Source organism: Rhinatrema bivittatum, chromosome 9, assembly GCF_901001135.1.
Source record: "Rhinatrema bivittatum chromosome 9, aRhiBiv1.1, whole genome shotgun sequence".
Lineage (NCBI taxonomy): Eukaryota > Metazoa > Chordata > Amphibia > Gymnophiona > Rhinatrematidae > Rhinatrema > Rhinatrema bivittatum.
In genome coordinates this window covers 40,822,686-41,870,138 of record NC_042623.1, presented here as the reverse complement: position 1 = coordinate 41,870,138, position 1,047,453 = coordinate 40,822,686, and the positions used below count along the sequence as shown (strand labels likewise).

The 1,047,453-nt window shown below is 44.0% G+C and overlaps 7 protein-coding genes across 14 annotated transcripts; 2 read left to right on the top strand and 5 right to left on the bottom strand.

Annotated features, from left to right (window-relative positions):
• Positions 1-9,135: 9,135 nt before the first annotated feature.
• On the bottom strand, positions 9,136-49,609 carry ARMC10 (armadillo repeat containing 10). 2 transcript variants are annotated; one of them, XM_029617150.1, is made up of 6 exons: positions 49,283-49,605; positions 44,086-44,231; positions 43,070-43,204; positions 32,942-33,118; positions 19,992-20,063; positions 9,136-18,454 (listed from the first exon to the last, which is right to left on the bottom strand). In XM_029617150.1, the coding sequence occupies exons 1-6, from the start codon at positions 49,542-49,544 to the stop codon at positions 18,194-18,196; spliced, it is 1,053 nt and encodes a 350-aa protein (XP_029473010.1). In that variant the 5' UTR covers positions 49,545-49,605; the 3' UTR covers positions 9,136-18,193. The 2 variants fall into 2 exon arrangements, with proteins under 2 accessions (XP_029473010.1, XP_029473011.1); XM_029617151.1 differs by lacking the exon at positions 19,992-20,063 and having other exon boundaries at positions 49,283-49,609.
• Positions 49,610-49,903: 294 nt separating this feature from the next.
• On the top strand, positions 49,904-359,952 carry FBXL13 (F-box and leucine rich repeat protein 13). Of its 2 annotated transcripts, XM_029617147.1 has the most exons (21): positions 49,904-50,087; positions 69,361-69,464; positions 70,665-70,758; positions 71,761-71,828; positions 85,413-85,567; positions 95,712-95,821; positions 98,585-98,689; positions 132,300-132,395; positions 136,458-136,593; positions 189,373-189,425; positions 199,076-199,176; positions 203,299-203,428; positions 246,410-246,508; positions 249,707-249,827; positions 249,934-250,096; positions 252,858-252,977; positions 258,175-258,301; positions 286,028-286,111; positions 334,273-334,407; positions 354,154-354,317; positions 359,287-359,952. In XM_029617147.1, exons 1-21 carry the CDS (start codon positions 50,013-50,015, stop codon positions 359,468-359,470), a joined length of 2,424 nt encoding a protein of 807 aa, XP_029473007.1. In that variant the 5' UTR covers positions 49,904-50,012; the 3' UTR covers positions 359,471-359,952. The 2 variants fall into 2 exon arrangements, with proteins under 2 accessions (XP_029473007.1, XP_029473008.1); XM_029617148.1 differs by lacking the exons at positions 354,154-354,317; positions 359,287-359,952 and adding an exon at positions 344,729-344,865.
• LRRC17 (leucine rich repeat containing 17) lies at positions 148,030-203,756 on the bottom strand. The gene is made up of 4 exons (XM_029617149.1): positions 203,369-203,756; positions 175,315-176,221; positions 165,594-165,749; positions 148,030-149,363 (listed from the first exon to the last, which is right to left on the bottom strand). Exons 2-4 carry the CDS (start codon positions 176,081-176,083, stop codon positions 148,960-148,962), a joined length of 1,329 nt encoding a protein of 442 aa, XP_029473009.1. The 5' UTR covers positions 176,084-176,221; positions 203,369-203,756; the 3' UTR covers positions 148,030-148,959.
• A 19,769-nt stretch (positions 359,953-379,721) lies between the features above and the next one.
• On the bottom strand, positions 379,722-516,220 carry FAM185A (family with sequence similarity 185 member A). Of its 3 annotated transcripts, XM_029617032.1 has the most exons (8): positions 515,713-516,220; positions 499,459-499,568; positions 497,513-497,605; positions 468,915-469,053; positions 430,783-430,824; positions 399,632-399,727; positions 394,723-394,857; positions 379,722-381,437 (listed from the first exon to the last, which is right to left on the bottom strand). In XM_029617032.1, the coding sequence occupies exons 1-8, from the start codon at positions 516,089-516,091 to the stop codon at positions 381,322-381,324; spliced, it is 1,110 nt and encodes a 369-aa protein (XP_029472892.1). In that variant the 5' UTR covers positions 516,092-516,220; the 3' UTR covers positions 379,722-381,321. The 3 variants fall into 3 exon arrangements, with proteins under 3 accessions (XP_029472892.1, XP_029472893.1, XP_029472894.1); XM_029617033.1 differs by lacking the exon at positions 430,783-430,824; XM_029617034.1 differs by lacking the exon at positions 379,722-381,437 and having other exon boundaries at positions 399,624-399,727.
• Positions 516,221-516,467: 247 nt separating this feature from the next.
• On the top strand, positions 516,468-909,918 carry CCDC146 (coiled-coil domain containing 146). The gene is made up of 19 exons (XM_029617030.1): positions 516,468-516,767; positions 542,846-543,010; positions 644,296-644,378; positions 666,611-666,820; positions 774,188-774,245; positions 802,318-802,494; positions 806,308-806,381; positions 809,480-809,707; positions 821,143-821,329; positions 823,767-823,859; positions 826,065-826,235; positions 843,900-843,988; positions 844,099-844,263; positions 849,800-850,024; positions 865,167-865,395; positions 886,668-886,796; positions 887,678-887,815; positions 898,622-898,870; positions 909,415-909,918. Exons 2-19 carry the CDS (start codon positions 542,858-542,860, stop codon positions 909,616-909,618), a joined length of 2,862 nt encoding a protein of 953 aa, XP_029472890.1. The 5' UTR covers positions 516,468-516,767; positions 542,846-542,857; the 3' UTR covers positions 909,619-909,918.
• FGL2 (fibrinogen like 2) lies at positions 568,024-591,410 on the bottom strand. The gene is made up of 2 exons (XM_029617031.1): positions 590,697-591,410; positions 568,024-568,947 (listed from the first exon to the last, which is right to left on the bottom strand). Exons 1-2 carry the CDS (start codon positions 591,304-591,306, stop codon positions 568,241-568,243), a joined length of 1,317 nt encoding a protein of 438 aa, XP_029472891.1. The 5' UTR covers positions 591,307-591,410; the 3' UTR covers positions 568,024-568,240.
• A 21,264-nt stretch (positions 909,919-931,182) lies between the features above and the next one.
• On the bottom strand, positions 931,183-1,044,792 carry GSAP (gamma-secretase activating protein). 4 transcript variants are annotated; one of them, XM_029615704.1, is made up of 31 exons: positions 1,044,481-1,044,781; positions 1,027,921-1,027,997; positions 1,024,887-1,024,943; positions 1,021,964-1,022,033; positions 1,020,587-1,020,643; positions 1,019,005-1,019,093; positions 1,016,910-1,016,976; positions 1,011,915-1,011,964; positions 1,011,481-1,011,585; positions 1,002,000-1,002,059; positions 995,999-996,042; positions 995,069-995,139; positions 994,620-994,694; positions 992,470-992,547; positions 986,720-986,812; positions 984,799-985,019; positions 982,472-982,541; positions 979,091-979,173; positions 976,763-976,816; positions 973,049-973,171; positions 971,979-972,037; positions 971,641-971,672; positions 968,999-969,060; positions 966,912-967,007; positions 965,824-965,894; positions 962,340-962,434; positions 953,541-953,660; positions 949,873-949,934; positions 942,144-942,248; positions 941,886-941,985; positions 931,183-931,405 (listed from the first exon to the last, which is right to left on the bottom strand). In XM_029615704.1, exons 1-31 carry the CDS (start codon positions 1,044,554-1,044,556, stop codon positions 931,317-931,319), a joined length of 2,511 nt encoding a protein of 836 aa, XP_029471564.1. In that variant the 5' UTR covers positions 1,044,557-1,044,781; the 3' UTR covers positions 931,183-931,316. The 4 variants fall into 4 exon arrangements, 3 of the variants coding, with proteins under 3 accessions (XP_029471564.1, XP_029471566.1, XP_029471565.1); XM_029615706.1 differs by lacking the exon at positions 986,720-986,812 and having other exon boundaries at positions 1,044,481-1,044,783; XM_029615705.1 differs by lacking the exon at positions 1,024,887-1,024,943 and having other exon boundaries at positions 1,044,481-1,044,783.
• Between the last annotated feature and the right edge of the window lie 2,661 nt (positions 1,044,793-1,047,453).

Below are 1,047,453 nucleotides of genomic sequence, written 5' to 3'. Positions count from 1 at the left end.
TAAGATCCAACTAATAGCTAGAGTCATCAAAATGTGATCATTTTTTTGCATGAATAACACCTGTGATATAGAAAAGGGGCGTGGCTATGATAATTTGAGTTACTGCACTGCACGTTATCTTAGCACTTCGCATAGATATTTTATCACAAGCTGTGTTAGTTGTCGTGCCCCATGATACTTGTATTTCGCAAGTTTTGAAGTGCCCAGGCAGGCATTTCTTCATGTCGGGGGGAGGGAGAACAAGCCTCTTTATAAGGCTTTCATAGTAGTCAACTATTTATACCACTATAGGAGGGCCAGCTAGTAACTCAAGGTGAGGTTTTGATGGTGGTCTAGGGTTTTGGGGCCAGTTTTACATGCACAGTCAGACGTACGAACAGCACAATACACATCAGTGAAGATTTGACGTGATTTAGAGTGAGGAAAGTTGTACAAAGATGAGATTTCTATAATGTTCTCTCGTCCTAGCTTAATGCACTCTCTGCCAGGGTACTATCAAGCTAGGGTGAGAAAACATTGTAGAAATCTCACCTTTATGCGACTTTCCTAACTGTAAATCACGTCAGATCTTCACTGATTTGTACTATGCTGTTCATACGTCTCACTGTGCATGTAAAACTGACCCCCAAAACCCTAGACCACCACCAAAATCTCAAGTTACTAGCTGGCTCTCCTATAGTGGTATATAGAGTTGACTACTATGGTGTACCACTCCAGAGGCAGGTGCTCTCTCTTTCTCTCGCCCTCTACTCTACTCCTCTCCCTGCCTGAAAATGCCCAAAACGGAATTTGTGATAAATATTGCGAATCCCACTTCAGGTATATCGCACAGCTTAATGCCAGGAAAAAAGGTATAGTTTCTGGCGTTAAAAGCATGCGATAATGCCCTTTATTTTCATTGATCCCACCCAAACCCCTCCTCGATCCCGCTCCTTTGAATAATTTAAAAAAATGTACATTCACGCCATGTGTTGCAATAAATATCACATGCTTTACTGCCTTTTCGCAGGCGTTAGAGCCCTAACACCCACAATAATGCCATAACGCATTTGATGAATGACCCTGTAAGTTAGGTATTCTGCTTATTGCCATTATGACCAAACTCAATGTCTCCATACAGAAATGAGACACTGATAAACTTGACTTGTTTCAAATCTAGAATGGGCTGAGCTGACCCCTCCTGCTTGGGAACCACGAAGTAAACTGAATACTGTCCATGAGGCCCCTGAGGTTTTGGGATTGGTATTACCACTTTTAGAAGGAGGAGTCTCTGGAACATTGCTCTTACTGCCTTTTCCTTCTTGATGGGATGACAAGGGGAAGCTATAAAAATGTCTGAAATAGGACAGGAAAATTCCAGGATGTATCTTTCCAGTATTACTTCCAAGACCACCGATCTGTGGTAATGTGGACCCACCGCTAATAAAACAGACATGTGGCCACCTCTTTCCTGTATAGGAGACTGGGTCCCAAAAACCTCAATGGAAAGTGCAGGAGGATCCAGACAATCCTGTGGATCCCTTCTTACCAGGGCCGGTGCAAGGGGATTAGGTGCCCTAGGCGAGCCTTCTCACTTGCAGCCCCGCCCCCCAGGTCTTGGCCCCGATTCCTACTCATTCTCGATCACGCCCGTTGACTGTGTGGTTTTCTGGGTCACGAGCAGGTTGGGCACTGCTTGCGGCCCCATATGGCTCGCACCCAGTGGTGCACAAGGGTCTCCGGCGTCCGGAGGCCAATGCATGTGTGTGCCTCTCCAGCATCCCCCTGTAATCCTTCTTGTACTAATGCTTACAGTCACAGAAAATCTGTGATGTCTCTAGGCAGAAGAATTTTTGGGGGGGGGAGCCAAAATGACATTTCTTCATCACACCCACCTCTATAGCATGGATCCTGCTTTAAAACTGGTTATAAAAAAAGTGTTAAAGTCCAAAGGTTCTTCTGCCTAATTTTAAAAAGGTGCCCAGTTTCACACTATAAAATTATTTGATAGCCTCATTCAACTAATTCTATATGGCTATGAAAGTGAAGTCTGGAATTTATAGGAAGGGACAGAATGTCAATATAAATCCTGCACCTCCAGTTCTGTAACTCTGTGCATCCACTGAAATTACCCCCAAACAATGGAGCTTGGATGTTTCCCTTACAGCTCATCATACTAAAAGATATTTTCAAATTCTGGTGTCACCTCACAGTAACAGTAGCACAAACACCTTCCACTGCCAGCCACATTGTGAACTAACACAAAACCCTGCAAAAAAGACACTCAAAATCTATACTGCAATCCCATTGTAACATAACAGTAATAACACCAAGGACTCAAACAACAATAACCCTACCTGTGAAAAAGCAAGGATAAATATTACACTGGGTCCTAGAATACCAATACACCACCTACTGAGGAAACAAAACAAACCCGATTGCTATAGATCCCTATGCTAGTAGAATCTCTCATCATGGTCACACACACAGAGCAGAGACAGACCCTCACCAAATACAGAATACAAAATAAAGGAGCACAAATTAGAAAAAACTGAAATGGAAACCCCAAGAAGCCAGACTCTGTGTATTAATAATGGAAAAACAGAACCACCATTCCTCATCAAACAATAAAATCAAGAAACAAAGCATCAGTTATAATAGTAAAACCATACTAATAAAAGAATATTTTAAAACTACTGATAAATAGAATTTCTATTCATTAAAATCATATACAAGTTTTACAATTTCCCAAACACCAATAAAATATTTCAAAACAGCACATATATCAAATAACATCCAATAATTAAAACTAATAAGGATTTTAAAAAGCCCCTGCTGTCCATGCATGGGAGCTCTTGATTTCCAGTCACCCTGATATTGTCAAGGATTAGGAGGTTATCCCCTCTCTCTCACACATACTCACATGTCCATTCTCTCTCACACATACACTGTCACATACATACACATTCATGCTCTTATACCCACCATAACATCTCGCTCTCACAGACGCTGACACTGACACACTCTCAGGGTGTAAGACACTCTCTCCCCAACACCCCCCCCCCCACACTCACACACACACTCTTACTCCCCTGGATTTTCTCATACACACTCATGCTCTCACTGGCTCCCTCACATACACACAAACACACACACCCAGGCAAGCTCCCAGTCATTCTCACACTGACCCCCAGGCAGGCTCCCATTCATTTTCACACCACACCCTCCCCATCCCCCAGGCATGCACACATTCATTCTCACACACACAGACCCCCAGGCAGGCACCAATTCATTCACACACACACACGCACCACACACAGGCAGGCACCTATTTTCACACATACAAACCCCAGGAAAACATCCATTCATTCTCATACACACATACACCCCCAGGCTGACTCCCATTCATACACATGCACACACTAAAGGCAGACCCCCTCTCTTTCTTTTGCCAGCAACCTCAGAGCCTCTCTCATTCCTCTGCTGCCACTGTCACTGCTGCCGCATGGCTATTGGGGAGGTGCTGATTGCTGCTACTGGCACTGAAGCCCATTCTGCTGCCTCCTCTCTGCAGGCCCCGTGGGCTTCCACTTCCTCCATATTGATCTTGTACATTGTGAGATCCGCATAGAGAAAGTGCTACTCTTGCATATTCCCAAACGATTACATGTGCCAATCACTAAAAAGTAATTTATTTTTTTTTTTTTACTTTGCTGTCTGATCTTAGTTTTCTAATGGGTTGGTCACAGGATTTTTTTTTTCCACCTTTCCTTTCTTATTTTTTTTTTGCCAATTCCTTTTATATTGTCTTTTTTTCTATTTCTTTTCTCTCCATATTTCTTCTTCCCTCAAACACAGTCAGGTTCTCATTCTCACATGGTTTCTCTCTCTCTCTCTCACACACACACAGAGGCTGTCTCTCATACAATCATTCATACATACAGTCTCTCACTGGCACATGCTGTCTGACTCACACACCCAGGCTCTCTCTCACTCCCACATGCTGTCTTGCTCAAGCACAGGCTCTCACTGTAACATGCTCTCTCATACAATCATTCATACACACAGTCTCTCACTCCCACATGCTGTCTTGCTCAAGCACAGGCTCACTGTCCCATGCTCTCTCTCTCACACACACACAGGCTCTCACATGTTGTCTCTGCAAACATTCAGGTCCTCACTCCCACACACAATCTCTCAACTCATCTCATGCACGCACACACTCTACAGATCCTCAGCCTCTTTCTCACCTCTGGGCCTCCTCTTCATGGGTCTCCACAGGATGGGCTCTGCAGCGGCCCTGGTCTTCTCGGGCCGCCCGCGATGTGGGATTCGCGGTGGCCCGTAAGCGCTGCTCCTCTTCTGTACGTGGCTGATGCTCCTCCTCCTTCCGGTACGCTAATGCTCCTCTTCCGGCATGCGGCTGATGCTCCTCCTTTCTGCCCCTGCGGACCCGGAAGAAAAATGTTGCCGGAGCCGCGCGGGCAGGAAGGAGGAGGAGTATTTGCAGGCTTAGATGCAACCTTTTTCTTCGGGCTGTGATGATGTGAGGTCCACCTCGGCCCTGCCGATCTTCGGCGGCCATATGAGCCTTCTTGTCGGCCACTAGCGGCTCGGTGCCCCCTAATGCTAGGCGCCCTAGGCGATTGCCTAGTTCGCCTAGTGCTTCCACCGGCCCTGCTTCTTATTGCCCCTTTTGGTTGCTCAAAAGGATTGAAACCTTCCAAATGTCCGAAACCTTTTGCCTGGCAAAAGATTGTCCCTGTTTAAACTTCCTGGTGTCCCAAAATGTATTCTGTGATTGAGCAGAACATGACAGACCTTTAGGCCTGTTCTCCGGAAGCTCTCCAAACTGACTTTTTTTTTCTTTTTTATTTCTTCCTCAAATAACAAGATTCAGTTAGAGAGTAGTTTGGCCAATTTGTCTTGGAAATGGAGTCCACTGACCAGTTCTGCAACTACAGCAATCTTCTCGCTGCTATTATGGAAGCCATGCTCCTTGCTAAAGGAAGCTCCAGCTAAAATATTACACTCCCAGTTCAAAGAGGGAAGTCCTCTCCATCACGACCCCACCAGCTCCTGCTACCTCTTCCAGTATGTGGTGAGAGAGATGCAAAGCAGACCTTGCAATAATTAGTACAAGCAGCAATCTGCGGCACCATGCTGGAGGCCTCATAGGCTTACCACTGCCTCAGTTTTCCCATCTTGCATGTCCTTTAAGGCAGCCTTGCCTTCTATGGGAATGGTTGTTCTCTTGGTTATCAAACAAATCAGCGCATCCACCTAAGCCTCTCCCTTTCCTGAACCACCAAGGGATACAACTTGGATAATGAGCACCCTCCTTTAAAATATGCTTCAAGGAAAATCCATTCCCAGTCATTCAAATCCTTCACCACCTTATGCAGGGGAAAAGATGTAGAGGGTTCTTCAGATACTGACCATAATAGAGTCCTCTCTGGAGCTGGGACCTTTGTCTTTCTTTTTCTCTGAAATATTTAGAAAACTCAAGCCTTGAGAATTCTAAATATATCAGGAAAGGAATCTCTTTATGAAAGAGGTGGACCATAGAAGAACCATTCTTCTTGTCAGCATCTCTGAGGGTTCTAAAATCCTCTAGAGAATCCTTGGACCCAGAGTTAACATCCTCCTCTATCTCTAAATCCTTCCCTTTTTTTGGATCCTCTTGTATCACTAGGAGCCATTGCTGGTGCAGAAAACCCCAAAGTGCAGCACAAGACTGAACTCTGTCCCATAGTATAAGTGCACTGCATACACTTAAAAAAAAAATGTCCTGGACATCAAAACACGGGTCAAAGCTGAAGAATCGCTGCATCTTTCATATTTGCTGCTAGTGAAGCCTCACTACCAGACTCCTGCTCCAGAGGAGAAAGAAAAGGAGGTTCTAGTTCCTTTACCACTTCCACGCTTTAAAGTGTCTGCTCTGGTGCTCATGTTCCCAGTGCGAATAGACTGCCTGGGTGGATCTGCTGAAGCAGCCTCCCTTGTCCCTTCACCCTCCATACAAGATCAGCAAAGTTTCACCGATCCCTTGCTTATAGCCTGCAGGGCCTACTTCATGTACTCTGCAGCCACAGCCTTATCTCCCTGCTCCTCCTGTGCACTGTGGCTCAGGAAGGAAATGGACTCTCTCATCTGTCTTCTGTAGACTATTGCTACTACCAACAGGTCCCAACTTCCCTTTCTGTTTTCATCAATGCTGATGTCCTTCCTTTTATTTATTTTTTTTGTTTTGAACTTTATGCAAACAGCACAAATATTAAGAAACAAACTCCCTCCAGGATTAACAGAGAAGGCAGAAGGCATGGGGGAAGGTCATAGGCTAAAACAGTATCCTAAATTTGTAGCCCCCAGGCCTACTCCACGGAGGGAGGGAGAACCAATCTTTCACCTCAGAAGCTAAGATTAAAAATGTTACCTACTTCTCCAGGGCTATGCTCCACTGAGGGAGGGAAAACTTGTCTTTCACCTCAAGAGCTGTCCTCTACAATTTGATTCTCTTATTTAAGCTGACCAGGTCTTGGTCCACAGCATGGGATGCTCACTTACCATCTGCTGGAGACTGAAGATACAGGCAACAGATGCCTAAAAGGGATGATGTCAGAAAACCTGACAGTCTCCTTCTGCTGGTCGGTGGGCATAACCCATTTGTCTGACTGGATGATGAGCAAAAGGCAACTAGCATAGAGTCAGATGTTGAGAAGTAAGATTGGCTAGGACGACTTCAATCAGTGTCTTAAAAGTTTGATATTTTATAAACTGTGGACACAAATTCACACTTTAACACCGTAGCTTTATTCATATTGATGATGACATACATCAATATTTATCTAAGTAACTGTGGATAGAAAGATTCCCTGAGGTAACTTTGTCCTCTAATTATTACTAACTGGGCACAATGACTACTAAATAACTTAAATTTTTTTTCTAAAAGTTTATAATTTAATGGGTTGTATCATTATGTAACTAAATTAGTAAAATGCATATAAGACCGGAAAGGAGGAGTGACCATCCAAGTATACTGTTTGAACGGTGTAGTTTTAATTAACTTCACTTTCAATTTAAGTAGGAAATTAATGTATATCAAAACCAGTATATGAAATTAAATAGGAATTTTATTTTTCATTTAAATAGGAAGTTTCTGCATATGGTGTGGAGGACCTTGGTCTGTTCCTAATCCTTGAATAAGATCATTGGGTTATCGCCAAAGTGAAATGCATGATTGCATATCAAATTAACCAAATAAATGTATGGTCTGGTTTATTTATTTCATAGAATCTTTGAGTAATCAACAAGACACAAATTTAAAGTGGTCACCAAAATCTTATTATAACCATTCTAAGCAGGTAAATTATCCAGTTCTATTTAGACATTAATAGCATTTTTAGATTACAGCATGACAATAGTGAATTTAGTAACTTTGTCCAATTATTTAGGATTAAATATCTAACTTGTATGTCCTTTTCATTCATTTCTTAGCTAGTTTTGGATACATCTGTCTGTACACTAAGTAAGTCTCTTCTCCAACACCACGCTGGAGCAGGAATGAGGCATTGACAGCAACTGGGGTAGTAGCCCAGGATTCTAGAGCTTTTTCTGGCCATGGAGAACCATGTCTTAATTTTTGGACTGTTAGTTGTGGAAATGTGTATCTCTATAATGTAATGAGATTCTGAAACGCACATACACTCTTTCTTGCAGGTTTTTGTTAATTCCTTTAATGTGATATAAAGAAGGCCATAGCTTGTTCTCTACATCAGTACCTTTCATGTCACATACAGCACACTGCCTGAAAAAGGCACCTTCATTGTATCATTAAATACACAGTTTTAGAATGGTCTTGTCTCAGTTTTCTTTGAAATAAATGTATTGTATTTAATTGTACTAATTTTCACTCTCTCTTTCTTGTGCTGTAAAAAGGTCTGGTCCCCTTCTAGAACCATTCTAAAATCTGGGGAACTGTCTCAAAACAAATTCTGAAGAAAAAAAAAATAATGAAGCCTGAAATCATCACAAGGATCAAATGGAAAGGGAAACATGCTATTAAAAAAGCTTTTAGGACAAAGTTTATTAAATCATAGAAATACACACTGCCAGGATCAACAATGACATATTGAGAACAGACTAATAACTACAATCGATTAGCGTGTGACAGGAACTAGATGGAGCAGGGGAATGCTCACTGGTTCAAATTCCAATTCCAGCTCCCGTAGTTATGTGAAATGAGATGGTGGCCTCAGCCCATTTCCAGGGCCCAGAGCAGAAGCAGTCACACACTGCAATTATTGTCAGATTCCTATGAATCTATAAATTCTGCTGCACACCTCAGTCACTGTCTTGTGACAAGGACAGAAGAAACACGACCAGCTCTCACCACTCCTACAGGAACTACACTGGCTTCCAATTAGTAGCTGTATCATATTCAAGATTTGCTGTCTTAATTTAAAGCCCTTCGATGGAGCACCTCACCTTTTCTAGCAAAGTTCTTGGTCCCTTTACAGCAAGAACTGCCATCTCCCAAAGAAATGGGTATGGAACACACATGGGAAATGTGCAATTCCCACTTTGTTCCAAGTACATGGTACAATCTCCCAATAGATTGCATATGGAGAAGGATCTGCTCAAATTTAGAAAGGGGTTAGAAACCTGGCTCTTTCCTAGCAGTTGACATTTGAAGTTTCCCAATTAATTTTAAGCCTACTTACAGATTTTTATTTTTTTAGCCTTTTAAGAGATGACAATTAGCTTTTTTTTTCTCCTCATATGCTGTTTTAGGATTGTTTTATAGGTTTATTTGTATCATTTTATTATATAATTATTTTTAAAGTTGATATGTAATTGTATTCATTCTGCTAAATTGATTGTATACTGTAAAATGTTTTACTGGATAGTGCTTTGATTTTATATCCAGAAAAGCGATTTATCACATGTAATAAATGTATTTTTTTTCTGATTAGTTTATGTATCAAGATAAATACCAAAACAATTATTGTTACATAGCAGGACACGATATGAGACAGAAAGTCACCAAGATCGCTGAAGATGGAACCAAATATAAGCTGAGCACATAGAACAGCATCAAAAGGAACTGATATCACATGGCAATACCATACTGTAAACAAGTATCATAATATGCCACTGCAGTTTGTCAAAAGTTAAAAAGGCATTTTTTTTTTTTTTTTTTTTAGCTGAAATGCATTTATGCATTGCGATGAGCGTGCTGGTGCCATTAATAACTTACTGTGTCCAAAGCATATGAGTAGATAAATGTAAACACAAAAATGCGAACGGTCAGCAGAGATGTTCAGAGAGAGGAACTGCTTAGTCTCAAAAAGCAAGGCACAAAAATAGGCCCAATAAGGCTGCAGGTATAACTCAAAGGGAAAATCATGAAAACCACAGTCAAGGTTTGTTTTCCTGCTAGGTAAAACACTTATAGAAATGAATACAAACAAGTTATGTATATTCACTTTTCTATTTATTTGTTAACATTTATCAATTGCCCTATTGTTAAAAAAAAAAAAAAGCCACTCACAGCACTGTACAATTATTCTAGTTGACACACAGTTATGCATATGTTTGCTGGTCTATCCTCACGGTATAAGAGCTTATCTTGGCCTACAGTGTGCATAAATATTTTTATAATGTGTTTAATAAACTTTGTCCTGAAGATTACTTACCTTGTCAGTTTCACAATAAACATTTTTACAGATTTGCTGTTTCCTTTTCAAAACAATTCTCCCAGAATAGTGTTTCCCAACTGGTATGCCTTCAGCCTTGATCAGGTGTGCCACAGGAAAGTTACAGGAAAATTGGTTCTTACCTGCTAATTTTCATTCCTGTAATACCACAGATCAGTCCAGAGAAGTGGTTTATGCATCCCTACCAGCAGCTGGAGGCAGAGAACAAAACTTTTGAGGCACTGCTACTTAACTGAGAGTGCCTCCTGCAGACCCTTAGCATTTTTCTGTCTCCAGCAGATGGTAGAGGTGTAAACCAGCAGACTGTAAAGAAAAATTTTAGAAGTGGAAATTTAGAGTAGTTAGCTCCCTGAAGTATTAGCTCCTTTGTGGACCATCCCTCAGGTGGAGCGGGGTGACTGGGGACTTGGAAACCTTTGGCTGGAGCTTGTCCTTGGTTGGCCGGAGGTGCTGATAGCCAGGGGACTGGCTCCCTCAGGACTTCCAAGGACCCCGCCTGAAGATTCACCTATTTGTCAAGAAAGTTCCCTGGTTTTGTGCCTTTACTCTGTTTGGAGTAAGCCAGGGACAGCGGGAGCTGTCGGAGTTTCAGGAGGGTTGGATTCAGGGGATTGCCTTCCTCACTTCTTGCCGGGGACCCAGAGATTTGAGAGAATTTTCAGGCAAGCCGATTTCTAGCGGTGGGACTGTTTTCTAACCGTGGGTGTGATTTGAATGTTTTCTTCTGCGCCGCTCTTGCCACCAACACCCCGGACCTCTGTTTGCAAAGAGGCGTTTTCTTTCGCGCCTTCTCCCGTGTGCCACCAGGCCCAAATTTTCTTCAGTATGCCATGTGTGTGGCCTGCCGGGGTTTTCAGCATGCTGCATCTAGTCTGTAAGGCCTGCGGTGTTTGGTCAATGCTACTCAATAGCCGATCTCTCTGCACTGCTTGTGGGGCAGGGGGAGAAGAGACTTCATTGGGTGTGACCTTAGGGGAAAAAGGCCTTCCAATCATCAGGTGCTGCGGTTGTGAGCCCTGGGAGCATCTTGTCCCGCTGGAGATTGCAGACAGGGGCTAGTGGCAGCCAGACACACCATGGATGCTGCTCCTCCTCTGTTGCCTGTTGTGCAGGAGGAACAGGAGGGGGTGGGGGAGTCAGGGGGTAAGGGACTGCAGATCCTGATGATTTCTTGACAGTTTGTTTTACTTCTCCATAAGGTCTTCCTGGCAAGGAAGGAATTAGGGTCTAAGCGTCCTAAGGAGAGACAGAGTTGTCGGGCTTCTAAACATCCTAAGGTGATGCCCTCTGGCAGGTACGGAGGCTGATCCCAGGGATCTGGGTGATTCCGATGATTTGCAGGAGGACCCAGAGTTGTAGGAGGCAGCTCCAGATATGGACAGGACGTGACCCCTTATTCCTTAGGTGTTGCAGGAACTGGGGGTTAAAGTGTCTCAGAAGGAGTTGGATAATAAGGGCATGAATCCAGTTCTGGATGGACTGCGGGCCCCTCCTAGTGCCTTTCCTTTGCCTAAGAAGATTTGCAAATTGGTGAACCGGGAATGGGATTTTCCGGAAGTGGGTCTTAAGGTTGGCCGGGCCATGGCTAAACTATATCCTCTGATGGAGAAGCCCTTGAAGCTCCTATGGGTGCCAAAGTTAGATGCGACGGTTTCAGTGGTGACCAAGAAGACGACCATACTGGTACAGGGGTGGCCGCTCTGAAGGACTTGCAGGACCACAAGTTGGAGGTTCAGTTGAAGCGGATGTTCGAAGTCTCTGCTTTGAGTCTCCGAGCTGCAATTTGTGGCAGCATGATGCAAAGGGCTTGTTCATGGTGGGTGCAAAAATTCGGAGTAAGCCTCCGCTGGAGACGTTCGTGCTTTCCAGTCGGCATGCTTGATGCGCACTTCGGCCAGAAGCATGGTCTCAGAAGTAGTGGCTCGCAAGCTTTTGTGGCTGCGGAATTAGTCGGCTGATATGTGGGCCAAGGAACAGTTGTGTAATCTTCCTTTCAAGGGAAAACTTTTTGGGGAGGATTTGGATCAGCTGATGAAGACTTTGGGGGAGTCCAAAAGGAAATAGGATAGAGGATAAAGAGACCACCAGGAAAGAGGCGGCCAGGAAGTCCTCCTCTGGTGTGGGTGCAAAGCAGTCTGCTGGATGGCAGCAGTCCTTTCGAGGCTCCCACAGATATTCCAGGGATAGTGCTGGCCAAGGGGCCGGTGGGGGGGGGGGGGGGGGGGGGAAGTCCTCATAATGAAGCCAACATCACCCATTCCTCCATAGAAGTGGTAGGGAGCAGATTGTCCAGCTTTTACAAAGAGTGGGTCAAGATTACCTTGGACCACTGGGTGCTGGAGGTAGTGCATGAGTTACGCTTTAGAATTTTCACGCCCCCAACAGGGAAGCCTTTCTAGAATCCCACGTGGCCTCTCAGAGCAAGCTACAGGCGGTGTGGGGAACTCTGCAGAGGCTTTTGCAGCTAATTGCCATAGCTCCTGTCCTGTGGGAAGAGCAGGGATGGGGCAGGAATTCCATTTATTTTGTGGTGCCCAAAAAGGAAGGAATCTTTCGGCAATCCTCGATTTACAGAAGGTCAACAGGACCCTGAAAGTTCCTTGTTTTTGAATGGAGGCATTGTGAACAGTGACTGCTGCAGTCTGCAAAGGTGAGTTTTTAGTGTCCCTGGATCTGACGGAAGCCTATCTACATATTCCCATTCGAAAGGACCATCAAAGGTTTCTTTGGTTCATGGTGTTGGGATGGCACTTCCAGTTTCAAGCTCTTCCCTTTCGCTTGGCCACAGTGCCATACACCTTCACGAAGATGTTGGTGGTAGTGACAGCCACCCTTCAGCAGAAAGGGATTTTGGTTCATCCATATCTGGATGATTGGCTTGTTCATTGAAAGACGGAGGAGGAGTGTGTGCGGTCACTTCAGCGAGTGTTGGACACCCTGTGGTTGTTTGGGTTGGATGACCAATATGGCAAAGAGTCACCTAGTGCCGACCCAGACGGAGTATCTGGGGGGGGTGTTCGATACCCAGAAGGGTAGAGTGTTTCTCACTCTGGACAGGTTGACAAAGTTGCAAGTACAGGTGAGACATGTTGAGATAGTCAGGGCCGACAGCCTGGGATTATTTACAGATCCTGGGGTCCATGACTTCCATATTGGGCTTGGTTCCGTGGGACTTCGCACACATGAGACCGTTACAGAATGTGCTTTTGTCCAGCTGGAATCCCGTGTCGGAGGAATATCTTCCTTTGCTGCTTCCACAAAATTCCAGGTCCAGTCTGTCGTAGTGGCTTTCGCGGCCCGATCTGGAAATCCCGGACTGGGTGGTGCTAACCATGGATGCCAGTCTCAGGGGCTGGGGAGCTGTGTACCTGGGGAGGATGGCCCAAGGGCTTTGGTTGGAGTTGGAAAGTTCCTGGTCTATCAATTGTCTGGAAACAAGGGTGGTTCATCAAACTCTGAAAGTCTCTCTTCCCTAGGATGGTTCGGGTGTTATCGGACAATACGACGACAGTGGCATACATCAACAGGCAAGGAGGGACAAAGTCATGCAGTGGCTCTGGAAGCCTGGCAACTGTTTGTCTGGGCGGAGATTCATCTCGAGGGAATAGCAGCCTCCCCTGTCGCAGGTGTGGACAACTTGCAGGGGGATTTCCCCAGGAGACAAGTTGGATCCGGGGGAATGGGAATTGTCCCTGGAAGCTTGAGATCGCATCTGTGCCAGGTGGGTGTTCCACAGTTGATCTCATGGCGACTCGAGCCAATGAAAAGACGAGATTTGTCAGTCGCAGAAGAGAGGTCGGCGCAGTGGGCCTGGATGCTCTGGTGTGTCCTTGGCCATCTGGGATACGTCTGTACGTGTTTCCCCTATGGCCACTGGTCAGGTGCGTTCTGAGACGCATAGAGTCTCACCCAGGGCCTGTGGTTCTGGGGGCACCAGAGTGACTGTGATGCCCGTGGTTTGCAGATCTGGTTCATCTCGTGGTAGAGGAACCTCGCAGGCTGGACCATCTACCATGCCTGCTTCGTCAAGGACCCGTATTTTCGAATCGGGAGGATCAATTCTGTCTCGCAGCTTGGCTTTTGAGAGGCAGCGTCTGCGATTGAAGTGTTATTTGGATGCAGTTATTTCTATCCTTTTCCAGGCCCAGAGGTCTCCTACATCGCAAGTGTTATATCCGGGTCTGAGGGTTTTTGAGTCGTGGTACCTTCCACGGTGGTTGGATCCCCTAAAGATGAACGTTCTCAGATTTTAGCCTTCTTACAGGAGGGTTTGTCAAAGGGCTTGGCCTATAACTCTGCGTTCAGGTTTCAGCCTTGGGTTCCTGTAAGGGCAAGTTGCGGGGTAGGTCTGTGGCCTCGCACCCAGATGTAGTTCAGTTTCTGAAAGGGGTAAAGCATTTGCGACCGCCGGTTCAGAAGTTGTGTCCGGAATGGAGCCTAAACTTGGTTCTGCGAGTGCTCTGTGGTGTGCCCTTTGAGCCTTTGAGATGCGAGACGCTGAAGAATCTCACGTTGAAGTCGGTGTTTCTGGTGCCGATTTGTTCTGCCCATAGGGTTTCGGAGTTGCAGGCTCTCTCCTGCTGGGACACTTTTTTACACATTTCTAATGATGGGGTCACATTGTGAACGATCCCCTCCTTTTTGCTGAAGGTGGTTCCTCTTTTCCTGTTAATCAGACGGTGGATCTTCCAGCCTTCCCGGAGTGGTCTGAAGATTCCCCGCGGGAGAGGGAATTACATCTTTTGACGTGTGTTGGATTCTCTTGCGATATATGGAGGTCATTAATCCTTTTCGGGTTCCTGCCCAGTTTAGGGGTGCTTGGGTACATCCTACTTGTCTGGACTGATCTGGGTATGTACATGAAAGGAAAATTGGTTTTTACCTGCTAATTTTCGTTCCTGTAATACCACAGATCAGTCCAGAGACCTTCCTCGTCGATGCCGAAAGACTGTGTTTTTCTGCTTGTCGTCGTAAAATTTTTCTAACAGTTATATTCAGTTGTACATAAGCTTTTGGTGGTCTGGAGGTGACAGAGGCTTCAGCGCAGGGCTTTCAGCCCTGCTTTTCCTGTTTGCCCTGGTGGGGGACTCGACTCACTGAGTGTTCAGAGCAGAAGCAGTGAGGTGCTCTGCTAGCCACATGCAGCAGCCAAGGTAAGTAACTGAACCGGCTGCCTTTATCACGCTGACTTCTCCCTTCTCCTGCACTTGTATATAGAGGGAACTGGTCCATAATTAAAAGTTGTCTGTCTCAACACCCTCTCCGTTAATTTTAAAATCTGGAAAAGGGACTGGTGAGGCTTTCAGTGCTTCTCTAGCTCTTCTTTTAACAATACAAGTCCTTTCCATGTCTGCATTGCCTGCCCTTGGAATTCGGTGTGCCACACTATATTTTTGTGAATGTAGATGTGCATTGAACAGGTTGGAAAATACTGTCCCAAAATATTTAACATTTTTCTCCTAGTTTTATTCTTGGAACACTTAACAGGGAAGTTTGCCAATCAAATCACAAATAAAATTGACAGTTTATATTTTACTATAGCAAATAGCAGCAGCCTTGTTGTCCTGTGCATTACTCTTTATTTACCAAATGAGGCTTCACTTGTTGATCCACATGGGTCATAAGTCACACATGGAAACCACAGTCTAATCAAGGTCTGTTTAACTTCTTTCTGCAAAAACATGTATGTGGCCACCTGTGGGGATGAATGGCTTGTCAGCATGTACTGAGCATCTAATCTTTATAAAAACTTCCAGAGGCATGAAAGAATAATGTTATTGTCTAATTATAGTTAGGTACAGGGAAATAAAGTGCCTTATACAGGTCTCTACACTTTCTAAGTCAATTTTCTTCACCTTCGAATAATTTGTCGATTAAAATCTTATTTGCACATATCTGATCTTACCTTGCTCTCTTGTGCATTAGTAAAATTGATTCAGTAATTCCTAAATACAAAGAATTACAGTAATTAAATTAAAAAGATTACAGTTATAGACCACTTCAGCTAGGATCATTAAAACTTTATCTAAATTTGACCATATCTCTCCTGTTCTCAAAACCTACATTGGCTTCCTCTATGTTGACAAATTCTGTTCAAAATACTTTGTTTGGCCCATAAAGCAATCTCTAAGGGTCTCTCTGAATATTTGTTTAACTTGTTGATTCCTTATCAATCATCACGATGTCTGAGATCATTCCAGAAAGGTGGTCTTAGGTTGCCCTCTCCAAAGGAAATTTATCTAGAGGACACCCGGCAATCTGTATTCCAATCTCAGGCACCTGTGCTCTGGAATCTTTGCCTCCTCTTGATATTTCCTTGGAAGGTAATTATTTGAAATTCAGGAAACTGGTGAAAACTTTTTTTTTTTCTCCAAAAATTTCTGAATAAATTTTGGCAAGTTCTGATGAAATATATCTATGGCTTGTGCAATTTATTATTGTTTTTAAAAGTAGATGTTTTGGTTTTTTCCTTTGTTTTTGTTGTTCGTTTTTTTGGTATAATGGTTTATTACATTGATTTATTCTTTTTAATTTTCGTTGTGCGCGTTTTGGTGTCATTTTGGGGATTGGTTTGTCAAAAATAAATTACCATTATGTATGGAGTCCATGGTAGAGGGTTCTTAGGTAGCATCACAGGAATGTTTCTGCTTAATTAAATGTTCTAACCCAGTGATGGCGAACGCCAGTCCTCGAGTGCCACAAACAGGTCAGATTTTCAGGATATCAACAATGAATATGCATGAGAAAAATTTGCATGCACTGCCTCCACTGTATGCAAAACTCATGCATATTTATTTGGCAACTTTTATATACCGACATTCGTGGGTACATCATATCGGTTTACAAAGAACTAAGGGAAATACAGAGAACAGGGAGGGGGGGGGAGCAACAGTAACAGGAGCTTAACAAGGCAAAGTGCAAAAGGTGCAAAGAAAATTAAATAGATACAAGAAATAACATTATATAAAGTGGTATAGAATACAATAAATAAATAACATAATAATAATAAGATGTAGATTGTTTGGGCGGAAGACCTGGGAGACCTATGCTGGGAAAGATTGCTTAAAGAGCCAGGTCTTTAGGAAAAAGCTAAAGACCTGGCTCTTTAAGCAGGCTTTCCTAGCATAGGTCTCCCTCATTGTGGATAGCCTGAAAACCTGGCCTGTTTGTGGCACTCGAGGACTGGTGTTCGCCATCACTGCCCTAGACAACCACTCCTAAATGTAAACAAGGCCCATGAAAATTTCAAGATGCCTAGTTTCCTTCTTTGGCACAAAGTATGGTGGCCATGTTAGTCGACTTCAAAACAAACAAACTTAACAGAAACATGGGCTTTCTCACTCCCTATCAGACAAAGTCTGCTGCCTCTGTTTCCTTATTATCCCTCATCACTCTCACACTGTAATGTAATCTATGATTCACTTATATATTTAAACATTTATTTATAGACCGCTCAAAGAGAATCTCCTGCTGAACAGGATACAAAATAACAAATTAATTTTGTTTTGGGTTGATGAAGGGAGTATAACTCCCAAAAGCCAGTCAAGAAATATATTAAGTTAGTTCAATAAGAAGCTATTACTTTATATTGTTTATTAACCTTCATATTTAGTTCTTTGGTATAAAACTTTGCAGATGGCTATAACTACTAACCAATGACGGGACAGCTTTCAAAATGCTTAATGACATCACAATGTACTCTGACCTCCCTGAGATTTGACCCATTTACTCACAGGCATATGAAAAGTGTGATCCAGGGATCACAGGATGCTCTACCTGTGGCAGAAATATGAATGAAAGAGGAGTGGTTGAAAAGTTATTGGTGGGAAATGGACATGATAATGTTTTAAGGCCAGGTTCCTTGTTTAAATGTTTAAAAAAAACAAAACAAAACTAGGCTAATAAAGAATGTTTGGAATAAACCAATCAATCCACGCATAGTTCCAGTAAAACAGAAGTTTCAGAAAATGCAACTTATACATTACATTATACAGGTAAGGCTTGTAGTTTCATTATTTTAAGAATTTACAGGGAAGTAGTCTGAATACCACCACTCCTGTTCCATCATTTCTGCAATAGCTGGCCCATACTTTCTTCTTTCAGCTACTACTTATATTAAGTGAGCTCTATAGAAATGGCTGTAATAGACATTTTCTCCGTTTACCACCGATTTCTATTTGTATTGCAATAATTTTTGGAACATGATAGAAAATGTGTTTGGTATTCCAGGTGGCCAAAATGTATAATCACTTTCCAAAAATGATTCCTGGCAGGAGGAATCTAGGACAGTAGGACACCAGACTACTGTAATGGGGACCCCTTCCTCCTGGCACAGCAACACACCTAATCACACTTGCCACTTTGTTTTGGTTCTTGGCCAAAAACGTGATTGATTCCTCCTCCCTGGACTACATCCATAATGGAGTGCAAATATATTCAGGTCCTTCATCAAATTGGCGTCGCCATCATTTATGCAAGCTCTTCCGAACCTTGCCTCAACTTTGTTTGGTCATGATTCTTGCTACGCATCTCTTCACATCTGCATCAGGGTGCTGCAGCAACAATGCAAGTCTCTGCGAGTACTCGGACTCGCCGAAGAATAAAGAAAAAAGGGACTCTTCACTGTACTGACAGTGACCGGCAGAGCTCAGTTGGCTTCTCAAGTTATCATTCAGGTTTGCTACAAACGTCAGGGCACGGAGGAGAACATCCACGTGCGTATGGCTGTCAAAGAGGAAGATCAGCAATGGAGGTGCCTGAAAGATAACATTTCAAAAAGAAAAAAAAAAAAAAGTGTTAGCTGTTGAATTTTTTTTTTTTTTTAACTGCCCCAAACCCACAGAATGATGCCTGCGCTGGTAGAGTTGTTAAAGTGTGATTACTAACAGGGAAGTAGGCTGCAGCCTAACTTACCATGCTAGGGAAGTGGGCACATGCCAAAACCTTTATCCCAGCTATTATCTGTCATTTAAGCTTGCAGAGGCTGCACCTTTTTTCTTTTATTGGAATGGTATTACTTAGATCAGGCTCATGAATTGCAGCTTTACGAAAAGTCAGGAAAATGCTTTATACTGTGAATCATCAAGTGATTATTTTCAGTTTGTAATCACAGTATTTGTGCTGACTTGTCTACATAATTCTGATGGGACTGCAAAATTATGATGGCATTTAAAATCTATTGTCAGATGGAGAACAGGCAAATCTTTGCTTCTTGCTGTCATGCTGAATGAATGAGATCCCTCCAGTGCTTATACTAAGCAACATACCAATTCGCAGGATTTTCTTTTGTTAATTCAACTGAAGTTCGTAAGGAGGGAAAGCAGGGGACCAGGGTTATGTCAGATTGGCTGGGGTAGGCTTGCTGCAAGGAGAAGTGGCAGGGCTGGGCTGAAGGCACATACAGGAGGAACCGGGTGACATCAAGTGGCTGTGGGTGGGGTGAGGGAGGATTTATGGCAGGGAACGGAGGTAGGCAGAGGGCCAGATAGGTTGCACACAGGCATATGGTATGGTGCTGCAGCTCACTTCTACCTCATAAGAATGGCCACCTCAGTCTCTGCCCAGTGAACAATCAAAGCTATGGAATTTATTGCCAAAGAATGTGGTCAAGACTAGTACCAGAGTTTAAAAAAGATTTTGATAATTATTAGCCAGATTGGTGTCCTTCTACTTCTTACTGCTAGGAGAGAGCAACATGGAACAAACTTTCCTATAGGAATCTGCCAGTTACTTCCAAATGACCTAGACTAGCCCTCAATGGAGATGGGATGCTGAGCTTGATGGACTACTGATCTGACAACATGGCACTTCATATAGTGCTATTAAACACAGTACTAAATGCTTCTGCACTGTTAAGATTGCAGAGCAATGGTTAATCAAAATATCACTGCCAATGACAGAATTTTTATTTATTTATTTAAAAGTATTTATATACCGTTTTTAAAAATAGAGTTTTTGTCAAAACGGTTTACAAAAGAGGTAAAACCAACAAAATTAAAATAAATTGGAGAGAAAATACATAAAAATGGTATAAAGCTACGTAGGTAGCTCAATTAAAACAAAAGTGCTTTAACTTATAACAAGAAAGGAAATTTATGCCTTGAGGGAAGAGCAGGGGGGAAGGAAAAAATGGGCCAGGGGTATGAAGTGTGGGTGAAAAATATCACTTAGTAGAGTAAGTAGGAATAAATTGAACTTAATTATCATGAAGATATTTCACCCTGTTAATAAAAATGTACTTTTGTACTCTGGCAAGTACTCTAAAAAGAGCTAAGAAATACCAGAAGACTTTACCTGGACACTAAGAAGATCTTTTGTCATAGCTGGGTTTGCTGACAAATTCACAAGTACTTTCAGCACATGAATCTGAAATGAAGGGAACAGTACTCGTCAAAGGTTTCACATGCTGCAAAATGCTGATCCTCTCTTCTAGTAGGGGATACATTGCCACAGGAGCTTGTAGCAGCTGTCAAATGTCAGGTCCCTGCAGCACTCAGATGTAATCACTGTTAAGTTCATACAGCTAACAATCCAGGCTCATCCGGCCATACTTCAAGAGATGTTAGCAAGATGCTGCTGCAAACAATCTAGCCATGGGGGTCTTCATCTCAATCAGTTTACACAGAAATCTAAGAGATCCGCATAACTATAACTCCCCCTTATCAGCTGTCCTCATTCTTTCACTGACGATTATACAAAAACAGAAAGGTAAAAAGTGATCAGATTTCCCTTATTTTGATCTGACATCTTGTTTTTTTCAGTTCCACTCAATCGATTCAATACAAACTTTTGGATTTGAGTCCCAAATATTTGTTGGCAGGTTTAACTTTTTGTGCCAAAATAATTTTCTACATCTTCAACTATTCTCTTCCTAGAGTCCACTCCCTAGTTATCCAGGTTGTATTCATGGTTCTCCATGTAGCAGGGCGATACCTGAATGAGGCTTTGAAAAGGATCAGCACAACAATGTCCCTCCTTTTGCTAAAATTCAGAAGGTGGAGGTGACTAAGTAGTCTTACAAGTTACATAATTTCACTGCTAACTGAACTGGCTAAACATTTGTCTATCCTAGTTTATACACTGATTTTCTCTTGCATTGAAACAGCAAAATTAGGTTTTTTGTCTGCCAATTTTCTTTCCTTGAGTTCTACCAGACCAGTCCAGACAGATGGGGTTTTTCTCCCCTACCAGCAGATGGAAACAGAGAATGAAAGCTTTGGCAGAAGCAGCCTGCTTAAGGGACTGTGCCACCTGCAGCTTTTCAGTATTCCCTTCCCAAAACAATCTGCCCCTGCGAGCAAGGGTAAATCCGAACAACTTAAAAATCTTTGGTAAACTCATTACTAAAAGGGTCTCAACACTTCAGAACCACATCTAGTTATGTTCTGTAAAAATATATATAAATCAGTAGATTATAGGACCAAGAACGGGTTCTATACTGGTCTGACAGGACTCAAGGAAAGAAAAATAGAAAGTAAGAAACAATTTTACCTTCTTATCGTCCTTACCAGACCAGTCCAGATACACAGGATGTACCCAAGCCACCCCTAAACTGGGAGGAACCCTGATAGTCCTGCCCTCAAGATGCTTGCCCCAAGGATGTGGCATTCCGAGCCCACACATCCAGATATTGTATTCCTTATGCGGGCATTGAAGACCCAGTAGTGGCCCTGTGAAATGTGCCAGAGACCTTCTGGAACCATTAACCCAATGCAACTGTATGCCAAAGCAATAGCCTCCTAAATCCCGCTAGCAACCATAGCCTTAGAGGCCTTTTTTGTTTGCGTCCACTAAATAGCACAAAACATTATTTGACTTGCAAAAATCATTTGTCATATTCACCAGTGTTCTGCACCTATCCAAAGATTGCAGGTCTTAAAGACAGGTAATTCCACAGATTGTTCCAAATGAAAAAGTGGATGCCCTTTCAGTAAGAATTGACATCCCTTCCTCCAAGATCCTCCAAAAGAAGTCCCTGCAAGACAAGACTGTAATTTTGAGACACGTCTTGCTGAACAAAATGCTACCAGAAACATCGACTTCAATGTAAGATCCTTCAGTGACGCTGTCCTAATGGGTTCAAAGATTGCCATCCTCAAGACTTTCAATACCCGATGGAGACTCCAACCTGGGACAAACTCCCTAACCAGAGGTCAGAACCGTATAACCCTTTCAGAAACCTAGCCACATCAGGATGGGCCACAAAGGAATTATTCCGAATCTTTTCTCTAAAACAGGAAAATGCTGTCACATGCAATCAGGCAAAAAGGAAAGAACATCTAGGATTGATACCTGCAAGAGACAAATACTAGCTTCCTTAAACCAAAGCTCAGGCACCTTCCAAAACTAGTCATAAAGCAATGACGTGGACAAGGTCATGGGGCCAGATAAAGTACATCCCCGGATACTGAAGGAGCTCAGAGATGTGCTGGCAGATCCGCTGAAAGACCTGTTCAATAGATCCCTGGAAATGGGAGTGGTGCTGTGAGATCGAAGGAGAGAGGTGGTGGTCCCGCTTCACAAGAATGGGAGCAGAGAGGAGGCTGGAAACTACAGACCACTTAGGCTCACCTTGGTGGTGGGAAAATTAATGGAGACTCTGCTGAAGGAAAGGATAGTGAACTATCTACATTCTGGTGGGTTGCTCGACCTGAGGCAGCATAGATTCACTAAGGGAAGGTCCTGTCAGACAAATCTGATAGATTCTTTTTGATTGGGTGACTACAGAATTGGATCAGGGAAGAGTGCTCGATGTGATTTACTTGTATTTTAGTAAAGCTTTTGATACGGTCCCACATAGGAGACTCATGAACAAAATGAGAAGCTTGAGACTGGGTAATAAAGTGGATTGCAAACTGGTTGACTGACAAGAGACAGCACGTAATGGTAAATGGAACCTACTCTGAAGAAAGAACGATGTTAAGTGGAGTGCCACAGGGATCAGTTTTGGGGCCGGTTCTGTTCAATATCTTTTGAGCAACATTGCAGAAGGGATAGTAGGTAACGTTTGTCTATTTGTGGATGATATTAAGATTTGCAACAGAGTGGACACGCCTGAAGGAGTAGAGAAAATGAAAAGGGATTTAAGAAAGCTTGAATACTGGTCGAGGATTTGGCAGCTGGGATTCAATGCCAAGAAGTGTAGAATCATGCATCTTAGGTGTGGCAATCCACAGGTCCTTGGTGAGGCCTCTCCTGGAGTACTGCATTCAGTACTAGTGCCCATATCTCAAAAAGGATAAAGACAGGATAGAGGCAGTCCAAAAAATGAGCGACCAAACTGGTGTGGGGTCAGCATCAGAAGGCTTATGAAGAGAGACTGAAGGATCTGAATATGTATATCCTGGAAGTGAGAAGGTGCAGGAGAGTTATAATACAGAACTTTTGACACCTGAAAGTTTTTAATGATGCACAATCGTCAAACCTTTTCCACTGGAAAGAAATCAATAGAACTAGAGGTCATAAAATTAAATTCCAGGGAGGATGACTCAGAACCAACGTTAGGAAATATTTCTTCACAGAGAGGGTAGTGGATGCCCAGAATGCCCTTCCAGAGGAGGTGCTGAAGAAAAAACAGTGAAGGAATTCAAAGGGGCATGGAATAAACACGGTGGATCCCTAAAGGCTACAGAATGGAAATGAAGAAGAAAAAAAGGTGCATGGGGGTAACTTGCTGGTGTGGTGGTTGCTAATCTTAACAAATAAGCCTTGATATTGTTAATGCAACTCCATCATTTCTCTGTGCTTCAACAGCAGTGAGAAAAGGGGATTCAGCCAGCAACCAAGGAGGGCCTCAACATTTACGATTTGGGGAACAAATAAACATGGGGGCAACTTGCTGATGTGGTTTTTACTACCCTTAATCAACAAGCCTGATACTTTTGATTCAACTCCAACATTGCTCTCTACTTCCATGCAAGGGTTAAGGGAAATTGGATTCAAATAGCATCCACTGAGGGCCCTGACTTTTACGGTCTGGGAAACTGATAAGCAGGGGGTTATAGCCTGCACAGTAAAACAGATACTAGCATAAGGATAAACTTGCTGGGCAGACTGAGTGGATCATTTGGTCCTTTTCTGCCGTCATTTCTATGATGTTGATCACTTTCCAGCCTGAAGCAACATGAAAATCACTTCTTCAGAGTAACTCATACACCTTGACCTCCTCCTTTCAAAAGCCAGACTGTGAGACAGACATGAAACTGCCACTTGCAGACCACTGGATTCATAAGCAATAACCTTTGAACATGATTAAACCCCAAGAGTCCCTGATCCTGCTGCTGAACTAGATCCACAAACCATGGCCTCCTAGGCCTTCTGGAGCTTTGAGAACCACCAACCTTTAATGACCCTGAATCTTTTGAACCACCCAATTTATCAAAAGTCAAGAGGGGGAAAACACAAGAGAAGGACCTCCTAAGGCCACACCGGAGACAGGATGTCCGGACTTGTGGACCCTGGTTCCTGCCATCGACTGAAAACCACATACACTTGGCACTGTTTTTCGAGGTTATCAAATCCAACTGGGGTTCCCCCCACCTGGACTGAATCAAAGAGAATGCTTCCTCTGACAGATCCCATTCTCCGTTAGCCAAGGTGTGTCTGCTCAGAAAATCTGCCTGGATATTCTCCACCCCAGCAATGTGCAACACTGACATCGACCACTGGAATAAAGACTTCAACTCTGCCAACACAATGGCACTCCTGGATCCTCCTGGCTGCCTTACCGCTTTATCCCTGGGCCAGCAGTAGAAACTCCAGCAAGGTTCTTCTGACAGCCCTGGTCTCTAGAAGATAGTATAACTATGACTCCCCTTTCGTTCTTTGGATCACTTCCTGCCTAATTACCATACAAATGAAAGCCCCATAAGAAGTAAACTGTGCAGTGCTGTGTTGCTTTATTTTAAAGTACTTTAATGGCAGCTGTACAAAGTCCATTATTTCATTTCCAAGTAGCAGTAACTCTCCTTAAATCCTTCATGCTGCTGGATTCCCTTCTCCACTTGCAATTGCTTTCCCAGACATGTGAATATATTTTCTAACACCCATACCCAATGTGGCTTGCAGAAGTAAATATTTCAAGCATGCATTAAGCCAAGGACATGACCCTCATCAGCATTTCCAAAAAAAAAAACAGGCCTGAGTGGCATTCAATTCTGCCCCAGACATTTTCAAAAGCACATTTGGTGCGTCTTTAAGAAGATCAAGCAAAGCATTACAGTTCCTCTCTTCAGGAGAGGACTAATAAAGAGTAAAGAAAAAGCAATACAGACTGCAGCCAAGACTACACTTTGCAAGACTTTATCCATTCAACCAATGTTAAAAGCTTTTTCTTATACCATTAGTGTTACAACTTAGATTATTAGACAGACTAGTGTCACTGACTTTTTGTTTTAAATGGACCATAAAAACAAGATTAAGGTAAAAACAATGGAGGAAGTGAAAGCCATGGGTTTCCTAGCGCTTTTGAACTTTAACCATAATGAAGTTATCATGCCCTTCACTCCCCCCAGAGAGAGGAACGGATTGAACCACTGCTATCATGCTTTCTGCCTTGGTTAAAAAGCACTAAATATTAAGAAAAGAAATTTTAAAAGTGGGAGATATGGGAGGGGAAAGAAGAAAATCACTATGCATGAGAATTAATTATTATACATCAAAGCTCAGGTTCCATCATAAATGGGTAGAGGTCTTTAAGATCATGAGAGGTCTTGAACGAGTAGATGTGAATCGGTTATTTACACTTTCGGATAACAGAAGGACTAGGGGACATATTCCATGAAGTTAGCAAGTAGCACATTTAAGACAAATCGGAGAAAATTATTTTTCACTCAACGCACAATTAAGCTCTGGAATTTGTTGCCAGAGGATGTGGTTAGTGCAGTTAGATTAGCTGGGTTCAAAAAAAGTTTGGATAAGTTCTTGGAGGAGAAATCCATTAATTGCTATTAATCAAGTTTCTATTCATATTGCGCTTAATATGGACTGTAAAAATTCACAATACCAAGGACTGAGCAGGAGGATGTTGGGTGTTTATTTCACCCAAGGCTTCCTGGTTTACAATGCCTATTTTTGTACAGTGGCAACATCATCTGTAAGAGATCTGAAAAGCAAGGCATGGAACAGCAGAGGTTTGTTTGTAAATAGACACAAAAAGGAGATTAATTAGTTGCTCTTTCTGACCCAAGCTTGAAGCAAGGGACTATATGATACACTCATTTAGAGAGATTTTTTTGAAGATATACTCCTAATTAAATTATATTAAAAGATGTGCAAATGGACAGTAGCTACAGTTGAAGCCTTGATTGAAACTTGTGAGCAGCAGTGTCAAACTTCAGCCACTGTGACTGTGCTTGATATATGTGCACATATTTTTCTTTATAAGGAATGAAACGGTGCCAGTGCCCCAGCATAGCTGAGTTTTACTCCAGAAGAAAATATGCATACCAATTCTATTCATATTGTGCTTAATATGTTTTTTTTTTTTAAATATTTTATCGTGAGTTTATGTATGTTTTGTTTTGTTATACCCTGCCCAGCCCATGGAAGGGCAGGTAACAATTTTAAATCAATCAATAAATAAAATTTTGCTGTGCAGTGCTTTTACTAATGATATTTTATAACAAGCAGACTGCAAAGCATGCTAAATAAAAATTATGGTTCATACATAACACCTTTGCCAACATGCTTTATACACAGAACACAGATTATCACACTGCATTCATTTTATCTCTCTTGGAGAACCTTTTTATTGAATTTAATACATCTGTGACTAGCTTTTGAGACCTGTGCTCTCTTCATCAGGTCAGTTTTGGCCTTGACCTGATCAAGGAAGCAGAGCTCTCAAATGATGGTCAAATCTGTATTGTTAGTCCATTACAACAGAATCACCCAAGGCTTGTTTACTGATCTTTATCAAAACTGCACAATTATCTACCCTGCAGAAATGACTGGAAGAGCTCATGCCTATTAAGAGATAGGTCTGAGGCACCACCTTGTGGCACTAGGATATCATGTATTAATAATTTTAAAGTTTAAGAAGGGCCCTGAATTGTGGAACTTAATTCATTTGGACATTACGATTGAGTCAAATTTCTTGACCCTTTAGGAAAAGGGTGAAAGCCTGGTTATTCCTGGGGGAGGAGGGTTGAATTTGGGTGATAGTAATTGGGTAGATTTTCTAATGTTTAATTGGGTAAGAGTGTTGCTGCTGGTTTTAATGATTTTTTTTTTATTACTGCATATTTATGTTTTGCACCGTTCTAGTCAGTATTTGCTGAGTGTAGATTATATAAAAGTTGGAAATAAATAAATGGTTTTATTCACACCCTGACTTTTGTCTATTGCAGGATGTTATATGTTGCCAGGGATTTCCTACTGAATTGGATTTAATTAATACCTGAGGAAGAAGAATCAGTGGGAGAAGCAGTATTTAAACCAAGGCTTTTCTGGTTCTCAGCTTGCTGCTCTAACCATTGGGCTACTACACTTTATGCATACAATGGAGACTAAACCAGGACTGGGCCACTTACTCAACCAGCTGACTGGGGTTTCTTGCCACACCCAATAACCTGTCTAGCCAAATAAGGTTTCAGCACTGCCCAAGGTTTCCAAGAGTTCTAGTAGCAACATAAGGAATATTAACTTTAAACAGATACATAAGGCAAAAAAGGGATTAAATCAGCACAGGTTTGCCTTTTTCCCTATAGACACAAAAGGGGAGAAAAGCTTTAGGTTCCCATGTTAGTATCTATTCACTCCCACATCAGAAAAGAGCTACCTAAAGAAGAGGAGAGACAAAAGAGAGACATTTTAATACCTGAAAGGAATTTGTGTACAAGAGATAAGCCTTTTTTTCCCCCTCAGAAAATGAGGTGGATGCATGGAACACCCTCCTGAAAGTGGTGGTAGAAGCTAAAATAATAACAGGCTTAAGAGACATAGAATAAGTACAGAGGATCCTTATTTGCAAAAAGTGAAGCGATAGCAGAAGCATTTCTCAGGAGCACGTTAGTGTCAGGGCTACCAAAATGGTTAATAGCGGAAATGCAGGTGCTCATCTAGCCAGGTCTGCCTGGCAGGTTATGCAGGGGATATAAGAGGCTTGATGTTCAGGCAACAGCCACACTGGCTCTGGTTGCTATTTAGACAGTCATGAGAAAGAAGGGGGGCTGGGTGTGAGCTAAGTAAAGGATCTTATATGCTTATCTAAGATGGTAAAGTACAAATGAGGAAAACGACCAAAACCTGTTCTGGACAAGAAGATACCACTTACAGTGGGCTAGATCCTTGCACTGTCGACTGGAATAAATGAGCAAATTGGATGGGCTAGTCAGTCTCTTTCTGCCCCCATCTATTATGTTACACAGGGACAGTAACTTTAAAACGAGTGCAGGAGCACTCATATGCTGCAATTTTAAATCTTGCGCACGTATGATTTAAAACACGCCTACTGCACGTATGCATGCTCCTAATTTTAAGCAGTTACTCAAGCAAATGTAGTTTGCATATCATCCTTTACACTTTGTTGGCTGTAATGTGCACAGGCAAGCGGATTTTAAAACATACTCGTGTGAAGGACATTCCCAGTTTTACCAATTAGTCCACCAGTTTGCTCAGTCTGTTTTAAGGTCATCCAGACCCCTCTGGTTCTTCAGTTTGCACACCCCCCAGTTGTCCCAGACCCCTCACCCAGTCAATTAAGGCCTAGACAGAGATTTATGCAAACTTACATTTCATCAAGAGCAGAAGTAAACATGCACAGCTAACAGCTACTGCAGGCAGCAGCCACCAGATTTAAAATATGGATTTACACATGTAAATTTTGGGCCTGCCCTGGAACACCCCAACTTCACCCCTTCCCCCTCCCCTTTTTAATTTTTTTTTTTTTTTTTAATTCACGCACACACATATATGGCATGTAATTTGCAGCTTTTAAAATATGCATTACTCACATATATGGGCCTTTTAAAGCGAGCAACACTTTTCAAATTCACCCCTAAGTGTTCCAGCTTCACAACTCCAAGTACACATCCATTTCAAGAAGCAGTAACTCTGCTGTCCTGACTAATTCTAAGATCATACTATTCTGTGAGCTAAGACTAAATGTTTGTGAAATTAATGACCAGGCAGTTACAAGGGTTGGATCCTGATATTTGAAATCACAAATTATAAACTTGCACTAATTTAGCCACCCTTCTGTTTGGGACCATATGCTCAGTACATTATTCTTGCCATCCAGTATATTGGGCTAGTAATGCATAAAGCTCTCATTTTAAGAACTTCTCAGACTGCTTGTTTATGGGTAATTAACCTTTCACTCTGAACAAGGTACACTTGAAAGGCAAACCATCAAAGGAGGAAAATTGGACCTGCTAATTTTCATTCCTGGAATACCACAGATCAGTCCAGACAAGTGGGTTTTGCAGCCCTACCAGCAGATGGAGTCAGAGAACAAAAACCTTTCTGAAACTGTTACATAAGCTGGAATGCCACATGTAATCCCTCAGTATTGACCTGTTCCCAAGCCAAGATGCAGACAAATTGAAAAGCTAACCTAATTCCCTCCTCTACATGAGCAGGGAAATAAATGCCCTTCAACAAAAGCCCTTATTCAACAGTAGGGATCAAAACCCCTAAAAGTTAAATAATGACAAGGCTTTTCAGTCTTCTCTATCATACACATAGCCGAGATATCGGTCTTTCAATAGGATGGGGCTCTGGACTGATCTGTGGTATTCCAGGAATGAAAATTAGCAGGTAAAAACCAATTTTCCTTTCCTGTTCATAGTCCAGATCAGTTCAGGGAAGTAGGATGTACTCAAGCTCCCCTAAATCAGGTGGAAACATGAAAAACCAATTCACAACATGTGCTCCCCAAACAGCACCTCATCGGGCACCCAAACATCTATTTTGTATTGTCTCATGAAAGTGTGAAGCGATGACCAAGTTGCTACACAGCAGATCTCCTGCAGAGAAACCAACTGACACTCCGCCCAGAAAGCTGCCTTTGCACTGGCCCCTTCAGGAAGCGCCCTTCCCTTTCAAATATAATCTGAAATTAAGGCCTCTTTCAGCCACTGTGCAATCGTAACTTTCAAAGGCTTGCACCCCTTCTTTGCTCCACTGAACAGCACAAAAAGGTAATCAGACCTTCGAAATCCATTGGTAACCTTCAGACACCAAAGTAAACACAGACAGACATTCAACAAATGTAACTCTCTGGATCCGCTGCATCCAGATGCTGGAATGCAATAAGTTCGACTGGCTGACTCAGACAAAACAACAAAAAACGCCCTTCAGCAAAAACTACAGAACAGTCTGCCACTAAATCCCATTCACTGAAATTTGAAAAAAGGGATCCCTACATGACAAGGCCTGAAGTTCCGACATTCACCTAGCTGAACAGATAGCCACTAGAAACACCACATTCAGAGAAAGATCCTTCAGGGACGTCAAGCCCTTCTTCAACACACCATACCTCAAATGCTTTCCATACCCTGACATAAACCCAGGAAGTGAACAGTTGTCTAGCCTGAAGTAAGGCAGTAATAATTGCTTCATAGTATCCCTTCAAATCACAACCACCTCCTATCAAAGGTCAGGCCATGAGACAAAAAGCAATCCATCCGATCTGAAAAGTTTGGACCCTGTTGGAGCCCTTGAAGATCACCTAACTTCAGAGGACCACCCACTGCGAGATTTACCAAGTCTGCAAACCTGTGTCAACGCAGCCTCTCCGGCACCACTAGTATAACATAGAACTCTCATCAGCTCTTTGATGCCTTCTGAGATGCACTTTCGACTACTCGCCTTTGTATTCTTCCTTGTCACCATGAGATCCCACTGAGGAACTCCCCACTTGGCCTGAATTAGCTCCATTGCTTCTGACAATAATTCCCATTTTCCCAGGTCGAACTGCTGCCAGCTGAGATAGTCCACTTGTAGACTATCCACCCTGGTTACATGGGACGTTATCAGTGATGCAATGTACGTTTCTGCTCAAGCACCCACTGTTGCCACATTATTTGACAAAACTCGAGCCACATGAATAATAGATCATAACGTTTGGATGACCTCTGACACTAAGCCATCTGTCCTTATTAGGCTGGGGTCAGTGGTCACCACTCCCTATCTGGGATCCCCAAGTCCACTCTCCTTGCTCTAAACTGGCCAAGAAAGCCAGCCGAAGGACTGGACCTGGCTATCCCTTGAAGTGATGTTGGGAGCTGAAATTCCTGAGGGTGAATTCGGGAAAGAGTGTATATGTGCAAATGCCCACTGAACTAATTCAAGCACAGAAGCCATAGAGCCCAGGATTTGCAAATAACCCCATACTTTGGGTATCAAAGCCACAACAGACGAAAGACCTGAGCCTGCAACTGTGTCACCCTCTCTGCCGGGAGGAACACTCTTCCCAACTCTGAATCAAACCTTGCCCCCATATACTCCAGGGGCTGGAACAGAATAAGGCTGCTCTGTGCTAGGTTCACCACCCAGCTCAGAGACTGCAAATTCTGCATCACCCATGGCAGGGAATGATGTCTTTTGTCTTTGCCTCAAGGAGCCGTACCAAGAACCTCTCTCTTTGCAGGGCCGCAGCTACCACCACTATCACCCTGGTGAAGGTCCGAGGAGGTGTCGCCAATCCTAACTATAGAGCTCCTGGAACTAAAACTGCTCACGTAGGGCTAACCACAGAAGCCCCGAGTCTGATGCTAGAAACTCCCCTTTGCGAACCACCGCTCTTACCGATTTCAATATTTCCATGCAACAACGAGGTACCCAGAACGCTGCAATTATCTTCTTCAGATCCAGAATGGGCCATAAACTGTCTTCTTTCTCAGACACTCTGAAATTGATTGAATATCTGCCTTTCCCCCATTCATCTGGAGGCACGGTCACCATCGGCTCCAGATGTTATAGAAGATTCTAGCATGGTGTGCAGTGCCTTCTTTACTCGCAATGTGCAAGGGGAACTTGGACCGGACGAGCAAAATCTTAGGTGAAGCCGCCTCTTATGTCCAGTACCCACTGGTCCAAAGACCTCATAACAAAGGGTCAATCTCCCTCCGACCGCCTTTTTCTTTTTTTTTTGAGAAGAGTGGACCAGCCTCCCTTCATTGTATGGACTTGCTGCCTCCGGCCCCTTGACTGGAGTTATCCCAAGTGGAAGTACACAGACCCAGAAAAGGACTGCTGCTGCCCTGATCCTTGCTTCTGAGGTGAAAAAGCTCCACTGTTGGAGCAATACCCTCTCTTCGGCTTGTCTTCAGGCAACTTTAGCTCTTTAGACGCCCCCTGAAAGGTTAACTAGTTGCTCCAGATCCTAGCGGCACACTAACCTTCCCTTAAAGAGGAGATCACCAAGCTGGGATTTGGACCAGACATCCGTTGATGATTTGTGTGACCAAAGAAAAACATTTAGCCAATACCGCTGACACCATAATCCTGGCTGACATCCGAAACAGATCATAAGGCGCATACACCACATAAGCCACTGCTGCCTCCAGATGTTCTGCTTGTCTACCAGAGGCTGAGGAAACCTGTACTTTTGCCTGCAAGCTTTGCACCCACCACAGCCAGTCCCGCATGCCCAAGGGTGAAACCTCGAACATCCTTTTTAGCTTCATTGGCAATTTCTGATCCCTGAGCACTTGCCATGTCCCACAGCTGCACTGCCTCGTCTTTTTTTTTTTTAAAAGAAGACAGGCCTGCGAAAATACCCCCAAGAAAAAGAGAAAGGGAATACTTTCCTGATGGTTATTCACATGCCAGAGGGCCAGTGAGAGCAGTCCAAGGGAAAGCAGGCAGCCAGAACCATCGGCTTTCAGTCCCCTCGATGACTTCAGGCTGAGCTATACCAGGGATACCAAACCCCTGCTCGCCCTGCTGTACCTGAAGGATGGCCCTCGAAGCTGCCTAACACCTCAGGGAGCCCACACAAAAATCCTGTCATCTCTTCTCTTCTTCCTTTAATCTAATTCTCCAGACTGAAAGATTTTCATCTCTCTCATTTACTGGAGTCAGAGAAATACTGACGGACTGCAGGTGGCACACTAGCTTATACAGTCTTTCAGAAATGTTTGTGTTCTCTGATTCCATCTGCTGGTAGGGATGCAAAACCCACTTGTCTGGACTGATCTGGGGTAGAAACAGAAATATAAGGATTTATTTCAATTTATGAATAACGCTTATGATAGTTAACTGGTGTGGGTCACATTAAGTCAGCACAACATACATACCTGGGTAGTTTCATTTCCTGCAGACAGCAAGTGAAGGAAGTAAGGAACTTTATTGACCATCATCTGTTGGTAATCATTGGTGACAGACATATTTGTTAATAACCTAAGCCCAGCCAACTGCAAATCAGAGTTGAGTGGAGACAAGGCCACATCTGAACAAATTTCTGAGATATACACCTAAAAAAAAGAAGAACAAGCAAACTGACTGTATGCCACCTTTTTCATTACTGAAATCCAAGAGCTTCCCTTCAGTATCAGCACTGGATAGTGTGTGTACTATCAAGATGGTGCAGAATCATTTAATTTTCAAAAAAAAATTTAAAAAATTAAACAGAATGAATGTTGGAAAACAAAATCTCTGATTTCCAAACAACTTTCTAAAAGGGAGCGGGTTCAATTAGATTCTTACCTGCTAATTGCCTTTCCTTGAGTCCTGACAGACCAGTCAGACAAGTAGGATTTGTCCCCCTCCTATCAGCAGATGGAGTCAGAAAGCAAGATGATCTGACCTGATCTCTCTCTACATATATTTTTTTTTAATATATATATTTTTTAATAAATAAATTGTAAATATGGAATCATGGTGAAGACTAATGTTGTATTTGTATTAAACAAAATAAATGACCTATTATTGAACAATCTTTTATTCTTCTTTTAAATATCACACACTATAAAGTATTTTTAAATAACAATTAACAGCATATATATATTCAACTTTAGTAAGGTAAGAATCCAAGTCTTTATAAAAAAAAATGTCCATATAGCAGATTGGATTTTAAATGTTTCTCCAAAGCAACCTTGAATGTTATGTCCCAGATCCAAAATGCTCCCAAAAATGATTGCACAGAAACTAGATTGTACTCGCACCAAGATCGTGCTGGGTTCCCTTTAATCCATTGTAACTGCCACGTTTAAAAAAATCAGATGTCAACTTAAACTCTCCGAGACAAAGGACCTCTGTTTCACCAATCAATGGCTTCAACAGGAGGAAGAGATGCATAAGTATATATAAATCCTTCCAACTGTGAAACAACAAAAATGGATGTGTACCGACATATACATAATACAGATATTAAAAAACTTAGCATAATGCTATGGTTGTCTTGCACCTACCACAATTTATCAGTATTCAAACTTATGTGGACTTCATCAAAAAAATGGCTGGGAGACCTCAAATTTTTAAACTGCATGATTCCTATTTCAGGATTGTACAAACCTGAAATAGGGGTGTAACATTTCAGCAAAGCTGTATGAATCTTGCTCCTCCTGAGCCCGTGGTCCCAACCTTCCTGCAGGTCGCAATGCAACAGCTCAGAGACTGTGGAGGCTGTTCCTGTGGCCGCCCCCCTTGGGATGGCCATGTTGTTCTGGAGCTCTGCTCTTCCTGTACTCCCCCTCCCCTGCTTGTGCTGCATTTGGCTGAGGCCCACTGCTGCTCCTGCTCACTCCAAGCTCCACATATAACAAACTTTCGAATCCGCTCCATACCTGCTCTGGAGGAGACGGGGCTCCTGGGAATGCATGACAGGTCAAAGTAACTGCTGCTGGTGTCTTGACTGTGCCTTCTCTCCTACAGCATGTTATTTTAATCAAGCTTCTTAAAAGGTGCAGAGCACAACAGTGCCTTTGGCAAGGAGAGAGAAATACAGAGAACTTGCCCAGATTACCCTGGGGAAGGAAGAGCAGCTATTCTTCTGACTGTTGACCTGGAGGAGCACCAGACTCAGTCAAAGCTCTCACTGGGGACATCAGCCTGACGTTAAGCCACTTTCTTCCACCTTCCTGCTACCATCTGCTGGAGGAAGGGAACTACTGATGCCTTCCCTGTTCTATCAGAATATATAGGGAAGGACATCAGGTTAAATCATCTTGCTCTCTGCCTCTATCTGCTGGTACCAGGGACAAATTCCACTTGTCTGGGATGGTCCAGCAGGATGATGAGGAAGCAGAACTTAGACATTAGAAGAAAAAGATACAAGACTAAAACCATGATTTTATTTTATGCCTAATCGGAGAAGTCCAATAAATAATGCTACACAATCTTATTCTGGATGCATATGGTGACTGTAGTCTCAACAAACCATCATTTAAATCAAACATTTTTGCCCCAGAAATACTGTTTATCATCTCCACAAGAAAATGCAGTGGCTGTAGCTTCTGCTGCACCATAACATATTTATTTGGGTTTCTATGGTTTCTCCCATGTGCATGAGATCAAACTATGGTTTCTCCCATGTGGTGAGATCAAACTTTAGACACTGAAGTGTCCTTGCCCTGTCACTGGGCCCTCCAACCAGCCGCATACTTTCAAACTGCTTTGTCTTCACAATTAACAGAAGTTAAGAGGTTTTATTCATCATTAAAAAATTCTATATTTTTTATTAAAATTTATTTGCCAAAATACAAAATGCACTCTAAGCAAAATAGAGCAGAAATAAAACAGCAATATGATAGCCTAGTGGTTAGAGCAGTGGGCTATGAACCAAGAAACCAGGGTTCAAGTCTGGCAAGTCACTTTACCCTCCATTGCCTCAGGTACAAACTTAGATTGTAAGCTCTCTGGGGATAGGGAAATACCTACAGTACCTGAATGTAATCCGCTTTGAAGTGCAGAATAAAGTGTGAAAAGCAAAATATTAAAAAAAATATATATATAAGAAAATTATTCCTTACCTGCTAATTTTCGTTCCTGTACTACCACGGATCAGTCCAGACCCTGGGTTATCTCCCCCTTCAGTCAGAGCAAACATCTGAGAGGACACCAATATATAAGTAGGCTCCCTCTCTGCGGTCCCTCAGTATGAAGTATAGCAAAGCAAGAAGGAAAGATAGTATTGGATGGAGCAAGGTATCAAAGATAATAATTGGTAACCTGGGATGAGAAAAAGACATCCCGAAACAGCAACTTGCAAAAAGAACAATCAACAACATCCAAACAGTTCTGAATCATGTAGTAACTGCGTATTATTTTTTTTTTTTTTTGTTTTTATATACCGGAAGTTCCTATATACAATACATATCACTCCGGTTCACATTTAACAAAGATAACTATCGCCGGGTAGGCGGTTTACATGGAACATATCAAATATAATATAATGAACAGATGAACTATAATACAGTATAATATATTAAGAGACAACTAAGATCAACTTAGAAAACAACTTGGAACTGACTCAATGTGAGCATTACATTATGTTGTTTGAGCTGGTAGCATTAGGGTGGGGTCTGGACTGATCCATGGTACTACAGGAACGAAAATTAGCAGGTAAGGAATAAATTTTCTTTTCCCTGTACGTACCCAGATCAGTCCAGACCCTGGGATGTACCAAAGCTTCCCTACTTAGGGCAGGCCCCAGCTAGCCCAGCTCGCAGTACCTGAGCCCCAGAAGACCCAAGGACCAGTGCTTGGAGGTTTAGCCAGTAATGATGAGCAAAAGTGTGCAAAGACTTCCAAGTAGCTGCACGACAAATCTCTTGCGGAGACACAGAACGACTTTCTGCCCAAGACACCGCTTGAGCACGGAGCGAATGAGCCCTAATACCCTCCGGAGGGGAAGAATCCGCTCCTATGTAAGCTGAAGAAATAGCTTCTTTTAACCACCGTGCAATGGAGGTTTTCGACGCCTGGTGGCCCTTCTTGGGTCCATGCCATAAGACATACAGATGGTCCGAAAGGCGGAAATCATTCGTCGTTTCCAGATATCGAACAAGGACATGCTTGACATTGAGTCGCCTGAGCTCTCTGGAATCCTCGCCCGAGAAGGAGGGCAGCTCCACTGACTGATTCAAATGAAAAGTCGAGACGACCTTAGGTAGAAATGACGGCACTGTGGTCAGAGAAACTCCCGAGTTCGTGAAATGAAGATAAGGTTCTCGGCATGACAAGGCTTGAATTTCCGAAATCCGCCGAGCCGAGGAAATGGACACCAAAAACACAGTCTTAAGCGTGAGATCCTTCAGAGATGCCCTTTTTAAAGGCTCGAAAGGCGGTCCAGCCAGGATCCGCAGAACCAAATTTAAATCTAATGAAGGCATAAGCGCCTGTGTAGGTGGTTTAACGTTCTTCACACCCCGGAGAAAATCGGACTATGTCTGGATGGGCCAAAAGTAAAGACCCTGGGAGACGAGGAAGAAGAGCTCTCAGAGCAGCCACTTGTACCCTCAGAGAATTGTAAGCCAGACCTTTATCCAGACCTTGTTGCAAAAAGGAAAGAATCTGAGGAACAGTTACCTGATGGGAAAGAACCGGTACTGCCTCACACCAAGCATCAAAAACCTTCCAGACCCGGATAAAGGAGATGGAAGTGGAAGTCTTTCTAGCCTTGAGAAGCATTGCAATCACATCTTTTTGATATCCTTGATGCCTCAGCCGGCGCCATTCAAAAGGAAAGGCGCAAGACAAAAGCAATCTGCCTGGTTGAAAAATACGGGACCTTGATGAAGCAGGTGAGGCAGATATCCGATCCGAAGAGGACCGTCCATGGCTAGGGTTGACCAAGTCCGCATACCACTGTCTCAGAGACCACTCTGGCGCTACTAGAGTAACGGGTCCCGGATGGTACTCTATTCTGCGCAGTACTTTCCCGATCAGAGGCCACTGTGGGAACACAGAGTAACAGCTCTGGAGGCCATGGAAGAACCAGGGCACCAACGCCCTCCGCGCCGTGCTCCCTTCTGCAGCTGAAGAAGCGTGAAGCCTTCGTGTTCCTTTGAATGGCCATGAGGTCGAAGTGGGGGACTCTCCACCTGCCGAACACGAGATCCATCACCTCCTGGGAGAGTTCCCACTCCCCTGGATTTGTGCGCTGTCGGCTCAGAAAATCCGCTTGGACATAGTCTACCCCGGCTATGTGGGAAGCCGCCAAGCGAGACAGATGGTGCTCCGCCCAGTCCATGAGGAGGTCCATCTCCAGAGAGACTTGCCGACTTCTTGTGCCTCCCTGGCGATTTATGTAAGCCACTGTGGTTGCGTTGTCCGAGAGCACCCTGACGGCTCTGCCCTGAATCAGAGGAAGGAACTGGCTCAGGGCTAGGCGAACTGCCCTGGTCTCCAATCGATTGATGGACCACGCCGCCTGCACCGCCGTCCATTGCCCCTGAATCGAGGGTCTCCCACACACTGCCCCCCAACTGGAGAGGCTGGCATCAGAGGTGATCACGATCCATTGGGGAACTTCCAGCTCCACCCCCTGCAGCAAGTGATCCAGGTGGAACCACCAGGAGAGGCTGTGTCTGGCTATCTCTGGCAGGGGTGCCTGATAATCCTGGGAGACCGGCTTCCAGTGGGAGAGCAATGCCCTCTGCAAAGGATGCATATGCGCAAAAGCCCACAGGACCACATCTATAGTGGAAGCCATAGTACCCAGATCCTGCAGGTAATCCCACGCGGTCAGGAGTGAGAGGCAAAGAAATCGCTGTAGCTGTGCCAGAAGACTCTGCGCCCACTCCTGTCGGAGGAAGACCTTGCCCAGCTTGGTGTTGAAATGGGCCCCCAGGAAGTCGAGCTCCTGCGACGGCACAAGACTACTCTTGGCCAAGTTGACGACCCAGCCGAGAGAGCGAAGAAGATGTAAAACCTTGTTGACCGACCGCCGACACTGGGCTTCGGACTTCGCTCGGATGAGCCAATCGTCCAAGTACAGGTGGACCAGAATCCTGTCTCTCCGGAGTGCCGCCGCCACTACCACCATCACCTTGGTGAAGGTGTGAGGTGCTGTTGCTAGTCCGAACGGCAGAGCTTGAAACTGGTAATGACAGTCAAAGATTTTGAAGCGCAGAAAACTGATGCTCCGGTGGAATCAGAATGTGAAGATAGGCTTCCGTCAGATCCAAGGATGCTAGGAATTCCCTGCAATACACTGCAGCCATGACAGAACGTAATGTTTCCATGCGAAAACGTGGGATCTTGAGTGCCCTGTTTACCAGCTTGAGATCCAGAATCGGGCGGAAGGAGCCTTCCTTCTTGGGGACCACGAAGTAAACGGAATAATGGCCTGACCCGAGTTCTAACCTCGGAACCGGCCTGATAGCCCCCAAGCCGAGGAGCCAATCCAGTGTCTGGCGCACGATCACCTGCTTCTTTCGAGGTCCGCAAGGAGAGAATACTAACCTGTCTCTGAGGGGTTGAGCAAACTCTAAGGCGTAGCCGTCTCTTAGAATATCCAGGACCCAACGTTCGGTAGTTATCCTGGTCCACTCCTCGTAGAAGAGAGATAGGCGACCTCCTATCCGAGGAACTGAAGAGTGGATCAGCAAAACTTCATTGGGCAGGCTTGGACACTGACCCTAGGGACAAATCGTCTCGGGATGGATGTCTACCTCGAAAGGAATGAGACCAGGCCTGGGATCGAGAGGAGGGAGGCCTCTAATTAACCAGTCTGGATTGCTGAAAAAGTCGCTGACCCCGGAAACGGCTGCGGGTGGCACCGAACATTCTGGCTGGACGAGGCTGATCCTCCGGCAATTTATGAACTTTGTTCTCCCCGAGCGACTTAATCAATTGGTCCAGCTCCTCGGCAAACAGTAACTTGCCCTTAAAAGGCAAGGATCCAAGCTGAGTCTTCGAAGAAGCATCCGCAGACCAGTTACGGAGCCAGAGGAGACGTCTGGCCAAGACCATGGACCTGGCCAATACTCATAGGAGGTCATACAGAGCAACCGCCCCATACGCTATGACCGCCTCCAGGCGCTCAGCCTGTTATGCCTCCTCTGGAGGTAGCTCTTGAGTCCCCAGGAGCTGCTGTAGCCATCTGAGGCCTGCTCTCTGCATGAACGAGCTACAGACCACCGCTCGGACACCCAAAGCGGAGACTTTGAAAATCCTCTTGAGATAGACTTCCAGCTTTCTATCCTGAACATCCCTCAGGGTGGCACCCCCAGTGATCGGGATGGTGGTCCTCTTCGTGACTGCTGTCACGAAAGAATCAACTTTGGAAGCTTGAGGAGCTCCAGTAAGTCCTCCGGGAGCGGATAAAAGTTTATTCATTGCCCTGGCGACCCGGAGGAAAGCCTCCGGAGTATCCCACTCTCGAGAGAGTAATTCCAAAATCGTGGGATGAGATGGGAATGACCTGGCCAGGGGCCGAAGGCCTGCTAGAACGGGGTCTCCACGCTTATTCCCCGTCTGTGGACCCGGAGTCTCCGGAACTGGGTCCATGTCCAATTCCTGAACCACAAGCGGGATAATGGGCTGCAGCTCGTCACGCTGAAAAAGGCACAACATGCGTGGATCATCTCCCTCCAACTGCGCCTGGGACCCCAGATCATCCAGATCTGGGTCCCCGAGAGGGTCCGGAGCCGGATCTACATTCGGGACGACCGAGGAAGACACCACCCAAACACGGGAGGGACCCTGAGGGTCCGCTGGTCCCGGACAGCCGCCTGCACCCTGATTGTTGACTGAGCCAGTGGTGTCCTGCAGAACTGGCAAGGGTGGCACAGGCAGCGAAACCCCCAACCTGGGTATCTTAGGCGGCGTAGGGATGGCAGATAGGTCTGGTGGCTGGCTCTGCCTAGCCAAATAAGCATTATGCATCAGCAGGATGAACTCTGCTGAAAATGGTTCCAGTGGACCCATGGGGGGGGGGGGGGGGGCACAGGTGCGGGAGGTATCCGAGGAGGGTCCCCCGAAGGTGCCCCCGTGTCTGGGAGGTGGGCTGGGAGCAAAACCAGTGGGGAAGGCGACCGGCCAAAATCTCCAATCTCCTCGTGCTGAGGAGAGACTGAATCCCCTGCCGGCAAAAATGGCCGCCATTCCCACGCGATTCGGGGACGGTCTACCAGACTCCGACCGTGCATGGCTGCGGGATGAAGAACGTGCTACTGGGCTAGAGGGTCCTTCCCCACCGGGGAGACACCTTGAGCAAAGTCCTGCCCGGGAGAGCCGCGAAGCGAGCTCTCCACAAGCGCTACATTGCGGTGACCGCGGCATGGGGGAAGGCGCCGGCACACAGAGAAAAAAAAGTTATCCCCCGAAAACTGCCAGAGATGGCAGCAGGAGCACTCAAGCACGACTGAAAAGAGCTCTGACCTCAAGCGCTTTACGAGGCACTAAAAAGTTATTTATTGCTGCTTTTCGTGGTTTTTTTTTTACAAGACAGAGGAATGACGCCTCTCTGTCTGTGCTGCCCAGAGGCAAAAATGACCTCCCAGGGCAGCCGGTCGGGCCAACGGGGGAGAGGTTGGACCACCAACTTTCACCCCTCCAGAAAAAAAAAAAGAGTACAGAAAGTAAAAAATTCCCCCCAACAGACAAAAGATCACAAGAAAAAACCTGAGAAATGAACCAGCATCAGATTAGTCTGCAAGCTGAAGCAGTGTGAAGGAGGAAGGCAGGCGCCCCTCACGCTCTTTTTTTTTTTTTTAATCAAACTTGATCCATCCACAGTAGAGAGGAACAGCAAGAAAAGAAAATTCTTCTCTCACACTAAAGGGGGAACCGCAGGTGCAACCCTCATCTGTTGAGTCAGAGGAAATACTGAGGGACCGCAGAGAGGGAGCCTACTTATATATGGGTGCCCTCTCAGATTCTTGCTCCGACTCCATCTGCTGGAAGGGGGAGGTAACCCAGGATCTGGACTGATCCGGGTACGTACAGGGAAATATATATTTATTTTATTTAAATTCTTTTAATATACCGATGCTCAAGACGAAGGTCTTATCGTACCGGTTTACAGCGTAACCAGGGGTAACCAATTAAATAGAAGATAAAGTTACAATGAACAGGGATGTACAGTACGGGAGAGTTAAGAGCAAAAGATATTAGATTAACATAACATAATTCTAACAAGAGAAACGTATTTGACAATCAATGATACTAGCTTAGACAAAGGTTTGCTAAGTATATTGAACTGTGGCAGGAACGATCCAGGAGAAGGGGGGGGAACTGTGAAAATAAGTGGAGAGTGTCTACGCTAGTGGTGGACAGACCCATCAAGGGAAGGCTTGAATGAACAGCCAAGTTTTCAGTTTCTTTCTGAAGGAGAAAGGGCATTGTTCCTGGCGAAGTTCTGGGGGAAGTAGATTCCATTGATAAGGTCCAGCAGTGGACAAGGCTCGTTTCTGAATGGAGGTGTGACTAGTGGATTTATTAGGGGGAGCCTGAAGAGATCCTTTGTAAGCCGATCTGATTGGTCTTGTGGAAGCGTGGAGTTCGAGTGGTACTTTGAGTTGGAGTGTGGATTGATGATAGATGGTTTTGTGGATGATGGACAGGTTCTTGAACAATATCCTATATTTGATGGGTAACCAGTGTAAGTTTTTAAGGATTGGTGTGATGTGGTCTTTACGGCGAGAGTTTGTAAGGATCCTGGCTGCGGCATTTTAAAGCATCTGTAGTGGTTTGGTTGATGAAGACGGAAGGCCAAGAAGAAGCGCATTGCAATAGTCGATCTTTGAAAACAGCATGGCTTGTAGTACTGAACCGTAATCCTGAAAGCGTAGGAGGGGTCTTAAGTTGTTTTAGGACATGTAATTTATGGAAGCATTCCTTGGTGGTGGTGTTAATGAACTTTTTGAAGTTCATTCTGGTGTCAAGAGTCGTTCCTAGGTCTCTCACTTGGTTTACTAATGGTGAGAGTGGGTTGTTGTCATTGGGGGAGATGACTAGCAGTTCTGTTTTGGAAGTGTTAAGAACCAGATTGAGACTTGAGAGTAGACTATTGATGGAGCGAAGGCAGTTGTTCCAGAAGTGCAGGGTGCTGGAGGTGGGATCGGTGATAGGGATTAAAGATCTGCACATCGTCAGCGTATATGAAGTGAATTAGGTTTAGGCTTTCTAGGAGCTGGCAAAGGGGTAACAAATAGATATTAAACAGTGTGGGGGATAGCGAGGATCCCTGGGGTACGCCATGGTTGGAAGGTATGGGCTGGGATTCTTTATCGTTTATTCTCACCTTGTATTTCCTATTATTGAGGAAAGATTTGAACCATTTGAGTGCCGAGCCTGTGATGCCGATTTCTGTCAGATGGTTGATGAGGATGTATGTGTATGTATATATATACACATATATATATACATACACACACAAAATAAAATAAAAAATAATAATAAAAAAACCAAACACAAATCAACATAAGTCAGCAGTTGGTTGGGAGTAATAGCTCCTTTTCCCCAACATTTTCACTTACCTGTATATGTTCCTGATTTTCTCTGTTCATACTCAGATTGTTAAGTGCATTTAATGCCTTCACTTTCACTTCAGTGCTGGGATCAGAGAGCGTTTCTCCGATAACAGAAAGACCACCCAATTCACGAATAAGATCCTAAAATGTGTTGACATTTTTAAATTATTAAAGAAAAAAAAAAAGAGATCTTTAATCATTCATTTCCCTTGATACCGTAGATCAGAACTAATTTTTCGTTGCGAAGTCACTGCTGTGCGCTATATGCTCAGAAAGGTGCCACAAGTAGTTCTCGGCAGATAAAGACCACTTATCCCACCTGCATAAACCTTATTCAATCTCCAGTCATTTCCTCTCTTGCTTTTACCCTCTATCCCATGTATACTTGACTTCTGTTACTGGTTTGGTAACTGTCACCTCTGCTGCTAGGCAAATTTAGGGATCCGCCACCCTCAAAACAAATAATGTACTTCCTCTCAGCCTCCCAATTTCGTTTCAAAATCCCTTATCCATGAGTTTCTAATTATAATCTAAGGCAAAGAATTGTGGTAGCCATGTTAGTTCACTTGAATATGTTAAAATAAGGTCAAAAGTTGTAAGCAAGACCATTTTTTGTTGAAAACAGATGTATTGAGTTATTCTAGGGAAAATAATCATTTTTCTTTCAGTTGGAAGTGCCAATATTGTACTTTTTACATTACATAGGCCCCGCAGAGGGAAATGCTGAGTGGCACCCTCTGATGATCTCAGGCCGATTATCCTAATTAAGGAAGGGCTTCACCAGCATTACCTCACCTCAGCAATGGGTCTCCTGCCTTAGTAGTGCATGTTGCCTTCAAGTTCCTGGTTCCTGTATCCTGCATTTCTATCAATTAAGGCACAAAACCACCTACTTAACCTGTTCTGTACACAAATTTGTCAGTTTATCTATTTTCAACACACATTATTTGAAGCTACCAATAAAACAAAGACCATGTAGTAACTAAATCTACAATACAGTTGCTTATTTTTGCAGTACTTACTTGATTTACCGAGAAAGCAGCACTGTTACTCAACGTAATCAAGACTTGCTCTCGAACCGAACAGTATTCTGTGGTTTGAAGGAGCCGAATGAGCTTCTGGAGATGATGAGCTTGTAAATTACCAGATGCTGATTTTGAGTGATCATCTGTCAGCACAACAGCAGACAAGGTCAGATCTGATAACCAGTTTCTCTCTTCTTCTTTTGACATAAGTATTTTATGTAAATTTATGTTAAAACAAAATGGACAACCTCTTTGTATTTATATTTAAACCAAGATTTATAACCAATGAAAGCAAGCTATTCCTCCTAACAACCATTATTCTGGTGAAACATTTAAAACATATTTTGATTAGGCAGTCCCAAGTCCAACTACTTTTCCTGACTATGGCTCCAAATCTCCTAGGGGCCCCTCAACCTCCGAAAGGAATTTCTTGTCGTCTCCATATAGAAGAAAGTTGTACAACTGCTGTTATTCCACTTAGATACACAGAAATAAAGGACTACAAATAAATTCTAAATGCCGTTTGTTAGACCGCGGGATGGGTCCGGCCATATTGGGTGTGAGCAAGGTGGCTCGAAGAGCCTTCCCAGTAGCTGCTGAATGTAACAGTATCCCCCCTCCAAAATCCCCTCCTCAGCCTTCTGGGCTTGGCTTTCCTGGGAAATCTCCAGTGGAACTCGCAAACTAGCTGGGGCGCTTGGAGGTTGGCTCCCAAGAGTTCTCCTCTAGTCCACAGTTCTTTCATGAGATCTGATATTGCAAATGATATTAGACTCGTTGGGAATCCAAGATCTCCTGGACTTTGAATTGGGTATCCTTTTCTGTAGAGACTTCAATGACATGGAGAGGCGGTTGGCCCAGCCAAAGAACTGTAGATTTTAACTGAGATGTGTGGAAGACATCATGGATGAGCAGAAATGGATGTAATTTGAGTTTGTAGGCTACTAGACCAATTTGTCATTCAATGGGGAATGGACTCACGAATCATGGAGCAAATTTCAACAAAGGCATTTTCAACTGCAGGCTTTTAGCACTGAGCCAAACCAGGCTTCCCTGGCAAAGCTGAGGCGCTGGGCGAAGTTTCTTGTCTGTTTTTTTAAACCACTCTGGCGCTTGCTCTAGGAGGCAAGTGACTGAAATTGGAACAGGTCTTGGTATACGGTGATGACACCAGAACACTATATAGAAGGGCAATTAGCCAGTGCAACTGTTTACGTGATTATTATAGCAGAATTCGGCCCATGGGAGGAGGGATGCCCAGCTATCCTGCTGTTGGATCACAAAGGCTCGTAGAAAGGCCTTGAGACTATTTACTCACTCGATTTGCCCATTGCTGAGAGTGGTAAGCTGAAGTAAAATCTAAAGTAATTCCAAACTTCCTACACAAGCCTTTCCAGTGGCAGGCTGTGACCTGTCAGAGGATGTGAAGAGGGAGTCCGTGCATAAGGAAGATATATGTTGGTCAAAGAGTTTGGCCAGTTCAGGCACTGAAGGGAGGCCTGGAGGAGCATGAAATGCACCATCTTAGAAAATCTATCCACTACCACCCATATGGTGGTGTTGCCACTAGAGATGGGAAGGTCAGCGACAAAATCAGTGGCCAAGTGGGTCCAGAGTTCTTTGGGGGCTGGCAGCGGCTGCATCATCTATGGCTACCAGTATAGACAAAAAAAGATTAATTCTAATGTTTGGGTGATACCTGCATGACCTGCCAAGTGGTAGTCATAAGCCCACTGAGGAACCTTTTGTCATAGCCGTTGGGGGGAACCACGGTCTTCCCCGGAGAGACTGTGAATGCAGCAGCAATTACAATCTTTACAGGATCAATGATATGCTGTGGATGCTCTAGAGAACCCTCAATATCAAAACAGCATGAGAGGACATCGGCTTTTGACTTCTCGGCGAGACAGTACCGCAACTGGAAGTCAAACCAATTAAAAAACAACCATTCAGTCTTTGTGCTTGTGCTAGGTGTTGTAGGTCAGGGGTGTGCAAACAGGGGCCACAAAGAAGCCGCCAGGGGGCCGCCAGCAACATGAAGCTGGGATGAAAATGCAAGAGTGCCCGCCTCCGCTGTCTGGGGCCTAGTGGAATGGTGTACTGAAGGGGGAAGGTGCATGCAGCCACCGGTGGACCCAATCCCACAGGTGGCTGAGCAAAGGACACCCTTCCTGTTGTCTGTGGAGGCTTGTGGTATTAGAACTCATGAAAGTAGCACTATCTCTATGTTGATCTTGCGATGCATGAGATCAGCATGAAGAAAGTGCTAGCCCTGCCAATTTTTTTATATCATGGGGCCTGCACAGAAGAAGAAGCAGAACAGGCTTCAGTAGGCCCAGCGCAAACAGGTGTGCATAATGTGCATTTTGCACAGGGTGGCAGCAGCAGGAAAGGCCGTGGGGCTGCCAGCAGAGCTCAACTCGCTGGCGACCGAAAATGAGAAAAGTTTGGAGAAGCAGGCCACCAGCGGACTTCAACCCGCCAGCAGCCAAAAACAAGGAAAGACCATAGCGGTTTCCTCTTTTAACTGCACATATGTGCTCACAAGCTTTCCGGCTCCTGTCCCCCCCCCCCCTCCTTCACAAAAAGGCTGGTGGGGCCAAAGGAAAGAGTAGCCGATGGGGCCGTGGGACTTTGTATGCATCCGCTTTGAAGTGCCAAAAAGCAGAATATTAAAAAAAAAAAAAAAATCTAAATGTATGTTTGTGTCACAGCTTGAGTTCACTGTCAGAGCTTCAGTGCATCTTATGTATGAACTTGAGAAAGTTTGAGCTTGTGTTCCATGTGTATGTGTCTATGTGAGAGCTTTGTATCTTTCAGAGCCCGTGTTCAATGTGTGTGAGTGTGTGTGTGTGTATGTGTCTGTGTGACAGCTTGTGTGTGAGTGTGTGTGTGTGTGCGTGGTGCATGTGTGAGAGCCTATGTATCATATATAGGTTCTCATAGGCATGTTGAAGAGTGTCGCTGATAGTGCGGAGCCTTGGGGAACTCCAGTGTCAAGGTTTATTTTCTTTGAGAGGGTGTCATTAATTGACACCTGGTAGGTCCTTTGTGATAGATAGGATGAGAACCATTGTAGGGTTTTTTCTTTTACACAGATTTCGGATAGACGTTCAATCAGAATTGAATGGTTTACCGTGTCGAAGGCTGCTGATAGGTCTAGTAGGACTAGAAGGTAGCTGTGGCCGTTAAATTCTTTGAGCACGGTGTCGTTTAATGATAGGAGTAGTGATTCGGTGTTTAGTTGTTTCCTGAAGCCAAATTGCGTGGGAAGTAGGATGTTGTTCCTTTACAGGTGGTCAATGAGTTGGGAGTGGACGATTTTTTCAATAATTTTGGCAATGAATGGTAAGTTTGATATGGGTCGGTAGTTTAGTGGGTTTTCTGGATCAAGGTTGGTTTTTTTCAGTATGGGTTTGATAATTGCTGATTTTAAGCAGTCGGGGTAGTTTGCTTCTGTGAGGGATAGGTTCACGATGTCGGTTAATATTTTAGTTATTGATGCTCGATGGCTTTGATCGTCTGTATTGTAAAATATAAACAAACCCCACTCTGTACATGTCTATCAAATCTGCCATACCTCAGCAGCACTAACTCCAAGAAATGAAACAGCAATAGCCTTACCCATGAAAAAGCTAGTTCACCACCAGTGCAATATAATATTGAGAAAATACAACAAAGCTGATACAAACCTCTAGAAAAGTACCTCATCTCAGTCACATGCACATCACCTAGCCCTTTATGTATTAGGTGATTCATAAATCAATAAATTGTAAATGTACACACAGAACACAGACAGATCTGCCTTCACCAAATATAGAATAAAAGACCACAAATTACAAATGTGGAAACAAAACCTGGAATGGAAATCCCAAGACCACTTTCGGCATGCAGTGCAAAACTGGAGATTAAAAACAAAAATATTTCCTCCTACACTAAGCAAAGTTCAAAAAGAGAAGAAATGCATATTCTCAAAACTGACATAGTATGGCACCCACACCCGGTACCCATACCACTCCCCTCCATGCCCCCATCACAGCTCACTTCTCCCAACTACTCTATCATCCCTTCACATGCTCATATCCCTGGCCAACATTTGACCCCCCCCCCCCCCAGTCCTCTTTCCCATGCTCCCTCTCTCTCCCCTGTTCAACTCTATCTGCCCTTCCCTCTCAAGAATGCCTCTGACCATCTCTTTCCTACCCTTTCCTGCTCAGCATCCCCCCACTACCTGATCCCCCAACCAAGCAGCTCCACTTCCATCTCTCTTCCCTCCCTAGCAGCCCCCCAACCCCTGTCTCCACCTCTCCCTAGCCAGCAACCCTAACTGCCTTTCCCCCATCCCTGATTCCCTATCTTCCCACACCTTCCTGCCCAGTACATTTCCCCTTCCTCATGTCTCCCAGCAAGCTGAAAAGCCTTCAGTTCAATCCAGAATCTCCCTCCATCTTTATCAGCAGCAGATGAGGGCAAGAGGCATTGCGGAGAGGAAGATGAAGAGGCAGCAGATCTACAGAGTATTCACCTTTCTCCCTTATGCTCCTGCTTTCACATCCAGACCCCCATGGGGTGAAGAGAGCATCAGCAGTATCACTGCCAGTCTAGACAGAGAAAGATAAATTTGGTGTCCTGCTGGGACCATATGAACAGGAATTGGTGATATCCCTCTGATCTGGTGAAGGAGGAGGGAACAACCTCCCTCTGGCCAAGAAGAGAAGGGAGCAAGAGCAGCTTCCTATCAAACCCATTAAAAGAGAAGTCGGCCAACTTCTGCCCAAACTGATGAGGAAAGATCAATCTTCTTCTAGCTCTGCGACACACCTGTTGAGAACCACGGTTTTAAAGCACTACTTCGCTCTGATTACTTTATTTCTGTCTTACCGCGTTTGATATTTTATTAACAGTTTATGATATGTAATTGTTTCACATTGCTGTTATAGCCCGCTTTGAGCACTTCTGGAAAGCCAGATGAAAAGTGTTTTCGGCAGATTAAAAAAAAATTAAGAAATAAATACACCTAAAAGTGTCCGTGCACAGTGCTGAATTTTCTTGCAGTTGGATGGGTCAAGAAAGAGCGACCAAAATGTGGAGTTGGTGCGTGGCAGAACCCTCCAATCCCTCCATGCAACCCGCTTAGTCCTTTCAGTATCTGGGTGCCCTCCCCGTGATGCCAATGCTAACTCTGACGCTGTACCTGTGGGGGCCTTCTCGCCGCCGGAGGTCACACGGATCCCCGACACTTTCTCCAGTAAGCCGCTGGCGTTTCCCGATTGACAGCTGCGCTCCCCTGCCTGGGCTGCCTTTCCGGCGTTGGCGGCGGTTCCTTTCTCTTCTCCCGCGCGCCCATTGCCTTTTCCTTTATGGAAAAGCCACCGATAGGCCCAGTAACACGCTCCGGTGCCAAACAGCAGCCCCAGCGAACAGCTTAAGACTAGCCCGGGCCTAGAGTTTACCATCCCCGCTCCTCAAGTCCGAGCCGCTACAAAACCGGCCACGCTGGCCGATCGAAATTAAGCCCGAGTGTGTCCCCGCGCTGGCCTGTTCTGTTTCCCAGAGAGACCGTCTGAAAATAAAAACGACGGAACTCACATATTCGGTGAAATGGGAGAAATTAGGTTTTTCTTCATCGTTCGAAACATTTAGCGTTAATAAACAAAAAAAAAACCATGACCCACAACTGTGGGATTTGGGAAGCTGTTTTATATCATACGGACCCACCTTACTCCAGTAACTCTCTACCTCCGGGTGCGCTCATGGTCGGCCCCAGCGCTGTGTTTACTGCGGCCCGGGCCGGCGTTGCTAGGTGACCGAGCGTACCGATCCACGGCTGCAAGCAGGGACCCCCGGGGAGCGCGCGCCGGTTAACACGAATTCCGTCTTCTCGCCCTGCTAAATAATTCGCCTCTGTCGATTCGCCACGCGCCATGGCCTCTCTGCGCAATGCGGACGCGCAGCTGAGAAATTATTTCAAGAGGCACGCGCTACCGGAGATCTATGAGGTAAAAGAGAGCCTTCGTGTTACGAAAGGGGCAATGACGTCGATGCTATGACGTTCCACAGACGAATTCCCCTCCGACCCCCAAACTTTACTTAAACATTTCCGCCCTCTAAGGTTCACTCTTGGGCAGGATCACACTCACCAGACGCAGAAATATTTTTTTAAACTTTTTATTTAACCAAAAGCATACATAGATGTTCACCAACAGTAAAAAAAATTATTTGTGTTTAATAAACATGCACAGCTCCCCCCTCTTAAAATCACATAGTTTTTTACTTTATGTTAAACTTCAGTGGTAGAATTAAAAACATTTAAACTCTATAGTAATATGAAATGCAAAGCTGCCTTGGTTTATTCACCTAATATCAGTTATTTTAGGAATCACGATTTAATTAAATCCGTCATAGGAACCTGCCTAATAGCTTGGGTGGTAAATGCTGTGTACTGCCATGCAGGTCCCTGGTGCAATTCCTAGAATTGGTCTTTCATTTCCTAAGATCATAAGAAGTTGCCAAGTATCCTGTTTCCAACAATGGCCAATCCAGGTTACAAGTACCTGGCAAGTACTCAAACATTAAATAGATCCCATGTTACAACACACAGTGGCTATTCCCTAACCTGATTAAAAGCAGGACTTCTCCTCCAGAAACTTACCCAAAGCCTTTTTAAACCCAGCTACACTAACTGCCCTAACCATATCCTTCGGCAACAAATTCCAGAGTTTAATTGTGCTTTGAGTGAAAAAGAATTTTCTTCGATTTGTTTTAAAAGTGCTTCTTCTTAACTTCATGGAGTGCCCTCTAGTCCTTCCCTGCATTAGCTGATCCTGGGAATGCTCACAGCCCCTGGGGGGAGCCCTTGTTTAAGAGTGACACCTAGTAGCTGGATTCAGGGTTTATGGTAGCAGAGTACCAGAAGCAGCTCTGTTACATGGTCCCTGGTCTTGGATCCTCACTGCGGTGCCTGAACTGAACATAAATTGGGAGGGGAAAAAAACCCCAGGTAGTTGTGAATGAAGACTCATATTGACAAAACCCAGGCCTAGTTGCTGGAGGAAATTACTCCATCCTCTACATGGTAATATTTTTCACTAGGTGCAGCATCTAGGAAATGCTCAGATTTGTTCAAAAAATCCCCACAGTCCACACCAAAAATTGTGTTCCAAAACAAAGTTTACTAAAAAAAAATTGAAAGTAGTCTGTCCAATTATAAAAAAAAAAAAATCACTGCATATAGTTCTTCACACGGAGAGCACTGTTAACCCGCGATTGGACGCGTGTTTTCAACGCGCTAGGGGTAATAGCGTGTCGAAAACGCGCATCCAATCGCGGGTTAACAGTGCGCTCTGTGTGAAGAACTATATGCACTGATTTTTTTTTTTTTTATAATTGGACAGACTACTTTCAATTTCAGGGGGGTTGGACGCGCGTTTTCAACGCGCTATTACCCCTTACCCCTGAACCTAATAGTGCCCGCAACATGCAAATGCATGTTGATGGCCCTATTAGGTATTCCTGTGCGATTCAGTAAGTAAAATGTGCAGCCAAGCTGCACATTTTACTTTAAGAAATTAGTGCCTACCCAAAGGTAGGCGTTAATTTCTGCCTGCGCCGGGGAAGTGCACAGAAAAGCAGTAAAAACTGCTTTTCTGTGCACCCTCCGACTTAATATCATGGCGATATTAAGTTGGAGGTCCCGAAGAGTAAAAAAAGAAAAAAAAAATTTGAAATCAGTTCGCGGATTGAAAACCGGACGCTCAATTTTGCTGGCGTCGGTTCTCAAGCCCACTGACAGCCACGGGTTCAGAAACCGGATGCCGGCAAAATTGAGCGTCGGCTGTCAAACCCGCTGACAGCAGGCGCTCCTGTCCGAAAAGAGGCGCTAGGGACGCGCTAGTGTCCCTAGCGCCTCTTTTTACTGCCGGCCCTAATTTAAATAAATTAAATTACTGTATTGCGCGCACAGGACACTCTCCTGTGCGTGCGCCGAGAGAGCGGGCATTCGCCCGCTCTCCCGCAATTTTTACTGTATCGGCCCGACAGTCCTTTAACCAGATCACATTCTCAAAATACAATTCCTCATGCACCTTGAGTTTTCACATAAAAACAGATCTTCCTTTGATGCCAGAAAATGGCAGAAATCAGGAAATCCTCTTTCAGTGTACAGTAGACAAATACCTGGTGGTGGTGCTCTCAGTCCTCCCAGTAAATCTCCTTTTCCTTTTTTATGTTGGGAAAAGAAACTTCTAAGAGTCCTTTGCCTGGAAACCACCCAGGTGAAAGTTAAGACAGACTTTCCAACTGGTCAGGAGACCAGGCCACACACCTATCCAGAAGCTCAAAGAGCAAGCAGCCCCCTTGCTTCCTTTCTCCAGCTCCCTCATCAATGACCCCCCCCCTCCTCCTCCCTCCACCCCATTCCCTCAGTGACTCAATTACCATTTATACCACCAGACCCTTTTTGGATGTACCCAGTTGTCACTCCTAAGCAGTGCTTTTTTTTTTTACTAAAAAGAAAGGTGTCGATACTGAGATGCAGGGCTATCCTTGAGGATGGAGAGGAAATCGGGGCAACCACCTAGTGCCTCCTCTCCTCGCCAGATGTAGCCCTGCTTCCTCAATTGGCTGCAGGGTCCAGTCAAGCAGGATCCCTTTCCCTTTTTCTCTCCTGTTGGCAGGAGGCATAAGCAAGCATTGGTCTCATCTGTTAGTGCCTCCTCTGCATTGCATGGGGAAAAACATCCGTGGGGGAAGGAGATTAAAAAAGAGAGAGAGGTACTACAGATTTAGATTTGGGAAATTTTATTGTCATGACAAAATTTGTATTTGTCTTGTCAAAGTAGTAAAGAACATAGTTAACAGGAGAAGAAAAAATACAGAGCACTGCTAATAACAGCAATTAAAATTACAGGGTACAGAATGACTAATGGGATGGACAATTACCAGATTCTGATGCTATTCTGTGTTATTTCCAGCCACAGCATATCGGTTTCAGATTGAGGGGAAATCCTAACCCCTCATCTGTATTTACAATACATTTTTAATTGCATACCCAAATAAATATCCATTATCTGGTAAAAAAAAAAAAAAAAAAGACTATTTCCTGCACTCAACAATGGAATGAATTAGCAGAAAGATTTCAGCAGAGTGGTAGCTCATCAAAAAGGAATCCTCTCTCCCCTCCCCATCATCTAGTAGAGGGCAACAAGAAATTTAAGTGGGGGAGAGTGAAACTCTCTCCCAGGACTGGGCAAGGGGAGCTGAAGAGATAGCATGCTACCACTGAAATGAATTGCAATAGGAAGAGGCAGTGCGTCAAATGAGCTGTTGGCCTGGGACGATCACAAAAGGCTGAAAAGGTGATAGGGCCCCTACCATGAAGGTGGTCAAACCTCTATTGTAGAGGTATGAGTCGGTTTGGAGATTTTCATGTGACAATCCCTGCTTAATTAAAATCAGATAATACTTCACAAATAAATAATGGCAAAGTCCCACATAGCAGACCTTTGACTAAAAGAGGAATTTGTGTTGGGAATGTATCAAAGGACGGGCTTATTAAACAGGTGGATTCTCACCCTGAATGTCAATGGATGGTCAGAAACCCTGGGCAAGACCAGGTAGAATGAGAAAGCTTGTCCTAGTATTCCATTGCTTGCCTGGGTCTTGGTCTTGTGGCCGAGGGGAGGATTTCTTTTTGACTTGGTGAAAAGCCGATTTGTAGGCTGTAGATTGAGCCAAGCTAGAATCACTGGACCATGGGGTACATCAAGAATGTAGTGAAGCTTTAAACCCTGGCAAGTGAATCCCTTCCCCCTGCCTGTAAGAGTTTGGCAGTACAGGGGTAGAGGCTTGGTCTAGGAAGAAGACCCATTAGCAGATTGACTGCAGTGACTGATCCCCCAACAGGCCAATACAGTAAAAGTCGCGGGAGAGCGGGCGAGCACACAGGCCACTCTCCTGTGCGCACGATTCAGTAAAAAAAAATATTCAAATTAGGGCCCGCGGTAAAAAGAGGTGCTAGGGACACTAGCGCGTCCCTAACGCCTCTTTTTTGACAGGAGCGGTGGCTGTCAGCGAGTTTGACAGCCGACACTCAATTTTGCCGGCGTTGGTTCTCAAACCCGCTGACAGCCATGAGTTCGGAAACTGGATGTCCGGTTTTCAAGCTGCGGGCCGATTTTAAATTTTTTATTTTTAATTATTTTTAACTTTTGGGACCTCCGACTTAATATCGCCATGATATTAAGTCAGAGGGTGTACACTTTCCCGGTGCCGAGAGAAATTAACGCCTACCTTTGGGTAGGCGCTGATTTCTGAAAGTAAAATGTGTGGCTTGGCTGCACATTTTACTTACTGAATCTGGCGGGAATCTAGCGGGAATAACTAATAGGGCCATCAACATGCATTTACATGTTGCGGGTGCTAATAGTTTCGGGGGGGTTGGACGGCGTTTTCGACGCGCTATTACCCCTTACTGAATAAGGGGTAAAGCTAGCGCATCAAAAATGCGCGTCCAAACACAGGTTAACAGTGTGCTCCGCCGGAGCGCACTGTACTGTATCGGCCTGCAAGTGCGGACTTCATGGGGCTGATTTGGAGGTGGAGTTTGATTCCCCAGGAGGTTGTGGACCCATATGCAGAGCAGAGGTGGAGCAGAGGAGATGTCTGATTGCAATGGATCCTCCCTCTGTGAGTGGCAAGACCCACCGGCCCAGTTGTATTTTTTCACATGGGTGAGACTTGAGGTACAGAAGAAAGGGAAAACAAGGGGAGGGGGCAGGGGAAGGAAACTGTATTGGATCAAAGGGAACTCAAGAGGTTCCTTTTTTTCTATAACGTGATACCTTTGTGGGGACTATTCGATATGTGGTAGAAATCTATATAGTCGTGTAGTCTAAAATAAACTTGCACAAACATGTAAATACTACCATTTCTGTTTGCATTCCCTTCTTTTTTTTTGGAGGGCTTCCTGGGGTGAAGGGAGAGAAATCACGTCTTCTTTCCCAGGTGCAGGCACTAGATGCCCAAGCACCCAAGGGTTGAGGGGCTCCTGCCAGGTTGGTCCTGGACCCAGGAACGCCCCTGCAAGGTAATTGGGCACGGGGGTGATACCCTTTCTGCAGCCTCTCCCATAGGCTGCCGTTGTGCAAACCTAAAAGCAGTGACTGAACTGTGTCATTACTGGCACTGAGGAAGAATCCTATCCGTGACAGTAAAATATCAGCTAGATGGCAGTCTTAGCCAAACGTAAGGATATCTGACCCTGGTCAAAGACATTGCTGGCCATGATACTGCCCCTGGCCAGAATACTGTGCCCTGAATCTATAGTGGGATCAGATAATGGTGGGCCTGAAAGGCTAGGATACCACTGTTAATAGGTCACACAGGATTTTAAAGACAACAAAGCTTGATTCAAAATAATGGCTCTTTTCTTCCATCGTTTGTGCTCTCAAATAGTGCGCGTTCAGTAGAATCACATGGGAGTTTCAGTCTGATCCCCAGTAAAGCTGTGGTTGCGGGCATTTCTTTGCAGATAATTTGTTCTGTGCTGCTGTTTCCTGATGGATTGGTGGGACAAGCGGCGCTCTGTTTAGTCTGTAGCTATGAGGCTGTCACTGTGAGAAAACAGAATAATAGTAGTTTCCATAGTAGTGGTCATTTCATTTACGAAGATCTCCTAGGTTTTTCTTATCAGATAAGGTACACTGTATCTTGCAGACGATGAGATTGTGGCAACATTGGTTTTTTTTATTTACAGTAACTGTAATGCCCGAAAACTGCAATGACACAGGCCCTAGTCAGACCATGCCCATGTGCTTATTCCTCTGCCCTGCAACTTGTGGCTGTAGTCAGATATTAACATTATTATAAACAGGGTCATTGGAAACATTTGTGCAAAGGGGGAGGGCAATTTACAAAAGCCATTTAGCCCTATAAATGGCTACTGACACAGGTAAAAAGCCTATTTAAAGATTACCCACCCTGTGTGTAAGTAAAATGTCCTCGCCTAGTTCCACAACCCATGTACTGTTATCTGCATGGTGGGGAGGCGTTCCCAGGCACATGTATGCTGCTCCTGCACTTTTTTGCTGCAAATATGCTCAGGGCCCACTTCCTGTGCATACCCCACTGTTGTTCTTCTAGGGGAGGAGATTCTGGAAAGCTTCACAGGCCTTGTTAGGTATTGTGGACCCTTGACCCGAGGTGGGATTGGTGCTACCTGCGGGGTTGAGCCCCGCAAGTCCTCACTGTCGGGAGGTGAGGCTGGCTGGGAGCAGAGGCTAACAGGAACTTCGCCAGTACCAGCCCGTGTTCCCCGCAGGTTGAGCCCTTTGGGTGCTAGGGCCGGCTGGTCTTAGGTGGGCCTCTGTGTGGCTGGTCCCGGAGAGACAGATGGAAGAAAGTAGGGAGAGTCAGAGAGGTCAGGTTCAGTCCGAGGTTGAGGTGCCCTCGAGGAGAGAGAGAGAAGTCCCCAAGGGACGAGGTGCTACAACAGTTCCTGAGGCAGTAGAGCTGGATCACATGGGGCAGACCCCGTGAAGAGGAAGTGCAGGAGCAGGAGCCTGTGGAATAGAATGTTGAAGCAGGCCCTGAGGAGCGGAGGCACAGAGACAGGGTCCCGTGATGTCGAAAGTGCTGAGCCAGGCCCCGAGGGGCGGGAGCGCAGAAACAGGATCCCGAGATGTAGAAGCGCTTTGCCAGGCCCTGAGGAGCGGGAGTGAGGAGCCTGGCTCAGTGCTTCTAGCACTGAGCCAGGCCCCGAGGAGTGGAAGCGCAGTGATAGGGTCCCGTGATGTAGAAGCGCTGAGCCAGGCCCCGAGGAGCAGGAGCGCAGAGACAGGGTCCTGAGATGTAGAAGCGCTGAGCCAGACCCCGAGGAGCGGGAATGCAGAGACAGGGTCCCAAGATGTAGAAGCGCTGAGCCAGCCCCTAGGGCGGGAAGCGCAGAGACAGGGTCCCGAGATGTAGAAGCGCTTTGCCAGGCCCTGAGGAGCGGGAGCGTAGAGACAGGGTCTCATTATGTAGAAGCGCTGAGCCAGGCCCCGAAAAGTGGAAGCGCAGTGACAGGGTCCCGAGATGTAGAAGCGCTGAGCCAGGCCCCTAGGGGTGGGAGCGCAGAGACAGGGTCCCGAGATGTAGAAGTGCTTTGAAGGCGCTGAGGAGCGGGAGCGTAGAGACAGGTCTCATTATGTAGAAGCGTTGGGCCAGGCCCCGAGGAGCGGAAGTGCAGTGATAGGGTCCCGTGATGTAGAAGCGCTGAGCCAGGCCCGAGGAGCGGGAGCGCAGAGACAGAGACCCGTGAAGTAGAAGTACTGAGCCAGGCCCCGAGGAGCGGGAGTGCAGAGACAGAGTCCCGTGAAGGAGGAAGCGCCGAGCCAGGCCCCGAGGAGCGGGAGTGCAGAGACAGAGTCCCGTGAAGGAGGAAGCGCTGAGCCAGGCCCCGAGGAGCGGGAGTGCAGAGACAGAGTTCCGTGATGTAGAAGCACTGAGCCAAGCCCCAGGAGCGGAAGCACAGAGACAGAGACCCGTGAAGTAGAAGCGCTGAGCCAGGCCCCGAGGAACGGGAGTGCAGAGACAGAGTCCCGTGAAGGAGAAGCGCTGAGCCAGGCCCCGAGGAGCGGAAGCGCACTGATAGGGTCCCATGATGTAGAAGCCCTGAGCCAGGCCCTGAGGAACAGGAGTGCAGAGACAGAGTCCCGTAAAGTAGAAGCGCTGAGCCAGGCCCAGAGGAGCGGGAGTGTAGAGACAGAGTCCTGTGAAGTAGAAGCGCTGAGCCAGGCCCCGAGGAGCGGGAGCACAGAGACAGAGACCCGTGAAGTAGAAGCGCTGAACCAGGCCCCCAGGAGCGGGAGTGCAGAGACAGAGTCCCGTGAAGGAGAAGCGCTGAGCCAGGCTCCGAGGAGCGGGAGTGTAGAGACAGAGTCCTGTGAAGTAGAAGCGCTGAGCCAGGCCCCGAGGAGCGGGAGCGCAGAGACACAGTCCCGTGAAGTAGAAGCGCTGAGCCAGGCCCCGAGGAGCGGGAGCACAGAGACAGAGTCCCGTGAAGTAGAAGCTCTGAGCCAGGCCCCGAAGAGCGGGAGCTCAGAGACAGAGACCTGTGAAGTAGAAGCCCTGAGCCAGGTCCCGAGGAGCGGAAGCGCAGTGATAGGGTCCCGTGATATAGAAGCGCTGAGCCAGGCCCCGAGGAGCAGAAGCGCAGAGACAGAGACCCGTGAAGTAGAAGCGCTGAGCCAGGCCCCGAGGAGCGGGAATGCAGAGACAGAGTCCCGTGAAGGAGAAGCGTTGAGCCAGGCCCCGAGGAGCGGGAGTGCAGAGACAGAGACCTGTGAAGTAGAAGCACTGAGCCAGGCCCCGAGGAGCGGGAGCGCAGAGACAGAGTCCTGTGAAGTAGATGCTCTGAGCCAGGCCCCGAGGAGCGGGAGTGCAGAGACAGAGACCTGTGAAGTAGAAGCACTGAGCCAGGCCCCGAGGAGCGGGAGCGCAGAGACAGAGTCCTGTGAAGTAGAAGCGCTGAGCCAGGCCCCGAGGAGCGGGAGCACAGAGACAGAGTCCCGTGAAGGAGAAGCGCTGAGCCAGGCTCCGAGGAGCGGGAGTGTAGAGACAGAGTCCTGTGAAGTAGAAGCGCTGAGCCAGGCCCCGAGGAGCGGGAGCGCAGAGACAGAGTCCCGTGAAGTAGAAGCGCTGAGCCAGGCCCCGAGGAGCGGGAGCACAGAGACAGAGTCCCGTGAAGTAGAAGCGCTGAGCCAGGCCCCGAGGAGCGGGAGCACAGAGACAGAGTCCCGTGAAGTAGAAGCTCTGAGCCAGGCCCCGAAGAGCGGGAGCTCAGAGACAGAGACCTGTGAAGTAGAAGCCCTGAGCCAGGTCCCGAGGAGCGGAAGCGCAGTGATAGGGTCCCGTGATATAGAAGCGCTGAGCCAGGCCCGAGGAGCAGAAGCGCAGAGACAGAGACCAGTGAAGTAGAAGCGCTGAGCCAGGCCCCGAGGAGCGGGAATGCAGAGACAGAGTCCCGTGAAGGAGAAGCGTTGAGCCAGGCCCCGAGGAGCGGGAGTGCAGAGACAGAGACCTGTGAAGTAGAAGCACTGAGCCAGGCCCCGAGGAGCGGGAGCGCAGAGACAGAGTCCTGTGAAGTAGATGCTCTGAGCCAGGCCCCGAGGAGCGGGAGCGCAGAGACAGAGTCCTGTGAAGCAGAAGCGCTGAGCCAGGCCCTGAGGAGCGGGAGCGCAGAGACTGAGTCCCGTGATGTAGAAGCGTTGAGCCAGGCCCCGAGGAGCGGGAGCGCAGTAGCAGGATTCTGAAGAGCAGAAGCAAAGCAGGAATCCGTAGAGCAGGAACAACAGGTCCGGAGTACTGGAGCAAAGCACCAGAGCAGGAACCAATGGAACTCGTTGCCAAGTCAGCTAGTGGTGGAGAGAGGCTGTCCTTAAATATCCTGGACCTCTGATGTTATCAGTCTGGGATGAGCCTGAAGTTCCCGCCGTTGACCCTTTAAAAGGAGGACTGACGGCACGCGCGCGCCCCTAGGGAGGGCCAGGGTCGGAATGTAGGTCAGCGGTGTCCCAGCCGCCACGTGGAGCACTGGAGGCTAGGCGGAACGTGGCGGCAGTGGCTGGCTGTGGCCGCGAGAACACCCGGAGCAAAGACCCAAGCATGAGATGAGGTGATTTGAGCCAGCCGCGGGTTGCCACGGCTGGTGGATGTAACAGGCCTGCAGCTGTTTTTGAAAAAATATGGTAATTTGACAGAGAAAATTGGTTTAACTGATAATGTAGGGCCCTGCTGTATAATGTTGGTCTAATCATTATAGTCCTTTTGTGCTGGTTTTTTTTAATTAATGTATAGTAATCTAATGCTGATAGTATATGCACAGCTGTAAAAGTAACCAGGGATATCAATGAAGATGGGATGATTACGTCAAGTCCTACAGGTGCAGTGGGTAAGGGTATTTTCTGCATAAAAAAGTAGATCAGGTTTTATCTATAGGCTCTATTTACTTAAAATCTTTTTGGCCTCTAAAAGGCAATTATTGATAAACAAAATCCAGATTGCAAAACGGTCTTCAGAGTGCATAGAAAGAGGAATCGCTATAAATTTTGTAGGAGAAGCACCAGTGACCCTAAACAAGGATGTACACAAGTGAACTGGGGCCTATTGCTATGCACATAGACTGAACCAAAAGTGCAGGCCTAAGCAATACAAATATGGAGTCTGCAACCACATGATGATCTTGGCAACTTCATATGAGACTATGATTCATGCAGAAGTGAAAAAACTATGATTGTTCTTCCATATCAGACATTTGTTAGCACCTCTTACTGTGAGAAGAAACCTTGGACAAGAACTGTGAAACATGTCCTTGGTTAAAACTTTGTATCCAGCCATGTGACCAGCTATGAAATGAGTATTGTTCCAGCACCTGTTCTGCTGAAAAACTTTACAAACTTTATTAACCTGAAAGGGAATATTTATATGCATCGGGACTCAGACAACATCATTTGTCTGAGTCTGTATTACCTTGTTACTCTACTATCTCACTGTTAATGTTTTTCTATCGCTTTCTTTCCATTCCAAGTTGCATTATGTCCCTGTTTTATTGTAACTGCTACTTCTTCTTACATCACATGATATTGTTCTAAGTTCTTATCCTTTTGTTCACATCCTGTTAATTGTAAACCGACATGATGCGACTCCCATCGCGAATGCCGGTATATAAAAAAATCAAATAAATAAATAAATAAAATTTGCATCCCGCCAATCTTGAGTCTGCAGGAGGTTGCAACATCCAATTAAGATCAACGTTGTAGCCTATGGAATTAAATATGCAATGAGGTATGAATCAAAGAAAAGGACTCTGAATTATCCAGACTGTGGACATTATCCAAGAGAACCCTTGCTAAGGGTTATTCTCTGTAGCTTTGCCCCATGGATTCCCCAAAGCTCTGCCAAGAGAGCTTTGCTGACAGAACTTTGACTGTTGCAGTGAGCCTGCAAGCTAAGGCTGAGTTTTATACTCACTGCCTTCAGACTCTGAGAAGCAGGAGTCTGGCCAACTATCCCTTGAAAGAATTAAAAGCTAAAAATGTCTTTACCATGTTCCTGCCATTATACCTCATGGAGACATCTGTGAGACCTTTGGGTACTAAGTGGCCTACAGCATACGAGACTTTACTGGATTTGATCCCATGGTGTTGAGACAGATCTCTGGACCTTTACAAGACTGACTAAGGGTGAGAACACTGGCTTAATTTCCTTCCAGCTGGGTTAACTAGTTTTTGGCATTGCATAATTACTAAGTGCAAAGTTAGGCTTACAGATAACAGGCCCAATATTCAAAGTGCGTTCAGTGCTATTTAGCCGGATAAATGGGGCTTATGTGGATTAGTAGCAGAAGCTGAATATGCGCCCACATTCAATGGCTGCTACTTAGCTGGATAAGTCCCTTATATGGCTAAGCAGCAGTACCTTATATGGCTAAAAGGTTAGCCACATAAATTGTGGGTGGGCAGTAGGTGAATCGGGGGGGGGGGGGGGGGGGAGTGAGTGGGTCATACAACTTATGTAACTAACTGCCGATATTCAGAATTAGCCACATAAGTAGTATGGCTAAGTTAGATGTGTCATAGAATAGGTCTAAATTTAGCCAGTTAGACATATATGGCTAAGCGCTCAGTTATACATGTGTATTTAACAGCATGGCCATGCTGCCAAATATACATCGTAACTTAGCTGGTTAAGTTCTAACCAGTTCAGTTATTTAACCGGGCAGTTTTGAAAATTGATCTCAGTGTGTATAAGTTCTGTTTATGTTTTACTTCAGTGCCTTGCGCTGTAAAACTAAAACAAACAAACTGAAAACTAAAGAGAACAAAGAAAAAAGATAATTGTACCGTATTAAACCTTGTTTTCCTTATGCTGCTATAATAAAATTAACTTGCTGCCTCACAAAAGTGTATTTAACTGCTCCCTAAAACTAATTATAATGCCCCCTTGACCCTTACCTCGCGGGGCATTCCTGGGCCCAGGACCAACCTGGCGGGAGCCCCCTGTAGGGCAGACTCCGTCGGTCCTCATGTTCTTGATACCTGGTGCCTCCACCTGGGGAAGAAGGTGTTAGATGGTGGGATTTCCCTCCCTTCACCCCAGGAAAACAAAAGGGACTGTAAACATGGCTGGCAATATGTACAAATATATACAGGTTTGTTAGACTCCATAAGTATATACATTTCTACATGACTATGTACATTGCTAATAGGATATCAAAACAGCACACTTATTTACTCATGGTTAGTAGTCTCAGCCCACGCAACTATATACATTTCTACAAGATAGCAAGAACATTTAATATTTGACAATTTGGGGGTCGTTGGACCCCACAGTATACCACCATATAGAATAGAAGGAACCTCTTGAGCTCCCGTTTAATCAAGTCTTATTATTATCCTCCCTCTTTTCACCCATGTGAAAAGATGCAACTGGGCTGGTGGGCAGTGTTGTCCTGGGGGGGGGGGGTGCGTTGTATCTAAACCGCTGCCATCTCCTTAGTGTTGCTTCTGCTTTGCTGAAAAGTCCATGCCAACACTGGGGTCTAAGCCCTCCTGGGGACCTGACTCTACCTCCTGGAATGCTGCTGGGGTCCATGCCCTCCTGGGGGACTGCTTGATCTGCTGCTGGGGTCCACGCCTTCTTGGGAGATCGCTTGATCTGCTGCTGGGGTCCACGCCTTCTTGGGGGACCGCTCGATCTGCTGCTGGGGTCTACGCCTTCTTGGGGACCGCTCAATCTGCTGCTGGATTCTCCTTGCTCAAGGGGGACCCAGAATCATCTCCCAATCTGCCGCTAGTGTCCCCACCCTCTTGGGGGACCGCTCCACCACCGGATCTGCTGCTGTCCTTCGATTTCTCTCTTTTGGTAGGAGGGCTTTTCCTGGCTTGGGTTTACAGCTCCAGTAGACACATTGCTTAAACATAGAAACATATATAGAAACATAGAAATGATGGCAGAAAAAGACCAATCGGCCCATCCAGTTCACACAGGCCTTTCCTAACTCCAACATTATTTAACTCCCATCAATCAACACACTTCGCTAGTAATAGCATTAATAGCATTAATAGCCACATCTTACAATGTTATTATATATATATAATTATCTGATCTTCATTTTCTTTCTTACTCCAAGTTATTTATTTCCTTGTTACATGTAACTGCTTTTCTGCACTATTGTTCAAATTGCAAAGTTTATTATAATTGCACCCCTGTTTCTTGTGAACCAGCATGATGGGACTATCGTCCTGAATGTTGGTATATAAAAAAACTTAAATAAATAAATCCAGTCTGCCCAGCAAGCTCCCACACTTATTTTCCCATATCTATCTGTTTCATCAACCACCAAGTTCAGGACCCTTGTTGGTTACTGTTTGATTCAAAGTTCCTGCCCTCCCCTGTCATTGATGCAGAGAGAAATGTTGGAGTTGCATCAACCATTAAGCATAAGGCTTAATGGTTATGGGTAGTAAGCGCCACATCAAGCAAGATATCCCGATGCTTATTTTCCCCAACTGCACAGATCAATGCCTTGTTGGATGTAGTCTGAATGTAAATTCTGTTTTCCACATTTCCCCCTGCTGTTGAAGTAGAGAGCAACGCCGTATATGCATTCAAAGTGATGTATCAGGCTTAATTGGTTTAGGGTAGTAACCGCCGTAATAAGCAAGCTACCCCCACGCTTATTTGTTTAACCAGATTGCGAAGTTCAGTCGTTGTTGGTAGTTATCTGAATGCAAATCCTCTTTTCCACATTTCCCCTTGCCGTTGAAGCAGAGAGCAATGTTCGAGTTGCATTAACCGTGCAAAGGCTTATTGTGTAAGGTTAGTAATCACCAGGTACTAGCCTCCACTCCAGAATCCACCCCCATGACTCTTCTCTTCATTCCCATCCTCTAGCCTTTATGGATTCACAGTGTTTATCTCATGCTCCCTTGAAATCCTTCACAGTTTTAGTCTTCAACACTTCCTCTGAAAGGGCATTCCAGGCATCCACCACCCTCTCCGTGAAGAAATACTTCCTGACATTGGTTCTGAGTCTTCCTTCCTGGAGCTTCAAATTGTGGCCCCTAGTTCTGATTTTTTTCCAACGTAAAAAGTTTGTTGTTGACCATAGATCATTAAAACCTTTCAAGTATCTGAAAATCTGTATCATATCACCCCTGCTCCTCCTCTTCTCCAGGGTGTACATATTTAGGTTCTTCAATCTCTCTTCATAAGTCATTTTATGTAGACCAACCACCTTTTTGGTCACCCTTCTCTGGACCGCCTCCATCCTGTCTCTGTCCTTTGGAGATGCGGTCTCCAGAACTGAACACAGTACTCCAGGTGAGACCTCACCAAGGCCCTGTACAAGGGGATCATCACTTCCTTTCTCTTACTAGATATTCTTTTCTCTACGCAGCCCATCATTCTTCTGGCTTTAGCTATCGCCTTGTCACATTGTTTCGCCGACTTTAGATCGTTAGACACTATCACCCCAAAGTCTCTCTCCTGCTCTGTGCACATCAGCCCTTCACCCCCCATCGGATACAGTTCTTTCGGATTTCCACACCCCATATGCATGACTCTGCACTTCTTGGCATTGAATCTCAGCTGCCATGTCTTTGACCACTCTTCTAGCTTCCTTAAATCCTGTCTATTTCGCTCCACTCCTTCCGGCATGTCCACTCTGTTGCAGATCTTAGTGTCATCTGCAAAAAGACAAACCTTACCTTCTATCCCGTCCGCAATGTCGCTCACAAAGATATTGAACAGGACCGGTCCCAACACCGATCCTTGCGGAACTCCGCTCAACACTGCTCTCTCTTCAGAGTAAGTTCCATTTACCATCACATATTGTCTTCTGTCAGTCAACCAGTTTGCAATCCAGGCCACTACCTCGGCACTCACTCCTAAGCTTCTCATTTTATTCACAAGCCTCCTGTGTGGTACCATATCAAAAGCTTTGCTGAAATCCAAGTAGATGACATCTAGTGTTCTTCCTCGATCTAATTCCCTAGTCACCCAGTCAAAAAAGTCAATCAGATTTGTCTGACAGGACCTTCCCCTGGTGAATCCATGCTTGTTTAGTGTTCAGTGATTCACAACCTCCGCAGTCTCAGCTTTCAGTGATTTTAGCTCTGATAAGCTCATGGCTAGTCATTCACTGTTACCCAGCCTGGATGAGTCACCTCCTCATAGCCAAAAGGCCAAGGCAGGACCATGAAAAGAAAATATATGCAAACCCTTTCTTCCTGTTCGGCTTTTTTTCTGTTGTCTGAGAACTGGGTACCCAAGGGTCTGACTCCCCTTCTTAGTAAGGGTGAGAATCTGTTTGTTTCCTAGAACTGGTTTTTCAGTACATTTCTCTCATAAATCCCTCTCTCATTCAGAATTCTCCAATGTAGGACTTTTCTAGTCATAGTTCTGTATGATTTTAAAGTGATATTTCACTGCAAGGTACCAACAGTATTCCAGGGGGCTGTGACATGCAAATTCCCCTACCTGAGTCTCTGACTTATCTGTTCAATGGTTTTTTAAGCACCGTCACAGTAAGGGGTCTGGCAACCTTTTCAATCTCATTCTGTGTTTCCTGGGCGGATAGCTCATGTTACATAGCTGCATTGTCCCCTTGGTTTTCTCTGCTGCAGTTCACTTAAATGGTAGCGTGCTCTTTACCTCTCTCTCCCTTGGGGGGGGGGGGGATTCATAATGAATTTGTATCATAAGTTTATTACTTAAATCAAGTAATCTACAGTAAGATATCCATACATGATATCCTTACAATGCACCATTAATCCCCTCCACTCTGATCAGCTCACAGACCTGCCCACCTAGGCAGCGCTCTCAAGACTGAATAGATTTACTCCTGCTCAAGATTGATGAAAGTGCAGCAGAAGATGGATAGGAAGTCAGAAGAAGAGATGGAGTGGAAAGGGAGTCAACGAAGGGGGAGATGGATAGGGAGTTGGAGTTGGAAAGGGAGCTAGAGCAGGACATGCTGGAGGAAGAGGAGCTGAAATAATCTGAGAGAAGACAGGGTCATCCACCTGGTGGCATCAGTATTAGTATCACCAATGCGATTTTCCACCTTAGACTTTTGCCTTTTCTAGATCAGCTAAAGTGCCATTGCTCTCTCTTTCCGTGCCTAGCATTCAAAGTTTAAGACAGAAAGAGAGCGAATGGCGTAAAGCCCCATGTGCTAGTACTCTGTCTGCCTACAAATTTACGCTACATCAGTACAAGTCCTCTACCTCAAAATCAAAAAGGGATTTTTACGCGTCTAAGATCCATAACCTGGTCTTTGACGCCAAAGCTCTCTTTGCCTATGTTTCTAGTCTCACTCAGATCAACTCTCCGGAAATTCCCAGTAACCTAGCACAATCCAAAGCCGAAGAACTCGCTCTGTTTTTCCAAAACAAAATCTTCAGCCTCCTAACTCAACTGCCCGCCAATACCGCCGCCCTCTCGTCCTCTCTGCAGCCTTCCATAAAAAACATTTGCCTTGAAGCTTTCGAACCCATCTCCTCTACTGAGATACAAGTTGTTTTAAGAAGAATGAAACCTTCCTCTCATCCTGCGGATCATATTCCCACCAAACTTCTCTTGACAATTCCAGACTCTATCTCCAAAACACTGGTGGACATCATTAACTGTTCTCTTTCCCAAGGTTTCTACCCAGACGACCTCAAATTGGCCTCACTCAAACCACTCCTAAAAAAACCTAATCTGGACCATAAAGACCCTAACAACTTCTGCCCAATAGCCAACCTTCCCTTCATTGCTAAGATTATGGAAAAACTAGTAAACTCTCAACTATCGGACTACATTGAAGATAACAAACTCCTATTTGCCTCCCAATACGGTTTCCGCAAAAATTTAAGCACAGAATCCCTCCTCACTTCCCTGACAGACTACCTCATTCTGGGTCTCGACAAAGGTCAATCTTTCTTACTAGTCCTACTAGACCTTTCGGCAGCTTTTGACACTGTCAACCACTCCATCCTCATTAACCAGTTAGCTTCCATAGGAATTACCGGCATGGCTCTAACTTGGTTTAAAACGTTTCTCAGCAATAGAGGTTACAAGGTTAAAATCCAGAACAAAGAATCATCATGCTATAACTCAACCGTAGGAGTCCCACAGGGTTCCTCACTGTCTCCGACGCTCTTTAACATCTACCTTCTACCTCTTTGCCAGCTCCTCACCAACCTCAACCTAAAACATTTTCTCTACGCAGATGATATTCAGATCCTGATCCCCATTAAAGACACATTTTCGAAAACACTTAATCATTGGGAAACCTGCCACCAAGAAATCAAATGCCTCCTCAACAGCCTAAACCTAGTATTAAATTCCTCAAGACCAAACTACTTCTCATCTCTCCTGAGAACAGCAATTCCACCTCTACTCAGCCAGCCAACCCACCAGCCACTCAAGTGAGAGACTTAGGAGTGATAATTGATGATCGGTTGAACTTCAAAGCTTCCATCAATAGAACTACCAAAGACTGTTTCCACAAACTCCAAGTGCTAAAAAGGATAAGGCCTCTCTTCCACGCTCAAGATTTCAGAACGATCCTCCAAGCAATTATTTTCTCAAAGTTAGATTATTGTAACTCTATCTTACTAGGTCTCCCTTCCTCCTATACCAAACCGCTTCAGATGGTATAAAATGCGGCAACACGTTTACTGACAAACACTAGGAAAAGGATATCTCTCCAAGTCTAAAAGATCTACATTGGTTACCAATCCACTTCAGAATCATCTACAAATCCATCTCCATTATATACAAAACCGTCCATCAACACACCACAATCGACCTACAAATCCCTCTCCACTTACACAACTCCTCAAGACCCACCAGAGACGCATACAGAGGATCAATCCAGGTACCTCCCACCAAAACCACTAGACATATTACCTTAAGAGATCAAGCCCTCTCTACAGCTGGTCCTCCGTTATGGAAATCCATCCCCCCCGATCTCAGACAGGAGCCCTGCCTCCCAACCTTTAGGAAAAGACTTAAGACTTGGCTGTTTAAGCAAGCTTTCCCGGACTCCAATTAATGCCCTTCTCCATCTACTTACATTACAAAGTCAGCTCAATTTCATCTCTTTGTAAATAATTTGCCGTTATTAACCTTTTCCTTTATTTCTCTCTTCTTCCAGTTCAACAGTCCTTGTTATTTGTAACTGCTTTCTTCTGCACTATAGTTCAAGTTTGATGTCTATATTGCACCCCGGTTTAAATGTAAACCAGCATGATGTAATTGTATCATGAATGCCAGTATATAAAAACCTTAAATAAATAAATAAAATTCTGCTATGCCTCCTCCAGCAATCCCAGGTACATCATCACATTCAAGTAGGTATCATGGGAATGTAAAGCTGGTGGAATCTCAGATATCCTTCTGCTATCTTCATGTTACTACTCTAAAATTGTTTACATTGTTGTTCAAATGAGGGATCCTCAAAGATTTTTATTTTTATGCCTTGCAATTTCTGCAACATCCTGCTTACAATAAATTGCAACATAATGAGGTGAATTTTCAAAGCAGTTACATATGTAAATGTAACATACTATTGAGGCAATTGTCAAAGGACATTTACCTGTGTTGAGAGCACTTAACGCAGGTAAAAGCCTATTAACAATTCAATGGCATATATTGTTGCAATATTCAAAAGCCCATTTACACGAATAAAGTGCATTTACACATGTAAAACCCAGTTTTAAGTGTATAAATGCTTTTGAAAATAAGACCCAATGAGGTCCATATTCAAAAGCCATTTAGTAGGATAACAAAATAGTTATCCGTCTAAATGGCTTACCCGGTTATATTCAGCCCTTATCTGGCTAAATTGTAGCCAGCTAATAAGTTTTGTGGCTAGAATTTAGCTGGATAAGTTAGGGGCGGTCCAGGAGCATAACTGGAAGGAGCTGAGTTAGCTGGCTAAGTTAACTGGCTAACTCTGATATTCAGAGTTAGCCGAATGACTTAGCCAGCTAAGTCTGGTCAAGTCAAAGAGCTGTGCTAAAGTTAACTGGCTATAGTTATCCGGCTAACTAATTAAGATAGCAGGCTGTATTCAATAGTGTACCTGCACTATTGAATATGCCTCTAAAGTTAGTCGGATAAGTTTATCCGGCTAACTTTGCTATCCGGACTGTGTCTGAATATATGTTTTAAGCTGCTGTCTCAATTGTGTCTCTCAGTCAAGGAACACATATCAATGTACTGCTCTTGTTTTGACAGGCTCTGCTTTGTGGTTTGTGTATCATGTGTCCAGCAGATCCACTATTATTTTTGGAAAAGACCATTAAGCGAATGATGGAGAAGGGACAATCTGATCTTTTATGGTACAGACTGCTTAAAAAATATTTGAAGTCTTCACAATTACAATTGCTGACATACACACAGAGGGATAATATATACAAAGATTTGCTGTGATATGTCTCCATTGAAAGATTATGGAAACTTTTCACAATGAGAAACCTTGCCATCCCCACAGTACTGTAAATAGGGTTAACCAGCTGCACCATTTTTGCAGGCCAGGCTGATCCAGCCCTGGATTTTTCCTGTGCATGCAGGGGCCTCTTAGTCCTGCTTCTGTTAGGGAAATCAGAATTACAAGTCACTGGGTGCAGAGGGATAAAATCAAGACTGGATCTGCCTTTCCTGCAAAAATGGAGCCTATTGCTCTCCTTGAGGCTAATATGCAGCCAGCCTTATCAAAGTTCATCGGGCAACTATGCCCCGTTGAGTTTATCTAACTTTTCAGCCCGATTCCGCAACAGCTGAATATCCAATCAGAAGCTAACCCAGAGTCGACCAGGTAAGTTTAGGCTTGCTGTTTGACTGGTCAGATTCACCTGGGGAACTTGGTCCATGCAGGCCAAACATAATGAAACCAAACCCTGAAATGCTTCCAGCATCGCTTCTGTTTGCCTAGGTACATTTTTTCCGGGCAACAATTTGCCTGGTGTGCAGGGGAGAATTGAAACCTTTGGGATTTATCTGGCTAACTGCAAAGGTTAGCAGGCCAAACCTTTTGCATATGGCCTTCCTTACCTGTAAGTTTATTTGCGTCTTGACAAGACCGAGCCAAAAGAATAGCTCATTTCTTCAACTATTTTTTATTGCATTTCTAGACTGCTTTTCTGTAAAATGCTAAATTTAATTTAATTTAAGAAAGATTTATTAGTCACAGTATCTTAAATTCTATGTGAGTTCCAAAAAACATACATAAAATAGACATGAAATCATGCAGGGAACAATTACTATAATAAACACTAGAATCACTTCATAAAACAAGTTAAAAGCAACAAAAAAGGGCAAAACAATAATTATAAAATAACAGGACAGCATTTTACCCGCCCCCCCCCCCCCCACTCCCACAGTGAGTCTTTGCAAATTTTGGGGGATGACTGCATGTTTTCAGAGCATAACCGTTGTGTGCATCTTTGAAGATTTAGTCGTGAAAAGCTTTGCTTTATTCAGGTCCTTTTGATTCTCTAAAACCTCTTGCTCGTGTAACACACTCCTTCATTTTATTATAGGGATATATTTATAGATGAATCAATGAGACCAAAGATAAAGCCGGTGACAGAGAGTTACTTGGAGTACCTTTTTGGAACAGATGAAGCACAGCTGGTAAAAAGTGTACTGATATGAGTTTTCTTTTCACATTCCTTGCAAAAATGTCTTCCTGCTTGTCTTTTGGGAAAAAAAAAACAGAAATGTGATATAAAATGATCTGTGAGAAACTTGCTGACAGTGCGATCCTGATGGTAGATCTGAGCACTGTAGGCTGTGATGCTAGGGCTCTGGTTTTAGAGCCAGTCAGGCCAGGACATGCTGTGGAAGTGGTACCCTCAGGCCCAGGGAGGAAGAGAGACGGAAGAGATGACTATGACTATGGTGGCAGCCCCTTTGCCAGCCAGTGAGCAGTGCTAGGTTGAGTCTCGGAGGAGGTGCCCATCCTGCCTTTGGGCTGGCAAGGGTTCCCCAGAGCTGGCCCGCCATATTGTCTGGGAAGGGCAAGGAAGGGGGTTTCAAAAATGGAGGGTGAAAAGGGCAAAAATAAAGGAATTTCATTATGATGCCACATAAATATGAATAATTTGGAGCTAGTTAATATAGGAGTGGCCAACCCCAGTCCTCAGGAGCCACAAACAAGTCTAGTTTTCAGTATATCAATGAATATGCATGAGATAGATTTGCAGGCATTGCTGTTCATTGTATGCAAATCTCTGCCAGTGGTGTATTCGGATTGGGGGAGTAAAGAGCACACGTACACTGATATTTTCGACTGTATGGACATTGTTATACTCCAGTCAACATCCTGTTCAAGTAACAAGTGCAAAGCATGTAGGCGCTTTATATGCATATCTCGAAAGGTAGGACATTTGAAAGAGAAATTACCAAGTAGTTTCCTTCTGAAAATTAGGCGTAAGGTGTGTGCATGCAGTTTCAACTAGGGGGAGCTGTTCAAAATTGCCCCCTAAATGTGCATGTTGTGTATGTTCTCTCTCCTTCTCTCCTCTCAGTATTGTGCACTGTGAAGCTACTATTATGTTTGACATGAATAACAGTGCAGTGCCATGCTGTTGTTTTAGTGTCCCCTTATTAATATCCTCTAATGCCTTTTCCCAGCTTTCTCCGGAGTTATTCACAAAAGCATGTGCGTTTTATGGCACCAACCTGCTGAGAATGTCCTTCGAGTAAGTATGGGTTTGGTAGGTTAGGCTTTGCTTTAATACTAGCAATCATTGGGATCCCAAATTCTTTTTGTCAGAGATTTGCAATCAGCCACTTTGCAAGTGGGGGGAAATGAGCCTGGCATCTAAATAGCATCAAAAGGGAAAAGGAGAGAAAGATCAATGTCATGCTTATTGTTAATCTATGATGGTAAGTGGATAAGCTGAGATGTGACTTGATTAGAGATCCATAGAGACTGATACTCCATACCTCTGCCCCGGAAGACTTATTTGACTGAAAAGGCGCTCAAATTAATCCTCGGGCCTCCCCTAGCCTGCTGGGTTTCCAGGCTATCCCTAATGAATATACATGAGATATATCTGAATGCCTTAGTATTTGGTGCATAAGCTGCACCAACTTTTGTAGGTTCAGTTTGAAATTTATCTTCCATTCATCCCCTTGTCTGATTCTCTTGAGATTGTAGGCTCCTCGAAGCAGTGGCGTACCTAAAGTATTTGGCACCTGGGATAGATACTTCCTTTGTCACCCCTCCCCCAAAGTTCACTTCTCTGTAACCCCGCCCAGTGATCTCCGGTTCCCCTCTCCCTCACGCAGGCTCCTTTTCTCTCTTACATACACTCTCACACACACCTACACACAGGCTCCCTCCATTTGTTTCTCCCTCACACATACACACCCCTTCACACAGGTTCCCTCTCTCACACACAGACATGCACCCTCACCCTCACCCCCATACCCATCACGCACTCCCAGCCTCTTACTTACACACCCACACATGCACTCCCATACACACATACAGGCTCCCAATCTCTTACTCCCATACACACACACACACACACACACACACATCCTCACTTCCGTATGCACACTCACATGCTCTCAGTTTCTTACTAATATACATACACATACTGACACACCCCTTTCTCGCTCAATCACATATGCTCACGTGTGTCATTCTGGCCCTCTCCCTTTTCAGCTTCTTGCAGCTATCCGGCCGCTCTTGTCACCTTTTTTCATCACTCATGGCCTGGCAGCCCCCTCTTCTGCTGCGAGCAAGACAAGCTCCACTCGCAGCCCAGCGGCCTTCCTCTTCTTTTTCAGTGAGTGGGATGGGCTCAACTTGCGGCCTGGCGGCCTTCCTCTTCTTCTACCATGAGCAGGATGGGCTCTGCTTGCAGCTGCCAACCTTCCTCTCAATGGTAACCCCCTCCCGGCTAGCACTCCCGTGCTGGCTGTTACCCAGGGTGGACCACAACCCCCTTAGTATGCTACTGCCTTGAAGATCCAGTTTAATGTAAATCTTAGCAATTTGGAAGTGATCAAAGAGTTCAGAAATAAGGGGTAATGGATATTTGTTCTTAACATTGATAGAATTTAGACCACGATAATCAATGCAGGCCTCAGAGATCTGTTCTTCTTGACGAAGTAGAACCCTGTTCCTGCAGGTGATGAAGAGGGATGGATAAACCCTCGCTTCAGGTTTTCCTTAATGAACTCAATGTTTGCTTGGGAATCCGGCACCGACAGAGGGTACACTCTCCCACAAGGTAGAACCTTCCCTGGCTGGAGGTCAATAGGGCAGTTATAGGGTCGATGAGGGGAAGGATCTTGGTTTGATTTTTGCTGAATATGTCTTGGAAGGCCGCATAGACCTGAGGGAGACTGGGTGGTATTGCGAGATCTGAGACTGCGATGATGGTAGAAGGGACGATTGGATTGAGGCAATGCTGTAGGCAATATGGGTTTCATGACTGGGTATCCCCTATAGACCAGTCCATGGTAGGCCCATGTCACTGGAGCCAGGATAAACCCAGGACTAGGAGGTTGACAGAGCACCTGAGGAAGTAAAATGATTGTGGTCAAGGAGGCCTACTCTGAGTGTCCTGGGTTGGATCACAGTCGTGATTCTCCCAGGCAGCCGCTTTCCATATATCGAGAAGATTAGGAGAGGATGGGGCACTGGGTCCACTGGATTGTCATGACTGCAGACCAGAGTCTACTCAATGAAATTGCCACCGCGCCGGAGTCAAGGAAGGCTTTGGCCAGAATCTTCTGGGTATCAGGCTGTAGGTAGGCCAGCAGAGCTATCCATGAGAGGGGAGTGTTAGTTGAGGGACCTAGAGATGCCTCCCCAGCCAGTCCTAGGCACTGAAGTTTCCTGGTCTCAAGGAGAAAGTACTGTTCCCTGTATGTACCCGGATCTGTCCAGACTCCTGGGTTTTGTCCCCGCACCAGCAGGTGGAGACAGAGAAAGTTTGACAGCCTCTGCCCTATATATACCTAGGCACCACCCACAGCCTGCCAGTATTACTCTGTCTCCAGCAGGTGCTAGGTTTGCTTACCCACAGTCTGTATTAGTCTGAGGCAGTTAGTTAGAGGTTCCATTTTAATTTAATATCTTCTTTTTGCTAGGACTTGTTTGTAAAAAAAAAAAAAAGAAAAGAAAAGAAGAAAAGACAGTGAGGTTTAAGAGGCTTTTTCCTCAGCGAGGATCTCCTCGGCTTCCCAGGGGAAGTGCAATCCCTCCTGGTTTAAGAGGCGGCTGTGGTCAAGGACCCGATAGCCCTTTCTTCAGTAGCTGAGGGGTTGATACCGGGAAGCCCGGCTCACTCACCCCTGGAGACACGGTGGCAAGACCCCTTCTTGTGCTGGGCAAGTACTCCTAATTAAATTAAAAAAAAAAAAAAAAAAAGAGAATTTTTTGTTTCCTTCGACTCTCCCTTCCCTCGACGGGCTTTTTATTTCGGTGCTTGCGGTTTTTTGCTCCTGTTTGCCGTTTAAAAAAAAAAAAAGTTACTTTTTCTCTCGGCCCGATATGTCCCAGAGGGCAGCGTGCAGGGCATGCGGCTCGGCGCGTGGTCGTTTATCCGGTGAGGATCTGTGTCCTTCTTGCATGCCAGGGGGTGAGGGCACCTCACAGACTGCCAGGGGGGGTCATGCTGCGCGTCTCTTCAGTTACCTGCACATTCGGGGAGATGCCGTTCCTTCCCTCGGCTCTGTTCCCACCGAGTGTGGGAATGGGCGCCATTTTGGACGGTTTCGGCATGGCAGGGCCGGCCGGTTGGGTGTAAATTTTTTATCTTGGCATCACTCGCAGCAGCGTTTGCCCGTAGGGGGGGTCTAGCACGGTGAAATCGCCGCGGTCTGCAAGGGGGGATGCCCCTGCAGATAGGGAGGATTCCTCTTCGTCATCCTCATCAAATTCAGATTATATTCAATTTTTACATAAGGCCTTTAGAGCTAAGAAAGCCGCGAAGAGACACGGCAGGGATAGGAGTTTCTCACCTTTACCCTCAAAATCCCGGAAACGGGTCCAGAGCCGCTCAGAGCAGGAAGCCCACAAGGATAAATGCCCTTTAAGGTCCCAGGCGCCACAGGATGATTCTAGTTCCTTCTCTGATGTTTCTCTGGAATCAGAGGATCAGGGCCTGGCCACCCCTCCCCCGAGGGGGATAGAGGGTGAGGGGGACCTGCAGCAGAGTGCTGCATGTGATACACATGGCATGGAGGGAGATGACCCTAAGGTAGTCCGGTTATTCCGAAGGGATGAGCTTACCCTCTTATCCCGGCTATTTTGAAGGAGTTGGGCAATGAACCGACACAGGATCTAGCGGTCTTAGGGTCTATGGATCCGGTTTTATTGGGTCTGAGGGGCCTGCCTACTATCTTCCCTTTCCATTTTTCAGCGACGGATTTACTGTACTGGGAATGGGATATACCGGATATGGGCCTCAAAGTTACGAAGGCCATGGATAAGCTCTATCCTCTAACTGAGGAGGCTCTAGAGCTTCTGCGAGTCCTGAAGACTGATGCCACTGTCGCTGCAGTTAAGAAGAAGACGATTATTCCGATCACAGGCGGTACAGCTCTCAAGGATTGGCAAGACCGAAAACTTGAGCTGCAGCTGAAGAAAAGTTTTGAAATCTCGGCGCTGGGGGTCCGAGCAGCCATGTGTAGTAATTTTGGATTGAGAGCGGGCCTTTGCTGGGTTCAACAACTTCTGGCCAATGAGTCTCTCTCCGAGGAGGAAGCTCGGCAAGCTGGGCGCTGTGCAGATGCTCTGTATGATCTTCTGCGGACTTCTGCTAGTTCCATGGTCTCAGCAGTTTTGGCTAGATGCTTATTGTGGCTACGACACTGGGCGGTGGATGTGTCTTCAAAATCTAGGTTGGGCTCTCTTCCTTTTAAGGGAAAGTTGCTATTTGGCAAGGAGCTTGAAGACTTGGTTCAGTCTTTGAGAGAGAATACGGTCCATCGCCTTCCCGAAGATAGGCCTAAGCCGAGGTCTTCGTTTTCCTCAAGATCTCGTTTTTGGGGTGATCGGAGGACTCGTACGCCCCGAGCGTCCACTTCAACTTTCCTTCAGTCTATAGACAGACAACAGTCGTGGTCTCAGTCCTTTCGAGGGCAGCCGATCCATTCCTCGGTGCCAGTGGTAGGGGGCAGACTTCTCTGTTTACAAGGAATGGGCCAAGATCACGTCGGACCAGTGGGTCCTCTCTGTGATAAGAGATGGCTTCGCTTTAGATTTTGCACGCCAACTGCATTAATAGTTTCTGGTCTCTCCTTGTGGCTACGCCATGAAGTGCCAGGCGGGACAAGCTGACGGTGCAACGTCTTCTCGACCTGGGGGCCATTGTGCCAGTTCCTCCCTCGGAACAGCGCACAGGCCGATATTCCATCTACTTCGTGGTGCCAAAGAAGGAGGGGTCCTTCCTTCCCATTCTAGATTTAAAAAGGGTAAACAGATGTCTGAGCATTCCAAGGTTCCGTTTGAAAACGCTCCGGTCTGTGATCGCGGAGGTACATCCTGGGGAGTTCCTGGCGTCTCTGAACCTCACGGAGGCGTATCTCCGTGTAGGCATCAGGAAGGATCATCAGCAGTTCCTGAGATTTGCAATTTTGGTGAGACATTATCAGTTTCAGGCTCTGCCCTTTGGTCTCGCTACAGCGCCCAGGACCATCAAGATCATGGTAGTCGTGGCAGCCCGGCTGCGCAGAGAGGGGTTTTTGGTACACCCCTATCTGGACGATTGGCTGATTCGGGCAAAGTCAGAAGCTTTTTGCCAGGAGGCGATCCGGCGGGTGTTGCAGCTGCTGAAGGCGCTTGGCTGGGTGATCAATATGGCCAAGAGTCACCTCATCCCCTCCCAGTCTTTGGAGTATTTGGGAGCTTTGTTCGACACTTGGCAGGGTCAGGTCTTTCTCACGACCAACAGGATTGTCAAGTTGCAGAGGCATGTGCAGTCCTTGTTCAACAAGTCCCAGCCCATTGTTTGGGATTATTTACAAGTACTAGGATCTATGACTTTTACTTTGGAGCTAGTTCCCTGGGCCTTCGCTCATATGCGGCCTTTACAGTCAGCCTTGCTTTCCCACTGTAATCCAACCTCTGAGCAGTTCCATCTGGTTCTGCCATTGACAAACTCCCCTCGCTCCAGTCTACATTGGTGGTTGATCAGGGACAATTTGACCAGAGGAGTCCTGTTGGTGGTTCCGGATTGGACAGTGGTGACCACAGATGCCAGTCTCTCAGGCCGGGGTGCAGTTTGTCTGAGGACCTCTGTGCAGGGGCGGTGGTCTCAGGAAGAATCGCGATGGTCCATCAATTGGCTAGAGACCAAAGCAGTCCGCCTCGTGCTACAAGTGTTCCTCCCGTTGATCGAGGGGATGTCGGTCAGGATGTTATCCGACAATGCGACCACAGTGGCTTACATCAATCGTCAGGGAGGCACCAGAAGTCGTGCCGTAGCAGAAGAAGCGCCCCTGTTAGTAGACTGGGCGGAGCAGCATCTCCTCAGCATAGCTGCAGCCCACATTCCAGGGGTGGACAACGTTCAAGCGGATTTTCTGAGTCAGCATCGTCTCGACCCCGGCGAGTGGGAGCTGGCGGACAAAGCCTTTCAACTACTCTGCGACAGGTGGGGCATTCCCCATATGGATCTAATGGCGACATACAAAAATTCCAAGGCCCTGCGATTCTTCGCTCGCTGCAGAGAACCAGGAGCGGAAGGCGTGGATGCTCTGGTTCTTCTTTGGCTGATGACGGTTCTCCTGTACGTGTTCCCTCCTTGGCCTCTTAATAGGCAAGGTGATCAGATGCATAGAAGGACACCCGGCGAACGTGATCATGGTAGCTCCCGAGTGGTCACACAGGCAGTGGTTCGTGGATTTGCTTCATCTGGCAGTGGATGGTCCTCTGCGTTTCCATCCGGCCCCGAACCTTCTAGCGGCATGGCTTTTGAGAGACAGCGCCTGAGGGGCAAAGGCTATTCCGCGGCGGTAGTCACTACACTATTGCAATCGCATAAGACATCTACTTCTTTGTCTTACGTTCGAGTCTTGAAGGTTTTCGACTCCTGGTGCGTGGCAAGAGAGATTGTTCCCACTCGTGCCGCGGTGTCCGATATTCTAGGTTTCCTTCAGGCGGATTTAGCCAAGGGACTGTCTTGTAGTTCGTTGCGGGTCCAGGCAGCAGCTCTTGGGTCTTTTTTTTTCAATTTATACTTTATTAAATTTCTTAATACATTTATAATAAGAAAGAAAAACAGGTAAATTTTGGAATAACATTACCAAAGTTTTAAACATACATAAAAAAGAAATTACCTTTATGTATTACCATTTTTAAGTTCTCAATCTGAGAAGCCAATCAAAAAAATACATTTAGGAAATATTCAATCAATTTTGAACACTTAGAGCCATATTTCTATTTAAACCAGTTACATTATCCAATGAAAGCTGTTATACGACCCTCATCCACCCTTATCAAATAGAAAAACTTCTAGGTGTGCAGGATCAAGAAAGACAAACTTATTCTTTTGATATACAACAATGCATTTACAGGGAAATTTGAGAAAGAACGTGGCTCCTAAGGAAACCACCCTCTGTCTCTTTGTAAGGAATTGTTTTCTTCTTGATAGCGTATCTCTAGAGATGTCTGGAAATGCTTGAACTAATTGGCCACAGAAGCTGAAACCTTTATTTTTTAAGTATCTCTGCATTACCAAATTGTTTTCTTGCTCCAAACCAAAAGCCACAATCAACGTGGCTCTTGTTTGGATGTCGTCTACTGACGCCTCCAAGAAAGATGTTAAGTTTGGATTTTCAACAGATAATACATCCATACCCCCTTCAGGTGCTACCCCCACTCTTTTCATATTTGATATGTAATATATCTTAGAAATTAACAGATCGTTAGATACACCCAAAATTTCTTTTGCGTATTTCTTAAACAGTTTCTGTGCTGATAATTACCTTGTAATAGGGAAGTTCAAAAACCTTAGATTTTTACTTCTTAAACTGTTTTTCAGTCCCTCTGTTTGCTTGTATATTATCAGAGTATCTTTAATAAGAATGGCTCCACTTGACTGCAGTGATGTAATTTGTGCTGCTGAGGCTGCACCTGCATGCGCCACACATTCAATACGCCTTCCATGATCCTTCAGCATTTCCTTGGTCTCATCAAAGAAATTTGTGGATTGGGTCATAGATAGGGATAAATTCCTCTCCATCTTTGTAACGGCTTTACATACATCAAGGAGTATAATATTATCAGGTTCAATCATTTCAGATTCTGATAATATTGGCAGATCAATTACACTCCCTGCTATTTTACTTCCACTCTCCTCAATAGCAGTAAGAGCCTGGGCTAATGGTTTATTCTCTCTCTCCTTGATAGTTTTTAAGTCCATCAAGCTTGGGGTAGTCATTGTGTCACTAATCCCATCACTGACTGGAAGTATGTTAGATAGCTGGTCATGGGCGGGACTAGTTGTCGCCCCCGACGAAAAGGAGATATCAGAAATGACTTCCCTCGAAGTCTGACTCACCCTTCCCACAAGATGAGTGTCCATCGGACCCTTTACTTCCTTTGATACAGGTGTGGAAGCCGCGATCTTCATCTTTCGTTTTTTCCCCATCCGTTTCCACAACCAATTCTCCCTCAGGGGCGCGCCCCTTTGGCGCACGGCTTCGGCTGTGCGCCGACAGCTGCGAGCCGACCGCTGCGCGCCGCTGCGATGCCATTTAAATAGTCGCAGTGGTGTCTCCTGGATGATGTCAGGGGGGTGGAAGTCAGGTCTCTATCTCCCAGGCTCAGTCCCTTGCGCCCCTCTCCTCTTGGGCGGCTCTTTCTCAGCAAGGCTTCCACTGACCTGGTGCTGCAACGCGATTTAAATAGTCGCAGAGGTCTCTTCCGGCTGACGTCAGGGGGGTGGAAGTCAGGTCTCTATCTCCCAGGCTCAGTCCCTTGCGCCCCTCTCCTCTCGGGCTGCTCTTTCTCAGCAAGGCTTCCACTGACCTGGCGCTGCGACGCGATTTAAATAGTCGCAGCAGTCTCTCCCAGATGATGTCAGGGGGGCGGAAGTCAGGTCTCTATCTCCCAGGCTCTAGTCCCTTGCGCCCCTCTCCTCTCGGCAGCTCTTTCTCAGTAAGGATTCCCTGGCTCTTGGGTCTTTATGCGGTCCTGTGCAGGGCGTACCGTTGGCCAAGCATCCAGATGTTGCTCGTTTCCTGAAGGGAGCGAGGCATTTACGTCCACTGGTAAGCTCTCCCTGACCATATTGGAATCTGAATTTAGTTCTCAAAGCTCTGTGTGCCCCGCCCTTTGAACCTTTACATAGAGCGACTTTGAAGAATTTAACGTTGAAGGTTGTCTTTCTAGTAGCAATCACTTCGGCGCGAAGGGTTTCCGAGCTTCAAGCACTGTCCTGTAGGGACCCTTTCCTACGAATCTCATTCTGGTGTCTCCTTGCGCATGGTCCCTTCTTTTCTACCTAAGGTTGTTTCTTCTTTCCATTTGAATCAATCTGTGGAACTTCCGTCGTTCTCCGATTTGGATAGGTCGGACCCTCTTTTGCGAGATCTGCGGAAATTGGACGTTCGCAGAGCTCTCCTATGCTATTTGGAGATTACTAATGAGTTTCGAGCCTCGGACCACCTCTTTGTGGTCTGGAGCGGCCCTAAGAAAGGTAACATGGCCTCTAAGACTACCATAGCTCGCTTGTTGAAAGAAGCTATTAATTCGGCTTATTTACTCTGTGGTCGACCTTTACCTGAGGGTCTTCAGGCACACTCGACTTGCTCTCAGGCCACCTCTTGGGCGGAATGCCAGCAGATTTCACCACAAGAGATCTGCCGGGCGGCTACATGGACATCCTTACATACCTTTGCGAGGCATTACAGACTTCATGTTCGGGCACCAGGGGTGGCTAACTTTGGGGAAGGTGTGCTTCGCGCAGGCCTCTCTGGTTCCCATCCCAATTAAGTGTTCGCTCTGGTACATCCCAGGAGTCTGGACTGATCTGGGTATGTACAGGGAAAAGAAAATTGGTTCTTACCTGATAATTTTCATTCCTGTAGAATCACGGATCAGTCTAGAGTCCCACCCGTTTTTTACTGTGTAGAGGTAATGGAGAGTCCGCTTCATCAGCATTGCTTTACATCTCATAATGTTATCCCAATTCTGTTCCCCTGTTTTGGGGTCTGGTTACAGTTGGGGTCCATGCTCTTTTTTTCCTTTTATGGTTTTTTGTATATAGTTAGTTAGCTTTTCTGCTGCTTTGACATTACGTAATACTGGCAGGCTGTGGGTGGCACCTAGGTATATATAGGGCAGAGGCTGTCAAACTTTATCTGTCTCCACCTGCTGGTGCGGGGACAAAACCCAGAAGTCTGGACTGATCCGTGGTACTACAGTAACGAAAATTATCAGGTAAGAACCAATTTTCTTATATGATGTCCAGAAACAGTATAAAGAGGCACAGGTTGTGAAGCCGTCATCAACATCTCTCATCCTCTGTCAGGCGGGAACCCATTTACATGGGCTCTTCCTGGGAAGCCAAAGGATTAGTGTCTTTGGTTGGGACCACTAGTGTGCACTGGAAGCTAGATGTCAAGTGAGGTGCCACACCGGTTTGGCCTCGCTTCTGAAACCTCTTCTGGAAGCAAATGTTGATTTGGTTGAAAAGGGTAATCAATACATCCAAAGATGTGGGAATCTCCACCAGCAAGTTCATCCTTGATTAGTGCCACTAAGTCTTGCCAAAAATAGGTCCCAGAATAAGACTAAGAGTGGGGGGAAAAATAATTCCCAGTTCCACTAATGGTAATAAAAATTGCAATAAATAAATTAAAGCAAAATGTGCACACTTGTATTTTAAGATTCTCTGATGTAAGTCAATGAAAAGGGAACCTGTCTAATAATAGCAATAATGAGAATTATAGTAAGGTAATATTATTTTGATTTATCTCCTGTTTTTGGTCCAGACAGGAGTCAATGTTGGATTCCTGCCTGGACCGAAAGCACAAAATAAATCAAAATAAAATTACCTTACTATAATTCTCATTATTGCTATTATTAGACAGGTTCCCTTTTCATTGGATTACACCCAGGGCTTAATTTGTGGGGGAATGTCGTGGAATGTGTTTCCACCACTTTTTTCAGATTTAAGGGCCAGAGCAATAGATGTATTCTCTGCTCCAGGCTCACCTTCCCTCCCTTCACTGTAGGATGCTGGGGTCCAGGTGGGGATCCAGCCCTTCCATTCTGCAGGGAAGAGGAGAGGAAGGGGTGATCCTGAAGCACACAGAGCAGAGAATAGCCATTCTGCCCCCAAATTCAGCCCTGTCCTCCTATTCTGCAGGAGAGGGGTTGGGGGGTTATCCTGAAGCAGACACTGCAGAGCAAAGAACAGACACAAAAAACGAGTTGAATTAGCACAAGTCTGAAACTGGTGAGCAGCAGTGCCAATAATTAAGGCTTCAGCCCTGGCCTTGAAGATTGGAACTACTGCTCATCAGTTTTGAATTTCTCTTAATTCAACACATTTAATGTGTCTGTTACCTGGGGATTCATTTCTGGCAGAATGACTGAGAATGGGTGTTCTGCTACCTTTTTCCTGGACCCGATGAAGCGGAGCAGAGCTGGCGATATAGAAACATAGAAATGACGGCAGAAGAAGACCAAACGGTTCATCCAGTCTGCCCAGCAAGCTTTCAAACTTATTTTTTTTTTCATACCTTTCTGTTACTCTTGTCCCTTTAAATAACATTTTTGGTTCTATTTCCCTTCCACCCCCGCCATTGTAGATAGCAGTGCTGGAGCTGCATCTAAGTGAAGTATCTAGCTAATTGGTTTGGGGTAGTAACCGCCGTAATAAGCAAGCTACTCCCACGCTTGTTTACCCAGCCTGTGCAACTCAGTCCTTGTTGGTTGTTTGAATATAAATCCTCTTTTCTTCATTCCCCCTGCCGTTGAAGCAGTGAGCTGCACTGGATATGTATTCTAAGTGAAGTATCAGGCTTGATTCGGGGTAGTAACAGCCGTAACGAGCAAGCTACACCCATGCTTATTTGTTTTACCCAGACTATGTAATTCATACGTTGTTGGTAGTTGTCTGAATATAAATCATCTTTTCTTCATTCCCCTTGCTGTTGAAGCAGAGAGCTATGCTGGATATGCATTGAAAGTGAAGTATCAGGCATTTTTGGTTTGAGGTAGTAACCGCTGTAACAAGCAAGCTACTCCCCTGCTTTTATGTGGATGCAAATCCTTTTTTCCATATTTCCTCTTGCCGTTGAAGCATAGAGCAATATTGGAGTTGCATTAACCGTGTGTATGTTTATTGAATAAGGATATTAATCTCCAGGTAGTAGCCGTCATTTTCGCAAGCCACCCCCATGCCTCTTCTCCTCATTCATATCCTCTAGCCTTTATGGATCCACAGTATTTATCCCACGCCCCTTTGAAATCCTTCACAGTTTTGGTCTTCACCACTTCCTCCGGAAGGGTGTTCCAGGCATCTACCACCCTCTCCGTGAAGAAATACTTCCTCACATTGGTTCTGAGTCTTCCTCCCTGGGGTTTCAAATCGTGACCCCTGGTCCTGCTGATTTTTTTGCAACGGAAAAGATTTGTCGTTGTCTTTGGATCATTAAAACCTTTCAAGTATCTGAAAGTCTGTATCATATCACCCCTGCTCCTCCTTTCCTCCAGGGTGTACATATTTAGATTCTTCAATCTCTCCTCATAAGTCATTTGATGAAGGCCATCCACCTTTTGGTTGCCCTTCTTTGAACCGCCTCCATCCTGTCTCTGTCCCTTCCAGAAATCGGTTGTGGCTCCCTCACGGAAATGGAAAGTGAAAAGTGTGTTTGCATATATTGTGTGCAAGAGAGAATGTGTGAGTTTTGGCGACAGAGAGAGTACCCGGCCGTTCACAATGTCCCTGGCCTAGCTCCCTCCCTCCCCTTCCAATCCATCCCCATTCCACAGTTCCACTTCCTTTTTGTCTACAAATTAAGCCCTGATTATACCACAGACTCTTAAAATGCAAGTGTGCATATTTTGCTTTATTTATTGCAATTTTAATTGCTGTTATTGGAAATGGGAATTATTTTTTCCTCTCTTATTTTTATCCTGGAACCTTAGTTGTAACACTTCACAGGCCGGTAGGCATTTGCCTTTGGGGTAATGTGTGTGGTTGTTCTGGCAGTCATACTGGTCCTGGAGAAAAGTGGAGTTGTAGTGGCTCATGAGCCCCCTGTGAAGGCCCAACCAGAAAGACAAGGTATAGCGTGAGCTTGTGAGACCACACAGGCCCCTTCCTCAGCGTAGTGCTTGTTAAAGTGAGTATGTCAAACTAACATGCAACCTCTGCTGGAATCACATGAAAATGTCTATGGCAAGAAAAGAAAGAACTGTGGTAATAGGAGGAAGCAAGATTGAAGTTGAACAAAAGGAATCAGCTTTCCTGAGACCCCGCTGGAGGATGACGCTGTGCGGGGCAGTGCATTCTACCATATGCTTAGGGCCCTTCATTTTCAGTTTAAACTGATTTTCACCCTAATTTTAGGCTGATTAAAGAGCAGCTCCAGAGCTGAGGATGCAGTGTTTCAAGGCTTCCTGCCACGTGCTGCATTTCAAGTTCCGCCCTCCACTTGTGAAAGCGCTCACTGAGAAGACTTTTTAAGTCCCGCCTCTCCTCCCCAGCTAGCCAAAGTAGCTGCTGTCTGGTGCCGCTGATGCGGCATATGAAGCGTGCCGCCCCCACCACCGGAATCCCTTCCCAGCTGGCTCCCTGGCCTGCACAAAAGAGGAAGTGCAGGAGCCACGATAAGCATGCTACCAAGGAAGGAGGGAGGCGGAGCCTGGAGCCATCACCAGTAAGGATGAATACTGTTGCAGTGGAGGGGGAGAGAGGGAGATTCTTGATGGGGGCAGGGAGAAAGAAGGACATGCTAAGTAGGGTAGGGTAAAGAGGGATATGCTGCTGAGTGGGTGGGAGAATCTGCTTAATATTGTTTCACTGTTCTGGCCTTTATCCACCAAAATGAACTTGAATATTTACCCCGAAAAATGAGTCTTTTTTTTTTTTCCATTGATTTTCTCCTGTTTTTGTTCTTGTCGTAATAAACCCTAATAAATTCCCACGAAATATTAAAAAAAAGCATTTCAAAAAACCAAAAATGAAGGTCCCTTGTATGCTCCGTATCAAGCTGCAGATCTCTGGATATCCTGTTCCCTGCTCAGGTGAAAGTGTGCCTTAAATATTTAATCTGTTCTTTGCTCTGTGTTTTGCTTGCAGCGCCTGGGTGAAGTATTGTGCATGCAGGAAAGACCTGAGGGCAGAGATGGAACAGAAGACAGCACAGGCAGAGAAACATTATAATTCAGTCCAGTTCCGACTGATAGTGCTGAACTGGAATGCCTGGGCGAAGTTTCGCAAGCAGCAACATATACGTAAGTTTTTTCCAGAGAACTTTACGGAATCAGAATTGCAAATCTTCCATGAAAGTAAATAGATTTGCCGGTGTGGAAACTGTTGGTCATTTCCATAGCGGCTGGGAAATTGATTTGCAGCTTGTTCTGATGAATCATCTAACGAGTCAGCATTTTGCCAAATCAACAGTTGTGTAGAATTTTTTTTTTTACACTTAGCATGCAGTTTCGTGGATGAAAAAAATGGATAAATGGGTCTTGAAGGACTAACGTGAGATGAGCTAATTTATGATTCTGGGGATGGCCTGGAAAAAGTGAGGCGATGCCTGGCGAATGAAGCATCTGAGGATATGACCCGTGCTCAGCTTTCCTAAGAAGCAGTTTGGCACCTTCCCTGAAGCAGAGGCCGGCTTAGTGGACCTTCACGTCAAATCTGGCTATATCACTCGAGATATTTCCCTGTAGATTTATAGACAGACAGAAACTGTGGCTGATTTCCTGACAGATGCTTCATATTTTTTTGAGAATCTTTAAATCCAGATGTGATGATAATCCCTGGCTAAAAGCTTTAAGGTGGCAGTTTTCAAAGAGCCCAGGTAGTTGTGAAGTAGTCGGACACTTTCAGTGCATAAAGTAAAGTGCGCCTACATGCTCTGTACCTGCTGTTCCTATTCATACCCCAGATCAGTCCAGACAAGTGGGTTTTGCATCCCTACCAGCAGATGGAGGCAGAGAGTAAAACCTTTCAGGCACTGCTACATAACCGAGAGTGCCATCTGCAGTCCCTCAGTATTTCTCTTTCTCAAGCAGATGGCTGAGATGCAAACCTGCAGACTGTTAGAAGTTTAAAACAAAAAAAATTTAAGTTTGAGTTAGGGAAGAAGACGGAATTTAGAAGAAGAGACACTCCCTGAGGTGTTAGGCACATTCGTGGGCCATCCCTCAGGTAGAGCCGGGTGAATTGGGGACTTGGTGATCTCTGTCTGATCTCTGCCAATGACATCTGGAGGGATTGATAGCCAGGGGCCTGGCTCCTTCATGTCTTCCGAGATCTCCTTTCCCATGTTGTCCAGATTCAGGGAAGTTTTTTTTTTCTGAGGGGTTCTTTGGCTCAGGAGCACTGTACTTTTAAGTTAAAAAAAATTTTTTTGGAAGCAGCAGCCTGAAGGAACGGACTGCTGGTGTGTGTTCAGCGGGAGTTGATAGCGCCGTGGGGAGCGTGAGTAATAAGTCTTCCTCAGAACCGGGGCTCCAGGGCTTTGCGGGGAGGGTGATTTGTGCTGGCGGCAGAGCTTTTTTGGCACGCACCACTACAGGCCTGCTTATCTGAGCGGCACTCCAGCCACGTGCACGTTGTTAATGGTGCTGACTTCTTAGCTCAGGGATCTTGCAAGGCTTGTGGTGCGCATTCTGGGCAGCTTAATTCAACCGAGCTCTGCAAGGATTGTGCATCCGGGGAAGAGGGCTCTTCCATGGAGGCAGTTAGCAGGAAATGAGTCACCAGATTGGCAGAGCCTGCAGCAGAGGCCTCTGAGGAGAGTCAGACTTTGATGCAGGACTCTGAGGCATGCGATAGGAAACAGACTATTTCCAGGATGTCCAGGGACTCCCCTCCTCCACTTTCTTCCATGGTGACATCAGTGTACCAGGGTGGGGAGAGGGAGTCTAATGGGAGAGTGTAGGACGAGGAATTTTTCACCAAATTTTATCCTGCTCTTTCACAAGGCCTATATGGCTAGGAAGGGAGCAAGGAGGAAGCAGCCCCTGAACCAGCAACCTTTTTGTCTTTCCAAGAGGGCAATGGTGACCCCCAGCTGGGGGTTTGCTCAGGCTCTTGGGCCCTGGACGATCTTCAATACAGGGCGAAGGAGGATTCTAGTGATGTCGCTGACTGGGATGACCTACAGGAGGATTCGGTGAATAAGAGTCCCATGGATGCAATCCAGTTGGTGATTCGGATCCAGATCCGGAGGCTGATAAAGATGTCCCTGACTCGGATATTCCAGTGGCAGAAGGAGATGACCTGAGAGTTGTCTGTTTGTTCAGGAATGAGGAAGTGCAACATCTTATTCCGCAAATCCTGGGTGAATTAGGGATTAAGGTCACTCAAGAAGACTCAGATAATGAAGGGGTGCACCCGGTTCTGGATGGACTGTGGGATTTACCTAAGGTTTTCCCATTACCCAAGAAGATGAAGAAGTTAGTGAATCAGGAGTGGGATTCTCCTGAGGCAGGCCTAAAAGTTGGCAGGGCAGTGGTGAAGTTATACCCTTTGACAGAAGAGAGCTTGGACCTGTTGGGGATTCCAAAAATAGAAGCTGCGGTGTTGGCGGTGATCAAAAAGATGACCCTCTCAGTGGCGGGGTTGTCCATGCTGAGGGATGCGCAGGATCGTAAACTGAAGATTCAGTTAAAGAGAATGTTTGAGGTTTCAGCTTTGAGTCTTCACACTGTGATATGTGGTAGTCTGAGGCAGAGGGCCTGCATATGCTGGGTGCAGCAAGCTCAAGAAAAGGATTCTTCCTGAACAGCCAATTCCATGCACCCTGCCCAGTTGGAGGCCAGAGTAGCTTACGAGGTGGATGCGCTGTATGATTTGGTTCACACGTCTGCCAGAAATATGTTTTCAGCAGTTGCGGCTCGCAGGCTCTTGTGGTTGCAAAATTGGTCAGCGGATATGTGGTCCAAGTCTCAGCTCTGTAATCTTCCCTTTAAGGGAAAGCTTTTGTTTGGGGAGGATTTGGACCAGCTGATGAAACATCTATGGGAGATAAAATGGAATAGATTGCCAAAGGATAAAAAGAGTGACAAGAAGAATTTTCAGCCCTGTCCCCATTTTAGGCATATGAGGAGTTTTTGCTTCGGCAAGAATTCTTCAGTTTTGGGGCAGAAACAGATCTAGGGAAGCCAGCAGTCCTTTTGAGGTGCCCGCAGACCCTCTAGGGAGTCTTCTGGTCAGGGGGCTGGAGGAGTAAAGTCTACACTGTTCAGCTTGGAGAAGAGTCGGCTGAGGGGGGATATGATAGAGGTCTTTAAGATCATGAGAGGTCTTGAACGAGTAGATGTGACTCAGTTATTTACACTTTCGAATAATAGAAGGACTAGGGGGCATTTCATCAAGTTAACAAGTAGCACATTTAAGACTAATCGGAGAAAATTCTTTTTCACTCAACGCACAATAAAGCTCTGGAATTTGTTGCCAGAGGATGTGGTTAGTGCAGTTAGTGTAGCTGGGTTCAAAAAAGGTTTGGATAAGTTCTTGGAGGAGAAGTCCATTAACGGCTATTAATCAAGTTTACTTAGGGAATAGCCACTGCTATTAATTGCATCAGTAACATGGGATCTTCTTAGTGTTTGGATAATTGCCAGGTTCTTGTGGCCTGGTTTGGCCTCTGTTGGATACAGGATGCTGGGCTTGATGGACCCTTGGTCTGACCCAGCATGGCAATTTCTTATGTTCTTATGTTCTTACACAATGAAGTTAGGATGGTCCAATCCTCCGTAGAACCTGTGGGGGGAAGATTAGTCTGCTTTTATGGGGAGTGGCTCAAGGTCACGTTGGACAAATGGGTCCTGGATGTGATAAGAGTTGGTTACACTTTAGGATTTTCGCACCCAATCAGAGATGCCTTCTTGGAGTCTCACTGCTCATCCCAAAGTAAGCAAGAGGCAGTGCAAAGACTAGAAGCAATTGCTCCAGTACCACCGGTCAAGCAAGGACGGGGAAGTACTCAATTTATTTCGTGGTCCCCAAAAAGGACGGCACTTTTTGGCCCATTCTGGATCTCCAGAAATTCAATTTGGCATTGTGGGTTCCGCACTTTCGCATGAAAACATTGCAAATGGTGATATCAGCGGTTTGCAAAGGGGAGAGTTTCTGGTGTTGTTGGACCTGACAGAGGCCTATCTACATATTCCCATATGTGCGGAGCATCAGAAGTTTCTGAGGTTCATGGTTTTAGGGCAGCACTTCCAGTTTTAGGTGCTTCCTTTTGGGCTAGTGACAGCGCTGCAAACTTTTACGAAGGTGATGGTAGTGGCGGCCCTGAGAAGAGAGGGAATTTTCGTTCACCCTTACCTGGATGACTGGCTCATCTGAGTGAAGTCGGAAGAGGAATGCTCTCAGTCAATTTGATGGGTTATGGAGAGGTTACCATTGCTGGGCTGAGTGATAAACCTGGCAAAGAATCATCTAGTGCCGACCCAGATGTTGGAGTACCTGGGAACACGTTTTGATATCCGGCTTGGTAGGGTGTTCTTGAGTGGTTAAGTTGCAGTCGCAAATTACTCCCCTGTAACGCCTCTCAGTGCCCAAGGTCTGGGATCATTTGTGAGTGCTGGGCTTAAAGGCTTCCATGCTGGACTTAGTGCCATGGGCATTTGCCCATATGCATTCCCTACAGAGAGCGCTTTTGTCCCATTGGGATCCATTGTAAGAGGAGTATCATTGGCCTTTGCCACTGCAGGCGGACAGCAGATCCAGTCTGTCCTGGTGGCTATCTCGTCACAATTTGAAGAAGGGAGTGGATCTGGAAGCTCCAGACTGGGTGGTGGTGACCACAATGCCAGCCTCAAGGATTGGGGGGGCGGTCTGTCAGGGGTGGATGGCTCAAGGTATTTGGCCACTACCCGAAGCATCATGGTCCATCAATCGACTGGAAACGAGGGCAGTTCACAAGGCACCTTTGTCATTTCTTCTGCTGGTCCAAGGAAGAATGGTGAGAATTCTCTTGGACAATATGACAATGGTAGCGAACATCAATTGTCAGGGAGGAACGAAGAGTCGCAGAGTGGCTCTGGAGCCCCAGGAGCTGTTTGCATGAGCAGAACAGCATCTCGAGGGAATAACAGAATCGCACGTTGCAGGAGTGGACAATGTACAGGCAGATTTCCTCAGCAGAGTGCAGCTAGACCTGGGGGAAAGGGAGTTATCCTCGGAAGCCTGGGAGCTCATTTGCATCTGGTGGGGCAGCCCCAAGTTGTACCTGAAGGCATGGCGCAACAATGCCAAGGCGACCTGTTTCTTCAGTTGCAAACTGGAGGTCAGTTCTGAGGGGATAGATGCTCTAGTTCTTCCATGGCCGAGAGGGATCCTGTTGTACATGTTTCCTCCTTGGTCTCTTGTAGGCGGTGTATTGTGGTGCATAGAGGGCCACCCAGGGAAGGTGGTTCTGGTGGCTCCGGAGTGGCCATATCATCCGTGATTTGCAGATCTGGTGTATCTCGTGTAGACAGGCCTCTTAGGTTAGCTCATCTACAGGGATTGCTTCGGCAAGGACCCATCTTTTCGGATTGGGTGGATCTTTTTTGTCTCGCAGCTTGGCTTTTGAGAGGCGGCGCTTGCGTCTGAAAGTGTATTCTGAGCCAGTTGTTGCCACCTTACTCCAGGCTAGGAGGCCTTCCACGTTGACTAATCGGAGAAAATTCTTTTTCACTCAATGCACAATAAAGCTCTGGAATTTGTTGCCAGAGGATGTGGTTAGTGCAGTTAGTGTAGCTGGGTTCAAAAAAGGTTTGGATAAGTTCTTGGAGGAGAAGTCCATTAACTGCTATTAATCAAGTTTACTTGGGGAATAGCCACTGCTATTAATTGCATCAGTAGCATGGGATCTTCTTAGTGTTTGGATAATTGCCAGGTTCTTGTGGCCTGGTTTGGCCTCTGTTGGAAACAGGATGCTGGGCTTGATGGACCCTTGGTCTGACCCAGCATGGCAATTTCTTATGTTCTTATGTCAGAGTATGGAGGGTGTTTGAGTCCTGGTGTTTGGAGGAGGGTTTGGATCCGTTGTGTGTGAACATCCCTCACATTTTGGCCATTTTGCAGAAGGGCCTGTCAAAGGGATTGACCTTGAACTTGCTTCACGTGCAGGAGGCAGCTTTGGGATGCCTTAGAGACAAGGTTCGGGGGAGGTCGATGGCCTCCCATCCAGAAGTAGTTCATTTTCTGAAGGGGATCAAGCACTTACGTCCTCCAGTGCAAAAGTTGTGCCCGGAGTGTAACCTTAACTTGGTTTTGCAGGCTCTGTGTGGTCCTCCATTTGAGCCCTTGGTGAGTGTCCCTAAAGGATCTTACCTTGAAGACAGTTTTTCTGGTGGCCATTTGTCTGGCCAGGCGGATTTCAGAGCTTCAGGCTTTGTCCTGTAGAGATCCTTTCCTGAAGATTGTGGACGATGGTGTGACACTACTACGATTCCCTCCTTTTTACTGAAGGTCATCTCCTCTTTTCACGTAACCCAGATAGTGGAGCTTCCGCTTTTCTGAATTTGCCACGGGAGGCACCACATGCAAGGGCTACTTCAGTTTTTGGATGTTCGTCGGATTCTGTTGCGGTATCTTAAGATCACTAACAGTTTTCGTTGATCGGATCATCCTTTTGTTTTGTTCAGTGCAGCAAAGAAAGGATGTAAGGCGTTTAAAGCCATAATTTCTCGGTGGCTAAAGGAGACTATTTTTTTTGTTTATCTCTGTAAGTATAAATTGGCCCCAGAAAGGTTGCGAGCGCATTCTACTAGGGCATAAGCAGCTTCCTGGGCGGAGTGTCAGTTGGTATTGCCTTAGAAGCTTTGTAGAAATCCTACATGGTCTTCACTTCACACCTTCATCAGATACTACCGATTGGATGTTCAGGTGCAGTTGGAAGGAACATTTGGTGAAAGTGTATTGCGAGTGTGTCTTTTAGGTTCCTGCCCAGTTTAGGGGAGCTTGGGTACATCCCACTTGTCTGGACTGATCTGGGGTATGAACAGGAAAGGAAAATTGGTTCTTACCTGCTAATTTTCATTCCTGGAATACCACAAATCAGTCCTGAGCCCGTCTCCTTGTTTTCGAAAGACTATGGTAGCTGCAATTAGGATCTAATTCAGGGCCTTCTATGTGTAAATATGTTGACCCGATGGAGCTAAGCGGTTTTCAGTTCCTTTGTTGATAAAAGGGCTCCAGTTCAGGGGAATCCAACCCTGGGTTCTCTGTTCGCCCTAGAGGAGAAAGTTTGAGTTGGAGAGTTGTTTTTTTTTCCTCTACGTTGGCTTGAGTACAGGTCAATACTGAGGGACTGCAAGTGGCACTCTCGGGTAGATAGCAGTGCCTGAAAGATTTTATTCTCTGCCTCCATCTGCTGGTAGGGATGCAAAACCCACTTGTCAGGACTGATCTGTGGTATTCCAGGAAGAAAATTAGCAGGTAAGAACCAATTTTCCTTTTTGTGCTAGCAGCTGAGAGAAGAGAGTAAAACAGTGAGCGTGTCTTTGGGAAATGCCGTGTATGCATACTATTTCCTGTGTTCAACCTAAACATGCAACTGGGAATGCCTCTTCATAGGCACTATGGAAGTTCTTGTGTACTTTTAGCCTGGCTCAGGAGTGTGGTTTTCAGATGGTGCAATCTAGGCATGTTCACCTATTTTGATGTTGTTGCGTCATCTTTGAAAATTGCCGTCTAAAACAGGAATGCTCGGAAGGCCTTGTTTGAGTTGCTGGACTTCAGATAAAACATTATGAGGTCAATATTCAAAGCTGACCATTTAAGTAACTTAACTGGCTTTAACTTATCAGACTAAGTTACAATGTTTATTCAGCGGCATGACAAAGCCATTGAATATATGTGTATATGTGCGCACTTTGCCAGCGAAGTCTACCCAACTAAGCTTAGACCTGCTCTATGAAGCATCTAAACTTAGACGTACACTTATATGCCTAACCTTGAATATCTGTAGTTAGGTGTATAAGTTATATGCCTAACTTGCTTCGCCCCTGATCCGCCCAATGTATGCCCACTTTTTTTGTGTATACATTTTAGCCATATAAGGGACTTGTACAGCTAAGCGGCAGCTGCTGAACAGGGACCCATATTAACTGGCCGCTATTTACCCACAGAAAGTCTCACTCTATGGGCGGGATCCTACGGGGCAGGTGGGACTCAGAGAGCATAACCAGAGACTGGGGGAAAAGAACTGAGATCCAGGTGGGGGTAACCAGACCTGGCCCAGGTTTCCAGGAGGATATGCAGCTCCAGTAACGTAACACTGTCCAAACACTGAGCTGAGATGAAGCATAACTGTGAGTACTGAGGGAAGCAGTACTGACCTGTAAGGAAAGAGAGTACTCTGTTCTGAAGGGAAGATAGTCTACTGGTGTGCATGTGTGAAGCTGTAATAAAGATATACCATTTTAAGCAAGGCTGGAATCAGACTAGTTTGTCTCCAGGCCTGTGGGAATCACCGCTTGTTCCCTCACCACACAAATCTTAACTGGTTAAAAATATGTCCCTTTCTCTCCCCCCTACTTACTGGCTAAATTGGTGCACACAATGTTGTGGATATAGCAGTGGACCCTTGGGCCGGCCTGGCAGAGTGAGTTGGTTGGAGTGGTCAACACTCTGCAGCGAGGAAGTAGGCCAGTGGGCGGAGTCAGGACACACAGTGGTCCTGGAGTCTTCACCCTGGAAGCCAGGGGGAGCCCCTGAGAGGAGCCCGTGAGGTCCCTGGCCCCTGGGACTTAGGAGAACACCGGAACCAAGACGAGGACTTCACCCTGGAAGCCTGAGGACCCCCCCCCCCCGAGAGGAGCTCGTGAGGTCCCAGACCGCTGGGACTTAGGAGAACACTGGAACCAAGACGAGGACTTCACCCTGGAAGCCTGAGGACCCCCCCCCCCCGAGAGGAGCTCGTGAGGTCCCAGACCGCTGGGACTTAGGAGAACACCGGAACCAAGACGAGGACTTCACCCTGGAAGCCTGAGGACCCCCCGAGAGGAGCTCGTGAGGTCCCAGACCGCTGGGACTTAGGAGACCAAGAGCTTAGAAGACGATGAGACGATCCGAGGTCGAGGCAGGCGGCAGGAATGGAACCAGGAACAAGCCGGAGTCAAAGCCAGAGAATCCAACCAGAGGAAACAGGGACGGAGGATGCCGGAGACGGAGAAGCTGGAACAGGAGCAGGAACCGGAGGCTGGAGCGGGAATACCAGGAGCAGGAGCGGTACTGGACCACCAGGAACTGAAGAAGGAACAGGAATCCGAAGATCAGGAACTGGAGCAGGAACAACAGGAACACGAACACAACTAGCACTCACCAGGAGAACCTCGTTGCAAGGCACTGAATGGGGGCAGACGCTGGCTTTAAATACTAGCCGGCGTCTGACGTCATTTCAGTGGGCGGGCCGCGGTCTGGTGGGAAAAGCCCTTTAAATTGGGCTTTCCCACGCGCACGCATGCCTAGAGAGGGAGGAGCCGGAATCAGAGGCTCGGCGGCGACTCCCTCGTGGAGACGCCGCCGCGAGAAGGCCCAAACAGACTCGGCAAGCTGCGCGTCTTGCCGCCGACCGCCCGCGGGGCCCAAACCTCCCGCCGCTGCCACCGGGGAGAGCCAGGTAAGGACCCGGTCGCAAGCCTTGCGACCGGAACCGCAACACACAAAACCATTGGAGAGGTAATATTGTAACAACCAGCGTATGAAAATTGGTAAATAGCGCATAAGTTGTTCCAGTTTTCAAAGCAAACCTACATGCGTATCCCACCAAAACTACCCACACACTTGCTAAAATGTATGCAGAATTTTGGGGGACAATTTTTGTGCTTAGTTTTGAAAATCCAAAAATATGCGTGGAAATGCCAACCCCTCCCCAGTGCCACCCCCGGAGGCATACACGCTTAAGTTTATTCGTCTGTCTGGGGTCGGGGAGGAGGGGGCAACTGTATAATAAGCCGTTTCTTAGGGTCAAAGCACTGTTTTACCCATGGAAATGCCTTTGAAAATGTCCCTTTATGCACCCAAATTCACGGTAGCTGATTCAAAAAGGGACTGAGCTAGAGTTTGCCTGGGGCGGGCTTTTCAGATTTTTGCCGGTTGGAGAGCTATTCATTGCTAATGGACTAAATTTATGCAGACAATTCCTTTCACACAAATGACTGGCCTAAATCTAACAAGTAATTATTTAGATAGAATAATATAAATGAATAACATACAGAGCAATGATCCATCTAGCCCAGCATTCTTTCTGTCACAGTGGCCAGTCTGGATCACTAGGAAGTACCCAGCAGATCCTAATGGGAGATTCCTTCCTTCTTATGCATTCCCAGCTTGTCAGTGAGAGGGAGTATCATTTCTTTAGAAGTGTTAAAAAGCATTACAAATGGTACCAAAATAATAAACGCTTTGTGTATCCCCCAGAGGCAGCAGTGAAGATACAGAATGCCTTTAGCATGGCCGTTCTGAGAACGGTGCTGAAAGCCTGGCACCAAGAGGCGCAGGATTCTCAAAAGACCAGGGTGTATTTTGAGGTAAGCTGGTGTGAACACGTGACGCGTCGGCAGCGCCACATGTCTGGCGGACTGAATTTACTGACCGGATGGAAAATCACCTCTGCCTGCAGCAATGCCAGGCCAAGCAAGGGCAGACACTTGTACAGTTTTTACTGCCAGGGACGGACATCTTATAAATTCTGATCTCAGGCTTAAACTGCTCTATAAATAAATCCCAAGTACTTTTATTGTTCTGCTGGTATTGTAAACTCTCAAGCAGAAATTTCCATCAACAAATCTTTTTTTTTTGTTCAGTCTTCAGTAAAAGGACTGTATTTTATATGTATGCCAACGCTTTTAGTTACTTACATTTTTTTTTTTTGTCTTCGCGGTGCTACAAGTCAGTGTATAAAAGCGAAGCCACTGGGTTGCCTGCATGTGATTGCCTCATCACTTTTGGGTAACAGTTTAACATCATTGAGATTTATATTTAAATGTTTTATCCTGTTAAGTTCTGGACTTTGGTGGACAAACCACAGGTTTTGAAAATTCCATCAGATTCACTGACTCTTACTTATCTAGTTAAGTAATTAACCAGCTAAAAACTGGATAAGGCAGGGGCAGTCTGGAGGTGTTAGGTCAGAGCAAAGTTAGTTGGCTGACTTTATGGCTGGCTTGCAACAGACCTAAAGGTAACCAGGTAAACTTATCCTGCTAACCTTTTTCAGTGGCAGGACTCAATGCATGCTAAAAAGGAGGCGCCAGGGAAAATTTAGCGCGACCCTCCTCATTTAAATATTGGATCACGCACCCAGGAGAGGTAGCTGGGTATGCATTAGTAAAGCAGGTGCTCAGCATTGGTGCCCGTTTTCTACGCGCCCATATTGCATCGTCCTGTTAGTGAATATTGGCCTCATACATGCGTATAATTAACGCAGGACGATAAAGTAGGACGTATGTAAAACCTGATTTACGTGCATAAGTTGGTATATTTTAAAACTTGACTGCATAAATGAAATTACCAGTTTACCTATTATTCTGCCAGTTGGCCCAGTCCTTCTCCAGGTCATCGAGACTCACCTGGATCTTCAGCCTGAACTCTCCCCAGTTCACCCAGACCTCCCGCCTAGCCACTACTACATAATAAACTCGTTTATTATCACATATGCAAGATAATTAGCAGATGTAAAATTGGGCAAGTTGCCAAATTTATGTGACTAAATCTCTTTTGATATAGCAACTTATGCATGTAATTATCAGCCCCCTCTCAGAACACCCTAGACTGCCCCTTCTTTTGCGCATATATGTGCGTGCGACACATAATGTACGTGCATACTTTCAATGTTTATAAAATACGGAGTGGGGCAAGTACATGCTAGTTATGCGCGTATGTGCTCATTTTTATGTGCATAACATTTTGAAAATTCACCCCACAGTGTACACATTTCTCTGCTGTAGCACTGGGAAGGGGCATTATCAACTGTTTTTGCTGTGTAGGTGTCATATTGAACAGTTTATCAAATCCTGCAATGACAACTGCAAAATGACATCAGGCATATTTGTATCTGATTGGCCCATGAAGAGTGTGGGATTAATTTGTGATGTGGCTGTCTAGTGTGGGCCAATTAAATCAAATGTGTGTGATTTAATCAGTAACATTGCCAATGCTGATTCACTCAGGGGAGCTGTGGTTGCTTCTGGAGAAAACTTGCACATATTTTCTTCCGTTTTGCTCAGGGGGAGCACCTCACCTTGTTGTGCATGCTTTTAAAATACTGCAGAGTACGTGAAGCCAGAGGCTCATGGGGAGTAAGGCTTCTTTTCTTGTTCTGACTCCTTTTGATTTTGTGTTTTAATTTTTTTTTTCCATACATTTTTTATTAAGTTTTCACTGAACAAATATGCTAATTGACAAACATCCAAATTTGAATTGAATACAAAGATGAAACAGATGGTCTAGTAAGGAAACCCCTTCCCCTCCCTCCCTCCAGGCTCCTAATACTAGGCTTTAAGTCATCTTTATAACCAATGAGGAGTAATATAGTTCCAGCTGCACCAACAATTTCAATTTACTGAGTAGAATATTTCAACTGCAGGTCAGTTGGCAGAGTACCCAAAAATGGTTTCCAAGCAGAAAGAAATCTTTTCACTCGAGCTGGGGGTTTTGCTCTGACTGACTGGGATTCCAGGCAAAGCAAGGCCACCGATTGTTTATGCCATTCAGCTAATGTTGGCCTTCCTTCGTCTAACCAATGCGACAGCATGCATTGTTTCCCAACCAGGCAACTCCGATATATTAGAGTGGCTCCTTCCTTCCCCAGGGATGGTATATTCACGGAATCACTTAAAATACATTCTTCTGCAGACCCACCGATAGATATGGACCACCGTTGACTCAGCGATCAAAATATTTTTTGCCAAAACTTTTGAATCTCCGGGCAATCCCAAAGAGGATGACTTAGAGAGGCCTCTCTGTACCCACATTTAAAACAGTTACCATTGTTGGAAATCCCAGTTCGAAAAGCTTGTTGGGGGGGGGGAAATATACATTCTATTCAGAATTTTAAATTGCATCTCTTGTGTTTTAATTTTGATCTCCTGAGCAGCCTGGACTGCAGGGTTTGTGCACCGCTTGCTGTGGGACCATTTTCTGGAAAAGCGGTATAGAAAAGATTTGAAAATAAAGAAATAAATAAATGCGCTTGTCATTTTTTTAAAATTTACGTTTCAGGCAAGGTCAGACCACATCCTCTTCACTTTTTGTTCTTTTGCTTGCTGATCTTCACTGTCCTTTTTCTGTAGTGCTTGGAAAGAGGAGAGTTTGAAGAGTATCAGGACGCAAATTCTTCCCCGTCGCAAGAAGCCAGTGATGAAGTCTCACAGTTGCCTCTCAGGGCAGTGCTGAAGGTTAGTCTGACTTTTCTCTGCTGTGTTCTGTGAAGGAAAGCAATGGGACAGAAATGGACGGTGGAGGTTGTAAATAATTTTTCCAAGAGGCGCTGTCCTATTCATCACTGTTATGTTTCCTTGACCTGGCACTTCCATTGGTCTTCTGGATAACAAATGCATGCATCTCTGTAAGGTTTTCTGGTGTGTAAAGCCCTCATTTTTTTTTTTCCGTACGTGATTAGCTATGAAGAACCTAAGGCAGACACATATAGAAGCTTGAAAGGGAGTGGAATCCAGCAAGCAAAGAGGGGTGGAGGACTTCCCATTTATTCATAGGGAACACATTTGCCTCATCACTGGCTGGATTACTGTGGATTATGTAGCTTTGCTTTCAGTAAAGGAGTGTTGTAGTTTGTTATGGAGCAGGTAGGCAGCCAGTTGAAAGCGCTAGCTGTGCTAACAGGGATTCCTGTAGGGCAATAAAGGAGTTAGGCACCTAGATCCTATGAGGGGAGGGGGCATGGAAAATTTCAACCCTCATGGCACAGCAGCTAAATATAACCACCGAAAAAATAGGCAGCCACAGAGGCATTCCCAGGGTCGGGGGAAGGGGAACTGGGCCATCTTACCTTACTTTTCAGTGCTAAGTGGTTAAAAGACAGACTTAAATCTAGGCAACCTAAATCTGTCATTCCTACACTTAGGCACATTTTAAACCTCAACTGGATCAGGCGCTCAGTGCCTTTTAAACCTTATCCCATGACTGTAAAGCACTTTAATTTTATTAATGGAAAGGAAAGCTAAAAACCTGTATCTCCTGGGTACTGTGTAATACTACTGAAGTACACAAGACATTAGCGACATTGGCATTATTGGTTAAACGTTTAATTTTTTAATTGTTATTTTTGAAATTCTTTAAGCAACTTTCCTGCAAGTGGCCATATTTGGAACAATGCCGCTGTGATACTGATATGGATCTCATTGGTCCATGGCCTATCTTACTAGATAAACGAAGCTTGACCGACGTGCCGCAAATGCGCAGTAGAGACCAGCTCTACCGCGCATGTGCGGGTGAGCACGTCGGTCTGAGCCAGCATCAGAAAGAAAAAAAATGGTGGCGTCCAGTGGCAGCAGCGGGCGGTGGCGGCGGTACCGGCAGTGGGCGGCGACGGCGGTAGCGAGCGGCGGCGGTACCGGCAGCGGGCGGCGATGGCGGTAGCGGGCGTCGGCGGCGGTAGCGAGCGGCGGCGACGGCGGTAGCGGGTGGCGGCAGCGGGCGGCGGTAGCGGCCAGTAGCGAGGGAGGGAGAAGAGAGAGAGAGGGAGGGACGGACTGAGTGGGAGGGAGGGACGGAGAGAGAGAGTGGGAGGGAGTGACTGAGGTGAGAGGGAGGGACTGAGTGGGAGGGAGGGATTGACTGGGGGGGAGGGACTGAGTGAGAGGGAGGGAGTGGGACTGAGTGAGAGGGAGTGGGACTGAGGGAGGGAGTGGGACTGGGAGAGAGAGGGAGGGAGTGGGACAGGGAGAGTGAGTGGGACTGAGTGAGTGAGAGGGAGGGAGAGAGGGGGGAGGGAGTGACTGAGTGAGAGGGAGGGACTGAGTGGGAGGGAGGGACTGAGTGGGAGGGAGGGATTGAGTGAGGGGGAGGGACTGGGGGGGGACTGAGTGAGAGGGAGGGGGGACTGAGTGAGAGGGAGTGAGTGGGACTGAGGGAGGGAGTGGGACTGAGGGAGAGAGAGGGAGGGAGAGAGAGGGAGGGAGGGAGTGGGACTGAGGGAGAGGACGGAGGGAGTGGGACTGAGTGAGAGTGAGTGGGACTGAGTGAGTGAGAGGGAGGGAGAGAGGGGGGAGGGAGTGAGTGAGACTGAGTGGGAGGGAGGGACTGAGTGAGAGGAGAGGGAGGGTGGGGAGGAGTGGGTGAGGGAGGGAGGGAGGGAGGTAGGGGGTGGTGAAGAGTGAGGGGAGAGAGAATGAGGGGGAGGTGAGAGACAGAGGGATGTAGCCCGTTTTAACGGGCTTAACGGCTTGTAATATCATAAATGACATCACCAACACATCATGAGCTGTCAGGTTTTCTATCCATTGTAATCCTTGATACTATTTAGAATATAGCTGCTCTCCCGGATGTCAAGGGAACTGCTTAAAGAATTTAAATTATAATTAAGGGAAATCGTTAAGAAAGAGGCAGTGAGACATTGAGAAAGGGGAGGGAGTGGAGATGAAACACAGAGATTGGGGTTTGAAAGAGAAGCTGGCAGTGTAGAGGATAACAGAAGGAATGGGCAAGTGAAATGTTTTCACAACTGCAGTAAGTGTTTGTAAAATATTCTGTTTACCGATGTTAAAATCCAGGATCTTTCCATCGAGAACCGCCATACAGGCCATACAGGCCGCGCGTTTTCAATGCGTGTCTATTACCCCTTATACTGTAAGGGGTAATAGCGCCTTGAAAACGCGTGGCCAGACTCGCAAAAACTAATAGCGTTCATCACATGCAAATGCATGTTGATGAGCCTATTAGTCACTCAGGATACTGAAAGTAAAATGTGCGGCTTGGCTGCACATTTTACTCTCAGAAATTAACGCCTGCTATTCTGTACACCCTGGGTACACCCTCTGACTTAATATCATAGCGATATTAAGTCAGAGGTCCCAAAAATAAAAAAAAGCAAAAACTTAAAAAAAAAAAATCTGCCCGCTGGCCCGCAGGTTGGAAAACGGACACTTAATTTTGCCAGCGTCCATTTTCTGAATCCGTGGCTGTCAGTGGGTTCGAAAACCACGCCAGTAAAATTAAGCATCGGCTGTCAGACCCGCTGACAGCCGTATCTTTTGCTAATAAGGAGGCGCTAGGGATGCGCTATTATCCCTAGCATCTCCTTATTAGCACGGGCCTTAATTTAAATAGAGAATCACGCACCCAGGAGAAGGGCCTGGGCGCGCGTCAGGAGAGCGGGCGTTCGCCTTGGAGCGTCGGCTCTCCCGCACTTTATATTGAATCGGCCTGATAATCAGGTAACAGGATGTTGTTGTCTAATTGTATCAGCTTCTGAAAGAATCTTTCTGCCTTGCCTGTTACATTTTAGGGGACAGTTTTCACACTTTTTTTTGTCTCCACATTGTGACAAAGACTGTATGAACTTTTGACCCAGAGGCTTCACACCAGTTCTCAAAGCAAAAGCATGCACATACTTTTTCTTGGAAACTTGCGGTGGGCACAGAGTACGTGCGGTCACATGCAACATTTCTATGGTTAGAGTTTTTGCTGGAAAAAAATACATGTGAAGATTTGAAAATGCCATCTATGTATGCGCATTTGCTCCCTCGACCCAAATGCACCCCTGACCACGTGCCCTCTCAGCACAGCTAGAAGCAGGCCACGTTGCAGAACAACACCTAGACTTGTGGCCGCAATGAAATAGGGTGATATTCAGATGGCTGTATAATGTGGTGAAACGCTTTTTTATCTACAGAAATTGCTTTGAAAAATGGTCCTTCCCTTGTTCAGTTACTAAATTTACATGAAAAGAAATTTTTAACTAAAATCTTGGTAGATTATGAGGTGAAAGTCACAGAATCACCCAAAGGGCTCATTTTTCCACACCATACATAATTGCCAGAGGATCCCTTTAAATAAATAAAATAACTCACCAATTTAATAAAAAAGTGGATCTTCTTAAAATTAAAACAAGCACATTGCTATCAAGTCAAGGGTGTGGGATTGAAATGGAGGAATTCTAGGGCTGGGTGAACATTATTCATATTAAACCTCATCTTCATCCGCACCTTGACTATTTTGTGCAATTCTGGTTGCCCCCACCATCTTAAAAAAGATATAGTGGAACTAGAAAAGATGCAGATAAGGGTGATAAATATGATTAAAGAGACGAAACGGCTCCAGTAGGAAGAGAGACTTGACATGTCAGGGCTCTTTATCTTGGAGAAGAGATGACTGAGAGAAGACATGATAGAGGTGTATAATATCATGATTAGGGTAACACAAGTTGACAGGAAATGGTTATTTACTCTTTCCACTAGTACAAGGATTAGGGGACATGCCGTGAAGCTAACTAGTAGCAGATTTAAAATGAATTCTAGCAAGTATCTTTTCAGTCAAATCATAATTAAATGATGGAATTTGCTGCCAGAGAATGTGGTCAAGGCTAGCAATTTAGCGGAGTTTAAAAAAGGTTGGTTAAGTTTAAGGAGGAAAGGTCCTTTAACCATTATCTAGTTGGATAGCGTTAGGTGTCTCCACCTCCTGCTTCTGGGAGCATCATAGACTGGGTTTTCTATTTGGGATCTCATCTGCCAGATATTTCCAGATGATCCAGACTGGCCACCATCAGAGAAGGGATGCTGGGTTCGATGGATCATTGGTTGGACCCAGCTTGGTAATTCTTACAATAAAATTGTAACAGATCATGACTCAGTTCGGATAATCTGAGCCTTTTGTGGCTCAACCCAAGGCCTGACTGGGTTAACTCTGACTGTCTGTGGCTTGACGCGGTTAAATCCCAAACTATCAATGAACTGACTTGAATGAAGCTAAGTGATCCAAATCTGGTAAACCTGAACCATCCAAACTTCATCACAAGCAAATCTGAGCAAATCATGGCTTATCATGATTAAATCCATGTCATTTATGGCTTAATTCTGGTAAATTCAGGTGGTTGATCTTCTATCAGTCTGAGCCATTTATGGCTTGACACAGGTACATTCATACCATTGGCTTGAATTGATTGTATTTGCCCTGTTTGTATCTTTTTTACCCAATTCAAATTCAAATATTTATAGATTTGCCCTTATATTCAAAATATTTGAAGATTTGCTCTATTCTCAGATAGTTTGAATAATTATAAGAACATAAGAACATTCTATACTGGGTCAGACCAAGGGTCCATCAAGCCCAGCATCCTGTTTCCAACAGTGGCCAATCCAGGCCACAAGAACCTGGCAAGTTCCCAAAAACTAAGTCTATCCCGTGTTACTGTTGCTAGTAGCAGTGGCTATTCTCAAAGTCAACTTAATAGCAGGTAATGGACTTCTCCTCCAAGAACTTATCCAATCCTATTTTAAACCCAGCTACACTAACTGCACTAACCACAACCCCTAGCAACAAATTCCAAGTTTAATTGTGTGTTGAGTGAAAAAGAACTTTCTCCAATTAGTTTTAAATGTGCCACATGCTAACTTCATGGAGTGCCCCCTAGTCCATCTATTATATGAAAGAATAAATAACCGATTCACATTTACCCATTCTAGACCTCTCATGATTTTAAACATCTCTATCATATCCCCCCTCAGCCGTCTCTTCTCCAAGCTGAAAAGTCCTAACCTCTTTAGTCTTTCCTCATAGGGGAGCTGTTCCATTCCCCTTTATCATTTTGGTAGCCCTTCTCTGTACCTTCTCCATCGCAATTATATCTTTTTTGAGATGCGGCGACCAGAATTGTACACAGTATTCAAGGTGCGGCCTCACCATGGAGCAATACAGAGGCATTATGACACTTTCCTTTTTATTCACCATTCCCTTTCTAATAATTCCCAACATTCTGTTTGCTTTTTTGACTGCCGCAGCACACTGAACCGACAATTTCAATGTGTTATCCACTGTGACGTCTAGATCTCTTTCTTGGGTAGCAGCTCCTAATATGGAACCTAACATTGTGTAACTATAGCATGGGTTATTTTTCCCTATATGCATCACCTTGCACTTATCCACATTAAATTTCATCTGCCATTTGGATGCCCAGTTTTCCATTCTCACAAGGTCTTCCTGCAATTTATCACAATCTGCTTGTGATTTAATTACGCTGAATAATTTTATATAATCTGCAAATTTGATTACCTCACTCGTATTCCTTTCCAGATCATTTATAAATATATTGAAATTGGAGTTGGCTGTTATTTGCATAAATCCAAATTTAGGTAAATCTGGATTTTTTAAAAAAAAATTCAGAGTCAGATTACAACTGAGGCAAAACTGACTGATTTATTCAAGTACATCTGAATCAAATATTTGCTGATGGAAATCTGGATTTGGAGTGATTCATTGTTAAATTGTTTACTTTGTTAATATTTGCTGTGTGCTACTTTGTACTAGTTTTCACCATGAAAAGGTGGGCTATACATTTGTGAATTTGATTAAAATTAAATTGAATTAAATTGCATGTATGAATCTTGCCCATTAATAGTGGAGAACAGTTAAAGTTGACAGGCAGTTGAGTAGGTAGCAGCTTTCTGTTGTATTATCAGTCCAGCTGTACCGCTGAAGGCCCCGGGAACCTATGATTACTACTAAAGAAAGTAAATACAAGGGCATCTTTAGGAATGTGAGACCAGCTTTCATCTGTTGAACTTTGCTTTCCAGCAGAGAGGTTTATGTATTTCTGTAGCCTCATATAATTGGAAACAGCATTTGGGAAGGAGACAACGTTTGGTACTTGGCTTACATGGAAGGTGCTCAGTTGAAGCTCTAGGTTTCGCTTGATTCATTTCAGATTCCCCCTATTTATCTCAGTGAGAGCGTATCCTGGCATCATTAAGTCGCGTGTTTCTCGAAGGCCTGTGTGGCTGCAGTGCCACAGGGCGCCTCGTCGGATTTAAACTAGCGTCGGTTACCAGGTGAGAATGTTAATGAGTGCAAAGTTCCTAGCCAAAGTTCTTCCCATTAATTGGAAAGCTGTGGGCTCGCAAAGAACCTGAGGATCATAACTGAAAAAATGTACAGTAATGATGGTTAATGCAGCATCGCATACTTTACAATTTGAAACAATTGGACAGTAGCCCGGTGGTACTGTATGTTGCCAAACAACAGGCAGCTGGGGGGGGGGGACGGAACTATTTTCTTTGCCAGGAACCTCATACTGGGCTTGGGAAAGGCAAAGAGCTCAGCAGATAGTGTTCATCGCCCTTGGGAGTGTCCTCGGGGTCACTCTGCAGCACTGCCTGTTTGAGTGCACTTGAATCAGTGTTATGAAGGGGATCCCATGTGTTCCTCATCAGAAAAATGTTATTATAACATGGTAAAACAGGAGTATAAGTATGTGCCTGATTTGATACAAAAATATCTACCTTGACGTACCGGATTGCTTAAATCTGATCTTGAATTATGATCCACTAAAGCCCTCCCGATGGGAAATACTTGGATTTTAGAAGGGGCCTAGAAGAGAACAATTTGGGAGAAAATGCTGTATAAAATCCGGCTGTAGCCTCAAGCATTTAAATTACAGGGCTAGCTGGTGCAGGAAACTGCTGTTACATATATTTCGGCACTGAGACAACAATGAATCCCATGAGAAGTACAAAAAAGAGATCATAGTTCAAAGCCACACAGTAAGCTGGTATAGCACTGCGTTCTACCGCATGCTGAGAAGTGTGGCATATAAATCCCACAGTTGTCCCACCTCTCTCATTGTTTCTCATATTGTTATCTGTTTGTTACTTTTCTCGCTTAAATTTCCTTAACCTTGTTTTTGTTATCAAAGTTTCAGTTTCATGTACCTCTCTTTTCCTGTTAATATAGTTCTATGTAACCCGACATGATAAGAAATTCCCATGCTGGGTCAGACCAAGGGTCCATCAAGCCCAGCATCCTGTTTCCAACAGAGGCCAAAACCAGGCCACAAGAACCTGGCAATCACCCAACACTAAGAAGATCCCATGCTACTGATGCAATTAATAGCAGTGGCTATTCCCTAAGTAAAATTGATTAATAGCCATTAATGGACCTCTCCTCCAAGAACTTATCCAAACCTTTTTTGAACCCAGCTACAGTAACTGCACTAACCACATCTTCTGGCAACACATTCCAGAGCTTTATTGTGCGTTGAGTGAAAAAGAATTTTCTCCAATTAGTCTTAAATGTGCTACTTGCTAACTTCATGGAATGCCCCCTAGTCCTTCTATTATTCGAAAGTGAAAATAACTGAGTCACATCTACTCGTTCAAGACCTCTCATGATCTTAAAGACCTCTATCATATCCCCCCTCAGCCGTCTCTTCTCCAAGCTGAACAGCCCTAACCTCTTCAGCCTTTCCTCATAGGGAAGCTGTTCCATCTCTTTTATCATTTTGGTTGCCTTTTTTAAGATGGTGGGGCAACCAGAATTGCACAAAATAGTCAAGGTGCGGATGAAGATGAGGTTTAATATGAATAATGTTTACCCAGCCCTAGAATTCCTCCATTTCAATCCCACACCCTTGACTTGATAGCAATGTGCTTGTTTTAATTTTAAGAAGATCCACTTTTTTATTAAATTGGTGAGTTATTTCATTTATTTAAAGGGATCCTCTGGCAATTATGTATGGTGTGCAAAAATGAGCCTGTTTAATAAAAGAACTATGTGTGTCTGTCTCCATACTCAAGCCTAGCCGGTGGTCCCTTTCGGGGTATCCTCCCTGGAGCGTGGTCATCTGCCATCAGCCCAGGGATCCACCCACAACTATATCAGATTCATTACAGATTGCTACTCCTTAGCAAGACGATATTGAGACACTACAAGATTGCTTACTCCTCCCTCTCCAGGAGCCCGCTACACAGAGCTTTCTCTACAGATTGCTCCTCCTATCTGATTGCTCCTCCCATCAAGCATCTTCTCCATAACAGATTGCTAACTCGAGCAACAGATATACAACAGACTCTGACATGGAGGGGGTAAACCCAGTGTTGGAATGTCTGCATGGACCACCGAGGACTTTCCTCTTGCCAAAACAGGTGAAGAAATTGATTGACTGGGAGTGGGAATCCCCGGAAGCCGGATTGAAGGTGGCCAGGGCTATGGCCAGTAGGTACCCCCTGCCTGAAAGCATCTTGGAGATGTGGAAGCTGCCGAAGGTTGATGTGGCAGTATCGACCATTCCAGTGACAAGGTCGGTGGCTTTGAAGGCTGCCCAGGATTGGAAGCTGGAGATCCTCTTGAAGAGGCTATTTGAAGTCTCTGCTCTGAGCCTCAGGGCTACAGTCTGTGCCAGCCTTATGCAGAGGGCTTGTTTGTGCTGGATGCAGAAGGGACAGGAGTCCGCCTGAGGTACCCCTGAGGCTGCTGGCCAGGATGCTCATCTTGAAGCGGGTGTGGCTTATGTGACAGATGCTGTCTGTGATTTGCTTTGCACTTCGGCTAGGGAAATAGTGTCCATGGTGGCCGCGCAAAGGCTTCTGTCACTCTGCAGTTGGTCAGCGGATGTTTGGTCGAAGGCACAACTTGCTAATCTCCCCTTTAAGGTCCAGTTGTTGTTTGGTGAGGACCTGTAGAAGTTGATGAAGCATCTGGCAGATTCGAAGGTGAATAGGTTGCCCAAGGATAAGAAGGGCACTAAAAAGACCCTTCCATCTCCTTCTCATTTCCATGAGATGAGGAGATTTCATGCCAGCAGAAGTTCATCCAGTTCTTCACAGAAGAAAGATTCAGGAAGGCAGCAGTCCTTTTGGGTGACCCGAAGACTGGCCAGAGAGGATTTTGAACAAGGGTCCAGAGGTGCCAAATCTGCCCAATGAAGGCAGGCTGGTCCACTCCTCCCTCATGGCTGTCGGAGGCAGGTTGTCCCGTTTTTGAGGAGTGGACCAGAATTACCTCGGACCAGTGGATGCTGGAAGTTATTTGAGATGGCTACGCATTAGAATTTTCTCGGCCCCTCAAAGAGGCCTTCGTAGTGTCCCATTGTGCTTCGCCTGCCAAGTGAGCAGAAGTGCGGGACACTCTGCAACGCCTGCAGTGATTGGAAGCCATCCTTTCGGTTCCAATCAGGAAGCACAGTCAGGGCAGGTATTCCGTTTACTTCATGGGTCCCAAGAAGGAGGGGTTGTTTCGGCCCATTCTGGATCTCCAAAGGGTCAATATGATGCTGCATGGAAACGTTGCGAACTGTGATTGCGGTGGAGTGCAAAAGGGAGTTCCTGGCCTCCCTCGATCTGACGGAGGCATATCTCCATATTCTCATCAGGGCAGATCATCAGAGATTCCTGCGATTCATGGTGATGGGAGAATATTTTCAGTTTTGAGTCTTGCCCTTCGGGTTGGCTACGGCGCCGAGAATGTTCACAAAGTTGATGGTGGTAGTGGCGACAGCCCTCAAAAGAAAGGGGATACTAATGTCTAAGCCATTTGAAGGGTCTGCTGTGTCAGGGACCAATCTTGTCGGAACAGGCGGATTGCTTTTGTCTCACGGCTTGGCTTTTGAAAGGCGGCGTTTCTGTCTAAAGGGGTATTACAAGCCGATGATTACTACTCTGCTTCAGGCTAGGAGATCCTCCACTTCTTTGGTGTATATCAGAGTTTGGAGAGTTTTTGAGGCCTGGTGGCAAAGGTCGCCCAGGTTTTGGCCTTTTTACAGGAGGGGCTGTTGAAAGGTTTGGCCTATAATTCTCTCAGAGTCCAGGTGGCAGGCTTAGGCTGTTTCAGAGAAAAGCTACATTGTAGACCTTTAGCTTCGCATCCAGATGTGGTGCATTTTTTGAAAGGGACAAAGCATTTGCGTCCTCCAGTTTGTAAACTCTGCCCATCCTGGAATCTCAATTTGATTCTGCAAGTCTTGTGTGGCCCTCCTTTTAAGCCCTTACACAGAGCTTCACTGAAGGATCTTACGCTGAAAGCGGTGTTTCTAGTGGCGATTTGCTCGGCAAGGCAGATTTCTGAGCTCCAAGCCTTATCATTCAGGGAGTCCTTTTTTGCAGAGTTTCGATGATGGGATCTCATTGCGGGCGGTTCCCTCCTTTTTGCCCAAGATAGTGTCAGCTTTTCATCTTCGCCAGACCGTGGAGCTGCCGGGGTTTTCATACTTGGCGCCCGATTCTCACCATGTGAGGGAGCTTCATCTTTTGGATGTGCATCGGGTTCTCCTAAGATATCTCAAGGTGACTAATGAATTTAGGACCTCGGACCACATTTTTGTGTTATTCAGTGGAACCAAGGAAGGGTGATAAGGTGACTAAGAATCCGATCACCCGTTGGTTGAAGGAGGCAAATGTTTCGGCCTATATTTGTATTTATTTATTTATTTATTTATTTGCTTGCTTTAATATACCGACGTTCGTCAGGAATATCACATCGGTTTACAATGTAATACATAAGAGAGACAGTTAAAAGACAAACAGTTACATCAAGAATTAAGAAAACATTCAATTAAAATATACAATGAACATTTTTAAAAAGTAAATGCTAAAGTTAAAAAGTGTGAGCTAAAGGATAGCCGATCCCTGAGGGGTTGTGGGTGCATTCCACTAGGGCTCAGTCGGCCTCCTGGGCTGAGTGTCAGTTGGTGTCGCCACAGGAGATTTGTCGGGCAGCCACCTGGTCCTCTTTTGTACACTTTCACTAAACATTACCGTTTGGATGTTAGAGGAAAGTGTCCTATGTGCAGGTCTTTCGGGATCCCACCCAGTGTAAAGGGGCTTGGGTATATCCCACTTGTCTGGACTGATCTGGGTATGAACAGGAAAGAAAAATTGGTGTTCTTACCTGCTAATTTTCATTCCTGGAATATTACAGATCAGTCCAGATTCCTGGCCCGTTCTGACTATGATTATTTTTTGAAAGACCTCTCCTGATTCTGGATGCTGCTGGTGATACAGAGTTTAAATTTGTTCTGAAGAATACAATTGTATATAGTTCTCACAGTTTGGAGATTTAAATTTTTTCTGGACCATGGTTCAGGGGTCAGTTTGCTTGGGAGTTCCAACTTGTTCCCCAGCTCTTTAGATAACCTGAGGCAGATTACCAATCACAAAAGGTTTAAAAAGAATTTGAAAAGTTTTCTATTTAGGAGTGCCTTTGATGCTATTATTTGTTCTTAAACTATCTATTCCCTTGGCATTAAGAAAATTACCACCATAACATCACCGTTTTTTTAGCTTAGCATTTTTTTGTCATGTTTTTAGCTTGTCTATAATCAAAATTTGATTTTACTTTATTTAATTTTATTTATTTAATTTAATTTTTTTACTATTACTTAGTCTTAGTTTTAGTCTTTAATGTTATTTGATTTTGTTTTTTAATATTATGTATGTAATCAACCTATGTAAACCGCTTTGACCACCTCCTGGTGTAACAGTGGTATAAAAATAATTTTAAATAAATAAATAAATACTGGTGGTTTGGAGTTACACATCTTGGCTTGTGTACAGGTCAATACTTAGGGACTGCAGGTGGCACTCTCAGTTATGTAGCAGTGCCTCAAGGTTTTTGTTCTCTGCCTCAATCTGCTGGTAGGGATGCATAAACCCCACTTGTCTGGACTGATCTGTGGTATTCCAGGAACGAAAATTAGCAGGTAAGACCCAATTTTCCTTTATTCGGGTGATTTCAGAACAGGTACTTTTTCTGACCGTACTTACATCGCTAACTTTAGCCAGGTAGCACTGAATCTGAGCTCTCCCAGGTTAAAATTTTAACTATACCTCTGGAACCCCTCCATCCACTTATTTTTCATCCTGGTAAATTTTGCAAGGGAAATAAGTTACCTGGACAACATTTAACTGGGGAATAGAAGGAGGGCGGAGGAGTAATTTTTAAATCTCAGCTTTTGTGTAGATAATTCCAAAAATTACCTGGACAATGTCTCTGAATATCAACCTCTCTATTTCATTTTCACTCTGTGCATATTTTTAAATTGGGGTAGTTTGGAAGAGTCACATGGAAGTTCCTGAACGGGCACATATGGCTTCCAATTTTTGGACTTGTGTAAGTGTACAATTTGACCTGAGCAGTATCATAAGAATAAGAGGACTGACCAGTTCCAGTGGTAGCAGCACTCTGCTTTGTTCAGATGTAAACATGTTTTTAACAGCAGTTAGAAGGATATTGTATGGGCCAGCCCAGTGCTGTGTACTGGTATTGCAGGGGGACCCTGAGTCAATTCCTTGTGCATGTCTTCTGCACCCTGGGTTGCCTAAGGCTGGGGATACTGTGCAGGCAGCATTCAGAGCCCTGGGGGGTGGGGATGGGGGAAAGGAATCATAATCATTGCACAATGGCTGGATTTAGAGCTCAAGAGTGCAGGGTCCTGGAGAGATCGCCAGTTCATGGCACCTGGCCAAGGCTTTGCACCACAGTGGCTACACTACAACAAACTGGAGGCAGTGGAATGTAAAACTGGGGGGAAACTTCTTGAGTAGTTGCAAATGAAGGCTCATGGGGCCCAATCCCAGCCCTGGTTCCAGTTGAGCGCGAAGCTTGAAAGAGCAGGAAGAATGAGAAAGATATTCTAAGTTAAAATGCAGTCTTGTTGTTTTCTTTAAACTATCCTATATAAAGTTGTGTGGTACAGTTCCATATATCATTACTGACAAAGTTCCAGAGATCATTCTGCTTTACCTTAAGACTCTTGTACCATATAGGCCCAGGGCAGCACATTTATCTTCCTTTAGAATCTGAGTTATTGCATCCATCAATTTAAATATGTTATGTTAAAAGTAAATATTTAAATGATGAGGTATCCTGGTGACCCATACTTAAAAATAGTCTGTTTAAATCTATCCCACACATCAGATAAGTATAATTTTGTGGTACAAGAACTTCTTTCCCTGATTGCCAAATAGTTCAACTTTCGCTCCAGCACTTGAATCATTTGTTGATTTATTTATTTTTAGAAACCTGGTTGCAAAGAAATCATCCATAGCCAAGTGTTTAATTGTGTTTGTTTAAAAAAAAACCAACAACACAGAAAAGCCATATGAAATGTATCATATTGCGCAGGTATACTATTGGTTCATAGCAGCACTGCATAAAAAGAGAGAGTATATCAGCAAAATCTGCCCTTTTCTCACTGAAAATACAGGGGCAGATTTTCAAAGGCTACGTGCGTAACCTGAGAAAATCTGCCCCTGCGTGTGGCGAGCCTATTTTGCATAGGCTCGGTGGCGCGCGCAAGCCCCAGGACGCGCGTGTGTCCCGGGGCTCCGAAAAAGGGGCGGTCCGGAGGTGGGGCGGGGCCGCGGTCCGGGGGTGTGGCAGTAGTGTGGGGGTGGGGCCGAATGCTCCTGCATAGCGGCCTGTGCCGGGACATGGCACGCCGGCAAGCAGCCGGCGCGCGCAAGTTACGCCTGCCTGAGGCAGGCATAACTAATGCAACAAAGGTAGGGGGGGTTTAGGTAGGGCTGGGGTGTGGGTTAGATAGGGGAAGGGAGGGGAGATGGGGGGAAGCGGAAGGAAAGTTCCCTCGGAGGCTGCTCTCCCGGCGCGCGCACAGGCCACTCGCCTGTGCGTGCGATTCTCTATTTAAATTAGGTGGTGCAGTAGAAACGGGCAAAAGGAGCGGCGTCTGTCAGCAGGTTTGACAGCCAATGCTGAATTTTGCCGGTGTCGGTTCTCGAGCCCGCTGACAGCCACGGGCTCGGAAACCGGATGCTGGCAAAATTGAGCATCTGGTTTTTGGCCCGACAGCCGCAGGCCCATTTAAAATTTTTTTTCTTTTTTTTTTTTACTTTTTTTTACCTTTCGGGACCTCCGACTTAATATCGCCATGATATTAAGTTGGAGGGTGCACAGAAAGCAGTTTTTACTGCTTTTCTGTGCACTTTCCTGGTGCCGGCAGAAACTAGCGCCTACCTTTGGGTAGGCGCTAATTTCTTAAAGTAAAATGTGCGGCTTGGCTGCACATTTTACTTTCTGTATCGCGCGGGCATACCTAATAGGGCCATCAACATGCATTTGCTTGTTGATGGGCGCTATTAGATGCCGCGGGTTGGATGCGCGTTTTCCGCTTCTTACTGAATAAGGGGTAAGGGAAAATGCGTGTCCAAGGGCAGGTTAACAGTGCGCTCCGTTGGAGTGCACTGTACTGTATCGGCCTGCATGTGATTTGTTTCTCAATGCTCTTTCCTGCAAAATTGAGAATTCAGTATGAGGGTAAGATCCTCTTCCTGACTGATAAGGAATAGATGCAAAAGTTTGTTCAGAAGCTGCAGCAGTAATCGGGGCTATAAATTAATTGCTTACAAATCTTGCTGGATGGAAAGCAGTTAACATTTAAGAAAGGCTTGTTAATACCTCTTTCAGGCATTGTTATCGTTTAACCTTGTACAGACACTAAAACTCATTGTCTGTTCTTATGGCACGAACAGATCTTTTTCCCGGGCATAGGCACTGACTGTAGATGGCAGTTGGGATTGCGATATTGACTGTGTCATGAAGGCTCCTAAATAACTTTTAGGATTTGGGGAAGAACCTCAGACTATTGTGTCCTTGCAGGAATTTGGAAGAACATTTTGGGAAAGATCATGTCTTTCAGTGCATAAAGTTTATCTTTGGCTGTGATGAAGGGGTTTTCGTATGTGAGTAATTTCAGCTGCGTCACAGCCAGAGTAGATGGATATTCTCAAGTGTAGTGCTCTGCTGTAAATGGCATGAAATAATGCAGGAACCATGTGCCTAAAAAGGAAAGGCAAAGGCTAGCAAGCATTATTGGCAAGCCAGAAAAAATATTACACAATCTCATGAAATGAGGGTTTGTTTCCATGAGCGGGGTCCTTGGCTGCATTTGGCAGAGGGGGATTGTTGAAAGTGCAGATGGACACTTGAGAGCGTGATCCCCTGTGCTGTGGCATGACCTGCACAACCCGGGGGCTGGCTGCGGTCCACGCTGCTGGCGGACAAACGCATCTGGGCATGGGCTGACTGGAACTAGAACACTTTTGTCTTGGAATATGGCTTGAACTTAGAACATAGCTTGAACACTTGAAGACTTTGTGGAACCTGCATACACAGGAAGTGAGACCCAGCAACGCAATGCTGGTCTTTTGGGTAGCCCTCCGGCCACTCCGAAAGCCCTTTAGGACTTGCTGCTTGGGAACGGCTTGAGTGTGAGGATAGACGAAGGCGAGGGCTGAAGAGGACTGTGGAGATGACATGACGAAGGCACTGAAGACTTGGAACTAAACGAAGGCACTGAAGACTTGGAACATGGTGAAGCTCTGGGAGAGCCAGGCGCTTCAGCGTACCCTCACAGCCCATGAGCTGGCCGCAGACCATGCTGATGGCGGTGCAGACTCCGGACTTGGAACTTCACGAGGACTTGGCATCAGGACTTGGAACATGACGGAGACTCTGGGAGTGCCCTAAACCACTGCGCGCCCTACACAAACCATGGACTGGTTGCAGACCACAACAATAGTGGAACAGTCACTAGACACAGGAACAAGGCGGAAGATGGAACAAGAACTCCGAAGATCGAGAGTGGACTCAAGAACTCATACTCAGGAACTCAGACTCAGGAACTGGGAACCAGGGACAGGACCCCGGAATTCAGGAACTCGGAACAAAGCTTTAAAACCAAGGGACTTCCAGAGATTTGGACCAGCAAACAAAGACTCTGGAGACTTTGGAACCAGGAACAAGATGTGGAACGCAGGAATGAAGACTTGGCTTCAGGAATGAAGGCGAGAGACCAGGAACATCCAACAAGGAATGGAGAATGACAAAGACCTTGATGGTGCTATCAAATCATTGCAAAGCAATGAGGAACTGACTGAAGAGCCCTTTTATAGGGCTGGCTGGAGATGACATGATCTGGAGGCACCATGCATTTCCCACCGTGGGCCCTTTAAATACTAAACCGAGGCGTGCATGCGCCTAGGGAGACAGTGCCATGCAGGAGCAGAAATGGAAGTCAGCGGCCTTTAGGTCACAAAGACCAGACCAGTGTGTTGGCGAGGCTGTAATCGACAGCGTTGCTCCAGGCTGCAAAGATCAGGCAGCGCCTCTCCAGCTGCAGAGGGGAAGAATGTAGCAGTGATAGCGGCGGCATCAGGAGGTTGACTCAGCACCACATGAGAGCGACAGCATGGCTTGGCCTGTGGTATGGATGATGTGTGCCTGGGGATGGTTGTTGGGGGGGAGGGGGAGAAAGAGTTCGGGGAAGATAGAGGGGGGGAAGGGAGTGCTGTTAGTGAAGGAAGAGATATGAATCTGCTAAAGAGCAGCAGGGGTGAAGGGTACAAGTTGAAGAGGAGGAAGGAACCAGGGCGGAGGTTTGGAAAAGAGATCTGTTGTGCTCCAGCCCTGCATCTAGGCTGGGGTAAGACTGGGTGGGTAGTTTGCATCTTACTCTCGGAGACAACGAGGAGTGGTCACATTTATTCACAAAGATTTACCTTTCCAAATAGAAAAAACAATTAAAGACCCTGAAGGCCGATATTTGTTTTTAATTGGAATGCTTTTTGGGATGAAAATTATTGTAGAGAATTTGTATGTGCCCAATATATACCCCAGATTTGTTTCTCAAACATTATCTCATTGCTTCTGGGATACTCTGAATACTCTGTAGTGCTGGGTGGAGATCTAAATATTATGGCAGACAGTAATGAAGACTGCAGACCGTTCAGGACCCCTAACTGAAGGGAAAGTCATGGGGGTCAATCTGCTGAAAAGAGAATTGGCAGTATTAGATACTTAACAGTTATTACATCCTGGAGAGAAGAATTATACTTTTTTCTCTAATCTCCATCAGAGCTATTCTAGGCTAGATTACATTCTTATCTCAGAGCGTTTGTTCCCTACCGTTCTCAATGCTTCTGTTGGTAACATTATTATTCTGGACCATGCTCCTGTTTTTCTGGCTGTAAAGTTAAATAAAGAAACTAGGGATCATTTCTCCTGGATGATGAGTCTGGATCTTTATAAGGATTCAGATTTCTGTGAGCAGAAATGGATGGCAATTAAGCAATTTAATGAACCTCCTTAACATATCTCCAATGCTTGTATGGGAATCAGGGAAAGCGGTTATGCGGGGGGGGGGGGGGGGGGGGGGGGAGATAATGGCTTATGTGATAAAGAAAAGGAAGCAGAGAGATATGGAGATTCTGACTCTTTCCAAAAGAGTTCAAGAATTAAAGAAAGAACATATCTCTTCTTTTTCTGGAAAGGCAAAGAAAGAAATGGGTGAGACAAAGGCTTTGTTAAACCACTTACTATACCTAAAAGCCATCTGCTCTATTAACTATTTTTTCAATTTTACAAATTTGGGAATAAGACTGGGAAGTTGATGATCCACTTAGAATAAGATTTTGGAGATATTCGGGACTTACTACCAGGAATTGTATTTGAAGGGAGTGTTGGATAAATCGGCGAGATTTATAGCTTTTTTAAGTGTCTTTCTCTTCCTGAATTGCAAGGGAATCCACTGGATAAACTCAATATGCCTATTTCAGAGAAAGAGATTTTTAGATTTATTAGTAAATTAAAACTGGGGGAGGCCCCTGGAGCAGATGGTCCAAGTACCGAGTTTTACAAAATTCTTAAATTTCAACTGCTGAAGCCATTGAAGGAGATACTTAACCATGCATTAAAATATAGCTTTTTTACTTCTCATATAACCCAAGTGGTTGTAATAGTGCTTCCGAAAAAAAGCAGGGATCTGGGGTTCCCGTCTTCTTATCAGCCGATCTCGCTCCTTAATGTAAATATGAAATTATTGGCTTCCATATTAGCAAACAGGCTGAGTAATGTGCTACCATTGTTATTGGAACTTGGTCAGACTGGATTTGTATCTGGGAGATATGGAGTTAATAATGTTTGGGAAAAATAGGAGTATGGTTTTGAGTTTAGATGCAGAAAAGGCATTTGATAAGGTAAATTGGGAGTATATGTTTTAGGTAGTAGATAAATTCAGTATTAAAGGCCGCTTTGTAGATTGGATTCGGTTATTATATAAAGACTCCAAGGCGTGTATCATGGTAAACGGTTGCTTTCAGGGAATTTTCTGTACAAGGGGTACATGTCAAGGATGCCTATTATCTCCATTTCTTTTTGTGTTGACTTTAGAATCTTTAGAGGCAAAGGAGAGACAAAATCTGGAGATTAGGAACATAAAGGTTGGTAATAGGAAGACTAAAATGTTCCTCTTTGCAAATGATATATTATTGTTCCTGGAAGATGCTCAGGATGCTATAAAGCCCATAATGTCCCTTTTTACTGCTTTCCAATCTTTTGCAATTCTTACTATAAATTATGATAAATCTGAAGCATTACCCTTCAATTAATGACATGCCAGATTTGTGGAATGGCCCTTTTCCTTTTTAGATGGGCTCCTCAAAAGATTAAGAGGTTGATTTTAAAAGCGTTTCTCAGAGGCAGGTCAAGGGTGTTTTCAAGACTGACATCCATAAGCACAACTTTTGCACACACATATGTTACCTGCATAACTTTGCTGAGAGAGAGAGAGAGAGAGAGACCCTGAGCCTCTGTATAGAGTCACTCATACTCTCTTTGTGTATATATTTTGGAGGGGCACTTTGAATTGGGGTAGGTTTTTGGGAAGTGGGTTGGAGTTAGGGGAGGTGTTTTTACAGACACATTCAGAGGTATTTATAGTAAAATTGACATTGGTAAAGAAATGTAGTCCTAATAAGTGATGAAAAGGAGTATGGGGTAGATTTTAAAAAATAGCGCGATCGCGTACTTTTGTTCGCGCACCAGATGCAAACAAAAGTACGCTGGATTTTATAAGATACGCACGTAGCCGCGCGTATCTTATAAAATCCGGGATTGGCGTGCGCAAGGCTGCCGATTTTGGGCAGCCTGCGCGCCGAGCCGCGCAGCCTGCCTCCGTTCCCTCCGAGGCCGCTCTGAAATCGGAGCGGCCTCGGAGGGAACTTTCTTTCGCCCTCCCCTCACCTTCCCCTCCCTTCCCCTACCTAACCCACCCCCCAGCCCTATCTAAACCCCCCCTACCTTTATCCATGGATTTATGCCTGCCGGAGGCAGATGTAAATCCACGCGCGCCAGCGGGCTGCTGGCGCGCCAAGACCCGACCCGGGGGCTGTTCCAGAGGGCACGGTCACGCCCCCAGAACGCCCCGGGCCGAAACCACACCCCCGGGCCCGCCCCCCAAACGCCACGTCACGCCCCTGAAATGCCGCGTCATTTGGCGACGCCCCCGACACGCCCCCTTAAAAAAGCCCCGGGACTTACGCGCGTCCCGGGGCTCTGCGCGCGCCGGCGGCCTATGCAAAATAGGCGCGCGAGGGCCCTGCTTGCATAAATCCGGCCGGATTTACGCGAGCAGGGCATTTAAAATCCGCCCGTTAGTTTTTGGGTACTTGCCAGGTTCATATGGCCTGGATTGGCCACTGTTGGAAACAGGATACTGGGCTTGATGGACCTATGGTCTGACCCAGTATGGCATTTTCTTAATACCATCTGTGCATAAGTCAAGTTCTTAGCCGATATGTTCAAGACAGCTGATCCTGGTTTAGGCAGTATTGCAATCTGGTGTTGGGATGACAAAATTGAAGATCTAGCTGCCACTGTATATAATGACCTCTGTGCCCTTGACGGGGGATCAAGTGGTCTCGATTTGACTCGGTATTAATATTTCCTCATCTGAACCCGAAGAGTCTGAAGAGGTCATAAGCATCTATCAATATACAGGATTGTAAACTCACTTTGTATTCTTCCACTGTTGCTCTGGAAGCATAAACTCATAATAAAAACTTTTTCAGGTACATTTGAAGGCAAAAAGCCAGAGAAGGAAGTCAGTTGGAGCATTAGACGATTGAGGGCTAAAAGGACAAAGCCATAGTAAACAGATTAAATTAATTCTTTGCTTCAGTCTTTACTGAAGAAGATGTGTGGCAGGAACCCATGCCAGAAGTGATATTTAAAGGTAATGATTCAGAAGAACTGAAACAAATCTCAGTTGGCCTGCAATACGTAATAGGGCAAATTGAAAAACTAATGAATAACAAATTAACTGGACCAGAGTGTTGAAAGAAGTGAAAAATTAGATTGCAGACCTGCTATTAGTAATCTGTAAACTATTATTAAAATTAGCTATGGTACCTGAAGATTGGAGGGTGGCCAACGGAACGCCCGTTTTTAAAAAAAGATTCCAGGGTGAACCAAGAAACTACAGACCGATGAGCCTGACATCAGTGCTGGGAAAAATGGTTGAAACTATATTTTATAAAGACAAAATTACTGAACATATAGATAGTCATAGTTTAATGGGACATAGCCAACATGGATTTAGCCAAGGGAAGTCTTGCCTCACCAATCTGCTACATTTTTTTGAAAGCATGATTAAACGTTGATAAAGGCGAGCCAATTGATACAGTATATCTGAATTTTCAGAAAGTGTTTGACAAAGTACCTCATGAGAGACTTGAGGAAATTAAAAAGTCATGGGATAGGAGGCAGTGTTCTATTGTGTATTGAGAACTGGTTAAAAGATAGGAAACAGAGTATAGGACTAAATGGTCAATTTTCTCAGTAGAGAAAGATGAATAGTGGAGTGCTCCAAGGATCTGAACTGGTTCCAACTATCATGTCCTTGCAACAGATTGCCCAAGTGTCCAGCCAGATGAGCAACTTCTTGGCTGGATTCTACTTTATTTTCTCTTTAAACAACTTTTGGGGAAACTAACATGGAAATCCTGCTGCTCAGCTTTTGAGTTCATTGAAATATAGAATATGATGACAGATAATGAAGACTAAGCTCATCCTAAAGAAAAATAAATAAATAACACCAATGATTCTGCACACTGGTACAACTGTCCTATATTTTAATGACTGAGGAAACTGTCAATGGCTCCTTTGTACCATGAGTGATCCTTTTGACCAGTGCTGCAGCCTGGGAAGGATTCGGCCTGGTCTTTGACAGAGAGAGTCAAATACAGGCAGCAGTAATAGGCTCTGTTTAATTCAGGCTCAGGAGAGTGTCTACATATTTCTATTAAAAAAACACTTTGTACTCTGGGAGAAGACTTAAAGATTTAAATGGCTTTCAGTTGCTCATCGGCATAGGAAGCAAAGCAGTGTATATGCATATGACTTGTTGGTGCCCAAAATCTGATAATGGTGTAGAGAGAAAAAAAATCACCATGCCAGGGTCACCTCTCCACCCTTCCCTGGCATCGACTGGTTCTGCCAAAAACTGGGTCCCATTCCTGGGGCCATCAGCAGCTTACTACCCATACACATCCTACAAAAATCAACACCAGAAATTGCAAACCAAGAAGTAATTTTATTTGAAAGCCTAAATAAGACTGCGGGAGGGGGACTTTCAAAGTCCTGTGGGGGGGGGTTGTGATCACAAATTTTAAAATGAAACTGGGGAAAGTGGGGGCGGGGGGAGATGACCCAGAAATGTTTGGGGTTTCAGGAGTGCTGGGCGAGACAGGAACATTTAATGAAACGGTTGGGAGCCTCAGGCCCTTGGATATCTTTTTTTTAATGCTGACACTGACAGTGCTACTTACCTGGATATCTTTTAAAGATATATGGATAGCTAGCAGGTTATCCAGTTATATGTATTCAGCTAACTTTCGGGCCGATACAGTAAAGTCCGCGGGAGAGTGGGCGAACGCCCGCTCTCCCGGCGCGCACACAGGCCACTCTCCTGTGCACGCGATTCAGAATGCAAATTAGGCCCGGTGGTAAAAACAGGCAAAAGGAGGCGCTAGGGACACTAGCACGTCCCTAGCGCCGCCTTTTGGACTGGAACGGCGGCTGTCAGCGGGTTTGACAGCTGATGCTCAATTTTGCCGGCGTTGGTTCTCGAGCCTGCTGACAGCCACGGGTTCGGAAACCGGATGCCGGCAAAATTGAGCGTCCGGCTTTCAAGCCGCAGGCCGACTTCAAATTCTTTTTTTTTTTTTTTACTTTTGGCAGCTTTCGGGACCTTCGACTTAATATCGCCATGATATTAAGTCGGAGGGGGCACAGAAAAGCAGTTTTTACTGCTTTTCTGTGCACATTCCTGGTGCCCGAAGAAATTAGCGCCTACCTTTGGGTAGGCGCTAAGTTCTGAAAACAAAATGTGCGGCTTGGCTGCACATTTTGTTTTCTGAATTGCGCCGGAATACCTAATAGGGCCATCAGCATGCATTTGCATGTTGTGGGTGCTATTAGGTTTGGGGGCTTGGATGCGCATTTTCGGCCCCTTACTGAATAAGGGGTAATGCTAGCGCATCGAAAACACGCATCCAATAGAGGGTTAACAGTGCGCTCCGTCAGAGCGCATTGTACTGTATCGGCCCGATTAAAACCTAACTAGCTGTATTCAAACATAGCCAGTTATGTTTTAAAATTAGCTGGATACATGTGGCTGGATAACTTTAAACAAGTATATTCAGCAGGACTTTTATCTGGATAACTTCAGCTGGATAACTTGACCATTAAACGGCCTACTGGATATTGGCCTCAGAGTGGCTGGAAATTGCAGGAAGACCTTGTGAGACTGGAAAATTGGGCATCCAAATAGCAGATGAAATTTAATGTGGATAAGTGCAGAAAAATAACCCATGCTATAGTTACACAATGTTAGGTTCCATATTAGGAGCTACCACCCAGGAAAGAGATCTAGGCATCATAGTGGATAATACTTTAAAATTGTCGGCTCAGTGTGCTGCAGCAGTCAAAAAAAGCAAATAGAATGTTAGGAATTATTAGGAAGGGAATGGTTAATAGAGCGGAAAATGTCATAATGCCTCTGTATCGCTCCATGGTGAGACCGCACCTTGAATACTGTGTACAATTCTGGTCGCCGCATCTCAAAAAAGATATAGTTGCAATGGAGACGGTACAGAGAAGGGCAACCAAAATGATAAAGGGGATGGAACAGCTCCCCCTATGAGGAAAGCCTAAAGAGGTGAGGACTGTTCAGCTTGGAGAAGAGATGGCTGAAGGGGGATATGATAGAGGTGTTTAAAATCATGAGAGGTCTAGAACGGGTAAAAGTGAATTGGTTATTTACTCTTTCAGAGAATAGAAGGATTAGGGGCACTCCATGAAGTTAGCATGTAGCACATTTAAAACTAATCGGAGAAAGTTCTTTTATACTCAGTGCACAGTTAAACTCTGGAATTTGTTGCCAGGGGATGTGGTTAGTGCAGTTAGTGTAGCTGGGTTTTAAAAAGGATTGGATAAGTTCTTGGAGGAGAAGTCCATTACCTGCTATTAATTAAGTTGACTTAGAAAATAGCCACTGCTATTACTAGCATCAGTAGCATTGGATAGACTTAATGTTTGGGTACTTGCCAGGTACTTATGGCCTGGATTTGTCACTTTTGGAAACGAGATGCTGGGCTTGATGGACTCTTGGTGTTACGCGCGCTGGCCGCAGCAGACTCGCGGCTTGGCCCCCTCACCTCTTTCAAAGTGATCCAGCATCTGGTCCCTCGTCTCTGGCAGCTGTGGGCTGCCAGCTCCGTCCTCGGGCCGCCCCTAGGGCCTCCAGCTCTGCTGCAGTTCCTGATGCTCTGCGTTGGGCCTCTCCGCATGGCCCGCGGAGAGACGCCGCCCCGACCAGCGCCGCACCTCACCCTAGGCGCGCGCGCAGGTAGTCCTTAAATAGGTCCTGAAGCAGGAACCTGGCCGCGGCCCTGGATGATGACATTGGCTGAGCTCCAGTATATATGCCCGGGCTCCGCTCTCTCAAATTGCCTTTGTAACAGGTCCCCTCGCTAGTCAAGTACTCGTTGCCTCTTCAGTTCCTGGTTCCTGATCCTGATTACCTTCGTTCCTGTTTCCTCATTCCTGTGATCCTGGTGCTTTGTCTCTCCTTCGGATTGCTAACCTGGTTTGACCTCTGCATTGCCTGACTACTCCGTTGCCTCTCTCCAGCCCCAGACCTCTGCATTGCCTGACTACTCCATTGCCTCTCTCCAGCCCCGGGCCTCTGCATTGCTTGACTATGCCATTGCTTCTCTCCAGCCCTGGACTTCTGCTTCGTCTGACCATCCTTTTGACTCTCTCCTCGTCTAGACCTCAGCCTTGCCTGCCACTGCTTCCAGACTCCCGCCAGCCCTGATCCCAGCTTGCTTAAAGACACCTCTTCAGCTTTTGTCCTGGACGTGGTTCATTCAGGCTTCGGCCTGCTCTTGCTCAGGCGCCCTCTGTCAGATTGTGTTCCTGTTGGCGCCCGGGTCTCTGGGACTCCGCCTCGTCCAGTACAGACTGATACCTACACTAGTTGCTGCCTCTGGGCTGATCTTGATCCACCCATTGACGACCACTGACGGAGGCCACCTAAGTCCAGCCGTCCCCGGCACCCAAAGGCTCAACCCGCGGGGAATGAGGGCTGGTATTGGTGAAGCACCAGCCGGCCTCCGTCAATCAGCCCTCTCTGCCTGCCAATGGTGGGGACCCGTAGGATCCCTCCTACGGGTAGCGTCAACTCCACCTCGGCCCAAGGGTCCACCTATGGCGCAACACTTGGTCTGACCGAGTATAGCATGTTCTTATGTTCTTATCTTTTCCCAGATATGGAGAGAAGTTTTTTTTTATCCTTATAAGTTTTAATTATTGGGTGTTTATTTGATGTGTCAGTTATTTTGAAATATTTTATTGGTGTTTGGAAATTTTTTAAAAATGTGTGTGAGTTTTTAATTATTAGATGTTTTCTATTCATCAGCTGTTTTTGAAATATTCATTTTATTGGTATGGTTTTACTATTATGATTATGTTTTATATTTCTTAATTTTGTTGTTTGATGTTTGTTTAATGTTCTGTGAGGAATAGTAATGTTTCAGTTTTTTGATTGTTGAATTGCATACAGAGTCTGGCTTGTTGAGGTTTCCATTAAGCCACTTTATTCTGTATTTGGTGAGGGACTGCATGTATGATTGAAATGAGGTATTCTGCTAGATAGAGTTTAGTTTTTATGTAGGGATTTATAGCAGCCTGGCCTGTTCTGTTTTCCTAATAGGGGTGTATTGGCAAGAAGGGGGGAGGGAGTAAGAGACAATTTTCTCTGTTCCTTTTTATAATTTTGTTTTTATGTAAGGAAAAACATATCAGTTTCAATTATTTATTTATTTATTTAACATTTTTCTATACCGAACTTCATGACAGGCGTCATATCAGGCCGGTTTACATCAAACTTAGGGGTTAACTTAGCAAAAAACCATATAACAAGAAGGCCGAAGCGCAGATACAAATAACAGGGAAAAGAACTTGGAGGCTAGAGTAGCCAGGAAATAAAGGACAGAAACAACTGGAGAATTTTTTACATATATTTTTACATAACTCAAATATTTTAACTGAAAATTAATTAAAATAAATGTTCAAGATTTACCTACAGTACCTGAATGTAATCCACTATGAAGTGCCACAAAAGGTGGAATATAAATATATAAAGTTGTATGAAAGGAATCTAGTGGATCAAGGTGCCAACCAGCTTGTGGCACTTGAAGACCAGAATTACCTACCCCCGATTTAAATCTTGGCACACCACTTCAAAGATGTCCTTTTGTGGATTGCAAACTGGTTAAAAGACAGAAAACAGAGAGTAGGATTAACTACATAGAAACATAGAAACATAGAAATGACGGCAGAAGAAGACCAAACGGCCCATCCAGTCTGCCCAGCAAGCTTCACACATTTTTTCTCTCATACTTATCTGTTTCTTTTAGCTCTTGGTTCTATTTCCCTTCCTCCCCCACCATTAATGTAGAGAGCAGTGATGGAGCTGCATCCAAGTGAAATATCAAGCTTGATTAGTTAGGGGGTAGTAGGGGTAGTAACCGCCGCAATAAGCAAGCTACACCCATGCTTATTTGTTTTAACCCAGACTATGTTATACAGCCCTTATTGGTTGTTTTTCTTCTCCCCTGCCGTTGAAGCAGAGAGCTATGCTGGATATGCATCTAAAGTGAAGTATCAGGCACATTTGGTTTGGGGTAGTAACCGCCGTAACAAGCCAGCTACTCCCCGCTTTGTGAGTGTGAATCCTTTTTTCTTCTCCCCTGCCGTTGAAGCTATGCTGGGTATGCGTGAAGTATCAGTTTTTCTTCTCCCCTGCCGTTGGAGCAGAGAGCTATGCTGGATGTGCATCGAAAGTGAAGTATCAGGCACATTTGGTTTGGGGTAGTAACCGCCGTAACAAGCCAGCTACTCCCAGCTTTGTGAGTGCAAATCCTTTTTTCCACATTTCCTCTTGCTGTTGAAGCTTAGAGTGATGTTGGAGTCACAGTAACCATGTGTATGTTTATTGAATAAGGGTATTGTGTCCAGGCAGTAGCCATCATTCTGGCGAGTCACCCACTCTTCATTGGCGGCCTCTTGACTTTATGGATCCACAGTGTTTATCCCACGCACCTTTGAAGTCCTTCACAGTTCTGGTCTTCACCACTTCTGATCTGTTTTCACAGTGAAAAAAGGTAAATAGTGGATTTACCTGGACTGGTGCTTTTTAATATATTTATAAATGATCTGGAAAGAGGTACGACAAGTGAGGTGATCAAATTTTCAGATGACACAAAATTATTCAGATATCACAAGCGGACTGTGAAAAATTGCAGGAGGATCTTCTGAGGCTGGAAGATTGGGCATCCATGTGGCAGATGAAATATAATGTGGACAAGTGCAGAGTGATGCATATAGGGAAAAAATAACCCTTGCTGTAGTTCCACGATGTTAGGTTCCATTTTAGGAGTTACCACCCAGGAAAAAGATCTGGGTGTCATAGTTCATATTATATTGAAATCATCAACTCAGGGTGCTGTGGCAGTCAAAAAAGCAAATAGAATGTTAGTAATTATTAGGAAGGGAATGGAAAATAAAATAGAGGATGTCATAATGCCCCTGTATCGCTCAATGGTGAGACCGCACCTTGGATACTGTGTGCAATTCTGGTCGCCAAATCTCAAAAAAGATATAGGTATACTAGAGAAAGTACAGAGAAGGGTGACCAAAGTGATAAATGGCATGGAACGGCTCCCCTATGAGGAAAGGCTAAAGAGGTTAGGGCTGTTCAATTTGGAGAAAAGACGGCTGAGGAGGGATATGATAGAGATCTAAAAAATCATGAAAGGACTTAAATGGGTAAATGTGAATCGTTTATTTACTCTTTCAGATAATACAGGGACTAGAGGGCACTCCATGAAGTTAGCAATTAGCACAATTAAGTTCTGGAATTTGTTGTCAAAGAATGTTGTTAAGGAAGTTAGTGTAGCTGGGTTTAAAAAAGGTTTGGGTAAGTTCCTGGAGGAGAAGTCCATAAACTGCTGTTAATCAATAGGGAATAGCCACTGCTTGTTGCCGGCATTCGTAGCATAGGATCTATTTAATGTTTGGGTACTTGCCAAGTATTTGTGACTTGGATTGGCCTCTGATGGAGACAGGGTACTGGACTTGATGGACCCTTGGTCTGACCCAGTATGGCATATCTTATGTTTTTAAGATTTTGCCTACCTCTGTACTACTCCTGGCTCTGATATTTACAGCCATGTTCCCCACTCTGCCACAGATATGTATTTTTGCATCTAGACATTTTACTAATGTGTAAATGCTTGCCATTAACTGCTTTGCTGAGCAGGTTTTTATATTTAGGACAGCAATAGTTCATGGGCTGTCAAAGATGCTTCAAGTTGCCAATTTGGTTCCATAAAGCTATACTAGCTTTATACAGAGTTTGGCCAATGGCTGAGGCCTATAACTCTCCATGTGCAGCCAAGCAGGTAAAAGTGGCCTTGCCCATCTAGTGTGAGATCCCAAGGTGGAGGACATTTTTCTAAGCAGAAATGCCCAAGTAAGTTGATGCTTGTGGTTGTACACTTTAGTGGTTTGCACACTGTTTTGCGTGATAACGCAAAATCACTCATTTGCATAATTAATTGCTCATTAACATACAGGGTGTGGAATATTGTGATGCTGGAGCATTAAATTCCATTTATGCACCCGTAAAATGGATTAACCCCAAAAATCAATCAATATTGAAATGTCAAAAATAAAAAGAAACATATTCATTAGTGCCTCAGATGTGAGTGAATTTGTGAATTATATGACATTTCAGTTTTGACGTACTTCAGAATTTTGCTTTACAGTTATTTTTGCTGTGGTTTAAGGTTCCCAAAATAGCTGAAATGATATTATAATTTTATGTTGTAAGCTGTTCAAACACCACATGAAATTTCCCAAACTTTTTCATGGGTCCTGGATGAAACCAGACATGAAATTATGGGATTTGGACTCTGTGCTGTAAAGCGTAGGATTTTGGCTTTGGATAGTGAGTGACCCAGGTTAAAAAATAGAACATTAAAGTAAGAAAATATCTGGGCTTAATTTCTAAGCATAATTATTTTTGTCTAAAAATAAAGAAGCATGCGTGGGCAGTCATTTGAAAGACAGCACAATCTGGGCAGAAAATCACAAATATGTCTAGAAATGTTTAATGGGATTGACCACGCATTGCCAAGGTTTTTATTTATTTTTTATTATGCAAGCATGTAGGGTTTCTTGAGCTCTCAAAAGACAAACAAGGCATTCCTCCTAGAACAAAAAAAGAAAGATTCAGTGAGTGGGTGGTATTGGTTGTTGCTTTATTTCTGTAGATGAATTGTGACATTTCCTCCCTAATGAGAATCGGGTGATTGGGTCATGATGTTAGATTGTTAGTGTATTTTTTTTATCATCATTATATATTATTTTGCTATATATTGTATTTTATATGTTATTTGTTATGTACTGTATTGTCTTGATGTATTATATTGATATGTGTTAAATTTGGTTGAGGAATTGTACCGCCCATTTGTTGTGGCTCCAGTTTGGGTGGAGTGTGGGGAACACCACCTCTGGAGTGGCGCAGGATGTCAGGGCAAAGCTGGAGCAGTCTGATATAGCTGAAGAAAGGCTTGGAGTGGAATAGAGTGCAGGTAAGACTGAAACTCAGGAACTATGTGCTGGCAGGACTGGAACTCAGGAACAGAGTGCAGATAAGACTAGAACTCAGGCTGGGACAGAAACAGACTAAGACAGGACAGGACAAGATAAGGATAAGGACAGAACAGAACATGAAACATAAAGGCCCGAAGGCAACATTACAGGAAAGTCCTGAGGGGCAAGACAAGGCAAAGCCTACACAGGCCACGGGGCAGAGACTAGAGCAGGAAGGACCTTAGGCCACAAGCAAGACAAGAGCAAGAAGCCTAGAGATTACAAGGCAAAACAAGGAAAAGCTTGAGGAGGCCTCAAGGTAAGAATGGCTAGAGCAAGGAGCCAATAGAGACTTGATGCAGAAGTATTGAAGCAAGGGACAGACAGAGTTAAGTAGTGCTGGAGTCTTGATGTGGTGCAGACAGGAAGGCGGAGTTTGGCCAGCCTGTAGAGTATACTCACTGGGGTCCCGTGGTGGAGGGGAGGCTGCATAGCAGCTGGAACTGCAACAGTAGCCCCCCATTGACCCTCTTCTTCTGGGTCCCATTTTCCACGGGGGTCATAGCAAGGCGAGGTTTGGCTGAGAAGTTATTTGCCAGAGTAGGCACTTCTTGCAAGGCTGACTGGCTGTGGACTGACTGTGGACGGATGCCCTCTCCTGGGCAGACTGGCTGCGGACATGCGCCCCCTTCTGAGCAGACTGGCTGTGGACAGGCGCCCCCTACTGGGCTGTTGGGCTGGCTGGAACCTTTTGCACTGTAGAAAGGTAGATTAGATTAGATCTTGGAAGAAGACTTCAAGGAATAAATCTTCCCATGGTCTTTGTTAGTTTTTCTTTCTCCATCTTAGCTTGTTTTATTTGTATGCTTGCAGGATTATGTAAAACAGCTCTCTTGATTGTAACACTTTTCCAAAATTTACAGATATGGAGTTTACATTTACTAAAATGTACAGCTGTAAAGATAAATTGCATTTTCTGCATATTACTTTTTTTTTAGTAGAAACCCACTGCTTAGTGCTTACTTTCTTGTTGTTAGGGTAACTGGGATTTTGTATCTGTAAAATAAGGGCCTTTTATACAGGAAAGCTATACATTGTTAAAGAAGCTAACATGGTATATTTATTATATCTAATTTGTATCAAGTTAACTGCAAACAGTTATTTGTAGACTGATGCTACCTAAAATATTACTTTCACTATAAAGATTACAACTAACAAAGGTTTGGTGGGAAGAAGGGGGCAGTAGAAAGTTTCAGCTGGTATCATTAAGATTCTTTGCTATTCTGATTTTATTTTTCAGGCGATATTATTAAAGTGTTTGAAGCATCCTCTGCTTAACCCTTCCTATCATTATGAATGGTGCTGCTGGAATGACCCTTATCTGCTGTTGCATTTGGGGCTCTATACTTACAAATTTCTGAACAACATAAAAACATAAAATTGCCATACTGGGTCAGACTAAAGATCCATCATGCCCAGTTAAAGTAGCCTCCATAGCTACTTTATTATGTTCTGTCACACAAAACACGTAAAGGTAGATATTCAGAAAAGTTAGCTGGATAAACATGTTTGGTTAAATTAGCTGGAATATTCAGTGACACAGTAGTGCTGCTGAATATTCTCAGATAACTTTGAGTTATCCAGATAAGTTTAAGTTACCTGACTAAGGGGGTAATTTATCAAAGTGCTGTATGGTGTTTTTGCATGTGTTAAGCAGAGAGACAGAGAGAGACTAGCCATAATGCCCTCATACTAGGTAGGTATTTATACCTCTATATGAGGCCCACATAGTTACTCGAGGTGGGGTTTAGGTAGGAGTGTAGGGGTTAGGGGCCACTTTGACATTCAGAGTGAGACATACGAACATCCTCTGCTTAACCCTTCCTATCATTATGAATGGTGCTGCTGGAATGACCCTCTCCTTCTGGGTCCCATTTTCCTCGGGGGTCATAGCAAGGCGAGGTTTGGCTGAGAAGTTATTTGCCAGAGTAAGCACTTCTTGCAAGGCTGACTGGCTATGGACTGACTGTGGACGGATGCCCTCTCCTGGGCAGACTGGCTGCGGACATGCGCCCACTTCTGAGCAGACTGGCTGTGGACAGGCGCCCCCTACTGGGCTGTTGGGCTGGCTGCATCTGCTGGACTGGCTGGAACAAAGCTGGAACCTTTTGCACTGTAGAAAGGTAGATTAGATTAGATCTTGGAAGAAGACTTCAAGGAATAAATCTTCCCATGGTCTTTGTTAGTTTTTCTTTCTCCATCTTAGCTTGTTTTAGTTGTATGCTTGCAGGATTATGTAAAACAGTTCTCTTGATTGTAACACTTTTCCCAAATTTACAGATATGGAGTTTACATTTACTAAAATGTACAGCTGTAAAGATAAATTGCATTTTCTGCACATTTCTTTTTTTGTAGTAGAAACCCACTGCTTAGTGCTTACCTTCTTGTTGTTAGGGCTAACTGGGATTTTGTATCTGTAAAATAAGGGCCTCCCAGTTCGCTCCAATTAAGGAGCGGACTGAGAGGAAACTTCCCTACCCCCTACCTAACCTCCCTTCCCCTTCCTGCCCCCTATCCTATCTACCCCAGATTTTTTTTTTTTACCTTTTGCTCCTCAACAGGAGCAGTAGCAAGTTGTGCATGCCGGCACAGTGCCAGCGCACGCTTCCCCGGCACAGCAGCAAATAGCCGCTGTACCGGCTGCCTCCAGCCCCGCCCCTCCCTGCCCCTTGGACCGCCCCTTTTGCTGGGCCTGGCACGTATTCACATACCGGGGTTTATGCGCGTGGCTGGGCCCGTTTGAAAATTGGCCTGGTGTGTGTAAGGCCCGGCCAAGCGCGTAAATCCCAGGATTTACGTGCGCCCATGATTTAAAACCTGCCCGAATGTTCCTGCCTAAGGTGGTGACGGACTTACATCTTAACCAGTCAATAATCATACCAACATTTTTTCCCAGTCCTCATGCTCACTAAGGTGAACAAGCCCTGCACAGTTTAGACTGCAAAAGAGCTTAACCTTCTACCTTAACCTTCTGTGTGGAGCGGACATAATCCCATAGACAGTCCACCTGCTTTTTGTTTCTTTTGACCAGAACAGGCTGAGAATCGACGTTGCCAAATGGGCAGTATCCATTTGGCTAGCAGACTGCATCTTCTTCTGTTATGCCCAGGCAGGATTGCATCTAGTGGGTCGTGTTAAGTCTCACTCTGTTTGAGCCATACCAGTGTTGGTGACCCAGTTGCGAGCAGTCCCTATGTAGGAGATCTGCAAAGCTGCAATGAGGAGTTCCATCCAGTCATTCTCATCACGTTACTGTATGGACAGGGGTGGCCAACGTGACATCAGGTTTGGCCAGTCTGTCACGTTTGAAGTTTAGAACCAAACTCTGTTCCCACCTAGGGCCCATTGTTTTTGTTCAGGCAGACCCCCACATAGGCTATATGCATATTCAAAAAAGACTTGTTGCCAACAAAAACATTATTTTTGGTGCCCATTGGCACCTATTGTTCCCACTTTTTTGATGGAGGGCTGCCTGTAGCTAGGGATACACTCATGGTGAGGACTGCCCTCCTCCCCAGGAAATTGGGTCTCTAGTTTGTAGGTTTTTCTTATAATTCTGTTATTAAACTGAAGGAACCCCATGTGGACGCTTGGTATAATGCATGTTCAGAGAAGCTCAGTCAATATTCTAGAAACTCTGACATAAGTTTTCCATGCTGGGCTCCTTTGTATGATGTCACCCATTTGTGAGGACTGGCATCCTGCTGTCCTCAGAAAACATCTGTTACAGGTAAGCAACTCTGCTTTATTCTTTCCCCTTACAATTTTAGGTTCTTTTTGAATTACTAGTCTCTAGTTTGCATAAAATTGTCATGTAAAGAAAAGCCCTGTCCAGGTATTGCATATTCTGGAGGCCCCAGATCGGGGAGAGGGGCACTGAAATACTTTGACTTGGTCTGCTTCTTTGCTTATTAGACTTTTTGTTTTCCTTTGCACCTTTTTTTTGACTACAAATATTTCTGTTTATTTTTAACCTAGATCTTCAGCTATATCAATATTGTTGACCTGGCCAGGTGTGCTCAAGTTTGCCGATCCTGGAAGATTCTAACTCAGACAAGCTCTCTGTGGAGTAGTGTATGTAAGATGACCTAAAATTATAAAATAGTGGCGTCATTTTAAACTGTGTTAAGCTGCGTCCCGTGGGCTGTCATGGTTCCCGGGTAGGTGTGTCAAATAAACAGGCCAGAATCAGGAGCAGTATTCATATAGATCTCTGCTTGGGAGCTCCTTGCTACTGAACTTTCCATTGCAGAATTGTTCTTGCAGTTTCAAGTACCTTTCTCTGTTCAAGTTGCTCTGCCCTTGGAATGAGTGCATTGAAACAAAAGCAACACGGCCCTCGAGGTAAGGGGATTGGCCGAAGCCAAGCTAAAAGGGGTTGCCAAGAACAGGAAGCTGTTCACAGCACTAGAAGGCTACCCCAGCTCTCTTATGCAAGTGAGCGTACCCCTGCTGTGGTGAAACTCTTGCCTTCTTTCCTAGTTTACCTGGCTTTGTTCCAGTTGCCTTGCCTGGTTTCCAATCTACCTTACTGTGCTCCTGTTGTTTTGCATGGTTACTAGTCTGTCTTGTCTTCTTCCAATTGCCTTGTCTTAGCCTTGCCCCCTCCCTCACTTCGGTTGCAATCCTGCCTAGTTTCCATTTTGCCTTACCTAGTTTCCAGTATGTCAAGCTACAGGTGCAGCTCCTTGTTTCAGCTGCTGGAGAGTTTCTGGCCTGCCAAGCTGCAGCTCCCTGTTACTGTTTATCAGGCCGATACAGTAAGGAGCGGTAGGAAGAGCTGCGTTAGTGCCGGGCGCACCCGCGTTTGCCGCATGCACAGTCCGGCTCACCTACGGCTCGATACTGTATTAAAATCGCATGCAAATTCAAGCTGCGTCCAACATGCGTCCATGAAGCGCAATCCATTTTACTGTATAGGCGCTTTATACAGCGCCTATACAGTATCCTGGGTGCACTGGTACCTGTCATTTCAAATGACATTTGAAATGACAGGCACCAGGAAGTGGATCCCAACTTTAACCAAAGAAAACCTAAAAACCTAAAATCCCCTCCTCCCGAAGCGACTGGACATGTAAAATATGTGAATAAGTGTAACCAACTTACTTTTTGTTTCTTTTTCAGCCCTTTCAGCCTTCTCTGCCGTCCTCCGGAGGGAGCAGCCGGTGGGGGCAGCCGGCAGCGAAAGCGGCTTCCAGCAGCCCCCGCCGGCGAAGACGGACGAACGCAAGCCCGTAGTGCACAGGTGCTCAAGCCATGTGCTTTCGCTGGCTTGAGCGCCCGTGCACTACGGGCGTGCGTTCGTCCGTCTTCGCCGGCGGGGGCTGCTGGAAGCCGCTTTCGCTGCCGGCTGCCCCCACCGGCTGCTCCCTCCGGAGGACGGCAGAGAAGGCTGAAAAAGAAACAAAAAGTAAGTTGGTTACACTTATTCACATATTTTACATGTCCAGTCGCTTCGGGAGGAGGGGATTTTAGGTTTTTAGGTTTTCTTTTGGGGGAAAGTTTGCATTCTACCATTACCCCTGCCTCTAACGCAGGGGTAGGGGTAGGCAGTAAATTAGCAGGTTAAACGCGTGGCTAAACTGCAGGTTAAAAAGGCGATAGTCGGGGCGTGCGTTACTGAATGGGGGGGAATAGCTAATCCGATCGTTTACATCTCATATACATGCCGCGGGCGGAAAGGGGTACCCGTTGATTTAAAGAAGCGGTAAGGATGGGTTAAAAGGGATAGTGAATCGCGGGTTGGGCTAACACGGCCAAATTGTGAGTAGAAAGCGGGTTAGAAGCAGGGTAACCGCGGCCGCACTTTACTGTATCGGACTGTATATTTGTTACACATGCTTCCATTGACACTCTGTCAAAGATGCATTTGCTGCACATGCTCACCAGTTAAAAACTAGGAATGTGCTCTCATTATTAAACAACAGGAAAATCATATTTGTTATTTCATTATTTTTATTTTCCATTTGAAATGACACAGAATACATCAGTTTCCTCTAGTGGCTTGGAGAGCAAAGCACAGGTCTTCCTTCCAACCAGATCCCCATATCGAGATCCAGAAAGGGCTGACCCTGACAGAGAGTCATTCTGGACTTTCTGCTTAAAACCCTGATATAGCTCTTAAAGTGTCCAATCACAGTAAGGGAAAGAGGAATCCCAGGAGCCTTAGCCTATCTCTGCTCTATGAGCAACCTTATCACAGTACACAGGGGTCAAAGGTTTCTCTAGCCAAAAATTTCCAATATATTTTTTCATTAAAATGCTCATTTTTCATCTGGTTCACATTTGTGTATTTTTCCTACAGTTTTTATTTAGGAAGGGCGATTTTCATAATCCCCACAGTGCTTGCACATGGGCGTGTAGCCCAGTTTTCAAAAGGAAACTCCCCAGGGAGTTTCCCTTTGAAAATCCCACAGCAGGATGGTGCCACAGGGAGTCTACATCTGCATACCTTGCAGGTGCAAAGTACATGGGGTAAAATCATGAGGGGATTTAAAAATGAAATTTCTGTTCATACTTTACTTGGCCTGCCCTAACCTTTTCCTCAGGGCTACAGCTTGCTCCTCCGAGGAAAGTACACACACTATGGACAGCTGGGGCAGAAGATTTCCCTGTGTATTGAAAACTAGACATGAAGGTGGAAACAGCAAAGGGAGAAGGGGGATGTTAAGATTAATAAAGAATTGAGAAGCAGTGCAGGGAGAGAGGAACCCCTGGTGTGCCCAGACACGTTGAGTTCTTGCTGAGTCTTGAGCTTTCTCCTGAAAATGTTTCTTTCATGCGGTGCCTGGCTTTAATCATAAATTACACTACACAGACACACATATACATTTTTTGCTAGATGTAACAAAGGGCCTATCAAGTTTTACCTATCCAGATGTTTACCTGTGTCAGTCAGCCTGATCCCATGAATCTCCCATCATAAGTCGTGACTGATTAATTGCCTAGCCCTTAAATACAGCTGCTCTGCAAGCAGAAACTCTTAATTATATCACTGACACAAAACTTGGCACCCTCTGGAATTTTATGAGACTTGCAAACTTCCCTTTCTTGTAGTTTGTTAAGGAATCTAGCACCTGGACATGCTAACAACCTTGACATTCACATGTTGACTACTGGTTATCAGGTAACAAAAGCCTGCCTTTGAAAGTACTATTCAAGAAGATAAGACAATCTTCAAGCGAGGAAAGAAAGATTTTGTAGCAAAGTAAAATAAAGTAAAATAAAGTAAATCCTCTATGTTTCCTCTTTGGACCTCAATGGAGACAACATAGGAGGTGGTTTACAATTGCACCAATCAGTGCTACACATAATATAAAATCAACATCAAGAATTACAGACAAACTCAATACAATAAAAACACACTAAAGAAACTGAGTCTCTGGAGTTTTACCCGGAGACTCAGGGAAATTGTATTAATTGTTGGGTCTCCAGAGGAACACTAGAAAGCCCCAGACCTGTCTGTTTATTGCTTCAGCCATGCTCCCTTCTCAATAAGCCTGCAGGGAAGAGGAAGTGAGGGGTGAACCTGGAACAGACTGTGCAGGCAGTATTTGAGGAGAAACAGGAGAGATTCTGCAAAAGACGCAACTCAGTTTGCAGCTGTGATTCCAGGACTTGGGGCTCAACTGAGGATAGAGGGAGAGTACAGAAGTCAGGGGGCTGTGACCTGAAGGGGATGGGAGAGAGTGCTGGGATCAGGGAGGAAAGAAGAGGAAGAATGCTGGGATCAACCCTGAAGAGGGGAAAAGTGATGGTGGGGAGACAGCGAGAGAGTGTGAATTTGTGTGGGGGATGTGTGTGGAAGAGAGAATGCCGATATGCATTATTCCTTTCCTCCCTCTCCCCACAAAAGTTCCAAGATTGCCACTTCCTCCAGATGACAAATCAGGGTGGCCATTGGCACTAAAAACCTAGAGCCTAGAGTTTTCAGCCAATAAGGCCTTCTTGGCCCAGCCACACTGCCTATTGGCCCTTGTCTACTGCATCATTGCAGACACTACTTAATGTCTGGTCACATTCTGGGAAAAAGAAATATAGTACAAGGAAACGCTTACATCTGTACTCTACTTGCATATAAGAACAGCGTACTTATTACCCTGTGGATAACCTGCATGCATTTGTTCATGTCTTTAGATCGATTTCTCTGCCGTGAGGCAGAAGATCCAGGACAAAACAGTGGTGAATATTTTGCAGAAATGCCGTCCCTACGTGATCCGTGTAAACTTTCGATGCTGTTCGTCTCTTTGTTGGCCTAGCTTTAAACGTATCAGTAAGTTTTATTGTTCTTCTTTCGCTTTATTTTCTTCTTTTACTTTTATACTCTTTCATGGATTCCAACAGTAGTTTGATTTACCTAGCCGCCACTTTGTGCAGTTCTCAAATTTATTCCAGTATACGTGAATGTCATTTTTAACATGCAGTGCTATGTCTGGAGGCATGCTTTACTGTGTACCTGTGCTCCATAGATTTGTGAATATGTTATTTAATCATCAGGATTTTGTGGAAGCCACCAAGTATCTGTAGGATAACATAGCATGGAATATGTGTAAATACTTACTAATTAAACCCATAACATGGAAAAAATGGCAAGCAGTACAGTATTCGAGAAAATTGTGAGATGATTGTATTCAAAGTGGCTTCTTTCAGACTGCTCGGTGTGCCAGTACTTCCCAAAGGAACACTTTCCTGAAGTAGACTAGAGAAAGACTTGGTGTCCATTTAAGTTCAGTGGATTTGATATCTTTTTTTTTCTGCCATATGACCTGCTTGGAAATTAGCATCAGTAGTGTAGCCAATTTAAAACAAAAATAGTCATATATAGTTATCATAGTCTGCAGTCATTTTATTGTTCTGTCTCTGAAAAGCAGATTCTTACATTAATAGCTCTTTATTTATTTAAAAAAGAAGTCAGGGAAAAAATTCATGGGATCTCCAATAGAGCACACATTTTTATTTTGGGACAGGGGTCAGGGGAATACAAACAGTAATATTCTATTTCTCTTTCTCTCTGTCAGGTAGCCGGCCTCGAAAGGCCTTGCATTCTGTTACGTAACGGGTGTTTAGTGTGCCCTTAGGCCTCAGCCCGACTCCAGACGGATCCAGGACTGAACCGAGGGTTGATGGCGTGTTCCAGCATGGTTGAAGGGCTTACCCTCTGCCAAGCCTGCAGGCTCCCAAAGCCAACAACATGATGATGTTGGAATGTGAATGGTCCTCCGACCATTCCGAGCCCTTTCGGACCTGCCGCTTAGATCGGCATGGAGCAGCAGGCCTGGCCTGAGTTCGAGGGCAGACGGGCCTTGACACGAAGACATGACACCAGGGTCGATGCAACGGCATCGCAGACGAAGGCATGACACCAAGGCTGATGCGGACAGCATCAGAAACGAGGGCTGGCACAAGACATGACACCAAGGTAGCTGAAGACAAGACACTAAGGCTGATGCGAAGACATCACGGACCAATGGTCGATGCAATGGCATCCCGGACATGGGTCGATGCGACGACATCAGTAACAAGACGTTGACATGATACCAAGATTGATGCAATGGCATCCAGGACGAGACGAAGAACTTGACAAAGTCCAGACGAGACAAGAAGCTGGGCGGAAGGACATTGGCACTGTCTCTCAGGGCGCCTTTCACAGTCCACCCGCGGGACTGGTCGCGGACCACCCTGTCCCACTGCGTGCCCTACACAGCCCGAGGAGGCTGGTCACGGACCACGCTGAGAACGGGACGAGCGCAGGGAAGAATCCAGCCGAGGTAGAACTTCGACAACGGAGCCATAAGTCATCCGGAGCTCCGCAAAGTCTGGCAGGACATGACGGCTCAGGAGCACAGGACACCAGTCCACCTGTAGGCTTCTCCACGCTCGGGAAAGATGTCATCCGAGAGAGCACGACCTGACAGGACCAAAAGGCTCAGGAGCGCTGAAGCAAACACCAAGAAGGGCAGAACATCAAAGAACCTGGGACATCAGGAAGTAGAAGATCAAGACGAGTCACCAGGACACCTGGACAAGGACCTCAGGCACGAACATGACGTGACATGAAGAGACAAAACGAAGAGGAGCTCCATGAAGAAGACCTGATGGAGCTCTGGCAGGCAGGAGCCTCCAGAGTGAAGTAACTCCGAAGCAAGGCGAAGACTGAAGTAACGGAGCAGCCCTTTATAGGGCTGGAGCAGGAAATCCAATCTTAGGTGGGGTCAGCCACACTTCTTGTGGCTGGACCTTTAAATTCTGTGAAGAGGCGAGGCCGTGCGCCTAGAGGGAAGCAGGAAACTTGTGCAGGACCACGGACAGTGGCCTGCACCGACGTCCTCGACGCAGGAGGCAGGGCTGGCCTGAGAAGCAGGCCTCGATGACGGCAGCGGCTCCAGCCGCTGCAGAAGGCCCCGAGGGCAGCTCCAGCCGCTACTTGAGCCCGGGGATGCGGCCTCCGCGCGCGAAGATCACGTGCCACCGGCGGCGGCTCCCAGCCGCAAAGATGGTAGGATGTCTGTGGCTCCGGCAGCGGTGAAGACAGAGCGGGCAGGGTGGCCTCTGGGCCGCAGGAGGAAACTTAAGTCCGCGGTTCCAGCCGCACGGCAAGGCCCGACATCGGCGGCGTCTGTGCCGTGTCGGGTGAAGACAGCAAACGGTGAGCAGTGCCTGCTCGTGGGGAACCCGTGGGCAGGGGCCATGACAGTACCCCCTCCTCAAAGACCCCCTCCTCAAACCTCCTCTCAACAATCCAAGGAAAAGGGTATCAGTCCATACCGGATGGAGGTATTCGAGGGTCCAAAAAATGGAAGCTGGTATATCCAGGGACAGCATGAAACAGAGCAAGGACAGTAGAAACACAGAACACAAGAAGACAACGACGAGAGACCAAAGAGCACGAGACCGACAGAAGACGAGACCGAGGGAACACGAGACCGAACGAGCGGTGACCGAGCGAACACGAGACCGAGCGAACGGTGACCAAGCGAACGGAGACTGCGCGAACGGTGACCGCGCGAACAGTGACCGTGCGACCGACAATACAAAAAACACAAAAGAGGGAGCAAGGGAACGGAGAGCAAGGGAGCAGAGAGCAAAGAGCAAGGGAGCGGAGAGCGAGCAAGCAAGGAGCAAGAGAGAGGAAAGTGAAAGAGCGAGTCGCGAGAGAGCTAAAAGCGAGGGAAGGAGAACGAGGGAACGAAACACAGGAGCGAGGAGTCGGGAAACACTCAACCGGGAAGCAACAAGCGGAAAACAAAACAAACAATGAACAAACAGAAAACAGGACAAACAAGCAACAACAAAGACCAAACAAGAAGCACCAAGAAACACCAAGAAGACCTGGGGGAGGGAACCCAGGGTGGGCAAGCAAAGCCAGCAACACCAGTAGGGGTGCAGGCGCCTCCTGCAGGTTGTAAAGACCCCAAACTGGCCAACATGACAAAAAAGTCTGGATGCAGGCGCCTCCTGCAGGTTGTTACAAAAAGAAATCCAGACAGCTGGCGCCTCCAGCAGGTCGTGGCAATGGCAAAGCTGGCGCCTCCAGCAGGTTGGTTAAAAATATCCTGAAAAAACATTTTCTGTCCCATAACCAGTCCAGGAACAAACAAGCTCTGGAACAAGGTGGATCCATCGGCAGAGCACCACTGTCGGGCACATGGCCTTGCATTCTGTCAGATAGCCGGCCTCGAAAGGCCTTGCATTCTGTTACATAATGGGGTGTTTAGTGTGCCCTTGGGCCTCAGCCCGACCCCAGACGGATCCAGGACCGAACCGAGGGTTGACGGCGTGTTCCAGCATGGCTGACGGGCTTACCCTCTGCCAGGCCTGCAAGCTCCCAAAGCCAACAACATGATGATATTGGAATGAGAAGCAGGCCTCGATGACGGCAGCAGCTCCAGCCGCTGCAGGAGGCCCCAGGGGTGGCTCCAGCCGCTACTCGAGCCCGGGGATGCGGCCTCTGTGCTGCGAAGATCACGTGCCGCCGGCGGCGGCTCCCAGCCACCAAGATGGTAGGAAGTCCGTGGCTCTGGCCGCGGTGAAGACAGAGCAGGCAGGGCGGCCTCCGGGCCGCAGGAGGAAACTTAAGTCCGCGGCTCCAGCCGCACGGCAAGGCCCGACGTCAGTGGCGTCCGTGCCGCGTCGGGTGAAGACAGCAAACGGTGAGCAGTGCCTGCTCGCGGGGAACCCGCGAGCAGGGGCCATGACACTCTTGTCTATATGGAGACTTCAGTCCCAGCTCTTGCAATGTCATATACAACAGGGAAATCATTATTTTCTTATTTACTCTTGCTCATTACTCAAAATTTTAGTGATGGCTTATAGCCAGTTTAAACAGCTTATAATACAGTATGCAAACATCATTGTCAAAACAATAACCATGATCATTGATCTCAATAATAGTCAACTGAGCTTGCTCAGGATCTTCCCAGATGTTATAGAAGCAAACAGGGCAGGCCCTATGGAGGTTAGGGAGCTAGGTACAAATGCATCATCATGGAGCCTCTTCTCAGGGAGAGGGGAACATGTCTGAGAAGGAGGCCATGCGTCCTGTCAGCGCCTTCTACACACATACATGAATCAGTGACCCAATCCAATATTTTTGCATCCAAAATGGCAAGCATGGGGTCCCATTAAACAAAGGGGTAGGGGCAATCACCTTACTCCCATCTCTTTAAGACTGTCCCTGAAACCAAGGTTAACTTTTTTGACTGACTGAGCTTTTAGTCGGAGCGGCCTCGGAGAGAACTTTCCTTCCACCCCCCTGCACCTTCCCCTCCCTTCCCCTACCTAACCCCCCCCCCCCCCCCCCCGGCCCTATCTAAACCCCCCCTAGTCTTGCTGGGCAGACTGGATGGACCTATTGGTCTTCTTCTGCCGTCATTTCTATATTTCTGTGTTTCTATATAACTGGGTTTAAAAAAAATGTGGATAAGTTCCTAGAGGAGAGGTACTATTAATCAATAAGGAATAGTAGCTTGGGATCTATTTGATGTTTGGGTACTTGCTAAGAACTTGTAAATTGGATTGGCCACTGTTGGAAACAGGATGCTGGGCTTGATGGACCCTTGGTCTGACCCAGTATGGTATATTTTATATTCTTATGTTCTACCTAAGTGATCAATAGTGAGATTTCATGCCACCTTGGAAATTAAATTAAAAAAATAAATAAATGGAAACTTTGGAGTAGATTTATAAATCTACGCGCATGCGTACTTTTGTTCACACACCAGGCACAAAGAAAAGTACGCTGGATTTTATAAAATCCGGGGTCGGTGCGCGCAAGGGGGTACACATTTGTGCACCTTGCGCGCGCCGAGCCCTGCGCGCGCTGCCTGTTACCTCCGAGGCTGTTCCGAAATTGGAGCGGCCTCAGAGGGAACTTTCCTTCCACCCCCCTGCACCTTCCCCTCCCTTCCCCTACCTAACCCACCCCCCCGGCCCTATCTAAACCCCCCCTACCTTTATTCGAAAAGTTGCGCCTGCCTCTGGACAGTAGTAACTTACGTGCGCCGGCTGTCTGCTGGCGCGGCAGGCCCCGACACAGGCCGCTGTGTCGGGGCACTCGGCCACGCCCCCGGACTGCCCACACGCCCCTGAGATGACACCACGCCCCCTGGCCACGCCCCAGACCGCCCCTTTTTGCAAGCCCCGGGACTTACGCATGTCCCGGGGCTTGTGCGCGCCGCCGAGCTTATCAAAATAGGCTCGGCGTGCACAGGGGCGTTTTTAAAAGGGTTACTCGCGTACCTTATGCACGTAACCCTTTTAAAATCCGGCTCTTTGTTTTTGGCAGTTCCAGTTTTCAAGTTATTTTGTAATTAGACTTTTTTTTTTTTTTTTAGCAATAACTGATTTTGGCATGTTAAAGCCAAGCAGAGCCAATATATATCATAACCTGTCATATATATCATAACCTGTCATACTATGTAAATTTCATCCAGTTTCCTTGGCAGATTTCTTTTAGAACTTCATGTCTGTGTTACACTGACTATAATCATTAATTTGCACTTCTGTTTACTCGGTGTTACAAAGCATAGCCTTACCATAGCCAATTCGTATCCTCTTTTTCCCAGGCTTTCTTTGCCTTAGGTTACAGTTTTAAAGATATTTTTACTATGTGTTATAATTGGATCAGTACATGTCATCACTTTTATGCATATTAAGGTAAAGTTTAAAAGCCTGATGCATGCTGAAATTAGTGGATGTACAAATACGTTGAGCCAGCATGCGCTGAGCAGATTTTAAAAGCCGGCCGGATACACACATACTTGCTGCTGCTGCGCGCACAAATCAAAATAAAAAAAAAAGGCCGGGGCGTGGGCAGGGCACGGGCATTCCAGGATTTAACTATGAAATTTGTGCGTAAAGACTTATGCGCACGGCGGGTTCCCCTGCTGCATAATTTTATTTCTGCTACGGATGACGTGTAAGTAGCAAAATGAAATACTATAAGGCAAATCAGCAGGGCTTTAAAGCTCAGGGCTAACAGGGGCAAGGGAGGCTATTAAACTAGGGAGGTTTGGAAGTTCTATCCCTTAACTGAGTGAACTGGGAAAATGACCAATGGCATCGGCACGCATGGCTATTAAAATTCCCCCACTTGCGTGGTAGCAGCAGCATTTGTGCGCACAGGTTCGTGTCCACTTAAAATTGCATGTATATGTGCTGTTTTATAATATGTGCCTATATATGCTCATTTGTAATAAAATGGCCACGTCCCTGGGTGCGGGCCAATGAACATGTGCACATGTGCGCCCACACTCTAGTTTAAAAGTTACTGTTTAGATTTATGGTCATCCCATTGGTCCCATGTTTCACTTGTATGCATGTTCGGTCACCAAAAGATACAGTAATCTTTTGATTTTCAACTTTTTGTCAAACAGCTGGAAATATTCAAAGGTGATTGATCAAAAACTTTGAAATGGCCTCTTGAATTTTTCCTTTTTAAAGTATGTTGGCTTCCACATATACGTTTTTTGTGTTAAACACACTGCCACTGTCACTGCAGCAAAGAAGTATCTGCTGCAAGCAAAAATCAATTTCTTCACAACTGATTAAAATTTAGGGATGTGCTCTCATTATTAAATGATGGGAAATCACAATATTTCTTGTTTAATTATTTTAATTTCCCACCCTAAATGACAAACAAAATTGCAAATGTTTCGTTTTGTTATAGCACAATAGATATCACCCTCACTAGGATTGTCAAAATTACCCAACTCTCATTTTAGTTCACGTATTGGAGCCTACTGCAAGAGGATATTTATTTAGATTTCATTTTATGTTTTAAGCTGAACCTCCTAGCAAAGCAAGTTCAAGGGTTGCAAAACAAGGACTCAGCTGCAAAGTCTACATCATAAATCATGAGCAAAGATTCAAAATTAAATCCTCCGTGCATTATCTGCCAGCTCCACCTTCTTCCTGCTCTGCCTCTTTGCAACATGGGTAGATTTAGCACAAGTCCTCTTACTTGCAAAGGAGAGGCCAATTTTCAACCAGCAGTTCACTTACCCGGGTAAAATTGTCCTTCTTTGGATCAACCAGTTCTAAGGAGCATTCAACCAGTTCTACGGAGCATTCAACAACAAACTATTTCAAGAAATAATTTACATATTATGACAAAGGTTATAGTGCTGAGTTGCATGAAACTCTTGGGCCAAGCAGGTAGTTTTTCCACTCTGCAGTAGATATAATTATTGGAGCTTGCTCTTTTATTTATTTTATTTATTTAGTGCTTTTTTATACCGACATTCATGATACAGATCATATCGTATCGGTTTACAAAGAACAAGGGGGAAATAACGTTAACATAAACACTAGAATAGCGGAAAGTTACAACAAAACAGGGGTACTCAAACTGGGAGGAGGAGGAGCCAGTGGCAGAGGTAACTCGGAACTAAACAAAAAATCAGTTATAATAACGGTAGTGGGGTGCATTGACTAGGGGGCTCTGGAGTGTGACTGTGGCTGAGGAGGTCCCAGATTAAGGGAAGGCTTGTTGAAATGTCAGTAGACAGGGTTCTTGTCTGAGGTCAGGGGGCATAGCATTCCAGATGGTTGGCGCCGCTGTCGAGAAGGCTCGTTCTTTGGTGGCTGATTGGATTGTGGATTTGGCTGGGGGGGGGGGGGGATTTAGCAATCCCCTGTAGGCTTCTCTGATGGGTCTTGAAGAGGTGTGAAGTGTGAGTGGGTATTGGATATCGATAGGGGTCCAGTTGTAAATGGTTTTGTGAATGATAGTGAGACACTTGTGTAAGATTGTAAAGCTTACAGGGAGCCAGTGCAAATTTTTGAGGATGGATGTGATGTGGTCTTTTCTATTGGAATTTGTTAAGATTCTAGCGGCCGAGTTTTGAAGCATCTGAAGAGGTCTGGTGGAAGAGGCGGGAAGACCTAGTAGAATAGAATTGCAATAGTCTAATTTGGAAAATATAATGGCCTGGAGTACTGATCTGAAGTCCTGAAAGTGTAGAAGCGGTTTGAGTCTTTTTAGCACCTGAAGTTTGAAGAAGCTATTTCTATTTATTTTAAATAAATAAATAGAAAAAAAATTAGACTGGAGAGGTATGCACTAAGCAAGAACCAGTGCATTAAGTCTGAGAGAAACCATGTTGAAGATATAAAAAAAGCCCTTGAGAAAGGACATTATTCAGTCCGAAACACAGCACTGTGTCGGGCAAGGAGATCGTAATACATGGGCAAGGAATTCAACAGCATTTAACAGAGAGTTTGGAATGAACATGAAGATCGCAACACCATGAGAATTGGAATATAAGATAAGTTAAAGTTCTCATAGAGCATGGACGTATAACATAAGTTCAGGAGTTAATACATATTTTAATATCATGGGTGATGAAGCACAGAAAAATATAAAAAAATTATTCAAGGTGATAACACTGACCTATGATTATAAATAAGGCAGAGTGAAAAAATTGCTGAGAAGCATAACACAATGATGCCTATTATGATGGTCAAGATCTCTAGCGTTCCAAGTTTCGTTAAGACGGGAAAGTAGTCATTACTATATAGTATTCATTAGACCGACTATTCCCACACAAAAAAAAAGGGGCTGTGCAGCACCAGAAGTTATAGAGTTCATAGTATTCTGACATTGTTTACCAGTCTTCTGTTATAACAAGTTATATTCATCTTATTATAGGGCCTATTTACTAAAGAGCATTAATACTAATGCAGGAATATTTACATTAAAGAGGCATCAATGCACACTGAGTTTCTATTTACTTTTACATGTTTTTTCCCATGAATGCTGATTTTTTTGTGCTAAAATTTAAATGAGCTGATTAATATGCTCAGTTATGCTATTTAAATTCCGTGCAGATCATGTTACACAAAAATTTACATTAATGCCATCCTTGATTCAAAACTTTACACCTCTAAACAAGCTGTGCACTTAACTTTGTTTAGTGAATAGGCTTCTATATCTCCAGGCTGCTCTTCTTAAAAAGGATTTGATGTGTAGAAGATTTCTTTAAAGGTAGATTTTAAGAGTCGCGCATGTGTGCGCATTTACTGGTGCGCAGACATGGACGCGCAGATTTTATAACATGCGCTCGTTTATGTGCGCATGTTATAAAATTGGCTACACGTGCACGCACAAATTTACATTGACATGCACATGTGTGCGCAAATCCCATCTCAATAGCATAAAGTGGGGGGGGGGGGAATTTTAGTAGGTACATGCAGCGACGCGATAGCCCCATTTCCCAGTTCCCTAACAGTTCACCCCTGACTACCCTAGATGTTTTTGTTTTTATACTTACCTGCAGTCCGTAGCAGCAGCAGCAGCAGGTTACGATGTCCTCGGATGTCCTCGGATCCTGGCGCGCGCTTGGGCATTGATGGCGCTGTCCTACCCCGCCCATGCCCCGCCCCACCCCTTTTTAAGAAATCCTTCACAGTGCACTTACCAGGAGATACGTGCATGTCTGTGGGTGTCTTAAAATCCTCATGGCCCGTGCACAGCCGCGTCACGCGGCTGTGCACGGGCCATGAGGCGAATGAGGCGAATGAGGCGAATGGCCATGAGGCGAATGAGGCGAATGGCCATGAGGCGAATGAGGCGAATGGCCATGAGGCCATGAGGCGAATTTTACAAGCCCTATGCGTGGCCAATCCTGAATTGGCCACGCATAGGGCTTGTAAAATTCGCCCTTTAGTCTTTAGGTGCTGCTGGTACAATGCAAGCTGACAGCTTCCCTGCTATGGGGTCATAGGATCATCATCTCACCAATTCCTTTGAGCTTTGCCATCTCAGAGTAGAATTCTAAAGGCCTCTCTGGGTCCAAATTTTCCATGCAGTACTGGAGTAAGGAGCAGTTTTGCATAAATACCATGCTATACTTCTCACCCACTGTTATAAAATATTACATTACAAATGATTTCATTTTCTCTTTTCTGAAGTGCAGGTATGATTTATTAAAAACAAATATAGGTACAAAATGTAAACTGTACAAAGGCCTACAAACTTTACAGTATTTATAGTAGCAGATTAAATATACATACGAACAGCAACTAGCTACTGATGTTTATAAAGTGACTTAGATAGTGTAATCTCATTGGTTAAAGAAACACGTAAACTCATGGATCTATAAATAAATGGTGGATCGATGCGCAGAATACACACAAATGAAGTAAACAAAAAATATAGGTGTGCGTTGTATTAATGTTCAATCTGGTTGCATATAGACAAGAAAATTTCAATAATTTCAAGGTTAGATGCCTCTCACCATAGACAGGAGAAACAATATTCTTTTAATCAGAGATCCTGATTGAAACCCAGATTTTAATTTACTCAAAACAAATCCCCAGCAATATACTGGTTGAACAATTGCTCAATAGTCCATTTGAAAATTCAGTACCCCAATTGCTCAATAGTATATTTGAAAATTCAGTACTCCAATTGCTCAATAGTATACTTGAAAATTCAGTCCCCCGACACGGGCCCATGTTTCGCAAGGCTGCATTAGGAGGGAGAAGTCCAGACTGAGCAAATATCAGGTTTCTCTTCGAAAGGCACCAAAACTGTTTGTTGGTCAGAATGATGTCATCAAGCAAGATGTTAAATCCAATTCACAGAAAGGGCAATAGCTTACAGTGTGTAAATGGGGAGGTTTAGAGGGCATACTGAACGCGAGCTCAGAAACAAATGTCCGTTATTGAAAGCTGAAAAGGGCTTGAAGCAATTGTGAGCCGGGGCTGCACTGAGCGTCCGAGAGCGGGTTATCAAGTGGCTTAGTTATTACATTACTGATCTATAATCTGAATTCCTCTTTTTAAAGGAGGTGAGTTATTTCCTATATGCAGTAACTCTCTTTGTACATGCTCCCAGTCCCATACTGGGTTGAGTGGATTTCCTGAGCTTGGCTTTGCTTGGCGTATGAATGCATACTAAGGAAAAGTCCAAAATGCACAGACTTTAAGGAGTCTAATGGACATAGACTAAATCAGACCCTGTGATTTGGAATTCAGACTAACCATCATTAAATCTTTGATGCTTATTACAGATGTACAATAGGTGTTCAGTCTCTCATGTGTAAAAAAAAATCAGTTGTGATTGGACCTTCCAGGCAGCAGATAATGGACCCAGACATAAGGAAAACACTAGCCTAAGATTAATGCATATCGGTTTTTTTTTCTTAACTGTAAAGAAAGCCACTTTTATCTAGGATAGGTTTGTTGCATCTTAAATGGATGCAGCTTATAACTGTCGGTCATTGTACTAGGAATAAGAAGTATTCTTCTCTTAAGAAGGATTTTTTTTTTTTTTTGTATCTTTGGCTGAGGTTTCCAGAACATTTAGCCTCATAAGTATATATAATGCTGATCTTTGCTGGGATGACAAGGACAGCATAAGATTAGTTTGCAAAAAAAAAAAATGGGATCACATCAAAGGTGCAAAACAGGCCTAAGAACAAACGCCTGCAAGATGTTTTAAGGCCACTTTCATAAATTATTGTTTTTTAATGTGCATTTTTTATATACATTTTGTTTTGCTATGAACATGTCTAAAAATTTTGTTCATGCTTTGCAAATCAGATTGTGTGCAGAGATCTTGGTTTGAAAAGCAATCAATAAGATTGTGGATATGATGAGCTCCAGTGCTAACTCATTGATGTTATTTATTTGCAGTGTAGCTGGTTCTGTCTTAGCTTGGGGAAAGGAGGAAGGATAGGTTGGATTCTTTTTTTTTTTTTTCAAGGATTCCTGAGTAGTATTTGCACCTTTCATTGAGGGGTGTTCATTCAGTAAAGAGCGATTCTTCTAATTCATGAAAAGATATGCATATGTGATATACATAAATACCTATCAGTTCCTCATTCTAAGTGTGTACTTCTGTGCTGTATACAAATATACATACTCACCGACATTTTAAGAATGATCCAGGGGTAGAAGATTAGCAGTAAAACAATTTATAAAGAAAATTGTGTAACAATTTGTATTGCATTTTCAGCTGACGTAGAAAAAGTTTGCTTATGCGGTTGTCCCTTTCTGGATAAACAATGCAAATACGTCCAAACATTAATGAGCCTGATGTAGAAAATGCTTTCTTCCATTTTTTGTGTCTATGGAAAAAAAATACTTAGTACGCAAGGCTCAGATACTTAACAGTAAGAGTAAAAAAAAAGGCTTAACTTAACAAAGTGAGCATGACGCTATGGTGTTGTTTAACAGTCTGAATTTGCCTTGCATGTTCTTGCTGCCGTTCTTTTTCATCTTCTTCCACGTCCTGGTCCGCATGTGCTGGCAGCTTGTCCTTTGGACACTCTTCATAATAACTTCGAACATATCTTCCGACATACCATCCTTTGTACTCCTCTGGTGTTCTGCATTCCAGCCCGTTGTAGGTGACGCTGTAGTGGTGCTTTAGCCAGTAGAACAAGTAGTGAATGTGATAGTCGCATCTCCAAGGGTTGTCCCTAAGCCACAGTTTTTTTAAAAAGTACAGATCTTCCAATACTCCATATTCAAAGTTTTGCAGGTTGTTGTTAGATAGATCCAGCTCCTGTAAATTCATGAGTCCTGAAAAGGCAGCTGATCAAAGAAAAACATTATTAATTTTTTTTTTTTTTAGGGAAAACTGTGTTGTTGGAAGATTTTACGGGTTAAGAAATAGAAAACTGATATGAGTGAAATGTGCTGGATTAATGGTATAGGTAACTGCTGTTCTCCATTTATGCAAGCTGGGTGTAGAACAGGTAGTTATAACACAAATTTCGCCACACCCTCTGCGTGGGTACGTTTTCCTGGGAAAATTAACTCTGGGAACAGAAGACAGTTGACTTTTTCATGTTTACTTATTGACCCATCTGCTAAAAGAAGCAGCTGGAGTACTATGAATGATGTTGGTTTAATTGATGTGAGAACCTTTTCGCTATGAAGCCACCTACTCATTTTGCTGACTTTTGGTCACTGCTGTCCTGTGTCAGATTTGAAATGTTACCCTGTAGATGAAAGGTTCAGGGTTTGGTTTTTTTTTTTCACTTTTCTGAGCTGTGCAAAAACGATGTCACTTTAAACAGTAAAATATAATCTTTGTTTTGTTAGGACTAGCCCCAAGCCTTGTAAGACAATGCCTATTGAAGACATGGGCCTGCTTAAAAAAAACCAAGGACTATTGAATTACTACAATCCAGATATAATCCACATCCCAAAAATTGCAAGAAATGCAAACCTCGAATTACTGGTGTGGTTTGATTCACATTTTATTTGATATGGTGGACTTCCTCTTCCCACCCTGCCGTGGAAGAGGAGAGGATACAGTCCTGGTTGGAATTCTTCCATCCTTCTCTCAGGAGAGATCACTATTCTCTTCGCAAAGAAGAGAATAGTGATCTTTCCACTGTAGGAATCACCCAAAAGAATCGCAATCACTGCTCAGGAGTGGAGACAAGTGACCTGCAGTTCACTGAATTTTCAGATTGGCCCATTGCAGGTCCCGACCTGTGAATAGACAGTTCAGGTGGCCCAAAGCATTGGAACGTGGCAAGTGGCAACAGTATTGGGAACAATCAGAAATCAAAAGCCGTGGTAATAAGTAAGCTAAAGGGGGCACACTAATCGTTTCCTGTGCTGATATGACTCTGTTTGAGGAACTGGAATAAAGAGACAGAAAATCCCAGAACACAGGAAATTCCAGATTGCCAAAGTTAAAGCTCTGAAACCATTAACACTTAAGCAAGGGCTGGAGAATTTGTGGCACAAAGACCTGACATGTGTTTCAACTCACTTGGCGTCTGCACTGGGGAAATGTGGCCGAGGGTTGTGGGCTGCATTCCCAGTGCGCACATGGACAGCTCACGCTGGTAATAAATTTGCAGTGCTGAGCAGGGCAGGCGGAGGGGGAGAGCAGTAAGGGATGGAGGGGGGGAGGGCCAGAGATGTAGAGCAGAGAAGGAGAAAGAAAGGAGAAAGACCAAAAGCAGGGAAGGGGAAGAGGAAGAGAAAAAGCAGAAAGGGCAGAGAGGGTGTGGAGAGAGAGATAAGCGTACAGAAGGAAAGTCAGAGCAGGGATCGAGGGAGAGCAAAGGGAGAATGTAAGGAGAGGTACAGAGCCAAGAGGAGGGAGAAAGAGGGAAAGAGAGCGGTGGATGGGAAAGGCATAGATCAAAAGCTGGGAAACAATCTTTTAAAGGAAACAATTAAAATTGAAAAAATAAGTTAATGCAGGCAGCATAAAAAAGCTAATTAATGCTGTTGTATCAAAATGTATTTTTGAAATTGCGAATGAGGCATGCATTTTACTGAGAGCAATACTGTACACAGGGAGGGCCATTTTCAAAGGCATTTCTGCAGGGAAAACAGTGCTTTCCCTGCAGAAATGGCCTAATTGCTTGCCCGATATTTGGGTAAGCCTAGGCGTGTAGTGTCTCTTCACATGTAAATTTACCTAGACTGAGCAAAGCTGGTCCCAGGGGTGGAGGTGGGGAAGGGGTTTGCACTTAGGCTCACACTTTTGGATTTTCCAAAGTATGTGCATAAGTTTGCCAGAAAATTTCTTGTGCACAGATTAGCAGCTGTAATTATGTTGCATGTAGTTTGGTGGGATCATTTTCACAGAGAGCACACGCGGGTACGTTTACCTTGAAAATCGGTATAACATATGCTTATGCTTTACGGCTTTCTTAGGCTACCCCCATAGTTCTGAAAGATGTGTACCCAAACTAAACTCATTCCACACACTGGGGAAAACAATTAAAGGGAACACAAGCCACATCCACGTTCCACTGAACACCACCATAGCTTAGTGGTACTCATCAGTGAGGGGACTCCAGGAGAATAAATCATGTATACTCGGGTTTAGGACTAATCAAATCCCGCTGCCGCTCCGTGCGACCTTGCGCGATTCACTTCACCCTCTGTTGTTGTCTCAGGTACAAAACTAGAGAAAAACCTACCCCCACGGGGGGGAGGTACGCTGTGAAGTGGCAAAAAGCATAATATAAAAATTTAAATAAATAACTAGATGTCAAATCACCTGTGCCAGACATCAAGCAGACAGCAGGCAGGCTGCAACACAGACCTCAGAGTCAGTTCATTGCCCAGTGGCATCTTATTTTCTTTGTCCTCACGTGAGTTCTCAGAACACGGAGTGTAATTAGGAACGCCACTGAACCCCTGTGGTGAACTACTTTACAGTAGATAGCAATAGGGACGTAAACATTAGACAAAGAAGTTCTCTATGGTGTGTTCCAGAACATCTGGATGTCGAGCTGTTCCAAACATGTACATTGACAAGCATGTGGAGAGTTCCCAGAACCCACAGCTGCATTTCCTCTGATGCAGACACCAAGTAGAATGGAACACACACCAGGTCCTGATGCCCCTATTTAAAAGCTTAAAGTTTTCAAATATTAGGCTTGGCAACTTGAATTTTCCTGTATGCAGAGTTGTCTGCCTTTGACCCATGAATACAGCAATACCAGCATTGAAATACTCTAAATTAGAGGGGTTTTTTAAATGTACTGAACTCTTGCTTTGCACTCAGATTGTCACTCAGCCTATCCTATGACTTATTTTCATACAACCAAATCATAAATATTGCTTGCTCAACTATGAATTAAAGGCTTATTTTGCAATTATACATTTTAAATTACTATTTTAGGCAGCAACTGTACAGTCTGATTGTTCTACTCCACAATTCCAAAGTATGGATACTTTTAGTGGAATACAGTGCTGAGAAAAGGTTTGTGAATCCCAAATATAATAGAGTATTACAAGTTCTTACCATGATACGCTTGTTTAATTGAAACCAGTCTTTCCTTATGCAATAAAAAGGGTATAAATTAATTCCATGTTTCTTGTGTCACAGTAATGTACAAAATTGGAACAATAAGATTCATTTAGAATCAGTATGTGTGAAATAGTAATTGCCTTAGCTCAATTAATTGGCTAATTAGACCCTTAGTACAATGATCCCAAAACCTGGTTGGGATTCTATGTCTTCTGGCTCATACAGGCCACTTTCTCTTTTAAACCTAGATGTAAAATTGTTGGCGAAAATTATGGCCAATAGGCTGGCATGGGTGATACCACTGCTAATAAGACAGGGCCAAGTTGGCTTCATTAAGGGGCAGATTTTAAAAGCCCTACGCGCGCTGAGCCTGTTTTGCATAGGCCTGGCGACGCGCGCAAGCCCTAGGGCTTGAAAAATGGGGCAGGGCGGGGGCGTAGCCAGAGGCCTATGTAGGCAGGCGCAACTTGCAAAACAAAGGTATGGGGGGGTTTTAGGTAGGGCTGGGGGGGCGGGTTAGGTAGGGGAAGGGAGGGGAAGGTGGGGGGGGGCAGAAGGAAAGTTCCCTCCGAGGCCTCTTCGATTTCAGAGCGGTCTCGGAGGGAACAGGGAAAGCCATCGGGGCTCCCCTAGGGCTCGGCATGCGCAAGGTGCACAAGTGTGCAACCCTTTGCGCACGCCGACCCCGGATTTTATAACATGCGCGTGACTGCGTGCGCATGTTATAAAATCGGGCGTACCTCTTAAAATCTGGCCCTAAGGGAGAAGCTCTGTCTTCAGTGTACGCAGAATCATTGCCTCTAGGGAGGTTAGCAAGTGGAGACAACTTCCATCCCTTTTATTGAACATAGTAACATAGAAATGACGGCAAAAATGAACCAAATGGTCCATCCAGTCTACCCAGCAAGCCTATGGCAGCACCTGCTGCACTGTGTAGGTTACCCCTATGCTTATCACTTTCACAGACAGAAAAAGTCAGGACCCTCGTTGGTTGCTGTTTGCATCCGGTTCCCCGCTACCCCCATGTTTACCAGTTTCCCACATTGTAAAATTCGGAGCCCTCATTGGTTGCTGTATGAATCCAATTCCCCCTTTCCCCCTGCCATTGAAGCAGAAAAGAATGCATTGAAGATAGAAAGAATTATTTTTCAAAAGAAGCCAGGTATTGCTCTCTCCACTTTAATGAAGAAGTGGGACAAAGGTGGACTGGTCTCTCCAATTTGAAGTTCTAAAATATAGCATATAACATTCGTCATTTAGGAGACTGGCTGATGAGTAAGGATGTACAATCAGAAAATTCTGTTTTCTTTTGCAGTTAGTTTAAGTTTTTATTCATTTTTGTTTAATGTTCATTTTTTATTAGAGTGAACTATTTTGATTTAGTGTGCATTGCTTTGATTTCATGCACACTAAAGCAAAATACTGTGCACTAAAAAATGAAAACAAATAAAAACGAATGTGTAAGGGAAAATAGAGATTTTGCTCCAGGTTTCCATTCCAAGATTTTTACTGAATGGGGATCTAAGGGTTAAAGAGCTTCAATAAGAATATGACCTGGAGCAGAAACAATTTTATGCATATTTGCAGCTTAAGCACTAGAAAGTGAATTTTAAAATCCTGACATGCATATCAATTAGGGGATGAGCGAATATGTTGGATTGGTGCGCGCCAAGCATATTTTAAAAGCCACCCGGATATGTGCATACTTGCCGACAAATGCGTGCACATTGTGTCCATGCACCAGTTTTCAGGTTACCATCCCTGCATATTCCTTGGATCTACAAGAACTGTTCCACAAAAATAAGGAATTACTATTGAACCTCTTTGATCCTGAAGATAGGAAAATTGGTTCTTGCCTGCTAATTTTCGTTCCTGTAGTACCACAGATCAGTCCAGACTCCTGTATTTTGCCTCCCTTCCAGCAGATGGAGACAGTGAAAGTTTCACAGGCACTGCCTCTTAACCCAGTGTGCCACCTGCAGCTCCTCAGTATTACTCAGTACACAAGCATAAAATATTTAACAAAACGTCTTATTAAATCAACTTTATAATATTCCCAGAACGAGCAGAGGAAAGAGAAAACCTCATAATTGAGAATTATAACCAAATTTGGAACCTTTCTTGCAAAGACTAATGAGAAACCAGTGCCATACTTCAGAATGTTTTCAGAAAATCTTCCAAAAACTCCTCTTCCCCACTGGGCGGGACTCTGGACTGGTCTGTGGTTCTACAGGAATGAAAATGAGCAGGTAAGAACCAATTTTCCTTTCCTTGTACGTGCCCAGATCAGTCCAGACTCCTGGGATGTACCAAAGCTTCCCTAACTGGGGTGAGAGTCCCACTCGAAGCACACTTTCATCAAAACTACCGACATCCAGAACCTGGACGTCCAATCAGTAGTGTCTGGCAAAGGTATGTAAGGGCTTCCATGTAGCCGTCCTACAAATCTTTTGTGGCAAAACCAATTGGCACTCTGCCCAGGAGGCCACCTGGGACCAAGTAGAATGAGCCCTTAACCCCTTTGGGACATGACAGATTTAAGCGGGACCGATAGTCTCCTTCAACCAATGCGCTGTTGTGGCCTTTGAAGATTTTTGACCCTTTTATTGCACCACTCTATAGCACAAAAAGCTGATCCAACAACCAAAAACTGTTAGTGACTTCTAAATACCCTTCTGACTTCCAAACTTCTCAATTCCTTAGCTTGAGGCATATCAATCTCCAGATTTGTAAAGGCCGGAAGTTCACTGGTTAAGTGAAACACCAAAAACACCTTCGGCAGAAAAGATGGAACTGTCCTTAAAGAGAGCCCGGAATCCGAAATCTACAAAAAGAGTTCTCTACACGACAGGGCTTGAAGCTCAGACACCCTTCTGGCTGAACAAATCGCTACTAAGAAAACCACCTTCAAAGTCAGATCTTTTATGGTGGCCCTCTTAAGAGGTTCAAATGGTGGTTCTGAAATAGGCCTAAGAACCAGGTTAAGACTCCAAGAAGGACACAATTTACGAACGGGGGGAGGGGGGGTGTGTGTGAAAATGCTTCTCCCCACAAAGGAAACGCACCACATCTGGATACGCAGCCAGAGTTGTTCCATGAACTTTGCCCCACAGGCAGCCCAAGGCCGATACCTGCACTCTCAGGGAACTAAAGGATAAACCTTTCTTTAGGACTCTCTGTAGAAATGCTAAAATTTGTGCCACCGATGCTTGCCAAGGATGAATCCCCTGCTCCATATACCAAGACTCTAAGACCCTCCAAACTAGTCAGAAAAGTTAACTTTTCAATCACAACAACAAATATTTTGTTTGGTGAAAACTAAATACTTCCTTTCAAAGTAAGAATCTCATCCCGACTGTCAAGCATGTTTTTGGAGGTATCATTCTGTGGGGCTAGGGCCTGGATCCCTTGTCATCCTTAATGGAACCATGAATTCTGCTTTATGTAAAAACATTCTAGAGAAAAATGCCAGACCATCCATCCGTGAGCTGAAGCTGAGCCTGAAGGTGGGCGCCGCAGCAGGACAACAACTCTAAACATTCAATTAAACCTACTACAGAATGGCTGAAGACGAAGAGGTTTTGTATTTTGGATCATCCAAGTCAAAAGTGTCAACCTGAACCACATTGAAATGTTATGGCAAGACCTGAAGGAAGCCCTCAAATGTCTCAAAGTTCAAACAGCTTTATACGGAAGAATGGGCCAAAATTCCTCAAGGGTGATGTAAGAGACTGATCAACAGTTATCGGAAATGTTTAGCTGAAGTTATTGCTGCTCATGGAGGTGCCATCAATTACTGAATGAAGGGTTCACATACTTTTTCATAAAAAGGATACTTATTGTTGAATCTTTTTGTTGAATAAATAATCAGAATATACATAATCTTTTTTGTCTAGAGCTATTTTTTTCTCTTATTAGGGTCTAGATTAAGATATAATCACATTTTCAGTAGGAATTGTGCTACAATACAGACCATCCTAGCAGGTTCATACACTTTTTTTTCTCAGCACCATATGCCCGCTACATTGCATGTATGTCTGGGGAAATTTTGTGCAAAAGAAATTTGAAATTCTGAAAAATTTTTCTGACATTATTTGTAAAATAATAATAATAATAATAATATAATCACTGAGTAATAAATTTAAAATGCACTATAGAAAATAAAGTTATTACTCAGATACAGAATTTTAAAAATTGTATGCAGAAATCCCCCATGAGTACTGTAAAAGACCATCATAAGGCTGAGCACTTCACCTCCAGCACTTCACCCCCGTCTCTCTCTCACCTCTTTATCCCCTATCCAAGTTCAACAACCCCCTGTCCCAGTTTTAATCCCCTCCCCTCAGCTTTCTCTTTTTCTCACTCCAGGGTTCAACCCCGCCCCCTCCGGGGACAATTTTTAGAAAACAAGTAGGTCAATTTCCCAACCAGCTGCACCCCCATGAGAGCAGGTAACAGCTGGCAGCTTCAGAGTCCACAGGGTGCGTATGAGTCAAGCCACAGGGGAGAAGCGGGAAAGGGCAGAGGAGTGCTGGAAAGGTAGAGGCAATGAATTGGAAGCTGGCACTAGCCAGACCTATGCAGTCACCTCCCTTCTCTTCTAGCTGCCTGGGCAGATGTTCCAACTGCTGCTCCTTATCCCTCAGCAAAATTCTGTGCGCTAATTAGAAAAGTCTGCATGATTGGGGAATTCTGCATTGAAACATAGAAATGAAATGATGGCAGAAAAGGACCAAATGGCCCATCCAGTCTGCCCAACAAGCTCCCACACATATTTTCCTATACTTATCTGTTTCCCCAACCACCAAATTCAGGGCCCTTGTTGGTAACTGTTTGATTCGAATTTCCTGCCACCCCCTGCTATTGATGCAGAGAGTAATGTTGGAGTTGCATCCAAGATGAAGCATAAGGCTTAATGGTTAAGGGTAGTAACCGCCGCATCAAGCAAGTTACCCCAATGTTTGTTTACCCAGACTGCACAGATCAATGCCTTGTTGGATGTTGTCTGAATGTAAATCCTCTTTTCCACATTTCCCCCTGCCAGTTATGCAGCATTCCCCAGGAGTGCATGTTGAACTAAATGCTGAATTCCCAGTTAATAAAACTGAATTAAGAGTCATTATTGGGCTTAGTAATTCTTAAAGGTGAATATGTATGAGTTAAATAGTTCTTACATAAAGAAAAGCACAGCACAACTGAACTTTGTAGAAATTCATTTCTGATTGCCGTTGAATTCACACACTATATATATATATTTTATGATATCTCTTTAGTAGTTTTAAACTGTCCATTTAATTTATAGCTTCCTCTCTGTAGTATGTCTGCTTTCCTGCACTTTATGTTCTGCACAATGCATATCCTTGTTACAAGGGTCAGCCTCTCTGTTTAAGTGAAAATATTACCATGTGTGTCCTGGAGGTCTCAGCTGCATTCCATCTCCAGCTTCTGCCCCTGGGGACATCTTGAAATAAGAACAGTATAGAGCCAAGAGAAGGGAGACAGTGCATGCACATCTATCTCATGCATATTCAGTGAAGATAATATCCTGGAAACCTGACTGGCTCGGTGTGTCCTGAGTACTGGGTTGAGAACCCTGTTGCAGATATCACTTTTGCAGTGACACCTACTGATGGATTCGAGAGTGACAGTGGCTGGACTCCAGAAAGTGAGCCACGTGGTCTTCCCCTCAGCTGCAGGGGTCAATGTCTGTTTTACAGTGTGGTGGAAGGGGGAGATGGATAGAAATTGCAGTAATATGGTAATGTGGAATGTAGCAATATATTCCTCTTTATGAGGGTCTGACTGCTGTTTTTTAAAGGAAGAATTTATTATGGAGGTTAGGCCAAGATTTCAACGACAACTATGCAGCTTTACTTTGGAGCGCTGATTTTCTACATCTACATTGTTCATCTGCTTTTGTGTATATTTCTTTTTTCCCCCTTCATCTGAAACGATCAGATGTTGGGATAATTGTTCATTATAATTGAATTCTCTTCTCTCTCCATCTCTTTACAACCCTATAGCTAAATTTAACAGTGTTTATAGTTTTCTAAAGTAGAGATCCCAGGTGATTTATATCTGTTTACATTTTCTTGAATATGACTTGACTTTATTAAACCTAAGCAGTAGCTTCCAGTTTCAGTATAAAACTATTTTTAAAAAATGTACTACAGTTAAATTTAGCTCTAGCAGGGAATAGAGAAAGGAAAAAGAATAAACACAACTTAATACTAATCTGTTGCTTTGTGTCAGATATTGGCCGGGGAGTTGGGGGGGGGGGGGGGGGAGGGGGAATGTACCCAGCAAATAGAATACGTGCAACAGAAGAAAATAAGCAGAGGTGAAGATGTACAGAAAAATGTAGTTAGTATTTTGTTGGCAGAGTAGAAGGGAAGAGGTGTGGGGCAGGCAGGGGTAGGCAACCTCCAGTCCCCGTGGACACCAGTCAGCTCGGGTTTACATGCTATCTCTCTAATGACCTTTAGCTAGCAATGAAAAGGCATGAGCTAAATAAATATATAAAGTGAAGAATATGCATGAGATAAGTTTGCATATAGTTGAAGCACTGTGCATGCAAAGCTATCTTTTGCATATTCACTACTGGCATCCTGAAAACCTGAGTGGATTGGTGTTCATGGGTCTGGATGTTGCCTATCCCTGGGGGTAAGGCAGGTAAAAGGGAAAGGCTATTAATTCAATTAATTTGGATCTTGCAACAGTAAGTAGTGGTGGAGGTAGGTGGAAATATATATAAAGCAATAAAACTGAGAGTATGATGAGAGTTACTCTCCATTATCGCTGAGATGGTTTCCTTCCTTCTATTGCTGTAGTTTATTTTTATCGTATATCACAGACCTGCTGAGGTAGACTCAAGAATCAAGCTGGGAAGAACCGAGGTCAATAAATATATACCTAAGTATGTATAAATTATTATGAGGTCCATATTCAAAGAGCTGGTGAGTAGGTAGGTTATCCAGATAACTTTATGTGGAAATTCAGTGGGACATATCCAAATAAGTTTGCCGCTGAATATATCCAGAGAACCTTTTCCGGATAACCTTAGGACAGCCTTTCTCTCCAGTCAGACTTACCCACATAATTGTAGCCAGACAGTGTTGGCTAAAGTTTTACCACACTCAGGAATGCTTCCAGCCTCGCCTCTTTTTATGCAGATAGATTTTGTGCAGGCAACAATTTGCCCAGACAAAAATGACCTGCTTCGGGGGTTACTTTAGCCCTGAAGATCTGTCTGGCTCTCCCAAAGTTAGCCAGATAAATATTCTGAATATGGACCTCTCTATATGTGTTTACCTTTTATTTACCATGCAAATTCAATGAAAAGGTGAGCAATAAAACTAAATGAATGCTAAGCAGGTGTAATAATTCAGCAGTTTGGCAAGGGCTAGACAGACTAGGGAGATTTGAGAAGAGGCATAAAGATATTTAAAGCCAGATGTGCTAAAGGGCTTTTCCCATTTTATGTTTATGGGGGAAAAAAAGCTTAGTACATCTGGCTCTAGTGGAAGTAATAAAGACAGCTGGAATACAGAGCTGACTTCATCAAAATGAAACAAGAAAAAATGAGCTGAAACTGTACAGAGCACGGGAAGGTTGGGGGCTAGACTAACAGAGACTAGGATACTGAACAGAAACATAAAGGTGTATGGTAAAGAGAGAAAAGGTTTTGAAAGCATGCAGTGAACATCTGTTGAGAGGGAATATAAAAGGAGAGTTTCTTTAGCGCAGAGTCTGAGCAGTATGCGACTGGCAAGGAGTGGAAAAACTGTGAGGGATAAGTCTGGCAGCAGCATTTCAGAGGGCTTGGAAGAGCAAAGGAGAGAGCCAGCAAGGCATAAGTTTCTCCTCCTGATGCAAAGAGACATAACTAGAGTGCAGATGGGCAGTGTGGGGCTGCAGAAAATAAGGAGTGCAGATGATTTTGAGCAGATAATCTTTGCATGATTCTTATGTTGATCTAAAAAAAAGTGCTACAACTTCAAAGCATCGTGATGCCATTTTTAGAGTATAAGGAAAGAATAGACTATATTATATCTTGGAATTAAAACCACGGAATATTGGGGGAAATATTCTGAGGAGAATACTTTTCTGTTTCTAATACATTCTGTGTACTTTTTTGTTTTATCTTTATTTTTAATGGTGTTTTTAGCTCTGTTCTTTCTTCCTGTTCACTTCTAGCTCAGTTGGAAGTGGTTTTTATTAATCTATGGCAGGGGTGGGCAAGGCCGGTCCTCGAGGGCTGCAAACCAGTCGGGTTTCAGGATACCCCTAATGAATATGCATGAAATAGATTTGCATACAACTGAGGCAGTGTGTATGCAGGTCTCTCTCATGCATATTCATTAAGGATATCCTGAAAACCTGACTGGTTTGCAGCCCTCGAGGATCGGAATTGCCCACCCCTGGTCTATGGTGACATGAGACTTGGACGTTGTTGCTGTCACGGAGACATGGTTCATGGAATCTCATGACTGGGATATGGCAATACCAGGCTATAACTTGTTAAGGAAGGACAGAGAGGATAGGAAAGGAGGAGGAGTGGCTCTTTATGTCAGAAACAATATCCAAGCTTCTGAGCTGCAAGGAAGATGGGGCAATGAAGAAGCACTATGGGCCGACCTAAAAAAAGATGGGGCATCCATTTTTATTGGAGTGGTTTACAGGCCTCCAAACCAAAAGGAAGAGCTGGACAGAGATCTGGTTGACGACATCCAAAAGATAGGAAAGAAGGGAGAAGTGGTGATCATTGGAGACTTTAATATGCCAGATGTAGACTGGAGAATCCCATCTGCAGAATCTAACAAAAGATAGGAAAGAAGGGAGAAGTGGTGATTGTTGGAGACTTTAATATGCCAGATGTAGACTGGAGAATCCCATCTGCAGAATCTAACAATAGTAGAGAAATAGTGGATGCCCTGCAAGTAGCTTTGTTCAAACAAATGGAAATGGAACCCCCGAGAGAAGGAGCTATACTCGATTTAGTGCTCACTAATGTCCAGGTGGGCGCCCACCTCAGCACCAGTGATCATCAAACGGTATGGTTTAATATCACAAAAAGGATACAGAAAAGAAGCACAAAGACCCAAGTTTTGCAGTTCAAAAACACGGACTTTGATGAAATGGGGAAATACCTGGGGGAAGAACTAGTAGGCTGGGAGAACAAGAGAGATGTGGAACAACAGTGGACCAATCTAAAAGGAGCAATTACAAGGCAACTAATCTATATGTTAGAAAAGTAAAGAAAAGCAAAGGAAAAATGAAACCTATCTGGTTCTCCAAGGAGGTGGCTGACAAAATAAAGGCTAAAAAAAAAGCGTTCAAGAAATATAAAAGATCCCAAAGGGAGGAGCACAAAGAAGAATATCTGGTAGAACTGAGGGAGACGAAGAAAGTAATCAAGACGGCAAAAAGTCAAGTGGAAGAGAGGATTGGTAAAGAGAGGTGACAAAACATTTTTCAGATACATCAGTGAAAAGAGAAAAGTTCAAAGTGGTATAGTGAAATTGAAGAAATGGCAGAAATATTAAACGAATACTTCAGTTCTGTGTTCACTAAAGAGGACCCTGGAGAAGGACCGTTGCTAGTTAACAAATTAGAGGGGAATGGAGTAGATGTAACTCCATTTACAGTAGAAAATGTATGGGAAGAGCTGAGGAAACTGAAAGTGGACAAAGCCATGCGGCCTGATGAGGTTCATCCCAGGATACTGAGGGAGCTCAGAGATGTGCTGGCGGGTCCGCTGTGTGACCTGTTCAATAGATCCCTAGAAACGGGAGTGGTACCGAGTGACTGGAGAAAGCGGTGGTGGTCCCGCCTCACAAGAATGGGAACAGAGAGGAGGCTGGTAATTACAGACCGGTTAGCCTCACTTCGGTGGTGGGAAAGGTAATGGAGTCACTGTTGAAAGAGAGAATAGTGAACTATCTACAGTCGGGAGAATTGCTGGACCAGAGGCAGCATGGATTCACCAGGGGAAGATCCTGTCAGACAAATCTGATTGACTTTTTGGACTGGGTAACCAAGGAATTGGATCAAGGAAGAGCACTCGATGTCATCTACTTGGATTTCAGCAAAGCTTTTGATACAGTCCCGCACAGGAGACTGGCGAATAAAATGAAAAGCTTAGGAGTGAGTGCTGAGGTGGTGGCTTGGATTGCAAACTGGTTGACAGACAGAAGACAATGTGTGATGGTAAATGAAACTCTCTCTGAAGAGAGGGCGGTTTTAAGCAGTGTACCGCAAGGATCGGTGTTGGGACCGGTCCTGTTTAATATCTTTGTGAGCGACAGAACGGGATAGAAAGTAAGGTTTGTCTTTTTGCGGATGACACTAAGATCTGCAACAGAGTGGACACCCCGGAAGGAGTGGAGAGAATGAGACGGGATTTAAGGAAGCTGGAAGAGTGGTCGAAGATATGGCAGCTGAGATTCAATGCCAAGAAGTGCAGAGTCATGCATATGGGGAGTGGAAATCCGAATGAACTGTATTTGATGGGGGAGAAAGGCTGATGTGCACGGAGCAGGAGAGAAACCTTGGGGTGATAGTGTCTAATGATCTGAAGTCGGTGAAACAATGTGACAAGGCGATAGCTAAAGCCAGAAGAATGCTGGGCGGCATAGAGAGAGGAATATCAAGTAAGAAAAGGGAAGCGATTATCCCCTTGTACAGGTCCTTGGTGAGGCCTCACCTGGAGTACTGTGTTCGGTTCTGGAGACCGTATCTCCAAAGAGACAGAGACAAGATGGAGGCGGTCCAGAGAAGGGCGACCAAAAAGGTGGATGGTCTTCATCAAATGACTTATGAGGAGAGATTGAAGAATCTAAATATGTACACCCTGGAGGAAAGGAGGAGCAGAGGTGATATGATACAGACTTTCAGATACTTGGAAGGTTTTAATGATCCAAAGACAATGACAAACTTTTTCCATCAGAAAAAAATCAGCAGAACCAGGGGTCACGATTTGAAGCTCCAGGGAGGAAGACTCAGAACCAATGTCAGGAAGTATTTCTTCACGGAGAGGGTGGTGGATGCCTGGAACGCCCTTCCGGGGGAAGTGGTGAAGACTAAAACTGTGAAGGATTTCAAAGGGGTGTGGGATAAACACTGTGCATCCATAAAGTCTAGAGGATGTGAATGAAGAGAAGAGGCATGGGGGTGGCTTGCAGGAATGATGGCTACTACCTGGAGATTAATATCCTTATTCAATAAACATACATACGGTTAATGCAACACCAACATTGCTCTATGCTTCAATGGCAAGAGGAAATGTGGAAAAAAGGATTTGCATCCACAAAAACGCAAGGGAGTAGCTTGCTTGTTACGGCGGTTACTACCCAGAATCAATTAAGCCTGATACTTCACTTGGAATACATATCCAGCACAGCTCACTGCTTCAACGGCAGGGGGGAATGAAGAAAAGAGGATTTATATTCAGACAACAACCAATAAGGACTGAATTGCACAGGCTGGGTAAACAAGCGTGGGAGTAGCTTGCTTATTACGGTGGTTACTACCCCTAAACAATTAGCAAGATACTTCACTTAGATGCAACACCAGCATTGCTATCTATATTGATGGCGGGGGTGTAAGGGAAATATAAGTAACTTTTTGGTTCTAAGGGTCAAGAATAACAGCTAAGTATGAAAAAAATAAGTGTGAAAGCTTACTGGCAGACTGGATGGGCCGTTTGATCTTCTTCTGCCATCATTTCTATGTTTCTATGTCATTTCTATGTTTCTATGAGTCTTATTTCTGTTGTATTTGCCGGCCTTAAAAATAGACTCCATGGCCGGCTTCACTTATCGCCACACTGCCGCAGCAGAGGCAGGCCTGGGTTCTCTGGCAGAAGAGAGGAGCTGCTGCCGATGCAATACCCCTGCTTCGCAGCACTGAACACCGCTGTCATTCTTTTTGGCTCGGGCCACCAGCTCTGCTCCATTGTCCGTTGTGGCTGGAATGCCACCGTCTTCCTCTGCAGCCCGAGTCCCGAGGCGCGTGTGCACGTCTCTCTGCCCAATTTAAAGGGCCTATGGTGGGAAAACTCCCACGGCTCTCATTGATAAGATCACTGCTCAGGGGTTATATAAGGCAAGCCCCTGTCTACAGGCCTTGCCTTGGCAATAGGTCTCCACGCTCCTAGTGTTGTGCTTTGCCGTTCCTGAGTTCTTCCTCATCCACAGCCTTCTTTCTCGCTCCTTGGTTTGACTTGGCTTTGACTTTGGACCAGACATTGACTACGAGCTACGCTGCCTGCCACAAACCCTGCCTAGACATTGACTACAAGCTATGCCACCTGCCATGACCCTTGCCTGGACATTGACTACAAGCCACTCCATCCATCTCGATCCTTGCATGGATCTCCCCTTGGGACTTTATCTCCTGTTCCAACCTTGGCCTGTGCTACATTCTCCTCTCTCATCGGGATTTCCTCCTCTGCGGAGACCCCACAATAAGTCCATCCGGCCCCAGCACCCGAGGGCTCGACCTGAAGGGAATGCGGGCTGGTAGTGGTGAAGCTCCAGCGGGATCTCTGCGCCTCTTCCGCCTCGTCTACTGACGGGGGCCTGTAGGGCACCTCCCCATAGGCAGTGCCAACTTCCCCTCGGTCCAAGGGTCCACCAGCATAACATTTGCAGGGCTGTTCCCTATTTTATTACTCCCCTACCCCCACCAATCCAGTCATTGCACTCAGGCCACAGACCATAGCTTCCTACAGAGCTTGGCTAACGTGAAGCCCAAGTCCAGCCAGTAGGTGTCACATTCAGCAATGTCCATGCTCACTGCCTCCTCAGCGTCCCCAGAAACAGAAGTGAACCAGTATTTGAACCCAGGCCTTCTGCATGGCAGAGCACAGCACTTGCTACCCAGCTCTGTTTTTTTCTTTTTTTTTCCTGTTACTGTTGATATTGCAGTTTATTCTTTTATGATGTTATGAAGCTAGTATCAAACAACAACTCTCCTCTCCAGCTAATTACATTTCCTTTGCTTTATTGGTGTCAATACATTTTCCTTACCAGGGTCTATCTGTTCCATTCCATTGTTGCTGAGGTTTAATATCTCCAGATTCTGAGCTTCATCAAACTCCTTTGATCGTAAGATCTTAATATTATTGTTGGATAGATCAAGCTTAACGATGTCCCGAGGGATGTCAGCTGGAATGTGCTGTAAATCTTAAAGAATAATAATAAAAAAAAGATATGTTTTAAATAATATCTGGGTCATTAAGGCCATTTGTTGTTAGTAATAAAATGAGGGTTTGATTCTTAAACAGTAAACATGTAAAAGCAACAAATGGAAGTTTTGAGAAAAAAAAGCAACACGTGGAAGGCAATTTTCAAAGGGATCTAGCAGTTTGGAAAACGTGCCTTGCTGAGTTTTAAATTTAGTTGCTTAGTGAAAAAAAATGTATTTTTTCCTGGAAGTGTGAGGCGGTCAGAGGAATAAACTGTGTACATTTATTATATTTTTAAATATGCACACATGGTTCTCCCTGTGCAACCCTAGCTGCAGATAAAGCAGGGGCAAGACACACGTGTTACCCATGTTATCTCACTGCTAAGCAGCTTACTGAAAATTGCCCCTTATATATATTTTTTTTTTAATTGCCAAAAAATGTGAGTTGGCTTGTGGTTTTAATCAGGATCATAAAAGCCATATTATAGAGTCATTTTTGTACATTGTCTGCTTTTAATAAGCAATTTAAATCAAAGAGAGTTACATAGTGAGGGGAATTACTGTGTGGTTCAATGAAGCTGGAAGACAAAGTAGCAACCATATAGCAAAAAACAGTATAGTAAAAGTCTGGTCTGCTATGGAGAGCAAGGACTTTTAAACCATTTTCAGATCTTTTCATTTCAACAAGGTAAAATGCTATCAAGTAATACGGCAGGATCAGAATTTGATTAGTTCAGTAGCACCATTCATGAAAGATTTCACAGTTTTAATTGCTTAATGTATCCATATTTGTCTAGACTACTGGTTAACATATCCCCACCAGCAGATGGAGACACCTAACTAAAGAACACCATAGACCACAAACTCTTATCTTACCAAAATGCTTTCAGTGGTTTTCTCTGTCCAGCAAGTAATGTGAATAGCTAGTTTTATAAGGCAGCGCTCTAGTAGCCGTACTGGCCCTGGAGAGAAACAGGTTCTTTTTAAGCTGGGTTATCTTTTCTCTGGACTAACATAAGGGTATCTAAAAGATGTTACAGTACAAGAAATATTGAGATCACCCTGGGCTCTTCTTCAGATGCTACAAGCCTCATCTGCAGAGGGAACCCACCTGGTCTCAAGAACTCATGTACTGCGACATTGGGTTACCCTTATGATAGTCCAAGAAAAGTAATCACAGCATACAAATAATCAGATTAACATTATCAAAGGACATTTTTCTTTGTTACTTTTTATTTTTTGCTTACATTTTGCTTACTTTTATTTATTAACTTGAGATGGACAAGATGAAGGGCCTGACTTACTAAGGCTTTTTTCCCATTCTGTGTCTATGGGGGAAAATGCTTATAGGTGAATTTTAAAAGACCAAAGCGCACATCGATTAGGGAATGTGCGTGTGCTGAGCGGATTTTAAAAGCCACTGGGATATGGATGTATATGCCCTTTAAAATCCCCCCGTTTACGCGATAGAAGTGGCATTAGAATGCACAGGCATGTGCCCTCTTAGAATTGAGTGCACATGAGCGTGCAGTCAAGCTATTTTATAACATGCACGCATATACGCATGTGTGTAATAAAATAGCCTCATCCCTGGGCATGGGCTGACTAATATGCACACATGCCTGTATGCTACTTTGAGAGTTACCATCTTAGTATATGAGGCCCTTTGTTAAGTATCTTTTAGCAGATATTTTACCTTTGTCACAAAGAAAGTAAAGTAAGCCCATGGTCATTTGGGTAATATAAAAAATAGCTATAAGATTTTTCTTTTTTTACTATTCCATAATTTATATGTTATGGATAAAGTAAGGCATTAGATAATGTTGGATAATGTGAACAGTAACTGAAAACTCCAGTGTGTAATTGTGATGATTTAGGTGTGTTGGTAGTGGTCGTTGCATGAAAAGACAACCTTTAAGCAACAGGCAGCAACCGCTTGAATCTGGGTTAAATGAGTACACCAGTAGGACTACAAATCCCAGGATTCCAGTTACCTAGTTTGAGAAAGGTAGTGTACAAAAGGAGCTGAGTTAGAGGGAGGGGAAAAGCAAAGGGAGAGGAGATAGAAATAAAGGGTACTTGGCAAACAATGGAGTACAGTGCTGATGAGGATGAGACAGAACCAGGTGGACACTCCCAGTCTAAGCTAAGTCTCTTGCCTAGAAACAGCAGGAGAATTTGGCTAGTCCCTTGGGGATTTGGGGACTGTTTAGAAAGCAGCAGATGGTTAGACTTTGAAGCAAAGTATTAGAAACTGTTGCCGAAGGTTAACCTGGATAGAATACAACTCATGAGAAACCCAGAGATGGACAGCTCTAAAAGAAATAAAAGGATAAAAACAGGGAACTCAAGGAGAGGAGCTTTTGCTCTACTTTAAGTTTAAAGTTATTGGCTAGAACTTAGTCTGAGAGAGAGAAGCTCAGCATTAGAGACAGCAGAAAGACTGAGCTGTATACACCCAGACGTGTTAGGCTGAAGTTACCTTAATCAGTGCTGGAGCAGCTTGCGTGTGTTTTGTTGATTGGTTAATTTGTGCTTTGAAACCCCTAATGTAGGGAATGCTGAAGCCAGGTAGTGATAGTTCAGTACCCTGGAGCCATGCTTGATCAGCTTTTGGGGAAATTGTGTTGTTTAGAAAACCCTGAACATTTAAGTTTGCAATGTATTCTGTCACTAATTGTCTGTAACCTGTGCCTCAGGCTGTATAAATTAATACTCCAGACTGTAAAGGTTACCCTAGTCAATCTCATGGAAACTCTGGCATGGAATCCTTTCAGTCTGTTCAAGCCAGCCCAGGAGCAGTAGGACTATGATGCTTTTCTCCTCTTGCTTGAATCTGCTTGGAAGCTTAAAGGTTGAGCTGCCTTAAGTCTTGCTACATTCCTCTGTTAAACTGCTACCGCTATGCTCGAGTGTTAGCTGTTACTCAATAAACAGAATCTGGGGAACTGAATTGTGGCTTGGCTTGGCGTCATTGCTAAGGACTGAAATGGTGCAAGCATTGTTGCCAGTGTTAAACTCATGACACACAGGATTAGCCACAGGCTAGGGATAAGAACCTCTTTTGCCTTACTGTGAGAGGTTTAAGACTTATATGCAGGGGAGATTTTGGCAATAGAAACCCCACTTATGTACAGAGGGCACGCCACCTCCTTAAAATCCTAAGACCCAGAACTTGAAATTGCTCACTCTAACCGTAGAAACCAGCCCCACAGACACCCTGAGACTACGCCCCTCATGAAGTAAAGTCTGTTGTCCTTATGTTTGGTTTTGGGGGGGGGGGGGGGGGTTTGCCCGGTAGTTCCTCCTTTTATTTTTTTTCTTTTAATTCCAGCTCACTTGGAACTAGGGCTGGGGTTCTGGCACCAGGATCCTTCATTTATATCTGGGATTTCCCCCTTGTTTCTAATCAACCTTCCCTCCCACTGCCGCAACGATTCTGAGGCTGGGATCCATGCACACCAGAGCTCCTTCTGGAACCCTGTATCCCGGGCTCTAAATCTGACCACCAGGTGTTGCCTTTAATGATGGCCATGACTCCCTCCCCCACAGGGGCTGTGAATGCTACCCCTGCTCTATCCCGCCTCGAGCTTTGATTATGATTGGGCTGTAAATCTTAAATAAATGAGGGATACTCTGTATGGCAGCTGGCATCGCTGCCACTGAACCAGCAGGCCAACCCTTTGCAGAGTAATTGAAATGTTTCTCTTTTTTTTTTTTAAGACTGATCTGGGTTTCTTCTTTTTCTGCAGGAATTTGTTCTACCCCCTTCATCTCCTTTCCTTCTCTTTACTTACATAAGATTTGACTCGTTCAGACGGTCTCTGTTTTATTAGAGGATTTGCCTTTCTCATTTTCACAAACTCAGTTTATATTTCTGCCTTCTTTACAACTCAGATTTGCCATTTTCTGTCCGGCATATGGTTCCAGCAAGACATTTGATAAGTGCACTCAAGCAAAATCTACAAGCCATTCACCTTGTTAAATGTCCTTGCACATTTCAAACATTGAGGCTCTATATGACCAAACAGAAAACATCTTTTTCTCTGCTCCTTCATTTTCTTTGTTATATCACAACGGATGGCAATGCCTTTTCCCCATTCCGTTTGCTACTTCAGAGTTACATTTCGGTCTTTTTTTCTTTCGGTCTAATTTTATGTGGCTTGCTCTATCCTACTCAGTCATCTCATCCCCCTTTCCCAGTTTCAGTCCCTGAAGAACAATGGTGGGCAATTCCAGTTCTGTAAATTGGTGTTGTCTTCAGGATATCCACAGCACATGATTTGGCTTGTACGGCCTCATTTGTATGCCAATACATCTCATGCATATTCACTGTGGATATCCTAAAAAGCAGACCGCTTTGAAGTCCATATGGACTGGAGTTGCCCATCACTAGTCTAGAATTTATCACCAGGATCATATTCTTCTTGTGCACCCTGCTTTTCCTCTTCCTCTTCTCCTCTTCCTAATCTTCCTTTTTTCACCAGGATCGTATTCTTCTTGTGCACCCTGTCTCAATTTTCCCCTTCTCCATTGGTTTCTCATTATTTTCTTTCTCACTGCTGCACGATAATAATTTTTGAATGAGCCGAAGTTCCCTATTTAGACAAAGGCTAATAGGGAAGCAGGAGGCTGGCAAACTATAGCCATGGCTGGCCCTGACTTCCTGCTCTGGGTGGGTACTTCATGTTTCTCTGAAGCTGATAGGACAGTGCCAATGGAGGCCAGGGACAGCCACGGCTGTGATTGATAACCGATTAAGTCTGATGAGCCTCCTGACAACTGTTTTGAAATATTATTACTGTGGATCTCTTACTGCTCTTTGCTTCTGGCACACTACCCTGTCTCTATACACCATATTCTCTCTTTACCTCCCTGTTCATGACATCTTTTGTGCCATTCCTATGAGGTGATCTATATGCAACCTGACTCCTGCCTCCCCACGTATTTAAATAACAACATAATAAATGTCACATTGGGTCAGAACAAAGATCTGCCTAGCATCCTGTCTCTGTAGGTTGCCAGTCCAGGTCAAAAGTATCTGGCAGGATCCCAAAGAATAGATCCAAATCCTCTTTGCTCATAACTAGGGATAAGCAGTGGCTTTCTCAAGTTTTTAGGGCTAATAATGGTGTATAGACTTTTCCTCTAGGAACTTGTCAAACTGTTTTTGAACCCAGTTACACTATAACTGTTTTCATCACATCCTCTGGTAGCAAATTCCATAGTTTAAATGTGCGCTGAATGAAAAAAATACTTTCTCAGATTTGTTTTAAGTGTGCTAATTATTAGCTTCTATGAGTGACCCCCTAGTCCCTGTACTATCTGAAAGAATCAATAATTATTTTATTTATTTAAAACTTTTATATACCGACATTCATATGCATATCACATCGGTTTACAAGTAACTAGGGGTGTAATACCTTAAAATGAGAGAGGGAAAAATAAAGTTACATGTAACAGGGATATCAAAGGAACATGGGGAGAGTAAGAAAATAAAAGGGTCAGAATGACCTAGGAAAGGCATTAATAAGAGAGTGAACAATAACTATATTACAAATGCTTATAGGTTTTGGTTTTGGGGGGGGGAGTGGGAAAAAAAGGGGGGCTATTAACTCAGGGGGGGAAAAGAGGTTTTAAGTATAGGTTTGTTTGAACAGCCAGGTTTTTAGCTTTTTTTGGAAGGTCGTTGTGCAGTGTTCTTGGCATAGTTCGGGTGGCATAGAGTTCCATATTGTTGGTCCCGCTATGGAAAGCGCACATTCTTTGGTAGAGATGTGTTGGTGAGTTTGTGAGAGGGTGTAGACAGGGACCCTTGGTAAGTGGATCTAGTGGGTCTGCTGGAGGTGTGGTAATGGAAGGAGTCATTAAGCCAATGAATATTCTTATATAGAAATGAAACAGAAATGACGGCAGAAGAAGACCAAACGGCCCATCCAGTCTGCCCAGCAAGCCACGCAGTTCATCCATTTATTTATTTATTTATTTATATATTTTTTTTTCCCCCACCCTTTTTCTCCCTCCCACCCATCACCCATTCTTGTTGTGCAAGGTTTGGTGGATAATTGTAAGACTCTTGTGGAGGATTCTGGATGGGATCGGGAGCCAATGGAGATCTCTAAGGATTGGAGTGATATGGCCTGATCTGCGTGAGTTGGTGAGGATTCTAGCCGCTGCATTTTGCAGCATTCGGAGAGGTTTGATTGAGATTGAGGGAAGGCCCAAAAGTAGGGAGTTGCAGTAGTTGATTTTAGTAAATAGGGTGGCTTGGAGGACAGTCCAGAAGTCGTTGTGATGTAGTAGAGGTCTTAATTTCTTAAGTACCTGCAGTTTGTAAAAAACAATCTTTGGCCGTGTTATTGATATATTTTTGTAAGCTGAGATGATTATCAAGAATGACACCTAAACCTCTGACATGTTGGGAAAAGGAGAAGGGATGAAATGAGGGAGGGGGGAATGTGGCGAGCTGGGAAGATGAAAAGGAGCTCAGTTTTTGATCTGTTTAAGGCGAGATTGAGGTTGGTGAGGAGGCAGTTGATTGAAGTGAGGCAGTTGTCCCAGGTTTTGAGGGCATTGGCCACAGAATCGGTGACAGGGATGAGTACCTGTACATCGTCTGCGTAGATATAATGAGTAAGACCAAGGTCAGCAAGGAGTTGGCATAGGGGCAGAAGGTAAATATTGAAAAGGGTCGGGCAGAGGGAAGAGCCTTGGGGGACCCCATGTGTTAAATTAATGGGGTTGGATTCATGGTTGCCAATTTTGACTTATTCCGTGTTTACCTATGGTACCCCACTTATGATTTTATAAACCTATATTGTATCTCCTCTCAGGCTGAAGAATCTTCACAGGCTAATTTTAAAATGAGATGCACATGTGCCCATGCACGCACATATTGGCATGTGAGCGAAGATTTGCTAGAATTCTAAATTGTGTGCACAAATGTGCAATACATTTTAAAATACACCGTGCATAAGTATGCTCCTAATTTTTTAAGTGGTTACTCGAGCAAAGCTAGTGTGCAGGTGTCTTCTATAGGACTTTGTCAGCTTTTACACGTGTATGTAAGCGGATTTTAAAACATACTCGCGCAAAGGACATTCACAGTTTTCCAGTTAGTCCACCAGTTTGTTTAGTTAATATTGATGTCTTCCAAACCCCTCTGGCTCTTCATCCTGCATACCCCCCACCCCCCACCCCCAGTTGACCTGGACCCCTCACCCTATCCCATAAATCCTAAAATGCAAGTTCTGCAGATTTGCTCCTCATCAGGAGCAGCAGTAAAGTTACGCGGATAAAAAGCCTACACACATTGCGGTTTCCAGTTTTAAAATACAGAATTATGCATGTAAGTGTTGGCCCCGCCCCAAAACTAAAGATAGACCTTACCTGCTGTGTTTTAGCATTGGTATTTTGCTTAGGCCAAAGAGCTACAGTTTTATTTTGATTTTGCATTCTTCGGGGGTACACAATTACAAATTAATCTTGAAAACCTGAAATTTCCTTCAAGAAAGAAAGCCCTTTAGAATTCCTTCTCCCAATTAAGTTATACAGCTATGATAAATGCCAGTCACATTCAGTTACCGTGTTGTTCCAAAAAAATCTTTTAGAAAGGAACTCAATTTTCCCCCACCCTATCAGGCATTCACATTTTGTATTTGGCACCATGCTGCTCTGATATCTCTTTTGGGTTGAATTCCTGCATCTATCTCCTCCAAGCAAGAAAAAGTAATAAACAAGTTTAATGTTTTCATCCTGTCTTCTCCCTTTTACTCTTTGCATGTCTTTTTCTTCTTGTCTCTACTTGTTTTTTCTTTCTTTCTCTTTCTGTTTGCCTCTGTGTTATCACTGTTGCTCTTATCTTTCTTCACCCATATGTCTTTCCTCTAACTCCTTCCTCGCTCCCTTGGGCTGTTTCTTATCTGTCCTGCCCTTTTTTTTTGCTCCCTCCCTGCCTGCCTCTGGGTTCTGGTATCGCTCCTCCCCCCCAGCTTCTCAAATGCTCTCCCCCCCCCCCCCAAACCTTTAACTTCTTCTCCCGTTTAACCCTAGAGTCAGTGTTCATTACATGGGGCTCAATTTACAATCTTTCTAAATTGGGTGGGAAAATGTTCAGAAGTTACACCAATTTTCAAAGCAGAGTTACGTGTCTAAGTCGACTTTGAAAACTGAGCCACCAAATTTGACTGCAGACACCTGGCTATTATGTGCACGGATAATTTTCAGGAAAATTTAAGCACATGCTTTCAAAAATCCAAAAGTATGCATATAAGTCCAAACCCATCCCCAGTTTTATCTCTGGGAGTGCCTTTTCTCAGTCTGGGTAAACTTACGTGTGAACAGGACATAAGCACATAGATTTACCCAGATATCAGTCAGGCTGTTTTGCAAAAGGCCATTTTCATTGATAAAACTGAATTTTACCCACAGAAATGCCTTTGAAAATGACACTCTAGGTGACATTTGACTGCGATTGATATAGTCTTCAACAACTGCTCCTCCCACACCTTCACATATTAGCTAGTAGCTGGGAGAAGGAGCTTGCCTGGATAACCCGCCCCCATCCTAAATTGCATCATTCCACCATTGTCATCTATCAAACATCTTATACCCATGCAGCGGCAGTCAGTTTCTTAAGAGGCGTTCGAGATCAAGAAGTAAAATTGAGTGGAGTTCAGACATGCATTTTGCAAAACCCGACCTCAAGCAATTTGGGGTTTGGGGTTTTCAAACCCAACCAGCTCCTGTTTTGTCTCAGACTCTGGAGCCTTCAAACCTCCCAAATTTGACTGTGTTTGGATTTCAAGGGCTGGTTTTTCCCATAAAGTGAGCTTTAAAATGTGATCCTTACAATGGAGAAGGATGGAAACAGTTGTATTTCTGAAGGAAGATAGTTCAACCAAAGAGATATTGATAAATTAAATGCATGAAACCTAGTCAGGAACCTGCTGGATGTAACATAGGAGCCTTTCCTCCTAAGCCACATTATATCACTGGTAAATCCACATTATGCAAGGAAGGAGACCTTTTACTAAGCTTGATGCAGCTGGATTGGGTCCTGAGGCTTGAAAAGAGCTCTCTGGGAGCAACACCGTGTTCCCAGGAAATTGGTGGCTGCATGGCCATGTGTGGAGCCCAGATAAGGAGATCCATGACCCTTGAAGTGAACCTGAATATTCTGACCTGTTAAACTTCTATAAGTATGTGTGGAAGTAAACCTGAATATCCTGACCTTGGACAAGAATTGTTGTGGATATAGTTAACTGAGCCTGCTTTGAACATTACAAGAGGCTGTAAATCCTGTACTGATCCCAGAAAAGAGAACTGTGGTTTAAGTAATTCAAGCTAAGAAGCTGTCTCAGGCACAGGGTGAGTGCAGCAAGGAAAAATCCATTTGGAGGACAGAGAGACCACAATAAAATATAAAATTCATATATGTATTGGGATAAAGCCAGGACTAACTGGGCGTCTTCTGGTAATGTGCACGCAGTCGATAACTCTAATTCCCAACTCATCTGTAGTGAACCACTGAGTTTCTGTATTGATAATACTACTACAAACCTTTTTTTCTGCAATCCAGTGTTGGTGTAGGGAACATATAAATGTGGCATACAGAGGAATCCACAATTGGTTTAACAACCCCACTGCTCAATGCCATTTGGCTGTAGGGTTGTATGTCTTCTTCTAATGGACATAGCAGTTCAGATCGTATGACCTTCAGTTTTTGGTCTTTAAATTGCAACGGACTCGCACATTTGGCATAATTTCCCAGGTTCCTGTTCCTCGGAACTTGCAGCATTGTCACCAGAGTGTCCATCTCACAGCTACAGTGCCAAGGGTTGTCATAGAGGCGCAGGTAATTTAGACGCGGCAGATAAATAAAAACCTCCTCAGTCAAAACTTTAATTCGGTTGTGCTGCAGTAGTAGTGTTGTAAGTTTGCTTAAACCAAAAAAGGCCTGGTCCTCTATTTTTGATATGTCGTTCTGCTGCAGATCCAGGCTTTTGAGTTTTCGGAATTTGGAAAACATGTTATTCTCCAGCTTGTGGATCCTGTTTCTGGCTAGTAGCATGTGCATTAAATCCTCAGGCCAGTCGGGCAGAGCAGAGGTCAGTTTTCTCTCCTGGCAGTCTAAGTATTTTTCATGAAGATAGATGTACACATCACATGGGAGACCCGGGGCGTAGCGCTTGACAGTGCTGGAGCCTTTCCGAGAGCGGCCAGCTTTACCACCGTTGCCTGCTCTGTTTCTGGAGCTTCCATTTTTTGCCCTCCTAAATTCGGCGACCTTACAAAAGAAGAGTAGCACTATAAGGGCAACCACTCGCATCCTGACATCCAGCTGGCCCCAATTACTTTGTGCGACAGCTGGAGCAGCAGAAATGTTTCTTTGAAACCTGAATCCAGATGGTCTTGATTGGTGCGGTTTTGAGATGATGATGAGGCACAGCTGAGGTATGAGGAATCCCTAGATTGGAAGAGAAGATGAAAATTAAGAAGACAACTCCAAGGCAAACCTTTTAAGACAGTGTTGTCTGCGCTACTATGAAAATGATGTGCTCAGCAAATCTGTGCCTCACAGAGCTAGTTAAAGAAGGAAATTGCCGAGACACTGAGAACCGGGGCATCTCTTGTTCTTAATTTGTTTTATTTTCAAAGTGCTCCCTGTTACACACTTTTGACTAAATACAGCAGATCCTTTCACAAGTATAATGTTAAACACAACACAAGCCCGAAATTTAAATCGCCAGTGCGCATAAAATCTGGGGGTTACACGCATGGCTGGGCCCTGCACACGCCGTGCGCATTTTATAAAGGGGCCCGGTCATGCGCGTAACTCCCCGTACGCGCAGAAGTGCCGGGCCTCAAGAAAGGGGCGGGGTGGGAAGGTGGGCCAGGACAGTGCCATTAGACGCTGTGCCGGGGAAGTGTGCGCCAGCAGCCGGCCAGCACGCGGAGTTTACTTCTGCTCCGGAGGAGCAGTAAGTATAAAAACAAAAAAATTGGGGATAGCTAGGGTAGGTTTAGAGGTCATGGAGGAGAGGGGAAGAGGAGGAAGGATAGGGTAGGGAACTGGGCAAAGGCTCGCTTGCGTCGCCACTCGATTTAAAAAAAATCCCGCCCCCCTGCGCGTGGAGGAGGCCACCTGCCCACACATGCGTGCGCGGACATTAAATTCCGGCACGCATGTGCACGCAGGCATCACATTTTATAACATGCGTTCGCTGACACGCGCTTGTTATAAAATAGCTGCGTCCGTGTGTGTGGACGCACGTACGGGCCTTTTAAAATCTACCCTATGGCTTTTTCTTTATAGTTGCCTTATAATCTCCTCTTTTTCTTTGCTTCCTTCTTATTTTTTTTTCTTATTTCACAATGGTTAACAATAGTTGTTGATTATATAATTGTTTTCTTATGATATTTCTTTGTTATTTCCATTTAAGACTCTGTACAAAGTATTGTATACGTGCTTTGATTTATAAAATGCCAATAAATAAATAGAAAAAATATATATATTGCACAATGTATTGTGGTCATCCCATGACACATTACTGTTACAGCTATTTTCCCTGTTTAGTTTGTTTTTTTGTTTTCTGCAATGTGAAGCACAGATATCTACTACTTAACATTTCTTAACCTTTCTATAGTGCTACATGACATACGCAGCAGCGTTGTATATCTAAGCACATGCTCACAATGTGACCCATTTTCCGGAGGGAGGTCACTCTTGTTTTATTATTACATCCCCTCTTGATGATGTAAGGTGCTGATTACAGATGGAAGAAACAGGACTACAAATATCTCATTGTTTTGGTATAGAAGTTTAAAAATCAGGACTGGCCCAAAAATCTCCCTGGGTCACATCAGATCCCTTTAAGCAGGACATAAGAACATAAGAAATTGCCATGCTGGGTCAGACCAAGGGTCCATGAAGCCCAGCATCCTGTTTCCAACAGAGGCCAAAACCAGGCCACAAGAACCTGGCAATTACCTAAACACTAAGAAGATCCCATGCTACTGATGCAATTAATAGCAGTGGCTATTCCCTAAGTAAAATTGATTAATAGCCATTAATGGACTTCTCCTCCAAGAACTCTTCCATTCTCACCGTCATAACCACAGATAGGAAGTCAGCAATAAGGCCTGTTTTGGATGAAGAGATAACTTATTTTCCCAATTTCTCCCCCTACCCTTTGTAGAGTGTCTTTACCTATTGACTTGTAATCTTATCAAGCTCCCAGTGCTGAATAACAGATGGTAAATAACACAGAAATCTCTGGTCTTTCTTTGCATTGGCTAGTTCATTATGTTTTTGCAGTGTCTACTTTTAATAGGGGAGCTGGGTAAAGTGAAATGAGGAGGGTAATGGAAAATCTAAAGTTGTGAACCTTACCCATGGTAATAAATATAGAAACCCTACTTCCATCTATTCTCATAAAACAAGGATTTATGCAGATAGATCATCTCTGTCCACATAAAGTAGATTTTCAAAGGCTAAAAGGACCCATTAAAAGGTCCCTCAGACCCTATGGGACCCCAGACCGAAAGAAAAGCAGTATCTCTTCTAACTCCTTCCTGCTCAGCATCAGTGATGATCTGCTACACTTAACAGAATCTCCTTGACACGTAGCTTTCACCTCTTGTGAAACTGAGGAACTTGCTTGTTATTCCTGGCTTTCTGATTTCGACCATTGGTTATGCTTTCTGGGGCAGGAATTCTTAGCAAGGGCTGCAAACAGGTCTGAATACTTAACAGATACATCTGCGTACATATGATCTGAGAACCATAATTTGTTTAGCTTGATTACTCTGAAAACCAGACCTGTTTGATAAATCCTTTTCTAGGGTGTTGTGTCCGTCGCTTCTCGACGCCCTCTCTCCGCCCTCCTTACCTCTTTGGCGACTCCCTCTTCGCCCGCGGGAAGTTTGGCTGCTGCGGCGTCCTCCTGCCGAAGTCCTCCGGCGTCCCCGGACCGGCTAGACGCTGCAACCCGCCATGTTTCCTGGAGGCCTAGGGGCGCGCGTGCGGCACAGCCCCGACTGAAGTACTGGCACTGGCGCGAACCTCAGGGGCGTCCCCCTGAGATGACGTCATCCGCTACGGATATATAAGGTCTTAGAATTTGCTAACGGATCGAGTTAGCAAGGGGAATCGTACTCCAAGCTATTCTGCCTCTTTGGACTTACCAGGGGTACCTGCTCCTCGGGGGCCTCGCTCTCTCTCTTTATTTTCAGGTTGCAGTCTGGAACTGGTACTCGCTCCTCGAGGGCCCACGTTCGCGGACTTGTTCCTGTATTTACTTCTGTCTGGAAGTCATCGCTGCCTACTACATCTGTGAGTTACCATCGCTCTCTCAGAGCTTTCCCTGGAACCAGGTACTCGCTCCTCGAGGGCCTATACATTCCAACTCCTGGGCTTCTATGAGACCTATCAAGGTTCCTTATCTGAACTCTGCATACCCTGCCTACTCACTATATTCAGTTTCTCAACAGCTCAGCCATCCAGGGATCGCTGTTCCAGTGCCTGAGGGACTACAGCCCTGCCGGGCACTCCAGCTCACTACTGCCACCTCTGATGGTTCAACATACTAGTTAATAAAAGAACTAGTGTGTGTCTGTCTTCATACTCAAGCCTGACTGGTGGTCCCTCTCGGGATCTTCCCCTGGGGACGTGGTCATCTGCCACCGGTCCAAGGATCCACCCACTCTCCAGCATATCTGATGGCTAACTCCCTAACAGATTGCTTCTCCAGTAGCTCCGTTAATAACAGATTGCTACTCCCAGCTTTATCATCAGAGCTCTAATAACATAGGGTCAGTGATCTTTTGCATGGGGCTCAATTCACTCAAATTCTCTTTGGCTTCTGGAGGACAAATAAATACTAAAACCTGAACGTCAATTGTCATAAAAGCTAATATTTAGCCAAAAAAAAAAATTTGACACAGTCCCTAAAAGATTTTTGGAGCATGCAGAAGGAGTAGCGCCATAGATACTCTGTTCATGCTCTCTGCTGTACACACAAGCATGCCCGCCAACATCCATTCACCCAAATTCATTTGAGCCTTCTCTTCACCTTTGCAACCATTCAGATCTGAGCATATTCACTCCTGCATAAGGCTGGGATAAGTATAGGCTAGAGCACGGCTGTTGTTGTTCAGATCCCATTACTTCCTATGGAAGAAATTTGAATACTTTTGTGCTTGAGGGAAAACAGAAAAGTTGATGAAAGAAACCTTCTTACCCTTCACAGCATTTGCATTATCTTTCTTCTCTTAGTTTAAGTCTTTTTCTCTCTTTCTTAATTTTCTGTACTCTTACAAACTTATTGACAGCAATTTTCAATGGCCCAAGTATATTGCACCAGTTTCTTGGAGAGAAACGATCATGTTCTCCTTTGAAACCTGAGTAAATGCAAAGTATGGGGCCGATGCAATACGGTGCACTGAGCCGAGCGACCTGTTAACCTGCAGTCGGACGCGGGTAGAATAGGCGCTAATCAATCCCCTAATGCAACAAGGGGATTAGCGCATATTCAACGCGCGTCCAACGCAGAGTGAATCTAATAGCGCTCATCACATGCAAATGCATGTGAATGAGGTTATTAGGCATTCACTCCCGATGCCAAAAAAAAAAAAAATGTGCGTCTTGCACCAAATTGATAGTCGGACCCATCACGAAAACCGAATTTATCGGCGTCGGTTTACCTTACCGGCGGACAGCCATGAAAACTGACGCCGATAAACCCGGTGTTGGTTTTTGTGCCAACCGTTCGCCCTCTAATTTTAATATTGCATGGCGCTCCTTGGGGGCGCCATGCGTGCGTTAAGAGAGTGGGTGCTGGCTGTTCAGTCATCGACTTTATTGCATCGGCCCCTATGTGTGTTAAAATGTTCACACACTTTGCTCCTGCTGTTTGTGTGGATGGCTGACCAGCAACAAAACAGTGCACATACCTTTGCAGACCTGAGAAAGGAGAAGAAACTAGCCACTTCCTATCCCCACAACCCTCCCTTTGGCTGGCAAAAATTAGCTGGGCTTGACTTTTACCTTCTTTTTTTTCTGTAAATAAACCTGGTCTGTTGTTTATATAGAACTTTTGTGTTGCCAGTTCCTGTGGGTTGTGCTGTGTATGGCAGAAGGAATATCAATAATGACAAGTAATTGGATGTGTAATGAGTGTGGTGTGAAAGAATGGTATGAGTGATGTATGTAAACAATGAAACCCTAATGTCGTCCTCTAACTTTTAATTTGAGAAGGGAACCAGTGTAACTTATGTAAATAACTCTCAATCCCCACACCTCTTGATGTAAACAATTAACTGCGCATTCCTAATAGACCTTCATAATAGGCGTCATTGTGTGGCAATCCATGCCTGTCAATCACTCTGCCTTATGTTTAATCATAGGTCAGTCCATAGTACATTTTTTTAAGGATTTTTATAGTGCTGTAGTGCTCCGTGTGTTTAAAATACTAAAATTATCCACTGTGCTGTTAACACCTCTAACCAAGCTTTTTATCTTCTTAGTACTTAATACTCAGTTCTTTGATACTTAGCTTTTAGTTGCGAAATCACAACTCCTGCCCAATTTTTCCAATCGGATAATCCAGCAATGCGACCGATACCACATTGCTAAGTCTGTGCCCAACGCTGTACAGGTTTCGGACGATGTCGTCCTTCCTCAAGGGCAAAAATTCGTTACTGCATCATAATGGCTCTCGGTGCACAAAAAAAACGCCGAGAGCCATTATGATGCAGTAACGAATTTTTGCCCTTGAGGAAGGACGACATCGTCCGAAACCTGTACAGCGTTGGGCACAGACTTAGCAATGTGGTATCGGTCGCATTGCTGGATTATCCGATTGGAAAAATTGGGCAGGAGTTGTGATTTCGCAACTAAAAGCTAAGTATCAAAGAACTGAGTATTAAGTACTAAGAAGATAAAAAGCTTGGTTAGAGGTGTTAACAGCACAGTGGATAATTTTAGTATTTTAAACACACGGAGCACTACAGCACTATAAAAATCCTTAAAAAAATGTACTATGGACTGACCTATGATTAAACATAAGGCAGAGTGATTGACAGGCATGGATTGCCACACAATGATGCCTATTATGAAGGTCTATTAGGAATGCGCAGTTAATTGTTTACATCAAGAGGTGTGGGGATTGAGAGTTATTTACATGAGTGATGTATGTGTCATTGAGATTTTATTGGATCAAAGTAGTGCTGTTTAGTGCTATAAATAGTATGAATGAGTCCTGCTTGTTAATGTCTTTATAGTATTTGCCAGTGCAATATGTGTCTTTTGATAAAAGTACAGACCTGAAGATCCATATTATCATGGATGCATGCTGCATGACAAAATGAGAGGTAGATATATAGAAGAGGTTTTGCAAGAAGTTACAAAGTATGCCAAGTACAAGTGTAAATGACAGAGATCTGCATGAGAAAGAGAGAGGAAATAACAATGTGAATTCTAATAAAAGCAGACTTGTAAAAAAATTGGGAAGCAGATGTGTATATTTTATATTGTAATATAGGTGTTAGTACTGAACATGCCAAAGTGTTTTTTTTTCTAGATAAACACCATGGTCCCCGGTGGGAAAAGCAGAACTCACCCTATACCAGCAGTTTTTGCATGAGAAGGATACAAAAATCATTTTTGTGTATTGACTGTTAGAGTAAAAGAAGTAGGTTTATTCCTGCTTCATTTTCCTATTTTTCAAAATAATGTATAACCTTTTAAAAGAGTCAGAATCATTGCCATAAGACGTAATGAAAGTGCAATATTCTGCCCTGAATTCATTTGTGTCTGAGGTTTCTCAGAGGTGAATTAAAAAGTGCATTTATTTATGAGGGAATAGGTGTTGGCAAATCTGTGGTCAGAATGGAGGACATTAGTGGAGCATTTATGGTGGTTCTTTACACTCCAGCTATCTAAAATCAGGCAATTATGAATGATCTTTTAAATCTTGAGCCTACTTAATTTAAATCTTAAACCCTGGCTTTCCCAGATGATAGCCTTGCTGTTTTTGACAAACAAATACATTAGTAAATTTTCTGAAACCACCTCTGACTTTGATAATTCTTACCCCACTGACTTGAAAAATGTGTCTGCCCAGAATTCACAGGATACTCCAATGTAGCCTTGCAGAAAAGGGCTGGCTCTGCAGGTGTTTCTGAAGCAGATTTTCAAGTTAGTTGATCGATGTGAATTTTCCGGTGCTTACCAGCTAAATTTTGCTGAACAGCTACAGTCGCACAAATATCTGCCCTGAGTCTACATAGAAAAATTTTGTCTGTCTAGATTTAGGGGGAATTTTTAGCAACAAGCCTAGCCGGTTAAGTTCGCCGGAAAATTTGAAAAAAATTAACTAGCAATTTTTTCTGCTCAGCAGTTTATTGAAAATTGACCTCTCTGTATCTCAACTAGATTGCAAGCTCCATGAAGCCTTGCCTGTGTAGCTGGACAGCGTTTCATATGTCCAGTAGTGCTTTAGAAATGAAAACTATTTGTGATAGTGACAGCAGGTTTGTGCCAAATATCTTTTTTTTTTTTTTTTTTAAATAAGTTACTATTCTGCAAGCCCCAAATACTTCCCTCTATTGTCCTCAAAGGGCCAAAAGGTGAATCAGATCCTCCGTGAATAGCTACATAATGAAGTAAGTGCTTGAATGCGTTTGACTTCATAGTTCTCAGACTACTTGGATGAGATTGTATTCTGTGCTTTAGATTTTTACATGTCCTAGACAGAAAGTTTCAGGGTGATTTACATGGCCAAAACCCCAGCTCAGCCAGTAAGATGAACTAATTTGGGATTTTGGCTTAAAGCATCCTTTATGGTTGATTTGTATCTGGCTTGGGCTCAGCCTGTTGAAAATCATGGAACTCATTCATGGAAAATCTCAAGGCTTACAAAAATTGAGACCTGGGTATGGTCACTTAAAAGTGTCCCCATTTTTCCCCTTTTGTATTTTAAATGGGGAAAAGTGATTGCCTTGCATATCTCCAAAGTAGAATGGATCTGGATTCAGACAAACTGAATTAATCTAAAGGAAAACCCTTGGAAAGTCTGAAAAGGCTATGTGCAGGCAACAGCATCCCTTAATCATGTGCACCAGCATTTGAAGGCTTCTGAGACAGAAGTCTGGTGAGAGAAAGATGAGGTGAGGGGGAGTAGCTTAATCTCCCATGACGTGTGCTAGATGCAGGATGAGACAGTGGAAAAATGATGACTCTTTTTTTTCTTTTTTTTTTAATACAAAATAAGAGTCAGTCAGTCACCATGCTAAAGTTGGAGAGAGGAAATCTGCTCAAGTAATTGATTGTGTGCATAAGTACTAATAATTATGCAGTTACTATAGCACCTGTATAGTTGTTTTGTGTCTGTGTGATGTTAGAACTGCAGAGTGGAATTAAATTCTCACGTAATTGGAGTCTTCTTTCAAAAGAACTTTCCCATAGACTAATACTTACCTTGTAAAAAGCCATGGAGCCAGAGCATGTGCGATAGATGCTGAATCATGGGATACCTCACTGATTTAGCTTGAACAATGATTTACTTAGTAACTCAGCACCATCCCCAGGGACTGATCAGCATTGCATAATTGGTTATTGTGGCTGAAAGTTACAGGATACTGTATTTTAATGTAGCTCATGCTTATAAATCTTAGATGAACCTTCCAATCATAGCTTCAAACCAATCAACTAATCCACCTCCCTCTGAAAATACTATCTGATAACACACCTGAGCCTCTCTCCACTCCTTTCATGAAAATCCCCCTATTCAGTCATACAGGCAAATGCATTCTTACATACGTTTGGAGCTTTAAAGTCATTGCTATTTATTTTTTTCACTTGGTTTCCATTCTAGCAATGCAGCCAGCCAAGCTGCAATATGGCGATATCGCATAGTAAACAGCACATAACATGCGTTAAATGCCTTTTATCTTGCAATATCGCCATATTGCAGCAATATCTCACAATGTAACTAAATATTTCCTCCCCTTATGGAAATAAGCTGCTTTGCATAAAATAATGCAACTGAATTAGAAAAAAGTTAGCCCCATTATTTTATTGCATTTGAGGGAGCATTGAGACACTAACGCAGGTCCCCGATGCTCTTGCGGAAAACTGGAAGGGCTAAGGTGCCCAATGCACACACCCCTAAAGGCATAAAAAATTCACCTCGGGGGCTGATGGTCTTGCCCCCCGCCACTGCCTACCAAGGCCGGCTGTGGCACCCTGAATGTAAAAAAAATACTAATGCATGGTGATGGCCCTTTCCCTCCTTCCCCCCATGGCAAAAAAGCCCATAGACTAAGGATTGGCCCCAACTCTACTGGCCCATCCTTATGCCCCCATTTCAAATGATAAAAAAGTCCCTGGTGACTAGTGGCCCTCCAACCCCTACCCTCACCCCCTACCATAAAAAATAGATCCCTGGTGGTCTGAGGGGTGGGCAACTAGACCCCCATGCAATTCCCTAACCTCCCCCCGTACCTGAAAAAGATGTCTTTGATAGCTTGCTGGGGGCCCGTGGCGCTGATCGGGCCCAGGGCTAGGCAGTGCCCTGGTCCACCAGTGGGCTATGAAAGACATCTTTTTGAAGTACTAGGGTTAGTAGGTTGGGGTTGGAGTCTACCTGCCCCCCAGACCACCAGGGATCTATTTTTTGGGATGGGATGGAGGATGGGTTGGGAGGTGGGGGAGGGCTCATCCTTAGTCAATAGGCCTTTTTGTCTTTCATTGGGGGGGGGAGGCAAAGGGCCATTGCAGTATATGTGCCATAAGTATTTTTTTCCATTTGGGGGGGGAGGTCAGTAGGCGGCAGAAGGGGGCGGGCTGAGGTTGCCATCAACCCCTGGGATGACTTATTTTGCATTTGGGGGGCAACTTTTTTCGGGCCACTGGCCCTTTAAGCAATGGCAGCCCCAGCTGAGGTGGGCCACCGTCATGTGGGAATGCGTACTGTACCATGTCGTGGTAATACCGTGATAATTTGTTAGGGAGGGGCCAAGTATCACAGGGATGTCCCTCCTACAATATTTGGCCCCACCTACAATAAACTATCGTGGCTTACTAAATCTCCCCCTTAGACTGTAAGCTGTCTGGGGATAGGGAAATGCCTACAGTACCTGAATGTAATCCACTTGAAATGCCTGAAAAAGTGGAATATATATCAAATAAATCTTTCCTCTTTGTTGCTCAAGAAATATTCATTGGGACTAGTTCTTCAGCTACAGCAAGCTCCTTAGTAAATGATGAATGGAAACAAAATGCCACATTTACTGTGGTTCTTTTTAGTTTTTTTTTTTGCATCAGCCTTGTAAAACAGGGCAATTCCACACCTCTAGCTGTTTTTCTAGGGTACTCAACCCCTTGGAAATGTTCCTGTCTAAATTCCAAGAGGCCAATATCCAGCCCCATTTGTCTAAGTTCAGCTTTTATCTGGCTAAAACGTTATCCAGCTAACTTAGGGGTGGGCAGGCATTCCGGGGCAGAACCAGTTATCCTGTTAAGGCCTAGATTTACTAAGACACGTTATGACTATAATGCAAATTAAACAGCATTTATCTCGCTTTAAGTGCTGTTTATATCACGATATGGCCATTTCGCGGCAATATCATATGATTTTTGGGCCCCTAACACGCCCCTATTACAATAAGCTACTTTACATGCGATTTGCATGTATGAATTTTGCAAATACATGAAAAATAGCTAAGGTATAACTAATTCTATGCAAATAAAATAGCGTGGCTGACTTAGGAAAAAAGTCATCCCCATTATTTTATTGTGTTTGAAGGAGGTGTAGATATTTTACTACTGGTGCATCAGGATGCTAGCATGGGTCCCGATGGTCCCGCTGCAAAATTTAAAGGTCACAGAGGCCCAAATTACACCCCTACCAAACCAGTAAAAATGCCCACCAGTGGGTCTGTTGAGAACCCTGCCCACTCCCCGCTGCCTCTCAAGGAGGCAAGGACCCTCAAAATTAAAAAGAAAAATGCAAAGTTATGCGATGACTCCCCACCCCCCTTCACAAATCCCTCCCTTTTGTCAGAAAACCCTTCTCTCTCAGCCTCTTCAACTCCCTCCGGTCCCCCTTTCCCAAAATACACATAATCCATGGGGCCTAGTGGGCCCTCCTCCCCCCCCTCTCTCTCATGTGATAGAGGCAAAGGCCAGTCAACACCATTTTGGAAGATGGCGTCGACTGGCCTGGAGCTAGGGGTTGCTTTGGGCTGACCTTATACAACCAGTGAACTTTCTTATAGGTAGGGTTTATTTCTGGGGGTGGGGCAGGGGTTCTGGGGTCTCCTTAGACTGACTTTGCACCTGCTACAAAGTAAGTGCAAAATCCATGGGTACTAAAGTACCTGCGATGCCGGCTGGTCCTGCATTTTCTTTTTTTTTTTTTGTGTTTAATTCTTTATACATTTCAAAACTTTACAAGTATCTTTAACTTGTAAACAGAAACATTATGGGAGCATCATATAAAAGGAAGGAAGAGAAAAAACTGAAGGAAATAAAAGAAAAAGTAACATACATGGCTCTCATAAAACATTATCAATAGCAATCCGAGGAGGTTGAAAATATAGGAGAATAAAGGAATTCGGAAAGAAAAAAAAAAATGAAATAAATCAAGTCCCTGGCAAAGTCCAGCTACATCAAGCAGGCTGTAGTTGAGCTCTAGCATCTATAAATGCTCTCAGTTGTTCAGGTGAGAAAAAAATATAAACATCATTTTGCTTTTTTTATGATACATTTACAGGGATGTTTTAATAAAAAGGAAACCCAAAGACAAAGCTTCTTGGCGCATAGAAAGAAACCCCCCTCTTCCCTCCTGGGTGACCTTAGAAACATCTGGAAACATTCTATTGCTTTGACCATGGAAGGAAGAATTAATATGTCTAAAATATACAGACATAATTTTACTAATATCGTGCTCCAGAACAAGAGAGACAATCAAAGGAGAACGCTCAATAACTTCATAACCAGACTGCTCTAAGAAATCAGTTAAATTCTCCATGTCCAGGGAAGCTCTGGATGAAATGGGACAACGGCGTCCTTCACCAGCCGATATCGAAAGGAAATACACTTTATTAATAGGAGGAATCTGATCTTCAGCAATAAGAAGAACTTCATATAGGTATCTCTTAAAGGTAAAAAGAGGAGGTTCCCCCATAATTTTAGGAACATTTGTCAGTCTCAGGTTTAGGCGTTGGTTCCAGTTTTTCAAGACTTCAATTCTCCTGGACAGATATTTTTTCTCTTTTTTAGAAACAGCAGTAAAGTTATGGATCTCACGTATCTCAGATTCTATCTTATCAACAGAAGAACGTAAACCTGAGAGAGCTTCATCATGAGATTTTACCAATGGGTCCAACTGATTAGTTAATGAATCAGTTTTAGCATTAGAGGCCTTTACAACCTGTGAAAGCCCAGCTATCGTTTCCCACAGGGTATCAAGCATCATAACCGCTGGCTTAATGGGAGAGATGAATAACTCACCCTGAACTGGGAGAGTCTCCACAGAGGGGAGAGACATCGGGAATTCCACCTTCATCTGGCACACCAGAGGCGCCAGGGCAAACTGGGGGAGTTGACTGACTTGGAGCGGCAACACCATCACCGGCCCGAGCCCAGATACTCAATAGGATCGCTTCCTCACTCTCTGCTCGGCGAGCCCCCTCCTCCTCCGACTGGAACCTGACATCATCAGTCAGGGACGCAAGAAGCGAGACCAGAGCAGCATCTCTCCTCGCAGGCGGTGGCTGGGGATCGGGGGGGCTGAGGGAGACCTCGTCCCCAGGTGACCGTGGCGCTCCTCTGTCGACAGTCGCAGCAGGGCCTACCCCCTCGAAAGTTGCAGAAGCAGTAGTCATATAAGATTAAATAAGCGCCTGTTCAGCAAGGTGAGTTGGAATGGAGGGAAAATCCCACACCTTGCCCTTTCTCTTTGGTGGCACCACAATGAAGGAAACAGAAAAAGAAATGGAGCAGGCAGAGCAGGGCTGTGTATAACTCCAGTCAGGAAGCCATCCTGCCTCCTTTCATACGACCTGGTCCTGCATTTTCAAAGGAAAGCTCCACAGGGGCTGTTCCTTTGAAAATGTGCTTGTAGGCCCATAGGTAAAAGCCATGTTTAAAGGTTGTCCCGTTTATGTATACAGTACCAAATAGAACTTAGAATTAGTGCATTCTAATACTGAAAAGAAATAAAAGATCTACCATCTTGGAAGTTGCAAGTGCAATTTATTGGTACCATCAGTCGTACAGGGCGGAGGGAAAGTTGCTTGTTTAGTTTGATTTATTTGGGGGACGTTTGTAATAGTTGTGAAAGTACAAATTCACAGCTTTTTTCACTGTTAGAAGCTACTTGTGGAGTATTTTTATGCTTCTGCATCACAGCATTTATTCTTCACTGTATTGAAACGGATGCTTTCTTCGGGCCTCTCTGTCCATCCCTGTGTTAAATGTCCGTAGCGCTTTGAAGTTAAACCCCCCCCCCCCATTACTCTGAGACATCCCCAGTGTTAGGATAACCTGCTTGTCTGGTTTGAGGAGCTCTAGCTAATTGTTAACTAACATAAAACTGTTTTTTGTTTCAGATGAGTGCAAAAACCTACAAGACTTAAACTTGTCTGAGTGCCAAGGCATAAACGTAAGTGGTTGTTTTTTTTTATGGCTTCCAACACTGTAGTGCCAGTTTTGCTTTAGAAACTGAATTACTAACTACATTTGGAGTAAACGTCAGTAAACAAGTTGCAGGTGGTGCCCGCACAGTTGAAATATTTTGGTGGTTTGCGGTGTGTGCGCAGGCACTTTTAACCTGTGTACATTGTACGGGAATTAGCAAGCACAAAGCAAGCAGGTACAGAGGGCGTGCACACTTTGCATCTCCTGTGTGCGGGGGCGGCTGAGCTGGGGTAAAGTAACACATCTGCACTGGAAAATCAAACATGTGTGTGGGCTGTTTTAGGTCCTTGCTCTAAACATGCTCTGGGGAGCTTCTTTTATTCCACAGCAACAGGTTTGTGTACCGTGGAAGCCAACATGTACCTTTTAGCTGAGCAGAAAAGGGCAATTTTTTGCCAAACCAATTTACTAGGGTAAATTGCTATTTATCTGAGGTCAGTGGCTTTTTAAAAAATTGTTTCTTCCTGTGGTTCTTATATATGATTTGCATGGGGATTTATTTTCGCTGATGACTGCCAACCCGAGTTATCAGGAAAAAATATTCATGTTAAGAATTGGCAGTAAAGTGCCAGCCATTTTGTTACCCTGTAATTTGCATGCTACGAAGAACTATGGATAATATTTTATTTAATGCAGCTACTTTGGTTAACTGTCCAGACAGGGTAATTATAAGGGAGCTTAATCGGTCCATATTTAGCAGCTTTGTCTGCGTACTCTTAAAGGCACATTTTCATTAAGGCTCCTAGCAGACTAAGTTACACGTGTACTCTCGGAGCCCGCACACACCAGCCTGGTCTCCAAATACAAAGTAACTGTGTAGCTTGTGTTTGAAAATCAGATTGTTAGAAGATAAAAGTCCGCATGTACCTTAAGTCATCTCAAATAAGGGCGTAGTGTACATGCGTTAAGAACGAATACATAGTTTTGAAAATGGAAGATCCCTGCATACGTTTCTCTCCTGTCCGGTTAGGCCTCCCCCTAAAACGACTCTTTTTTTTTTTTACGGTGGCTGAAAATCCGCACATTGTGAAAGTCCTTACGTGTTTTCCCTTTGAAAATTGGTGCAAAGACCCCAGGGGGGAAAAAGTACCTGTGGCCTTTTCACCAGTGCAGGCAGAAAAGTTTAACCATATAACGATTCTATAAAGATGGCCTTTCAACAGATTTAATTACAATTAGATAAGAACATACCTCTTTGTCTTCTGCTTCTACTAATGCATTACCTGTTGCGATCCCGGTCGTTACACTCGCGACCGGGCTCTTACCTCCACGGCTGTCCCCAGGCACAGGCAGGTCTCCTCGATCCAGTGCGAGGCCTGTACAGGCCTTTCCCTGCCGCGGCGTCTCCACGAGGGAGACGCCGTCGAGCACTCCAGCTTGACCCCGCCCACAGTGTACGCGCGTGCGCCAGGAGGCAGCTCTTGAAGCTGCAGGGGTGGGAGACCTCGGCGAGCCCCCGGAATGATGTCAGACGCCGGCAGGGGATTTAAACCCGGTTCCTGCTCCAGATGATCGGCTTGCAACGAGGTCACTCTCTGTGAGTATCTAGTTGCTGTTCCGTTCTTGTTCCAGCTTGTTCCTGCCTTAGTTTATGTTCCAGCTCGTTCCTGCTTCAGTTCTTGTTCCAGCTCGTTCCTGCTTCAGTTCCTGTGCCAGCTTGTTCCTGCTTCAGGTCCTGCTCCAGCTTGATCCAGCCTCCGTTCCTGATCCAGCTCCGCTCCTGGTCCCAGCCAGCCTGCCTTCGGATTGTCTGCCTGGCTTTTGACCCTGGTCCGTACCTGCTACTTTCCTGTCTGCCGCCAGTCCTGAACTGTGTCTGTCTTCCTGGCTGTTGAGATTGCCCTCCGGGGGATCCTCCTAAGTCCCAGCGGTCCGGGTCCTCACGGGATCCTCCCGGGGGGACCTCGGGCTTCCAGGGTGAAGCTACCGTCTGGTCTCTCGGCTTGGTGCCGCCTCCCGGCCTTTCCATCTCTGCGGAGTATCTCTCACGTGCTGACGTCACTCCGCACGGCCAGCCCAAGGGGCCACTATTCCAGTCATAACATTACCAGTACATTAAGGAGGGCATTTTGTAACAGCCCACATAATTTTAAATCAAATATGTGCACAAGTCACACCAATTTTTACAGGGAAAGTATGTAAATTATCCCACCAAAACTACAGGCACATAATTACACCTGCTAATTTGTGCACAGAATGTTTTTGTTTTTTTTCAGGAAAAAGTATACAAATGCTTTCAACCCCTCCCCCCCAGGGACTACTTCAGCTCACTGCAGATAAACTTAGGTGCAGGCAAGCTATACCCGTATATCAGGCAGGCAATTTTGTAACAGGACAAAAAGATCTGCTTTAACCCAGATGGAAATGGGTTTGAAAATTACCCTTTAATTGCAAAGTCTGTGGATGCTTTTTACCTGCCTTCTGTGCGCCAGTTTTCAAAGGGAAAGTACACGGGACATTCACGTTGTAAATTGTCTAAGGAAAAAGTGTCCACCCACATTTGCATCCCCTTTTTTCTGTGGATACTTTTTTGTGACTAAAACAACGCAGGTACGTTTGAAAAGCCAAAAGTGTGCCTGTAGTTTTTGTCCTCGACCTAACTCCGCCCCCTCTGGGAATGTCTCCATTGCAGTGCGGTAAAAGTACTCGCCTTGTGGAACTTCACGCACAACCATGGATGGTGAGCCATTTTCAAAGAGCTCGTTTTTACCCATGGAAATGGTTTTGAAAATTGCTCCCGAACTATAAAGGGAAACCCGAACCATACCTTTCCCATAAAAAAGGTGTCAGTTTCTACTTTTACATTTAGTAGTAATATCCACTGAAAATGTGGCTTACGGGCCAGATTATTAAGGGGTCGATATCCAGCTGTAGCAGAATGGACATATTTAACCAGTTAACTTTGTCTGCATATTCAGCTACACTTAATGGGTCAAGTGTGCTGCTTAACATCAGGTTAAATCTAACCACACAAAACTTCTGTAGTTTATTTAGGACTGTCATTTTTGTAGGCCTGCACAAATTTAACCAAAAATAGCACTTTGTTATCGTGCTGATCAGGTAAATTTGAAATCCCTGTCCCAAGTGAACCCTAACCTGGCCCCGTTTTTTTGTCCGGCTAACTCTGTGCACACAGCAATTTTGTGCACAGAAAATTTAGCTGAACAACAAGGTGAATATTTAGATTTTGTATGGTGCTGAAAGGGGAACTTTCTTGCAAGCATTCTGTAACTTGAGTTACAACTTACCATGAAAAACACTCTTTTAAATAAAGGTGTAAGGGCTTATAGACCAGCGGCATTTGGAGCACTGTAAAACAGATTTGGTGCTGGTCCTTCCCAGCACTTTCAAGATGCTGCTTGTGAGAACATTTCACTTGGACGGAGTAGGCAGTACCCATTTCATCAGGGCAGCATGTTTGCAGGGAGAAAGTCCCTCTGTTCCTGCATCCTTTGGGGCCGATGCAATACAGTGAGCTCAGCCAAGTGCACTGTATAACCCGCAGCCGGACGCGGATTAAATAGGCGCTAATCCACCCCCTAATGCAATAGGGGGATTAGCGCCTATTTAACACGTGTCCAACGCGGAGTGAATGAGAGAGCCTCATTCACATGCATTTGCATGTGATGAGTGCTATTACTCATTCACTCCAATGCAAAAAAATAAATGTGCGTCTCAGACGCACATTTATCGCTCAGCTATTAACGCCTGCCTGGAGCAGGCGTTAATAGCTGAGCGCAATGAAAAGTTAAAAAAAAAAACAACCTCAGCCGGCCGAATTGAAGACCGATGCCGATATGCTCGGCATCCGTTTTCATAACCAGCCTGCTGCGTTATGAAAACCGACGCCGATAAACTCAGCATCGGTTTTCATAACTGACGGACTGCATTTATGAAAACTGACGCCGAGTTTATCGGCATTGGTGTTCATAACCGGCAGACCGCCAGTAACCGCGGGGGTCGGGTTACCAAGGAGGCGCTAAGGTCGCACAAGTGACCCTAGCGCCTCCTTGCTAGCGCGACTCCCTAACTTGTTTATAGCCTGGCGCCCCCCCCCCCCTTGCGGGCGCCATGTGCGCGTTAAGAAAGCGGACGCTGAAAAGTCAGCGCCCGCTTTCCACGATTATTATAGCATCGTCCCCTTTGAGGAGAACCTCCTTCCAACCTCCCCTCCCCATGCACACGTACATACTTCTGCACCCAGGGGCACTTAACAACAGTTAAATCCAGCCCTGTGAGGGATGTAACTATTTCCCTTCAGAAACTGGATCACTTAGAAGCTCTGCCCAGTTTAGGTGTCTCACAGCACTCCTCACTCCTGCAGCTCCGGAAGCAGGAGCCGTGGCTCCTTCAGGAACCATAACACAGGTCCAGCCTAGGCCCAGGATTCCAAAGGATCTTAGGGGTCATTATAGGGGTCCCCCCCAACCTCTCCCCCCCCCAATCCTCTCCAAAAGCCACTTTGTACCCCAGCTGAAAAAAGAGAACCTCTTGCCTCTCCTAACAGGATGAACGTCTAAGTGCTGGTAGCTGTTAGCTGTACCGGCACTTAGATATGCGTTTATTCACTTCACTCAGGCCAGGATTGGTTCGTTCACTTGCAGCTGACCAATCCCCCTTCAGAACTCAGAGCTGCTCCACAGTTTTAAGAAGGGGAAGGGGGAATCGTGTCACTCAGTCCAAGTAACTTTAATAGAATACATTCAGCGGAAGATATGTTCTGCTGAATATTCGTCTAAAGTTATTGGGTTAGCGTTACTCGGATAACTTTACCGCTTGTAGGCTTACTGAACATTGACCCCTTAGAATTTAAGGGCCAAATGTGCTAATGGTTTTCCCTCATTTTTTGTCTATGGGAAAAGTGCTTAATCCATATAGCCCTCAGTGCATTTCTCCTGTGTACTGTGCACTGTAAGTAGTACCAGTCTAACATTCTTTCATAGACTGAGGATTGGAATCCACTTTGTTTGTGCAATAATGCATTGTATTCAGCTGATACAGTTGAGTCAATGAAGATTTTCTTTTGCAACATTAAGAAAACCTGCGCTAGAAATGTATACTTGTGTTTCAAAAGCAGGTGGGAGCGCTCTGAAGATACTGTGGATTCACTGCTAAAGAGTATCATCCTAGGTCTGCTTAGTTTTATGCACTGGTATATTTAACTGAAGTTGGACCACATCCAAAGAATGGCAAAAGAAGGTGCAGAAGGAGCCAGCTTTTCTGCAGTATGCACTTATAGTGAAGAGTTGAAATGTGGAAGATGATTTTATGTTTCTCTTTAATATACAGTCTAACATCTTCCAATGGTTGTTTTTTTTTTCTGGGACTAGCTTTAACATTTAATAAGAGACAGATTTTATCAAATCATGGAGGTTGATGCCAAAGTGTGTTTTTTATATTGTATGAGTTATTTGTATGGCATTTAAAACTTTCCAGTATGGATACCGTCATGTTTAACAACCGCAAGATTAGAATTAGTTTGTTTAAGATCATTTTTAAAAAAGTATTCAGATCTTTAGGCATCTCGAGACAATTTTTAAAGGGGGTCAACTTTCAAACTGTGCGCAGAAATGTAAAGTCTGCAAGAAAGCTTTCCCTTTGAAAATTGAGTTGGAAAAAGTACCCACACAGGCCTGCACCTGCATACACGTTTTCCAGGAAAATATGAATGCGTACTGTAGAAACTTCACAAGGACATGCATAAGTGTTTAATTCCTCTTGACACCAGGAACGCCTCACCTATCTGTAAAATTAAACCTGCCTAACTTTACATGCAGATAGGGTAGGCAGTTTTCAAAGACTCCCATTTCCATGTGTATAAGATTCACCATCAGGGAAGGCTTTGAAAATTGCTCCCCCCCCCCCCCCCCACCACCTGAGTATCTTTCACAGACCTGCAAGTTAATGTTCAAAGGGAAACTCCCTGCAGAGTTTCCCTCGGAAAATTCGGGCCAGCAAATGTCACGGGTACCGACTTTGCACTTGCTTTATCACAGGTGTAACGTACAGACGAGAGAGTTCGCATGGGGATTGCAAAATAAAATCTCCATGCATGCTGTCCCTTCCCTGCTCCCCCCGCCCCCAGCTCCATTGCTCAGAGTCCGTGTTCTGTGAAATTTGCTTTTATTTGCTGAAGGGAGGGGAACCTTCAACTGCGGGGAATTACTGGAGTAAGTCTTTTTGGGTCTGTTTTTTAAAAGGTTTACCTGGTTACCTTCGTAAGTTAGCCGATTAAACCTATGACTTTGCAAACATTTCTTCTCTGACTGGCTAAATTTGACCACCTAAAATATATAGAACACATTTAGCCAATCAGAAAAAGGGATGGTTCTGAAGCCATTCCCAGGGTGGGCTTGCAATGTCGTCGATCAGCGTGAATTTTCAGCACTAACCAGCCAAACTTAGCTGACAACTTCAGCCGCACAAATAGCTGCCCCAAAACTAACCGGCTTTAGCAGCTGGCCAGTTAAGTTTAAAGGGACAGTCTTAGCCACACAAATAGCCAGCCCTAAATCCAACCCATCAACTTTAGAGTCATTTTCAGTTGAAAACCTCCTAAACACAATAGGGCAAAATTAGCCATTGACCTTATCTGCTCAGAGTGCCCTTCAAAACTGATCCCAGTTTCCTAGGCAAATATGTTTGAAATTACCCTCCCTGTATGTTTCACTCTTAAAACTGCAGTGTTAGGTAGATCATTCCAGAGCATCAACTTGCCTGTTTCTTCTTGTTTCCTCTGAAGGTTTCCTTTCTAAATCATCTTTATTTTTGTATTAATATAGTTTATTTCCTTCTTTTTTTTTTTTTACACTTTTAGTAGTAACTTCACAAATTTACCCACCAGTGAATTTAGGCTAACTGGCTTATTTTTATTAGTCTCCTTTTTTATTTTTTCCACTTTTATGAAGAGGGATGACGTCTGCTCGTTTCCAGTCCTCTGGCACCACTCTTATCGACAAAGAATGATTGAACAAAGCTGTCGGTGAAGCGGCCAGAAGCCCTCTCTAAGCTCCCTTAATATCCTTAGGCTGTGTCCTGTCTAGCTCCATTTCCTTGTCCGCATTCAATTTTGATAATTTCCAAATGAAACCTCTCGTCTGTAAATGGAGTGGTAGCTACCCCTCTATCATACCTACACCTTCCATCTGTCTGAGGTCCTTCTTGGCTCAGTATTTCTGCATTCTCCTTGCCTCCTTCCACAACATTTCACCTATTAGACCGACAGTCCCATGTCTACACTTTGAGGGCAATTTTTAAAGGCATTTCTGTGGGCAAAACAGTGCTTTACACGTGGAATTGGGCTCTTTGAAAACTGTCCACCCTCTCTGTGCCTGAAAATACATTTAGCGTGCCAGTACACATGTACTTTTACACGCAGAAAGAGGAGGCGATCCTGGAGGGTGGAGTCAGGCAGGGGTTAGCGTTTACATCCTTATGCGCACAGTTACGCACATAATTTCGCTGGAAAAATTACCCATACAAATAGCAGGTGTGTGCGTGCGCTCTTTCCATGTCAGATTACAATGTAAAGTCTTCAGGTAAAAAGTACCTGCTGCTGACTTTACACTTCTGCACATAATTTTAAAATTGTCTTTTTTTTTTTAATCCTTTCTCTATGATATCTAAAAAAAAAAAAAAGTGAGGTCCATATTCAGCACCACTTAGCCGGATAAGTTTTGACTTCTCCGGCTAATTGGCAGCGGCTGAATATTTGCCCGTGATCAGTGGCTGCCACTTAACCTGATGACTACTTATCTGACTAAATAGCCGACTTAAGTGGTGGGCGAGGCGTGGGCGTAACTGGAAGGAGCTGAGTTAGCTGGATAAATTATCTGGCTAACTCTAGTCATGCCGGAGACCTGTCTTAAGGTTAGCCGGATAAACTTATCTGGCTAATTTACGGCCTGATTTTAAAAGGGCCACGCACGTAAAAAAACAGGGGTTACTCCGCGTGGCCAGGGGCTCGCGCGGCGCACACATTTTAGAACGGGCCTGGCCATGCGCGTAACCCCCGTTATGCGCCAAAGTGCCAGGCCCTGCAAAAGGGGTGGGCTGGGGATGCGTGGCCTGGGCAGGGAGGGGTGGGGTGGGGTGTGGGTGGGCCGGGACAGCGCCATTAGCCGCTGTACGGGGGATGCGCGAGCCAGCAGTCGGCCAGCGCACAGAGATTACCTCTGCTCCCAGGGAGCAGTAAGTATTAAAATAAAAAAAATTAGGGATAGGTAGGGTTAGGATAAGGGTCGGGGAGGAGAGGGGAAGAGGTAGGAAGGATAGAGTTAGGGATAGGAAAGTTCCCTCTCAGTCTGCTCCTTAATTGGAGCGCACCGGGAGGGAACTGGGGAGGCACCATTGTGTTGCCGCACGTATTTTGCTAAAATGCCCCCCCCCCCCCCCCCCCCCCCCGTCGCAGGCCGCCCGAACATGCTTGTGGCCATTGGATTTTATAACATGCACGCGCTTGCATGCGCATGTTATAACATCGGTGCGTCCATGTGTGAGCGCCGGGAACTGCACGCGCCTAGGTCTTAAAATTGACCCCTTAGACAGGTATGTTCAGCAGTGTGGCTGTACCACTGAATATCCCAGCTAAGTTAGCCGGATAGGTTTATTCAGCTAACTAGCTCAGCCGGACAACGGCTGACATAGATCTCAGTATTGTCAGCTTGCTTTACTGCATTAGCTGCATTTTCCTCTGTTTGTGCTTGTGCAGTCCTTAAGACACACCTCCATCTTAACAAAGTTGGTACTCTCGAAGCCTGGGACCCTGACCTTTGTGCGACTCATCTCTGCCTTTGCTCTTATATTAAACCACATTGACTGGTGACCCTTGGACCTCAGAAACATTTTCTCCAGTTGTCAGGTTCCAGGTCCTGTATCACCCTCTTCCTTGTGGGAAAGGTTTACCAGTTGTCTGAGCTGCATTCCTTGAAGTGGGTCCAGGATCTTCATGCCTCTGTTTCTGCATCAAAAAATGCTCCAGTCAACACGGGGCAGATTAAAATCACCCCTCCAGCAGCCAGATGTCTTGGATTGAATATCTGTTCAGCTATTCTGCTTGTGCTGGAGGTCTGTAGGTCACACTGGTGTAAATCACACTTTTCCCCTCCTGGAGATAACCCGCAGTGCTTTCTTCCTTCCCCACACCCACTGCGTTTCAGTTGTTTTCAAGTAATTTTATGTGCATGAAGTGCAACTCCTCCCTGCTTTCTGCTTCCCTGTCTTTCCTGATCAGATTATAGCGTGGTTAGGTTATATCTCAGTCATGGGGCTCATTACATGGTTTCTCAGTGATAGTAACGATATCCAAATCTGTCTGGGTCACTGGGGCTTCTTCTGAGTCTGAGGTTTCATTACCCTTCCTATGGAAAATTCCCTTCACGCTTCACTTACTCATGCTGTACTCCTGCTTTCCATGCCTGCATGGGACGGCACAACAGTGCCCCAATATTCTTAGATTCATAATGGTTTCAACATTTTTATGTGCTCAAAAATGAAATTAAATGAGAACAGAATTGCTAGTTCTTTTAAAAAATGCTTCTGATGTTACTACTTTAAAATAAAATATTTCATAGAGCCCAAATTAAAGAGGGACACTTTTTTTTTTTAATTGCTTAGGATGAATCAATGAGAGTTATTTTAGAAGGCTGCCCGGCGCTGCTCTATCTAAATTTGTCTTACACAGATATAAGCAGTGGGACTCTACAAATGTTGTCAAGGTAAGGACATCTCCTCCTCACCCTCTGTTACTTGCACTTACGTTTTGCATCTTTACAGTCTGCTGATGATCCCTAACCCCTTCTTTCTCCTCCCCTCTCACAGGAATGAAATGTGACCCATTTCTTTGTTTCTTTGGGGTGTTTTCTTAATGACCCTGTTCTTTGATGCAATGAGTTATGTTTGTTGGTCTGTATTTATGGAGCATCTGGGAGCGATTTCACTGCACCCCGAAACAAGCTGATGCAACACCGTGCACTCGCTGCAGCGCAAGGCTCAACCCGCAATTTGGACACGCGTCCATAACCCCTGATGCAAATGGGTTAGCACATCCAAAATGTGCATCCAATCATGCGAGTAGGTAATAGCGCTCATCACTTGCAAATGCATGTTGATGAGGCTATTATCTATTCCCCCCAATGCCAAAAAAAAAAAATGTGCGCCCGACACACACATTTTTAATCGCCAAAATGAATGCCTGCCCCGAGCAAGCGTTAATTTTGGAGGAGCCCAAAGTATATAGAAAACCAGAAAATACTGCTTTTCTGTACTTCCTCCGACTTAATATCGTGGCGATATTAAGTTGGAGGAACTAAAAAATTAGAAATGTCCCAAAAATAAAAATATAAAAAAATAAGTGTGCCGACGGTCAGGTTAGGAAAAGGGACACTCAATTAACTAGCATCCATTTTCCTAACCGGTGGCTATGGACAGATTAGGAAAAATGGAGGCGCTAGGGCCGTGCATTTTACCCTAGGGCCTCCTTTTTACCATGGCAGTCCAGTTGCATTTTGCATTGGGCGCCCCGGAGAGGTGGATCGGTGCACGTTAAGGGAGCGGGCGCTCAATCATGAGCGTCCATTTAACGCGTGCCGATATTGCATCGGCCTGTATGCCTCCTTTCCTTACTACTTCAGAGCTTGGCCAGAGTAAGAGGAAGAACAGCAAGCATCTGTTCCAAGCTGCAATTTACCTAAGCAAACTTACTACTGTTACACTCTTCCTAATGCCAAAAATAATTGTAAATTGGATTCTTCCTACCATGCACTTAAGGCAAAACCATTCAGGCCCAATTCTGAATGTGTATTCCAGCATTTATTAGCACAATAGAAGGACTATTTGCACAGGAAGAGCCCTCATCAGCCAATCAAGCACAGATCTAGGCAATACATAAAATCCCTCTCTCTGATGTTACAGATATGCAGACATTGCAAGCTTTAAATGGGACTCTTATTGATAGGGCACATAGAAATAGTGTGCCACACATGTGCATTGCATATATGCAAACCTTGGACTAAGCAATTAAGGTTGTCACTTTGGGTGTTATAAACATACAGAGTAAACTAAGCATCCTGCAAGCTCCTGTGTTCCTCCTTGAACTGAATTGCTAACACTGTGATGGCCAACTTTGGTCATCAAGGGTTACAGACAGATCCAGTTAAAGGGTTACAGACAGATCCAGTTAAAAAGTATGAGATCTATCTGTGCACATTTGATCTCACAGCCAGGTATATTTGCATATTTTAGTAATCCTAAAAACCAAATCTGTTATTGACCTTGGAGAGCTGGAGTTCGCCATCACTTTCCCTGGTTTGTAAGCTTCTGAATAGTTAGAACAGGAGTTTATTGCTTTGACTTCCATTGAATTCCTGAGATGTTAGTGGTTTAAGTGTCTGAAAGTTCCTCCTACTTAGCCATGCCCCTTGTGCCAAATGAAAGTAAGTCAGAAGCTGCTACGCAGGCTCTCATTAGAACCCCACATGATCCACACACCAGAATGTACAAAGGTAGTGATGTACTGAATTGGGCCTCTGGGGGCACATGCAAACACCTTCTTAAATAGGGTGCCAGTTGCAGATCTTGGGCCGGCACTGGCCTAATGGTAAAAATAGTACGCAGAAAGAGAGTGTAAACAATATGGAGGAAGTTCTCTCTTGTGCCTCCCATGCGGGGATGAGAATTTGCTCCTTGCAATATACAGCATTGCCATTGAGCATGTTGCTTATATCATTAGGCCGACGCTAGCCTGGCCTGGGCTCCCTAGCCACAGCTGGAGTCCACCCATGGCCTTATCAGCAAACATAATTCTAATTTAGTTTTTTCTTTTTGAGGAGGGGAGGGAAACAAAATGGCACAAACCAAAGGGGAGGAAGAGAATAATCTTATTTTCAAACCCAAGCTTGTGATACAACAATGGCAGCAGATCACTGCACAGAGAGCTGAAGGATAGATTTAGGAAATAATAGGGGCACAGCCCAGACCATGAAAGTTTTCTTTGTATCCATGAGCCACTGCAAATATTTAGGAGCCAGCCACCTCCCTCTTTCCCTCATCCATCCCTAACCGGCAATCACTGCCTTCCTCCTTCCTCCCCTGCCAGCCAAGCCCCCAGCCAACCATCTTCTTCTCCACCACTTAGGCAGCCATCTCTCTCCTCCCCCCCAGCCAGCCAATTAGTCAGTCACTCCCCACCCTCTGCAGCTAGCCAGCAATCACTCAGGCAGCCAGCCATAACCCCCTACCCAATCAGCCCCCCCCCCATTCATCCCACAGCCCGCCCCCCCCCTACCAGCTAGCCAGCCCCAATCACCCCCAGCTAGCCAGCTCCAGTTACCCCACAACCAGCCAAATTCACCTGCCCGTACCCAGCTGGCTTCAGCTAGCCACCACCCCAGACTTCAGCAAGTCACCTCTCCCCCTCACCATGCTGGCTGCTGCCACTGCCACCGTCCCCAGAACAGCTATTTCCATCAGTCCAGCACTCTGCAGCTCACAGTAAATTTAAGCCAGGTGATGTTCGAATACCTGCACTGGTCTTGGGATCTCATCAAGTCTTGCGAGACTGTGAGATCAGTGCAGGAGTTTGGGCGCCGCACAGCTCAAACGTACTGAGAGCCACGTGGTGCCAGACCAAACAGGAACAACTATTTTTGGGGGTGGTGGCAGCTGCTGTGATGAAGAACATTCGGGACACGAAAATACTAGGCACCATAGTGATGTGATGCCCAGGATTTGTCAAGCCTTGGAAAGGTGCCGACCTTTTATTTCAAAAGAATGTGCAGATATAAGGAAAAAAATGTACCAAGACTAAAAGAAAGGGTACCTGACAATAAGACCAGGAAAGGAGACAATAGATCCAAGAAATAGACAAATCAAGAATCTAGTTAATGCATCTAAAACTGTACTTTAAGGCTGTACATTTAAGTATAGGCTGAGGGCATAATGTCAAGTAAGTAGAAGTGACAAACTCCAGACCTTCTGTAATCTGCCATGGAGGTTCCTGGACTTCTTCACAACGCTGAGTGCTTGCTGGTTAAAGTTTGCAAATGTGTTGCACAGCAAAGTAACAAGCTACAAATAGACATATATGATAAACTACTTGTAATTAGTTTCTGAGTATGGTACTGCTGTGATTAAGGAGAATTCTAGCTGCATTAATAATCTTCTTTGGGGTTTGATCCGCATAACAAAAGTTACTCAGTTTACCTTGTAACAAAATTCAACAGAGTAGAGGATGCATTTTCTGCAAAGCTTGAAAAACTATTCATAAACAGTGCATTATGTTTTCTACATTCTCTTGATATGCAGTGAGGCATTTTTCTACTATCAGGATATTAAAAAAAAAAACCAAAAAAAAAACCCTCCTGTGATAAAAGTGGATTCTAATCTCCCTGCTTTTTGCCTTTGGGTTTCTTTTAATAACTCATTTGAGAAAGAAATAAAGAGGACCCAGACCATGCGCCAGAAAGGCTTAGCACTACGCTTAAGGGCTCTGCGTGCTTTCCATCTTTTGATAGGGTTCTGTTTTTTATTTCCAAAAGACATAGCTTGTAACAACAATGGCAGGAATGGACAGCCACAGCAGCCTGTGCAGGCAGCCCCGAGCAGCTTTTCTCCCCAAAAATCCCCTGCTCCTTCCAGCAGGCGGTCTCCCAGATGCATTTTATCTTAAATACTACCAATACACTCCAAATAGCTTCTGTAACCAAAGAAAAGTTGGTTTTGAGCTCCTGCAGCCAAGGTACCCCTCTTACTTTCTGTTAATTCTAGTTATTTGATTTTGTTGTTGCATAAATACCCTTTACTTGGCTTTATATACAGATGCCCTTTTTTTTTCTCTGTAGATGCTTCCAAAACTTACAGTACCTCAGCCTAGCCTATTGCAGAAAATTTACAGACAAAGGGTTACAGTACCTGGCCACGGGGAAGGGATGCCACAAGCTCATCTACTTGGACCTTTCTGGCTGCACGCAGGTTGGTCTTTCATTCCTCCTGTCCACGAAGTGGGAGCAGGGATCCTTGGTAAGAGTTGCTATGGGTAGGACTCATTGTGCACTGAAACAGGGCAAGCACTGCAGCAAACTTTTCCAAGGTTTTAAATTACAGGACCGCAGCTGCTTAAAGCTTCCTCAGGCACAACACTATAGGCTCTTGGCTCCGTTCCAACACGGTGTCATTTCTACAACAGTCAGTACTGACCGGAATATGAAAGCAAACATTAGTCTTCTGGACTTCCAAGTGGACTAATTTTGAATTGTATTCTATAATATATCTCAAAGAATGTGTGTGTGTGTATATAGTCTACTTTGAGATTCATAATAGAGAGAGCTTGTAAACTACAGGGCTTCTACCAAGATAGCAACAGAGAAAAAACCTATGTGGGAGAAGTTGCAAAGGATTTCCTGAAAAGGAAATTAAACATGCATGTGCTGCCTAATGCTGAATTCAAAGTGATGTAAAATTAAAATCAGCATAGCGTACATATAAACCAGCTCTGTGAGTCCAAAATGTTTTAACTGGACCCGAATGACTTCATATTACACTAATATTTTAAACTTTTTTTTTTTTTACAGTTCTATTACTATAGAAAAATACCAACAAGCTGTTATTACTATTTATCATTTCTATAGTACATTAGATGTATGCAGTGCTGTACAGAAACACCTAGAACCTCTTTGTGTTGGACTATGTCTAAGGAAGTACACAAGCATAACATAAGTATACAAATACAACATAACTTAAGATAGTCCCTGCTTCATGAAGCTTGCAATCCAGTCAAGACCCCCAGACAAGACAGGAAATGTATTTATGTAAGACTCATCCGGCCTTTTCTGGAAGTGGGTGTAACAGTAGGCGTGTCCATGGCACATCTCCAGACTGAGAAAGGGAGAGGCAGCATGCTTGCTGGCTCTCTCCCTGAGCTGCAGGCAGTTAGAGAAGTCTCTTTTCTCTCCAGTGGGGAGAAATAATAGTGATTCTCTTGTTTGATGTGTTTTAAGTGTTGATGTTGAAGTTCAAAGAGCAGCACCTGAATGAGTCATCCTAGGAAGGAAATCTATCCCATTCCAGAGGATCAGAGGCCTCACCAAGGAGCTATTGCACCAGCAAGGTCCTATTGTGACCTAGTCTAAAAGGGCAACAAAATGCCAACAAATGATAAGCATTCAGGAAATTATATCAAATGTTCAAATATTAAGAACATAAGAAGTTGCCATACTGAGTCAGACCAAGGGTCCATCAAGCCCAACATCCTGTTTCCAACAGTGGCCAATTCAGGTTACAAGTATCTGGCAAGTACCCAAAACATTGAATACATCCCATGCTACTAATTTATTTATTTATTTATTTATTTTTCTATACCGACATTCGATCTGGCATATCATATCGGTTTACATATAACAATATGTCTAAGGCGGACCTTATAATGTACCATATCATTACAACAGCTTAACTGAGTAACTGGCTACATATAAATAACGGTTTTACAAGATATTATTATTATAACATGCTTGATAGCATAACTTAATACAGAATATATAAAAAGTTTAGTTAATTAACTATGTACAGCGGAAGGGTTGGGGAGCAGGGGCGGCTAGGGGTTGGGGGAGGGTAGGGCATGATATTAGGTGGGAGGGGGGACTGTGGCAGGATTATTTGTCTTGAGTGAAAGCTTTCCAGAAGAGCCAGGTTTTGAGGTTTTTTCGGAAGGTAGGTGTAGAAGGATCAATTCAATAATAGCAGTGACTATTCCCTAAGGGGTAGATTTTATAAAAAAAAGCACGCGCGTGTACTTTTGTTCGCACACCAGGCGCAAACAAAAATCCGGGGTCGTCGCACGCAAGGCTGCGCAAAATCGGCAGCCAGCGTGCGCCGAGCCGTGCAGCCGGCCTCTGTTCCCTCTGAGGCCGCTCCGAAATCAGAGTGGCCTAGAAAGGGAACTTTCCTTCCACCCCCCCCCCCCCGCACCTTCCCCTCCCTTCCCCTACCTTCCCCACCCCCCCCCGGCCCTATCAAACCCCCCCACCTTTTTTGCACAAGTTACGCCTGCCTGAGGCAGGTGTAACTTGCGAGCGCCAGGCCGGCCGCCGGCGCGCCATAGTCCAGTCCGGAGGCCGCGGCCACGCCAGCCACGACATGCCCCCCCGACACACCCCCGATGACGCGCCCGCCACGACATGCCCCCTGACACGCCCCCCCAGGAAAGCCCCGGGACTTACATGCGTCCCAGGGCTTTGTGCGCGCCGGCAGCCTATGCAAGATAGGCTCGGCGCGCGCAGGGGGGTTTGGGGTAGGTTTTCGAGGGTTATGCGCGTAACCCTTTGAAAATCTACCCCTAAGTCAACTTGATTAATAACAGTTTATAGATTTCTCCTCCAGGAACTTATCAAAACCTTTTTAAACTCAGTTATACTAACTGCCCTAAACACATCCTCTAGCAATGAATTCCAGAATGTGTTGAGTGAAAAAGAATTGTCTATGATTTGTTTTAAATGTGCTATTTGCTAACTTCATGGAGTGACCCCTAGTCCTTTTATTATCTGAAAGAGTAAATAACTGATTCACATGTACCCATTCTAGTCCTTTCATGATTTTATAGACTTCTATCATAACCCCTCTCAGCCATGTCTTCTCCAAGCTGAACAGCTCTAACCTCTTAAGCCTTTCCTCAAAGGGGAGTCGTTCTATCCCCTTTATCATTTTGATCTTCCTTCTCTGTACTTTCTCCAGTACAATTATATATTTTTTGAGATGCGAAGATCAGAATTGCACATAGTATTCAAGGTGTGGTCTCACCATGGAGCAATACAGATGCATTATGACATTCTCTGTTTTATTCACCATTCTCTTCCTAATAATTCCTAATATTCTGTTTGCTTTTTTGACTGCTGCAGAATACTGAGCCAATGATTTCAATGTATTATCCACTATGACACCTAGATCTTTTTCATTGGTGATAACTCCTAATATGGAACTTAACAACAGCATGGGTTATTTTCCTCTACATGCATCACCTTGCACGTATTCACATTAAATTTCATCTGCCATTTGGATGTACAATCTTCCAGTCTCGCAAGGTCCTCTTACAATTTATCACAATCTGCATGTGATTTAACTACTTTGAATAATTTTGTGTCATCTGCAAATAAGATGCTAAAGGACCTTCATAACACTTGTATGTACTGTTATGTTATGCACGAAATGCCCAGGTCATGCTTAATCATTGGCTCTGGCTGAATTTCATTTTTTAAAATGTTTTAAATTTTTGCAAATAAAATTACTGAAAATGAATTACTTCCCTTAAATCTTCAGAGAGAAGGTACTTTATTCCAAAGCAGCAAAATGCCTCTATCGCTCCATTGGTGCAACCCATCTTGAGTATTGTGTACAATTCTTGTTACCACATCTCAAAAAAGATATAGCAGAATTAGTAAAGGTATAGAGAAGGGCGACCAACATGATAAAAGAGATGGAACGATTCCCCTATGAGAAAAGGCTAAAGAGGTTAGGATTCTTCAGCTTAAAGAAGAGAAAGCTGGGAGAAGATATGATAGAGGTCTATAAAATAATGATTGGAATGGAACAAGTAAACGTGAATCGGTTGTTTACTCTTTCAAAAAGTACAAAGGCCAGGGGACACACAATGAAGCAACTAAGTTATACATGTAAAACTAATAAGAGAAAATATGTTTTTTACTCAATACATAGTTAAGCTCTGGAATCCATTGCCAGAGGATATGGTAAAAGCCTTTAAGTATAGCTGCATTTAAAAGGTTTTTGGACAAATTCCTGAGAAAAGTCTATAAATCATTATTAAAGTAGAGTTGCAGCAGAGAATCTGTCTATCCTATGGGATCCTGCCAGGTACTTGTAACCTGGATTGGCCATTGTTGGAAACAGGATACTGGGCTTGATGGACCTTTGGTTTGACCCAATATGGCAATCTTATGTTCTCATGTTCCTAGCCAGTTAGCAACTGAAAATAGACCTCTCAGTTTATAGAAACATGGATATACTCGCTTCAGGAGAAAGTGTTTCTCCTTATAGAAATGGCTGGAGTGTTGATGTGCCTGGTAAGATCCCTATTGCAGCAGGATCAGGTGTCAGCAAGGGTGATCTTGGTTATTCTTGGCCACATGGCCAAAGCAGTGCATGTAGTTCCTCTGACTCGTTTGCGCATGCAGGGCTTTCAGGGGATCAGCTCTATCATCCATTATTCCATCAAATTTCTTAAACCCCGAGGTCAGAGCATTCCTTCAGTATTGGTTGGACCCAGAGATTCTAACAGTGGGTCTCTCATATGTCCCAGTGCGTCAAGTGACCCTCCAACAAGGGGTGGGAAGAAAACCCTATGCTGCATGGACTCAAGGGTCATGTTTCCTAGCAGAGTATCATCTGCAGATCAACCTTCTGTAGTTGCAAGCCATCTGGTGTGCTCTAAGGGCTTGCCTACTGTTGGGCAAGAAAATCTTGATCCACACAACCAGGTGGCCATGTTCTACTTAAATAGAAAGACATGTGTTCATATGCCTTCTGCAACGAGGTCCTCTGATTCACAACACTGATTTCCAGTATTATTAGCAGAAATGGATATTTAAGTTGCAGCGTTGTGAGCAGAGATGGATATTTAAGTTGAGTACTGAATCAGGATATAAATTGGTCTGTGTTTGATTGAGTTGAGGAGTTTCATTGGTTTGATTCCAGAGAAGGATGTGCTTTTGATTGGTTGACATGGTTTGTCAATCTTGTTGAGTGTTATATCAGGGGATTGTGTGGCCATGTTCATTTAAATGGTTCAGAGATGCTATGTCTGATATGAATAATGTGTGTTGATGTAGTATTAGAGATTTTCATTGTTTGTTATCTGTAACATATATTTGCTGTTTTGTTTTGCTTCTGTGTTTTGTAGTTATGAGTCCCTTTGATCCTGAGGCAGGCGATGGATCTTGCAAGTTTGTAAGGAATGTTTGAAGTCTTCAGTGCATTTTTGAGAACTTTACATTTTCCATTTGAAACGTTCATGAAATATGTACTATATGTGGGTTGAATGTGTGCACGTTGACATTTTGGTAAAGGTCTTTTGGTAGTAAATGATTTGAGAATCAGTGTCTTGTATGATACTGTTTATAGGCCCATTGCAAGCAAAAGCCAACGGATTCCAAATTGTTGCACCTTAAATTCATAAACCTCTTTGATTTACCTTTACCTCTATATTTGAAATAGTGAAATGTTTTTGCAATGCTTTGGATATATGCAGAGAAGAAGAGAGAGGAGTTGAAGATGATCCCAGGGGTGCAAACTGAAGGGATTGGGAAAAAGGAGGAAAGTGAGTCTGAGAGAAAAGATCAGAAGTTTTATCTTGACCATTAATGTAGTGATGAGTCATCCAGGCAGCAATGTTAGACAAATGGATTGAGATTTGGGACTGGATTTTGGGTGAAAGCTCTGGTGCAGACTACTAGATCTAGGAGTCATCGGCATAAAGATGGCATGGGAAGCCATGAGAGGAGGTCAGAGTACCAAGAGAATGAGTATAGAGAGAGAAGAGAATAGGGTTTAGGACAGAACCATGGAACACACTGCCTGATAATTGGATATAGCATGGAGGAAAGATCCACTAAAAGTGTGATGAAAGAGGGAAGAAGAGAACCAGGAAAGAGGAGAGTCCCAAAATCCAAATGAAGACGCAACAGTATCGAAAGCAGCAGGTAGATCAAGTAGGAGAATGATCGAGTAAAGTTCCCTGGTTCGGCCATGAGATCTGTCTGTCTGTCTATCCATTTTACGTCTTATTTTTGTATGGGTGTTTTACTGCTTGGAAGTCTCCAGATGCCACAAATGGATCACTGTGTTCGGCCCTCTAGTACAGGGCTGCTGAACATAAGGCCTGTAAGCACGTTTAGGGGTGCAGGACCTGTCTGCTACAGGAAACTTCCCAATTGCCCTCCCGCCTTACTTCATGATCATAAGTCAGGAAAAAGACAACATGTTCTCCTCAGAAATAGACTTTTATTTATCAGATTTGGCAGGATATAGCATTTAGAAAATAACAGCAATTCCTGTCTCTAACATCCTGGCCACTAAGCAACAGTTTTCCCTAAATAAAGTTGTGTTACCTTGGGTGGTAACAAATATGCCATAAACCTTAGCCTGCTTAATATATTAATACTTAAGGCTAACTTACTTACCCCCTGGTCTCAACTTCAGGCAATACCCCTCTGTTGACCTTTGAAGCAGATGCTGGCTGGAGGTCTGGAGAATGTGTGCAGGGAAGGACTTGCTTCCTCAAGGCCTACTGCCCAGGAGAATGTGTGCAGGGAAGGACTTGCTTCCTCAAGGCCTACTGCCCAGGAGAATGTGTGCAGGGAAGGACTTGCTTCCCCGAGGCCCTACTGCCCAGGAGGGAAGGGTTAGGTCGGCCGTCATAGTTGGTGATTCGATTATTAGGAATGTAGATAGCTGGATGGTTGGTGGGCGTTGAGGATCGCCTGGTAACATGCCTACCTGGTGCGAAGGTGGCGGACCTCACGCGTCACATAGATAGGATTTTAGACAGTGCTGGGGAGGGAGCCGGCTGTCGTGGTACATGTGGGCACCAGCAACATAGGAAAATGTAGGAGGGAGGTTCTGGAAGCCAAATTTAGGCTCTTAGGTAGAAAGATTAAATCCAGAACCTCCAGGGTAGCATTCTCTGAAATGCTCCCTGTTCCACGTGCAGGTCCCAGAGGCAGGCAGAGCTCCGGAGTCCTCAATGCGTGGATGAGACGATGGTGCAAGGAAGAGGGATTTCAGTTTTGTTAGGAACTGGGGGAACCTTTTGGGGAAGGGGGAGTCTCTTCCGAAGGGATGGGCTCCACCTTAACCAGGGTGGAACCAGACTGCTGGCGCTAACCTTTAAAAAGGAGATAGAGCAGCTTTTAAACTAGAACAAAGGGGAAAGCCGACAGTCGCTCAGCAGCGCATGGTTCGGAGAGAGGTCTCTTTAAAGGATACTAATGATGCATTAGAATTAGGGCATCCCAACAGTGAGGTTCCAATAATTAGAAAAGTAGTCCAAGTGCCTGTAACTAAAAACTTACCTGAGCTAAAAAAGTCTAACTTATCCCTATCAATTAAAAAGCAGAATGAAAATACAAACAAAAAACAAACTTTGAAATGTTTGTATGCTAATGCCAGAAGTCTAAGAAGTAAGATGGGAGAATTGGAATGTATAGCAGTAAATGATGACATAGACTTAATTTGGCATCTCCGAGACATGGTGGAAAGAGGATAACCAATGGGACAGTGCTATACCAGGGTACAAATTATATCGCAATGACAGAGAGGAGCAGTCGGGAGGAGGTGTGGCACTTTATGTCCGGGATGGCATAGAGTCCAACAGGATAAACATCCTGCATGAGACTATATACAAAATTGAATCTTTATGGGTAGAAATCCCTTGTGTGTCAAGGAAGACTATAGTGATAGGGGTATACTACCGTCCATTTGGTCAAGATGGTGAGATGGACAGTGAAATGCTAAGAGAAATTAGGGAAGCTAACCAAATTGGTAGTGCAGTAATAATGGGAGGACTTCAATTACCAAACACAAAGATTCTCTTAATGGGAAATCCCACAATTGGAATGAACTTGTATAAAGACGTGGTATTTGATAATTTTGAACAATCACAACGCTATATAAATTTTTTTATCAATTTTTATAATGTATATTTAAGGACCATCATACCACCCCCAGTGCTCACAAAGCACTGGGGGTGGTATGATGGTCCTTAAATATACATTATAAAAATTGATAAAAAAATTTATATAGCGTTGTGATTGTTCAAAATTATCAAATACCACGTCTTTATACAAGACTTCAATTACCCCAATATAGACTGGGTAAATGTATCATCGGGTCACGCTAGAGAGATAACGTTCCTGGATGGAATAAATGATAGCTTTATGGAGCAATTGGTTCAGGAACCGACGAGAGAGGGAGCAATTTTAGATCTAATTCTCAGTGGAGCACAGGACTTGGTGAGAGAGGTAACGGTGGTGGGGCCGCTTGGCAATAGTGATCATAATATGTTCAAATTTGATTTAATGACTGGAAAAGGAACAGTGTGCAAATCCAAGGCTCTCGTGGCTAAACTTCAAAAGGGAAACTTTGATAAAATGAGAAAATTGTTAGAAAAAAACTGAAAGGAAGCAGCTACAAAAGTAAAAAATGTCCAAGAGGCGTGGTCATGTTAAAAAATACCATTCTAGAAGCCACAGTCCAGATGTATTCCACACATTAAGAAAGGTGGAAAGAAGGCAAAACAATTACCGCATGGTTAAAAGGGGAGGTGTGAAAGAAGCTATTTTAGCCAAAAGATCTTCATTCAAAAATTGGAAGAAGCGATCCAACAGAAGAAAATAGGATAAGCATAAACATTGGCAAGTTACATGTAAGGACATTGATAAGACAGGCTAAGAGAGAATTTGAAAAGAAGTTGGCTGTAGAGGCAAAAACTCACAGTAAAAACTTTTTAAAATATATCCAAAGCAGAAAAAGCCTGTGAGGGAGTCAGTTGGACCGTTAGATGATCGAGGGCGTTCAAGGCGGCACTTAGAGAAGATAAGGCCATCGCGGAAAGATTAAATGATTTCTTTGCTTCGGTGTTTACTGAAGAGGATGTTGGGGAGGTACCCATAATGGAGAAGGTTTTCATGGGTAATGATTCAGATGGACTGAATCAACTCACGGTGAACCTAGAAGAGTGGTAGGCCTGATTGACAAACTGAAGAGTAGTAAATCACCTGGACCGGATGGTATACACCCCAGAGTTCTGAAGGAACTAAAAATGAAATTTTCAGACCTATTAGTAAAATTTGTAACTTATCATTAAAATCATCCATTGTACCTGAAGACTGGAGGATAGCAAATGTAACCCCAATATTTTAAAAAGGGCTCCAGGGGCGATCCGGGAAACTACAGACCGGTTAGCCTGACTTCAGTGCCAGGGAAAAATAGTGGAAAGTGTTCCAAACATCAAAATCACAGAAACATATACAAAGACATGGTTTAATGGAACAAAGTCAGCATGGCTTTACCCAGGGCAAGTCTTGCCTCACAAATCTGCTTCACTTTTTTGAAGGAGGTTAATAAACATGTGGATAAAGGTGAACCCGTAGATATAGTATACTTGGATTTTCAGAAGGCGTTTGACAAAGTTCCTCATGAGAGGCTTCTAGGCAAAAGTAAAAAGTCATGGGATAGGTGGCGATGTCCTTTCGTGGATTGCAAACTGGCTAAAAGACAGGAAACAGAGAGTAGGATTAATAATGGGCAATTTTATCAGTGGAAGGGAGTGGACAGTGGAGTGCCTCAGGGATCTGTATTGGGACCCTTACTTTTTCAATATATTTATAAATGATCTGGAAAGAAATATGACGAGTGAGATAATCAAATTTGCAGATGACACAAAATTGTTCAGAGTAGTTAAATCACAAGCAGATTGTGATAAATTGCAGGAAGACCTTGTGAGGACTGGAAAAATTGGGCATCCAAATGGCAGATGAAATTTAATGTGGATAAGTGCAAGGTGATGCATATAGGGAAAAATAACCCATGCTATAATTACACAATGTTGGGTTCCATATTAGGTGCTACAACCCAAGAAAGAGATCTAGGTGTCATAGTCGATAACACATTGAATCGTCAGTACAGTGTGCTGCGGCAGTCAAAAAAGCAAAACAGAATGTTGGGAATTATTAGAAAGGGAATGGTGGAATAAAGCGGAAAATGTCATAATGCCTCTGTATCGCTCCATGGTTGAGACCGCACCTTGAATACTGTGTACAATTTCTGGTCGCCGCATCTCAAAAAAGATATAATTGCGATGGAGAAGGTACAGAGAAGGGCTACCAAAATGATAAGGGGACTGGAACAACTCCCCTATGAGGAAAGACTAAAGAGGTTAGGACTTTTCAGCTTGGAGAAGAGACGACTGAGGGGGGATATGATAGAGGTGTTTAAAATCATGAGAGGTCTAGAACGGGTTAGATGTGAATCGGTTATTTACTCTTTCGGATAGTAGAAAGACTAGGGGGCACTCCATGAAGTTAGCATGGGGCACATTTAAAACTAATTGGAGAAAGTTCTTTTTTACTCAACGCACAATTAAACTCTGGAATTTGTTGCCAGATGATGTGGTTAGTGCAGTTAATATAGCTGTGTTTAAAAAAGGATTGGATAAGTTCTTGGAGGAGAAGTCCATTACCTGCTATTAAGTTCACTTAGAGAATAGCCACTGCCATTAGCAATGGTTACATGGAATAGACTTAGTTTTTGGGTACTTGCCAGGTTCTTATGGCCTGGATTGGCCACTGTTGGAAACAGGATGCTGGGCTTGATGGACCCTTGGTCTGACCCAGTATGGCATTTTCTTATGTTCTTATGTCTTATGTTTCCTGGGTTTGGTACTGGCAGAGCTGGTGGCTATCCAGGAAGGAGGACTGGCTTCTGGCTCTGGTACTTGCCAGGCAGTCTGGGGCTTGCTCTTGGCTCTCACTGTCTCAGACTCCATGTCACTTTCCACACCTGAGCAGGATGTCTCCTCTCTCCAGTCTCCTCTCCACGGTCTGCTGGCCACACCTAGTCTTCTCCCTCTTACATAGGCAGGAGGGTGCTGGTCTGCTTATGGCCTCCCCTTTCAATCTTCTGGTTCCTTTTCTTTCAGGGGTCCCTTCTCTGGTTTCAGGGATTGCACTTAGGGTTCACTATTTCAAGGTCTCACTCCCAAGGTCGCTTTTTTTCTCCTTATTTGCCCCCCTGTCTTATACTTTCCAGCTGATAAATATGCATAAGCTCATACATAAGCATATGGTGGGTGATGGGTCTTTGCCTCATTGCAGGTCTTTTCCCCGTCTCCATTTCTTCAGGGGGGTCCTGCTACATTGCAGGTCTTTCCCCTTCCCCATTTCGGGGGCAAACAGCCACGTCTATATGCCAAGCTGTTATGCCAGAGTGTTTTTCTCTGTCTCAGACTGCCCCCCCCCCCCCTTCCAAAGGTGGAGATCTTTTTGACCTCTGGACTTGCTTGGCCGGTCCCTGACTCCTGCTTATGAGTTCTACGTATTGCTTAGTCTCTCTGTCTGCTTTTTTATTTAAACAGGCACTTACAAATAGGAAGATCTAGATAATGTATCCTTCATTGTAAAGTTCTCATCAGAGCAAGGTCTCCTATTTTGCCACTGAGACAGTGTTTTTGAGGCCTGCCAGTATTTGACTACATACTACTTTGGCTATTATGATTAATATTTGGTGCTTTCAGTGGTAAAACATGGGATATCTCCCTACAGGCCTGGGCATCGCCAGGGGCCCCTTAGTGAACTCATTGTGTTTTTTTTGACAGTACAGAATTCTTACAAAGGCATAGAACAGACTGTAGTTAGAAGTTAGATTTTATAACTGAAAGAAGATAATATAATGGTGACTTTTTAAAACTCTGTGTGTTGTAAAATTGCTCATGGCATGTCAGAAGTTAAATACTGCTTCTCTGTACTAATAGAGACAGTGAAAAATTGAATTACAAAACTGATTCAGGTAGGGTACTCTAATGACACAAACCATGAGACTTAAAATTTGGTATGAAATCCCTGAGTGCTTTATAGTTTACTCACATCTGTCTTGTTTGTATTTTATGTGATACAGTGAATCTAACTTTTCTTTTTCTAATATAAAATCATCTACCTTCTTTGATCGCTATCCACCAGTTAGCCTTCAGGGTGACTTGGCCTATCTTCTAGCTATAAATCATGTAATTTTCTTTGAGGGCTATAGAGAAATTATAAATTCCATCTGTGTATTATAATGTTATAATCTATAGATACAGTATGGTACATCAGAAAAAGGAGAACATGACATCCAGAAACATTTGGAGAACATTTTGCATTGGTTTTTTTTTTTCATAGACATAACAGAAGTTTGGCACAAGTACCGTACTACATTTTCCAACAGTTGTGATTATATCAATCAATCTACATATATTGCTAATAAAAATGGTGACTTTTTTGGATAGTCTTGGAAGCTAGCATTCAGCCCTGAAATATGATCTGATTATGGTAATGTTTGGGTTATGCCTAGGAGGGAGCTGATGCCTCAAGAAGAGAGAAATCCTACAATCATTATTTAGCAGTGCTTAGTTCAAAGGCAGAACAAGTTTGCAGAAAGGCGCTCACCACAAAATGCTATAAATCTTTGCCTTGCCCGAACATGAAGTTCAGTGGAATTTGATTCGTAGTCAAGGCAGTGGTGTATCCAGAACATGATGTTTTGGCAGGGCCTGAGCTTAACATGGGTGAGCATGGGCTGCCTAAGCTTAGACAGAGGATTCTGACCTGTTGAGTTCTTCTTCTGGTTTCCTCTACTGTGGCTCCCAAGCGTAAAGGAAAGGTGAGGTTTTTCCAGCTGAACCCTCTTGACTTCCCGGTCAGCAGACTATCTCCTCCTTTGTCTTTGGTATGCCCGGTTGCCCCGAGGAATTCCCCATTGCAGTTTCCACTGAGGGAGCAGTGTTACCGCCAGGGGAAGAGGTCTCCCTTACTCCTCGGGAAGCAGGATCTACTGCCAGTGCAGCACTTCAGTCACTCCGAGGAAGCAGCGCCGGCACCGAATGATGACGCGCTCCGAGCATCCGCACGGGAGGAGGCCGAGGAGTCCACTTGAACCATCGGCAAATTCCAGTAGAGAGGCCGTACTGATTTCTTTAGTTTCTCAGTCTGGCTCCTCTTTTAACTCTGCTGTCTTTGGCTCCTCAGTGGATTTGGCTCCAGGTGAATTGCTCTCTAAACTAAAAAAAAACAACCTCATGTAGTTACTAAAATTCTTAGTGTTTCTACCTCCAAGATTGATTTATATTGTCTAAAACTGGAACCTCAAGTATCTAACCACGAGTCTCGAATTCAGGATATTGACGTTCAAATTGACTCCATAACATGAGACTTGGGGAAAATTCAAGCTGTTCAAGCCACTACTATCCAGGGAGCGTGGCTCTATGTCATGTCGTATTGAGTTTTTTTGAAAACTCTTTACATAGATTAAATTTGTGGGGAGAACTACCTCTGATTACACTAAAAAGATATTTTCTTGAGGTGTTAAAAAATTCCTCAGGATAAATTTTCTTCTATAAATAAAATTTCTTTTTCTCCAGCTTCATCTTGCTTCCCTAATTCAGCTAAGAATGCTCAAGCAATTTATCCAATTTGACTAAGTTCTTGGAGACATCTACTTTAGAGATTATTGATTATGCTACTCTTCTAGTTTCCTTTATAGCTGATTTTGATACTTGGTCTCGTGATGTTCTTCTTATTTTCGGAATTTGGATGTAGAATTTCAGAAGATCAGAATTTTCCCCCCACATCAGCAGAGTTACCCAAGAAAGAAGAAGGGGGTTCCTGACTTTGAGAAAAGAGACGCTGGATATGTGGAACTACTTTTACAATGCATTATCCTTGTAAATGTTTGTTAAGTATCGTTCTGATTTTTTTGTTTTCTTTTCCCCAGAACAGCTTAGAGTCATTTTAAATGCCAGGAAAGTTTTGGTTTCACCCCCTCCCCTTTTCCCAGTGTCTTAATATCCTGCATTTATGTTCAGACATGATCTCTAGTTAATAGCCTTGTGCTTCAGTATTTTTTTTCTTTTTTTTTTCCCTGTGCACTCTCTGCCCCGTCTCTTTGTTTCTTAATATGATCAGGATGTAAAATAATTATATTATCAATATCTTGTTTCTTTTTTGTTTCTTTGTATGTATATCTTCATCAAGTTTTGTTTCTTGACTCCGTGTAATTTCCATACAAAGTTGTGAGCTTTATTTATAAAAATGTAATAAATAAATAATAATAATAATAATAATAATAAAAAAACGTAGGGTGAGCATTAGGAATAAGGTGTGAGCTGTGCTAGCTATACTTTATCGGCAAATCCCGTGCTGCCACCACCCCCACCAGCAGTCTCTCTCTCTCTCTCTCTATTTTTCAGTATCCTTCCTTCCATGATGAGAGCAAGAGTGACACATACAGTGGTGGGGAGAAGAGCGTTGAGAGAGACTGCTGGGGACAAGGTGAAGCATGGGGAGGAGACTCATGTTGCTTTTCTCTCTCTCTCTCTCTCTCAACCCCCTTGTCCCCATATTCTGTCTCTCCTCTCTCTCTCTCTAGTTTCAGCCCTGTCCCCTGCAGTCTCTCTCTGATCTCCCACCTTGTCCCCAGTAGTCTTTTAGTTTCCCTCTCAATTCATCACAATCTTACCTTGTCCGCAGCAATCACTCTTATCAAACAACCTCCCTTCCTGCCTCTCTCTTAACCGAGCGTGCTGCCAAGTTCTCCCAGAGGCATTGCTAGCTATTAAAAGACAGGGTTCAGACCCATAGGCATCTGTGAAAATTGTGATAACAATGGAACCAATCATGATTCCCCCTCTCCCAATAATGATCCTGTAGGTACATATAATTGGACATTATGCTTTTAAATATAAAACTTTAAATGAATATTCAAATTCTGGAGATGCTCCAGTAACAGGAACACAAACTGCCTCCACTGCCAGGTTCTCAACACAAATCCCTGCAAAAAAAGTCTCTCAGGACCTATAGATCGAATCTTCTATACCATAACAGTTATATCTCCCAGAACTCACACACAAGGCCACCTTGTTTGAATCTTATCAGTTATAAAGGGAAATATGAACCTCTGAAATTAAATTAAAATTTCCTATGAAAGACAGCACTGCAAATATTGCAAAAGGTCCAGAACACAATATACCTCCTGTTGGGAAAACAGAATTTCCCTGTACATACCAGGATCAGTCCAGACTGCTGGGTTATGCCTCCCTTCCAGCAGATGGAGTCAGAGAAAAGCTGAAAAGCACCCCCTAGATATACCGGTGTGCCACCTGCGATCCTTCAGCATCTCTCTGACTCCAGCAGACGCAAGGGAGCATAACTTCCAGCATAAACTTGTCAAATTTTACAGATTTATATATTCTTTCTAACAGGTTTGGTTTCTGACTCTTGAGTAGATCAACTTTAAAAAAAAAAATTAAAAAAACCTGGTTCCGTCCCAGGTACTGGAATTTCTAGAAGTGCACTTCGACAACCGCGGTGGCAAGGTTTCCCTACCTCTGGCGAGGATGGAGAAGTTGATGGACTCAGGTTCGACACCTGTTGGCCCTTCCTTTGCCCACAGTGTGGGATTATTTACAGGTTCTTGGTTCTATGGCATACTACCCTGGAGTTGGTCCCGTGGGCCTTTGCTCATATGCGACTGTTGCAGAGGCACTCCTTTCCCATTGGGACCCCAAGTCGGAGGAGTTCCATCTGCCCTTGCCATTGCTGGAACCAGCAAGAACCAGCCTGGATTGGTGGGTTGGTTCCGAATCACCTGTAAACTCCCAAATGATCATAGACACAACAGATGCCAGCCTGACAGGGTGAGGAACAGTCTGTCAATCTCGGTCAACACAGGGCTAATGGTCCCCTATACAAGCCAAGTGGTCCATAAATCACTTATAAACCAGGGCAGTTCGCTTAGCGCTGTGCCAATTCTTCTGCCACTTGTCCAACACCGGGCGGTCCGATCCTCTCCGACAAGTGTAGCCACCGTGGCTTACACAAACCATCAGGGCGGTACCAGGAGTCGGCTGGTAGCCTCCGAAGCGGACCAGTTGATGGCCTGGGCGGAACGCAATCTGTCCTGCATAGCGGCGTCTCATATAGCCGGAGTGGACAACATTCAGGCGGATTTTCTCAGCTGGCAGTGGCTAGACCCCGGAGAATGGGAACTGTCTGATGAATGCTATGCGGCTTGTTACACGCTGGTGGGGGTTCCCTCGGCTGGACTTGATGGCGACTCGCCTAAACACCAAAGCGTCTTGTTTCTTCAGTCAAAGAAGGGAACACGGGTCGGAACGAGTGGATGCTCTGGTTCTACCGTGGCCTCTAGACATTCTCCTATACGTGTTTCCTCCTTGGCCTTTGGTGGTAAAGATTCTACGATGCATAGAATCTCATCGAGGGCCGGTTATTCTGGTAGCTCCGGAGTGGCTGAGAAGGCCATGGTTTGCAGATCTGATCAACCTAAAGATAGAAGGACCTTTGCATCTGAGTCATCTACCGAATCTTCTGCGCCAGGTCCAGTATATTTCGATCAGGTGGATCGGTTTTTTTTAGCGGCTTGGCTTATGAGAGGAGGCAATTGAGAAAGAAAGGCTATCCAGAGGCGGTGATTACAACCCTTCTGCGGGCACGAAAGACATCTACTTCTCTTACCTATGTTAGAGTGTGGAAAGTGTTTGATTCCTGGTGTAGTGGGTTGAAGGTGTCCCCACGACAGGCCACGATAGTTCACATTCTTGCCTTCTTGCAGGACGGCTTGAAGAAAGGTTTGGCATATAGTTCACTCCGAGTCAAAGTAGCAGCGTTAGGCTGCTTAAGAGGTAAGATTGCGGGTTCCTCCATCGCGGGTCATAAGAACATAAGAACATAAGAAATTGCCATGCTGGGTCAGACCAAGGGTCCATCAAGCCCAGCATCCTGTTTCCAACAGAGGCCAAACCAGGCCACAAGAACCTGGAAATTACCCAAACACCTAGAATATCCCATGCTACTGATGCAATTAATAGCAGTGACTATTCCCTAAGTAAACTTGATTAATAGCAGTTAATGGACTTCTCTTCCAAGAACTTATCCAAACCTTTTTTTAACCAGCTACACTAACTGCACTAACCACATCCTCTGGCAACAAATTCCAGAGATTTATTGTGCGTTGAGTGAAAAAGAATTTTCTCTGATTAGTCTTAAATGTGCTACTTGCTAACTTCATGGAATGGCCCCCTAGTCCCTTCTATTATTCGAAAGTGTAAATAACCGAGTCACATCTACTCGTTCAAGACCTCTCATGATCTTAAAGACCTCTATGATATCCCCCCTCAGCCGTCTCTTCTCCAAGCTGAACAGCCCTAACCTCTTCAGCCTTTCCTCATAGGGGAGCTGTTCCATCCCCTTTATCATTTTGGTTGCCCTTCTCTGTACCTTCTCCATTGCAACTATATCTTTTTTGAGATACGGCGACCAGAATTGTACACAGTATTCAAGGTGTGGTCTCACCATGGAGCGATATAGAGGCATTATGACATTTTCCGTTTATTAACCATTCCCTTCCTAATAATTCCTAACATTTTATTTGCTTTTTGACTGCTGCAGCACACTGAGCTGATGATTTCAATGTATTATCTACTATGACGCCTAGATCTCTTCTTGGGTGGTAGCTCCTAATATGGAACCTAACATCGTGTAACTACAGCTACAGCTATCATCCGGATATTTTTTGAGGGGAGCTAAACATTTGCACCCGCCGGTGCGGGCAGTTTGTCCTTCATGGAGTCTGAATTTGGCACTCCGTGGACTTTGTGGTTTCTCCTTTTGAGCCTATCAAGCGGGCCTCATTGAAGGATTTAACTCTTAAAACAGTATTTCTCGTGGCTATCTGTTCGGCTAGACGCGTCTCCGAATTTCAGGTGTTGTCATGTAGGGAACCATTCTTACAAATATCAGACTCTGGAGTCTCACTTCAGACTGTGCCTTCTTTTCTGCCAAAGGTGGTCTCGGCGTTTGACATCAACCAGCCTGAGTTACCAGCTTTTCCAGAGGTGGATAAGACTTCACTTTAGGGACAGGATATGAGGAGGCTGGACGTACGACGGATTCTTCTGCGGTATTTGGAGGTGACTAATTCTTTTCGGCTGTCTGGATCATCTTTTTGTCTTATGGAGCGGTCCAAAGAAAGGGTGTAAGGCTTCTAGGACTACCATTGCCCGATGGCTAAAGGACGCTATTGCTTCAACATATATATGTCATGGGCGACAGGTGCCAGATGGTCTTAAGGCTCATTCTATCAGATCGCAAGCGGCATTGTGGGCTGAGAGCCAATGTGTTTCACCTCAAGAAATCTGCAGGGGCAGCTACTTGGAAATTGTTGCACACATTTGCTAGGCATTACCGTTTGGATGTCCGAGCTCCGGATGTGGATTCCTTTGGCAGCAGTGTGCTTCGAGCAGGACTCTCCGGGTCCCACTCCATTAGGGCAGCTTGGGTAGATCCCAGCAGTCTGGACTGATCCTGGAACGTACAGGGAAAGGAAAATTGGTTTTCACCTGCTAATTTTCGTTCTGTAGTACAAAGGATCAGTCCAGGCGCCCGCCCAGACATGATTTGTCCAGGAGAGTCCGCTCAGCTGTTTGTTGTTTTCTGTTTACAGATCTTGGCGCTTTTGAAGTATTGTACGTGCACTTATACATAGTTTTCGCTGTTTCTTGTTTAAAAAAAAAAAATGAAAGAAATAGGGCAGGTTGTTTTGCTTGATCTAGCCATTGGTTATTAAATTTTCTTCATTCTGCTTTGATATTGATTATACTGAAGGATCGCAGGTGGCACACCGGTATATCTAGTGGGTGCTTTTCAGCTTTTCTCTGACTCCATCTGCTGGAAGGGAGGCATAACCCAGCAGTCTGGACTGATCCTTGGTACTACAGGAACAAAAATTAGCAGGTAAGAACCAATTTTCCTATGCTAGACTGCTACAGATCCCTACACAGGAACTACATGCTGGCAGAATCCCTCACCTTGGTCACACGCAGAATAAGGAACCATTAATTAGAAACAGAAATATGTAGACAAAATTTCAACTGGAAACCACCAGACTCATAGGCAGTGCAACACTGGGGAAACAAACAGAAATGCTGAAGAAAATATAAAGATATCAGAGATGCACATTCCCAAAATTGACTTGATCCTATTGCTAAATTAAAAATAAGATGCTTTTTCTACCTCTCTTGTCTGGATATTTTCTGTTCTAATCTCACTTTCCTCTGGTCATTCTTCATACTCTTTTTCCAGAGTCTCTCTCCTATTTTTCTCTCCTTCATTTCCTCCCCTACATCTCCTTCACACATTGATCTTTCCCTTTCATGACTTTTCTCTTCTCTGCCTTTCTGTCCATTCAGAGTTAGATTTCCCACCAATCTCCTTTTCACCTCTCACCTATCCAGCTTTCCATCACTCTCCCTCACTTCTTCCTAGTTTTCTCGCCACTCTCACCACCTACTCAGCCTTTTCATTCCCTCTCCCCACCCCTGTCTCTCACTCCTCTTAGTCTCTTATCTCCCCTGTGTTTCACCCATTCCCAGTTCCACCTTTTGGTAGTCACTCCTTCCCAGTCCTCATATACATTATTTTGCTTCTTGTCCCCTCACTAACTCCCAACTCTTTCCCTGTTAGTAATTCTCTCCTCTGCCTGCAGCCATTTTCTTCTGTCTCTTATCTCCTATCCAGATTCCCATTACCCTGTTTACCTAATGAAGGATATGATTGATCAGATACGCAATATTAGGAAGGAAAAATACCCAGATGCCTCTGCTGTACTGTGGCCTGTCAGAGGTGAATGAACTCTGAGTGCCTTTCTGAGCATGACTTGCAGAATGTCCCTGAGATAGACCTACTGGCACCAACAGGAAGAGGCCTATTCAAAGGCAACATTTACTTCATAATACAATGAAGCTGGGTTCGCATGAAACCAGGATGCAAGCTTTTGTCTTACAAATGCATATCTCAACGGACAGGAGCCAGGTGAAAAGATTCTTCTTTTAAAGTTACAGTTTTAATTAAGTCCTGGCTCCAGAAAACGGAATTCATGCCGAGCTTCCTATTCAGGCCAGAGACTTGCGATTTGTTTACACAACAAAGAATATCAAGAGAAGAACAGAAGAACAAAGTGCATCAAAGCCAGGGTGATAAAGGAACTTTTATGGTGGAAGGGTGGTTTCAGGGAAGACAAGTAAATAGTATGATTTTTACAAATGAATGGAGGATGTCCTCACAAGCATTTTCTATGCATAATAGGTTATCATGACAACAGCATCATGTGTTTTTTATAAAAGAGTTTTTGGGCAGTGACTTGATTCCAGAAACTTCGGCAATGACATGTCTTTGATTATAAATGAGAGCCATTTCTGTTATTCTGGGAGATGCTGATGATTTTGAAAAGATAGAGGGCATTTATATCGCATCTCCCAGGAACACTTGGTAAAGCCAAAATAAATTTCACTTTGTACCTTTGTACTGAGTCTGAGTGTTCTTGTTGCCCTGGACAAGTACAGAAATTATAGACACTCCTCCCCAGCCCCATTTCTGTCTCTCACCCTCTTCACAGACCTATATCTTTTTACTGCCTCTCACCTCTCTCCATCATTCACAGCATTTCTCACCCCTTGTTACCCTTCCGCCCTTCTCTTACACCTATCTCAAATACATCTCAAAGCTCCAGCTCATACCCTCCCAGCCCATCTAATACCCCTCTACACATACCCCCACACAATTGCCAAATCACCAGTTTCCCCACACCCTATTCATTCTCCAAGTCCCTGCTCTCTCTCCAAACCTAGCATCCCCCACCACGCTTCCCATCAATCATCCAGCCTTAGAATTCCCACTCTCCCTCCAGTCCACACTTAATCCAGGTCACCTTTCTCCCACCACACCCACCCAATTCCCAGGTAATAACTGCCCCATAATCAGTCAATACCCGAGTACCCCACTTCCCTTCCCCCTATGCCCAGTAAACCCCTGGAGGCTCCACTTCTCCCTCTCCACAAATTCCTGAGACCCCAATATCCTCTGAATATTCTATTCTTCCCCCCCCCAAATCATTAATCGCCCTCGTCCATCCCTCTCTCCCCAACCCCGGAGTCCCCATTTTTCTGTGGTCCCTATTTATCTCCCTACCTCCTGGAGCTTACGCCTGGTATCACTTCTCATATCTTCCTTCTATAATCCTGTGTCAGGACTCCATACGTGAAATGCTACAGCTCCTCTAGCAGCTGGCACCACTCCTCACCATTCCCATGTGGTTCAATGATGTTTTGTTTAACCATGCAGTGCTCCTTATCTACAGAACCCCCAACGATTCAAACTAAAATAATAGAACTGCGGGGGAGAAGAGACGTGATGCTGGTTACTAAAGGAGCTGCATTGAGTCCCCGGCATAGAATTACAGAATGAGAAGGGGGCTGCTCTCAGGGCCTAACGTTGTTCCATATCTCGGCTCCTCTTCAGCAAGACCCTGCATCCTGATTGCTGCAGACTAGTGTGGTGCAGGCCAGAGTGCTGTGTCACTTCTGAGTCTTAGGGAGGGTCCTGCCCACATGCTCTGCTGCTCGGAATGCTCCTCCTTCTGACTCCTCTCAGGCAGCGAGCCAGCATGCCTCAAGAGCCTTCTCCCCTACCACTGATCCTGCTGCTAATCTAGTTGACTGCGGCTGAACTGAGCCAGTTAATTCCTGATGCACAGCCTGGTAAACTTTCTATATTTCTTTTTACTTCCCTGGGTGTCAAATTGCTGCTGGCTGATTATTTCCTATTGGCTCCTAGCACCCGTGAAATAATTGGGTGGGTCTGAATGAAAAGTGGGTGGGCCAAGGCCCACCCATAGCTACCTCACTAAGTCAAGGTTGCTTACTGTATATCCTCAGCTAATTATAAGAACATGCAGTAGGGACATCAGGGGCATCCAAAGGGTCAAAATTATAAGGAGGAAGGCCCTGGTAGGAGAACTGAAATGTTGTGTATATATTGGATATAGATTATGAAATGTTGTCACTTCTATTCTTTATTAAGGTGTGCTTGAGATGTTGTTTCTATTATAGCTTCCAAACGAGGCCAGGAGAAGGGCAAGAGAATTACAAGGGATCAGCTTAAATAATTAAAAAGAAATAATAATTCAAAGTTAAATTGTTAAATGATACAGTGTGAGTATGATTTCTTACTTCTGAAATAGTGCAGTCACAATCTTGCTGTAAGTCTAGAGGGGGCACCTGTAGGGGTTGCACGCTAGTCTGACAGCGAGCTCAGATCTACGTATAGCCCCTTTCTACCAGCCGAGTCTAGGAAGGGGGACTGTGTGTTTTTTCAGTATTTACAAGGGAATCAAATCTGTGGAGAATGAATGAAGAGGGAAAGCTCTTCTGAGGAAGGTGTGCCCCTTGTGAATTGAGAGGCGCACAGATCTCGCGGCTCATTCCTTATCCGTGATGGGATTACCCTTTGGAAGCTGAACGTCCTCTGGTTGGAAGCCACCATCTGCAAAGTTTTGCTGGGTACAAATGAAATAGTGTGGTTGCTGTACTAGTCCACTTGGATACCTAGAAATAAGGGTCAACAGACAAGCTGTGGGTGATACTCTTTTTCTTGGACTAACTTAATATATTTGTGACTAGTTTTTGCATGGACCTGATTCTGGCTACTAATGGTAAATGTTAGAGCTGAGAGATAAAGCATAAAGAGAAACTTCCAGTCAGTCAGTTATCAAAATATGACATAGCACTCATACAGTGTATGAATCCAAAGCAGGGTCAGTCAATAACTATCATAACATCCAGTCACTAAATCCATCAATGCTGCATGATAATACAGAAGTTTATTTACTAATGATTCACTTCTAAACTGTGTAAAATTACAAATGTAAGCTGCCAGGAACAAGTTAAAAATATTTTCTTGGAGTCATACCTAATTTCTTCTGTACAATGGCCTCTCTGGCTAATGCCGTAATGATTTTTGGCCGCATATTTAGTATAGGCACTCAGCTGCTGCTGTTTGTAATACTGGTTTGACCTTGCTCGGTTTCACAGTTTTGCAGGAAAGAGAGAAAAGAAAGTCAAACAATTTGCAATCTGTTTCATTCTCCGAATTGTTTATTCAACTAAAAAAATAACCATTTCAGTTGTGGCCTTGAGCTCCTGGGGCAGGATATTAGAAATTAAAAATGCTAAACTATAATTGAGGAGAGCAGACAGCATCTGTGATCTGGAAAAAAATAATCCTCAGTTTAGATTCCATAACTTTTCCTGTCTAGGGGTTGTCAGTGAGATTCACAAATTGGTCTGGTTTTTCAGGATATCTACAATGAATGTTTATCAAACATATCTGCATATGAACTAGTCTTGCTGTGGCCTTCGAGGATCAAAGTTGAGAATCCTTGCCCTAGATTAAGAACATAAGAACATAAGAAAATGCCATACTGGGTCAGACCAAGGGTCCATCAAGCCCAGCATCCTGTTTCCAACAGTGGCCAATCCAGGCCATAAGAACCTGGCAAGTACCCAAAAACTAAGTCTATTCCATGTAACCATTGCTAATGGCAGTGGCTATTCTCTAAGTGAACCTAATAGCAGGTAATGGACTTCTCCTCCAAGAACTTATCCAATCCTTTTTTAAACACAGCTATACTACCTGCACGAACCACATTCTCTGGCAACAAATTCCAGAGTTTAATTGTGCGTTGAGTAAAAAAGAACTTTCTCCGATTAGTTTTAAATGTGCCCCATGCTAACTTCATGGAGTGTCCCCTAGTCCTTCTACTATCTGAAAGAGTAAATAACCGATTCACATCTACCCGTTCTAGACCTCTCATGATTTTAAACACCTCTATCATATCCCCCCTCAGTCGTCTCTTCTCCAAGCTGAAAAGTCCTAATCTCTTTAGTCTTTCCTCATAGGGGAGTTGTTCCATTCCCCTTATCATTTTGGTAGCCCTTCTCTGTACCTTCTCCATCGCAATTATATCTTTTTTGAGATGCGGCGACCAGAATTGTACACAGTATTCAAGGTGCGGTCTCACCATGGAGCGATACAGAGGCATTATGACATTTTCCGTTTTATTCATCATTCCTTTTCTAATAATTCCCAACATTCTGTTTGCTTTTTTGACTGCCGCAGCACACTGAACCGACGATTTCAATGTGTTATCCACTATGACACCTAGATCTCTTTCTTGGGTTGTAGCACCTAATATGGAACCCAACATCGTGTAATTATAGCATGGGTTATTTTTCCCTATATGCATCACCTTGCACTTTTCCACATTAAATTTCATCTGCCATTTGGATGCCCAATTTTCCAGTCTCACAAGGTCTTCCTGCAATTTATCACAATCTGCTTGTGATTTAACTACTCTGCACAATTTTGTGTCATCTGCAAATTTGATTATCTCACTCGTCGTATTTCTTTCCAGATCATTTATAAATATATTGAACAGTAAGGGTCCCAATACAGATCCCTGAGGCACTCCACTGTCCACTCCCTTCCACTGAGAAAATTGCCCATTTAATCCTACTCTCTGTTTCCTGTCTTTTAGCCAGTTTGCAATCCACGAAAGGACATCGCCACCTATCCCATGACTTTTTACTTTTCCTAGAAGCCTCTCATGAGGAACTTGTCAAACGCCTTCTGAAAATCCAAGTATACTATATCTACAGGTTCACCTTTATCCACATGTTTATTAACTCCTTCAAAAAAGTGAAGCAGATTTGTGAGGCAAGACTTGCCCTGGGTAAAGCCATGCTGACTTTGTTCCATTAAACCATGTCTTTCTATATGTTCTGTGATTTTGATGTTTAGAACACTTTCCACTATTTTTCCTGGCACTGAAGTCAGGCTAACCGGTCTGTAGTTTCCCGGATCGCCCCTGGAGCCCTTTTTAAATATTGGGGTTACATTTGCTATCCTCCAGTCTTCAGGTACAATGGATGATTTTAATGATAAGTTACAAATTTTTACTAATAGGTCTGAAATTTCATTTTTTAGTTCCTTCAGAACTCTGGGGTGTATACCATCCAGTCTCATTTGATATTAATATTACCTGCTAACGTCCTCTCTGTCATCTATCTAAGTTGCTTTCTGATAAAGATTTAAATTTACAACTCCCCTGCTCCTATCCGATTCCAAACTCCCATCCCCCTTCAGTTTTCCCCACCTCTCAGCTATTCCCAACTCCCATCCCCTTCAGCTCTCTTTATTTCCTATCTCCTGCTTCCATTCTCCTAAATCAACTATTCCAAACTCCCATCCCCTTCCTCAAGCATCCTCTGCTCCCATTCCTTGGCCTACTGAGTTATCCCCAACTCCCATGTCCCTCCTCAGTTACTCCTAGTTCCTTTCTCTTTCCTTCTATTTCTTAACTATTTTTTTCAAGCAGGTCTGGAACAGAATGTGGGCTTTGAGCGTCCAGCTCTTTTTTTTTTTTTATTTAATTTAATTTTTTTTAAAGGGTTTGAAACAGGGCTTATTAAGTAGTGATGACAACAATTTGCTGTTACAATTTATAAAACTAGAGCTCCTCATCTAGCTGCAGTTGTAACAGCAGAGCAGCTTTTTTAAAGCCTTGGCCAGAATTTGGCATCATGAGAGAGGTAGTTCAGGAATCTGCATTTCTCCAAGGACAAGCAGGATGGTAGTCCTCACACATGGATGACATCATCAGATGGAGCCCTGATGTGGAAAACTTATGTCAAAGTTTCTAGAACTTTGACTAGGCACACTGAACATGCCCTATACCACGCATTCATGTGGGGTCCCTCTCCAGTCTCTCTTTTTCTGCAGAGCTATAAGCATCATGGTGTGAGTGAGCTCACTTTGGCTGTTTTTTGGCCTTGTGGAAACTATTTTTCTTGCGATTTTCACAGGTTTTTTCTCATTGTTCCATCGCTGGGTCCCTCTTGGTGCCTTCCTGTAATGTCTCGTATTCGGGGTTTTCAGAGATTCGAGTAAATTTCCTTTCGCGGTCCATTCCCCCGGCCATCAATGCCCCACCGCCATCATCTTGCATTAATGCCCTTTTGTTTCATCCATCATGGCCATGTCTGATTTTCAGTGATGCCCTCGGACCATTTGCATCACGGATCCGCATGAGACATGTGCCCTCTATCTAGGGGCATCGCATGATATCCAGGGTTGTCGCTTATAGCCCAGATGTCCCCGAAGGAAAGTTGACTTCAACTCGACAAGATGGAGCAGCTTTTCAAGTCTAAGATGTCCAAGTTGGCAGCATTGACATCAAAGGACCAAGGAGCTGCACTGATGACCACCAAACTATCAACATTGGTAGGACCATCGGTTTGATGTCACTGGTGGATAGGGGCACTGGAGACTGACCATCATCGATCTCCTCCAGGCCAAAGACATTGAGTTCCTCATCATTGGCCTCTGCCCCGGGGAAGGTCCAGGCCGAGCATCGAGGGAAGCCACAGAAGCATCAACACTGGTCCCTGTTAATGTATAGTGCCGAGCATGGGATGCACTGGCTTTTGCCATGATGACCCCGAAGCGACTCTGCGGTGAGGAGTACCAATCTTCCATTGGTGCCGGTGGACGGTCTCCACCGGTCCTGACGCCAGTCACCGATCCACCTCGAGGATCCGGAGAAGATCTGGCTGCCCCTCCTTCCTCCCAGTCTTGGCATTGGCCATGTTCAAGGAGGTGTTAGAGTGTTGCGTCCAGCTAGTGATGAACTAGGTGCTGCAGGACTTTGGTCCTGTGGCACCGATGTCACTGGACCCAGTGCCGCCTGTCCTCATACCGCTTCTGGAAAAGCTCAACGTGCTCATCAGTGTATTACTGTAACAGTTGGCATTGGTTCCCATGACAGCATCGGTGCCTGGTGGGGCACAGAGGCCTTCCCCTACCGTGGTGATCAACAGTTCCTCCTCTGAGGAAGCTCCACAGAGGCTGGCAGAGACACTAAGGCCTTCCGCACTCCGTCCAGTTCTATCAATGCCCGCACCTCTGGAGGTAGGCTGAGCACCTAGGGACCCATCTCCTGTTAACTTCAATGAAGATGAGGAACCCTATGACCCCTGGGAGCATGACATTTTGGAGTCATTCTCCAAGGGCCTCCTTCACACCCGTCTCCTCCAGAGGAGCGAAGGAAGTCTCTGCCTAAGGACTTGACCTTCTCAGGGTTTGTGAGAGTGATGGCGGAGGAGGTTGCCAGGCACAAATTGCTTGAGATCCTCCAGTTTGTGGAGCCTCCTGAGGAGATCTTGGTGGTCCCAGTAAACGAGATCTTTAAGGAGTTGCTGCTGAGGATATAGGAACACCCCCTCACAGTGCCTCCCGTCAATAAGAAGGCAGATGGAATTTACCTCGACCAGAAAGCTGCCAGATTTGATAAGCGTCAGCTGCCCCACCAGTCGATGGTGGCCGAATCCGCCCTCAAAAGGGCCAAGCACTGTCGGATTTATTCCTCGGCATCCCCGGGGAAGGAACATAGAGCCTGCATTGCGGCCTACCAGATCTACATGAGCCAGTACTTGTGGGAATCTAGAAGCAAGTGCAGGAGGTGACTGAGCAGCTGCCTCAACAGCAGCAGGACACCTTCATGTCACTGGTACATAAGGGCCTGGAGTGCGGAAAACACGAAGTCCATGCGACCTAAGATGTTTTTGAGACAGCATCGAGAGTCTCTGGAATCGCATGGCTGTGGGCCTCGGATCTCTGACCAGAGGTACAGGAACAACTCACTGACGTGCCGTGTACTGGAGAGAATCTCTTTGGAGATAAGGTGAGGGATACTGTGGCCCAACTTCGGGACCACCACGAGACCCTCCAACAACTCTTTGCTAGTACTCCGGACCCGTCCTTTTCATCCTGAAGGCCGGTGAGACTGGGGCCAAGAAAGTCTTTCACCAAAGGAAGTACTATCCTTCCCCCCTCCTTGCTCCCGTCAACACCATCTGGGCTTCCGCGGCCGGCCCAGGAAGCAGAGAGTCCCCAAGCCCCAGCCAGCTCCTCAGTCAACTCCAAGGACGGGGTTTTAACTGAGCCATAGGGAGCATAAGCCAGTTGCCCATACCCTCTGGTCAGAGGAAGGCTGCAGTTCTTTGCAAACCGGTGGCCCAGTATAACCTTGGACCAGTGGGTTCTGTCCATCACCTGTTAGAGGTACCAATTGAACTTATTAGGTGTCCCACCAAATTGCCTCTGTGCCCATTTTGGGGGCTTGTAGCGCATCAGGAGGTGCTACTAGCGGAGCTCTCCTCCCTCTTAATGGCCAGAGCGTTCAAGCCCATACCACCAGGGCAAAGAGAGCAGGGATTCTACTCTGGGTACTTCCTGATTTCAAAGAGAACAGGAGGACTTTGTCCCATCCTAGACCTAAGGGTCTTGAACAAGTTTCTAAAAAATGAAAAGTTCAAGATGGTTTCCCTGGGCATCTTGATCCCCTTCTTGCAAAAGAGAACTGGCTATGCTCCCTCGACCTAAAGGATGCATACGCTCATATCGAGATCTTTCCCAGTCACAGGAAGTATCTCTGATTTATTGTCGGAAAACAGCTCTTCCAATATCAGGTGTTGCTGTTCCGGCTCATGTCAGCCCCACAAGTCTTTACAAAATGCCTAGCTGTGGTAGCAATGCACCTCTGCAGGCTGGGAGTGCATGTTTTCATGTACCTAGATGATTGGCTGGTCAAGAGCACATCTCAGGCAGGGACAACCAGGTCCATGCGCTTCACCATCTATTTATTTATTTATTTATTTATCTAATTAATGTTTTTCTTAACCGACATTCATCAGAGATATCATGCCGGTTTACATGTAACAGGGGAAAACAAAGTAGGAGAAGAACAGTTACAAAAAACAGGGTAAAGAGGAACTGGAAGATGCATAAGAAGAAAGCACGGCAGAAGGAGAGCATTTCTGGGTGTTGGAGTCACTAGGGTTCTTTATCAGCTACCTAAAGTCCCATCTCAGTCTGTCACTTCAATTGGACTTCACAGGAGCCTGCTAGACACGACTCAGGCCAAGGACTTCCTGCCTCGCCAGAGGGCTGTCTCCTTGACAGCCATCACAGCAGAGATCCAACAGAGCCAGTAGGTGTCAACTTGGCACATGTTGAGTTTGTTGTGCCATATAGTTGCAACCATCCATGTCACTCCCTTGGCACATTTACACATGTGCAGAGCCCAATGGACCTTGAGGTCGATTTGGTGTCAGGCCACTCAGAACCTCCAGGATTGCATCTGAGTCACCCTGTCTCTCCAGGACTCTTTGTCTTAGTGGCGGGTACTTTCAAATCTGGAATGGGGGATCTCATTTCGAAGTCCACCTACCCAAACTGCCCTAACCACGGAAGCATCCAGTCGTGGGTGGGGGGCTCATGTAGATGGGCTCAGCATTCAGGGTCTCTGGTCCACCCAGGAACACTCTTGTCAAATCAGCTTCCTGCAGCTTCGGGCGATCAGGTACACACTGTTTTCAGAGATTGGCTGACAACAGAGTTATCCTGATCCAGATCGACAACCAAGTAGGCATGTGGTATGTCAACATGCAGGTAGGCACAGGAATATATCTCCTGTGTCAGGAAGTGGTCCAGATATGGTCGTGGGCCCTTTCCCATGGGATGGTGCTCAGGACCATGTACCTAGCTGGGAAGGAGAACGTGGTAGCGGATAGGCTGAGTTGAGCCTTCAGAACCCACGAGTGGTGCCTGGACTAGAGGGTATCAAATCGGATATTCCACTTTTGGGGGAGCTCAGACGTAGATCTGTTCACATCTCCCCCTGCAACAGGAAGGTGCCTCAGTTCTACTCCCTCTACAGGTCAGATAGCAAACCAGCCTCAAATGCTGTCATTCGTCATTGGTGCAAATGTCTTCTGTATGCGTTTTCTGCAATTACCTTAGTGGCAAACACTCTCTAGAAACTTTGCAATGACAGGAGGACTATAATCCTCATAGCCCCAAATTGGCCAAGACAGGTCTGGTTTCCACTCCTATGGGAGTTGTATATCTGGAGACCGATCAGTCTGGGGACTTCCCTAGATCTCATCATGGAAGATCAAGGCAGGCTGCGACATCCTAACCTGCAGGCCATGTCGCTCACAGCCTGGATATTGAGAGGTTAATCTTGCAGTTGCTTGGTCTTTCAGAGGATGTGTGTCAGGTCCTGTTGGCTTCTAGAAAGCCTTCCATTAGAAAGTCATAAGGACTGAAGTGGAGGAGGTTTTCCACGTGGTGTGAGCAGAAGACCCTAGATCCGTTCTCCTGCCCCACAGAAAAACTGTTTGACTACCTTCTACACCTATCAGAGGCTGGCTTAAAGGTCACAAGGAGCAACAGTGGGATTTGAACCCTGGTTTCCCTGGGTCATACCTTGCTGTTTTAACCACTAGGCTACTCCTGAACTCTGTTAGAGTTCATCTCAGTGCAGTGGGCACATACCACCAAGGTGTAGATGGTACGCCCATCTCTGTACAGCATACAGTTGTATGTTTCATGCATATTCACCTTATATTAAGTTTTACCGTGACAGTCTGGTCTTATGTACACACCCTAAATTCCTGCCTAAGATGGTGATGGATTTCCATCTTAACCAGTCAGTCGTCATGGCAATATTCTTTCCCAGGCCCCATTTGCACCAAGGCAGACAAGCACTGCACAGTTATATGTTTTGGCCTTAGAACCTTTGGCTATTAAATTGAGAAATGAGAATTTTCCAGGTACTTGCCATTAAAAGCAAACAGGTAAAACTTTGCAGATGATATGCTGTTGTTTATAGGCAAGCCCAGAACATGTCTAGTTGAAATTATTCATACCATTCAGTTGTTTGGGTCTTTTTTTAAGATTAAAGATTAATTATAACAAATCTGAGGTGTTTCCTTTAGACCGTACTTTACCAGTTAGATGGACGGAATCATTTTCCCTTAAATGGTTTTTGGATAAATTTCGATATTTGGGTATTTTGGTTCGCACATACTGTTCAAGATCTTTATAAATATAATATCCTAGATAACCTGCATAAAATTAAAGGGCCTCTGAATAAATGGATAACATACCCTTTGAACTTGATGGGAAGGTGTGCAGTCATTAAAATGGGTATTCTTCATAAAATCCTATATTGCATGCTAATGTTGCCCATTTGGATAAAGAACAAGGAAAGCAATAGTTTTCGATCCTTGCTTATTTCCTTTATCTGCAGTGGTATATGTGCACACTTGAAATTGGATACTTTAAGCTGTGATGAGTGTCTTTACAAAGTAAATTTGATAGCGAAGGGTTATTACAGGAATGGACTTTGCAGTACAGAGTTATCAATCTTTTGCATAAACCTAGGGCGAGGCTGCACTCTTTGCGGATTTCTGGATTCTGGGTCTTTGCTTTTTGGAGAGCATGGAAATGGTGGAGAAAGAATATTCATAGATCATGTACTGTCTCCCCATACTTATTTTTAATGGGTGATGAAGATTTTTCGGTTGGCATAAATAGCACACTTTTTAATACTTGGCTAAGGAAGAAGTTATATTATCTGGACCGTTTAAAACACCCAGAGCAGAGAACATTGTATTCTTTTCAGGAATTGCAGGAAAAATGGGACCTTTCTGGAAAATATTTTTTTTGCTTATTTGCAGCTAAGACATTATTGTCTTAGTATTTGCAAAGGGAACGTAGATCTAATTATGTTTTCAGATGATGAAGAAACCTTTCTGGAGTCATTTTCCAAATTTAATAAAGTTGGAATGTGGATGATGTCTCATAGAAAGCAGTGAAATGGAGTGCGGATTTTGGCTACTTAATAGAGGAGGGTAAAATTATTGCTGCATTTGCTGCAACTTGTGGACTTATATTACCAGCTAATTTACGAGAGATTCAGTATAAAAAAAAACATTGCATTTTTATTATAAGAATAAAAGGTGTTACAATGTGACTTTGGAGTTCAGATCTCTGTCTGAAGTGCATGCACCGCTCTGGTTCTCTCTGTCTTATTTTTACGCAATGTGGTAAGTTACACTCTTTTTGGTATTCATTTGTGACCATTGTTGAGAGTTTGCTTGACGTCTCTATAGATTGGAATGATAAATTGTTGTATTTTCATTTGTTCGATTAAAAACATCGTACCTGCTGGGGAATAGGGATTTATTGCTATATCTATAACGACACAGTAAAGGCATTGCATACAAGAATGATTCCGAAAGAAAATATAAGTGTGTTCTAGAGTCCTTGAAACCACGATTTGGCTACAGGAAAAATCTCTCCGAGGTCCTGAAGCAGACAAATAGTTGTCGAAACACAGCTGATGTCGGGCAGGCGGCTTCGACTCAACAGAAGTGGCAGGAATTTACCCACATTTATAGAGACCGATAAGTATTGACAATAAGAAGTGAAACCGCTCTAAGAGGGTCGAGCTGACCTCCAGGGAGAGTGAAAATCAAGGACCAGATATGTAATAAACAGAAAAAAGAAAAATATTAAAAAATCATTTTGAGAATAAAGACGGGGGCTATACAATGGGATAATCACAGAGTAGTTATCTCAGATATAGCTACCGCACATCACCACACATTAGGGTGTTCCCTTGATGGTTAGTAGTTTATGATCTTTTGAAAGAGGGAACTGAGGTTTGGTTGTTGGTAGTGATATCTATAATTCTGGCAAAAAGATTAATCCTTCATTATTGGAAGGATGAAATTGTGCCTTCTAATCAAGAATGAAAGCAGGCAATGTTAAGTTATGCAGTTATTGAAAAGCTGTGGAGCAGGGACATTTCTCATTTTAAGACCTTATCAAAATTGAGAAATTATTTTAATTTGTAGGACAGAGTCTCTGTAATATTGTAAAGATGATTGATACAGAAGCAAGTGGGCTAGATTGTATTGCGTTATAATTGTCACCGATTAACATTAATTTGACGCTGGTGCGAATGATAAGGGATGTATGGTGTAAGTACGATTGGTGTGTGTATTACTGGGTATATTTAAGGGGGAATTAATAAATGGAAGGAAAATGGAAATTGGTGAACAGAATTCAATGTGAATTAACATGTTCTGTTATATAAGATGTTCATTGCATCCTTTGTACAACATGTTTGATAATGGTTTAAGAGTATATCTTTGTATCTGTTTCACCTTTAATAAAAAGGATTACAGAACAAAAAAACTTCACTTATTGCTAAATATGGACAGGGTAAGAGTTGTAAATAAACTGGGGGAAGTTCAGGCTGAAGAACTAGGAGGGTCTCCATGAACTGCAGATGGACTGGGCCAGTTGGTTGACTAAATGGTAAAACTGGTAATTTCATTGCTATGCGCATGTTTCAAAATCTCCTGACTTCAGGGGGTAAATGCATGTAAATTACGCAGGGAGAATTGGATGCAAAAATATGGGCGTATATAAATTGCATTCAACTTATTCAGATAAAATTCCAGTTTATCCGGCTAGATCTTGAAAGCGCTACTTATCCGGACAAGTTCTGATTTATCTGGATAAGTGGTGGCAAAGCACGGCTTAGCCAGATACATCCTCTAATGCTACTTACTGTATCTGGCTATCTGACTTACAGGCCGATACAGTACAGTGTGCTCCAACGGAGCGCACTGTTAACCTGCCCTTGGACGCGCGTTTTCCCTTACCCCTTATTCAGTAAGGGGCAGAAAACGCGCGTCCAACCCGCGGCACCTAATAGTGCCCTCAACATGCAAATGCATGTTGAGGGCCCTATTAAGTATGCCCGCGCAATACAGAAAGTAAAATGTGCAGCCAAGCCACATTTTTTACTTTAAGAAATTAGTGCCTACCCAAAGGTAGGCGCTAGTTTCTGCCGGCACCGGGAAAGTGCACAGAAAAGCAGTAAAACTGCTTTTCTGTGCACCCTCCTACTTAATATCATGGCGATATTAAGTCGGAGGTCCTGAAGGGTAAAAAAGTAAAGAAAAAAATTTTTTAAATGGGCCGGCGGCTGTCGGGCTGAAAACCGGATGCTCAATTTTGCCGGCATCCGGTTTCTGAGCCGTGGCTGTCAGCGGGCTTGAGAACCGACGCTGGCAAAATTGAGCGTCGGCTGTCAAACCCGCTGACAGCCGTCGCTCCGGGACAAAAGGAGGCGCTAGGGATGCGCTAGTCAGTCTTCAAAGGGGCTGACTTAGATGCTTAATTCACCAAACAGTTAATTCTTGAGCCCCTTTGAAATTTGACCTTTGCATGCCCATGGTCTGCACAGTTTTCAGTAAAGAGGTCAAGGAAACAAAGCCTGGATTGCTTTAAACATCATTAGCGCAATTAGCATGGCTGTTTATTTTGCAGTTCTAATTGAGACTTTCATTGAATTAAACTTTTCAAAATAATTTTGTTGTTGGTCGTTAGCCAATTTCATTCTGGCTGAGTGGGTTCCACCATTCCTACAGATATAACTCAGAAAATAAAAAGACAACTTTCAAAACTGCTTACGTGCGCCTATATGCACGTGTATATGGGCACACGATAGTTCACTACTGTATTTTATCACTACGCAAATGATATGCGCAGGTTATAAAATACGAGTATATCTGTGCACATGCAAGCTTGCGTATGTAAAAACCGTGAGCCGCAGAAGTTCGGACTTACCCAGAAACGTAGTGGAACGTATCCGGATAAAGTTCCGATATATGCAGCTAAGTAGCAGCAGCACTTAGCTGGAGAAGTGTGAAAAGCGCTACTTATCTGTCTAATTAGCACTTTTCTGACTTATCCGGGTATGTAAGACAGCCAGATAAGTCTAAAAAAAAGTACTATTTATCTAGATAAGTTCAAATTTGTCAGTCTAAGTAGCGACAAAAGCACTACTTAGCCGGATAAGTTAGAATTTAGCCGGATAAATGTGTGAAAATGTTATACCCGCATATTTGTACTTCGAATTTTAAATCAATATGCAAATAGATTTTCCTTGTGTTATTTACATGCATTTAGCCCTCCCCCCAGGTAAGTTGGCTTTTACATGTGTAATTCAGGGGATTTTCCAACATGTGCGTGGCAGTGAAATAACCAGTTTTGCCAATTAATCTATCAGTTCGCCCAGTCCATTGGCAGCTTTTGAAGACCTCCATTTCACCCAGACTCCCCCACCCAGTCATTGTTTTCACTGTTGAGATGTTTACAATCACTTACACCAGATACTGAGCAGGTGTAAATATACACAAGTAAAAGACTTGCGCGCGTCACAAATAGCAACTTACGCACGTAAATGTCGGGCCCCCCCTCCCCCCTCCCCGGAACGTCTCCGTCCCGCCCCTTTTCTTTTACACGTGCAAATGTACTCGCTGCCCCTGATATACGTGCATAGGTTGTGGATTCTAAAGTAGTAATGCACTCTCATCTGTGCCATTTCACGCGCATACGTGAAATGTGAAATAAAATTCACTTTATTTCATATATTTATTTGGCATTGCTTATTTTTATATTTATTGCTACGTTAAATAGTTATACTTCTTATATTTAAAATATTATATTTCTTTATTTATTTCCAGTTAAACTATTATCACTTTATTTAGTATTATGTTAAATTGTCAACCAGTTATATTGTTCCATATGTTCTACGGTTCCATGTAAAGCTCCGCTCTCTGTTGAGCAGTTCTTCGTTTTATGTAAATCGGAGTGATTTGTAGTCCCTACAAGAACTTCGGTATATAAAAATTAAAAATAAATAAATAATAAATAATACGTGCTATTTTTTTACATGCTCATCTTTTGAAAATTCACCTCTAAGCTTTCTTTCTAACCAGACGGCTGCCTTTTTGAGCCGATGGCTGAGCTAAAACATCTAATAAGCTGCGCCTTCCCAGGGCCTAAAAAGAGCTCCTCTTTTTTGAAGATCCATGTCTATTTGCAAGAAAGCTAGATGTCTCTGAGGGCTGCCGTCTGGAAGATCTACCCTCTTTGTTGATTGTCTTAACTTAACTTTTGTCTTTTTTTAAAAAGTAAGAGCAGAACATTAAAACATGTCTTGAAATGTTCCCTTGTGAAACATGCAAAACTCTTTTTTTGTCAAACTTGTGTCGTGCCCTGTTAGCACTGTCTGTAAGGAGACGAATTACAAATATATAACCCGCCAGGACTAATACTGTATTTTTTCTGGCACAGGAATGCCTGCTATTGCATTTATTGCATAAATCCTCTGACCAGGACACACTGTTGCAATCCCCAAGTACTGTGCTTTCTTACATCAGGAAATGAGTTACTTCTAGTCCGATTCCCTGGTGCATAATTTGCTGCTCTGTTGGAAGTCTAAGAGTTATAACATTGAAACAAATAAACTGTATCGGAATTCTTTTCTGAATAATGTCCATTTTCTTCCGGCAATTATCTTTGCTGTGCAAGAAGACCAAAATGTAATGTTTTCTTCTCAGATATATGTTATTTACTGCACTGATTGCACAGTTTTAAAGAACAATGTTCTTTTCACGTGGATATCATGGTGTCATGACCAAACCACAACTCTTCTTTTATGTTAGCTTCTTCTGATTAAAAGGGAAGAACCATAAGCAGCAAATCATGACAACAAAATCCTTAACTCAGGAATGCCTATTTGTAATCTCACTAAACGTTTGTGAAAAGCTCACTAAGCTTCACCTTAGAATTAGACTGCAAAAACGTCCAGCAAGGGGAGATTCCAGTCCGTCCTCGGAAGGGTGGGAATTTACTCTAAGGGGCGGATTTTCAGAGCCCTGCTCGCGTAAATCCCTCCGGGAGGCGTAAATCCCCCAACAAAGGTAAGGGGGGGGTATAGACAGGGCCGGGCGGGTGGGTTAGGTAGAGGAAGGGAGGGGAAGGTGAGGGGAGGGTGTTAGAGGATTCCCTCCGAGGCCGCTCCGATTTCGGAGCGGCCTCGGAGGGAACGGGGGTAGGCTGCGCAGCTCGGCGCGCGCCGGCTATACAAAATCCATAGTCTTGCGCGCGCCGATCCAGGTTTTTTAGTAGATACGCGCGGCTCCGCACGTATCTACTAAAATCCAGCGTACTTTTGTTTGCGCCTGAGCGCAAACAAAAGTAGGCCTATTCGCGCTCCTTTTAAAATCCGCCCCTAAGGTTATAAAGGTGACTCCATGGGTCACTGGGGACTTATTGACTGGGGAGCTGAAGGAAAGTGGCTGTGCTCTCTGGGGCTCCAAATTGCCTTTTCTTCCCACATGAGAGAGTGTATTTGCTTTCCTATATGGGTTAGAGGGAATTCCAGGAGGAAGAACTCAGAAAACAATACTCTGGAGAGTTACCTTCCCAAGTTCTGAGGGAGGAGGAGATTCAACTGAGAGGCTGAGTGGAACCAGCCAGGTATGGTGATACCAGTTGTCAGTGGGAGAAGAATGTAGTCTGGGCCATCACTGCTTTCCCAAGACCCTCTGTTGCCTTCCAGGTTTCTTCTAATGTAAAAACCGGCAGCCTTTCTAATTTGAATTAAATTGGTCTTCCCTGTAAAACATTCTGAGGAAGTACCTGGGTTGCAACAAAGCTTTCATCAGTTCCAACTTCATTATTTTGCAGAGTCTTTACCCCTGCCGTGTTCTCCACCCTCCTCAGTCGTGCTTACTCCGCTGACATTATCCTCCAGCAACGAGGCATCCACCGCTTCAGCGGCTCGAGCAGCAGCAAGGTCCCCAGGAGGTATCCTTGAACTGGGGCTAAGTGAAATGCTAGGGCCAAGAGGAGAAGGGGGCCCATCAAACCCCCCCCCCCCAAACCTTTAAGCCAGCCTCCGATAGGCTCCTGCCCTGAGTCAAATATCGCTTTTTTCACAAATGAATCCATTGGTCCCAAAGTTGGAGGGTTCGTCGGCGGTATAGGCTGCATTTGCAGGTAAATTTAAAGGAAAAGTTAATGGACTCGAGGTCTGATAAGCAAGGCCACTATTGAGATGCCATCTTGAAACAGTTAAAGCTTTATCAATCTGTTATGTTTACACTTATAACCTGCCATACCATAGCTGTCCTCTGATGGTAGCAACAGGAATGATTAGCATGATGCCATCTTACGATAACATACAAGATAACATTTTGCCTGGTGCTGACTTTTAATGTATTGATGTTTGAGGCCCAATAACCAATTAAATATAATACACAAGCCGTAAAGCCCATTAAAACGGGCTACATCCCTCTGTCTCTCACCTCCCCCTCATTCTCTCTCCCCTCACTCTTCACCACCCCCCTCCCCCACCCACTCCTCTCCACCCTCCCTCTCCTCTCACTCAGTCCCCCCTCTCCCTCACTCCCTCCCACTCAGTCCCCCCTCTCCCTCCCTCCCACTCACTCAGTCCCCCTCTCCCTCCCTCCCTCCCACTCACTCAGTCCCCCTCTCTTCACCCACCTCCATTTCCTCCCGGCGCCGTAAGCGCGACTTCCCGCAACCCTCACCCGGCTCCATTAACTCCTCCCGCTCCTGCCGGCAGATCTCGGGGGGGGGTCACTCCCGCGCGCGCGGCAGTGACCCCCCCGAGATCTGCCGGCAGATCTGGGGAGGAGAAGTAGCGGCACCGCGCGCGCGCGGTGCCGCTACTTCGCCTCCCGCTCCTGCCGGCAGATCTCGGGGGGGGGGGGCGCGAGAGTGACACCCCCCCCCCGAGATCTGCCGGCAGATCTCGGTGGGGGGGGCGCGGGAGTGACACCCCCCCCCCCCGAGATCTGCCGGCAGATCTGGGGAGGAGAAGCAGCGGCACCGCGCGCGCGCGGTGCCGCTGCTTCTCCTCCCCACCGCCATTTTTTTTTTCTGATCGACATCCTTGCCCGCACATGCGCAGTAGAGCTGCGCTCTACTGCGCATTTGCGGGCCGTCGGTCACAGGCCATTTATAAGGTAGATTTTTCACTGGATACCAGCCCCATCTATCCAAAATGTGCACAAATGGAGGAGGCAAAATTATATAGCTATGTGATCCCAGGGGAATATCAACTAAGTTGGCCACTTTGTGGAAATGAATATCTAGGAAAGCCAAATTTTAGCTCATCCAGCCCTTGTTTAGATAAGCCATGTTGTACATTGCCACATGGTGCCTGCGAGGGAAGTGCACAAATGAAAAATTGTCAAATTTCCCATTCAGAACAGTGGAGCTAACAGGGCAGAAATCAGTCTTAAGGTTCTGGGAGGGCACAGTTTAGACTCTCTGCTGGTCAAATCTACTGCTTAAAGAAATTGAACTGAGAAGATAACAAGAAAGCTTTATGTATTAATAGTGAACCTGAACTAAAAGTAAAACTGATCATGCAGAATACAGCGAAAAAAAAAAAGTTTTAAATATTGCAATTATGTTAATTTGAAAATAAGGTTTCCATTATGTTCCAAAATTGTTACAGTAAATCATCTTATTAAGTGATAAAACTGTACAGTGCTTTGGCTGAAGTTCATAAGTAAGCTACATTACATCCAAACGACAAAATGTAATTGCTTAATTGATTCATCATTTAATTGTTACAGTCTGGTGGGACTACCTTGCATGGGCCTACATGTTTTTCCTCTTCTGTCATAGTGATCAAAAGTGGAATTGGGTCACTGTAAATCCTTGTATGATTGAGTAACTTAAAAATTTAAGAGAACAAGTTCCCAATAGCAGCACTGGAATGGAAAAGGAACACGAGCATGCAAAGATACCATGCTTATATATTGAAACAGTGGATACCATGCTTATATATTGAAACAGCTCATTATGTGTGGTTAGCATCTCTTTCTGTTGCTTGTGCTTAAATTTAGTATTACTTCTCTTTAACGCTGCTTTTCAGATGGAGAGTTGAGCCACTGTGGCGGTGCTTGTTTTCCTTTTTTTTTTTTAAATTTCTTTATGATTTTTCAAGGATAACCAGTAAAGCGACAACCCTGGAGTGCTACAACATGCCATTCCACTTACCTGTACTAGAGAAGTAGAGCCAGTAAATGGAACATTTTAAGTTGCCACACTCCTAGTAGAAAATCACCTTCAAATTTCACACACTAGAGCAGTGTTTCTCAAGATGATCCTAGAATACCTGCTCTCCAATCTGATTTGTAGGATATCCACATTGAATATGGGATGAGATAGATTTGCAAACAGTGGAGTGCATATAAATCTCTCTCATCCATATTCAATGTGGATATCCTACAAATCAGACTAGTGAGGGGGTACTCCAGGACTGATGTGAGGAACACTGGACTAGAGGAATTGGTGTCTGATGTAGCTTGAGGCATCTTAACTGTGGCCAGTCAGAATGAAGAGATATTGTGCTGAAGTCTGAATAAGGTTTCTTGATGACCATGCTTATAGGGTGATCTTATAGCTTAAGAAGGCTTTCTTCTTGACTGGGTTGACTGAAGTCAAGCTTTGATGGATTGATCCACTCCAGAGTTCTGTTCTTAGGTGGAAAGCACTTGTTAACATCACCATGTCTGTCCATACACAGATACACATGTATTGGGAGCCTTTCCGTGGAATTTGCCTGAATTTGATAGGATAGTTTATACTGAGGTTTGTTCCAGCTCTCCTACCAAATTTCATTCTAATATGTCCATGGGGAGTGCCCTCCATAGATGTGCTGGTGGAGTAGGGCTAGGCCTGAATTTGCTGGAGCTATCTTTGTGCTCTGCTCCAACTTTTCTCAATGTGTTTAAATCAGGAGTTCAGGCCCCAAAATACAGTGGAAGAGGCTGAACTCTCTATGCGATGCCCAATGTATCTGAAGTACACACAGTAAGCACTATACTTACCCTTTTTCAGGGAAACATTTTACTGATAAAATAATGTTTGTTTAAGAGGACAGTTTTCATAACTGTGCATGTAAACAGCGATTTACTCATGTAAAACACTGTTTTTCCTGCAAAAATAGCTTTGAAAAATTACCTGTGGGCCTGATTTTCAAAGTTTTATTTGTGTAATTCGCTGTTATAAAGCAGCCTGGGACTCAGTGTGCATAAATGTATGCACACAACCCAATCTCACTTGTACCTTTACACACACCAGAGAGAGGCATTCTGGGGAGCTGAGTTGGGTCTTGTATTTTGAAGGTCATGCGTGTAAGATCAGCTGCACAAGTTTTGCTGCGGAAGAGCAGGAGTAACTTTCTGTGGTAAGTTTGTGCATGTTGCAAGCACAAATTTTGAAAGAAAACGTACATGCATAAGTTTGCTTTGAGAATTTGGGGTGAAGTCTGTGCGTGAAAGTGGACTTCATCACAACACGTACAGTTATTAGATTACTCTACCTAGGTATACTGCTAGAATGCTTCATTTGATAAATAGGCTTGTTGAAATTGGCTTATCAAATACTACTCTTCAATGGTTTGAATCTTATTTAAAAAACAGATTGTATAAAGTTAAAATTGGGGCCTTTAAATCTGAGCTAATTGATCTTATCAATGGAGTACCTCAAGGATCTTCTTTATCCACTACACTTTTAACATTTACATGTTACCACTGTGCAAGTTATTAGCCGGTCTAGGAATAACGCATTACATTTATGCGGATGATGTCCAAATTTTACTTCCTATTATGGACTCCATTGAAAATACACTTAAATTTTGGGAAATCTATCTCACATCAATACAACAACTTCTAACACACATGAGTCTATCCCTAAATCAAACAAAAACAGAGATACTACTAATTTGCAATAAATTGAACGAGAGAACTAACTTGGAAATTAAAACTTTACAGCCCAAATATACCATAGTAAATGAGGTAAGAGATTTAGGAGTAACTCTAGATAGTGAAGAAAACTGGAAGAAATTTATCAATACTTTAATAAAAGATGATTTTTTAAGATTCACATATTAAAGAAATTGAAACCTCTTCTACATGCTAATGATTTTAGAATTGTTTTACAAGCATTCATTTTCTCAAAAATAGATTACTGTAATGCTTTGCTACTGGGCCTTCCAGCATCTGCCACCCGCACTTCAACTACTTCAGAACGCTGCGGCCCGGTTATTAACAAATACCAGAAAATATGAGCATATAATTCCAATTTTGAAAGACCTACACTGGCTGCCAATTACTTTTAGAACTCAGTTTAAAACCTTAGTTTTAATCCACAAGATGATATTCAATGAAAAAATCGAATGGTTCAATGCAGCATTACACTTTCATGCTCCATAACGAAATCTGCGTTCTGCAGGAAAGGGATTATTAACAATACCGTCTCCAAAATTGGCCCATTTAAACTCAGTAAGAGAGAGAGAGCACTATCCCTAGCAGGACCAGGGTTATGGAATGCACTACCACCCGAATTGAGGCTAGAAGCAAACTTACAGACATTTAAAAAGAAATTGAAAACATGGCTATTCCAGCAAGCATTTACGTGATGACAATATATATTTTGTTCTTATGATGAAAGTATTTTAGTTTAGTGTTAATTGTTTTAAAAATGTTTTTTATTATGATCTTATGATTTTCTGTTTATCTTTTAGAATAATTACATATTTTATTTACAATGTTTATTTAATTTTATCACTTTCATTTTATGTATATTTAATGTTATTATTTGTATAAGTGATGTAAACCGGTATGAAGCTACCATGAATATCGGTATATAAAAATAAATAAATAAACAAATTGTTGCATCTACTATATCACTGTGTAAGTCAGTGCCTTGCAACATAACTCAATTTTAAGGCAGGATGTGATCACTCTCTCGGAAAGGATCACATCATCGGAGGACTTGACTTGGGCCATCATGGCTTCACATAGCAGATGCCAAGGGCTGTTTTTCCTCTTGGGTTAGGGCACTAATATCGGTATTTATTTATTTATTTATTTATTTACTTTTCTTTGCCGACATTTGTGAGGCACATCATACCGGCTTACCTTGAACTGAAAGGAGGAAAATACAATGAACAGAATAACATGTCATAGTTAAACGCAAATGGTGTAAGATATAAGCATCGTAAAAACATTCTGAGATTATATATAATAACATAAAAGAACTAAATAGCTATGGAGGAAAAAGGTAGAAAGAAAGAAAGAGAAACTTTGTACAAACTAAGAAAACTTTATCTTTAACAATGAGAAAGTGGTATAGGGGTTATGAAGTGCAGTAGTGGTACAGGGGTTATGAAGTGCAGTAATGGTACAGGGGTTATGAAGGGCAGTAGTGGTACAGGGGTTATGAAGTGCAGTAGTGGTACAGGGGTTATGAAGGGCAGTAGTGGTACAGGGGTTATGAAGTGCAGTAGTACTCTTCAGGTTCTTTAGCAGAGCGTGGGTGCCTTTAGGCCACCTCTTATTTAGATTTATTGCCGAATCTTGTGTTCAGATGATTTCAGAAGTACCAGTAGTGTGTTTTGTTGTATTTCATTGAGTTTGTTTCCATTTTTTTATGAAGCCTATATTGGTTTGTATTTTCTCCCTTTAATCAGATCTCAGTTGATGGCTTCAAATTCATAGCAGTTGGTTGCAATAAACTTCAGTACTTGAAAATCAATGACATGATAACGCTTACAGACAGCTGTATCCTAGTAAGTAATTGAAAAATAATAAAATATCACCATGTATCTCTTTCTTTGTCGTTTGACAGCTTGTTCATTACTTACCATATGTCTTCCTGTTTTATATCTGCTACCTCTATGGGGAGGGGGGGGTGATTTCTAGGGGGTAAATTTGAGCAACATGGCTTTCAGTTATGCAGTGCATTAGCACTCTCCGTTTTATTATGGTTGCATTTTATTATGTATTTGGTGCATATCTGTTATGTTCTTTGCCAATAAAAGTTATAAATGAAAAAAAAAAATAAATAATAAAATATAATATGATGTATATAGTCATCATCTGTGGTATTGTGGAGTGATTTTTTTTGTGTGTTTACACAGTACTAAATCCTTTCAGCTTTCGATTCCTCTATGAAATTTTCTTTTCATTTCCATTTTTTTCTCATTTGTGTATCTTCCATCTTAGTCCAAGCTCACATTTTTTGTTTCCTGCTGACACAGAATGTGGTTGATGGTTTTGCTTTAGTTTTAAATATGGTAGTCTCTCTTACTAGGTAAAATAAAATAGAGAAGATCACACTGATAGGAATTTCAAAAAAAGACACATTTTTTTTACTCCTTGCTTAATTAAACAACCAGGGCCAGATTTTATAAGCCCTGTGCGCGCCGAGCCTATTTTGCATAGGCCTGGTGATGCGCGCAAGCCCCGGGACGCGTGTATGTCCCGGGGCTTTGAAAAAGGGGCGGGAAGGGGCGGGGCACCAGTCTGGGGCGGTCCGGGGGTGGGACCGAGGCCTCCGGCACAGCAGCTGTGCTGGAGGATTGCGCGCCGGCAGCTGGTCGGTGTGCGCAAGTTACGCCTGACAGAGGCAGGTGTAAATAAGAAAATAAAGGTGGGGAGGGATTTAGGTAGGGCTGGGGGGCGGGTTAGATAGGGGAAGGTGGGGGGGAAGGGGAGGGAACGGGGAAAGCCATCGGGGCTCCCCTAGGGCTCAGCGCGCGCAAGGTGCACAAGTGTGCATCCCCTTGCGCACGCCGACCCTGGATTTTATAACATGCGCATGGCTGCGTGCGCATGTTATAAAATCGGGCATAGATTTGTGCGCGCTGGGTTGTGTGCACAAATCTACGCCCGCCCGTAAGTTATAAAGTCTGGCCCCCGGTGTTTTGGTCCCAAAAGGCTTCTGGCAAAGTTAGAAAATATGGTGAAAATTATTATCCATCCTTCATGAATCCAAAAGACCTCTCCAGAACTGTGCCACCATTCTGATGATGTGATGAGGTCAAGTAACCCAGAAACAGAGTATTATGCATACCTTCTCTGAAAGAAACAAAGCAATTGGTTAAATGTGTCTCCTAAGGATTCTTTGAAAATATCACTGTAATTTCATTGTATAATTTAGTACATTTCCCTTCTATTTGTTTTTTTTGCCTGAACATTCATAATGCTTTCTTGTAAAAGGAGTCATGTCATTCACCAAAGTAATAGTCTAATGATATTGTACATGTACAAAACACTAAAGCATCTTGGGAATTGTAGTCTGTTTATACTATCTACCATTTATGAAGTTCAGTCAGGGGGTAGACAACCTCCAGATCTTGTAGATACCAATCTGCTTGAGTTTTCAGGATACCCCTAATGAATATGCATGAGATCGATTTGTGTGCCCACTGCTTTAGTTGTATACAAATCGATCTCATGCATATTCATTAGGGATATCTGAAAACCCAGGTGAATTGGTGCCCACAAGGACTGGAGGGTGCCTACCCTTGAGTTTATTCCTATCATGTGGGATAAATCCAGTCACAAGCCCCCTCACTATCACATGTAGTCTCAGTGGATGCTCTTTTTCAGGCGAATTTTAAAAGCCCTGCATGCGCCAAAAGTGGAAGATACATGCACAAGTCAAGCCAGAACACACCAAGCAGATTTTAAAAGCTGTCCAAGTACACTATGGGGTAGATTTTCAAAGGGTTACGCGCATAACCCCCGAAAACCTACCCCAAACCCCCCCTGCACGCGCCCAGCCTATCTTGTATAGGCTGCCGGCGCGCAGAAAGCCCCGGGATGCGCGTAAGTCCCGGGGCTTTCCTGGGGGGCGTTTTGGGGGTGTGTCCAGGGCGTGTCGCAGCTGGCGCATCATCGGTGGTGTTCCGGGGGCGTGGCCACGGCCTCCGGACCAGCCCCCGGACTGGGCCATGGCGCGCCGGCGGCCGGCCCGGAATGCGCAAGTTTTGTCTGCCTCGGGCAGGCGTAACTTGTGCACAAAGGTAGGGGGGGTTTAGATAGGGCTGGGGGGGTGGGTTAGGTAGGGGAAGGGAGGGGAAGGTGCGGAGGGGGTGGAAGGAAAGTTCCCTCCAAGGCCGCTCCGATTTCGGAGCGGTCTCAGAGGGAACAGAGGCAGGCTGCGCGGCTCGGCGCGCGCAGGCTGGCGATTTTGGGCAGCCTTGCGCGCGCCGACCCCGGATTTTATTAACAGATACGCGCGACTACGCGCGTATCTATTGAAATCCGGCGTACTTTTGTTTGCGCCCGGTGCGTGAACAAAAGTACGCGCGCGCGTAGTTTTATAAAATCTGCCCCTATATGCACAAATAAAAAGTTTCCAAAAAGGGGCATGGGCAGGGCACGGGCATTCCTGGATTTCTCAATGAAACCAGCGTGTAAATAATTACGTGCACAGGCGCGCCGGGGTCCCCTGCCACGTAAATTTACTTCTGATATGGATGCAGTGTAAGTAATAAAATAAAAAAAAATCTAGGCATGTCAGCGGGGTTTTAAGGGTTGGGGCTAAGAGGGTAAAAGGAAGGCCATTAAACTAGGGGGTTTAGAACTGGTGAAACTAGCAATGGCATGGACACCTACCCCTTTTAAAATACCCCCCCACTTACGCGGTGGAAGTGGGATCTGCGCACACTTGCGCGCGCCCGCTTAAGATTGCGCGCACACGTGCACGCGCTGACCCTATTTTATAACATCCACGCACGTTATGAAATTGCCGCATCCATGGATGCAAGTCGGCAAATTCGCACCCGTGTGCCCGCGCACCTGCTTAAAAGTTACCGTCTTTCTGTATGGCGCTTTCTTGCATTCACATTTTAAAGTTTATTATGTAAAAAAGCGGAATAACGATTAAGGAGGCACAGAGCCAAATCAGATAACTTAATACTGCACTGTATGCTGTGCTCATCAGTTTTCATCCACCTATGTTATATTTTCTTTTGAAGCCTTTGATGGAGCAGTGCCAGCAGCTGACATCCGTTTCACTCCTTGGCTCGCCACATCTTTCTGATGCTGCTTTTAAAGCCTTGGCCCAAGGAAAGAAGCTTACCAAGATCAGAATCGAAGGTGAGAGATGTCACTGGTGTGCAGGGCAGTTCATTGCAACTAACACAATCTGCATTTTTTAAATTGTGCCTTTTGATGCCGACTGTCCATCGATCTTTACCAACAGGAAATAATTGGATAACTGATTCAAGTTTCAAGTTCTTCAGCAAACATTGCTTGGGCCTCACTCACATTTATGTGGCTGATTGCCAGAAGCTTACAGATCTTGGTCTTAAGGCACTGGCCTCAGTGAAGGGTGTTCTGGTTCTGAACGTAGCGGATTGCATAAGGTAATGTTATGCACGCCGAATGTTGCAACCAGTTCAAGGTTCTGCTGGTGATGCTTTTAATTTAGTTCATGTCAGTTCTATCCTTCATTTCCAGGTATTTGTCCACGTCTGACCCTATTTCTAATAAAAAGTTTTATCATGGATGAGCATGCTTAAGCCTGAAATTTCGATGGCCCGTGCACGTAAAATCTGGGGGTTACGTGCTTGGCTGGGCCCTGCGTGTGCCAAGTGCATTTTCAAAAAGGTCCGGCCACACGCAGAAGTGCCGGGCCAGGGAAAAGGGGCGAGGTCTGGACGGGGAGGGGGCCGGCCGGTACAGCGGCCATTAGGCCCTGTCTTGGGAAAGCTTGTGCCGGCAGCTGGCCGGTGCACATAACTTACACCAGCTCGAAGGAGCGGGTAAGTTAAACAAAAAATTCTAGCATAGGTAATTAGGGGTTAGGAATCGGGGAGGAGAGAGAAAAGGTAAGAAGGTTAGGTAGGGGTATAAGAAATTCCCTCCCAGGCCACTCCTTAGTTGGAACGAACTGGGAAGGAACTGGGAATTTGCCGATCACGTGGCAGCGCAAAATGGCCCTGTCCTGGCTGGCACCCGCCCTTCCCAGAACCCGCTCCTGTTCCACCTCTTTTTAAATTCCTGGCACTTCCGTGTGTACCAGGAGATATGCGCGTGGCCGGGCCGTTTTGAAAATGCACTCCGCGGGCGCACGGCCCAGCCACATGCATATCTCCCGGGATTTCCGAGCACCGGGGATTTAAAATCCCCCATATATCTTTTAAAATACACGTCCCGTGTCTAAGTGTGCACGTAATCTTAAGAGATTGGCAAAGAAGATTCTGAAATGTGCAAATATATATTGAACAAAATTGACGGAGGGTAACTTCTTAAATAAGGGTGATATGTAGCCCAAATAATGATAAATCATGATGTATTTTGTTTGTGCATTTCTTTTCGATATGGTTTCATATGGCACATATTGGGGTAGGTTTTCATAGGTTCGGCGGCGTGCGCAAGCCCCAGGATGCGCGTAAGTCCTGGGGCTTGAAAAAATGGGCGTTCTGGGGGCGGGACCGAGGCCTCCGGAACAGCCACCAGGCCGGGGGATGGAGAGCCGGCACGCGCAAGGCGTAACTTCTTCAATAAAGGTCAGGGGGGTTTTTAGTTAGGACTGGGGGGCGGGTTAGATAGGGGAAGGGAGGGGAAGGTGCGGGGGGTGGGTGGAAGGAAAGTTCCCTCCGAGGCCGCGTACTTGGCTCGGTGCGCGCAGGTTGCACAATTGTGCACCCCCTACGCGCTGACCCTGGATTTTATAACATGCGCGTGGTAGCGCGCGCATGTTATAAAATTGGGCGTAGATTTGTTTGTGCCGGGTTGCGCGAACAAATCTACACCCCGCGCATGTTACAAAATCTGGCCCATAGATTTTATATGGTTTCTTGAGCAAGATAAAGTCTGTCTCAGACTGGACATATACATGTTCTGAGAATGCAAAGATGAAGCACAGATGCATTGCTTAATCCACATATTTCAAGTTTATCAGTAGCTGTAAAAATTGACTTTTTTTTTTTGTTTAGACCTGTTAGAATATGTTTATTTTTCTTGCTTAAATTGCCACAAAGATGTCAAAAAAGACAGGAGTTGAGTGGCACTTTATAGACTAACTAATTAATTAAAGCATGCTCATTCTTTAATAAATTAGTTAGTCTATAAGGTGCCACTTGACTCCTGTCTTTTGTGCTACATCAGACTAACATGGTTGTCATTCTGAAGATTTTTCACAAAGATGTCAGTTCACCATAGACATTAACTTCATTTAAACTCTTTTATACTGCCATTCAGACAGTGTACAATTTGTATATATAGCATACATATTAACAATATCACTATAATATAAAAAATACATATAAATGAACAGTAAATCCTAAAAAAACAATTCATTATACAAGAGCATAATATATCCCTAGCCTATATATTCTATGATTCCCCAGCCACATTCTGCTCTATCAAGAACAAACCCGCATACTTGGTTTCCAGTCTCATTTCTTTGAGCCACTGAAAACACTCTGTTCCTAGTATGAGCTTTGCACACCTCCCATTTCATGCCTATATTCAAGAGCGCTTCTTGGTTAGAACTTAATATCCTAATTGGTTGATATCAGCTCACTTTGCCTACGAGATACTTTGGCATCTCACATGTCACAGCAGGAAACGTTAGTATTAATATTTTAAAATTGATCAGACTTGATAGACTGGAGTTCTGGACCTCTTGAAGGAACACTTTTTAATCTTGCTTTCAAAATCCATTGCGATTTAACTGTAAAATTAAATTCAGAAAATTCATCTACCTGGGAGACTGATTGGTTCTAAAGCTGGACATTTTGGGTTATTTAAACATATAGGGTAACTCCTTTTTCATTCTCCCCACCTTACATGCGCTTTTTCAAATGGCTCTCTCTGCTGTGCTTTACTTACCCAAATTTGATTAGACTAGTTCTGATCATAGTTTATCTGTGGTGTTACTCAAAAGTCAACTATGAAGGTCAACTATGAAGTGTGTAAAGAAATACACACAAGACAAAGCAAAATATCCTCCAAGCTAGCCCAAATGTTTTTTTTTAACAGTTGAGGAACACTGCAGCAGGTCAAATATATCTAAATATTTGGCCATTTTGCACGTTTTAAGAATTTTGCAGAGCAGGTGCCTAATTGAGTTAAATGATTTCCACACTGCATGCATATAAGAATGTCTTTGTGATCTAGAATCAGCGATCCTGGGGTCAGACATTTTCTTGAAGGAGCTTCTGGTCCAAAGATAAGAGAATTGAATTTGACAAACTGTGTCCGTGTCAGTGATACTTCTCTTCTACGAATAGCACAGAGGTAGGTAGCAAAGTCACTGTTTACTTGGCATGTGCTATTATCCATTCTTGCTTTTTTGAAGGTTTTCTGCACCAATTATTGTACAAATGTAACCATGATTTCTCAAAGGGCGAATGTATTCTACAATCTTCGTGAAACTTTTTTGACCATGCGATTATTTCCATGCTTTAGAATTTTAGAGTCTCAGACGTTAAGGAACCTCTTTTGGAATTTCTCCTGATTTGTTATTAATATGCTTAAACATATTAATTGAATGGGGCCCTTAACCTTGAAATAATCTCTAAGGGGTGGATTAAAACTATAACGGCCAGATTTTAAATCCGCCCTGCGTGTAAAATCCGGCCTTTATGCGCGTGGCCGGGCATTGCACACACCAAGCCTATTTTCAAAATGAACCGGCCACGCAGATAAGGCCGGTACGCGTATACGTGCCGGCCTTCCTGCAAGGGGCGGGCCCAGGAGCGGGCCGGGCTGGGACAGCAGCATTGATTGCTGTCCCGGAGCCTCGCGTGCCGGCAGGTCAGGCCCTGAAGTAAGTTGGGGGGGGAAAAAAAAGAAAAAAACCAAAAAAGGTAGGACTTAGGGGTTGGGGAAGAGAGGGGAAAGGGAAGGGAGGTTAAGGTAGGGGGTAGGGAACTGGGGAAGGCCGCTATGCGTCGCCGCACGAAACTAATAAAAATCTACCCCCCCCCCCCTTGCGCGTGCGGATTACAAAATCCGGCGCGCATGTGCGTGCGGCCCACTGATTTTATAACGCGTAAAATCGGCGCGTCCATGTGTGCGTGCCGGGTAGCATGCGCACACCTGTTAAAATCTTCCCCTAAGTGTGTCTGATATGCAGCAGCACATTTCAGCAGTAGTCACTGAAAAAAGTCACACTGGCTGATTTGTTTTTTTCTGGCAAGTAAAATTCCACGAATAATTTGAAATGGCTCTATAATCTCTTAACATCTTTAAATAAGTTTGAAACTATGAACCAGCATCTTCACACAGGAGGTGTAACCCGGTAGTGAGAGCTCAGAAAGTGATTTCAGGTCCTTAATGGGCATTGACTGGATGTGGACATGGAGTTATTTACTTAATCACTCTGGTCCTCAATTTTCTCCAGTCCTGTGATTGTCAAGGTTTTAAATTCCATATAGACAAGGCTATTAGCTATTACCCGGCGATTCAAAAAAAGTCTCACACGGCCAGTGCGCCCGTTGTAACGCAGCAAATTTAATGACAGCCTGGGAGCTGGTGTTAAGGCTCCAAGGCTCAACCAAAAATACAAAAAAAATCCTACTTCCTCTGGTTCCTCCTAAAAGTATCATCACAATACAAAGTAGGAGGAACCTCAAAAAACAGAATCGTGCAAAAAAAAAATAAATTCTGGGAGCCCAATATACCCGCACAATTTACACGGTCCAGGCCCTGTGTTTTGTGCCGGTAGTAGGAGAAAACGGATGCTCATATTGGGGTAGATTTTCAAACCGCGCAAATTGGCGTACTTTTGCTGGCGCATCAGGCGCAAGCAAAAGTACGCTGGATTTTAGTAGATTCGCGCGTAGCCGCTAAAATCCTGGATCGGCGCGCGCAAGGCTATCGATTCTGTATAGCTGGCGCGCGCCGAGCCGCGCAGCTTACCCCCATTCCCTCCGAGGCCGCTCCGAAATTGGAGCGGCCTCGGAGGGAACTTTCTTTTGCCCTCCCCTCACCTTCCCCTCCCTTCCCCTACCTAACCCACCCGCCCGGCCCTGTCTAAACCCCCCCCCTTACCTTTGTCGGGGGATTTACGCCTCCCGGAGGGAGACGTAAATCCCCGCGCGCCAGCGGGCCGCTAGTGCGCCGGGACGCGACCTGGGGGCGGGTACGGAGGGCGCGGCCACGCCCCCGGACTGCCCCGGGCCGTAACCACGCCCCCGGGCCCGCCCCCAAAACGCTGCCGACATGCCCCCAAAACGCCGCGCCGACCGGGCCCGCCCCCAACACGCCCCCGACACGCCCCCCTCGCCAAACCCCGGGACTTACGCGAGTCCCGGGGTCTGCGTGCGCCGGTAGGCCTATTGAACATAGGCACGGGCGCGCAGGGCCCTGCTCGCCTAAATCCGCCCGGATTTAGGCGGATTTAGGCGAGCAGGGCTCTGAAAATCCGCCCCATTGAGTGTGCGTTTTCCTAACCCGCACTGACAGCCACGTCTCCTGGGTGCCCGATGCCGAGGAGGCACTAGAGATGCACAATTTCCCCAGCGTCTTCTTTTTAGTGCTGCGGTTCATTAGCCTACTGCATCGTGTGCCCAGGAGAGGTGGATGGGTGCGTGTTAGAAAAGCAGGCACTCAATCAGGAGCCCCCATTTTTCGCGCACCAATATTGCATCGGCTTGATAGAAGGCATGAGGTCAATTTTCAGCGAGCCGGTGAATGGCAAATTTATCTGGGTAAACTTACATGTGTAACTTTGCACGATATTTAGCAGGACTTACCTGCTGAGAAAGTTACACATTTAGGGGCAGATTTAAAAATCTGCGCGTGCGGGGTACATTTGTGCGCGTTCAAGGGGGTGCACACTTGTGCACCTTGCGCGTGCCGAGCCCTAGGGGAGCCCCGATGGCTTTCCCCGTTCCCTCCGAGGCTGCTCCCTGCACCTGGAGGGCTTCTCCGCCCCTTTTTCAAAGCCCCGGGACATTCGTGCGTCCCGGAGCTTGCGCACGCCGCCGAGCCTATGCAAAATAGGCTCGGTGCACGCAGGAGCAGGTTTTTGGGGTTTACGTGCATAAGTTAAGCGCATAACCCTTTAGAAATCTGCCCCTAAATTTTAGCCAGATAAAGTTGAGACAGCTACATTTACAACCAGACTTGTACACAAAACTTTAGCCGGAGAGCATTCAGTATGTGTACTCACTGGCTAAAGTTTAGCCCTGCACCTGGTACATTTTAAGAGGTCAATTTTCAAAGGGCTTAAGCGTCTAAATTTAGGAGTTTGGCTCTTAAATTGGCCCTTTGAAAATTTACTAGGGCTTAGTGCCTAAATTTATAATCTTATTTTCACTAGGAGCCTAAGTAGTGGGTGGCTGGGGGGGGGGGGGCAGGGGCGGAGTTAGGGCGAGGAAACTAAGTTAGGTGCTTTGCACTGATTTTCAGCACTGGGCACATGTTTGTATGGCACATTGGGTGAAACCTGTGGATGGGCATTCTCTGTAGTTGCACAAGTCTTCTGGAATACTCTGCCAGAGAATCTCCACCTCACATAGTAACATAGTAATGACGGCAGAAAAAGACCAAAATGGCCCATCTAGTCTGCCCAGCAAGCGTCCCAAGGTAATAACTGCCGCTCCATGCAGGTTACCCCCCATGTTTCTCTTAAGGGTAGTAACTGCCGCTCCGTGCAGGTTACCCCCATGTTTCTCTTAAGGGTAGTAACTGCCGCTCCGTGCAGGTTACCCCCATGTTTCTCTTAAGGGTTGTAACTGCCGCTCCGTGCGGGTTACCCCCATGTTTCTCTTAAGGGTAGTAACTGCTGCTCCGTGCGGGTTACCCCCATGTTTCTCTTAAGGGCAGTAACTTCCGCTCCGTGCCGTTTAAGCTTTTTTATTTATTTCCATCCTCTAGCCTTTTAGGCATCCGCATCATGCACTAAGAAGTTCAAGTCGATGCTTAAGACATATCTCTATCGGCAGGCTTTTTTTTATAATGATACTCAAACCAAAAAGTGCTCCTTTGCTCAAATATGAACGCCAAACATAAAAAGAGACAAGGAACGAGCCATGTAGTCTGTGGGGTTTCACAAGCTGGTCATCAGCATTTGGCTTATAAAAACAGCCAACGCCTATCCTCTCAATCATTAACAACCGATTTTGTTACTATTTTCAAAAGCTAAGAGGTAGATTTTCAAAGGCCCATGCGTGTGTCCATGTGTGCGCGGTTCCTGGCATGCGCGCATGGACGTGGCGATTTTATAACATGCACGTGTCACTGCGCGCATGTAATTAAATATGATTCTCGCGCGCGCAAGGGGGGGATTTTAAAAAATAATACACGGTAACGCAATCAGGCCTACACCAGTTCCCTCCCATTCTGCTCCAATTAAGGAGTAGACTGGGAGGGAACTTTCCTATCCCCCTGCTTAGCCTTCCTTCCTTTCCCCTCTCCTCCCCGACCCCTAAACCTACCCTAACTATCATAATTCTTTTTGCTTTAGAACTTACCTGCTCCTCTGAGCAGGAGTAAGTTCTGTGCGCCAGCCAGCTCCCGTGGCACGCTTCCCCAGGACAGGGCCTAATGGCTGCTGTCACGGTTAAGCCCCTGCCCATACACCGCCCCCTGGCCCGCCCCATTGAAGGAGCCCGGCTCTTCCGCGCGTATCAGGAGATGCACGCGTGGCTGGGCTGTTTTTAAAATGCACTCGGCACGCGCACGGCCCAGCCACGTGCATATTCCCCCGGTTTTTGCACGCACCGGGCTTTGAAAATTTGGGATAAAGGGTACATATCATTTCCTCTGTGCGTTTATACAAATGTCAGTGATTCAAACCAAATTTTCAAATTTAAAAAAACTCCCAAAACAACTTGCAATGTAGCTGCAAACTCTGTGAAAACAATGAACATCTGGTGCAGTCACAGAACCTAAGATTCCTGACACCAACCGGTGTTCATTGGAAAAACTGCATCAGGGCAGTATATATTCCGTAAACTTATCTGAACATGGTGTTTGACGTTAGGCCCAAAGCCTCACATCTTTCTGCTATGTTTGAAGATTATCTGCCAAAAGTGGGTCAAATCATTCTGTATTAATCTAAATCCATTTTAAAACACAATTGCTAAATACCGTAGATGGATGGGATCACAAAAAGAGTGGATCACTAATGGAAGTGATTTGGTTATAAATTGCAGTGAGTGTTGCCTGAATGGCAAAATATTGCAGAAAGAGGTTCAGCAAGAGTGGTAGTTTTATCTTCTGACTTGTGCTCTTGATATATCACTTTAAATAATCTGCAGAGCCTTCTACCTAGTATGCTAGTCCCACAACCCTTCCCCTCTCCTCCCCTTCCCACCATGCGTCAAGAATTGTGATTTGTAAACCACAAGATGGAATATAAACTCCCTCCATCCTCACCCCAATAAATCATATATCACTTACTAGGAGGTTTAGGAATCACAACATTTTGTATTAACTCATCCCTAAATTTAACCTTTATTTGAATTGCTTTTTCTTCTTTCAGGTGTCATAACTTGACCTACTTGAGTCTCCGTTACTGTGAAAATGTGACTGATTCTGGGATTGAACTTCTAGGGAACATGCGGTCTTTAATCTCCATTGATCTTTCTGGGACCAGCATTTCTGACCAGGTAGAAACAGGCACTTCCAAAATGGGAGTCATTCTTCAATGTCGTCATTGGGTGGAATAGGAGAACATGGTCAAGCAGATACACTAAAGCAGTCCTCTTTCACTTCTGGGACCTCCAGTCACACTAGGATTAGTTCTGAAGTTCAGTGAATTAAGGTGTTTGCAAGACAGGCCCAAGTGAATTTGTAACCCCACTAAAAATATCAAACAAGAGCTTATCACAATTCAACAAAATTCCAGTTTTTACATAGGAACGGTACAGCGATGGAATAACAGAAGGAATGTTGTAAAACTTAACTATGGTTCATTGAGAGTCATGTATGAAAGCTTGCAAACCATCTGCTCACATAGGTAGTCTGTGGCATGGGTTAGCACTGTCAAGCCCTCCCTCAGCATTCTTTCATAATGCAATGTATTATGCATCAATAACTTTTCCTAACAATGCTTTAAAAAGAGGCATCAATCAAAGTACCAGATGTCTTTTTTTATTGTAGTATTTATGTATTTTCTACATATGCATCTATATTATAATACATAGTTCATTTTTTATTTTAAAGATCTTTACTGAATTTCAAATAGAATAAATCTTAAGAGTCAACAAATCTCCATATAGTTTCAGACAAGCACAACAACCCGCCTCCCAACATTCCCTTCCTTAGTACCAGGAGGTAAGTTAGAAAAATAGTAAAAAATCAACCTAATAAATGAAGGTTGACCGACGTGCCGCAAATGCGCAGTAGAGAGCAGCTCTACTGCGCATGTGCGGGCGAGCACGTCGGTCTTAGGCAGTGTAATGAAAAAAAAAACATGGCGGCGGCGGGTGGCAGCAGCGGTGGCGGCAGCGGGCGGCGGCGGTAGTGGCGGCAGCGGGCGGCGGCGGCGGTAGCGGCAGCGGGTAGCGGGCGGCAGCGGGTAGCGGCGGGCGGCGGCGGTGGCAGCGGCCAGTAGCGAGGGAGGGAGGAGAGAGAGAGAGGGAGGGACGGACTGAGAGGGAGGGAGGGAGTGGGAGGGACGGAGAGAGGGAGTGAGAGGGAGGGACTGAGTGAGAGGGAGGGAGGGAGGGATTGGAGTGAGGGGGAGGGACTGGGAGGGAGGGACTGAGTGAGGGGGAGGGACTGGGAGGGAGGGACTGAGTGAGAGAGAGGGGGGGAGGGACTGAGAGGGAGGGACTGAGTGAGAGGGAGGGAGGAGTGGGTGAGTGTGTGGGAGGGAGCTAGGGGGTGGGGAAAGAGTGAGGGGAGAGGGAGAATGAGGGAGAGGTGAGAGACAGGGATGTGAGTAAGTGGAAGGGGGAGAGGGAGAGGGAGAATGAGGGAGAGGTGAGAGACAGGGATGTGAGTAAGTGGAAGGGTAAGAAGTTGTGAAGCAGAGAAAAAAGGGAGTGGAGGAGGGCTGAGGGGGAGGGGATGGGATTGAGAGAGGGTGGGGAGTGACTGAAGGAAGGGGAGAGAGGTGGGAGTGACTGAGGGAAGGGGAGGGAGGTGAGAGTGAGGGGAAGAAGGCAGTGGGAGACAGAGGGTGAGTAAGACTGAGTGGAGGAAAGGGAGGAGTGAACGAGGGGAAGGGGGAGAGAGGGAGAAAAAGTGTAGAAGGGTGCTGTGTTAGAAAATGGACTGAAAACAAAATGTAATGTAGCCCGTTTTAACGGGCTTAACGGCTTGTAGTAAAATAAAACAAAAAAAAATAAAAACCATCTAGGTGTCAGTATAGTATAATGTTCATTTGAACCAACACCTCATGCCCATAGGAGTCATACCGGTCAGCAATTTCATAAGGGCTCATTTCAAGGACTCTCCAGTATCCCAACATTTAAATAATTACGGTTAAAAGGATTAATGTCTATATCTTTTTTCAAAGAGAATTGCAATAGAGCCCTTGCCCCTATGGAACTTGTGATGGTCTTTAATTGGCATAGTAAAGGTCCAATAAAATTATATGAATTCTTGTAAACTAGCTCTACTTCTAAGTCAAGGCCCTTTAAGAAAGCTTAGGAGAAAGACCATGGATTTTAAAATATCACAACAAGAGTGGAAAGAATTCTTTTAAAGACTATGGAAGGAAAATTCTGTTAGTGCTATTGTGCAAGAAAATAGTTATAAATTGATACATAGATGGTATTATACATTGGTTAAACTTAAAAAAAATGGTTGCCAAAGATTCTGATGCCTATTGGAAGAAGAATGGAGGAAAAGGGATTTTATTTTGGATATGGTGATAATTCTATTTATTTATTTACGAACTTTTAATATACCGACATTCATGAAACACATCACGCTGGTTTACAATTAACTCAAGGAAAGGAAAATTACATTGAATGAGGAGCGGGGTGAGGGGAGCAGGCAAGAAAGGGGAAATAGAGGGGGGCGGGAGCGAGAAAGACTGAGGGAGAGATAACGGAAAGAAGTTAAGAGGACAGAGCAAAGAGCAATCAACATAACCATAATAACTTACTAAAATCATAGAATAAACTTATTGAAATCACAAAGTGTGCGGCGTACACAGAGTAACTGATTAGCCGTACAATGGCATAGTATGAAGGCGAAATCTGAAAGGGGAGACTGTCTAGGATTGAAAAGCGTCCGGGTAGACTTAGCACTGTCTGTGTTTGGTTAGCATGTTTGGTTAGCATAATGCCCTGTAATTCAAATCTTTTGCTCCGAGGTCCTCTCTTGGGTTTGTGAAGCAACAGGGTTATTACCAGATGATCCAGTGATAATCTTGCTGGATTTCCTGGAGAGGCAGATGCCACCTAGGTCTAAGAAGGGAATCCCGTTGATTAACCATGAGTTAGGAACAGCAAAATGGATTACTGCAAAATATTGGAATAAGCCTACTAAACCCTCCCATAAGGCCTGGATCCTGTTAAATCTTCCTATGAGGCTTGGATCCAGTTATTGTGAAACACATATACTTTAGAAAAAAAACCACAAGAAATAAGAGAAAATTACCATAATGCTGCTGAAATCTGGAAACCTTTCCTTAGTTGGGGAACAAAAGTTGGTGACTTGGTTATAATACATCATTCTAATGGAATATTCTCAGAAATTGTAAGTGCTAACATTGACAGTAGATCATCAACTTTTAAAGGTCATAATCTATAGATTCACAGAGCAACACTGGACCCACTGGGAGCCAGATACAAGATCCGAGCTTCTGGTTGCCATTAGAGGAGGGTAAGAGTGGACATAGTCGGAGTGGAAGGTTAAGGGTGGACTTGGTGGGGGAGAGAGAGGAAGGGGGAGGGTGGCCTAATGCTGTGGACTTTACATTCAGTCTTATTTGGACTATTTGGGGAGAGGGGTAGGAAGGCTTTTCAGGCCTAAAGGCCAACAACATATAATACTTATTTTGGGGGGCTCAAGGATCTTTCACTGTGGTTGGGGGTGGGGGATCCGGTCATGATGCCCAGTCAGGAACTTTTCCTTTTTCTTGTATTCACTGCTTTACTGGCCATAATCAGCAGATCCTGGATAATTTTACACAGGGGCTGTTCTATAATGAGGCAGGGTGAGGCGGCCACTTCAGGTGGCAGGACTTTGAGGCTGCAAAAAATGCCAACATCCGAAAACTTCAGGTGCCCTGCTGCAGAAGGCCAGAAGGAAAAGGGCCTGGAGCAAGCAGCACGCTCTCGAAGAAGGAAGAGCATCAGCAACCCATGCCCCTGGATGAAAACGTGAAGCCCGGTGCTGTGCGGTAAGAAAGACGAGCAGGAGTGTCACCCTCCTCAACGGGAAACAGGAAACTGAAGACGCAGGAGGAGGAGCAACAGTGTCGGACTGTGCGCTGAAAATTAAATAAGGGCAGAGTGGGCTGACGCTACTGGAGGAGGAGGAGGAGAAAGAAGTGGAGTGCATATCCAGTAGGCCTGGGGAAAGAGGAGGCTCCTGTGGCTAATCCGAATCGAGGTGAGAAGAGACAATGAGAGTGCATGTGTGCATGGAAGAGGGAGAGAAGTGAATGAGTGTATATGTGTGTATGCACGTATGGGTGTGTGTGGAAAAGGGAGGGGGGGGGCAGCATATCATCCCTCGCCTCAGGCAGCAGATTTCCTTGAGCTGCCCCTGATTTCATACCTTCTCAGGCCCTCATTTTGACACAGCCAAATACCTTGTTATCTGTATTTAGTACAACTTTGGTGCCTTTATTAGAGATTAACACAGTACAATAGGGACAGCAAAAATTAATAGAGTTATCAATAATAAGCAGGCCAATATTCAGAAATGCAGCGAACAGATAACTTATTTGGCAAAATTTGGTCAGATAGGTCGTCCATGCTATTCAGTGGGCTAAACATCCTGCTGAATATACTTAAATTAAAGTTATCCAGATATACATACCACAATCTTTTAATTTAATTTTTTTTACTTTTAGGCCACCTCAAGAGGTGGCAGGGGAAAAAAAGAAAAGCTCCTCAGTGGCTGTAACGGCCTAAGCCCCATAAAATAAGTATATGTTGTTGACCTTTACCCCCAAAAGGCTTTCCTACTCCTCTCTCTGAATAGTCCAAATAACTTTTGTTCTCCCAACATTAACATTTAGGGGTCAATTTCAAAAAAGAGCCAGGGTACCTAAATTAACTAGATTTTGACCAGTTAAATTAAGCTAATATCTATCTACAACTGAGCACCTTGGTTTGCAATTGAAAATGAGCTTAAATCAAGGAAACGAGAATATGGTCTTCTAGATTTAGGTCACTGAGACTTGGGTGCCTAAATTTAGCTAGATAGCCCTGGAAATCTGTGCTCGCCAGCTGTGTCCTTTCAGAAAACTCTTACCCACCACTTACCCCAAACTCAGCAATTTCTCATTTCTTCCACCTAATATCAAAACGCACAGGCTCTTCCCCCCATGCCCTTTCTACCCGCCTGATATGTAGTGTGTCAGTTTCCACCAGCAGTCCTTACCCCCAGCCACTAGGTCTTCTAACAAAAATGCCCTCTTCCTGGACAGCTCCCTGACCCTCTCACCTGCCTGATCTTATATAAAAAAAAGCACCTTCTGACATTGCCCTGATCCCCCTTCCCACCTGCCTGATCTAAAAAAACCCAGCAAAACCCTGAGAACTTCCTAAAACTCCACTCCCACAACTCCTTCAAAATCTCCCAGTGCCAAGCAGGCAATGAAACACAGGCTTTAAATTTGGTGGGGGTGTGTCACTTTATATCCAGGAGGGTACAGAGTCCAACAGGGTAAAGATCATACGCATAAATGTTCAGTAGAATCTATATGGGTAGAAATCCCATGTGTTGGGTAAGAGTATAGTGATAGGAGTATACTACCGTCCACCTGGCCAAAATAATCAGACAGATGATGAAATGCTAAGAGGAATCAGGAAAGCTAACAAATTTGGCAGTGCAGTAATAATGGGAGATTTCAATTACCCAAACACGAGAGTGCAGAATAAAGTAAGTCCAAACCACAAGGTAAATCAAAACAGCTCTAAGGAGCCTGAAATTTTTAATTCCTTTTTTGAATGGCAACTCCACTGACTTGCAATCACACCACAGTATAGACCGCGTCCCCCGACAGGTCACATGGCCCCTAGTGACCATGTGACCTGTCAACCTGAGTTTCGCGCTCACTCCGGTAGGTTTAAATACCTGTCTGCAGTCAAGATGGACGCGCTCCCTGCCATTTTTGAAACTGCTCTGCATTCAGGTATGCGATTTATTTGAATCTGAAATAGTATTAATATGTCGGTTTTGTCCAGCTTATGTCCTAACCCTTGTATGTTTATTTACAGTGCCTTGATAACCTTGTTGCTCCCCCCCGATGCAGCCCTTGGCGAAACACGGGACCGTGTCGGGGGACGCGGTCTATACTGTGGTGTGATTGCAAGTCAGTGGAGTTGCCATTCAAAAAAGGAATTAAAAATTTCAGGCTCCTTAGAGCTGTTTTGATTTACCTTGTGGTTTGGACTTACTTTATTCTGCACTCTCGTGTTTGGATATTATTGAAGTGCAGTTCTCCTGCTCTGTGGTGTTTTTAGATTTCAATTACCCCAATATTGACTGGGTAAATGTAACAGGACATGCTCGAGACATAAAATTCTTGGATGGAATAAGCGACTGCTTCATGGAACAATTGGTTCAGGAACCAACGAGACAGGGAGCTATTTTAGATTTAATTCTTAGTGGAACACAGGATTTGGTAAGAGAGGTAACGATGGTAGGGCCACTTGGCAATAGTGATCTTAACATGATCAAATTTGAACTAATGACTGGAATGGAGACAGTAAGTAAATCTGCAGCTCTAACACTAAATTTTCAAAAGGGTAACTTTGATAAAATGAGGAAAATCGTTAGAAAAAAACTGAAAGGTGCAGCTGCAAAGGTTAAAAGTGTACAACAGGCATGGACATTGTTTAAAAATACCATCCTGGAAGCACAGTCCACATGTATTCCATGCATTAAGTTGGGAGAAGGCAAAACGATTACCGGCATGGTTAAAAGGTGAGGTGAAAGAGGCTGTTTTAGCCAAAAACAATCTTTAAAAAATTGGAAGACGGATCCATCTGAAGAAAATAGGAACAAGCATAAGCATTGTCAAGTTAAATGTAAAACATTGATAAGGCAGGCTTAGAGAGAGTTTGAATTGAAGTTGGCCGTAGAGGCAAAAACCCATAATAAAAACATTTTAAAATATATCCGAAGTAAGAAACCTGTGAGGGAGTCGGATGCACTGTTAGATGACTGAGGGGTTGAAGGGGCTCTTAGGGAAGATAAGGCCATTACAGAAAGATTAAATTACTTCTTTGCTTCTGTGTTTACTAATGAGGATGTTGGCAAGATACCAGTTCCAGAGATGGTTTTCAAGGTGATGAGTCAGATGAACTGAACTAAATTATGATGAACCTGGAGGATGTAGTAGGCCAGATTGACAAACTAAAGAGTAGCAAGTCACCTGGACCGGATGATATGCACACCAGGGTTCTGAAGGAACTAAAAAATGAAATTTCAGATCTATTAGTTCAAATTTGTAACTATCATTAAAATCATCCATTGTACCTGAAGACTGGAGGGTGGCCAATATAACCCCAGTATTTAAAAAGGGCTCCAGAGGTAATCCAGGAAACTATAGACTAATGAGCCTGACTCCAGTGCCCTGAAAATTAGTGGAGACTATTCTAAAGATCAAAATCACAGAGCACATAGAAAGACATGGTTTAATGGAACACAGTCAGCATGGATTTACCCAGCCTCACAAATCTGCTTGTTTTTTTTGAAGGGCTTAATAAACATGTGGATAAAGATGAACCGGTAGATGCAATGTATTTGGATTTTCAGAAGGTGTTTGACAAAGTCCCTCATGAGAGGCTTCTAAGAAAACTAAAAAGTCATGGGATAAAAGGCGATGTCCTTTTGTGTATTACAAACTGGTTAAAATACAGGAAACAGAGAGTAGGATTAAATGGTCAATTTTCTCAGTGGAAAAAGGTAAACACTGGAGTGCCTCAGGGATCAGTACTTGGACCGGTGCTTTTCAATATATTTATAAATGATCTGGAAAGGAATACAACGAGCGAGGTAATCAGATTTGCAGATGATACAAAATTATTCAGAGTGGTTAAATCACAAGCGGATTGTGATAAATTGCAGGAGGTCCTTGTGACACTGGAAGATTGGGCATCCAAATGGCAGATGAAATTTAATGTGGATAAGTGCAAGGTGATGCATATAGGGGAAAATAACCCTTGTTGTAGTTACACAATGTGCTGTGGTGGTCAAAAAAGCAAACAGAATATTATGAATTATTAGGAAGGGAATGGTGAATAAGATGAAAAATGTCATAATGCCTCTGTATCGCTCCATGGTGACCCTGCACCTTGAATACTGTGTACAATTCTGGTCGCCGCATCTCAAAAAAAGATATAGTTGCCATGGAGAAGGTACAAAGAAGGGTGACCAAAATGATAAAGGGGATGGAACAGCTCCCTTATGAGGAAAGGCTAAAGAGGTTAGGGCTGTTCAGCTTGGAGAAGAGACGGCTGAGGAGGGATATGATAGAAGTCTTTAAAATCATGAGAGGTCTAGAACGGGTACACGTGAATCGGTTACTTACTCTTTTGGATAACAGAAGGACTAGGGGGCTCTCCATGAAGTTAGCAAGTAGCACATTTAAAACTAATTGGAGAAAATTATTTTTCACTCAATGCACAATTAAGCTCTGGAATTTGTTGCCAGAGGATATGGTTAGTGCAGTTAGTTTAGTTGGGTTTAAAAAAGCTTTGGATAAGTTCTAAGAGGAAAAATCCATTAACTGATATTAATCAATTTGACTTAGAGAATAGCCACTGCTATTACTGGCATCAGTAACATGGTATCTACTTAGTGTTTGAGTACTTGCCAGGTTCTTGTGGCCTGGATTGGCCACTGTTGGAAACAGGATGCTGGGCTTGATGGACCCTTGGTCTGACCCAGTATGGCATTTTCTTATGTTCTTTTAATCTTATCCTACTGGTCCGGCATCTACCATATTAATACTAAAAGATGATTCACTGAGGTTGGAGATCACTACCTACAGTTAAGCAGCTGTAATAATACGATTTTCAAATTATGATGTGTATATGAAACATTTTGTCTGCATGCACGTTTTCTCAATGTTTAAATGACAATATAGAAGTATATTTTATACTGTAGAGACACATTGCAGAATTTCTGCACACAAAAAATAATTTGGATGCAGAATGTTGTATGCCTTAGTATAGACTCTACCTTCACCCTACCACAGAAAACCCACAGCTTTGCTAGAAATGAGTTGCTTCTCTGTAATTCTGAGACATTCAGAAATGATGTCTAAAAAAACTCAGTGTCTTTATACAGATTTAATTGTTGATGTTTACTTGAACAGGGAAGAATCTCTTGTAATGGAAATCACTGTGGTGTTTGGCACTCTGTATCTGATCCCACACAGGAAAAGGACTGGGGATTATAGTGGATAACAAGCTAGGAATGCACATTCAATGCCAGGCAGCAGCACTGAAGTTGGCTGAATATTAGACATGTTAGAGGGGCGATATAGCTGAAGCCTAAGAAGTTATAGGCCTTTGTTTTTTGAGTCACATGTATAGCATGGGGGCTGGGGTATAGTTCTAAGCCTTACACGTTAAGAGAGACAACAAGTCAGAGCAGTCAAAAGAATGGCAATTAAATGAATCAAGGGTATTGAGGGAACACCCTGTAGTGAAGAAAGAATAGAAAAGTAAAACTGTGGAATATTGTTACAGAAGTCTTCATGGCTACATAGAAATGACGGCAGAAGAAGACCAAACGGCCCATCCAGTCTGCCCAGCAAGTTTCACACTTTTTTTTTCTCATACTTATCTGTTACTCTTGGCTCTTAGTAACCTTTTGGTTCTATTTCCCTTCCACCCCCACCGTTAAGGGAGAGAGCAGTGTTGGAGCTGCATCTAAGTGAAATATCTAGCTTAATTAGTTAGGGGTAGTAACCGCCGCAATAAGCAAACTATACCCATGCTTATTAGTTTACCCAGACTATATAATTCAGTCCTTGTTGGTTGTCTGTATATAGATCCACTTTTCTTCATTCTTCTTGCCGTTGAAGCAGAGAGTTATGCTGGATATGCATTGAAAGTGAAATATCAGTCTTTCTCCCCTGCCGTTGAAGCAGAGAGCTATCCTGGATATGCGTGAAGTATCAATCTTTCTCCCCTGCCGTTGAAGCAGACAGCTATGCTGGATATGCGTGAAGTATCAGACTTCTCCCCTGCCGTTGAAGCAGATAGCTATGCTGGATATGCATTGAAAGTGAAGTATAAGGCTTATTTGGTTTGGGGAAGTAACTGCCGTAAAAAGCAAGCTATTCCCAGCTTTTTTGTGAATGCAACATCCATGGACCTTTCTCATTGGAGATCAAATGGGTGTCTGCAAACCAAAAGGTCAGTGGGTGAGATAGTTTGCTTAGATTTTAAATGTTGAGCCAAGGAGATGTCATTCTGGGGCGTTAGAAGCAGTTCTGCTAAGAGGCAAAACCTGATAATGTTATGGGATTTCTTTTTGGATCACCAATGGAGAAGTGCTAGAGAGAGCTGAAGAAGATAGAACATGGTGGAATTTTAGTCCACCCTCACATTTACATCTCAATACTATAGTGATCACTGATTGACACTTAGCTTGTAGGAAATAAAAACATCTTCTGGAACTGACTGTCTTAATCTCTGGCAAACAAGAGGGAGTGATTCAGGAAGTGTATTCATGGAAAAACACTGTGATTATATTCTCTAGAGGCCTCTTGCTGACACTCCAACTCAATAATCTTTATTTAGCTTTGTTAGGGAAATAAATTACAATTACCTGTTGTTGACTGATAAAATGTCATGTGCAATATCTGTTTCAAAGCTCATGTTCAAGAATTAACTGAAGTAATAATTAAGATTGCAAACATAAATGTTATGCTCAGGCTTGTGAACCCTTGTGCCGACGGGGATGGAATACCTTAGGAGGAAGATCCGTAGGTTCTCCCGTCAGGTGGCGAGGCAGGAACAGAAGATGTGACCAGCTGACCCTCGGCACTGGAGACAGAGGCGACTGTAGAGGCAGATGAAGAGTCGTGACATCGAGGAAAGGAACTGTGTCTTCGCCACTGGAAGTCCGCGGTCCCCCCAGGAAGAGCCCGTAGGGACCCGGACTGCTGGGGCTTAGGTGGACCTTTGAGAGGTCGAGCGTTCGATGCAAGGGCTGACTGAAGCTTCACCCCTGGAAGCCCGTGGTCCCCCCGGGAGGAGCCCGTAGGCAGCCGGGCCGCTGGGACTTAAGTGGGTCCTTGGAGATGATGGTCAAGAGGAAGTCCAATGTCAAGTGCCAGAGGGTTGTCGTTTACCAGTCTGAGGTCACACACTGAGGGATCACCACTTGCCAGTCCGAAGTCACACACCAGAGAATCACCGCTTGCCAGTCCGAAGTCACACACCAGGAATCACCGCTAGCCGATCCGAAGTCAGGAACCAGGAACACCAAGAAAAGACAGGAACAAGGATCCGAAGTAGAAGAACTCACCGAAGCAAGCAGACCTGACTAACCCAAAAGTTGCCAAGTCGAGGAATGAGCAGAGGAAGCCTCCTTTTATACTTCCTCTGCTCTGGCTCATAGGGAAGAGCTGAACCTGGTTAAAGGGATCAGGTCCCTTTAAATCTAATGAGGAGGCGTGGCTTCGCACCTAAAGATGGCGGCGGCCATCTTGGATTTCCTCTGCGGAGGAAATGCTGCAGGACGCCGCGAGGGAGGAGCAGGGACGGCTCCCCACCCAGCCAGAGCGGGGACCCGCGGCCAGAGCGGGGACCCGTGCCAAAGCAACGGGCATCGGGTCAGGGGTCTCCCCCGGAGTTCCCACGGCGGATCGCCATCGCGGGCAAGGTAGGGGCCGCGCTCGTGACCTTCCACGAGCGCGGAACCCAACAGTATATACATAGATTTAAAAATGATTTCTCATTTTTATCGTGACAATTATTCTTATAAACTAAGCCTACAGTATTTATTTATTTAATTATTTGATTTAGTATTCTACTTTTTTCAGGCACTTCAAAGTGGATTAGCTTAGAATTACAATATTAGATAACAAAAAATATCCAGTCCTTCTACATTTCTGTACATAGATATTGTAAATCACCTAGATCTTAGTTTGGATAGGTGATCCATAAATTAGCTGGCTGGAAAAATCTAGGGGAAGTAGAAGGGCAATGGGCAAAACTAAAAGGAGATATCATAAGGGCAACTAAACATTTTGTTAGGATTGTAAATAAAAGGAAGAGGAAAAAGTGACGGTTAATGATTTTCTAAAGAACTAGCTGAAAAGGTAAGGGAGGAAAGTTTAGAATTCATAAACTACAAGAGATTGCAGAAAAAGGAAGTCAGGCAGCAATATCTGGAAAAATTAAGAGAATCTGGGAAAGAAATCAGGAATGCAAAAATTCAAACATGAAAAATAGCAAATATGGTAAAACAGGGGGCCTAGACTTTTTTTTAGATATGGTATTGATAGAAGGAAGTGCAAAAGTGGCACTGTGAGACTCAGAGGTGAAGGGGAGGAATATGTAGAGGTTTATGAGGAAAAAGCAAAATTGCTTAACAAATATTTCTGTTCGGTGTTCACTGTAGAAGGGTCTGGAGCAGGACCACATAAAATAAACATAAATAAGATTGGAAATGAGATAAACCTCAATCGATTTTCAGAACAGTGTGTTCGTGAGGAGCTAACTAAAATTAAAGTCCTGTGTTTCTCCGAAAATAAGAAAGGCCTTATATTTAATTTCTGCTCCGAAAAAAAGGTTAGGGCTTATTTTCAGGGATGTCTTATTTTTTTTCCATGATTGGTGAATGAGGACAAGGCTAAGCCCGCCTCCTCTTTCATTCACCAATCAGATTCAATTTTCAGCCGAACCTTTTGGTTTGGCCTTCGATATTGGCCTGCCACGTGAAATTTTGTTTTTCCGCGGTTCGGTCCAATTTTATTTCATCTGCCCCCCCCCCCCCGAAACAAAGCCCGAATCCCAGGGTGTGGGGGGCAGATGGGGAGTTGTAAAAAACAAAACAAAACAAAAAAAACCCCAACCCCCCCCAAAACTTGCCAAAATTCTCTGGTGGTCCAGCGGGGTCCTGGGAATGATTTCCAGTCCAAGCCTTGGTTCCAGCATTGTCTGCAATCTGTGCCAGACTGTCCAAGCCTTGCCGTCCATTGCTCCTACCATGTAATAGAGGCCGGCCAATGGCACCAATAGCCTGTCACATGGAAAAGGCAAAGGGCCATCAGCGCCATTTTGATTACTGGCAGCTGACGGCCCGAGAGTGGGAGATCACTCCCGGGACACCTGCTGGACCCTCAGTGAATTTTGGCAAGTTTGGGGGGGGGGGGAGTGCAATGAATTAAATTTGGAGGGTTGGGGTAGGTTTGGGGTTTGTTTGTTTTTTTCAACAACCCCCCATCTGCCCCCCCCCCAGGTTTCCACCCCCTCCCTAGGGACTTTCGGTAAGTCTTGGGGAGGGGGTCGGGCAAGCCTTGGGGTGCAACCGCGCCGTGCTGGTACACCTATAACTAGGCCTTATTTTTGGAGTAGGATTTATATTTCAAGCCCTACTCCAAAAAACCTGAAAATCAAACTAGGGCTTATTTTCAGGGTAGGGTTTATTATCGGGGAAACATGGTAGATAAGGCAATGGGACTGAATGTGATACATCTGAGGGTAATAAGGGAACTTAGATGTTGAGACTCCGGTTCAGGTGGAACATAGAGAATACCACCTTCAGAATGGCGCGGGATGACAGAATGAGACTGGAGCAAGGCTTGGACAGTCCGGGAAGGCTGAAGAAGGCTTGGACTGGAACAGAGTGCAGGCAAGACATGGCAAGACTAGGACAACACAGAACATGGAACATAAATCCCAAAGGCAGCAGTGCAAGAAGGCCCTGAGGGGCCCAACAGAAAGAGGCCTAGAGAGGCCAAACAGCTAAGCAAGGCCTGGCTAGGCCAGAGGTTAGGAATAGGCCTAGAAGGCTTCAAAACAAGGAAGGCCTAGATAGGCCAGAGTGCAGGAAGGCCGAATGGCCACAAGGCAAAGCAAGGCTAAGAGCGGAAGGCCCAAAGGCTACAAGACACGGCTCAGTTCAGAAGGCCCAGAGGCCATGAGACAAGGCAAGACTGAGGACAGAAGGCAAGAGGCCAAAAGACACGGCAGGGAAAGGCTGAGGTCAGAAATCCCAGAGTCCATTAGGCAAGATGAGGAAAGGCCTGGGTAAGCCACAAGGCAAAGGTGGCTAAGGCAGGGAGCCAAGAGAGACTCAATGCAGAAGCATGGAAGCAAGGGACAGATAGAGTTAAGTAGGCCTGGAGTCCGAGTGTGGTGGAGGCAGGAAGGAGAAGCCTGGTCAGCCTAAAGGGTATGCTCGCTTGCAAGGTGGACTGACTGTGGACACACGCCCTCTCCTGGGAAGACTGGAGTTGGGCAGGCATCCCCTGCTAGGTGAACTGGCTGTGGACAGTCACCCCCAGCTGGGCAGACTGGCTGTGGATGGATGCCCTCTCCTGGGAGGACTGGCTGTGGACAGATTCCCTCTCCTGGGCAGACTGACTGTGAGCAGGCACCTCCTGCTGGGCAGACCAGCTGTAGGCAGGTGCCCCTGCTGGGCTTACAAACTGTGGATGGGCACCCTCTGCTGGGCAAACTGTCTGTGGACAGGCATCTTCTGCTGGAGAACTGGCTGTCGGCAGGCACCCCCCTGCTGGGCAGACAAACTATGGAAGAGTGCTCTCTTCTGTGTGGTCAGGCTATAAAAGAGTGCCCTCTGCTGGGCAGTCAGACTCTAGAAGAGCATGCTGTGCTGGGTGATCAGGCTGTAGAAGAGCATGCTCTGCTGGGTGATCAGGCTGTGAAAGAGTGCTTTCTGCTGGGCAATGAGGCAATGGAAGAGTGCTGTTTTCTGGGCAGTCAAACTGCTAAAGTGCCCTCTTCTAGGTGATTAGACTGTAGAAGAGCACCCTCTGCTGGGTGACTAATCTGTGGAAGAGTTCTCTTTGCTGAGCAGTCAGACTGTGGTAGAGCGCCCTTTCCTGTGCCGTTAGGGATCTCAGTGAGTGTATGTTACTTGAAACCAATGTTGAGAAAGGCTTTCTTTGTAAAGATTTTGGGAGAGCAGGTATTCTGTCAGAAATTGATTTAGGAATATCACAATAAAAACAAATTCTTATAAACATGGGATTTATATATTTGTACCCCTTGCACTCCCATATGGCTGGATTGGAAAATTCTAGACTCTCTTTTGCAGTGTTGAGATGGGACTTGGCTATAGCTAGGGAGCAGTTAAAAATAAAGAAAACTTCATAAGACTTACTAGTCTGGTTTGGGTCCTGCCCCCACTCAGGAAGGTGTTTGTTGGCTTCTGCATCCTGTTGAGGCTCCGGTTCAGATGGAACATAGGGAACACTACCTCTAGAGTGGCACAGGAAGGCAGGGCAAGACTGCAGCAAGGCTTGGACAGTCTGGCACAGATTGCAGACAATGCTGGAACCAAGGCTTGGACTGGAACAGTGTGCAGGCAAGGCTGGAACTCTGGAACAGAGTGCTGGCAAGACAGGGCAAGACTAGGACAACACAGAACATGGAACATAAAGCCCAAAGGCAGCAGCACAACAGAGAAATGCCTAGAGAGGCCACAGAGGTATGCAAGACCTAGATAGGCTGGAGCACAGGAAGACTGGATGGCCACAAGGTAAGACAAGGCTAATAGTGGAAGGCCCAAGGGCCAGAAGACAAAACAAGGTAAGGCTGAGATCAGAAGCCGCAGAGGCCATGAGGCATGATGAGAAAAGGCCTGGGGAGGCCACAAGGCACAGTTGACTAAAGCAAGGAGCCAAGAGAGACTTGATGCAGAGCATGAAAGCAAAGGAAAGACAGGGTTAAGTGGGTTTGGAGTCTGGGTGTCATGTAGGCAGGAAGGAGGAGCCTGGCCAGCCTGAAGGGTATGCTCATTGGGATCCCTTAGTGGAGGGGAGGCTGTGCAGCAGCCAAAACTGTAACATTAGAGATGTCCTGGCAGCTCAATTGGCTGACCTTTTCAATCCTTTTTTTTTTAAGAGTCTGGAGTAGTTCCAGAGGCCTGGAAATGGGCAGATGTGATTCCTGTTCATAAAAGTGAAAGGAAGGAGAAGTCTGGGAACTACAGGCCAATTAGTATGATTTCTGTGATGAGCAAACTAATGAAATCGCTGCTAAAACAGAGGATAGTGCAATTTGGGATTCCAAGTTCCAAGGCAGCATGGTTTTATCTGAGGTAAATCTTCTCAGTCGAATCTGATCAATTTCTTTGATTGGGTGACTAGAGAGTTGGATCAAGGGAGAGCGCTAGACGTAGTGTACTTGGATTTCAGCAAGGCTTACAGAAGGCTTATAAATAAATTGTGCCCCCTTGGTATGGATGCTACAGTGACTGACTGGCTGAGTGAAAGGCAACAAAGGGTGGTGGTAAATGGAGTTTTCTCTGAGGAAGGGGTTATTATTAGCAGTTTGCCCCAGGAATCTGCCCTTAGACTGATTCTTTTCATCATTTTTGTGAGCAACATAACAATAGGCTTGTCGGGAAAGGTTGTCTTTTTCCTGATGATAGCAAAATCTGTAACAGGGTGGACAGCCAGGAAGGAGTGGAAATCATGAGATGGTATCTAGCGAAGCTCAAGGAATACTCTAAAGTCTGGCAGCTAAGATTTAATGCTAAAAAATGCAGAGTAATGCAAAAACCCAAGGGAAAGGTACAGTATTGGAGGTGAAATTCTTCTAAGCACAAAGGAAGCGTGGAATCTGGGGGTAATTGTATCTGATGATCTTAAGGTGGATATAGTGATGGTAAAAGCCAGAAAGATGCTTGGCTGCATAGGGAAAGGAATGGTCAGCAGAAAAAGGGAGGTGATATTGCCCCTCTGTATGTCCCTGGTGAAACCTTACTTGGAATATTATGTACAATTCCGGAGACTGCACCTTCAAACGGATACAAAAAGGATGGAGTCGGTCCAGAGTATGGGTACTAAAATGGTCTCTGGTCTTCATTCAAAAGCATATGGGGATAGACTTAAATATCTAAACATGTACACCCTAAAGGAAAGGCAAGATAGGGGAGATATAATAGAGACATTCAAATATTTCAAAGGTTTCCGTGCACATGAGATGAGCCTTTTTTTAATGGAAAGGAGACTCTAGAGGTCATGCAACGAGGCTGAAAGGAGGTAGATGCAGGAGTAATCTTAGGATGTGTATTTTTACAGAGAGGGTGGTAGATGTGTGGAACAGCCTCCCGGTGGAGGTGGTGGAGGTGGATGAGCCATACAGTCTTTTTCTGACGTCATGTTTCTAAATAAGTTAAATAAAAATGATAAATGTCTTTTTATAATGTGCCTTTGAATAGTTTATCCTACTCTGGGTCTGATGAACTGCAGAGTCTCAGCCAGAGGAAACCATGCTGTCATAAATGGGCAAGCCTTATTTCTTGCTTAAAGGAGCTTTTCATGAACCAGAGCCCTGGAGGACAAAAATCTCCAGTGCTCCCCCTGGAAAAATTTCTAATAGCAATTTTCTTATTCTTCTGACTTCCAGATTGAGAGCTGTGAGAACTCCCTCTGTCCATGCAGCTCTGTTCGTGCAGAATATATAGTTTGCAAGGTTTAGTTTGTAAATGTTCATGTACATTTGTATGAATATGTACACAGAAGAGCCCTTTTCCTGTTTTATTTTTTGTTATTGTTTTGTTCCTGTTTTCCCTTGGAAGGCCTCTCGCCTTTCTTCTTTCCCATCTGGCATACATCAGAGAGTCATCATGCTCATCCACTAGTAGTTTTTGAGTCTTCTCATATGCCTACAGCACAGGGAGCTTGAAATGCATGCCTGCTGTCAATGCCCTTATTTCTCAGTAATTAATCATTATGTGGCCCGGATGGTGAACCTTGAAATACATAAATACATGCACTGCATATCACGTTTTCTGCTAATACATGCATTGTGTTTTCATTGGCCATCTCGCCACACAGCTTTTCTTCCCTGCTCTTCTGTTTGTCTGCTTATTTCTCTTTAACACCAGACTCTTTCCATGGATTTCTGCAAACAAATGCAAGTCACACACACGAAACACACACATAGTATCACAACTTCCAGTACTTAACCAGAAAATGGGAAGGAAAATAATACTTGGGCAGGAGGAAGTTGATGATGCTGATGTAGCTTCTGCTGATTAGAAATGTAGGTATTTTTATCCTCTAAAGTTAGCATATCCATTTTTTTTACCTCCACCCAAATATATAGAGATGGGGGAGTTTCAAGGGTAAGAAAACCATGTCCCAAGTGCATGCTAAAAAGAATCAGGTACTGACTGTGCATTCTGTACAGAAACTACAAAATAGATCAGTGTCCTTCACCTGATCCATGGGGATCCTCCAGCCAGTCTGTTTTCAAGATATCAGATTGAATATGCATGAGATATATTTGCCTACAACCGAGGCAATGCAGGCAAATATCTCCCGCATATCCATTGTGGATATCCTGAAAACCAGATTTACCCAGAGGATCCCCGCGGACTGGGTTGAGGGCCACTGAAATAGATGCCCTTTACAGAGGGTCCTGCTAGTTTGACACTGTACCAGTATGCACACTTTCTAGAGAACAGTGGTTAAGTCTACAAGATTTCTCCTTGAGGCTCTCCTGTTTCTGTGTTGCTCTTCTGGTGGTTTACTGTGTTCTATCCGCAGACATTGCTAGCACGTTGCTTGAGGCTAAATTTGTTCTTACTCTGACAAAAAAATACAGCAAATAATTTTATTTATTTATTTTATAAAAGCCTGATTCAGTTTTAAGCAAGAACATCTTAGCCACCATTTATTTATTATTTAATTTTCTTAATTTTCTATACCGATGTTGGTATATACCGTCACACCGGTTTTCAGTGTATCGTTAAATAGAATAAAAAAACATAAAATACAATTTTTCATAATAAAACAAAATACAATAAAATTAAACCAATCATAAAGGAAACTTCAATCTTATAAATACTTAAAATAAAATAAAATTACATAACAACTTGTCTCAGTAACAAGTGAATGATATCACTAAAAAGCTGAACGTCAACGTCTTTGATGCTATGAGTCATTTTTACTCTCAATAAATATTTGGTTTATTGAAAAAGCCTTTTTCGTGGCTCAGCATGTTTTAGCCTGGTGTCCTGCAGGGATCATTATGTCTGTATTTCTGTCTGTCCCCCTCTGTAAATGTACTCCCTCTCAATAATTTTTGAATTGTTCTTTCAGTTTCATTCAGATTTCTACCACATATGATTGAATATCCAGTGACTCCTGGTTCATACTTTTGATGTGCTTCTGAGAATCCTGACATCTCAAATCCCTTCCTCTTCCTATCTTCCTATAGGGAAACAGAACAGTTCACTTTATTTTATTTGAAAACTGAAATAGGTCAAAGCATATTGTGATGCTGAGTATTTTTAAAGCTGCTCAGCCTTTGGTTGCTAATGTATATTTTGAAAGCTGACTTGCCGGTAGTTATTATTAATAGCTATATGAAAATTTCTGTACCAAAGAAAGAATCTAGACATCATGGGAAATATTCACAGAAGGAGCAGCAGTATAGTAGCTGAGAACCAGGGAAGCCAGGGATCAAATCCCACTTCTCTCAGTGATGGTTCCTTGTGATGTTGGGCAAGTCACTTCACCCTCCATCAGCTCAGGTACCAACTTAGGCCTGAATTCATCAAGCCGTGATTTTTTTTTAGTGGGAGGGGTTCCACTATTGCGGGAGGGTGTTGCCATGATAGTGAGGCCCCTCCCCCAAAAAAGACATCACGGCTCTATGGTGCGTTCTTTTTCGTGGCCAAACACCACGGGACAAAAGAATGTGGCTAGCGGCTCTTTAACGCGATGGTGGCCTCAACCGCAAGGGACCGCCATCATTTTAAAGGGCCAACCGCTTAAAAAGTGCCAGCTGAAAAAAAAATGATTGAGCCAGAGGTCAGCCCTGACCCCTGGCTCAACCCAGGGATGTCACTCGAGGCGGCCCCAACTCCCCAAAAGTATAAAAATGGAGTAATATGCCCTTGCAGTGATGGCCACCCCACCCCCACCTCCCCTTCCTCCCAAAGGTTTCTATAAAATTCATAGGGAGTCAGGGGTCCTCTCTACCTTCTCCCCTTACCCCCCCCCCACACATCCCCAGGCACCCTCTCCACCTCCTGACACCTTCCCGCACTCTCTGAACCTTAAAAGTCCGTCTCCCATCCCTCGTTGGGGCCGGGGCACGCCCTTGCACCCACCCATTTGCCACTATTATTCAAAATGGAGCCGATCTGACCTTACCCCAGTCAACCAGGCGGGGTGTTAGGAAGCACCCCAACCCCAATGAGGGACCGGAGTCAGAGTTTTAAGATTCAGGGGATGTGGGAGGCGGCTCAGGATGTGTATGGGGGGGGGAGCGGCCCATGACCCTATATTTTTTTAATCACAACTTTTAGGGGGCAGAGGGTGAGGGGGACCCCTGAACCCCCAATGAATTTTATAGAAACCTTTTGGGGGGGAAGGGGGCGCCATCGCCACACAGGCACATTACTCAAATATTTTACTTTTGGGGAGTTGGAATCACCTTGAGTGGCAGACCTGGGTTGAGCTGGGGGTCAGCTCAACCTTTTCTTTAGCCACAGCACTTTTTTTATGTAGGTTCCTGGTACTTTAAATGTGCCATGGGAACCTCAGGACCCACATTAGAGTGCCTCACATTTACCGCATTTCAAAAAGTTGTTATTATTTTGAGGCTGACCACTTTCTGAGTCGGCCACGATAAAATATTTACATCATATTACCTATTAATGACTTTCTTTGCATGCATTTGCATTATTCATTCATGCAAATAACTTACAAAGAAGTTCATTGTAATAGGTGAGGGTACCAGGACGGGACTTGCATAATATTTCACAATATCGCCACAATGTTGCAGTTTCTTTCTTTTTAACATTGCCAAAATCCATACCTTTCCTTTTTTAACACACTACCAGAACCCTTATCCACTCTCTCATCTCCTCCTGCTTAGACTATTGCAACCTGCTCCTCACAGGTCTCCCAGCAAGAAATCTCTCTCCACTGCAATCTGTCCTAAATTCAGCTGCATGACTTAGCTTTTGCCAATGTCGCTGTGCTCTCATAACCCCTCTTCTGAAATTACTGCATTGGCTCCCTATCTGCTCCCGCATATAGTTCAAGTTCCTCTTTCTCACCTACAAATGCCTTCACTATGCAGCATCTCATTACCTCTCCTTTCTTATCTCTCTCTACATCCCTCCTTGTGCACTCCGGTCGTCGGATAAGTCACTTCTATCTATACCCTTCTCCTCTACTGTCAATTCCAGACTCCGTGCTTTCCACCTAGCTGCACCGTGTGCTTGGAATGGTCTTCCTGAACTGGTGTGTCATGCTCCTTCTCTTGCCATGTTTAAATCCCTTCTAAAGACTCACCATTTTGAAACTGATTTTAAATGTTATGCCTGATTGTCTGCTCTTAGTCTTGTTAACTAACTTTCTTTTCTTTTTAAACACTGTCTTGCTTTATACCCCAAGTCTCTTGTCCTGTATGTTTGACTTATTAGATTGTAAGCTCTATTGAGCAGGGACTGTCTTTCTATATGTTTGTACAGCGCTGCGTATGTAGTGTAGCACTATAGAAATGTTTAATAGTAGTAGTAGTAGTGGGAACACGAGAGGAGAGGATCGCCTTGCTGGTAGCTGAAAAGAATCGGTAAGTACTGCTTGAGGAAATTTTTAAAACTTAAAAGTATGGGTGAGAAGTAAACTATTCGGGTATATTATTTAGTTTGTTTGTGTGTCTGTATTGAAAAGCTAGTCAGAAAGGCAGGCAAAAAACAGACAGTTGTGTGTTTGATAAAAATAGGTAGTCAGAAAGGCAGGCAAAAAACAGAAGTTTGTGTGTTTGTATTAAATAGGTAGTCAGAAAGGTAGGCAAAAAACAGAAGTTTTGAGTTTGTATTAAATAAGTAGTCATTAAGGCAGGCAAAAAACAGAAGTTTGTATGTTTGAATTCCCCAACACATCCTTTAATTTATAGGCAGTTGACACTTTCACACACACAAAAAAAATCAGCCTTTTAACTTAAATTTAGAAATACCTCACACCTTATCAAGAATTTAATCATTCCCTTGTTGGTCACTACCAAATATATAATGAATGCATTGATACATTTAAAGGACCTAATTGCATTCCTACTCCCATAGCAACCTAAAACTTAACTAGGAACTGAACAAATTTAAGATGAAGGCAGCAGTCCAGCAGCAAGAAGGGAGCCTCCCAGTCTTTTGCATCAAGTGTCACAGGTATGATTTTTTACCCGCCAGTGAGAAATTGTACATGTGCATCCAATGCAAAGAGCTCCTGTCTCTCAGAGAACGCGTCCGATCTCTGGAGGACCAGAATGGCAGACCTGGAGGACCTGAGGCAAACAGAAACGTTTATAGATGAGACTTTCAGGGACATAGTAGCCAAATCCCAACTCCAATCTGGCAGCCCTGGTGCTGTCTTGAAGGAGGAAGGTCTCATGATCAGAGAACATCAACCTGGTATAGCAGGAAATGATCCTGTAGCAAGGACCTGCTCTCCAGGTGGTGCATTGTCCTCTCACACCTAACCCTTCCCTCCTGGGCTACTGCCCAGGAGGGAAGGGTTAGGTTTGCCAACATAGTTGGTTATTTGATTATTAGGAATGTAGACAACTGGGTGGCTGGTGGCCGTGAGGATTGCCTGGTAACAAGCCTACCTGATGTGAAGCTGACGGACCTCGCGCGTCACCTAGATAGGATTTTAGACAGTTCTGGGGAGGAGCTGGCTGTTGTGGTACATATGGACACCAACGACATAGGAGAATGTGGGAGGGAGGTTCTTGAAGCCAAATTTAGGCTCTCAGGTAGAAAGCTGAAATCCAGAGCCTCCAGGGTAGCATTCTCTGAAATGCTCCCTGTTCCACGTGCAGGTCACCAGAGGCAGGCAGAGCTCCGGAGTCTCAATGCGTGGATGAGACGATGGTGCAAGGAAGAAGGATTCAGTTTTGTAAGGAACTGGGGTCCCTATGGAGAAGGGGGGGGGGGCTTTTCCGAAGGGATAGACTCCACCTTAACCAGAGTGGAACCAGATTGCTGGCGCTAACCTTTTAAATAGGAGATAGAGCAGCTTTTAAACTAAATCAAAGGGGAAAGCCGACAATCACTCAGCACGCATGGTTTGGAGGGAGGTATCTTGGAAGGATACTAATGAAGCATTAGAGTTAGAGCATCCCAACAGAGAGGTTCCAATAATAAGAAAAGTAGTCCAAGTGCCTATAATTAAAAACTCACCTGAACTTAAAGATTCCAATTTATCCCTGTCAACTGAAAAGCAGAATGTTAATACAAACAAAAAAACACCCTTTGAAATGTTTGTCTGCTAATGCCAGAAGTCTAAGAAGTAAGATGGGAGAATTAGAGTGTATAGCAGTGAATGATGACAGACTTAAATTATTATTGTTTGAATGTAAACCGAGGTGATGTTACTTACGTACCCCGGTAAATAAAAATCTGCAAATAAATAAATAAATAAATAAATAAATAAGACAGGCTAAGAGAGAATTTGAAAATAAGTTGGCCATAGAATCAGAAACTCACAATAAAAACTTTAAAAAATATATCTGAAGCAGAAAGCCTGAGAGGGAGTCGGTTGGATCGTTAGATGATTGAGGCATTAAAGGGGCACTTAGGGAAGTTAAGACCATCACAGAAAGATTAAACAATTTCTTTGCTTTGATGTTTACTGAACAGGATGTTGGGGAGATACCTGTTCCAGAGATGGTTTTCAAGGGTGATGATTCAGATGAACTGAACCAAATCACAGTGAGCCTGGAAGATGTGGTAGGCCAGATTGACAAACTAACACCTGGACCAGATGGTGTACACCCCAGGGTTCTGAAAGAACTGAAAAATGAAATTTCAGACCTATTTCAATTAATTTGTAATCTATCCTTAAAATCATCTGCTGTACCTGAAGTTTGGAAGATGGCCAATGTAATCCCGATATTTAAAAAGGGCTCCAGTTGTGATCCAGGAAATTATAGACCAGTGAGCCAGACTTCAGTGCTGAGAAAAATAGTGGAAACTGTTATAAAGAATAAAATCACAAAACATTTAGATAGACATGGTTTAATGGGACACAGCCAATATGGATTTACCCAAGGGAAGTCTTCCCTCACATTTCTTCATTTTTTTTGAAGGGGTGAATAAACATGTGGACAAAGGTGAACCAGCAGATGTGGTGTATTTGGATTTTCAGAAGGTGTTCAACAAAGTCCCTCATAAGAGGCTTCTAAGAAAACTAAAAAGTCATGGGATAGAAGACGATATCCTTTTGTACATTGCAAGCTGGTTAAAAGACAAGAAACAGAGAGTAGGACTAAATGGTCTGTTTTCATAGTGGGAAAAGGTAACCAGTGGAGTGCCTCAGGGATCTGTATTTGGATCGGTGTTTTCTAATATATTTATAAATGATCTGGAAAGGGGTATGATGAGTGAGGTGATCAAATTTGCGGATGACACAAAATTATGCAGCGTAGTTAAATCTCAAGCATATTGTGTTGCGGCCCCGACCATCTCTCCCAAGATCGTGGCCACTTACCTCCGCTCCGGACTGCGGAAGAAAACGCCGGGTTCCTGGCCTGTTAGGCCGCATGGCTGCGGCGTCTCCACGTGGGAGACACCGCCGAGCCCGTCTCTGACTCCGCCCCCCGCGTTGCTGCACGCGCGAGAATGGGGCATTTAAAGGTCCAGCACCCGGAAGTGCTAGACAGCCCCCTCGATGATGTCAGACGCCGGCAGAGTATATAAGGCCAGTGTCTGACTCAGGAACTTCGCCTTGCAACGAGGTCCCTCCTTGGAGAGTCTAGTTGCCGTCCTGTTCCTGGTTCCTGCTGGTCTTGTTGTCCTGGCTCCTGGTTCCTGGTGTTCCTGTGCCTGTTTCAGCTCCAGCTCCAGCTGTTCCTTCGTCTTCTGATCTCCTGGTTCCTGACTCCGGTTTGCTCCTGACGTTCCCTGTTCGCCGCCTGCCTTGACCTTCGGATCTGCTTCTCATCTCGTCTGCTCCCGCCTCGTAAGTCCCAGCCGTCCAGATCCCTACGGGCTCCTCCTGGGGGGATCTAGGATTCTCTGGGTGAAGCCCTCTCCGATTCCTCTGCCTGAGATCGCCTAAGTCCCAGCGGTTCAGATCCCTACGGGCTCCTCCTGGGGGGATCTAGGATCTCCAGGGTGAAGCCGCCGCCTGCTCTTCAGCTTGATTCCGCCTCCCGGCCTGTCCTAAAGAACTTCCTTTCACTAGGCCGGTCCAAAGGTCCACCTCATCCCGCAACCGCAACAGATTGTGATAAATTGTGATAAATTGCAGGAGCACCTTGCAAGACTGGAAGATTGCGCTTCCAAATGGCAGATGAAATTTAACGTGAGAAAAACAATTCCAATTGAAGAGGATCAATAAAATTATTAATTTGGTGCTGTTACTGGGGTTTAACTGAAGGCAATTCTGTGGTTATAACCTAATATTTATAGCACCAGTCAAAATTTTTTGTTGGGTTTTTTTTTTATTTTGTACGGTTGAAGAAGAAAATGCTGCCCGGGTCACGAGAGCCCGATGACAATCTCTCTAGTTCTTATCTTCTACCGGCACCAATGTGCTTCTGTAAACCCGATCAAAATAGCGATGTTGTACGGGATATCATATCCGAAACAGCCCCGGCATAATCCTGTTGTGTGGGTGATTGTGTCCAAAATAGCAATATTTATATTTATTTTTTTTATTTTTATTTTAAAACTTTTCTATACCGTCGCTAAGTTATATACCATCGCAACGGTTTACAAATAGGCACATAGACTAAGGTAAGTAAATGTAGGATATCGTACATTCTAACAGGTGCCAATAAAGTTCGGTTACAATTTCATAAATAAAATCATTATTTGAGTAATGTTGGTCAAGTCCAGGTATATTATTGAGTTTCTTGCCACTGAATATATATTTTCTCCCTACTGTGTATGTTTTATGTATTATATATAGGGGTTGATGTACAGGCTTTTCGTATATTGCTAATTATTGGGTATGCGAAGAAATTCAAATACAATCCCAAATGTCACCATTAATACATCCCGCGATGGATATGTACTTTTTAAACTTGAATTTTTATTGAGCCAGCTTACAGTATCAAGTACAGCACAGATATGAATTTGCAACTGCGTCACAAATGATATCGAAAGGTGATGATACAGATGATACAGTAAATATTTCAAGCTGCTGTCTGTGTGGGGGAAATAGTGTGCATGCTTCTGAAAACCAAAATGTGCTCGTCATTCCCCTCCCCTGACCTAAACGCCTCACCAAGAACACCTCACAATCAACTAAAAGTATGCACACCATGGAGACCTGGGCATGATTTTAACCTTCCCGAAGAGGACAAGTTACCCCGGAAATTCACTGTTTACCCGGGTAAATGGCTTTGAAGCTTGCCCTCCACAAGCACAGCACGACATCTGGAGCATTCAAGTTATGAAAACGGTTGCATTTGGAGATGGTTTTTTGCAGTTCTTCACTCTGTGATGTGCACTGTCATTATCATTGTAGCTCAGAAGTGGGTTCTGAATGGAAATGTTTGGCAACAACTGAACTCTAGGCACTCTATGAGTGAATGATGACTTCCAGGAACAATATAATTCATATCGAACAGGGAATAGTTCTGCGCTACAAAATTCATTGGCAATCTAAATTTGTATATTGCAGGATCTTATTTAGAAAATGAGGAAAGCAAAAAGTAATTAAGTTAGATCAGTGGGATTTTCCATCCACTGATCCAGCAATGAGTATTTCTTCCAGCACCATCAAAATAACTTTCACATCTGGACTCAGAGCATCTCAGGATGCACATTTACAGATGCCGTATAGTCTGTGTGAACTTAAAGCACAGGACCCAGAATAATTCATCCACCAGTCCTAAGGACAGCCCTGGTCATAGTATATGCACACATAGAGGGTGCATAAGTCAGCACATACACACATAATTTCGTGCATCTAAAGTTTTATTTTTTATTTTATTTAAAATATTTCTGGTCCTGTTATAGTAAATATAACTTGCTAAGTGGATTACTAAAGCTGTTTTTTTTTCTAAATGAGTGGCAGCAATCACACAGTTTATAAAATACCACATATTTCTGCCTGGAAAGTACACATGCATGTGTTAGAACGCTCCCATGTTTTTTAATGCAGAGATCCACGTAGTTTGTGCACCTGTTTTATAAAAGTGTGCATCTATAATTTTTGGGGGAACTACTTATAACCTCGATATGTAATAACCCTCTGGTTTTATGTGGAGGCAGGTATTTTATAATGTCTGCATATTGTCTGCTTTTGAAAATACTTATGCATGTACTTTTAATCACCAGTTCACCTAGACCCTCCATCACTCTCTCTGACCCCCCCTCCCATCCCCAAACCTGTAGGCAAAAGCAAGTGCGATTTAATTGGTATAACTTGAATAGCATGTCTAAAAATATGCCTGTAAGTCGCACACACACCACCTACAAAATGCTGTGCACGCACTCCCAAACTCTGCCTCGGAAAGCCTTTGAAATGCTGGGTTTTTTTACTCACCTAGAGGTACATGCAAAGTTCTGAAAATTTGCTTACCACCCACAAGGACTACATATGCACGCATTCCTGATTTTATGTGCACAACCCCTGCGTAACTTTTCGAAAATTGACCCTATAATGAAGCACTCGGCTTGGCATAGTGAAGCCCATGCAGAAAGCTCCGACACATCAAATGCTAGATTTTTGGATAATTAATGTTTATAATCTAAAACGGTAATTCTCAACCCAGTCCTCAGGACACACCCAGCCAGTTGGGTTTTCACAGTATACACAGTGAAGATGCATGAGATAGATTTGCATACAATGGAGATAATGCATGCAAATCTGTCTCGTGCATGTTCCCTGTGAGTATCCTGAAAACCTAACTGGCTGAATGTGTCCTGAGGACTGGGTTGAGAAGTATTGCTCTAAAAGATTTATTCGGAAGACACAATTAGATTGCGTTCTCTGTGTATTCATTTTGTAAGGATGATGATATAAGAATTAGTCATTTTTCATGTGCAATTTTTATTTTTGCATGCAGGGTTTGGCAGCCCTCGGCACCATCAGGAACATAAAGGAGCTTACTGTGTCAGAATGTCTTGGGATCACTGGTGTGGGGATACAGGTAAAGTTAGAAAGAAACGTTTGGTCCAGGAGCAGATAAGGTGAATGAAAAAAATTGTGAGGAATCCTGGTCCTGCTTCATCTGACTGAACAAAAATATTGGTTAATGATTTAAAAGCATAAAATAAAGGTCGCAAACCACTTGTAGGAAAATCCTTTCGATTGGTTGCCCACATATATTCCACAAAATATTAGAGAGGGTAATTTTCAAAAAAACATTTCTGCAGGTAAAACAGTGTTTCACTCTAAAAAAAAAAAAAAAAAATCGTGGGGAGTTTTGCTTCAATTGCTCGCCCAGTATGTGGCTAAACCTGCGTATGAATGTCCTGTTAGCACGTAAGTTTACCCAGACTGAGTGGAGGCGTTCCTGGGGGCAGGGTTTGCACTTGGGCGCATATGTTTGGATTTCTGCCTGCATTTTAGCAGGTGGAATTGTGTGTGGATAGATTTGGTGGGATAATTTTTCAAAGTAAACATATGCGCCTACGTCCGCTTTGAAAGTCAGTGAATTTATCTGTGATGTTACAAAATTAGCCCAGAAATGTCTGAAACAAAACTGCGCATGTATAAAATGACAATGGGTCAAGTTAAAACACAAGTAGACAGCTGGGTTCCGCTCAATGTGCAGTTGTACTCATAAGTTTACATTCGCCTGGCAGAATTTGTAAGATGTGTAGCATGTTAAGAAAACATGAGTGATCAGACAGAACACGTCTGTTATTTTTAATGTGTTTCAAATTAAACTATTACGCATCACAGACTAGCACAATCATTAAACCACAGTAATAAGGGAAATAATAAAATGGTCCTGTTCAAAAGTTTGCATACCTTTATTTGTTAATATCGTGAATTGCCCCCTTTTGTGTCAATAACAGCTTCCAGTGTTTTGTAATAGTTGTGAATGAGGCCCTTTATTTTCTCATGTGGTAAAGCTGCCTCTTCCTCTTGGCAAAAAGTCTCCAGATCCTGTAAATTCTTTGGTTATCTAACATGAACTGCACGTTTGAGTTCTCCCCAAAGTGGCTCAATGATGTTGAGATCAGAAGACTGTGATGGCCACTCCAGAACCTTCCTCTTCTGCTGCAGCCATTGAAGGGTCAACTTGGCCTTATGTTTCGGATCATTGTCATGTTGGAAAGTCCAAGTGCGCTTCATGCACAGGTTCCAGGCTGATAAATGCAAATTCTCCTCCAGTATTTTCTGATAAGGTGCTGCATTCATCCTGCCATCAATTTTGACTAAATTCCCTGTGCCGTTATAGTGCATATACCCCCAAAACAGCAGAGGTCCACCTCCATGCTTCACGGTAGGGATGGTGTGCTTCTCTTCACGGCATTTATGGTTGTGACCATAAAGTTCAATTTTGGTCTCATCACTCTAAATTATTTTGTTCCAGTAGTTTAGAGGCTTCTCTAGGTGCTGTTTCGCATAATGTAAGTGGGCTATTTTGTGGTTTTGGTGCAGCAATGTCTTTTTTCTGGCAACTCTGCCATGCAGCCCATTTTTGTTCAAGTGTCTCCTTATTGTGCATGCTGAAACACCCACCCCACTTTGTTTCAGAGAAGCCTGAATTTCAGTAGAAGTTGCTTGTAGGTTTCTTTGCATCCTGACAAATTTTCCTGGCAGTTGTGCTTGAAATCTTTTTGGTCTACCTTGGTATTATAGCAGAACCCATAATTTTCCACTTCTTGATCAGAGTTTGAACAGTACTGATTGGCATTTTCAAATCTTTGGATATCTTTTATATCCTTTTCACGATTTATAAAGTTGAACTACTTTTTCTCACAGATCCTTTGACAGTTCTTTTGCTTTTCCCATGCTTTAGTAACCACTAAAGTCAGTGCAGCCCTGGATGAAATGCACAAGGGTGCTCAAGAGCTAAGAAACTCATTGACTATTTATACATAGACATTAATAATCAGACAAGGCACAAGTGTGGATACCTACCCTTCATTGCAATCTCAACCAGTGTATGTCAGCTTGAGTGTGTATTACCAGCCCAAACATTCAAGAGTATGCAAACTTTTGAGCAGGACCATTTTATTATTTCCCTTATTGCTATGGTTTGTTTAATTATTGTGTTATTTTGTGATGCATAATAGTTTAATTTGAAACACACAAAAAGTAACTGATGTGTTTTGTTTGATCACTCACGTTTTCTTAATGCTAACATCTTTCAAATTCTGCCAGAGGTATATAAACATTTGAGCACAATTGTATTTATCAACCTCCATGTAGTGTAGTAACTTGTGTTTTTACTGATTGAGAGGCCAAATTAAGACGTGGGAAGGTTTTAACAAAGAAAACATGCATTATGTACCGCACATCCCATTGTCTTTAGTGGGGGCTATTCATTTTCCACATTAAAATTGTATCTCAGCTTAGGGAATCAGCCTCTTAATCATTCGTTGTCACTGACCACCATTTTTGCTTAATTAAGACTTCTTACACTTTTCTTTGGTTTGCTCTCTTCTTTCCCCTTTAGACTCCAGATTTTAATATAGTTGCCTCAGGAAATGCTTCTCCAGCCATTTTTTACCTCTCCAGCTGTAACTGGAACCCACTTAACTGTGTAACTGGCACAGGGGCAACCCAGATGGCAGTCCCTGTTTCTGCCATCTCTAATCCTCTGGGTTATATGATTTCCATGGCTTACAAGCACTACAGTATACTTTGTGCATGGAGGGGGGCTTCCACTAGTTAAAAATGTCAACACCATTGCTGCGTGGACATTTTAATCTCTTTTTGGATGTTATCCCTGACGGTACTTGCTGTAGCTATGAACATACATTGATGTGCATTCCCCATTCATTATAATAAAAAGCATAAAAATATCTTGCACAATACAACCCAATGATCTAAATGCTATCAAATTTGGCCCACAGCATTCTTGAAACACTTGTTACACTCGTGCCAAATTTTGGGAAGTTAGCTGAACCTTGAAATTTTGTTTTGTCAATAAGTTTAGCTTGCCTTTCCAGATAATGTGCAGGCAGCTTACAGTATTAGTAATTCAGTATAAGAAGCCCCTGCCCCTAAGAATTTACAGTCCCTGAGGGCAAGGAGCTAAGATGACTTGCCCAAGGTGACAGGGAGCATCAATAGGAGAAGTGGGTTTTGAATCCTGGTTTCTCCGAGTCTCAGCCTCTTGCTCTGTCCTTTAGGCCACTCCTCTTTTCTATACATATAAAACAGATTATTAAAAAAAACTAGAGTATGCAGTAAAGTAAAAAAGCTTCCCCTATTCAGTGGAAAACAATTGTTTCCATACCATTGCACACGGTGGCCTGTTGGTTACAAAAGAGAAATGTCAGAACATTGAACCACTGGAGATCCTGGACCTTTCCCAGTTTGCATGTGTCAGTAATGTATTGCAGTTCAGATGATTGTAAATCCCTGACACAACTGACCCAGAAAGTCACTTCCAATATCCAGATCCTGCAAGCCAAGATGAAAAATAAAGAGCAGGAAACTGGAACAAGAAATACATTACAACTGAACAGGCACAGGGCCGGGAAAAGTATTTCCTGGAAGGATAGCAGCCCGGTGCATCTTTTCACTAATCGTTCTAGCAGAAACAGATGGGACATGTGTACTTTACAACTGTGCGCAACATGCAGGGAGAAACAGACGGTGCGCACCAACACAGCAGGGAAAAGCAGGATTTATCATTATAACAGTACAATTCTCTAGGGAGGGAATGATTATAAAACAGCAGAGCGTGGTTAGGAAAAAAAACTCTGAGCTAATTGGCTTTCTTAAGGAGGTGTTCACGTTCCTTTCAGTCAGTGCTGTTTATTTCAGATCCTGGTGCCTAAATTTGGTTCCAACATCCCGATATAGGTTTGGTTTTCTGGATATCTGCAGTGAATGTTCATGAGGTATATGTGCATATGTTTGATCTAAGAACCTGATTAATTGGAATGTTTTTGTTACCCTGAAAAATCAGACCCAATTGGGGAGCTCAAGGATTGGATTTACAGAACATAAATTTAGGATTTTTGCAGTGGATATAAAGTGAGAGAAACTCTGCTGTAACCCGTACCCTCAGTCCTCACTGGTAAAGTGCAAGGATTTATATAGAAGTAGTGAGGAATTTCATAGTATTTTAACCCCTCAAAACATTGTTTTAAAAAAGAAAGCAATACAATAATTTGTTCAGATGTTTTATCTGTAAGATATATTACCTGAGACACAGGTGCTGTCTACATTATATCCTTTATTTTAAGGGTGCCAGAAGTTTGCTTTCATTTCTGGCTGCACCGTCTAAGTTCACTAGATAGAGTCAAATCTTTTTTTTTTTTTTATTTTGTTCCAGCAGTTTCCTCCTGCTCCTTCTGTGCTTTCAGCTCAATTGGAACCAGAGCCGGAATCTGGCATTCTGAGTCTTCATTCACAACCACTCCAGTGATTTTTTTTTCTTGCTTTATATTCCCTCTTAATTTACTTTAGTCCGGTCATTACAGTGGCAGTCCTCAGCCGAGAGTCATGCACCAGGGCACCTTTGGAACTCTGCAGTCATGAGCCCTAAATCTGTGCAATGATTGACTCCCTCTTCCGCAAGGGCCATGAACACCGTCTTCACAGCATCCCCCACACCAACTGACCCAGGGACCAGAAGATCTGAGCCAGGAGTGAACCCAGATCCCTCCGCATGGCAGCGTACAGTAGCACTTCCATTGAACTACTAAGCGAGCCTTCTAGAGCAGGGCTTCCCAAACTGGATGTCGGGACCACAAATGGGGTCTCAAAACCTTCAGCTGGAGTCCCAAGTGCCTCCAAGGGCAGCACTAATGAGGCATCATCCTCATCAGTGTGGGGCCTGTGAGCCAGCACATGCTCCCAGGCTCTGCAATGGCTCTGCCTTTGCATGAGTTTCTATGGTAACAAGAAGCCCCACGCAAGGGATTGGGGCCACTGCAAGGCCCTGTGAACTTGCACTGGCTCAGAAGATCTGCGCTGACTTTCATCATTATCGCCATCGCCGCTTGTATTTCACAGTTGGGCTTTGGACCAGCGGTGAAGAGAAGAGTGAACTGAGAGTGCTCAGGCCAACTCCTCCCCCAACACTGAATTACCCAAGAGAAAAATGTTGCCTCTGTCATCAGCCTGCCCTCACGTCTCACCAGTTGTCATCCAACTTTGGGCCAGTAACTAAAGGAAAGTGTTACTGCTGATCCTGGCTAGAGGGATGTTTGGAGATGGGGCTGTTTGAAGGGAGGGCTCAGATGTAGGAGGGGTTTGAGGTTTGGAGCAGCTGGAGAGGAATTGGCTGTGGAGGATGGGAGGAGAGAAGGACATGTAGGAGTAATGAAGAGGCATCAGACAGCTTTCATGGCAGGCAGGTCAAAAGGACTTGAGCACAGTGTAGCACTCTCTTTTATTGTACATTCATACAAAGGCAGATGATGTGTCATTACATGATTGGCTACTTTCCCATAGCAACAGAAGAGTCATTACACCATTGGCTTTGGCTCAGGGGGTGTGCACGGATCATATCATTGGCTGCTGAAATCTATACCTCCTGACTTTGTCCTGCCTCTGACTAGGGAACACCCAGCCCCTCCCCCAGGAATTCAGGGCCAACAGGTATCCTTTCCCAGGCAGAGACTTAAGCACAAGTGATGCTTTTATTCAGGCAAATGTCAGGGAGAAGGGAAGTTAGTGTTTAAACCCTGATGAAATGGCTTGCTGGCAAGCGCATATTTCCCACATCTCACCCTTTCTGTTTTTGTTTAGGCAGCTCAGTAAAGCTTTAGACCCTTACTGAAATCTGTTATGTCTTGGTATGGGCTGGAAATAGGGGAAGGGGGATTATGGAGAGAAGAAAGCTAATTCGGCGTGGTGTGCCAGCCACCGATGAGCTCCTGAATCTCCATATCACCCAGAGCTGGTGCAGGTGGTGTGCCAACGCTGCAGGGCTCATGATTCCCTATTAGGCATCTTACAAGACATCTTTGTATTCGGGCTGAGAGCAAGGTTTCAATATGGATATGAGGTTTGGTATGCACTGAATACAGCATCACAGGCAAATAATTAAGATAATTACAGTAATTATAATAGAAATCACCCCTTTGAGACCAGAAATATCAGGGAGCCAGGACCATAGCCAGTCCCATGGAGAAGTTGGTATTCTGCCTGAAAATGGTGCATCAACAACCATGGTTTCTATCTGCTCTATGGTATGTGTGAGGTTTGCTTTATAAACTGATATGTACACACAGCAATGAGATCCAATTAATGCACAAACACCACCCTTTAAGGCTAAAATGGTTTCTAAGGTATAGCTGTTCTGTAATGCTACTTCTCTAATCTGAGAAACTTCTGTTGTGAGTAGTTTTAATGCATGGACTGTCTGATTAAATATGGCAGTCGTCCAGTTAGCTAGGATGTGTAAGTCTCTGTAATTCATAGCTGTCCCCATTGGGGGAAACTGGCTTCTAGCTATCTGAGTTTCTGTATACTTTTCTATGGGATTATTTATCGCCTCCCTTTTGTTACAGAGCCTTGCTTTGGGTAAATTTTTGACTGCATAGTATGAGGGGAGGATGTAGCCTAAAGTGCATCTGTCTTTCCATCTTGGGGAAATGTACATATATGCTCTACGCCCACATAACATCCATATGTTTCCTAACAGATTAGTGGACATGTCATTGGTTATCATTTGGGCTATATAACTACAAAGGGTAAATCCTTCATCCCCTCTATACTTTCTGCACCTGCTTGGGTCTCCCACTGCACATCCTGAAATCTGCCAATTGCATACATATATGTGGTATAACTATGTAAGTGTTCAGTGATTAATACAAAAGTTCGGTTACAATATGGATATTTCCCACCTGAATTCCCTTTCCCATCCCCTGTATCATAGTCCCAACAAAGAGCGGCAGTCTCTTGAATACAGCTACCAATGTGTAGTATGGTATTATTAACTGGAGAGTTAATGAAAACACCTCTCTGTAAAGGATAATTAGTCCATACTGTAAGGTTAAATGGTACAGCATGCATCAGTCATTCTCCGCAGGCTTGGGTTGGCATGTGTGTGCAGATCCAACAGTCTGTTCGATTCGAGGATGTACATGTTGTTCTGTCAGAGTCCTTGTTCTGAAATCGCCATAGCTGGAGAAATAAGGCAAAGGATGAGGATGCAGAACACAATTGTTAATGAGTTGGCATTCAGGCAAGAAAAAGCGGCTAATAAGTTCTCTGGAGTTTTCTCAAGGCCTTGCTGTTCCAAGAGTTGTGCAGATTGGTTGGATAGGGCCTTGATCTGTCCCCAGGTCATGTGGTGCTGCTTTTTGCAAGGAGTCCGGTCTCTGTCCTTCTGAGGGCTGTGGAGGCTCAGGGAGAAGTTGGGGATCGGGTCCTGTAGACCTGGGCACCTTTCCATCTCTCCACGGCTTGATATACCAGTGGAAGCAAGCAGAGAAACATATCCTCGTTCCCCATTTTAAGGGAACGGGACCGTACCAGACATTAAATATTCTATACAAAACTGATGGCTGTGGGTGACTAACCCTAGTCCCATAATGATTATTCATGGCTGTGGTCTTAAATTTGATATGTTTGGATGATTTAAAGTGATTTAAAACAATACTTTGTTCTTGTTCAGCCAGTCCTTCTTAGGGAAAAATCCAGGGGCAATTATCCCTCCTTTTTGTTTTTGTTTTCAAGAGCTCTTAAGGGTATGATTGGCTCTCTCCACAATGGCTTGCCCTGTGGTGTTGTAGGGGATGCCAAATAAGTATTTAATGTTCAATTATTGACGAAATTCATGTAAAGGAATGGCTGCAGTAAGCAGAGCCATTATCAGTTTTCAGGACAGAGGGTAACCCCATTATCAAGAAAGTTTTTATGCAGTGATCAATTTTCATTCAGTAAAATAGCAATAAGTGTAAATTAATCATTTAAAGGAAAAGTCATTTGCAGTAATCACAAATGACAAGTATATTAGACATTACATTAAACATATGTTACACAAGACTGACATATATTCATTCATCTTGCAAATATTCATTTACACAAAACTGACACATATTCATATTCATTCATCAAATATTCATTCATAGTCTTCTTGGCATCAAGACAGACAACAGATAACACATAATATGAGCTAAAAATCTTATCAAAAAGTTATCAAAAACAAAATTAGATCAAGGATCAAAAGTCAAAAGTCAAAAGGCGTTAGAGAAATGTTAAAATAAACTGCAAAGTGTTCATCTTCACATCTCCTCATGGCAGGAAGGCTGTAAATCTGGAAAATATTAAAAACTGGCATACAGCAAAAAATTACTAAGGTAAGGATTAAAGTGAAATTCTTACTTTTTTAACCTTGGAGAATCAATTCTATCATTCAATTTAATAAAATCAATTTGGATTTGCAAGAAAAGGCTTGGGAGGGATTGCTTTAGATGTAGCAACCTCTGTCAGTAAAAATTTTAAGGTTCAGAATTCTGTAAAAATTTTGTGAAAAAGAAAATAAAACTGAAGTTTCTTTAATACAGAAGGTCTGTAGGCCTGAAAAATAAAAACTATTATACAACAGAATTATTAAAACAATAATATAATATAACTTGTAGAATAACATAGCGCCTCCTAGTGGAGACCCCATCATTACTTTATAGATTGCAACTATTGTTCCAGGTTGCAATCAATAATACTCTGAGCTTACTTTCAATGTGGAATATCAGAATAGAATTTCTTCTTATAATTATTAGAATAGGAAATTAAACACGCTGTTTGCTCAGCTCTGTCTGCTGCACGCTAAAGTTTGAAAGTATTAAAAGATTAAAGACAGATTGAGAGGAAGGGCTAGTGCAGTAATGCATTAAAAGTTGAGGGAAAAGATTTGGATCAGCAGGATATCTGAACTGTCTGAGTTATAACATATATAAACTAGAGAGAGAAACTGCAGTACTAAGTCCAGTTGTTTTTTTTTTTTTTTCTTTCAAAAGTTCTCCCTCCCTCCCCCATGAGTGGCTAGCAAGAGTTACAGAAAAGGGGGGGAGGAGCAGTGTTTCTCAAAAGAAAAGAACTGCACCCAAGGAATTAATCCTTCAGTCAATAGGAACTGAAAGATAGCTTTGTTTAACAATTTAGATAACATCGACCACAGACAATGGCTTGGCAAGGACTGATTCCTTGCAGACAGATACTATTTTAATTTACTTTTGTCCTGAAAGGGAGAATCACAGTAAAAATATAAGTTCTGTACGCTAGCAATTCAAACTATAAACTTAAATCTCAGAGAAATGGAGTCATTTTAAATGTGAGCCAAATAAACTTTGCAAAAGGGAAACTTTCACATGTAATTTACACAGTAATTGTTCAAATCTCAGTACAGTTTTAACATAAGGCTATGCATACACTTTGTGGGGGAAAATACTCTCAAAGTATGCAGATTTTTTGTAACTGAGTTCAAATAGAAACTACTCCTTAAGCATGCAGTCCCTCTGCAACTGAACATTGAAGACCAGGAGAAACCATTTTTTCCAAATTTGTACTGTTTGTTGAGAGAAACCATTTTTTCCAAATTTGTACTGTTTGTAAAGAGAAACCATTTTTTTTTTTCATAGTGATATTTTCTTTGCTTGTAACGCAGGAGTCTAATTAAATCCTTTTTTTCATAATGATATTTTCTTTGCTTGTAACACAGGAGTGCAGCTGCCTGGCCCAAGGTCTTACACGCTGATTTCTTTGAAGACCTGGGGGCATAGCCACTGCTCATGGCACTCAACTCTATTGCTGCCACACCTAGTTCTTTGTTTCTTTCTGTAATGGGAAAGGCTTGAATCCCTTTCAATAATTCCTCCCTTGTGAGATTTCCATGTTCTAGGTGAAATCCCATGGTGGTTGGTGGGGGAAGGGCTTGCAGGCAAGATGGAGGAAGGCTAGTTTTTCTGACCTCAGTGTTTTCAGTTTCCTGGGGCCTTTTCTCTGAGGTGGATGCAGAGGAAGCCACAGGAGCCATGTGAGTGTGTGTCCCCAGATGTTCTATTTCATTTTCTGTCCCCCTTTGTTCATGGTTCTTTTCTGTGATGGGGAAGGCTTGAAGTCCTTCCAACAATTCTGTTTCTGTAAGGTTTTCTTTCTGCTGAAATTCAATGCTAATCACCCCACCCAGGCCAGGTCGTGGCTCTATTGTTCTCAAGGGTTGCTTTTCTGAAGAAATGGGGAAGGTGTGAATGGGCTTGGATGTGGGTAAAGAATTTGCTGTCTCCGAGGAAGACTGAGCATAAGATGGGGGAAGGGTATTCTGATTGAGTCTGCCTGCTTCTAAAAGCACATGGTTTGAAACTGCTGTCTTTAAACTTTTTTTTTCCATGTGTTCGATGGCCTCTGTACATTTTTGCCAGATTAATCTTTGCTTTATGGGAGCTCTGGGAGCCGTATGAAGATAATTGCCGATTGAAATCCATTCCTGGGTATTTAGAGTATTTAGAGTTCCAGACTCCATTGAATACCAAGGGCAACGGCAAGCTATTTCACTTATTAATTTTTCTAAGTCCCCCAGGCTGACTTGCGCTATTTTTCTTCTGGTGATGAAATAATGATTATTGATGATTTGCTGCAGCTCCCTGGCATGTAGCCTCTGCTGTACAGTCAAATCACTGCCCATGCTTACGATTGTGGGGAACAAACTTGCTGAGAAATACTTTTAAAAATTACTAAGAAGTACTTTTTTTTAAAAATATTACGATTGCAAATCTGTTGAACGGTATGTACCTTGGCTATGACCAGCCGAAATAAGCATGGAGTTTATCATCACGTCGCGAGGGTCACCAGATGTAGGAGTAATGAAGAGGCATCAGACAGCTTTCATGGCAGGCAGGTCAAAAGGACTTGAGCACAGTGTAGCACTCTCTTTTATTGTACATTCATACAAAGGCAGATGATGTGTCATTACATGATTGGCTACTTTCCCATAGCAACAGAAGAGTCATTACACCATTGGCTTTGGCTCAGGGGGTGTGCACGGATCATATCATTGGCTGCTGAAATCTATACCTCCTGACTTTGTCCTGCCTCTGACTAGGGAACACCCAGCCCCTCCCCCAGGAATTCAGGGCCAACAGGTATCCTTTCCCAGGCAGAGACTTAAGCACAAGTGATGCTTTTATTCAGGCAAATGTCAGGGAGAAGGGAAGTTAGTGTTTAAACCCTGATGAAATGGCTTGCTGGCAAGCGCATATTTCCCACAGGACAGAATATCAAATGGTTGATGTAAGAGAGGAGCTGGGTGAGAGGGGGATCAATTGGGGGAGTCTATTAAATCATGATTACAGTTTGTAATGCCCAGAAATTGGAGGAAAATGGCAATGTCCTCAATTGTTTTGGAGGCTTTGTCATTTTTACTTCAGTTTCCTGCATTTATGTCAACACAATTGATGAGCATGATTCGATAAATCCTGCATACAAGCATATACTTTGATTAGAGACAGGATTTAGGGTGCCATATGGAGATTGTGGTTTATGACCAATGTTTATAGGTAGGAGACACTTTCACATAAATAAATAATCAGCCTTTTAACTTAAACACAGGATTTCACCAGGCCTTATCAATAGTTTAATCATTCCCTTGTAGGTTACTACCAGATAAAAAGTGAATAAACTAATACATTTAAAGGCCTCAGATTGTATGCAGTCCTACTCTCATAGCAACCTAAACTTAACGAGGAACTGAACAAAATTAAGATGAAGGAAGCAGTCCAGCAGCAAGGGGGGGGGGACGACGACACCTTCCAGTCTTTTGCATTGAGTATCACATGTATGATTTTTTACCCGACGGCGAGAAGTTGTATGTTTTCACCCAGTGCAAAGAGCTCCTGTCTCTCAGAGAACGAGTCTGATCGCTGGAGGCTAGAGTGGCAGACCTGGAGGAGTTGAGGCAGACAGAGAGGTATATAGATGAGACCTTCAGGGACATAGTAGCCAAGTCCCAACTCCAGTCTGGCAGCCCTGGTGCTGCCTTGGAAGAGGAAGGTCTCCTGGTCATAGAGCATCAACCTGGTGCAGCAGGAAATGATCCCATAGCAAGGACCTGCTCTCCACATGGTGCATTGTTCTCTCGCACTGAGGATGTGTCTCCCAGGGCTACGGCCCAGGATGGAAGGGTTAGGTCGACCATCATAGTTGGCGATTCGATTATTAGGAATGTAGATAGCTGGGTGGCTGGTGGGCGTGAGGATTGCCTGGTAACATGCCTACCTGGTGCAAAGATGGCAGACCTCATCTGGCAACTAGATATGATTTTAGACAGTGCTGGGGAGGAGTGGGCTTTCATGGTACATGTGGGCACCAACATAGGAAAACTTGGGAGGGAGATTCTAGAAGCCAAATTTAGGCTTTAAATAGAAAGCTGAAAACCAGAACCTCCAGGGTACCATTCTCTAAAATGCTCCCTGTTCCACACGCAGGTCCCCAGGGGCAGGCAGAGCTCCAGAGTCTCAATGCATGGATAAGACGATGGTGCAAGGAAGAGGGATTCAGTTTTCTAAGGAACTGGGGAACATTTTGGGGAAGGGGGAAGTCTTTTCCTAAGGGATGAACTCCATCTTAACCAGGGTGGAACCAGACTGCTGGCGCTAACCTGTAAAAAGGAGATAGAGCAGCTTTTAAACTAGAACAAAGGGGAAAGTCGGCAGTTGCTCAGCAGCACATGATTCGGAGAGAGTTATCGTCGAAGGATACTAATGAAACTTTAGATTTAGGGCATCCCACCATCGAGGTTCCAATAATAAGAAAAGTAGTCCATGCACCTATAAGTAAAGAATCATCTAAGCTAAAAGATTCCAATTTATCCCTAACAACTGAAAAGCAGAATGTTAATACAAACAAAAAAACACATTTTGAAATGTTTGTATGCTAATGGTAGAAGTCTAAGAAGTAAGATGGGAGAGTTAGAGTGTATAGCAGTGAATAATGACATAGACTTAATTGGCATCTCAGAGACATAGTGGAAGAAGGATAACCAATGGGATAGTGCTAAACTGGGGTATAAATTATATCACATTGATAGAGAGGAGCAACTTGGTGGCGGGGTGGTGCTTTATGTCCAGGATGGCATAGAGTCTAACAGGATAAAGATACTGCAAGATACTAAATACAGAATCAAATCTTTATGGGTAAAAATCCCTTGTGTGTTGAGGACGAGTATAGGGATAGGAGTATACTACCGTCCACCTGGCCAAAATGACGAGATGGACAGTGAAATGCTAAAAAATTAGGGAAGCTAACCAAATTGGCAGTGCAGTAATAATGGGAGATTTCAATTACCCCAATATTGGCTGGGTAAATATAACATCAGGACATGCTCGAGTGAGAAAGTTCCTAAATGGAATAAATGACAGTTTTATGGAGCAATTGGTTCAGGAACTGACAAAAGCGGGAGCAATTTTAGATCTAATTCTCAGTGGAGACCAGGATCTGGTGAGAGAGGTAACGGTGGTGGGACTGCTCGGCAATGGTCATCATAACATCAAATTGGAATTAATGACAGAATGGGGGACAATAGGTAAAACTATAGTTCTAGCACTAAAATTTCAAAAGGGAAACTTAGATCAAAAGAGGAAAATAGTTAAAAAAAAAAAAAACCCCAAACTAAAAGTTGCCGTTACAAAGGTAAAGAATGTACAACAGGCGGGGACATTGTTTAAAAATACCATCTTAGAAGCACAGTCCAGATGTATTCCACATAATAAGAAAGGTAGAAGGTAGGCCAAATGATTGCCAGCATGGTTAAAAAGTGAGGTGAAAGAGGCTATTTTAGTCAAAAAATGTTCATCAAAAATTGGAAGAAGGATCCATCAGAGGAAAATAGGATAAAGCAGAAGCATTGGCAAGTTAAATGTAAGACATTGATAAGACAGGCTAAGAGAGAATTTGAAAAGAAATTGGCCATAGAGGCAAAAACTCATAATAAAAACATTTTAAAAATATATCTGAAGCAGAAAGCCTGTGAAGGAGTTGGTTGGACAGTTAGATGAGCGAGGGATTAAAATGGCACTTAAGCCATTGCGGAAAGACTAAATGAATTATTTGCTTCGCTGTTTACTGAAGAGAATGTTGGGGAGATACCCATTCCGAAGACAGTTTTCAAGGGTGTTGATTCAGATGAACTCAACCAAATTATGATGAACCTGGAAGATGTAGTAGATTGCATTGATGAACTGAAGAGTAGTAAATCACCTAGACCAGATGGTATACACCCCAGGGTTCTGAAAGAACTAAAAAATGAAATTTCAGACCTATTAGTAAAAATTTGAAACCTATCATTAAAATCGTCCATTGTACCTGAAGACTGGAGGGTGGCCAATGTAATCCCAATATTTAAAAAGGTCTCAGGGGAGATTCAGGAAACTATAGACCAATGAGCCTGACTTCAGTTCTGGGAAAAGTCGTGGAAATTGTTATAAAGAATAAAATCACAGAACATTTAAATAGACATGGTTTAATGGAACACAGCCAAAATGGATTTACCCAAGGGACATCTTGCCTCACAAGTCTACATTTTTATAAAGAGGTGAATAAGCATGTGGAAAAGGTGAACCGGTAGATGTGGTGTATTTGGATTTTCAGAAGGAGTTTGACAAAGTCCCTCATGAGAGGCTTCTAAGAAAACTAAAAAGTCAAGAGATAGGAGATGATATCCTTTTTCTGAATTGCAATCTGGTTAAAAGACAGGCAACAGAGAGTAGAATTAACGGGTCTGTTTTCACAGTGGAAAAAGGTAAAAACAGTTGAGTGCCTCAAAGATCTGTCCTAGGACTGGTGCTTTTCAATATATTTATAAATGATCTGGAAAGGGGCACGACGAGTGAGGTGCTTAAATTTGCTGATGTCTCAAAATTATGCAGAATAGTTAAATCTTAAGTGGATTGTGATAAATTGCAGGAGGACCTTGTGAGATTGAAAGACTGGGCATCGAAATGGCAGATGAAATTTAATGTGGACAAGTGCAAGGTGATGACAATAGGGAAAAATAACCTTTACTGTGGTTACACGATTTTAGGTTCCACATTAGGAGTTGCCACTCAAGAAAGAGATCTAGGCATCATAGTGGATAATACATTGAAATCGTCGGCTCAGTGTACAGTGGCGATCAAAAAAGCAAACAGAATGTTAGTTATTTTTAGGAAGGGAATGGCAAATAAAATGGTGGATGTCACCCATATGATAGAGGTCTACAAAATCATGAATTGAATGGGTATGTATTATTTATTTATTTCAAATTATTTGTATGCTGCTGTTTACATGTTAAAACACATACATAATTAGTTACAGTGTAAAAGGAGATACAGTATCAGAGAAACAGAAGAGTTCTACTTGACAAAATTTAGAGAAATTAAACATAAAATGATTTAAAATGCAGGTATAAAAACAACTTAAAAGGTAGGTATAAAGGTAAAAAATTAGGATGGTTTAAATGCAGCAGTACATAGGTAAGTTTTAAGAGCTTTTTTAAAGTCTTTAAAGGAAGAGATAAGACGAACATGATGAAGAAGTGAGTTTCATAAGAGTGGGCCTGTTACTGAAAAAGCTCGGTTGCAAGTGATGTCCGAACTGGCTACTCTAATTGTGGGAACTTCGAGGAGGCATCTATTAGCAGAACGCAAGTGTCTGGCTGGTTGGTAAATTCTTAAGAATGAACATAGCCAAATGGAGGAGGATTATAAATAAGGTTATGTAGTATGGAAAGCACTTTATATTGAATGTGATATTGGATTGGTAGCCAGTGAAGAGATTGTAGAATGGGTGTAATATGAGTTGTGCGAGGAGTCTTAGTAAGTAGGCAAGCTGCAGAGTTTTGTATTAGTTGGAGCGGGTGAATGGAGGAATATAGAAGGCCGAAATATGAGTTACAGGAGGGTTTTTCTCAAATCTAGAAAATGCCTCAGATGCAGCCCATGAGCCTTCTGGTTGTTCTCCTGCTTGACCGGGTATACTATAACCGTAATGGGATACCTTGTATCTTTGCTGTCTATGAGATTATTGTTGTGGTAGAGACTATGGTTGAACTCTGGAAGATGTTGTTCACATGTTATTGCAATAAAAATTATGTTTCAAAAACAAAATGCGTGATTGTAATACTAAACTGAAATCTGAGGGATATAATAATGGTTTCAGTTTTCTGAGTAAATAAATTTTATAGAGTGATTTCTTTACTACAGAGGAAACGTTTGCATTGAGAGATAATTTGGAGTCAATCAGTATTCCGAGGTTTCGTGCACAGTTAGTTGTAGGTATGGTACAATTTTCAAAGATAAGTTCAAGAGGAGGACTAAATGAAGTATGAGAAATTGTGGAAAGGAGCACTAATTCTATTTTTGAGGCATTTAGTTTGAGGCAGCTGTGGGATAGCCAGGTTTTTATGATTTTTTAGGTAAAGATGAATTAAAGATAGGGTATTTTGCCAGGAGTTGGAAAAAGGAACAATAAACTGAATGTCATCTGCATAAATTTTGAAATGTATAGGAAGATGACAAAGAGGAAGCAAGTATATGTTGTATAGAATAGCTGATAGAGCAGAGCCTTGGGGGACGCTTGAATTAGTGTGATACCATGAAAAATAAACTTCACCTAGATTAACTTTCTGGGGACGATCAGAGAGAAAAGATTTAAACCATTGAAGAACAGTTCTGGAAATACCAATGTGTTGAAGCGCGGATAGAAGGATATCGTGATTCAGAGTGTCAAAAGCTGCAGAAATGTCAAGAAATACAATAATATAGTCAGTGTTGGCGTCAAAGACATGGAGAATAGTATCAAAGGAAGAAAGAAGAAGAGACGGTGTCCTTTTCTGAAACTGTGTTGATTTAGGTGGAACAGGTTATTATCATTGATTTAGTCTGTCAGATGGTGAAGGAAAACTGATTCAGTAATTTTTGCTATGGAAGGTAGTGAAGATATTGGTTGGTAATTGGACCAGTCAAAGGGATTGAGATTTTTCTTTTTTGGAATTGGGAGGATAGATGTTTGTTTTAGTAAGGATGGAAAAGTATCGGATGTAAGTGAAGAGATAACTAGTTTGGTTAAAAATGGTGAAACGTGTTCTTTTATTGCTTTTAATAGATATCCAGAGCAGGGGTTGAATGGACTGTTAGAGGGTTTAAATTTTGTAATAATGTGGACTATTGTGTCTGGGTTGGTAGGTTTATAATCAGTGAAAGTATAGATCGTAGAAGGGTGAATAATGCTTTTTTTGAAATGGGTATTTATATTATTACAAAAATCATTATTTATATGATTGGAGGCATTATGGTGAGTTGAAGTGAGAGATTTAACATTGGCTAAATCTCCCACTTGGTTATTTACGCTTTTGAATAATACAAGGACTAGGAGCACTCCATGAAGTTAGCAAGTAGCTCATTTAAAACAAATCGGAGAAAATTCTTTTTCACTCAATGCATAATTAAGCTCTGGAATTCATTGCCAGAGGTTGAAGTTACGGAAGTTAGTGAACTGGGTTTAAAAAAGTTCCTAGAGTCGAAGTCCATAAACTGCTATTAATCAATAAAGATTAGTAGCTTGGGATCTATTTTTTTAATGTTTGGGTACTTGCCAGGTACTTGTGTCTTGGTTGGCCACTGTTAGATACAGAATACTGGGCTTGATGGACCCTTGGTCTGACCCAGAATGGGATATCTTATGTTCTTATGTTCCCTCCAAGGAGTAACTGGATGTGTGCACATTTTTTTTCATGTAAGAAACAATTTTTTAAAACAATGTTTTAGTGCGAGTATTAGCATTGCATTTCTGTATAAAGCACAAAGAAAAGCATGTGGGTGGACCACGCTGTGGAATGTATGAGTGACGGCTCATGTGCTCGGCTTAGAGAGCACTATGTTTATGACCCATCTCTATTATTATTATTACAAATTTCTTACTGCAAATTAGTCAAAGTCATTTCAAAATGTGTTTCTTTACCATTAAGAAAGTGTCCTGTTTAATTCATTAGTGTCAGTGCAATAATAGAGCTTAATGTTAAATGCCGGCTAATAAGTGTACACGATTAGTTTATTAGGCTTATTATGCCACCTTTCTTGTAGTAATCAAAGTGATTCACAATGATATATAGGCACAATGCAAATCATAAAATTAAATTACAACTAAACATATCATAACAAATTAATCTGAAACAATCATAAATTAACTGCATCATAAAACAAGATGTTTTTTTAATTGTAAAGGTTCTGATTCTCCTAGGGTTTTGTCCAGCATGCGCAGAATAAAAAGTTAAAAGAAATTAGGGCCCAATTCATGCTACAAGAGGAATAAACCAGAATATGAATCCCTTTCAGCTACAGCACATGGAGAGAAAAATGCACTTGCATTTGGGAGTGTTGAGGGTTTTTGCTAAGTGGCTAACACGTTGTAAAGTTGGCAGAGACAGGGTAGAGCAGCAGCCAAAGACATTCAGATCCCCAATGGGAGAAACAGCCAAAACCTGGCAACTGATGGAAACCAGAACTTTCCTGCAGTACTGAAGACAAGTGGAAAAAGACAATGAGAATGACTTCACAGTCAGTTTGGTGGATAAATATATATCTAAAAAAACCCAACATTTATTGAATCTTGTATGCTCAGAATAACTTGGGAAACTGATTAAGATAAAACTGAAATTATTTCCTTCTGTTTATCAGGGCTATTGTTTGAAAAGTCATCTTTCTAATTGCAAAATATATATTTTTTTTTTCTTAATCTTGTAAAGTAAGTTTTGCCTGTTGTGTTAGTTCTAACCAGGCTGCACAGATAATATATATATTTGAGCTCTGACCGACGTCCCGCAAATGCGCAGAAGAGAGCAGCTCTGACCGACGTGCCGCTCATGTGCGGATGAGAGAGCTCTGACCGACATGCCGCGAATGTGCAGACGACGTAGTATAAAAAAATGTGTACTGTAGACATCAACTCTAATTGTCTTCTTTGGCTTTTCCATTACACTTTTCCGAACAAGCATCTCGCCCATTTTAACGGGCTCAAGGGCTTGTTGAGATAATATTTCAAGACTCGGGCTGGCACAGACTCCAGGACACTGATACCTTTGTACAGTTTCCCTACATCCTGGAACACTGAGAGAGAGAGAGAGAGGATGCTTGAGGCAGCTGCTGCTACGGGAAGGAAAGAGATTAGATATGAGTCCTTCTGAGAGATGACGGGAGGGGAGAAAGAGAGGATGTATTCTGTTTGCACTTTTAGAATTTTGCTTTTATTCTCCTCTTTTTTTGCCTTTTCCCCTTTATTTTCTTCTCCTTGTGCTTGTTGTTGTTGTTGTGTGTGTGTGTGGGGCTGGCACTTCAGTGTAACAAAGTAGTTGGATAAATGTGAACAAGGTTTGAAAATGCAAGCTTTTGTGACTATTAAAGTCTCTTCTGTGAGCAGTCTGCGAGAGATGAAGCTGTTCAGAGCACAGGTAAACAGAGACACAGTCAATTTGTGGGATCATTAAAGTTTCCAGTTATCATGATTTGACCCAGCATGGCTGCTCTCCCCATCTGGGTTAAATACAGAAGTAGGCAACCTCCAGTCCTCATGGACATCAATCTGCTGAGGTTTTCAGGATAACCCTAATGAATATCCATGAGATAGATTTGCCTGCACACTACTTCAATTGTATACAAATCTATGTCATGCGTATTTGTTACTGATGTTCTGAAAACTCAAGCAAATTGGTGTTCACAGGGCTGGAGGTTGCCTACCCTTGGATAAATAATTGCGGTTCATTTTTCTCTATAATAGAAATAGAGTTTACATGTAAGAAAGTAGAAAGAAAATGCCTTGGTAGCCCACTCAGATTAGTTAACTGAAAACCAACAAGTAGTGAGGTATAAATACCTTCATAAGTAAAATATTTAACATCTCTGGAGAAATGGGAAGCAAAGTCCCAGATGTGGAGACAGTCACGGAAGAGGCTGGCTTGATATAGTGGCGGTCATGGAGATGTAGTACACAGAGAGCCATCAAGGGATGTGGCTATACCAGGCTATACTCTATTCAGGAAGAATATGGGAGAAAAAAGAAGGGCAACACATTTTTTTATTAGGAAAGTAAACAAAGGTAAGAGGAAAAAGAGACCACTGTGGCTTTCTAAGGAAGTGACTGAAAAAGTAAGGGAAAAGAGGTTAGCATTTGTAAATCACAGAAAGGGGAAGACAGAGACAACAATATCTGGAAAAGCTAAGATAAACTAGGAAAGCATTCAGGAGAGCGAGGTGCAAATGGAAGAAAAAACAGTAAATACGGTAAAACAGGGGACAAGACTTTTTTGGATATGTAAATGAGAGGCAGAAGTGTGAAAGCAGGGTTGTAACACTCAGGGTTGAAGAAGAGGAATAATTTGTAGAGTCCGACAAGGAGAAAGCAGAATTTAACAAATATTTCTGTTTGGTATTCACTGAGGAAGCAAGCGCCTGGAGCACCACAGAAAACTGCCACACATAGTAATGGAAGTGAAGTAGACCTCAAAACAATTTTCACAAGGAGCTCCAAAATTAAAAATAGATAAAGCAATGGGGCCGAACAGGCCTACATCTAAGGGTATTAAAGGAATTTGGGTAAATTCTGGCAACTTTGCTGTCTGACATTTTCAGTGCTTCTTTAGAGTCTCAGATATGGTCTCTCTGCAAGGAGAAGGCAAAACATAAGTAATACAAATATAAATACATAACTTAACACCCAAGATTCATTACACCTAACCACAATAAAAGTCTAAGCAAATACATAAAATAAAACTTAATAATCAATGAGATCAAACTTAGAAGTTAAAACAGGCAAGCAATCATAACGTAATGAATGCTGATTTTGTAAACTGTTGTGATCTTCAGTTTGAACGACGGTATACAAAACGCCAAAATAAATAAATATAAATAAAATCTGAACATAACTCAGATCATAACTTAACAGTGATAAAGTAAACAGAAGATGCCATAAATATGCTACTTGAAATGCAACCAGAAATAAGGTACAAAATACATGGAAATTAAGAACTAGCAGTTAAAGGCTTGATAAGCTTTGAGTACTTTCCTAAATTTAAAGATAATTGTTTTTCTCTTCACAAGTTAAGAGGCAGAGCTTTCCAAAAGAATGGTGTGGTATAACAAAAAGTATAAACCCTAAAAAAAGGGACCTATCACATCTACATAAACAATATTCTTAGGGGTAGATTTTCAAAGGGGTACGTGCATAAGATACGCGCGTACCCCCCGAAAACCTACCCCAAACCTCCCCTGCGCGCACCAAGCCTATTTTGCATAGGCTCGGCGGCGCGCGCAAGCCCCGGGACGCACATAAGTCCCGGGGCTTGCATGGAGGGGCGTGTCGGGGGGGTGTGCCGGGAGTGACGCGGCGTTTCGGGGGCCACGCCGCGGGCGTGGTTTCGGCCCGGGGGCGTTCCAGGGGCGTGGCCGCAGCCTCCGGACCGGAACATGGAGCGCGGCAGCCGGCCCGGCGCGCGCAAAGGTAGGGGGGGGGGTTTAGATAGGGCCGGGGGGGTGGGTTAGGTAGGGGAAGGGAAGGGAAGGTGCGGGGGGGGGGGGGGGGGTGGTGGAAGGAAAGTTCCCTTCGAGGCCGCTCCGATTTCGGGGAGGGAACGGAGGCAGGCTGTGCTGCTCGGCGCGCGTAGGCTGCCGATTTTGGGCAGCCTTGCGCGCGCCGACCCCGGATTTTAATGGATACGCATGGCTACGCACGTATCTATTAACATCCCGCGGACAAAAGTACGCGTGTGAGCAGATTTATAAAATCTGCCCCTTAATACATAAAAAATATAAATTAAAAAAGGGTTTTATATTGCATCTAAGCATTGTATTCAAATACATTCAGAAAGACAAGGGACCCTTGTTTCGCTGACACAGACAGCTTCTTCAGGGGATTACATAAATAAACTTATACAATGCTGATGAATATTATTTAGCAGATGTTCTCTTCTTTCATATCTATTATCAGTTTGGATGAGAGGCGTTATCTGTATGAAGTAGTTCAAGATCTCTCAAATGAACAGATTATTCAAGTGAACACCTTATGTTCCACTATAAAGGCATCCTCCCCAAGGTACCAATGTTGTTACAGAAATCTGTAAACAAAATGTTTTATTTAAAAAACACCTTATAATGAAATTCACTGGTATAACTGTAAAGAATTAGTTTCTTACCCTTAGCTCATATCTTATATGCAATATATATGACTATTCTGTGGTGTATGGGTAATAAAACCTTTTTATATTTTTTATGTATTAAGAATATAGTTTATGTAGATGTGATAGGTCCCTTTTTTTAGGATTTATTATATCGAATATTGGACCAGGTAGATTTACCTTTCATCTTGCTCACATAACTAAAGGTATAACTTATATGACTTACATACTATGGCAGGTTTGAAAAGAGATGGCTGGAGAATGTCTCTAGTGCTGGTGCTGAAGATCTGTGAAATATGTGACAGCTGCTGAATGCTTAAATACAATCAGTCCAACCTACAGTGCTAGAAGGGCTTCTCCTGAAGGCCACATCTTTAGCACCAGTGATTGGCCCATGTGGGCTGTATTGTAGTGGTAAATGCATTCCTTTTCTCCACAGGCCTGTGCATGCCTTCTGCAGAGTGCACCCAGGCCCGACCGGTCCATTCAGACAGGACATTCAAATTCAAATCTCCTGCACTACAGCACACCCAGCCCCGACCAGCCTCATTAGGCAAGGGAGTCAAACTCAAATCCCTTATACCACAGCACAAATACAGTGACCTGAGCCATAGGGCCAATCCCAACCCCCCACCACAATTTTATTTTATTTTTTAACAGCTAAAGGGACCTTGCTAGAAACGGTGTCCATAAAGTACAAAAAGATTTCCAAAATCTAGGGCAAAAGATTAGACACATGGCAAAGACTATTGCCTTTTCAGAAGTATTGCCTGTTTATGGAAAGGGAAAGGAAAGGTTATGCCATATAGAGAATTTCAATGTCTGGCTCAAAATCTGGTCAATTTGGATACATTGGAGGCTGGGGTTGTGTATGGAGCAAAAAAAGAATATATGGTAAAGGATGGCCTACATTTGTCAATCACCAAGGTAATACTCACTGAGGGTTAACAATTATATAAGTCCTCTACAGCATTTACAATGACAACCACACTAGAGAACATAATATGTTACATCACATCAAACAACAATATGTGCAAACATTTTTATTAAAGAAAACATTAAAATACCTATCAAAACAATAAATACTACCTATCTCACCCACACACTCATACCATTCATTCATAAAAATACATAGTGTGTTAACATCAAACATAAATGGTCAATATCACATCGCTGAGATAATTTAACATGTATTCGTCAAATAATGAAAAATACAGTAATGTTAATCATAAAAATAGTTTAACATGTAATCATTAAATGATGAAAGATATACATACAATGATATTACCTCAACATTGCTTAATCAAATCTACAAATCATGTAACTTCAGCTCATCTTTTACACATGAAATTGCACAATCTGTATCAACGCTCATAAAGTTCAACAGTTCAAAGACTCTTATACTAAAACACCCACTGTGTTGCAACCCGTAGAATCGACACTGTCCAATGGACTAATCCAACAAGAGATCCTTGTTTCACCTGGGAGACCAGGCTTCATCAGGGAAAGACTTCCGTCGAATACTACTCATCACCGAATTCACTTTAAACAAACAAACAATTCAATTTTAACACCCACTCAGAGCATCATAAAGAATATAAATATAATAACTCAGAACCTTACCTTCCAAACGTCACATATAAATTAACAGCGCACTCCAAATGTGTAATCTTTAATAAATTTCTTCCATGAAACAATACTTTCAAATTCATTCAAAATAAATTTTCATAAGAGGTACTTCAAACCATTTCATCCAGTCGCAGAAACTGCAACCCAAAAAATATTTAAAAAAGTTAAGATAGCGAGAGGAGACACACCAAAGACGCCAACTACTTAGTTCAAAACTGGAAATGACTAAAATCTTATCCGTTGTGATACAAAGTAACACCAGACCATACCCTTTTATACACAGGAGAGTGATCTAATCAATCCATGGGAGTGGCAAATATTTAGCCACCCTTTTCAGATAGAAAGTCTTAATGAATGAAAACATATATTTAACAATCAGCAATAAAAACTGTCTTAAGTCCAACAAGTGCCACTCCAACATTAACTTAACACACTGTTAAGTCAAATAAAAGCCGAACATTCTATGGGGCCATTGAGTCCATGCGGGGAAATAGTATTCCAATTATATACAAATCTCTGTTCAACACGTCTCAACGTAGAAGATAAATCGCCCCCCAAATCCAATCTGACTTTTTTGATCACAAAAAACTTTAAATCTTCCAAATCATGTTGTTTATCCAGCCAATGATTAACTAAAGGAGCATTTATCTTACATGATCTGATCCTACTTTTATGTTCAATAATGCAGCCACTCCCATGGATTGATTAGATCACTCTCCTGTGTATAAAAGGGTATGGTCTGGTGTTACTTTGTATCACAACGGATAAGATTTTAGTCATTTCCAGTTTTGAACTAAGTAGTTGGCGTCTTTGGTGTGTCTCCTCTCGCTATCTTAACTTTTTAAAATATTTTTTGGGTTGCAGTTTCTGCGACTGGATGAAATGGTTTGAAGTACCTCTTATGAAAATTTATTTTGAATGAATTTGAACGTATTGTTTCATGGAAGAAATTTATTAAAGATTACACATTTGGAGTGCGCTGTTAATTTATATGTGACATTTGGAAGGTAAGGTTCTGAGTTATTATATTTATATTCTTTATGATGCTATGAGCGGGTGTTAAAATTGAATTGTTTGTTTGTTTAAAGTGAATTCAGTGATGAGTAGTATTCGACGGAAGTCTTTCCCTGATGAAGCCTGGTCTCTCAGGTGAAACAAGGATCTCTTGTTGGATTAGTCCATTGGACAGTGTCGATTCTACGGGTTGCAACACAGTGGGTGTTTTAGTATAAGAGTCTTTGAACTGTTGAACTTTATGAGCGTTGATACAGATTGTGCAATTTCATGTGTAAAAGATGAGCTGGAGTTACATGATTTGTAGATTTGATTAAGCAATGTTGAGGTAATATCATTGTATGTATATCTTTCATCATTTAATGATTTCATGTTAAACTATTTTTATAATTAACATTACTGTATTTTTCATTATTTGACGAATACATGTTAAATTATCTCAGCGATGTGATATTGACCATTTATGTTTGATGTTAACACACTGTGTATTTTTATGAATGAATGGTATATGAGTGTGTGGGTGAGATAGGTAGTATTTATTGTTTAGATAGGTATTTTAATGTTTTCTTTAATAAAAATGTTTGCACATATTGTTGTTTGATGTGATGTAACATTATGTTCTCTAGTGTGGTTGTCATTCTACATTTGTCAATTGCAGGAAAGAGGTTGCTAAGTGAAAAATTCAGACCATACATTATCAGGCATTTAAATTAGGGAGCAGTGATGACAGGAGGGGGCCAATGAATTTGGCATGACACCTCCAAGCAAAACAGGAAGATAGAAGAGGAAGTAACACAATCAATCAGTTCAAAAAAGCAGAAAAGGTAAATGTGAAGAGCAGCTAGAAAGCTATGATACAAATGCTGGTAGTCTGTGCAACAAAATCCCAGACCTGCAGGCCTTATAGTGGAGATGGACTTGGACATTGTTGCTGTTATGGAGACCTGGTTCACTGATTCTCATGATTAGGATATGGCCATTCCGGGTATAACTTGCTAAGAAAGGACAGAGAGGACAGAAAAGGGGGAGGAGTAGCTCTTCATATAAAAATCAATATACAAGCAACTGAATTGTAGGGACATGGGGTAGAGAAGAAGCATTTATTTATTTATTTATTTATTTATTTATTTAACATGTTTTGTATACGGTCATTCGGTTTCACCATCATAACGGATCACAATAGTTACATTAAACAAACGTTGAGTCATATTAGAGAACATTGTTACATCATATTTTTTATAGATAGCATTTACATCATGGTTATTATATAGATTAAGTAGTTATGCCAGCCCATTTGCTTGTGGCTATGTGCATTGTCTTGTAAGTTCTTGGGTTGTCTTAGATGCTTTTATGATTCTCTGAGGCTGTAGACTTTTCTTGGTGTTTTCATGAGTTGTCTTAGATGTTTTTATGTTTTTTTGAGGATGTGGACTTTTCTTGGTGGAAGTTTGTATGGGATTCTTGTTGTGTTGATGGATGAGATCATTTGCATAGGCTCTGGTGAACAACCAGGTTTCAAAGTCTTTTTTAAAGGTTTTGGTATCAGGTTGCATTCTTATTTCGCTTGGTAATTCATTCCAAAGGGCGGGGCTGGCGAGGGATATAGCTCTCTCATGAGTTGTGTTCTGATGAGTGGATCTTACATGAGGTATTTTGAGGAGGCCTTTGTTAGTTGATCGAAGGTTCCTTTTTGGAGCGTGGGGTATGATATGTTTGTTCAGCCATAGATTTTGTTGTCCTGTGATTATTTTGTGAAGGATTATTAGAACTTTGTATTCTATTCTGTATTTTATTGGGAGCCAGTGTAGAGAGATAAGGGTTGGTGTGATATGCTCGTGTTTCTTTGTTCCTGTAAGAATTCTGGCTGCTGTGTTTTCTAGTATTTGGAGCGGACGGATGGTAGTCAGAGGTAGGCCAAGAAGTAAAGCATTGCAGTAGTCGATGTTAGAGAATATGAGTAGTTGTAGTACTGTTCTGAAATCTTCTTGTGTGAGAAAAGGTTTAAGACATCTGAGTGTGAGTAATTTATGGTATCCTTTGATTTTATTTGTTATGTGGGTTTTGTAAGATAGCTCTTTGTCTACGGTTATTCTTAGGTTTCGAGCGTGGCTAACAGGAGAGATCAGTGTTTTAGGGTCTTCCATTTTGAGCGGCTGCATTGGAGCTTCACTGACTTTTTTGTCTAGGATTATTAATTCGGTTTTCTCAATGTTTATTATGAGTTTTATGGAGGATAGGCACTGTTTGATTTCTGCGAGATAGCTGGTTATTCTCTTATAAGTTTCTTCAATTGTATTCTGTATTGGGATCAAAATTTGGATGTCATCAGCGTAAAGGAAATGGGTTAGGCCTAGGCGATCCAGTGTGTGGCAGATTGGTAGAAGATAGATGTTGAACAGTGTTGCAGACAGGGCAGATCCTTGTGGGACTCCTGTACTTAGCTTTATCTTGTTCGATAGGTTATTGTTGAAGATTACTTGGAAACTTCTGTTTGACAAATAAGAACCATTGTAGTGTGGTTCCCGTTGCTCCTATGTCAGATAGTCTGTCAAGTAAGATAGAGTGGTTAACTGTGTCGAAGGCAGCAGATAGATCCAGGAGGAATAATATGTAACTTTTCCTTTATCGATTCCTCTAAGTACTGTGTCGTTTAATGACAATAGTAATGATTCGGTGCTTAAATTTTTTCTAAATCCAAATTGCGAGGGGTGAAATATGTTATTAATTTCTATGTGGTCAGATAGCTGAGAGTGAACGATTTTTTCAATGATTTTTGCTAAGAAGGATAGGTTTGATATGGGTTTATAGTTTTGAATATTCTCTGGGTCAAGGTTGTTCTTTTTTAGTAATCAGGGTATATCCCTTCGGTGAGTGGTAGGTTAACTATTTCGGTTATTGTTTTATTTATTGAGTTTTCAGTCAGTTTGATAGCTTGCGTGGGGATGTTATCAATGGGATGGCTTGCTGGATTCTTTTTTTTTTTTAATATAATTTTTTGGATTTCCAGTGTGGATACGTAGTCGAAGTTATGCCAAGTTGCAGTTCTTTTCAGAAAAGAAGATGGGGTTTGTGTGTTAGTGATGGAGTTGTTGCTAGAGTTGTTTACTTCACTGTCAAAATCAAAAAACTAATATTCTGCAAAGTCGTTGCTTTTGTTTGCGTTTGAAGGTGAAGGTGTTCTCATTTCATTTGGGGATTTGGTGAGGTTTTGTATGATGGTAAACAGCATTCTGGGATTCTGTTGGTATTTATTTATTTTCATAGTGTAGAAGTTTTTCTTTGCATTGTGGATGAGTTTTTTGTAATTTGCTAATTGGGCTCAGAAAGAATTGAGTAGAGTGTCTGGTTTTTCCTTGCGCCAGAGTATCTGTTTTTCTGAGTTCCCTTTTGGCTGATCTTATATTATCATTATACCATTGATTGCGGTGTTTAGGATTTTTAATGGATTTTAACATAGTTGGGTTTATTTTGTCAGCTACGGCTTTGGTGATGTTAAGCCAGGAGGTTGTGGTTGTTTCTGTGTTCGTTAAGTCAATGTTCTTGAGTTCTTCTTGGAGACTTTGTTGTAGTGTTTTGCTGTCAAAGGGAGGGCAGAATGAGATGGTTCTTATTTTGTCATCACTTCTGGTTGGTGTATTATTGTAGGACAGGGTGGTATGTATGAGAGAGTGGTCTGACCAGGGAATTTCTGTTATTTTTGTTTGGTGTGAATTCCAGGTGTCTGTGTTGATAAAACCTAGGTTGAGTGTGTGTCCTGCTTTGTGAGTTGGTCCGTTGACTATTTGTTTTAGTCCCATTGTTGCTAGTGCATCTGAGATTGTTTTGCAGGTGGAAGACTGGGGTCGAGTGTCCATGTGTAAATTGAAATCGCCCAGGATGATGATTGGTTTATTGTGTGATAGATTGGTGATTATGAATTCTATGACTGGGGAGTAGTTTCGTTCTAGGGTTCCTGGTGGACAGTATACTAGAAATATTTGTAACTTTGAGGAGTCAAAAAGTGCAATTTCAAAAGGAGCGGATATCTTAGTTGTGATGAGTTTCATCTGCATGATTTTTTTTATAATTAGCATGAGACCTCCTCCTTTCTTCTTTAGTCTGGGGATTGAGAAGGTTTGGTAAGTTGGGTCTTTGGTTAATTAATACGTTATCGGAGGTTTTTATCCATGTTTCGGTGACTGCTATGAAGTCTGGTTTATTGTCCGTTAGTAAGTCTGTGAGAATGGTCATTTTCTTTACTATGGATTGTGCATTAAGAAGGATGAAAGAAAGGATCATACATTTGGTGTACATCTTTAGGTTCCTGTATGTTAAGTTTGATCGATTGTACTCACTTTTTTCCTTTTGTTTTCTGTTTTTTTCCATTGTTGAATTTCTCTCTTGATGCTGGGTGATTTCGGTTTTGGTTTCTCTGTTGGTTGAGGTGATGTGTGTTGTCAAGTTTTCAGGTGTGTCTCTTGCTATCTTTAGATGCATGTTGGGTAGCTTGTTGCTGTTGCCCGGGGTTACCTGAGGAGACCGCTGTGGGCGGTATGAACGAGAAACATTGTAGTCCAACCTAAAAAAAGAAGCTGGTGCTTCCATTTTTACTGGTGTGATCTACAGGCTACCAACTCAAACAGAAGAACTGGACAGAAAACTCATTGAAGTCATCCAAAAGGTGTGAAAGAAGGGAGAAGAGTTGCTCATTGGAGATTTTAATTTGCCGATGTGGATTGGCGTATCCCTTGTTCGATATCTGCAAGAAGTGGAAAGATAGTGGATGTCCATCAAGGGACTTTACTCAAACAAATGGTAATGGAATCCACAAGAGATGGTGTAATACCCGATCTGGTGCTCACTAATGATAGTAATGTCTCCATTGTTCGGGTAGGGGCTCACCTGAGCACCAGTGATCAGACAGTGTGGTTCAATTTTGTGAATAGCACACAGAAAAGTTACACAAAGACCCGAGTTTTAGATTTAAAAAATACAGACTTATTCATTGAGGTAATATAGTGAATAAGTTATATTACCTCCCTGTATCTGCAAGGAACAGAGATATGTTACAAATAAGTGTGAATAAAGGGAACTTGACCAAGTTTCTGGAGGATTCTGCTGCTGAATTCTACGAATGTGCCACACTAATGTTTTCCTTTATTTCTGAAAGAGACCTTACTGAAATGATGAAAAGATATTTTAGAAATATAGATCTTTTCTTTCAGGGAGTACAGATACGTGCTTTTCCAGATTTCACTCCTGTCACTCAAGACAGGAGACGAGAATTTCTTGCATTGAGATCTCAAGTAATTGCACTAGGGTTTTCATATGTTTTAAAATACTCTTGCAAATGTGTCGTAAAATCTCCAAAGGAATGTTTTATTTTTTACTACCCCGAGCAGTTAAAATCTTTCATTAAAGCTAGGAGGGTAATTGTTACCTCCATTGTAAAACCTTAGAGACAGGATCATGGTATAAAATGAATGCCCTTTTCTGCGTTAAGCTTAATACTTGCATGTTTGGTTTTTTTCAGAGAGTTACTCCCTTTATTTTCTGCCTCCTTTGATAAGTTTCTTTAAAGGGGAATGCAATATGGTTTAGTTAAAGGTGTTAATTTCTTGTAATAGTATTGCATGAATATTGTATTTTCAATTTCTGTAAATGAGTTTTGACTTGCTGTAAAGTTTAAAATGAAAAAAAAAAAATACGGACTTTGTCAAAATGAGGATGTACCTGAAGGAAGAATTGGAAGACTGGGAGAAAATGGGTAAGGTGGAACAACAGTGGACCAAGTTAAAAGGAGCTATTACAAAGGCAACAAATCTAAATGTTAGAAAAGTAAACAAGTTCTCTAAGGACTTGTTTACTAACCAATCCCTTTAAGTTGCGTTAGAAGAGTTTCATTCTTTTTATATTCCCATTTTTTCCTTATCTTGTTGCTAAACTTCAAGTTTCATTTCGTTGCATTGTTAAAGATATGTTTCACTGAAAGAAATAAGTACCCCTCCTGCTTATTTCCTTTTTGTTATCTGTAAACTGATGTGATATCATTGATCTAATGTCGGTATATAAAAATGTATAAATAAATAAGGAGGTGGCTGAAAAAATAAAAGCAAAAAGAATAGTGTTCAAGAAGTATAAAGAATCCCAAAAAAAAGGAACACAGGAAAGCATATCTGTCAAAACTGAGGGAGACGAAGAAAGAAATAAGGAAAGCAAAAAGTCAAGCAGAAGAAAGGATGGCCAAAGAGGTAAAGCAAGTACATAAACATTTTACAGATATATCGGTGAAAGAAGGGAGGTCAGAAGTAGTATAGTGAAATTGAAATGTGACAAGGAGCAATGTGTAGAGAGTAACAAAGGAATGGCAGAAATATTAAACAAATACTTTAGTTCGGTATTCACTAAAGAAGACCCTGGAGAAGCACCGTTGCTGGTTAATAAGACCATAGATGGGCATAGAGTCAACAAAACTCCATTTACAGAAGAGAATGTATGAGAGGAGCTAGGCAAACTGAAAATGAATAAGAGCAAGGGGCCGGATGAGATGCATCCCAGGATACGAGAAGCCTGGGAGTGAGTGCCAAGGTGGTGGCATGGATTAGAAACTGGTTGACTGATAGGAGACAGAGTGTAATGGTAAATGGAAGCTACTCTGAAGAGAAAACTGTGTTAAGTGGAGTGCCACAGGGTTCTGTTTTGAGACAGATTCAGTTCAGTATCTTTCTGAGTGATATTGCAGAAGGGATAGAAGGTAAACTTTGTCCTTTTTCAGATGATACTAAGATCTGCAATAGAGAGGACATGCCCGAAGGAGTAGAGAGAATGAAAAGGAATTTAAGAAAGCTGGAAGAGTTTTCAAAAATTTGGCTACTGGGATTCAGTGCCAAGAAGTGCAGAATCATACCTCTGGGGTGTGGTAATCCAAAAGAGCTGTATGTGATGGGAAATGAAAAATTGATGTGCATGGACCAAGAGAGGGATCTATAATGTCTGGAGATCTGAAGATGGTGAAGCAATGTGATAAGGCATTTAACTGAAGCCAGAAGAATGCTAGTCTGCTAGACAGAGGAATAACCAGTAAGAAAAAGGAGGTGATAATGCCCTTGCACAGGTCCTTGGTGAGGCCTCACTTTGAGTACTGTGTTCAATTCTGGAATCCATATCTCAAGAAGGACAATGTAAGGATGGAGATGGTCAGAGAAGAATGACCAAAATGGTGTGGGGTCTGCATGAGAAGACCTATGAGGAGAGGCTGAATGATCTGAATATGTATACCTGAAAGTGAGGAGGTGCAGATGAGATTGTTGCGACTGTCGCTGCTTGACGTCTCCACTCCGCCCACCTTATCTCTTTGGCGACTCCCTCTTTGCTTGTTGGATGGTTGGCTGCCGCGGCGTCATCTTGCCAACCTCCTCCGGCTAGACGCTGCACTCCGCCATGTTTCCCAGAAGCCTAAAGACACGGGCGCACGCGTGGCCCCGACTCAAGTACCAGCAGTGGTGCGAACCTCAGGGGCGTCCCCCTGAGATGACATCATCATCACCGGATATTTAAAGGTCTCTGAAATCGCTAACTAATTGAGTTAGCAAAGGTTTTCCTAGCTTCCTCCAGGTATCATTGCGGATGGGATTCACTCTCCGCATACCTTGCTACTCTGCCTCCTCGGACTTACCAGGGGTATCCGTTCCTCGGGGGCCTCGCTCTCTCTTTGCCTTTCAGGTCGCTGTCTGGAAGTGGTACTCGCTCCTTGAAGGCCCAAGTTCTCGGACCTGCTTCTGAATACCACTTATGCCAGGAAGTCATCACTGCCTACAACACCAGTGAGTTACCATCTCTCTCTCAGAGCTTGCCCTGGAACCAGGTACTCGCTCCTCGAGGGCCTAATCCATTCCAGCTCCTGGGCTGCTTCAAGAGACTATTGTGTGAGTGTTACCATCAAGGTTCTAGTCCTGAATTGTGCATACCCTGCCTACTCATTATATTCAGTTTCTCTACAGCTCAGTTATCCAGGATCGCTGTTCCAGTATCTGAGGGACTACAGCCCAGCCGGGATCTTCCAGCTCATTACTGCCACCTCTGGTGGTTTCATATACTGTTTAATAAAAAGAACTAGTGTGTGTCTGTCTCCAAACTCTGAGCCTGACCAGTGGTCCCTCTCGGGATCTTCCCCTGGGGGCGTGGTCATCTGCCACCGGCCCAAGGATCCACCCACAACTATCCCAAACAATAACAGAGATATGATACAGACCTTCAGATACCTGAAAGGTTTTATTGATGAATATTTGACAAATCTTTTCCATTGGAATGAAATCAGTAGAATTAGGGGTTACAAAATTAAACTCCAGGGAGGACGACTCAGAACCAACGTCAGGAAATATTAATTCACAGAGAGGGTGGTGGATGCCTGGAATGCCCTTCCGTTGGAGGTGGTGAAGATGAAAACTGTGAAAGAATTCAAAGGGGTGTGGGATAAACACTGTGGATCCCCAAAGGCTAGAGGATGGAAATTAAGAAAATAATGTATAGGGGTAACTGGGGGTAACTTGCTGGTGCAGCGGTTACTACCCTTAACCAATAAGCCTTCATACTCTGATGCAACTCCATCATGGCTCTCTGTTTCAGTGGTAGGGAGAAAAGGGGAATTGGATTCGAACAGCAACCAATGAGGGCCCTGGTTTGGGAAACCTAAGTATGAGGCAACTTGCTGGTGTGGCAGTTCTTACTCTTAACAAATAAGCCTGGTACTTTGATGCAACTCCAACATTGCTATCTGCTCCAAATGCAAGGTGTAATGGGGAATTGGAATCAAACAGCAACCAGAGAGGGCCCTGAGTTTTACGGTCTGGGAAACTTGGACCATTTGGTCCTTTTCTGCTATCATTTCTATGTTTCTTTGTTTAAGTGAATTGTTTGAGTCCTGAACCTGTAAAGTATTATAGCAGACTATTCAGGGTTTCAGAGCTTCTGTGCTAATGCTGTCAGAACTTATTTGGCATTATTTATGATGTCTTAATGTTTTGTTTAGTGATTTGCAACTGCTAGATCATGAGAGGAGCTGGATAATATTGACATCCTGGTTTTCATTTGTTTAATTTTCCTCTCTCTGGTTCCCTGAATCCTTGCTGTGGATTAACTACAATGCACATTTAAGTGTTATAACTGCTTCTTGGCCTTTTGTGAACATGGCTGGTTTTACTTTCTCCAGCTGACTTCATAGAGCCGTGCATTTCACTGGATTTTTCATTAAATTGTCTTCCTCTTGGGACAGCAATGAGGCTTAGGCTTAAGCCAGGGTATCATCTCTGATTCTCAAGCAATTCTCTTCCTAGTTCAAGCTCTGGATAGAAAATTGGTAGACGCTATTAAGACATGGAACATGTGTATACAAAGGTGCTATACAACAATACACATCTTTATTACTTTATTAACCATTTCTGGCTGTGATCTTTACATCTACCCTAAACCACACTGTATTGTTTTTTGGTTTTTTTTTTACCTTGAGACAGAGAAAGAAAGGGGAAGACCAAGTGAGGAGACACACAGTCACAGGGGCAGAATGTAGGAAAATATCAGCCTGGGGGAGTTTTTCAAAATCAGCCCACAGGTAGTGTGTGCCTGACATCCTTGTGTGCTGTCCGTGCAGCATGGAATGCCTTCCTGGAAGAAGTGATGAAGACAAGAAATGTAACTAAGTTCAAAAGGGTGTGAGATAAACACAGAGGATCCATAGTAGCTAAAGGATGGAAATGAAGAAAAGAGGTAACTAACCTGCCTGAGCAGCAGTTATTGCCCTAAAAGAAATAAAACAAACATCAGCTGGGGGATTTTTTCAAAATAAGCCCACAGGTAAAGCAAAATTGCTTACCTTGTAATAGGTGTTATCCCAGGACAGCAGGATGTAGTCCTCACATATGGGTGACATCGGTAATGGAGCCCTATGTACGGAAAAACTTCTTTAAAAGTTTCCATGAAACTTTTGAATGGCACCGGAGTGCCTACTGAGCATGCCCAGCATGCTATGATATTCCCTGCCACAGGGGTCTCCCTTCAGTCTTGTTTTGTAGCAATAAGCCTTAGCAAAAAATAAAATAATAAAACGTAACAGACCCAACTCCGCGGGGTGGCGGGTGGGTTTCGTGAGGACTACATCCTGCTGTCCTGGGATAACACCTATTACAAGATAAGCAATTTTGCTTTATCCCAGGACAAGCAGGATGCTAGTCCTCACATATGGGTGATTAGCAAGCTAGAGGCTGAGTCATTTTGTAGTGAAGCAACAGTGAAGTATTGTTGATGAAATGAATCAGCCGAAGATCACAGCAGGTTGGATGTAGAAGGAGTTGGGATTACACTGGAAACAAGTTCTTTAAGACAGATTGTCCATATGCTGAATCTTGTCTTCCTTCCTTGTCTAAACAGTAGTGAGCTGTAAAAGTGTGAAGAGAACTCCATGTTGCTGCTCTGCAAATGTCCAGAATAGGTACAGAGCGAAGGTGTGCTACTGAGGTTGACATTGCTCTGACTGAGTGTGCTTTTACTCGCCCTTGAAGAGTAAGGCCTGCTTTGTCATAACAAAATTGTATGCAATCTGCTAGCCAGTTAGAGTATGCTTACCCACTGCCTTGCCTGGTTTGTTTGGATCATAGGATACAAACAGCTGACTGGATTTCCTTTGGGCTGTTGTGCGGTTTAAATAAAAGGATAACGCACGCTTACAGTCCAAAGTGTGTAAGGCTCTTTCTCCCTGGTGAGAGTGAGGCCTAGGAAAGAATGTTGGTAAAACTATTGATTGGTTCAAGTGAAATTCCGTGACAACTTTAGGAAGGAATTTTGGATGTGTCCGGAGGACTACCCTGTCATGGAGGAACTTTGTAAAAGGTTCATATGTGACTAGCGCTTGTAATTCACTGACCCTTCTAGCTGATGTAATAGCTATGAGAAAGACCGTTTTCCAAGTTAGGTATTTAAGGTCACAAGTATTTATGGGTTCAAAAGGAGAACGCATAAGCCTAGTTAAGACTACGTTCAGGTCCCATTGTATGCTTGGGGAATGAACTGGAGGTTTAATGTGAGTTAGGCCTCTCATGAATTTACTGACGAGAGGCTGTGTGGAGATAGGAGCATCTTCCAGCTTATTATGGTAAGCTGAGATTGCACTTAAGTGTACCCTTACAGATGATGTCTTAAGACCAGAGTCTGAGAGATGGTAAAGGTAATCTAGTAGTGAGGTAGTGGGGCAAGTGAAAGGATCTAAATCTTTCTGAGTGCACCACAGTGTAAACCGTTTCCATTTGTAGGAATAATTCTTTCTAGTGGAAGGTTTACGTGCAGCTATAAGCACTTGAGATATAGCGGATGGAAGGTTGAGAGGCTGTAAGATCAAGCTTTCAACATCCATGCTGTCAGGGACAGGGATTGAAGGTTGGGATGGCGCAACTGACCCTGTTCCTGAGTTATGAGATTGGGAGCTACTCCCAGGCGAATTGGATCCCTGACTGAGAGATCTAGCAGTGTGGGAAACCTTACTTGTCGAGGCCAATATGGGGCTATGAGTATCATTGTCCCCTTGTCCTGTTGTAGCTTCACTAGAGTCTTGGTTATGAGTGGTATCGGAGGATACGCGTATAACAGGCCTGAATTCCAATGGCGAGCAAAGGCGTCCCTTGGTAGGCTGTTGGACTGCCAGAGGAGAGAGCAGTAATTGTTCACTTTGTTGTTCAAGTGGGATGCAAAGAGATCTATCGTCGGTTGACCCCAGCGTTGGAAGATCTTGCATGCTATTGCTGGATCCAAGGACCATTCGTGCGGTTGGAACTGACGACTGAGGCGATCTGCTACTATGTTGTGGATGCCTGCTAGGTAAGTGGCCCATAGAAGAATTGAGTGTGTCAGGGCCCAGTCCCAAATCTGTGCTGCTTCTTGACAAAGGAGATAGGAACCTGTCCCCCCTTGTTTGTTGATGTACCACATGGCTACTGTGTTGTCCGTTTGGATCAGAACAGTCTTGTGTGATAGGCAGTCCTTGAACGCATGCAGCGCATAGCGTATAGCTCGAAGCTCCAGGAAGTTTATTTGAAAAGAGGCTTCGAGCTTTGTCCACTTGCCCTGTGTCTTTAGATGACCAATGTGTGCTCCCCACCCTAAGGTGGATGCATCTGTAGTCAAAGTTACTTGTGGAACTGGTTGCTGGAAAGGTAGGCCTTTGAGCAGGTTGTTCATTGATGTCCACCAGAGGAGCGCAGATTTGAGCTCTGGTGTGATGTGAATAGGAGTGGACATTGGTTGAGTGGCTTGTATCCACTGTGCTTTGAGTGTCCATTGTAGAAGTCGCATGGTCAATCTGGCCATGGGAGTTACATGAACTGTGGAAGCCATGTGCCCTAGAAGAATGAGGCACTGGTGAGCTGTTACCTGGAATTGGTTGCGAAGATTGTGAGTCAACAGCACAAGTGTTTGAGCACGGTCTCTTGGAAGAAAAGCTGTTGCTATTGTAGTGTTTAGTTCTGCACCTATGAACTGTATCAGATGAGTTGGTGACAGATGGGATTTCTGGTAGTTGATGAGAAATCCCAAGGAGTGAAGCACTTGGATGGTGAGCTTGAGAGAAGTGAGAGCTCCTTCTTTTGACTGACTTTTGATGAGCCAATCGTCCAAATAAGGGAACACGTGCACTCTTTGCTTATGGAGGTGTGCCACTGCTGCAGCCATGCACTTTGTGAATACTCGTGGTGCTGATGCAAGGCCGAATGGCAGCACTCTGTATTGAAAATGCTGATCCAGTACCCGAAAACGCAGGTACTGGCGATGAGGAGGAAAAATGGGAATGTGAGCGTATGCATCTTGAAGATCCAGAGAGCAGAGCCAATCTCCTCTTTGAAGAAGAGGCAGAATGGTACCTAGGGATACCATTCTGAATTTTTCTTTTTTGAGAAATTTGTTGAGATTTCTGAGGTCTAGAATGGGTCGAAGGCCTCCTGTTTTCTTTGGAATGAGGAAATATCTGGAGTAGAATCCTCTGCCCTTTTGAGGTCCAGGAACTGGTTCTATGGCCCTGGCTCTCAGAAGGGTGGATAATTCTGTTTGAAGAATTATGGAGTGTTGATTTATTGTGTAAGAGTGAAGTGGTGGATTTTGTATTGGGATAGTTAAGAAATCCAGCCTGTAACCGTGAGTCGTGATGGATAACACCCACTGGTCGGTGGTGATGGAGGTCCAATTGTTGTGGAAGTACTGTATGCGACCTCCTACTGGTGTTTCTGGGAACGGGTTGATCTGGCTGCTGCTCTCTGGGGCTTTTCAGAAACCAGAAGTGGTTGCTGTTTGTGGAGGTGGTTGAGCCCTTGCAGGCCTTTGTCTAGGCTGCTGGCGTTGTGTTGGGCGGCTAGCTCTTGGCCTACCTGCTGGGGGGTAATATCGACGTGGGCGATAATAAGGCCGTCGAGTGTCACGCCTTGGAAATTTCCTGGCAGAAGGCTGGGTGTCTTGTGATTGGGACGACAACTGTTTCAAAGTTTCAGTGTGGTCCTTTAGAGTTGCCACAGCTTCTTTTATTTTCTCACCAAAGAGATTGTCCCCTGAGCAAGGTAGATCTGCCAAATGTTCTTGAACCTCTGGGCGCAGATCTGAGGCTTTGAGCCATGCCCATCTTCTTGCTGCAATACCTGATGCTGAGAGCCTTGCAGCAGTTTCAAAACAATCGTAGGTTGCTCGAACCTCGTGTTTCCCAGAGTCCAGGCCCTTATGAACTATGTCCTGTAAGGATTCCTGATATTGTTCAGGGAGAGAGAGAGAGAGTTCCTGAACCTGCTTCCAAAGGTTTCTTTGGTACTGGTTCATGTACAGTTGGTAAGATGAAATTTTTGAGACCAGCATTGAACCTTGAAAGATTTTTCTTCCTAGGTTATCCAAGAGCCTACTCTCTTTCCCAGGTGGTACAGAGGAGTGAGATTTTTGCCGCTTTGCTTTCTTTTGAGCGAATTCCACGACCACTGATTGGTGGGGCAACTGTGTTTTCTGGAACCCTGGAATAGGTTGCACCAGATATGTTGATTCTGCTCTTTTATTAACTGCAGATACTGAACCTGGATGCTCCCAAATTCTATATTATTTATTTATTTATTTATTTAGCAGTTTTTTATATCGACCTTCATAGTAGATAACCATATCGGATCGGTTTACATTTTAACAAAGGGTAAAACTGAGGTAACAATTCTGGTAAATAATAGATAACAAAGGAAAAGGAATAAGTCAAAGTTACAATCAACAAGGTATGGAAAACTTGGAGGCTTAAAGACAAGCTGGAAGGAAGATAGAGGCAGGTAGAATAAATATAACATGATACGAATAATTTAACGGGTTAGAGCATATGCTTTAACCAGGAAATGCCAGTGTCCATTGTTCAGGAGTTTTTTTTGTAGTTTTATTGTAGTTTTATTGTAGTTTTATTTTAGTTTTATTTTATTTTATTTTATTTTATTTTATTTTAGTTTTATTTTAGTTTTGTAGTTTTATTGTAGTTTTATTGTAGTTCTTGGAACACCTAATGAACCGGGACTGCTAACATCTCCTTGGGAGGGTCCACAAACTGGAGGACTTCCAAGGTCTTCTGACGTGCATCCACTTCCGTTTGAATGGGAAAGGGAATGGTGTCAGCCATCTCTTTAACAAAGTTGGTAAAAGAGAGATCCTCAGGAGGAGATTTCCTGTGGTCATCTGGCGGAGAAGGCTCTGAAAATATTTCCTCATCAGATGAAAATTCAGAGCTGGTGTCTATAGGAATCTCATGTGTGTGATGAGGATGAGATGGTAAGACTGGAGAACGAGGCCTTGGGGGTCTTGGAACTCCAGATGGGCCTGGAATCGGGTCCATTGGAATCTTCTTATTGAGGATGTCCAGTAATGTGTCCAGTTTGGTAAAAACTGGATGTAACCCTGATATATCCTCCTTGGTCACCGGTGCTGGCATCGGAGATATCGATGCGGGCACCGGTGTAGGTACCGGTGGTACCGGTGGATGGATCGGTGGAGGTACCTGTGGCATCGGTGGAGGTACCGGAGTAGGCATCGATGTCGGTTCCCGTGCCCTTGTCTGTGTCTGTGTCTGCGGCATCGATGGTGATGGCTCTGTCGGTGATGGAACGGGTATCGGTGGAGTTGTCGCATCACTTAGAGCCTGATGCACCACTTGACGGATAAAGGCGTCAAGTTCCACTCTCACAGCTGGTGATAACAGAGCAGCTGTGGAGGGAGGCGGTGTTGGCGATGCCAATACAACCTCAGAGCCCTGAGGAGGTATGGAGCCCGTCACCGATATCGGTGGGGATCGCCCTTCACTAGGCCTCGGAGCCTCAGTCCCCGTCCGGGGTTTCTTTGCCGGCGAGGCCGTGTCCTCCGATGGATTCTCGGTCATCGTTACCTGGCGTCTCCGATGCCGGTGGTGGTGCTTTTCCTTCTGTTTTTCGCTCCCCGAGGTTGATGCTTTTGAAGACACCGAAGGGGATGGCGTTGAGGCATCTCCTGCCTCCGGATGTTTCTTCTTTAGGGTTAGTTGACGTACGGAAGCGGATGGAGAAGAATGCGCTGAGGTCGAGGGCCGTGGGAGCAATTGGATGTTAAATAATTGCTCCATCTTTTCGGCCCGAAGACGACGACGACCTTTTGCTGTCATTTCCGCACATGATTTACATGTTTGGATATTGTGGTCTTTGCCAAGGCAAAGAACACATTCGAAATGAGGGTCGGTAATCGACATAGTCCTCACGCAGTTTGGGCACTTTTTGAAGCCCGAGGCCATGGCGCCGGACAGCCGTCGACGGCGATATGCCGAAAAATATCGTTCCCGGCCGGGAATCGACAACGGAAAAAAGTTATAGGAAGGGAAACCCTTGCGGATGGAGTAATTTTTTTCCGAAAAAACAAATTTTTTTCGCTAGGTGAAATTCACCTCAGGACTCCAATTTAGCCCGCGATGCTAACGGCTTCGCGGAAAAAAGAAGACTGAAGGGAGACCCCTTTGGCAGGGAATATCATAGCATGCTGGGCATGCTCAGTAGGCACTCCGGTGCCATTCAAAAGTTTCATGGAAACTTTTAAAGAAGTTTTTCCGTACATAGGGCTCCATTACCGATGTCACCCATATGTGAGGACTAGCATCCTGCTTGTCCTGGGATAATAGGCTTGATATCCTGCCTGTGCAGCATGTATTTCAACAGTTCCCAAAAGCATGCCAAGTTGACCCTTCAGAGGTCCATCATATCTCTAATGTAAATTCCATATTTTTCCTAAATAACTAAGAAGTAGAGCACACCCTAGATAGACTAGGGATGAGCAAACTGAACTGCAGAGCCCCTTCCATCCATTAAACTGGTTGGCCCCGGGCCCCTCACAAGTCTGGTTAACACATGAAATGACAGCAGAAAAAGAACCAAGTGGTCCTTCCAGTTTGCCCAGCAAGTTTTTTTTTGTTTTTTTTTTTAGGGCAATAACTGCTGCTCCATGCGGGTTACCTCTTTTCTTCATTTTCGTCCTTTAGCTACTATGGATCTTCTGTGTTTATCCCACACCCTTTTGAACTTCATTACATTTCTTGTCTTTTTCACTTCTTCCAGTAAGGCATTCCATGCATCCACCCCCTTTGGAGAAATATTTCCCAACATTGTTCCTATCCATTCAGAATTTCATATCATGACCCTAGCTCTACAGATTTCTTTCCATTGGAAAAGGTTTTATTCTTGTGTATCATTAATGTGTTGCAGGAATTTAAAGGGCTGCATTGTATCTTCCCTATCTCTCCTCTCCAGGGTTTACATATTCAGGTCCTTCAGTTTCATCTCATATGGCTTTTGATGCAGACCCTTCACTATTTTGGTTGCCTTTCTCTGGGCAGCTTCCATCCTGTCTCTCTCTTTTGAGATAAGGTTTCTGTCATGTATATACTGTATATCCTGGATTCCTGAACTGTTGTTAAACTTTCTTGCCAACCAATGAGCTCTTGAACAAGTTGCCAAGTGATAAAGTAAAGTAATCACACTGCCAACCAATAGCTCAGACACATTCTGCTTTTATGCTGCTGCTCATATGCTCACGTGCTCACTTAGGAGATAATTTCTGTTGCATGTGCCGGCTGCGGCAGGCCTGCAGCCAGGCCATCTTACCCTCTACTGCCGAATCCAGCGTCTGGCTCCATATCCCTCATGGCGGTAGGCTGCCGGCTCCGTCCTCAGGCCACCTCGGGCACTCCTGACATTGCGACAAGCTCCTGTGCTCCACGACGGGCTTCTCCGCGTGGCCTGCAGAGAGATGCCACTGTTCAGCACTGCGCCCCTCCCTAGGCGTGTGCGCGCGCACATCTTTGCTGCTTATGAAGGGCCCATGGCAGGAACCTGGCCATGGCCCTGGATGATGACATTGCTGAAGCTCCGGTATATAAGGCTGGGCTCAGCTCCTGTTAGTCACCTTTGCAACAGGTCTCCATGCTGGTCGTGTACTTCATTGCCTCCTGGTGATTCCTCCCTGTTCCTGGTTCCTGTTCCCTTCGAGTTCCTATTCCTGATTGTCTCCTTCGTCTTGTGTTCCTGCTACCCAGCTTCCTTTATGGACTGATCTTCTGTTCACGACATCTGCTTTGCCCGACTACACCATTGATCTTCTCCTGGACCCGACCTCTGCTTTGCCTGACCACACCATTGATCTTCTCCTGGACCCGACCTCTGCTTTGCCCGACCACGCCATTGATCTTCTCCTGGACCCGACCTCTGCTTTGCCTGACCACACTACTGATCATCTCCGAGACCAGACCTCATCCTTGCCTTGCCACTGCTCCTTGATTGCCGCCAGCCCTGACTTCAGCTTGTTCAATGACGCCTCTTCAGTCTACGTCCTGGACTTGGCCTTTCAGGCTTCGGGCTGCTCTTGCTCGGGCACCCCCTGTCAGACTTTGGTTCCTATTGGTGCCCGGGTCTCTGGGACTCCACCTCGTCCAGTACAGACTTTCTAGTTTAGCTGTTGCTGTCTCTGGGCTGACCACATCATCCTTCCTTCGACGACTACATACAGAGGCCCACCTAACTCCATCCGGCCCCGGTACCCAAAGGCTCAACCCGCGGGGAACAAGGGCTGGTACTGGCGAAGCTCCACCCGGCCTCCATCAGTCAGCCCGCTCCGCCTGCCGATGGTGGGGACCCGTAGGATCCCTCTTATGGGTAGCGTCAACCCCACCTCGGCCCAAGGGTCCACTTCCTACGCAACAATTTTCAAAGGAGTTTCATGTGTAAATGTAACATACTATTGTAGCAATTTTCAAAAGTCCATTTATGCACGTACAGTGCACTTATGCAACTAAGACCTGTTGACAGTTTAATGACATATGTTGTAGCAATTTTCAAAAGCCCATTTACAGGCATAAAGTTCATTGCCATGTGTAAAACCCAGTTTTAACTATGTAAAACCTTTTAAAAATTACTGCTCTAGTGAGTGCCCCCTGCATCATTATATAAAGTTATTGCTTGCTGCCAGCTCTTCACTAGCCTGCAGCACCTCTCCCTTTCCCACCTCCCTTCTCAGTATCCCCACTTTCCAAGAGCCTCACTGAAACAAAGCTCGAGCTGGATTCCTGCTTTCCCACATGGAACTAGTGCAACTAGGACTGGTGCATGGGTATTAGGCCTTGCACCCCTGCCACCCACAATTAAAAATTATCCATTTATAATTGATTTACATGAAAAGGGACATTCAAAGTAAAGTCTTCTGAGCTAAAACAATATGTATACTATATTTACATGCATTACTGTGGTGCCAACCACAAACCCTGCAAAAGACATTTGAAACTCATATGGTAGTAGGCCTATTATTAGGTGTAGACTTGGCCCTTGGAAAATTTTGCACAAACTGAATTACAATATAATAAACCTCCCATACCAAAATAGCACTAACTGCCATCACTCAAACAGTAACAATCCTACTTATGAAAAGGCAACATTACACATATTACACAAGATCCTAAAACACCAATATACTTCCTATTAGGAAAACAGAATAAGTTAGGTTGCTACTGATCCCTACCCAGAAACTGCACATTAGCAGAATCCCTCACCTCGGTTATACATGCAGAACTCAGACAGACTTTCACCAAATATAGAATAAAGAGACCATACAGTATAAATAGAAACATGCAGACAAAACTACATAGAAATATAAAAATAAAAGCAGAAAAGGACCAGTGGTCCATCCAGTCTGCCCAGCAAGCTTGCCATGGTAGTATCTGCTGCGCTGTGCAGGTTACCCCCATGTATTAGTCAGTTTTGCTTGACATGCTTTGCGAATGGTCTTGGCCATAGAAGCAGTCCTGTGTTTTTTCCTTAATATACGAACATCAGTGCCCCAGATTGTAAAAAAGTCATGGCTTGTGTTGGTGGTCTCTGAATCCAAATTTCTCTTTCCTTTGAAGAAGAGAGCAATGTTGCAGTTGCATCAAAAGCGTCAAGGCTTATTGGTTAATGGTAGTAATTGCATGCCTTCTGATAAGGGTAGGAACTGCTGTTCTGTGCTACATGTCCCCTGCTTACCATAAAAGTCATGGCGCCCATTGGTTTTTGTCTAAATCCAATTCCCCTTTTTCCTTGTGTTGAAACAGAGGGTAATGTTGGAGTTGCATCAAAAGCATATTGGTTAAGGATAGTAATTTTCATGCCTTCTGCCAAGGGTAGTAACCACCGCACCAACAAGTTACCCCCATGCACACTTTGGGGTAGATTTTATAAATTTACGCACGCGCGAACAAAAGTATGCTGGATTTTATAAGATACGCGCGTATCTTATAAAATCTGGGGTCGGCGCGTGCAAGGGGAAATCGGAGCAGCCTCAGAGGGAACTTTCCTTCCGCCTCCCCTCACCTTCCCCTCCCTAAACCCCCCCTACCTTTGTTGGCAGATTTACGCCTGCCAAAAGCAGGTGTAAATCTGCGCGCGCCAGTGGGCTGCTGGCGCGCCATCAACCGACCTGGGGGCTGGTCCGGAGGCCTCGACCAAGCCCCTGGGCCGGTGCCACGCCCCCAGTCCCATCCCAAACCACCCCCTGACACGCCCCCTCCCGCCCCTTTTACGAAGCCCCGGGATTTACGCGTGCAGGGCTTTTAAAATCCGGCCCTTTCTTTGTTTCCTTTAGGACTTAGCCATAGAAGCAGTCTTGTGTTTTTTCCCTTATGTCCACGTAACAGCATCCCAGACCATGGAAGTTAGGGCCCTCAGTTGTCAACTGAATCCAGTTCCTCTTATCCCCCTGCCGTCTAAGCGGGGAGCAATGTTGAAGTAGCACTGAACTATTTTTTTTGAATAAGCAATTGCCTTTGTGAAATAGTTTCTCATGTAGATTAATGTTCTTCTAAAACTAATTAGTATCCAAAAAAAAAAAAAAGTCTCACGAGTGAAACTCTTTCTCTAATGAATCTTTCATCACAATAAAAAACATTTTATAGAAAAGGTTGTGGTTTCATATTTAATTTGTATCTGTTACCACCCAGTAATCAATATCTGGCGTTGTTATCAGAGAGATTGTTTCTCCACTAGTACAGAGTATCGGTACGACTTCAAAGGAGCAACATCCCCTGAGGAAAGACTTATGTCTGAAAGGCGGCCTCGTTGGGAGGGCAGTAAGAATCTTTACAATTAGTGCTTGATGCTACGTTGTTCATTGTTGATAAGCATGGACAGTTCCTTTAGAAAACAAGTACTGTTCCGTTGAGTTTGGAAAACAATCTGGTGACCATAAGAAAAATTTAAGACGAGGACATTTTTAAATGGTGAAAAGCACAGGCACATTTTTTTTTAATGCCGTATAATATTTGTTCTTACAAAAAGCACAATCTTTCTTTTCATAATGAATTCACATCAGTCTATTAGGAAGGTAGTTGGCGGTTAATGATTATAACATGTTATTCCTCCTGTTCCCTTTCAGCTATTTAACTAGTCTAGAATTGAAAGTTGCCAAATTCACCCTGAATGCTGTCTGAGTTGTGGGAGGCGACCTCCCCCACCAGTGTTTGGTTTAGAAGTACAACAAACTCTGGCTAACAGTGCATTTAGACAGAGCCTGTCGGTCATTGGTGTATTTCCCTGTAATCAGCCTTTCTTTTCCGCAGTCTGCTGAACCTCAGTAGGTCTTAGCTGTAATTATGTGGTATAATACAGTTTTTACTTAATATGTGATCAACAGTTTTTAAGGAACGCCTTTGTATAGAGATCCTGCACAAGGCAAAGCAGAAAACACATATTCTACGGCCTCCTGTGCAAGCAAGTTGGAATGAAATAGAAAAAAATATGTCCCATTATATAAACTGCTGGTTTAATATTTTCTATTCATTATGGACAATGAAATAGGAATTGTTTGGTTTACCATAGGCTCCTGCTACTTGGGTTTCTTCCTAATCCATAATTCTATGGTTTCACAATGCACAATTTAAAATGTACCAATTTAGCCTTTTTAAATACCTTGGCATGCAAAAGTATACAGATAATAAAAGAGGAGCATTGCAGAACACACACTGTTCCATATGGCGCTAAATGTTCTCAGCAGATTCCTGGTTTTAGATAATATGAGATCAGAATCTCTACGGGATTACACAAGTCTAGTACGGCTATAACCATTGTTTGAAAGGAAGATAGGTTCCTATTCTGCAGGCTTAACCCTTTTCTGCCATTGTTACTGTAAACTACTCTCCCACTACAAGAACCCTCAATGATTAACCTTGAATTAGAAACGTGACCTTAATGGTTGAGCTTGACTAACAAACCACATCACAGCCATAGGACTATAGGAAGCTAGGCTGTAGGGAAACAAAAGCTTATCAAGTTAAACCTTCTTTGGCAGATTTGCTAGTAATTCCCCAGTGGTCATTCAGAGAAGAGCTAAAAGTTCTTGCAATCAGTTTTGGGTTTTGCGGGTCTTTGAATCAAGGATAGTAATCAACCACTGAACATTTCACTCATCCAATTTTTTCTTAAACAAAGCCAGGACAACTTTCTCTAGAAGCCTATTCCATAAGTTTAGCATTCTTATAGCTTTTTTAGTTCCTTTATATCCTTCCTGAAAACTGTAACCCAGTGTTTCCCAACTTTTTCAAGCCCAAGGCACACCTACTTTAACAATGTTGTGTGGGATATCAGCCTCCACGGAGCAGGCAGTGCAGACATGGAGAGGATTCATATGGCCAAAGATGAACTAGGGAAGCACCAGTCTCTCTTCTAAATTTTAAAATAAAGGGAGCGAGAGTGCGCACACACATGAACCCATCATGATGGACCAGTTCCCTCCACATACAAGTACAGGAGAAGGGAAAGGTTGTTGTAGTACAGGCAGCCAGCTCAATTAGTTAACTTGGCTTCCTGAACAGCTTCACTGGTGCTGCTCCTCCCAGCACTCAGAGATGTCACACATCTGGTGCTCAGCACTCATTCTTTCCATCTCACTCAGGCTGAGGATAGGACAGAGACTGGAAGAACGCAAAGGAGGAGGCTTGGGATGGCGAAGGAGGATGCTGTGTGCAGTGTGCATGTTGCACAAGCGAGATTCAGCTATTATTACCCTGCATGCTACCTATTAGTTACCACACTTCAGGGCTCATACTATAGCTAGGAAGAAGAGGCATGCATGACTACACATTCTCATAAAGGAGTTTCTACGTGGTCAACAGCCATCACTGTTGGCGTGGATCTGGTCATCAGGCAGTGTGTAGACTTCCGAGGCACACTGTTTGGGAAACACTGCTAAAACTTATACTCTGTGCAGGGCCTCCCACTGGCCCTTTAATTATTCCTTAATTCCACCCCATATGTTTCATAGTGTGTTAAAAAGGTCTGGCCTGATACTGTAACTGTATAGCAGAAATATGAGTTACTATGCAGGAGAATCAGGTTTGCTTCCCAGATACAGCTTTTGTTCCTTGACTTGGCAGAGGAAGTGTTTGCCCTCCACCCCTACTCCGAAAAGGGTGTCTCAAGCAATACCTACTGGAAGATACAAAGGAAAGCATGGTTAGTTTCTCTTAACCAGAGATGATTGTGGTTGCAATCCTAAATACGGTGAGAGGAAGAGAAAGAAGCTTAGAAAAACACAAACCAAGGCTCATTAATGTCAAACTCAGGTCCTCTGCCATGAGTTGGTGATTACATACAGGTTGAATGAATAGCAGTGAATGGTGATAGGGTAGATTCTGAATAAGCTGGAAGCCAAAGGAGCAGAAGGCATCTGCCTGCCCAAAAAGTAAAAAACAATATGGTAGGTGTGAATTTTTAAAAGGCTTGTTACAGTTACCTGCTGTGCTAGTATTTATTTAAATTATAAAGTATTACTCTTTTCTTATGTCTTCACAATTGTTGGTAAAATGCACTACTAATTTTTTTTTTATTGTGTTACAGAAATTTTGTCAGCAGGTGAAGGAACTGGAACAACTTGATATCTCACATTGCCTAAGCATGACCAATCAGACGCTGAAAACTCTGGCCTTCTGCTGTCAAAAACTTACATCACTTGTTATTGCCGGATGCCCAAAGGTAGAGTAAGGGCAAGAGATGGCAAAGGGAGAAGAAACGTTTGTTAGTTGAAATTCAATAGTGCACATTTCAGAAATCTCATTTGGTAATAAGGACGTATATTGTCAAATGCCCAACAACACACAATGCAAGTGGGCAACCCCTGTCTCCCTTGGCCCTAGTAGCTTTCAAATTTAGAACAGAACAGTTTAAATCAGAGAGAGGTTTTAGCAACCATTCAAGCTGTCAGTTGAGTATACAATGTTCATGAACACGAATTGTGTTTTGCTTGGTTGCAGCTTATAACCAATGAGTAGTTAAAATTAACATAGGGAAGGCACCATGAATTCCTATATTCTCATAATAGACTATTGCAAGGTTAAATGGACAGGAAATGGCAAATTTCATATTTTAATACCTACCTTCTTGAAAGAGGATTCACCCAAAGCAGTGTACAGCAAATTAAACTAGCACAAAGCAGTATAATGGTCCATGAAGCCATAGACAGAAGGTGCATAACCTTTGCACCAAATGATAAATATGCACAGACAGAAACAAAGATGCATATCCCGTACATCCAATGATAAGACACAGACATGTACAAAGGTGCGTAACCCCTAAGCACAACTTCCGTAGCTGTAGAGATTAGAACCAGACTAGATTCTAAATTACCAATGTGCCTTCCTCATTCTATTTAAAATATATGGCTCCTATGCTACATGTCCCCAAAACCATGTGTCAGAGGACAGGAGACAGCATGGATCTTAGCTAATACCAAGCTGAGTGTGTAAAGCATCATTCATTAAAGGCTTGGCACAATAACCAGGCTTCCAACTCCTTCTGTTGCAAAAGAGGCAGATATTTATAAAATGTAAAAACGTTATTACCTAACTACAACTACATTTATTTATTTATTTATTTATTTATTTATTTATTTATTTATTTATTTAACACTTTTCTATACCGACCTTCATGAAAAAAATTTCATATCAGATCGGTTTACATGTAACAAAGGGTATAACTTAAACAAGAACAATTCACTAGAAGCGGAAGTTACATATAACAAGGGTAGTTAACTTGGAGGCTAGGCTAGTCAGAGGTATAGGACAGTGTAACTGAAGAGAACTAGAAAAGGCAATGAAACAAAAGAAACGGCGGCTTAATTATAATGTCTAAACATAGCGGGGCGTTAGCCGGTAAAGCAGAGTCCTGTCCGGTACATGGCAACAGATTAAAATTTAAAGGAATAAGCTTTGTTTACTTTACATTTTATTTATAAAAGATTATGGGTTAAATGTCCCCCAGCAATTTACTTTAACAATCAGTCTTAAAAATTGTATCACAGCTTCTTTTATAAGAGGAATACTTAATACTACTTTTCTTTCAGATTTGTTAGGGAAAATATGCTTTAGAGAGAAATGTTTTCTTTCTATAATTTATTTTTGAGTTTCTATATAATGATAGCAGAAATTCTTCTGTTTTGTGGCCTCTCTGTGATGATATCCATGTATGTGAATCTGCAGGTGCCTGGATCTTCTGTGCTGGTCTTTGTTTATGTGAATCTGTAGGTTTCTGGTACTGTGGAGCTCTGTGTATGTAAATGTGTAGGTCTCAGGCTTCTGCTATTGGCTTCTTCTTCAGGTCTGTATGTGTGGAGCTCAATCTGTACCATCATCTGGTCTCTATGTTCTTATAGTATCTTTTGGATTGCAGTAACATTAGAACATAAGAAATTGCCATGCTGGGTCAGACCAAGGGACCATCAAGTCCAGCATCCTGTTTCCTACAGAGGCCAAAACCAGGCCACAAGAACCTGGCAATTACCCAAACACTAAGAAGAACCCATGCTACTGATGCAATTAATAGCAGTGGCTATTCCCTAAGTATAATTGATTAATAGCCATTAATGGACTTCTCCTCCAAGAACTTATCCAAACCTTTTTTGAACCCAGCTACACTAACTACACTAACCAAATCCTCTGGCAACAAATTCCACAGCTTAATTGTGCATTGAGTGAAAAAGAATTTTCTCCGATTAGTCTTAAATGTGCCCTATGCTAACTTCATGGAATGCCCCCTGGTTCTTCTATTATCTGAAAGTGTAAATGTTGCGTTCGTGCCTGTTTCTCGCCCTCGCTCCACCCTCTTTACCGCTGTGGTGACTCCCTCTGGCCGCAGCGTCCTCCTGCTGCTTCTCCTCAGGATTCCCAGGCTGGCCTGATGCTACGGATCCGCCATGTTCCTGATGACGTAGGACGCGCGCTCCAGACTTTGCACCAGCAAGGGCGCGAACTTCGGGGGCATCCCCCCATAATGATGTCATCCATTTTCAATTTAAAAGGTCTTTGTTTGCTAACTACAAATGAGTTAGCAAGGTCTCGAATCTTCCCTTTGGGTACGATTCCCCAAGCTCCTCTGCCTCCCTTTTCTTACATGGAGTACCCGCTCCTCGGGGGCTCTGTTCTTGCTCTTCTTGATTTCAGCTTGCAGTATGGGATCTGGTACTCGCTCCTCGAGGGCCTACGTTCCCGAAGACTCAGAAGACTCCTATTGCTTGGAGGCGATCGCAGACGTGAACACAGTGAGTCCTATTACAGACAGGAACCGGTACTCGCTCCACGAGGGCCCTTGTTCCTAATCTCTAAGACTCCTTACAGTCTAAGGCGTTATCGCAGGTACGGAGGTTGTGAGCTACTATTGCAGATTAACAGATAGGCCCTCATGGAGCGAGTACCGGTTCCTATGTTCCTAAATCTCTTCTAGCCTCTCTTCTATTCCAGAAGCCATCCCATACACAGTTATTGTGAGTTCTATTTCAGACTGCCTATAGGAACCAGTACTCGCCTGCGGCTCCTGTTCCTGAATACTGAAGACTCTCTGTTGCATAAGAAGACATTACAGATATCTACAATTGTGAGTGTATCATCTACCACTGGTTATGTCCAGCATTCCCTGTCTACTCACTACCTATGGTCTCTCCTTACAGCTCAACAACTCAGAGATCATAGTTCCAGTATCAGAGGGACTTCAGCCCTGCTGGGCACATCAATTCACTACTGCCACCTCTGGTGGTTCTACTTCCAGTCTAATAAAGAACTATGTGTGTTTGTCTCAATACTCCAGCCTAGCCAGTGGTCCCTCTCAGGATCTCCTCTTGAGGGCGCTGTCATTTGCCATTGACCCAAGGATTCACCTTAAATTGCTAGCTCCTCCCCTTGGGGGAGCAGCATTGAACAGTAAATAACCAATTCACATCTATTCGTTCAAGATCTCTCATGATCTTAAAGACTTCTATCATATCCCCCCCTCAGCTATCTCTTCTCCAAGCTGAACAGCCCCAACCTCTTCAGCCTTTCCTCATAGGGGAGCTGTTCCATTCCCTTTTATCATTTTGGTTGCCCTTCTCTGTACTTTCTCCATCACAACTATATCTTTTTTTAGATGCAGCAACCAGAATTGTACACAGTATTCAAGGTGCGGTCTCACCATGGAGCGATACAGAGGCATTATGACATTTTCCGTTCTATTAACCATTCCCTTCCTAATAATTCCTAACATTCTATTTGCTTTTTTGACTGCTGCAGCACACTGCACCGACGATTTCAATGTGTTATCCACTATGACGCCTAGATCTTTTTCCTGGGTGGTAGCTCCTAATATGGAACCTAACATCGTGTAACTACAGCAAGGGTTATTTTTCCCTATATGCAACACCTTGCACTTGTCCACATTAAATTTCGTCTGCCATTTGGATGCCCAATCTTCCAGTCTTGCAAGGTCCTCCTGTAATGTATCACAATCCTCTTGTGATTTAACTACTCTGAATAATTTTGTATCATCCGCAAATTTGATAACCTCACTCGTCGTATTCCCCTTTTCCACTGAGAAAATTGACCATTTAATTCTACTCTGTTTCCTGTCTTTTAACCAGTTTGGTCACATGTTGCATAGAGATCTAATCACACAGCAAGCTATTGTATTGGTTGAGATGACCAAATCAGTCTAGATGTATATTTAGTTGATTCCTCCTTTAGATATATATTGAGGTACCAAGGCTCGTCCCCCTTTAAAATTAGTTTCTGGAGAATCCCATTCAAGGCCACTCAAGGCACTAAAATGGGATTCTTCTTTGGCTCAGACGTGGAACCAACACGCAGCCTCCCAGCATTGTCAGGGTCTGGGAGATCAGAGTCGGCAACCCCTATATATGACTCCAAACCTGGAGGAAGTTCTCTATCCTCCATGGAGTAAGGATTACCCTAGTCATCCAAGCCAGCAGAGTCCACATCAGTGGAACCTGCAGCAGGCCAGGGCGTACTCCGACACTTATCCCCGGCATCAGACTTGTGATCCTGAACTTCCAGGTTTGACCAGTTCCTCCGATCATTAGAAGGGACTACAGCCCTTGAAAAAATTTGACTTAAGAGTAAAGGTGAAATGATCCATACAAAAACCAGGGGACGTTGGAGAGGCGCCCACTGAGAAGTCCTCCTCCGCTGAAATTCCAGTTAGGGGAGCCTCAAAACCAGGCAAAACTTCTGACAGATCCCCCCTCCAGTCCCATTCCCGTATACTGCTGGGAAGGGCCAGGCTCAGCCAAATCTGTGGGAGAAAACTCTCCCTGAGCTTCAAGGCAGTGCTGACATGATTAAAGGGGACATCCTGCTGTGATGCCAGATTATGGCAAGCAGTGCAAATCGCAAGGCGCTTAGGATTCTTGCTACCTGCGCCATGGATAAGATCTCCACTAACTTCAAGCTTACAAACAAGCATTTGACAATGGTGCATCCAGCTGTGCAAGGCAAGCCCGGAAAGGATACCCAAAAAGCAGGACACCTAAAATTAGGGCACCCAAGTATGGGGTGCCTGTATTTAAGATAGGATGTCCTATAACCACGTACTCTCTTATGATAAAGAACTTAGGCACTAGGATCTGAGGAACATATGAACTACAGAAGCCCAAAATTTGGACACCCAACTTGTTCGGTCAAGACGGACACCCAATCTGGACGTGCAGGTGTGAACAGTGTCAGTCACTATTTCACGGCAGACTTGTGCAGGAGGCGCGCAAACACTGCCTCGGCCTCCAACGTGGCATCTCAGCAAAGCCTGATAGCGGGACCTAACCAAAAGGCTGCTCAACCTGCCAAATCTGTTGCAACTCTCCAAACTAGAGAAGTAAACAAACGTCAGATCAACATGCTGAGAGTCGGAGACCAGAAGAGGGGGGGAGGAATCTCTAAAATTATCCCTCTTATGTATGTATTTTCTTTTTTTTTTTTTTTAAATCTCCTTACCTGAGCTCATCTCGTCCCAGCCAAGTACAGAGTCAGTCTCCGGCTGTAGGGGGAGAAGGGTAATGCCTTCACTGCCACTCTCGGTTTCCCGCACCTGCTAGCCTCTCAGCTAATTGTCTCATTAAAATCAGTTACCAGACCGAGGCACTCGACTGAGGGAGGAATCGTGAGATATCACCTCAGGAGAACTCAAGTGAGGGAGGGACCATAACGTTTCACCTCAGGAGAAGCAGCGCATGATTAATCTTTTTTTTTTCTCCTTCTCCTTCTCTTTTTTTTTTTTTTTTTTAAACAGACGATCCCCAGTAGGGAGATGCATATCCACCATGTGCTGGAGATGGAGAAAACTGGCAAACATCTAATGTCAGTGCTGGGGTATATAATACCGTGACATCAGCTCTGTCTCCATCTGCTTGTAGAGGTGCATAACCCACTGGTCATGGTTTAACTTGTCTGAATGCTGAGAAAAAAGCATGTCAAAACCCTGAATACTACGAGATCTAGATTGCTTGAGCCAGGGGCTCTCTCTTGAGATCAAATAGTAGCAGGGATAGAAGATACCCATCTCGTTCCCTGCCCTATAGTGAAAATATCAGACATTGCCCCACTCATAATTACTCTAGCCTTGGGTTCTGTTTATAACAACTTTATCCAAGAAGTAAAGGACTCAGGGAAATTAATGTTTCAGCACAGCAAACATGAAGAGCCATGAAACCCAATCAAACGTTTTATCCATGTCCATTGATATTACAATGCCCCAGATTTTCTTTTTAGCAGCCAAGCGCAAGACATCATGTTGTTAGTTGTTAGCTGATAGTCACCCTTTAATAAATAATGTTTAATCAGCAAGGATGAGAGTTGGCATAAGATTTTCCAGCCGAAGCTGCAGTAGCCAAAATTTTCATATCTGCATCTATTGTCTTATGAATTAAGACAATCAGAGCATGAGATAAAGTGTCCACATTGGATCCAGAGGTTTTGATGTAATTGAACATCTCACTCAAATGTGGGACCACCAACTCTGCAAATGCTTTGTAGAATTCCACTGGCAGTCCATTTGGACTAGGACGTTTTCCTCCAGCTAGGGCCTTCATGAGCCTAGTTACTTCCTGTGCCGTTATAGAAACTGATAATGCTGCAGCCTCTTCCCAGTGGGAAACATGGCAGTCCTAGCAATTCCAAAAAGAATGTCTCCCTCTGCAGGTATGGGCCACACCCTATAGAAATAGAAAAATGAGAGGCAAATAACTTATTAATATCTGATGGTAAATGTTTGATGTTACCTTGCTCATCCCTAATACCTTAACTGATTGTATTGTCCATCCTATTTTAAATCAACTTTGCTAGCAAGGGACCCACCTTTCCCCCTATTTGTAATAATTTTGTTTTGTGAATCACAAGGATTTTTCTATATTAGCAACTTACATCTGTTTAATTCATCCCTTGCCAAAATCAGTTAAGTGTTCTTATAGAACCATTTGCTTTACGTAAATGAATTCTATTTTTGTTTCCAGCTTCTTCTGTCTCACATTTCTCTGGCAGTTAAGATAACTAGCGTGAGATATTATGCCCCCCCCCAACCACTGCTTTTAAGGCTTCCCTTCTTAATGTGGGATCATATTCCATTATGGGAATCTGGATGTCATAATTTTGAATCACTTCTCTCCATTTGTCTTTGAAAAATCCCTCTTTCCCAGTAGAGAAGTATTCATTCTCCATGGTCTAAAGGAGCCCAAAGATTTATATAGAATAAGCTGAATAGCCACTGCATAATGTTCAAAAATCATGTATGATAATATTTCAGTTTCTAAATCTGTAGGCTTGAAGGGTCCATTAAACAGGAAATAGTCTATTCTGCTCATGTCTGATGTCTAGCAGAGAAAAAAAGTGTGATGTCTGCCTTGCAGATTTCTTTTCCTCCAGACATCCATTAAGCTGAACATCTGTTTCAAATTAAAGAAACCTCCCCTGGATTCAAAATTAGAACACGCTCCCTGGGATATATCTACTGTTGGGTCAGCACAAATATTTCAGTCTCCCCTAATACATAACTGCATGGTATCAAAATCAAGCAATATATCTCACATCTTGTTGTAAAACTCCATGTTCCCTGTATTAGGACCATACATAGATATATCACAATCTGGCTGTATAGGCTGCCCTCTAGCATTGTGTATCTACCCTTCAGGGTCACACCAAGAGCGATGTATTTGCAGAGGGAAAGTTTTGTATATCAAAATGTATTCACCCCGGCTATGTGAAGAGTATGATGCTGCATATATCTGTCCCACCCAAGCCATCTTCAGTTTTTCATGCTCTTTAACTATCGGATGCGTATTTCCTATAGGAATGCAATTGAGGCTTTTTTTATTAAAATATTGTAGAATTCTTGACCATTTCACTGGAGAAGAAATTTCCTGTTCTTTGAGGAATACCAACTGGAGGTTTTCAGTGAGATTGTGGTTATACTTTGGATAAATCAGATTACAGTAATTTCTTCTGGTTTTTTTTGCTTTTATCATCAGATATTTGCAGTTTCTTTTGTTTTGTTTGTTATTTTTTCAGTGGATCAAGATGTCTCCATTTTCAAAGCTTTATATTTTATTGAGTTTGAAGTAGTTGAATTTGTATAAATTATTTTGAGGATTTATTCAGGTTTCAGGTATAATATACCATATAATGTAACAGGCTTACACATTTTTTGAAACATTTAAAGTTACAGAATCCTACACTACACATTTACAAAATACCTCCCTTAAAACTATATAAAACCCCCAATCCCAGCCCCAGAATACATATAGAGGTAGATCTTAAAAACATACGTGCGCGCGAACAAAAGTACAAAATCCGGGGTCGGCGCGCGCAAGGCTGCCTCCGTTCCCTCAGAGGCCGCTCCGAAATCGGAGCGGCCTAGGAGGGAACTTTCTGTCCGCGTCCCCCCACCTTCCCCTATCTACCCCACCCCCCAGGCGTAACTTGCGCCGCCTCGGCATCCCCCGGCACAGGCCGCAGTGCCGGGGGACTCGGGACCGCCCTCCCAGCCACGCCCCCAGACCCACCCCAAACCGCTCCCTGACCACGGACACACCCCCTCCCGCCCCTTTTATGAAGCGCCGGGACTTATGCGCGTCCCGGGGCTTTGCGCACGCCGGCGGCCTATGCAAAATAGGCACGCCGGCGCGCGAGTGCCCTGCGCGCGTAAATCCGGGAGGATTTACGCGCGCAGGGCTTTTAAAATCTAGCCCATATTGCACATTCAGACGTATTCTACTATCCCTTAATTAGCCATGTTTAACCAATTTAACATTTCTTATTTCCACCCAGTGGTTGGAACACCATTAAGCACAGCCTTTTCCCTTTTAACTAATCATTATTATTCAATTTTAAAAAAATGTGATAATTTTGAAATATTTGGTAGGTTATCATTCACTCTAGCAGTTATGGTCTCATATATGGTCTCTAGCACGTCTTCCCTCCAACTCTTCTACACAACAGATTACCACTGCCATTCCTACCAACACCGGAGCCAAATTTGATACCTTCCAACCCACCTCAGCCAAGGAGATCAAATCCCTCCTAAAGAGACTGAAACCATCCAGCCACCCAGCAGATAACATACCTACAAAACTGCTCCTTCGTATCCCAGACACCTGATGTACAACTTTACATGTTTTGTGACTGGTTGAATTCATTAAATAGCCATTTGCAATTTAATTTTTGTATCAATTCATTGCAAATCTCCTTTCTGGATATTTTGATCTCAGTTGAGGATAATAGTTTTGTGACCACACTATTCCGTAAAGAAACGGATCGTAACACTTTATTATCATATCACAGTTGCCATCCGAAAGCTTTGCGTGATAACATCCCAACTGGCCAGTTTTTGAGAGTCCGCCGTTTATGCTCTTCACAATCTGATTTTTTGATTCAGTCTCGGGAGATGACTGCGCGCTTTATAGAAAGGGGATATCCGATGCGGGTGATTAAACGGGCTTTTAAACGAGCTTTATACACTAATCGGGATTGGCTTTTTCTGCTCCCTTCTATATCAGATGAGGTATGCAACAACTGTATTCTCCCGTTTTCAGTTTTAAGTAAGTCGGTTGCAGACATTGTACGTAAACATTGGCGGGCATTATCTCTGTCTAACTTGTTTCAGGGTTCCTTGCGTTTCACGTTTCGGAAGGGCAGGAACTTTCGGGATAGACTTGTCCACACTGTATTTTCAAGGCAATCGGCATTACCACCCCTTGGGGGGACTCACAGACCCTGTGGTCATTGCACGATGTGCAATGTGCAGCCATACGGATACGATTTCTTCGTTTGAACATCCTGTTAGTAAACGTGTCTTTCAACTACGCTCTGACTCTGACTGCACTACCCAAGGTGTTGTGTATATAGTGAGGTGTCCCTGTCCCCTTTTCTATGTGGGTAAAACAAGTAGGATGGTAAAGACGCGGATGATCGAGCATTGCTCGAATATCCGGCACCAGAGAGGGGATGAACCCCTGGTTGATCATTGGTCTCACTCAGGGCACTCCATTTCTGACCTCTTCTTCTTCGTGGTGGAGGTAGTCACACGCCCCCTCCAGGGGGGGGGGGTGACTTCTCCGAGCACCAGAGGTGCAGAGATGGATACACAAGGGTGTGTATCCATCTCTGCACCTCCGGTGCTCGGAGAAGTCACCCCCCCCACCACTCCTCTGCAGAGATGGATACACAAGGGTGTGTATCCATCTCTGCACCTCCGAGCAGAGATGGATACACACCCTTGACACTGTACGTCTTGAACAAAGAGATTGAGTGGTATCTGTTTGTATGATTGGTTTCTTGTTCTCTGGCTCTGTAATGATTGGTCCGCATGAATCTCGCGATGGATTCCTGTTTCGCGCCTGTCTCTTTAAATGTTTGCTGCCTATGAGAGCGTTCGCGCTCCTTGGTGAACTTGTTAACGTCAACATAAGAGGTATGTGCCTATACTATTGTTTGAAATGATGTAGCCTTTTGTTTTCCGTTCCACTATGTTTATATATTGTTTTTTACAGATTATACTGAAGTTGTTGGTCCCTCCCGACGCAGCCACGGCGAAACACGGGACCGTGTCTGGGGACTTCTATGAGATGTTTGCTGCTTGAAAGTGTAGTTGCCAATTTCATGTTTTGAAATAAATATACATTCTTTGAAATTCATGGTGGAATTAAGATATTTCCTTGCGCTATTGTTGATCTCTGGTAATTGAAGTCTCCCATTATTACCGCACTACCAATTTGGTTAGCTTCCCTAATTTCTCTTAGCATTTCACTGTCCGTCTCATCATCTTGACCAGGTGGATGGTAGTATACTCCTATCATTATAGTCTTCCCCGACACACAAGGGATGAGATGCCAATTAAGTCTATGTCATCATTCACTGCTATACATTCTAATTCTCCCATCTTACTTCTTAGACTTCTGGCATTAGCATACAAACATTTCAAAGTTTGTTTTTTGTTTGTATTTTCATTCTGCTTTTTAATTGATAGGAATAAGTTAGAACTTTTTAGCTCAGGTGAGTTTTTAGTTACAGGCACTTGGACTACTTTTCTTATTATTGGAACCTCACTGTCGGGATGCCCTAATTCTAATGCATCATTAGTATCCTTTGAAGATACCTCTCTCCGAACCATGCACTGCCGAGCGACTGTCGGCATTCCACTTTGCTCTAGTTTAAAAGCTGCTCTATCTCCTTTTTAAAGGTTAGCGCCAGCAGTAAGTTGTGTCGGCCGGCCGGCCACCCATGCCCCGCCTCTTTTTTAGGCCGCCAGTTTTTGGTACATACCAGGAGACACACGTGGCCATGGGCCTTTAAAAATCCCCACGCGCGTATCTCCCAATTTCTATATGCGCCGGTGATTTAAAATTAGGCCTTAAGTTAATACTGAGTCCAGAGTTAAATTCTTACTGGAAGTTTTAGATCATGTAGATCTAAATTTTAATTTCTCCATTCATCAAAGGTCTCTTTATGACAAAACTATTAGATCAAAATATTATATCAATATCGTGGACGTGGCTATGTTGCTGGGCTGAGCGGACACTCCTCTACCCTGCACCCTTGGGATAGCGCATTTTTATATACCTTCCTGCAGCTTTACACCCCAGCTCCCACCTCAGTTTTAAGCATTAGTTATTGCTCATCAGCCTGCACCTGGTGATGGCAATTTCCAGTGGCAGATTTCATTGCTCATAGCAAATAGATTGTGCAAAGGCACAGACCACGTGGTAGGCCCAGAAGACAAAATGGTTCTCCTGGCTCAAGATAACAAACGAGGTCGCGGATCTATCATGTCCCTCCATCACCAAAACCTTGAAACCACCCCAAGCTAATAGACATCCATGGTACACCCCGGAACTTAAAATCCTTAAACAAGAACTTCGGAAAAAAGAAAGCAGCTGGTGCAAGTCTCCCTCCACCGTCTCAACACTAAACTACAAAACATACCTCAACACTTACAGAGCAGCCATCCTCAAGGCCAAAAAAGATTTCTTTGCAAAAAAAATACATAACTTCTCATTCGACTCCAAAGCCCTATTTTCATTTGTATCATCGCTAACAAAAACAGCCCCACCAACCATCCCTGACGAACAAGCATCCAACAAAGCCACGGAACTAGCAATATACTTTGATAAGAAGATCACCAACCTCCTCAAGCCTATCTCTTCTCTACAGCCGACACCTATGCCCCCCAGCTCCTCAACAACCACCAAGAATTTCAGCATGTCATCCTTCGAAACCCCATCATCAATGGAAATCGAAATCATCCTCAACAAGCTCAAACCCTCCTCACATACTTTGGATGCCATTCCCTCCAATCTGCTACTAGCCATTCCCAACACCATTTCCAAAGCATTAGCAGACATCATAAACTGCTCCTTAACTCAAGGAAAAGTCCCAGAACAACTAAAAATAGCCATACTGAAACCCCTAATAAAAAAACCTAACCTCTCAACGGATGACCCTGCAAACTACCGTCCAATCGCTAACCTCCCCCTGATCTCAAGAGTGATGGAAAGATTAGTTAACAAACAACTGGCCGATTACCTAGAGGAGAACAACATACTCTCCCCTTTCCAATTCGGATTTAGGAAATCACAAAACACCGAAGCACTACTCACATCATTATCCAATACTATTCTCCTAAATCTGGAAAAAAAACAACCATACCTCCTCACCCTTCTTGACCTATCCGCCGCCTTCGACACAGTTAATCACTCCATCCTTCTCGAGCGGCTATCCGATATAGGAATCCAAGGACAAGCTCTCAACTGGTTCCAATCATTCTTGGAGAATAGATTCTATAAAGTCAAGATCAATAATGAAGAATCAATACCCATCAAATCAAACCAAGGAGTCCCACAAGGATCATCTCTTTCCCCAACTCTCTTTAACATTTATCTGCTACTTCTCTGCCACCTACTCTCCAGCCTTAATCTAAAACACTATATCTTCGCTGACGACATACAGATACTTCTTCCCATCACAGAATCCCTGCAAAAAACCTGGGAACATTGGAACAACTGCTTACAATCTATCAAAAGTCTGCTATCCAGCTTGAACCTCATACTCAATCACAACAAAACCGAAATCCTCATCATCTCACCAGATGACAACAATATTCTCACCAACTCTCAAACGCAACACAATTTGCAAAAACATATATTAACCACTCCCCATCCGTCAGGGACTTAGGGGTATGACTCGACAATCAATTTAACCTCAAATCCTTCATCCACAATACCACTAGAGAATGTTTTTTCAAACTTCAAGTATTAAAAAATATGAAACCGCTCCTCCATTTCAGCGACTTCCGATTAGTAATAACTAGACTATTGCAACTCCCTTCTACTAGGTCTCCCAGCCATATCCACAAAACCTTTACAAATGGTGCAGAATGCTGCGGCAAGGTTACTCACCAACACAAACAAAAGAACACACATCACACCAATTCTACTCAGCCTACACTGGCTTCCGATAAAATCCAGGATCACCTTCAAGACACTAATGATGATCCACAAGGACATTATGGGCACCGCCCACCTTCATCTAAACACGCAACTCCACCCCCACACATCACAAAGACCCATCAGATACAAATACAAAGGATCTCTATATGCCCCCCCCAATCAAATCCCTATTAAGAAAACAAGCACGCTCCACAGCAGGGCCCACCCTCTGGAACTCACTACCTCCAGAACTCCGACTAGAAACATGCCATCAAACCTTTAAGAAAAACTTAAAAACATGGCTCTTCTGGCAAGCCTTCCCGGAACTGAAGCAACACTCAAACACTGGTCAACAGGCAATTTAGAACAACACAAACCTCGTGAACTAATCACTCCTTATACGGACTGTCACCAAAGGCACCACTGTTGATGCTCTAGTACGTCAGCTAGTGTCATGCTCTGATCATATCACCCAATTTTGTACTATTAACTGATACACTCAATTAGTTCATTATCTTGTAGACAATTATTTTTGCGACATTTAAAATCTGTTTTGTCATGTTATTAATATCTACCTAATAGTCACATTCTTATGTTCAGAAACTTTGTTTGACATGCTCAGAAACTTTGTTTGAGTTGCTTTAACCTGTTATTGATATTTATCTAATAGCCACGTTCTTATGTTCAGAAACTGTGTTTTATATCTACGTTCTCATGTTCTATGTAACGCCTTATCAGCGACTGTTTTGTTCTATGGAAACCGACCTGATTCGATATGTCTATCGAGAATGTCGGTATATAAAAATTCTAAATAAATAAATAAATAAATAAATAAAATGGTGCCTGATCCTGAGCTCCCCATAGAAGGCATCTCTGAAACGGCATTGAAAGACTTGACCCACATGGTGTCGGTGGCAATTACAGACCAACGTCTAAAGCTACAAGCATCAATAGAGAATTTGCGAAACAAGGTGGAAAGTTATCATACTTCTCTAACTGAGATCAGCCATAGAGTGAGTGATCAGGAAGATCGCTTCACTTCTCTCAGCGCCACAGTCAGTGAACTTACAAAAACAAACTCCTTGAAGATAAATTAAACGATTTGAAGAACTGCAGTCATCGAAATAATATCTGTATTGCTGGAGTCCCGGAAACTATTCAAGGCGAGGAGCTACTTAATTTCTGTGAGCGCTGGTTGCCCGAAGCATTACAAATTTCGATGGAGGACAAGAAAATCCTTGTGGAACGTGCACATCATCTCGGCGCAGGAAGGCCTAATGACAACAGACCACAGCAGGTGATAATGAAATACTTACACTATACTGATAAAGCTAAAATATTGGCTGCTTTTTGGAAAACTTCAGATTTGAAACATGGCACCTCTAAGCTGCTACTTTTTCTGGACTTTTCTGCGAGAGTCCAGGCAGCCCAGGGTACTTTTCATCCAATTGCTCCCAGTTATTTCAGCATGGTGTGCGCTTTTCTCTACAATTAAAAGTGTTTCATCAGGGGAACACATTAATGCTTACAATGGTGCAAAAAGCTAAATCATTCTTGGACTCTCTCAAGGATTGAAATGTGGATCCCTTTGGTCCTATGTGTGGGTCTAGGGGGCTACTGATCTGAGAATGGCCACTAATGACTGGGTCGGTGCTATGAACTTTTTCAGTGCATGAGTAATGGTTCGACTTTGTTTGAACTGGTAACCTGCAACATTTTTCAGATTTGTTTCTTTATATTTCGTGATTGTGATATCTCAGAGGTATGCCTCTAACCCATGGCAGACACGATTTCGGTCAAGTTTGTGGGCCGCCTTGTTCAAGATGGCTGTGGATTTTCGTCATTGTGGGAGCGGACAAATATCCAAATGTATTTGCAGTTGCTGCGAAAGAAATTTTTTCCCTTCTACTTTTTATCATGGAGATCCCAGGAGACTTGTGGGGACGATGCTGCTGTTTTACGCAGAGATCAGGAACAACTTTGCGTTTGGACTTTTGTGGGGTGGTTTCTACAAGAATTCAGGGTTTATGGGGTTACTGGGTTCGGTGCGTTTGGGTGTTTGCAAGAGTGTATATTTGTGTGAATTGATGTTTGTGCCAGGGCTGCTTGTGTATTTGGCTATAACGTGCTTCAGATGTGTATTGTGTTACCTATACATTGCTAAAATGTATCTCTCATTTGATACATTTGATCATGTCAATATTTGTTCTAAAGGAGGGAGCTTGGGCTGGGGGGTTGCCTCTGCTTATATATCCTTTTTCCTTCGCATGCTTGGTTTTAAAAATGTCCTTATTTGATTACTAAGCTTTCCTTATGTTCTCTTAACTTGGATGGACTCCACTCACCAATCAAGCGAAAGAAAATATTAACAGATCTCAAGAAGCGGGGCATATCTATAGCTTTCTTACAAGAAACACATTTGGATGCTACTGAGCATGCCAAATTATGGAGGGACTGGGTGGGACAGTGTTTCTATTCTTCCTATTCAATGAGACAGCGAGGTTTTGTTATATTAATTCACAAGGCCATCCCATTCATACTTGAGAAACAATTTTCTGATCCTGAGGGCAGATTTCTGTTCATAGTAGGTTCTTTGTATGGCACGAAAATTATCATGGCTAACGGGAATGCCCCTAACCATTACTCCCACCAATTTTTCACCTCACTGGTGGCCAAACTACTGCACTGGGAGGGGTATGTTTTTATTTTGGGTAGTGATTTTAACATCACGGATAACCTTCAGGAAGATTGTCGACTTCCCAAGACTTCCAAGAGGTCGCAGGGCAATATAGGCATTGGTTTTTAACCCAAGAGTTGAAAGTTATTGATAGTTGGCATATCTTTCATCCTCATGATACAGAGTACTCCTTCTATTCTCATGCCCACAATGTATACTCAAGAATAGATTACATTTTGATCTCATTATCCTGTTTCTCTCAACTGCATAAATGTGAAATGTACGGTTTCCTTTTCTGATCACTCTTTACTTGTATGCACCCTTGCGTTTGCTGATGAGGGGCGGATCAGACCCCCTTGGAAAATGTCCCCCTTGTTTTATCATGATAAAGAATTTGTCGGGTTCTTGTGTGCCAAATGGGAGGAATACAAAGAATTGAATCTCACGCAGGATCTGTCGGACACTATTTTTTGGACCGCGGCGAAGGCTGTGCTTAGGGGTCATATTTTGGCCTATCAGGTACGGAAGAGGCGCTTGGCTGCCCAAAAAGAATTGGAATTGTCCAAACAAGAAACCCTTCTCAAACGTACTCACGTTAGTTGTATGACCTTAGGAATTCAACAACAATTGGCCTCCGCCAGAAGGGAACTGGATGCATTACTGGATTTCAAGGCAAGACAATTTGCAATACTATAAATACAAATTGTTTCAATGGGGTAACAAGTCTGGTAAGCTGTTGGCGCGTTTGAGGAATGTAGGGCCAAAGACCTTCATTCCACATTTGTGCTTTGGTGGTTCAAACCATGTAGATACGGAAGCGGTCCTTAAAGTTTTTCAGGGGTTTATCCAGAATCTTTATACTACTGCACCATCCGACTTAGCGAACCATCAGAAGCATTTCCAGGGGATTGCTTTCCCAGTTTATCCTCTGAGGATAAATCTAAGTTGGAGGATCCCATTATGCTGGGGAGATCCAGTCGGTGGTAAAGCAGCCTAAGTTAGGTAAGGCCCCAGTGAATTTTTTAAAATTCTTGAGCCATGGAATTTTGAGCCCCTCTGGGAATTGTATGGGGAGGCCTTGTCTGAGGGCAAAATGAGTTTTGAGAATAACTTAGCAACAGTTGTGCTTCTCCTAAAACCGGGTAGAGACAGAGACCCCTTGGTGCCGGGGTCCTACCAACCCATTTCACTCCTGAATCAGGATATTCAAATTTTTTCAGCGGTGCTAGCTGCTCGGGTCAACAAAGTTATCCATACCATTATGGCACAGGACCAGATGGGATTCATTTCTCACAGGCACTCTTCAGCTAACATGCTGAAAATGCAACTTACGGTATTGTTAAATGGTCGCACAGATAGTGATGGCATGTTGGTGGGTTTGGAGGCTGAGAAAGCGTTCGGCCGGGTAGAATGATCTCATATCTGGTGGGTACTAGAGCACTTTAATTTCGGGGACTTGTTCATTCATTGGGTGAAAGTTCTGTGTGCCTGTCCTAGAGTTCAAATCTTGGTTAATGTGCACTGTCTGAACCTTTTTGTCTAGAGAGAGGCATGCGTCAGGGTTGCCCCTTATCTCTACTGCTATATGTACTGGCGAGTCTATCAATGGGTAGGAAAGAAGTTAAGGTGAGCATGTTTGATGATGATATGCTTCTATTTTTAGCTTACCCACAGGGCTGTTTGATGGACATCATGGGATTTATCGATCTCGGATTCTTTTCATGGTAAAAATTAATTATGAGAAATCCACTGCATTTCCCCTTCGTGCCAATCTACCAACTTGATGGGTGGGGGTTTTCCCTCTTAAGTGGCGTGAAGAAGATATGAGATACCTGGGTATCCATATAACTCACACGATTCGTGGTTTGTATCTAATCAATGTGGGAGCTGTTATGGGGAAAGTTCAAACCCTTCTTGAATGGTGGCGCTCATTACTACTCTCCTTGATTATACTCCCCAAGATACTTTATCCTCTTCAAATGCTCCCAATTTGGTTGAAGCAATTGGATGTAATTCAATTCAAATCCATGATCTCCGCTTTTCTATGGCAGGGAAGATGGCCGAGATTTAGATTGGAAGTCCTTATGCGGGAAAAAATAAAACGGTGGCTTGGCTGTCCCAGATTTGCACCTGTATAATGTTGCCTAATTTTTGTATTAATTAGAGGTCCAATCCTATATGTATCATAAATTTGACCCAGAGGGGCTACTGGATGAGTGGGCTGCCCTCTACCATGGGATGTTTTTACTTCACATACATAAATCTGCCCTTCGCAATTTAAATCTTCATACATTTTGGCTGGGGGCGTTCCAGAACACTTGGGAATATTGGAGGGCAACCACACAGAGCTCTATTGCTCTTTCTCCTTTTTTTTTTTACCTTTAATTGGCAATAAAGATTTCCCAGAGGGTCTCACGGTTTCGGTATTTCATACTTGGAGAGAACTAGGGTTGTCTTGCCTTGGGCAACTAGTGGAATCAGATGTACAAACCCTATGGTCTTTTCAACAACTTCAAGAACAATGGGATATCCCAGGGAACATTTTTTTTTGCTTATTTACAAGCTAGGTACTATGCCTTGGAGTTCAGTCAGAGAAATACTAAACTAATCACCTTTTCAGAAGAGGAGACTTTTTTGGAAACCACTCCTCGCGTCAATAGATTTGGAACCTGGGTACGCTTTTTGTTCCAATACCAGTCCTCGCTACATCTGGATTTTTTGGCCAAGCAATGGAGCGAGGACTTGACAGTTTCTGGTGGCCTGGTTTGGCCTCTGTTGGAAACAGGATGCTGGGCTTGATGGACCCTTGGTCTGACCCAGCATGGCAATTTCTTAAGTTCTTATGACTTGCAAATAGAGATTGATGCGCCAGATATTGGCAGAGCATTTATCATGCTTTATTGCTGTATGGTCCCTGCCAACCTGCGTGAAATTCAGTTCAAATGTATTCACCATTGGTACTTAACCAGAGAAAAAGGAGTGAAACTACGGTTATGGTCTTCTAATGAATGTTTGAAGTGTTCTCACAGGTGGGGCAATTTTTCTCATATGTTCACGGAATGCCCAGTACTTCAACCTTGCTGGAGTAAAGTATTCTTAGCAATAGAGCAAGTCTTGGACACCCCAATTACATCATCAGGTGGCCTCATTTATTTACACCTGTTCGAGGAAGACCTTGCCCTTCCGGGTGGGGGCAGATGTTTGTGGTAATCTCTCTAACGTTGGAAAAGAAGGTGCTACTATCTACTTGGCACACGGCCCTGGCTCTGGACTTTCAAGACTGGCACCAAATAATGCTTCATTTTGCAGTGTTAGAAACTTTAAGGAAGAAAGAGCTTAGCCATAAGCATAGTGCTCTGTTCTTGAAAAATACTTTGCATTATGGGAGAGAGTCTCTAAATGGAAGTCAACATAAATACCCACAAGCCAGGGAATCCATTATGTGTGTGTGACAAATGAGTGAGTTTGGCTCGTAACTCAATTAGCTTTGGGGGGGGGGGGCTGTAAAAAAAAAAATGCTGAAGCGAGATGGAGCACCCATCATGTTTTTTCATCTAAGTTCACTGCTTTGATATCTTTCTCATTGCTATGATATATATCTGCACTGTTGTACATTATATTGGGTTGATCATGTTGCTTCAATAAATATTATGTTAAAAAAATATATCAATATCACATTTCTAGAATAAACAATATGGCCATTGAAGTGCATTTTAAAAAAAGAAATGTAGACATTCTATTAATAAAACTATTTGAAGGACAACCTGGTTAAAACATTTCAGGCCTTAATATTTTCTGTATGCTCCATTTCTAGATAACTGATTTGAGCATTCAGTACATATCTGGGGTGTGTCATTATCTTCACATATTGGACATTTCTGGATGCATACATCTCAGTGACAGATCACTCAAAAACCTTTGGAAAGGCTGTAAACAACTTCGGATCCTTAAGATGCTGTACTGCAGGAGCATTACCAAGTAAGAATTTACATTTTCAATCTATAAGAAATGCCTGTATTTACAGTTACACAGATTTTATCTACTATATCATAAAATTGTTCATTAAAAAAAAAGTCCTTCAGTAGTAATCTTCAGAAGTTTAAGCACCAAATCATTGTTTAGTAACACTGACTTTTCTACAGTAGTTTGATTTTTCTGGTTGAGAGCTCTGTGCACTTTTTCCTCTGCAAACATAAAAAAAAGCCATTATGGGTATCATTATCCTAAAGCTCAGTAAGCCACAGAGACTAACATATTTTTCTCCAGCACGTTTGAAAAAATGCCAGCAAATTTGGGACAGCTTCAGGGAGTCATTGTAAGGGCAAGGAAGGCAGAAGACCAGAGATTGAATAGATTGTGGTAACAATGGGTATGGATAACTCAGTAGACTTAGGGGTACATCTTTAAAAAGTACGCTGGATTTTATAAGATACGCGCGTTGCCGCGCGTATCTTATAAAATCCGGGGTTGGCTCGCGCAAGGGGGTGCACATTTGTGCAACCTGCGCGCGCCGAGCCCAGCGCGGCCTGCCTGTTCCCTCCGAGGCCGCTCCGATTTCGGAGCGGCCTCGGAGGGAACTTTTCTTCGCCCTCCCCCCACCTTCCCCTCCCTTCCCCTACCTAACTCACCTCCCGGCCCTATCTAAACCCCCCCCTACCTTTGTTGGCAAAGTTACGCCTGCTGAAAGCAGGCGTAACTTTCGCGCATCGGCCGGCAGCCCCACTCCGTCCTCCGGTCCCGGGGGCTGGTCCAGAGGCCTCGACCACGCCCCCGGGCCCGCCCCCGAAACGCTGCAGCCCGCCCCCGAAACGCTGCGTCGTTTCGGGAACGCCCCCGGACATGCCCCCTCCCTCCCCTTTCCGAAAGCCCTGGGACTTGCGCGCGGGCCTTTTAAAATCCGCCCCTTAGTGAACAAATAGGTCATTATCTGTTATTACGCTACTCCATTACTCTCCATGCAAGAGGACATTGCAAGCAAAGCATTTAAATGAGGCCCTCAGTCTTCAGTTTAAACAGTTACAAGTACCCAAGTTGCTTGAGCATTAACATTTCCAGGTACATTTTTTTTTTTTTTTTACACTAAAGAGTGTTGCGGTCCCGGTCGCGGCACTCGCTACCGGGGCCTTACCTCTTGGCTTCTGGCATCGGGCCCAGTCTCGCTGGAGAGCTTCACCAGGTTCCGGACCTGTTCAGCGGTGTCCCCGCAGGGGCGATGCCATCAGGACGCCCAAGCCAGCCGCCCTCCTCTTAGGTGCGCGCGCGCAAAGAGGCGAAAGATATAGGCCCTTTCCCGCCACTCACTGCTCCACCTGCTCCCGTGACATCAGACGCCGGTGGGTATGTAAGGTCGGCGCCTGCCTCTAGCAGACGCCTTGCAACGAGGTTACCTTGCGGTTCCTAGTTGCTGTGTGCCTCGGAGTTCACTAACTTCTCGCTTGTAGCCTGCTTCAGTTCCAGCCTGGTTCCTGCTTCTGTGCCTTGCTTCAGTTCCAGCCAGGTTCCTGCCTTAGTATCCTGCTTCAGTTCCAGCCAGGTTCCTGCTTCTGTGCCTTGCTTCAGTTCCAGCCAGGTTCCTGCCTCAGTACCCTGCTTCAGTCCCAGCCTGGTTCCAGCTTCCGTGCCTTGCCTCAGTTCCAGCCAAGATACCTGCTTGATCCTGGTTCACCTTCTCAGCATCCTTCCTCGCCTATGTCCTAGCGGCCGGATTCCTACGGGCTCCTCCCGGGGGAGTCTCGGCTTCCAGGGTGAAGACACCTCTTCAGTTCTCCTAGCCCTATCCCTCGACTCCCACAGGCTCCTCCTGGGGAGTACGGGCGCCCGGTGTGAAGGCCACCTCCTTCACCCGGCCTGCTCCCCCTCCTTCAGAGACAATAGTCCATCTTACCATAGTCTCCGGTAGGCCAGCTCAAGGGTCCACTAAACAGTATAATCACAACAAAGAGAGCATTTGAACAAAGAGAAAGGGTGCTTAAGAGATTTATCAGAAGGCCTTTTTATAATTAGTGTTTACCCATGTACATTTAGATCAGAACATAACATAAGACCAAAATGCTCATCTATTCTCATTTTTTTTTTTTATTCTTTATTTATCATCTTTTTAAAGAATATACAAACAAAACATTTGTATCCGAAATTCAGAGACATTTAGGAAATAACAATAAGATAATTTTTCAAAATACAATGAAAATGAAAATAACATAATATCCAGTCTCTTAATACTTAGGGAATATTGGAGAGAAAGGAAATATTCAAGGAGTACACACGATATCAATCAAATTTTTTATGTCCTTCTTCGCACCTAATTTTCCATTGTCCCAACATTCTCATCGGATGGTCTCCTTCCAGACAAAAAAGCCCTCAATTGATCTGGTAGAAAGAAAATATATATGTTCCTGGACAGCTTGATAATGCACTTGCAGGGGTACCTCAATTTGAAGCTAGCCCCCAGTGCTATAGTCTCAGGTCTCATCTGTAGGAAGTCCTTTCTACGCTGCTGAGTAGATCTTGACAAATCCGGATAAACACGAATGAGTCCACCACAGAATAATGTAGAAATATTTTTAAAATAATTCCTCATTATCTTAGAGACATCACTTTCTTCATAAAATGAAACAAAAAGAACAGCACGATCTATTATTTCTATATTGGAATTTTCAAGGTAATCGGTCAGATTTTGAAATCCAGACCCTTGTTGGGGAACTGTTAGAGGAGTGCTTGTTCTATTTGGAAGAAAAAATATTTTTTTTACAGGTGGTATCTCTTGCTGGGGAATTTTCAGGGCTTCCAAAATATATTTCTTGAATGATAGCAGAGGGATTTCCCCCATTATAATCGGGGAAATTCAAGAATCTCAAATTTAAATGTCTTACATGATTCTCAATAGACTCCAGCCTTCTCAGTGTGGAAATCCTTTCTGATATTATTGAAGCATTTGTATTTTGGAGGCTTTTAATATCATCCGTTATTTGTTTAATGGAGTTACCTTGTTCAGTAAATTTCTGTTGTGTTTCTCTTTCGAGCAACCCAAATTTAGTGGAAATATTTTCAAGTTGTAGGGCTTGATTATCTAGTTTAACCGACATTCCGTTCATGAGATCCCAGATATTCTCCAGGGTTATTTTCGCCGGCTTAGTAAATTGCTGGGTGAGAGATTTTCTTACCCCACTTCCTGCTTCTTCGTCTGGCTCCCCCGTTGTCCTGGAGGTGGACGCCGCCATTTCCCCCTCACTACCTGGCGTCTCAGCCACGCGAAACTGCAGGATTCCTCTGGGGTCACCGGCCTCGAGGACGTCTTCTGGGCCACCCCGCTGAGTTGTCCTCACCTCTTGGGTATGTTTCTCAGCGCCTCCGGCGCCCTCGAGGGGCAAAGCTCGCGCCGGCGTTTTGGGATCCGGGGGGGGGTTAGTGAGAGTTCCCCGGGAGAATATGGCTCTCCTCTCGCCACAACTCCAATGGGGCTGACCTCCCCCGCTCCTGGTGCGACCGTGGCGAAGTCTGTCATTAGCCGTTGTCCGGTTGCAAGGTCTGGGTCGGGTGGGAATACCCGGACCTTGCCCTTTCTTTTGTGAGGCATTTGGGATGAAAATATCGCTGGAAAGCTTAATACAGGCAATGAGAAATGCGGAGCTCACGGCTATGCTCCCGCTCCGGATGCCATCTTGTTTTCTCTCCCATCTATTCTCATTTTTTTTCCAGTTGCAATAGGGCAGACCCCACTCAATCTTTAGGCCAAAGGATTCTCTGTGCTTGCCCCAAGCTTTCTTGCTTTTAGATAGTTTTTGCTTTCAGCACCTAACTTGGAAGGAAGGCTACACCATGCACCCACCACCATTCAGTGAAGGAATATTTCCATGTTACTATTTTTTTCACCCAGTTTCATACCATAATCCTTTGTTTTAGAATGTCCTGTCCACTAAAAAAAAAAATACATGCCTCTTGTGAATTATTTATATCTTTGAACTACTTGAATACTTTCTATCATATCCCATCTCTGCCTCATCGCTTCCAAAATATGTATATTTAGATTCTGGTCTCACTTCATACACCATTTTGGCAGCCCTCTGGAACTGGGGATAATAGTACAGATTATGTCACATTTATTTATATAGCAGTATTACCTTTTTTTTCTGATTATACCTCTTCCTTTGACCCTAGTATTCTTCTAACTCTCAATGCTGCCTTGTTAGCAAAAAAGGACATCCTCAAGATCATCATACGTACATGTTATCCCAAGATCCCTCTCCTGTTTGGTACACATCAGTACCTCAAATCATGTCCTGCTCTTTGCACCTGTTGCATGACCAGACTTTTATGTTATAGCTGCCAAAAACTCTTGACTAAGTCTCATTTTTGCACCTATACATCATTAATTGTAAAAATATCAAAGAGAACCGAACCCAAAACAGATTCCTGTGGCACTCCACCAATAACCCTCCTTTACTTGGAGTAAACGTATTCCACCCTCTTGTTGTCACTCAACCAATTTCTAACCCAGTTAGTTACTGTAGCATCCAGCTCTAAGGTGCTCAGCTTATTTAGGAGCTTTCTGTGGAAATGGGCTTACTAAAATCAAAGTATATCACATCTCCGTTTTCTGCCTGTCTTCAAAGAATGACTTGGCACTCCATTGTTTTTGTGAATACTTTAAGGTCCCTTAATATCCTGGTTTCAGTGCCAGGCTTACTTTCCGTTTTGTTCAATCCATACCAACTCTCTTATGTAAATGTACTAGGGTCTATCTCAATTCTGTTTGTATTCCTGCCATTCATCTGTTGTCCCTTAGTCATTCAATACTGCAAAAAATAAAAAAAAGTATTGTTCACCCTTTCTACTTTTTCCTTATGGTTTAATGCATGCTATAAGTGTCTTCCTCTAACTGAAGATATATACTTGATCTACAATTTACTATAATGCATATATATATTTTTGTTTTTTTGTTTTATTATAGATCTGCTGCTTGGAAAGCTGAAACCAGAGTGGAAAAACTAGAATATAGTAATGATGATCCACCTCCCTGGTTTGGATACGATCATAAAGGAAACCTATTCAACCCTGTATTACAAAAAGAACATGAAGCAGGATCAGAGCGTCAAGAAGTGTTATTTCTCAATGAAACTACTGATGGCATCTAATTTTTATCTCCATTCAACGACTGCACATATTAACAATATTACAGGACCTCCGCTACTTCCTGTCCTAGAAAAATGTTCTCAATGAATACAGAGAATGAGTTCTATTTTATCAATAACTGAAATCATGGAACCTAATGCAAATCTGTTAAACATGCAGTAGCCATGGCTTATGATTAGTGTATATACAGCTGTCTGAGCAGTGGTTTAAACTTACAAAAATACTAAAAACAAACTAGATAAGCATGTCTTTCCTCTTGCAAGAAGGAATGGATTCATTTTTTCCATGCCAATTTTTGCTTATTTGAGGGTAGATTTTTAAAAGAACCGTGTGTGTGCCCATAAAAGCGCATAAATCGCCATGCACAAAAATATGTGCATTTTATACCCTCATTAGGCGCAGGAGTCTGGTGAACATGAGAGAGCACCTCTTTATAGGGCTCAGTCTGATATTCTATAAAAGGACCATTGTAAGGGGGCACTTTCATTCGGGGTGAGTTTTCAGGAGGTGGGTTGGGGTAAGGGGGGTGTGTTATAGACACATTCAGAGGGCTCCATTGTAAAATTGACATCATTAAAGAATTTTTTTTACTTAAGTGCATAATTTTGTGTCATCTGCAGATTTGATCACCTTACTTGCCGTACCCCTTTCCAGATCATTTATAAATATATTAAAAAGCACCAGTACAAATACAGAGCCCTGAGCCAATGCACTGTGAAAACAGATCACTTAATCCTACTGTTCATTTTCTCCTTTAACTAGTTTGTAATCCAGAAAAGGACATCGCCTCCTGTCCCATGATGTTTTAGTTTTCTTAGAAGCCTCTTATGAGGGACTTTGTCGAATGCCTTCTGAAAGTTCAAATATACAACATCTACCGGTTCACCTTTGTCCATGTGTTTGTTCACCTCTTCAAAAAAAATGTAGATTTGTGAGGCAGGCCTTCCCTTGGAGTAAATCCATGCTGGCTGTGTCCCATTAAGCTAAGCCTATCTAAATGTTTTGTGATTTTATTCTTTATAACAGTTTCCACGATTTTTCCCAGCACTGAAGTCAGGCTCACTGGTCTATAGATTCCCGGCTCACCCCTAGAGCCTTTTTTAAATATTAGGATTACATTGGCCACCTTCCAGTCTGCAGGTACAATGGGTAATTTTAATGATAGTTTACAAATTAATTGAAATAGGACTGAAATTTCAATTTTTAGTTCTTTCAGAACCCTGGGGTCTATACCATCCAGTCCAGATTTACTACTCTTCAGTTTGTCAATCTGGCCTACCACATCTTCCAGGGTCACCGTGATTTGGTTCAGTTCATCTGAATCGTCACCTTTGAAAACCATCTCTTGAACAGGTATCTCCCCAACATCCTTTTCAGTAAACATCGAAGGAGGAATTCGTTTAGCCTTTCTGTGATGGCCTTATCTTCCCTAAGTGCCCCTTTAAATCCTCAATCATCTAACAGTCCAACCGACTCCTCACAGACTTTATGCATCAGATATTTTTTTTTTAAGTTTTTATTGAGTTTTTTTTTTTGCCTCTAAGGCCAACTTCTTTTCAAATTCTATTTTATCCTGTTTTACCAATGTCTTACATTTAACTTGCCAATGCTTAATCCTATTTTCTTCTGATGGATCCTTCTTCCAATTTTTGAATGAAAATCTTTTGGCTAGAATAGTCTCTTTCACCTCACTTTTTAACCATATTGGTAATCGTTTCACCTTCCTCCCGACTTTCTTAATATGTGGGATACTGCATTTCGAAGACGGTATTTTTTTTTTTTTTTTTTTTTTTAAACAATGTGCAAGCCTGTTTCATATGCTTAAGATTTGTAGCTGCACCTTTCATTTTTTTGGTTTGTTTTTTTAAACTATTTTTCTCATTTTATCAAAGTTTCTCTTTTGAAAATGTAGTGCTAGAGGCGTGGATTTAGTTAACGTCCCCCTTCCCGTCATTAATTCAAATTCGATAACAATTGCTAAGCAGCCCCAGCACAATTACCTTTCTCACCAAATGTATTTATTTTTTTTTAACATTTATTTATATTTTTATATTCCGCTTTTCACACTTTTTTCAGCATTTCAAAGTGGATTACATTCAGGTCCTGTAGGTATTTCCCTATCCCCAGAGGGCTTACAATCTAAGGGGGTCATTTTCCAACTCGCATTATGGTGTTTTCGCATGCGTTAAGGCATGCGAGAAACGCCTTAACGCATGCAAAAACCACCATAACGCATGGTGCGATGCTAATTTTTAAAAGGGGAGGGATTGGGGGCGGAGTCGGAGGCAGGAATTTTGTAAACGTGGGCTGGCTTCACAAAGTGCGAAGCCATAACTCGTATCACACAGTTTTAACACTGAAAATAAGTACACCTGTTTCATTGAAATTAAGAGGTACGATGTAATGCGATATGCCCATAATGCAAATTGTGATTTTTTTTGCAAATTGTGTTTTGGCCATTTTTAGGCTGGGGACGGCAGATACTCTGGGGGTGGCACCATAGTAAGCAGCTATTTATGCAACTATAGGAGGCCCACTTAGTAACTTGAGGTGAGGTTTAGGTAGTAGTGTAGGGATTAAGGGCCACTTTGACATGCAGCGTGAGACGTACGAACAAAACGGTGCACTCTTGTGAAGATTTGATGTCTTTTAGAGTGTGGAAACTCACACAATGATGAGATTTGTACAATGTTCTCTCAACCTAGCTTGATGGGCATGAGATAAATACTGTGGATCCCTTAAGGCTAGAGGATGTGAATGAAGAAAAGCATGCAGGGGGTAACTTAATGGTGTGACAGTTACTACCCTTAACCAATAAGTCTTTATGCTGTTGATGCAACTCCAATGTTTCTCTCTGCTTCAATGGCAAGAGGTAACAGGGAAATGGACTCAAACAGCAACCAACAAGGGCCTTGACTTTGACAGTATAGGAAACTGATAATTATAAAGGTGGCTTCTATGGCCAGTAGATACTACCATAAGATTGCTGGACAGACTGGATGGACCATTTGGTCCTTTTCTGCCATCATTTCTATATATGTTTGTTTCTATGTGACTGTGCATTTAGTCTCTTGCAGGATCTTAATCCTGTTGGACTCTATGCCAGCCCAGATATAAAGCGCCACCCTACCACCAAGTTGCTCCTTTCTGTCATTGCAATATAATTTGTACTCTGTTATAGCACTATTCCTTTGGTTATCCTCTTTCCACCATGTCTTTGAGATGCCAATTAAAGTGTATGTCATCATTCACTGCTATACACTCTAACTTTCCCAACTTACTTCTTAGGCTTCTGGCATTAGCATACAAACATTTCAAAGTGTGTTTTTTGTTTGTATTAAGATTGTGCTTTTCAGTTGACGGATAAATTGGAATCTTTTAGCTCAGGTGAATCTTTAATTATAGACACTTGGACTACATTTCTTATTATTGGAACCTCTCTGTTGGAATGCCCTAACTCTAATGCTTAATTAGTATCCTTTGAAGATACCTCCCTCCGAACCATGCGCTGCCAAGTGACTGTCTGCTTTCCCCTATGATTTAGTGTAAAATCTGCTCTCTCTCCTTTTTAAAGGTTAGCGCCAGCAGCCTAGTTCCACCCTGGTTAAGATGGAGCCCATCCCTTCGGAAGACTCCCCCCTTCCCAAAAGGTTCCCCAGCTCCTTAAAAAGCTGAATCCCTCTTCCTTGCACCATTGTCTCAACCACGCATTGAGACTCGGGAGCTCTGCCTGCCTCCGGGGACCTGCACGTGGAACAGGGAGCATTTCAGAGAATGCTACCCTGGAGGTTTTGGATTTCACCTTTCTACCTAAGAGCCTAAATTTGGCTTCTAGAACCTCTCTCCCACATTTTCCTGTGTCGTTGGTGCCCACATGTACCACGACAGCTGGCTCCTCACCAGCACTGTGTAAAATCCTATCTAGGTGACACATGAGGTCTGCCACCTTTGCATCAGGTAGGCATGTTACCCGGCAATACCACCAGCTGCCCAGCTGTCTCCATTCCTAAAAATCAAATCACCAACTATAATGGCCGACCTAAACCTTCAGACCTGGGCCATAGCCCTGGAGGAGACATCCTCAGTGCAAAAGGACAATGCACCATCTGGATTGCAGGTCCTTGCTACAAGTTCATTTCCTGCTGCAACTGGTTGATGTTCTCCGATCAGGAGACCTTCCTTCTCCAAGGCAGCACCAGGACTGCCAGACGAATTGGGACTTGGCTACTATGTCCCTGAAGGCCTCATCTATATACCTCTCTGCCTCAGCTCCTCCAGGTCTGCCACTCTAGCCTCCAGAGATCAGACTCATTCTGAGAGACAGGAGCTCTTTGCACCAGGTGCGCACAAACAATTTCTCACACGACACTCAATGCAAAAGACTGAGAAAGCCCCCTCTTGCCGCTGGACTGCTCTTTCATCTTAAATTTGTTCAGTTCCTAGTTAAGTTTAGGTTGCTATGGGAGTAGGACTGCATACGATTAAGGTCCCTTAAATGTATTAATGTATACACTATTGACTTGCAAGGGAATGATTAAACTCTTGAAAAGGCATGGGGAATATCTGAATTTAAGTTAAAAGAGTAAAAGGCTGATTTTCTTTTTTTTTTTTTTTAGTGTGAAAATGTCACCTGTCTATAAGTTAAAATATGAGCTAAGGGTGGATGGGAGAGAGGGAAAGACAAACACAAACTCCTGGGCTTTTGCCTACTCTCTGACTAGCTACTTAATATAAATATACTAGCCGTTAAGCCCGTTAAAACGGGCGAGATTCCATCGGTCAGACCGGCTTGGTTAGAGCCGCTCGGTTCTCCACAACTTCCCTTTTCCTTCCATCCTCTCTCACCTCATCTACAACCCCTTCCCTCTCCCAGCCCTCCTCCACTCTTTTTTCTCTTCTCCATAACTTCTTACCCTTCCCACTTGTTCAGTCATATCCTCTTCCTTTTTCCCTTCCCCTCTCACCTTCCCTTCCCCCCTTCTCCCCTCTCCCTCAGCCCTCCTCCAATCCCTCTTTTTCTCTACTCCACTTTACCCTTCCCACTTACATCCTCTTCCTTCCATCCCTTCTCATCTTCCCTTTCCTTCCCCTCCCACCTCCTCAACCCCTTCCCTCTCCCTCAGCCCTCCTCCACTCTTTCTTCTTCTCTCTGGCCGCCTGACACTTAGATACCGCCGCCACTGCTCCATGGGATGTCTCCGGGGGGGGGGGTCTCTCTCTCGTGCGCACCTCTCCACCGGGCTCGTTGCTGGCCCGCCTGATGCTCGGTGATGAGGCGCGCGCACGAGAGAGACTCCCGGCGACCTTCCATGTCTGTGCCGCCGCCGCTGCTGCTGCTTCTCCCCGCGCGAGAGAGAGAGACCCCCCCCCCGGGAGACCTCCTGTGCTGCCGCTGCTGCTCCTCCTCGCCGTTTCCAAGTCCGCTGGGCTCCCCTCTGACCGACGTGCTCTCGCGCATGCGCAGTAGAGCTGCTCCCTACTGCACATTTGCGGCACGTCGGTCCAAGCCCATTTATATGGTAGATAAAACTCCTGCTTATTTTGCCTGCCTTCTGACTAGTTATTTAATACAGACACACAAACACACTGAAGAATTATACCCAAATAGTTTACTTCTCCCCAAAACATAAGTTCTAAAATTTCCCCAAGCAGTACCTACTGCACCAGCAATGTGATTCCTCTCCTCTCAGTGCTCCCACTGGATTGTGATAGAGTGAGACATTCAAATATATCACAGGTATAAATAAGTATCGCATGAAAGGCAAATATTTTTCAGTAGAAATAAAATTCTGAAACAAAGGGGTCATGGTATAAGACAGAAAGGGGCACACTCGGACAAGGAGATGTTTATTTAAAGAAAGGGTAGTGAATGCATAGGACAGCCTACCACCCTCATCTAAAAATTTTTATTTCATCTTTCATAAATAGTCTCTTCAAAGCAGATTACATTCAGGAACTGGAGGTAATAGCAGGTGAAGTGACTTGCCCAAGGGCACAAGGAGTTTTCAGCAGGATTTGAGCCCTAGTTCATAGACGGTTGCTCTAAAACACTAAGCTAATCCTTCACTAATAAATGGAAGGATACATTTGTTATAGGGTACCTATTATGTCTCAAAGGCCAAGAGCTGGAGACAAACTCATTTTGGGGATAATTTTCTAAGGGATTTACGTGCATAAAAGTAGTATATATTGTACCAATTTTCAAAATCCCACTTACATGCAGGGAGAATAACTTTCAAACAAATGCGCACAGTGGCACATACATGCGTATATAGTCAGCAGATCTATGCAAGTATTTTATTACCTGCACATATGATATATACACTTTTATGAAACACACATCTCTCTACTCTGCATCATAAATACATATATGAATTATACATGACTACATGCAATAATGAAACATGTATTTTTCCTGCCTATTTAAAAAAATACACCCACATATATTTTACACACAAAAGTAAAACAGGACTTGCTCACACAAGTCGGCCAATTTAAAAAAGCGAAGTTGCTTACCTGTAACAGGTGTTCTCCCAGGCCAGCAGGATGTTAGTCCCCACATGTGGGTGACAGCATCAGATGGAGCCCAGCACAGAAAACGTTTGTCAAAGTTTCTAGAACTTTGACTGGCATCTACTGGGCATGCCCAGCATGGCACCAACCCTGCAGCCAGCAGGGGTCCCTCTTCAGTCTTATTTAAAAGCTACAGGTAGTGCCGAATAATAAAATAATAAAATGAACCCAACACTGCGGGTGGCGGGCGGGTTACGTGAGGATTAACATCCTGCTGACCTGTGAGAACACCTGCTACAGGTAAGCAACATTTACTTTCTCACAGGACAAGCAGGATGGTAGTCCTCACCTATGTGTGAGTACCGAGCTGAGGATGTCCGAACAGGCACCAAATGTACCCAAAGGTGTGCAACAGGCACAACACCTGGGGTGGAATTTGGTAGGAGGCATCCTGAACCCCACCAGGCAGGCAGAAGGGTGTTGGTACGTCACGTCGTAAATAGGTTACACAAGACAGACTGACCGAAGATGGAATCTTGTCTTCGGCTCTGTCTAAGCAATAGTGGGCTGTAAAAGTATGGAGAGAACTCCAAGTGGCAGTCCTGCAAATGTCAGGAAGCGGCACTGATCATAGGTGTGCTACTGAAGTCGCCATGGCCCTCACAGAGTGAGCTTTAACACAGTATTGGAGTGGAATGCCCGCTTGCTGATAGCAAAAGGATATGCAGTCCGCTAGTCAGGAGGAGAGAGTCTGCTTACCCACAGGCTGCACCAATTTGTTAGGATGGAAAGACACAAATAATTGAGTGCTCTTCCTGTGGGCAGCTGTATGGTCTAGGTAGAATGCTAGTGCCCATTTGCAGTCAAGGGTATGCAGAGCCTGCTCTCCTGGATTGGAATGGGGCCTGGGAAAGAAGATAGGTAGTATAATGGACTGATTGAGATGAAACTCTGATACTACCTTAGGTAAGAATTTAGGGTGAGTGCAAAGTACCGCCCACTCCTGCAGAAGTTTAGTGTAAGGCGGATAGGTAACTAGGGCCTGTAACTCACTAACTCTGCGAGCCGAAGTGATTGCCAAAAGGAAAATCACTTTCCATGTAAGAAAGCGAAGTTCACAGGATTGGAGGCTCAAATGGTGGTTTCATGAGCAGACCCAAAACCAGGTTGAGGTCCCAAGAAGGGGCCGGAGGACGCAGTGGAGGCTTGAAGTGAAGCAAGCCTTTCAGAAATCGTGTGACAAGGGGTTGTACTGAGATAGGGACATCCCCGACACCTTTATGGGAGACGGCTACCGCACTGACATGCATTCTAATGGAGGAAGTTTTAAGAGCTGACTCTGACAAGTACCAGAGGTAGTCTAGAAACTTCAGGATTGGACAGGTAAAAGGATCAAGGGCCTGAGAAGAGCACCATGATGTGAACCTGTTCCATTTGTAGAAATACGATTTTCTCGTGGAAAGCTTCCGTGAAGCAATCAAGACACAGGAGACTGGATCAGAAAGGTTAAGCGGCTGAAGGATTAACCTTTCAATATCCATGCTGTCAGGGACAGGGCCTGAAGATTGGTGTGGCGAAGGCACCCGTTGTTTTGAGTGATTAGAAGCGGGTCTGTTCCCAGAGGAATGTGCCTGCAAATGGAAAGATCCTGAAGAATTAGAAACCACACTTGGCGGGGCCAGTGGGGTGATATCAGGATCATGGTTCCCTTGTCCTGACGTAACTTCAAGAAAGTCGTCGAGAGAAGTGGAAGTGGAGGGAATGCGTATAGGAGAGCGGTTGACCATGATAGGGAGAATGCGTCTCTTGGTGAATAATGTTGGCTGCGAGTGAGAGAGCAGAAATTGCCTACTTTGCGATTCTGGGGTGACGCAAAGAGGTCTATTTGAGGATAACCCCATTCTTGGAAGATGGAGTTCGCTACTGAGGGGTTTAGAGACCACTCATGCAGTTGGAAGGTGCGACAACTTGTCTGCCAATACATTGTCCACTCCCGGCAAGTAGGTGGCCCTGAGGTAAGAACATAAGAACATGCCATACTGGGTCAGACCAAGGGCCCATCAAGCCCAGCATTCTGTTTCCAACAGTGGCCAATCCAGGCCATAAGAACCTGGCAAGTACCCAAAAACTAAGTCTATTCCATGTTACCGTTGCTAGTAACAGCAGTGGCTATTTTCCAAGTCAACCCAATTAATAGCAGGTAATGGACTTCTCCTCCAAGAACTTATCCAATCCCTTTTTAAACACAGCTATATTAACTGCACTAACCACATCCTCTGGCAACAAATTCCAGAGTTTAATTGTGCGTTGAGTAAAAAAGAACTTTCTCTGATTAGTTTTAAATGTGCCACATGCTAACTTCATGGAGTGCCCCTAGTCTTTCTATTATCCGAAAGAGTAAATAACCGATTCACATCTACCCGTTCTAGACCTCTCATGATTTTAAACACCTCTATCATATCCCCCCCTCAGCCGTCTCTTCTCCAAGCTGAAAAGTCCTAACCTCTTTAGTCTTTCCTCATAGGGGAGCTGTTCCATTCTCCTTATAATTTTGGTAGCCCTTCTCTGTACCTTCTCCATCACAATAATATCTTTTTTGAGATGCGGCGACCAGAATTGTACACAGTATTCAAGGTGCAGCCTCACCATGGAGCGATACAGAGGCATTATGATATTTTCCGTTTTATTCACCATTCAGTTTCTAATAATTCCCAACATTCTGTTTGCTTTTTTAACTGCCGCAGCACACTGAACCGATGATTTCAATGTGTTATCCACTATGACACCTAGATCTCTTTCTTGGGTTGTAGCACCTAATATGGAACATAACTATAGCATGGGTTATTTTTCCCTATATGCATCACTTTGCACTTATCCACATTAAATTTCATCTGCCATTTTGATGCCCAATTTTCCCATTGAGTGGGAGAGGGCCTCCGCCCATATCTGCGCAGCTTCCTGACACAGAAGGTAGGATCCTGTCCCTCCATGCTTGTTGATGTACCACATGGCCACCTGGTTGTCCGTCTGGATCAGAATGACATGATTGGACAGGCGATGCTGAAATACTCTGAGTGCGTATCGAATTGCTCGTAACTCCAGGAAATTTATTTGGTGTTTGGCTTCCTCTGGAGACCAGGAACCTTGTGTCTGGAGATCGGCCACATGGGCTCCCCACCCGAAGTTGGAAGCATCGGTTATTTGAGGGTTTGGCGCCTGAAAGGGCAAGCCCTGTAGAAGATTGATGTGATTCGTCCACCAGGCGAGACATAGACGGAGTGAGTCGGTGACATGGATAATGGTCGACAGGGGCTGAAGGGACTGTGTCCATTGTGACCTTAGAGTCCACTGCATGACTCTCATGGCCAGGTGGGCCATTGGTGTGACCTGAACTAAGGACGCCATGTGTCCTAGAAGGATTAGAAAACGATGAGCATTTGTCAAGTGTTGAGACTGCAGCTGATGCGTCAGAGACACGAGCATGAGTGCTCATTGTCGAGGCAGGAAAGCCTTTGCCTGTAAGGTGTCCAAGTCTGCCCCAATGAACAATAAGGTTTGAGATGGGACTAAGGAGGATTTGTCGTAGTTGACTAGAAATCCGAGTGAAAGTAGAGTGTTTAAGGTGAGATGTAGAGATGACAAAGCGGATTGCTGAGTCGAAGCCCTGATTAACCAGTCGTCCAGATAGGGGTAGACGTGAACACCTTGAGTCCTGAGGAAGGCGGCAACCACAACGAGGCATTTTGTAAAGACTCGTGATGCAGATGCTAGGCCGAATGGAAGCACTCTGTATTGATAGTGCTTGGGGCCTACGAGAAACTTCAGGAATTTGCGATGAGATGGAGTTATCGCAATATGAGTGTATGCGTCCTGGAGGTCAAAAGAGCAGAGCCAGTCTTCTCTTTGAGGAAGAGGAAGCAGGGAGCCTAAGGTTACCATCTTGAACTTTTCTCTCTGGAGGTACTTGTTGAGGGCTCGTAGATCCAAAATTGGACAAACGCCTCACGATCTTTTGGGGATTAGAAAGTACCGGGAATAGAACCAGAGGCCTTGCTGAGGCAATGGTACTGGTTCTATTGCTCTGGACTGGAGTAGGAGGGAGGCCTCCTGCTCCAGGAGCAACGAATAGTCGGATGTTTTCCACGTCATTAGAGGTGAGGAATCCTGAGGGATGGAGAGAAAGTTGAGATGATAGCCTTGAATAATTATTGCTAGGACCCAGTGGTCCGAGGTGATTGATTGCCATATGTTGTTGAAATGGCACAAGCGGCCTTCCACTGGGACATTTGGTAATGGAATCTGGCTGCTGCTCTCTATGCGAGAGTCAAAAACCAGAAGCAAGGCCCAGTTGGGAGGCTGTCTGTGGCTTTTGCTTTTGGGTTTGACGAGACTGTGATTTGAGGAATGGTCTCGCAGAACAGCATCTCGCTGCTGGCGGGTAGGACGTCTTTGGTCTATAAAAAGACTTTTTAGAGTCCTTCCGGAAAGGCTGTTTAGAAGGATAATCTGAAGGTATCAGAGAGAGCTGTCAGAGTCTCATGATGGTGCTTTAGTTCAGCCACTGTCTTTTGAATCTGCTCGCCAAAGAGATTGTCTCCTATGCAGGGGAGGTCGGATAACCGCTCTTGCACTTCCGGACGAAGGTCTGAAGACTTGAGCCAAGCCCATCGTCTTGCTGAAATAGCGGCTGCAGATACTCTGGTTGTAGTGTCAAAGATATTGTAACATGATCTAATTTATTTATTTATTTAACATTTTTATATACCGACCTTCATGAAAGAAATTCATATCAGATCGGTTTACAAATAACATGAGGGGAATAACAAAGTCAACCATATAACAAGAAATGAAATGAAAGTTACATATAACAAGGGGTATTAACCTGGAGGGCTAGAATAGCCGGAGCGATAGAAAGCATAACTGAACAAATTAGATATATAATACAATAATATGATGAGAAGAGGCGTAAGTGTATAGGCTACACTTGTCATAGAGTTTAGGTAGGAGTCAGTGTCTGAATTAGTGAGGAATTGCTGGAACTGTTGGTTAAGTGAAGGCCTGGATGAAGAGCCATGTCTTAAGTTTTTTGCGGAAGGTAGACGGGCATGGTTCTAATCTGAGTTCTGTGGGCATCTTGTTCCAGATGGCTGGGCCAGCTGTAGAGAAGGTTCGTTCTTTGGTAGATGATAGGCGGGTAGATTTCGTTGTAGGGGGTTGCAGGGTGCCTTTATATGCTTCTCGAATCGGTCTATCTGATGTGTATAATTTGAGGGGAATCTGGAGGTCTAGTTGTTGTTGGTTGTGAATGACTTTGTGAATTATAGTGAGAGCCTTGTGTAATATTCTATATTTGATTGGCAGCCAGTGCAGGTTCTGTAGTATGGGGGTGATGTGTGTTCCTCTGTTGGTATTAGTCAGGATTCTTGCCGCAGCATTTTGGAGCATCTGTAATGGTTTGATAGATGAAGTAGGGAGCCCGAGGAGAAGAGAGTTACAGTAATCTGTTTTGGAAAAGAGTGTGACTTGGAGCACTGTCCTGAAATCTTGGAAGTGGAGGAGGGGTTTGAGCCTTTTCATGACTTGTAATTTATAAAAGCTAATCTCATGTTTGCCTGCCTCCAACCCCTTATTAAGTAGGGTGTGGAACTTTTCTGGAAGTGACTGAAGCACGGAGGTTGTCAAGTCTTGTAGTTGCTTAAAAATGACCCTATTATATTGGGTCATATATAGTTGGTAAGCAGCAATTCGGAGGATCAGCATTGAACCTTGAAAGACTCGGTGACCAATGGTATCCAAAAACTTCTGCTCCTTTCCAGGGGGAAAGGAATTATGAGTTTTCAACCTTTTTGCTTTCTTTTGCGCAGATTATACCACCACAGGCTGGTGATCCAACTGAGGCTTTTGAAAGCCTGGAGCTGACTGCACCAAATAGGTAGAGTCAGTTTTTCCTGCGGACTGGTGCAATGGAGCCAGGATGTTCCCAGTTCTTTTTGAGAAGGTCAAGGAGAACTTGATGGATGGGGATGGTGGTGATTTCCTTGGGCGCGTCCAGGAATTGAAGCAACTCCATCATTTGATGCCTGTCGTCCTGTTCTGTCAGTAACTGGAAGGGGACCAATTCAGACATGTCCTTCACAAAATTTATGAAAGAAAGGTCCTCTGGAGGAGAACGCTTTCTACTTTCAGTGGGTGAAGGTGGTTAAGGCAAATCATCAGTGTCTGGTGAAGAATCAGCAGTCCAGGAGTCATAAGGATCAGCACCTGTCGCTCTAGGAACTGTAGAGGGACGGGGTAGTTGGATATCTGAAGGTCCCGGTTTAGGCTCCGGAGGCACCGTTGAAAGCAATGAAGGCCCTGGCGCAGGCATCGATGGCATCTGTGGATGGCTCGATGGCGCCGATGGAGGTATTGATATCGATGTCGATGGCTGAGGCAGAATTCCCGATGGAGGGATGCGGAACGGTGTTTCTCCTCCTGATGATAAAGTCAGCGGAGAGGGCACCGGAGTCATCGGTGACCCGGGGTTCACTGGTGGAAAAGCGGCAATAAGCGCTTCCATCCTCGATAGCAGCGGTGCTAATGCTGCTGGATTCGGGTCGGTGCTCGGTTCCACTATCGGTACCGATATCGGTGCTGGGGGAACCTGGAGCCGGTGCATCTCCTTGTCGATGGCCTCCTGAACCATCTGGTCCAGTTCTTCTCGGAAACCTGGAGCAAGCAGCCCCGGCTCCGGAACAGAAGAAGGAGGCAGAGGCATAGCCGGAGGGACCACTGTTAGAGGCGGAGTCGCGGCTCCCGACACCCTGTTAGGTGAGGATTGCCTCAGTGACCCGGTCGCCGAAAAGGTCGGTGCCTTTTCTGGATGGGGTTTCTTTGGCGGTGGCTCGGACGATGGCGAGGTCGATGGTTTCGATGCCTCGATGGTCCGAGACTTTCTGTGCAGATGGCGGTTTCTCCTTACGATCCCCTCCCTCGGTCCTGAGGGGGAGAAGAGGGTGTCGCAGGCCGAGAAGTGATCGATGCTGGGCAGTCACCGGACGGTGGTTGATGCTGATACGACGTTGATGGTGCCGGTTCAGATGACGTCTATGCAATGGACGGAGTCGGGGTTTGAGCACAGAAGAGAAGTCCCATCTTCTCCTTTCTGGCCTTGCGACCTTTTGGTGTCATTAGGGCACATTTGGTGCAGGTCAAGACATCGTGCTCTCGTCCAAGACACATTACACTGACTTTATGTGGATCTGTAATGGACATGGTACGAGTACAGTCCGGACATGGACGGAACCCGACGCCATGGCCATAGAAATATCGAGCTGCGGTACGGTTGACAGCCAGTAGGCCGCGAGGGTCAAACTCGACGGTAATCGATGGAAAACGGGTAAAAACTTACCGGAGTACCACGGACTAACAAAAGTTAATGGAGGGACCCTGTGGGGCAATTTAACTTTAAATAATTCCGTGAGGAAAATTCCTGTCAGGAATCCTTGCAGTGCTCTTTAACCGCGTGGCTACTGCTGCGCGGAGAAAAGAAGACAGAAGAGGGACCCCCTGCTGGCTGCAGGGTTGATGCCATGCTGGGCATGCCCAATAGGGGCCAGTCAAAGTTCTAGAAATTCTGACAAAAGTGTTCCGTGATTGGGCTCCATCCTGTGATGTCACCCATATGTGAGGACTACCATCCTGCTTGTCCTGTGAGAACACCTGTTACAGGTAAGCAACTTCGCTTTCTCCTAGGACAATTCCTAGCTACTGGCTGGCCCCGAAAAATAATGGGACCAATGGTTACCAAACAGGTGCCAACAGACCCACAGCACCTCTGTTGTGCAACACCTGGGACAGTCTGAACTCAAACCAGGGGCCTTAGGAGAAAGAGTTCGGATCACAGCTGAAAAAAGTTCCTGAGGACAAACTGGCCGAATCTGCTATCTTGGCGGCCGTCCCTGTCCAGGCAATAGGGAGCTGTGAAAGCATGGAGAGAACTCTGTCGCAGCCTTGCAGATCTCTCCCACTGGAACTGCACGCAGGTGAGCCACCGAAGTCACCATGGCTCTAACAGAATGAGCCGTGACGTAGCCCCCCAGTTGGAGTCCTGCCTGAACAAAGCAGAAGGAAATGCAGTTTGCTAGCCAGGTAGAGAGAATCTGTTTAGCAACAGCCACCCCCAGCCTATTACAGTCAAAAGAGACGAAGAGCTGGGTGGACAGTCTGTGGCCTGCCATTTGGTCCAGGTAGAAGGCTAAGACCCTCTTATATTTGAGTGTGTGCAGCATCCTCTCAGAGTGAGGCCTAGGGAAAGAAGTAAGCAGGACGATGGACTGGTTAAGATGGAAATCTGTTACTACCTTCGGTGGCAATTTAGAGTGCATATCCAGAACCACCTGGTCATAGAAGAATCTTGTATAGGGTGGATAAATCGCCAAGGCATGTAATTCACGGACCTTGCGTGCATACGCGAACGCTACCAAGAATATGACCTTCCAGGTCAATTACTTGAGGGTAGAGGAGCGCAGCGGTTCAAATGGTGGTTTCATCAGCTGGGCCAAGACCACATTGAGGTCCCAAGAAACTGTAGAGGGCCTCAGGTGAGGCCACAGTTGAAGCAACTCATGTATGAAGCACCCTAACATGGGCTGCACTGAAATGGGTGAACTTCCTGCTGGCAAGCTCCTATGGCATTCAGGTGTTCCCAAAGAGAGTTGGTTTTAAGCCCAGCCTCCGAGAGGTGCAGTAGGTAATCCAGGAGTTGCCAGACAGGGCATGAGAAAGGATCAGGACTCTTTGCTCACACCAGACGCTAAACCTCCTCCATTTTGAAGCATAAGACTTCCTGGTGGAAGGCTTTCTCGAAGCCACCAAGGACCCAGGACACCTCCTCTGAAAGATCAAGGGGCTGCAAGATCATCTGCTCAACATCCAGGCCATGAGTGATAGGGCCTGATCCTGCATGAAAAGGTCTGGGGAAGTTTCCAGACAGACTGGGTCCAGCCAAAATAGAGCCTGCAAGAGCGGGAACCAAACCTGTCTCGGCCATTGGGGGGCTATGAGAATCATAGTCCCCCTGTCCTGGCAAAGCTTCAAGAGAGTCTTCGATACCAACGGAAGTGGAAGATACGCATAAAGAAGGCCTGTCCCTCAGTGAAGGGCAAAGGCATCCATGGCTGGTTCGTCGACTGACCTGGTCAGGGAGCAGTACCAGGGAACGTTCCAGTTGCATGGGGAGGCAAATAGAGCCACATCCGGGATTCCCCAGAGAGAGAAGATCTAATCCACTACTTCCTGCTTCAGGAACCATTTGTTCCTGAAGCAGGAACCACTCGTTCCTGAAGCAGGAGATTAGATCTGCTACCTCCTGAAAGTTTGGCTCAGCCTGTCCACCAGGGCATTCTCTACATTGGCCAAGTACACGGCCCAGAACAGCATTCCCTGAGCCAGTGCCCAGGCCCAGATTTGCACTGCCTCCTGGCAGAGGAGGAAGGATCTGGTACTCCTCTGCTTGTTGATATACCACATAGCTACTTGATGTCAGTCCAGATGAGAACCACTCTGTTGGCTAGCCGATCCAGGAAAGCCGATAGAGCATACCAGATCATCTGTAGCTCCAAGAAATTGATCTGACATAGAGCTTCTTGAGTGTTCCAGAGGCCCTGTGTGTGTGGAAGCCTTCCACATGGGCCCCCCAACTCAGGTGGAACGCATCCGTGGTAAGCACTATCTGGGTGGGAGAAGCCTGAAAGGAGACACCCTGCTCCAGATTGGAAGGAGTTGTCCAAGACAGGAGGCCTTGGATGCGAACTTGAAAGCCCTGGGTAGCCTTATGCCACTGGGATCACAGGGACCATTGGGCTTGGTGCATATGGAGATGGGTAAAGGGTATGACATGGACAGTCATGGCCATGTGCCCCAGAGCTGCAGCATACGCTGCGCCGATATCATCCGGCGTTGCTGGACTTCCTCCGCCAGGGACATCAACATGTCTGCCCTGTCACAAGGTAAAAAAGCCTTCACCTGCGTCGCATCTAACAGTTCCTATGAAACCTAGCCATGACGATGGATGGAGATGGACTTTGGGTAATTGATCAGGAACCCAAGTGACTCCAGAACCCAAATGGTCCGGTGAAGCAATTGCAAAGCTCCTGCCTGAGTGCTGCACTTGACCAGCCAATTGTCCAAGTATGGAAAGACCTGATCCCTGCTGGCGTAAATAGGCCCGACCATGGCCAGACACTTTGTGAAGACCCGAGGTGCAGAGGCCAGGCCAAACGGTAGGACATGGTACTGAAAATGCCGACGACCCACCACAAAACTCCTGTGATCTGGAAAGATTCTGATGTGGGCATAGGCATCTTGTAGGTCGAGGGAGCAAAGCCAGTCCCCTCTTTGTAGGAGGGGAATCAGGGTGCCCAGGGATACCATCTTGAACTTTTCTCTTTTGAGAAATCTGTTCAAGGCTCACAGATCGAGAATGGGACAAAGGCCTCCTGTTTTCTTTGGAATCAAAAAGTAACGGGACTAAAAGCCCTGCCCCTGCTGGGCCTGAGGAACGGGCTCCACAACATTGGCCATAAAAATGGCTTAGAGCTCCACTAGGAGCAGCTCTGGATGTGAGATGGGATCCCAAAGTAGACATGGGGGCGTATCCGGCGGAACCTCCATGAGGTACAGCCATCGATCCACAAAAAAACGGAGACAGCCCCTGACCGGTGGGCCCTCTAGTCATGGTTGAAGCCCCTGGCTTGGGCTCCCCCTCATGGCCAGTCAAAACCCTGTGGTGGGGTAGCCTAGGGCGGTGGCTGAGGCTTGGGGCTCTGCTGCTGCTGGGACCTGCCCCTAGAACTGACCTGCTCAGGTGGGAGCGAAGGGCAGGAGGATAGTACTTCATCGGTCTGTAGAAAGGCCTCCTTGGCCCTGGTCTCGAGGATCTCTTGGAAGAGGGCAGGGAAGCAGAGACGCCAGCCGACAAATGTTGGAGGGTCTCATGGTGATCCTTCAGCTGTGCAACCGCATCTTTTACCTTGTCACCAAAAAGGTTATCTTGGTGCAAGGTAAAATCAACCAGTCTTTCCTGAACTTCAGGACAAAGGTCCAAGGCACGGAGCCAAGCGAGATGTCTGGCAGAAATACCGGCAGCCACAACCTGACTTGCCATTTCAAAGACCTCATAGGTCACCCGCACTTCATGCTTTCTGCACTCCAGGCCCTTCTGAACAATGGGCATAAGGGCCTCTTGGGGCTGTTGTGCTAAGTCATCCGCAACTTTCTGGATTTGCTTCCAGAGATTACGGGTATATTGGGTCTTATAGAAAAAGCTAGGAGGTGATATGGGCTACCAACATGGAGCCCTGAATCACCTTCCTACCCATGGCAGCCCATGCTCTATGCTCTTTACCAGGGGGAGCAGAGGCATGAGTCTTCAACCTCTTCGCCTTCTTTAGCGCAGACTCCACCACCACTGATTACGCTTCTCAAAACCTACAGTCTGCTGCACCAGATGCACCCTATCGGCCTTCCGGTTCACTAGGGCAATAGAGAGGGGGTGTTCCCATAACCTAAGAAGCAGCTCACAAAAGACCTCATGAACAGGGGACCACCACTACCTCCTTTGGGGCATCCACAAACTGGAGGATCTCCAGCATCTTATAGTGGGCATCCTCTTCTGCTACAAGTTGGAAGGGTATGGCCTCCGCCATAGGATGGATGAATCCCGCAAAGGTTAGGTCCTCCGGTGGAGATTGATGCTGCTTCTCCAAGGGGGATGGATCTGAAGAAAGACCATCAGAATCCACCGATGAACCATTAGAGGTATCATCTTCTCAAGGGTCATAAATGCCCTCAGACCCACCCAGACCGCCCGGGGAGAAGGCCTGGGAGTGCCAGGTGCATCTCGAGCCTGAGGCACCAAGGGCCCTGTGGGCAACGGAGGGCCTGAGGGTCCAGGTACCAGCCCAGGCAACGCAGGCCATGGCACTCCAGGTCCCAAATGGTGTAGAGGGCACTGATTGTCCCTCATCCCCAACGGGGATTGTCTCGGACGCCTTATGCTTCGGTGGACGACTGGATCAGGACGACACTGAGGAGGGCATAGAGTTGATCCAATAACGGTTCCAACACGGGCACCACCGGCATCAGTGCAGGCACCTGCATTGGTGAACACACCGGAACTTAGGGAGGCACTGGTGGTGGGAGCCCTAGCTCCCTGTCACTCAAAGCACGTTCCATCACCAGGCGCACCCGACATTCAAGCTCTGCCTTGAAAGCTTCCGATGAAAGGGCAGGCTGAGAGGGTAGAGGAGAGGCCAACTCCTCCTTGGGACATCGAGGAGGGTGTATGCCCAACACTGGAATCGGCATGGACAGCCTTGGGCCACAGGTAATGAGGGAGGGTGAAGCCTCCTCTCACTGTGGCTGCTTCAGGGGCAAGGTGGCAAGCGCCATGGCCAACCCGAGCGCCACACCACGCGAGGACAGAAACCGCTGGCGGTGCTTCCGAGATTTCCCACGGTGCTCGGTTCGTTCTTTACACTGCACAGAGGATGATGACCCAGAGGTCCGGTACTTAAAAGAGACTGACATGGGCTGATTTCCAGCACCCTCCTCACCCGAAAGCCTCGGAGGAGGGGACACCGAAGGGACGAGGATGAGCAGTTTCCCCCGGTCCTTAGGAGTCAATTGCATAGATCGGATGTCTCCGCTCCAAAAACCTTCTCCATTTTATCCAGCTGGGCACAGCGTCCCTTAGGAGTCATCTGAGCACACAACTAGCAGCCCCGAACATCGTGCAATGCCCCTAGGTACCGGATGCACACTTCATGTGGATCCATTAAGGACTTTGTCCGGGGACACTGGAAGCACCAGCAGAAGACCACAAGGACATGGGGACTGGCAGACACTGAAGGAGAGGAAAAAAAGAGAAACGTTCACCAACCGATGAAAAAAAAAAACCAATGGGGAACCAGGAAGAGACCCAGCGCAGGAAAAAAAAAGTGAAAAGAACATACTTTGTATAATGTTTAAGATGGTAGTTCCTCGGAAAAGAAGAGACGTGGACGCGTGGATATTGGCATTGTGGGCATGCTCAGTGTGCCAGTCTAGAAACTTTGACAGATGTTTTCTGTGACCGGCTCCATCTGATGATGTCACCCATATGTGAGGACTACCATCCTGCTTGTCCTAGGAGAACATGTGCATATAAATGAAATTTGCCAGTTTACCAATTAGTCCACCAGTTCACCCAGTCCTTCTCCAAATGAGACCCTTCTGGTTTTTCAGCCTGAAACCCCCCCCCCCAAGGTGCATCCAGACCTCCTCCCCCAGGCAGTACTACTCAATAAACAAACACATTTAATATCACTTACACCAGATATTTAGCAGGTGGAAAAATACGCAAGTTAGCAAATCTACACACGTGTCTTTTAAAATAGCAACTTACACACGTGCTGGCCATGCCCCTAGATTGTGCTTTTTTTTTTGCATGTGCAAGTGAAAATATGCATGTATTTTCAGCTTTTACAAAATACAGAATATGTGAGTAGATGCTACTTGCGTGCATGTTTGCTCATTTTTATGCGCGTTAAATTCACTCCTTAAAGTGCATTTACGCATGTAAAACCCAGGTTTAAGCATGTAAATCCCTTTGAAAATTACCCTCATAGTATTTTCTGAGGAGGAGGGAAAAGGAACAGGGTCCAATAGAGAAGGCTGACCAAAAAAAAAAAAAGAGAAATGGGAGTTCCATGGCAATAGTCAGCACTTAACACTATTTACTTAACTTAAACAAAAGAACATCAGACTGCACAACCTGTATGCAACTTGATACAAAGAGAGGCTTTAGAAAACAATATATAGATGCCACTGTTGATATATCCACATATCAGAAGGGGTAAGAGAGAACACACAGTATTCAAGAAAGTTGCTGTCTGAAGACCCATTAATCAGTAAGAACAGTATCTTAATCAGAAATGTATCCTATGGACACAAAATGAGAAAGTGAAACCAAACTATTTGGCTACACAGAGTGTAGTGATTGTCTATTAGTCCGACTCAAGGTTTTCAGTAGCATTTAAAATATTATAAGGCTGATTCCTGACTGCTTTTATCCTATTCAGTGCCTACAAATCAAGCTCTAAGTGATCATGAAATTTGGTCTGAACTGGGGTCAAACTCAAAAGAGTCATTGCATATTGTTAATACAGAAACTGAATTTAAATTTTCTTTAAAAAAAAAAAATGGTACATTTTTAGTAAAACAATGCAATAAGCTGAAGTTCTTTAGAATTGTTTTAATGGAATCTTAAATATTAATTTATGGTGAAATTTGTATTGTTAAGTGATTTATCCAAGTCACTGTAAAATCTTTGTGCTTAATGGATTAAGTTTTTTCCCACTGGCACAATAGGAGAAAATTATTGGAAAAAAAAAAAAAAAAGCATGTTCCAGGCAGGAAGGGAAAAAAAAAAAAAAAGCATGTTCCAGGCAGGAAGGGTTTAGGTTGGAGGTGCTAACAGCTGAGATATTGTATATTTGATTTTCAAATACGTGTGTGCTACTTTATCCCCAATCATCTGCCTGCACAAACAAGAGGTGCACATGCATTCAGGAGCTTTCAGCACCCGTACACTGTAAGAAAATTTCAAAGGGAAACTACCTACATTGTGCATTTGCTAAAAGCATCCATGTACATTGACACCACCACGAGCTATTCAAAATTGCTCCAAATCACTCTTAGTGGATTTGGCCTGCTGCTTATCATTCATTTTGAGCTGTTAATATAACATGAGGGTTGCAGAAATCTAACACACAGTTGTGAAGAACTAGAAGGCACTACACCCTTGGTTTTGTTGAACGATGGCAGTATTAGGCTATTGGTCTTCCGCACTGCGCCTTAAGAACTCGCGTTCTCTGTTCATTAAGGTGCGCCATTTTTTTACTCTCACCTCTTTCTTTACAATTCCCAGATCTCTGGGATAACATGATTTACACTGCTATGCTACTATCCTTTCTTCAGGCAGGAAGCTGAACAAGAGATTTCCCATTAGATTGGTCTCACTGAAGATCCTGCAAATATAGGCCATCTTTCCCACCCAAAACCTAGTTCAGAAAAGCAGAGACTGCTTGCAGCCTCTGCACTGCAGCACACAGAGAACTGCAATAAAGCCACAGAAGACATAGCTTAATGGAAAATCATGTTTCACACTTCAAGTAACACTAGCAAATTAATGCACAAAATCTGGAAAACCACAAATCCCTTGTTTTTTGCTGATTTAAGATAGTGTAGTCCTAGAATATTATATAGTAATATCTATAGTTTTGGCTACTGATTTTAGTTCATCTAATGCACTATTAATTCACAGGGTCCGTAGCTTTAGAGACTGAAACCAGCTCTGAGCTTGAAGAGATACAGTGCCAGCTTTGGTGTCGGCTTCAATCCATTTTCCATTTTCATTCATCTGATTCATGTGAGCTGGAGGAACAAAAAAATAAAGAACACCCAATGTTACTGGCATAAAAGGAATGGAATAAGAGTGCTAGTTAAAAAAAAAAAAATTCTAATAAATATCAACGTATCTAATGACAGCGTAACATTGGTAGAAGCTGCGGTTCTTGGCATGTGCAACAAGAGCTTTTATAGTCCGAATTCTACTGCACAAAAAACTAAGAGGATAATGCTAGAAACACTGACCAACAGGGGTAAAGGGCTCTAGGCATACGATAAAAGGCAGGAATGTTGGTCCTTGTGGCATTTTTAAACCTCTGCACTCAGAAAGCACCCTTTCCTGCTACTTCCTGCATTATTTAGTAAGGGATCTTTTATTTTTTTTTATTGAAGGTTAAACTGCATGCTGTGGCCATTTTCTAAGTATCTACTCGGCTCTTAACATGAGATTCTTCTGAATTCAGGCCATTTTTTAAAGTGTATGGCTGTTCGGTATTCTTCCTCAACCAATTCTGTTTTTTCCCTTGAACTAGTTTTTGACTAAGGGGAAACGAAGGTCTGGGGGTCCTTTAAATTCTGGAAGTTTAACAGGTTGAAACAATTGCCAGTGTCAAAGAGTTAACGTTTTCTCACAACTAAGCGCCACTCGTGCAGACTTCATACATAGCATACAGAGTAGATATTACATGTTTTTTTTCTTAGTGCATTTCTGGACCACAAAATGAAAAATGTTTCTAATGCCTCGTAATGACATTCAGAATACCTGTATGCAATTGAATCAACATAAATAGAGTATATACATGTATTCAGCTTTGTGTAATGACCTAACCTACTTTTATCCATAAGCATCAAGTACTATGGCTGGGCAGAAAGCATCACCTGGTCAACAAGTCACGAGGCACTAAAGAGAAAGTAGCTTTAACAATGCTCGATGACCATGTACTCTTCTACAGCCATAGCAATTCAAATGAGTTGTTTCTGCATGGGAGAATAAAAGTAAGTGCTAATAATGTCCAAAGTAAATGTTTTCTATGCAGGCACCTTGATTTTCTGTTTTTATTTTATCAGCATTTATTATAACCAACAAAAACAGGAGAACATCATTAGGGGGGGAATAGGTGTCTTTTCCCACTGATTTTGTACCATTTCGTTGGTTATAATAAACGTTGATAAATTCCCAAGGAAAATGAAATAAGAAATGAAAATCAAGGCCCTTAGTTCTATGCAACACTCACAGATGACGTAGTTCCTGGGTAGTAAAGACACTTTGTCCTTGTACATCATGCATTAAAATCTTTTAATGTTCCCCTAGTTTCCACCAGGTAACTACCCGACATTCTCACCCTGAATATCTTTGAGACCTTTGAGAGGGGGAGTCTCTTCCAAAGGGATGGGCTCCACCTTAACCAGGGTGGAACCAGACTGCTGGCGCTAACCTTTAAAAAGGAGATAGAGCAGCTTTTAAAGTAGAACAAAGGGGAAAGCCGACAGTCGCTCAGCAGCGCATGGTTCCGAGAGAGGTATCTTCAAAGGATACTAATCATGCATTAGAATTAGGGCATCCCAACAGTGAGGTTCCAATAATAAGAAAAGTAGTCCAAGTGCCTGTAACTAAAAACTCACCTGAGCTAAAAAATTCTAAATTATCCCTATCAATTAAAAAGCAGAATTAAAATACAAACAAAAAAACAAACATTTTGTTTGTATGCTAATGCTAGAAGTCTAAGAAGTAAGATGGGAGAATTAGAATGTATAGCAGTGAATGATGACATAGACTTAATTGGCATCTCTGAGACATGGTGGAAGAAGGACAACCAATGGGATAGTGTTATACTGGGGTACAAATTTTATCGCAATGACAGAGAGGAGCACCCGGGAGGCGGTGTGGCGCTTTATGTCTGGGATGGCATAGAGTCCAACAGGATAAACATCCTGCATGAGACTAAATGCACAATTGAATCTTTATGGGTAGAAATCCCATGTGAGTCGGGGAAGACTATAGTGATAGGAGTATACTACTGTCCAGCTGGTCAAGATGGTGAGACTGACAGTGAAATGCTAAGAGAAATTAGGGAAGCTAACCAAATTGGTAGTGCGGTAATAATGGGAGACTTCCCCAATATTGACTGCGTAAATGTATCATCGGGACATGCTAGAGAGATAAAGTTCCTGGATGGAATAAATGATAGCTTTATGGAGCAATTGGTTCAAGAACCGACGAAAGAGGGAACAATTTTAGATCTAATTCTCAGTGGAGCACAGGATTTGGTGAGAGAGGTAACAGTGGTGGGGCCGCTTGGCAATAGTGATCATAATATGATCAAATTTGAATTAATGACTGAAAGGGGGACAGTAAGCAAATCCATGGCTCTCGTGCTAAACTCTCAAAAGGGAAACTTTGATAAAATGAGAAAAATTGTTAGAAAAAAACTGAAAGGAGCAGCTACAAAAGTAAAAAATGTGCAAGAGGCGTGGCCATTGTTAAAACATACCATCCTAGAAGCACAGTCTAGATGTATTCCACACATTAAGAAAGGTGGAAAGGCGGCAAAACTATTACCGGCATGGTTAAAAGGGGAGGTGAAAGAAGCTATTTTAGCCAAAAGATCTTCATTCAAAAATTAGAAGGATCCAATGTAAGACATTGATAAGACAGGCTAAGAGAAAATTTGAAAAGAAGTTGGCTATAGAAGCAAAAACTCACAGTAAAAGCTTTTTAAAATATATCCGAAGCAGAAAGCCTGTGAGGGAGTCAGTTGGACCATTAGATGATCGAGGAGTTAAAGGGGCACTTAGAGAAGATAAGGCCATCACGGAAAGATTAAATGATTTCTTTGCTTCGGTGTTTACTGAAGAGGATGTTGGGGAGGTACCCGTACTGGAGAAGATTTTCATGGGTAATGATTCAGATGGACTGAACCAAATCACGGTGAACCTAGAAGATGTGGTAGACCTGATTGACAAACTGAAGAGTAGTAAATCACCTGGACCAGATGGTATACACCCCAGAGTTCTGAAGGAACTAAAAAAATGAAATTTCAGACCTATTAGTAAAAATTTGTAACCTATCATTAAAATCATCCATTGTACCTGAAGACTGGAAGATAGCTAATGTAACCCCAATATTTAAAAAGGGCTCCAGGGACGATCCGGGAAACTACAGACCGGTTAGCCTGTCTTCAGTGCCAGGAAAAATAGTGGAAAGTGTTCTAAACATCAAAATCACAGAACATATAGAAAGACATGGTTTAATGGAACAAAGACAGCATTGGCTTTACCCAAGACAAGTCTTGCCTCACAAATTTGCTTCACTTTTTTGAAGGAGTTAATACACATGTGGATAAAGGTGAACCGGTAGATGTAGTGTACTTGGATTTTCAGAAGGCATTTGACAAAAGTTCCTCATGAGAGGCTTCTAGGAAAAGTAAAAAGTCATGGGATAGGTGGCGATGTCCTTTCGTGGATTACAAACTGGCTAAAAGACAGGAAACAGAGAGTAGGATTAAATGGACAATTTTCTCAGTGGAAGGGAGTGGGCAGTGGAGTGCCTCAGGGATCTGTATTGGGACCCTTACTTTTCAATATATTTATAAATGATCTGGAAAGAAATACAACGAGTGAGATAATCAAATTTGCAGATGATACAAAATTGTTCAGAGTAGTTCAATCACAAGCAGACTGTGATAAATTGCAGGAAGACCTTGTGAGACTGGAAAATTGGGCATCAAAATAGCAGATGAAATTTAATGTGGATAAGTGCAAGGTGATGCATATAGGGAAAAATAACCCATGCTATAATTACACAATGTTAGGTTCCATATCAGGTGCTACAACCCAAGAAAGATCTAGGCATCATAAGAACATAAGAACATAAGAAAATGCCATACTGGGTCAGACCAAGGGTCCATCAAGCCCAGCATCCTGTTTCCAACAGTGGCCAATCCAGGCCATAAGAACCTGGCAAGTACCCAAAAACTAAGTCTATTCCATGTAACCATTGCTAAAGGCAGTGGCTATTCTCTAAGTGGAAAACACATTGAAATTGTCGGATCAGTGTGCTGTGGCAGTCAAAAAAGCAAACAGCATGTTGGGAATTATTAGAAAGGGAATGGTGAATAAAACGGAAAATGTCATTATGCCTCTATCGCTCCATGTTGAGACCGCACCTTGAATACGGTGTACAATTCTGGTCGCTGAATCTCAAAAAAGATATAATTGCGATGGAGAAGGTACAGAGAAGGGCGACCAAAATGATAAGGGGAATGGAACAACTCCCCTATGAGGAAAGACTAAAGAGGTTAGGACTTTTCAGCTTGGAGAAGAGACGGCTGAGGGGGAATATGATAGAGGTGTTTAAAATCATGAGAGGTCTAGAACGGGTAGATGTGCATCGGTTATTTACTCTTTCAGATAATAGAAAGACTAGGGGGCACTCCACGAAGTTAGCGTGTGGCACATTTAAAACTAATCGGAGAAAGTTCTTTTTTACTCAACGCACAATTAAACTCTGGAATTTGTTGCCAGAGGATGTGGTTAGTGCAGTTAGTATAGCTGTGTTTAAAAAAGGATTGGATAAGTTCTTGGAGGAGAAGTCCATTACCTTCTATTAAGTTCACTTAGAGAATTGCCACTGCCATTAGCAACAGTAACATGGAATAGACTTAGTTTTGGGTGCTTGCCAGGTTCTTATGGCCTGGATTGGCCACTGTTGGAAACAGGATGCTGGGCTTGATGGACCCTTGGTCTGACCCAGTATGGCATATTCTTATGTTTTCAATTTTTTATGTGCTTCTCTCATCCGTGAAGTTAAAATCTCTTCTACAATCATGTAAATTCTTAATTAAATTCTTGATTAAATTCACTTATCTTATCAACTGATTCCACATGCTGTTTTCTGTCCGCTTTTTACTTCCACTGCTGTAAACCAACCATGATCATTCTGCCCGAGCTTTCAGCAATGTGAACAATTAGCATACTGCTTTCTTCGTGCCCGAAATGAGGGAAATGAAAACATGAGCTGGGCTCACTGGCTCTATAAATCTGTGACAGAAATTTGAGTGAAACTAGATGAATGGTTTAAAACTCATTAGGGCGGAGGGGAGGAGAGAGAGATTAGGAAAAAAAGTGACAGTGAGAAAGGTTACTGTAAATTTGGATAAATATGCATGCTTATTTTCTGCTCGTTTTGCATTACAGTGCATCTCCTTGGTGAACAGAAGTAGGAAGGGTGAGGCGGCTCCAGCATTCAGAAACGAACAGAGATGGGACATCTAAAGCAGGTTTGTGGACTCCATTTTGGATAATATATTGCCTGCAGGTGTCTGTACTAAACTGAGAAAAATAAAATGGCCACTAAAATATGCCAATAACTGGAAAGATCATTTTCAGCTGTGTAGTCCCTGGACAGCTGAAAGTCCACAGTGTGCAGAAAATGTTCCAACGTCAGAGTAGGCAAGAGCACACTGTGTGAGGTACACTAAATCAGGTTAATCATGAGGGAATCCACTACTGTGTGTCAAAGGCAAGCTTTCACTCAAATTACTATCTGAAATATAAGTAAATGAGATATGCACCACATACTGAGTAAAAGAGATGTATAAAATGGACAAGCCTGAAGGAACTTCCTGATTTGGCTGACAGCAAGCTCTTCTGCAGGTGTAAGGCTTTACCTGTGCTCACGTCTGGGCGAAGGGATAGAAAAGCACCATCTCCACACAGAACTTTTTCACATTTTCACTCTTCAACTCTGAGAATTCTGGGGGCAGGGTGCATTGAGGAAACCTCTGACTCCCATTATTTAAACTTCTATTCAATTTTTGAAACATTGTAACAATGGTAGATAAAGACCAAATGGTCCATCCAGTCTTCCCAGCAAGTTGTTTATGGTTGTAACTGCCGCTCTGTGCAGATTACCCCCATGATTTTTGTTAAGGGTAGTAACTACTAGGGATGTGAATCGTTTTTTGACGATTTAAAATATCATCCGATATATTTTAAATCGTCAAAAAATCGTTAGGGCCACGATACAATACCAATTCCCCCGATTTATCGTTAAAAAATCGTAAATCGGGGGAAGGGGGAGGGCAGGAAAACCGGCACACTAAAACCCCCTAAAACCCACCCCCGACCCTTTAAATTAAATCCCCCACCCTCCCGAACCCCCCCCCAATGCTTTAAATTACCTGGGGATCCGGCGGTGGTCCAGAACGGCGGCAGTCCGGAACGGCCCCCTCAATAGAATAGTGTTGTCTTCAGCCGGCGCCATTTTTCAAAATGGCCGCCGCAAAATGGCGGCGGCCATAGACAAAAACGATTCGACGGAGGAGGTCGTTCCGGACCCCCGCTGGACTTTTGGCAAGTCTTGTGGGGGTCAGGAGGCCCCCCCAAGCTGGCCAAAAGTTTCCTGGGAGTCCAGCGGGGTTCCGGGAGCGATTTCTCGCCGTGAATCGTTTTCGTACGGAAAATGGCGCCGGCAGGAGATCGAGTGCAGGAGGTCGTTCAGCGGCGGTCCGGAACCCCCGCTGAACGACCTCCTGCAGTCGATCTCCTGCCGGTGCCATTTTCCGTACGAAAACGATTCGCGGCGAGAAATCGCTCCCGGAACCCCGCTGGACTCCCAGGAAACTTTTGGCCAGCTTGGGGGGGCCTCCTGACCCCCACAAGACTTGCCAAAAGTCCAGCGGGGGTCCAGAACGACCTCCTCCGTCGAATCGTTTTTGTCTATGGCCGCCGCCATTTTGCGGCGGCCATTTTGAAAAATGGCGCCGGCTGAAGACAACACGATTCTATTGAGGGGGCCGTTCCGGACCGCCGCCGTTCTGGACCACCGCCGGATCCCCAGGTAATTTAAAGCATTTGGGGGGGGGGGGGGGTTCGGGAGGGTGGGGGATTTAATTTAAAGGGTTGGGGTGGGTTTTAGGGGGGTTTAGTGTGCCGGCTCATGATTTTAACGATTTTTCACGATAGTTTACACACCCAAACGGCAACAATACGATTCCCTCCCCCTCCCAGCCGAAATCGATCGTTAAGACGATCGAGGACACGATTCACATCTCTAGTAACTACCACTCCTTGCAAGAAAAGGGTGCACTCCTGTGCACTCTTTTCTTCATTTCCAATCTCTAGCCTCTAGGGATTCGCAAATGTTTATCCCATGCCCTTTTGAATTAATTTGCTGCTTTTGTCCTCTCATCTCTTCCAGGAGGGCATTCCAGGCATCCACCACTCTTCGAGAAGAGATATTTCCTGATGTTGGTTCTGAGTTGTCTCTCCTGGAGTTGCATTTTGTGACCCCTAGTTCTACAGTTTCCTTTCCACCGAAAAAGGTTTGAAGTTTGTACATCATTAAAACCTTTCAAGTATCAGAAGGTCTGTATCATATCTTCCCTGCACCTCCTCTCCTCCAGGGTATACATATTTAGATCCTTCAGACTCCTCATGAGTTTTTCAATACAGACCCCACATCATTTTGGTCGCCCTTCTCTGGACTTCCTCTCACTATCCTTTTTGAGATACAGTCTCCAGAACAGAACACAGTACTCCAAGGGAGGCCTCCCCAAGGACCTGTTCAAGACATTATCACCTCCTTTTTCTTACTGGTTATTCCTCTCTATGCAGCCCAGCATCCTTATGGTTTTAGCTATCACCTTGTCACATTGTTTCACTGCTTTCAGATCAGACACCATTATCCCAATGTCCCTCTCCTGGTCCATGCACATTAGTCTTTGGATCCTCTCACATACAGCTCTTTTGGATTACTGCACCTCAGAATCACGACTGCACTTCTTGCACTGAATCTCAGTTGCCACATCTTCAATCACTCTTCAAGCTTTTTAAAATTTCTTTTCATTCTCTCTACTCATCTGTTGCAAATCTTAGTATCATCCATAAATAGACAAGTTTCACCTTCTATCTCTTCCTCAATGTCGCTCACGAAGATATTGAACAGAACCAATCCCAAAACCGATCCTTGTGGCACTCCACTTAACACTGTTCTCTCTTCAGAATAGGTTCCATTTACCATTAAATGCTGTTTCCTGTCAGTCAAATAGTTTGTAATCCACTCTACCACCTTGGGCCCATTCCCAAGTTTCTCATTTTATTCATGAATCTCCTATGTGGGACCATATCAAACGTTTTGTTGAAATCCAAGCAAATCACATCAAACGCTTTTCCTTGTTCTAGTTCTTTGGTCACACAATCAGAAAAAAAAATCAGATTTGTCTGACAGGACCTTCCTCTGGTGAATACATGCTGCCTCAGAGGTTCATCAACTCTCCAGAATGCACATAGTTCACTATTTTTTCCTTTAGCAGAGTCTCCATTAATTTTACCACCATCAAGGTGAGGCTAACCGGCCAGTAAATTCCAGCCTCCTCTCTGCTACCACTCTTGTGATGCGGGACCACAACCGCTCTTCTCCAGTCTTACGGCACCTGTTTTAAGGGATCTATTGAACAGGACTTTCAGCAGACCAGCCAGCTCCCTTAGTATCCTGGGATATACATCATGTAGCCCCATGGCCTTGACAACTTTCAGTATTCCTAGCTCTTCCCATACATTCTCTTGTGTAAATGTGATTGCATCTAACCCCATTCTCATCCATGATCTTGTCAACTAGCAATGGTTCTTTTCCAAGGTCTTCTTTAGTGAAAACTGAATTGAAATATTTGTTTAATATTTCTGCCATTTTTTTTTTCTTTCTCCACACATTGCTCCTAGTCATCTTTCAATTCTACTATAATATTCTCAGGCCTTCCTCCTTTTTCTGATATATCTGAAAAATGTTTTGTCGCTTTGCTTTACCTCTTTGGCAATCCTTCCGCTTGACCTTTTGCTTTCCTGATTTCTTTCTTTATCTCCCTCAGCTTTACCAGGTTTTCGTCCCTGTGTTCCTCTTTTTGGGATCCTTTGAACACTGTTACTTTTGTCTTTATTTTTTTCAGCCACCTCCCTTGAGAACCAGATTGCTTTCTTTTTCCTCTTACTTTTGTTTACTTTTCTAACACATTGATTTGTTGCCTTTGAAATAGCTTCTTGTAATTTGTCCCACTATTTTTCCACTTCACCCATTTTCTCTCCATCTTCTAGTTCTTTCTCCAGGTACGTCCACCAAAGTCTGCATTTTTGAAATACAAAATATGGGTCTTTGTGTGACTTCTCTCTATCCTGGCTGGTATCGAACCATAATGTCTGATGTTCACTGGTGCTAAGGTGAACACCTACATGGACATTAGAGACAGCCCCATTTGTAAGCACTAGGTCAAGTATCACACCCTTCCACTAGTGTGTCGCCAAACACCGGCAGGTGTGTCACGTCTCCCGGTGTCCCAGTGCCCCGTTGTACTTTCCTTCTCCCTTTTTCCAGCCCCTGCAGGCCAATTGGAAGCCTCCTTTCTTCCTTCCCCCGCTGCCCAATGGTAAGCCTCCTTCATTCTGCCTGGGAGTAGGAAGAAGGGAGGAAGCCTTTGATTGGCCAGTGAGGCAGGCACCGCATAGCCCGGGGGTGGGGTGGGAGGAATGGCAGTGACAAACACAGATGAAGCAAGGCTGTCACGGGAGCTCAACCCCATGGTGGTGAAGAGGAAAACCCAACCCAGCAAGGCCGCTACAGGAGCCCATCCCCGTGGCAGCGAAGAGGAAAACCTGACCCCGACCGAGGCCACCATGGGAGCCCATCCCTGTGGCGGCGAAAAAAGAAGGCCCCCAGAGTAAAGCTGCGGCAGAACTGGAGCCCATCCTTGCAGTGAAGGAAGAAGAAGTTTTTGGTGAGAGCTTGTGTGTCTGTGGGTGTGGAATGGATGCCTGGGTGAGAGCTCGTGTGGGTGTGGGTGTGGAATGGATGCCTGGGTGAGAGCTCATGTGTGTGTGTGTGTATGGTGCCTGGGTGAGAGCTTGTGTGTGTGTGTGTGTGTGTGTGTGTGAGAATGGGTGCCTTGGTGAGAGCTCATGTGTGTGTGTGTGTGTGAGAGAATGGGTGCCTGGGTGAGAGCTCATGTGTGTGTGTGTGTGTGAGAGAATGGGTGCCTGGGTGAGAGCTCATGTGTGTGTGTGTGTGACTGGGTGCCTGGGTGAGAGCTCATGTGTGTGTGTGTGTGACTGGGTGCCTGGGTGAGAGCTCGTGTGTGTGTGTGTGACTGGGTGCCTGGGTGAGAGCTCGTGTGTGTGTGTGTGTGACTGGGTGCCTGGGTGAGAGCTCGTGTGTGTGTGTGTGTGTGACTGGGTGCCTGGGTGAGAGCTCGTGTGTGTGTGTGTGTGTGTGTGTGTGAATGGATGCCTGGTTGAGAGCTCATGTGTGTGTGTGTGTGTGTGCGTGTGTGTGTGTGCCTGGGTAAGAGCTCGTGTGTGTGTGTGTGAATGGGTGCCTGGGTGAGAGCTCATGTGTGTGTGTGTGTGTGAATGGGTGTCTGGGTGAGAGCTCATGTGTGTGTGTGTGTGTGAATGGGTGTCTGGGTGAGAGCTCATGTGTGTGTGTGAATGGGTGCCTGGGTGAGAGCTCATGTCTGAGGGTGTAAATGGGTGCCTAGGTGAGAGCTCGTGTCTATGGGTGTGAATGGATGCATGGGTGAGAGCTTGTGTGTGTGTGTGTGTGTGAATGGGTAAGAGCTTGTGCGTGTGGGTGTGAATGGGTGCCAGGGTGAGAGCTGGTGTGAATGGGTGCTTGGGTGAGAGCTTGTGTCTGAGGGTGTGAATGGGTGAGAATAGGTGCTTGGGTGAGAGCTTGTGTGTGTGGGTGAGAATGGAAGCCTGGGTGAGAGCTTGTGGGTGTGAATCAGTGTCTGGAAGCCTGGGTGAGAGCTTGTGGGCGTGAATCAGTGCCTGGGTGAGAGAGCATTTGTGTGATTGAGAGCTTGTATATAAGAGAGCATGAAGTGTGATTGAGAGAGAGACTGGACAGGAAGGTGATGTGTTTCTGTGTGAGAGAGACTGGTCAGGAAGATGACTGGTGTGAAAGAAACGGAGACTGGTCTTGGGGTCTAATTGGAGGTGTGTGTGAGAGTGACTGGTTGTGGGCGCTAAGAAAGAGGACTGTAGGGACAGAGCTTCAGCAGCCCTTGCTGCTTCTGGTGAGTGCTATTGGCCTGCAAGGGAAAGGAGTAGGAGAGTTGCTGGAGCAGGTAAGTAAAGGTGGCTTTTTAAATTTATTTTTCTTGATTGACTGCCATTTTAATTATTGGATATTATGCAATGTCTGCCGTTTTGAAATATTTTATTGATATTTGGACATGTTTTAATAATTTTTATGAGTTTTTAATTGTTGGATGTTATTCTGTTCAGCAGCTGTTTTGTAACATGTTTAGCTTTACAATTATTTCTGTGTGGGGCTCTATAGCAGCTTGGCTTATTCTGTTTTCCCAATAGGAAATGTATTAGTGTTTAGGGCCTGGTTTAATAGTTGTATTTCTTAGGGTTTTTACTGTTTGAGTGAGTTCCATAATGCAGGTGTAACTTTGTGCGGGTTAGTTCGTGTGCATTATTGCAGATCCTGGGACTATGGTAGGTGCTATATTTCTCTTTCCATTTCTCCAGATTTGCACTATATGCAGAGTGGCTTTTATTGGTTTCCATTCCAGTTTGTCTCCATATTTATAAATTTGTGGTCTTTCTGTACTTGGTGAAGGTCGGTTCTGGATGTGTGATCGAGGTGAGGTATTTTGCTAGCATGTAGGCAATGATATCAATCTTATTTGTTGTGTTTTCTCAATAGGACATGCATTAGTGGTAAATTACTGTCTTTTATTAAGGAGGGGTATTGTGCCTGCCAGTAAAAGGGAGTTTGTTTTACTTTTACTGAGATGTCATCAGAACCAGAATATCTTTTTTTTTGTATGGTGAGCTGTATGGGTAATGCCCTAGTTCTGCTCTGCACCCATTGTTGGAGGTCGAGGGGGTTCCTGAGTATGCAAAATGTATGTTTACATTTAGCCCCGTGACAGTCACATGTTCATTGTGTCTGTCACGCATGTGAGAACCATCTATCAGGTGTGCCCCGGCCAAAAAGTTGAGAACCACTGACCTAGGGAATGGTTAGTATATATAGTAGAGGTACCGGACATTAGAGTTTGGCAATTAAGTTGTAATACCTGATATCGATCTTTATATTTTAGGTATTGGGGGGTATTCTTGGTCACTATAGTACATACCACAGATTAACAAGTTGTTTGCTATTATAGTACGAGATGTACTTGTTTTTTGAAATTCTTGCCAGTACAGCTTTTCTTGGATTTTATTGCCCAGCCTATGAGCATTTGTGGTCAGAGCTTTCCAACTTTTCTCCCTTGGTTTGCTGCTCTTCCTAGTCACCTTTTCTGCTTTTTTTGACCTGATTGATTTTATTTTCTTGTCCCATTTCCTGTGTTGCTTGGGGGTGACATGCCAATTTCATTGGCCACTTCCTGACATCCCCACCCTCTAGTTTAAAATGCTTGATAAAGTCTGATCTGAATTTCACACTTAGAATCCTTTTTCCTGCTACAGACAAACATATTGCACCAATTTAGTTTTAAAAGAAAACTGTACCCTCTATGGGATGTGCAATCTCTCAAGCGTACCCATAGCCTGAACTTATTTTATTTGTATTCTGCTTTCACAAGTTTTGGCATCTGCAGTACCATCACCTATCACTGAAATCTGAATTCCAGGTAGATAACAGATTGGGAATGTAGTTATTTTTATTCCAACATTTTGGTTGGTGTTTATGAGTGTCTCTTTTATGATGCCATATTTGTCAATCACTTTGCATGCGTCATAGACATGATTAATACATGTAAACAAGACCATTAGAATTCAATCCTGAACTGCAACCAAAAATAAGCAGATGGGATCTTGTCCTTGTCCTTTTTTGACTACAATTCAAAAGTCTGACTCATTTTTACCAGATTGTGTTAGACCCTATGAGAGCTAGTAATTATTTATCAAAGAACATAGTGAAAGGGTCAAAACCACTCTTCCAATTATACAAAAATGTGAAATGCAAACCCCAGACTTCATTAGCAATCTTGGCAGCCCCATACTCCTAATGTTAAAAAAAGGATCCTATACAGAATCTGTAGGAAATCAGTCACACTGTATGAGCAAAAGACAGTTCTGTTTACAAGCCTAATTTCTTTGGGAAAAAATGTTAACCTCTACAAAAAAAATCAAAAAGCAATAAGATATCCACACACAATTTACTAAAGTAGTGGCAGATGAGTGGTTTCTCGTCACAGGGGAAACGGAGTTAGAACAGATAGAAAACAAAGACACTAAATGCAGCCACACAGACCTATGTTTTATTGGTTCCAGACCAAGATATAAAGAGAAATAAAATTACCAGAAACTGTTGTATGCCCGTCTTTGAAGGCATTCTTTATTGCCTGCAATTGGATCTCTGGGCTCACGTCAACCTTAGTTCCCGATAACTGTAAAAAAGTCTTTAGTGACGCAGGTACCTTCACGGTTATACAACCTGTTGCAAATGAAACATTAATGTGACATCCAAATTAAAGCAATATTCAATAAACAGTAAGAAATAAACAGTTTTATTTATTGGTTTACCAGGGTCATACGAGCATTTTCTTCTCCTCAACCACTACAATCTTCAGTCCCTCTACTCTAACTATTGTACTCTCTGCTGCTAAATTTAACTACTACAGAATGGACCGCCAAGAAAAGACCGAATCTCTTCTGTGGCTAGGCTGAAAGCAGTGCTCCCTGGGAGTGCTGGCACCATGCACTGGCGATCGAAGGTGTCCGTGCACTGGAATTCAGCCTGGAGTCACTGTGATGGTCCTGACCAGTGCAAACAGACCACCACACAGATGGGCACGGGAAGGTGGCTCTTCAGACAGGGAACCACGACTGGAACTTAACCCAGTCTAGCCTACTTTTAATTCCTGTTTTAGAAAAATGATTTTCAAAGCCATTTTCCCGATAAATATTTCATGACTTGGGTAACTTGGCCTGCCTGAAACGGCTCTTCCCGCAGCGACCTTCCAGAGGGCAGAATTCTGTTTTCAGTTATGTGCACAGACTTTTGCCTCCATTCTTCTGCCCGCAGCGAACACGAGTGCAAAGTCCACATGTTCTTTTTGTAACTACATGGGTCCTTTTTTTCCCTCTGAAAATCTGCTGCAAGCTCTGTACTTTCTGCATTTGGTCGGAGGAACTGAAAGTTGCCCCCTTTGAGGATCAAAGCAAATTTAATGTTCAATCAGTATTCACCCTGGGGATAATTTTGGAACTGGGGGAAAAATGTCCCGCTGAATATCCTTGAATAAAGTTATGAAGGTGAACCTACCCAGATAACTCTGAAATCTATCCAGCTGTGTTTAAATGTCATTAATTAGGTTTCAAAGCTCTCTGGGAATGTGACTCTGATAACTTTAACCTTAACTGCTATATTCAAAGAATGCATCCTGTTAGGTGGCAATTCAGAGATATGAGATAGAAAAGCTAACAGAGCAAGGTTGGATGCACCAGAAGCCCGATGATTGCTCAGAGTTCCTGGTTGTAGTGTGGGGTGGGGGCAGGAGGGAACAAACTATCACAGGGGATCTTCAGTTTCAGGGTATTTGGAGAATGTGAATGTGAAGGAGGGGGTAGGAGGGGGAGAAAGGCTTTTCGGGCCTACTGACCCGCAACATTTTCTACCTATTGGGGGGGGGGGGGCTACCAGACCTGCTCTTTTTTTTTTTTAAATTTTTAATAGCTACTTAACTGGCTATATGCTTTTCTTTTGAATATAGCCAGTTAAAGTAAAAGTTATCCAGGAAAATATTCCTGGATGAATTTAACCCTCCATTTCCCATATCTAGAGACAGCCGAATAACTTATTCAGCTAATTTCAAATATCAGAAATAACAAAATAACTTATTCAAGTAACTCAACTCTGCCCCAGAACATCTTTCACTTATCCAGATAAAAGCACCAACAATATCCAGATAAATGCCAACTTCTGAATAAAGAGTTATCCAGCTAGCTGCTTTTGAATATGGACCCCGTAGTGGTGATGATCTGTACAGTTCTATTCCCAGCACTCTTCCGTTTGGGAAGCTCCTGCACCAGGTCACACCAACCATTACTGTTCAGCTATGGAAAATACTTACCTACTATTTATTTATTTGTCGGGTTTTTATATACCGTTGTTTGGTGCAAGCCTTCACAACGGTTTACAGTGATAACAATTTACATCAGAGTAAAAAAACTGGTTACATTATAACAGGGAAACCTTAAACATATGATTAGGGGTAAGAATAATTATGTACATGAAATTAGCATCTTTACATGGATTTGCATTGAAATGTGGGTAATACGGGAATTAGGAGATAGGGCGTTATAGGAGGGTAGAATATGGGTGGACGCATATTTATATTGCAATACTAATAGCTAAAAGATAGCAAGTTTATTTATCGTAAATGGTGTTTTCTGTAGATAGCCATTACATGTGAATGACGTCATCCGCCGGCACCAACCGGATCTCTCTCTCTCTTAGGTAGCACAGCTTTTGCTCTACTGAGCATGTGTAGGAATTCCCACTTGGGTATTGTCTTGTCAGCCCCCTCAGTCGATTTCAGAGCTAATTCTAGCTAATTAGTTGAATCTCCAGGGAGAGGCGCAGGTATTTAGCATGACTAATTCAGTCTGCTATCTGCTGAAAACTCTGGTTATGGTAAGCAAATTTGCTTTTTCCATTGATAAGCAGGAGTCCCAAGCTGAGGGCTGCAGCAGAGCATTTAGGGGTGGATTTTCGAACGTTCGTGTGCCCATGTGCGCACGGTTCCTGGTGCTTGCACATGGATGCGATGATTTTATAAAACGCGCATGTTGGCGCGCGCACGTTATAAAATATGATATCCGCGCGTGCAGGCAGCCTGCAACTCGCATGGGAGGGGGTGTGACACAATCGGGCCTTTGCCCAGTTCCCTCCCAGTCCGCTTCAATTAAGGAGCGGACTGGGAGGGAACTTTCCTACCCCCCTACCTACCCTGCCTCCCTTTTTCCCTCTCCTCCCCAACCCCTAAACTAACCCTACCTATCCCTTATTTTTTTTGTTTTTATACTTACTGCTCCTCCAGAGCAGAAGTAACTTCTCCTGTCCAGCTGGCCCCCGCCCAGACCATACCCCCCTCGGCCCGCCTCTTTTAGCAGGCCCGGCACTTCTGCATGTATTGGAGGTTATGTGTGAGGCCGGGCCTGTTCTAAAATGCGCGCAGCATACACAAGGCCCGGCTACGCATGTAACCCCTCATTTTACCACACGCAGGGTTTTTAAAATTCAGGCTTTACTGAATAAGCAACCTGGACTACACCGGGGACAGTGTACTACTGGTTGAACAGGCTATGCAGAACTGCTTGTCTGAATTTACTGTCCCTCAGAGATTGTCCAAACAATAATGGGGCACAAAGGTATGCACGGACAGCCTTGCTGCAGCTTTGCAGATTTCTTCAAGTGGTACAACTTGCAGATAAGCCAGATGCGGTCATGGCTCTAACTTGATAAGCTTTAATCTTGCCTGTAATTTGAAGGCCTGCTAGCCTAGAATAGCAATACAGTCCACTAACCAGCTGGACAATGTACATTTGGCCATTGCCATGCCTAGCCTGTTAGGATTATAAGAGACATAGCTGCAAAGTCATTCGATGTGGCCAAGTTCTTCTCTTATAGTAAGCCAAGGCTTGTTTATAATCTAAGGTATGAAGGGCTCTCTCATCTTCATTCATGTGTGGCCTTGGGTAGAACATAGATAGCATAATGGCTTGATTAATATGGAAAGATGACAATTTTAGATAGAAACCTTGGGTACAGAGCACCACTCTATTGTGGAAGAATTGCATATGAGGAAGATAATGAACTAAAGCCTGAAGTTCGTTGACTTTTCTGGCTGAGGTTACTGCTACAAGAAATATTACTTTCCAGGTAAAACTTGAGACAAGTTTGTTCCGAAGGTTCAAATGGCAGCTTCATCAGTTGGGCTGAAGCATGTTCAGATCTCATGGAAGATAATTTTTATAATTGGTGGCTTAATATGCCACAAGCCTTTCATAAATTTGGATACTAATGGATGAATGAACATAGGCTTACCTTCAGACTGAACCTAAGCAGCTATGGCACTGAGATATATTCTTACTGATGAAGTGGCAAGACCTGAATCAGAAAGAGAACAAATAATTCACTAATTATTTGGGCTCGCATGCGAACAGATCTGAGCTGTTGTATTGACACCATGTGGCGAACCTTTTCTGATTTAAAATCATAAGCTCTTCTAGTTGACTATTTTCTGGCAGTAAATTTTCCCACTAGGGAAAGGTGAATAATGGAGTGCCCCAGGGATCTGTTCTGGGACCACTGCTTTTAATACATTTATAAACTATCTGGAAATGGGAATAACGAGTGAGGTGATCAAATCTGCTGATGACAAAATTATTCAAAGTTCTTAAATCATGAGAGAATTGTGAGAATTGCAAGAGGATCTTGCAAAATTGTGAGACTGGGCATGCAAATGGCAAATGAAAGTGATGCACTTAGCAAAGAGTAACACATCTACAATCGTAACAGTAGATCTGGTTGTGGTCTTATCCTAGACAATGGTAGCAGAAGTCATTTCCATCAATGATGGAAATTTTTTTCCCACACAGTCCTTGAATCCACTGACTATGGTCTTTTTCTTGCTGGACATCCTAAAGAAAAAAGCGTTGCTTGGGGCCTGCTAAGGTAGCGAGGCAACTTTAAAGACACGTTATAAAAATGTTATAAAAAAAACAGAGCTAGGAGGTACAGGTCCAAGCTGGTGCTCAGACAAAAAAAGATTAAGGAGAGCTCATGAGGCAATACCCTAGCAGGAATTCCCACACAAGCTAAGTAGAGCAAAAACTCTACTAGCTAAGATAGAAAGGTCGTTTGGTACTGCTAGATGACATCACCCACATGTAATGGCTAATTCAGCCCTGATTATCAATAAAAAAAAGAAGAGAAATCAAATAACTACCAGAGCATATTAAAAATGAAGCATATAAAAAACAGCTTTTGCAACTTTCTTATAAAATAAAAATACATTTCTTCCTTCTGTCGCATTTACAACAGGTCAGCATATTTTCAACTGATGTGTAGCAAATGAATATTTTTTTCTTGAAATAACTTCTTGGATATAGACTGAGTAATTTTATTAGCTATTTCCAGGGAGAAAACTGTTAAACCATCTGGCAACATATGTGGGTGTCAAAAAGTGTACCGACCTTCTTACCTTCCTGGGACTTGAGATCTACTTTTTCTACTTGACTGATACAAACATCTATAGCTCCTTGGTGTGTATAAGCTTTCAGACATCCAGCAGATGAATCTGTAATACATAAATCCGCAGAAGGGGATTAACAAGTAACTCCACTGTTACATACGTTAGCTCAGAAATGTAAAAAAAACACCTGGTGGATTGGATTTATATTTTACAATCAGGATGGCTGTAATCTGGTTTCTACTATCAACATAAAAGCATCCAAAGCTACAGCCCTGGTGGTAGAAGCAGTCAAAGCAGAGTTTTCACACCTTCTTTTATGTGACTTTTTTTTTTTTTTTATTTTGCATCCCTGAAGTGCCATTTTGATCTTGTCTATTTTAATTGCGGAGTGAACTATTTAAAAATGGTTTAGCTGGTTGCTCTGCTTTCAAGCTTCAAAAATGAATACAGCAGATTTGTTTTCTAAACATACAGTATATTACCGGAAAGAAATTGTTCTAAAATTTGAGGATGTTGCTGTCATCAACTTAACGCAGGCGGTTAACAGAATATATGTTCCACAAGTATGAAAAACATACCACAGAGGCAAAGGATGGGGTGGGGGTGGTCAACTGGCTGGAATGTCTATCGCTTTCCACTGTGAATTTTATCAGAAGAAATTATTGGCAATGAAAGTGGAAAACAGACAAAGAGGCTATTTAGTTTCCTTGTGTGTGTGTGTGTGTGTGACAGAATTGACCGAGACCCACATACACTCAGAGAGAGATGAACTGGGCAACTGGACAGAAATGAGGTATTCAATCATGTCATCAGCGCTTGAGTAAAAACACTCCCACCTTTCCTGTTTCCTTCAGTTACAGCAAGCATGGAAATGCGCTCTTCCATGGCCTGGACAAACAATTCTGAAACTCAGCCGATAATTCCTAAACCAGAAGCTTAACACATCCTATGGACTACAGACACAGTGATCTGTGAAGGGGCTGACAACTTGATACTTTCCTTGAAGGTTCTGGGGATAGGCAGGATATTGGAAAGCAAAATGCTGTTGAGTATCCAGGCAATAGCAGATAAACGGTAAGAAAGCTAGCAGGTGTCCACACAGAGCTTCTACAAAGCTCTGGTAGTCATTTTTTTTTTTTAATTAGGAAAGGATATGTGACATTTTTTTACTCATTAAACATCCCCCTCCCAAAAAAAAAAGTGCATTGCTTATAGTTGCTTCCCTTTTATTCTGAAGACTGACCTTAAATAAAACTATTAACATCATTACTTCTCAAACTGGTGACCAATTATAAAGGTTGCAGGATTGTTGTTGTTTTTTTTGAGGGGGGGCGAGGGAGAGCTACAAACTTCCAGTAAACATGCACAAACTGGAAGGACATGACCCACTTATAGCTTTTCTTTGCTTGCACTTCTGGAGCTTGCTTTGCTAGAATGTTTGAGAGATCCTGCATGGCACAAACTGTGCAATTATATTTTTATGTAATGCTGTAAAATACTATTCACATGGAAAAAAATAAGGTACAACTTAAGCATTTATTAAGCATTTTTCCTATAGACACAGAATGAGAAAAAAACCCGTAGTAAATTAGCCCCTAAGTTTGAGCAGCTGGTGAAAGGTGATGGTGGAAGTGACATCATTAGGGAAATGGCAGCTTGAATCTGATGCCCCTACCCTGACCAGCAATCTTTAGCCATCAGAACACTTCGATCCCATTGCGACCCCAAACAGATAGTGACAGATCTGTGGGACAGACTCGGGACATTAGAAGTAAAAACAGCCGGATTTGAAGCATTTGTCCTTTACCAATCGAGAGGTAATGCGAGCGGTTGGCATGGAGGAGGTGGTGGAAGATGGCCACGAGGAAGCAGCTGCAGGCCGCGTCATGGATCCTGATGTTACTGATCTGAATGGGGATGAAAGCAGTGTCCTGACCAGAGCAGACTTTAAAAAATGGTTTGTGGAGATTAGACAAGATATGGCCAGGATCAAGGATGAATGGTTCGATGGTAACCGAGCTGAGAGGGGCATCACGGATTTGGGGCAGAGAGTGAAGGAAATGGAGGCCCGAATGGAAAATCAGGCCGGGAATATGATCTGATGCCGTGAAGCCATGGCAGGCTTCACCAAAATGGCAGACAAGCTGGAGCAGAAAATTAGAGGACCTGGAAAACAGGTCTAGAAGGGCAAACCTCTGTTTTTGAGGCGTGCAGGAAGCAGCTCAATATGGGGACTATTTCCAAATAGTCAGCAGCATATGCTCAATGATCTTGGAGGTGCTGGAAAGTGTGCCTACATTAAAGCTGGAGAGAGTGTCTAGGGCACTTAGTGCTCAACATAGGAATCTGCCATGAGATATTGTAGCCTGCTTTCATAATTTCACAGTCAAAGAAAAGGTGGCTCAGCTGGCCAGAAAAATGGGGCCAATTACCTGGAGGGATCTGAAGGTTGAGGCCTTTCAGGACATTTCACCTATCACCATCAGGAAACGCCAGGAATTTAAAAGTATAATTAATGTGCTGAAAAGAGAGGACATTAAATATTGCTGGCTTTTTCCTTTCCGTCTGTCTTTTGCAATTCAAGGCAAAACAGCCAGAGTGAAGACGGTGGCAGCAGCTGCGTTGTTTCTGAGGTAAGTGGGACTGACTGTCTCAACGGCTGAAGATCAGCACAATGTCCAGCCTATGCAGAGAAGGGAAGAACAACCAAAATAGCAGAGACTACTGGGTGCTAGTAGAAGACTGTGTAGACAACCAAGGAGTTCCTTTTCAAAGGGAACGGCGAGCGCTGATAAAGAGGAAGTGACTTTGGGTTTGTTTGTTATCTGTTTTGAGTCATGAGTGCAATAGATCGCTTATATTGGGTTTGAGAGGTTCTGTTGCAGGAGTGATCTGACTTTACTGGGAGCCTACAGCATTGTGGGCTATAAGGATACTAGTGCTCTGTGCTTCTTATCAATGTAATCCTAATATGGGATCGCGAGGTTATTCATGGAGCTTGGGGAGGGTATGGATTTTGGTCGCATTCCACTGGGGCTCATTCCTCATGATGGCTCACACCATTATGGATGGTGGAGTACAGTTGGGAAGGCGATGGGCGGCAAAGTTGGGGTGAGGGGATGGAGGGGGGTGGGATTTTGGAGTGACAATTTAGGGACGGGGCAGGTATGGTTATTCTGGTGAGCCTACAGATGGGCGCTTAAAGGTGGAGTACGTTTTGGTTTGGGTATATGAATTAGCTTACAGGGAGGTGGGGAGAGGGTTTTAAAATAATTGTGCAATTAAAGATAATGTCACTGAACATTAAAGATTTTAATTCCCTGTTAAAGAGAAAATTGTTAGTAAAGGGATCTGAGAATCTGAAGGTCAATGTGATTTTCTATCAGGAGACACACCTGAGGGCAAGGCATGAGTGTCTGATGATGGTAAGAGTTTATCCCACAATATTTTGCCCCAGCTGTGAAAAACAATAAATATGGTGGTGTTGGGATTCAATTTTCTAAGCAGCTGGTTGTAGATGTGAAGGCAGTAGTAAGAGAGACACTGAAGGACAGTTCTTGATTTTAAAAGTGACTATTCAAGGCAAGCTTTTCACTTTAGTGAATGTTTATGCCCCTAATGTCTCTCAAGGGAGCTTTTTGTCTTCCTTGTCAGATACACTTACTGGTTGGGCTGAGAGCCATCTTTTAATAGGGGAGACTAATTTGACCAGATATCCCTTCCTGAACAATTCTGGTCATGCCAATTGAGTTTCTAAGGCCCAGAGAGCTAAGTTGAAGGCTCTGATTACAAACTGGAATTTGCTAGATTTATGGAGATCGCGGAATTTGATGGAGAAGGATTACTCTTTCTACTCTATGTCATACACATCCTATGCCAGGTTAGACTTCTTTTTATTGGACAAGTTTTTGGTAGGACACAAGCTAGGAGCCAGAATTGGAAACATAACCTGGTCTGACCACTCCCCATTGTGGGTGGAGTTAGTTAGGCAGAGACCAGGGTGGTATCAAGTACTGGAGATTGAATGAGGATTTATTAACTGATAATTCATTTAATGAGGGTTTAGTGAAGGACATTAAAGAATATCTAGATAGCAATAGGAACAGGGAGGTAACCTCCGCTAAGGTATGGGCATGCTTAAAGTCTGTGTTGAGGGGTAAATTCATTTCTTGGTCAGCTTTTCTGAGGAAAGAGAAGGATAGGATACATGTAGAGGTGATGCAAAAAAATAGCAAAATTAGAGCTAAGGCTGATTCAAGCAAAACCACTCTGGTTTTGCTTGAATCAGCATGGCAGGAATTAAGAAATTTATCTATTTATTTATTTCAGAGCTTTTATATACCGAGGTTTAGCAAAAAGCCTTCACCCCGGTTTACAGTAGAACAATTTGTTACATAGAACAGTACATGGAACATCGAATGGTATAGGTTACATCAAACTGTTAGGAGACTGACTTAGAACTAATCTTAAACGCTTGAACAAGGTCCCCCAAAATAAAATAAAAAATTTAAAGTACACATGCGGCGGCATCCCCCCATGTCCAAGCGCCTCACACAGCCCCCCTCCCCCCGGTGGACAAGCCGCCATGGGTCCCCGATGGCCTGAGTCCGATCCCTGGACCTTACCCCAGTCACATGGCTGGGACAAGGTGAGGTCGGACTCATTTTGGAAAATGGCACCATCCTCGTTGCGGGATCGACGATCAGGAGAGGTCTCTGGAGAGGGGTGGGGGCTTGTCAATCAGACCAGGGAATGTGGGGAGGGCGACTGCTCCTTCAGGGGGCCCGGGGGCTTTGACTATCAGGGGGCAGGAGGAGGGGAGTCTGCTCTTTCAGGAGGGCTGGGGGTGCAGTAGGAAGGGAGTTTTTACTGTCGTGGGGTCTGGAGGTCGGGCAGAGGGGGGCTTGACAGTTGGGGGGGGGTCTGGGTGACTGCTCCTTCAGGGAGGCCAGGGGGAGGAGGACCGACTGTTGGGGGTGCTTCATCGGGAGAGGCTGGGGACTATGCCTATGAGGGGGCTTGGACATCGGGAGGGCCGCCACTGCGCGCGTACTTTACATTTTGGGGTTTTTGTTTTTTATTTTGTGGAGTTTGTGGAGTTTTGTGGAGTTTGGGCTGCCTCAACCAGCAGCCCTGGTTTGAAACAGGAGTCAGCAATGACTCCTGTTCAAACGCCCTATTTGGCCACATTTTTTTTTCCTTTTTATCTCCTAATGCTTTGAATGTGTGGCAGAAGCCTTGGGACCAGCATTAGGGTCCCGGGTATCTCGCCACATATCTTACGCTTACCAGGGATGTGTTATTTTATCGCTGCTGACCACCTGCTCGGTCGGCCGCAATAAAATGTTTGCATCGAATTGCCTCGTAATGGCCTTCTTTGCATGCATTTGTATTATTCTTGCATGCAAATCTCATGCAAAGCAGGTGATTGTAATAGGGGAGGGTATCTTGGCGGGGACATGAAAAATATTGCGTATATCGCACGATATATAATGCACGTCCTAACACAGCTTGATGAATGACCCTGTAAGAATGTAAGCCCTCTGGGGACAGGGAAATACCTAGAGTAACTGAATGTAATCTACTTAGAAGTGGCTGAAAAGCAGAATATAAATCAAATAACTAAATAGGGTTACCATGATTGCCAAAGAGCAGCAATGGGAAAAGTCATTATGTGAAAACTTGTGGATCTTTCAGTCTGCAGCTGGGTTACTTAGTGAATGCTATCCGAGGAAAAGACTGCAAAAGTCTCAAAAGTTCATGTACTGCAACATCCTTCTTGTTTTTCCTTACAAAGGTGTCACAACAAAGCAGTAACTAGAACTGACTGCACTGTTGCTACCGAGCAAACCTCTCATGAGAGGTCTAGAACGGGTAGATGTGAATCGGTTATTTACTCTTTCGGGTAATAGAAAGACTAGGGGGGACTCCATGAAGTTAGCATGGGGCACATTTAAAACTAATCGGAGAAAGTTCTTTTTTACTCAACGCACAATTAAACTCTGGAATTTGTTGCCAGGGGATGTGGTTAGTGCAGTTAGTATAGCTGTGTTTAAAAAAGGATTGGATAAGTTCTTGGAGGAGAAGTCCATTACCTGCTATTAAGTTCACTTACAGGTCGATACAGTAAAGTGTGCTCCGTCGGAGCGCAGTCAGCCTGCTCTGGACGCGTGTTTTCCCTTACCCCTTATTCAGTAAGGGGAGGAAAACACGCGGCCCACCCGCGGCACCTAATAGCGCCCTCAACATGCAAATGCATGTTGATGGCCCTATTAGGTGTGCACGCGCGATTCAGTAAGTAAAATGTGCAGCCAAGCCGCACATTTTACTCTAAGAAATTAGCGCCGACCCAAAGGTCTACCCACACTGGCATATGCATGCACAGCTTTTAGTAGTTACTGTATTGGTTCTGGAGAAAATCATTTTTTGTCAGTTGTAATAATTTTCAAGGATGCGCCTTACAATTCTCCCAAGATGCTGCTGTACATCCCAGACCACACAGATCCTTGGATCCGAGAGAAAGGGTCGAGGAAGGAGACTAAACTTTAAACAAGCACTGTTTCAGTCTTCTAGAGATGCCAAATGGGGAGTGAATTAGCATCTACTAGCAGAGGCTTAGCTGAAGGAGACATCAGAAGTATTGTGAGCAAAGGAGGATGGTAACACCTCATCAGGAGTGGACACAAGCTTGGGCAAGTTCATCTTGGAGAAATGTTTATAAAACTTAGGTGCCAGCCAGTTCAAAATTTGTAAGGCCTGGAGTCATTTTTGTGCTTTTTCATTCTTTTTAGCTATTTAACCTTTCTTCTTTCTCTATTATTGAGGGGGGCCTTTATTTTAAGCTCCTTTCCCTTGATTATTTTTATGTTTTGCCATTCCCTTTTCCCCTCACTGCCCCCCCTCCACCCTCTACCCAATTTCTCTCTCTCCCTCTGCTGGCAGCCATCATGCGTTCCCAGCCTGGGACCCATCGGCTCCATTCCCCATCACCCCCAGTCCCCTGACTCGGGCCCTGCCAGCTGCAACCACCTCTCCCCCTCAGCCAAGACTTACTGGCCTCTCTTTTGTTGGATGCCAGGTGACCGGGAACCTGGAGGATTTCAAGCCCTGTTAATATTAATTTTTGATCAGAGGTAGGCAACTCTGGCCCCGGAGGGCCACAGACAGGTCTGGGTTTTCAAGACATCCAACAATGAATATGCACTGCCTCCACTGTATGCAAATCTATCTCATGCATATTCAGGCCTGTATGTGGCACTGCAAGACTGGAGTTGCCTACTCCTGCTCTTGATTATCACATTAAAATGTACAGTTAGCACAGTGTGTATGCTTTAAAAGATGCCATGATATATATTTCTTTTCAAAACTCAGATGTACCTAAAAAGAACAAAAGCAAAAGATGAATCAGAAATTAAGAAAGAAGCAAATGAGGATCCCAGCGGGTAGAAAAGGGTGGTGGATGCATGGAACAGCCTCCCAGGGGAGGTGATAGTGACCGAACTCAAGAAAGCCTACTGTGAAAGAGCATGGGGAACATTTCATTGTATCAGTTTTTCTCCCTGAAAAATGTGATTTCTATAGGTCTTTGGCACTCTGAGGTAGATTTTAAAAGCCCAGCGTGCACAGGACAGGCTGGTTTTGCCCTTATGTGGGTGTGCACAAGTCAGGCTTGTGCACACCCACATCATTTTAAAAGCCATCCAGATGCGTGCGTATCCCCCACCGTGTGCACATCTCAAACGTTTTCAGAAAGGGGTGGAGCGTGGGTGTTTTGGGACATGGCCAAGAGATGCCAGATCCCCTGCCTCGTAAGTTAACTTCTGCTATGGAGGAGGTGCAAGTTTAAAAATAAAAAGAAAGAGCAATTTCTCAGGGGTTTAAAAGGTCTGGGTGTAACTGCGGGGGAGTGCAGATTATCAAACCAGGGGGGATTAGAGGACCTAGCTGTTATGTTTGAAACTTTTTATTAAATGTTTCCAACACATAGGTAAAATATACAGAAAAAACAAATCCAACACAGGATCAGATACATTGGACACTTCCCAATGCCTGTATTTCAAACGTGTACCATACCCACCCCCCCAAACTAGACAAAACACCATTTAACAACCCACCCACGACATCTGACGTATTATCCTCCCACACAGACCCAGCACTCAGTAATCATTAAGTATCACACTCCTAGCCCTATGAGACAGATTGCAAGTAAGGTCCCCAAACAGGTAAGAATGTCCTGCGCTTTCTAGTCATATCTATTTTATCAACATATTTCTCATTCAGACACATTGGAGAAATCAAGTTCATACTATGTGTTAGAATAGGGAAGGCATCTCCCACCCAATGCTGCAGAATCAGTTTCTTGGCTAATAACAAATCCTTTCACATCCACAGTCTAATGAATCTTTTCCCCAACACTACCCCTATTAGGTTGTCAAAAAGCAGCACATCTTCTATTTTCGCTTCCATTTTTGCCGTGTTTGCTTGAACTGTGGCCATTTTCCATTTCATCTCCTGCACGCAGTCATCTAGGCCAGACACTCGTGCTTCTGCATCGGAGATGCATTCCGTGTGGTCAGCCACAATGCCATGGAGCTCATCAAATCAAGAATGGATTTTATTCAGCTTCTCGTCCGTAGCCATCAGTATCACTGTAGCCAAGTCTCCGGCATCACTGATCAAGGCGGAAGGGGAGAGGGGAGAGTGAATACCATCCGCCATCTTACTCACCCCCGACTTCCCCTTCTCTTTGCGGAGCACTTTTGTCGACAAAGGAACCCAGACCTCCGGGAAAAAAGATCAGCTAAAATTGTCATTTTCTCGGATGCTGCCAGTATGAAAGCAACCGTAAATTAACGCAGGAGGAGGTCTATATGAATGCGATAAAGGGAGTGGGGCCCCGGAGCAGCAGGCAAACACATCCTACTGCTCACATCACATCACACGACCTCTCTGGACCTAGCTGTTAACTGGGTGAGCTGGTGGACGAACTGGTGAAACTGACAAGGGCATGGACATGCGCCCCTTTTAAAATTCCCTGACTTATGAGGCAGAAGCGGGATTTACATGCACGCAAGTTATAAAACAGCCACATATCCAGGCGCTCACCGATCACATGCACCCAATGTGTCAGATTGAAAGTTATATTTACATCATTACAGATGGGCTGGCCACGGTGACCTTTATGACAGTCATTTTCCCATGAAGCAGCTTGTATGAAGTTTGAGGGTATTTCAACTTTACAATAATATGTAATGTTTTATGAATTCAGCTGGTTTAATTTTTGAATCACAATGAATGTTGAGAACCAAATCTATTTTTATTGATTTTTTACTTGGTTTGTCTTTTGGACACCAATTTTTGAGTTATCTTGTAGCATTAAAAAAAAAATCACTTTAAAATACACATACAGGATGCCAAATGATTTTACTATATTTTAAACACTTACAGACAGCCTGGATGTGATCAATGTTTTGTGCGATTTAGGTCAATTAGAATCTATTCATTTTTATATACTACTCTTGCCTTCTAATTTTGCTAAATTGTGGTCAAACTAACCTCTTCTGTCTTGCTTTTTGTAAGGCAATAGCAATGTCACACATAGATCATAATCGCACAGAGTTATTTTATCTGAGACAAAAATCCTCCATGGAAAAGTATCCCACCATTTTGCCTAAGGTATTCAAATAAACTTATTTCCATCCTCTGTTTCAACTATTTCACATTTTCCATTATGTCCTAACAAAATATATTTAATGGAACCATAGGCCTGATTTACAAAAGGTACCATAAATTATAAGGAAAAAAAGTTTTCTATCTAACCCAATGATAAATATTTCCATGAGCTGTCAAACAAGATCCTCTTCAAAGTATGATTAAGCTTACAAGGCAGCTCACAGGAAAAGCATCTGAAAGTTGGATCAGTGTGGCATAAATCTAGCGGTGGTCAATGCCAACTATAAAAATGGATCTGGCCACTACTTTTCCTAACTAAGTGGCCACATGATCACTAATGTTGAGGAAGGATTTCTACTGCTCTGAAATTTATTAATCTCTGCATTGAGATATGACATTTAGTTTACTTTGCTATCCTGCAATACTTCCTTCGAAAGCATAAGTGAGGAGAATACAGTATATGTGCCCTGATATCAGAATAGATGTTCTGTCCTGAAAACTATTATCCATCAGAAAAATATGATCTTAAAAACTTAAATCACCTCTTTAGTGAATACCACAAGGAACTTGATAGGTCCTCCACAATAACCCTACAGTATAATTGAAGGCCTTCCAAATTCCTTGTGGGGTTCAGTAGGATGGGATTTTAAGTATTTTTAGACCATGTTTATGTGATGCACTATGGTTTGAGAGAGAGAGAGAGAGAGAAATATATTGCTCCTGTGATCAGTGAGGCAACTAATGCTAAGCAAAGATAAGCAAAGACTTCTCCCTTCTATAGTGTGCAGACATACTGTACAGGCTCTGACAATAAGGCAGACTGTAGTCATACAGAGGCAACACTTGTGATTAATCAGGCTGTGACCAAAGTCATTGGATGCAGATGTACCGCATGCCTTTGGGTCTACATAAGAGAAGAAGAGCTTCAGTTTATAAAAAGATGGTTAAATAATAACCTACATAATAGTGTCATAAAAGCTAAGACAACTTTATGCTAACTGTTGAAATAGTTAAGGGCATGGAAAAGGAATTCAAGGAACCTCAACGTTCTGCTCAAATTGTTACACCCCAAAAGTTCAGAGCACTTATAACTTCATATACATTACCCTAGCTCTTGTATTCATCCAATAACCATTACAAATTGCATAGAAGGCTATGCTGTAAATGATAAAAAACTCCCTAAAAGCAGCTAACATTTTAGAAACATAGAAACATAAAAAATGACAGCAGAAAAGGACCAAATGGTCCATCCAGTCTCCCAGCAAGCTTATGGAAGCATCTGCTGCGCCACACAAGTCAACCCCTTACTTAGTTTTCCAAACCATCAGTCAGGGTCCTTGTTAGTTGCTGTCTGAGTCCAATTCTCTGTTACCTCTTGCTGTTGAAGCAGAGAGCAATGTTGAAGTTGCATCCAAAGTATCAGGCATGTTGGTTAAGGGTAGTAACTGCCACATCAGCAAGTTACCTCCATGCTTATTTGTTTTCCGCCCATGCTTGTTTTCCCAGATCGTAAAATCTACTGTCCTTGTTGTTTGCTGCCTGAATTTAATTCCCCTTTTCCTCTATGCTCCCTGCCATTAAAGCAGAGAGAAATAATGAGTTGTAACAGCAGCATGAAGGCTTATTGGTTAAGGATAGTAACCGCCATACCAGCAAGTTATCCCATGAATTCTTTTCTTGATTTCCATCCTCTGTCTAGCCTTTAGGGATCCACAGTGTTTATCCCATGCCCCTTTGAAATCTTTCACCATTTTTGTCTTCCTCATCTCCTCCGGAAAGGCTTTCCAGGAATCCACTACCCTCTCCGTGAAGAAATATTTCCTGACATAGGTTCTAAGTCATCCTCCCTGGAGTTTCATTACGTGACCCCTAGTTCTACTGATTTCTTTCCAACGGAAAAGGTTTGTTGATTGTGCATCATTAAAACCTTTCAGATATCTGAAGGCCTGTATCATATCTCCCCTGCACCTCCTCTACTCCAGGGTATACATATCCCCCCCCATCATTTTTATCACCCTTCTCTGAACTGCCTTCATCCTTTTGAGATATGGTCTCCAGAACTGAACACAATACTCCAGGTGAGGCCTCACCAAGGACCTGTACAAGGGGACTATCACTTCCTTTTTCTTATTGGTTATTCCTCTCTCTATGCAGCCCAGCATTCTTCTGGCTTTAGCTATCATAAGAACATAAGAAAATTGCCATACTGGGTCAGACCAAGGGTCCATCAAGCCCAGCATCCTGTTTCCAACAGTGGCCAATCCAGGCTACAAGTACCTGGCAAGTACCCAAAAACTAAGTAATAGCAGTGGCTATTTTCTATCAGGCCAATGCAATAAAACATGCAGGAGAGATATCTGTCTGAGTTGAGTACCCGCTTTCCCGACGCCCACCCAGGCACCTCTCTCCTGGGCATGCGATTTTGTATTCAAATTAGGCCATGCACTAATAAGGAGGCACTAGGGACACTAGCGCATCCCTAGTGCCTGCTTATTAGCGGAAGCGGCGGCTGTCAGTGGGTCTGACAACAGACGCTTAATTTTAAGGGCATTGGTTTTCGAACCCACTGACAGCCACAGGTTCAGAAAATGGACACCGGCAAAACTGAGCGTCCGTTTTCGAACCTGCTAACCGGCGGGCAAATTTTTTTTCTGTATTTTTGGTGCCTCTGACTTAATAATGCTATGATATTAAGTCGGAGGGTGTACAGAAAAGCAGTTTTTTTTCTGCTTTTCTGTACACTTTTCCCCGTGCATTCAAGTTAATGCCTGGCCAGGTATTAATTTCTGAGAGCAAAATGTGGGACTTGGCCACACATTTTACTTTCAGCATTTTGTGGGAATCTCTAATAGGCTCATCAACATTGGGGGGGGGGGGGGGTGTTGGCCACGCATTTTCCACGCACTATTACCCCTTACAGTATAAGGGGTAATTAACATTGCGTCTAAAACTGACTACTGTAATGCTCTACTACTCGGCCTACCCTATACTACTGTAAGACCCCTGCAAATTTTACAAAATGCCGCAGCTAGAATTCTCACTGGGAAAAGTAAAAGGGATCACATCACAGATACTCTCGCCACTCTACATTGGCTACCCATTGAACAAAGAATACAGTTCAAAGCACTCTGCACAATACACAAACTTATCCATGACGAAAAAGCAGAATGGCTGAACACAGCACTTCGAGTCCACGTTCCACACAGAAATTTAAGATCAGCAAACAGAGCACTTTTAACCATTCCATCCGTGAAAACAGCAAGACTTACCCAAGTCAGAGAACTGTCTCTAGCCGGTCCCATTTTATGGAACTCCATGCCCCTTGAACTTAGACTCCAGAGTAACCATAAATTTTTCAAAACACAACTCAAAACCTGGCTTTTCAAACTAGCCTTCAACAAAGAGAGTGATGCAAGCATGTAAACAAGAATAAGCGGACACTTAGCACCAAGCTCACAAATTCCAGTTACTACTGGAAATTAGCTCACCACTAATTTTTAACTGTAGTCAAACCACAGGATACACAGCTATAAAACATACAATCCCCCAATTGATTTTCTTCATTTGAATAATCCTTATAGTAAATTATATTAGTCTATATTGTTTGTTACCGAATAGTACTGGCACCACCTATGTAAATTATGATCCATATTCACTTTGATATTGGTGCACAATTGTAAACCGTTATGATGGTAAATAACTTAATGACGGTATATAAAAACTCTTAAATAAATAAATAAATAAAATGCGCAGCCAAATGGGGGCTAAACAGTGCACTCAGCCGAGCGCACCATTCTGTATCGGCCTGTAAGTCAACTTGATTAATAGCAGGTAATGGACTTCTCCTCCAAGAACGTATTCAAACTTTTTTTAAACCCAGCTACACTAGCTACACTAACCACATCCCCTGGCAACAAATTCCCGAGTTTAATTGTGCGTTGAATGTAAAAGAATTTTCTCCGATTTGTCTGACAGGACATGGTGAATCCATGCTGCCTCCGGTTCAGCAATTCTTCTGACTGTAGATAGTTCACTATTCTTTCCTTCAGCAGCATCTCCATTACTTTTCCCACCACCGTGGTGAGGCTAACCAGCCTGTGGTTTCTAGCCTCCTCTCTGCTCCCACTCTTGTGAAGCGAGACCACCACCGCTCTTCTCCAATCACTCGTCACCATGCCTGTTTCCAGGGATCTATTGAACAGGTCGTACAGCACATCTCTGAGCTCCCTCAGTACCCTGGGATGAACTTCATCAGGCCCCATGGCTTTGTCCACTTTCAGTTTTCCTAGCTCTTCCCATACATTCTCTTCTGTAAACAGTTTCATCTACTCCACCCCCCTCCATTTTCTTGTTAACTAGCGATGGTCTTTCTCCAGGGTCTTTTTTAATGAACACCAAACTGAAGAATTTATTTAATATTTCTGCCATTTCTTCATCTCTCTCCACACATTGATCACTTTCAATTTCACTATACTACTTTGGACCTATCTCTGATGTATCTGAAAAATGTTTTGTCACCTCACTTTACTTCTTTGGCAATCCTTTCTTCCCCTTGACTTTTTGCTTTCTTGATTACTTTCTTCAACTCCCTCAGTTTCAACAGATATTCTTCCTTGTGCTCCTCCCCTTTGGGATCCTTTATATTTCTTGAACGCTGTTCTTTTTGCTTTTATTTTATTAGCCACCTACTTTGAGAAACAGATAGGTTTCTTATTTCTCTTGCTTTTCTTTACTTTAACATATAGATTAGCTGCCTTTGTAATTGCTCCTTTTGAGAGAGATGTGGAACAACAGTGGACCAAACTAAAAGGAGCAATTACCAAGGCAACTAATCTATATGTTAGAAAAGCAAAAGAAAAATGAAACCTATTTGGTTTTCCAAGGAGGTGGCTGACAAAATAAAGGCTAAAAGAACAGTTGCAAACTGGTTGACGGACAGAAGACAATGTGTGATGGTAAATGGAACTTACTCTGAAGAGAGAGCGGTGTTGAGCGGAGTGCCGCAAGGGTCTGTGTTGGTACCGGTCCTGTTCAATATCTTTGTGAGCGACATTGCGGATGGGATAGAAGGTAAGGTTTGCATTTTTGCGGATGACACTAAGATCTGCAACAGAGTGGACATGTTGGAAGGAGTGGAGAGAATGAGACGGGATTTAAGGAAACTGGAAGAGTGGTCGAAGATATGGCAGCTGAGATTCAATGCCAAGAAGTGCAGAGTCGTGCATATGGGATGTGGAAATCCGGAAGAACTGTATTCGATGGGGGGAGAAAGGCTGATGTGCACGGGGCAGGAGAGAGACTTTGGTGTGATAGTGTCTAACGATCTGAAGTCAGCGAAACAATGTGACAAAGCGATAGCTAAAGCCAGAAGAATGCTGGGCTGCATAGAGAGAGGAATATCGAGTAAGAAAAGGGAAGTGATTATCCCCTTGTACAGGTCCTTGGTGAGGCCTCACCTGGAGTACCGTTGTTCAGTTCTGGAGACCGTATCTCCGAAGGGACAGACACAGGATGGAGGCGGTCCAGAGAAGGGCGACCAAAAAGGTGGAGGGTCTTCATCGAATGACTTATGAGGAGAGATTGAAGAATCTAAATATGTACACCCTGGAGGAAAGGAGGAGTAGGGGTAATATGACACAGACTTTCAGATACTTGAAAGGTTTTAATGATCCAAAGACAACGACAAACCTTTTCCGTTGCAAAAATAATCAGCAGAACCAGGGGTCACGATTTAAAACTCCAGGGAGGAAGACTCAGAACCAATGTCAGGAAGTATTTCTTCACGGAGAGGGTGGTGGATACCTGGAACGCTCTTCCGGAGGAAGTGGTGAAGACCAAAACTGTGATCCATAAAGTCTAGAGGATGTGAATGAAGAGAAGAGGCATGGGGGTGGCTTGAGGGAATGATGGCTACTACCTGGAGATGAATATCCTTATTCAATAATGCGACTCCAACATTGCTCTATGCTTCAACGGCAAGAGGAAATGTGGGGAAAAAAAGGATTTGCAACCACATAAAAGCAGGGGAGTAGCTTGCTTGTTACGGCAGTTACTACCCCAAACCAAAAAATACCGGATACTTCACTTTCAATGCAAATCCAGCATAGCTCTCTGCTTCAACGGCAGGGGAGGAAGTTTGACACTTCACATATATCCAGCATAGCTCTCTGCTTCAATGGCAGGGGAAGAAGTTTGACACCACACATATCCAGCATAGCTCTCTGCTTCAACGGCAGGGGAGGAAATTTTGACAATTCACGCATATCCAGCATAGTGCTCTGCTTCAATGGCAGGGGAGGAAATTTTGATAATTTACGCATATCCAGCATAGCCCTCTGCTTCAACGGCAGGGGAGGAAATTTTGATAATTTACGCATATCCAGCATAGCCCTCTGCTTCAACGGCAGGGGAGGAAATTTTGACAATTCACGCATATCCAGCATAGCGCTCTGCTTCAACAGCAGGGGAGCAAGTCTGATATTTCACTTTCAATGCAAAGCCAGCATGGCTCTCTGCCTCAAGGGCAGGGGGGAATGAAGAAAGGTGGATCTATATTCAGGCAACAATCAACAAGGACTGAATTACACAGTCTGAATAAACAGATAAGCATGAGTGCAGCTTGCTTATTGCGGTGGTTAATACTCCTAACTAAATTAAGCTATTTCACTTAGATGCAGTTCCAACACTGCTCTCTACATTAATGGCGGGGGTGGAAGGGAAATAGAATAAAAAAAGGTTACTAAGAGTCAACAAAAACAGACAAGTAAGTGAGGGAAAAAAAAAGTGCGAAACCTTGCTGGGCAGACTGGATGGGCCTTTTGGTCTTCTTCTGCCGCCATTTCTATGTTTCACTGTTCCACCTCTCATTTTCTCCCAGTCTTCTAGTTCTCCCTCCAGGTACTTCCCCATTTCAACAAAGTTCATATTTTTGAAATGCAAAACTCAGGTCTTCGTGTGACTTCTCTGTATCCTATTTGTAATATCAAACCATACCTTTGATGATCACTGGTGCTGAGGTGGGCACCCACCCAGAAATTAGAGACATTATCCCCATTAATGAGCACTAAATCGAGTATAGCTCCCTCCCTCGTGGGTTCCATTACCATTTGTTTGAACAGAGCCTCTTCTGGTAGATTCTGCAGAAGGGATGCTCCAGTTTACATCCGGCAGATTAAAATCTCCAACAATCACCACTTCTCCCTTCTTTCCCACCTTTTGCATGTCTTCAACCAGATCTCTATCTAGTTCTTCCGTTTGATTTGGAGGCCTGTAAACCACTCCAGTAAAAATGGATGCACCATCATCTTTTTTTAGGGCAACCCATAATGTTTTTTCTTTGCCCCATCTTCCTTGCAGCTCAGTTGCTTTGATATTGTTTTTGACATAAAGAGCTACTCCTCTCCCTTTTCTGACCTCTCCATCCTTCCTTAACAAGTTATAGCCCAGTATGGCCATATCCCAATCATGAGATTCTGTGAACCATGTCTCCGTGACAACAACAATATCCAAGTCCGCCTCCACCATTAGGGCTTGCAGGTCTGGGATTTTATTGCCCAGACTACGAGCATTTGTGCTCATACCTTTCCAGCTTTTCTCAATCAGGTTACTGCTTTTCTTGGACTTGTTTCTTGGATTTTTGTTATCCCCTTCACCCATTTCCTTTGTATTTGGGGGGTGACATTCTAATTTCCTTCTGCCACTCCCGTCATCTAGTTTAAAAGCCTTATGGCATAGGATTTGAATTTCTCTCTTAGGATGCTTTTTCCTGCCACAAACAGATGTAAGCCATCTTTGACATAGAGCCTTTTACTGTCCATACACAGCCCCAGCCTCCAATACATTTAAAACTTTGTTCCTTACAGCAAGTTTTGAGCCATGCATTGAAGTTATCTATATGGCTTTTCCTCTTTCCCCTTTCCATGAACAAGTAACACTTCTGAAAAGGCAATAGTCTTCACCATGTGACTAATCTACTTCACCAGAGACTGGAAATCTCTCCGTACCACTTGGATGCTGTTTCTAGCAAGGTCATTGCTTCCCAGATGGATGCTAATATTAACTTTAGAGTTTTTGCTTTCTTCTTTGATCACCTTGACTATTTGAATAGCATTTCTACTGGCCGATGATCCTGGAAGGCTTTTAACTGTAGTGTTTCCCTCAAAAAGAGTTTCCAAATTAGTGCCTCTGATGAGCTTTTTCTTATGGTTAGATTGTATTATGGAATTTCTGCGTGCATTGGGTTTCTTCCTTTTTTTCAGATATCACGTCAATCTCGATCGCAAGAGCTTCTTCATTATCTAATACAGAGAAAGCATTCTACTTGTGTCACTTGAGAGAGTATGTCTCTCCACATCACAGGTCTTACTCTACCAGAACCCACTGTAATCCAGTTGTTCTTGGGCTCTTGTATGCTCTGTGTAAGTGGGGGTGGACATGTGGGCTGCACAATTGTGAAGAATGGGTGTCTTTGGGTCACAGGTGTTATCCTACCTGAGCCCAATGTAAACCCCTTTTTTCTGGGCTTTTGATTTTTCTGTGGTAATGGGGAAATGATTCCTGAATACTGTAAAGTGGGAGATGATTTTTTTGGTGGTTTGATACTTTTATTGCAGCTAATTCAGCCTTAACTTGAGCCAACTCCTTTTTCATGGAAGAGAGTTCTGAACAAATGGGGCAAGCCCTACGCTTCCACATGATTTGCCTCAAATAAAGGCTCCACAATTGTTACATTGGATAGTTCTCATTTTGCTCAATTGAATTGATGGAGAAACCTAAGGAATTACCAAATTATCTTGTTTTCAATTATGTATCCAGGCAGACAATATTAGAAGAAAAAACCCAGGGTGGGTGGGAGGGGATTAAACAGTTAACACTTGCCCAGAGCTGTTCACCAGACTCTGTATCTGCTACTGAGTTTGAACAGCCCCTTTCCCAGACAAGCTGACTACCAAGAAAAAGAGAGAGATTACAGGGCTTGCACTACAAAAATGCAGAAGAATATCACCAGAAAGCAGTCTAATATAAGGCTATCCAGCTTTTCCTTTTTCTTAACTGGCCACAAAAATTTGTAGCTATGGATGTCTCCTTACAATCCAAAGGAGACTGAGGAGTTCTTAATGGCCCTATGCAATGCACTATGAGTCACCTGCCCCACAGGAGAAATGCCCAATGCAGACACTTTTGCAATTCAACACCACAAGTAAACATATAACAAGGAGTAAAAAATCTGGAAGGCTACTGATTCTCAGTCAGCTCACTGGTCCAAGGACCTAGCTTCTCCTCAGCACAGAGATTTGTGTCCAGACAAAAACAGTTGTCCCTTCCCCCACACTAATCAGTTGCTAGGAGAATAGGCTATTTCCTCTCTCAACCTCAGAAAAAAGCAGCCCTTTACTTTTCAGTTTAAAAACTGTCCCCTCCTATAACCAAAGCAATTAGGGGCCGATGCTATTAAAAATGTGGAGAGCGGGCACTGAAAAGTCAGCACCCGCTTTCTTAACACCGCAAGGGGAGCGCCATGCTATATGCAAATTAGGGGGGATCGGGCTAGCAAGGAGGCGCTAGGCTAGGGGGACCTTAGCGCCTCCTTGCTAACCCGACCCCGCGGTTACCGGCGGTCTGCTGGTTATAAACACCGACGCCGAGAATATCAGCATCGGTCTTCAAAGCGGCCGGTAGAGGAGTTTTTTTTCTTACTTTTAAAGAAGTACAGAAAAGAAGTTTTTTCTGCTTGTCTGTACTTTTTTTTCAATGCACTCAGCTATTAACGCCTGCTCCAGGCAGGCGTTAATAGCTGAGTGGAGATAGATTTTATAACCTGTGCGCGTGCTACCCGGTGCACACACATGTACGCCCGATTTTATAACATGCGCGTGCATATTATAAAAATCGGGGGTCGGCGCGCGCAAAGGGGTGCACTATTGTGCACCTTGCGCGCTGAGCCGTGCTGCCTTCCCCCGTTCCCTCCCAGGCCACTCCGAAAGCGGCTTCGGAAGGAACGTCCCTACCCCCTTCCCCCCACCCCATCTTCCCTTCCCTCCCCCCCCCCCCACCCTTTCCCCCTACCTTTTTCTTTTTTTCACTTTTGTTTGAAAACTTACTTGAGACTTTTGATTTTTCAGAGTCTCCCTCCTACCCAGGAGAGCAAAGTCATTCCAGCTATTCTATTAAAGGTGAATTTTAAAAGCCTGGTGCATGCCAGCATCAGGAAATAACGCACACAAGTTGGGCCGGTGCATGCCGAGCAGATTTTAAAAGCCGCCCGTGTATACATGTACTTGACTGCTACGCGTACAAATGAAAAGTTCCGAAAAAAGGCCAGGCTGTGTGCGCTCTCTTGATTTCACATTCAAATCTGCGTGTAAATACTTATTGCGCACAGGTGCGCGCCGAAGTCCCCTGCCTGGTAACTTTACTTCTGCTATGGATGGCATGTAAGCCATAAAACAAACAAACAAAAAAAAAAAACTAAACAGATTAACAGGGTTTTAAGGGTTGGGGTTAGCAGGAGGGAAGGAGGGCTATTAAACTAGTGGGGTTTGGAAGTCCTCTCTCTTAACTGAGCAAACTGGGAAAACTGGCAATGACGTTGGGGAGCATGTCTTTTAAAATGCCCCACTTACGCGTAGAAGTGGGAATTGCGTACACACGTGTGTGGGCGGTCAGGGTATTTTATAACATGCACGCATATACCCACGTATATTATAAAATGGCCATGTCCCTGGGCAGAGGCTGAGAAATGCTCGCACATCTGTGCCCATGTGCCAGTTTTAAAATTAATGCTGTAATTTTATTGTAAATGTTGCCTGAGTTAAAAAAAAAAAAACTTGTGGTCTTTCCAGAAGAAACTCCTGCTACACAAATTGAGCATAAAAAGTTCTTAAATTTCAGACACAAAACAGTGGACCTGGTATCATACATTTCACAGGATATGCTGAATACTAATGTATTTTTATGACCATGATAAATTATGTACATTTTAAAAAAGCAACAATTTAATAATATAAAGGCAAAACTGCAGCTTTGAATTGCCAGTGTACACCTTCTGGGCTTCCTCACTGCTTGCAGTTTAGAAACTTATATTGATATTACATTTTTCTATTTCGCTTAGCTTATTTTATTTAATGACTTATTTTGACTGTGAGCTAATTTGTTTTATGGATGCTGTAATTTCTTTTCTCAAATATTTGTGGAATAGTTTATCTTGCTCAAAGAACTATTTTGTCCTGCTTTGAAGTATGGAATTATTAATTAAAAAATAGGAAACCATATTTTCCTCAGTCAGCCAGCAGGGGCGATAAGAATTACTGATCACTCATCTCAGCTTTCAAAGGCCTTGATCACCAGGGTAAACTGGAGAATAAGCAGCGGCATATGGTGACATTCAAAGTAGGGGACTCAGTAAATGCACACCATCGCTTTCCTCCCCTCTCCTCTCCACCCACCTGGCATAAACATCTTCCCTTCCCTCTGTATGTAGTATTATGCACTGACTTTTTGAGGCACCTCTTTCTGCTGTATTCTTGGATACTAGTTTTTAGACAAAGAAAGCAGAGGACCCTGACTGCGTGCTGGAATGCAATGAGCCAACACCCCAGACCCATTAGCTGATTGGTCTAATACATTCTCAAATCAAATGTACCGCACTTATCTAAAAACAACACTGAATATGCTCTGATTGGTCAGTATGAAGGGTATATAATCCTATGTACATTGCTGGACGAACTGAGTCACGAGGTATTCACACGATTGATGTAAACCTGTGCTACTCCGAGGAACAAAATAGTTTGTTCCTCCCCCTCCCTTTTTGCCTTTGTTTCTGTCTTTCTCTGATTAAAAGTCTCAAGTTACATACTGCTGCAGTAGTTTCTTTAGAATCAACACCTCTTTTTCCTATCCTCCTGGAACTATCACTTTCCCTTCACGCTCTTCTTCCCACCTGCAGCATAATCACGGTTCCTCCGTTTCCTCTTCTTCCAACCCTTCCAGCATAAACATATTCCCTTCCTTCTCTTCTCCGTCCTTTCCCACATCATCCTGGCATCATCATCTCCCCCCCCCCCCCAATCAAAATATTTTTAAATGTTTGGGGAGGGGGGATTTCAAGTTTCAGTTGTATAAAATAACGCACTTTGTTCTGTGTCATAATACATTCTGGCTTCTTCTACTCTCTGTACATATGCATTCATTATTTAAAAAAACTCATTTAAAATTACAAATTTGTTTTTAATAAGTACAATAATAACCATTATTAAGATGGACTTGGGGAAATCCACTGCTTATCCCTGGGATAAGCAGCATAGAATTTATCAACCTTTTTGGATCCTGTCAGATACTTGTGACCTGGATTGGCCACTGATGGAAACAGGATACTGGGCTTAATGGACCTTTGAACTGACCCAGTATGGGAAATCTTACGTTAAATTAGATAGCAGCCAGAAGGGAAGACAAGGATAAATTATGTACACCTGATCATCTCAAATCAAAATATAATAAGTACATACACCACATCTCGCTGTCCAGTTACCTCTGGCAGCCCAAGAAGACTTGGATCATTCAGCCTGGTGATACCTTACCGCCGACCATCTATTATCTCTAAAGATTTGGGTTGACAAGAAACATGTGTTTTTAGGATCCCAAGAGTATCATTATAGCACTTATCTCTATGCTAATAGTAACTTCACACCAGGGTACGAGAGCTCTGTTTTTCAAAAATGGGATACGCAGGGGATTAGATTCTGGGGTCAGATTTGGGGACCACAGGGACTCCTTTCCTTCCCCGAATTACAAATGAAGTATGCCCTTCAGGGCTCAGATATCTTTCTGTTCCTGCAACTATGTCATTTTGTCCAGACTAATCAACTCCATGGGCATTTCCAACAAGAGAAATCTGAGTTTGAGCTGCTGTCAAAAAGCTGATCAAACATCTCACTTACTTTCGACTATATATGCTCTGCTGGGGAAGGAGAAATTCTCGAAAGCTAACTATGTGGTTACTTGGGAAGCTGATCTGAATGACTCCTTCTCTCAGAAGGAATGGGAAAAGATTTTTTCACACATTGGTAAGGGTATGATAGCAACTTATATGATTGAGAATTCCTGGAAATTTCTGTTGAGATGGCATTATTATCCACTGCGGTTACATCGCATGTCCATCACTTTTTCGGATCAGTGTTGGAGAGGTTGCCATACTGTTGGCAGCTTTATCCAAATGTGGTGGGACTGCCCCGTGATTCGCACACTCTGGTTCTCGATCGAAGCCTGGATAATTCAGATTTGTAAAACAGAGGCGAGGGTTCTTCCACAACAGGCTCTTTTGGGTATGCCTCTTTTCCAGGGTACAGATAATTCTAATAAATTGGTAAACTTCATTTGTACAGCTACCAGAATTGAGATTGCGAGGAGATGGAAGTCCCCTCAGGTACCATCATTAGCTGATGTTCAGTTTAAACTGGGTGGGATCTATTGATTAGCTGAAATTACGGCCCTCCTTAGGAAAAGTCTTGGGAGATTCCGGGATACTTGGAAGGCATATAGCCTCTGGAAGGGCAGCCTGAGGGACCCTGTCTGATTCTACAGGGATGCTATTTCTTCCACCCATCTAGAGCTTGTTCTGTGCTTAGCCTCTGGCATGTCTTCTACTGCTTCCTTATTTTGTTATATGCATTGTCTTTATATTTATGTCTTTGCACTTATGGCTACTACTATACACTGACTCACCTGTTGTATACATTACTACAGAATACGGGAGGGAGGGTAGGGGTAAACTTAGGATACATGTATGCATATGCAGTTACAATAAGTCAATGACACGGAATTGTCGGTGATGTATCTTTATTGATATTTATGCAATTATACATCCTGTATTGTTGGTTGTACGTGTGGTACATATGTTTTGAGACATCACCTTCTGTTATTGTTGTGATATTATTGTGATATTGTAACATTGTGCATTCACCAATAAATAAAAAGTACAGTAATATTTTGATTTCAGGTAGACATCTCAAGTTTGTGTCTGTGATTTATTCTTCTGCAGCAATATGATTTAGTACCTAGGCTTTAGCTTCTCCTCATCACCACCTTTGCTGGGCCTACAGGATGACTCGCAGCATCTTGTCTGCCTGGGCAGGCAATGATGTCAGCAGTTGCTGCCTCGGTTGGGCCTGCATAGGCCAAGCCATGCCATCTTGTTGGCTTGCATAGGTCAATGATGTGCACACTCCCCTCAAAAAAAAAAAAAAAAAAAGGAAGATATTGGGAGAAAAAGATAAATCAGGGCTGAGGTTCTGGAACTCCATTGAAGACCCTGACTGAATGCCATTGAGAATAAAATGCACAGAAATACAAAAGGTCTTCTCCCAGAGAAGAAGGCAAACATCTGGAGCCAGAGAGACTTCTCTTTTCTTCCTGGCACAGAAGGCTGACTCTTTCCTGTTCAGGACTATTATATAAATAGCTGGTTTTCCCATGAAAATGATTTCACATGCTTCTTTTCAGATGATGAATGTGTTATAGGCTCCGATGGTTGGTTCCACTCAGCAGCTCGGGAGATGGAGAAAAGTCTTCACCTTTTTCACCATTTTTATGGAGTTAAGGGGCATTTGTGAAGAACCTTCAAGAGTTATCCTCTCTTCATTCCTTTTTCATTAGAATCCTATTACCATTCCAGTAGATGCCAAATTCAGTTTCATTTAGCATGGCATATTGTACATTTGCAAGCAGTTTCAATTTTGATCTCAGCATATTTATCTTTCACCACTGGTCATCCATTTTCACACTAATCTTGAAACAGCAGATAAGTATTCTTACATGTAATGTTCTTCATTCTTTCTGTTGATAGTTTAAGGATGTAGGTTAGTTTCTGGCAATTTCCAGGATATTAGGATTAGGGAAATGAACCTTCTCCACTTCAACCATATCTAGCAAACACAAATATTTTGAAGAGCAGCATCCAACAAATATAAACATTTGTTTCCTCAAGCAAGCAAATTAAGAGAAATTAGAATAACTTGCTCAATTCAAGATCACTTTCAATAAAAAGGATGCATCATTTACTTTGGCTCTCTCTCAATATGTTCCACAACTTTCCAATTCTTCCTTGTGCTAACCAATCTCTTGTGGTGGGGATTCTGGACATTGCACTTCCTGTAGATGATCTCATCAGGCCTCCTAAATTTGCTGCAACTTGATTGTCGCATGCCCAGTCTGAACTATTAACAAAGCAATAACTAAATCACAAAAGCATGCAGTTCCCCATAAGCATCATGACCCAATACTTAGCTTGCTGGGGAAGATGCTGACGATTTATCAATTGACTCCAAACCAACGAGGAAATCAGTTACCAACTGCTGCGTTACCACTTATTCTTGCATCCACTATGGTAGCAGTTACCTAACTGGAAAAGTTCTTGTATCCAATATCAGTGTTTCTCTAGGGTAAAATGTCTTTCAGGGGCAGTGTTCATCAAAATACATTTAAACATGATAGCAGAAGAGTTCCAGAAAATGCATTTTTTGTAAGTTATTTTTTTGATTCCTTAAGCTTCCAACTTGGGCCACAAACATGAAGCACTGTAGCTTTAAGATTAGAGACAGTCCATATTTGTAGAAAAATCCACTAGCCTCAAAAACTATTTTATGCATCAACTGAACTGGGCATGCAAACCTATAAGTAGAGAATGTTGCTTTTGACTAAAGTACATTAGTCACCCACAATTAGAAAAAGACACGATAAGAAAGAAAAAAACAAACCCAAATGCTTAATTCATATTCAGCACCAATTCTTTTGCCAAAGGGAAGGGAACAGTTTGGAACAATAAATATTTTTCAGGTATTACGCCTTGATTTTTTACCAGTTTTTATGCAGATAATTGTTGAGTCTGCATCCATTTAGCAGTGTTTTCTTTGGAAGATTTTAAGCTAGCTAGTTCAGTTACAAGATGATACCCAATTTCCATAGATACAAAAGAAAAATGCAAACATTTGAATTTCTTATTGGATAAACAGATTTGTATAATTTTTAAAAAGGGACAGCAGGTAGCCCAATGAATTTTAGTTCACTAAGGGGGTCATTTTCCAACGATATCGCATGCAAAAAGTCCCTTTTCGCATGCAATATCTAAATCGGGGCGGAGTCTGCACCAGAAGGGGAGGAATCGGGGCGGCTTCGGGGCAGACTCCATGACAACTTCGCTGACTGCGAAAGGTAAGACTCCTTATCACTGCCAGTATCGCACCCAATAGCACCACCTTTCACGGTGGCGCTATTGGGTGTGTAAGCAGGCAGCAATAACACTACGGAGGTGCGATCGCTGCCGGCTTTCGCAGGCCCGCCCTCCGGATTTTCTAAGTTCTGAGAACTTAGAAAATCCAGGGCTAAGTTATATTATGATGCAGTTAATTTGGAAAACAAAACAAAAGGTGAGAGACAAAGTAACCACAATAAACCAAAAGAGTGGTACGCATAAAAAAATATATATAAATATATAAATAAGCAAACAATAAGTACAAGGGCACTCTTAAACCTAAATCACAGATATGAGATAAAACTTTAAAGAAAGCAGCTGAACATTTATTAAAATAAAAAAAAACATGAAACACAGAGACAAATAATATACAACCCGACACAATCGTGTTTTGGCATGTTGCCTGCCTCATGGGTTAATATACAATTGATTCATAAACGATGCTGATACACTAATGGCGCCTATAAAATGTCAGGATACAAATTATCATATTAATAAGAAGAAACAATAAACAGACCACCCAAACAAAAGGGAGGGGGTTACTACCAAACAAAATATAACAGATAAAGGGGAAAACATACCTTAAACCAAAAAAAAGGAGAGGAAAAGAATTATGTTTGTGATCAAATGAATAAAAACCTATCTATTGTTCATAAAAAGAAAATAAAACACCACCAACTCAAATTCACAAAAACAAGATTTAAAAATTAAATGAAAAATAAAATTCATAAAAATAGAACAGAAAAAAAATGAGCGCTAGCCTACCTTACTTGGACAAATGAAGCCAAATTACCATGGCAGGGTGGCACCCTCTGGAACTCACCCAAGGAGCACAAATTGTGCCACATGGATGTGCAAACTAAAGTACTGGAGGGAGAAAAAGGAGGACTAGATATAAAGAACATATAAAATAACCAAAAATAAAATACAAATGTAAATACAAATAAGAATTATAAAAAAAAATTAAAAAAGAACAAAAATAAGGAGTTAAAATTGTTGCCTAAATAAAAACACACAAATTATACTCTAAAAACAGAGGGGAAAAAACTAATAAAAAATAAACCCCAAAAATATATATACTTAATAGGTATTTATTTTATATTCATTATTTCTATATTCATTATTTTAATTTTTTTATATTTTGCTAACTATGGGCCTGATTTTAAAAAGCATTTACTCAAGTAAAACTGGTTTTGCTTGAGTAAATGCACTTTACTTGAGTAAGTGGGCTATTGAAAATTGCTACAATAGTAGTTACATTTATGAGCGCAACTCCTTTTGAAAATTATCCCCTGTATTTTTATTTATCTATTTTATTTATGTATTTTTAAAGACGTCTTCTTTTATAATTCTATTTTAGGTTTTCCTCTGGCACTTCATATTGCTGCAGATCTTGTGCATGGAGAGCTTTTCTTCTTCTGTGTGCCAATCATGTATTTAATGCACTTTCTTCTTGTGAGTGGTTCTCTAGAGTATTTTCTTTATATTTATACATATATTTGTATATATTATCAAATTTTTGTGTTTCCTTGCTAGCTTAAATATTTTGTGTTTGGTATTTTTAATATATCTTTTAAGTATTTTGTTGTGCTTTTTCACACACATCTATAATTGTCTTTTTGGTACTTTAGGTGTATATTGTTATAGACCCTTTGATTTATTGTATTTGGTTTTATATTTAAAGTTTTTTTTATACTACAATAGCGAGAGATGTTGAGGAGACTTACTTGCATTTTGAAGTTTTGTTGTTTGTTTTTTTTTACTTATCTTTATTGACAATGTACAGCAAAGAAGCATAAAACAACATATCCAAAATTAACTACATGAACACATGACATTATACTACAATTTGTGATGCAAGCATTTAAAGAAAACATTGTCAAATATTTTCCATTTTTATTACCCTCCCACTCCCCCCCCCCAACCCAAAGGGTACACTAAAATAGCCAAGCACGTATTCAAAAGAAGAGGTACAACCACTAAATAGTAAACATGTCATCTATCGTTACAGCTCCGAATCAATGAATTTAAGGGTTCCAATCTTAAGATCTGTTGGTAGGAACTTTATGTAGTCCCTCCAAAGATCCATCATTTGTGCATATTTTTTAAGCCGAAGATGTTTTGCTGTTAGATACTCAAAACATAGTAGTTTATAAAATTGTGGCTTCTACTGCTCTAACAAATCCTTGGTGCCCTTCAACCAATTAATTAAAATAACTCACGTAGCTACTAGGGAAACTGTCTAAGAAAAGTTGTTGAGGAAAGGCTGAAGAGGTTAAGGCTGTTTAGCTTGGAGAAGAGATGGCTGAGGGGAGATATGATAGAGGTCTTTAAAATCATGAGAAGTCTTGAACGAGTAGATGTGAATCGGTTCTTTACACTTTCGGATAATAGAAGGACTAGGGTGCACTCCGTGAAGTTAGCAAGTACCACATTTAAGACTAATCTGAGAAAATTCTTTCACTCAATGCACAATTAAGCTCTGGAATTTGTTGGCAGAGGATGTGTTTAGTACAGCTGGGTTTAAAAAAAGGTTTGGAGAAGTGCTTGGAGAAGTCCATGAACTACGATGAATCGAGTTGACTTAGGGAATAGCCTCTGCTATTACTGGCATCAGTAGCATGGGATCTTCTTGATGTTTGGGTACTTGCCAGGTTCTTGTGGCCTGGTTTAGCCTCTGTTGGAAACAGGATGATGGGCTTGATGGACCCTTGGACTGACCCAACATGGCAATTTCTTATATTCTCATTTTATAGATAACAATTCAGAATCGCCCATTTGGGTCTTTAATCTCTTGTAATAGCTGAAACACCAGACTCTTATAACCCAAAATCACCATGCCTTCTTTTTTCCCACTAGCTGGAGCATAAGTTGTAGCCCACTCCCTTTTCAACTTTTTGCTTTCGATTTCAGATAAATGGGTCTCTTGGAGGCACGCAATATTTACCTTAAGCCTTTGAAGGGCCTGAAAAACCCTTTTCTGCCTAATAGGGGAACCTAAACCATCTACATTCCAAGATATTACCCAGACTTTATCACCCATTTATACCCAAGTGAAGGAAAACTAAATAAGGAAGTCTCCCAGGTATCCAAAAGGGACTCCCGATCATGCTCTCCCTATTCAGCAAAATAAGGCAAATAAATAAATAAAATATAGTAGGACCAAACCATCATAAGTAAACAGGAGATAGAATCATGCAGGACATACAATACCTACCCCCTTTACAATACCCAAGCAGAGTCAGGTCACCTAACCATAAGACACCACCTGAAAATAAACTCTCTGCCACTGAGCCTGTTGTTTACCCTTTCCCTTCTCTTGATCGCTCACCCCTCCCATTCCCACAAAACTAACCCCAACCTACAGCCTCTCTGGTGACCAGAGACCAGGATCAACTTGTATGTGATCAGGTGCCAATCTCCTACAAACTAAACCTCTCAATTATATAAACCTATCCGAAGGTTAAACATAGCAAGGTCAACATAAAATAGAAACCTCGCCATAGGAAAAAGTAAAAAAGACAAATGACAGTCCATATATTTCAAACCAGGAACTATGAACTGATGATTTCAGATGGTGTAAAAGAAATCATGCCACTTGCCAGAGATCTAGTGATGAAAGTTCTCATGTCTTGCATGGATTACATAGTACCAAAAAACCGCTTCCTCACTCACCAACGCAAAGACGAAAACGATGAGGTAAATAAAGATGCAGACCATGAAAGCTAGATCATTTATTTAACTGATCAACAAATTTTTCCACCTGAGCGCAGGAATTAAACAAAATGTTTCCATCGGACCAGATCTTCAACTTGGCCAGAAACTGTAAAGTAAAACAAATTTGTTTCTGAATCAGCATTGCACAAATAGTGGAGAAATCCCTCCTTACGGCTGAGACTCGGGCTGAGTGGTCCTGGGCGATACGAACTCAATGATCCTGAAATCTGAGATCCGAATTCCACTGAGCCGCTTGCATGATTATTTGCTTGTGTACAAAATTCAGAATCTTTGCAATGACCACTCTAGGCCGCGGAGCTGCATCCCTCCAAGAGCCCAGCCTATGAGCACACTCAATGTCTAATGCCCCTGCCAAGTCCAGCTGATTTAGAGCTGTGGGGATCCAGTCCAAGAGTACCTCTCTCAGATTTCACTCATCAACTGTTTCAGGTATGCAGAGGAAATGGAGATTAGACCTCCAGAACCGATTCTCTAGATAGTCTATCTTGTTGGCTTACTCTGACCCAATTTTTTCCAGCGCAACAACCTTATTAGTAAGGCTTAGTACATCATCCTCCAAGAGGGAAATACAGCCTTCAGCCTGTTCCAGACATGGATTAAATTCTGAAATGGTTGCTTAGTTTTTCTGCTCTATTTGTATGAATTTTATTTTTTTATTTATTAATTTTTAAATATTATTGTGGGTTTATAGATTTGGATGGTTTTTCTTTTTATGACTAGGTACTTTTGTATCATTTGATCAAGAACAATTTTCCTCCTTTCCTTTTTGGGTTTAAAAGTATGTTTTCCCCTCTTACTTGTTATATTTGATTAGTAGTACCCACCTTTTGTTCGGTGGTGTGGCATTTCTCTCTTATTAACATGATAATTTGTATTCTGACTTTTTAAAGGCACCATCACAGTCTATCAGCACCGTTTTGGATCCAAAGAATCTTTAACCTGAGTCAGGCACCATGCCAAAATACGATTGTGTCAGGTTGTATATGTGTCTCTATGTTTTATGGTTTTTTATTTTTAATAAATGTTCAGCTGTTTTCTGTAAAGTTTTGTCTCATAGCTTTGAGAGTGCCCTTTTTCTTATTGTTTGCTTGTTAATTTGGAAAATCCTTTTTTTTTTTTTTTTTGTTTTGTTCTACCCGGCTGCTTCTTCCATGTCCTTTTGCGCTTCCAGTTCAGATGGGAACTTCCACCAAGTAGGACCATGTTGCCATGAGCCTTTTATATTCGTGATTATCTGGGTTTCTTTCCTCCCATCTATTCCAGTCATAACAGTTCTCCCACCAGAACCTTCCATACGTACCCTCTTCAGTCAGCCAGTGGATCTTCACTGCTGAGTGACATCTGCAACTCCCTCTCAGCCTCTTCGAGGCTGTAAATGCTACCTTCACAGCATCCATATATCCCCCTGCCAGCCCAAAGAGCACAAATCGGCTCCAAGAATCAAACCTGGGCCTCCCACATGGCAGCGCTGTTGGGTCATCACTTTTAAAGAGGAGTGAAAACCTACCTACTGTAATGTTTCCTCTTTTGGTTTGAACTGTTATATCACCTGTAAGAGAAAAAAAAAATAAGGGCTGCTTAAAACTGTGCAGTCAAATACTGTAAAGATAATGCCAAAATCTGTCCATAGCTTCTCTTCTTTCATTTTAAATTTGTTGGCAACAGAACAAAAGTGTATCAAAACAAAAATATTTCACATTTATAACAAAGTCACATTATTACTGGCTGCTGAAAAGCAAGTCATTCTAATGCTAACATGCAATGTATTTTAAGTTAAAATATCAGTCAGCAGTGTTTGTCCCTAGTATAGTATTCACTTGGAAAGTTGGGTTTTTTTTGGGTTAGGTTATTTATTTATTTATTTATTTATTTATTTATTTAAATTATTTTTTTAAGCATGAAAACCATTATCCCAACTGTGGATACAAGATGGGGAAACTGAATAGCCCAGTGGTGTTGCAAACTCTGGGGTACTTTTTACCTGTGGACTTTGCAGATAACTCTCTGAGAAAACTCCCCAGGTAGTTTCACTTCGAAAGCTGCCTATAAGGGCCATAGATAAAATGGACCTGAGGACTTTGCACCTGCAGTGTGGGCAAAGAACGGATGCAAAAAGCCACACGTTTTGAAAATGAAACCTACACACACAAACATACACACTAAAAGGGCGGATTTTAAAAGCCCTGCGCACGTAAATCCTTCCGGATTTGCGCGCCGGCGTGCCTATTTTGCATAGGCCGCCGGCGTGCGTAAAGCCCTGGGACGCGCGTAAGTCCTGGGGCTTTCGAAAAGGGGCGGGAGGGGGCGTGTCCGGGGGCGTTCCCGAAACGACGCGGCATTTCGGGGGCGGGCTCGGGGGCGTGGCGCCAGCCCGGGGGCGTGGTCGAGGCCTCCGGACCAGCCCCCAGGCCCGGAACATGCGCGGGGCTGCCGGCTGGCGCGCGCAAAGTTACGCCTGCTTTCAGCAGGCGTATCTTTGCCAACAAAGGTAGGGGGGGGTTTAGATAGGGCCGGGGGGGTGGGTTAGGTAGGGGAAGGGAGGGGAAGGTGGGGGGAGGGCGAAGGAAAGTTCCCTCCGAGGCCGCTCCGAAATCGGAGCGGCCTCGGAGGGAACAGGCAGTGCCGCTGGGCTCGGCACGCGCAGGTTGCACAAATGTGCACCCCCTTGCGCGCGCCGACCCCGGATTTTATAAGCTACGCGCGTATCTTATAAAATCCAGCGTACTTTTTAAAGATCTACCCCTTAGCACCCCCCCCCCCCCCGGAACACCTTCCCTCTGTCTGGCTAAAAGTGTGTGTGTTGTGGACCTCCCTTGTATACTTTTAGCCAGACAAGGAGGGAAGTGGCAACGGTCAGACTAGCTAATTTACACAAATAGCTTTGAAAATTGTCCTTTAGGAAAGCAGGAACTGAAGAGTCTATAAAATTATTAGTACAGTAAACAAAGCTTCATGAACACGTAGATCCTAAACATGAATTATCTGGAAATAGAACAAACATGGAAGAGGCACAGCAGAGGTAAGAAAATAAAAAAACTTTATTCCTTTGTTGGCCACTTGTTTTATCTTAGAACAGAGTACATCTGTAACATGTGGCGTATAATAGAACCAGTCATTACATGCAATCAAAAATTTGTAGTTAAAAAAAAGTGTTCTTATTTTCAAGGTGAATGAATGCGTTGACCAGGTGTCCCATGCACTGAAGGGCACACCGACTGGCTTGCTGACACCTTGCTATATATTTATAAGCAGAATTGATTTTGAAACGGTGGTGGTTTTGGTTTCCCTCCTTTTCTTGTAATATAAAGAAGTAAGCCAACAAGAAGTTTTATGCAGAAATAAGAGAAGCCTACTTTCTGGACCGTGCATGTGCATCCACATGTATAGGTGCATCTCCCCCCCCCCCCCCCAAAAAAAAAAAAATCCCACACAGGATTCAGCTGGACTTCCTGATATGTCCTGAAAATTTGGTGTGGCAAGGACACCAAACACAAAAGTTATTGAAGGGGTGGAGACACACACACACACACACACACACAAATGTAGTGATCTCAGGAAGTATTTCTTCATGGAAAGGGTGGTGGATGCATGGAATGCCCTCCCAGAAGTGGCTGTGAAGACAAAAATGGTAATAGAATTCAAGAGGGCATGGAATAAACACATTTCTTCATTTCCATCCTTCTGGTTAAAGGATGGGTAATCTATGTTAACCGGGGAAGGGGGGAACGACACCTGCACACAGCGACAGTTACTACCCTTAGCAGAAGGCATGGGGTAACCTGCACAGAGCAGCAGTTACTGCCCTTAACAGAAGGCATGGGGTAACCTGCACAGAGCAGCAGTTACTGCCCTTAGCAGAAGGCATGGGGTAACCTGCACAGAGCAGCAGTTACTGCCCTTAACAGAAGGCATGGGGTAACCTGCACAGAGCAGCAGTTACTACCCTTAGCAGAAGGCATGGGGTAACCTGCACAGAGCAGCAGTTACTACCCTTAGCAGAAGGCATGGGGTAACCTGCACAGAGCAGCAGTTACTGCCCTTAACAGAAGGCATGGGGTAACCTGCACAGAGCAGCAATTACTACCCTTAACAGAAGGCATGGGGGTAACCTGCACAGAGCAGCAGTTACTGCCCTTAACAGAAGGCATGGGGTAACCTGCACAGAGCAGCAGTTACTGCCCTTAACAGAAGGCATGGGGTAACCTGCACAGAGCAGCAATTACTACCCTTAGCAGAAGGCATGGGGGTAACCTGCACAGAGCAGCAATTACTGCCCTTAGCAGAAGGCATGGGGGTAACCTGCACAGAGCAGCAATTACTGCCCTTAACAGAAGGCATGGGGTAACCTGCACGGAGCAGCAATTACTGCCCTTAACAGAAGGCATGGGGTAACCTACACGGAGCAGCAATTACTGCCCTTAACAGAAAGCATGGGGGTAACCTGCACAGAGCAGCAATTACTGCCCTTAACAGAAGGCATGGGGTAACCTGCACGGAGCAGCAATTACTACCCTTAGCAGAAGGCATGGGGGTAACCTGCACAGAGCAGCAATTACTGCCCTTAACAGAAGGCATGAGGTAACCTGCACGGAGCAGCAATTACTGCCCTTAACAGAAGGCATGGGGTAACCTGCACAGAGCAGCAATTACTACCCTTAGCAGAAGGCATGGGGTAACCTGCACGGAGCAGCAATTACTGCCCTTAACAGAAGGCATGGGGTAACCTGCACGGAGTAGCAATTACTGCCCTTAACAGAAGGCATGGGGTAACCTGCACGGAGCAGCAGTTATTACCCTTAATAGAAGGCATGGGGTAGCCCTGTTGTTGGAGTCATTTTTTTTTTTTTTTGCTGAGGATGTATTTAGAGGTTAGGCTATATGGATTCAGAATTCTCACCCAAACACAGACTACTTTGAAGGCCACAGGCCAACCCCTGAGTGAACTCTTATTTACCTGGCTATTCGCACACGCCTACCAAGATTAATTCTTCCCACGGCCACTCAACATGCCCATCAAAAACATTATCCCTACTCACCTTTGATATAAATTTTTCCCCTTTGCTTCCCAACACGAATATTGTATAAAGTTCCCTTTGTTTTCCACAAATTTTTTTTTTTGCTTAGTTTGAACTGTTGTGCCACTCTCTGAGTAGCCTGTTCCTATGTACTTCCTATTCTGCGTTCTATAGTTCCTATTCCCCCCCCCCCACAACCTGTTTTATGTAATTTCCAACCTTTTTGTTTTTGATGTAAACCGATATGATGTCCCCACTAATATCGGTATAGAAATTTAAATAAATAAATAAATAAATAAATTTACTGTTTTGCACTGTGAAATGTTTACGAACAGGCAAGAGTCTGTTTATTTTAGTTATTCCAGTAGGTCTATGATGAGAAAGCAAGCAATTAACTTATACTAAAGCCTGAGAGAGAATGAAGGCCACACAGCTGCGCCTGAGATTGATAAGAACTCAGAGGGAGGGAACATCGCCGCTTTCCCCAAGCATTTAGTGTATAAGGAGAAATAACAGCTAGAGAGAGAGGAGAGCGCGCTTCTGGACATGGTAGCACAGGCTGATCCTTTGGAAACATATAAGCTTTTTACATATATGTAGCAATTGATATTATCTACCATTACTTCTTCTGTATGATCTGATTTTATTTGTTCTAGCCTCCTATTGCTCAAATAAACTTACTTTCCTAATTACCTGGAACCGTGATGTACTGAATCAAAGTTTGTGTAGGGAATAAGCTCCTGGGTTCAAGTCCCCAGGTATGATCCCAGTAATTGAGTGTGTGTATATTGGGTAAGCCCCCGAGGTAGTCCTGTGTGCACCAGGTGATAAGCCCCTCCGATAACCCCCCAGGTCCGAGCCCCTGGGCAGAATGCCAGCATACAGTCTGAAATTAACACACCTGCATGGAGCAGCAGTTATTACCCTTAACAGAGAGCATGGGGGTAACCTGCATGGAGCAGCAGTTATTACCCTTAACAGAGAGCATGGGGGTAACCTGCAGGGAGCAGCAGTTATTACCCTTAACAGAGAGCATGGGGGTAACCTGCATGGAGCAGCAGTTATTACCCTTAACAGAGAGCATGGGGGTAACCTGCATGGAGCAGCAGTTATTACCCTTAACAGAGAGCATGGGGGTAACCTGCATGGAGCAGCAGTTATTACCCTTAACAGAGAGCATGGGGGTAACCTGCATGGAGCAGCAGTTATTACCCTTAACAGAGAGCATGGGGTAACCTGCATGGAGCAGCAGTTATTACCCTTAACAGAGAGCATGGGGGTAACCTGCATGGAGCAGCAGTTATTACCCTTAACAGAGAGCATGGGGGTAACCTGCATGGAGCAGCAGTTACTACCTTTGGGGCCGATGCAATAATGTTCACAGAAAGTGGACTCTGACTTTTCAGCACCCGCTTTCTTAATGCATGCATGGTGCCCGCAAGGGGGGCACCATGCAATATGTAAATTAGGGGGTCACGCTAGGAAGGAGGTGCTAGGGTCGCTTGCGCGACCTAGCGTCTCCTTGCTAACGCGACCCACCGCAGCTGCTAGTTATGAAGACCGATGCCGGTAAACTCTGCCTCGGTTTTCAAAACCTGCCTGACTGCCAGTAATGAAAATGGCCGCAGAGTTTAAAAAAAGAAGTACAGAAAATCAGTTTTTTCTGCTTTTCTGTATTTCTTTTACCTGCGCTTCAGGCAGGCATTAAAAGCTGAGCGATATATGTGTGTCTGAGAAGCACATTTCTCTTTTTGCATGCGGAGTGAATGAGTAATAGGCTCATTCATATGCATTTGCATGTGATGAGCGCTATCTCATTCACTACGGGGACGCGCGTTAAATAGGCACTAATCCCTCTGTTGCATTAGAAGGTGGATTAGCGCCTATTTATCCCGCGTCCAACTGCGAGTTATACAGTGCGCTCGGCTGAGTGCACTGTATTGTATCAGCCCCTTTAACAGAGAGCATGGGGGTAATCCGCATGGAGCGGCAGTTATTACCCTTAACAGAAGGCATGGGGTAACCTGCACAGAGCAGCAGTAACTACTGGATGGAGCTCTTGGGTCTTTTGCTACTGACATTTACTATGTTACCATAAGTCTATTTTAATTCTTTGGCAAGTAGAATAACTCGCATCCTTCAGTTAAGGGCATATGTCTTCTGCACTGGGGGGTGACAGGGAGAGGAACTGCAGCAGTTTCCAATCCTGTCTTCTCCCCCCCCCCCCTCCCTCGTGGGGCTTTTCATTTTATCTTATAGGGCTTGTTTTGGTAGTGAGTCCTGAGTAAGCATTACACAATACCCTGCTATTTCTTTCAGTTCTTTCTCCCCTCCCCTCAAGGGAAGATATGATATTGTGGAAACAATCATGTGACTATCTGATACCTAGCACAGATAATCAAAACTCAAAATGGTTGAATTTGCAATATTTCCCACAATCACAGCAAAATTATTTTCCTCCAACACCCCAACAGCTAATGAAACGGACACATTATCCACAGTGCAAGCCATATAAATCCTTCTGGACATCAGTAACAATGAGATGGACATTACAGGTGAGTAAGCATCAACCATTCCCAGAGCTTCCTTATTTGAATTTTATGTTCCACCTTCCTGGACTAACAGGCAGCCTAAAGCAGTGAACAGATTATAATTACAAACCATCAATAAACACAATACACAATATTAAAAAAAACAACTTTAAAAGTTTTTATAATACTAAAGAACAATGAAAGCATAAGGTCAGATATGAAATAAAGACTTTCCTGTCTCTAAATTTTCCAAACCTTGTTATAAAAAGTACAAGTAAAATGTTCCCAAAAGCACAGGCCCAGGTTTTACAAAACTACATTTAGTTTTCTTTTCCAATACTGGATTTTACCAGTAGTCTTTAGGAGCTTACAAGATAAATTTCCCTAACATGTTCAGTGGATGAGGAAGCAACTATATTATGTGCCAACAATCTGTGAGCAAACCACTATTAAGAACAAAAGAAACAAAGTATGAAAAACTATTTTAAGCTCCAGGTCTGTGCTCCATAACTATCATCCTCCTAAAGACAAAAGATAAGGTAAGGTTAGAGAAGACACACTTTAAAGCAGGCATCTTTAAAGCTGGATATGCTGAAAAGCAGAGTTGCTTACCTGTAACAGGTGTTCTCCGAGGACAGCAGGATGTCAATGCTCACAAGTGATGATATCAGATGAAGCCTGGCACAGAGGTTTAACTTCAAAGCTTCTAAAAGCAGTGGATATGTGCAGCCCTGACCACTCCCCCACATCCCATGCAGCACCCCTGTCAATGATAAAGCTAAAGACTTGAAGAAACCAACTTCAAGGGGAAGACAGAGTTTTGCGAGGAATGACATTCTACCGTTCTCCGAGAACATTAGGAAGGGTGTAGAAGAAAACAGAGATTCTATATCTCAGTAGGAAAATTAGCAGTATACTCAGGAAGGTTTGGATTTTAGTGGTGGGACTGAGGAAGAAACATCACACCTTAGCAGTGTTTGAGCTGTGCATAGAAAAGGAGAGAGGAGCCTATATATTGAATGAATAACGTGGGCAAGAACTAATAAACCCTGCAGTTTGACAGTACAAATGTTTTTGCAACAATTATTTCTAGTATATACCATATCTGAATATAATTTGATTTGAAGTTGTTAAGTCACAAAAGGTCAAATATGAATCAAATTAAATCAAAGATGACCAAGGTTAGGGGCCAAGTGAACCAGGAGGATGAGCGTACCAGCCAGAGACAGCAAAAGACAGAAGCGGGGAAGAAATAAGTTGTTCCATCTTGACCATGTTAAATTTAAGGTGATGGCAGCGGGACATTCAAGCAGTGATGTCAGACAAGCAGGCTGATATTTGGGACTGGATTCGTGACGAAATTTCTGGTGTAGAGAGGTAGATCTGGGAGTCATCAGTATAAAAGTGGTACTGAAAGCCTTGGGAGGTGAGCAAAACACTGAATTAAAGAAATGTAGCGAGAAAACAGAAGAGGGCCCAGGACAGAGTCTTTAGGTACACTGACCAACAGCGGAACAGTGGAGGAAAAACTGGCAGAGGAAACCGTAAAGGTACGATAGGAAAGAAAGAAGAAAACCAAGACAGAGCAGATTTCCAAATTCAATCAAGTACTGTGCGTCAAGTAGACTGCAATCAATTATGTCAAAAGCAGCAGATAGGCAGCTTCCTCCTTCATGATTTCGGAAGAGGAAGAAAGTGTGGGGGAGGCGGTCTGTGGACAATTCTTAATTAATCTGGTCAATCTTTCCATAGAAGAAGTCAGCCAGGGTCTGGGCAGAGACTGAATGGGGGGGATGGGAGGCAAAGGCAATTTGAGGGAAACTTGGTGAAGAGATGGCATGGGTTGGAGGAAAGTTATTTGACAGATGGACAAAATAATCTTGCTTGGCAAATATAATAGCAGACCTAAATGCTAAATTATTACACACATCAACCACCAAGAAGGATATTCAATGACTGAATCTATTAAGACACAAAAAAAGGACAGAATTAGCATAAGTCTGAAACTTGTGAGCAGTAGCACCTAATATATGCACACATATTTTTCTGTGAATCTGTTGGTTATAAAATTTATGAAGAGTTCATTTACATCAGCAAGATGAGGTAAGAGACGGGAATCCAAACTAAAAGAAACTTATTGATGTAATAGAAAACCTTTCACTGAAATGTTTCCCATAATTCAGAATGGTGGTGAGGAAGGAGTCAGATTTGTGTTGAGCATACTGCAGCATAAAGGAAAGACTGTATATTATTGTGTATCATCTTCATTAAAAAAAAAAGATTTAAAAAAAGTAAAAATAGATTTTCCTAGTTCACTAAAACAGAACAATAGTCTCTGCTGTGCTCATCATAAACACTTGAACAGAACCACATTTACATTGACTATTTTGAACATGATTTAAGTCCAAGTTCAGTTTTCTTTACTATTTTTTTCATTATACTGTAAGTGTCTTATGTGCATTTAGATAAGGCATTTTTATCTACCAAATGTTGGACAGAAAAGATAAATGTGATGAGTGGCAAGGAAGTGAACCCTTGGTGCTGTAGCAAAATTGACGCTGTCAAGTAGGAGAACCAACGAGGCCTACACAGACAGCTGGCAAACACACCCTGTAACAGGACAGGCTGGAGCTTCATCTATACCAACCGCCTTCCCTACAATTTGAGCCCTTGGGTTCTGGCAGGGCTTAGGTGGGGCCCTAGCTGGTTGGGAGTGCAAGAGTCCGAGGGCATGCCAGGGTCAAGACAGGCAGCAGACTGGAGAAACCTGAGATAGGCCAAGGTTGGGGCAGGCAGCAGACAGGCATGGGTCCAAGGCAAGAGGTCAGGTCCAGACTGGAGGCAAACGGTCAGTACCAGGAGATCAGGCCGAAAATGGACAAAGACATTGGGCCAGAATGGAATGAGGATACAAGACAAGATGGACTAGGCAAGAAAGGGCTAGACAAGACATGGCTGGACAAGACATCATTGGACAGGGCATGCTGAGCAAGGCAAGGCTAGACAGGAAACACAGGAACAACATGCACTGCTGAGGTAATGACAGGGAGTGCAGGCCGTGTCTAAATAGGGAAGTACTGCTGATGTCATCATGGGGCATCTCAGTTCCTTTCCCGCGAAAGGCCCTTTAAATATAGGCACGTCCAGCATACGTACACATAAGAGAAGGGTCCAGAGGAGCTGGAAGATGACGTGTTCAGCCGCAGCATCGATGCACGAGCTATGCGAAGCAACCCAGTCATGGGAGGCAACATCCCAACCATCGAGAAGCTCGTGGGACGGTTCACAGGGCCGTCCCACGAGCTGCTGACTGTGACTGTACCTTGGGGAATCTCTTGTGGAAGTCTTGTAATCACAGGGCTTGCAAATTGGAGGCTGGCTCTCAAGAATTTCTCAGGCCTGAAGTTTTTCCAGGAGATTAAACACTGAATTAAGTTTTTCACCCTTCAGGAATCCAAGATCTCTTGGACCTCATACCAAGTATTTTCTTTGATGGGAACTTTGGTAAACTGGAGGGGTGGCCTGGAGGGCCACGATAGTTTTGCTGGTTTCAGGAGGGATATATGGAATACATTACAGACCCGTTATGCTCTGATCCTAACTGTTGCATAATGGGAAATGGATCCACAAATCTTGGTGTAAATTTTAGCAAAGGCTTCCTTAAACTGAGATTTTTGTCCTAAGCCATAGCAAGTCTCCAGGGCAGTCTTGGCGACATTTCCCGACTGCTTGTTTCTTGAAAAAGCAGCCATTTGTTCCAGGAAGTGGTGAGTTTTCTGCCACAGATCCCGTAGCTCTCATCCTATCAATTGGGCTGCAAGACAGGAGCTGGATGTTGGAACAGGCTTATGTGCAAAGATGACGCATAAACACAACGCAGAAGGGAGATGAACGAGAGGGGAGGAGTTAAAATGGCTGCCGATTGAGAGGTGGGAGAAGGCTGCGCAGTGAGAATTTCCTAGAAATAAGTATTTTACTTGCAAAACAGTAAAATAAATGCCTCATACGTAACGTAAGGCTCGGCTCTGGGAGAGCCAGGCAAACTTCTGGAACTTTGGATGCAAGGCAAGCCATTATTCCTACCTTCTTCACCTCGACACCGAGAGAGCCGGGAGCGAGTGCCGCGATGGACAGGGACGCTGAAAGTGCGCCTCAGTCCTTGGCAGAGGAGATTTTGCTGAGTCCCTGCACGCCCGAGACTCCATCCCCACCCCAGCGAAAGGGAGAGAAGCGTGAGATGGTGCCTGTAATTCCCCGGAAAGCCTTGAGAGGCCTAGAAGCCGGAGAGAGGATGATCCGGGAGGGACATCTCAGTTGGGAACATACCTACCTACCTCGACGTTGGAAATTGAACGGGACACTGATACTGAAGCCGCACGAGGTGGTGAGTCTGGACATTTAACCTCTTTCCTAGTTAAACCTGCAGCTATAACGATGGACTCAATTTGGGAAGCTTTGGCCGCTATCGAAGTTGCGGTTATTATTTATCAAAAACATGTTTGGAATCCAACAAACGAAATAATGAAAATGAGAAAGAATTGAAGTTCAGGAAAAGAAAGTGCAGAGATGGAAGAGAGTTAAAATGATGGAATGTTAAATGTAAAATAGTCGACCTCTAGTCTTACTATTCCAACTGTTGTGATGTGAACCGATGTGATGTACGCCAATGAATGTCGGTATATAAAAGCAAATAAATAAAATAAAAAAAAATAAAAAGAGAGAAAGTTAAAATGATGGAAGGCTATCAGCAACACGCAGTACACAACATGAGACAGTGTTAAATAAAAAGATCAAAAATATTGAGAACATGCTACGTAGTACAAACATAAGAGTTCTTAATTTCCCGGTTATTACTCAAAATTCACCGGTAGAATTGTTTTAAAAATACTTAAATGTAATTTTGAAAATTCCATCAGAGGCTCTGCCTTTAATTTCCAAGGCATATTATTTGCCACAGAAAAAAAAAGAGAAGAAGATCATGAGAATCAGGAACCACAATTGCAATTAAATGTATCAGAATTATTGGAACTGTCACATGAAGACACTGTCTCAGCGAGGGGTGTATTATTTGTGACGTTCGCTTTCATAGCAGAAAAAAATAATGTTCTGAGATTATTTTTCCATAATAGATCTGCAGAGTATTATGGCCAAAGAATATGGCTTTTTTCAGATATCACATGGTCAACGCAGGAAAGAAGGAAAAAATTTATACAAATAAGAATTTAAGCCTTAACTGTTTGTACTAAATTTACCCTTCGCTACCCATGCAAATGTGTAGTTAAGTATTTAGATTCTGTATATGTTTTTTTTTTTAACCGTCTCAACTTCGTTTCTTTTTAGATTCACATCCAATAACTGCGACTTAAACAGTACAGAGGGCATGTATTAGGCTTAGTAAATCAGCAGCCTTAAATTTTCTTTTCTCAATGTTTAACTTTGAAGTTGTTTGCTCCTAAGAATTACAATCCACCCTCCACGTATTTCTTAATATAGAAGATGGTTTGAAGATCATAATCATTGTATTTGTTTCAATTTCTTAAATTGGATATTGTAATGTAAACCATCTATTTTTCCAATCACAATGGTTTATTTGTGTAAAGTTAAAATGCAATAAAAATAAAATTAAAAAAAAAAAAAAAAAAGATGACGACCCTGTGAAGCTGCTCAGGTGATTATTTTGGTAAAACTCGGCCCATGGGAGTAGGGATGCCCAGTTATCCTGCCACTGAGTTCACAAAGACTAGTAGAAAGGCCTTGAGGTTCTGATTTATCCGCTCCGTTTGCCGGTTGCTCTGGGATGGGTAAGCCAAAGTAAAATCTAAGGTGATTCCAAACTTCTTGCACAAACTTTTCCAAAAGAGGGCTGTGAAATGGACTCCTCAGTCCGAGAGGATGTGAAGGGGAAGCCCATGCAGATAGAAGATGTGTTGGACAAAGAGTTTAGCCAGCTCAGATGCCGAAGGGAGGCCCAGGAAGGGAAGGAAATCTTTGAAAATCAATCCACCACTACCCATATTGTTGTGTTGCCACTTTAGAGGGGAAGATTAGTGACAAAATAGGGGCCAAGTAGATCCTGGGTTCCTTGGGGGCTGGCAGTGGCTGTAACCTCCTGCAAGGTTGAGCTTGAACACTTATTCAAGGCACATGTAGGGCAGGCCTCCATTTATCATTTCATGTCAGCCTTCATCAGGTCCACCAGTAGTGCCAGAAGATTAACTCTAAAATTCGATTAATATCTGGGTGGCCCTCCCCCCCACCCCCAAACTGGGAATAGAGGGCCCACTGAAGAACTTTCTGACTCAAGTGCCGAGGAACAACAGTCTTCCCGGGGGAACTATGAATGTGGTAGCAACTATCACAAGGTCGATGATATGTCTTTGGGCCTCCAGGGAGTCTTCAGTATCAAAGGGCAGGAGAGAACATCAGCTCATTGACTCTTCTCTGTGGGGTAATACCACAGCTCAAAGTCAAATAGATTGAAAAAATAACGTCCAACGGGCTTGCTGGGGATTCAGCCTCTGTGCTTGTAGTAGATGTTCCAGATGTTTATGATCCATGTACATACTGGTTGTCTGGCCCCTTCCAACAAGTTTTGCCATTCCTCTAAGGCTAGCTTGACCACTAGCAGCTCCTGATCTCCAATTGTACAGTTCTTCTCTGCAGGAGAGAAATTTTTTTTTTTAGAGAAGTAGGAGCAGATCACGAGGGTGCCTATTGTGGTTGTGCTACAGGAGGACAGCGTCTATGCTAAGGATCGAAGCATCTAACGTCAGTATGGATGGCTTGGAGGGGTCTGGATGGTGCAGACATGGGTCATGAGTGAATTCATCTTTGAGGTGCTCAAAGGCCTAAATTGCATCGGTAGTCTGGATCCTGGTATCTGAGTCCTTATTGTGAGGGCTGTAAGCAGAGTAGCCAAAGTAGAATAGTCATGGATAAACTGCCTGTAGTAGTTCGCAAAGCCCAGGAATTGCTGCAAAGCCTTGAGGCCCACGGGTTGGGGCCACTCCAGGATGGTTTTCAATTTCCCCAGATCCATACAAAGACCTTGGAGGGAGATGACATACCCCTAGAATCGGAGTTCCTCCTATTCAAAGGTACATTTCTCTAGTTTTGCATGGAGATGGTGCTCACAGAGCCTCTGGAGGACTTGCTTCACGTGGCTTCAATGATCCTGTAGGGACTTGGAAAAGACTATATCATCACCCAGATATACCACCTCGTGGGAGTAAGGCAGGTCCCGGAAGATCTTGTTGATCATAAATTGAAATACCACGGGGGCACTGCATAACCTGAAGGCATTACCAGATACTCATAATGTCTATTTCTGGTATTGAAGGCAGTATTCCACTTGTCCCCCTTGCAGATCCTAACCCTGTATGCTCCCTGTAGATCCAACTTGGTAAATACTTGCACCCGCTGGAAACGGTTGAAGAGCTTGGTGATCAAGGGAAGGGGTACTAATTCTTCTTGGTAATAGCTGAGACACTGGTAGTCAATGCAAGAACATAGCAAGATTTCCTTTTTCCCCCACAAAAAAAACCCAAAAAACAGCCCCAGCAGGTAACGAAGAGGGGCAAATAAAGCCTCAGTCCAAATTTTCCTCGATATATTTGGACATGGCTTCTGTCTCTGGAGCGGAAAGTGGGTATATTCTCCTCTTGGGTGTTACTCTCCCTTGGACCAAATCTTTGGCACATTCGTATGGGTGATGAAGTGGCAGGAACTCCAACTGTTTACTGAACGCATTTGCATATTTGGTGTACTGAGGTGGTAGACCCAGTAGCTCTGGTGGAACTGTCTGGGCAAACTTTGGCAAGGCATTGCTCATGGCAGTGAGCTCCACTTGGCGATCTGCAGAATACCCCAATCGATATGAGGTAGTGCACCATGAACCAAGGGAGGCCTAATATGACCATCGACTGCTTTGGGAAGCACATACAGGCTGATCTGCTCTCCATGCAGGATGCCTGTCTGCATAGTGAGTGGGTGGTAGTCCTGTGACATGTCCAGTTAAGGGCTCACCGTGCAGGGATGAGATTGTGCGTGCCATGTCCAAGGGACCATCGGGATCCTATAGTGATGGACCAAGCAGTCATGGATGAAGCTGCATCCAATACCAGAATCAAGTAAAGTAAGAGTATCAAGAAGGATGTCCTCAAATGAGACACGTACTGATTCTAGCATTTGAGGAGAGGTACATGATCGACCTAGGGTCACCTCTCTCACCAGACCTAGTTCCTGAAGTTTCCTGGCTTGGCCGGGCAACAGCTTGCAAAGTGCTCAGGGTCAGCACAATAGAAAAACAGATTGAGGCTTCATTGTTTCTGCTTCTCTTCTGCGTCAGCTTGATGTGATCAATTTGTATAGCCTCCACTGAAGTTGATCCCAGCTCAGGTGACGACCTGGGAGCCATGAGCAGCTGGAAGCTAGGGATGAAATGAATAGAGCAACGAGCCAAGCCCCTTTCACGAGCTTGTTCTTGGAACCTGAGATCCAGGCATATGGCTAGGCTGATTATTCCTTCCAATGTATCAGGAAGATCCCTGGCAGCCAGCTTATCCTTGATGCATTCCCTTTCCTAAAGACTGCAATTAGGCCATCACTATCCCACTGAATTTCAGAGGCCAGGGTGCAGAAATACACTGCATATTCCCCCATGGTCTGGGAGCCTCGTTTAATCTGCAGACGTCTGAATGCTATGGAAGCCTTGTGGCCTGGATTGTCAAAAATCAGAGAGAATTCTCACAGAAAGCGATTCCGATATGCCATGAGTGGATCATCTCTATCCCAAAGGGGTGAAGCCCAGGCCAATGAGAAACTTCCCAAAAAGAACTGGATACAAGTCATTTTCCAATATGATAGAAACACAGGTGCCTGAAATTAAAATTGCATCCAGCATGGGTTCAAGAAGCCCCTGGCACTTAGATGGATCATAATTGTATCTCGGGGATGGAGACAAATGAAACATGGAAGTAGTAGGCCGTATACCAGGTACTGGAGGAGAATGAGCAGACATACCCTGGAGATACCCAGCCATTGTGTTCAATTGATCCTGCTGCTGTTCAAGTTGGTGTGCTAGTCTGGCAGAAACCTGGGACAAGTCTGCTGAGCTCATTACCTCAGCAAACTGAGATGAGTGGCATGGAAGTGAGTCCTTGATGATGAGGCATAGTTGATGCTGAGAGCTGGTGAATGCATCCTGGAATGGGATAGGCTGGAGCTTCAACTATATCAGCCACCTGCCTCACAGGTTGAGTCCTTGGGTTCTGGTGACCAGCAGGGCTTAGGTGGGTCCCTAGGACTGCTGAGAGTGCAAGAGTCTGAGGGTATGCGGAGGATCAGGATAGGCAACAAACTGGAGAAGCTGGAAACAGGCCAAGGTCAGGGCAGGTGGCAGACAAGCATGGTTAGGACCAAGGCAAGAAGTCAGGTCCAGGCAGTAGGTAAGCATGGTCAGGTCCAAGGCAAAAAGGTCAGGTCCAGGTGGTAGGCAAGCATGGTCAGGTCCAAGGCAAAAAGGTCAGGTCCAGGCAACAGGCAAGCATGGTCAGGTCCAAGACAAAAGGTCAGGTCCAGGGCAATAGGTCAGTTCCAGGTGGCAGGCAAGCAAGGCAAGAGATCAGTATCAGGAGATCAGGCAAAGAGTGGACAAAGACACAGGAGAGACACTGAACCAGACTATAATGAGGAGATAAGACGGACTGGGCAAGACAGGGCAAGGCTGGACAAAATAGGGCTGAATGGGGCAGCCAAGGCTAAGCTAGACAGGAACACAGGGACAAGCTGGAACACAGGAACAACACGCACTGCTGAAACAGGAGACCTGTTGCTGAGGCAATGACAGGTGCATGGGTTGCAAATAAATAGGGAAGTCCTGCTGCCATCATCACAGAGCACTGTGGTGCCTTTCCCACAAAAGGCCCTTTAAATATAGGCACGAAATGCATGCACATGCTTAAGGGGAAGGCCCAGAGCAGCTGGAAGATGGTGGCATTTAGCCACAGCTTTGATGCAAGAGCTTTATGAAGCGGTCCCGGTCACAGGAAGCAGTGTCCCAGCCACAGACGAACTGTTGCTGCATCGGGATGAGTGAGTTGGAGCAGGGACGTCCCACAAGCTGTGACTGTGACAATAAAAGATTGTAAACATCCAACTCTCAGAATATCTGGAAAGTAATAATATTCTTCATCCAGCCCAATTCGGCTTCAGTAAATACCTCAACACGGAAACCCTCCTGCTCTCCCTCACAGACCACTTGCTCATAGGCATGGACCAAGGCAGCTGCTACCTCCTCGCCCTCCTCGACATCTCAGCGGCCTTCAACACCATCAACCACAACCACCTCATCAACCGCTGAACCGAAATAGGTATCTCCGGCCTAGCCCTGCTATGGTTCAAATCATATCTATCTAACAGAAAGTTCTCCGTCAAGATAGGAAACGCCAACTCCACACTCTACCCCTTGTCTCAAGGTGTCCCCCAAGGCTCCTCTCTCTCTCCTCTACCCTTTTCAATATCTATCTCACTCCCCTATGTCATCTCCTCACAGACCTTGGCCTCAAATTCTACCTCTATGCAGATGACGTGCAAATCATCATTCCCATTCACAACTCTCTCTCAGATGCCCTTGCTTTCTGGAACACATGTCTTGCTAACATAAATGACTTCCTCTCCAACATCCACCTTGCACTAAACTCCTCTAAAACAGAGCTGCTCCTCATCTCTCCCCACCTCCCTCCCAAACCCCTGATCTCAAACGACCCAACTTTCAGCACCATAATGCCCCACACTACTGTAAGAGACCTTGGAGTAATCCTAGATCAACAACTCAATCTAAAAAAACAGATCAACACCATCCTCAAAGAAGGTTTCTTCAAGCTCAATATCCTGAAGAAACTCAGACCCCTCCTCCACTATCATGATTTCCGTACCGTCATCCAAGCTACCCTTTCATCAAAGCTCGACTACTGTAACGCCCTCCTCCTTGGTCTACCCTCCTCCACTACCAAACCCTTACAAATGTTCCAAAATGCTATCGCTAAGGTCATTACCAACTCACGGAAAGCTGATCACATCACCCCTATACTCAAAGAACTCCACTGGCTCCCCATCGCATCCCGAATTCTCTTTAAAATCTTAACCATAGTACACAAATCCATCCACACATACAACTCTAATTGGCTAGATGAACCCTTTTGTCCCACACGCTCTGAACGACCCACCCGAACTGTCAATAAAGGTACCCTCTCCATTCCCCACTTAAAAAAAGCCCACCTCACCTCCACTAGGGATCGTGCCCTATCCATTGCAGGCCCTAAACAATGGAACGCCCTCCCCACCACACTCAGGCTGGAGCCATGTTACTCCAAGTTCAGAAAAAAACTTAAAACATGGCTCTTCCGACAAGCCTACCCTGACTAACCTTCACCTCCTCCCCCCCTTCACCCCCCCTACCCTAACTAATCTCTCCTCCTCCCCCTCCCCACCAACCCCTGCCCTCTTGAACCCCCTCTTATACTTTCCTGTAAGTAATCCGCTTAAATTTGTATATTTTCTTGTAAATAGCACGTTACAACTTCAATGCTCTAATTTCTATGCCCCCTGCTTTTATTCTTGTAAGTAATCTGCTTAAGCTTGTATATAGTCCTGTAAATAGCTCGTTACAGTTTTAATGCTTTAATTTCTATGCCCCCTGCTCTTTGTATAATCCTCCTTGTTTTCCCCTCCCTGTTGATTGTAATTTCTGCCTTTAGTTACAATGTGAACCGGTATGATGTATGCATACTAATACCGATATATAAAAGTTTCAAATAAATAAATAAATAATAAATAAAAACAAGTCAAATCAGCAGCACATGGGATATTGCCTGTACTTATACAGCTCATACCAAAAAAGAGTGTCATTTGCCAAGGAGGAAAGAAATCCATCAGCAGCCTAATTTCACTGGCCCAGCCAGATAACATAACGATTCTTTTGAACCACTGCTGGGTTTTTTTTCTGCTTGTCTTATTCAAAAGATTTGTAGAGTTCAATGCAAAAATAGAAAAAGTGGGTTATTCACCTACTTCAGAATTTCATCAAAGCAAGTCCACATAAAGCAAAAGACCTAATGCAAACCATGTGTAAGAGAAAAAAAGTATTTTTTTCTACCAGCTCCAAAATTCAAGTCTTTTGCATGGTTTTTGTAATAAGCTTCATATTCTGGAACTGCCCAGAACAGATGACTGGTAATTGGGCAGGGTAAAAATTACTATAAATAAATAATTATTAATCATACTGTTATTAGTAGACCAAATGATCATGTCACTGCTCTAGGCTAAAATATTAAAAACTGATTTTGCATTGCTTTGCTGGGCTTGCAGATCTATGTGAATGATACAGTTTCTAAACTTGAACAGGCTGTGTGGCTCAACAAAATCTTTGAAAGTTTCTAAAATAAATAAATATATATATATATATATATGTATATATAAAGCCCATATCTTAGCAGATAAATAAATTATTTTCCTTTGGATTAGAAAGTGGAGGATGTAATAGTACTTCTAAGAAAACTAGAAAGTTATGGGATAGGAGGCGATGTCCTTTTGTGGAATACAAACTGGTTAAGAGACAGGAAACAGAGTAGGATTAAATGGTCAAAATTCTCAGTGGAAAAGGGTAAATGGTGGAGTGCCTCAGGGATCTGTACTTGAACCAGTGCTTTGCAATATATTTATAAATAATCAGGAAAAGAATACGAGTGAGGTTATCAAATTTGCGGATGATACAAAATTATTCAGAGTAGTTAAATCACAAGCGGATTGTGATACATTACAGGAGGACCTTGCGAGGCTGGAAGATTGGGCATCCAAATGGCAGATGAAATTTAATGTGGACAAGTGCAAGGTGTTGCATATAGAGAAAAATAACCCTTGCTGTAGTTACACGATGTTAGGTTCCATATTAGGAGCTACCACCCAGGAAAGAGATCTAGGCATCATAGTGGATAATACTTTAAAATCGTTGGCTCAGTGTGCTGCAGCATTCAAAAAAGCAAACAGAATGTTAGGAATTAGGAAGGGAATAGTTAATAAAATGGAAAATGTCATAACGCCTCTATCGCTCCATGGTGAGACCGCACCTTGAAAATACTGTGTACAATTCTGGTCGCCGTATCTCAAAAAAGATACAGTTGCGATGGATAAGGTACAGAGAAGGGCGACCAAAATGACCCTTATGAAGGGGGGCTGAAGAGGTTAGGGCTGTTCAGCTTGGAGAAGAGATGGCTGAGGGGGGATATGCTAGAGGTCTTTAAAATCATGGGAGGTCTTGAACGAGTAGATGTGAATCGGTTATTTACACTTTCGGATAATAGAAGGACTAGGGAGGCACCCCATGAAGTTAGCAAGTAGCACATTTAAGACTAATCAGAGAAAATTCTTTTTCACTCAATGCACAATTAAGCTCTGGAATTTGTTGCCAGAGGATGTGGTTAGTGCAGTTGGGTTTAAAAAAGGTTTGTATAAATTCTTGGAGAAGTCCATTAACTGCTATTAATCAAGTTGACTTAGGGAATGGCCTCTGCTATTACTGGCACCAGTAGCATGGGATCTTCTTGGTGTTTGGGTACTTGTGGCCTGGTTTGGCCTCTGTTGGAAACAAGACGCTGGGCTTGATGGACCCTTAGTCTGACCCAGCATGGCAATTTCTTATGTTCTAATGTACTCTATTAGTATACAATAGTCCTTACAAGTAGGATTAAAAGCAGGAAATGATATTCCCTTCAAACTAATAACCTATTTTAAAAAAAGGCAAACTAGAAACATAGGCCAGGTTAACTTAGGCACAGCTGAGAATAACCTAGCCTCCCTCCCTGACTTTCTTAAAATCATATTAGCGGCTTTCTGTGCCAGGCAGGCTCACCATAATAATTTTGTGATTATGAGTCATTTAAAGAGAGACTGTTTTCACTCAGTAATAAATTTAGGGTTGGTAGAGTTGAGTGATTATGTCTTTTTTTTAGTTATGGTTTGGTTTTTATGACTCTGCATGGTTTATTTTTATGTTTTTATTGCATTTTATGGTTTTTTGTTTGGGTTTTTTTTTTTTAAAAGAATTTGCACTTTGCCCTGCGCTAATTTGTAGGGTGAAAAATAAATATGTATTTACATATATATAATATATATATTTTACAAAAGCTATATTGAATCCTCCTCAAAATAGTGCAGTGTAATAATAGGACAATGACACTACTATACGGAATTTAAATCTTAAGAAGACTTTCTTGCATCAACTGTTTATCAGATATTATTCCTTAACATTTTTTTTAAATAAAAAGCCTGAAAAATTACATCATAAATATGAAGTTCAGCACATTGTAGCCAAAATGTACTAAAAAAAAAAACCACGCACCTCATTCAACACACACATACATCTATTGAAATGTAATTGATGCCTCATCAAATACATTTCAAATCAAAATGTGGAATTAACCACTGCTTACAAGTAATCAAACTGGTGACCTGGAGCAGAGCACTGCTTTCACATTAAAGCTCATTATACAGCATCCACAAATGAACATATAGTAAAGAGAATAATCAATAAAGGTTCCTAAATTCAAAAGGACTATGGAAATGGCAGCTCTTCGGTGAACTCTTAGGACCCTAAGAGTTTATATAATAAAAAAAAAATCTGTTAAGACATAGTTAGTGCAAGAAATTATCCTTAAAATGTATATACTGTGTAGTAATTTCAATGTCCTGTAATTATAATATACTATTTTGAGGGGGATTCTTTATAGTTTTTATAGTGTATTACACTTCTTGAGTCCCCTACCTTAAAGGTGGGATTGGTGCCATCTGTTGTTTACTATCTATATACAATATCTATATCTTTCCATTGCAAAACAGAGGAGATGCTTGCAAAACATGGATTCTTTGGTCTCTTTCAGGGTATCCTGTGAACTCTGTTATATAGGCATAATCCTGATGAGTATCACCATATACCATGTAGATTCCATTACAGTCTATGTTGTGTGTATGACCTTTTCTATCAAGTTCTGAAACGGACTTCATAAATTCAACCATGTTTGGAAAAAAATAACTTCATAAAAGTTCATGTTTTAAACTCTAGACAAGCCAGGGTATTTGCTCAGCTAAACACTGCAACACCACACTGAATTATGGGGAGAGACTTTAAATACTACATTTGCTTAAACTTTAAACAGAGCATGGATGGTATGTCATTTAATGATTCAAATTGTTTTCATTTGCTGTGCATTTCTGACATCTCTCTCTTCATGTGTAAGATCTGTTTATCTGATCATAACGCATGTCTCTAATCTTCAAAGCTAAACTAAAGCCAAACTCAGATGAGGGTCCTGGGATGTGCGCGATGAGTGATACAATAGCAGTTTGGCAATGTATGTTCCACCTTAGATGTAGATTTATAATGTCATACCAGTCCATTTAGAAAAATGCCTATGAAAAAGAAAGAAAAAAACTTAACTACTCACAAAATATAAACCATCAGTACAACAAAGCAGAAATGCAGTCTCAAAACATTATAAAAATGCTAAATAAATTATAGTATGTACCCCTTCCTGCACAATCTAAACCAAAATCTATAATCATGGCATACAATTTGAGAAGTTAATACAAAGGACAGAGTGTTTCTTGAACACTCGAATATTCTAGAACCTCAGTTTATTACCCATGCATTAGTTTCTTATTGGTCTATATTGTATATGTCATTGTGCATGACACAAACATGAATCTGATAACATTTGATTTCATGCTAATTTATGAAACTGTTTCTAACATGGCTGCTCTCACAGTACATGCAGGAAAGCTTCTGAAAGAATTTAGTAATAGCTTGAAAGCTGCATATATTGAACTGGCAGAACATCACGAGACACACTATTGCTTGTCCCAGCTTCTGCCTCTTATCTTCTTGACCAAGTATCCTGGAAGCCTGACCCAACACACCATCTCCCTTTCTGTCTTCTATACAAGTTAAAAGGTTCACCTTTTCTACCTCCCACACTAGTTCTTGCTCAAGACCACTATCTGATGTACTCTTTACCATCATTTAATTGTTAAGGCCATCCATAGGAGAGGGCAAATATGGTCAATGGCCCTAGGTCTTGCATCACCATAATATCCCCATCCTCAATACTATGAGTCCCGCGTTCCAGAGCCCACTGCAGTTGACTCACCTTGGGCCTCACAACCTGCTATAGTCACAGCCCTGTTACATGTCACATTTGGTATTTGTTGTAAAGCACCCTGGTATGGGCACCATGTGAAACCAGAAATGAATGCATGTATACATTTTCCATTGTACATGGTGGGTATCTCATTTCCACTGGATGAATTAATCTGCCTTTTCCACCAACCATCACACTTTACATACTTATCAAATAAGCTGTGAAGTTCCCAAGATTGTGATTTGTCAAGCAGCATCAGTACTTTGATGCACTCAGCAGGTCTCTAATATTCAGCTACCCAGTCACTTCCTGGATTCAAACAGGTCAGAAACAAGAAAATATATCAGAATCCCGAATGCGGTGGGAACACAGAGAAGCTGCCCATCACTGAAACTTCCTGGATTAGTAACACAGAGGTTATTCATATCAAGTAGTCCTACGGTCAGCACAGACTTGGAGAATAGGCTATTATTTTCAAGCTGTACTTATATGGTAATGGGAATTTTATTTATTTTTTTTATATATCCAATATTCTAGAAAAAAAATCAAACCGGTGTACAATTCAAAATTAAATCTGCACTCAAACAGCAGATCAAAAAGAAAATAGCTCAAAAGCCACAGAAAAAGATGCGAATGTACACTATGGAGGCATTTCAGAAGAGAGAAAACTATTAACAATTTGAAAATTATTAGAACTGCATCAGAATGAAATAAGAGACCATGTTCAGTGAGTTGGGCAAAATGTAGCTTTCACACAAAAGACAAAATAAAAATCTGCAGTTTGTGCTGGGCAGCATAAAGGACTTCCATTGTGCCATTGGCTCCTCACCCCTACCCACCATACCACAAAGGAAATGCCAGTTTGGCTGGGTAATACTGCTGCCCTACCTCCCATCAGTTCCCAAACTCAAGGTCTGGACTAACAACAAGTGAGTCACTAGGCAGAAATCCCACTGTGGAAAATCAACCAGGAAAAATCAAGAGCATAAATCACAGCAGGGCGGCAGTCAGACGTAAAGGCTGTTAAACACATAGCATCGCATACACAACGTGAAAGTTGTGAAAATCAGTGCATTATTTGGATCTTGACAATGTTTCCTTTTATGGTAGCTCCTACAATCTGGATATTTTAAAAGCGAATCCTGAATAGGGAAACATTTAGGAATCAATGTGCTATGAGCTCAGTTAAATAAGGGATTTCTTTTGTCTTGTGATTATAGAAAATGACTTATAATATTGGACATGCTGGGTTTTCGGTCCCACTCTTCTTTACATTTCATTGCACTGACTTGCCTAGAAACCTTTCACCCCGACTGCTAGTAATTGTAGCCAGCTGGTTCTTGAGATCCTGAATATAAAACTCCAGATGCTCAGTGAATCTTACTGCAAAAGTCTTCCCCAAGGATGACACTGGCAAGTAAACCAAATTATGTGTTCCACAATTTTTCTCTTAATTAAATACTGAACAGTTTTTAATCATAAGCCTCATTAGCATAAAACGTCAAGCTAAAATGAATTTTGATATGTGTTCTCTCACGTTCATATTCTCTTAAAAAAAAAAATTATATATATAATATCAATGACACACTCCAAGCCAAATGCCTTCATGTTAGAGAGAGCAATAAGGAAACATCTTCAAAATGCCACAAAAAGCTAATACTGATCTTTCTCACAAGTAAACATAAAGGAAGAGCGAAGACAGCACCATAATATTGCTCTGCAGTACTATGTGAGAGATCATTAGCATGTCCTCAGGCAAGTTGGAGTATTGCAGCATTTCCAAATTCCCGGTAGGGCTCACTAACAGTGACATCTGCTGCCCAGGCTATTTTCAGTCACATCCCATTCATCATGACACCATAAGGTTCAAACATAAGAGAGACAGAGAACTAAAAGCAGGGAGCCTAATTTTCAAACCTTATCTGTGGTACTGCATTTGTGTGCTTAACTGGACATGCAGAGATTAATGCTAGTGTTTTATACACTTTGCAGAGGGAGCTGTACAGTTTATAAAGCAAAGTTGCTTATCTCTAACAGGTGTTCTCCTAGGACAGCAGGATGTTAGTCCTCACATGGGTGACATTATCAGATGGAGCCCGGCAAGGCCAACTCCTCCTCTGGACGTTGAGTAGGGTCTATGCCCAACATTGCAAACAGCATGGACAGCCTCAGGCCATTGGCAGCGGAGGGAGGGTGAAGCCTCTTCTCGCCATGGCCACCTCGGGGGCAAGACGGCAAGCATCATGGTCAACCCAAGCCCCGCACCGAGCGAGGACGGAAACGAATGGCAATGCTTCAGAGATCTCCCATGATGCTTGGTCTGGTCTTTCCCCTGCACCGAGGATGAGAATGATGAGCCAGAGGTCTGGGACTTTGGGTGAGGAGGCCGCCAGCGATCAGCCCTTGTCTGTCTCTTCTAAGGTCTTGTCGGAGGAGACACTGAAGGGACGAGTGGTTCCCCTCAGTCCTTAGGCGGTGATGGCATCGATGCCAGAGTGGGAGGATGGGACTTCCTTGATCCAAAAACCTTCTCCATTTTTATCCAGCCGGGCATAGCAGCCCTTAGGGGTCATCTGAGCACACAACTTGCGGTCCGAAAATCATGCGATACCCCCGGGCACAGGATGTACGCTTCATGTGGATCCGTTAAGGACATCATCCGGGGGCACTGGGGGCATCAACAGAAGCCCATGATCGTCGTAAGGCACGCAGAAGACTGCAAGGACACAGGAACCAGTGGACACCAGAGAGGAAAAAAAGAAAAAGTCACTGATTGATGAAAAAACCAATGGGGTACCAGAGAGACCTAGCACGGGAAGAAAAGGTGAAAAGACACACTTTGTGAATGTATAGCAGTGAATAACAGACTTAATTGGCATCTCAGACATGGTGGAAAGATGATAGCCATTGGGACAGTGCTATACTGGGGAATAAATTGTATCACAATGACAGAGAGGAGCATCTAGGAGACGGGGTGGCTCTTTATGTCCTGGATGGCATAGAGTCCAACAAGATAATGATCCTGCATGAGTCTAAATTTTATGGGTAGAAATTCCTTGTATTTTGGGGGAAGAGTATAGTGATAGGAGTATACTACCATCCACCTGACCAAGATGTTGAGACGGATGGTGAAAAGCTTTGAGAAATTAGGGAAGCTAACCAAATTGGTAGTGCAGTAATAATGGGCGATTTCAATTACCGCAATATTGACTGGATAAATGTAACATCTGGACATGCTAGAGAGATAAAGTTCCTGGATGGAATAAATGACAGTTTTATGGAGCAACTGGTTCAGGAACAGACAAGAGAGGGAGAAATTTTAGATCGAATTCTCAGTGGAGCACAGGATTTGGTGAGAAAGGTAATGGCGGTGGGGAAAGTATGTAAAACCACTGGCAGGGGGAAAGTATGTAAAACCACAGCTCTAGTGCTAAACTTTCAAAAGGGAAACTTTCATAAAATGAGAAAAATAGTGTGTAAGAGGCGTGGACGTTGTTAAAAAAAAAAACCATCCTAGAAGCACAGTCCAGATGTATTCCACACATTAAGAAAGGTGGAAGGAAGGCAAAACAATTACCGGCATGGTTAAAAGAGGTGAAAGAGGCTATTTTAGCCAAAAGATCTTCATTCAAAAATTGGAAGAAGGATCGAACAGAAGAGAATAGGATAAAGCATAAGCGTTGGCAATAAGACATTGATAAGACAGGCTAAGAGAGAATTTAAGAGTTTGCCATAGAGGCAAAAACTCACAGAAAACACTTTTTAAAATATATCCAAAGCAGAAAGCCTTCGAGGGATCTAGTTGGACTGTTAGATGATCGAGAGGTTAAAGGGGCACTTAAGAGAAGATAAGGCCATTGCAGAAACGTTAAACGATTTCTTTGCTTCGGTGTTTACTGAAGAGGAAGTTGGGGAGATACCTGTTCCAGAGAAGGTTTTCATGGGTAATGATTCAGATGAAATGAACCAAATCACGGTGAACCTAGAAGACGTGGTAGGCCTGATTGACCAACTGAGTAGTAGGAAATAATCTGGACCGGATGGAATACACCCCAGGGTTCTGAAGGAACTCAAAAATGAAATTTCAGATCAATTAGTTAAAATTAGTTAAAAGATCACTCTTCCATCCCCAAGAAATTTATTCATCACTAAGTACTTTATTACTCACAAACACCTCCCAAACATATACCTAGCCTCATACCTAGTTGAGACTGTTAATAGGATAGTTCATACTTTTATCTTGTTTTATTTATTTTTATCTTGCTTCATTTATTTTATCTTGTTTTATACATTGGTTCATATTTCCTCTATTTCTAACCCTCCCACAGTTACCTTGTAATCTGCAAGCCCGTTCATATAAACAAATCCTTTTTTTATTTTGAGTTACTAATTTGATTTACTTTCAAGCCAGAACTTTTTCTAGCTATTAATTAATTTTATGTATATTTTAATTTAATTTAACTTGATTGTTCTTTTTTAAAATGTTTATTTTAATTAATGTAAACCGTTTTGTCAAAAATTTATTTTTTATAAAGCGGTATATAAACACTTTTAAATAAATAAAATAAATAAATAAACCTATGTTCTCTAACTATTTTCTTGGAGTGTAGGCATGTGCCACCTCCCACAGTCATGAATGTAAACTGTTGATTCTATGTACACTGTTGTTATACCTGTAAACCGGAGTAAAGGCCATTCGCTAAACTTCGGTATATAAAAACATACAAATAAATAAAATAAATTAATTTGTAACCGATCACTGAAATCATCCATTGTACCTGAAGACTGGAGGGTGTCTATTGTAACCCCAATATTTAAAAAGGGCTCCAGGGCGTTTTGGGAAACTACAGACCAGTTAGCCTGACTTCAGTGCCAGGAAAATTAATGGAAAGTGTTCTAAAGATCAAAATCACAGAACATATAGAAAGACATAGTTTAATGATAAAGATGAACCCGTAGATGTAGTGTATTTGGATTTTCAGAAGGCATTTGACAAAGTTCCTCATGAGATGCTAAGAAAAGTAAAAAGTCATGGGAAAGGTGGTGATGTTCTTTCGTGGAATATAAACTGGTTAAAGAAAGGAAACAGAGAGAGTAGGATTAAATGATCAATTTTCCCAGTGGAAAAGGAGTGGAGTGGAGTGCCTCAGAGATCTGTACTTGGACAGGTGCTTTTCAATATATTTATAAATGATCTGGAAAGGAATATGAGAGTGAGGTTATCAAATTTGCAGATGATACAAAATTATTCAGAGAAGTTAAATCACAAGCGGATTGTGATACATTGTAGGAGGACCTTGCAAGACTGGAAGATTGGACATCCAAATGGCAGATGAAATTTAATGTGGACAAGTGCAAGGTGTTGCATATAGGGAAAAATAACCCTTGCTGTATTTACACGATGTTAGGTTCCACATTAGGAGCTACCACCCAGGAAAGAGATCTGGGCATCATAGTGAATAACAGGAGTCAAAAAAGCAAACAATGTTAGGAATTATTAGGAAGGGAATAGTTAACAAAATGGAAAATGTCATAGTGCCTCTGTATTGCTCCTTGGTGAGACCACACCTTGAATACTATGTACATTTCTGGTTGCCGCATCTCAAAAAAAGATATAGTTGCGATGGAGAGGTACAGAGAAGGGCAACCAAAATGATGATAAAGGGGTGGAACAGCTCCCCTATGAGGAAAAGCTGAAGAGCTTAGGGCTGTTCAGCTTGGAGAAGGGACGACTGAGGGGGGATATGATAGAGATCTTTAAAATCATGAGAGGTCTCGAACGAGTAGATATGAATCTGTTCTTTACACTTTCGGATAATAGAAGGACTAGGTGGCACTCCATGAAGTTAGCAAATAGCACATTTAAGACTAATCTGAGAAAATTCTTTTTCACTCAACGCACAATTAAGCTCTGGAATTTGTTGCCAGAGGCTGTGCTTAGTGCAGTTAGTGTAGCAGGGTTTAAGAAAGGTTTGGTTAAGTTCTTGGAGGAGAAGTCCATTAACTGCTATTAATCAAGTTGACTTAGGGAATGACCTCTGCTAGTACTGTCATCAATAGCATGGGATCATCTTAGTGTTTGGGTACTTGCCAGGTTCTTGTGGCCTGGTTTGGCCTCTGTTGACAACAGGATGCTGGGGTTGATGGACCCTTGGTCTGACCCAGCATGGAAATTTCTTTTCTTCTTAAAATAACTACTGTGCAGAGTTCTGAACCCTGACCTGAAATTCCCGAGCCCGCTCTCCCCCCCCCCCCCCCCCCCCCCAGTAAAATATACATGCAAAACTGAAAATATGCACATATTATACTCTGAAAAAATTCCAGAACTAAGGTCTGATTGGTGAGACCACGAGCTCATACTGAGCCCTGCCAACATTATTTCCTTGTGACATGATCAAGAAACCCTAAGAAGCTGCACTGCAGAACCTTTGTTCTCTGATTCTAGGACCTGGCAAAATGTACTTCACTTTCTATAAAGGTTTAAAGTCATAAAATGTGATAAGTGAACCGAGGGTTCTTGCCTCTGAGAGCCAAACAGGATCCAAGCCAATTTAACTAACACTGAGAAGCTAATTATAAAATTCTAACAAAAAAATTTTTTTACAACCCCTGTCTCTATCCTGTCAGTGTATTCCTTTGTTTCTTAGGTAATCTCATTTCTATTCCTTCTGGCTCTTGATTCCTTCCCTTTTCCAACTTCTCATTTTCCTGGGCTCCTCATTTCTTCAGTCTTTATTTTCCCTCTTTTTTTTCATCTCTGTGAAATTTCTCTATTTCTGCCCCCTCTCTCCCCAGTTTAGTTTCTCCATAGCTCTGCATCCCAGAAATATTTGTAACCTTCTCATCCTAACCTACCCCTCTTCTCCATGCCCTTTATTTCCCCCATCCTATCTGCATTTCTCTTCCCATCTCCTCTTTACTGGCTTCTGCCCAGCTGCCTCGCACACTTGCATCTCTTTCCGTCCATGGCACCCTCCTAACTTGTGCCTTTAGTCTTCGATCTCCTTCCCTCCCCTCCCAGTGAAGCAGTCATTTGGGCCGCAGGGTCACACTGTTCCAGGGAAGAAGGGAGGAGCGCAGCCCCCGACACATCAGAATGACACCTGGCTCCCTTAATCTTTGGCTTTTCATTTCATGAAGACAATGAGCTGAGTCAGAGCCAGGTGCTGGGCTTGGATTTGGGCCAGGGCCAAGCCTCCTATGGCTCACTCAGCTCTAACTTTAATCACAAGTCTGCGTGAAAGAAATAAAATAAACCAATAAACTGGTTATGCAGTTTAGTTCTGTCTGAAATGGTAATACTGCTTATTAGCCTTAGAAAAAAAGCATGATTTTTCAAAATTGTCCACTTTGTATGGCACAGTACATTCAAAATGACATGATGTCAAGTATTACTGTTTTCTTCTACATAACGTTATATGTACTGTTTCAGATGTAAACAGTTGTGAAGGCCAGTTCCAAACAACGGTATATAAAAACAAACAAATGTATCCCATAGTAAAATTCAATCAAATACAAATACTGTCATAATGCAATCTTTAATTAAATATGTACATTTCAAAAATGACTGTATATTAATTTTGTTCTTGATAGTTATTTCTTCACATTTTCCTATTATGCCATGCCTGAGGAGATATACAGGAATGTAGAAGACGTTAGCAGAACAATTCCATTTGGTTCACCTTGTCTGCTCATTTGTACACGCTTAAAGTGCTGTCAGATCTTAAACGATCTGTGGTCTTCTTCCTCCGCCACTCCCTTTGTGATTCTCCCATGCATACTTAATTCTGCCATTGCTCTGGCTCCTCTGGAAGTCTCTTGCAGGTGTCCGGTGAAAAAAACACGATTTCTCACATTCCTTTTGCGTTTCCCTCCCTTCAGCTTCATACGATGACCCCTGGTCGTGAGCTTTTCATTCTATGGAAAATGCTTCCTTCTGGTACTTTATTGAAACATACTAGAGACTTAAAGTTTGTATTCTATCTTTTTTCATTCTTCCGCAGAACCATATTTTAGCTCTTTCACCCTCTCTATATGGTTTATTTTGAAAGTACCTCCAGGTAAGGAACCCAACCCTTATAAAGATCATTGCCAAAGAATGTGACTAAAATACAAACCTGCACATCTTTTACACATGATAAAAACAAGTAAATTTACAAATGAATAAAACAGCTATGAATCAAAAGCAAAGTAAGGAGCAATACAACTAAGGGGGGAGCAAAATAATGTACTGCTGGTTGAATGCTCTTTATTCTGTAGTCACTGTGCACTCTGCAGAAGCCACCAATAACCAAAACTAGTGGTTACGACCCAGTTTCTGCACTTGAGAGATACATTTTCAATGTAGCATATAGCATAGCATATATAGCATATAGCATAGCAATTTTCTAAAGTGCATTGGCGCACATAAAACCTTTTAAACATTTACTGAAAATTTCAAAGCAGTTACACATGTAAAAGCATTTTTCAAAAGCCCTTTTACGTGCATAAAGTCCATTTATGCATGTAAAGTCCAGTTTCATGTGCATAAATCATTTTGAAAATTACCTCAGTTAGAGTCCATTGTTTAAAAATGTCAATAGAGAAACTGGTTGCTTTCTCTTTCCATCGCAGACAGGGCAAGTAGTAATAGGCTTACATTTCTGCAAGGGGAATCTTGGTAGATATATTAAACAGAGGGCTTTTAACTGTGAGGGTAGTCAACATACTGGGAATGCCATCACTGGAGATTGTGAAGTACAGTTTAGACAAACATTTGTCCATGATGAGACAGGTACAGGGGATCCTACATGGAGACAGAAGAATGACTAGATGACCTATTGAGTTCCCTTTTCACTCTATTATACTATAGTCCATATTCAAGAAGGACTTTTATCCATTCTATACCTAAAAAATAAATCTCCAATGGCTTTAAATCAACGGGCCATACATACATCATGCATAAATGACTTTCCATCTATTCATGACAAAATTTCTCAGTCAAATTCCAGCATGTTCTCTGTTTGTATTGGCTAAAACAACTACTTGCTCCTGCAAAAACCAGCTGGAAAGCAATTTGTTCTTTTTAACAACATACATGGAAAATGCTTTCAAAATCACTTTTTAAATTTGTGTATTTAGCTGTGCCCCATGAATTTCCAAAGTAGACAGTGAAACCTTTCATTTATGGCTAGCTATTACTTTTTCAAGCAATAATTCAGCCTATCAATCATTCTAAATGCTGCTACTTTAGGATGCAAATTATTTGTGCCAAGAAGCAGCCCACAGAAAATGCAACTAGATGAAGTCTTCTATGCAATTACAGTTGTGCTCATAAGTTTACATACCCTTGGCAGAATTTGTAAGATGTGTAGCATTTAAAGAAAGCACAAGTGATCAGACAAAATACATCTGTTATTTTTAATGTGTTTCAAATTAAACTATTATGCATCACAGAATAGCACAATCATTAAACAAACCACAGCAATACAGGAAATAATAAAATAGTCCTGTTCCAAAATTGCACACCCTTGGAATGTTTGGGCTGATAATATAAACTCAAGTTGACACACACAGGTTGAGATGGCAATGAAGGGTAACCATGAAAGAAAAACAAGATATGGTAACAAAATACATACCTACACAATTTGTTAAGTACATAAATGGGAAGGGGGTAGGGAAGAAGGAGAATATGCACCAATATTGGGAAAAAACTTCTAAATATGGCCTAATATAAAATTCATCTTGGAACCTTTAGATCTCTATTCCACCAGTGTCAAGCTATTTTTATTTATTTAAAATTATTTATTGCCTTCCAGATCAAATCTTCCAAAGCAATTTATAACAGAATTAAAACAATCACACAGACAATCACATATACATAAAATAAAATAATTATAAAACAATACAGTCATTTGCTCCTAAATTACTAACTGCCATTATCTTGAGCTATGTACTAGATCAATATGGAAATTAAAAATTTAAGATCTACTATCACTGAATCAAAATCACAGACATAGTATCCAGCATTTTTATCCTCAAGAAATCTATCCAAATGGAGAGGGTAAAACAAAATAAAATACTACACATTTACAAGGACATTTCAAGCTGCACCAAGTCAACTCTTGTTTCGCCTGGAAGAAAGCCTGAGTAGCTTTGGAATCAAGAAAAATCTGGACTTTCTGACCACAAAAGAAACAAACGCTCGCTCTATATTTGAAATATTGCACAAGTACAAAATTTTTATCTAATTCAGAGCAAAATATGACCAGCAAGATAGTCCCAGTAGATATTACAGCTAGAGAGATTTCTTAACCCCCCCCCCCAAAAAAAAAAACAAACAGATAAATCTAACTTATTCAAGGATATCAAAGTATCCAAATCCCTCTCCTCCCCAATATCACTCCTCTTCATCTTAGGAAAATAATAAATACTAGAAAGGGCCGTGTCCTTTTCTTGAGATGATAGCAACACTTCCCACAGATATTTCTTAAATAACTCAGATGCAGATAATATTATTGGGAAATTCAAAAGGTGCAAGTTCCTTCAACATATTCTCAGTCCATTCCAATTTACTGGGAATAGATAAACTGTCTTTAATATGGGCTGTCCCAGTGAATACATGTTCTCTAAAAGGAGGATATGCTCTCTTCCAAATTGCTAAGGCTCTTATCCTGCTTGATCAGTTTGGATTCATACTTTTAGAAAAATTCCTCAGCCATGAAACAGACTCCAACAAAATATTCTCAGTTTGAAACATCTTTCCAAGCACCTGACAAGCTTTCTGCAGGTACATGGGATCCGGATTACTTCAATCAGCTCTACCCAAATCCGAAAGGAGATTCACAGCTACTAGAACAACCAACCCATCCAAACTCAGAAAGCTGCTTGTAGAATCAGTTACCTGAGCCTGTTCTTCCCTCTGTAGCTCCTCAAACACATCAGACCCCTCCAAGACTAACTTGCTCACAAACATTGGCTCCCATTATAGTGACACCATCTCCCCTCTCTGTTGACACCTCACAACCTTGCACCAAACCTCTCTCTCTGTGTCTCCACACTGATAGCATCATCCAGGGATTCCCGCACCGCAGGCTGAGCAATCAAGCGCAGTATCAAGAGGAAACTCCCTTCCCAATGCAAAAGCTTCTCTAGCCGTGTAGGCAGCAAGGAAGAGGTTCTCTTGATCATGCTCAACGAGACACCCCCCCCCAAGGACACGTTACCGCTCAACTCACTCTGTTACCGTTCAGTTGGGCATAGGACATACTGAGCAAAAGGTCCAGACACAGGTAAATTAACAAGTTAGATCAGCATACAAACCCTACGTCTACCTTCCTGTGATACCATTATACATGGATTTGATTCCAATATAGACTATATACTAATCTTACTAGAGACATAACCACAGTCTTTGATACCCTTGACCATAATATCCTACTCACATGCTTAAAATCCATCAGTATTGCTGGTATTGTTTTAACAATGGTTCACTTCCTATTTACTCAACCATCCTCAGCAAGGGAATATTGGCCACATAAATCTAATGGGTATTCAGTTCATTCAGGTGTATTCCAAGGCTCCTCCCTCTCTGCTTTACTTTTCAATATATAATTACTCCCACTGTATCAGCTTCTTTATAGTTTCAGAGTAAATTTCAAAATTTAAAGTGACATCAAGTTTTTAATTTCTTATAACACTTCATGATCCAATACTGTCTCTTGCAGAACTTTGCATTAAGACAATCATACAAATGTCTGAAACTCACTTCCTCCAAAACTGAAATTATACATTTATCAGCAATCGCAAATCCATCTAACTGTCCTCCAAAATCCATATTGTAAGAACATAAGAAATGCCATACTGGGTCAGACCAAGGGTCCATCAAGCCCAATATCCTGTTTCCAATAGTGGCCAATCCAAATCACAAGTACCTGGCAAATACCCAAACATTAGATCAGGGGTCCCCAAACCTGTCCTGGAGGGCCACCAGCCAGTCGGGTTTTTGGGATATCCTCAATGAATATGCATGAGAGAAAATTTGCATGCACTGCCTCCATAACATGCAAATTTTCTCTCATGCATATTCATTGTGGATATCCCAAAAATCCGACTGGCTGGTGGCCCTCCAGGACAGGTTTGATCCTAGCACAGAAAGATCAGAATTGGATCTTTAAATTAAAATATCACACCAGTTGGAATTAAAATTTATTTTCCAGAGGTACAGAATTGTTCCCCCTCTCAAACACTTGTAGCAAGTACGACAAAGTTCCTCAGGAGAGGCTTCTAGGAAAAGTAAAAAGTCATGGGATAGGTGGCGATGTCCTTTTGTGGATTGCAAACTGGCTAAAAAGACAGGAAACAGAGAGTAGGATTAAATGGACAATTTTCTCAGTGGAAGGGAGTGGACAGTGGAGTGCCTCAGGGATCTGTATTGGGACCCTTACTTTTCAATATATTTATAAATAATCTGGAAAGAAATACGACGAGTGAGAATCAAATTTGCAGATGACACAAAATTGTTCAGAGTAGTTAAATCACAAGCAGATTGTGATAAATTGCAGGAAGACCTTGTGAGACTGAAAAATTGGGCATCCAAATGGCAGATGAAATTTAATGTGGATAAGTGCAAGGTGATGCATATAGGGAAAAATAACCCATGCTATAATTACACAATGTTGGGTTCCATATTAGGTGCTACAACCCAAGAAAGAGATCTAGGTGTCATAGTGGATAACACATTGAAATCGTCGGTTCAGTGTGCTGCGGCAGTCAAAAAAGCAAACAGAATGTTGGGAATTATTAGAAAGGGAATGGTGAATAAAACGGAAAATGTCATAATGCCTCTGTATCGCTCCATGGTGAAACCGCACCTTGAATACTGTGTACAATTCTGGTCGCCGCATCTCAAAAAAGATATAATTGCGATGGAGAAGGTACAGAGAAGGGCTACCAAAATGATAAGTGGAATGGAACAACTCCCCTGTGAGGAAAGACTAAAGAGGTTAGGACTTTTCAGCTTGGAGAAGAGACGACTGAGGGGGGGATATGATAGAGATGTTTAAAATTATGAGAGGTCTAGAACGGGTAGATGTGAATCGGTTATTTACTCTTTCGGATAATAGAAAGACTAGGGGGTACTCCATGAAGTTAGCATGGGGCACATTTAAAACTAATCTGAGAAAGTTCTTTTTTACTCAACGCACAATTAAACTCTGGAATTTGTTGCCAGAGGATGTGGTTAGTGCAGTTAGTATAGCTGTGTTTAAAAAAGGATTGGATAAGTTCTTGAAGGAGAAGTCCATTACCTGCTATTAAGTTCACTTAGGGGTGGATTTTAAAACCCCTGCGCGCCGGCGCACCTATTTTGCATAGGCCGCCGGCGCGCGTAAAGCCCCGGGACGCGCGTAAGTCCCGGGGCTTTCGAAACGGGGAGGGAGGGGGCGTGTCCGGGGGCGTTCCCGAAACGACGTGGCGTTTCGGGGGTGGGCGAGGCCTCTGGACCACACCCCCGGGACCGGAGGACGGAGCGGGGCTGCCGGCGACGTGCGCAAAGTTACGCCTGCTTTCAGCAGGCGTAACTTTGCCGACAGAGGTAAGGGGGGGTTAGATAGGGCCGGGGGGGGGGGGGGGGGGGGGGCGCGAAGAAAAGTTCCCTCCGAGGCCGCTCCGAAATCGGAGCGGCCTCGGAGGGAACAGGCAGGCCGTGCTGGGCTCGGCGCGTGCAGGTTGCACAAATGTGCACCCCCTTGCGCGCGCCGACCCCGGATTTTATAAGATACGCGCGTATCTTATAAAATCTGGTGTACTTTTGTTCGCGCCAGTGGCGCGAACAAAGTACCTGCGCGCATATTGTTTTAAAATCCGCCCCTTAGAGAATAGCCACTGCCATTAGCAATTTTTTAGTTTTTGGGTACTTGCCAGGTTCTTATGGCCTGGATTGACTACTGTTGGAAACAGGATGCTGGGCTTGATGGACCCTTGGTCTGACCCAGTATGGCATTTTCTTATGTTCTTATGATCCTGGTGATCCTCAAGCATTAGGAAGGTCAAAATGTGTTGCATGGTCTGTGCCTCATCACAATTGCAGGTCTGGTAAATTATCCTCCATTTTGCCATATCAGCTCTGGACCTGCCGACTTGGATCAAGAGGCAATTTAGGGCCCTTTCAGGTGGTCCATTCCTCCTCTCTCTCTCTCTCTCTCTCTCTCCAGGAAGCTGCTCAGTCACACTGATACTTATGCTAACTTCAGCGGTGAGAGCATCACATCACGTCTGCCAAATCTCTTCACAGTTAGCCACAGTTGTGATGTTAATTACTTCTATTGAAAAGTTCCTGTGACTCCAGGCTTTTTTTTTTGTGTCACAATGTGGCTGTACAGAGGGTATCTAGTGTCCCATTTACCATTTCCTCTGTATGGTTAGTCACAAATTTTCAGTTGCCTGGCAGCACTATTCCAAAGATATTCAAAATAGTTGGTTTAAGACAGCCTGTGTTAATGCGGCAGTCCTTGCTTAAAAAGTTCCATAGTGATGGAATTCATTAATAAGGAAGAGCTTTCAAAAACTTTTGTGTATATTCTTTAGCAAAATACATTCAATCAGAATAAAAAGAGGAGAATCTCAATTTTGCTGGTTAATTGCAATGCATTTAAAAAGCATTCATACTACTGATTTAAATTGTATATTGGAGGGGTTTTTTTTGTTGTTAATGCGAATCTAAATAAAAGGTGTGTTGTGGGCTATTAAAATAAACTGTTAATATCAGCAGTTAAAAGATAGATTTTTATTTAGATAAATTGTGAGATATTCCAGGAGAGTGCAAGACTAGCAGCAAGGCAATTCAAAAGCTGTCTCAGATCATTGTTGACACAATAAATTGGTCACACCTCCAATTTACACACGAATGAGCTAGTTTATTTGTACGCATAATATTGCCTAACCGGTTGGAATTATAATTTTATCTCATATATGTTATTAGGGCTTGGATTCTTCTAAGTCACGTAATTTCTTGTAAATTGAGCCCAGAAGGCAAAACGAAACTCAGTGTTTAATATTAACAAACTTTTTGATTTTTAGCATACATTCTAGCATTTAAGCATATTCTGGCATGTCAACAACATTAAATAGTTTTACAAGTCTGATCAGTGCAATTTCACAATGAAGTAATTATTTTCTACTTAACTAGTCTAGCCTCATAGGAAAATAACTTTTTCAAAGCACCCTCATGGGTGCAAAGTGTATAATTGGAAAACGGGCCAAGTAATCAAAGAGATTTGGGATTTCACTGAGAAGTGAAATCCAACATGATTTCCAGGCTATGAACCTGAGGTATGATTGGAAGAGAAACTTCCTCTAAAGTAGGCTGAATAGTCCAACAAGGAATTTCAGTCTTGCTAATACATAAAACTTCAATCTTATTCAGACTGATGTGCAGATTGTTCAATGTAAACCATGCGGCTGCTTCACTTAAAACAGGCATTTTATAGTGTAGAATTAAAATATTCAGTTTAAAGTAATAAGATTGGAACTGGAGTAGCAGGATGGGCCAAATTCAGCTTGCCTATTTCTGATGCCATGCCATTGCTGAAAACAATGTCACTCATTATGACAACACACACCATAGCCCTAAAGCACATCAAATTCTAATAAAAAAGATTAATATATCAGCCAAAATCCTATAAGTAATGTAGATCTTAATTAGAAGGCAGCAAGTAACAGTGGTTTCAAGGTCCAGTAGCTTGTTAATTATTAAAACAACTTGCAAATAATGATCACATCTTTCTTCTATCTTGTTTTATTTAGTGGGATTACAGAGTTTTGTCTGGTTGTAGTTTGAGGGATGGTGCTATTGTGACTCACAACTTCAGCGAATATGTAAATTGCTACTAACTTCAAGATTGCACTCATTCTTGACAGTCTTACCATGAACATTTCCCAATGTAATATCACCCGCAGCAGAAGACAAAAACGAGGACTCTGCATAAAGATACTTTGTTTTCAACCGACCATCTTCAGTAGAAACCTTAATGCAGTTCCCCTGCAGTTTATCAACATCCACAATCTATAAAAAAAAAACAACAGAAGCCCAAGTGAGCTTTTAAAACAGAAGAACATATCCTGCTTTTTATTGTGCTTTTGATGACTATTAAAATTTGAAGTTTCACGTTTTTATTTTTGAATTACGCATTGTATCTTGGTGATTTTTATAATTGCAGTTACTGTGCCTTTTTTTTTTTTTTTTTAACTTTCAAGAGGTGTTTGTGCTAAAGGGTGAGGAAAAAATATGACTAAACAAACAAGTTACAACAAAAAAAGGGGAATAACAAAGATCACATTAGCAGAAAATTGCATTCAGTCCATAGCTCTCCAAAATCTTGATACAGTAGCAGTAAATAACTACAGGTTTTAAATATTTGCTCTCAAGAGATGTAGAAAAGTACATCTCATATACTAGACAGAACAAAAAAGTTTGGCTCAAGTCAAAACTGTGGGCAATGATGCCATAGTAAATGCTTTTTCTTCAGTGGGATAAATCTTCTGTTCTTGTTTTCCTTGATCTCTGAGTCACATTTGGCTCAGATGATCATATTACTGCCATCACTTGGCTTTGAAGGCTTGGCATGTCATTGGCTCACCTCTTAAAATTTCTAATGACTGCCACTAGACTCCTAAATCAATTTTCGCTCTAAATTCTATCCATTACCTCAGTGGTTTCCAAGTTGGTCTTCAACCCTCACCCAACAAGCTGGGTTTTCTGGATACCAACAACAAATAAGCATAAAATAACTGCACACATGGCTATATATTTTAATTTAATCAAAGACTTTAAATTTACTATAATCATTAAATATTACAACTACAGAAATCACAAAAAAAATCAAAGTAGTGACAATACAATACAGAAAAAACGTATACAATATAGCAGAAAATATAATATTGAAGTGCAATGTGAGTATTATAGAAATGTCCTTTATATTCAAAGAGACTGTAGTATAAAAATGCCCTTTACTATCTAATGAGCTTGTATGCAACCATGGAATAATTCAAAAGATTCAACTGTGGAACAATTCAAAAGTTGATAGAAGCTGGAAACACTCATTGAATGTGAAAGCCCTAAACAAAGGAACCCTGACAAAGGCCATATGTTTCGTCCAAAAGGGCTTCCTCAGGGGGTATATATATATATCACGAAGAAGAACAAATATGTATCTAAAAACCATTCAAAAATGGTTTTTTTTTTATAAATATGGCAGTATAATAAATGTGTAACAAAAAAAAAAAGGGGTAAACCACTTACTCTAATACAAAAAGCTTAATGTGTCATTGAGAGTTCCCAAACAGGAAAAGTTATTTTGTGGTGTATCTAGCTCAGCCATCACAGCAACAGACCTCTGCCAGGAGTTACAGACTGCAGCTGCCTCTGGACACCTAGTGCATATACGTCCAGAGTCTAGACACATGACCACTGGGTAATGGCTAGGCCTCTCCCCCCTTTCCTGCCATCATCCCCTCCCCACCCCCACCAACCTCAAGCAAAGATCATGTTCTGTATAATGGCAGACACTCCATCACTCTAGAGGAGCGGAATGCTGTCTAAACAGCATCCTCAGTCCCGGCCCATCTGAGAAACAGAATGAAACCCAGATCTCCTGTCCTGCAGCAGCACACAACAGCTCCAAGACACAAAGGGAGCCAGCTAGCAGGGGTCAGTGTTACATAATGGCAGAGACACCCTTCACTCCCGGGGGATGTGAGGGGGTCTATCTCTGGGTATGTGTATAAAATATCTCAACCACACATCATATCATGAGCTAGAAATTATTTCTGACACAAAATGCAAATGTACCAGTCTAGAATTGGTGATAGGTGGGATATTCATTTTTAAATAAATAAAATGTAACATTTAATCTCACCTTACTTATGCAACAAGAAAATCGTAACTCCTTCTCTCATGAACCAGAATAGATTCCAAAATACAAACAAAAATAAAAATACAAACAAAAAAGGTGAGTTCAAATGAATGGTAGTATCAAACAAATTCATCCCAAAAACCCAAGTAAAATCTATCAGTAAGGTTCACCAATATACAATGTGGTTGTTTCATTAAATAAAGTATTAAGTTGACTTAGATCATAACCACAGCTATTACTAGCAATGGTAACATGGAATAGACTTAGTTTTTGGGTACTTGCCAGGTTCTTATGGCCTGGATTGGCCACTGTTGGAAACAGGATGCTGGGCTTGATGGACCCTTGGTCTGACCCAGTATGGCATGTTCTTATGTTCTTAAGTGTTGCATACAAACTCAAAGTCAGCTAGTGCAAAGTTCAAAATTCATAAATATACTATGTAGTGGGGTTACTGCGTTAGTTCACATCAAACCTCACCCTACCCCCACTGTAATATTTTTTTTTCTGGCAATAATATATTTTGCTCATTCTGTTTTAGACAGGAAGAAAGCAGCATTTTAACTTCCAAACGAGTTGTTTGTAACCTATCACTGGCCCCTCTTAATTCCTCTGTCTGATAGGAGTTAACCCCTATCTATCTAATATGTAGTCATTTGATAGGCAATGCCCCTTTTAAAAAGTATGTAATGTGTTGTACAATTTTGTACCCCTGCTGTATTATCTTGTTCTTCTGTCTTACTGGAGTTAACACCTATGTTTCTAATATATAGTCATTAGATAGGCAATGTTCCCTCTCGGATGAATATGTAATACATTGCATTATTTTGTACTTCTGATCTATGTATGTTCAATAATGTACCCTGCCCTGAATGTAGGAAGGGAGGGTAATAAATCCTTTTAAACAAACACACAAATGAAAGCTAGTCAAGAAATGTATTAAGTTAGTTTAATAAAAATAATACAAGGGGATCCCTTTTTGTTTGTTAACCTTTATTAGTATATCTGTGTACAGAAATAATCTCAGAGAAGAGAATACCCACGAAAGATTCCAAGTAGCAATCCATAAGAAGAAGAACATAAGAAAATGCCATACTGGATCAGACCAAGGGTCCATCAAGCCCAGCATCCTGTTTCCAACAGTGGCCAATCCAGGCCATAAGAACCTGGCAAGTACCCAACAACTAAGTCTATTCCATGTAACCATTGCTAATGGCAGTGGCTATTCTCTAAGTGAACTTAATAGCAGGTAATGGACTTCTCCTCCAAGAACTTATCCAATCCATAAGTCACTATTAAAGCTGTTGCAAACACATTCCAACAAGAAGCAAATTCTTCCCAAGTTGAGCCCATAAGCCAGGGGTCGGGAACCCATGGCTCGCGAGCCAGATATGGCTCTTTTGATGGCTGCATCTGGCTCGCAGACAAATCTACTAAATAAGTGTGTCGCCACACTTTCCAGTCCCCCGCTGACCCAGCTGCTCCCCGATCCTCCTCCGCCTGGGCTTAAAATGCTGTCAGCCCGGGGGGAACGCGGCAGAATAGCTGGAGTCGGCGGCACCGGCATACTGTCTTCTTCCCGCCCCCCCCCGCGGCCCGGAAGAGGAAGTGGTGAGCATCGGGTGCGTGCGCGGGAAGAAGAGACCACGCTAGTGTGGTCAGCGTCGGTCCGACAAAAAGAAGACTGTGCAGCGCGGCTCGGAGGAAAATGAAGAAGAGCTTCAACCGCGGCCGATGGGACTCCTCCTGCCGTGAGTTCCCGGGGTGGGGGTGGGGGTGGGGAAGAGAGAGAGTGAATGAGCGAGCAAGCATGTGTGTTTGAGATCCTGTGTGTGTGAGTGAGAGATTGCATGTATGTGAATGATTGAGAGCCTGTATATGTGAAAGAGAGTATGTCTGTGATTGAGAGCCTGCCTGTGAGAGAGAGAGCATGAATGTAAGTTTACGATTGGGAACCTGTATGTGTAAGTTTGTGATTGAAAACCTGTTTGTGTGAAAGAGTATGTGTGTATGATTGAGATCCTTTGTGTGTGAGAGAGATCATGTGTATGTATGATTAAGAGCCTGTGTGTATAAGTAAGAGAGAGCATGTGTGTCTGTGTGTGATTGAGAGCTGGTTTAGGTGATGGAGCATGTGAGTATGTGATTGAGAGCCTGTGTGTAAAAGAGAAAGAGAGGACATGTTTGTAAGCATGAGAATGAGAGTCTGTGTGTGAGAGAAAAAGACAGCATGTATTTATGTGATTGAAAGCCTGTGTGTGTGTGTAAGCGTGAAAATGTGTAATTAAGAGCCTATATAAGTGAGAGAGAAAAAGCATGTGTATATGTGAGTGACTGAGAGCATGTGTGTATAGGTGTGTAACTGAGAGCCAGTGTGAGAGAGAGCGCTGGTATGTGACAGAGAGGAGAAAATTCCAAGCAAACCACCCCTCCCTCCTGCTAATTCAGAACAATCTCAGGACATCTGGATATCAAACGTTCCCAGGTATGCAGAGCAAAAAAATGTTTGTATCCTTATTATTTTTCATTACTGGGTCTTTGTGTCTGCTATTTTGAAATATTTGGTTGGTATCTGGAAATTTTTTATATGAGTTTTTAATTATTGGATATTCCACTCATCAGCTGTTTCGAAATATGTTCTTTTTGTTAGTACAGTTTTACTGCTGATGATTTTATATTTCTTGATTTGTTTTATAAGGATGGGTGATGTTTCTTTTTTTCCTTTGTTACACTGCATACAGAGACTCTGGTTTGTTGCAGTTTCCAATTCAGTTTTTTCTGCATGCTTCTAGTTATGCGTTTTGGTCTCTTTATTCTATGTTAGGTGAGGGTCAGCACGTGATTCAGGTGAGGTTTTCTGCTGGCGTGTAGTTTCTGTGTAGGACTCTATAGCAGCCTGACTTGGTCCGTTTTCCTAATAGGAGATGTATTGGTGTCTTAAGGCCTGGTGTAATATTTTCAGAGACTTATTGTACTTTAAAACTGTGATCTTACATAAAATGCACACATTTACTTGTATTTAGTTTTAAACATATTGTATGGCTCTCATGGAATTACATTTTAAAATATGTGGCGTTCATGGCTCTCTCAGCCAAAAAGGTTCCTGATCTCCCTCACTGCAAACGTCCAGAGTTCCATCCAACATGGCCCACATACCAGCACCTAGTGCTCTTCAGAAAGCCTCAGACAGGTTGTAGGCGACACCTTTTTTTTTTGTTATTGGGCTAACTCAATGCATCTGTGAATTGCTTTTGAAAACCAAACTCCCTTCACCAGATGAGTGAAGGAACAAGACAGTAATGCTGTACCTCAGCCTATTTATTTATTTAGAGCTTTTCTATACTGGCATTCATGATAAAATCACCTTGAACATTTAACAAGTGGAGAGAAGCAAGAAAGTTACAATAAAGCAGGGGAAGCAGGAACTGGGGGAAGAAGAAGAGAAGCAGGAGTAGTTTAACAGTAAGAAGAGGAAATAATTATTTACATAGTGCTGAAATGTATCTTAATGGTTGTTGCAGTCAGTCTGTTAGTTCAGTTAGGTGAGTCAGTTAGGTTCAGGAAAGGCTTGTCTAAACAACCAATAATAATAAGCATGGTTCCTGTCTGAGGTCAGGGGGAATAGCGTTCCATATAGATGGTCCCGCTGTAGAGAAGGCCCGTTCTCTGAAGGATAGATGGTGTGTAGCTTTGGTTTCGGGGACCTGTAGGGATCCTCTGTAGGCTTCCCTGATGGGTCTGGATGAGGAGTGTAGTCTGAGCGGGATTTGAAGGCTAAGAGGGGCTTCGGAATGGATGGTTTTATGGATGATGGTAATGGACTTGTGAAGAATTCTGAAATGTATTGGTAGCCAGTGTAAATTTTTGAGAATGAGAGAGATGTGGTCTCTTCTTCTGGTGTTTGTCAAAATTCTGGCTGCCGCGTTCTGGAGCATCTGAAGAGGTTTAATGGAGGAGGAAGGGAGACCCAGCAAGATAGAGTTGCAGTAGTCTATCTTGGAGAAAATTACGGCTTGGAGGACCGTTCCGAAGTCTTGAAAGTGAAGGAGTGGTTTAATTCTTTTTAGTCAAAAGAAAAAATTGACCAGCTGTATATGAATAAGTGGTACGGACAAAATTTATTAAAAGCCAATCTTTATTCTACTATGGTCAAAATTTTTTTAAAAAAGTGTTTTTGATATAGAGACAGAAACCTCAGAACTGGTAAACCTTGTATTTTTTGCAAAGGTTAGAAGCCCGCTTGTTACCAGCCACAGACAGTTTCAATCTGCCCTGAAGAAACTACATGTGAAACGTTGACGTTGGCGATTCTAGGCACACACTTGTTTCAAGCGGTGAAAGATATCGCAACAAGTTTGAAAGATAAGTGCAACATTGTGGCGGGGATTATAAGCACAGACTTGTTTTGAAACATTCATAATGCAACAAGTTTATAAAATTAGTGCTACATTATAGAAGGCAAAGCAATAAGTCTTCAAATTATGTCATTTTGTCTAAAGGCATAAAGTTACAATAACTATTTTGCCTGTTTTAACCTGGGCTGTATTCCCAAGTTGATACGGACACTGTTTTCAAAGGACATTCTGTAACGTGAAAAGGCATAAGAACTTTCTCAGTGAAAAATTTGAACTAAATACACATTGAGGTGAATTTATGGTATATTAACCGAATCAGCTTAAAATTTACAAGCCAGAAAATAACGGCTGTGCTACTAATGGTAACACAAAACTGTAAGGGAAGTTCATTCCAACACAATATGTCAAGTCTCATCAAACATTTAGAACATTATGTCCAATAAGATACATATAAGTCAAAATCTTTTTAAAGAAAAAACAAAAAAAGAGACAACAGGAAACCTATGATCGAACTTACTGGTTTTTCAAAAACCTTTGCAAAAAATACAAGGTTTACCAGTTCTGAGGTTTCTGTCTCTATATCAAAAACACTTTTTTAAAAAAAATTTTGACCATAGTAGAATAAAGATTGGCTTTTAATAAATTTTGTCCGTACCACTTATTCATATACAGCTGGTCAATTTTTTCTTTTGATACATTAGAGACTAGCTGATCCCAATTTCTTTGTCTATTTAATTCTTTTTAGTACATGCAGTTTATAGAAGCCGTCCTTGGTAGTGCGGTTGATGAATGTTTTTAAATTCAAACGGTTGTCGATTAATATTCCTAGGTCTCTTGCTTGGGTGACAAAGATGTTAGATGGTGCACTTTGTGTGGTATTACTGTTTTCCGGGGAGATGAAGAGGAGTTCAGTCTTCGCTGAATTTAGTATCAGGGAGGAGAAGGTTGATGTCTCGTCGGCAGATTTCCCAGTGCTCGAGTGTTTTTGTAATGAATTCTTTAATGGGGATCAATATTTGCATGTCGTCGGCATAAAGGAAGTGTTTTAGTTTAAGGTTAGTTAGCAGCTGGCAAAGTGGAAGTAGGTATATGTTGAAGAGAGTGGGGGAAAGAGAGGAACCTTGAGGAACTCCTAGTGATGAGTTGTAGCGAGGGGATTCTTTATTGTTGATTCTGACCTTGTAACCTCTGTTACTAAGGAAAGTTTTGAACCATGTAAATACCGTTCCTGTTATTCCGATGTCCGCCAGTCGGTTAAGGAGAATGGAATGGTTGACGGTGTCGAAGGCCGCAGACAGGTCAAGGATAATTAGTAAAAAGGAGTGTCCTCTGTCCAGGCCCATGATTAGGTAGTCAGTCAGAGAAATGAGAAGGGTTTCTGTATTTAATGCCTTGCGGAACCGGTATTGGGTGGGGTGCAGTATTTTATGATCTTCTAGGTAAATCGGAAAGTTGCGAGTTAACTAGTTTTTCCATTATCTTGGCTACAAAAGGAAGATTGTAAATAGGGCGGAAGTTGTTGGGATCTTTTGGATCCAAATTCGGTTTCTTTAGGAGATGTTTAAGAGATGCCAGTTTTAGGGCGTCTGGGAAGATCCCCCGAGATAACGAACAGTTTATGATATCAGCCAAGGGTTTGGAAATAGTGTCAGGTACTAGTAGGAATAGTTTTGTAGGGATTTGGTCGAATGGATGGGAGGAAGGTTTCATTTTCTTTAATAGAGATTGGATCTCTGAAGCAGTGGTGGGTTCAAACGATTCAAGAGAGATTTTTTTTTGTTTAGGAGATGATAGGAGCTAGTAGTAGAAGAGGGACTAGGGGGCAGAAGAGTTAAGAGGTTGGAGATTTTGTTTTGGAAGAAAAGTGCCAGTTAGTCGGCTTTGGATTGTGCTTGGTCGTTAGGGATCTTTGGGGCGTTAGTTTGTGTTAGTTCGGATACGTAAGAAAATAGTGCTTTAGCGTCGAAGATAAGGTAGTGAATCTTGTGAGCGTAGAAATCCCTTTTTGACCTTAAGGTAGAGTTCTTGTAGTGGTGGAGAGCAAATTTGTATGCGGATAGTGTGCTGGGGCAAGGGGCTTTGCGCCATTTGCTTTCTTTCTGTCTGAGGTTTTGTTTGAGTTTTCGGAGTTCATTGGTGAACCATGGTTGTCTTTTTGGGGAGTTGGGGTTGAGTTTTTTTGTTGATAGTGGACATAATTTATTTGCTACTGTCTCTGTGATGTTGCTCCAGGATAGTAGGGCTGAGTTGGGGTCTGAAAGGTCAATGTGCGGAAGTTCTTTAGCCAAGTGGTTGCTGAGGTCTTCGGAGGAGCAGGGTCTTCTGTAGAGAAACGAAGATTGAATGGGGTGAGTGTTACGGGTTTCTGTCATAGTGAAGGTGGCGGAGATTAATGCGTGATCCGACCAGGGGACCTGCGTACATACAGAGGGGGATGAGTGCGTAATGCCAGAGTTTATGAAAATAAGGTCCAGAGTGTGGCCAGCTTTGTGGGTGGGCTCCAAACATTGCTCCCGATTTTTGAGATTAATTTGTTTGAAACCATCAGACCAAAAGAGATTCCACCATTCCTCATCTTTACTATTTCCCTCCAGGAGGGAAATTGCTTATATGCACGGACTAGATTTATGTCATGGTCTACAAGACTGAAATAATTTAAAAATATCAAGTTGTGTTCTCTCTTTTCTTATTATCAAACCGTTGGCAACTTTCCACTGAAATCCCATGAAAAAGAATGGCTGGAGTTTTATAAGTTCATTTTACTGGCCATCGACAACAGTGTGAAACAGCATTTAAAATTCGTCAACTGGGAAAATATAATCAGTACATAGAAACAAAATTGTAATTCTACAAAGTACAATTTTTAATTGGAATAAGTTTAAGTGTTTAATTTGCCACAGGCAAAATAAAATACATTCCAATACTATTACGTACATGTTGCACTTAATTAAATGCAAATTTTTGTCTGTACCGACCTTCACGCTATTTTAAGGCACATCTTTAATATGCCACAATTTAAGTTCTTAATTAAATCAGTGTAGGAGGTCATGCTTTACCCCACTGTAATTATTTAAAACCAAGTACACTATTTTGCATTCATGAATTGTAATATAGTTAGAACTTTGCTGATACTTTAGAGCTGATAGTCCTATACTTCCTCCTGCTGGCGAGAACAAGATCTGTTTTTCATCCAGAGGATACACACAGCATGAAAAGATAAAAAGCTACTATTTATATCACTCAGTGACTTCCTCCAACAACATTTGAGGAGGTCAAGTATTTTACCTATGGAACACAACCAGGTGAAATTCTGCAGGTATTTTTGCTGAATAATTGCTTGAAGAAAAAACAGAACTTTTTTTTTTTTTTTAACCAAACTAACTACACGCAACTTCAAAAACCACAAGGCAAGTTGAGGCTAACGTCACATTACACATCTGGACCTTCTGAAAAGACACCTCCTAGAAAAGTAATTGTAACCAGTAATCCACCACAAACCTTGCGCTCGAGCCCCAGAAAAGGTGACAGCAAGAGAGTTCTGTATTAACTGTTACGAGTCCTGGAAAGCAACTTAATTGTCATTTTCACCTTTTCCACCCCAAGATTTTATTGTTTAGATGGTGATTTTTTTTTTATTAAGATGTCTTCAGTTTTGTTTCCTTCACCACCAACACGCACATGTTGAGCATACAGTTGTGTGAAGTCAAGGTTTAGAAATATTCCAGTTGGCTGTCCCACTGGTTCAGTGGCAACTGTGTAGCAGAGTTGCTTATCTGTAACAGGTGATCTCCAAGGACAGCAGGATGGCAGTCCTCACATGGTGTGACGTCATCCGAGGAAGCCTGTCCTGGAACTTTGATCTCAAAGATTCTAAAGCTTCATGCACTTCTGAGCATGTGCAGCTGTAGTCATCCTTCTGCCCACTAGGCAGAGCCTTTCAGTCCGTAATATAGCTAAAACATGGAGAAACAGACTCCCAAGGGAAGGCAGAAGGGAAATTGTGAGGACTCATATCCTGCTGTCCTCAAACACCTCTTACAGGAAAGCAACTTTGTTTTCTCTGAGGACAAGCAGGATGGCAGTCCTCACACATGGGTGATTCCCAAGCTACAGGCTGCCCAGAACAGGACAAAGCAGGGAAACCCCACAGTGCTGAAGGCACCACCTTTCTCCCTTTTGTTTGCGAGGCAGCCAACACATAATGGGCCCTAGGAGAGAAAAAAAGATTTGGGTTCTACAACTCGGAGACTCATAGAACAGACAGATATTAAAAAAAACCTGAAGTGCAGCAGATGTGAACTCAGGGAGAGACGCACACTTTGCCTCACAAAAAAGTAATCCAGTCAGAGTTTCTGACAGCTAACCCTGACAAGTACCAGTAGGCCCAGATCCTCCTGGCTTCAGGAAAGAGCACAACCAAGAAAAAGAGCTCTTGGACAAAAGCTGCAGTTTCCCTTCGGTGACACAAGATAACCGGAAATTCATCTGGGGCTAGAGAGCCCTCCTGAAAGAAAAACTGCAGATCACTAGCATTCGAAGAGGAAGAACAGAATGCATTCACATAATTGTGCCAGATAGGAGCAATGGGCATAGAACAAAAGCAATTGTTTGGAAAAAACAGCGGAAAAAAGCAGAAGGGTTTGCAGCAGACCCCACCTGCTGAACGACTTCAAGAAAAGATCTGAAACCCCCCACCCAAGGGCAGATGATATGGAACCAAGAGTGCCAAGGAACGGAAGGGCTTCCCCTCTAACAGGATCGCCACTCTGAAACCCCGAGCATGGGTAGTGAGAGCTGCCAAAGCAACTCACCCACTCTCGGCACTTCCATTCGGGCCGATACAGTAAAATGCGTGGGAGAGCCGGCGCGCACCCACTCTCCTAGGCGCGCGATTTAATATTCAAATGAGGGCCCGCGGTAATAAGGAGGCGCTAGGGACACTAGTGCGTCCCTAGCGCCTCCTTATTGGCAGAAGCGGCGGTTGTCAGCAGGTTTGCAGCCGATGCTTAATTTTACCGGCGTCTGTTGTTGAACCTGCTGACAGCCACGGGTTCGGAAAACAGACACCGGTAAAATTGAGCGTCCATCTTCCAGTCTGCAAGCCGCGGGCTGATTTTTTTTTTTTTTTTTTACGATTTTTGGGGCCTCTAACTTAATATGCTATGATATTAAGTTGGAGGGTGTACAGAAAAGCAGTTTTTTCTGCTTTTCTGTACACTTTCCCGGTGCTGGCTGAAATTAACTCCTGCCAAAGGCAGGAGTTAATTTCTGAGAGTAAAATGTGCGGCTTGGCTGCACATTTTACTTTCTGGATCTCGCGGGACTAACTAATAGGCTCATCAACATGCATTTGCATGTTGCGGGCGCTATTAGTTTCAGGGGGGGGTTGGCCGCGTGTTTTCCACATGCCATTACCCCTTACTGTATAAGGGGTAAAAATAGGACGTCGAAAACGCGAGGCCAAACGGGGGCTAAAGGTGCGCTCGGTCGAGCACACCATATTGCATCAGCCCGATTGATAGGTATATCCTCCCACCCGGCAGGATAAGCCCAGGTGAAAAGGAAAGCACCTCGGCCAACCAAGTGAAGCAAGAAAAGCCAAAGGCAGTACTAGCCAGAATTTACCAAAAACCAGGAAAGGATGGTATACCTTTCCTTGAAGGTAAACAACAAAATATTTCAGTTCACGCCACAGCTCTTCTCTTGACATTCCGACTAGAAGTCAGAAGAAAATGAAGATTCCAGAGCCCGGAGCTGCAGGGAAAAGCAGCAGCCACCAGGCTGTAGAAATAAATGATGCGCAATATCCCAACAATACTACCCCCCTACTGATCCCAGCAGGGAGGTGCCACCGAGGCTGCCCTCTCAGTAGACAGGAGCAATGTAAACTGAGAGCGAACCTCCAGAGGAAGAAGTCCAGAACCTCTCTACTGAGAGGAAAAACCAAAACAAAACAGGGATGTTGCAAGAGTCAGCCCCTGTAGAAACAAGCCCTTCTTAACCAACCTGAATCCCCAAAGGCACCAGATCAGGTTCATTCTGATCAGAAGAACAGTCTACTCACCAACCTGGCATAGGTGTCAAAAACCTATTGCCGTAACTCATACTTCCACCTAATAACCTCACGGCATACAAAGTGGAACGTCGTCTGCAAGGACAAGGACTGCCTTGACTGCTTATGAACGTTCCCACCAACAGGATTACACCTGAAAGAGAAAATGACAACCTTCAAGCAACTGCCCCTGATACATGTAGCCACAGATATGGAGAATTGAGCGAAGGTACATAAGTCATTTGGGATGCAGAGGTACTAGAACCCTCTTTCGCAGAGGTTGAGTACCACCCAAACACGCCACAGAGTGGCAAGAGTGGCCACAAAGTGAAAACAAGCATGGTGCACCCAGCAGGTATCAGAAGAGGGGTTCCCTTCATGCGGGAGAAAACAATATCTGTGGCTGGGGAGCAGATTCCCAAAAAAGGAAATCCTCAATACAGCAGGGAGTCCAAATACTTAACTCCCTGCCTGCCATGAGGCAGCTCTTCTATGCAGTAGTGCCATAGTGGAGTGAGCACTCCAGCATGACAGGCTCTTGAATCCAGCAAGGAACAGAGAGAAGCCACCTGTGAGGCCACCTGATAAGAACATCCCCTTCCGGAGTGGAAACAAGGTACCTGAGAGGGCACCAACGAAAGTTACCCCTGGAAAGCCAATAACCATACTGCCTTCCCCGAAGGGGAGGGAGAGCACAATATAGAAACATAGAAACATAGAAACATAGAAATGACGGCAGAAGGAGACCAAATGGCCCATCTAGTCTGCCCCGCAAATTTTCTCTCTCATACTTATCTGTTTCTCTTAGCTCTTGGTTCTATTTCCCTTCCACCCCCACCTTTAATGTAGAGAGCAGTGATGGAGCTGCATCCAAGTGAAATATCTAGCTTGATTAGTTAGGGGTAGAAGCCGCCGCAATAAGCAATCTGCACCCATGTTTATTTGTTTTACCCAGACTGTTATACAGCCCTTATTGGTTGATTTTCTTCTCCCATGCCGTTGAAGCAGAGAGCTATGCTGGATATGCATCGAAAGTGAAGTATCAGGCACATTTGGTTTGGGGTAGTAACCGCCGTAACAAGCCAGCTACTCCCTGCTTTGCGAGTGCGAACCCTCTTTTCTGGATGTGTGAAGTATCAGTTTTTCTTCTCCCCTGCCGTTGAATCAGAGAACTATGCTGTATATGCATTGAAAGTGAAGTATCAGGCTTATTTGATTTGGGGTAGTAACCGCCGTAACAAGCCAGCTACTCCCCTCTTTGTGAGTGTGAATCCTTTTTTCCACATTTCCTCTTGCTGTTGAAGCTTAGAGCGATTTTGGAGTCACAGTAAGCCTGTGTATGTTTATTTAATAAGGGTATTGACTCCAGGCAGTAGCCGTCATTCTGGCGAGTCACCCACTCTTCATTGGCAGCCTCTTGACTTTATGGATCCACAGTGTTTATCCCATGCCCCTTTGAAGTCCTTCACAGTTCTGGTCTTCACCACATCCTCCGGAAGGGCATTCCAGGCATCCACCACCCTCTCCGTGAAGAAATACTTCCTGACATTGGTTCTGAATCTTCCTCCCTGGAGCTTCAAATCGTGACCCCTGGTTCTGCTGATTTTTTTCCTTCGGAAAAGGTTTGTCGTTGTCTTTTGATCATTAACACCTTTCAAGTATCTGAAAGTCTGTATCATATCACCTCTGCTCCTCCTTTCCTCCAGGGTGTACATATTTAGATTCTTCAATCTCTCCTCATACGTCATCCGATGAAGATCCTCCACCTTCCTGGTCGCCCTTCTCTGTACCGCCTCCATCTTGTCTTTGTCTTTTGAAGGTACGGTCTCCAGAACTGAACACAGTACTCCAGGTGAGGCCTCACCAAGGACCTGTACAAGGGAATAATCACTTCCCTTTTCTTACTCGATATTCCTCTCTCTATGCAGCCCAGCATTCTTCTGGCTTTAGCTATCGCCTTGTCGCATTGTTTCGCCGACTTCAGATCATTAGACACCATCACCCCAAGGTCCCTTTCCTGCTCCGTGCACATCAGCCTTTCCCCCCCCATCGAATACAGTTCATTCGGATTTCCACTCCCCATATGCATGACTTTGCACTTCTTGGCATTGAATCTCAGCTGCCATATCTTTGACCACTCTTCCAGTTTCCTTAGATCCCGTCTCATTCTCTCCACTCCTTCCGGCGTGTCCACTCTGTTGCAGATCTTAGTGTCATCCGCAAAAAGACAAACCTTACCTTCTATCCCGTCCGCAATGTCGCTAACAAAGATATTGAACAGGACCGGTCCCAAAACCGATCCTTGTGGTACACCGCTTAAAACCACTCTCTCTTCAGAGAGAGTTCCATTTACCATCACACATTGTCTTCTGTCCGTCAACCAATTTGCAATCCAGGTCACCACCTCGGCACTCACTCCCAAGCTTCTCGTTTTATTCACCAGTCTCCTGTGCGGAACCGTATCAAAAGCTTTGCTGAAATCCAAGTAGATGACATCGAGCGCTCTTCCTTGATCCAATTCCTTGGTTACCCAGTCAAAAAAGTCAATCAGATTTGTCTGACAGGATCTTCCCCTGGTGAATCCATGTTGCCTCTGGTCCATTAATTCTCCTGACTGTAGATAGTTCACTATTCTCTCTTTCAACAGTGACTCCATTACTTTTCCCACCACCGAAGTGAGGCTGACCGGTCTGTAGTTGCCAGCCTCCTCCCTGTTCCCACTCTTGTGAAGCGGGACCACCACCGCTCTTCTCCAATCTCTTGGTACCACTCCTGTTTCTAGGGATCTATTGAACAGGTCACACAGCGGACCCGCCAGAACATCTCTGAGCTCCCTCAGTATCCTTGGATGAATCCCATCAGGCCCCATGGCTTTGTCCACTTTCAGGTTCTTTAGCTGTTCCCATACATTCTCTTCTGTAAAAGGATTTTCATCTATTCCTCTTCCCTCCAGTTTCTTGTTGTGTAAAGATGGTCCTTCTCCAGGGTCTTCTTTAGTGAACACAGAGCTGAAGTATTCGTTTAATATTTCTGCCATTTCTTCATCTCTCTCCATACATTGATCATTACCACCTTTCAATTTCACTATACCACTTTGGACCTTTCTCTTTTCGCTGATGTATCTGAAAATGTTTTGTCACCATTTTTTATCTCCTTGGCAATCCTCTCTTCCGCTTGACTTTTTGCCAACTTGATTAATTTCTTTGTCTCCCTCAGTTGATACAAATATTCTTCTTTGTGTTCCTCCCTTTGGGAACTTTTATATTTCTTGTATGCTGTTCTTTTAGCTTTAATTTTGTCAGCCACCTCCTTTGAGAACCAGATAGGTTTCAATTTTCTTTTGCTTTTCTTTACATTTCTAACATATAGAGCAGTTGCCTTGGTGATTGCTCCTTTTAGATTGGTCCACTGCTGATCCACATCTCTTTCATTCTCCCATCCTTTTAGTTCTTCCTCCAGGTACTTCCCCATTTCCTCAAAGTCTGTGTTTTTGAACTGTAAAACTCGGGTCTTTGTGGTTCTTTTCCCTATTCTTTTAGTGATATTAAACCATATCGTTTGATGATCACTGGTGCTGAGGTGGGTGCCCACCTGGACATCGGAGACATTATCTCCATTAGTGAGCACTAAGTCTAGTATAGCTCCTTCTCTCGTGGGTTCCAACACCATTTGTTTGAACAAAGATACTTGCATGGCATCCACTATCGCTCTGCTATTTTTAGATTCTGCAGATGGGATTTTCCAGTCTACATCTGGCATATTAAAGTCACCCACGATCACCACTTCTCCCTTCTTACCTATCTTATGGATGTCTTCAACCAGATCTCTGTCCAGCTCTTCCTTTTGGTTTGGAGGCCTGTAAACCACTCCAATATAAATGGATGGTCCGTCATCTTTTTTTAGGTCAACCCATAGTGCTTCTTCCTTGCCCCAACTTCCTTGCAGCTCAGATGCTTGGATGTTGTTTCTGACATAAAGAGCCACACCTCCCCCTTTTCTATCCACTCTGTCCTTCCTTAACAAGTTATAGCCTGGTATTGTTGTATCCCATTCATGAGATTCTGTGAACCATGTCTCTGTGATAGCAACAATGTCCAATTCTGCCTCTGTCATTAGGGCCTGTAGATCTGGGATTTTATTTCCCAAACTATGAGCATTTGTGGTCATAGCCTTCCAGGTACTCTCTTTAAGGTTATTGCTTTTCCTGGACTCCTTATGAGACTTTGGTTGAGATTTGTTATTCACTTCACTCATTCCTTTTGCGGTTGTGCCACTGTTGACAGAGTTATCCATCTGAATTAGATTTTTCTTTTGGTTATGGAACTTGAAATTCTGCATGCATTGTGTTTTTTTTCTCATTTCTGGTAACACGTCAATGTTTTTCTCAAGAACTTCATTAGTTTTTAATATAGAGAAGGCTTTTTGTTCTTTTTGCATCTGGTACATTGTGTGTCTCCTTATCACAGGTCTAATTCTACCAGAGCCCACTGTAATCCTGGATTTTAAAGAATTTCTTAATGACCTGTTTGAGTGTATGAAGTGGGACATCCCGATCCTGGAAACCCCCCCTACTTTCCATACAGGAGTGGGGCACAGTTGCTGATCCATGAGGTTCTTTTGGCAACATAACTAGTCGCAGGTGGCTGCATAGTTGGACACTAAGACCACCATAGGAATGAAGCATTAGGATGCCAGCAAAACAGTCCAGTCAACCCTCGTTACCTTTCCCCATCCAACCCCCAGCTCCTCTAAAGGGACCTGCAAGGAATTGCAATGATTCATAGGAATCAGGGATCTAGTCCAAGCAACGAACCTGCCAGGGAATGCACCCTGAAGGCTTCCTCAAGAAGGGAATCCCAAGGGTAAGCCAAAATGGGAGAGGGCCCATAAAGGCCTACCCCTTCCCCATTGGGGGGGGGGGGAACCCAATGATACTGCTCCAGTATCCACCTCAAAAGCAAAGTGAATAGGAGCACATTCTCTGCAAAGATATCCTAGTGCATTGGCAACTGCAATGCAAAAACATGTGATGTCTTCCAAGAGGAAAAACACTCACCAGAAATGGTTTTGCTCTGTGCCTAATCTGCGACCTGGAACTCAATGCCTTGCACCCATGAGCTGCACTCTGTTGTGCCATTGATGGCGCGTACATGCTTGACATTGCAGAGGACATGGGTATAACTCCATGCTATGGCCAGGCCACAAAACTGCTGGCATCAGTGGCTGCATACTACAAAAACAAACCAGCGAAAAGTGTGTGATGGCGCCCTTCCTATTGGTGCCATATAGCACCTTATGGTGCCAAATATATGAAGGTGCCACCACCACATGAATGGCATCGATAGCATCCGTGGTCATGATGGTAACAATACCATCCATGGTGTCCTGTGGCATTTTGCGGGGTCAACAGCATTGACAGTGTCCAGCAGAGCCCATAGCGCTCGGAGAAATAAACAACACTGCTGGTTTCAACTGTGGTTGCAGCACTCCCACTATCTTAACAACGCTATATGGAGTCAGCAGCACACACACACACACACACACACACACACACACACACACAAACACTCAACACTGTCAACAGCACTTCTGGCACCCCAATGGAGTCATCCTATGTCGCTTGGAAGAACATTTTGATAGTGTTGCCTCTATGGCACCCACAGTACTCAGTGGTGCCCTCTGTGTCCCACCACAGCCATCATATGCATGGCATCAGTGGTGCCTGAAGTGTCAACGGTGCCCCTGGCACCCAACTGTGTCAACGGTGCCCATGGTGCTTGGTGGCACTGCTTGCCTCCATGGCATCAATGGCGCCCATGGCACCAAGAGCGCCAGATAGTGTCAACGACACCCATGGCACTCAACAGCGTTGAACTGTGTCCAACAGTGTACACGGTGCTCAACAATGTCGATAGCACCTGAAGGCACCATGGACCAGCAACTGAAGGCACTTGACAGTATCCCAGGCACTCAATGGCATACCCTGAGGTAACAATCACACAATTAAGCCCTTAAAACCCAACGTATTCCAGAACCCTCACACACTGTAAACACACATCAAAAGAAGGGGGTGTCACTGGTCAAAATTAATTCACAGTAAAGTTATAGCCACGTATGCAGTGCCACTCATGCTCCAGGTGAGAGGTCCATTTACTTTATTTTTACAACTCATTTTAAACACCCCAGCATCAATGGTGCCCCCATGGCGCAAGACAACACTCATAGAGCCTGATGTCACCCGTGATGCTCGATTGTGTCGATAGTGCCCCTGGTACTCAGTGGAATCTACAGTACCCATTTCAACCACATTGATGGCATTTGATCATCTGAAGTTTGGACACATGGTTTTATTTCATACCCACCCTCCACCCCCATCATGACATCGGACACTGGGCACACTCACTATCATCCTTTTGCTCCTTTTTCAGAACTGTATAATGTCACAAGTGAGGAGAGGGGGGATATGTAGATTACATTAACACAATGGTGACCATATCTGGTCCTTGAGAGCTGCAAGCCAGTCTGGTTTTTAGGATATTCACAATGAAGATGCATGAGATATCTGCATGTACTGCCTCATAGATAACCTGAAAACCAGGCATGTTTGCAGCCCTCAAGGACAAGAATTGCCTACCAAGAGAAAAGGAGGCAGATAAATATTCTATGGTCAAATACAGGATTATATAAATTATACTTACCAAGTTACATGAAATTCAATAGGAATGTCATTTTTTTCTAGGCACTGCCCCTCTCCCCTCAAATATCTCCATACATACTTTCTGGCACAACTTTGAGCTTTACAGAATTGAGGTCTTAGCCTGCATGAAGACACAGCAAAAATGTTTAGCTACCATAAAAAGTCCTCTACTTACAATGTCTCAATACTTTTACCAGAAGTGACCTCAGCACTACTAAATTATAGCTCCAGACATCTCACACTAGAAATTTAGTGGGTTTTTTTTGCAGATGTTGTTAGATCCCGTATTTTTGGAAAAGCTCTTGCACTAAACAGGAGCATGTGTAATTTATGTAGCACTGGGACAAGTTTTCAAAGAGATTTAAGCCGGGTAACAAAGTAGCTAGCCAGCTAGATAGCCCTGATTGAGAATGGTTTCCCTCAGACCACATAAAAGCATGCACAAGTTGTCACAATGCGCGGCCTTCGGAGGCATCCCCAGCAGGGTGTTTAGATCAGAAGAGTAAACGCAAGTACATTCGGACTTTCAAACGTAAGCACAGCGTTTTGCAACCCATACCTCTGTCCACAAAAGTAGGAGCTGCAAAGTGTAGGCGATAGGAAACTACCTGCACTGTTTTCTTCTGAAAATTGGCTTGGAATGCAGGCTGCTGAAAGTGACCCTCTCTACGGACATTATTAAAGCTCTTCAAAAACGGTACACGTCAACCCAGCCAGTGGAAAATTGCTAGAGTAAAATGCTACATAAGCGTACAGCCCATTAGACCATAACATTATACACCAAATGAAGCAACATCAGTAGTAAGTCCTGTGCTTTCAGCCAAGCGGCTGGGAGCCAGCTGCCCTCTAATCCCCCCAGGGTCCATCAGGAAGCTGTTAAAGGGTGTGTGATTCTCCAGAAGACTTTCTGCAGAGGGTTGCAACAATGCTGCCAGGCAAAACTTGCTATTTTAGTGCACACCAGGCACGGGATGACAGAATATACAACTCTATTCAATATCCCTCTCCGCTTGTGATGAGAAATCAAAAATATATAAATGTCTTCCCAAAATCCCGTGCTCTCATCAACCAAAAATATTCTAAATAAACTATCTTTTTAATTTTGATGTCATTTAAAAAATATATATATTGGAGAAAGAGGTAAGTTTCATATTTCTAGTGCATGCCTCCACGGCCTTGCGCCTGTTCGTATGATATAATCATTAACTTGCCTCCTTCCCCCTTTTTTTTGTGTGTTATATTATTTATCGTGTGAAAAATATTTTTTGAATATAACAATTTTTATCAAACACTTTTGTTATAAAAATCATGCTCTCCACTATGCATAGATAAGATATTGTCACTTATGTTTTTTCTTTCAATTTTTGTAAAGCGACTAAATGCTTATATCCCTATGCTCGTGGAAAGTTGTATTTCAATACATGCTGTTTATACGCCCTCTGTCTTAATCAACCCTAAAAAGGATTTCATGAACGCCAAGTTCTTAATATTAGACTGCCATTGCTTCGATATAACTACTAACGACTTATCTCCCGACACAGCTGCGTTTCGTTCTTCCTTCGTCAGGGGAGTGTGTCCATTCCTATTTTCATTTATTCCTCTGTTAATCCGTTAATCCATCATGGCTCTCTATTCCAGTTGTCCGTTCTCTCTCTCAGGCTTACAAGCTCCGCCGCCGCCACTCGGAGCTTGTAAGCCTGAGAGAGAGAACGGACAACTGGAATAGAGAGCCATGATGGATTAACGGATTAACAGAGGAATAAATGAAAATAGGAATGGACACACTCCCCTGACGAAGGAAGAACGAAACGCAGCTGTGTCGGGAGATAAGTCGTTAGTAGTTATATCGAAGCAATGGCAGTCTAATATTAAGAACTTGGCGTTCATGAAATCCTTTTTAGGGTTGATTAAGACAGAGGGCGTATAAACAGCATGTATTGAAATACAACTTTCCACGAGCATAGGGATATAAGCATTTAGTCGCTTTACAAAAATTGAAAGAAAAAACATAAGTGACAATATCTTATCTATGCATAGTGGAGAGCATGATTTTTATAACAAAAGTGTTTGATAAAAATTGTTATATTCAAAAAATATTTTTCACACGATAAATAATATAACACACAAAAAAAAGGGGGAAGGAGGCAAGTTAATGATTATATCATACGAACAGGCGCAAGGCCGTGGAGGCATGCACTAGAAATATGAAACTTACCTCTTTCTCCAATATATATATTTTTTAAATGACATCAAAATTAAAAAGATAGTTTATTTAGAATATTTTTGGTTGATGAGAGCACGGGATTTTGGGAAGACAAGAATATACAACTCAACATTACATTCTCTTTCAAAGCTTACAGCGCTAAAACGCAATGCCCTATAAAACTCTGCGTAGCTGATGGCTGACTAGTCTAAGCTTAAGTACCTCCAAGCACGCAGCGTGAAGGGTAGCGGGTGAGTTTGTGCTGCGGCAGAGCTGACGCAGCCTCGTGGGCGAACCCAGGAGGTCTACACCGGCAGCTGTCAGGTGCGCCCTGTAGCAGGACAGTCTGGAGCTTCTCCTTTACCAGCCACCTCCTCGCAGCTTGAGCCTATGAGTTCTGGAGGCCGTCAGGACCTCAGACAGGTCCCTAGGGCAGTGAAGGTAGCTAAAATTCAAAGGCACTCTGGGGTCAGGGCAGGCAGCAGACTAACAGGACCAGGAACAGGCCAAGGTCAGGACAGTCAGCTAGAAAGGGAGCAGGCAATTGGGGTCAGGTCCAAGCAAGAGGTCAAGATCTGGAGAGTCGGGCCAAGGGAAGACACACACGGAAGAGACTGGACAAGACGGGCAGGACAGGACAAGGAAGGCTGGATAAGACAAGACTGGACAAAGCAAGGCTGGAGGGCAAGGCACAGGACGCAGGAATCAGGGGCGCTGATAACACGCACTGTAAAAGCAAGAGACTCATTGCTAAGGCATTTGATGCTCCTCCAGACGAGCCTTAAATAGCAGGATGCCAAGGACATCATCCGAGGGCGCCACGGCCAAGTTCCCGCTACGGGCCCTATAAATGAAGAACTGCCGGGCACGCACCTAAGGGAAGCTGGGAGGAGAAGTGGTCAGTGGCATCCTGAGGCCTGGAAGTTGGCAGTGTCCCTGCCGCAAAACGTTGTCACCGACGTTGGAGGTAAGATGGCTCACAGGGCCATCCTGCGAGCTGCAGTGTGTCTCACACACATCTTAAATAGGAAACAACTACTTCACTGCTTTTTTTTAATGTTATGATGGTAAAATGCCACAGGGAAGTCTGTCATATTAAGAAAGGAGAGAGCATAGGTTGCTGAATGCAGAAAATGTTCCTCTCTCCCACAGAATACCCATTCATTAATACATCAAACCACGATTACATTCTAGTTACCAGTGTGCTTGCTGATAGTTCTTTCCCTCTAACCTTAGTTGCCCGCACTGTGTGTAGTTCCTTCTCTCAAGCTCCCCATTAGAGCTGTCTTTCTATTGTTTTTTTGTTTTCCCTCCTCCCCCGACCCTGTTTATTGTATTTGTTACAATGTAAACCGATATGATGTGTATTTTAATGTCGGTATAAAAAATAAAGCTGTTAAATAAATAAATAAAATTATGTACAAATGCAAAATTAAGAGACCAGCCATATAGTTCAGGAGATCTGAGCAAGTCCCCGTCCAGCTGGCATTCTGCTAGATCCTGGAGCTGGAGTAAGATGGCTGCTGCTCTTGCTGCAGTGACCCCTGCTGGCTGAAGGAGTGGCACTACGGGACAGTCTTGACGGACAGTGAGGATTCCTACGTGTCACCCTGGCATGCCATCTAGGCTGGGTGAGGTTTAAAGAGGGGGAAACGAGACCCAAAAAAAAAAAAAAGGTGAAATTAAAATATAGGAAAAATACTGCATTATTTTGTGCTCCTCTTAATGATTCTGTTCCACTTTTCTGAGAAATTTCAAGTATTAGGAAGCTTACATTCTGAAAGGTGAACTATCATACTGTTATAACGGAATGATGGGTTTTCCTACATTCCAGCAAGCCATTAGCTACATGACTATTTGATCCATCACTGGTGGGAGAGCTTAGTAGGGTATTCTTCAAAATGTGAATTGATTATCTACACATGGGACCATGGGCAATCAAACGTAAAGAAAAAAAAATGAAATTTCTCCTTTAAATGATCCAAGGAAAATATTTCGGGACAGATCTCTAGTCTTCCTTCAGTGCCAGTGAGTCAGATATGCTCCTGCCTCAAGATCTGCTTGCAACCTTGGTTAATCTCTCAGACTCCCCCAGCAGAAGGATGAAGGTATTTAGGCTAACTGGTACCCATTAGGATAAAAACACATCACAAAGATTTATCCCATTAGTTGAAGGCTCTGTGGCAGAGACAAAGCTGACAGCTGAGGTTAGCTGTATTTATCAATTTGCACACACGTATTTTTATTTGGTTCACAGTGGCCGAGCCAAAGAAACAAATCAATGTTTTCAAAAAACACTTCGGTCAGGAAAGCCAGAACTATTACAGTAAATTGGCAATTGGAGGCAATTTAAAATGCAGTTAATGATTTGATAAATAATTTACAAGTTTTAGGGAATAAGAAAGGTAAGGCAATGGACTACGCAAGAGTGAAGCTAAGCAGGCTAAAAGTAGATAGAGTACACTTTGGAAAGCAAGCAGAGCCGCAGGGGTGATGGCAGCCAGCATCTCTGCTGAACGTCGCTTGAAAAGGCTGCGACGTTTATCCGTCCAGACAACAACCACCAAAGCTGCCGGCAGGAAATAAAATGGGCAGAGTATATACAGGCGAAGGTTTCCTTCTGGTGCCATCTTGTGGCAAATATAGTGCATCACTTAGAGGCCGGTGTGCTAAACCTGACTGAGCCCTTACTAAGAGCGGGTCAGGTTAAAAAGAAAAAAACGTACTCCGATAAAACCAGGCAAAACAGCACGTACGCCTGTACACCGACTCCCCAGGACTCCTCTGCTCCCGCGCTGCGGATAAACGTTATCTGTGCTGGCCTCTCACTGCCTATTTATTGGTGCTGGCCATCCGAACAAATGAATCAGAGGCGGGAGGGAGGAGAATTAGTCAGATGGGCACTTCCTCCTTGGCCTTCACCTAGTGCCTGCTGTCTGCCTCATGTCCAGCACAGGATGGAGGAAAGAGGTGGTCGGGCTGAGAAGGTGAGGAAATTCCTAGGACTCAGAAATCTTGGGTGCTCTCCTGGAGACCCAGGTTCGTGTCTTTGCACCTACACAGTCTCTGCCTCAAATCCAAAGAATTCTCTGGGACGGTCAATGCAGTTCATTTCACTAGATTTCTTGTAGGCTGCAATATCTTTGGCTCAGACTAACATCAGAATAATCCACAGACAGTGCAGTACATGAGCTTTATGAGACCATATAAATCGCCTTCTTCAGACCAGTATCGTTTCCCCACACAGCTCTAGATCCATCCCGTCTCTAATGCCCATCTCCGCATATGACGACAGCCCCAGTCCTTGGCACTGCATTGTAATGACTTATACCGCAGGAGATACACAGCCAGAAAGTCAGACAGACTTCTATTTCAACTCCTAATTAAAAAAAAAAAAATCTTAATCTCATCTCTGGGCATCAATGACAAGAATAAACTAAAACCCAACAAAGCACAATTAATTAGGTGACAGGCTAGGGTAATTTCCAAATTCTCCACTTTGGTGCAAAGTCTGCAGGAATTTTGTACCCATACACTTTGCACCAAATTTCAAACGGGAAAAAGACCTCGTCCTTTCCTTTGCAAAGCTTGCCATGCGTACAAATTACCTGCAGGCTTTTGCATGAGTAGATTCTGCAAGGAAAATAACCTTGTGTAGACTTGAGATCACTTTCTGATGCCGTCCAAAGCACTGCCCTGGGACTGCCTCTTCTAAATGGGCTAAATGTAAGCAGGTTGTAGGGAGTCTACAGACTTTTAGTCGTGGTGAGGGAGAGCAATCTTCAGGCAACCAGTTGATGTAGGTAGATTGCTATTTGCCCATATAAATGGCTTTAATGCTTGACCTGCCCAACATTCAGAGTGGCAGGATGCTGGATCCTTTTAAATGTAGGGCCAGCAACCATGACCGAATCATCAGATATTCTTTTTTGCCTCTCATTTGGGCTGCACCAAGCATGGTATGTAGGTTGCGTGTTTTATATTCATTTGTTTTGCTTCGTGTCATGACAAGTTGCCAAGATCTGAGAAGAACATTGGAAAAAAAGAAAATAAATAAATCAGGATTTTTTACACTTAAATGGCCTTTGAGGGTGTGTATATATGAGAGAGAGAGAGAAAACGGATAACAGACAAGACTTAAGGCTGGATAAAGCAGAGTTGCTCACCTAAAATAGGTGTTCTCACAGGACAGCAGGATGTTAGTCCTCGCATATGGGTGACATCATCAGGATGGAGCCCAATCACGGAACACTTTTGTCAAAGTTTCTAGAACTTTAACTGGCACCTACTGGTCATGCCCAGCATGGCACTAACCCTGCATCCAGCAGGGGTCCCCCTTCAGTCTCGTGTATAGTAAGAAGTACGTGCGAAAAAATAAAATAACAAATCGCAAGTGAACCCAACTCCACGGGGTGGCGGGCGGGTTTCGTGAGGACTAACATCCTGCTGTCCTGTGAGAACACCTATTACAGGTAAGCCACTCTGCTTTCTCACAGGACAAGCAGGATGGTAATCCTCACATATGGATGAGAAGCAAGCTGAGGATGTCCGAGCAATGCACCAAATGCACCCAAAGACGTGCAACAGGCACAACAACAGGGGTGAATTTGGGTAGGAGGGCATCATGAAAACCCCGAACGGGTCGCTAGTAGGATGTTGGGTAGTTAAGTGACTGGGGCTGGTATCTGTGTCAGTGCCGATGGAGGTTGGAAGCCCTGAAGTGCCTTACCTATGGCCTCTTGGATCATCTGATCCAATTTCTCACGGAAGCCTGGGGCATGTAACCCCAGCTCCGCAGTGGGAGGAAACAGTGGCATAGCCGGAGGGTCCACCGGTAAAAATGGAGTCGCAGCTCCCTGCACTGATGAAGGTGGGGGAACGCCTCGGTGACCCAGTTGCAGAGGAGGATGGGGCCTTCTCTGGATGGGATTTCTTTGTCGGTGGTTCTGTTGATGCCGAGGGCTTGCCTGGATCATCGGACAGCCTTTCGATGCTGGTGTCGACGCTTTTCACAATGTTCTCCTCGGTCCTTCTCCTGAGGCGATGAGAAATAAGTCAACACCTTTGGAGTAGTCTATGCTGGTCGGGCAGCACCGGTTTCCTGCTGCTGGCGAGAGGTCGATGGCACCGGCTCAGACGAAGTCGAAGCGGTCGATGGAGTCGGGGATTTTGAATGAAAAAGAAACTCCGTCTTCTCTAAGTGGGCCTTACGGCCCTTCGGCATCATTTGGTACAAATTAGGATGTCATGGTCGGACCCCAAACACAATACACAAACTCTATGCAGGTCTGTGATGGACATTGTCCGAGGACAATCGGGGCATCAATGAAAACCCAGACACCATGGCTTCGACAAAAATTTAGCCGCGGTGCGGTTGATGGCCGGTAGGCCCTGAAGGGAAAACTTGACGGGAATTGACCGCAAACGAGGGTAAAGCCTTACCTTTCGACCGTGGTGTACAGATATCGATAGGGGGACCCCTATGGGGTACCGTAGAAGTTTTTGAAAATTTTGAAAGAAGTTCTGTGAGGAAAATTCCTGTCAGGAATCTCTAGAGAGCTCCTTAACCCACGTGGCTACTGCTGCGCGGAAAAAAAAAGAGACTGAAGGGGGACCCTCTGCTGGATGCAGGGTTAGTGCCATGCTGGGCATGCCCAGTAGGTGCCAGTCAAAGTTCTAGAAACTTTGACAAAAGTGTTCCATGTTTGGGCTCCATCCTGATGATGTCACCCATATGTGATGACTACCATCCTGCTTGTCCTGTGAGAAGGGTAGTTTAATGACATTGATCCCTTACAGCAAAAAGCAAGGCAAGACAACAAAACCAGGGCATGAACACAAATGTAAGACTAGATATCAAGAACTCGCTGCAGGACAGGAACAAGACTCAGGATCAGGGAGCCAGCCCCAGATGGAATGGATACTCAGCCCACTAAAGGTCGAGCCAATCAGAACATAGCTGATACCGTCAAACGAGAACTGGCAATGCCAGACAAGCACAAGACCAGAATAAAAAGCCCCAAGAACCCACCGTGCCATCTACAGAGGTGAATTCACCATAGGATCCTGTCAGTAAGAGACACTGCAATGATCACAGCTGTGCTAGTGCAGAACAGTTCTTCTGGGACTCCTCACACTACAACGTTTTCACTATATATTCTGCAGTTTCACAGAATTTCTTTTTTTTCCTTCTTCTCTATGAAGGATTTCTCCTTGCCATAAAATCTTTTCATCTGCATTTTCTAAGTACATTTATTAACAATAATCACTTCCTTAGTTTTTGCCAGTTAATAACTCTAAAGATTCAAGAATCAGCACGGCAAAGAACTTCACCCACTTTGCAAATGAGCTCCTCAGCAACAAAAAAGGCCATTCCTGGCCCGGGCTTGCATCAGATCTCTTGGCTCTGCCAGATGTGGGCTGGCTGAGCTTTGCTAGTTACAGAATACCAAGTTAATCATTTACTCATTTTATTGTAACTCAGCTGACACGCTCTAGATTATCCAGTAGCTTTTACAAAGTATTTTTATTCTGATTTTCAATCTTCACAAAAATTAATCTGTGGACCATACATCCCCAGGAAGGGAAAACTTCCAAAATGAGTCATTTGTAGTCAGATGTAATGGGAGGGTCCAGAGATGGACTTGCATAGATGGAGAATAAGGCAGCATGTCTGGTGAGAACCTCGTGTCGCTGGCAAACGTGAGGACTCAGAACAGAGTCGATGATTTCAGTCTGCTAAACACAAGCCAGAAGTCTCAAGAGATTTCTGTGTATGTAGCTCTAAAACACTGTGTTCTGTGGATTGGTTACATAAGTACCTGGGTTTTTTTTCCCCCAGTCCAAATCCAAGATTACATATACAATTACACAAAAGAAAAACCAACAACTGAAAAAGCATAACAAACGTTTCACAATGATCTATCATTGCAGCTTCACAGTTCCTACATATACAAAAAGACAGCCATTTCTTGCCAAAGAACCTTACCACGCCTGACCATGGAGAAGACACACTTTGGATATACAGATCTTTAAAAATCCCTTTCTGTAATTTCTGGCAGAGACTCCTACTATACACAGATCAGAGAGAAGACCCTGCAAACCCCTCTGCTGTGAAAGCAGACCACCCCATACCAAATCTGTCAAGAAACCTGGAACCGTATGATAAGGCAGAACACAACTATCAGTGACATTCAGAGAACAGCTTGGTAAATAAATGTGTCTTCATATTTACTCATTTGAAACTGGCCAACATGAAATAAAATGATAAAACCTTCAAAAGAAGAAAGCTTCGCTTCTTGCTTACACTTTGCTCCAATGCCTGAATATCCACATTTCCATGAATTGTTCCCAAACACACCACTTTGCCTCCTTTGGCTCGGACGTGGATGTTGTGACTCTGAAATATATAATAAAAGAAGCCATGTGATGATGCTTTAATAAAACCATCAGCATCGGTTTAGAACACAACCAAGTGGGCATGTTCCCTCGAGTCCCCTACATGCTCAAAACAATTCTGATGGGCCAGTGCTGCCCATGGGTGGGAAATAAAACAGCTAGAAATGTGCCAAAAAGGACATTTATATGCAGAGAGCCACGTCTGTTTCTCCCAGGCAACATTTCCTTACTTCATTCTCTTTTTATTAATGATATATTATGTCCTTAGCTGACAGATCTGCCCCATCAACAAACGTGTGACACTCAATGCTCTATTCTATTCCATTGAAATACTCACACTACAAGTAGTACAGTTTGCCTTAGAACTATTAAACCTCTATTAAGTCCTTATTTTAAACTGGTTTATGCCTCTGCCCTGAAAATCCTGGCTGGTCTGAATGATTACCATGTCACAAATGACATACATCCTACATGAACCAATAAGATGTCAATGTGTAAACGGATTGAATGGTTGACCAAATAAAGGTTTATATGCAACATAGATTAAGAAAATGTACAGAATATCCGTGTATCTTATTTCAAAATAATGGAGAACATTAATTTTGTGCCAGCAGCAGTAAAGGAGTCAGTGGTGTCAGCAAGACTCTATGCCGACACTCCTGGTCGATTCCTCCTACAATAAAAAGGTTCGTTCCTAGTAAGCTAATGTCCAATCCGAAGAGGCAAAACTGTTCCAAAACGGCAAGATCACACAAATAAATGCACATGTCCAGGAAGTGCTCACAGGCAAACCACAACATTCCTCAAAAACCTAGCATCTGCCCCATGGATAGCAATATGAACAAAGCTGTGATAGATCTAAGGGGTTATTTTTAAAAGTTAAGCCATCTCTGGGCATATTATCAGAACATTACTTTAGTTTCCAAAATAAGAGAGGGACACTCTACTGTTCAGTATTGAACAGGCTGCTTGTTTTTCTTACTCATCTTTTCCAACTGTTGAACTTTTCCCCCAAGTAATCCATGGCCCCTCCCATCTCTCCCTGTAAGCAGTGCAAACATTTTATTCACCGCTTAGTACGATGAACTCAATTCAAGCAGTTTATAAGTACTTTTAATATAATTATTTATTAAAATCATTTATAAACCACCTGCCTGACCAATGCAAGTCACCCAAGGCAATGTGCATTAAAAAAATAAAACCAAACTATACAAACAGACAAATTAAAACATTTAAAATACTAATGCCATACTCTAAGAACTTACAGTACCTCAACCTCTACCCACTAAACCTTATACAATACCTCAGTGTCCCCCCAGAGCTCTTTATGGGAAAAGATATGTCTAGTTCCTAAAAGACAAATAATTAGTATCCAATCTAATATGGGTGGGTGAACCATTTCAGAGCCGAGACACCACCACAGAGAACATCCTGTTATGCCATTTCACTTTTCTCATTGTTTTCTCAGATGGAATCTCAAAACAGTCCTGACTGAGACAATCTAAGCTCTCTACCCAGTCAGTACCAGAGGATTCTCTCCCCCAAATGAAAGGGACCATTATCCTGCAGCACTTTAAATGCAAGGGTCAAGATCTTAATTTGAGTTCTTGCAGCCACTGCTAGCCAAACCATCCGACGCAAATGAGGTCCAGCTGACATTCTACGAAACTGTCCATGTAAACTGCCAACAGATCACTGCAATGGTCTAAATGAGACAGTACAAATGATCGTACAATTAAAACGAGAGACACTCCCATCCAAAAACGGATGTAAACTGTGACCCGACTGTAACTTAAAGTACATCATCTGAACTATATGTGAAACACATCCTTCAAAGGTCATAGCAGACATTACCTTTACTGACTGTAAAATACTATTTCCCTTCTCTGTTTCTATTTTGCAGCTGTCACATTCAATTGTATGGATCTTCACGCAACCAGTCCCTGAAGTCTTGATGTCCAAATCTGTAACAAAAATAAAAAATGATCAAATAAAGGCAAATCAGAAACATGCAGAGGATGCAAGGTGGAATCATTCAGAGGTACCACCAGTTGTGTTAGATACTGTTTTTGGTATTACAAAGACTATAAAAATTATCACTGGCTCAGACATCAACAAAACATGGTCTACGAAACTGAAGAATGCTAGCAATCAGCCTCCTCCATCAATGTAAATCAGTTCATCAGCAGCCCCCTCCATCAATGTAAATCAGTTCATCAGCAGCCCCCACCCAATTTTTTTTTTTTTAACTAACTTTTCATTCATTCAACACTGAGCATCTTCTATTAAACTGAAACAGACAATACCAACCAATCACTACAATGTTTTACTTCTTGTTAAACTTTTTATCTCTCCTCTAACTCTAATCCCAGTTAGAATAACCCCTGTTTATTGTAACTTTTTCTTCTACGCACTTGTTATACTTTTGTAATGTATACTCTTACGTTAGCTATGTACGTTATAATGTATTGCTCACCCCTTGTTTTATGTAAACCGACATGATACGAACTGCCGTGAATGCCGGTATAGAAAAACACAAATAAATAAAAATAAAAATAAATTCTCACAGTCCTTTGTATGTTGTTACTGGAAAGTAGGGTGCTGCCCAAAAAAAGAACATATTTCAATTAAATGTGTTATAAGAAAGTCAATGTGTGGCAGCCATACGCGGCAGGAGGCCAGGCTGGCTGTAAATATACGGCAGCACACAGGTTTCTTGCATTAGATTACTCTTTTAATTGGTGCAGATGTACAGCACTGGAGGGAGAAAGTAAGCCACAGATTGGCTACAGCTAACTGGGCCTCAAAAAACATTCAGCTACTGGACCTGGACAATTTATTTTTTTTCATTAAAATGTTAATTGAATTGTTTTACATTTACTGAGTAACGAGTTGCTATGGTTTATTATTGTTAATCTGACATAGGGCATTTAGGTGATCAGGAGGGTTATAACTTGAACTAAATACATTGCCTAATTACAGTTTCACTCATACCCAGTACTTCTCCATTTGCAGGTGAAACCACAAAGCTGTTGCCTGAAGATCTGTTCTTTGTCTCCTGCATAGCCTACCAAACAGGCCCGGCTACATGAGCACTTGCGTTTTTACTAGGACTTCTATTTTATTTTTTTATATATATTACATTTAAATGGCAGGTGATATTGCGACAGCCTTAAAGCATGACAAAAGGGATTGCAGCCAAGTCTTCATAGTTCTCATAACAGGATTAAACAAGATAAGACAGGATGTGTCATCAGTCTGGCTGTGAGAATGCAGTCCCAGGAGTGATTCAGTTTGTTTCTTTACAAACCAACAGGAGGGAATTTCAGAGTCTTTCAGCTGAGAATATGTATGCTCCTGCCTCATGCACATTAAGCTTTTTGTTTTCTTTTAAGATGACCAGCATGTTTGCTCAGTGTAGCACTGCGGGGGGAATTTTTATTGATGAGAACTGATGGGCACGCATGATGTGACTCATCCTTTTCTTGCCAATGCAACTTCTGAATCTTGGTGTGAAGTAAATAGGAGATTTTGTGCGCCCTTCTACCCAAGATAGAGTATTAAAGAGAAAGATGACAAAAGCTGACCTAGAGAGAGACGGACATCCTAGAAGTGGTCACTCTCTATGGCTGACAGCTGCAATACATCCTTAACAGTGTAGACAGGAATCTGAGCAGGCTAGATGAGCCAGGTGGTCTTTCTGCTGCCATCTATTATTTTTTATGTAAATAAATATCCCTTATAAGTTTGAACAAAGCAATACGGCCTCTAGTACTGTGCGATTTTTCTAATGGATTAAAATAATGCTGCTCTAACAACTTCAACCATGCACTTTTTCTTGGAGGCAGCAAAGATGAAGTCATCATTAACAGCAACTTTCAAAAGTCAAAGACACGGGTACAATTCCCAGTTCCGGCTAGAGATGCTACAGAGGCAGCACTCACAGCCCCAAGGGGGAGGGAGTCTCAGCTATCACTCAACTCCCAGAGCCAGCCAGGGTCTGTGGCCCCTGGCCAAGGACTGTCACTGCAACAGAAAGGCTGGGTGAGGGAGTTTTAATAAAATAAGGGAGGAAAAGGCCCAGCTCATGGTGTCGCAGCCTAAACCGAGACTGGTTCCGACTGAAACAGAAGCTCAAAGGAGGAGGAAACTGCAGGCCATAAAAAGACAAAAAAATAAATAAAAATAAAAGGTTTGGACAAGGAAACATTTATATTCTGATGTTACAGCTAATTCTGGGATTGAGAATGCCAGACATCAAATGAGGCAAATAAAATTCAGATGACATCAGGAATTACCACAAGATACACAGGGGAATTTATCAAAGGTCAAACTCACAGCTGTCACACAGGGCGGTGCACTGCAATAAAGCATCTTAATACAACTATGGAGACTAAACGGACAAATCAAACAGGGGTGCAAAAACATTTAGCAGAGAAAGGAGCCAGGGGATCAAAAGCTCTTCTCTCTCTCTCTCTTTTCCTGTTTCCTTAAGGAAAAAGTGTCTGTTTGCAGAATACAGGAAAATCAGGAAGAGGGGAGACCTGCCAGAGCTTCCCAAGTTCAGTCAGAATTTCAGGATATCCATAATGAATGCACATGCTATCAAGCTGCGTACCCTGCAGATTCAGGATATGCACACCGTTCTTGCTGGGGGGGGGGGGGGGGGGTCCCCAGGACGGATTTAGGAAGCTCTGGACTAGGATGGAAAAAAGACAAGAGGACATTAAAAAAAAAAAAAAAAAAGGGAAAGATGACCACCGTGCTTTAATCCAAATAAACAGCAAAATTAGGCCCTTCATTCAGATTAAGAAGCTACGAGACCTTTGAAATAAGGGCCCCCAGTTCTTCTGATCTAAAGAAAGAAACCGATGGGTCCCTAGTTTCAGATCCTTCTTCAAATAAACACTCCTCCAGAGAAGAATCTTCTTCTTCTTCTTCTAATCCCCCCACAAGGCCCTCAAACTCGGGTCTCCAATCCTCCCAGTCCAACTGTGGCTGGAGCTTTGCTCCGAGGGGACTCGGCCTTCCCATCATAGGGCCCGACGCATGGCTCAAATAAAGTCTGAAGAGAATTCTGACTCCTCCTCCCCCAGGGATCCCGCCGCTAGTGCTGTTTAGCTGGGGCGGCCCCTTCCTTCCGAAGCCGCGGAGAAGGGTCTCGAATGGCCCCGATACCGACTCCAGTAACGCTAGAAAAGACGTGCTTCCCCAGCGCACGCTGTTCATTTCTCCCGGCCCCGCCCCATTCTCTGCTGGAGCCTACTTCTCGCCATCGCAATTGCGGCAAAAGGACCCGGCGATGTTAGGCACCCGCCAGGCCCCACGCCTGGCACACTTCTTTCACTCGTTCATACCTTGGGCAGGCTGCGGATGCTTCAGGCCGGGCTGTTTCTCCAATGGAGAAATTACTTACCTGATAATTTCGTTTTCCTTAGTGTAGACAGATGGACTCAGGACCAATGGGTATTGTGCTCTCCTGATAGCAGATGGGAGATGGAGTCAGATTTCAAAGCTGACTTCAGCCTACATATACCCGTGCAGCATGCTTAGCTCTTCAGTATTCTCCTCGAAAAGCCAGTGTGGATATATGATGCTTGATTACACTTGAGTACACTTGATTAACTTTGAACAGGTTCAACTGATTATATATATATATATATATATATATATATATATAAAATCTTTTTGGCACTGGAGACCGCCGGTGCGCTGAAACAAACGCAGACACCTAGGTAATTGCGGGTGTCTTAACATAAAGGTAGGCCGAGGCTTACCCATACAGTCTCGAGATTGATATCAGAGGTTCTCTATTTCTGCAGCAGCCGTGGGTGAGATGCTGAGTCCATCTGTCTGCACTAAGGAAAATGAAATTATCAGGTAAGTTATTTCTCCATTTCCTAGCGTGTAGCCAGATGGACTCAGGAACAATGGGATGTACAAAAGCTACTCCCCTACCAGGTGGGAGGCTGCCCTTGACCCACTTAGTACTGCCCTTGCGAAGGCTGTATCCTCCCTGGCCTGGACATCCAGGCGGTAGAATCTGGAGAAGGTGTGTAGGGAGGACAGTGTCACCGCCCGACAGATTTTAGCTGGCAAAATCAGCCTGGTTTCAGCCCAGGAGACTGCCTGGGCCCTTGTAGAATGCGCCTTGACCTGTAGAGGTAGTGGTTTTCCTGCCTCTATGTAGGCAGCATTAATGACTTCTTTGATCCAGTGGGCTATGGTCGCCCGGGATGCCACTTCCCCTGGTTTCTTCCTGCTGTGAAGAATGAACAGGTGATCAGTTTTGCGCAAGGATTCCGATCTCTTGAGGTATTGGACTAGGATTCTGCTGACATTCAGGTGGCGAAGGAGGCGTGATTCTTCCAAATCGCTGTGTTCGTCTGGTGATGGTAAGGATATGGTCTGGTTCATATGGAACTGGGAAATCACTTTCGGAAGGAAGGATGGTACTGTACGCAGCTGTATGGTGCCTGGGGTGAACCTGAGGAACGGTTCTCGACAGGATAATGCTTGAAGTTCGGAGATGCGCCGAACTGAGCATATTGTGATCAAGAATGCAGTCTTTAAGGTCAGGAGGTGTAGGGACAGGCCGCTTGTTGGTCTGAAGGACTCCCCTGCTAGGAAGTCTAGTACTAGGTTGAGGTTCCATAGACTTAGAGGTGGCCGGAGTTGTTTAACTCCTTTCAGGAAGCGAGACACATCAGGATGAGTTGATAGTCTGATGCCGTCCACTTCAGACCTGAATCAGGCCAGTGCAGCGACTTAAACCTTGAGGGAGTTGAGAAACAACCCCTTCTGCATGCCATCCTGTAGGAATTCTAGGATCGTGGGAATCTTGGCTGTCCTCGGAAGGAGGGCGCAGTCTTCACACCAAGCTTCAAATACTCTCCAGATCCGTATGTAAGACAGATGTGGAGAACTTGCGTGCTCAGAGAAGGGTGTCAATCACAGCTTTTGAGTAGCCGCGCTTCTTTAGGTTAGTCCTCTCAAGGGCCATACCATAAGAGAGAATCGAACCGGGTCTTCGTGGGAGATCGGTCCCTGCATGGCGGTAGACACAGAGGATTCCTCGCCAATAGTCTTTGCATGTCCGCGTACCATGGCCTTCTTGGCCAATCTGGGGTGACTAATAGGACTAGTCCCCTGTGGTTCTCTATCTAGTGAATGACCCTGCCCAGTAGTGGCCAGGGTGGGAAGGCATACAGGTGGTCTTCCTCCGGCCAGTTCTGGACGAGAGCATAGATTCCTTGAGACTGTAGTTCTAGTCTGCGGCTGAAGAATCTGGGGACTTGGGCATTGTGACGAGTTGCTAGGAGGTCAATGGCTGGGGGACCCCATCAATTCACTGTCATCTGGAAGGCTGTGTCCGCCAGTGACCATTCCCCCGGGTCTAGGCTCTTTCTGCTGAGATAATCCGCTGAGATGTCTTTTCCCGCGATGTGGGAGGCCAAAATCCCTTGCAGGTTTGTTTCTGCCCACTCCATGAGAGGGTCTATTTCCAGAGACACCTGCTGGCTCTTGGTTCCTCCCTGGTGGTTGATGTAGGCCACGGTTGTGGCATTGTCCAACATGACTCTGACAGACTCGCCTTGGAGTCTGTGGCTGAATCGCAGGCAGACTAGTCTGATCGCTTGAGCTTCCAGGCGGTTTATGTTCCATTCCGCCTCTTCTTTGTTCCATTGTCCCTGGGCTCCCCACCCTCGCAGACTCGCGTCCATGGTGAGCAAGATCCACTTCAGTGTGGATAGGTTTACGCCTCTACTTAGGTGTTCTTCTTGTAGCCACCATTAAAGCTGATGCCGAACCTCTGTCGGTAGCTGGAGACGAATTGAGTAGTTCTGGGACACTGGATTCCATCGTGACAATAGGGAGCGTTGTATTGATCGCATATGGGCCCTTGCCCACGTAACAGCTTCCAGAGTTGAGGTCATGGGGTGAACCGAGTTCAATAGGTTTCGCAATTGACCCATCAGTTTCCTTCTCCTTGGAGGGGGAAGGTAGACCTTGTCCAGCTTGGTATCGAACCGGACTCCCAGGTATTCTAGTGACTGGGAGGGCTGTAGGCAGCTCTTGGCTGTGTTCACGACCCACCTGAGTTCTTGTAGTAAGTTCTCGACTCTGGTGGTCACGTGGCGACTATCTTCCGGAAACTTTGCTCTGATCAGCCAATCGTCCAAATAAGGGTGTACCAGGACTCCTTCTTTCCTCAGTGCAGCGGTTACTACCACCATAATTTTGGTGAAGGTCCTGGGAGCGGTGGCTAGTCCAAAGGGTAGCGCTCGAAATTGGTAATGATTGCCCAGTATCGCAAAGCGCAGGAGGTCCTGATGGATCGGGATTTGAAGGTAGGCTTTGGATAGGTCCAGAGAGGTTAAGAATTCTCCCGGTTGCACTGCCATTATAACGGAGCGTAGGGTTTCCATGCGGAAGTGTGATACCTTCAGGTAACGGTTGACGGCCTTGAGATCCAGGATGGGTCGGAATGTTCCTTCTTTCTTGGGAGCGATAAAATAGATGGAATAGTGACCAGTATTTTGTTGAGACGTAGACACCGAGTTATTGCCTTCAGGCTGAGAAGTCTTGCTAGCGTGGTTTCCATTGCCAGTCTCTTGGAGTGGGAGTGGCACGGTGATCTCATAAATTTGTCTGGGGGGATGCTTTGGAATTCCAGGGCGTACCCCTTCGAATGATAGTTAGGACCCACTTGTCTGATGTTACTTCGACCCATCTTTGGTAGAACAGGGTAAGTCTGCCCTCTGTGTCTTCTTCCTGTGGATGGGTCTGTGACTTCTCATTGTGGGGCACGGCTGGAGCCTGCCCCTGAGCTTGCTCCTCTCTTAATGTGCTTGTTCTGAAAGGACTGAAACCTTCCTGAAGTATGAGGGTGCTTGGGACTGTGTGTTCCTGTAAGGTTTAAAATGCTGCAATCCTCTACCCTTGGTTCTTTGGGGGGAGGAATGCCGATATGTTCTTTTGTTCCTGTCTTCAGGTAAATTGGGGTACTGGGGATCCGCCCCATTTCTTGGCTAACTTCTCCAGTTCGCTTCCGAACAGGTTTCGCAGTTGTGCGTGCAGTCTAGTTGTGCACGCCGCTGTGCGCACAACCCAGATGTGCACGCAGTTAAGCATGTATCCCTACGGACGCGCTCAAAATAGGCGCATATACCCGTGCAGCATGCTTAGCTCTTCAGTATTTCTCCGTCTCTCATAGCAGATGCGGACACTATCCAAAAGAATAGTGTAACATTTACAAAGACAGAAGAAAATTTACCTTTAAGAAGAGAGCCCCGCTTCTCTGACGGTGAAACCCTCCCCCAGTCGAGACTTTCCTGAGGTCGATTCGCTATTTCTCAGAGGTGAGCCTTAGTCCGCCGGCTGATTCCCGGCGTGGACGTTGCTCCCAGGGTGGCTGAAAGGCAGCAGGTGCATATTCGAGCGCAAGATAAGGGAAGATAGAAAACTTTTCTTCTAAGTCTCTGGTCTCCAAGGCTCGAACAGCTGTACCGATCTTCCTCAGATCAGATTGGGGCCTAGCCAGAGGAAGGCTGCTCAACCCGATTTAAACCTCGTCTGAGGAAGGTCGGTACGGCTGTTCGAGCCTTGGAGACCAGAGACTTAGAAGAAATGTTTTCTATCTTACCTAGTCTCGGCGCTTACCAGTCGCATGCCAGGTGGTCTCCAGCTGCGGGGAGGAGAGGGAAATACCTTCACCGCTGCGCTCGAATATGCACCTGCTGCCTTTCAGCCACCCTGGGAGCAACGTCCACGCCGGGAATCAGCCGGCGGACTAAGGCTCACCTCTGAGAAATAGCGAATCGACCTCAGGAAAGTCTCGACTGGGGGAGGGACCGTTAGGTTTCACCGTCAGAGAAGCGGGGCTCTCTTCTTAAAGGTAAATTTTCTTCTGTCTTTGTAAATGTTACACTATTCTTTTGGATAGTGTCCGCATCTGCTAAGAGAGACGGAGAAATACTGAAGAGCTAAGCACGCTGCACGGGTATATGTAGGCTGTCAGCTTTGAAATCTGACTCCGTCTCCCATCTGCTATCAGGAGAGCACAATACCCATTGGTCATGAGTCCATCTGGCTACACGCTAGGAATTTTTTTTTTTTTTTTTACTTAACAGTTTGAAAATTTTCATCCGGGAAACCAGAAGACTGCACTATCTGCTTGCCCTGGAGAGGGAAGATCAGATCTATGGAGGCTTTCATATCGAGGGTTTCTCCACCCCAGCCCTGGCTCCTAGGAAAAGCGACCTTAGGGAAGGCCCTAGGGCCACTCCTCAAACAGCTGGATCAGCAACAGCTGTGCTTCTCACCATTTGCTGGAGGCAGAGACTACAGACTTCCCTTCTGCTAGGCCAGCCTTTATGGTACCGACCTCAGAAAGGAAGCTTTCTCACTCTGCCCCCATCTGTTGGTGGAAGGGAGAATCCCACAGGTTTATTGGTCTGGTAGGATGAACAGGAAAGGGACATTTTATACAAATATCTAGCAAGCTTCAATGAAGTACCGGAAGGAAGCATTTTCCATTGAATGAAAAGCTCACGGGCAAGGGGTCATCATGGAGCTGAAGGGAGTGTGAGAAAATGCTCTTTCACCAAGATGGTGGTGGTGGTGGAAACCTGGACCAAACGTCTTGCAGTGGTTATAGACGTAACCCTTCTAAGCCTGTTTCCTGCAGCAATGGTTAGAAAATTCAGCAGCAATTCTAGGGAACATTTGTATCATTTTGAATATTAAATAAGCTAAATTTATGTTATACAAATAAAATAAAGAATTTTTTCAATCTTGCTTGTAGGTCTGTATAACTTTCTTTGTTCTTTTGGGGGTTTTTTTGGTGAAGGAGAATGGAAGAGGGAGAGGAAGGTTCAATGGTCAGGGAGCAGCAAGGGAAACAATCCAGAATCAATTTATTTTATTTATTTAAGGTTTTTATATACCGGCATTCATGATACAATCACATCATGCTGGTTTACAGTTGAACAAGGGGTGCAAAATACATTAAAACTGGAACCTGTGCAAAGGAAATTGCAGTTACAATGAACAAGGATGATCGAACTGGGAGAAGAGAGAAAAACAGTAATAATTTAACATCATGTAGAGTTATTTACAAAGAACTGTTGTGGCTGCATTATAGATGTTGATGAGGTGGAAATTAGGAGGGGTCCGGAAAAGCTTGTTTAAACAGCCAAGTCTTAAGTCTTTTTCGGAATGTTGGGAGGCAAGGCTCCTGTCGGAGAAGGGAAGGGAATCAAGGAAGGGAAAGGAAAAACAAATAGAGATTCCTCCCCTGTCTCCAGTCCTGTTCTGCCCACCCCATCCTCCTGCCTGCCCTCCCTCCCTCCCCCCCCCCAACCCCAATCCCTCCCTCTCTCTCATATACACACATTTCGCTCTCACCCAGAGTCCACCTCAACCCATTCCCTCTCTTATCCCCACCACCCTGCCCTCCCCTCTCATCTTCCTCCCCATGCTCCGATTCACACCAATGCTGGATTTGAGCTGAGGAGGGGAAAATAAGATGGGCAGTAACTTGGGCTCTTGTCCTCCTCTTCCCCTGCCAGAATTGCAGTTGTGCTTTGAGCCCTGAAGGACACTGTAGTGTCAGGTGGTTCAAAGTGCAAAATGAGCCCCACACAGCAAGGGGAGAGAATATGGCCTGACGCCTTACCTTAGATTTGAACCAGCAGCCTTTGGATTTTAGAATGGTTGCACTACTGCTGCGCTACCAGGCCAAGCTCTTTAGCTGACACACATTCACTGTGGATATCCCAAAAGCAAGAACATTTCAGAACTATGAAGACAATTACATTATAGCTGTAAGCTATGGAAATAGAGCAAAAGCGGTCAAACATGGCAGGGATTTTATTGTTGATGTATTTAATCATAGATTTAGTAGTTTCTTACTGCTGATCCTCGATAGAAGAACAAAGCTGTACAGGAAGTTATATCCTGTTATTGCAAGGCTGCAGGCTGACTGGCAATTCTGCTGTGCTGTTTTAAATGATTTGTTTCCTACTAACCCAAGTCCTGAGCCTCACCTAACCGGTCTGGTTTTCAGAAATTTTGAGATAAACATGCATAAGCTATATTTATTTGCACATGGTGTGTTCCAATAAATACCAATAGATCCCAATACACATGCATTTTGAATATCGTCAAACAGCAGTCTTGCTCAGTGAGGATCGGGCCCCACGCTGGGATATGATCAGACTACCACCATGTTTCCAAATTTCTCCAATCAGATTCTACTTTTGAGATAAGGGACATCAAAGGACCCACCACAAAATTTGTAAAAATAATTTAAAATTATAATTTTAGTGTTAAAAATGTGATCCTGTGTATTTCAAATCCTTTACTAATCGTTAACTTTCAGTTCTTTTCCCTCGACATTTCTGGCTGAACGTCTCTAACAATCACAGTAACCGATGGCAGAAAGACCAAATTGGTCCATCCAGTCTGCCCAGTTGAGATTTCCCCACTTTGGATAGATGAGCATATAAATTCCCATCCTCAACCCAACACCTGCTCCCACCACCCCATGTCTTTTATCTGAACTTTCAAACAGGCCAATACCAGCATTTCGACAGGCGTTTGACACGCTAGCTTTACCCCTTATTCAGTAAGGGGTAATAGAGCGTCGAAAACGCGCGTCCAACCCCCCCGAGACTAAAAGCACCCACAACATGCAAATGCATGTTGATGGCCCTATTAGTCATTCCCGCGCGATACAGTAAGTAAAATGTGCAGCCAAGCCACACATTTTACTTTAAGAAATTAGCGCCTACCCAAAGGTAGGCGTTAATTTCTGCCGGCGCCAGGGGAAGTGCACAGAAAAGCAGTAAAAACTGCTTTTCTGTGCACCCTCCGATTTAATATCATGGCGATATTAAGTCGGAGGCCCCAAAAGTTAAAAATTAAAAAAAAAAAAAAAAAAAAAAAAATTAAAAATGGGCCCGTGGCTTGAAAACCGGACGCTCATTTTTGCTGGCGTCCGGTTTCTGAACCCGTGGCTGTCAGCGGGTTTGAGAACCGACACCGGCAAAATTGAGCATCGGCTGACAAACCCGCTGACAGCCGCCACTCCTGTCCAAAAAGAGGCGCTAGGGACGCGCTAGTGTCCCTAGCGCCTCTTTTTACCGCGGGCCCTAATTTAAATAAATTAAGTTACTGAATCGCACGTACAGGAGGGTGGCCTGTGCACTCGCCCGCTCTCCCGCGTGGTTTACTGTATCGGCCTGAAAGTTGGTCCCACCATCACCCTCCATAGGCATCCCTGGTATGCCCAGAATCTGTTAAAATCCTGGCCTCTACCAAATAGATTATATCAACAACATATTTATTACAAATTCTAAAAACATAGATATTACTTATACATACAGTACACCATATTTATCTCAACCATTCACTCACATTCATACCAACAATGTCAATACATGTAAACATAATATATTGCACATCAATTAAAATACAACAAATTCTGTTATATTAATCAATATTGCACTTAAATTACTAAAACATCACTCAATATATTCTCTTTATTCTTAAACTATTTGATTAGTTATTAGTCATTCCAAAAAATCCCTAATACTTAAGATTATTAATTCAAAAACATTCCTTTACTTTATTGTGTGTTCCCAATGTTGTTAATTCAACATACTCCCGACAAGAAGCTCTTGTGTCACCCAAAGGTTTTATCAGGGGTTCCAACTAATGTATTATCCTTTTTTCTTACACGTATAGGGAATCTCCACCTCCACTTCTCAATGAACACATCAGTCTTCAATAATATCTCATTCTCTATGCAAAAATGTGTACATTTATTAGTCATTTATTCAATTATCCATTATAAACTAAATCCCAATACCATTCAACAATATCCATGCGTATATATGTATATCCGGCCACAACATATTTACCAATAAACATCACTTACTAATTAAATATCCCAAACTCACCTTAAAATTAGCAATTTATACTATTCTAGGATTGCCAAACCATTTTCTCCTCCAGCTTCACATAGTTCTCCGGTTATTACCAAGGTTCACCAACCATGTTCTCCGACAGCTTCGCAGTATTCTCCGGTTATCACAAACACTATTCACCAAAAAACCATCTTCACTGTCGACTTTAAACAATAAAAATATCGCCATTTAAATGATTATACCTGCTACTTTAAAGAGTATATCCACATCCTCAAACCCCAAAAGAACGTCAAATTCCATTATACTAACCTTACTACATTTCTGCATGCCCTTCGGTAAACCGTTTCACATGCTCTGTCTATTCCTTCACCTAGAAACACCACCATACAGATGATTATACTTAAAAAAATATATATTGTATATATATCCACATCCTCAAAAATAAACCACAGAAACACCAATATCAATTATACTGACCTTACTAGATTTTTTCATACATTCCAACTAAGCAATTCTCATGCTCTGTGTTCCTTCATCTGAAAACACCGCGGCTGCGCAGTCCAAAAAATCCACACCCTTCTCTTTAAATATACCTCAATTGGACCTCCCCTTATGTTTCCGTCATATCCCCCTACGTATCCATGACATTTAAAGCTTCTTTATCAGCAGTTCAAGGCTTTCCATTCAATTAAAAAAACGCACTCCATTCAACTTCCTGATTTAATCCTCCTGGTTTCACTGTACCCCATTCAAAAATATACTTTTGTTCCTTCTGTAACAATAATCTCGGAACATTACCTCCATGTTTCAAAATTATCTGATTTAATACACAAAATCTTAGATCCTGAATTTGTGTTTCTTTTGATACCAGTGTTGCACTAAAGGTGCATTTTCTTTCCTAGTGCAAATGTTACTCAAATGTTCTGTAATCCTAACTTTAATTGATCTCTTGGTCTGACCAATATAGAATAATCCACACGGACATGTAATCCAATAAATCACTTGTTCAGTCCTACAGTCAAATCTCTTGACTACATAATATTGTGTTCCATTAGATGGTATCTGAATAGAAGATACCTCCCATACATATGGGCATACTCCACAATTACCACATTTATATTGGCCTGCTTTTTCCACTGTTCCTGTCATCACTGACGAAGTTAACATGTCCCATAAGGATCGATTTTTTTTTTAAAGCAAAAATCGGATAATCCTTAAAAACCATCTTTCAAAATTGGCCAGTGTTGACAAATGATCGCTTTAATCCCCATGGCTAAATGGGAAAAAGATAGTGTACATACCATTCTTGTGAGAGGAACCTTTTGACCAGTAGTCAACAAATTTTCTCTGTTTGCATATAAAGCACATTTATATGCTTGTCTCACGATCTTTCGCTTATATCCCCGAACTAAAAATCTATTAGTTAGATCTTGCGCTTTAATCTTATAATCACCTACTGTTGTACATAAGCGGCGAAGCCACAAGAACTGACCAATGGGGATATTTTCCTTTAAACGTCTAGGATGGAAACTAGAAAATTCCAAAGTAGTATTCCTATCAATATCTTTCCTGTAAATTGAAGTATATAATTTATCAAAACTTTTATATATTAACATATCCAAAAAAGATATTTTTTGCTGATCCATCTGGAATTCAAATTTTAAATGTCATCCATCAAATTAATACAGTCCACAAATTCCTGTAACCTTTCCTTTGTACCAGTAAATATAAAGAAAATGTCATCTATAAAGCGTCTCCATATGACCATCTCCCCCCAAAACTGAGCTGGATATATATATACTTTTTTTCAAAATTAGCAACATATAAACAGGCAACCGATGGGGCCATTGAAGACCCCATCGGAATACCCTTTATTTGATGAAAATACTTCCCATCAAATTGAAAAAAAAAAGCTCTTTTTCAACACTATAGTTGCTAATTGAACCAATAAATTCTTCTGTCTCTCCAATATCTCCATTCCATATATTGCATCCTGTACTATCTGTATAGCTGAATCCTGTGGTATATTTGTACATAAGGAAGATATATCGGCAGTAACCAACCACCACTCTTCTATAATATCATTCAACTAATCTAACTGCTTAATAAAAAGTCTGCCAAATCCTTCACATAGAAGGCAATCTGTTGTACACTCGGTTGTAACAAATAGGTCACTTCAAATCTGATCATCTTCCTCTAAGATTCTTACAGGACCAACACTAAGGTCCCAATCTATAATTTCCTAATAATCCACACTGATACTAAAATAATTAAGCCATCATCTAAAACATCTGACCTCTCAATACTCATTGAAGTTCAGGTTTTAACTATGATCACTCCATATTTTAGTCAAGTGGCTTTGGGAGGGAGTATAATTTTTCACTATTTCAGTTTGCAATGCAACTTAACCATCCTACTACTCTCCCTATTGAGAGTAGTAGGATGGTTAAGTTGTAATAGAGATTTATATCTAAATTAGTTATCCCAATGCCTTCTTCGAAGCCCATTACAATCTTACCACTACTGTTAGGGTCATAACCATCTCTCTTTACAAGTTACCTAGATCCAAGCCTTCCAGGGTACACCAAGACCCAGCATTAAAACTTTTATGGCAAAATAAGTCACCCGCCAGTTTGAATGCCTAAAGTACTACACTAATAAGAGGACACATGTGGTGTCATTACCATGGCTGCATCAAAGGCAGCATTGCATGCTAATACTGCTGTGTTCAGGTTTCCCCATGCTAACTAGCCCGAAGTGAAAGGGCCAGTTAGCACAGGTAAACCATTTCCCCACTACTAGCAAACAATGCAGCCTCTGAGCCTCCCCTGTAATCTCTCCTACAAACTGAGAGCAAGATTCTAGGAACCCCCAATACTCTCCACCCCCAACAGAAACTGGGCCTCCGAAACCCCAGATACCTACTTACTTTTGCAGAGAGCCCCCAGACTATGCCAGCATAAGACTGTTTCCCTCTTGCTGGCTTTGGAGCCAAATCCAAAGCCAGCAAGCCTCTTTGATCTGCACATACTTCGTAGGGGGTGGGGGGTCATAGGCCCAGAGGCATGATTTCTGAGATTTACATGCAAACAGGCCAATGCAATATTGGCACGCGTTAAACGGGCTCGCTCTCTTAACGCACACCAATCCACCTCTCCCGAGTGTCCGATTTAATATTGCCGTGGTAGAAAGGAGGCACTAAGGAAAAGTTTGCATCCCTAGCACCTCCTCCTCATCAGGGCACCCAGGAGAGGTGGCTGTCAGCAAGTTAAGAAAATGGATGCTCGTTAATTCAGCGTGCATTTTCCTAACCTGATGCCAGCAACAGTTTTTTTTTTCAGGTTCTTCCAACTTAATATTGCCAATATTTTCTGCTTTTCTGTAAACTTTGGGGCTCCTCAAGAATTAATGCCTGCTCCGGGAACAGGCATGAATTTTTGAGAGTAAAGTAAAAATGTGCACACTGGGCGCACATTTTTTTTTTTGCACCGGGGGGGGGGGGGGGGGGGGAGGGGGGGGAAGGGGGGGGGAGAATAGCCTCATCAACATGCATTTACACGTGATGAGTACTATTAACTTTGTGCTTGTACAGATGCACATATCCCCTTATTGCGCTGGTAAAGTTGTGCATTCAGCCAAGCGCATTGTATTGTATCGGCTTGATAGTAGTTATCCAACACCATATTTCACCTTAAACTTAGAAGACAGGTGAACCACACAGTCTCCATGCCCGTACAATCTTCTTCAGCATCCCTGCTGACAATGCTGACAATTAATGCCAAATTGTGAAAGTTGGTTTTATTTTAGTGATGCTGACACCTGTGCACTGGAACCGTGATCACCAGCTCAGTTTCTACAAGCGCCAGACCACTTTCCAAAAGATAAAGACTATAGATCAGAGCAGACGCAAATGACCTGGAGAAGAAAAGTCCCTAAAGTTGACCCCTCCCTCAGATTTATTCCCACCTACTTTAAAATGTTCACAGTCATGGTCTTAACTCAAAACTTGCTTTTTGGCTGAGCATCCTGTCTGTCTTGACTAGACTGAAAGCGCCGAGTAGACTATTTTTTATGTGCCTTTGTACAGAGCTACGTACATCTGGTATGCAATATACAAATCACGATAACAATAATTCCTTTTGCCAAACTCTCGAGCTCTCCCCTCCCCACATACCGAACTTGAGCGGCGCGGTGACATCCACCGAGCTCCTGCTGTCAATGCTCTCGGACACGATGAGCACCTGCCGGGCCACCTCGTCGTACCTCACCTCGATGTTGTCCAGGTCCAGCCCGTGGTGCGTGCCCCTCTCCACGCCCGACACGGTGACGAAGAGCCGGTCGGCATGCGGGTGGGTGAGGGGGTCCTGTGCGCGCACGCTGACGCCACAGGGCACCCGCACTCGCAGCGAGCCGAACGGGCTCACGATCAGCGTCCACTGCTTCAGGGGCTTCCGCCTACCTTCATCGGAGCGGGCCCGCAGCGGCGCCCAGCCCCAGCGGCACCCCCGCAGGGACCAGGCGCAGCTCCGGCAAAGAGCGGAGGGAGCGAACATCCTTCGCCCCTCTTGCAGCGACCAAACGGCGAGAGGCTTCTACCCACCGGCCTCGCGACGACCGGGTGCACCATGAAAACACACACCCGACCCAAGGCAGCCCCTTCCAGAGCGTGTGAGCTTCCCACAGTGCCTTCTGGGAATAGCAGTTCTTTCGTAATAACTTCCCAGTAAAGACTGCGAGCCACGAACTACAATGCCCGGCATCCTCGCGCTCCCTGAGGACATGTCTATTGCCTTTCTTAATCTCCTCCCTCCTAAAGTAATAACAAACTTTATACTGTCCCCAAGGGAGGAAACGCAGAAACATTACTCTTCTAACAGAACATTGAAATATTTCATGAACGCAGACCCTTCTGACCAGGCGCAACACTTAAAAAAACTACGCGAAAGAAACTTCGTCGAGGCCTTCTGAAAGGGCTTGTCGCTGAAGGACCGCCTTCGCCGGCTTTCTATTGGACCAGTCGCATGATTGACGTTTCATCTCCTAAATCTCTTGCCGAAGCGGCAGGTGGAGGGAAAAGGCGGGGCTGGACTTTTGGCCGTCTCTATGGAAACGGACGCCTAGGCTGTGGCAGGAGCGCCGTGTCGATCCTGTTTCTAGCAAAAACGTCCCGTTCCTCCCGGAGCCTGGCAGGCCTCTACCGTTTATTCTCCCAGCCTCGACCCTGACTAGGTGAGAATTTCCTCCACACGCTTTTGTCTTGGGTTTGCTTTGTTCTCCGGAAGCAACTGGAAATCAGAGTCTGTTGAGTAGCCGTGATTTTTTTCCCGGATAGTTCAGGGCTATCCATTTAATATACCAGATAATGATGCTATCACTGTTTGTTTGTTTTTTACGTTTCCAAGCTGACATTCAGGGATCAACTTTTTAAGTCGACTGCACTTTACATTAATTGCGAAGTTGTAGAGGAAAATCTTAATGCCAGAGAAAATAGAACTGGCACAAACCCAATTTAAAGCCATGGTTCCAAAAATGGTACCTTGTTTCTGAACTACTAAGTCTTCTAACTGCTGTGACTTCCTCATGTATTTTTCTCGCACCTCTTCAGGGAATTCGATTTTTCATAGTTGCTTAGGTTTCTAGCTAGTCTGTGCTGGAAATAGATAGTCTTGCATTCATGACCAAGCCATAACCTCGCATATGACTTACATGGTTCTCATAATATATTTAGTTTCTTTGGTGAATGACAGAAGAAATTTTAAAATCAGAAAAAAAACTGATCTAGCCCTTCTATAAAACAAAACGTGTATTCAGTGCTTAGCGAAAAAAAGTTATATTTATTACACATAAGAAATAAAAATAATAATAAATATAAATGAAATTAAAGAAGCATATTGTGAATGGGGGTTATAAAAGGACTGTACAACATTTTCAGCAAGAGTATAAATGTTAATTTCAATGGCCTAGATATGTTCAATTTCAGGATGTACATACAAGTCTGTCTAGAATTAAGCTACTTCTGATCTTTCATTTTAGTAACCCCTCATTAAAAATGCAATTCCTAAACCAGGACACCATATAACAAATGTCATATAAGCTGGCCAGGATTTAGGCCTAGGCCACTGCCTAAGACACCAGGTTTTGAAAGCACCAAATATCCAGACCAAAAATGAGGCTGCTTCTGCTTGCTTTAGGGCCATGTGCTGGCACAGCTTCAAAAGGGCACCATCATGGCACTCTGCCAATGGGCATCAAAATCTTAAATCTGGTCCTGTGTATAGGTACACTGAATCACTGCTCTGTGTTTTTTAAACCTATGTCAGGGGTGGTCAACTCCAGTCCTTAAGAGCCACAAACAGGTTGGGTTTTCAGGATATCCCCAATAAATATGCATGAGGTAGATTTGCATGCACTGCCTCCATTGTATGCAAATCTACCTCATACATATTCCTGTAAACCAGGCCTGTTTATGGGTCTTGAGCAGGGGTGGGCAAACTACGGCCTGCAGGCAAAACAGGCCCATCATTCACTTTTATCAGGTCCGGCAAACATTTAAAAATTAACATTAGGTGTGGCCCGTGATGTTTGCCAAGTGCCGACTTCATCGGCAAAAACTCATGCAGTCCCCTTTGAATAACATGCTGAATCGCATGACACTGGATCCTGGCCTTTGCTGATGACGTCCGCAACCGAATAGGGGGAGAAGGTAAGCAAGCGGCCAAACACTTTTCTCTCCACGAGGGCGGGCAGGCAGGTGAGCGTCTGCGTCGCACAGCATCCTGAATAAAGATGTGATTGGCTTCTGTAAGTCTTATATCAAGCCAATGGCATCTTTAATTAGGATGCTGACCAGCGCAGATGCTCACCTGCCTGCCTCTTTCCCCCGTATAAGTGTTGCAATTGGCTTTTACATTGGCTGTAAGAGTCAATCACAACATTTATGTGGGAGAAAGGAGGCAAGATGAGAGACCCGGTGTTTCAGCGCTGGCAGGGTTTCCACCCCCTGCCAGCGAGGAGAGGCCTCGTTGTCAATGAGCTGGCGGGATTCACATCCCCCACCAGCAAGGAGAGGCTCTGCTCTGTGTGAGGAGTGGTGAGTAATAGGGGAGTAAGGGAAGGGACAAAGAGGGAAGGAAAGGAAAGTGGTGAAGATGGTGAGTGAGTGAAATGGAAAGGACATGAATGAGTGGGAAGGAAGAGGGTGAGTGACTGAAAGGGAGGCGGTGAGTGTCAGAGAGGGGAATGAGTGAGTGGATGGGAGAGAGGGGCCAGTGACTGAGGGGAAGGGGTGTGAATGAGAAACAGAAGAGAGTGAGTAGGAGTGAGGGGGTGAGTGACTGAGAGGGAAGGGGATTGAGTGGGAAGGTGAATGACAGAGGGGAATGAATGGGAATAAGAGTGAGTGACTGAGAGGGAAGGGAAGGAATGGGAGGGAGTAGGAATGAGGGGTGAGTGACTGAAAGGGAAGGGTAATGAAGCAAGAGAAAAAGGTGTGTGACAGGGAAGTAATGGATTGAGTGGGAGGGTGAGTGACAGACGGAAGGAAAGATGGTGAAGGGGGTTGTGTGACTGAGAGGGAAGGAGAGTGAATGACTGAAGGTGAGTGAGGGGGAAGGGAAAAGGGATGGAGGAAGTAGAAGAGGGGAGTGAGTAAGAAGAAGAGAGGGTAGAAGGGTGCATGAGGGGGTATGTGTGAATGAATTTGTGTGTCTATGAGAGAGAAAGGAGGATGTTTGTGTGCACCCTCCTCTCCTTCCCCCTACTAATCCAAGTCACAATCTCAGAGTGACTGAAATGAAGTTTCCAGGTATGGAGAGTTGGGGGTGGGGAGGGATTTGTTTTTTATCCTTATTAGTTTTAATTATTGGGTGTTTGGTATATCTGCTGTTTTGAAATATTTGATTGATTTTGGGGAAATGTTTAAAATTTAAAGTTTTTTTTTATCCTTATTCCTCTTAATTATTAGATGTTCTATTTGTAATCTGTTTTGTAATATGCTTTTTATTAGTATGGTTTCCTCACTATTATGATTGATTCATATTTCTTGATTTTGTTTTATGAGGAATGTTGATATTTCTGTTTTTGCTTTATTGCACTGCACATGAGTCTGGCTTTTAGGCTTCCAGTCCACTTTTTTGTCTGCACCTTTCTAGTTATACTTTATGGCTTGCATTTGTGAGGTAGTTTGCTAGCTGGGAAAACACCTCATATCTGTTGGGCTAAAGGTTTTTCTGATTTTGGTAGCGGCTAGGATCCATGATTGAAGGGGCTCATTGGGTGCTAAAAATGATGGCTCTTAAGCCTGCTGGATACTGAAATGCCTGCAGCAAGTGGTGGAGATTTGATTGCTGTGTCGCGGACCTGCCACGCCTCACTCTACCTCGCTCAGCTCTTCCCCCACCACACCTCACCCTCCAGCCCTCGTTGCACTCAATAACTTGTAATGTGGCCCCAGAACAGAAAACTTTGCCTACCCCTGCTCTTGAGCACCAGAGTTGGCCACGCCTGGTCTATGCAGGTAATACACAGTTGGCTGACATTTGTGCATTTGAGCTGCATGCTTGGACCATTGGTTTCCCTAACTGGTCACCTGGTAACATAGTAGATCAGGGGTAGGCAGCTCTGGTCTTTGAGTGCCACAAGCCAGACATGCTTTCAGAATAACCTCAATTAATATGTATAAGATGTATTTACATGCAGTGGAGGTAGTGCATGCAAATACACCTTGTGTTGTCCTCACACTATGCCCCTTCTTCTTCCTGCTCCTAGGCAGCCAGATAACCTTTGTTTCAACTTTAGATAACCAGATAGACTCAGTTCTTAATTTCCAAAACATTTATTAGGAGAATGAATAAACATTTGTTGACTCCATTTCATGACTTAAGAGTAACTGCAAAGATTCTTTGGAATTATCACAGCTGTAATGAGTTTTTCTTTTAGTTGAATTTATAATGAAATTGGAACTGAAACTAGTAGAAAGCAATGCTTTCCTCAGGGATTGTGAGAGAAATGAAGTGCTGCTAGCTTAGTTGAGCGCCTTTTTCAAACTGCAGAAGGCCTTCCTGACAAAAAACTGTCCCAGAATGCCTTGGGTATGAGGGACCAATTGTGAAGAGAGAAACATTCTGAGCAAGGAAATGAAAAAAACAGAAAATGTACTCTCAGGAAATTCAGAACAATCACATTGCAGCTCTAATTGACATATTAGAGCAGGGTTCCCAAAACATTTTAAACAAAGGGCTGCATGTGAGATTTCAAATCACTGAGAGGGCCAGGAACCATTGTCCCTTGGAGTCTGGCCCATTTAGTTATTTGAAATGCTGCAGAAGAGGGGAGGTAGGCAGCAGGGTTCCCACAAAGGTATGATAGCTTGAGTAAAAATGTTCCTAGAAAACTGGCAACTCTCCCACCTGCCACCCACCTTCTTCATCCTCTACATCTCTCACCTGGAGACGGGGAAGTGGTTGAATAGCAGGGAGATGCATTTATGGTATACTTTCTCCCACTCACACTACCTATACATTTTTGCTTTCTTCTTTCCTCCACCCTATCTCCTTACCCTCTGTTACACACATACACACACACACACACACACAGGTACTCGCATACTTGTACACACACAAATAGGCAATTACACACACAGGTTTTCAGGGTCCAGGCCTCTTCTTTGGCTGCCAGCAAGATGGGGTCTGCTGGTGACTACTGAGTCCTTCCACTCTCTTTGTCTATTAGCAGGATGGGGTCCGCCAATGGCCACCAGGTCTTCCAAGTCTCTTTGGCTGCCATGGGATAGGCCCCGCAGGAGCCTGCCCAGCCTCTCTTGCTCTTTGGCCATCAGCAAGAGGGGGTCCGCTGGCAGTCACTGGGGCCTCTTGTGCTCTTCAACTGCCATGGGATAAGCTTCATGATGGCCTGCCGGGTGGTGGCATGGATGTTAGCAAAAGTCACGTTGAAGTGAACGTGATCTCTTGCTGTTGCAAGATTTCCTGTCTAGCATTTCCTGCTTCCATTGCCGTGTGAGATTTTCTATCTGGCTGGCTGGAGTAGGGGACCCTGCCAACACTTGCTGGTTTTTCTGTCACCGCGCATGGTTGAAAAAAGAAATTTAATCCTTGCTCTGTGACTGATTCGGCTGCAGGCAGGGAAGTATTTGGCGGGCCGAGTAAAATTGATCTTTGGGCCAGATGTGACCTGTGGACTGTAATTTGGGGACTCCTGTATTAGAGCAAAGATTATGTATCCTACAGAGAAACAAAGTTAAACAATACAATCACAAGACAGAGGGTGGCAGTGCAACTAGAGAAAAAAAATATAAAATAGACTGTGTATATAGATTGCATTCATGAATATTCGATGTAGATATCTTGAAAACCTGACTGGCTTGTGGCACTTGAGGACCAGAGTTGCCTACTCTTATAGTAGATGATGGCAAATAAAAACCAAATTGGTCCATACAGTCTGCCCACTTGAGATTCTTCCACCTTAGGTAGATATACATATAAATTCCCATAAGCAGTCCAGCACCAGCTCTTATCTGACCTCTCAAACATTTTCCCACTACTGCCCTCCATATCTATCCCAAGCAAGCCCAAAATCCACTAAAACTGCTACCTTCTACCACCTTGGCTGATAAGTTATTTCAAGCATTCTCATCTTTAACTTTCATTCTTGCAAGACTAATATTTAATCCAATACCTAGGCCACTTCTACTTTTATCCATTGTCCTTCTATGTAGGCTACCCCAACCTTCTTGAAAGCCCAATTATGTTTTGAGTTCTAACAAGTGCTATACGCAGGTTACCCCTGTGCTTCTTTACTATCCTCTTTTTCACTAGTGATGTTCCGTGCTTATCCTATGGTTTTTTTGAGTCCCTTTACTGTTTTTTTCCCAGTACTTCTGGGAGTCCATCCCATGCATCCACCACCCTTTTTCTGAAGAAGTATTTTCTCATAGTGCTCCTCAGCTTAGCCCCTACTGGTCTCCCATCCATGTACTAGCCCTAGCTGGCTCTTGCTTAGCTGCATACTCATAGGACAGTTGACATAAATGCTGATCTCCAACCCCTGCTCTGAAAAGTTTACAATCCAAGGGCCTCATTTCCTAAGCATTTTTCCCATAGACACAGAATGGGAGAAAAGCTTTAGTAAATCAGGCCCTGAGTGGATACTTGTCACAATTAGTGTCAATGATAGAAGTGTGATTGGAAATCCAGTTTTTCTGGTTCTCAGTCCTTAATTCTAACCATTAGGCTACATACAATGTTGCAGAATTGAAAACAAGGTGGGACATATAATTTTATTAATCCCTGGATCTCTTCTTACTGAGCTATTAGAAAGCAGAATCTAGGAATGAAAGTATTTTGACATAATCATGACTCTCTTTGTTCAGTTCTTTGAATCAATGTACCCCAAGCTACCAGTGCCTGTAACAATAATTTTGTGCATTACAGTACATCTGCAGTAACAGAGTTTAGCTAATGCCACCCCTAAGCACTCTCAGTATCAGTGCCACCTGCTCTCCCTACCCTCCTCCTCACACACACACCCAGATCTCTGAACCCTTCCCTTCCATCTCTAACCCTCTCCCCTACTCCCAGATCTTATAGGCTTTACTCTAGTGACAATATCCTCAGACTACAGTAAGTGTGGAGGTTAAGTCATCCTGTGTTTACAGGTCCTGCACAATGCATGGAAGTCCTGAAGGGGCAGGGCCTATGAACTTAGTACCCACGTTCATTGCAGTCTGATAATACTATCACTGGATAAGAACCCAGTGGTGGTGGGAACTGAGAGGGAAAAGTCTGGAAGTCTGAGGTGAAATTGGCAGTTTGCAGGCCAGGGAAGAGAGGGACAGGAACTTACCAAAAATTTTCCACCATACACACAAGCCAAGTAGACCTGTAGTAAATCCAGGCCTGTATATCTGTAAAGAACTTTGGTTGAATGTACTTTCTGAGTGCAATATTCATTACTAATGACAATTACGGTAGTTTGGAGAGCACCAGATGAATAGTTAAGTGATAGATGGACTTAGGGATCCATTTGCATAGCAGATCCTATGAATATATTTACAATGCTAGACTACATTTTTTGTGTGAAGGAATCAAATGACTTAATAAAATATATTATTAAGTATATACTGTGGCAGACACTGCAATTGAAGCTAAATTTTTGGCTTCTACAGTTCAATTGGAGTTCCACTAGGTGGCAATGAGTACTTTTTGAAAACCACAATTATTTGATATAGTGAGAATTAAACATGAATGAATTATAAGAATCCTGTGGGCCTATAAAGTTATTAATTGAGCTTGATTGTCAAGCTGTGTTGTGCTGCCAATTTCGTATCAAGTGGCTCTTGCCAGCTCTGCTTCACTTAGTGAGTCACTACTTGTTTTCAAAAAATAATTTAACAAGGTGCTTTCCAGAGCCCCAAGACCCCCCTCCAACATATCACTTTTGACAAGTATTTATGAAAAACGTCAGAAGTGAGACCTGGATACATTTAGACTAGGTGCTAAATGGTGCACTTAATCACAAAAATCTATGTTGTGATCTATTTTTCAGCACATTATGGACAACAAACTCTACTCAGAGAGCGCTTAAGGAACTCAATGTATACTCATTGGAAAGCAGAAGAAAAAAAGAGAATATCATAGAATAAGTCCCATATTTAGCTGACTTCAGTAAAGTGGAAGGAGCTATTTTTTTTTACCAAAAGAAATTCAAGGATAGGGATCATAAGATGAAGCTGAAGAGAGGGAGGCTCAAAGGAAAGAAGCATAAATCCTTCTTTACTGAGCAGGAGGTGGATGTATGGAATAGCCTACCAGCAGAGGTGGGACAGCACTGAAGCATGCTTGGGATGCTTGTGTAATTTTAAGGTTTAAATTTAATTCTAAGTATATCTCTGTGTGCTGAGAACGTAATCAGCAGCAAAGAGTGGATGTGTTAGTTGGTGCATATATGTTGTATTTTTATGTTTTACACTTTTGTGAAGTTTTTTGTATAATTTTATTGTATGTATGTGTTTTACATGTTTTTATATTATGTATTTATATATGTATGTTATTGCGCTAAACATGGAGATTTCGCAGAATATAAGATGTTTAAATAAATAAATAATCGCTGCTGTTTGATTCTCATCCAACCCAATCACAAGTTCTGACTTTTAATCCAATGAAGAGGAATTTTTTTTAGACTAAGAGTCAATTAAGGTTTTACATCAATGTGTAATTAACCCTGATTTTAGTAATTCTCTGATTTTAGTTTTATTGCAGCTCTTTGCCAAGTTAACATAAAACACAATTAAATTTGATTAAGCATACCCACTCTTTAAGCAGTTTTAAATAACTTTAACAACTCAGCAACATTAAGATGCAGACAGAGGTCCAGTAGCATGATGGGAGTTATCCAGTCTTTTGCACTGGGTGTCACTGTTGACAAGAGGTTGTACAGTATGTGTGCATCCAGTTCAAAGCATTTCCGGCTCTCAGAAAATGAGTCCAATCTCTGGAGGCTAGAATGGCAGGACTGGAGGAGCTAAGGCAGAGAGGTATATTGAGGATATCTTCAGGGACATAGTAGAGTGGTCCCAACTCCAGCCTGGCAGGCCCTGTGCTGTTTTGGAGGAGCAAAATTACTTAGAAAGAAACCTCACCTTGGTGTGACAGGAAGTGATCTTGTATCTAGGATCTGCCTTCCAAGTGATGCCTTATCCTCTCACACCGAGGATATATCTCAAGGGGCATGTACCCAGGAGGCAAGAACTAGAACTTCTGCTGTAGTTGGCGATTTGATCACTAGGACTGTAGATAGCTGGGTGGCTGTTGGACATAAGGATCACTTGGTAACTTGCCTGCCTGGTGCAAAGGTAGCAGACTTTATGCATCACCGAGATAGGATTTTAGAGAGTGCTGGGGAGGAGCCAGCTGAGTGGTACATGTGAGTACCAACAATATAAGAAGATGCAGGAGGGAGGCTCTGGCGGCTAAATTTAGGATTTTAAAAAGGAAATTGAAATCCAGAATCTCTAGGGGTGATTCTCAGACATGCTCCCCGTTCCACACACAGGACCCCAAAGGCAGGCTGAACTCCAAAGTCTCAATGAATGGATGAGACGATGGTGCAGGGAAAAGGGTTTTAGATTTGTCAGCAACTGGGAAAGGAGGGAGCCTGTTCCAACAGACCAGGACACCAGGGTGGATCCCAGCTTTTGGTGCTATCATTTAAAAAGAAGATAGAACAGCTTTCTAACCAGATCATGGGGGGTAAACCATGATTCAGAGGGAGGTATCTACAAAGGATACTGGCCAAATAGGGAAGTTAGAATATCCCATTAGAGAGCCTGTAGACGGATTTTAATAAAGAGTACACAAATATAAATGACTCCAAACTGCCTATTTTATCTGCTAATAAACAGGTTATGGATACAAAAAAAAATACAAATAAAACATATACTTTAAAATGTCTGTATGCAAATTACAGAAGTTTGAGAAATATGATTGGAGAGTTAGAATATAAGGCACTTAATGAAGATATAGACATAATAGACATCTTGAGACCTGGTAGAAGTGAGGATTTAAGTTAGTTGTTAATTGTGGGGTAAGTTTCAAGGTTTTTAACAGAAGGAGGATAAAATATAAGTAGTACCTTGCTGGGTCACACCAAGGTCCATCGAGCCCAGCATGGGACATTGATACCAAAGTACAAATTATTATATTGACATAACAGGGCAGATTCAGTTGGTGGAGGGATGGCACTATGTAAGGGGGCAGCCCTTTCAGACTGGTCTGAGGTAGACAGTGAACCCTTTGGACCGATGCCGGAAAGAAAATGTCCAGTTTGCCAACAGACGTGCATCAGTCAACCAGCAGGCAACAAGCCACAATCCAGGCCAGAGATAAGCGAAGTCCAAACAGCAGGCAGGGGCTGAGGTAGGCAGCAGGCAAGGTGAGATCAGGAACAGACCGGCTCAGGACTAAAGGCAAGAATCTAAGATGCATGGGGACAAACCCTATTGCTCAGGCATCACCCAGTTGAATAAGCAAGCTTATATACAGGAAGAGTGATGGCATCATCAGGGCATGCCACAGGAAGTTCTGGATGCTGGGGCCATAAAGCCAGGAAGTGAAGAGAGTCTTGAGCAAAGCAGGAAGCAACCAATGAACTGATACCAGAGACTATGCCAGAACTCTCACAGGTAGCAGAACTCAATGCTGAATATACATCAAAACTTAGCTAGATAAGTTCTAAACGGCTCTTTTCGCGTGCGATAGCATGCAAATTAGGGGAAGGGGAGGAGTCGGGGTGGGGAGGGGGAGTCGGGGCGGGGAAGGGGTGGAGTCAGCGGTGTCTTCGCTGCCGGCGATAACGTTACCAAGGTTATCGTTGGCAGTAATGCTCCGAATAGCACCACCTTTCACAGTGACGCTATTCAGTGCAAAAGCTGACGGACAGCACACCGCGGGGGTGCAAAGGCTGTGGGCTTTCGCAGGCCCACCCCCCCGTACCCCATTTTCGCTGGATTCATCATTCAGCGATGAATGATGAATCCAGGCCTAAGTTACTTACACAGCCAGCTTTGAATGACTACCCCCTGAAAGTTCAAGCAGCAGCAGCAATTGCATACTATAGGAGCCAAGTCAGTGATGCCCAGGTAGCAGCACACCCAGACATTGTTCATTTCTTGAGAAAGGTTAACCAGATGTGTCCACCTTTTATGCCCGTGATCCTTCAGTGGGATCTCAGTCTAGTCTTAATATCTCTAGTGAAGCCATCCTTCAAACCAATAAAGTAGTCCTCCCTAAACAATCTGTCCCTAAACATCATCTTTCTAGTACCAATCTGATCACCAAAGCGCATCTCAGAAATGCAGGCTCTATCATGTAGAGACCCTTACTTGGTCTTCTCCCCAGACACAGAAACTTTTCGACCAGTCCCATCCTTTCTACCAAAGGTAGTATCAGGCTTTCATGTTAACCAATCTTTCTCTCTGCCAGCCTTCATGAATGAAGATGGCAAGGAGAAGGATGAGTGATTAGATGTACGCTGTATACTCTTGAAGTACCTAAAGGAAACTAATACCTTTAGGAAGTCAGACAAGATGTTTGTTCTGTTTGGCGGTCCCTGGAAAGGGGAAGCAATGTCCAAGTCACCATAGTCAGGTGAATCAGAGAGACAATTATTTCGACATACATACTCTCGGGCAAGCAGGCCCCAGCAGCCTGTGAGCCCATTCAACAAGAGCGCAAGCAGTATCATAAGCCGAAACATCCATATCCCCAGAGGAAATCTGCAAGGCCGCACATGGTTAACCCTGTACATCTTCACAAAGTTCTACAGGTTAGATGTGCAGGCCAGGTTAGACGAGGCCTTTGGAGCTGAAGTATTGAGGACAGCTTTTCTTATGTCCACCCTAGCAAGGGGAAGATTAGGTAGCTCCCATGTGTATTGACTGGTCTAGTAGGAAGATAAGGAAGCTTAAATTATACTTGCCTGATAATTTTCTTTCCTTGAGTTCTGCTAGACCAGTCAAGTTCCCTTTCAGGAAGACAAGGGTAATCAGAATAGGGGAATCTAGAATTATTATGTGAGGTAGTCCAATAGTGCTCTCCTCATTTTACCTATCTCTCCCTCTCCCTTGCCTTATCTCTTGTCTCACTTGGAGAGGTCTTTAGTTCCTTATAATAAAATTTACAAATTGGGATTGAAAGGATTTTTTCTGGTCACATTTCTTTGGCAGTATATTTCTGGGACCACCCCTTCTTTATAAGTCCAGTGTCCGTCAGCTGTGAAGAGTGAAAATCTTGTACTTTTGACTGGTCTAGCAGGACTGAAGGAAAGAAAATTATCAGGTAAGTATAATTTAACCATTAAACATTGTGGAGTAGATATTCAAAATACACATATAAGGGTCAAACAGGTATTACATTTCATAGACAATACATCATATACCTGTATATATATTTTCTACTGGCTCTACTTGACATCTCAGCAGCGTTCGACACAGTGAACCATTCAATCCTCATCAACCGACTTTCTGACATCGGCATCGCTGGCACCACCCTCAACTGGTTTAAATCCTTCCTCAATAATAGGATCTACAAGGTCAGAATAAATAATAACGAATCCCACCCCGTATCCTCCACTCACGGAGTACCCCAGGGTTCGTCTCTCTCCCCTACACTATTTAATATTTATCTGCTACCACTATGCCAGCTCCTACAAAGTCTCAACCTAACACACTTCATTTACGCCGACGACGTACAGATCTTGATCCTTATCACAGATTCAATCTCCAAAACCTTAAATTTCTGGAATAGCTGCCTTCAATCCATCAATCTTCTCCTCTCCAGCCTCAACCTTGTCCTAAACACTTCAAAAACGGAGATCCTCGTCATCACTCCGAATGACTCCAACCCTCTCGTCAGCAATACCATCATACCATCAGTAAACCATGTGAGAGACCTTGGAGCTACTCTAGACACCCGCATGAACTTCAAAAAGTTCATAAACAACACCACCAAAGAATGCTTCCACAAGCTACATGTTTTAAAACAACTCAGACCCCTCCTACACCATCATGATTACCGATCAGTCCTTCAGGCCTTACTGTTTTCAAAAATTGATTATTGCAACGCATTACTCTTAGGTCTTCCTGCCTCCACAACAAAACCATTACAGATGCTCCAAAATGCGGCAGCTAGGATCCTAACCATTTCAAGGAGAAGAGACCATATCACACCTATACTCAAAAATTTACACTGGCTCCCCATCAACTTTAGAATATTGTTTAAGGCTCTGACCATTATCCACAAAACCATCTACCTTCAACCCACACTACAACTCATAATTCCACTCAACCTTCACACATCTACAAGACCAATCAGAACGGCTTACAAAGGATCTCGTCACGCACCCCCTACTAAAGCCTCACTTCACCCCTCCATTCAGAAACATGCCTTGTCCACTGCCGGTCCCTCTCTATGGAACTCTTTACCTCCAGAGCTTCGCCAGGAACAATGCCCTGTCTCCTTCAGAAAGAAATTGAAAACCTGGCTTTTCAAACAAGCCTTCCCTGATTGACCATTCCACAAATCTGGACTTGTATATAAATATTCTCTCTTAGCTTGTACCTAAATATTCTGCATAACATCCAATTAAACTACTCGGTTCCATCTACAATCTCAAGCTCAGATTGCTCTCTTCTCAACCAGTAATTCTGCTCCCAACCAGTAATAATGCAAGCCTCCCTGCTAGATTCTCATTCCACTATTCCCCTCCCTCCCACCCTTGGGTCTTTTCTCCCCTCCTGTACCTCCTACCCCCCCTTCCTCTAAGCTTCATTCCTTCTCCATTAATCCTTTGCCCTGTACAGTCAGGTCTACCCCCCTTAAAAACTATTGGTTATCTGATCACTCACTAAGAGATTTAAAATTGTTGTTTGTTTGTTGTTCACCTACGAAATCGTTTGCCGAGTTACCATTTAATTCTGCTTGTTAACTACTCTATAGTTGAGCTATGTTAAACTATTTCTTCCTCTCATAGTTGTCCTGAATTCATTATCCTGTTTCATGTAACTTTCTGATCCTATATCATTGGTTTTCCCATGTTTGATGTAAACCGGTACGATAAGATTTTATCTTGAGTATTGGTATATTAAAAGATATTAAATAAATAAATAAATAAATTTCACATTTTATTATATCAAAACTTAAAAAAAACCCCATACACTACATATATCACATCAAAATATCACTCATCCAATTATCCATACACACAAATATCAATACAAAATTTCATCGCAAAATTTCCAAAATTGCAATCATCATAGCTCCATGCTTTTTTTGTTCCTTCAAAGAACAGGTAATACAATCCTTCCAATCTTCTGTTAAACCAATATAATTCTTGAAAGAATCTTCTGTTATATTGGTTTAATAGAGGATTGGAAGGATTGTATCACCTGTTCTTTGAAGGAACAAAAAAAAGCATTGTATATTCAATATAGTGCACCATGGAGCTATGATGTAATTTATTCATTTGTGTTAAATTGCAATTTTGGAAATTTTGTAATGAGATTTTGAAATTTTGTAATGATAGTTGTGTGTATGGATGATTGGATGAGTGATATTTTGATGTGATATATGTAGTGTATGGTTTTTTTTTAAAGTTTTGATATAATAAAATTTGTCATAGGTATTCAAAAGCCATTTAGATGGGTAACTCAAAGGTTATCCGTCTAAATGGCAAATGTAACATATTAAGCCATTTATTTGGCTAAAGATACTCTCTGCCCTGCACCCTGTGCCTCCAGCGCTGCCTCTGTCCGGTTTCAGTGGCTGCCACTTATCCGGCTAAGTAGTGTTTCAGTATTGGCCTCCTAAAGTTTTAGAAATAAAATTGAATATGGGTATACATCTAGACAGAATCAGGTATGTTCAATACTAGTAGCCTTAGTCAGATTGCTACTTTGCTGTCCCCCAGTCTGCCTTCCCATTTGGTGCCTCTATCACAGTTCTTTCTCAAAGCCTATTTACTCTCAAATTCTCCTTATTTTTGCCTGAAGTTTCTTATTCTGAATTGGTCAAGGTGGTCACTCGACCTATGATGGAAAAAGAAACAATTACAGAAATGTTCTGTGCTTGAAAAGATGATGATGCATTAGAAAAGGCATCACATTTGATTGTAGGAGCAGAAGAGGACCTCCAGTCTTAACATTTTAAAAAATCCAGTTTAGACATTCAGATTTGCTAGGTATTTTACTAAGTATGACTTGTCGAGTTAGTGAAAACTGTTAGTGCCTCCTTATCTACTAAAAGACCTGAGGTGAGTTAAATCAACGTGCTATAGCTTAAACTGTATCCACTTCATCTGCATTGAGAATATGAGAGCCGACTTTGTTCCCCAAAGGCATATAATGCTAAAAAAAATCTTTTTTAAATGGTAATTTAATCTCTGTATTTTGTAGTTAGAGAAGATTGCACCAGGAACCCTATCCAAGAACCCTTAGGTCTTGGAGTGGCTCCCTACAGGGATTTGAAAGGCAGTCAGGAGAGCAACTCCCAAAAAACTGAGAATTATAACTTGCTTTTTGTATTTTTTTTTCCTTGTAAGGACTCCTTGGGAAGCATTTGAACATAACCAATTTTGGAATTACCTCTGCTGAAATGTTGGTTTTAAAAAAGCTGTAATATTGCATTAAAATAGCACTCAGCTAGACCAGTCTGACTGAAATCTAGATTGAAATGTACTCCTTGGGCACTTTGTTTTCTCCACTTGTATTTTAGCACTAACCTTTTCATTTTAAAAAGTACCAAGCCCTATAGCCATGGACATAATGATCATAATCACTAGTTCTAGGACTAGACCTAATGAATATGATCATTATTTATTAATTGTATTTATGTATGAACATTTGATATTCCGCTTTTTCCCTGGTTGGTCTGTAGGTAATGTGCGGCAAATAATTATACTGGGCAATAACAGTTTGACGAACAAAATAGTTTTGGGACATCGCAACCAGAAGTGCATAGCACCCATGATCACAGACTTGTAAAACCACCTGGTCTATTTAAAGACATTTCTCTGATATTATCCTGCTGTGGTCTTCACCCGCCGGTCAAAAATAAGAATATTTTCAAACTTATAAGCTATAATATCGGAGACCTTCGGGTCCGGTTTACAGCTTACTGTAAGTCTATTTATTTTGTTTCGCGATGGTCCCAGCAATGACTCTTTTCTGGTCCTGCAGTTTTATTAACACATGAGAAAGTCTCTATTGACTTCGAATTTTGAAGTGGTTTCAAGTTCCTCAACACCTTGGTGTTACAGCCACTGCCGTGAGTTGAGCTGCACACCCATCATTAAGTAATCAGCTGACATCTGTCCGCACTCATTAATCTTGAATTTTGAAAACTCTGGTCCCCCTGACGCAGCCTGATGTGAAAAACAGCCATGTTGGGCTTTTCCATATATGAGCACTGGTTTATTGTGGCATTGAAAACTTGAGCACAATTGATGTGTGCACAAACAGAATAAAAAAACTATTTTGTTCGTCAAATTGTTATTGCCCAGTATAATTATTTGCCGCACATTATTTTGTTGCTGATTACCTAAATGTGTATGCTTTCTACTCCGCTCTCTCTTTGTGCTTTGGTCTGTAGGTAATACAGGGTGGCCCATGGAAAAGTAGCCTGCCTCCAATGCACTTGTATTGAAGGCAGGCTACTTTTCCATGGGCCACTCTGTACATATATACTAATATGACCTAAAGATATGAGGTAGATAATGGGCCTTATTTTCTAAATGTATCGCACGCGGTAAGGGACGTTTCGCACGCGAAATGTCCCTTTTCGCGTGCGATACCAAAATGGGGGCGGAGTCGGCCCCGGAAGAGGAGGAGTCGGGGCGTCACCGGGGCCGACTCCGCGAAGCCACCGCGGACGATGAAAAGGTAAGGCCATTTTCGCGTCCGTGTTCGCTCCCAATAGTTACACCTCCTATGGTGGCGCTATTGGGTGTGAAACCTGCAGCGATTGCACCGCGACGGTGTGATCGCTGCCGGCTAGCGCAGGCCTGCCCCCCATTTCGGCCCCCCGCCCCTCATTTCCTAAAGTATTGCAGGCCTGCGATACTTTAGAAAATGAGTCCCAATGTCTGTACTATAAACAGATAAGAAGTGGGTTATATTTGGAGCTGTGTAGATAGGTGAAGCACCTGATGCAGGGAGTTCAATGGATGAAGTTGTGGGCTCAGTTGCTGTTTTATCACTGCTTCACCAGCAAAAGCAGTTTTGTTGCAGAATCAGTGATAAATGTGCCAAGCAAGCTGGAGTGAAAGAGAGGAGGAGGAAGCTAGGAACAGAGCATGATGCCTCTGTTACCTGTTTGGTTTAGAGGAGAAAATTTCCGCAGTGAGCAGATAAACATTGGCTATCATCACTTTAATGATTAGTTCCTTGAGATCTATGGATGAGGGCCAAAAAACTTTGAGTCACCTTATTGTCATGTTACCACATAGATTCAGAAATATTTGTGTACCCTATTGACTGATTTTATTTATTATTTATTTTACTTAAAATGCTTAGAGACTGCATTCCTGGCCCCAGGAACACGGACTGCCCAAAGTAAAAAAAAAAACACAGTGCATAAAACAAAGAGGAACAAAATCGAAAGCAGCCTGTTCGTGATGGGGAGTGGATTATATGCAATGTGATATTTTTAATGCAAGTATTTTACCTGTGATGTCTGGTTATGATAGGTGTTTCATAAATAATTGAAATAAATGTGTGTTAATTATTGTATTTTATGATGCTATTGTACATTGCTTTGTATTAGTTTTATTTTGCAAAAGCATTTATAAATTCATACATTTATTTTATTTTAAATATTGTTTAATATATTAGTGCTAGAAAATGAGCAGAATAGATGGGCCTTGTGATCTTCATGTTGTAAGCTTCTAGGTTTAACTACTTGGAAGCCATACTAAAAAGCACTTTATATAAAATAAAGCTAGGGCCTTTGTGATTCTGAAGACAGTTGTCAGTGTTAACTGTTTGAAATCAACTTTATTTTATGGGAAGATGCAATTCTCTTTAAGAATCACCTTCGCTTTTAAACGTTTGTTTAAAATAAAGGTCTGGCAAAACATTATGTAGCCTAACATGGATTAAAGTAACACTCTTTCGGCAACATGAAATAAACCTTTTTCAGAAGAAAGAAATACTCTAGACCGAGAGGTCATGGTATCAGGCTCCAGCAGGGTAGACTCTGGAACAACATCAGAAACTATTTCTTCACTGAAAGGAACCCTCTCAGTAGAGCTGGTGGAAACAAAACAGTAACATATTTCAAGAAACCCTGGAATAAACACAGAGGATTCCTGCTTCCAAAGAAGAGAAAGGAAAGCCAGAGATCAGCTAGGGTCGACGACATTTCACCAGGAGTGAAATTGGCTAGACCAGCTGGGCCTTACGGTCCTTCTCGAAGTGTATGTGCTTGTGAATTTGACAGAGGTTTGTTCAGGTCTTTAGTGCTGTCTACAAATTAACTTCTTAGTCTTCATCTGTTTTTAAATTTAACTCCCTTTTGTCAGGGCCCTTCCTGCTGAGTTGGGAAAAACCAGCTGCAGACCCCAATCAGGATTCGTCCAGTAGGGGATCGCTCAGTCCTACAAGTCCCAAAGGGATCACACACAGTCAGTGAAAGAAAACACTTTACAAAAATGTGTTGTTCCAAAACAAAGAGTTTACTAAAGAAGAATAAAATGTCAGAAAGCAAAAGAATTCATTCCGTACTTTTGGAAGTTTCAGTTCACAGTCCAGACAAGAACATTACAGAAATACAGAACAGTAGCAGCGGATTTCAGGAGCCCTTTTTGGCTTTTTTCTTTGCCGTGCAAGAGCTCTCAGAATAATTTCATGCTCTGCTGTCCCAGTAGGGACGTGTTAAGTGCTGCAGTCCTTCAGCAATGGCTCCAGTCTCTACTCCTTGAGATGGACCCCCTCCAAAGAGTGCACCCACATCGTCTTCACCAACTTCTCTTGTACAAAAACAGAATACAGATTACGACTGTGGATCTCTAGCATCTCGCTAGAGATCCTTTGAGAAAGATTTTTTTGCAGAGCGTTGAGTTTTCCCTCCCTTGGTGGAAAACACAAGGGGAAAACTCTTCCACTCCCACTAACTATTAGAAAATATGGGAATAGGTCCATTCTGTCTTTGAGAAAAGACAGGTGGCCTTCCCACTGGAAAAGTGAAAAGTTGGAGAAACCTCTCCAGAGAGGAGACCAGCAAACTTGCAGCCTCTCTCTACTTCCCCAAAGCATTGTGGAGATCCATTTATAGATATTCAGAAGAGGAACCTACCGTTGGGGGATGGGCCATATCCAGTGGTGTACCTAAAGTATGTGGCACCCAGAGTGGATGTTTCCTTTGGCATCTCCCCAAGGTTCACTCCTTCATTCTACTCCCAGTGATCTCTGGTTTCCCTCTCTCTCACATGGGCTCCCTCTCTCTTTCGCACATATATCCCTTCTCATAGGCTCTCTCTCTCTCTTGCATACACTCTTACACACCCCTGCAAACAGACTCCCTCTCTCACTCATAAACACGCACCCTCACTCCCACACACACACACACATATACACTCCCAGTCTCTTACTTATATTTGCACATTCATGTACCTGCACTTTCATACAGACATGTATGCTCCCAGTCTCTTACTCATATACTCATATACTCACACACACATACACACTCACTCACACACATGATCTCATACTCACATACACATACATACATACATATACACACACAACCCTTACTCTCTCAAGCACATAGGCTCACATGCGGTCATTCTGGACCGCTCCCTCTTTGGTTGCAGGTGGAATGGATTCCTCTTGTGGCTATCCGACCTCTCACTTCCCTGTCTTCTGCTGCAAGCAGGATGCGCTCTGCTTGCAGCTCGCTGGATCTCACCACTCCTCAGCTGTGAACGGGGTAGGCTCTGCTTGCGACATACTGGGCCTCTTTCATCTTCTGCCATGAGCGGGATGGGCTTCCCTCGCGGCGCAAAGGGCTGCCTCCATCTTCTGCAAGCAGGATGGGCTCCGCTCATTGTCTGCTGGATATCGCCACTCTGCCAGAGGCCTCGGGTCGGAGTCTCTCGATGACACCCCCCTCCTGGCTGTCACCCAGGGCGGACCTCCTCCTCGCCCCTCCCCATAGAAAGCGGCCATATCAATCACTCCCCTTACACACCTCCTACTGGAAAATTCCACATATTACTCTCTGGTGAAACCTAGTGGGCTCTACACATAGATCAATAGTCACTGAAATCAGAATTAGAATAAACGTGACAATTTTATAAGTCGCATTGAAGACAAAAGTAAAATGTTATCATTCATAAAGCTTTGTCTTAGGTGGTCATACTAAAATCACAAAGTTCAACACTTAATGAATCAGAGTAATAAATTCTTTCCTTTTCCAAATAAATTCAGTTGTTTGTCGTTGGGTCTAACTTCAGACCCACACACTGCCACTGCTAACTTACCTTTTTATTGTTTCAGTAGGTCCAACACTACAGTGTCTTTTCAAAACACCAAACTGTTACAGTTACCCTCTGTAACGCTTACTGTTTGCAATTACTGTTGAACTTTTGCCAATTAAGATTAGACACATTAAAGGGAGAATGAAAATGTAAACAATTTAACGCTCCGCCATCACCTTTCTCTGATTCACTCTTTCCCTCAGTCATTCTTTTGCTTTTCTCCCAATATCTTCTTTATTATATACCCTCACCCATCACCCCTTCTGGCTATCACACCTCAACTCCCCCATCACCTCTCTGTCTCAAGCTCTTCCACTTCCCAATCACTATCTCTGTCTCTCTTATCTCCTCTATCCCCATCAAACCTCTGGTTCCTTCCCTTCCTATCACCACCTCTAGATCTCTGTCATCCTCGCCCTCTTCACCACCTCTGTCTCTCTCTCACACATGTCCTGGAATCTTTTAGAGCTTGCTTCCTTTTCCCCATTGCAACTAGAGTGGAAGGGGAAAGCCATCTCTGGTCCTGACCTTGTATTCCCCCCCCCCCCCCTTTTTTTTTTCCAGAAAATTATTGCTGGACATTTTTCTAGTTAACAGAGTCTGAAAGATAAATGGGAATGAGAGGAAGAAACATAAGGAAGGACCAGTGTAATTTGGAATAATCTAGTGAAGGATGCTAGCACTAAAGTAATAGCTTACAAATTCTTTCATTGAATCACTGGTGTCCGGAACAACTTAGTAAAATACATAGAAAGGACTCTTGGTTATGCTGGAAGGATTATAATCAAAAGAGTTTGTATTTTCACATGATATGGCCATACCCACCATTGAATGTGTAATAGGGCTCTAAATACATAGGAATGCTGGATGGATCTTGCTGGGAATAGATCCAGAGAGGAGCAAAATAGGATCCTGGGAGAATAATAGGAATAGAATACAGATTATTTTAAGAAATTGGAAAAGAATTAATATTTGGATTGGATGGAGTTACTGTCTGCCACAGGAAAGTTGAAGAAAGGATTGTGAACATTAAATTTAGACCTGATCTTTTCAGGAAAGCATGGGTAAAGCTTTTGAAAATTAAAAAGAAAGTAAATGTCAGTGATGAATGTGGAACAAAATTTGAAATATTATGTCATAAAACATGTCAGGATTTCTGGACTCTGGGTACATCACCACAGGATCAGTACAGGACTGCAAGGCTGGATGCTGGGCAGAACTAGAGCCGGTCTTCTGCCTAGCCAGCCCCTTGCCTTGCAGGTTGAGCCCTTAGGTTCTGGGGGCCAGTAGGTCTTTGTTGTCGCAGTATAACATGGAGAGTCTGTACTGATGGAGCAAGGATGTACAGGCTGAAGCAAGACTTTGATAGATTGGATAATCTGAAGCCTGAGTAATGAGTACAGGGACAGGACACAGAGCTGGGACTGGTACCGAATACAGATACAGACAAGCGAGAACTGGGCAGAGACTAGAACTAGATACAGGCTGGGGCAAGACAATACATAGGCAAGACAGGGAAAGGATACAAAGGCTAGGACTGAGCAGGACAGGACAGGACTAGACAAGACAAGACAAAACAAAGAACATAAAGGCTGGAAGGCAGCAATATAGAAGGCCCATAGGCCTCTAGGCATAAGGCCCAAAGGCCAGTAAGCAAGGAGAGGCCTGGAGAGGCCACAGAGCCAGAAGCAAGATAAGGGCAGGCCTGAAGGCCTCAGGGCAAGGCAAGACCTAAGTAGGCCTCAGAGCAAGGTGAGAAGTGAGAGCAGGCCCGGAGACAACAGGCAGGTTGCAAGATAGCAGAACTTCCGAGGAACACATGGCAAGGAGCAAGAAGGCCCAGAGGCCACAAGGTAAGGCAAGGCCTGGATAGGCCGCAAGGCAAGGAGCAAGAAGGCCTGAAGGCCATAAGGTAAGGTAAGGCCTGCATAGGCTTTAAGGCAAGGAGCAAGCGTACCATTCCTTGGTGTGTCCAACCCACTCCAGCAAACGAGTGGAGTGGAGGAGATCCATGTTCGACCAGGGACAAGGCATCTTTGAGCCTGCTCAATAGTTGTTTACCGCCGGCTGAATGGGAGCGAGACATTGCCGAAGCTGCCAAGATGTGCAGTGCTGACGTCACTGGAGGCACATCGATGGAAGGAGAAGTCAGCGACTAAAGCAAGCCAAGGGGCCATTTCCCGTGAGCCAGGTCTTCTGGAAGGAGTGATTTCTCCTCCACTTTTAACAACTGAATTGACACTGAGTAACATGGAGAGGCAGTCCTTTGGCCTACTTGCTGCAAGTGACTTTCTGTAGCGAGGGGCTTCTCTTTTCCACCTAAGCCTCGCTATGGGATCTGGTTGCTAGTCTCTCTGTTTCCTTTTCAGATTGCAATACTAAAGTTGATGCTCTTCCATCAGAGTGGATTCCTTAGCTCAAAACCATCAGAGAATTTTGAATGAACAGTCTGGCCAGATTAAACAGCTAGAGTTGGCTGTTAAAAATGTGGAATTGGTTAATGCTTCAATTATTCAGGAATGGGGTTTTTTGACTCAGAGACTGAAGTTTAAACCTTAGGTGTTTAAACCTCCATTTTACTAATTTTTCCAAAATTTTGGATGAACTTTCTCAATTGACTTTGAGAAAATATTTAGTGGAAAATTTGCATTTTACTTCAGATCAGATTCCACCATTTCATAAAGTGCTTTTTCTTCCATTTAAGTTTAGATCTGGTCAGCAGGTTGCTTCTCAAGTTCTTCATAAAATAGTTAACCTAACTTCTTTTTTGGAATTTTTATCGCTCAAGATAGTTGAGAAGACTACAGTTTTACAGAGTCATTTTAAAAGGAACGCATGTGTGCTCATAAACTCGTATATTGGTGTGTGAGCGGAAAGACACTGCAGTTTTAAATTGTGCTCACAAGTTTGCATGTATCATTAAAAAAAAACCTCCCGTGCATATTTTGGCTAGGACTTTAGGGGTTTTTATGTGCGTATACAGGCAGATTTTAAAATATGCTCGCATGAGAGAAAAAACATTTTTTCCAAGTAGTCCACTAGTTTGCCCAGTTCATATTGAGGTCTTCAAGACCCCTCTGGTTGTTCATCCCGCAAGCCCACCCCACTTGACCCCAAACCCTAAATGCCCTAAAATTCAAGATCTCCAGGCCTGCTCCTCATCAGGACCAGCAGTAAAGTTGCACAAATATCAAGCCGACGCACACCATGGTCAGTTTTTGAAAATGTGGACTTACATGCATAAGTCTTCACCCCGCACTGGAGCACCCATATCCCGCCCATGCCCTGCCCCTTTTATGCCCTCTCTTCTTGACGCACGCACTGGTATGTATGCGCGTACTTTGCGGCTTCTTAAAATGCACATTGCGGGCGCGAGGCCCGCATGCATGTGTATGTGGCCTTTTTGCGCAAGCAATGCTTTTAAAATTGATCCATTAGTTTCTTTTGTCAATGAACGCAATTTAAGTGCTGTAATGAAATCTTTTTTTCTGCAATTTAAATCTGAATTTCTTGGGCCAACTGGTCAGAATTTATTCTGACCTGGTTAGCTTGATGTAAGTGAGAAGGAGAGTCTTTCTGGCCATATGTCATGAGGTACAGGCCTTAAAAGCCTCCTTCTTACTAAGATATCCATATAAATCTGTAGTTGAATTCAGAGCTGAATGTTACATATTCTTTGTTCCAGAGCAATTGAGATATTTTCTTGATAGGAAAAAATTGGTTGTTTCATCTGTATTCCCTAGCAGTCAAGTGCAGAATATATATTGATGGAATAGGAATGGGATCTCCTGTTATGATTTTTCTTTTCTATTTGTTTCTTATTGTTTAATTTTCCTTTTTTTCCCTCTCCTTCTCCTTCTGGTTGGAAGGATTAAATTAAGGAGAGAAGGTTTCCTTTCAAATTGTATTTTTCCTTATTATTAGGTTTTACTTATGTTTTTCTCTGCTGTTTCTGATGTAAAAGTTTGTATTTATTTATTTATTTATTTAAGACTTTTTGTTTTTAATACCGATATTAGTAGCTACATCATATCGGTTTACAGCAGAACTAAGACTGGAAATTACATTAAACGGGAATCGGGGATGGGATTACATAGGAGCAGAGTTTTGTCTTTGTATTAGAGTTGAAATTGATAGATAAAAAGTAAAAAACAAAACCAGCATTATTTGTAACCAAAGTAGTATGTTACTGGAGGCAGTTCTTCACTAAATCCAAATTAAGAAGCATGCCTCTCTCCTGTACATTACAGAACAGATAATCCACTTGGAAACAGAATTGGAATTGCTTGTCATTGTTGTAGAATTGACTTCAGAGACACAGAGTTACCCCAATAGGATCTCTGTTCTGTAATTCAGGGGTGCAGGGCTGATCCTAAAGTAGTGTAGAGCAAGGGGCAAATATGCCCACATGAGGCTCTCCTCGGAGGGTGAACAGCAGGAGAGTGGAGCAGGGCATCCCCCAAGGTTGAAAAGTGGGCTGAGTCATAGCCATGAAGAGCAGCCCAGTGGGAAGGGAGAGAGAGAGGTAGCAGCATCGGGTCGGCCAGCAAACCCCAAAGTAGCAGCAGAAGCATGGTGCACATAGCTCCTGCTACATCAGCTCCATCGCACTGGCTTTCCCAATTCAATGTCAGTGCAAGGCCCTCTAAAGCGTAGAGCCCAGGGCAGTCGCCCCTATTCACCCCCTCCCCACGCCCCTGTTTGGATGCACATGAAGATCACAGTGTCTCCTTTCATCTCAGTCTGAATTTAGCTTTATTAAACACACACATAAGCACTGTGAATCACGGATCAAAAGCCCCTCTTATGGAGACCTCCTGACTTGCAGTAGTTTCCCAACTATAAAGGAACTATAAAGGTCCTTCCCCCATCCCAGTGTTCAGAGTCCTCCCTCAAGTGTTGGTTTCTGAAGTAGCTAATAGCAGGAGAGTTCAGGCCAGACTAGGGAAGAAATTATTATATGGGAAAGGAGATTAGCTCTTTTTGCATTACTGATTGGGCTGTGCACTGAAAACATTTTTGTTCCATTTTGTTTCTCGTTCTTTTTTTCTTTTTGGGGGGGGTGTTCATTTTTTTTCACTTTATTTGTCTTTTCATTTAATTTTGTTTATTCAAAATTAAATAAACAAGCAACACAAAGAAATTAAATTAAAAAATATCAGGTCTGGGCCTCACCACCAGAGTTTGAAAAAATGGGTGTCTACTTGGCCCCCTCCACAGCTTCTCCAGGCCCCCATCCATGAGTGAAAAAGGGACAGGAGTGATCCCCAGTCACTCTTGCCTCACTGGGCCAGTTGGTGCCATTTTGAAGTACAGCACCGGCATGGCAGCAATGATTGGGAATCGCTTCTGTTCCCCTTTTCATCCCCAGATGGGTTAAGAAGCACAAGGGGAGAAAAAGGGAGCTGGGGGGGATTGTATTTATTTTAATGGCCTGGGTTTTTAGGGTGGGAGGAAGCTGGGGTTGGAACTGACTGCTACTGCTGCAAGTTGGAAAGGAAACCAGATGAAATTTCATTTGTTTTTCTTTCATTTCATTTGTAAAATGAAAAGAAATATGACATTTCTTAGAGGGATTTCCTATGTCTTTGAAATGAAAGCACGTTCTGATTGCTGTTATCTGATTGGAGTTTTGCTGCTTTTCCCAATCAGGTGGAAGGTCTTTGTATGGTAGGGACTTCAGGCAGGATTTTGGGACAAACAAAACGTCCTTGAGCAAATTTAAATTGTGTGTTCAGTCTTTCTTTAACTATTAGCCCTCTACCATCCTTGGAACATGCGTTTCTGCACCTACGCCAGTTTATTATCTTTAGAGGCCAATTAGGTCCATAAGCTGTCGTGCTGTTTATCTGTCTCTGTATTTATGGCCATGCCTTTGTCCTGTCTCTGTAATTTCAAGTCCAGTGCCATCCTGTGGGTCTTAGGCCAAGCATTATAGGCAAGGTGGCATCCGTAGAGTAAGGCTGTCATCTTCTGCTTGTATGGCTACAAATGATTTATTCAGAAAGGTATATGGCATACAGAGGTTGTTTTTCTGCCTCCCCATGGATTATCAAAAAAGGGATAGCTGCTAGGTGATCAGAAGATTGGATTCAACAGTCCTCTGGTCTTCTTCAACCTAACCAATTTTATGAGGGGAAACATTGTAATTTATTTATCATTGACTGGAGAGGGGTCTCATTTAATGCCATTTCCCCTATATCAGTTTCTTCCTCTGCTGCCTCTGTATATTGAGTACTAATGTTATTCCTGTTTCTTTGCAGACAAGTTGAAAAATGAGCAGTATTGATGGAGAGAGTCCTCATTTGAGTGACTCTGAGGAGGACGTGGAAGAGAAGATACTCTTTCCCACAGCTCCCTTACTTACTGTTAAAGAAAAGTGGCCCCAGGATGCAGCCGAAACCCCAGCACTTCAGTTTCTGGATGAGGTATGTACTGTAATTGTTTTGCAGCAAAACAGTCTAGTCAATGCCACCAGCAAGAAAAGAGTTAAATAAAAATATGATTTTACTGATTTTATACTTGTCTTTATGTACAGTCCAGTCAATTGAAAAGGCCATGGGTAGAACCAAAGACACCCTTCACTTTTTAGCTCTGCATGAAATGTTTTTAAGCATTACATTTATTTAAACAAAAGTTATATCATTGTTTGTTGTTCAAGGTTTCCATATGCATGACAGGCAGACCTGGATAATCTGTATCTTAAACTTGTTATTAAAGAATCTAAGAGTCCCGAGTATGATTGGTCATATAGGTATGTGCTGCTTAAGAAATAATCTACATTGGTTATATTTCAATATCCTGAAAGTGCCTCAGTTCCTTAATGCACGAGTTGTCAAGGCCAAAGAATTGAAGCTGGGACATGTGGTCCAAGTACAAATTAGGACTGGAAAGTAGCAACATATGAAGTATTTATTTTAAACAGAATTACCCTTGCAGGACAAAGGATGTGAAAACCACCCCCACCAAATTTGGATGTGGATTTTGAAATGATGCTATTTCAGTGTGGGTCCTGTGATTAATTTTTTTGTAGTTCCAAATTGGGTCTTGAACTGAAAGTTTGTAAACCACTGAGTGTTCAGTTTTGTCTTAAGCAGGCTTGTCTTGGGAACAAGTATCATATATCTCTTCTTTTTAAAATAAAAAGAATACATAATATGTTAATCCTTTTTCTTAACTTCATATCCCTCCTTCTCTGTTGGAACCTCAGGCATGCAAGCTGTGTCATTTTTAAGTTCTGCTGAAGCTGCTTGCCCTATAGCATTCAGGTTTCCAGTACTAGAAGACAGTAGCAGTCCCAGCTTCATTCAGAATCATCATCATGCTTAATCACTTGCTCTAGGTACTAATGTTTAAATAGTTCTTATAGTGAGGATGAGAAGGTATCACTGTCAGCTTATGTAAGGAGAAGATCTGAAATTATTCTATGGTGCAGGAGAAGTCGCAGCCATGAAATAATCTGTTGTGAAATATTTATTTATAAAGGGTTATTTATAAATACAGCGAATACAAATCATAATTATTTGATATTGTAACTTCAGTAAGATGTATTCTCCGAGGACAAGCAGGATGGTAGTCTTCACACATGGGTGACATCGAAAGATGGAGACCCGATGCAGAAAACTTATGTCAAAGTTTCTAGAACTTTGCCTAGGCACACTGAGTATACCCTATACCACACGTACATGCCCTATACCACACTTTTTCTGCGGAGCTATAAGCTTCAGGGTGTGAGTGAGCTTCCTCTGGCTGTTTTTTGGCCTTGTGGAAAACTGTGGTTTTTCTCGTGTTTTTCACAGGATTTTTCTCATTTTTCTGTCGCTGGGACCCTCTCGGTGCACTCCTGTAGTAGGGTTTTCAGTGATTCGGGTAAGTTTCCTTTTGCAGGTCGATTTCCTATGGCAGCGGCGCATCAGTGCTTGCCAGCCATCAATGCCCTGCCACCATTGCTTTTGGTTCATGCCCTTTTGTTTTGCCCAATTTGGCCACGTCCAGTTTTCAGTAATGCCCCTGGTGCCTGAGGACCATGTTGTTACGGTTGTGGAACCTTGGACCGGTTGGGACGGTATGCTATGGAAGACCACAGCGAGCGTCCCAGCCGGAAGGCAGCACGGAGGAGACTCAGACGAGGCTTCACCACTGGAAGTCCGAGGTCCCCCCAGGAGGAGCCCATAGGGACCTGGACCTCTTGGACTTAGGTGGGACCCTATGTGACCAAGGATCCAGGCAGCGGCCGAAGAGATGGACGAAGGCTGGGCCCAGGTAACTGGAGAGTTTTCACCCTCAGAAGCCCGTGACTCCCCCGGGAGGAGCCCGTGAGAGCCCGGGCCGCTGGGACTTAGGAGAATCCTCTGGGCCAGCAAGTACCGGATACCTGAGGTGAGGAAGAAGCCAAATTCAGAGTCCAGGAGCGAAGCCGGGTCATAAGCCAGGAGTCAGAGGTCCAAACCAAAGCCAGGGATGAAGCAGAAGACGGAGTCATGGACAGAGCCAGGTCAGAAGCCAGAAGTCAGAGGTCGATACCAATACCAAGGGGCGGAAGCAGGAGATGAGTCAGGAAACAAGCCGGGTCAGGAAACAGAAGCAATCCCAGGATACAGCGGCAACTAGCACTCAGAAGCTGAGGAACCTTGTTGCAAGGCGAGGTAATGCTGCAGCTGCCGGGTTTAAATAGCCCGGCAGCTGCAGCATTACCTCGCCTTGCAACGAGAATTTTAAAGTGAAGGCGCCGCTCACGCGAAGGTTTCGGATGCAGCATCAGAGTTTAAGTGCTTTTCTGAATGGCGAACCTGTGAACCGAGACGGCAAAAGGGTTTCCCGTGGCCCCTGAAGCAGGCAGTGAATCTGCCGAAACATGGCCCATGTCGGGCAAGCAGAAGCGGACCCTGATCAGCAGCGGCAAAAAAACCATTAAGTTAAGTGGTACTTTAAAATAAGGCATTCACTACTTAAATCGGGTCAGCCTGCAAAACGGGAGCGCCATTAAGCACTAATCTTAAACAAATATATAAAAAATAAAAAATAGAAAAAAGAGTTTTACAAACATAATAAAGAATAAACACGCGGCAAGCTAGCTCATAGGGTCAAGCCAAGATACAGGCTGACGCTACGCTAGCCACCGCACAAAAGAAACCACACAACAAGGGGTTCCCTTGAATGGTTGTTGGTTGTTGGGTTTAAATAGCCCGGCAGCGTCTGAAATCGGCAGAGGAGCTGTCCATGATTCCTGCGCTGGTCCCTTTAAATCCGCAGCCCCGGCGCATGCCTAGGGGGCAGGGCCAGCTGCAGATCGGCATTGGCGTCTCCCTCACAAGGAGAACGCCGCGGAGGGCCGCTCCTCAGGCCTAGGAGGCCGAAGTGACAGCATTCTTGCGGCCGGTCCGGGCCGCCCGGTAGGTGCAGGTTCCGGGCCATGCCCCGGGACCGTAACACATGTCCATCATGAATCCGCATGAGATATGTGTCCTCTGCCTGGGGACATCGCATGATGTCTGGGGTTTCCGCTTATGCACCAAGATGATCCTGAAGGGATGTCGACTTTGACTCGATAAGATGGAACAGCTCTTTGAGTCGAAGAAGTCCTAGCATCAGCATTGGCATCGAAGGACCAAAGAGTTGCACTGATGGATACCAAGCCATCAACATCAGCAGGACCGTCGGTTTTCATCGATGCAGTTGGCGAACAGGGACGCTGGAGACTGACCATCATCGATCTCCTCTAGGCCGAGGACGTCGGGTTCCTCATCATTGGCCTCAGCATAGGGAAAAGACCAGGCTTGCATCAAGGGAAGCTGAAGAAGTATCATCACTGGTTCCTGTTGATGCACGGTGTCGGGCACAAGGATGCACCAGCTTTTGCCGCAATGCCACCAAAATGACCGTGTGGTAAGGAGTGCCAATCCCCCATTGGTGCCGGGGGTCCATGATGGTCTCCACCAGTCCTGATGCCAGTCACTGATCTACCTCGAGGATCCAGAAAGGATCTGGCCACCCCTCCTTCCTCCCAGTTCATGTTGGCATCAGCAATGTTCGAGGAGGAGCTGGAGTGCCGAGTACAATTAGTGGTGGACCGGGTGCTGCAGGGCTTCAATCCCATGGCATTGAAGGCTCCAGACCTGGTGCCGCCCATCCTTGTACCATCCTTGTATCATTGGTGTATTACCAACCCAGCTGGCGTTGGTTCCTGGGACAACATCGGTGCCTGGCAGGGTACCAAAGTTTCCCCTATCGATATGGTGATCATCATCGGTTCCTCCGAGGAGGAAGCTCCACCGAGGCTGGTGAAGATGCCAAGGCCTGCCGACCCAGTCCAGTTCTACTGGTGCCTGCACCTCTGGACGAAGGCCAAGCACCTAGGGACCCATCTTCCTTGGCTTACAGTGAGGATGAGGAACCCTATGACCCTGGGGGATGACACTTTGGAGTCCTCCTCTTAAGGCTTTGAGGAACTCACTTCAGAACCTTCTCCTCCAGAGGAGTAAAGGAAGTCTCTGCCTGAGGACTTAACCTTCACAGGTTTTGTGAGGGTGATAGTGGAAGCCATCCCGTTTCAGTTATTGACAGAGAAGGATGCCAGGCACAAAATGTTTGAGATCCTCTAATTCGTGGAGCCTCCTAAGGAGATCGTGGTGATCCCGGTACTCCTAAGGAGATCGTGGTGGTCCCGAGTTGCTGCTGAGGATATGGAACTCTCCTCACAGTGCCTCCTGTTAATATGAAGGCAGACGGAGTCTACCTCATCCAGAAGACTGCCAGATTCAATAAGCGTCAGTTGCCCCACCAGTCAGGGGTGGTCGAATTGCCCTCAAGAGGGCCAGTCGCTCTTGGACTCATTCCTCGGTGCCCCTGTGGAAGGACCATAGAGAGATGGATGCTCTTGGGAGGAAGGTGTTCCAAGGCGCTATGCTCATTGCCCACATCGCTGCCTATCAGCTCTACATGAGCCAGTTCTCACAGAACATCTGGCAGCAGGTGCAGGAAGTGGCCGAGAAGCTGCCTCAACAGTATCGCTGGTGCATAAGAGCCAGGAGTGTGAAAAACACAAGGTCCATGCGACCTACAATGATTTCAAGACGGTATCAAGAGTCTCTGCAGTGGGAATCTGCACCCACAGAATGGCCTGGCTGTGGGCCTCAGATCTCCAACCAGAGGTACAAGAACGACTCACTGATGTGCCGTGTATTGGAAGAATCTCTTTGGAGATAGAGTGAGGGATGCTGTGGCCAACTTCGGGACCATCATGAAACCCTCCAACAACTCTCCGCCAGTAAGAAACATAGAAACATAGAAATTACAGCAGAAAAGGACCAAATGGTCCACCCAGTCTGCCCAGCAAGCTTGTAGGAGTATCTGTCACTTCGTGCAGGTTACCCCCATGCTTATTAATTTCCTAAACTGTAAAAGTCAGGGCCCTCAGTTACTGTATAAATCAAAATCCTCTGTGACTTGAGACATTGAAGCAGAGAGCAAATGTATCAGCTTATTGGTTAAGAGTAGTAACTGCCGCACCAGCAAGTTACCCCCATGCACTCTTTTCTTCATTTCCATCCTCTAGTTTTTAGGGATTCACAGTATTTACCCCATGCCCTTTTGAGTTCTTTCACTATTTTTGTCTTCACCACCTCCTCCGGAAGGGCATTCTAGGTATCCACCACCCTTTCCATGAAGAAATATTTCCTGACGGTTCTGAGTTGTCCTCACTGAAGTTTCATTTTGTGACCCCTAGTTCTATTGATTTCTTTCCAACAGAAAAGGTTTGACAATTGTTCTTCATTAAAACCTTTCAGGTATCTGAAGGTCTGTTTCATATCTCCCCTGCACCTCCTCTCTTCCAGGTATACATATTGAGATCCTTCAGCCTCTCCTCATGGGTCTTCTGATACAGAGCTCACACCATTTTGGTCGCTCTTCTCTGGACCGCCTCCATCCTGTTTTTATTCCCCTTTAGATATGGACTCTAGAACTGAATACAGTACTCTAAATGAGGCCTCTCCAAAGACCTGTTCAAGGGCATTATGACCTCCTTTTTCTTACTGGTTATTCCTTTCTCTATGTAGCCTAGCATTCTTCTGGGTTTAGCTATCGCCTTTCAAATTGTTTTGCCATCTTCAGAGCTCCAGACACTATTACCCCAAGATCTCTCTCCTGGTCCATGCACATCAGTCTTATATCCCCCGTCACATACAGCTCTTTTGGATTACTGCACCCCAGATGCATGACTCTGGACTTCTCAGCACTGAATCCCAGCTGCCAAGTCTTCGAATACTCTTCCAGCTTTCTTAAATCTCTTTTCATTCTCTCTACTCCTTCAGGCGTGTCCACTCTATTGCAGATCTTAGTATCATCTACAAACAGGCAAATTTTACCTTCTATCCCTTCCATAATGTCACTCATAAAAATATTGAACAGAATCAGTCTCAACACCAACCCCTGTGGCACTCCACTTAACACGGTTGTCTCTTCAGAGTAGGTTCCATTTACCATTACACTCTGACTCCTATTAGTCAACCAGTTTGTAATCCACACTACCTTGGCACTCATGCCCAAGCATCTCATTTTATTCACAAGCCTTCTATGTGGGACCATTTCAAAAGCTTTGCTGAAATCTAAGTAGATTACATCTCTTGCTCTTCCTTGATCCAATTTTCTAGTCACCCAATCAAAAAATCAGTCAGATTTGTCTGATAGGACTTTCCTTTGGTGAATGCATGCTGCCTTGTGTGCAGCAACCCACTGGATTGTAAGTAGTTCACTATCCATTCATTTTCCCACCACCAAGTTGAGGCTAACCGGCTTACAGTTTCCGGCCTCTTCTCTGCTACCACTCTTGTGAAGTGGGATTACCACTGCTCTTCTCCAATTCCCCGGCACCACTCCGTTTCCATGGATCTATTGAACAGATCCTTCAGCGGACTCATCACATCTCTGAGCTCTGTCAGTATTCTGGGATGTATTTTATCCAGCCTCATGGCCTTGTCCACTTTCAGTTTGCCTAGCTCCTCCCATACATTCTCTTCTGTAAACAAAGTTTGGTCTACTCCATCCCCATCTATGGTCTTGTTGATCAGCAACGGGCCTTCTCCAGGGCTTCTTTAGTGAATACCGAATTGAAGTATTTGTTTAATATTTCTACCATTTCTTCGTTACTCTCCACACATTGCTTCTTGTCACCTTTCTGTTTCACTATACCACTTCTGACCTCCCTTCTTTCACTGATATTTCTGAAAAATGATTTGTCGCCTCACATTACCTCTTTGGCCATCCTTTCTTCCATTTAATTTTTTGCTTTTCTTAATTCTTTCTTCGTCTCCTTCCGTTTTACATATATTCTTCCCTGTGTTCCTTTTTTGATATTCTTTATACTTCATGAATGCTGTTCTTTTTGCCTTTATTTTTTTAGCCACTTCCATAGAGAACCGGATCGGTTTCTTTTTCTTCTTACTCTTGTTTACTTTTCTAACATATAGAATTGTTGCCTTTGTAATAGCTCCTTTTAACTCGGCTCACTGTTGTTTCACCTCACCCATTTACTCCCAGTCTTCCAGGTCTTCCTCTAGGTATGTCCCCATTTCGACAAAGTTTGTATTTTTGAAATTCAGAACTTGGGCCTTCATGTGTCTTCTCTGTATCTTATTTGCAAAATTGAACCATGCCATCTGATGATCACTGGTGCTCAGGTGAGCTCTGACTTCAACATTTGAGACATTAGCTCCATTAGAAAGCACTAGATCAAGTATCACAGCCTCTCTCGTTGGTCCCATTACCATTTGTTTGAACAGAGCCCCTTGAAGGGCATCCACTATCTCTCTACTTCTCGTAGATTTTGCAGAAGGGAAACTCCAATCCACATCCAGCAGATTAAAATCTCCAATGAGCAGCATTTCGCCCTTCTTTCCCACCTTTTGGATGTCTTCTTTGCGTTTTCTGTCTAGTTCTTCTGTTTGAGTCGGTGGCCTATAGATCACACCAGTACAAAAGGAAGTGCCATCTTCTTTTTTTAGGATGATCCACAGTGCTTCTTCTCCACCCCACTTCCCTTGCAATTCCAGTTGGTCTATTCTTAGTAAGTTACAGCCCAGGATGGCCATATCCCAAGCATGAGAATCAGTGAACCATGTCTCCATAACCACAACAATGTCCAAGTCTGCCTCCACCAATAGGGCCTGCAAGACTTGGATCTTGTTACCCGGACTACAAGCATTTGTAGTCATAATTTTCCAGTCAACTTTTCTACATTTTTGAAATGATTGATTTTGTTACTTTCTCTTCCCTTTTCCTGTTTTACTTGGGGGTAACATGCCAAGTTCCCTGGCCACCTCCTGCCATCCCTGTTCCTTAGTTTAAATGCCTTATAATGTATGATCTGAATTTTTCACTTAGCATTCTTTTTCCTGCCATTGACAAATTAGAAAGAAAAAGAAACCATATAATCTTTTATTGCTCCATACATGGCCCCAGCCTCCAATGTATCCAAATCCACATTCTTTACACCAGGTTTTGAGCCAGGCATTGAAGTTATCTATATGGCATGACCTTTCCTTTACCTTTCCAAGAACAGGTAATACTTCTGAAAAAAACCAATAGTCTTTGCAGGTGTCTAATTTTTTTCCCTAGATTTTGGAAATCTTTCTGTACTTTATGGGCATCGTTTCTAGCAAGGTCCTTGGTCCCCAGATGGATTATAACATTGATATCAGATTTCTTGCTTTCTTCTATAATTGCATTGACCACCTTGTTTATATTTCTGTTAGGTGAGGATCCTGGAAGGCATTTAACTATTGTGTCCCCATCATAATGAGTTCCCAAATTGATTCCTTTTTGATGATTAAATCCCCCAGCAGAAGCAGCATTCTTTTAGGACATTTAATCACTCTGAAGGGTTTCTGGGTGCATTGGGTCACTACTTCCCTTTCAGACATCTTTTCATATTCTGTTATTTGGACTTCTTCATTTTCCAATACAGAAAATGCATTATGTAAGGATACCAGCATGGAGAGTGGGTGTCTCTTCATCATAGGCCTTATTCTGCCAGAGACCACTGTAATCCAATTTTTCCTGGGATTCTGAATCCTGGATGTCTGGCTTCTCTGTGGGAGTGGGGGTGGATACTAGGATGCTTTAAAGAGAACAGGAGGACTTCGTCCCATCCTACACCTAAGGGCCTTGAACAAGTTTCTAAGAAAAGAAAAGTTCAAGATGGTTTCCCTGGGCACCTTGATCCCCCTTTTGCAAAAAGGGGACTGGAAATGCTCCCTGGACCTAAAGGACGCATACATTCATATCAAGATCTTCCCCAGTCACAGGAAGTATCTCCGATTTGTCATGGGAAAACAGCACTTCCAGTACCAGGTGTTGCTGTTCATGCTCGCGTCAGCCCCATGGATCTTCACAAAATGCCTGGCCATGGTGGTGGCGCACCTCCATAGGCTGGGAGTGTATGTTTTCCCAAGTCTGAACGATTGGCTGGTCAAGAGCACGTCTCAGGCAGAGACCACCAGGTCCTTCCGGGTGTTGGAGTCACTAGGATTCGTTCTCAACTATCCAAATTCCCATCTCTGCCTGTCATTTCAATTGGACTTCATAGGAGTCCTGCTAGACATGGCTCAGGCCAAGGCCTCCATGCCTCGCCAGAAAGCTGTCACCTTGACAACCATCACGGCAGAGATCCAACAGAGCAGGCGTCAGCCTAGCACACATTGAGGCTGTTGGGCCATATGGCCACAACTGTCCATGTCACTCCCTTGGCACGTTTACACATGCAGAGACCCCAGTGGATCCTGAGGTTGCAATTGTGCTAGGCCACTCACAGCCTCCAGGATTGCATCAGAGTCACCCTGTCTTTCCAGGACTCATTATCCTGGTGGCGGGTACTTTCAAATCTGGAATGGGGGATCTTGCTTCAAAGTCCCCCTTCCCAGATTGTCCTAACCATGGATGCATCCACCCTGGGGTGGGGAGCTCATGTAGATGGGCTCAGCAATCAGTGTCTCTGGTCTGCCCAGAATGCTCTTGTCAAATCAACTTCCTGGAGCTTCGGGTGATCAAATATGTGCTATGGGCTTTCAGAGATCAGCTGTCCAACAAAGTTGTCCTGATCCACACCAACAACAAGTAGCTATGTGGTATGTCAACAAGCAGGAAGGCATGGGATCATACCTTCCGTGTCAGGAAGCAGTCCAGATCTGGTCATGGGCCCTGTCCCTCGGGATGGTGCTCAGGGCCATGTACCTGGCCTGGACAGAGAATGTGGTAGTGGACAGGCTGAGTCGAGCCTTCAGATCACACGAGTGGTCCCTGGACCAGAGGGTAGCATATAGAATATTCTGCTTCTGGGGGAGCCCAGAGATAGATCTGTTCATGTCCCCCTGCAACAGGAAGGTGCCTTGGTTCTGATCCCTGTACAGGTCAGACAGCAAACCAGCCTCAGACGCCCTCGCCTGTCATTGGGGCAAGGGTCTTCTTTATGTATATCCTCTGATTCCCTTAGTGGCAAAGATTCTCTTGAAGCTTTGCGAGGATAGTGGGTCTATGATCCTCATACCCCTCATTGGCCGAGACAGATCTGGTTTCCACTCCTACAGGAGTTGTACATCCAGAAACCAATCAGTCTGGGGTCATCCCCTGATCTCATAATGCAAGATCAAGGCAGGCTGCGTCATCCCAACCTCCAGGCATTGTCACTCACAGCCTGGATGTTGAGAGGTTCATCCTACAGCCGCTTGATCTTTCAGAGGATGTGTCTCGGGTCCCGGTGGCTTCTAGAAAGCCTTCCACTAGAAAGTCCTATGGACTGAAGTGGAGGAGGTTTTCTGTGTGATGTGAGCAGAATGCCCTAGATCCGTTCTCCTGCCCCAAACAAAAACTGCTTGACTACCTCCTACCCTATCGGAAGCTGGCTTAAAGATCAACTCCATTAGAGTTCATCTCAGTGCAATTGGCGATTACCACCAAGATCCATCTCTGTACAGCCTATAGTTGTACATTTCATGCAGGCCCTGCTTCATTTGAAGCCTCCCCTAAAGCCTCCCATTGTGTCTTGGGACCTCAATGTGGTGTTAACTCAGCTAATTAAAGCTCCTTTTGAGCCACTGCACACCTGCAACCTGAAGTACCTGACCTGGAAGGTTATTTTTTTGGTGGCAGTCACTTCAGCATGCCGGGTCAGCAAGCTCCAGGCCTTATTGACTTATCTACCTTACACTAGATTTTATCATGACAGGTGGTCTTGCGTATGCACCCAAAGTTCCTGCCTAAGGTGGTGACAGGTTTCCTTCTTAACCAGTCAATCGTTCTGCCAGTATTCTTTCCCAGGCCCCATTCGCACCAAGGTGAACGAGCACTGCACAGTTTGGACTTCAAGCGAGCCTTAGCCTTCTATTTGGAGCAACAGAAGCCCATAGATCTATCTTTTTATTTCTTTTGACAAGAATAGGTTGGGCATTGCAGTTGCCAAACAGACACTATCCAATTGGATAGCAGATTGCATCTCCTTCTTTTATGCCCAGGTGGGACTGCATCTTGGGGGTCAGGTCAAGGCTCATTCTGTCAGAGCCATGGCAATGTCAGTGGCCCATTTGCGAGCAGTTCCCATGAAGGAGATCTGCAAGGCTGTGACATGGAGTTCTCTCCACACATTCACATCCCATTACTGTCTGGATAAGGATGGCCAATGCAACAGTAGGTTTGGCCAGTCTGTCCTTCGAAATCTGTTTGAGGTGTGGAACCCAACTCTCCCGCCTAAGCCTGTTGTTTAGGTCTAGGCTGTTTTCCCCTCTGTTACAAACAGCACCGGTGTTGTTGTGCCCATTGGCACCTAGTAGGGTCAGTTGGTCCCCCTTTGTGTTGGGGAGCAGCCTGTAGCTAGGGATTCACCCATGTGGAGGACTACCATCCTGTTTGTCCTTGGAGAAAACAGAGTTGCTTACCTGTAACATGTGTTCTTCAAGGACAGCAGGATGTTTGTCCTTATGAAACCCACCCGCCACTCCGTGGAATTGGGTTTCTCTTGTTTTTTATTTTAATCATAATTCTATATTTCAAGACTGGAGAAGGACTCTGTGTGGATGAGTGGTATAGGGTATGCTCAGTGTGCCTAGTCAAAGTTCTAGAAACTTTGACATAAGTTTTCTGCATCAGGACTCCATCTGATGATGTCGCCTGTGTGTGAGGACTAAAATCCTTCTAACCTCGGAGAACACCTGTTGCACCTGTTGCTATTTTCTTGAGTTCATATTTCCATCAATTTTGACAGTGGTGTGCTGTAACCTATTACCTTGCCTTTGAAAACCCTTTACATTTTTAAATTGAATTTTGTAGCAAAACTAAAGACTGAATTAGATTTATGTCGGTTGTTTTGAATAGATGTTAATTGAGAAAAATCTCTTAAGAGCAATTGTGCCTTTATACATCCTATTTACTAGCTCTTAGTAACTGAGGCTGTAGGCTCTAAGACTTTCTCAACATAATTTATAGTATTCTCACTTTGAAATTAGATTTCCTTTTTTTCCCACTTTAAAACAAAAATTAGATTATTTCTGGCATCATTTTTAGCATCAGTCTGTAGTTCATGGCTATCTGATTTCATCTGTAAAAACAGTTTCAGACAGTTCTCTCGTCCCTCAGCTATCTGTCCAGCACCGACTTTTCAGATGTCTGGACTAAAGTTGAAGAGTGACAAGTATGCAGAGAGAGGTTTTTTTTTTAACATTATTTTCTGCCAGAGTGAGAAATTGTTTAGCCTATTTGGCATTTGTGAGAACCTAAGAACTCTAGAGAGGAAAGAATGAAAGACATTCGGTCCCATAAGGCTTGTTTCTTGGCATTAGTACCCCATTTCCGCATGGGCTGACATTGAACTGGCAGCAACAGAGCCCCTTCAATCTTCTGCATAAAAATGAACTTTGGAGCATCTGCTCTGAATTTGTTTTCCATAATCCATTCTCTTTTTCTATAATCTGTGCAGGACTATTATTACCATCTTCACTTTGTGTCATACAGTGCGATGCTTGCAGCTTGCTTTAATACATTTCTTTTCCCTGTGTTTTTTTTTTTTTTGCTGTCCTGACTGTAACCAAGGGTTTCCTACGCAGAGACCCAGATAGTTAAAGGTTCTGAACACAAGTATCTTTAATTGTGCGCACCACAGCTTGCCATAGGAATAAGACTGCGTGCTATGCTTGTATCTAGAAATTAACATCTGGCACCGAGCTTCAGAGAATGTGGTCAACAGATGTTTTAGGGCTGGCCAAGTGTCACAGTGATGAGCGCTGTGTGATGCCAAGGGAGGTCAAATTTTGATTCTTAGCTCAGACTCCTCTTCTTGGAGCTGAACGGATGAGTCGGATATTACTTATATGATGGCACCCATTATGGTGGCAACAGACCAGCACTGGAAGAAGCTCAGAAGGAAGCTGTAACTAGCATCTTTCCTGTACAGGAAGCTGGGATGGAAGAAAGACCTGACACAATGCTAGTGGTTGAATTTGTATGACAATTTCCTTTTGAGAACTAGGTAGAGAAAGAAAATGTAAGACAAGAGAATCAGTAGGAAACTGTTACTTTTCAAGCTTTCTTCCTTCTTTTACCTGCTGAAGTTGATAAAAAGCCTTTACATCATTTAGGGTTTGATTTTCAAAGTGCCTTGGGCACATTAAACCCTGTTTTCTGCATGTAAGTAGCATTCTGAAAATTGATCAGGGGCTAGTGCATGTGTTACCCAGTTTCTCGCATACGTTTACGCACACTGAGGAGAGGCATTCTGGGGAGCGGAGTTGGGGCTGAGTTGAGTCTTCCTCGCACACTTTTTGATTTTAAAAAGTCTGTGTATAAGTTATCCCACACAAGTTATGCCCTGCGAGATGAAGATCTTTGTGTAAAGTAATCTGTGTGCATAATTGGCCAATCACCATAGAATTTTCAAAGCAAACTCATGCGCATAAGTTTGCTTTGAAAATGCTTGGTAAAACCTGCGTGTACAATGTACACCCAGACTTTATCACTATGTGGGAATAAAATGACCCTTCCTAAGTCTAGACTGGTCCAGGGAATGTGCAAGATGTTGCTTTGCCAAGGCAAGGGCCCTGAAGAGAACTTCCTTTCTATGCAGAAAGACAAAGATTTTAGCAGAACTACTAAAAATAAAAAAATGGAAGATTTCTTTTCCTAAATGTTCCTCTGTCAAAAGTACGCAGCTTGCATAAAATGGACTTGTTTTCTCATACATGGCCTGTTGGTGGCATGGTCAGAATAGTGGTATGGTGAACTTTGGCACCTACCCTGCGAGTCCTGATACTTTTTATTCTTGTCTGATTTGGGACCTAACAGGTCTGGTTTTGATTTCCTTGCATTTGTGCTGGAATTCAGATTCTTTGTCTTGCCTTTCCAGTGCTCAAGAAGTAAAACGCAAGCTCCAGATGGTGAACGTATGTTGAGATGGTCAGAGATTGTGGTAAATCTGTACATGTAGGCTGATGTGTGCAAATGTACCTGCAGCTCATTACATTAGGGCACCAGTGACACTCCAAACAGCACCCAGAAATCATGACAAGAATCCATATTTCTCACTTATTGTAGTTTAACACAATTGATTCTGGATGCACTCCATATATTTGATGATAATTTGTGGGTTAATTGTTTCAGTGTTCAGATATTCTAACCAAGAGAAGTGTTATCTCAAGGTGGGAAGTGGGAGCCCATCAGATGGCCTGGCAGACGTAAAAACACAATATGCACATATTATGGTTGTTGGTCTTGTCACTTATCTTTGTGTATTCAGTGGGGCAAATCCTGGAAGCAGGAAGAACTGCCAAAATCTGTATTGCAAGGTGAGAGGTTAACAAGGCCCCACCCCAGAACACTACATAAGTAGGCCCAACCAGACCTTATCTTCACACACAGAACTTCTCTAGAACCAGAGATAAAGCCTGGGTCTGAATAAACAAGAAGTGGCAATCAGTGCCATCAAATACTATCAGAATTCATTCACTGTCTGGGAAAGGTCTTGCCACATGCAGTGCACATGTCTGAAATTAAGTCTTGCCAGCATCAGCTGGAGTGAGAGGGAGGTTAGTACAAAATGCTGTAAGATATGACTTTTAGTTGTTCTGGTGTGGTTATACATGGTGAGTTACTGTGAGGTCTTCGATAAAGGACAGGAAATCTGGAAATCAAATGTAACAAATACAGAGGAACCTTTTTTTTCCGTTTTTTATTTTATCTTTTCTGGGGATTTATTACAGAAAGAAAATAAACAGGAGAAATCAGTGGAAAAAAGTAACATAATTTTTCTGGATAAATATAATTTTTGTTCTTGTTGTAATAAACACTGATACATTCCCAGGAAAACTAAAATGAAAATGAAGGTCCCTACAAATAAATAAATTATTAAATAAATAAATAAGCTGGTCGGGCACTAGGTGGCTGCACTCATTAGCAAAAGGCTGTGTGCAGTAAATGAGGAACCTTAAAATCTCTTATCTTCTGAGATCTCGTAAACACCTTCTTCACTAAAATTGGCTTTTGTTTGCTGGAAGTTTATATTTCAGTCACAATAGAAAATAACAGACTTTGGTGATGGGGACTGAAAACAATAGTTTATAAATTGCTAACAAATACCATACATCAAGTTTAGGGTGAGGTCTTCACTGGAAATGTCTTTAGTATCTTTTGAAAAAAAAATAATATGGGCATCCAGGACATCACTCGTTCGCAACCGCCCTTTTACATTCCAAAAAATACATCACACCACAGCTTGGGTAAATAAGGCCGCATCTTTATTAACAACATAGAGGCCCGAGCCCTGAGAATAAGAATTAACATTACAATTTCAGCATCCAAACCCCCAGCCATCTGCTGCTCCCCGGCAGGATAGTCAATACCAGCCATCCGGCTCGATGCCCCAGCACTCCACACCGGGTTCAGACCCCCGCCGCCCACCTGCAAGGAGCCAACCCGGGTGGACCCCCGCCGCTAACCTGCAAGGAGTCTGGAACCCGCCGCATCTGTGAACAACTCCAATTCATGATTGGAAAGCGGGCTCGATTGCCAAAACGCAGACCCATTAAAAGCAACCAAGAAATCGTCCCAGATCCGCAAGTCCTCCCGCAGCCGTGCGGACACGCGAATCCGGTGATGACGCTTCCAGACCCCTGACATAGCATGAGACAACCTCCGCAAGAAAACCCTGCCCATAGGGAATACTCGACAAGTGAAATTTAGACTGCCCACCAAAGATTGCAGCTCCAGCAGCGACAGCTTGGGCCGAAACAACGCCTCCCGCACAAAGCCACGCAATCGCTCGACCTTATCCGCCGGTAAACGCGATACCATGGCTACTGAGTCCAACTCGATCCCCAGAAAAACCAACTTTGTACTCAGACCTTCCGTCTTGTTGGCCGAGAGGGGGATCCCGAACTTGTCCACCACCCCCTGAAAACAGCCCAGCAATCGTAGACAATCACCCGAATCCGCCCTGCCGACGAACAAGAAGTCATCCAAGTAATGCACCATGTCCCGAGAACTGGACCGCCTCCCCACCACCCAATGGGGGAACGAACTGAACGCCTCGAAATAGGCACACACTATGGAACAACCCATCGGCATGCATTTGTCGAAGTAGAACGCCTGCTGAAAGAGAAAACCCAACAAATGAAAACTTTCCGGATGAACCGGCAAGAGCCGAAATGCCGCCTCTATATCGGCTTTAGCCAACAAGGCACCCGGGCCGCCTCGCCTGACCACACGCACCGCTGAATCAAAAGAGGCATACCGAACCGTGCACAGCTCTCTGGGGATACCATCATTCACCGACCCGCCTTCTGGGAACGAGAGTTTGTGTATCAGTCGAAATTTCCCCACCTCCCTCTTTGGGATCACTGCTAAAGGCAACAGGACCAAATCCGGGAAAGGAGAAACCTCAAACGGACCCGCTATATGACCGAGCACAATCTCAGCCTGCAATTTGTCTCTCACCACCGAAACCAACCGTTTCGCTGACGGACAATTGACCCCACCCCCCACCGTACCCTCCTCCGTACACGGAATCCGGAAACCAACAGTAAAACCCTGCGTCAGCAACGCTGCCGCCCCCGCAGCCGGGTAGCACTGCAGCCACGGAAGCATTGCCGCTATCCGGATAGGAGTGGCCGCCATCCTCGGCCACTCACTTGCCCGGGCCCTTGGCAACCGGGACGGTGGCGGTTCCCTCCCCTTGCCGCTTACCACACCTTGCGGCGGGGTGGCCCGCCCCGCAAGAGGAACAGGCGTGACGAAATTTACAATCGGGGAAGATGCATGTGGCCCGGTTAAATCGCCAACACACGTCGCTGCGCCCCAACCCGGCCTTAACCGCACCGCCCGCGGGTAACTCTTTCCGAAAGGGCCGCGCCGTACTGCCCCCTGTAGATGCACCTAGCCCCGAACCACCCGCGGACACCTTAGCAGCCATCTGCGTCAGCCACAATCCGACGTCCTGGGTACCCCACGACATGAATTTGTTTTCTTCCATGCGGTCGCGAAAGCGCTCGTCGTAGTTTAACCACGACCAACCTTCATAAGTTTTGCTCGCCGCCAAAATCGCGTCCGCGTATGATAACAAGGGTCCGTATTGGGTCGGGTCCCGGTGTCCCACCACACTCGCTAAGCGCAAAAAAGATCGCATCCAGTTATGAAGGTTCCGCGCCACCTTCTGCTGCGCGCCCGGGAACCGCTTACCTTTTTCGCGCTTCTTCTTCCCCTTTCGCCTACCACGACGCCCCTCCAACAATTGGAAAATATTGATGAACTGTCTACGCCAAATCCTCTTCCGGATTGATCTCGGCACCTCCTCCCATAACTCCGTAAGGGCTACCAACGCGGGAGCCCCACGCGCTGCCTCTCCGCCTCCCGTACTTCGCCACCGAGTCAGAAGAAGTAGAGGACAAAGACGAAGAGGAAGACGACGATGAATCTGATGAGCTAGACCGCGCCCGCTTCCTTTTCTTCTTGGCCTTACCCTGCTTCGCCGCCCCCGTCATAGTCCCATCTGCCACGGCGTCCCTGCTGCGTGGAACCCCGAGCCCCCGGACTTGCCCCCCACCGATACTGACTCCTTCCCCGGCCCGCTCTGCACCGATCGCCCTCACCGCCTCCCCCGGATCAAGCCTAGGGAAAATGACAAACTCACCTGGCGAAGGTGATTCCACCGTCGCCGATCCTGGGACAGTCCCCCACTCAGCCTGCCCTCTCTGATTAGCCTTGGGCGCCGCGGTCCGCCAGTCCTCAAGCTGAGACGTACTCGGCTCCTCCCAATCCTCAGCTGCCCCGGCCGCCTGCAAAGAAACCACAGCCGGCGAGAGAGAAGGCACCACACCTGGTCCGAAGCCCCGCTCCCCCTGCAGCCCAGTACTAGGAACTCCAGGCACGCTCACGGGGCAGCCGACCCCCTCAGGCCCGCCCCGAGCCTCCCCCGCCAAACCCCCTCGCCTCTGACCAACCGGACCCCCAGACAGCGAATTAGCCGGGGAGCCCCAACCCTCGGCGCGAGGCCCTACCGACAGACCGCCACCCCCACCCCCCGGCTCCGCTCGGAGGAGCTGCCCTGCCACGCTCTGACTGCGACCCCGCCCAAGAGCCACCCCTCTCCTGGGAGCCGAACCCCCTGACCCAGCAACCAGTCCCTCCCGCTGCACCGGAGATCGGAACCAGTGTCCCTGCCCAGCCCCCTCTGCCCGCATATCACTGAACAAGGAGGCCCGCGGCTCGAGACCCTCCCCAGGAAAGGACTCCTCCGACCACCCCGGGAGCGATCCTCGACCCCGCCGCCCCCGAACAGAAACCCGGAGCCCCGGCGCATCCGGCACCAGAATACCCCCAAAGCCTACCTCATCCAATTCGAAAGGCCCCTCCGAGCCCCCCCCCCCCCTGAGCTAACCCGGCGCCCTCCATCCCCCTTCTAGCCACTCCTGCCCCTCCCCCCAAGGCCCTTGGTCCCGCAGGCACCTCCAGGCCAAGCTCACCTCCAGCCATCGCCACCTCCCTGGACCCCCCACCACGCCCCCGCGAACGGGACCTAGGAACCCTCGTGCCCCTCCCTCTAATTACCCCTCGCAAAGGAACAGCAGGCCCCAGGCCAAACGGCGCGTCACACCCCTCACCGCTGCCACCCAGTGGCATCCCCCGGTCGCCGGCCTCCCCGCTTCTGCCAGCCCCGCCTCCCGCCATTTCGTTGCCCCAGCTCACCCGCTCCAGGACTGCCAGGCCGCTTCGCAGGACTGCCAGGCCGCCTCTCACACCCTCGGGCTCAGCGTCCGCCGCCTTGCCTTCCCCCGGGACCCAAGCCACCTCCTCCGACTCCGGCCCGAGCGGGAACACATGATCTCGCTCTGCGTCCTCCAGCTTCTGCGACTCGTCCGCCATTGGGCACTGAGCTAGCAGGCAACCAGAACAGACAGAAAAACCGAAGCGGAAATCAGCCGCACGACCGCCGGGCAGCCATCGCTCGATCCCCCTGCCTATGCCGCGCAAACCCCGGCAGACTCCCCACCCCTTTCACAGGATTTCCCGCCGGCCAATCAGGGCCGGCCAGCACCCTGGCAACGCGGCCATCTCCTCCAATCCCCACCTGTCTGCTACGAAGCTGAACACTTCTCCGCTCCAACCCCCTCCCCTCACCCCCTGCCCTCCTGCTGACCTAACCGCCTTACTCCTGCCACCTTCCCCCCCCCCCCCCCTGCCGCTGTGGACCGGGGCCCGCTCTCCGAGTGCGCCTGGGCCCACATTATCCTGTCCGACCGGACACTGGGTCCGGTCGGCCTTCCAAAAACCTTACAAGACAAAATAGAAACCACTTCTGAAAGCGAATTTGGTTTTAACCCTATAGCTTGAGTGGATTTTTGCTTAAAAAGCAACACATTTCTTTTATTACATAGGGCAACAGTGTAGCCCTGTAAGCAAGGGCAGTTACTGGGCCTTATTTTTTAAAGATTTTTCTCAGTAGCCAATATGCAGTGCCCAGGGGCATTCTGGAGACTTATTCTTTCTACTCAGTTTTCTTAGATAAGGCCCCCAAAGGGAGGCTTAATAAGGAGTGTGTCCCTGTAGAAGGGACATACTGGACAAATTAGACCAGAGAGATGTACCCTCTGTCCACAGCACACTTACTGGAAGTTGCAGCAATTGTCCAATCCAGCTTTTAGTAGTACCGGTAAGTGATCCCTAATGTTGCTAGAAGTGAAGAAGTTGAAAACTTGAGGAGTGTTCAGGAAAAAAGGAGGTTTTGTCTTCATCTCTCCTGCTTTAGATCTGCAGATCAAATACCTTGATGTTCATTTTGAGAGTTGCTGGGATTGCTGATTCTTTCATTTTTGTCTTTTATGTTGGGAGGAATTTTATTTTACCTTTTCGTTCCTGAGGAAAGAGGTTTCTCCAAGGACAAGCAGGATGGTAGTCCTCACACATGGGTGATATCATTGGATGGAGCCCGGCACGGAAAAACATTTGTCAAAGGGATACCGTCGGCGATTGACTGCAATGACCCGAAAAACTTACCGATCGCAGACCGGGAAGGGTGAAGGACCCTACTCGATGCCTGAAAGTGCCAAAAAAACACTTTAGATGGCTAAGTTTGCAAAAGGAAGCGCGAGCTCCAAAAATCGTGTGGCAACAATTCCGCGGAAAAGAAGAGACTGAAGAGGGACCCCGCGTGGACAAGTGGTTAGCAGCATGCTGGGCATGTTCAGAGTGCCAGTCAAAATTTCTAGAAACTTTGACAAAACTTTTTCTGTGCCAGGCCCCATCTGATGAAGTCACCCATGTGTGAGGACTAACATCCTGCTGTCCTTGGAGAACACCTGTTACTGGTAAACAACTCTGCTTTCTCAAAAAACTAGATGAAATCCTAAGTTTCTTCTCAAAGTTCTTGTCCCTTGTGGAGGGAACCTAGCAGGTTTTTTTAAGTAAGACTTTTTCTTGGGGGGGGGGGGGGTTGTGATTGGTAGTTGCCCAGTAGGCTTGGTGTTATGAACTAGCTCCTACGAAGGGAGGAGTTAGCAATCTGTTATGCTTTGACGCCTGAGGAAGGGAGGAGTTAGCAAACTGTTATGATCTACTCCTCAAGAAGGGAGGAGTTATCAATCTGTAATGAATCTGCTCCTGTGGAAGGAGGAGGTAGCAATCTGATATGCTCAACTCCTGTAGAGGGAGTAGTAAACAATCTGTTAGGGTTTTAGACTGCGGATTAGCAATCTGTAATGAATCTGTTGCTGAAGACTCCTGATGGAAAGGAATAGCAATCTGTTACCAGCGGAGTGCTTGGAGAGGGCACTCAGCAGTAGAGGAATGTAGATAGGTGGATCCTTGGGCCGATGGCAGATGACTGCGCCCCCAGGAGGATATCCTGAGAGGGACCACCGGCTAGGCTTGAGTACGGAGACAGACACAGATAATTCTTTTATTAGACAGGTTAGTAGATCCACCAGAGGTGGCAGTAGTGAGCTGATATGCCCGGCAGGGCTGAAGTCCCTCAGGTACTGGAACAGCGATCCCAGGGTTGCTGAACTGTAGAGAAACTATAGATAGTGAGTAGACAGGGTATGCTGTGTTCATAGCCAGAACTGGATGACAAAACTCACATACGTTCTTTAGGAAGCTCAGTAGCTGGAAAGGGTTAGGCCCTTGAGGAGCGAGTACCTGGTTCCAGGGAAAGCTCTGAGAGAGCGATGGTAACTCACAAATGTCTGTATCGGCGATAGCTTCCAGGCAGTAGAGAATCTTCAGAGTGTTCAGGAACATGGGCCCTCGAGGAGCGAGTACCGGTTCCTATCTGTAATCTGAAAGTAAAGAAAAGAGCGAGGCCCCCGAGGAGCGGGTACCCCTGGTAAGTCCGAGGAGGCAGAGTAGCTTACGTAGGGTAACCCTTGCTAACTCGATGTGTTAGCAAATTCTGAGACCTTTTATATTGGAAGCGGATGATGTCATCTCAGGGGGACGCCCCCGAGGTTCGCGCCCTTGCTGGTACATCAATCGGAGCGCGCGTGCGCCCTACGTCATCAGGGACATGGCGGATCCGTAGCATCGAGCCGGACCGGGGACGCCGGAGGGAGACGGCAAGAAGACGCCACGGCAGCTAACCGTCCATCAGACCCGGAAGGAGTCACCACAGAGGTAAAGAGGGCGGAGTGAGGGCGTCGAGCAGCAACGGACGCAACACTTGGGAACTTTGCAGTTCACCCCAGTGTCACTCCAGCTGAGGGATTCAGTGCCATCATGGTAGAAACCTTTTGGAGGCGTGAGTGTGTCTATCAATTTGTCCTTAAAATACTGTAATAGAAAAACTTATAATAAGAAATCCTGTGCCAGTGATTGTGAATGAATTGCTAAGATGGGTAGCTTATCTATAGTTCTCACTCTAGAGTCTTAGAACAGGGCTTTCCAAATCTAGCCTATGGACCCCACAGCCAGTTTGGTTATCAGGATATCTATAATTAATATGCATGAGGTAGAATTCCTATGCTGGGTTTCCAGTGCATGCAAATTTATCTCATGTATATGTATTGTGGATATCATGAAAACCGGCTGGCTATGGGGTCTCTGTTGTGACCGTCACTGCTCGACGCCCTCACTCCTCCCTCTTTACCTCTGTAGCGACTCCCTCCAGGTCTGATGGACAGCTGGCTGCCGCGGCATCTCCATGCTGTCTCCCTCCGGCGTCCCCGGACCGGCTCAGTGTTGCAGATCCGCCATGTTGCCTGAAGACTCAGGGCGTGTGCGTGCGCACGCCCTGATTGAAGTACCAGCAAGAGCGCGAACCTCATCTCAGAGGCGTCCCCCTGAGATGATGTCATCTGCTTCCAATATTTAAAGGTCTCTGATATCGCTAACAAACTGAGTTAGCAAGGACTCGCTTTGGCTGTCCAAGCTACTCTGCCTCCTCGGACTTTCCAGAGGTACCCGCTCCTCGGGGGCCTCGCTCTTTTTCTTTACTTTCAGATTATAGATAGGAACCAGTACTCGCTCCTCGAGGGCCTATGTTCCTGGACACTCTGAAGATTCTTTACTGCCTGGAAGCTATCGCTGCTACAAACAATTGTGAGTTACCATCGCTCTCTCAGAACTTTCCCTGGAACCAGGTACTCGCTCCTCGAGGGCCTAAACCTTTCCAGCTCCTGAGCTTCCTTGAGACCTTACGTGAGTTTTGTCATCTAGTTCTGTTCATGAACTCTGCCTACTCACTTTCTACAGTTTCTCAACAGCTCAGCCATCCTGGGATCGCTGTTTCAGTACCTAAGGGACTACTGCCCTGCCAGGCATACCTGCTCACTACTGCCACCTCTGGTGGTTTCAAAAACCTGTTTAATAAAAGAACTAATGTATGTCTTGTCTCCATACTCAAGCCTAGCCGGTGGTCCCTCTCGGGATATCCTCCCGGGGGCGTGGTCATCTGCCTCCAGCCCAGGGATCCACCCACAACTATACCAGATTCTAACTGATTGCTAACACCTAGCATCAGAGCTTTCCTAACAGATTGCTAACTCCTCCCTCTTTCAGGAGCCCGCAACACAGACTCATTACAGATTGCTAACTCTCAGCTCTAACACAGAGCTTTTCTAACAGTCTCCAGGACAGATTTGAGAAGCCCTGTCTTAGATGTTACGTGATTGACACCAGGGCATAGATTTCTTACCCAGTGGAATCAATACACATTATGAGGGAGCACTGCTTGAGATGCAGGCATGTCATTGATAATTTTGAGCAAAAGAGAGCCTAAAACAACAGTTATGGGAAAAATTAAATCAATATAATCCAGTTTCCCACCAAAAATAATTTAAACCTTCATTTGTATCTACTAATTAAGAATTATTGGACCTTTTAAATGTCAGGTATTACATGAATGAAATCCTTAGTCTACTTAGTTTTTTTTTAATTTTCTTTTTGTACTATGTATTATATTGATGGAGGTGCTTAATAAAACAAGAGTTGGCTCTTCCCCTGATGCAGAAAAATTCAAAACACGGCACCATGTTGGGGCTACTGAAGGAATTGGCACTTTCAGCTAAGTTTATTCCTATGTTTTTGCATCAGAGTTCGATGAATAATTATTGCAAAAAGAAAATTTTAAAGAATAATTAAAAGGGACCATTTGACTAAGTAGACCAAGGATTTAATTAATTTAATCCCTGGCAATTAAATGGTCCAACAATCCTTAATTAGTGGATACAAATGAAGTTTTAAATTATTTTTTGTGGGAATCTGGATTGTATTGATAATTTTCAGGCATAAATATATTTTAAATATTACAGCTCATATATCCCCTAGGCAAGATTAAAATGCATTAATTAAATAGTAAAATGAGTCTTGTAAAACTAAGCTTTTTTCTTAGTTGAAAATTTTTTTTTAATATATTTTGAACATTCTGTTAAAATGTGTGATATAAATGTATTTTTATTAATTTGACCAAGTTCTAGAACATGAAAAGCTTTGCATACTGAAATAAAAATATCAAATTAAAAAAAAAAGATACATTTTACTTAAAAAAATTAGCTTAGTGGATTGATAATCATATGTAAGTCACAGTTTTTTGGAACATTTACAACTGAAATACTTTGTACAGTAGTAATTGATATAAAGAACATCAATGTTTTCCCTACAGACATCAGCATATTGGTAGGGTAGGGTCCCACTGTGCTTTTTGTTTTAGTAGGTCTTTGCATATTCTCATACAAGTCCATCTGTTTAAATGAGTATTCATCAAAATTTTAAACATTTCTTCATTCATTACTAGATGTTCTTAATCATCAAAACTATCATTTGAATCCATGTTGTTCTTTACAGCGTGAGTGGATGCATGCCCCAAGGCTTCTGTTATTGAGACACTAGCTTTTGGCAAGTAATTAACCCTTATGCTTCATTTGGGAGAGAAGTAAACAGAGAATTCGGTTGCAGATAGCAAAAGTACAGCAAGCTAAGAAACATATACATTTAGTTCAGCATGAGAGCAATAAGTGCTTTTCCTTATTTACAGTATTTATATAGGACCCTACCCGCGTATTCACTTCTGAATCTCACTGTTGCAGTACACCAGGCCAGATGGAGCAGGGTTAGAGCAATCTTTCTCTCTTCCACTCTTTTCTTGGAGGCAGAGCATCGACTTTGCGCCATGATTAGACTCAGCTAGCCTGAGGTTGTTCTTAAAAACTGATTTCTCAACTGGCAGGGTGTGTGAAATTTATTTTGCATAGTAATTGGGCTAGAATCCTTGAAAACTAATATCCACATATATGTTATTTAATTTAAGCTTTTAGAAACCTCAAATAAAAGTTCTTGCACTTTGGACCTCGTTCAGTAGTGATTTTTTCCAGAGTCCTGTTTGAATAAGGCCCTGTATCTGGGGTGTTCAGTACTGAGTAGGATCTTCACATCATTTTTTTTTAACAAAGTCTTCAGTCAGTTCCCCATCCTACCTGTTTTTTGACAGAATGATGAATAGAATTTGTGAATGACTTCATACACTTTGGAAGTGGGCATATTCATTCTTTCTTTCTTTTTTTTTTTTTTTGTGGACAGACTACAATTAGATAAGCATTACAGAAACATGAAAAAGTCTATTCAGAATGCAAAAGGAGAAGTAAAAAATTGACTTGAAATGGAATAGGTCCTAACATACTCCAGTTGCAGTGATTAGTAATTTATTCAATAAAGTCATTAGGCCGGACCATCATTTTTACAGATTTAAAAGCTTGTCTGAAGCTGTTTGGATGAACTTCAGCAGTACTGTGCCATGTGCCCCAGAAAATCCCATTACGAATCCCCTTATAGTCTTTGTGGTAGTACTTGCCGTTGAGGTTGGCAGACAAACACGCATCAAACCACCATCCCGAGCTATAATAAGCCCCACAGTTTCCAGAAGGATATTTATCGTTGTCCTTGTCTGGAGTAGTGAAGAATTTTTGATCGTGGTTATATTGTTTGCTGTAGTGCATGGCATCTCCAGCAGTACCATCATAACCCCCAATGGTTAGACGGTACTTAAGATACTCATTTGCAACATAGAATTTCTTATACTTGGCATGCTCTTTTATGCCTTTTAAATCCTCAAGTTCAATTCTCAGCTGCATATCGCTGCTTTTGGTCAGGAGGTGGATTTTATCATTCCCTAACCAGAATTCATTTCTGAGGTTTCCAAATCCATTCTTGTAGTCTGTCCAAGTTCTGTTGAAACTTGTGCTTCCATCCTGACGCATCTGCAGCACTGTCCAGCCTCCACCCAGGGTTTCCATGTCGCAGTAAACTTCAAAGGTGCTGTTTTTCAGATCAGGAGTAACCTTGTAGATTCCACTGACCTTTTTACCAGCTTTCAAATGATCGGCACAATTTCTGTATACCAGCTGTATGACTGAAAAAAAGAAATTTCAAATTAGTGTTAATATTTAATGTGATACATTAAATCAGTCATTGCGCATTAACATAATTGGAAAGTATAATTTTCTGGATAAAATCATGCATTAGTTTATGACTGTATTAGTTTGCTAAATATTAACAACACAGAAGCTAGATGTTTCAGCAGGATGTGGCTAATGCTTACATATGGGGTAGATTTTAAAAGGTGCACATGGGCTTAGCGCGCGCACACGTAAGCCCGTTTTTATAACTTGCGCGTGCAGGCACGTGCAAGTTATAAAATCAGGGATCGGCACATGCAAGGGGGTGCACAATTGTGCACCTTGTGCGCGCCAAGCCGCGCTGCCTTCCCCCGCTCCCTCCCCCCCCACCCACCCCCTTCCCTTCCCCTACCTCCTCTGCCCTTTCCCTCCTACCCTTTTCTTTTTTTTTTTCTTGTTTCAAAACTTACTTCAGCCCTGGGGCTGAAGTAAGTTGCGTGCGCCGGAGCCTCAGACCCCGCCCCCAGACTGCCCCCGCTCACACCCCGCCCCCTTCCTGCCCCTTTAGTAAAGCCCCGGGACTTACACGCGTCCCAGGGCTTTACACGAGTCGCTGGGCCTTTTGAAAATAAGCCCGGCGCGCGTAACCCTTTGAAAATCCGGCCCTTATTATAGAAGTCCCAGTACACATCTGACCACATCATCAAACCACTGAATGTTCCTGTCTCTTACTATTTTCAGAAATGTTAACATTTTCAAAGTTTTTAATACTGTGAGAAATGTAATGATACTTACACTTCCTTTAATAATTTAGGAGTCAGTGTTCCAAAGTGTGTTAAAGCTAATGCAGCTTTCATGCATTTTATTTATTTAAAACTTTTTTATACCGACATTCATTTTCATATCACATCGGTTTACAATTAACGGGGTAAAAAATAGGAACATAGATAGAGAAAAAATTGAAAAGTTACATGTAACGGGGATGAAGGAACAAGATGGGCGAGAAGAGGAAAAAAGAGTCAAGAGGACTGAACAGTGTAATAGGCAGAAAAGTAAGCAAAAAACTATGTACACTTTTCTGTATTAGCTGTAGTCAAAAAACGGTCCATTACAAACTTAAATATCTTGCTGTCTAGGTTTTTTGGAACCTATTGGGGGAGGGAGGGGTGAGAGCGTTATTAAGTGTATGCCTGAGAAAGTAGCCAAGTTTTTAGGTTTTTTTTAAGGTCTTTGTACAGTGTTCTTGGCGTAGTTCGGGTGGCATGGAATTCCATAGTGTTGGTCCCGCTATGGAGAGTGCGTGTTCCTTGGTGGAGATGTGAAGGGATAGTTTGTGGGAGGGTGTAGAGAGAGATCCTTTATAGGCAGCTCTGGTGGGTCTGTTGGAGGTATGGTATTGGAGGGAGTCATTAATCCAATGTATATTCTGGTTGTGTAGGGTTTTGTGGATTGTTGTGAGGGTCTTGTGAAGTATTCTGGAGGAGATCAGGAGCCAGTGCAGATCTCTGAGGATTGGCGTTATGTGATCTGACCTGCGGGAGTTAGTGAGGATTCTTGCAGCTGCATTTTGCAGCATTTGGAGGGGTTTGATGGAAATTGCGGGAAAGCCTAGGAGGAGGGTGTTGCAATAGTCAATTTTGCTAATAAGGTGGCTTAAAGGACGGTTCGGAAGTCATTGTGATGGAGGAGGGGTCTAAGTTTCTTAAGGACCTGCAGTTTGTAGAAGCACTCTTTAGTAGTGTGGTTGATAAATTTTTTGAGATTCAGATGGCTGTCAAGAATGACCCCAAGATCCCTTATGTGTTAATATATGTCATCACTGTGTTAGCATTAATGCACTTTTGGGTTAGTGTGTTTTGACATTAACAGAGAGTAAATGCATACTAAAGCAATACAAATATTAATGCGTTATATCATATGCAAATGCATATAAACCAGCTCGTTAATGCTAAAATGGGGTTAACACAAATTGGGGTAGGTTTTTAAACCCCGGCATGTGTGGCCTGGCCTTAGGCATGCCAGGCCAATTTTCAAATGGCCCAGCCTCGCGAGTAAACCCCCGGGACACAAAAAGGGGCTGGGCGGGGCTAGAGGCAACCGGCACAGCGGCCATTTGCCGCTGTGCCTGGAGATCGCACGCCGGCAGGGTGTCGGCGTGTGCAACTAGCTCCTGCTCCAAGGAGATGTGCTAATGATGTCCACAAGTCATAATTTGGCTCTTGCTAATGAGGAGAAATGGAACTGTCTCACAGCAGCAAATGTTAGTTACTGAAGAGTGCCGCTGCCTCTCAAGTTCCACTAAAATGGAAAAGGGACCACAGTAGCCTGTATTCTGGAAGAAATGTTTCTTGGGTAATGCTCAACTCTAGCCTGTGACAGCCTCAAAGAACTCCGCTATTGAAGTCTGTGTTCTGTAGCATCCAGTTTGTCCTTATAGAGTTTGCAGTGCAATTGCAGTATAAATATGCATGTTTTTAATCTCCTCCCCACCCTAGTATGCCTCATTTACGTGAAATAAAAGTTTCGGTAGCAGAAATATCTACAATGTGAGAATTCTGGTTGGCTGTGGTGTCTCAGGTGGCATCTGTGAAAATCTATTTGCACCAAGGCAGGAGCAAAAGGTGAGATAATAAAAATCGGGCTAGTTAGGATAGGGATGGAGGAGGGCAGGATAGGGGAAGGGGAAGGGAGGTTAGGCTGGAGGGGAGGGAACTGGGGAAGGCCCCGATGCATTGCCGCGCATAATTACTTAACTCGCCCCCCCCCCTTGTGTGCGCCGACCTGGCATTTTATAAAATCGCACATCCATGTGTATGCACCGGGTAGCACGTGCACATGGATGCGCGCGCATAATTTTTTAAAATCTACCCCATTGTGTGCAGCAACATGATTTGTGTGAACTCCCTGGTAATGCAGAAACGTAACTGTACCTCTGAGTTGTAGATAAGATTTCGCATTAGACTGTGGGGGCTAACGCAAGGCCTGAGATGGGCCAGAATGAGCCCCCACCCCCCCAATTCTAGTGAAGGCATAGCTCCCTCAGACCATTTCCTTGATCCTCTCACCCCCTTCATAGTGAAAGCATGGTGACCCCAGACAGCTTCCTCAGTCTCAAGAAAAGTCTCCACCCCAACTAAAGAACCCCCCCGATCCTCCTCCCACTCATCTGAGAGGACTGCTCCACATACCCACCTAACAGCATGCAATAAATGATGGGGGCAGGAGAGTGCAAGTCTCCCTCCCGCCTCGCGAGCACCACCACAGAAAACGACATTGGATGATTTCATGCAAATCTTTTTCAGAATAAAAGTACTCTAGAACAAGAGGCCACAGTATGAGCCTCCAAGGGGTAAGACTCAGAAACATTATCAGAAAACATTTCCTCACGGAAAGAGGTACAGATGCATGGAACGGCCTCCTAGGGGAAGTGGTGAAGACAGAGACAATAGCAGAATTCAAGAAAGCCTGGGGTGAGCTGAGAGGATTCCTGGTTGTGAAGAAGTGAGAGGAAAGCCAGAAATCAACTAGGATCCACAGCATTGCACCAGGAAGGAAATGAAACATGGGGAATGCGACAGGAGTGTTAGATTAAGTATGGGAGCTTTTATGCTCATCTACCGTAGATAGGAGAGAACCATTGAGGAGGAAAACAAAAATAGACTTGGATAAGGAGTGATATCCTACACTTGGTCAAGCTTCTACAGCTGGAAGCTGAAATATATCCTTGCAGTGTGGACAGAAGTAATTGGGCAGACTGGATAGGCCAACTGGTCTTTTTCTGCTGTCATCTACTATATAGGGTATGCCCATTAGATAAAGGCTTTATTCTTTATGATCCAGAGTGGGGAAAATGTATTTTGATAATTCATGACTGTTTAGTTATTAAAGTGCCACCCCTCACAAGTAAACACCAGGAAGAAAACCTTTAATATGCATTCATAATTTTTTTTTTGTTTACTCCATTAATTACTTGAAAAATGCCAGATTTCCTCATAATGAGGGCAATTTTTACTGCCTTTGAAAAGCGCCTTAGATAAAGTACCTGCACAAATCTACACTTCCTTTTTCCATTTAAAATTACACAGGTACTTTTGAAAATTCAAAAGTGCATATTTGCAATCCCATCCACAGCCTTGCCCCAGGGAATACCTTGTTTACTGGGTATAAAATTAATACAAGTGGGCCATTTCCATGGATTTAGCATTCTTCTGCCCATGGAAATGGCTTTGAAAATTGCCCGAGTGCGACTGCTTCACCCTTTTTTTGTTTCATTGTAACCACTGTGGTGTTACTAACCACAATAAAAGTAGTTTTTTTGATATCTGCTAGCCTTGGCCGGCTTTTGGTGTGTGCAGCCTTGCCATCCATTATGGGGCACCAGTGCCCCTTCTAATGCAGCTCTTTCTTTCCTGATACTGTTTCAGGGCAGAGGAGCGGTTGCAGGCCTGCAGGGCATGAGATTATTACCCTCAGTTTCCTCATGGCTCATGGGGCCAAAGAACAATTTTCTCCTGCTGCTGCTCCTCCCCCTCTCGAGTCAGCTATGCTATGGGGCTGAAGATCATCTGTTTTGCCCCATCTACCCTGTGGCCCTACACACCAGAAAGCGGAGCCAGTAGCTGGTGCTTCTAACTTCCTCCTCTTGCCAATGGTTTCTCTCTCTCCTGTGTAGTTTGGTTCAAAAACCTCAGATCTGTGAAGGAGAGAAAGGAAATAGATGTATTTATGGGATCTGCCAGGTACTTGTGACCTGGATTAGCCACTGTTGAAATCAGGATGCTGGGCTTGATGGACATTGGTCTGACCTAGCATGGTTTACCTTAAGTTCTTATGAGCCAGTGAGGAGGAAGTTAGAAACAATGGTTGCAGGTTGTGTTCTCCTACCTGTTGGGCCATGATGGAGGACATTTGGAGAGGAAGGGAAGTAAGGATGAAAAGAGAGAAGGATAGAAGATCATGGTATTTGGGAGGTGAGGGAGAGGGGAGGATAGAAATAAGAGGGTTGAAAGGTAGAGGAGAAGAAGAATGGAAGGTGAGGGGGTTGGAAGAGGATGGAAGAGGAGGGATAGAAGGTGAGGGAAGAGAGTGTGGAAGGTGAGGGGTGATAGGATGAAAGAAGAGGGGATAGGATGGAAAGTGAGGGAGGAAGTGGGATGGAAGATGTGGAGGTAGAAGGTGGAAGGTGAAATGGGTTAGAAGGGGAGGAAACTGAAAGGTGAGGGGGGTAGAATGGAAAGTGACGAGTTGGGACGGGTGGTTGGAAGGTGAGGGAGATTGGAAATGGAGGATGGAAGGAGATAAGAATGGAGTTTGCAAGATGAGGGGTATTGGGAGGGGAAAGAAAGGGATGGAAAGGGGATGGAAGGTAAGGGGGAGGAGGAGAGGAAGATGGAGGGAAGGATGGCAGGTGAAGGGAGTTGTAAGCTGAAGGAGGGGAGGAGGTTTCAGAGAGCAAAAGGAGTCAGCTATTGAGGGAAAGGACAAGAGAGCCAGTAGGAGATGATGAAGGGAAGCAACTCAGCAAGGGAGAGAAAAAGAGAGCGGACTGAGAGGGTGCAATAGAGGGGAGGAGGTATAGAAATGGAAGGGGAGAAGGAGGGATGAAATCTAGGTATGATTTTATAGTGAGAGAGAGAGAGAAAGAAATGGAAAAAATTAGATGACTGGAAAATCAGTCAGAGAGATTCAGGGAAGGAAATGAAGACAGGAGGAGAAAGAAACAGAAAATGGAGGGGGACCCTAAAAAGGAGTTAGTAGAAAAAAAAGAGACGAGGACCAAAGTGATTAGAAAAATAAAAGGCCTGGACAATAAAGGTAGAAAAAAGCATTTTATTTTCAGTTTAGTGAGTGGAATGTGTCAACTTTGGGAATGCATGATATGCTTGTATTTTGCACAATTCAGGAGGAAATGCATTTCTGTTTCTGTTTACACCTGGGGGAATTCTGCGCAAAAAAATGTAAAATTCTGCGCACAAAAACTTAAAATTCTGCAAACTTTATACTGGTCAAAATAGCACAATTTACATGACAGTCTTTAAGTAATTACATTTTAAATTAATACAGAAAAAAGTTATTACTTAGATATGCAGAATTTTAAATATTTTGAGCAGAATTTCCATAGAAATTCACTGTAAGAGTGTCCCTTCCGCTCGCTCTCCCTACTCCCCTGGCCACTTTGCCCTCTCAGGTTCTAACTCCTCCACCTGCCAGTATCTCTCCCCTCTACCTCTAGGCTCAACCCCTTCCACTCTATCGCCAGTCCCAGAGTTTGACCCTGTTCTCAGTACTGCTCCTCACACAGGCTCCCTCTGACCCTCCCTCTCTCACACACATGCTCCCTCTCTCTAGTACACATACACACACCCTCACACAGGCTCCCTCACTCTCTCAGACACACACATCCCCTCATACAGGGTACCTCTCTCTTGCATACACACCCACACAAGCTCCCTTTCTCTCTCACACATTCATCCCCACACAGGCTATGTCTTTCACTCATGCACCTCTTCACACAGACTCTGTCTCACCCAGATCCCTTCACACAGGCTAGCACCCTCACATACACACAATCCCTTTTTCATACACACGAGCTGCCAATCTCTTACACACATACACACTCCTTCACAATCTCCTCATGTAGGCTCCATTTCTCTGGCACCCAGACTCAAGCATCCCCCCTCTTCACCTCCCATGTTCTCTCTTACACTCTCTTGCTCACTACCCTGCTCTCTCTCTCTCACCCTCCCCTCCCCCTCTCCCTGCTCTCTCACTCTCCCCTCCCCTCTCCTCTCTCACAGCCCCTTCCATCTCCTCTCTCACACTTCCTCCCCTCTCTCACAGCCCCTCCCCTCCCCCACAAATCCTCCCTTCCCCTCTCTCACACACCCTCCCCTTTCTCACACCCCTCGCCCTCTCTTCTCCCACACACACACATTACTCTCACCGGGGCCTTCATCTTTGCCGCAAGCGGAGCACACTCCATTCGTGGCATACTGAGGCCTTCATCTTTGCCGCGAGTGGAGCGCGTCCCACAGCACACAGGGGCCTTCATCTTCACGTGCTCCGTTCACAGCATGCTGGGGTCTCCTCTGCCATTTTCTGCGCAGAAAATGGCAATTCTGTGGAAGGGGGGGGGGGGATTCTGTGCAAATTCTCTGCTCTGCAGTAGTGCAGAATTCCCCCAGGACTAAGTCTGTTTCTCTGGTATTGCACAGTATGCAGAGTCTGGCTTCTTGGGGTTTCCATTACAGTTTTTTATTTATAATTTATGGTTGCTTATTCTGTATTTGTTGAGGTTCTGTCTATGTTCTATGTATGTGACACACATTAGATATTCTGCTAGCGTGAAACTTCTATATAAGACTTTGTAACAATCCTGCTTGTTTTGTTTTTCCAGTAGATGTATTGTGTTCTAGGGCCCATTGCCTTTTCATAGGTAGAGTTGTTGCTGTTTGAGTCCTGGGAGTTAGTGCTGATTTGGTATGGCATGTTTGCTAAATAGGTTCTGAGTGACTTTTTTGCAGATTTTTATGCTGCACCATAGAGTGTCTGGAACATTTTTTTGTATGATGAGCTGAAAGAGAAACTTCCTTGTCTTGCTTTGCACCCATTACTGGAGGATTTTCTGTAGACACGTGCTATTTTTACTGAACTTGAGTTTCAGGGATTTTATTGAGGTTCTTACTCATACTGTATAGACCCCAGACTTCATTCATGTTGTCTGATCTAATCGGGAGAGGGGCAGTTTGATGGCACCATCAGTACCTAGGAGTGACAAAATCCTACATTTGTTACTGGGAGGAGGAAAGGGTTGGGGGAAGATTGGGTAGGGATCAGGAGGTGGAGGTTGGAGACACGAGGGAAGCCATTTTTTTTCACCTGTGCCTTTCTCTACCGCCAATTCCCGACTCTGTGCTTTCCACCTGGCTGCACCGTGTGCTTGGAATAGTCTTCCTGAACTGGTGTATCATGCCTGCTTCTCGCTGTGTTTAAATCTTTTTTGAAGTTGCTTTTAAATCTTAGGCCTGATTGTCTGCTTTTAGCCTCATTAGCTTTCTTTTCTTTTTAATGAAATGCCTCATGTATTTTGTCCTGTATGTTTGTCTTATTAGACTGTAAGTTTTTTTGAGCAGGGACTGACATTTTTTGTGTGTTTATATGGTGCTGCATGTGTCTTTGGCGCTATAGAAATGTTAAATAGTAGTAGTAATAGAATTAGTATTAAGGTGGGGGCAGGGGCCTGTAATTTCAATTTTAGCATAGATCGCCTGTTAGTCTAGAGCTGGCCCTGCAACCGGACAGAGATCGATTGTTGTATTACTGCATTCTAATTCCAGAGAAGGTTCTTAAAATCTAATAATAAAATATATATACATTTATTAATGATTGTTCAAATAAAGAATTCATGCGTGTTATCTTGCTATGTAATGAAATATATTTCTTTCCCCTGTGTAACCACTCGCTGTGTGTCTGGGCTCAAGTGTAGATCTGTCTATAGCTGTAAGTTTTGAAGTCAAATATCTCCTTATGGATTGTTGCCCTCCATGCATGAGGCATTTCATGAGGCTAAGGGGGTCATTTTCTATCGGTATCACCCGCGAAAAGGGACATTTCGTGGGCGATAGCTTGATAGGGGCGGAGTCGGGGCGGACACAGCGGTAGCTTCACTGGCGGTGATAAGGTAAGACCTGTTATCGTCGCCAGTAGTACGCCCAATAGCACCACCTTTCACGGAATTCAGTAAGCTGTGCGCCGATGGAAAATCTAGGCCTAAGTGATGTGATCATGCCGCCAACTCGCCACCACTGACAAGTAGAATTTAGGGGTAATAAATCTTTATTTGTGTTTGGATTAAGTTAAAATTAATTCCATGAGATGTAATTTTTAACACTTCAGTATATAAGTGTTATAGCTAGGCAGTCAACTGTTAATTAGTGTCATGTCCTGAATTTTGCTGGTGTAGTATGAACTAAAAAGTATTGCCCAATGTAGCAAATGTATACAAACGTAACTATTTTGTATTGTATTACTGTTATTAGTTCTAATAATGATGATTAGATGTTTGTTATTTTGCAGTAGGATATTCATACAGGTAGATTTCTTTTATTCAGGTGCAGCTCTCCAGATGTGGCAAAGTTTAGTAATATTTTTGGACATTTTCAGTGCACCAGTCAAGGGCTGAGATGGCAAAATGATTTTTAGCAAGTTACAGTAAGACAAATGACAGTATTTGCCTCTTCATTTATAATTGTCTGATCTTTAACAAGGAAAGGGTGGGCAAAGCAGCAATTACATAATTTCCCATCTAAATAATTACTCTTTGCAAAGGATTTTTCTTTCTTTCCGGCTGCTTCTGAAAGATTATGGGTCAGAAACATCTTTTGGTCTCTCACCAGTCAGATAATCCTTAACCCAAGGGTGTTCACAGGAAATGATGAAACTGACAGGTTCTTGGAACATCATGTTCCGTAGCCATAATAAACAGTTCTATTTCACGCAGGGAAAGTGCTTCAAGAGTCAAAGGAAAGTTACTTTTCCTTTGTTCGGACCATAAAATAATTTAACTATGCAGCTGCTGAATTTTCAACTAAGGAATCTTTTTAAAATATGTATTTTTTTTGAAAGCTTTTACTTTCCACTAAATCAAATGAGCTCATGGTAAAGCACAAAAACAGTTAGAAAAAATACATTTAACACTTAACAAATGCAGAATATAAAACAGCCACCAATCCAACAAAACCAAATAACATTTAAATAAAACAATGAAACCTTAAAAAGAGCCATGATAAAATGCTGAACCCATGTCCTCTAACCCAGATTAATATCTTCAAATTAAATACATTCATAAGGCCCGATTAAAAAGGATAGCCTTAACTTCCTCTTCAGCCAGTCAGACCAAGCTGGAAAAGGGAGTTATTTATGCCAATCAGCAGATGCAGATAGAGAACAACAGGCTTGCTAATGTTACTCTTTATGTACCTCTGTTTTGGCACTAGCCTGTCAATATTCTGTCTCCAGCAGATGATGGACAAGCTTCCTGTGCTGGAAGTGAAGGCCTGGTTAGCCTGGGTGAACAGAAAAATTCTGGTGCACAACTCCTGAAGTGACAGATTAATTCTCCCTCTCTCAGTTGAGCCTGCCCCCATGGGCGTAACGCCTGTAGTGCACAGCGATGCATAGGTTCCACCAACTTTGAAACAGTATGTGCCACACGCCACCAACTTTGATGCTATCATCTCTTCTCTGGCTCTCCTCCACCTCCAGAACATGAGCAGCCGAGGAACGAGGACACCTGGTGGACCATGAGCAGAGCCCACCCCACTCACAGCAGAGGAGCAAGGACATCTGGTGGGCTGCGAGCTGAGCTATCCCGCTTGCGGCCGAGGAGCAAGGACATCCATTAGGCCATGAGCGAAACCCATCCTGCTCATGGCCAAGGAGCAGCAACAGATGGAGCCAAGCTGCATGCATGTAGGAGCAGGATGCAGAGAGACAAACCCCTGCGTCCCATGAGACTTTTCTTTTTTACAGGTTGGGGGGATAAAGGAGGAGGTTGTTGCTCTTTACAAGTTACAAGGTATATTCAGCAGCACGGCTAGGCTGCTGAATATATGCATATATATCACATTTTACTGCATAAGTTATTATATCGGCTAAGTTTAGACATGCGTCTAACTTAGTCACATAACTTATGCGGCTAAGACCAAATATCAGTAGTTAGCCACATAACTTGTACAGCTAACTCGCTCTGCTCCGATCCACTCACTACATTCCCACAACTTATGCGGCTAACGTTTTAGCTGTATAAGTGACTTATACGGCTAAGCAGCAGCCGCTACTTAGCCGCATAAGTTACACTTATCAGGCTAAATAGCACTGAACGTGTTTTGAATATTGACCTCATAATGTATAACTGACAAACGCATCTCCTTCAGAGATGGCAAACAAAGTCTAGCTGATCTAGATGATCTTAAGATCCAAGATTTATTATTTATTTATTTAATACTTTTTTATACCGGCATTAGTGGTTACATCATACCGGTTCATATCCAAACCAAAGGTGGAAAATACATAAAACAGGGACTGGGGGTGAGACAAAGGAGAAAAAAGGAGGCTGAGAGATAGCACACAGAGCAACAAATAATATATAAATAACGAGATAACAGTATCAGTATAAGATGACTCATAAGGGGCAAGAGAAGACTGCAGATAAGCTGCAGAACCTCCTCTAAGTGTTACGTCAGCCAGTCACGGCATCCGTGGTCGGCCTTCCTCACCTTTCGCTGTTCCCGGGGACAGGCTCCGGTCCCTTCCGGCACGGGGGGAGCACCTCCATCACTGCCCACCCTGCAGCTGCCCTGCCAGCGGTCCATGCCTTCACGGCACGGCAGAAACACTGCCATTGTTTTCATGACCGGCCCGGCTCCCTAAGCACGCACGTGCGCCTCCCTGCAACATTTAAAGGGGCCACGGCGCCCCAGGGTTGCTGGCCCTCCCTGCTGACGTCAGATCCTTTTCAGTAGAAATGCCTGGGCAGCGCTGCTAAGCGTTGCCTTTGCAACAGGTCCTCTTGTTCTTGTTGCCTCGGGCTCCTCCGTGTTCCAGAATCTGCATTCTCTGTGCTTGGCCATTACCAAGCCTGATCTCCGCCTGCTTGACTATGCTGTCTTCTCCAAGCCTGACCTCCGCCTGCCTGACTACGCTGCCTTTTCCAAGCCTGACCTCTGCCTGCCTGATCACGCCAGCCTTTGGGCTGACCTCCCTGGTCTAGTCTTCTGCGACGCTAAGAGGCTCACCTAAGACCAGGCAGTATGGGAATCCAAGGGCTCAACCCACGGAGCCCCCGGGCTGTTAGTGGTGAAGCTCCTGCTTGCCTCTGTCTCCTCGTGTGCTCCACCTCCTGACGGCAGACGTTCTCTGGGATCCCTCAGAGGGCCGTACCAATCCTGCGCCAGGCCAAGGGTCCACCTCCAGCGCAACAGGTTGCAAAGGCCATGGCTTCGGCGGATTTGTCAGCCCTCCAGGCCATTCCGAGCTTAGCCCAGAAGATCCAAGAGCAACAACGCTTCCTGGAGACGTTGGCAGCCTCAATCAAATGACTAAATGCCCGCTTGGATTCCCAGCCAGAGGACTTTGCAGTATTAAAGTCTATTCCTGGACTAGTCAAGAAACTTCAGAGTCTCCAGACAACCCTACAGAATGTTGTGGTGGACGTAAATTGTCTCGCCGCCCGTCAAGACTCCATGCCTCAGTTCGGTGCACCATCATTCCCGATGACTTCCGATCCGGGACAGGCGGTCATTTCCTTACCAGCTCTGCCCCGTTACTCGGGAGACCCCAAACAATGTTGGGGTTTTCTAAATCAATGTCAGATGCATTTCACTCTACAGGCCGCGCTTTTCCTGAGTAACTTAGTGTTGCGACCGTTGCTGCCCGACGTCTCCATTCCGCCCACCTTACCTCTTTTGTGACTCCCTCTTTGGTTGATGGAAGTTTGGCTGCCGTGGCGTCATCTTGCCGTTCTCTGGCGTCCCCGGACCGGCTAGATGCCTTCTTCCACTATGTTCTCCTGAAGCCTAAGGGCGCACGCGCGGCATGGCTCTGACTCAAGTACCAGCTGTGGCGCGAACCTCAGGGGCGTCCCCCCTGAGATGACGTCATCCTCACCAGATACTTAAAGTCTTTCGTTTTGCTAGCTATTTGAGTTAGCAAAGGTGTAGGTTAAGGTTGCATACGTTTACTTAGCTTCCTCCAGGTATCGCTGCGGATGGGATTCGTTCTCCGCATACCTTGCTACTCTGCCTCCTTGGACTTTACCAGGGGTACCCCTGCTCGGGGGCATCGCTCTCTCTCTTGCTTTTCAGGTCGCAGTCTGGAACCAGTACTCACTCCTCGAGGGCCCACGTTCCTAGACCTGCTACCGAATACAACTTCTGCCAGGAAGTCGCCGCTGCCTACAACACCAGTGAGTTACTCAGAGCTTTCCCTGGAACCAGGAACTCGCTCCTTGAGGGCCTACTTCATTCCAGCCCCTGGGCTGCTTCAAGAGACTATTGTGTGAGTGTTACTATCAAGGTTCTGTTCCTGAACTCTGCATACTCTGCCTACTCACTATATTCAGTTTCTCTACAGCTGGGACCACTGTTCCAGTGCCTGAGAGAGTACAGCCCAGCCGAGCTCTTTCAGCTCACTACTGCCACCTCTGGTGATTCACTATACAGTTTAATAAAAGATCTAGTGTGTGTCTGTCTCCCAACTCTGAGCCTGACCGGTGGCCCCTCTCGGGATCTTCCCCCGTGGGTGTGGTCATCTGCCAGTGGCCCAAGGATCCACCTACAATTATCACAAATAATAACACCTAGTCAAAACAACATTTATTTTGTCCCTATTAGATGACAAGGCCCTGGCCTGGGCTTCCCCGCTGTGGGAACGTTCTGACCCTCTGCTGTCTAGCTTCCCATAGTTTTTGACCGCCTTCAAGCAAATTTTTGATGAACCCGGCAGGCTCCCCTCGATGGGCTCCTACTTGTTGCAGCTGAAACAAGGGACTCGTTCCTTGTCCGATTATGCAATCGAGTTCCGCACCTTGTCCACGGAGCTGAACTGGCAGATAACAGTCTACATGCCATTTTTCTGGAGGGACTGGCACCCAGACTAAAAGATGAACTTGCCGCACGTGAGATCCCTGCATCCCTTGAAGGTCTGATTGACTTAACTGGGAAATTAGACCGACGACTCCAGGAGCAGACTCGAGTAAATCGATCTACTCCAAGGAACCGCCCGAGGGCCCCACTTCCCTCCGTCGAGAATTGTCCTCTGCTCTCAGAGGACTCCATCGAAGAACCCATGCAACTGGGTCATGCCCATATTTCGTAGGAAGAGAAATTCCAGCTTGGATTGTGCCTATATTGCGGGAACCAGGGTCACCATTGTCTCCAATGCCCCGAGAAAAAGGAGCCTTCTTCATGCCGAGGGATCAAGGCTTCAGTAGCTCTTGGCCAAACTACTGCATCCCCCTTGTTTCTACTATCAGCCTCCCTGCAGCAATCCTCTACCTGTTTCCCCACCCTTGTCCTTGTGGATTCCGGTGCCGGGGGAAATTTTATCCAGCAAGACCTTGTGGATCAATACCAAATTGCCACGTGTCCCTTGACTCCGCCAGTGGCTCTCGCTTCTGTCCATGGGAACTTCCTTCTCGGATTGGTGACTCAGGTTACACATCCTTTGACTCTAAGGGTAGGGCCTGATCACACCGAGCTCATTACCTTCTAAGTTCTTCCCAAAGCTGTGAATCCAGTTATACTAGGGCTGCTGTGGCTACGAAAACATCAGGCACCGTTTGATTGGGCCTCGGCTGACCCACAATTGGGGTCCACAATGTTCTGAGACCTGTTTGGAACTGACGGAGCCTGCCAACTCTATGATCGAGGCCACCGCACTGCCTAACTTTCCAAGTCCAAGTAGGAAGTCACAAGAGACTCAGACCGATTCCAACTTCCTTCACAAGAACCTTTTAAAGACCATGTTTACACAGCTGAAGGAACAATTGTCACACAGGGTGGCCGAATATGAAGCCTTAGAAAGGGAACACAAGCAAACCACAAAGGGATTTGTGTCCCTCCTGTCCTTCAAAGAAAAAGAAATCCAGACCCTACAAATCCTCCTCCAACAAAAGAAAAGGGGGCAGCTTCTTGATGTACCCGAGGATACAGACACCCCATGTCTCAGACTACAAAACTCTCAAAAGGGGGACCTTGAGGAGGGGGTACTGTTATGTCGGCCGGCAAGGGCACCCGTGGTCGGCCTTCCTCATCTTTCGCTGTTCCCGGGGACAGGCTCCGGTCCCTTCCGGCATGGGGGGAGCATCTCCAGCGCTGCCCTCCCTGCAGTGGCCCTGCCAGTGATCCGCGCCTTCGCGGCACGGCAGAAACACCACCGTTTTTTCTTGACCGGCCCGGCTCCCTAAGCATGCGCACGTGCCTCCCTGCAACATTTAAAGGGGCCATGGTGCGCTAGGGTTGCCGGCCTTCCCTGCTGACGTCAGATACTTTTCAGTATAAATGCCTGGGCAGCACCCCTAAGCATTGCCTTTGCAACAGGTCCTCTTATTCTTGTTGCCTCGGGCTCCTCCATGTTCCAGAATCTGCCTTCTCTGTGCTTGGCCATTACCAAGCCTGACCTCCGCCTGCCTTACTACGCTGTCTTCTCCAAGCCTGACCTCCGCCTGCCTGACTACGCTGTCTTCTCCAAGCCTGACCTCCACCTGCCTGACTACACTGTCTTCTCCAAGTCTGACCTCCGCCTGCCTGACTACACTGTCTTCTCCAAGCCTGACCTCCACCTGCCCGACTATGCTGTCTTCTCCAAGCCTGACCTCCGCCTGCCTGACTATGCTGCTTTCTCCAAGTCTGACCTCTGCCTGCCTGACCATGCCAGCCCTGGTCTCTTCTTCTGCGAAGCTCAGAGGCCCACCTAAGACCAGGCAGTCCAGGAATCCAAGGGCTCAACCCACGGAGCCCCCGGACCGCTATTGGTGAAGCTCCTGCTTGCCTCTGTCTCCTCGTATGCTCCACCTCCTGGCGGCAGGCGCTCTCTGGGATCCCTCAGAGGGCCATACCAATCCTGCCCCAGGCCAAGGGTCCACCTCCAGCATAACACTAAGCATCTTAAATGTTAGAATAATCACTTTAAATGTGATACGCCAAGCAATGAGCAATCCATGTAACTTCATGAGAGTTCTGAATAATCTGTAGGATTTAAATCCAAGTATTAGGAAGGCCAAGATACACCAAGTTACATTTATCAATCCCTGACAGAAACAAAGCCTGCATAGTTGACTTGAAATCTTTGAGGGTAAAAAATGCTTTAATCTGTGAACCAATATTAAATCTAAAAAGGCTGCTTTAGCAACAATGCTAGGCATATCTTGACTAATTATACCTACTTTTTTTATAAGAATAAAACAATGTATCAGGCTTTTGAGAATAAATATTTTGCCAGATATAAAAAGAAATATTAAATATTATTTAAGTTTAAGAAAAAACATTCTCTGTGAAACAAATACACCCTGACAATGTCAGTTTATGGAGTTTAGAAAGCTACTTTGCTGTTTTCCATCAAGTGCTGGGACTGTTTGTCTATAAAACTTTAATGTTGGACATCTGTCCATCATTTGTGAGGAATGTAAATATGGGTTTTATTAGCGTTTAAAAATGTATGTCTTCTTTTTCATGCTGATATAAAACAACCCAACTTCTGTTCCAGTCCTTAAAATACAAGCCTGCATTAGAAGCACTAGTAAATGTTCCATCACCTGGAATAAGGAACTTCACCAGATGTGAATGTTGATAAAGAGCAGAAGTGAAAGAAAATTAGGGCATGGAATGTATACTCTAGTTTGATTGTGGTAAATTATACTTTGACTTTTGCACGTTTGCAACAACGGGTGATTCCAGTCCAACAAATACAAATAAATATTCAAAACCAGTCATGGCCCATCTCTGCCAAGACCACCCAAGCCAAATGTGCTTCTAATAAACCTACCCAAACCGAAATACCACCACATGGACACTCCAGTAGTGAACAAATAGTGTATCAAAAGTGCCTGGTGATTGGCTGGGTTGGTGACATCTTTTAGCGTTTGTCAAACCTGTTGCATCAGTCAGGATGAAAGTAAAAAATGAACACAATAAACCAATCCAGCTTAAACATGTGATCCATATCATCAGGTTCTCTTTAATCATAATTAAAGCCATTCGTTAAAGTTACTTTTCTAGGCAAGTTGAAACCTAGCAGTTACAACTCATCTGGAGTGAGTCTGTCATATTGATCTTATTCATAGGGAACCCAATTTTATAGCATAGTGCTAGGGGCTGAAGTCTGCCTGTACAAAGTAGATACCTCTTCTCAATTTGGGTGAGGTTGGGGAGGGGGAGGGGCTTGCACTCCTACACCTACTTGTGCATACTTTTGAAAATGCAGGTAGAATTTTAATAAGCTTTATGCACATAATTTAGCAGGTGCGATTATGTGCAGGTAGTTTTGCTGAGATCATTTTCAAAGGGCACTTACACACAAGTTCATTTTGAAAAATGTGTAACTTATGTGCATTTGTGCCATCTAATTTACACGCGCAGACACAAAGTCGGCCCCTCAGAGGATACATCTCAAAGCCATTTCCTTGGGTAATGCCATGCTTTACCCACAGAAATGGGCTTTCTGATAACGGACCTCTCTTCCTGCGAGTAAAAGTCAGCATGTAGGGCCTCACTGCATGTACATTTGCCTGGAATATGGAAAAGACCAGGTGGGCAGTTGTTAGCTCTGTCAAACTGAATCAAAAATATTATGTACTTCGAAGATCTAACAAGCAGGCATAGCTCTGTCATGATTGTGCTTAAATCAGAGCTGTGGGCTGGCCTGATCTGGTCACTGAAGTAATATTGGAAGGCAGAAAGTGTATTATCAAATAATTTACATCAGTTCTTTCCTTTGAAAATTGCCCAAGGAAAAAGTCCCCGCAGAGATTTGCACCCACTTTTTCTGCAGATACTTTTTCAGGCCTAGAAAACGCGAGCAGTTTTGAAAGTACAAAACTGCGTGCATTGTTGTCTCTGCCCCTGTAACCCCTCTACAAAATATGGATAGAAGAATGCGCGTTGTTGAACGATGCACGTTTTTATACCTGCATACAAGGTGGGCAGGTTTCAGAGAGCCTGTTTATCTGAATAATTAGCCACATACCCAGTGAAATGGCTTTTGGAAATTGCCCTCTCCATAGGGAAGCTTAGAAGATGTCAATAGATAAGGGCCACTTGGGTTCGCTCAGTCTTTCTGAGTATACATGCCTGTTGTGCTGCTACAGATCCTCCTCAATCTCTGGTCACTTCACTCCCTCGCACTTCAACTAAAGTCCCTTTGTGTTTTTGTCCCAAGTGGAAACAGTAGAGACAAGAGACAGACAATGAATAGCTTGAGAATTCTAGATAATACTGCTGATTTAATGCTTTTTCTACTTTGTGACTTGGGAAAAAATACTTCATGTAATACACTAAGGTGTGGATTTTTTTAAAATACATGCGCGCGTCCATCTGCGCGCGCTACCCAGCGCGCACACATGGATGCACAATTTTATAACATGCATGTACTGGCGCACGCATGTTATAAAATTCCAGGTCAGTGCTCGCAAGGGGGGGGGGGGTATAATTTAGCAAATTCGCACTGCAACGCATTGGGGCCTTCCCCAGTTCCCTCCCAGTCCGCTCCAATTAAGGAGCGGACTGGGAGGGAACTTCCCAACCCCCTACCCTAACCTCCCTTCCCCTTCCCCTATCCTACCCTCCCCCTATCTCTATCTTAGCCCCCGCCCCATTTTTCTAACTCACCTTTTGCTCCTGCAAAGGAGCAGGAGCAAGTTTCAAATGGCCGCTATACCGGGTGCTTCTAGCCCCGCCCTGCTCCCCCAGATCACCCCTTTTAAGGCTCCGGCACTTACACATGTCCCAGGGTTTACGCACGTAAGGCCCAGCCACACGCGTAAACCCCGGGATTTACGCGTGCTGGGGTTTTAAAATCCGGCCTTAAGACTGTAATCGTACAGGGAAAATCTAAGAATTATATAAATATTTATATTATATATTGTCCATTAAGTCCATCTATTGTGGTTTAATATGAAGTGACAGCACCATTTTTATTCTGTAGAAATAATAATTCATTCAAAATTGCTTCTGACTTTACAACACTTGGATATTATAATGATGCCAACATTTCTTCTTTTAAAATAATGATGTTCTTTTACAAATGAATTGAAAACAATTTCACACATGGTTTCTTTAGTCAAGTCTTGGCTTCACCTGCAAGCTTTATAACTATTTTGTTATCCATCTTTACAAATTCGCCTTTCACCCCAATTCCCCAGTGCATACACTATTACAGCCTGCTGGCTTAAGTCCTGCCAATTCAACAAGGTGGAGTAATGTCTCTTTTCAGAGTTACCATTTTAGATTATTCCTCTTATTATTACCATTTTAACAAGTTGTTTTCATTGAGATCTGATTAGAAATGATCAGCAATACTATGGCAATAAAGTTTTAATGAGTGCACACACAGCATAAAAATATGTAAAGTACAATCAAGAGTGAAATAATATCAAATATTTTGTTTGTTTAATGCACAAGATGGCGTAAGGAGAGAATTCAATTTTTCTTTAGCACATATTGCAGAGTACAAAAAGTCGAGTTCCGAAACTGTGCATGTTTTTGTCTGTTTTGAAGACACTTATCTGTACTATTTTGTGACCACACTTAATTGCAGCAATGAAATCTGCATCTTCATTTTTCAGGCATGTCCGGAAACCACATGTTCGTTTATATATTTTGTGCGCTGGGGACTGTATGCATATTTCCAATGGTTTAATTATCATGCTAAGAATTTATGTTCCAGTGAACATCTTGACCCTTTGCTACACCTTATTAACAGCTCGATCCAGTAAAGTCCGTGGGAGAGCGGACTAACGCCCGCTCTCCCGGCGCACGCACCGGCCCCTCGCCGGTGCGCGCGATCCAGTATTTAAATTAGGCGACGCGGTGCAAACGAGGAAAAAGAGGCGCTAGGGACACTAGCGCGTCCCTAGCGCCTCCTTTTGGCCTGGAGCGGCGGCTGTCAGCGGGTTTGACAGCCGACGCTCAATTTTGCCGGCGTCGGTTCTCGAGCCCGCTGACAGCCACGGGCTCGGAAACCGGACGCCGGCAAAATTGAGCGTCCGGTTTTCGGCCCGACAGCCGCGGGCCGAATTCAAAATTTTTTTATTTTTTTTTTTACTTTTTTTTTACTTTTGGGGACCTCCAACTTAATATCGCTATGATATTAAGTCGGAGGGTGCACAGAAAAGCAGTTTTTACTGCTTTTCTGTGCACTTCCCTGGCGCCGGAAGAAATTAGCGCTGACCTTTGGGCGGCGCTAATTTCTTAGAGTAAAATGTGCGGCTTGGCTGCACATTTTACTTACTGGATCGCTCAGGAATACCTAATAGGGCCATCAACATGCATTTGCATGTTGAGGGCGCTATTAGGTGCCGCGGGTGGGCCGCGTGTTTTCCTCCCCTTACTGAATAAGGGGTAAGGGAAAACACGCGTCCAGAGCAGGGTGACAGTGCGCTCCGACGGAGCACACTTTACTGGATCGACCTGTAAGGCTGGCATAATACATATGAACTCATGATAGATGCTCAGATCGTACAGGCTGAAGTACTTTCATTTCACAGATCAAACAGGAAATCAGCGTGATCATTTTCCTTTCTTGTGACTTTCTGACACAAGAAGAGCGTGCTATGCCTAACCTGCCCTACCTATTTGAAATGATAGAAGTGAGACAGGAACATGGGGCTAAAAGATATTATCTCTTTTTTTGGGATTAACAATTTTCTCTTCCTATGGGTTGTCAGCTCGATCAGAACTGGCCTCTACTGCATATGGCACCATCACAACTCTCCAGAGTATTTCCCTACATGGTTGTATGATCTCTTTTCCAAAGAGTCTGAGGCTGATATTCAGCTGGATCAAGCTGCCTAACTTTGGAGTTAAGTGGCTGGATCTCCAGGGGTGAAAATTCCACCCCCACCACCACTCCGGAGTAGCTAAGTCTAGTGTCACTAGATTTGGGACACTCAGATTTTGGGTTCTTCTGGAGTCAGGAATAGAACTTAGCCAGCTAGCATTGGTTTTCAGCACTAGCCAGCTAAAGTTAGCTGGCTGACTCTGAGTGCAGACACTGCAGGCTTAAATCTAGCCAGCAAACTTTTGCTTGACTGGAGTTAATCCTGATTTCATCCACAAACTAGCTGGATCAGTTGTGGCTGAAAGTGAGCCTAAGATAGCCAGCTAAAACATAGCCAGTTATTTTAGCCACTCTGCCCCACTATGAAAAACATCATCTTTATGATCTAAGTTTGAACAGAGAGAGGTTAAGTGATTTTCTTTAGGTTAAATGATTGAATCTGCATGATAGGGTACTCTGTATTCATTGTCACCTTCACTTTTCCTGCAGCGCTTTAAACCAGCTGGCAGGTGCAACACAAGCAGCACACATCTCCCTGTTTACATTTTTTGCTACAGCAGCTTTCACTTATGCTTTTGGGCTTCTAGGTCAATTGGAACTAATCATGTGCCTTCATTCTCACCTACTCAGGGTCATTCCCTCCCATCTAGCCCAGCCATAACAGCAAGAAACCTCTAGCTGAGAGGCATGGACTGTGCTGCCCATCAGAAATTGACAAAAGAGTGCCCTTGATCCATGCACCAGATGTCACTTTTGTGCAGTGGCTGGGATTCTCTCTCTCTTTTTCTCTGGGGCTGTGAACATTACCTCCACAGCTTTTCCAAATCTAGCTAGCCTGAAGAGTTACAGCAGAGTCATATTTTAACATGAAAATACAGACACACTTTCTTGTTTTTTTTTTTTTATCCCATTGCTTCTTACTGATATCAGTAGCTTGCCTCTAAAAATGCACATTCTGACACAGGCATTGGATTGACTGGTACCAACATTACAATTTACAATAATCTCCATAAATCAATGAAATATATTGCTACTTTTCAAACATTTGGTTTTTTTCTTTACAGAGGCATTATAAAGTCTTTCCTCTCTTGCTTTCTGTAAAGGAGAGTTTGATGGTTTTATATCGATGTTTTACAATCATATTGCTTCTTACAGAAACAGATAAAAGCAACAATTACCAAAGCAATTTAAGAAATGACATCTCACTTACTGTGACTTCCGTTTACAGCTGGACATGTTGAAGAACATTTGCTATCCAAGCTGTTCACCACAAATGTAAGGTTGGCCACTTTGCTATCTACATAATTCTCCACGTTGTCCATATTTATGAGGTTTATCTTTTCCAGGCGGCTCTGGAGGGTGTTGATCTGGTTCTTTGCATTCTTCAGGCTGATGGACACCCTGTTAAGTTTGGACTGGAGTTCTTGGATTTTGTTGTTTTCTATGTTGCTGCTCGCTGTTGGGGTTTCTGAATCTGGCACCTGCATTTCATTACTGGCTGTTTCTTGGTTGTCGTCAGCCTGCCACTTGCAGTCTTGGCATGATTTCTTCAGTTTGTTTATTGATTCCTTAAGCGTTTGTACCTCTTTGATCGTTTTCTCAAGAAGATGGAATTGTCTGGGTAACTGGATGGTCATTGGAGGAAGAGTTACTTGATAGGGACATTCGTCTTCTTCGCATTTTCCACCGTTTCTCAGCCTGATAGGACAGGAATGAACAACTTTTCCATTGCTGCCCTCGTCCCCTTCATCTGCCACAGCAAACACATGTGAAGAAAATAGTAAAGTCTGTAGCAAGACCAAGTGGACAAACGGATTCATGTTTGCAGGGACAATTCTGAAATGCAGCAAGGAAGTACACTAACGTGGAACTGCTTTTATAGCAGCAGCAGCAGTTGGGCTGTGCAGTACCAGTGAGCTTTCGCTGTTCTCAGAAAAGGGTGGGAGTTCTTACATCACAGTTACAGTAACTTTGCAGAGGAAAAGGAGGTAGTTCTTGGCAAACTGAACTCGTATCCTGCATTATTGACGAACGTGTATAGGAATGTGCACAAAGGAAAAGGCAAAATATCTACAGATTTGATGAATTGTGGTTTGAAAACCATTCTTGTCTAATTTTCTTTGCTTTTTTTGAGCATTCTTATTAACTGAAATTTCAGACAGCTGCAGAGGAGAAGATACATTACAAAACTCAGCAGTATGGCTGATTACCAAACGTCTATGCTACACCACTTTTAACTAAAATTATATATGAATCTACAAGGTAAAAGGAAAATAAGAAAGGCAGATTGTCTGTTGTTAATGTGTAGTTTGTAACTATATGTCATTGTAATTAAAAAAATTATGCTATGCTTTTTATAAAGAATAAAAGCTAGTGAAAGTATAGAATCATTAATTTTGTTCTTTTTTACTTTGATTTTTGTATGCTGTAAATTGATTTAGGGCTGATTCACTAAGCCCTTTCTCCCATTCTGTATTTATGGGAAGAAACTTTGATGAATCAGTTTTCTAAAGGTCGATTTTAAAAGCCCTCCGTGCACCAAAGCCGGGAGATACACTCGTGTCTCGGGCCAGCGCGCACCATGTGGATTTGAAGAAGCGCCTGAGTACACGTGTATCTCCCAGTACGCGCACAAATCGAAAAGTCAAAAAAAGGGGCAGGGCAGGGGCAGAGCATGGGCGGGATATGGATGTTCTGGGACGTTACCTTGCAGTGTGCGCAGACGTATTTACGCATACAAGCATACTGGGGTCTCCTACTACATAATTTTAGATCTTCTATGGACGGCGTGTAAATATTAAAATAAAAAAGTTAGGCGAGTCAGCAGAGTTTTAAGGATTGGAGTTAAAATGGTAAAGGGAGGCTAAATAACAAGGGGTTTAGGAAGTCTGATCCATTAACTGGGCAAACTGGGAATGAACTGGTAAAAAGGGCTTTGGCATTGGCACGTGTTGTTTTTAAAATCCCCTCCGCTTAATGTGGTAGAGCTGGCATTTGCACGCACATGCGCATGTCCATATAAAATAGCATGCACATGTAGGCACGTTCAGCTGATTGTATAACATATGCGCATATATGTGCGTAAGTGAGAAAATGACCACATCCATGGACGCGAGCCGGCATAAATGTGTATATATGCACCCACATAGCTGTTTCAAAGTTATCATCCCTGTGTTTTATATTCCACAATTCTAGATTTTTTTAGGGATGTAACATGTAACATTTGTTTATTTGTGGAACATGTAGCATCTACCTTAAATACATTTTTAAGGTCTGACAAACATTCAGATAAATTAAGAATAAAACCTGTTACTCCATCCATAATTCAGTTATGCCTTGCAACCAGGTAATTGTCCGGTCCTACCATGTAATTTTCAATCTGTCACTTATTTTATGGGAATGGTGTTTTCAAGCAGAAAGAAATGAATGGTAACCATTCCAACTAGCTGGATGCTGGCAATGATTGTCTGTGAAGTGGCATGGTTTCCTTTGATAATTTGCAGGTTTTGCTTGTTCAGAATTCTGCATGGTATCTGACTTTGCTGTGAGATACACACTTATCACCTGGTGACTATGAGGCTGATATCAAAGATCACCAAGCGTCTCAATTTAGGCCCTATTTTCAGCCGATTTCAGGCTCCTAAGTTTTAGACTGAAAATAGGCAACCAACTTTAATTTTAAGTTCTTAAATTTAGGACAGCTATTGTTTCTTAAATTTAGGCATCTAACTTAATTTCCCTGCCCTTGGCTCTACTCACTTTTGTACGTAAATTTCATTATCCCAGGACAAGCAGGATGCTAGTCCTCACATATGGGTGACGTCACTGATGGAGCCCTATCCCAGAAAACCTTCTGTCAAAGTTTCTAGAAACTTTTGACTGACATCCTTAGCCTACTGAGCATGCCCAGCATGCCATGATCCCTCGAGCCACAGGGGTCTCCCTTCAGTCTTCTTTTTTCCGCGAAGCTGTTAGCCTCGCGGTTATAGGAGTCCTGTGTGGTGAATTTTCACTGCATAAAAAACTTTAAAAAACTCAGAAAAACTTTAAAGCGCCGTAGGGGTCTCCCTTTTTTCCACCATCGGTAAGTCTTTAAATTTTTCCAGGCGGTTCCGTTACTGCTAAACCATGTCAGAAAGTCGTCGACAGCTATTCGGCCTTTGCTATGGCTACGGGTTTCAAGAAGTGCCCGAATTGTTCCTGCACTATGTCCATAACGGACCCACACATTGAGTGTGTACTTTGTCTCGGCGAGGGACATGACGTCTCGACGTGCCCAAGATGCGCCGAGATGACGCCGAAAGGCAGAAGACTGCGCATGGAGAAAATGGAACATTTATTCCATCTTCAACTAATGCCATCGACCTCAACTTCCACACAGTCGTCTCCAGCTGGAGCGATTAGGAAGGTCGTCCTCAAAACAAAACGTAGACTGGATGAAGCAGGTGATCGGCCATCACCGACCCCCTTCAAGATCATCGATAAAGTCTACATCTGTCATCGAAAAAGGTGTCGAACATCGGCAGAAACATCGGCATCGACACCAGAGGCCTCACAATCCTGAATTGGATCCGCTAACCGGAGTTCCATCGGCAAGTCTCGAATCAACTCCAAAGAAGCCTCGGAGAGAGGACTCTCCATGTCCACTGAGGCCTTCGACTCCTAGGCGATCCTCACCGATATCGGTGCCGGGAACCGTATCTCCACAGGGCCCTGCCGAGGTACCGGTATCGCCTTCGCTGCCTCCCCCCGTAGCTGCTCTGGTTTCACCAGCTATGAGGGCGGAACTGGACGGTTACATCCGCCAGGCAGTTCGAGATGCACTCCGTGACATGCCTCCGATGCCAGCACAGATCACTGTTCCGCCATTGATGCCAGCACCATCGCCGGTACCGGTTCCACTCCCGTCACCGTTGCCCATTCCGATGCCATCGCCGACTGCATCGCCGGTTCCAGTTCAGCCAATGCCGATGCCGGATATGTCCTTTTTCGCGCCAATTTTAATGAAATTGGACACACTCATCGGTGCCATCCCGGTACAACGACCCGATGTCCCGATGCCAAGACCGATGGAAGAAGAAATAGTGAAGGAAGTACCGATACCTGAACCTATTCCAGGTCCATTGGGAATCTCACGTCCAAGGCCATCGTTTTCTCCACTATTTCCATTGAAACCACTGGAGAAACCATCGATGCCGTCAATTCCATCTCTTCCTGTTCCATCGACTCCTCCTTGTCCACGTTCATCAGACACTTGGGAGGATCCAAATACTGACTCTTCCTCAGAGGAAGTCCTCTCAGAACCTTCTCCTCCACAGGAAAGAAGGAAATCCCCTCCAGAGGACCTTTCTTTTTCAAATTTCATCAAAGACATGGCTGATACCATCCCTTTTCAGCTGGAATCTGAAGAAGATACTAGACAGAAGTCTCTGGAGGTATTACAATTCGTGGACCCACCTAAAGAACTCCTGGTGATACCAGTTCACAAAGTCCTAGTCGACTTACAACACAGGCTATGGGAGCATCCCTGCACCATACCACTGGTGAATAAAAGAACTGATGCTACGTACCTAGTCCAGCATATCCCAGGCTTCCAAAAAACTCAACTACCCCATCAATCGGTAGTAGTAGAGTCAGCTCAGAAGAGGTCAAAAAGAATGAAACCTCATTCATCAAATCCTCCTGGGAAAGACAACAGGTTTTTGGACACCATCGGCAGGAAAATGTTTCAGGGGTCCATGCTACTATCCAGAATTGCATCCTACCAACTCTATATGATGCAATATCAATGTAATTTGTGGAAACATTCAGGAACTCTCAGAATCTCTTCCTCAACAATTTCAAGATTCCTTCAATAGTATCATCCATAAGGGCCTGGAGGCTGGGAAACATGAAGTTTGTGCAGCTTATGATAGCTTCAAGACTTCATCTATATTGTCTGCCACTGGCATAAGTACCCGCAGATGGGCCTGACTCAAGGCCTCCGACCTGAGACCAGACGTACAAGAGAAACTTGCTGATCTTCCTTGTGCAGGGGACAATCTCTTTGGACATAAAGTATGAGAGGCAGTTTCCCAGCTGAAAGAACATTCGGAAACCTTGCGAAAGCTCTCCTCTGCTCCTCAGGAGTCCCAAACATCCTCACGAAGACTCCCAAGAAAGATTCAAAATGGCCATATTATAGACCAAGGAGATACTATCCACCTCCTGCCCGTGAAAGGTCATCTAGGCCAGCACAAAGACCGCAGGCCTGACAACCAAGAGCACCTAGAGCTCAACCCCCTCCACAAACAGGCCCGACTTCGGGATTTTGAAATCTCATCGGGGAACAGAAGCCTACCTGCCAATCCGACCCCAAATTTGCCAGTAGGAGGATCACTTTTTTTCCAGCACAATTGGTCGCATATCACTACAGACCAATGGGTACTCTCGATAACATCTCAAGGGTACCACCTGGACTTTCTCACTGTACCAAACGATACTCCATCCACCTCATCTTGGACAGTAAACAATCAATCCACACGCTTACAAAAAGAATTATCCACCTTTCTGAGAGCCAGGACCGTGGAACTAGTTCCCCGACCTCAGCAGGGCAGAGGATTCTACTCCCGTTATTTCCTCATTCCAAAGAAAACAGGAGGCCTACGTCCTATATTGTACCTCAGGAAACTCAACAAATACCCGAAAAAAGAAAAATTCAGAATGGTATCATTGGGCACCATGCTACCTCTACTTCAAAAAGGAGATTGGCTCTGTTCTCTGGATCTTCAAGACGCTTATGCTCACATTCCAATATTCCCTCCTCATCGCAAGTATCTGTGATTCCTAGTAGGAAGTCAACATTTCCAATACAAGGTGCTACCATTCGGTCTTGCCTCAGCACCTCGAGTGTTCACAAAGTGCCTGGCAGTGGCAGCTGCCCACTTGCACAAGGAGGGCGTGCACGTGTTTCTTTACCTGGACGATTGGCTCATCAGATGCCAAACAAGACAAGGAGCTCTCAACGCTCTCAAGCTCACAATAACTCTACTCCATTCGTTGGGATTCCTCATCAACTACCAGAAATCCCACTTCATACCATCTCACCTGTTACAATTCATTGGAGCAGAATTAAACACCATAACGTCAAAAGCTTTCCTTTCAAAAGACCGTGCACAGACACTCGCCTCGTTAGCAGGCTCTCTCCACGCACGCACGCAAATAAAAGCTCATCAATGTCTCACTCTTTTGGGTCACATGGCCTCCACAGTTCACATCACTCCTATGGCCAGATTGGCCATGAGAGTTACTCAATGGACACTCAGAAACCAATGGATACAAGCCATTCAACCACTGTCTTAACCAGTTCAAGTAACTCAGCAACTACGGTCCTCGCTCCTATGGTGGACGAACATGGACAACTTGCTCACAGGCCTACCTTTCCAACAACCGATTACGCAAGTGACGTTAACTACAGATGCATCCACCTTCGGGTGGGGAGCATACATTGGTCATCTGCAGACTCAAGGTACTTGGACAAAACTCGAAGCTACATTTCAGATAAATTTCCTAGAGCTTCAAGCTATATGTTATGCGCTCCATGCGTTCAAGGACTGCCTTTCCCACAAGACTGTTCTGATACAAACAGACAACACAGTAGCCATGTGGTACATAAACAAACAAGGAGGTACGGGCTCATATCTCCTTTGTCAAGAAGCCGCATAGATTTGGAATTGGGCCCTAACACACTCAGTGTTTCTTCGGGCCACTTATCTGGCAGGCATTCACAACGTAGTGGCGGATCGCCTCAGTCGTCAATTCCAACCTCACGAGTGGTCTCTGGATCCAATAGTAGCGACCAAGATCTTTCAACGTTGGGGCCAACCAACAGTAGACCTCTTTGCATCACAACTGAATTACAAAGTGGACAATTTTTGCTCCCTGCACAAGCAGAGAAACCGCTTACCCAGGGACGCCTTTTCTCGCCACTGGAATTCAGGTCTTCTATATGCGTATCCCCCGATACCGCTAATAACCAAAGCCCTAGTGAAGCTTCAGCAGGACAAAGGGTCCATGATACTCCTAGCCCCATATTGACCTCGACAAGTATGGTTTCCAATACTCCTCGATCAGAGACCCAATTTGCCTAGGCACAGCACCTACTCTCATAACTCAGAATCAGGGCAGGTTGCGTCATCCCAAGCTTTAATCCCGAACCCTCACAGCATGGATGTTGAACGCTTGATTCTACAACCTCTCAATATTTCAACTAATGTCTCTCAAGTGCTTGTAGCTTCACATAAACCCTCCACACGAATGAACTATCATGCTAAATGGAAACAGTTTACCAAGTGGTGCACACAAAACAGTGTTGACCCTTTTTCCTGCACTACATCATGTTTATTAGACTATCTATGGCATCTCTCAGACTCTGGTCTCCAAACCTCATCTGTAAGAGTACATTTAAGTGCAATCTCAGCTTATCACAATACCGTCGGAGATGCACCAATATCAGTGCAACCCCTCGTTAGTAGATTTATGAGAAGATTAATTCAACTTAAACCTCCACACCGACCACCGGTCACGGAATGGGACCTTAATGTAGTCTTAATGAGGCTCATGCATTCTCCTTTTGAACCCAGGATTCCTGTGATGTTAAATTTCTCACTTGGAAGACTATCTTCTTAATAGCCATCACATCTGCAAGATGGGTTAGCGAGTTACAAGCACTTGTTACATACTCCCCCTACACCAAATTCCTCCATGACCGAGTGGTACTCCGGACACACCCAAAATTTCTCTACAAGGTAGTTACGGAATTCCACTTGAATCAATCCATCATCTTGCCTACTTTCTTCCCCAAGCCGCACTCTCACCAAGGAGAGAGGGCTTTACACACCTTGGACTGTAAGCGTGCGTTTGCGTACTACTTAGATCGCACTACGGCCCATAGGAAATCCACCCAGCTCTTTGTTTCTTTTGATCAAAACAAACCGGGAAAAGTGGTGGACAAGCAAATTCTATCTAATTGGCTTGCAGATTGTATACAATTTTGTTATGAAAAAGCAGGCCTTCCTCTCCAGGGGCGAGTAAAGGTTCACTCAGTAAGAGCATTGTCAACCTCAGTAGCACACTATTGTTCAGTGCTAATAGCTGACATATGTAAAGCCGCAACATGGAGTTCTCTTCACACCTTTGCGGCTCACTACTGTCTCAACAAGGAAGGACGACAAGATTCAGCCTATGGACAATCTGTCTTAAAGAACTTGTTTCCAGCATGATCCAACTCCTTCCACATCCAACCTTTCGTGATTTCAGGGTGCCTCATTTTTCCCAACAGTACACCAGTTGTTGTGCCTGTTGCACAAGTTGTACACTGTTGGTCCAATACAAAGATGACTCAGCCTGTAGCTTGCTAATCACCCATATGTGAGGACTAGCACCCTGCTTGTCCTGGGATAAAGCAAAATTGCTTACCTTGTAATAGAGGTTATCCCAGGACAGCAGGATGTAGTCCTCACAAAACCCACCCGCCATCCCGCGGAGTTGGGTCTGATACGTTTTATTATTTTATTTTTGGCTAACGCTCATTTCTACAAACGAGACTGAAGGGAGACCCTTGTGGCTCGAGGGATCATGGCATGCTGGGCATGCTCAGTAGGCTCAGGATGCCAGTCAAAAGTTTCTAGAAACTTTGACAGAAAGTTTTTCGGGATAGGGCTCCGTCAGTGACATCACCCATATGTGAGGACTACATCCTGCTGTCCTGGGATAACACCTATTACAAGGTAAGCAATTTTGCTGTACCTAGTAATAATAGGTACCTAAATTAAGGTGTTTAGCAGGGAAATGTTTATTTAGGGACTTTTAAAGTTAGCCACCTAGATCTTTTGAGTAACGCACTCTATTGTATTATGCAGTCTTTTTACATATCATGAGTGTGATATATATAGTTCGATATTGGTTATTTTTATTCACACAATAATTTTGCTAAGTTGCTTTTGGTAACTTACCAAAATGATCACACTTCTTAGTAAATCTGTCTCTTAGTCAATCTGTCCTTGTGCAATTTCAGCAACTGTTCTGTGCAGCAGGAAAGGAACCACCCATATCAGAATGTTTCTGTACTTTTCAGCACCAACTCATTTCCTGAAACAAGTTGCCTCCGAGTCTCAATATGCCTGATACAATATATTTTGCATCTATCTTCTCGTTCTGTATGCTTGTTGCCAAATAATACTTCTATTGTGGCACTTGGAACTCCAAATTCCTCATGTTTCCCAATTTCTCAAGACAATCTGCCTCCCTGAGTGACAGGGTAAGATGCTCTTTATTGATTGTGCGCCTTACTCTGTCCAACATCTCTAGCAGGTAACCAGAAAAAAAGAGATATATCCAAAGTCCTTCAATCAAACTTTATTATTATAAATATATCAACCAAAGCCCAACTCAGGCTGAGTTTTGCCTAAGAGGCTGCATCAGGGGCTGTGAAAAGTAACATGAAAATTATTTAAAAACAATAAATATACATAAATTCATTAATTTTAGATCCTAAAATATATAATTAAAATATATTGGCAGTGCTATCACATGACAAATCCTTAAAAATAATAAATATCTAGAAATCAAAATGACATGAAAACAAAAGCATCTGTGTATACTAAAATGACTTGAAATGAAATAAAAATATATGAATACTAGGACATTCAAGAAAATAAAAGTATATATTAAAAGTATGAATAATCTGACATAAAAATTGTAAAACAACCAGTAAACCTATAATTCAAAATGAGTAGTATATGTGCAGGAGAAAAATGAAAAAATGGGCAAAAAATCAATTAAATACCTATGCTGGCAGTATTATTGTCATATGGACTCATACAAAATAGTATAGGCTCAAGGCTCAAGACTTGGCTGTTTAAGCAAGCCTTCCCAGATTCCGTTTGAATGACAACAACATCCTCTAAGAGACTTCACAATATAATTTAAATATTTATTCCTTAACTGATCAGTCATCTTGCTCTAATCCTTCCCCACAGTTAAACTTTACTCTGTTTTAATGTAACTTTACAACTTTGCACTTGTTAATGTTCTGCTCTAATTCTGCTCTAATTCTTTCCCACAGTTAAACTTTACCCTGTTTTATATAACTTTTACGACCTTCGCACTTGTTAATGTTCTGTTATTTGACTCACTCCCCCTGTTATCTGTAAACCAGCATGATGTGATTTTTAATCACGAATGCCGGTATAGAAAAACTCTAAATAAAATAAATAAAATAAATAAATATAATCTTGATGATATTCTTAAAATAATAAAAATATATAATCCATAAGTGCGAGTGGTAATTAAAGAGAAAGAGTTCAAATAATAAGAAAAAGTTATTTGTTAATGTTCTGTTATTTGACTCACTCCCTGTTATGATCGCAAGATGCTGTTATGGTCAGAGTGGTGGACCCTTGGTTCGATGATGATCGATTAGACCACCATCGGTAGGCGAGGCTGATCCTCGGGGTTGCAGGTGGGAAAGAAGAAGATCTGGACGCAGGCGCCTCCTGCTGGTCGTGTAATCCAGATGCTGGCGCCTCCAGCAGGTCGAGGAACAAACCCCGCGGATCTCTTGAAGAAGTCCAATTTAGAAGTCGTGAGCCAGAGAGATCCGCAGCCAGTCCAGGGGTCAAGAGCCAGAGAAGTCCACAGCCAGTCCAAGGGTCGAGAGCCAGAGAAGTCCGCAGCCAGTCCAGGGATCGAGAGCCAGAGAAGGTACGTCGCCAAGCCAGGGATCAAAGAACCAGAGGGAACGTCAGCCGGACCAGGAATCAACTCGGGAAGACAAACAGGAACCAGGAACAGAACAAACGCAGGAGCCAAGAAGACAAGGCAAGGTCTGTAGGTCCAGACCTTGCTTAAATAGTCCCCAGCCAATAGGGATCCGCAGGAAGGAACCAGCTCACATCCTGTGAGTGTTCCTTTAAATTTAGGGCCAGAGCCCCCCGCGCGGCCCTAGCTGAAGTCAGGGGGCGGAGCTAAGCCGCGCGGGGAGAGAGACCGCGGCCATCTTGAATTTGCAGCGAAAGCTGCCGCTGAGGAGCCCCGAAGATCTGCCTAGTGCCGGCGGTCCGACCGGCCCCTGGGGATGGTGGTAAGTGCCGTTCGCGGCTTGCCACGGCCGGCCTTTATAACACTCCCCCTGTTATCTGTAAACCAGCATGATGTGATTTTTAATCACAAATGCCGGTATAGAAAAACTCTAAATAAAATAAATAAAATAAATAAATATAGTCTTGATGATATTCTTAAAATAATAAAAATATATAATCCATAAGTGTGAGTGGTAATTAAAGAGAAAGAGTTCAAATAATAAGAAAAAGAAGAGAAGTCTTGTAAAATTCATTGGTGCCGTGTCTCTCATAAGAACATAAGAAATTACCATGCTGGGTCAGACCAAGGGTTGATCAAGCCCAGCAACCTGTTTCCAAGAGAGGCCAAATCAGGCCACAAGAACCTGGGAATTACCCAAACACTAAGAAGATCCCATACTACTGATGCAATTAATAGCAGTGGCTATTCCCTAAGTAAACTTGATTAATAGCAGTTAATGGACTTCTCCTCCAAGAACTTATCCAAACCTTTTTTGAACCCAGCTACACTAACTGCACTAACCACATCCTCTGGCAACCGAATTCCAGAGCTTTATTGTGCGTTGAGTGAAAAAGAATTTTCTCTGATTAGTCTTAAATGTGCTACTTGCTAACTTCATGGAATGCCTCCTAGTCCTTCTATTATTCAAAAGTGTAAATAAGCGATTCACATCAACTCGTTCAAGACCTCTCATGATCTTAAAGACCTCTATCATATCCCCCCTCAGCCGTCTTTTCTCCAAGCTGAACAGCCCTAACCTCTTTAGCCTTTCCTCATAGGGGAGCTGTTCCATCCCCTTTATCATTTTGGTTGCCCTTCTCTGTACCTTCTCATTTGTAAATTAGATCTAAAAATTAATATCGGATGTTCAAAACAAATATTGTAAATTGTGAACTAAATGAAAAAATTGAAAGTTGAAAATTAAATAAAGCACTGTACATATACTGCACAAATAAACAAAATTTATTAATAAAAGCCACTTAATGTTAAGGCAGTATTTATTATATATGAGTCCATATGACAATAATACTGCCAGCACAGGTATTTAAGTCATTTTAGTATACAAAGATGCTGTTGTTTTCATGTCATTTTGATTTCTAGATATTTATTATTGTTAAGGATTTGTCATGTGATAGCACTACCAATATATTTTAATTATATATTTTAGGATCTCAAATTAATGAATTTATGTATATTTATTGTTTTTAAATCATTTTTAAATCATTTTCATGTTACTTTTCGCAGCCCCTGACACAGCCTCTTAGGCAAATCTCGGCCTGAGTTGGGCTTTGGTTGATATATTTATAATAATAAAGTTCAATTGAAGGACTTTGGATCTATCTCTTTTTTTCTGGTTACCTCACGGCTTCGATAGATCAACTTCCTTGTTGCTTTTTGAAAAGAACTCTAGCAGGAAATCACATTTAAAATGCAGGCTGCAAGGTATACATATATGTGGGGAGTCATTATTCTGACTACTGGAGTTTGATACCAGCGGTAGCAGAAGCAGCAGTGGAGCACTTTTCTGTGCTCCCTGCTCTGCCTGTTTCAGTCTTCCTGCTCTTCTAAATTGCAAGATGCTCTTAAGAAGAATCTTTCCTCGTCGTAGATAGGTATCCAAGGAGTCATATACGGAAAACTAGGTATTCAAGGCCAGTAGTACATATTTATCTAATAAGAATTTTGATTCCTGGTTAAAAGTTTCTTTAATACTTGAAATAGAAATTGAGTATTATTATGGAATTTTGGCCAAAGAACAAATTTAGGACACCAGAGATAGTCTGAGCTATTTAGAAAGTGGCAGGTTATTCCCTGAAAAAAAGAGAATGCAATCCTCTTCCTTTCCTCCTCAGTTTTGTTGCACTGGGAGTGGACCTTTGGCCTGGTGCAGGATTGGTACGGCCCTCCGGTGGGACCCGGAGAGCGCCTGCCACCAGGAGGCGGAGCACAGGAGGAGACAGAGGCTAGCTGGAGCTTCGCTAATAGCAACCCGGGGTTCCCTCAGTTGAGCCCTTGGTTACCCAGGCCACTTGCTATACCTTCCAAGTGCCGCCAGCTTCCATTCAAGCTTGACAGTGACGCCTCTGTCCCTATCCTCTGGACACGGATTACTAAGGCTTCGGCCTCCCTTTGCTCAGGCACCTTCAGTTCCTTGTGCTTGAGTTCCTGTTCCATATCCCATCCAGGATAGGATAGGACCACGCCATCTGCTGGCTGCTGTCTCTGGGCTGAACCATCTACTACCTGTACTTAACTTTGAGGCCCGCCTAAGTCCTGCTGCCCCGGCACCTGAAGGCTCAACCCGAGGGGAACGTGGGCTGGTATAGGTGAAGCGCCAGTGGCCTCCAGCTTTAGCCCACTCCGCCTGCTGACGGTGGGGACCCGTAGGCCCTCGCCTATGGGGTGCGTCAACCCCACCTCAGCCCAAGGATCCACCTCCTATGCAACACCATCAAGCCCAGTGTCCTGTTTCCAACAATGGCTAATCCAAGTCACAAGTACCTGGCAAGAACCCAAATATTAAATAAATCTCAAGCTACTATTGCTTAGTAATTAATTGGGATGTGAATCGTTTTTGAACGATTAAAATTATCGTCAGATAATTTTAAAATCGTCCTAAATCGTTAGAGTGCACGATACAATACAAATGCCCCCAATTTATCGTCAGGGGCATTTGTATTGTATCGTTAAATAGGGCATGGGAAATATTTGGGGGAGGGCGGGAAAACCGGCACACCAAAACAACCCCTAAACCCACCCCGAACCTTTAAAACCAATTCCTTACCCTCCCCCACCCTCCCGAACCCCCCCAAAATGTTAAGTTACCTGGTGGTCCAGTGGGGGGGGGGGTGTCCCGGCGCGATCTCCCGCTCTCGGGCCATCGGCGCCATTTTGGCTGCCACTAATTAAAATGGCGCCGATGGCCCGAAAAGAAAAAAAAACCCACCCGACCCTTTAAATCGACCCCCCTTAGCCTCCCCACCCTCCCGACCCGACCCATCGCTAATTTTATTTTTAGGGAGGCCCACGCCGCTGAAAAAAAAAACCCCACCCGACCCTTTAAATCGACCCCCCCCTCACGACCCCCCCAAAACCTTTAAAAGTTACCTGGTGGTCCAGGGGGGGCCTCGGGGGGCCTCGGGGAGAGATCCAGGGGGGCCTCGGGGAGAGGAGAGATCCAGGGGGGCCTCGGGGAAAGATTTCCCGTTCCCAGGCATCAGCTGTTCTAAAAAAAAAAATGGCGCCGATGCCCCTTTGCCCTTACCATGTGACAGGGTATCCGTGCCATTGGTCGGCCCCTGTCACATGGTAGGAGCACTGGATGGCCGGCGCCATCTTTAAAGATGGCGCCGGCCATCTTTACTCATCAGCCCCGATGTGAATTGGAATCGGAAACGATTCCAATTCACATATCTTAACGATCAGATTCGGGCCCCCCCCCCCCGATCAGATTCGCCCCCCCCCCAGCCGAATCTGATCGTTAAGACGATCTGGCACACGATTCACATCTCTAGTAATTAATAGCAGTTTATGGATTTTTCCTCTAGGAACTTATCCAAATCTTTTTTAAACCCAATTACACCAACTGCTGTAACCACATCCTCTGGCTATGAATTCCAGAATTTAAATATACGCTGAGTGAAAAAGAATTTTCTTTGATTTGTTTTAAATGAACTACTTGCTAACTTCATGGAGTGCCCCTTAGAACTTCTATTATCTGAGAGAGTAAATTACCATTTACATTAACTTGTTCAAGTCCTTTCATGATTTTGTATGCCTCTATCATATCCTCCCTCAGTCGTCTCTTCTCCAGCCCGAATTTCCTTAGCCTTTCCTCTTAGGGCAAGCAGGTTCAGTGCTGTTGGCATGATAAGCACAAGAAGGTAATGAACAAGGTGGCCAAAACAGAAAGGTCCAATTTACAGACATGGGACAGATCACTCTGCACCTTCGAACTCATACCTGTGGAGGAACTGGTAAGGGCAACAATTCAGCACAAAGCAATTGGAGGCCTGCAAGAGACCTTTGACTACTGTTGCTCAACCTGGTGAGTAAGCAGTAACCATACTGAATGGGTTAATGGCTTCATGGCGGCATAGGGCAGTTAGGGTAGGTAATGAACTATAGGAGGAAAAACTCACATGTGTTTCTCTACCATTTGACAGGTATGCGTCCAGAGGAGATGGCTGCTGAGCACTGCATAGCAGAAGACATCCAGGAAGCCCCTTCCAGTGAAACTTTTCATCTCTCCATGGACAGCTGGGAACTTCCCAGTTTTCAGCCAAGAGACAGTGACAAGAACCTTGGCTTCTCCCTTGCCTAGGTTGACCCGACCCATGGTTAACCTTCCAGAGGAAAAGCCATCAATGGGCATTTGTGGTACTAGTGAGAATCCAGAACTGGACACTGTCTCCGCTATCCTGCCAGTGCCAGTCCTATGTGTTGAAGACTAGAGTGAACCGCTGGCAGCTGAAATGTTGACCAGGCAGGAGCTGCATGACAACACAATGGCCGAGAGATGGTGGGACATTTCAGCACACTTTATTAAATTGGCCTGAGAGTAAGTTAGCTTAAATAGGTAGTATTTTGGCTTTATATGGTGTAAGGAGAGAAGGCACAAACTTGGGAGGTGCTTCATACAATAGTAAGAAGAATGCAAGATTCAGAAAGAGAGTGAGTAGGTACACATCAGCAGATTTGGGCAGAGAAATGAGCTTGGCATTTGAAAGTGTAAACAAGACATTTGAACTTGACATGATACTTAATCAGGAGCCAGTGCAATGAACAGAAAAGGGGTGTGATGGGTGAATGATAAGAAAGACAAAAGAGTGTTCATGCAGCAGAATCTGAAGAAGTTGAAGAGGACATTGACCAGAATCTGAAACACCAACAAGGAGATAGTTGTAGTAGTCTAGAGAAAAAAGCCTCACAGAGAAATAGATGGGAAGCATCAGGTAGGAGAGAGGAATCAATTCTGAAAAAGGAGAGTAGAACACAGTTAGGAAATGTGGGAAATAAGACCATAGTCCAGCATCATAGCAAAGCTTTTTGCAGAATCAGAAAATGACAGTGGTAAAAAACTGATTGTATGAAAGCCAGGAGGAGGATGGGGAACAGGAGCAGATGCTGGGAAAAATAGGATCTCATTTTTGGATGAGTCCAGCCTAAGAAGGCTGAGAGACAGAAAGAAAGGAAGAAACTGAAGCAGAGATATCTGAGAATGAGAGATAGATATGCGTCTTTCTGCAGTTAGCATTGCAAAAGGTTTGCAGTGTTTTATTTCAATCAAAAAGTATAAATTTTGTGCCCAGCTGTCCCAGTATACGAGTATAAATTACTATATTCAGTCAGATTCTGGCATTAAAAAACCTTTTGGACATCTCTTTGGAATATCTATAAAGAAGCCAAAATTTGTCACACAAACTTATTTACACAACGCCTTCATTACTAAACAGTGTGTGTAATCCTCTTTAGAGGAAACAAATTAAATGATTAAATTTATTGTGAAATGTAACCCAAATGAAACATTCAGAACTTACCAATTAATGGGGTTATGCAGACAAATGAACCAATTCTTTTTGGAAAAATGGTTTGTGGTAGGATCAAATGTGATTTATTTGTAAATGAGTTTCAAATAAAGGAAGAAGAAATTAGATCAGAGGATCTTTTATTGCTATGTTTGCTGAAAGCTTTAGCTCAAAACCATTCCTAATCTGAAAGGAAACAAATCTACCAAATTCAGTTCTCTTCAACAGATGCTTGTTGCGCTGGAAATGGACCCTTGGCCTGGTGCAGGATTGGTAGACCCTCTGGTCAGACCCAGAGGGTGTCTGCCACCAGGGGGCGGAGCACAGGAGGAGACAGAGGCTAGCTGGGGCTTCGCCAATAGGAGAAGGTCTTAGATGGGCCTCGCAGAATATCCTGAGGAGAGAGTTCAAGAGCATGCCCACCACAGCAAGGGTATGCGGTCGTTGTCCAAGGAGGAAGGCCAGAGGTCACAGAAGGCCAGCATAGAGAGTCCAAGCAGATAGCAAGGGTCAAAGGTTAGAGTATCAGTCCAGAATGGTTAGCCAAGGCAGGGGTCAGTTACCAGAGGTCAGTCCGGGAGTAGTCAGGTCAGGCAGAGGTCAAGTTCCAGGCAGTGATCAAGAGTAGTCAGGTAAGGCCGAGGTCAAGTTCCAGGCAGCAGGCAGACAAGGTCAGGAGAAGCAATGGTCAGTACCATGAGATCAGTCCGGAGGGTACTACCAAGGATAGAGAGATGAAGGAACAGGAGGCGCTGGAACAGGAGACGCTGGGACTGGAGACACTTGGAACAGGAGACACAAGAGTGACGACCCAACGAGGGTGCTCGATGAAGATTCTGCCGGACCGGTGCCCCTGCCACCTGGGAAGGAGCCAACGGTACTCCGGGAACGGTCAGCAGAGAAGACAATCCAGGGCGAGCAGCTATCAGGCAGGAGTGACCCATGTCCTTGAGGAGGAATGACCTGATTCCAAGGCAAAGGTAGACTGAGCAAGAAGCCCTTTTATAGGGCAGAAGAGGCAGCTCCCTGGGAGGAGCTTGCAGGTGGGACCCAGGGCAGAATAACTGCAGGCCCTTTAAATCCAAGTGAGAGCTGCAGGCCCGCCCCTAGGAAGGAAGGGGCAGGACCCTGGATAGTGGCCATGCTGCCGGCCGCAGCAGGGGAGAAGGAGGAGCTGGAGAAGGGCCGCAGGCAGGCCCTGATGCTGGAGTGGCGTGTCCTGCCGCTGAAGGCAGGCTGGGGGCGGCCCCAGCTGCAGCAGAAGTCGGGGACGAGGTCCTCCTGGGCCACGAAGTGTGGACGACGTCGGCGGCTCCTGCCGCAAAGAAGAGGAGTCACTAGGGCAGTCTGGGGGTGGCCTGCCATGGGAAAGGCCCCGGCTTCTGCGGCCTCCAGGCCGTGAAGATAAGAGGCGGCTCGTGGCTTCAGCCATGGGCCGTATCGCCACGATGCTATACCATATAAACTGAGTTCAAGTTCATTCATGATTCAGAAAAGTCTCTATTAAACCAAGACCCTAAGAACCAAGGGCTTGATTCACTCACTTTGAAGCTGGAAAGGAAACTATGGCAGAAAGCTATTCAGGAAGGCTGGCAAAAAAAAAATTACTATTAAAGGTGGAACAGAGGCTTATAGTGGTGAATTAGTCAATAATCAGTGCATAATGGAGCATAACTAACCCACCCTGCTCTGAGCCATGGAATGTATTAGCTGCCTCATTTCTTTCTACATGGTTATCCTTCTTCATGTGTACTCTGTACCACTCATGCTGCATCTGATAGTTAGTTTAAAGCAGGGGTTGGCAAATGTTTTTGTTCAAGGGTCAAATTAATGGTCCAGGGGCTGGTGAAAATCCATTGATCCCTCCCAGAGCTCCAGGCAAGGAGTATGGTGGAGGGGGGGGGGGGGGATTCCTCTCTGAGTTCCAGCAGAGGTTCATAGCAGGTTTCCATCTAGCCCATAGCAGCAATATCATTTCCAGCCCATAGATATTATCTCTTGGCAAAACTGACATGCTATCGCCACCTCAAGCCGGGACTCATCTCGGCACTACAGGCCAAATGGAAGTTTCCTGTGAGCTGAATGTGGCCCAAGGGCTGTAGTTTGCCCACTTCTGGTTTAACAGATTGCAGGAAATGTGAAAGTTAAAATTTTGGCAGTGTAGCCCATTAGGCAGAGCAGAGCACTGTGAAACCTGGTCACCCAGGTTCAAAAACTACTGTTATTAATCAAGAGTAAGCCCATGTGATGAAGCAGGGGCTTCACACGTGCAAAAGCAAGCTGGAGAGACAGGACAGTTAGAGATTCCAGAAGGCAGAGATCAGGGAAAACACTGCTTCAAGGCAGAAAGAAAAAGTAAACAAGAGTTGGCTAGGGGGTTATAAAGCCAGAAAGCTGCTGGGAAATGTGGTTTGGAAATTCTTGGTAGAGAACTAATTAGGATCAAGGTAGCAGCCATAGAAAGGTGTGTTACTAATTGGGAGACATAACTGAGGCTAATTACAGAACCACTGCACAGTATCAATGTGTCTCTTAAGAAAGAGAACACTGTCTTTCAGACAATCAGTGAGAGAAGGAGACTCAGATGAGGGAGGAGTCAAAGGAAAGAACTCACCCAGACTCAAATGCAGAGATGCCCACAACCTGTGGTTAGGGATTTTGAATCTGAAAAAGGTATAGTTGATAGTAGGTTCTATGTAGACCTAGGAAATTGGGCTGGCCTACAGCTGTTGGCCAAAGTATCTTGTTGGGGAAATCCTGGGGTCTCAGGAAAGGAACTGAAAGTTATGAGTGCAAAGTGAATACTGATGTCTTGAATAAAGTTGTTTTACTGCAGATGGCTGGTTCTGAGCAGTGTGTTTCAGTAAACTATCAGTGATTTACACAGGGTCTAGGCAGCAACCTCCCTGTGCCCAGACTTACATCATATGTTTAATAAAGACAGCATGTAACTCTGCAGTTTATCTTTTACAATGCTATATACACCAACAGTGTAACATAAATAATAAATATTTAGTATTCCATTTGTAAAGCCCCCTTTGCTAACTTAATTTCAGTACATAATCTTACACATGGTATGGTGTAGTCTGGTGCATCTCTCAGGATTCACCTGTACGCTCTGCCAACAGGGAGTGTATCAGGACCCTGAGAGAAGTCTGGACACTCCTCCAGGAGAGTGGGAGTAAGAGGACTTATAGCGCTGTCCTGATGGAAGGATGCTGGAAGAATCTAGAAGTTCTTTGGGAATTCAACATAATGCCATACTCTGCTGCCACCCCACCCTTATTCTGTACAAAACCTTTTTTTCCCCATGACAAGCAGGATGGCAGTCCTCACACAAGGGTGGCATGGAGCCAGTCGTGGAACTTTGATCTCAAAGAATTTAGAGCTTTCAACATGTTCTACTGAGCATGTGCAGCTGTAGTTATCTTACTGCCCCTTAGACAAAGCTACTCCTGGGGGAATTCTGTGCACAAAAACTGAAAATTCTGCGCACAAAAACTGAAAATTCTGCAAACTTTATATTGGTCAAAATAACACAATTTATATGACAGTCTTTAAGTAATCAAAGGACAAAGAAGCAGAAACACCTCTCTAATGCAATCAAAATCAGACAAAGAGAGGGAAAAGGATCAACAGTCCAATCCACAAAACTCAAACTAATTAATGGCAAATGACAATATCATAAAGATCTTTTGCTTTGGAATTTCAATCTGCAGCCTCTCGCCTCGCAATGGGCCGCAAGCTTCAATCAGCTTACAAAGCAGAATATAATATTTAATCATTTTGTTACGCTTGGGCTCCGGTCAGGAGTCGTGAACACCACCCAGCAGGGTGGCTCCAGGTGGAGAGAGACAGGAAGCTAGAAACAGTGTCTGGTTCCAGGCTGGGTCAGGGCAGGCAGCAAGTAGCAGTGTCCGGGTTCAGGCTGGGTCAGGGCAGGCGGCAAGTAGCAGTGTCTGGGTTCAGGCTGGGTCAGGGCAGGCGGCAAGTAGCAGTGTCTGGGTCTAGGCTGGGTTAGGGCAGGCGGCAAGTAGCAGTGTCTGGGTTCAGGCTGGGTCAGGGCAAGGCAGGTCAGAAGGCCCGTAGGCCACACACACACAGAAGGCCCGTAGGCCACACACAGTAAGCAAGGCAAGGCAGAGAAGGCCCGTAGGCCACACACACACAGAAGGCCCGTAGGCCACACACCGTAAGCAGGACAAGGCAGGTCAGAAGGCCCGTAGGCCACACACACACAGAAGGCCCATAGGCCACACACCGTAAGCAGGGCAAGGCAGGTCAGAAGGCCCGTAGGCCACACACACACAGAAGGCCCGTAGGCCACACACCGTAAGCAGGGCAAGACAGGTCAGAAGGCCCGTAGGCCACACACACACAGAAGGCCTGTAGGCCACACAAGGCAAGACAAGGCAAGGAATAAGGCCCAAAGGTCGCGCAAGGCAAGGCAAGGCAAGGAATAAGGCCCGAAGGCCGCGCAAGGCAAGGGAAGGTCCAGGGACCAAATGCACAGCAAGCAAGGAAGGCTAGAGCAGGGAGCCCAGGCGAGCTCGATGCCGAAGCACTGAGGGAACTGTCAGGCAGGGTTATAAGGGATAGCCCAGAACATAGAGAGGAGAAGGGAGATGGACTGGGCCTGTCAGGAGATCCAGCTCTAGAGGGACCCCTGGTGGTGAGGCGGTTGCACAGCAGCCATAGCCGTAACAGTACCCCCCCTCAAGGCCTCCCCCTCCTCCTGGATCCCATCTGTGCAGGAGGTAATCAATAATAACGTGAGACCACTCCGGGGGTGATGCGGCAGGTTCAACTCCTTCCCGAGGCAGTAAGGCAGTCCATACCCCCACCTGGGGTGATAAGGCGGCAGGGTTAGACCCCTCCTGGGGTAGCAGAGGCGGTGCAGATTTCCATAACCCCTCCTGGGGTGACAAGGGGAACACAAACCCCACCTGGGGCAGAGAAATAGTCCATAACCCTTCTTGAGGCGACAGTAGGGCCGGTCCGGACCCTTCCAAGGTCGGCATCAGGACCGGTACAGACCCCTCCAAGGGCGGCAGCTGGACCAGTACAGCAGGCTCAGATAGTTGAGTAACAAAGTCAGTTGGCAGGCCCGGTTCGGACCCCTCCGGGGGCAGCAGCAGGACTGGTACGGACCCCTCCAGGGGCAGCAGCAGGACCGGTTCGGACTCCTCTCGGGGAGGCAGCTGGACCGGTACGGACCCCTCCAGGGGCGGCAGCTGGACCGGTACAGCAGGCTCAGATAGTTGAGTAACAAAGTCAGTTGGCAGGCCCGGTTCGGACCCCTCCGGGGGCAGCAGCAAGACCGGTACGGACCCCTCTCGGGGAGGCAGCTGGACCGGTATGGACCCCTCCAGGGGCGGCAGCTGGACCGGTACAGCAGGCTCAGATAGTTGAGTAACAAAGTCTGTTGGCAGGCCCGGTTCGGACCCCTCCGGGGGTGGCAGCAGGGCCGGTATGGACCCCTCCAGGGGTGGCAGCAGGACCGGTTCAGCAGACTCAGATGGCTGAGTCAGGAAGTCTGTCAATAGGACTGGTTTGGACCCCTCCGGGGACGGCAGCAGGCCCGGTTCGGACCCCTCCAGGGACGGCAGCAGGACCGGCTCGAGCCCTTCCGGGGGCGGCAGCAGGACCGGCTCGGATTCCTCCGAGGACGGCAGCAGGACCGGCTCGGCAGGCTCAGATGGCTGAGTCAGAAAGTCTGTCAGTAGGACCGGTTCGGACCCCTCCAGGGGCGGCAGCAGGACCGGTTCGAGCCCCTCCAGGGGCGGCAGCAGGGCCGGTTCGGACCCCTCCGGGGATGACAGCAGGACCGGTTCAGCAGACTCAGGCTCTTCTCGCGGTAGTGCAGGAGACTCGGACCCCTCTTGGGGCGAAACAGCAGACCCAGACTCTTCTTGGGGTTGTGCAGCAGGTTCAGATGGCAGAGTAGCAAGGTTAGAAGTAGTGTGCATGGAAGACACAGATTGTACTGCCATGGGCTTGATACCTCGAGCCAGTCTGACGCTCCTGATTTTGTTTCTGGAGGAACAGTTTAGAGAAGGCACAGGCAGTTCTAGGACGTCTAGGGAAGGTGCTCGTTAGTGTCTACTTGGCAGCTGTGGGAAGCAGAGCCCTGCTAGAGTTAATTACTTCCCTCTGCTTCTGTTTCTGGTGCTCTAGCATGGAAGTTATCGAAGGCTTCTTAACCCGGTGAGTTCTGAGATTTTCAGAGCAAGTTTTTTCCAAAGTGTCCAGAGATGAAGTGCTAGAATGCTTAATCCATAAACTGTTACATGAAATAATGTTGTTAACTGGGCCAGAAGCTGAACGCACGGTAGTAGAGCTGACTGTTCTCCCTAATGAAGCAGCTGGTCCTGTAGCTGAACAACAGGGGCACGGTTTGCCTGGTGGTAATAGGCTGGGAATACATGAACATTTCCACCATCCTGGCTTTGGAGTAGAACAGTTTAAACACTCTTGGTAGACAGAGACATTTCTCTTATTGCAGTTACTGCATGTCCAGTGTTCCTGACCAGCAAGTTGACAGGCTAGGCAGTTCTGATAGCTTGGGTAATTCAAGGTCTGACAGGAATTGCAGGTATAAAACTTTGAAGAAGGAGGCATCTTGTAATAGTGAAAAAGTTGACTCACCGGTTTAGCACACAGACCTATCTCTTCCCCTGGAAATTGGTGGCTTCGGCATACTGTTACGCTTGGGCTCCGGTCAGGAGTCGTGAACACCACCCAGCAGGGTGGCTCCGGGTGGAGAGAGACAGGAAGCTAGAAACAGTGTCTGGTTCCAGGCTGGGTCAGGGCAGGCAGCAAGTAGCAGTGTCTGGGTTCAGGCTGGGTCAGGGCAGGAGGCAAGTAGCAGTGTCTGGGTTCAGGCTGGGTCAGGGCAGGCGGCAAGTAGCAGTGTCTGGGTCTAGGCTGGGTCAGGGCAGGCAGCAAGTAGCAGTGTCTGGGTTCAGGCTGGGTCAGGGCAAGGCAGGTCAGAAGGCCCGTAGGCCACACACACACAGAAGGCCCGTAGGCCACACACAGTAAGCAAGGCAAGGCAGAGAAGGCCCGTAGGCCACACACACACAGAAGGCCCGTAGGCCACACACCGTAAGCAGGGCAAGGCAGGTCAGAAGGCCCATAGGCCACACACACACAGAAGGCCCGTAGGCCACACACCGTAAGCAGGGCAAGGCAGGTCAGAAGGCCCGTAGGCCACACACACACAGAAGGCCCGTAGGCCACACACCGTAAGCAGGGCAAGGCAGGTCAGAAGGCCCGTAGGCCACACACACACAGAAGGCCTGTAGGCCACACAAGGCAAGGCAAGACAAGGCAAGGAATAAGGCCCGAAGGCCGCGCAAGGCAAGGCAAGGAATAAGGCCCGAAGGCCGCGCAAGGCAAGGGAAGGTCCAGGGACCAAATGCACAGCAAGCAAGGAAGGCTAGAGCAGGGAGCCCAGGCGAGCTCGATGCCGAAGCACTGAGGGAACTGTCAGGCAGGGTTATAAGGGACAGCCCAGAACATAGAGAGGAGAAGGGAGATGGACTGGGCCTGTCAGGAGATCCAGCTCTAGAGGGACCCCTGGTGGTGAGGCGGTTGCACAGCAGCCATAGCCGTAACACATTTATTGTCATTGTGCTCATACCAGTATTCAACTTTATTCAAACATCTTAATTTTTTGCCACTAATTTTATTTCCAAACACCCCTAAAAAAGGTATATAAATATGAAAAAAAGACTATAATTCTCACCTAAATTAAAAAAATTTTAACCACAAATTTTGGAAAGAGGAATACTTAGCCCATCCTTTGTGAAATATCAATTGAATCATTCCCGACATGAATCATGTTTCGATTGTAGAAAACAATCTTCTTCAGGGGATATTTCTCAATATTTTTTGCATAAGGCAGCCAATATTCTTCAATATCTTCTAAAAACAAACACAACATATTAAAAAGTGCACATATCCTAAGTTATACAAACCCACAATTATCTAGCCTATAATCCAATCAAAAAATGGTTCACACTGACTTATATCGCAAAGAAAGCTTACCCGGACAAACACTGTCTCAGCCAATAGTTTCAAAAAATGGCGCCACAGCGTCTCTGGAAAACTCTTGGTATCACAACCATTTAAATCTTACTTCCGTTGTCCACGTCACCGGAAGTGATGTCAACGGGACACTAAAAAAACTACAACTCCCATATTGCCTTGATCAAAGATAATAACTTCTTCCTAGAGACCTTTCTTCCATTATTTTATCAACAAAACAGATCACATTCACACCAAAGTCTGTATTAAATTCAATCAAATTAAAACACAAACCAATCAATTTCTCTATTCAAGCCCTTAGGAGCCGCGGTATCAAAGTGATATATCCATTTCTGTTCCCTACGTAGAAGGTAATTATCGAAATCACCCCCTCTATTACTAGGTGCCAGCTGTTCAATGACTGCAAATCGTAATGTATCAAAAGAATGACAATACTGCAGGCAATGTTGTACTACAGGCGCTTCCAGACGTTGTCTCGCAATGGCACTTTTGTGCTCAATCATGCGGGTTTTTAAATTACGTTTAGTTTTGCCAATGTACAGTAAAGGACACGGGCACCACAAGCCGTAAATTACCCCTTTAGACTGACAGTCCGTATGTGATTTAAATCTGAATTTCCCTTTGGCAAAAAACGGAAGAAACTCTCCTGAAAACGATTGATTGCAAACACTGCACTTATTACAAGGAAAATGACCCTTAGGCTCTTCATTGTCAACCACAACTCTTAAAAATTCATCAGAGAGATCAGAACAGACCATCAAGTCTCTTAAGTTCTTATTACGCTTGAATGCAAAACGAGGAACTTGCTGTAGCTCAGTATGTAAACTAAGTACATGCCAGTATTTCTTAATAATATTCTGAACTAAATATATCCGAGGCGAGTACGGAAGTACACATGTGGTTTTTTCAGATGCTGGCTGACCCTGAGATGGCAAAAATAAAAGGTCACGGTTCACCCATCTAGCACGTTTATATGCCTTTTTGATAATTTTTAAAGGATAACCTCTCTGTTGAAAATTAAGAATTAGATGTTTGGCTTTCGATTTATAATCTAAAAGATCAGAACATAACCTTCTGAGTCTCAAAAATTGTCCATAAGGCAGATTCGATCTTAAATGATACGGGTGACAACTCTCAAATCGGAGTAGAGTATTCTTGTCTATAGGTTTACGGTATAAAGAAAAACCAAAACCAGTGGCATGTAAAGAAATAGAGATGTCAAGATAAGCAATACAAGATTTATCAAACTTATAGGTAAATTTAATATTTACATCACACGAATTGAGCCATCTTTGTTCTTTCGTTGTAATCCAACATTTTTGAGCTCCCAATTCAACAAGCGAATCAATCTCTATTTTAATCGCAGAAGTCGGGTCTTCAGATAATTTTAAATAATACTCAGAATCTCTCAACTGACGAGTCGCTTCTTCTCAATAATCTGTAATATTCATGGCGGCGCCATAGTAGTTATGAATATTACAGATTATTGTGAAGAAGCGACTCGTCAGTTGGGAGATTCTGAGTATTATTTAAAATTATCTGAAGACCCGACTTCTGCGATTAAAATAGAGATTGATTCGCTTGTTGAATTGGGAGCTCAAAAATGTTGGATTACAACGAAAGAACAAAGATTTCTAACAGTTGATTTCCCGAGGATGCCGGTATTGTATCTTTTGCCAAAGATTCATAAATCGCTTGTTAAGCCTCCAGGAAGACCGATTGTTTCATCCAGGGGCTCATTACTTGAGCCTTTATCGATTTTTGTAGACAAGTTTCTTGCTCCTTTGGTAAAGCTGTTACCTTCATACGTCCGAGATTCATCGGACTTGATGACACAATTAGATATGCATACACAGCATCTTTTTCCAAATTCCGGGTTGGCATTAGCAACTATAGACATGGTGTCTCTTTACACGAGTATCCCACAGAGGGAGGCATCTGATATTGTGAGGTCAAAATTAAGTGAAGTATCCTCAAGGACTCCATCAGCGTTTATTTCAGCATTAGCTGATATTTCTTTGAAGAATAATTTCTTTAAATTTGGTGATGAGTATTTTTTACAATGTAGGGGTGTCGCTATGGGTGCCGCAATGGCGCCAGACATCGCGAACCTCTACATGGGAAACTTCGAAGAAAAATTTCTCTCTATGAACCCATTTGCCAATCAGGTGAAATTTTGGCGTCAGTACATCGACGACATACTTATAGTGTGGGAAGGGGATGAGAGTATGTTTACATCATTTATGGCATGGCTCAATTCGTGTGATGTAAATATTAAATTTACCTGTACGTTTGATAAATCTTGTATTGCTTATCTTGACATCTCTATTTCTTTACATGCCACTGGTTTTGGTTTTTCTTTATACCGTAAACCTATAGACAAGAATACTCTACTCCGATTTGAGAGTTGTCACCCGTATCATTTAAGATCGAATCTGCCTTATGGACAATTTTTGAGACTCAGAAGGTTATGTTCTGATCTTTTAGATTATAAATCGAAAGCCAAACATCTAATTCTTAATTTTCAACAGAGAGGTTATCCTTTAAAAATTATCAAAAAGGCATATAAACGTGCTAGATGGGTGAACCGTGACCTTTTATTTTTGCCATCTCAGGGTCAGCCAGCATCTGAAAAAACGACATGTGTACTTCCGTACTCGCCTCAGATATATTTAGTTCAGAATATTATTAAGAAATACTGGCATGTACTTAGTTTACATACTGAGCTACAGCAAGTTCCTCGTTTTGCATTCAAGCGTAATAAGAACTTAAGAGACTTGATGGTCTGTTCTGATCTCTCTGATGAATTTTTAAGAGTTGTGGTTGACAATGAAGAGCCTAAGGGTCATTTTCCTTGTAATAAGTGCAGTGTTTGCAATCAATCGTTTTCAGGAGAGTTTCTTCCGTTTTTTGCCAAAGGGAAATTCAGATTTAAATCACATACGGACTGTCAGTCTAAAGGGGTAATTTACGGCTTGTGGTGCCCGTGTCCTTTACTGTACATTGGCAAAACTAAACGTAATTTAAAAACCCGCATGATTGAGCACAAAAGTGCCATTGCGAGACAACATCTGGAAGCGCCTGTAGTACAACATTGCCTGCAGTATTGTCATTCTTTTGATACATTATGATTTGCAGTCATTGAACAGCTGGCACCTAGTAATAGAGGGGGTTATTTCGATAATTACCTTCTACGTAGGGAACAGAAATGGATATATCACTTTGATACCGTGGCTCCTAAGGGCTTGAATAGAGAAATTGATTGGTTTGTGTTTTAATTTGATTGAATTTAATACAGACTTTGGTGTGAATGTGATCTGTTTTGTTGATAAAATAATGGAAGAAAGGTCTCTAGGAAGAAGTGATTATCTTTGATCAAGGCAATATGGGAGTTGTAGTTTTTTTAGTGTCCCGTTGACATCACTTCCGGTGACGTGGACAACGGAAGTAAGATTTAAATGGTTGTGATACCACGAGTTTTCCAGAGACGCTGTGGCGCCATTTTTTGAAACTATTGGCTGACACAGTGTTTGTCCGGGTAAGCTTTCTTTGCGATATAAGTCAGTGTGAACCATTTTTTGATTGGATTATAGGCTAGATAATTGTGGGTTTGTATAACTTAGGATATGTGCACTTTTTAATATGTTGTGTTTGTTTTTAGAAGATATTGAAGAATATTGGCCACCTTATGCAAAAAATATTGAGAAATATCCCCTGAAGAAGATTGTTTTCTACAATCGAAACATGATTCATGTCGGGAATGATTCAATTGATATTTCACAAAGGATGGGCTAAGTATTCCTCTTTCCAAAATTTGTGGTTAAAAATTTTTTAATTTTGGTGAGAAGTATAGTCTTTTTTTCATATTTATATACCTTTTTTAGGGGTGTTTGGAAATAAAATTAGTGGCAAAAAATTAGGATGTTTGAATAAAGTTGAATACTGGTATGAGCACAATGACAATAAATGATTAAATATTATATTCTGCTTTGTAAGCTGATTGAAGCTTGCGGCCCATTGCGAGGCGAGAGGCTGCAGATTGAAATTCCAAAGCAAAAGATCTTTATGATATTGTCATTTGCCATTAATTAGTTTGAGTTTTGTGGATTGGACTGTTGATCCTTTTCCCTCTCTTTGTCAGTCTTTAAGTAATTACATTTTAAATTATTAAAGAAAAAAGTTATTAAAGTTGCAGAATTTTAAATATTTTGAGCAGAATTTCCCTAGAAATTCACTGTAAGAGTGTCCCCTTCCACATACACACACCCTCATACAGGCTCCCTCACTCTCTCGCACACACACACATCCCCTCATATAGGCTCCCTCTCTGAAACCCACACTCAAGTATCCCTCGCACTCCCCCTCTTACCAACCAAGCTGTCTCTCGCACTCCCCCACACCCCCTCTCCTCTCACACACACACATTCTCTCTCACCGGCATCCCCCTCCCCTCATATAGGCTCCCTCTCTCTGAAACCCACACTCAAGCATCCCCCCACCCACCCTCTCTTACCTCCCATGCTCTCTCTCACAGCCTCCCCACTCCCCTCTCACCAACCATGCTCTCTGTCACCCCCCCTCTCACACAAACACACACATTCTCTCTCACCGGCATCCCCCCCATGCTCTCTCTCACACCTTCCTGCTCTCTCTCACCCTCCCCTCCGCGGCACACATTCTTTCTCAGCGCATACTGCAGGACCCGCGCCGTTTGTGGTGAAGAATTCCCCCAGGAGTAGACAAAGCTCTTCAGTCTTTCTTTTTCCATGGAGCCATATGGTTACGGTATCAGCTTGCTCTTTCCCTCACAGCGACTGCTGTGACAATTCTGGAGCTGGAGCCCGGCATGCCATTCGCGGCAAAGATGAAGGCCCGGCGCACCGTTCGCGGCACTCGGGGGGCCTTCCATTTTTGCCTTGAGCAGAAAATAGCAGCGGAGACCCCGGCATGCTGTGAACTGAGCGCGTCCCGTGGCACATGCTCCATTCAAGGCAAAGATGAAGCCCAGGTGCGCCAATCACAGCACACGGGGGCCTTCCCTTTTTGCAGCGAACGGCGCACGGGCCTTCATCTTCGCCACGAACGGAGCATGTGCCGCGGGACATGCTCCGTTCGCAGCATGCTGGGGTCTCCTCTGCTATTTTCTGCCTGTCCCGCGATGGCCGCTGTCCTTCCGGTTTTGAATAGTCTTCCGGCGAGGAGGAAATCTGTGGGAAGGGCGACGAGGGAGGAAATCTGCGAGGTGAGGGAGGAAATCTGCGGGAAGGAGGAATTCTGTGCAAATTCTGCATTCCGCAGTAGCGCAGAATTCCCCCAGGAGTAGACAAAGCTCTTCAGTCTTTCTTTTTCCATGGAGCCATATGGTTACGGTATCAGCTTGCTCTTTCCCTCACAGCGACTGCTGTGACAATTCTGGAGCTGCAGCAACTGTTTTTACTAATAGTATTTTTTCCTTATTTCCCTTATGATGATTGTTTTGGTTTTCTCCCTTTTCTCTCTTTTAAGCCTCTCTGCCGGCTACATGGCAGACCTAGTGCACTGTGTTGGCCAACAGAATTTTCATCTCTTAATAAATAATTCTGCACCTGCAGCTTATTTGTATTGTCCTCTCCCATAATTTGTTTGTTTTTGTGCCTTTGTCAGGTATTTTGTGAGATTAGTAGTATGCAGTCCGTGTCTGGTCCATGTAGGCTTCTGGGCCTGGGGACTTGCCTGAGTTCCCATCCACACAGGAGTTCCATGAAGTTTCGTCCAACAACTGGGCATCAGTGGAGGCTCAGACAGTGAAGGAATTGAGGATCAAATCGTTCCCATGGCGAGGAGAGCTCATCCTCCCCACACTCCTGGAAATGTCTCCATGTACACTTCTGTTGCCCTGGATGACATAGTCTCCCCTCCTGCTTGTTGGCTTGTTCTGATAGTGCAGTCTCCTTGAGAGAGAGGGTGAACATGAGCCTGGGTATTCAGCTTTTATGCTGCATCATTGGTTCTTTGCCTGAAACCAGTTGCCCATTCACATCCATGCCAGTGCACTGAAGGTCCGATGCTGGAGCATTGTTGAGACCATTAAGCACCATAGATGCTATCGAGCATGATGGATGCCTTTGAAGCTGTCAGCATGGCTGCCTGCAGCATCATCTGATGCTATCAAGTGCTTTGGACACTATTGAGCACCATGGACACTGTTGAGTGCCACGGATGCTGCTGAGCACAATTGCACAACATGGCCACCATTGACGCAACATGGCCGCTATTGAGCACCATGATTGCTGTCAGGCATCAAACACCAGGAAAGCCATCAAGCACTTTTGCTGCCAGGCAGCATCTTGGACACCCTTGAGGCTGCCAAGCTCCATAGACACCATTGAGTGCCATGGGAGCTATCGAGCAACAGGGGTGCCAGACACTTTCGAGCATGTCAGTTGCCATTTGGAGCCATAGGCATCATTATGAGCCAGGGCGCCATTGACTCTGGGGGCACCATTGGGCACCATAATGTCCCGGGGACATCTTAAATGCTGTCGAGCACCATGGACACTATCACGAGATAGGCACCGTGGATTCCGAGTGTCTGAGGTACCATCAAGTGCCATGGGCACTATCAATGCCACCAAGCACAGTGGGTGCTGTCACAACATAGACACCATGGTAACAGTAGGGCACTGTCAAAAGCCATGGGTATCAACAACACCATTGAGCACTATGGGCCACGTTGATGCAATGGGCAATCCAGTCATCCAACGCCATCAAGCACCATGGATGTGTTGGATGCCGTCAAGTGCTGAAGATGCCTTTGAGCACTTGCACTGGATGCTATTGAGTGCTGCTGGCACCTTCAAGCTTCATGGGTGCCATCAGATGCCACAAGTACCATGAATACCTTCTGGTGCTGTTGGTGCCAGAGGCACTGTTCATACTAGGGAGGTGATCACCGCCGAGCATAATGCTACCAAATGCCATGGGCACCATCAACACAGTCAGACACCAGGAGCACCATTGTCATTGTGAGCGCCACTAGCACCATGCATACCATGGCTTTGGTGGGATGTTGAGGACTCTTTTATGCACCATCAATGCCATTGAGCACCATAGAGGCGACACCATCAAGGAGCGCCTCCAAACAATGTATGATGATGCCAGAGGCGCCGTTGCCTTCATCAAGCACCTTGTGTGTTGCTGACTCCATAGGGCATAATTGAAACAGTGGAGCGTTGCAGGTACAGTTGTCACAGGTGAGAGTCGTCTATGCTTCTGAACGCCATGGATGCCACCGGACACTACCGACACTGTTGGTGTCATTGAGTGCCAGGACACCAGGGACAGCGTTGTCACCATTGTCGCCATGGGCACCGTTGATGCCATTCTTGTGGTTGTAGACACCCTCATATGTCTGACACCATGGAGTGCTATGTGGCACCTATGGGAAGGGTGCCATCACACACTTTTCAACAGTTTCACAGCTGCCGGTGCCAGCAGTTTTGTGGCTGGTCCAGACCTTGGAATGGAGCTATGCCCATATGTCTGCAATGTTGAGTGTATATGCACCACCATCAGTGAGATGAAGTGCTGCTGCACAAGTGCACAGTATTGCAGTAGCGCAGAGTAGATACAGGGGTGAAACCATTACTTGGTGACCACTGGTGTGTATGTTTTCTCTGGGAGGGCATCACATGATTTTGCACCGCAGTCGCCGGTACATTGGGATATCTTTGCAGGGTGGATAACAGAGCAGTATCAGTAGGTTCCTTTCCCCCTATGGGGAAAAAGTAAGCCTTTAAGAGCCCCCTCCCATTTTGGCTTTGGCTCAGGATCCCCTTCTTAGGGAAGCCTCCAGGGTGCAGTCCCTGGCAGGCTCTTTGCTTGAGCTGGAGCCCCATGAATCAGTGCAACTCCTTGCTGGTCCCCTTGGGGAGCAGGGAGAGCACAAGGGTTGGGTGAAATAAAGGCAGCAGGGGTTGCCTGGACCTTTTCGTTGGCATCCCTATACTTGGTTGCAGCGGTGGCCTTACTGTTGTTATGATTTTGTCTGCTGTGTAGCCTCATCATACCCCGATTCGACTACTATGATGCCTCTCCACCTGCAGAGGCCTCTACTGAGCTCTGCCCAGAGCTATCCAAGCCATCTCCTCAGTGGCTTTCTGAATCAACCTGTCTTGCAGCCTCCGCTCCACCAGGAGTCCTCAGTGAGTTTGGTTTACAGCCTTAACAAGCTCCTCCTCACTGCCTGCCTCACACTCAAGCTCCAGTCCTATGTAACCTAGTTTTGCCACTTCACCCTTGACTCATCATGGAGTAACCCTTGGCTCTCTGACCTGCCTGCTGTTTTATTATTCTGTGCCTTGTGGCCTTTGCGCTTTCTTGCTCCTTGCCTTGTCATGTGGCTTTTGGGCCTTCTTGCTTTTTGCCTTGCCTTGTAGCTGATTGCCTTCTTGCTTCTAGTCTTGTGACTTATCTAGGTCTTGCCTTCACTGTGGCCTTCGAGCCTGCTCTTTACCTTATCCTGTTCTGTAGCCTTTCCAGGCCTCTTCCTTTTCCTAGGGGACTTTAGACCTATTGCCAAATGGCCTAAGGACCTCCAGCCTTGTTGCCTTCGGACTCCTATGTTCTCTATGCTGTGTTGCCCTTGTCTGCCTTAGTGTGCCTTGTTGGTCTTGTCCTTGTCTAAACATGTTGTTCCCTGCCAGTTGTGTCTGGTTCAGTACCCTGTCCACAGCTCTTGCCTTGTTCTTGTCCAGTACCCTGCCTTACTTGTATCATTCCCTTGCTGTGCTCTCTACATTGCTTTGTCTCTGTCTATTACAGCCCCAGTCCTTGTTCTGTGTCCACTCCAGTATCCAGGTCAACCCTGTTCCAGTCTTGCCATCCAGTCCAGCCAATACCAGTTCTTACCTGCTCCAGCCTGTATCAGGCCTTATCTCTACCAAGCCCTACCTGCCTCTGCCAATACCAAGCCTTGCCTCGTCCTGTCTACCAAGTCTTGCCAAGTCCTGCCTGCATGTCATGCTCAAGCTTCCAGCCAGTGTTTGTGTCCAGTCTTGTTCAGTAGTACTGGTTCACTATGATGGACTGCCACCGCAGAGACCTACTGGCCCCCAGAACCCAAGAGCTCAACCTGTGGGGGATAGCTGGCTAGAGGAAGACTGGCCCTAGTCCTACTCAGCATCCAGCCTTGAAGCCCTGTACCGCTTCTCCAGCAATGTACCTCCAGCAGAGAGACCCTGATAACTATCCAACTAGGTGGACACCAGCAACAGGTTATGCCACCGAAAGACCTCATGGGTCAGCGACTGTCCCTTACTCCCATTCAGAGAGTAGGAGGGTTTCCGGAATTGGAATAACCCGGTTTATGTTGCGCTCTCCCTTCCCATCAGGGAAGGGTGCTATGACTATTTGGCTTTCCAGGGGCAAGCTTAGTTGACTTCCCCTTGGGCGCCTTGTTTTCCACTCTGGGAAGGGGATTGTTCTCTCTCCTCAGCCACTTGTTCTCTCTCCTCTATCTGTTCCTTGTTGGTTTAGAGCACCAGTTGGGCAGACGTGCTTACTCCAGTGTGGCTCTACTATGCAGTAGAGCTGCCTTATGGCAGGTGGGAAGCGGTTCCATACTTGGATTCCCCATGGTATTGAGGATTCTCTCTTTGGGGAAACTGTTCTCTAGCAGTGAATACCTGCTGAACACAACATGCCTGTTTTCACTTTGTGTCTGCTCTTACCACACTGTGGCATGTGTGGGTAGTATTCTACATCTAGGAAGAGAGATTTGGCCCCTACGCATCCCGAACGACTTTTGTATCTCCACACAACTCACCATATCTATGGGATGTTTTATGTGGTTAAGGCAACTAGTGTAGCTGGGTTTACATAAGAACATAAGATATGCCATACTGGGAGTTGCGTTGTGGACCCTTGGGCCAAGGCGGGATAGATGCTACCTACAGGAGGCAAGCCCCACTGTAGGTCCCTGCTGTCGGCAGGAGGTCTGGGGCGGTGCAGAGACCCATTCTGGACCTTCACCACTACCAGTTCTCCTTCCCCACAGGTTGAGCCCTTGGGTGCCGGGGCTGGCTGGACTTAGGTGCGGGTCTCTGTGCGAGGGTTCCAAGTGGATGTTGAGCGAAGGCTGAGTCAGATGGTCCAGAGTCGGGGCAGGCAGTGGGCAGACGAATCCAGGAGACAAGCCGAGGTCTGGCAGGCAGCAAGCAGATGAATCCAGAGACGTACCAGGGTCAAGGCCAAAAGAGCACTCCGAGGAACTGGAGCAGGAGCTGGAACAGGAACTGGAGCAGGAACAGGAACTGGAGCAACACACTACACATGTGTAGTTGAGCTGTTGCTGAGGCAGCTCTGGGAGGACAGAGCTGCCTTTAAATAGGCCCTCCTGCTGATGTCATCAGATGGGAGAGCAGATGAGTTTCCCGCCATAGCCCCTTTTAGAGTCAGAGCAAGCTGCACGCTAGCGCCTATGGGACCCCATGGGGGAAGGCACGCCAGCGTCGGCATTTAGCTGCAGCGGAGGAGGGCAGCAACGGCAGCTTCCTCGAGCCTTGTCTATGGGCCAAGGTAGCGGGCTCAGCGAGGGGTGAGTGGAGCTGGCCGCGGGTCTCAGCGGCCGACCACCGCAACACTGGATCAGACCAAGGCCAAGGGTCCATCAAGCTCAACATGCTGTTTCCAATAGTGGCCAATCCAAGTCATAGAACCTGGCAAGTACCCAAACATGAATTAAATTATAAGCTACTATTGCTTATTAATTAATAGCAGTTTATGGATTTTTCCTCTAGGAATTTATCCAAACCTTTTTTAAACCCAGGTACACTAACTGCTTTGTCTGCTGTTTACTTAAAAGCACCTGAGCTACTTTAACATTTATTGCAACCTCACTTTTGAGATGTCCTAACTTTCATGATTTGTTAATATCCTTCAAAGATACATCATTCCGAACCATGAGCTTCTGAGCAATTGTTGGTTTTCCCCCATCATCTAGTTTACAAGCTACTCTGTCTCCTTTTCAAAGGTTAGTGCCAGAAGCCTGGTACCACTTTGCTTAAGGTGGAGCCCATCCTTTCAAAATAGGCCCCCTCTTCCCCAGAATGTTCCTCAGTTCCTAACAAATATGAAACATTCTTCCTTGTGTCATCATCTCATCCACACATTGAGACTTTGGAGCTTGGCCTGTGTCTTGGGCCCTGCGTGTGAAACAGGGAGCATTTCTGAGAATGCAACCTGATGGCTCTGTGTTTCAGTTTCCTAGCTAAGAGCCTAAATTTAGCCTCCAGAACCTCCTTCCTGCATCTTCCTATCTGGTCGTTTTTAAAAGCCCTGCAAGTGCCAAAGCTGGGAAATATACGCATGACTCGGCCGCGGGTACGTACATATCTCCCGGTACACGCATAAAAAAGTTTTCTGAAAAAGGGGCAGGGGTGGGGCACAGACGAGCTGGGACTACACCATGAAGTCAGCGCGTAAGTAGTTACGCACACAAGCTCGCAAGTAGTTACGCACACAAGCGCGCTTCAGGGTCTCCTACCACATAACTTTACTTCTGCTCTGGATGGTGTGTAAGTCATGAAACAAAAAAATCGAGGCTAGTCAGCGTTGTTTCAAGGCTCAGGGCTAATAGGGTAAAAGAAGGGCAAGTTAGCTAGGGGGTTTAGGAAGTCCTTTCCTTTACTGGGCGGAACTGGGAAAAGGCCTATTGTGTCGCCACACATACCTACTAAAATTCCTCCGCTTATGCACTCAAGACGGCATTCACGTGCACATGTCCCATTGGTTATCCTTGCATATATTTTCTGTCTCTAAATAAAGTGCAAGCCCTTGGGGATAGCAAACTCAGAGCCCCATTTACTAAGCATTTTTCCCATAGACACAAATAGGAGAAAACCTTTAGTAAATGGCTCCCCTCAGTGTGGCGTGCTGTTTGTGTGGATAACATCTTATTGACCTTCTGGAAAAAAGAACTCATGTGCCTGTGTTTAAGATTGTAAACCAGTCACTGGCTACATAATAACCCTCTTGTCGTGGTTATATGGGAAGGACTATCAGTTTATGAACCTATATTATGCCTTGCTAGTTCTGCTGGGAAAAATTTAAAATACTGAAAATATCCGTTCTGGTTTGGCAGGTCTAACTAAACCTTTGAATGCCAATGTACATAGTCTAGTCACCGCATCTGGGCAAAAAAAGCCAGAAGCTGAATGCTAGGAAAGATGCCAAAAATAAGACGAATAGTATAAATGTTCACCTGTATTAAATCTTATGTCTACGAGTTCCAGCTTAGTGGAGAACAAAAAAGAATAAACTCAGTTTTACCACTTTGAAGTTTTCTAATAGAGACATATGTTTAGTGACCTTTTACCTTTAACTAAGGTAAAAAAAATGTTTGGAGGTTGGCACATTTGTAAAATCTGTTTGCACATTTCAGACTAAATTTCAATATCAGGCACGAAGGGAAAAAAATTAAAATAAAGAAGCCCTATGCACTGAAACTAAGGTTGATCAGCATGCTAAAAAAAAAATAGTGTGCTATACTGTCAAATAGTGCTAGGACTAGGGACAGATTTAAAACAAACATAAGAAAGTATTTATTCAGTTAGGGGGTAATTTTCAAATGGATTTATGTGCTTTAAACTGAGTTCTACACATGTAAATGCACTTTACCCATGTAATTGAGCTTTTGAAAATTGCTACAATATATGCCATTGAATTGGCAATAGGTTTTACACATGTAAATGCACTATTCACGTCTAAGTAGGCTTTTGAAAATTGTTACAATAGTACAGTGATTACCCCTTAATTTTTTCCACATTTTGTTACATTACAGCCTTATTCTAAAATGAATAATATGCATTTTTTCCCTCCTCAGTCAACATGCAATACCTCATAATGACAAAGTGAAATCAAGTTTGTAGAAATTTGTGCAAATTAATTTTAAAATCTGAAATATCTTATTTACGTAAGTATTCAGACCCTTTGCTATAACACTTAAGAGTGTTATGAACCCTCCTGTAGTGGTGCTACGGGAGGCTCCTTACCTCTTCCTGGAGGCCGCGCCGAACCCGGGGTCCCACCTACGAACTATTCAGGATTTGCTCCATGGCCTGGGAGGCCTCAATGTTCTTGGGCCTGCCTGAGGCTGCTTGTGTTTGCATGGACTTCCTGGTTTGAGCCACGCCCTTCTCCTAGGGGCCGGCCCACTGCACTCCTCCTTAGTTATAGGGCCAGCTAGGTGTGGGCTTTCCAAACTCCTCCCAGGGAGTCGCCGGTCTGCAGCCCTATAAAAGGACTTCAACTTCCAGTCAGCCTTGCCTTGCATCGGAGTTACTTCACTCTGGAGGCTCCTGCCTGCCAGAGCTCCGTCAGGTCTTCTTCGTGGAGCTCCTCTTCATTTCATCTCTTCATGTCAAGTCATGTTCGTGCCTGAGGTCCCCGTCCAGGTGTCCTGGTGTCTCGTCTTGATCTTCTGTTTCCTGATGTTTCTAATTCCTTGGTGTCCTGCTCCTGTGTCTTCAACGCTCCTGAGCCTTTTGGTCCTGTCAGGCCGTTGCTCTCTCGGATGACGTCTTTCCCGAGCGTGGAGTTGCCTATAGATGGAATTCATTCCTGTGCTCCTGAGCCGTTATGTCCTGCCAGCCTTTGTGGAGCTCCAGATGACATCTGGCTTCATCGTCGGAGTCCCACCTCGACTGGATTCTTCCCTGCGCTCGTCCCGTTCTCAGCGTGGTCCATGACCAGCCTCCTCGGGCTGTGTAGGGCGCGCAGTGGGACAGAGTTGTCCGCGACTAGTCCCGCGGGTGGACTGTGTAGGGCGCCCTGAGAGACAGTACCAATGTCCTTCCGCCCAGCTTCTCGTCTCGTCTGGACTTCGTCAAGTTCCTCGTCTCGTCCTGGATGTCGTTGCATCAGTCTTGGTATCATGTTAACATCTTGCTCCTGATGTCGTCGCATCGACCCTGGTCGGGGATGCCATCGCATCGACCATTGGTCCGTGATGTCTTCGCATCAGCCTTGGTGCCATGTCTTCAGCTACCTTGGTGTCATGTCTTCGTCTGCGATGCCGTTGCATCGACCTTGGTGTTATGTCTTCGTGTCAAAGCCCGCCGGCCCTCATCCTCAGGCCAGGCCTGCTGCTCCATGCCGATCTAAGCGGCAGGTCCGAAAGGGCTCGGAATGGTCGGAGGAACATTCACATTCCAACATCATCATCATGTTGTTGGCTTGGGGAGCTTGCAGGCCTGGCAGAGGGTAAGCCCGTCAGCCATGCTGGAACACGCCGTCAACCCTCGGTTTGGTCCTGGATCCATCTGGGGTCAGGCTGAGGCCCATGGGCACACTAAAACACCCGCCACATAACAAAGAGTTGAAATCGGGTGCATCCTGTTTCCATTTATCATCCTTGAGATGTTTCTCCCACTTGATTGGAGTCCACTTGTGATAAATTCAGTTTATTGGACACCTCTCTATATTACGTCCCACAGTTGATAGTGCATGTCAGAGCAAAATCAAAGCCATGAAGTTGAATTGACTGTAGACCTCTGGGACAGGATTGTGTCAAGGTACTGCTCTGGGGGAGGGTACAAAAAATTGCTTCAGCATTGAAGATCCCAAAGAACATAGTGGCCTCCATCATTCTTAAATGGAAGATTTTTGGAACCACCAGGATTCTTCCTAGCGCAATCGGGGGAGAAGGGCATTGGTTAGGGAGGTGACTAAGAACCTGATGGTCACTGACAAAGCTCCAGACTTCCCCTGTGGAAATGGGAGAACCTTCTAGAAGGACAACCATCTCTGCATGACTCCACCAATTAGGGCTTTATAGTAGAATGGCCAGACGGAAGCCATTCCTAAGTAAAAAGCACATGACAGCCCGCTTGAGTTTGCCGAAAGGCACAAAGAACTTTCAGAACACGAGAGACAAGATTCTCTGTTCTGATGAAACCAAGATTGAACTCTTTGGCCTGAGTGCCAAGTGTCATGTCTGAGGAAACCAAGCACTGCTTATCTCCTAACAAATACCATCCCTATGGTGAAGCATAGTAGTGGCAGCATCATGCTCTGGGGATGTTTTTCAGGTACATGAATTAGGATACTAGTCATGATTGAAGGAAAGTTGAACAGAACAAAGAACAGAGAAATCCTTGATGAAAATCTGCTCCAGAGTGTTCTGGACCTCAGACTGGGGAGATGATTCACCTTCCAACAGGACAACAACCCTCAGCATACAGCCAAGACAAAGCAGGCGTGGCTTTGGAACAAATCTGTGAATATCCTTGAATAGCCCAGCCAGAGCCTGGACTTGAACCCAATTGAACACCTCTGGAGAGACCTGAAAATAGCTGTGCATCATTGCTTCCCATCCAACCTGACAGAGCTTGAGAGGATCTGCAGAGAAGAATGGGAGAAAATCCCCATATCCAGGTGTACCAAGGTTGTAGCTTCATACCCAAAAAGACTTGAGGCTGTAATCGCTGCAAAAGATGCCTCAACAAAGAAATGAGTAAAGGGTCTGAATACTTATGGAAATGTGATATTTCAGGGGGTTTTTTATTCGCAGATTTCTACAAACCTGATTTCACTTTGTCATTATGGGACATTGAGGAGGGAAAAATGCATATTATCCATTTCAGAATAAGACTGTAATGTAATATAATGTGGAAAAAATGAAGGGGTCTGAATACTTTCTGAGTACACTGTATGTTACATTTACGCATGTAACTTCTTTGAAAACTACCTCCTAAATGTTCAATTAAGCCTTGGAACTTGTTGCCAGAAAATATGGTTAAGGCTAGTAGTATTACTTAGTTTAAAATATATTTGGACAAATTTCTGAAGGACATATCCATTAATAATTATTATCCAGATAGATACTGGTTTCCCCCCCCCCCCCTCTTAATTCTTGAGGAGAACAACATGAAACAGACTTTCAGACTGGGATTTGTTAGGTAATTCCAGACAACCCAGATTGCCACAGTTGGAGAGCATTTCTTATGTGCACCCACTAAGGCCAAAAATGTAATACCTGTCTCAAATCAGGTGTTAAAATTTTGCATATAGTCTACAACTTGAAATTCTCCATGTGAAGAGGCCTGAAGTGAAAGATCCAGTTAGTAGTCTGCTCCCCCACCCCTGCAGGGCATCAGATCCCACGATCTAGTCCTATACTCCCCAAAATATCTGATTACCCCCTTATTACCCCCTTATTACTCCAACAGGAGGGATCCACTGTGCCATCCTGAGCCCCCTCCCAGCAACATCCAGATACTCCCATCTGATTAAAGTTGCCCTCTTTCTAACATGGAGCAGTGATCCCCATACAGATCCCAGCTCTGTCCAAAACTAATCTGGACTCCCATTAGTGAAGCCCTGTCCATAGGCTTTCAGATTTTTATATTATTCCTAAGAAAGTATTAATGTCTAAGTTTTGAAAGCTTCAGCCATTCTGAATCTAAGTAAATCAGAGCAACTTTTATCAGAACTCCATGCAGGTTTCACACTGATTCCTGTACATGAACAGCAAAATATTGAACTTAGAGAAAAAGTCTTTAAAAGGTGGTATGGTCATAATAAGGGTTCTAAAAAGGTGTACAATTATAAGAAAACAAATATACAGGACAAAAAATTAAAACATAAAGGAGTCCTAGTAATACATTCATCAGCTAAGCAACGGAAATGAGAACCAGCCAAGTTGATACAGTATATTGAAAAATCAAGCAAGTGCTATTGCTTTAATGAAACATTTTTCTGGAAAGCACATCAAACAACTGGAAGACACTAGAAATTGCCTGTGCAGTGTGTTCATTTTCAGCATGCAGCTGGGTAATCTGAGATGTATATGAATGTCATCCTTGTGTTGCTAAATATTACTGTAATTACCTTTTAGCAGACTCTGGTATTGTAGGAAATACTGATAGTTTTCACAACTTTTTTGCCATCACTAGGCGGGATTTGATGTAAGGGCTGAGGTCATGGCAGAAGCAGTATTTTGTCACCTCTCCCCCCTCCCCCTCCCTCCCTGCAGAGTGAGGGAATTCCAACCAACACTCAACAGCAACACTTCCTTATGACGTTCAGGGTGCTAGTGTACTGGAGAGATCTGCTTTCTCTGGTCCCCAGTTGAGGATTGCTACTCCAGTGACTGGGCTAGATAGGAGAGGGTCATGGGGTTGAAAAATTAGGAAAATATTCTCAAGTCATTGCAATAGAAGGCTCATGGTACTGTACAAGAACAATTTGAGAATTTCTCATCCTCTATTTCTGTGGTGTACATATAAAAATCTTAACAAATATTTGGCTATTTAATACTGAACTTCATTGGCAGTGCACAGTGAAAGATCAAGGTCAAAATTCAAAGTAGCTTGTATGAAAACAATGAAAGTGGGCCAGTAACAAACATCCAATGGGATCTCATAATTACAGCAAAGAACATAGAAAGCAAAAGTGGCACCATCAGTACAGCTCTAATGTTAGAGCTGATGCCAACACATCTATATGATGACAAGCAAAGGCCCAGAAAGCCCATGTTGAAAGACCGCCTAAGAGCCAGGACAGCATAGTTCAAAAAAGGCTCAGACAGTCCATGTTGAAAGAGTGCACTCAAAGGGGATAGCCTAAGAGCCAAAGCAGCAGGACCAGGACTGGAGAGCGCAGCATGGAGACAGCAGGACCAGGAAATGAGACAGTAGCATGGAGGCAGGAGCCCTACAAGATAAGATACCAGTATGGATGCAGCAGCCCCAGGAAACAAGACACCAGCATGGAGGCAGCAACCCCAGGAAATGAGACACCAGCATTGTTGCGGGAGCACTAGAGAGCGGTCCCAATTCCGGGGAGGTTAGTTTGCCCTTGGACCAGAGCGCAACTGCAGAGGAACTCTGAGGAAGCGCCGAGGCAGGCAAGACGTGTCCAAGCTCAGGCGGACAGGATGAAGACCAGGAGCCCTGACCTCTGCCAGACCTGAACACACCGGAAGAGACCCACAATGCAATGCTGGTCTCTGTGGTAGCCCTCCGGCCACTCGATAGCCCTTTCGGATCTGCTGCCTGGAAACGGAAGATGCGACAGGACATACAGAGGTCGAGGACAGGCGATGATACTGGAACAAGATGAAGACACTAGAAGACATGGTCGGACGAAGTTACTTGGAGACATAATCAAATGAAGACATTAGGCAAGAAGGCAAGGCTGAAGCTGAAAAAGAAGAGTGGATCCGGGCAGCTCAGGAAGCAGAGTCCAGTCAGAGAAGACTTCAGTAACCCAGCATGATCGACACACCTGAGGGTCATCCAGAAGAAGGCGAAACTTCAGACCCAGCGTGGAAAACGTGCCAGAAGGTCATCTAGAAGCAGGGTCCGCTGGGAAGACTAGGGCTGGCCCTGAAACTTGAGATAGTTGAAGAGAAGCTGGGGTGTGCTAGGATATTTGGAAAAAGGACATCAAAGGAGAGGAACATCAGGAACATCAATGAGAACACTTGATGAGTGGAAAGGTGACAGCAGGGTTAAAACACAGCATGAAGAGGAATCCGGGCAACACTTGAAGCAGCATCTGACCTGAACAGAGGCTTCAGTGACCCAGCGTGATCGACGCACCTTACAGGTCAACCAGAAGAAGATGAAACTTCAGACCTGGCATGGACAATGCACCAGAAGGTTATCTAGAAGCTGCACAGAGGATGGCAGGAAGCTAGGAGTCGAATCTGGAACCAGGACATCCGAGGACAAGGCTTCCAAGGAGAGGAGCCGGAAGGATTGAGTGCCTGGAGGTGGAACATCTGAAGACAAAGACGTCAGGATCATCTGAAGACGACATCAGGGACATCAGAAGATGTGGACATCTGAAGAAGAAGACATCTGAAGATGAGGACATCTGAAGACATGGGATCCAACGAGTGACCAGGAACCATAGACGTAGACATCTCTGGACTTGTCCAAAGCATACCTTCATATTCCCATTCAGCTAGAGCATTAACGATTTCTGCGTTTCACAGTTTTGGGGCGTCACTATCAGTTTTGAGTGCTACCGTGCCCAGATCGTTTTCCAAGGTTATGGTGGTGGTGGCAGCAGAGTTGAGAAAATATGGGATTCTGATTCACCCGAACTTAGAAGATTGGCTGATTCATGCCAAGAGTCTGGAAGAGAGCCTTCGGGTCTCACACAAGGTGATTTCCTTGTTGCAGGAACTAGTTTGGGTGGTGAACCTGGCCAAGAATAATCTTCAATCACAGTCACTGGAGTATCTCGGTGTTCGGTTCGACATGAAGCAAGGCAGGGTGTTCCTGCCAGAGGGCCGCATTCAGACGCTGATGGCGCAGGTGCATCTATTGACAAACAAGATATGTCCAACAGTGTGGTTTTATCTACAGGTACTTGGATTGATGGCAGCAACACTGGAGGTGGTGCTGTCGGCAAAGACGCATGTGTCCTCTTCAGCACACTCTGCTGTCTTGTTGGAACCCATAGTCTCAGGACTATTCAATTTGGCTCCACCTACTGATGGAGATCTGCTTATACCTGCAGTAGTGGATGCAAGTGGATCATCTAAGAAAGGGGGTTTCCCTAAGATCACCAGACTGGCTAGTACTCACGACAGATATAAGCCTCCAGGATTGGGGAACTCAATTTCAGGAGCTAACAGCGCAAGGGCGCTGGAGTACAAAAGAGTCTCTCTGGAGCATCAATCAGCTAGAAGCTCGAGCTGTCTGGTTGGCATGCTTGTGAGTCGGAGACTAATTGCAGGATAGAGCTGTCCAGATAATGTCGGACAATGCGATGACTGTGGCTTACATCAATTGGCAGGGAGGAACCAAAAGCCAGCTAGTGTTGCAGAAAATAGCCCAACATATGGAATGGGTGGAAGTGCAACTTCAGGAGATCTCAGCCTTGCATATTGCGGGAAAAGACAATGTAAGAGTCTGGATCCAGGAGAATGGGAGTTGTCAAATGAGGCATTCCAGCTCATAGTGGATCACTGAGGCCTTCCATTTATGGACCTGCTGGTGACTTCTCACGTACCAATTTAATTTCTATTCCCCTTCTTCACCCTCCCTTCCTCCCCTCCCATATTCTAACCCAAAACTATTTCTCCATTTCCTTAATCAACACTAGATCCATAACTAAAAAAGCTCCCATCATTTATGATTTATTTGCTCAATTGATCATAGACTGCTTATGTATCACTGAATCCTGGACATCTGACAGTGATGTTTCTCTTCTTAACCTTTTCTGCCCGACTAACTACACTTATTTCCACTGCCCACACCCTTATGGGAAAGGCGGTGGTCTCGTCATTTTCTTCAAGTGCTCGCTCTCCTTTTCCTTTTCTTCCCTAAGTCTCCTCAATCCCTTTGAATTATTACTTTTAACCTCAGATAAGTTTGATCTGTGTCTTTTATACTGCCCCCCTGGCCTCTTATCTCATAACTTATCCCCCCTTATTGAATTCTTCTCTATGACCTTACCACACCCAGAGAAAATCATCGTCTTAGGCAACTTCAGTTTACACATTGACCAATACCCTTTGTCAAATACTATCGCAAACTTTATCAATGTAACCAGCGCCCTTGATTTGAAATAACATATCCCCTCACCCACACACCATGCTGGCCATATTCTTGACTTGATATTCACCAACCCATCTGATATTTCGCTTGACTCCACTATATCTGTTATGCCAGTTCCATGGTCTGACCCCCACCTCATTCGCTGTAATGTTAATTGCAACATTCCTACTGGCGTTCCTTCTACTACTCTGTGAGGAAACTCAACCTTTTCTTGATCTCGAAACCACATTGATCCGCAATCTTTTAAGGACACTCTTCTTCCTTTAATTCTTAATCCCGCCAGCAACGATACAACTGACATGGTCAATACCTGGGACAACTTACCAGGTGCGTGAGGTCTTGGACGTCCGCTTCCACAACCGTAGATGGGAATACCTACTGGCGTTGGAGGGCTGCAGTGATGAAGATAACACCTGGGAACCCAGCCGCAATATCCTTGACAAGAACTTATTGCAGCAGTTCCATCAGGACCACCCAGGAAAACCGGGGCCTCTCAAGAGGGGCCATAAAGAGGGGGGTACTGTTGCGGTCTCTGCCACTTCCCCTTCGCTAGGTCTGAACAGTGCCTACCTCCGCTGCTGGAAACGCCGCGTGGCTGGGACCCCGGCGGCGCTGCCTGCTCCACGTGGCAGCCGCCATTGCTTGCCCGTCTTCCCGCTGCCTCTCGCGCGCGAGGACGCCCACTTTGTGCGCACAGCTCCCGGAAGTCTGGTCCCGCCTCTGCTGATGACGCCACGCCCTAAGCCCAATATAACCGGCGTCCGGTCTCCTTCTCCTTGCCTTGCAACGAGGTTCACTGCTGCCTAGTAGTTCTGAGTTGCGCTTCGTCTGTTCCTCGTTCCTGACTTGACCTTTGGACTGCCTTTGACTTCGCTTCAGCCTGCCGCCTGCCTCTGACCTTGGTTCGTTCCCGACTTCGCCTCAGCCTGCTACAGACTCCATTCCAGTCTACAGCCTGCTTCAGTCCACAGCCTGCTACAGACTCTATTCAAGTCTCCAGCCTGCTTCAGTTCCAGCTTTCTACAGACTCTGCTTCAGCATCCGGTTAGTTACAGTTCCCGCTGCCGCCCGCTGCCCTGTCATCAGCTGGCCCTCGGCCTGTACAGCCGGTCCACGGACTATCTTATACTTTTGGACTTCCTATACCACACTCCCGGCTTAAGCCTTTCCTACCACTGGACATTGAGCCTATTCCCCAAGTCCCAAGGTTCCAGGACCCTACGGGCTCCTCCTGGGGGGCTCCTGGTTCCCGGGTGAACACCGCCAGCCTGTGGCTCCGCCTCCCGGCCTACCCTGTCATCCTAGGTGGGCCGGCCCAAGGGTCCACTACCTCGCCTGCAGTATCCGACTGCAACACTACCGCTTCTCAATCAATGCTGCAAAAAAAAGCCTACTTCTCTAAGCAAATCTTCCAAGCTAACAATAATCCCAAAATCCTCTTCAATACGGTTAAAAGGCTAACCAAGCAATTCAACTCCAACTTTCTATATCCAAAACCCACCCCGAATCTCAGTTTAAGTGAATCATTCAAGAATTTCTTTCAAAACAAAATTGACAATATAGTGAATACATTTCCCAACTCTTTACCCACCTGTCAGGACTCAAAATCATCTCAGTACTGGGACTCCTTCGAACTCATTGCCAGCACTAAAATAATCCAGATAATCTCTAAAATGAATCCTTCCACTTATCCACTTTCTATTTGTTCCACAACCCTGCTGAAATCCATGAAAGATGATATTGCCCTGCCCATCGCTAATATCGTCAACTCCTCCTTGTCTACTGGATCATTTCCTAACTCACTAAAACAAACTGTGATTTCTCCTATCCCAAAAAACCAGAATACTACTATGCCTGAGTACAATAGCTTCCGTCCTATTTCCGCACTACCATTCATTGCCAAAATTATCAAATCAGCTGTATTAAAACAACTTTCTGAATACATGGATCAATTCTCTATCTTAGATCAATACCAGTTTGGATTTAGACAACCTCATAGTACTGAAACTCTTCTTCTTTCCTGCACAGACATTCTACATTGTGGTTTCGACTCTGTCACCTCTTGCATTTATGTTTTCTTAGATCTATCTGCTGCATTCGACACAATTAACCATGACATTTTACTCACACGCTTATCAAATATTGGATTAACCAGCACTGTCCTACAATGGTTTAAATCATACCTTCTCAATATAACACAAACTGTCATAATCAATAACACCACTTCATTGTTTCCGTTAAAAACTGGTGTTCCTCAAGGATCGGCACTCTCTGCAGCTCTTTTTACTATATATCTCTCTCCTCTTTGCCAACTTCTATCAAACTTGGGTGTCTCCTATCATATCTATGTGGATGACATACAGGTTTTATTTTCTACACGTCTTGACTGGAACTCTACTGAACAAATTCTTATCATGTGCCTAACTTACATTAAAACCTGGTTATTTCATCACAAACTAAGTCTAAATTTATCCAAAACAGAAATCATGATTCTTGGCAACACCTCATTTACCCACATCCCAACACATATTACTCTTTACAACATTAATATCGACATCACCAATAAAGCACGGAACCTTGGTGTACATTTTGATCCAAAACTGAACATATAGTGGAGACAATCAGTTGTCAAAACCTCATTCTATAAGATTTGTTTACTAAAACACATCAAACCTCTACTTGAACATAATGCATTTTGTACTGTCTTACAGTCCCTCATTCTCACCTACACTGGTCTCCCTACATCATCCCATTGCAACTTGTCCAAAACTCAGCTGCTCGTCTTCTTTCCAGCTCCAAGCTCACTGACCACATTACCCCTGTATTACATAATCTTCACTGGCTACCCATTAACTGGCGCATACAGTACAAATTACTATCATTTACAACCTAATCCATAATAAAAATTGTCAGCTCTCCTCAACCTTACATTCATACACTCCCTCCCGCATTTTAAGATCACAGAACCAAATGCTACTAATACCTTCTCCCAAATCACTCGGGAAAGATCCTTCTCCATTGCAGGCCTCATCAGTTGGAATAATCTCCCCAAACACATTCGTCTTATATCTGAAACTAAGGAATTTAAAAAGGCATTAAAACCCATCTTTTCAAATGAGCTTTTCCTGATTAATATCTTCTTATTTTCCTCCCTCCCTCCCCTAGCATCTCCTCTAATCCATCGACCCTCACTCCTGCCTCCCTGCATACTCTCCCCACATCTGTTCTCCTCTATAATTTATTTTGTTTATTATGTAATTTATTTCATCATGATTTTATTTTGATTTTACTTTGTATGTTATATTTACTCTATGCATGTTTTATTGTAAACCATCCCAAACCTTGGAGGGCGTGGTATATAAGTATTTCTAAAGAAATAAAATAAATAAATAAATGTGAAGCTTCCTTGCTTCTTCAATCACAGGAGAGACCAAAAGTCCTTGGGCATCGATTCCCTCATGCAGCATCTTTGTCCCCCCTTGTGGATGCTGGTGCCCTTAATCTAGTTTTGGATTTTTTGGCGGGCCCTACTTTTTGACTGAGGCGTACCATTTTCTTGAGGTTACTAACCTTGAAAACGATATTTCTTGTGGCAATTTGTTCAGTGTGCATAGGGTTCACCAACTGCAGGCCTTATCTTGCCGGGAGGCCTTTCTATAGGTGACTCCAGGGGCGATACAGCTGCGTACTATTCCTTCATTTTTGCCAAAAGTGGTCTCAGATTTTCACTTGAATCAGTCATTTTCCCTCCCGTCTCTGGATAGGGAAAGAGATGCAGAGGAATATTGCCTGTTACAGCCCTTGGATGTCAAGAGACATATCTTGAGGTATTTGGAGGTTTCGAAACCTCTCAGGAAGATGGATCACCTGTTTGTTCTCCACAGGAGGAGTAAACAGGGCGAGCCAGTGTCACGGGCTAAGATAGCCCACTGGATTAAGAAGGTAGTTACAGCTGCATATGTGGATGCTGAGCAGCCATTGCCTAGTCAGGTTAGGGCTCATTCTACTAGGGCTCAGACAGTGTCATGAGCGGAGGTTAGATTGTTGTCTTCTGTCGACATTTGATGAGCTCCGCCGTGGTCCTCCTTACACACCTTTTCCAGGCATTAATACCTAGATGTGCAGGCCTGGGAGGACACGCCCTTTGTGCTTGCGGTGTTCATTGGACCACAGGCAGCCTTCCGCCGTGTTTGGGAGTAGCTTTGGTACATCCCACTGGTTCTGGATCCACCTGTTCGTATGCTAAGAAAGGAGAAATTACTACTTACGTGATAATTTCCTTTTCTTTAATAAGGACATCTGGATCCACCTTTCTACCCTTGGCTGCAGGATGGTTGTGCTATTATTCTCCTGCGTGGTACGTGTCTATCCAATCCCTAGACTAGTGTTATTATACTCTTTGTCTGAGCTCAGTACTTTCCTGTTGGCTGAGTGTTGGAGTGGTCATCTGTTGGTAATCAGGTTTTGTAAGTTTGTCCACAGTTGGATATTGCAGAGAATACTGGTGGGCTAATGTCACTGCAGGGTTATATATACCATTATGTCAGCTTTTCTCCATCTCCATCTTCTAGTAGAGGTGCATAACCCACTGATTCTGAATCCACCTGTGCTTATTAAAGAAAAGGAAAATATTAAAGTAGTAATTTCTCCCTTCCTAACAGTGCCCCTTTTTTCTTGCAGGTACTAATGTGCCATATTTCAGCTTTATGTATAACAATTTGATAAATCTAGGCCTACACTAAACTTTTGGAACAATTGCCTGCACTCCATAAACAGCCTTCTATCGAGTCTCAACCTGGTTCTCAATACTTCCAAAACAGAACTCCTCGTCATCTCCCCCAGTGATAATTACCCCGCCGCCAACAACACAACCACACCACTAGCAACCCAGGTGAGAGACCTTGGAGCAACCCTAGACTCAAGATTGAATTTTAAAAAATTCATTAATACAACAACTAAAGAATGCTTCTTCAAGCTACAGGTCCTAAAACAACTAAGACCACTACTACATTTCCATGATTTCCGTTCAGTTCTTCAAGCCATTCTATTTTCTAAAATCGACTACTGCAATGCACTACTACTCGGTCTCCCTGCCTCTTCCACTAAACCTCTACAGATGCTACAAAATGCAGCGGCTAGGATCCTTACAAACACACGTCGTAAGGACCACATCACTCCAGTCCTAAAAATCCTACACTGGCTTCCTATCCAATATAGAATACTCTTCAAGACACTTACTATTATCCACAAATCGGTCTACCAACAATCCTCACTCCAACTCTCTATCCCGCTGGAACTTCAAGCCTCCACAAGGCCGATCAGATCAGCATACAAAGGCTGTCTCCAGGCTCCCCCAAGCAAATCCCTGATCCACAGCTCCATTCATAAATGAGCCCTTTCGACTGCAGGTCCACTCCATTGGAATTCTCTTCCCCCTGATATTCGCCAGGAACAATGCCATCTATCCTTCAGAAAGAAACTGAAAACCTGGCTGTTCGCCCAAGCATACAGCTGATGAAGCCCTTTCAACTTATATTAACTTTCACCCACCCCCTCCTACCAACCCCCCCCCCCCCACACACACACACACACACACACATTACCTCCCCAGCTCCTCCTTCCTCTGGAAATGTTATGCTAACATCTACCTGAGACAACTCTCCAGCCGAATTCAGCAACCTTATGTTAATTTTCATCTATTTCGTTACCATTTTGGTAATCTCCAGTTGTATTAGTTTGAAATCTTTCCTTTCTTCAAAAGTCCATGTTTTGCCCCCTGTTCGATGTAACTTTTTTACCTTCAACTTATTGTTAATTGGTTTTCCCCCTAGTTTCATTGTAAACCGGTACGATAAGACCGCGTCTTGAGCATCGGTATATTAAAAGAATTTAAATTAAAAAAACAAAAACATTTGTATGTGAGGCAATGGAGGATAACATGACTTGCCCAAGATCACAAGGGACAGGGAATCCTGGTTTCTCTGGTTCATAGCCTGCTTCTCTAACCACTGGACTACTCCTTGTAGAGGAGGTCTTGGAACCTGGGGTGAGCTATGTGTTTAAAGAGGAGAGATTTGGTAAGGAAGATAGGACCTTGCTGCAATGTGGGGCCGCCTCGACAGGTGGTGATCTTCCAAGACTCCCAAACAATATATTTACACTTTGGAAGGGGAGGTTAGGGCCAATGCTGGCCCTTCAAATTTTGTCTTAACATCAGAAAAGTTAGTTACACCTTTTGATTTGTAGCTAACTTTTCAGGAATTAATGTGTCTTGCATTTTTTTTGGCAAGCCCCATTAATTCATTTGCATTGAACTAACTAGGCATGAGATACTTTACACGCGATTTGCAAGATTTAAGCTTGCAAATCACATGCAAAGCAGCTTATGTTAATAGGGGTGGGGTTGATTTTCAAAGGGGTATGCGCGTAAGATATGCGTGTACCCCCCGAAAAACTACCCCAAACCCCCCCCTGCGCGCGCCAAGCCTATTTTGCATAGGCTTAGCGGCGCGCGCAAGCCCCGGGACGCGCGTAAGTCCCAGGGCTTGCATGGAGGGGCGTGTCGGGGGCGTACCGGGAGTGACGTGGTGTTTCGGGGGGCGTGTCAGGAGTGACGCTGTGTTTCGGGGGCGTGTCTGGGGGCATGGTTCCGGCCCGGGGACGTTCCGGGGGCGTGACAGCGGCCCCTGGACCAGCCCCCGGACCGGAACATGGAGCGCGGCAGCCGGCCTGGTGCGCGCAAAGTTACGCCTGCTTCCAGCAGGCGTAACTTTCGTGTTAGAGGTAGGGGGGAGGTTTAGATAGGGCCGGGGGGGTGGGTTAGGTAGGGGAAGGTGGGGGAAGGGCGAAGGAAAGTTCCCTCCGAGGCAGGCTGCGCGGCTCGGCACATGCAGGCTGCCAATTTTGGGCAGCCATGCGCGCGCCGACCCCGGATTTTAATGGATACGCATGGCTACGCGTGTATCTATTGAAATCCCGCGTACTCTTGTTTGCGCCTGGTGCGCGAACAAAAGTACGCATGTGCGCAGATTTATAAAATCTGCTCCCCCATGTTTTTGGAGTAAAATATCAAAAAGGCTAAAAGTGCAGAAAAAGTGAGGGTCCTTAACGGCGAAACACAGTGTCCGTGTTGGCGGACCACTTATATTGTATGAATGGAACATTTTAAAGTCTTGGGAGTTTCCTTCAAATAAAAAATTCAAACACAATGAACTTGTAAGGGCCCTCACTTTTTCTGCACTTCTAGACTTTTGATTATATATTAAGTGTGGAATTGTTCTCTGTTTCTCTTTTGGAGTAAAATATTACATGATATCGTGAATATCACAAGATATTGCTGCAATATGGGTATAGCTCATGATAAACAGCATTTCTCACCTGACAAATGCTGTTTTTCACACATTATACTCTTATCGCAGCTTAGAAAATAGGTCCTTAAGATCCAAGACTCTGAGGCTATGTGACAATATAGTAGATGTCTTAACCACTGCCTCTAAATATATATTATACTTTACTGATCTCCCTATCAAACTGCTGCTGATTATCAAACCTGGTAGTACTAAAACACAGATAGAACAAAAATTACCCCAACGATTTAGAGTTAGCTGAGTGATCGGGCGTTACGGAGAATATCGGCACATCATGAACACCTGAAGTATTCAAGCCCTTGGCCTTTAGGTTTCCTCCTTCCAAGGGGCCCAGCATCAGTCTATTGGCACTAACTGTTTTTCTACTTTGGCTGCTAGGACGGATGTCAGGATCCTTGACATCTCATTCCAGGCCACTGCGACCTGCACATATACAGTGCCAAAGCTGAGGGCTGACAGCCTCACAATCATTATACAATGACAACTTTCTGACTCAAGACATCACAGACACGCCATCTCATAGCTTTACGATCCTAATGGCTCTAAAATATTAATGACTAATGCTCATACTCCTGACCAAGGCAAGGAATCTCTGCTTCCATAGGACAATGCTAACGACCACTCTGAACAGCGCATTCGGGATGAGGGAGGGGGAAAGGGAGGGGGGAGGACAGAGGGTGGTATGGGGGAAGGTTTGTTCAGTTTATAATTATCCATATACCTATGCTTTGTTGTTTGTCCGATGCATGGTATGTCATTCTACTGCTCCCAGTGCTACCTCCTGGGGTCTCTACATATGATCTTTGTTTCTGTGTCTTGTCATGTTGATGTTTATCTTTGTTATTTGAAAATTAAGAAATAAATATGTAAAAAAAAAAAAAGAGTTAGCTGAAAGAATATTATAGGCCAGTCCTTTCTAGTCTGATGTAGTTAACAACTTTAAAATATAGTTTCCTGTACTCACTTCATGTATATCAGTAGGCATTTATGCATTGTAAACATGGAAAGGAGTTGTTGTATTTCATCTCCAGAAAGAATAGCTGATGGGTTGTAAATATACTTGTAAATATACCTGTAAAGTTTATTGTATATGAAATATATTCAGGTAAATCTTATTATAATCTTAAAAAACATTGAAGAGTAATAAGAAATTAATTTACAGTGGTGTCCAATCTTTTTTTCACTAGTTGTTTTCTACTGGAAAAATCCATGGAACCAGAGTAGCAGAGTTAAAGGCAAAGTACACCTTGCTACATGAGGCATTAAAAAGGTACCATGTTTGTTACCGATGGTTATTATATTTGTTTTCTCGCTTTTTATTGAATAAAGGCAAAGAATGGCTATAGCAGTCGCACTGACCAGCCAATTTTAAGTGTATCTACACTGCCAGAAATCACAGTTAATGAAATGTTTTTATTGCTCATATGAAGGGTAATTTTCATAGGCTTTCTGTAGATGAAATAGTGCTTTCTCCTAGGACAAACAGGATGGTAGCCCTCACATGTGGGTGACATTATCTGATGGAGCCCAGCACGGAAAACTTTTGTCAAAGTTTATAGAAACTTTGGCCAACAGACTGAGCATGACCAGCCTGCTACTATCCGTGCGTCCACGCAAGATCCCCCTTCAGTCTCTTCTTTTCCCGCTGTGCAGTTGCCTCGTGATCCATGGAACTCCAAATTTTCAAATGTTTCATCAATTTATTCGGACTGTTTCTCCAGGTCCTCATTGGATCCCCCTTCGTGGTTGGTGCCTCCTCAGTGCGGTAAGACTTTCAGTCAATTTTTTTCCAACTTGCGGTCGATTCCCGACTTCCCAGCCCACGGTGCCGTTGGTCATCGACCACACGCCGGATATTTTTCATGGCGTCGACCGGTTTTCATCGGTGCCCCCAGTGTCCTTGGACCATGTCCATCACGGATCTGCACGAGGTTTGCATCTTCTGCTTGGGGGCCTCGCACGACGTCTGTGGGTGCCGTCTGTGCGACCAGATGACACACAAAGGGCATCAGGCGCGCCTTGATAAAATGGAGAAACTTTTCGGGACCCCGAAGTCCTCCATGCCTGCGTCGATCTCTGACACCCAAGGATCGTGGGGAGTCATCTGAACCGCTTCCCTTCGCGATCCCCCCTGGCTAGCACTTTCAAGGACTGGGGAGAAGGAGATCGACCCTCGATGGCCTCTCCATTCTCCCAGACCTTGGGCTCATCAGCTTCATCGGCGTCGGGGAAAGACCAGGCTGAGCACTGGAAGCGGTCCTGTAAGCACCGGCACCAGTCACTGTCCAGGCAAGGTTCTGGTTCTGAGGCGACATCGGCGACCATCGAGTTGCCATCGAAGCGGTAGCCCAAGGTGTTCTCCACAGACACCGGTGCAGGGTGCTGTGCCTCTTCGGGGACCCAAGGATGAGCCGGTGACACCTCGTCCCCCTCCATCAGTCCTGGCCACCCAGGACTTCCAGGAGGAGTTGGACCACAGGACTTCCACAGGGTGCAATCGGCAGTCCTCAAGGCACTGCAAGGCATTGAGCTGCTGGTGCCACTGGCCCCCATACCTGTGCCCGAGCCTCCGCCATCAATGTTAGCATCTCTGCTGGAGCGTCTGTTCGTCCTCCTTGGCACCCTACTGATGCAACCAGTGCCCGAGGGGCCCTCAATGCCTCACCAGCCAATGATGCCCGCCATTGGAGCAATCTCGATTCTTGGGTACTTCGTGGAGGAAGATGTGGCCGGTACCATGTTCCCTCGCACACGGTTCCCTGAGCTGTTGCCGGATCCCTTCGGCTTACCACGGCTGATAATCCCCCTTGATGCCAGGGATCCATTGGTGCCATCAGTGCCCTTATGGCCTCCGAAGCCCTCGGAGCCTAGGGCTGATACCCCTCACGGCTCTCGCCTTCAGCATCCTGGCCCAAGTGAGGAAGAAGGTCCCTATGACCCCTGGACTGATGACTCCACAGACTTGTTCTCAGTCTACTCCAATGACCCCCTCTCAGAACCCTCTTCTCCAAAGGAGGGGCATTGGTCACTACCTGAGGACCTATCCTTTGCGGGGTTTGTCAGGGCTATGGCTGTAGCCATCCCCTTTCAGCTCCTTATGGAAGAGGACGTGCATCACAAGATGCTGGAAGTCCTCCAGTTCATCGACTCTCCTAAGGAATTCATGGCAGTTTCGATCCACAATATTTTTAAGGAACTCCTCCTCCGCATGTGGGAACACCCCATCTCCATCTCCCCAGTTAACAGAAAGGCCGATGCCATCTACTTGGTGCAACAGACCCTGGGTTTCATAAGAACATAAGAACATGCCATACTAAGTCAGACCAAGGGTCCATCAAGCCCAGCATCCTGTTTCCAACAGTGGCCAATCCAGGCCATAAGAACCTGGCAAGTACCCAAAAACTAAGTCTATTTCATGTTACCGTTGCTAGTAATAGCAGTGGCTATTTTCTATGTCAACTTAATTAATAGCAGGTAATGGACTTCTCCTCCAAGAACTTATCCAATCCTTTTTTAAACACAGCTATACTAACTGAACTAACTACGTCCTCTGGCAACAAATTCCAGAGTTTAATTGTGCGTTGAGTGAAGAAGAACTTTCTCCGATTAGTTTTAAATGTGTCACATGCTAACTTCATGGAGTGCCCCACTAGTCTTTCTATTAATTTCTAGTCTCCCCAAATCCACTACCAAACCTCTGCAGATGATACAAAATGCGGCAGCAAGATTGTTGACCAGTACCAGCCGCTGCGAACACATCTCACCCATACTCAGGAACCTACACTGGCTTCCAGTGAATTTCAGAATTCTATACAAATCAATCACCTTAATCCACAAAACCATCCATCATCAACTTCAACTTGACCTGGAAATACCATTCAAACTCCACTCCTCTAACAGACCAACTAGAGATATTCACAAAGGCACTCTGAATGTTCCCCCTACTAAAGCCACACGCCTGGCTACGACCAAAGACAGAGCTTTTTCGATAGCAGGCCCATCTATCTGGAATAGCATCCCATCAAATCTCAGACTGGAGCCTTGCCTTTTAACTTTCAGAAAAAGACTTAAAACCTGGCTCTTTCACCAAGCCTTCCCTGAACCACCAGACAACTACTAGTTGGCCTTCACTCCTACCCGGTCTGGCACTCTTTTTCACGAAAAAATGGACTCTGAGACTTTCAGGTTAAAGCACCGTTTTTAAGTTTTTAACTCGTACACTCTATGGTAACAATACTTTTATTACCGGCCTTTCTTCTTTCCAGCTTGTTGTAAGCTTCCAAGTTCTCTCCCCCTGTTGATTGTAACATTGACTTATTCCTACCTATTGTTATCTTTCGTTTTCTTGAATTGTTACTCCAGTTTTTCCCTTGTTAAACTGTAAACTGATCCGATATGGTTATTTACTATGAAGGTCGGTATAAAAAACTGTTAAATAAATAAATAAATAAATAATCTATTATCTGGAAATAACATCCAATAATTAAAAATTCATAAAAATAAAAAAAATTTCCATCTCCAAAACAAAAATTGAAAAACAGCACACACATCAAATATTAACACCCAATAAATAAAACTAACAAGGATAAAAAATTAACCACTCACCATACCTGGGAGTATGGTTTTGATTTCCAGATGCTCTGAGATTGTCAAGGATTAGCTGATTGGCTGGGGAGTGGAGGTTGTTGTGCACAAACTTTCTCCTTACTCACTCATATACACACACATAATTATACACGTTCGTTCTCTCTCACACACAGGCTCTCTCTCTCACTCACATACACCTTCCCTCTATCTCTCTCTCTCATATACTCCCTCATACACTCTCTGTCACATGCACACACACACACACACACACACATATTCACACAGACTCTCTCTCTTTCTCTCTCTGGCACACACACTTTTACACAGGCTCCCTTTCTTATACACACACGCTTTGCATTCTCACTCCCTCACACAGGCTCCATCTCTCTGTCTCATATACACACACAAACAGAGGCACCATCACATATGCACACACACCCTTCCAATCGCTCTCTGGCTCACAGGCTCTTTTGGTTTCTCCTTCTTTCTGTAGGTGTATGCGCTTTGCCCCCAGCTCTTCCCGACCTATCTCTTCTCTTCTGTCTTTGGGCATTTCCAGGCCCCTCTCATTTCTGTTGCAAGTGGCCCACCAAGTCTTCCCCCCAACCTCCCCTGGCTGCAAGCAGGATGGGCTCTGTTCGAGGCCTGACACCAAATTTTTGATCCTCTCAGCCATGAGCAAGATGGGTTCTGCTTGCATTCCGGTGCTGAGACTCTGATCCTCTCAGCTGCGAGTGGGTGGGCTCCGCTCACGGCCTGGCACTGAGTCTCTGAACCTTTTGGCTGCGAGTGGGATGGGCTCCGCTCACAGCCCCGCATGGCTGCTCTTTACTGCCCCCTAATCGTTGGCGCCCTTGGGGCGACCGCCTAGTTCGCTTAGTGGGCGTGCCGGTCATGCATCCCAAATCTAGGTCTTTCAGAGGCAGGAGTGATCACAGTTATTCCTCCCTCACTGCTCCAGCTGGCCAAATGCACTTCAAACTGACCTCACTGACCCCCTTGAGTCCCACCGACCTCCTCCCACCCCATACCTTACCCTATTGCAGGTCCAAGCCTTTCAGGGCCAGTCACTCTTGCCGTGCTGCTCCGGCAGTTCAAAATGGCTGTTGGTCAACCCAAGGCCAGTGCCTTTATGTTGTATGGCTGCTGTATAGCAAAAGTTATTTTGCAATAAGACGAGACAGCTCCCCCACCAGTCGGGGGTCATGAAGTCCGCTTTAAAAAAGGCCCGGCGTTCCCGTACACATGCCTCCGCCCCTCCGGGATGTGAGCATAGGGAGTTAGATGCCATAGGAAGAAATATTTTCCAAGGTGCCAAGCTGGTTGTCCACATTGCGACCTACTAACTCTATATGACTCAGTACAATCGAAATCTCTGGAAGCGAGTCCAGGATTTCGCAGAGGGCCTTCCCCAGCAACAGCAGGAAGCCCGTGCCGCCATTGCTTCACTGAGTCTGGAAGCAGGAAAACACGAGGTGCGTTCCACTTACGATGTTTTTGAAATTACAGCCCGCTTAGCCGCCAAGGGCATCGGCGCCAGAAGAATGTTTTTCTTTCTTCAGACCCTTCCGTTCAGATCTCTCTTTCTCCAGCTGCTCTTTAAAATGTTTTTCTCTTTGCGATGGTGATCTCAGTTGTTCCTGAAAATGTTCAAGTAGGCACAACGGGGCAGTCTGAACTTTCCCATATTCTGTATAGGGAGGTGAAGGCCCCAGAAGGGTGGAAGCCACGATCATCGAGTGACACAACTCTTCAGGGATCTTACAGGATCCTGCACATCTAGATCACCAGTGGGCAAGTTTCAAAGTGGACCAATCAAACTGTGGCTGATATGGCCTGAGCCATGGCAGGCCTATTATGACAGGGTTCACAGCTCTGAGAATGCCATGAAAGCTGATTGTCTCTGGGTGTGAGGAGCCAATGCATAAGGTGAGGTGCATGGTGGACCGAGTCACCAGTCCTGGAAGAGGGACTCCAATGACAGAGGAATGTACTAGTGGTGGAGTCATTTGGACAGTGGGTATTTGGAGTTGTGTGACAGGATCTTGCAGAATGAAGTTTCCTCTGGAGCCTGACTCCATCAAGGCTTGGATGGAAAAAGGTGTGGGACCCAGTTTTAGCATGACTGAGAGAAGGGGGCTAGGGAATCAGGGCAGTGAGGCCTAGGGTCATCTGCCCACAGGACCCTGGGTGTTATAGGTTCCCATTCTCTTGGGGCACTAGGCCAAGAGATAGTCCCAAGCTGCACAGTAAATGCATAGGCCTTGTTGCTTACATCGGAGCTTCTCTTCGGGAGCCAAGCAGCAGCAACCCAACTGCATTGGTTCTTCTGGAGCTGGAGACGTTTTGGGTATGGCAGGAGAGGGTGTAAACTAAGGATGGAAGGATGATGCCCAGGCGGTGCTTTTGCGTGCCTGGCCTTTCTCTTGGGTTCTCTATTGTAGGCAATGGTCTATCTTGCCCGTGAAGTCAATGAGGGCTTCCAACGAGGTGGGAAGCTCCAGGGCAGCAAGCACATCTTTAATCTTCCCAGAAAGGCCTTCTAAAATGATGGCAATCAAGATGTTCACCTGCAGTTCAGTTCGGAAACCAGGGTTCTGAATTCCAAGGCATTCTCTACCAGTGTTCAAGAGCCCTGGCAAAGTTGGAGTAGATCCAAGGCCATCGAGGATGCCTGACCTGGTTCCTCGAAGGTGTAGTGGAATTGTTCTGTAAACTGCTGGAGATCGAGCAGGATAGGGTTCCCTCATTCCCAGATGGGAGAAGCCCAGGCCAGCACTGCTTCCTCTAGCAATGAGAGAATATTATGTGGTCTTTGTTTAATTGTCAGGGAACAAAGAAGTCTGCAACTGAAAGTGCATTCTGCACTGGTTAAGAAAACCCTGACATTTCTTGGGATCCCCTCATATTGGACTGATGCTGGCAGTTGCAGGACAGGCTGACTGGATGCTGGAGGGGGTGGCAGCACTACTACAGGTGAAGGCAATGCAAAAGTTGTGATCAGGGTGTCCAGTCACATGGCAAGAAGGTCTACGGCTGAGCCCAGGAGTTCCAAGGCAGCCTATTGTTCCTGTAATTTGTGAGCTGTGCCAGGGAAAGCCTGTGGTGAAGGCAAGTCTGCCAAGTCCATAGTCTCAGCATCCTGTTATACCTTTGGACCCTTGGGCCAAGGCAGGATTGGCTCTGTCTGCAGGGAGGAGACCTGCAGGTTCCCACCATTGGCAGGTGGACCCTGGCGAAGCAGAGACCTGTCAGGACCTTCACCTATTCCAGCCCTTGTTCCCCTTGGGTTGAGCCTTTGGGTGCTGGGGCCAGCAGGACTTAGGTGGTGTCTCTGCTGATCACAGGAGAGGACTGTAGTAGGCCGGATCTTAGGCAGTTGACAGTTAGAAGTGTCCAGTGTCCAGGCAATGGTCAGAGGCAGGTAGCGGTCAGTCATTTCCGAGATCCAGGCCAAGTTCAAACTGGATATCCGTCCAAGAGAAGACAGGAGGAACGGATAGGCAGGGCTGGCAGGCAAGGGGAAGAACAAGCGGGCCACATGGACGAAAACAAGCAGGACAAGACTGAAGACAAGCAAGACTGTAACTGAAGGCAAGCAGGATTGGGCTGTAGCGAAGACAAGATGCTGGGAAGCAACATGCAGTACGAAGCGTAGCTGGACCTGTTCCTGAGGCAAGTTGTGACTGGAACCTGCCCTGGTTCTGACGTCATCAATAGGGGCAGCGGGGGATTTCCCATCATTGTCCCTGTAAGTTGCAGCAAGGGGCGCATGTGTGTACCTAGAGAGAGGTACGGTGCTCAGAAGCTGGTGGCATCCTGCTACATGCATGACTGGTGGCGGTCTGTGCATTGGGAGGTGGCATGGTGGGCTGGAGAAGCATCCCCGGTACGGGATGTAGCATAGCGAGCTGAAAGAGCTTCCCCATGTTGGGACGTAGCATGGCGGGCCCAGAGCTGGAGGTGAGGGTGGCGGTCCATGGGAGTAGCCTGCAGACTGCCAATCATAACAGCATTAACATGTGCAAATGCGTTAATGCAAACTGCTTCACATTTAAATGAGCTGATTAACGCAATTTTACATTGTAATCAGATCATTTAAATTTAAATGTAAAAATTTGCATTAATACAAAAAAACTATATTACTTTTAATGCGCTTTATCACGCATCCAGTGTTAATGAAATTGACTGACATACATTAATGCTGTTTAGTAAACAGGCTACATTTCTTGTAACGTGCTTTAAAGTCTAGTTTCTCAAACTCCGGTCCATGGCACCAGTCTGTAGCAGTATTTCTGCTTGTCCACAGAGTGAAAATAGGAAGACAAGAAGAAAGCAAGACCTGCACTACAGCTGCTCCCATGCATTGCATCCTGCATGCAGTCAGCAGAGACTTCTTCCAACCTTATCGCTACCTTGTTGCTATTAATTAAGTTGACTTAGAAAATAGCCATTGCTATTACTAGCAACGGTAACATGGAATAGACTTAGTTTTTGGGTACTTGCCAGGTTCTTATGTCCTGGATTGGCCACTGTTGGAAACAGGATGCTGGGCTTGATGGACCCTTGGCCTGACCCAGTATGGCATGTTCTTATGTTCTTAATTTACCTTTTTCTTTTTCGGGAGAGGATTGGGGTATCCAGCAGCAGTCGGGTGGTAGAAGGTTATGGCAATAGCAGTAAGGCAGATCAGTTCCCAGTAGATTGATCATTAGAGTATGGCAGCACAGTAATAATAAAAAAAAAGTATTTTAAAAGGGATTTAACGGGAACTCAGCATCCTGCAAAAGCGCCGGGTTTCCGGTGTGTGGTCTAAGAAGCACACATGAAGGTCTGATTAGTTTCGCTCCCAATAGTAACTCTGGAGATCTGGCAACTCCATGCCACCCTGAGACTTAGTCCTACATAATGCCACCAGCTTAATGCACGCTGCTTTATTGTGCCAAACAAAACTCCCCAGTTGACCAAAGTCGTGAGACTGAGGTACCGTATATGTGAGATGTTGAAAGAGGTACAGGAGTTTAGACACAATACACATCTTAATCAGATTTATCTGCCCAGACCAGGATATGCACAAGCCAGTCCAATCTTTAATATCCTTCTTCACTGCAGTGAGAAGTGGTGAATAATAAGTCTCTGAAGTTGGTGGTAAACGGAATACCCAAATAAGTAAACCCACACTGGACCTACCGGAAAAGCCACTCATTTCTAGGTACATAGGACCTACCTCCAAAGAGAAGGAGCTCAGACTTGATATAATTAATTTGATAACCTGAGAAAACTCCATATTCATGCAATAGCTGCATTAAAGCAGGGCCAGAGCTGTCCAACTATGTCAGATACACTAGGACATCATCCACATATAGGGAGAATTTTGTGTTGAACTCCCTCGACCTTCACGCCACATATCCCTTTATGATCACAAATGGCCAGAGCCAGAGGTTCTATGGCCAGATCAAATAAAAGAGGTGATAGAGGGCGCCCCTGTCAAGTCTCACTAGCCACTTGAAAAGCAGATGTGAACCACCCATTAAGACAAATATAAGCTTTAGGGCCCAAATAAAGGGCCCATACCCATTTTGTAAATTCCTCCGGGAACCCAGATTTATCCAGTACCTGGTATAAATGCAGCCATTGAATCCTGTCAAATGCCTTATTGGCATCCAAGGCCAAAACAGCCCCCTCTATTCTACTCATCTTGGTCAAATGTAAAATGTTAAAGAGCTTTCTGGTGTTATCCACAATGAGTTTTTATCTTTATCCCAGGACAAGCAGGATGCTAGTCCTCACATATGGGTGACGTCATTCACGGAGCCCTTAAGCGGGAAAAACTTCTGGCAAGTTTCTCGAAGCTTTTAACTGGCTGCCTGAGGCTACTGAGCATGCCCGGCATGCCATGATATTCCCTGCCACAGGGGTCTCACTTCAGTCTTCTTTTTTCCGCGCTGTTAACTGCATCGTGGTTTCACAGGAGCCCTGTGAGGTTCTCCTCACAACTAAATAAAAATTACAAAAAATATTTGCCCTTTACGGGTCTCACTCGTTTGTCACCGGCTGGTGACAAAATACCCTTTTTTCGCTAAGAAAAATACCAAATTCCTAGACGGATGTCGACGGAAAAGACTTCGGGCTTCAAAAAATGCCCGGCCTGCAGCCGAACAATGTCCATAACAGACCCGCATGTCGAATGCGTTCAATGCCTCGGCGGAGACCACGATATCGCCGCCTGTTCACAGTGCCAGGAAATGACGGTGAAAGGCAGGAAACTCCGCCAAGAAAAAATGGCACAAATATTCCAAATACAAGCAAGGCCGTCTCCAGCAACTTCTACAAGATTGTCACCGGTAGGCCTCACAAAAACCATCTTAATAAAGAAAAAGCTTCCGGAGGGTTCGGGGGATGCCTCCTCTCCAACACCCTCCGCGTCATCGACCAGGTCGGTATCAGAACCACGTACTAAACACAAGCACCGGCGATACCGTTCCGTTCCGCCGCTACCACCACCGGAGGAACCGGCCCCTAAAAAGCAGAAGCTTCCATCGGCCTCCGTAACATCGGTGCAGCAATCGATACCACCGACATCGATTGCGGACTTAACAACATTAATCAAACAAATAGTCACCGATGCCCTGATACACCAAGTACCGGGGTCATCGCCGATGCCGACCACCGGGTCGATGCCGACCATCGTGTTGATGCCAACCACCAAGTCGATGCCGACGACCCTGTCGATGCCAATACCAACCATCATGTCGATGCCGACAACCCTGTCGATGCTGGCAGAATCGCCGATATTTTCGGTTTTCCAGCCGATGCCAGCGACTTCATCAACGTTGATGACAACGAGGACTTCATCGATGCCGTTCAACAATTCTTCGATGACAGTCCCATTCGCACTGCAAGAACCATCGATGACATTGATATTTTCTCAAACCTCGATGACCACGATGACTTCTAGACCCATTCCATCGATGATTCCAATCTCGATGCCTACATCATCGATTCCAGCTACTGCACAATCGATGTCTCTTTACACTCTGGCACCAACTAGACAACCTGTGCCAGAAAAGACACCAAAGAAATCATCAGGAAAATTCAAACACTCTTCCATCCCTGCTCCAGATACTGATACTTCTGAAGCAAGACTCCACAGCATCCTCACTAGAAGGTACCAAGACCTTTTAGCATCCTTGTCCATAGGACCTGGTCAAGAGGAAGAGGAAATAGAGGAAGAAAACAGACAGAGTTCACCAGATGTTCAAGATCCATTACAAGGACCTTCAGGGGTTCCCCCATCTAAAAGGCTGGAACATCCTCAATACCAACCTATGACAGACACATGGTCAGACACAGAATCAGAGCATTCCTCAGAGGATTTTTTATCTGAGGATACTCCGCCTCAAGCTAAAAAACAGTCTCCTCCAGAAGACCTTTCATTTTCCTCTTTTATTCAGGAAATGTCTGAGTCCATACCTTTCCAACTCCAGGCTGAAAGAGATGAGAGGCAACAAACCCTTGAAATCCTACAATTTGTGGATCCACCAAAACACAATTTAGCCATACCAGTGCATGAAGTGCTTTTACAGCTTCAGCAGAGAATATGGGAACACCCATGTACAACCCCTGCTGTAAACAGGAGAGTAGACTCCACTTATCTTGTACAAGCGGCACCAGGTTTTGAGAAACCTCAACTCCCTCACAACTCCCTAGTAGTAGAATCTGCTCAGAAAAAATCACGCAGATCCAGAACACATGCTTCAATCCCTCCAGGGAAAGACAGCAGATTTTTAGATCTCATGGGAAGGAAGATCTACCAGGGAGCCATACTAAACTCTAGGATTGCTGCATATCAGCTTTTTATGACGCAGCACCAGAGAAATCTCTGGAAACAAATAGAAGAGTTTCTACCATCCCTGCCTCAGCAACAACAAGAGGCAGCACAACAAATTGTGCAAAAGGGTCTAGATGCAGGAAAGCACGAGGTAAGGGCAGCCTATGATGCTTTCGAAACGTCATCAAGAACTGCTGCATCTGGCATCAGCGCAAGAAGGTGGGCCTGGCTAAAGGCTTCAGATCTACGCCCTGAAGTCCAAGACAAATTAGTAGACCTACCGTGTCAAGGAGATAATTTGTTTGGCACAAAGGTGCAAGATGCCGTTGCACAGCTTCGGGAACATTCAGAAACCTTGAAGCAACTATCCACCTTACCTCATGACACTGCAACTCATCCAACTCGCAGACCACCACGGAGGGAGACTAAACGTCCTTTTTACCAACCAAGGAGGTATTATCCTCAGACCTCTAGGTCAAGACCTCCAAGGACTCAACAACGTCCTCAACAAAGACAACAACGGTCTGCAAGGCCACAACCACCCCCTCAAACAGGTTCCACCTCGGGTTTTTGAAAATCATCCCAGAGTGCAGAGCCAACTACCCAATCCTTATCCCGACCAGCCTGTTGGAGGAAGAATATCCCACTTTTACAAAGAATGGACAAACATTACAACAGATCATTGGGTCCTGTCCATTGTTCATCAAGGCTACCGCCTAGACTTCCTTTCTCTTCCTCGGGATTTTCCACCACAAAACTCCCAACTCAATCACATACCTCAGTTACAAACAGAATTATCTGCTCTTCTGAAAGCAAAGGCGGTGGAATACGTACCACACGCTCAGAAGGGAAGAGGATTCTATTCCCGGTATTTCCTCATTCCAAAGAAATCCGGAGGCCTACGTTCCATTCTAGATCTCAGAAATCTCAACAAATTCCTAAGAAAAGAAAAATTCAGGATGGTGTCGCTGGGCACCATGCTTCCACTAATACAAAAAGGAGATTGGCTTTGTTCTCTGGATCTTCAAGATGCATATACTCACATTCCTATATTCCCGCCTCATCGCAAGTACCTACGATTCACGGTAGGACATCAACATTTCCAATACAGAGTGTTGCCATTCGGCCTAGCTTCAGCTCCCAGAGTATTCACCAAATGCTTGGCAGTGATAGCAGGACATTTACACAAACAAGGGGTGCATTTTTTTCCTTATCTCGACGATTGGCTAATCAAAAGTCAATCACAACAAGGAGCAGTAACTTCTCTAACTTATACGATACAGTTACTTCACAAACTGGGATTCCTCATCAATTATCAAAAATCCCACCTGAATCCTTCTCATCTCCTCCAATTCATAGGAGCAGAATTAAACACAAACCTTGCACAAGCTTTTCTTCCAGAAGACCGTGCACTCACACTGTCCCAGTTGGCGTACTCAATGTCCATACAACCACAAGTGACAGCTCATCAGTTTCTAATCTTACTAGGCCACATGGCTTCAACGGTTCACGTCACTCCTATGGCAAGACTTGCCATGCGACTAACCCAATGGACTCTTCGATCACAATGGATCCAAGCCATCCAACCACTTCATTATCAGATACAAGTAACCCACCAACTTCGCTCCTCGCTACAATGGTGGATAATCAAGGACAATTTACGCAAGGGCCTACCCTTCCAAAAACCGGTCCCTCAGATAACTTTAACTACAGATGCATCCACCTTGGGGTGGGGAGCTCACCTAAACTCTCTTCAAACTCAAGGAACTTGGACAAAACTCGAAGCCACATATCAAATCAATTTTCTGGAACTTCGAGCTATACGTTATGCGCTGCATGCGTTCAAGGACTGCCTTTCACACAAGACTGTGCTAATCCAGACAGACAATACAGTAGCCATGTGGTACATCAACAAACAGGGAGGTACGGGCTCATATCTCCTTTGTCAAGAAGCTGCACAAATTTGGGACTGGGCCTTGAACCACTCAATGTTCCTACAGGCCACTTATCTAGCAGGGATTCAAAATGTCCTAGCAGACCGACTCAGTCGCCAGTTCCAACCACACGAGTGGTCTCTAAATCCCTTAATAGCGACCAAAATATTCCAACGTTGGGGACAACCAACAACAGACCTCTTTGCGTCGCATCTGAACCACAAGGTGGACAACTTCTGTTCTCTACACAAACAGAAGAACCAACCAGCCAAGGACGCCTTTGCTCGCCCTTGGAACTCAGGCCTACTATATGCATATCCTCCAATACCGCTTATCACCAAGACGTTGGTGAAGCTCCAACAGGACCAGGGGTCCATGATACTCATAGCCCCGTATTGGCCTCGACAAGTATGGTTTCCCACACTGCTAGACCTTTCAGTCAGGGATCCAATACGCCTGGGAGTAGCTCCCAATCTCATCACTCAGGATCACGGTCGGTTGCGACATCCCAACCTTCAATCCCTATCCCTGACTGCATAGATGTTGAAAGCTTAATCCTACAACCACTTAACCTTTCAACTAATATTTCTCAAGTGATCATAGCTTCACGCAAACCTTCCACGCGAAAGAATTATTCTTTCAAATGGAAACGGTTTACTCTCTGGTGCAAGCAAAACAATATTGATCCCTTCACTTGCCCCACAACTTCTCTTCTAGACTATTTGTACTGTCTATCAGACTCTGGTCTTCAGACATCATCAATCAGAGTACATTTGAGCGCAATCTCAGCTTATCATAACAAGATAGGAGATGCACCTATATCCACACAACCTCTCGTCAGTAGATTCATGAGAGGTCTAACTCACCTTAAACCACCAATTCGGCCTCCAGTCACACAATGGGACCTGAATCTGGTTATAACAGGATTAATGCGTTCTCCTTTTGAACCCATAGATTCCTGTGATCTTAAATTTCTCACATGGAAAACTATTTTCCTCATAGCCATTACATCAGCTAGGAGAGTTAGTGAGTTACAAGCACTTGTCACGTATGAACCTTATACAAAGTTTCTCCATGACAGAGTGGTTCTCCGAACACACCCAAAATTCCTTCCTAAGGTAGTTACGGAATTCCACTTAAATCAAACAATAGTTCTACCCACATTCTTTCCAAGGCCTCACTCTCACCAAGGGGAAAGAGCTTTACACACTTTGGACTGTAAACGTGCATTGTCTTTTTATTTGAATCGCACTACGTCCCTCAGAAAATCCAATCAGCTTTTTGTCTCTTATGATCCAAATAAGCCAGGTAAAGCAGTGGGAAAGCATACTCTATCCAATTGGTTAGCAGATTGCATACAGTTTTGCTATGAAAAAGCAGGCCTTCCTCTCCAAGGGCGAGTAAAGGCACATTCAGTAAGAGCAATGTCAACCTCAGTAGCACATTTTCGTTCAGTGCCAATCATTGACATTTGTAAAGCAGCAACATGGAGTTCTCTTCACACCTTTGCAGCTCATTACTGTTTAGACAAGGAAGGACGACAAGATTCAACCTATGGACAATCTGTCTTAAAGAACTTGTTTCCAGTTTAATCCCAACTCCTTCTACAACCAACCTGCTGTGATCTTCGGCTGACTCATTTCCTCAACAATGCATTACTGCTACCTGCATGGACAATGACTCAACCTCTAGCTTGCTAATCACCCATATGTGAGGACTAGCATCCTGCTTGTCCTGGGATAAAGCAAAATTGCTTACCTTGTAATAGGTGTTATCCCAGGACAGCAGGATGTAGTCCTCACGGAACCCACCCGCCACCCCGCGGAGTTGGGCCTCAGACTTTATTATTTTATTTTGCTAACGCTTATTGCTACATACAAGACTGAAGTGAGACCCCTGTGGCAGGGAATATCATGGCATGCCGGGCATGCTCAGTAGCCTCAGGCAGCCAGTTAAAAGCTTCTAGAAACTTGCCAGAAGTTTTTCCCGCTTAAGGGCTCCGTGAATGACGTCACCCATATGTGAGGACTACATCCTGCTGTCCTGGGATAACACCTATTACAAGGTAAGCAATTTTGCTTTACCCTCTTTGGGGAGCACAATTATTCCAGCTAATTTCATGGAGGGAGGTAAATCCCCAGTTTTGAGGAATGAATTAAACATCTCCTTCTGGGGTATTATCAAAAAATTTCCAAACTGCTTATAAAAACAAACAACGTACCCATCCAGTCCCAAAGATTTATCAACATTTAACTCTTATATAGCCATAGAGATTTCATACTCTGTTATCTCCTTGTTCATATCCTCTTGTTGTTTCCAGGGCACCTCTGGTAAGTTTACCATATTTAAAAAAACATCAATTTTCTCCTACTTTATAGATGTATCTACCAAATACAAATCTTGATAAAACTCATTGAATCTATCCATTACCTGTCTCGGGTCATGTAACACGTCTTTCAACTCCTTGTTCTTCCTTTGCTTTTCTTTTTTAATCTGCAATGCTCATCCTGCCAGCACATCATTAAATGGCCCACATGGGGCCTCTTCATGCTGGTGGGGAATGGGTACCCTGCCAGCACATCATTGCAACACTGCCATGCAAGTCCTATTCTTGCTGGCAGGATGTGGAACCCTTTTCAGCTTTTTATTTTGCTGCCAGCATTTGGATGCAGGCCCAAAAGGCAGTGAGGCAGCTGCTGTGGAAGTGTTTTGGGGGGTAATGCTACTATCCCAAAATTTTGCCACCTAAGGTGGCTGCCTCACCCTGCCTAATTATAGAACAGTCCCTACATCTAGAAGCTTCACTTTTAAACATGTGCAAAAACTAAGTCAATTGAAAATATATTTTGTTCCTTAGCAATTCTAAAATTAAAACACAACAATGTTTGAGGCAGTAACAGAAAGTTACAAAGTAATAGTGAATAGGTAAATTAAGCAAATATGCCCTGACATTTACAGTGTTCACACATACATTTTAAGAAGGTGATATGAAACAGTAAAATGAAAGCAAATTCAGATACCTAAATTCTGAGAAATATACATCATGTTTTCGGGGAGAAACAGGATGTGGCTTTAAGATTTCCTGATTGAAAGCAGGGAGGGTTAGTTTCTCTATTTCATGATCTTCACTTGTAAACGTGTCAGGTCTGATATTTTGATGAACTGTTCAGCTTTTTCCCCCTGAGACTAGGTACAATATAATTGTCTGCAGTGGCTTCCTCTTTTAAATGTATGTTCTCTATAAACCTGTTTTTTCTCATGGGAATAAGGAATTTACTTGTATACAGTAAATACTGACTAAAATGGTACTGCCCTCCCAATGCAGCATGTCCGCAAAATATGTATATGCTGGGGGACATAGCCTTTTATACATTTTGTGGATGCTGTTTCAAGGATCAAATAAATTATTTTGGTTTATTGAATTATTTCCTATTTCTTGTAGAAGATTTCTCATCAGACTATATTTGAATGAGGTTTACTATATTCCTGTTGATGACCACTGCACTTTTTTGATTGTCTATCTAGCTGAGCGGTGTGGTTTTCTCCACTTGCTTTGCTGGATTATATTTTGTTTTACAGATTTCATATACTTCTCTGCTAGAGTCAGCTTCTAGTTCTGCCTGCCCCATTATTGAGTCCTTCTACTAGTTCTCCATCTCACTCTCTTTCAAAGTTTTGTAGTCCTGTACACCATGTTAGCTATATTTCAGGCCCCTTTTCTTCTTACTGTCAGCTCTTCAGCCAGGTTTGTCTCTCTCCCACCTTTGAACCTTCCCTCTTCCTGCATCTAAACCAGATTATTTTAAGTAGTGTGGAGAAAGGGAAAGGACAATATAGGGCAAAGCAATTTTTATATTCCTGATTTTATACAGAATTGTTTATTAGTTAATGATTTGGGTCTAAGCCAAGGTTCATAGGAAACTTGGATTACATAGAAACATAGAAATGACGGCAGAAGAAGACCAAACGGCCCATCCAGTCTGCCCAGCAAGCTTCACACATTTTTTTCTCTCATACTTATCTGTTTCTCTTAGCTCTTGGTTCTATTTCCCTTCCACCCCCACCATTGAAATATCTAGCTTGATTAGTTAGGGGTAGTAGGGGTAGTAACCGCCGCAATAAGCAAGCTACACCCATGCTTATTTGTTTTACCCAGACTATGTTATACAGCCCTTATTGGCTGTTTTTCTTCTCCCCTGCTGTTGAAGCAGGGAGCTATGCTGGATATGCTTGAAGTATCAGTTTATTCTTCTCCCATGCTGTTGAAGCAGAGAGCCATGCTGGATATGCATCGAAAGTGAAGTATCAGGCACATTTGGTTTGGGGTAGTAACCGCCGTAATAAGCCAGCTACTCCCCGCTTTGTGAGTGCGAACCCTTTTTTCTTCTCCCCTGCCGTTGAAGCAGAGAGCTCTGCTGGATGTGTGTAGTATCAGTTTTTCTTCTCCCCTGCCGTTGAAGCAGAGAACTATGCTGTAGGGATGTGAATCGTTTTAGGACGATTAAAATTATCGTCCGATAATTTTAATATCGTCTTAAACCGTTATGGAACACAATACAATACAGATTCTAACGATTTATCGTTATAAATCGTTAGAATCGTGAGCCGGCACACTAAAACCCCCTAAAACCCACCCCCGACCCTTTAAATTAAATCCCCCACCCTCCCGAACCCCCCCCAAATAACTTAAATAACCTGCGGGTCCAGCGGCGGTCCGGAACGGCAGCGTTCCGGAACGGGCTCCTGCTCCTGCATCTTGTCGTCTTCGGCCGGCGCCATTTTCCAAAATGGCGCCGAAAAATGGCGGCGGCCATAGACGAAAAAGATTGGACGGCAGGAGGTCCTTCCGGACCCCCGCTGGACTTTTGGCAAGTCTCGTGGGGGTCAGGAGGCCCCCCACAAGCTGGCCAAAAGTTCCTGGAGGTCCAGCGGGGGTCAGGGAGCGATTTCCCGCCGCGAATCGTTTTCGTACGGAAAATGGCGCCGGCAGGAGATCGACTGCAGGAGGTCGTTCAGCGAGGCGCCGGAACCCTCGCTGAACGACCTCCTGCAGTCGATCTCCTGCCGGCGCCATTTTCCGTACGAAAACGATTCGCGGCGGGAAATCGCTCCCTGACCCCCGCTGGACCTCCAGGAACTTTTGGCCAGCTTGTGGGGGGCCTCCTGACCCCCACGAGACTTGCCAAAAGTCCAGCGGGGGTCCGGAAGGACCTCCTGCCGTCCAATCTTTTTCGTCTATGGCCGCCGCCATTTTTCGGCGCCATTTTGGAAAATGGCGCCGGCCGAAGACGACAAGATGTAGGAGCAGGAGCCCGTTCCGGACCGCTGCCGTTCCGGACCGCCGCTGGACCCGCAGGTTATTTAAGTTATTTGGGGGTGGGGGGATTTAATTTAAAGGGTCGGGGGTGGGTTTTAGGGGGTTTTAATGTGCCGGTTTTTCGATTTTTCAATTTTTCGATTTTTTAACGATTTTTCACGATATTTTACCCCCCCAAACGGCAACAATACGATTCCCTCCCCCTCCCAGCCGAAATCGATCGTTAAGACGATCGAGGACACGATTCACATCCCTACTATGCTGTATATGCATAGAAATTGAAATATCAGGCTTATTTGGTTTGGGGTAGTAACCGCCGTAACAAGCCAGCTACTCCCCTCTTTGTGAGTGCAAATCCTTTATTCCACATTTCCTCTTGCTGTTGAAGCTAGAACGATGTTGGAGTCACAGTAAGCATGTGTACGTTTATTGAATAAGGGTATTGTCTCCAGGCAGTAGCCATCATTCTGGCGAGTCATCCACTCTTCATTGGCGGCCTCTTAGGGTTCCATTTACAACTTCTGTGTAAAAGGAAGGTTTATGTGGGTGTCCGGGTTGGAAATGTGCTTTATTTGTAATTTATACACAAGGCAGAGAATCTAATATAAATATATAGACAAACAGCATACTTTCGGGTTCCTTATCCATGCTGGTACTCATGGATAGGAGCTGGGTTGTTGATGAGAGAGGTGTTCCCAGTGGTGATTTTGTGCTGGGTCACTGATCTCTAACCTTTATAGCTATGTCTGTTGCCCATGTGGGCTGAAGAGAAAGACACTAGAGGAGGAGAAACAGAGCTGCTGCCTGTTCTTGAAGTGTCTAGAGACGTAAGTAAGTAAGAGACTGCTGGGCACTAGTAGGGGGGTTAAAAGAGTTAAAAGAGAGAATGCTGGGATGAGGTGGTAAGAGAGAGATTGCTGGTGAGAAGGTGGGGAATTCAGAGAAAGGGAGACTTCTGCAATGAGAGATGTATGGGGGGAGAGTTGAGACAGGCCCATACTACTGTAGCTACTTAGGAAAGTGGGTGGGTGTAGAGTGGAGGTTGGTGCAGGCTTTTCCCTTTAGTTGTGGCTTTGATCACCTTGAGGGCAGGGGAGGAAATGTGACAGGAAGTTGATATTCTGGTCTGACAATTTAGCTGTTGTAGAGGATATCAATAAATAATCAGCAAAGTGCCCTAGAGTGGTGAAATTGACGAGGGTATTCGTATTGTATTGCTTACAGCTTAATACCATGGCATAAGCAATGCATACTCCAGGCTGGCAGAATACTATAGGTGACTGTTTCTCCCATTTCAAGTAGTTGAGGAGGGAGTGGCAATCCCAGAGGATTTCTGGTTGAGGAGGGGGTGGCAATCCCAGAAGTTTTATGGAAGTTTGGAGTTCTTCCATGTGGTACCTAATCCAAACATTCTTAGCTCTGAGTACTTGGATAGCTTACAAGTTCGGTATCACATGCATTTTCTGCAAATGAAAGATAGCACTGGGACTGGTCCTTGATAGTCTTCTGACTGACTTCTTGGTGTACACATATAAAAGGAGTGTATCTAGGACAGGATCTAGGAGTGTATCTAGGACAGGATCAGGATGAAATGATGGGGCAACACAATCTGTAGTTTCGATATCAGGACACTGCTGAAGGAGTGGGTATACAATGCTATTCCAGTCCTGTATAGCTGATGACCAGTAATCCACAAAGTATTAATGCAGTTATGGTCAGTACTGGGATTGGTGCACATCAGAATTTCAAACATTATTGTTTATTTATTTTAAAGTATTTATATCTTGCTCCTCCAAATAGTTCGGGGTGGGTTACACAATAACATACACAATAGTAAATAAAAACATACTAAATTACAAAATAAAAGCAGTTAATTCCAAAATCTGATACAGATGGAATAGTATCAGCAGGGAACAACGCTGAGACAAATAGTTCTGCTGGGACAAAGGTCTGGAGTTAATCTGAGGTGTTAAATGCTTACTTGAACAAATAGGTTTTTAGTGTACACTTGAAAAATTTAGATTGCTAGTGGTAATGAGTTTCAATAAAGTGACCCCACTATGGAAAAGGCGCATTCACGAGTCTCAGACAATTAAACAAATTTGGGTAAATTCTGCTTGTGGAACGGATATTTCGAATAGAAGTATATATCTTTAAGACAGAGTAAATCCAGGGTGATTTAACATTATTGAGAAAGTTATGAATAGTGACAGCCAAGCTGTAGCAGACTCACCAGTGAATGGGAAGCCACTGAAGGGAAAATAACACAAGGGTGATATGGTCATGTAGTCTAGTACCCAGAAGGAGTCGTGCTGTTGCATACTGGATTATCTGAAGCAATCTAAGTGCATAAATTTGAAGTCCAACATATAAAATGTTACAGTAATCCATGGATAAGAATATTAAAGACTGTAGGACTGAACAAAAGTCCTCAGGAATGAGAAGTGGATGGAGGTGGCATAGCATACACAGCTTCATGAATGAGTTTCTAATGACTGATTTTATGTGAGATTGCATCGAGAGAGAGAGGAATTAAGAGTGACACCCTTGCATTCTCTGCAGTGCTGTGGATAGAAGAGCTTGTTGCCACATACAAGATGGCATAGGGAGCAAAGTTTAGTTTAGTTTATTTACTTAATTGCTATTTCTTACTAAGGCAAATCATAGAGATGTACAATAAAACATTACAATATGCGGAAAATAAAATAAAACAAAAAAAGCAATAAAACAAGTTATGTATATAATAAAACAAACTAAAACAAGTAAGACTAAAAGGGTTGCCTTTCCAGAATGTAGAACTCAAGGGGAATAGAGTGCACATAAAAATCGAAAGGTCCAAGACTGACCAATTAGGTAAAGTTTTGCATGCAGTTCCACCACTATACACTTGTCTGTTCGTCTGTATAAGAGCCTATCTTGCTGAGAAGCCACAGGCAGGGACATTATTATTCACCAGGATTATTCTCCACTAATCACATATCTGTTAACTGCAGTAAACAAGCCTTGCTAAAAATATGGACAGACAATCAGAGTTTGGGACTAACTAATTCAGGATTGGGGCAGTTAATGTGCAGCACAATTGGGTTTCCCAGGAGTGACAATTCAGAGCTTGGGTCACTAGAGATCCAGCTCCTACAGTAGTTACCTTTGGTCTGGTCAAGAAAAGGCCAGTGCTCCTGGACCCAGGGGTGGAGTACAGGAAAATATCAGCCTGCAGGAAGTTTTTCAAAACCGGCCCACAGAGTACCTGTCTAACTCCCTTGTGCATTTTCCTTGCAGCGTGTGTTTCAGCAGTTCCCAAATGTTACACTTGGCGGCCCGCATGGCAAATCCATGAACCGCCGCACTCCTCTGCAGTCCCAACGGCGGGCCTGGCTGCTCTCTCCTCCTCATGGCTGCCCGCCTTGTCTCCGCAACCTGGCATGCCCATACATCAGGCCCAGCCTGCCTGCTGCACCTCTGCCCCCCCCCCCCCCCCCTTGAGTGCTCCTAAGGCGCTCTTGCGCCTAGTCCTCTCTCACTTTTAAAGGGCCAGTGACAAGAACGGCCTGAAGGCACCCCCTGATGATGTCACTGCCAAAACCACATATAAAGGTCCTCCAGAAAGCCCTCCAGTGCCTTGACAATATGTTGACTCCGTTGGAGAAGTGCTTTGCCTCTCCATTCCTGGTTCCTGATCCTTGCTTCCTGGTTCCTGATCCTGCTGGGCCTTTCCATGTCCATTGCACAGTGATAGATTGCTGAATTAGAGAAAACCACGGTTGCCAACCTACTGATTGTGTCTATTGAACTTTATATTTATTAAGTATTTTCTGCTTTGTATGTTCCCACAGTGTACAAGAATCAGAGATCCAGCTGCTGCATGATGCTAAACATTTCACAATTGAACTGGAACAGCAACGGGAGGCGCTGCAAAAAGCTGATGCTTTCCCAGGGGAACTTAAAACCGAAGGCACCAATCTGAGACTGCAACTGCTTAAATATCAAAATGATATTGATGAGGCCAGAGAAAGAGAGTACAATATGCAATACAGGCTTGACCGGTAGGTAGCTGACCTCAAAATTTAATATATTAAGACACAAAATAAATAACTTTTCTCTGACTGAGGTACTGAAGGTCTTTAAGACAGTGTGTCAAAATGCCAGTACTAATCAAATTGCCGAAAATATTAAATTTGCCTGTTTCTTTGACTCTTTTGTATTGGTTTTATTCCTATGGTTTCCTTTTTGTCTTAATATTATTCAAATTTTACATATTTTTCATCCCTTTTGCCCCTGTTTATAAATATGCTCCCAAGTCTAGATAGTATGTGGCTGTTCTATATCCATCTTTTATGTGTTCCATAGGCCAATGTAATAAGGTGCACTAGGCTGTACATACACTTTACTCCCAATTTAACAAGAAGTGTAGCATACCAAAACTGTGCACACAAATCAGCACTCCTCCATGTAAGTCCTAGGTTAATCAAGGCATTAGATATTACTTCCCAGTGCAGAGAGGTGTGTTGGCTTGTCAGGCTGGAAATGTATCTCCCGGTCAGAGATGGAATAAAGTTTCTGTGACTAGTGTAAGTCCATAGGGCTGAACCTTGAGTTCATAGTGCTGGGGTCCTGCAGAAAGCATGATTTATGCATATAACTCATGTTTTATGCTCAGAGAACATACTTTGTGCACAAATCATGTTTTCAGCACAGTAAAACATGTATTGTATGCAGAAATCATGTTTTATGTGCAGAAAAGATTTGAGCACATAAATCATGTTTTAAGCATGCTCAGCATATTTTTACAAGCACATTTTCAGATTAGCATACTTTTTTAAATTTATGAAGCTTTAGAATTCCATTTGCTTACTGCATTGGTAGTTTACTCTTTTTTCAGTGTGAGAGTAAAGAATACTTGTGCTGAAGGTCAGCACACAGTTTTTACTCACCTCTTATTATAGGAGGCTCCCAGTTTGCTACCTGCAAAGCCTTCTGATAAGAGTCAGCACTAGGGATGTGAATCGTTTTTTGACGATTTAAAAAAATCGTCAGATATATTTTAAATCGTCAAAAATCATTAGAGTCGCGATACAATAGAAATTCCCCCGATTTATCGTGAAAAATCGTAAATCGGGGGAGGGGGAGGGCGGGAAAACCGGCACACCAAAACAACCCTAAAACCCATCCCGACCCTTTAAAACAAATCCCCCACCCTCCCGAACCCCCCCAACATGTTTTAAATTACCTGGTGGTCCAGTGGGGGGGTCCCGGCGCGATCTCCCGCTCTCGGGCCATCGGCGCCATTTTGGCTGCCACTAATATAAATGGCGCCGATGGCCCAATAAAAAAAACCCCCACCCGACCCTTTAAAATTACCCCCTTAGCCTCCCCCACTCTCCCGACACCCCCCCAAAACTTTTACACATACCTGGTGGTCCAGGGGGGCCGCGGGCAGCGATCTCCCGTTCCCACGCTATCAGCTGCGCTAAAAAAAATGGCGCCGATGGCCCTTTGCCCTTACCATGTGACAGGGCTACCTGTCACATAGTAAGGGCAAAGGACATAGGTAGGGGCAAAGACATAGTGAGGGCAAAGGCGCTACCTTTGCCCTCACTATGTCATAGGGGCCGACAGTCGGCCCCTGTGACATTGTGAGGGCAAAGGTAGTGCCGGTGCCATTTTGAGTACTGGCAATACTGCCGGAGTGCAGGAGGTCGCTCCCGGACCCCCGCTGGACTTTTGGCAAGTCTTGTGGGGGGTCAGGAGGCCTCCCCAAGCTGGCCAAAAGTCCCTGGGGGTCCAGCGGGGGTCCGGGAGCGATCTCCTGCACGCGGGCCGTATTGCCAATATTCAAAATGGCGCCGGCGCTACCTTTGCCCTGTCACATGGTAAGGGCAAAGGGCCATCGGCACCATTTTTTTTTAGCGCAGCTGATAGCGTGGGAACGGGAGATCGCTGCCCGCGGTCCCCCTGGACCACCAAGTATGTGTAAAATGTTTTGGGGGGGTGTCGGGAGAGTGGGGGAGGCTAAGGGGGTAATTTCAAAGGGTCGGGGTGGGGTTTTTTTTATCGGCGCGGGCCTCACTAAAATAAATTAGTGATGTGAATTGGAATCGGAACGATTCCAATTCACATCTCGTAACGATCAGATTTCCCCCCCCCCAGCCGAACCCGATCGTTAAAACGATCGGGCACACGATTCACATCCCTAGTCAGCACAGCAGCCACCTAGAATGGGCGAATGCCTAAGTAGGAAGAGCTTATATGGAATAAAATACAAATTTGAATGATGAAAGAAATTGTTAGTGATTTTATTTAACTGGCACCAAATCTGTTTTATAACAGTAGTAATCATATGAGAAGATGAGAGCTGTATACCACTGATATACAAGGATTTAATAGCTATAGTATAAAAGCAGTTATTCATCAGGTAGCATGGAGGTCCATATTCAAAAGCATTTAGCAAGTAAACTCAGAAGTTAGCCAGTTAAATGAATATTTGGACACATATCTGACTAAATTCTAGCCAGCCAATGAGTCAGGAAGTTAGAATTTAGCCGGATTAATTAGGGGCATTCTGGGGTCATAACTAGGCGGAGCTGAGTTAGCCATCTAAGGGGTCATTTTCAATAGCTTCCGCACGCGAAAAGGGACTTTTCGCTTGCGATAGGGTAATTGGGGCGGACTCAGCCCCGGAAGAGGAGGAGTCAGGGCGGCACTGGGGCCAACGCTGTGGACACATCGCTGGCAGCGAAAGGTAAGGGCCTTTATCGCTGTCAGTTTCGTGCGATGGCTGCCGGCTTTTGCAGGCCCGCCCCCCCCCCCCCCCCCCAGTACCACGCGATTCATTATTCTCTACGAGAATAGTGAATCCAGGCCTAAGTTAACCAGCTAACTCCGATATTCAGAGTTAGCCTGGTAACTTAGCCAGCTAAGTCTGGTCGAGCCAAAGAGCTGTCCTAAATTTACCCAGCTGTATTTAACCGGCTAACTTTAAGATAGCTGGCTATGGGCCTCATTTACTAAGCATTATTCTCATTGACACAGAATGGGAGAAAAGCTTTAGTAAATATAGAAACATAGAAATGACGGCAGAAGAAGACCAAACGGCCCATCCAGTCTGCCCAGCAAGTCATGCACTCTTTTTTTTTTCTCATACTTGTTACGCCTGGCTTTTAGTACCCCTTAGTTCCATTTCCCCTCCACCCCACCACCAATGTAGAAAGCAGTGCCGGAACCGCATCCAAGTGAATATCTAGCTTAATTAGGGGTAGTAACCGCAGCAATAAGCAGGCTACACCCATGCCTTTGTCCACTCAGACTATGTAATTCATACCTTGTTGGTTGTTGTCCATATACAGATCCTCTTTTCCACATTCCCCCGCCGTTGAAGCAGAGAGCTATGCTGGATATGTATTGAAAGTAAAGTATTGGCTTATTTGGTTTTGGGGAAGTAACCGCCGTAACAAGCAAGCTACACCTCGCTTTTTTGTGAATGCAAATCCTTTTTTTTTTTTTTCCACATTTCCTCTTGCTGTTGAAGCCTAGAGCAATGATGGAGTCTCATTAACCATGTGTATGTACATTGAACAAGGGCCCTATATTCAGTAGTGCAGCTGTACTATTGAATATACCTCCAAAGTTAACTAGATAACTTTGTGTCTGATTATGGACCTCATAATGTATATTTACATTCAAATATCTATAGTGCTACCTGATGTAAAATTGCTTTTGTATTACTATATAGCTACTGAGTCTGTGTAGAGCAGGGGTATATCAGATATGATAAGTCACAGTAATAATGGTGGGCAATGCTAGTGGGAACTTATGTATATACTATATATTTGATTCTCACTATTCACCTATAAAAGAGAATGTGTCTCAAGTTGTGGCTCCTCCCCTCACTCAAATAAGCATATCTCATGCCTACCGTTATGCATATTTCCAAAAAGCAGCATGGTTGCCATGTTGGTCAACATGAGATTTCACCATATATATATACATTTTTATTCCTGTATATATTTCAGTAATCTGTAAATACCTATTTATGTATACATATATACATATATATACACATATATTTATTTATTTGTTTTGGGGTAGATTTTAAGAGGCGCGCGAACAGCCTACTTTTGCTTGCGCATCAGACTCAAGCAAAAGTACGCTGGATTTTAGTAGATACGCGCGGAGCCGCGCGTATCCACTAAAATCCTGGATCGGCGCGCGCAAGGCTATCGATTTTGTATAGCCTGCGCGCGCCGAGCCGCGCTGCCTCCCCCCGTTCCCTCCAAGGCCGCTCCGAAATCGGAGCGGCCTCGGAGGGAACTTTCCTTTGCCCTCCCCTCACCTTACCCTCCCTTCCCCTACCTAACCCACCCACCCGGCCCTGTCTACACCCCCCCCTTACCGTTGTCGGGGGATTTACGCCTCCCGGAGGGAGACGTAAATCCCCGCGCGCCAGCGGGCCTGCTGCGCGCCGGGCCGCGACCTGGGGGCGGGTACGGAGGGCGCGGCCACGCCCCCGGGCCGTAGCCACGCCCCGTACCCGCCCCCAAAACGCGGCCGACACGCCCCCGAAACGCCGCGTCGACCGGGCCCGCCCCCGACACGCCCCCCTCCGAAAACCCCGGGACGTACGCGAGTCCCGGGGTCTGCGCGCGCCGGTAGGCCTATGTAAAATAGGCTTATCGGCGCGCAGGGCCCTGCTCGCCTAAATCCGCCCGGTTTTGGGCGGATTTAGGCGAGCAGGGCTCTGAAAATCTACCCCTTTATATATATATATTTTTTTTTTTTAATTTTTATTCCTGTATATTTCGGTAGTCTGTAAACACCCAATAAACCTTACAGAACATTTAGGAAGCATTATATGTTATTTCTTTATTTTTAGAGTGTTAAGCATTGCCCTGGAATTTGAATGCAGTGATCTGATAAAATATCTAACTAGCTAGTTGTGACTAATGACTGATGATGGAGTTTGCACCCTTGCCCCCTAATTCCACACTCATTCTTCAATTTATTTCCCTTTCCCTCTAAGATTTAGGCTCATATCAAAAACAAGAAGGAGACTGTTTTTTGAGCATGACTTGGCCACAGCATTTATTTCTTATACATTTCAAATTCTCATAATAATAAATGAGGATCTCTGGGCAATTTTTATAAAACTGTTATTAGCCATACATAGCCTTACTACCACTACCCCAAGGTGGGGAGTTACCACTCTTATTTGCTGAGAACCTTGAAATGATCCAACCTCCCTGTATTCTTATTTTGTGATGGCGGCATTTTAATATTGTAAGGTAAGGAGGCCCCATTCGAGCCGTGGCCAGAGTTCCTCCCAGTTACAGACTTTTGTCTGTATGCTAAAGGTAAGGAGGCCCAATCCAAGTCATAAAAGCAAGTAATGGCCACTGCCAGACCTTTCACATTAAGGATAAGGAGGCCCATCTGAGCCTTACAAGCAGGTAATGGCCAGACCTCCCCTTCCCAACTTTATTCGCTCCTTCTTGCAGTGCATAGAGGGCCCACCCCACCCATAGAAGCACAAAACCCCTGCCTTACCACCATCATGAGTGAATTTGAATAAATTTCATTGAAATGATATAAATAGCTAAAATATATGTTAACTGTAAAATATACCCAGATGGATCCCTTGTATGCTCCACTGGCTCCGACAGTCGCCCCTTGATTGTCAAAGACTCCCCCTCTCTAAAGCTGCAGCCATGTTTTTGTATAACCCAATATAATCACTTGCATTTGCTAAAATTTATATATATTTCTATTAATGTATAGCTGCATAAATATATAACTCCCATCATAGTGGGACTGAAAGTTTCTCTTTAGAGTTAAATGTGTTAGAATTTAATTGCCCACTTGTAGTAGTATGGGTTCAGCTGTGACACAGGGTCTCCTGTAAGTCTAGCCCAGGAAAAGATGACCACATATCTGAAACTTCCTAGAAATTCTTGAAATGCTTGAAATGAATATAAGATAAGTTGTAAGGCTAAGCCAGGCATATTTTGTTACGTCAGCCGACCGCAGAGCCTGCGACCAGTCTTTCTCACCCGGTGTCGCACCACCTTGCCGGGGGCAGGCCCCGGCTCCCCGACGATGCGGAGGGGTTGCCCCAATACTGCTCTACTCTTCGCAGCCCTGCTTGCCGCCGGTGGTCCTTGGAATGCGGCGAAGACGCCTCCACCATCTGCCCCTCGCATCCGGTTCCACTAGGCGCGCGCATGCGCCTCTTTAGCTCATTTAAAGGGCCCGCAGCAGGCTAGGGCTGCCGGCCCTCCCCAATGATGTCATTGATCTGGGACTATTTAAGGCAAGCTCTGACAGTCAGAGCTTGCCTTGGCAACAGGTCTCCACGCTTCTATCGTGTGCTAGTTGCTACTCCTTCGTGTTCCTGTTCCTGCTCCTGTGCTTGTTCTGTTCCAGTCCTGCGTTCCTGTTCCAGTTCCCGAGTTCCAGTTCCAGTTTCCTGTTCCTGACCTTCACTTGTTCCTGATTTCCTTTTGAATGGATTCCTGGCTTTGACCTTCGCTTGTTCCTACACCTTGGATAGATTCTCTGGCTCTGACCCTTGCTTGTACCTGACCTTGTCTTCAGCCGCCTGCCCTGACTTCAACTTGAACCTGACTTTGTCTTCAACCTCGCTCCGTTGGAGCCTGCCTCTCCGCTGCTTCCTGGCACCTTGCCTTGGACACTCTTCTCGAGGATCAACCACACGGAGGCCCGCCTAAGACCAGCCAGCCCCAGTACCCAAGGGCTCAAACTGCGAGGAATGAGGGCTGATATTGGTGAAGCTCCAACTGGCCTCCACTTCCCGTTCAGCTCCACCTCCTGACGGTGGGGACCCATGGGGCTCCCCACACGGGTAGCGCCAACTCCGCCTTGGGCCAAGGGTCCACCTCCGCAACATATTTTCCACATGCCTTTGTAGAGGAAGTCTTTCAGGATGATGTGGCATAACATTTGCTGAGTTTTGTTGTACTGCTGGAATAAAGTTATTCATTTTCAAACTCATTAAATAACTTCTCCATCTGGCCTTGTTCTGTGCATAGAACTGCATAACTTAAAGCCACTGTGCAAAAGGACTGGAAACCCCCATTTTGCTTGCAGAAAACTTGCTTGAGAAAATCATCTGTTTCATTAGTTCTGCACGAAGTGACTGAAGAGTTCTGAATTCATATGGCACCATTAGCGTTCATCCTCTTCCTAGGCTGGCCTTGAATCTGTCTCTAGGAGGATTATAAAGCATGACTCTCATGGTTTCCCTAAGCTCCCAGAATTAAGATCTAAGAATAGCTAGCCAAACTGAGTAATTTCTTGTGCTGTGTGGAACAGCCACAGGGAAATTCCCTGCTTTTGGGTTTTCTGACACTAAGGAGGCAAAGCCAAAATCCTTGCTTTTTGGCTTTTTGAACAGTATGGGGGCAACAAAGACAGCTTATCAGCTCATGGGAGAAAGGAGACAGTTGACACAAGGGTCTCCTTTAAGTCCAGCCCAGGAAAGGAGTACTGTATTCAGTTCTGCAGACCAGAGGAAGGCGACCAAAATGGTGTGTGGTCTGTTTCAGAAAACCTATGAGGAGAAGCTGAAGGATCTAAATATGTATACCCTAGAGGAGAGGAGATGCAGGAGTGATTTGATACAGACCTTTGAATACCTGACAGGTATCAATGATGCACAAACTTCAAACCTTTACCACTGGAAAGGAAAGAGTAGAGCTAGGGGTCATGATATGAAACTTCAGGGGAACAACTAAGAAACAATATCAGGAAATATTTCTTCACAGAGAGAGTGGTGGGTGCCTGGAATGTGCTTCCACAAGAAGTGGTGAAGACAAGAGCAGTTAATGAATTCAAAAGAGCATGGGACAAACTCTGCAGATCACTAAAGACTTAAAGAAAGGGATGCGGCGACCATGGGGGATAACCTGCACAGAGTGGCAGTTACTATCCTTATCAGAAAGCATGGGGGTAATCTGGACAGCATGGATACCAACTCTAACATGTGGACTAACTCTAATCCGAACTATCTCTAGTCCGGAATTTGTTATTTCTCCTTTTAACTTAACTTTATCTTTTTTCTACCAGCTACCTAAGCTTCCAAGTTCACGGTCCTCGTTTAATGTAACTTTGTTTCTTCCTTTACCTAGTTATTTTTTACCCCTGTTCGATGTAAACCGTCCTGATATGGTATTTAACCATGAAGGTCGGTATAGAAAAATGTTAAATAAATAAATAAATAGAGCAGCAATTACTATCCTTAACAGAAAGCATGGGGGTGACCTACATGGAGCGGCAGTTACTATCATAAGAAACTCGCTGGGCAGATATCCCGGTTTCGCCTGAAGGGTATTCCCTATCCGGGCTGCCTCTGGTTCCCTTTCATATTATTCCGCCAACTTGCATTCCCCCTCCAGGTCTTTATGCCAGGGACATTCCTCCTCCATATGGTCTTCCACCATATAGAAAGAGCAAGTCAGTGGAGCCGATCAGCTTCCTCATTGCCCCTTCCTCCCAAGGGCTCTTCCTCATGACCATTCTCCGCACAAGGGCAGAAAAGACAAAGGTATTCACACCCATGTTCCTGGGGTGTTCCAGCCTCTCCAAAGTTCCCTTTTTCCTTAGACTTGAGGGTTGCCCCTGTTTTGGAGATTTGCTTTTTTCCATGTAGGTTTTACTCTCTAATGTCAGCTGGGTCTCTAGGCTGACATCCATAGCTCTGCTTCCCTCATATCAACAGTCCCTTGTCAAGTGACCTCTCTGACCACAGTTAAAAGCATGTGGATGGGACTGTGGCCTGGGTTTTGAGTATGGAAGAAGAACTAGTCATCTCTGAGGAGCGCTACTATGGAGCTGTACTCTCTGTGCTTCACCAGGGGGTTTGTACGAGCTGCCTTTCTAGCCTCCTTATGCTACTGGGTATTAACTGTGCTGGTGGAAGGCTTCCGCAACTTCTAGGGCTCTTTCCAATGAGAGGCCTGTGTGTCAGCAGACCCAATTTCCACATGGGCCTGTCAAACGCATCTAGGAACTGTACCAGAAACACTTGTTAGGCTAGTTTGAGTCCAGTCTTTGCTTCCGGCTGCAACTATTTCCAGCCGGCATCCTTCAGTCAGTGAAACAGATTTCAGGGACTCTCCTTGGGCTGCAGGGATCCCCGCTGGAACCTCTTCCAGCATGTTTCTGAGGTATACCCAGATTTCTCCAGGATAGTGGCTTTGACTTTCGCATAGATAGCCCTCCCATCCGGGTTGACTGGGTGAAAATCTGTTTTTTTTTTGTATAAACATTTTTATTGGTGTCAAATATATACAACATTCAACATCATAGAAAAGAAAATGCCAGGGTATGGCACCATTTCGTTAGAGACCCACCTCCCCACCCCCCCCTACCCTCCCCCCTAGCATACAGTACACAATATAAATGCGGAGGAGAAAGTAAAAAGAACAATAAAATAACAACCATTATAACAACTGGAGGATAAGGATTGACCAGGGGCCTGGTCAAGCTATTTGTAACAGCAAGGTAAATCTACTCAGCACCTGGAGGCAATCTGCCCAGAGCTTGGCAAAAAGGAAACATAGGCAGGTGAAAAACCAGACTGGCAGCGTCATTCAGATTAAGATGGTAAAGTACAATAGGCCAGGAACCAACCGGACGGCCCCGACTCAAGCCTATCACATCTCATAGGTAAAGGCCATCACAGGGTAGCAGCTCATCATATAAAGGAAAGTGGTTCCTTCAATAGAGGGTCATGGCAAGTCCTGAGTCTTTGAGGCAATCCAGAGAAGATAGGGATCCCAAGTAGCCCTAAATTTTTTCAAAGAGCGGGTTTTTTCCGCAGTCAACCGGCACATAGTGCAGACCACGTCCAGCCTGTCAAGCACCGCCGCTAGAGATGGGCATCGGGGCGCTTTCCACTCCCTGGCAATCACCAACCTGGCCGCAATACACATCTGTTGAATGAAAGAATGGGTAGACGCAGTTGTGTCCATATTAACATTATTGAGCAAGGCAATGTCTACTGTGAGGCTGATAGGTTGCGACAAGATAGTGGTTAGCTGGACTTCAATCTGTTTCCACAACGATTGGATACAACCGCCCGACCACCACATGTGTAGATATGTGCCCACCAGGGCACAACCCCTCCAGCAAAGACCTGAGGAAGAGGGCACTATTTTAGCCAACCTTTCCGGAGTATATTACCAGCGGTATAATTGTTTAAATCCATTCTCCACTATTGTGGCTGATACAGACGATTTACTGAGCTGGGTATAAATCACAGTCCATTCCTCTTCTGTATAAGGCCGGGGCAAGTCAATCGTCCAGGCTTTAACGTGTGCTGGAACGAAGAGGAGTTTCACATTGAGCAATTGGTAGACCTTAGCAATCAGTCCTCTAGTTACATTGCTAGCAGAGCAATATCCCTCAAAGAGGGTCCTTCCCTTGCCCAGTCCCTCCTTCATCCGTTGGGCCAGACAGAAGTGCCGTAGCTGGAGGTATGCTAGATATTCAGTGCGCGGCATATTAAATTTTTGGCAGAGTGATTCAAAGGTAAAAATATCCTCGCCGGGTGAAAATCTGTTTTACTTCTGCCCGTGAGCAAGTTTGCCAAGTTGGTTATCCATCTCATTTCAGGCCTAGCCAACAGACGAGCAGTCCTCTCTAAGATTTTCAGGAAGACCTCTGGGTCTTCATCAGCTTTCATTTTAAATAGGATGTGAGGAATTGAGGTTGTCTGCGATATCCTGCTCAGAGCAGTCTGCACAGCCTCTGCTATCTGAAATAATACTGTGTGTTGCTGTGTTACCTGCTCTCGAATGGCCTGCTGCTGATTTATTTGCATTCGCAAAATTGAATCTTTATGGGTAGAAATCCCTTGTGTGTCGGGGAAGACTATAGTGATAGGAGTATACTACCGTCCACCTGGTCAAGATGGTGAGATGGACAGTGAAATGCTAAGAGAAATTAGGGAAGCTAACCAAATTGGTAGTGCGGTAATAATGGGAGACTTCAATTACCCCAATATTGACTGGGTAAATGTATCATCGGGACACGCTAGAGAGATAACGTTCCTGGAAGGAATAAATGATAGCTTTATGGAGCAATTGGTTCAGGTTCAGGAATTGGTTCAGGAACTGACAAGAAAGGGAGCAATTTTAGATCTAATTCTCAGTGGAGACCAGGACTTGGTGAGAGAGGTAACGGTGGTGGGGCCGCTTGGCAATAGTGATCATAATATGATCAAATTTGATTTAATGACTAGAAGAGGAACAGTGTGCAAATCCACGGTTCTCGTGCTAAACTTTCAAAAGGGAAACTTTGATAAAATGAGAAAAATTGTTAGAAAAAAACTGAAAGGAGCAGCTACAAAAGTAAAAAGAGTGCAAGAGGCTTGGTCATTGTTAAAAAATACCATTCTAGAAGCACAGTCCAGATGTATTCCACACCTTAAGAAAGGTGGAAAGAAGGCAAAACGATTACCGGCATGGTTAAAAGGGGAGGTGAAAGAAGCTATTTTAGCCAAAAGATCTTCATTCAAAAATTGGAACAAGGATCCAACAGAAGAAAATAGGATAAAGCATAAACATTGGCAAGTTAAATGTAAGACATTGATAAGACAGGCTAAGAGAGAATTTGAAAAGAAGTTGGCCGTAGAGGCAAAAACTCACAGTAAAAACTTTTTTAAATATATCCGAAGCAGAAAGCCTGTGAGGGAGTCAGTTGGACGATTGAGGGGTTAAAGGGGCACTTAGAGAAGATAAGGCCATCGTGGAAAGATTAAATGATTTCTTTGCTTTGGTGTTTACTGAAGAGGATGTTGGGGAGGTACCCGTACTGGAGAAGGTTTTCATGGGTAATGATTCAGATGGACTGAATCAAATCACGGTGAACCTAGAAGATGTGGTAGACCTGATTGACAAACTGAAGAGTAGTAAATCACCTGGACCAGATGGTAAAAAACCCCAGAGTTCTGAAGGAACTAAAAAATGAAATTTCAGACCTATTAGTAATAATTTGTAACCTGTCATTAAAATCATCCATTGTATCTGAAGACTGGAGGATAGCAAATGTAACCCCAATATTTAAAAAGGGCTCCAGGGGCGATCCGGGAAACTACTGACCAGTTAGCCTGATTTCAGTGCCAGGAAAAATAATGAAAAGTGTTCTAAAGATCAAAATCACAGAACATATAGAAAGACATGGTTTAATGGAACAAAGTCAGCATGGTTTTACCCAAGGCAAGTCTTGCCTCACAAATCTGCTTCACTTTTTTGAAGGAGTTAATAAACATGTGGATAAAGGTGAACCGGTAGATGTAGTATACTTGGATTTTCAGAAGGCGTTTGACAAAGTTCCTCATGAGAGGCTTCTAGGAAAAGTAAAAAGTCATGGGATAGGGGGCGATGTCCTTTCGTGGATTGCAAACTGGCTAAAACACAGGAAACAGAGAGTAGGATTAAATGGACAATTTTCTCAGTGGAAGGGAGTGGGCAGTGGAGTGCCTCAGGGATCTGTATTGGGATCCTTACTTTTCAATATATTTATAAATGATCTGGAAAGAAATACGACAAGTGAGATAATCAAATTTGCAGATGACACAAAATTGTTCAGAGTAGTTAAATCACAAGCAGATTGTGATAAATTGCAGGAAGACCTTGTGAGACTGGAAAATTGGGCATCCAAATGGCAGATGAAATTTAATGTGGATAAGTGCAAGGTGATGCATATAGGGAAAAATAACCCATGCTATAATTACACAATGTTGGGTTCCATATTAGGTGCTACAACCCAAGAAAGAGATCTAGGCTTCATAGTGGATAACACATTGAAATCGTCGGTTCAGTGTGCTGCGGCAGTCAAAAAAGCAAACAGAATGTTGGGAATTATTAGAAAGGGAATGGTGAATAAAACAGAAAATATCATAATGCCTCTGTATCGCTCCATGGTGAGACCGCACCTTGAATACTGTGTACAATTCTGGTCGCTGCATCTCAAAAAAGATATAATTGCGATGGAGAAGTAGAGTAGGGCTACCAAAATGATAAAGGGGAATGGAACAGCTCCCCTATGAGGAAAGACTAAAGAGGTTAGGACTTTTCAGCTTGGAGAAGAGATGGCTGAGGGGGGTATGATAGAGATGTTTAAAATCATGAGAGGTCTAGAACGGGTAGATGTGCATCGGTTATTTACTCTTTCGGATAATAGAAAGACTAAGGGGCACTCCATGAAGTTAGCATGGGGCACATTTAAAACTAATTGGAGAAAGTTCTTTTTTACTCAACGCACAATTAAACTCTGGAATTTGTTGCCAGATGATGTGGTTAGTGCAGTTAGTATAGCTGTGTTTAAAAAAGGATCGGATAAGTTCTTGGAGGAGAAGTCCATTACCTGCTATTAAGTTCACTTAGAGAATAGCCACTGCCATTAGCAACGGTAACATGGAATAGACTTAGTTTTTGGGTACTTGCCAGGTTCTTATGGCCTGGATTGGCCACTGTTGGAAACAGGATGCTGGGCTTGATGGACCCTTGGTCTGACCCAGTATGGAATGTTCTTATGTTCTTATGTTTTGCAATTGCTGCTGGCTGGTAGCCAGGACCTGGATCTCCTGTTCCATTTTGTCGGCTTAGCAAGCTGCCACCACACAATGCACCTCTACAGGGATAGGGGAGCAGGAATATAACAAAAAAAAACCCCTGCTGGCCTATCTGGTCTTTACTCACTACTTTACCCCTGATTATACAGGTGTAGATAGCCCCCTTGGCCTGTTGTGGAAAGCTAGTGGAATGGAACTGGGAGGCCCTTCTCTCTCTGTGGCAATGGGCCTTTGCCTGTATTTAAACTTCTGTGCTCTGCCCCTCTACCAACACTTTCTTCTTTCCCCAAACCTACTCCTATAGGTAAGGTGCACACAATCAACCTTTTTACTCTTTCCTCCCCTGGGAGACTTGGGTTCTCTATCTTGCATAGAGAAAAATCCCTGAACTGACAATAAATGTCTTGACTCGAGAGGTAGACAGCTTGATAACAGCCAGAGGAAACAAGAGGTAGACTCTGTCTGTTGCTTACGTACACTTTATTTACAGTGAAAACAACTTCAACACAAAATGTGTCAGCACACCTTCACTTCAGGAGTACTATAAACAATATATCTCACCTTATTTCTGGTATTACACAGCTTTTGATATGGGAGGTCTTTACACACAATAGCTCTCTCTCTACTTCCCGGCCTCCCTAAGCTCTCTGGGCCCTGCCATCTTAAGCCAGGCTAAAGGGAACTCCCCCAGACCAGATTCCCTTGTGGTGCTGTTCGTTAAGGAGAACCAGGCGAGATACCTGTGGCTGGTCCTTTAAGGTGGTTTGAGGGAGTTTCTTATGGACTGCCTTTTATATATATATATATATATATATATATATATAAATTATTCTTTACTCAAATTTAAATCTTAACATAAAATGCAATGCATAAAAAAAACAAATATACTAGTATTTATTTATTTATTTGATATACCCGTGTTTGATTTTACATATCACATCGGTTTACATTCCAACAAAAAATGCAGGAAATCAAGCGTTTCCTTTGTCAATACATTGAACAATAATAAACATGGAAATTGTTAACAAGGGAGTTAAAAACATGGGAAAGGTTAACACTAAGGGTTGCACAAAGGGGTGTGCCCTTTTGGTGCGTGCCGCACAGCGCTTGGCACCTGCTGGCTTGGTGCCTTTCAACCAGCCCAATAGTAAGTACACAGTCAAACAAGACATTACAATTTTCTAGCTCACAACTAAGGGACACTGAGGAAAAATAAAAAGATATTACTCATACTAATAGGGAGAGTCCAAAGGTTAATTAGTGTTCTATACGATCAATACCCTCATGCTAGATGACCATCTCTAATCTAACCTCTTGATTTGTCTCTCAAAAAGGTTTCAAGATGCCCAGGGTCAGAAAAAGCAAAGCTATTATTTTGATAAGAAATCAAACATTTACAAGGAAACTTACGGAAAAATGTTGCACCTATAGATAATGTTCCTTGTTTCAACATCAAAAATTATTTCCCCCGTGACTGAGTACTAACTGAGATATCCAGAAACAACTGGATTTTCTGACCACAGAATTAAAAATCCCTACAGGAAAAATATTTATGGAAAATTGCCTTCTTAAGTTTCAGAAATTCCTGCCCAAAAACAAGATTTTTTTTTTTAAAACATCAATCATCCATGAAGAGCAGTTTACTCATGCAACACATAGCCTCAGATACTAGCATGCAATGAATGTAATCTGACATCCCATTAGAAAATACCATCTGTGTTGACACTTTTGTGGGTATAGCATCTGAGCCCCCTGTGGGTTGGCATCCCCACCATGATTATTGAACCCTCAGTTTTATGGAAAGGTATATCATAACAGTTAGCAAGAGATTGTAGTGAGAAGAAATGTCCCTGACACTGACCTCCCATGAACATATACAGCTATGGCAAACCAGGTTCTGTTGAAATAAGGAACAGTAAAATGAAAAGTGACTGCAGGCCTGAACTGGGTCAGTAAACAGCTGTAATTTTGAAGGAAAGCAAAGGAGGCCAAGCTGACCCACGCTTGGCTATTTAAACCCATTAGGATGTACCACCCACCCTCCTCCCCCAGTGCGTGTATTGGCTGTCACAGCCAATCTGACTGCAGCTGACCATGCGCTGAGGACCCTGGTCCATGGTCAGAGGTCAGGCAGCTATTTCAAGCTGGGGATGGGTGCCATGCCACATGGCAGCAAACATGTTGTGCCCACAGCTGCATTAAAACATGACAGCTCAGGGTCTTTCACAGTGCAGCTGATATTGTAAAGTTGCTGCAAAAATTATATTTAAAGAGTGATTATTGGAAATTTTTCTGTTCCATATTTCCCTGGAAATGAAAAGAGAAGTGGGACTCCAGGAGAGCAATAAAATTCATCACGTTTTAATCAATTCCTTTATTTTTATTGGTTGACATCCTGGCCTTCTGGTAGGAGTGTTTACAGCCTGCTAGTAAAATGTGTCCAAGAACAGAATCTGAACCAGCGCACTCTGGAACAAGAATCAGCTGGAAACAGAGCAGTATATTTTCTAAGAAGACCATTAGTCATAAGTGTACCTGTTTGCCAGCAACGTATTTCCCAGCATTGAACATCAGGTTGTACGTTCCCAAGTCAGTGATTTTTTTTAGCTATTTCAGCACCATCAGAATCTATCAGTGTGGAAAATAAGAAACATAAAACAATTGCCACTTGTTCATTAATTGGCGTGACATTTCTGTGAAAAGTTGAATTCACAGTAAGTCATTTGATATTTAAAGTACGGTATTTACATTTTCTCAGTCAGCTGCCAAAACAAAAATGTGCTGTTCTATAGGTACTCTTGGAACACAATTTTTTCTGTTCTTGTTAAAGGAAAGGTCATGTATGACCTTTGCAACTTGGGGTGTCTAGTTCAGAATGCTTCAGAGAGGTGAGGCACTTCATGGCCTTGAGTTAGAACAACATTTTGTGCATTTGTGTAGCACTTTTATCCACTCTATTGCACAATTTAGTAAGGGATTTATAGGTTAGAAAATAAGGCAGTTTTTCTAAGCTTAATTAAGTTTTTTTCAGTGGGAATTTCAGTAGACCAGATTGTGTCAGAATTCACATTTTCTCTAAAATCAACTTCCGCATTCTATTCCACATGCTGTTAAATCTTTCAGAACAGCTTCAACATGTAATTGAAAAGATGACATTCATAGTTTGTGCTGGTTAATCTTTCTAGTTTAAAGAGAAGTGAGACTAGTTCTGAGTCACTAACACTTCCTCTTGCATCACCAAGGAGTTTATGTACTAAGTTGCACTATTTTTGTGAATGCAACGCATACATTAAAAATAATGCTGTTGCTGGTAACCTGTACTAACTCAACTGCACTAAACATGATGAGAGTAATGTTGAAAAAGATTTACATGCTTAAAAATGGGTTTTCTTGTGTAGCGGGTTTTCGTGTGCTATTGGGCCTCGACCCGACCCCAGACGGATCCAGGACTCAACCGAGGGTTGACGGCGTGTCCCAGCATGGCGGGACTACGGTCTTACCCTCTGCCAGGCCTGCAAGCTCCCAGAGCCAACAAGATGATGTTGGGAGGTGAATGGTCCTCTGACCGTTCCAAGCCCTTTCGGACCTGCCGCTTGAATCGGCATGGAGCAGCAGGCCGGCCTGAGGATGAGGGCAGACGGAGGCCTTGACACGAAGACATGACACCAAGGCTGATGTGAAGACATGACACCAAGGCTTGAAGCGAAGACATGACACCAGAGCTGATGCATTGGCATCAGAGACGAGACGAGGAACTTGACTAAGTCCAGATGAGACGAGAAGCTGGGAAGGTGGACATTGGCACTGTCTCTCAGGGCGCCCTACTCAGCCCACCTTCATGGGCGGACCCAATGGGCTGGTCGCGGACCACCCTGTCCCACTACGCGCCCTACACAGCCCAAGGAGGCTGGTCACAGACCACGAGGAGAGCGGGACGAGCGCAGGGAGGAGTCCAGCCGAGGCGGAACTTCGACGACGGAGCCAATGTCATCTGGAGCTCCACAAAGGCTGGCAGGACAGGACGGCTCAGGAGCACAGGACACAAGTCCACTGCCGGCATCTCCACAGACGGAGAAGCATCACCCGGAGATCCACGGTCGGCAGAACAGAAGGCTCAAGAGCACAAGAACAAGACACCAAAGAGGGCTGGAACACCAAGAAGCGAGACATCAGGAGACCTGGATGGGGACCTCAGGCAACGAAGACATGGCAAGAAGCAGACAAGACGAGACGAGGAGCTCCACGAAGAACACTAAGGACCTGACGGAGCTCTGACAGGCAGGAGCCTCCAGGACTGAAGCAACTCCGATGCAAGGCACCGAGAAAATGCAGGATTAGCCCTTTTATAGGGCTGGTACAGGAAACAGTCAGAAGGTGGAGCCCAGGGCATATCCGGCCGTGGGCCCTTTAAATCTGGAAGAGAGGTGCGGCCGCGGGCCTAGGAGCAGGAAGCAGGAACTGTGCAGGACCATGGACAATGGCCCTGCACTGACGTCAGCGTGCAGAAGCATGGCTGGGCCAAGGAAGCAGGCCCCGATGACGGCAGCGACTCCGTGCCGCGAAGAAGCAAAGAAGCCAACAGCTCCAGCCACGGTGAAGCAGGGCATAAAGGGCGGCCTCCGGGCTGCAAAGGGAAACAGAGTCCGTGGCTCTGGCTGCGTGGGAAGGCCCGACTTCGGCGGCATCCAGCCGCATCAGGCAGCAGCAAGCAGCAATAGCAGGTGAGGGGTCTGCTCGCGGGCAGGGTTCACAACAGTACCCCCTTCTCAAAGACCCCCTCCTCAAACCTCCTGACAACAGCTTGAGGGGAAAAGGTATCAGTCCATACCAAATAGAGGGTATTCCAGGGTCCAAAAAAAAAACAGGAGCTGGTAATTCCGGGGACTGAATGAACAAAGTAAGAAACAGCAGAAATACAAGAAAGACAATGAGACCAAAACAACACGAGACCGGGAGAACACGAGACCGAGGGAACACGAGACCGAGGGAGCATGCGAACAGAGACCATGCGAACAGTGAACGCGCGACTGACAAACAAAAAACATAAAAGAGGGAGCAAGTGAACAGAGAGCACGGGAACGGGGAGCCCAGGAAACACGTGACCTGGAAGCAACAAGCGGAAGACAAGACAAACGAGCAACAAGCAAAGAACCAAGAACACCACCAAGACAAAACCACAAGAAACACCAGAAAGACCTGGGGGAGGGAACCCAGGGCGGGAAAACAGAATCAGCATACCAGTTGGGGTGCAGGCGCCTCCTGCCGGTCGTACAACCCCAACCTGGCAAACATGACAAAAAAGTCTGGACGCAGGTGCCTCCTGCGGGTTGTAATATCCAGACAGCTGGCACCTCCAGCAGGTCGATACAAAACTCCTGAAAAAAAATGTTTTGGTCCCAAAACCAGTCCAGGAACACAAACAAGACTCTGAAGGCGAACTTCAGGAACAAGGCGGATCCATCGCCGGAATACATTGTCAGGCACATGGCCTTGCATTCTGAGGTGTAGCGGGTTTTCGTGTGCCCTTGGGTCTCAACCCGACCCCAGACGGATCCAGGTCCAAACCGAGGGTTGACAGCGTGTCCCAGCATGGCGGGACTACGGTCTTACCCTCTGCCAGGCCTGCAAGCTCCAAGAGCCAACAAGATGATGTTGGGAGGTGAACAGTCCTCCGACTGTTCCAAGCCCTTTCGGACCTGCCGCTTGAATCAGCATGGAGCAGCAGGCCGGCCTGAGGATGAGGGCAGACGGAGGCCTTGACACGAAGACATGACACCAAGGCTGAAGCGAAGAGATGACACCAAGGCTTGATATGAAGATATGACACCAAGGCTGATGCGAAGACATGACACCAAGGCTTGAAGCAAAGACATGACACCAGGGCTGATGCAACGGCATCAGAGATGAGACGAGGAACTTGACGAAGTCCAGACGAGACAAGAAGCTGGGAATGTGGACATTGGCACTGTCTCTCAGGGCGCCCTACTCAGCTCACCTTCATGGGCGGAGCCAATGGGCTGGTCGAGGACCACCCTGTCCCACTACGTGCCCTACACAGCCAAAGGAGGCTGGTCACGGACCACGAGGAGAGCAGGACGAGCGCAGGGAGGAGTCCAGCCGAGGCGGAACTTCGACGACGGAGCCGATGTCATCCGGAGCTCCACAAAGGCTGGCAGGACGGCACAGCTCAGGAGCACAGGACACAAGTCCACTGCCAGCATCTCCACAGATGGAGAAGCATCATCTGGAGATCCACGGCTGGCAGAATAGAGGCTCAAGAGCACAAGAACAAGACACCAAAGTGGGCTGGAACACCAGGAAGCGAGACATCAGGAGACCTGGACGGGGACCTTAGGCAATGAAGACAAGACGAGACGAGGCGGAACCGCAGACTCGCCTTCCACCTGCGGCCCGGAGATCGCCCATCGGGTCTCCTCTTCACAGCGGCCGGAGCCATGGACTTTCTGTCATCTTCGCGGCATGGAGCCGCTGCCATTGTCCTTGTGATCTATGCGGCCAGAGGCCGCAAGCCCTGGCCTGGATTGGTAGCTGGAGCTGCCCCCGGGGCCTCCTGCAGTGGCTGGAGCCGCTGCCGTCATCGGGGCCTGCTTCTCAGGCCCAGCCCTGCGTCTGCATCTGGACGTTGGTGCAGGACCGCTGTCCACGGTCCTGCACAGTCAGCTTCCTTCCTCCTAGGCGTGCGGCCGCGTCTCTCTTCAGAATTTAAAGGGCCCACGGCCGGATATGCCCTGGGCCCCACCTATGGACTATTTCCTGCTGCAGCCCTATAAAAGGGCTGGTCTTGCCATTGTTCTTTGCCTTGCATCAGAGTTACTTCACTCTGGAAGCTCCTGCCTGCCAGAGCTCCGTCAGGTCTTCTGTCTTCTTCGTGGAGCTCCCCGTCTCGTCTTCTCGTCATGCCATGTCTTGATTGCCTGAGGTCCCCGTCCTGGTGTCCTGGTGTCTTGTCGTTGGATGTCCCGCTTCCTGATGTTCCTGGTTCCTTGGTGTCCTGCTTCTGTGTCTTCAGCACTCCTGAGCCTTCTGTTCCGGTCAGGCCATGGTCCCTCGGATAACGTTTTTCCCGAGCTTGGAGTGGCCTGCAGGTGGATTTCGTTCCTGTGCTCCTGAGCCGTCTTGTCCTGCCTGCCTTTGTGGTGCTTCGGATGACATCGGCTTCGTCGTCAGAGTCCCACCTCGACTGGATCCTCTCCTGTGCTTGTCCTGCTCTCCGCGTGGTCCGTGACCAGCCTCCTCGGGCTGTGTAGGGTGTGCAGTGGGACAGGGTGGTCCGCGACCAGCTCATTGGGTCCGCTCGTGAAGGTGGGCTGAGTAGGGCGTCCTGAGAGACAGTGCCAATGTCCACCTTCCTAGCTTCTCGTCTCGTCTGGACTTCAAGTACCTTGTCTCATCCCTGATGCCGTCGCATCAGCCTTGGTGTCATGTCTTCAATAGCCTTGGTGTCATGTCTTCGCTTCAACCCTTGTCTCTGATGCCGTTGCATCAGCCCTGGTGTCATGTCTTCAATAGCCCTGGTGTCATGTCTTCATATCAGCCTTGGTGTTGAGCCTTCGTATATACCCTGGTGTCATGTCTTCATGTCAAGACCTCCGTCTGCCCTCATCCTCAGGCCAGCCTGCTGCTCCATGCTGATCCAAGCGGCAGGTCCGAAAGGGCTTGGAACGGTCGGAGGACCATTCCCTTACCAACATCATCTTGTTGTTGGCGCTGGCAGCTTGCAGGTCTGGCAGAGGGTAAGACCGTAGTCCCGCCTTGCTGGAACACGCCATCAACCCTCGGCTCGGTCCTGGATCCGTCTGAGGTCGGGTCGAGGCCCAAGGGCACACTAAAACCCGTTGTATAACAGCAACTTTTTAAAATAAACCTACCTGTTTTGGCTTTGCCATTTTTGCCATCCTAGATAAAAGTAAACTTTTGCCACTTTCTCCATTTAAAAATCTTCACCAAACCTGGCTACATTTATCAGCGCATGATGATTTTGTAGGACCAATACGCAACGAGTCTGTATATCAATCAGACCCACATGGAAAGGTCACATTACTTTATTATTATTTTTTAAATTATTTTTTTAGATTTTTTAGTTCACTAAAAACAGTGCATATTGCCACAGGAATCAAAATATCGCAGTTGAGAAAACACTTATAGTATAAACTTCATGAAATGCAGAAAACATTGCAAAGCTTATCTTAAAATAAAGTCTCCAAACTTGCAATACTTAGCTCATAGTACAGTCCCCAACGCGATCACGTGTCAAATTGATTGACATTTGATCTGATGTCATTTCCGGAGGAAGTATAAATGCCCTGCTATGTTGCCATGTTGTTAATTTAGCGAGTCTGAAATCAGACCGCCGAAGAAAGATCTTAGAAGACGCCTTTGTCGTTGCCATTAAGGGAAGATTGTGGAGTTAAGGATTGCCTCTGGAAGAGATGATTGCCCCCTGAAGCAGGACTGTGGGGTTCGAAACGTGACAGGAACCAGGAACAAAGAACAAGGATCCAAAGTGCAAGAACTCACCGAAGCAAGCGGACCTGACTAACGAGGATCATTGCCAAGTCGAGGAATGAGCAGAGGAAGCCTCCTTTTATACTTCCTCTGCTCTGCCTCATAGGAAACAGCTGAGTGTAGTTAAAGGGATCAGGTCCCTTTAAATCTGAGGAGGAGGCGTGGCCTCGCACCTAAAGATGGCGGCAGCCATCTTGGATTTCCTCCGTAGAGGAAAGGCTGCAGGGACGCCGCGAGGGGGGAGCAGGGACGGCTCCCACCCGGCAGTCAAGTCGGGGACCTGTGCCGAAGCGTCGGGCACTGGCTCAGTAGCTATGTTGGGAGCTGCCGCAGCAAGGTAGGGGACCGCAGTCGTGGCTGTCCACGGCCGCGGAACACAACAGATCCTTCTTCCAATTTTTGAATAAAGATCTTTTAGCTAAAATAGCCTCTTTTACCTCACCTTTTAACCATGTTGGTAATTGTTTTGCCTTCCTTCCACCATTCTTAATGTGCGGAATACATCTGGACTGTGCTTCTTGGATGGTATTTTTTAACAATATCCACACCTCTTGCACACTTTTTACCTTTTTAGCTGCTCCTTTCAGTTTTTTTCTATTTTTCTCATTTTATCAAAGTTTCCCTTTTGAAAGTTTAGCGCTACTGTCCCCCTTCCTGTCATCGTACCTCCTGTGTCAGGAAGCAGTCCAGATCTGGTCGTGGGCCCTGTCCCATGGGATGGTGCTCAGGGTCTGGCCAAACAGAGAATGTGATAGTGGACAGGCTCATTCGAGCGTTCAGACCCCACATGTGGTCCCTGGAACAGGGGGTAGCAAATTGGATATTCCACCTCTGGGGGAGCCCAGACATAGATATGTTTGCATCCCCCTGCAACGGATGGTGCCTCGGTTCTGCTCCCTGTACAGGTCAGATGGCAAACCAGCCTCGGAAGACCTTGCCCGTCAACAGGGCAAAGGTCTTCGGTATGCGTATCCTCCAATTCCCTTAAAGCTTCACGAGGACAGGAGGACTATGATTCTCATAGCCCTTTATTGGCCGAGACAGGACTGGTTTCCATTCCTGCGGGATTTGTCCATCCGGAAACTGATCAGTCTGGGGACTTCGCCAGATCTCATCACGCAAGATCAGGGCAGGCTGCGTCATTCCAACCTCCAGGCCCTGTCACTCACAACCTGGATGTTGAGAGGTTGATCCTGTAGCCACTTGATCTTTCAGATGTTGTGTCTTGAGGCCTGGTGGCTTCTGGAAATCCTTCCACTAGAAAGTCCTATGGACTGAAGTGGAGGAGGATTTTTGTGTGGTGTGAGCAAAAGCCTTACATCCATTCTCCTGCCCCACGCAAAAACTGCTTGATTATCTTCTACACCTATCGGAGGCTTGTTTGAAAACCAACTCCGTTAAAGTTCTTCTTAGTGCAGTTGGCACATACCACCATGGTGTAGATGGTACGCCCATCTCTGTACAGTCTATAGTTGTAGTTTCATGCAGGAACTGCTTCAGTTGAAGCCTCCCCTAAGGCCACATGCTGTGACTTGGGACCTCAAGACACCCCCCCTCCCCCACAGCATCAAAGTGGAGAGTGATGTGTAGTTACGTTAAAAGCATCATGGCTTATTGGTTAAGGGTAGTAATCCCTTGCCTTCTGTTAAGGGTAGTAAATAACTTTTGAAAATTGCTACAATATTATGTTACGTTTACGCACAAATATACGTGCCTCTATGTAAACCATTGTGATGGTACATTACTAAACGATGGTATAGAAAAGATTTTAAATAAATAAATGGAACATAACTCCTTTGAAAATTACCCCCAACAGATGAATTTTCAAAGGCGTTACACATGTAAATGTAACATACTATTGTAGCAATTTTCAAAAGCCATTTACTCAAGTAAAGTACACTTACGCAAGTAAATCCTATGGAAAATGCAATGGCAAGTATTGTAGCAATTTTTAAAAGCCCACTGAACTCGAGTAAAGTTCATTTGCTCGAGTAAAACCCAGTTTTACACATGTAAATGATTTTTAAAATCAGGGGCCCTAAGTACGTATATCATTTTGAAAATACTTGAGCATAAACTTTAAATCACCAGTTTGCTGATACCAGTTCACCAAGTTTGTCTTCAGTTCACCTAGACCCTCTAGCACAAGGGTGGCCAACTCCAGTCCTCGAGAGCCACAAACAGGCCAGGTTTTCAGGATATCCACAATGAATATGCATGAAATAGTTTTGTATGCAGTGCCTCCCTTATATATAAATCTATCTTATGCATATTCATTGTGGATATCCTGAAAATCTGGCCTGTTTGTGGCTCTCGAAGACCAGAGTTGGCCACCCCTGCTCTAGCTCTTCACCCTGAGCTCTCACAAAAAACTGCAGACAATAGACGTACAATTTCACTTGTGCCAGTCAGTTTAGGTGAAAAAGTGTACAGATATGTTCCATAATGTATAAATGTATATCTCTTAAAAAATAACAACTATTGTGCATATTTCTGAACTCCATCCCAGAGCACTCCCAATCCATTCCTTTTTTTCCACTGGTAAAATGTATATGCAAAATGGAAAATACATGCATACTGTCAACATTTATAACCTAGCATATCTATGAGTGTACATATGCTATATCAATGTGTGAAACCCCTTTGAAAATGTCCTCCTAAATTTGTACCTGAAGTAAAGGCAGGTAAAGTGACTTGCCCAAGGTGACAAGGAATAGTCAGTAGTATTTGAAGCCTGGCTTTCAGAGTTCTCAACCTGCTGCTCTAACCACTGGGCTATTCCTCCAGAGTGTTTTCTTTAATATATAGTTTGTACTGATGAGGCTTGAATTCCTCATTTGAACTGATTACATTTTGAAATCAGATTCTAGAAATACTGAGCAATTTTATTTATGGAGTCATTCCTTTCTGAGGGCAATTCTCAAAGGCCCACCACTGTGGCCACAAGGCATGGGTTCCATAGTACATGTACTTTTAGCTGCATTAAAAAGAGGCTTTTCTGTGGGCATGTTACATTGTAACATAGTACTGATGCAGAAAATGATCAAATGATCCATCTAGTCTGCCCAGCATGCTTCTTATGGTAGTATCTTATGGTAGTATCTACCCCTGTTTCTCTTTAGAGTAGCAACTGCTACTCCATACAGTTATTCAAGGAGCCTTCTTGAAACTTCAGACAGTGCTGATGTGTTTTGCTTATGGACTTGGCCTTAGAAGCAGTCCTGTGCCTTTTCACTTAAGTCAGGACCCGTGTTGCTGGTCATCCGAATCTAATTCCTCTTCAACACGCATACTCCCCCATCAAAGTGGAGAGGGCTATGTAGTTGCATCAAAAGCATCAAGGCTTATTGGTTAAGGTTAGTAATCCCTTGCCTTCTGTTGGTACTAATTACTGCTCTGTGCAGGTTACCCCCATGTTTATCAGTTCCCCAGACCTGTTGCTGTCTGAATCCAAATCCCCTTTTCCCCCTGCCATTGAAGCGGAGAGCAGTGTTGCAGTATTTAGTTCGGGAGAGGAAAAGGCAGCATGTATTTATTTATTTATTAAAATTTCTATATCGGTATTTGGTGGGAACCATCATATCGGTTTACAAAATTTCATAAAAACATTTATACTAAAAAATCAAAATTACAAATAATATGACCACAATTCTAAAAAGTTAAAAGCTTCATTACTATTTTCATAATAATGGCCTACCAGTGAGACATCTAGACAACAGCATTCAACATTGTGACTAACTCAACTTTGTTTCACCTCAGCCTTTAGTTCTTTTCTTTTTTGTGATTTTTTTTGCTTCACAAAGTTCTGTCACCATCATTAAAAACTTGCTGAAAAAAACATGTTGTGACTTTTTTTTCTAAATGCTATTCTACTTGGTTCTAGCCGAATGTCAGCTGGTAGATTATTCCAGATTTTTGGAGCAGCAAGTGATAGGGCTCTTTCCCTTACTGATTTTCAAAGTAATGCATGTTATTCCCCTTGCCCCCTGCTGCCCCCATAAATGTCAGACTCATTGTACTTGTATGCTTTTAGCACGCATACTGTGCACTTGCTAATTTTGAAAGCGAAAGCAAACATGGGTAGTTTCTCTTTGAAACTTTCCCCAAAGTACACGCGATAAAAGTGTCCACATAGTTTGCAACCACATGAGGTTTGAAAATTGTTATTATTGAACTATTTCCTAATTTCTTTGGCCAAGCATATTCTTCTAATTATGGGACCTTCCTAGCACTACTGTGCCCTCTTTACAAGCCCAGACTTTTGATTAGGCAAAGTAGGCACTCGCCTAGGGGTACCGACCTCTGCTGTGAGCATGGCTTTAGTTCTCAATTTTGTCAGGAAGCAGTTTGCTGCATAGAAGAGCCTTTTCACGTGGCCTGGCTGGAAGAAAGAGGTGCACTGCACCGAAGAGTGGGCTCCTGCCAGCCAGCTAGAACGGAGAGGCATGCTTACAGACAAAATAGGCCAGAGGGACCAGGTGTGCTCCTTCAGAAGTTCAGGAGAGGGACAACAGTTCTCTTCCCCCTCTCCCCTACCATCAGAAGCTTAGAGGTAGCAGCCCTTCCCCTCCCCCTGCGTAGGAATGCAATGACAGCAAATCCAGCCCTGCCTCTTTACCCCTTCTTGCCAAGCATGTTTAGAAGACAAGGAGCTGAGAAGAGAACAAAGGCTGTGAGAGGCTTTCATTTGGACACAGTGAAATCTGTAATCCCAGTGAAGCCTCAGCTTTGTTCCACTTTATTTTGTATTTGATATGCCTTTCAAACATATTCCTATAAGTCTTTCAAGGGAAAAGGTTCAAAAACAACATTGAAAAGTTGCTTGTTTTCTGTAGAAAGCATAACTTTTGGTATTTCCTAACTTGTGGTTTTGCACTCTGAAGCATTTTTTAGAGCTATGTCAGCCTCATTATATTTCATAATAAACTGTGACTGATGCAACTTTTGAAGTGGTAAATAAGAAATTTGGAAACTGTTTTCATTCAAAAGTATGCTAGTACTGAAATCTGGAAGAGTAGCCTAGTGGTTAGAGCAGTGGGCTATAAACCAGGAGACCAGCGTTTAAGTCCCGCTATTGCTCCTTGTGACCTTGGGCAAGTCACATTACCTCAGGTACAAACTTACGGGCCGATTCAGTAAAAACGCGGGAGAGCGGACGAATGCCTGCTCTCCCGGCACGCGCACCGGCCACTTGCTGGTGCACGTGATTCAGTATGTAAATTAGGTGGTGCATTAGAAACGGGCAAAAGGAGGCACTAGGGACACTAGCGCGTCCCTAGCTCCTCCTTTTGACCCGGAGCGGCGGCTATCAGCGGGTTTGACAGCCGACGCTCAATTTTGCCGGCGTCGGTTCTCGAGCCCGCTGACAGCCACAGGCATGGAAACCGGACGCCAGCAAAATTGAGTGTCCGGTTTTCGGCCCGACAGCCGCCGGCCCAATTTACATTTTTTTTTCTTTTTACTTTTTACACCTTTCGTGACCTCCGACTTAATATCGCTATGATATTAAGTCGGAGGGTGCACAGAAAAGCAGTTTTTACTGCTTTTCTGTGCACTTTCCTGGTGCCAGCAGAAACTAGCATCTACCTTTGGGTAGGCGCTAATTTCTTAGAGTAAAATGTGCGGCTTGGCTGCACATTTTACTTACTGTAACCCGCGCGCATACCTAATAGGGCCATCAACATGCATTTGCATGTTGAGGGCGCTATTAGGTGCCGCGGGTTGGATGCGCGTTTTCCGCCCCTTACTGAATAAGGGGTAAGGGAAAACGCGCGTCCAAGGGCAGGTTAACAGTGCGCTCCGTTGGAGTGCACTGTACTGTATCGGCCTGTTAAATTGTAAATCCTCTGGGGACAGGGAAATACCTGCATTACCTGAATGTAATCCACTAAAAAGTGCAAATATAAATCTAAATAAATAAAATATGCCCTTAAATCATCAATATATATCTTAGCTGGAGGAAAGACTTGCTAATGTGGAGCTCAATAGAATAAAGTGCTGTCGGCTATGCACACGTTAACCCTCAGCTTAACAAGGAGTTTATGGGTAGATTTTTAAAAACACGTCCATATGTGCTTGCTACCAGGTGCATATACATGGACATGCTGATTTTATAACATATGCGCACTGGCATTAATTGTGAGGTTTATGTGCCTGGCCGGGCCCTGTGCACACTGGGCCAAATTTTAAAAGTTGCGCACGGGTGTAGATTTGTTCGCACAACCCTGCGCGAACAAATCTACACCCGATTTTATAACATGAGTGCGCTGTCGCGCGCATGTTATAAAATCCAGAGTCGGCGCGCGCACGGGGGTGCACAATTGTGCAAGTTGCGCGCGCCAAGCCACACAGCCGTCCTCTGTTCCCTCCCAGGCCCAACGGAAATCGGAGCGGCCTCGGAGGGAACTTTCCTTCCGCCTCCATCCACCTTCCCCTACCTAAACCGCCCCCCAGCCCTATATAGAAACCCCCTGTACCTTTGTCGGGTAAGTTGCGCTGGCCGATGGCCGGCCCGTGATCCCGGGCACAGCAGCAAACGGCGCTGTGCCTGGAGGCTCCGGCCACGCCCCCACCCCACCCCTTTTTGCAAGCCCCGGGACGTACGTGCATCCCGGGGCTTGCACACGCTGCTGAGCCTATGCAAAATAGGCTTGGCGCACGCATAACCCTTTGAAAATCTACCCCACTGTGCGCATTTTCCAAACGGCCCAGCCACGCGCATAACTCCCAATATGCACCAAGGTGCCGGGCCTCAAGAAAAGGCAGAGCAGGGGCAGGGTCTGGGCGGGGAGGAGCGGGGATGGGCTGGGACAGCGTCATTAGACGCTGTCCTGGGAGGTGCGTGCTGGCACCCAGAAGTTGCTTCTGTTTCAAAGGAGCAGTAAGCAGGGCCGGATTTACACATTTCTACGCCCTAGGCCAAAGCACAATTCTGTGCCCCCCTTCCCCTCAAAAGTTGATTTATAATTTTCAATTTAATATGTAATAGTTTATTTTTGAAACGTTTTTAAACTTGCGATGAGTGAACCAAGAAACAAAATAAAACAGACCAAAACCAGTAAAAATATTTTCAGCCCGCAGGACCCGCATCGCCCCGCGGACATTCTTCTGTCCGACCCGACCCACGCTGAAATATTTTGAACCCGGCCCGCAAAATGCAGACGTTTGCTTATATAACCCATACGAGGTACGACGATTACTTCTTTGGTTATTTCACATTATTCACCCAGATGGCGTATTCGATACAAAAAACAGTGAATAAAATTGACATAAAATGCAGAAGATTTACATCGATTCTCATCTGACATTATAGAATTTTATTGAAATGTTTTGCATTTTGTATCAAACTTACATTACACCACATTAAATGATGCTGCATAAACAAGCCATAAGTTGTGTATGTTTCATGTTTTGTAATAAAAATCGAAGCCTCCTTATAATTTGGCGAACACCCCCCGTCAACTTTTCCTGCTTACGGCTTTCAGCCCTGAGTTAACAAAAACAGTATATAAAAGTAGTAACGATATATTTTACGTACCTATTATCAGTAGATATGTAGAAGACAAGCGATATGAGCGTAATGAATCACTTGGAATCACTATTGTAACGCCAAATCTGGAATTTTCCTTTAACACATGGTTTATGCTGCACATGTGAGACAGAAATAGCAAATGCTTTTTGCCTGTGACTGAGCAAGACAGCGCAAACTGTAGAGATGGGCAACGTAAATGTACCGCTCAATGTATTTAAAGTATATGGATGTAAATTTAAAAAACAGCATTTTATATGGCCTTTTCAAAATAATATTGAAACATTTGTAAATGTTTGATTGTTATTTCTGCTGTATATAGGCCCCCCTGACTGCTGCGCCCTAGGCCATGGCCTAGGTTGGCCTTATGGGAAATCTGATCCCTGGCAGTAAGGTAAAAAATAAAAAAATTGGGATAGGTAGTGTTAGCTTAGGGGTCGGGGAGGGGTTGTTTAGAGGTCCGGTCCAGTGGTCAGTGGCAGGCGGCAATCAGGCGTCGAGAGATCCAGTCCAGTCCAAAGGTCAAGCTAGGGAGATCTATCCAAAAGGATAACAGGAACCGAGGTTTGGGACAGGTGAAGGGAGGTAGAGCCAGGAACAGGAAAGGGAATAGGCAGGCGAAGGCAGGAACAAAAGGCAAAAGCAGGATCCAAATGCTGGAGCAAGCAAAAGCATGAAAGGGAGACCTGTTGCCAAGTCATCTGGCAAAGGTACTGCTGGGAATAAATAGGGCAAGTCCCGACGTGAACAGGAGGAATCCCAGCTGCGGGCCCTTTAAATCTGTGCGGGCCGTGCGCATGCGCGCCTAGGGGACGGGGCTGATGAGGCCGACGTCGGTGGCGTTCCTGTCTGCAGCAGGAGTGGAGCAGCCCCGGCGTTGCAGGGAGAGCGTTGGCCCTGCCGGGGGCTTGCCTGCACCGCCGCCGGAGGAGCAGGAGCGGCGGAGGAGCAGCAAGGAGTCGTCCGGAGGCCGGTAGGCCTAACAGTGCCGCAACACATTCAAATTTAAAGGCCCCTCCTGGCGTCCCGTGTTGATAAGGTCAGACACCCAGGATAACCAAGGAGGGAACCACTTTGGGGCAAAGATGTTCAGCGAGGCTCCCAGCAGTTCAGGGCTCTAGACAGCAGATGAAAGGCGCTCTTCTCACAGTCCCCTTATGGCTTTTTCTTAACTTTCTTAAATTGAATGACTTTTAAAGGCTGAATTCTCTGAGATAGCCGATCAACTTTCTTAGGCTGGAGGCAAAGAGTCACAGACTCCAGCTTTTCTTCTTACAACTTTCAATTTTATTATAATACTCAGCATACAAACAATAGTAGACTGCCTACTTTCCAGGATTGTGCTCTCACATTTAGCTTCCACCAGAGAGAGTTCAGGTACTGGCGTCTCCTGGAGATGCAGGGCCTTCTGTTCCTAGCTGGGCTCCGCTTCTTAACCTTCCCAGCAGGATCCTGCCCACAGCTCTCTCCCTGGATTGGTTTTTAGCCTGGTCCCACACAGGTTAAGGAGGGGTAGTAAGGCCACTCCTTTACGTTTTCCTTGACGGCAAGAACTCCCTCATCATTAATAATTCTATATTTTTTTTTTCAAAAGGAAATTACTCACTTTCAGGCTGATACAGTACAGTGCGCTCCGGTGTAGTGCACTGTTAACCTGCATTTGGACACTTGTTTTCGACGCGCTAGCTTTACCCCTTATTCAGTAAGGGGTAATAACGCGTCGAAAACGCGTGTCCAACCCCCCCCCCAAAACTAATAGCGCCCGCAACATGCAAATGCATGTTAATGGCCCTATTAGTTATTCCCGCGCGATACAGAAAGTAAAATGTGCAGCCAAGCCGCACATTTTACTTTCAGAAATTAACGCCTCCCAAAGGCTGGCATTAATTTCTGCCGGCGCTGGGAAAGTACACAGAAAAACAGTAAAAGCTGCTTTTCTGTGCACCCTCTGACTTAATATCATGGCGATATAAAGTTGGAGGCCCCAGAAGTAAAAAAAAAAAGTAAAAATTAAAAAAAAAAATTAAAAATCGGCCCGCAGCCCACAGGTCGGAAGACGAATGCTCAGTTATGCTGGCGTCTGTTTTCCAAACCTGTGGCTGTCAGCGGGTTTGAGAACTGACACCGACAAAATTGAGCGTCAGCTGTCTAACCCGCTGACAGCCGCCGCTCCTGTCAAAAAGGAGGCGCTAGGGACGCGCTAGTGTCCCTAGCGCCTCCTTTTACCACGGGCCCTAATTTGCATAGTCCACCCACCTGAATCGCTCGCCCAAGAGAGTGGCCTGTGTGCGCGCACTGGGAGATCGGGCGCTCGCCAGCTCTCCCGCGCGTTTTTCTGAATCGGCCTGCTTATGATCTCTCCTGCATTAAAGAATAAAGGTGCCAATGATTCTGATGTGCCAGGCAGTCAGGGAGAGCAGCCTGGCCTGGCAGAAGAGGCTTCCTTGAGTCCGAACATCGGACTGCCACCAGCACAGAGAGTTAGTGAGGAATATTTGGAGGGTGTATCTTTGGAAGCCATCAGTCCTGACCCTGAAGCGGGAAGTCTTTTAACCCGCAATATAGGATCAGGAGAAGAAATCACCTCTCCTATCAATGGGCTGCCTATAGAGGGCAGAGTAGAGAAGCTAGAAATGGCTGGTCCCAGAAGGGAAGAAGGACACCCAACCATTGGTGTAATATCGGGATCCCTAACTCGTCCAGTTGTGTAACATTAGACACATTATGGGAAATGATGGCCGGCATGTTATCAAATATAAAAGGGTTAGAAGAGAAAGTAGATGCACTAAGTGCTGGAAATCAGCAAGATTTTTTATATACACAAAAACAGATTAAAGATTCTGCTGATAGAATCAAAAGTTTGGAAGAAAGAGAGAAAAAAGTTCAAGATTTTAATATGGCTGTGGTTAAAGATAGAGAGATATTAACAAGGAGAATAGAATCACTTGAGAATATTTCCAAGTGTTTTAACTTAAGATTTTTGATCTTCCCCAGAATTGCTGGGGAAGCTTCATTAATTACCGTTAAAACATTTCTTATAGATACGCTTGGTTTTGCTCTTGAAGTCTCTCCAGTTGTACAACATTGTTATTTCCTTCCTAAATCTAGAAATATGGATAATAGATCTGAAATGTTATTTCAAGGGAATCTTACAAATTTCTTAGAAGATTCATCAGCACAAGTTATAGAATGGGGTAATTTATTGGTTACCTTTTCTTCAATCGAAGATATAAATCAAATTATGAAGCGATATTTTAACAAATATCCCATTAAGTTTCTGGAAAAAGCAGTAAAGATCTATCCAGACCTAGCTGTGTCTACACAGGTCAGACGGAAAGCCTTTTTGACTTTCTGCCAGGAGGTAATTTCCAGGGGATTTTCATTCATGCTTCAATTCCCATGCAAATGTATGATTAGAAAACAGGGAGATCTGTATATTTTTTTCTCACCCAATCAGTTAAAGAATTTTCTTGAAGAGAGGAGACTACCAGCCTCTTCTCCAGTGTCTAATCAATAGAATCAATTGTAGAGTGCAGGTTCTATGTTATTGTCTTTGCTTATATAAAACTTCTTTTTGTTTAGACTCCCCTTAGTTTACTGCTGCTAGGTAGAAAGCTCTCAATTATGTCTGATATGTTGAATGGAGTTGGTAAAGAAAATAGTTTCTAATTATTATATCATAACTGATGTTTTATTTGATAAATTGATTTATCTTATCAATCCATGTTGTTTCTGTATGCAAACATTTAAAAGAGTTTGCATTCTTTGAAAATTAGTTTAAAAAAAAACAAAAAACAATTCTATATTTATTGCACCTCTTTGTGTTTCTCACTTACACGCACTTCCTGTCATTAAGCTACATTTGTGCCTTACATTTTTTAATATCTGTATATCTGCCTTTCAGCATTTGTGCAATATTGTTCACACCTATTGATTTGTTTATAGCTGGGCTACGGCACCGTGAACCTTTATTCACAACTACTCAGAGATTTTCCCTATTTCAATCCCTTCCTTCTTCTATCTAGTTCAGCTATGACAGTGCCCCAGATCATAGCTCCCTCTGAAATCCAGGTGTGTGACAACTGGAGATCCTCCACCCCACCCCTCAGAGGCTGTGAATGCTGCCTCCAGAGCATCCCTAACCCCAGCTGGCTCAAGGAGCAGAGGTCATGCTTGGGAATCTCGCACTGTCACTCATCCATTGGGCTGGACCAATCTGTCATTATTTTATGTGGCTTCTGCTGAGATCCTAATTCATAGTAACATAGTAATGATGGCAGAAAAAGACCAAAATGGTCCATCTAGTCTGCTCAGCAAGCTTCCCAAGGTAGTAACTGCCGCTCCGTGCAGGTTACCCCCCTGTTTCTCTTAAGGGTAGTAACTGCCGCTCCGTGCAGGTTACCCCCATATTTCTCCTAAGGGTAGTAACTGCCGCTCCGTGCAGGTCACCCCCATGTTTCTCTCATGTCTATATTTCTTCTTGTTTTAGTGTGATAGTGTATACAGCAAATTTCTATCATCGGTTAGAAAAAACTCTTAAGAAATTGTATTGCTGGCAAAAGTCAGAGCAAAACTTATCTTAGGTCTCTTTAAAATGTAGAAATTCATAAAATGATGTAAAAACAAATTCCCAGGAGACAAAGTTATAAAGCCAGTGTGACCAAGGTTTTGCTAATCCAGCTGCCTCAGGACTTGGCTGAAATCAAAAACACAACATTCAAAGTCACCGGGAGCACAGCATACTGTGATCTTGAAAAAGAAATGGGTTTCTGAAGGTACTGGGTAGATGGCAGGATTAAGAAAGTGTAGACATGTGAAGGCGAAGGAAAAGGAGGGGGCATTCAGTTAAGATTTTGCTTAACTGGGAAGGGGGCAGCAGGAGTAACCGCAGACTTTGCACAAAAGCTGGCAATGGTTAAATTACCCCCAAAAGCCATTATGACAAAAAAACAGACATTGTTATTAGATCAAATGAGGAAGCAAGAGATCCAAGAAACAGATACATTGATGTTTTGGAGAATCTGGCTAGTACTACTGCTTTATAAGACTTAGGGCCAGATTTACTAAGATTTCTTTTTCCCATAGACACAAAATGGGTGGGTGAACCCCCCACAGTAAATCAAGCCCTTAGTTTCCAGCTTTTATGTCAACTGGCACTTCACTCTTCTATGTTGACTTTGCTGTTAAAGTACAATAACTGATTTTATCTGTCCAACTTGATTTCATCAATGCATAAATGTCACTGGTTTCTGGTTTACAGTTTTGTCATTACCACAAAATGAGAAAACACTTTTGAAAGTCAAGCCTATTCATTTCATCATTAAGAAAACAATTACAAGCTATACAACTGAGATTAAGCATGGGTCAAGGAATACAGCCAAACAGCTTCTAGAATAAATCATTTGTGTTTTGGAATATGCTCCAGCTTCCCTGCGTGATTTACTTGACTTTTGTTGTTGTTGACATCAGTGCCAAGTGCATGCTTGCCAGGAGTGCTGTTTTATTTATTTAATCCTGATTTTTTTCTGGTTTATGCATTCTTGATGTTTTTTTTACATTTTATTATACAGTTTATATGGTGTTTAAAACAGGTCACCAAACAACAAATTATATATACAGGTATGATGAACACTTGCTCCAAAGAGATTACAATTTTATTGGTTAACCGAGTCAGCAGGAGGTAATGGGAGCAATTTTCAAAGGGTTTTCTGTGGGGGAAACAGATATTCACCTGCAGAAAAAAAACACTTTTAAAATTACCCGGGGCCCTCAGCAGAGAAAAGTATGTGCACTGCTGTCAATGGGGCAAACAGGCAGTGCTCCAGGCCCCCATTACACCACTGATGCACATTCTATAAGTAGGGATTGTATGGAGTGGGCTAGGGTAAGGGTCGCGAGGCCACTAGACTACCAGTGAGCTTTTTGTGTATAAGAGGAGGATACGGGCGGGGGGGGGGGGGGGGGTAGTCCACTGGGCCACCAGAGCTATGTTTTTCCAAAAAAGGATGGAATCCAGGGAAGGCTAGGGTGGGGGGAGGGCTCCTGGCTCTGGATGGCAGATTTTTCAGTGAAGAGGCAAGATTGGGGGGATGGGGCATTTCCTCCTCTTTCTTATAAAATGCTTTTTTACATTTTTAACAGCTACAAGACGCCTGCAAAGGCGGTGGGAGTGGGGATGAGATGGGGTTCTAAGCAGACCCCCAGGGGTTTTTACAACTCATGTGGGAGACTCTTCTTGGGGTCAAGTGGTCTCTTTAATCAATGGCGGCCCCACAGTCCCGGGGCTGCCATCACACATTGTGTAGGGGTCTTTCTCTGATGCCTTATTTTTTCCCATGGGATTCTCAAAGCCACAGGGTCATTTACCACAGCTTTGTGAATCCCATGGTATTTTTCCCTCAAGGAAAAAGAAACCGTGGCTTAGTGAATGACCCCCAAAGTTACTAAAAGAATAGTTAATACAATTTAGATAAAAATGATTAGAAATCCTGTTTACGTTTATACTACAATCATATAAATAACACTGGGAATTTTTTTTCCTCTGCTAATTATTTAGGGATTAACTACTCAATTCAGGATAATTGATACAGACTTGCTGTACCTTCTCCTCTGCACAGAAACTTGTCTGTTCCAAGCTTTCTGTTTGACCAGCAAAACAACTGGAGTTCAAAACAAAATTGTTAAAGCAAGTATGCCTGGTCAACTACTTTAATTACTTCATTCCCTTTGGTTTGGAAAGTGTAAACTATGCATATTTTAAGAAACATTACTGTAATCTCATATTGGCAGCAAGTCATCTTTCATACATCTAGGTTTTAATGGGTAAAAGACTGTCCTGTGCTATAAAAAGACAATTTTCATGGCAGTTTTAAGTGGGTAAAAAGCATTTTACCTTCATTAATCGAAAATATGAAAATTACTCTCCTTGAATGCTGTTCAAGGCCTGGACTTTTGGCCACATTGAGAAGAAGCATTGCCAAAGGCATGTTTAGGTCAGGGGAGGGAAAATACACACATTGATTGCATTTTCAAATCTTCGCTTGTACTTTTCCAGCAGAAAAAGCAGGTGCAAGGTGATTGGATATACTTTGTATCCTCAGCAACTTTCTCTTTGAAAATTGGTGCAAAACCTGCAGGTAAGAAGTATGCGGGGTCATTGTCCCATTGAGGATAGTTTGAAAATGGCCCCCTATATTAACAACTTGTTATATATAACAAGTTGTTATTCTAATCCATATGTTACATTCAGTCTACCCCACACCAACCATTCCAGTTCCTAATTTCAACATATATTTCTGCTCGTACCCAAAAAAATCAATACATAATTACTTGTTCCAAGATTGGCAGTCTGTTTTCTATTTCATTGATCATCATGTCACTAAGAATCCACAGGGCCAAGGATTAACATAGTACGTAGTACGTGATGATATATGAGTTTTCAGCAACTCCTTTTGACTAAATGTATTTGTGCCATTGATGTACTATAAAACCAATCCTTGACCCACAAATGAGATCACAGCTGATGCATGTGAAACCTGAAATTGATGAAGTTGCAGATTTGGTCTTTCTTCTCTCATTCTCTTCCTTTTCCCTATTCATTTGGTTTCCAACTTATGCATAGACATTTGACCAACCTGCCTCCATTTGACCCTGTCTAAGGCCATGTTCTTCCAAATGTTGAGATCTACCTTACAGATTTTCAGGTTGTCCTTGACGATGGCCTTGAATCTGAGATGTGGTCTTCTCTGTGATCTGTGTCCACTTTGTAGTTGGCCATAGAGCATACGTTTGGGAATTCTGGTATCCTCTATCTTTATCCTGCAATATTACCAGTCTCTATCCTAATTTACATTCTTCCAAAGTGGTCACTTTCTATGAACAATAACTTTGTTGTAAAATTCAGCGTCAGTGGAAGAATGTAAATTAGGATAGAGACTGGTATTATTGCAAGAGCACGTTTCACCTACCTATCCACTTTCAAAAGCGTTGGAACTCTCTAGTGGTATTATAATCCTCTATCTTTATGACATGGTCTGCCCACTGAAGCTAAGCTTTCACCATCATTCCCTTCTCACTAGAAATTTGGCACCTTTCAAGAACTTCTCTGTTGGAGATCCTGTCTTGCCACCTCATATTGAGGATGGAGTTACCCAAGGTGTCTATAGTATCGTACCCAGGATTCACAACTATAAAACAGCTAAAGTGGCACCTTTTCCAACAAGCATTTTGTTAACTGACCTAGATAGCATCTATTTTATGTTTCAGATTTTATTTTTTTTATTTCATTGTTTTACTAACTTATTGATTTTAACTTTGTATAATATTTACATTGAATTGTTATGTATTTTCATTAATGAATGTTTGATTGTAAGCCGCCTAGATGACAGGATAGCACGGCCTATAAATAGCTTTTATATTAAATTAAATGTAGATAGTACTTCTACCTAGTACATTTGGAGGTCCATATTCAGAAGTATTTAGATGGATAAATCAGAATTATCTGGCTAAATAAATATTTGATAAACTATAGAAACAGAGGACTCGGCAAATTATAATGCCAATCACTAAGTGTATGATAGATTTTTATTCAAACATAAATTTCACATATTATATTAGGACCACTATGTGCTACAAACATTACAAATTAAAACCAACAACGACGCATCATTCCCATCATACCAGTCATATCATTCATACCATATATCCCTAATAACCCCTAAAAATCAGTATACTACAATACCATAACCACCCAATATTGACTTGCCCAACATATAGCATACAATAGATCTCTATAATATATTCTATCTGGTAAATACCTATAATGATTTTTAACCATTAACAAATATTATAAATCACACATTTTCTATGTAATATTTGTACAACCCGACGGGACACCCGTTTCGCCCATGTAATAGGGCTTCTTCAGGGAAATGTTATAAATGTCCATGGATTGCAACTTTATGCTGGAATCTGTATAATGTTGATTTCTTCTTGAACATACTCCAAATTGTCAAATTTTGTAATTGTTGGTCATGTATTGCATGGATACCAATTGCACATAGACTTGGACTCGATAACCGTTACTTTCTTATCTGAATCATTCTCAAAATCGGATATATAATTATGTGTATTTTAAATGTTTTGAAGTGATACCATAACCACCAATATTGGGTGGTTATGGTATTGTAGTATACTGATTTTTAGGGGTTATTAGGGATATATGGTATGAATGGTATGACTGGTATGATGGGAATGATGCGTCGTTGTTGGTTTTAATTTGTAATGTTTGTAGCACATAGTGGTCCTAATATAATATGTGAAATTTATGTTTGAATAAAAATCTATCATACACTTAGTGATTGGCATTATAATTTGCCGAGTCCTCTGTTTCTATAGTTTATCTATTTTGAGTAACAGAGGTAATGCACATAGATTTATGACCTAAATAAATATTTGGGCACTTAGCCAACTATATTTTAGCTAGCTATTTTATCAACTGGCTAAAATTTAGCCGGATAACATAGGAGCATTCCAGGGCATTTCGGGGAGGAGTTATGTTAGCCGGCTAAGTTATCCAACTAACTCCAGTATTCAATTAGCCGGATAACTTAGTCCGACTGAGATTGGTCTGGCCAAAGATCTGTCCTAAACATAGTTGGCTACCTTTAAGGTAGCCAGTTATATTCAATAGTGTTACTGCACTATTGAATACATCTCCAAAGTTAGCTGGATTAGTATATGTGGCTAAATTTGCTTTCCAGATAGTAACTGAATATGGACCTGTTTGATTTTAGTGAGTAGATTAACCCATCTTTCATCCCATAAACAATAATGGAGTCTGCCAAAGGAAGAACTTGCTATAGCAATGCATTGTATAATTTCATTGTCAGGTTTGGTGGTATTGGAAATCATGTTTCTGAGATAACAGCATTTGTTAGTTGCGTTCAGTTGAGTGCCCTCAGTGAAAACTGTAGGCTTTACCTAGAGCTTAGTGGGATCTATTTGGTACATGATCTCTGTTTTTTCTAGCTGCTGGTAAGCTGGAAACATCTAGCTACCTGGGAAAACTGGTCTACGATAACCTGGATGTCCTCCAGTGAGTAGGCTAGTAGTGCCCAGCCATCTACAAACAAGTCCTTGACCAATGATTACATCACCTTAGAGTGAGCCTGAAGATGTCTCAAATTGAACAATCCTCCACCTGATCATGACTGGATGTAAACTCCCTGATCCATGTCCTGAAAGGCATCTAGAAGCATCTTGAAAAAAACGACAGAGAAGAGTGCTAGCATCAGTATGCAGTCTTGTTTTATGCCATTTAAGACTTGGCCTGCATCTCTTGGCCTGCATCTCTTCCTTGATAGATCTGATGATAGAAACAAATTTCTCTGGGCAGCCAAGTTTCTGGAGAATTTGCCACAGACCATTACAGTTGATTGTACAAAGGCTTTTATCACATCTATAAAGAACATAGATAGATCTTGCTTTTGCTCAGTGCACTTTTCCTGAATCTCCCTGGTTGAGAACACCATATCTGTGGTCCCTCAGCCAGTTCTGGATCCACACTTTTGTAGAGGCAATTTGGTCTCCATTACATGGCCCTAGTCCCCAGCCCTTGGTTAGTCATCTGCAAAAAAGGACTATGCCATTCAATACTGCACTTCCCCCAGAGGCTTGCAGAAACAGGAAGTCCTCTATGCATAAGAGGGGGTCTAGACCATGTGACTAGGAGGCAGTGTAGTTTTGCTTTCATGAAGGGAGGATGTGTTTTTCAGTGTGCTTTCCAAATCAGGTCCCTAATCCAGCACAGAGAGGAAGAGACATTGCCCTGCCAGTCTTGGTGATAGGCTGGAGGGAAGAGGGACTTAGAGAGAGTGTTTTTTGCCTTTTGCTCAGAGTATTCAGATTTTGCTGTTTTGACCTGCATCTTCTGGGAGGCTGAAATCCCCACTCCAGAGGTATGGAAGGGAATCTGTACACCCCTTCGCCCCATCAAGAGGAGATTGCAGAGACCTGTAGATAACACATAGTACTTTTTGGCAAGATTGTGTTTTTCCATCTTTGGAAAGGAAGTATTTTTACTGCCCCCTTCCTTACCCAGATCTGGATTGTAATATCTGGTCCAATATAGGCCTTTCCTCCTGGAGGGTCTGAAGAATATCTTTTGAAGAGGAGATTGTAGAAGAAGACCATCTGGAGACCCCCAATCAGAGTTTCCATCCAAGGACAAGGGACACAGGCAGGTGAAGATCAGGAGTGCCTTTCTGGAAATCAGGTATTGTGAGAAAGGGGACATCTGCCCTGGTTAGGATACCCCAGCCCCTTGGGACATATATTCATTCTACACAATGGATGGATTATTAGTTCCAAGTTTCAGTACAAAGGGGCACTTCAACAGAGGGATGCACAGCTTAAAAGTGTACTACCAAAAGGACAAGGAATCTAGATGAATTTGGACATTTTATTATTTTATTTTATTGATTTACATACAATCAATATCCGTGAATATTATTTTGAACGCCCATTGAGCGAGTCCTGCCTGTTTTGTCCAGATACCTGACCTGAAGAGCAAAGGTAACACACAGTCACAGAAGGCTTTCAGTGCCTGGGCCCAGAAGGGTAGCCTCACCCACAGAGAAGAATCTACTACCCCTTGGAGACCAGAGAGTTTGGGAAAAACAGAGGAGCTAGACCAGCTTAATAAATTTTTTATGGACCCTTATGAAACATGCCATCTGCTGAAAGAGAGTTATACCGTAATTCCAGGAAGTCACTGACCACAAGTTACTCCATCATTCTATTGAGAATTATTCTTGCCAGTATTTTCCCAGTGATAGCAGAGAAATTCCACAATGGTTATTGAAGCTGGTTCTGTCACCCTTCCTCTTGTACAGATGGATGATTAATGCAGTTTTGAATTCCTGGAGCACAGATCCATGCTTATAAATACACTGTGATAACCTCCTTTTTGAAAATCTCGGATGGTATGGCATCTTGTCCTTGTGATTTCCCTGGTTGCATCTAACTAATGACTTTATTGGCTTCATTGAAAGACGATGGTTTGTCCAACTCTGCTAGCATTGTACATTGGAGGATGTCATTAAGAGCCTCTTCGGACATGCTAGAAGGGAGATTTAGAAGAGAGTTGAAATGTTCTGCCCAATGGTTCAAGATTTTGTTCTTCTCTGTCAGGATTTTAGCACCATCTGCTGAATAAATAGGTGCACTGCCTTTTGATGTAGAGCTGTAAACAGCTCAGAGACTCTGATAGAAATATTTGATATTGTGTTTATCTACTGCTTCCTGCAGTTCTCTGGTTTTCCTATCCCACCATTTCTTTTTCATTTGCTGTAGTCGGGTTTGAACATCGTGTTTGAGTTGGATGTAATATGGGCCTTCTCTCTTGAGGACGTGTGCATCTTATCTAGAACTTGAGCTATTGTGTGCCATTTTCATTAAACTGGTCCAAGATCATCAGTATTTGCAGAGTAGGTTACATTGCCAAATTTTCTACATGCCACTTCATAGTCTGTATCTGTGAAATCAGAGATGCTTCCTCAGGTGGACAATGCCTTAATGTGCACTAAAATGTTTTAAAGTACATTAAAATAAAAGGGACAGTAACTTTGAATCAGCCGTGAGGACACACAATTACAGACGTTTGCCGGCTCGCATCCAATGACGTGGCCATTTTATAACATACGTGCGTATATGCATGCATGTTAGAAAATAGGCTGAACACGCGTACATGTGCACACAATTTTAAATGGATGCACGCAAGGGCGCGCAAATGCCACGTCTTCCTCGTAAGTGGGGAAATTTTATAAGGGACGCATGCCAACGCCATGCCTAGTTTTCCCATTTCATTCCCAGTTTGCCCAGTTTACTGCCTAATTTGTTAGCCTCCCTTTCTCCCTGTTAGCCCCAATCTTTAAAAACTACTGACTAGCCTAGATATTTTTTGTTTTCTACTTACACGCCATCCATAACTGTAGTAAAGTTATGTGGCAGGGGACCCTGAGGTGCGCCTGTATGTGTAAGTATTTACGTGCACATCTCTTGTCTTTCCCTGACATACCCATACCCTGCCCAGACCACACCCATGCCCCACCCCTTTTTCTGAACTTTTGACTTATGTACGTAGCAGGAAATATGCATGTACAGGGGCGCATTTTAAAATCCGCACAGTGTACGCACCAACCCAACTTGAGCGCGTATCTCCCAGCCTTGGTGTGTGTAGGATTTTTAAAATTCACCTCTTAGTGCACATTAAAATGGAAACAAAACATTTTTTAAATGGAACAAAACAAATGAAAAACCCCCAAAATGAAACAAAAGCCAAACCAAATGAAAAAAGAGAGCATGGACACACCTTTAATTAGTAGAAGTTTGAAACTTGTGAGCAGGAGCACCAATTGTCAAAGTTTTTGCTGTAGCTAGTATTCGTTCGCAACATGTTTCATATACATTTATAAACAATTATCTTAAATACAAAAAAACTATAAAAAATGGAAGCACATCTTAAATCAGAGGTGGACAAACCTTTTTGCACAGGGCCACATTAGTGACTCATGCCTGCACCAGGGGCTGGGGGCACATCCTTAAAGCTCAATTTGGGGAGCAAGGGGGGGGTCCCCTATGAGCCCTGGTGCTGCTTCCTGAAATATTATTTTTGCCCCCCCCCCCTCCAATTTTTAAGCTGGCTGAATAAAGACAAACACCTGGTTCAGAACCACTTCTTTAGATTAACAAGGTGAGGGGCAGGGAAAAAATGTAAAATAAAATGTAATTTAATTTCTAACAGGAAAAGAGAGATGTGGCAAATATATTAATGATTACTATATGTATAACAGATTGTATTTTCTTTCCCTACTGTAGCAATTGGCGGGCCACAGTTCCGTCTCGCAGCCCGGTGCTCTTACCTCCAGCCCAGGCCCGAGCAAGTGCTTTCCCAGCATCACAGCCAGCCTTCCTGTGTGAGCGCAGGTGAATGCGGTATCTACCCTCGGGTCCCTACTGTGTATTCCCGGCTCTGCACTGCCTCTCCTGCATGTGGCGAGCCTCACTGCGCTGCCTCTGCGGGCTGTCCTCTCGCCATGCGGCGGAGGGCTGCTGAACTTCTAGCCCAGCTCCACTTGGGGTGCGTGCGCGCCAACAGCTCGGCTATTTTTGAGCCAGTGGCAGGAAGTTACCGATGGTGCCTCCTGATGACATAAACAGCTCTGCCTATAAAAGGCTGGGGCCTTCACTTCTTCAGTGCCTCAGCAATAGGTCAGCTTCTTCAAAATAGTGCTTTGCCTTTGAGAGTTCTGGTTCCTGGTTTTTCTTCCGTCTGGTGTTCCTGAGTTCTTCATGGTTCCTGAGGTTCATCTCCTTAAGTTTCTGCTCTGACCTGGTCAGTCTTCAATTCTTGTCTTCAGTTTTCAGTGTCTTCGTTCCTGCTTGTGTTACTCCTTGCCCTCCATCCTTCTTTCTGCCCCTTGTTATCCTGTGAACAGATTTCTGGTTTTGGCCACGGCCTGGACTCGGACACTACTCTTGAACTCCGCCTGCCACTGACTACTGCTTGGATACCATCTTGATTGAACTCTGCCTGCCCTAACCTTCTGCAGGACCAGAAACAGTTCGTCCAGGCGTAGGCCATCCACATTCGAAAGGGCCCTGGCATGGGAATGGACATCAATAGATTGATATCCATCGGTTCCCCACTGCCTTTGGGCATCAATGCATCTGACGCCAGAGTCGAATGACTTGACTTTTTGGACTCAAAAAGCTTTTTCATCTTATCTAAATGGGCCCGATGACCCTTGGGGGTCATTTGATCACAAAAACAACACCCCCAGATGTCGTGCGATGCCCCCAGGTAGAGGATACAGACCTCATGTGGATCTGTGATAGACATGGTCCGCTTGCACTGGGGGCATCGCGAAGCCCCGACGACGCCATAAAAAGAGCCGGCAAGTGGTCGATAACTGGCGGCCACCGAAGAGCAACATTGCTGGGAATCGACCGCAAAGACGGGTTAAAAAAAAAAAAGAAAACTTACCGCAGCACCCTATTGAGACACTGATGGGAGAGAAGAGGGCCCTGGCGCAGACAAGTCAAAAACGACCAGGAAAAACTACAAAAAAACTCTGAAGAGAGCAGAGCTCCACAACTGCGAGGTGAAAGCTGCATGAAAAAAGAAGAGACTGAAGAGGGACCCCATGTATCTAGAAACTTTGATAAAAGTTTTCCATGCCAGGCTGCATCTGATGATGTCACCCATGTGTGAGGACTACCATCCTGCTTGTCCTAGGAGAAACTGCAGAGACTGTCCTCTCTCCAATTCAGCTCCATCGCCATGGTTTGGAACTCTATAGAGAAGATCATCAAGAGCCAACTACCTTGATGTAGGTGGAGGAAGTCCAATCCTACCATGGCCAACTGGCCTAACTTGTTGAAAACCAGCTTGAATGCCCGGTCTAGTGGGAAAGAGACCCTAGGCTTCACATCTCCCATTCCTCATTTAATATCCCTGTGACCATTACTGTTTTGCACACAAATGTCCTGGTTGATTCCGGCACTGGGAGAAATTTCATTTGGAAAGTTCTCATTGACCGCCTACAGCTTCCCAAGGTATCCCAGAGGACACCCCTCATCATTTCTTCCATTCATGGGGATCCACTGCCCAGACAGATTACACTGACCACCGCACTCTTGCAGATTCATAGTGGCATCCTACATATGGAAGACCTGGCCCTCCATATCATTGATAAAGCCATATATCCCATTATACTGGGTCTTCCGTGGCTATAACTCCATGCTTCTCAGTTTGATTGGACTTCCCTGCAACTTAACAGATGGGGACCTCATTGTCACAGCATCTGCCTGCAGCCTGTCAAACCACCAGTCTGTATGTTGTTAGTCACCCTCATGGGATTACCTCCACCATATATGGACTATGCAGACACTTTCTCCAAAAAGAAGGCAGAGACCTTATCTTCTCACAGGGTATACGACTGTGTCATTGAACTGCTTCCTAATTCAGTGCCCCCTCGTGCCCAGGTGTGTCCATTATCTAACCCTGAGATCCAAGCTATGACTGAATATATCAAGGAAAACCTTGACAGAATGTTTATTAGGCTGTCTACCTCTCCAGCTGAGGCTGGCTTCTTTTTCGTCACTAAGAAGGATGGATTATTACGCCTGTGTATCGATTTCAGAAGACTAAATGCTATTACAAAGAAAGATCGGTTTCCATTGCCGCTTATCTCCGAACTGTTTGACCGTCTCCAGGGAGCCAGGGTTTTTACCAAACTGGATCTTCGCAGGGCCTACAACTCATTCAAATCCAGCCAGAGGATGAGTGGAAGACGGCCTTCAATACACGTGATGGGCACTGTGGGTACCTAGTCATGCTTTTCAGATTATGCAACGTACCTGCGGTATTACCTTCTCTACATCTGTGTAGTCGTGTATCTGGATGACATCCTCATTTTCTCTAAGAACCTAGACTCTCACTGTTGGGACACAAGTCTGGTCCTGCAGAGGCAGCGAGATAACAAGCTGTACGGAAAGCTCAAAAAGTGCCTTTTCGAAAGAGAGAGCCTCTCCTTCCTGGGATACATAGTGTCCAGCAAAAGTTTCCACATGGATTCAGATAAGATCAAAAGTACCAAGACTGGCCACAGCTCACTGGCCTGCACGCTCTGAAAAGGTTCTTAGGTTTCACATTTACTTTTGCCAACTATTACTGGCACTTCATACTCACTACTCTCAGATTGTGGCTCCTTTTACTACCCTCACCCGCAAGGGAGCGGACACCAAGATATGGACACTAGAAGCCATCCTTGCCTTTCAAGAATTGAAGGAGGCTTTCCTGCACAAACACTGTCTCTGCCTTTCAGACTCCATGCAACCCTTCATAGTTGAGGTGGACGCCTCCATGCGTAGAGTGGGGGCCTTCCTAAGCCAACATTTGACTAAGGACGTCCTCCATCCATGCTCCTTCTTCTTGAAGAAATTCTCCCCAGTGGAGCGCAACTATATAATCGGTGATAGGGAACTGATGGCTGATAAGCTCACGCTTGAAGAGTGGCGCCACTGGCTTGAAAGGGCCCAGCACCATGTGGTTATTTACACCGTTCATAAGAACTTAGAACATCTCCATCATGCACAATGGTTGAACACCCACCAGGACTACTGGTCTCTATTCTTTGCATGCATTGACTTCGAGATCAGGTACTGTCCTGCCTCCAAGAATGTTCGAGCTGATACTCTATCCCAGTCCTTCTTATTAGAGGACGTCTCTGAAGCTCCCAGGCACATCAGAGACCCAGCCTGGATTCTTCTGACCACCACCATGACTGTCCCACCAGGGAAGTCGGTTGTACCATGCAAACTCCAAGAAAAAGTGTTAAAATGGTCCCACAATTCACATGTCGCAGGTTACTTTGGGTGGACCTGAACTCTCACTATACTCCAGCAGTACTACTGGTGGCCCCAGATGCAGAGAGCTATCTGGGCCTATTTGGACTCTTGTCCCACCTGTACACAGCAGAAACCATTGGCAGGACAACCCTGGGGGTTGTTACAGCTGTAATAGGTTCAAAAGCTCCTTGGACTATACAACAGCTTACCACCCCCAAACCAATGGCCAATCTGAACAAACCAACCAGACATTGAAGACCTTCCTCGAAGCTTATGCAAATGACCATCAGGATAACTGAGTCTCCCTTCTTCCTTAGGCAGAATTCTCTCACAACTCCCACTTCAGCACTTCTTCCAGGTCATCCCCCTTTCAAATTGTTTATGGAAGGCTGCCGTCTCCTCCTTTGCCAATTCCTTTGACTGTTCCCTCACTGACGGCTCAATTAACAGCTCAGTAGCTCCAAGAACTCTGGGTCCACACTGAAGAGATGCTCCAGAAGGTGGCGGAGAGAGCCAGAAGAACCATGGATGCACTCCGTAGACCTATTCCCCAATTTAAACCAGGGACAAGGTTTGGCTTAGTACCCATCATAGTCAGCTCTGGATGCCTTCCAAGAGACTCGCACCCCAATCCATCAGGCCCTTCCCAATCACCTGCAAGGTGTGCCTAGTAACTTACCACTTGTGCCTACCAGCTTCCCTAGGAATCCGCAATGTATTCCACGTTCCCTTCTCTAGCCTCTAGTCCTCACTTGGCCCTCCGGCAAACCACCCAACCTTCAAGAGGCATCCTCTGAAGAAGATGTTATCTATCAAGTGAGAGAGATCCTGGATGTTAGATGTTGAGCCAAGAGATGAGAGTACCTGATATCTTGAGAGGGATACAGTCCAGAGGACAACTCATGGGAGCCTGCCTCCAATATATTGGACAAAAACTTCTTGAAGGAATTCCACGCCTCATACCCAAAGAAGCCAGAGCCTCAGGAGGGGTTAGAGGAGGGGGTACTGATATGTTCGGCAGTCTGCGGGTCTGATCCACGAAACACCACTCTTACCTCCAGCACCGTGCCCTCAGCAGATGCTTCCCACCACCCCACCCCCCGAATGGCTGCGTGGCCAACTGCCGCATCTGAGAGGACTACATATGGTTAAGAGAGCATTACCAATGCACGCGCCGGACTTCCTGCAACTTGAAGGGCCCACAGCAGGAACTTCCCTGCAGCGCCCGCTGATGACATCAGAGCTCTCTCCCTAATTAAGGCTCTCTCCCCCAGCACTCCCTGCCTTGGCAATAGGTCACCTCTTTGGAGTAGTGCTTTGCCTATGTGTTCTTCACCCTGATGTCTATTTTTGATTCCTGCTGTGTTCCTGTTCTTCTGCGTCTTCATCCTGAATCCTCGTCTTCCTGGTCAGTCCTCTTCGTCCATCTCCCAGTGTTCTTCTTTGTTCCTGTGGCTCCTCATCTTTCGTTGTCATTTCTCCTCGGTTTGGACTTTTGGCTTCTGACCCTGACTTGGACTTGACACCACTTGACCTCCATCTGCATCTGATTTTTTCCTGCTTATCGTTGTTGACTGATCTCCACCTGGCCTGACCCTCTGCCTGGACCTCGACCCTGTGTGTACTCTGCCTGCATCTGGCCACTGCCTGAACCTAACTCTGATTGCTTGCCATCTGCCCAAACTGCTGCTTGACCTGACTCCTTCTCTTACTGTGTTGGCCCGCATCCTCTTATATGCAATGGATCTTCACCTCCACAGAGGCCCATGCATAGGTCCAGCCAGCCCTGGCAGCCAAGGGCTCATCCTAGGGAAATGAAAGCTGGTATTGGTGAAGCTCCTGTTGGGCCTCTGCTTTAGTCAGCTCCACCTGCCAATGGTAGGGACCTGCAGGGCTTCTCCTTGCAGGTTGTGACAGTTTCCCCTCGGCCCAAGGATCCACTTCCATAACATACTGCATATGCTCACAGACTTATTTCATAAAGGTTCAAAACTATACTCTTGGAGAAGAAACAGCTGAGGGGAATATGTTAGAAGTCTATAAAATCATGAGTGGAATAGAATAGGTAAAAATGAATTGGTTATTTACATTTTCAAAAAATACAAAGACTAGGGAACACACCATGAAGTTAGTAAGTAGCACATTTAAAACAAACCAGAGAAGATTATTTTTCACTCAACACACAATTAAAGCATTGCCAAGGGATGCATTGTCAAGCGATGTGGTAAAGTTAGCATAGCTGGGTTTAAAAAAGATTTGGACAAGTTCTTGGAGAAGTCCATAAACTGTTATTAAGCAGATAGACTTAGGGAAAGTCACTATTTATCCCTGAGTTTTAGCAGCAAGGGATCTATCTACTGTTTGAGATCCTATCAGGTACTTGTGACCTGGATTGACCAATATTGGAAACAGGATACTGGGCTTGATAGACCCTTGGTCTGACTCAGTATGGCAAGTCTTATATTCTTATGTACACTGCTGATTTAGCCAGTTTAATAGTGCTACATTAAGAGAGTCTAGGACAGTGATGGCCAACCTTTTGAGCTCAGTGTGTCAAAATTCATTTAAAAAACGAGCATAACTCGGGTGGTGTGTCACTTCTAGAAAAATCCATAATTTTGTGATATTTGTAGCTCTAATCAATAACAAAGTTATAATTTTAATATATATACTGTATTTATTAATAAAGCAAAAACAAATAATTCTTTACCTTACCTGCTTAGTGACTTTTTTGTTGCTGAATTTCATTGGCTAAATCTTCAATTGAAGGTTGGTATTTCATACACTTCAAGTCCAAGCAAGCGTTACAAACTTCATCTGTCAGTTGATTTTTTATTGGCTCCCATTCATGTTCACAACACTCCCTCCCCATCTCCCAGGCATGCACACGTTCATTCTCACACACACAGACCCCCAGGCACGCACCCATGCATTCACACACACACATACACCCCCAGGCAGAGTCCCATTCATTCACATTCACACACTAAAGGCAGATCCCCCTCTTTCTTTTGCCAGCAACCTCAGAGCCTCTCTCATTCCTCTGCTGCCACTGTCACTGATGCCGCGTGGCTATTGCGGAGGTGCCGATTGCTGCTACTGACACTGAAGTCCATTCTGCTGCCTCCTCTGTGCAGGCCCCGTGGGCTTCCACTTTCTCCATGCTGATCTCGATCCGTAGAGAAAGTGCTATTCTTGCACATTCCCAAAGATTACATGTGCCAATCACTAAAAAGTAATTTTATTTTTTTTTGCCTTTGCTGTCTGATCTTAGTTTTCTAATTGGTTGGTCACAGGCTTTTTTTTCACCTTCCCTTTCTTATTTTTTTGCCAATTCCTTTTATATTGTCTTTTTTTCTGTTTCTATTTTCTCCATCTTCTTCCCTCAAACACACAGTCAGGTTCTCATTCTCACATGCATTTCTCTTTCTCACACACACAGGCTCTCACTGGCACATGCTCTCTCTCATACAATCATTCATACACACAGGCTCTCACTGGCACATGCTCTCTCTCATACAATCATTCATACACACAGGCTCTCATTGGCACATGCTCTCTCATATACAATCATTCATACACACAGGCTCTCATTGGCACATGCTCTCTCTCTCATACAATCATTCATGCACACAGGCTCTCACTGGCACATGCTCTCTCTCATACAATCATTCATGCACACAGGCTCTCACTGACACATGCTCTCTCATACAATCATTCATACACACAGGCTCTCATTGGCACATGCTCTCTCTCATACAATCATTCATACACACAGGCTCTCATTGGCACATGCTCTCTCTCATACAATCATTCATACACACAGGCTCTCACTGGCACATGCTCTCTCTCATACAATCATTCATACACACAGGCTCTCATTGGCACATGCTCTCTCTCATACAATCATTCATACACACAGGCTCTCACTGGCACATGCTCTCTCTCATACAATCATTCATGCATACAGGCTCTCACTGGCACATGCTCTCTCATACAATCATTCATACACACAGGCTCTCACTGGCACATGCTCTCTCTCATACAATCATTCATGCATACAGGCTCTCACTGGCACATGCTCTCTCATACAATCATTCATACACACAGGCTCTCATTGGCACATGCTCTCTCTCTCATACAATCATTCATACACACAGGCTCTCACTGGCACATGCTCTCTCTCATACAATCATTCATACACACAGGCTCTCACTGGCACAAGCTCTCTCTCTCTCACACACTCACACACACACACACTCTCACATGCTGTCTCTGCAAACATTCAGGTCCTCTCTCTCAACTCACCTCATACACGCACTCTACGGGCCCTCAGCCTCTCTCTCACCTCTGGGCCTCCTCTTCGCGGGTCGCCGCAGGATGGGCTCTGCAGCGGCCCTGATCTTCTCGGGCCGTGGCAGCCCTGCTACCGGGCCTCTTCCTCTTCTTGGGCCGCTGCGACTTGGGATTCGCAGCGACCCGCGGCGGCTCCTCTTCTGCACGCGTTGATTCTCTTCCTCCTTCCTGCCCACGCGGCTCCGGCAACGTTTACTTCCGGGGCCGCACAGGCAGGAAGGAGGAGCATCAGCGCGTTGTCTTGAGCCTCATCGCTGCGACGCATGAGCCTCCCTGCGCCCGGGGGCATTGGTGGAGGGTAGGGGGAAACTAAAAAACACATTTTAAAGGGTCGGCGCAGCTGAAAAAGAAAAGGCTCGGCGCAGCTGATAAAAAAAAAAAAAAAAATTCTGATGGTCCTTGAAACGCTGCGCGTGTCAGCCAAAACGGCTCGGCGTGTCACCTCTGACACGCGTGTCATAGGTTAGCCATCACTGGTCTAGGATCTATACCAGGGGTGCTGAAATCAGTCCTATGGGCCCCTCAGCCAGTCAGGTTTTCAGGATATCCCTAATGAATATGCTTGAGAAATATTTGCATACACAGGAGGTAGTGCATGCAGATAAATCTCATGCATATTCATTAGGGATGTCCTGAAAAGCTGGCTGTCTGGGGGCCCGTAGGACCAGTTTCATCACCCCTGATCTATCCTTGCCGAGCTTCTATAGTCATTTCTCTCCTTAACCTAAATGATAACATTCTAACTAAAATTCAGGCAGAATGTGATAAGTCAGTTTTCCCATCTATTATGTCACCTCAGAATAAATGTCAGATGTCTTCTTAAGAATCTGACTCATGCCAAGTACAATGGGAATTCTTGCTTGGCTCAACATGGTTTCTTAGGACCTTGTGTTTAATTCTCTGGAAAGGTTTGGAATCATGAGTAATTTTGTCCAGTGTGTTAGGCTGTTATATAATTCTTTTGTGGTTTCAGTGGTGACAAAAGGGTTTATTTCTAAGGATTTTATGTTAGAAAAAGGAGCAAGGAAGAGATGCCCTTTATACTCTGTTGTTTACTTCAACTGAACATTTAGCTCTCATACTTAGATGTTTAAAATAATTCTAGTATATTTCCACTGGCAATCCTAAACAGAAAATGGTAACTGGGACATCCAGGATCGGTCCCCCCCCCCCCCTCCCCCTGCAAACCAGAGCAGTTAACACTCAAAAATCACAAATAAACCATTGTTTCAATTTGGAATAATGTGGCTGCAGCTTTATTACAAACAACAATAAGATATCAATAAACCTAGTGCTGAGCCACAAAGTCCGAACCCCCTCCCACTCCCACCTCCCTGCCCCAGAGGTCCTGCACCTGCCCGGATTCTGGGGCAGCTATCCGGGCTGACAAGCATCGTGCCTGACTGGCCCATTCCAATGGCCGTCTTCTGGTCCAGCGTGAGCAATCCTGCAGAGGCAGCTTTCTCCCAAGGTCTGCCATATATCGCAAGGCTTTGTCCTCTACCACCCAAGCTGGGAACCACCCAGGTCTTCCATGCTGAATGAGACTCGTTGCGTACTGGCTACCAGGATCATCCCCCTTTTCTTTCGCTCAGAGACTCAGACACCCACCGCAACAATTTTATAATACAGAATTACCAATCCCCTCAAAATTCTCCTAACTTAACATCACAAACCTAATGCTGAACAGCACAGATGGATAGGGAGGGAGGGTGGGAAATCAGCAGCTGTCAGCAGAGTCAGTGATCCAAAGGGGAGAGGACCGAAAAACCTCTTCCCTTTAAGCATAACAGCACAACTCAGCTGGCCAATCATAGAGCACGTCGGGGCCAGCTGTCTGATGTAAACACATGGCATGCTGGGATACCCCCCAAAACAGACACTTGGCCATGCAGCCAGGAGGCCATGTGCTCTGGGGGTTGGGAGAGGCGGATTGCCAAACCTCCACTGACGAGACCCATATCTGTTTCCCCACCCAGCCAGGATCACGGAGGTAGTAAGTGTGTGTTGGCCGATTGGAAGGGGGGCAAGCCGCCGACAGCCAAGGAGGTGCGGGGATGGAGCAACCCGGGCTCCCCATTACCAGTGGCATCTGGGAACTGCGGGTGCCACAGCTGCCCCTCTTTATTTTCAGAAGACTTACTGTCATTTATAGAAAATCCTTAACTCAAGAGCACGGTTGCATAGCACATTTCAAATAAAGTGAGCTAATATTATAAAATACCCCCAGCTATCAATTTCTTTGACTATTTTTGTGACATTTGAAAGTGTCTTCTGACATTTATGTGATCTTGAAAGTGCACGTACTATATTATACCTCGGTTATTCTTGTGTTGTTTAATGAAAGGGATCAGAACTTATTTATAGAGCAAATATAATGCACACAGAATACTCAGTTTTTATAGTGCTTTTGCATGTGGTAATAAAGTATATAAAAATATGTTAAAACAATAAAAGTTTAAAGATGTTTGTCCCAAATTATGACTTTAGAGACATGGTAGAGACTGCAAGCAGTACAGCTGGAGGTATTTCTTGCATTCTTGCAAAATGAAATCCACAAAACATTTAACAATAACAATAGGATGCTTATACAACAGTCATTGTTTTAAAAATGAAACAATTTGCATTTTCTGGTTGTTATATAGCTTTTTGTGGATTCATCTTGTCTATGAGATTTGATTTGGAATGGATTATTGTTTCATATATTTAACTGGCTCTATGTAATACCAACTGAATTCTATATTGTGATTGAAAATGAATATGCATCTTTTACAGAATATGTGAAGATTTACATTTCTGTTCCCTTTTTCTTATAAATCAGGCAGGCAATAAAAAGTGAATATAACAGTTATAAAACATGTACTGGTGTGTAATGCATCACAATTTGCATGCAAGATGTCTTTTGGCATTCATGTTTAAGTAGTTCTACTAAATTCCCATTCTTTTCAGTTCGATCACTCCTGGTTGCTAGGTGATCCTATGCCAGATACTGTAATCGGATACCTTTTATCTTGTGCAGCTAAGATTGGTAAATTGGCCTGAATCATGAAAAGCTTCTAAAAGGTCAAAGAAATCTTATATATATTTCTTCTGCAAGCTTCTCATTTAATTGATCTTACATAATTTAGACTCCGCCTTTCCTGAAAAATTACAACAAAGGGGTAACAATGAATACACTGACAGTAGGCACATACAACTAACATACAGGTCAGTCTTGTAAACAAAAACAGCAAAGTTAAGATACCGTTTACCAAGGCGGTGACATTTAACACAGAGTGACTGGACTTAATCAACTAAACAAGCTGCAAAAATGTGTACTTCCAGCTAAGTCTGCCAATTAAAAGTGGCCAAATAATTTAAGAATGAAAAAGCCAGGTTTTCGAGTACTTTTGTAATTTCATATTGTTAGGCTTCAATCTAAACTCACGGAGAAGACTATCCATAGATTTAGGACTGAAGTCAAAAAGGCTTGAGCTCTCAGTTTAGAATGCTTAATAGTCTGCAAAGGCAACAAAGTTAAACCTGTTGACTAGATCTTTAACTCCGTATAGGCTCATACCAAGATACCACTTATTACCTTAAAAGCCAAGGTAAGCAACTTAAAGTTAATCCTAGCCCTAAATAGGAGCCATTGGAGTTCATGGACAATGGAAATGACTTTCTCTCTTTGTGATCTCCTCAAAATCATATGTACTGCAGAGTTTGCACAAGCTGCTACCTTCTCAACAGGAGTCCCATATATTTTATTTATTTATTTATTTAGAACATTTTATATACCGGCATTTGTTGTGGACATCATGCCGGTTTACAATCAACAAGTTAAGTTTGGAAAATTACATTTTAACAGGGAAGTTCAAACTGGGGGGGGGGGGTAACGATAGACAGCTAAGAAAAGACAGGGTAAACAAAACAAGGATCCTCGCGGTGAGGAGATGGAATATAACAAAAACATAGTTCCTCAATATGAGGAAAGGGGAGTAGACGAATTGTGGTCTACATTGGCACGGGTTGATGACTTTTTTATTCTGGGTAAGCTTGGTTGAACAACCATGTTTTCAATTTCTTTTTGAAGTTGTTCATGCAGGGTTCAAGGCGTATGTCAGGTGGTAGTGTGTTCCAGTGGGTGGGACCTGCAATCGAGAGAGCACGGTCACGTGTGGAGGAGAGATGGGCTGATTTCAAGGAGGGCACAAGTAGGGTGCCGGCTTTTGCCGTTCTGGTGGGTCGACTGGAGTTAGGAGTTGTAAAAGGGAGGTCTAACCAGTTGGAGTTGTGCGTGTGGATTGCTTTGTGGATTATGGTGAGTGTTTTGTAGATAATGCGTGATGTAATGGGGAGCCAGTGTAAGTCTCTGAGGATGGGTGTGATGTGATCATATTTGCGGGAGTTTGCGATGAGTCTCGCTGCAGCATGTTGTAGCATTTGTAGGGGTTTAATGGTAGAGTAGGGGAGTCCAATGAGTAAGGCATCGCAGTAGTCCAATTTGGAAGTAATGGTGGCTTGGATGACTGTACGGAAATCGTGGGTGTGTAGAAGAGGTCTCAGTTTTTTGAGCACATTAAGTTTGAAAAAGCAGGCTTTGAGTATAGAATTTACGTAGTTCTTCATGCTTAATTGATGGTCAAGGATGACTCCAAGGTCTCTAACAAAGGGTTGTGTAGAGGGGAGGTTGGGTTTAGTGGTATAAGGCAGAGGAGAGGAGGCGGATGAATGGGGGGAGATGAGTAGCAGCTCCGTTTTGTTCGTATTGATGGCAAGATGGAGATTAATGAGGAGGGAGTTAATGGCTGTGAGGCATTTCTCCCAGTGTTCAAGGGCATCATCAAGAGAGTTCTGTATAGGGATGATGATCTGAACGTCATCAGCATACAGGTAGAACTTGAGTTTAAGGTCAGAGAGGAGGTGGCATAGAGGAGTGATATAGATGTTGAAGAGGGTGGGAGAAAGTGAGGAGCCTTGGGGGACTCCCTGCTGGAGGGGTTGTGGTGTGGATGTGGCGTTCCCGATTTTAACGGAGAACTTTCTGTTAGAGAGGAAGGATTTAAACCAGGCGAGAGCAAGACCTGAGATGCCGATGTTTTCCAGACGGGCTAGAAGATGATGATGGCTAATGGTGTCGAAGGCTGAAGAGATGTCGAGGAGGGCAAGGAGGTAGCTGTGGCCTTGACCCATGCCTCAGAGGAGATGGTCAGAAAGGGAGAGAAGTAAGGATTCCGTGTTAAAGTGTTTCCGGAATCCAAATTGTGAAGGGTGGAGGATCAGATGGTCTTCCAGATAAGCCATGAGTTGTGAGTTGACAACTCTTTCCAATAGTTTGGCAATGAAGGGGAGGTTGGAGATTGGGCGGAAGTTGGAGGGATCTTTGGGGTCCAGTGAGGGTTTCTTAAGGAGGGGTCTGACTACTGCGTGCTTGAGTGCATCTGGAACGGACCCATGCGCCATACAGCAGTTGATGATGTCTGATATATAGAGAGTTGCAATCATTTTGATGGAAAATAATGAGAGCACGTCACCACCCATAAGGCCCATGGATTCAAAAACTTACAAATTTGATAAATCATTCTTAGTCTGAAGAAAACCTCTTAACCTCTGATACCTGAATTTCTGCCCCATGAGTACATGCAGGTTCAGGCTGGTGGTAGGATGTGCACAAGAGAAACGTCCAGTGAGCCACCTACTGGTTTTGTCAAGCTAAAGAGGAGCAAGGAGCAGAAGGGGAGAACCTATTTTTTCTATGGGGCTGTAGGACCTTAGGGAAAGAGAAGAGGAGAGGGATAAAGAGGAATGAATGAGATGAGGGGAAAAATAAGGTATATACAATGAGACAAAGATGGGAAGAGGTGCAGGCTCAAGAAACAGTAAAAGGAATTCAAGAAAGAGGTGTTCCATTAAGTCACACATAGATGAAATGGAGTATGGTGTGCATTTGAAACAGATAAAGCAAGGGGGGTTAAGAAAGAGAGATGAAGTGCATAACAGAAAAAAGAGTAGGACATTGCAAGAAAATATTGCGTTCAAGTTGAAATAAAGATGCTCAATAGATAAAAGATATTTTTATGAAATTAGAATGGGGTGATAGAGAAATGGTATGAAGAGGGAGAAAGAAGAAAGAAACACATAACTAGACAAATGAGAGAGAGTAGAATGACAGTGAAGTGTTTGCAATATTTAAGAGGTATAAAAAAGAAAACAGTGATAGTGGTGACAAAGAGATGTAACAAAATGTGATTAAGTGGATATGTGTTTGTTTCTATGTGCAAGAGATACTTTTATCAGTACAATATTACCACTGATTGAGACAAATAAAAAAGAATGGGGAAAGCTTTGAAAATGTACCTCTTCAGTGCCATAGTGACTGAAGAAAAGATAGAAATCTTTATGAGTGGATGGCCTTCACTGACAACTTCTTTTAATTTTGTTCCAAGACAAAGCAGCAATACCAGCTAGATTGCTCCTGCCCCCACTAGATTCTGTACAATAAATTGGCCCCAGCCTCAGGGTCAGCCAGCGCCATTTTCAAAACAGGACCTGATGGAGCAGGAACAACTGGAGATCACTGCTTCTCCTCGCTGCTTTGCAGACCCCACGAACAGGATAAGAGACCTCCGAGCAAGGTTGCAGGGGTTTATGGAAAGATCCTGCGGGAGATATTTTGTTGTTTTGCCAATTCTCAGTTTGATTTTCCATTGACTTTCTAAAATGAAAGTCCAAGGAAAAAATAATTTTGAAATATAGATGTTTCATCATATTTTTCATTTTATTTGAAAACGAATGCACATCCCTATTTACTGTGCTAGATCTGTTAGTGAATGTGACATGCAACAGGATTCAGCATGACATTGTAGAATATCAGCGTATTGAAGATATTCAGTGAAAAAAAGTATGCTAACTAATTTTGAAGCAACAGGGTGCCCAAAAGTTGTGAAACAAAACTGTGCCCAAAATCAAGGCATCATAGTAAGCTAATATATGTCAGTATACCACACTAACACATTTTCTTGTGGTTCTGACAGATGCTGGATGCCCTGAGAAGAATCTTGTAGCTTGCTGAGCCATAAGCAAGAGAGTGCTGTATGTCCTGACTATGTGTTTCACGCTTTCCCTTTTAGCAGTTTTATCTCTTCCTTCATGCTGGAAAACAGTTCTACTGAAAACATTCCCGTTCCAACAATTAAAAAGATATGTGCAAGTCGTAGGAATTCGACTCCTCTGGGTATCCTTTTGTCAGGTTAGTGTTTCCAAAAAAGGATGTGTTTTTCACGTACCATGACAGGCATGAATCCATTTCGTAAGCCAGGATATGCTGGGCTTGATCTCAGTCTCTTAAATTTACTGCTAGTGCTGTTCCTACTTTCCAAGGTCATTTATGTAGGTGAATAACGATTTCCGTGTGTAAATTGACTATCTGAGAAGTGCCATCCTTTATTTAGAGTAGATTCTCCTGGGGTGCATTTTGGGCAGGATCAGAAAATAATGTGCATAGATTGTGTTTTCAAGACCAGTTATGTTCTGTAGAAAATCTACCATTGTAAAAAGCCAGTGCAAATGTCTGTCGGTATTTTGTACCTGAGGCAAGTTTCAAAATGGAAGGTCATGCATGCTTTCACTTTAAAACCTGGGGCAAAATCTATGGGTAAAAAAATATCCACAGATTTAGTCTCAAAGCAGACAGTTGAAAACTGCCTTCATAATATTTATATCGCACCAAACAGAGCCGCCTTTTGGAGCTCCTAAGGTGTGATTGATAGGTAGATAGTGTGATAGATATACACAGAGGTTCGCTAGAAAACTCTTTTTAATTATGCCATTGGCACCTAAGACAATTGATATTATTTCTATAACTTTCTGCCATAGTTTCCTGGTCTCCAATTGAAACTCTTTGGTACTTGATGAGCTTGCATCCCTTCAGATGTAGCATAAAGTAGTCATCTGGTGCAAACATTTCTCATAGCAGAATTGTTGAGGTTTTTCTTCTTTATCCCTGTGTCTGAGTGTCTGACCTTAGGTTTGTTTATCTGTGTCTTATATCAGTGTTTTCCAACCTTCTCCTGGAGACAGACCTAAACAGTCTGGTTTTAAGGATATTCATAATGAATATGCATAGGACAGATGTACATACATAGGAGACCCAGTGTATGTATAATTTATTTCATGCATATTTACTGTGGCAATCCTGAAAACCTGACTGGCTGGGCATACCTCTAGGAGAGGGTTGGGAAACAGTGTCTTATATGACCAAAGTTTCTTCATTGGACTGGCCCAGTAGTTAAGAACATAAGAAGTTGCCATTCTGGGTCAGACCAAGAGTCTATCAAGCCCAGCATCCTGTTTCTAACAGAGGCCAATCCAGATTATAAGTATCTGGCAAGTACCCAAACATTAAGTAGATCCTATGCTATTAATGCAAGTAATAGCAGTGACAATTCCCTAAGTCAGCTTGATCAATAGCATTTAATGGACTTCTCCTCAAACAACTTATCCAAACCTTTTTTAAACCCAGCTACACTAACTACCCTAACCATATCCTCTGGCAACAAATTCCAGAGCTTAATTGTGCATTGAGTGAAAAAGAATTTCCTCTAAGTTTTAAATGTGCTACTTGCTAACTTCATAGAGTCCCCCCCTAGTCCTTCTATTATCTGAAAGAGTAAATAACCAATTCATATTTACCCATTCTAGACCTCTGATGATTTTATAGACCTCTATCATATTCTCCGCTCAGATGTCTTTTCGTCAAACTGAACAGCCCTAACCTCTTTAGCCTTTCCCAATAAGGGAGCCATTCCATCCCTTTATCATTTTGGTTGGCCTTCTCTGTACCTTCACCAGTACAACTATATCTTTTTTGAGATGCGGCGACCAGAATTGTGCACAGTACTCAAGGTGTGGTCTCACCATGGAGCAATACAGATGCATTATGACATTTTCCATTTTATTCACCATTCCCTTCCTAATAATTCTTAACATGCCATTTTCCTTTTTGACTGCCACAGCCCACTGAGCCGATGATTTCAAAATATTATTCACTATGAGACCTAGATCTTTTTCCTGGGTGGTAGCTCCTAATATGGAATCTAACATTGTGTAACCACCAGCATAGGTTATTTTTCCCTATATACATCACCTTGCACTTGTCCACATTAAATTTCATCTGCCATTTGGATGCCCAATCTTCCAGTCTTGCAAGGTCCTCCTGCAATTTATCACAATCCGCTAGTGATTTAACTACTCTGAATAATTTTGTATCATCTGCAAATTTGATTACCTCACTCATCATATTCCTTTCCAGATCATTTATAAATATATTGAAAAGCACCAGTCCAAGTAAAGATCCCTGAGGCACTCCACTGTTTACCCTTTTTTCACTGAGAAAAGTAACCATTAAATCCTACTCTCTGTTTCCTAACTTTTAACCAGTTTGTAATCCATGAAAGGACATCACCTCCTATCCCATGACCTTTTAATCTTCTTAGAAGCCTCTCATGAGGGACTCTATCAAACGCCTTCTGAAAGTCCAAGAACACTACATCTACCGGTTCACCTTTATCCACATGTTTATTAACTCTTTCAAAAAAAAAAGAAGCAGATTTGTAAGGCAAGACTTCCCTTGGGTAAATCCATGCTGTCTATGTTCTATTAACCATGTCTTTCTATATCCTCTGTGATTTTGATCTTTAGAATCTTCCACTATTTTTCCCTGCACTGAAGTCAGGCTCACTGGTCTATAGTTTCCCGGATCACCCTGGAGACTTTTTAAATATTGGGGTTACATTGGCCACCCTCTAGTCTTCAGGTATAATGGATGATTTTAATGACAGGTTACAAATTTTAACTAATAGATCTGAAATTTCATTTCTGAATTCCTTCAGAACCCTGGGGTGCATACCATTCGGTCTAGGTGATTTGCTATGCTTTAGTTTGTCAATCTGGTCTACTACACTTTCCAGGTTCACAGTGATTTGATTCAGTTCATATGACTCCTCACCCTTGAAAATGAACCAACACAGAAGCAAATAATTCATTTAGTCTTTCTGCAGTGGCCTTATCTTCCCTAAGAGCCTCTTTAACCCTTTGGTCATCTAATGGTGCAACTGACTCCCTCACAGGTTTCCAGCTTCAGATATATATATATATATATATATATATATATATATATTATTTTTTTTTAAATCTTTTATTTTTTAATTTTACAATTTAATAACCATAACGCAGACAAAACACAACATGGAAAGTACAACTTGGTCCCCTCCCCTTCCCTCCCCTCCCCTAACCTCATTTTGGTAATAGAAGACACTATCCCAGCTGCAACTATACCGTTGTTAGTGGTATAAGTACGAGTGTCTGTGGTGGAATTATTAGGATTGATGTCAAGGGTAATTGTATTAGCATCCGATGTAGGGAACACCCCCATGTAGAATGCTTACCAGAAAGCTGTTGGGCATTGGGGTCCCAGTATTGGTCTGGGGTCACATGACATTGATTATGATATCTCAAAGAGTCGGCTCCGGGCTTTAACATTTAAAGATAGGAGGAACGCTGACCATTTATCCATGAACTCTTTATATTTCACTGATGTCAGCTGTTTAGCCTTGGTATGCTCATCTATTGCTGTGCGATGCAGTTTCACCCTCTAGGACGTCACTGAGGGTGGGTCTTCCTTTAGCCAGCCGTCCAGTATCACTTGTTTCGCTAGCCAAAAGGCTTGCTGCAGGAACACCCTCTGTTTAGTGGATATAGAGTCTGGCAGGGTGTCCATCACTTCAAAAAGGTACAAGCATGGATCCAGCGGAATAGTTGTGGCCAAGATACCACTGAGGAAACTCAAGATGCTGCGCCAGTATGCAGGCACTGCATCACCGCTCCAAAATAGATGAAACAAGGTGCCATCGGCAACATGGCATTTGATGCAAGTGGCGCTAGTAGTCAGTTTAATTTTGTTAGCCCATAGGCGAGATATAAACATCTGTCTCAGGAACTTATATTGTGTTTCTCTCAATAACACATTGTCAGAAACTTGTGTGAGACCAGCAAAACAGCACTTCAGAGCGTCCGGGTCATTGCCATCAATAAGCGTATGATATGTTTCCCAGATATCCTACCCTTCACAAACCCAACTTGCTCCTCAGTGATTAGGTGTGGGAGTACCACATGTAACCTGGTAGCAATAATTTTGCAAAGAGCTTAGTATCAAAGTTCAGGAGAGAGATAGGACAGTAGAACACTGGCTGCAGGGGATCTTTACCACCTTTGGGGAGGACAGTGATGAATGCTAAAGTAGCCTCCGTCGGGAAGGCCCCTTGCTCATACACCGCCCTAAAGTATGCCTGTATAGCAGCTCCCAGATCCTTAGAGAGGATCTTATAGTATTTCACGTTAGGTGACTCGCCAGAATGATGGCTACTGCCTGGAGTCAATACCCTTATTAAATAAACATACACATGCTTACTGTGACTCCAACATCGCTCTAAGCTTCAACAGCAAGAGGAAATGTGGAAAAAAGGATTTGCACTCACAAAGAGGGGAGTAGCTGGCTTGTTACGGCGGTTACTACCCCAAATCAAAAAAGCCTGATACTTCACTTTCAATGCATATACAGCATAGTTCTCTGATTCAACGGCAGGGGAGAAGAAAAACTGATACTTCACACATCCAGCAGAGCTCTCTGCTTCAACGGCAGGGGAGAAGAAAAGAGGGTTCGCACTCACAAAGCGGGGAGTAGCTGGCTTGTTACGGCGGTTACTACCCCAAACCAAATGTGCCTGATACTTCACTTTCGATGCACATCCAGCATGGCTCTCTGCTTCAACAGCATGGGAGAAGACTGATACTTCACGCATATCCAGCATAGCTCCCTGCTTCAACGGCAGGGGAGAAGAAAAACAACCAATAAGGGCTGTATAACATAGTCTGGGTAAAACAAATAAGCATGGGTGTAGCTTGCTTATTGCGGCGGCTACTACCCCTAACGAATCAAGCTAGATATTTCAGTTGGATGCAGCTCCATCACTGCTCTCTACATTAAAGGTGGGGGTGGAAGGGAAATAGAACCAAGAGCAAAGAGAAACAGATAAGTATGAGAGAAAAAATGTGTGAAGCTTGCTGGGCAGACTGGATGGGCCATTTGGTCTTCTTCTGCCGTCATTTCTATGTTTCTATGTTTCTATATGTTTCTATGTTAAACCTAGCCGGGCCTGGGGCCTTATGGATTGGGCTAGTCTTAATCCCGAGTTCTATCTCCTGAGTACTGATGGGCCTATTGAGCCATTTCAGCTGTTGGGGGGACAGCCTGGGTAAGGTTATTCCATGGAAAAACTCCTCTTCCCATACTGCGGAATCAGTTACGGCATCCGCTGTGTATAAATCCCTATAAAACCCCTGCAAGATGTCACAGATCGCCGCTGCGGAGCTGTGTCTGGTTCCTTTAGAGAGAGTGTAACAGTGCATTTATATACGTTTGTCCCCATTGCGCCTTGACGAGAGTGGCTAATAGAGTTCCTGCTTTGTTCCCAAAGCGATGTAGGCAATGGGAGGATAACAACATGGTTCTTTCCATTTTTGGGTGTATATTACTATTCAGTGAGACCAATAACTCCCTGTATAGTTTTTTATTTGGGACTGAAGGAGAATGAATTAGGCGAACTTTTGCCTTCTGTACTTCTTTCTCCAGTTCTAAAATATGCTGATTTAGCAATTTGGCTTTCCGGATCTGGTACGCTGTAATCTCCCCCCTCATCACTGCCTTCCCCACAGCCCAGAAGAGGAGTGGGGCATCTATATGCTGTGCATTGTTGGAAGCATAGGCCTCCCATTTCTCTCTTAGGTACACCTGAAAGTCTGGATCCTTAGCTAAGTGAGAGGGAAACCTCCACCTACGTGGCTTGCCCGTCCCCATCCCCCACGTCACTTCCATCCAGATCATGGAGTGGTCTGAAAATTCAGGCAGCCCGATCTCCGCCCACCTCACCTGTGCAAAGTTCCCCCTAGAACAGAGGATGTAGTCTATCCTGGACATAGTCATGTGGGCCTGGGACTTATGTGTGAAATCCGCCTCCTCTGGGTGCAAGTCTGCCAAACATCCAAGAGTTGTAGGTAATTGCACAGGTACTGAATTCCCTTATTCTTCCTCAACGCTGACACAGTGGTCGGAGAGGACCTGTCTAAGGAGTGGTCTACCACGCAGTTGAAATCACCTGCCACCATCAGGGTGTTATGGCCGCTGGCCGCAGCGGGCCGCAACCGTGACCAAGTGTCATGGCCGCTGGCCGCAGGGGTCAGTGACCGGGGCCGAAAACTCACCGGAGGCGTTGAGCCACCTCTAAGGACTCCACAGAGGCAGGCAGGCCTCTTTAGCACCGGCTTCGCGGCTGCTGTCGTTCCTGGGCCCGGCCGCATGACTTCCTTCTCGGCCAGGCTGACTCCTCCCACTCTGGCTCTGCTTAGAGCTGCACGCACGGCTGAAGCTATGATTTAAAGGGGCCATGACAGGAAGTTGTCGTGGCTCCTCCTGAGGACTCCTCCCCTAGCTTTTGTATTTAAGGCAAGGTCTGCTCCTCAGACCTTGCCTTGGTATCTTACCTTCAGGCCTGCTTGGCTCCAGTGTTCCTGATCCTCGCTGTGGACTTCTGGTTCCTGTTCCAGTTCTTCTGTGTTCTTCTCTCCCTCTCTCGTTGGACGGATTCTCTGGAACTGATTCTTGGATTGGCTTTCAACATTTCTCTGGCTTGACGTTGGATCGGCTTCCGACCATTCTCCTGGATTCCCCTCTGGACCGGCTTCTGACTATTCTCCTGGATTCATCTCTGGACTGGCTTCCAACCATTCTCCTGGATTTACTGTTGGACTGGCTGCCAACCATTCTTCGGGCTTGGACTACTGGATTGGACTACCGACCTGCTGGAGGCGCCAGCCGTCTGGATTCTTTGACCTGCAGGAGGCGCCTGCATCCAGACTACCCTCTGTCTTCTCCGAATCACCAAAGTCCAAGCGGCCAGGTTCCTACAGGCTTCTCCTGGGGGAAATGCAGGCTTCCAGTGGCGAAGTACCGGTGCAACTGCCAGTCTGCGAAGCCTCGCCTTCCGACGGTAGGAACCTAAACCTACCTCGGACTAAGGGTCCACCTCCTGGTTCGTAACATAGGGGGCCTTGGGCCACTTTTAGAAGATTTATTTATTTATTTATTTATTTATTTTTGGTTTTTATATACCGATGCCGTGAAGAAAGTATGCGAGTATACATTAGGGAAATAAACGCTACATATGGTAGTGACCCTGCCGCTGATTTTTACTACCACTATAATGTACCTGCCCTGGTCATCCTCGACAGTGGAAAGCCATTCCCAGGCGACCTATTTGCCAATCAGGATCGCCACTGCTCCTTTCCTGTGTACAGCTGCCGCCGAGTAGACTGCGCCCACCCAGTCTTTTTTGAGCTTTCTATGCTCGAGCGAGGTTAAATGCGTCTCCTGGATGCAAGCGACCTGTGCTTTATGTCTACGGAGGGATGCTAGCAATTTAGTGCGTTTTACCGGTGACCCTATACCTGCAACATTCCAAGAGATAAATCGAATGCGTTCATCCATATTTAATCCAGAAATATGTAGTCAGTGTGGTATGAAGACCCTGTAGTAAATAATGTAGGGGCAACTCCCCCCAACCTGGGAGCTGAACCCCAGGTGTTCCCGTCATGACCCACGCTCGCTTAAACTGAGCTGCGCGACATCTTCCTGAATGCTTTCCCTTAAGAGGACAGGGCTCCCTATCCCCTATGCCCACCCCACCTTCCCTTCCACCTCCACCTCCCCCCAAATCTCTATAGCCTGTCCCGGGGAACAGAAAGCCCTCCCTAATGGAGGAAGCCAGTCCGCCCACCCAAACATTGTACATATTAATCAACCAACAGAACAGTAACTTCAAAATAGATACACTTTTGGTACCCTGTCTGCTTTAGCTTCTCACCAGGCATGGTAAGCGCACCCAATGCGTAAAAACCAGAGCGCTACCTTTGTTCCAGCTCGGGGATGCATCCCCCTCAGATGGCCCTGATTATGTGGCCGCGGGCCCCCTATTAGACTCCAGAAACTGCTGAGCCCCACTGGCCATGTCAAACGTGCACCAGACCCCGTTGTGCTCCATCCACAGGGTGGCCGGGTATTGCAGTGTAAATTTGATATGCTTCTTAAATAAGAAATTGCATATATCAGAAAATCCTTTGCGTTTCGCAGACACTGAAACGGAAAAGTCTTGGAAGATTAAGATTTTTCCCCCTTCGTATTCCAGTGTGGCCGCTTTCCTGTAGGCCTGGAGGATAGTCATTTTGTGGGTATAGTTTAGGAAGCGGGCTATGACCACTCGGGGCCTGGCACTGCCTGACTGGCGGGCCCCCAGGCGATGCGCTCTTTCTACCATACATTGGTCTCGTATGTTTTGCAGTCCCAATGTATCCAGTAACCATTCCTTCATGAGGGGGATGAGATCCCTGTCCGGGAGGGATTTGGGGAAGCCGACGAACCGCAAATTATTTTGGCGGGACCTATTCTCACAGGACAAGTAGGATGGTAGTCCTCACATATGGGTGACATCATCAGGATGGAGCCCAATCACGGAACACTTTTGTCAAAGTTTCTAGAACTTTGACTGGCACCACTGAGCATGCCCAGCATGGTACCAACCCTGCATCCACGCAGCTTTGGCCACGCGGAGTTAGGAGCTCTCTCACACATTCCTGACAGGAATTTTTCTTCAGGAATTTCTTTAAAATTTTGCAAACGTTTTCACCCCATCCTGGGTCTCCCTTCTTCACCGTATATAACCGCGTTCATACGGTAAGTTTCATCCCGTTTTTCGGTTGGTTCCCGTTGGTTACCAGGTATAGGCCTGACCGGCACCAACCGCGCGCGGCCTAAATTTTCGGCAGCAGTGATGGCGACAGTTTTCGTCGGTGCCCTGATTGTCCTAGGACAATGTCTATCACAGACCCTCACCAGGTTTGTGTACTTTGTCTGGGCCCTACCCATGACTTGGACTCATGTATCAACTGTGCCCAAATGACCCCAAAGGGACGTCGGGTTCGGTTAGAAAAAATGGCTTTGTTGTTTCATACAAAGCAGCAACCACCATCTCAGGCTTCCATATCATCGGCGCCGTCACCAGCCAAGTCGCATCATTGGTCGGACACCAATGACTCTAGGTCTATGTCCTCAGTGCTGGCCACGGTGAAAGCCAAGCACCGGGAGAAGCATCAGCATAAGCATTGAAAATCCATGCCGTCTGAGCCAGGTGCACCAGTGGCTTCGTCTTCAAAATCCATCGAGCCACCGAAGAAGAAGGCCCGTGCTGAGGAGCCCCCAACCTCCTCTGAGCTGGGTACACCGAGGCATTCTCCGCCCTCCGTGGGCACAGTAGCCAAGACTACACTGGGACCAGTGGACCCACCGGCGACGCCATCCCTGCCTCCTACTCCGGACCTGGTATTAACCACACCAGCATTCTGTGAGGAATTGAACCAGATGGTTCAAGAGGCAGTGGTGCAGGCCTCCATGGCCTTCTGAAGCCATCGACGCTGATGCCGGTTCCTGTACCAACTCCGGAACTGATGCCACCGATGCTTGCTCCGATCCTTGACAAACTAGACATCCTCATCGGTGCTCTGCCATTGGCACCGGGAAAAACACCGATACAGCTTGGTCCATTGTCATCCATCCATCTCTCCTCGGACGAGGAGGGTCCTTCGATGCCGGACCCAGTTCCAGGGCCTTCTGGGCATTTCCACCGAGGCGTCCACCGAGGTCACCGACTCCTTCGGTGCCCCTTCATCCTTTGCCGATGCCAGCCCCGATGCCACCGGTGCCGACACTGATGCCGTCGGTGCCTCGACCTCGTCCGGCGGAGAAGGTCCCTTACTGCCATCTGCGCCACCGTTGGATGCTGGGAATCAACCTTACCAACCGTGGTCCGATGACTCTTCTGATTCCCAGAACACTGGTGATATCCCATCTGAGCCTTCTCCACCTGAAGAAAGACACAGATCCCCACCAGAGGACCTCTCCTTCATAAATTTTATTAAGGAAATGTGGGAGACTATACCTTTTGCCCTTCAAACTGAAGAAGACTCAAGGCACAAGATGCTGAAAATCCTTCAGTTCGTCGATGCACCGAAAGAAATAATGTCCATCCCGATTCATGATGTACTGCTTGATCTCCTGCAGCACAACTGGGAACACCCAGGTACAGACCCACCAGTCATCCGTAAGACTGATGCTACCTATTTGGTCTAGTCGGCACCTGGCTTCCAAAAAACTCAGTTGTCCCATCATTCAGTGGTGGTACAATCTGCTCAGAAGAAGGCCAGGAGACCACGGCCTCATTCTTCTGCACCTCCTGGGAAAGATCAAAAATTCCTCAATGCTTTTGGGTGTAGAGTTTTTCATGGCTCTATGTTACTCTCTCGTATTGCGGCTTATCAACTTTATATGACCCAATTCAACAGGAATTTATTCAAGCAATTGCAGGAATTTTCTGATTCTCTCCCGGACCAGTTCCAAGACCAACTGAACTCCATTATAAAAAAAGGCTTTGATGCAGGTAAGCATGAGGTAAGATCCGCTTATGACATCTTTGAAATGGCTTCCAGGGAATCAGCAGCTGAAATAAGTGCAAGGAGGTGGGCATGGCTGAAATCCTCGGATTTATGCCCAGAGGTACAGGTCCGCTTAGCAGACCTTCCCTGCACAGGGGGCAATCTGTTTGGCGAGAAGATCCAAGAAACTGTTGCACAACTCAAAGATCACAATGAGACCCTGCGTCAGCTCTCGGCTGTGCACGCTGACTTCTCTACCTCTTCTAAATGGCCATTCAGAAGAGAGGCGAAGAGATCTACTTACAAGGCATGGAGATACTACCCTCCACCAGCTTGGTCTCATCCACCTAGGCCCTATCAGAAGCCTCCACCTCGGCAACCCAAGCCTCAGAAGACACAGCCACCTGCGCAACCTGGCCCTGCCTCGGGGCTTTGGCTCCCCGCTAGAGAGCGATTGTCATCTTCCATCTCTGCCATCCCTACCAGTCGGCGGCCGGCTTTGCCACTTCACCACCATGTGGCACAAGGACACCACAGATCAGTGGGTCCAGTCGGTCGTAGCTCAAGGTTACTATCTAAACTTCCTCTCCATACCGTCAGACTCTCCACCTCGTCCAGAGTGGACTTACACCGACCTCTCTCAACTCCTGCAGGAGGAGATAGCTTCCCTCCTACGGGCCAATGCCATAGAACAAGTTCCACCTTTGCAAAGGGGACAGGGCTTCTACTCCCACTATTTTTTAATACCAAAAAAGACGGGAGGCATTCGCCCCATTCTAGACCTTCGTGCCCTAAACAAACACCTTCGGAAGGAGAAGTTCAGAATGGTAACCTTGGGCTCTCTAATCCCTCTTCTCCAACAGGGAGATTGGCTTTGCTCTCTAGTACTCACCGTAATTCATAAATCCATTCACAATATCTCTCCTCTTCAATTATGTAACCAACTACGCCCTCACTCCTCCTCTAGACCCATCAGAGGAGCATATAAAGGCACACTCTATGTACCTTCAACAAAATCCTCGCATCATAAACGTGCCATATCTACAGCAGGCCCCATTCAATGGAATGCGCTCCCACCAGACATTCGGCTTGAGTTCTGCCACTCTTCATTCAAAAAAAAACTTAAAACCTGGCTCTTTAGCCAAGCTTTTCCAGGACCATGATCATCATTTTTTCCCCTCCAACCAGCAAGAACATATCTTCTTCACAAACCCCCATTTTCCATACCACTACCTACTTCGGTATCTAATCTCTTGCTGCAGGACACTTGAGACTTTCTCACTTATACATTATAATTTTTATGCTCAATAAGACCTGTCAACTTAATTGTTTAAGTCTTTTTTTTTTTTTTTCTCCTTTATCTTTTGGTCATCAATGTTACAACGTTATTGTTAAATTTTGAACTTATGTACACTGTTCCAAGTTTCATAACCTTGTTCTATGTAATGCCTTTTGGCAATTTTCATGTTCTGTTTCAATGTAAACCGATGTGATCTTTATTTCATATAGGAACACCGGTATATAAAAATCTAAAAATAAATAAATAAATAGATCTAAAAGACGCGTACATGCACATAGCAATTACCCCGTCTCACAGGAAATACCTCCGGTTCTTCGTCGGAAATCAGCACTTTCAATACCGAGTGCTTCCGTTTGGCCTGGCATCGGCCCCTCGTGTCTTCACAAAATGTCTGGCAGTAGTAGCCACATACTTAAGGCGACTAGGCACTCACGTCTATCCTTATCTAGACGACTGGTTACTCAGGGCTCAGTCTGCAGAGGCGGTTCTTCAATCCCTCCATCTCACCTTGCGGCTACTACTGTCCTTGGGATTTCTAATCAGTTATCGAAAATCCAGTCTGACTCCATCCCAATCCCTCCCCTTTTTCAGAGCAGATCTCACCACTATCCAAGCGAAAGCTTTCCTTCCCAGGGACCTAGCTCATACATAGACAATGCTTGTACACACTGTACAGTCTCGCCGAGCCACAACTGCTCGTCATGTTCTTGTCTTATTGGGACACATGGCGTTCTCAGTCCATGTTACTCCAATGGCTCGACTTGCCATGTGAGCAACACAGTGGACATTAAAATCCCAGTGGTCTCAGGCCCTTCATCCAATGTCCAACATTGTCCATGTCACCAGGCAGCTTCGTCTCTCCCTGGCTTGGTGGATCCAAGAGTCCAACCTGCTCAGAGGGCTACCAGTTCAAGCTCCAGAACCTCAGATAATTCTGACAACAGATGCTTCCACTCTAGGGTGGGGAGCACATGTCAACCACCTGCAAACTCAGGGAACCTGGTCTGCAGCAGAAGCACAATATCAGATACATTTTCTGGAGCTCAGGGCGATCAGATATGCCCTTCTAGCCTTCAAGGATTGCTTATCCAACAAAGCAATCCTAATCCAAACAGACAATCAAAGAGTGATGTGGTACATCAACAAGCAAGGTGGAACCGGTTCCTACCTACTGTGTCAGGAAGTAGCACAAATTTGGGCTTTAGCTCTATCTCATTCCATGCTATTGAGAGCGACCTACCTGGCGGGCGTGGACAATATTCTAGCGGACAAACTCAGTCGTACATTTCAGCCCCACGAGTGGTCCCTGAACCCCGCAGTGGTGGAGCACATTTTTCGGAAGTGGGGGTATCCGATCATCGACCTCTTTGCATCGATTCACAACCGCGAGCTGGAGAACTTCTGCTCTCTACATCGCAGTCACAAACCTCCACTGAGAGATGCCTTCGCCCTCTCCTGGGCAACAGGTCTCCTGTATGCCTACCCCCCACTTCCTCTCACCAGCAGGACTCTCGTGAAGCTACGTCGAGACAAGTGCCTCATGATTCTTATAACCTCCTACTGGCCACGTCAGGTTTGGTTTCCCATCTTTCGTGACCTCTCAGTAGGTCCACAAATTCGCCTGGGCACAGATCCATCTCTGATATCTCAGAAGAACAGACAACTGCGCCATCCCAACCTTCAGGCCTTGTCGCTGACAGCTTGGATGTTGAAAGGCTAATCTTGCGGCCTCTCAACCTCTCGGACTCTGTATCCCAGGTCCTGGTAGCTTCACGAAAGCCTTCTACTAGAAAAACGTATCATTCTAAATGGAAAAGATTTTCGTTGGGGTGCATTTCAAAGGAGTTAGATCCTTTTACCTGCCACACAACGAAGTTTCTAGACTACCTCTGGCATCTCTCGGAGTCGGGTCTGCAAACATCCTCCATAAGAGTACATGTCAGGGCAGTGGCCGCCTTCCATAAGGGTACAGGGGATGTCTCTATTTTGACACAACCCTTAGTAGTGCGCTTTACGAAGGGCTTACTGCACCTCAAGCCCCCTCTCCGTCCTCTGGCCCCTGCTTGGGACCTTAATGTGGTGTTAACGCAACTCATGATACCTCCGTTTGAGCCTCTGCACTCCTGCGAGTTTTGGCATCTCACTTGGAAGGTGCTCTTCCTTCTTGCTTTGATGTCCGCTCGCAGGATCAGTGAGCTGCAGGCACTGGTTACTTACCCCCCTTACACAAAATTTCTTCATGATCGGGTGGTCCTTCGCACTCATCCTAAATTTTTACCAAAAGTAGTCTCTGAGTTCCATTTAAATCAATCCATAGTTTTGCCTACTTTCTTTCCAAAACCCCACTCACATCCAGGTGAGTGGGCTCTGCATTCCTTGGACTGCAAACGTGCGCTAGCCTTTTATTTGGAACGCACTGCAGGCCATAGGAAGTCCACCCAGCTATTTGTCTCCTTTGATAAAATTAAACTGGGAATCCCAGTGGGAAAGCAGACCCTGTCCTCCTGGCTGGTGGACTGTATTTCCTTCTGCTACCAACAAGCAGGCCTTCCGCTCCAGGGACGCTTTAAAGTGCACTCCATTAGAGCAATGGCAACGTTGGTAGCACACCTTCGGTCTGTGCCTCTTGCTGACATCTGCAGGGCTGCTACATGGAGTTCTCTCCATACCTTTGCAGCTCATTATTGCCTGGACAAGGCTGGCACCCAAGACTCTATCTTTGGCCAGTCTGTTCTACGCAATTTATTCTCAGCTTAATACCCAACTTCCTTCCAACAGCCCGCTGGGAATTTCAGGCTGCCCTCTTATCCAAAACCACCCCTGTTGTTGTGCCTGTTGCACATCTTTGGGTGCTTTTAGTAAATTGCTCGGGCATTCTCAGCTCGCTATTCACCCATATGTGAGGAATACCACCCTGCTTGTCCTGTGAGAAAGCAGAGTTGCTTACCTGTAACAGGTGTTCTCACAGGACAGCAGGATGTTAGTCCTCACGAAACCCACTCAACACCCCGCGGAGTTGGGTACACTTGAGATTTGTTATTTTATTTTTTGCACGTACTTTTTACTATACACGAGAATGAAGGGGGACCCCTGCTGGATGCAGGGTTGGTACCATGCAGGGCATGCTCAGTGGTGCCAGTCAAAGTTCTAGAAACTTTGACAAAAGTGTTCCGTGATTGGACTCCATCCTGATGATGTCATCCATATGTGAGGACTGACATCCTGCTGTCCTGTGAGAACACCTGTTACAGGTAAGCAACTCTGCTTTCTCAAGGTCCTCCACCTTCGCTTCCAGCGCCCATACCTGCTGTTCCAAAGTGTTCTGGTGCTGATGCAAGGTCTGGGAATCAGCATCCAAGCCCACTATCCTGTTTTTTGAGTGTCCTCAACTTGCTTTTTAATTTCAGCCAAGGTTTCATTCCCAGCGGTAATTTGCTGGGAGAGGGCTGTGAATCTAGCATCTAGGGCCTGTACGACCGCAGCAGTTACCTCCTCCACCAGTGCTCCAGCAGGGGTGGGTCCCCGCTGACTCGGGCTTGGCGGCCTGTCAGCCATCTTTAAATCTGCTGCTTTCCCCGGCAGCATTTTTTCCCCCTGTGGTTTTCCAAACATGTTGCTGTTGCCATGCCAGAAATCGGCAAGCTGCCATTGGGTAGCCACAAGGGAGGTGAGGCTTAGTGTCTGGGGCTAAAAAATCATGGAATGGCGGCGTGAAATGGCTCCATTTGGGGGTATGACCGGGAGCGGGCTAGGCTTGCGAACTACCCGTGCATCAGATCACGTAGTCATCTTCAGATATATTTTTTAAAGTTTTTATTATCAGTGTTCGCCACTACTGTCAACTTCTATTCAAATTCTCTCTTAGCCTGTCTTATCAATGTTTTACATTTAACTTGACAATGCTTATGCTTTTCTCTATTTTCTTCAGATGGATCCTTCCAATTTTTGAAGGATGTTTTTTTTAGCTAAAATAGCCTCTTTCACCTCACCTTTTAACCATGATGGTAATCGTTTTGCCTTCCTTCCACCTTTCTTAATGCATGGAATACATCTGGACTGCGCTTCTAAGATCGAATTTTTAAACAATGTCGATGCCTGTTGTACTCTTTTAACCTTTGCAACTGCACCTTTAATTTTTTTCTAACTAGTTTCCTCATTTTATCAAAGTTTCCCTTTTTGAAAATTTAGTGTTAGAGCTGTACATTTAAATATTGTCTCCCTTCCAGTCATTAGTTCAAATTTGATCATATTATGATCACCATTGCCAAGTGGCCCCATCACTATTAACCTCTCTCACCAAATCCTGTATTCCACTAAGAATTAAATCTAAAATAGCTCCCTCTCTCATTGGTTCCTGAACCAATTGCTCCATGAAGTAGTCGTTTCATCCATCCAGGTACTTTACGCTCTAGCATGTCCTCATGTAACATTTACCCGTCCCGCTTCACAAGAGTGGGAGCAGAGAGGAGGCTGGTAACTATAGGCCAGTTAGCCTCACCTCGGTGGTGGGAAAAGTGATGGAGATGCTGCTGAAAGAAAGAATAGTGAACTATCTACAGTCGGGAGAATTGCTGGACCAGAGGCAGCATGGATTCACCAGGGGAAGATCCTGTCAGACAAATCTGATTGACTTTTTCGACTGGGTGACTAGGGAGTTGGAACAAAGAAGAGCACTCGACATCATCTACTTGGATTTCAGCAAGGCTTTTGATACGGTCCCGCACAGGAGGCTGGTGAATAAAATGAGAAGCTTAGGAGTGAGTGCCGAGGTGGTGGCCTGGATTGCAAACTTGTTGACAGACAGAAGACAATGTGTGATGATAAATGGAACTTACTCTGAAGAGAGAACAGTGTTAAGTGGAGTGCCGCAAGGATCGGTGTTGGGACCAGTCCTGTTCAATATCTATGTAAGCGACATAGCGGACGGGATAGAAGGTAAGGTTTGTCTGTTTGCGGATGACACTAAGATCTGCAACAGAGTGGACACGCCGGAAGGAGTGGAGAGAAAGAGACGGGATTTAAAGAAGCTGGAAGAGTGGTCGAAGATATGGCAGCTGAGATTCAATGCCAAGAAGTGCAGAGTCATGCATATGGGGTGTGGAAATCCAGAAGAACTGTATTCGATGGGGGGTGAAGGGCTGATGTGCATGGAGCAGGAGAGAGACCTTGGGGTGATAGTGTCTAATAATCTGAAGTCGGCGAAACAATGTGACAAGGCGATAGCTAAAGCCAGAAGAATGCTGGGCTGCATAGAGAGAGGAATATCGAGTAAGAAAAGGGAAGTGATGATCCCCTTGTACAGGTCCTTGGTGAAGCCTCACCTGGAGTACTGTGCTCAATTCTGGAGACCGGATCTCCAAAGAGACAGAGACAGGATGGAGGCGGTCCAGAGAAGGGCGACCAAAAAGGTGGATGGTCTTCATCGAATGACTTATGAGGAGAGATTGAAGAATCTAAATATGTACATCCTGGAGGAGAGGAGGAGCAGAGGTGATATGATACAGACTTTCAGATACTTGAAAGGTTTTAATGATCCAACGATAACGACAAACCTTTTCCGTTGGAAAAAAATCAGCAAAACCAGGGGTCACGATTTAGAACTCCAGGGAGGAAGACTCAGAACCAATGTCCGGACGTATTTCTTCACGGAGAAGGTGGTGGATACCTGGAATGACCTTCCGGAGGAAGTGTTGAAGACCAAAACTGTAAAGGACTTCAAAGGGGCATGGGATAAACACTGTGGATCCATAAAGTCTAGAGGATGTGAATGAAGAGTGGGTGGCTCACGGGAACGACGGCTACTACCTGGTGATAATACCCTTATTCAATAAACATACACACGGTTAATGCGACTCCAAAATTGCTCTAAGCTTCAGCGGCAATGAGGAAATGTGGAAAAAAGTATTTGCATTCACAAAAAGGCGGGGAGTAGCTTGCTTGTTACGGCGGTTACTACCCCAAACCAAATAAGCCTGATACTTCACTTTCAATGCATATACAGCATAGCTCTCAGTTTCAATGGCAAGAGAGAAAGACTGACACTGCACTTTCAATGCATATCCAGCATAGCTTTCTGCTTCAACGTCAGGGGAGCAAGACTGCTACTTCACTTTCAATGCATAGCCAGCATGGCTCTCTGCTTCAACGGCAGGGGGGAATGAAGAAACGTGGATCTATATTCAGGCAACAACCAACAAGGACTGAATTACATAGTCTGGATAAACAGATAAGCATGGGTGTAGCTTGCTTATTGCGGTGGTTAATACCCCTAACTAATTAAGCTATTTCACTTAGATGCAGTTCCAACACTGCTCTCTACATTAATGACAGGGATAGAAGAGAAATAGAATAAAAAAGGTTACTAAGAGCCAAGAGTAACAGATAAGTATGAGAGAGAAAAAAAAAGTGTGAAAGCTTGCTGGGCAGACTGGATGGGCCGTTTGGTCTTCTTCTGCCATCATTTCTATGTTTCTATGTTTCTAATATTGGGGTAATTGAAATCTTGTAAACAATCATGTTGTATCAGCCAGTTTTTACAATTTTAAGTGAGAAAACTATATTAATTACTTATATTGGACCCTCATATTTCCCGCGGTTTGCAAGTATTTCAGACTTGTAATTTTTACCGCTTGCGGGTTTTTATTTAATCATCGGTCCATAACCATATGCTGAGAAAGTTTTTTAAGTGTTTTGTTAATTTTCAATAAAAAAACGGTACTTCCCTTAAGGGAGCGCTGTCACGCTTCAAAGTCCAGGATCTGAAGTTTTGCCTGGTGAGACACTATCGCGCTTTCAATGTCCAAAGTCCGGAGATGAGTCCAACGTGTCCACGTTTCGCGGGCTGCTGCTTCAGGGACTATGCAAAGTATGCTCCGGTTGCTGGTATGTCTTCTACACAACTTTATGAAAGCTTTTCGGGAGTCCGGTTATAATTTCTCTAAAGGAGATTTAAGACAGTTGTTCACAGATAATATCTTTAACAAAAATAGTGCATATCCTTTGGGAAAAATATTATACTTCAAAGACAAGATGTTATATTGCAAAAAGAGTCTTTGCTTACCGGACCTTACCGCCGTCTCCTCTTGTCGGCGTTTGTGCAAAGCCAGTCGCGAGAGCGAGGCTACTTAATATGTAAATTGTATGCTACACCTGTCAGCGAGTATGCAGTGATGGGATACTACTCACATGAAGTGTATTGGAAACTGCAACAAGCCAGAGTCTCTATATTCAGTGTAATAAAGGAAAAAAGAAACATCACCCATCCTTATAAAACAAATCAAGAAATATAAAATCAGTAGCAGTAAAACCATACTAACAAAAATAACAGATTATTTCGAAACAGCTGATGAGTGGAATATCCAATAATTAAAAACTCAGATAAAAAATTTCTAGATACCAATAAAATATTTCAAAATAGCAGACACAAAGACCCAGTAATGAAAAATAAGGATACAACATTTTTTTTGCTCTGCATACCTGGGAACATTTGATATCCAGGTGTCCTGAGATTGTTTTGAATTAGCAGTGGTTTGCTTGGAACTTTCTCCTCTCTCTCTCAGTCACATACCAGCGCTCTCTCTCACACTGGCTATCAATTACACACCTATACACACATGCTCTCAGTCACTCACATATACACATGCTTTTTCTCTCACTTATATAGGCTCTTAATTATACACTTACACACATACTGTCTATCTTTTCAGGCTTACACACACAGGCTTTCAATCACACACATACATGCTGTCTTTTTCTCTCACACACAGACTCTCATTCACATGCTTACAAACATGCTCTCTCTCTTTCTCTCATTTACACACAGGCTCTCAATCACATACTCAGATGCTCCCTCTCCTAAACCAGTTTTCAATCACATACAGACACACATGCTATCTCTCTTACTTATACACACAGGCTCTTAATCATACATACACATGATCTCTCTCACACACAAAGGATCTTAATCATACACACATACTCTTTCACACAAACAGGTTTTCAATCACAAACTTATACATACAGGTTCCCAATTGTAAACTTACATTCATGCTCTTTCTCTCACAGGCTGGCTCTCAATCACAGTCATATTCTCTTTCACATATACAGGCTCTCAGTCATTCACATACATGCTATCGCACTCACACACACACAGGATCTCAAATACACATGCTTGCTTGCTCATTCACTCTCTCTCCCTCCTTCCCTCCCCGGAACTAGCGGCAGCAGCAGCCTCCTCCTAACCCTAACCTCCTCCATTTTCAGCCCTCGCGGAGCAAGGAATCCCATCGGCCGTGGATGTTGACCTTCTTCATTTTTCTCTGAGCCGAGCTGCTCATAACTCCAGCCGCGCCTCTCTTCTCTTCTTCGGGCTGACGCTGACTACACTAGCATGGTCTCTTCTTCCCGCACACGCACCCGCTGCTCACCACTTCCTCTTCCGAGCCGCGGGGGGGGGGAGCAGGAAGAAGAGACCATGCCGGTGCCGCTGACTCCTGCTGTTCTGCTGCGTTCCGTCTGGGCTGACAGCATTTTAAGTCCGGGCGGAGGAGGACCGGGGAGCAGCCGGGTCAGCGGGGGACCGGGAAGTGTGGCGACACAACTGCGTGTTCTTGGCGACACACTGGTGTGTTGCGACACACCGGTTGAGAACCACTGTGTTAGATAGACAGATTGTGCGTGGTAATTGAAATCTCCCATTATTATTGCACTTTCAAATTGGTTAGCTTCCCTGATTTCTCTTAGCATTTCATCGTCCATCTCATCATTTTGGCCAGGTGGAAGATAGTATACTTCTATCACTATACTCTTACCAAACACATGGGATTTCTACCAATATAGATTCTACTGTGCATTTAGTCTCTTGCATGATCTTTATCCTGTTGGACTCTATGCCCTCCTGGACATAAAGCATCACACCCCCACCAAGTTGATCCTCTCTATCATTGCGTTAGTTCAACAGCACCTGGTCTTGAATCCCAGGCCATGACTCTAATTCCCAAGCTGGCCAAGGCTGGGGATTCTGCAGAGTCAGTGTTCACAACCCCCTAGGGAAGGAAGTTTTGGCTGTTGCTTAATAGTGACACCTAGAAAGCAAACTGAGGAACCACTACCATATGCTTGAAAGGAGCATGGTTGCATGACTCCTGGCTAAAGAATGTTGCCATGATATCTGGTCTAATTGACAGAGAGGGAGATAAAAATAGGGGTAAAATATTGTGAGTGGAGGTGAATGAAGACTCATGGCACTGGATCTCAGCTCCCGTTCTGACTTAGCTGAAAGTCTAAAAGATTAGAAGTAAAATACCAGTCCCCTACCCCAAGAAAAAAAACAACTTCTTCATTCTCAGCAGTTCTGTCAGGGTCCCTATTCCAGTGTTTCTCTGATACTATGATGTTATAAGCTTGATTTTAAAAAGCATTTACTCAGGTAAAACTGGGTTTTACCCTAGTAAATGCACTTTACTCAAGTAAGTGGGCTTTTGAAAATTGCTATATGGTAATATTTGCCATTGAATTGCCATAGGATTTACTCATCCAAGTGCAGTTTACTCTAGTAAATGGCTTTTGAAAATTGCTACGATAGTATGTTACATTTACATGTGTAACTCTTTTGAAAATTACCTCCATAGTGTTTACACTTTTACTTTCATGCTATACTGAATAAATTGCACAGACCTCTGCCAGAGGAAAGCATTGGTGCCACCAAAAATGTGCCACCATTTGAAACTATTTGATGTCTTTCTCAGCCTCTGTTCCATCTTTTTGGAACAGACTTCCTATTGTTATAAGGGCAGAGATGGAGTTAAAGCTGTGTCAGAGAAAATTGAAAACCTTTTAATTTTAACACTTGAGTAAGAAACAACCCTATGTAGTAATGGTGTATCAGTATTAGGGGACATGGTCAGATATGTTTATTAATGGAGCAATTGGGCTGGATGTGGAAGATTTGTTTGAAATGGGAATTTGTATAATGTTATTATTTTATTATGTTTTTATATTTTATATATTGTTTTATTTTGTTATACATTTCTTTGGGCATTTTTAACAGTAAGGCAATTAATAAATACATGTAAATAAAATAAATAGTTCTAGTTTAATAAACAGATTGTGAGTCAAATAACATTGAGAGAGAGAAAAGTCAGAACACTAAAGTGCAGAGAGAACAGAGTGCAGAGTACAGAAAGAGTCAGAGGCTGAAGAAAGATGAAGTTAGGGGAGAAAAAAGTTGAAGAAAGGTTTTGCAATATGTGAAAAAAATTTGCAGCAAAACCAAAAACTTTATCTGTTTTCACAAGTTTTGGTTTTTTTGCAATAGGATTTAATTTGGAAATTTTTGAGAAAGCAGGCAAAAAACTGAGGCATTCATTCTCTTCCCTACATTTAGAATCTCCAATTTTTTTAAGATGAAATACTGTGAAATGTTTGACAACTGATAAATTCTACCATTTCTGTCTTGTGTGGTCTGTGCAAGTTTTACAGAATACACAAAACAAAATTCATCCTTAAAAGAGAGACACAGACTGATGAGATAGTAGAAATAGTGATATAGATTGAGTAGAGGAAGGGAGAGTGGCTCTAAGAAAAACTAAATGAGAGAGAAAAAGGCAAAGAAAGACCAGTATGACCAAACCCCTCCCCAACTTATAGTGGTTGCTTTGTTAATCCACTTGAATATGTAGAAACAATCTCTCTTGGACCAACTCAATACATCTGTGACGAGCTTTTGAATTGATCCAGTAAAAAGGTATCACCTTCAACTTGCTTACTAACACTTATGACGGTAATTTTCAAACGGGTGCACGGACAGATATATACATAGGGGTGTGTGGCCAGATATGTGGCAATTTTATATCCTACACACACATACATACATACTATAAAATAGCCCTGGAGTTTGTATGTGTGCTCCTGATTGTAAGCTTGTGCACACGCAGCAGCGTAAGTCAGCTTTGGGACATGCAAGTGAGGGAATTTTATAATAGATGCATGTTCAGCCCATGACCAGTTTCACCAGTTCATCCACCAGTTTGCCTAGTCTAAAGCTAAGTCCTCCAACCCCCCCCCCCCCCCCCCCCAGTTCTTTAGCCTGTGCTTCCCCCATTTAACCCAGACCCCTCAAATATGTCATAGATGCCTGGAAGTAGTTTTATAAAGACTTATACCTCCTACATAGCAGAAGTAACTTTGCACCGAAATATACCTGGCACATAGCTACTTGTATGCATATCTCTTGGCCCTGCCCTGAAACACACATGCCTTGCCCACATTCTACCCCTTTTTTCCCGATGCAAGACATTCACGCATCAGTACTTGTGCACAAATGTGAACAGCTTATAAAATCGGGTGAACATGCTAGATGCATACCCATCTCCCGATTTTCGCACTTGCCTGGCTTTTACATTTCACCTTTATGTCTACAATTACCTCCCCACCCTTCCAAGAAGTCCCATGCAAAATTAATGGAGCCTACTTTCTAGAACATGTACATATCTATAACTGAATCTAAAAAACAAACCCTGTGAAGAACCTCATGGACCCCCTGACGTGTATTGAAAATTTCATGTGAATAGGACCTAAATGCAGAGGAGGTAATTTTCAAAAGGATTTACATACATAAAAGTAGCATTTCATAGCAATTTTCAAAAGCACATTTACCCGTGTAAAACCTTTTGACAGACACTAGATTTACCTACTTTATGTTTGCTTTTTATTCAGGCATACACAAACTCTAAACAATTACTTACCTTATGCTTGCTTTTTACTGAGGCACACACAAACTCTAAACAATTACCTACCTTATTCTTGGTTTTTATTTAGACATACACAATCTTTAAACAATCTTTAAACAATTACCTTACCTTATGCTTGCTTTGTATTCAGGTGCACACAAACTCTAAACAATTACCTACCTTATGCTTGCTTTTTAGAGGAGCAGTAACTTCTAGTATCAGATGGAGGAGTAGTTAGGAGGTTGCACATATAGCTGCTTTTGTCACAGAAATATGAGACTGCTTTTCCAGTGCTTCAGAGGGTTAACTCTGATATTTTGAAGAAACTGAGGACTTCCTCTTGTGTCCTTGTACCCTTGCAGGTTTCCAGAAAGGACCTGGTTGCAAGGTTTCAGGGTTTGATTAATGCATTTCCATATGATAGGCTTTTCCCTTATAGAAATAAGTGAACCTTGGTAAGATCTCTTCTAAAAAAAAAGCCTTTTTTTGATGCTGTTATCAAAAGCAACTATAGATATATTTCTAAACTTGCCCTTGTAGGAAAAATATTTGAAAAGTTTGTGGCTACCTAGGTGGTTGATATTTTGGACAATAGATTTTTGCTGGATAAGTTCCAGCCAGGGTTTAGGAATTCCTTCAGCACAGAGTCTCTGTTATTTCACTCCTTGATGCTCTATATCTGGAAATTGAGATGGACAACAATGTAGTGGTGATGCTTTTGATATGTCAACCATACTATATTGGTTGACTATTTGAAGGAGATAACGCTGGGTGGGGAAGTCCTACAGTGGTTTTGTTTCTTTCTCCAAGGACTGTCACAGCAAGCTTGTATGGACCACTTTTTGTCAGAACCCTGGGATGTGGTCCAGGCATTCCACAGGGCTCTGTTCTGTCCCCCTACCTCTTCTACATCTATATGACTCTGCTTTGTGAGGTTATCAGGGAGGCAGGCCTCAAATGTCACTTCTTTGCAGATGATGTTCAGACCTATTTGGCTGCATCTAAGGAAATATCTGGGGACTTGGCCTGCAGACAAATAGATAAATGCAGGCTTGGAAGCAAGCTTTATCTGACAGAGAGCATAGATTGAAACAAAATGTGATGAAAATGGAGGTCCTGTGGATAAGAAAAAAACAATACTAATCCAAAATTTAAGATCATGTTGGAAGGAGAGCAGTTCCCATGTGCAGGATGGTTAAAAATCTGGGAGTCTGGCTAGACTTTGTTGTCTCCTTCCTTACTCATGTTTTCTTGGTAGTGAGGACCTCTTTTGATTCTTTACGAATGATTCATTAGTTAAAGAATTTTCTTTCTGAGTGGAATTTACATTCTGTTACCCATTCCTTGGACCTTTCTATAATTTATTGTTGTGATTCCATTTATATGGATCTTCTTCTAAAGTTGACTCAAGACTGCAGTTATTGCAAAACATGACACAAAAATTTGGGGTTGCCTAAAACTGTGTTTCCCAAACCTCTCCTGGATGCACACCTAACCAGTTGGGTTTTTAGGATTTCCACAATGAACATACATGAGATAGATTTTTATACCCTGGGTCACCAATGCATGCAAATTCATCTCATGCATATTCATTATGGATATACTGAAAACCCAACTGGTTAGGTCTGCCTTCTGGAGAGGGTTAGGAAACACTGGCCTAAAATGACCATGTTATAACCATATTTCCCCAATGTTAATGGAGTTGCATTGATTACCAGTCACCTTTCAGTGCAAATTCAAACTGTTAATGTTTATCTTTAAAATTAGGCACAGTTTGGCCCCAGCTTACTTGGCAGAAAAACGAATTCCTTACATCCCAGGACGGGAGTTGCAATCTTCAAAGAGACCTCCTCCATATTCCTTTGCATAAAGAAGTTCAGTTACAAGAATCACAAACTAGAGTTTTCACTGTGGCTGCTTCATGTCCATGGAAGTTTTTTGCTCATAATTATTCATTCAGAGTGATTCGTTTTTCATGAAAATTTAAGTCCTGGCTTTTCTTACCAGATATATGATGTATTAGTATCTTAAATGATTTTATTTAATTTTTTGGATGATATTTGTGTCCAGTTACAAGGATTGTTGTTAGGCTCTGGGTTTTATTTTATTTTATATTGTTGATGTATTTGGGTGGATTGCCTAGAATTAATTTACTTACTGATGTTACTATCTATCTATTTATTTATTTAAGCATTTTATATACATTGTTCCAAAAGAAGATCACAATGGTTTACATTATCAGCATTCATATTCTTGGTCAACAATCAGATACTGTGTGTCAACATTCACATTCTAGGTTAACACCATAACAAAAAAAAAATTCTAGTTCATATTCGTACATATTGTAGGACATCGCAATAGCAACTGTATAGTCTAGTTCATATTCATACATTTTTTTTTGTTGACACAAATACCAATTCTAATTCTGCTAACATTATACTTTACATCGATCATTACTTGTTGTTCGCTCCATTGCTTTTGTCTCTGGAAATATTGCCATATTGGTATTTTACATTAAATCGTATGTATTTCTAAAGAGCCACATTTTCAGTTCTCACTTGAAACTCTTTCTTTCTGTCATGTGACGTAAAGACTCTGGAAGAGAGTTCCAGAACTTGGGGCCCACTATGGAAAACATTCAGTCTTTTATTTGCATATAGGTGTGTTCTGAGTGGAAGGCACCATTAGAAGACCTTTGTGCTCTATTTTAAGATTAGTTGTTAGGTTGCTGTAATCCATATATATTGAATGCATTTATGGATTTGTAATTTGTGCATTGCATCAAGTTGGGTTGTAGATGTGATATATAAATATAAATATAAATAAAGAATTAAAAACCTTAGTGCAATTGGCACATACTACCACTTTATGGAAAAAAGATCCGTTTGTGTTCAATACTTAGATGTAAGATTTATACAGGGCTTGCTTCATTTGAAGCTTCACATCAAGTCTCCACTATGTAATAGGACCTCAGTGTGATTTTAATCCTGCTGATGAAAGTCCCTTTTGAGTGTCTAGTCTCCTGTGGGTTGAAATACCTGATCAGGAAGGTTGATTTTTTTGGTGGCAGTCACTTTGGCTCATATGCCAAAAAAAGCAAACAAGCCTTTTACACTTTGGATTGTGAAAGAGCTGGCACTTTCTATCTAAAGTAGACTAAAGACCTTAGAAAGTCCACCCAACATTTTGTTTCCTTTTGCTCCAAGAATCCTGGGATTGCTGTGTTGAAGAGAAACTTATCTGATTGGATATCAGATTGTATCTCCTTCATTTATACCCAAGCAGGTTTGACCTTGAAAGGGCATGTCAAGGCCCATAATGTCAGGGCCATGGCTACGTCAGTGGCCCACCTAAGGTCTACTTCTGTTGAAGAGATTTGCAAAGCTGTGACTTGGAGGTGAGTCCAAACTTATATTTCATTACTGGTTACATTCCATTACTCCTGAAGCAACAGCAGGTTTGAACAGTCTATGCTTCAGGAGGAACAGTCCATGTTCATGGAGGAAAGTCTAATTCTAGCTACCCAAAGGCCCATTTTGTTTTTGGTTGTTTTTCTGTTCAAAATGGGAGTTTGGGGGATTTATAGAGAACATGCAGTGATTTAGTTATCAATGTCATTGTGTAGGTGTGTACTTGTATTAATTCTTTATGCTGTAGTTCTGCATGTATTGCCCTATTTTCTGTCTGTTGCAAGTGATTACTTCTACTAATTTTGCAAAACAGTTGTTCTATCCTTTGTTGGGCTTCTTGTCCTTTTTTCTTTAAAGACAATCCTTAGCTATGGAGTCCCATATGTGTGACTGTTGTGAACTGCTTGTCTTCAGAGAAAGCAAAGTTGCTTACTTATAACAGTTGTTCTCTGAAGACAACAGTTCACCAGTCACACAAACCCTCCATCCACCTCTTCTGGAATTGAGCTCAGTAGCTTAATTACAGAACCTAGGCACATTGTTATCTCGGGTGTACAGAGACTACCGCACATGCTCAGAAGTCTAGGAATTGCCAAGAAAGCTCTTAAGTAGCATTCTGATTGGCACCATATGTATGACTCGTGAACTGCTATCTTCAGAGAACACCTGTTGCAGGTAAGCATCTTCACTTTACTAGGGAACACCTTCATTTATACCCAAGCAGGTTTGACCTTGAAAGGGCATGTCAAGGCCCATAATGTCAGGGCCATGGCTATGTCAGTGGCCCAACTAAGGTCTACTTCTGTTGAAGAGATTTGCAAAGCTGTGACTTGGAGGTGAGTCCAAACTTATATTTCATTACTGGTTACATTCCATTACTCCTGAAGCAACAGCAGGTTTGAACAGTCCATGCTTCAGGAGGAACAGTCCACACAGACATGGTGATCGCATAAGGACTCTTATGCGATCACCATAACACACACACACAGACATGGTGATCGCCATGTCCACACAGACATGCGATCACCATAACACACACACACAGACATGGTGATCGCATAAGGACTCTTCCTTTGGAAAGTAGACTGAAACTGTGAAAAGAAAGGAGACTGTATTTAAAACCATTGTTATATTGTATGTAAAAACTCTATAGAACTTTTGATATGTTATAACTAGAAAAAATATGCACATCTGAAGTATTTCATTAATAACCTCCAAGGAATCTACCTAGGACTTAATTGCTCTGGACTGAAGCCAGAGATCCTGGGCTGAACATGAAGAGGCAAGAAAAGACTAATGCTTTTAAAATAAAAACATTAACTCCTACTATCCCATGACCCAAATATCTCTCCTCATATTTCTTCTCCTAAAGTCTTATGTAGTAGCTTAATATGTTTTCTTCCCTCAGTGATGCTTGCCTGCCCTGAACCTATTCTCACAGCTTTACCTCACATTTCAGCCCTTTTGCTATCACTCTACCCTGTCACTTCCCCTCCATATGTTTCCTTATATTACTTCTCTCTGTTGCTTGCTCAGCCCTCAAATTCCAGCTGCAGTAGAATTCTGCCAGATAATTCTTGCTAAAGCTTTGTCTTCCAATTTTAATTGGCTTGTGTTCAGATATCTAGTCATATTTTTATCTTATTTTAGCAGATTTTAATCACAATTTGTGGATAATTAACTTGGGTACCATAAAACAATCTAGTGGGGAGAGTCAAAACCATTTTTATAGATAAAAAAAGTTGTTTACCCGCAGAAATGGACTTTTTAAAAATTGCCCACTCTCAATGTAGGTAAATTACATACACTGTTCAACAACTCACACAATTTTAACCACATTGTTTTGAGGCACTCCCATGGGTAGAATTAGTTTGGGGAAGATAAGAAGGCATACAGTGAGTGAGTTGTAGGTTAGGTAAGCGGGTGAGGAATAAGTTAATGGGTGTGAGGTCTAGGTAGATGAGTTGGAGTGGGTTATTGGGGAATGGGGCAGTGGGGCAGTGGGGCAGTGGGGGATGTAATGGAGAAAATAGGGGAAGGTAGGTTAGAAGTGCACTGGACCCAGACTCTGGCTGTCTGGATGCGGGGGTCCTAGTTCTGTGAGTCCCCAAATTGGAGATCCCATATGCAAAGGTCCTTAACTTGAGGATTCCAGGTTGGTAGGTTACTGATTCTTTAACTTTCATTCAGTTCCCATAGAAGTAAATGGAAGTTAAACGTAACTTCAGCCCCTGAGTTAAGTAAAGTTTCAGCACTAAAAGGGAAATAAAAACCTGGCTAATTTTTCGTGCACTTTGCTGCATTGGAAGTAATTCCATATGCAGCTCATTAACATGCATTATGCAATAAGCGCTAATTTTTTACTTCCTACTTAGCACACATTTTTGTGTGCTAAAACATGGGAAGTGATCTCTTGATTAGTGGCTGAATATGTCAGGAATTCTACAGATGTGAATGCAAATCCATTATCTAACAAAATGACATTTTGAATTCCACATGTGTAACATAATGGTGGTTGCATTTCCAGAAGATGTCCTGCCTATGGCAACTTGTACCTCCTTAGAGGGGCTCAATTTTCAGAAATTAGCCAGCTAAACCTGTGACTGAAAATATTCACCACTGGCTGGCTAAATTTCTCTGTACAAATTCAAAAAGCACATAAATTTAGCTGATCTCATAGAAACAGAAAAACATAGAAATGACTGCAGAAAAGGACAAATAGTCCATCCAGTCTGTCCAGCAAGCTTATGGTAGTATATGCTGCGCTGTGCAAGTTACTCCCATGCTTAACAGATTCCCAGACTGCAAAAATTGGGCCCTTGTTGGTTGCTGTTTGAATCCAATTTCCTGTTACCCTTTGCTGTTGAAGCAGAGAACAATGTTGGAGTTGCATCAAAAGTATCAGGTTTATTGGTTAAGGATAGTAACCACCACATCAGCAGGTTACCCCCATGCTTATTTGTTTTCCCAGACTGTATAAGCTGAGGCCCTCATTGGTGCTGACTGAATCCAATTCCCCTATTCCCTTGCCATTGAAGCAGAGAGCGATGATGGAGTTGCATCAACAGTATGAAGGCTTATCGGTTAAGGATAGAAACTGCCACACCAGCAAGTTAGAAACATAGAAACATAAAAAGTGACAGCAGAAAAGGACCCTATGGCCCATCCAGTCTGTCCAGCAAGCTCCCAAAGTTTTGGTTTCCCATACCTATCAGTTTCTCAGACCGCCAAGGTCAGGGCTGTTGTTGGTTACTGTTTAAGACCAATTTCCCTCCCCCCTTGCCGTTGAATCAAAGAACAATGTACAATGTTGGAGTTGCAACAGAAGTGTAGTATCAGGCTTTTAGTTAAGGGTACTAACCGCTGCATCAAGCAAGTTACCCCCACCAAGCAAGTTACTCCCATGCTCATGTGTTTTCCCAGACCCTACAGTTTATGTCTTTGTTGATTGCTGTCTGAATCCAGTTCCTCCTTTCCTCTTTTCTCTTTTCTCCCTGCCATTGCAGCAGCGAACAATGATGGAATTGCCTCACATTTTGAAGTCTATTTGCCACACCAGCAAGATACCTCTATGCCTTACTTCATTAAGAAAATGCCATACTGGGTCAGACCAAGGGTCCATCAAGCCCCATCATTCCCCTCCCCCTTGTCTTTAGGGTTCCACAGTGTTTTTCCCATGCCCTTTTGACATCTTGCACAGTTTTTGTCTTCACTACCTCCTCCGGCAGGGCATTTCAGGCATCCACCACCCTCTTCGTGAAGAACTATTTCCTGACATTGCTTCTGAGTCGTTCTTCCCAGAGTTTCATTTCATGACCCCTAGTTCTATTGGCTTCATTTGATCAGAAAAGGTTTGTTGTTGATCGTGCATCATTAAAACCTTTTAGGTATCTGAAGGTCTGTATCATATCTCCTCTGTTCCTCCTCTCCTCCAGGGTATACATATCTAAGTCTTTCCACCTCTCCTCATAAGTCATTTGATGAAGACCTCTCACTATTTTGGTCACCCTTCTCTGGATCGCCTCCAACCTATCTCTGTCCCTTTTGAGATACGGTCTCCAGAACTGAACATAGTACTCCAGGTGAGGCCTCACCAAGGACCTGTACAAGGGTTTTATAACTTTTTTTTTTTACTAGATATTCCTCTTTCTATGCAGCCCAGCATACTTCTAGCTTTAGCTATCGTCTTGTCACATTGCTTCACCATCTTTAGATCGCTAGACACTATCACCCCAAGGTCTCTCTCCTATTCCATGCACAGCAGCGCTTCACCCCTATCACATACAGTTCCTTTGGATTACCACGTCCCAGATGCATGACCCTGCACTTCTTGGCATTAAATCCCATTTGCCATATCTTCGACCACTCTTCAAGCTTCCTTAAATCACGTTTCATTCTCTTCACTCCTTCCTGTGGGTTGACTCTATTGCAGATCTTAGTATCATCTGCAAATAGACAAACGTTACCTTCTATCCCTTCTGCAATGTCGCTCACAAAAACATTAAACAGAACCGGTCCTAATACCAATCCCTGCGGCATTCCACTTACACCGTTCTCTCTTCAGAGTAGGTTCCATTTACCATCACACTCTGTCTTCTATCCATCAACCAGTTTATAATCCATGCCACCACTTTAGCACTTACTCCCAAGCTTCTCATTTTGTTCACAAGTCTTCTATGAGGTACTGTATCAAAGGCTTTACTAAAATTCAAGTAAATCACATCAAGTGCTCTTCCCTGATCCAATTCTCTAGTTACCCAATCAAAGAAATCAATCAGATTCATCTGACAGGACCTACCCCTGGTGAATCTGTGGATCAAGCAAGCCACCATATAATGGAGAAACTGGATCAAGCCACCACCATATAATGGAGAAACTGGTCAACACCCAACTCTCTTGACTATCTAGACAATCATAAGATTCTCTACCCTGCTCAGTTCGGATTCTGTAAATCCCTAAACACAGAATCCGTCCTAATCACACTCACAGATAACATCCTCATGGGCTTAGACAAAGGACAATCATACCTACTGGCATTGCTTGACATTTCGGCTGCTTTTGACACCGTGAATCATTCCATTCTCATTAACTGCCTTGCTGACATAGGCATCTCAGGTACAGTCCTCAGCTGGTTCAAGTCCTTCCTCAGCAATAGAAACTACAAGGTCAGAATAAGCAACAAAGAATCCCACCCCATTAGCTCTTCACATGGAGTACCTCAAGGATCATCACTCTCTCCTACTCTCTTTAACATATATCTTCTACCCCTCTGCCAGCTCCTTGCAAATCTAAAATTAACACAGTTCATTTATGCCGACGATGTGCAAATACTGATCCCCATAACAGAATCCATCTCCAAAACCCTCAATTTCTGGAACAGCTGCCTATACTTCATCAACCTTCTCCTCTCTAGCCTCAACCTAGTCCTCAATACTACCAAAACTGAACTCATCCTCATCTCTCCGAATGACTATAACCCCCACATCAACAACCTCACTACAGCCTCAGCAGCGACCCAAGTGAGAGATCTTAGCGCTATACTGGACAACCGACTGAACTTTAAAAAATTTGTCAACAACACCACAAAACAATGCTTCTATAAGCTACATATTCTGAAAAGGCTCAGACCCCCTCTTTCACTTACACGATTTCCACACGGTCCTCCAAGCCACCCTATTCTCAAAAATCAACTATTGTAACTCACTACTCCTCGGCCTCCCTGCAACTTCCACTAAACCTTTGCAGATGTTCCAGAACGCCACCGCAAGGATCCTAACCAATTCTAATCGAAGAGACCATATCACGCCCATTCTCAAGAATTTACATTGGCTTCCCATCAACTTCAGAATCCTTCATAAGTCCCTCACCATTATACACAAGACCATCCACAATCAGTCCTCACTCCAGTTAAAAATTCCTTTCCACCTACACTCCTCCATGAGACCGATCAGAGCTGCTACAAAGGGACCCTCCACGCTTCCCCCACCAAGTCCATGCTTCACCCCTCCATAAGGAAACGTGCCTTCTCTACAGCCGGACCTTCTCAGTGAAACGCATTACCCCCAGAGTTATGCCAGGAACAATGCCCGCTTACCTTTAGGAAGAAATTGAAGACTTGGCTATTCAAACAAGCCTTTCCTTAATCTGCTGCGGCACAAACACTGACTCTCGAGGCACTTATCGGTTCAGAAACATGCTGTAATCACTATCACTATTCCTGTCCCATGCCCCTTGTCCCCAGTCCCCCACTTTTTTCCCTCACCCCTCTCTCCAGCCCCAGTCACCCTCTCTCTTTAAGTCATTTTGCGCTTAAGTACTACTTTCCTGTTACCATTGTCAGTTGTTTTTTATTCTCCCTCCCTACCTCGCCTAGCTCCTCTACCCTGGCAGCCCTGTCCTTCCTTAAGATCTGAGTTAAGTTCTGAGTTATCTTTATACTAGGTTATCCTGTATTTATCTTGATTACTCCCTTGTTATATGTAACTTTCCCATGTTTTGATGTAAACCGGTGTGATAAGACTTTTTGTCCTGAATGTCGGTATAGTAAAAAGAATTAAATAAATAAATATTGTAGGTAGTTTACTATCCTTTCTTTCAGCAGAGTCTCCATTAATTTTCCCGCCACTGAGGTGGGGCTAACCAGCCTGTAATTTCCAGCCTCCTTTCGGCTCCCACTCTTGGGAAGCAGGACCATCACCACTCTTCTCCAGTCACTCGGCACCACACCCGTTTCCAGGGATCTATTGAACAGGTCACTCAGTGGACCCCCCAGCACATCTCTGAGCTCCCTAAATATCCTCAGATGAATCTCATCAGGCCCATAGCTTTGTCCACTTTCAGTTTTCCTAGCTCTTCCCATACATTCTCTTCCATAAACGGGATTTCATCAAATCTTCTCCTGTTGACTGCCTTATTAACCAGCGACGGTCTTTCCCCAGGGTTTTCCTTAGTGAATACCGAACTGAAGTATCTGTTTAATATTTCTGCCTTTTCTTGATCTCTTTCCACACATTCAACCTTTTCATCTTTCAGTTTCACTATGCCACTTTGGACCTTTCTCCTTTCTCTGATGTATCTGAAAAAAGTTTTGTCACCTCTCTTTACCCCTTTGGCAATCCTTTCTTCCGCCAGACATTTTGCATTCCTGATTACTTTCTTTGTCTCTCTCAGTTTAACCAGATATTCTTCCCTGTGATCTTCTTTTTGGGATCCTGTATATTTCTCGAACACTGTTCTTTTTATTTTGTCAACCACCTCCTTTGAGAACCAGATAGATTTCCTTTTTCTCTTTTGTTTCCTTTTCTGATGTAAAGATTAGTTGCCTTTGTGCTCGCTCCTTTTAGTTTAGCCCACATTTGTTCCACCTCTTCCATTTTCTCCCAGTCTGCAAGTTCTATCTCAGGAATTTTCCTATTTCAGCAAAGTCCGTATTTTTTAAGTTCAAAACTAGGGTCTTCATGTGACGTCTCCGTATCCTATTTGTAATATCAAACCATACCGTTTGATGGTCGCTAAGGTGGGCCCCCACCCGGTCGCTAAGGTGGGCCCCCATCTGGACATTTGAGATGTTATCCCCATTTGTGAGCACTAAGTTGAGAATAGCTCCCTCCCTCATGGGTTCCATTACCATTTGTTTGAACAGAGCCTCTTGCAGGGAATCCACTGTCTCTCTACTTCTGTTAGATTCCGCAGAAGGGATCCTCCAGTCTACATCAGGCAGACTAAAATCTCCAACAATAAACACATCTCCCTTCCTTCCCACCTTTTGAATGTCTTCTATCAGCTCTCTGTCTAGTTCTTCCATTTGAGTCGGAGGCCTGTAAACTACTCTGGTAAAAATAGATGCACCATCCTCTTTTTTTAGGATGGCCCATAATGCTTCTTCTCTACTCCCTATTCCTTGCAGTTCAGTTGCTTGGATATTGTTTTTGACATAAAGAGCTACTTCTCCTCCTTTTCCGTCCTCTCTGTCCTTCTTTAACAAGTTATAACCCAGTATGGCCATATCCCAATCATGAGATTCCATGAACCATGTCTCCGTAACAGCAACAACATCTAAGTCCGCCTCCACCATTAAGGCTTGCAGGTCTGGGATTTTATTGCCCAGACTACGAGCATTTGTGCTCATAGCTCTCCCGTTTCATTTGTTCTGTTTATTGCTTTTCTTAGACTTGGTTTTTGCCTTGTCCAGCTGACCTTTGTTATCCCCTTCATCCTTCTCCTTTGTTTTTGTATTTGCTTTTGTTTTGTTTTTGCTGTTTGGGGGCGACACTCCACTCTCCTCATGCTATCCCCATTGTTTAGTTTAAATGCCTTATGGCATAGGATTTGAATTTATCCCTTAGTATCCTTTTTCCTGCCATAGACACATGTAAGCCATCTTTGACATAGAGACCTTTTTTGTTTCATAAATTGCCCCAGCCTCCAATATTTCCAAAACTTTATTCCTTGCACCAAGTTTTGAGCCATGTATTGAATGTATGTATATTGCCTAGTCTTTCTTTCCCCTTTCCATGAACAGGTTAAACGTCTGAAAAGGCAATAGTCTTTGCCATATGACTAATCTGCTTCGCTAGAGACTGGAAGTCTCTCTGTACCATATGGATGCTGTTTCTAGCAAAGTCATTGGTTCCCAAATGCACTAATTTCTTCATTTCCATCCTGTAGTCTTTAGGGATCCACAGTGTTTATCCCATGCCCCTTTGAATTCTTTCACTGTTTTTGTCTTCACCACCTCCTCTTGAAGGGCATTCCAGGCATCCACCACCCTCTCCATGAAAAAATATTTCCTGACATTGGTTCTTAGCTGTCATCCCTGGAGTTTCATTTCGTGACCCCTAGTTCTACTGGTTTCTTTCCATCAGAAAAGTTTTGTCGATTGTGCATCATTAAAAACTTTCAGGTATCTGAAGGTCTGTATCATATCTCCCCTGCACCTACTCTTTTCAAGGGTATATATTCAGATCCTTCAGCCTCTTCTCATAGGTTTTCTCATCCAGACTCTACACTATTTTGGTCACTCTTATCAGTCTTTGTCCCTTTTTTTTTTATTATTTTATCTTTATTGATTTTTAACATAATTACAAAGCATATCTCTTTGTTCAGAAACATTTAGAAATTTCTTTAACAATATCTCACTTATAAGAAAACAATCATATATTATTCAGACCTCAAGTCATACCAGAGGAGGAGTACACCATTCAAAGGAGCAAATAAAGAAAAATTAATATAAAGCAACAACTTGACGTGTTGTCTTCTACCCATTACTTTGCCTAGATATAGGACTCTCTTGGAGTGAGGGGATAGGCGCCAGTCGTTTATGAGCTTCAAGTAACATTTTAAGCAGTTCTGGTACAAAGAAAATGTACGTCTCATTATCTAACTTAATAATGCACTTACAGGTATATCTCAACTGAAAGGTGGCGCCTACTGCACGGTTGTCCTGGGGTAATGGCAGGAACCCCTTCCTCCTCTCTTTGGTAACTTTAGCCAAGTCAGGGAAGATTTGGACAACTTGACCCAGGAAGTTAACCCCATACGTTGAAAGTAATTTCGCATTACAAGACCAAGGTCTTATTCATTTATAAATGATACCAATAGTGTTGTTCTTTCATATATCTATACTGTTGAGGTTTCTAAAAAGTCCGTTAGATTTCCAAAATCAATTTGGTGTTGTACCGCATTCTCTCTTGTACGAGCAAATGGTAAGAAATATACTTTACTGAAAGAAGGTATATTTTCGGGGGAAATATGAAGAATCTCAATCAAATACTTGCAGAGAGTAACACACGGCTGTTCACCTATAACTTTAGCAAAGTTCAGAAACCTTAAGTTCAGGTGTCTTAAACGGTTTTCAATTAGCTCAATCTTTCTGTTCAATAAGATTCATTCTTGGATTAAAGTTGTCTGAAAATCCTGAGCTTTTTTCCCTTACATTTCCAAATTCTGAATTCTATTGGCATGATCTGTAAGCTGCGAATTAAAATCTTGAGTTATTGTGTCCATCTTCAAAGAAATTGTGGAAATCTGCTGTGAGCAACCATGTAAAGCTGAACCCAGATTGGCAACCAGTTCCCACAATGAGTCCAATGTCACTACCGATGGTTTAGGGATTGTGATATTCGTGGCTCCCTGTTCCAATGGAGCCTCAGGTTGTAAAACATTCGAAGAACTTAAAGACAAAGTTCTAACAGGCTCACCTCCACCAATTGCTTCCATCTGGGGTTCCAGGTCTAGGGACACTTCCACCGCATTCCCATCTTTCATTCCCCTCTTCCTGGTCCCCGCGGTGACTCCTTCACCTGCCTGTCCAGAACTCACCGGTTCTGTACCTGCATTCATCGGGCTCGAGGACAACTGAGCAAATGGCGCTGAAGGTTTTCTAGGACACGGAGGGCTGAGAGTGGTTTCCTCTGGGAAGGCCAATGCTCCTCTACTGGTCTCCTCGGCGAGAGATGCCACTTCCGGTGGCAGTAGACGCGGCATTTGCGTGCACATGCGCGCATTTATATAAAATTGAATGCACGTGTACACATGTATTGCCGATTTTATAACATACATGCATATGTGTCCATATGTTATAAAATCGCTATGTCCATGTGCGCGAGCCAGCATATACGTGCATGTGTGTGCACGCACGCAGGTCTTAAAATTCACCTTTTAGAGTACTGTATACATTTCTGGCCACCATATCCTAAAAAAGATATAGTTGCATTGCAAACAATATAGAGAAGGATGGCCAATATGATAAAGGGATGGAACGACTCCCCTATGAGAAAATGCTAAAGAGGTTGAGTCTGTTCAGCTTGGAGAAAAGATGTATGAGGAGGGATTTGATAGAGGTCTGTAAAATCATGAGTGGAATAGAACAGGTAAATGTAAATTGGTTATTTATTTTTCAAAAAATATAAAGACTAGGGGGCACTCCATGAAGTTAGTAAGTAGCACATTCAAAACAAATCGGAGAAAATTCTTTTTCACTCAAATCACAATTAATTCTGAAAATCATTACTGAAGAATGTGATTAAGGCAGTTAGTGTAGCTAGATTTAATAAAAGGTTTGGACAAATTCCTGGAGGAGAAGCTAATAAACTGTTATTAACCAAGTAGACTTAAAAAATTGCCATTACTTATCACTGTGCAATAGCAGCATGGGATCTATTTACTTTTTGAGATCTTGCCAGGTACTTGTGACCTGAATTGAACACTGTTGGAAACAGGATTCTGGGCTTGAAAGAGTGAGAAACTGTGTATATGTTTAGGAGCCTGTGAGAGCAAGAGCTTATGTGTGTGTGTGCGTTTGTGTGTGTAAAAAGCCTGTGTGTAAGAAAAGGAAGAGCGTGTGAGAACAGTATTTGACAACACCGACCCAACCCGACACGATACATGTTTCGTGGGCTTCATCAGGGGTGGAAAACATATGTGGTGTGTTCTGTCGCTGTCTTTCTGCATGCACTGCTACTCGGTTTCAGCTTTAAACTAGCAGCCTGTTGTCAAATACTGTTCAAGCAATGCTCAGATAAGTGTCCGGTTTCTTCTGCCAAACAAACAAACAAAAAAAAAACCAAAACAAAACACATATCCAGCACAGCTCTCTGCTTCAACGGCAGGGGAGAAGAAAAACTGATACTTCACGCATATCCAGCACAGCTCTCTGCTTCGACGGCAGGGGAGAAGAAAAACTGATACTTCACGCATATCCAGCATAGCTCTCTGCTTCGACGGCAGGGGAGAAGAAAAACTGATACTTCATGCATATCCAGCATAGCTCTCTGCTTCGACGGCAGGGGAGAAGAAAAACTGATACTTCACGCATATCCAGCACAGCTCTCTGCTTCGACGGCAGGGGAGAAGAAAAACTGATACTTCACGCATATCCAGCACAGCTCTCTGCTTCGACGGCAGGGGAGAAGAAAAACTGATTCTTCACGCATATCCAGCACAGCTCTCTGCTTCGACGGCAGGGGAGAAGAAAAACTGATACTTCACGCATATCCAGCATAGCTCTCTGCTTCGACGGCAGGGGAGAAGAAAAACTGATACTTCACGCATATCCAGCATAGCTCTCTGCTTCAACGGCAGGGGAGAAGAAAAACAACCAATAAGGGCTGAATAACATAGTCTGGGTAAAACAAATAAGCATGAGTGTAGCTTGCTTATTGCGGCGGTTACTACCCCTAACTAATCAAGCTTGATATTTCACTTGGATGCAGCTCCATCACTGCTCTCTACATCAATGGTGGGGGTGGAAGGGAAATAGAACCAAAGAGCTAAGAGAAACAGATAAGTATGAGAAAAAAAATGTGTGAAGCTTGCTGGGCAGAATGGATGGGCCGTTTTGGTCTTCTTCTGCCGTCATTTCTATGTTTCTATAAATACGAGTTAAAATTCAAAAACAAAAAGATAAATCAATGATTATATATTAAGGGCACAGTCTATGTAAAGTTGATAGACGTGCATAGCAGCCTTCAAAACGCTGCACAACCTTAATGTGAGGTATTCAAGTGATAAGCCCACATAAATTTATGAGGTGTCCACACGATCAAAATACATTATTTTTCAGCTTATGTATATGGTGTTATAGTGAGTTCATTGTCTGAATATACATCATATCGAATCAGTTTTTGTTTATATAAGTATAAAATTCCGACATGGGTCGACATCGGTGGCCCTCCATGTATTGAGACGCTGCCCTGTAACGCAGCAAGATGCCACCGGCACACTACACTGTAGGACACTGCCAGCCTCAACCAGCCATCCTTTCTCATAGGTGTACGTGCACCCAACGTCATCCTATTTAAGAGGCTCACAGTAGGAAAAGCCCTGCCACACATTCTGATGACCTGACATGGCCAGCCCTATAAAGCGCCTTTCCAGTCCTTCCCTCACTGTCTCAGCAACAGATCCAACTTCTTCTGGTAGGGAGTGTTGCTTCCAGCGTTCCTGTCTTCGTTCCAGCCTTGGCTTCAGTCTTCGTTCCAGCCTTGGCTTCAGTCCTCATCCAGCTGTCTTTGGTTTGTTTTCTGTCTTTGTTCCAGCCTGTTCCATCTACATTGCCCGCCTGTTCTTGTCCTTGCCTGCGTGTCCTGCCTATCCATCCCTTTTCTCCTCTGTCAGAAGGAAATCTGGTTTTGACTTCGGCCTGGACCCCAGATACAACTGATTGCTGCCTGTCTCTGACTATTGCCTGAACTTCAGATATGATTGACCTCTGTTTGCCTCTAACCATTGCCTAGACCAGTGGTTCTCAACCTTTTTTCTGTCGGGACACACCTGACAAATGGTTCTCACATGCATGACACTCTGTATCTGCAGGATCCACCCTGACCCCCCAACAATGGCTACAGAACAGAACTAGGACATTCCCCATTCAATTTACCATACAAAAGAGATATTTCTGGTGTCATCTCAGTAACAGCAACATAAACACTCTCTCCTACCAGGTGCAATAGCCCTCCTTGTGAAAAAACAGTAATTTACCACCAATGCATGTTCTATTGGGAAAACACAACAAATAATATTAATACACATGCCTACATGCTAGTAAAATATTTCACCTTGGTCACACACATAGAATCGACCTTCACCAAGTACAGAAAGACCACAAATCACAAATATGGAAACAGAAACTGGAATGGAAACCCAAAAAAAGCCACTCTGCATTCTGTGCAAAACAGAAATATAGCAACTAACAGACTTCCAGGATCTGCAATAATGCACACAAACTAATGTGCACAAAGTTACACCTGCATTATGGAACTCAAACAGTAATAACCCTACCTATGAAAAGACAGCACTGCAAAAATTATACAAGGCCCTAAACACCAATACACCTCCTATTAGGAAAACAGAACAAGCCAAGCTGCTATAGATCCCTATCAAGAAACTACAAGCTTGCAGAACACCCTTAGCTGGGTCACACACACACAGAACACAGATAGACCCTCACCAAATACAGACTAAAGTGACCATAAAGCTAATGTTTTTGTTTTGCGTTGTTCCACTGCATACAAAGTTTGGCTTCTTGCTGTTTCAGTTCAGTTTTTGTCTCCACATTTCTATTTATACATTCCTTGAGAAATATAAAATAATTCTAAAACTAGAATATATTAAATGTTTCAAAACAACTGATAAATGGAATAACATCCAATCATTAAAAATTTTCAAAATTATTAAAAATTCTCCAAACACCAATAAAATATTTCTAACAGCAGACACATCACATAATATCCAATAATTAAAATGGCAGACAATCAAGAAAGATAAACTTAAAAAGCCACCTTTACTTACCCTCTCCAGTAACTCTCCTACTCCTTTCCCTTGTAGGCCAATAGCGCATACCAGAAGAAGCAAGGGCTGCTGAAGCTCTGTCCTTACGTTCTTATTCCTTAGGGCCCATGACTAGTCTGTTTCACATACACACACACACACTTTCTCTCACACACCAGTCATTTCCCTGACCAATCTCTTTCTCTCACACACACCAATCACCTCCCTGACCAGTCTCTCTCACTCACTCCAGTCACCTCCCTGACCAATCTCTCTCTCACATACACATCACCTCCTTGACCAATCTATTTCTCTCACATATACATTGCACCTCCCTGACCAATGTCTCTTTCTCTCTTTCTCTCTCACACACACACCAGTCATATCCCTGACTAATGCCTTTCTCTCCCTCAAACACACACAGTCAGGTCCCTGACTAATGTCTTTCTCACACACACACCAGTCACCTCCCTGACCAATGTCTCTTTCTCTCACATACACACACTAGTCACCTCCCTGACCAATCTCTCTCTAAATATATCACACACACACACACCAGTCACTTCCCGGAACAATCTCTCTCTCTCTCACACCAGTCACTTCCCTGACCAATCTCTTTCTCACACACCAATGACTTTCCTGAGTAGTATCTTGCTCTCACACGTTTTCTCTCTTACTTAGACACGCACACACATTCTCTTATACACTTACACACTTGCTGGCTCACTCATTCACCCCCAACCCCACCTCCAGCACACATAGCAGCTATAGCACAAGGTAGCCGGTATGCTGCTATTAAAAGCAGAATCCTGACAGGCTAGAAACTGCAGCAGGAATGACCTCCCCGCCCTGCAGTGGTAAGAAGGCAGCACTCAGTTGATTTCTTGTGCTGCTATCACGGCACAGAGCAGTCAGCCTAGAATGTAATTCTATGCTTTTTCTTCTCCCCACCCCAGCCTTTTATTTTTTTTGCAATTTAATTATTATTATTTTTATGTTTTCTTGCTGGTGTTGCACTTGCGAGAGAAGGGGATGTCAGAGCCAGGCCAAGGGCGGGGAGGGGGGGGGGGGGGGCGAGCAACAGCAAAGTACTCCTGCAGCCACTGGCAAAGTGGCCAGCCAGCATCGATCTTTAGCTCCGGGTCTGAGCAGCTAATGGATGGCTTCCCCCAACAGCCCAGCGGCAGGAAATCCCGGCGGCCACATTCTCAGCTGACTGCTCTGTGCCGCAATGATCGCAGCACAGGCAAACTGCTGAGAGTAGTGGGGCCATGGAGAGCCTTGGGTGCAATTTCTGCAGCAGCAGCATGCATGCATGGCCTTTTCTTCTTCCCGCGTGCCCGGTAAACATCACTTTCTCTTCCAGGCCACAGGGTCAAGAAGAAGAAACTGTCATGTTCCCGTTGCCAGCTTCCACAAACACTGCTGCTGTTCCTCCTCGGGGCTTGAATTTGCTGATAGCCCGGGCAGGAATGGCAGCAGTGTTTGTCTCGCTGAGGGGAAAGGGGGGGAAGAGCAGCGGGTGCGCAACACACCTGCCGGTGCTTCACGACACACTAGTGTGCCACCACACACCGGTTGAGAACTGCTGGCCTAGACCCCGGATACAACTGACCACTGCCTGCCTCCGACTATTGCCAGGACCTCGTATATACTTGACTACCGCCTGCCTATGACCCTAGATAACCATGGACCTTCTCTTCTGCCATCAGCAGAGACCCCACCTAAGTTCTGCTGGCATTGGCATCCAAAAGCTCAACCCGAGGGGACCTTGAGTTGTTATAGTGTAAGTCCTGACTGGTCTCTGCTCTGCTTGGGTCTGCCTGTTGATGGTGGGAACCTGGAGGGCTCCTCCCTGCAGATAGAGTCAATCTTGCCTCAGCCTGAGGATCCACAGACACAACACATTTCTTATATTTTGTATTTTGCTCTTTCTTTATAGCTCCACTGTTCAGAGTCTGGTTTCACAGGCTTTCTATTTTGGTTTTATCTGCATATTTCTGTTTCTAATTTGTAGCCCCATATATCTGTATTAGGTAAGGGTCAGTTTGTGTTCTGCCTGTGTGTAATTAAGGTGCAGTGTTTCTGCTAGTTTGTATTTTCTCTGTAGGCATTTATAGCAGTCCAACTTGTCCTCTTTGCCCAGTAAGTGGTGTATTAATGCTCTAGGGCCTGGTGTAATATTTGTATTGCTGCCATTTCATAAATAATGGTGCTGTTTGATTCCTGAGAGTTACTGCTCTGACTAAATGGAAAGACAAGATTCTAGATGTTGGGTTGTTTTTTCTTTTTTTGCAGGGGTTTTGTGTTACCTCATAGTAATGGTAACTTTCAAACTGGCACACAGTTGCACATTTGCACATATGCATTGACCTGCGCCCAGGGACATGGCCATTTTATAACATATGTGCGCATATGCACACATGTTATAAAATAGGCTGGCTGCATGCACATATGAGCCATATTTTATGTGGGTGTACGCATGTGCAGGCATATCCCGCTTCTACTGAGTCTCGAAGGATTTTAAAAGTGGGGCATGCCAAGGCTAGTTAAATCAGTTCATCCCCAGTTCACCCAGTTAAGGGGTAGATCCTCCAAACCCACTTAGTTTAGTAGCCTTCACTCCCCTCAGTTAGTCCTCACCCTTAAAACCCCACAGATCTGCCTAGTTTTCTTTATTTTATAATTTACACATCCTACATAGCAGAAGTAAACTTACGCGGAAAGGGTTCTGGGTGTGTGCCCAGGCTTATAAGTATTTACGCATACATCTCTGGTTCACACCCTAAAACACCCTTGCCCTACCCAGAGTACGCCCATGTCCCACCCCTTTTTTTAAACTTTGGAGATGTGCACAGATCCAGGCAGCTTTTAAAATTTGCTCAGCGCACAAAAGCCCAACTCTTTCACGCATGCCCTAATTAATGCTCACTCCGGGGTTTAGAAAATTCACTTTAAATGTTTAGTAGTGGAAGGATTTTGTTTTGCTGAGGTGACACCAGAATTTGAATATATATTTGTTTTGCATGTTGGGTTGTAATGTGAACTGTCCTAGTTCTGCTCTTTACCCATTCTTATGATTCTTATGATTATTACTAGTTTATTGTCTTTATGAAGATCTCTGCCTTTCTAGAAAGAGGATTCATGAAATAATACGTTGATATTTGTTTTATTACATGATTGACTGCATCTGTTTTTGTTCTTGCTTTTACATGATATTCTTGTGTATTTATAAAATGCAATAAAAATAAAATTGATACAGATTAATAAGGAATTTTTTATGTTGGCAAGTGCTTGAAATAATTAAGTTAAAATATTTTAAAGTTTCACTCATGATGCTTATCAGCTGTTGCAGACTACTTAGAAATTCTTTGTCAGGTGCACTGTAAGGCATTATTTATGGATAAGAGTACAATTAATAATAGGGCTCCGACCTGTATATCTACTGTCCAACCATGTTATTTATTTATTTTATTTTATTTATTGTTTTTTGTTATACCGAGTTTCATGATAGGCATCACATCAACCCGGTTTACAATTAACAAAGTGTGAAAAGCATAACGTAGCGTAGTAAACAATATTCTCAATAAAAACCTTGAACTTTAAATACAGGGAATCAGAAAAAGGATGTGAGAAAGTTACAATAAAACAGGGAAAAATTAACTTGGAACTGGAATGTTAAGCTTGGGCTCTCCAAAAAATCAGTTCTGGCCTTGCCATTGATTCAGCTAACTCTAATATTCAGAGTCTTATCCATATATCTAACTCTGATCGTGCTGTAGAATAGCATGAATAGTTATCTGGCTAACTTTAAGAGAGTTGGTTGTATTCAATGGTGCGGCCACACCACTGAATATCTTGCCAATCCAGTGGGAGCAGTGAGAGGAGAGGATCACGTTGCTGGTGGCTGAAAGGAATCAGTAAGTTTTGCTTGGGAAATTTTAAAAAATATTGGGGAGAAGTAAACTATTGGGGTATATTATTTAGTGTTATTGTGCTTTAAATAGACAGTAAGGTAGATAGTAAACAGACGTTAGTGTGTTTGTTTTTCTCAACCCTCCCACCCCTCTCCCTAGCTCATCCTTTAATTTATAGGCAGGTGCCACTTTCACACTAAAAAAAAAAAAAATCAGCCTTTTAACTTCACTTCACGAATTCCCCACACCTTATTGAGAGTTTGATCATTCCTTTGTAGGCCACAACCAGATATATAGTGAATACACTAATACATTTAAAGGACCCTAATTAGACACATTCCTATTCTCATAGCAACCTAAACTTTAACTAGGAACTGAACAAATTTGAATTCAAGGCAGAAGTCCAGCAGCAAGAGGGGGCCTCCCAGTCTTTTGCATTGAGTGTCACATGTATGATTTTTTACCCACCAGTGAGAATTTGTACATGTGCACCCCACAAAAAGTTCCATGTCTGAACTCTGGAGGCTAGAGTGGCAGACCTGGAGACCTGAGGCAGACAAAGAGGTAAATAGATGAGACCTTCAGGTACATAGTAGCCAAGTCCCAATTTCAGACTGGCAGCCCTGGTGCTGCCGTGGAGAAATAAGTTCTCATGATCGTAGAGCATCAACCTAGTTCAGCAGGAAAGGATCCTGTAGCAAGGACCCGCTCTCCAGGTGGTGCATTGTCCTCTTGCACTGAAGATGTGTCTCCCAGGGCTACTGCCCAGGAGGGAAGGGTTAGGTTGGCCATCATAGTTGGTGATTCAATTATTAGGAATGTAGACAGCTGGGTGGCTGGTGGCCGTGAGGATTGCCTGGTAACATGTCTACCTGGTGCGAAGGTAGTGGACCTCACGCGTCACCTAGATAGGATTTTAGACATTGCTGGGGAGGAGACGGCTGTCATGGTACATGTGGGCACCAACAACAGCAAAATGTGGGAGGGAGGTTCTGGAAGCAAAATTTAGGCTCTTAGGTAGAAAGCTGAAATCCAGAACTTCCAGGGTAGCATTCTCTGAAATGCTCCCTGTTCCATACGCAAGTTCCCAGAGGCAGGCAGATCTCTGGAATCTCAATGCATGGATAAGACGATGGTGCAAGGAAGAGGGATTCAGTTTTGTAAGGAACTGGGGAACCTGTTGGGGAAGGGGGAGTCTTTTCCAAAGGAATAGGCTCCACCTTAACCAGGGTGGAACCAGGCTGCTTGGCGCTAACCTTTAAAAAGGAGATAGAGCAGCTTTTAAACTAGAACAGAGGGAAAATCTGACAGTCGCTCAGCAGCGTATGGTTTAGAGGGAGGTATCTTCAAAGAATACTAATGACGCATTAGAATTAGGGCATCCCAATAGTGAGGTTCCAATAATAAGAAAAGTAGTCCAAGTGCTTGTAATTAAAAACTCACCTGAACTAAAAGATTCCAATTTATCCCTATGAATGAAAAAGTAGAATGAAAATACAAACAAAAAACACACGTTGAAATGTTTGTATGCTAATGCCAGAAGTCTAAGAAGTAAGATGGGAGAATTAGAATGTATAGCAGTGAATAATGACATAGACTTAATTGGCATCTCAGAGACATGGTGGAAGGAGGATAACCAATGGGACAATGCTATACCGGCTTACAAATTATATCGCAGTGATAGAGAGGAGCATCTGGGAGGCAGGGTGGCGCTTTATGTGAAAGGGAAATAGAACCTAAGGTTACTAAGAGCCAAGAGAAACAGATAAGTATGAGAAAAAAGAAGTGTGAAGCTTGCTGGGCAGACTGGATGGACCGATTGGTCTTCTTCTGCCGTCATTTCTATGTTTCTATGTTATGTCCAGGATGGCATAGAGTCCTAGATAATGTGGTAGGCCTGATTGACAAACTGAAGAGTAGTAAATCACCTGGACCGGATGGTATACACCCCAGGGTTTGAAGGAACTCAAAAATGAAATTTCAGATCTATTAGTTAAAATTTGTAACCTGTCATTAAAATCATCCATTGTACCTGAAGACTGGAGGGTGGCTAATGTAACCCTAATATTTAAACAGGGCTCCAGGGGCGATCTGGGAATCTACAGACCAGTTAGCCTGACTTCAGTGCCAGGAAAAATAGTGGAAAGTGTTCTAAAGATCAAAATCACAGAACATATAGAAAGGAATTGTTTAATGGAACAAAGTCAGCATGGCTTTACCCAAGGCAAGTCTTGCCTCATGAATCTGCTTCACGTTTTTGATGGGGTTAATAAACATGTAGATAAAGGTAAACCAGTAGATGTAATGTATTTTGATTTTCAGAAGGCATTTGACAAAGTTCCTCAGGAGAGGCTTCTAAGAAAAGTAAAACATCATGGGATAGGTGGTGATGTCCTTTTGTGGATTACAAACTGGTTAAATGACAATTTTCTCAGTGGAGGGGGGTGGGCAGTGGAGTGCCTCAGGGATCTATACTAGGATACGTGCTTTTCAATATATTTATAAATGATCTGGAAAGGAATACAAGTGAGGTAATCAAATTTGCATATGAAATAAAATTATTCAGAATAGTTAAATCACAAGCAGATTGTGATAAATTGCAGGAGGACCTTGTCAGACTGGAAAATTTGGTATCCAAATGGCAGAAGAAATTTAATGTGGATGTAGGCAAAAATAGTCCATGCTGTAGTTACATGATGTTAGGTTCCATATTAGGAGCTACCACCCAGGAAACCTACAGTACCTGAATGTAAACCGATGTGATATCTCAGTTCGAATGTCAGTATATAAAAATAATAAATAAAAAATGATGGATAATACATTGAAATTGTTGGCTCAGTGTGCTGCAGCAGTCAAAAAAGCAAACAGAATGTTAGGAATTATTAGGAAGAGAATGGTGAATAAAATGGAAAATGTCATAATGCCTCTGTATTGCTCCATGGTAAGACCGCACCTGAATACTGTGTAGAATTCTGGTCATCGCATCTCAAAAAAGATGGAGAAGGTACATAGAAGAGCGACCAAAATGATAAAGGGGATGGAACAGCTCCCCTATGAGGAAAGACTAAAGAGGTTAGGGCTGTTCAGCTTGGAGAAAAGATGGCTGAGGGGGCTTATGATAGAGGTGTTTAAAATCATGAGAGGTCTAGAATGGGTAGATGTGAATCGGTTATTTACTCTTTCAGATAATAGAAGGATAGGGGGCACTCCATGAAGTTACATGTAGCACATTTAAATCTAATCGGAGAAAATTGTTTTTCACTCAGTGCACAATTAAACTCTGGAATTTGTTGCCAGGGGATGTTGTTAGTGCAGTTAGTGTAGCTGGGTTTAAAAAAGGTTTGGATAAGTTCTTGGAGGAGAAGTCCATTATCTACTATTAATCAAGTTGACTTAGAAATTAGCCACTGTTATTACTAGCATCAGTAGCATGGGATATACTTAGTTTTTAGGTACTTGCCAGATACTCATAGCCTGGATTGGTCACTGTTAGAAACAGGATGCTGGGCTCGATGGACCCTTGGTCTAACCCAGTATGGCAATTTCTTATGTTCTTAAAGTTAGCCAGATGAGTTTATCTAACTAACTTTGTAAGCCAGTCAATGGCTGAATATTACCCCCATGGTATAATATGGAAACCATAATTTTTTATAAACATGCACAGTTAAATTCACAAAATGTTTTAAAATGGTGACAAAGTGGTCACAATTGAACTTTATCATTCTTATATATAGAATACAGCATGATAATATGAATCTTTATGTCTTTGCTACCTAAACCTGCTAATATTTTTAATGCAGCTTGCAAGAAGAAAAAGAAGTACTGGAGCGGGAATATGAAAGAATCCCCAACCTTGCAGTAAGTATGAAATGAATATTATTGTTGTTCTAGTGCTTCAGAAAGGTATGAATAAATTAATGTGATGGCTGTGTTAGTCCATATAAATATTTAGAAACAGAAGTTAGCAAATTAATTGGTCTAACCTAAATAGCAGTGGAGAAATTCTTATCCCAGTTATTATGTTTGCTAAAACTTTTGTCAAGTTTTTACAACAATAAAAGAACAAAAATTAAAAACTAAAAAGTAAAAACAAGCATAGAGTGAAAAGTGAAAAAAGATGAGTTCATAGTAAACGCACACCCCCCTTTTTTATGGGGGTCATGTGATGATTACACATCAAAAACACTTTTCAGTGATCCTCAAATTTTCAAAAAAAGTTTTGGACTGATTTAATACATTTCTGACTAGTTTTTCATTAGGTTAATTTCAAGTTAATTCATGCATGGAATAGAAGTCAATAAAGAAAAACAAGTTTATTAGGTGATACCTTTTCATTGGACTAAATACATTTCTTGAGTAGCTTTCAGGAGCTAACATTAAAACAAAATGAGCAGGTCTATGATTTACTTGTATGTTCAGGTAGCGTAATCTTTTGCCTTATCCTGCTCTTTCTGATTTGACCTAAAGAAGGGAAGTGTTGAATCCCAAAAGCTATCAATAAATACATTGTTAGTCCAAAAAAAAAAACCTATCACCTTATATATAATTTGTTTGATCATTGAGTTTTATTTCCATGCATTCAAATGACTAACAGGACAACCACACTATTTTATCCAAGTTAATTCAATGAAAAGGTATGACTTTTAACTTGTTTGCTGATCTTTATTTCTGTGTATAAGTGTGAAAAGTTTGTTATACTCTTCCTCAGCCCAGAGTGTGGTCAAGAATACATCTAGATAATTGTAAAGGTTTTCTGTTTCAGAAAGTCCTCAGACTTAAAACACAATTGGTTCCTGAAAACAGCATCTTAAGCTGAAATGTTGTCAAAACCAATTGTCTCATAAGAACAATGTTGTAAATGAGGGACTGGTTCCAGCACGAAGGCCTGATATCCTATTTTCACCAAAATAACTCAAAACTGAGTCATGCTTAGTAAAGCATAGACATTTTAAAGCCTTATATATTTTTATGTCTCAAAAGAAAAGAAACCAAGGTATTCCTACAGGCCGTTGCACAGACATTGTTCCAAAAAGAGGACATCCTTGGCATTTTTCCTTCTGACATCACCTCATCAGGCCTCATAGTCATCACATAATTGAAACAATTGTAAGTTGTATAATGAGTGTGAAGTTAGAAATATTGTAACTTTGAATCATTGTAACTCAAAATGACTTAAACTGAGAACTTTCTGTATTATTATTTAAAAAAACAAAGCGGAAGCCGATCCAAGATGGCTAGCAGCGATAAACACAAAGAGAAGGATCGGTGTAAAATAGGACTTTTATTAAATCTGCCCGACTCTGGCCGAGTTTCGCTCTTCTAGGAGCTGCCTCAGGGGCTATTACCTTATTATTGTTTTTAATAGCCCCTGAGGCAGCTCCTACAAGAGCGAAACTCGGCCAGAGTCGGGCATGTATTATTATTTCTACACAAAAAGGACTTTCCTTATGCACACAAAGATGAGTATATATATATATTTATATATATATATGTGTGTGTGTGTGTATATATATATATATATTTATATGTGTGTGTGTGTGAATATATATAGATACTAGCCGTTAAGCCCGTAACAACTGGGCTACATTAAAAAAAATTTTCGGTCCGCTTTCGGACACTGCACCCGTCTACACTTCTTTTCCCTCACTCCCCCTTCCCCTCGCTCATTCACCTCAGTCACTCTCACCCCCCCTTCCCTCCCCTGCCCCCACTCAAACTCCCTTCTCTCACTCTCACCTCCCCCCTCATTCTCCCTTCCCTCACTCTCACCTCCCCCCTCATTCTCCCTCCCCTCACTCTCACCTCCCCCTCATCCTCCATCCCACTCCCTTCCCTTCCCTCACTCTCACCTCCCCACTCATTCTCACTCCGACTCCCTCCCCTTCCCTCAGTCACTCCCCACCCTCTCTCAATCCCATCCCTCGCGCTCATCCCCTCCCAGCTCATCCACACCCCCTTCCCACTCCCTCTTTTTCTCTTCTGCACAACGTCTTACCCTTCCCATTTACTCACTCATCCCTTTTCCTTCCATCCCCTCATCTTCCCTCTCCTTCCACTATCACCTCATCCACAACCCCTTCCCTCTCCCTCAGCCCTCCTCCCCTCCCGCTTTTTCTCTTCTACAGGGCCGGCTGGGAGGGACCAGGCTAAAGGAGGAGGCATTTGCTGATGGAACTGCAGCATGTTAACAGCCTGAGCCTGTCCCTCCGTCGCCGTCCCTACTTCCTACTCCCTCCCCCCTTCCCCGGCAATGGAGGGCCAGGCTCAAGCTGTTAACAGGTCTGAGGAGCCTTTTCTTGGAGCGCCTGACCACAGCGCTCGTTGCTTGCCCATCTGTCGCTCAGCTTTCACCGCCGCTGCTCCTCCACGCCGCATCCGCCACTCTTTGTTGCTGGCCCGACAGATGCTGTCATACCGCCGCCACTCCTGCAAAACGCCGTGTCCGCCGCTCAGACTGACGTGCTCTCTCGCGGCACATCGGGCAGAGTTCTTTGAGCCACACATGCGCAGTAGAGCTGCTCCCTACTGCGCATTTACGGCACGTCGGTCAAGCCTCATTTATCTAGTAGAAGTGTGTGTGTATATATATATATATATTTGAAAGAATTGATTTTTACGATATGATAGAAGTCTTTACCATTGTGAGACTATTCACATATTCATTCAGATCAAATAGCTGATTTTTAGAACTTGCTTAGTTAAAAACAATTACTTGTCCCTTTTATTTGGATCCATTTTATCAGGATAAAAATTAAAAGCCGGATTTTAGATCGGCTACGCGCATGGAAATCACCACTTACACACGTGGCCGGGTCCTGCGTACATTGCACGCATTTTAAAAAGAGCCCGGCCACACACGTAAGTGGCGATATGCGCATTAGTGCTGGGCCCTGACAAATGGGTGGGCCGGGGGGCGGGGATGGGCAGTCCAAGGGGCGGAGCGGGGCAGGCTGGTGGACAGGCCAGGACAGCATCATTCATCGCTGTCCCAGAGTCTCGAATGTTGGCTGGCTGCTGGCACATGCAAGTTACTTCAGGTCGGGCTCTGAAGTAACTTATAGAATAAAAGGTAAAAAAACCAAACAAAAACGATTTAGAGGGTGGGGAGGAGAGGGGAAGGGGAAGGGAGGTTAGGGTAGGGGGTGGAAAGTTCCCTCCCAGTCCTTTCCTAAATTGGAGCGGACTGGGAGAAAACTGGGGGAGCCCCAATCTCGTCGCCACGCAAATTTGCATATTTTTACCCCCCTTGCGCATGCTGCCCACACAAATGCACGCAGATTATAAAATCTGGCGCATTTGTGTGCGTGGCCCATTTATTTTATAAAATCGCTGCGTCCATGTGCGCGCGCCAGGTAGCGTGCGGAAATGGATGCGTGCACGCACGTTTTAAAAACTACTCTTATATGTGCCCCTAAATCGAAGCTAATATTCAGATATTGCAGTTACATCGTAACATGGTAGATGTTGGCAGATAAGGGCTGGTTGTTTACTTTTGCATTGATCTAGTTAAGATTATGTCCCAGCAGTTCACCATACACATTTCACTGCCTTCAGAGTATCACTCCTTATCCAAGTCAGTTACTTTCGTTATTTTCCATCTTTGGTTCTCCACTATTCTGGGTAGTTGTGAGTATTAAGGCTCCCATTGCAAATTATCCCTATCAACTGAAAAGCAGGTTGTTAATACAAACAAAAAACACACTTTGAAATATTGGAGAAAATTCTTTTTCACAACGCACAATCAAACTCTGGAATTTGTTGCCAGGGGATGTGATTAGTGCAATTAGTGTAGCTGGGTTTAAAAAAGGTTTGGATAAGTTCTTGGAGGAGACGTTCATTAACTGCTATTAAACACGTTGACGTAGGGAATCACCTCTTCTGCTACTGGCATCAGTACCATGGGATCTTCTTAGTGTTTGGGTACTTGCCAGGTTCTTGTAGCCTGGTTTGGCCACTGTTGGAAACAGGATGCTGGGCTTGATGGACCCTTGGTCTGGTCCAGTATGGCAATTTCTAATGTTCTTATGTTCATACTTAACCCAGCACTCAGGCACCCTCCTAATCTGTATCTTTAATCCATCATCTTCTCAACCCTTTTCCTACCACCATTTTGTTTTAATTAATTAATTAATTTATTTATTTATTTATTTAAAAATCCTTATTGATCACTTTCCTGATGAAATCTCTCAAAGCGATTTACAAAAAATTCATTAGAGCATAAGGACATAAGATATGCCGGGTCAGACCAAGGGTCCATCAAGCCCAGTATCCTGTTTCCAATAGTGGCCAATCCAAGTCACAAGTATCTGGCAAGAACCCAAACATTAAATAAATCACAAGCTACTATTGCTTATTAATTAATAGCAGTTTATGGATTTTTCCTCTAGGAACTTATCCAAACCTTTTTTTAAATCCAGTTACACTAACTGCTGAAATCACATCCAATGGCAATGAATTCCAGAGCTTAACTGTGCAGTAGGTGAAAAATAATTTTCTTTGATTTGTTTAAATGAGCTACTTGTTAACTTCATGGAATGCCCCCTAGTCCTTCTTTTATCTTAGAGAGTAAATAACTGATTTACATTAACTTGTTCAAGTCTTTTCATGATTTTGTAGACCTCTATCATGACATGTTCCTCTTCAGTCATCTCTTCTCCAAACTGAACAGCCCTAACTTCCTTAGCCTTTCTTCATAATGCAGCCGTTCCATGCACCTTATCATTTTGGTTGCCTTTCTCTGCACTTTCTCCAGTGCAACTATATCTTTTTTGAGATGCGGCGACCAGAATGGCACACAGTATTCAAGATACAGTCTCACTATGGAGTGATACAGAGGCATTATGACATCCATCATTTTATTTACCATTCTCTTCCTAATAATTCCTATCATTCTGTTGCTTATTTGATCACCACAGCACACTGAGCTGATGATTTCAATGTATTATCCATTATGAGATCTAGATCTTTCCTAGGTGGTAACTCCTAAGATAGAACCTAACATTGTGTAACTACAGCAAGGGTTATTTTTCCCTATATGCATCACTTTGCACTTGTCCACGTTAAATTTCATCTGCCATTTGGAAGCCCAATTTTCCAGTCTTGCAAGATTTATCACAATCCGCTTGAGATTTAACTGCTCTGCATAATTTTGTGTCATCCACAAATTTGATCACCTCACTCGTCATACCTCTTTCCAGATCATTTATAAATATATTTAAAAACACCGGTCCAAGTACAGATCCCTGAGGCACTCCACTGTTTACCTTTTTCCACTGTGAAAACAGATCATTTAATCCTATTCTATTTTTCCTGTCTTTTAACCGGCTTGCAATCCACAAAAGGACATTGCCTCCTATCCCATGACTTTTTAGTTTTCTTAGCAGCCTCTCATGCGGGACTTTGTCAAATGCCTTCTGAAAATCCAAATACACCACATCTACAGTTTTACCTGTGTCCACATGTTTATTCACCTTTTCAAAAAAATGTAGGAGATTTGTGAGGCAGGAATTCCCTTGGGTAAATCCATGTTGGCTGTATTCCATTAAACTATGTCTATCTAAATGTTTTGTGATTTTATTCTTTATAACAGTTTCCATGATTTTTCCCGGCACTGAAGTCAGGCTCACCAGTCTATAGTTTCCCGGATCACCCCTGGATCCCTTTTTAAATATCAGAGTTACAATGGCCATCTTCCAGTCTTCAGGAACAACGAATGATTTTAATGCTAGGTTACAAATTAATTGAAATAGATCTGAAATTTCATTTTTTAGTTCTTTCAGAACCCTGGGGGTGTATACCATCCGATCCAGGTGATTTACTGCTCTTCAGTTTGTCTGTCTGGCCTACCACTTCTTTCCTGTTCACCGTGATTTGGTTCAGTTCATCTGAATCATCACCCATGAAAACCGTCCCCAGAATGGGAATCTCCCCAACATCAGAAAACACCAAAGCAAAGAAATTGTTTAATCTTTCTGCGATGGCCTTAGTTATCCTGTGTGCCCCTTTAACCCCTTGATCATCTAACAGTCCAACAGACTGCCTCGCAGGCTTTCTGCTTCAGATTTATTTTAAAAAGTTTTTGTTGTGAGCTTTTGCCTCTGTGGCCAACTTCTTTTCAAATTCTGTCTTAGCCTGTCTTATCAATGTCTTACATTTAACTTGCCAATACTTATGCTTTATCCTATTTTCTTCTGATCTATCTTTCTTCCAGTTTTTGAATGAAGATCTTTTGAATAAAATAGCCTCTTTCACCTCACTTTTTAGCCATACTGGCAATCGTTTGACCTTCCTTCCACCTTTCTTGATGCGTGGAATTCATCTGGACTGTCCACACCTGATGCATACTTTTTACCTTTGTAGCTGCACGTTTGTTTTTTTTTAACCATTTTTCTTATTTTATCATAGTTTCCCTTTTGAAAGTTTAGTGCTAGATTCATGGGTTTACTTCCTGTCCCCCTTCCAGTCATTAATTCAAATTTGATCATATTATGATCACTATTGCCAAGTGGCCCCACCACCATTACCTCTCCCATCAAATCCTGCGCTCCACTGAAAATTAAACTAAAATTGCTCCCTCTCTTTTCAGTTCCTGAACCAATTGCTCCATAAAACAATTATTTATTCCATCCAGGATCTTTATCTCTCTAGCATGTCCTGATGTTTCACTTACCCAGACAATATTGGGGTAATTGAAATCTCAAAGTACACTGGTGCAGGATAAATTTTATCACCACCAAAAGTTCAAAATAGTCTTTTATTCAAATTCCAACAAGCAGAAGTAGATAAATGTAGATATGGCAACTCCATGAATTAAATGACAGGCATATTACAGCGGTCCCCCGACACGGTCCCGTGTTTCGCTAGGCTGCATCGGGAGGGACCAACACGGAGAGTCTAATCTAAACATAAACAAATATATAAGTCACTATACATGGGTGGTGAAACGGCCAAACATGTTATCATAAACTGTACACATACCTTCTCGCAGTAATCAATGGAGCGCGAGCGCCCTCACATTTGACAATCATTTAAAGGTAAAAAAGGCGCGAAAGCAGACAATCTCGCGAGAGCTGTCAAAAGAAATCTCAACAGCCCAGTCATAGACTCAGTCAAACAGGTACCACTCGATATCCTTGTTGAGTCCTTTAGGGGAAACAGTGTCTAAAGTGAAAATCCATTTCTGTTCACTCCGACCCAGAACCTCAGAAAAGTCACCACCCCTAGTGGGGCGGTGAACCACCTCGAGAACTGAGAAGGAGAGATCAGAAACGGAGTGGCCGCATACCGACCAATGTGAGACAAGGGGTTCATCTGATCTACCAAGGCGAATGTTCGAGCAGTGCTCTATCATACGTGTCTTGAGCATCCGGGTGGTCTTCCCAACGTACAAAAGTGGACAGGGGCATTTGATAACATAAACAACGCCTTTCATTAAACAGTCAGAGTCCACTCGTACCTTAAAGAGACGGCCAGTGAGGGGATGTACAAAGCCTGTGGATTGCTCAGTGTGACAGCACATGCTACAATGTCCACATGGACTGTGTATAGCATTAGCAGAGGGAGTAAACACCGCAGAGGAGGAGGCAGTGTGTACAAGCCGGTCACGGAGATTTCTACCCCGCCGAAACATAAAACGCAGGGGGCTCCGTAACAAGTCAGAAAGTGCCAAGGAAGTCCAGTGTCGGCGAATCATGGTGGCAATAGTACTCCCTAAAATAGAGAACGGGAGAATGCAATTATTAGCCACATCGTCCGAGCTAGTAGAGGGAAGGAAAAGCCAGTCCCTATGTGTGTAAAGCGCCCTTTTACATGCTTTCTTTATCACCCCAGGGGGATAGCCACGTTCTAAAAATCGGGTTGTCAAAGCTTGTGCCTGTGCCAGAAATTCTGCTCGAGAAGAGCAGAGATGGCGAAGCCGCAGAAACTGCCCGGTGGGAATATTATCCTTCAAGGGCCTAGGATGGCAACTCTGATATTGAAGAAGAGTATTCCGATCAGTCTCTTTTCGGAACAACGTGGTATGGAAACTGTCCCCTGCCACCGAAATCAGGACATCTAAAAAGGAAATTTCAACTGAGTGTATGCAAAAATTAAATTGAATGTGTGAATTGAGTGAATTGATCCAATCCAAAAACATGTAGAATTGAAGATCTGTGCCTTTCCAGATGACAAAAACGTCATCAATATAGCGCCGCCACTCATAGATGAACAAAAACCATTCCGAAGGATAAATAAAATCCCTCTCAAACTTATCCATAAATAAACAGGCAAGGCTGGGTGCCTTCGTAGCCCCCATAGCCGTGCCCTTAATTTGCTGATAGTAAGAGTCCTGGTATTGAAAAAAGTTTTTAGTGAGGGCCAATTCTGATACAAGGTAAGGAAAGATGTCGAGATACGGTGTGGCAAGGGACGCGAATCCAATGTTTGTGAAATAACGCTCAGTGCCTCATTCTGGGGAATATTTGAGTACAAAGCCACCACGTCTAATGTGACAAAGAAAAATGATTCATGAGGGACTTCCAATTGGGAAAGTATGGAAATTAAATGTGCCGAATCACGGACATATGACCGAATTAAGGGAACAAAAGGTTTTTAAAAAATGTCGACAAACGGCGACAAGGGTTCAAGGAGGGACCCAATACCTGAGACGATGGGACGGCCCGGGGGTTGCTGTAGGGTCTTATGGATTTTGGGAAGGGTGTAGAACAGCGGTGTGATAGGATGGGATGTTATTAAAAATGTATACTCTTTACTTGTGATCATGCGCTGATCAAAGGCCTCCTGAACCACTGATTTAATGCTGGCCTGAATGAATTCAGTAGGATCAGTGGGAAAGGGTTTATAGAAGGCGGGATCAGTAAGTTGTCGAAGAACCTCAGCATGATAGTCTGCACGATTCTGCACCACGTTCACGCCCCCCTTATCTGCTGGCTTAATTATGATCGTAGGGTCTCTGGCTAAGGTGTCAATCGCCTGAGTGTCATCTCTAGACATGTTATACCTAACATAACATTTATTAGCAAAAATAGTCCGAACATCCCTGCACACCAAACGTTCGAAAGCCCCCAAAGATACATCAACAGGTGACGGTGGACTCCACCTAGATTTGGGGTGGACTACAGAGAGGTCCATTGTAGGAGGGGAGTCAGCAAAGAATAGCTTTAATTTCAACCGACGAAAAAAGCAGTGAAGGTGTACAAAAAGATCAAACATGTCCCCCTTTATAGTTGGTACAAACGACAGTCCCCAACGTAGAACCCTAAACTCAGGGGCAGAAAGAGAACGTGATGAGAGATTGAAGACAGTCTCCAAGTTCATTGCCATGGGTCCGTTTGTGAGCGAGTCACACGGACCGGTTTCTGTGTATGTTGTAGAGGGCATTGTGTGGCAGCTGTGCCGCGAGGGCGTGTAGTCCTGTTGTCCCATGGTGGATGGCCAGAGTCTAAAAAAGTGGCTGCAATCGAGGAGTAGCGAGATGAAGCAGATAAATTTGAAACAGTGGAATCTTGAGAGGGTGCCGGTCCCTGATCTCGACCGGGCACTGGTACACTGGTAGTAGCCAGATTTTGAGAGGGGTTGCCACGGTTCCTCCGAGAGCCCCGGTTGCGTTGAGCCGGGAAATCCTCCACTGCGGACTCGCCTGAGGAGGATGAATCTTCGGCGAAGGTAACTTTTTTTGATGGTTTTTGATTCATCCATTTATAGACGTAGCCAGACTTATAGTCCGCCTTGTCACGCTGGAATTTACTGAATTTCACCGCTTTGAGGTCAGAACGGAACTTAGTAAGATTGTCCTGAAACTCGCTGAACTGTTCATCAAAGAGATCACTGGACAGTCCGTTTTTAATGGTATCAATTTTCTGAGAAACTTCCTCCTTTAATTGCTCCTGAAGATCTTTATTAGACTCAATGATTAAGACCATCAGGTCCAGTGAACACTTGTTCAGTATCTGATTCCAGCGAGTAAGAAAGGCTGTGTTGTCAGTATGAAGCCTAGGTTCCTTTTGAATACGGAGACCCCTGGGAATACGTCGGACGCGGCAGTATTCTATAAGGGTGGACGAGTGCAATTCCGCCCGAGTAAGGCGTTTCTGTGTGTTTATCAAATCAGTCAAGGCAACTGAAGGGATGATATCTGTCGCTGAATCCTGAAAGAATGGCGTGGCTGTGAGAACTGCGTTTACAGCTGCTTCCGTGTAGCTAAAAGTGTGTTCGTCAATGGTAGCCATCAAACGCTTCAGTAAAATGATATAAATCCAACAAAGGAAGAAGCAGAAACCTTGCACATCCGCAAGTATCAAAGTACACTGGTGCAGGATAAATTTTATCACCACCAAAAGTTCAAAATAGTCTTTTATTCAAATTCCAACAAGCAGAAGTAGATAAATGTAGATATGGCAACTCCATGAATTAAATGACAGGCATATTACAGCGGTCCCCCGACACGGTCCCGTGTTTCGCTAGGCTGCATCGGGAGGGACCAACACAGAGATTCTAATCTAAACATAAACAAATATATAAGTCACTATACATGGGTGGTGAAACGGCCAAACATGTTATCATAAACTGTACACATACCTTCTCGCAGTAATCAATGGAGCGCGAGCGCCCTCACATTTGACAATTATTTAAAGGTAAAAAAGGCGCGAAAGCAGACAATCTCGTGACTTTTCCGAGGTTCTGGGTAGGAGGGAACAGAAATGGATTTTCACTTTAGATACTGTTTCCCCTAAAGGACTCAACAAGGATATCGAGTGGTACCTGTTTGACTGAGTCTATGACTGGGCTGTTGAGATCTCTTTTGACAGCTCTCGCGAGATTGTCTGCTTTCGCGCCTTTTTAACCTTTAAATGATTGTCAAATGTGAGGGCGCTCGCGCTCCATTGATTACTGCGAGAAGGTATGTGTACAGTTTATGATAACATGTTTGGCCGTTTCACCACCCATGTATAGTGACTTATATATTTGTTTATGTTTAGATTAGAATCTCCGTGTTGGTCCCTCCCGATGCAGCCTAGCGAAACACGGGACCGTGTCGGGGGACCGCTGTAATATGCCTGTCATTTAATTCATGGAGTTGCCATATCTACATTTATCTACTTCTGCTTGTTGGAATTTGAATAAAAGACTATTTTGAACTTTTGGTGGTGATAAAATTTATCCTGCACCAGTGTACTTTATACTTGCGGATGTGCAAGGTTTCTGCTTCTTCCTTTGTTGGTAATTGAAATCTTCCATTATTACTGCACTACCAATTTGGTTAGCGTCCCTAATTTCTTTTAGCATTTCACTGTCCTCAACATCTTGGCCAGGTGGACGGTAGTATACTCCTATCACTATACTCTTCCCCAACACACAGGGGATTTCTACCCATAAAGATTCAATTGTGCATTTAGTCTCATGCAGGATCTTTATCCTGTTGGACTCTATGCCATCCCAGACATAAAGCACTCCCCCACCATCCAGATGCTCCTCTTTGTCATTGCAATAAAATTTGTACCTCGGTATAGCACTATCCCATTGGTTATCCTCTTTCCACCACATTTCTGTGATGCCATTTAAGTCTATGCCATCATTCATTGCTATATATTCTAATTCTCCTATCTTACTTCTTAGACTTCTGGCATTAGCATACAAACATTTCAAAGTGTGTTTTTTTGTTTGTATTAACATTCTTCTTTTCAGTTGATGGAGAAAAATCACATAAAATAAAATACCATCCTAAGACTGCAGTTGATTAAAATCATAAAGTCTAAGCACATAGCAAAAGTTTTAAAAAATTTACAAATATTGCCATTTTGTCATTAAAAGCTACTGACATGAGCCATGTCTATAGTTTCTTGCAGAACTGCATTAGATCCTTTTCTTTCTTCAAGCCCAGAGGGAAATTATTCCATGCTTTAATTCTGACACAGTTTTAGTTTCTACCACTTCTGCTGATAGTTTATTCCAAACATCTACCACCCTCTGAGTAAAGAAATGTTTCCTCATATTTTCTCTGAGCCTTCCGCCCTCTGGTTTCATATCATGACTCCTTGTGCCTAAATTTATTTTTCTATGGAAAATTGCAACTTTCTTTATTTTACTGAAGTCTGCTAAATATCTGAATATTTCTGTCATATATCATACCCTTTCTCCTAGAACAAGCAAAATGGTAGTCCTCACAAATGGGTGACATCATCAGATGGAGCCCAGCATGGAAAACTTTGATTGGCACACTGAGCATGCCCAGCATGCCACTATCCATGCGTCCACGTGGGGTCCCTCTTCAGTCTCTCTTCTTTTCCGCAGAGCTTTCATCTCGCGGTTGTGGAGCTCTTGCTCTTTTTTGTGTTGGAAAGCTTTTTTCCTGGTCGATTCTTCAACTTTCCTGCGCCGAGTCTCTCGCCATTCCCCTGGCTTAGTTAGTTGGGCGGCATGGTAAGTTTTTCTTTATGTGTTCGATTCCTGGTTGTGTTTCCTTCAGGACCCACCAGTCATCAACCGCTCACCGGGTCTTTTGTTATGGCGTCATTGGGTTTTCGTCAGTGCCCCCAGTACCCTCAGACCATGTTCCTTATAGATCCACACGATGTGTGCATCCTGTGCCTGGGGACATCGCACAATGTTCGGGGGTGTCTTTTTGTGACCAGATGACCCCCAAGGGTCAGCGCATCTGCCTGGATAAAATGGAGAAGCTGTTCGGGTCGAAGAAGTCCGAACCCTCGACTCTGGTGTCGGGGGCATTGACTCCAAAAGGCCGAGAGGAACCGATGGTCACCGAGCCTTCACTGTCCCCACCTCCACCGGGGCCCTTGGTGGAGAAGAGTGCAGGGGATCAGCCGTCGGTCTCTTCACACTGGAAGACTTCTGGATCATTTCGTTCCTCCTCGGCGCCAGGAAAATTACCATCCCAGCCCTTGGAATCATTCTTGAACTTAGTGACCACTGGCGCATAATTAAGGCGATATATGTCTGCTGTCCTTTGTAGCATCCATATTCCCAGGTATTTAAAACCACCTCTTGCCTTCTTAAAGGCAGAAAAAAATCTCGGTATCTCTTCCATTACCAAGGGCCCTAATAGAAATACTTCGGATTTGGTGTAGTTCATTTTATATCCAGACAACCTAACCATATTCTGCTAAAATGACCAACAACCTGGGACCAGATAATCTAGGATGCACAGGAAAAGAGGACATCATTTGCATAGAGGGATATAACATGCCTCATACCTTCCACCTGAAACCCCATCACATCTGGGTCTTCTCTGACCTTGTGTGCCAAAATTTCAATAGCCAGGTTAAAAAGCAACAGGGAAAGGGAGCACCCCTGTCTCGTGCCCCTAGTTTTAGGAAAGGACTCTGAACAATAACCATTTGTGAGTACTTTGGAACAAGGATGTCCAGAAAGTATCTTAATCCAATCTCTGAACTCTTCCGGGAGCCCTGCCTTCTCCAATACTTTAAAGAGAAAGGCCCACTGGAGACGGTCAAATGCCTTTTCGGCATCTAATACCACTATCAGGCCTGCTGTGTGTGTTTGCTTTTCCAAGGCTATGATGTTAAAGTCTCCTTGTAATCATAGATGAGATACGTCTTTTAATAAATCCCATTTGGTCTTCTATAACAAGGGTAGGCATTACCAGTTCAGACACAACTGGAGAATTTTTGCCAAAATCTTAATATTTGAATTCAAGAGGGAAATTAGACAATAGGAGCCCGGATCAAGTTCATCTCTACCTGGATTTTGGAGCAGCACTACAGCTGCATCATACATAGTGGGGCGGATTTTCAGAGCCCTGCTCGCGTAAATCCGCCCAAAACCGGGCAGATTTACGCGAGCAGGGCCCTGCGCGCCGGGAAGCCTATTTTACATAGGCCTCCCGGCGCGCGCAGAGCCCCGGGACTCGCGTAAGTCCCGGGGTTCTCGGAGGGGGGCGTGTCGGGGGCGTGTCGGGGGGCGGGCCCGGTCGTCTCGGCGTTTCGGGGGCGTGTCGGCAGCGTTTTGGGGGCGGGTACGGGGGCGTGGCTACGGCCCGGGGGCGTGGCCGCGCCCTCCGTACCCGCCCCCAGGTCGCGGCCCGGCGCACAGGAGTCCCGCTCGCGCGCGGGGATTTACACCTCCCTGTGGGAGGCGTAAATCCCCCGACAAAGGTAGGATGGGGGTTTAGACAGGGCCGGGCGGGTGGGTTAGGTAGGAGAAGGGAGGGGAAGGTGAGGGGAGAGCAAAGGAAAGTTCCCTTCTAGGCCGCTCCGATTTCGGAGCGGCCTAGGAGGGAACGGGGGTAGGCTGCGCGGCTCGGCGCGCGCAGGCTATACGAAATTGATAGCCTTGCGCGCGCCGATCCAGGATTTTAGCCGATACGCACGACTACGCGCGTATCTACTAAAATCCAGCGTACTTTTGTTTGCGCCTGGAGCGCAAACAAAAGTAGGCTATTCGCGCTCGTCTGAAAATCTACCCCCGTATGCAGAGCATCAGGACTACCCCTCAAATAATCATATGCCTTCTTCAAATTCAGAGTTAGCTCAAAAGGAAATTTTTTGTAAAAGTCTATATGAAAACCATCTGGCCCCAGACTTTTACCCTTTGGTAATTCCATAATAGCACAATACACCTCTCCTTCTGTAATAGGGACCTTTAATCTATATACTTGTCTTTCAGTAAACTGTGGCAGCTCAATCCCCCTCATGTATTAATCTATCTTTCTTCCCCTGTCTTCCTCAGTATTGCTGTAAAGTGTTTGATAAAAGATTTTAAATATGTCATTAATGGACTGTGAACGATATGTGATATCCCCAGCAGGGGTTCTGATACTACCAATTACATTTTTGGACTTTCTCTTCCTGATAGCTCGGGCTAGCAGTGTCCCCATTTTGTTCCCATGTTCATATATTCTCTGACAAGAGAATTGAAACATTTTTTTGATTCCCTCGACTTGTATGCACCGGAGCTCATCGCTCGCCCTCTGTAAAGAGCCGAATATCCTTGGAGAACAGGTGACTTTAAGCTACGCCTCCAAGGTTTTAATTTTCTCCTCCAGTGATCTTTCCTGCTGTAGTCGAATCTTCTTCACATGGGATTCAAAGCTTATAATTTTACCCCTCAATACTGATTTTAGTGTTTCCCGCAGTACTACTGGCACACACCTGAAGGGGTATTTTCTTTCTGAAATTTCCTTGCAAGTGCTTGATTAAGTACCAGAATAATTCTTATATTTGTTATGACCCCCCTCAGTTAACCCAATTTTTAATTGGGAAAACTCCAAGTGCTGCCAATAACCTCCAGTCGTAAACATACTCGATGTTCCCATTAGATAGATAGTATGACTGCTGTTTTGACTATGGTTTTCTTCTTTTGGTTTATTTTACTTTGGGTTGGGGATTGGATTTCTCTCTTATTGAGGACTTGTATAAAGGATCTGAGTATGAATAGTTTTCCTATTCTATAATTGTAATAGTTTATTACTTTCTTTATTCAGATTATGTCTTGTATAATTTGAAAATGCAGAAATTAAAAAAAAAAAAAAAAGGAGACACATGGGGTTGGTGCTTCTGGTGGCACCAGATTAGCCCAGGAGGCTGTGGTATGCAGATCTGCATAAGCTTCTCAGATCTTCTTTGGCAGGAGCCTATTCTTCTCAAAGATCTGACTTGATTTTTTGTCTTACGGTGTGGCCCTTGAAAGGGCTCAGTTACTGAAGCATGGCTAGTCCACTGCTGTGATTTCCACCTTGCTTCAAGCATGAAAGTTATTCACTTCCCTAGCCTATGTTTGCGTTTGGCACATGTATGAGGCTTGGTGTGAGCAACAAGGAGTTCATCCTCATTCAGATAAATTTTCATTCACTTTGGATTTTTTGCAGGATGGTTTGTTTAAGGGCTTGGCCCTTAATTCCTTGAGGGTACAGGTGGTGGCTCTTGCCTGTTTCCAAGGTCACATGAATGGTGAACCCTTGGCTCATCCAGTTGTGGCCTGGTTCTTGAAAGGGGTGAAGCATCTTCATCTCCCCTTGCGGTTACCGGTGCCCTTGTGGAGTCTTAATCAGGTTCTGTGATCCCACCTTTCGACTGCTTCATAGCCTCTCCTTGAGGTTTCTTACTAGAGGATGGTGTTCTGCACTTATAAAGTTCCAAACTGCGGGCTCTAACTTACCAGAAACTGTTTCTGCAAGTAACTCCAGGTGGCTATCCACCTGTGAACTGTTCCGTCTTTTTTGCCAAAGATGGTGTCCGATTTTCTCTTGAATTAATCAATTTCCCTGCTGAATCTGGACGGGGAGAGAGATGTGGATGAATATTGCCTGTTACAGACCTTGGGTGTCAAGTGGCATATCATGAGGTATTGGAGGTTTCCTGCAGTTGCAGGCAGTCCCTTCTGCTTTCTCCTGCGGCCGCTGCCGCGTCCAGGCTCGGCAGCATGGCTCCTCGAGGGTTCGGCTCCTCCCCCGCTGTCTTCTCTAGGGCCACGCGCACGGCTGAAGATTGTTCTTAAAGGAGCCATGACAGGAAACAGTCATGGCTCCCCCTAAGACTCCTCCCCCGACATCCTGTACTTAAGGCAAGGTCTAGTCCTCAGACTTTGCCTTGGTATCAAGGTTCCTGGCTGAGTTTGGCTCTGAGCTTCTTGCTCCTGGTTCTTCATCCCGCTTTGCTTCCCTGCTCCGTGGATTGACTCTTGGCTTCTGACTTCTGGACTGGCATTCGTGTTTCCCTGGCTTGATCCTGGTACGGCTTGTGACCCCTCTCCTGACTTCTCCTGGACTGGCTTCGGACCCTTCTCCTGTTTTGATCCTGGCCTGGACTTCGACCCTTCTCGTGAACTGAACCCTCGGACCGGCATGGTACTATTCTGTGACTCTGTCCTCAAGACTACTACGACCTGCTGGAGGCGCCTGCATCCAGACCTTTCTTCAGTCTTCAAGGGAGTCTCCTAAGTCCCAGCGGCCGGATCCCTACGGGCTTCTCCTGGGGGGATCTCGAGCTTCCAGGGCGAAGTCTTCATTCTACAGCTACAGCATTCGGCCTTGCCCTTTGACGGTAGAGACCTAAGGGGATCATTTCCTTTTAGGAAGCGCTGACTCTACCTCGGAACAGGGGTCCACCTTCGGATTCATAACAATTGTCCTCCTGAGTGGCTGCATCTCTGGGGATTACTGTTAAGTGTCAGATCCAGTCCCTAGATTAGTGATATTACACTTCTTGTCTAAACTCAATGCTTTTCTGTTAACTGAGTGTATGAATGGTTGTCTGTTAATAGTTATGATCATGTGTTGTTTCCTTGTCCACAGTTGGCTTTTGCAGAAAATACTGGTAAGTTAATGTCAGTGCAAGGGTATTATATACTGTGACGTCAGCTTTGCTTTGTCTCAGTCTGCTGGTAGAGATGCATAACTCACTGGTGTGGATTAATCTGTCTTCATTAAATAAAAGGTAAGTAGTAATTTCTCCTTCTCTACTTCTCATTGCTGTTTTCCACATTTTATTGATTGGTTGATTTGTAGCTTTAATCCCTTCAAAGTTTACCAGTTACTTCAGCTGGTTTTGCTTGTGCCTCCCTCTGCTTATTTTACATGCAGGTTCATTTTCGTATAATAGTTACAAATTGAATGTAGAATATCATCACTTCTTCCTAGAGCTACTCTTTTGTGATTGGATAAACAAAAAAATACCCAAATGATATCTTTATGAAGAATATTGCAGATTTATGGCATACATGTAATGAGTATATTTTTCATACACTTGGGGCAGATTTTAAAAGTCATGCGCACGTAAATCCCGGGGCTTTGCTTGGGGTGTGTGTCTGGGGCAGTGCGGCATTTGTGGGTGTTCCGGGGGCATGACCGAGGCCTCCGAACCAGCCCCCGGGCCGGGGAATGCGTCAAGTTACGCCTGCCTCGGGCACACGTAACTTTCTGCACAAAGGTGGGGGGTGGGGGGATTTAGTTAGGGCTGGGGGGTGGGTTAGGTAGGGGAAGGGAGGGAAAGATGGGGGGGCTGGGAAAAAAGTTCCCTCTGAGGCCGCTCCGATTTCGGAGCGGCCTCTGAGGTGACAGAGGCAGGCTGCTTGGCTCGGCGCCCGTAGGTTGCACAATAGTGCACCCCCATGCGCGCGCTGACCCTGGATTTTATAACATGCGCGCGGCAGCGCACACATGTTATAAAATCGGGCGTAGATTTGTTCGTGCCGGGTTGCGTGAACAAATCTACGCCCGCGCATAACTTTAAAAATCTACCCCTTAGAGCAGAGCTTTCCAAACTTTTCATGTTGGTGACACACTTTTTAGACAAACATAATTTCGGGACACAGTAATTCAGTCTACTAGTAAACCAGAGGTTAAAGGTTAAACGAACGAAACATATTTCGACAATTTATGTATGTTTCCTTAAATATATACATAAATAAAATGTTTCACGACACAACCTATCTCATGAAAACCTTAAATTTATATTAAAAATATATATTCCAAGATTCATGTTATTGTTATAATTTATGAGAAACAATAATAAAACAAATTGTCTGTCCCCCACACACTCATCTCTCTCCTCCCCCCAGCACATGTCTGGCCCCCACACACTCATATCTCTCCCCCTCAAGCACATGTCTGTCCCCCCAGCACGTTTGCCCCCCACTCACTCATCTCTCTCCCCCCCCCAGCACATGTCTGGCCCCCACACTCATGTACCTCGTCTTTTTGATTGTTGCCAGTTAAGTGCTTCACTCCCTTCCATGATCACCAGACACTGCTGCTTGCAGTCAGTACTCCTCATGGCCAGGCCTCATCAGCAGCAGCAGCCAATGCAAGGATGACTGGGCTCATTCCACCCACCAAGCCCCCCAAAAAAACACGATTGACAGCAAAAATCACCCAATAATAAGCAACCCATAAACTGAAAAAAAAAAAGTGAATCTCTAGAAAAAAAAAAGCCCAAACTCGCATCAGAGTTGACTGGGCTTGCGCGACACACCTGCACACTGCAGGCGACACACTAACGTGTCCCGACACACAGTTTGGAAAGCTCTGCCTTAGAGGGTAATTTTCAAAGGCATTTCTGCAGGTAAAACAGTGCTTTTCCTGTGGAAATGGCCTATTATATAATTGCCTGCCCAATATGCAGGTACATTTACAAGTGTTCATCCCATATATGGATCAGTTTACGGGGGCAGAGATGGGAAGGGTTTGCACATGCACTTAGGGTTTAGGATTTTCAAAATTATGCACACAAATTTCCTACTCACAAGTTAGCAGTTTCAATGCTTCATTTAACCAACATATTTATTCAACTGATCCTTTAAACCAGTTTCCCAACCCTATTCTGGAGACACAGCTAGCCAGTTGGGTTTATAGGACTTCCGCAATAAATATACAGAAATCAGAATATTGAGTCTGCTTTAACAGTCATTTTATTTGGCCCAGCAGCTTTACCCCAGGACAAGCAGGATGCTAGTCCTCACATATGGGTGACATCAGTAATGGAGCCCTATATGGAAAAACTTCTGTCAAAGTTTCTAGAAACTTTTGACTGGCACAGTGTGCCCACTGAGCATGCTCAGCATGCCATGATATTCTCAGCCACAGGGGTCTCCCTTCAGTCTTCTTTTTTCCGCAAAGCTGTTAGCCTCGCGATTAATTGGAGTCCTGTGTGGTGATTTTCACCATATATTTAAAATAGCCGAAAAACTTCGAAACCGCAGGGGTCCCCCGTTTTTTACCATCGCGGTAAGTTTTTCTATATTTCCGTCGGTTCCGTACCGTATCTTTAGCCGAAAGTCGTCAATGGCTGTCCAACTTCATAATGGCTACAGGCTTTAAAAAATGCCCGATTTGTTGTTGAACAATGTCCATCACGGACCCACACTTAGAGTGTGTGCTCTGTCTCGGTGAGAGACACGATGTCCTAATCTGCCCGAAGTGTGCTGAAATGACGCCAAAGGGCAGGAGGCTCCGGATGGAGAAGATGGAACACCTGTTCCATTTACAGTTAATGCCCTCAACTTCGACGTCGACGCAGTCGTCTCCGGCTGGAGCGATCCGTAAAGTCGTCTTGAAGAAAAGAAAATCGGATGAAGCGGGAGATAGAAGGTCACCAACCCCGTCTATTTCTTCGATAAAATCGACATCGGTCATCGAAAAAAGCACCGACCACAAACAAAAACATCGACATCAACATCGGAGGCCTCACGTTCCCGAGACCGATCCGATACCCGGCGGTCCATCGAAGGATCCTGAATCAGCGGTTAAGAAACCTTGGAGAGAGGGTGCTTCATCGAGGCCTTCCACCCCAAGGCGATCCCCACTGTTATCGGTGCTGGGAACCATACCTCCTCAAGGCTCTGCGGAGGAACCAGAATCGCCTTCACTGCCTTCCCCCATAGCTGCTCTGGTCTCACCAGCTATGTGAGCGGAACTGGACGGATATATCCGCCAGGCAGTCAGGAATGCGCTCCTCGACACAATGCCAGCACCGACTCCGCCTTCGAGGCCAACGCCATCGCCAGTACTGTTACCATCGATGGTTCCATCGACGCCAGTACCGATGCCTTTACCAGTTCCATCGCTGGTTCCATCGACGTCAGTACCGATGCCCTTACCGGTTCCATCACCAGGTCCATCGATGCCAGTACCAATGCCCTTACCAGTTCCATCGCCGGTTCCTTCGATGCCAATACCGATGGCACTACCGACTCCATCACTGATTCCGATGCCCGATTTATCTTTTTTTGCGCCGATTTTAGCAAAACTAGATACACTTATTGGTGCAATCCCTGTGAAACCTCAGGAAGTGCCGATACCACCACCGAGGGGAGACGATAGTGCCAAAGAATCACCGATTCCAGATCCGATTCCAGGTCCATCGGGGATACCATGCCCATTCCCATCGATATCCCTATTGTTCCCATCAAAAACTAGGGGACACTCATCGATGCCATCGATACCGAAGGTGCCTCGACTGCATACACCTGATACATGGAAGGATACTGATACCTCATCAGAAGAAGTCCTCTCGGAACCATCTCCTCCAGAGGAATGTAGAAAATCCCCTCCGGAGGACTTATCCTTCTCCAACTTCATTAAGGATATGGCTGACACCATTCCTTTTCAACTACAGTCGGAGGAAGATTCCAGACAAAAGACCCTGGAAGTGCTACAGTTCATGGACCCTCCTAAGGAGGTATTAGCCATATCAGTTCACGAAGTTCTCGTAGAATTGTTATACAGATTATGGGAGCATCTCTGCTCCATACCTCCAGTAAACAAGAGGACAGATGAGACATACCTGGTTCAACACATCCCAGGATTCCAGAAGACTCAACTACCTCACCAGTCAGTGATAGTTGAGTCAGCACAAAAGAAATCAAAAAGAATAAAAACTCATTCTTCAATTCCACCAGGAAGAGACAACAGGTTCCTAGACAACATAGGTAGAAAGATGTTTCAGGGATCTATGCTAATTTCCAGGATTGCATCCTACCAATTATATATGACGCAATACCAGCATAACTTATGGAAGCAAATGCAAGAACTCTTTGAAACTCTCCCCCAGCAAGTTCAGGAATCCTTCTCTGACATAATTCATAAAGGTCTGGAAGCAGGCAAACACGAGGTTCGTGCAGCATATGATAGTTTTGAAACGGCATCAAGACTATCAGCCACAGGTATCAGTGCTCAAAGATGGGCCTGGCTTAAGGCCTCAGATTTGAGAACCGAAATACAGGAGAAACTGGCTGATCTCCCTTGTGTAGGAGACAATCTCTTCGGGGATAAAGTAAAGGAAGCAGTTTCACTCCTAAAGGAACACTCAGAAACCCTAAAGCAACTTTCTTCGGTACCTCAGGAGTCTCAAGTACCATCAAGAAGACTCCCAAGGAAAGAGTCCAAGCGTCCATACTACAGGCCAAGGTGTTATTTTCCACCTCCTGCTCGTGGACGCTCATCCAGACCAACTCAGAGAACTCAGTCTAGACAACCAAGAGCGCTTAGGGCTCAACCCCCTCCACAAACAGGAGCAACATCGGTGTTTTGAAGCAATACCAGGGAACAGCAGCCTGTCTACCAATCCGACCCCAAATTTGCCGGTAGGAGGTCGAATTGCCTTCTTCCACCACAATTGGTCACACATTGGTCTCCATCACATCTCAAGGGTACCACTTGGACTTTCTCACTGTACCAATTGATACTCCACCCACCTCGTTTTGGACAGTAAACAATCAATCCGCAATTCTAAAAACAGAATTATCCACCCTTCTGAGAGCCAGGGGCATGGAACCAGTTCCCCGGCCTCAGCAGGGCAGAGGATTCTACTCCCGTTATTTCCTCATTCCAAAGAAAACAGGAGGCCTACGTCCCATCCTCGACCTCAGAAATCTCAACAAATTTCTGAGAAAAGAAAAATTCAGGATGGTTTCTCTGGGCACCATGTTACCTCTACTTCAAAAGGGAAATTGGCTCTGTTCTCTGGATCTTCAAGATGCTTACGCTCACATTCCAATATTCCCTCTTCATCGCAGATATCTACGATTCCTAGTAGGAAATCAACATTTCCAGTACAGGGTGCTACCATTCGATCTTGCCTCAGCACCTCGAGTGTTCACAAAGTGCCTAGCAGTGGCAGTTGCCCACCTACACAAGCAGGGCGTGCATGTGTTTCCTTACCTGGACGACTGGCTCATCAGAAGCCAAACAAGGCAAGGAGCTCTCAATTCTCTCAAGCTCACAATAACTCTACTCCATTCCTTAGGATTCCTCATCAACTACCAGAAGTCCCACTTCACACCATCTCACATGTTACAATTCATCGGAGCAGAATTAAACAGCATAACAGCAAAAGCTTTTCTTCCAAAAGACCGTGCTCAGACACTAGCCTCGTTAGCAGGCTCTCTCAGCGCACACACACAAATCACAGCTCATCAATGTCTCACTCTCTTGGGTCACATGGCCTCCACAGTTCACGTCACTCCTATGGCGAGATTAGCCATGAGGCTCACGCAATGGACACTCAAAAGACAATGGATACAGGCCATTCAACCGCTTTCTTATCCAATTCAAGTAACTCAGCAACTACGATCCTTGCTACTATGGTGGACAACCATGACCAACTTGCTCAAAGGCCTACCTTTCCAACAACCAATTACGCAAGTGATGTTAACTACAGATGCATCCACCTTAGGCTGGGGAGCACACATTGGTCATCTGCAGACCCAAGGTACTTGGACAAAATTTGAAGCTACATTTCAGATAAACCTCCTAGAGCTTCGAGCTATACGTTATGTGCTGCACACGTTTAAGGACTGCCTTTCCCACAAGTCTGTTCTGATACAGACAACACAGTAGCTATGTGGTACATCAACAAACAGGGAGGTACGGGTTTGTATCTCCTTTGTCAAGAAGCAGCACAGATTTGGGACTGGGCCCTAGCACACTCAATGCTTTTACGGGCCACTTATCTAGCAGGAACTCACAATATAGTGGCAGATTGCCTCAGTCGTCAATTCCAACCTCACGCATGGTCTCTGAATCCAGAAATGGCGACCAAGATCAACAGTAGACCTCTTTGCATCACAAATGAATTACAAAGTGGACAATTATTGCTCCCTGTAAAAGCAGAGAAATCGCTTACCCAGGGACGCCTTTGCTCGCCACTGGAACTCAGGCCTTCTATACGCATATCCTCCGATACCGCTAATAACCAAAACTCTGGTGAAGCTACAACAGGACAAAGGGTCCATGACACTCGTAGCCCCGTATTGGCCTCAAAAAGTATGGTTTCCCATACGTCTAGACCTCTCGATCAGATATCCAATTTGCGAGGCTTCCACTCTCATACCTCAGGATCAGGGTCGGTTGCGCCATCCCAACCTTCAATCCCTATCCCTGACAGCATGGATGTTGAAAGCTTGATTTTACAACCACTCAATCTTTCAACCAATGTATCTCAAGGGCTTGTAGCTTCACGTAAACCTTCAACATGAAAAAACTATCGTGCTAAATGGAAACGGTTTACCACATGGTGCACACAAAACAGTCTTGACCCTTTTTCCTTCACTACATCATCTTTATTAGACTATCTATGGCACCACTCAGACTCTGGTCTCCAGACCTCATCTATAAGAATACATTTAAGTCAATCTCTGCTTATCACAATACCGTTGGAGATGCACCAATATCAGTACAGCCCCTCGTTAGTAGGTTTATGAGAGGTTTAATTCAACTTAAACCCCCACACAGATCACTGGTCACAGAATGGAACCTAAATGTAGTCTTAACAAGGCTCATGCGTTCTCCTTTTGAACCCATGGATTCCTGTGATGTTAAATTTCTCACTTGGAAGACTATTTTCTTAATAGCCATCACATCCGCTAGAAGGGTTAGTGAGTTACAAGCACTTGTCACATACTCACCCTACACAAAATTCCTACATTTTTATTTATTTATTTTATTTAAAATCTTTTCTATACCGTCGCTAAGTTATCTACCATCGCAATGGTTTACAAGTTGGCACATAAATTAATGTGGGGAAATTGTACTATCATACATTCTAACAGGTGCCGTCAAAGGTTCAGTTACAATAAATCATTAAAGACAAATAATTGTTTAGTGAAGTAGGTCATGACCGAGTGTACTGTTTACGGGTAAAATTCACTATTCATAGTGTTACAAATATGTTTATAGTGATGTAGAGTTCATGGATCCCTCTACTGCATGTTACTAATTGTTGTGTATCGGTGCTCTTCTGCCTCTTCCTGAATGTTTTCTAATTTCCCGTCTCTTTATAGAATGCTTGTTTATAAAGCCATGTTTTTAAACTTTTCTTGAATGTTTTGAGATCTCTTTGTAATCTGATCTCTGTTCGCATGGAGTTCCAAAGTGTGGGGCCAGCTAATGATAAGGCCCTTTCTCTCACTTTGGTTAGTCTTGCTGTTTTCACTGAAGGAATGGTCAATAGTGCTTTATTTGCTGATTAAAGGTTTCTGTGTGGGACGTGTACTCGTAATGCTGTGTTTAGCCAGTCTGATTTTTCATCATGTATTAGCTTATGTATGGTACATAAGGCTTGGTATTTCATTCTGTGTTGTATGGGTAGCCAGTGTAATTCCACTAGGGTTTCTGTTATATGGTCCCTCCTTCCTTTTCCAGTTAGTATTCTGGCTGCAGTGTTTTGTAGTATTTGAAGAGGTCTTAATGTTGTACTTGGGAGACCTAGTAAAAGTGCATTGCAGTAGTCAATGCTGGAAAAGACCATGATCGAGTGGTACTCCATACACACAAAATTGCTTCCCAAGGTGGTTACGGAATTCCACTTGAATGAATCCATCATCTTGCCTACTTTCTTCCCAAAACCACACTCTCATCAAGGAGAGAGGGCTTTACACACCTTGGACTGTAAACGTGCGCTTGCGTACTATTTAGATCGCACCACGGCCCATAGGAAATCCATCCAGCTCTTTGTTTCTTTTGATCCAAACAAACCGGGTAAAGCGGTGGGCAAGCAAACTCTATCTAATTGGCTTGCAGATTGTATACAATTTTGTTATGAGAAAGCAGGCCTTCCTCTCCAGGGGCGAGTAAAGGCTCACTCAGTAAGAGCAATGTCAACCTCAATAGCACACTATCGTTCAGTGCCAATAGCTGACATATGTAAAGCCGCAACATGGAATTCCCTTCACACCTTTGCTTCTCCCTACTGTCTCGACAAGGAAGGACGACAAGATTCAGCCTATGGACAATCTGTCTTAAAGAACTTGTTTCCAGTATGATCCCAACTCCTTCCACATCCAACCTTTCGTGATTTCAGGCTGCCTCATTTTTCCCAACAGTACACCAGTTGTTGTGCCTGTTGCACAAGTTGTAAGCTGTTGGTACAATATAAAGATGACTCAGCCTGTAGCTTGCTAATCACCCATATGTGAGGACTAGCATCCTGCTTGTCCTGGGATAAAGTAAAATTGCTTACCTTGTAATAGGTGTTATCCCAGGACAGCAGGATGTAGTCCTCACGAAACCCACCCGCCACCCCGCTGAGTTGGGTCCGACATGTTTTATTATTTTATTTTTGGCTAATGCTCATTGCTACAAACAAGACTGAAGGAAGACCCCTGTGACTGAGAATATCATGGCATGCTGAGCATGCTCAGTGGGCACACTGTGCCAGTCAAATGTTTCTAGAAACTTTGACAGAAGTTTTTCCATATAGGGCTCCATTACTGATGTCACCCATATGTGAGGACTACATCCTGCTGTCCTGGGATAACACCTATTACAAGGTAAGCAATTTTGCTTTTTCCTGATTCTTTGGGTTCTAGCTGGGTTTGTACCATGAGTCTTCAGGTACTGCTATCCAGGGGTTTCCTCCATTTTGGGGTACATTTTCAAAGGCTCATTCAGGAACTATGTGTATGAAAGCAAAGTTTATGTAGGTGTATAATAAAGGAGTATGTTTTCAGTATGATACCTAACTGGCACTTTCTGTGCCTACTTTGTAGCTGAATAAATCCAGCTGATATTCAAACACAAAGGGTTTCCAAACTTTCAGGCCGATTCAGTAAAGACCGCGGGAGAGCGGGGCAAATGCCCGCTCTCCTGGCGCACGCACAGGCCACTCGCCTGTGCGCGCGATGCAGTATTTAAATTAGGTCCTACAGTAGAAACAGGCAAAAGGAGGCGCTAGGGACACTAGCGCGTCCCTAGCGCCTCCTTTTGGCCCAGAGCGGCGGCTGTCAGCGGGTTTAACAGCCGATGCTCAATTTTGCCGGTGTCGGTTCTCGAGCCCGCTGACAGCCACGGGCTCGGAAACCAGACGCCGGCAAAATTGAGCGTCCGGTTTTTGACCCGACAGCCGCCGGCTGACTTCAAATTTTTTTCTTTTTTTTACTTTTTTTACCCTTCGGGACCTCCGACAATATCGCCTTGATATTAAGTCGGAGGGTGCACAGAAAAGCAGTTTTTACTGGATAGGCGCTAATTTCTGAAAGTAAAATGTGCGGCTTGGCTGCACATTTTACTTACTGAATCGCTCGGGCATACCTAATAGGGCCATCAACATGCATTTGCCTGTTGAGGGCGCTATTAGGTTCGGCGGGTTGGACGCACATTTTCCGCCCCTTACTGAATAAGGGGTAAGGGAAAATGCGTGTCCAATGACAGGTTAACAGTGTGCTCCATCGGAGCGCAGTATACTGTATCGGCCTGTTTGTGGCTAAATATCAGCTTGTGAGGGATGTGGTAAAGGATGTGCATGTGCTATGCAAGTATATTTTGGAAACTTTAAGATATGTGTATAATCTCTTCCCCCAATCAAGTTATGCTCCCCGAGAATGCCTCTTCTTACTGCAGCTGTAACTACGTGAATCATGAAATTACACATATACGTTTATCTGACTGAAACTCAATGCAGCCATTCATTGCAACAACAATCCTCTGACTAAGAAGCACAGATTGCAGTTCCCTTCAAAATCTGGCATAGGCACATACTTGAGCCAAATAGTAGATGTCACTGTTGCATGATGGCTGAGACTCACTCCTTCCCAGGGCCTGCAAGAACTGCCTCCACAGCAGCACTAGCCTCAGCTAGCCCAAGGAGCAAGAGGGTGAGCTCTGGATTCAGAACTATGTCTCCCCACCCCTACCGTTTGGCAATAATTGGCACTAATGTTGCAGTCACAAAAAAGTGGCCCAAATTTGTAGAGGCTAGCCTGGACAGATGTTTTTAGCAGAAGTGTTGGCCTCTCACCCGCTTGTTTACTCTCATTGCACAGCCATTTTATTACAAAAGCAGCAACAAGTATGCAAGAAAAGTCAGACTTTCGAGCTATGCAGCTGTGTCCTTTTGAGCAGCATTTTTAATTTACAGGGTTTGGAACAGGAAAGCAATCACGTGCAGGGAATTTCATCAGTTTAAATTACTCTAAGTGCAAGATATGTGTTCTTTATTAACAATTGGCTTTAACTCTAAAGGAACTTGAAAAGAAAGCCAAAATGCTGAGAGACACCTGTGAAGAGTTGCGTAAAGAGAGTACCCAAAGAAAAATGGATATCAAGACGTTAAAGGAAGATTTGGAGGCTAAGCAGAAGCAGATCCTAAAAGAACAAGATGAGCTGAAGCTAATACAAGAGGAGGAGCAAAATCTAAAAGTAACAGGAAAATAAGTAAATATATACTGTGTATGTGTGCATATATTACAGTCAATGAAGACCAAAAATGGTATAATATAAGACAATAGAAATGTAGCTGTTGACATCACAAGGTCCATCACAATTTAGCGCTAATTTGCATATAGATTGACAGATACGGAGTCCCTCACCCATAGAACAGGGTTGTGGCCCATTGGCCGGGCAGTGTAGGGAAGCTTGCCCTGCTGCTGTCCAGAATTCTGTGCTGGCAATCTGGCACCCTCCACAAGCACTACCTTTGCTAGAAACATCTTTAAGAGAAAGACTTTTGGAAGAGAAAACTAAAGCAACAGAAAACTCTAGGAGATCTCATTTTCAAGTAAGACAAATGTTACTTTAACTATGTTGCTTTGCTTTTTGAACAAGTAGGACGTGTAACTTGTTACACTTCTGCCAGTGACTGGTAACCGTAAATAATTTTAGAAAATGTAATTTTCACAATCCTGCTGCTAAGTGAAAACTTCAGTCAGGGTTCTTAGTTCAGAAGTTATGCCGCATAATTTGTGGTACAGTTGCCACACTGGTTGCTGTCATTTGAGATTACGTCCATTTTAAATTCTTCTGCCTGCACCTTGCTATACATTCCTTGAGAAGTGTGGAGCAGTGCACATATCAAAAAAATGTTTAAAACATTTAATTGACCAAAAGCATTACCGGACATTTTTCTCTTACTTTACCAGAGCATTCTCACTATAATATATTGAGACTTACGGCCTCTTGCTAAAGGCTGTTAAATCATGTGTTCATGTGTGGTTTTAATGCTGGTTATCTGTGAACCCCACAGAATGGTAAGGGAGTGCACTGAAAATGGTTTTTTTTTTCATTGTTTTATTTTGTTTTGCCCTAATAGTACCATTTTGAAGAATGGTACTATTAGGGCATAGGGTTGCTAACTGACTCCTGGTTGATCGAACAGGCTGAGCCTGGCTTTGCCTCACTGCTTGCCTGGATTTGTAGTTCTGATTGTCCCATTGATGTTCCTAAGTAAACCAGAACTACAAGCCCCTGCATGCAGTGGGGCAATACCTGGGCCAGACTAATCTGTTCAGTCCACCTGGGTTGCGTTGGCAACCCTGGCAAGGCAGGAGGGACTAGGGATTGCTCCTGCCTCCTTTTCACCCACAGATGGGGTAAGATATTGGGAGGGAAGACTGCAGCGAGGCTCTCTCTTTACTTCGAGGGCATAGGATCTTTTCAGGGAGGTGGGGAATGGGGCTGGGACTGGCTGCTGATATAATTTGAAAATAAAATGAAATGAAAACAAACAAAATTTCATTCATTTTTCCTTTTTTTTTTTTTAATTTTCAAAATGAATCAAAATAGGACATTTCATTGAAATTTGCTATTTCAAACAAAATCACATCCTTTCTGAATAATGAATACCATATTAAAGCTGGCATGATCATGGCCAGCAATCTGTGTACATTACTGGGTGGTAGAAATGCATCAGCATTAGCAATGGTGGCAGTGCCAGCCTGAACCCCTATTCCCTCCCCCCTTTTTTTTTAAGGGCCATTCATGCCTGAAGTAACCTCTTCTCCCCAATAGTACACCATGCTGCTCCAAAGTACCACAATCCCAAGGTACTAAGAGGTTCTAAACCCCAATGTTCTCCCCTCCCAAAACTTTTATGGGGACTCTAAGGCCCCAGGATGCCCTGCCCAGATCCTTTCTACCCCAGTTCCCCCTACTCCATCCAAAGTAACTGAAGCTACTACACATGCATCAGGTCAATTGGAGCCTTTTGACACAAAGGAGTGAGCAGGGCAAGAGCAAGTGAGGATTGTTTTTGCTGTAGATGAGGCAGGAGGAACCTGGGGGTTCTGTCACCCTCAAAGTTCTTGGGAAAGGAGGCAGGACCCCTTCACATATCTCGGGTGGTAGGCATACAGGGGCGGATTTTCAGAGCCCTGCTCGCGTAAATCCGCCCAAAACCGGGCGGATTTACGCGAGCAGGGCCCTGCGCGCCGGGAAGCCTATTTTACATAGGCCTCCCGGCGCGCGCAGAGCCCCGGGACTCGCGTAAGTCCCGGGGTTCTCGGAGGGGGGCGTGTCGGGGGCGTGTCGGGGGGCGGGCCCGGTCGTCGCGGCGTTCCGGGGGCGTGTCGGCAGCGTTTTGGGGGCGGGCACGGGGCGGGGCTACGGCCCGGGGGCGTGGCCGCGCCCTCCGTGCCCGCCCCGAGGTCGCGGCCCGGCGCGCAGCAGGCCCGCTGGCGCGCGGGGATTTACGTCTCCCTCCGGGAGGCGTAAATCCCCCGACAAAGGTAAGGGGGGGGTGTAGACAGGGCCGGGTGGGTGGGTTAGGTAGGGGAAGGGAGGGTAAGGTGAGGGGAGGGCAAAGGAAAGTTCCCTCCGAGGCCGCTCCGATTTCGGAGCGGCCTTGGAGGGAACGGGGGGAGGCAGCGCGGCTCGGCGCGCGCAGGCTATACAAAATCGATAGCCTTGCGCGCGCCGATCCAGGATTTTAGCCGATACGCGCGACTACGCGCGTATCTACTAAAATCCAGCGTACTTTTGTTTGCGCCTGGAGCGCAAACAAAAGTAGGCTGTTCGCGCTTGTCTGAAAATCTACCCCACAATGTATCAAGCCATGGGCGACCCTTTAAGGAGAATGGAAGGGGTCAGAGCTGAGACATCAACCTGATGATGCTCTTAAAATAAAGTTAACCACGCCTCTTGTGAGGTACTTGTTGTTTTTGGTTTACTACAAAATATGTAGCTTACCTATTTGCAGTAAGCCATTTTAATATAAATGAGTTGCTTTGCATGCATGTGCATACGATGCAGCTCATTAACATATTTTCACCAATATTTTTTTTATGTGCATTAATTGTAATGCCAATGCATGCATTACGTTAGCACGCATTCATTATTTTTAATATGTGATAGATATCCAACTTTGCCTTTATTGTGTGTTATCACATTAATGCAGTTTAGTAAATAGGCTCCATAGTGACTCCCCAGCATCAGAAAAGTAAGTTTTCTCTGACAAAACTGGTGCAAAATCCTTGGGTATAACGTAGACGCAGACTTTACATTTCCACATCCAGTTTCTCCTCTCCTCACCTCACTAGTGGCAAAAGGAATAAAGCAAATTATGTACCTAAATTACTTAAGTGATAATGAACTTTTTAGCACCAACCCATGTTACAGATCCCAAGAGAAAACACAAGGACATCTACTAGAGATCAAGGAAAATCTGTGGCTATGGAACCCTTTACCAAGAGGGCTTTGATGGTTTACTCATTTAAACAAATATTTGAAAATGCCATCAATTCAACCATTGATCCAGCTGCCAGGTTGAATAGGTGTAGAATACAATGGGCTTTTGAGAAGCCACAATATTCAATTTTCCAGGCAGCTCTGATTCAGAAGTAAAAGCAGTGGGAATTCTGAAATATACTGGCAGTCTGGTTGGAGGAATGTTACTGTCTGAACCCAAATTTACAAAAAAAAAAAAAAGATAACTCGTGTGCGAGTACAAGAAGGGAAACTAAGGTATTTTCTGTGGAAATCGGATGAAGCCACATTTCCTTGAATCTATGTAAGTGGGTGTGTGTGGAAACAAATTTAGTCTTCTTTATAGGTTGGCAGGCAAAAAAAAAAAAAATTGTGTGAAAGAGCAGTTGCTTCTTTCTGAACTGAACATCTTGATACAGTAAAACGGGTAAGCTTCACTCTAACCTACTGTTCAGATCAAAAGCTGGTTCTGCTTGTCACATGCAGTGGAGAATCTTGGAGCCTGACCCATTTGTGTATCTGCTTTATCATCAGGAAGAACTGATCCGCCTCTATAATATTCCTGCACAGCTTGGAAAGGACATGGAGAAGATAAACCGCAGAATGACGTATGGTTTCAATTTAGCTAATAAACTGTAGTAATAATGTCCTAAAAACCCCATGACTGGGTTTGGCAACTCTTTTGGATATTTGCGAAACTGGGGCACGCTTAGGTTAAGTCAGAGTAGGCTGAACTCCTCCCCTGTGATGTCATTGTGAGAACTCTGCCAGCCAGTTTTGCTGTTTTACCGTAACACAGACTGCCAGCAGTTCCTGAGCCACGCACCAGACAGCAGTTGCCTATCCCTAGTATAAGGAATAGTATAGAGGTACACTTTTAGGGAGTAATTATGAAAGCTACGCACATAAAACCCTGTTTTATGCACATGAATAGACACATTTAATCCGGTATCTTGTATACTTGTATGTGCACCGAGGAGAGGCGTGCTGGGGGGAACTGGGGGGAGTTGCAGTTTGATTTTCAGAAGGAGGCACGCAAGTTACCCTACACGTTATGCCCTGATTGGAGCAGGTGTAACTTTGTGCAAGGTAATTTGTAAGCATATTCGACATTTACTCTTTAAAAACCACTTTTATTTTAAAACCTCCTAATCCAACAATTCTCCTCTCTACCTGAGAAAAGAGAGGCATATTTAAATGTTTTTTAAATGCTACACAGCTTTCCCTCTTCCCCCAACCTCCATTTGCTATCGAGGGTTTGTTTATACTGAAACGCTGGAAGAGTTTACTTCTATATATATATATATATATATATATATATATATATATATAAAGGTAGATATTCAGCAAGCTGATGAGCAGGAAAGTTTCCTGGGTAGTGGTATTTATTTACAATCATTTAGATAAGGCTTTGAGATCTTTGATGGTTTAAAAGCCTAAGTTGCCGCAGAATATACTCAGCTAAAGTTACCTGGCTAAGTTTAGGACAGGGATTTTTCCAGCCAGACCTACCTGGCTAATGCTAGCTGGGTAGTGCTAAATATCCTTTCTCACTGGCTAATACCAGAACGCCTCACCACTGCCTCTTTTTATCTGAGCAAATTTTGTGTGGTTAATGAGTTACCCATACAAAATTTAGCAGGGGGCTGAAGAATGTTCAGATCTTGGCTTTTGTCTGAATAACTCCAAACGATACCTGGACAAAGCTTTTCAATATCAACCTCATAATACCTTGGCTGCTGGTTCTGACTCTCTCTATGCTGTTTTCCCTGTGGCTACCAGGAGCACTGTGAGCACTGCTATACACACTCCACTGTCACTCCACGTGCTCTGGCACTAACGCACATTCTCTCAAAAGAATGCTCAGCCTGACACAACAAAGCTACATGGACACATGAACACTTTAGCAACAGTTTCACTGTTTTGCTAAGACTCAGATTGCCAGCAATTGCTGAGCCACAGGAACAGGTGCCATGGGGACAATGCACTGCATTCCCAGCCAGTGCACAGTCCTGAGATGAGCCAGGATATAAGGGGGACAGAGTGCTGGCATCAGGTTGGGGAGATGGAGGCTACAGATCCTCAGATGAATTTTCAGTGGGTTGTAGCTAGTTTTTAAGCTATCAGTTTAAAAAAATAGCTATTTACAGGTACTGCATGAGTCACCACCTCAATCAGAGCAGCCTCTATGGCACAAAGGCACCATCACGCACAACTACCTGGGATTTTTCCAAATTTTTATAACCCTGTTCCACTCTCCAGTCTAACCCAGTTGTTGCAGTGACATGCCTTGTCTAAGGGGCTACGTCACAGCGCTCTCAGGAACTGGGTATATATGCACTCTTAAATTTGGCCACTAGCTGTTACTGTTGTGAGATGGCTGGTACTGCCTTAACAGCATCCCCAGTCCCAGAAGCCAGGTTTAGGAATGGAATCCAGATCTCATGCATGGTGCCACACGGCATTGCCACTGAGCTATCAAGCTGACACAGCATTCATTTAGTGTGAGGCATTTCAAAAGTAATAATTACTTAAAACACAGCAATATGCAGGACAGTGCTTATATTTCTTATTGATTATATAGTTCCATCTGAGTACACACATTTTTTGTACTTGTGTATATATTATATGTAATTATAAAGAGGCCATTTATAAAAAAAAGGGTAAAATGAATAACTTACCCAGATAAAATTAGCAGGCTAAGTTATCAGAGATATTCAAGTGAGATAACCATCTCACTGAATATCCCTGAATAAAATGATCTGGCTACCTTTAGCTGGATAACTTTAAATCTAACTGGTTAACTTTGAATATCATTGATCAGATTTAAAGAAATCCAGGTACATCTACCCCGATAACATTAAGCCTATGCAGCTATACTCAAAGAATATAGATGCATAAGCACCAACAGAGTTAAAAAAAAAAAAAAAAGTCCAGGCTGGAGGCCAAGGTCCCCTCCCCTGCCTCCTATTGGTTTTCAAAATTGGGTCAGTAGGACCATACATCTATCCCCCCTCAGAGATTCAGACCTTTTCTCATAGAAAGAAGCTTCTTCTTTCCACATACCCTTGGGGAGGATAAAACATTTGAATCACTGAGGGGGGAGGGGTAAGACCAACCTCTAGCCTTTTGGCCCACCACTTTTTAAAGCATATTTCAGAGAACTTGGAGGGGTATGAAGCACAGGCCTGCCAGCCCACTTCCGAAAACCACAAAGGGAGGGAGGGGGCAACAGCCACTGGCCTGGACTTGGGAGAGGGGTTTTAACTCTGTTGGTGCTTATGTGGCTATATTCTTTGACTATAACTACCTAAGCTTAAAGTTATCTGGGAACATGTTCCTGGGTAACTTTTGACCTACTTCTGGGGCTGGGTAAAGTTAACTTAAAAAACATTTTCAGCTAAATCCAAATATCAGAGGTAGCCGGATAAGTTTCCTGGCTAACTCATCCCTGCCCCGGAACACTCCCAAAATGCCCCTAACTTATTAATTGTAGCTGGATAATGGCTTATCCTGCTAAAATTTATCAAGATAAGTGCCACATCGGCATTTATCTAGGTAACTCAAAAGTTATCCAGATAAATGTCTTTAAATATCGGACTCATATAATTATGTGATATAAATAACATATGCTGCATAAAAGATAATGGTATTGAATTTGAGATTAAAAGGGGAATATTCCTTTCTTTTAACTCTTTGCCTCCAGAGAGGCACAGAAGAATATAAAGAAGCTTGATTTACAGTGCCAAGAGTTAAGTGCTGCTGTTAAACATGCAGAAATCAAGACTAAAAAGATGACGGAGGAGAAGCAAGACATAAGAAGAGAACTGGAAGGAAAGCAAGCTTTTCTTGAAAACAAAGAGCAACAATTCAACCATCTAACAAAGATGCTGGAATTGGCCAAAGAGAATGAAGCAATGTTTTTCAATGAAAGGTTAGTCCTTCAATCAGTAGTAATAAGGATCTGATATTCTCAGCACTCCATATTTACCAACATTTTTCCATTTAATATCACTTTGCTTTCTTTGGCTGCTTTAAACAAGTATGGACTGTTCATAATGGCAAATACTGACCCGAAGGAAGGGAATAGTTATTAAAGTTAGAATTTTAAGCATTGAAGAATGATGATAAAAAATAAGTAGTCATTTCCCCTTCGGAGGTCATGATGTTTATCATGTTAGTTATTAACTTCTTCCTGCCAGCTGCCAATCTTCTTTCAAAATGCAGTTCAAAGTGTGAAGTGTACAAGAACACCAGTTTGGAAGAAGACAGCAAGCTGACAGGAAGGAGATAAACAGTCCTTCTCTTCCTGCAGGCCACTGGGGTGTTTTTTTTGTGTTTAGTGTTAGTTTAAGCTGGGATTTGTCTTGCTGCATGTATGTTGAGAGTTTCGATGCTGTATTTTCAATTGATTTGGCGATAGGAATGTAGAACTATATGTCATCTGTATATAAGAAGAAGTTGATTCCTAGTTCTGCTAATTATTTACATAGAGGAAGCATATAAATGTTGAAAAGTGTAGCCAAGAGTCCTGAACCCTGGGGGACACCTGTATCGATTGGGAATGTGTCATATAAGCAATTGCCCAGTTTGACTTGGAATGTCCTATCAGCTAGGAAGGAGGAAAACCATTTGAGGATACTTCTATCTATTCCTATTTTTTTTCATCTGATGGCATAGCAGGGTGTGGTCCACAGTGTCAAAGGCAGCTGTTAAATCTATTAGTACTAAGATATAAGATTCATCATTGTCAAACCCCTGTAGCAGTGGGTCCATTCAGTATTGATTAAAACTGCTTTTGCAATAAAAGGCAAGTTGGATATTGGTCGATAGTTGCCCCAATTGTCAATTCTGCCAGATTTATTTTTTAGGATTGGTTTGATCCCAGCTTGTTTCGCTCCATATGGGACCAGTCCTTCTGAGAGTGAGTTGTTGATTATGGTTGTGATTGTTGGAGTGATTACGCTGTAAATTATTTTCAGGGAACTTGCTGGAAATGGGTCTAGTATGTGGATAGCAGGCTTAATTTTGGTAATGATTTAATTTATTTCTGTTTAGTTACTATGTCGAATGTGTTCCATTTAAGCATCCCATGTTTTCCTTCAGGTTCATTTTTTGGTGAGCAAGTGAGGAACTATGTTTTTAGCCTACTTATTTTATCTAACTAGGAAGTGGCATATTTTACATTGCAGACATTCTTTGAGAAGTTGTACTTACTCGAGACGGAGAAGGATGGGTCCTTGATTAAGTGTTTGATGGTTTTGAAGAGTAATTTTGAATTAAATATCATCCTGTGAATCTGTTTTGCATAGTCATCTTTTATGTGTAATATATTTTTATTGAGTGAGAACCAGACAAAATATGTATACACAATCACGGCATGTAGGTACATAGAACAAAGAAACATACTTAGAATGTGCCGGGATAATTTGCATAAATATCACTCTTTTCAGAATAAACAATCAATTCCTAGAAATACCTTTAAACCCTTCCCACCCATATATCTTCCCTACCCCTCCCATCCCACAGAGACCGAGGATGCATACAAACAAACCAAGTCCAGATACTCATCTTATAGATATAATCAATCATTCAGAGCCAGGCTCCTAGCTCTATGGGGCAAAGTTTGTAAATACGAGTCCCAAGTACTGAGAAAGGACTTCCGTCTTTTGGGTGAGCTGTGGGCGAAAGAAACTCTCCATCTGCATCAGTTTGTGGAAGTGATTCCGCCAGGTCCAAAAGGAAGGGGGCTCGACTTCGCGCCAGTTCAGAAGAATAACTTTCTTCCCCACTAGCCCAGCTTTTTTAAGCAAGTCCCATAATCCTGGGTTCATCACAAGATGAGGGGTAACACAGTGAAACAGCCATAGATACGGTGATAACGGTAATCGAACCCCCACTATTGGTACTAAATAGTCAACAATTTGTTGCCAATAATTATTTATGACTTGACACTCCCAAAAGACATGAGACAGGGTCCCCGTCCCCTTCCAGCAGCGTACACATTTATCAGTGTTAGCAATACCTGCTTTAAATGCGATCTGGGGAGAGAAAGAGGCCCTGCATAAAAATTTAAGATGCATCTCCCGAAAGTACATATTGCCGGTAATATAAAGTACACTCCTTATGCTGACTGAAAAAATAGGAAGAGTTAATTGGAACACCCCATCTCGATTCCAACGGGCGACTGAAACTGGGTAAGAGTCCGCGGGGGTACCGCGAGCCAGCCGCCTATAATAAATTGAGAGAGATGGGTCCCTGGGGTGGTCAAATTGAAAAAACCTATCCAACGCTTTAAACGCTGCTAGATGTTGATCGGGGGGTCCCAAAGTCTGAAAATACTGGCCCACTTGCAAATATCCAAAGATATGCATCCCCGGAAGCCCATACAATTCTTGCAAACGATCAAAGGGTAATAGGCGGCCCTCGCCATCCATGACATGTCCCAAGTACAATATACCTTTGCTGTCCCATGTCCGAAAGTGTGCCGTAGTAGACCCTGGTGTAAAGTCTAAATTACCCCTGAGAGATGTAAAAGATGTACAATGGCGCGGAATACCTAAAAAACGAGTGAGGTGTACTCACGTTTTCTGCATCAAGGCAATCAGAGGGCGCTTGGTCAGTAGGGATGGGATCCTGGTGCTAGGGCTCATCAGAACAAAGCTTAGGGCCAGCGGCCTAGTGAACGTGGCTTCAGCCATTATATTGACAAAAGGGGACGACCCCAAGAGCCACCCACGGATCAGACGGAGATTAGCCGCCATCCCCTAGCGAAGCATGTTAGGTACCCCCATACCCCCCTTATTCCACGGGTGTTTTAGCCAAAGTAAAGGAATTCTAGCCTTCCCACCCTCCAAATGAAATGTCGCAACAGCCTGTCAACACTATTGAGATCCTTGACCGAGAGGAGCAAGGGAAAGTTTTGAAATACATATAGCCATTTGGGTAGGATTACCATCTTAAACAAGTTAACTTGTCCTTATAGTGACAGTGGCAGATTACGCCACATTTGTAACTTCTCCTGGGTGACTTGAAGCAGCAAAGAAACATTGCGATGATAAATTTGATTTACATCTGTGGTGAGATATATTCCCAGATATTTCAGAGAGTCCCGAGCCCACTGCAATGGAAAGGAACTCCCCCAACACTCCCTAAGTGAATCAGGGAAGGCCAGGGCCTCGGATTTGTCCCAGTTGATTCGCATACCTGAGAAGGCAGCATAGTGGTGAAACAGATCAAGAAGTGCCTGCAGCGACCTGGGCGGGGACGTGAGAAAAAGCAACATGTCATCCGCGAAGGCCGCATACTTAAAAACTTCCGACTTCCCCCCACCCTGAAATTGCAAACCCCTTATAGGTGGAGTGAACTGTATGGCTAGCAGAAATGGTTCCAAGGTAAGGAGGAAAAGTAGTGGGGACAGTGGGCAGCCCTGTCTTGTCCCTCTGTTAACGGCAAAGGCCTCTGTGAGTCCCCCGTTAACATGAATGCGGGCCTCCGGGGCACTATACAGGAGTTCAACCGCTTGATAAAAGGACCCACCAAATCCCATCTGTTGCAGTAAGTGGAACATATAGCCCCACTCAACCCTGTCGAAAGCTTTTTCGGCATCCAAACTAACCACCAAATAGGGCTCATCTACCTGTTGACTAAGCGCCATAGCTGTGACAATCTGACGGATATTTTGTAAGGCATACCTTTTTTTAACAAAACCTACCTGCCCTGGCTGTATAAGAAAGGGCAGGACATTCCCCAGGTGCTCAGCGAGAATTTTTGCTAAGATTTTATGGTCCGTATTTAACAGGGAAATCGGGCGATAGGACTGAGGTAGCAGGGGGTTCTTACCAGGTTTCGGAATAAGAGTGACATATGCCTGATTCCCTCCGGGAGGAAAGGTCCCTTGACCAATTAAGGTCTGGAAAACTGTGGGAAGAAGTTTAGCTAGCAGGTCTACCAAACATTTGTAAAACTCTGAGCTATAGCCGTCAGGGCCTGGAGCCTTCAGTTTGCGCATCTGGTGAATGACCCTGCTAACCTCTTCTTCGGATATGGGTTCATTTAAGTAACGACTCTGTTCCACTGATAAAGAGAGAAGCTGAATTAGGTCCCCAAATGTCTCCCATTTTTGCATAGTCATCTTTTTTTGCTTTATTGATTTATTCACGGTATTTTGTTAGAAGAGATCTTGCCAGGTTAGAAGAGTACTTGCCAGGTTCTTATGGCCTGGATTGGCCACTGTTGGAAACAGGATGCTGGGCTTAATGGACCCTTGGTCTGACCCAGTATGGCATTTTCTTATGTTCTTATGTTCTTATCTGTATTTTCCTAGGGATTCTGCAGACGGGCATTTCCGCCATCATTTCTCAGTTTTTCTCTGTGTCTGTTTAGTTTGTCTCAGCTCTTCATTGTACCACTGTTTCCTTTGTTTAGAGGTGTTCTGTTCATTTTGGAATTTTTTGTTTGTATTGGGCTTAGGTTATCAGCAATATCATTGACAATTTCATCCCAGGAGTTAAAAACTGAGGAGGCATTAGCTTGACTGAACTCAGCTTATTTTAAAATGATTCTTCAGGAATATTTGATTTTATCTTTTTTCTGAAGGTGAAAGTTTGACTATTATTTAAGTTTTTTTCTTTTATGTTGAGGAGGGTTATTTCCACTTTTATTAGTTGGTGATCAGACCAGGGCAATATATCGTGGTGAGTATTGATTAAACAATTATTGTTGTTGGCAGATATTAGATCTAGGATATGACCTGCTTTATGAGTTGGGTTGGTTATAAATTGTGACCATCCCATTGCTTCCATTGTATTTAAAAATATTTCACATGCTCTGGTTCTTGGAATTCTATCTACTTGTAGGTTAAAGTCTCCTACTATTATTGTAGAGTTCGGTGATAGAAACGCTTTAGTAAATAATTCGATTACAGGTGAGCAGTCTTTTTGCAGTGCGCCAGGGGAGCAATAGACCATACCTATGTTTAGTTGTTGTCCAAGTAAGGGTTCAATAAAGTTTATTTATTCCATTGTTAGATTGGTTTATTTCAAGAGGAAAGGTTATTGGGTTAAATGAATTGCAGGCTAGCACCTCAGGCAAGCACGAAGGAGCGTACAAAAGGGCAAGCTCCTTTGTTGCACTCCTTCATGCGCGCACCCTCCTTGCATAAGCACCTCTGGCATCACTGCTGCAGTCTTGCACTTGGGAGGAGGCCAGGTGGTGTGCGGGGAGCTGCTGCGGCGCCAGCAGGTCCCTCCTCTCCAGCCTAAATTTGGCTTCTAGAACATCCCTCCCATAATTTCCTAGGTCATTGGTGCCCAGATTTACCAAGATAGCCAGATCCTCCTTCACACCAGGCAGGCAAGTTACCAGGCTGTCCTCATGTCCACCAGTTACCCACTTATCTACATTTCTAATAATCGAATCACCAAACATGACAGCCGACCTAACCCATTCCTCCTGGGCAGTAGCCTTGGGAGGCTCATTCTCAGTGTGAGAGGCAATGCATCACCTGGAGAGCTTGTCCTTGCTACAGGATCAGTTCCTGCTACACTAGGGCGATGCTTTCTGACTAGAAGACCTTCCTGATCTAAGGCAGCACCAGGGCTGACAGAATGGCGTAGAGACTTGGCCTTTATCCCAGGACAAGCAGGATGCTAGTCCTCACATATGGGTGACATCATTAATGGAGCCCTATTGCGGAAAACTTTCTGTCAAAGTTTCTAGAAACTTTTGAGTGGCACTCTGAGCCCACTGAGCATACCCAGCATGCCTTGATATTCTCTGCCACAGGGGTCTCCCTTCAGTCTTCGTTTTTCCGCGCTGCTGTTGGCATCACAGAGCAGGAGCCTGTGTGAGTTTTCTCACAAACTGTCTGACTAAAAATCAGATTAAAAAACAATTCTTTCTCTCCCGTGTTACCACCGGCCGGTGAGTAATTTTTCTCATTTTACTCTTTTGAGTAAAACTATTTTTTCCTCTCATTTCCATCGAGGAAAATATGGCCTCAGGAAAATATGTCGAGGAAAATATGGCCTCAGGATTTAAAAAATGTCCCAACTGTAATCGGACTATGTCCATTACAGATCCACACCTCGAGTGTGTCCTTTGTTTAGGTCAAATGCATGATGTAACAGCTTGTCCAAAGTGTGCTGAGATGACCGCGAAGGGTCGAAAGGCCCGCCAAGAAAAGATGGAACATTTATTCCATCTACAACTTTTGCCTTCCCCATCGACGTCTACTCAATCGTCTCCGGCCGGAATTTCGAAATGTTTAATCCTCAAAAAACATCATCCGGAAGGCTCGGGGGATCGTTCATCGCTGACCCCATCCGTGGCATCGACGAAGTCAGCAGTGGAACATCGACCAAAGCATCACCATTGGCATCATCACCCATCGATCCCGGAGGCGCTTCTCTCCCCAGAGAAATCGACTGCAAAACGGCCTCGACTTCAAGAAACACCGAGGCCTTCGACACCGAGGCCTTCACCTCCTCTCGATGCACCGATCATCGAATCTCCACAGGGCCCTGTGGAAGGACCAACAACACCTCCACCGCCACCACGTGTAGCTGCTCTGCCTGCACCTGCTATCACAGAGTCATTGACAGATTTTATCCGTCAAGCGGTGCTCCAAGCAATGAAGGACCATCGACCATCGATGCCCTCGCTGACGTCGATGCCGGTACCAATACCTAAGCCATTGCCTGCACCAACACCGAAGCTGCTGTCGATGCCAATGCCGATGCCTCTACCTTCGCCAATGCCCGGCCCAATGCCGGAACCAGTTCCGTCGATGCCGACGCCAGTGCCTGGGGCCCCAGGACAGCCAGAATTAGCGTTGTTTCAGCTTCTGATGAACAGTTTTGATGCACTCATCGGTGTTCTACCATCGAAACCGATTCCAGCCAAGCCACATGAAGACATCCCTGGGTGGATACCGCTGGATGATCCACAGCCAGATCCTTCAGGGCTTTTTCGACCACCAAGGTCTTCTCCCACTTCTCCATGTTGAGAGGACCCTTATGATTCCTGGGAGGACAGACAAGGGACAGAGAAGGGTCAGTTTTATGTCTGACCCTTCTCCTCCGGAAGGAAGGAAGAAATCTCCACCAGAAGATTTATCCTTCACAAATTTTGTTAAGGATATGGCAGACACCATACCATTTACTTTGGTATCAGAAGAGGACACAAAACAACAAACATTGGAAGTCCTACAGTTCGTGGACCCTCCAAAAGAAGTCTTGGTCATCCCTGTCCACGAAGTTCTGTTAGAATTACAGCACAGACTCTAGGAGCATCCATGCTTCGTACCTTCCATAAACAAGAGAGTGGGCACCACTTATTTGGTTCAAAATGTCCCCGGATACCAAAAATCACAACTGCCACATCAAGCAGTTGTTGTGGAGTCTGCACAAAAGAAGTCTAAGAGAATAAGACCTCATTCCTCCACTCCTTATGGGGAGGATCACAGATTCCTGGACTCCTTGGGCAGGAAAGTCTATCAGGGAGCCATGCTCAATTCAAGGATTGCGTCATATCAGCTATATATGACGCAATACCAGAGGAATCTGTGGAAACAGATGCAAGATCTCTCAAATTCTTTACCACAGCAGTACCAAGAAGCAGCTCAAGCCATAATACACAAAGGGCTTGAAGCTGGAAAGCACAAAGTCCGAGCTGCTTACAACAATTTTGAAACCGCTTCCAGAGTAGCAGCCTCAGGAATAAGTGCACGTCGCTGGGCATGGTTGAAGGCCTCGGACCTCAGGCCTGAGGTCCAGGAAAAACTGGTTGATTTGCCATGCGTAGGAGACAACCTCTTTGGCTCAAAGGTGCAGGGTGCTGTGGCCCAGTTGAAAGAACATACAGAAACCCTACGCCAACTGTCGTCAGTTCCACAAGATTCTGCTGCATCATCATCTCGCCGCCCTCCTAGGAAGGAATCTCGAAGACCTTTCTACAGGCAGAGGCATTATTACCCTCCAGCACCAAGGGGCAGATCTTCTCGTCTGCAGCAAAGATCTCAGCCCAGGCAACCTAGAACTGCTAGGCCTCAACTTCCACCGCAGACGGGACCGGCTGCAGGCTTTTGAGGCCATCACCAGAGACCAAAGCCATCTCCACAACCCACAACCGGATCTACCAGTAGGAGGCCGGGTTTCCTCCTTTTACAACCATTGGGTACAAATAACAACAGACCAATGGGTGCTCTCAATTATATCTCGAGGTTACCAACTTAATTTTGTCTCAACTCCAAGAGATTCTCCTCCAAAACCTTTTCCACTAAGCGAAAATCACATAATTCATATACAAGCAGAATTATCCACTCTTCTGAGAGCCAGAGCCGTAGAGGCGGTGCCCCGGACTCAGCAGAGCAGAGGATTGAATTTTGCGAGACATTAGGAACGAGCTTCCTGTCCTCTTCTACCACAAGGGGTGCAGGCTCTCTGGAAGCTGGAGCTGTGGAATTTGAAGCCTGGATCATTGCTGTGACCTCTGCTCACCTGCTCCTCAGGTTGCTTGGTCACATGGCATCGTCGGTCCACGTCACCCCAATGGCCCACCTAGCCATGAGAATCACCCAGAGGACTATCCGTTCCCAGTGGCGCCAAGCCTCTCAGGAACTCTCGGCACAGAGCCACATAACCACTCCACTCTGGCTCTCTCTGGCCTGGTGGATGCAGAAGTCCAACTTGAGAAAAGGTCTTCCTTTTCAGCCCCCGGCTGCTCAATTAACTTTGACCACCGATGCCTCCAACCTAGGGTGGGGTGCCCATGTGGCTGAGAGCCGAGGTGGCCTGCCAGATCAACTTCCTGGAACTCCGGGCGATGCGGTACGCTCTCTACTCATTCCAGGATTGCCTGTCCAACAAAGTCATCCTGATCCAGACAGACAGCCAGGTAGCCAAATGGTACCTGAACAAGCAGGGGGGCGCACAGGCTCTTACCTGCTCTGCCAAGAGGCGGCGCAGATTTGGGCCTGGGCCCTGTCGTGTTCCATGCTCCTGCGAGCCACCTACCTGGCAGGCACTCAAAATGTAGTGGCAGACCACCTCAGCCGGACATTCCAGCCCCACGAGTGGTCCCTGAACCCCTCTGTAATGACCAGGATCTTCCGCCAGTGGGGTCAGCCAGACGTCGATCTCTTTGCGTCCCTGCAGAACCACAAGGTGGACCGATTCTGCTCCCTACAGAGTGACTGCAGGAAACCCACCGTGGATGACTTCACCCACTCCTGGAGTGCTTACCCTCCAATTCTGCTAATAACCAAGACTCTCGTGAAGCTACAGCAGGACCGAGGCTCCATGATCCTCATAGCCCTGCATTGGCCGTGTCAGGTATGTTTCCCCATCCTCCGCGACCTCTCTGTCCAGGAACCCATTCGCCTGTGCACCTCGACCAACCTCATCATGCAGGATCAGGGCGGGCTACGCCCCCCGAACCTCCAGTTCCTGTCCCTGACCGCATGGATGTTGAAAGCCTGATTCTCCAGTCTCTCAACCTTTCTGCCAATGTCTCGCAGGTCCTAGTAGCTAAGTAAAAGCCTTCTACGCAGAAGTCATATCTGGCGAAGTGGAAGTGTTTCTCCTCATGGTGCACGCAAGAAGCCCTTGACCCCTTCTCTTGCCCCACACCGATGCTTTTGGACTACCCCTGGTGCCTTTCGGAGTCCGGTCTACAGACCAGCTCGATTAGGGTACATCTGAGTGCCATTAGCACATACCACCGAGGGGTGGGCAACACCCCAGTCTCAGTGCAGCCCTTAGTCGGGCGCTTCATGAGAGCTTTACTACAGCTAAAGCCTCCGCTACGTCCTCCTGTTGTGGCCTGCGATCTCAACATAGTGTTGAAATGGCTCATGTGGTCTCTGTTTGAACCACTGCACTCCTGCGAGTTCAAGCACCTCACTTGGAAGGTCCTCTTCCTCGTGGCAGTTACTTCTGCTTGCAGAGTGTAACAACTCAACTCTTTCTAACTAGGGCCCTGTCTGGTGTTCAGGCTGTCCCGTTGTTGCCAACAGCACCCCAGTTGTTGTGCTTGTTACACGCTATTGAATGTCTGTTGGCCCAGGGTGTTCTGGGAGCAGCCTGCAGCTTGCTATTCACCCGTCTGTGAGGACTACCATCCTGCTTGTCCTGGGAGAAAGCAGAGTTGCTTACCTGTAACAGGTGTTCTCCCAGGACAGCAGGATGTTAGTCATCATGAAACCTGCCCACCACCCCGCGGAGTTGGGTTTGCTTTCATTTTGTTATTTTATTTTTCGCTCGTACTTATACTGTGAAAGAAACAAGACTAACCCTGTGTGGCCTCAGGGTTAGTGGCATGCTGGGCATGCTCAGTGTGCCAGTCAATGTTCTAGAAACTTTGACAAAAGTATTCCATTACAGGGCTCCATCTGATGATGTCACCCATCTGTGAGGACTAACGTCCTGCTGTCCTGGGAGAACACCTGTTACAGGTAAGCAGCTCTGCTTTCAGATCTATCTCAGCATAGAAGAGATAGCAGTAATTTTCTTCTCAGTATTTCCTGGTACCCAAACAGATTGGAGAATTCATAATCATCCTAGATCTGTGGGTCATGAATCTTCTAGTAAGGGAGAATTACTGAATAATTTACTTAGACACCATTCTTCCTGCACTGTATCAAGGTGATTAGTTATCTTATGTTACTTTATTAATGTGGAGGCAATAATGAAACGACCTACAGGTGCATTGTACCTATGAGCCTACAAGCTAATTTTCAAAGAGAAACACCCCCTAGAGTTTCCCTTTGAAAATTTGAGCAGTTAGGGAAAAGCGGGTACTTTGTATATATATGGTTTCCTTTTGAAAATTACCCACGGGTACAAAGGACTTGGGAACTGTGCATCTGCTTTTTCTGCAGGCAGATTTTTCCTAAAAATCCATTCCATGCATATTGTTTTTCCACTCTGCTCTCGTGAACATCTTCCCTCTATCTCTCTACAAGTGCATGTGCTATGAAACCCCGCATGTACCTTTAACCAGACTGAGGGAGGACGATTTCAGAGAGCCAATTTACCCGGATAAATCACTATTTACCTGGCTTAATGGCTTTAAACAATTGTCCTTTCTGTGTCTATGGGGGAAAAAGCTTTGTGAATCAGGCCCTAGATGAAATTGCCCAATATATCTGTGGGTATTGAGTGAATTTCAATGATAAATTTATCTGGAAGGTTAATATAAGAGGTTTAATGAGGAAAAGGCATTGTTTTGGGACAATACAGGTTATGTGATTCAGTTTGATGCTAAACTGTAATAAATTGCTCTAAACCTTATTATTATATAAATTTGCAAATATAAAGTACATAATTGACTATGTCTTTGCTTGTTTATTCACACTTCTACCTGCAGAGCAACTCTAGACCTCAACTTACGCCATGCAACTATACAGAAGCAGGCACAACAAGAAGGCCTGGCTCGGAGGCAGAGGGAGAAGGAAAGAGAGCTGAAAAGTATAAAGAAACTGGAGCTACAGCTGAAGATTGCAATTGATGGATTATCACAAATCCAAGTTTTGTATGAAAAAGTCAATGCAGAGGTATGCAAAGAAAATCATTTGCAGTGATCTTCAGCATCACTATGATACAAAATATAGCTTAGAAACCTTTATTTCCAATTGTTATTTTATTTTGCCCAAGATTTTTTCGGTATTTGTTATAATCAACAAAAAAACAGGAGAAAATCATTGGGGAGGGACAAATAAGTCATTTTTTCCACTGATTTTTCTGCCGTTTGGTTGGTTATAATAAACACTGATAAATTCCTAGGCCAAAATTAAATAAAATCTGAAAACAAAGATCCCTCTCTATTTTGTTATCATACTTATATACCTCCTTTGTCTCCTGAAAAGGGACCCCAAGTGCTTTACAACAGAAAATGGTATAAAATACAATCAAAATGTGCATTACATGCAAAAAAGGAACTATTATGCCATATTTTATGTTCATACTTAACTGTCTGTAAATGTTATCTTCAGTATAGAAGGAGTCTATTTAGAAAGCCATATTCAAATCTGCTGTTACAAGTGTTAATGCCTGATTCTAATGGGGGCATTAGCTGGAATTTTAACACCCAATGCACCCAAGGGCATAAAGCATTTAGTAAATCATTTAAACTGGTTTTGCAAGCTTTTTAATGCTGATGCACTAGCATCAGTACTACCAGCTTTGATTAAGACTCCAATCCCCTCATGCACTCCCCTCTGACAGGAAAATCAAGGACTTCTATGGCCCAAAGTGCCTTTCATCGCTATGACTGAAACAGAAGCTTTTCCAAGTGGCGGCAGTAACCCCCCATCCCCAGTCCTGACTCAAGAATTAGTGCTCCACCCAACCGATAGCAGTAAGCCTCCACCCCCACAATTACAGCAGAATCCACACACAATCACCTCTCTTCCTCCATCTCCCTCCCCCTCACCCCACCCCCACAGTGGTTGCAGTAATGTCCCCCAAGCCCCTGATTCAAGATCAAGGGCTAGTCCATGATCCCATGGATCCTCCCAGCTTTCTTTCCTCCCTCCAGTGAGATAAAACTCCCACCTATGCTATCTGATTCTGGGGACAGGAGAGACTAGAGCTGCCTCCTGCCACACCAACTCTGAAATGCAAAATGGGTGCTAAATGACCTCATGAGCGCTGCCATTTGTTCATAGTAGTGGGTCAAGGATAGAGCCTTGGGCATATGACAGAGAATGAAACTATTGGTGGAAGAGGACTCTTCATAGGAAACCAAGACACATATGAGTGAAACAAGAGGAAAAGGAGGCAGAGATCTGGTGGTCTCATATGTTTACATGGTCTGCTATTTCTATTTCAGAAGCATTACTAAGATTGAAAAGAACTAGGAAGGGATTGAACCATAAACATCACTAAAAGGCTACCATTAACCTGTAAAAGACTTGCCTCAGTGTTGTGTCTCATGCACAAGCCAAAGTGAAAGCAGTAGAGAATATTGTTAAGGGAAAAATGATTAAAGACATAGGAGAAGGACAAGTACTGAACTGAGAGAGAAAAGGTTGGAGTTGAGAAGGAAATTAGAAAGTCCGAATAAAGTAAAAGATTTTGAGGAGGAAGGTGTTATTTTCAGGGCTGGTACAAGGTTAATAGGTATCTTAGACGAAACTTCAATCTTGCACCTTCCTCCTTACATACCTGCCTATTGGTGGCAGCTCTGACAGAGCATCCCCCTCTCTCATCCTACTTAACATCCATCACTTACTCTCCTCTCACCCTCCACCAAGTCCTGAATACACCTCCCTTTGCCCTCTGTCCACGGTACTTGGCATCACTTCTCTGTATCCCTGTCAAGCATCTCTCCTCTCCTTCACTCCCTGCTTAACACACTAGCATCAGCCCAATCTCTTTGCCTCCTTTTTGCAGTGCCCATCCCTCCCTCCGCCCCATCTGCCTAGAATCTTCTCTCTCTCACTGTACCCTACCCTCAACTATTCAACACTCTCTCTTTCTCTCCCCATCCACCCAACACATTCTCTCCACAACCCCTCCCCCCACCAATCCAGCTTATTTTCGGTCTCCATCCCCTACATCTACCCAATATCAATTCCTTTCTTGTATTTGGTCCTTAAAAGTGGGTAGGTGTCACCTAGAGGTTTCTGTGGGTTTTGTTGCTTTCCCTCCGCAAAAACATTTGGCACCCTAGTTGACCACATAGTTCACCTATTGGAAGAACTGGCCCTGGTTATTTTTAAGTAAATCAGAGAGTAAGTTAAGCTAGAAGGATTATCAAGAACAGTGATGTTGAAAAGAGCAGGAAGGCCTGTCGAAACAGTGATTGGGTGAATGGACTTCAGGGAAGGTGGAAAAACAAAGCGACTAGAGGAAGAGGCAAATAAATAAATGTCACAGATTTTTTTGATATTTTATTTTCAAGCACAGATATAAAACAAAAGTTCAAATGCTGCTTGAAACTTGCCCACTGCAATTACATTTACTCGTAACCAATTTTCTTTATTTTAGATGGATGCCTTACCTAAAGACGATGGGTTATTAGAAAGAAGGTGGGAGCTACATAGAGAAGTTGAAGCGATCAAAAGGAATTTGGCGCAGCAGGTGAACAGCAGCGATTCTACTTTTTACCTCTTACTGTCATTCCGTGAAGTGCTCATCGTACTCCTGATGGGAAAATTACTAAAGAGGGTCATTTCAAAAGAATTTCTACCAGTTAAATAGCACCTTACCCTTGAACACGGCCTGTTATAAAACTGTGAAAATACTTAATCAAAATGAACTTCAAAGAGTGATAAAAACAGAATATTAACAAAGAATCACCCTAAGTCAACACCAGTATTCTTGGCTCTTAATAATTAGAATTCAAAGGCAACACCATCATATAGTTATTATACACACTGCCCACACAATATGCAGGTAAACATACACACATTTAACCTGTGTGTGCATAACTTTACACATTTCCGGGGACAGGGTTGGAGCAGAGTTTGCACTCATGTACCTACTTTGCATTTTGAAAAGTAAGCCCATACATTTTCCCAAAAACATTCTGCCCAGATACTAGCAGGTGTAAATGTGTGCAGGTAGTTTTGGTGGGATAATTCTCAAAGGGAAAGTATGCACGTGCTTTCCCTCTGAAAACTGGTGTAATTTCTGCACATATTCAGTTTCAAATGTATGCAGGCTGTTACAAAATGTCTCCCTAAAACACAATGAGGCCAATTTTCAAAGGGTTTAGGTGCCTAACATTCGGTATTAAGTCTCTTGCCCGAGGTGGAGTTGGCGCTACCTGTGGAGGAACCCCCCACAGGTCCCCACCGTCGGAAGGTGAAGCCGGCATGAAGCAAAGACCCCACTAGAGCTTCACCACTACCAGCTCTCGTTCCCCTCAGGTTGAGCCCTTGGGTACCAGGGCCGGCTGGACTTACGTGGGGTCTCTGAAGGCTGCGGCGACGAGGCCGGATGGATTCCAGGAGCGGGTCCAGGAGCTGGCGTGAAGGCTTGAGTGAAGAGGCGGACAAGAACTGGAGCAGGCAGCGGTATTCTTAGTAGTGGTACCAGGCGTGGGTCAGGACAGGCGGCAATTCTCATAGTCATGGTTCCGGGCATTGGTCGGGACAGGTGGCAGTTCTCGTAGTCGTGATGCAAAGTGAGGCCCGAAATCCAGAAGAAAGTCGCACTGAACAGGAACGCAGATGAGATCCTCCATGGAGGAACAGGATACAGGACCTAGGAAGCCAGAAGCCAAGGCAAGGTCTGAGAGCCAGACCTTGCCTTAAATAGGAAAAGGAAGGGCAGGGCAAGGAGGAGGGGCCGCGGCAATTTCCTGCTGCGGGCCCTTTAAATCCCAAGCAGAGACACGCGAGCGGGCCTAGAGAGGCCCAGAGGGGGAGGGACCCACACCGAGGTCAGCAGCGCGTCGGAGAGGCCTGGGCGGACGAGCCTACCAGCGCGCTGAGAATGAGAACCGTGAGGGAGCGCCCCGAGACTGACTGCTCACCGCCACACACACGTCGGAGCTGGTGGAAGCCACGTCACGGAGGTAGGGGGTGGCGAATAGTCGCATGGAGCCGCAGCCAGCGGCCATAACAGTCCCTAAATTCGCCCTTTTGAAACTGTACTAAGGCTGAGTGGCTAAATTTTGGTTCTAAATTCTGCATGGCTACAGAGTTAGGGCAGAGATGGACAGAGTTAGGATGGAGAAACAAAATTAGGTGGTTAGTGCTGATTTTCAGAACTGGGCACCTAACTTAGGGGCATAAATCTAGGTAAATGAATAGCATTCTGTTTTGAGTTCTAAATTTAGGGAAATTTTCAGATGAAAAATGATGCTTCTAAGTTTGGCTTAAATAGGCTCCTAACTTTGGACTCTAATTTAGGTCCCTAAATTTAGGACTCAGTAAGCTAATGATTATTAAATTTATCTGGGTGAAGTTACACACATAAGTTGTACCAGATATTCAACAGGACTTACACACATAACTTTATCCCCAGATATTGAATAGAAAATGTATGTGCCTTACTTTACCCAGATACATTTAGGACTTTGATTTCTCCAGACTTGTGCACACAACTTTAGATGGAGAACACTTAATATGACAATTAGCCCCACCCTCGGAACACCTCCACTGATGCCCCTTTATGTGCACAAAATGTATGTGGTCGATGGGGGGGGGTAAATACTGAAAGCTTGGCTTTTGTGCACAGAACTCAAAATGTTACCTGCACAAAGACTTTAAATATTGAGCTCTCAGCTTTCTTTGAATATCTGGCTCCGTGTTAATAATGCTGTGTTCTTTAATGCAGCAAACCCTTACCGAGGTGGAAGCACATATGGTGGAACAGTGCATTCTTGAAGAACAGCAGCTTGTTAGGGAGCAAACCCAGGGCAGAGAAGAACTGATCAATCTGACACGTCTGGCTCAGATCAAGTCTGATGAGCGGGATCAGAAAGCAAGGGTTTTTGTGAAAACCAAGGTAATAAAACATGACATAGTGTATGTTACATAAATTTCATGGTTTGAGAAACATACTTTCTGTGTCACCGTGACATGTGAGGTTTACTGGCAAGTCTATAATTCCCTTCCAAGGAGCCAGGACTTAGATTTCAGTAACCTCTGATTGGAAATATTCTTACTTTGTCTCATAGATAGTGATGGGAAAACTAATTATGTATTAATATTTATTATTTATCTTTGTATCTTTGGTTTTGCTTTAGAAGCAAGTCTAAACCACATATAGGATAATGTAATGCATGCAGAGCATTTAAGTCTAAGCAGAACTCTTGGAACATGTTATGCTTTTTGTTCTTTTTTTTCTGAAGAGAAAAAAGATCAAAGGAAAAATGTACAGCAAAGAGCTTGGTACATCTGCTCATGCTTCTCATCAGCCAAGCTGAAGAAATGAAAAAACAAAGTTAAACGTAGAGGTCAATATTCAGTTTGCTGGCAAGTGGCAAAAATATCTGGGGAAAATTTAAGTGTAATTTTCCCTGCATATTCAGCGGGACTTAATTGCACAAATCTGCTGCCGAATATACTCAGATAAAGTTGGGAAGCTACTTTTCTGACTAGGCTTGTGTATGTAACTTTAATTGGAGAGCACTCAATCTGTGTACTCCCCAGCTAACATATAGCCCCATCCTAGAACGTCTCTATTGACAACCTTGTAGTCTGTAATAATTTTAGTGTGCACAAAATTTATGCAGTCTGCAAGGGTAAAATTTCAGAATTTGGCCTTGTGCATATAACTCAAAGTTATGTGCACACAGGCTTTGAATATTGACCTCCTATAGTTCAAATAATACAAATGCAATAAATGAAATCCTGTAGCTTTTCAGTCTTGCTCCCTGGAGTTTATAGGATCACAAAATATTTGATCTAGAATGTAAGGCTCATTACCCCCTGGTACATATGCCACCAGTCCTTCTGTCCAACATGCCTCTTTTTAAATGCTGGCACCACTATAATTTCAAAATTTACAACCCATCTGTGCAAATCTCATGATGCATAAGTTTAGCTCCATTGGCCTGCGGGTTTTAAAAATGTTTGCGATGCCTGCATTCAAGAGGGATTGGTGTGTTAACTTTCCACAGGTAAAACCAGCAAATAAGAAAGAAAGGCAGGGAGAGAGTAGATGGAAGAAAGCAGGACCAGAGAGAGAAGAGGAATATGCAACTGTATGTGATTGGGGGCAGAGGGGGGCTCCCTACTAAAATCAGGGGTCAGCATGTGTTAGCTCTGTGGACCTTTCAGCCAAAAGCTAAGTCCATTCCATGTTACCATTGCTAATGGCAGTGGCTATTCTCTAAGCGAACCTAATAGCAGGTAATTAACTTATCCAATCCTTTTTTAAACACAGCTATACTAACTGCACTGACCACATCCTCTGGCAACAAATTCCAGAGTTTAATTGTGCGTTGAGTAAAAAAGAACTTTCTCCGATTAGTTTTAAATGTGCCCCATGCTAACTTCATGGAGTGCCCCCTAGTCTTTCTATTATCCGAAAGAGTAAATAACCGATTCACATCTACCCATTCTAGACCTCTCATGATTTTAAACACCTCTATCATATCCCCCCTCAGCCGTCTCTTCTCCAAGCTGAAAAGTCCTAACCTCTTTAGTCTTTCCTCATAGGAGAGCTGTTCCATTCCCCTTATCATTTTGGTCGCCCTTCTCTGTACCTTCTCCATCGCAATTATATCTTTTTTGAGATGCGGCGACCAGAATTGTACACAATGTGGTGAAAGCAGTAGCTCCCTCCCTCAGTTGAGTGTCTGGGAACCAATATCAGTAGACAAGCAAAAAATAAAAAAGACATGCTAAGAGAAATCAGGGAAACTAACCAATTTGACAGTGCAATAATAATGGGAGATTTCAATTACCCCAATATTGACTGGGTAAAAGTAACATCAGGGCATGCTAGAGACATAACGTTCCTGGATGGAATAAACGACTGCTTCATGGAGCAGTTGGTTCAGGAATCAACGAGAGAGGAAGCTATTTTAGATTTAATTCTTAGAGGAACAGTGATGGGGCCACTTGGCAATAGTGATCAAATTTGAACGAATAACTGGAAGGGGGACAATAAGTATATCTACAGCTCTAACACTAAATTTTCAAAAGGGAAACTTTGATAAAATGAGGAAAATAGTTAGAAAAAAATGAAAGGTACAGCTGTAAAGGTTAAAAGTGTTCAACAGGCATGGACATTGTTTAAAAATACAATCTTAGACGCGCAGTCCAGATGTATTCCACGCATTAAGAAAGGTGGAAGGAAGGCAAAACGATTACCGGCATGGTTAAAAGGTGAGGGCGACGTCGCCCGTATGACATAGTGAGGGCAAAGGTAGCGCTGGCGCCATTTTGAATATTGGCAATACGGCCCGCGTGCAGGAGGTCGCTCCCAGACCCCCGCTGGACTTTTGGCAAGTCTTGTGGGGGTCAGGAGGCCCCCCCAAGCTGGCCAAAAGTCCCTGGGGGTCCAGCGGGGGTCCGGGAGCGATCTCCTGCACGCGTGACGTCGGGAGCCAGGAACCAAAATGGCGCCGGCGCTACCTTTGCCCTGTCACATGATAAGGGCAAAGGGCCACCGGCACCATTTCTCTTAACGCAGCCGTGGCCAGAGAGCGCGGGAGATCGCGCCGGGACCCCCCCACTGGACCCCAGGTAATTTAAAACATTTTGGGGGGGGTTCAGGAGGGTGGGGGATAGTGAGGGCAAAGGGGGGTTCGGGAGGGTGGGGGATAGTGAGGGCAAAGGTAGCGCCGGCGCCATTTTGAATATTGGCAATACGGCCCACGTGCAGGAGGTCGCTCCCGGACCCCCGCTGGACTTTTGGCAAGTCTTGTGGGGGTCAGGAGGCCCCCCCAAGCTGGCCAAAAGTCCCTGGGGGTCCAGCGGGGGTCCAGGAGCGATCTGCACGCGTGACATCGGGAGCCAGGAACCAAAATGGCGCCGGCGCTACCTTTGCCCTGTCACATGATAAGGGCAAAGGGCCACCGGCGCCATTTCTCTTAACGCAGCTGTGGCTAGAGAGCGGGAGATCGCGCCAGGACCCCCCACTGGACCCCAGGTAATTTAAAACATTTTGGGGAGGTTCGGGAGGGTGGGGGATTTGTTTTAAAGGGTCGGGGTGGGTTTTAGGGTTGTTTTGGTGTGCCGGTTTTCCCGCCCTCCCCCGATTTACGATTTTTAACGATTTTAAAAAAAAACAAAACACAACGATCAGATTTCCCTCCCCCCCCCCCCCCCCCCCCCAGCCAAAATCGATCGTTAAGACGATCGATCACACGATTCACACCCCTATTGTAAATTGCTTTGTTTGAGAGCCTCTGGTTCTGCAGTTGATATTTTCTGTTGTGGTGTTGAGGAAGGAAGCAATATTACCTCAAAGCACAGGAGCATCCTTCAGAAGTGACATATTTAAGCACTTCAAATGCTTACTGCATTTTTTTACCTTCCTGCTCATACTACTTATCATTGCTATAGTTCCATTTATCGTATGCAGTGCCATACAAAACATAAGAAACAGTCCCTGCTCAGAAGAGCTTACAGTCTAATCAAGACAAATACCTTTAAGATATTGTGTATGTCCATTCATTTCCAGTAAAGGAAGTCTGAATGATGGTGTTGAAAATATATTTTGCTTTCCCTAACCTTGTTTATCATAAAAATATTAGAAACGCTCTCCGGATGTATGTATTCCATGACCTCCAAACAGGTGAAAATCATTTTTAAATAAGGCCACTAGTGAGGATTTACTGTCATTTTTCTGCATTTCTCTGTCCCTCAACCTTTCTGGGCAGACTGGATGGACCATTTGGTTCTTTTCTGCCATCATTTCTATGTTTCTCTGTATCAGTTATTTTTCTTGTATACCTCTGTTTTGACTTTTTCATTTACATATAGAAATGTACTAGCTGGCGGAGGATGTAACATCAGTGGGCCTGATGGCATCTTAGGATCTGAGTTCCTCAATTCCCGGGTTCAGTCGTTTCATTATTGTGGTCATCTGAGTGCTGGTGAGCTTCACATCCTTCTTGAATTCTTGCTAAGCGGTAATAATGAAGGCTAAAAAGAAAGTTATGGACTTTAAACAGTTTTTATACTTTAAAATGAGCAAGAATGATGAGGGGAATTGACACGAGGGGTAGTTCCCCTCTAACCTGTGACCGTAAGTAGGGCCAAATGGCATAAAGAAAGATCGGGCTCTAGATACGCCAATAAGAGCAGAATTCAGAGATTGGTTTTGCAAAGGTAAGGAAAGATATCAAGGACAACAAAACAGAATTGATGGGAATCATGGCTGAAATCAAATAGGACCTGGCAGATCTCAACAGATAGGTGACAAAATTGATAATAAGGCTGATATGCAGGCAAAGGAAATCCTACAACTATGCTTCAGATTTTGCATGACAATAATATGGCTTTCAAAGAGAAAATGGCTGACATAGAAAACCGGTCACACTGGGGCAACCTGAGATTTCATGGAATTGCTGAGATTGAGGAATTTAAAAATTGTGCAGAGAAATGCAGAGATTTTGTGACTATCTTCTGTCAGTCCAGGACGGACAACCATCTGGGAGTGCCACATCAGTGAAGCTTGATTGAGCACATCGAGCTCTCAGGCAGCGGGTTAATAATAGGCCCCAGGACATTACTGTATGCTTCCACGATTACCAAATGAAAGAGCGGATCTTCAATGCTGCATGGAAAAACCTTCAGTGGCAGTGGAAGGGCAAAATGTGGCAGTATTCCCTGATTTATTGACTGCGACGGTGCAAAACAGGCAAGAGTTGCATGAGGCCACCCTATATTTGAGAAAAGATAACATAAAATACAGATGGTTACACTCATTTGACCTAATTGCTACCATTCATGGCCCATCTGTGCAGATCAAAACAGCAGAAGAAGTGGCGTTACTTCTCGGCAACATCAAGCAGCACTTTAGGTGATAGCGGAGAGAGGTGACATCCCAAGATGGCAAAGAGTAGGGACCAGGAACAACCGATTGCGGAGACAATCTAGTGGCATGATACCTTCTAGAGTAGCCACTTGAAAAATCAAATGAATTCTGTTCCTCTTATTTTAATGCCACCAGAGCCATTTTACAGTTATTATGGATTGTAGAACTATTATTTTGTTTCCCTTTTTTCTACAGTTACTGACTCTATATTCCTACTATTTTGATATTTGGATCAGGGCTGAATGTTTTTAGAGGGCAATTGGGTGGTTAAAGGAGTCCTTAAAAATAAAAGGATCACTAACACTTAATATGACCACAATGCTCATAAGTGATATAAGGTATGAAGATGGGGATGGGGTAGGGGCGGAGGATCACCCATTGGTGTCTATTCCTCAAATGGAAAAATGATTTGTTGAAAGGGAGGGAAAGAAGGGAGGAGGGGAGGGAGGGATGAAGGGGGTTACCAGCTGTTTGAGTAATGTTCCATGCTTATGTTTAGTGCTTAAGGTTCTAGATAGTATATGTGTGAGAGGTGTGTTAACAAAAGGGACTTTTGATGCATGGCTGGGGGCTGACATCTTTTGTTTGGCAGTAGAGATGCATAGATTCCAGTTGAGTGATTGGGGGTTTAATTGGCAAGTGTGTTTTTATTTCCAAATAACTTCTAATGGCTAAATTGCAAATCTTCTCTTTAAACGTCAAAGGCTTTATTTGCATAGGAAAAGAAAATTACTTTATAAAGCTTTGCTTGCATTCCAAGCCTCAGTAGTATTTGTTATGGTTAAGCTGTGTTTGGGTGGATCCTTGGATACTGTGGCAGATGACCACGCCCACGGGGAGGAGGCCCTTGAGGAGCCACAGTACTAGGCTAGACTCAGAACGCACAAACACAGTTAGTTCTTTATTGTACAGCTTGAAGAGTACCACCAGAGGTGGCAGTAGTGAGGTAGTCTGGTAGTAGCAGTCTCAGGGACTCGGCAGAGGGAGCCATTCTCACCCCATTGGTATCCGAAGCAGATTTCCCAGCAAGGTAGTACTGTGGATGAGATAGACTGAGAGTTAGAGTACTCACTAGGTGTTTGCTGTAGGTATGCAATTCCACCAGGTTGTAGAAGAAAGTGCAGGCACCGAGGCAAGGAGAGCAGGCCCTCGAGGAGCGAGTACCTGTTCCCTGTAAGGCACCTGAAATAAAGCAGAGGGCCCCCGAGTAGCAGGTACCCAGGTTAGCAGTTACCCCGAAGGGCAGAGAGAGAGAGCTTCCAGCAGCAGCACGGAAGCGGCAGAGTAGCGTAGACAGGAATGGATTTGAGTCCTTGCTAACTCAATGAGCTAGCAAATTAGAATAGGTTATATACCCGGATGGCGTGATGACAGCAAAGGGGAATGCCCCCGAGGTTCGCGCCAAGGTTGGAATAAAGACGTGGGTGACGCTCGCGCACCCTAGTAGGTACCTGGCAGGAGCATGGCTGGAGGCTGCACCATAGCCGTTCCGGGGACGCTGGAGAAGTCGGCTTGTAGACTCGGTGGTAGCCATCTTTCCAGGTAAGCAGGAGGAGCCTTGAACAAGCTGAGGCAAATGGGGCGAAGCTGTCTAGCACCGACGGGCGCAACAGTACCCCCCTTCAAAGGCGTCCACACTGTTTCCTACCAGGTCTTGGTTTCTGAGGATGCAATTTATGGAAGTCCTGTAGCATCTCTTTATCCAGTATATTAGCCAAAGGAGTCCAAGAGTTTTCTTTAGGTCCATAACCCTCCCATGATAGGAGGTACTCCCATATTCTGCCTCTTTTTCTCACATCGAGAATAGCGTCTATTTTGTATTCGATGTCTTCTTCTGCATCTATAGGTGTAGCTTCAGGTGTCTTGTTGAAGAACTCACTAAGGATCAATGGCTTCAATAGTGAGACGTGGAATGCCTTGTGAATCTTCAATGTAGATGGTAGCTTCAGACTATAGGTGAGATTGTCTAATCGTCAGAGAATGGGAAATGGTCCAACGAAGCGTGGAACAAAGCGAGCTGAAGGTAGTTTAAGTCTTAAGTGCTTAGTGGATAGCCAGACTTTGTCACCTGGCTGGAAATCTGGAGCTTTGCAGTGGTGAGCATCATATCCTTTCTTAGCTCGAAGTCCTGCTTTAAGAAGCATCTCTTTTGTCTGAGTCCAAAGTTGTTGAATATCTTTGGCAGTAGATTGAGCTGCCAGGGACGACACTGATAATGGAAGTGGCAGTGCTGGCAGCGGTAGTCGACTGTAAACCACTTCAAATGGTGTTGATCCAGTGGAAGTTGCTGGATGAGAATTGATGGCGAATTCAGCCCAGGGCAACAGTTCACTCCAATCATTCTAGCGAGTGTTCATGTAGGCATGAATGAACTGCTTGAGTGTCCTGTTCATTCTCTCTGTTTGCTCGTTAGATTGTGGATGGTATGCTGAGGTGAAGTCGAGAGAAATATCAAACTTCTTGCATAGTGCCTTCCAGAACTTAGCTGTGAATTGGGCTCCTCGATCGGAGATTATGTGCTTAGGCATGCCGTGTAGGCGGAAGATGTGCGTGATGAAGAGCTTGGCGAGCTCCATGGCAGTGGGTAAGCCAGGAAGAGCCACAAAGTGAGCCATCTTTGAAAATCGATCTACAGTTACCCAAATCGTGTTGTTTCCTCCTGAAGGTGGTAAGTCTACCACAAAGTCTGTGGCGATGTGTGTCCATGGTTCGTCTGGTACTGGCAAGGGTTGGAGAAGGCCCCAAGGACGACCGGGTGGCGTCTTCTGTCTTGCACAATTTGCGCAGGAAGCAATGTAGGAGAATGTGTCTTTCTTCATGGTGGGCCACCAATAAAAGTTTTGTAGCTTAGACAGAGTTCTGCATTGGCCAGGATGTCCTGCCAGTTTAGAGTCGTGAACCCATGCTAACAACTTCTTTCTGAGGTTCTTGGGTACAATGGTTTTTCCTGCAGGTACTGAGTGAGTAGCTGCCAAAATAACCCTTTCTGGGTCAATGATGTGTTGCGGTTCTTCTGGAATGTCCTCTGAGAGGAATGATCGAGATAGGGCATAAGCTCTCCTGGATATGTGATACTGTGCATTTTTAGTTTCTTGCTCTCATAAGAGCTTAGTATTTATTTGTAACCTTGATCCCAGGTACCGTATCCCTTGTTTGATGTCTATTTACTTATTTATTTATTTATTTTAAATCTTTTCTATACCGTTATTTGGTGGGAACCGTCACAAACGATTTACATTAAGGCACATAAAAGTAATGATATTACAATTTGTCCGTTTACATAGGTGCCATAAGGTTCGGTAACAAAGTTTGTGATCAATGTTACATGTTTAATGTGATGAATCATGTCCATGTCTCTCTATCTCGGTTTTGAGTACAGAACTAACTTTATAATTGTGATTTGTCCTTTAGTGATGATGCGCTATCTATTAAAAACTACACACTTCGTGAATACAGCAGTGGGTGTGGGTGTTTTAATTGCTCATGCTTTGCCTATCCCTGGCTTCTATTCTCCCTTCTCCTTTTGAAAAGCTTGTTTAAAGAGCCAGGTTTTTAAACTTTTTCTAAAGGTTTTGCTGTCTCTTTGTAATCTTAAATCCAAGGGCATGGAGTTCCATAGTATGGGTCCTGACAAAGATAGCGCCCTCTCTCTTACTTGTGTTAGTCTTGCTGTTTTGACTGATGGAATAGTGCTTTGTTTGCTGACCTTAGGTTTCTGTTAGGGACGTGTACTAGGAGGGCTGTGTTTAACCATTCTGCATTTTCGTTATGTATTAACTTATGTATGGTGCACAGTGTTTTGTATTGTATTCTTTGTTCAATGGAAAGCCAGTGTAGTTCATCTCGTGTTTCAGTGATGTGATCTCTTTTACTTTTGCCAGTTAAAACTCTTGCAGCTGAGTTTTGAAAAACCTGTAATGGTCTTAGTGAGGTGTATGGTAGACCTAGTAGAAGTGCATTACAATAATCAGTGCTTGCAAATATCAACGCTTGTAGTACTGATCGAAAGTTAGAAGTTGTCAGGAGTGGTTTAAGTCTCCTGAGGACCATGAGTTTAGCGTATCCTTCCTTTACTTTTAGGGATACGTGTTGTTTTAAACTTAGTTCAGTGTCTATTATTACTCCTAGATTGCGTACTTTCTCTGCTAGTATTATTTGTTGGTTGTTTTTGAGTGTGATTAGGCTTTGTTTGATTTCCATATTTTTTCATTCTAGATGTAGGAATTCTGTCTTCTCTATATTAATTACTAATTCCATTTGGTTTAGTAGCTGTTTGATGATATCTAGATACATGTTGGCTATGTTTAATGTTTTCTTAATTGTATCGTCAATGAGTAAAATTAATTGGATATCATCAGCGTATATATATAGTGTGTGATACCCAGACCAGCTAGTAGGTGGCATAGTGGTAGCAGGTATATGTTGAAAAGTGTGGCAGAAAGGGCAGATCCTTGTGGTACTCCCATTTGAAGGTTTATGTAATGCATTCGTTTGCTTTTATCATTTCACTGTAAACCAATGTGATATGTAATTTTGCACATGAATGTCGGTATATAAAAGTTCCAAATAAATAAATAATATTCTTATCTCCAGTTGAATCTGTTGAAAAACAGAGACCATCTCGCTTGTCTATGATTTAGGCGCTGTGCGTGGCGGAGGTACTCCAGATTCTTATGGTCTGTAAAGACAGTGACTTGATGTTGGGCGCCTTGGAGCCAAGGGCACCATTCTTCGAATGCCATCTTTATAGTCAGGAGCTCTTTATCTCCTATTCCATAATTCTTCTCTGCAGGAGAGAAGCGACGGGAGAAGAATGAACATGGTTGTAAAGCCTTTGAATCCCGGCCTGCTTAGTACGGCCCCTACGCCAACGTCTGAGGCATCAACCTCAACGATGAAGGGCTTGGTGGGATCTGGATGTTGGAGACACGGCTTGCTCGAAAAGGCATCTTTTAATTTCTGGAATGCAGCTGTTGCCTCCGGAGACCAATTTGCAACATTGGCACCTTTCTTTGTCATAGCTGTAAGCGGAACTGTAAGTGAGGAGTAGTTCTTGATGAAAGTCCTGTAATAGTTGGTGAAACCTAAGAAACATCTGAGAGCCTTTAGACCGGTGGGTTGTGCCCATTTCTTAATGCTCTCCAGCTTCTGTGGATCCATTTGAAAGCCTTGGTTGGAAACGATGTAGCCCAAGAAAGGCACTGATACTTTGTGGAATTTGCACTTGGATAGCTTGGCGTATAGATGATTCTCACTGAGTCTTTGCAGCACTCTTTTGACATCCTCAAAATGAGTGGTCATATCTTGAGAGAATATCAAGATGTCATCTAGGTAGATAACGACACTTTTCTAGAGGAGGTCCCGGAAAATGTCGTTCATTAAATTTTGAAAGACAGCCGGGGCGTTGCACAAGCCAAAGGGCATCACTAAATATTCAAAGTGACCGTCCCGGATGTTGAAGGCCGTTTTCCACTCATCGCCAGCGTGAATGCGAAGTAAGTTATAGATTCCTTTCAGATCAAGCTTGGAGAATATCTTGGCTCCCTGTAGTCTGTCAAATAGCTCTGAGATCAGAGGCAGGGGATAACAATCTTTCACTGTTATCTTGTTGAGACCCCTGTAATCTATACATGAATGCAATGTCCCGTCCTTCTTCCCCACAAAGAAGAAACCTGCGCCAGCAGGAGACTTGAAGCCCTTTTGGAGGTTTTCCTGAATATATTTGGACATGGCTTTATTCTCTGCCACGGAGAGGGGGGTACACCCGTCCCTTGGGTGGTTCAGTGTTAGGCTTCAGATTAATAGCGCAGTCATTTCTGTGAGGCGGTAGTACATCCGCAGCTTCTTTTGAAAAGACATCTTGGAATGATGCATATTGAGGCAGCAACCCTGGCATTACTGGGGTGCTTGCTATGCAGGGTATAGGAGTAACCTCCATCAGGAATTTCCCATGGCAGTCTGGACCCCAACGTGAAAGTTCCAGTGTAGCCCAATTGAATTGAGGCATATGCTGCTGCAGCCACGGTAATCCCAGTACTATAGGGTGCATGGCCTTCTCTAAGACAAAGAAGGAGATAGTTTCAGAATGGAGAACACCGGTCCATAGACCTACTGGTTCGGTGAGTTGTGTTACTTCACCCGGTAAGGGCTCTCCATGAATGGACGACAGAAGTAGTGGAGACTTCATAGTGGTAGTGGGGATCCGTAGGTGCTCCACTAATCATTGTAGAATGAAATTGCCTCCTGCCCCTGAGTCCACTAGGGCAAGAGTCTGATACTGTAAGGGTCCGCAGATCAAGGATACAAGAAGAGAGAGTGGAGGAGAAGGAGCAGTAAGACCTAAGAAGAGTCCTTCCGCAGGACTTAGGTCTGCCAGTTTCCCGGACATATAGGGCATGTTTGAACAGCATGACCAGTTTGTCCAGAGTACATGCACAGCCCCAATTTCTTCCATGTTCTTTTCTCTTTGGATGTAAGATGGCTGCGGCCTAATTGCATAGGGTCTTCTTTGCCAGCAAGTGGGACCGAGGGAACAGGCCTGGGTGTGGACTTAACTCGAGCTTCACCCTGAAAGGGCTTTCTGGAAGTCTTGGTCTCTTGAACCTTGTCACGAAGTCAGTGATCAATCCTTGTTGCCAACTTTCCTAGTTCAGCCAAGGTCTCAGGCATCTCATGAGCGGTGAGCTCATCCTTCAGACGAGAGTTCAGTCCTTCAGAGAAGAGGGTCTTCAGGTATTTCGGGTCCCAGGATAATTCAGACGCCAGTGTCTTGAATTCGATAGCGAAGTCAGCTAATGGTTTATTACCTTGCTTCAGGTGAACCAAAGAAGATCCTGCAGTGGTATACCGGGCAGGATCATCAAAAACTGATTTAAACAGTTCGAGGAATCCTTCAAGGTCATGAAGAATCGGATCCTCACGCTCCCACAGCGAAGAAGCCCAAGACAATGCTTGTCCGTCTAGATATAACAAGATATATGTGGTCTTGGCATAAGCTGTGGGAAAATGGCTGGGTTGCAGGGAAAAGTGCATGCAGCATTGGTTAATGAAACCTCTACATCTCCAAACTTCCCCTGAGAAGCAAGTAGGAGCAGATAGAGGTGCAATGGTCTTGATCGTCACGTCATACGGTGTAGCTTCTCTACCTGTGGTGGTAGGTAAGTTTATCTGTGTGTGCAGTAGGTTGAATGCAGCGGTCAAACCCTCCAGCGCATTCTGCTGTTCAGAGATTCGCTGGGCCAAGCCTGGAATGGCCTGCAATGCAGTGAGCTGAGCCGGATCCATGGCGTTAGCAATCTGATATGGTTAAGCAATGTTTGGGTGGATCCTTGGGTACTATGGCAGATGACCAGGCCCACGGGGGAAGAGCCCTGTGAGGAGCCACAGTACTAGGCTAGACTCAGAATGCACAAACACAGTTAGTTCTTTATTGTACAGCTTGAAGAGTACCACTAGAGGTGGCAGTAATGAGGCAGTCTGGTAGTAGCAGTCTCAGGTGCCTCGGCAGAGGGAGCCCTTCTCACCTCATTGGTATCCAAAGCAGGTTTCCCAGCAAGGTAGTACTGTGGATGAGATAGATTGAGAGTTAGAGTAATCACTAGGTGTTTGCTGTAGGTATGCGATTCCACCAGGTTGTAGAAGAAAGTGCAGGCACCGAGGCAGGGAGAGCAGGCCCTCGAGGAGCGAGTACCTGTTCCCTGTAAGGCACCTGAAATAAAGCAGAGGGCCCTCGAGGAGCGGGCACCCAGGTTAGCAGTTACCCCGAAGGGCAGAGAGAGAGAGAGCTTCCAGCAGCAGCACGGAAGCGGCAGAGTAGCCTACACAGGAACGGATTTGAGTCCTTGCTAACTCAACGAGCTAGCAAATTAGAATAAGTTATATACCCGGATGGTGTGACGTCAGCAAGGGGGGAAAGCCCCTGAAGTTTGCGCCAAGGTTGGAATAAAGATGTAGGTGACGCATGCACGCACACCCTAGTAGGTACCTGGGAGGAGCATGGCAGGAGGCTGCACCATAGCCGTTCCGGGGACGCCGGAGAGGTTGGCTTGTAGACACAGCGGTAGCCATCTTTCCTAGGTCAGGTGAGGCAAATGGGGCGAAGCCATCTAGCACCGACGGACGCAACAGTATTCCTTCAAGAAACTCATCTGAAAGCAAGATATGAGTACTTAATGTGAATCTTCTTCTGTAATAATATGGGACAGCTTGAAGGCATTCTTGAGAGATTTCTACCTTAGAGGTGATTCGGTAATTAAGAATCTCATGATTAATAAGTCACTTGGTTTGGGTGGCTATACAGATCATTTTTTAGAAACTGTTTCACAGAGTTGGCAAAACCACTGGCTGACATGTTTAACTCATTTAGGAAGGATGGTTTCATACTGCCAGGCTCCAACATGGCTGGTATTAGGGATGTGAATCGTTTTTTGACGATTTAAAATATCGTCCGATATATTTTAAATCGTCAAAAATCGTTAGGGCCACGATACAATACCAATTCCCCCGATTTATCGTTAAAAAATCGTAAATCGGGGGAAGGGGGGAGGGCAGGAAAACCGGCACACTAAAACCCCCTAAAACCCACCCCCGACCCTTTTTTGCAAAATGGCACCGGCTGAAGACAAAAGGATTCAATTGAGGGGGCCGTTCCGGACCGCCGCCGTTCTGGACCACCGCTGGATCCCCAGGTAATTTAAAGCATTTGGGGGGGGTTCGGGAGGGTGGGGGATTTAATTTAAAGGGTCGGGGGTGGGTTTTAGGGGGTTGGCTCACGATTTTAACGATTTTTCACGATATTTTTAAAACCCAAACGGCAACAATACGATTCCCTCCCCCTCCCAGCCGAAATCGATCGTTAAGACGATCGAGGACACGATTCACATCTCTAGCTGGTATAACCATACTTTCCAAACCAGGGAGAGATTCGGCCATATGCAGTTCATACCACCCAATATCTCTTATCAATCTTGATCTAAAAATTCTTGCCAGGGTATTGGCAGAGAGGAAGAACAGGGTGATGGGATATCTAATTCATAAAGACCAAGCTGGATTCATCCCTGGCAGACTAGCAGCAGATAATGTACGGAAAATAGTAGATATTATATGGTGGACAAAATTAGAACAAATAGAGTCAGTGTTACTAACTGTTGACACAGAAAACACTGGTGCACTGGCCTTTCTTATTTAAAACAATGGAAAAAATTGGATACAGAGAACATGTTTTGGAATTGATTTAAAAAATGATATACATTGCCATCTGCTTTGATTAAAGTTAATGGGGGGTATTTCAATAAATTCCCAATAGGTTGAGAAACTAAGCAGGGCTGTCTACTTTCACCACTTCTATTTGCAATATTTTTAGAACCCTTTGATTCTAGAATAAGAGAAAACAGGAGGATTAGGAGGTTCTTGTTGGACGGAGTTAATTATGTTATCACGTTTTGCAGACAATATACTATTCACAGTGACAGAACCCAGAACCTTGCTGGAAGAAGTGGTGAAAAAAGTGGGGAAATTTAGCAAGGTTTCTGGGTTTAAGATAAATTGGGACAAGTCTGAGATTCTAAATATTACCAAAAACCCAGAGATAGAGCTAACTTTGAAGCCTAAATTCCATTTTAAATGGGCTGTTCATAAAATTAAATACTTAGGAATCTACATAGGAAAGAAGTTGGAAGATCTATTATCCTTTAATTATATACTTTTGATGAACATGATTTCGAAGGATTTGGCTGAATGGGAAAATACAACGATTTCCTGGCTATGCTGGATAGTGGTTATTAAAATGAATATTCTACCTAGATTAAGCTACTTGTTCCAAACATTGCCAATTGACATACCCAACTGTATGCTTAATTGTGGCAGAAAAGATTGAATATATATGGAGACGAAGGCCACCAAGGATGAAAAGGAGTGTCATGTACCAGACGAAACTAAAGGGCAGTCTTAGTGTTCCCAGTCTGACATAGTACTACATAATATCCCAAATGAAAGTAGTTGTAGAGTGGCAGAGAACTCACAAAATAAAGCAATGGGATGGAAATGAGCAACAGTGAGTGGGAGAAATGCCATTGAGTGAGATGACCTGGCAAACACAACATACATGGCGGTCTACTGTGGAGATGACTCCAAGTACATCAAATACTCTAAATGTATGGGGTAAATGGAGGGTTACTTTTAGTGGTAGAAGGGAATACTTCTTTACTACCAGTATTTTTCATAATAACACATTTACTCCATGTCAACCCAAGGGATCCTTCAAAGGGTGAAAAGGTGGAGGAATAATGTTGGAGTATTTGTGGCAAGGGGGGAAATGGCTAACCTATGCAGGAGAAATACAATTTACCTCTTACAGAATATTTGGCTTGGATGCAAATTAGTCATTTCTTGGGATCTTCGAAAGCAGGTGGAGATATGGAGCTGGAGAAAAACTTCTTGGAGCATATATGCCAATCAGGAGCAAAGATTAAGGAAGTGATTTCCAAGTTATATTGCACTATGAATCAAAATAATGTAATGATTTAAGTAAAGCTCTTTCTGAAGAAGAGTGGGCGCTTTCATTTTTGAACAAAAGTAAATTATCTGTGTCCACACTGCTGATGGAAAATAGCTATACTGTTTTATTTAGGTGGTATCTTATCCCTGAGAAGCTTCATAGAATGTATCTGTCCATAAAGGATGACTGTTGGAGGGGGTGTTCGATGAGGAGTGCATTTTTTCACATCTGGTGGGAATGCTGAAAGATAGTTGCATTTTGGCAAAGTGTAGCCCAAATCTGCATAGAGAGACAAAGTGTAGCCCAAATCTGCATAGAGAGAGGAATATCGAGTAAGAAAAGGGAAGTGATTATCCCCTTGTACAGGTCCTTGGTGAGACCTCACCTGGAGTATTGTGTTCAGTTCTGGAGACCGTATCTCCGAAGAGACAGAGACAAGATGGAGGCGGTCCAGAGAAGGGTGACCAAAAAGGTGGAAGGTCTTCATCAAATGACTTATGAGGAGAGATTGAAGAATCTAAATATGTACACCCTGGAGGAAAGAAGGAGCAGAGGTGATATGATACAGACTTTCAGATACTTGAAAGGTTTTAATGATCCAAAGACAACGACAAACCTTTTCCATAGGAAAAAAATCAGCAGAACCAGGGGTCACGATTTGAAGCTCCAGGGAGGAAGATTCAGAACCAATGTCAGGAAGTATTTCTTCACGGAGAGGGTGGTGGATGCCTGGAATGCCCTTCCGAAGGAAGTGGTGAAGACCAGAACTGTGAAGGACTTCAAAGGGGCGTGGGATAAACACTGTGGATCCATAAAATCAAGAGGCCGTCAATAAAGAGTGGGTGGCTAGCCAGAATGACGGCTACTGCCTGGAGACAATACCCTTATTCAATAAACATACACATGGTTACTGTGACTCCAACATCACTCTAAGCTACAACAGCAAGAGGAAATGTGGAAAAAAGGATTCGCACTCACAAAGCGGGGAGTAGCTGGCTTGTTACGGCGGTTACTACCCCAAACCAAATAAGCCTGATACTTCACTTTCAATGCATATCCTGCTTCAACGGCAGGGGAGAAGAAAAACTGATACTTCACGCATATCCAGCATGGCTCTCTGCTTCAACGGCAGGGGAGATGAAAAACTGATACTACAAGCATATCCAGCATAGCTCCCTGCTTCAACGGCAGGGGAGAAGAAAAACAACCAATAAGGGCTGAATGGCACGGTCTGGGTAAAGCAGATGGGCATGGGTGTAGCTTGCTTATTGCGGCGGTTACTTCCCCTACTTCCCCTACTACCCATAACTAATCAAGCTTGATATTTCACTTGGTTGCAGCTCCATCACTGCTCTCTACATTAATGGTGGGGGTGGAAGGGAAATAGAACCAAAGAGCTAAGAGAAACAGATAAGTATGAGAAAAAAATGTGAAGCTTGCTGGGCAGACTGGATGGGCCGTTTGGTCTTCTTCTGCCGTCATTTCTATGTTTCTATGTTTCTATAATTGTGGGAGAAGCAGTAGTTCTTTATCCTAAGTGTGTGTTGCTGGGAATTCCTGACAAGGAGCACGATGAACATACTCAGACGTTGCTAAATCAAATATGTCTGGCTGCGAGGATTTTGGTAGCATCTTGCTGGAAGCAGTTGGAAGCCCCTTCTGTATCGTGTGTTGTTCAGAGATTATTCCAAGTGCATACGATGAATAAGTTAACTGCGAATAAAAAAAACAGAAGAGTGCTAAGTTTGAAATTATTTGGCATAAATTTGAAATATGGACCAGATGCTACCAAATATGTCATAAGTGATATGTATATTGTTTAAATGTTATGTATTCATGGATATATATGCAACACCTTTGCTATAATGGATACCTGTTATTGATTTGACGGGTGTCACTAGAGGTTTGATTTTCAGATTAATAGAAATATTGGTGGGAAAGGCTGGGGAGTGACTGGGGGGGTTCAAATGTTATCTATGATATCAACAGTTATAAGGTGTTAACTATACTGTCTGGATTAATTCAAAAAGATGTATCACGGAGTTTTGCCAATAAGAATGTTTTGGTTTCAATGTATGTGGATTACTGATACAATAAAATTGTTTTTGGAAGAAATGTACTAGCTGCACATACTACAATTTTAAAAAAAAAAGTCATATTTTTTTTTCTTATCAAAACAGCATAGGTGTCAGCTAATTCTACAGCAAATTAAGATTAAGGATATGTCCATTGTGGAACATAAGAAGAAAAACGTTATAAATCAAAAACGGTAAAGTAATTGCAGAATCTGTTCTTCCTTAATAAACACATATTCCAGTTTAGTCACTTCTATCCTAAGCACCACAGCTAAATATTAATTGCTATATTTGCATTTTCCAGACTTAAAGAATTTGCTGCTATCTATGACGTTGTCCGGAGGGAGAGAAACAAATGTGTTAACTTAATTCAAACAGCTAACCAACGGATAGCAGAAATGCGAGAAAAAACTAGAATTATAGGTAACGAGATAGAAATCCTGAGGACCAACTTCCTAAACAAAGAAAGGTGTGTACTAATGTTTCTAACCCTTAACACTATTGCTCATTAAAACATTAAGCTTTCCTTTGGGTGGAGTTAAGTGTTGGGTGCTGTTGAGATTAGACCAGTGGTTCCCAACCCTGTCCTGGGGACCCTCCCAGCCAGTCGGGTTTTTAGGATGTCCACAAGGAATGTGCATGAGAGAAAATTTGCATGTCATGGATGTAGTGCTTGCAGATTTTCTCTTATGCATATTCCTTGTGGATATCTTGAAAACCTGACTGGCTGGGGGGTCCTGTCAAGAAATGGGGATAGAGTGGGATGCAAGTTTTTTTTAATAAGTAACTAAGTATTGTGGTTAAGTAAAAATCCCCTCTCACAATCTAGTGTACATTTAATAGTAGATGGGGTTCCCTTGTCATTGAGTTCCTAAGTAAAAAGCTTAAGAGTAATTTTAGACTCTAAATATTATTTATGTAGCTGCAAATTCTGCTTTTTATAAACTGCCCTTGACTTGACAATTAAAGCCGTATCTGTATGAGTCAGATCTTAAAAGAGTAGTACATGAGTAAGAATACTGTAATAGGCTGTACGCAAAGCTGCCAACAAAAAGTATCTACTGACTGTAGATGGTTCAAAAATTAACTGTTAGGCTGTTCATAGGTTTGCCCTGTTTTGTAGATCTTGCAGTTTAACTTTATGTTTCTAATCATATAACATGTTCATGCCTTTTCTCAGAAACCAGTCTTATATTATCAACCACCTTGAGGATAAGTCACAAAGGTCACAAAATCGGCCACTTATCACACTGCCTACCGGGCAGTGAACTAATCTACATATATTGCCCAACCCCAGCATGTATCTTGTTTCTATTGCTTTGCCTGGTAAACTATTTTAAAGGGCTTCCTAATAGCCTATCTAATTCTATACTGACTTATCTCTATATATCGGTTCTACTAGGCATCACCACATTGAACAAGGAAAACACTACTACAGTTCATTGAAATGAATACCCAGCTGGCCTCATCATATGAAGCCTGTACCAGGGTTTCTTGTGCATTAGCATACAGTGCAGCCATCAACTCCCAGGGCCAGTGTTAGAGCATCACTCCATTTAAGAGTTAACAGATTCTCTTCTAAACATTAAACAAGGTTGTTGCTCTGGCTATAAACATTGCTGGTGATTTTGTTTGGGAAGAGGGGAATTTTTCACATTTTTTGTCATTGCTCTCGTCAGCATCCAAGCTTGAAGGGAGTAGGCAGCTGTTAGCTTGTTATTCCATTCCTCCCACCCCCACACCCTGTGACTGCATGCATCTCTCCACCCCCCCCCCCCCCCATGGCATACACCTCCTCTCACCAATCCTTGATGTCCTGTCTTCCCTCTACCTTAGACCCCGGCTTCTCGCCTTGGCCAATGGGTGGAAAATGGCTCTTCATAGCTGCATTTGCCTCCACTGCCCAGCTTCTATCTCCTGGCTTGAAGTGCATGATGCCAGCCTATCCTAAGGAACTACACAACACTGCATGGTTCAAGCCACAAGACTGTAAGCTGGTGGCAAAGGAGGTAGACAGGCATGCAACACTGCGTTCCTCCTGCTGGCCAAGGAGAGGGAGACCAGAGAATTGGGGTGAAGGAGGACTGGGAATTGGTGGGAGGGATAAGAGGTGGAATGAAGTGAACTTGGAGGGAAAGAGAAGTCTGGGGACAGGCAAGGTAGGGATTGCGGGAAGGAAAGAGAAAGAAAATGAGAGGCTCTGCACCCAATCCAATTCTGTCATCCTACTGCCATCTTTTTACATGGTAGCTGCCTTTTCATTTGGTAGCTGGCGTTTCATGTCTAATCATGACTTTTGGGGACCAGGATAAAATTAGATCCCTGCTTATACATTGTCTTTTGGTTCCAAAATAGTTGGCTGATACATACCTAAAACCTTTTACAACTTCATAGGTGAGTCCCATCATATTGCAAGTGTACCGGCAGGTGTTTTGGACTCTAAGGATTCAGTGTGAATAGAGTGCTTGTATGATCTTAGAATCAGCAAGCTCAACTGTGGAGTGAGATAATCAGATTTGCAGATGACACAAAATTGTTCAGAGTAGTTAAATCACAAGCAGATTGTGATAAATTGCAGGAAGACCTTGTGAGACTGGAAAATTGGGCATCCAAATGGCAGATGAAATTTAATGTGGATAAGTGCAAGGTGATGCATATAGGGAAAAATAACCCCCGATATAATTACACAAGGTTGGGTTCCATATTAGGTGCTACAACCCAAGAAAGAGATCTAGGATCTAGGTGTCATAGTGGATAACACATTGAAATCGTCGGTTCAGTGTGCTGCGGCAGTCAAAAATGCAAACAGAATGTTGGGAATTATTAGAAAGGGAATGGTGAATAAAACGGAAAATATCATAATGCCTCTGTATCGCTCCATGGTGAGACCGCACCTTGAATACTGTGTACAATTCTGGTCGCCGCATCTCAAAAAAGATATAATTGCGATGGAGAAGGTACAGAGAAGGGCTACCAAAATGATAAGGGGAATGGAACAGCTCCCCTATGAGGAAAGACTAAAGAGGTTAGGACTTTTCAGCTTGGAGAAGAGACGGCTAAGGGGGGATATGATAGAGGTGTTTAAAATCATGAGAGGTCTAGAACGGGTAGATGTGAATCGGTTATTTACTCTTTCGGATAGTAGAAAGACTAGGGGGAACTCCATGAAGTTAGCATGGGGCACATTTAAAACTTATCGGAGAAAGTTCTTTTTTACTCAACGCACAATTAAACTCTGGAATTTGTTGCCAGAGGATGTGGTTAGTGCAGTTAGTATAGCTGTGTTTAAAAAAGGATTGGACAAGTTCTTGGAGGAGAAGTCCATTACCTGCTATTAAGTTCACTTAGGGCCTGATTTTAAAAGGGTTACGCGCATAAGTTATGCGCGTAACCCTTTTTAAAGCCCCCTGCGCACGCCAAGCCTATTTTGCATAGGCTCGGCGGCGCGCGCAAGCCCCGGGGCTTCGCAAGGGGGGCGTGTCGGGGGCGTGCTGGGTGGGCAGCGTGAATTTCGGGGGGGGCTGGAGGCGTGTCGGGGGCGTGACGCCGGCCCGAGGGCGTGGTCGAGGCCTCTGGACCAGCCCCTGGGATGGGTGATGGTGCGCCAGCAGCCCGCTGGCATGCGCAGAGTTACACCTGTTTCGGGCAGGCGTAACTCTGCTGACAACGGTAGGGGGGGGTTTAGATAGGGCCGGGGGGGTTAGGTAGGGGAAGGGAGGGGAAGGTGCGGGGTGGTGGAGGGGACAGGCAGCGCGCATAGGGCTCGGCGCACGCAAGGTGCACAAATGTGCACCTTGCGTGCGCCGACCCCGCATTTTATAAGATACGCGCGTATCTTATAAAATCCGGCGTACTTTTGTTCGCGCGCGCGTAAGTTTATAAAATCTACCTCATAGAGAATAGCCACTGCCATTAGCAATGGTAACATGGACTAGACTTAGTTTTTGGGTACTTGCCAGGTTCTTATGGCCTGGATTGGCCACTGTTGGAAACAGGATGCTGGGCTTGATGGACCCTTGGTCTGACCCAGTTTGGCTTGTTCTTATGTTCTTTTCTTATGATCTTATGAAGGGTGGTACCTTATTGAATTAAAGTAATTCAGTGAAACTAGGGTATAAATAACAAAATTCATGATGGAGCTGCTACAGCAGAAAAGTGGGAGAGATCTACCATCCCCTTACAGCAGCAGTGGTAACAGGAGAGAAAAAAAAGAGGACCCAGTACCACCCCTTCAGCCTGCAGAAAAAAAAGGCTGAAGGTTTTATTTTTTTCTTTGATTTTTGTACTTTTGTTTTCTGTTCTGAAAATGAAATATTTTATATTATTTATGTAATCTAGAGAGAGGTGTCAGTGTTTGTATGACCCATTTTGTGCAGTGATGTGTAAGCCACAAGAAGTATGAGGGGAAAATCTGTAAGTGGAGGTATGTATGAGGTGTGAGGAAGGAATGGGAGTGAAATGTATGTGATAGGATCATAAGCACTGGCATAGAAATGATCAGGATGGCACAGGTTCTTCTGGCTCAGCTAGGAAAGTTGCTCCTTTAGCTGAGCAGCAGGCTGGAAAGGTTGCAGGTTCAAAGATTCCCAGTTGGCAGGGGTAGGCAACCTGCAGTCCTTATGGACACCAATCCACTTAGGCTTTCAGGATCCCCCTAATGAGTAGGCATGGTATAGATGTCCATACAGTTGAAGCAGTGGGAAATTCATTAGGAATATCGTGAAAACCTGAGTGGATTGGTGTCCACAGGGACTGGAAATTGCCTGTCTCTTCCAGTTGGACCTAAAGGTTGTGGCACAGCAGATTGTGAGGAAAATATGGAATGGTCTGTATGCCTACTTTATGTTCTGTAAATATGTTTATGTAGTGATGCTGCCTAGTGCTTTGTAGGCTGAGTGACTCATACATGATAATGCAGCCTGGTTGTATGATGGGAAATTCCTACAGACATAAGATGAAAGGTGCATATACTTGTAGAGCCCAAGTATGAGCATGAGAGAGAAACTGAAGAGAAATGTTGTGAGTGTTGTTATGAGCATTAGGGTTTTCAAAAGTGAGCGCTGCAACCCTAAGTGGAAAAAGCAGCACTAGGTCTTTAAAACCAACTTTATTCAGGAAATGTATGCCAGTGTTTAGAACCAGAGGGAGGTTGCTACATTGTTGGAAGGTATTATATGAGAGTCAAAGATTTGGCTTTATTGCAGCTATCTTTCCTATTTTTCTCAAGCATAAAAATATTTTAAATGTCTTCAAATTTGAGCTTAGTTTCTATAGCAGCCTTATTGGCTCTGATAGCTCCTGGAAGCTAATAAAAGGAATGTATGTATTTGAGTGATTCAGTATTTAAAGGCTGAGTAGAGGGCATTAATGCAACGTCTATGAATCTCCTCCTCCTGTGCAGTCCTCCTATTTTTTTTCAGGCTATGATGACTATTTTCTTTTCTTTTTTTACCTAATATCTCTTGAGTGTCTTCTTTTACAACAGCTGCTATTTTTGGTGGGTTTTTTTTTAATTCTATTTGCCTTCCAAAGGTCAAAATAACTGGATGTGACCTATGTGACCTAAGCAAAATACATATTGGTTACTCATCTTGGTGTTCAACTAGGAAAGAAGAGTTTTTCATAACTAACTCTTGACTTCACTGCTCATAAATTGTAGACCATGCACACGCATCTACACGTCTATGATAAAAAATGACAAGAAGCGGGTGGCACCTTATAGACTAACCAATTTATTGAAGCATGAATTTTCAAGGACAGAGTCCACTTCATCAGATGCATTTATTACACCAGACTAACACGACTATCCCGCTGAAGATCTAAACATGTATGATCAGTGAGCATATAACCTTAACAGGCAATCATGTTCTATATTTGTTCATCTATTCTCATACCAAAATTTAAATTTTACTTGTTTTTCAGCTTTTTACATTTCCATATTAAAAGAAAATTCCACTTTATATTGTATATGTGTTTGGGTTTTTTTTTGTTTGTTTTTTTTACAGACAATTACAAAAAGCCAAGTTGAAGCAGACCAATAACCAGATGATCAGAGACAGCCTGAGAAATAGTATTTCCATAACCAGTGCCTCATTGCAAGACATGAACAGCAAGAGGGAGCAACTAAAACTTGAAATAGGCAGGCTCACCAACATGATCAATGATGCCGAGGATGACATGATTAGACTCCGCAAGAAATACGAAATTATCATTCAGGACCGAAATGAGAGGTATACAGGGCAAAGTCTGCCTCATAAGCAACCTGCACGAATTCTGTAGCCTTTTATGTCACAAAAATAGATTGTAATTGATTGACCATCTTTATTAGGCAAAATTGTATTTAGCATAAGACCCATTCATATCTATGAACTCTTGCTCTGCTGGGTATTATTGGCATCATACATTTTTCAAGAATCAATTCTGTGTTCCTTCCATATTTCATAGTCCTCATGCATCCTCTCCTTTCCAGCACCATCTCTTTATACAATGACTACAGTTTCACAAGACTGCTGATGTTTTGTACAACACTTGTGCAAAATAGTTACCAAATAGTAATACATCTGCCCCATAAGCAGTTCCTGTAGACCAGTGATTTCCAACCTTTTTTGTGTCGTGGCACAACTGGCATGGGATTCACTTTATTGTGGTACACCATCACCATCATCATCTTCTCTTCCCTCTCCCCCCACTTCTGGCATCTTCATGTTCCCTCTCCCTCTACACTCTGGTATTATCACTCACCCTTTCCTTTCACCCCACCTCTGGCACCATCACCTTCTCTTCCCATCCTTCTTTCTTCCACCCCTCCCCAGCATCAATATCACCTTACTTCACTCCCCCCCCCCCAGCATCAATATCACCTTATCTTCACTCCCCCCCCCCCCCCCCCAGCATCAGCATCTTCTTCCTTTCCCTCTCCCTCCATATCCCCTGGTATCATTACCACCTTTCTTTCCTTCCCCTGTCCCTCCACCCATTCGGCATCATCACCACCTTCTTTTCTTTCTCTCTCCCTACAACTTTCTGACATCATCATCATCTCCTTCTTTCCTTCCTGCTGCCCAAACTGTCTTTCTTCATACATTAAGGTAAAACAAATACTAAGGGAAAAAATACAAACAGGTTCTCTAATATTCAATATAACCCAACAACCAATGAGAACCCAGAAGTCATCATATCCCACAATTATATATGAACATGAAAAATGTTTATTAAGAATGATACATTCTGACTAAACACATATCACTATCTAACCAATCATTCACCCTCATTCACACATTAAAAAATCACAAATGTAAATAACATATGGGCATAATTACAGACAGCATACATATAACACTAACATGTGAAACCTATCCTCAAAATAGTTATATAATCTGACCTGTTACATTAAATATATTGCACTCTGTTTTAAATGTATTGCACTCTCGATATCTCCTACATGCTCAAAAAACTGCAGACTTGCTGTTAATCAAAATCTCTTCTCCAAACTACTCTCCTTTAACCGCTGCCGCAATTCAAATGTCTTTCAATGCTGTATCCTTTTCCGTCATCCACCGCCACAATGTTATTTACTCAAGATCAATCCCCGGTCAAATCTCGATCCCAACGAAGATCTCCATTTCACCCGTCTAGCGGGCTTCCTCAGGGGAAACTTTTCACCACCTAGAATTCAAAAACAATATACTAATCCCAACACTCTTGCAACAAATCACACTAACAACCATAATTATAATCCTTACCAGACAAAACGTAGTCTTACAACACCACCAATGTTATCTTCCAAATGACTTATCCAAACTTCAAAAGGTATCTTTTTCATCAATACTCATAACCATTCATCAACTGGTCGTGAAGCTGCAACCAAAATTAAATCTTTCATATATCAAAACTCTATAAAAAAGAGAGAAAGTGTAAAGCACCATACCTGAACAGATGCCAACACCACATACCTTCAACCTCCGGAAGTGATGATCAAACTTCCTTCTTGTGCTACCACGCAAACGATCTACTCCTTATATCGCCACCAAAAACTTAATTGTTAAATTAAATACCAATGATCTATAAGGAAACCTGCACCCCCACCATCAATCAAATTTGATTGTCCAAAAACACACAGCTAACTTTGAATTCATTTGATAAAAGCCGACCACTCTATGGGGCCATTAAGGCCATAGGGACTCACTGTGTTCCAATTAAAAATAAAGCGCTGTTCTACCCGCCTTAAAATTGATAATAAATCCCCTCCAGATTCCAGTGAAATCTTTTTAATAACAAAAAATTTCAAATCATCCAATGAGTGGTGTAATTCAGCCCAATGCTGCACCAATGGTGCATTCTCCACATGAGAACGAATTCTGCTTCTGTGTTCCCCAATGCGTAATTTAACAGCCCTCGCAGTCTGTCCAATATAAATAAGCCGGCATGGGCAAACAATCGCATAAATCACCCCACTAGAGGCGTATGTAAACAAACCCGGGAGAATATAAGGTCGAGTTAAATTTGGATGATGAAAAGCCTTCAAAATTAAAACATGAGAACAAACAGTGCAGGATCCACAAGCCAACTGACCATGTTCAATATTCACCATATCACATTGCTCACCATGCTGTTTTAAATTATCCCACAAACGTTTTCGTTTTTTAGCGCAAAAATCGGTTCATCAACAAAAATATTTAAGGGGTTAAGCACATGCCAATATTGCTTGATGATCTCTTTAATTTGAAAGGACTTAGTAAAGTACGGTATTGTACATATCATTCTAGATGGTAACTCCCGCTGAGATTTAATTAATAAATTTTCCCTATTAGAAAATAGGGCACGTTAACAGGAAAAAGGGTTTGAAAAAACGGGGAGATTTTTCATCTTCAGATGATTCAGGGGATGATCAAAAAATAGGAAAAATCCTAGACATGTACATTTTCAGGAATCCAATAATGATAATACAGAATTACATTCATCCTCTTTTTTAGGGTCTCGCACCCGTGGCAAAAATGTAAAGGAAACACGTACGCAAAAGCAGTTCCGATCGCAGACGAATTACAACTTGCGCCGGTAATAATGAACCAGAATGGTGGTATGACAGATGCATTACAGAATCGGGAAAATGACCACGCTACTGTTTTCAATTTGTCCTCTAAACATTTATCTGCTGCTATGGTAAAAGTGTTGGATAAGGGTTTTTCCTTTATTCCTTATTGTAGATACGATCCTTTTCAGACTCGTATTGAATTACAGAATTTTTCCGTAGGCTTCATATCAGAGAATATTTTGGTCCTAGTGATTTTATTCCGGATAGGAATGTATTGTTTAAACCATCTGGGTGGTCCCCTCCTTTGCTTCCTAGTACGTTGTTACAGGCTTTTCAATCATTAGTTTTAGATGATTTGAACAAATTAGATAAAATGAAAGAAGTCCCTTTGTATAATTTATCGAAAGAGGAATGGCTAGCCGCGAGGGAGTTACGAAATGACCCTTCTATTAAAATTGTATCAGCAGACAAGGGTGGAGGAATTGTGGTATTGGATGAGGTGAATTATGATTTGGAAATCTTGAGACAGTTAGAGGATTCCCAATTCTATACAGAATTGGATGTTGATCCTACTCCCGATATTCATTTGAAGGTCAATAATATTTTACATGTTGCATTTAAGGATAAAATTATTTCTAGTAGGGATTTTAATTATCTTACAGTAGTAAGTCCTTCCATTCCTCAATTTTTCATTTTACCGAAAATTCATAAGTCACTCACGTCGCCTCCTGGTAGGCCTATAGTATCGGGAGTAGGATCTATTTTTGAACCTTTAGCTAAATATTTAGATAAAATATTGCAACCCAGGGCACTTCTTATCCCTTCATATATCAGGGATTCTATTGATTTTTTGAATCAATTAAAATTGTTGCCTGTGGTGGAACAGGATTGGTTTTTGGCTACTGCCGACATCACCGCTCTTTATACTAATGTTCCACAATCCGCTGCTCTTGATATTATTAAAGAAGAGTTTAAATCTATGAACTTCTCAGATAAAAAATATTAATTTCTTATTTCCATGGCTGAAATCACTCTCTGAGTAGCTGTTTCTCTTATAAAACTCGTTATTTTTTGCAAACCAAGGGCATTCCTATGGGTTCGCCCATAGCGCCCACTTTAGCATGCCTTTATGTGGCTTCTTTTGAAAAACGGATTGTTTATTCTTCAGCATGGTTTACACAGGTGCTTTGGTAGGGGAGGTACATCGACATATTACTAGTCTGGAAAGGTGAAGTTGAACATTTGAAAGAATTTTTTCAGGAAATCAACAGTGGAGATCCTAATTTGAAATTTACAGTTATAATCGATAAATATAGTGTTTCATTCTTGGATGTGAAAGTCACTCTATTCAATTCCAATATTTTCACTACTGTATACAGGAAACCAACGGATAAAAACACATTGTTACATTATCAGAGTTTCCACCCTTTGCAATTGAAGAATAACATACCAGTGGGACAGTTCCTTAGATATAGGCGGTTGTGCATTACAATGGACGAGTTTAAATTGCAAGCCCAAGGTTTGGGGGACAGATTTAGAAATCGGGGTTATTCTCGGCCGGTTGTTAGGAGGGCATATAAACGTGCCCTATTTTCTAATAGGGAAAAATTATTAATTAAATCTCAGCGTGAGTTACCATCTAGAATGATATGTACAATACCGTACTCTACTAAGTCCTTTCAAATTAAAGAGATCATCAAGAAATACTGGCATGTGCTTAACCCCTTAAATATTTTTGTTGATGAACCGATTTTTGCGCTAAAAAAACGAAAAAGTTTGTGGGATAATTTAAAACAGCATGGTGAGCAATGTGATATGGCGAATATTGAACATGGTCAGTTGGCTTGTGGATCCTGCACTGTTTGTTCTCATGTTTTAATCTTGAAGGCTTTTCATCATCCAAATTTAACTCGACCTTATATTCTCCCGGGTTTGTTTACATGCGCCTCTAGTGGGGTGATTTATGCGATTGTTTGCCCATGCCGGCTTATTTATATTGGACAGACTGCGAGGGCTGTTAAATTACGCATTGGGGAACACAGAAGCAGAATTCGTTCTCATGTGGAAAATGCACCATTGGTGCAGCATTGGGCTGAATTACACCACTCATTGGATGATTTGAAATTTTTTGTTATTAAAAAGATTTCACTGGAATCTGGAAGGGATTTATCATCAATTTTAAGGCGGGTAGAACAGCGCTTTATTTTTAATTGGAACACAGTGAGTCCCTATGGCCTTAATGGCCCCATAGAGTGGTCGGCTTTTATCAAATGAATTCAAAGTTAGCTGTGTGTTTTTGGACAATCAAATTTGATTGATGGTGGGGGTGCAGGTTTCCTTATAGATCATTGGTATTTAATTTAACAATTAAATTTTTGGTGGCAATATAAGGAGTAGATCGTTTGCGTGGTAGCACAAGAAGGAAGTTTGATCGTCACTTCCGGAGGTTGAAGGTATGTGGTGTTGGCATCTGTTCAGGTATGGTGCTTTACACTTTCTCTCTTTTTTATAGAGTTTTCATATATGAAAGATTTAATTTTGGTTGCAGCTTCACGACCAGTTGATGAATGGTTATGAGTATTGATGAAAAAGATACCTTTTGAAGTTTGGATAAGTCATTTGGAAGATAACATTGGTGGTGTTGTAAGACTATGTTTTGTCTGGTAAGGATTATAATTATGGTTGTTAGTGTGATTTGTTGCAAGAGTGTTGGGATTAGTATATTGTTTTTGAATTCTAGGTGGTGAAACGTTTCCCCTGAGGAAGCCCGCTAGACGGGTGAAATGGAGATCTTCGTTGGGATCGAGATTTGACCGGGGATTGATCTTGAGTAAATAACATTGTGGCGGTGGATGACGGAAAAGGATACAGCATTGAAAGACATTTGAATTGCGGCAGCGGTTAAAGGAGAGTAGTTTGGTGGAGAAGAGATTTTGATTAACAGCAAGTCTGCAGTTTTTTGAGCATGTAGGAGATATCGAGAGTGCAATACATTTAAAACAGAGTGCAATACATTAAAAACAGAGTGCAATATATTTATTTTTATTTTTTTTGATTTTTATATACCGGAGTTCCTGTATCAGATACAAATCACTTCGGTTTACATTTAACGGAAAAACTGCCCTAGGGCTTACATAGAACATGAAACAATGAGCTAATACATTAAGCATATAATAAAATAAAATAAGTAAAAACTCATATAATAAATAAATGCATATTGTAAGAACATAACAAGAAACCAGAATAAAGTTATTTACAGAATCACTCTATAGACCAAATTGGCCAGGGCATCTTAGGGTTTAATACGCCAGAGGGGTATTAGGTAGAGCATTTGAGTTCGTTGTAGTTAATGATGATTGTATAGGCCGAGGAGTAATGTGGGAGGGAGGAGGCCTTCTCCAGGTAAGAATGAAGTGTTGTGAGGGTGCATTTATGGGAGGGTTGCAACAGGGTGTTGGTAAATGAGGACCAAAGGAGGGAGAGATGTAAGTGTTGCTTGGAAAGGATTGCATTTCTTAAAGTGGGGCTGGACTAAGGCAAGTTATGAGTGGGAATGGATTATTTATCTGTGAAGGATTTTTAATGTAACAGATCAGATTATATAACTATTTTGAGGATAGGTTTCACATGTTAGTGTTATATGTATGCTGTCTGTAATTATGCCCATATGTTATTTACATTTGTGATTTTTTAATGTGTGAATGAGGGTGAATGATTGGTTAGATAGTGATATGTGTTTAGTTAGAATGTATCATTCTTAATAAACATTTTTCATGTTCATATATAATTGTGGGATATGATGACTTTTGGGTTCTCATTGGTTGTTGGGTTATATTCCTTCATACATTGGCATCATCATCACCATCTTCTCCCTCTAGCTGCTGGCATTATCACCACTTTCTCTTCCTTTTCCCTCCACCTCTTTGGCACCATAGTCATCTTAATCATCTCTCTCCCCTGGCATCATCACCACCTTCCCTCTCCCTCCATCCCCTGGCATCATCACTTTCTTTTCCCTTCCCTCTCTTTTTGCCTTTCTGCATCAACACTACCTTATCCTCCCTCTCCCCTGGCATCATCACTTCTTCCTTTCTCATTTCTTCTTCCCTCCACCCCCTGGCAACACCACCACTTTCCCTTCACTCTCCCTCCTCCCTTCTGGCATCATCACCTTCTCTTTCCTGGCATCATTACCACCTTCCCTCCCCATCTCTCTCCATCCCCTGGCATCATCATCACCTTTACTCTCCACCCCCTGGCATCATCACTTTCTCTTCCCTCTCTTTCTACTATTTTGGCATCAGCAGCACCTTCTCTTTCTCTCCTCAGGCATCATCACCTTCTTCCCTTCTCTCTCCCTCCATCCCCTGGAATCATCACTACTTTTTCTTCCCTCCACCCTCCATCCACCCCTCCACACCATCATCATCTTAGTCTTCCCTCTCCTCTGGTATCATCACCTTCTTCCCTTCCCTCTACCCCCCTGGCATATCATTGCCTTCCTTGTCCCTTTACCCAGCCCCTCTTGCTCTTATCACCTTTCTTCTTTCCCACCTTCTGGCATCATCACTTTCCCTTCCATCTCCCCCGAAAATTCTGTGGCACATTCAGCTGTTGCTTCTTCCTGCCCTTTCCCTCCCTGGAGCCAGCAGAAATCTGAGGAGCACTTAGCATGCTGCTGTTTTCTTCTCCGCCTCTGCAATGATAACAGCAGGAGGCCAGCATGTCTGACAAGAGAGAGCTAACAGAGGGAAGCAGGAGCAGATAGATGCTGCCCTTTGACCCCCTCTGCTGGCAGGAGGGGGTCAGAGGGCAGGAAGGAAAGAAACAACTAAGACTGCTGGCAGCTCAACTTTTCATACCCGGCTCTTCTTGCAATACACCTACAGGTCAGCCATGGCACACCAGTTGGGAAACACTGCTGTAGACAAGTGTTTGTCAATTGAGAATTAAAGCATAATTTTGTACCCCTTGAATGGGAGTTCTCAACTCAGTCCTCAGGACATACCTAGCCAGTCAGGTTGTCAGGATATCTACAATGAATAGACATGAGGCATGAGATAGATTTACATACAGGCCAATACAGTAAAAACGCAGGAGAGCGGGCGAACGCCCACTCTCCCGGTGTGCGCACAGGCCACTCTCCTGTGTGCGCGATCCAGTATTTGAATTTATTTTAATTAGGGCTGGCAGTAAAAAGAGGCACTAGGGACACTAGCGCGTCCCTAGTGCCTCTTTTTTGACAGGAGCGGCGGCTGTCAGTGGGTTTGACAGCCGATGCTCAATTTTGCCGGCGTCGGTTCTCAAGCCCACCGACAGCCACGGGTTCGGAAACCGGACGCCGGCAAAATTAAGCATCTGGTTTTCGAGCTGCGGGCCTATTTTCAAATTTTTTCTTCTATTTTTTTTACTTTTTTTTTTAAACTTTCGGGACCTCTGACTTAATATCGGCATGATATTAAGTCGGAGGGTGCACAGAAAAGTAGTTTTTACTGCTTTTCTGGTACTTTCCCGGTGCCCGGAGAAATTAGCGCCTACCTTTGGGTAGGCGCTAATTTCTGAAAGTAAAATGTGCAGCTTGGCTGCACATTTTACTTTCTGTATCGCGCGGGAATACCTAATAGGGCCGTCAACATGCATTTGCATGTTGCGGGCGCTATTAGGTTCGGGGGGTTGGACGCGCGTTTTGGACACGCTAGCTTTACCCCTTATTCAGTAAGGGCTAATAGCGCGTCCAAAAAGCACGTCCAATCGCGGGGTAACAGCGCGCTCCGCCAGAGCACACTGTACTGTATCAGCCCGATACAGAGAAGACAGTGCATGCAGTTATCTCATGCATATCAACTGTGAATATCCTGAAAACATGACTGGTTGGGTGTATCCTGAGGACTGATGTACAGTACCACTGCCCTGGAAAGTACCTTTATCCCAGTACAAGCAGGATGCTAGTCCTCACATATAGGTGACGTCAACAACGGAGCCCTAGGCGGGAAAGTTTTCTGTCAAAGTTTCTAGAAACTTTTGACTGGCACTGTGGTGCCACTGAGCATGCCCAGCATGCCATGATATTCTCTGCCACAGGTGTCACTCTTCAGTCTTCGTCTTTCCGCGCTGCTGTAGGCATCGTGGGATAGGAGCCGTTGAGATTCTCTCAACACAATTTTTGACTGTAAAGTCAAAGTTTACTTGATATTCTCCTCTCACAGTCTCTCGAAGTACTTTTTTCACCGGCCGGTGAGTACCCTCTTTCTCTCATTTTCTTCATTTGAAGAAAAAAATTTTCTCGCGAATTCCCGTTTCTTTTCGACGGGCCGTCGACTAGAAATATGGCTACAGGTTTTAAAAAATGTCCTGTATGCGCTCAAAAAATGTCGATTACCGACCCGCACACCGAATGTGTCTTATGCCTCGGGGAAAAACATGAGGTAAATAACTGCCCACAATGCGCCGAGATGACTCCGAAAAGTCGCAAAACTCGGCTAGAAAAAATGGAGCATCTTTTCCAGCTTCAACTTCTCCCATCTCCTTCGGCGTCATCAAAATCGTCTCCGGCTGGAACGACTAAGCGCTTGTTAATTAAAAAACCTCACCCGGGGCCATTGGGGGATCCTTCATCGCCGTCATCGACGAAATCCATCGACCCTCAAAAGTTAAAACACAAGCATCGACATCGACGACCATCGATGCCCGAAACTGCTTCCCAGGAACCCTCGATGGCAAAGCGGCCACGGACTGAGGAAACATCGGCACCTGGGCCTCATCCTCCATCTCCGGTTCCTGATCCTTTGCAGGGCTCTGCATCGGATCCTATACCTCAACCTCCGCCACCGCTTACAACTGCTCTGGTACCATCAGTTGTAATGCCGGAATTATCTGATATCATCAGACAAGCGGTATCGAAGGCTTTCATGGAGAAACAATTGATTCCGACGTGCTTGTCGATGCCGATGCTCCCTGCATCGATGCCGGCAACTTTGCCGATGCCGGTGGGACCACCGATGCCGGTGTCGACTTTCGCACTGAGGACTAAAGGTGACTCGATGTCGACGCCCAGTTTAATAATGGCGTCGACATCGATATATGCACACCTGCCATCAACCTCTTCGACGTCAATACCAATAACTCCGCCGACATCAGTTTTAACACCGAGACGACAGCCTTCGACGTCGACATCGATTCCGGCGGCTATTCCATCGACACAACCACCACAATGGGAACCAGAAATTCAAGATCTAGCTTTCTTCCAGCGTCTACTGCAACGGTATCAAGATGTCATCGACACTTTACCGAAGCAACCAGAAAAACAAACACTTCCATTACATCCCATCAATGACCCATTACCAGGTCCATCAGGATTACATCTACCACCCAAGTCCATCACAAAACCACCCTATAGGGATGATGATGATTCTTGGAATAGCCACGAGACAAATACATCTTCTGAGGACTTTATGTCGGAACCTTCTCCACCAGAACCCAGAAAAAAGTCCCCCCCAGAAGACCTATCATTCTCCAGTTTTATTCAAGACATGGCAGATACCATACCTTTTAAACTGTCAACAGAACAAGACACTAGACAACATACTCTAGAAGTCTTACAATTTGTTGATCCACCCAAACAGGTTTTAGCTATTCCAATTCATGAAGTGCTCTTAGACCTGCAACACCGGATCTAGGAGCACCCTTCTACAGTTCCAGCAGTAAACAAACGAGTGGATTCCACTTATCTGGTACAGACGGCACCTGGTTTTCAAAAAGCACAACTACCACATAATTCAGTGGTAGTTGAATCTGCCCAGAAAAAGTCAAGACGTGTCCGTCCTCACTCCTCAACTCCTCCAGGTAAGGATCACACCGCTTCCTGGATTCATTCGGAAAAAAAGGTGTATCAAGCAGCAATTCTAATTCCAGAATCTCTGCATACCAGTTATATATGACACAGTATCAGAGAGATTTATGGAAGCAGATGGAACAATTCATAAATTCTTTACCTGCACAGTTTCAAGAACCAGCACAGGCCATAGTGAACAAAGGCCTAGAAGCAGGAAAGCATGAAGTCAGAGCAGCTTATGATAGCTTTGACACTGCCTCCAGGACTGCAGCAGCTGGAATTACTGCTCGTAGGTATGCATGGCTCAAGGCCTCGGATCTCAGGCCTGAGGTCCAGGAAAAACTTGTGGATCTACCATGTTTGGGAGACAATTTATTCGGTGATAAAGTCCAAGAAGCAGTTCAGCTAAAGGACCACACTGAAACATTACGTCAGCTATCCCAAATGCCTCAGGATACTTCAACACAATCACAACGACGCTTACCCCCGCAGGGAACCAAAGCGTTCTTACTACAGGCCACGTAGATACTACTCACAAACATCCAGGGGCAGCTCTACTAGGCCTCAACAACAACGCTCCCAATCAAGACAACCTAGACCTCCTCGCACGCAATCTCCACCTCAGTCAGGTCCAGCGGCGGGATTTTGAGAGTCAGACCAGAGAACAAGCCATAATTTTAAATCCTCAAATACTCTTCCTCCCACTGGCAGATGTATCACACTTTTACACACACTGGCAAACAATAACAGACCAATGGGTACTCTCTATAATCGCCCATGGTTACAAACTAAATTTTCTCTCCATTCCACCAGATTTCCCACCGATTTTCTGCCCACAGCAAAAATCTCAACTACATCAATTAAAGATAGAATTATCCACCCTTCTGAGAGCCAAGGCAATCCAGTTAGTACCTTGGACTCAGCAGGGCAGAGGATTCTATTCCCGTTACTTCCTCATTCCAAAGAAAACAGGAGGCCTACGTCCCATCCTCGACCTCAGAAATCTCAACAAATTTCTAAAGAAAGAGAAGTTCAGGATGGTTTCTCTAGGCACCATGCTCCCACTTCTTCAAGAAGGAGACTGGCTTTGTTCTCTGGATCTTCAAGACGCTTATACTCACATTCCAATATTCCTCCTCACCGCAAGTACCTGCGCTTCATGGTGGGTCATCAACATTTCCAATACAGAGTACTGCCATTCGGACTTGCCTCTGCTCCCAGAGTATTCACAAAATGTCTGGCAGTAATAGCAGCACACTTGCACAAGCAAGGTGTTCATGTCTTCCCATACCTAGATGACTGGCTCATCAGGAGTCAATCTCTCACAAGGAGCAATAACTTCTCTCAACCAGACAATTGCTCTACTTCACTCCATGGGATTTCTCATCAATTATCAAAAGTCCCATATCAACCACCGTCTCACCTGCTCAATTCATAGGAGCAGAACTGAAACACCGTCCTTGCAAAGGCCTTTCTACCCAAGGATCGAGCAGAAACATTGTCCTTGCTAGCAAACTTGATTCACTCAAAGACGCAAGCAACAGCTCATCAGTTTCTAACCTTACTAGGCCACATGGCCTCCACAGTTCATGTCACTCCTATGGCAAGACTAGCCATGAGGGTAACTCAATGGACTTTAAGATCTCAATGGATCCAAGCCATTCAACCATTGCATTCTCCAATTCAAGTAACCCACCAACTACGTTCCTCTCTACTTTGGTGGGTAAACAAGGACAATTTGCGCAAGGGCCTACCCTTCCAGCAACCAGTCCCACAGATAATGTTAACTACAGATGCATCCACCTTGGGTTGGGGAGCTCACATAGACAATCTCCAAACCCAAGGAACTTGGACAAAACTCGAAGCAACTTTCCAAATCAATTTCCTGGAGCTTCGAGCTATACGTTATGCACTGCATGCGTTCAAGGACTGCCTTTCACACAAGACTGTTCTCATCCAAACAGACAACACGGTAGCCATGTGGTACATCAACAAACAGGAAGGTACGGGCTCATATCTCCTTTGTCAAGAGAGCTGCGCAGATTTGAGCCTGGGGCCCTAAACCACTCAATACTTCTCCGGGCCACTTATCTAGCAGGCATTCACAATGTAGTGGCAGATCGACTCAGTCGTCAGTTCCAACCACACGAATGGTCACAGTAGCGACCAGGATATTTCAAAACTGGGGTCAACCAACCATAGACCTCTTTGTGTCACATCTAAATCACAAAGTGGACAACTTCTGTTCTCTACACAAACAGAAGAACCAGCCAACCAAGGACGCCTTTGCTCGCCCTTGGAACTCAGGCCTACTATACGCGTATCCTCCGATACCGCTCATAACCAAAACTCTAGTGAAGCTACAACAGGACAAAGGGTCCATGATTCTCATAGCCCCATATTGGCCTCGACAAGTATGGTTTCCCACACTTCTAGACCTCTCGATCAGGGATCCAATTCGCCTGGGAGTAGCTCCCACTCTCATAACTCAGGATCAGGGTTAGTTGTGCCATCCCAACCTTCAATCCCTATCTCGGACAGCTTGGATGTTGAAAGCTTGATATTACAACCACTTAATCTTTCAGCCAATATATCCCAAGTACTTATAGCTTCACGTAAACCTTCCACAAGAAAGAACTATTCTTCAAAATGGAAAAGATTTACTTTGTGGTGCACGAAAAAGAACATTGACCCTAACTCCTGCCCCACAATTTCTCTACTAGACTATTTATATCATCTTTCAAACTCTGGCCTCCAGACTTCATCAGTAGAGTACATCTCAGTGCAATCTCAGCTTACCATGACAGGGTTAGAGATGCACCAATCTCCACTCAACCTCTAGTAAGTAGGGTTTATGAGGGGATTAACTCACCTTAAACCACCAATTCGGCCACCAGTCACAGAATGGACCTGAATCTGGTTTTAACAAGACTCATGCATTCTCCTTTTCGAACCCATAGACTCCTGTGACCTAAAATTTCTCACATGGAAGACTATCTTCCTCATAGCCATTACATCAGCTAGAAGGGTTAGTGAGTTACAAGCACTAGTAACATACCCACCCTACACAAAATTCTTAAATGATAGGGTGGTTCTCCGGACACAGTCAAAATTCTTCCAAGGTAGTTACGGAATTCCACTAATCAATCTATAGTTTTTACCCACTTTCTTTCCAAGGCCTCATTCTCACCAAGGAGAACAAGCTTTACATTCCTTGGACTGTAAACGTGCTCTATCCTTCTATTTAAAAACGCACTGCAGTCCACAGGAAGACCATCAACTATTTGTTTCTTATGATCCAAACAAACCTGGTAAACCAGTGGGTAAACATACTCTATCCAACTGGCTAGCAGATTGCATACAGTTTTGCTATGAAAAAGCAGGCCTTCCCCTCCAAGGGAGAGTAAGGCACATTCAGTAAGAGCAATGTCAACCTCAGTAGCACACTATCGTTCAGTGCCAATCCTTGACATATGTAAAGCAGCAACATGGAGTTCTCTTCACACCTTGCAGCTCATTACTGTTTGGACAAAGAAGGACGACAAGATTTAGCCTATGGACAATCTGTCTTAAAGAACTTGTTTCCAGTTAAACCCAACTCCTTCTACAACTAACCTGCTGTGATCTTCGGCTGATTCATTTCAACTACAATACATAACTATTGCCTCAATACAAAATGACTCAGCCTCTAGCTTGCTAATCACCCATATGTGAGGACTAGCATCCTGCTTGTCCTGGGATAAAGCAAAATTGCTTACCTTGTAATAGGTGTTATCCCAGGACAGCAGGATGTAGTCCTCACAAAACCCACCCGCCACCCCGCGGAGTTGGGGCCTCATAATTTATTATTTTATTTTTGCTAAAGCTCATTGCTACAATACCAGACTGAAGAGTGACACCTGTGGCAGAGAATATCATGGCATGCTGGGCATGCTCAGTGGCACCACAGTGCCAGTCAAAAGTTTCTAGAAACTTTGACAGAAAACTTTCCCGCCTAGGGCTCCGTTGTTGACGTCACCCATATGTGAGGACTACATCCTGCTGTCCTGGGATAACACCTATTACAAGGTAAGCAATTTTGCTTTATCCATGTTCAAATCATGCTTGAAAAACTAGTTTAGAAAAAGATCTTTTACAAGCCAGCCTCGTGGATTGGTAGCAGTGTTGTGCGCTGCCACTAGAGGACCCGTGTTTGATCCCCAGGTCAGTTTTTTTTATTTCTTAGGCCAGCTTGTGTTGGGAATGCCTCAGAAACAGTATTTATTGGCCCTGGTGAAAGTGAGTCCTTGTCATTGCACAATTATGACACCCAGTGGACAGATTTATAGCACTGGATTGCAGGGCCCTCAGCTGAGGACTGGGCTGAATGAGTTGGGAGGGGATATAAAATAGCAGAAAAATCTCAATGCTTATGGTACCAGATCCCAGCAATTGAGGTGAAATCGTCAAAAGAGCAGGAGGAAATTAACAGGCCCAAAATAAATGATTTTTCTTTTTTGATTTCTCACAGGGGAATTCAGCTTATAGAAAGGGAGGAGGAGGTGTGCATTTTCTATGAGAAAATAAACATTCAAGAGATGCTGATCAGAAATGGAGACATAGAACTACAGGCAATGGAAGAGAAGATCCGGTTCCTGAAGATGCAGCTTGCAGAGAAAACAAGACAGATTGATCAGGCCCATAGAATTCTGACAAATAAAAAAGCACTGGAGGAGGAGTTAGTATCACTTCAAATTCAGGTCAGTGGAAGTTAGCAATTGACATTTGCTAGTGTATTAGTTTTGACTTGCACTTTATCTACATATTTAAAAAAGTTTTGAACTCACAAAAAAAAAAAAATTTCTCCTAGGACAAGCAGGATGGTAGTCGTCACAGATGGGTGACATCATCAGATGGAGCCCGGCACAGAAAACTTTTGTCAAAGTTTCTAGAAATTTGACTGGCACACTGAGCATGCCCAGCATGCGTCCACTTGTTGTCCCTCTTCAGTCTCTTTTTTTCCATGAAGTAGTTGCTTTGCAGTGATGGAGCTACTTCTCTATACTGTTTTTTCAAAGTGTTTCCCAGTCGTTCTCCACTTTTTCTGTGCCGGGTCCCTCTTCTCTGGTTAGTGCCCATTCAGCGGCTTGGTAGATGTTTGTTTTTTCCCTTTGTTGTGGTTGATTTCCAGCATGTCGCTCCTCGGTGGCTGCCAGCCATTGAATGCTTGCCGGCTATTTTTTTTTATGGCATCTGGTTTTTAACGGTGCCCCCAGTGCCCACGGACCATATCTATTACTGATCTGCATGAGGTCTGTATCCTTTGCCTGGGGGCCTCGCATGACGGGTGCCATATGTGCGATCAGATGACCCCCAAAGGCTGTCGTGTCCAGCTGGACAAAATGGGAAAACTTTTTGGGTCCAAAAAGTCTGGCCCGTCTACTCCAGCATCAGGGGCATCAACACCTAGAGGCTAAGGGGAGCCATCAGATACGCCGTCCCTTTTCACTCCCCCAGAAGGCCTGTCTTGAGAGAGAGGAGCTGGAGATAGGTCATCTCCAGTGTTGTCGCACTCCAGGACATTGGGGTCTTCACCTTCCTTGGCGCCAGGGAAAGAACGGGCAGAGCATCATAAAAGGCCCTGCAGACATCATCACCGGTCACTGTCAACGCATGGCTCCAGGACTGGGGCAGCATTGGCGGCTGCCATGCTACGACTGAAGCAACCCCATGGGTAAGAGGCATCGTCCTCTATCAGATCCGGGAGTACCAGGCGTTCCTCACTGGTGGCAATGCTGGGTACCGAGCCTCCTTGGAGGCTCTGATAATGCCTCCTCCTCCTCCTCCTCTGTCCGTCCTGACTTCACCGGACTTTCAGGAGAAGTTGGATTGTAGGGTTTAGTTGGTGGTGCTCCAAGCCCTGCAGGGTATCGAACCACCTCCGGCACTGGTCCCCATGCCAGTGCCGGAGCCTGCGCTGTCTCTCTTGGCACCCCTGCTAGAGGGTCTGGACATCCTTTTAGGCATCCTTCCGATGCAGCCAATGCCCAGAGGACCTGTGGTTCCTCAGCGGCCTCCGATGCCTCCCTCTGGAGTGATACCCATCACTGGGTCCTCCGAGTAGCTAGATTTACTGCGGCTGTCTGTGCCTTCAGGGCCACTGGTCCCGCAACCTGAGTTTCCCAATCCCATTCCTGGGCCATCGGGGATCTCGGTGCCATTGGTGCCTTTAAAGCCTTCGGTGCCGTTGATGCCCTTGGGACAGTTGATGCCCCTGGTGCCCTCAATGCCCAAATTGAGAGGCCTGGGCAGGGACCACCCACGACTGCCCCCAGGGGATCTTAGCGAGGAAGAGGCCCCATATGACTCCTGGGCAGATGATACCTTGGGGATCTTTTCAGAGGAATCAGGTGATCTTCCTTCAGAACCTTCTCCACCTGATGAGAGGCGAAGGTCTCCCCCGGGGGATCTTTCCTTTGCGGTCTTTGTCCAGGCCATGACTGAAGCCATCCCATTTCAGCTCCTCATGGAGGGGGAAGCCCGACATAAAATATTGGAGGTCTTCCAGTTTGTGGATGCCCCAAAGGAAGTACTGGCTGTCCCAGTCCATGATATTTTTAAGGAACTTCTCCTTTGTATCTGGGAACATCCTGTGTCCATTCCTCCAGTTAATTGAAAGGTGGATGCCATATACCTGGTCCAACAGGTGTTGGGCTTTGAGAGGTGCCATCTACCACACCAATTGGTTGTGGTGGAGTCTGCCCTTAAAAAAGCCAAGTGCTCTCACACCCACGCTTTTGCCCCTCCAAGGAGAGAACACAGGGAGTTGGATGCCCTGAGTAGGACGGTGTATCAGGACGCTATGCTCATTGCCCATATCGCCTCCTGCCAACTATATATAACCCAATATAATTGGAACCTGTGGGAGCAGGTCCAAGAGCTGTTGGAGCGCCTGCCTCAACAGCAGCAGGATGCATGTGCAGCGGTAGTTCAGCAGGGTCTGGAGACAGGAAAACACGAGGTGAGGTCCACTTACGATGTTTTCGAAACGGCACTGAGAGTGGCTGCAGCAGACATTGGTGCCTGGCTCCGTACCTTGAACCTTTGGCCAGAGATACAAGAAAATTTAGCAGATCTGCCCTGTATGGGTGAGAATCTCTTCAGAGATAAGGTCAGGGACACAGTGGCCTAGTTGAAGGACCACCATGAGACCCTTCAACACCTGTTGGCTAGTACTTCCAACCTGCCATCTTCAGTCAAAAAATCCTTGTGACAAAACTTGAGAAAGTCCTTCTGCTGTCAGAGGAAATATTATCCTCCTGCCTCGTGAGCCCGCACACCCCACGCTGGTTCCAAGGGTCGGTCCAGTCGGAGGCAGGCTGTGTCATTTTGCACACCACTGGCCCCATTTTACGTTGGACCAGTGGGTTCTCACAATTGTTCACCAAGGGTACCGGCTGAACTTCAGGGACATCCCTGTGGACTCTCCCCCATATCTATTGTGGGCTGCTTCTGCTCCTCCGGAAATACTTTTAACAGAGCTCTCCGCCCTTTTACTTCAAAACGGTTTTTATTTTGCTCCAATAACTGCAAACACTGATATGGCAAATACAAAGCAAGAGTTGAATAACAATAATGATACAGAAGGTTGCTAAGAAAATAGCAGGTGATTCATTCTCCTTATATCCCCACCTCATTCCCCCCCCCCCCCACTCTCTCTGCCCTTTTAATAGCCGGAGCCTCTGCCCCGCTGATGCCCCCTCCATCAGCGGGGCAGAGGATTCTATTCTCAGTTTTTCCTGATACCAAAGAGAACTGGGGTCTTAAGCCCTATTCTTGACCTGAGAGCCTTGAACAAATTCCTTCAAAGAGAAAGGTTCAAGATGGTCTTTTTGGGAACCCTGATCCTACTCCTAAGAAGAGACTGGCTCTGCTCCCTCAGCCTGAAGGATGCCTACACCCACATTGCGATCTTCCCAGGTCACAGGAAGAATCTTTGCTTTGTGGTGGGAAAGGATCACTTTCAGTATTGAGTATTGCCATTTGGCCTTTAATCAGCCCCCCAGGTCTACAACAAGTGCCTGGCAGTGATGAGGGCACACCTCCATTGTTGGGGGTTCATGTGTTCCCCTACCTGGATAACTGGCTGGCCAAAAGCGCCACTCAGCAGGGGGTACTTCCCTCCTTATGTCTGATCATCTGGATGCTGCAATCTCTTGGGTTTGTGAATCGGTTATTTACTCTTTCGGATAGTAGAAAGACTAGGGGACACTCCATGAAGTTAGCATGGGGCACATTTAAAACTAATCGGAGAAAGTTCTTTTTTACTCAACGCACAATTAAACTCTGGAATTTGTTGCCAGAGAATGTGGTTCGTGCAGTTAGTATAGCTGTGTTTAAAAAAGGATTGGATAAGTTCTTGGAGGAGAAGTCCATTACCTGCTATTAAGTTCACTTAGAGAATAGCCACTGCCATTAGCAATGGTTACATGGAATAGACTTAGTTTTTGGGTACTTGCCAGGTTCTTATGGCCTGGATTGGCCACTGTTGGAAACAGGATGCTGGGCTTGATGGACCCTTGGTCTGACCCAGTATGGCATTTTCTTATGTTCTTATGTTCTTAATTACCCCAAGTCTCATCTCAGCCTGTCACCACATCTGGGCTTCATAGGGGCCAGACTGGACACGGTTCAGGCCAAGGTGTTTCTGCCCCGTGATCGAGCGCTTGCTCTGTCATAGCTGGCGAGATTGGTCTGCAGCCATCAAACAGGTTTCTGCTAGTCTGCTGCTTCGTTTTTGGGTCACATGGCTACGTTTGTCCATGTTACTCCTTTTGCCCGCTTGTGCATGCGCAGAGTGCAATGGACCTTGCGGTCACGGTGGCAGCAGGCATTCCAGGACCTTGTGGCACGTGTCTACATCACTCCACCTCTCCCTGTCCTGGTGGGAGGATCTATCCATCCTGGAGCAGGTGGTTCCTTTTCAAGTTTCCCCACCTCAGGTGGTGCTTACCATCTATGCCTCCCCCTGGGTTGGGGGATGCATGTGGGCGATCTCCATACTAGGGATGTGAATCGTTTTAGGACGATTAAAATTATCGTCCGATAATTTTAATATCGTCTTAAACCGTTATGGAACACAATACAATACAGATTCTAACGATTTATCGTTATAAATCGTTAGAATCGTGAGCCGGCACACTAAAACCCCCTAAAACCCACCCCCGACCCTTTAAATTAAATCCCCCACCCTCCCGAACCCCCCCCAAATAACTTAAATAACCTGCGGGTCCAGCGGCGGTCCGGAACGGCAGCGGTCCGGAACGGGCTCCTGCTCCTGCATCTTGTCGTCTTCGGCCGGCGCCATTTTCCAAAATGGCGCCGAAAAATGGCGGCGGCCATAGACGAAAAAGATTGGACGGCAGGAGGTCCTTCCGGACCCCCGCTGGACTTTTGGCAAGTCTCGTGGGGGTCAGGAGGCCCCCCACAAGCTGGCCAAAAGTTCCTGGAGGTCCAGCGGGGGTCAGGGAGCGATTTCCCGCCGCGAATCGTTTTCGTACGGAAAATGGCGCCGGCAGAGATCGACTGCAGGAGGGTCGTTCAGCGAGGGTTCCGGCGCCTCGCTGAACGACCTCCTGCAGTCGATCTCCTGCCGGCGCCATTTTCCGTACGAAAACGATTCGCGGCGGGAAATCGCTCCCTGACCCCCGCTGGACCTCCAGGAACTTTTGGGCCAGCTTGTGGGGGGCCTCCTGACCCCCACGAGACTTGCCAAAAGTCCAGCGGGGGTCCGGAAGGACCTCCTGCCGTCCAATCTTTTTCGTCTATGGCCGCCGCCATTTTTCGGCGCCATTTTGGAAAATGGCGCCGGCCGAAGACGACAAGATGCAGGAGCAGGAGCCCGTTCCGGACCGCTGCCGTTCCGGACCGCCGCTGGACCCGCAGGTTATTTAAGTTATTTGGGGGTGGGGGATTTAATTTAAAGGGTTGGGGGTGGGTTTTAGGGGGTTTTAATGTGCCGGTTTTTTCGATTTTTCGATTTTTTAACGATTTTTCACGATTTTTCACGATATTTTACCCCCCCAAACGGCAACAATACGATTCCCTCCCCCTCCCAGCCGAAATCGATCGTTAAGACGATCGAGGACACGATTCACATCCCTACTCCATACACAAGGTTGGTGGACGGCTCAGGAATCCCTATGTCAGATCAACTTCCTGGAGCTTCGGGCAATTTGCTACGCCCTTTGGGTGTTCCAAGACCATTTATCCCACAAGACAATCCTGATCCAGACAGACAATCAGGTAGCAATGGGTAGATCAACAAACAGGGAAGCACTGGTTTGTTCCTCCTCTGTCAGGAGGCAGTACAGATTTGGTCCTGGGCTCTGTCGCAGGGCATGCTGATGAGAGTGATGTACCTAGCCAGAGCAGAGAATGTAGTGGTGGACTGACTGAGTCGGGCATTCTGGCCACACAAGTGGTTGCTGGATCCAGCAGTGGCAGCCTGGATCTTCCGCCAGTGGGGAACTCCAGACATGGATCTCTTTGCCTCCCCCTACAACTGCAAGGTGAGCAAATTCTGCTCCCTGATCAGGACAGACAGACTTCCAGCCTCGGATGCCTTTGCTCAGCATTAGGGCACAGGTCTCCTGTACACGTATCCTCCTCCTCCGCTGGTCATGAAGACTCTCTTGAAGCTCCAGCAGGACCAGGAGACCATGATTCTCGTGGCCCCCTTATTGGCCCAGACATGTCTGGTTCCCACTCCTTCAGGATCTGTCAGTCAGTGACCCCCATCCATCTGGGGGCCTCTCCCGATTTGATTACAGAGGATCGGGCAGACTGCGCCATACAAACCTCTGAGTATTAGCCTTGACAGCCTGGATGTTGAGCGCCTAGTCCTGCAGCCTCTGGACCTCTCTGACAATGTGTCTAAGGTGTTGGTAGCTTCCAGGTAGCCTTACACCAGGAAGTCTTATTGACTGACGTGGAGGAGGTTCTCCATCTGGTGTGAGGGTCATGGCTTGGATTCCTTCGCCTGCCCCACTCCGAAGTTGCTTGACTATATGTGGCACCTCTCAGAGGCTGGGTTAAAAACCAACTCGGTCAGAGTACACCTGAGTGCCATTAGTGCTTACCATTAGGTTAGGGGTGGTATGCCTATCTCTGTGCAACCCATTGTGGGTCAGTTTCTGCAGGGCTTGCTACAGCTGAAGCTTCCCCTTTGGCCTCCTGTTGTGTCCTGGAACCTTAACACTCCTGTGTCCTATGTTCCTGACCTGGAAGGTTCTCTTCCTGGTGGTGGTCACTTCAGCAAGCAGGGTTAGCGAGCTTCAGACGTTGGTTACGTATCTGCCCTACACTAAATTCTTTCATGATAGGGTGGGTCCTGTGTACGCACCCTAAGTTCCTGCCTAAAGTGGTGACTGATTTTCATCTTAATCAGTCCATCATTCTGCCCAGCTTTTTTGCGAGGCCTCATTCTGACCAGGGCGAATGGGTTCTGCACAATTTAGACTGCAAGAGAGCTTTAGCTTTCTATCTCAAATGCAGTGTGGGCCACAGACAGTCCTTGCAATTCTTTATATCCTTTGAAAGGAACAGGCTGGGCATTGTGGTGGGCAGGCAGGCCTTCAGCTTGGAGCTGTGTAAAAGCTCACTCTGTGAGAGCCATGGCGGCACCGGTTGCCAACTTGTGAGCAGTTCCCGTTGCCGAAATCTGCACGGCTGCAACGTGGAGCTCCCTACACACGTTCACTGCCTACTATTGCTTGGACAAGGATGGTCAACATGACAGTAGTTTTGGCCAATCTGTCCTTCGCAACCTGTTCCGGGCTTAAACCCAACTGTCCCTACCTAGTGCCCATTGTTTGGGTTTAGGCTGTCTCCCTATGTTGCCAACAGCACTGCAGTTATTTTTGTCTCATTGGCACTCAATTCGGTGTCTGTTGGTCACGGTTGTTGCCAGGAGTAGCCTGTAGCTTGGTACTCACCCATCTGTAAGGACTATCATCCTGCCTGTGCTAAGAGAAAGCAGAGTTGCTTACCTGTAACAGGTGTTTTCCTAGGACAGCAGGATGTTAGTCCTCAGGAAACCCGCCCGCCACCCTGCAGAGTTGGGTTCTCCTGCGTTTTATTTTATTTTTTCGCGCGTGAATTCTATGTTACGAGACTGAAGAGGGACCCCACCCTGTGTGGACGCGTGGATAGTGGCATGCTGGGCATATTCAGTGTGCCAGTCAAAGTTCTATAAACTTTGACAAAAGTTTTCCGTGCAGGGCTCCATCTGATGATGTCACCCATCTGTGAGGACTAACATCCTGCTGTCCTAGGAGAACACTTGCTACAGGTAAGCAACTCTGCTATCTCCAAAAAACGTAACAACTGTCTCTTATTTTTAAACACTGGTTTAAATTTCCTATATAAAAGATGGTTTTAAGGGCCAGTGCTGCTCTTCCCATGGGACTGCAGCTTTCATCTTTAAAAACCCTAATACCCACATACTAGCTCTGCGTAGCTTTGCAAATAATGTTATTTATTTATTTTATTTAAAATTTGTATATACCGCACAAGGGGTAGAGAACTATCCGTCTAAGCGGTTTACATAGTCGAAATACATACACAATAATTAAAACATAACAATTTGTACAAAACAAAACATGAGCTTTGTGCACATTTCTATTTATACTTTATGTGGCTTTATTCTGTATTTGGTGAGAGTTTGTGTTCTGCATGCAAAGGCTGAGATGAAGCATTCTTTTAACATGTAGTTTCTCTGTAGAGATCTGTAGTAGCTTGGCCTGTTCTGTTTTCCTGATAGGAGGTATATTGACATTTTAGATTCTGGTGTAATATTTGTGGTATTCTTTTTCATAGGTAGGGTTGTTATTCTTTGAGTGTTGGCAGATAGTACTGTGTTGATACGGGAGGACCATGCCGAAATATATCACAATAGGTATGATGCCATATGAATTCCAAGATGCAAAGTTTTCTTGTTGGCATCGCAACAGTGCATGAAATTATCACAATATGTATATTAATTTTACCTCAGAATGTCACTTTTAATGTAAAATATGTTATAAATGCATAATTTAAAATTGTGTATGGGGAGGTGGGGAGAGGGCGCCAGGTTGTAAGATTTGCCTAGGGTGCCTAATACCCTTGCACTGGCCCTGTGCATAGCAGGAAGTTTTTAATGCTGGTAAGTGCTTGAAATAATTGAGGTAAAATGTTTTAAAGTTTCACGCTTGATGCATATTGGCTGTTGCAAATTACTTAGAAAGCCATTCTAGGGTGCAGTATATGGCATTATTTATCAATAAGAAAACAACTAGTAGGTCTCAGACCTGCATGCCTACAGCCCACCCATTTTAACCTTGTGCCCACCCAAAAAATCAATTCTGGCTACGCCACTGCACTGAAGTCAGGCTGTAAATCCTGTAAATAGTTACTCGGTTTCCAGGTTATTTTGTTAGTTTCTGTACGCATAGTTACTGTTCTATGTAAAGGCACTGCCGAAAAGTTACAAGTTATATGTAAACCGATACGATGTGCAAACGGTTGTCGGTATATAAAAAACTCTAAATAAATAAATAACTGGTCTTTAGTGTTATGCCTGTCAGTTGCAGACGGCTGCGACCACGAGTACTCACCACCTGCACCACTCTCCTGCCCTCCCCAGGTCTGCTTGCTGCATGGGCCTGCCTACACCGCCGCATTCCTTGGGACTCCTCATGGCAGCATGGGCGCTGCAACTTCCTACTTCAATGTCAGGCCTTCCCAGGCGTGCGCACTCGTCATCGGCCCCGCCTTTGAAGCCTCTTCAGCGGGAAATTTGAATCAATCCTGCCAAGAGTCACCTGCTCCCTTCCCAGTTGTTGGAGTTCCTAGGAGCCCTCTTCGACACACGTCAGGGGAGAGTTTTTCTGACGGGGGTTCGAATCAGCAAGCTACAGGAGCAAGTCCGAGATTTGTTATCCAAATGTCCGCCCAGAGTTTGGGTCCTGGGGTCGATGGCGTCCACTCTGGAATTAGTCCCATGGGCCTTTGCTCATATGAGACCTCTACAATCAGCATTATTCTCCCGTTGGAATCTGGTGTCAGAGCTTTTTCACCTTCAGCTTCCTCTTACAGACTCTGCGCATCTCAGTCTCGATTGGTGGCTCCTTGCGGACAACTTGAGCTGTGGGGTGCCCCTGGAGGTTCCCGAATGGTCGGTGGTGACTACGGACGCCTGTCTCTCCAGCTGGGGAGCGGTTTGTCAGGAAAAGTCGGTGCAGGAGCAGTGGTTGGCGGAAGAAGCTCGGTGGTCGATCAATCGCTTGGAAACCAGGGCAGTTCACTTAGCATTACAGGCTCTCTTACCTTTCCTGCGGGGAAAGTCTGTCAGAGTTCTATCCGACAACGCGACTGCGGTGGCTTACGTCAATCGCCAAGGAGGAACCAGGAGTCAACCGGTCGCGATGGTGGGTCAACAGTTGACAGGCTGGGCAGAACAGCACCTGGCCAGGATTGCAGCCTCCCACATAGCCGGGGTCGACAATGTTCAGGCCGATTTCCTCAGTCGCCACAAGCTCAATCCCGGGGAATGGGAGCTCTCGCCCAAGGCGTTTCAGATTATCTGCGACAAGTGGTCCATGCCACAGATGGACCTGATGGCAACGTTCCGCAACTCAAAGACTCCTCGTTTCTTCAGTCAACGCAGGGAGCAGGAGCCAAAGGGGTAGATGCCCTGCTTCTCACCTGGCCAAGGAATATACTCCTGTACGTGTTTCTGCCATGGCCTCTCATAGGCAAGGTGCTGAGAAGAATAGAGGTTCACCCATCGGAGGTAATCCTGGTAGCTCCGGAGTGGCCCAGGCATCCATGGTTTCTGGATCTCGTCAACCTGGCGGTAGAGGGTCCTCTGAGGTTTCGGAAACTTCCCAATCTTCTGCGCCAGGGGCCTGTATGTATGGACGGGGTGGATCGCTTTTGTCTCACGGCATGGCTTTCGAGAGGCAATGTCTGAAAAGCAAAGGATATTCGGATACAGTGGTCACTATCCTCTTGCGATCGCGGAAACCCTCTGTTAACAAGCAAATGAATGTTTGATCACTCTGTTAAACATTGAAACTTTGTAAACCGTTGTGATGGTGAAACCGAATGATGGTATATAAAACTCAATAAATAAATAAAATAAATACTTCCCTGGCTTATGTCAGGGTATGTGGGATTTTTGAGTCTTGGTGTATGGAACACGAGGTGAGCCTCTTTTGGGCTTCGATGTCGGATATCTTTCTGCAGGCCGGCTTGTCCAAGGGCTTATCATGCAGCTCTCTAAGGGTGCAGGTGTCGGCCTTAGGTTGCTTTCGGGGTAAGTTTCAGGGGGTACCTTTAGCGGCGCATCCGGACATTGCACATTTCTCAGAGGGGTGAAACATTTGCGCCCCCCAGTATGGAACCTCAATCTTGTTCTCAGGGCTTTGTGTGAGGAGCCTTTTGAGCCCCTGAAGAGAGCGACGTTGAAGGATCTTACTCTAAAGACAGTTTTCCTGGTGGCTATTTCATCGGCTTGCCGGGTGTCAGAGCTTCAGGTATTATCTTGCAGGGAGCCCTTTTTGAGAATTACGGATTCGGGGGTTTCGTTGCGGACGATTTCCTCCTTTCTTCCTAAGGTTGTCTCGTCATTTCATCTCAATCAGTTGGTGGAGCTCCCTTCATTTTCAGGTTTAGATCACTCCGATCCTAAGTCCAGAGACTTGCGGAAGCTGGATGTACGTCGCATTATGTTGCACTATTTGGAGGCTACTAATTCCTTTCTGGTGTCAGATCATCTGTTCGTGCTCTGTAGTGGTCCTAAGAGGGGACATAAAGCGTCTAAGGTGACGATTGCTCGTTGGTTGAACAGCGTACCTGTTACAGGGTTGCCCGACTCCAGTTGGTTTAAGAGTACATTCTACCCGTTCACAAGCAGCATCGTGGGCGGAATGTCAACTAGTGTCACCACAAGAGATTTGTAGGGCAGCCACTTGGAAGTCTTTGCACACCTTTGCTAGACATTATCGTTTGGATGTCCAGGCCCCAGGCTCTGGGGATTTTGATGCAGGTGTGATTCGAGTGGCTCTCTCAGGGTTCCACCCCTACTAAAAGAGCTCTGGTCCATCCCAGGAGTCTGGACTGATCCAGGTACATACAGGGAAAGGAAAATTGGCTCTTACCTGCTAATTTTCGTTCCTGTAATACCATGGATCAGTCTAGAGTCCCGCCCTGATTTCTTAAAGGTATTGTCAAGAGTCCATTCATTCTAGGATGTATTAGTTGGTTCTGCAGAGTATTTTCTTTTTTGTTCTACAGTTATTGCCTGTTCTGTTCCTAGATGAGGTTTGAGAGCAGGATAGTTCATGTGGTGAGGTTTCTCTTCTCCTGGTTGAGGTGGGGATGTTAGTGTTTATTCTACTTTGTAAGTGTTCTGCTTTGATACTATGAAATACTGACAGACTGTGGGTGGCACCTCAGCGTATAGGGCAGAGTCAGTCAAAACTTCTTTGTCTCCATCTGCTGGTGGGGAGGCAAAACCCAGGAGTCTGGACTGATCCGTGGTACTACAGGAACAAAAATTAGCAGGTAAGAACCAATTTTTCTTTCCTCTATAGCCTGCTGGTGAATCTGGCAATGTATCTCCTGCAATTCCTCCACATTCAAGTTGTATGCTTCCTCCTCTTCTTCATCATTGGGTCCTATAAGATAAACATCTTGACCATTTAAAGGAGGCAGGTCTTGGCTTTTGCCCAGATATGAAGTATGTAGTAGGCAAGAAGGATGTCACAGACCTATTTTGGGTGGTAGAGAAGACATCCTTCTGATCTATTCAGGCAGGGGAAACATGTTTTGAGTAAGCCAAAGATTCTCTCCATGACTGTGCATGTCTGTCAGTGAGCCTGTTATAGCAGACATTTGCTGCAGTGTGTGGGTATGCCAGTGGGATCATGAGCCAGGTGAATATGCTCTATCACCTATAGGGGAGAAGGTAGAGAAGAGCAAAGTGGAAGATTCCAAACTGGTAGACAGCAAGACTGTCCCCTGATGGAGACTTAATACCCCTTCTGGATCTAAGCAGTAAGACCACCTAGAGACAGAGAACAAGAAAAAGGCAAAAATGTATTGATGTGTCATTATAGTGAGAGCAGCATACCTACCTAGCAGCCAGTCCCTTCTGGCTTCTAGGTAGTCATGAATGCCTGACTCTAAGAGGATGTAGGAATTGTGACAGGAGCCCTGAACCTTGGGCATTACGTCCATGATGATCTTCTTGGCATTGCAGACCACTTGCATGTTGGAGTGGAAGGCCTGGCAGTTGTGGAACGTAGCCTCATTTGTCTTCATGTTACCTTAAAGGCACATGTGTGCAATTGATAGCTCCCAAAACAGAGGCAAAATGTGCAATTGGGTAGAAATCAATCATAATTTGTTGTTGTTGCTGTCTGCTTTGAGAGAATGATTTATAATGATGAGTTTTTCCTGAGAAATGCAGTCAGAAACTGATCAATACATATGGAGGTGGCAGACTGACTTCTTCCAGCTGTGACCCATAGAGATGGCTGGAAGATGCCAGCAATCAAAAAGGTGAAGCAATATTTACTTTGAGGTGTACTGATAAGGCATGACTTCTCAGAATGGAAGGGAGCAGTTCCTGCTTGAACTGTTGGCATAGTGGAGTAGAAAGAATAAATGTGGTATTTATATCGGTGCCAGAAAGGATATTTTTTGCCTTAAATTACCCCCCACTTCTCTCGAGAATTTACCAAGATCTTGAGGAGTGGAATTGATATATCTCCTGGCTAGGGCGTATTGCCACTTTTAAAATGAATATTCTACCCAGAATTAGCTACCTGTTCCAGACGATTCCATACAATATCCCGACACCCATCTTGCAAAAATGGCAACACAGATTTATGAAATTCATATGACAGGGAAAACACCCCAGGATTGCGCAAAAAGTCCTCTTTCAACTTAGAGCGCAAGGAGGATTGGCAGGTCCCAACATCTTATTGTACCATGCAGCTGCTCAGCTGCGTTCTGTAGTAGACTGGCATAGGACAACCATTTGCAAACCCTGGGCGCTCCTAGAACAGGAACTCATGGGTATGGTTCCTTTACCAACTCTGTTATGGCAACACCGAAAAATTTGGCTGATGTTGCATGATCTTCCTCCTCCGGTTCTGCATACCCTTCAAACCTGGCATAAATGGAAGACCACCTTAGTGGGTAATAAAGTAGGCTCAATCAACTCCTTGCCATTTTATCATAAGGAATTTCTAGAGGGCAATGCGTCCACTATTTTTAGATCCTGGATAAATAAAGGTATTGACCCAAAAAACACAAAGGAAGGCGATCTATAAAAGCCGGCAGGATGAAAAAAGAATAGATGCCAATAGTCTTATATAATTCCTTTATTGAAGTGGAGACACAAGGGTAGCCCGACTCTGGCGAAACTCGGCCAGAGTCGGGCTACCCTTGTGTCTCCACTTCAATAAAGGAATTATATAAGACTATTGGCATCTATTCTTTTTTCATCCTAAATAAAGGTATTTACAGCTGTGCCCAGCTCTGGGAAAACGCTAAGTGGGTGGATTTTCAGACTTTGCAGAATAGATAAACTTCTGTCTGGGGCAGCGCATATCACTATTTACAATTGAGAAATTATTTACGTAAACCTGGCAGTTTCGAGCACTCCCCTTCGTCTTGCCATGGCGCCCCGCACTTTCACCAAGGTAATGGTGGTAGTGGCGGCCACCCTGCATCGAGACTGAGTCCTAGTCCATCCTTACCTGGACGATTGGCTCATCCGGGCGAAATCAAAGTCTCTTTGCAGGCTGGTGGTCAGCAAGGTTCTGTCGTGTCTGACCTCTCTAGGGTGGGTCATCAACTTTCCCAAGAGCAAGCTTTAACCCTCCCAGACATTGGAATTCCTGGGGGCGCGATTCGACACTCGAGTAGGCAGGGTGTTTCTTCCGGAGGATCGATCGCTCAAACTCAGGGGCCAAGTGCGCAATTTTCTCTCTTGCCCTGCCAACGGCCTGGGATTATCTCCAGGTTATGGGTCCATGGCCTCCACTATCGATCTGGTCCCCTGGGCTTTTGCGCATATGCGTCCGTTACAGAAGCCTTGCTATCCCACTGGACACTGGTATCGGAACAGTTTCAGATGCCCCTGCCGCTCTCCGAGTCTACCGTCGCAGTACTGCAGTGGTGGCTATCGCCTGCCCATCTTCAGAAGGGGATGTCCCTTCTGACACCGCAGTGGATCGTGGTAACAATGGACGCCAGCCTCTCCGGCTGGGAAGTTGTATGCCAGACCCAGTCTGCTCAGGGGTATTGGTCTCCGACTCAATCTCGCTGGCACATAAATCGACTGAAAGCTCGAGCGGTCTGACTGGCTCTCAAGGCCTTCCTTCCCCTACTCCTCCACAAGGCGGCGCGGGTCCTGTCGGACAATTCCACCACTGTAGCCTACATCTGTCGACAAGGGGGCACCAGGAGTTGCCTAGTCGCTCTGGAAGCCAGCAGGCTCTTCGCATGGGCGGAACGTCACCTAGAGCGCTTAGCGGCATCCCATATTGCGGGAAAGGAGAACGTTCAAGCAGATTTCCTCAGTCATCAGAAGTTAGACCCAGGCGAGTGGGAATTGCCAGATGTAGCGATGAAACTGATCATCCGCAGGTGGTGTCCCCCTCACTTGGATCTGATGGCCACCATGACCAATGCGAAAGCTCCTCTGTTCTTCAGCCGCAGATGGGAACATTGCGTGGAAGGGGTGGATGCCCTGGTCCTTCCCTGGCCCCGCGACATTCTTCTGTACCTGTTCCCTCCCTGGCCGTTAGTGGACAAAGTACTCCAAAGAATCGAGCTTCATCGTGGACCTGTCATTCTAGTGGCTCCGGAATGGCCTCACAGACCGAGGTTTGCGGACCTCGTGAATCTAGCTATGGACGGTCCCCTACACCTTGGTCATCTTTCCCATCTTCTTCGGCAGGATCCCATATTTTTTGATCAGGCGGCTCGCTTCTGTCTAGCGGCCTGGCTTTGAACGGCGGAGATTGAGAACGAAGAGATATAAGGAAGAAGTTATATCCACTCTATTGCGGGCCAGGAAGCAGACTACCTCGCTTGCTTATGACTGAGTATGGAAGGGTTTTGAAAATATGTGTGTCGCCTCGGGTATGTCGGCTCGTAAGGCTCTGGTTTCCCAGGTCCTTTCTTTTCTCCAGAACGGTCTCACCAAGGGGTTGTTGTTCAGTTCTCTCCTAGGCACCGTTGACTGTTATTCAGTGGCGGCTCATCCGGATGTCGTCCATTTCCTTAAGGGAGCCAAGCACTTGAATCCTCTGGTCCAGGTTACTTGTCCCCCGTGGAGTCTTAACTTGGTTCTCCAGGTTCTCTGTGAAGCTCCTTTTGAGCCCTTAAGGAGGGCTGCGCTCAAGGATTTGACTCTCAAAACAGTCTTCTTGGTGTCCATTTATTCAGCCAGAAGAATCTCAGAGCTCCAAGTGTTAAGAACATAAGAAATTGCCATGCTGGGACAGACCAAGGGTCCATCAAGCCCAGCATCCTGTTTCCAACAGAGGCCAAAAACCAGGCCACAAGAACCTGGCAATTACCCAAACACTAAGAAGAACCCATGCTACTGATGCAATTAATAGCAGTGGCTATTCCCTAAGTATAATTGATTAATAGCCATTAATGGACTTCTCCTCCAAGAACTTATCCAAACCTTTTTTGAACCCAGCTACACTAACTGCACTAACTACCTTCTCTGGCAACAAATTCCAGAGCTTTATTGTGCGTTGAGTGAAAAAGAATTTTCTCCGATTAGTCTTAAATGTGTTACTTGCTAACTTCATGGAATGCCCCCTAGTCCTTCTATTATTCGAAAGTGTAAATAACCGAGTCACATCTACTCGTTCAAGAACTCTCATGATCTTAAAGACCTCTATCATATCCCCCCTCAGCCATCTCTTCTCCAAGCTGAACAGCCCTAACCTCTTCAGCCTTTCCTCATAAGGGAGCTGTTCCATCCCCTTTATCATTTTGGTTGCCCTTCTCTGTACCTTCTCCATCGCAACTATATCTTTTTTGAGATGCGGCGACCAGAATTGTAGATGTTGTCGTGCAGACAGCCTTTTCTACGTTTCTCGGATTCAGGGGTATCCCTTAAGAAGCTACCCTCTTTCATGCCAAAGGTCGTGTCTTTTTTTCATGTCAATCAGTCCGTGGAACTTCCGGCTTTTTCTTCATCAAAAGTACCAAATACAGCTGGAGGTGATATGCGGCGCCTCGATGTGAAACAGGTCTTGCTGCAGTACCTTCAGGTTACAAATGAGTTCCGGGTCTCTGACCACTTGTTTGTTCTGTGGAGTGGGCCAAATAAAGGTAATAAGGCTTCCAAGGCCACTATCGCGCGTTGGCTAAAGGAGGCCATTGCGTCGGCTTACATCTGTAAGGGTCAGCCCGTGCCAGAAGGCTTAAAAGCTTATTCCTTACAGTCTCAGGCTACTTCTTGGGCGGAGAGTCAATCAGTTTCTCCACAGGAAATATGTAGGGCAGCTACTTGGAAGTCCCTGCATACTTTTGCTTGTCATTACCGTCTGGATGTGCAGGCTCCAGTTTTTGGCTCCTTCGGGCGGCAGGTTCTTCGAGCGGGACTATCTCGGTCACACCCTGTTTAGGGAAGCTTTGGTACATTCCACGGTCTGGACTGATCCAGGTACGTACAGGGAAAGGAAAATTGGTTCTTACTCGTTCCTGTAGTACCATGAATCAGTCCAAAAACCCGCCCGTACTAGATCTGATACGTCCGCTCGAATGTTCTGTCTTTTTCTACAGGTTTTTTCAGTTATCTGATTTGTTGTCTACTATTACTAAAGCACCAGAAGCATTTAACAGAAGAAAATAAAATTGTATGCAAGAGCATTTTTATTCTTACAGAATCCTTTCAGTTGTTCACTTGTTCAATTTGTTAGTTTTTTCTTATTGCTTGCTTGATCTTTGGGAAGTTATATCTGCTTTGAAAGTACTTTATACTGAAGGAGTGTATGGTAGGCTCTGTCCTGATACAGAATACCCTCACAGTTTTGGTCTGTCTCCACCTGCTGGACAGGAGGCTCAACCCACGGTCTGGACTGATCCGTGGTACTACAGGAACGAAAATTAGCAGGTAAGAACCAATTTTCCTTTACAGGAAATGCCAAACAAACTTGTGAGCAAGGATAACAAATTCCCCATTTGCTCCCCACATCTTGTGCCTCAACTCCTGGCATGCTGCTCTTTCCATTCCAGGAGAAGCAAGCATGCCAAATGCCAGGTAATAAATGACAAAAAGTTTGAATTTGGTGCGTTAAATAGCAGGTGAAAAAGGGTTCACACATTCTTGATGATGTTCTTTCGTGTGTTCATTATGAAATAGCAAAGTACATGTGGACATCCAAACCTTGCCCCAAACACACCCATTTCCACATACATTTCACACACATTTGACCTGATTTGAAAATCACTTATGCGCACGTAGGTCGAATATATGCACATATAAGGAGTTTTTGTGTGTGAAACCCCTTGGAAAGTGTACTCATATGTGATAGTGGTATACATTAAACATGCATAGTAACTATAAGAAAATGTTAGATGGATAGCTATAAAATAAGCTATCCATTTTGAAAAAATAATTAAAATTCAGTAGAGCACTTAACCCTAAACCTACACTGTAGACCATGCTGCCCACAACTTGATAATCTAATTGTAAATTTTTCCACAGAAGTAGTTGCAGTGAAGGTTACAATTCAAGCCACCCAGTGACACCAAACAATCAACAACTTGTACTTCTTGTCTTGCTTTTTAGCACGTGTGGCATTTACTTTTGACCTTTTCTCCAGATAATTTGTTCCATGCAGATTCTCTTTCTTTCCTCCATCCTTACTGAATTCTACATTATGGTATGTCATTGCTGATATTTCCACAGACTCGTGCAGGGAAGCAGGATTCTGTGCAATGGATTTCTTTCTGTTTTTGGTCTTTTTTTCCCTTTGAATTGTATTTTTTGGCCTATCAGATTCCCCCTGCTTCTTTGGGTTTCCAGCTCAGTCAGAACTGGCCTCTACTGGGCAACAGCAGCACCATAAGCTTTCATTCACAGCTATGCAGCAATGGTTGGGACTACCAACCCCCCCCCCCCCCCCCCCCCCCGAGGCTGTGAACGATGCTTTTGTGACCTCAGCCAGCCCTGGGAGTCAAACCTAGGACTTCTGCCAGCTGCTGGGCCGCCAGGTCAGACTGGTTCCTAAGACTTCAAGGGGGGAATTTTCAAAGGCATTTACTCAAACTTTTTTTTTTATGTGCGGAAGGGGCTGGCTGGAAATTTCCCCCAGCAGTTATGCGCGAAACACCCTCTTGCACACACTACCTGCATACTAAAGAAGTATGCTGGAGCGAGACAGAGGGATACATGGATACTTTCAATCTTTCAGCTTTAACTTCCACACGTATGCGCCAGCATGTACCCAACACGGCCATAAGTTTGCTTTGAAAATTCAGGCTACAGTTTGCAGATACTTTTAGCTGCAGCCTTTAGCCCTACACGGGCTACTGAAAATTACCCTCCTTGAGTCTTAATCCACTGCATAAACCATCAAGGGAAACTTTGCTAGAAGGATAAGTTTGAGTGTGCATGGTAGATTATAACAAGGAGATAAATAAGGAAAGCACAGGCTCTTTGCTAACACTTGTGGGAAAACGGATAATGGAAGACACTGAAAAAGGGGAGGCATTTGATGCCTTTGTTGCTTCAGTTTTTACAGAAAATGTCCTTTTCTTTAAGCACAGCTATTTTGTTCCTTATAGTACCTTTGGGCTGTATCTACAAGGTCAGCCTTTAACAATTTCTATGTTTTAGTTTCCTGTCATGAACCATCCTTTTGCCATTGGATGATCTCACCCTTCACTGTAAGTGTTAGTGTTCCTGAAACGGGAGCATTCTACTTCACTCTCCATGGGATCAGCTTTTCCCCTACAAGGAAAAGTAGGGGAAAAGCTTTTAAATACGATAAGATGCTGCAGAGCTGTAGTGAATAAAGGTGACTCCAGGAGAAGGACTTTTCTTTAAGAACTGGAAAGGTGTGTAGAATTTCCTGTTGTGATTACTAAATATTTTTCACAAACACAAGTTTGTGAAAACAGCCCCTGGACATTTTTTAAGATATTAGTTTGCTCTTTGCTGTGACAGAAGGCAATATCTGGAATTTAGGGGTGGGGAACAAACAGTTTTTTTTTCACCAGACATTTTTCCCATTGCAGATTCCTACTTCCTTTTAGAAACCGTTAATGTAAATTTAAGTTAATTTATCTTTTCCCAATGTTGACAAATTAAATGCAATTGACTTATCCTGTTTACATAAAGGCAAGTTCCTTTTTTTATAATTCAGACTTCTGCTGTTATGCAATATTAAAAGACATTTTAATATGAAAAACAGGAACTGAACTCAAACACTTTTTGAAAGAAATGAACTGATTAGAATAGTGAAATGTTTTATTGAAGGACATACAACAGCAAAGACAAACTTAAGTCAGAAGATTAAAGAGGCGCCAGTAAAATTTGCATACAGATAAAGGTTCATGTACTGTAGAAAACAATCCTTAGTAATAAATGAAAGTGGAAAAATATTTACCATAAAGGTGGGTTATTATCAGCGAAGGCTGGGGACGGGGAAATCATACTTGTTAGCCAGAAACTGCATGAAAAAGTGCCTCTGGCTGTATGTAATCACTTGCCCCCTTGGTTCCTTATCAAAAATTCAAAACAGTTTAAAATTATAAAGGCAATTATATAAACAAGAATAAATAATATTTCTATTCTTTTTTTTTTTTTTATAATAGTCTTTATAATTTTAGACTGTTTTGAATTTTTTTGATAAATTAGAAGACATTTGAATTTGATCATTTAACACAGCCCAATTACATAATCCTATATAATCTCACTCTGTATTTTTAGGTGTTCTTGCAGTTCCATTCTTCCCCTGGCCTCCTTATTCAGTCTGTGCTGACAGTGTCTGCATCACCATAATGTTTAGCTTTTGCTCTCCGTCATCTCCATTGCTCCTCAAGCCTAAAGAAAGAAATATTTAAAAAGAAGTCACAAAGCCAAATAACAAAAAGCTGATGACACATATTGTCAAAAATAAGGCCAGCAAAACAAAGGTGATCAGAAAAAGGCACAACAAAATACAGAAATCATTATTTAACAGAAATATTTTGATTATTCTGAACTTTTTGTTTATGATAAAATTAGTCAATAATTAAAGAATTATGAATAATTTAGCTCCACTGGTTTGGATCATAAGTACAAAAAGGGCTGAGAATCACCATTTGGGAGGAAGAAATGTAGTCTGGTTAAAGCCATAAACAATAAGTTAGGATAACTTATCTCATGATTTTTTTTTAATCTGTTTTATTAAAGCTAATGAACAATATAACAGAACAGTCGCATAACATACAATTGTTTCTGGCGTACACCATACAATGAACAGATAAGCAAGTACAAAGGAATTTCCCAACCACTATCCCACCCTCCCAATCGCATCTCTCATCGTGATCTAAGCCATGAAGTAAATCCAGGGAAACCCGAGAAGCACAGAGCTTCAACTAAAAGTCATTCCTATCTCAAGATTTCAAATCCATTCTCCCAAATACTCTCTCTATGACTTTAGATAAGTCCTTTATCTCTCTAAGCTTCAACTGAGAAATAATAATAATATTGTTTATTCCCCAATGTCCTCTTTAGAAACTTAAATCAGGCACCAAACATTAGTTGCTTGACTATTCACCCAGAGCTGATGGAATGGATGTTTCTGATGAACTTTAATTGCAAAGCACATGTGGGATCCTGCTTGGATGAAAAGCAGTTCCTTAAAGCAACTTACCATCACCTGCTGCTTTAAATATTATGCTTTTAGGAGCATAAGTGGCATAACGATAATACTTGATTAAATATTTTGTTTACCAGGTTTCTCAGTGCCAGGACAAAGTACATGAATTGGAGATAAAGGTGGAAGATCCCAATACCGAAAATAGAATTCGTCATCTAGAAGGAAAAGACCCGTCCGGAGCTGAACTGATAACAAAACTAGAGGAGGTACAGTGGGATTTATTTCACAAGCTCCTATAGCAGAATAAGCACACACATTCTTGGGGCAATTTTCAGTACTGCTCAAATGGTTGCAAAGTCCACAGGCACTTTTACCCACCTTCTTTGCACCAGTTCTGAAAGAGAAAGTACGTGCATGCTTTTCCTTTGAAAACTGCCTAGAGAAAAAGTGCCTGCACCTGCTTTTTCTGCAGGTATTTCTTTCATGAAAAACAATGCATGCATTTTTTAACATGCTAAACTATGCACATTGTTGTCTTTCCCGGCCTAATCCCATCCCTGATTCCGCCTAATATTTGCTTGGATAAAGGTGAAAATGTTATTGATCCCCCGCACATACTTTTTCCTGGGGAAAGGGAGAGCAACTGTCAGACAGCCTATTTACCCGAGTAAATGGCTTCCAAAAATGTCCGTTTGCAACAAAGGCCCAGATTTTAAAGGCCCGGCCATGCGCCTATGTCCTGGGGCTTCGAAAAGGGGCAGGGTGGGGAGCCTCTGACCCCGCCCCTTTTCCGAAGCCCTGGGACTTACTCGCGTCCTGGGGCTTTATGCACATGGCCGGGCCTTTTTAAAATAGGCCCGGCATGCGTAGGGCTTTTAAAATCCGGGCCAATATGTTTTGATTTCGTCTTTTTATGGTATATAAGTTCCTTCTCTTTAGTGGATGAGAATCGGCAGGGATAGTTTGACCTGGGCCCCAAACAAAATGATTTTTCATAGTAACAAAACAAGAAAACTTCTGTAGGTTAAGCCATTACAACTGTTATGTTAACAAGCTACATAATAAGCAAAACTAGAATAGTCAGCCTGTTTAAGTAGAATAGTTACTTTTCAGTTTCTTCTCACTTACAAATATACTCTTAATACAGCTGGAACTGCATCTGGCAGAAAAGGAGGAAAAATTGTTGGAGAAGGATTTTTTGCATGAACAGGTTACACGGCTTTCTGACCGAATCCGCATAAAAGCTGAAAATGGCAAGCAAGATACACTCACCCTGGCAACCAAGGTAATGACGAGAGCAACCTGGCTGTAAAGGAATGTGTACTAAAGCTGAAATGTTCTGTTAGTTGATAAAGAGCCAGCAGTTGATGACATCTACTCGTGATTTACTTATATCACTGTACTTCAGGAGTCCCAGGTTCTTGTTGGTTATTCAATTCAGATGTTGGTAATATGTTCAGATCCTGGGGGAATACCGATGATCACATGCAACTTGGTCAGTGCTAACCACTAAAATAACACTGACAGGTGAAGACTTGCCTACCTTGGACTAAGGCACCAAGAGCCTTCATAATCAGCTTCCATAGGGGTTCCCCCTGTTCTTATTCCCACCAGCCAAATCAAACTTGGGGAACCTTCTGACCCTGGTACATGTACATTCTGAAGTTGGCTCAGCTTGGCTGGTATGTGTCACTGAGACACTGGGACTGGGATTCCCTCCCTCCTAGATGCTAGGAATGCTGCTTAATCTTCCTGATGAACTAATTGTAGGTCATAAGAAAAAGGGCTAGAAAAATATTAATGCAGGCGAATCACAAATTTGCCATGAAATTTTGGGACTTGAATGTTGTCCTATGTGATTGGACACAGCCATGTATCATTGTTCCATATGAGAACAAAAACTTGTATTTAATATAATGTGGCACAGTATTCTCTGAAAGGACATTATTAACCCATGCCATCACTACAATGTGGCTACAACTAGCTTCAACCAAAGGAAGTGTTTAGTGTAGGAAAAAAACTGAAAAAGAACCTTGAACCATGTTTAGAGAGGAAGCCATTTTTTGACTAGGCTAAAAGTTTACATGAGGTGTGGATATTGTTTAAAAATACCATTTGGAAGCCCAAATAAAATGTATTCTCTGCATTAAAAAAGTTTGAAGGAAGACAAAACGATTGCTAGCATGGTTTAATGGTGATGTGAAAGAGGCAATTAAAGCCAAAAGGGCATCTGTCAAAAAATGGAAAGCAGACCCTAGTGAGCAAAATAGGCAAGAGCATAAGTACTATCAAATTAGATGTCGAACAGAAATGAAACAAGCCAGGAAAGAATTGGATGAGAAGTCTCCATAGAGTAAAAACTGCTAATAAAAACTTTTTCAAGTACATTCAAAGCAAAAATCCTGCCAGGGAGTCAGTCGGACCAGCAGATGACCAAGGGGTAATGGCGTGCTCAGGGAGAACAAGGAAATTGCAGAAAAATTGAATATATTTTTTGCTTCAGTTTTTACTGAGAAGGTTGTTGGAGAAATACTAACATTAGATTATGATGATTCTGAGCAACTAAAGCAAAGCTCTGCAATAATGAAACATAAGAAGTTGCCGTACTGGGTCAGATCAAGGGTCCATCAAGCCCAGCATCCTATTTCCAACAGTGGCCAATCAGGTTACAAGTACCTGGCAAGTACCCAAACATTAAGTAGCTCCCATACTACTAATGCCAGTAATAGCAGTGGCTATTCCCCATCACGGAAAGATTAAAAGATTTCTTTGTTTCGGTGTTTACTGAAAAGGATGTTGGGGAGATAGCTGTCCAGAGAAGGTTTTCATGGGTAATGATTCAGATGAACTGAACCAAATCATGGTGAACCTAGAAGATGTGGTAGGCCTGAGTGACAAACTGAAGAGTAGTAAATCTCCTGGATCAGATGATATACACCCCAGGGTTCTGAAGGAACTAAAAAATGAAATTTCATATCAGATGAAATTTGTAACCTAACATAGAAATCAGCCATTGTACCTTAAAAAAGGTTTGGTTAAGTTCTTGGAGAAGAAGTCCATTTCCTATTAATCTTAGAAAGAAATGGAACAGAAGAAATTGGCTGGAAATTATTAAAGTCAGTGTGTGAAACTGAGAAGTTCTTTTGTATTGGAGTAATAGCAGCCGATTTTAGAGAGTCCGGCATGGTACCAGAAGATAAGGAAGAATTGACAAAGATTTTATCATGAGATGTAATAGATCAATGTGACAAACTAAAGAGAAACAAATCACCAGGAGCAGATGTTATTCACCTCAGCATCCTGAAAGAACTCAAACATAAAATTGTAGACCTGTTACTAGTAATCATTATCAATCATTTAAAATAGCGACAGTTTCTGTAGATAGGAGAGTGACCAATTTAACACCAGTTTTTAAAAAGGTTCCAGAGGTGACACAGAAAAATATAGACCAGTGAGGATGTTGGTGCTGGGCAAAATGGTAGAAGTTAATCTTAAAAAAAGTATTACTGGCCAAATAGAGAGACATTGCTTAATGGGGATGAATCAACATGGTTTTGGCAAAGGGAAATCTTGACTTATAAATCTATTACATTTTTTTAAGGTGTAAACAATCGTGTAGAGAAAGGTGAGCCAGCTGACTTTGGAAGTAATTTTCTAAAGGACTTATGGGTGGAAAAGTAGTATATAACATAGCATTTTTAAAAAATGCATTTATGCACATGAAACCTTTTGATAATTCAGCCCTATGAAGTGAATTTTCAGAGGAGTTACGCATGTAAAAAGTAGCAATTTTCAAAAGCCAATTTAAAACCACAAAGCACGTTTTACGTACGTAGATCTTTTTGAAAATTACTTCCATAGTCTGTTTCGATTTTCAGAAGGCATTTGACAAAGACCCTCATGAGAGACTCCTCAAGAAAGTAAAAAGTCTAAGATAGGAGGCAGGTCTTGTTGTGAATTGGTAACTGGTTAAAAGACAGGAAAAAGAGAGTAGACTACATGGACAGGTTTCCAAATGGAGAAAGGTCATTAGTGGAATGCTCCAAGGATTTGTACTAGGACCTATGCTGAATAACAGATCCATAAATGATCTGGAAAAGGGAAAAATAAGTGAGGTGATCAAATTTGCAGAATGTACAAAATTATTTAAAGTTGTTTGAACAGCAGCAGATTATGAGAAACTGCAGAAGGACCTTGCAAGATGAGGAGACCGGACATATGAATGGCAGATGAAATTAAATGTGTAAAAGTGCAAAGTGATGCACATAGGAAAAATAATGCCAACTATAGTGGGTTCCATATTAGGAGTCACCATGCAGGAAAAGGACCTTGGAGCCTTTGTAGACAGTACATTAAAAGTTGTAGCTCAGTGTGTGATGATCAAAAAGCAAACAGAATGTTAAGAATTATCTAAAAAGCAATAGAGAATATGATATTGCCTCTGTATCGAGCCATGATGCAAACGCACTTTGGGGCAGATTTTCAAAAGCTACGCGCGTAACCCGAGAAAATTTGCCCCTGCCTGCGCCGAGCCTATTTTGCATAGGCTCGGCGGCGCGCGCAAGCCCCGGGACGCGTGTATGTCCCTGGGCGGTGGATCGGGGGCGGTGTCGAGTGCTCCAGCACAGCAACCTAAGCCGGGGCATGGCACGCCGGCGCGCACAAACTTTTTCAACAAAGGTAGGGGGGGAAATGGAGGGGCCAGAGAAAAAGTTCCCTTCCAAGGCCGCTCTGATTTCAGAGCGGCCTTGGAAGGAACGGGGAAAGCCATCGGGGCTCCCCTCGGACTCAACGTGCGCAAGGTGCACGTGTGCACCCCCTTGTGCGCGCTGACCCCGGATTTTATAACATGTGCGCGCATGTTATAAAATCAGGCGTAGATTTGTTTGCGCCGGGTTGCGTGAACAAATCTATGCCCGCGCATAAGTTTTACAAATCCATGCCCGCGCATAAGTTTTAAAATCTGTCCCTTTGAGTACTGTGTGCAGTTCTGGTGGCCCCATCTAACAAAAGACAAAGTGGAACTATAAAGGGTGCAGAGTAGGGCAACAAAAATACTAAAAGGGATGTAATAGCTCTGTTATGGTGAGAGGCTACTCAGGATAGGGCTCTTCAATTTGGAGAAGAGACGGCTGAGTGGCTACATGAAAGAAGTTTATACATTCATGAATGGCGTGGGACAGATAAATAAAGGATGGTTATTAACATGGGTATCCAGGATTACCGGCCTCAGTTAGGCTTTACTAACCTCCTCAACCTTTTCCCCAACCCATGAACAAACCACCACGTCACTAAAAATTGGGTTTAACAAAGCCGAAGTTTATTGACATCTGTCAAATTCAAACCAATACCAAGCAAAACTTATCAACATAAAGGAAAACCAACAGTGAAAACCATTGGCAGGGATTACTGACCCCCCACCCAGCTTTGGGGCTGCCCATGCCATAACCCCAGCGAGGTCACCAACAACCAAAGTGACACTAGTAGACCTCCGTCACACCGTGTCACCTCGACTGCATCCCAGCCAAAGGGTCCCACAGCACAGCCGGGTGAACCAACTATGCTGCTACTGCCCCCACCACCACCAGTGTGTTAACAAATGCACTCTTAACTCTTGCATCAACAAGTTATACAATTTGTCACCTAGGGCTCAGCTTAACAGAACTGTGGCAACAATGAAAATGACAACAAGGGCACTAGAACAAAACAAGGGAGAGAGGGAAGGCAAGAGAAATCACCAAAGAGTAACAGGAGCAAAAGGAGGAGGTGAGCCTAGCCCTTAAATAAATAGCCCACTTGCCCATCCTAATTACCCCACCAACCAGGAGTCTAAACTACCCTTGCTTTTTAAAAAATTCTCATGAGACAGCACAGCCCCACAGGAATTGTTTAACTCCGGGGCGGGGGAGTCTCCAGCCATCCCAGGACCATGTTACAAGCAGCAGGCAGGACTCCACCCATCTGCCTTTTATTTACCCTTTCAAATAATATTAAAACAAGGGGACACTCCCATGACCACTATCAACCAGCAGATTTAAAACAATTTGTAGAAAGTACTTTTTCACTCAACACAATCAAGCTGTGGAATCTGCTGCTAGAAGACATGGCCAAGACAACTAGCATAGCGAGGTGAAGACTACGTTTTGACATGTTCCAGGAGGAAACGTCTAGTGGGTGCACTGAGAGGAGGGGGATCACCTTGCTGGTGGCTGAAAGGAATCACTAAGTTCTGTTTGGGACATTTTTTTAAAGACAGCTGTTATTTTACTTTGACATTGTGTTATATTTATCCTGTTATGCTAGTATGTGTATCCTGTTTGATTCACTGTTTGCTCAATAAAAATCTTTAATTACAAAAAAAAAAAAAAAAAATAGGAAACAGAGAGAAGGATTAAATGGACAAGTTTCTCAGTGGAAAAAGGTAAACAGTGGAGTGCCTGAAGGATCTGTACTAGGATCGGTGTTTTTCAATATATTTATAAATGATCTGGAAAGGAATACGACGAGTGAGGTAATCAAATTTGCAGATGATACAAAATTATTCAGAGTAGTTAAAGCACAAGCAGATTGTGATAAATTGCAGAAGGACCTTGTAAGAATGGAAAATTGGACATCCAAATGGCAGATGAAATTTAATGTGGATAAGTGCAAGGTGATGCATATAGGGAAAAATAACCTGTTCTATAGTTACACGATGTTAAGTTCCATATTAGGAGCTACTGCCCAGGAAAAAGATCTAGGTGTCATAGTGGATAATACATTGAAATCGTCAGCTCGGTGTGCTGCGGCAGTCAAAAAAGCCAATAGAATGTTAGGAATTATTAGGAAGGGAATGGTTAATAGAACGGAAAATGTCTTAATGCCTCTATCGCTCCATGATGAGATTGCACCCTGAATGTGTACAGTTCTGGTCGTCGCATCTCAAAAAAAGATATAGTTGCGATGAAGGTGGTACAGAGAAGAGCACCCAAAATGATAAAGGGGATGGAACAGCTCCCCTATGAGGAAAGACTAAAGAGGTTAGAGCTGTTCAGCTTGGAGAAGAGACAGCTGAGGGGGGATATGATAGAGGTGTTTAAAATCATGAGAGGTCTAGAACTGGTAAATGTGAATCTGTTATTTAGTCTTTTGGATAATAGAAGGACTAGGGGGGGACTCTATGAAGTTAGCAAGTAGCACATTTAAAACTTAGAGGAAATTCTTTTTCACTCAATGCACAATTAAACTCTGGAATTTGTTGTCAGGGGATGTGGTTAGTGCAGTTAGTGTAGCTGGGTTTAAAAAAGGATTGGATAAGTTCTTGGAAGAGAAGTCCATTACCTGCTATTAATCAAGTTGACTAAGAAAATAGCCACTGCTATTACTAGCATCAGTAGAATGAGATAGACTTAGTTTTTGGGTACTTGCCAGGTACTTGCAGCCTGGATTGGCCACTGTTGGAAACAGGATGCTGGGCTTGATGGACCCTTGATCTGACCCAGTATGGCAATTTATTATGCTCTTAAAGGCCGATACAGTATGGACGCGGTAGAAAGAGTGCGGCAGTGCCAGGCGCACCCGCGTTCGCCGCACGCACGGTTCGGATGACAAAGCACTCGATACAGTATTTAAATGGCATGCAAATGCCAGTCGCGTCCAAAGCGTGTCCAAGAAGCGCCCATGAAGCACAATCCATTTTACTGTATAGGCGCTATACAGCGCCTATACAGTATCCTGGGTGCGCTGGTACCTGTCATTTCAAATGACATTTGAAATGACAGGTACCAGGAAGTGGATACAGGAGAAGGGCTGACTGACCCCCTAACTCCCCGGGACAAGACCAAAGTGAATCGGGCAAACTTTCCGCCAGCCCCCGCTCACCTGCCCTGGCCGCGTCCATGGGTGCCGGTCTCCCGCGCTGACAGCTCCGGAACAGCCCCAGTCCTCTCTCCCCTCCTCCCGGGGACAGCTGGCGGCGAGAGCGGCTTCAGCAGCCCGGGGCGGATCGGGCGCTCCCCATGGCTCCCTATTCTCTAAAAGGTAATGAGCGCATGCCGTGACCTCAGACGTTGCACGCCGTGACCCGAGCGCCCGGCTGGACGTCCGAGGTCACGGCATGCGCTCCTTACCTTTTAGAGAATAGGAATCCTGGGAGCCATGGGGAGCGCCCAATCCGCCCCGGGCTGCTGAAGCCGCTCTCGCCGCCGGCTGTCCCCGGGAGGAGGGGAGAGAGGACTGGGGCTGCTCCGGAGCTGTCAGCTCAGGAGACCGGCATGCATGGACGCGGCCAGGGCAGGTGAGCGGGAGCTGGCGGAAAGTTTGCCCGTGAAATTTCATCTCGGCTTGCCTGACGCTCCACACTAACGCAGGGGTAAGGGTAGGTGGTAAATTAGCAGGTTAAACATGCGGCAAAACTGCAGGTTAAAAAAGCGATAATCGGGGCGCGCGTTACTGTATGGGAGGGAATAGCTAATCTGATCGTTTACATCTCATATACACATGCCGCAGGCGGAAAGGGTTACCAGTTGATTTAAAGAGGCGGTAAGGATGGGTTAAAAGGGATAGTGAATCGCGGGTTGGACTAACGCGGCCAAATTGTGAGTAGAAAGCGGGTTAGAAGCAGGGTAACCGCGGCCGCACTTTACTGTATTGGCCTGACAGTTATTAACCAGGTACACTAGCAAAAGCCATCACTATCCCTGGGCGTGAACAGCAAATAGATCTGTATTATAGGATCTACTAGGTATTTGTGACCTGGACTGGCCACTGTTGGAGACAGGATCCTGAGCTTCATGGACCTTAGCGTGACCCAGCCTGGCATTTATGTTCAGATTGTGATACATGCTGCCTAATTTAGGTTCTTTTGTTTATGATCCACTTTGGGGGGACCTATGTTTTTTAGGAATGTTTTAACACAAAAATATCAATTCAGATTCACCAATCAAAAAACTGCTATTGTGATGTAAAGGATTAAAACATTATACCCTCGCTTATCAGATTTTATTTGAAACAAAATCATGGCCTTCAAAGAAACATTTTACAGCAGTGTAAAATTAGTTTGGTGAGATTGGGAATGCAAGGGCTAAAAATGCAAATTATTAAATGCTCTCTTGCTTCCAGCTCTAATAGGCGGCATATTTGTATGGTCTTAATATTACCATGGAAAGAGAATGACACGAAGCTATAAATGGAACCCAGAATCTTTGACGTCTGCATTTGATCTCTAGTCCTGGCCAGTTTTCAGTGCTGGGAAGCATGCAGCGCCCTGCAGTAACCAGCAGCATTATCTACAGAATGAGCCCAGATGGCTGTCACTTAGGAATGTCTGGCATGTAGTAACAGATATGGAGGCAAATGACATTAATAAGTCATAGAACCAATTTAAAATTGTCCAGCCCTCACCTCCTTCTAGTGGAGAGAGGATTTATGAACTAAGCAAAACCAATTTGGCTTTTGTTCAGCCTGAAAAACACCTTTGCATGGCATAACCAGTGTAAATGTGGTGGCAGAGACCCAGTGTGTACAATGGGTGTTTGTGGCTGCGCATTACAAAAAGAAGCTGTACCTGTTTTGTGATTAAGTGTGACACCGTAGCTGAGTGTATGTATACAATATCTGTAAATGAAGCTGTGTATATATGACAGGGATCCTAAATCAGGTCCTGGCAACAAGAAATGTTGCCCTGGCCAAAATGTTCAGGGCTATCACTTAAGCTCAGTTTGTGGGTTATGGTGATGAGCCATTGTGGCATAAGGGTTACTAAATCTGGTAGATTCCTTTACGGGAGTGTTATGAGGGAGAAACACTAAAAGGAGTCTCCTTGGGCTCAATATAAGGTGGCATTTGGAGCAGGAAAGCGTCTTTGGTCTTTTTCTTTTTGGCTTGGCATTCCTTTTGGAGAGGGGAGCTCCACAGCTCCCTCGGCCTTTGCCATCCAGCAAGGGCCAGGGCATGAAGCCCTGTAAACCATTCCACCATGTCATCCTCCCATCTACCATGACTCTCTCCACTCCAACCAACCAGGGTATAGTGCCAGGGAAGAGGGAATACTGCTTCTGTTTACGCCCAAAAGCCCCTAGGGACTATTCCCCAACTCCCACCCATCCCCTGCAAAAGTTCACAATTATTTACAGATTTGTTTCACTCCCTGATTCAATAGGAACAGAAAGGCAAAGCTGGGAGAGAGGCAAAGGGGAGAGCTGGGGCCATCCATGGCCTGTACATTCTCTATTCCCCACCTGTAACAGCACATGTCTCAGGCAGACAGGCACAATAGATAACATTCTGGCCCAGATTTAGGCATAAACAACATAGGCAATTGCCTAAGATGCCAAATTTTAAAAGACGCCAAATATTTAGACTACAGAAGAGCCTGCTGCTGTTTGCTTTAAGATTGTGTGCCATTGCTGCTTCAAAGGGGGGCTGCTGAATCCAGTCAACATATATTCTTTCATAAAATATGCTAAAAATGTAAGCCAATATTTTGCATTATAGATAGGGCTTCTGATTTTTGGTTTAAACTGACAGAACCTGATAAAACACCTCAACATGAAAACTAGGGTTATTACTTTAAACCAAAAACCCCTGCATAGTGTGGCCCTGCAGGGGAGTTGAAGAGTGGAGTCACAACTGATCCCCCCTCTATTCAGAAACATAACTGCTGATGATGCCTATTCAAGTCCTCCCTACTCCAGCTATAGCCCATTCCAGCTCCTGCCTCCTTTCTAGCAATACAGTGCTTAGGACTGCACTTCACTAATCGCAGCAAGCTTCGGCAAGTTCTGGCCTCTCCCCACATGCCCATGGCAGACTGGACAGAGCTCTCTGATATTTACGGGCTGGCACAGGTGCTCAGCAACAAGTAGCAAACATTCCACTGTGCGATAACGGTGGCCATATGGCACAACCGTGCATCTCTAATGTTATTTCCCTTCCCTGTTCACTGGTGCAGAGTGCCCACTGTCCAAGCACTGGCCTGAGTGCTACCAGTGTATCCCTGCATGCAGAAGGAGGGGGTGGGTTCTCACGCTTCACACTAGAAATGACAACTTGAAGCCAGTCTACCCTGGCAAATTTATGGCTGGAGCGCTTCCCTGACATTCGGGTGGGGAATGTGGGCACACCTGCCAACATGTTGCCATGGGCCTGCTTCTGTTAGTTTGGCTTCCAAAGGTGTCCAGTGCTGAGAGTAGAGAGGGTATGCTGGATTATTTTGAGAGAGAGAGTACTGGGGTTATGGGAGGCTATGCTGGATGGGTGGAAGGTATCGAGTGCTGGGGCTTTAGGGAGTTGTGCTGGAGATGGAGTGGTGATAGCATATGGAGCATTGTGGAGGTATGCGTGGTGAGAAAACATCTAAGGAGGGCTTTTGATATTGTTTATAAAATATGGTGTTTATGTTAAATAACTGATAAGCAACCCAATAAATGTAATAGCACTGTAAAAATGCCAACACACTCCAAGTTTTATGTACCCTCAAAGAATCGAGAATAAGCTAGATGATAAACACCCAAATTTACAATTTATAAACTTCTAAACTCAGAAACCCTAATGATAAAATAAATTAAAATATACCATTAACTAGAAAAATAAAATCAACCCCTGTGTAAACTAACTGGTCCATCATTATGATCCTAAAACAATATTTCACAAACAAACATTCCATCACACATCCACCACCAGTAAAATTGCCTCTCTCTCTTTAGAATTTCCAAGCTATTGTAGCAGGTCATCAGGAAAGGTAACTTTTTTTTTTGTCTACTAACACAAGCCAATGGTTTTTACCAACTCTTTCTAATTATGTAGTTTAAAACAGTTTGAATAGCAAAATAATTACATCTGTGTGCATATAGATGTGATTTTCATTTCAGGAGAAAAATATTAAATTAATATTTAAGGTTATTAAGATATTTTACATGCTATGCATTTTATTGTGCACTGCCCGGAATGGGGTGGTTTGTAAGTTGTAAATAAAATTAAATGTGTAGCTTTTCTAGAAGCCTCTCAAAACGTATACTTATTTTTACAATAAATCCTTTAAATCAATAAAGGTCATTGTTGGTATAAATAAATGACACAGCAAATAGTGTATTACTACTGCATTTGATTGCAGGTGAATGATCTACAAAGGAAGATCAAGGACATAACCCGAAAGATGATGGCCGTGATTGCAGAGCTCTCAATGAAGCAAGCAAAGACCATTAAACTTCAGCAAGAAGTGCGAGACAAGGAGCAGTTTGTGGAGGCTTGCTATGCAAGAATTGAGCAAGGTCTGCCACCCAGTGAGGAAACCGAGCAAGAGTGGCTGAGATTACTGCGCAACGAGCGACGTCGCCAGACGGAGTTGGAAGAGAAAATTAAAGTATGTATTCAACATCTGTTCCTTCCACATTTCCCTTACCTTGAAGCACAGCAGGAGTAACCCTTCTGCTCTAGCTAGGATTTAATAAAAGCTCTGTTAAACAGAACATTCCATGTCTCACAGATGTTCAGAGGGAAAGCAACTTAAAAGGTTTCCTCTCTTCCATTAACGGCAGAGTTCAAAATGTGTTACTTAGCTTAGCCAACACGTTACCAATGCATTAATCTGCATGCTACCCGATGGGACCAGATGATAAATTATGCTCAGTTAATCCTCTGTGACAACAGAAAAGGACCACACATTCAATGCTATATATCTAGTTTTACCTGAAATATGCAATTTTCCTAGCATGTAGACAGAAGGACTCAGGACTAGTGGGTTTATGCTCCTCTGCCAGCAGATGGAGACAGAGCAAGCTGACGTCACAGTATATATAGCCCTGCAGTGACCCCAGCCTTCCAGTATTCCCCGTCTCCAGCAGATGGTGGATGTGCACCTCCCTATGGGGATTGCTTCAAGCGTTTTGGAAGGAGAAATTTTAAATTCTAAACTTAGAAAAAGAAAGCCCCACTCTCCTGCAGTGATACTTAAAGGTCCCTCCCCAAGTTTAGAATTCCTGAGATAATTTCCGTGGTCGCTCAGAGGAATGCTCGATGCACCGTACCGACATTTGCTCCTGCTCCTGTTGGGGTTCGGGAATCGGACAGCCTGGTGGGTTGAGCGGCCCCTAGTGGGCTAGGCCCTGCACTTAGGTTTTTTTTCTTGCACACCATGTGGTAGGCCACAGCAGCATTTTCACATGCTCCTGTGCATGCTCTGCTGCCCTCTATAGGCCAATGTGTGCAGTGCATGTGCTCTGCACACGCGTTGTGCACTTGGTTTTTGGGCACACTTTTTACTTTTTCACTGGTCACATGCTTAGCTTGGTGCACAAGTTGTGTGTGTGCCTTGCCACACTTTCTTCTAGGCGCTTATTTTTTGTGCACATTCCCCTTTTGAGTGCGAGCCGTTCAGACACACGTTTACCGCCGTGATGGCGCCAGTAAGCAAGAAGCCTAAGCATCTTCCTATTTGTGTTGCCTGTCATGTTAGGGCTTCTCAGCTGACCTGGCTTCTAACCTGTGTCAGCGCTGCTCAGCCACTCAGGGAGCGTTGTCTTCCTCAGATTTTGCTAAACCTGATTCTTCCCATTCTGATGAAGGGTTGGTCTCGGCCTTGACTGGAGGGATGCCAGACCTTGGTTCTCCCTTGACTGGCTCCTCCTCTGGCGAGGGCAGTTCTGTGGGCTCAACTCCAGTTCCTTATGGACTTGGTCTGGATCCAGCTGCTTTTTCTTGGGTGGGGGTTTTCAAGGCTTAAAAGCCTTTCTTCAGGTGCAGTTCTCCATTTCCCCCATTTCTTCTGACCCTCAACCGGTGGCTCCTCCCTCTTCTAGACCTATGCTCAATTGCTGGAGCTCACCTCTGCTCCCTGGAAGTGTTCCCAACAGGAATCCAGAAGGCACTGATGAGGTTGATCCTGATTCCCTGGAAGATGAGGAAATTCCTCCTGGACTGGAACCATATCAAACTATGTTAAGGATCTTTCATAGAGATGAACTGCTGGCCCTGATTTCCCAGTCCTTGAAACAGCTAGATGTCCCTGGTTCGGATACAATATCAGAGCTGAGGAAGAATCCCATTTTGGTTTCCTTACATAAAGCCTCTTGTTTTTTCCCTGTGATAGATGCCATTCAGGAATTGATTGATCTGGAATGGGATGCCCGGGAGGCAAATTTTAAAGGGGGTCAGATACTGGAAGGCTTGTATCCCCTGGATCCGACCATTAGAGAACATTTGCATTTTCCCAAAGTCGATGCACTGGGATGTAGTGTTTCTAAGTGGATGACTATCCCAGTAGAGGGAGGAGCAGCCTTAAAGGATGCTATTCTTAAGCAAGCCTTTGAGACTGTGGCGATGACTTTACAGATTGCTTCCTGTTGTGCCCTAGTGGTGAGATCTTTGTCTGCTTCTCTCGCAGAAGATTGAGGAGTCTAGAGTGAATTCCAGAGCGGTTATGGAGCCTGCTGCCGCCTTTCTAGCAGACGCAGACTGTGATTTGGTCAGTACCTCAGCCAGAGAAATGGCTTCAGTAATAGAGGCCAGATGTCAACTCTGGTTGCGAAAGTGGTCAAATGATGCAACCTCCGAAGCTATTCTTACTAAGATGCCCTTTAAAGGCTCACTCTTGTTTGAGAGCGAGTTGGAGAAACTGGCCAGTAAGAGGGGCGCGTCTCTGATTCCTCGGTTGCCAGAGGATAAGAAGCAATAACAGTGCCCTTTTGGTATGAAAAGTCATCTCCAGGGTTCCAGGCAGTTTTGTCCTTTCAGCGGACTTGGCCTTTCAGTAGGTCTCAGTCCTTTTGTCCGACAGCCCAAGAGAGGAGCAGGATCAGCTGGCGGACTTTCCCACGCATCCCAATGAAGGTTTGCCGACCCACCTTCCGGAATAGGAGATGGGGGATGTCTCTCTCTCTTTTATCGGAAGTGGGTCAAGATCACGTCGGACCAGTGGGTCCTGGAGGTGATACAAGATCCTTGCCACTCCCCACAGAAGAAGCAGTCAGTGGATTTTATGCTGCAAAGGCTCCTCAGACTGAAGGCTGCGGTTCCGGTGCTCATGTCTCAAGAAAATATGGGGTGATATTCCATATATTTTGTTGGGAAATACAAAAGAGATAGATGCCTGTAGTCTTTTTCAATTCCTTTATTGAAGTGGAGACGTAAAAAATGATATAGCCTGACTCTGGCCAAGTTTCGCCGCATACGACGGCTGCCTCGGGGGCTAAAAAATGAATTATATAAAACATTGTTACAAATAATATAATTGTAAAACAATGAATAGAGAAATTAATAAATACAAAAATAAAAAATTATATGTGAAAAGCTTTTTGACAATGTTCTAAAACGGTGACATATGGAATAATCTATAAAACATCTTAAAAAATCTTCACGGTTGATATGAATATATTAAAATATATTAAATAAATGAAACAATATTGGTATTATATATTAATGCAATCAACAAAATACTTGAAGGACTCTATTACCTTGAATGTACAATCATGGACTCTTGCAGTTAGTATAGCAGTGTTTAAAAAAGGATTGGATAGGTTCTTGGAGGAGAAGTCCATTACCTGCTAATAAGTTCACTTAGAAAATAGCCACTGCCATTAACAATGGTAACATGGAATAGACTTAGTTTTTGCATACTTGCCAGATTCTTATGGCCTGGATTGGCCACTGTTGGAAACAGGATGCTGGGCTTGATGGACCCTTGGTCTGACCCAGTATGGCATTTTCTTATGTTCTTGATTTGGTACAAGTCATGTACTTGTTTGTTAATTGTATTTGTGTATGTCCGATCCGCAACAATATTAGATCTATGAAAGTGTGTAAATGAAAGACTGAAATTAAATAATCAATATTGAAATATTATCAAAGTCAATCCAATGTATATTATAAGAAAACGTGTATAAAAAACAATTGAATCGTATTCATATATAAAGACTAACCTTATCGTTTATACAGTTAGTCTTAATCTTATAAATACGAGGTATCTAATAGCTCCTGGATTCAATAATTACACTGATCATATCATGCCACTGATGTCACTAATACTCCTGATGTAAAAATAAATAAATAAGTTAATTAATAATTGAATCTTCATGTGAGACTCAAATTAATGTAAATGAGTTGAGTGAAATGAATAAAAAATGAAATTCAATAAAAAAAAATTTAACAAAACATTTATATTGTAAATGTTAACAATAGGAAGTGAAAAATTAAATAATTACTGGCAATATGCTTTGTAATATTCAATATTGTGCAATGTGCATTTATTGTGCTATATAATTTTGTATTCTCACAACAAGAGAATGACCATGTGTTGGAGACATGATCATTTATTTTTTGTGTAAATTAAGTGAATAAAATATGTGATTGTCAGTGAATGTGAAAAATGCAAACATATATCAAAATAGCAAAGTCATAGCACATACAAAAAATTAATTAACACGGTGTCTAGTGGATTTCTTATAATAAACAATTTAAAACCAATGCACTCCAGAAAGTTGTTAATTAAGTGAACATGCCTCTAATGCTGTCTTACATTTCTGAATGAAAAATGAAAAAACCCCAGTTGATACGGCAAACAATGAAGTGTAGCCGCTGTATCGATTAGAAAATGTTTTCTTTATGGCAATTCAAAGTATAGATAATAACTGATTATACCGCAGCTTCTTCAAGTTAATACAAACTTGAGTAATCAAATAAATCTATGGGAAAAATAAGTTTCATGAGAAAATGAAAAATGTAAAAAACAATCTGACTGACATCGCTACTTGTGAAATGTTAAAAATATATTTAGGGAAACTTGTATTGTATAAAAAACTTTTATTACTTATTAAATGTATTAAAACATTTACCGTATTTTTCGCTCCATAAGACGCACCTGACCATAAGACGCACCTAGGATTCAGAGGGGGAAAATTAAAAAAAATAAATAAATTGTGCTAAACCGGCTCTGCGTCTGGGCGTCTTATGGAGCAAATTAGGGGAGTGCATAGCTTTTTTTTTTTCTCCTCATTTTGTTTTCGGGTCTGGGGAGGGCCATTTCGGTCCACTCGCCAGATCAGAAAACTTTTTTCTCTGGGAACCCCTCCCCCCCCCAAAAAAAAACCCCATCCCACACTTTAAATTAACAACCCCCACCCTCCTGACCCCCCCCCCAAGACCTGCCGACTTAATTTACCGCAACCCCCTACCCTCCTGACCCTGCCTACCTACTGCTACCTTATTGACTGACTATTTAAAAATGCAAACAGTCTAACTTGTTTATTCACTGCCTTTCTGACTATTAAAGGCACAAACACAGTTCTGGTTACACAAACACAGTTCTGGTTACCTATTTTTAATCATGTTTTTAATCAAGTTTTTTGCTAGTCTGTCCACATTTGCTTTTGAAGAGAATACTGGCAGGCTAAGGTCACTGCAGGGCTATATAAACCCAAAGGTAGGTGCTAATTTCTTCGGGCACCAGGAAAGTGCACAGAAGAGCAGTAAAAACTGCTTTTCTGTGCACCCTCCAACTTAATATCATGGCGATATTAAGTCGGAGGTCCCGAAAGTTTCATCAGCACGGCTGCGTGCTGCTACGCATGGTCCATGATAACCTGGAAGCTCCGCCCCTCTCACACTGACGTCTCCGGGCCGGCACATAGCGTGGGAAAATAGGCATTTAAACCCAAGCTCTCAGCACAGCAAATACTTCGGCTACAGGCTTGCTTGTACTGGTGCGTTCTTGGTTGCTGTCTCTTCCTCTGTTCCTGCTGTCTTGCTGCCTGCCCTGAACCCGGACTGTTTGGATCTGCTGGCTTGCTGCCTACCCTGATCCCAGACTGGCATTTGGATCTGCTGTCTCGCTGCCTGCCCCGATTCCAGACTGTCGTGGAGTATTGTCTCATTGCTGGCCTCTGATCTGGACAACAGTCAGGGTTCGTTCCTCACTGCCACTCTACTCAAGGTAGGCGGTTACTCTACTACTAGGGTCCAAACTAGGGATGTGAATCGGATCCGATATCGGATCCGATTCTGGTTCCGATTCACATCTCTATAGATGTGAATCGGATCCGATATCGGATGTGAATCGGATCCAATATCGGATCCGATTCACATCCCTAGTCCAAACCACTGTTGGAGGTATAACAGTTAGCCGAGGCCACGGACCTGGTAGACCTAACTGCACTTCAGGCCATCCCCGGTCTTGCAACGCGATTGCAACAGCAGCAAAGAGTATTGGATCAGGTCACAGGAGTTTTGGAGAGATTAGCGGCACTGATGGACGCCTTGGCTATTGCTGCTCTTCCAACTCCTCCACCACAAGCCTCCGTACTATGTCTGCCACCTCCTCCCCGTTTTAACGGAAACCCAAAACTGTGCCAGGGATTTTTAAATCAATGTAAAATGCACTTCTCGTTACAAGCTCCCTTGTTTCCTTCAGATAAAACAAAAGTAACATTTATTCTCTCGCTCCTGGAAGGAACAGCATTAGCATGGGCCTCCCCCTTATGGGAATGTGATGATCCCCTATTGAGTAACCTGGAATAATTTCCAATTTGGGTTTTGATGAAACTGGCCGATCAACTTCTGCTGCAACTGAGCTTCTTCAAATACGGCAGGGTACTAGGATAATGGGCGAGTATGCAGATTGGTTGGTTCCGAATCTCCCCAGAATAGCGTCAATTATGTCGTCAGCAGAATCTTTGTCTATATTCGGCAGGAACCGGACATTTTGCTAAAACTTGTCCGCTATTAAGATGCGCATCGAAAACGCGCATCTTGTCCGCCATTGGATGCGCATCGAAAACGCGCATCCAATGGCGGGCTAACAGTGCACTCTGGAGTGCACTGTACTGTATCGGGGGGGAGAGGCGAGTTTGCCGAATGTTAGCCACAAGAACTTACAATAGCTGAAACAACTGCCATGTAATAACCTTTATATAGAAGAAGGATCCCCCAAGCACAGATCCTCCCCTCTCCCAAGATATTTCAGATACTCATAGACTCTCTGACTGCAGGGCACTAGTGGGCTACCACATACATATATCCATACATACACAAACACACACTCCATCCATATACAGTTCTCCCCTCCCTTCATTGTACTCAATAGAAACCCTGAAGCCAGTCTCTCAGATCCTCAGTCAAGATGAACATCCCTGATGGCTCAGCGAAGAAGTGATTTCTTATTTCTTCACCAGTTAGGGAACACCCATTTTCAACCAAGGCCTCCCGGAGCTGGCAAGGACCACATCCATTCAATCTTATAGTAAATAGGGAGACAGATAGTATTCCAGGTCAGGAAAGATGCAAGCACAATCAGTTCTGCAGTCTATAATGGGTTCAAGACTGTATCACTCTTTGCTACCAACTGGGATCGCTCATAATTCGTAAAGCAGTGAAGGAAAAAACTTGCAAATCAAAAACAACCAATGCAAGAAAGAACAATCAGCCATTCGAACAGGCTAACACCGACCCACTGTGTTCCAAAGTAGATGACCAAAAATTAAAATAAATTGTATGTTTGCCATCCTCAGAACAATAACATCTTAGGGGTGTGAAGTCGTTTCTTGGCAGGCAACCCCAAAAAAGTAATCCTGCCTTGACTCAATGCAATCCAGAGATGACTTGGACGGCTGCCTCAGCAGAGACAAAAGGTTTCTGTCTGTATGCACAGTAGCACGAACTAAAAGGATACCAGGTTGACTCTCAACCAGGATAAGGTAAATGAAAAAACTGGTTGCAGTGGATCAGATGAAAACAGCCAGGCTATAAGACATTTCGTCCCAGGAGTAACGATGTTACACAAAGTAATTAGTCATGGACGTTTATCAATGAATGCCTGCGCCTCTCGGGGAGGATTTTAAAAGGGTTACGCGCGTAACCCTTAAAAAACCCCTCTGCACACGCCAAGCCTATTTTGCAAGGCTCGGCAGCACGCACAAGCCCCAGGACGCACATAAGTCCCAGGGCTTTGCTAGGGGGGCGTGTCAGGTGTGGCGCGATGTTCAGGGCGTTCCGGGGAGGCATAGCCGAGGCCTCCGGACCAGCCCCTGGCTCGGGTGATGGCACGCCAGTGGGCCACCGGCGCGCAAGAGTTACGCCTGCTTCGGGCAAGCGTAACTTTTGCGATAAAGGTGGGGGGGGGGTAGATAGGGCTGGGGGGGTGGGTTAGGGAGGGGAGGGGAAAGTGGGGGGAGGCGGAAGGAAAGTTCCCTCCGAGGCCGCTCCGATTTCAGAGTGGCCTTGGAGGGAACGGGCAGCATGCGCAGGGCGCGGCGCGCACAAGGGCCTTGCACACGCCGATCCCGGATTTTAAAAGATACGCGTGCGCTTTTTTTTTTTTTTTTTTTTAAATATACCCCCTCAAGTTGAGGAGAGCAGCTGAGATTCCCCATTGTGGAAGACCCTCAGCCTTGCCAGGAATTGCAGAGAAAGCTTTAGCCCATATTGATAGAGCTATGTACAGTAAGGGGTGAATTCTCTGCATGCCACTTGGACCTTGCTTGAAAAGTCTGGGGAAAATCAGCAATTTGGCCTTCTTGAATATTAACTCTTTTTTATTGCGGTAGGCTAGGAGAATTTTTGTCTTATCCATATAATTCAGATAGTGAACAATAACCTGACGAGGCCTTTTTCTGATCCGGTCCTTCTTGCCCCCAACCTGTGAGCGCATTTGACCAATACTGACCTGTTCATAATGTTGTGCTGCAGTTGTTCCAGAATCGATTTCTCACAGTTACATTATCTCTTCCCCATGTACAGACTCAGGGACTCCCACAATCTGCCAAGTTATTCCATCGGCTGCAGTTTTCAATGTCCTCGAGCTTGTCCTCGAGAGACCTGTTCTTCCTCCCAAGCTCAACCGCACCGGATTCAATAACTGCCTTATGTTTCTCGTGCTCGGAGAGCTTACCTTGCACACCATTCATCGTGGTCGCATAAGCCTCTACCTTGTCCCATATCTTGTCAACGGAGGACTATGTGCACTGGAGCTGATCCACAAGAGCAGTCGACACAACCTGGGTGAGATCTTTCACGACCACCTCAGATAGGCCTTCCATCATCGGGCCTTCTGGAGCCATCTTGTCTTCACCTCCGGTAATTTTCTCCAGACCACTACGCTTAGAACGCCCAGCCAACACCACTCAACTAGATCTGAACTCCTCAGTGTTAGTTCACTGCAGGTTTAGGATGAGGATTTTCCTTTTTTTTTTTTTTTTTTAAATTGCAGTGTTAAAATGCAGCTTTATCAAGGAAACCCTACCAGCTCCTAGGTAGCGAGAGAGAGAAGCATGCAGTCAGGCTGACAACATGGACACGCCACAAACAGTTTCTAATTCCGTTACAATATCTCTCAAAGATATTGAACAGAACTGGCCCCTGGATCAATCATGGAGGCACTCCACTAATCACCTTTCTTTCCTCAGAATGAATTCCATTTACTATTACCCTCTGTCATCTATTACTCCACAGTTTCTATTCTAGTCCATCTTAGGACCTGCTCCCAGAATGTTTAGTTTATTTATGAGCCTCCTTTGGAGGACAGTATCAAATGTTTTCAATGGCTCTAGAGGTTAGAAGAATGGGCTGAGAACCAGGGAAACAAGGTTCAAATCCTACTTCCACCACAGACTCTCCTTAGGAAAGTCACTTTATCTCCCATTGCCTCGGATAACCATTTAGATTATAAGCTTTTTGGGCAGAGTCTCATTGTACCTGAATTCTAATAATGCTGTTCTCCACCTTGAGCAGCATTTACAAAGGGGGGCTACAAATCCAAAAATTACTACTTCTACAAATAAAATGGTCCATGGATATTAGACTGGCCTTTTCTTTGGAAACAGAGTATTGAGTTTTCAATCAGGCCTAAAAATGAAAATCATTCTCCTGTTCTGGGACGTTTCATCTGGTGGGAGGTTTCTAGATAATCCATGAAGAAAAGTCTTTATGCAGCGATGCTGAGCCAACACAGCTTTTGAGCAAACCTCAATCCTTGTTTGCTGTGTCACAGGTTTACTCATTGGACCCAAATTTACTAAATCATATCAATCTACTGTTTTAAAGATAAGTACCTAGCTACAAATAGTTTAATGTGCTATAAAGCTGTAAGTATAAAGACCATGAAAGAATCATAGCATAAACACTTTCAGTGGAAGAATTCTTGCCGGAACCTTGGAACATAAATCTTTGTTCTTTTTGGCAGAATACAAAGAGTTCTAAATTGAAATCATGAATGTCACAAACACATTTTGCAGAAAATACCTAGCAAATCAAACCAAACTTGCATTATGCATGCTCAGTACTAATGATTTAGAGTTGGCAAGAACTATTTGGGGAAATAAAGAGAATAAAATTAGGATTAATAAATTGTGCATATAAGAGGATTTTTAAACCGATGATTGTTAAATCTTTATATGCCAAGTTGCTTGTGCAAGTAGGTATGTTGGAAATTTGGAAGTCTTTTCCTCTTTATACACAAAAACGTTTTCCCTGTTAAACCAGCATATTTAAGTATTTTAAGTGAAGCTTTTTCCTTTTGTTTATTTAAAGCATATAATCTGTAACTTCTTCCATGCTGTTTAAGTAGCATATTTAATCTTGCAGTCTCAGAGAGAGACTATTATTAGTCTCTGAATAAACATAGAGAAGCAAAGCTCAACAACTCCATGTATGGTAATATCAGTTGAGGTCTCTACCGGCCAACAGTTACTATTTACTGAGTTGATTAGAGAGAAGCATGGCCGAAATGGGAAAAGACACATAGATGCTGATATTTTTTGTTTTCATTAAGATTTTTATTAATCAGTTTTCCAAATATATTATGTAATGTGTTCTTTTTGTAGTCTGAGTTCAACAACATAGATTCTGATTTTAAACAAGTTGGTTAGTCTGACACATTATCTTTTCAGCAAATCAAAAGCATCTTTTTTTTTCCCTCCACAGAAAGCTGAAGAAGAAGAACACTACACCCTGGCAAATGGGATATACACCACAGCCGAACAGCGACCCAATGCATACATTCCTGACGATGCAACGGCACTACCTCTGCCACACCCCTATGGGGCTTTAGCTCCTTTCAAGCCCAGTGAACCTGGCACAAATATGAGGCACATAAGGAAACCAGTTGTGAAACCAATTGAAATTTGAATGGGCAACTCTGCATTATTCTAAATAATGGAGTTTGCTTGTAACCAAGTACTGCACACCCCCAAAAATCTAGCTTTTAATAATGCACTTTTTGTTACACTATTTGATTTAGTAAACATCTACTGCAATCAGATTAGAAAATATACAAGTAGGAAACACTGTGGTTACTTATGCTTTTGCTTTTAAATAAATCCAAAAACTTAACTGGGAGAATGTTCCCATCACCAAAATGTAATCCAATACTTAAAAAGCCATGCAGTGAAAATAGTACTGTCACATAGTAATAATAAATATTTCAGTTACTTGTTTGTTTACAGTGTTTATTTTTGAAATTACAGGTCAAAATAATTATAATTTATTATCAACCAGGTTATCTGAGAATTTATGAATTTTTACTAAAAAAAAAAAAAAAACACACCAAAAAAACTAGGTTACAGAGTGTTAATGGAACTTCCCCGGATTTTTGGGATGTAAGGATTTCAAGGGTGTGATATATTCATGCCGCTTCATAGGTTATTTCTATTCCAGTTACTGACCAATCAAATGTTTTCAGTCACCTTGGCTCAGTCAGGTCAAATAGAAGAGAAACCAGCGACAGAAAAAAAGGACCTATGATTTTCTACAGGCAAAGGGCACACATACAGGAGCCTCTTCTGGCCTTAGTCACTATGTCTCACTTTTCATAGCTTCTAGTTGCCCTTTGCAGGTCTTCCATTTGGCCAGGACACCTTAAGAGTAAATTGAACCATTCTCTAATGGGAGACAGAGAAAGCAAAAGGGTATGAGATGGACAGAGAGTGAATTGGGTGAAGCTTATAGGCATGGTCAGTGCTTTTTATGGATAAAAAGGTGCAGGCACTCACATGCAAGGCCCTCCTTAGTTGTGGGATGGGAAGGGGCAACCATCCAAGACCCTGCCTCCTGCAACTGGCCACAGAGCCCATGAAATGGCAGCAATACACCCAACCCTAGAACGTCAATACACCTTCTACTGGGAACACAGAACTAGCCAGACTGCTACAGATCACTACACAGAAACTATGCATTAGAATAGAACAGACAACTGTCACATGGTAGGAGTAATGGACAGCCGGCGCCATCTTTAAAAATGGCGCGGGCCATCCAGTGCTCCTACCATGTGACAGGGGCCAGCCAATGGCACGGATACCCTGTCACATGCTAAGGGCAAAGGGCCAACGGCGCCATTTTGATTAGTGGCAGCTGACGGCCCGAGAAGTGGGAGATCGCTCCCGGGACCCCCGCTGGACCACCAGGTACTTTAAAAAAGTTTTGTGGGGGGGGGGGGGGATTAGAAAGAAATTTAAACGGTCGGGGTGTTTTTTTGTTGTTTTTTTTAAATCAGCACGAGACAGCCGATTTAAACGGGTAAAAGCCGCAGGAACGAAGATTTCCCGCGGTTTTTACCCAAACCCGATACCAGAAACAAGTCCGGGACTGATTCACATCCCTAATAAACACTAAACTGGCTGAAAATACAAATAAGGCTGTGCATATAACCTAGAAATAAAATCTAACGTGCATTCATAGCTTAATCTGCAGTTCAAGATGAAATGGATGTTTTCCCTGCTGCTACAGTATAGCACAACTCAAATTATTCCTCTAGTCCTATTTGAAAAGATAATCAACTCAGGTAATGTTTAAAAACTATTAGTTTCCAACAATGTGGTCTTTCCATTACTAGTAGAAAAATTCGGTTTGTTTAATGTTCTTACTTCTGATAAACAAGGGCTGTGTTTACATTTTACCTGCGCTGAAAACAAATTGTTAACACAGTTCCAAGGAATTTAAGCAGTCTGGATGTTTACCAGTTTTTCCTGGGCAGCAGATTTCTTCCTTCATTTACGGATCACAGCTTAAAACAGGCTAAACAGCAGCTCAGTTCTGACTAAACAGAACATAAGTAGAACTTGAGTAAAACTCTAATTGCATTTAACTGTCTTTGGCTGAGATTCAGTTCTGAAAATGTAATCAATAACCATGTCAGTGTCTCAGCATTCAATGAGTTGTTGGGGAATGATGCCCTCTGTCTGAACTTTAAATGTTCAAGGAGTCTTTTTAATTACAGCCTGACATACCAAAGTTTTCCATCACTAGGGCTTCCAATTACTTGCTTTAGGAATTCTACTTTCAGCTGTACAGAAATCTCCCAAAACAGTGTGTATGTGTTTTGAGTTCTAATATTTGCTTTTAAAAATGGTATTATTTTAAGTTCCAGAAGCAAGATGATACTTTCAGCAGTAGATATATGTGGAACTGTTCAAGCTTCTAAAAAAACCCCCCAAAAAACTTTAACTCTACTGGATTCTTTCACCATCTGAACAACTCATATGCACCATACGTTCAGTGTAAAACTGAGACAGGGAGACCAAAAAGGTTATTTTCAAAAAAGATATCTCTGTGAGCTCAGAAGGCCTATTATAAAACTGCCTGCCCGATACGCAGGTGACCTTAGCCTCATATAGCCTGCTTGCGCACAAGTTTACCCACAGTGTGTCCCTGGGGAATAGGCTTGGGTGGGGATGGTATTTGCTTGTACAACTTCTGTGTTTCTAAAAAAAAATTACATGCTGAAATTTGTTCAGAAAACCTCTGTACAGAAATCAGCAGCTGTAAAATTTGTGCAGGGAGTTTTTGGTGGGATCGTTTTCAAAGGAAAAGTAAATTACGTATGCATGCACTTTTCCTGTGAAACCTAGCGTCACTTATGCACGTATTTGAATGAAAGTTTAGGCAGGCTGTTCCAAAATTACCACCCACCCCCCAACAAGTATATACAACTCGGGGGTGCAAACTCCTGTGCTCTTTGAAAGCTACAAACAGGTCTGATGTTCAGGTTACCAAAAAATGCTGATTAACCACAAACAAGAATTGCTATATATGAATAAATCTAATCTGTATTTATTGTAGATAGCCTGAAATACTGACTTGTTTGTGAACTATAAGGCCCATGAGTTTGCCATTCTGTAGCATTAGCCATTAATGCCAACCAAATAGCTTGGAATAACTTACTGGCTTAGAAGAGCAATGATAAATCTATCATATCCTACAGAAAATACATATTTAAAAATAATTAAAAACTGTTCTGCTCGCTTTAACTGTGAGATTGTTGATTGTTCTGTTCCTGCTTGTAAGCTAGTGATATCACAGGAGGACTACAAGCCCCTATAATCCTGTAGTCTTGTTCTTGGCTCTTTATGGTCACATTTCAGGCTCCCACTGATTCTGGGCCCTTCCTATTGGCTCCGATTCTGGTTCATGTCTGCTGGGAAGCTTTCAATGTGCATGTATGCTTCTGAGAGAAAGAAGAAAGAAGCAAGCTGCCTCTCATCTCTCCTGTTCCTTGAAAAGGCATTTCCTTTTTACCATACACATATATACACTAAGTGTACTTACATCTCCAGTACAATTCCTACAACAGCTATTTCAACTTTAGAGTCAGTGCTCTGAACCTGAGATCAACCTCTCCTCTTCCTTCCCGCTCAAGACTGCACCCAGTAAGTTATGAGTTTTGATTACCTATTAGAATAAAACACTGTTGGAATTTAGACAAGGTGTCTTCATTGAAGATTCAGTATCTGGTTTAGTTGAATGATTAGCAGTGCATGAGTGCTGTGAGATCATTGACAGTAAAATGGAAGGCAAAATAAATCAAAGTCTAAGAAGATTCAGGACAGATACATCACCAAAGAAATAATTCAATTAAAGATTGTATGTGTGAACATAACTGAGAACTATGAGGGCTTATTAAAAACAGACTGCAAGAATCATAAAGAGTGCATGGCCATTGATCCAACTGCCTACCGCAAGAAATTGTTACTTGGAAACATATTGAGCTCCCAGCTCAGCTCAGGCTGCAGAACATTGTTACAGAATTTCAAGTGTCTGTAACTCAGAAGCAATTAAAGTAGAAGTCTATGCATAATGCATGCTCAACTAAAAGAATGCAAGCTTAACTAGCTCTAAGCCAGCTCCCAGTTACAAACCAGTTGGGGTATAAAGAATAATATGCGCATCCTGCACCACCAAGCGACCCGCACCCTCCCTTCACATTAAAGACACACATACAATAAAACAAACAAACAACTATTGGAATCAAATTAGCCACAGCTTTGACACCTTATACATGTACCAGAGCGAAACAATATTAACATTTAACTTGTCGCCACATGAGCATCCACCACGCCCCCAGCAAGATGTTTACCCTAGGCTACCCAGCTTGAAGGCATCCAGCAGTATCCCACTGCTACTGTTTGACGTGCCCACTAAGTCCCAGCAAGATGTCCACACAAATGTGACTAATCGCAGCCACACCTTCTGCCTAGATGATGAATGATCAGTCCCCAGGCCAATCCATTCAAGGAACCAACTAGAAGTATGCTCAGCAACACTGCCCAAACATAAATCCAGCTGTGACAAATATAAGAAAAATACAGAACTCCACAAAGCACCACAGGGAGAGGGGGAGGGAACCTGCAAGACAAGAAGAGAGAGGGGAGAAAAGTACAGGCTTGTGGACCCATGCTCTTATATCCCCAATCTCACATGCCAGAAAACGGAGCCAGAATTCCCAGTGCAGACAACCAAAGCACAGGAAAACCTTGCATGCTTTGAATGCTCCAATGGGAAACTGAGACTACCCCCATGTGATCACCCTCTCATCTCCCCTTGATCCAGAACCCCTGGTGATGCATTCTGCAGAGGCAGGGCCCATATTGTCATGGGCAAACCCAGATCTGTCCAGGTCTGCCCAGTCATTAGCTGAGGTGTGCATTTTGTTTGTAAAAGGCTCCTAGCAAACGATAATCCACCACCTCTCACCAGGTTAGAAATCATTCTGGCATATAGCTAAGTTTTACACACTAGCTACAAAACTCAGAAGAAGCTTTTAAACTATGGCTCAATCTAATATAGAGGACACTGAGGGTGGATATAGGCAGGGGCGGATTGGCCTATCGGGGGATCGGGCTTCCACCGGTGGGCCGGTCTAGCTGGTCACGTGGTCTCAACCGCGTGGCTCTTCCTCAGCATCTCCCAGCCAGCCCCCGCGGGAGACCAAGCCGGCAGGGGCCGAAGAAATGAAGATGGGAGCCTCCCAGCCAGCCCACGCTGGAGACCAAGCCGGCGGGGGCCGAATAAATTAAAATAGAGGCCGCCGGCGGCGGAGGCCAAAGAAAAGAAGATGGGCGCCTCCCAGCCAGCCTCAAGCGGGGGCTGGCTGGGCAGCGCCCATCTTCTTTTCTTCGGCCTCCAACGCCGGCGGCCTCTATTTTAATTTATTCGGCCCCCGCTGGAGACCAAGCCGGGGGGCCGAAGAAATTAAAATCGAGGCCCCTGCTGAACAGCTGGTCTCCGGCGGCGGTTAGCAGCACCAGTGTTCACTTCTTCGGCCCCCACCGGCCTCGATTTTAATTTCTTCGGCCCCTGCCGAAGAAGTAAACACCGGTGCTGCTAACTGCCGCCGGATACCAGCTGTTCAGCTGGGGGCCTTAGATCGGAAGGGTGTTTCTGTGTGAATGTGAGTGTTATGTATGTGGGAAAGGAATCTGCCATTTAAAAAAAAAAAAATGAAATGTGATAATACATATACCTCAACTTTTGTGCTGGTAGCGCAACTTTTGAAAAGTTGGATGAAAGATGAAATTACTGAATTTTAAGCATCCCTCTTCTGGAAAATAAGATTTAGCAAAGTGGGTAGAGACAAATACTAAAGTAAAAAAAAAATAAAAATGTAAAATATTCATCTCAGCAAAATCACAAATTTAAGATACTGATGCCAGGTGGGTTTTTTTTTTTGGTTTTTTTTTTTTTAAGTATAATTTAAGCATGAAGACTAGAATAGTTCCAATCTGAAACGGTTTTGCTATTTTTTTTAAACCTTTAGAAAATGTATATTTTTAAATGACTAAGACAGGAATCTTCCCATTTAAAAGTGAAGTTGACTAAGGATGTCTTTCGGTTCCATATCTTCCACATGAATAATCATAAGACTGATAGTTTTAAGAAAGACACTTGCTTTATTGCCTGAAAGCGTAAAACAAGAGAAGCTGTACGGTGTGGTAGATGTCCCTTGGGAGGACAGAACCTGAAGGAAGGGTGTCATTTCGCCTTCTGATAGGAATGTGTTTTTCTTATTTAATGGTTGGGATCATCACTTTCACTTTTAGTAAAAGTGAAAAATGCTGCAAGTCTGAAAGCAAGGTGCTTCTGTGAGAGTGTAATGTGTATGTGAGAAAGGGAGGGTGCTTCTGTATGTGTGTGTGGTGTATATGTGAGTCAGGGAGGGTGCTTGTGTGTGTCAATGTGTGTGTGCAAGAGAGATGGAGCATGTTTTTGGCTGGCTTGTGGCTGTGAGAGAGGGCATGTGTGTGATTGAGCCTGTTTGTAAGTGAGATAGAACATGTGTGTGATTGAGAGCTTGTGTGTAAGTGAAATAGAGAGAGCATGTGTGTAAGAGGGAGCAAGAGCATTGTGTGATTGAGAGAGACTGGCCAGAGTGGTGACATGTGTATGTGTGAGACTGATCAGGGAGATGAAGTGTGTGAGAGAGAGAGAGAGAGAAGAGACTGGTTGTGGTCCCTAAGGAAGAGGACCGTGAGGACAGCTTCAGCAGTTACTGCTGCTTCTGGTGTGGCTTGCAAGGGAAAGGAGTAGGAGAACTGCTGGAGAGGGTAAGTAAAGGTGGCTTTGTAAGTTCATTTTTCTTGATTGACTACCATTTTAATTATTGGGTATTATGTGATGTGTCTGCTGTTTGAAATATTTTATTGGTGTTTGGTAAAGGTTTCAAAATTTGCTTGAGTCTTTAATTATTGGATATTCTATTCATCAGCTGTTTTGAAATTATTTTATTAGTATGATTTTATAATTATGATTCATGATTTATATATCTTGATTTTATTGATTGTTTCATGAGGAATGGTGACATTTTTGTTTTTCCATTGTTGCACTGTATAGAGTCTGGCATGATACGTTTTACAGTTTAGTTTTTGTCTGCACATTTCTATTTATACTTTATGTGGCTTTATTCTGTATTTGGTGAGAGTTTGTGTTCTGCATGCAAAGACTGAGATGAAGCATTCTTTTAGCATGTGGTTTCTCTGTAGGGATCTGTAGTAGCTTAGCCTGTTCTGTTTTCCTGGATAGGAGGTGTATTGATATTTTAGATTCTGGTGTAATATTTGTGGTATTCTTTTTCATAGGTGGGGTTGTTCTTTGACTTTTGGCAAATAGTACTGTGTTTATACGGCAGGACCATGCCGAAATATAGGGGTGTGTACATATATAATGTAAATTATATTGTATATGTAATTCGGTACCCATGGGCCAGTATGGAGAAAAATCCCCCGGGCCACTATTTTCCCTTAATCCGCCCCTGGATATAGGACAAGAGAGTGTATAAATTAACTGGGAAGGCCTTGGAAAAATATAATGCAGACAAGAAGGAACACTTCTCTCATTCAAGTGAGGGATGGCACAAAGTGGAGCAGCTTATATCCAAGGTCACTGAAAAGTCTGCATACCTTGAGCATCACAGAACTAATGCAATTCAGTTTTAAAAACTATTAATTTATTGAGGAAAAGTATCAATATATATATATATATCTTTTTTTTTTTTTTTTTTTTTTTTTTTTTACAAAGACTAACACTGAAGGAAATCTCGCTCAAGTATGCAAAAGGCCATAGATGTGGCACACCAGAGTATCAGGTCGATCCAGTAAAGTGTGCTCCGTCGGAGCACACTGTCACCCTGCTCTGGACGCGTGTTTTCCCTTACCCCTTATTCAGTAAGGGGAGGAAAACACGCGGCCCACCCGCGGCACCTAATAGCGCCCTCAACATGCAAATGCATGTTGATGGCCCTATTAGGTATTCCTGAGCGATCCAGTAAGTAAAATGTGCAGCCAAGCCGCACATTTTACTCTAAGAAATTAGCGCCGCCCAAAGGTCGGCGCTAATTTCTTCCGGCACCAGGGAAGTGCACAGAAAAGCAGTAAAAACTGCTTTTCTGTGCACCCTCCGACTTAATATCATAGCGATATTAAGTTGGAGGTCCCCAAAAGTAAAAAAAAAGTAAAAAAAAAAAAAAAAAAAATTTTTGAATTCGGCCCGCGGCTGTCGGGCCGAAAACCGGACGCTCAATTTTGCCGGCGTCCGGTTTCCGAGCCCGTGGCTGTCAGCGGGCTCAAGAACCGACGCCGGCAAAATTGAGCGTCGGCTGTCAAACCCGCTGACAGCCGCCGCTCCAGGCCAAAAGGAGGCGCTAGGGACGCGCTAGTGTCCCTAGCGCCTCTTTTTCCTCGTTTGCACCGCGTCGCCTAATTTAAATACTGGATCGCGCGCACCGGCCCCTCGCCGGTGCGCGCGCCGGGAGAGCGGGCATTAGTCCGCTCTCCCACGGACTTTACTGGATCGAGCTGATATGGAAGTTGAGACCATTAAGAAGGCAGAAATGGAGAAGGAGCTTATAAAAGATAATACGGCACAACACTCTAGTGCTCCTAAGCATACATCAAGGTCTTTAAGAACCTCAGGATCAGACAAGACAGGCCATTCTCAAGCTGTTCCACAAGTTCAATTGCTCTTAGAGTACAAATGGAGGTCCAAGCTGCTAAAATGTGTACTCTTTACGGGGAACAAGAAGCCGCCCTAACCCTAGAAAAGATCAAAATAGAAGAAGAGGGGAAGGTGGCAGCTGCTAAGGCTGATGCTGCAGAAGCTGCTGCACCTGCTACCACTGCTGAAGTTACGCTATTGCAGAGACTGTTGCAACAGTCTCTGCAATAGCAAAGCTGTTTGGAGGTTGCAAAGCTGTTTGGAGGTTGCTATAGAAATGCTGCAGAAAGAAAAGAATGCAGCTGCCCTTGAGGCCCAGGTCAAAATCCTTGAAGCATCTACTAGGCAAGGCAGTGGGGAGAGCCAGATTATTCATATCAACTTTGAAGACCCTGCTCAGCATACTAAAGATTATGGGATGGCTCATGCCACAGCACATTCTAGTAGTGTATCAGTGCAGCTTGACCCAGAAGAGAACTCTGAATTTGGGGAGCATGTCCTTCATCAGAGTCTAGTTCACCTGAGAGAAGCAATTCCAAAGCGCAGCACGCCACAGTGATCCACACGCTCTTCTGCATATGGCTGCTCCAATACTGGATCAGGTATAAGCACCAGGGAAGATGCTTCACTTCAGCTACAGAATTCGCTTTTCGGCAAAGATTGGGTGCAAGAAAAGGTTGGGCAGCTGCTGTCAGGGAGAGGATCAATTAAACCACCTATGACGAAACAAGAGGTGTCTAAAGCAGTCACACCCCATACTACTGTGCAAAGAAATCAGAGCAGTCACTCACAAATGTCCTTTACTACCCAATCTGAGATTTCAGACAGGGCAGATCTAGCAAGGTGCATGACTCACCAAGACCTTATAATTGTGCATCTTACAAGGTTCAATGACTGTCATGAAAGCTACAGGATGTGGAAAGCTGACTTCAAGGATGCCATATGCAGGGCCAGCGCGTCCATTAGGTGAAGTTCAGCGGTCCCCTAAGGCGCTGAGCCGAAGGGGGACACCGAAGAGCAGCCGCATGGTGCAGCAAGCCCTCACGTGGCTGCTCTTCGGCTCCCCCTACTGCTCGGCGCCCTGAGAAGCACACGGTTGGCGCCAAAACAGGTGTGGGGGGGGGGCGTGACACTGTGTGCTTCTCAGGGCTGTGAGCAGTGTACTGCTCACGGCCCTGCCGAAACGGGGGAGGGGGCGGCAGTGCAAGGGTCACCTAGGGTGCCCAATACCCTTGCACCGGCCCTGGCCATATCAGATATGAACCTCACCCCAAAGGAAGAGATGAATCTGATGTTGAAATGGCTGGAAAATGAATCAGAGTGTGCAAAGGGATTACAAAATTCACATCTGTATGATTCCTTTAAAGAACTGAGAGGGATATGGGAAAGACTTGAACAGTAGTATGACACCCCAGTCACTATTGAGAATTCACTACTCAAAAGATTGGATAGTCGCCCAAGAATACCCAGTAAAGACAACCATAATTTACACGAACTAGGAGACCTCCGCCAAGAACTGGAGGCAGGCAAAGCTAAACAAAGTCTTCCAGGTCTCCTCCTTTTGGACACACCACGAGGCACAAGGTTCATTATAGGAAAACTGCCATATGACCTAAGGGAGAAATGGTCATCATATGGAACCAATATAAAGAAGGCAATCTAGGAAAATATCCTCCTTTTGAAGTCTTCACTTGAGACCTGGCAAACACAAGAAATGATCCTAGCTTCTGTTTCAATGTTCAAGCTATTTCTTGAATGAGAGGCCAAGCAGGAAGTCTGGCAATACCAGGAAACCTATATAGGTGCATTAGGCAGAGGTTTCACCCACAGCATCCACACCCTCTAATTCTCTTCCTGCTACAGATGATCCAAATCAACAATGCCCAATACACAAGAAACCTCATTTTCTCTGAAAAAGTAGAGGTTTCAGGGAGAAAACTTTGATAGAGCATAAAGAACTACTGAAAAACTATAGAATTTGCTATAGGTATTGCTCTTCATCTAATCACATAGCAAAAGATTGTAAAGTGACCATCAGGTGCATAGAGTGCAACAGTAACCAACATTTCGGCACTCTACACCTTGATAAAGGTAAAATCTGGCCTCTGAGTCAAGCCACAGCAGGGAGGAGTCAGAAAAGGTGTCAGAATTTGATATTACTCCAAAATGCACCCAAGTATGTGGAAGAGGTAGCATCAGGAGTTCCTGTACCAAGATTTACTTGGTCACACTGTATCCTAGAGAGCAATCCAAAAAAGCCATCAAAATGTATGTTATAGATGAGCAAAGCAATAAATCTATAACATCTAGCGTGTTTTCCTACTTTCCAACTTTCGGAGTTAGGGGTAGATTTTATAAATCTACGCACGCACGTATTTCTGTTCGCGCACCAGGCACAAACAAAAGTACGCTGGATTTTATAAGATACGCGTGTAGCCATGCGTATCTTATAAAATCCGGGGTCGGCGCGCGCAAGGGGGTGCACATTTGTGCAACTTGCGCGCACCGAGTCCTGCGCGCGCTGCCCCTTCCCTCCGAGGGCGCTCTGAAATCGGAGCGGCCTCGGAGGGAACTTTCTTTCCACCTCCCCCCCACCTTCCCCTACCTAACACCCCCCACCTCTGTCGCGAAAGTTACGCCTGCTCGAGGCAGGCGTAACTTTGTGTGCACCGGGCTGGCTGCCGCGCGTCATGTTCTGGTCCGGGGGCTGGTCCGGAGGCCACGGCCACGCCCCCGGAACGCCCCTGGGCCGAAATCATGCCCGCGGCGCCACCTCCGGATGACATGCCGGCCACATCACGCCCCCCAACACGCCCCCGATGACGTGCAAATCGCAACACGCCCCCACGTCCCGGGGCTTTGCACACCGGAAGCCTATGAAAAATAGGTTCGGCTCGCGCAGGGGCATTTTAGAAGGGTTACGTGCGTACCTTATGCGCCTAACCCTTTTAAAATCTGGCCCTTAGTGCGCACTAACGGGACTTAGTGTGCATTAACTGAAAATGTTACCAATCAGTTAAAAAGTGTCAATTTGGGAGGAAATCGTGAGCTCGAGGTATGGTTCTGCATTCCATTGGCTGCCTCCTTAGTTAACGGTACTTGTTGTGTTGCTATGATTGCAAGGCGGTGTTTGTGGGGGTAACAAGTGTAAACAAACAAGTGATGTAATTTTAAAGCATTAAGTTCTAGTCAGCAAAAGCATGGAACACAAATGCTTATTTAGAATTCACCAATCCTTTTGTATTTTAGGAAAGGGGGCCTGGCATTCTGGGATGTGCATACTTTGAATTCCCCTGGCGTGAGTCTGTGTGTTTGGGTGGGGGGAGGGGTGACTGGTGAAAGGGGAAGTGACTTGGATGAATGTATGGGGTGACAGGTGAGAGACAGTCTGGATGGGGTGGTGAATGGAGAGAGAGGCAGCCTGGTGTGTGTGGGGGATAACCTGTCACGCTATACAGTTACCCCAGTCACCACCCCAACACACACCAGACTGTCTCTCTTTCCCATGTCACCCCAATCACTTCTCCTCTCACTAGTTCCATTCCATACACAACTGGCTGTCTTTCTCACCAGTCACTACCCCAGAAGTCTCTCTTACCTGTCACTCCCATACCATCACCCCAGTCACCCCCCCATACCAGGCTGCCTCTCCCTCATCAGTCACTACCTCAACCTGTCTCTCTCCCTCACCTGACACACCATACAGTCACCCCAGACACTCTCCCGCTCACCAGTCACACCCCACATACCAGGCTGCCTCTCTCTCACCAATCACCATCCCAACCAATCTTGCTCCTGTCTGTCACCCATACAGTCACCCCATTCACCCCTCTCACCACTCCAACCACTCTCCCACCTGTCAGTCACCCCTTATAGCCATCCTGTCACTCCCCCTCTCACCAGTCATCCCCCCACACACCAGGCTGCCTCTCTCTCACCAGTCACCACCTCAACCAGACTCTCTCCCACCCACCACCCCATACATTCACCCATCACTTACCTTATCACCAGTTACCAACCCGCCACCCAAATACACACCACCAGGAGAATGAAAAGTATACATGTATACCAAAATGCCAGGGCCCCTTTCCTAAAATACAAAGGGGCCGGTGCAATATTATTCACGCTAAGCGGGCACTGACTTTTCAGCACCCGCTTTCTTAATGCACGCATGGTGCCCACAAGGGGGCACCATGCAATATGCAAATTAGGAGGTCGCGCTAGCAAGGAGGTGCTAGGGTCGCTAGCGTGATCTTAGCGCCTCCTTGCTAACATGACCCCGCAGTTACCGGCGAGATTGGATTTCCGGGGTAGACGAAAGCCTGCCCCGACGGCTGACAGCCAATTAACAGCTGCCACGTCTGTGGGAGGGGCCAGGAGGGAACTTTAAACGACCCTCCTACGGCGCGCAGCTGGCGCGCGGCTCTGACTGGCTCTGCCTGGAAACGCCTGGAATAAAGAAGTTTTGACTTTTTCTTTTCGTCTCAGTGCAGCTGTAAGTAGATTAAATTTTTCTTAATTACATAAGCTCCTCGACCTCCACAAGAGAAGTATATCGGACAATTGTAAGTACACCACTGCTTCTCCAGATTGCAGCCCTCTATTGGTTTGGTTATTATTAAATAATTTAATTTATACATGCCCCATACAAAGAGAAAGGCCAAGATAAGGCCAGTCTCTAGTACGCCGATAGTGGAGCTGGGTCAAAGGACGGTAGCAGATTGGTTGAATTCTCCTCATCCTACCCCTGTTGAGGGGGCCGCTATTGGGATGGATTCTGAACATATGAAAAGATTTACACATATTGTACATAAAAACAGAGCTTAACCCAAGCTATTTTGCTCAGATAAACTGCATCAGGGGATAATTAATGAACTGCAAGATAAAGCACATGTTGCTTACCTGTAACAGGTGTTCTCACAGGACAGCAGGATGTTAGTCCTCACATATGGGTAACATCACAGGATGAAGCCCAATCACGGAAAACTTCTGTCAAAGTTTCCAGAACTTTGACTGGCCCCTACTGGGCATGCCCAGCATGGCACTAACCCTGCAGCAGGCAGAGGTCCCACTTCAGTCTTATTTGAAAGCTACAGGCGGTGCTGAAAAATTAAATAAAACGTTACGAACCCAACACCGTGGGGCAGCGGGCGGGTTTCGTGAGGACTAACATCCTGCTGTCCTGTGTGAACACCTGTTACAGGTAAGCAACATTTGCTTTCTCACAGGACAAGCAGGATGGTAATCTTCACATATGGGTGAGTACCGAGCTGAGGATGTCCGAACATGCACTAAATGTACCCAAAGGCGTGCAACAGGCACAACTGGGGTGGAATTTGGGAGAGGGCATCCTGAATCCCACCGGGCAGGCGGAAGGGTGTAGGTAGGTCATGTTGTAAACAGGTTACAAAGGACAGACTGGCCAAAGATGGAATCTTGTCTTCCAGCTTTGTCCAAGCAATAGTGGGCTGCAAAGGTGTGGAGAGAACTCCAGGTTCCAGCCCTGCAAATGTCAGGAAGTGGCACCGATCGTAGGTGTGCTACTGAAGTCGCCATGGCCCTCACAGAGTGTGCTTTAACACGGTCCTGAAATGGAATGCCTGCTTGCTGATAGCAAAAGGATATGCAGTCCGCCAACCAGGAGGAGAGAGTCTGCTTACCCATAGGCTTCCCTAACTTGTTAGGATGGAAAGAGACAAACAATTGAGTGCTTTCCCTGTGGGCAGCTGTACGGTCTAGGTAAAACGCTAGAGCCTGTTTACAGTCAAGAGTATGCAGTGCCTGTTCTCCTGGGTTGGTATGGGGCCTGGGAAAAAAGATAGGTAGTATGATGGATTGATTAAGATGAAACTCCAAAACTACGTTAGGCAAGAATTTAGGGTGAGTGCGGAGTACCGCCCAGTCCTGCAGAAGTTTAGTGTAAGGCGGATAGGTAACTAGAGCCTGCAATTCACTAACTCTGCGAGCTGAAATGATAGCCAAAAGGAAAATTACTTTCCATCTGAGATATCGAAGGTCACAGGAGTGAAGAGGCTCGAAAGGTGGTTTCATGAGCTGACCCAAAACCAGATTAAGGTCCCAAGAAGGGGCCAGAGGACGTAGTGGAGGCTTGATGTGGAGCAAGCCCTTCAAAAAACATGTTACAAGGGGTTGTACTGAAATAGGGACATCCCCGACACCTTTATGGAAGGCGGCTACCGAACTGACATACATTCTGATGGAAGATGTCGTAAGACCTGACTGACAGATGCCAGAGATAGTCCAGAAACTTCGGGATAGGACAGGAAAAGGGGTCAAGGGACTGAGAAGAGCACCATGATGTGAACCTTTTCCATTTGTAAGAGTAAGCTTTTCTCGTGGAAGGCTTCTGTGAAGCAATCAAGATACAGGAAACTGATTGAGAAAGGTTAAGTGGCTAAGGATGAACCTTTCAATATCCATGCCATCAGGGACAAGGCTTGAAGATTGGGATGGCGTAGGCACCCGTCGGTTTGAGTGATCAGAAGCTGGTCCTACCCCAAGGGAATGTGCCTGCGGATGAAGAGATCCTTAAGTATGGGAAACCACACTTGGAGTGGCCAGTGAGGTGCTATCAGGATCATGGTTCCCTTATCCTGACGTAACTTCACGAGAGTCTGAGAGAAGAAGTAGTGGAGGGAATGCATAGAGCAGACTGGTTGCCCATGAGAGGGAGAATGTGTCTCTGGGTTGAGAGTGTTTGCTGCGAGTGAGAGAGCTGTAGATCTCCACTTTGCGGTATTGTAGGGATGCAAAGAGGTCTATCCGAGGATATCCCCATTGTTGGAAGATGGAGTTCGCTACCGAGGGGTTGAGAGACCACTCGTGTGGTTGGAAGACGCGACTCAGCTTTTCTGTCAGCACATTGTCCACTCCCGGCAAGTAGGTGGCCCTGAGGTACATCGAATGGGAGAGAGCTTCCGCCCAAATCTGCACAGCTTCCTGACACAGAAGGAAGGAGCCTGTGCCTCCCTGTTTGTTGATGTACCACATGGCCACCTGGTTGTCCGTCTGAATCAGGATGACCTGATTTGAGAGGCGATCCTGAAAAGCCCCGAGAGCATATCTGATTGCTCGAAGCTCCAGGAAATTTATTTGGTGTTTGGCTTCCTCTGGAGACCAAGAGCCTTGTGTCTGCAGATTGGCTATGTGGGCTCCCCACCCAAGGTTGGAAGCGTCGGTGGTGAGAATGATTTGAGGATTTGGAACCTGGAAGGGCAATCCCTGGAGGAGATTGGTCTGATTTTTCCACCAGGTGAGAGATAGACTGAGTGAGTCGGTGACGTGGACAATGGCTGACAGAGGCTGAATAGCTTGAGTCCATTGAGACCTCAAAGTCCAGTGCATGAGCCTCATAGCCAAGCGGGCCATTGGTGTAACATGGACTGAGGACACCATGTGTCCCAGGAGGATGAGAAATTGGCGTGCAGTCGCAGAGTGCTGAGACTGCAGCTGGTGAGCAAGAGACACAAGAGTTAGTGCTCGTTGTCGAGGCAGGAAAGCCTTTGCCTGCAAGGTGTCCAAGTCTGCCCCAATGAACGACAAGGTTTGAGATGGGACTAAGTAGGATTTGTCAAAATTGACGAGAAATCCTAATGAAATTACAGTGTGTAGGGTTGAATTGAGGGACGACAGAGCAGCTTGCTGAGTGGGAGCCCTGATTAACCAGTTGGCCAGATAGGGATAGACGTGAACACTTTGTGTCCTGAGCAATACTACGATGACTACGAGGCATTTTGTAAAGACTCGTGGTGCAGACGCTAGGCCGAATGGAAGCACTCGGTGTTGATAGTGCTTGGGGCCTACTAGAAACCTCAGGTACTTGTGATGGGCTGGACTTATCGCAATATGGGTGTATGCGTCCTGGAGATCTAGAGAGCAGAGCCAGTCTCCTCTTTGTAGAAGAGGTAGAAGTGATCCCAAGGTGACCATCTTAAACTTTTCTCGCTGGAGGTACTTGTTGAGGGCCCATAGGTCCAGAATAGGATGAACGCCTCCTGATTTTTTGGGGATTAGAAAGTACCAGGAATAGAATCCTAGTCCTTGCTGAGAGTATGGAACGGGTTCTATTGCTCTTGACTGGATAAGGAGGGAAACCTCTTGATCCAGAAGAATGGAGTGTTCGGATGTTCTCCAAGTCTGTAGAGGTGGGGAGTCCAGTGGCAGGGCGAGAAATTTCAGATGGTAACCCTGAGCAATGATTGCCAATACCCATTGGTCAGATGTGATTGAGTGCCACATGTTGTGGAAGTGGCACAATCGACCTCCCACTGGTATGTGCGACAGAGGAATTTGACTGCTGCTCTTTAAGTGGAAATCAAAAACCTGAAGCAGGTCCTGGTTGAGGAACTGCTTGTGGTTTTTGTTTATGGGCTTGATGAGACTGTGGTTTTTGATAAGGACTCGTGGCACGGGATCTGGTTGGTGGCGGGTAAGACTTCGGCGGAAGAATGACTTCTCAGAGTTCTTTCTGAAGAGCTGTTTTGAGGAGAAGTCAGAAGGCATCGAAGAGAGCTGTCTTAAGGTCTCATGATGGTCCTTTAATTCTGCCACCATCCATTGAATCTGTTCGCCAAACAGATTATCTCCGATACAAGGCAAGTCGGATAACCGGTCTTGTACTTCTGGGTGAAGGTCAGAAGACTTGAGCTAGGCCCACTGTCTCGCCGAAATAGCAGCTGTAGACACTCTGGTAGACGTGTCAAATATGTCATAAGATGTTATAATCTCATGCTTTCCTGCCTCAAAACCCTTGTTTACTAGGGTTTGTAATTGTTCTTGAAATCACTGAGGCAGAGAGTTTGAGAAGTTTTGTATCTGCTTAAAAAGGACCCTGTTATATTGGGTCATATAAAGCTGATAGGCGGCAATCCGGGAGATGAGCACAGCCCCTTGGAACACTCGGCAACCAATGTTATCTAGGAACTTCTGTTCCTTTCCAGGAGGAACAGACGAGTGAGGCTTTGACCTCTTTTTGTGCAGACTCTACCACGACCAAGTGGTGATCAAGCTGTGATTTTTGAAAACCTTGGGCTGACTGCACCAAATAGGTAGTGTCAGCTTTCCTGTGCACTGGAGCAATTGATCCAGGATGTTCCCAGTTCTTCTTGAGGAGATCGAGAAGGACCTGATGGATGGGAATAGAGGTGATTACCTTAGGGGCATCCAGGAATTGGAGCAACTCCATCATTTGATGCCTATCATCCTGTTCCGTCTGTAATTGAAAGGGACCCAATTCAGACATTTCCTTCACAAAGTTTATAAAGGAGAGGTCCTCTGGAGGAGAACGCTTCCTAACTCTCAGTGGGAGAAGGTAAATCATCGGAGTCTGTTGAGGTATCATCACCCCAGGTATCATAAGGAGCAGTACCCGTTCCTCTAGGAGGGCGCTTCTCAATCGGTGTGTCGCAACACACCAGTGTGTCGCGTGCTCCAGCTCTCTCCTGATGCTCTTCCTTCCCTGCTCCCGTTAGGCTATCAGCATGTTCAAGCCCAGTGGGAATGGCAAGTGTGCTAGAAGCAGCTGTGGCACCTGCGGCTAGCCTTTCCTTTTTCCCGCACCTGCCCCCCCCGTGACAGGAAGTGATACACAGTGCAGTACGCGGGAAGGAGAAAGAGCCGTGACGCGTGGAAAAGTAGCAGCAGCAGCAGCAGCAGCAGCAGCATTGCCCCCGAGCAATCGAAGCAGCCAGTAATCATGAAAGGAGACAGCAGCATGAGCCTTCTTCTTTCATGGCCTGCGGGGGCTGGAGGAGGAGGCTGCTGTAGCTACCATTTGAGCTTGGGGGAGGGGGGGGGGGAGAGGAAGTGTGTGAGCGAAAGAGAGAAGCAGCCAGCCTGCCTGTGTGTAAGTGAGAGAATGAGTGTGTGATTGAGAGACTAAGTGAGAGAATGTATTTAATTGAGAGCATGTGTGTGATTGAAACTGGTCAGAGAGCTGATGTATCTGTGTATATGTGAGAGACAGTGAAAGTGACTGCTCAGGGAGATGACTGATGTGTATGTGAGAGTGTGAGACAGTCAGGGAGGTGGCTGAGGCAGAACTCCCGATGGAGGGATGCGAAACTGTGTTTCTCCTCCCGATGATGCTGTCAGTGGGGAGGGCATCAGAGCCATCGGAGACCCGGGACCCATCAGTGGAAAAGCGGCCATAAGCGCTTCCATCCTGGATAGCAGCGGTGCCAGAGCTGCTGGAATCGGGTCAGAGCTCGGTTCTGCTATCGGTACAGGTGTCTGTGCCGGAGGAACCTGGAGTCGTTGCATTGCCTTGTCGATGGCCTCCTGAACCATCCGGTCCAGATCTTCTTGGAGACCTGGAGCAAGCAGCCCCGGGCTCCGGAACAGAAGGAGGCAGAGGCATAGCCGGAGGGACCACCGTTAAAGGCGGAGTCACGGCTCCCGATCCCCGATCGGGTGAGGGTTGCCTCTGTGATCCGGTCGCAGGAATGGTCGGTGCCTTTCCTGGACGGGGTTTCTTCGACAGTGGCTCAGATGATGGCGAGGTCGATGATTTTGCTCCCTCGATAGTCAGAGTCTTACGGTTTCGATGGCGATGTTTCTCCCTGTGATCCCCTCGATCCTGAGGGGAAATAGAGGTTGTCGATGGCCAAGAAGTCGTCAATGCCGGTCGGTCACCAATTGGTGGTCGATGTTGGCGCGAAGTTGACTGTGCCGGTTCTGACGATGGCTATGCCATGGACGGAGTCGGGGTTTGAGCACGGAAGAGAAGTTCAATCTTCTCCATTCTGGCCTTGTGACCCTTAGGTGTCATTAGGGCACATTTGGTGCAGGTCAAGACATCGTACTCACATCCTAGACACATTACACAGACTTTATGGGGTCTGTGATAGACATGGTGCGGGTACAGTCCGGGCACCGATGAAACCCTGACGCAATGGCAAAAAAAAATCGAACCGCGGTACGATCGACAGCCAAATTCAATGGTAATCTACGGGAGACGGGTAAAAACTTACGGAGTACCACAGACTGAGAAAAGTTAGAGGAGGGACCCCCCGTGGGGCAATTTAACTTTTAGTAATTCCGCGATGAAAATTCCTGTCAGGAATCTCTTCAGAACTCCTTTACCACGAGGCTACTGCTGTGCGGAAAAAAGAAGACTGAAGGGGGACACCTACTGGCTGCAGGGTTAATGCCATGCTGGGCATGCCCAGTAGGGGCCAGTCAAAGTTCTGGAAACTTTGACAGAAGTTTTCCGTGATTGGGCTCCATCCTGTGATGTCACCCATATGTGAGAAACACAATATCATGTATAATTGCAATCTGACAAGGAAGCAATTACATTTTCAGTAATCACACCTTTAGTTTATAAACATAAAACTGAACTGAACCGTTTTCTTGAAAAGCGGATTAAACTACAACCTCCTTTATATTATGGTCAAAAAAATGTGTAACCAAATGGTCAAATCATAAAAACAAAAAAAAGACAAGAAAGTATTTTCTTCCCAAATTCCTCTATATTAAGCCATCATTCCAACATTCAGAACATTTCATATGTTGGCAATAAAAAAAAGGATATTTTAGGATCCTCCTGCTCCAGTTCCTGGTGAATCTAAAGTCCTCCTCCTTGTACCACTGTCTCATCCAGGCCGTGAAACGCTGGATGTCAGCCTGCTTCTGAGATCCTGGGTGTATTTCTGAGGACATAACCCTGAAGGTTCTGCCTTTCAGTCTCCTAAACTTGCCTCCAGAACCTCTCTGTCTCATGGGTGTGTCTCTACATTTCTCAATGTGCTTCTCATATCTGTTTTCACCCATTTCTTTAGTAAACTGAATAAATCAGCATAACTCATGTTTCTGTGTGTTCTCTTTATTTGCAGCTGGTAATGGTATTCCCCACCCCCTCCCCTGTGAGTCTGTTGTACCACTATCATGGAGTGCGAGTCCTTGGGCTATAGCGGAATTGATGCTACAAGGCTACACAGTCAGCAGGTAGGCACACCGCTGCTATGTCTGAAAAAGAGGCTTCGCCTATACCAAGCACTTCCCCTGCAGGTTGAGCCTTTGGGTTCTGAAGCTGGTAGGCCTTAGGAGAACGGCCACAGGAAAAGAGCATCCAAGGTTCAGGGCAAGGAGTGGTCAGACAGTGTTAGTATCCAGGCAAGAGCTGTGGCAAGCAGTGTCGATATCAAGGCAATGAGACATCAGTTCAAGGAGAACAAGAAGAGCAGAAGACAGGAAAGGAAGGACCAGGAAGGCAAGACACAGCAGGAACAGGAGGGCAAGGCAGGACCTGGGACAACAGGAATGAGGTGCAAGATTCAGACGAGGAACGAACACCAGCTAACGCAGGAGGACCTGTGGCTGAGGCGCCGGATGATTACGAGCTAAGGTTTAAATAGCCAGGTTTTGGTGATGTCATCAGATGGTGCCAAGAACACTTTCCCACTGCAGGGCCTTTAAAAATATCGGCGGGTTGTGCATGTGCCAGAGGGAAGCAGATGTCGGGGTTAGCTGGCATGGCGGTGTGCTGTGACCTGCAGCATCAGCAGCGGCCTGGTATGAGTAAGGTCAACAGAGGCAGTCAAATGTTACAACCAATGCATTCTGGTGCCCTTAACCCAAGCTGTTTTCTTTAACACTATCATCATATTAGGTTCCGTTTTCTTTGGTATCCCATATCTTGCTAAACTGCTTCAGAGGTGCTATGGTTTCCTGCCCTAATTCCGGCATCATCCTCCTGCTGACTTTCCATCTTTTTGTTAGCTTTCCTCCAATTCCCAGCTATGGCTTCAAATATTTTCTTTAGTGCTGCCATCAACTTGCCCCTATCTTTTGGGTTTGCTAATTGCTGGTATTTACATTTTTCTGCAGCCCCAGATGCTTAAAATTGGAGAGATGTGCTATCATATCTAGATTGTTTTCCAGTTAACTAAACCAACTCTTTTTTACAAGTTTCAAGAATGCAAAAATATATTTTCATTTACATAATGACTAATATTAAATAAGGCAATATCAGAATACAATTTCATTAGTTGTAAAAACAAAAAAAGAAGATTTAGGCATCTGACATTTTTGCTTGTTAAGTGTCCATATATACATATAAAGTGGAATAGATATCCCAAAAAACCAGAAATATTCCATTGCTTTTATAAACCCAAAAGTATTGTGGTTTGCTTCAATGCTGTTTCCTCCACAAACTTCATGTCCACATTATCTTCTTCAAAGGGATTTAATGCTAGAGAGAGAGATTTAAAAAGGATGAGTATTATTAAAAAAAAAACGATTCAGCAATCTTTATAAATATCTTCAATTTAGTCATTATCTATACATTAAAATCCACAAATATTTATTTATAATATACATTTAATTGCTATTAAACTGAAGCTTGCAATTTACAATCATAAAATCAATCATATCAAAGTATTATACACAATCAAAATAGCAATATCTTAATATAGCATTTATCTAAAACAAATATATAATTAAGGCAGCCACAGATTTACCCACTCTGCAAATTTATTGGTGGTAATCAAACTGTCCAAGATCACATCCTACAGGAGTGGAAATACTTTATTTAAAAGCTTTTATAGACCGGTATTCGTGTGAACATCATATCGGTTTACATGGAAACTAGAACAGAAATACATTGAAACAGGGTACAATAAACTTGGAGGGGGAATAACTCAGACTGAGAAGAACATTGCAAATATAACTTGATGATAACTTCATAATAATTGCACAACTACCATTAAAAAATTTTGCGGGGAGGATAAAATCGTTTGAGGGTCACCTTACAAATATAACTAGCTAGAATAGACGGGAGGTTCAAAGGAGAAGCTGGGGGGGGGGGGGGGGGGGGGGAGAGTGCCGGGATTGAGGTAGGGGGAACACTTAATCTGGGAACGCCTGTTTAAATAGCCATGTCTTTGGTTTCTTTTTGAATTTTAGTGTGCATGGCGCAAGACGAAGGTCTGGTGGCACTGAGTTCCAGAGGGTGGGTCCAGCAATCGATAGGGCTCACTCTTTCGTGGCGAGGAGGCGGTAGGGTCTTTGGGGAGGGGGTGTGTAAGGTACCTTTATATGCTGGTCTAGTAGGGCATTTAGAGGTGTGGAGGCAGAGGGAATTACTTTAGATTATTTATTTAAAACTAATGAACAAATCAACGTCCAATCATCATAGAAAACATTAAGGGCTAGAAGTGAAAGGCATGTCTCCCCTTGTTACATTGAGGACAATTTTGCCACTGGCCCCAGGGCTTGCAATCCTGCAGGAACTCTGTACTCTCAGGACTGCAAACTTAATTTTCAGAAGGAAAAAGCTCCTCGTAGAGCAGATCCAAAGTACCGGAAAGTATGTGCATTGATCTGAAAGGGAAATCTCCAAGCATAATTTCACTCCCTCGACTGATCCAACGGGGGAAGTACGCATGCTGTATTTTTACCCATATTGGGGGGGGGGGGGGGGCAATAACCAAACTGCATTTTTACGAGAGTAAATGCATCTTTACCCAAGTAAAATGGTTTGAATTTTGTTCCCAAAATCCTAAAATGGGGACATCATTTTCTAGATCTGGACCTGAAGAAGAAAGTTGTTTATCTACTACTGTTTAACATTTTTATACCACTACACAGCATATACAGTGCTGTACAAACACACAAAACATACAGTCCCTGCTCAGTAGAGCTTTCCAACTAATAAGACAAACATACAGGACAGGAGACTTGGGGTATCTCACAAAGCAAGACAATGGTTAAAAAAGAAAGAAAAGAAAAGCAAGTTAGTTAATGAGGCCTAAAGCAGACAATCAGGTCAAAGATTTAAAATCAGCTTCAAAAAGGTGGGTCTTTACAAGGGATTTAAACACGGTGAGAGGAGGAGCATGTTGCACCAGCTCAGGAAGATTATTTAAGGCAGACAGCACAGCCAGGTGGAAAGCAGGGTCAGGAACTGGCGGTAGAGGAGAAGGGCACAGATGGGAGTGACTTATCCGAGGAGCGGAGTGCATGAGGAGGGGTGTAGAGATAAGAGAGGAGAGGGAGTGAGGTGCTGCAGGGTGAAGGCATTTGTAGATATGAAACAGGAGCTTGAACTGTACGCGGGAGTGGATAGGGACCAAATGCTGTGACTTTCAGAAGAGGGGTTATGGGAGCATAGTGACTTTGGTGAAAGATAAGTCGCGCAGCTGAATTTAGGACAGATTGCAGTGGAGAGAGATGGCCTGCCGGGAGAGCTGTGAGGAGCAGGTTGCAATAGTCTAAGCGGGAGGAGATGAGAGAGTGGATAAGGGTTCTGGTAGTGTGTTCAGAACGGAAGGGATGGATTTTGGCAATGTTACAGAGAAAGAAACGACTTGTTTTAGCAGAGCTTTGGATATGCGCAGAGGAGGAGAGAGAGAAGAGTCGAAGATGACTCCTAGGTTACGGGCTGATGGGACAGGGAGGATGGAGTGTCTTATCCACAGAAACAGAGAAAGGAGTAAAAGGAAAGGTGTGCTTGGGGGGAAAATAAAGAACTCTGTCTTGGCCATGTTGAGTTTAAGGTGGCACAAGTGTGGTTCATTTATTTGTTGTTTGCACATCTATACCATATTGGTTACCAGTTTCGTTGATCTATAGAGTTTAAGGTGGTGGCAGAACATCCAGGCAGCTATGTCAGACAAGCAGGCTGAGATCTGGGACTGGATTTCTAGTGAAATTTCTGGTGTAGAAAGGTAGATCTGGGAGTCATCAGCATAAAAATGGTATTGAAGGATCTGAATATGTATGCTCTAGAAGAGAGGATGTGGATACAGATCTTCAGATACCTGAAAGGTTTCAATGATGCATGAACTTCAAACCTTTTCTGTTGGAAAGAAAACAATAGAACGAGGGGTCATGAAATTAAATTCCTGGGGGACGACTCAGAACCAAATGTCAGGAAATATTTCTTCACGGAAAGGGTGTTGGATGCCTGGAATGCCCTTCTGGAGGATGTGGTGAAGACAAAACAGTCAAAGAATTCAAAGGGGCATGGGATAAACACTGTGGAACTCTAAAGGCTAAAGGACGGAAATAAGAAAAGTATGCAGGGGGTAACTTGCTGACACGGCGATTACTACCCTTAGCAGAGAGATTATTACCCTTAACCAAAAAGCCTTGTTGCTTTTAATACAACTGTAATATTGCTCCCTGTTTAGACGGCTAGAAGACAGAAATGAAGAATAGCGTGCAGGGGCGTAACTTGCTGGTTCAGCAGTTATTACCCTTAACAAGATGCTCCCTGCTTAGACGACAGGGGCGAAAAAAGGAATTGAATTCAAACAAGCGAGGGCCCTGACTTCTATGGTCTGGGATACTGATACTCGGGCATAAGGGAAAAAGCACAGGACTGCTTTCACAGTCAAGTCCTAAAGGAAATGAAGAAAAGCGTGCATGGGGATAAATTGCTGGTGCAGTAGTTACTACCCTTAGCAGAAAGCATGGAGATTACTACCCTTAACTAATAAACCTTGATGCTTTAAATGCAACTGAAACATTGCTCCCTGCTTCAATGGCAGGGGGAAAAGGAGAATTGGATTCAGACACCAGCAAAAGGGCCCCAACTTCTACGGTGTGGAGAACTGATATGCAAACATAAGGGGAAAAAGCAATGGACTGTGTGTCAAGCAACACTGTCTGAATTCTAGCTGAAATTTTTATGGGTATCATAATGTGTGGGGATAACTACACAGAGCGATAGTTACTACCCCTAAGAGAAATATGGGATTAACCTGCACAGAGTGGCAGTAACTACCTTAAGCTTGCTGGGCAGACTGGATGGACCATTTGGTACTTTTCTGCCGCCGTTTCTGTGAAAGCCATGAGAGGAAATCAAGAGTACAAAGGGAATCCGCATATAGTGAGAAGAGAAGAGAGAGTGCCCAGGACAGAGCCCAGAGGCACACCAATTGATAGGGAAATGGTAATATAGGAGGAACCACCAGAGGTGCTCACCTCCTCTGGTGAGCAGAACTAGCATTACGTGTGGCCGAAAGCAATCCTTCACCTGTACAGCCTTCCACATAGCGTCCTCTACAATACTGTGCTTGTAGCACATGCTTCTCGTGGCTGTTTCAAGCCTAAAAGAACTTCGGGGTGGCTAAGATGTATGTGGATAAACTCCTTTCCAGAGTAAAAACCCAAGATGCCCAGGCTATGACATTTTGTTTTAAAAATCTATTCAAATCTCACCCGCTCAGCCCTTTGGAATAAGGAAATGAGATCTGGTCTCTAACTCTCACTTTGGTGGGATGGTGGAAGGGACACATTTTTCCTTCTTACATAGTTATACCCTTTTCTGATGTGTGAATCTTATAATGTACAGTACATTCAGAAAGTATTCAGACCCCTTCACTTTTTCCACATTTTCTTATGTTATAGCCTTATTCTAAAATGAAAATGCATTTTTCTCCTCCTCAATCTACTCACAATACCCCATAATGACAAAGTGAAATCAGGTTTGCAGAAATTTTTGAAATTAATTAAAAAAACAAAACCCTGAAATATCACATTTACATAAGAATCAAATATTTTCCTATGATTCTCAAGTTGAATTCAGATGCATCCTGTTTCCATTGATTATCTTTGAGATGCTTCTCCAACTTGTTTGGAGTCCAACTGTGGTAAATTCAATTGATTAGACAGGATTTGGAAAGGCACACACCTATCTATTTTAAGGTCCTACAGTTGACAGTGCATGTCAGAGAAAAATCAAAGCCATGAAGTCCAATGAATTGTTTTAGATCTCTGAGACATGATTGTGTTAAGGCACAGATCAGGGGAAGGGTACAAAATAATTGCTGCAGCACTGAAGGTCCCACAGAACACAGTGGCCTCCATTATTCTTAAATGGAAGAAGTTCTGAACCATGAGGTCTCTTCCTAGAACTGGATGCTCACCCAAACTGTGTAATCGGGGAGGGGGGGGGGGGGGGGGAAGGGCCTTAGTCAGAGAGGTCACCAAGAACCCAATGGTCACTCTGACAGAGCTCCAGAGTTCCACTGTGGAGATGGGAGAACCTTCCAAAAGGACAACCATCTCTGCAGCACTCTACCAATCGGGCCTTTATGGCAGAGTGGCTAGATTGAAGCCACTTCTCTGTAAAAGGCATATGATAGCCCATTTAGAGTTTGCCAAAATGCTCTTAAAGGACTCTCAGAGCTTGAGAAACAAGATTCTCTGGTCTGATTAAACCAAGACTGAACTCTTTGGCCTGAATGCCAAGCATCAGTCTGGAGGAAACTGGGTACCACTCATCATCTAGCAAATACCATCCCTACGTTGAAGCATGATGGTGGCAGCATCATGCTGTGGGGATGTTTTTCAGCTGCAGGAACTGGGAGACTAGTCAGGATTGAGGGAAAGATGAACAGAGCAAAGTACAGAGAGATCCTTCATGAAAAACAGCTCCAGAGCACTCTGGACCTCAGACTGGGGCGACGATTCACCTTCCAACAGGACAAAGACCCTAAGCACACAGCCAAGACAATGCAGGAATGTTTTGGTATAAGTCTGTGAATATCCCTGAGTGGCCCAGCCAAGCCTGGACTTGAACATCTCTGGAGAGACCTGAAAATAGCTGTGCATCAACTTTCCCCATCCAACCTATGAGAGCTTGAAAGGATCTGTAGAGAAGAATGGTAGAAAATCCCCAAGATTGTAGAGGCATACCCAAGACTTGAGACTGTAATCACCGCAAAAGTGCCTCAACAAAGTACTGAGTAAAGGGTCTGAATACTTATGTAAATGTGATATTTCTTTTTTTTTTTTTTTTTTTTAATAATGTGCTTTGTCATTATGGGATATTACGTGTAGATCGAGGAGGGAAAAATGCATATCAAGGCTGTAATGTAACAAAATGTGGAAGAAGTCTGAATACTTTCTGAATGCACTGTATATCACCAATTATGCTACTCTGTTACGTGTAACTTTTCTCAGCTCACCAGACTTAAAATCACAGTAAACTATAATAAAATGGCAGATTGGCTAGCCACAGGCTCATGTATCTGGTAATGAAATCTGCAGGGATGAACTGTTTGTTTTGGAGTTCTCTGAAAGACAAGAGCCTTTGTTTATCTGGCCACCTGTAGAAGGAAACACCGATGAAGACAAGGCTCATTCTTTATTCACGTTCTTGAAATGCAAATTTTATATACTCACAGGGTTTAGAGGATACAGAAAATCCACTTTTTGGGACTACAGGATGTGTGCGCTCCTGGCACGCCATCTTTAAACATGGCTCTAAGTGTAAGTCTAACGCCTACTGCTATGTGAAGTGAAAGTTCAAACAGAGGCAGATTTACTTTTCCCAACTGCAAAGTCAGCAAACTCCCATTGGAGGAGGACAATGAACTGGTTCCAATACTGCTCCTGCAGACTAAACAGTAATGCAAGTCTGCAGCAATTTCTTCATGGAGGTTTCAGGCAAGAACCCAACGCTCAATCACCACTCAACGTCCACTTCTTGCAACTCAAGAACCCCAACAATACTGGGAGGAGGTCACAAGAGCAGATATACAGTCCTTGGTTCATCATTAAATGGTGATTTTGCAATCTTTAACAATTCCAAAATGTATATCCAGTTTAATGACTTATAACATTAATTTAACCCTCTCCTCACCAAAACAGATAAAAGACAAGTAAGAAAATTGGCAGGTGAGGAATTCCACTGTTTGCTAAATAATTAAAGTAAGCTTATTAATGGCAGAAGTTTAATTTTAAGAGCATATGTGCCTTTTGAAAAGAAAATTGGATCCTGGTCTGGCCATTTTCCTCATTCCAGATGCTGATGATATAAAAGAAAGAGACCAACTAAACCATCTAATCTGCCCAGTTATTCCTATCCACACCGAGGCTGCTGATCTTATACAGATAAATGAGTGCATTCAAGAGCATCAGCAGTTACCTCAATTCCAAGTTGGATTCTGGAAGGGTCTAAAAATGGAAGTGCTGCTGCTGTCGAGTATCAATACCTTTAAGGAGGGGTTTGAATTGTGATCAACATTTTGTCCTTGTCTTTCTTATTTCCATGGTGTTCAATATTGTTAATCACAGTATTTTTCTGTATAGGTTGAGAGAGTATGGAACTGCAGGAATAGTACTGAACTGGTTAAATTCTTATCTTACTGAAAAATCTCATAGAATTTCTCTTGGGCTGAACTGTCTCTGCTTGGTATTCTATTACCTACTGGGTCCCGCATTGCTCGGGCCCTGTCAGCTTCCCTTAACATCTATCTTGTCCTTTGTAAGTTGCTGGCTGGGCTCTGCACGGGTCTCCACATATATGCTGACAACATCCAATTTTGTCATCATGGTCTAAAAGAACTGAGTCAGTCTCCATCTGTCTCATCAGTCAAGAGGGGGCTGATGGATAATTGCTTAGCCATAAATTTGAAAAAGACAGAAGTGATGATCTTGCAGAGGTCAACCAAGCATAGGATCTCTTCCTGTGGCAACTCAAGTTAGAAATCTAGGTGTTACTCTTGATGACGAGCTATCCATGGTTCCTCGGATGAAGTCAGTAATTAAGGCAGATTACTATAGAATGTACATTTATTGCGGCTTTTGAAAAACCTTCTGGAGAAAGGACTTTCGGTCAGTGGTCCAGGCCACAATCTTGCCATCTCTAAACTACTGTAAGTCAAGATATATTGGCTTACCAACAAATGTTTTATGTGCCTTGCAGCTGCAGCATAGATAATTACCAGGCTTAATAAAGGAACGCGTACTATGCCAGTATTAAAAGATTTGCTTTGGTTGCCAGTCTCATGGAGAACAGAACAGAGTATTGCATTTTTTTTTGTATCCACTGCCATGGATGAATGCTATTGTTGCATGTCTATAATCCTCCCAGAAAAATGAGATCATCTCAAAGAAGTCTTCTGAAGGTACCATCCATTTGTCACACACATCTCTGTAAGACGGATGGGAGGATTTTCTCCATAGCTGGCCCCACATCGTGGGGCTCACTACCAGTGGGACCTGCGTTTGATGAATTGCTCCAAGCCATTTAAAAAGGTGCAGACAACCTTTTTACTTCAAAATGGCATTCTCTGAGTTTATCTAGGGGTTTGTAAGTCTTGTTTTGGGGTTCATTTTTTGAAATATGATTATGTTTATTATTTCTTGATGAATTTTAGCTTATTACATTAGTAAAACAGAGCAATGTACACAACAAATTAATATAAGCAACTATATATATGTATGTTGTAGTGTAAGACGTCCAGAGCCTAGAAATATTTTAAAATAAAGGATTAAAGATCCATCCCATCTGCCAGCAAAAGGGCACTTCCGACCCACGCAGATAAGCACACACCTTTTTCTAGCGTTTGCATCATTAGAATTGGCATTCATTGGCTGTTACCTTATATTTTTCCAATTAAGTTTTAAAATGAGCTTCTAAGGCTCTCTGTCACAGCAGACCCATCCAGGACACATCCGTGCAGCCTCTGTTTCCTGCAGCTCTCAACTCCCATCATCAGGGAGAACAGGAAAAGGATGGATCAGTGGTTTCTACTGAACAAGTAAGCTCCTGTGACAGGTGACAGATAGCCCAGGATCTCTAGAAAATAAAACCTTTTTTGGGGGGGGGGGGGGGGGGGCTTAGCGGTTTCCTCCTGTTCCTTTTCAGGATATAAATATTGTTTGAAAAATTGCCTGTTTAAACTACTGAAATTTAAATGGTTAACCGTGCAAACGATAAAAATACATCCTGCAGCTGTGGGGTGGGGTGCCTCTTCCCCCAACGTGTCCAAGGGCTCTGCCCCCTCCTCATGCCTGCGTACTCCTGGGCTGGCCAACAGCAGTTCAGGCTGCACCAACAGGGGGAGCTACGCGGCATGCCGGGAAAGGGGGAACCCAGAAGTCAGACACTGGTAGGTCCTCGGCTCGTGCCAACCAATATTAACATTTAAACTATGACATTTATTTTATCAGATGTATATTCCTTTTACAGCCTTAGTTCCTTTAAGCTTCCAGCTCAACTGGAATCGGGGCTGACACCTGATGCCCTCAGCCTTCTTATGCAACCATCCCTGGGGGCTTTGCCTCTGTTTTATATCTAGGGTCCTACGTTTTCAGCTTAAACCAATTTGCACCCATAAATTCCCAGATTTTTCCCCCCAAAGGTGATGATTGGTTTAAACTGGTTTTCACGCTAATTTTAGACCGATTGAAGATCTGCTCCAAAGTTGCAGATGCAAGGTTTCCAGCAACTCCCCATCAGCGAAAGCAGTTGCTCTCCAGTATCGCTGATGTGGCACTGAGAGCGAGAGCCTGTCTCGCCCTTCCCCCCCCCCCCCAAGGCAGCCAAAGTGCCTGCTGCTGCTGCCAATGCGGCATTTGAGGTGGGCCATGCCTACCAGAAGCACTTCCCAGCAGGCTCCCTGGCCCCGCATAAAATCAGAAGTGCAGTGTGCTGCAGAGCGGGGAGCCTCAGTAAGCATGCAGCCCAGAGGAGAGACAGGGGCATGTTAAAGGGTGGCAGCAGAGACAGGAATGCTGCTGAGTTGGAAAATCTGCTTAAGAAGCGTTTTATTGTCTTGGCTTCTGTCCACAAAAATAAACTCCGATATATATCCAGAAAAAATAGTCAATCACATTTTTCAACCGATTTTCTCCCGTTTTTGTTCTTGTCATAATAAACCCTGATAAATTCCCCGAGAAAAATAAAAAAAACGAAAATTAAGGTCCCGATTTCTCTCCCCCTTCTCGGCTTCCTTTATTGCAGTCATTGCAACCATGTGACAGGACTCCCTGTGCAAGCCTGCCAACATGGGCCCTGAATCTGGGTAACAGATGCTCCCCATTGTATGATTATGACTCTCTCCCTCCCCCCATAGTGGCTGAGAATGCTTCTGTCACAGCCCTAGACAGCCTGGGGAGCAGAACACCTGAGCCAGGAATCAAACACAGGCCCTCCTGCATGGCAATGCATGTCGCTGCCACCGAGTCACCAGGCTGGCCCATAAAACCTCATTTTAAAATTTGTATTTATTTATTTTCAGAATGGTAGGGAAGAGATATCCAATCGACACTAGTAAAAATCAAAGGTTTCCAACACAGCAAATAAAACTAGTGGTATTCTGCTTCTCTCTCAAAACAGATTTCCAATTATTAAAGCCCTCGTGGAAGTAATATCTTATTTCACGTCGATACAACCGCAAAACTACCTCCAAATCCAATCCCTGAAAAAAATAAAAAGGACTGAACTTGCAGAGCTGCGACATAATTGTTCCAAAGTATTCAGGAAGGCCTCTTCGATGCAGTGTGTCGTGTAACGCCTTCTCCCATCACCACAATAGGAAAGATGCCCTTGAAACAATAGAGACTACACAATGAGTCACTGAGTCCAGCAGGAATGTCTGGCTTGCTGGTGCGCTCCACGTGCCAGGTTTACTTGTGTGTTGTCCAACAGGAGATGGGGGGCAATTAGCTTTGGTTTTGGGGGCCAACACATTCATTTACGAAGCTGGAAAACCCTTCGAGCTTAATAGAACTTGTGATGAATAATGTCCACAATTTTAAATCTATTTTAGATAGGAGTCTGCATGCGACGGACCCTCTTGCTTTGGGAGCTCACTGCAGCCCCCTATGTTATCTCTTTGCATTACATAGTCACATTTGGGTTTTAAGTATGGTTTTAAAAACAGTTCATAATTAAAAGAATTCATATCAAGAACTAGTGGGTGGGACAGTACCTCGCTCCTCCACCTCGGAAAGCACGGTGACCAAGTAATTCAACGGCAGAAACTCCAGACAGACGGATAACCTCCTGTCGCTCACAGACCTCTGTTCCAACTGCATGGGGGGGATCAAGAAGAGACCATTACTGGTCTTTGATGAACTGCAAGAATCTCAGAAAATCCATTACTAACATAAGGCAAGGCCACCGGCTCATTCAATAGATTGTTTCAAGGGACAAAGAGGAAAAGGCAGGAAAGATAAATATTAGTTACCGGTCTCTTTGCAAGTTTCACCAGCAAAAGTCTAACATAGCTCCTTGCAATAAAACTGGAACTCACTGGATGATCCCACACTTGATAGATCTTTTGACAAAATTCCTAAAAAAGGAGGGAGGGAAAAAAAAAAAAGTCCTGACAGGAGTCACATACACATTTCACTGTATTACGTACAGGATGGTCTCTGCTTCGGAGCACTTGACACACACTTGACAGCAGGAGCCAGGATTTCCTGACAGAGAGTGAGTGCACACATTGCTTCAGGAAATCCTGGGGTCACAAATCTCAACATTGCCTTCTAGTCTCTGCTCGGACTGACGAGTCTAGCGCCGAGGCCTGGGATCCAGGAATACAAACAAAAGCAAACAGGTATTGGAGACAAAGACAGCTGCACGCACTGGAATAGATTTATAGGCGGAAAATTTTAATTGTTACTATTTGAACGTGGACATTTTCTCAATAACACATGAATGACTCCAGTGAAACTGTCGAGTGTACATCAGAGTTCATTAAGAGTTATGCTTGTGACATACTAGTAGACTAGGCAAGAGATTTAATGCCGTAAGACAGAGGAACAGTGTTTGATAAGGAAGGTTTGACCTCTCTATGACATTATACAGACATTGGTACTATGTATGGTCTTTAACCATGTTGGGGTATTACAGAATATTAGCACATTCTTCCTCAGTCTGGGGTGACTATCAGTCACAGTGTGACAGAGGGTAACTGTCTTCAGGCAGTTAGCTACTCTGACCTGCTGCTTCTGACTATAATCACACCAACAATTTAGTAATGGAAACGCTGAAACTTCTGTACAATTAAGAAGCGTGGACTTGGTGCATGCTAATCACAATAGTCCCTTTCTCTCTCTTCTCTACCTGACTTCTGATCCTGGCAAAAGGCCAGAGCCAAAGATTTAACTAAGTGTACCATCATTACTGGACAAAATATGGAGAACAACCAGGCTTAAGAACGTGTCTTAGAAAGTCAAAAGCTTAGTGGATTTCTTGAAAGCATAATAGACTAGTTAAGACTTGTTTGTCCTGTTTTTATTGAGGTCCATATTTAGCCATTGTGCAGCTCGGCTACTTAACCCATATATTCAGTGGCGCAGCCACCCTGCTGAATATATATGGCTAAAAGAAAATTATTCCTTACCTGCTAATTTTCGTTCCTGTAGTACCAAGGATCAGTCCAGACAGTGGGTTATCTCCCCCTTCCAGCAGATGGAGTCAAATAGAACTTTGAAGGATGCTTCCTTATAAGGTTGTGCACCATCCTCAATATGGAGTATATCAAAGCAAAGAGGAAAATCAGGATGGATCAAGAACAATAGAATTAAGTAACAAATAACAGTGTGCAAAGGGCACAAAACAGTGTCAAACAACAAATTTGCAGAATGAACCATTAACCAGCCAAAGGAAAAAAAGGCACTGAAGAACAATTTGAGCAGAGAGGCAATCCCAAACCCAATAAACAGTCAGGGAGGGCATCTGGACTGATCCTTGGTACTACAGGTACGAAAATTAGCAGGTAAGGAATAATTTTCTTTTCCCTGTACATACCAGGATCAGTCCAGATAGTGGGAAGTACCAAAACTTCCCTACGTAGGGTGGGCCCCGGAAAGCCTTGCTCGAATGACCCTAGTGCCAAAGGAGCCAAAAGTAGGCGACTGTATGTGTAGACGATAATGACGAGCAAAGGTATGTAACAATTTCCAAGTTGCCGTTCGACAAATCTCCTGGAACGAAACAGATTGCATCTCCGCCCAGGAAGCAGCCTGAGCTCGAAGAGAATGGGCCTTGACACCCGCCGGAGGTTGTCGATCCGCTCCAATGTAGGCCACCGAGATCGCCTTCTTCAGCCAGCGAGCAATGGTAGTTTGACGCCTTGGCCCCCTTCTTCGGACCATGCCAGAGAACAAAATGATGGTCCGACAAGCAAAAATCATTAGTGACTTTCAGATAGCGAACGAGGATACGCTTGACATCTAGCTTGCGTAGATCCGCCGATGGGTCAGCTGAGAAGGACCCATCAAGTGGAACTTGGAAACTACCTTGGGCAGAAAAGCAGGCAGTGCGCAAGGAAACTCCCGAATCCGTAAAATGAAGGTAGGGCTCTCTGCACGAGAGTGCTTGAAGCTCCGAGATTCCGCAGGCAGAACAGACAGCTACCAGGAAAACAGTCTTGAGAGTGATATCCTTGAGGGTTGCTGAACACATGGGTTCAAAGGGTGGTCCAACCAAGATTTGGAGAACGAGATTGAGACTCCACGAAGGATAAAGAGCGTGGACCGGGGGTTTCACGTACTTCACCCCCCTGAGGAATTGGATGATATCCGGGTGAGAGGAGAGGGAAGTTCCCTCTCATTGTTGAAGTAGAGAGCCTAGGGCAAAGACTTGCACTCTCAGCGAGTTGTAGGCCAGACCCTTGTCCAGTCCCTGTTGAAGAAAAGATAGGATCTGAGCCACTGAGGCAGCCCATGGCAACACAGGTATGGAGGCACACCAGTTCTCAAAAACTTTCCATATCCTGATATAGGAGATGGAGGTAGACGTCTTTCTAGCCTTGAGGAGGGTCGAGATAACGGCCTCTGGGTATCCACGCCGTCTCAGCCGGTGCCTCTCAAAAGCCAGGCCGCAAGACAGAAGCAATCGGCCTGGGCGAAAGATACCGGACCCTGATGCAGCAAGCGTGGAAGGTGACCCAGACGAAGAGGTCCGTTCACTGTGAGGTTGATCAAGTCTGCAAACCACGGATGACGGGGCCATTCCGGCGCCACCAGCATTACCGGACCCTGGTGCGACTATTCTCCAGAGCACCTTGCCCACCAGAGGCCAAGGGGGAAACACAGAGGAGAACGTGACGAGGCCAGGGGAGGACTAAGGCATCCACTCCCTTTGCGCCGTACTCTCTTCTGTGACTGAAGAACCGAGCTGCCTTGGCATTCCGGGAAGTTGCCATTAGATCCAGGTAGGGGGTCCCCCATCTGTGGAACAGGAGATTCACCGCCTCCTTTGAGAGTTCCCACTCTCTGGGATCTAGATGTTGACGACTGAGAAAGTTGGCTTGAACGTTATCCTCGCCTGCGATGTGGGAAGCCGCTAGGCGGGAGAGATGAGTCTCCACCCATGCCATCAACCTGTCTGTCTCCCGAGAGACATGCCGGCTCCTTGTGCTCCCTTGGTGATTGATGTATGCCACAGTGGTCGCATTGTCTGAGAGTATTCGGACTGCGCGATGATGGATGAGAGGTAGGAAGCATTTCAATGCCAGACGCACTGCTCTGGCCTCCAAGCGATTGATCGGCCAAGTTGCTTGGGACGGCGTCCACTTCCCTTGCGCAGAACTCATCTGACACCACTCCCCAGCCAGAGAGATTGGGTAATCGTCATGACGGATGCCATTTAGGGATGTCCAAAGGAACACCCTGGAGAAGATGAGACAGGTTGAACCACCACAAGAGACTGTCCTTGGCTCCCTGTGGGAGAGGAAGGATGGCTTGGAAGTCCCGAGACACCGGTTTCCAGCAGGAGAGCAAGGCGCGTTGTAAGGGACGCATATGTGCAAACGCCCAGGGGACCAGATCGATGGTGGAAGCCATGGATTCCACGACCTGGAGGTAATCCCACGCCGTTGGAAGAGAGAGACCGATGAATCGCTGTATCTGAGCTATGAGTGTATGAGCCCTGTCCGGGGGCAGAGACACCTTGCCCAGCGCCGTCTCGAAATATGCTCCCAGGAAGTCCAGAGACTGAGATGGAGAAAAGCTGCTCTTGACGAAGTTGACCACCCAACCGAGGGAGTGAAGAAGCGTCAACACCTTGTCGACCACCCGGTGGCACTGGGCTGAGGACTTGGCTTGAATGAGCCAGTCGTCCAGGTATGGGTGCACCAAGACTCCCTCCCTCCGGAGAGCAGCAGCTACTACTATCATCACCTTCATGAAGTTTCGAGGAGCAGTCGCAAGACCAATGGGTAGAGCCTGGAACTGGAAATGCTGTCCCAGAATCTTGAAATGCAGAAAACATTGATGCGCTTGGAGGATGGGAATGTGTAGATAAGCTTCCATCAGATCCAGGGAGGCCAAAATTTCTCCGGAGTGTACCGCCACTATCACAGAGCGCAAGGTTTCCATCCGAAAGTGGGGAATCTTGAGGGCCCTGTTGACCATCTTGAGATCCAAGTTCGGGCGGAAGGAACCTTCCTTCTTGGGGACTATGAAGTATACCGAATAATGTCCCTGGCCTACTTCCGGGTGGGGGGGGGGGGGGGGGGGGGGGACTTGACGAATCGCTGCAAGAGCCAGAAGCCTGTCTAGTGTCTGCCGGACTATGAGTTGTTTCTGGACTGGGCCGCATGGAGAGATGAGGAACCTGTCTCTTAGCAGCCGAGCAAATTCTAACGTGTAGCCGTGTCTTAGAATATCCAGGACCCACTGATCTGATGTGATGTTGACCCACTCCTTGTAGAAAAGGAGAGACATCCCCCTATCCTGGGGATTGGGGAGTGGGCTGGCATAGCTTCATTGTGAAGACTTGGAGGACGTCCCCTGGGCCGGACCAGAGCAGGGCTGTCTTCGGGCACGAAAGGACTGAGTCCAGGATTGAGATCGAGTGGATGGCTGACGAGGAGCTGCAGTCCTTGCCTGGTGGAAATGACATTGATTCCTGAATCGGCTTCGAGTGGAATTAAAAGACCTAGAAGAACGAGGGCGATCCTCTGGCAGTTTGTGTACCTTATTCTCTCCGAGGGACTTGATAATCTGGTCCAGATCCTCCCCAAATAGTAGCTTGCCCTTGAAGGGTAGGGATCTCAGCTGCGACTTGGATGAAGAATCCGCTGACCAGTTGCGAAGCCAGAGGAGGCATCTAGCCGAGACTGCAGAAACCACAGATCTGGCCAATACTCTAAGAATGTCATATAGAGCGTCTGCTCCAAATGCTATGATAGCCTCCGGGTGGTCTGCCTGAAGTGCTTCCTCAGGAGGCAACTCCTGGGAGCTGAGCAGCTGTTGAAGCCAGCGGAGGCCTGCACACTGAGCGAAGTGACTACAAATAGCCGCCCGGACCCCCAGGGTGGATACCTCGAAAACTCTTAAGATAAACTTCCAGCTTTCGATCTTGAAGATCTTGCAAGGCTGCACCACCCATTACTGGAATGGTAGTTCTTTTTGTCACTGCTGAGACTGCAGAATCTACTTTGGGAACCTTAATAACCTCCAGGAAATCATCCGGGAGAGGATATAACTTATCCATGGCTCTGCCGACCTTGAGGGAGGTCTCCGGAGAATCCCATTCCCTGGATAACAGTTGAAGGAATGTGGGATGGGAAGGAAAGGACCTACACAGCGGATGTAGACTAGCCAGAAGGGGGTCCCCTTTCTTCACTGGTGGATTAGGCTCAGGCGGGTCCTGAGGGGCCTCAATGTCCAATTCCTGTAGGATATGTGGAATGAGGGGGTCCAGCTCATCCCTCTGAAAGATCCGCAGAACTCTAGGATCATCCCCTTCCAATTGAGCCGTAGTTGAAGCTTCATCTGGATCCTGCTGAGGAACAGACCCCCTGCAGAGGGGTGTACCAAACGGACCCTCGGAGTGCTTGAGGTGGTCGGAGGTACCTCTGGTCCCGGAACCACTAACCCTTGGGCACTCCCCACGGTCTGGCCATTTCCCAAGACCTCAGTGGAATCAGCCATTCTGGGTACCTTAGGAGGAGGAGGTCCCGCCAAAAATTCCTGGTGCTGGCCCATTCTGGCCAGGTAAGCATTGTGAAGCAGGAGAACAAAATCCGTGGAAAACGGAGGTGGCCCCGATGGAGGAAGAGTAGGAAGATCCCCTGACGGAGGAAAAGGCTCCAGAGGTGGAACGGGTGTCAAAACCGGCGGCTGAGATGAAAAAGGAGCATCCTGCTCTTCTCCTGTTACCGCCGGAGCAGCAGAGTCTGGAGACAAAATGGCCGCCGTTCCCATGGTCAGCGGGATCAGGGCCGGCCCCTGAGCGTCGAGGCGCGCCAGAAGACGAGAACCAGAGCGGCCCAGTGGTTAAGAGGGTCCCTCCCCCCCAGGGAGGCAAGCTGTGCAAATCCCCTCACGGGACAGCCTCGACCCGGGCTCTCCACAAGCGCGGCACCTGGACGAACGAGGCATGGGGAACCCCGACGGAGCCGCAAGGGAACCAGTGGTTCTTAACGCGAGAAATAGGCAAGGTTTAAAGCTGTGGGAAGCGGGAAAAACCTCCGCTTCAGCCTTTTCTTCCTCACACTCACCAGGTTCATGGCTATAAGAAGCGTGTAACAGCCTCCGCTTCAGTCCTGCTCTCTCTCTATCCCTCAGCGACCCACAGATAGAGGCACAGAGGAATAACGCCTCTCTGTGCCAGCTGCCCCGAGGAAAACGGTGTCTCAGGGGCAGCGGGTCGGATAGCAGCCCAGGGGGAGAGGTCGGCACCATCGACTTGCACCCCGGAGAGAGGAAATAACCTGTCAAAAAGAAATAAAAACAAACTTACCCCGACAACAGAGATGGGAGAGGTGGGGAGAGCTGCAAATAGTACTGCCTGCAAGCTATAGAATATTCCCACTAAAACAGGAGCGGAGGCTACATGAAAGCTCTCCAAATAATTCCCGCAGAAAATTCAAAATTCAAAGATTTTTTTTTTTTTTTAAATAGACTTGATCCATCCAAAAGAAAGGAAAGCTGAGGAAAATAGAGAAAAATCCTAAAATAGCTTTCTAGTCATCTCAGTGGGGAACGAAAGCCACCACTGTCATCTGCTGGAGTCAAGAGAATATTGAGGATTAGTAGAGGGTGCACTACCTTATAAGGAAGCATCCTTCAAAGTTCTATTTGACTCTGTCTGCTGGAAAGGGGAGGTAACCCACTGTCTGGACTGATCCTGGTACGTACAGGGAACTTAAAGTTAGCCAGATAAATTTTAGGACAGGTCTAAAGGCCGACCTGAGTTAGAAAGATAAAATAAGTTATTTATTTACACCTACGGAATGCCCCTAACTTAATATCTGGCTAGAATTTAGCTGGATTAAGTGCACAAATCTTTATTTGGTCTGCCAACCAAGTTATCCGGCTAAAAGCTTTTGAATATGGATTTCCGTATTACTTAAAATTGTGTTATTTTACGATAAGCTTTTGATAATGCTGTTTATTACATTTTGTGTGTGTCTGATTTCTAATTCTGCTTGGCCATCTTTTATGGAAAGATGGCCCATGGTGTCTGATGTTTTATTTTATTCTGTGATTTTAGGTTTTGTTTCTGTTATATAAGATTATGTTTTGAGGATGATTATTTATTTAATTCTTTTATATACCGACCTTCATAACAAGAGTCATATCAAATCGGTTTACATGGAACTTGAGGGTTAACATTCTTAGCAACCATTTAACAATAGATCATTCACAGGAGGCAAAGTTACATTTAACAAGGAGATAAAACTTGGGAACTGAAGAAAGAAAATGAGAGAGATAACCATTGTGGGTGTAAGGGGGCTTGGCTACATATAAAGCAAGGTAGGTTTAAATTGAGAAGTTCCTAAATCGGAACGATTATGGGAAAGCTTGGCGAAATAGCCAGGTTTGATTATGATGCTCTTGATACACAATGTTCATTATGTTTTACATATCTAACTTATAATTCTGATTAGAGCAATATTTTATGAAAAAGCAGCTTACAAATCCAAATAAAGATGATATTAATACATCTGGATTTACCTCAGGCAGCCTTGTAACGATGCTAAATTTAAGCTTTTCATTGTTTTTAGTGTCATCCAAATCTAAAAAGAAGAGATAAATATTTTAATTTAAAAGGAAGTTGTTAAAGTTGTTTTGCCAAAAATGTATAAGCATCATTTTCCAATGAGGCGAGAGTGGCCAACTCCGGTCCTCAAGAGCCACAACAGACCAGGTTTTCAGGATATCCACAGTGATTATGCTTGAGATAGACTTGAAACAATGGAGGTAGTGCATGCACATCTATCTCATGCATATCGACTGTGGATATCCTAAAAACGTGGCTTGTTTGTGGCTCTTGAAGACCGGAGTTGGCCACCCCTGTAATAAGGACATAGGGAAGGTAGTTTTGTAACCATCACAGGTAACTTATGTAGCAAATATGCTCGTAAAAAACACCAATTTTCATAAGGAATGTATGTGCATACATTTGCTTTGAAAATTACCCTACTGAAAGTAGCCACATAATTTACACTTGCTATCCAGAGCGTGTACATTTCCCGTGTAAACTTGTGCGCATAAAGATAGTAACTTTAAAACAGCCAGGCGAGTAGTCATGAACGCACATATGCTGGCTTGCGCCCATGGACGCAGCCATTGTATAACATTCACGCATCTTATAAAATTGGCTGGACGCACGTATAAACATGCGCACCATTTTATATGGGTGCACACATATGCTGCTTCTACCACATAAGTGGGGGGGAATTTTAATATACATGTGCGCCAACGCAATTACCAGTTAAACCAGTTCGCTCCCACTTTGCCCAGTTACAGGATAGGACTTCCTAACCCTCCTAGCTAATTAACCTCTCTTTTACCCTACCTGCCCCAACCCTCAAAACCCCACTGGCTAGTCTAGTTTTGTTTTATAACTTACATGCCCAGCTATAGCAGAAGTAAAGTTGCGCCCCGGGGTCCCCCACCGCATACTTGTGTGTGTAAATAGTTACGCGTTGGTCTCCATTTAAATTCCAGGAACACCCATGCCCTGCCCTTTTGGACTTTCTTTTGTGCACGTACGGGAGATACACATGTCCAAGGATGCTTCTTAAACTACATGCGCCGGCCCGAGAGAAGCGCATAGGGCTTTTAAAATCTAGCCCACATTGGGGTAGATTTTCTAAAAGTGGGCCCACGCGTACTTTTGTTCGCGCACCAGGTGCAAACAAAAGTACACTGGATTTTATAACATACGGGCGTACCCGCGCATATCTTATAAAATCCGAGGTCGGTGCACGCAAGGGGGTGTACATTTGTGCAACTTGTGCGTGCTGCCCGTTCCCTCGAGGGACGAGGCCTCTGAGGGAAACTTTCCTTCGGCCTCGTCCCACCTTCCCCTCCCTAACCCATCCCCCCAGCCCTATCTACACCCCCCCTACAATTGTTGACAAAGTTTCGCCTGCCTCTGGCAGGCGTAACTCGCGCACGCCAGCGGGCTGCTGGAGCGCCATCACCCAACTCAGGGGCTGTTCCGGAGGCCTCGGCCGTGCCCCCGGAACACCCAAACGTTACGCCACCCCCCCCCCCCCCGACACGCCCCCTAGCGAAGCCCCGGGACTTACACGCATCCCGGGGCTTGCGAGCGCCGCAGAGCCTATGCAAAATAGGCTCAGCGCGCGCAGGGGGTTTTTAAAAGGGTTACGCGCATAACCCTTTTAAAATCTACCCTTTAGCATAAAATCAAAATGTATGGGCCTGGTTTTCAAAAACACTTACATGCTTAAAACTGGGTTTTACATGTGTAAATGCACTTTATTCATGTAAGTAGGCTTTTGATAACTGCTACAATATATGCCACTCAATTGTCTATAGGTTTTACCCGCATTATGTGCACTTAATGCGGATAAAAGGCTTTTCAAAATTGCTATGATAGTATGTACATTTACATGCGTAACTTATTTGAAAAAATTCACCTTGAGCATGTAAGTGAAAACTCCATTCCAGACCCCCAGGAATGCCTCTGCACAGTCAGAGTGAACTAATGTGTGAACGCATGTGCAGACAATTTAATAGAACCTATTTCTGCATGTAAAAGTGTTTGATGCACGGAAATGCTTTCGAAGAATTACCAATTCTGAAAATGATCACCTACAATGTGGAATTGTCAAATACAAAAAAAAAAAAAAAAAGTATACCACTTTGAAAAATTCTTAACAAAAGCCCTGAATTACTAAGGCTTTTCTCCCATTCGATGTCTTTGGGAAAAATGCTTAGTAAATGACTCCCTTAGAAATATTCTGCAGCAAGGTGACCAAATACAAAGGCACACTTCTGAAGCAGAATACATTTGAAACTTGATGAAATGATTATGAAGGATTTCGTCTTAAGTTACAGTCACGATATATATTTTTAATTGCATATGCCTATAAAAAAAATAGTAAAGAATTTTGGACTTTGTATATCACATAAGGGAGGTCTATGATTACAATGGGAGCAACGGTTGCACAATACAAAAACAAGTAAGCTAAGCAAATGCAACAGTAGCTGTTTATGAAGATCTCCTTTTATCATTCCTCAAGCATAAGCATTGTTGAATTAGGTGCTGGATACAAGACCTGTAAAAATAATTCTAAGTTAGGAATTTTCAATGTGGTATACTTTTTTGTAGTTTAAAAATTTTTTTTTACTCCTATAACACCTAATGCAGCAATCAAATGTGACAGTTCCAGCATCCTTGGGACCAATACAGAGGTCATGGGCATAAAAAGCTCTTGTACTGCTACCAGTACTAATTTCTAAAGCGCCACCAGACATGTGCAGTGCTGCACAGATACACATAAAAGAGGCCATCCCGTCTCTAGATAGCTTACAGTCCAGTCAAGGCAAACTACAGGAAATGTATTTTGAGAGAATAGTTTAGACTTAAAAGCAGCCTCACAAAAGTGAATTTTCAGACTGGATTTGAATACGACCAGAGAGTGAATACAACATCCCAACTCTAAAAGTCTATACCAGGTTTGCAGCTTGTTGTGAAATACTGCCGGTGATGTATAAATCCCTGCTTGCCCCAGTGCTGCAGAAACAGGAATGAGATCCAGTACGCTCTGGCGAACTTCTCACATACAGAAGGTTACCACACAGAGGTGTCAAAAGACTGCAGTGATGATCTCTAATAGAAGGTGGACAAAATACCTATTGCACATCACAGGACATTGGATGGGACGGGTTAAAAGAAGCCTGCATATTGTATTTACATGGATGAAATAAGGAAAGGAGCAAACATTCAGCTTGCAAGCTTTAACAGAATTCCCAATACACATTTTTGCCTTTTCTTTCTCAGGGAGTTAAAGAAGTGTGCCATCTCTCTTACAGGCTCAACATGATGATCATCCAAAGTTGACTCTAAGGATGAGATTTCAGGACTGAATCGGTCTCTTCTTCTGATTTGCAGAAGGAAACCCATGAGGTCTCAAATGCTTATGTACGTTATCTTTGACTAAACCTTATGTGCCTCAAATAAAAGATATCACAACCTGCAAATAATCTGGTTTCCTTCGGGACCAATACAGCCAGTAAATGCTACAAGGGTCAAACTGGAAACTGAGTGAGACCAATGAAAGTGCAGCCAGTAGTCTTCAGATCTTGGGCTGGAATACGGAATAACTACCACAGGAGATGGAACAGCAGAGATGTTAAACTCACTTTACCTTTCAAGAGTCTCGTGACGCACGCCTCCGTCAGCTGTAGCACGCCGTTATCAATGTAGTGCAGTAAAGTATGCAAAGGGAGGCATCGGACGCCCAACACAGTGTGCAGTGTCTGAAAGCCTGCAAACGGAAAAAAGTACAGCTAAAGAAGGGCTACATCCTCGGAAGTTTGTCCTAGCACATCTTAACGGGGCTTAAGAACTTGGAACAGCCACAAGCCCATGCTGCAAGGCACATCCATGGAAATACACAGCCTGTATGCAGTCTCGCCATTATTTGGGATTTGTTCCCGTCAGTACTGCTAAGGCATGGGAGATTCATAACAGAGTGGAAAAAAAAAAAAAAGGCTTGCTATGAAGGAACTCAGCCTTCTGTAAGTGACCCATATCATGGGGTATATTACAGTGACCCATCCAGAACTACATCATACACCCGAGAAAACAGCCAAATCCCTTCGAAATATTCTGGGCATATGACGCGCAATTGTGCGTCACATGCCCAGCCTTGCTCAGCAGAAACTTATGTATCCCGATCATGCCAGCAGTGAAATAATCTATCATTAAGGGGGCAATTTTCAAAAAAAAGATTTCTGCACATAAAAGGTGTTTTATGTGCAGAAAACAGCCTTTTACAAAATTCCCCACCTGATATGCAGGTCAACTAATGCACTTTAGGTTTACACAGATTGAGGTGGTGAGAAGTTTGAACTTATGTGCACATTTCATAAAATCCAGCAGTGTGCAAATAAAAGCTTTCAGGAATCATTTTCGGGGAGATTTTAAATAGGGTATGCACGTAAAATCCAGCCTTCACGCGCGCAGAGCCAATTTTCCAAAAGGCCCGGCAACGCATGTAAAGGCTGGTACGCGCACAGGTGCCGGCCTTCCTGCAAGGGGCGGGGCGGGATAGCACCATTGTTTGCTCTGCCAGCGCAACATGCTTCAGCTCGAGAACTGAAGTAAGTCGCAAAGCAAGACGAAGAAAAGAAAAAAAGGTAGGGTTTCGGGGGTGGGAAGGAGAAGGGAAGGAAGGTTAGGTAGGAGGGTGGTAGGGAGGTTCCCCCTCCCAGTCCACTCCTTAATTAGAGCGGACTGGGAGGGAAGCCGGGATGCGTTGCCGCCTGAAAATTGCAGAAGTCTACTCCCCCCATGCACGTGCCACCCGCACATACGGATTACAAAATCTGGCACGCAGGTGCATGCGGCCCACCGATTTTATAACATGAGCGTGCCGGTGCGCTCATATTACAAAATCAGCACGTCCATGTGCGCACGCCGGGAAGTGCGCGCACATGGACGCGCCCGCGCTTCTTTTAAAATCTACCCCTTTGTGCGCATCAAACAGCAGGTATGACCCATGCGGGGTAGATTCGGCGAAATAATCTTATATGCCCAAGTCCACTCTGAAAACTGATTTAACTTATACTAGTTTTTGCCGGCTTTCCTGTGGGGTTGCTTGACAGCTACCCTCTAAAAATGTTTCCTGTTCTGTGGCCTCAGAGTATGTCTCTTACTCAATGCCAAATGTAAACTCGCCGTCTGTTCACCACACTGGCCTTTCAGTGTTTAGAGAGCGGTGGAGACTGATCCTATCACTCCTCCAGAGTGAGCACTGTGCAGATAGCATCCCTCTCAACCAGCTACAAGCCATGAGGGACACTCTGAGCAGGTCCTGGCTTTGGAAACCACAACCCTCGGTATTCTGTGACTTTCCACAAACTTGCAGCTTCGTGGGCACAACGTGCAGCAGAATTACAGATCTCAGAAAGCTTTGAGCTGAGACATAGAGAATATGACAGCAGATACAAGGTCCATGAGGCCCATCTAGTCCACCCAGACCCCTTCCTATTACAAGGGCCTAAACCCCAGATAATCTCTGGCTTTCCCTTTAATTTCCATTTAATTGCTGTAAGTTGCTTTGGGCCTTTACATGGGAAGGCATTCGATAAATATAAGATAAGGATCCTTTGTATTTAGCACACAATTACCAGGACGACCTGGAGTGACCCTGATGGCATGGAGTTAGCGGAAAGGGATGCCCAATGATATGGGGTCCTCTAGCTCATAGCAAACATTGCAGTCTGCTAATTAAAAGCATACTAAAAAGCAAAAACGTTAACAGCTCTGATATATCCTTCTTAAGTTAAAGAAATCAAAAATGGTCCTATTCCAGGTGCAGACTTACTAAGACACTTTGAGGCTCACACAAAATGGTGTAGCAAGCGAGAAGCTACCCGAATATCTTTAGCCAGGATATTCAGTAGGATTTAGCCAGGACATCAGCAGGGGATGGTGGGGGGAGCAGACTGGCAGGAGATTTAAATCCTTCCGGTTAGCAAGGGCTGGCCCTTTTTCTCCTGGCTCCAGTAAACACAGCGTTTCCCACCTAACCCACCCTAATCAGTAGTCAGTTTAATTGTTAGCTAGATTTATGATCTGTCACCCATGTCTCGCCCGGCGGGGGTGACCGAGTCCAGGAGGGGGTGGCGTAGTGATAACGGGAGATAGCAGGGGCGGGGAGGTGCCATTGAAAGGAATAGTGGCTAGGGCCACACTTGTACGGCAGACAGCAAGACGGGAGATGTCAGGTCCTGTGCCTAGGTCTTGAATGAGAGAGGGGAGGCTCTTGGTAAAGCCTGCTGTGTGCCGGCACACTTGGAGCTCTCCTCTGGGACTTCCTTCCCACCACACCTATCGGAGTTCGCAGGACCAAGACCTTGGAACATCCTGCTAGGGCTGGCTGTGCAAGACTGCCGCTCGTGGCACCCGCCCCCATGGAAAAGCACAGGACTCAGCACCCCAATTATATTTCCCTGTTAAGGCATCTAATAAATGGCTGCAGCCATTTACCTCCACCTCAACGTTTAATGTGTTATTTGCATTCTGTTGGGGTTATTGTTATGGCAAATGTTCCTACATCCTGTGTTTGGGTTATGGTTTGGTTAAAGGGGAGGTGGGGGGTGAGGAGAAGCCCCGGGTGTCCTGCCTGCCCCAGTTATTACCCAGCCATCCGTATAGCACTGAATACTAGCACAGCCTGGCTAAAATTTAAAGCATGATGCCAGAATGCCCCCCAACCATCCTCTTTTTAAATTCCAGCTAAATTCTGCCCAGGTACAAAATTACCCAGGTAACATTAAACTGGTCAGTGAAGAGAGGCAATTTTAAATCTCAGGGTTTGTCCAGTAACTTGGCAAACACTTTTCAACATCAACCTCTGTGTGTCTTATGAGAAGTGGTTTTGGGCTGATTTCAGAAAGTATTTCAAAACATATCAAGCTGAAGGTTGGTAGCAGAGCTGCTGGGTCACAGGAGTTTATTTAAATTTATGAAGCAGTTCCCTTATTTAATGCTTTCATATATAGTGCACTAAGATTTGTATTTAAAATTATTTGAATGTGAAATATGTGTTTCTTTTAAAGAAGGAAACCTGACCCTTAGCACTGGCTACACATCTTTACATTTTGAAAAAAAGGAGGAAAAGAAAGATATTAAAAACTATGAACTCAATATTGAGCCACAGGCAGACCAGGTAAGTTATCTGGATAAACTTATCTGGATAACTAACCAGATATTCAGCGGTGCAGCCAGTGAAATCAAAGATAAGCTTTATCTAGATTAGTTATCAGGTTACGTTTGCCCCACCCCGAAATGCCCCCAGAACACCCCAAATTTATCCGGGCAAGTTTTATCTGGCTAAAAACTTAACTGGGTAAATTGGACTTGGTCAGCACGGCTGGTTTTTCGAATCTCCCGGTTTGTCCAACTATGTTTCTAACTTTGCCTGACAAACCATCTGAATATTGACCAGTATGAGAGAACAGAAAACATTTTCAGCCTTGTTGGCTCAAAGCTGGCCTTGGCCGTTTAGTTCCTGTAGTACCACGGGTTTTGCCTCCCCACCAGCAGATGGAGACAGACGTTTTGACTGACTCTGCCCTATACCCTGAGGTGCCTGTCAGTATTTCATTGTATCAAAGCAGAACACTATAAAAGAGTAGAATAAACCTCTACCATTCCCCCCTAAAACGGGGGAAGAGAAAACTTGCCACATTAACTATCCTGCTCACAAATCTCACATAGGAACAGAACTGGCAACAACATGAAAACAAGTAAGAAATTACTCTGCAGTACCAATTAATACGTACAGGAACGAGCGGACTCTCTCCTACACCCTTAAGTAAACCAGAGTGGGACTCTGGACTGATTTGTGGTACTACAGGAACGAAAATTAGCAGGTAAGAACCAATTTTCCTTTCCCTGTACGTACCCAGATCAGTCCAGACTCCTGGGATGTACCAGAGCTCTCCCAGTTGGGGTGGGACCCCGAGAGAGCCGCTCGAATCACCCCTGTACCAAAACCCCCAGAGTCTGGGGCCTGGACATCTAAACGATAATGTCTAGCAAAGGTATGCAAGGACTTCCAAGTGGCCGCTCTACAAATCTCTTGCGGCGACACCATCTGACATTCTGCCCACGATGCTGCCTATGAATGGGTAGAATGTACTTGTAGACCAACCGGGCTAGGATGATCCTGTAGCAAGTACGCTGAACCAATAGCCTCTTTCAACCAGCAAGCAATCGTCGCCCTTGACGCTTTATGTCCCCTCCTCGGACCACTCCATAATACAAACAGATGATCCAACACCCGAAAAGAATTAGTAGTCTCCAAATAGCGTAAGAGAACACGACGCACATCCAGCTTTCGCAAGTCCCTGGACTGAGGATCGGAGTGATCTACAACTGGAAATGAGGGGAGCTCCACAGACTGAGATGAAATGTGGACACCACCTTAGGAAGAAAGGAGGGCACCATCTGTAACGAGACCCCTGAATCTGTAATTCTCAAAATGGGCTCCCTGCAGATCAACACCTGATGCTCCGACACTCGGCGAGCCAAGGAAATCGCCACAAGGAAAACAGTCTTTAGGGTAAGGTCCTTTAACGTTGCCCTCTTCAAGGGCTCCGCACACAGTAACCAGAGAACGAGATTGAGGCTCCACGAAGGACAAGGATTCGGAATTGGAGGGCACAAATGTTTCATCCTCTAAGAAAATGCGCTACTCCTTGAATCTTACCTCTGAAGCAACCTAGGGCCGATACCTGCACCCGTAGAGAGTTGCACGATAAGCCCTTAGACAAGCCAGCCTGCAAAAAGGATAAAATATCCGACAAAGCCCAAAAAGGGTTCACTTTTGTGTTCCATACACCAAAATTCAAAGATTCCCCACACCCTGGCATAAGCCAGGGAAGTAGAAGGTTTCCTCGACCGTAAGAGAGTAGTGACAACTGCGTCTGAATATCCTTTGCTCTTCAGAAGCTGCCTCTCAAAAGCCATGCCACGAGAAAAAAGTGATCCGCCCTGTCCATACAAACAGGTCCCTGGCACAGAAGATTGGGAAGCTCCCGAAGCCTCAGGGGACCTTCTACCACCAGGTTGACCAGGTCCGCAAACCATGGATGCCTCAACCACTCCGGAGCTACCAGGATTACTTCTGATGGATGAACTTTTATTCGTCTCAGCACCTTGCCTATGAGGGGCCACGGTGGAAACACGTACAGCAGTATGTTTCTTGGCCAGGTGAGAAGCAGGGCATTCACCCCTTCGGCTCCTGGCTCCCTGCGCAGACTGAAAAAACGAGGAGCCTTGGCATTGCGGAACATTGCCATCAGGTCCATCCTTGGAGTGGACCACTTGTCGCATATGATCTGAAACACTTCTTGAGAAAGCTCCCACTCCCCAGGATTGAGCCTGTTGCTACTGAGAAAATCGGCCTGAACATTGTTGACCCCGGCTATATGGGAGGCCGCAATCCTGGCCAGGTGCTGCTCCACCCAGCTTATCAACTGTTGAGCTTCGATCGCGACCGGTTGGCTCTTGGTTCCTCCTTGGCGATTGATGTAAGCCACGGCAGTCGCATTGTTGGACAGAACTCTGACAGACTTCCCTTGTAGGATGGGAAGGAGAGCCTGCAATGCTAAGCGTACCACTCTGGTTTCCAACCAATTGATCGACCACCGAGATTCCTCCAGCGACCACTGCCCTTGCACCGACTTCTCCTGACAAACTGCTCCCTAGCCGGAGAGAATGGCGTCCGTAGTAACCACTATCCATTCAGGAACCTCCAGGAGCACCCCGCAGCTCAGGCTGTCCGCGAGGAGCCACCAATCAAGACTGAGACGCGCAGAGTCTGTAAGAGGAAGCTGAAGGTGAAATAGCTCGGACACCGGGTTCCAATGGGAGAGTAATGCTGATTGCAGAGGTCTCATATGAGCAAAGGCTCAGGGGACTAACTCCAGAGTGGAAGACATCAACCCCAGGACCCATAAATAATCGAAAACTCTGGGAGGATGTTTGGATAACAAATCCCGGACTTGCTCCTGAAGCTTGCTTATGCGAACCTTCGTCAGAAAAAAGTGTCGAAGAGGGCTCCTAGGAACTCCAACGACTGAGAGGGAACCAGATGATTCTTGTCCGGGTTGATCACCCATCCGAGGGATCATAACAGATGAAGTACCTGTTGCACCGCCGACTGGCAGAGAGAGACTGACTTCGCTCGAATCAGCCAGTCGTCCAGATAAGGATGAACATACAGCCCTCCCTCTGGAGCTGAGCTGCCACCACGATCATCAATTTGGTAAAGGTCCTGGGCGCCGTGACCAGACCGAATGGCATGGCAGGAAACTGAAAATGCTCCCCCCATGATGGAGAACCTCAGAAACTTCTGGTGGTCGGACCTGATGCCTATGTGCAAGTATGCTTCTGTTAGATCAAGAGACACCAGGAACTCTCCATTGTGAACCAACGCAATGATCGATCTGAGGGTCTCCATGCAAAAACATGGGATCCGAAGGCATTTGTTGACTCTCTTTAGATCGAGGATGGGGTGAAAGGTGCCTTCCTTTTTTGATACCACGAAGTAAATGGAGTAGCGACCCTTGCGGTGTTCCACGGGCGGAACATGACAAATTGCTCCGAGATCAAGAAGGCGCTGTAGGGTGACTTGCACTGCCCGCCGCTTCCCCTCGTACAAGCATGGAGAGACGAGAAACCGGTCTCGAGGGCACCGAACAAAATCTAACATGTAACCTTGCCTTATCACATTGAGGACCCAATGGTCGGACATTAGTTTGGCCCATTCCTTGTAAAATAGAGACAACCTGGCCCCTAGCGACGGAACCGAGGAAAGGACCATCCTGCTATCATTGGAAAGACTTGGGTCCTCCCGCTGACTGGGGAGCACCTGCTCTACCGAAGCGGCGTCCCCGAAAGGACTGGGACCAGGATTGCTGTCTGCCTGAGTTCTGCCAAAAGGAAGAACCCGACGACCGTGAGGACCGGAACTTCCGACTCCCTCGATCACGTGACCTAGGAGGAAAGGAAATCCTTGCCCTGGGCTTATCCTCAGGAAGCCTATGGACTTTATTCTCCCCTAGGGATTGAATCATATCTTCCAGGTCTTTCCCAAAGAGGAGCTTGCCTTTAAATGGCAGAGAACCCAGCTGAGCCGTAGAGGAAACGTCTGCGGCCCAGTTTCGAAGCCATAGTAATCTGCGAGCCAATATCACTGAGACCATAGTCCTGGCTGATGATCTTAAAAGATCATAAAGAGCATCGGCACTATAAACTACCTCTGCTTCCAGCCTACCAGCTTGAGTGGACTCCTCCTCTGACAGAAAGGGGCAACTCTGTAGCTGCTGGACTCAGCGAAGTCTTGCCCTCAAGGAGAAGCTACTTTACATGGCCACCCGGACTCCTAGCCCCAAAACTTCAAAAATCTTTTTAAGCTGAACCTCCAGCTTACGGATCTTGAAGATCCTTAAGGGCTATGGCCCCGTAACCAAAATAGTGGTCCTCTTGGTGACCACCGACACCGCTGCATCCAAAAAAGATAATTGCAATGGAGAAGGTACAGAGAAGGGCTACCAAAATGATAAGGGGAATGGAACAACTCCCCTATGAGGAAAGACTAAAGAGGTTAGGACTTTTCAGCTTGGAGAAGAGACGACTGAGGGGGGATATGATAGAGGTGTTTAAAATCATGAGAGGTCTAGAATGGGTAGATGTGAATTGGTTATTTACTCTTTCAGATAGTAGAAAGACTAGGGGGCACTCCATGAAGTTAGTATGGGGCACATTCAAAACTAAATCGGAGAAAGTTCTTTTTTACTCAATGCACAATTAAACTCTGGAATTTGTTGCCAGAGGATGTGGTTAGTGCAGTTAGTATAGCTGTGTTTAAAAAAGGATTGGATAAGTTCTTGGAGGAGAAGTCCATTACCTGCTATTAAGCTCACTTAGAAACAGATCCCCGCTTCAGCGAGGCTTCCCTTACATTCCTTGGCCTCTAAAGGGAACAGAAGTCACCGAATCAAACAGCCTGACAAGGTGAAGGGAGGGTATAGGAGGAAACCGTGAGGTAACGGAGATAATCAAGAACTAGCCCAACAGCTCTACAGAGGGGGCACGGTGCTGTATGTGTGTGTGTGTGATACCGAGCTCAAATCTCCAGTATGTACAGAGCATTGTGAATGAGCTTCTCTGTCACTCAGGATCACTCCCATCTGAGCTGGGGGAGAACCGTCCTTCACTACAGCGACCCGTAAACCTCTCTCAGCCACAAGACTTCTGCTCTGATGCGGATACTCACGTCACGACACCAGACAACATCAGACGTGCATTATTTTTAAATCTAGTCGGTGAAGGCAGGCGCAGGAATAAGCCTTTACTTGATTTGCATTTTAAATCAAACAGTATGCTTTAACAATGCATCTCTAGACATTCGCACTGGGATATTCACCAGGAGGGAGAGGTGCACACAATCCGTTGGCGGCTTCTAAAACTCGTGTCATGATGTGAAACATGGAGAACTCGTCCTCGCTCCCCTTTCCATCCCTGTAGGTAAAACAGCAGGAGGTTAGCAGCTGCAGCCAGACACCAGGCCCCCCCCCCCCCATCTTAATGTGCTTCCCAATACTACAGAATCAAAATCTTCCCAGCACCGAAGCAAGAAACCCATTTTTGTCTAATTTCCAAAAGGAAGGCAGCTTACGAGGGGGAGGGGGGGGGGGTTGTGTATGAGTACGTCTGTCCATGTGCACCCCCCCCCCCCCTCACCCCAATAACTTGTGCTCAGTGTCCCATCTGCACCTGATTTTCAGGGCCTGTTGGGGGACCCAAAGAAGATCCTGAAAAAGGTAGTTTTTTTTAAAATCCAGATGTACACCTGGACACATGCACACATTCCGGAAAGTAGGCTCCAAAAATTCCACGTGGAACTTATTTTGCTTTCTAGTCTCAGCTCGTATTTCGATTTCAGCCCTAAGTAATTTCTTGGCTGCTGACCAAAATTTGCCGACAGGGGGTGCTAAAGCACTTCCCTTGTAATTAATGCCAATTGGCATCATAATCTACCCTGCTATTGGCGTTATAAGAAAAAAAGGATTTAAAAAAGAAGAAAGAAAAAACAGCTATTTTGCTGGTTTTATTTACCTACTTTTAAACTGATACTTTAAATAAAATCCCACCAGGATCTCAGCTCCTCCCGCCAAGCCCGATCTCATTAACTGCCCGCTGAGGAGAACCCGGTGCCCACGTTACTGCACAGAACAACGTCCAATGCCACATGCGGAGCTGTCAACTGCACGAGAGATGCACCGACAGTTGGGAAAGGTACAGCTCGCAAGACGTCGGCAAAATTAGCTCAACGGACAGGACAACGTTCAAAACCATGCAGCCACACATGGACTTTTTACCCGCAGACTGGCACCAGTCCTCAAAAGGGGGAAGTAAGTGCGTGCCTTAGCTTTGAAAGCTGCCGCAGGGGGGAAAAAAAAAAAAAGGACCCACAGAATTCTGCAGAAATGTTTTTCTTTTTTCAGCAAAACACACAGCACTCCTAATTTTTAAAACTAGGTGGTGCTTTGTTTCCTCTCCTGTTCCTACCCCCACCTCCAAGAATGCCTTCAGGAAACAGAGTGTAAATGTAAGCAAGGTGTGGGACAATGGGTAACTGCTATCCCTGCATACAGGGTGGGCAATTGCCTGGTAGCCCTTTTACACGTGTACGTAGCCATTTACCCAGGAAAATGGGTTTTGGAAAATGACCCTCCCTGTATAGGAATACATTCTCTGCTCCCTATGCAGAAACTCAAGAGATCACTGGGCAATCAAAGCTGTTGCAATCTGTGCGCACAGGCCTAAACTCATGGCACTGTGCACAGTCACCTGGTGCAGGGAATTTAGTCTGCAACCTCTTTCACCTTTATGATCTGGAGTCTTTGTAGGATGCCACACCTTTTACTGGATCAACAAAACAGGTGCTGTAGCAAGTGCATAAGCTTCGAAGATGTGAAGAAGGGACCTGTACTCATGTACTACCACATGGTTTTTGCTGGTCCTTTAAAAACGGTATCACAACCCTACAGAGAGTGCAGTTTTATCCAAGAGAATGCATGGCTCCTAGAACTGCACTACAATTTTCTCATCGTGAGCTTCTGCTCGGTGCTCATTAATGCCAGCAGTGGCACAAATTAAAAACAGCCGACACATGCCCTGGCGGGGTGTGAGGTACAAGGCCTTCAGCACTAAGGAAGGGCATTAAAATCCTCTCAGATGCATCCAGAATGGCTCATGCCCTTTTGAAATGCCCTCAGAAATCTCTCTATATAAAAAAAGTCTGATGTTTAAAATAAGTTATGCATGGGGCCGGCCTGGGGACTCCGAGGCTCTGCTGTGTACTAATATGCAAAGGGACCCATGTTTGATTCCTGGTCAAGGTCTTCTGCTTCCCAGGTCAAAAGGGGTTGAATTTTACCAAAAAATAAAAACAAACTATTCATCAGGTCTTGTTAAGATGGCCTTCATACCTTGTTCCTCTACAGGAGAAGGTGTCAGACTGCAAAATGTATCCCAGACATAAATTTTAGAGAGATTATTTAATTGACCCAAATGGATGGAATATCTGCACACAATTAAAGCTGTAATTAGCATTGTGTACTCTGATATCAGCTAACACCCTCTTGCCCTTTAACTTCATCACGTACTCAGTACCAGAACATCAGCGGAAAACAAGCCAATTCCCAAATAAAAGCATGCGTAGTGTTTAGTTGCATTTAGAGTGGTCATTTCCGGGGAATGGGAGGGCGCGCCTGTTTTGGGCAAAATTGGCATACAATGTGCATAGATTGTAAATGTTCAATCCTCTGAGTGCTTTTTTTTTTTCACAGAAAAATCTAACCAGGCAAAAAACAGCTGCAGAGGTCCACGGGTACTTTGCACCCATGGGCAAATTTCAAAGGGAAAGAGCACACCCACCGATGTCTTTGAAAAACTTGGTGCAAAGGCCTGCAGATATGTTGTCCTCGAGCGGACAATCTGAAAACCATCCCCCCCAAAACGTTTTTAATACGTACAAGTCAACAACAACTAAATCTGCCTGTATATAACTTCAAGGCAACCCAGTGTTCATACACAATAGTACAGCGCCCCCTGGTGACTGCTGTGTAGTACTTCAGATAAAGGGTACTGCATGTCCAGAACTGTTCAGTTCCACACCCGGACCCATTCTGTTTAAAAGCCCTGGCTGCAGGAGCCTCTCCAAAGCTTATGCACTTGCAACAACATCTATTTTGTTGATCCAGTAAAAGGTGTGGCATCCTATAAATCCCCTGGGATGTCAGGATCAGGCACAAGCATTGCGTGCACACACAAAGTGAAGAAAAAAAAAAAAAAAAAAGCTTCAAGCCGGTTCATGTGCACAGTTTTGGAATAGCGCATCTTTTCTCCAAGGATCTGAGTTTTCTGCTACTTCTGGAAGGGAGCAAATTCCACAGGGAAAAACATGTGTGTAAAAAAACACAGCAGAACTTTTCTCCTCAAAATGAGCTAAAATGAAGAGACCAGCAGCGCTTTTTTTTTTTTTTTTTTAACAAGTATTTTGCATAAGCGATTTCAGTTTGGGTTTTTTTTTTGGGGGGGGGGGTGGGGGGAATGTTCATTTTCTGCGAGCCCTAGAAGGAGAATCCTTGGGCAAAAGATGCAGAATTCCAAAATGTTATTCCCCTCCTCTTATTTTTTTTTTTTTTTAAACTGTATCCTTAATTCAGGATTCCCCTGGGCTTGAATCGCATTTGTAGGATGCCAATAAATATTCTGCTGCACCAAGCTCCCGATGGGATCCCGGGTACACCGAGTACAAGCCTGGAGCCGGGGCCACAGAAATGCCCATTCCCAGAATCAGCTTATTCTACTGCAAAAGTGCACAAATCCAGAAGAGAGCTTACAAGCGGAAAACCCTGGAGACCAGGTCATGTTTTCTCCACACTGTTTCCATAATCAAACCGATTAGGTCAAGCTAGAAATGAAAAGGAAGAAATAAAAAAACATTTCTGCAGAATTAATTGCCTGAATTAAAGAAACACACACATGAAATTTCCATTTTTCAGAAACAGTGCGGCTTGGGGGTTAGACTACTGCAAGCTCACCAAGATATTATTTGAATGAAAGGTGTTTTATATATCCTAATTGTTATTTACTCTGTTGCTACCATCTATACTGTTTTATTTTAGTTTAGGTCTATCTAGATGGAAGTACAAAACTAGTCAGAAGGTGGAGGCACAGCATTAGTCAAGTAGGGCGGGACGGCAGAGGTGCTACAGTACGGACCAGGGACGGATTTAAGATTTTGGCGCACACAGGCAGAGTCATGGTGATGCCTCTTTGAATTTGTACTGGCACACAGCCCTAAATCAAGCAGAAGCAGGCTTCCCTCTGGCCCGGATTGTTTGGCATCTTCAAAATTTGACACCCTAGGCGGTTGCCTATATCTGGACCTGGTAATGTCTTCCCTTTTTCTCCCCCAGCTCTCAGAGGGTTTCAAAAACAGTGCCTGCAAATTGGGAGAGGGGGAGATTAAGATTCTCTCTGCTTGGTGCGGCTTGGACTTTAGTTTTCTGCAAGGTTGAGCCCTCGAGTCCTGTGGTCTCCCCTATTCTGATGATCACCCTCCCCCCACCATCACCACCTCAATTCCATTATCTGCTTGTACTCTGCAGCCCACAGGGTCCCGGGGACCACCCGCCATTACTGCTCTGCAAATAAAACAGAGGACTTCAGCTTCCAGTGCTGCCAAGTTCAGCAACGCAAAATACAAAAAGGCTTTAATCTTTAAAAGAAGGAAATACCTAGAAACACAGGACATATTGGAAGCGTTAATTTTGCATCAATGAATCTTCTTCCCTTTAATCCACCAAGGCCTGTCGGCACCAAGTCAAAGTTATAGGCTAGGAATGTTGTTAGTCTCTCTTTGACCTACATTTCTAGGTAAACCTGTTCAAGATACATTTAAATAAATAGATAAAAAGATACCAACCAGTTTTGCAACATAGTCCAGTGCTATCTTGTCAATTATGTTCTTTCTTAGGTAGGGCAGATGTCTCGTGAGGTGGTCCTTCAATCTGACCATGATCTGTAAAATGCAAGTAATCATTCAGTGGACAATTCTCAAGAGGATCTAGCTGGGTAACTACTAAGGTGGCCGGGTAGACACCCCGGGGGTGAATCCTGCACCATGCATGGCTGCTAAAAATACGCACGTACATTTATCCAGATTAAAGAGAGGCGCTCCCAGGAGGAAGGGAGTAAGCTACATATGTACAATTGTATTTTTCAAACATGCATGAGCCTCACAGAAATAGCAGTTGGAAAAAGTACAGGCATACATTTCTATCTGTGTACTGTTAAGCGAACTTTCACAGAGAAACTAGGTTGTTTCCCTCTGAAAATTCACAAAAAACTTATTCGAAAAAGTTTTATTTTTTTTTTTAGTTTTACTTTTTTTTTTTTTTTTTTAATTGCCTCCAATCCCAAGGTCCCCCTTTCTGAGGTTTCCACTCCCATTTATTCTTTCCCATTTTGTCCTCCTAAGAAGAGAAACAGCAGCAGATTGGACCTTGCGATAGCTTTTTACAGTTTGGAATAAGGAAAGAGGAGCAGCACCAGGAGCAGTTAAAACTGAGTACTAAGTAAAAAAACTAAATAAATAATATTAATTTGCATAAAAATGCAATCACTGAGGAATGTTTGTAATGAGACTAGTTGTAATAAGAACACTCTCCAAGAAGTCCCGTGCAATGGCCGGTAGATGAAATGCTACGGCGAAACGAGTTTGCCTGGTTACCATAGAAACCAAAAATCTTCATATTCATGTTAAAGTGTTGTTACAAACGTATAATTTTTTTTTTAAGACACTTTAAATTATAATTTTAAAACATTTTCTCGAGCCTTACACACACTGTGTGCTAGCCTCGTCTCACTTTGGGGTAGATTTTCAAAGCAGCGTGTGGGTGGACATGTGCGCGTGCTACGTGACGCGCACACATGTACGCCCGATTTTATAACTTGCATGCGCAAGTTATAAAATCAGGGGTCGGCGCACGTAAGGGGGTGCACAATTGTGCGCCGAGCCGCGCTGCCTTCCCCCGTTCCCTTCCAGGCCACTCTGAAATCGGAGCGGCCTATGAGGGAACGTCTCTTCCCCTTAGCCTGACCTTCCCACCCCTTCCTCTAACCTTTCCCCCCCTCTAGCCCTACTCTAACTCCCCCCCGATCTTTGTCTTACCTTTTGCACCTGCTTCCAGGCAGGCACAAGTTGTGTGCGCCGGCAGCCTGCCGGCACACGATCCTCCGACAGCGGCAAAATGGCCGCTAAGTTGGAGGCATCTGGCCCCACCCCTTTTTGCAAGCCCCAGGTCTTACATGCGTCCTGGGGCTTTATGCGCGTCACCAGGACTTTTAAAAATAGGCCCGGCGCGTGTAGGGCTTTTAAAATCCGCCCCTTTGGTTTCAGGACGTTAGGCCCAGTTCTAGAATTTGACTGCAGCACGTGCAGACACACAGACGCACACGATTTGTGTCTGCTGGCAATGCATAAGTGAGAGAGAGAGATTTTTAAACACAAAAAAAAAAGGGAAGGTAAGAATGTAATAATTATTTAGTACTAAATTTGAGGAAGTTGATATTCAAAGTTTTGACAAAAAGCAAGATATGAAAATTCTCCCCAATCTTGGCCCCCAGGCTAAATGTTTTAAAAAAATGTAAATTAAAAGGAGGTGCTGTGGGGGAGGGGGAGGGAGCTAAGGTTAGCCAGCGACTACCCAGCGACTTACCCAGCTAAAAGTTGGCCAGGTAATTCCGATCAGAAAATAAAATTCCGCCCTAAAGTTACCCGGCTAACTTTGGCTGCGTAGATTCAGCAGCAAACTTATCCGGACAAGTGCCGCTGAATATACGGGCAATGTTAACCCAGATTAACCTAACTGCTCGCCGGCCCATTCGGTATCCACCTCACAGTATTTTTTTCGCTAGCAAAATCCACAGATCTGCACGGCAGACTTGAACAACTTTCTTTCATTGGATTTTTAAGAATGGGCGCCAGCCGGCATTCACCCATCCACCTACCAGCCCTATCAGCTCCTTCTGCTGGTAGTCTTCCTCTTGAAAGAGTGGGGCGATCCTGTGCTCTGAAATAAGACAAAACCATTCAGCAGAGCTTCACTTGGCAAGATCTACCACGTGGCCTTGCGCTTTAAAACTGACCCAGACAAAGTGGCAATAAATAACAGCAGAGGAGGAAGAAATGGTTTTTATCAAATTGGCACCTACAAATGTCAAGAGCAAGATCCTACGATACACTTGCCTCTCACCAATCACTGCAGAGTGCAATGAGTCTTTTCAGGGATAAATTACTATGCTCAAAAGTTCCCACAATGTTCCAAAGAGAAAACATTTTTATGGTTTGCTGTTTCTAAAATTAACTTTTGGGTTTTCAGATTTGTTCTTTTTTTTTTAAACACCAAGAGGACGATTTTCTAAGCTATTTATCCTAGGTGTAAAACAGCTTGGCTCTGCTCAGCTAGAGGTATGTGCGAGTTTCCTTAGCATGGAGTGGCAGAGACAGCTGGGAAGAAAAACATTGGGGGGGGGGAGGAGGGGAAGACTACAAGTTTTTTCCCCAGTACGTCAGGCCTGGAGTGGAGGAGGAACAGCCTAGTGGTGAGAGCTGCTGGCCAGGAACCAGGAAAGCCTTGGTTCAAATCCTTCTTTTCTCCCACTCATGTGCCTTGTGACCCTGGGCAAGTCACTTCGCCCTTCATTGCTTTGGATACAAACTCAGACTGTTCGTCCTCTGGGGACTGGGAACTGCCTAAGGTACCTGGACTGTACCTCACCTTGAGCTCAGGCTTGGATAGGTGTGAAATTAAATCCAGACCAAGAAGAGGTCAGCTCAAGGTCAATCCTATGGTGGGCTTTTATCAGAACATAAGAAATTGCCATGCTGGGTCAGACCAAGGGTCCATCAAGCCCAGTATCCTGTTTCCAATGGAGGCCAAACCAGGCCACAAGAACCTGGCAAGTACCCAAACACTAAAAAAATCCCATGCTACTGATGCCAGTAATAGCAGAGGCCATTCCCTAAATCAACTTGATTAATAGCAGTTAATGGATTTCTCCTCCCAAGAACTTATCCAAACCCTTTTTGAACCCAGCTACACTAACTGCACTAACCACATCCTCTGGCAACAAATTCCAGAGCTTTATTGTGCGTTGAGTGAAAAATAATTTTCTCAGATTAGTCTTAAATGTGCTACTTGCTAACTTCATGGAATGCCCCCTATTCCTTCTATTATTCGAAAGTGTAAATAACTGATTCACATCTACTCATTCAAGACCTCTCATGATCTTAAGACCTCTATCATATCCCCCCCTCAGCCGTCTCTTCTCCAAGCTGAACAGCCCTAACCTCTTCAGCCTTTCCTCATAGGGAAGTTGCTCCATCCCCTTTATCATTTTGGTTGCCCTTCTCTGTACCTTCCTTCATTGCAACTATATCTTTTTTGAGATACGGCGACCAGAACTGTACACAGGAACTATACCCACTTAATTTTATAGTTTATTACATGCATATATCTTTCAGGACTGCAAAAAGAATGAGTGTTTTCTATCAGTCGTAAATAAGGGCCCTCCAGCAGAATTAAGGGATAGTGGAACATGAGTTTCCTCATACTGACTGTTTTGGATTTTTTTTTTTAACTAATAGGCCTAACCCTAACTCCTCTCCATTCTTCTTTTTTTTTTTTTTTAAAGACCTAGTACAGACTGAGTGTTGTCCCCCTACCATCCTGCTGGAGACAGTAATACTGGCAGACTGTGTGTGGCACCTAGGTATATAAGGCAGAGTCTGTCGAATCTTGCTCTGTCTCCATCTGCTGGAGGGGAGGCAAAACCCAGGAGTCTGGACTGATCCAGGTACGTACAGGGAAATTAATTTATAGCGTGGTCATATCTGGTAGATGCGGTGTTGTAAACTTCCTGTTTCTTCCTCTATACCTGCCCTATTTTTCCTTCCTTGTTTCTGCACGGAACAGCTGGAATGCATGTCTGGAACAATATCCTGTCCCCACAATCAGGGTTTATGCTTTCATCTATTCACAGGAGACAAATACATCTTCTCATGCCATCTGTAAACACCAGTGCCTAATTTACAAGACCTGAACCTATTTCCGATCTGCAGCCCCAGAGCAGGGGCCAGCCCAGTGGCTCGGTGCAATTAGATTCCCGGCTTGGGTCTTTTGTTCCCCAAAGTTGGCCAAGGTGGGAGGTGGGGGGGGGAGGGAAGTGAGGGAAGCAAAAGGGAGGAGGAAGAGACGTGGTCATCATTCAAGGGTGCTCACCTAGTGACTGGATTCAGGGTCTTGGACAGAGTCCTGGTGCATGGCCTCCAGCTGAGAACTGTCACTGTTAATGAACAGACTAAAGCAAGTTGGGATGGGAGGTAGAAGCCCAAAAGTAGCAAGAGGAAACGGACAGGTTTAAAACAAAATAAAGAAAGAAAGAAACCTACACAGAGTACTTGTTTGGAATGCTCTGTGGCTGATCAGCAACTCAGCAGATCATTTCCTGAAAATGCCAATGGGATGTGCAGAATGAAGCAATTTTATGCTGCTGCTCGAAAACATACGGTATTTCTAAACTGCACTCAACTGCGCATATGCCTCACCTGTGCCGACTTGGGTAAAAAGAAACCAATAACTAATAATTACCGGAGTTGCATGTGCACAGATGGGAAAGGACCCTGAAATAAAGCAGAAAAGAAATGGCATGAAACTCTTTTCTATACAGCATTAAAAACAAATCTTATCTGCAGAGTTTGGTTCTAAACATACTGACCTGCTTTTAGCAAGCTTTATATAGCAGTAGACAACCAGAACTAAAATTGTACATTTTTTAGATTATCAGCTATATAAATTTTTGTTTTCCTATTTTTTATGGCATTCCATGTTTCATCCATACAAAGAATCGGTTTTGGAATAATAGTGTTTTCTCACTAACTTTTTTTTTTATTACTTTTTGTAACCACAGAGCACAGAGAGTTACCAACGTTTTTGCATTATCCAGGATATTCTTATGATAGACTGTAGTCCTCTTGTCTTCTGTATTCTGAAATGAGAATTCATTTTAGGACAGATCAGCATAACAAAAGCTTCCAGGACAGGTGCAATCATACCTCAGTCTCCCTATCTCTACGGTCCCACTCACGTCACCCCCATAACTCGGCTTACTGGTCTAAGCCAGAACACGTCATGCCAAATAACCGGAAATCAGCCACCAAAGTGCCGTCAGAGACCGTGGTTTTGTTTGTGGAGAGTGAAAGGACTTGCTCTAGACCTGGCCATGATGGGAGGGATGTTGAGGAAAACAAACACAAAACAGCACAAAAGTCCTTCACTCGTGGTTATCTGGCATTCTACCTGCCTGCCTAATTTTACATTTACATTCACGTCCTACCGCCGGGCATTGCAGTTATCTCCACTAATCGACAGGAGGATACAGAACATGGGGGTCAGATTACTCAATGCAAAAATTAATCCCGTTTGGCACTAGCATTCTTTTTTTTTTTATTTTAACCATTTATATTTTGAGACGAGAGATTCCACATAACAGAATTATTCATGTCCTGTGGAGTTCTGTGAAATGTACATGCTGGAGAAACAAATCCACTTCAAAGGCAATGCATTAGCTCCATCCCCTCCTCTCTTATCTATTAGAGGAATGCAGGGATATTTTCATTGATCTATCTGGAGCCGTTTTTCTACTGCAGTGGATGTTTAACGAGTCTAATGTCAAATAGCTTATGACCATGTTTCTTCCCCTAAATTTGTCTAATCTCCTTTTGAACCTGGCTATATTATTTGCCTCAACTACATCCCGAGATGATGAATTCCACAGGTGAACTATGCATGGCCTGAAGATGTATTTTCCATACAGAAATACTGCATCCTCAATTAGGGAAGGATTGGGGGTTTGGTTTTTTTTCATCACTGCCAAATTCTCTTTTTATGTGGGTCTTGCAGTCACAATCATCATGCCAAAGTAAACACAAGAGAAGAGCAACAGAAGATCAGAAAGCTTAGATTAAAAAAAAAAAAAAAAATCAGACATTTTTCTTACCAGTTCAGAAATTAATTTCCACCAGTCTCTTCTGAGGGTCTTGAAGTGAAAGCATGGCTCAGCATACTTAACATATTCCAGGCCAGAGTGTAAGTTTTCCCAGAACCCTCCTAAACCTTTCCTCTGTCAAAATCAAAAAAATACAATAAAAAAATATTTCAGTAACAAAAGGCACAAGAGAGTGTGGTAGTGTAATGAATCTTAATTTCCTTTCCCACTAGCGTGTTGCTGTCAAGTAGATTAATGCAATTATGAAACTGTTGATTTTCCATTTTTTTTTTGTCATACATTAGGAAAAAGGCAAGCTTTTTTACACTACGGCATGTAAAAACGACCAGGCCTGCTCCCACCGGTTCTCTGAATGTGGACCACTTTGAAAGCTGCCCTCCTGGATATGATTTTTCAGAGCGGCTCACCTCGCCAGCAATCTGAGTTTGTCGTCTTTAGCCCGGCACAAACCCAGCCTACATGCAAACACGAGGCATCTGCTTACCCTGTGGCCTGAATATCAGCTTGTTAGGGGGCAAAAGTATGCGTACGAAATTACAACCTCAAAAAAATCAAAACAAAAAAAAAAAAAAAATCCCCAGCAGCATGAAGCACACGCATGTGCTATGCCTGTATATTTTTTTTAAACTAACATACGCAAGTAGTTTTTTCTCTCGACCAAGTCACGGGAATGCCTCTGTTTAATGCGGCGGTTGGAAGTGTGCCTGTTCTTGAAAACACACATGCACGCTTTAACCGACTGAGAAATTCGCTTAGGCAGATTCATCCATTCTACCCCTGCAACACCCCCACTCTCTCCCCTCCTCAATTTTACCTTCGTAGCTCTCAACTAAGAGGATAACTTTAAAACAAGCGTGCACACAGCTATATGGACAAGCATGATCATGTATTTTCTATCGCGCGCACAAATGTATGCACAGTATACAAAATATGCCTAGGTGCACGTATTTGTGCTCCTAATAACCATTTACACAAGGAAATGTAATTAGAATATTTTCCTGAGCACTTCTCTGCTTTTATACATGTAAATGATCACATTTTATAACATAAGTGCATGAAGGAAATTACCAGTTTTACCAATTAGTTCACCAGTTTGCCCAGTCTATCTCTAGGTCATCTAGACCCCCCCACTGGTTCTTCAGCCTGCACTCCCCCCCACGTTTCCCCGACCCCATCACTCAGTCTGTATTTGGCTATAAAGAATTCTATTCTTAGACAGGATAATTAACAGGTGTAAATATGAGCAGGTAACAGCCGTGCACGTGCAGGTTATAAAATAGCAACTTATACGCATAAATGTTGGGTCCCACCCCAGAATGCTTCTGACCCGCCCCTAGCCTGTCCCTTTTTTTAAACAAACAAATTTATTCATGCACTATTACTTACACGTGCATGTTTGAGGTTTTTAAATAGCACTTACACGAATACATGCTATTTGCATGATCATCTGCTAATCTGTGCGCTCGCAACTCTTAAAATTAACCTTTAAGCCTTTGAGAATTTACCTCACAGTATAAACGAAAGAGCTGCATTTACAGATCTCTACTGTTAGAATTTCAGCTTTTGCGGTGTTAGCTTACAATGAGACGAAAAAATAAAGAACCCAAGCCCACAGTCCTATTCCTCAAAATACAAAAAACAACAAAAGGACACTGCATATAGCTCTCAGTGCTGTGACGCTCAATACATGACCATATCAAATGATACTGATGAAACCGCATCAGCAAGCCTGACAACGGCAGTATCTCTCACAACCGCCGTCCGGTCTGATCGTCATTTGCGGTCCGATTATGTTTGTTAAACCATGTTATTTTCAAGGTTATTTTCCAAATGTCATTCAACAGATATTTGAGTAATCCATCTGTTCCCCAATGCATAGATTCAATATTAGACCCGACAGCGGCCGGTATTTCGCGACTTATCAGTCGCTTCTTCAGGAGTATATTTTGTTATGCCAGAAACTTCTTCCCGGACTGATCCGTCTCAAACCATTTTCAACAAACCATTTTCGCAAATGACGATCAGACCGGACGGCAGTTGTGAGATATACTGCCGATGTCAGGCTTGCTGATGCGGTTTCATCAGTATCATTTGATATGGTCATGTATTGAGAGTCACAGCACTGAGAGTTATATACAGTGTCCTTTTGTTGTTTTTTGTAGTTTACAATGAGATCCATATTCGGTGCACTTGTCCAGCCATACGCCAGGACTTGAAAATTCTGTCAGTCTAGCCACCCTTGATGTGGGGCTGGATACGTTTTTAGCCAACTTAAAAAAAACAAAACAAAAACTTATCCAGCTATAGCAGATGTTTTCAAGGGGCATTCCACGGTGGACAGTTAGCCGGCTAACACCGATTTTTAGAATTACCTGGCTAACGTAGCCAGATAACTTTAGAACAGCCTAATGAGTACTCCTAAAGTTAGCTACAAAGACTTATCTGATTAAAAACTTTAAGATAGCCGAGTGCAATCAGTGGTGTGGGTGCACCGCTAATATCCTGGTTAACTTTGCCAGCTGGCCAGCACCTGAGTATAGACCTAAATAAGTTCTGTTTTGTGCGTAATAAAAAAAAAAAAATCAAATACCCTTAACACCACCACTGGAAAACCAGTCACAACGAATGCTCAACAACGTTCCCTTTAAGCTGCGTGGGGATCAGAAGATTCGTTTAACCGTCAGGCATTCTCCAATTGTCTTCCAACTCGAAGCACGCAGGGCCCCGTGTGGTTCAAACCAGAGTAACGTCTCTTAGAAAGTTAGCCAGCGTAATAGTGCACACACTAGGCTTTGTGCCTGCACTTTTTAACATCCAATCTAAAACGCACTGCTTTCCTCTCATGACCTAAACACCTCCCCCTCTTTCTAGCTCTGCTAAAACGGGAAGAACAGGACAACGCTCAGACTGAGTGTTTACTCAGGAAAAACTGTCTTCAGAATAGGTAAAAGCCTTATTACATTCTTATTACTCGATCGCTACACTGGCAACATGGACAAGACACGAAAGTATCCTACACTGCCAACACAATTCAAACTATTTAACACAGTCGCTCAAAAGTTATTCCCCCAGCCCACAGAGCTCATTGGCTCCGCTAAGATTTGAGTCACGCAAGAGAGCCGAAGGAGAGCGCTACACGGTCATTGTGCATTTGCATTTCCAGCTATGATTTAAAAAATAAAAAATAAATAAAATAATATTTTTCTCTCAAAAGCAGCACCTCGGCTCAATTCCTCCTCCGAAAGGGGGAGAAAGCATTCCAGGGCAGCACAGCGCTGGGCCTCTCTCAGAGCACTTATTGAGCAGCCGGGCTAAAAACCAGTGATTGAGTCACAGGAGACTCAGGCTCAGTTCCTACCTTCACGACCATGAGAAAAAAAGTTACTGAATATTTTATCCTCTGACCCTTGCTGGATTTCACCCACCTATGCTGCTTTCCCTAATGGTCCAAATGCATTTGCTGTATTTTTTTTTTTTGTGCTGTTATTTAATTCTCTCCTGCACCTTGAATTCAAAGTGCCCATAGAAAAGCTCAAATAGCGACTTCATAGAAAGCACAACTCCTTGTTGAAATGCTGCTTCATCTAAATACAGAAAAAGTAGTAGCCGTGCCGTCTTTGGCAAGCCTGTTCAGCCAGATTTAAAGCAAAGTCATGCGAACACGGGCATTAGCATCTAAATGGTACAGTATTTGTTGCAACTTACTTTGACAATAGGCAATGCAATAATATCTGTTGTGCACATAATCCCAGGAATAGCCTAGAGGGGAAAAAAAAATAAAAAATCAGCAAATCACAGACGAGTCCAGATCAGATAGCACATTGCACACACATCTCATATTCCATATAACTAGCCCTTCTCAATGAAAATTATTTACCAAGCTTATCTGATTGACCTCTTGGCAGCACCTCTAAAGCAGAATTTAAAAAAGGTCTCACAATTGCTTTTTCTATTTTAAGTATCTCAGGTAGTATGTAAAATAGATATGCGTTATTCCCCCAATATTTGCTGCCCTGTTTTGATCATCTCTTTAAAAAAACCCCCCCCCCAAAAAAAAAAAACAACCCAGACTCCATCTGAGGTCGAGTACCTGATGTCCTCTAGAGCATAAATAGTAGTTAGTTGCCTTTGATGAAGTCACTGTGCCCATATATGCAGAAGGAGTAAGCATTCAGGGTAGACAAAAAACAAAACAGTCTTCCTTTCACCAGCAGCAGCACAGAGAAAGCACATAACTACAGTCCTCCACATCCCAAGATTCCCTGCACTAAAATCTTTGGGGTGCCGATGCTCACTCGTCCCATTCAAATATGCTTCCTCCAGCTCTGTGACGTGACATCAAATGAAATGCATCATGGGAGTAAGAGACTCTTGCACTATAAGTAACCACCCTCCTATTCCCAGTTCATTATCATTTACATTTTTTGTGCTAAGATGCACCAGATAAAAATTACAAAAAAAAAAAAAAAAAAGACACCTAAAATGAAGGGTAAACATTTTTATGGTTTGGAATATTGAGACCATCAATTTTTTAATCCCTTGTAGCACCAAAACTCAGTTCCCGCAAAGAGCATGCCATCAGGTGCTATAACTGTAAAGCTGAACCTGACATGGCCCTTCCAGAGAAAAAAATACTGCTCCCACACAATTGAGGGACTCAGAGCAGAAGTTAACCAAAAAAAAAGCTAGGCTTTGAAAATCACAGATCCACTGGGTTCCCCTCCCCCACCCAGCTCAGACAATCATTTATGGCACATCTCAGCTATCCTGTGCAGGCAATTTTCAAACTGCGCATTTTGGGACAAAGTCTGCACAGGCTTTACTCAAGGACTTTGCCCCAATTTTCGAAATGAAATCATGCACATACATTATCTTTGAAAATTTCTCACGCGTCCAAAATACCTGTAGACCTTTGCATCTGCTTTTTCATGAAAAGGCATGCAGAGTTGAAAATGCAGTTTACGCCATCATATTCAGTGGCGTAGGTAGCTTTCACCAAGATATTCAGTGGGAAATAAGTCCCGCAGAATATGCTCAGGTAGGTTTATAGTTATCAGGGTAAATTTAAACCTCCTCTCCAGTACACCAGATTTAGCCAGTTAGGTTTAAGCTCCGCCTCAGAACCCCTCTGTGCAGCTTTTTTTTTTTTTTTTTTTTTTTTTTTTAATGCAGATAATGACTCATCTCCTTAAAATACTTATTCATTGTAAGGGGAGAAAATTCAAAATCTCGGGATGGTACATACCCAAACTTTACCAAGTATTTTCAAAAACTGTACTTATGTGCATAAATTTACTTTGAAAATCCTTGGGTAATTGGCCAGGCACACAAAATTTCTTCACACAAATACAGCCCTGTTCCAAGCAGGGCATAGCTTGTAAAGGATAACTTACATACACACTTTTTGAAATTAAAAAGGATTACCACATGTCCCAACTCTGCCTCCCCTGGAAAGCCTCTCCCGAGTTTGCGCAAAAACACACTCAAAAACCAGGTTACGCATGTACTTTTCTGTGCACTGGCCCCTCAAGGATTTGCAAAATGCCACATGCATGCAGAAAACAGGGTTTAATGTGCCAGAATCACTTTGAAAATCAAGCCCAGAGAGTCCAATAAAGCCTAAGCAAAGGCTTGGTCAACGACCCAGGACTTAAGTTGCTTTCCCCCCCCCCCCCCCCCCCCCCCCCCCATAAAGAAAGGTAACAGGTTTCCAAGTGTGCCTCCAGAGGAATTAAATCCGATAGCAAAGGCGTGGATCCCGATTTGCACAAGTGAGAGATATCTCAGCTCCCTTATCCGCAGACCCAATGAAGGGCAGGCTGTCCCATTGCAAGGGAGCCCAGAAAAGATTCTGATAAATTCAGGAAAAGCTGCCGCCTGCTGTCCCTCCTCCTGCTACACACTCGCGGGGGGAAAAAAAAAAACCTGAACTTCTGCAGGATTTTATCCAAAGACAGAGCACAAGGACAAGGGGATTCTATAACCCAGCTTCTAATACGGCCGAACCTGAATTCAGGAATCAAAATGGCTTACCATGTTCCAGCAAGGTACAGAGGTGTAAGGCAAAAGCTTGCTCAGATTACTGGCCTCAGGAATTGTTCTTCTATACAAGGAAGCTGAAATGTGATGATAAACAAGGCAAGATTTACAGAAGAAATGTTACTGAACTTGATGCATGGAGATTGTTTATTCATAACTCTGAACATAAAACTTGTTTAAAAAAAAAAATAATAACCCATTTCCCGGCATTTTCCCTGCAGAAGCTCTTTCTGTAACAGAATTCACAAAATTTCATTTTGAAAGTTCTCTCACATTTTCAGTCTATGGAGAACAACCCCTTACAAAAGGCATCAGCTCAAACCCTTTATCCACCCGCAAAGTAGAGAGATACTTTTTTTTTTTTTATATAGGAGATAAGATCACAAGACTTGTCATATTGGGTCAGATCAAAGGTTCATCAGGCCCAGTATCCTGGTTCCAACAGTGTCCAAGCCAGGTCACAAGTACCTGGCAGAATCCCAAGGGGTAGAGAGATTCCAAGCTGCTTATCCCATGAATAAGCAGCAGATTTCTGCAACGCTACCTTAATAATGGTTAATGGACTTTTCTGCCAGAAACTTATCCAAACCTTTCTTAAACGCAATTGCATTAATAGATTTCAGCACATCCCCTAGCAACAAATTCCAGAGCTTAATTGTGCGTTGAAGAGAAAATATTTTTATTATTATTAGTTTTAAATGTTTTACCCAGTAACTTCATTGTGTGTTCCCCTGGTCTTTGTGCTTTTCGGAAGATTAACGGTTACTGATTATTTTATAAACCACTCCTGTATCTCCCCCTCAGCCATCTCCTCTCCAAGCTGAAGAGTCCTAACCTCTTTACCCTTTCTTCATAGGAGAATTATTCCTTCCTCTTTATCCTTTTGGTTGCCCTTCTCTGTATCTTTTCTAATTCTACTGTATCTTTTTTGAGATGTGGTGACCAGAACTGCACACAATACTCAAGATGAGGTTGCACCTTTCTGTTTGCTGGGGATTATTAGTAGAAACTGGTTGGCTGAACCAGATAATTTATTAATTTTACTGTGTACAAAGCACATCTATCAATGCAGTACAGGAACACAAGGCTTGTTTCTGGTTTTGTTAGTAACAGTGGCCCAACAGCCAGATTCGGTGCAAGCATATTTGGCACCCTAGGCAAACCTTTGGTCATTCACCACCCACAAAGATAACCATTAGTGGCAGTGGCTCTAGCACAGTGCTCCTTTCTTTGCTGGTATTGGCTCTAGTACAGCACTCCTCTGGCCCTCACACTGGCAGGATTTTGCCGACCCCCAAAATCTTGGTGCCCTAGGCAAGTGCCCAGTTTGCCTAATGGAAGCACCAGCCCTGCCAACAGCATTCACATATAGAGCAGACACTGAAACAGAAGCAGCTGCAGCAGTGTCCTACAACACACGTTAAATAAACCCTTAAGAGCATAAGAATTGCTATACCGGGTCAGACCGAGGGTCCATTAAGGTCCAGTATCTTATCTCCAACAGTGGCCAATCCAGGTCACGAGTACCTGGCAGCAGGCCCGGCACACCGTGCCTTTGCACTGGGTAGCAGGCCAGCAGCAGCAGGAGAGGCCACGAGGACGCCGGCAGAGCCTAACCTGCCAGTGGCCAAAGAAGGAGAAGCTCGTCTTCTATGTTTGCACATACACCCACGTCCGCACACAGATTCTGCTCCTCCCAAGCAGGAAGGCTGGTGGGCCGCGGTGGAGCTCAACCCACCATGGCCCGAAGACAGCAGGAGGCCCGCGGGGCCGTAGTGGAGCTCATCCCATCACGGCCCGATGACAAGAGACCATGTGTGAATGTGCGTGAGTGTGTGTGTGTGTGAGAGCTTGTGTGCCTTTGAGAGCCTATGTGTCACATATAGGCTCTCACAGCCATGTACACACACAATTTATCTGTGAGGGAGCCTGTGTATGTTAGAGAGATGGAGTGTGTGAGAGAATGAATATGTAATTGTGCATGTGTGTGAAAGAAGATAAAATATGTACAGCCCTACCTCCCCCAATCCACGACAATATCAGAGTGACTGGAAATCAGATCCCAGGTATTGAGAGAGCAGATTTTTTAATCCTTATTAGTTTTAATTATTGGGTGTAATTTGATGAGACTGCTCTTTTGAAATATTTGGGGGGGGGGGGGGAATAGAACATTTTTTAATTACTGGATTTTTTATTCAGCAAATGTTTCAAAATATTTCATTGGTGTTTGGGAAATTTTCGATATTCTATTCATTAACTGGTTTGAAATATTCTTTTTATGAATATGATTTTACTATTATGAATGATGTTTTATATTTCTTGATTTTATTATTTTATGCTTTTATGAAGAATGGTATTGTTTCTGTTTTTCCATTGTTACTCTGCATATAGGGCTGGCTTGTTGGGGGTTACAGTTCAGTTCTTCTCAGCACATTTCTGTTTATACTTTCTGATCTCTTTATTCTGTATTGGGTCAGGGTCTCTCGGTGTTCTGCATATAGGACAGAGGTGAGGTATTTTGCTAGCATGTAATTTCTGTGTAGGGATCTATAGCAGCCTGGGTTTCCTAATAAGAATTTTATTGGTGTTCTAGGGCCTGGTGTAATATGTACAGTGTTGCCTTTTCATAGATAAGGTTGTTAGGGTTGTTTTGGTATGGCTTTCTGAGGGCCAAGCCCACACCCAACATGCATTACAAAAAGTCTAATTCCATAGGAGTTCCAAGTGTCTTTTTTGCAGAGTTTTCTGGTTGGCACCACAGAAATGCATGTAAATATATGCATGTTGCAAGTGATATTTTTGCCTCAGCAGACTGTACTTTTGAATGTTCTTTTTCATGTAAAATTTGTTATAAGTGCATAACTTGTGTGTGTTTGTAAAGGGTGTGTATACGCAAGGCTCTAAGATTTGCCTAGGACACCTAATACCCTTCCCTATCCATGGGTTCCGGGGAAGGGTGTGCCAGTTTTTAAAAATATAGATTGCAGACAGAGCTGGGCTTTATCTGATGGGCCCGGGGAAGGCACCTAATGAATTGGGGTGGGGGTGGGGGGCAGTACAGTACTTTTTCCACACAAGGCTGCAAAAAAGCTAGCACCGGCCCCGTCTGGCAGGATCCTTCCCTCAGAGTCACTGAAAACGAGCAACTAAAAAGAACCAATGCCATAACTCTAAATCCTTCTTTAAAAGAAAGGAATATATTTTAATGCAATCTGGCAAATCAAAATGAAGCATTAATGTGAAGGGTAATTTCTAGGACTGTATTTTAAAGCAATGGTTTCTGGACATTAACCCCTACATGGAAAAATCACTGTAGACTATGAGAAGGTGGGCTATTTCTTCTCTTACAATAATACAGTGCCAAAAATAACCTACCAACCAAGAACTCCTGGATCGGGTTAAACGTGGCACATGTTGACGCGCAGTCACAGATCCACTGAATTATCTAAAGCAAAGAAAGTCAAAACAGCTTAAAATCTCATGCAATTTTCTTTTGTTCATTTTCTCCTTCCCCCCCCCCCCCCCCCCTCTACTGCCCCTCTCTGGCTGATGCAGGAACTCTCGTTGGCTGGAGACCTGCCCTCAGTGCCTCTCGCCAGACAGCAGGGGCCGTCATGGTAAAAAAAAAAAAAAAGCCATCAGCCCTCTCTTCCCCACCCTACCCCCAGGCTCGAGAACATCTATTTATATATCTCTTCCAACCCAGCCCCGCTGGATGAAGGATGAAGACTCAGATCCTTTACGCCACAAGGCTGGTCCCCAACGTTAAATGCTTTTATAGATTAAAAATCACAACACAAGGCATCCTCTTCATATTTCTTATACTTTATGCATAAATTTTAGCAACATTTTGTCTTAGCAAACTAAAACTCAAGTATGTTGAGGTACTGGAGTCTGGGTTCATTTCAGTACAGTGATGAGTAAGCCACCAGCTTTCTAAAGAGAAAAGTTACCGCATTATTTCCTTTAAGGATCTGACAGTATGTTCCTGTTTCTTAGTATCATCAAAATATTGCGTTTATAATTTATGGATCAATTTTCAAAACCGGGAGGAATAACTTTCAAACTGCGCGCAGCAGAATATACATGTGTATGTGTCCACACAGAGTTACTATAGTATTTTATAACATGCACATATGGTATAGGCTTGTTTTATAAAAATATGCATGCTCTACCTTGTGACATACATGCATATGTAGGCTTATGTGCGAATGCATGCAATGTACTGAAATCACGTATATCAATACATTGAACGTGCATGCATTACCCACATTTTAAAAACATACGTGGGTATATTTTACATGTGAAAATAAAGTAGGACTTACCCGCATAATTCCTGACTTACTCACATAAACTGGTGTATTTTATAGCATGTGCACGTTAATGAAATTACCAGTTTTACCAACAGGTACACCAGTTTGTCCAGTCTTTCTCCAGCTCATCAAGACCCTCCTGGTTCTTCAGCCTGAACCTCCCCACCCCCAAGCTATTCAGACTCATCACCCAGTCAGTACTACATAATAAACACATTTAATATCACTTATGCCAAATAATTAGCAGGTGTAAAAATACAGGAGTAGGTTGGAAAATGTGTATGCATAGTGTCTTTTTAAACAAGTTATGCTTATAACTGTTGGCCCCATGCAAGAACACCCCTAGCCTGCCCCTCACCCCTACACGGAAAATCACTGTAGACGATGAGATGTACATGTGCGTGCAAAAGTGAAAATATACATATATTTTGGCTTTTATAAAACATGGAATACGTGAGTAGCGGCTACTTATATATGTTCATTTTTACGCATGTAGTATTTTGAAAATTCACCTTTATGCTTTTAGGGATAAAATCTGCATGGCACATTTTACCCATGAACTTTGCCTCGATTTTCAGAGCAAAAGCACACATGTGTTTTCGCTCTGAAACTTGCCTCTGTGTCTGCATTTTCTGCGGGTAGTTTTTTGAAAAAAAAAAAGGAATACCCAAAGATTTGAAAATGCAAGCCACGTGATACACTGTTTTCCTCCTTTGCCACCCCCCACACACAAAAACACAGGGTTTCGTGGTCGCAGGCAGCTGAGGTGGCCCCAGCTTGTCTGCTGCCTTTTTGTTTTCCACCAGAGCAGTCAGGACAGTGCTGAAGTAAAACAGGAAGCTTGACCATCTGAGCTTCAAAAAGCAGGAACAGTGTAGCTGTGATTAACAGCCCGCAGAGGTCTGCAAAGCAGACAGCTCACACATGGCAAACTTTAAAAAAAAAACCCAAAAAACACCAATTCCAAGATAACTTTATAAGTTGTTATTGTGCAACGACAATGTGCACATATTTTTCCAGTTGCTACAATAAGTTAGAAAGGACATTTCGACGTGGAGTGCTTCTTTAGGGAAGAGGAATGCCGGCTCTGGTAGAAAGCACAAGTACAGTACTTGGAAGAAATGGAAGAAAACATGTTTATGCATGGAAGCATCTAGGATTTCATTAAAGCACTGAGAAATGTTAAAGTGTACTGTTTATTTGGGTTTCCTAACTGTGCTTTTACTTCTATTGCTGCAGCTTACCTTAAGCATTTGGAAAAGGCGTATCAAATCTGATTTAAAAAAAGAAAAAAAAAATCTTGCTATGACTCCCCCTAACTAAATCGTGTGCTGTCTTTATAAAACTGAACAAATACAAACTGGAGTGAAAAATGAACTGCATGCCCACCTGTGTTTCCCAGTGCATCGGATTCTCAAAGTGCAACAGTGCACAGTGCAAAGCTGCCAGCTTCTGGCAGTCCAGTTCACTGTCCCACAGGAGTTTTAACACAGACGACTGGTTTATGTTCACCGTAAACATGATTCCGGAGCAGCAATCCAACAGTGCCCCTTCTAGCAGGGCCTGTGTGCAGGGGCTGTGTTGCAGCACATCTAGTCTGGCCGCTTCACCTGAAAAGGGAAGAGACGGTGCAAGTCAATACCTCTCAGGAAGGGTAGAACCGCACACCCCTGCACCAGAGGCCTCGCTCTCCAAATGTGTTTTCCCGAGCAGAGAAATGGTGCCACCCTGTGGATAAACCTCTGAAACTGCACACAGGCAGTCAGTCTCCATACAGCAACATTACCTGGTTAAGATTTGTAAGGATGCTGGAAATGTCTAGCCTGCCACATGGAGAATCTCTTCCACAGCACCAGATTCAAACACAATCCAGGAGGGGGGAAAAAAAAACCAACCTCTGTGCCAAACTTGAGATAAGTGTGTAACTGCATCACAGGGCTAGACTTTTAGCACAATGCATGAAAAGGAAATGCAAGAGCTTTGAAGTTTCTTTGGACTAAAGGTCAAGCCACCAAGCTTCCTGAAAACTTGCCTTTCCACTTACATTCCAGCCTGTAATGCACCACTACAGGGGCAATAAATGCCAATAAAACCAAACAAAATTGTTCTAATCAGCCCCCTACAGTCATTTGAACACACATACCCCTTTAAAACCTAACTGAAGCACTGGATATAAGCCCCCTAGTGCTAATAAACTCTTATGATTGGACAGGACATGTTTATTACACCAGAACCACCATCTTTAGCATATGGCCTAAGGTCACAGAGTACTAAGTCACAGTAGTACCCAGAGTCTGGCGGCGTCATTTACTGCGTACTCATGCTACGTCCTTCAGGGACTGAACACTATCAATGCTGAGGCTGATGAATTTATCCACAGTGCCTTTATAAAAGAACCTCACCTCTCTTAATCCATGACATACCTCACAAGAATACAGGGTAAGCATAGATATCTATCCTGTATCAGTTGCAAAATATAACCTCCAAGTTGCTGTTTTTAAAATCTATTCCAACAATCCCCTCCATGATTTTCGCTCTTATCACCCACAGGAAGCAGGCACGTTAGCAAGTGTCCCAAGTTACCTCTCATTCACTGGATCTGATTGGTCTACGTCCTCACCAATGACATCACTGATGCTATATAAGCCAATTAGAACCCTTTCCTGGTGGAGTTATTTGTGCTGCTCTCAGGAATTCTGGGAGAATTAGAGGGCAACTGACTGAACAATTTTACACACAACAACTTAGTAGAAAAATGTTTAACTAATCCAATATTGCACAGTAGGGTACAGCTTTCTTTTCATTCATGAGCTAGCATTTCATGATCATTTTTGGCAATCCAAACATGGAGGTGAGTGAAAGATTTACTTTTCATCTTTCTGTCTGCATTGTTTTTAAAATAACTGAATTAGGCATGTAAATGGTGAGTAGTCAGAATTGAAACCTCAGTGGCTGGTGCTACTGCTCTTACATATCAAACTGCACATAATTCAATTCCTTTTTGTGTCTGTTACTGTGGGCCCAGGTTACCTGTGCATATTGTTGTGTTAGATACAGCATAACTCAGCCTGAGGCTCTCTCCAGGGTGGTTTCTCATATACCACAGGATGTTTTATAAAAAAGAGGCACAAAGGCGAGATGCAGTCTCACTCCAGGACAGAGGATAAAAGTGTGGGAACGCGTTGAATGTGGCTACTTGGGACCCCGTTTGGGCCTTCAATGTGGTTTGACAGTTGGGGTGACCAGCAAGGATTTAGGACAGTATTTGCACAGACACTGCGCCAATGTTGTAAATTCGGTTTTACTGTACCTGTCAGAAACAAGTGATAGCACATGAGGTCGGGGTGCTGTGTGTTGAGAAGGTGGAGAAAGTGACCGGGCAAATAAACGACTACATAGTAATCTGTTAAAAAAAAAAAAAAAAAGAGAAAATAAGTGGTGTGAATTTATCCACCCCCTTTTTAAAGACTAGGAGACCAGTAATACTTGGGTAGGGTAGGATTTGATGGATCGATGTAAGAACAGACTTGCATCTCTAGGTCACCGGCAGCAAATGCATTCCAGACTGAAAGCCATAACTATGTGACAGTCATTTGCTGGCCCTGTCTAAAGCGAGAGTTGGGTCTGACTCCAGTTCCACATCTTGTGCCACTAAAATCAGACATGGAACATGCAACATTGATGCCAGCCAGACTGAGACCAGATTTAGCAGGTGTTACCCAGCAGCAAAAAAAACCCCCAAAAAAAAAAACCACAAGCTGAATCATTCTACTACATTTAAAAATAAATACAAACTAACTTTAATTGAAAATTTAAACTGCATTTTTCCCTTTGGTGATGGACATAATCAGAAAAAAAAAATTGCCCTTTCCTTCAGGCCAGGATATATAGCTATGAGCAGGGGTAATTATTTCACAATAATGCCCATGGCAGCAGGCATCATCACAGAATATGATGGCAGACAAGGATCCATCTAGTCTGCCCGATTTCTCTCCTGGTGTCATGCCACAGACATCAGCCGTTCTCTGGCTTTTCACAACTAGGGATGCATTGTGCTTACCCTGGGCTCTCTCCAATTCCACCTGACAAGCGGCCGCCTAGGCAGGAAGACAGATCAAAGGCTGAATAGGCAATGGAAATCTACTTTAACCTTCTAAGGCCAGGCCAGGGTACATTAACAAGGCAGGCTGTAAGAGTGTCCAGTAAAGAACAGGTAGGGTGGTGAAAAGGGACTGCAGTCAGTTTCCACAGCTGGGAATTTGCAACTTTTCACGAGCAAGGGGAAATCTTGGAAGTCTATTTGAGGGCAAAACGCTTTTTTTTTTCACCAGGTTAAACTGTTTTGTTTTTTTAATTGCCCACCCTTGATGCAGCTAGAGCACTACGTCACTTTGCCCTCATTCAAAGGAAAAAAAAAAACATGCCCAGTTTGCATTTTCAAAATACGTTCCCCCCCCCCCCCCGACCCACCCATCTTGCACACACACAAAAAGCGGAAGGCACAAATACCACTGCTATTTTCTATCCACAGTAATAATCAAAGCAAAATCAGGCCCTGAATCTTGGTTTGATTATTGGAGCAAACCCCCTTAAAACCACTAGCCCTCTCCCCTTCAAAGACATTGGATATGAGGTCCATATTCAGGCACAATGTGGCTGAGCAAGTTAGCCAATAAAATATATCCAGTTAACTTGTCCAGGATATTCAGTTTCACAACCGCACCATTGAATATACCCAGCTATCTAATAGTTAGCCAGAATTTCATCCGGCTAACTGTAGACCTGCTTAACCTATCCGGCTAACTTAGGCTGAATATCAGCACTTATCTGGCTTACCGGGTCATTCATCAAAATGTGTTATGGCATTATCGCCAGCGTTAACCCCATAACGCATGCAACAGTTATGGTAGTGCATGGCGCGAATGCAAATTTTTTTGAAGGGGCGGGATTAGGGATGGATTACTGAAAATGAGGGGCTTTATCGCACTATGCGATAGTGTGCGTTACGTTATCTCACGCTTTTAATGCTGGAAATAACTACACCTTTTTTCGTGGCGTTAACCTGTGCGAAATGCCCAAAACGGCCGTAACGGAATTTGTGATAAAGCTTGCAAATTGCATTTCGGGCATTTTTGGACTTGGGAGAGAGAGAGCAAGCGAGCGCCTCTGGGATGGCACACACAGTAGTCACCTATTTATACTGCCATAGGAGGGCCGGCTAGTACCTCGAGGTGAGGTTTTCGTGATGGTGTAGGGTTTTGCGGCCAGTTTTACATACAGTGAGACGTACGAACAGCACAGTAGACCTCAAGGAATATTTGACATCATTTGGAGTGAGTAAGGTCACACAAAGATGAGATTTCTACAGTGTTCTCTCACCCTAGCATGATAGAACCCTGGTAGAGAGTGCATCAAGCTAGGGTGAGAGAACACTGTAGAAATCTCATCTGTGTGTGACCTCACTCACTCCAAATGATGTCACATCTTCCCTGAGGTCTACTGTGCTGTTAGACGTCTCACTCGGCATATAAAACTGGCTCCAAAATCCTACACCACCACTAAAACCTCACCTCGAATTACTAGCTAGCCCTCCTATAGGGAAATAAATAGTTCACTACTATGAAGGCCTTATAAAGAGAGTCTCTCTCATGCCTGTCTGGTGTGAAAATGTTACCGCTACATGCAGTAAACTACCTATGCGAAGTGCAAAGATAGCGCACCATGCGTTAATTCTAAAATTATCATAAGCATACCACTTTTTCATATTGCAGGCGTTATCCATGTGAAATACAGCATTTTGCTAAATCCAGGGGTAAATTAGCTGAATAAGAAGCTCTGCCCTGGAATGTCCCCATCCCAACACACACAGACCTAGAGTTATCAAACTGCTCTAAATATTGCGAAAATAGCACCCGAGATTAGGGCTGCAGTTTTTTTTTTTAATGTTTTGTCGAAAGGAATGCAGAATCGCGTGTCATCTGCACATAGGAAGAAGTTGATTCCTAGATTTGCTAGTTATGCTCATATAAGCAGCAAATAGATGTTGAATAGAGTGGTGAGAATGCTGAGCCTTGGGGGATGCCTATATCGATCGGGAAGGTGTCTGAAATTTGGTTACCTAGTTTGACTTGGAATGTCCTATCTTTTAGGAAGAAAGAAAACCATTTGTTAATATTTCTGTCTATTCCAGTTTCTCTCAACTGGTGCCATAGTAGGGTATGGTCAACTGTGTCTAATACTGTTGTTAAATCTATTAGTACCAGGATATATGATTCATTGTTGTCAAAGCCCTGTAGAATAGGGTTGGTTAAAGAAATGAGTAGGGTTTCTGTTGAGCAATTTTTTCTGAATCCAAATTGGTTTGGGAATAGTATATTGTTGTCTTCTAGGTGGTTCTCCAATTGTGAGAGAACTGCTTTTTCTAGGAATTTCACGATGAAAGGCAGGTTGAAGATTGATTGGTAGTTGTCCCAATCACTGATTCTGCCAGTTTTAATTTTCAAGAATTGGTAATCACAGTTGGTTTTGCCCAGTCAGGGACCAATCCTTCTGCAAGCGAATGGTTTATTATGGTTGTGAATATCTGGCTTATTACGCAGTTCACTTTTAAGGCACTTGCCGGGATAGGATCCAGTGGATGGGTCGCGGGCTTCATTTTAGTGATGATTTGGTTTATTTCTAGTTTAGATACTGCGTTGAATGAGTTCCATGTCACTTGACCAAATTTTTCTTCAGGTTCTTTTGTTGGTAGGCAGGGAGAGAACTGTGATTTAAGTATATCAATTTTGTATAACAATGAATTAGCATATTCACTGCATGAGTTCTTTGTAAAGTTGTAGTTATTTGAGGTGGAGGAGGATGGATCCTTGATAAGGTTTGTTTCAAAGAGTAGTTTTAAATTAAATATTACACCATTAATCTGTTTTGCATAGTATTCTTATTTTTGCTTTATTGATTTGTTCACTGTATTTTGTTAATAGGGATTTGTCATTTTCTAGGGATTCAATAGAATGGCTTTTCCTCCATTGCTTTTCAGATTTTCTCAGGGTCTGTTTAGCATGTCTTAGTTCTTTGCTATACCCAAGGTTTGTTTAGTTGTGTTGCCTTCATTCTGGAACATTTTTTTTCTGGATTGGGCATAGGGTATCCACTGTTTCATTGATGATTTTATCCCAGGATTCAAAAGATGAGGCGGCATTATTGTGATCAAACTCTGCTATTTTATTTTTAATAAATTCAAGTGTTTCAGGTTCTATCTTTTTTCGGTACGTGAAGGATTGATAATTATGTGCATTTGTTTGTTGTGTGGTAAGGAGAGTTACTTCAGCCTTTATTAGCTGGTGATCAGAGTAGGGTAATATTTTGTGAGAAGAATTGATTACACAGTTATTTTGACTGGCAAAAATTAGGTCAAGGATGTGTTCTGCTTTATGGGTGGAGTTGGTTACAAATTGTGTTCACCTCATGGCTTCCATAGTATCTAGAAAGATTTCACATGCTGTAGATTTTGGTCTGCTGTCCACATGAAGGTTAAAGTCTCCTATGATTAGGGTTGATTCTGGAGCCGGAACGCTTTAGTGAAGATTTCAATTACAGGTGAGCAGTCTTTTTGGAGTGTTCCAGGAGGGCTATCGATCAGACCAATATTTAGAAGTGGAGATTTTAGTAATGCAACTTAGTGGGGCAGGTTTATCTCAACTTTGTATGGTTTAAGTTCTTTTTTGCAGATTATTAAGAGACTCCCATCTTTTCGTTTGTGTCTGGGGAAGTGAAAGATATAGTTGGGGTGATCAATTTGGTTTAGGAGGACATTATTACAGTCTTTCAGCCATCTTTTGGTAATACAGAAGATAGTGGGATTAAGTTCATCTGGCAGGTCATTTATCAGTGGGTTTGGGGGTTTTTTTTTTTTATAGCGATTGAACATTTAATAAAAGTAGAGTGATCATTAGGCAGGAAGAGGAAACAGGAGAATTGTTCTTGGAGAAGAAGTCCATTAACGGCTATTAATCAAGTTTACTTAGGGAATAGCCACTGCTATTAATTGCAGCAGTAGCATGGGATCTTCTTAGTTTTTGGGTAATTGCCAGGTTCTTGTGACCTGGTTTGGCCTCTGTTGGAAACAGGATGCTGGGCTTGATGGACCCTTGGTTTGACCCAGCATGGCAATTTCTTATGTTCTTATGTTATTTATCTTGGGATAGATCAGGTTTTGCTCTTCTCTCTGCTTGTGTTTTGAAGTTCTCTGTTGATTTCAGTGGTTTCCTCATCCCGTGATTGTTTCAGTGGGGTGAACCGGCTCCATTTTGTGATGTGCTTGGTTGTGGCTGCGATTAGAATTTACTTGCTTCAGGCGTCACTTCAGGCACGCATGAAGGGGCAAGCTCCTTTACCACGCCAGTCAGAGCAAGCACCTTTGGCGTTGCAGCCGATTGTTTGAGGACGCCGAAGGTGGTGGACTGGCTCAGGGAGGGGCTGATGGTCTAGCGCCAGCACCCACCTGAGCGGCTTCCTGACTCTGTGAGGGGAGGGGTGAAGTGCCTTCGGCACACTCCCACACTGCTCTCTGGTGCCGATGGCCGTGCTGCCCACTCTCCTATCCAGCTGCGTTGCAGCTGCTCACTTGAGGATGCTACTCTACTCTATCACATGCCCAAACTCCTCCCACTCGAATACTAATTTTAAATTTGCATATGCATTTTGTGATGCAGTATTTATGGCACGCATTATGGCGTTATCACGCACGTTAGGGCCCTAACAAAATTTGATAAATGACCCTGTTAGCCAGATAATTCTGCTAAGTGGCAGCCATTAAACACAGACAAATATTGAAACAGCAGCACTTAGCCGGTGTATAAATATACTTATAAATATATTTCCACAAAATTAAAACCAGTGGTAGGAGTTTAAACACTCCAACTGAATAATTTGAGTATTCTATGACAGCTGGTATCAAAAGGGTTCACATAAGATGCTGCTGCAGTTGTGAGGGATGCGCAAAAGTCCCAGTTCCTGGGGGGAGGGGCCAGCAGTTATCCAATAAAGAAGTGAACCACTTACCAAGATTTGCAAATAGAACATCCCTGTTATGTCCGGACAGGGGCCCTGTTATTGCAACTGCAAATGTTTTGCTGCATCCTGAGAAAGCACAAGACACACCCTTGTATTTTTGTCTACTGCACAAGCATACAGTGAAAAGCTTTAAACATTTTTTTTAAAAGTGCGCTACGGAACAAAGACACATTTCGAGTTCCACCCAGAAAATATAAAGGGTCCAATACATTGCTTGGATGAAATAAAATAAACTGGATTAACAAGAATAACATTGATTTAAAATATTCACAAGATGGAACTGAAATGACATCCACAACACCGTTACCCTGCAATGATGCTACGTTCACTAATAGCCTCTCTAAAATAGTAAAAGATATACCACCTATTTTATTACATTTATAGGCCGCTAATACAGAGGCCCACAGCGACTGACAAATAAACAAACAAACACACACAGTAAAACATGGAACACAGACGTACGGATAAAAACTTAACAAAAACAGTAAAAATTAAAAAATTAAAACTAGATAAAAACTTAAGACAATATCTTTACACACAATATAGGTAGCAGTATAACAGGAACATCAGTTGGCTAAAAATTAGGATAGGTTAAACACATGCTGAAATAAATAAATATTTAATTTTGTAACTATCCATTTGAGAAAAGAACCACCTCTCTCATCTCACTGCTCATTTAGAAACAGGCCGATGCAGTATAGTGTGCTCTGCCGAGGGCACTGTTTAACCGGTGGTTGGATGCATGTTTTGGATGCATGATGATGAGGCTATTAGCTATTCTCCCCCAATTAAAAAAATGTGCACATTTTAACCTGCAAAAATTAACGCCTGCCCGGAGCAGGTGTTAATTATTGAGGAGCCCAAATAAACGCCAGAAAAGCAGAAAATACTGCTTTTCTGTTCCTTCTTTTGGTTCCTCTGAATTAATATTGGTGCGATATTAAGTCGGAGGACCCGAAATAGGAGAATTAAAAAAAAAAAAAAAAAAAAAAAGGAGAAACGTGTGTCGGCAGTCAGGTTAGGAAAAGGGATGCTTAATTAACGAACATCCATTCTCCTAACCTGTGGCTGTGCACAGGTTAGGGAAACAGACGCTCATAAACCTGAGAGTCTATTTTCCTAACTGGCTGACAGTCACCTCTCCCAGGCACCCGCTGCCAAGGAGGTGCTAGGGGCGCACAATTTCCCCTAGCACCTAGTTTTTACCACGGCACTCGATTTAAATATTAAATCAGGCACCCAGAAGAGGTGGACTGACACGCGTTAAGGGAGCAGGCGCTCAATTATGAGCACCTGTTTAACGCGTGCCGATATTGCATCTGCCTGACAGTGATGCATAGCCCAGAAAGGTTGTCCACTCTTACAAACATGTCCCCAGCACAGTGTTGTCATTAGTACACAGGACCTGCATTAAACATCTTCCATTGTATCTATCATTAATATCTTCCAGGTTGTCTTTTTTAATTTTTTTTTTTTTTTTGCGGGGGGGGGGGGGGGGGGGGGGGGGGGTGTGCATGGATTTTGCCAGGCAGCCTCCTACTTGCTCATTCACAGCTTGTCCCAAACCCTACTCACTGCCATTGACAGAATGGGGGACAAGATGTAGAAGCACTGGGCTTTCCATTGTAGCTCCCTGATATTCTTCATTCACTCTCTCCCCCCTGAATCTAAGCCAGCCACTGTAGTGTCTATCCTTCAGCCGAGTGGCATGGAGCGCAAATTTCCCTCCAAAACCTGGTACAAGTGCATCCTGGAACCAGCCAGCAGATGTCAGGGTTAAGAAAAGGCTAGTACTTCCTTCCTCCTTCCATCCACTCCTTCACATTGGACAGTTCCCCGAAGAGGTGGTGATGGAATTTCCACCACTTATCCAGAGCCCAGTTTATCTTTTCCATTCGTTTTATGGCTGACAAATTGCTCAATTTTTTTTTTTTTTTTTTTTAAAGAAAGGCCACTAAAGCTGACCTGTTCCACCTTATGCAGTTCATCGGGTTGATTTTTTAACGAACGACTTGTATACAAAAAGCTAACATTTTCAGGTTCTTTTTAAGAACATTTGGAAATATTTAACAAAGACTAAACCACATTTTGTGTGCAGATTAAAATGTCAGGTGACCAGAAGAAAGGCATGCTCGTACCTCTGTGTAAGAAAGCCACGGAGTACTTGACCTCAGCAGCGTCAGAAGGTCCGCTGTAACACAGACACAGACCTCCTGCAAAAAATGAAGAAAAGATAGTGGGAGGTTTGCCAACAAATAAAACTTGGTTCCCCAAATATGAAAATTCCACCAGACCAGACACAGAAGTGAGAAGACTTTACCTCTCCCACATGAGGAGGATATTCCTCCTCTGAAAGTATCATCCCCTCCCAACCAAGCACTGCTATGCCATACACTTCAAAAAACAGCATCCCCTACCCCCCCCCCCACTCCAATGTACCAAAAGTCACAAAAACCATCGCTCGCCACTGGCTCAGAAGCTCGAGTTGTACGGAAGACTCAGTATCAGACAGACAATCTCAACCCACTGTTGTAGATTCGTCTGCTGTACCACAGTGTCTGTCCACGAAGTTTCATCTCTTCCATACCTTCTTTGCTTGCAAAAACATGTACATTCGGGGATCGGTCTTGATAGGTATCAACTCCAAAATTCACAAGCCTGATTGCAAAGAGAAATAACATTTTCAAATAGAAAATTAAACAGATCCCCTTAGGTTCTTTTGCTCTATTTATTTTAAATTCCAAGAATACATCTGCTTAGGGAAATTGTGTGTAAAGTTACAATAGCATAAGCCAGATTAAAAATAATGAGCGAGGCAGTTTTCTTGATTTCATCACCCAAACATTCACCATTTAGCAAGGGGTGGTGCATTCAGCATCCCGAGAGAGTTAGAAAACCCCGACTGTGGGAAAGGAAAGGAGAATGCCCTAACTTTCAACATTCACACAGGGAGGATAACTGATAAAAACTATCCCTCAGCTTCTCAGTCATCCAAGGAGACAGGCAGCGTTCCTTCGTGAGCTAGGTCATCACACAGTGTTGACAAGATTCAATAGCATTTTAAATTCTGAGATTTAACTAAACCACAAAAGCAAATCTACCCTCTGGGGAAAAAAAAAAAAAGTCTCAATTTTCAGCTGCCCCAAAACTTGTCACGGCACCTGGATCATCTTTCTAACGGACTGGTTAGGAATCTCCAGGACACCAGGAACAGAACAGTGACTCTCTGATGATTTGGGTTTAGTAAAGAGAAAATAAAAAGAATTCTGATGAATTACAAAACTGGCAGCAGCAAGACGTTTCGAAACGGACTTCTGAAAGTACACCAGACACACCTCTGAAAAAAAGTTAGTAAAATATTTCCCACACAGTGGCCCTGCTTTTTTACTCTTCTATAATACACATACAGCACTGAACAAATTATATTGTCGCAGGAAAGCGGATCTGAATGAACGCCCCAAACCCTTCCAGTTTTATTGTCCATCTCAAAGCTGCCAAGTCAGCCCAAGCAATTTACCTTAATCCTGTGTCAGCCAACGCAAGGTCAAGGGGCACTTCCAGCTGTTAAAAAAAAGAAAAAAAAAAATTTTTTTTGTGTACATCCAGATTTGTAAGCTCACACTGTGTGAACGAGAAAGTCACATGCCACCAGGTCTGCTAAACCTAAGGAGGGACAACTGTCAAAGCCACTTACCCAGGTAAAGAGGTCTGGTTGAAAAATGACCTTACTCTATCCAGTTAAAAGCATGATCCTGGCTTCCATAGCAAATGCACTTTCAGCCAGGTTGTAAAGCAAGGCTCCCGGGGATATGTATAGGTCGTAGAGGGAATGTGGCTGAAGAAAATGAGTGTGCAAAAGATTACACTTTCAAAAACGTACACGAGCTATTTTACTACTGATCAGCCATGCCCCATAAATAGCAGGTAAAAAAATACAGGGATGCTTTAACTAGAACCACCAACTTTTTTTTACACTCTAGAACCACTGCTGGTGGCAGTTATGGAGTTTTAGTTATGGAGCCTAAAACACTGCTGTTTTAGGCTCCATAACTCTGGAAAAAAAAACAAACCCTAATGTTTTTGGTGCATAAATTGATGCTATTTAATAAGTACAGACAAGAATTCTGCATTTTATATATTTATTTCAATGTTTTGGTGGTACAATCTATGACAACAGTAGTTTCTTTCCTGTTACTATTATATGATTTACCATAAAGGAAATTATAGTAGATCTTTGATTTGTTGATAGTAAATGTTTTAAATTTAACAAAAAATTAGATAATAACCAAAAATCTTTAAACAAAAATGAAAACATTCACTGTGCATGTATAGTAAAATCTAAAAATAAAAGTACTAAAATACTGCACCCTAAACCAACACCAGCATTTTTTTTATCCTAAAATATTTAGGCTCCTAAGTGAAAGAAAACTAATTTTTATGGTGAATGAATTGATCCTCTGTTAGACACAAGTATCCAAGTGCAGACTGAAGTCAAAGCACCTCAAGAGATGAACCAGGATGAATAGAAATTAAGAAACTTCACCGGCACAAAATCATGCCGCCGGGGGTTCTAGGGTGTACGACATGTGGAGCAAAAACTGAAGGGGATGGGGGGGGTAAAAATTTCAGGAATCAAAAGGTATTCATAAGAGATATGAAGGTCACAGAATTGCAACCGCTGCAATCAAGCACACGGATTGTGCAAGCCTTTAAAATAGTCAACAAAAAAAAAAACAAAAACCGTGGCAGCGGTTCCAGCACATGTCCCTTACACAATTTAATTTTGGAAATTTAACTAATCTGGGTAATTTCTCTTTGGAAATTAGCTACAAAATTTTCATGTTCAAAGTGAATGTGTACTTTGCATCTACACGGGCTACTGAAAATTACTGCGACCTTCGCACAACCCTAAAATCCATTCAACTGACTTTACAGAAAGAAAATGAGATGGGATGTGAAGAAAGGAGGGGAGGGAGGGTTTAACTGGATGAGGGGATTAGACTGGGGCTGTGTTATTAGGCGGGAATAGAGGGTAGGCTAGTGTGTTTGGGACATTAGTGGATGGGAAGTCCCAAACTCAGGGCTCTTGGGTTTGGGGGCACATAAAAACTTGGGAATCTTGGGCCAAGGGGCCCTGTTTTTGTCTCTCTTGGGCCAAGATGGCACAGGCTGGGAGGCTTTCAGTTCTGCATGTCTCTAGTATGGGCTCTTGGGGCCCTAACTCAGGAGTCCTGGCTCCAGAATCCCAAACTACATCTCTTAATTTTATGATTAGGTGTGTGCTGCAGTAAAAGAAAACAAAAAAAAAAAAAAAACCACAACACAAAAAACAGTAGTAAGGATAATTTTATTACTAATTTTTACTTTGGTAATTAGTTTTACTCTTGCATTAAAACAAAATTAACGATCATTTTATCTCAATTTACTTCTAAAGTTGAGCAAACATTTTAACTATTGTAGGCTATGCTTCTCATTATCTAATTAAATAGTAGTACAGTAAAAACGAGGCAGTTAAAAAAAAAATCTCAGCACTAAATTGGCAGAGATTTTTTTTAATCAGTTTTATTACAATAGTCCCTGTATTTGTAAAAAAAAAAAAAAAAAAATTCTGTTTGAAAACAATAAAAATTTAAAATAAAAAAAAATGCTCATCTCCTGGCCATTACGAAGGTAATCTTATAACAACCCACGTATATTTTGAATCAAATTTTGTGAAAGGATAACATAGCAACATAGAAATGACGGCAGAAAAAGACCAAAATGGTCCAGTCTGCCCAGCAAGCCTCCTAAGGCAGCAAATGTCGCTCTACACAGGTTACCCCCACGTTTCTGTTAAGGAAATCCCTGGAAGACTTTGTACCACGAATAGAGTGCTATGGATCAGAACACACTCCAATGATTGATGAGTATGAATCAATATATTGCATATAATTTAAGTACAAAGACTTTACACAAAGGCATAACACTATCACCATAGCTTCCCTTCATTCCTGAGACTTCCTGGTACCAATGAGCTGATAGAGTGTCAAAATAACATTTGCTGGGAAGATCAAAGGCTAAGATATCTGGTGTCTCTTAACACCTGGGAAGATCAAATGCTAAGGACTAGTACCAATAAGCTGATAATCAGTTAAAATATTTGGTATCTTTTACCAAACGGGAGATCAAAAGACTAGTATTGAAATGCCTTCCTGGATAAAGTGCAAACTGAAACACCTAACTTGCAGAGGGATATGTAAGCATAGCATTTGCTATTTTAGTTGGATGAGCTGAAAGGACCAGATAGCGTGTCTTTTTAGGATCCCCGAGCTCGTAAAGTCTTCCAGGTTTCTATGAACACTGGCATATATACAAGGAGGACATGTAAGTGAGGTGTTCTTTGTTATTCTTTGATTAATATTCTATCTTTATTTCTGTCTCCTAGTTACCTATATTGATTTATATACAGCTTACTGTGATATTGTATTCAATGTTGATATTACTTTGCTGATTTATTATCCATATATTTACAACATTTAGTAAACTAAATGTTGCTTTACCAGATTGTGTGTAGAGTGTTCTATGGCATAATATAAAATATACCCCCATACAGCCACTGCGCACAAATGTGCACCTATACATATTTTTAAAGGGACGTACATATTTTCCATCTGAAAATAATCCCAGCAAAACAATCCACACACACTTACGCCTGCTAATTTGCATGCAGATATTTTCAAGAAAATTTAGGTGTAAACTTTTGAAAATGTAAAGTATGTATATATGTGCAAACCTGCTCCCCAACTCCACCCACTGGGAATGCCTCTGCTCACTACAGGTAAACTTACATGTACATAACATAAGAAATGCCATACTGGGTCAGACCAAAGGTCCATCAAGCCCAGCATCCTGTTTCCAACAGTGGCCAATCCAAGTCACAAGTACCCAAACATTAAATAAATCTGAAGCTATCATTGCTTATTAATTAATAGCAGTTTATGGATTTTTCTCCTAGGAACTTATACAGACCTTTTTTTAAACCCAGTTACACTAACTGCCATAACCACATCCTCTGGCAATGAATTCCAGAGCTTAACTATATGCCGTGTGAAAAAGCTTTCTTCGATTTGTTTTAAATTTCATGGATTTGTTGCTAATTTCATGGAGTGCCCCCTACTCCTATTATCGGAGAGAGTAAATTACCGATTTACATTAACTTGTTCAAGTCCTTTCATGATTTTGTAGACCTCTATCATAACCCTCTTCAGTCGTTTCTTCTCCAAACTGAACAGCCCTAATTTCCGTAGCCTTTCCTCATAGGGCAGCCGTTCCATGCCCCTTATTTTGGTTACCCTTCTCTGCACTTTCTCCAGTGCAACTATATCTTTTTTGAGATACAGCAACCAGAACTGCACACAGTATTCAAGATGCAGTCTCACCATGAAGCGATACAGAGGCATTATGACATCCTCTGTTTTATTTGCCATTCCCTTCCTAATATTGTTTGCTTTTTTGATTACCACAGTACACTGAATTGACAATTTCAATATATTACTCACTATTATGCCTAGATCTCTTTCCTGGGTGGTAACTCCTAAGATAGAACCTAACATTGTGTAAATATAGCAAGGGTTATTTTTCTCTTATATGTGTCACTTTGCACTTGTCCACATTAAATTTCATCTGCCATTTGGAAGCCCAATCTTCCAGTCTCACAAGATCCTCCTGCAATTTATCACAATCTGCTTGAGATTTAACTACTCTGCATAATTTTGTGTCATCCGCAAATTTGATCACCTCACTCATCGTAACCCTTTCCAGATCATTTATAAATATATTAAAAAGCACCATTACAAGTACAGATCATACAGGCCATGCACGTGGCAAGCTCACTTGCATATCAGATAAGCAATTTTATAACAGCCCACTTCCAAGAGTAAAGCACTGTTTTTACCTGTGGTGATGCCTTTGTATTTTTGAGCTATGCGAATCTCTCTCTCATATCCCCCCTATCATATCCAAAGAAGATATATTTAGGTTTCTAAGACCTAGCTGATAGGGCTAATGATGCAGACCCTGCCTTTAAGAAGATAAGATATGCCATGCTGGGTCACACCAGCATAAGTCCCTGACAGTGCCAGCACCTGGCAGATACTAATAGGAAAGTCCATTCCATTCTTCTCACTCCCAGGAAGTAAGCAGTAGAAACATCAAAGTCTCTCTGGCTAATAGTTATTTATAGCCTGACCCCCTCAACCTGGTCCAGACTTCTTTTTAAATTCAGCTGCACATTCTCTGCCATCAAGTTACATAGCTTAATTGTGCATTGAAGTAAAAAAATACTTCCTTAAATTTGTTTTAAATCTGCCACCAATTAGTTTAATGAAGTGTCCCTTAGCTCTAGTTTTATCTGATAAGAGGAAATCAACTGTACCTTATTTACTTGATCCACACTACACAATTTTATGTCCGTGTCACTCTGGAGATGTGGTCTCCATAATTGGACACAATACTGAAAATGAGTTTGAACCAATCATCTGTACAGAGTTATCACGTCCTTTTTTCTTATTGGTTAAACCTTTTTCCCTTGGTACTCTAGCAACCCACTGCTTTAATTACACTGGTTGGATGCCCAGAGGTCAGAGAACAAATCATCCCCAGAATCTCTCTGTTGCAGGAATCAGTACTTCAGTTCCATCACTGTCTCCTTCCCAGGGTTTCTGTATCCCAAATGCATAGCTGCCCTCTTTTGGTGCAAAAATATTACCTACCACACTCTTGTCTACTAAAGGTTATTTATTTTTAATTAATGTATCAAGGCCATTCATTAATGCAGAATTCATCTAGAACATCTGTATTTGGAGGGTGCAAGAAAATTTAAAGCAAATTCTCATCTCAGATCACTTTTCTAACAATCAAACAGACCCAAATAATTTTTTTTAAATTACTGTATTTCTAGTACTGTAGCATGAACTCGCATTTACTTTCTAGGGCTTTCTATCAGGTTTCACTTTTATTTTTTTATGGGATTTTGCCACTTGAAGATCACACTAAGGTATTAGAGCTGTTCTTCCTGGAGGGAAATGACAGAAGTAAGGCAAAGCTGCTCTGTACTAATCAGTTGGAGCACAATTTTCAAAAAATGTTATTTACCTGGGTGAAAAGACTGTCTGGAAATTGCCCACCCTTAACCCAGATGAAAAAATATTCACGGGGTTCCACAGCACACATACTTTTAGCCTGTTTAAGAGGGGGATGGGGAGTGTTTTGAGTGGGGTTAGGAAACAGTACACTGCAATTTTCAAACACACATATGCCTTTTATTTCCCTACCAAAATGTAGCCTGTACAAAAAAAAAAAAAATCAGGTGCAAAGTCTGTAGGCAATTTTCAAAAGGGAAAAATATACCTCCTGAATTTTCCCTTTGAAAATCTGTGCAAAGTCCATGGGTAAAAAATATCCATGGATTCTGCACCAGCCTGGGCTATTTTGAAAACTGCCCCCATTAGATTTACTAAAATCTCATGCACAGCACTTACCAACTCTTTAAAATTTTGATCAGGATAAAACTGGATACACTTTAACAGAGGCTTTGAATCCTGAAATTGGAGGAGAAAGAGACAAAAAAATAAAACAATTGATTAAAACTGAGCTAAAAGCATTCTAGCCTACCGACACCCAGAGAATACCCTCTGTACAGAAGTCACAGCTGGTTCTGCTATACAGACGTTTTTGAACATTAATAAGAATGCATTATGAAATACAACTACTATAGCAAAGGAAAGGATCAAACATACAGGTCTTTCTGTAAAGTACATAGGGTAATGGTGATTGTTCTGCCTCCGCAATGTATGTATATACAGTACATTATGCTGCTTCCCTGTCTTATCTTACAATTGCACAGCTTAGATTCTCTGCATGTTGTTGAGCTTTCCTTATTAGTTATTGATTGGATCTGTTCCTCTGCCTATATTCTCTTGCTTATTCCTCTTGGTCTTTTCCTCCTTGAAATCCCTGGGAGACCTTACCTCCTGCTGAAATTTCAATATGGAACTGGCTCTTGACAAGCTTGCAACTTTCCTGAATCCTCTGCAGGCTCTTGGAAGCATCACTTTTTACCTTCTCTCTCAACTATTTCCCTCCGACTGCTGGTTTCTGCAATTCACTGGTAGCTAGAGTTTCCTCTACAGCTACAGTCATCTGCCTTTCACTGAGCTCTCAGAGTTTCTCATCACAGCTGTCTATTGTCTGTGTAGCTATCTTCAATACCATACCATTTGAGTAAGTGTCAAATTATCATTTAATAAATGTTTTGGAATTAAGATCAGAATTCTGAGTTTGGGAAGCAAAAAAAAAAAAGGAAGAGGTATAACATTCTGTATAGGCTCTCAGATAGTACATTGGGAGCTGAGGAAAGAATGATCTATCTTGAAGAAATATGTTTACCTTCTAAGTGAATATTGGTTTCATTTTATTCATCATTTTTATTTAAACACCTTCCTCCTCTCCCTCCCCAAACATGGATACCTAGCTGGCTCAGGAGCTGGTAAGGAAGCCTCCTCTCAGACTAAACCTTTCAGTGTCCTGTTTCCACCAACAGTGGCTACTATTACCTTCCCTCCCCAGATCTCAAAGTGCATCATCTCCAGAAAATGCAACCCAAACCTGGTAGACAAGACACTATCAAACCATGAAAATCTCCCTTTATCATTAAGATCATTTCACTTCTGAGATGAGTTTTTGACAGGTCCACCTAGTTAGCCATTTCCCCTGTTGGAGGATCTACATAAAGTGAAGTGCTTCAGTGTAGACTCTCGTCAGAAGCTCATGTAGGCAAAGACTAGGTGGGCAGCAAGTCTCCGCTGCAGAAATGGCAAGGAGACCAAGAGAGGAGAAAATGACTTACTGCATAACCCATCAGCTTTCACATTTAGACTGCACAAAGCTTCATCCCATCCAAGCAATTTGTCAGCCAGAGAGAGAAAAGGGGGGGGGGGGGGGGGGGGAAAAGAGAGAGAAGGTAAGAACTGATGGAGCCAGACCATTGGCTATCAAATTCCTCCCTCTGAACGGGGCAAAACCAATCGAAGGCCACAGGTTCATCCCTACTAGATGGTTAAGGTGCAAAGTTTGCACCTTAACCATCTGCAAGTGAATGACTGCAGGTGGCACACTGTATTAAGTACCACTGATACAGTAAATCTTTTCTTCTCAGTCTCCATCTGCTGGTTGGGGAGAAAAAAAAAAAGTCAGGACCGATCTGGAGGATAAGGAATTGGTAACAGAAAACTTCATGATTGTGTTGTAAGGACAAACCAGTCACCCTAAAAGGAATATGCAAACTGAACCAAACTGAGTGAAGACCTAACACAAGATAGAAGTTGAGCCAAGTGTTGGCCCTTGCAGTTTTAATGTGAATGCCAGTGAAAACTGCACTGAAAAGAATAAACCTGCTATTTTTCATATAAAACAATTTGCCATCACCGTAAAATATAGCTGGACACAACCTTGTTGAGCCTTGACAAACTTTGTATCCAGTCATAAGGCGCAACCCAGTTCACCAAATGTCCTTTAGTTCAGGTGAGAATCTACTTATACGTACCAGTTAAAAAAGTCGCATCAGAAATCCACCAATCCTATGCCAGTGAACTGCGGCAATATCCCATTAATATCAACTTTTGGATCCTATGCATATGTATGAAGTCCTGTTGAGAAGAAGCCTTAAAGGGTGGCTGAATAACCAAGAAAAAAAAAACCCTATCTTTTTTTTACTTTAGACTTCAAATCTTCTTTAATTTATGATTTTGCAACATGGGAAACTTTTAATGAAGTTCTGGTGAAGACCAGAACTGTGAAGGACTTCAAAGGGGCGTGGGATAAACACTGTGGATCCATAAAGTCAAGAGGCCGCCAATGAAGAGTGGGTGACTTGCCAGAATGATGGCTACTGCCTGGAGACAATACCCTTATTCAATAAACATACACATGCTTACTGTGACTCCAACATCGCTCTAAGCTTCAACAGCAAGAGGAAATGTGGAAAAAAGGATTTGCACTCACAAAGAGGGGAGTAGCTGGCTTGTTACGGCGGTTACTACCCCAAACCAAATAAGCCTGATACTTCACTTTCGATGCATATCCAGCATGGCTCTCTGCTTCAACGGCATGGGAGAAAAAAATCTGATACTTCACGCATATCCAGCATAGCTCCCTGCTTCAACGGCAGGGGAGAAGAAAACCAACCAATAAGGGCTGTATAACATAGTCTGGGTAAAACAAATAAGCATGGGTGTAGCTTGCTTATTGCGGCGGTTACTACCCCTACTACCCCTAACTAATCAAGCTAGATATTTCACTTGGATGTAGCTCCATCACTGCTCTCTACATTAATGGTGGGGGTGGAAGGGAAATAGAACCAAGAGCTAAGAGAAACAGATAAGTATGAGAGAAAAAATGTGTGAAGCTTGCTGGGCAGACTGGATGGGCCGTTTGGTCTTCTTCTGCCGTCATTTCTATGTTTCTAAGCTCAAGCCTAAGCTACCAATCAGCCTTATCCTGCTCCATGAACTTTGGAATACCCGCCTAATCCATTTGCACAAACCTTTGCAAGCCAAGACAATCTTAGCTGCTGCCTGCAGAAAACTTACAGAACTTCTGTAAGCACTCTGGGTCCACCACCCTGGGACTGTGGTGTTAACCTGTCACTTTTCAGCCACGAGCTCAAGTGGCTGCCTCCATGCCAGAGATAGGACTCTGATCTGATTCTCCAGGGACTACATGATTGTAGCAAAGAGAGAGAGAGCCTGAGACTGTCCCTGAGATGTCTTTGAGCACTCCTAATCAGCGTAAGATTAATTGACTAAATTACTACCTTAAGTTGGGTAATTAACTGGCAATCCATTTGTCATGAGCAAGTTAATTTTGGGCTAGACGCAGTTGATTTTCATAACCTTTGCAACAAGTGTAAGAACATAAGAACATGCCATACTGGGTCAGACCAAGGGCTCCTTCAAGGCCAGCACCCTGTTTCCAACAGTGGCCAATCCAGGCCATAAGAACCTGGCAAGTACCCAAAAACTAAGTCTAATCCATGTTACCATTGCTAATGGCAGTGGCTATTCTCTAAGTCAATTTGATTAACAGCAGGTAATGGACTTCTCCTCCAAGAACTTATCTAAACCCAGCTACATTAACTGCACTAACCATATCCCCTGGCAACAAATTCCAGAGTTTAATTGTGCGTTGAGTGAAAAAGAACTTTCTCTGATTAGTTTTAAATGTGTTACATGCTAACTTAATGGAGTGCCCCCTAATCCTTCTATTATCTGAAAGAGTAAATAACTGATTCACATTTACCCATTCTAGACCTCTCATGATTTTAAACATCTCTATCATATCCCCCCCTCAGCCGTCTCTTCTCCAAGCTGAACAGCCCTAAACTCTTTAGTCTTTCCTCATAGGAGAGCTGTTCTATCCCCTTTATCATTTTGGTCACCCTTCTCTGTACCTTCTCCATCACAACTATATCTTTTTTGAGACGCGGCGACCAGAATTGTACACAGTATTCAAGATGCAGTCTCACCATGGAGCGATACAGAGGCATTAAGACATTCTCTGTTTTATTCATCATTCCTTCCTAATATTGTTTGCTTTTTTGACTGCTGCAGTACACTGAGTTGACTGTTTTTCCTGGGTGGTAGCTCCTAATATGGAACCTAACATCATGTAACTATAGAACGGGTTATTTTTCCCTATATGCATCACCTTGCACTTATCCACATTAAATTTCATCTGCCATTTGGATGCCCAATTTTACAGTCTCACAAGGTCCTCCTGCAATTTATCACAATCCACTTGTGATTGAACTACTCTGAATCATTTTGTATCATCTGCAAATTAGGTTACCTTCCTTTCCAGATCATTTATAAATATATTGAAAAGTACATGTGATTTATTCTGTTAAACTACAAACTTAAAAAACAATATCTACCATATATAAAACCACTGTACATTTTATGCTGCTACAATAAAAATTATCTGCCTCAAGAAAGGTGTAGACATTCTGCTCTCTTTACATGAACTTAGACTGTATTTTATCTTATTTAAACATGTCAGATAACCATGTAGAACTCATTCCTTATAGTCTCCTGCAGTGCATGATAAATAGCCATTGCATGTATCTTGCAGAGGCTCAAGTTCTCAGCAAACACTTGTACGGCTCATGCAGGTCTCTTGGTGGTGTACGCTCACACTGTACACTTAAGCACTGCCACCGGTGCCCATCTCAATCCTAATGGTTCTACTGAGAAAATCACTGGTGATAAGAATAAATCAGCATAATCTAGTGTCCACAAAAATTGAATTCCAAACATTAAAGCAACCCTCTCATAATTAAAGTCACTTTGCTTAAACTCTGCCTTTAAACTACCCATACAACATAATTTCAAGGACATGATGGCTTTTAAGTTGAGACTGTTAATGAAAATTGGCTTTCTGCTGGAATTGATAATGGATTTTGAAACTCAAGCTTTGATCTTTTTCTCAGTGGCATCCACCAACTAATCAAATATAGGACAATATCACAAAGAAAGAATACAGCAGTAAAATCGTATGAACATTGCTGAGACATTCACATTATATTTTAATGACAAGACTGCAACTGTGAAAAATAGTATTCTGAACACAGTCACTGATAGCCTTGACAATTTAATTTCTAATAGCCCAATTTATGAACATTTTGAACCAGTTTCTGAATCAGACACCATACATATTATCAATAATATGAACTCTTCCTTCAATCTTCTTAACCCTTGCCCTACAGCACTCCTGAAAATGCTTAAGTCTGATACTTCTCTCATCTCCAATTTCATCAACTCCTCTCTAAAATATGGCTCCCTTCCTGATTCCTTGAAATAGGCATCAGTCCACCTTATAATTAAAAAAAAGCTTCTGCCGACCCAACTCTTTTTTTCTAGTTACCGGCCCATTTCTTCTTTACCTTTCATGGCAAAAATGTTAGAAACAGTTCTTCACCAGCTTAGTGACTTTGACTCAAACAACATACTTTATCAATACCAATTTGGTTTTAGAAAGCACCACAGCACTGAACTACTTTTACTTTCAAGCTTCGACATGGTGAGACGGGGCATTGATCGGGGTACAGCTTCTCTTGATATTTCTTCTGCATTAAACACAATAGATCACCAAATTCTTCTTTCTAGACTGCGCTATTCAGTTCTGTTCTATCCTGGTTCACCTCATACCTTTCTAAAAGGGCCCAACAAGTCCATATTCATTCCCATTCCTCCTCTTTGGCTTCCCTTGGTTCTGGTGTCCTCCAGGGTTCTGCGCTCTCAGCAGCCCTGTTCAATATTTACCTAATACTTTTATGCAGGGTCCTAGCCAACTTAGGGTCCATTACAAATTTTATGCTAATGACAGAGTTCTTTTTTCCCCCCTCAAAAAAACATCGGCTCAGACAGAATTATTTCTTTTTTCTTGTCTCAACTATTCAAGGATGGCTTAATCAAAATAAATTAGAACAATATCTCAAAAAACGGAAAATATCTTATCACACTTCCAAATCCCAAATACTCCAACTAACTTCCAATTTGATAATCAGACCATTATTTTCTCCCAAAATGTCCATAACCTCGGAGTCATCATTGATTCTGCCCATTCCATGCCTGATCAGGTCAGAATGATCACTCAATTCTCCTTTTACAAATTAAGACTTCTTCGCCATCAGAAACCACTCTACCACAGTTGATTTTCGTTGTTCTATAATACTTATTTTCTAGTACAGAGACAGACTACTGTAACTTTCTCTTCATTGGCCTCCTCACAGGAATCTCAACACATAATCACAGCACCCCTGTGCTTGAATCCATCCTTTGGTTCCCAATATCATACCGTATCCAGTACTAATTGGCATGATCATACACTCTTCCATTCATAATATTCACTTCTCCCTGGATCTCATCTGTATTAAAAATTCATGCCCCCGCTAGATCATTAAGATCTTCAAATCAAACCCTCCAAGATGTTCCTTCCCAAAAATAGTCCATCTTGACAAAACAAGAGAACGTGCATTTTTTTTTCAGCAGGCCCTCTTCTCTGGAATACCTTACCAAAACAACTGAGGAACCTCCATGAAAGAAATTTCTTTAAAAAAGCCCTAAAAAAATATCTATTCAAAAAAACAATGTTGAATCAGGCTAGCAACATATAGTCTCCCTTGCCTCTTTCACCCTTAGCTTCATCCAGTATAAGTATCACTTTGCTGACAGAGTTACAAACTTGTATTATATTCCTAACACACTATGTTTTATTGTAATGTTGCTTTTTAACTGTTACTTAGTGTGTTTTATTGTACCCTGCCCTGAACATAGGAAGAGCAGGTTAAACATGTTTTAAAATAAATAATAAATAAAATAAATACCTCTAACATTTCCATCCAACCGGGCCAGACTAAGACAGAGAAATGAAATGGCCATGTATATATGCAGAGAAAACCTTGAGAACATAAGAAATGTCGTACTGGGTTAGACCAATTCTCCACTGAGCCCAGTAATCTGTCTCTGACAGTGGCCAATCTGGGTCATTAGAAAGTACCCAAAAAATCCTAATGGAGAGATTCCTTCCCTGTCGCTCACTTGCAGAAGTAAGGGCAGCAATCTCTTAACTTTGACTAATTGTTATGGACCTCTTCCTACAGAAACTTGTTAAAACCTTTTTTAAACCCATCCATATTACATAAGAACAAAAGATTTTCCATAGTGGGTCAGACCAAGGGTCCATCAAGCCCAGTATCCTGTCTCCAACAGTGGCCAATCCAAGTCACAAGTACCTGGCAAGTACCCAAACATTAAACAGATCCCATGCTACGAATGCCAGCAACAAGCAGTGGCTATTCCCTATTGATTAATAGAAGTTTATGGACTTCTCCTCCAGGAACTTATCCAAACTTTTTTTTTTTTAAACCTGGCTACTCTAACTGCCTTAACCACATCCTCTGGCAACAAATTCCAGAGCTTAATTGTGCACTGAGTGAAAAACAAATGTTCTCCAATTTATTTTAAATGAGCTATTTGCTAACTTCATGTGGTGCCCCCCTATTCCTTATATTATCCAAAAGAGTAAATAATCATTTCTTATTAATTAGTCTTCAAAACATCCTCAAGCAACAAACACCACAGCTTAATTGTACATTGGCTGAAAAAAAGCAAAAATTTCTTAAATGTGTTTTAAATTTGCTACCAGTAAGTTTCACAGAGTCTTGTAGTCCTAGAGCTACATGAAAGAGTGAATAACCATTCCAAGGAGTGAAGTACAATGATTTCAATATTTTTGTTGCTTCGTTATTTATTTATTCGTTTTTATATACCGACGTTCAATATGGCATATCACATCGGTTTACATATGAACTCATGGAATAATAGGACAACAGTATCCTGTTATTCTTACATAGTAACAACAAACCTTAATTGACAAAATGAAACTTATGTTGGTATACATTTAAACATTTTAACTTGATTTAACTAATTGGAGTTTTGTATGAATTTCGTAGGGTGGTTGATGAGGGGTTGAGGGCGTTAAGGAGATTGGAGGGGGGGGGGAAGGGCAGGGAGGGTGAAGAGTGGTCAGGAGGTGTCATAAGTGTGCAGGCTGGAAGGCTTTCTGGTATAACCAAGTTTTTATGTTAAAGGAACATCTTGCTTTAGAATTTCAACAAGTCGATGGGAATCGCAAAGTTAAGGAAAATGCAACATCTACCAGTAATCTGAAATCTGATACGCTCATTTAAGATACCTTTGAGAAACATTTTATTTGCTACAGCTTCCAGTTTTCAATGTTAAAATCAAAGGGCTTTCTCCACTAAGGGTTTTCATAGTATTAAGAAAATGATTAAAAAATAGGTGTATTTCTGACTAATGGTCTTGCTAAAAGTAATCAAATGAGGCTTTTTTGTCCATGATTTGGCATCTGAAGTTGTCTCTTCTTAAAACAAACATTTTTTGAGGGGGTTTGTTGGATATTCAGATTGCATTTGGGTGCTCTTATTGTTCTTTGGTTCCCAAGCCTGATAAGGTCTTCCTGTAACTCCTCACAGTTTACTCATGTTTTAACTACTTTGAATAATTTTGGTCATCACACTCATTGCTCCCTTTACCAGATCATTTATGAATAAGTAAAACATTTGTCCCAATATGGATCAGTAACGCATGCCACTTTTTACCACTCTCCACTGGGAAAATGACTATGTACTCCTACTCTTTGTTTCCTAGCCTTTAACTAGGCTCCATTCCACAAAAGGACCTTGCCAGTTATTCAATGACTTTTTAAATTTCCTCAGGTATTTCTCATGAGGGACTTTGTCAAATGCCTTCTTGAAATCCAGACAAACTATATTGACCTAAGCTGTGATGGGAATTTATAAGCCAGGCATATAAGGGCCATCCAGATTGTTTGGTGGCAGCACCGTGCAGAAGATCCTTGAGATAGGTTTTCTGCTCCTCATGTTGATTGGGGATGCTCTGGAGGCAGTGCTTACAGCTCCTGAGGGAAGGGAGACATGGTCATCGCTGAAAGACAACATCTAGTGGTTGGATTCAGGGCCCATGATTGCAGGTTCCAGAAGGGACACTAGTGCATGCCATCCAGCCAAGGATTGAAATTGCAAGGACTAGACTAGGTATATTTGGTGGTGGGGGGTAGGGTTGGGTTGGGGGGGGTTGAAGGTATAAAATAGGGAAAACTGCCCAGGTGATTGCCTATGAGGGCTCATGGTGCCAGATCCCAGCCCAATTGGAAGCTCAAAAGCAACAGGAGTAAACCGCTGGATCAAAATAAAAAGGGTATAGAGAAACATTTATGCTGGAAATCCATAAAACAAAGATGACGATGTCTTAAAAGTCATGTTAATAACTACAGACTTAGTAGTTTAGCTGTAAATTAGCACATTATTTCTGTACAGTGAGAAGAGAAAGGATAACATGAGCTATGTGGGGGATTTTTCACCTTTGAAATAATATAGAATAGTCTTTGTCCCAATATATCCCATTGTGCCCAAATGAAATCTTCGGCCACTCTGTCTTTTGGGAGCTGACCGCAGTGCTGAAGTAGCTGAAAAAGAGAAAGAGCAGGACACAAACTTTGTATAGTGATGGAGGGCATCAGCTGCTAACTTTACAAAAAAAAAAAAAGAGGCAAGTAAAGCCACCACCCAGCCTCTGAAAAAGCATGAGATTACTCTGGAGGGGGGGGGGGGGGGCGGGGAAGAGACCCTTTTTACTTTCCCCATGAGCAGCAGACCAGCAGGGATGTGATAGCTCAGGGTTTTCTGGAGGTTTCATCAGGGGAGGTTAGCTGCGGTTGAGAAGCCTGATGTTATTCAGTTCAATTTCACCAACCCTCAGGAAAAGTAACAATTTTTTTTTTTTTTTAATTCTTACCACTCCGCATCCTTCTTCAGTGACATCACTGATGTGAAATTGTTCAATGTCTTTAAAAAATGAAATATACAGACATATGAGTTTCTTTTTAAATATGGTTATATAACTAAGTAGAGTGGCATTAGGGGAATACCCAAACAGCATTACAAAATCAATAACAGAATTTGTTAATACACAGAGTGCAAGAGGCTTTTAAGCCAATCAAATTGCTCCAAACGCTGGCATATGCGATAAAAAAGTTTAACACAAGGCAACAGGAAAGACAGACAGTGTCTCTCTCATGAACGATACCTTTACCTTATATCCAAGGCCTTAATTAGGCATTTTATCTCTGGGGGTAGACATCCACATGTGTGTCCCCCTGTACCCAACCCTTATCCCCAGTTTTTTCTTCACACTCTCCCCTCTTCCCCCTCCAACCTGGACGATAGAAGGACACAGTGGCACTCCTTCTGGCTTTTCCACCCACTGCCAGGCCACACTTGCATTTCAGTCATTTTTCCTCCACCAAAAGGCTTTGCGTCCTGGGTGGCTGCTCCTCTAACCCACCTCTAGTTACAGTTCGTAAATGCTTGTAACACTGCCCCCCCTTTTCCCCCTCCCCCCAGTGCTGCCATGCACAGGTGGATCTTTCAGCTGTAGGAGGTGAGTGAGCTGGCCCCTCTGGCAAATTTAAAAAAAAAATACTCTTTTCATAAAACTCCAAATAATTTAATACACAACTTTCAAGAGGTACATTTTATTCTATAAGAATGTTAACTTATCTTGAGAAATTCTGGACTGACAGAATAACTTGCTTTTCTTGACTCACGGTCCTCTCACCCAAGGTAGATTTGTAATCCGATAATAAGAGGTTCTGTCCCACAACATATGTTCACCTGCGTAACAGTCACAGTATGTCCTCACTTGCATGGAACCCATGACGATGCTTTCGGATGCAACTCTACAGGCTGGGGGTGGGGACACTCGGTTTAGCACAATACAAGGCCGCAACAGGAAAGCCTGGGATAGGAAACAAGGGGAACCTAGACCTAGGAAGGCAAACTGAGAAATCCTCAAATGCCATAAAGCAACTCTGGTTTTCAAGGTATCTGCAAACAAGGGGCAACGAGATTTATCCAACATAAAAACAGACTTAGTGTTTCGGTAATCCTGATAAACCAGGCATGCCTGTCACGTTCGAGAGCTGTAGTTCAACATCTATGGCTTAGAACAATGACACCGCAGAAAAGGAGAAGGAAGCAAAGAGCCCAGCCAGCATTCCATGCACAGGCCACGCTTAAAAACAAAAGCTCTTTTTATAATTGTGCCGGGCTTCATTAAGATGAATAGGAGCCCTCGCAGAACCTCGGGGGAGGAACTGCTATGACAGATGTGCAGTTCACTTCCTATGAAGAGGTATTCATAAGATATGACAGAGAGAAGTGCAGAAGGGTTTGAAACTCCAAGACAACAACCCAGGCATAATTTATTGGGGTTTTTTTTGTTTTTTTTTTAATAAAGTCAGATTGAGAAAAGAAAGAAGGAATAAAACCGAGTATTCTGGGTGGAGCTCCAGGAATGGAAGGGACCAGGGCTCCATCCCCAACGAACGCACTCCAAGGCTTAGTAAAGGCAGGGCCAGGGAAGAGGCCATGGACAACCAAAAGAGAGGCCTAGAGAACGAAGGAGCAGACGACCCCGTAAATCAGATACGTTGGCGGCAGCAGAAGACAAGTTGAGCCAGACCGCTAACTAGGAGGCAGTCACACCAACGTGAAGGGTCAGCCGGTAAAGCAGAGTCCAAAAGGGCTCCTAAGAGCTGCCGGAGGCCTACCCAGCCGCTGAGGCGTCTTCATGTTTCCAGACATTCATCCGCAGTGAGAAAGCCAACCTACCAACTAAGGGACAAGTTAAAACATGCTTACCCAAAACACAAGCAGCTTTTGAAAATACCTCCGCCCCCCAGAGATGAGTAAAATTCCGTGCACTGTGACAGTGCATGTACTTTTAGCCATGGCAAAAAAAAAAAAAATGGACAGGACTGGGGAGCAGGCTGACTACAAGACAGTCTCTCCCACGTGTGTGGAATATGCTTCAGATCTAAAAGAAAAGGGTCCCTGACTAACACATTACTATCAGATCATAACTTTAAGGAGCTCTGTCCCTCTAACCCTATTCTTCAGCATCAGCAGCTTCTCTCTGGAATTCAGGATATAAAACAAATACAGGTGCTCAGGGAGTTGGTTATCCAAAAAATATAAAAAAAGTGGTTAAAGCTAGTGCTTACCTTGTTATACATGGGACAAACACTATTTCACAGACTCTCGATTTGAGAGTTACACTTAATAAGAATTCTGAACAGGATAAAGGATGTACAGTTGTCCAAATTCAAATTTTTTTTTAAGTTTGCCATGTGTCCGGTATAAGTAAGCATCACCTGCTTCCTGTTTGTGGATTCTTTTCCTTCCGTTTTAGACTATAGACACAATGCAAGAGATGATTTAGGCCAACTCAGAACTTAGGGCTGAGTAAATATGAAAACCTGAACACAAACTGTACTGAGAAACTTCGAAGCAACATTCAAATCAAGGCTTACAAAACAGTTTAACGAAGGGTAACCAAATTGACTCTTAAACAGTAGCAGTTCCATTCACCAGAAAAAGTCTCTCCTGGACGTTGGAAATGTTTTATTCTTTCCAAAAAGGAGAATTCAATACAATTGTTCTTTACAGTGCCAGCTTTTGCTTCATTAATATTATTTGTCTGGTTAACTTTTAGAGTTAGCCGGACAAAAGCTAAGATCTGAATATTTCCCCTTGCCGAGCAGATAAATTGTGTGTGCATAACAAACGCACACAAAGTTTATCCAGATAAAAAGAGCTGGTGCTGGAACCATTCTAGGACGGAGCTAAACCTTAGCCGATGAGCACTGTCCAGTGAAAGTTAAACACGCAAGCCTGATTGGAAAAAAAAACAAAAAAACACAGCTGTCCTAAAAGTTATCCAGAAAAAGTTATGCTCATAACTTTATCCAGCAGCAGACTTATGAGTGTAAGTTCTGCTGAATATCCTGATAAAGTCACATGCACCACTTTACCAAGATAAACTTACCCACTCGCCGACTGATCTCATAGAATGTAACGGGACATAAGGACCTTAGGGACCATCAAGTTTGCCCACTTTACTTCCTGGTATAATGCCGTAGATGCCAGCTGATCTTGGGCTGTCCACTCACTTCTTCACAAACAGGGATCCTCTGTATTTATCCCATACATTTAGGTATTTCCCAACTAAAAATAAGTTATTTGGAGGTAAACCTTTGCTTCATTCTAAATAAGTGGCAATATTTTACCAAGCATGCAAAACGCAACTCGTTTCTTACTGCAGGAATTATTCTGCAAAAAAACTTTAACCAATCTAGGCCTCCTACAGAGCGAAAAAAAAAAAAGTTGGAAAATTGTATACTTCACACTTACAGGGCAAGACGATAGCATGTATCTCCCGCCCCTGTTGGCAGACTCAAGCAAGTCATCCTGATCCAGCAGCTGCTGCAGCTCCACATCCACAACACACCAGCGCAAATCCAAACCCACTCAGTTGTGTAACTGGTTCCCCACCTCCACTGCCACCAATCCTTGTCTGCTGCCTGCTCTTACTACTGCTGCCTATGGGTTGGGACAGTGTGAGCCCCCTCCATCTCCCAGGTGTTCTGGTGGGCAATGAAATGACGGATGAGGAAGTAGCCCCCGCCCGCCCCAGTCCCACACTGGGCCTAGAAAGCGATGGGGGGCAAGAGCAGGTGATAGCAGCCAAGGAGGAATGGCAGCAACAGCAGCAGTAGGGAGTCCGTGCACAGTCAGGTGGGTTTATAGAAATGACGGTAGAAGACCAAACGGCCCATCCAGTCTGCCCAGCAAGCTTTCACACTTATTTTTCTCATACTTATCTGTTACTCTGACAGCTGAGGTCAGGGCCCTTATTAGTAACTTTTTGGTTCTAATTTCCTTCCACCCCCACCACTGACGTAGAGAGCAGTGCTGGAGCTGCATCAATGTGAAGTATCAAGCCTAATTGGTTAGGGGTAGTAACCGCCGCAATAAGCAAGCTACTCCCATGCTTATTTGTTTATCCAGACTATGCAATTCAGTCCTTGCTGGTTGTTGTCTGACTGTAAATCCTCTTATCTTCATTCCCCCCCTGCCACTGAAGCAGAGAGCTACGCTGGATATGCATTGGAAGTGAAGTATCAGGCTTATTTGGTTTGGGGTAGTAACCGCCGCAACAAGCAAGCTACTCCCACGCTTATTTGTGAATGCAAATCCTATTTCCCCACATTTCTTCTTGCTGTTGAAGCACAGAGCAATGTTGGAGTCGCATTAACCGTGTGCATGTTTATTGACTAAGGGTATCAATCACCAGGGAGTAGCCGACATTCCCGCAAGCCACCCCCATGCCTCTTCATTCACATCCTCTAGACTTTATGGATTCACAGTGTTTATCCCACGCCCCTTTGAAATCCTTTCCAAAGAGACTCAGTCAGGCACAACTGCTACAGACATGGAGGAGGGGGGAGTTAAGAGGGGGTGGGAGGGGGTTCAGGGGACACACTCTCTCCTCCTTGCACCCCCTATTCCACGGTCTCTCCCCTTCTCCCACCTTGGTGACTATGAAAAAGAAAACACTGTCAGAGCCAGCCTCAATTGCCATCTCAGCCTGACAAAATTAATTAACTAATCGCTACTTCGCATGGGGAAAATTGTCAGGGAAATTTACGTGCACACTTTTCAAAATGAAAGAAAAGCATTGCATATAAAATGCAAACCCTGCCCAAAAATTCTCCCCTCGGTAATGCCTCTCCCCAATGTCCTTAAAATTACGCATGCACATATTGGCCAAGCAGGATCATTTCCGCAGGTAAAGCAGTGTTTTAACTGCAGGAAGTGCCTTTGAAAATTACCCTCCCTATGCACAGCGATACATTTCCTAGAGCCCACTATTTCTGGAGATACTCACATCTGTCCTCTGAAATTAATAAGAGGCGACTTTGTGGAAACTGAACCATCTCAGCTGGGTACAAAAACTGTAGTTTGAAAAAAATAATAATAAAATGTATAAGTAGTGATCCTCAGTTACAACATTGACAAGCACAGATTAGTGCTGATATTTTAAAAGGGAAGATTTTACAACTGCTCTGTCATGTAATCATCTGAAACAAATACTAATTATCCATATTTTTTTCATGGCAGCATTCATTTTTCTAAATCTTTTTTTTCACTACTGTCATCTTACAACTAATTCATTATCTTATACCTAAAACCTTAAACAGCTTAAAGCCATCAGTCATTCTTTTGCTGAATGTCAGAATGACATGTGGTTTTGACCTATATAGTCCTTGATGGTTCAGTACACTCCTAATACACTCACTGGAGGAAAATATGGAAGAGTGGGGGTGATAGAAACATTCAAATATTCAGCAGGCTTCAAAAAGATTTACAGAAAAACGAAATGTTCCATAGATAAGTCATTTCCAGCACAAGGAATCAGGATATGAAACAAGTTAAAGCTAACAGTCACATTTTCAGCTTGGACATACTGCAGGACCACATTGACCAAATATATCTCTTGCATCTTAAAAATCATAAATACACTTTATAGATTAATACGTAAAACCGAAGATACAAAAGCCTATAGTATTCACCAACCTAATCAGATAAAACCAATACAAGTGGTATAAAAATACATTTATAGGTTTATTTAAACATCCACTACCAAAAAAATATTTTCTAATTATGCATCAAAATATGATATAACAAATGTCCAATTTCATTCACTCATACTAGTGTCCTAATTAGAGGTCCTAGGTAGTTTTCAAAGTGCAAATCAGCTAACCATGAACAAATAGATATTCTTCCCCAGGGTTATTTAACGCCTTCTTCAGTGTATACCCAGGCTCAGGGTATCCTGTAAGAGCTGCCAAACTTCAAGAATTGGCAGAACGGTGCCCTGGGTCCAGATGTACCCTGATGATAGCTTAAATGATTTCAGGGAAGTATATCTTTTTGCTCTCAGTTGATTTGCACAGTGACTCTTTGGGATGAATTTTCAAAGAGTTGCATGCATAAAAATGACCATATAGGCATGTAAGTAGCATCTGAGGTACATGCTATTTTATAAATATCAAACATACACATGTATTTTTGCTTTCACACACACACATATGAGTGTATAAAAGGGAGTGGTCTAGGGTCATTCGGTGCTGGGTCCACATTTATGCATGAAAGTTGCTATTTTAAAAGATACACATGTAGATTTGTCAACTTACTCGCATAATTTTTACGCCTGATAATTATTTTACATAAAATATGCATGTGACTAGTTTTAAAAAGAAAGGAAAAGTACATGCCTTCAACGCACTGAAATACTCCCTTTCATTGCACTGAATATATGTGAGCGTAAACATACATATGCGGGTATATTGCGGGATAGAGATATGCGTATCTTATAATACACTTGTATCTGATACATGGGGATTATAAAATACTATCGTAAATCCACACGCAGCCATATATGTGCACGTATGCCACCAAGCACACAGTCATTTGAAAGTCATCCTCTAATAATTAAAATAAAAAAACCCTTAAGTAAGAAAAAAGTTATTAGGACCTATGATTAGGCCACTGGTATGAGTGAATGAAATGAGACACTATTTTTTATGAGGGCTTACATATTATATATTCGGATGCCACATATATTTATAAAAAAAAATATTTATTTTTTTGCCACATATGTTAACTTTAATATGTAAAAACATCACATTTACGTTTGCAAGTTATCAATGCATCACTAAAAACAAAGGTTTTGCGGTATTTCATTTTAAGAATCTCTTATGAAGACTTTCCACAGTAATGTCAACATGAGTTAATGTATTTGTTATAAGTGGAAGTTAAAGATTAAGAAAGTGACTTTTCTTTTTATCATTTTTCATGTTTTCCTTTGCTGAGGATGAGAAAGCCAACCTTCTTCTGCTTTTAAGAAGATATCCATCACTCTTACGCCTTGCCCAGCCATAAGAGAATGTAGGGGGATGGGTAAAGGGGGATCTTGTTACCTGTACTCGGACGCAGCTGTCCACGGCCTTCAGCACTTTCACATTGTTAAAAGGATGAATTTCAATCAATAAGGTCAAACATCTGGACACTGCCAAACAGAAAGGGAGATCGTTGCATGCAATAATGTAACATCTGTGGCATTTTTGTTTTTTGCATTATATATATTTTTTCTTTTAACAAACAGATATTTTTTGAGCAAACATTCAGCCAATCAAGGTAATATTTGTACCAAAGCCCCTTCTATTAGGCCAATTCTGAATTCTCAGGTGTATAAGCATCCCCTGGAGTTACTTCTGTTAGTAGGGATTGTAGTTTCTATCCCTGGCGGTCCCTAAGGGTAGAGTATAAACAGCTGCTTGATAAGGTGGTGGGTTGCATGGAACAACCTCCCACAAAATCAGCAGGAACAAAAAGTGGTGGAAGTCTTAAAAAAAAAAAAAGGCCTGGGACAGAAACAGAGGATTCTGAATAGTAAGGGAGATAGGAAGGGGAGCAAACTAAAAACCCAACATCACATAGTATCTGCAGTACACCAGGGAAATGGGCAGACTGGATAGGCCTTGTGGTATTCACCTGTCTGTAATTTCTAATTTTCTTTTTATTATTAGGTAACTTGGCAGTTTCCTTTGGCTCTTTTTGGGCAATACTCCCAATTACCTGGGGAGGGTGAATTTTTTTTTAACCACCACCCTCCTAGGCCAACCACTGTGTAAAAAAAAAAAAACAAACCCACCACACAACAGTCCTCATAGTAAGGAACCCCAGCCAATGCTCCCCTCCAGAACCCAGTAGACATACACCGGGACTAATCCGTTCTTACTGTCACACAATGGCTGGAATTTCTCCCTCCCCCACCTAACAAGGGAAATAAAACACACTCCCTCCCTCCACAGTATCCCCAACCCCAGCTACCCTGAGCAGCAGAAGCTGGGCTGGAGAATATCACTCAGAACTCCCACACGATACTGAATAACAACAATAAAAATCACCTGGGCCCAATTTACTGAAATAAAACATGTTTTTTAAAAAGTCCCGTCCCCCCCCTCCCAACAGCCACAAAACTGAAGAAAGCTCCAGCTAGGCTTACAGATGACACCTAATCCACATCAATATTGACAGGAAGTTCCAGTTCTGATTTTGTCTCATTGTTTCTATAGAGAGTTTTCATCCTGCCTTTCTTACTATAATTGGAACAATAAAGTCCATAGATGCAATGCAGCAAAACCAGAACTGGGTCAGGTGGCAACCCTAAGTAGATCAGGATCACCACTCTTCCCTCACGTAATCCTTGCATGCTTATCTAAGAAGCAGTCCCATGCATTTGTTAAAGTCTTTGAGCTCAGCCACTACGCCAAGAGGTGGCCAATTCTGTTCCTCGAGATCCACCAAAAGGCCTGTTTTTCAGGATATCCAAAATGCATATGCATGAGATTGGAGACAGTGCATACAAACCTCTCTCATGCATATGCATTGTGGATATCCTGAAAGCCAGGCTTGTTTGTGCCTCTCGAGGACCAAAGTTGGCCACCCTTGCAGTAGACAATGTCTTATTTTAAAATAGTGCAAAGTATACTACAGTACCTGGCCTGAGGGGCTCATTCACACCTTCTCCCTTTGCTGACTGGAAATAGCTAACAGCTAAAAAAGAAAGGAAAATATGCACCTAAAGTTCAGCTCGCCTCTCACAGTTGCTTAGCACAGATTAAACTAATTTAAAATATTAAAAGTTATTTTGAATGACACCTACAAAAATACAATTGTTTATCACTTTGTCTAGATTAGAATATGGGAAGGGCAATTTTCATAAACAGCCTGTGTAATATACCTGCACATTTTAACCCAAATTTTCAAAAGCTTATTTCGCACACATCTGCTTTGAAAATGTGCGGATTTTGACGATTCGGCAGGGTTTGACAACCTGACAGAACTCTCTCATAATGCAAACAAACACTGAAAATAACATCAATGCAATACAAAAAGCGCCAAATATCATCCACCTCCTCCCTCTCTCTAATTCTAAAAATAAAAAAACCCACTTGCTTTTTAGATGCATTTAGATTACGCATATATAAGGAGTAAAGAAATGTTTTGCTTTTTCGATTAAACATTTCATTAAAACGTAAACTGAGTCAGTCTCATTGTTGCTGAGTTCCAACAACACACTCTGTTGTAGTTGGTTTTCCTTTTTCTCTATGCAAAGTTTGCAGCCATGTAAAACCTTGAAGAACCCTAAAGAAGTTTATTGTTGAAGGTTTCTCTCGTTTCCACTGAGTCCTCTCTCTTATGATGAGAGCTAGCTAGTTCGGACGAGGTGGTTATGTAAACATGAGCAATATCACATACACTGGCTCCTTTAGGGAATAATTTTGAAAAAAGCTTTCACACACGGAAGTAAGCGATTTGAAAACAACCTCAGGGAGCTATACACGTGAAAGTACGCGCGGAAGCGATTTTGCGCATCCTGCAAAGAAATGGTTATGGAGGGAGGGGGCAGTGGAGCTGGGGCAGGGAAATCATTTACACGGACACTTCCAAATAAATAGTTCTGAAAGCATGTGCGGGAATGTTCGTGTGGACATTTATACCTGCTCTCCAGCACACGTACAGCAAACGTGCACGCCTATGCCACGCTAAAGGTATGTGTGGGTCTAACTAATCGTTAAAGCTGACTTACATGCGCAAGTCCACTTCGAAAAAAGGGTGAAGTCCGAATGTACTTTTATACACGGGCTGTTATAAAAATGTCCCCTCCCTGTCTCATTTCATTTTGTGGGGTTTCTGAAGGGAAATGATGCAAAGCGAAAATTAAACCAAAAACGTTTGTATGCCATTTTCACCGAGCTCATTCTCTTCACAGTAGAGAGCCGCAGACGTCGGGGCATGACTTCCCACAGAGGCTTACATGATACTTCTAATCTTCTCTCTTCTACCACGGAATATAAACAAAGCAAAACTTACCCAGCAGTGTCCTTTCATGGTTTATCGAACAGCTGATTATTTGCAGGTCTTTCTCAAACGTATACAAGACCTACATGGACAAAACATTTTTTTTTTAACATAAGAACCTAAGAGGAACATATTGAAACGGTCTGCCAGCTAAGCTCGGGACTTACATGGACAACTTGTGGGATTTAGAAATCCCGCCACCCTGACCACTTCCAATTTATCTGGGTGGGTCGGTAACTTTCAAACCGGTGCACGGGCGCATGCATCGGCCCGCGCCCAGGAACGGGGGCCTATTTTATTATTGCACGTGTATATGCGCACGTGTTATAAAGCCTAGTCGCAATCACGTATGCACCAAATTTTAAGTGGGTGTGCATCAATGCCGTTTCTACCACGTGTATCGGGAATTTTAAAAGGGGCGTGTGACCACACTATTCCCAGTTTTACCAATTAAGAAACATATCTTCCCAATTCCCCTAGTTTAAAAGCTTTCACTCCCCCCCCCCCCCCCAAATTATTCCCAACCCTTAAAACCCCACAGATCTGCCTATTTTTTTTCTCTTTATATTTTTTTTGACTTGCACAACATTCATAGCAGAAGTAAAGTTAAGCGGCAGGGGGGCCTCGGCATGCGCCAGATCGCTTCAGTATTTATGCTCGCATCTCAGGTTCACACCCCAAAATACCCAAGCCATGCTTTGAAAACTTCCGAGATGGGCCACACAGCAGGAGATAGGCACTTTATCTCAGTAGCTTTTAAAATCCGCTTGGCGCCTGCGAGCCAGACATATTCGTGCATCCTCTAATTAATGCGTGTCGGGCTTTTAAAATTCATCTTTAAGTGTTTAGACGGCTAAAATTTACCTGGATAAATCAGATGTGTTCCGGGGTGGAGTGGAGCTCAGTTATCTGGATAACGCACAGAGACATTCAGCACTATTTGGCTAAGCTATCTGGATAACTTTAGTCATAATCAAAGGACCGGCCTACATTTAGTCGGCTAAGCTTACTTTGGATTTATAACCAGGTATTCTCAGCAGCACACAAATTTCCAGTTTAACCTGACTAGGTAAGTTTTTCCTGTTCAATATGGATCTCTAAGTGATTGATAACAGCGCTTTTTTTTGTTGTTGTTTTTATATAAACGTTCTGCATTTCTTTTCCAGTTCAACTATTTCCTTTAAAAAAAAAAATTCCTCAATCCTATCCATTTCTTTTCCTTCTAAGCGGCATATAACAGCTCCTGAGGCACCTTGTGGCTTTTCAAAACTCCTATAACCTAACTCAAACTTGCTAGGACAAAGCAGAACCCCTGCAGACAAGGGATCTACATGCCAGAAAAAGCTCAATGACGACAAACTACCTTGCCCAACTCACCTTGCTCCAGAAAGTTAAGAATCTCTGAAATGAAGATGCAAGTCGGACTAGAATGTTTGAATCAGGCTATTTGAAAAACAGTTCACACGAAAAGCATGAAGGAGAACGAATTTAGCTCAGAAACGTTCACGAAAATAAGGACAATATTATCTTATTGTCCTTATTTTCATGGTAACCATAACTGGTTTGCTCTTTTCTATCTACATTTGTATGACTCAGCCAGGCTAGCTTTCGGCATGAAATGGAGCATTCTGACAGTACAGGGATGCAAAGGAGTTGAGAGATTGTAGAGGAGACTTGGCTATTTTTCCTCTTTTTGTAAGGGTTTCGAAATCCAAATACTGTGATTTTTGCACCACTCTCTAGTGGAGACCAAAGGGGCTTATGCAATAAAACTTTGCACTAAAAGAGGTTTTAGCATGCAACTTGGTAAAAAAAAAAGTTACATGCATATTAAAACCTCACTTACCATGCTATATGATACATTTTACCAAGGGCAAGTTAAAACTTTCCCTCAATAGCCTGGCCTCTGTTCTAAAGATTTGTAAATGCCCATACCAGCTGATGTACAAACCAGCCCTGAGCAAAAAAGGCTGGTTAACAGGGGAGGAGGGAATTTCCCTCACTTACTCCCCCATAAACACTGTCCTAACCCCCCCACCTGTAGAGTAAAAGCTAGATTTTTGGGTGAGAGGCAACTCTCCTCTCTCCAGCAGAATCGCCATGTTTTTCTTGGCTTATGTTATATTGCTTATATAAAAAAACTCTTGTTCCTATACAGACTCGCTTTTGTTTGATGTATTTTCCTCCTCCTGTTACCTGTAAACCGATGTGATGTTCCTCGAACGTCGGTATAAAAAAAAAAAAAAAAAAAGCTTCAAATAAATAAAATCTTAATCAGGCCCACTGCTGGAAGGGGTAGGAAATGGGACCTTTCCTATGGAGAGGAAGGGAGCCATTGGGGCATACAGATGCCCCTTGATCTGGGATCCAGGGGGGGGAGAACGATGTTATTGAGGGGGTCATGCTCCTGCCATTCAGGTGAGGGGAGGAGATTAGGAGCGAGGAGGAATCCCCCCTATTAAATGGCCCGTTTTCTTCACGTCAATTTGCATGGGGCAGTTGAAAACTTTTCAGGGCCAAGTCATAAGTGAAGATATTAAAGAAACATAAACAAGGTAACTGCATGTTTATTTAAAAAAAAAAAAACCCACTTAGCATGAAAGTGTCAATATGGACGAAATATAAATGTTTTACATAAATAAAGGAAGCATACGAGATGAAAACCCGAACAGCAACACACAAATGGTGCTTGAACTTAAAGAAGGGAAGGAAGGTTTCAAGGTAAAGAACGCATGCTGTGTGCAAAGAAGAGCAAGAGACAGACTCTCAAAGGCCACCATTGTAAAAAGGTATCCGTGGAGTATTCTCCCCGCCTCTCTAATTGTTAGGTGCTACGCTGGAAAGCATTTGCAGAGGAAAGACACTATCGCTATTATCCAAAAACTAAGTAAACTGGAAAGTCAAAAAATTGTCAGCATCATCCTATTACTCTTACCTCATTTTGTTTAGCTTCAAGGTCATATAATCCAATATGGGTGTATCCCTGAATTCCCTGAAAAATCAGAGGCATCGGCAAATTTACTCTGAATGTATGCAGATATTTTTCTTTTCACTTCCAATGGAGGCATCAAAACAATCCTAGGCCTTCCTTCCATACCCAAGATCACAAAATGTCTCAAGCTCAACTTCTGATATCATAGTTAGAGCTGGTTGCATAGCACAGTAAATGCTTGCACATGTTAAGTCTTGCAGTTTAAAAAAAAATAAATAAATTTACAATCTGCCTCAGTTCTTGACATGTTAATAAATCTGCCTACACAATTGCAAAATGGGCTAGACATTTCCTGACTCTACCTGCCTTCTCTCTCCCTTAACAAATCTCCGGCCAGAAGAGAAAGGACATGGCTCTGCAAAACTGATGAACCCACATCTATCAATGGCATTTTTTTCTAGGCTACTTAAGTCGCATATGAGTGGACACTCAAATCCACATACCAGCTTGGAAGCACTATAAAAACATACAGGAACATTTTTTTTTAAACACACCAGATCTTATACAGCTCATAACTAATTGCACTATAAAGGATGGCAAATGGTCAATTCCGTGAAATGCAATCAATGTCATTTTAAAATTAAAGCAAGGGAAAACAATTTTGAACATGACTGTACACCACTTTGGACAGCCTGAAAAGATGATTTAATTTTTTTTTTAAATATTCAGTCTCTTTTGTAGAAGAATACTGCAGTTATACCAGACTGAAAAACAAGGAATTGTGTGTTTCTTCTATCAGGAATAACATTCTTGTTAGTCCAATACTGTAACCTCCAAAGATTCTTAATATTCTTAATATTTTTTAGGAACTTTAATGTAATATATTTTAAGTACTATAGTATTATGATTTTATTTTAACATTTTTTTTCTGTGCTTCATCTTTTTATTAATGTTAGCTTTTATTAATTTAATGTATTTTCTCTGTCAATACGATTGTACACCGTTGTGAAGGCCTTGCCGATGTGACGGTATAGAAAAACAATAAAACTATAAACTGCCACACTGCTATGTTGGAAATGTGTTTCATGTCACTGTGCTGGACTGTACTGAATTTGCTTGCAATGAACTATTTTGAGCTACAAGGACTTCTGTACTGCTCTGAATACTTACTTGCTTCCTGTTTCGGTGTGAGTTGAACTGCTGATTGCTTACAGCTCTGTTTTATATTGTTCTTGCTGTTTTACTGTTCTTGCAAAGAAAAGACCTCCCTGTCTTGCTTTTCTTTAGAAGGCATTCTCTTATCTAAACTCTGCTGTACCACAAAGCTCTAATATATCCCCAGCTGCAGCCATAGAGCATGACTACTTATGCGATATTTCTCCTTATCAAGGACAGTTTTTGCCATCTCTCTCATTTGTACTCTACTATCTTGGGCAGATAAGCATTCAAAATCCCTCACTTAATTCCTACTCAACACCCTTCCCATGTCTAACCATAAAGCTTTGTAATAAGCTAAACAGTTAGCAATACTAGGATTTCTATTTATTACTGTACTTTCAAGCCTTCCAGACAGATCCAGCTCGTAGTTCAATTCTACCACTGCACCTCAATCTAAATAGCTACCCATAGTATTGTGGATATTGCCTAAACATCCTAGCCGCCTAGGTCCCCTGCTAGATAGGCCCAGCTACGTAACCGCCTGTGTTTCTGCAGCATCTTCCAGTTATTTCTGTACCTGCAGCATGCCAGACAGATAACAGCTACTAGTTAATGCTATCATTAAATAAATAATTGCACTGTAACCTGCCAGACCGTCCCAGCCAAATGGTTACCTCTGTTTCCCCTAGAACTTCTAATGCATTTTACCCACTTTGCCATTCATTCCGGAAGCTCCAATACTAGTCATTGAATCATTCGAGAAGTGTATTTTAAATATTTAAATACGTGTCGCTAGGTTTTCCTTCCACTATTCACTTTTTTGCAATTAAGGATCCCCTGGGCTAATCCCATGCCTGCATAAATTCTGTTACCATTTTAGTCTCCACCATTCACTTTGAGAGGGTGCTCCACCACCCTTTCCGTGAAAAAAAAAAAAAAAATTCTTGACATTGCTCCTGACTGTAGCCTAGAGTTTCACTTCATGACCCCTTGTTCCAGGACTTCTTCTCCGATGAAAAAAATATTTACTTCAACCCTACTCCTCAATGCCTTCTAACAAGCTTTCCAACTGCTCAGTTTTGGAAACGTGCCCCTTTATTACTGAATGAAATCTGAATCTTTTATTCCTTTGCTGTAAAAAGGTATATAGTGCTCGAAATGCAGCAAGATGCTGTATATGTAAAATAGCATTTAAAAAAAAAAAAGTTACATGCCCAAAGAAATGACAGACAATATAAATTCCAGTCCCGGACAGCCTGTACTGGAGTAGGCTGGATACTCCTACAGGATTCTGCTGGAGCTGTTCCAGGCTGTTGCATCAGACTATCCCAGGTGCAGAGGAGGGCCCAGTAACAAAGTGGGAAGAACGGACGCACTCAGAAGTGGGAGATCTGGGTCCGACTTTTAGCTCAGGCTCACTCTCCTCCAGCTACTTAGAGCTGGCAGTGCTTCAGAAGCAGGTACTTGATTTCTTAGGCACAGGGATTTCCAGTAAAACTGGTCTATGAGTGAACACGGAAAACAAGATGACAAAGAAATAGTACCCAAAGCACTCACCCATGGCGGCGCCCCCCCCCCCCCCCCAATCAAAGATATTAATTCATGACTTGTTAGGTCCTTCTACAAGCATTAATATTGCAAGAGACAACCTACAATGGTCTAGACAGGTGACAACAAGTGGAGCTAAAGACAGACACCTGATAAAGTTAATAAGTTTTAAGATTATAGGGAATAATAAAGAATTAAAACACAATGATCACTAATTCTAACTGAAATCCAGAAAAACTATTTTATTTTTTTATTCATATTTTTTCTGAACCCCCTATATACATAAAATTGAAAATCACAGGTGATCAGTGCAAACATATAACAAACTTACCTTCCATGTGTAAAGAACTGTCCTGCTTCGTTCAACATTTATTATGTGTAGTGTTTCCGAAATCTTCTCAAACACATCTGAAATAATGCATTAAAAGTACAGGAGTAAATGTAAATGAATGGAAGACGACACCATCCAACTGTAACAATATAGGAGGTAGGGAAGGAGGGAAGGAATGGGAGGGGGATAAAAGATGGGGAAGGTGAGGGAGAAAGATGACAGTGGAGGATGAGAAGAAAAAAAGGAAGGGAGATGAGAAGGGACTGGAAGGTAGAAGAAAAGGCACAGCCTTGGGATTGGGAAGGTGAGAGGGATACAGGGATTTTGAGACCGGGAGCACAGAAGGTGGGGTGGGTGGAGAGATGGTATGAAGTGCCTGGAGTGGCTGGGGAGAGGTTGAGAGGTCATGAAAAGTATCAGGCCTGTGAAGGGGGAGGGGGGGGGGGAAGAAAAAAAAATGGGGACTGGCGTGGGGATGAGAGGCAGAGGAAGGTTGATGAGGAATGGGGAAGGAGTGAATACAGAGGGTGGAAATGGGGTGAGAGATGCAAAGCTAGTAGGTAGGAGAGGAGAGACTGAAGAATGAGAAAGAGGAAAAGGAGAGATGAAATCTAGCTAGGAGTGGACAGAGTTGCAAAATGGAGAAAAAAAATAAAAGGAATAGATCAATGTCAGAGCCAGATAAAGGAATGAAGGGTAGAAGACAGGAGAAAAGAAAATGGAAAGGACTTAGAAGACCAAGAAGAGGAAAGTAAAAAAAAATCTAGACCACTTTGATTAGAAAAAAAAATTACCAAAAGGTAGAAAAAAAAAAAAAAGGATTTCATTTTCAGTTTTTAGAGACTGGAATGTGTCAAATCTGGGATTATACATTTCTTATCTTTGTATGTTGATCAGTATAGGTGGAAACGTTTCTTTTTCTCAGTGCTGCACTAAACACTTTTTTTGTCTGCATGTTTTTATTTCTAATTTTTTTTTTTTTTTTTTTTATAATTAAAGGTTTTTTATTGAAACAAAATAACAGGTCATATAAACCATACAATGTACAATCAGAACAACATGTCAGAACCAGGTAGTACGACTTCGTACAAATGGAATCTGCCAATATAAGTAAGCAGCAATAGAAAACATAACATACTGCGTAAGAATGGTTTATAACCTGGCAATTATACCATTGCTTTGGTTTTGAAATACACAATCTCCCCCGCCCCTCCCACCCCACAAGCCTCAAAATACACTACATGTAAGGAGGTAATCAGATAGTACCAATCTAAAGAACTGAGAGTCACACAATAGCAAGAGAATAGTGTAAGTAATGGGTCACGGTAAACCCTGGATACCAGGGCTCATGGAAGAAAGCCACAGTTGATATGGGCGCCAAATCAAGTCGAAGCGAGAAACTCTTTTATGCTTATAAGCTGTAATTTTTGATAAAAAAATTTTGTGCACCTTTCGTTGAACGTCTACTTTTGTAGGGACATTGGGGGATTTCCACATACGGGCAATTTCACAACGGCTGGCGGTTAGAATAAAATGTGCCAGTCTTATGATCCTCCGAGAGCCCTGGTAACTTTATGCCCAGTAATGCCTGCGCTGGAGTGGATGAGGGCAACCCCGGGAACAAATCGCTCATCCAATGGAAAACATCACCCCAGAGCACCTGCAACTTGGGACAATCCCACCACATATGGTAATAACTACCTATTTGCATACAGGACCGCCAGCAGTTATCTGGGTAGTGAGGTGCAAATTTGTGTAATTGAGAGGGAGTCATATACCACCGGTAAAGTACCTTGTAAGTGTTCTCAATAAGCGAGGCTGCTATGTGACCTCTACCCATGGTTTGAAAGATAGATTGCCAGACCCAGGGAGCCCAGTCCACCTGAAGATCGTGTTCCCATAGTAGCTGAAAATTATAGTTAGGTGCTGTCTGGGGCAATAGCAATTGATATAGCTGCGACATAACCTTTGAGCAACCATTAGCCTTCTCACACAACTTTTCAAAGTCGGATTTCCCTAAGTTAAAGTGTAACGCTAGCAGACTGGTCTGCGCAAAATGGGTTAATTGTAGGTATGGGTATAAAGCCGAATCAGGCAGGGAGTAGGCCCGCTGAAGATCCGTAAAAGGACACATTGCCGTTGGACCCTAGACATGCCTCCAATGTCGGATACCCCTTCTCCTCCAGGTTAAGAAAGCAGAACTCTCAAAGCCAGGGTGGAAGGCCTTATTGGCAAATAAGCTAGTGCAGGCGTGGTATTCCCTACTGCCCACCAAGGCTGATCCATGTCGTTGCCATAACTGTAATAACATTTGTGTGTGTGTGAGGGGGGGGGGAGGGGGTACCAATGCTGGGTCTACTAACCAAGTGTTCCTGGGTTGCCAAATAAGGCTGTGAATAGGCACATTTCCCAAGAGCTCCTGAGCAAGGAGCACCCACGATTTTGGTCGTATGCAAGTCCACTAACTTTTTAAACGGGGCAGCTCTAAAATAACGAGGGAGATCCGGTATGCCGAGTCCCCCTCTTAATTTGGGTTGGGTAAGCACTTTTTTGGCAACCCTGGGTCTTCTGCCTGCCCAAATAAAAGACATACAGCTCCTTTGCCACTGCTGTAGAAGTGAGGGAGGGACCGAAATTGGAAGGGTTTGGAACAGATATAAGAGTTTTGGCAAGATATTCATTTTAAAAGACGGCCATTCTGCCCAGCCAAGATATGTGGTAATGGCTCCAGTCTTCCATATCCTTAGCAATCTTTTTCCATAAAAGGTGTATAATTTATGGCAAGGAGATCCTGAGTGGCACTAAGCTGAATCCCTAAATATTTAATCTGTGATGTGGCCCATTTAAATGGAAACAGCCCCTGCAGGCAACGGACCAACCGGGGCGGAATATTGATGTTTAGTATCTTGGATTTGTCCCAATTAACCCTGAAACCAGAGACTCCGCTAAAGGTTGTCATTTCATCCATCAGCCCCTCCAGTGAGCCTTCCGGGTCAGTAAGAGTAAGTAAGATATCGTCAACGTACAGGGAGATTCTTATGGAGTGTCACCGATCTCTAGTCCAGTAATATTGGCGTTACTGCGGACGTTAATGGCAAAGGGTTCAAGAAAAAGTGCAAAAAGAATAGCGGGGATAATGGGCAGCCCTGCCTAGTCCCTCTACCCACCTCAAAAGTGGAGGAATAGTCACCATTAATCTTCAGGCAGGCTCTAGGAGAACTATACAGCTGACGTAACCAGTCCAAAAAGGGGGCACCAAAACCCATTCCTCCCATAGTCTGAAAAAGAAACGGCCAATGTACCATATCTAACGCCTTTTCCGCATCGATGGACAAGGTTAGGGAAGGGGTGTTACGTTTTTGTGCAAGCCAAATAGTGTCCAGGATTCTGTGGACATTGTCAGCTGTAGTTCGCCCAGGAGTAAACCCCGCCTGATCAGTATGCACCAACTGAGCAATAAAACAATTCAATCGGTTGGTCAGGATTTTTGCCAGCAGCTTAACATCAAGATTCAAAAGGGAAATGGGTCTATACGAGCCACATGCAGATGGGTCTCGCCCAGGCTTTACCAAGAGCGTAATCCCAGCTGTATTAGCTTGAGCAGATAAAGTGGCCCCCATGCGTAAGGAATTGAAAAACTTTAATAGGACAGGTGTAAGTGCTGTGGCAAATTTCTTGTAAAATCTCGGGGTATATCCATAGAGTCCCAGAGATTTACCAGGTTTGAGAGATTTGATAGCTTCCTGCAGTTCTAGGGCCTTTATGTCCTTATCCAGAAATTGCCGCTGAGCGGCTGTTCTATTTCTAATTTGAAGTCTGTGAGGATTAATCTATGTTCCAGATGTGACCAAGGTGAGAGATTCAGCTGGTGTGTAGGGATATATAGCAGTCTGACTTGTTTTCTTTCTTCAATGGTGGTGGTGGGGGGGGGGGGGGGGGTCAGTTGGTGTTCTCTAGGCCCAGTATAGTATTCGCTTTGCTGGGGGAATTTCTGTGCATACGGAGCGTGTGTTGGGGAAGAAATGGAAGCGCAGGGTTTATACTGAGATTCAGACTTCGCTCCCATACAGAACTGGTTGAATGATGCTATCAATTTTAATGGAAGTTTTCCTGGCTGGCTGAAACTGGCCAGAGGTTTCTTTATTGCATAAAAAGGCCCTTGGAGATTTTCCTTTTAGTGCCTTTTCATAGCCAATTTAAGAGAACGAAGTTATGCTGTGAAAGGGTGGGTGCGATATGTAGAAATATAACTTTGGCTTGCTACCCTCCCTTATCTAAGCTTGTCCTCCTCATATTGCCCCTGCCCCCTCCACACAAAACAGTTTCTGTCTAGTGACACCACTGTAACAAGGTTGGGACCAGCATGCTACAACTCCCCAGGAACCAACTGGGTTGATGCCTGTAGGCCGGCGGTGGCTTGGTTTAGTTTTAAAATTTGGTTTATTCTCTTAAAAAAAGGACCACCTTTCCATCATAAATCAAAGTAACAAGCTCACATCCAGCAAGGTGACGGTGAGAAAATGGAGGGGCAGCTGAAGATAGCGACAACACAAGCAATGCAATAGCGAGTTGCTACCAGCGGCAGCGGGCTATAAATTCCAGAAACCAAGACTAGGACAATGCTGGTAGGTGGGCGTTAACTGGAGAGTACCCAGCAAAGACGCAGCCACCTGGCCAGCCTTGTTTAGTTTTGGTAGCAGTTCAGGTTATTTAAAAAAAAAAAAAAAAAACAAACTTGGCGGTAAGGCACTCGTGGCGGGAGGGAGCCTGGCTTTTGGATTAAGAATGGGAAGTCGTCTGCTCATCTGCCCAGGACACAGGAAACTAAAGAGCAAGATAACGGAAAACCAGTTTAGATAAGAGCCCTGTTCTACAAATCGGTCAAGCTTCTGAGGCTGGAAGCTGGGATACATCCTTGAGATGTGGATGGGAATAAAGTGGGTAGAAGGAATGGGCCATCGTTTTACTGTGTTAGTATATTTATTTATTATGTACTCTCTAGGCCAGAAATGCACGTTTTTAATATTTTGTAAAACTGAAAACTTAATCCAATCAACAGCCAAGAACATATGTTTTTTTCTATCCAGCGTCTTTGCAGAGTCCCTGCACCTGCTAATCTTCTCAGAAATGATTAAAGATGCTACAAAGATAAATACGAATTGTTGTGTGTATAACATTCCGTGTCCTCGCCGAACCATGCTTTTGCATTTGGGATACCGTAAAACAAAGCAGGTATTCTACTTCAAGAGCTGCTTTGCATTGGCCGCCCACAGTGGAAAAATAAAACTATGGGGCCTGAATCAAATTATTTGCATGACAAATGTGTGATTATGTGTCTGAACAATGCTGGCCAGAAATAGCCCAACTGTCCAATCAGACAGCCCTGGATTTGCCTAGCTCTGGAGGCTATTGGTCAGATACATGCCTGAAAAAGTACAAATTTGACCTCTAGAATTAACAGCAACCAGCAATAGTGCAAGCAGCTTTCTCCTAAATGTTGAAGAGCACAGTAACACCACACTCATAGGAAAACACAATATTGAGACAGGAAACTAGAGAGAGCATATGCTGTGGCAGGAACTAAAAAAAAGGTACCAGTTTCCCCACTTCAGGATGTTTGGAATCATTATTTTCCTTATACAAAGAATGTAAAACTTAATTTTTCTATTTAAACAACTACAGCATCACCAGTTCTGTGTACTCAAATGCATTTTTGTTACATTCATTTCCTCCTTGCGCAAACACAACTTGCCTTTGTTTGCTCTTCTTGAAAATAAAGATTTAAAGACAGGGTTATTTTGCTATAAAAAAAATATTACAACTTGAGACACGTTAACATCCATCTACTTCTGTCATGTGTTGCTGCCAACTTATTGTTTGCCAGCCAGGTACTGAGAGACTGCAGTCCATCTGCATACTCCCAGTCACCTCAGTGGTCAACTCTGGAAGTCACCACAACACATTTGGGCCTGAGCTGCTCCCAACCCTGTACTCATCGAGTATCTGGCCAAGTAGTCAGGAGGTTGCAGGCCATCTGCATACTTCTCCCAGCTCCCTCCGTGGGTGCCTGCACAAGTCTTCATAATCAGTCTAGGGCCTGAACTCTCACCCCGTGCTCCTTGAGCAGCTACCCAGGTAGTAGGAAGGTTATGACCTATGTGCAAATTTCTCTCAGTTGCTCAGTGACTCTGGTGGTCACAACTCACCCAGGACTTGAACTGCTTTCCCCCCCGCCCATCCCATGCTCCTCGAGCACAGGACCGGCGTAACCCACTGTGCAAGCTGTGCACTTGCACAGGGCGGCGGCCTCAGGGCTGCCACCAAGTTGAGTCAGCTGCTAGCACTGCCAAGAAGAGGAGGAACCACAGGCTACACAGCGGTGAAGAGGAGGGAGTTACGGGGCCACGTGGCGGTTCCCAACCTGCCACACAGTGAAGATGCGGCGGAGGGCCGCGTGGCAAGAAGAGGAGGAGCCTCAGCACCACGCAGTGAAGAAGAGCCCTTGGGCCACGCAGCAAAGATGAGAGATTTCCAGTGCCGCAGAGAAGCCTTAGCGCAGCACAGTGAACAAGAGAAGCCCTAGGGCCACGTCGCAGTTCCCAACCTGCTGTGCGGTGAAGAAGAGTCCTTGGGCCACGTGGCAGTTCCCAACCTGCAGTATAGCGAAGAGGAGAAGGAGGAGCCATAAGGCCGCGCAGCAGCAAAGAGTTGCAGAACTGCAAAATCACGATGAGCTGCAGGACCACGTGCTAGGCGGCCAGAAGGGAAAAATAAGCCACTAAGCAGCTCCAAACTTGCCCCGCCAAAGAAGTGGAGGACCAGGGCTTCTGGGAGAGACCTTGGTGTATGTATGAGCAGGAGGAAACCTGTGTGTGCCTAAGCTTGTGTGTGTGTGTGACTGGGCATGTGCATGCGAGAGCAAGCATATGTGTGAAAGAAGGAGCAGGTGTGTGAAAAAGAGCACTGAGAGATGCAAGCTCTCGGGATGATGGAAAATAAGAGGTCTAAATAGTAGTAAGTTCTTTTTGAGCAGTAAATTCTTCAGTTTATATCAGGAAAGGTTGAGGTATTGAAGATTAGAGTGTTCTCTTCTTGGTGTCTGAGCATGTATATGAGAAAGAAAGGGATCTTGTGTGTTTATATATGTGTATGTAAAAGGGAACGTGTGTGTGTGTGCGAGCATCTGTGAGCTTGTGTGAATGAGGAAGCAATTGCATGTGATCATGTGTACGTAAGAGGGAACATGTGCACATATGAGGGGGAGAGCATATATGTATGTATGGGTATTTATAGATATATATCTATGAGAGAGGAGAAAGTTTATGCATCCCTCTCTCACTAATCCACAACAATCACAGAGTGACTGGAAATCAAAGGTTTACAGGTAAGGAGAATGAATTATTTTATCCTTAGTTTTAATTTTTGGATGTTGTTTTGAAATATTTTATTAGTGTTTGACAAATTTAAAAACAAATCATTTGAGTTCTTAATTATTGGATCTTCCATTCACCAGCTATTTAGAAATGAGGCAACAAAAATCACATTCATCCTCTCGCGCCTTGAGGGGAAGGCCCTGGCATGAGCTTCCCCACTCTGGGAGATTTCCGACACCATCCTTCACCAGCTCCCTCAGTTCACCTCCGCCTTCCGACATAGGCCGACAGGCAGTCGCTGGTCACCACTTACTCTACTTGCTCGCTGAATATACAGTGGAGTTTAGAACTCTAGCTACTGACAGGTCGATCCTGTAAGGCCACGGTAATAACAGTGCGGCAGTGTCAGGCGCACCCTTCCTCCCCGCACGCACAGTTCTCTTCACTAACTCCCCGATACTCTCCTCTAATCGCATGCAAATGCATGCCGCGGCTTTAAAGCGGTAGGGAAGGGTTATGCCCGCGTAACCCATTTTACTGTATAGGCGCTTAATACAGCGCCTATACAGTAACCAGGGTGCGCTGGTACCTGTCATTTCAAATGACATTTGAAATGACAGGCACCATGAAGTGAAAAAAAAAAAATACCAAAATATGTAAAAACCTGAGTGTTCAAAAAAAAATAAAAATTTTTAAATACCTGTCGGAGGGCCGCGTGGGTACAGGCGGCAGCGGCGGGAGCCGGGTGGTCGCGTGTTAAATCTAGGCCGCGGGCGGGTGGGCGCCTGTTCCAGGCGGCGGCGGCGGGACACGCGTTAGTTCGAGACGGTCGGTGGGCGGCGGGTGGTCGCGTGTTAAATCTAGGCCGGGTCGCACAGGCGCGCATTCATTCATCCAGGCGGAGGAGCCGGCGGCGAAAGCCGCCGGCTCCGCCTGAATGAATGCGCGCCTGTGCGACCCCTGCGATTCGGCGCTCAAGGCAGTCACAGCATTCATTCACTGCCGGTGGGGGGCTGCCGGGGCTGCCCCCACCGGCAGTGAATGAATGCGACCCCTGCGATTCGGCGCTCAAGGCAGTCACATGCCGTGACGTCACGGCATGTGACTGCCTTGAGCGCCGAATCGCAGGGGTCGCACAGGCGCGCATTCATTCACTGCCGGTGGGGGCTGCGAGGCAGCCCCCACCAGCAGTGAATGAATGCTGTGACTGCCTTGAGCGCCGAATCGCAGGGGTCGCACAGGCGCGCATTCATTCAGGCGGAGCCGGCTGCTTTCGCCGCCGGCTCCTCCGCCTGGATGAATGAATGCGCGCCTGTGCGACCCGGCCTAGATTTAACACGCGACCACCCGCCGCCCACCGACCGTCTCAAACTAACGCGTGTCCCCCCGCCGCCGCCTGGAACAGGCGCCCACCCGCCCGCGGCCTAGATTTAACACGCGACCACCCGGCTCCCGCCGCTGCCGCCTGTACCCACGCGGCCCTCCGACAGGTATTTAAAAATTTTTATTTTTTTTTCTGACAAGTTTTATGTGTCCCACATCATTACATTTTCTCGATCATCTCTGTATCGCTTTTTTTTTTTTTATTGTGTTTTATTGTTTTTGAGTGTCTTAAGCGGTGTCGATGGATTTGTTACTAGACTCACAGTCCTAACTCCTACTAGGGGGAGGCGGTAAACTAACACGTTACGGCCGCGGCAAAACAGTGCGTTACTAATGAGATAACCTGAGCGTGCGTTACGGTATCGGAGGGGGAATAGCTAATTCCTTCATTATACAGCTAATTCGTTCATTTACATGCCGGGTGGGGAAGGGTTACGCGTCTGTTTTAAGAAGCGCTACGGACGCGCGAAACTGGAGACTGTATCGCTGGTTTGCCTTACGCGTCCGAATTGTGCGCAGCGAGCTCGTTACAGACGAGAAATCTTCAAATGAATGTTACTGTATCGAGCTGTGAGTTAGGTTGGCAAGAAGACTACTTGCAGGCACTCTACCTCAAGGGACTGTCTCCTGCCCTTAAGGATGAACTGGCCGCCCGCAAGATCCCCGTATCTCTGGAAGACCTGATCTCCCTGGTTGGTAGAATAGGTTACTGCCTTAGACAATGACATCAGGAGGTAAGGGTCCTACGACCTCCTGCCCTATGATCACCCCTGGAGTCAGGCAGCCGCGGTTGAATGACTCAGACATGAAAGAGGTAGCATAGGAGTCAACGTGATGAAAAAAAAATTCCCAAAAAGAAGAAGTGGGTAACTGATGAATGACAAATGGACTGAAAGAGGAATCCAGGGGATGCTAGAATAGAGAATTAGACTCAAATTCAAGAAACCTTTTTGGCATGGCAATTTGTACACGTATTGCTAAAGTAATACACAAAGCACTGAAAGAAATGAAGGGGTGGCCCCTCCCTCTTCGATGTCATCATCGAGGGCTTTCCTCTAAATGCCTGCCGCAATGCCAGAAGTTTCACTCGCGCTGTCTCAACTGTTGCATTGTCTGCCCCTGCTGCCTGACTCCCAGAAGCCAACTACCCTGGACATTGCTTTTTCTTGTTTCTCTTAGGTTGGTGGGGGTCCCCTGTTTGCAACCATTGACGCTTGCCCCTCCCCCTTCAATGACATCACCGGGGTCTTTCCTCTAAAGACCCGCCACTCCTTTGAGCATCCTTGTGCCTTACGACCATGTTATCTTTAATCTTGGACATTTTGGGGATTTTATTCTTCCTCAGGGAACGTGCTTGTACTTGTCCACCTGGAAATTTGTCTGTTTGAAATTTTGGGATTTGTCTGTTCTTAAATTTACTAAGTGGTCTTGTCTGTTGTTTTTATTCCTCTTTCAGCTTGTACTATCAGCTCCCTCAGTAAACCTTGTTAAATCGTGCCTTCCACATGGTGATGCCATTCCAGTGATTTCTGGAATGGGCTGTTATGGTTCATTACATCGGTTCAGACCTACCTTTAATAAAAGGGTGTGGCAAGGCACTCATTATCCCTGTCGCTTGCAAGTCAAATGGCTACAAGCCACCAGAGTTCCTAGCCAACAACTCTGTCCTGCTAGTAAATGGTTAAGCGATTTGTAAGATAATTCCAGTTGCAGTAGGCTTGTTCAAGGACATTGGCCCAGACCTGTTGTACATTACTGAATCATGGTGGTTAGCCTCAGACACTATTCTGTTAAACCACGCTTTAAGAGGAGAGGTGGAGGTCTGCTTATTGTGGCCAAACTTTCTCTGCCACTTACGTTAGTTCATTCTGAGGATATTTCTCCATTAGAATTTGTTTATTTATCGTTGTCTCTTAAATGGAGTATCGGCCTGGTATGCTTACCTCCAGGCTGCCTGGCCAATAGTCTCATCACTCACCGACTTATTGCTCTCTGTTAAGGCTGATATAAAACATGTAATCATCTTAGGGGACTTCAATGTACATGCGGATGTCTATCCCCCATCCTTTATCTGCTCAGATTTTCTTTCAATTATGCAGGCTATAGGATGGGCTCAGCTGATTAATATCCCCTCTCATAAAAAGGGCCATACCTTGGAATTAATTTTTTTTGTTTCTAGTCGTTGGGTGTCTCCACAGTCTTGCATATTTCTTGTCAAGAGGTCCCTTGATCAGATCACTTTATCTCCTGTTCCCTTCAGAACTCAGCCCTGCTCTTTCACATGCCCTCTCCCATACAAATTGTTAAGGAGGCGAGCACTCATTGATCCCGAGAATTTGCGCTCTTCATGGCTCCCCCACCAATCCAGTCCTTCACCTGGTGATGTTGTTAGCCTAACCAATCATTAACAGGATTTGTTACACACAGCATTAGATAGGTTGGCTCCCATGAAATCTCTAGTGGTTCACCATAACAAAACCTGTATTTGGTACTCTCACTCCCTGAGGAACATGAAACAAGTTTGTCAGATGATTGAGTGACAATGGTGGAAAAATAAATCAGACTAATTACAATTCTTATCGTTCTCAGTTAGGAGCTTACAAGGACACTTTAGATCAAGCCAAGCATACTTGGTTCTCGTCCAAGATCGCCAAATCTGCTTCACCCCCACGTGAGTTCTGTATCGACCACTCCTTGGGTACTCCTCTTTTAGATAGTTCTCATTCCCACATAGTCTACGTGGGAAACTTTTGTATCTTTCCTCTCCACAACAATCTCTCAGATGGATACCTTTTTATCTTCAATTTCTAGTAGTACTGTCACAGTTTCATTTTTATCAGCATCATGGGGTGAGTTTGCACCTACTTCCTCTTTGGAGATGTCTTCCATTCTTAACCATATGAAGGATAGCTTTTGTAGCTTTAATTCATGCTTGACTTAACACAGATATCATTATTGTTACTTTAATGTTATTAACGCTATTACTCATCCTCCACCTCTATTCTTGTTTGTGACTCTCCCCAGAGTTGTTTCTCCAGGTTAAACTCCCCTGTTTATTGTAATTCCATCTAAAGTTATATGTAAACCAACGCGATATGATTTTCATGAACATCGGTATAAAAAACCTCTTAAATAAATAAATAAACAAACTGACTGCACTGCTTAAAATGTTACTGTCCGATGTGCACCAAATTACCTGTAATCTAGTAAATGCCTCTCTTTCAGAAGGCATAATCCTAACTTGAAAACAGCTATAATGCGTCTGCTGTTTAAAAAAAAAGAGACTCTGGAAGCCACGGACCCAGGGAATTACTGTTCCATTTCTTCGCTCCCAGTACTGGCAAAACACTACTGAAATATTTACCCTTACTCAGCATCAAGAGAGTTTCTTGATTCCAACTATTGCCTGTACAATGTTCAGCTTGGATTCAGTCCATGCCACAGCAGGAATCTCTTTTGTTCTTGACTGACAGAATTGATCTTAGTTTTGACTCTGGAGCACAACAACTCTTGGTTCTTCATGATATATCTTCTGCCTTTGATACTCTTAATCATAATCTCCTACTTAGTCTCTTAGTTCTTCTCTTTCTTTCAAACCATTCTTACTATGTAATGATGATTCGTCATCTAATCTGTTTCTATTATTGTCAGATGATACTCAAGTTTCCTCATAGTCTCCAATCTTGTACAACATTTATCTTGCCCCACTCTGTTATTCTTTCTAGACTGGGGGTTTTGTTTAAAATATATGCAATAACATACAGTTTCTTTTACCTATTACCTCCTATCACTGGGGCATTCTAGAAACTTAACAGTTTGTCTGACAGAGATCAAGTAGTGGTTACTGTCTCGTGTTGCTCATTCTAACATCAATGGGAATTTTTTTGTTTGAAGGACATTTCATCCCAATCTGGGGGTTGCAGTCGATTCCACTTTGTCCCTGTGATCCCAAAATTAATTCTGTGGTACAATCAACTTACTACAAACACCATATATTGTGGCCTTTAAACCCAATTTTATGTCATCAGGATTTTCATATTGTAACTCAGACTTATCCACTTTGGTTTATTGCAACATTCTGTTTCTAAGGTTGCCCTCTTCTCATCTTCATGCTTTGCAACTTATCCAAAAAGCTCCTCCGCTTCTCTCTGCATGATCACATCTCCCCCTGTTTTGGAAAATCTGCATTGGCTCCCCTTGGTTTGGACACTAAAGTTCAAAGTGTTCACAATGGTTTTTAAATCTATTCATTGGCTTGAGCTTTCTAGTATTGAATACTCCATATATGGCCATTTCCTCTCTCATCCTTTACACTTCTCTTCTCCGCATCTATTGGAAATTCCTTCCATTAAGCAATCTAAAAAAACAGATCAATTCCATCCTCAAAGAAGGTTTTTTCAAGCTCAGTGTTATAAAGAAACTTAGACCCCTCCTCCACTATCATGACTTCCGCACTGTCATCCAAGCTACTCTTTCTTCAAAGCTAGACTACTGTAATGCCCTCTTCCTCGGACTACCCTCCTCCACCACGAAACCCCTACAAATGTTCCAAAATGCCATCGCCAGGATTATTGCTAACTCACGGAAATCTGACCACATCACTCCTATACTCAAAGACCTCCACTGGATCCCCATAACATCCCGCATCCTCTTTAAAACTTTAACCATAATTCACAAATCCATCTACTCCTACAACTCTAACTGGCTTGATGAACCCTTTTGCCCATACGCTCTGACCGACCCACGCAGTCTGTCAAAGGGACCCTATCAATACCTCCCATCAAAAAAGCCCATCTCTCCGCCACAAGGGTCCACGCACTCTCCATTGCAGGCCCCAAACAATGGAATTCCCTCCCGACTACACTCAGACTTGAGCCATGCTACTCTAAGTTCAGAAAAAAAACTAAAGACCTGGCTCTTCCGACAGGCATACCCAGAATAATTGTCTCCATCTACCATCACTCCTTTCAACCCTCATGAACAATCCTCACATAGGCGACACTTAAATTGTATATTGTTTATAGTCTCTTGTAACTATATTGTATATAGTCCCTTGTAATTAACCCATCTGTTACCGTTCAAAGTTGATGTTTCTTCTTCTTCAATACTTTCTGCACTATGTATTTACTCTCTCCCCCTTCCCCACCCTGTTAATTGTATTTTCAGTCTTTTAGTTACAATGTAAACCGGTATGATGTTTGCATACTAATACCGGTATATAAAAGTTTTAAATAAAATAAAATAAGTTCGTTTGGCTACTCTATGCAAAAAGATATTTTGCATAGTTGGTCCTATCCTCTGGAATGATTTGCCCATGACAATAAGGTGCAAGGGTGATCTCATTCAATTTAGGAAGCTACTTAAGGCTTATCTTATCAGCTAAGCTTTTCCTGCCCTATAAAAGGTTCTTGTTTCAAAAAAAAAAAAAAAAAAAGACAGTAGATACTGGCCTACATACTTTGCAGGCTTAATTTGTTATTTAATGTAGTTGGGTATGTATTCTGACTTGTGCTGTTTATTATTTTATGCTCAACAGATTTCATTGTGTGCGTATATTGTAAGCTGCCAACATCTTATTACACAAAAAGAGCCCAATACACAGCAAAAACGAAGAAGTCTAGTGTAACAAAACACATATTGCCCAAAAAAATAAATTTCTAAATATTGTTTATGAAAAAATTTGGGACCATCATACTACCCTTTTTCGTCTCTTAGAATATCTTTCATGGCTATAACGTATTGTCATCTATTGAATTTTCATGTAAATCAACTTTTGTGGTTTACTGCATTGTATGCCCATGTAATGTGATATATGTGGGGAAGACACAACGATCATTTAAAATCAGGATGACAGAACACAAGTCGCGATTGAAGACAAAAAAGGAGGAAGCTACCTCTTGTGGATCACTTTCTCAAAAACAATCATGGTTTTTTGGATTGCAACAATTTTGGAGAAAGTGGAGGCTAATTGGAGAGAGGTGGTGATAGAGCTCTACAGTTAATCTAACAAGAACAAAAATGGATTTACATACTACATACTGTAATCACATCGGGTCTTAATAAGGAAATAGAATGGGTGGTCTTTAAGTAAACAAGTAAATTATACTTGCATAAGTACGCAATGTACATGGGTCTGCATATGATCACATGAATGGGTTAAAAGCCTAATCACTTTAGCGTTCTTTTGGTTCAGCGTCTCTGAATTCAGCGCGATAACACCTATGAAATAGAATCTCTTTGAAACTTGAAGTTCTTCTCTACTCCCCATTCATTTTGTTTAAAATGGCATTATAAGACTAATATTTGTTATTTTTACAGAAAATTTATTTATTTAAACATTTTTATATACCGGCATTTGTTGTGGACATCATGTCAGTTTACAGTAAACAGGTTAAGTTTGGAAATTACATTTTAACAGGGAGATTTACAACTGGGAGAGGGGGGACCAAAGAATTCAATGTAGAAAATTTGCTGTTCAGCCCCTGGGGCAGCTCCTGCGAAACATGATATTGTGTTGGGCTTGAAAAGATTACAAATCTATGCAACAACAAAATAAGGGGAAGTAATTGATTTTTTCACTCTCTCACTACTTGGGGTTTAATAATTTAGAAAAGCATTTTTATTTATAAAAAAATAGTATGGGCCGATGATTAAATGTAACCTTGTCAATTTATTGATGGAACATAGCTCATGTTCTACGAGACAAAAAAGGGTAGTATGATAGTCCCAAATTTCTAAATATTGTTTATGAAAAAAATCTTTATTTTTAGGGCAACATTTGTTAATTGGCAGAATATAAATATTTTAAATGAAGTTCAGAAGAGAAATACAAAAAGACAGACAATTACAGGATTCCAGTGTTCTGCTCCATTTACAGACACAATGCTGAAGCAGAGGAAGTGAATAAATGTAATTCAAAAGAAACAAATTAAAGCAAATACATTTATAATGGATAAATGTCCATTTATCCTCTTCAAATAAACAGACAATGTATTAATGTTTTGCAAAGTGGTGGACAAAATATTTTCCTTCCACGTCTACTTTGCTAGAAAACTTAAGAAAAAGTCACACCCTTTATCAACTATAGCTATTGTTATCAAGCAGAACTTCATTAAGGTGGGCCCACTCCCCCCCAGTCATTTTCCCCTTTTCTACCTAGCAAAAAATATTTTAAGATAGGTTCCTGTACATGGCTTTGCTGGAAGCAGGTGATTAAATTTGTTTTGTTTTTTAATTTCAATCAACACAAGACGCAATCTCAGGCAGAATTAAGTTCTTCAAGTGGCCGCAAGTGACTTCATTATGTCACAAGAGGAAAAAACACCGCCGCCCAAAGCAGCGCCGGGCAGTTACTTCATTTCCAGCCTGGTTTTAAATCAAGGCACTATTCACACTTACCAGTGGCATTTAACACTTAGGCGAGTTTCATTAGCATTTACCTTCCAGCAAGGTCTCGGATCCCTGCACAAGATGCCACGGACTCGCTAGAGGCACCATCCCCTGGAGAGTGCTCTGGACTGCAATATTTGCTTATGAAATTCAATTATTGATAAAGTAATCTGAGACCTATCTATGGTCACTGAGCTCACACTCTTTATAGCCAGGAGGCACCTAGAAGAATACATTACATAAAAACGCTTTTGTATTAATTCTACAACCGTTTAGTCTCGATACAGAGAGGTTTCACGATCACTGAAGCTTTTAAAGTACAGAATGAGAGGGGGGGGGAAATCCCCCTAAACTTGTCCACTCTCTTGAGCTCCAGTTCCCAATTCATGGTCCGGCATGTATGGGGATATCTTACCGTTTCCCTCGGGCGGTCGGAGCCAGGGCAGCACGTCTCTCCGGAGGTCAAAGGCGGCGTGGAACCGCAGCACCATCACAGTCTTCCCGGGCCGAAGCCCTCGCGCCAGCCCCTGCCCAGAAGCGAAAGCAAAACCCGCGTCCCGCTCCGGAGCTTTCGCTTGCTTGCTGCTTGCCAGGGAGGCTATCGGTGCCGCGCGCGGCTCGGGCGTGCGTCAGCGCTGCTCCCGATTGGTTCCTGGCGGTGTCACTCAGCGGCCGCCGCCGCCGCCGCCGCCGCCGCACACCTGCCACGGGCCCCAAGCGCGTTCGGTCCTGCACAGCAACGGAGACGGTCCAAGCCAGGGCTGGGGGCCAAGTCGTGCAGGGCGCGTGCTGTGCTCCTTCATTTGCTTATTGACGTATTACCCCTCTCTACCTTATTTATCTTTTTGAAAGCACTTTCTGTTTTATCTTCTAGAGCGGGAGTGCAGTGCTTGCAAATCTTTCATGTATATTTAAACATGCTTAACCTTTAATAAGCAAAAGTGTGTCAATGAAAAGATGAAAAACTGTACGCCGTGGTTCAACTGCCAGTAAACCATTTGTGAAACCCGTCTGGAGAAGCGCGGGGAGAGGAGTATACAACCACTGAAATGAACTGCAATGGGAAGAGGCAGTGTAAAATGAGCTGGCAGGCTCGGTAGGGCCGCTTCTACCTTTTTGGCTGCCCTGTGCGAACAATTGCTGTGCTGCCTCCCCCCTGTCACCCAGTTTATTCATCTCCCTCCAGTAATATAAATCTGGTATTTCTCTCTACCCAGGTCAGTTGCAACCCATGGCCAGTGCAAGGGTATTACATGTTCTAGACTAACTTTAAAGCGCACCCCCCCCCCCCCCCCCAAGCCCTCTACACACACACTTACAAATTATGCATTTATAATAACAGATTTTACATTACAAAGAACATTTAGAGCAGTCTTCTAAGGTAAAAAATATCACTACAGCAACCTGTATATTATGTTTACACGCACTGCTGTGGCACCAACCAGAAAACCCTACAAAAATATCCATATGGTATTAGGCCTAGTGTAACCTGTTGGATGTGGCCTTGACCCTCAGAAAGCCATGAGTGAACAAATACAATATAGTATCGCAAGGTGGCCTCCAGCCCACTTTGGCTGCTGATGGGATGGGATGGGGGCCACCAGGCAGCCCACAGCCTCACTACCTCGACTCTTACCCTCACTACCTCAGCCCTTCCTCCCGTTTCCCACACGACCTTGATTCTTCCCCTCCCCCCTTCTCTCCCTGCAGAGAATCTTCCCTACCTCCCTCTAGATATTCCCCCCCCCCCTCTTCTCACACTACTTCAGTTCTTCTCCCATCCTTGTCTCAAGAGATTCTTCTTCTTCTTCTCACCCCTTAGTGAGTCACTATCATAGCTTTTTCCCCATTCTCACTCTCTTTCCTCATTATCTTAGTTTTTCCCCCTCCCTTCCTCTAGAGGCTTTTCTCACTCTCTCCTTCACCTGCACTTTCCTCCCCTCTTCTCACCCTTTCCTATGCTTTCCCCACTTTCTTCCTTCTCCCACCTTCTTACCCAGTCACTGCCCATCTCTTTCCCCTTCCCAGGCTCTTCCTCCTGGACAAAATGGAGCAGAGGCTGCAGGGCTGCCTGGCAGCAGAATCCAACCCTTAATTCTCCTGTCTGGCTCCACTTACTTCAATCTTCACCCACGTTTATTAAGTCGGTTGTAATTCCGACTTTGTTGATTGTTGTTTATTTATTTATTATTTGTAATAATAATGTTAATTTTAATCCTTTAATATGTAAACCGACGTGATATGTACCAGTACATGAACATCGGTATATAAAAGCTTTTAAATAAATAAAATAAATAATAACCTGCCAGTGGCCTTAGTGGAGCATAGAAGAGCCTAAGGGAGGCTTGCCTGCTTAGATTAAGGATCAGATTGGTCAAGGATAACTCTAACCCCTGCCCAGTCCGATGTAGCAACACATGGATCCCCCGCACAAGCCAGCAGCAACAGCGTTTCAGTGACGTCAACTCCTGCTGCCGCAGGGCCAGTCTCACAAGAGGAGCAGCGAGATTTTGCAGCTCCTACCATAAGACTGGCCCCACAACAGTAGAAGACAGCTTCAATGAAACGCTGCTGCTGCCGGCTCGTGCGAGGGATCCTTGAGTTGCTGCATCGGATTGGGCCGGGGTTTGGGTTACCCTTGCCCAATCCGATTCCTAAATCTGAGCAGGCAAGCCTCCCTTAGGCTCTTCTATGCCGCAGGTGGCCCAGAGCCTTTCCTCAACTTTGGGCGCTGGCAGAGAGGATTCTGCCAGGCCCGCTGCCTCCACTCCATTGTGTACACTGGTGTCTCTAGTCCACCGCCCCCTTAGAGCCACTGCCCTTCGCAAGTGCACAGCTTGCACAGTGGATTGTGCCGCCCATGAGCATAAGAAAGTCACAACAGGCTGAACACTTGATAGAACCCCTACCATGATCACATGTCTGTGGTAGAGGCATGCATGAGTCAAGTTGTGGATTTGCATATAACAACCTCCTTATTGCTGAATTACTGTCAAATATCACTTCACAAACAAAAAGTGGCATAATCCTAAACTGCAGAGCTTGGACTAAGAGAAATTTGTGTTGGAAATGTATTGATAGAGAGTTTTGTCAAAAAGATAATCCTCAACCTGACTGACAACGAGAGGTCAAAAACCTTTGGCACTTGGTTTCCAAAGCAATAGGACTTTGAAGCTAGCATATGCATTACTTAGTCTGTGCTTAGAACTGTATTTATAATGGTATTACAGGGTTTTTATCCTATTTTCTATTAGTTGAGGAAGAGGTGTGGTTACTGAGTGATCTGTCTTTTTGGTGTTTTAATACATAAAATGTTGTTTTACGTTTTTCAGAACTTTGTGAAAAGGTTAAAAGAACAGTTGGGGGTGGCTTATAGGTTGGCTCTGGA

Coding starts and splice junctions, on each gene's coding strand:
- ARMC10 (XM_029617150.1), bottom strand. CDS start 49,544: ATGGTAAACTCTAGGCCCGGGCTAGTCTTAAGCTGTTCGCTGGGGCTG. Junction 43,205..44,085: donor CTGCTTTCTCGGTAAATCAA/GTAAGTACTGCA, acceptor AACACATTTTAG/GATCTTATTCGTGAATTGGG. Junction 18,455..19,991: donor AAGATCTTCTTAGTGTCCAG/GTAAAGTCTTCT, acceptor GTTATCTTTCAG/GCACCTCCATTGCTGATCTT.
- FBXL13 (XM_029617147.1), top strand. CDS start 50,013: ATGGCCTCTCTGCGCAATGCGGACGCGCAGCTGAGAAATTATTTCAAG. Junction 98,690..132,299: donor CTCTCAGGGCAGTGCTGAAG/GTTAGTCTGACT, acceptor TTTTTAACCTAG/ATCTTCAGCTATATCAATAT. Junction 252,978..258,174: donor CTTCTACGAATAGCACAGAG/GTAGGTAGCAAA, acceptor TTCTTCTTTCAG/GTGTCATAACTTGACCTACT.
- LRRC17 (XM_029617149.1), bottom strand. CDS start 176,083: ATGCGAGTGGTTGCCCTTATAGTGCTACTCTTCTTTTGTAAGGTCGCC. Junction 165,750..175,314: donor ACTGGATTGCAGAAAAAAAG/GTTTGTAGTAGT, acceptor TTATTCTTTAAG/ATTTACAGCACATTCCAGCT. Junction 149,364..165,593: donor AATGGAACAGATAGACCCTG/GTAAGGAAAATG, acceptor TTCTTTGATCAG/CTGCCTTTTCAGGACTCATG.
- FAM185A (XM_029617032.1), bottom strand. CDS start 516,091: ATGTTCGCTCCCTCCGCTCTTTGCCGGAGCTGCGCCTGGTCCCTGCGG. Junction 399,728..430,782: donor AAGAGGAAACATTACAGTAG/GTAGGTTTTCAC, acceptor TATGTATTACAG/ATTCATCTGCTGGATGTCTG. Junction 394,858..399,631: donor AGATCTCAAGTCCCAGGAAG/GTAAGAAGGTCG, acceptor CATTTGCAACAG/GTTGTATAACCGTGAAGGTA.
- CCDC146 (XM_029617030.1), top strand. CDS start 542,858: ATGAGCAGTATTGATGGAGAGAGTCCTCATTTGAGTGACTCTGAGGAG. Junction 821,330..823,766: donor ATGAAAAAGTCAATGCAGAG/GTATGCAAAGAA, acceptor TCTTTATTTTAG/ATGGATGCCTTACCTAAAGA. Junction 887,816..898,621: donor CACTCACCCTGGCAACCAAG/GTAATGACGAGA, acceptor ATTTGATTGCAG/GTGAATGATCTACAAAGGAA.
- FGL2 (XM_029617031.1), bottom strand. CDS start 591,306: ATGAATCCGTTTGTCCACTTGGTCTTGCTACAGACTTTACTATTTTCT. Junction 568,948..590,696: donor AGCTGTAAACGGAAGTCACA/GTAAGTGAGATG, acceptor TCTTTTTTTCAG/TCATACAGCTGGTATACAGA.
- GSAP (XM_029615704.1), bottom strand. CDS start 1,044,556: ATGGTGCTGCGGTTCCACGCCGCCTTTGACCTCCGGAGAGACGTGCTG. Junction 992,548..994,619: donor CGTGGCTTTCTTACACAGAG/GTACGAGCATGC, acceptor GTGCTTTCTCAG/GATGCAGCAAAACATTTGCA. Junction 979,174..982,471: donor GATCCAGGAGTTCTTGGTTG/GTAGGTTATTTT, acceptor ATCACATTTCAG/CTTCCTTGTATAGAAGAACA.